Here is a 907,820-nt window from a genome sequence, read left to right on the forward strand (position 1 = left end):
ACATTTTAATTACACAAATATATTTGACTGGCTTAGCAGCTGTGGTGGAAGCTGTTGGAGCTCCTCCCAAGTCCCCTTTATCTGGCCAGTGCAACACCCATCCCCCAGCTGCTGGGAGTGTTGGCTGCTAATTACTCATAAGGGTACTCTATCTTTTGCTGGAAGCCATTTTGCCTGAAAATTCCTGTGATTTCAGGCTTCAATCTTTCCTCCAAATGTCTCCCTGCAGCCAATAACTGGCAGATTATGGGGGTACAAAGCTTGGTCCCTTTGCCTCAAGATGAACTCTATGCTGCCATTCATGCTCCAGAGCTCCCTAGGGGATTTGGCTGACTTTAGCAGAAACCACATGGCTGCTTGACTTTTCCTCCCCTATCCTACTTCTTTGAAACCCTGGTGGCGTAGTGGTTAAGTGCTATGGTTGCTAACCAAAAGGCTGGCCGTTTGAATCTACCAGGCACTCCTTGGAAACTCCACGGGGCAGTTCTACTCTGTCCTATAGCGTCGCTATGAGTCAAAATTGACTTGACGGCAATGGGTTTGGTTTGGTTTTTATCCTGCTTCTCTTGCTCATTACAAGTTTCTCATGCTGTTCTTCTAGGGGAACCTGACATAAGACAGAGGCTTACTACAGTGTCACTACTTATTTTAAAAGAGACGCACTATTGCGACAGAGCAGGAATCATACATAGGTACAATTTTGCAAATAGAGTGTTTTTCTCACTCATGGGCCCCTGTTAACACAAAGTATTCCATAAAAGTCACTTAAGAAAAATAAAACCATCCCAAATGGTATAAAATAACTTGGACTCTTCAGGAAAGGAGAAAAAAAAATGATATAATGGATTGTACTAAGTGCAATAAATAGAACAGACTATATATAAAAATATCACATGACAAAAAGAGAAGAAAACAGCTTTTGATGGAGTATTTTACAAAAGCATAGCTAAGTGTAGCTAAATCAACAGTGCAAGCAAAATACCATTTTCTCCTTGATTTTTGCTCCTGGGGATGGCGGAACCGATCTTTATTGGAAGAAACAAATCTCCATTGCTTCTTAAGAAATAGAAAATAGAGTACTTCACAAGCATCGTAAAGTTACTCAGTACTGGATTTAACATTATTCATTTGTTATTTCTTATAGGCATTATTTTCTTAAAGCATCAGAAAAGAACAAACATTAAAGAAAGTAGAAAAGTAAAGGAGAAAATGCCTACTTTGTTCTTCCTTAATATTTTGTGAATTTATCACCACCATGAACACCATCACTGGGAAGGTAGAATTGCTTGGCTTCTTAGAGCACTCAAATTTTTATTCAAATTATCATAAATTCTCCTCTAGAAAGGAAACACACACTTCTATGTCTTCCCAGCGTTTCAATCTTGGTGGTAAATCCTTCACCTCAGTTTCTCTTAGAGCAACATTTATTTTCGTCCTCACTAGTTCATCTCTTTGCTCTAGTCTTATTTTTTGAAAGTCCAGAGGATTCAGACCATTTGAGTAAGAAACTTTTGGCAATCAAGCCTAGGAGTCTGTACTTAAAAGCACTCCCAGCAGTAGTCTTCAAATAGGTATACATGTATGTTTGGGAAGCACAAGCAATTTTCTATGGGTACACAGACACATTTTCCAGGACTTTCTGAAAGGTCACTGCCATGAAAACTCTGCTGAAAAATACATGGGGTCACCATGAGTCAGAATCGACTCAATGGCAACTGGTAATACTGCATATGCAACATGCAACATGCTGGAGATAAAATCATTCGTGATCATTTAAATTGATGAAAACAATTTTAAGTATCAAATTTATATGATGGCGTATACTATTTTTCAAAATTCTAGGGCATGTAGTATTTTTCAAAATTCTAGGGCATATGTGAGTAAAAAATTGAAGCTCACTGCTCTAAAATTTTCAAACCATGTCTCCTAGATAAATTCCAAATCAAACAACACATTCTGGCAAGTAAGGAAGCAAGGATGCTTGCAAAGGTGTCCTCACATTCCCTTTGAACCTTTGTTTAGAGCTACCTTGCAGTCTAGGAGAAGTGCCAGAGGGAGGAGTCAGTATCTGTACCTAGGCAGATGCACAGGAAAAACCCAGGGAAAATCCCAACAACACTGTAGAATGAATGTCTACAGACTGATTGGCATCAGACTGCATATGTCTACATGCCTGAATCAAGGTAGGAAAATGAGATAAAAAATAATGCAAAACAGGGAGATGGAAGATAATTTCAGGGTAGGATGGTTATTCTGAAGATTGGTTCACTCAATTAAAATTCTTAATCATTCTATTATTGCAACTATAAAATCCGAATTTGTGAAAATTCTAAGTGCATTTCCTAGTTCTCAAAAGTGATTGTCAGCAGATTTGACAAAACAAATATAATCTGTTAGCTCAGTTTTTGATAAAAAGAGAAGTACACAAGTCTACTTTAAGTAGATGTATAAATTAATTTACATGTAATAGAGTTAACTATAATTAAATTGATTTTTTAAAAAAGAGCCTCTAAAAAAAAAACAAAACTATCTTTTCCCTAGGGTATTTTCAATCACTTTATCTTTTTTTTTTTTTTAATCAAAATATCATGGAGAAAAATGTAAAAAGGTGTTTATGCATTCAATACAAAAAATCATACTTGGCATTTGCTGCCTTTGTGATAGTCTCCGAGGATCATATTTTACAGCAGCCTTACAAAGTTCTCCCAAATCAAGTCTTTATTTTAAAATGTGCAAAATATACAGGTAGAGAATATGGTTTTATCCAAAGAGAGGGAATACTGTTTACATGACTTGCATTTAAAATAGCTATCAAAAAATTGTCAACAACTTTACCTTGTACCTGTGAATGTGACCTTATTTAGGGAAACTGAATTTTTCATTTATTGGTTAAGGAGTTCTGAATAGTGTCTTATAAAAGGCAAGAAAAGACAGTGTCACACACCAGAGGAAGACACCAATCATGTGAGCATTCATCTAAAAGCCAAAGAACACCAAAAAATGCCTGGGGCTTCCAGAAGCTGAAAGAGAAAAGGAGAGATCTTCCCCAGGGGGAGAGTGTACATCCTGAATTCCAACTTTCTAGCCTCCAGAGCTGTGAGACAATAAAATTTTGTTCTGTAAAGTAGTCTGCTTCGTGGTATTTTGCTACAGTAGCTCTAGGGAACTAAGACAGTGAGAGTCTGATGCTTAATACTCCAGCTTCTCTAGAAGCTGCAATGACTTCTCCTTGTGACAGTAAAGAGCTCATGAGAACAGCTACAGGATGAAAGACCACATGGTGGAATAAAAGTAGCGTGGAATTCTTTGAGTATAACTTGATAATATTGTCCCACAATTTAAACAATAAAGCTTGTTGAAAGAGTTAATTCCTTAATTCTTAGTTCCTATTCATTCATTTATTAAATTTTTACTTTTTGAACATTGACTTATTTTCCTTCACGTCTGGCACAGCGCTTGGTTATTTCTGAATAGAGTGCTGAACAATACAGACAAGGACTCTGCCCTCATGAAACTTACATTCTAGTGGAGGAGATAGATTGTAAACAAATAAGTACAGAAAGAAGATAATTACAGACTGTGAAAATTAATATGGAAGAAAGAAAGGATAAAGGGGTGATTGGTCCGGGTGTTTGCTGTGGGGGCTATTCTAAATATAATGGTCAGGTCACTCTGCTGTCTTATTTTCATGTGACTATATGGAGCCCTGTTGGTGCAGAGGTTAAGAGCTCAGCTGCTAACCAAAAGGTTAGCAGTTTGAATCCACCAGCCACTCCCTGGAAACCCTATGGGGCAGTTCTACTCTGTCCTATATGGTCACTATGAGTCGGAATCAACTTGACGGCAATGGGTAGGTATTATCTATCTGTCCAGGGGAACTTGGCTGCTAACCAAAATGTTGGTGGTTCGAACCCAGCAGCTGCTCTGTAAGCGAAAGATGGGGCAGTCTGTTTCCTTAAGGATTGCCCTGGTAACCCTATGGGGCAGTTCTACTCTGTCCTATATGGTCACTATGAGTCGGAATCAACTTGACGGCAATGGGTAGGTATTATCTATCTGTCCAGGGGAACTTGGCTGCTAACCAAAATGTTGGTGGTTCGAACCCAGCAGCTGCTCTGTAAGCGAAAGATGGGGCAGTCTGTTTCCTTAAGGATTGCCCTGGTAACCCTATGGGGCAGTTCTACTCTGTCCTATATGGTCACTATGAGTCGGAATCAACTTGACGACAATGGGTAGGTATTATCTATCTGTCCAGGGGAACTTGGCTGCTAACCAAAATGTTGGTGGTTCGAACCCAGCAGCTGCTCTGTAAGTGAAAGATGGGGCAGTCTGTTTCCTTAAGGATTGCCCTGGTAACCCTATGGGGCAGTTCTACTCTGTCCTATACAGTCCCTATGAGACAGAATAGAATCCACGGCAATGGGCTTGGTTTTGGTTTTTATATATCTGTCCCATTCAGCTCTTTGCTGCCTAGTCCCGGACCACATAGGGACAACTAGTCAGGTCTCCATTAATTTAATCCTCACCTACCGTGCAAGCCTTACCTGCTTCGTGAATACTCAAACCACTACAGATTATGCATAGCTTTCCATTCTTTGCAACCAAGTGATATACATGCTTTGTACCATATCTGTATAATGCTTAAGGAAATAGCTGTAAACTCCTTTTTCAAACAGAAATTTATTTAGTGGCATTTAATACAGGTATGTTGTTTTAGCTAAAATGTTTTGTCTACTTTTCTTATTTTGCTTCAAATTAGTATGCTCATTTCCAAAAGCAAAGTTCTTCCACTCAGCAACTAAGAAAAAAACTTCTCCACAATAACCATAAGCTATCAGGTGCATATTATGGGGCAGGAATTGAGTTCACTCATTTACATAAAACATGTCATTTTATGCATATAATAACCTTATGAGATAGGCAGACTCAAGCACAGAAAGGTGACTTATTCCCTTGAACTGTCTGTACATGCTGGATTACAGTGGGCTGCGCTTAGAAAGCAGTGCTGCCTCTAGAATAAGCACTTTTTGAAGTATTTTTCAGCCTTTGCAAATAAGACAAATTTCTTTGTGCAAATCTGCCTTAATTTTCACTCAGCTATGCATGTGGATTATCGATGTTAATAAACACAACTAATTACTGATGTTAATGAGCCACGTGGCCCTAAAAGGTCCAGCTGCTGTATATTTTAAAAAATATCTGTAGCAATATCCTAAATGTAAAAGCAATACAAAATTTTTAAAAGATTTGAAATCATCACTTCTATTTTGTCCTTAAATTGCTTAAATTTTAGCAAAGGCTTTCTATTGGAATTAATGTTCATTTTACAGAGGGCTATCTCTAAACACTCAAGGACTAAAAAATGAAAATTTTAAAGCTTTAGGTTTCCAGTGATAAAAGTGATTTGTTGAATTATATGGCAATAATTATGCTTATAAATCCTGCTATTAGATCAGTCAGCCATGTGCTGCCCTTTAAAAGAAACCAAAACTGCTGACAGATGTCTGTGAGCTATCAGGCAAAAAGATTTTTATCAAATTATGCCCTTTTGATTTTAGCTGTGATGGTAGTTACAGATTGACCTGTAAGAAATATATGGGTAACATTCAACCAATAGCTGACCTGATACTATACCTCAGTTCTTCTTTAGAACATTGTGGGGCGAGAAAAGGAAATGCTTACGCTTTTGCTGCCATGGAAGGCCCCCCCAAATCAATCTCAGTATTAATCTCTTCTGGGTTAGCACAACTAACCCTATTATGTTAAAAGCAAACTAGACAAGACCAGTAATTATAGAAACCCCACGGTTAGAACATAGGAGGGACAAAGGAGTTCCTGGGTGGTAAAAACGAGTAAGTGCTTGGCTACCAACTGAAATGTTGATGGTTTGAATCCACTCAGAGTACTCGATCAGAAACACCTGGCAATCTACTTACGAAAAAATCGTAGTCACTGAAAACCCTGTGGAGCATGTCCACTCTACAATAGGTGGGGTCACCATGAGTCGGGGTTGATTCCATGCCAGGTGTTTTATTTATTTATTTTTTTATAGTTGGGACAAGTGGTTGTTTGTATTTTTAGTAAAGATTAAAAATATTTCAATTAACTTTATATTTATGTGATAGAAATAACTGTTGGTTGGTTTTAATATTAGACAATTATGATCAAAATTTATTTAAGTGGGATACCAGATATACCACTTAAATACACCAGGTATACTTTTGTCATTTAGATAAAACAAACACTGACGGATGTCTGCCATGTGTTAGTGAAGAGCAAAATATCAGACTACTACCATATTCATTTCACATAACATAAAAACCTGTTGCCATCAAGTCGATTCCAACTCATAGCAACCCTACAGGACAGAGTAGGACTGCCCCATAGAGTTTCCAAGGAGCGCCTGGTGGATTCGAACTGCTGACCTTTTGGTTAGCAGCCATAGCTCTCAACCACTATGCCACCAGAGTTTCCTCAAGTAACATGTGATCTACAAAATGGCGTTGATATAAAAAATTGAGAGTAAGCATTTAAAATTCTGTACTATACATAAATGCATAGAAAATGCTGCTCTGGTAACAGCATGGACCTAGACTACATTGGGATAATACTGCAGCTTTTATGAGAAAACACCCAAACGTTTTAAGAGATGTACTTCTCATGTGGCTTAAACTTACTTCAGCCACTTGTAACTGGTTCTTTATAATCTCAGACAGAGAGGGTCAATGAAGCCTTTGGGTGGAAGTCATGAAAGCACATCTGGGGAAAAAAACAAGAAGTCTCTATTCCTTATGAGTTAAAAAAAAAAAGACATTGAAAGCTGTCACAGGCTCTCACTACATGGATGGAGGGAATACAGACAGCCCGGACGGTTTCAGAGCCAAAATAAGATAAGAATTATTGGAGGCTACCTTTCAACCATAGTCAGAGGTTGAGAGATTTTCAGAGGTGCTCGTGCTGACATCTTTGAGCTTCTAGACCAACGCCAGCAGCCACTTGTCTCCATACTCGTTATATAAGAAAAAATAACCCCTATTTGTTTAAGCTTCTCTTAGTCATATATTCTATTTTTCCTTGAAAGAATTCTTATGTGATAGCAGGGCACAGCAATCTCAAGAAGAAAATTTAGGCAACATATGGAGACAGAAGTGGATCTGCTTATGGTTAAACTGAAACTCAGATAACCACAAATAGAAAAATGTATAGCGTATTTTTAGATTTTCAGAGAAGATACAGTAATTCAAATAAGGATGGACCATTTAGAAATACAAAGAGTTGCTTTTAAAGGATGAAGAATAATAAAACTTGGAATTACCAACAACCTGCTATATTCAGAAAGCATCCAAAGGTTAGAGTCATTTATTCCTCCAACAATTATTTATCAAATACTTACTATATGCCAGGCACTTTGTTGCTATGATCACTGCTGTATTCCTTTTGATATATAAGTAGCACACAATTGATGGCCACAGTAATAAAACAAATTAACTTTTAAAGTATATACTGTACTCGTGTTTTCAAAATTTTGTGAAGTTTGGAAAGGATCAGGGCAATGGAATCTGATATTTATGTACAATAAAGTGGCACAATCCTGGTACATTGTTAAGAAATTTACTTAAAATTGCTAAAATACAGAGCAAGTATGAAAATCACAGAATTACTCTGCTGGAGCACTTCATTCAGTCTTGGTCTCAATATATCACACTAATACTTACGTATCTTGTAAATCTGTAACCTTACAGCTTACACATTACGCAGCAGCCATGAAAAGATTGAAAGTAAAAACAAAACAAAAGCCTAGTCTTTGACTCAAAGATTTACAGTCTTTTCCATCTTTGTCATGAAATACATATATAATGCATGTCTATCATCTTACAGCATATACATTTCACAACATAAGACACAACTGCAAGAAAGACTATCTTTGAATATTAATTTAGAATGCACACATTAGTCTTTTAGTCGACTTGTTAATTATTCACATCTATAAAAAAAAATATTAGATTACACTTTCTGAAAAGACAGAGGCCATATTTGTGAAGGTCTTGTATACTACTAGAGGCATTGGCATATTTACTATTAAAATTAGAAAACTGATTACCTATGCTCTCAAAAACATAAGAATAATAAATTGAGTAAACTGTTAACTACAAAGTGTAATGTCTATTATAAAACATACATAAAATGTCCTGTTTTATTTTTTCCCTTCTCTATTATAGTTTTTCATCTTACACAAAGGTTAGAGAGGAAGAAGAGAAAAACTGTCGGTTCATTTTACTCCATGATCAACCTAGTGGAAAATATATAGAAGATTACAGAGCAAGAAACTCATAGATACCAAACCAAAACCAAACCCATTGCCACTGAGTATCCCCACTCATAGTAACCCCATAGGACAGAGTAGAACTGCTCCATAGCGTTTCCAAGGAGCGGCTGGTGGATTACAACTGTCGACCTTTTGGTTAGCAGCAGAGCTCTTAACCAGTATGCCACCAGGGCTCCACTCTTAGATAAGAGGGTTTTAACTTGTCATTGCATTTGCACTGTTTATGGGATTCCCATTTCTAATTCTCAAGAAGTATGTGTGTATATGGGGAGTGTGTGTGTGGGTTGGGGTAGAGCTTAATTGCATGCAGTTGTGATATTAGGGTGTATCTAAAAATGCACAAGTCACCGTGATGCAGAAGGCATGGCACTTAGAGAAACTTCCAACCATAGCCTTGACTAGATGGGAACTGTCTTTTCAACATTTTCAATTGTTGACATTTTAACACAACAGTTAAACCCATCTCCCGGACTACTGGCTACTTACTTGGACTAAACATAATACAACAATTCTACCTCTTACGAAGTGGCAATGGCAGAGAATACAAGACTTTTTGCCTTACAAAATTTAAACCTAGATGTGTAAAGAAGGAAGTAAAAGTGGAAGAAGGAAAAGTGAAAAACTGAGGAACTAGAGCCATGCTGTAGCAATTCTATGCCCTTTATAGGAAATGTCTTTGAGTGGAGCAAATTCTACATGCTCCTCCACTATGTTACTTTGTTGTGTTTATATAGCAATATTGGTAGCCAACAGGAGAAAAATGACTGCTTATCATATAGGAGGAAACCCTGGTGGCGTACTGGTTAAGAGCTACGGTTGCTAACCAGAAGGTCGGCAGTTCAAATCTACCAGGTGTTCCTTGGAAACCCTATGGGGCAGTTCTATCTTGTCCTTAGGGTCACTATGAGTCAGAACTGACTCCATGGCAAAGGGTTCTTTTTTTTTTTTTTTGGTTTATGCCTACACTCTCCTTTGGATCACCTGGATACAGAAAAGCCCATTATTTTAATCTTACTTTCTGCTTTGTCAAATCAGAGGCTTCCATTTTGTACCACTACATAGCCATGGTTGTAAGGATGGTGTAGGACGGGGCAGTGTTTTGTTCTGTTGTGCACAGGGTCGCTATGAGTTTGACGGCACCTAACAACAACAACCTTTAGCCAAGAAGTATGACCTTTTTCTTTGCTTATTATTTCATGTTGAGTTGACATATTTCTGTCAGCTTAGTACTATTAAGAGCTATGTTACAAGTACCGAAAAGTGTAAAATACTAAAATCCTATTTCTCATTCTTGATAGTCCTTGGTTACATCTGCCCACATTTATTGCTTTTTCTCCTTCCCAGATGTTCTCTGCCAACCTATATTGTGACTAGAGATAGTATCTTTCAAGCAATATGTATGTCACTTTTTTTGTAAAACAATTTCTGAATGTAGTTGCAAAACATAAACTAATGCTAAGTAACATTACCCAGAAGTCTTCATGACTTTTGACTTGTATCTTTAATTACACTGATAACTAATCAGATGATTTCAACTGACAGAGAAGACAAATTTCTAACGAAATCCATTCAAGGCCAAAAGTAACCCCAGGTAGGTTTGGTGTGAGTTTAGACAAAGTTCACAGATCAAAGATCCAGCCCCATATCTGAACTTTTACAGTCAGCCTGAGTTGTCACCTATTCATGGAAAGTTCTCTTGATGAAAGAAAAATCTAATCCTGGAACCACCATCAGAGCCCACACTACCAAGACATCATTCACAATATGTACTTAATTACAGCAATAAGTGTTTGGTTGGCTCTGCTCTGAGTGTCTAGACATTTTCTTCACTATTTTTGCAATTATTTTATATTAGTTAAGTACACGATGGTTTCTTGGATGTTACCTTGTTGTTACCACACTAAATGGTCATTTAGAAAGAGGATGAATACCTACTCCTTAAAGAAAAAGTTCATTGGTGATTAGGCAGAAGTTATAACTATTTACAGCTTATTGAAACTTATTTTGAGAATATATGAACCCTAAATGCTATTTCAGGTATTGTCACAGGACTACATATTAATTCTGAGTTCTGGGTAAATTTTATGATCAATTGATTGCCCTTTTACAAGGAGACACTGCTGCCATTACCTGTTAACTCACTGCATATCACTGTGTCATCATAAGAGCAAAGAGCTTTAGAACAAAACATTCCCACTCTGCTCTGGAAAAATTCCCTAAGGTCATGAAATATGCAGAAATTTCACACCTGCTTCATTCTTCCCTTGATAAGTCTATCAAACATACAAATTTGAGCATGGACCAACTGGGCAAATTGCCAATATCCCTCTGAATTACTTCCTCACTTTAGGCAATGTAGGTAGTCTCTGACGCTTTTAAAATATGCCTCCTCACATCTAGCAAAAGGGATATGAGTTTGTCATAAAATCAGGGGTGAAGGATGGAGAATATTACTTATTTGTATAGTTGTTCATATACTTACGCTATTTATCTAGGTGGATTTGTTTAAAATTGACATTCTCTTTCTCAATAACTACTAATAAGAGTGGCTTAGTAATAGCTGAATTATTTTAACATCAATTATGTATTTTTCTGAAAAATAATAATAAATATATAGTATTAAATTCTAGGCACAAAGAAATCTTTTTTTTTTCCACTTATAGTGTTCCTCATGATTTCAAATTCAATTTGAATATATCAGGTTTTATGTTGTTGACAAACCCCAGTTGGCTTACTACTGCCAATAAACCCAGAGTCACAGGTACACATAAATATTGTGTGATAATTATTGTCCAAGAAAAAGCTTCTGGTAGCCATAAATTCATCCAAGCACATTTATAATATACCTTTTCTGTTGAGGGCACTGTCTATTAGATCCATTTTACTTCATCTCTTAGGTTACCTAGTGTGAACTTTGCTGGTTCTATCATAAGAAACCCCTTTAGAAAGAACTGAAAGGAGGAAAGACAAGAGAGGCCATCTTATGAAGGAAGGCGTTTTGATGTCATGGAGTAGTACTTCCTGGAACAGGAATTGCTCCTTTGGGGAAAGAGGTGGCTACAATTAGATGGTCTTCACTAAGTAAAACTGACAGGTCTACAGGTAACTGGTTTCTTCTACAAGAGAAGCAGTTTATCCACTGGGATTTCAGCACTACAGGACCTAATTATTCCTGACATATTGCCCATTTCATACGCTCACAATATTATGGCCAAATAGAAAAAATAATTATACCAACTTGTAGCATGAAACTCAAGGAATCAATACGGGTAATAAAAACATTATTGGAAAAGAGAGTCCCTTAGAACACAGATCCATCTGCTCTTTCTAATTTGGCAAATGGCGAAGACCAAATACTATTTTACGATGAACTCCTAGGGACTAGATAATTTTTTTCTTTTTGTCTTATGAACTTAACTTCTGCTTTGCTCAATATTTCCAGATGTATACAAGTCACTGGAGCTTGGATATATATTCATTATCTAAATACCATAGTTGTAATGTCTTATTGTCCTGGGAACATATTATTTTTGCTTTGGTGGAAACTTAAGAAAGATTTCATAGTAGGTCATCTTAGTTTGTAAAAGAAATGTTCTTAAGTCAAATGAAAACTAGACCCATTTGACTATGACAGACACAGCTGTGATTTTATTTACATATTATTTATAATAAATAATATTTCTAGCAAAAGGATTTCCTGAGATACATTTTCAGAAAACATTTCTCATTAACAAAAGTCATTAGAAAATTTATGAAAGAAAGTTTGAGCATTACACACCGGGTATGAGGAATTAGAAATAATTTTTTTTTCCAAAAAATTTTGTGTGCTATAAAATGAACCTAGTTATATGTGCTTATCTATGATATATTGGTTACCAACATCTTTTTTTGCAAGGCTCATGTAAATCAGCCTCATTATTTTATAGGCAGTTAAAAGTAATGCAGACTTAGAGATCACCCTGAAACTCATTTTTTGATTCAACTTTATTCACTCAAGAAATTTCTTGTTCTTCTTTCTTGCTAGCACGTTCTAGCTTTGGGATAAAACACACAGATCCAGGTGTTCCTTCAGCACGAGGCTGCGGAACCGGGGCCATATTATTTTTTGTCCAACCACCTGTGTATTAGCATCTGTTTCCGATTTTATATATGCACTTTTCCACATTAATTACCATCACTTTCATTATTTTACAAACTACCTAATGCAGCACCCACAAGACTCCTACCTTCCAATTTTCTAGATTAGTTTATTCTAAAAATATACCACAATGTTTGCAGAAATCCAATAACTCCTGTCTAGAGGAAGATAACTCAGTCAAACAAAGACATTTATTTTAAAAATACCCTAGTTAGATTGAATTACATTATATTTCAATATTTCTTTAAAATATTTTTTCAGTTAATAATAATTAAACATGACCATTATAGAAATTTTAGAAAAGAAAGGGAAATGCCTATATTTCTCCTCAGTGTGTTTGTTTCTTCTGTTGTATGTGTGTATACATGAATATAAGGAGCCCTCGTGGTGCAATGGTTAAAGCGCTCAGCTGTGAACCAAAAGATTGGCAATTCAAATCCAGAAGCTGCTCCATAGGAGAAATATGTGACAGTCTGCTTCCATAAAGATTATAGCTTTGGACACCCTCTGTCCTTTAGAGTATGAGTCAGAATCGACTTGACGGCAGTGGTTATACATGAATATACCTCACAGTGGATACAAAATTGAGATATATATGTGTGTGTTTACACACACACCTAAAACCTGCTTTTCTCACTTAAAATTTATCTTGAACATTTCCCTGTAACTAGGACATTATTGTTTAGTCATATTAATTCTCTACTGACAGGAACAAACTCATGGTCTTTATTAATTATCGTGAAAATTTTATTGTAGTGTTAATTTGACACTGCTAGAAGTACTTTTAGTACTCAGTAAACCACAACAGTAAGTACTTTGTCACAATCCAAGCCTATCAACACAAACTGGAAAGCAAGTATAGGAACTTCCATCTGCAGGTTTTTTTGACAAAAGGCCCCCCTCTTCTGGAGTAATTCTTATTGTCTTCTCAATGATTTGGCCCTTCTGAGAAACAAAAGTTTCCATTTCTCTCTAGTGCAGCTAAGTGAGAGGCTCTGAAGTTGAAGAGTCAGTGTCTCCCTGTTTTAAATTTTACAATATAAACTTTATAATCTAATTATTATATGTAAACTTAATTACTATAAGCAAATGCCTCAGGCCACTGGTAGTTCTAGAGTTCTTTCTGCTTTAACCACATCTATTTCAGCATAAAAATAAACGAAGTTATTCCATGAACATTTATTAAGTACCAACAATAAGTGTAGAAAAGAGCAATATATAAGTATAGATGCCTTCTGTTTGAATTCAACCTTGTATGGCATACAGCATATGAACTACTAACCAATGCCAATGCAATTTGATAATCAACAGAGATCTGTAAAAAGTTCAACGAGAACATAGACGAGAAAGGAATTTATTTTGCCCAAAGGATGAAGTTGGGAGAAGTGAAGGATGATATTAGAAAAAGTGCTATTTGAATGGAACATTAAATAACAAATAAGGGCTTACGAAACAGAAAGGGGGAAGATGGGAATCCACAAAGCACAAATGGAAAATCCAGAGAGCTTGAAATGCTAAAGCAATGGCTGATGGAGCAGTACTGTACTTTCTGCAAATAATGTGCCCACATAAATAACACGCCCACATATATAACACACATAGCGAGCCTAGGAAAATAATGCACAAGGGGGTTGTATGGTTGGCAAAAACATATGACGCATGCATTATTTGCGTAAAAAACACAGTAGGTCTCATCAAAGATTTTAAAGAAGGAACTGACATGATGAGGTTAGTCTTTTTAAAAGACAATTCTCTGGAAGATTTTGGAGCTACCTCACAAGCAAAATAAATAGTACTTGGTAATAGTCTGCATTTTAAGAAAAAGAAGGAAAATTCAGGGGTTTTGAGCTTGAGTTTGAGCCCTGGTGGTACAGTGGTTAAGTGCTCAGCTGCTAACAAAAGGTTGGTGGTTCCAACCCACCAGCAGTTCTGCAGGAGAAAGATGTGCCAATCTGCTTCTGTAAAGATTTACAGTCTTGTAAACTTTATGGGGCATTTCTACTTGGTCCTACAGGGTAGCTATGAGTGGGAATCAACTTGACAGCAATGGGTTTAATTTTTTGTTTTTGGAGTTTGAACACGGTGAATAATGCTGCTTTTATCTGAAATAGGGCATGCACACATGCCTGTCATGGATGGAATAGTGTTCCCCAAAATGTGTGTCAACTTGGCTAGTCCATGGTTCTCGGTATTGGGTGATTGTCCACCATTTTGTCATCTGATGTTATTTTCTTACATGTTATAAATCCTACCTTTATGTTGTTAATGAGGTGGGATTAGTAGCAGTTATGTTAATGAGGCAGGACTCAATCTACAAGGTTAGGTTGTTTTAAACCAATATCTTTTGAGATATGAAAGAGATAAGCGAGTGTAGAGACATGGAAACTTCATACCAACAAGAAGCATCGGGAGCATAGTGCATCCTTTGGACCCAGGGTCCCTGTGCTGAGAAGTTTCTTGACCAGAGAAAGATTGTTGTCAAGGACTTCCCCCACAGCTGACAGAGAAAGAAAGCTTCCCCTGGTTCTGGTGGCCTGAATTTGGACTTCTAGCCTCTAGACTGTGAGAAAATTAATTTCTTTTTGTTAAAGGCATCCACTCATGGTATTTCTGTTGTAGCAGCACTAGAGAGCTAAGAAAGTGTCTAACATGCCAATAACTTCATATCCATTGGTAAAAAAATGGTTTCAGTTTTTATAAAAAATATATAAGCTCACATTCTGAGAATTGTCATTAACAGAGTGTCATTCCAAACATTATCTTTGTAATTAGACCTTAATTAATTTTCTAATAATTGTTCCATATTTACAAACATTCCTGGGTTCATCCTTAATTATAAACAAACAAGAGATATTTCATAAATAGAAATTTAAAAAAATTATATCCCCAGAGCTCTGCTAGTAATGTCTAAAAAAAACTACTGTAACTTCAGAGGAAAAGATACCTGCTTTTTATTAAACTAACCAAAGAATTCTTTAAAAATATATACAGGTAAACACACAGATAATAAATCCTACTACCATCTCTCATGGGACAGTGAGCAAGTCTAGGAAGCTTTTAAAAAAAATTGACCATTACTGTATTCCTATTGTTACATGAGACATTTGAAGAAAAATTCAAGGGAAATTGTTTTATTGAGTACCCAAGGGAAAAGACCATACAACTGTACATTCTTTGGAATCAAAGGAAAAGAAAAGGAATCTTTTTGTAAGCTTACCTTAAAAAAAAAATCTACAAAATTACAAGGCTATTTCATTTTCTTTGTGCAAAGACAGAGCAGTTACTTGCTAAAATAAACCTTTGAAAGACAACTTAGTAGCCTACAACTACAGGGTAGAGTGAACTGATAAGAGGGGGATATTAAGACCCATTTGGAGGATTTTTTCATTGTAATTTTTATAATTTTCTACAGTTCTATTGTGTAATTTTCAGGCCTGGTATTCATTTTTAGGGATGACTATCTATAGCACCTCTGACTGTAGTAATATTATTGTTTCTTATGACAACTTCCTATCCTTCAGAGTATCTTAAAATTTATTCATTGGATATCGTTCATTTGGGTATATTTTACCCCATAATTCTCTGTCAGGGAATGGTGGTTAATGTTATATTTAAGTACTCTGTCATCCACAAAAGCCTTTAATAAACGTGTACATAATCTTGCCCCCTCCCCCACACACAGATGTTAAAAATATATTTCTTGGTGGAGTACAAATGAGTATATTTTAATGTCTCCCTGACAAAGTATATCTTTATTTATAAACAGTAATAATCTTTTATTATTATGATCTAATCCAAGGAAATCACAACGTGTTAAATGATGAACATGTTAATCCTCATTGCTGTTCCCCCAACACTCCCAATACCCACCCACCATGGTCTCTCGCATAACAGGGAATACTCTCATCTGCACTATAATTCATAAAGAAACTTATGTACAAAGGGCCTCACATTTTCATCCAAGGACGTCAAATAAGATGTAAGAAAAGGAAACTCTTGTCCTACTGCAAAAAGAAAAAGTAGGTTTTTGTATTACTGAGTCCTTTGATAGTCTTTCAACAGAGACTGCCCCTCACCCCCAACTTTTGGCATTTGGATCAGAAACTGTTTTCTTGCTATTGGATTTATTAAACAAAAAGTAATCTGGGACATCAGGTTTTTTAAAGAATATAAAAAAAAAAAACAGAAAAATTTTGTTTAATCTGCCTGTACTTTGTTATCCCTCTGCTGATAACAGTGCACTGTATTTTGCTTTGGTTTTGTGGCTTTGGGATCTTCCCATCTCGAATTGGATACAATCTTGGAGGGCTGTCAATCAAGGCAAGAGGAAAGAAAGTGACCTGTTAATCACTTCTCCCTGAATCTGAATCTTGAGTGGAATAACACCCAGGCTGAAAGTGGCTGGAGCCATCTCCTCTTGTTGACAGTGACCTAAAGACGGTGCCCTAAAGATTAATGTTCATTAATCCATTTCCTTTAATCTCAAGAGCTTTTCTGATTCCAGAATTTTCTGAATCTTGGCTCTTCAATTAATCTTTCTTAGCTGAATTATCCACAGTCAGTTTCCACTAATTGCAACCCAAGATTCAAAACTGTTATACTGTGTGGTAGACATTGTTGGTTGTCCGCCAAAGATTCAGAATCCCTTCCACTGAGCAGTAGTTGGTGGTGGTAGAAAACGGCTGTTATGTCAAGGGATAGAGTTCTTAGTCCCCCTCGTATCTAGGCAGAGCCATGAAACTGGTTCTTGGCAACTGAATGAAGTAACTATTTACTGAGGGACTTCAGTCCTAGTAGAGAAAAGATTTATTTTACATCCGTGCAAAGGTGATTAAGGAAAAGGCTTTTCTTCTCTTCCCTCCATTTTCCTCTCTACTGGCTAGATGTTGATATTCAGGGGACTTTTTAAGTTTCATGAGAAAAATGGAAGAGCTTTTGTCAATCTGGGCCACTGGAAAAATACATGGAGCAGAGCCCTCCTGTCATGGGATTAATGCACATGAGAAGTAAATGTTTACTATATTAAGCCATTATTTTTGGATTGATTTATTTCAGTACCAATCATTACGTTAACAACTCCGGGCAGCATTAACTGAACTTTCTCAACATTAGCATATTTTAATTAATGCATTAATATTTATTTATTGTTTTTAAAGAACTTCAGTAACAGTTAATACACTGGTGTCAGTTGCAAATCAGTATCTTTAAGGCTGATTCTTCAACGTACACTTTATGGAAAGACTGAGTCTACAGAAAAAGGTAAAATAAATATTTTTTACTACATAGGAGTAATACTAATTTACTGGTACACTCTGTTAGTTCAAGGAGTTGAGCTTCCTTTAGAAGTGAGGTAATTGCTGAAAAATCTAAACTTTAAGAGTTTAATGAGCACTTTTCAGAAATGATCTGAAAAGCTAATGAAAAAGAACTGATAATAACTAGGCCCAAACCTCCTTTAAAATGTTGTTTTATGTGTAGTTATCAATCAACAAATATTTAGTGAGATGTTAGTATTTCATAAGGGGAATGCGAATAACTCAGCAAAGTTCAGGAAAAGAAGAAAAAATAGAGAAATGCATACTGAAAAGGGAAAACTTTGACATCACCTGTGAACCCATAAAAAAACTAACTCAAAGGAGTCAAAACTTGCCCCTTTGAAATGTTTATCATCACAATCAAGTTTCAACATAATGAAGGTGGTAACCTCAAATAAAAGTGACTAGACCTATAAATTAGAAATTTCTTACTTTATTTTACTACCTTGAAAGTTGTGATGATCTTGGAAAAAAAAAAAAAAAAAACCTTGTTGACTCTAGTTTCTGGGGCTAAGGAGAAGGTACTCTTGGAGATAAAGATAGAATAGAAGCCTTCTGATCCTGGAGAGGAAACCCTGGTGGTGTAGTGGTTAAGTGCTACAGCTGCTAGCCAAAAGGTCAGCTGTCTGAATCCACCAGGAGCTCTTCGGAAATTCTATGGAGCAGTTCTATTCTGTCTACACGGTCGCTATGAGTCGGAATCAACTCAACAGCAACAGGTTTGGGTTTTTTTTTTTCTTTTTTTTGATTCTAGATATCTCTGAGGAAATCACACATCCATCTGTACTTCTCCATCCTTGTGCCATATAGGAGCCTGGATCTTTGATGATAATATTGAAATTAGGATTACGAAGTTCTAAGAATTAAGGTGGTAGAAATATTTTTAATTTCTAACATCCTGAAGTAATGGCTAGAATTATACCATGGTTCCTTCCCCAGTAAGGTGGCTTTTAGAGTTTATACAGGGAGATTACCTCAAGTGCACAGGCAGTAAGATCAAAGACGGTGCAGCAATATGTCATGTAATCAAAGTCACTGTTTCAAACCACAGGATATAATCATGAGCTTATAGCATGGCACTTCTATTTCACACATCCAATTGACCTGAAATTGATCAATACATGTGATATCCTAAAGACAGGCAGTCTGAATAGCATAAATAAAAGGCTTATTTGATGATAACCTTGTTTCCTAAATCACAGGTTTGTATTACCTTCTCTGAAGGAAAGCAATGGTCCTTTTTATATGTGTATTACAGAGCAAGGAACACAAAGGCAACAGAAACTTTCTAAGCTATTGAACTTCAAGGGATGCTTTCAGAAAGGAAAGGATATGATGCCCTTCAAAAGGTTTTAGTATCTAACTGATTGTCTGTCTGCAGGAGCAAGCTAATCAGTAGATGAAGCTCTTGTATTTCAGCCAGACATTGGACAGAACTGCAGCTCTTGGAATTAAAAATAAAAGTATATATACCCTTCTCCCATGGAAGGCATTTAAAAAAAATTTTAATGACAGAAAGGTTATTTTGAATTGAGATTTTTGCTAATTGTACCTCTCTGAAACAACAATAACATAATACAGGTAGGTTTATGTGGCATACAATTCATATTATTTATACAGCTTCATCTGAATTCTAGCAAACTGTAACACTTTTAAATCAAAGGAAGACATTTTTGATGAACGAATGCAGGAGAAACAGGCCGCTGCCCAGCTAAGTCCTATTGGGTGGGCAGTCCTCCAAATAGTTCACACATATACTTTTCACAGCATTACTGACAAAAACCATGCCATCATTTTTTCTTTTTGTTCCCGGGATAATTAACTTGCTCAACGTCAAGTTGGCTGGCTTAATAATACAATCCAGGCCCTACCCCTTTAAGGCTTTTTCCAGGCAAATTTAACTTTGCAGGTTCAAATAAAATTAAAAAGTCAATATAATGAGTCTTCCAGTCATCTACAGAACTTTCTAATGTTGCATATATGTCTTTGAGAAGAGCATATTTAATACCATACTATCTGCTAGACAAAAGTGGTTTCTATTCAATAGCTGTCCGTCTTCCTACACTCAGGGGAAGGCAGCATTTCTCTCTTAAAACTGAAGAGAATATCAATGGGGCTGATCTCTTCCAAGTGCTTAGAGCTCAAAGCAATTGCTTGCAGTTGCAGACTCCCTACCTTCATTATCTCAGCAAGAAAAATGGCCAAAATGCAAAATACTGCCTGGCTTTTGGGACAGAAGTGCTTAAAAGAAAGTTAAAATAAACATTCGCCAATTTACTTCTAAACTGAACACTTTGAATTTTAATTTATTTCCATAGAATAAAAGAGTCAAATTATGAACATGCTCTCTCACAATACAAAACGAAGAGTTACAGTGTTACAAAGTTAAACTACATTGGTTAGCACCCAATAAGCGAATTAATTTACATCTCCAATACTTAGTACAAGAAATAAATGACTTCAAAAATATAGCCATAAATGCCCCCAAATTATCAAGATTATGAGTTACATGATATAACAAGTGCTTTTCTAGGCATCTTACTTCTTATGAGAATGTATTCAATGCCCAAACCTACAAAAGACAGGTGTTCCTAAAAACCACTAATAGACGAAACTGAAAAACATAATACAAAACCACCATTATTTAGTTTCAAAAGTGGCATAAGATGTTTAATTCAAAGTTTAATTCAACATTTAATTGTAGTATTCCATAGACCAAATGGCACAAGTGATGCAATCTCTTACATCAGATACCATAGTTCCTTATTTTCAATTCCACATACATATATACATATATGGAAACCCTGGTGGTGCAGTTATTAAGTGCTACGGCTGCTAACCTAAAGGTCTGCAGTTTGAATCTGCCAGGCGCCCCTTGGAAACTCTATGGGGCAGTTCTACTCTGTTCTATAGGGTCGCTATGAGTCGGAATCGACTCGACGGCAGTGGGTTTATGTATATATATATATATACGGTAATTTTGCATAGAATCTGAAAAGAAATACACAAATTATTAACTCTAGTTTGTGTGATTTCTTACAATTTATTTTTCTATTGTCCATTGTCCATACTTTTTCAAAAAAAGTCTGTAATAATCATGTAAAACATTCAGAACGGCAAAAAAAAAAAAAAAAATACACACATATTGAAAAAGATATAATGCTTTCTGTGGGTCTTATTTTCTTCCTGTTAACTACATCAGAGTATCACTGCTTAAGAATTTTTACCTTACAACTTCAAAATGAGAAACACAGGCTGCCTCTTTATAGTTTAAAAACCACTCTAACGAAAAAAAAAAAAAATCAGTCAAGCTGAATAAGGTCAAGTTTTAGTCATCCAACATGAGGTTTATAGAAGTCCTAAGCTCTTTATAGTGTTCAAACAAACAGGCGATCTCCTTACAATTCCTGTGACCATGTACACATTTTTTTGTGTGTGTATATAAATGTATTATTTATGTATCTCTGTATGATCTGATAGTTTTCGGCATGTCCAAAGTGTTTATTATAGGAATACATAAGCTTCTTTGGGGCACTTCATTTTAATATTTTGCTGTTTAGTGAACCAGTAGACCAAAGATCTTCTTTCTTTCTAGCTCATTTTGGGAGGATGTGGGTAGGACTTAGAGCTGGATATGAGAGATCATCAGGGTTCATTTAGACAACCACAACAAGAAGTTAAAAAGAAAAAAGCTCTAGATTGTTTTATACCAGCATTACTTATACTGCTCCACCCTGCGCCATCCTCACAATTGTTGTTATGCTTCAGCCCATTGTTGCAGCCACTGTGTCAATCCACTTCATTAAGGGTCTTCCTTTTTTTCACTGGCTCTCTTCTTTACCACGCACGATGTCCTTCTCCAGGGACTGAACTCTCCTGATACCGTGTCCAAAGTATGCAAGACGTAGTCTCACTATCCTTGCTTCTGAGGAGCATTCTGGCTGTACTTCTTCCAAGACAGATTTGTTCCTTCTTTTGGGAGTCCGTGGTATATTCAATATTCTTCACCAATACAATAATTCAAAGGCATCAGTTCTTCTTCTGTCTTCCTTATTCATTGTCCAGCTTTCACATGCACATGAGGCGACTGAAAATATCATGACTTGGGTCAGGCGCATGTCAGTCCTCAAGGTGACATCTTTGATTTTCAACACTTTAAAGAGGTCTTTTGCAGTCAATTTGCCCAATGCAATGCATCTTTTGATTTCTTGACTACTGCTTCCATGGATGTTGACTGTGGATTCAAGTAAAATGAAATCCTTGACAACCTCAATCTTTTGTCCATTTATCATGATGTTGCTTATTGATCCAGTTGTGAGGATTTTTGTTTTCTTTATGTTGAGTTGTAACCCATACTGAAGGCTGTGGTCTTTGATCTTCATCAGTAAGTGCTTCAAGTCCTCTTCACTTTCAGCAAGCGAGGTTGTGTCATCTGCATAACGCAGGTTGTTAATGAGTCTTCCTCCAATCCTGATGCCCTGTTCTTCTTCATATAGTCCAGCTTCTCAGATTATTTGCTCAGCATACAGATTGAGTAAGTATGGTGAATGGATACAACCCTGAAGCACATCTTCCCTGACTTTAAATCACGCCTTGTTCTCTTCAAACGACCGCCTCTTGATCTATGTACAAGTTCCTCATGAGCACACAATTAAGTGTTCTGGAGTTCCCATTCTTTGAAATGTTATGCATAATTTATTATTTGCATGGAGTTTTTTTTTATGTATAGGAAATTTTTTACTCTATTTTCTCTATATTGAAAAAAATATTATATATTTATTTTGGAAAATTTAATATATAAGGAAAACAGAGAATGTGTACACACGTTTTGGTGGCTACGATGTTAAGTATTTTTTGTGTTTCTGTATCAGTCAGGGTCCTGGCAGGACACAAAGGGCACACATTCTGATGAGAATTTTGAAGAGCCTTAATAAAAAAAAAAAATTAATTAATGAAAATTCTATTTACAGAGGGGACAAAATGGAAGGAATAAATTAAGGAAATAAATACATAAATTAGGAACAGTGGGAAGCTGTTACCACCCCTAGGTCTTAAGGGGTAAGGAGAGGAAATGACCTGACTAGAACCTGGTTGACAACTAGTGTCCTAGACATGGGGCTGCCTGCCAGAAGCTGGACTTGTAGAGCAGGCAGCCATCTCCAGAAATGTATCCCAGCAGGGTGGGAGCAAAAGAAATAAATGCTCTGATCTCTCTCCTCAGGCCCTCTCATCTTCTGTCAGAGCCTACCATTAGTCAATTTCAACTGGAATTCAATGGGCAAGTCCACCTCCCTGGGAATACAGAAGGGAAGAGAAAAGCTCAGGATGGATGAGGAGAGGGATAGGGCCAGTGGAGAATGAGCAGTGTAACATCCGTATTTCTCCCTGCCTGTCTGTCTGTCTAGCTATCTATCAATCTATTTATCTGTCTATCTAGATACATATCGTGGAACCATATCCTATATTCTATTTTATAACTACCTTTATCTTCTCTCTATAAATGTTAGTACTGTTAATGAGGGAAAAATTGTCTACTGATATGAAACTATCTCCTCTTCAGTAACAACATCAAGCAACACTCATATACATAAATACAGTCTCAGCTCTTTGAAGAGGAAAGCATATTGTGTAGAATTTTAGTTTAGAAAATCAATAGAGAGATACTCAGGTTTGACATGCATAAAATCATTTGGTTTATTGCAAGTAAGGCACACAAGTAAGAACTCACAATGTTTACAACTGGAGAATCAGAATTAACAGTAGCAATTACAATGTTAATTCAATAGTTGGAGTTCAAATCTTCAGACTTCATGCTTTTACATTTAAGGAGAGGTCTTGGGAGGAAGGCTTAACCATGGCTTGGAGGGCCAAGGTTCTTCTTAGTTAGGACCCAATGTTGGCAGTGGGGGACAGAATCTCAGTTCCATCTCTCAGTAAGGGAGTAGAAATTTAGGGTTCACAAATTCACAAATATGTGAATTTGTTACTGTGGCTCCATATAACAAGGGCCAGTGAAACATCTTTTCTCCAGGGTTAGACAGCAGCCAAATTATGCACCTTTTCTTTAAGGTTAGAAATTAGGAAGGTTTTTTGGATTTATGTTATCTTTTCTCGTGTCACAACATGCCAGGTCAAAGTGAATGTAAAGGTTGTTTATGTTCTTTATATACTTTATATGATTCTATGTTTCAAAGTTCAGAAAAAAATTTTAATAACTTTCTTATGATTTACAGTTTTCTAATGTTAGAGAGTAAGTTTTAAGAGAAAATTTTCCTAATACAATTTGTAAAATAAAAACAAAGCTTCTTTTCCATGTCTTAAAATTAAATCTTTATGGCACTTATCACCAGTTGACACATAAGTTGATACTTATTTCATTATTTATATATCATCTACCTTTTTCTAATGCTTCTCCATTAAGTAGAATGCAAGAACCATGACAGCAGAGATTTTTTTCTATATGTATATATGTTTTTCACTGCTCTATTCTGTGTTCAGAATAGTGCCCAATAAATATTTTTTGAAAGACTTAATAACATCAAAAGAAAGACAAGGAGATGTCAAACTGATGTAGGAGAAAAAAGAAAACACTATTATATATAGATAAATACACTATTCAAAAAGTCGGAATATCAGATGGGGGAGGGGAGAAAGAAGTAAAAAAAAATCAAATTCTAACAAAAATATTATAAAAAATACAAGTATAGAATGATTTACCAGGAAATATGAACCATACAGGGTACCAATTTTTTAATATGAATCCAAATAAAAGAAGGTAAGATCATTATAAGGGAGATGAAATATGCAACTAAAGAGAGAAAAGATCAAGAAGAAATAATGATTACGAATATATATGGTATCGAAAAAAACAGCCTCAAAATGTATACAGGTATTTCCCAACTTACAACAGGGTTCTGTTCCAAAGACTCCACTGCAAGTTAGTTCTAATTTAAGTCAAATACCTCCTTTTGTTTATTCATTTTCATTATTATTGCCTTTTACTATCAGTTTCTTTATAAACCTGATCTTTATTTGTCTTTGGGGGCTGGAAATACTACATATAAATATCTGCAAGTGAACATCTGATAATACCAGCAAATTCTGTGCTGCAACATTGTATGCAGTACAAAAAAAATTAAAAAATAAAAAAAAAACCGTAAGTCAGGGATTACCTGTACAGCAAAAACGGACAGAATTATAAAGGTAACTTAGTTAATGTTTGTAGTTTAGAATTTTATTTAATATATCCATCACAGAAACTGAGACCATAAGCAGTCAAAAAATAGGAAATGTTATGAATGATTCGAATAAACAGCTAACAAGTTCAAACTAATAGTTTTATTAAAAATTTTGAACCAACAAGGAATACACAGATATGCTTTTTTTTTTTTTAATTACACGAGGAACATTGAACAAATTGTTCCTACTGTAGGCCACAAAGAAAGTCTGAATGCATTCCAGAAGATCAGCTTAAGGCAGGCCATATTCTCTAACAAAATTCAATACAATTTGAAATTAAATAAAGGACAACTTTAAAAATACTAAGAGATGGGAAACCCAATAGATGCTTTCGAAAACAAACAAACAAAAAAAGAGCAAAGAATGTAAACCACAGTCAGATATTAATACTAGAAAAGCATGGTATTGAAAACAGCATTGTACCAGTTCAGAAGAATGTGGCCAATGGATTAGAAAAGAGAATTCAGAAAAGACTCATCCATCCATCCATCCATCCATCCATCCATCCATCCATCCATCCATCCATCCATCCATCCATCCATCCATTCACCTACCCATCCATTTATCTATCTGATGCTGACATTGGACAGAGGTGGCATCACAGATCAGTTAGGTAAGGTTTAGTGTTATAGTTTATGATACTAGGAAAACTATTTCACTAGACATAGAAAAATAAAGTTGTGTTTCCCATTTTGGTCACTGTATTATTATTCCCAACTTATTTGCTTCTTCCCTGTAACAGGGCTAAATACCACCATCTATTATCATAATACTTATTGTTGAAATAAGCAATAATAATATATATCTTCATTGACTTTGGACTTAGCTTGCAACTTGTTATGAGCAAATGAATGAGGTGTTAAAAAAAAAAAAAAAAACACTGCCGCCGAGTTGATTCTGACTCATAGAGACCCTATAGGACAGAGTAGAACTGCCCCACAGAGTTTCCAAGGAGCACCTGGTGGATTTGAACTGCCGAGCTTTTGGTTAGCAGCTGTAGCACCTAATCACTACAACACCACGGTTTCTGAATGAGGTGTTAGCATTACATAATATTAGTCACATCTGAAAGAAGATTTAAATGTGATTGCATAGTTTGTTTTTGCCTCTCCAGCTCTGCCCACTGTTATGAGGACAGTATGTTCCCCATAGAGGCTTCTCTTGTAGTCTGGGGGCCAGAAGACACGGGGAGTTCAGCTGAGTCCAGAAAAGCACACCAGGTATTCCATAGTAAACAAGAAAAAAAAAATGCTCCTGTAAGTCAGTAAGATACTGGGGCTGTTTGTTGCTACATATTCATGAGCCCATTGGGCAATTACAGGAGTGGTTGGTGAAAGAGGATGACTGATTGCCACAGAATGCATCATCCTATCCACTTGATTGTTAAAATCCTCCTCTGCTGAGGTCACTCATTGGTGAGCATTCACATGAGACACAAGTATCTTCACTTCTTGGCTCATTCAGAGAAGTCTATCCACATACCTCTCCCGTATATCTCCTTGTTACCAATTTTCCAATCATATTCCTTCCAGCCAAACCACGGGCCACAGCCAATGAATTGGTATACAAGCACATCTAGCCATTTCTCTTTCCAAGCAAAGTGTAACAACCAGATGCACTGCTCAGAGTTCTTCCTATCGGGAGAATTTCCCCTTACCACTATCCTTCAGGGAGGTCCCAGAAAGGGGCTACACTGCTGACGCTGTCCACTTTCTGATGGTGGCTGCATATCAGGTAGAGCCATTGTAAACCAGGCACAAGTTTTCTTCAGTCAACTGATCTTAGGGGAACTCCCCATGAGCCACAGGTGCAGACCGAGAGAGAAAAGATAATGTGACAGGAGTGGAGGCCATGGGCATTTGGGTGACTTTCGCATGTAACTTACTTATGCGTTCAGGTCCTGCTTGAGCCCAATATCATATATACCACTTCCATTTAATGATGAAGTGTTGCTGTGCATGTCTGACACTATCACTCTGTGAGTGAGACAACCACAGTTCATGATAGGCAGCTCAGGCTAAATGGTGACTTGGTAGCCCACGGTTAAGCGTTTAGTCTCTACTAAGGGCCAGTAATAAGCCAAAAGCTGTTTCTCAAGAGTAGAGTAGTTATCTATAGAGGATGGCAGGGCTTTGCTCAAAATTCTAAGAGTTTGTACTGTGATTCACCAATAGGAGCCCGCCAAAGACCCCAAACAGCATCTCTATCTGCCAGTGTTGAGTATGGGTATTCCAACTATGCATTCTGGAACTGGGGAAATCATTACCCCATGGGCTCGGGGACCCACTGGACCCACTATGAGACAGACTTGAGCTGTTGTTGTTGTTGTTAGGTGCCATCAAGTGGGTTCCAACTCATAGCAACCCATGTACAACAGAATGAAACACTGCCCAGTCCTGTGTAATCCTCACAATCGTTATTGTGCTTAAGCCCATTGTTACAGCCACTATGTCAATTCATCTCATTGAGGAGCTTCCTCTTTTTCACTGACCCTCTACTCTACCAAGCATGATGTCCTTCTCCAGGGTCTGATCTTTCCTGATAACCTGTCCAAAGTCTATGAGACAAAGTCTTGCCAAATCTCTTCTAATAAGCATTCTGGTTGTGATTCTTCCAAGACAGATTTTTCATTCTCCTGGCAGTCCGTTGTATATTCTCAGCCAACACCATAATTCAAAGGCTTCAATTCTTTCACCTTCCTTATTCATTGTCTAGCTTTCATGTGTATATGAGGCGACTGAAAACACCATGGCTAGGGTCAGGCACACCTTGGTCCTTAAAGTGACATCTTTGCTTTTTAACACTTTAAAGAGATCTTTCACAGTAGATTTGCCCAGTGCAATGCATGGTTTAATTTCTTGACTGCTGCTTCTCTGGGCATTGATTGTGGATCCAAGTAAAATGAAATCCTTACAATTTCAATATTTTCTCCATTTATCATGAGTTTTTTTATTGGTCCAATTGTCAGGGTTTTTGTAACCTGATCTCCATACACCCCCATTCTGACTGGTGGGCCACAGTGATGCTTTGGATCTCCTGGAATTAGTGTCAATTCAGAGCCAGTGTCCATTAATCCCTGAAAAGTCTGATTATTTTCTTTTCCCCATTGAACAGTCACTCTTAGAAAAGGCTGTAGATCCCTTTGGAGGTGGCAGGGATGGAGGTTATTGTGGGCTCAGCAAAATAGACTTCCACTCACCAAGGTCAACTTGGCTACAGCCACCGCCGAATGTCCAATCTGCCAGCAGCAGAGACCAACAATGTGTCTCTGATATGGCACCATTCCTCAGGTGATCAGCCAGCAACCTGGTGGCAGGTTGTTTACGTTGGACCAGTTCTGTCATGGAAAAGGCAGCATTTTGCTCTTCCTGAGATAGACACTTACTCTGATTATGCAGTTGTCTTCTCTGCACACAATACTTCTGCCAAAACTACGATCCATGAACTTACAGAATGCCTGACCCACTATCATAGTATCCCACACAGCATTGCCTTGGATCAAGGGACTCAATTCACAGCAAATAAAGTGTGGCAAAGGGCCCGTGCTCATGGAATTCACTGTCTTACCATGTTCCCCATCATCCTGAAGCAACTGACTTGATAGAATGATGGAATGGCCCTCTAAAGACACAATTATGGCCCCAGGTAGGGGGCAATACTTTGCAGGGTTGGGGCAATGTTCTCCAGGAGACTGTATATGCTCTAAACCAGTATCCAATATATAGCATTGGTGTTCCCATAGTCAGGATTCATGGGTTCAGGGATTAAGGGGTAGAGATGGGAGTGGCACCACTCACTATTACCCCTAGTGACCCTCTCACAAAATCTTTGCTTCCTGTCCCCACAACTCCATGCTCTGTGGGTCTAGAGGTCTTAGTTCCAAAGGGAGAAAAGCTCCCACCTGGAGACACAACACTGATTCCACTGAACTGCATTTTAAAAATGGCACTCCACCACTTTGGGCTCCTCTTGCCTCTGGATCATTAGGCAAAGAAGGGAGTTACCATATTGGCTGGTGTGGTTGATCCTGATTACCAAGGAGAAATGAGGTTGATATTGCATATTAGAGGTAAAGAAGAGTATGTCTGGAATACAGGAGATCCCTTAGGAGCATCTCTTAGTACTACCATGTCCTTTCAGCAATCCAATTCCAACTTGACTATTAATGGCCCAGACCCTTCAGGAATGAAGGTTTGGGTCACCACACCAGGCAAAGAACCACGACTAGCTGAGGTGCTTGTTGAGGGTAAGAGGAATACAGAACGGGTGGTGGAAGAAAGTAGTCTGAAATAACAGCTATTACCATGTGAACAGTTGCAGAAATGAGGACTGTAATTGTTTTTTAATATATCTTCCTTGTCTTGTTATACATATATGTGAGTGTATGTGTATGTACATATACATATAAATACATAATATATACACACACAAATATATATATAAGCAAATATCATTGTTTTCTTCCCTCCATTATTACTTACTATAAAATATAAGATGTAAACGGGGCTAGTATGTTTTCTGTTACATGTATGTTAGTTGTATCATATTAGGTGTAAGTATGACCTTATAACTGTCTTTATTTAGAGATAATGTATGGTTTATGGAGATATGTACAGATGCCAAGTTGACAAGGGATGGGCTGTAATGGTTAATGTTATGCGTCAACTTGGCTAGGCCATGATTCCCAGTATTGTGTAATCATCCCCTGTTTTGTAATCTGATGTAATTGTCCTCCATTTTGTGGTATTGTGTAATTATCCTTCACTTTATGTGTTGTAAATCCTAATTTTTTTTTTTTAAATCCTAAACTTTTAAATGTTAATGATGCAGGATTAGTGTGGGGTGTGTCTTGAGTTACACCCTTACTAAAGGGCATGACTCCAGTCACAGTCATACTCAAGTCACACTCTTACTCAAGGCACCTCCTTACTCAAGTCACCACCTTACTCAAATATTTGATGTAAGTGGAGTTTCCTTGAGGGTCTGACCTACATTCAATATACATGGATACTTTGGCAAAGCTTGCTCTTGCTCTGGATCCTGCATCTGGATCATCATCATCTGACCTCCAGTTCTTAGAACTTGAGCCAGCAGCTTGCTGTCTGACCTTCCAATCCTGGGATTTGCCAGCTTTTGCCAGCTTCTGCAGTCCCATGAGCCAGCAAGTCTGTCATCTAACCCACTGATTTGGGATTTGCCAGCCTCTGCAGCTCCATGGGTCAGTAGCCTGTCATCTGATCTGCCAATGTGGGATTCATCAGCCCCTGCAAACATGTAAGTCAGGAGAAGCCTCCAGCCTGATACCTGACCCACAGATTTGGGACTTGCCAGCCTCCACAACTGTGTGAGCCTTTTCCTTGAGATAAATGTTTATATATAATGAAGTGTATATATATATATACATATACATACATATATGTATATAAACCCACTGCTGTCGATTCCAACTCATGGCAACCCTATAGGACATATATATATATATATATGTATATATACACACACACATATATATACACACACACACACATATATGTTTTGCTTCTGTAGAGGATCCAGCCTAAGACACTACAGGAAATGATGATTAACGACGGCAGTGGGTTATGGTATTGGGTTGCACCTTAGATTAAAGATCTAAAGTGTAAAAGGTAAAAATGCCAAAACGCTAAAAAAGAAAGACATAGGAGAATATTTCTGTGATTTCACACTTAACAGTAGGGAAGAAATTTATATATAATTCCAAAAATAAAAACAAAAAGAAGATAGTGTTGACTCTATTAAATTTAAATAATTCAATTAAACACCCACAAATCAAACAAATAAATAGGAAACTGTTTTGGAAAAATGCACCATTTGAAACAGACAACTAATTAATTCACAAAATAAATGCCAGGAGACAGGAAACACTATAAACAAATGGGCAAAGGAAATTCACAGATGGGAAGTCTGAAGGACTGAAGTATGTGAAAAGGTGCTCATCATCACTAGACATTAAAAAAAAATGCAAATTTAAACAATGTTCACTATATTGGCAGAATTAGAAAGTCAGATGCTATAAATCCTGGTGGCGTAGTGGTTAAGTGCTACGGCTGCTAACCAAAAGGTCGGCAGTTTGAATCCACCAGGTGCTCCTTGGAAACTCTATTGGGCAGTTCTACTCTGTCCTATAGGGTCGCTATGAGTCAGAATTGACTCGATGGCAGTGGGTTAGCAGGTATATGTTGATAGTAAGACTTCTTCAAGGGCTTCAAACTAGTATAGTGATTCTGATGAGCAATGTGATAGTGTTTACTGAAATTAAACATCGCACACTCCATGGTATAGCAATTCCACTTCTGAGTATACACCACGGAAGAGCTCTCTCATGCAAGCCCACAAATGAATGGGATGTGTACAAGGATGTTTAGCACAGCATTGCCTCAAGTAGTAGAGGTTTACGGGGAACTTAGGTGTCTGCCACTAGTGCAATGGATATAAAATTGGTAAATGAACACAATGGAATACCAGACAGAACTGATAAACCTGAAAGACATATATTAATATGGATAAAACTTACAAAATTACCATGGAATGAAAATGCAAAATTGAATAGAATCTATTGCAAAATACGGTGTTTGGAAAATTTAGGCACATACACATACAAAAAATAATTGTATATACACACACACATATTCTTTAAGGATTATATAAAGCCAAGGAAACATATAAAAATAGACATTAAAAAATTTCCATGGAGGATGGAAGAGAATGAGTGTGGGGATGGGACATAAAAATGCAAATAATAATAATGTGATGATAATTGTCTACCATACAGTAGGAACTATGACTGACTCGGCTCTTCATACCTCAAGAAGAAGAAAAAAAAGGAGGAGGAGAAAATGAATGAAAAGGGGAATAAGTGGGAGGTGGGGAGGAGAAGAAATAGAAGCAGTAGAAACACCTATTATTACAACTAAATTGATAAGAATAAATGGTTTCTAAGAAAAAAAAAAATTTTTAAGGCAATATGGCAAGGAGCCCTGGTGGCTCTGTGGTTAAGGGCTCGGATGCTAACTGAAAGGGTGGGAGTTCAAACCCACTAGCTGCTCCATGGGAGAAAGATTTGGCAGTCTGCTTCCATAAAGGTTTACAGCCTTGGAAACCCTGTAGGACAGTTCTACTCAGTCCTATAGGGCCTCTGTGAGTCAGAATCGACTTGATGTCAATGGGTTTAGTTTTTAATGGAGTGTGGATATAGGAACAAATCAAACATGCAAGACAAGGTAAAAGGATAACAGAAGGAAGCAGAAGTAATCAAAGTTTCAAATTAAACTGAACCCATTACAGCAGAACTGAGAGCTTATCTAGATAACATAATAGGAGGGCCTATGTTTATTTCTTCAGCTTGATATACAACTACACGATATTGATGACACATATAGCATGTCATATGTGGAAAAATTTAACTTACAATTTACAATATTCTCCCTTATTACCTGCAAATTCAAGTCCATTGCTTCAATTTATTTTGTAAACAGAACTTTATCTCTCTTCATCACTGTATCCCAGAACTTAGAACAGTGTCTGGCACATACAGGCTTCCACTAAATATGTGTCAAAAGAGTTAACAACTTCCACCATTTAACCAGCAAAAATGCAAAGAGTGAGAACAACAAAATCCTTGAATAGTAAGCTTGGTGTGAAATGCATATCTATTATTGTGTAGATGTTTATCAAACTCATTATTTCAAGACAGTGACAGAGTGTTGATTTCTATTACACCAGTACACTATTTCTGCTTCTCGATTTTTTTTTTTTTTTTTTTTTTTGGTGTTGGTGGGAAATGCCACAAAAGGGATGTTGTATAAAGATAATTTTAACAACTTTTATTTACAATCTTCTTATATTACCAGTGAGAAGATATTTCCGAGCTCAATCAGATCTGAGTAAATCATATTTGAATATTGTTTGAAATTCAATTTTAGATAAATACAACTGTGAGTTATCACAAGTGCCAACTGTGCAGGCTCCATCTCCAAGAGTGGTGTCCTATTTGTTCTGGGCTGATTTACACATCTGTTGAACTGCAACTTCTCATAAAGGATTATCCTATTAAAAAGTATCAGCTTGGTGGATTAAAGATGATTATCTATTCAATTCTGTATGCACAGTCTATTTTAAAAAAAGACAAATTCTTGGACTACTTGACTTTGAGCCATGTAGTGTACACAGTCTGCAAATTTTAACTGTATTAATTTTTAGTCTATATGCCATCAGATTAAAATAATACTTTACTATTAAATACTGTAATGTGAGCCTTTTAGAAAAATTAGGAAGCCTGAATATGCCTTTTTAAAAAATAATAATGCATTTTCTTGATTAAGATATGTATAAAAATGTCACTTGCCATATTTCAAAATGACCTATGCTAGCTTGTACATGTAATTTTTATTACATTTGCAAACATGCAGGCATAGCTAATTATGTGTAAGGAATATTTTATTACTTTGATAATATTAAGATATAGCTGGCTGTGCAATCAATTTCTCATATTTGCTACATAGATACATTTGTTTTTTAAACTATGTAAATGCAGTGAAAACTAATTTGGCGGCTGCACATTAATTGATCATACGTATATAATATGAAGAAAATTGGACCAAGTCCACGAGAGCCAAAATACGACCTTGAGTACATCCCACCTGAATTTAGAGACCATTTGAAGAATAGATTTGATGCATCGAACGCTAGTGACCGAAGACCAGACAAGTTGTGGAATGCCATCAAGGACATCATACATAAAGAAAGCAAGAGGTCATTGAAAAGACAGGAAAGAAAGAAAAGACCAAGACTGATGTCAGAGGAGACTCTGAAACTTGCTCTTGAGTGTCGAGCAGCTAAAGCAAAAGAAGAACTGATGAAGTAAAAGTACTGAGCAGAAGATTTCAAAGGGCCTCTCAAGAAGACAAAGTAAAGTATTATAATGACATATGCAAGACTGGAGATGGAAAACCAAAAGGGAAGAACACGCTCAGAGTCTCTCAAGCTGAAAGAACTGAAAAAATTCAAGCCTCGAGTTGCAATGGTGAAGGATTCTATGGGGAAAATATTAAACAATGTATGAAGCATCAAAAGAAGATGGAAGGAATACACAGAGTCATTACACCAAAAAGAATTAGTCAATGTTCAACCATTTCAAGAGGTGGCATAGGATCAGGAACCGATGGTACTGAAGGAAGAAGTCCAAGCTGCTCTGAAGGCATTGGCGAAAAACAAGGCTCCAGCAATTGATGGAATATCAACTGAGATATTTCAACAACCAGATGCAGTGCTGGAGGTGCTCACTTGTCTATGCCAAGAAATATGGAAAACAGCTTCCTGGCCAACTGACTGAAAGAGATCCATATTTATGCCTATTCCCAAGAAAGGTGATCCAACTAAATATGGAAACTTTAGAACAATATTATTATTATCACATGCAAGCAAAATTTTGCTGAAGATCATTCAAAAACGGGTACAGCAGTATATCAACAGGGAACTGCCAGAAATTCAGGCCGGTTTCAGAAGAGGACGTGGAACCAGGGATATCATTGCTGATGTCAGATGGATCCTGGCTGAAAGCAGAGAATACCAGGAGGATGTTTACCTGTGTTTTGTTGACTGTGCAAAGGCATTCAACTGTGTGGATCATAACAAATTATGAATAATATTGCAAAGAATGGGAATTCCAGAACACTTAATTGTGCTCATGATGAACCTTTACATAGATGAAGAAGCAGTTGTTTGGGGAGCCAAGATGGCGGACTAGGCAGATGCTACCTCGGATCCCTCTTACAACAAAGACATGGAAAAACAAGTGAATCGATCACATATATAACAATCTACGAACCCTGACCAACAAACACAGATTTAGAGACGGAGAACGAACTAATACGGGGAAGCAGCGATTGTTTCCAGAGCCTGGAACCAGCGTACCAGTCAGGTACGGCACAAGCACAGAGAGCGGCTCCACCCCCCTGAACTAACCCCGGGAGGGGGACCAGCCGGTTCCACGGGCGGAGTGGGACGCAGCCGGTAGGAGAAGTCCCCGGGAGGCAGCGACTGGTATTGGAGCGGGGAGAACAGCGTCCCAGCCGGGACACTCGGTCACGGCATAAGCACGAGGACCTGCTCCACCCATCTGAACTAACCCCGGGAGGAGGCTCAACGGGTTCTCAGAGGCGGCACGGCCACGGGGCTGGAGGGACGAGAAGTCCCCGGGAGGCAGCGACTGATTTTGGAGTCGAGAGTGCACCGTCCCAGTAGGGGAGCCTTGACGCTGGGCGTGGGGCTGGAAGCGGAGGATCTGACCGTGACTCCAGCGGGCCAGACCCCCCGGGGGCAATCTCCACACAGCCAGCACACATAGGCGACGCGCCCGCGGGAATCTCAGATATAATAGTCATTACAAGCAAGACAAGCAACTCTGGCTATATTCTGAGGTGCTACTCTCCTATCTCTCTGTTCCCTTCCCCACCCTCCCCAGGCGGCTTCATTAACATCTGAATAGCCTGAGCCAGAGGGAGAACTCTGATAGGGATCTGACTGCAGTTTTTTTTTTAGCGGATTTTCTGGAAAAACTAGTTTCCCAGTGATGGCTCGGAGACAACAATCCATATCAAACCACTTAAAGAAGCAGACCGTGACAGCTTCTCCAACCCCCCAAACAAAAGAATCAAAACCTTTCCCAAATGAAGATACAATCTTGGAATTATCAGATACAGAATACAAAAAACTAATTTACAGAATGCTTAATGATATCACAAATGAAATTAGGATAACTGCAGAAAAAGCCAAGGAACACACTGATAAAACTGTTGAAGAACTCAAAAAGATTATTCAAGAACATACTGGAAAAATTAATAAGTTGCAAGAATCCATAGAGAGACAACATGTAGAAATCCAAAAGATTAACAATAAAGTAACAGAATTAGACAATGCACTAGGAAGTCAGAGGAGCAGACTCGAGCAATTAGAATGCAGACTGGGACATCTGGAGGACCAGGGAATCAACACCAACATAGCTGAAAAAAAATCGGATAAAAGAATTAAAAAAAATGAAGAAACCCTAAGAATTATGTGGGACTCTATCAAGAAGGATAACCTGCGGGTGATTGGAGTCCCAGAACAGGGAGGGGGGACAGAAAACACAGAGAAAATAGTTGAAGAACTCCTGACACAAAACTTCCCTGACATCATGAAAGACGAAAGGATAGCTATCCAAGATGCTCATCGAACCCCATTTAAGATTGATCCAAAAAGAAAAACACCAAGACATATTATCATCAAACTCACCAAAACCAAAGATAAACAGAAAACTTTAAAAGCAGCCAGGGAGAAGAAAGGTTTCCTTCAAGGGAGAATCAATAAGAATATGTTCTGACTACTCAGCAGAAACCATGCAGGCAAGAAGGGAATGGGACGACATATACAGAACACTGAAGGAGAAAAACTGCCAGCCAAGGATCATATATCCAGCAAAACTCTCTCTGAAATATGAAGGCGAAATTAAGATATTTACAGACAAACACAAGTTTAGAGAATTTGCAAAAACCAAACCAAAGCTACAAGAAATACTAAAGGATATTGTTTGGTCAGAGAACCAATAATATCAGATATCAGCACAATACAAGGTCACAAAACAGAACGTCCTGATATCAACTCAAATAGGGAAATCACAAAAACAAACAAATTAAGATTAATTAAAAAAAATAAATAAAAATACACATAACAGGGAATCATGGAAGTCAATAGGTAAAAGATCACAATAATCAAAAAGAGGGACTAAATACAGGAGACATTGAACTGCCATATGGAGAGTGATACAAGGCGATACAGAACAATACAAGTTAGGTTTTTACTTAGAAAAATAGGGGTAAATAATAAGGTAACCACAAAAAGGTATAACAACTCTATAACTCAAGATAAAAACCAAGAAAAACGTAACGACTCAACTAACATAAAGTCAAGCCTTATGAAAATGAGGATCTCACAATTTACTAAGAAAAACGCCTCAGCACAAAAAAGTATGTGGAAAAATGAAATTGTCAACAACACACATAAAAGGCATCAAAATGACAGCACTAAAAACTTATTTATCTATAATTACCCTGAATGTAAATGGACTAAATGCACCAATAAAGAGACAGAGAGTCACAGACTGGATAAAGAAACACGATCCATCTATATGCTGCCTACAAGAGACACACCTTAGACTTAGAGACACAAACAAACTAAAACTCAAAGGATGGAAAAAAGTATATCAAGCAAACAATAAGCAAAAAAGAAGAGGAGTAGCAATATTAATTTCTGACAAAATAGACTTTAGACTTAAATCCACCACAAAGGATAAAGAAGGACACTATATAATGATAAAAGGGACAATTGATCAGGAAGACATAACCATATTAAATATTTATGCACCCAATGACAGGGCTGCAAGATACATAAATCAAATTTTAACAGAATTGAAAAGCGAGATAGATACCTCCACAATTATAGTAGGAGACTTCAACACACCACTTTCGGAGAAGGACAGGACATCCAGTAAGAAGCTCAACAGAGACACGGAAGATCTAATTACAACAATCAACCAACTTGACCTCATTGACTTATACAGAACTCTCCACCCAACTGCTGCAAAATATACTTTTTTTTCTAGCGCACATGGAACATTCTCTAGAATAGACCACATATTAGGTCATAAAACAAACCTTTGCAGAGTCCAAAACATCGAAATATTACAAAGCATCTTCTCAGACCACAAGGCAATAAAACTAGAGATCAATAACAGAAAAACTAGGGAAAAGAAATCAAATCCTTGGAAAATGAACAATACCCTCCTGAAAAAAGACTGGGTTATAGAAGACATCAAGGAGGGAATAAGGAAATTCATAGACTGCAACGAGAATGAAAATACTTCCTATCAAAACCTCTGGGACACAGCAAAAGCAGTGCTCAGAGGCCAATTTATATCAATAAATGCACACATACAAAAAGAAGAAAGAGCCAAAATCAGAGAACTGTCCCTACAACTTGAACAAATAGAAAGTGAGCAACAAAAGAATCCATCAGGCACCAGAAGAAAACAAATAATAAAAATTAGAGCTGAACTAAATGAATTAGAGAACAGAAAAACAATCGAAAGAATTAACAAAGCCAAAAGTTGGTTCTTTGAAAAAATTAACAAAATTGATAAACCATTGGCTAGACTGACTAAAGAAATACAGGAAAGGAAACAAATAACCCGAATAAGAAATGAGAAGGACCACATCACAACAGAACCAAATGAAATTAAAAGAATCATTTCAGATTATTATGAAAAATTGTACTCTAACAAATTTGAAAACCTAGAAGAAATGGATGAATTCCTGGAAAAACACTACCTACCTAAACTAACACATTCAGAAGTAGAACAACTAAATAGACCCATAACAAAAAAAGAGATTGAAACGGTAATCAAAAAACTCCCAACAAAAAAAAGCCCTGGCCCGGACGGCTTCACTGCAGAGTTCTACCAAACTTTCAGAGAAGAGTTAACACCACTACTACTAAAGGTATTCCAAAGCATAGAAAATGACGGAATACTACCCAACTCATTCTATGAAGCCACCATCTCCCTGATACCAAAACCAGGTAAAGACATTACAAAAAAAGAAAATTTTAGACCTATATCCCTCATGAACATTGATGCAAAAATCCTCAACAAAATTCTAGCCAATAGAATCCAACAACACATCAAAAAAATAATTCACCCTGATCAAGTGGGATTTATACCAGGTATGCAAGGCTGGTTTAATATCAGAAAAACCATTAATGTAATCCATCACATAAATAAAACAAAAGACAAAAACCGCATGATCTTATCAATTGATGCAGAAAAGGCATTTGACAAAGTCCAACACCCATTCATGATAAAAACTCTTACCAAAATAGGAATTGAAGGAAAATTCCTCAACATAATAAAGGGCATCTATGCAAAGCCAACAGCCAATATCACTCTAAATGGAGAGACCCTGAAAGCATTTCCCTTGAGAACGGGAACCAGACAAGGATGCCCTTTATCACCGCTCTTATTCAACATCGTGTTGGAAGTCTTAGCCAGGGCAATTAGGCTAGACAAAGAAATAAAAGGTATCCGGATTGGCAAGGAAGAAGTAAAGTTATCACTATTTGCAGATGACATGATTATATACACAGAAAACCCTAAGGAATCCCCCAGAAAACTACTGAAACTAATAGAAGAGTTTGGCAGAGTCTCAGGTTATAAAATAAACATACAAAAATCACTTGGATTCCTCTACATCAACAAAAAGAACACCGAAGAGGAAATAACCAAATCAATACCGTTCACAGTAGCCCCCAAGAAGATAAGATACTTAGGAATAAATCTTACCAAAGATGTAAAAGACCTATACAAAGAAAACTACAAAGCTCTACTACAAGAAATTCAAAAGGACATACTTAAGTGGAAAAACATACCTTGCTCATGGATAGGAAGACTTAACATAGTAAAAATGTCTATTCTACCAAAAGCCATCTATACATTTAACGCACTTCCGATCCAAATTCCAATGTCATATTTTAAGGGGATAGAGAAACAAATCACCAATTTCATATGGAAAGGAAAGAAGCCCCGGATAAGCAAAGCACTACTGAAAAAGAAGAAGAAAGTGGGAGGCCTCACCTTACCTGACTTCAGAACCTATTATACAGCCACAGTAGTCAAAACAGCCTGGTATTGGTACAACAACAGACACATAGACCAATGGAACAGAATTGAGAACCCAGACATAGATCCATCCACGTATGAGCAGCTGATATTTGACAAAGGACCAGTGTCAATTAACTGGGGAAAAGATAGCCTTTTTAACAAATGGTGCTGGCATAACTGGATATCCATTTGCAAAAAAATGAAACAGGACCCATACCTCACACCATTCACAAAAACTAACTCCAAGTGGATCAAAGACCTAAACATAAAGACTAAAACGATAAAGATCAGGGACAACCCTAGGAGCCCTAATACAAGGTATAAACAGAATACAAAACATTACCAAAAATGATGAAGAGAAACCGGATAACTGGGAGCTCCTAAAAATCAAACACCTATGCTCATCTAAAGACTTCACCAAAAGGGTAAAAAGACCACCTACAGATTGGGAAAGAATTTTCAGCTATGACATCTCCGACCAGCGCCTGATCTCTAAAATTTACATGATTCTGTCAAAACTCAACCACAAAAAGACAAACAACCCAATCAAGAAGTGGGCAAAGGATATGAACACACATTTCACTAAAGAAGATATTCAGGCAGCCAACAGATACATGAGAAAATGCTCTCGATCATTAGCCATTAGAGAAATGCAAATTAAAACTACAATGAGATTCCATCTCACACCAACTAGACTGGCATTAATCCAAAAAACACAAAATAATAAATGTTGGAGAGGCTGCGGAGAGATTGGAACTCTCATACACTGCTGGTGGGAATGTAAAATGGTACAACCACTTTGGAAATCTATCTGGCGTTATTTTAAACAGTTGGAAATAGAACTACCATACAACCCAGAAATCCCACTCCTAGGAATATACCCTAGAGATACAAGAGCCTTCATACAAACAGATACATGCACACCCATGTTTATTGCAGCTCTGTTTACAATAGCAAAAAGTTGGAAGCAACCAAGGTGTCCATCAACGGATGAATGGGTAAATAAATTGTGGTATATTCACACAATGGAATACTACGCATCGATAAAGAACAGTGACGAATCTGTGAAACATTTCATAACATGGAGGAACCTGGAAGGCATTATGCTGAGCGAAATGAGTCAGAGGCAAAAGGACAAATATTGTATAAGACCACTATTATAAGATCTTGAGAAATAGTAAACCTGAGAAGAACACATACTTTTGTGGTTACGAGGGGGGGAGGGAGGGAGGGTGGGAGAGGGTTTTTTATTGATTAATCAGTAGATAAGAACTGCTTTAGGTGAAGGGAAAAGACAACACTCAATACATGGAAGGTCAGCTCAATTGGACTGGACCAAAAGCAAAGAAGTTTCGGGATAAAATGAATGCTTCAAAGGTCAGCGGAGCAAGCGTGGGGGTCTGGGGAACATGGTTTGCGGGGACTTCTAAGTCAATTGGCAAAATAATTCTATTATGAAATCATTCTGCATCCCACTTTGAAATGTGGTGTCTGGGGTCTTAAATGCTAACAAGCAGCCATCTAAGATGCAGCAATTGGTCTCAACCCACCTGGAGCAAAGAAAAATGAAGAACACCAAGGCCACACGACAACTAAGAGCCCAAGAGACAGAAAGGGCCACATGAACCAGAGACCTACATCATCCTGAGACCAGAAGAACTAGGTGGTGCCCGGCCACAATCGATGACTGCCCTGACAGGGAGCACAGCAGAGGACCCCTGAGGGAGCAGGAAATCAGTGGGATGCAGACCCCAAATTCTCATAAAAAGACCAAACTTAATGGTCTGACTGAGACTAGAGGAATCCCGGCGGCCATGCTCCCCAGACCTTCTGTTGACACAGGACAGGAACCATCCCCGAAGACAACTCATCAGACATGAAAGGGACTGGTCAGCGGGTGGGAGAGAGATGCTGATGAAGAGTGAGCTAATTATATCAGGTGGACACTTGAGATTGTGTTGGCAACTCTTGTCTGGAGGGGGGATGGGAGGATAGAGAGAGAGGGAAGCAGGCAAAATTGTCAAGAAAGGAGAGACTGAAAGGGCTGACTCAAGAGGGGGAGAGTAAGTGGGAGTAGGAAGTGAGATGTATGTAAACTTATATGTGACAGACTGATTGGATTTGTAAACGTTCACTTGAAGTTTAATAAAAGTTATAAAAAAAAATAAGATAAAATATGAAAGTATCTTGAACAATACTAGGTACTTAATATATGTTCACTGAATTTTGATTTCCCTTCACTTCCTTTATGTAAAGAAAAATGTTTAAAAAAAAAAGAAGCAGTTGTTCGGACAGAACAAGGGGATATTGATTGGTTTAAAGTCAGGAAAGGTGTGCATAAAGGTTGTATTCTTTCATCATACCTGTTTGGTCTGTATGCTGAACAAATAATCTGAGGAGCTGAACTATATGAAGAAGAACGGAGCATCAGGATTGGAGGAAGACTCATTTAACAACCTGCGTTATGCAGATGACACAACCTTGCTTGCTGAAAGTGAAGAGGACTTGAAGCACTTACTTATGAAGATCAAAGACCACAACATAAAGAAAACAAAAATCCTCACAACTGGCCCAATGAGCAACATCATGATAAACGGAGAAAAGATTGAAGTTGTCAAGGATTTCATTTTACTTGGATCCACAATCAACAGCCAGGGAAGCAGCAGTCAAGAAATAAATCAAAAGATGCATTGCATTGGGTAAATCTGCTGCAAAGGACCTCTTCAAAGTGTTGAAGAGCAAAGATGTCACCTTGAAGACTAAGGTGCGCCTGACCTAAGCCATGGTATTTTCAATCATATCATATGCATGTGAAAGCTGGACAATGAATAAGGAAGACCGAAGAAGAGTTGACGCCTTTGAATTGTGGTGCTGGCAAAGAATATTGAATAAACCGCGGACTGCCAAAAGAAGGAACAAATCTGTCTTAGAAGTACAACCAGAATCCTCCTTAGAAGCAAGGATGGCGAGACTGGGTCTTACATACTTTGAACATGTTGTTAGGATGGATCAGTCCCTGGAGAAGGACCTCATGCTTGGCAGAGTACAGGGTCAGTGGAAAAGAGGAAGACCCTCAATGAGGTGGATTGACACAGTGGCTGCAACAATGAGCTCAAGCATAACAACGATTGTAAGGGTGGCTCAGGACCGGGTAGTGGTTCATTCTGCTGTGCACAGGGTCGCTATGAGTTGGAACTGACTCTACGGCACCTAACAACAACAACAAGAACATATAATATTGTAACTTTATTTGGAAAATGTTTCTTACATAAATACTACAAAACAAATCCTCATTAAATCTGATGACACTATTTTAGAACTTATTATTTGGACATGTTCTGGATTTGAATTGTTTGAATAAAATTATGCATATAAGCTCTGTAAAGAACTTTCAAAGAGATATTTTATTTATATAAGAAAACATTTCCAAGCAACTTTTGATCACTTATGCTATAACATCACAAACGAGGCCTTTCTATTTCTTCAAAGACAACTATATCAGAGAGCTTGGAAACAATCATAACTATACTTGTTTTTAAAATACAGCACAAAAATTGATGAATTATCACATGTGACATCTTTATGTTATCTAGGCAATTGCATTTGCAGTGGCAGATTATACTTGTATAATACTGTAATTTGTGTGGTTATTAAGGTATTCCCTGCTCTGATTTCAGCAGAATGGGTCAATTCTTATTATTTCATAAAGTCCTATAAGGGGAGTTTGATCTAGTCACTAACTCAATTCATAAAAATGCTGAAATGCATTCATTTTTTGCAAAACTTCTATTGCTATAGAAAGCGAAACGTGGCACTGGGTGTGTGAGATTAACAGTTTAATCTTGCCCAGCAACACTGCTGCTATTAAAATTTCAGGCTCAATTTTTTTAAATTTATTTTTGTATCAATTGTATTACCTTTTTGAATCAAGGCTAAGTGTAATGTTTTACTTATATTGTGATGTTTTGTTTTCAAATTTTAATACTATACAAGAGCATTTGAGTTTTATTTTAGAATTTTACTTTTGTCTCAGGATACCATATCCTATATTGAACTCAGGAAAAATTCACTATTCAATTGTGTGATACTTAGGTTGTAAACCCAATTGATGGAGTCACTCCAAATCTCTAATTTTATAGATGATAAAGTTGAGCTCAACAGAGGTTAAATGTCCTGCCCAAATCTGTATTACAAATCATAGAAAAATAATGATATTTCTTCTTGAAGCTTCACCTTGTGCTTGACTCAAATGTCCTTAACTAATTCATGAGATGTGAATAGTTTCTAGCTGTTCCTACAAATTGAATCCAGACTCAGATGAGAGATTTTTGGGTATTGTGGATATTAAAATGGTGGGCAATTTGAATCCACCCGCCGCTCTTTGGAAACCCTATGGGGCAGTTTTGCTGTCTTCATGAAATCTGTAAACCCACTGCTGTCCAGCTGATTCTGATTCATAGCGACCCTATGGGACAGGAGCAGTGGGTGAATTCAAACTGCCAAGGTTGTGATTAGCAGCCAAGCTCTTAACCACTATGCCACAGGGCTCCATAACTATGAACGTCAGCCCTGAATTAATATATTTTTGGTTAATATGTCTTTGATCAAAATTTTCAAGGTGTCCCCACTATTATTAGCATGTTATTTCCCATACTTGGTGGCAAGTAAATAAAATTGCTTTTGGCACAGAGATGATAATGTAAAACCAAGGAGAAAATAGTTTATTTTACAGATAAAGCATAAAACCAGTCCCTATGAATCTCCAATTTTTTTTTTAAATAATTTCCTAGAGCTAATGACTAAAAATAAAAACAAAAATCTGGTTCAGGTTTTCACCAAAGTGTAACAACATGTGTATTTATTAATATGCCTATGTAATTAAAGCTCTCAAACATCTTTAAATGGGAGAAATGGTACTCAACTCATAGTGCAGTGATGATTAAAAGAGAAAGCACCTTGCTCAGCTCCTGGAGCACAGTATACCTCATACTAAATACTAATATTAATTATGGACTTGAGTCTCCAAAGGAGCTACATAACATGATTTCCTTTAACTCCCCCAGTTCCTTTCTCCAGTATCCTACCAACAACCAACCAGTGCTCTTTTGCAGTACACTGCTTCCATCAGAGGGAATTAACTGCAATCTTCCGCTAAATACAAAACAATGAACAATAGCCTTTACTAATAGCCACTGATACATCAAATATGAACAATAGAATTTGGGGTTATCTGGTTATGTTCCCCAAAAATATTTTTGAGTCTGGTACTTTTCATATTTTTCAATGAGGTCATTTTTTTTTCTCCCATTTTAGCATTTCTATTGTGGCTTTGCCCGTGGAGAATATTTTGGGTGTTCTCCAAGTGGCAGAAACTTTGTCCATTTAGATGATCTGATACCGATAAGCTTTCTACTGGAAAGTCTCCATCTGGCTTAACCTTCAGCTTCTGCATTTTCTAGGGATGTGACTTCTTTGCAAATGACTCACTCGAATTACCTTTTAGGAAGGAGGGAAAAAGATTGCTAAACTACATAAAAACGATGAAATGGGAGATGCAGAAAAATGTAAGTATAAATTCTCACAGTTCATTTTTATTACTTTCACCATGCAATTCCATTTAACATTTTCTGAAATAGAAATAAATTTTTGAATGGTAAAACATATGGCATTTTGAGTATGCCAAGAGAGATATTATTTAGATAGTGAATATTTGAAAAATTTATAGCATTATATTACAAAGAGGCTCTCTGTTTAATGAAAAAGAAACACTTATCCCTTTACAAATACATGGGCTATAAATACATACTAATATACACATATATCTATAAACACAGATAATCTGTGTTTGTCACAAGCGATGTATTTGCGAATAAAACATTGTGTAAATAACGCTACGTCACATGTAACTTCTCTTTTAAACGTGTGAGAGGCTGATTTCTTACAGCAACAGGAAAGCTAAACTCCAGGTGGTGTTTCATATATCTTTAAATATTTTGATTTTAAGTATGTATGAATATATAATGCTATATGTACAAATTATGTATAAATTTAATTATCAGTTAAATCCCTAACTTATGCTTAATTTTATATAAAGCTGAGGTTTTCACCTTTGTTTCTTGTAGGATTTATGCTTTCACTAGAAACCTCCTAAATTAATATATACCCTTGAGCATCTTACTTTCTTACCAATATGTTGACTTATTTTTCTCATCCCTAGAATGAATGACATGACCTCTAAGACCCTTCCCTTCCAGCTCTAGGAAAAAATATGGTAGAGGACTTAGTTTCTCGTTATATGTATTATCCCACTAAATCCACATTATAACAAATGCAAGACAAATGTCCCTTCCGTTATTTCTATGTGGAAATTTATTTCAAAGAGTTTAAGTAATTTGCCTAAAGTCTCAAAAAAAAAAAAAAAGTCTCAAAGGTGGTTAAAATATAATTAAAGCTAAGGGTCTACATACAGTCTATTATCCTTTTGTACACCCCAGCTTTCAAATATTTCTATCAAAGGTGCCTTTTAAAGATGAGACTCTAGGAAGAAACTCAATTTTTAAAGAAAAGCACAATTTCATTAGTGTATTTTTTTTTATAAATTCAGATAGAAAATACTTATGAAGGTGATAAACAGTGAGGCGATTCTGATATTTATAAAAATTAAAATCAAATGTCATAAACAATAGTTTCAGCCTTCTAATGGACTCTACTTCCAATTTACTTTTATAGTGTTGGATTTGCAGTGACAAGAGATTCCTTATTTATGAAGACAAGCTGTTGCATATGGAAAGTGTTTTTTTTTTTTTAAATAGCACACCTCATAATTTCAAGATGTTCTTTAATTAAACTGATTCAGAGACATGAAATATGATTAGAAAGAAATTTTGTTTCTAAGATCCCTTAGAGTATTTAACAACTCTTCATATTTTTTTGTGTTAAATATTTTAGACAGGATGCTATCAAAACTTCCACATGTATTATAAGATATCATGATGACATGATGCATATGTTTCAATGACTTTTCCTCAGTTCCGAGAGTATGACTGAGACAGCAGACCAGAGCCTTGACTCGCTTAGTTAAGTTGTGACCAATAACTAAGTAATGCACTAGCTATATATAACTGCACAAAGGGCCCACATTAGTTAATGTGTGTCAAATAGTGTGTCCCTGTTGAAATTCTGTGACAAAATAAAATTGCGCAATTATATACACCTAGTGCATTATTTTGAGCCCGGGTTGTGTAGCGGTTACGAGCTCAGCTACTAACCATAAAGCTCGGCAGTTCAAATCTAAAACCTGTTTCCTTGGAAACCCTATAGGGCAGTTCTACTCTTTTCTATAGGGTTGCTACGAGTTGAAATCGACTTGACAGAAATGGGTTTGGGTCTTTTGGGGGGTTTAGTACATTATTTTGTTATTTGTCAGTATTGTCAATATGCTACTGTTCAATACACTATTTTTCATTATTACTGTCAATATACTATTGCTTTTTTAAGAAAATGATTATATCATACAGGCTTATCTTGATTTGCCAAAATCAGCTGGCTAAATTAGATTTTATACTCATTTGAAATATTTTCATCATATAATTTTGTTATATTTCTCTTTCAAATAATATTTTCCTTAATATATGCAGATTAGAGGAGATTTATGTGTCCCTATCCTTGTTGTGGAAACCCTGGTGGCTTGGTGGTTAGGAGTTCGGCTGCTAACCAAAAGGCTGGCAGTTCAAATCCACCAGAGCTCCTTGGAAACCCTATGGGGCAGTTCAGCTCTCTCCTATATGGTCGCTGTGAGTCGGAATCAACTCGATGGCTACAGGTTTGTTTTTTTTGGTTTATCCTTGTTGCGATTTTGTTTTGCTCTTGACTTGCACTCTTCTTCATAACTCTCTTAAAATAAACATACACTCCAGTACTTTACGTTGTGATTTTAACCCCTCTGCTCATTGTGTTTGCTCTCTCTGGTTCCTTCAACTTCTCATATATTTCAAACTTTTAAGTAAAAAGCAGCAGACATTTCTCATTATTCAATGAGGAAGCATTTATGACATTAGTTTCTCAAACAGGTAGAAATAAAATTAATTATGAAGACGTGGTCATAGGGATGGGCAAGTCAGGTGAAATTACATCCCCTCAGACTGATAAAGTATTTTCTTTAACTGTGACTCTGGTTTATACTCTATGTATTTTATGTTTCTCATTGTTATGCCCTTGATTCTCACATTAAAAAAAATATTAATGTATTACAAAGAATATAGCAGTCATTGAGAGAGAGAAAATAGATTCGTTGTACCAAAGACTTTAAGATAATATCAATTTTCGTAAGATTAAGACGTTGTTGTTTTCGTTAGGTGTCATCGAGTCAGTTCTGACTCACAGTGACCCTGCGTACAACAGAAGGAGACACTGCCCGGTCCTGTGCCATCCTCATGATCGTTGTTATGCTTGAGCTCAATGCATTGCAGCCACTGCGTCAATCCACCTCATTGAGGGTCTTCCTCTTTTTTGCTGATCCTCTGCTTTACCAAGCATGATGTCCTTCTCCAGGGGCTGGTCCCTCCTGATAACATGTCCAAAGTACATGAGACGAAGTCTCGCCTTCCTTGCTTCTAAGGAGCATTCTGGTTGTACTTCTTCCAAGTTAGATTTGTTCATTCTTCTGGCAGTCTATGGTATATTCAATATTTTTTGCTAACACCATAATTCCAAGGCATCACATTTTTTAATATCATATTTGCCTGACTACACACAGAAAAGAAATTTTGGGATGGTAATAAGGGCAGTAAACAGGAAGTGACATCATATTTAATATTCACAGTGAGTATTAGAAGTTAATATAATAGAAGTTGAAAGCTGTTTTGAAAGACTGTACAACTTATATAAGTTTAACTTCTACTATTAGAAAGCACAGCCAGAAGTGCTAAGATTTGAGTTCAAAATTCAAGGAAATAGATACTTGAATGCTAGCTTAAGATAATAAAAAGGGATTTAAAGATGTGAGCAAATTTATTGAAACCGTGTTAAGACTCCTTAGAACTATAATGTTCATGCAGATTTTTTATATCAGAAATGATAAATCGAAATATTAGGTAATAGGCTCTCACACTATTACATGAAATTCTCATAGTTGGAATGTTTTATTCTGTACAGTGTTTTCTTATTGACTTCTGGCAGACCACAAACGCCTTAATGATAAGAACATTACTGAAAACGTTTTTTAAAAATCCCATTATTAGTGTAGTTCATATACTGATCTGTAATGGAAACACAATCTAAAGTTTGTTAAGAAGATAAATTTTGCTAAGAATACAAACTCTAGAATTGCTCCCAGTATGCTCATACTTTTTGAACTGAAGAACTAATATGGACTATGTCTAAATAAGCCTGTTGCCTTCCAATCGATTCCGACTCACAGCAATCTTATAGGACAGAGTAGAGCTGCCCCACAGGGTTTCCATGGAGCAGCTGGTGGATTTCAACTGCCGACCTTTTGGTTAGCAGCCGGAGATCTTAACTGCTCAACGGCAACCGGTTTGGTTTTATTTTTAAATGAAATATACTTATTTCATATATATATATACACATATATAATTTATTCTCTCATCTAAAATTGATTTGTCACTCCCATGCCTTTTTTCTACCAATAATAGCTCAAAAATTTTTTAAATTCTCAAAAATTTAAACAGGTTAAAACATGTAACACACTTGTAAAAAAAAGGTTACATTATCCAATAACAGGTACACATTCTTTATAAATCAAAGGCTATCATTATAGATACAGATAGAACTGTCTTTTTAATTTTCTAAATGGAGTTGGAATCATTGTGTGGTCATTAATATCAGTCACTACATTATTAATCATCAGCATGGATAAAATATTTCATCCAATTTATAATGTTAAGATCATTGCAGATAAAATGCTAAACACAACCAAATAATAAAGTATGCAGAGCAGATCATTGGAACAGTAAGACGAATACATATTTCAAATAAATTTAAAAACCTAGAAAATACGGGGTAATTTATTAAATTATTATAAGACTAAAATATTCCATTAAAAATAATGTTCCAAGTTCACTTTTTGCCAAATTTTTCTTTCTATTATGCACTGTCAGGTATTTTACCTTCGGGAAACCCAACTAACTTACCTGGGATGATAATTCAAAGAGATGTGAGTTCCAAGGCTCTGCAAGGCCCTGCTAGGGAGCCTGTGTTACCTATATTAGCATGTAATTATTTCTCTCATTATTTCTTTCTTTAAATGTATGATATATATATAATTCTTTCATGACATGACACCAAGTGATATATAATAAAACGTAATGTAATATATCGTAATATAATATTCAGAATAGAAATTCATATAGGAGGAAATACCAAAATATTTCAGTGGAAACAGAAAATAGTTTCAGGACCAATTTTTAAGTTGTTAGCTTGGTCACAAATGTTAAACAAAAAGGATCTTACCTGTTGAATCAAAATTCACCTCATTTCCAGGACTTGGACCTATATCAATGGACACAACTGGTAAGAGCTTTCGAAAATCCCATAGTTTTATAACCCCACAGGCATCACAGGATGCGATTATGTGACCCTTCAAAAAAAAAAAACCAATTATGAGTATGTATACACACACACATATATTACATAAAAAAAAATTTATTCACACACATATATTACATATGTACAAATATATATATAGTAATTCACAGACAAAAGATTTGAGTTATAATTTTACTAAATTCACCATAATGTATTTTTAACCTAAAAAATATTTCTTATAAAACCTTGTCTTAAATATAAAATTGGTATAAAAGTTATAATCTAAATATGTAAAATTCTATAATAAATTTTGGAAGGTGATATCTCAGGAAAGTTTTTTGACTATTCTAATTATATGAGAAGATGTAATAAAACAAAAACATATATACTCATGTAACTTATTTATATATATATATATATACACATTGCATGTCATGCACATGATATGTGATCTACACATTAAGACTACAGACATGAAAAAATTACATTAAAAGTACATCACACTTTGTAGGCTTGTAATTAGTTAGCATTGATAGTTTATACCTGAGATATGCTAAAAATAAAAACAGAGGTAGGAAAATAAATGGGTACAAAGAAAGACAAGTTTTAATCAAAGCAGGTAGAATGACTGGGACCAAGTAAAACTAATTGCAAGGAAATGGTTCCTGTTGTGGTCTGTTGGACGGGCAAAATTCTCAGAAATATTTAGACTTGTTTGGTAAAATGTAGAGGGACAAGAAGATAACTGGATAATGGGGATGGAAAACAGAGGGAAGGATATATGAGTAAAATGGTGTGGCTGCAGGGGCATATATTTTCCCAGGATAGAAGTACCAGCCCCTACTCATCACTCAGGAGCTCACGGTCTGTCTACACTCCTCCTACTGGTCTCTCAGGGAGGTATTTATTGAGCTTTTCCTTCATGTCAAGGACTGGGAATGATGGAGATGAGTAAAAGGATTTCTGTTTCTCCAGCAACTCGTGATCTATGCTCATTTTCATCATCCCATCATTTCATGTCTTTGTCCAATTATCAATTGAATATACAAATACTGGCCAAATCTGGTGCATAAATAATGCCTATGGTAAGTCAATGTACTATATCTAATTCAATATACAGTTTCCCTTCCAGCTTCAGCTTAATTATTTTAATGTCCAGTCCAAATCATCCTTTCATTTTCTTCCTAAATGTTCTACAATATTACAGGTAATAACTTTATTATTGCATTTTTTTATCGTTTTGACCTAGTTCAAACTATTTTTTTCTCATTTACCCCTTTATTTTTATCCTTCCTGTAAAAATTGCACATTCTATTTTATAGTCCAAGTGAACCTTTTTTTCTCCCTGAACACACCAGCAATGAAACAAATGTTATTAGTTTTAAAATTCTGTAACTGTTGTCACCGGCAAAGCAATACGACAGCCTTGTTCCCAATCTAATAAATGTGATGTTTAATCTTTTTTATGACTTAAAAGGAACATGAAGAACTTGGAATGTGTTCAAATAAGTAAACATGTTAGAAATCAGTGAATTTCATTTTCAGAAAAGGAAAGAACAGTACTAAGTATTAGCAGGAAATATGACAAATATCAGAAAGAACTCTATCCACATATATAAAGGCTTTCGAACATCTTTCAGAAGTCACAAAATGGAATATTTTTTTCAGTTTTGAGGATGGAGTTGATACATTTTAATCAGAATATAATTTAGATTCACCTCTCACCAAAGGCAGGTTTTGGACTTCATGTGTTCTTTTCTATGAATTAAAGACAATCTTAAAGTATGCTTTATTCCATTGAGTGTTAAGTTAGAGGAAATACACTAGAAATATGAAAAAATAGTTTCATTATTTTGTATAGGACAGAAATGAATATTTAAATACTTTTAATATTTTCATATTTAACATTTGAGACTTTTCTGCTGTCAAATGATAAATGTATATTAGTTTGATATTAGAATAATAAGAGCCAATATTTATTAAATGCTTTTAATGAGCCAAGTACTGTGCTAAATGCTTCATTAATACAAGACTATACACTAATTTTAAACAATTTTGAACAACTAACATTCTTTATCCAGATTTTTCCATTGCCCGAGGAAATTAGAAGCAACATAACACAATATACATTATGCTAAAATACAATGGTTAAGCACTCAGCTGCTAACTGAAAGGGTAGCAATTCAAACCCACCCAGTAGCTCTGCAGGAGAAAGACCTGATTTTGTAAAGATTACACCCAACAAAATCATATAGGGCAGTTGTACTCTGCCACGTGGGGTCATTATAAATTGAAATAGACTTGACAGCTCCCAACAAAAACAAAAAAATGTACACAATAACTTACTAAGTGGTAGAAAGGAGTTTGTGTGTAGATTTGGTAACTGAAAGATGCTTGGTAGTGAAAGGATGTTGCTATTGTTGTTAGGTGCTGTCAAGTCAGTTCCGACTCATAATGACCCTATGTACGACAGAACGGAACACTGCCCAGTCCTGCGCCATCCTCACAATCGCTTTTACGCTTTAGCCCATTGTTGCAGCCACTGTGTCAATCCATCTCACTGATGGTCTTCCTTTTTTTTGCTAACCCTCTACTTTACCAAGCATGATGTCCTTCTCCGGGGACTGATCCCTCCTGGATCAGTGAAAGGATGACGTAGCTATACTCCCAGTAGGCTGGGTAAGGCAGATTCAGTGCCTACCATGGTGCTGGGGTGTAGAGGAAATCAATAAATATTTGTTAAACAAATATATGAAGAATGCTTCCTCAGAGTTTACCTAGAAGTTTTATGTTAGCCCAAGCCCTTCCATAGTAGTCTTGAGGTAAATGTTAATTCTAACCCTGATGATGCTGAGTCACTTCAAATAAAAAAAAAGAGAGAGAGAAAGAGTTAAAAGATACAGAAAGCCCAGAACCAAAAATTTAGAATACCCTCGAGACACTGTATCCCTCCTCCTCCCATCTCAAGGGAACTGAGGGGCCATTCGTGATTTCCTTCCTCTGGGTAGAAGAAGAAACTAGAATGTTGCTAATCCAAACTTGATAGTGTGAGTTTTCAGGGATCTAAAGATGGAAAAGTGTGGGAAAAGAACTGGTTGACAACTTGGGGGAAAACGAAATAATCTTTCTAGAATGTCTAACAGGTAAGAAAACAAAGGCAAACTATAGTTTGGTAATTGACCAAAGCTAAGACAGATAGATTTCAAAGAAAATGTTATTTTGTTTGTTTATGATAGGTAGAATTGTATGATAATCTAAAAGTGAATAAAGATTCAAGAGCTTCGGGAAACTCCCTAAAATGTGATTCCAGTTACACTAGAGGTAACATTACTAATGTTGAGGAAAGACAGGTCCTAAAGGTGGCTGCACAGAGAGCGCTCAGAGAAGTTCAGATTCAGATCTATAGCTGTCTTTTGTAAGACTTAATCCCCAGCATCTAGCATAGCTCCTGCTACATGGTAGGCATTTGATCTCAAATAGGTAATTGAATAAATGACTGTGAAGGGACTAGAGAATAATCAATGTTGACTTTATAAGATTAGAAATGATTACAAAAAAAGTAGAAATGTTAAATGAGCTGAAGCTCAGAATTTTTCGTTTGTGAACACATGAATCAAATGAGTTAAATAACACCAGCAGAATTTAGCAAAGAGGACAGAGGGTAAGTTGAGATGAAAATGAAGAGTCACTACTTGTGGTTGCTCCAGTTAAGCCTCCCTACCCCCAACTTAAAGATCATATAATGGGATAAGCCATATTTAGATATGAAGTTAATTATAAGTTAGAGTGGAGAAACATGGAGCTAGATTGAACTAGCTCCAATTAGGCTGCTGAAAATATATTGGCAAAAAAATTAGCAATATGTATCAAAGATCACAAATACATTCATACTTTAGAAACTTTCAATGCTATTTCTGAAATGTATTGCAAAATTGATGAAATGTTATGATCCAAAAATTATTGTAGTATTGTTTATAAATTAAAAATGGAAACAAGTGAAATCTGTAATAATCAAATAGGGAACAAATAAACCTTGTGTTATAGATTCAGAAAATTGCCCGAGGCTCTGTGTATGCAAACGATACCAACAGCTGTAGGGAGACAAGCAGACTCAACTGCTATCTCTCTGCACAGTGGTTCCAAGCATATTTATATGTTATAGAAACAAAGGAAAAAAAAAACAAAAAACAAAAAAAGGAAGAAAACTGGGATAATAATGAGGTCAGTTATAATTTAATTGAATAAATAAAAGACTATTTTCATAAACCAACAGTATTTCTTAATACAAGAAATACAATTTGTCTTTGCATAATTTTCTAAAACAAATTTTATAATCTTGTACATTAGTATAAGTTTTGGGGTTAGGGGACTATATTTCAGATAGGTTAAAAATGTCATATAGTAAAAAAATATTCTATATGAGAGCCCCTATTTCTTTATATGCATGTCAGGAAGAAAATAGAGAGAGGCTTAATTTATTACGGAAAACACAGAACCAGTATGATCGTACTTTGGACCTTAATCCTGATGAGAAAACAAAGAAGTTTCTTGTTTCCCATTTTCTTTTGGAAAGTCAATGTACAGCACTTCTAAATATACAAAATATTTTTAGGTCCATGTCATTGTTTCCTTTCTACAAAGATTCTTCAAGGCGGAACACCATGAGATTTTAGATGTATGTGTATATATGTATACAAACACACAAACATATTTTTTTCTTAAAGAGTTTTATACTCCTTAATAGAAAAATTAAGTGAATAATTATATATCAACTAATCAACTATGCACACATGAGAATGTTGTAAACTCTATGAGTGCTGGCACCTCGCTTTGTTTAGCAATACATTCCCATGATATAGAACAGTACATAGCAGATGTTCAATAAATAATTGTGGAATGAACAAATGAATACCCTAGAACTGTTACAAAGCCATTATGATAACAATTATGGAAACAGTGTAAGACAGGGAAAAACATTTCCCTGTGGTTATACTGATTCATATCATATGATACATCTTTAAATGTATAAAGACTGAATGGAGAAAAAAAGTTATTATATGGTACATATTTTTATAATGGAGAATTATGAGTAATTTGAGTGGAAAACCCTTTAATATTTTAAGTGAGCAATGTGAACAATAACTAAAAATAGTTAAATTCCTTAAAGAGAGCCATTACATATGTTTCAGATTTAACTGACAAATGTTATTTTTAATGTATGAGACTTTGAAATTAGCACAGGAGAATCATACATCTGCATAGCACCTTATAGTTTTCAAGATGTCCATAAGATATGTCATAGCTGATCCTCACAAGTACGTGGTGAGTCAGACTTAAAGCCAACCTCACGATATGCAACTAAATAAATTCTAAAATATTTAAAGAATTTTCGAAGGACCTCTGGTCAAGTTCTTAAAAATATATTTCTAAAATGAGGCAAAACTAGCTAACATTAATTGGGTAAGTACTATGTGCCACTCATGACATTGAGTATTTATATAAACATATATCACATAATTCTCAAAAAAAAAAAAAACTACTATGGAAAAACGTGTTATTACCACCCTTATCCTATGGATGATGACATGGATTCACAGAAAGCTTAATTAATTTGCTCAAAGCCCAGAGAGTTAAGATAGGAAGAGCCAGGATATGAACCTTTTTGGCTTTAGAATCTGTGATGAATGACTAAACTGTCTCAAGACAAAGTTGTGCTAAAAAATGATTTTTAATAGTATAAGATTATCCAAGAGTTTGATGAAAGAATATAGGAAAGCAAGGACACAAACAGACACATATATACCAATGTTTCTTGCAGCATAATGAAATGTAAATCAAAACCTCAATGAGGTACACTTCACATCCACTAAGATGGCTATTAAAAAATTAATTTATTAAAAAAAAAAGCAGAAAGTAAGAAGTGTTGGCAAGAGGCTGGAAAAACTGAAACCCTTGTGCATTGCTGGTGAGAATGTAAAACAGTTCAGCCTCTGTGGGAAGCAATGTATCAGTTCCTAAAAAAAGTTAATCATAGGCACACTATATGACCTAGAGATTCCACTCCTAGGTATAAACTCAAGAGACTTGAAAGCAGGGACTCAAATGGTACTTGTACAGTGTTCATTGCAGCATGATTCACAAAGCCAATACATAGAAACAATCCAAATATCCATCAACAGATGAATGGATAAACAAAATGTGGTATATACACACAATAGAATATTAGCCATAAAGAGAAATGAAGTTCTGATGCATGCTACAACATGGATGAACTTTGAAAACATTATGCTGAATGAGATTAGGAAACCATAAAGGACAAATATTGTTATGATCTCACTAATATGAAATACCTAGATTAGGCAATTGTACAGAGATTAGAGTTTAATAATGGCTACCAAGGGCAGGAAGGTAGTGGAAAGGGGGAGTCATTGTGTAGGAAGCACTGAGTTTCTGTATTTGGTGATGGAAAATTTGGAAATGGACACTGGTAATGGTTGCACAATGTAATTTATGTAACTGGCTCACTGAGTTGTACATGTGAAAAATACTGAATTAGCAAATGTGTTATCTATATTTTTACAACAATAAAGTTTAAAAAGAATAATACAAATAATACTTATTTAAGAAAAATAAAGTATAAAGTAGAGGATACTGTTGAAATCATGGGACTTTAGGCTCTGGGTCTGAAAGCACACCCTAGTTATTCACCTTCTGTAGGACAGCTAAGACTAAAAGTTCTTTTGTCAGTGGGAGATAAAAGCTAACTTATGTCATAATGAGGGATAGGGTAGGCTTTCCGGACAAAATGAAGCTGACAAAAGTCATGTAATAAATACTGTTTGCCACCACTCCTCTGTCAGTTTGTTTTACTGTGATGGCTTGAGTGTTACTGAGATACTGGAAGCTATGCCACCGGCATTTCAAATATTAGCAGGGTCACCCATGGTGGACAAGTTTCCGTGCAGCTTCCAGACTAAGACAGACCAGGAAGAAGGACCATGCAATCTGCTTCTAAGAAATATTGGCCAGTGAAAACCTTATGGATAACAGCAGAACATTGTCTGATATACTGTTGAAAGATGAGCCTCTCAGGTTGGAAGGCACTCAAAATATGACTGGGGAAGAACTTCATTTCTCTTTATGGCTGAGTAATATTCCTTGATGACTTAGATGGAGTAAAGCTTTTTGGGACCTTCATTTGCTGATGTGGTATGACTCAAAATGAGAAGAAACTGCTGTGAACACCCATTAATAATTGGAATGTGGAATGTATGAAGGATGAATCTAGGAAAATGGGAAGTTGTCGAAAGTGAAACGGAATGCTTAAAGACAGATATCCTAGGCATTAATAAGTTGAAACGGACTGATACTGGCCACTTTGAATCAGACAATCATATGGTCTACTATGCCAGGAACGACAAATTGAAGAGAAGTGGTGTCACATTCATTGCCATAAACAACATTTCAAGATCTATCCTGAACTACAACACTGTCAGTGGTAGGATAATATCCACAAGTCTACAAGAAAGACCAGTTAATACAACTATTATTCAAATTTACACACCAACCACTAATGGCAAAGATGAATAAATTGAAGATTTTTACCAATTTCTGCCGTCTGAAATTTATCAAACATGCAATCAAGATGCATTTATAATTACTGGTGATTGGAATGCAAATGTTGGAAATAAAGAAGAAGAAAAAGTAGTTGGAAGATATGGTTTTGGTAGTAAAAATGACTCCAGAGATAGCATGAAAGAATTTTGCCATATCAAAGACCTATTCATTGGAAATAGCTTTTTCCAACAACATAAACAGTGACTATACATGTGGACCTCACAACATGGAATATATAGGAATCTGTGGAAAGAGATGATGGGAAAGCCTAGTACCATCAGTCAGAGCAAGGCCAGGTTGCTGACTGCAGAATAGATCATCAGTTGCTCAAATGCAAGTTCAAGCTGAAGCTAAAGAAAATTAGAACAAGTCCACAACAGTCAAAAAATAACCTAGAGTATATCTTACCTGAATTTAGAGACCATCTCAAGAATATTGGTGCATTGAACACTAATGTCCAAAGACCAGGCGAGGTGTAGGATGACATCAAGGAAGCAAAAGGTCATTAATGAGACAGGAAAGATAGAAAAGGCAGATATTGATGTCAGAAGAGACTGTGAAACTTGTTCTTGAACAGAATAGCTAAAGTGAACAGGAGAAATGATGGAGTTGAACAACAGATTTCAAAGACTGGCTTGAGAAGACAAAGTAAAGTATCATAATGAAATGTGCAAAGATCTGGAGTTAGAAACTCAAAAGGGAAGAATGTACTCGATATTTGTCAAGCTACAAGAACTGAAAAAAAAAATTCAAGCCTCAAGTTGAAAAACTTAAAGACGTTATGAGCAAAATATTGAACGATGCAGGAAGCTCAAATGGAGATGGAAGGAACACACAGAATCACTATACAAAAAGAATTGGTCGACATTCAACCATTTCAGGAGGTAACATATGGTCAAGAAGCGATGGTATTGAAAGAAGAATTCCAAGGTGCGCTGAAGGCACTGGCGACAAACAAGGCTCCAGGAAACGATGAAATACCAATTGAGATGTTTTAACAAATGGACACAATGGTGGAAGCACTCACTAGTCTGTGTGAAGAAATTTTGAAGACAGCTACATGGCCAACTGACAGCAAGAGATCCATATTTGTGGCCATTCCAAAGAAAAGTGACCTAATAGAATGCGGAAAAAATTGAACAATATCACTACTATCACAGTCAAGTAAAATATTGCTGAAGATAATTCAAAAAAGTTGCAGCAGCACACAGACAGGGAAGTACCACAAATTTAAGCCAGATTTAGAAGAGGACGTGGAAAGAGGAATATCATTGCTGATATCAGATGGATCTTAGTTGAAAGCAGAGAACACCAGAAAGAAGTTTACCTGTGTTTTATTGACTATCCAAAGGTATTTAACTGCAAGGATCATAACAAATCATGGATAACATTGAGAAGAATGGGAATTCCAGAACACTTAATTGTGCTTATGCCGAACCTGCACATAGACCAAGAGGTAGTCGTTCAAAAAGAACAAGGGGATACTGAGTAGTTTAAAATCAGGAAAGGTGTGCATCATGGTTGTAACTTTTCACCATACTTATTCAATCTGTATGCTAAGCAAACAATTTGAGAAGCTGGACCATATAAATAAGAATGCTGTATCAGGATTGGAGGAAGACTTGTTAAAAACCTGCGTTATGCAGATGACACAACCTTGCTTACTGAAAGCAAAGGGACTTGAAGTACTTACTGGTGAAGATCAAAGATCACAGCCATCAATATGGATTATACCTCAACATAAAGAATACAAAAATTCTCACAACTGGACCAATAAGCAATATCATGATAAATGGAGAAAATACTGAAGTTGCAAAGGATTTCATTTTACTTGGATTCATAATCAACGCCCATGGAGGCAGCAGTCAAGAAATCAAATGAGGTATTGCATTGGGCAAATCTACTGCAAAAGACCTTTAAAGTGTTAAAAAGCAAAAATGTCACTTTGAGGACTAAGGTGCACCTGTCTCAAGGCATTGAATTTTCGATTGTGTCATATGCTTGCAAAAGCTGAACAATGAATTAAGAAGACTGAAGGATAATTGATGCCTTTTAATTATGGTGATGGTGAAGAATACTGAATATACCATGGACTGCCAGAAGAACAAATCTGTCCTGGAAGAAGTACAACCAGAATGCTTAGAAGTGAGGACAGTGAGACTTTGTCTCATGTACTTTGGAAATGTTTTCAGGAAGGACCAGTCCCTGGAGAAGGGCATCCTGCTTGGTAAAGTAGAGGGTCAAAAAAAAAAGGAGGAAGACCCTCAGTGAGATGGATTGACAGAGTGCTTCAAACACAGTAACCACTGTGAGGATAGCACAGGATCAGGCATTGTTTCATTCTGTTGTACATAGTGTTGCTATGAGTCTGGAACCAACTCGATGGCACCTACCAAGAACAAGAACAATGCTGTTTGAAGCTACAATTTATATGAAGCTATATGGACCAGCTCATCTGCTCAGTGACTGGATCTGCTGTTTTTATCACCAGAGGACAAGATTCCTAAATCATAAATGTAAAACCTTTTTTACCCCTGGAGACTCTGAAGATAATGGCCTGGGATACCTAGGACAAAGAAATACCAACAATACTGAAAGCTTTGGAAGGGTAAAACAAATAGAGAGTAAGAGCAATAAAAAAAAAGAGGTAAAAAAGAGAATCATTCCCTTAACCTTAGTTAAAAGAAGCTGTCATGACATGTAAAGAGATCTAAAGCTAATAAAGAAGTCAATGGTAGAAAATGAAATTATTCCATGTCCATTAAAATTATAGACAGTATTGAAAAAGATTTGAAAATCAGAATGGGTCTCAAAGACTTTAATGAAGGACTAATGATCATTAAAGAGAAAGAAATGAAACAACACAGTCTCAAATGACTTTATTAAAGAGAAAGAAATGAAACAACACAGTCTCAAATGACTTTAGGGGGGGAAAAAAACCCCGAGAATTGAATAGCTAGTCATCAATTAAAAAAGGCTCAATAGATAGGATACACTGTAGAATAGACAAAGTCAAAAAGAGTTAATGAATTGGAACATTGCACTGGGAAATTCAGCAAGATGGCAGCACAATGAGATAAAAAGGTAAAAGCATTTAGACCATTAAGAAACCTGGGGGATGGATTTGGGTATACTAGTATATGTCTAAAAAGTAGTACAAAGAAGACAATGTAGAGATGAAAGAGGAGCTCTGTTTGAAGATGTAATGGCTATGGCTTTTCCAGAATTGAAGAAAGATACAGTATTAAGAATCAAAGTGCACTCCAAGTATTGAGCATGATGCACAAAAATAAAACTATGCCTAGGCATGTTGTAAGAAAAATATCTCAAACACAATGGGTGAATATTATTAAAAAAAAGATTATCTATAAAAGAAAGACAATTAGATTGATAACAAAAAGTAGATGTTAGAACAGTGGAATAATATCCACATTAGAAATAACACTCAACTTAAAACTGTACAAACCACAAAAGCCACTGCCATCCAGTAGATTCCAACTCATAGCGGCCCTATAGGACAGAGTAGAACTGCCCCATAGAGTTTCCAAGGAGCACCTGGTGGATTTAAACTGCCAGCCTTTTGGTTAGTAGCCGTAGCTCTTAACCACTATGCCACTAGGGTTTCCTAAAACTGTATGCTTACCTAAAATATCATTCTGGACTAAAGGCATTTTCAGACGCTCAAAGATGAAGAGCTTAGGCTAACTGTCTCAAGGAAAGAACTATTAACAGTTGTTTTTTACTACAAAAGAGCTGTATTCCAAAGAAGGCATGGCTTAGAAGATATAACAGTGAGGAAAGTATTGAAAAATCAAGGTGCTAAATTTAACTTACTGCTGATCATAAAAGGGAAAATGCCCAGTCCAAACTCTAAACGTAACTTAGCCCCACTCTTATTCATAATTAACAGAACTCAGAAAATAAGTTAAAAAGAAGCAAAAAAAATGGCTAATGAAAAACACAGTAAATTGTAATAACAACTGCTATCAATATATAAGTAATCACACACAGATGCACACAAATGGGTTGTGTTGTTGTTGTTAGGTGCCATCAAGTTGGTTCCGACTCATAGCAACGCCACGTACAACAGAATGAAACACTGTCTTGTCCTGCGTTATCCTCACAATCATTATGTTCGAGCTCATTGTTGCAGCCACTGAGTCAATCCATCTCACTGAGGGTCTTCCTCTTTTTTGCTGACCCTCTACTCTACCAAGTATGATGTTCTTCTCCAGGGACTGGTCCCTCTTGATAACATGTCCAAAGTATGTGAGATAAAGTCTTGCCATCCTCACATCTAATGAGTATTCTGACTGTACTTCTTCCAAGACAGACTTGTTCATCGTTCTGGCAGCCCAAGGTATATTCCATATTCTTCCCCAACGCCATAATTCAAAGGGGTCAATCCTTTTTCAGTCTTCCTTATTCATTGTCCAACTTTCACATGCATACGAAGCAATGGAAAAAACCATGGTTTGGGTCAGGCACACCTTAGTCCTTTAAATGACATCTTTGCTTTTTTAACACTTTACAGAGATCTTTTGCTACAGATTTGCCCAATGCAATGTGTCTTTTGATTTCTTGACTGCTGCTTCCATGGGTGTTGACTGTGGATCCAAGCTGTCAAATCCTTGACAACTTCAATCTTTTCTCCATTTATCATGATGTTGCTTATTGGTTCACTTGTGAGGATTCTTGTTTTCTTTGTGTTGAGGTGTAATCCATACTGAAGGCTATCATCACTGATCTTCACCAGTAAGTACTTCAAGTCCTCCACACTTGCAGCAAGACAGGTTGTGTCATCTGCATATCACAGGTTTTCAGTGAGTTTTCCTCCAATACTGATGTCCCATTATTTTTTCATATAGTCCAGCTTCTTGAGTTATTTGCTGAGCATACAGATTAAGTATGGTGAAAGGATACAACCCTGGCACACACCTTTCCTGACTTTAAATCACTCAACATCCCCTTGTTCTGTTCCAATGACTGCCTCTTGGTCTAGTATAGGCTCCCCATGAGCACAATTAAGTTCTAGGATTCACATTCTTCGCAATGTTATCCATAATAATTTGCTACGATCCACACAGTTGAATGCCTTTGCATAGTCAATAAAACACAGGTAAACATTCTTCTGGGATTCTCTGCTTTCAGCCAGGATCCATCTGACATCAGCAATGATGTCCCTGGTTCCACATCCTCTTCTGAATCCAGCTTGAATTTCTGGCAGCTCCCTCTCGATGTACTGCTGTAACTGCTTTTGAATGATCTTGAACAATCTTCAGTAAAATTTTACATATATGTGATATTAATGATATTGTTCAATAATTTCCACATTATGCTGGATCACTTTTCCAATAAAACAAGACAATCAGAAAGGTTTAAATATTTTAAAAAGTACAACTATGTGCAACTTGCAAGAGAAAATAATAAAAATAATCCATGCGATAATAAAAAATCCAGAAGGAGTAAAAATAAAGGAATTATTATTAAATTGAATTATCAAATGCTAATTAATAGGAAGCAGGTAGAACAGTAAAAAAAAAAATTTTTTTTTTGTACATATCAAGAAAAGAAGAAATTTAAGTGAAAAATCATTACCAGAGATATTTACTGTTGTTAGCTGCTTTTGAGTAGATTGTGCCTCATGGCAATCCCATGTGTGCAGAGTAGAACTGCTCCACAGAGTTTTCAAGGTTGTGGCCTTTCAAAAAGCAGATCACCAGGCCTGCCTTCCCAGGCACTGCTGGGTGAATTCAAACAATCAGCCTTTGGGTTAGTTCTTAACTATTTGTTAAGGGACTCTGAGATAATTATTAGAGAATAATAAGAGAAACACATTATTAACAAGATGTAGCAATCATACATTTTTATGTACCTATGAATAAAGTCTCAAAATATAAAAGTTAGCATAACTATAAGGAGAAATTACCATTTTTTCCAAATAACTGCAGAAGATATTAACACGTTTATCAGAAATTGATAGACCATGCAAAAAAGGAAGAATATACAAGATTTGATCAATAAAAATGCTTGTACTAAAATAGAAACCAGTGTTCATTAAATATGTAATAAATGATCTCATCAAGTTTGTGTGAAATATTTTTACAAATTAACAACATGGTAGCCCATAAAAACCAAAACCAAAACCTGCTGCCATCGAGTTGATTCCGACTCATAGTGACCCTATAGGACAGCATAGAACTGCCCCATAGGGTTTTCAAGGAGCAGCTGGTGGATTCAAACTGCCAACCTTTTGGTTAGCAGCTGAGCTCTTAACCACTGTGCCACCAGGGTTCCATGATAGTCCATAGAAACTAAAAATTACACTAATTGTTACAGATTGAATTGTGTTCCCCAAAATAAGTGTTGTAATCCTAATTCCTATACCTGTGGATGTAATACTATTTTGAAATAAGTTTTTCTTTGTTAAGTTAATGAGGCCATGTGAGTATGGGGTGTGTCTAAACCTAATCATTTCTGAGTTACAAAAAGAGCAGATTAGACACAGATGAAAGCACAAAAGGGGTTAGACAGAGGCCATATGAAAATCAAAAGGATCAACCAGGACTACCTATAAGAAAGGAATCAACATGGCCAAGACCTGATTCATCCTTCTAGCCTCCTGAACTGTGAGAAAATAAATTTCTGTTCTTTAAAGCCCCTCACTTTCGGGATTTCTCCTATAGCAAAACTAGGAAACTAAGACACTAATGTTAAAAAAAAAAAAAAAAAAATGGAAACTAAAGAGAAAAAAACACAATTCACAATGTAAGTTATAAAACATTTAGAATGTATCCAAATGAAGGAATTCATACTTAAACTTGTTGAATGGAGTTGAAGCCACCATTAATGGAAATTTTTGGCTCTATATGCTCTTTTAAATAAGAGATTTAAAATAAATGTATCAATTATTCAATTGAATAGCTTGTTCTTTTCTATATTATAAAAAAAGTAGAAATAAAAAGCAGCGTGAAAATTTATAAAATAAAGAAATTAAACAAAATTATTAAAATAAAAAAGATCAACAAAATCCAAATTCCATGTAATTAGCATACATTGATTTTTATGATTAGAAAAATATTTCTGAACAAATAATGAAATCAAAACATTATACATAAAACCTGTCAAGTGATCTAATTTTTTATTCCTTAAAATTGTGCTATGCAAAATGGGCCAGGAAAGGGGGTCATCAAGCAAATGGCAGAAACATTAAGCCCTAGAAATATCAGCTGCTTTCAATATGTGAAGGTAATGACCTGCAACTTGGTATTAAGGTATAACTATAATAAAATGTTTAGGCTCATTAGGAGAAAAATTAGTATTTCAAACTTTTTAGAACTGATACATTAGTGTGTCTCTTAGGACAGGCCTGTGCAACATTAACTATTAGCTTAGTACATCATTTCTTCAGTATCCTAATGGCACAAATAAAGCAGAGTTTATGGAATTAGAATGGAAAGAGAAGGAAAAACTTCGGAATGCTCGTGGAGTGCAAGGCTAAAGGAGCAAGGAATACAAAGTATTGGAAAAATGTGGATAAGTTTATGGTCAGTATATACTTCTTCCCTATGCCATTGTCAATCTGTTAGGCATTAATAACTGTTGTATTACCAGTCATGCTCCATGAATATGCAGGTTAAACATCTCAGAAATAATTACTTACATAATCATAATACACTATACTACATAACCATGATAACTTGCTTGGAATGATTTATACATGTTATCTCATTCAATCTTTCATCTCAATGGTTAGGTACTTATAATATCACCACTCTCTGCACCCATTTTACAGATGATAAAACCAAGGCTTACAATATTATATCTAGCCTAAAGTCATTTAGTTTATAAAACGTACACCCAGGTTTAAATCCAGCCAATCTGATTCTTAAGTTTTTAGCAAGAAAAACATTTTGCATTCCTTGACTTACAGGCTTTGGGTAATGGAGGCCCATAAAGAACTGCTTAAGTGCTTAAACAGCATATTCTCTTATCGAGCAGAACACACTGAGATACCTAATAGTACTTTAACAGAATATCAACAAATATGTATTAACAAAGAACAAAAGAACCAGTAGATGTGTAAATTTGTAGGGCAAAGGAGTAATCAGAACAGATATTTATTGAGCTCTACTACGTCTCTGGCTTGGGGCCAGGGGCAAGAGACGCAATAGATATAAGTTCTCATAGAGCTTATGGTTTACTGTTGGAGAGAGGGGAACAATCAGGTAATTATAACACAAGAGTTACACACCAGGAGTAGATAGAGGATTGTTTAGCATACAAATTGGACATATAATCAGAACTGTGGGCTCAGACATGGGTTTATCAGGTGATTATGGCTTTCTGGAAAGGATATCATTTGAAACAGATAAAGACTATGAACAGATAGTAATGAAGAGAAGGTGGGTAGCCATCAGGAGTTTTGAAAATAGCATATGTAATGGTACAAAAGCAGAAATTAATATATATTGCTATGATGAATGTTGTGAATTTATGACGAGCTTAATAACAGGTAAAAATGCTGACAAGTTCTTAGAGCTCACACTGAGGAACATGGATTTTATAGATTATGTAAAGAAGTTGTTACATGTTTTGACCACACGTATTGACATGTTAAAGAGAACGTTTGAAGGCCAGTAGTCTCAGTGAGTTAAACGGATATTATCAAGGCAAACATAATGTCTGAGATCCTGAGAAAAAAAAAAACACACATTGTTTTCCCGTGGTATTCTAGTTTATGCCATAAGAAAGTCTAAGAAAACCAACTGAGTCCAGGCAAGCCTTTCTTGGCCGATAGAAAACCTATTAATTCATTCATTTAACAAATATGTATTGGCTATACTATGTGCCAGACAATGTTTTAAGAGTTGATATACTGAAGTGAACAAAATAGAAGTTGTGGCCTCACGGAACTTGTAGTTTATAGGGAGAACTATACAATAAATTTAAAAAATCAATAAAATATGTGGTACATTAAATGTTAATAAGATCTATGCAGGAAAAAAACAGATAAGAAATGTTTGGAATTAAGAGTGTTGTAAATTTGTTGTTTGTAAATAGCCTGGTTAGGGAGGGTTCTGCTAGAATACCATCTTTGAATCAAGATCTATATAGAATTTGTGGGGACAACATATGTCCTAGGGAAAGAAGGGTGATACAGGAAGAGGGAAGAATGAGGTCAAAAGCTCTGAAGCAGGAGAGCTAAAAGCAGAGTCCTGTGTAGCTGAACTTACTTGATTCCACAGGAAATCAGGAAAAATCCAGAAGCACCAACAAATCGGGGCTGTGTGTTGCATGGATTAAATAGCGCTGAATTTGGAGATCATTTGAAAACTATGACAGTTTGTAGTTAATTCTAAAATCTAGGGGCAGAAAGAAATAGTTTCATGGCTTTAACTATTATCTAGATGCTTATGACTCCAAATCTACAACCTCAATTCACACCTCTCTCCTGAATTACAGATCTTTATTTCTATATGCATGGAACATCTCGATTTTCAGTTCTACACATACCTCAAAATCAACATGCCCAGCGCCAAGTCAATCTTTCCCTAAACTTGCTCCTGTTGTACCATTTCAATAAAATTCTCCATACTCTGTGCAATCACCAGAGTTGTTCATCCCACTCCCTATCTCTCTCCTCCTCAGTCCTGTTCAGATGAAGTTGGGCTCCACTCTTCCTCATCCCTTATTTCAGCTCTTCGTTATCATGTAGTGAATTCCGCACCTTCAACCCTACGCCTTTGTAGGCCATTCTTGGACTCCAGTGGTTTTCAAACAGGAATGATTTTGTCTCTCAGAGGACATTTGGCAATATCTAAGGACATTTCTGATTGCCAAGACTGGGGCAGTTCCTACTGGCATTTAGTTCGTAGAGGCCATGGATGCTGCTAAACCTCTTATGATACACAAAAAGCACCAGCCCCATTCCCCAAGGAATTATCTAGTCCAAAATATCAATAGTGCCACAGCTGAGAAATTCTGCTCCATACTAATGGCTAAGTAATTTTTTTTTCCTTGATCTACCTCTTTCCTGCCTATCACCTCTCTCAGCTTCCCCACGTGTCACTCTATTTGCTGTTCCTCAAATACAACACGCTCTCATGCTTTTCTTCTTGCTATTTCCACTTCCTGGGACTATCATTCCCTTATTCTGCCTCTGATAAATACCATATATACTTCAACACTTTATCCGAACATGACTTACTCTAAACTACTCCAGGCAGTACACTGAATTTCTCCTCTTGCTCCTATAGAGTGTGTCATACAAACTTACATAAGCAATATTGTAATTCTTTGTGTATATGTCTCTTATACTTACATTGTCCAGCACATGTGGCTATTGAGCACTTGAAATGGAACTACTGTGACTGAAGAACTGACTTTTTAATTGTAGTTCCTTTTAATTAAGATTAATTGATTAAAATTAAAATATCTAAATGTAACTAAATGGCTACCATATTGGACAGTTTATAAAAAGGACATTTTTAGCCAGTGTTGAGCTTATAGTAGACACTTAGCAAATACTTGAAAGAATGACGCATTATTTCCATAGCTACATAGTCAAAGCAAAGCTTCTTGTAGTTGTTGTGATTGAACTCTCTCTGTAATTATACTAGAGGTTCCCACTGATTTTTAATTAGCCATCTTTGGTACATATAATTCATTGCTTTATATACAGCATCTACTTCGTGTACAAATTTTGATCATACTTTAGTTCACCAAGGAAAAGGGCTAAATACTTGTTTGAATCTTCCACAATCCCTAGCATAACACTTTTTATATTCCGGAGGCTTAATAAACTGAAAGCACAGTTCTGTTTGAGTAGAGCGTAGATTCGCCCAGCTTCCTTGCCTGCCAAATATGATGCAAAATTAGCGGATTTATAAAGGTAAAATTTATAAGGATTAATAAATTACAGACAGTTTTTCTACTTTAAGGACAATTTTCAAAACTAACATTTTATTTAAGGAGAAATAGAAAGTCCTAACGTGGCACATGATATTAATGCATTCTACCTCTGGCAATGAGCCTCTTCTAAAAGCACTGAGGATAAATTTTCTGACTCTCCTGTGAGTTTACTTCATTTTCATTGTCATTATTGGCATTATTTCAGATATTCATGCATGAGATCTTTGTCTTGTAGGTCCTTGGTGTTTTCTTCTGATGCAGCTTTTCACATTGCAGCAGTCTTTTAAAATATATTTACATAGTGACATACTATAATGTCAAAGTAGGGTGATAGAATTTCTGGAATACGAAAGAATAAAGCAAAGAGATATAAAGTGAAAACTAAACCTCAGTACTCAATTTCTGAAAAGAGAGTGGTGTTAAATTATTTCAGTTTGGCATCTCTATGTCCGTCAGCCTGAGGATTTCTGTTTTGCTGTTGGTTTACTAGTAGGTATGGAGTCACAAAGCATCTTTCAAATTTTGGAAAGATCAAATGTTAGAAATAAATTCTTGTTTTCTGAGAAAACCTTTTTGAAGATACGTTTGTAGTTTATAGCTTTTTTCAGCATCTAACATAAATATTAGTGATTATCAATACATTTCTGAAAGAAAATAGAAAGGATGACCAGATCAATGTCTCTCACCTATTAGAAAAATGAAGGTTTGAGAAGTTATGAAATTGCCTAAACCTTCACATGATATTTGTGATCTATTCAGGACTATAATTCTTGTATACTGCATTAAAGTCCATGGACTTTTTTTCACTTAACCGTACTGTCAAAACTTGAATGTTTATAGGAGAGTTAACTGGAAATTTAAAAAGGAATGCTATTATCATTACAATCATGTATCTTCTAGTTAAATCTGTTGACACTTATAAACAGTTCTTAAAAAAAAAAATTCCATTTTGGGCCACAATGGAGTAACAGGAACCAGGTTTACCCTTCTGCCTGAAACAACAAAAAAATGGATGAAATATAGGAAACAATGATTTGCAAGACACTACATTAGCAACAATGGACAATAATTACTAAGAGTCAGAATACTAATGAGTCACAGGAGACCGCTCTAACATACTGCCTTGACAATTTCTAGCCCACAGCACAGGGAGGGGGACACAGCAAATCACAGCAGACTTCCTAAATTGAGGAGATGAAGTTGAGGAGACAGAACTGAGAATCCCAAGACCAAGGCAGTTGAGTTTGCAAGGCAGAGTATGGAGCTGCACAGAGAACCTTGATGCTGGACATCCCCTGTCCGTGCTTTAGTATTCAGTGAGTACAGATTAGCATATGCATTTGAGGACAGTACCTGGAAGGCCTAGAAAGAAACATCTGAAATGACTAAAGTGAACAGGGAAAGGTGCTCAAACAAAGCTTAGAATACTGCCTGTCCCAGCAGCCAGACCAAACATTTCAAATTTCAGGAGCGCTCGGTAGATTAGAGCACAAAAAAAAGGTTTTACTTCAGTGGTGGGGAATAAATTACCTCTAGATTGAGCACTGCTTCATTCCCACCTCAAAAAAAACAAAACTGAAACCCACAGTCATCAGTTGAATCCAGCTCATGGCGACCCCATATTTTACAGCATAGAACAGTTCCACAGGGTTTTCTTCATTGTAAACTTTACCATGGCATCGCTGGGTGTGTCTGAACTGCCAACCTTTCGGTTACCAGTCAAGCACAAACGGTTTGCACCTCCCAAACAAACTTGGAAGAACCAAACAGTTTCTAGGTAACCTAACAGTATCTGAGAACAAAGCTCAAAAATATTTATAGGAATAAAAAAATAACCAGCATTCAACATGATTCACTTGAGTTCGTGAGGTATATGGTAAAATGTCCATTTTATATATCAGCATATGAGGCCAAAAGAGCTTAAGTACCGTGCCCAAATTCACACACCTGGTAAGTGACGTTGGAATTTGAAACTCAGTCTGATTGAGTCCAAATCCCATAGGGTTTCCAAGGAGCAGCTGGTGGATTTGAACTGCTGACGTTTTGGTTAGCAGCTGAGCTCTTAACCATTTTGCCACCACAGCTCCAGGTTATTAGATAAATAAGAAAGTCAGGAATAAATTAATTATGTAAATCAGATAGAAGTTCTTTATTCAGAGCTTCATTGATTTAATTTTGATGCATATTATTATTTGATTTTAGCACAGTGACCTTGGAACTAGAAGTTAGCTGAAAGTAAAAGGTGTTGGGGAGAGGAAGGGAGGTATGTCTTATATATGTCTGGCAAATATAGCCAGACAATGAAAAGCCTGACTATAATTGAAAATTTTATAATTTTCTTTTCACTTTCCCTATTAAACTGGAAAACATAAGGTTTAACTAGAATATGCCAATAGCTCTCCTACTCATTCTTTAAGCAACTGTAATATGACAACTATATGTATTGTACCTAATGCAGCCACCCAACTGGATAATTCACACACATTTTCCTGAAATGATTATACCTTGAGGCATTTTTACTTCTGCCCATCACTCTATTTTCTTCAAAACAACCATCATTAAATAAAACACTTACATCATATTTATTTACTTTAGGGTAAAGCCCACACTGCTAATCTTACTTCCTGAAATACCCATGATGATGGGTGACCGAACTTGAGAATAAGACATTCAAAAGCTTCTAAATACCAATTTCTCAACTGTTAAACATCTACTCTTCTTCAATTCATTTAATTAATCTGCTGTAATCCATTCTTTTTCTAGAATAGTCTGTTTCTATCCTTCACTATTTTTATTTCGTTAGGATGTGCTGACCAAAGATATCCATACATACATTTAAAAGGTGACCAAATATCTCTTCCATTTCGGGAATTCGTTAACTGATTATTCATTAAATATTTGCTAGACAAGCACTCCCTATAGAATGGCCCAATGATAGGTGATTGAATATGGTGAGGGGGAGAGAGGATGTGAGAAATGGAATATGGAAATGAATAAAACATGGGTCTAGACCTTAATGACCTATGGCATCATCTTGGACAAACTAATTTGTAAACCTCATAAGAGAAATAAAACGTATTCCCTGTAACTTTACAGAAGTATTTATAGATAATAACAAAATAGATACAGGTGAATCTTTGATTCAACACACTTGAAATTATACACATGCTCTGTTCTCCAACTATCCTCATCCTTGGATGGACCAATATTCTGTTTGTTAACCTGTAACTTACAGCACTTCCATTCTGCTCTTTGCATTTCCCAAATCAAAAAGTAGAACACTCCTTTTGGGGTATGAAATGAACAGCATGTGATACTGTTGGAGCCGTTTTTGCATAAATTTGCATAAGGAACTGAAGATCGCTGGACCTCCTGAAGAGTAAAAGCTAGCCACAGTTGGTACTGTACTTGAAATAGTGTACCAGGGATAACGATTCTAATGACGCAGGCACTTAAAATCATTAATGTGTTGTCCTTTATCAAGGGAGGAAGAAGTCAGTCCTTTTTTTATATTCCCAGAGTAACGAAGGAGGGAAGGCAGGCAAATGAAATTAGAGGACTACTCTTCTGCTGCAGTGACTGGAGGTCAGAGAAGGCCCTGGAATCCTGGATGTTCACGATAGCTGTTAACCTCGGTGTAAACTTCAAAATATCCAGTCAAATCTGTCTCTTTTCCGTCTTGGAAAAAGATATGATGTTTTTATGTACCTAATTCACTACTACAAACATTTACAGATTTTTACTATGTGCATGGTACAAGTCTATAATTTAGTAATTCAAAATGATCATTTCTTAGGTGCTGAGATACAACTTTTTAAAAATATGCATTTTTAACACTTCATGAAAAAATAAAACCAATCATCTAGCAAAGATGGTGGCAGCATATTATGTTTCTTAATAACACTGCCCTTTTGTTCTTTGATCAGGGAAGAAGATATTACATTTAGATCCACGCAAATTCTGTTAAATGTTATTTATTGTAATAGTAATCCAAGGTGTTACTCTAGCTGGCAAAAGTTTCTTTTAAAGTGGCCAATTATTATTGATTAATACAGTGCTTACTGCAATAAATTGCTAAGATAAGCTGCAATGAATTTATTTTCTCTTAATATGTATGTAAGTATAGTCATGTAAATTCAGAGTGGTTCGTCTATGAGTATACAGATGATAATTTATGAAAAGGTTTGTGTCACCAAAATGCTTACATTACTAAGGTGCATGTTTATGAGCATAAGCTATGCTTGGGTGTTGCCATATTGAAGTGATTGGAAAATATCCTGAAAACTATAGTTTGATTCATAAAAATAGATTCGAGTGTGGAGCTATATATATTTAAATAAATTTCATTTCCTTTTTAAAAACTATTGCTTTACTAGCCTGGGTTTGCTACCCACAATCATTTTAGAAAAACTAGTGAAACAATCATATTTCTTTGAAGATATGATATTAAATCAATAGACTGCTCTTTGAAGAAAGCAATGATATAATCCCACAAAGGCATATCTTTAAGTCTACTTTTATCATTTTTGTTGAAGATCTAGATGCAGCCAGGTATTTACGTTTAAAAACAAAAAGTTCTTTTTGCTTCCCTACCATTCAAATAGTAAGTCAGGGAATTTTTGCCACTTCTTAAAAAAAAGTCTGAAAGCTTGAGTTTTTTTAGGTAAATTACAACATAAGTTTCTGAACTCAATCTATGTGTATCAGTTTAAATTGCTTTAGTTAGAAAAATCTTGAGTTATTTATTTATTTGATAACAGTTATTGGAATGGAAGCCGTGGTGGTGTAGCGGTTAAGAGCTACCGCTGCTAAACAAAAGGTCGGCAGTTTGAGTCCACCAGGTGCTCCTTGGAAACTCCACGGGGGCAGTTCTACCCTGTCCTGTAGGGTCGCTGTGAGTCACCGCACGGCAATGGGTTCTTTATTGGAATAGGAGGGGTGGGAGTTGGAGTGTGGTGGTGACTGACATGCTGTGGCTCTGGAGCAGGGTAAAATCAGCCACAGCAAATTCCAGCCCATCCTGCAGGGAGATGTCACTTTTAATACATATTCCCTGCAGGGCCACTCTGGGTATACAAATCAAATCTCTGAAGAGGAGTGGCAGACTCTCCTGCTCCGCCTGTAGCTTCACGTTAACCAGCAGTTGCCTCCTGAAGTGTAGATTCGCAGGGCTACTTTCACCCACAAACATACAATTAAAACGGGGGCAAATTACATTAAATGGGATAATCAAGTTTTCTGGTAATTATCCTTATGAGTAAATTGGTGTGGTGATTCTTTTTACTCTAATTACGTGATTAAAGGACAACGTATGATGCATTAGACATCATCTTAATATGTAAAACAATCCTTTAAAGAATTCATGCTATTCAACCATACATGTAGTTTTTTATACTTTTTACATCTCATGCAAATTAAGACTGAATACAATTAATCATAACTAGAGAGAAATGTATGATTTCAGGTATTTTGTTACTTTCATGTTATTTAGAACATCTTATTGTTGTGAAACTTTTTTTTTTTTTCAGTGTGGTGGAAGACCACCTCTCTAATGGCCAAACATTCTGAGCACTGACAGGATTTCTTATAAAAATAATATATTTTAAACTGTTTTTGGCAACCATACGCTCAAAACAACCATGCGGACTCTGTAAAGTGTAACAATTTTTAAAACAATGTTTTAAGATCAGTAATATAAAATAAATTTGATAGTATCCTAGCAACCACTGCCCTTCCTATCTTCCTAAATGGCCCTGGAGTTCCGACCTGCAGTGACTTTCTTAAGTTTCCTAATCAACAAATATTAATTGATTAGCTCCTGTGCCAAAAATTGTGCCAAGAACTATGGGGCAAGGAAAAAAAAAAAAAGTTATTACCTAAAACAATCTATTACACATATCACAGTAAGGGTATCTTTGTATAAACGAGTATTTTGGTGGCCCCAGATAATGTGGGGTTCTACCAAAATGACCTCAACAATATCACATTTAACCAACGTGGTTACACCCACTCCTCACTTACAGACATGGTTAGGTTCCAAAGACCAGGCTACTATGCAAAAATTGGCCTATGTAAGAGTTGGCGCTACGCTTGTTTTTGCCACAGGTGTCCCCCTCCCCAGTCGCTAACTGCCTGTTGGGGTCTACCCCCACCTACCACCTACACACACATCTCCGAATGCGCCTAGCACGGTAGCACCGCCCCCCCCCCCGCCCTTCCCCATCACCTTGGAGCCCAGCAGAGATTGAGGCGGTGGTGATGGAGGTCAGGGGTTGCCTGCCACCTCCAGAAAAGCTGAGGCCCACCATCGCCTGGCGCCTTCCAGGCCTCCACGTGGCCCCCCATGCCTTGCCTCTCCACCTTCCTGCTCTGCAGGCTCCACGAATGAGCCTTCGCAGCCGGCTGCACCCAGACCTGTAGGCAGATGACCCCAGTGGAGGTTGCAAAGGTGACAGAGAGGCCACTTCGGAAGAAGAGTCTTCTGAGCGCTGCCCCACTGCGTCCTCGCAGCCCGGCCACCCCCGCCTCCTGTGTTGTTGAAGCCCCAGCCTGGCTCCTCAGCCTGACCCGGTAACACAAACTGCCAGACGCCTTGAAGCCCTCTGGTAAACCTCGCTTCCTCCTTCTCCTCCCTCTCGCTGCAGCTGAAGTCCATGAGCAAAATAGTCAGATAGTAGATTTATTTTTTTTTTTAATATTGTCGTAAATGTGAAATGTCAGATAAGCAGACAGTGAAGAAGTTAAAAGTAGGTGTATTGTTAGGTGCCACCAAGTCGCTTCCCTCTTACAACAACCCTATGCATACAGAATGAAATGTTGCTCAGTCCTGTGCCATCCACACAACAGTAGGTATGTTTGAGCCCACTGTTACAGCCACTGCGTCAATCCATCTCGTTGAGGGTTTTCCTCTTTTTTGCTCCCCTTCCACTTTACCACACATGATATCCTTCTCCAGGGATTGGACCTTCCTGATACATCCAAAGTGAAATGAAATCTAGCCATCCTAGCTTCTAAGATACATGCTGGCTGGACTTCCTACAAGACGGGTTTGTTTGTTCTTCCTACAGTCCATGGTATATTCGATACTGTTCACCAACACCATAATTCTCCTTCGCCAGTTCTTTGGTCTTTTTCATTGTCAGCTTTCCTATGCATGTGACGCAGTTGAAAAGCCCATGGCTTGGGTTAGGCACACCTTAGTTATCCAAGTGACATCTTTGCTTTTAAACAATGACCATTAATTATTAACTTTATAGTCAAAGAGCAGTGTCAGGAAATATAACATTGTCATGTTGCTTCTAATTTCCATGGAATCATCAAAAAAATTACAAACATGAAATAACCTCTTTCTGATTGTAGGAGTTACTGAAGGTTAAAATTTCTGGGGGTGATATAAACTTAAATGTACTATTCCTTTTTTTTAGTCATTTATAGTGTTAAATTTCTGAGAATAAAACAAAGAAATAAAGAGAGAAATAAATATCTGAGGTAGTAGATATCCATTTATTACATTTAAAAAATAATTTTCCATTTGCTTATTGAATGCCTGCTTACACGAACTCTTTTTTCCTTCTGTTGTTTTTAGGTGTCTCTGTTTTCTATCAGAAATTATTTTCTTTGCAAAGTTTTAGGTAAAAGAGGTCATTTCAGAAAATAGTTAGTTTAAAAATATTGTATATTATTTGGTAAGTTTAAAAGATAGAAAGGCAATTTTGAATATGTAAGTACATTTAAATAATTCAAATATTTTTATAAGATAAAAATGGTCTGTTATATTTTCCTTAATTTTCTATTCTGTTGTGGTTTCCAATTTCCCTGGATAGACTGAAGCTGCTTTAGGGTTTTTTTTTTTTCTTTTTTGCCACACATCTAAAAGTTTTGACTTACGCATCATCTAGGTGCAGTAATGAATAAGAACTGACGTCAAATATCAATATTATCGGCCCTGCTAAATGGTAGCTGACATCAAGTTGGATTGCTGAAGAAGTAAACAAAATTGGATTTTTGTTTTTAATGTAAGTACTGCCTGACATCATTTGTCCTTCAGAGGATCAATGGCTGAATGACTTAAATGTTATTTGCATTTTTTAGGTAAAATGGCCAGAGAATGATACTAAGTACTTTCTTGATTGAACTTGGATAGAAAACAAAATTCAGAAATGCCACTTCCTTTGCTAAAATATAGGAAGGGCTTTTTTTTGATAAGCAATTGCAGGTATCGGTTTATCATGCTTTAAAGAAAAGGTAATGTGCATTAATGAATTTATTTCCATTTTAGTAACTTAGAAAAAACAGGTAACCTATTGCAAATCGAATTTAAAATTCTTAACTGCCTAATTATTAAATGTTATATCCTGATATGAGAGAAACAAAATACTCCTACTGAGGTTTATATCTATTTTTTTGGGGGGGGGGTAGGATTTAAATCAAACTTAATATAGTTACATAGTTTCTTATTTAGAATAATATTAGAATTTTATTTTCTTATCTTTCTTAAGGTGTAAAATATGTACTGTAGCTTTATGTCTATAATATTGATATTTCATTGAAGGAAATTATAGGATATAAGGAATTCATTATATATATAGTTGTTGTTGCTAGGTGCCTTCGAGTAGGTTCCGATTCATAGTAACCCTATGTACAACAGAAGGAAACACTGTCTGGTCCTGAGCCATCCTCATAATCGTTATGCTTGAGCCCACTGTTGTAGCCACTGTGTCAATCCATCTCGCTGAGGGTCTTCTTTTCGTGCTGAATATATACATATATATATACACACACACATATATTATATACACACACATACATACAAAAAAAAAAATAGCTGCTGTCGAGTCGATTCCGACTCATAGCAACCCTACAGTACAGAGTAGAATGGCCCCACAGGGTTCCAAGGCACTGCTGGTGGATTCAAACTGCTGACCTTTTGGTTAGCAGCCGCTCTTAACCACTGCGCCACCAGGGATCCAAATGTACATATATTATTTTATTTACTTTTGTTTGCATAAACACAAATATCTAGGAAGAAATAGATTATTAGTTCCGCTAATAATAACAGCAGTGGTAGCAATAATAATAATAATAATAATAATAGGAGTAGTGTGAGGAAGAGTAGTAATGATAGCATTTTCTAGTTGCCAGGTAACTACGTTAAACACATGACATGTATTATCTAATATTCCCTGTTCTTTTTACCATACATTTTACAAAAGAGCTATATTACTTGCTCAAGATCATATACCTTGTGAATGACAAAGCTAGGATCCAAAAGGTAGTAGGAGGAGGCAAGTATAACTGCAATTGAGTAATTGCCAAGCATTTCAAAGGCATGGGGCACTATGATGCTATAGAAGCTTTCTGTGAAGCAACTATAATAAGCTGATAACTAAGTGACTTTTGCTAGAAGCTTACTATTCACAGAATTTGTAAGGCCAATAAAGTTGAATAAATAAGTACCCTATCCAAAAGTTGTTTTGGCCTGTGAAAGATTACCTCATAAGCAAGTGTTAGCCCTTAAGGAGAGGTTTGAGTAAAAAAGGAAGCATATTTTTGTCAGGGAAGTGGGAGGCTCTTGAAGAAGGTCTGAATTGCTCAGTTATAGTTCTTCAGAAAATGGTTGAGCTGAAAGTCTGAAACCTAGCAGAAAGCAAAATTTTTAAAGTAAACTTTTATAAATATAACAAAATAGAAGCCTGTAAATATTCTAGGAATAATTGAAACTGGGGAGAAATCTAAATTATAGGGATGAACCAAGAAAAAGATGAAATACTTTTGATAATAGTTCTATTTTTTAAATGATTTATAGGACAAGAGAGATTGTAGATGGATGGAAAATGTCAACCTTAGTTTTAGAAATCAATTAAAATATGCCAGCTAAACTGTTCCTAATGAACCTGAGAGGGTTTAAATCAGAAGAGCAGTATCATGGAGTTTATTGGACTATTAATGCTTGTGTATATCAAATAAATAAAACCAAACAAGTATCCAAGGTAAAAATAAAATCACATACATTACAATACAGGTATGTAGGTTTGAACCAGAAAATATTACCAAATTGGAAGTTTTTAGTTTTGGACAATTTTAAGCACAATTGCTTAAAATAACTCAGTTATGCATGTTTATAATTTTAAACAATATTGAAGAATATGTATTTTTTTTAATGTTAAAGTTGGCTTTTCAATCTCACCCCCTATTCTATAATTTGTTATCTAAATGGCAAGTTTTTCTATTTGTGTGTGGATGTGTGTTGTTTACATATCTAGTCATAAATAAAAAAGATTAAATAAAATGGGGATGTTTTATAATTTGTATCAGTTGGCTCTTGCTAACATTTGTTATCTATCATAATTTCTGTGGGTCAGAAATTCCTCCTGAGGTTGTTGTCAAGATATTGGTCAGGGCTGCAGTAATCTAACGACTCATCTGGAGTTGGAGAATCCTCCAGGATGATCACATGGTTGGCATTATATGGCCATTGGCAGAAGGTATCAGTTCCTTCCCTTCTGGGCCTTTCCATATGGCTACTTGAGCGAACCGAACATGGTGGTTGGCTTCTTCCAGGGCAAGCAATCATCCAAAATATCAAGGTAGAAACGTCCTTTATAATAGCCTCAGAAGACACACTGTCACTTTTGCAGTATTCTATTGTCCACATAAATCAGCTGTTATTAAATGTGGTAGGGCACTACACAAAGGCATAAATACCAGGAGGCAAGGATCATTGGGGGCCATGTTGGAGGCTAGCTACCACATAACTACTATTACAGAGCTAAAGCTTATCACTAAATAATTTTTCATGGTTATAGTCACCTTTTCTTGCTCTCATAGACAATTGTGCCCAATCATTAATAATGGCTATAAAGTATTTTTAAAAAAATGTTTTTCTGGGGTCTTAAATGCTAACAAGCGGCCATCTAAGATGCATCAATTGGTCTCAACCCACCTGGATCAAAGAAGAATGAAGAACACCAAGGTCACACGACAACTAAGAGCCCAAGAGACAGAAAGGGCCATATGAACTAGAGACTTACATCATCCTGAGACCAGAAGAACTAGATGGTGCCCAGCTACAACCAATGACTGCCCTGGCAGGGAGCACAACAGAGAACCCCTGAGGGAGCAGGAGATCAGTGGGATGCAGACCCCAAATTCTCATAAAAAGACCAGACTTAATCGTCTGACTGAGACTAGAGGAATCCCGGCAGTCATGGTCCCCAAACCTTCTGTTGGCCCAGGACAGGAACCATTCCTGAAGACAACTCATCAGACATGAAAGGGACTGGACAGTGGGTAGGAGAGAGATGCTGATGAAGAGTGAGCTAATTATATCAGGTGGACACTTGAGACTGTGTTGGCATCTCCTGTCTGGAGGGGGGATGGGAGGATAGAGAGAGTGGGAAGCTGGCAAAATTGTCACGAAAGGAGAGACTGGAAGGGCTGACTCATCAGGGGGAGAGCAAGTGGGAGAACGGAGCAAGGTGTATACAAACTTATATGTGACAGTCTGACTTGATTTGTAAACGTTCACTTGAAGCTCAATAAAAGTTAATAAAAAAAAATGTTTTTTGATTGTTATTTGCTTTCCATTCCATCGGATCTCTATCGTAAACAGCCTGCCCCAGGGATAATCTCTCATTAACATATGCTAATCAGTATAATCACAGACACTTTGCACAGCTTTCACTTTAGGTAAATGAATACCAACCCAAGCCTCAGAAAAGCACTACCTGACAATCCTTGGCAGGCGCTTGGCGCATATTGGTAAAGTCAGAGGAACGTCTAGGATTTCAGCTACTATTTGGGCACAAAAGAGAACCTCTTTTTTATTTTGGAATATGTGCGTGTGTATCTGGAGATTGCTGCATCCAAAATGCTGTCCAGGCAGAAGCTGGTCTGAGACAAATCTGAACACATTTATGAAAGGCAAAGCTGATAAGATTCCCAGGAAATGGGACCATAGACCTAATAATGAACCTAAGTTCTCCCATTCTCTGAGTTTTACAGATACAAAAGCAATACACCTCTCTTGTTATTTAAATTATCGTAAGTTAGATTTTCTGTTATAACGAAAATGTCGTAGCTGATAAAATGGTGTAATGAAAACCTTGTCCATTTATTTGCTCATAACTCTGTATTCATTTGTTTATTCTTTACATTTAAAACTAGTGCCAGACTATTAAATACATAAAATCGACTATGCTCGATGCTGGAGTAAAGTAGAGGGTGAGCAAAAAAAAGGTCCTCAATGAGATGGATTAACACAGTGGCTGCAATAATAGGTTCAAACAGCAATGACTGAGATGGTGCAGGACCAGGCAATGTTTCGTTCTGTTGTGCCTGGGGTCGCTATGAGTTGGAACTGATTTGACGGTACCTAACAACAATAACAACAATAACAAGATGCTGGAGACATTGAAGTGAACAAGGACTCTGCATCCACCCTGGGGAAGGGGTTAGTGCATTTTTGCTTGTACGCAAAATAGTTGTATCATGTTAGGTCAAGCATGACTTTGTTATTATCTTTATTTGGAGATTAAGTATGATTTAAGGAGGTATGTATAGGTGCCAAGGAACCCTGGTGGTGCAGTGGTTAAAGCAATCGACTGCTAATGGAAAAGTTGGTAGTTTGGAATCAGTGACTCCATGGGAGGAAGATGTGGCAGTCTGCTTCCGTAGAGATTCACAGCCCTGGAAACCCTCTGAGGTCACTATGAGTCAGAATTGACTCGATGGCAGTGGGTTTGGTTTGGTTTGGGTGGCAAGTTAACAAGGGGTAAGACTGAGATGGTTAATTTTATGTGTCAACTTGGCCTGGCTGTTGTGCCCGGTTGTTTGGTCAAACACTAGTCTAGATGTTGCTATGAAGTATTTACATGTGATTAGCATGTAAATCTAGTCCCTGTGTGGTATAAGCAGTTAACGCCCTAGGCTAGGCTACTAACTGAAAGGTTCAAATTTTGAGTCCACCCAGAGGGGCCTCTGAAGACAGGCCAGTCTATCTATTTTCAAAACATTAGCCATTAAAAACCCTACGGAGCACAGTTCTATTCTGACACACATGAGGTCACCATGAGTCAGGATCAATTCGAAGGCAAATGTTTTATAGGTTGATTTATTTTTAGCATATAAATCAGTGGCATCAAGTAAAGCAGGTTACCGTCCATACTGTGGTGGGCCTCACCCAATCAGTTGAAGGATTTAAGAGCAAAATTTAAGGTTTCTCAAGGGAGGATTCTCCCTCCAGGCTACAAATAGCCAGCATTTGTTTCTCTACGCCACCATCTGACCTACTGACTTGGGACACAAGACTGCTGGAATTCCTAGTCTTTTGCCTGAACCTATATATTTGGGGCATAAAATGGCCAGAATTTCCAGCCTGTCACCTAACCTGTGAATTTTAGACTTGCCAACCTCCACAATCATTTGATATAAATACATATTGAGTCAATTCCTCAAAATAAATCTCTCTCTATTAAGGTATGAATATATTAATGTGTGTATGTGTGTGTGTTATATATGTATATATGTATGTATATGTAACGGAAACCCTGGTGGCATAGTGGTTAAGAGCTACGGCTGCTAATCAAAAGGCAGGCAGTTCAAATCTACCAGGGTCCTTGGAAACCCTATGGAGCAGTTCTACTCTGTCCTACAAGGTTGCTATGGGTTAGAATTGACTCGATGGCAATGGGTTTGGTTTTTTGGTTTTGTTAGCACAATAGTTAAGTGCTTAGCTGCTAACTGAAAGGTTCACAGTTCAAACCTACCCAAAGGCTCCATGAAGAAAGCCCTGATGATCTGCTTCTATAAAGATTACAGCTAAGAAAACCCTATGAGGCAGTTCTACTCTGTCACACAGGGTTGCTATGAGTAAAAAAAACTATTCAATGGCACACAACAACATATATATATACCCTTTCCTTACTTATCCACATAGTCATGTTCCAAAGACCAGGTCATTATGCAAAATTGGCATTACACGAAAATGGAGGATGACTACATCAGATCACAAAGTAGAGGATGACTATATTATTACATAACTGCCAAATTACGTAATTACATAACTGCCAATGATTGAGAATCATGGCCCAACCAAGTTAACACATAACCTTTTCCGTCATAGCCAGCATTACTCTTGCCTCGCACCTTGGTGTTTGTTACTGCCAGATATACGTTGTGAATGCACAAAATATTCAGATAGTAGATTTTTTACTATTTCATAAATATGATATATAAGATAGACAGTCAATAAGTGAGGAGAATGTATATATATATATGTGTGTATATATTGCCATATACGACATAGATACACATATTACTGTTTGTGTATCTCTAGAGAACTCTAAGACAGATATAACATCATACAACATAAGATGTTTTAACTTCAAATTATGGATTTAAGTTACAGGATTCCCATATATTTGAAACTAAAAGCAATTGTAAATAAATTCTGATTTAAAGAGAAAATCAACAGTGTATAAAAAGTAACAAAATTAAGATGACAAATGTTTCCACCGAGAGATGAAATGTCAGACTTTTTAAATACAGAAAATTTCAGAACATGCCTGTATACAGACAGAAATAATCTTGTAGACAGGTAAAGACTAGGGATAACTGACAAGGTAAACTTATGAAGAAGGTGGGAGAGGATGGTATTTGCAATGTAAATAGAAGGATTTCAGTGCCTTAGTTGTTCATTTGCTGCCTTCTGTGATTACTAGAGGGGGGATGCAGAAGGTGCTTGGAGGTGCTATTTAGAGATGCAGTAGTTGGGTAGGGCAATATGATATTTCTTCTCAGATGGCTTCTGTTTTTTCATTAAAGAATGAGTCAAGGATATCAGAGAGTTTGTGATGGAGAGTAGGTAGTGAGGAGGTTTGAGAAAAAGGTAAAAAGATAATCTAAGAGACAAAAATAAAGAAGAGAGTAGAAGGAAACCCTGGTGGTGTAGTGGTTAAGTGCTATGGCTGCTAACCAAAAGGTTGGCAGTTGAAATCTACCAGAAACCCCTCGGAAACCATATGGGCCAGTTCTACTCTGTCCTGTAGGGTCGCTATGAGTGAGAATCAACTCGATGGCAGTGGGTAAGGGAGTAGAAAAGTGAACATAATAGAGAAATATAGTTGAAAAGCTGGGCACTAATCAGTGACCATTTGTACATTGGGATCATAAATTTAAAGTGAATAAAAAAAATAACCACTTTGTACGGTTTTCTCTTGCATTTTAATCTATTCTGGTACAGGGCAAAAAATGTAGTTTTGTTAGTTAAGCATTGCGGAGTAAATGAGGTCAAAGTGAGTTAATGTCCTTTGCAATGGGATTGTAACAGCTAAGGAACCATAGCTGGGTATGATATGTGACGCACGGTAAGTGAAGGCAGAAGGGCTGATGGGATGGCGAGTAAGAGAGTGTTTCAGTATATCAGAGAGCTCAGTGAGGTGGAAGTACTGCTGTATTGGGTTTACTTAAGTAAGCTGGAAAGGTAGAGTTAATTTGTAGAGTGAGCCTGACTTCACCAGGTAGCCACAGCATATCCACTATGGCTCCATGCCTCTCAAAACAGTTGGGAAGGTCCACAGAGAGATAAAGTTACCCACTCCACTGTACTATCCCTCCAAGGAGATGACCAACAACAGTTTCTCAAAGACCTGATGGAATCCTCACCCCAGTCAGGCTATAGCTCAACTTCCAGAAAAACTGAAGGCCACGAAAACACTGCTCATTCTACTGCTATGTAGTTTTACACAGTCTCTCTCTCCCCTTTACTTATGTTAAATTTCTTGTGTCAGTTAGTATTTATCCAGGAATTACTTTCAGCATTTTTTTTTTTTAATTTGGCTTTGCTTTACAAAATGGCCTTAGTAAAAAGTTTTCCTAGTTCCTTAAAATGCTTCATTACAGTTTATTTAAAAAGAGATTCAAAGTATCCATTTCTAATAGAAAAATCAGTCAGGAATAAAGGCACCTATGTTCTAATATTACATAATATTGTTGTTTTGTGCAGTCAAGTCGATCCTGACTCGTAGTGACCCTATAGGACAGAGTAGAACTGCCCAATAGGATTTCCAAGGAGCAGCTGGTAGATTTGAACTGTTGACCTTCTGGTTGAAAGCCAAGCTCTTAACCTCTATGCCAACAGAGAGAAATAAAATTCAATCTACCTAGTTTTTAGGACCATTCATAAATAGTACATATTGCATATCTGTTGTTGTGATTCTTGGTTGCTAGCTAGAAAACACGGAATTTTACATTTGTGATTTCTGCTTGCAAATAAAAAAAGGCAGCATTTTGCTAAAACTGTGTTTATATAAATGCTAAATGCAATTATAACTAGTAATGTAACTTGAATGCACATCCCGAAAGGCATCAATTAGCAAGTCTAATATTAAATAATTCAAATCTCTGTCTGCTATATATGCATTGTATGATGCATTTATTATCAGAACTTTGATAGTTTGTTTGAATGTGGACATGTCATAATGTCATGTCCTCGAGAGACTCCTGAAAGTCTTTGTTTTTCAGTTCCTGCTGCTTCCCAACTTGCTGACATTACTTAGCAGGTATGTGGAATAAAACATATTTTACAAAACCATTGATATGTGACCAAGTTTTCATTTAAGAGTGTTAGTCATCAAAACCAAACACCATTTTCTTAATAGTTAACTAAATATTTGCAGCAAAGAAGAGGTAAATTAACAGAAAATTTCAATGAGGCTTAGGGATGTAGATTTCAAACAGTGTTTTAATACTCCTTTCAGTATGAACAAGGGTGTCAACAAAAACTGGTTAGACACTTTAACACTGGACATCCGGACCTCATATTTATCATCCTGCTCTTGGATATATGCATATTTAATGCATCTTTCCCTTAATGGCTGATTCAGTAAATCCAATATGGAGTCGACTTGACGGCACTGGGTTTCTGGGGCAATGTGGCTACTTCCATATTTATTGTTACATTTAGAATGTTAAATCATGTGTCTTTTTCAGCTATGATATTGCTTACCAAAATAACAGTCTTGAATATAAAATATTAGTTTACTTCATTTAGCTTCCATTTAATTTTCCTAGGACATGTAAAGCTATATTTAATAGATTTCTAGCATAAATATATTATTTGGGCTCAGGGTACATAAATGGCTCTATAATCTGCTAGAAATAAAATTTTACTTGGTATCTAGAACCAATCCATAATATAATATGTTTTAACTAATTGGCTCACTGCAGTCAATTAAATGGAATATCCTTCCTACGATGAATCTGTTAAAATATAATTGTGGTTGAGCCCATCATTAACATTCCCAAGGCTGACAAAGACAGCAGCACAATGTCAGTTAGAGCAATCAACATTCCTTTAGGAGATATAATTTTTAGTTGGCATTTTCCTTTTTCTAAAAGAATAATCACAGCATGATAGTAACAGAATTTTGACTATGCTATCATTTTGAAGCTAGATGTAAGTAATCTATCAGATTTTTTTCCCCTCTAATTGGAAAATAAGAGGAGTTTGGAATTAAGGTTCTTACTCTACTTGGAACTCAGAGATAAATTAAAATGTTACCTACAATTAAATCATAGAGCTTGAAGGGACTTGAGTGGTCATCCATCTAGTCAAATCACTTTCATCTGAGAAGGAACAAACTTCATTCATCCTTCCGTTATTACTCTCTCAACACTTTTAAAGACATTGCCTTTAGCTTAGCAAGTGGAAGCAATGTTAATAATCTTCATCATTGGTAAAATCATCCTTATATATGAATACCTCAAGCTGCAAATAAAACACTTTTGTTATGTCATCAGTTTACATGAAGAAAGACAAATCGGAAACCTCATGAGGAACTGAAAAGCTATCAAATCAACTTTGCTCTGTTCTGGCCTGAAAAAAAAGAAAAAAATTCCTGTTGCCTGCCTTAACTTTTCTTATTTTTAGGTTTCCTTTCAAGAACTTTAGTTATCTTTATGATTTAACATGGAAATTTTAAAGTCTACAAAGCCACCTACTTTCTTGAAGCCCAAACTGGACAATACATTTTAAAGATGTGTTTAAAGAGAGTTGAGTGTGACAGTAGAATTCCTCATCACTCTTGCCACTGCACACTGTGTGTGTGAGTGTGCAAGTGTCAGAGCGTGCACATGTGTGCTTTAAGCTGCTTTGACATCATCCCTTCTTATACCTTCTATATCATTTCTTTTGTCCATAATCAAATTCAAAATGTGCTCCTTCTCATCTTGTTAACATACTATTTCCCCAAAAATTTTGTTTCCTAAAAAATTAATTTGCACCTATGAAGCATTAAAAGAATTTATTGTGAGAACTGAACTCACCCGAGGAGTGAAGGTGGCATCATTGATAGAATGCATGTGACCGTAAAGTGAATGCTCACATTTACCCTGGGGAGACAAAACAGAAGTGAAATCAAATAAATTCCAGTTGATATAGAAAAAGGAATTACAGGATAATTGATTTTATTCACATTTTAATGTAATTTTTTATTCCAATAATAAAATCAATACATTCTTACTGTAGAAACATTAGCTTTTGTCATCAGCTACCATTCAGAATTAGACAGGACCGTGTTGGTGAGTGTGACACTAGGACTGTTATCTACACTGAAATCTTTGTGTCCTTGCTTTTACACCCCTGGGGCTGGTGATAAACTTACTAAATTTTGCAATTGGCATGGTTTTCAAGCCCTGGGAGAAGGAAGAAACCCTTATAGACTGCTTTTGTATTCAGCATAGCATTTCCACCAAAGCTCCCGGGAGCCTTTCTTTTTTTAATTAGGGGATCACATTTTAATTCCTGAATTTTCACAGTTCACCATTAATATATTAATATCATTACATGTATGAAAATGTTACAAAACATGCACAGTGATATTTTTAGTAGTAGATAAATACTCGTTTTGTGGAAACTACACATTTACCTATTCAGCTCATCTTTTCCAAACAATAGCTAACATTAAAATTAACTGCAAAAGTCTTTAAGGTTCAGTTTAAACAATACCAGGGAAATGAGCCCAAAAAGAATTATACAGAGGATCTAAATATGGGGCCTATTGTTTTGATATAAATGTGCAAAGGGCATCTTGACTATTTTAGGGAAATAATTCAAATTCTTTAGGAGAACCTGAAAAAGTTCTATCTGGACTATTGTTTGGAGATTTTTGCTATGGGCTTTGAAGCTCAGATTTCATTCAACAATTTATTCGATCAACAAATATTTGTATGCAATTAATGTAAGTCAGGCACAATTCTAAGTGCCTCGAATATGTCAATGAATAAAACAACTCTTGTCATCATGGACCTTACGTTCTAGTGGTGGCAGAAAGTCATAAAAATAAACATACAGTATGTTAGAGGATAGTAAGTTCTGTGAAAAGAAGAAAAAAACAGGCAGGTAAAGGGCACCATGTATTTTGGGGTTGGGGGTGCTAAGGAAAAAATCACATTATCAAGTAGAGCAATCTGGTTTGGCCTCATTCAGAAGGTAAGGTTTGAACAAAGGCTGAAGGAAGTAATGGTGTTAGTCAAGCAGACATCCAGAGGAAAAGTGTTCCAGGTGGAATGGAAAGCTAGAGCAAAGTTGCCAAGGTAGAAGTTTGCCTGGGGTGTTTCTGGAACAGCAAGGAGGCCAGCGTGGCTGGAGTAAACTCAGTGAGTAGGAGAGTAGATTTATTCAAAAGTTTTCATCTAGTCTCATTCACCACCTTCTATTTCTGTAGTCCAAAACAATGTACACACAACGACAACAAAGCAATCTGCTCCCATAAAGATTACAGCCTGGGAAACTCTATGGGGCAATTCTACTCTGTCATATAGGGTCGCTTGAGTCGTTATCAACTCTAAGGTAAACAGCGGCAAACCATATAAGGCTGGAAGAGAGATTAAAGAAAAGGCTACAAAATGGGATCATAACGGATCACCGTCACGCGTCCTTCTTATATCAGTCATTCGTGGGAGATCTGCACTAACCAAAGTTGGAAAGACTTTATAATTAAACTCCATTCAATAGTCTCGCTATCGCTATTATGTTTGGTAAGTTAAATTTCAAATACCTATTTACGAAACTAATCCATGCTACTTATCTCTTTTCAGAGAATGTAAAATTTTTCCAAGTGAATTTAAATTTCGTAAAAATATGTTGAAACATTTTGGCACTCTCTCAGTTTTCTCGTCCCCCTCCCCCATGTTATTCTGGTTCAGTATCTTGATTCTGTTATAATTTTAAATTCAGTTATGCTGAGAACCTCAAATCATTCAAATCTCCAAAGTGGAAATAAATTACTTACAAAGCCAAAAGGCAAAGTATCAGATGCAATTAATTTTTATATTCTATTTTTTTATCTTAGGAAATTTTATGGTTAACTTTCTTTGAGAACTAAATATCATACAGTTATATAATATTATACATTATAGTGTTAATATTTTAAAATAGTTAAATTAACAAATTTGTCCTAAAATAATTTTATTTGCAAATGTTCTAAGGGCATTCTTGACTGTTTTAGGGAAATAATCCAAATTCTTTAGGAGAACCTGAAAAAGTTATATCTGGACTATTGTTTGGGGATTCTTGCTATGGGCTTTGAAACTCAGATTTCATTCAACACTTTATTCAATAATAAAAGTTTTGCATGTAGTCCTCTTCTAAATTAAGAATCTCTGAACTATTTGATTAATTGGTAAGAAAAATGTAGTTTTCTGATTGGAATCCTGAATGCCAAGCTTTAATTCAAAATAAAATCTCCAAGGCACTCTTAAAAAGCCCTGGAAATATGGAGTTATAATGGAAATGCTGACAAACCATATTTGTGCTGCTATAACAAAACCTGACTGGAAGATAAATGTTTCATGAATTCAGAAAAGTTGTAAAAGCCTTTCTCTCCAGCTTTGTTCCCAAGATAAAAGTGAATGTACTCTTTTTGTGGTATAGGGAATATGTGGGCTACTAATATTCTAGTCTGCAAACTGCCTGAATCAAAAGCAACACCCAAACTGGGACATTAAAATTTGGAATATCTTCTTTGATGAATTTTTTGTCAGAATTGTTTTATTTCAAAGTGGTAGAAAAAATTAAAATAAAACCAAAAACCAAACCCACTGCCATCAAGTTGATTCTGACTCATAGCGACCCTACTGGCAGTTTAAAAAAAAATGATCACATGACATAACAAGCCATTGCTGCAGTATTCAACTCTCTCAGACAGAGAAGCTGTGTGCAATAATGGTCTCAATCCCTGGCCCTGAGGGTGGAAACACCTGGGATTTAATTCGTGCCACCTAACTCTGTGACCTTGAACAAGTTGTTTCATTTCACTGTGGTTCAATGATGTGATGGTATTTAACCAAAAATTTGTTCTGAGAAGAAAGTGAGCTAATGTATGAGAAGTGTTGGGTCTACTGCCTAGCACAGCTAAGAGCTTACCAAGTATTAACTCTTAATACTAGAGACATAAATTATTTAATGCTGATGATTCCCAGTAGATCTCTCCACCAAGCCCCAAATTTGCATATCTATGTGCCAACTTGAAGTCCTCAGTAAGAAGTCTTAGAAACATCAGGGCTGTTTTTTCCTCTGTCTTAAATTTTTTTTTTTTCCCCTCCAGATTCCACCCCCACATAGTGATGCCCAGTTCCATGCCTTGCTTCCTACTGCTTTCTACTGGGTTCTCGGGCTCTCTGGCCTCTAGCTGGATTCAGCAAGAGGGCAGCCCCAGCAACAGATGGAAGAGCAGAAAGACAGATAGTTGAGGTTAATTACCACCTTGGTTTCCTTCCTGTAGAGCTATGAATTTGGCAGAGACCCTTTATCTAATTCTGCAACTCCTTTTGTGTGGATGCTCTCCATGGCTACAGTGTGCACTGTGGTCCAGTGATGTTCTTATTCCCCTGTACCTTTAGAACTATGGACAATCAGCCAGTGCCATGGCTTCCCATTTTTGCTAGTCCTTGGGTGCTTCAACATCTTAAAACTAGAGTTTAATCCTTGTGCCATCTCTTTCCTGCTGGTGACCTGTCTGATACAGCACCTCAGGCATAATACGGCAAAAACAGACTTTTTTATTTACTCAACCTTAGCCCACCTATCCTGAACCTCACCAAATCTTTCTTTCCAAGTAAAGGCATCACTAGTTACTCAATAAATAAATAAATACCTAAGAAAAAAAAAAAACTGGGAATCTGAGTCCCTCTGCTCCCTTCCCCGTGCCCCCCCTCCAACGTTCATCCACTACATCATCTCTTAACAAAAGTATAGCCCTACTTTGCCTACTCCTGTCCATCTCCATCATCACCACTCCAGTGCAGGACATCTTCATACGCAGCCTGACTATAGCAGGATCTTCTTTATTGGTCTCCTTACCCCTACTCTAACCGCATTCCATACCCATTCCTCTCACAGCCACTAGAATGGTCCATAAAACCTAAACCAGACTGTGCCCTACGTCTACTCACTGCCATTCAAAAATGTGCAGTCTTACTCAGAATAAAATCCAGACTTCTAACCCAGGCCTGAAGGCTTTATATTGTTTGGCTGATGTTGACTTCTTTGACCTCATCCCTCACCACTTTGTTATCTAATATTCCTGCCCCCTCTCTTACATCTAGTTCTTGCATGTGGCAGGAACTGTTTTATAAAATCCCTTTCTTTTCTTTTTGGGCTACATTCAGTCTTGAAGTCCTATTCTAGTCCTGGCCATTAAAAAGATGCCACACAATTCTCTAATCTCTCCCTGTTTGCAGGCTGCGGACAGAGGGGCCCAAGAAGGTGGAGGAGTACAAAATGGAAGGAATGTGGGTTTCTGAACCACCACAAGGAGAAAAGCTACCCACCAGTCAGTCAGAACCTCCCAACTGGACATTCTATGAATAAAAATTAAGTTTCTGTCATGCCAAGCCCCTGAGACTCGGATTTAACTGTTTCAACAGGTGTCAATACTCAGCGAAAAGTTCACCCTACTTTGTTTCCTTCATATCAGTTATCATTAACTGAAATCACTTAACTAATTTTTTTTGTGTTTATTGTTAATCTCCTCCCACTAAAATTAAGAGAAACTTCTTTGTCTTGTTCACCGCTGTATTCCCAAGGCCCAAGGCAGCTTTGGAAGGTACTTGATAAACAGTTCTTAAGTGAAAAAAGTAAACAGGGTTACATGGATATCACAACTGAAAATTGGGAAGAAAAAAAAAATCCACCCTCACCAGATATGCTTATTGTTGGAAAAGTAGCTTGGTCTTCTCTTCAATATTTATATTCATCTTGATCAGTCATGACCTGGAAAGTGCACTGTCTTATTCTTCTAACTCTTGGCTGTAATTTTGTTTCCACCCAGGAGCATATTTACCCATTGACTTTGTTATTGCCTCATAACATATAAATAACTATAAGGAGATAATTGATGATTCCAGGAGGAGGAAGTAGCTTTACATTTATTGAGTGCTTATAATGTACCTAAAACAGGGGGCTAAGTGCTTTGCATGCATTATCGCATTTAATCCTCACAATGACACTATGAGTTGAGCACTGTTGTAATTCTCATTCTAGAAAAGAGAAACACTTAACCCACAATAACACAGATAAAAGTGCCAGAGCCAAGATCCTAATCCTGTTTTGTCTAATTCCAAAGCCACTTAACCCTCTATGGACAAGATGACTAAGCAAGACTACAGAGGCAACATTTTAGTACCATTTTCCAAAATTTTCCCAATGTTTCTCTTTTCTGGGTAGATGTGCATCTCCTAGTTATATGGGGCACAGATTGAGTTTTTTCCCAAAAGTTGTAAGTAGAAGTGGAATGTGATACCCTTCTCATACTCCTCCCAACCCTACCCTCCCAGCATTTAATTATTGGTGTAAGGATCCATCCAAGGATCTCTTTTCCCTCTGGCAGAAAACAACAGCATTCAACATGGTGGCTGCTAGATCAGTCTGGATCCCTGGGTGAGTACGATGAGCAGAGTTTACCTCTGGCCTATGGAGGACACAGAACATGGTATAAACTTTGCTGAGACTTCAAGGTTGTTTGTTACCATAACATCATCTTGCCTTACTTGACTGACATAAATGCCATGTATGAAGATCACTTTCATCTCCTTAGAATATTAAAAGCTTTTCTACTCTTAATAGTAGAAAGAGCCTTGGTAGTACATGGTTAAGCACTCCAATGCTAACCAAAATGTTGGCAGTTTCAACCCACCAGCAGCTCTGTGGGAGAAAAGACCTGGCTATCTGTTCTTGTAAAGATTACAGCCTAGGAAACTTTATGGGGCAGTTCTACTTTGTCATATAGGGTCCCTATAAGTCAGAATCAACTTGATGGAACACAACAACAACTGTCAATAGTGCCATGTGAAGCAAAGAAAAATCTTAAATATTTACCCAAAGCCCAATACTCAAGACAAAAGTTCAAATATTCTTCACAATTAGGCCTAAAATAAAATAATAAATTAGGTAGTTAAACTCAGGTCATTACTAAAATCATTGAAGATACAATATTCACAAGCTTCTTTTCTCATTATACTGACTTTATCTACTTAACCAATGGGTTCTATATTCTTTTGAAGAAAAATTAACAGACTTAAAAATATACAGTGAACCTTCCCACTTGAGAGCTTTTTCTTTTCCCAAGGCTATATTTTAAATTTCCTCTTTGATAAAATGTCTTTTACTTTAGTGAGGTATAACTTCCATACAACAAAATGCACAAATCTTAGGGGCTTAGCTCAATGAATTTTTATTTATATACACATCTGTGTAACTACTGATGAGATCAAGATATAGAACATTTTCATCACACCAGAAAGTCCTTCATGACTTTCTCAGTAAAAACATCCTCACAATTCTTTTTCTTGACTATAATTTTACTAAGAAAAAGAATATGAGTATGGTTTTAAAATTAAATATCACCAAAGACTACAATGAAAAGTTAGTTTCCATATCAGGCTGTCCCCAGATGCAATGATTGTAAATATGTCCTTTGTGTCTTTCACGGAATCGTCTATGCACATACAATCAAATCACTGTTCCTCACTGTGCCATGTATCTACCTCAGCTCTTCATAAGTGAAAGCAGATTACATGTGCTTTTCTGTATCTTGTTTTACATTTTATTGTGAGAGGCAGTGTGTTGTGGTAAGAGTGATACCAAAGTGAAATTGCAGAGTTTAAATCTCTGCTTATTGGGAAGTTATCGAGAATGTCTCTCATTTGTGCTATGCTGAGTACTTTACCCACAGTCATTCTTTTAATGCCTTCCATATGAAATAAATAATAATTTTAATTCCCACTTACAGATGGAGAAATTTGTGTAAATTGATTACCACAGCATTTGCAAAAGGAAGAGTTATTATCGTTCATAGATTAATTTGTAGTCTTCTTTTCTGTTTGTTGTCCTACTTGTTAACTTTTGTTGACCGCTGAGAAGAGCTATGGTAACAACCACCAGAGCTAGTTTTAAGCCTACCTAATCAATAGAACAATTCTACAGCACTGGTTACAAACAAATAAAAAGACCTAGTTTAAACTTGTCTAATAAATTAGTAACGATTCCACGGTCGTTGTTACAAGCAAATGACAAGAACTAGTTTTAAACCTATCTAATTTAATTAATCAATGACAACTAGCTTCAGTGAACATTCCTCTAAAACCTAAATAGCGTTTGAAAGCTGGCCAACTGGGCAAAAATTCACTATAGAGAACATATTTCTGAGGCTGATATCAACCCTCTTCCACCTCCGTAATCAACAAAAACAAGCCTCAATAACACTACTCTTCTAAGATTGACATCAACCCGCTCCTGCTTCTGTAAGCAACACAGTCCAAAGTAAACTGTTTTCCAAAACTGGATATAAGATTAGCATTTGTATTTGCTCAGTGAGTATAACTCTGATCAGTACAACTTTTCATCGCTTACATGTATAGTAAATTCAGCTTTTAGGTTTCAGATATTGAGTGGTGGTCTCATCCTCCGACACTACAGAGACGAGTAAGGGCCAGAGATATCTTTATTCCACTATCCATAAAATACCTTAGGTGTGCAATAGCCATTGGGGCATTAGCTACTTGCAAGAGTTAAACTATGACATTATTTTGTAGTACTTATTGCATTGTATGCAGTCCTGGTGGCTAAGTAGACCGTGGTTAAGAGCTTGGCTACTAACCAAAGGGTCAGCAGTTTGAATCCACTAGCCACTCCTTGGAAACTCCATGGGGCAGTTCTACTCTGTCCCATAGGGTTCCTATGAGTCAGAATTGACTCGACGACAACGGGTTTGGTTTTTGGATTTGGTTATTGTATTATACATGGAATTTACAAATGTACAAAACTTACTTTGAGCTTACACGCAAGCAGACTCGAAATGAAAAGTTACATTTTATTTGATGTCACATTTGAGTACATATCTAAACAGACTTGCATATTATATATGCAGATAACGTAGTGGCTAAGAGCACAGGCTCTTGAGTAACATGGCTTGGGTTTGAATTTGGGATTTACTGCTGACTGTGATCTTGGAATAGCCAGAGCATCAGTTTCCTCTTCTGTAAAACAGGAGAAAGAATAGTACCTACATCATTGGGTCATTGTGAGTACTGGAAGAGTTAATCCCATAATCTACGTGAAGTCCTTAGATTGTTGCCTGGGACGTGGTAAGTGTTCAATAAATGTTAATTATTACGTAGTCACAATGTGAAGATTACAACTTCTATGACAGCAAGGATGACGTCTATTATCTTCATCACTTCATAATTATAATTGCTGTGGGCTGACCCATGGTGGGTATTTAATAAATACTTCTGAATGAATATGCACACACGCACACACACAATAGAGCTGATTCCAGGAAAGTTAAGTAGCTCTGGTGCTTTTGCCTTTACCAACGCTCTTCTCTTAACATGACCTCTGTCCTAAGGCAGTCAGGTGAAAGAGTTTAATTTATCAGCATTTTTTATTTTATAAAGAATCCTCCTGGAGAGGAATGCTAGAAATTGGAGTGCAATAATGGAATTTCACACCCATTCCACAGTTTCATAGAATAAAGTTTAGTGTGTTTTCTTGTCCACAACACCCTCTTACACTCAGCCACTGCTACCAGCCCCTCCAACCGCTCACATACATCGCATTTATGAGAAGAGGCGCAGTCTCCTCATAGCATTATTCTTGCATATATTTTTACAGAAAATAATTAGTAAAGCAAAATATTTAAGAATTTTAAAAGACAATATTTCTAAATAAAACAATGGGATTAAAGAGAACACTACTGTGCAGTTATGCCTTATGTATTTTTATTTCAAATTCTGTTACTAATGAAAAGTGCTACAAAAGAAAAGAAATCTACTGTGTACATGGGTGAGCAGAATTAAAGTTCACACGGGCTGTGAGAAGAACATTTATTTTATTACTTATTTCCAGCTAGATGCAGCTTGTTTCTATTATAGCTGTTACCTTAATGATCACATTTAAAAATTAATGTCAAAAGAATTTTATGAAGATTCCTTTTTAATTGAACAAGGTTAAAATATTTTAAAATTAGAGAGTAATTTATATAACACTACTATTTTCTACATTTTAAAAATATCTTTGAGAAACCAAAGAATTTTAACCTTATAGGCTTACTTATTGTTAAAGAAAAATATTCTCCATTATTATTACTGAAATAGTCCCACTGGCATATAAATTGGAAGCAGAATAATCATTAACAAGGGTCCTAGTTTTTGTAACTTTATGTAAATAACTAACCATGTCTGTGAAAGATTATAGCAGCTTCTACAATGTTTGCAGAATCCATGAGTAATTAAGATGAGTTAAATATGCAAATCAAGCCTAATTAGCTTCATTTATTAATGTTAGTTTGCCTTGACTCTGAAAAAAATTCTGTTGTGGATCTTTTTTAGCACATAGTATTTTTGATTTCTTTGTTCTAGGTTGATTATGAAGAAACAACCTGTTTTGCCAGAAGGAGGAAAAGCTTTCACACAGGGTTCTGGGTGCCATTTAGACAGGAGAGTTAAAAAAAAAAAAAAAAAAATGCTCTCCATAGCATGAGAACTGACTAAAATGCTATTATATGTATAGTTTAGCTACTTTCCTTTAAACGATATTTAATTAATTTAATTTCATCAATGTAGCAAACTCTCTGGGAATTTCTTTCAGTGAAAATGACCCTTGTCACAAGTACAACCCAGTGACTGAGTAGGACCAGGTACCGCGGGCTGCATCCAAAAACCAGAGTTGTCTGTAGGAGTGCCTTTTCCTTGACAAAAATATCTAAATTCCGTTTCATTAACTAAACAAACTGTTCTATGTAAAACTCCCAGTGCCTCAAGAAGTTCATGTGGAAAGCATAAAGAGTTAGGCCTTTACAAGAACACAGTTATCGGAAACAATGCAAAGAAAATATAGTACGAAGGTCACAGGGAAACGTTAATAAAAGCTAATAGTAAAGTTCAGAGTCAGTCAATCTCACTGGCTTCTGATAAGCAAAAAGGAAAAACAATAATATCTCAGGGCAAACAGATTCTAAATTCAACACTGTGTCATCTATTTAATTACTTCTATTCACCATTGTAGCCAGCAATTCGATTACCCAAATTCAGAAAATTGTTTTACATTATTATTGATTTTATTGCTAGCTTAAGGGCTTACTGTTATTATTTTTAATAAAGATTTGTGTGTGTGTGTGTATGTGTGTGGTGGAAAACAAGTCTTTTTTCTAGGTTTCTGAGGGGCTATAATTTTTTTTATGAGAGCATTTACATCTCATATTATAAAGACAATATGAGTTTTCAGATTTTTTTTGTATAGTACTGTATTTGAATTTTAAAAATTGCCGGTAAAAACATAAGAACATGTATATGCGCATAGATATTTTTATTTGTATATGAAGAAAGAATAAACCCTCAAATATAAAATACTTTCAGTTTCATAATGCATAGCTTTTATTCACTTAACAGATATTTATTTAAATTCCACTGTTGATTTGTGTCCTACAAAAAGATATGTGCAAGTCCTAATTCCTGGTACCTGTGACAGCGACTTTACTTGAAATAAGGTCTTTTTGTAGATGTACTAGGTTAACATGAGTTCCTACAAAAGTAGGGTGGGCCCTAATCCAACATGACTGGTGTTCTTATAAGAAGAGAGGAGATACTGAGAGACACACAAGGAGAAGACCATGCAAAGACAGAGACAGAGACTGGAGTGATGCATCTACAAGGCAAGGAATGCCAACGGTTGCTGGAAAGCACCAGAGGCTAGCAAACAGGCATAGATCAAACATTCTGTCCGAACTCTCCAGAAGGAATCAATCTTAAAAACCCCTTGACTTCAAACTTCTAGCCTTCAGGACTGTGGAAGAAGTTTTAAGTTACCAAGTTTGTGGGACTTTGTTATAGAGGTTCTAGAAAATGAATACATCCACTCAGTGCCCAAAGTGCTAGAGACCAGAGTAGTAAAAGAAAAATTTAAATTGGAAATTTGGGCTGAGCCTGAAACAAATAGAATCAACGTTCCAAGCTAGGTACCCATCACCTCGTATGAAAGAAATATTTGAAATTAAATGCAAAACTCCTTATTTAAATGGAGGATATAAGAGTCAGTAATTGAACTACAACCTGAAGAAAGAAAATAACCTACTAGAAGACAGACACAATGCCAAGAGGTGAACGGAAAATGTGAGATACCTGCAATAGGGAGACATTGAACAGTCCATGAAAGGACCAGTTTTACATCTGACTAGTTCAGAGGGTGCTGAGCTAGATCTTCAATATAGCAAGAGAGAAGCAAATTCTTACAAGTTCCTTTTACCTCATCATCCTTCCTGCACTCCAATACTGATGATTCTGAAGCCATCATTAGGCAAATGGGTGTGTCTTTAAAGTCTGGAAACGGTCCTCCCCCTGGCTGCCAACAATTCATGTCCCTCTAACATACAAAATACACTGTCTTCTTCCAAAGCCTCCCTAAAAGTCTCATCCAATTACAGTATCAGCTCCAAGTCCAGAAACTTGTTATCTAAATTAGGTCCAGGTGTGGATAATGCAGCTGGGGTATATTTTCTTAAATACAGCTCCTCAGTTCTAGACCCTTTCAATCTCTACAACTATGAATCTAAAAAGAGATGTTATCTACTCCATGCCCTATACACATACACACACACACACCACATACACAACCCCATACAATAGTGGGAAAGGCTCAGGATATCCACTATAAACATGTCTGTTTAAAAACAGGAGAATGAGAGACACAAAGAGTCACTGTATATAACAATTCTGAAATCCAGCCAGACAAATTTTAGAAGTTTCTTGACTAGGTCTTTAAGTCTGGGGATCACACTCCAAGCAGGATGCTCGTTAAAAATGCATGTTTGTATGTAAATAGATCTTCTTAAAAGATTCTACTTAAAGAGATTCTTAATCAACATGTCCATTTGAGGTTCAAGAATATGTATTATAATAAGCATGCCATTGGATTCTAACATGTAAAAAAACCTGATCTAGTCCAGTGCTTCTCCAATTTTAATGTTCATACAAAAGACCTAGAGATCTTGGTGAAATGCAGGTCCTGATTCAGTAGATCTGGGGTAGAGTCAGTTGTATGCTGCTAATGCAGCTCTCTGAATCAAAAAAGCCCTCACTTACAGCATTTGCTGATTTCTATGGTGTTCATATCCCCACCATGGCCAATTTCAAGAAACCAACCTGATGTCACTGAACTCAAATTTGGGGAGAGATGAGCACACTTGTCTCTCACAAGTGAACCTGAGCCAGTTCCGGCACACCACTCAGATTTCGAATTTCTAACCAGCTACTAGGTGATACGGATGCTGGACCTCAGAACAAACTGAATAATAAGGATCTGGTGGAGAATCATAGGAAGCCGCCTGAGGGAAAGTGAGATATAGACTTCTTAAGAGGAAACAGAGACAATGAAAGAGAATTAGTTGGGCAAAGCAATGGGGTAGAGGATAATGATTATCAGAGAGTGACTCTAGACTAAAAGTCAGCAACAGGCTCAATACCGCCACGCCCATGTATTTACATAGTGTTCACTGTGGTTTTGCTGTAACCATGGCATGGTTGAGTTGTTACAATAAGACCCCAGCTTTACTGGCCTTTTACAGAAAAATCTTTTCCCTAATTCAGCTCCAGAGCATTAACTTTTAACAACTACACGGTGTTTTTACCAGTATGTTGCGGTAAATGGCTATGGAAAATACACATTTGCAAATATCCGCCCAGAGACACATATACACAAGCACATACAAGTACATACAAAGCACATGCATAGACAATCCATCACTCATGTACATATACATACTCCGGAACGTAAATATACCCACAGACATATACTTAGACTGATAAATATTTATACACAAAGATACACACATACACTTACGTGGACACACAAAACACACATACACATGAACACAAATACACACAAAATCAATAAAATAGACAATTCATACCTATTTTAATTAAGTGAAAAAAATAAATGTATTTATATATATATATAAATACGTATATATAATTATAATGAGAAAGATGCAATCACAAATATAGAAGAAATAAAAGCCTTATAAAAGAAAAAAAGACAAACATGACTAACAAATTTGAAAATCTAGAGGACATGGATTGTTTCCTAATAAAATACAAATAACCCAAACTGATTTATGAATCATTATATGAAGATCTAGTCAGAAGTTAGAAATCACAGCACTTATTCCAAGGGAGAGAATTTAATTTTTAAAACTGTTTTAACTATGTATAACACTACTAGCAAGGTAGCTCCAGGGGTAAAAAAAGAATCTTAAAGCACCATAGAGGAAGTAAGCTTAGGAGGCAGCTACAACCCCTAGGGCTGAGGAAACAAAGGGAAGAGGTTAAATAGAAGAGGAGCTCCACAGAGTTTAACTCAGACCTCTGAGAGGGGACCACTTCTTGGCTAGTGCTTCTGTCTGATGAAGGCTGATGAGGAAGTAGGAGGCTACAAGTATGGGAACAATGAATATTGGATTTGGCTGCTGTTTTAGGAAGGCACTGCTGCCTCTGGGGTGAAAAAGTAAGCAGATAGGAAGCCACAGAAAATAGAGAAGAAGAAGTAATTCCCCTCTTCTGCCTCCATCCTTGCAGTCTCCCTCCATCACCTCTGGGCAGAACCTAACATGGAACTAGCTGGCATAGCAGACATGTGGTTTGCAAAGTCTCAGCACCAGGATAATGGAGCCAAGTTTAGAAGAGTGAGTTTGGAACTGACAGGCAATAAGTTAATAACTGGTATAAGTATAAAAAATGAATAGGCTAGTTACCGAACTTAAAAATTACTTTGAAAGTGTTCCAGTTTCTCCTCCTTCTTCATAATCATCACACTTCACGTCTCATTAGAGCACTTTCATAAAATGTATTATTAATTTATAATGAGGTTGATGTATTTTATTATTTATTTGTACAATCTTATGCCTCTGCATAGATATTTTCTGGTGAAAGATACCATAAATAAGAGGAAAAAAACTAATTTGTTAAAAGTATGCGTATATACACACACACACAATACATGCATATTAATAAGTTGATAATAAAAAGAAAGCAATTCCATGGAAATATGGACAAAGGATATAAACAGACAATTCACATAAGAGGAAATACAAACGGGCAATGTATTTATGAAGAGATGTTCAAACTCACTACTCAGTGAAAGGCAAAATAAAGTGATGCCTACCAAAAACTTAAAAACAATGCATCTACTGTTGGCAGGCATATAAGGGAAAGGGTCCTTTCATTTGCTGGTGGTAGAAATGTGAATTATGACAGCATTTTTGAAGAGTAATTTGATAACTTCTATTAAAAAAATGAGCTATTATTTACCTTGCAATAAAAGCAGCACTGTGTAAATTTATAGTTATATGTTTTTGAAACACTGTTTATGGTGAGGGGAAAAAAAAAACCTAGAAATAAAACGTGTATCCATCAAAAAAGAATTTTGGCAGAGACTATTATTCCTGGGCCTACTGTATAGCCAATACAATAGTAAAATAGAATTCTATCAGTTGATCTGAAGTTATTTCTCTTGGGTAGATTTGAATGAGAAAAAGCAAAATCAAGGAAACGTGTTTAACGTGATCCCATATTGTAGAAATACATAAGGACTTTTTAAAATAAGGACTTTTTGTGTGTTTGTGTATTTGTTTATTGTTTTTTAATTTTTTTTTTTAATGTTGGAGATACAGAATTGGATTAACCATAATTTTCCATTTGTTCCACTCTGATCAAGTTGTTATTATGTTCTCCGGAGTGGGAAGTATGAATGGGCAAAGGGAAAAAGAATAGGAAGTAGGGAAAAAAAGGCAAAATATGACTACACCAGAAATATCAAGCATACAGGAATCTATTTCTGTAGAGTACTTCTTATGTTTGTACAGATACATGTATATACATGAATAAATGAGAAGATAAGATTAGGTGTTCATGATATATCATTAAGTAATAAAGGGAGTTGTAGCTTAAAGTTTATTGTAAGAATCTATTTCATCAACAAATATAGCAACAAAAACAAACATTGAGTACTATATGATGAAGTAAAAGAGGTAAAGAATTTCAAAGGGATGCTCAAGAAGACAAAGTATTATAAGGAAATGTAAAAAGATCTACAGTTATAAAACCATAAGGGCAGAACAAACTCAGCATTTCATAAGCTGAAAGAAATAAAGAGAAAATTGAAGATTCGAGGTGCAATTTTGAAAGATTCTACAGGGAAAATGTCAAATGACATGAAAAGCATCAAAAGAAGATGGAAAAAATACAGTCACTGTACCAAAAAGAACTGGTTGATGTTCAACCATTTCAGAAGGTATCATATGATCAAAAGCCTATGGTACTGAAGGAAGAAGTCCCGCACTGAAGGCATGGGCAAAAACAAGGCTCCAGGAAATGGCCGAATATAAGCTGAGATGTTGCAACAAAAGATGCAGCGATGGACGTGCTCACTTGTCTATGCCAAGAAATTTGGAAGACAGCTACCTGGCCAACCAACTGGAAGAGATCCATATTTATGCCCATTCCAAAGAAAGGTGACCCAAGAGAATGCAGAAATTATCAAAAAATATCATTAATATCACACACAAGTAAAATTTTGCTGAAGATCATTCCGAAGTGGTTGCAACAGTACATCAACAGGGAACTGACAGAAATTCAAGCAGGACTCAGAAGAGGACATGGAATAACGGATATCATTGCTGATGTAAGATGGGTCTTGGCTGAAAGTAAAGAATACCAGAAAGATGTTTACTTGAGTTTTATTGACCATGCAAAGGCATTCAACTGTGTGTATCATAACAAATTATGGGTAACATTACGAAGAATGGGAATTCCAGAATGTTTAATTGTGCTCTTGAGGAACTTGTACTTAGACCAAGAGGCAGTCACCCAAGCGGAACAGGGGGATATTGCATGGTTTAAGATTAGGTAAGGAGTGGGTCAGGGGTGTGTCCTTTCACCATAATTATTCAATCTGTATGCTGAGCAAACAATCTGAGAACCTGGACTATTTGCAGAAGAATGGGGCATCAGGATTAGAGGAAGACTCATTAACAACCTGTGATATGCAGATGACATAACCTTGCTTGCTGTAAGCGAAAAGGAAGCATTTACTGATGAAGATCAAATACTACAGCCTTCAGTATGAATTACACCTCAACCAAAGAAAACAAAAATCCTCACAACTGGACCAATGAGCAACACCATCATAAACAGAGAAAAGATTGAAGTTGCCAAGGATTTTATTTTACTTGGATCCACAATCAACACCCGTGGAAGCAGCAGTCAAGAAATCAAAGGATGCATTGCACTGCATTGGGCAAAAGACCTCTTTAAAGTGCTAAAAACAAAGATGTTGCTTTAAGGACTAATGTGCACCTGATCCAGGACATGGTGTTTTCAACTGCCTCATAGGTATGCAAAACCTGAACAATGAATAAAGAAGACCAAAGAAGAATTGATGTCTTTGAATTATGGTGTTGGGGAAGACTATTAAATATACCATGGACTGCTAGAAGAATGAACAAATCTGTCTTGAAAGAAGAACAGCCAGAATGCTCCTTAGAAACAAGGATGGCAAGACTTTATTTCACATACTTTGGACATGTTATTAGCAGGGACCAGTCCTGAGAAGGACATCATGGTTAGTTGAGAGTCTGTGAAAAAGAAGATCCTCAAGGAGATGGGTTGATACAGTGGCTAGGCCATGATTCTCAGCAGTTTGGCAGTTATGTAATGATGTAATTTGGCAGTTATATAATGATGTAGTCATTTTCCATTTTGCATAACACCAATTTTCTCAAAACAACCTGGCCTTTGGAACCTAATCATGTGGGTAAGTGAGGAGAGGATGAATAGCAAAACATTTTCCATTTGACAATTTTTACATGTATAATTCTGTGGCATTAATTATGTTCATCATGCTATGCAACCATCACCACTATCTTTTTCTAAATTTTTCCATCAACCTTAACAGAAACTCAGTTCCCCCTAAGCAATGACTCTTCCTTTCCCCTCCCTCCTGCCCCTGGAAACCACTAGTAAACTCTAATCTTTATACATTTTTGTATTCTAGATATTCATATAAATGTTCATGATCACCAGCTATTACAGAAATGCAAATCAAAACCACAATGAGATACTATCTCACCCTGACGTTACTGGCACAAGTAAAAAAAACAGAAAATAACAAATGTTGGAGTGGCTGCAGGGAGGTTGGAACTCTTATGCACAGCTGGTGGGAATGAAAAATGGTACATCCATTTTGGAAAATGATATGGCACTTCCTTAAAAAGCTAGAAATAGAAATATCATATGATCCAGCAATTCCATTCCTAGGAATATATCCTAGAGAAATATGAGCAGTCACATGATAGACATATGCATACCCATGTTCATTGCAGCATTTGTTCACAATAGAAAAAAGATGGAAACAACCTAGGTGCCCATCAACAGATGAATGGATAAACAAACTATGGTACAGACACACAATGGAGTATTAAGCAACGATAAAGAACAATGATGAATCTGTGAAGCATCTCATAACATTGATGAATCCAGAGCGCATTATGCTGAGTGAAATAAGTCAATTACAAAAGGACAAATATTATATGAAATCACTACTATATTACATAACTGCCAAACTGCTGAGAATCGTGGCCTAGCCACTGTATCAATCCATCTCCTTGAGGATCTTCTTTTTCACAGACTCTCAACTAACCATGATGTCCTTCTCGGGACTGGTCCCTGCTGATAACATGTCCAAAGTTTGTGAGATAAAGTCTTGCCATCCCTGTTTCTAAGGAGCATTCTGGCTGTACTTCTTTCAAGACAGATTTATTCATTCTTCCTGCAGTCCATGGTATATTTAATAGTCTTCCCCAACACCATAATTCAAAAAACTCATGAAAAGATTTACACACAAAAAGAAAAAATCCTTGATGATTATGAAGGAGGGGAGGGGTGCAAGGGAAGAACACTAGATAGACAATAGATAAATGGTAACTTTGGTGAAAGATAAGACAGTCCACAACAGTGGGGAAGCCAGCACAATTTGTCCAAGGCAAGGTCATGGAAGCTCCATAGACACATCCAAACTCCCTGAGGGACCAAATTACTGGGGTGAGGGCTGTGGGGACCATGGTCTTTAGCAACACCTACCTCAACTAGCATAATATAGTTTATAAAGAAAATGTTCTACATTCTACTTAGGCGAGTGGCGTCTGGGATCTTAAAAGCTTGTGAGCGGCCATCTAAGATACTCCACTGGTTTCACTGAGGAAAACCAAAGACAAAAGGGAAAGATTAATGCAAAGGACTAATAGAGCACAAGTACCACAGCCTCCATCAGACTGAGTCCAGGATAACTACATGGTGCCCAGCTACCACCACTGACTGCTCTGACAGGGATCACAATAGAGGGTCCCAACAGAGCTGGAGAGAAATGTAGAACAAAATTCTAACTCACACAAGACCAGAATTACTTGTCTGACAGAGACTGGAGAAACCCCAAGAATATGAACCCTGGACACCCTTTTAGCTCAGTAATGAAGTCCCATTCAGCGAAAGATTAGACAGGCCCAGAAAACAAAATGAGACTAAAGGGACACACCAGCCCAGGGGCAAGGATGAGACGGCAGGAGAGGACAGGAAACCTGGTAATGGGAAACCTAAGGTCGAGAAGGGAAGAATGTTGACATGTCGTGGGGTTGGCAACCAATGTCACAAAACAAAATGTGTATTGTTTAATGAGAAGCTAGTTTGCTCTGTAAACTTTCATCTAAAGTACAAGAAAAATAGCATCTCACTTCCCCTCACTCATACTCCTAACATTATGTTTGTAGTTAAATCAATAGTCTGTGTTTATGTTATTATGATTCATTACTAAGCCAAGTAAAATATCAAGATCAGGGTTACTTCTCTAATTCCCTCCTCTCCATTAATGATTGACTTACGTTTTTTCATTTACTGAATTTTATGTTTACGTATAACTAATGTCTCCTATTCATTATCCAAAAACATATCCATTCAATTTCAACATACTGAGAGAGATTTAGTGATCACTCCCTCTGTGTAAGGTGTTGGGATAGGCACAGAGGCTATAGCAGTGGCCAAGAGAGACATAAACTCTGGCTGACTCTGCTATCAAGCAATTGAGAGTTGAAGTGCTTGAGAACAGGGAAATGTAGAGAATACAGAACAGATCAATATATTTCCTAATTAGAAGTTGTTTTGTATGCTTGATTCTGATATTTTTTAATATGTTGCTGTATTTCAGTTTCCAAATATTTAATTTTTTAAATCTAGATTCTAAAGTAAAACTGGTCTGTATTTTTTATTTAATTTCATTTTCTCTGTCATGTTTGAATATAAGAGCTATGCTAGCTATAAAAAAAATGATCAGGATATCTTTTTTGTTGTTCTTTTCACATGCTAGAATAGTTTAAACATCCTTGCCATAATCTGTCCCTTGAAGGAGTGAGAGGACTCATTTGTGAAATCATTTGGTCCCAGCACCTGTTTTGGAAAGTACGCAGATCTCTTCAACTAGTTCCATTTCTTCCAAGGATATTGTTCTATTCAGATTGTCTACTTCTTTTTTTTTTTTTTTTTTAAAAAAAACCCGTTGTCAAGTCGATTCCAACTCATAGTAATATGTATTGGGGTGTGTGTGTGTATATATATACATGTATTTATGTTGGTGCGTGTGCATGTAAGTAAATTTTCAATTATCTACTGGATACATGAAACTGCAAATCTGTTCCTTCACAGGAAAAGACTATTAGGTGTGTTATAAAATTATTAAGTTATATTTTTTCTCAAATCTGTCTTCACTGTGGCCTGGCCTTTCATGTTTCGCAGGTGAATTATTTGTTCTTTGGTAAAGCTAATGCATTTTTCCTACTGTGAACTTGTGTTTTGTCCTTATTCCTTCAATTAAAATGATTTTCTAGAATTTTTTATATACTAGAGAGAACGAGCTTAGTTCTGTGAGTGCTGGTGGCAGGGTGCCCAACTCTGCGGAACAGGGTTGGTGTGCTCTTTGCACCTATGACCACCGAAGTCCTGTGAGCCCTTTCAAACTGTAATTCAGATGTCTAGTCACGTTGGAAATTGGTCCTGATACATATGTTCTGGGGTTTTCTTCAAAAATGCCATTTTATTTGTAAGATGGCTATTTTTAGATCTCTATATCTGTCATCTTCCATGCCATTTTTGAACTTTGTTTTGCATTCAGGGAATGCTTCCCTCCTCTTTTTCCATTGCTGTAAAAGGTTTTCAAAGTTGTCTTCCACACTGATTCAATTTTCTGAGGTACCCATTCCGCTATTGCATAGTGCCTTTTAGTCTACTATTTTTAAAAATTGTATTCCTCTCCCTTTTCTTATTGTAGTTTTTCTTTCATCCACTTCTATTAATGTATTAACTCTTTTTAAGTAAAATTGTTGTTTTCTTGAATTTTATTGATACCTTTTTTAAAATGATTTTTTTTCTAGCTTGTTCAGAAAACAATTTTCTAAGATATATTCTTCTCCTGGGTCTTCTATATGCCCTTCTTGTTCATTAAGTTTGTGTATGTGTGTGTGTGTGTGTGTGTGTGTGTTTTACTCAGCCTCAAAAAAAAAAAAGCAAGATTTGTGTGGATTCTGTTTCTGCCTACCGCCCAGTGTATGATAACACATGAAATTTCACTTATGCTAAAATGGCTGAATCCCATTTACAAATTTATAATTGGAGATATTTTCTTATTCTCAGTTTAGTTTTTGCTTTCAAACAGAAATTAGGCTCCTGTCTTAGTCACCTAGAGCTGCTATAACAGAAATATCACAAGCGGATGGCTTTAAAAAAACTGAAATTTATTTTCTTTCAGTCTAGCAGGCTACAAGTCCAAATTCGGGGCATCAGCACCGGGGGGAAGGCTTTCTGTGTCTGTCGGCTCTGGAGGAAGGTCCCTGTCATCAATCTTCCCTTGGTCTGGGAGCATCTCAGCGCAGGGACCTCAGCTCCAAAGGACTCGCTCTGTTCTCAGTGCTGCTTTCTTGGCGGTATGAGGTTCTCTTGTCTCTCTGCTAGCTTCTCTCTTTGATAACTCAAAAGAGATTGGCTTAAAACCCTATCTAATCTTGTAGAGCTCATCAGTATAACTGCCACTAAACCATCTCGTTACATCATAGTGACACAATTTACAACACAAAGAGAAATCACATCAGATGACAAAATGGTAGACAGTCATGCAATACTGGGAACCATGACCAAGCCAAGGTGACAGATATTTTTGGGAGGTACAATTCAATCCATGACAGTTCCCATTTCTGTGGCCTTCTTTTTGACTTTGAAACACTGGCTTATAATTCCCAGCATCCCTCATTCCAAGGTTTCTTCTAGTTTCCACTTATCCCTTTGCCAATTTACACTTATCATGTCATCAGGTGATGACATCTTTTAGGGTAGTTTATACATTTTTATCCATATATCCCTAATAACTTATACAGTTGCCTGAGACATACTAGTCATTTAATATATATTGATTGAATGATTTAATGAACACATGAATAAATTGTCTCATAATCAATTAACAATAATTACTAATAGTTCTTTGTTATGCTAAGTAGGGGGGAGATAGGAGAAATGGAATTTTGGCTATCACTTTTTCATATAATAATGTTAATTTTTTATTTTACCTTTGTATATCTGACTGTATATTTTCCCTATATTATTGCATTATTTTCTTAGATGAAGATAAAAGGAAAATACTGCATTTAAGTGTCTGTTTTAGTTATCATCACCACCCTTCCGTGACAAGGTTGGAAGCCTTTATAAAGAATAAAAAATATATATTCAGAATATATAATAGTAAAGCCCCCAAGACTCTGCCATTACAGCACAGAATTGAGTAAAGGAGTTCAGAAATCGCATACGAAAGTCTGAGAAAGGAGAATTACAAGAGGCTGTGGGTATTGCAGTTTGAGGTAAAGAGTCACTCTTTGAATCTGGTAATAACTACTTGACATCAAGTGAGTTAAATAAATAGCGAAAAAAAGGAACAAACGAAATATTGTTTATTTGGCATTGCAAAGCTAAAAATGTCAGTTCTTTCACTGAATGTAATTTCCTTTCTTCTCAGAATACAGTGCCTGAAGATACTTTCTAAGCATTAAGTTTGAAACCTGATTGATCCAGTTTGCTTGCTTTTTTACCTTCTGGGGCAGCAGAGTAGGGAGGACACATAGAAAAATAGAGGCAGTGGAAGACAGCTTTGAAAGCCCTTACTTCTTGTTGACAAACAACAAATTATCATGATGAAACACAGGTGATTTGAACTATAAAGATTAATCAAAGAAAAAATATTAGGAACCTTTGAAATTCTGTTTAAAGCAACTAACCTAATTAACATATACTTTGTGTAAGATGATATATAGGATGCTTCAGAAAATGCAAGCCAGTGACAAATAGTGTCATTGTGGAAAGTTTACAATCTGTGGGAATGGATGGAGGGATGGTTGCCTCAGATAAATTTTTAAGTCACATTATAACAAAAGGTAGAATGTGTCAGAAGAGCAAAAGGAGACAGTCATCTGTTTGGGATAATTTAAAATTTTAACCTCGAAGGGCAGTGTATTTTAAGATAACATTTTTATGAATGGGCAGGGTTTTGAAAGGCAGAGAGGAGAAGATGGTGCTCAAGGTAAAAGAAATACAAAAGCAAAGGCATGGGGGAGGAAAAGCTTCTCTCCTGTATAAATATCAGCCAAATATGCTGCTTGGCTGTGACCCTGAACATGTGCACCTCTTATTAGTGAATAATTAGAGATAATGTCATTGTGGGAGGCCTTACATTCAAATGAGAGGACTTGATGGAACGAGGTCTCACAGGGGAGAGAGACTGAGAATGTTATGAAGGATTGCCAAGGGGAAAAGAATTGTTACTTCTAAGACAGAAGCACTAAGAAAGAGAAAATCCAGGTAAAGATAAATTTTAAAGTGAAGAAGAAGAAAGTAAAGAGTATACATGTTGTCTGGCTTTCTCCAAAATGTATAACCTAAACGTATAACCTAAAAATAACACTAAAAATTTTGTGGGGGTGTATTTACTATTAGAGCTTTAGAAGGATAGAGAAAGTAGAAATAGCTATGGGAAAGGAGGTAAACAATAAGCACACAAAAGGAATAAAGGATGAATTATGCAACAATGAGCATCTAGCTGGGTTTAAAGGTAATGAATTACAGTGGATACAATCAATATGACTTCGTGTGTTTATTTGACTGTGTGCAGCAATGAGAGGGACTGGAGGAAAGAATCCTAGGAAAGTGGGATGATGTTCTGAAGAGAGAAGACAGAACAAGGAAGAGAAATGGCCAAACGCAGATGTCAAAAGCAGGAGAGATTACTGAGTGGAGGCAGTGGAATAACAGTCTGGCAATGGATCTAAAGCAGCGTGAAGAGTCGTATCAGGACCCTAAAAGTCAGGGGACAGGGAGATGGGAAAGAAAGTGCAGCAGAGAAGATCATAAAAAGTCCTGTGTCATCAGGACACAGACGTATTTAATTTAATGAAAGAAGACAGGTGAAGTGAAGTGAAGTTTATTTATGGAAAACAAGGTTGAGTGGACCTTTTAGGTGATGACATTGTTTTACCATGAAGACTCAGACAGGGAAGAACTGGCTAAATCAGAGTGGCACGAGCCAAAAATGAAGTGGAAAGTTTTACCAGACCCAGCCGCTGGACACTACAGGATATCAAAGCAAAGAGCAAGGGGCAAGAAGAGCCAGGAAAAAAAGCCAAGGATCAAAGCCAAAAATAAGTAAGCCAGGATGTTGAAGGCAAGGGTGAAGGAGAATTAAAACAGGACCCATAGCTTGAGAAACCTGATGTGGATCCAGAGGGAATAGTACTTCCACAGTGGTAAAGCTCTTCTGAGCTGGGGTGCTAACCAAAAGGTTGGCAGTTCGAATCCACCAGCCATTTGGAAACCCTATGAGGCAGTTCTACTCCATCCCTATGAGTTGGAACCAACTCAATGGCACATAACAACAACATAACTTTTCTAATGATTGCAGGCTGAGATGGTCCCAATTCTCCTCCTCCTCCTCTCTCTCTCTCTGGCATCTCTCCTTTAAGGCAGCCCTCTTAAGGACATGAAAATAAAGTGATCAGGAGAGAAAACACACAAAAAAGGGTTTGAGATTTGAGAGGTAGACTGAGAATCTTGCTGGGACCAGGGGAAGGAAGGTTTGTTGGGTTTGGTAAAAGTTAGTTAATGAAAGAACTTAAAGCACTGTCCAGTTTAGAATCTTGTGTGATGTTACTTCTGAAGATGTCACAGTTGAAATGTGGTTCTCAGTGAGGGCATGGAGAAAGACAGTTGTTGTCATACTTAAAATATACATTTCTATGGACATAAATATATGTCCCTGTTTATATTCTATTACTTTATAAATTATATTTGAAAGCATCCAAGAGACTATTTCCTAATACAGTGGTTCTCAAAGTGTGGTTCCTGGAACCGGACATATCAATATCACTTGGGAAATTTCTGGAACTACAAATTCTTAGGTTCACCCCAGACCTATTGAATCAGACACCTTGTCATTGAACCCAGTCATCTATGTTTTTCTGAGCCTTTTTGGCGACACTGCTTGGAAAAGCAGGTGATTCTGGATAGAGAAACGTGCCTGTAATTAGGGAATACAGCCATTAGGGAAGGACTGTGTTTGTTTTGGTTATAGTACTCTCCTCTGAAGAGTTTCTGTCTTGAGTTTGATTAATAAATGGCATACTCATGATGCTGTTAACCTAAGTTATTCATTAGAAAATTTAAAATATCTTTCATGTGGCTAGTATTTTTTTAAAAAGGTCTGGTTAGTTCTGTGGAACTTATTATTTGAGAAAGTTCTGGGACTAGGATTTCTTACTGAAGTTTGTTGATTGTTTTTATGCTTCAAGTGTTCAGATGATTCTGCTGCCAATAAATTCTTGGCCTCATTTTTGTTTATTATATGCCAAGTGCCCTGTATATGTCATATAGTAAGTGATGTAATTAAATTCTTACAAAAACCCTATCATAAATATCATTATCATTCTGTTAAAGGATGAAGAGAGATACCAAGAGGTTAAGGAAATTACCCGTGATTACATAGTAAGAAGTGGCCAAAATAGATTTCAAATCAGTTTCACTGACTCCAAAGCCTCCATTCTTTCAACCATGCTCTCTACTTCAAACCAGAGACCTAAATCGCTGCTTAAACTAGTCAAAAATTTGTTTGCTTTTTAAAATTCTTTTTTCTCATCTAAAGCAAGAACAAAAGATCTGGGGTTTGGGACAGGCTGAAAAAATCAGGGTCTGCTCTTTGCTCTCCAAAGCCTAAATTCTTCTGAGTCCTCAGAAATATGACTGCTAAAAGAAGGCAGTTGATAAGATAGTAACAAAACCTATGGTTTACTTCAAGTCCCACAATTTTCTTTCATTTAGTCAATCAAAAACTTATCAGCTGTTTTTGCAGTTCGACAGGAGCTTTACCACTTAGACAGGGCAGTTGCCAGATTCTAGGATTGCTTGAAATTTATGGAGAATTTAAACACAGTGATGAAGTTTTTGCATTAAAATCTTTTCTGGAATTCTAGTGTTCTAACTGTGCACATTTAAGAACTGCTATAAGTAAACTGTACAATAATTTTTAACATCGTTAATTCAGAGCACGGGAAAACCAGATTATGAGATTATCATTGTCAAGAGCAGTGTCAAGAGCAAATTTGTGAGTCTTTGTAGCCCTTCTGTAGTGTTCTATATATGGTATGCTTCATACAACTTGCTGAATGCATTAAAGGGAAATGTAGGAAGCTAAATAGTGCCTTCCGATGGTGTGGTACAAAGGGGAGAAAAGTTAGATAGCAATTTATTTTTTTCTCAGTGGCTGGATAATCTGATTTTTGAATATTTTGTTTTTTCCTATCTTGCTGTGACTATATTTACACTTGACTGTTCCTTAGGCTTACAAGAGGCAGTGGAGGGGCAGAGATTTGAGGTGTCTGGAAAGATCTGAACATAGATCCCACAGGTCACAAACACTGATTATCTACCCCCAGTCTATCTTCTCACTACTGTTTGCCACTGCCTTCCTCTATGGTCATTGTTGTTACCTGCCATTGAGTTGGCTCTGACCCATGGTGACCTTATGTATAACAGAAGGAAACATTGTCTGGTCTTGAGCCATCTTCATTATCATTGGTATGTTTGAGTCCATTGTTGTGGCCATTGTGTTAATTCATCTCACTGAGGATTTTGTTTTCACAGTTTTGCCAGCATCCACCATACTTTACTTCAGGGAATTAAACTGAATCAGTGGTTGTATGGTTTCTGGAAATTCAAAAGATATTTCTTATAAGGAAATCACTTGAAACTGCTCCCCTAGAACATTTGATAAGGGCATAGGATTATATTTTGAAGTATTTTTTGTTTTGTTTTGTTTTTATTTCTTTTTGAAACTTTTCTTAACCTTAGAGAAATATCCTTAAAACACTAGTAAACTTGTGTCATGTAACTGCTTCAATCTATTAAAAGAATCAGTTATAATAAATATCCAAGAAGATTATTTTCTCACAGAAAGCTACTATATTTATAGCAACACCACATCTGGTTAGATTCATTAAACTTTTAAAAGAGGGAAAAATGTAAAATGGAAGCACTTTTATTTATCAGATCACAACAAAGAAGAAATAACTAACGGAATAATCTTTGGTGACTATAACTTTAATCTTTGTCAAATAACTTTTGGGGTGTCTGACCCAATGGCAGAGGTTCTCCCTCCCCTGAAACAAGCTCCCCTGTAGTCTTTATGCACAGAATCACATGGACGGGTCCCTCGCAGACATATTGCAATTACTTTACCTTCCTTCTCAGACCAGATAGAATCAGAGGAGGCACTGGAGCCAATCTAAAAATAAGATACCTTTCTTAGCATGGATTCCCTAGAAAACAGAACATGAAACAAGGATTAATGTACTAATGTTTTTTTTTTTTTTTTGGGAGGTGCGAATCCAGGGAAGCTAGCATGAGGAAAGAGAGAAGTGAAACAGGGAAAGATGGGAAAATGGGACACAACTGCATTGGCTACCACACAAAAACTGCTGGCAGGTTGCTCAGCATACAAGATTTCTTTGGACGGGATACAAGAAAAAATTGACTGAATCCATCGGTTGAAAGGACAGAGTGGGATTTGGTTAAAGTTTGCCTCTTGGAAATCTAACTCCTATACTTCTGGGGTGCATCATCTAGGCACTTTGGCAGTTGTACAATGTGCCTGATCCCCCGCCCTACAGTCTGGTGTTTATCCAAGTCCGAAAGTGGTGAATGAAGCCAGGATTCCTTGCCACGTACCAGGTCAGCCTGCCTGCATGAAGGCAGCCAAGGGGCTGGGGACTCAGCACTCCCAGGAAGAGTGACTGATTGGCTCTTGCCACAACAGTGCGATCTGGCTGGTAGCACTGAGGCATTCAGTGAAAATGCCCAAGATTTATACCTGAAATAATATCCTTTTTCTGAAACTCAGGATGAGGATTTAAATTCGACTTTCCATTCAAGTTGGCCTCTTGGATAGGGGAGAGGTAAAACCCAGAATCTGTGGTGCAAACTTTTTTCAACACACATTCAGAGGAACAAATAAAGTCTGTCTGCAGAAGAGTAAAGCAGGCATACCTACTGCAGCAGAGACAAGAATGAGAGAGCATATTCTCTCGATCCCTGATGGCTTCTTATTCCTCGTTCCAGTCCCTCAACAAGTATAGTTATATTCTTGTCCTTAGGTTTCCAGGGATTTTGTGGCTTGTTATTTTAATAAAATATTTTTTTGTACATGTTCAATATTTTTTCTGATATTTTTACATGGAGTCAAACTAGTAAATATGCTATCACATACACGCAGACTGTAATACCCAGAAGAAGTCTCCTCTGAACTTCCCTTAAATGTTGCTGTTCTTAGATTCTTCTTTCTCAGACTACATACTCATCCTGGAGGCCTTGGTCCAGCCTCATAACTTCCCTTACCATATAAGTATGGATGACTCTGTAACTAACATTTCCAGCCCAGATCTTTCAATATTCAACTTGCTATTCATCATTGTTCAACTGGGTGATCCACATGCAGACTTTTAACTCACATGCCACTGTGCTTAAATTTATCATAATCACAGTCCAATGCACATGCTTTTACAAGGACTACAAGGGGTCAAGTAATTTGCTAACACCTCTTAAAAGTAGTAGACCCAGGATTTAAACACTTGTTGCCAGAATCTGAAGACTATGCTCTTTTTAATATAGCACAGGTCTCTCTCAAAATGCACATGTGCCCACACACACACACACACACACACACACACACAATAGCACTAAGAAAGATTAAAATTAATTTAGGTAGCCTAGTTTTCACTTTAGGCTAATTTCTTAATTTTATTTAACTTTCAGGCATGTCCTTATTTTAATGATAGATTTAAATTTACAGCTAATTCTCATTTATGACTGTGTTGCTGATCTTTCTGGATGAATATTGGTATAAAATACTTAATCCCCAGACAGCTTGTCTCTGTTAACCAATACATTTTAGATATAATTCTTCAAGATCAGGTGTTGTGTCTTCAAGTATGCATACTAATTTTGATATGAGTCTAAACAAACTCTAATCAAGGAGATAAATATGCCTAAAAAATCATGCAAGGCATTCTAAATTCAAATAGAAATGGTTTTTGGATTACCCATACCACTGTTTTTCATTTATTTAAGAGCTGAATATATGTTTTTTGTGTATATTTAAATATATATTCTACTATATAATGTGCATATTTAAATGTATAGATATTAACATATGAAATGTTTTTAAGTATACATGTTTAAATTATTTTAACAAGTTTTTGATTCCATATAAGGTAATATGACTGAAAGACATTTTCTTTTACTAATTAGTTGTAATCAAGACAAACAGCTTTACAGAAGAAAATTAACAATTACTTTTGAAAAGTCTTAAGCAGTTCTTGAAACTACAATCTGTTCTTTTTTACTGCAAACATCAGATGGCATTTGTTCCCTAAACATAACACAAAAAAACATAAAGAGCTATGATGATATATATTGAGATAAAAATAAATCAGTTTCACTTAGTTATTATCACATTTGTATTTCCTGTCTTTGACTTAACAAGTAGGGCTGTTTTTGTATTTTGCCTTGTCTTAAGGATGTATGTTTTACTTTTCCCCTGACAGTGTACAGTTTTTCTCTGTATGTTTCTATCTTATTTTGTAAATAAACATTTTTAAGGAAGTATATAACATGCACAAAGTACAGAAATCTTGTGTTTAAATTGATGAATTTATGCAAACTGAAGGTACCTATTTCAAGCTATAGATTGTTACTAGCACCTAGAAGCCTTCCTTATGTGTCTCTCAATTACAATCTCACCTACAAGGTAACCACTATTTTGACCTTTATCAGTTTTTTCCTGACCTTGAATTTTATGTAGTTGAAATTATTCTTTATGTACTCTTTTATGTTTAACTTATGCTTGTAAGATTCATCCATGTTTGTGAAGCAGTATTTCACTATATTTCATGGTTTTATGGCATTTCAATATATGAAGATACACTATTAGTTAATTTTACTGTTTAGAGATATTTGAGGTTATTACAGGTTTTGGCTTTTACAAATAATGCCATTTTCGGCATTCTTTCTCCAGATGCTCTACATCCTTGCCAACACTTGGTATTTCCCATCTTTTTTATTATTAGGTGTTTTAGCAGGTGTATACCAGTTGGCATCGAGTCCGTTCCGACTCGTAGAGACCCTATAGGACAGAGTAGAACCTTCCATAGGGTTTCCAAGGAGTAACTGGTGGATTCAAACCGCTGACCATTTGGTTAGTAGTCATAGTTCTTAACCACTACGCCACCAGGGTTTCCTTAGTGGGTGTATAATGGTATCTAATTGTTATTTTAATTTGCATTTACCTGATAACCAAAGGGTCAGCAGTTCAAAGGGTCAGCAGTTCAAATCTGCCAGGTGCTCCTTGGAAACTCTATGGGGCAGTTCTACTCTGTCCTATAGGGTCGCTATGAGTCAGAATTGACTCAACGGCGCTGGGTTTTTTTCTGGGATGACTAATAACATTGAATACCTTTTCATATATTTATCAGCCTTTTGAATATCTTCTTTGATATTACTATTATCAATACCGAATTTTGAGTCATGTTTAAAGGACCCTTGGTGGCAGAGCGGTTAAAGCACTCAACTGCTAACCCAAAGGTCAGCAATTTGAACCCACGAGCTGCTCCTCAAGAGAAAGATGTAGTAATCTGCTTCCATAAAGATTTACAGCTTTGGAAACCCTTTGGGGCTGTTCTATTCTGTCCTACAAAGTTGCTATGAGTCAGAATTGACTCAACAGAAGTGGGTTTGATTTCACTTGAGTAACATGTTTAATAAATCTTCACCTACCTAGGTCAGAGATAATTACACTATTTTCTAGAAGCTTTACTGATTTACATTTCACTTTTAGGTCTATGACTTATCATGAATTAATTTCTTTGTTTGCTCTAAGGTTGGGGTAATAGTTTCTTCTTTTCCATATGGATACAGAATTGATCCTACACGGTTTGGAAAACAAAAAACAAAAACAAAACATACTTTCTCCCATTGTATTACAATGTTATTTTTGTTTATATCAGGTGACAACATATACCAGTTTCTGTCTTATACTTCCTGTTACTATAATTGCTTATTAGTTCCAGGCGGTTTTTTTGTTGTTGGGATTTTCTGCATAGACACTATGCCATTTACGAACAAAAATCGTTTTGTTCTTTCCCCATCTATATACCCTTAATTTTCTTTTCTTGTCTTATTACATTTGACAGGACTTTCAGAATGATATTTAATAGGAATGGTGAGAGGGGACATCCTTGCCTTATTTCTGATCTTGGAATGAAAGCATCTTGTTTCTCACTATTAAGATTGATGTTAACTGTAAGATTTTTGTAGATATACTTTATCCAGTTGGGGAAGTTTCTCTCTATTCCTAGTTTACTGAGAGTTTCTATGATGAATGGGTGTTAGATTTTCTCTACTGCTTGTTCTATAAATTTTGATTTAGTTGTATGATTTTTCTTCTTTACCCTGTTGATATGAAGGATTACATTAATTGATTTTTGAATGTAAAATCAGCCTTGCATAGCTGGAATAAAATTTCGCTTTGTCATGGTACATAATTGTTTTTATTATACTGTTGGATTTGATTTGCTAACATTTTGTTAAAGATTTTTGAATCTGTGTTCATGAGAGATATTGGTGTGTAGTTTTCCTTTGTTGTAATGTCTCTGTCTGGTTTTGATATTAGGGTAATGTTGGCCTCAGAACGAGTTAGAGACTATTTCATCGATTCTATCTTCTGCAAGAGATTATAGATAATTGGTATTATTTCTTCCTTAAATGTTTGGTAGAATTTATCATTGAAATTATACGGGCCTTGTGCTTTCTAACTTGAAAGGTCGTTAATTGTTGATTTGATTTCTTTGGTAGACATAGACCTATTCAGATTATCTATGTCTCTTTGTATGAATTTTGCTAGATTGTCTTTCAAGGTATTGGTCCATTTCATTTACGTTATCAAATTTATGAGTATAGAACTGTTTATAGTATTCCTTTATTACCATTTTAATGTACATGAGATCAATAGTGATGGCGTTTTCCAAATTTATTCTTTATGATTAATTTTAACCAGTTTTACCATGACATGCTTAGGTGTTCTTTTCTTTATAGTTATTCTGTTGGAAGTTTGTAGTACTTCTTAAATTGATGGCTTGATGTCTTCCTTTATTTTGAAGAATTTTTAGCTAATATCTCTTCAAATATTGCCTTGGTACCATACTTTCCTTCCTCTCATTCTAAACTCAAATAACACATTTTTTAAAGACTTTTACCCTTGCCCCAGATCTTCTTACACTCTTACATATATTTTCTTGCTGTTTTTCCCCTTTTGTGCTTCATTTGGTGGTGTAAATGGTTAACATACTTGGCTGCTGTCTTAGTTTCCTAGTACTGCTGTAACAGAGCAGAAACCCTGGTGGTGTAGTGGTTAAGAGCTGCGGCTGCTAACCAAAAGGCTGGCAGTTCACATCCATCAGGTGCTCCTTGAAAACTCTATGAGGCAGTTCTACTCTGCCCTATAGTGTCACTATGAGTCAGAATCATCTCAACAGCTTTTTTTTTTTTTTTTTGCTATAACAGAAATAGCACAAGTGTATGGTTTTAATGAACAGAAATTTATTTTCTCACCATTTAGGAGACTAGAAGTCCAAATTCAAGTCACCCACTCTAGGGGAAGCCTCTCACTATCTATTCTGGGGGAAGGTGCTTGTCACTTTTCATCTTCTGTTCTTTGGTTCCTTGGTAATCTTCATGTGGCCTGGCATCTATCTTTCCCCATCTGTGCTTCCTTGCTTCAGTGCCTAATCTGCTCCTTTTATATCTCAAAAGTAATTGGTTTAAGACACACCCTACACTGATATGGCTTCATTAGCATAACAAAGGAAACCCTGTTCTCAAATGGGATTACATATACAGGTATGAGGGCTAAGATTTATAACAAATATTTTTTGGGGACAGAATTCAATCCATAACAGCTGTCAACCAAAAGGTTGAAAGTTCAAGTCTATACAGAGGCACCTGAGAAGAAAGGCCCAGTGATCTACTTCTGGAAAACCAGTCATGGACACACATGTGGTTACACTGAATCAGAGTCAAGTCAAATGCAACAGGTTTTGGCTTAGTGATTCATCTCAGATATTTTCCCTGCACCTATTTCTACTCACTAATCTTCTTTAGTTGTATCTAATCTGCTTTTAAACCTATATATTAAGCTTTTAATTTTAACTATTATAAAGTAGAGGATCAGCAAAATAAAGGAAGACCTTCAACAAGATAGATTGACATAGTGGCTGTGACAATGGGCTCAAACATAACACGATTGTAAGGGTGGGCAGGACCAGGCAGCTTCTCATTCTGTTGTACATGGGATTGCTATAGGTCAGAACTAACTTGATGACACCTAAAAACAACACAATATAATTTTATTTCTAAGATTTCCATTTAAATTTTTAAAAATAGATTATAGTTACTTGGTAAAAAATCTCCATCTTGTCCTCTTTTAAAATCCCCGTGTAATAACTCTAATATCTAGATTACATACTCCAATTTGTCTTCTCAACACTTTGAGATTTCTAGAAGCTCTGTTTTTTTTTTTTGATGGCTTTATCAACTTTTAATTATTGGTAGTTTAGGATTCTGTAAATGCCTGGTAGGAGAATAGTTAGAATTACCAAATAAAAACACAGAACACCTAGTTAAATTTGAATTGCAGATAGATAGCAGATACATTTTTAGTAGTATAGGTATGTCTTTAATTCTTACTTAATTACTAATTCTTACTTAATACTTACTTATTCTAAAAAATAATTCATTATTTAATTGAAATTTCAATTTAACTGGTAATCTTCTATTTTTCTGGCAACTTTACTAAGTAGCAAAAAGTACACTGAAAAAGTGGCTCGATTTTCTGATGCTTTCTTTTCACCATGATATTGGCTCCTCAAATCCAGGCTGTCTTGGAAGAATTGCATTCAAATTTTTGTCTTCTTAGCCCTGGGTTTCTGCTAAGAGGGCTGTGCTGCTGCTTTCTGCTTGGCCTCTTTGTTCCACTCAAGAAAGTAGTTGATCCTCGAAGATTAAAAAAGAAAGTGGTATATGCGTGCACATGTCTACTTTACCATGGAAGTGTAAATCTATTTTACTGTATAAGATTAGAAAGTTTCTACTACTTTTTCTGGATTTGCTCAAGGCAGAAAAAGTGAAAATTTGGTTTCTGGTTCCCCCTCCCATTAAAAAAAAAATATATATATATATATACACACACACATATATAATTTTTGAACAAGATAGTGCTAGAGAGGAGAGAAAAAGAAAAGGTGTAAAAAGAACCCTAAAAACCTCCCCAAAGTCCTCAGCTTAGCTTAAGCACAATCCTTCATGGTAAAACAACTAAACCCAAGGCTACCCCTCTAGGAAACAGAATTCTTAGATGGTTTTTACTTTCTTAGTTAAGAGTTGATAATAAAGAGGCTGTTAGCTTTAATAAAATATTGTGTTTTTCCTACATTTTTGGAATTATGTAGGACTGGCAGCAGCAGAACCAGGGCACTAGCACGGGATGGCACTGGAGCCGACCCATGGTGTGAGAGAGCTGAGTGCCTTTGCGCAGGAGGCTTCCTGGAGGAGTGGGGTGCTTCTCAACACTTATTGATAGAGCTAGGCTTGCGGATCCATGGAGCAAGAGAGCTGAGTGCTTCCTCGACTGAAGTTTACTGGAGGAGCGGGGTGCCTCCAGGCACTTATCAGTGGAGCTACAGAGCTTTGCAACACTTGCTCCAGCAGGGCACATAGAAGTGTGAGGTCCAAGGGCCCAAGAGGCCAAGGAGCCATAAAACCGAAACTGAAGAGACAAGGAACACAGGAAGGTGAGCTGCCTCACAAGGAACACAGGAAGGTGAGCTGCCTCAATCTCAAAAGGTATGGCCATGACCTCGCTATTTCAAAGGGTAGAGCCATGGCCTCTGGTGTTTCTAAGGGTGGAGTTGTCACTCAGATGGCCTAGGAAAATAGTGTGCCTAAAACGTGTTCTGCTGACTTGCTTGTTATCCCTTTTTTCCCTGCAATTTCTCCCATCTGTAATGGAAATGTCTAGCTTGTGCCTATTCTGCCACTGTACTTTGGAAGCAATAACTTGTATTCTAGATTTCACAGATAAAGAGGAATTTTTCAGTTTTGGACTTGGAGTCAATTTAAGGCTTTTGCTATGATATGAAGGGGTGAAAGTGTCTTACATGTAGCAAAGACATGAATTTGGGGGGAGAGCCAAAGGGTGCAATACCATGGATTGAATTGTGGCCCCCCAAAACATGTGTCAACTTGGTTAGGCCATGATTCCCAGTATCGTGTGGTTATCTTCCATTATGTGATTGTAATTTTATGTTAAAGAGGATTAGGACGTGTCATGGATTAGATTAGCTCAAAAAAAAAAAAGAAAACCAAACCCAGTGCCACAAGTCGATTCTGACTCATAACAACCCTACAGGACAGAGTAGAACTGCCCCATAGGGTCTCCAAGGAGCACATGGCAGATTCAAACTGCCAACCCTTTGGTTAGCAGGTGTAGCACTTAACCACTATGCCACCAGGGTTTCCTGGATTAGATTATGCCCCCCAAAAAATGTGCATATGAATTTGATTAGGCTATGATTCCCAGTATTGTGTGCTTGTCCTCCATTTTGTGATTGTAATTTTATGCTGAGAGGATTAGGGTTGGATTGTAACAGCACCCTCACTCAGGTCACCTCCCTGATCCAAGGTAAAGGTTGTTTCCCTGGGGTGTGGCCTGTGGCACCTTTTATCTCTCAAGGGATAAAAGGAAAGGGAAAGAAGCAGAGTTGGGGACCTCCTACCACCAAGAAAGCAGCACCAGGAGCAGAGCGTGTCCTTTGGACACGGGGCCCTATGCCTAAGAAGCTCCTCAGCTAGGGGAATATTCAGGACAAGGACCTTCCTCCAGAGCCAACAGAGAAAGCCTTCTCCTGGAGTTGATGCCCTGAATTTGTGAGAGAACAAATTTCTCTTTGTTAAAGTCATCCACTTGTGGTATTTCTGTTACAGCAGCACTAGATAACTAAGATATTCCCCAACTTTGTTTAAGCACAAGCTTCCATGGTAAAACAACTAAACCCAAGGCTACACCACTTGGAAACAGAATATTTAGATTTTTTTTTAATTGTGCTTTAAGTGAAACTTTTGTAAACCAAATCAGTCTCTCATACAAAAACTTATATAAACCTAACTATATACTCCTTTTTTATATATATATACTCCTAGTTCCTCTCACTCTAATGAGACAGCAAGCTCGTTGCCTTCACTTTCTGTTTTCGTGTCCATTCGGCCACCTTCTGACCCCCTCCTCCCTCTCATCTCCCCTCCAGACAGGAGCCATCCACAGTCTCATGTGTCTACTTGTTCCAAGATGCGAACTCATCACCAGTATCATTTTCTATCCCGTAGCCCAGTCCAATCCCTATCTGAAGAGTTGACTTCAGGAATGGTTCCTGTCCTGGGGTAATGACCTCCAGGGTCCCTCCAGTCTCAGTCAGACCATTAAGACTGGTCTTCTTACAAGAATTTGGGGTCTGCATCCCACTACTCTCCTGCTTCCTCAGGGGTTGTCTGTTGTGTTCCCTGTCAGGGCAATCATCGGTTGTAGCCAGGCACCATCTAGCTCTGGTCTCAGGCTGATGTAGTCTCCAGTTTATGAGGTCCTTTCTGTCTCTTGGGCTCATAATTACCTTCTGTCGTTGGTGTTCTTCATTCTCCTTTGCTCCAGGTGGGTTGAGACCACTTGTTGCATTTTAGATGGCCCTTGCTAGCATTTTTTTTTTTCTTTTGCTAGCGTTTAAGACCCCAGATGCCACTCTCCAAAGTGGGATGCAGAATGTTTTCTTAACAGATTTTATTATGCCAATAGACTTTAGGTGTCCCCTAAAACCATGGTCTTCAAACCCCCACCCCTGCTATGCTGGCCTTCGAAGCGTTCAGTTTATTCAGGAAACTTATTTGCTTTTGGTGTAGTCCAGTTGTGCTGACCGCTCCTGTATTGTGTGTTGTCTTTCCTTTCGCCTAAAATAGTTCTTATCTACTACCTAATCAGTGAGAACTCCTCTCTCTTTTTCCCTCCCTGCTCCCATAACCATCAAAGAATATTTTCTTCTTTGTTTAAACTATTTTTTGAGATCTTAAAATAGTGGTCTCATATAATATTTGTCCTTTTGAAACTGACTAATTTCACTCAGCATAATGCCTTCCAGGTTCCTCCATGTTATGAAATGTTTTACGGATTCATCATTGTTCTTTATCGATGCATAGTATTCCATTGTGTGAATATACCATAATTTATCCATTCACCCGTTGATGAGCAACTTGTTTAGTTCCATCTTTTTGCTATGGTAAACAATGCTGCAATGAACATGGGTGTGCATATATCTGTTTGTGTAAAGGCTCTTATTTCTCTAGGATATATTCCAAGGAGTAGGATTGCTGGATCATATGGTAGTTCTATTTCTAGCTTTTTAAGGAAGCACCAAATCGATTTCCAAAGTGGTTGTACCATTTTACATTCTCGACAGCAGTGTAGAACTGTTCCAATCTCTCCACAGCCTCTCCAACATTTATTATTTTGTGTTTTTTGGATTAATGCCAGCCTCGCTGGAGTGAGATGGAATCTCATTGTAGTTTTGATTTGCATGTCTCTAATGGCTAATGATCCTGAGCATTTCCTCATGTATCTGTTCGCTACCTGAATGTCTTCTTTAGTGAAGTGTCTGTTCATATCTTTTGCCTATTTTTTAATTGGGTTATTTGTCTTTTTTATATTTGATTTTTTGCAGTATCATGTAGATTTTAGAGATCAGGTGCTGACTGGAAATGTCATAGCTAAAAACTTTTTCCCAATCTGTAGGTAATCTTTTTCCTCTCTTGGTGAAGTCTTTGGATGAGCATAGGTGTTTGATTTTTAGGAGCTCCCAGTTATCTAGTTTCTCTTCTGCATTGTTAGTAATGTTTTGTATACTGTTTATGTCATGTATTAGGGCTCCTAGCATTGTCTCTATTTTTTCTTCCATGATCTTTATCATTTTAGATTTTATATTTAGGTCTTTGATCCATTTTGAGTTCGTTTTTGTGCATGGTGTAAGGTATGGGTCTTGTTTCATTTTTTTTGCAGATGGATATACAGTTATGCCAGCACCATTTTTCAAACAGACTGTTTTCCCATTTTACTGACTTTGGGCCTTTGTCAAATATCAGCTGCTCATATGTGGATGGATTTATGTCTGGATTCTCAATTCTGTTCCATTGGTCTATGTATCTGATCTTATACCAGTACCAGGCTGTTTTGACTACTGTGGCAGTATTATAGGTTCTAAAATCAGGTAGTGTAAGGCCTCCCACTTTCTTCTTTTTTAATAATGCTTTACATATCTGGGGCCTCTTTCCCAGCCATATGAAGTTGGTGATTTGTTTCTCCATCTTGTTAAAAATTGTCGTTGGAATTTGGATCGGAATTGTGTTGTACCTATATACAATGTTAAGTCTTCCTATCCATGAGTGAGGTATGTTTTTCCATTGATGTAGGTCTCTTGGTTTCTTGCAATAGTGTCTTGTAGTTTCTTTGTATAGGTCTTTAACATCTCTGGTAACATTTATTCCTAAGTATTTTATCTTCCTGAGGGCTACTGTAAATGGTATTGATTTGGTGATTTCCTCTTCAATGTTTTTTTTGTTGTTGTTGGTGTAGAGGAATCCAATTGATTTTTGTATGTTTATCTTGTATCTTGATACTCTGCTGAACTGTTCCATTAGTTTCAGTAGTTTTCTTGAGGATTCTTTAGGGTTTTCTGTGTATAGGATCATGTCATCTGCAATTAGTGATACTTTTACTTCTTCCTTACCAATCGGGATGCCCTTTATTTCTTTATGTAGCCTAACTGCTCTGGCTAGGACCTCCAGGACTACGTTGAATAAGAGCGGTGATAAAGGGCATCCTTGTCTGGTTCCTGATCTCAAAGGGAATGCTTTTAGACTCTCTCCATTTAGGATGATGTTGGCCGTTGGCTTTGTATAAATGCCCTTTATTATGTTGAGGAACTTCCCTTCTATTCTTACTTTGCTGAGAGTTTTTTATCATGAATGGGTGTTGAAGTTTGTCAAATGCCTTTCTGCATCAATTAATAAGATCGTGTGGTTCTTTTATTTATATGATGGATGACATTAACTGTTTTTCTAATGTTGAACCATCCCTGCATACCTGGTATGAATCCCACTTGGTCATGGTCAATTATTTTTTTTATATGTTGTTGAATTCTGTTGGCTAGAATTTTGTTGAGGATTTTTGCATCTAAGTTCATGAGGCATATAGGTCTGTAATTTTCTTTTTTTGTGGTGTCTTTACCTGGTTTTGGTATCAGGGATATGGTGGCTTCATAGAATGAGTTTGGGAGTATTCTATCCTTTTCGACACTCTGAAATACCTTTAGTAGTAGTGATGTTAACTCTTCTCTGGAAGTTTGGTAGAACTCTGCAGTGAAGCCATCCAGGCCAGGGCATTTTTTTTTTTCTTGGTGGAGGGGGGAGTTTTTTGATTACCTTTTCAATCTCCTTTTTTGTTTTTTTTTATCTAGTTGTTCTACCTCTGTTTGTGTTAGTTTAGGAAGACAGTGTGTGTCTAGAAGTTCATCCATTTCTTCTAGATTTTCAAATTTGTTAGAGTACAATTTTTCATAGCAATCTGTGATTCTTTTAATTTCAGTTGGGTCTGTTGTAATATCGCCCTTCTCATTTCTTATTTGGATAATTTGCTTCCTCGCCTGTTTTTCTTTTGTCAGTTTGGCCACTGGTTTATCAATTTTGTTAATTTTTTCACAGAATCACCTTTTGGTCTTGTTAACTCTTTCACTTGGTTTTCTGTTCTCTATTTCATTTAATTCTGCTCTAATTTTTATTATTTGTTTTCTTCTGGGGCCTGAGAGTTTCTTTTGTTGCTCTCTTCCTATTTGTTCAAGTTGTAGGGATAATTCTTTGATTTTTGCCTTTCTTCTTTTTAGATGTGTGCATTTATTGATATAAATTGACCCCTGAGCACTGCTTTCACTGTGTCCCAAAGGTTCTGATAGGAAGTGTTTTCATTTTCATTGGATTCTATTTATTCCATTTTATTGTATTTCTTCCATCCTTGATGTCTTCTATAATCCAGTCATTTTAGAGCAGGGTCTTGTTCAGTTTCCAAATTTTTTATTTCTTTTCTTTGCTTTTTCTGTTATTAATGTCTATTTTTATGGCCTTATGGTCAGAGAAGATGCTTTGTAATATTTTGATGTTTTGGATCCTGCTAAAGGCTTGCTGTATGACCTAATATGTGGTCTATTCTAGAGAATGTTCCATGTGTACTGGAAAAGAAAGTATACTTGGCTGCTGTTGGGTGGAGTGTTCTGTATACGTCTATGAGGTCAAGTTTGTTGATTGTGGCATTTAGGTCTTCAGTGTCTTTACAGAGCTTCTTTCTGAATGTCCTGTCCTTCACCGAAAGTGGTGTGTTGAAGTCTCCTACAATTATTGTGGAGCTGTCTATCTCACTTTTCAATGCAGTTAGAGTTTGTTTTATGCATTTTGCAGCCCTGTCATTGGGTGCATAAATATTTAATATGGTTATATCCTCCTGGTATATTGTCCCTTTAATCATGATGTAGTGTCCTTCCTTAGCCTTTACGATGGATTTAACTTTAAATCTATTTTGTCAGAAATTAGTATTGCCACTCTTGCTCTTTTTTAATTGTTGTTTGCTTGATATATTTTTTCCATCCTTTGAGTTTTAGTTTGTGACTCTAAGTCTAAGGTGTGTCTCTTGTAGACAGCATATAGACAGATCGTGTTTTTTAATCCATTCTGCCACTTTCTGTCTCTTTATTGGTGCATTTAGTCCATTTACATTCAGCATAATTATGGATAAGTATAAGTTTAGTGCTGTCATTTTGATGTCTTCTTTTGTGTGTTGTTGACAGATTCTTTTTCCCACTTGATTTTCATGCTGAGTAGTTTATCTTTATATACTGTGTTTTCCTCTTACTCGTTGTATTTGATTTTGTTTCTGCTGAGTCTCTTTTTTTTCTTGTGTTTTATTTTGATGAGTAGGATTGTTAGTCTCCTTTGTGGTTACCTTACTATTTACCCCTATTTTCTAAGTTTAAACCTAATTTTTATTTCTTTATATTGCCTTGTCTTCCTCTCCATATGAAAGATTGATGACTACACTTCTCAGTCCCTCTTTGTTATTTTAATGTTGTCTTCTTTTACATAATGACATCACCATTTCCTTGTTTGGAGCATTTTTTTTATCTTGATTTATTTTTGTGATTTCCCTAAGTGGGTTGACATCTGATTGCTCTGTCCAATGTTCTAGTCTTGGGTTGATATCTGATATTATTGATTTTCTAACCAGAGAACACCCTTTAGTATTTCTTGTAGTCTTGGTTTGGTTTTGACAAATTCCCTAAACTTGTGCTTGTCTGGAAATGTCCTAATTTTACCTTCATATTTGAGAGACAATTTTGCTGGATATATGATTCTTGACTGGCAATTTTTTTCCTTCGGTGCTTTATATAAGTCATCCCACTGTTTTCTTATCTGCATGGTTTCTGCTGAGTAGTCCAAACTTATTCTTATTGACTCTCCTTGGTAGGTGACCTTTCGTTTATCCCTAGCTGCTCTTAAAATTCTCTTTTTATCTTTGGTTTTGGCAAGTTTGATTATAATGTCTTAGTGACTGTCTTTTTAGATCTACCTTATGTGGAGTTTGATGAGCATCTTGGATAGATATCTTCTCATCATTCGCGATATCAGGGAAGTTTTCTGCCAACCAATTTTTAACAATTCTCCCTGTAATCTGTTATCCCTCCCTGTTCTGGTACTCCCATCACTTGTAGGTTATTTCTCTTTATAGAGTCCCCCATGATTCTTAGGATTTCTTCATTTTTTTTAATTCTTTCATCTGATTTTTCTTCAAATATATTGGTGCCCCGTGCTTTATCTTCAATCTCCCCAATTCTGCCTTCCACTTGCTCAATTCCGCTCCTCTGACTTTCTATTGACTTGTCTAATTCTGTAATTTTATTGCTAATCTTCTGAATTTCTGATGGATGCCTTTCTACAGATCCTTGCAGCTTATTAAATTTTTTGTTATGTTCTTGAATAATCTTTTCAATTTCTTCAGCCTCTTTATCTGCATGTTCCTTGGCTTCTTCTGTGTATTGCCTGATCTTCCTGATGTCTTGAAGAGCTCTGTATATTAATCTTTGGTATTCTGCATCTGGTAATTCCAGGAAGGCACCTTCATCCGGAAGATCCCTTGATCCTTTGTTTTGAGAGCTTGTTGAAGTGATCATGGTCTGCTTCTTTATGTGATTTGATATTGACTGTTGTCTCCATGCCATCTATAAGTTATTGTATTAGTTTATTTTACATTTGCTTACTATATCCTAGCTTCTTCCTTTGCTTTGTTTTGATATGTCCAAATAAGTTGCTTGATTGAGCTAGCTTGATTATTTTCACCTTTGGAGCTCTGACATCCTGTCACCAGATGGCTAGAGCTGTTACCAGGTATATGACCCCAGGAGTCCATTCACTTTCCTTGTATGGCTTCAGCTCAGGTGTCCAGGTAGTTGGTCATCAAGTGTGTGGTACAGGCTCTGTCCTACAGTCTTATAGGGGCAGTGGGGATTGGTGTAGACACAGGTATCTGTTTGCAGAAGGGGTCATGCTCTGAACAAGGCGGGGGCTGACAACTATTTCCCAAGTGCCTGTGAGGAAAGCATGTCCCTGTTCCCTAGAGTATACAGGTGGGTAGGTTCTGCAGATGGACCTTGGGCACCCAGTGCTTTTTGTTATAAGGACTGAGAGGTATCAGTTATTCTTGTACCCCTGTCGCAGGTGGCTGGGTGGCCTGAATGGAGCCACCAGTCCTTAGGCCCCTGATGTGCATGGGTGAGGACCATGTTTAATAGGCAAAGTAGTATCAAACATCAAACACCTACCCTTTCCACTGCACAGCTGAAACAGTTACAGTCTGCCAACAAGGGCCTATTCTTCCAAAATAGGTCCACACAGTTCCATGCAGAGAGGAAAGGTATTCAAAGTCCACAGACCGTTTATGCCTGGACAGGAGCTGCTTCTGTCAGGAGCTCCCCAGGTTGTTGGTACTGGAAGATTATCTTTTACCTAGTTGTGAATTTGTTCTTTCTCCAAGGCTGGGAGCATGGCTCAGGGCAAGCAACAAGACCTATCTCAGGCCCAGAGAAATCGACAGCCACTGAAGCCGGCATCGGGGCTGAGGCCATGGTAAAATATACGCAAGTACTTAGCTTTTGCCGAAAGCACTGTTCTTTTCTGGTTCCAAAGGTGTGAGTAGGCTGTGCAGCTGGCTGTTTTTCCCTGAGGAAACTGTGGCCGAATGCTACCACTAGCCCACCACAGTTGCTCCCATGCATGTTGCCTGAGGGATCTGGGCAATTCAGGTCCAGCAACTCCTCTCCGCTTTTGAACTATCTCTCCCTCCCCATGTCACTCAGTCCATTCTAACTTTGCCTTTGATGTTCAGGGATTCTAGCTTGTCATAAATGTAATCGTTTCATTTGTTTTTTTGGTCTTTGTTGTAAGAGGGTTCACTGGAAGCATCTGACTACTCCTTCATCTTGGCCCCCCACTAAGATGGTTTTTACTTCCTTAGATAAGAGTTGATTAATAAAGAGGCTGTTATTTTTAATAAGATACCCTGTTTTTCCTACATTTTTGGAATTATGTTACCATTTTCAAAGTGATATATAAAAAATAGAGTTGTGGTTTTGATGTGCTGTTCAGACCTAACTTCTACCAAGCTTCCTAGATTTTAACTTTCTCTACAGGTTGTAGAGAACTTACTATGAAAGTGTTGATATGAACACAAGTGTATTATTTCCCCTTCCTTTTCATTAGATACTCTCTGAATTGAACATAAATACCAGAAAATTATTGCATTAGCAGCTGGAAACTAGAGAAAGAAATCTACACATGACAGAAACTTCAAGTACTTTAATTAATACCCTGCAAAGAAAACTGGACTATATAAAAGGGATATACATTCAACTATAACTTTTACTTCTGAGAAAGATCAGTGACTCAGAAAAGTTAGTAGCTAAGACCCAGGTCAAGTCCCTGGGTTGCAAATGGTTAAAGTACTCAGCTGATTACCAAAAAGTTGGAGGTCCAATTCCACTCAGAAGTACCTTGGAAAAAAGATCTGGTAATCTATTTTTGAAAAATCAGTCATTTAGAACCCTATGGAGCACAGTTTTACTCTGACACCCATGGGGTCACCATGACTTAGAATAGACTCAACAGCAACTGGTAAGTCCCAGACATAAACTCACTACTGCTTCCTAGTTTAGCAGAATAATGATGGTAAGCAAAGGTAGTCTATGAAGCAGTCAGGAAAAACACTGTCTGAATTTCTTTCATCTCCCATTTAAATATGAGAATACTAGAGAGGCTCAGTATTATATGATTGCTGGTGTGAGCAGAAAACCTACGTGGCAATCAGTGCTAGCTTCTGGGAAGAAAGCTGGGCATTGCTATTCTTGGAATGGTGGCCAAGCCAAGGGGAAACCTGGATACACAGAATACTATAAATATTATCAAATAAATTTACTGGATTTAAAACAATGTGGTGAGTGGCGCTGGCTTAAAACAATTCCAATGAAACAATTCAAATACAAGAAAAAGATAATAGTTAAAATAGCAATTTAGTACTTAGAAAATGTGACATGTAAAATTGGACTAAAAACAAGTCACTTAAATCAGTATTTTAAAAAGACAATTTCTGGCTTGAGAAAATATAGCATAGTGGGTGATAAAAGTAGGTTATTAAACTGTATATATAGTAGGATCTTAAACTTACTTTTCAAAATTATATGTATATATTAATAATAATAAAAACCAAACCCATTTGCCGTTGATTTGATTCCAACTCATAGCGACCCTTTAGGACAGAGTAGAACTGCTCCCATAGTGTTTCCAATGACCTCCTGGTGAATTCAAACTGCCCGCCTTTTGGTTAGCAGCCGTAGCTCTTAACCACTATGCCAACAGGTTGATAATAATAAGACAATCTTAATACAGTCTTTTTTAAAAATCATAAATGTGCTTTTTTTTTTTTTTAGCTTCCAAATGTATTAAATTTATCTGCTAAGTTGCAGGCTTATCAGTAAGAACAGATTTTGAAAAGTCCCCTACTCACCAGTTCAATTTAGAGAAGTGGCTCTATCACTTACATAATATGTGACTGAACTTTGTGTTAAGTTTCTCCTAGATTCTTATTTATAAATTAGTAGACCATTTAGTTACATCAGAATCACTTGTGCATTACTTGGAAACACAAACTCCCAGGCTTACTCTCCTAGAGATTGTTTTATCAAGTTGGCATGTGGCCTGAGAATATGTATTTTAATAAGTCCACAGTGATGATGTATGAGTGGCCAGATTGGGGAATTAAGAAATGAAAGAAACTTGATGTTTCCCTTTACTTTAAGTGTTTTGGCTTATCTACCTAGTAGTCTAGTAGCTACCTGGAGTTCCTGTAGTAATTTTTGTTACCGGGAATAAGGGGATAAAAACATGTACTTACCATTAAATTTTTAAATGTGTATTTATAGTCACACATATGCTTAGTAGATGTATTTATATAACTGTTTTACAAATGCAGATATTAAAATTCTTATAAGAACTAAATCCAGAAAAGTTGGCTTTTCTCCTCTCTTATTGTTAAAATAAATTAAAATTGAATTTAAAAAAATTTAAGAGAATGCTAGCCTTCCTAATTAAGATGTGTTTTTTTTTTTTTTTTTTTTACTTTCTCTGAGAATAAGTTTTATGACATCGTCTTGGATTTCACATTTGAATACCTTAAATGTCTGTCTTCAAATACCTCCATTTATGTGTTCCACTAATTTTTTTCTAACATCTACATTTCTATCTTCAAACAACTATATTATTAAATTTATAGAATTTTTTACTCAGTACAGAGTTCCTTAAACAGGTTTACTAATCTAGTATCTCCCATTAATGATAATCTTAAATATGGTACAACTGAGGGAAAAATTCCTGAAAAACGATGTTTTGAGGAAGATTTGTAACTAGGAGGAGGGGAATGATGTGGAAGAGCATATCTTCCAGCAGTTTCCTTTAATAGAACTTGATATTTGAGACAATAGAACATTATTTTGAGTATTAGTAAGACGGTCCAGAAACAACTTTCCTCATAGCCTTCATCAGCTATTCTATTTCCTTTTAGTGTAAGATTTACAACTTGGCTTTTCTTTACTTTGTTATAATGTATTTGTAAGTCAGAGTATCTCAAGGTGCATTTGCTTCTTCCATATAAATGGTCCCCCATACATCTCTCAGTTTGTCTTACTGTGGAGGCTTGCGTGTTGCTCTGATCCTGGAAGCTATGCCACCGGTATTCAGATACCAGCAAGGTCACCCATGGAGGACAGGTTTCAGCTGAGCTTCCAGACTAAGACAGACTAGAAAGAAGGACCCAGTAGTCTACTTCTGAAAAGAATTAGCCAGTGAAAACCTTATGAACAGCAGTGGAATATTGTCTGTTATAGTGCCAGAAGATGAGCCCCTCAGGTTGGAAGGTACTCTAAAGATGACTGGGAAAGAACTGCCTCCTCAAAGCAGAATTGACCTTAAGGACGTGGATGGAGTCAATCTTTCAGGACCTTCATTTGCTGATGTGACATGACTCAAAATGAGAAGAAACAGCTGCAAACATCCATTAATAATCGGAACATGGAATGCATGAATCTAGGAAAATTGGAAACTGTCAAAAATGAAATTGAACACCTAAACATCAACATCCTAGGCATTAGTGAGCTGAAATGGACTGGTACTGGCCATTTTGAATTAGGCATTCGTATGGTCTCTTCTGCCTAAATGACAAATTGAAGACAAATGGTATCACATTCATCGTCAAAAACATTTCAAGACCTATCCTGAAGTACATTACTGTCAGTGATAATATCCATATGCCTACAAGTAAGACCAGTTAATATGACTATTATTCACATTTAAACACCAACCACTGTTGTGAAAGATGAAGAAATTGAAAATTTTTACCAGCTTTTGCAGCCTGAAATTGGTTGAACATGCAATCAAGATTACAAAATCTGGAAACAAAGAAGGATCTACAGTTGGAAAATATGGCCTTGGTGATAGAAATGATGCTGGAGATTTCCTGATAGAATTTTGCAAGACTAACGACTACTTGATTGCAAATACCTTTTCACAACAACATAAATGGTGACTATACACGTGGACCTTGCCAGACAGAATGCACAGGAATCAAATCAACTACATCTGTGGAAAGAGACAATGGAAAAGCTCAATATCATCAGTCAGAACAAGGTCAGGGGCCGACTGTGGGACAGACCATCAGTTGCTCATATGCAATTCAAATTGAAACTTAGGAAAATTAGAATAAGTCCACAAGAGCCAAGGTACAGCCTCGAGTATATTCCCCCTGAATTTAGAGACCATCTCAAAAATAGATTTGAAGCACTGAACACTAATGACCAAAGACCAGACAAGCAGTGGAATGACATTAAGGATCTCATACAAGAAGAAAGCAAGAGGTCATTAAAAAGATGGGAAAGAAAGAAAAGACAAATATGGATGTCAGAGGAGACTCTGAAACTTGCCATTGAATGTCCAAAGCTAATGGAAGAAAAGATGAAATAAAAGAGCTGAACAGAAGATTTCAAAGGGCAGCTTGAGATATAAAGTATAATACAAAGTATAGTATTATAACAAAATGTACAAAGACCTGGTAATAGAAAATTATAAGGGAAGAACATGTTTGGCATTTCTCAAGCTGAAAGAACTGAAGAGAAAATTTGAGTCTCAAGTTGAGATATTGAAGGGTTCTACAGGGAAAATATTAAATGACAACAGCAGCATCGAAGGAAGATAGAAGGAATATAGAGTCACTGTGCCAAAAAGAATTTGTTGATGTTCAACCATTTCAGGAAGTATCATATGATCAAGAACCTATGGTACTGAAGGAAGAAGTATAAGCTGTACTGAAGGCATGGACAAAAACAAGGATCCAGGAATTGGCAGAACACCAATTGAGATGTTTCAACAAAGGATTCAGGGCTGGAAGTGCTCACTCATCTATGCTAAGAAACCTGGAAGACAGCTACCTGGACAAGTGACTGGAAGAGATCCATATTTGTGCCTGTTCCAAAGAAAGGTGATCCTACCGAATACGGAAATTATCAAACCATATCGTTAATATCACAAGCAAGTAAAATTTTGCTGAAGATCATTCAAAAGTGATTGCAGCAGTAAATTGACAGGAAACTGCCAGAAATTCAAGCCTGATTCAGAAGAGGATATGGAACCAGGGATAAAATTGTTGATATCAGATGGATCATGGCTAAAAACAGAATACGAAGAACATGTTTACCTGTGTTTTATTGACTATGCAAAGGCATCAGACTGTGTGGATCATAGCAAATTATGGGTAACATGGTGAAGAACAGGAATTCCAGAACACCTAATTGTGCTCATGAGGAACTTGTACATAGATCAAGAGGTAGTCGTTCGGACAGAACAAGGGGATACTGCATGGTTTAAAGTCAGAAAAGGTGTATGCCAGGGTTGTATCCTTCACCATACTCATTCAATCTGCATGCTGAGCAAATAATCTGAGAAGCTGGACTATATGAAGAAGAACAGGGTATCAGGATTGGAGGAAGACTCGTTAACTACCTGCGTTATGCAGATGACACAACCTTGCCTGCTGAAAGTGAAGAGGACTTGAGGCACGTACTAATAAAGATCAAAGACTATAGCCTTCAGTATGGATTACATCTCAACATAAAGAAAACAAATATCCTCACGATTGGACCAATAAGCAACATCATGATAAACGGAGAAAATATTGAAGTTGTCAAGGACTTGATTTTACTTGGATCCACAATCAAATCCATGGAGGCAGCAGTCAAGAAATCAAACAATGTATTGCATTGGGCAAAACTGCCACAAAAAACCTCTTTAAAGCGTTAAAAAGTAAAAACCCATTGCCGTCAAGTCGATTCTGACTCATAGCAACCCTATAGGACAGAGTAGAACTGCCCCATAGGGTTTCCAGGAAGTTTCTGGTGAATTTGAACTGCCGACCTTTTGGTTAGCAGCCATAGCTCTTAACCTCTATGCCACCAGTGTTTCCTTAAAAAGCAAAGATGTCAATATAAGGACTAAGGTGCACCTGACCCAAGCCATGGTATTTTGAATCACCTTACATGCATGGGAAAGCTGGACAATGACACCTTTGAAATACGGTGTTGGGTGAGAATAAAAAATACAACATGGACTGCCAAAAGAATGAACAAATCTATGCTGGAAAAAGTACAGCCAGAATGTTCCCTAGAAGAGAGCGTGGTGAGACTTCATCTCACATACTTTGGACATATTATCAAGTGGGATCGGTTCCTGGGGAAGGATATCATGCTTGGTAAAGTAGAAGGTCAGAGAAGAAGAAGGAGATCCTCAATGAGATGGATTGACACAGTGGCTGCAACAACAGGTAAAACAAAAATTAGGAAGATGGTACCGGACTGGGCAGTGTTTTGTTCTGTTGTACGTAGGTTTACTATGAGTCAGAATGGACTCAACGACAGCATATAAAAATTTTTATGCTTGCTATTTTAAGGATTATGATGATAACCAGAATACTAACAAGGCTGAGAGTCATGTCTTTATCTTTAAAAAGGAACAGCAAGGACAAAAAAATACAATGCTTTTTTAAAAATTCAATTCGTAACTTTTGTGATTAAGAGGTTGTTTCTTAAATATATGTATATATATGATATTTTAGAATAAATTAACTTTTATACCAAAGGGGGAAAAAAACTCACTAACTGTTAAAACTTAACCTACAAGTTTTAAAAATTCGTTACAATTTCTCTGTTAAGTCCATGAGATAAATTTCTAAATAAATTGCAGTGTTTTTGCATTGAAGAAATAATGTAGAAATGAAAGGATATGATGAACAAAGACATACTTGGGTACTTCATTTCAGAGAATGGTTACAATGACCAAAGGCATACGTGTAAAAAACAGGCACTAAGAACAAGGGAAATGTACTATTCATTTAGAATAAATCTTAAGAAGTTTCAGCAATCCATAATGCCAGTTGAAGAAAGATAGGAAAGGCTGATGATCAGCTGCATCTCCTGTGAAATCAGTACAGTAAACATGGAGACATCTACTTAGTGTTGGAGTTCATTTTGGGTCATTATATTAATATTGACATGTTAACATAGCTTTCCAAGTTTAGTCATCTATGTAAATAGTTTTCTCTCTGGTTGTTTTCACTACTTTTCCCTTATTCCCCTGCATTCTGGATGATCACCTCAAATTAGTCCTTTTCATGCCTTGTACGACTTATGCACTGTTTTATTCTTTACAGCCTTTAATGTCACATCAGGGGGAGGTCCAAGTCCCTAGCTGGAAGCCCCATATTAAACCAAGGCTTTTGGTCTAACATGGCTTCCCTTATACTAAGCATGCTAGGCAGAGCCCCTCCGTTGCAGTGGAGGCAGAAGTTTCAAATGTCATCTGTCTGTAAACCTGCCCTCACTTCCAGCCCTTGCCCATTTAAATCAGAGGATGTTACTAGAGATCTGACCAAATTTTTTTCTGGTATATTCTACTACTTTCTTAAGATGTAGAGTTATGAGTTATCTGTCATTAAATAATTTTACTTGTTCCGCTATGGACCACATGCAACACAAACTACTCAATATTTTCTGCCAGATGGATAGATTCCTTTCTTTTTCTCTATCTTTATAATGCTTTGGTAATATTTGTAGTTTCTGGGTAGGGCAGAGGAAAGGGAAGCATTAAATGTTCACTTGGCCATATTCCTAGAACTTTCTCTACTTTTTTTCCCCCTGATTTATTGTATGAATCAAGAGAAAAAAGTAGATAAATGACAGATCAAAAGACAATTGTCAGTTATACTATTTATCTAGAAACTCAAAGAATAATAGTAATATGTCCATAAAATAAAACCATAATCAGGGAGGATTTACTCTAGGAAAGCCAGGATGGTTAAATGTTAGATATCCTATTAGTATAAATAGTTACATAATTATATTATTATACCGAAGAGAGGAACTATATGATCAGCTCGATTGACGCTAAAAAGACAAATCAAAAAATTCAATACCTATTATCTGATAAAATGTTGTAGTATTCTGGGAATAGTAGAACATTTCCTAATACTGGAGCACAAATAAATACATGACTGGAACAGACAAGAAAGTCAGTCTAGTAATAGAGCCACTCGTATATACAGTTATTTACTAGGTTGTTAAACAGGATATTTAAAAGCAGTAGAGAAAGAGCGTAATTTGATAAATAGCCTTTTGATAATTGGTTAAATATTTGGAAAATAATAAAAGTTTACCCACACCCTATACCAAAATGAATTTCATTTGCTATAGAAAATAATCAGAATTACATAAAAAAAATAAGTAAACATTCATCTGATATCATAGTAGGGATGGCTTTTCTAAACAGAAAAAGAAGAAAATATAAATGAGAACATGGGTATAAGTGATCATACAAAAGAGTAAATGCATATATACAATACAAAATTAAAAGGCAAATAATAAGCTGGAAAAATATTTGTAGCAAAGAAAGAAATGATAGTCTAATAAATAAAGAGTTCTTTCAAATCGATCAGAAAAAAATAAAACCCAGTATGAAAATGTACAAAGGACAAAAATTGGCAATTAAAAAGAGAAGAAATAAAATTGCCAAAACATACACTGAAAGAACTTAACTGCACTCATATTCACTTTCCGTTAAGTGACATTGCAATCTCCAGTTTACTAAACAGAGACTCCCAGTGGAAACATCCTGCCTTTGCCCTGGTTGATATAAAAGATTTAGGTTATCCAGGTGTGTGTTTGCTTGCTGTATGTCTGATATTGGATAACAGAGAGGAACCTAGGTCCTGAGATTTTTAATAAAACCTAAGATTTCTTAGAAAGTCTAAATATTTCAGTATTTATTAGTGGATGTACAACTTTCTAAATTGCTGAGGGCTTTACAGAGAAGATAGAAGGGTGCCTACCTGGACAAATGAGACCTTGTTTGTCTTGCTCCCAATAATGCTTCTTCTATCTCTGTCCTTTGGTCACTTGACTTTAGGTCAGAGTTGGGGTGAGGTTGAAGGCATAGAATGGGAAGGGGATTGGGGAATTTCTGTTTAAAACAGCTCTGTGCAAAATTCTCCTCTGACTCACCCTTGGACCAGGTCTTTGCTTGACTCATATGTTATGACGGATATCACACAGCCAATAAAATCTCCTGAGATGGTGCCTGTCAGACAGCTTAGTCACAACTATGCGGGAAGGGGCCCTGGAAGCAGGGCTAGACATAGCTTTAGTTGAAATCTCAAGAAGATTGGAAAATAGTAATCTAATCTTGAGACCAAAGGACTCTGTGATGTTCAGAGTACAAACTGCAGTAAACAAAATGGCAGGCCAAAGAAAAAATGTAACCCTTTGAAGGGCCTTAAAGAAATTAGCAGCTAAACACTATACATGTAACAATATACAATATACTTGTATCAGAATGATTAACAAAACTGAAGCACATTCTAACCTATATGTAAAAAGGTTTAAATATCCTCAAGGATTTTTAATTTTACCTTATGCAGGAAACAATCGTACAGGAAGTTTGTCAAACAGTAACAACTTCTGTAGCATCCAGAGCCACTCTACACGGAACACAATTTAATTATGTGGAACACATAAAAGAAGCATATACTACTTGGATATTTAGGAACACAATCTTCATAATTTCTTTTCTCCTAAGTGGCACATCTTTAGAGCATATATAGTGTAACTAATTTCCGAGGTCATTTTGACCTTTGCTTCCTAGCACATAAAGTATTATTCTTCTGCAAAGAAGTTCATAGTTTAATGGATAAGGTGTCAGGGAGTAAAAAAATGAGATCAAGCAAGAATACGCTGGTTCTTGGGCTCTCTGTTATAAATAATGCTCTCATTAAAATGCTGCCTTGGAAGAAAGGCAAGTCCATTAGTCTGGGAGCTAATTTTTACTGGCTCCTTAGATGTATGCATATTAAAAATTCAGCTTTTATAATTGCCAGTCATCAACCACCTAGTCAATGCTGTTCTTGGAGTTTTTAATTATTTACTTCATTTGCATAGACACTCCAATTTATGATCAACCTTTTAGTTACCAAGGGACAGTTTAGTAATTGTTCTTTTACGTTTTTATTTATCCCTTTTGTATTCCTAGGAAAAGCTCTGAGTCAGACCTCGTACAACAGTCAGTCTTATTAGGAAATAAAAACTACAGCTACCACCTATGAGTACTATGTGGAAACCATGGTTACTGGCGGAACTTGGGCAAATCAGGGTTTTATTAGAACAAATTGAGGCTCAATGTCCAGTTAAAATATGCTCTTTCTGAGTTCAGTATAATGGCTTGTGTGAAAATATCTAGTAGTACAGTCCACACCAATAGTGCTTATTTTCTGCAATTTCCTCTCTGAAGTGGAACTTTTCAGGGAAATAATAACAAAAATAGCATATTGAGCAACTACAACATGTCACATGTTATTGTCATCCCAATATTTTCATGATCTCTGGTTAGGAATCTGTCATTATTTCCATTTTTAAAAATATGATTGAAAAATACCAGACATTGTGAGTGGTTTTACTGTCATAGGAGTTAATGATGGTTGTGAGGATAAATTCTGAGTTCCATTTTTGTGCTAGAGGACAATTCTCTGTTACATTGCATGGCTTCTATCCAGATTTAATGTTCTTTCATTACTTTCCAAAAAAGCAGGTTAAGCACTAATTTGAATTCTATTTACAAAGATACAGATTAATTTTATAGCTTTGCATCCTCTTCTCCAGGTAAATACTACCACTCTAATCCATAAAGAATGTTTTATAATATCTCTTTGTTCAACTTACAGCTAATGTGAGTATTACATTTGGTGGTGATGGTGTGAGAAAAGAGAAAGCAAGGGTCCAAAAACCAGTCAAACAAACAAAAAACCTCAAAACAGTATTTATTTAGAACATTTGATAGCATAAAATTTCATTTCAACAAAGCCAAGGCAACAACCATCTTGAAGAGACCCTGACATATTCAAATCTAGGTTGATATTTTACTTATCATTTTGATAGCATCATCATCATTTTTCTTTGTTCCAGAAGGATGCACACACACACCCATGCACACAAAAATCCTTTTCTCTTTGCCCAGGTTTTGAGTGTATTTTATAAATTTACTCAATTGTAGTACTTTACCTGAATTGCTCCCTAATTTATGGGATGTACACCTTTTGTTTTTCATGTGGATGGGAGTCTAATGGATATTTTGGCTATATTCCTGCACGAGAGCTGATCCTCCCCCAAATCTAATCACAGCTGCCCTGTAACATTGGATGTTCACAATAAGGACCACTATTAAAACCTTCATTCCTCTTGTGTACTGCCCTGATGTTTGAAGTAATATACATATTTTCTAAAAGAGTGGAATATTGAAAAGACTTCATTTCCCCCCCTAAGAAACAATTATTGAACAAAACCATTGCTTTGTCTATCATCTGTGTTCTGCTACCAGCTCTGGCAGCAATAAAAGTGATCGATTTGTAATCACTGGTCTTATTGCTCTCCCTCCCTCTGCACTATCTGGAGGCTTTCTTCGCATAGAACAGTGAAAAGTTAATGTGAATGGAGCCAAATAGCACCACCTGGAAAGTGAGGAATTGATTACTAAGCCTTCCCGCTATGCAAGACTTCAGTGCCATCATATCCAAAGCTCCTGGTATGCAATCTGCTGAAAACCCCCAGAGAGCATAGTGGGTGAAGGACAACAGTGTAACAGTGGATGACAGTTCTGGAAATTACAAAACCACTCCTTTCCAATGCAGACAAACTTACTACCTGAAAATAATTCTTCTCTGAAAACTCCAAATCAAAGAATAATTTTGATTTATTTTCCTTTCTGCTCTTCTAGTCTCCTTTTCCAATAAGACATCCATCTAAATTCATCCACTTATCAATACAAATTTTATCATGCTCCATTTCTATATGCAGAGATTATAGGTTTTCTAAAAATGCTTTAAAATACTTTATTGTAGTTTTTTAGTTTACTCGACTTTCTCAATAAGCAATATACTTACATTATATAGTTTTTTTTTTTTTTTTCCTGGAAATACTGCCCTATCCTAGGCACTGGAAGAGAAAAATTTAACTAAGACATTATACATGTTTAAAAAGAGTTTAAGCTCAGTAAGCAGAGAAAGACATAATGACAATAACAATAAATAAAGCAGTAAGTAAAGTACAAATAAAGTTTGATGGGAAAGCTTAATTCTAAATTTTAATGTGAATAGGGAAAACTAGGAAAAACATTATAAAGGAAATGAAAAAAATGGCCAGTGAAAAACTTATGAATAACAGCAGTACATTGTCTGATATAGTGCTGGAAGATGAGCTCTCAGGTTGGAAGGCACTCAAAAGATGATGGAAGAAGAGCTGCCATTCTCAAAGTAGGGCCTACCTTAATGAGGTGGATGGAGTAAAACTTCTGGTACCTTCATTTGGTGATGTGGCACAATTCAAAATGAGAAGAAACAGCTGCAAACATCCATTAATAACTGGAATGTGGAATATACAAAGTATGCCTCTAGGAAAATTGGAAGTCACAGAAACTGAAATGGAACACATAAAGATCAATATCCTAGGCAATAATGAGCTGAAATGGACTGGCATTGGCCATTTTGAATCAAGTAATCATATGGTCTACTATGCCAGGAATAACAAATTGAAAAGCAATGGCATCATATTCATCACCAAAAAGAACATTTCAAGATCTATCCTGAAGTACAAGGCTGTCAGTGATGAGATTATATCCATACACCTACAAGTACGACCAGTTAATATGAATAGTATTCAGTTACACACCAACCACTAAGGCCAAAGATGAAGAAATTGAAGATTTTTACCAACTTCTGCAGTCTGAAATCGATAATACATGCAACCAAGACACATTGATAATTACTGGTGATTGGAATGCAAAATTTGGAAACAAGGATCAGTAGTTGGAAAATACGGCCTTGGTGGCAGCAATGATGCTCCCAACCCGCTGAGAATGAGAATGCACAATGATGCTAGAGATTGCAGAATAGAATTTTGCAAGAACATCAACTTCTTCATGGCACATACCTTTTATCTACAATATAAATGACAACTAAAAAACCCAGTGTCATCGAGTCAATTCCTAATGACAACTATACATGTGGAATTCACCAGATGGAATGCACAAGAATCAAACTGACTACATCTGTGGAAAGAGACAATGGAGAAGCTCAATATCATCAGTCAGAACAAGTCGAGGGGCCAGCTGCAGAAGACACCATAAATTGCTCATATGCAAGTTCAAGCTTAAGCTGAAGAAAATCAGAGCAACTCTACAAACCAAAATATGACATTGAGTATATCCCACCTGAATTTAGATACCACTCAAAAATAGATTTGACGCATCGAAAACTAATGACTGAAGACCAGATGAGTTGTGGAATAACATAAATGATATCATGCATGAAGAAAGAAAAAGGTCAATAAAAAGACAAGAAAGAAAGAAAAGACCAAAATGGGGATCAGAAGGGACTCTGAAACTTGCTCTTGAATGTAGACTAGCTAAAGCAAACTGAAGAGATGATGAAGTAAAAGAGGTGAACAGAAGATATCAAAGGGCAGCTCCAGAAGAGAACTAAAGTATAATGAAATGTGCGAAGGCCTGGAGTTAGAAAACGAAAAGAGAAAAACACCCTCAGCATTTCTCAAGAAGAAAGAACTAAAGAAGAAATTCAAGTCTTAAGTTGCAATAATGAAGGATTCTATGGGCAAAATATTGAACAACACAGGATGCAACAAAAGAAGATGGAAGGGATGCACAGGGTCACTGTATCTGAAAGAACTGGTTGATATTCAATCATTTCAGGAGGTAGCATATGAACAGGAACCTATGATACCGAAGGAAGAAATCCAAGCTGCACTGAAGGCACTGATGAAAAACATGGCTCCAGGAATTGATTGAATAGCAATTGAGATGTTTCAACAAATGGATGCAACACTGGAGGTGCTCACTCATCTATGCCAAGAAATCTGGAAGACAACTACCTGGCCAAATGACTGAAAGAGATCCATATTTTCACCCATTCCAAAGAAATGAGATCCAACAGAATGAGGAAATTGTTGAACAATATCATTACTATCACACACAAGTAAAATCTTGCTGAAGATCATTCAAAAGTGATTGTAGTAGTATATCAACAAGGAACTGTCTGAAATTGAAGTCGTATTAAGAAGAGGAATGAGGGACATCATTGCTGATGTCAGATAGAGCCTGGCTGAAAGCAGAGAGTACCAGAAAGATCTTTACCTGTGTTTTATTGACTATGCAAAGGCATTCAACTGCGTGCACCATAACAAATTATGGATAACACTGTGAAGACTGGGAATTTCAGAACATTTGATTGTATTCATGAGGAACCTGTACACAGAACAAGATGCAGTCTTTCAAACAGAACAAGGTGATACCATGTGGTTTAATGTCAGGAAAAGAGTGTGTCAGAGTTGTATTCTTTCACCACACTTATTCATTCTATATGTGAGCAAATAATCCGAGAAGCTGGACCATAGGAAGAAGAATGGGGCATCAAGATTAGATTCAACATGAGACAGTGCTTGCTGATTTGGGGCAGTTGCAAGGTGTTCTTTATGGTTGTAGTTACAGTATATTGGAAGATTGGGGAAAGGGGAGGTAGGAAAAGTCGCTGGGGCAAGATCCCGGGATTCTTTAATTTCATAAGGAGACATTTACCTTTAGTTTTGTAGTGACCTGGAATGAACAAGATTTAAGAAGAGATCCAGGTTCTAGGAAGATAAATCTGTTGGCAATGGGAAATAGGGATTTGTAAGTTGTTCATCTAAAACAAGGAGACTAACTTGAAGGAAATTTGATTAGTTATGCCAATAAATGATAGGAACCCTGGTAGAGTAATGGTTAAGTGCTCAGCTGCTGTCCAATAGGTTGGCAGTTCGAATCCACTAGCCACTCCTTGGAAACCCTATGGGGCACTTCTACTCTGTCCCATAGAGTCACTATGAGTCAGAATAGACTCAACAGCAATTTTTTTTTTTTTAAATAAAGGGTGGTCTGCAGTAGTGAAGCAGCAAAGAACATGAAAAAAGGAGGTACATTTGAGTCATTGTTCAGGTAGAATCCAACATGGCTTAAGGACATTTTGAAAGTTGTTGGCAAGGTTTGGGGAGGGGTGGGTCAAAGAGAAATTTAAGCATAAGTTTGCTTGATTTGGCCAGAGTGATATTTCAAAAGTTAAGACTAAGTCTCTCTAGTTTAATGGAGAAGAGTGAGTGACATTAAATACGGCCTTTAGAGAGAGCTACGTATTTTAACCATGCCCTTACATATTTGAATATACATAAAATTACTAGAGGAAATAAACATTTCCCTATCAGTTATACAAACTCAGGTAAGCTCCCTTTTTTTTTTTTTTAATCAATAGAGCTGTATTATTGTCTAGTTGAAGTATTCGCACTCACACACACACACACACACACACGGGACACCTCAGGTACACCATGGAATATGCTGATATTTACTAGTTTTCTATCTTGTTCCAATTAAATGACTTTTTATCCTCTTTGACTATTCCTTTCTCAAATGCTAACAGTTCCTGATGTCACTATCTTCTGCCTTGTCTTCTTTAAAAGGTAAATTTTTTTCCTTTACTCCAAAGATTTAGAATGGTATAATAGATGAAAACTATCCTTATGTCATTAATTCAAAAATATTTGTTGCATGCCTACTATGTTCTAGGCATTGTTCTACATGTCTTGGGTCAAAATTCCTTTGTAAATTTAGGACTATTTATTTTAAGATACTCAGAAGTCTGTGGCTTCACTGTGGTAAAGACATCAGTGACGAAGTTCTTAAGAACATGGTTAAGAACAAACATGATATTTATATTCTGATTCTAATCTCACTAGTTGCATGGACACAGGCAAGTTATTTCATCTTTTTAAACCCCAACTTTCTCATATCTAAATATGGGGGTGATATTGGTGCCAACTTTGTGAGTTTATTGTAAGAATCACATGGGATAACAATTAAAGCTCTTAGTATAGTGGCAATATTAGGCACTATTATTATGAACACTTCCATTGTTCAAAAGAAAATTGAATAAAAAATATGTGCACCTTCTAAAGCAATAAAATAAAACGTGAATTAAATTGTCCCTGTTTACTTTGGGGCATGTTTTCTTTTCAATTCAATCCATAGTTATCACTTGTGTATAACAGAAATCAATTGTATTACTGCACAAAGTATTTAAACATCTTCAGTGAATTTACAGAATTCTACTTAATAGCAGTTATAGGCTAGAAAACTGCCATGGGGCCCATTAAAACTAATTCAAATCACTATATCAAATAGCACAAATATGTTCATTTGTTTACATCTGATTTCTGTAATTCAGTCAGTAGGTGAACTTACAATTTAATTCCAAAGACTATGAACTGAGGAACAATTTACCAAATCACTTCTCAGACTTAAAACGATGAAATACAGATGGCCCTGAACATATTATTAAAAAAGGGTAAACTAATACATGTACAAGATGGAGGTCTTGAAATCTTTCAGGAGAAGAAATACATACATGGATATCAGCACTCTAAATGATTTAATTTTCAGAACAAGAGAATAGATGCTCATGATACCTGATATTTGATATCAGTCTTTAAACTTATAACATTTAAAATATTTTTAAAATTATTACAAAATTGTATGTTCATTATGAAACTCTTCAAGCAATACAGATAAGTGTAATAGAAAATCATGTGTGTCCCTCTCCTGTCTGTGCCAATTCCATTTTCCAGACGGACAAAATTAATGATAGCAATTATGTATCTATTTTCTATATATACATATGATACATCATCTTAAACAGAGCTTTATTTATATTCACAGATGTATATTTTGAAATAATAACAGAATATATGTTCATACAATTCTTCAACATATTTTTCTCTTCATCAAATTATCTTGAATATATCTCAAAGTCAGTACACATGAGTGTACACTGTAAATGGATGCATAGTATTTCACAGCATTTTACTCCTTTTATTCATTGAACAAGTACTCATTGAGAAACTACTGTATGGGGCATTGTTCTAGAAGCTAGGGATATATAAAATGAAGGAAAGAGCACAAAATTCCTACCCTCATGGGAGGCATTCTAGGAGGGGGAGAGACATATAATAAACACAATAAGTAATTTATAAACTATATTAAAGGCTGATAAATGCCATAAAAATAGAGCAGATTATAAAGAATAGAAAATGCAAAGGTGGGGTAAAATAGAGTGGTCTGGCATGGCCTCACTGAGGTGGTAACATTTGAGAAAAGACTAGAAGGAGGTGAGAGAACAAGGCATGTATGTATCTGTGGGAAGTGGTTCCTGGAAAAGAAAACAACTGATGCAAAGGCATGAGGCAAAAACACGCCTGGCATGTTGCAGGAATATCAAGGAAACCAGTGTTGTCAAATGGGATCAGTCCCTGGAGAAGGACATCATGCTTAGTAGAGGGTCAGCAAAAAAGAAGACACTCAACAAGATTGATTGACAAAGTGACTGCAGCAATGGGCTTAAGGATAGCAACAATTGTGGTGATGGTGCAGGACCAGGCAGTGTTTCATTATGTTGTACATAGGGCCACCATAAGTCGGAAATGACTCCACGGCACCTACCTACAACAGTGTTTAAATACTGACACCTATATGTTAATAACTTTCAATATAAATTTGGAAGATATATATATATATATATATATATATATATATATATATGGAAACCCCGGTGGCATAGTGGTTAAGTGCTACGGGTGCTAACATAGAGGTCGGCAGTTCAAATCAACAGTGTTTAAATACTGACACCTATATGTTAATAACTTTCCATATAAATTTGGAAGTTATATTTATATATATATATATATGGAAACCCCGGTGGCATAGTGGTTAAGTGCTACCGGTGCTAACATAGAGGTCGGCAGTTCAAATCCACCAGGTGCTCCTCGGAAACTCTATCGGGCAGTTCTACTCTGTCCCATAGGGTCGCTATAAGTCGGAATCAACTCCACGCCAGTGAGTTTGGTTTTGGGTTTATATATAACCTGTTGCCATCCAGTCAATTCTAGCTCATACTGACCCTACAGCACAGAGTAGAACTGCCCCATAGGGTTTCCAAGGAGCACCTGGTGGATTCAAACATGCTGACCTTTGGGTTAGCAACCATAGCTCTTAACCACTACACCACCAGGGTTTCCAGTATAGGTGGTGGTATTTAAAGCCATGAGGCTTGAAAGGATCACTAAAGGAATAAGTGTAAATAAAGAAGAGAGAGGGCCAAGAGTTGATCCTTGGAGAAACTCATGGTTAAGAGGAGGAGCCAGCAAAGACCATTATAAGGGAACAAGTTGTAAAGTTTCATCTATCTGAAAAGTGCCAGTTGTTGATAAAGATTATGTAAGAGAGCACCAACCACTGGTTTAAATAATGTGGCAGTAACTGGTGACTTAACTAGAGTAATTTCCGTTAAATTATTTGGGTAGAAACCTGATCAAAGTGAGTTTAAAAGTGAATGAGAAGAGAGGAAGTGGAAATAGCATACAGCATATATAGCCTATTCTTCCTAGAAAATTCATGATAAATGAGGATCAGAGAAATCAAGGTATAGTTGTAAAGAGAAGCCAAATGAATTTTTTGTTCTTAAGATCAAAGTAATAACAGCACGATTAAATGTTGTGCAGAAGAAATTAATGATGTACATGAAAAAGCAGAATTGCTGGAGCGATGACTCTGCGTAGGCAAGGGGGTAGGGGACCTAGAGCACAAGTGAAGATTTGGGCCTTAGGATCACAGTGCTCATAACTATAATAGCAGGAGAGAAGGCTGAATATATGGGTATAAATTTCGATAGGTAGGTGAATGTGATCTGGTGGGATGGGAAGATTGTGGTGAAAGTTCTTACGTGGATACTTTGATTTTCTTAAAATAAAAAGCAGCAACATCAGATGAAAGCGAGGTAGATATTGGAGGTTCTTTCAGAACTGGAGAGTGAATGATTCCTGGGCTGCATTAAGAGTCCACTTGAGGTATAACGTACAGTTTTGCATTTTCTTCAAGCCATATTTAGCTGTATAAACCCATTGCCATCTAGTCAATTCCAACTCATAGCAACCCTACAGGACAGAGTAGAACTGCCCTACAGGGTTTCCAAGGTTTCCACAGGGTGGATTCGAAATCCCAACCTTTTGATTAACGTCCGAGCTCTTAACCACCGCTCTCCATTGAGCTGTACAGGAGTAGGTATTCCAAATCAAAAAACTACTGCGTTGAGTTGAGCATTAGATGACAGAGTAAAACAGTTCTGTACAATTTCCAAGGCTGTAATATTTATGGAAGCAGACTGCCACATCTTCCTCCTGCAGAGCGGCTGGTCGGTTAGAACCACCATCCTTTTGGTAAGCAGTCGAAACTTTAATCACTGTGCCACCAGAGCTCCCTGGAGTAGGCATAGTTGGTAGAAATTTGGAGGTAATTAAGTAATCTGGCTAGGGAGAATAATGGGGACGTCAGGTGAGGTACAGTAAAAGTGATGATTCAATGGATTTTAGGTTCTATGGCAATGAAAGGATTGCTGGGAAGATAGCCTTGCAGAGTCAGAGGGTGGGATAAATGAAACTGAGAATGTGGAGAGGATGTCCTTATTGGTAATGTCAATAACTTTAGATTATATTCATGAGATTGAGTGAGTGAGGTGAGGTGTAGGATTACTCATTGGTGGGAAGAGGTCAAGGAACTGAGATCTCACAGCGTTGGAAGGATCGTCTATATGTATATATAAATCACAAATTCCAGGCAAATAGAATGGGAATGACTGACTGTAAACCAGAAGTGAATGTCTTTAATAACTAAGAGGGAGTTTTGGGATAAGGGGTATCAGTGGTTGACTGCAACAATGAGAGGTAGTCAGTGATACAGTCTTTAGATGTGGTAACGAAGAGAAAGGACTCCTACCACACCTCCAGCACCAGTGGAGAAGGACACTGAGAGAGAAAACTAGGCCATCAATTGAGAGGCCTACTGTTATGTGCTTAACTACTAGCTGATAAGTTGGCAGTGCAGACCCACCCAGAGCTGCCTTGGAAGATAGGCTTGGCAATCTGCTTCCAAAAGGTCACACCCTTGAAAACTCTATGGAGCAGTTCTACTCTGCACACATGTGGTCACCAACAGTCAGAAGTGACTGGATGGCAACTAACGATAACATTCCATTCTACTGAGGCAAGAACTTTCTAAGTACTCAACCCAATGCTCCAGGAATTATGAGTTTTTCCAAACTATCTGATTGGAACAGGCATGTTTTCCAGCACTATACGAGTTTTAGGTACTGTTTTCTCTAACCCTATCAAATGGTTCTTTCCACTGCCTAAGGTACTTTCTTCATACACATGTGTTGATCGGTACTCTGCTAAATGCTCAAAGGGTGCCTTATTTTTGCTTTATTATATTTTATTATTTATTTGTTTATGAAAATATACACAGCAAAGTATATACCATTTCAACACTCGTACATTTCAGTCACATTGTTAACATTCTTCAAGTTGTATGACTGTTCTTGCTATCCTTTACCAACTTGTTACACCACCATTAATATAATCCCTCTGCTCCCTAGGCATCTCATCTAACCTTTTGACATGCTTTTGTAAATTTGATCTCCCATAGACAGGTCTTTGAAACAGCTCAATGCTGTAGTCAGACATGACTACAGCTTTACTAATTAAACTAAATTGTTGTTTGATTCTGAGCAGGCTTCCGGGGAAAGTTTTGGTTTGAGGTTTAATGTTTGAAGATTATTTCAAAGTAATAGTTTCGAGTGTGGATTCCATTGAGAATTGTACTCCCCCCTCCTTTAGATTTGGATTCTTACATAGACTCTTGGAGCCCTGGTTGGGTAGTGGTTAAGACATCAGCTGCTACCCAAAAGGTCAGCAGTTTAAATCTACCAGTTGCTCCTTGGATACCCTATGGGTGAGTTCTACTCTGTCCTATAGGGTTGCTATGATTTGGAATGGGTGTTTTTGTTTTGTTTTGTTTTGTTTTGATAGAATCTTAAATCAGTCATTCAGTAATGGTAGCCAGGGACCATCCAGTTTTTCTGGTCTCATGGCACAGGAAGCAGATACTCATGCTGGCAATATTTCTTCTTCCGATTCCTGACTCTCCTTCTTCCTCCGCTACTCCGGGTGAATAGAGATCTATTGTTATAGCATGGATTGCTGCTTGCATGCCTTTAAGACTCCAGGCTCTATGCAATGAAGTAGGAGGTCAAACAGAAGCACCGAAAAACGGTATTAGGCCAGCTGATTGAGCTGTCCCATGAGATCATAACCTTGAATCTCCATAGCAAGAAAACAAATCCCATTAGGTGTTTGATCATACAGGAACAGTATCAGCAGCTGCACTTTTTATTTATTTATTTTTTAATGCATTTTACACAGCATTTGTCAATTCAACCTTTTTCAGATATGCAGCTTAGTGATATCAATTACATTAATAGATTGTGCAACTTCTAATTGTGCCAAGTTTCCCACCACCATAAACAGAAACTCACTGCTTCCCCAAAAATGCCTTCCCTTCTTCCCCTCCCTCCTGTGCCTGCTAACCACCAATAAACTTAGTTCTCTATATTTTTGACTATTCTTGTCATTTTATATGAGTACAATCATACAGTATTTGTCCTTTTGTAATTGGCTTATTTCACTCAGCATAGCATCTTCAAGGTTCATCTATGTTGAGGCACGTATCAGGACTTCGTTTCTCTTTTCGGCTGCATAGTATTCCATTGCATGTACGTGCCACATTTTGTTTATTCATTCATTCACGAATGGATATTTAGGCTGTTTCTGCCTTTTGGGTATTGTGAACGGTGTTAAAATAAAAATTGTACCATATTTTTACGCAAATAATGTGCACCTTCTGTGTTTGTTTGTCAGCTGTGCCCTTCCCTCTTGAGGTAGTTTTGTAAGCATGCCATGTTAATTTTTTTTACAGTAACGTGGAAGAAGATTGGCACAGTGGCACTTGTGACGGTGCCTAATGAGGGATGGTGCACCCGGCAAACAAATGCAGAAGGTGTGCATTATTTACATAAAATACGGTACATAAGTCTGTTTGCTTCACTGCCCTCAAGTTCCCTGGGCATATATCTAGGAGAGGGATTGCTGGGCCCTGTGGTTGTTCTATTTTCGGTTTTTTGCAGAACCACCCCACTGTTTTCCACAATGGCTGTACCATTTTGGAATCCTACTAGCAATGGATAAGTGTTCCAATTTCCCCACATCCTTGCCAACTTTTGTTATTTTTCTTTTTTTTTTCAATCTTAGTCATCCTAGTGAGAGTGAAGTAGTATGTCATTGTGTTTTTGATTTGCATCTCTCTCATGGCTAGTGACGTTAAGCATCTTTTCATTTATCTGTGGCTATTTGAATACCCTTTTTGGTGAAATGTCTATTCAGGTCTCAAAGGAGACCTTTTAAAGATCTCAAAGGTTCTCTGTGTAGCAGTATCCTCTCCAGTACTCTGTCCTGCAAACTCTAAAAAAAAAAAAAAAAACTCTAGCCACCTTGATTTTCCCAGGTAGTCAACTCTATCTCCTCAACTCAGGGAATCTTCCATGTTTATATTTAGTAACCCTTCCATGCTGAATTCTCTTATTATTTTCAAAAAACATTTCAGCTTATTCTCTTGGTTTCAGAGGTATACAATCATATTATCCATAATTAATATTTTTACTTCTTTTCGAAATAAAGAAACTTGGGAGTCTAAGCTCTCATAGCTGGCTCATTTTCCCTCCTAGTTCTTTCTGGAGTAATTGAGAAGCTAGAGCAGGCAAATTAGCAGAGAATGGAGGGTGCAACTAATATTGAAGATAAATTCTCCTTAAGAAGAATTGATTGAAAGAAGCAGGCAAATTCTCTTGATGAGGGGGTACACTGGATTTGTGTGGTCCTTGGAAGGTCTACCCTACCCTAGTTGTTCTCTTAGTCTTGGAGGAAAGCCAGTCACCATACACAGACCTGCATTAGTAGGCTACATCATCACAAGTTCTTGTACTGATGTAGGATATTTACTTACACTAAGGTAAAATAGGGACCTGGGACACTGCACTCCCATGTTTCAAGGGAGACATACCCACTTGTCTTAGGCTGGGTTCTCTAGAGAAGCAAATCCATTAAAGCATGTAAACATATATATAGAGAGATTTATATCAAGGAAATGGCTTATGTGGTTGTAGAGGCTGGAATGTCCCAAGTCCATGGGTCAGGATAGAGGCTTCTCCTGATTCACATAGCGGCAGGGGCTGGTGAGCCCAAGATCTGCAGGTCAGAGATCAGGGTTCTTGCTCACAAGCAGTGAAGTTAGATGAATTCCATGATTAGCCGGCAAGACCAAAGGTAAGCTGCTAGCTCATGTCCCAAGGACCAGAGGTCAGACAAACAGGAGTCAGCTGCAGGATCCAGAACAAGCGAAAGCTCCGGAGCCTGGTTTCAGGGGACATCTAGGTAAACTGGCATAACAAAATATATTAAGAAAATGTTCTGCATCCCACTTTGGTGAGAGGTGTCTGGGATCTTAAACACTTGCAAGTGGCCATCTACGATGCATCCATTGGTCTCAACCTACCTGGAGCAAAGGAGAATGAAGAACACCAAAGACCTATGGTACGGATGAGCTCAAGAGACAGAAAGGGCCACAGAAGCCAGAGACTACATCAGCCTGAGACCAGAAGAACTAGATGATGCCTGGATACCACCAATCAGCGCCCTGACATGGAACACAACAGAGAATCCCTGATGGAGCAGGAGAACAGTGGGATGCAGATCTCAAATTCTCATAAAAAGACCAGGCTTAATGGTCTGACTGAGATTGGAGGGACCCTGACAGTCATGGTACCTGGACCCTTTGTTAGCCCAAGATTGGAATCATTTCCGAAGCCAACTCTACAGACAGGGATTGGGCCGGACTATAAGATAGACAATGATACTGGCAAGGAGTGATTTTCTTGGCTCAAGCAGACACTTGAGACTATGTGGGCAACTTCTGTCTGGTGGTGAGATGAGAAGGAAGGGGGGACAGGAGCTGGTTGTATGGATATGGGGAGGACAGGATGGAGAAGAGGAAATGTGCTGTCTCATTGGGAGGAGAGCAGCTAGGAGTACGTAGCAAGGTGTGTATAACTTTTTGTATGAGAGACTGACTTGATTTGTAAACTTTCACCTAAAGTGCAATAAATAAAATGCTTTAAAAAAAAAAAAAAAGCTCACGAGCCTTGCCAGCATATCCATTTACATTCAATGCAGGCCACATGCCCAAAGAAACTCCATTTCAACTGATTGGCTACTCAGAGCAGATTCCATCATGAAGATGATCACATTATATCAAATGTCATCATGGAAGTGATCATAACATCATACAGTTGCCAAACCACTAAGAATCATGACCCAGCCAAGTTGACACACAACCTTAACTGTCATAGCATTTAATAATCCAACTTGATTCCAAGTGCAAAAATGGTTGTGTCTTCCATTTTATTCTACCACCCTCATTTGAAAGTTTGCTGTAGTTCAAAATTCATAATACTTCCGTGTGTATGAAGGCCAAGGGCATGTATAAGGAAGAGCAAGGAAAGGAAAAAAAAAAAATCCTTTAAGGGTATTAGAAGCCTGAGGAATAGAGAGTGAACTAAAATTCTGTGCTATTTCCCAATAAAATAGAACTAATGAAGAAGTCAAAATAAACCATTAACGTAAAATGAATGAGGGTCATCAAAGGGATATAGTTAGAAAACTTTCCAGAATAAGAATCATGATTCTTAAAATATAAAATAAAATACTAAAACTGAAAAGACAAAAGAACAGATATGGCTCAAAAGTAGATTTGTAATGGGTCCACCAAGTGGAGCAAATAACTTAGAACAAAGAGGAAAAACACAGGAATATGAGAATCATATGGAAAGATAAAGATATACGAAGAGAAGGAGAAAAAATAACAAAAGGAAGTGAAATAATAATTAAACAAATCATAAAATATTCCCTAAACTGAAAAAAAGACTTGATCTTACAGAAGTTCCCAGTTGGGATGAATTAAAAGAAGAAATCCTTGGTGACATTCCATAGATAAATAAACATGAACACTAAGATATTTTAAAAGGTAAGAAAAACTATACTAATATTGAATTTTACATATGCTGCTGGGAGCAAGATGATAGTGGAACAATGTGTAGAGACTACTGCAAGAAAAGGACTGTAACTCCCAAATCCTATAACAGGCTCCAAAAACCCACTGCCCTCAAGCAGGCTAAGAAGTCATTAATTTCCCACCACCAGCATCAGTCTCCCGGGGTTCCCTTAACATATGAAAAATCCACCTTCTCATGGAAATCGCTAGTCAGCTGATGTTGCCTTCTGCTCTACCTTCCTTTTTTGTTTGTTTTGCTTTTTAAACATTCATAGAATTTTGAGAAAAAAGGAGGTAAATGCCTGCAATACTCACTCAGTGCCTTTGTGTGTGTGTGTGTGTGTGTGTGTGTGCATGCATATATTTTTACTGTACCTCGTGTGAAAAAAATCAAGACATTTTGGCTAACTGGGCATGCATAAAGAATGTAGACTGTTTGCATTTTATATATAAGGAATTTATTGCCATATTATCTCAGTTATTAGAAGACAAATTACACACATATAGAAAGGGGGTTTTAAGAGTCAAAGCTTCCTACCTTTACTTGCCACTCTGTGCTCCATTTAATAGCTGAAAATTACTAGACCGAAGTATCGTAATAATCTAAACACCAACCAGGGATCACATTATTGAGCTGATTATTTTAAATTACTGTTGACAGAATCCATTCCAACTAAACAAAACAATAGTGCTTCACTTCATACTGAAATTTTCCAATTTATTGATTTTACTCATATTAAAACATGTCTTCTATAAATGACTGCATGGTTGTTTTTCTGCAATTTCTCATTTGAAAGTTGTTGGAATTTTATGTGGGATAATCCAAGAAATGTGCTCCAGGAAAAAATTTTCTTTTTTATAAGGGATGTATGGTAAGAAGGCATTGATTAAGTTGGTTTGTTCGTAAGCAAACAACAACAACAAATTTAATGAAGGCAATATCTTGCTTTTGCTGGCAGCCAGTGTTGGCACTCAGCCACCCATACCCTAATTTTATAATTTTTATGTCTCTATTTTTTTTTTTATGCTAGGCAGATGTTTATCTAAATCATTTACATATCTGTCTCCAACATTTTAGACACATTTAGTTTTAAGAAATGCTCCCAGTGTAAGAGCACAGATTAAAAGTTAATTAAGGAGAAGTTAAAGAAGGAAAAAAGTAATTACTTTTTTTCCATAGGCATTCACTTCATTTTCAGTAGTTTAAAATTGGAAGTGGAATAAAGGCTTGAAAATCAGAAATATTTTTAAAAATCATTATTGTTTGCTTCTTTATATACTGGGAAGTGCCAAGTTAATTAAGAAAAGTTTTTTTTTAATCTACTTAGTAATGCAGGATGGGCTAATGGATAATGTAATGCTGCTCATTCTGTAGGATTATTTTATGGGATTGACGCTTTTAACACACTATACCTAAATTATCCATCAAAAATGGAAATCTTCAATATGTAATTGGAAAGTCAAATAGGATCTCAAATAGAATAGGGCATATGAAGAGAAATTTTTAGAGTTTTTCCTGGCACTTTTAAAACATAAAATCTACTTGAAAAAGAAATGTAATGAAGTGATTTTACATATCTAATTTTATGCTACTGTGATTTAATGGAGGGAAATCCTGCTAAATAGCTACAGAATTTAGGTATCCTTTATATGCTCTGTCATTCTCCTCCTGTGACTATCACTTTAACCTTTTTAAATCCCTAGAGCTACTTCATACAGTGGCATTGTCAGGGCAAAGGAATTAATGTATGCATACTATGGATTTTAGAAAATCTCTAGATCAGGGCAAATTCTTTTCAGCTTCCCCCAACAGAACACTACTAATTGCCATATACTTACCTCAAATTCTCTATGATAATAAACACTGTAATGAGAACATCAGAACTACTGTCATTAAAAATTATTTTAATCACCTTAAATTTGCAACAAAATCACTCCTTTGGACTGAAACGATATATATATACACACGTGTCTATATAAGCAGGGAAGAAATAAAACATATTCTGACTTACAGAGACATGGATTCCCTGTGAGGAATCCAAGGCTATTGTTCATCAAAGCAGGTCATTTCCAGCAAAACATTGCAGAAATAGCATATTACATGCACTTCGGCTCTCGTTATCGTAAGTTTACTTAATAAATTGGTAAATACTTCCTTTATTAGTGTCCATTAGAATCTCAAAAATATATTGAACCTTGCAAAGGAAATAAGTTATTCCCTGAATTTCTATTTTATGCTCAGCATGTTAAAACAGGAGCCCTAGTGATGTAGTGGCTGATAGCTCAGCTGCTAACCAAAAGGTCAGCAGTTTGATTCCACCAGCTGTTCCTTGGAAACCGTATGGGGCAGTTCCATTCTGTCCTATAGGGTCACTATGAGTCAGATTCGACTCGACAGCAACAAGGATGTTAAAACAACAATAAAACGCCTCTAAAGCTTCTGATAAGGACAATTATATAACTTAATCTTTCACTTAATTTACTATGAATTCTCTAATCATTATTTTATATTTAGCCAAAACGAGACAAAGGGGAGTAAAATAAAAAGAAAGAGGAAGAGAAGAAGAAGTTATTTCCTTGTTTATTCTTAGTCTTTGAATTCCACTTAGTACATAAATCATTCTGCTCTATTACTACTGATATGTATTAATAAAACCTGAAATTTGAAAAGGACTTCTAAACTTCACCTAGGTATAAAGCAAACCAGTTGCTGCTGAGTTGATTTGACTAACGGCAACCCATGTGTGTCAGAGTAGAACTGGGCTCCATAGGGTTTTCAAAGGCTGATATTTCTGAAGTAGATCACCAGACCTTCTTTCTGAGGCACCACAGGTGGACTCGAATCTCCAAACTTTGGGTTAGCTCTCGAGCACACTGACCGTTGGCAGCAGCCAAGGACTCTTCGTCTAGGTTTATAATGTGTCGAATAGTAAAAAGAACACAAGCTTTGGCATCGGCAGACTGAGATTCTCATCTAAGCCTACCATTTACTGGCTTTGTGAGTTTTTTCAAGGTGCTTTTCTGGCCTTCTGTTTCATCACTTGCATTGTTGTGATAATTATGTGAACAAACCTGCAGAGGCCTGAACCTTGATTCCTGGTAATTTGTGTACAGTGCTACAAAATCAGCAATGAGGTGTCACAGCTCTACAGGTATAACTTCTGGAAGTGAACGGGTCGTGCCCCAGGACGAGGTGCTTCCTCTGCTTTGTATTTTAGTGTGACTGGAACGAATGTCGTAATACTTTGAAAGCGTCCACTCTGGCTCGAAAGGGTCTGACCCGTGGTAAGTACTGAGCACGTAATCATACCCGTTCTCATTCACAAGAGGCTTTTGCTTTCAGGCGACATTAGTCGTAGGCAATTTTTGGTCAGTTCTTAATGATAACAAAAGAATACCTAGTTTTCATTTTCCTTTTTCATAGTCTAGCTAAGATTTAATATGATTTCCAAATTCCTCCTCATATAAATTAAAGCTAAATTTCTTGTCCTGGTCAAAAATGGATTGGTTGTCTCTATGTTTTATGCAGTATCTCTACCTATACTTGAATTATATTCCCCCTTAGATTTTCTCCTTCGGTAAAACAACTTCATTTCCTTTAGCTTTTCTTCAAAAGCTTTGGTTTTCATACCTTAAATCATTTTGAGCTCCATGGGAATCTGACTTGTGGTCCCAAACAGGAAAAAATGTTAAAGCCTATACAATGTTGAATGTGGGCAGAAGACCTTACCAAAGACACTTCCAGTTTTTGCCTCTGCTTGCCTTTCCGAACACACCTCAAGCACATAGCTAGGGTTTGAAATAAAGTTTACAGAGAATCAACTAAATTATGAATTTTCCTGCTTCCATTCCTTGTTTTAGTTAATTTTGTATTCATTTTTCTTAATGGAACTCTGCTGGAAAGAACAAGCAGAGGGGAAGTATGAGAAGAAAAATCAGCCTTGTATGGAGACTGGCTATACAGGCAGAACCAAAGTAAAATTAAAATTGGCAGAGTGGATTTTCAGTTTAATATTAAAAAACATAACACCTCCTCTGGACTGAATCCATGCTCTTGTTATTACAGTACATGATATAAAAAAGAAAAACATGTCAAAAACTATGTCTGGAAGAAATGGACTAGACCTTGACCCCAGATAATGTGTGTGCAACACTACAACCAGCTTTGGGGTCTCTGGGTGGTACAGGCAAATCAGAGTTCTCCAGGCATGAATTATATGGAAATGATCTAGTTGTGCTCCAGGGTCAAGGTGTCTGCTTTCTTTTGTAATTCTCTACCACACCCTAAGTTAAACCACAGAAAGTGTAAAGCAGTACAATTATAAAAAAGGTCATAAGACTTCTAGAGGGTCCACTTTGCTTCAAAGAAGGTCACCTGATGGCTGAAATAAACTACTGGTCACCAGATTCCTTGTTCAGCCTAGCACTGCTGGACCAATTAATCCAATTTACTCTAGCCAGGACTTATGGAGTATTATAGGAGGTCCCAGGTAGAGAATGACATTAACGTTTATATTTTAGGAAGCTTTTTAAATTGGCTGCCCTTGCCTTCTCCCTGCCAAAACAGACCCACTAATAAAAATGATTTCATAGTAATAAAAAATGTGAACGACAATCATTGTTTTAATTAACATCAATAGAGTTTATACAGCTTACAAGCATGTGTGAAAACAATATACAATTATGTTCCACTCAGTATCTGTAAATATGCCATATTATAAATCATAGAGAAAAAGAAGGGACCCAGTTTTTCATTAAATGAACAGAAATACGCTAACATGAAGTCTCCCTCCCAGGAAAAATTTATCAAGTACATCTAAAGACATGTGATGTGCGGCTGCTTGGAGCTTGACATCAGATTACCAAGGAAGGTGAGTGATTTGAGTGATAGAATGTGCATCAGCCCTTCAGGCTGATCAGCCACAGGAATGTCGTCTGTCAGACTCCGGAAGGCAGATCCCTTGTGCGTATGTCAGTATTCTTGCCGACTCCATCCAAACTGCATCTATCTGAACTCCACCATCATGAGTCACCTGCCTAATCTCTAGGTGTAATAAAGGTTGTATCCTGAGATTTTACACTAAGTACAATTAAAAAATTAGAATAGTACATAATTTAGAAAAGCAGAATGAAAGTTAACACCCACATGGGAAGAGAAAATACAAATTTTGAAGTGAAATGAGATGAGGAAGAAAATAGCGAATAAAAAAGCAAATGAGCTTGATATAACTTTACTTTCTAAAGATGTTATAAAGATGTTACAGGGCTCTAAATCTGGCCATTTCATCATTCAAAGGATGGGCTTCTGCAAAGATTCCTCATGCAGAGCGTTAGTAAAAGCTTTTCTTGGCAGTTCTGCTTGGTCTCCTTGTTTCTACCCTTAGTGTGATAAATGTCTTTTCTTTTTGAGATATTATTCTTTTGCTGTAAAATATTTTCAGAGGGGAAAAAACACAATGAGCTGAGTAAAAGACTGGCATGTAAAACACTAGCATTAGCAAAATAGTATTGTATATTGCCCTTGAAAGGGCAGCTTCTGGGTGGAGGCCACAGGAGAGGTAATGCTAAACTGCCAGAGATATTCTTAGTGCTAAATTAAAACACAGCAAGCCATTGTGTCATCAGCATTTAAGAGTAAAACACTGCTGTGAGCATACATTTCAAAAAGAATAGTCCTAATTACTCTCAGGGTAACAAGCAACCCCACTTCCTGGCATGTGTTATCCTTCTACATCCTGGATCTGCTCAACAACAATGTTTCAGACTAAAAAGGAGCAATAGTGTTCTACCAATAGCCGTTAGGGTTTGCCTTGCACGCCATAAACTCTTTCTCAGGTTAACCTTTTATTTTTCAAAGCCTATAATGACCTTGGTGGGGAAAGAAATAGTCTGGTGACAGGGAGGGGAAAACAAAATATGGCAAGGGGAGGAAAAATATGTTTACTGGTGTGACCATCAAAACTTCAAGTGAGGAGGTAGGGTCAAGATGGCAGAATAGTCAGATATTTCTTGTGGTCTCTCTTATAACAAAGACCTGAGAAAACAAGTGAATCAATTATATACAACAATCTAGGTGTCCTGAACATCAAAAACAAATTTGAGAAGTCAGACTGAGCAGCAGGGGGAGAGAAAGACAGTTCAGAAACAGCGAGGATTTGACAGACCTGACCTGGCCAGCACCCTGCACACTGGATTGGCTGGCATGCACGGGCTGAGGCAAGCAGTAGTGCCTGGGATGCGTTTTTCACACTGGGAGAAACTGAGAGGCTGAGAGTACGCACAAGACTACTGAACCAGGGGAAAGGAGTGCTAGATCTGAGAAAGTTAAGTACAAGCATCTAACCTACTGCATGGGATCAAAAAAACCCTTTCCCCTCTGGAAAGTGCCTCTCACCCATTCACCCACCACCTTCCCACTCTGCTCCAGTCCTGGGCCAGCTTCAGGGATTGCCACGCCCCCTGGACCAGAAGTGGGTCCCATCACATATTCCGAGCCATTCTCCTAGCTTTGGAGAGAGAACAAATTAACAAATAACAAACAGGGAAAAATAATCTGCCAGCTCTCCTAAGCCAGGACCTCAGGGCAGGCACAGCCCCTTGGCCTAGGCACAGGCGTAAGGGATACACAGACTTTGAATGCCTTTCACCCCTGCATTGATCTGTGTGGGCCCATTTCAACAGCATAGGCCTTCATTAGCGTATTAAAACAGGGTGTATACCTGAAGCATATTTTCAACCACAACAGCCAAGCGGGACTGGCAGATTCCTGACATTTGACACCACCCTGCCCATTAAGCAGGGTCCTCGCCTACCCACACCAGGGGCCTGAAGGCTGGTGACAGCACCCACTTCACGTAGCCACCCATGACAGGGGTCTGAAAATAAGTAGTGCCTCCCAGTCCTTACAGCCAACAACATTGGGTGCTCAAAGTCTGGCTGCAAAACCCACTCACCTATAAGTTCTAGGGAGTAGGAACCTTCCTTCCACCCAGGAACTCAGGTGCAGCCATCTGCTCCCTATCTTACTCAGCACACAACTCCCTCCTGCAGCCAGATACCTGTGCCTGCTGCAGTCACCCCTATGTAGCTTTTCCCTTCTAGGACTGTAAGTGAAAGGCTGTACCACACACTCGGTAACTGACAACTGGACATCTGGGCTGAATCTACACAAGAAAAGTTAATGGATTCCTGGGCTCATATGCCTAGTAGCAGCTCTAACCACCTGATGACAGGATGTGAGAGCTTCAGAGACACCAATTATCAAAGAAGCTCACAAGACTAGCCTATTTGGGCATATCAAAACAAAACAAAACAAGAAGCCAGGACACAATAAGTGAACATAAAATAAATAAATATGAAAACTACCTGATGGCTCAGAGACAACAGTCAACATCAAGTAACACACAGAGGCAAACCATGATGGCTTCAGCAAATGACCAAGACAAAGAACCAAAAAACCTCCTGGAAGAAGACAAGGTCTTGAAATTACCAGAGGGAGAATTCAAAAGATTAATATACAGAGTTCTTCAAAAGATCAGGAAGGAAATCAAACAGAACACAGGCCAAGCCAAGGAATACACAGACAAAACAACACAAGAACTTAAGAAGGTTATACAGGAGCATAATGACAAATTTAACAGGCTGCATGTATCCAGAGAGAGACAGCAAATAGAAATCCAAAAGACTGACAATAAAATTACAGAATTAGACAACTCAATATAAAGTCACAGGAGCAGAATTGATGTAATAGAAGTCACAATTAGTGAGAATGAAGATAAAGCACTTGACACCAATTTATTTGAGGAAAATTAGATAAAACAATCTAAAAAAATGAAGAAACCCTAAGAATTATGTGAGACTCTACCAACAGGAATAAATTACAAGTGATTGGAGTACCAGGATGGGGGGATAACAGAAAATACAGAGAGAATTGTTGAAAATTTGTTGGCAGAAAACTTCCCTGATATTGTGAAAGATTAGAAGATATATATCCAAGAAGCTCATCTAACCTCACACAGGGTAGATACCAAAAGAAAGCCACCAAGGTATATTATAATCAAACTTGCCAAAACCAAAGATAAGTAGAGAATTTTATGAGCGATCAGGGATAAACAAAAATCCGTCTACAAAGGAGAGTCAATAAGACTAAGCTCTGACTACTCAGCAGAAACCACGCAGGCAAGAAGGCAATGGGATGACATATATAAAGCCTTGAAGGAAAAAAAAAAAAAAAAGGCAGCCAAGAATTATATACCCAGCAAAACTCTCTCTCAAATATGATGATGAAATTAGGGCATTTCCAGATAAACAGAAGTTTAGGGAATTTGTAAAAACCAAACCAAAATTACAAGAAATACTAAAGGGAGTCCTCTGGTTACAAAATCAATAACAGATAACAACCTGAGACTATAACACAGGACAGAACAACCAAATATCAACCCAGATAGGGAAGTCACAAAATAAATCAAAGCTAAAGCACTGAAAATAGGAAAACAGGGATGTAAATATATAAAAGATGACAACATTAAAACAAAAAAGATAGACTAAATAATGTCATAGAACTTTCATACAGAGAGGAAGTCAAGGCAATACCAAGAAATAAAAGATTGGTTTAAACATAGAAAAATAGAGGTAAATATTAAGGTTATCACAAAGGAAACTAACAGTCCTACGCATCAAAATAAAAAACAAGAAAAAAATAAAGTCTCAGCAAATACATAACCAACAACAATGAAAAAGGTGAAAATACATAAAAACAGACAATTAAGTAGAAGAAACTGTCCACATCACACACACAAAAAAGTGCATCAAAATGGCAGCACTAAACTCATACCTATCAATAATTACACTAAATTTAAACGGACTAAATGCACCAATAAAGAGGCAGAGAGGGGCAGAATGTTTTAAAAAAAGAGATCTGTCTATATGCTGCCTATGAGAGACACACCTTAGACTCAAAGACACAAATTAAAACTCAAATGATGGAAAAATATATATCAAGCAAACAACAATCAAAAAAGAGCAGGAGTGGCAATATTAATCTCTGGCAAAATAGACTTTAGAGCAAAATCCACCACAAAGGAAAAGGAAGGACACTATATAATGAAGGGTCAATATACCAGGAGGGCATAACCATAATAAATATTTACACATCCAATGACAGGGCTCAAAAATACATAAAACAAACTGTAACAGCATTGAAAAGAGAGATAGAAGTCTCCACTATTATAGTAGGAGACTTCAACAAACCATTTTCAGTGAAGGACAGACATCCAGAAGAAGCTCAATAAAAACACAGAAGATCTAAATGCCACAATCAATCAACCTGATCTCATAGACAGATACGGAACACTCTACCCAACAGCAGCCAAGTATACTTTCTTTTCCAATGCACATGGAACATTCTCCAGAATAGACCACATATTAGGCCACAAAGCAAGCTTTAACAGAATCCAAAACATCAAAATATTACAAAACATCTTTTTTGACCATAAAGTCATAAAAGTAGAAACGAGTAAAGGCAAAGAAAAAAAAAAATCAAATACATGGAAACTGAACAACACCTTACTCAAAAACTACTGGGTTATAAAAGAAATAAAGAAATTCACAGAATCAAATGAGAATGAAAACATACTACCAGAACCTTTAGGAAACAGCCAAAGCAGTGCTCAGAGGTCAATTTATAGCAATGCATGTACACATCCAAAAAGAAGAAACGGCCTAAATCAAAACATTAAACCAGCAATGTTTACAAAGAGAGCAACAAAAGAAGCCCACAGGAACCAGCAGAAAGGGAATAATAAAAATTAGAGCAGAAATAAATGAAATAGAGTATAGAAAAACAATTGAAAAAGTTAACAAGACCAAAAGCTGGTTCTTTGAAAAGATCAACAAAATTGATAAACCACTGGCTAAACTGACAATAGAAAAAGACAAGGGGAAGTAAATGACCCAAATAAGAAATGAGATGGGCAACATCACAACAGGCCCTACTGAAATTAAAAGGATCATGACAGAATGCTATGAAAAATTGTACTGCAACAAATTTGAAAACCTAGAGGAAATGGCCAAATTTCTAGAAGCACACTACCTATCTAAACTAACATAGAGGTGGAACAACTAAATGAACCCATAACAAAAGAAGAGATTGAAGAGGTAATGTAAAAACTCCCAACAACAGTAACAGCAAAAAAAACCCTGGCCCTGACTGCTTCACTGGAGAATTCTACCAAACTTTCGGAGAAGCATTAACAGCACTACTACTAAAGGTATTTCAGAGCATAGAAAATGGAATACTCTTGAACTCATTCTATGAAGCCAGCATAACCCTGATACCAAAACCAGGTAAACACACCACAAAAACAGAAAATTACGGACCAATGTCCCTCATGAACATAGACACAAAAATACTCAACAAAATTCTAGCCAATAGGATTCAACAACATATCAAAAAAATAATTCACCATGACCAAGTGGAATTCATACCAGGTATGCAGGGATGGTTCGACATTAGAAAAACAATGCAATCCATCACATAAATAAAAGATAAGAACCACATGATCTTATCAATTGATACAAAAAAGGCATTTGACAAAGTCCAACAGACATCCATGATAAAAACTCAGCAAAATAGGAATAGAAGGTAAATTCCTCAACGTAATAAAGGGCATTTATTCAAAGCCAACAGCCAACATCATCCTAAATGGAGAGAGTCTGAAAGCATTCCCCTTGAGAACTGGAACGAGACAAGGATGTCCTTTATCATCACTCTTATTCAACATTGTGCTGGAGGTCCTAGCCAAAGCAATTAGGCTAGAAAGAAATAAAGGGCATCTAAATTGGTAAAGAAGAAGTAAAATTATCCCTATTTGCCAATGATATGATCTTATACACAGAAAACCTCAAAGAGCCCACAAGAAAACTACTGGAACTAACAGAAGATTTCAATAAACTATCAGGATACAAGATAAATGTACAAAAATCAGTTGGATTCCTCTACACCAACTAAGAGAACTTTGAAGAGAAAATCGCCAAATCAATACCATTTACAAAAGCCCCCAAGAAGATAAAATACTTAGGAATAAATCTAACCAGAGACGTAAAAGACCTATACAAAGAAAACTATAAGACACTACTATAAAAAACCAAAAGAGACCTACATAAGTGGAAAAACGTACCTTGCTCATGAATAGGAAGACTCAACATTGTGAAAACATCAGTTCTACCCAAAGCGATCTACAGATATAATGCAATCACAATCTAAATTCTGACTTTTTTTTTTTTTTTTGGCCACATGCCTTTTTATTTACCACTATAACACGGCTATCTCATAGCTCAACAGCATTTTCCAATTACTTTTTGCTTAATCTTTTTTTAAAATAATTTTTATCGTGCTTTAAGTGAAAGTTTACAAATCAAGTCAGTTTCTCACATACAAACTTATATACACCTTACTACATACTCCCATTTACTCTCCCCCTAATGAGTCAGCCCACTACCTCTTTCCAGTCTCTCCTTTCGTGACCATTTTCTGACAACATTTTTTAATGATAGAGAAACAAATCACTAACTTCATATGGAAAAGGAAAAGGCCCTGGTTAATAAAAGCATTACTGAAAAAGAAGAACAAAGTGGGAGGCCTCACACTGCCCAATTGTAGAACCTATTATACTGCTATGGTAGTCAAAACAGCCTGGTACTGGTACAACAGCAGATACATAGACCAATGGAACGGAATTGAAAATCCAGATGTAAATTCATCCATTTATGAGCAGCTGATAAGTGACAAAGGCCCACAGGCCATTAAATGGGGAAAAGGCAGTCTTTTTAATAAATAGTGCTGGCATAACTGGACATATATCTGTGAAACACTGAAACAAGACCCATACCTCACACCGTGTACAAAAACTAACTCAAAATGGATCAAAGACCTAAATATCAAATCTAAAGTGATAAAGATCATGGAAGAAAAAATAGGAACAGCACTAAGAGCCCTAATACATGGAATAAACAGAATAAAAACATTACTAACAATGCACAAACACCAGAAGAGAAACTAGATAACTGGAAGCTCCTAAAAATCAAGCACTTATGCTCACCAAAAGACTTCATCAAAAGAGCAAAAAGACAACCTACAGACTGGGAAAAATTTTATGGCTACGACATATCTGATCAGGGTCTAATCTCTAAAATATACAAGACACTGCAAAACCTCAATAACAAAAAGACAACTCAATTAAAAAATGGGCAAAGGGTATGAACAGGTACTTCACCAAATAAGACATTCAGGTGGCTAACAGATACATAAGGAAATGCTCGCGATCATTAGCCATTAGAGAAATGCAAATCAAAACTACAATGGGATACCATCATACCCCAACAGGCAGTATTAATCCAAAAAACACAAAATAATAAATGTTGGACACGTTGTGGAGAGACTGGAACACTTATACACTGCTGGTGAGACTGTAAAACAGTACAACCACTTTGGGAATCAATTTGCCTCATCTTTAAAAAGCTATAAATAGAAGTGCCATAGGATCCAGTAATCTCACTCCTTGGAATTTATCCTAGAGAAATAAGAGCCATCACTTGAATAGATACATGCACATGTTCATCGCAGCACTGTTCACAATAGCAAAAACATGGAAACAAACTAGGTGCCCATCAGCAGGCGAATGGATAAACAAATTATGGTATATTCACACAATGAAATACTATACAATGGTAAAGAACAACAAAGAATCCGTGAAACATCTCATTACATGGATGAATCTGGAAGACATTATACTGAGTGAATTTAGTCAGTCACAAAAGGGCAAATATTGTACGCGACCACTATTATAAGAACTCAAGAAAAGGTTTAAACACAGAAGAAAATATTCTTTGATGGTTACCAGGGTAGGGAGGGAAGGAAAGGGGAATTCACTAACTGGATAGTAGACAAGAATTATCTTAGGTGAAGGGAAGGACAACACACAATACAGTAGAAGTCAGCACAACTGGACTAAACCAAAAGCTAAGAAGTTTCCTGAACACAACCAAACACTTTGAGGGACAGAGTAGCAGGGGCTGGGGTCTGGGGACCAGGGTTTTGGGGAACATCTATGTCAAGTAGGATGACAAAGTTTATTAAGAAAATATTTTGCATCCCACTCTGGTTTGTGGCATCTAGGGTCTTAAAAGCTTGTGAATGGCCATGTAAAATGCATCAATTCGTCCCAACCCATCTGGAGCAGAGCAGAATGAAGAATACCAAAGACACAAGGAAAATATTAGCCCAAGGGACAAAGGGGTCACATAAACCAGGGACTCCATCAACTTGAGACCAGAATAACTAGATGGTGCCTGGCTGCCACCAATGACCACACTGACAAGGAACAAAACAGAAAGCCCCTGATGGAGCAGGAGAAAAGTGGGATGCTGAACTCAAATTCATGTAAAAAGGCCAGACTTAATGGTCTGCTTGAGACTACAGGAACCCCAGAAGACATAGCCCCCGGACTCTCTATTAACCCAGAACTAAAAGCATTCCTGAAGCCAACTCTTCAGACAAAGGTTAGACCGGAGTATAAAACATAAAATAATACTTGTGAAGACCATGCTTCTTAGTTCAAGCAGATACATGAGATTAAATGGGCACCTCCTGTCCAGAGGCAGGATAAGAAGGCAGAAAGGGATAGGAGCTAGTTGAATAGACATGGGAAACCAGGGGTGGGAAGGGGGGAGTGTGCTGTCACATTTTAGGGATTGCAACTAGGGTCACACAAAAATATGTGTATAAATTTTTGTATGAGAAATTAACTTTCACCTAAAGCACAATTAAAAAAAAATTTGAATGTCAAAAAATAATAGTGCCTCTTCCATTTTCAGAAAACAATTTTTGGATCAATTGATTTACTGTATGACAAATTTGGTGTGAATGTGAGGCAGGGCTAAAATTAACCAATTCATTCATAAAACATTTGTACAGGTTTATTATTATACAAATCTAGGTAGAGTTAAAACAGAAAATAATGACATTCCAGAGCCATATTCTCTTCATATGAGGTTTTAAATAAATTAATTCATCCATTCGATTACGAATTTATTAAGAAAATACTTACTAGGTTACTACTAAAAGTGCCCAATCTGTAAAGGATACAAATGAGTGTAAACAGACATGGTCCCTGCCCTTGTTGAACTTACAGTGGTGGTAAGTGTGAAGAAGAATTTGCAGTCTATGAGTGCCTATACTAGTGAAACCTCCCCCAGTCAGGCTGCCCTGTGGAAGTGGTTTTTCTGCTGAGATCTAAAGGTAGATTGATGTTAACTAGACAAGGAGAGGAGGGTAGACTGTTACAAATAGAGGGAACAACATATTCAAAGGTCCTGCGGTGGAAGTGCACGGTGAATATAGGGAACATAGGAAAACCAGTTTTACTGGGCCAAAGAAATTAAGAAGGAAGATGATATGAGATGAGGCTGGAGGGACTGATAGACGCCACATTACATGAGGTCACGTTAAAGAATTACTTTTTCTTAAGAGCAAAGTAGAACAATTTATGGTTTTTAAGCTGAATAAGGTAGGCTTAGAGGGGGTGTAGATATACAAAATCAGAATACACTTTGGAAAATCACTATGGCTACAATATGAAGAACAAACCGGTGTCAGGCATAGTATAAAGGTAGATTAAGATGTTATCGCAGTTATAAGGTAAACTATGATGGTAGCTAGAAGTGCGATGGTGGTTATAGAGAGAACTAGGGACATTTAGACAATATTTAGGAAATAAACTTTCAGCCCTTGGTGGAGAATCAGATATGGCAAGCAAGGAAGAGTGCATCAAGGAGATCTGTAACTAGATCAATGAGGATGCCATTGAGTAAGAGAGGGAAACAGTCAGAGGGTCATATATTGAGAGGTTAAGAAATTAGGAATTAGGCATGAGGCAAATGGAGATGCTAAGGAGGCAGTTGAGATATGGGCGTGTCCCACAGAAGACAGGTCTTGGGAGGAAGTGTGTATCGTTTGTAAAATGGAATGACTGAAGCCCAGGGCCAGGATGTTCAAGAAGAGAAGAGAGACTCTGATGAGGCTTTGAGAAACTCTAATGTTTAAAGCTAGGTAGAAAACAATGAGCCTAAAAGGAAGAGAAGGAATATCAAGACCAGAAAAATGTATTTCAAGGAAGCCAAAAGAAAACAATGTTTTACAGAAGTAGCTAACAGTGACAGGTGGGGGTGAGAAATAATTTAAGATGGTGAACAGGTTTTTTCACTTAGGAGAAGAATAAAGCAAGATTGGAGCCAGAGGAAGAGACGTCCAGGAAGGATAATGGTTTTTGTTTCTTTCTTTAATGAGAGAGATTTAAGCATATTTCATAGCTCAAGCATACATTTTGGCTTTAACTAAAATTATTCCATAATGATATTTGAGGTAGCTTATAGAAAACCTCCCCTTGTCCTGAAAGCAAAGTACGGTACTAGATAATTTTCAAATGTGTATTTTTTTATTCATTTTACTGCATCCCTTAAACAATCTTGTGAAAAAGGTTTTATTATACTCATTTTATAGATGTAGAAACTGAGGGTTTTTGAATGAATGACTCATTTCTCTAAGTTTACTCAAATAGATTTCTAAAACATTTTATCAAAATCTCTAATTACTGCTCTGCCTAAATATACCTACCCCGAACAGAAAAGTAGTTTGGTGCAGTAGATAGAGGTTTAATTTAAGATTAAAAGACAAAGATGACAGTCTCAGTTTCACTATATCAAACTGTCTAATGTGGGGCAACCATGGATCCTGTTTGAGTCTCAATTCTCACACCTCTAAAACAATGTGATTGAATTTGATTTTTAAGATCTCTTCAAGAACTAAAACTGATAAGTTCATTGCATATAGATTATTTACCATAAGAAAATGCCATTTTTTCAGTAACAGCTTTAATCTAAAGATAGGAAGAAGTACCCATCTCTCTCCCACTATACATTTTTTCCTCAAATCTTCTCTTTTTAATAGTATGATAAGGGGTTCTCTGAGTATTTCCCAATCATAAAAGTTCAGTATAGTTTAATTACTAGAAGTCTGTGCTCAAGTCTTAAGATATCTTAGATTTTTAAATGCCTTTCTTTTTGAAACATTTCTCTCTACTGATCTTAAGTATGCTTCCTGATATTGATGGCAGGAAAGAAATTTTGGTTTCCTCCATTGTTCTTAATGTAAAGTTAATTTGTATTCCATATTGTTGTTATTTCACTCATAAAGGAAAGCTCCTGTTCCCAGTAATTTGCAGCTCTAAAGCAATTATCTCAGCCTCCAATCCCTAACGATAACCTTATTTATTGAATGTGAAATATGAACACATGGTCTGACACAATTTTTTACCTAACCAGATAAATTCATAGAGATGAAAACTGTCAGTCTCTGTCTGAGAGTTTCCACCCATCTTCCAGAAATAAGGTCCATCACTTCTAAGGTCATTTACCTGAATCGAGGCGACCCTGGCCTCTCTGGAATTGAGGTGAGGGAACTAGCCTGCTGCCCCTTGTAGAGCCAAGGTTAGCAGAGTCCTCAGTGTCAACTCCATTGGGTAAGATGTTGGCCTCTTTATTTTTCATATTCCTATGCCCCTGCTTCACTCTACAGTTCCTTACTGGGACACTCATGCTTTAAGTTGGTGCCTTAATCATCTCACCTAGATTCTGCCAGGCCTTTTGTTCCATGGATGAACCTGCCTCTGATAACCCTTGTATCAATTGTAGTCCAGTTTTATATTCAGATAACCCATATATACAAATCTGTCCTGAAAGAAGTACAGCCAGAATGCTCCTTAGAAGCAAGAATGGGAAGACTTCATCTCACGTACTTTGGACATATTATCAGAAGGGACCAGTCCCTGGAGAAGTACATCATGCTTGGTAGAGGGTGAGTGAAAAAGAGGAAGACCTTCAGTGAGATGGATTGACACAGTGGCTGCAACAACAGGCTCACACATACCTATTATTGTGGGTATGGCATAGGACTGGGCAGCATTTTGTTCTGTTATACGTGGGGTTCCTATGAGTTGGCACTGACTCCAAGGTACCTAACAGCAACAACAAGCAGTACATAAATCTAGAATTTTGATTTGTTGTACTGAGAATGAGGTAAACTATATGGGTATATATGTGTGTCACATGATTTTATGTGTGGTGTTTGTGTGTGTGTATAAAACATTTTTACATATATACATGTGTATATACTGTTTTCTAATTTTCTTCAAAGTTAACAAATATCCCAATTCTGTTCTCTGACGCCATGGATACGTCAGTTACTTAAGCCATACGAATCATATCGAATGCTTGGACAAAATGGGATGACCTGAAGCTCTAGTCCTGTGTTCTGCCCGAGTTCCTCAGATCAGATCATTCAGATAACGGTGGGTCACACAAAAAGGGTCAGGACAGTGTTTCTCAAAGTGTGCTCAGAGAATCAACTTTATCAGAACTCTGTGGGATACTTGTTAAAATACACATTCCTGGGATCCTCGTAAGATAAACAATTAGAATTTCTTGACCTGGGGGCCAGAACTCTACTTTTATAAACAATCCCACCAAATGATTCTTAAGGCACTGAAACTAAAGTAAAATTGCACTAGAATTTCCTTCATCTCTTGGTCTTTGTAATCAATACTGCCACCACCTTGACCCTAAGGAAAGCTGTCCTTTCTCTTGGGCATTTGCTCTCACCTCTTCCCACCATTGGAGCTCACTGCTAGATGTTCTTTACATGCTCTATGCTAGCCATATTGATTGTCTCCAAAGATGTAGAAATTAAACTGCATGTAAAATAAAAATTCTTATTGAAAAGAATAAAATATTGTAATGTAATTGGTACAAGTTTTGGGAGTATGGAATGTGGAAAATACGAAATACCATCACTTTGTTGATGATCTTTGAGAATAAAGAATTCTATCTGAAACATACACAAATGAATTTTTACTTTTATATGTATTCTTCTTTTCCATCAACTCTGTTTCCTAAGTTATAACACATTTTATATATTTTTGTATTTTTCAAAGTTGCTATAAACTGTGTAAGTTAACAAAGCGTGATATTTTAAAAGTTTCCATTTTCTGCTCAAATTACAAGGCAAGTTGAGGTATGTATCACAAATTCTCTTTAAGAATGAGTTCCAGGTTGGTCCGGTCCTGTCCTCCTGGGATGCTGGCTCTCACAAGTCCCTAGGACTGCTTCCAGCTTTCTTACACTGAACTTAGAATAGCTGTGGGCAACCCGCTGGTGCCCAGTTACCTGGCATTCAGCTTATTGAATGTACAACAGTAAAATCTGGTTTTGAGACATCTTAGAAAAATGATACTGTGTTAATGAAAAAGAATTATCCATAAGCATATATTTTAAAGTTTATAATTAACATCCTCCCATCATCTAGGATTTTTTTTTTTCCATCATCTAGGATTTTTTAGGATTAGGTATATATCTACAATGAAATATTTTTTTTTTAAATATATGTAACCAAAATGTTCATGTTTGGTTTGTTTTTTCAGTACTAATATATATGTGTGTGTATGAAATCATTTTCTCCAAAATAGCATTGTTTTTTATAAGACAAAACTCAAGAGATTGTTGCAAATCCGACAGCATAAACAAACATAAGAGAGGTTGAAAAGGCAGTTTTAACACATACACTGATGGGGAGGTGAGACTATCATTTATATAATCCAGGTCAAAAAGTTAAATACTGAAGGAAGGAGAGAGATGCTTCTGCTCAAATGGTCAAGATCAAGACTATCTCTAATAAATAAAGCCCCATTCAATTGTAACTATTTCTTTCTAGTCAATTGCAGCAAGCTTTTCAGATTGTGACATAAGTATATTTTCACTTTAGAAAATACCTGAACGACTAAATCCTCCTCAGATTTTACCAATAGGGAATAACGCGTAAGAGTTCCTTTGTTCCTTTCTAAAAAGCCACCTACCAAGTTGACCAGCAGTAGTTGTGACTTCAGAGAGCCCCTGTAAATCAAAAAAACAAAAACAAACCCATTGCCTTTGAGTAGAATTCCCACTCACAGAGACCCATAAAAAAAAAAAAAAAAATAGAACAGATTAAACCTGCCCCATGAGGTTTCCAAGGCTGTAAGTCTTTTTGGAAGCAGACTGCCTCATCTTTGTCTCACGGAGCAGCTGGTGGGTTTGAACCACTGACCTTTCCAGTAGCCTAGTGTTTAACCACCACACCACTGGGGCTGCTACTGATTGGAAGAAACTATAACAACATGGTAGCAGAGAGAAGACTACAGTCAACAGTATTTTACAAACAGAAATGACCAAGTTAGTGTTTACAGCATTTCTCAAAAATGTTTTCTTAATGATTTGTGAAGTATTTGAACCATTTGTAGAGTTTTTAGTGCTTTGTAAATTAAAAATTACAAAAAAAAAAAGTTTTTTTTTTAAGGATTGTTATTTTTAGTATTTTTGATATTATAATTTGTGAAATTATCAATTAGAAAATATCAATAAAGTATGGACATGAAATAGAAGAGACAACACAAGACCCCAAAGGGGTAACCCAATGTAGCTTCTGCTTAGAAAATAGGACAATAATACATCAAATTTTCATTGTACATTGAAATAAAAAATATATATATATTTATATAGGGTCTAAGAAAACAGGTGAATAATAGAGGTTAAGGAGCCTTGGTGGCACAATGGTTAAATACTCCTCTGATAACCAAAAGGTCAGTAGTTAGAACCCACCCAGCAATTCCATGGGAGAGAAGACCTGGTGATCTGCTCCCATAAAAATTATAGCCTAGGATATCCTATGGAGCAGTTCTACTTTGTCCTGTAGGGTTCCTATGAGCCAGAATCGACTCAAGGGCAAACAACAACATGTTCAGAGAAGCAGTTTATAGATCTATTACAATGAGACTGAGGGAACCTATATTGGTATATATATATATGTGTGTGTGTGCCACTATATATATAAAACATATTTAGTATTATTCAAAGAATACCTGTATTATTTTCTAATTTTCAAAAATATAACAAAAATCTTATTTCTCTTCTCTGATACCATGAATAACATCAATTTTCTTAGCAACAAGGCCATTGAATTGTTCTTGACAAGTAATCTTTAGGTATGTGTATAGGTATATACAAACATATATACCTATATATACATATATAAATACATATATATATACACACACATACATGTTTCCAGTGCTATGACCAGGTAAATGAATGGTTCCAAGATTCTGGTTTGAACGACCAGACTTTCTCGCCCACCTCAATTATACTATTCCCCGCCCCCTCCCCAGTTACCTAATCAATACCTAATTTTAGGGAAAAAAAAAAAATATATATATATATATGTAGAAAGAAAAATCACACCAAATCCCTGGAGGAAGGAATCGAAGCAGCTGGCCTGTAATCTGTTCATTCAGTTTAGGGGGTTGAGTGGTCCAGGAGAAAGAAATGCTAGCAGGTGATACTTTCTAATCTCCTTGTCAGCTGTACATATTAGTAAATAGATGACTGATATTTGCCAGGAATAAAATAATTTATCTCTGAAATGCCCTCAGCAAGATGTCGTCGGCTAAGGATAAGCTATAGAACTCAGGATCTATGAGTCTTGGCTTCCTGGAAAATGTGATGTACGCTATACAAGCATTGGGATTATTAAATGGAAGTGTTTCATAATTTAAATGCTCCCACCGTGGAAACTGATCCAGAAATGAATGTCTAAAGTAGAAAGACAGGATCTGAGAGAGGTGTCCCATACTCCTCTCTATACTAAACCAAGTAAATCTTGAACATGGTTGTTGGATTATATTCCCTCAGGCTAAAGACAAAAAGGACTCTAAACAAATATTGAGTTATACTTGGTAGACTTCCTTTCTTAGGGGCATGGGTGAGTAATTCTGAAACTACTTTTGTATATTACAAGATTAAACATATAAGTAAATATAGATAATGGGAGCAAGGTTTCTCATTGGCAGAGAAGGGACTTACGAATATGGAAAGGGGGAGAACAGAATTAACCCTGTGATGCTGAATTGGAAATGGAGGTATCAGCATGAACCCATGTTATTTAATACATCTAGTTAGCTGTATAGATAGATATACCAGTTACCAGTTGCCATCTAGCCGATTCCAGTTCATGGCAATCCCACATGAACTGTGCTACATAGGGTTTTCAGTGGCTGAGTTTTCAGAAATAGATTGTCAGACATTTCTTCTGAGGTGCCTCTGTGTGGACTCAAATTGCCAGTCTTTTGATGAGCAGCTGAATGTGTTAGTAGTTTGCACCACCTATGGACTCCATAGATAGATATAGATGTATATATGTGTATATCTATTACACACTCACACACACATATAAACATATACATGTATATTCACATATAAATGCTTGTGTTTATGTTTGTGCACGTGTATACACTCTACATCTATATCTAGCTCTGTTTGTTGAGAAGAACTCAAGTAATGACTCCCCTGTGGTGACAAAAACACCTATAACCTTGATCTTAGTTTCTAATACCATTCTATCAGGAACAAGGGCTTCTTAGAGAAATGGCTGATTCCAGTGTTAGGGTAAAGAAAGTATAAACTGAGCCTGAAACATCTAGGTGTGTGAGAGTGAGGAAACTGCCCAAAGAATTATGGGGACATGTCAATATAACACTGTATTCACCTTGAAGGGGCTTCTACTGGCCAAGGGTGGGGGGGTACTTTGAGCATTAAAATAAGTAATGACAGTAAAGGAATCAAATTGATACAGCTAACTAGCTGTATTAAATAACATAGGTTAATTCCTATTTTTAGTAAAACAAATACATCAGCCTACTCTCATATAAAATAAGTGAAGAAGAAGGGGAAGCTCTTCCTTTCAGCAGAGTAACTAAATAAATGAAGAAATTAGGGAATTAGAAAATCACCAATGGCAATCATCATAATGATAACTGAGTCAAGTGAGAATAATCAATGGATGCTAAAAGTTATAGGTGAAATTTTGAGAATGCATGTACTATTTATATAGTCTTAAATTAGCAAGATATTCATTAATTACAAAGCCAACTATTCAGCTTTATATTGGAGAGACCTAGCAGAGTCTACCATAACCAAGTGATCAGTTAACATCACCAGTAATGAGACAGTGACAGCATGCACCTCCAGATATAATTCCCAGAAAAGACAAAATGATCACTTCTGAGTGCTCCTTGCCCAAGCTGCATAACCATAACCTGATCATGAAGAAATATCAGTCAAACCCAGACTGAAACACATTTTATAAAAAACTTGTCTATACTCTTTAAAAAAATATCCATGTCATGAAAGACCGAGGAACTATTCAGATTAGGGGAAATAGACAAGACAACTCAATGCAACACGTAATCCTGGATTTTCTTTTGCTTTAAAGGAATTTTTTTTTTTTTTTATAAAGGAACTATTGCGGAAACTGGACAAATTTAAATGAGGTCTGTAGATTAAAAAAATCATAATGTATCAATGCTGAATTACTGATTTTAATTATTTTTCTGTGGCTTAAGAGAGTATCTTTGTTTTTAGATAATACACACTGAAATATTTACAGGCCAAGAGACAGCATGCTTTCAATTTACTCTCAAATGTTTTAGAAAAACACGTATGTATATGTACATTCAGAAAGAGAGAGGAAAATCTACAACAAATATAGTAAAATGCTAACACTTAGGGAGTCTGAGTAAGGTATATATTATTCCTGTTACTTTTGAGTAAATATGAATTTACATCTAAATGAATGAATAGATTAATGCACTTGTGAATGAATGAATGAATGAATAAAACCTCAGCTACTACCACCTTGTTCCAGGCCTGCCTGAGTCTTCTACCTGCGTTATCATTTTCCTGTTTCTACCCTATTATCAGTAGGACAGACAGAATGATTCCTTGAAAATATAATTGATATCATAATTCCTCTATCTTTAACCTTGTAGAGCAAAGACTCAGTTCTGTACTGAAATAACTTGTTTACATATCTTTTTCAGCTACCCCTTTTTTTTTTACATAGCACTTTAACCGCTGTACCACCAGGGCTCCTTCTTTCTCACCTGCTGTACTGTAAATTCCTCAAGGAAAAGACTGCATTTTATTTACGCCTGCCTCACTTTCCATTGACCACACCTATGCACTCAGCACAGCACTGACACTCTGTAAATGTTTGTCTTGTGAAGTTAATCCATTTAGCATCAGTCTTGGAGAAAAATCTGTGATCATTCACTTATTGCAATCTTCATCTTTTTTACAAGTTAAAAAAAAAAAACATAACAGAACATTTTCGTTATTTGGTTCATTCTGCTTTAATCAGAAACATTTCCCTTTTCATTGCATAGGGCTGCTGCCTTTATAGTCCCATCTCCTGCTTTCTCTGCTGCCTGATTTACCTGAAAATCTTTCCACGGCACAGGAGATGTGCCTTCTGTCAGCAGTTTTTCAAATCTCTAAATAAGTAATGTCTTTCCGATTCTTTGCATAACAGGTGAAAAGGTTTTCTGCATCAGGGATATTTCTGTTCCCGGAGCTTACATTACACCAGAAGAAGGAAAGAGGACCATTCGATATTGTTCATCCATAGTCCTTAACCCGTTGTCCTCGAGTGGAATTCTGACTCATAACGACCGTATAGGACAGAGTAGAACTGTCCCATAGGGTTTCCAAGGCTGTACGTCTTTACAAAAGCAGACTGCCACTTCTTTCTCCTGGGGGACGATTGGTGTGCTCGAACAGCTGACATTTTGGTTAGCAGCTGAATGCTTAACTACTGTGCCACAAGGGCTCCTCCATAGTCCTATCTTTCCATTTTTCCAAACCAGGCATCTCTTTTGATACCTCCAACCTACATCTACATAAAAATTAAGGGTTTTGTTTTATTTTTGTCTTTTCCAGATCTTTAATTTTCTTATAATTTTTGGACTTGGTATTTGCCAAGAGCTTTCAACGTGTTATTTCCGTAGAATTCAGTTAAGCTGTGATTACAGTCATGCCTCCTGGATTACTGTGGCGCTTCAGATTCTCCCTAGCTTTACTCTGTGTGGCAGATACGCACAGTTCTATCAAAGTCTCCCTCCTCTAAACTGGCTTAGGCTCTAAACAGCTGTCTGCTTTCTTCTGTTACTGATAAAAGTAATCATTGTCTCCTCAGCATGCCTATAAACTTCCAGGTTCCTTTTATTCATTTTGCAATTTATGGCTGCATTCACATGTACTATTGACAAAAATGATTAACTACAGAAATATCACCAGATTCACTTCTTGTAAAATGCTAATATTAACAGTGCCTTTAGTAGGAAAATAAAGACAGCTCTACCAGCTCTTTAACACCATTTGTCTCTGTAATTCTGGACAAAGTGAGATCCATAGGAGCGAAGAATAAGTAGAATAAGGACAAAAGAGTCGCTCTTCACCTTTGCTCAGTTCCTATGGAGCATTGTTGGATCTTTTGTTAACCAGACATGAGCAATTTGATTAAAGGGTCACTATTAAAAAAAAAAATTTTTTTTTTTTAATCTGGCTTAGTGTGGAGCCCCTCCCCCACCCCCCCGCCACCTCCCCCAAGCATACCCCGAGGGAAATGTTTCGCTGGTCATTTATTTGAGAGGTGGACACCAGGAACTGACTTCCATCTGCCTCCCTGATGTATTAACTCCCCACATTTCTGGCCTGCTCTGCTTGTGAGCCTAGCAACTGTGGCATCTAAGAAAGCCTAAGGCAGGGACACAGAGTGGAAGAAACGGGAGCCCTTGAGGTGGGAAGTGGGTGAGGGGCCCAGGAACTGCCCGGCACAGCTGCAGGTGAAATGAGGGATAATGGGTTGAGGCATTAACAGCACCTGCTGCCGGCTCTCAGGTTTGTTTTAGAGCCTGACCCAGTGCTAAATACTTCATCTCTAAACACAGAGCTATTGACTGAACACTTCTAGACTCAAATTCACTTGAAAAGTATAAGTCACTGATAAAAAATATTTACATTTTTTGTATTGATTTTAGATGGCCCTCAAATTTATAACTATGGCACTGAAAAAACATGTTTTATATAATACGTGTAGAAGAATTCACAAATTGACAATGATTACTTTCAATGTCAATATATAATGCCAAATAATAAGTAAAAAATATGTTAAATTATGTATATTTTCTTTTTGTGTGTGTGAAATGACTAAGGAATCTGTTTCCTCTTTGATGCTCGGATTAGTAGGAAAAGGCACAGAGTTAAGTTTCAGTAAGACTTCTTTGTGGGACAAAGCCACATTGTCCTGCTCATTTTGCTTCTCCATATTCTTTTCCTATCATTCTGGTACAACCACAGTCATCTCATGCATAGATTGATTTCAACAGCCACAGATAGTTTTTCTGCTTCGGCCATTGTTTTTCACTTCCCATGTCCTTTAGCTGGAGTCCCTGGGTGGCCCAAAGGGTTAGCGCGCAACTACTAGCTGAAAGGTTGGTGGTTTACAACCACCCAGAGGCACATTGGTGATCTGCTTCCAAAAAGGGCACAGCCTTGAATACTCTACAGAGTAGTTCTACTCTGTACACAAGCAGTTGCCATAAGTCAGAATTGATTCCATGGCAAATAACAATAAGAACCCTTTAGCCTGAAAACGGGTAATGCAGGTAAAGCAATTCCCTTGCTCAAAACCCTCCAATGCCTTCCTATATCACTGTAAGGCCAGAGTCATAAAGACGACCTACAAGAGTGCTGAATTTGCCCAACTCTACCTATCCACCAAGCCTCTCTGACCTCATTTTATACTTTCCCAGCTGCTTTTCCCCTCACTCATTTCACTTTTGCTATACTGCTTTCCTTTCTTGTTTCTTAAACACACGCCAGGCATACTTTTACCCCAGGACATTTGCACTTGCTGTTGCCTCTGTTTAGAATACTCTTTCCCCAAAATCTCCCAAACCTTTAGGCCTTCGCTCAAATTGTATCTTAATTAGAATTTCAACACTCCTCTTTCCCACCAGCCTAAAACACCTTTTCACATTTCTCTGATATTTATCTCCATTATATACATCATCAGCTAACATACTGTTTTTCTTATCTATTTTTATCAGCCTCCCTTCACTAAAAAACTCTCCAAATACATGGATTTTTATGTTTTTTTTTTTTAATTGTTGTAGCCACAGAACTTAGAATAGTGTCTGCTGCATATTAGGCATTTAGTGCTTATGTGTTGATTAATGGAGTAGACTTCCTGCATTGGTAGAGACTCAGATTTTGGTAAAAAAAAAATACGTATTTTTAAAAATACCACAAATCCTTTTTTCATAAAACAGTGAAATTATTCAGGATGCCAGATCAAGTGATTTCCATTTCACTGATTCAGGAGGGTTCTTATTTAAGGATAAACAACAAATGGTCATTTCAGTATCTTTTACAGAAGCTTATAATTTTCATTTTGTTTTATGACTAAAATTGCCTTTTGATATAAAACACATAATTGCCATAAACTGACATGTCTAATTTCTCTTCAGTTTACTAAGAACCTATGTAATCTCTATCTTTGATGAAGGAAAGAAGGTACACAGGGAAGCTTTTCTTCTTTTTCAGTATTTTCTTAAGGTTTGCACATAATAAAGAGTCAAATGAGTAGTAATTATATGGGGCATTCATTATTACCTATCAAAAATACCCCTTAATTAGTTCTTAATAGTTTTCTGGTGCTGTAGGTCTATGTAACGAGAAGCGTAGTTTTACCTTACACTCATCACAGCCACAGTGGGATGCCAGACATACTTGCCAAAAATGCTGCATTTAATTTCTACTTTCATCAATGGCACCTAGAAATTATAATTAACATGAAATGCTACAGTGAATTCAAAGTTAAGACTATCTGAAGTACAGCCAAGCCATCACTATTGAACTTTAACGTGTGTATTGTATAAAAGAATAAATAACAAGTGACAAGATTATTCCTAAGTAATTCCTATATGTTAGATTGAAATTAAGGGACTACAAGCAAGACAGGTCAAATAAACACTGTAGGGACTGTGGAACTACAAATTGATGCAATGGGTTATAGTCACCGAGTTCTTGAAAGTGACAGCTAGGGTTTTTCCTTTTGGTCAATGATTTAGTTATTCTATGATTAAGGTATCTTCCATATTCTTACATGCTAATCCTATGCCTACTCCATTCAAATAGGTCTAAAAATTTAGTTTTTTCAAGAGACTACACCTATTTCTACCACATTTACGAAAGGGGTATCGATGCCTCTCCTTTGGTTTTAACTCCACAACAATCATCTACCTATATAATTTAACTGACAATCTGAAGAAAAGGAGGAAATGATCATTTATATTGTGCAAGAGAGTGAATAAACAAATATCTGTTTAATTTTGGAATGTATTATGTGATTCACACAAGGATATTGAACTTTTAGAAATTATGTTTCACAATACATTAATCTTATTTACTAAGAACATATTTGATGGACAAGGGGTTAGGTGATGAAGGTGAATTAGACTGAGAGGCTTTTAATTTTTCTTTGACGAGTATGAAATCCAGTGTCATGGACTGATGTTTACCATTGTCTTTTAATAATCAGGTAGTCTTTAATGTCATGTTAAAATAATGATAGGATGTAGCAGTAAAAGGACATGGACTGTGATGTTGGAAGGCCCAGGGTTACAATGTCCGGCCTACTATTTATAGCTGTTATTTAACATCTCTGATGCTCAGTTTCTTTATAATATGGTGAAAACATTCTCTAACTTGCAGTGTTACTTGCGATGATTAAATATAATCATGTGTCTAAAGTGCCTGCAAGAATAAGTACTAGCTATTTTTATTACAGTTATTATTAAAGAACATAAGAATTGAACTGTCTATATCTACTGAGTTATACAGATGACATAACCTTGCTTGCTGAAGAAGAAGAGGACTTGAAGCACTTACTGATGAAGATCAAAAACCATAGCCTTCAGTACGGATTACACCTCTACATAAAGAAAATAAAAATCCTCACAACTGGACCAATAAGCAACAACATGATAAACAGAGGAAAGACTGAAGTTGTCAAGGATTTCATTTTACTTGGATCCACAATCAACATCCATGGAAGCAGCAGTCAAGAAATCAAAAGACGCATTGCATTGGGCAAATCTACTGCAAAAGACTCCTTTAAAGTGTTAAATAGCAAAGATGTCACCTTGAAGACTAAGTTGCACCTGAACCAAGCCTGGTGTTTTCAATCATCTCATATGCATGCAAAAGCTGGAAGATAAATAAAGAAGATTGAAGAAGAACTGACGTCTTTGAATTGTGGTGTTCGTGAAGAATATTGAATATACTATGGTCTGCCAAAAGAACTGACAAATTGTCTTGGAAGAAGCACAACCAGAACGCTCCTTAGAAGCAAGGATGTTGAGTCTTTGTCTCACATATTTTGGGCATGTTTTCAGGAGGGATCACTCCCTGGAGAAGGACATCATGCTTGGTAAAGTAGAGGGTAAGCAAAAAAGAGGAATATCTTCAAGGAGATGGATTGATATGGTGGCCGCAACAATGGGCTCAAGCATAGCAACAATTGTGAGGATGGTGCAGGACTCAACAGTGTTTTGTTCTGTTGTACATAGGGTCGCTATGAGTTGAAACCCACTCAACGACACCTAACAACAACATCACTCTAGCTAGATTTCATACCCTCCTAGATGATAATTTTTATCCTAATTATATAAATACTCTAAAATTGATACAAACAACCAATTTCAACAATAAAGTAAAAATCACTTGGGCAAGTATACGGGGAAAAGATTTTGAGGAGATTCAGCCCCTGTTACTTTTACGTAAAAGATAAGTTTTATAATGACATGTGTAAAGACCTGGAGTTAGAAAACCAAAAGGGAAGGACACGCTCAGCACTTCGCAAGCTGAAAGAACTGAAGAAAAATTCAAGCTTCGAATTGCAATATTGAAGGATTCTGTAGGAAGGATATTAAACGTTGCAGGAAGCATCAAAAGAAGATGGAAGAAATACACAGAGTCACCATACCAAAAAGAATTGGCCAATGTTCAACCATTTCAGGAGGTAGCATATGATCAGGAACCAATGGCACTGAGGGAAGAGGACCAAGCTGCACTGAAGGCATTGGCAAAAAAAAAAAAAAACACCTAAACCCACAAGGCCCCAGGAATTGACAGAATACCAATTGAGATATTTCAACAAAGGGAATGCTGTGCTGGAAGTGCCCACCCATCTATGCCAAGAAATTTGGAATACAGCTGCCTGGCCAACCGACTGGAAGAGATCTAACAGAATAAGGAAATTATCAAACAATATCATTAATATTACATACAAGTAAAATTTTGCTGAAGAGCATTCAAAAGTGGCTGTAGCAGTACATCAACAGGAAACTGCCAGAAATTGAAGCAGGGTTCAGAAGAGGACTTGGAACCAGGGTTATCATTGCTGATGTCATATGGATCCTGGCTGAAAGAAAAGAATACCAGAAAGATGTTTACCTGTGTTTTATTGACTATGCAAAGGCATTTGACTGTTGGGATCATAACAAATTAGGATAACATTGTGAAGAGTGAGAATTTTAGAACACTTAATTGTGTTCATGAGGCACCTGTACATAGATCAAGAGGCAGTCGTTCGAACTCAACAAGGGGATACTACTTGGTTTAAAGTCAGGAAATGTGTGCGCCACACTTGTATCCTTTCACCATACTTATTCAATCTGTATGCTGAGCAAATAATCTGAAAAGCTGAAATGGATGAAGAACAGGGCATTGGGATTGGAGGAAGGCTCATTAACAACTTGCATTCTGCAGATGACACCACCAGTGTTTTATTCTGTTGTACATAGGGTCACTACGAGTCGGGTTTGACTCCATGGCACCTAACAACATTTTTCTTTTGGTTTGTTCCCTCCAATCTCAGAATTCAATCTAATCCATACTATTCAGTATAAAATAGAGTGCAAATTTATGTTTTAACAATGACAAAACTGAAATGTCTAGAATACTCGAGTTATTCTAAATGATTAGGGCTTTCCTCAACACCCAGCCTATCTTTATGGATTAAATTTTGTTGGATTAAATTTAAATAAACTGCAATAAGTAAGAAAAAATTATTTCTAACTCTTACAAAATTTAAATAATCTCATGAGATAATCTCTGTGTTTCAGTTGGATATCCAAAAACCAAACCAAACCAAACCCAGTGCTGTTGAGTTGATTCCAACTCATAGCGACCCTATAGGACAGAGTAGAACTGCCCCATAGAGTTTCCAAGGAGCGTCTGGAGGATTTGAACTGCCGACCCTTTGGTTAGCAGCCGTAGCACTTAACCACTATGCCACCAGCGTTTCCAGTTAAGAGCTCAGGCTGCTAACAAAATGTTTGGCAGTTCGAATCCATCAGCTGCTCTTTTGAAATCCTATGGGGCAGTTCAACTCTGTCCCTCTCACCTACAGGGTCACCATGAGTTGGAATCGACCTGAGGGTAACTGTTACTTTTTAGTATGGATTTTGAGAAATATGATCTGGCAATACAATCTGCCAATGAGGCGAGTGGCACTTTGGGGCCACTGATCTGTGGCATGACAGTATGCCACTGAGAACTAGGTAGATAATTTATTGCTGGCGCCTTTCCATTAGGTTATGTGGGGAACGTTTGGTTTTCCATGTATGACACAGAAAAATCAAAACGAACCCATCAGGGCTCCCTAACCATCACCCAGGAAAGCCATGATTACACTTGCAAGCCTTACCTCACCGAATTAAAGTAGGGGGAAAAAAGACAAAAGTTTGCAAAATTGAAACATCCAGCAAGCATCACCTCATAGAATGCTCAACCTACACGACGATGAGTCTACGACTCTCCAGCTCTGGTCTGCTGAGCTTCATGCATTTCAAAAGGGACCTTCCTTGACGCTAAATGATTACCCCCCCCCAAAAAAAAACCCCAGTAATGCCTTACCTCTGAAGTGCAGAGGCACAAAAATGTGGCTGGCGTACAGTTTAGGCCAATGGTAATGAAAGGGACAAAGAAATGCAGCATTTTTCACAGATTTAAATAACTGTCTCTCAAAATCTTATAGTATACTAAATTGACTCCTCTAATATACAATGGCTTTATTGCATGTTGAAAACACTTGTTTTCAATTTTTAGGAAACAGTGAATTTTTCGATAAAATAATTTTCTAATAAATAGTAAAAAGCTGATTTACCGTCTATAGTAACTTAAAAATTAATGAACTTATATCTAAACCCACTGATTAATTTCAATGATGCTAATGTAACTTTTGAACATTTATGCATTTTAGAAAATACAAGCAGTAAGTCATTTTTTATGAATGCCTTGAGAAGCAACTGATAGCAGTCCAAATGCTAGAAGATGTGCCAGTTAGTCATGTTTGTGAATTCACCATTTTTACTTTCATTATTAGTGATACTCTGAAAAAAGACATAATGCCCACCTTAATTAATTAATCAGTGCATCTTTCCTTTAGAAGAGTTTCCTCTGTGTTTTTAATGAAGTGATAGATGGTTTGGAAAACAGAGGCTTGCTGAACATAAGCGATAAAATACAGGAAGGTAACAGATATCCAGAGAAAAATGAGGGAAAAGAGGAGAAGGTGTATGTGCCTGAAACGGAAGGCATGTTAAAATTAAAGAACAATAATTGATGAAGGAAAAATTAAATTATTTCAGGGGCAACATTAGGGGTTGACTAAAAGATAACTTGAGAAGTCTGATGAGGTCCTTGTCAGAGAATTCCAGTAGCAGTGGAGATTGACTATAACATTATTGAAGAAGAAGGATGAGGATAGAATTTGGTCATATTATAGAGAAACAAAATTATATATTTACATGTTTCTTAAATATTGATTTAGTACGAATTTTGTGCTATGCCTTGTGCATCATTGTAAATGGAAGGGAAGGAAAAGAATGAAAATTAATCAAACTGTGACTAAAGAACATGGCATAATTTCTGGAATACAGAAGCCACCATATAAAACAGATTATTTTCCTTTCACTTCTTCCTTTCTTCATCCTTCCCTCCCTCCCTCTCTTCTTCCTCCCTTCCTCCTTCCCACCCTCCCCTCCCTTTCCCTGCCCGCCCTCCCTCCTTCCTTCCTTCCACATCTACTTAAAAATTAGCGCCTATTATTATAACAATTGTGAAAGTAGAGAAGAAAGCTCAGAGTTACAGGAGAGAAGAATTTAGTAAGCAAACAATTATAATGTGGCGTAATAGTTGCAACAACAATATCTAAAACATACTGAGTTATATATCTCAGGGACTCTTATAAGCATTTCATATGATTAATCATTTAGTCTCCATCATGCTCTTACACAATAGGTATTACTAATATTTACGAAAGAGAAAATCAAGACACAAGGATGTTAGACAATTTGCCCCAATCCATACATCTAATATGCAGCAGAATTTGGGTTTAAATCCACGCAAAATGGCTGTGTGCTACTACTGTGCTATACTGCCTTTTATAAATACAAGAAAATATTGGATGTAAGCCCATAAAAAATAAATCACATTAAGTGCATTTATTCACTTATTTTTTTTTCCAACTATATCTGTTAAATCACACTATTAGAGACATCAGTCATTACACAAAATGCCAGCAAATTTGTAGTTTGCCTCATGAGGGGAAAAAATCCTCACTTATCTTTAAGTTCAATGTCTCTTTTAAGTACTTTACCAAAAATCATTAGTGTAATTCTATGGTACAAAATTTTCCTTGTTGGTCTCTTAGGGTATCTAGAGGGGCAAAGACGAACAGCATTTTGAGGAGGTGAAATAAGTCTTTAAGGATAGATATGAATTAGCATTTGAGGTGGAAAACAGTTTGTTACATAGAAGAAATACCAAGAAGAAAGGATTTTTCAAAAGAAATAGTATTATACACATATTAGTTAATTTCACATCATTAAATACATTGTGTTTAATAATTAATGGTAGTTGAAATTTATTTAGTGAGGGCACAGTAGGCCTTTGCACAGTACTTATGCAATAGGAAGCTCTTTGAACTGAGGTCTCCACAGTGAAGCGGATTACAGTATACCAAAGGCAATAATCTAGAGGTTTTTCTTCCTTTGTGTACTGTGATTTATCATTATAGTTTGGAGTACTTCAGGATACTTCCAATTTGGTTAATTTTATACAAACTAGCCCTTTGATGATCAGAATCTTAACAATCTTTTGTCAGGATGTGACCAAGAAAATCTTTCGTACCTCACAAAATTTCACTGTTCTTTTTTAGCAGAATATTTAGAAGAAAAGTTGACCTTAAAGATGAGTTATGTTTTCCCCCACGCACATGTATTGCTAATTTGCTGACCTTTTATGCAATGACAAATGGTTGTCAATCATGTGCTATAAACAAAGATTTTTCAAAATAATACCCTTAATCATCCCATCAAAATAAAGGTGACATTTTAACAGTGAACATAAAAGGTACCATTTTCAAAGGAAATTTGCATTCTAGAACACTTTGATAACAGATGTTTGAAATTGTTTTCCCTGCCAAATATATGTAAGTGCAGTCACTTTTGAAGACTCTTGTATGTAGCTACTTAAAAATGTAAAAACAGAATTTATTGTTTTAAAATACACAGAAACTTATGGCTAGTATACAAGAACAACTGGTTGACCTCAGGATGTGAGAAATGACTAGCAGAATTTTAACAAAAATACTTTTACATAATTGGTTGATGAATTTGAAAATTCATTACCCAAACTGGTAAGAATAGACCATGACCTACTTTTTCCCTTTAGAGTTTTGCACCTTTGTGAGTAATAATTTGCAGCTCTGATAGCCACTAAATCTAAACATAGATTCAATTTGTGAATCACTATATCACATTACTAAACGAAGATTTTCAACAAGTATAAGCATATTGAGTCATCTTTTCTCACTAACATGCCACTTCATACTATTGTTATTTTTCAGTGAGAACCAATAAAAAATTATAGGCCATAAAATATAATTTAAAATATTGCTAATTGCATCTTCTTGTCATTCTTTTTATTGTAAAAAGGTGTGTGTATATGTTATCACATATGTAGTACATAAATACAGTTGTAAATGCCTAAAACATTTTTATAATTAAAAAAAAAATATATTTGGAGACCTTCTTGGTAGAACCCTGATAGAACGCTGACCAATAGAGAAATGAGACTAGCCAAGGGCAGTAAAGAAGGCAGACTCATGTTGGAGAGTTGGTCTGCTTCCTGACTCTGTCACTGGCCAGTTGGCTGATCCTTGGCAACTTACCTCTCTAAGCTTCTGCTTTCTCAATTCTGAAAGAGAAGCCCTACTGACTGGATTTCAGTAATAATTATGCAGATGTTCGATAGCACTGTTTTTACTGTAGGTAAAGTGATAGCATAATTGTTAGTGGCACATTAGGCAAATAACACATGCCTTCTACTTTGTTTGCCAACTGTGCCCTCCCCCCGCGAGGCATTTTCATAAGTGCCGCTATGCCAATTTTTTTTCATGTTGCTGTAAAAAAAATTAACATAGCACACTTATGAAAATACCTTGTGGGGGGAGCGCACGGTTGGCAAACAAACATAGAAGGTGTATATTATTTGTGTAAAATACAGTAGTAGGTATTCAATGAATGTTAGCCATAGAATCAGCTCTTGGAATAGTGAGCTTTAGAACAAAAAGCCAAAGATATAGTTATTTTGAATACATACTAATTACTACATTACTTTAAGATAATATTTCTTTAGTCCTGCTGTATCTTCATTGAACATGTGTTCATTGAGGGCAGGTATACTATCACAATCACCTCCCCAGAACTGATCTGTTGCCTGGCACATAGATTTTCAATAAATGTTATTAAACTGAATGTGGCTGAGAAATAAAACCTAGGGAGAGAAGGTACAAGCTTTACTTTTATTTCTACATTCTGGTCTCTGAATAACATTAGGTTCCTCTGGGAGTTCACTAGATTCTATCCGATGAAACCAACACGGTGTGAACTGAATTATGGAGTAGATAAGGGCCAGGCACCAAATGGGAACCAATAGGTTAACTTTTTTTGATGAATTCTTAGTTTCTCTGTCTTATAGGAACTCACAGTGACCAGCTTCTGGATCTTTTGGCTGAGGCTAAGTTACAAGAACACTGTATACTGGACAAGTGCCAGCAGTCAGTCTAGGGAGCAAGGCACAGCCACCAAAGGCAGTCTAGGTCATGAACTCTTTGTGTCTGATTCATGGCAGGAGACTAAATGTCAGCAACTGTGACCATCGCCAGCTCAGCTCTGACACAACTCACAGATGTATTACTCATCCCATTCTGTTTTACTATACAGCAAGAACATTCTTTAAAGCAAATTCAAAAGCCTTCATATTTTCATTGGGCATGTGAATCACTAACAATCTCCTTGCACTTATTTTAAATGGGCTCTCAAATTAGATGTATACTGGGATTTTTCATGTGGCTTTTTGGGAGGGCATTATAATTTTTCATTAAATTTGCTATATTGTATTTCATTTTCTGACAATATCACACAACCTTCTTTTCTAATTTTAATAAAAGAATTATTACTGTTTCATAACCTTAAGGAGAAATACTTGGCATGTAGCCCTGTAAAACAGAGCATTTCATGAGTTTCCAAACAGCAAGGTATTTTATAATGTCTGCTTGGTAATTATAGAGATTTATATCTCTTCGATCATCCTTCACAAAATTCAGGGCTGATCTGTCCAGCTGATTTAGAGACTGACTTATAGGTCTCCACATTCATTATCTTTGATGACAAGCTGTTACATTAGGTTAATGATTTAAGACTGTTATATGTTTGAGAATGGGAGAGAGAAGTTTAAGACTAATTTATAGAAATATAATCCACTGGTCATTTTCACATTTCATCAAAAAATATTTCAGAAGTTATCTTAATACTAATTGATCACATTGAAGTGACAAAATGTACTGTTCTTACTGTACTAATAAGAGAGATAAGTCATTTATCTCCCTTTAGGTTGACACATTCAATTGTTGCTGTTGTTGTTAGGTGCCCTTAAGTCAGTTCCTACTCATAGAAACTCTACGCACAACAGAAGGAAACACTTCCCATTCCCGCACCATCCTCACAATCCTCGCTATGTTTGAGACCATTGTTACAAACACTGTGTCAATCCATCTTGTCGAGAGCCTTCTTCATTTTCACTGATGCTCTACTTTACCAACAAGATGTCCTTCTCCAAGGACTGTTCCCTCCTGATAACATGTCCAAAGCACATGAGATGAAGTCTCACCACCTTCACTTCTAAGGAGCATTCTGGCTGTACTTCTTCCAAGACAGATTTGTTCGTTCTTCTGGCAGTCCATGGTATATTCAATATTCTTTGCCAATACCATAATTCAAAGGTATCAATTCTCTGGTCTTCCTTATTCATTGTCCAGCTTTTGTATGCATACAAGGTGATTGAAGAGACCATGACTTTGGTCAGGCCCACCTTAGTGCTCAAAGTGACATCTTTGCTTTTAACACGGTAAAGAGGTCTTTTGCAGCAGAGTTGCCCAGTGCAATGTTCATTTGATTTCTTGACTGCTGCTTCCATTGGCTTTGATTGTGGATCCAGGTAAAATGAAATCCTTGGCAACTTCAATTATTTTCCCATTTATCATGGTGCTGCTTATGATCCAGTTGTGAGAATTTTTGTTTTCTTTATGTTGAGATGTAATCCATACTGAAGTCTGTAATCTTTGATCTTCATCAGTAAGGGCTTCAAGTCTTCTTCACTTTCAGCAAGCAAGGTTGTGTCATCTGCATATGGAAGGCTGTTATGAATCTTCCCCCAATCCTGATGCTACTTCTTCATATAGTCTGTCTTCACAGATCATTTGCTCAATATACCAATTGAATAAATATGGTGAAAGGATTCAACCCTTACTTTCCTGATATTAAACCATTCAGTATCCCTTTGTTCTGTTTGAAGTACTACCTTTTATTCTATGTACATGTTCTGCTTGAGCACAATTAAGTGTTCCGGAATTCCCAAACTTCACAATGTTTTCTATACTTTGTTATGATCTAGACAGTTGAATACTTTTGCACAGACAATAAAACACAGGTAAATATCCTTCTGGTATTCTCTGCTTTCAGCCAAGATCCATCTGACAACAGCATGAACCCTGCTGAACGTGGCTTGAATTTCTGGTGGTTCCCTGTCAATGTACTGCTGCAACCATTTTTTTAACTATCTTCAGAAAAATTTTTCTTGTGTGTGATATTAATGATATAGTTCAATAATTTCCAAATGCTGTTGGATCACCTTTCTTTGAATGGGACCAAATATGGATATCTTCCAATCAGTTGGCCAGATACATGTCATCCAAACTTCTTGGCATAGATGTGTGAGCGCTTCCCAGTGCTGCAACCATTTGTTGAAACATCTCAATTGGTGTTCCATCCATTCCTGGAGCCTTGTTTTTTCACCAGTGCATTCAGTGCAGCTTGGACTTCTTCCTTCAATACCATCAATTCTTTATTATATGCTATGTCCTGATATGGCTGAATATCAACCAATTCTTTCTGGTATAATGACTCTGTGTATTCTTTCCATCTTCTTTTGATACTTCCTGCATCATTCAATATTTTGCCCATAGGATCTTTCAATATTGCAACTTTAGGCTTGAATGTTTTCCTTAGTTCTTTCAGCTTGAGAAATGCCAAGCATATTTTTCCCTTTTGGATTTCTGACTCCATGACTTTGCACATGTCATCACAATACTTTATTTGTCTTCTGAAGCTGCCCTTTGAAATCTTCTGTTCAGCTTTTGCATCATTTCTTCCACTCACTTTAGCTACTCTGTGTTCAAATGCAAGTTTCAGAGTCTTTTCTGACATCTATTTTGGTATTTTCTTTCTTTCTTGCCTTTTTAATGACCTCTTACTTTCTTTATGTATGATGTCATTCCCTAATTCACCTGGAATTCGGTCATTAGTATACAATGAGTCACGTCTATTCATGAGATGTTCTCTAAATTCAAGTGGCATATACTCAAGGTCGTGGACTTGTTATAATTTTCTTCAGCTTCAACTTGAACTTGCATATGAACAATTGATGGTCTGTTCTGCAGTCAGCCCCTGGCCTTGTTCTGACTGATGATATTGAGCTTTTCCATTGTCTGTTTCCACAAATGTAGTCAATTTGTTTCCTGTGTATTCCATCTGGTGAAGTCCACGTGTACACTCACCATTTACACTGTTGAAAAAAGTACTTCCAATGAATAGGTCATTCTGGTCTTGCAAAATTCTATCATGCAAATCTCTGGTGTCCTTTCTATCACCAAGGCCATATTTTCCAACTACCAGTCCTTCTTTGTTTCCAACTTTCACAATTCAATCACCAGTAATTATCAATGCAGTTTGATTGCATGTTTGATCAATTTCAGACTGCAGGAGTTGATAAAAATCTTCAGTTTCTTCATCTTTGGCATTAGTGGTTGCTACATAAATTTAATAGTCATGTTAACTGGTCTTCCCTACAGGCGTATGGATATTATCCTATTACTGACAGCTTTGTAGTTCAAGATAGATCTTGAGATGTTCATTTTAACAATCAATGAAATGCTGTTCCTTTTCAATTCCTGGCATAATTGAACACATGATTGAAGTAGAACTTCAATATAAACTGGCAATTTAATATTATAAAGGAATTAACATAATCTAACAAAAACCAAAAAACCCATTGCCATCGAGTCAATTCTGACTTAATCTAGGTATTATGAAGAAGCAGCATACAAGTATACTATGCACTGAGTTGATGTTACAAGTCAAATAGTTTCATATAACAATATGTTATTCAGTTCTTACTATCACACAGGAAAAAAACAAAAAACAAAACTATAGTTACACTGGTCACTTTTGTCAGTATCTTATAAAATTCACCAACAAAAATAAATTTAACTCCTTTATGAACCATTTGGATATAAAACAGCTAATAATTTTATATCATATTAAGCACATGTATCTTTTTGAAACTAAGAATATAATATAGATATTTAAAATCCAGGTGATTCAATTTTTTTTAAATAAATGAGGTAAATCTGAAGCAAAATCATCATAACTGTCTAATGCTACTTTAGTGAAATGATTGTGTATAATTCTACAGCTGTTGTGTTTTATTTGTAGATTTTTATGCAATGTTTTAGTTAACAACTTTTATTATGTAATTATTAATAGCTTAAATTCAACAAATTTCTACCTTTGATTTACTTTTTAATTGTCTGTATTTCATAGCTACAATTTAAATACTACATTATTTTTTCAACCACCTGATTTGGAAATATTTTCAGAAAAAGAACTTATTAATTTCTAATCACTGATGTATTTATCATAACCTTACAAAAATTTTTACATATGCAAAAATATTTTAGAAACATGCTCTTAACATTAATGAATATAAAGCCAGTATTTTTATATGTAATACTGCTAGTAATATAAATATTTATTTTGCCACTAAACCAATTAAAAGTACTTTTATGTTGATCAAAATCATACTTTTGGAATTCACAAACCTGACTATGCACCTACACTCACTTGACTTATGTCTATTGGAACTCTACTATGGTAAAAAGCACTGTGTTATGTTGACTCCTTTTCGCCTCTTGCTCTTAGAGATACTTTTAGAGGAAACAGAACCAGTATACAAATAGCTCACAACCTCAGGTGGGAAGGTCACCATGACAGTAGTACAAGCCCTGTGTTCAGAAGAGAAAGAAATCACTTTTTGCAAAAAGTTACCATAAACAAACCACTCTATGAAAGGCAAATTTCTTAATAAGAACAGTTCTTTTTTTTTCCCCCAAGCATTAGTCCTCCATCTTTTCACATGAGTGAAAGTAAATAAGAGACACTTTCTGAGAACATCCACTTATAGCACTCTGAGAGAGAGAGGAAAAAGAAAAAAAAAAAGCACCCGAAGTTGATAGAAAATAAATATAAAATATAGGTCACCGCCAAATTAATATTGTCTGTATGGCCTTTCCCATTTGCTTAGAACACATCTGGGTTTTTTCAGCTAAATGCATAAAAACTCTTGCTCTTCCACAGATGATCCATTAGCAGGAGTGGACTCTGCTACATCATCATCTAAATTATTTTAAAGCAAGGAGAAGTTGTGGGGCCTTTGTACCCAAAGACAAATTATCCTGCGGTTATCCTTAAGTCATACCAGATATACTCTTCCCACAGTGCCCACTCGTATCCTGCTTCTTCTGAAGTCTAAAATCTCTGCAACTTGTGGAGTTGGTGTTAAGACAGTTAACTTTTTTCAATAATATGTGGACTAAATTTGCTTCAAAGGACTAAATAGAGTCTCACATACTGAACTCATATCTCATCCACACCATCTGTATGTTTATCAACATATTCCTTTTTTCAGGGGTTGCATATGGGAAGGTAAATGGGAGAAATTACAAGTCGCGCTACTTTACTGACCCAGAATCACAAACTAAGGAAATTCCTTGTGTAGTTTATGAGAATCATTGTTTTCTCTATTATCCTTATCAAGCATTGCTAAGACAGAGTATGGAGATTCTGCTTTGTATAAAGCTTGACGTTCCTCAAATGACTTACATCTGTGCTCAATAATCCTCTGTGTTATCTCCTCTCTTCCCTGCATCTTCAGTCTCTTCCTCTGCACCTGCTTCAGCCCTCAGCAAATGAACACATTGCCTCCTATCTGAAAAAAGGAGGCCCTTTTATTTGACCCTTCCTCCTTTTCATCTTCACAGCCAAAGAGTTTCAAAGTGCAGTCTACATATTCCGTCTCCATTTATTCACATGGAATTCACTGTTGAAGCCATGGTAATCCGGGACAGTACCAGTTTTAATGCGGAAAGTCCCACAACCCAGAAGCCCCTCAGTCCTGTGGGACAGCTGGTCACTCTAAATTCTTCTTCCTCTCATAATCTCACCTCCATTCTTCAAATTCTGGTAGTTAAACCTCCTATCATTAATCATCTCTCTCCTTTTCACCCCCACAGACACTCCTAGTTCATATACTCAGCCTCTCATAGTTTGTTGTACGAGTCTCCATGAGACTAATTCCCTTACTCCACCATGAAAATAATCTTCCTAAAAGGGAAATGTGATTATATTGTCCAGTTTACTAAACACTCTTTGATAGAGCCTCTCTAGAGCAATATAAAACTTCAACCAGATACTTAATGATCTTGTCCTTCTCTACCTGTCATTTCTTTGTTGTTCCTTAAGTTCCAGCCATACATAATATCATTCCCAGAATATTCCATTGCAGCCTCACACTTCTAGGGCTCTGTACATGCACCGCCCTTTCCTGGAATCCACCCTTCTCTAGAAACCCGCTACATACTACTTACCCTCTAAGTTTCAGCCACCTCTGTAAAGCAATCCACTTGCTGCCAGACAGATGAGGATTCTCCTTCTTGCTTCTCCTCTGTACCTTGTGTATTCTTCCATTGTTACCTCATTGCATTAAAATAATCTGTTTCTCTTTCCTTATAAATTACAAGACCCTAAGGAGAGGCACTGTGTATCCCTGTTGTATTCCCTGCACCCAAAAAGTCCCAGTCTCAATAAATAATTGTTGAATTAATATTTAATGAAGTAATAGTTATATTTATTTTTATAGTCCTCTTGTTTGTGACGTAGAGTAGATAAGAGTACATAGACAGAATCCTGTAAGTATGAACTTACTACCATTCTTTTACCCTACACATCCTTGCATAACTACTTTATACATTATTTCCAATACCTTAGAGTGACTAGAATTATCAAAATCTGGAAAAAGAGTTGGCAATTTGCTTACTGTTCTTGCATCCCATATAGACAGGGACTTGTCTGCAGAAGCTGTGAGAAGAGTATTGGAGAATGGAAAAAACTCAATGCTGTTCACGGAATCCGTATGTCCATACAAGGTACATCTGCATCTTTCACTGTATAGAGAGAGATTAACAGTTAAAGTTTTAGGACTTAGCACCTAATTGTTGTTTATGGTTTCTACACAAATACTAATAAAAAAAAATCTAAGTACTGAGGCATAGTTTTATAAATGCCAAAATTTAAAGAAAAACTTTTTGAAAAGGAAAATTCTAAAATTATATTCTAAGCACTTTATAGAATTGGTAGCATAATGTTTACTAAATTTAAATTACCTTTAATTTATAGTCACTTTGTAAAGCCATCTTTATACTATTTCATTTTTCCCTATTCATGAAATTGTATAAAAATTGTTTCCATCTTTTGAAGGCATAAGCTAAGAAAAAAAAAAAATTACACTAATCCCTAAGGCCAAATAAACTTTTTTTTTTTAATAACTTTTATTAAGCTTCAAGTGAACGTTTACAAATCCAATCAGTCTGTCACATATAAGTTTACATACATCTCACTCCCTACTCCCACTTGCTCTCCCCGTCTTGAGTCAGCCCTTTCAGTCTCTCCTTTCTTGACACTTTTGCCGGCTTCCCTCTCTCTCTATCCTCACATCCCCCCTCCAGACAAGAGTTGCCAACACAATCTCAAGTGTCCACCTGATATAATTAGCTCACTCTTCATCAGCGTCTCTCTCCCACCCGCTGACCAGTCCCTTTCATTTCTGATGAGTTGTCTTCGGGGATGGTTCCTGTCCTGTGTCAATTGAAGGTCTGGGGAGCATGGCCGCCGGGGTTCCTCCAGTCTCAGTCAGACCATTAAGTTTGGTCTTTTTATGAGAATTTGGGGTCTGCATCCCACTGATCTCCTGCTCCCTCAGGGGTCCTCTGCTGTGCTCCCTGTCAGGGCAGTCATCGATTGTGGCCGGGCACCAACTAGTTCTTCTGGTCTCAGGATGATGTAGGTCTCTGGTTCATGTGGCCCTTTCTGTCTCTTGGGCTCTTAGTTGTCGTGTGGCCTTGGTGTTCTTCATTTTCCTTTGCTCCAGGTGGGTTGAGACCAATTGATGCATCTTAGATGGCCGCTTGTTAGCATTTAAGACCCCAGACGCCACATTTCAAAGTGGGATGCAGAATGATTTCATAATAGAATTATTTTGCCAATTGACTTAGAAGTCCCCGCAAACCATGTTCCCCAGACCCCAGCACTTGCTCCGCTGACCTTTGAAGCATTCATTTTATCGCGGAAACTTCTTTGCTTTTGGTCCAGTCCAATTGAGCTGACCTTCCATGTATTGAGTGTTGTCTTTCCCTTCACCTAAAGCAGTTCTTATCTACTGATTAATCAATAAAAAACCCTCTCCCACCCTCCCTCCCTCCCCCCCTCGTAACCACAAAAGTATGTGTTCTTCTCAGGTTTACTATTTCTCAAGATCTTATAATAGTGGTCTTATACAATATTTGTCCTTTTGCCTCTGACTGACTTCGCTCAGCATAATGCCTTCCAGGTTCCTCCATGTTATGAAATGTTTCAGAGATTCGTCACTGTTCTTTATCGATGCGTAGTATTCCATTGTGTGAATATACCACAATTTATTTACCCATTCATCCGTTGATGGACACCTTGGTTGCTTCCAACTTTTTGCTATTGTAAACAGAGCTGCAATAAATATGGGTGTGCATGTATCTGTTTGTATGAAGGCTCTTGTATCTCTAGGGTATATTCCGAGGAGTGGGATTTCTGGGTTGTATGGTAGTTCTATTTCTAACTGTTTAAGATAACGCCAGATAGATTTCCAAAGTGGTTGTACCATTTTACATTCCCACCAGCAGTGTATGAGAGTTCCAATCTCTCCGCAGCCTCTCCAACATTTATTATTGTGTGTTTTTTGGATTAATGCCAGCCTTGCTGGTGTGAGATGGAATCTCATCGTAGTTTTAATTTGCATTTCTCTAATGGCTAATGATCGAGAGCATTTTCTCATGTACCTGTTGGTTGCCTGAATATCTTCTTTAGTGAAATGTGTGTTCATATCCTTTGCCCACTTCTTGATTGGGTTGTTTGTCTTTTTGTGGTTGAGTTTTGACAGAATCATGTAGATTTTAGAGATCAGGCGCTGGTCGGAGATGTCATAGCTGAAAATTCTTTCCCAGTCTGTAGGTGGTCTTTTTACTCTTTTGGAGAAGTCTTTAGATGAGCATAGGTGTTTGATTTTTAGGAGCTCCCAGTTATCGGGTTTCTCTTCATCATTTTTGGTAATGTTTTGTATTCTGTTTATACCTTGTATTAGGGCTCCTAGGGTTGTCCCAATTTTTTCTTCCATGATCTTTATCGTTTTAGTCTTTATGTTTAGGTCTTTGATCCACTTGGAGTTAGTTTTTGTGCATGTTGTGAGGTATGGGTCCTGTTTCATTTTTTTGCAAATGGATATCCAGTTATGCCAGCACCATTTGTTAAAAAGGCTCTCTTTTCCCCAGTTAATTGACACTGGTCCTTTGTCAAATATCAGCTGCTCATACGTGGATGGATCTATGTCTGGGTTCTCAATTCTGTTCCATTGGTCTATGTGTCTGTTGTTGTACCAATACCAGGCTGTTTTGACTACTGTGGCTGTATAATAGGTTCTGAAGTCAGGTAAGGTGAGGCCTCCCACTTTCCTCTTATTTTTCAGTAGTGCTTTGCTTATCCGGGGGTTCTTTCCCTTCCATATGAAATTGGTGATTTGTTTCTCTATCCCCTTAAAATATGACATTGGAATTTGGATCGGAAGTGCGTTAAATGTATAGATGGCTTTTGGTAGAATAGACATTTTTACTATGTTAAGTCTTCCTATCCATGAGCAAGGTATGTTTTTCCACTTAAGTATGTCCTTTTGAATTTCTTGTAGTAGAGCTTTGTAGTTTTCTTTGTATAGGTCTTTTACATCCTTGGTAAGATTTATTCCTAAGTATCTTATCTTCTTGGGGGCTACTGTGAATGATATTGATTTGGTTATTTCCTCTTCGGTGTTCTTTTTGTTGATGTAGAGGAATCCAAGTGATTTTTGTATGTTTATTTTATAACCTGAGACTCTGCCAAACTCTTCTATTAGTTTCAGTAGTTTTCTGGAGGATTCCTTAGGGTTTTCTGTGTATATAATCATGTCATCTGCAAATAGTGATAACTTTACTTCTTCCTTGCCAATCCGGATACCTTTTATTTCTTTGTCTAGCCTAATTGCCCTGGCTAAGACTTCCAACACGATGTTGAATAAGAGCGGTGATAAAGGGCATCCTTGTCTGGTTCCCGTTCTCAAGGGAAATGCTTTCAGGTTCTCTCCATTTAGAGTGATATTGGCTGTTGGCTTTGCATAGATGCCCTTTATTATGTTGAGGAATTTTCCTTCAATTCCTATTTTGGTAAGAGTTTTTATCATGAATGGGTGTTGGACTTTGTCAAATGCCTTTTCTGCATCAATTGATAAGATCATGTGGTTTTTGTCTTTTGTTTTATTTATGTGATGGATTACATTAATGGTTTTTCTGATATTAAACCAGCCTTGCATACCTGGTATAAATCCCACTTGATCAGGGTGAATTATTTTTTTGATGTGTTGTTGGATTCTATTGGCTAGAATTTTGTTGAGGATTTTTGCATCAATGTTCATGAGGGATATAGGTCTATAATTTTCTTTTTTTGTAATGTCTTTACCTGGTTTTGGTATCAGGGAGATGGTGGCTTCATAGAATGAGTTGGGTAGTAGTCCGTCATTTTCTATGCTTTGGAATACCTTTAGTAGTAGTGGTGTTAACTCTTCTCTGAAAGTTTGGTAGAACTCTGCAGTGAAGCTGTCCGGGCCAGGGCTTTTTTTTGTTGGGAGTTTTTTGATTACCGTTTCAATCTCTTTTTTTGTTATGGGTCTATTTAGTTGTTCTACTTCTGAATGTGTTAGTTTAGGTAGGTAGTGTTTTTCCAGGAATTCATCCATTTCTTCTAGGTTTTCAAATTTGTTAGAGTACAATTTTTCATAATAATCTGAAATGATTCTTTTAATTTCATTTGGTTCTGTTGTGATGTGGTCCTTCTCATTTCTTATTCGGGTTATTTGTTTCCTTTCCTGTATTTCTTTAGTCAGTCTAGCCAATGGTTTATCAATTTTGTTAATTTTTTCAAAGAACCAGCTTTTGGCTTTGTTAATTCTTTCAATTGTTTTTCTGTTCTCTAATTCATTTAGTTCAGCTCTAATATTTATTATTTGTTTTCTTCTGGTGCCTGATGGATTCTTTTGTTGCTCACTTTCTATTTGTTCAAGTTGTAGGGACAGTTCTCTGATTTTGGCTCTTTCTTCTTTTTGTATGTGTGCATTTATTGTTATAAATTGGCCTCTGAGCACTGCTTTTGCTGTGTCCCAGAGGTTTTGATAGGAAGTATTTTCATTCTCGTTGCTTTCTATGAATTTCCTTATTCCCTCCTTAATGTCTTCTATAACCCAGTCTTTTTTCAGAAGGGTGTTGTTCATTTTCCAAGTATTTGATTTCTTTTCCCTAGTTTTTCTGTTATTGATCTCTAGTTTTATTGCCTTGTGATCTGAGAAGATGCTTTGTAATATTTCGATGTTTTGGACTCTGCAAAGGTTTGTTTTATGACCTAATATGTGGTCTATTCTAGAGAATGTTCCATGTGCGCTAGAAAAAAAAGTATACTTTGCAGCAGTTGGGTGGAGTGTTCTGTATAAGTCAATGAGGTCAAGTTGGTTGATTGTTGTAATTAGATCTTCCGTGTCTCTGTTGAGCTTCTTACTGGATGTCCTGTCCTTCTCCGAAAGTGGTGTGTTGAAGTCTCCTATCTATCTCGCTTTTCAATTCTGTTAAAATTTGATTTATGTATCTTGCAGCCCTGTCATTGGGTGCGTAAATATTTAATATGGTTATGTCTTCCTGATCAATTGTCCCTTTTATCATTATATAGTGTCCTTCTTTATCCTTTGTGGTGGATTTAAGTCTAAAGTCTATTTTGTCAGAAATTAATATTGCTACTCCTCTTCTTTTTTGCTTATTGTTTGCTTGATATATTTTTTTCCATCCTTTGAGTTTTAGTTTGTTTGTGTCTCTAAGTCTAAGGTGTGTCTCTTGTAGGCAGCATATAGATGGATCGTGTTTCTTTATCCAGTCTGTGACTCTCTGTCTCTTTATTGGTGCATTTAGTCTATTTACGTTCAGGGTAATTATAGATAAATAAGTTTTTAGTGCTGTCATTTTGATGCCTTTTTATGTGTGTTATTGACAATTTCATTTTTCCACATAGTTTTTTGTGCTGAGGCGTTTTTCTTAGTAAATTGTGAGATCCTCATTTTCATAGTGCTTGACTTTATGTTAGTTGAGTCGTTACGTTTTTCTTGGTTTTTATCTTGAGTTATAGAGTTGTTATACCTTTTTGTGGTTACCTTATTATTTACCCCTATTTTTCTAAGTAAAAACCTAACTTGTATTGTTCTATATCGCCTTGTAACACTCTCCATATGGCAGTTCAATGCCTCCTGTATTTAGTCCCTCTTTTTGATTATTGTGATCTTTTACCTATTGACTTCTATGATTCCCTGTTACGTGTATTTTTTTTTTAATTAATCTTAATTTGTTTTTGTGATTTCCCTATTTGAGTTGATATCAGGACGTTCTGTTTTGTGACCTTGTGTTGTGCTGATATCTGATATTATTGGTTCTCTGACCAAACAATATCCTTTAGTATTTCTTGTAGCTTTGGTTTGGTTTTTGCAAATTCTCTAAACTTGTGTTTGTCTGTAAATATCTTAATTTCGCCTTCATATTTCAGAGAGAGTTTTGCTGGATATATGATCCTTGGCTGGCAGTTTTTCTCCTTCAGTGTTCTGTATATGTGGTCCCATTCCCTTCTTGCCTGCATGGTTTCTGCTGAGTAGTCAGAACATATTCTTACTGATTCTCCCTTGAAGGAAACCTTTCTTTTCTCCCTGGCTGCTTTTAAAATTTTCTGTTTATCTTTGGTTTTGGTGAGTTTGATGATAATATGTCTTGGTGTTTTTCTTTTTGGATCAATCTTAAATGGGGTTCGATGAGCATCTTGGATAGATATCCTTTCGTCTTTCATAATGTCAGGGAAGTTTTCTGTCAGGAGTTCTTCAACTATTTTCTCTGTGTTTTCTGTCCCCCCTCCCTGTTCTGGGACTCCAATCACCCGCAGGTTATCCTTCTTGATAGAGTCCCACATAATTCTTAGGGTTTCTTCATTTTTTTTAATTCTTTTATCTGATTTTTTTTTCAGCTATGTTGGTGTCGATTCCCTGGTCCTCCAGATGTCCCAGTCTGCATTCTAATTGCTAGAGTCTGCTCCTCTGAGTTCCTAGTGCGTTGTCTAATTCTGTTATTTTATTGTTAATCTTTTGGATTTCTACATGCTGTCTCTCTATGGATTCTTGCAACTTATTAATTTTTCCAGTATGTTCTTGAATAATCTTTTTGAGTTCTTCAACAGTTTTATCAGTGTGTTCCTTGGCTTTTTCTGCAGTTATCCTAATTTCATTTGTGATATCATTAAGCATTCTGTAAATTAGTTTTTTATATTCTGTATCTGATAATTCCAAGATTGTATCTTCATTTGGGAAAGATTTTGATTCTTTTGTTTGGGGGGTTGGAGAAGCTGTCATGGTCTGCTTCTTTAAGTGGTTTGATATGGATTGTTGTCTCCGAGCCATCACTGGGAAACTAGTTTTTCCAGAAAATCCGCTAAAAAAAAAATGCAGTCAGATCCCTATCAGAGTTCTCCCTCTGGCTCAGGCTATTCAGATGTTAATGAAGCCGCCTGGGGAGGGTGGGGGAGGGAACAGAGAGATAGGAGAGTAGCACCTCAGAATATAGCCAGAGTTGCTTGTCTTGCTTGGAATGACTATTATATCTGAGACTCCCGCGGGGCGCGTCGCCTATGTGTGCTGGCTGTGTGGAGATTGCCCGTGGGGGGGTCTGGCCCGCTGGAGTCACGGTCAGATCCTCCGCTTCCAGCCCCACGCCCAGCGTCAAGGCTCCCTTACTGGGACGGTGCACTCTCGACTCCAAAATCAGTCGCTGCCTCCCGGGGACTTCTCGTCCCTCCAGCCACGTGGTCGTGCCGCCTCCGAGAACCAGTTGGGCCTCCTCCCCGGGTTAGTTCAGATGGGTGGAGCAGGTCCCCGTGCTTGTGCCGTGACCGAGTGTCCCGGCTGGGACGCTGTTCTCCCCGCTCCAATACCAGTCCCTGCCTCCCAGGGACTTCTACCGGCTGCGTTCCACGCCCGCCCGCGCGACCCGGCTGGTCCCCTTCCCGGGGTTAGTTCAGGGGGGTGGAGCAACTCTCCGTGTTTATGCCGTACCTGCGTCCAGTCCAAATCCCTGCGGGACGGTTCCCCGGCTCGGACGCTGCTCTTTCTGCTCCAAGACCAGTCACTGCCTCCCGGGGACTTCTCCTACCGGCTGCGTCCCACGCCGCCAGTGGAACCGGCTGGTCCCCCTCCCGGGGTAAGTTCAGGGGGGTGGAGCCGCTCTCTGTGCTTGTGCCGTACCTGACTGGTACGCTGGCTCCAGGCTCTGGAAACAATCGCTGCTTCCCCGTATTAGTTCATTCTCCGTCTCTAAATCTGTGTTTGTTGTTCAGGGTTCGTAGATTGTTATGTATGTGATCGATTCACTTGTTTTTCCGTGTCTTTGTTGTAAGAGGGATCCGAGGTAGCGTCTGCCTAGTCCGCCATCTTGGCTCCGCCTCCCCAAATAAACTTTTTAAGGTCATTCTTCCTTCCATTATTTTTTAACTATGACTGTAGTTGATACAATTTTAGAAACTCTGGGGTGGATGCCCAATAATCTATGTTTTTAACAAGCTCGGTGATTCTGATGCATTCTAACGTTTGAAGAACCACTGTTCTAAACTACTGGAAGTGACTGTGAAAGGAAGACAGCTACAGCTTTGCCTTTTGGCATTTTATGAAAGGGCTGTTTTATGTTTATGTTTTTATTTTTTATTGTATGTTAGATGAAGGTTTACAGAGCAAACTAGCTTCTCATTAAACAATACGTATATTGTTTTCTGACACTGGTTGCCAACCCCACAACATGTCAACACTCTCCCCTTCTTGAACTTAGGTTTCCCATCACCTGCTTTCCTGTCCCCTCCTGCTTTCTCATCCTTGCCCCTGGGCTGGTGTGCCCATTTAGTCTCATTTTGTTTTATGGGCCTGTCTAATCTTTGGCTGAATGGTGAACCTCAGGAGTGATTTCATTACTGAGCTAAAAGGGTGTCCAGGGGCCATACTCTCGGGGTTTCTCCAGTCTGTCAGGTCAGTAAGTTTGGTCTTTTTTTGTGAGTTAGAATTCTGTTCTACATCTTTCTCCAGCTCTGTCGGGACCCTCTATTGTGATTTCTGTCAGAGCAGTTGGTGGTGGTAGCCAGGCACCATCTAGTTGTTCTGTACTCAGTCTGATGGAGGCTGTGGTAGTTGTGGCCCTTTAGTCCTTTGGACTAATCTTTTCCTTGTGTCTTTAGTTTTCTTCATTCTTCTTTGCTTCAGACAGGGTGACACCGTGGAGTATCTTAGATGGCTGCTCACAAGTTTTTAAGACGCCAGACACTATTCACCAAAGTAGAATGTAGAAGATTTTCTTTATGAACTATTATGCCAATTGAGCTAGATGTCCCCAGAGACCATGGTCTCCACAGCCCTCAGCTGAAAGTGCTGTTTTTTAATGAAATGGGCTATACATAAAGTAGCAACTCTCCTCACTTGTCATGATTGATTGCTTCTAATTCCCTTTATTTGTAAACCTATTTTAAAAAGAGAGAAGGAGTAGAAGTGGGATAACTAGTAAGTGCTGAGGACATAAGAGTCAAGATAAATACACCTATAATCTGATAGAAGTCCCTGGGTGTTGCAAAATTAATATGCTCAGCTGCTAACTGAGAGGTTGGAGGTTGGAATCCACCCAGAGGTACCATGGGAAGAAAGGTCTAGTGATCCACTTCCAAAAAATCAGCCACGGAAAACCCTATGGAGTGTAGTTCTACTCTGAAACACATGGTATCACCAGAAGTGAGAGCTGACTCCACAACAACTAGTTTTTGGTTATAATCTGATAACTAGTCAATCTCTGAGTAACTGGTTCCTCCTTGTCTTGAGCCATGTCACATGTGATGGTATGGTGTAGTGGGAAAACTTAAATGAGACCCAGGAGACTGGGTTCCAGTTCTAACCTTGACAAGAACTAGCATGATAATCATAGAGAAGTTGTTTAATCTCTCCGGCAATTAGCTTTCTTTTTGTGTGAAAGACTATTCAGTTTGGTGCACTAAAAGATCCTGTCCAGCTCTAGCATTCTAAGTTTCTTTGACTGAGGTTGTACATGTAAAAGGGAAAGGGAAAAATCATCTTGAGCACGGCTCCTAAGAACTGTAAGGAACGAAGTTTGTTTCTCCCTACTTAAATATTACTATTTGGCATTTTTGAAGACAGAATATACTAGAACAACATTCTAAAAGGCTGAAAATTCAATATTTAGCCAAAAATAACTTCAGTAATGAGGATGAAATGAATATATTTGTATATAAACTAAAGCCAAGGAAATTCATCACCAGCAGTTCATTACTACAAGAAACGCTGAAATGAAGTTGTTCAGGATGAATAGAGATAACACCAGATGAAAACAAGGGTATACATAAAAGAATTGGAAATTACAAATATATGATTATATGTAAATACCTTTTTCTTAATTTTGTAAAAGATAATTGACTGTTTAAAGTAAAAAAACAGTAATATTGTATTGAATGGTGCATTAAGTTTGTAGATGTAAAATACAAGATAACAAGAGCACAAAACCCATAACCCACTGTGGTCAAGTAGATTCCAATTCATAGCAACATATGAGACAGAGTAGAACTGCCCCAAAGGGTCTCCAAGGCTGTAAATCTTTATGGGAGCAGACTGCCACCTCTTTCTCCTGCGGAACAGCTGATGGATTTGAACCACTAACCTTTTGGTTAGCAGCAGAGCACTCAGCCACTGCGTGCCCAGGGCTCCTCAGCACAAAACATGATGGCACAAATGGAATTATATTGTTTTAAGGTCCTTGTAAGGAGACCTGGTGGCACAGTAGTTAAGCACTCAGCTGCCAGCCAAAAGGTTGGCAGTTCCAACCCATCAGCTGCTCCACAAGAGAAAGATATGGAAACACTATGGAGCAGTTCTACTCTGTCTTATGAGGTTGCTATGAGTTGAAATCGACTCCATGGCAATGGGTTTAAGGTCCTTATATTTTGTCAGCAGTTGAGCTGAGGCGGAGAGAGCTGATTTGAGCTCCCAGATGTCAGAGTAACCAATAAAGACAAGCCAAGATGGGAGTAACAGAAAATTCTTTAACTACTTACTATGATAGTACAAGCAAGAGCTAAAATTGGAAAGCTCCGACTGCCTGCCCTGTGTTCCATTTTTCCCCATTGGACTACACCTGGCGAGGATCAGGTGGATCAGTGCAGATGTGTGGATGCCTTGCATTGCCAAGGAAGTTCCCAACAAAAGGCTTTTGAAGTTTTTATAAACCCAGATCCTGGTAGACGGAGAAGAGCTAGGAGTGGAAAAGTACTAAGAAAAGTGCCTTTAAGTTTTCTCCCTCCCCCTTACCCTGTTAAAAACGTTTCAGCAGAGACACTATACTATTGGTAAGATACTGTACACATTCATAATTTATATTCAGGCTTTGTTTGTTGTCATTAAAAGTCAATTCACTTATCTGGGGGTATATTAATTTATAGTAGTGGGGTGGAGAGAGCCATTGCTCAATGACATGTTACAGCTGACATATTTTCCCAAATGAAGAGGAAAAGCTGGGTCTTTACATAGCTTAAACCCAGGGGAGAAAAAACTGCTCAGTGAGGAAAGAAATCTGCTCACGAGTCACTGGCTTAAGGTGTGGGGCATTCCAGGCAGGCAGGCTTCAAGAGCAGACTTGTTGAGAGATTAATCAGCTGCCAGAGAAGGAAGGCCCATTCAGAATTCTTTTGCAAGGTGAAAATGGACTAAAGGGATGGAGCATGACAACACTGCAAGGGATTGAAATGATTTGTACATTTCCATCAAAAACATAAACACTGAAGCCTCATGCAATTTTCTCTCTGTTTCCCTGTCTGTTGTTTTCCTGTCAATCTGTAGGAAGAAGTGAGTTCACAAGCAATAGCTCTTATTTAACTTACCTCCTGCTTTTCTTCTTTTTCCCCTCGTTTCTCCTATTCTCTTTCTTTGCTCCCTTGATTTAATCTATCACTGTGGTAACTGAATGACTGATATTTCTCTAAACTTTCAGCTCCCTGTAAAACAAAGTTATCTGCTCTTCTAGCTCAGATACATTTTCATTTAAACTGTATTTCCATATATATGGTAACTCATAAGGAGGCACAGTTTTAACACATAGTTTTCCTTTGTGAGGCATACATAAACTTTTAGGGTTTTTATTTCTTTTGGTTTATTTGTTTTGTTTAACACTATTAATATCGGATATGAAATTGCATCTTTAAAAGCTCAGGTGAATACATGGTCAACAAAATGTGGTTAATGGAATTATGGAACATTTACAGGAATGCAGCAACAAGACATTTTTTGAGCGAATATGAAGGAAACTCCCCCCCCCCAAAAAGAGAAATCCTTGTTTTAAAAAGGAATAATGGAATGCATTACCTTATTAGCTCTTAGTAAGTCATGGATTTTAAATAGTATTTATATAATTGAGTCAAAATACAATGATATAATTTATTATGGAGGTTATCTGAAATGAAAATTCTTTATGCAATACCTGGATCTAATAACACAGCATGAGAGTAAGTGAAATTTAGTTAAATTCCCATAGTGCCATTCATGACATCCAATTTCAACGAGGTATTTCCCCCACTTGCTTGTCTACCATTAAGCTATTATAACAACCATTGGGATTTTGTATCTCAGCAATGCAAAGTTCGTGACATCCAAATTCTTACTTCAAAAGTAAGAACCTTATTGAAATGAAAGCCTTTTCTTTGTTTTATATTACCAAAAATAATACAATTACTTCATCATGCAACAGTTTCTCTCTTTGTGACTTTGGAATAAAGTTGAATACTTAACTGGGGGAGGGGGAGGGTTGGTACCTAAATACACGTTATCAGAGTCTTCCACAAGTGCTATAGTAAAAGTCATCATAATCTGTGTGGTAATCACATGACCAGAGCATCTCCTCTGGGAAGAATCAGGAATAGGCCACGGCTCCTATACAAGGAAAGATCTTGGGCAAAACCTTAGCAATGAACATACAGGCTGAACACTGCCCCCAGATGGTCCTAAAACTTCATTTATCTAAAGGACAGATTTCTGGCAACTCTGAATATCTGGAACACAGCCAGTATCTTGGGAATAGAAGAGGTGAGTAAATAATGTTACCACAATAGAGCTAAGAATTTACTCAGAATACCTTCAAGTTCTTTTTCATTTTTCTTAAATTTTCAATCCAACTGTTTTTGCAACAGTGTTGGGTACAGAGGGGAGACTAAGAGACTGACGTTGTGCACAGTGATATTACTGAGATACAGTGGAAGTTTGGCAGTAACTGGGAAACAAAAATAAATAAATAAAATAAAAAGGCCAAATATTTAAAGGAAAAGGTAACCCAAGGCAAAGTAATAAAGGCAAAAGGAAATAACTACCTATACCTTAGCAGCCTCTACATTTTTAAAATATATATATATATTAACATTTACTGAGGGCTTACTGTCCTAACCAATATACATAACTATAGGGTCACTATGAGTTGGATTTGACTCAAGGGCAATGGGTTTGGGTTTTTTTTTTTTTTTTTAACTACTGCAATATTCACAACAACACTGTGAAATAATTTAAAAAATTTCCCCAGTTTATAGTTAAAGAAACTGAAGTATAGACAGTTTATGTAAGCTGCTTAAGATCACTTAGGCAATTTTAGTTAGAGGCAGGATTTTAGATAAAACAGTTGGCTTAAAAAGATGTACTTTTAACCACTGCATATACTGCCTTCCTCACTGTACAGCATGCTATTAACGTCAACCGAGGACCCTGGGTCATCAACAATTGATGAAACTATGTTCTTCAGGCAGAAATATACACATTTGACTGAGATTTTCTTTTAAAATGCTTAATATGTAAAATATTTTAGAGCTTATCAGTAAAATATCTATCATCCAGAAAAGTAATTTACGTTAACCCATTTTCCACAGTGCCAGATAAACCAACTTTTATGGATTAGAAACATTTTTAAATTTAGGTTAAACAAATGTAATATAGTCTGAAATAGTGGTGAGCTGAAGTCAACTTTGCTGGCTCAGAAGAGAAAACTGTGCACATCCTTTTCCAAGTCCACATTCATTAAGTTCACATTAGTAGCTTGAGATTGGTCAAGGTGGGAATATTTACACCATGGTAATTGACAAATACCACTAATAAGGATTTTTATTTTTCCAAGAGTGAGTTTGCAAACCTACCACTTCTGATGCCTAATATCTTTCATTTAACCAGAATTGTTTCATCTTTCAAATCTATATGAATTACTTGAAGATTTCTAAAAAATCTCACTTATCATCTTCTGATCATACTTTGCATGTGTTTGAGTTTCCTTTGTCTCCCTTATTTTATTTCAGTATTTTTTCTTTTCTTTTTTTAATCAAGTTAATTTGACTCATAAGAGAATGAATGTGATAATTAATGTCAGCGCCTTCTTAAAGATATAACAGAAAACTATTTCTTTGGTGATAAAGAACTCTTCTTTTCCTTTCAGAGGCATAGGTTTGTTTCCTGCCATCAGCAACTTTCAGGCCATTTTCTATCTATTGCATAATTTAATTTGGTTTAAAATATAATTTTCCCTAGATATTACTATAAAATGCAGAAAGAGCTAGAAATGAAATGTCACATTGCAGGGTTGATCCTCATGGTCTGGATTTCTGATAGTTAACACACTAAATAAAATGGTTACTTATGCTTTAGGACCTGTGTCTTATGAGGCAGAACAATGAAAGCCAATCCTTCATGCACCTGAACCTCAGACCTGAGTAAGAAAAGGGGTGAAACTCCTAAGTTTCAATCTTACAGTGCTGCTTTTTTTTATGTTCTGCAGTTATAAGATCAGTTTTTACAAGAACTTTAGCTTCTAAAAGTTCTATGATTTAAAATCATCAAGTAGCCATTTATGGGCTTTTTTCATATGTAAAAAATGACACCAGGGCTTTTTAAGAATTTCATTTTTTTTTCTTTGAAAAAGCTTTAAACATAAAGGAAAATTGATTAGCTTTAAAGGTAATTTTTTGATCAACTTATGTAACTCTAAGTTGATCAAGAGACTTAACATTAAATATTTTACATAGCTTTTTAAAAATTTTATTGTGTTTTAGTAAAAGTTTACAGCTCAAGTTAATTTTTCATTCAAAAATTTATACACATATTGTTTTGTGATATTGGTTGTAATCCCCACAATGTGACAGCATTCTCCTCTTTTATACCTTGGGTTCTCTGTGTCCATTGCTCCAGTTCCTGTCCCTTCCTGGCTTTTTGTCTTGCTTTTGGACAAGAGTTGCCCATTTGGTCTCATATATTTGATTGAACTAAGAAGCATGTTCCTCATGTGTGTTATTTCTTGTTTTATAGGCTAGTCTAATCTTTGTCTGAAAAGTGGGCTTTGGGAGAGGTTTCAGTTCCAGGTTAACAGAGTCTCAGGGGTTCCTCCAGTCTCTGTCAGACCAGTAAGTTTGGTCTTTTGTCATGAATTTGAATTTTTCTCTACATTTTCTCCCACTCTTCCTGGGACTCTCTTTTGTGATCTCTGTCAGAGGAGAGGGTGGTGGTAATCGAGCACCACCTAGTTCTTCTGGGCTTAGGTTAGTGAAGTCTCTGGTTCATGTGGTCCTTTGGGCTAACGTTTTCCTTGTGTCTTTGATTTTCATCATTCTTCTTTACTCCAGATGGAATGGGACAAATAGATGGCTGATCACAAACTTTTAAGACACCAGACTCTACTCATCAAAGTGGGATGTAGAACATTTCTTTATGAACTATGTTATTCCAATTGACCTGGATGTCCCCTGAAACTATGGTCCACAGCCCCCAGCCTCAGCAATTCAATCCCTCAAGGTGTTTGAATGTATATTTAGGAAACTTCTATGCCTTTGCTTTGGTCAAGCTATGCTGATTTCCCCTATATGGTGTCATGTCTTTCCCTTCACCAAAATTTATACTTATCTACTATCTAGTTAGTGATTTCCCCTACTACTCCCTCTCTACCCTAGCCATTAAATTTTTTTTTTTTTTCTGCCTGTAAATCTTTTCTTACAATAGTGGTCTCATACAATATTTGTCCTTTTGTGACTGATTTATTTCATTCAACATAATGCCCTCCAGATTCATCCCTGTTGTGAAATGTTTTTAGGATTCATCATTGTTCTTCATCATTGTGTAGTATTCCATTTTATGTACCATAACTGGTTTCTCCATGCTTCTGTCAATGGGTACTTAGGTTGTTTCCATCTTTTTGCTATTGTGAATAATGCTGCGATGAAAATGGGTATGCATATGAAAGCTCCTGTGATGGCTGTTATTTCTCTAGGATATATTCCTAGGAGTGGGATTGCTAGATCGCATGGTATTTCTAGTTTTTCAGAGGTGCCATATCATTTTTCATACATGAACAAGGCAAGAGGTAACTGAAAAGACAGGAAAAAAAAAAAAAAAAAGAATGTCAGAGGAGACTCTGAAACTTGCTCTTGAGCGTCGAGCAGCTAAAGCAAAAGGAAGAATTCATGAACTAAAAGAACTGAACAGAAGATTTCAAAGGGTGCCTCGAGAAGACAAAGAAAAGTATTATAATGACATGTGCAAAGAGCTGAAGATAGAAAACCAAAAGGGAAGAACATGCTCAGCGTTTCTCAAGATGAAAGAACTAAAGAAAAAATTCAAGCCTCAAGTTGCAACAGTGAAGGTTCCATGGGGAAAATATTAAACGATGCAGGAAGTATCAAAAGAAGATGGAAGGAATACACAGAGTCATTATACCAAAAAGAATTAGTCGATGTTCAACCATTTCAAGAGGTGGCATATGATCAGGAACCGATGGTACTGAAGAAAGAGGTCCAAGCTGTTCTGAAGGCATTGGCAAAAAACGAGGCTCCAGGAATTGATGGAATATCAATTGAGATGCTTCAACAAACAGATACAGCGCTAGAGGTGCTCACTCTTCTATGCCAAGAAATATGGAAGACAGCTTCCTGGCCAACTGACTGGAAGAGATCCATATTTATGCCTATTCCCAAGAAAGGTGATCCAACCGAATGTGGAAATTATAGAACAATATCATTAATATAACATGCAAGCAAAATTTTGCTGATGTTCATTTAAAAATGGCTGCAGCAGTATATTGACAGGGAACTGCCAAAAATTCAGGCCGGTTTCAGAAGAGGACGTGGAACAAGGCATACCATTGCTGATGTCAGATGGATCCTGGCTGAAAGCAGAGAATACCAGAAGGATGTTTACCTGCGTTTTATTGACTATGCAAAGGTATTCATCTGTGTGGATCATAACAAATTATGGATAACATTGGGAAGAATGGGAATTCCAGAACACTTAATTGTGCTCATGAGGAACCTTTACATAGATCAAGAGGCGGTTGTTCGGACAGAACAAGGGGATACTGATTGGTTTAAAGTCAGGAAAGGTGTGCGTCAGGGTTGTATTCTTTCACCATACCTATTCAATCTGTATGCTGAGCAAATAATCTGAGAAGCTGGACTATATGAAGAAGAATGGGGCATTGGGATTGGAGGAAGACTCATTAACAACCTGCATTATGCAGATGACACAACCTTGCTTGCTGAAAGTGAAGAGGACTTGAAGCACTTACCAATGAAGATCAAAGACCATAGCCTTCAGTATGGATTACACCTCAGCATAAAGAAAACAAAAATCCTCACAACTGGACCAATGAACAACATCATGATAAATGGAGAAAAGATTGAAGTTGTCAAGGATTTCATTTTACTTGGATACACAATCAACAGCCATGGAAGCAGCAGTCAAGAAATCAAAAGATGCATTGCATTGGGTAAATCTGCTGCAAAGGGTCTCTTCAAAGTGTTGAAGAGCAAAGATGTCACCCTGAAGATCAAGGTGCACCTGACCCAAGCCATGGTATTTTCAATCACATCGTATGCATGTGAAAGCTGGACAATGAATAAGGAAGACCGAAGAAGAGTTGACGCCTTTGAATTGTGGTGCTGGCAAAGAATATTGAATATAGCATGGACTGCCAAAAGAACGAACAAATCTGTCTTGGAAGAAGTGCGGCGAGAATGCTCCTTAGAAGCAAGGATGGCAAGACTGTGTCTTACATACTTTGGACATGTTGTCAGGAGGGATCAGTCCCTGGAGAAGGACATCATGCTTGGCAGAGTACAGGGTCAGCAGAAAAGAGGAAGACCCTCAACGAGGTGGACTGACAAAGTGGCTGCAACAATGAGCTCAAGCATAACAACAATTGTAAGGATGGCGCAGGACCAGGCAGTGTTTCGTTCTGTTGTGTGTAGAGTCCCTATGAGTCGGAACCGACTCGATGGCACCTAACAACAACAACACATCATCATCATCAAAGATGAAGGCAGAGATTGAATACTGGAAAGGCTGTGTGTTGAATACAATATCTCCATGGATATCCCTGGTGAGCCAAATTGAGTACAATCTACTAGAAAGAAAGAATTATAATTTAATGCCCACATTTCCTAAAATTGGAGCAAGTAAATTTGTTTCTTGATAATGTCTTTCACAATTAGTTTCAAGGCACGAGGATTCAGTTAAAAGGTTGCGTCCACTTCTCTTCTGTGATTATTTAGCTGATAACAAATCATTGAAAAAACAGCATGGCTTTCTAACATGAAGATTCTGTTCATGTAAAAGAAAGATGGAACCTCAAATCTAATCTATCAGGGTTGCTATGAGTCAGAACCGACTCGAAGGCAACTAACAACATATCATTTTTCATAGTATTTATAGCATTTTATATTCCCACCAGCAATGCATAATAGTTCCAATCTTCCTGCAACATTTCCATTATTTGTTATTTGTTATTTTTTTTTTCTTTTTGATTACTGCCAGTATTGTTGGGGTAAAATGGTATCTCACTGTAGTTTTGGTTTGCATTTCTCCAATGGATAATGATTGCAAGCATCTCCTCATGTTTGTTAGTAGCCTGAATGTCTTCTTTGGTGAAGTATCTGTTCATGTCCTTTGCCCATTTTTAATTGGATTATTTGTCTGTTATTGGGGTGTTGAAGTATTTTGTAGATTTTAGAGATTAGACTCTTGTTTGATAAGTCGTAGCCAAAATTTTTTTTCTAGTCTTTAGGTTCTCTTTTTACTCTTTTGGTGAAGTCTTTTGATAAGCATAAGCATTTAATTTTTAGGAGATCCCTGTTATCCACTTTCTTTTCTGGTGTTTGTGCGTTGTTAGTTATTGTTTGAGTACTATTTATGCCATGTATTAAGGCTCCTAATATTATCCCTATTTTTCTCCCATTTTCTTTATCTTTTTAGATTTTATATTTAGATCTTTTGATACATTTTGAGTTAGTTTTTGTGTATGATGTCAGGTATAGACCTTGTTTCATTTTTTTACAGATGGACATCCAGTCATGCCAGCACCATTTGTTGAAAGACTGTCTTTCCCCATTTAATGGACTTTGGCCCTTTGTCAGATATCAGTTGCGCATAGATGGATGGATTTACACCTGAGTTCTCCGTTCTGTTCCATTGTTCCATTGGTCTAGTAACACTAAATATTTTAAATCCAAAAACCACTTCTGAAATATTTTATTCAAACTTCCTTCTACCAAATATTAAATATAATATGTTTAACATGTAGTCACCCTGATACGTTAGATATTTTTTATTTCTCAGTCAACTTAATGAGAGCTCTTAGACAGAAACCAGAGATCACGAGTTAAAGAGATAAAGGGAAAGTTTTCCAGCCTCAGCAACTGGGCTCCGGTAGAGTAGGGAGTTTAGCAAGTGTGGCAGAAATGAATGAAAGCAGGGCTGGAATGAGTGGAAATATTCCTTAGATTATCTTGAAATTTGTGCTCTGCAGTCAAGACTTCATTGTTGGAGAAAAGAGCTTTCAACGCAGCTGTTTCTTCATGCTCAAAGCTTTCAACTCAAAGCTCACTGCCTCTTGACCATAAGAAGGTGGAAAGTTGAATGTTCCCACAACATCTAGCACTTTGTCACATCAGCTTGTTTATTTCCTTCAGGGCACCAATTGCTAGATGGAATTTGCTTCATTATTTATTTATGGTCTTGTATTCTCTCATATCCACCAGCCCTGCATAGAATTATATGCTCCGTGAGGGGACTGGCCTTGGCTGTCAAGTTCCCCATGACAGTAACGCATAGTTGATTTGGTCTAGGTACTCAGTACATGTTTGTTATTATTGATGAATCTGCAAAATTTTGATGATCCGTGAATGGACATCATTACTTCCCAATACTCAACCCTCAATCCAATATCCTTTCCTTTGAAAACTATCTTAAAATAATGAAGTTGTTGTTTAAAAATAATTTACTAGTTTTTATATGATTTCTACTACCCTAAAAGAGGACAGTTATATTATCAACACAAATGATCCAAGAATTACTTCCTCCCGAAGGAACTGTAGAAATTGCCATTATTTTAGTTTTCATTTCCTCATCTGAAAGTAGAATTTAGTTAATTTAAATGTTTGACTTTAATTCACAAGCTCTCTCTTAGGAATGAAAACTCCTAAAAAATATTAGATTGATAAACTCTATGTTACCTTCCTTGATGGGATCAACCTGAGGCTCCCACTTCTCCATTATGTTACTTAACAATGTCACCACAAGTGATCATTTTTTAAATGTTCGAATGAGGAAAGAGCCATTAATATGGAAAACGTGAGGAAATATTTTAAGGATATCAGGCGACTTTCAGTTCTGCCACAACGGTTCTAGCGCACAATGTTCCTCTCAACTTTATTTCTCCAGTTGCTACTATGGACTCTCTGGAGTGACTTTATACTTGATAGTGAAATGAGAAATTTGTTTTTGGGAACTTATTTCCCCAATATCTCCCTCTTTGTGCTATGTATGCCTAACCCTTCTATTCCTTCTGAGTTGAAAAAGCAAATTCTTATAGGAATAGTTCACACAAAGACTCATTTCTAACACCTAAGGGCAAATACGGAACCATCTGTACCCTCTTGTTCATTTGTCCTTCTTTGTGTCTTACTAGTTTCTTCTCTTCTTACTCTTTTATTAAGTAAGTCCTTAGCAACGAAGGCAAGGGAGAATGTTGGGGGTCATTGGCAGAACAGGACTGAGGTGATGTGAAACTACAGAAGGAATAAAATCAAACCCAGCTTGAATTCCAAACAGGGTCCATTTCTTGATGAATATACTTACTACAAATGAAAATACTGGGAATAGTAAACAAAATTTAAACACAGTTTATTTTTTTTTCCATTAGTCCAACTTTTCTGTTTACTCAAAGGCTGTCCTCTATCTTTCTGGACCTCACCAAAAAAGAATATAAAACATATAAAATATAAGACAAATGCAGACAGACTGAAAGGGCAATAGCTTGGGAACAGCATAGGTAGGAGAGCTTCCTTATTATTTTATTCTCTCATTGTAAATACCTGTGACTCAATAGTTGAGGTATACCTTCGTTAATTCAGTATCTGTTTACTCTGAATACTTCAGTTTCCTAGGGCTGTCATCATAAAATATCACAAACTGCTGGCTTATAAAAACAGAATATTGTCAGAGGGTTGGTCATGTTCATTCTTCCTGGGGTTTTTAGGAAGAATCTGTTCCAGTGCCTCTCTCCCAGCTTCTGGTAGCTCCAGGCATTCCTTGGCTTGTAGGTGCAGCATCACGTGGTACCCTTTTTCTGTCTCTGTGTATCTTCTACTCTTTTATAAGGATACTAATTATATAAAATTACTTCCCACCCTACTCCAGTATTAGCTTATGGGAACCTAACTGATAATACCTTCAAAGACCCTGTTTCCAAACAGGGTCACATTCACAGGTACTGGGATTAGAACTTCAAAATATCTTCTGGGGAGACACAATTCAATCCATAATATAATCCAACCTTCTGCATTTTCCAAATGGACCTGATTTTGTATAATTTTATTATTTTCAATAAAAACATCAAATATAAGGTGTTAAATAAGATATAATTGTCATGTCTTTGAAATACGTAAATGAATAATGCACAAATCAGACTAAACTTTTTGTCAGACCTTTTCACTAAAACTCTCTTTTTTAATTCTATTATGGAATGAATTCCTTTTCATCAGTGTACCTGATGATATCAATGTATGAGGCCATTCTTCAGTTGCAGTATAATTTAGTGAATTAATAATTTGTATTTATTTTCCTAGAGATCTCCCCTAAACCCTCATTTTATGCAGAGAGACAGCCTTTGTGATTCCTTTCCTCTGGAATGTTGAATGGATGGAGAATAGAAACTACTTGGATTCAAATGTGTTTCTCATCTTTTGTAGAGCTAAGCTCATGCTAGTTATCGCCAAAGGGAAGGAGAGGCAGCCGGGAAGATTTAAGGACAATGAAAAGTAGTGAGTGCCTTCCCTTGGAGTGGAAAGGGATTACAGATGCCTGTCAGGCTCTGTGAGCAGGAAATAATTTAGTATCACTCCATGGCAGTGCCCTGATGAGGTGGCCAGACCTCAGAGCACAGTCTCATAGAATGCAGGAGAGCATGAGTCTGAGACCCAAGGCTCTCCCTCTGCCCAAAGATGCTCAAATCCCACGTGAGATATCAAAGTAATAGACAACGCCATAAAGCTGGGAATATTGAGCATCTCAGCCTTGGGCAGATAATCAGTGACCAGGGAAGGTACATAATGTTTGGTGTTGAGTAAGTCCCCAGAACCTTGGCACAATTCTAGGAAGAACTTCCCCAAGAATGACTATGGTGGGAATTTCTAGTTAGACTTATGAGACAAAGAATCACATCTAAATTAACTTGACTTCTAGAAATTGTAATATGTAAAAAAAAAAAAAAAAATATGTAGTATTAATGTATTATTTTTCTTGCACACCTAAAGTTATAGGTAGAGATTCATATGTGGTGATCATAAATGTACTCATCATACAAATAAAAGAAATTCCACTTATGTTGTTTATGTTAGGGACAGAGGGGAGTTAGAAAGTGTGAAATCATCTTTTCTCTGCTGCCATATGGGAGGCCATGGGCTCCTCAAACTCTGGATCTACTTTTGCTGACACTCTTATGCTTCCTTTAGGCTTCCCCAGCCTCTTCCTCCATGGAAATCCACCTGACAATAGTCCACGCTGCTCACTAATGCCCCAAATATTTTTTCCTGCTGATTCTAACACATATTTAAACTTAGTGGCTTCTCTGCCTCATAATTCTTAGGTCAGAATTCAATGAGCAACTAACTAATTTAGTAAATTAATCCATGCTAATAAAATGAAAAGGATGCACATACAGGTTTCCTTTCAAATAACATCCTGCCTCCCATTCCTCTTGCTACCATTTCATTAGAGTATGTTTTTAATATTTACCTTTTAAATACAATAAATGCCATATAAAAACCATAATGAAGCCCTGTCTTTATTCTTTCTCCAAGAGAGCTTATTCTAAATGCATAGATCTTAGTCCATATCAGAAAAGAGACAAATAGGGTAGTAGGGATGTAGAAAAGTAAATATTCAGGGTCATGCAAGACCCTGTAATGGCGATTAAATTATATGGTTAAATTGATTGTGTTTGGATCAGTTCTTACTTTGGAGGTAATTTTGCTCCATTGATATGTTTTTGTCCTCCTTACATTGTTAACAGTAATACAGAGAGCAGAATCCAGAATAGAGGGCACTTAACAAAGCAGTCATGACTACGTGAGTAAATCAGTCAGATCTGTCTCCAGCCAGCCAGTGGAAACAGAAGCTTTAAGAGTAATAAGAGAAATTATTTTCTCTTGTCCCTAATTTTCTAAAAAATCCTAAGGAAAATTATTTTCTCTCTCTGAAATACCTAACTGATAGCTAGACTGCAAGATATATGACTTCTAACTCGATCGAATATTTAATCTGTGACTAATGAAACTGATCATTCTGTTGACCAGAAACAACCAAACGTCAGAGAAAGGATATGATATAGCAGATTTTTAAGAGTCTTTTAAGAATGTTTTTTCATCTCCATTTCATCTATTGAAGAGCCTCTACCTTTTATTTTAAAACTGATGTTCATCTTTAGTTGGTCATTCATTTACTACTCCATTACAATATGTCACCTGGTATGTGTTCCTCACCGTCATAACTATGAATTATATTAGGGCTCTCTGCACTTTATTGCCACCACAATAGCCACTCACGCCTCCTTCCCATAAAATCTCACAAACACCAACTAATTAACACTTTTAAAGAAAACTATCATCTGTAAAAACATATTAAACCAAGTTTAGAAAAAAAAAAATCAAGCTTCATATTTATAACATCATATCATGCTTTTTGAAACTTCCACCAGAAGTCTTTGCATCACAAATTGATTCGTTAAGAACTGAGTGTATTACTTGAAAGGTTCTGCAGAATTCTGCAGATTATTATAAAGATATTTCATCACCTCATAGTGCTGATGGAACGTCATCATCCTAAAGAGGAGGATCATAAGCAGAGCGACATTTTTATCTTCTATCCAGGATGTGCTTTTTACCTCTCATATGTGCCGTGTTCAAGTCAGGGGCAGAACTTTGTTGTGAAGAGCCACAGACAAATACAGCAAAGTGGCCAGCTTAGGATATTAAAGTGCCAGTTTGTTTTATGAGGTTATAAATATGTCCTAGCACATCTTTACATTTTACGACCTCTGTTTTATTCCTTGGTAGATTCACATATGACAAATCCAATTACTCACGTTAAGAATTTAAAACTACCAGTTTTGTTTTGTTTCTTTCTTTTTAAAGACACTTCCTATTATTTTTTACTAGACTTTGTCTTTGGATTCAATAATTTTCTTAAACAAATTATGAATTTTATTTGAGAAAACATTGTTTTCCTATGAAGCATATTTTTTTTGAGAAGCAACATAAACTCATTGCTGTAGAGTCAATTCCAACTCATAGTGACCCTACAGGACAGAGTAGAACGGCCCCAAAGGGTTTCTAAGGCTATAAGTCTCTACAGAAGTAGACTACCACATATTTCTCTTGCGGAGCAACTGGTGGGTTCCAACCCGTTGACTTTTCAGTTAGCAGTTGAGCACTTAACCACCACTTTACCAGGGCTCCTCAAAAAAGCAACACATAATTATAACATCAGTTTCTTGCACTTAAAGGTTGACATTCCCTGTATTTTGGCCAGGACCTGGAACTGGCCTTAAATTGGGTACAGATCCAGAACAGAAATTGAGACTGAATATAGTACGGCTCTGGGGCAGTGCCATTAAAATTTTGCCTTAGGGTGTTTAGTTTTGAATATATTTTTTCTTAAGAACAACCTTAATCAGCAAATTATTTATACTTATGCAAGTGACATATTTAAAGTACTCCTGTTAAAATGACTTCAGCTTTTCCATTAAATCATATAAACCAACCCACTGCCATAGAGTGGATTCCGACTTCTAGCAATCCTATAGGGCAGAGTAACTTTGCCCCATAGGGTTTCCAAGGTTGTAAATCTTTATAGAAGCAGACTGCCACATCTTTCTCCCATGGAGCCGCCAGTGGGTTCAAACAGCTAACCTTTCAGTTAATAGCTGTGCACTTTAACATTTGCACCACCAGGGCTCCTATTAAATCACATATATGTGACAATATCTTTTGCACTGTGATTAGCCTATTGACCTTGATGCTTCCTGATCATACGAGTGGGACTGAAAAGGCTGATTCATGACAGGTAATCACTTTTTCACAAAATGCATGAATAAATAAATATACCTTCTATACTCTCTGTCCTTTGGGTGTTAGCAGCTGTTACCTGCAGGGTGTCATTCTCTGGAGGCTGTCTCTTAGTTTCATGCTGAGCATACTCTTCTGTTTAAACGAACCACTGAAGCAGCTCAGACTCTGCTTGCTTCAAGTCAACATGATCTGCTTGTACTTCTCCCTGTCACTTCTTAGCTCATTATGTTGCTGTTAGTTTTGCTTGAAGTGTTTTGTTCATTCTTTGGGTATGGTCACCCTCCTTCAGATAGCCACATAATTGTTTTCTTATTCAGATGCCATCCATTTTCATTACATGACTGGTCAGCACCACTGAAAGTGATCAGGATGGCTTATATTCCTGCCTATTAGGTATCTGTATTATAAGATCAACTTTTATATGCCTTTGTTATCATTTGAATATAGCACCATTTATACATGACAGAAGTATCAACCAATGAATACGACTGTGTCAATTATTCCCCAAAATCTTGACTTCAAACTAATGTAATTATCACTGTTTAGCTAAATAACTTATTTTAATTATTTTTTAACTATTAGTTGGTACTTGTCTAACTTCATATAGTCATTCTTAATTCTATGAGAAACAATGGTCCCTTTAAATATATATGTATTTGTGTGTGTATATATATACATACATACACACATATATATAAACTTTATATATTTAAAGTTTCATCAAATAAAATTAATAGTAATAAAAATAATTCTGAAAATCAGTATATTGGCCTAGCGGCAATATAAAAAGATATACTAAGTAAGTAATTTATAACAAAATGTGTCCTTCCAAATATAAATGCTTAGGTCCACCTATGCTTAGGAGACCTAGGAAGGAGTCAGAGGCTCACACGTATATGTAGAAGACATGGTTGGGACGGACATAAATGCAAACTGTTACTGTATGCTGTGCAGGCCACTCAAATTCAAGTGGCTTTGCTGCCAGTGAGGAAATATTCTGCAGTGGCACAAAAAAAAAAAAAAAAAAACTCTTGGTAAAGTTCTGATAAAATTTTAGTAAAATATTCTTTTTGATTTACGGAGTACTTGCATTCCTGAAAAAACAGCATATATTAAAACTTTGTAAACAATATTTATTTTAAACTGAGGTTTGGTTCTAGGTTAAAAATAAATTTTTAAAAGGATTATAAACAGAATTTTCCTTTCAACTTTATGAGTATCCATAGGATCATTTGAAAGTCATGTGGGACACAAGACAAGTTTTCATGGGGCAAGCTGACCTCTTTATAGCAAAATGTGTGGCAAGCTTGGTCCCACCCACTACATACCAGTGGTGAAACAAGAAAAACCACTCCGTGAATCTTCAAAACATTCCCATTAAAATGGTACTGACTCCCACCCTGGTGAACACCAACAATGCTTACATACACTTTGTCATTTATTGTTACTGTTCAGTGCATTTCTCAGTAAGAGAAGGCTTTGGAATTTCCCCATTGCCGTCTCTAGGTAAGGCACTATTCCATCACTTATTGTTCTCTTTTTAAATCATCTAAAGTACAGACTGGCTGCTGCTGCAGGTGCAAACCATGCTGTCTCAGCTCCAGCAGTTGGAGTGGAGTGGAAGGAGAAGCTGGAAAAGAAGCATGGGGCAGGTGAGGAGGACAAGAAGGATCAGTGTTTGGAAAGGTTATGGATCAGACGAAGAAGTGACATGTGAGGATGCCACATTCAATAGGATTCATTTCAATATAGTTTGTAGGACTTTAAATATATTTGTTTTTAAAAGGGAAAATTGGATCCCATAGAATGCAAGAATTGTGGGACAGGAGGATTTAAAGAAGAAAGGAAATGAGAATACCTCCTGCTTCCATCTCTGTGAGGTACTGCTTTTGTTGTTTTCACCATTCAAGTTCAATGTAAAGACAGTGGTTCATCTTATAAAATTTCACAGTTGTTTTAAAACTTCCAAATAACGTACCTTTTAAAGTGACCTCTCAGAGACACTATGATGGGTAGTTTGCAACAGAGTGATTAGCTTCTCAGTTTCTATAAAGTTTTTTTCCACAGTGTAACTCTAGTTTGGATCTGACACATTTCTAATAGACAATGATGGGGAAAGAAAAATCTCTTCAATAAATGGTGCTAGGTTGCCACACATGAAATCATAAAGCTGGACCATATCTCATACCAATACAAAAATCAACTCCAAATGAATCAACAAACTAAATGTGAAAACTAAAACCATAAAACTCTTAGAAGAAAACAGAGGGATAAAAGCTTGGTATTTAACAATGGTTTATTAGTTATGATGCCAAAAGCACGAGCAATAAAAGACAAGATGACTTTTGTTCATGAAAGGACTTCATCGACAAAGTGAAGAGGCAAACTACATATTGGGGAAAAAAAAATTGGAACTATGTATCTGATAAGGGATTAATATTCAGAATATATAAAGAATTCCTACAACTTAGCAACAAAAAGACAAACAACCCAATTAAAAAATAGGCAGAGGCCTTGAATAGTCATTTCACCAAAGGGGAAAAAAAAAAATACAAATGGTGGAAAAGTACATAAAAAGATGTTCAACATTATTAGTAATTAGAGAAATGCAAATCAAAACCAAAAGGAAATATCACTTCACCCCCACTAAGATGACTGTGACCAAAAAAACAAAAACAAAAACAAAAAACCCTCAAAAATTGTTGTTGGCAAGGATGGAGAGAAGTTGGAACTCTCCCCCATTGCTGGTAGGACTGTAAAATGGTACAGCCACTGTGGAAAACAGTTTGGAGGTTCCTCAAAAAGTTAAACACAGAATTACCATACAATCCAGCAATTTCACTCTTAGGTATGTATCCCATAAATTGAAAACAGGAGCATAAACAGATATATGCACATCAGTGTTCACTGCAGCAGTATTCACAACAGCCAAAAGATGGAAGCAACCTAAATATTCATCAGCTGATGAATGGATAAACAAAGTTAGGTACATACATATAATGGAGCATTACTCTGTCATAAAGCGACGTGAAGTGCTGATACATGCTATAACACGATGAACCTTGAAAATATTATGCTGTGTGAAATGTCAATAACAAAAATGCAAATAATTCTATGAGCCTACTAATCCAAACCAACCAAACCCACTGCCGTCGAGTCAATTCTGACTCATGGCAACCCTATAATATGAAATAATCTAAAATAGGCAAATGTATTTTTTTTAGAAAGACCAAAGTTAATCGGTGGTTACCAGAAATGAGAGTGAGGAGGATAGAGGGAGCCATTGCTTAGAAAACAGTGACCTTCTATTAAAGATGATGAAAAAAATTGGAAACAGATGATGGCAGTGGTTACACAACATGATGAACGTAATTGATGTCAGTGAATTGTACATATAAAAAATGTTGAAATGGAAAATATTTTGTTATATACACACCACAATAAGAAATTACACTATAGAATCAATAATGCAGTTGTCAATCCATCCACTTATGGTCAACTGATCTTTGACAAAGGACCAAAGTCGATTAAACGGGGAAAAGATATTCTTTTTAACAAATGGTGCTGGCAAAACCAATGTCCACTTGTAAAAAAATGAAACAGGACCCATACCTCACACCATACACAAAAACTAACTCAAAATGGAGAAAGACCTAAATATAAAACCTAAAACAATAAATATTATGGAACAAAAATTAGGGACAAAGCTAGGGTCCCTAATTAAAAAAAAAAAAAATACATGGGATAAATTCAATACAAACCATAACTAACAATTCACAAACACCAAACGATAAAATAGATTACTGGGAACTCCTGAAAATTAAACACCTACCCTTGCCAAAAGACTTCACCAAAAGAGTAAAAAGAGAACCTACAGATTGGGAAAAAAAAATTTGGCTATGACATCCAACAAGGGTCTAATCTCTAAAATCTATAGAATACTTCAACAACTCCATGACAAAAAGACAAATAATCCAGTTAAAAAATGGGGAAAGGATATGAACAGACACTTCGGCAAAGAAGACATTCAGGCAGCTAACAGATATATGATTAAAAATGCTCTCGATCATTAGCCTTTAGAGAAATGCAAATCAAAGCTATAACGAGATAGCATCCCACCCTGACATTACTGGCACAAATAAAAAAAAAAAAAACAGGAAATAACAAATGTCAAAGAGTTTGCAGGGAGATTGGCACTCTTATGCACTGCTGGTGGGAATGTAAAATGGTACATATATGACAGAAAATGATAAAGCACCTCTACCTCCTTAAAAAACTAGAAATACCATATGATTCAGGAATCCCACTCCCAGGAATATACTCTAGAGAAATAACAGCCATCACAGGAATGTACCTATGCACACCCATGTTCATTGCAGCATTATTCACAACAGCAAAAACACAGAAACAACTGAAGTGCCCATCAACAGACGAATGGATAAACAAATTACCCATGGTACATACACACAGTAAAATATTTAAAAAAAACAAAAAAACCCACTGCTGTCAAGTTGATTCTGACTCATAGTGACCCTACAGGACAGAGTAGAACTGCCCCATAGAGTTTCCAAGGAGTTCCTGGTGGATTTAAACTGCTGACCTTTTGGTTAGCAGGTGTAGCACTTAACCACTATGCCGCCAGGGTTTCCCAATGGAATATTATGCAACAATAAAGCAAAATGATGAATCCTCGAAACATCTCATAACATGGATGAATCAGGAGTGTATTATACTGAGTGAAATACAGAGAGGGGGCCAAGATGGCAGAATAACCAGATGCTTCTGGTAACCCCTCTTACAACAAAGACCCGAAAAATCAAGTGAAACAATTATATTTATGACAAGCTAGGGGCCCTGAACATCAAAGGCAAAGTTAGAAAATGGACTAAGTGGCAGAGGCAGAGTGAGACAATTCAGAAGCAGAGAGGAGTTGCCAGACCTGAATCGCTGGGATCCCTCAGGCACCATTCCCAGAAGCGGCTGCAGCAGGCTGATGGTAGTGTTCGGCCTCAGTTATCTCAGGGAGAAGCAGCCAGCTGCATAGCCTACTCACACCTCGGGAACCAGAGAAGAATGGCGCTCTGGGCAAAAGCTAAGTACTTACATATATTTTACTGTACCCCCCCGCCCCAAAGCCAGCTTCGGTGGCTATTTATTTCCCTTGGCCTGAGATAGGCCCATCTGAGCAACCTGAGCCATGTTCCTGGACTTGGAATAAATTCACAACAGGGGGAAAAGATAATTTGCCAGCTCCACTAACCTGGGGAAGCGGCTCCTGTCCAGGCATAAATGGTCCGTGGACTTTGAATACTTCCCCCCCACCCCTGCATGGACCTGTGTGGGCCTATTCCACTGGCAGACTGCGACTGTTTAAGCTGTGTGGTGGAGAGGTGGGTGTTTGATATTTGACACAGCTTTACCTATTAAACAGGGTCATCACCTACCCACATCAGGGGCCTAAGGACTGGTGGCTCCTCTCAGGTCACCCAGCCACTCGTAACAGAGGTCCAAGGATAACTGGTACCTCCCGGTCCTTACAACCAAAAGCATTGGGTGCCCATGGTCCATTTGCAGAACCCACCAACCTGCATGCTCTAGAGAACAGGGAAGCGCTTTCCTCAGAGACACCCAGGGGACAGTTCTTAGCCCCGTGCCTTGTTCAGAGCATGACCCCCTGCTGCAACCAGAAACTAGTACCTACACCAAACACCCCTGCCCCTCAAAGACTGTAGGACAGAGCCTGTACCACACACTTGATGACCAGCTACCTGGACACCTGAGCTGAATCTACACAAGAAAAGTGAATGGATTCATAAGATCATATACCTGATAACAGCTCTAGCCATCTGGTGACAGGACATCAGAGCCCCAAAGGTGAAAATGATCAAGCTGCCTCACTCAAGCAACCCATTTGGGCATATCAAAACAACACAAAGCAAGAAACTAGGATACAATAAGCAAACATAAAATAAACTAATACAGTAACTTATAGATGGCTCGGAGACAACAGTCAATATCAAACCACATAAAGAAACAGACCAAGATCCCTTTAACAAGCTCTCAGAACAGAGAATCAAAGGATCTTCTGGATGAACATGCCTTCCTGGAATTACCAGATGCAGAATTCAAAAGATTAATATACAGAATTCTTTAAGACATAAGGAAGGCGATCAGGCAATACGCAGAACAAGCCAAGGAATACACAGATAAAACAGTTAAAGAAATTAAAAAGGTTCTTCAAGAACATATTGAAAAATTTAAAAAGCTGCAAGAATCCATAGACAGACACCAATCAGAAATTCAGAGGATTAATAATAAAATTACAGAATTAGACAACTCAATAGAAAGTCAGAGGAGCAGAATCGAGCAAGTGGAAGGCAGAATCGGGGACCTTGAAGATATGGCACTTGGCACCGATATATTTAAAGAAAAATCAAATAAAAGAATTAAAAAAAAATGAACAAGCCTTAAGAATCATGTGGGACTCTATCAAGAGAAATAACCTACGAGTGATTGGAGTACCAGAATAGGGAGGGATAACAGAAAATACAGAGAGAATTGTTGAAGGTTTGTTGTCAGAAAACTTCCCTGATATCATGAAAGATGAGAAGATATCAATCCAAGATGCTCATTGAACTCCACATAAGGTTTTAAAAGAACGTCATCAAGACATATTATAATCAAACTTGCCAAAACCAAAGATAAAGAGAGAATTTTAAGAGCAGCTTAGGGATAAATGAAAAGTCACATAAAAAGAACTGTCAATAAGACTAAGCTCAGACTACTTGGCAGAAACCATGCAGGCAAGAAGGCAATGGGATGACTTATATAAAGTTTTGAAGGAAAAAAATTGCCAGCCAAGAATCATATGTCCAGCAAAACTGTCAATTATGAAGGTGAAATTAGGACATTTCCAGATAAACAGAAGTTTAGGTATTTCATAAAAATCAAATCAAAACTACCAGAAATACTAAAGGGAGTTCTTTGGTTTGAAAATCAATAATATCAGGTATCAACCCAAGACTAGAACACTGGACAGAGCAATCAGATGTTAACCCAGACAGGCAAATCATAAAAATAAATCCAGATTAAAAAAAAAAAAAAAACACTCAAAACAGGGAAACAGTGATGTCATTATGTAAAAGATGACCACATTAAAATAATAAAGAGGGACTAAGAAATGTAGTCTTTCATATGCAGAGAAAAATAGGGGTAAATATTAAAGTAACCACAAAGGAGACTAACTATCCTACTCATTGAAATAAAATACAAGAAAAAAATAGACTCAGCAGAAACAAAATCAGTAACAATGAATAAGAGGAAAAGACAATATATAAAGATAAACTACTTAGCACAAAAAATTAAGTGAGAAAAAGAAACTGTCAACAACACACAAAAAAAGACATCAAAATGACAGCACTAAACTCATTCCTATCCATAATTATGCTGAATGTTAACGGACTAAATGCACCAATAAAGAGACACGGAGTGGCAGAATGGATTAAAAACCAAGATCCGTCTATATGCTGCCTACAAGAGACATACCTTAGACTTAGAGACACAAACAAACTAAAACTCAAAGGATGGAAAAATATTTGTCAAGCAAACAACAATCAAAAAAGAGCAGGAGTGGCAATATTAATTTCTGACAAAATAGACTTCAAAGTTAAATCCACCACCACAAAGGATAAGGAAGGACAGTATATATTGATTAAAAGGATAATATATCAGGATATAACCACATTAAATATTTATGCACCCAATGACAGGGCTGCATGATACATGAAACAAACTCTAACAGCATTGAAGATAGACACCTCCACAATTATAGTAGAAGACTTCAACACACCACTTTTGGTGAAGGACAGGACATCCAGAAAGAAGCTCAATAAAGACACGGAAGATCTAAATGCCACAATCAACCAACTCGACCTTATAGATATATACAGAACACTCCACCCAACAGCAGCCAAGTATACCTTCTTTTCTAGTACACATGGAACATTCTCTAGAATAGACTACATATTAGGTCATAAAGCAAGCCTTAGTAGAATCTAAAACATTGAAATATTACAAAGCATCTTCTCTGACCATAAGGCCATAAAAGTAGAAATCAACAACAGAAAAAGCAGGGGAAAGAAATCAAACACTTGGAAACTGAATCAAGAAAAGAAGGGGTTATACTGAGTGAAATAAGTCAATCACAAAAGGGCATATATTGTATGAGACCACTATTATAAAAACTCGAGGAAAGGTTTATACACATAAAAAATAATCTTTGATGGTTAAGAGGGGTGAGTAGGGGAAATCGCTAAGTAACAGACAAGTGTTAACTTTGATGAAAGGAGAGACAACAGAAAATATGGGGGAAGTCAGCACAACTTGACCAAGGCAAAGCCATAGAAGCTTCCTAGACACATCCAAACACCTTGAGGGACTGAGTTGCGGGGGTGGAGGGCTGAGGACTATGGTCTCGGGGGACATCTAGGTCAATTACCGTAATATAATTCACAAAGAAAATGTTCTATATCCCACTTTGGTGAGCAGAGTCTGAGGTCTTCAAAGCTTGTGAGTAGCCATCTAAAATTCTTCTATTGGTCCCATCATGTTTGGAGAAAGTAGAAGAAAGAAAACCAAAGACAGAAGGAAAATATCAATCCAAAACACTAATGGACAACATGAACCACAGCCTCCACCAGTCTGAGCCCAGAAGAACTAAGTGGTACCTGATTATCACCACGGACCACTCTGACAGTGATCACAATAGAGGATTCTGGACAGAGTGGGAGAAAAATGTAGAAAAAAATTCAAGTTTGTGGGAAAAAAAACACAAAAAACAGATTTACTGGTCTGACAGAGACTAGAGGAAGCCCTGAGTTTATGGCCCCTGGACACCCTGTTAACTCAGAACTGAAGCCACACCCGAAGTCTACTTTTCCACCAAAGATTAGACAGGCCTATAAACAATTTTTTTTTTTTTTTTTAATAAACAAATAGGAAACCCTGGTGGTGTAGTGGTTAAGTGCTACGGCTGCTAACCAAAGGGTCGGCAGTTCGAATCCGCCAGGCGCTCCTTGGAAACTCTATGGGACGGTTGTACTCTGTTCTATAGGGTTGCTATGAGTCGGAATCGACTTGATGGCACTGGTTTTTTGGGTTATAAACAAATAATAACACATGTGAGGAATGTGCTTCTTACTTCAATCAGGTATAGAAGACCTAATGAGCAACACTTGACCACAAGGAAAGACGAGAAGGCAGGAAGGGACAGAAAACCTGGACGAATGGTCATAGGGAACTCGGGGTATAAAGAGAAAGGGGGAGAGTGCTGGCACATTGTGGGGATTACAACCAATGTCACATAACAATTTGTGTGTAAATTTTTGAATGAGAAACTAATTTGTGCTGTAAACTTTCACTTAAAACACAATAAAATTTAAAAAACCAGGTTTTTGCAGTATTAAAAAAATTACACTATATGAAATCTTTTCTAAAGTAAGACAAGAGGTAACCCATTCACCATTGAATTAAATTAAAAATTACAAAAAATAATTTCCAAAGTAATTACCTGTCTTGTATTTGATTATTATTAAAGTACTTTTGTTATGAAGAAATTTCTTGCGATACTGACACTATATATTCCTTACAGAACTATTTAATAGCACTGCACTTCCTAAGGTTTTATAGAAAGAGTACTTCTTGTTGCTAGGTGCCGCCGAGTCGGTTCCGACTCATAGCGACCCCATGCTCAACAGAATGAACCACTGCCCGGTCCTGCACCATCCTTACAATCATTGTTATGCTTGAGCCCATTGTGGCAGCCACTGTGTCAATCCACCTCTTTGAGGGCCTTCCTCTTTTCCGCTGACCTTGTACTTTGCCAAGCATGATGTCCTTCTCCAGAGGCTAATCCCTCCTGACAACATGTCCAAAGTATGTAAGACAGTCTCGCCGTCCTCGCTTCTAAGGAGCATTCTGGTTGTACTTCTTCCAAGATAGATTTATTAGTTCTTCTGGCAGTCCATGGCATATTCAATATTCTTCGCCAGCACCACAATTCAAAGGCATCAATTCTTCCTTGGTCTTCCTTATTCGTTGTCCAGCTTTTGCATGCATATGATGAGATTGAAAATACCATGGCTTGGGTCAGGCACACCTTAGCCTTCAGGGTGACATCTTTGCTCTTCAACACTTTAAAGAGGTCCTTTGCACCAGATTTACCCAATGCAACGCGTATTTTGATTTCTTGACTGCTGCATCCGTGAGTGTTGATTGTAGATCCAAGTAAAACGAAATCCTTGACAACTTCAAGCTTTTCTCCGTTTATCATGATGTTGCTTATTGGTCCAGTTGTGAGGATTTTTGTTTTCTTTATGCTGAGGTGTAATCCATACTGAAGGCTGTGGTCTTTGATCTTCATTAGCAAATGCTTCAAGTCCTCTTCACTTTCAGGAAGCAAGGTTGTGTCATCTGCGTAATGCAGGTTGTTAATGAGTCTTCCTCCAATCCTGATGCCCCCTTCTTCTTCATATAGTCCAGCTTCTTGGATTATTTGCTCAGCATACAGATTGAATAGGTATGGTGAAAGAATACAGCCCTGGTGCACACCTTGCCTGATTTTAAACCGATCATTATCCCCTTGTTCTGTCCGAACAACTGCCTCTTGATCTATGTAAAGGTTCCTCATGAGCACAATTAAGTGTTCCAGAATTCCCATTTTTCGCAATGTTATCCATATTTTGTTATTATCCACACAGTCGAATGCCTTTGCATAGCCAATAAAACGCAGGTAAACATCCTTCTGGTATTCTCTGCTTTCAGTCAGGATTCATCGGACTTCAGCAATGATATCCCTGGCTCCATGTCCACTTCTGAAACCAGGCTGATTTTCTGGCAGTTCCCTGTTGCAGCTGTTTTTGAATGATCTTCAGCAAAATTTTGCTTGCATGTGATATTAATGATATTGTTCTATAATTTCCACATTCAGTTGGATCAACTTTCTTGGGAATAAATATGGATCTCTTCCAGTCAGTTGGCCAGGAAGCTGTCTTCCATATTTCTTGACATAGAAGAGTGAGCACCTCCAGCGCTGCATCCGTTTGTTGAAACACCTCAACTGATATTCCATCAATTCCTGGAGCCTTGTTTCTTTCCAATACCTTCAGAGCAGCTTGGACTTCTTACTTCAGTACCATTGGTTCCTGATCATATGCCACCTCTTGAAATGGTTGAACATCGACTAATTCTTTTTGGTATAATGATTCTGTGTATTCCTTCCATCTTCTTTTGATGCTTCCTGCATTGTTTAATATTTTCCTCATAGAATCCTTCACTGCTGCAACTTGAGGCTTGAATTTTTTCTTCAGTTCTTTCAGCTTGAGAAACGCCGAGCGAGCGTGTTCTTCCCTTTTGGTTTTCCATCTCCAGCTCTTTGCACATGTCATTATAATACTTTTCTTTGTCTTCTCGAGGCACCCTTTGAAATCTTCTGTTCAGTTCTTTTACTTCATCAATTCTTCCTTTTGCTTTAGGTTCTCACCATTCGAGAGTAAGTTTCAGAGTCTTCTCTGACATCCATCTTGATCTTTTCTTTCTTTCCTGTCTTTTCAGTGACCTTTTGCTTTCTTCATGGATGATGTCCTTGATGTCATTCCACAACTCGTCTGGTCTTCAGTCACTAGTGTTCAATGTGTCAAATCTATTCTTGAGATGGTCTCTAAATTCAGGTGGGATATACTCAAGGTCATATTTTGGCTCTCGTGGACTTGCTCTGATTTTCTTCAGTTTCAGCTTGAACTTGCATGGTCTGTTCCACGGTCGGCCCCTGGCCTTGTTCTGACTGACATTGAGCTTTTCCATCGTCTCTTTCTACAGATGTAGTCAATTTGATTTCTGTGTGTTCCATCTGGCAAGGTCCATGTGTATATTCACTGTTTATGTTGGTGAAAGAAGGTATTGACAATGAAGAAGTCGTTGGTCTTGCAAAATTCTATCATTCGATCTCCAGCATTGTTTCTATCACCAAGGCCATATTTTCCAACTACTGATCCTTCTTCTTTGTTTCCAACTTTCTCATTCCAATCTCCAGTAATTATCAATGCATATCTTGATTGCATGTTCGATCAATTTCAGCTGATAAAAATCTTCTATTTCTTCATTTTGTCCCTAGTGATTGGTGAGTAAATTTGAATAATAGTATTAGCTGGTCTTCCTTGTACGCCTATGGATAGTATCCTATCACTGACAGCGCTGTACTTCAGGATAGATCTTGAAACGTTCTTTTTGATGATGAATGCAACACCATTTCTCTTCAATTTGTCATTCCCAGCATAGTAGACTATATGATTGTCTGATTGAAAATGGCCAATATCAGTCCACTTCAGCTCACTAATGCCTAGGATATTGATGTATATGCATTTCATTTTTGACGATTTCCAATTTTCCTAGATTTATACTTCATACATTCCAGGTTCCAATTATTAATGGATGTTTGCAGCTGTTTCTGCTCATTTTGAGTCATGCCACATCAGCAAATGAAGGTCCCGAAATCTTTACTCCATCCATGTCATTAAGGTCGACTCTACTTTGAGGAGGCAGCTCTTCCCCAGTTGTCTTTTGAGTGCCTTCCAACCTGGGGGGCTCATCTTCGAGCACTATATCAGACAATGTTCTGCTGCTATTCATAAGGTTTTCACTGGCTAATACTTTTCAGAAGTAGACTGCCGGGTCCTTCTTCCTAGTCTGTCTTAGTCTGGAAACTCAGCTGAAACCTGCCCTCCATGGGTGACCCTGCTGGTATCTGAATACCAGTGGCATAGCTTCCAGCATCACAGCAACACACAAGACCCCACAGTACAACAAACTGACAGACACGTGGGAAAGAAAAAGTACTAGACTTGGGCTTATGAACCAACTGAGCAATTTACTTAAGTATGGGAAAATCACATACACTACTCATATTTATGCATAATCAGGATAAAATGAAAAATGTCTGAAAACGATTTAAAATTTTTTAAATGTTTGCTAAATATTAACAAACATTATCAAATTTCTTTATCTGTCTATAAGGGAGATAGCAATTTGGTTGTTCTAATCAAGAAGTATTCCTGTTAGGAGTAGATCTTACTAGGACAAAGTGGTCTACATATGACTCTTCTTGGCTATGGTTAACTCTAAAGACATGAAAACTAGTTGGGTCACATGGAATAGGTATTTCTAGTAAGAGCATGCTCAAATAAGTTGATTAAATTGGAACTTAAGAAACAAGATAATTTATAAAAAAAACAAGAAAACACCATGATAGCACACCATTTAATAATGCAAATTTAGAGATAATGCAATTGGCATTTAGCAAACTGAGCTGGCTAAAGTCTTCTATATGGTTGTGGTGGCTAAAATTGTGTGTCAGATTGGCTGGGCCATAATTCTCAGTGTTTATATTTGATCACTCCCATGATAGGATCTGCTGTGAGTAGCCAAGAGAGTTTCCTTGGGGGTGTGGCCTGCACCTGAATATAAGCAGACATTCTGGCTTTTTGCTCACTCTGGATCCTGTAGGTGCCTCCTTTTCATCTGACCTCAAATTCTTCAGACCTGAGGTATCAGCTTGGCTGCTAATCTTGGGATTCATGGATCTTCACAACCTATGAAAACCCTGGTGGCGTAGTGGTTAAGTGCTGTGGCTGCTAACCAAGAGGTTGGCAGTTCGAATCTGCCAGGCGCTCCTTGGAAACTCTGTGGGGCAGCTCTACTCTGTCCTATAGGGTCTCTATGAGTCGGAATCGACTTGACGGCAGTGGGTAGTGGTGGGTCACAACCTGTAAGCAAGAGCCCTGCTCTATGACCTGGTGATCTTAGGTTTGCTAGCCCCTATGGCTATGTGAATCAGGAGAAGCCTCTACTCTGATCCACGGACTTGGTACATTCTAGTCTCTACAATCATGTGAGCTGTTTCCTTGATATAAATCTCTCTGTATACATATTTAGAGGCTTTATTGGTTTTACTTCTCTATCATACCCAGCCTAAGACAATGGTTGACTGGGAGGATACAGAAAGAAGGGCAAGTACAGGCAAGCAAACATAAGGCAACTCTTTCTAGGACAGTCAGAAGACAGAAGGAGGGATACTGTGTCCTCAGCATTCCCCAGGCCAATCTGTAGAGATTGGGCCCACAAAACAGGCACTAACTATATATATCTGGCATCATTCTCACTGTCTTTGTAGTCTCAGCCCATTACAAAATCCAGAATCATCCCTGCGAGACTTAATTTGTTGTAGAAAATCTCCACCATGTACTGCCAGTGCAAAATTTGGCCAAACATAAATTTTGATCCAGCAGTCAAAACCCTGCAACTCCTGACATGTTACCTGCACAGTTTTACCCGGCCATTTTAATAACTGCAATAACAGGATTCCATGTTTTACACAACTGAATTTTTTGTTTACATGTACAAAAAATCTTGAATAAGAAATTGAAGATGTTAATTATTTCATTCTCTTGGATCAACAGTCAAGACCCATGGAAGCTGCAGTTATGAAATGAAATGACATATTGCATTGAGCAAATACACTGCAAAAGACCTCTTTAAAGTTTTAGAAAAAGCAAAGACATTACTTAGATGACTAGGGTATGTCTGACCCAAGCCACAGTCTTTTCAACTGCCTTATGTGCATGTGAAAGCTGGACAAGGAATAAGGAAGACAGAAGAAAACTTGATGCATTCAAACTGAGGTGTTGGTGAAGAATATTGAATATACTGTGAACTGCCAGGAGAATGAACAAATCAGTGTTAGAAGAAATACAATCAGAATGCTCCTTAGATGTGTGGATGGCAAGACTTCGGGTTGATTACTTTACATCATCAGGGAAGATCAACCACTAGAAAAAGACATCGTGTTCGGTAAAGCAGGAAAGAAAAAAAAAAAAAAAAACACATTGCCATAGAGTCGATTCCAACCCATAGCAACCCATAGTGACTTAGGAAACCCTAAGGCAGAGCAGTACTGCCCCATGGGGTTTCCAAGGAGCAGCTGGTGGATTTGAAACATCTTCCTTTTTGGTTAGCAGCCAAACTCTTAACCACCATGCCACCAGGTAAAGTAGAGGGTCGGGAAAAATGAGGGAAACTGTCAATGTGATGGCTTGACACAATAGCCAAAACAAAGAACTCAAACACAACCAACAATCATGAAGAGGGCATAGGACTGGGCAATGTTTTTTCCGTTATACACAAGGTAGCTATGAGTTGGAGCTGATTCCACGGCAACTAGCAATATAACAACTGCAATTAAAAAAAAAAAAAATCTGACTTGGATTTTGATAGGAATTATATTAAACCTGTGAAAAAAAGAAAAAAAAAATTTTTTCTTAATCAATTTGGGAGCAATCAACAAGTTTACTATTTTGAGTCTTCCAAACCGTGAACATATGTCTCTCATTTATTGAGGTCTTCTTGAATTACTTTCTTTAGTGTTTTGTAGTTTTCAGCACAAAGAACTATACAAGTCTTGTTAGATTTAAAGGAACCCTAGTAGTGCAATGCTTAAGCACTCACCTGATAACCAAAAGGTCAGAGGTTCAAACCCACCAGCCACTTCGGGGAAAAAAGACTTGTCGGTCTGTTCCCATAAAGATTTTAGCCTAGGAAACCCTGTTGGGCATTTGTCCTCTGTTACACAGGGTCACTAGGAGTCACAATTGACTCAATAGCACACAACAACAACATTTCTGTTTTGGGAGCTATTGTGAATGGTATATTTTTTTTTAATTTTGGTACAATTGTACATTGCTAGCATATAGAAATAAGATTGCTTTTTTGCCTGTTTATCTTGTATTCTGTGACCTTAATGAATTCCACCCCACAAATTTTGACATGTTGTATTTTCATTTTCATTCAAGTCAGGTTATTTCAAATTGCCCTGTGATTTTTTTCTTTGACCATTGAGTTATGTAAAATCTGTTGTCTAACTCCCCAAATTTTGGAGATTTTCCAGTTGTCTTTTTGTTATTGATTTCTAGTTTAATTCATTTGCTCAGGAAACATACTCTGCATGATTTCAATCATCTTAAATCTTACAACCCAAGATACAATCTATCTTGGTGATGTTGCATGTATATTTAAAAAGAATGTGTATTCTATTATTGTTGGGTTGAATGCTCTATAAATATCAATTAGGGAAATTTAGTTGATAGTGTTGTTCAAATTTTCCATGTCTTTATTGATTTTCTATTTGTTCTATCAAATACTTGGATGACCTTGGATTATTTAAAGGTGTTGCCACACCAGCTTAGGCACTTGTCCCACTAATTATCTATTCTTATCTTATAGTGCAATAATTTCAACACACTAAGTTTATAGCTCTTTCCTTCCCCCACTTTAGTAGGCCACATAATGCTAGTGTAAAAATTTATGTTTCTAAAATACTATGTTTCTGTATCAGAAAGTTTTTTACAATCCACTCCAATTAGATATAGTTCCTTTCTTACGACATTTAGCACAGTCTTCCTTGCTTATGCATTGTTTTAAATGTCATTTACTGGAATTTAAGTCCTTTGTGGTTAAAGAGTTTGCATACCTTTTTAAATGTCTTCAGAGCTCAATACAGTCCCCTCTTCACAGTGCGAAAGAGCTGCTTAATTGAGAAATTAAATAGCTATATAAGCAAATTTAGAATTGGCCATGATTAGCATTTTAGACTCAGGCAAAAGCCAGAGAGCTAAAGACAGGAACACGAATAGTGCTCTATTAGTCTATGAATGAGTGTTTAGGGACTGCAATCCAGAAATAGAAGGCATAGCCTAATTTGATTTATCAAGTATATTTGTTTTAAAGCTAATTTGATTAATCAGAAAATCGGTCTAAGGTTGAAAGCATAGGTAGCACGGACCATTAAGCAACAATACTGGATTCAAAATTCAGTGTGCCCATCTCTTGGAGGTTGGTGTAGGAGCCCCAAAAGTCCCAACACAGATGCAGTTTAGCTCAGGATGGGGTAGACAGACTGTGGGTGGGGCAGACAAATAGGAAAGTATCAGTAACTGAATAGGAATAAGAGCAGAGATAAAGGCCAGGTGAAAAGAAGTTTGACTATCAAGCTGCAACATCTAGTACATGGCAGGAGTTCAAGCTATGCTGAATGAATGACACAATGCATAACAAACTAACTAGGCTTCCACGACCTTGAGCCAATAAACTCTAATTCTATTTCCTTTCACTGGAGTGTCCCATAGAGAGGAAATATGCTCAAATCTCAGAATCAGTATTTTGTAATATTTTACTTTGCTCCTTTTTTATCTTAAACTTTATTGTAAAAACATTTTCACTGCTTTCTTAATTTTTTTATAATACCTAAGGGCAGAAAAAACTGACTAGAAACTTCCTTCATTTAACTAGCATTATTTAAAAGACAAATGCTTATATTATGTTTTATTAAACTGTTCTAGTTGTAAACATAGTCCAATTTCTTTTCTCCCAATTTCACAAGTTAGCAAGAAGGCATGGTTTAAAACCTGTTATGTCTTCTAAAGAAATATGAAAATATGAGTGTTCCTTAATTTAACAGCAATATGAAAATAGCTGTCGGCAAGCAAAGTTCCTCTCAAATGGTATGCATTGTTTCTGTTGTTGAAGTATTCTAACAAATCATTTTAATAATTTCTTTTGTAAACGCTCTAGTATTTCTAGTTCAAAACTAAGGCATTTTATAAGGTTTTAATTTCATCCTTGTTGATTTCAGTATACTTCTAAGCTAAGGTATAAAGATTTTTAAAAATGTTTAAAATAAGGTCCTTTAAAATTATATTTAAATGTTTTCTCTTGACAAATACGTAAGTAAAATTGAATAGTTTATTGTTAACTAAGTATTAAACATGTTGTCTAAACAAAGCTAACAAATGTTTTTGTTTTTGGGTGCCGTCATGTTGACTCTGACTCATAAAAAAATTGTGACCCCATATGACAGAGTAGAACTGCCCCATAGGGCTTCCTAGGCTATGATCTTTACGGGAGTAGATCACCCGGTCTTTTTTCCTGTGGAGCAGCTGGTGAGTTTGAACCACTGTCATTTCAGTTAGCAGCCGAGCACTTTGACCATTGCATCATCAGGCCTCATTCTAATATAAATATCCATTAACCGGCAGTGGTTGGGTCAATTCTGACTCATAGCGACCCTATCGGACAGAGTAGAACTGCCCCATAGGGTTTCCAAGGAGCAGCTGGTGGACTCGAACTGCCGACTTTTTAGTTAGCTGCCGAATGCTTAACCACTGTGCCACCAGGTCTCCTCTAACATAAATAGTAGAGCATAATACAGTCCAGTGAGAGGAATCAGCTCAATTGAAATGGAGTTTAACCTTATATACTTATTGGTTCTTTGATATTTCTGCTCTGATACTCATATTTGCTCATCTTGGAATATCTTCCTGGCTCCTGGACAATCCAAATTCTACCCAACCTTCAAGGCCCATCTCAAAGTCCACCTTCTCTGTGAAGTCTTTCTTGATCACATGAGAAGAGGAAAGGTCCTTTTCTTTATGTTCCCATAGGACTTCTAACTCTTACTATTCTTTTGCTCTTATTACCTCCTGCCTTGTATTCATCATTATCAATTTATTTACATATTATGTCTTCATTTTTGCAGTGCAGGAAGGCAACCCCTTTTCCTCATTCTTCCCTCTAGGAAGAGGAATTGTTAATTTGATTTATCTGTGTCATAGTTAATTAGTATTTCCATAACAAAAAATATCACAAAATGTACCTTTAAAGAATAGAAATTTACTGTCTCACAGTTTGGTAGGCTAGAAGTCTGAATCAGGGTATCAGCTCCAGGGGAGGGTTTTTCTTTGTCAGTAGCCCCAGGCATTCCTTGCCTTGTAGATAGTGCCTCACATGGGCTCCTCCCCCTGCATCTGTATTTCTTTCCATGTCTGCTTTTCCTTTTTGTAAGATACTATACAGAAGGGATTAGGTTTAGGACCCACCCTACTCCATATGACCTCATTAACATAACAAAAGAAAAATCCTTATATTCAAAAAGGGTCACATACAGAGGTACAAAATTTCAACTTTTTTTTTAGGGGGATGCAATTCAACTCATAACAATCAGCATCTGGAACATTAAATACAGCAGATTCACTAGTGTGTAGGACCTCAGCATGTTGGAGGGTCATTCTCATGCGTAATTATGCTCTTTTCCTAAGTCCTGCACTCCTGAAGCTTAAGACATGGCATTCCCTCATCAGCCTCTGCTATTTCCCCATCTGACTTCCTATTCTGCACATTTTAGAATTGATAAGCAGAATAATTATTCCTCTTTTGAACCCTTTCCCTTTATTCCTTCTTTCTTTGTTCAAACATCCTGAGAGTTTCGACTATTTTTCCAGTGACTGGACCAATAAACAACATCATGATAAATGGAGAAAAGATTGTAGTCAAGGATTTCATTTTACTTGGATCCAAAATCAACATCCATGGAAGCAGCAGTCTAGAAATCAAACAATGCATTGCATTGGGCAAATCTGCTGCAAAAGACCTCATTAAAGTTTAAAAGTCAAAGATGTCACTCTGTGGATAATGGTGCCCCTGAACCAAGTAATAGTCCTTTCAATTGCTTCATACACTTGAGAAAGATGGACAATGAATATGGAAGACCAAAGAATTGATGCCTTTGAGTTGTGGTGTTGGTGAAGAATAGTGAATATACCATCAACTGCCAAAAGAATGAACAAATTTATCTTGGAAGAAATACAGCCAGAATGCTCCTTAGAAGCTAGGATAACAAGACTTCGAATCACATATTTTGGACATGTTATCAGAGGGGACCAGTCCCTGGAGAAGGACATGATACTTGGGAAAGTGGAGGGTCAGCAAAAAAGAGGAACATCCACAAACAGATGGATTAACACAATGGCTACAACAATGGGCTCAAGCACAGCACAATCATGAGGATGGTGTAGGATTGGGTAGTGTTTAATTCTGTTGTGCATAGGGTTGCTATGGGTTGGAACCAATTGGACAGCACCTAACAGCAACAAATTGTGATAAGTCACCATGAGTTGGAATCAACTCAACAGTAATTGGTTTTATCGCGAGAAAAATAAAAGTAGAAAAGTAGGATAAGGCGCTACTTAGGAGCTTTGATGGCACAGTGGTTAAAGCACTCAGCTGCTAACCAAAAGGTTGGTGGTGAGAATCCACCAATTACTCTGTAGGATAAAGATGTGGCAGTCAGCTTCTGTAAAGTTTACAGCCTTGGAAATCCTCCGGGCAATTCTACTCTGTCCTGTAATGTCACTAATGAAGCAGAATTCACTGGACAGCAGTGGGCTTTTTTTTTTTTTTTTTAAGGTGTTATTTAGATAGGTAATAAGGGAAGTCCTCTCTGGTAAGATGATTTGTGAGCAGAGATTTAAATGGAGTGAGGGAACACACCATGTAGATAGCTGAGTAAGTGATATCCAGGTGGAGGAAGCTTGCTGAGTTATACGCTTATTTGGAGGGAAAGCAAAGACGCAAGTGGTATCTGGACTGGAGTGAGAGAAGAGTAGGAGATGGGGTCAAAGAGAGAGTGGGAGGCCACCTTATAGAGGCTTATAACCATGGTACTGTGTGCTTAATTGTGTCCCCCAAAATATGTGTTGAAATACTAACCCCTGTACCTGTAAATACGATCCTATTAAGAAAAATAACTATCTTTTGTTACGTTAATAATATCATACCAGAGTAGAGTGAGTCCTAAACCTAATCATTTCTAAATGGTGTTGTATAAAACAAGCAGAATCAACACAGAGACACACATAGGAGGAAAACAACATGAAAGGACTTGTCTACAAGTAAAGGAACACCAAGAATTACTTGCAGACACCATAGACTAGAAGAGCTCCACAGAAACAATGACACAGCCTAGACCCTGATTAGGACTTTTAGCCTCCAGAACTGTGAGAAAATAAATTCTTATTCTTTAAATGCATTCATTTATGGTATTTCTGTGGTGTTTTCTCTCTTCCCCAATTTGCGTCACCAAAGCTGTATCTAAAACACCTCCTCAAAACACCTGTGGCTCCATGAAGCACAGTTCTAAAATGGCTGACATTGATCATCAAAGCAGAAGACAGATGCATTAGAATTATCCACTACTTCCCACATACCATGCAATGCATCAGATGCTGGAGATACAGAATTGTACAAGAGAGGCAAAGTCTGCTTGAAGATCTTTTTTACTAAACTAGAAGAAGTAATAAAACTGGCGGTGCTGGAGAGTTATGGTAAACTTTGCTACTTATTTAGTCCCCCAAGTTTAAACGTCACAAAGAAAACTATGATATACTGCATACCTTTTTATATACTGTATATATTTTTTTATATTAAATATAGTTATACACACATATAAATGTATGCGTCTGTATATATGTAAATACACTGAAAATCATTTCGTCCCTTAAACAAAAAATCAGGCACAGTCCTATAAGCAATATTAATTTGAAACATACTTGAAAGGATGCTAGTAACAGATTTTGTAACCAGCAATTTCATTTGTCACTCAGTTCATAATATTCATGTAAATAGATTTGATAGAATAACGTATCAATTATTTTAATCATATTCATTCATGTGTATAATGACATAAGCAGCATTCACTTCTCCATTGAGAATTCCAGGTAGACCAATGAGAGAGCACTAGGCTGTTGTCATTGTTAGGTGCCATTGAGTTGGTTCTGACTCATAGCCACCTATGTACAACAGAGAGAAACACTGCCCAGTCCTGTGTCATCCTCACAATCGTTGTTATGTTTCAGTCCATTGTTGCAGCTACTGTGTCAATCCATCTCGTTGATGGTCTTCCTTCTTTTTGCTGACCCTCAAGCATGATGTTCTTGTCCAGAGACTGGACCCTCCTCATAACATGCCCAAAGTAAGTGAGACAAAGTCTCTCCATTCTCACTTCTAAGGAGCATTCTGGCTATACTTCTTCCAAGACAGACTTGTTAGTCCTTCTGGAAGCCCATCCTATATCCAATAGTCTTCACCAACATGATAATTCAAACATATCAATTCTTCTTCAGTCTTCCTTATTCATTGTCCAGCTTTCATATAGATATGGGGTTATAGAAAATATCATGGCTTGGGCCAGGCACACCTTAGTCCTCAAAGTGACATCTTTGCTTTTTAATAGTTTAAAGAGGTCTCTTCTAGCAGATTTGCTCAATGCAATATATCTTTTGATTTCTCGACTGCTGCTTCCATGGGCGTTGATCATGGATCCAAATAAAATGAAATCCTTGACAGTGTCAGTCTTTTCTCCGTTTATCATGATGTTTATTATTGGTCCAGTTGTGAGGTTTTTTTGTTTTCTTTATGTTCAGGTGTAATCCATACTGAAGGCTGTAGTCTTTAATCTTCATCAGCGAGTGCTTTAAGTTCTCCTTGCTTTCTACAAGCAAGGTTGTATCTTCTGCATATCACAGGTTGTTAAAGAGTCTTCCTCCAGTCCTGATGCTGCCTTCTTCTTCATACAGTACATCATTTATTTCAATCATATTCGTTCATGTATATAATAATATAAGCAGCATTCACTTCTTCATTGAGAATTCCATCTAGACCAACGAGAGAGTACTCTTTGGTCACAAAATCTCCCAATCCTGAGGTTAAGCCCACTAAAAAAAGAAAAAAAAAAATGCTCCACTTATTCCACTTAATTCATTACTTCTTTTATTCTGATGTATATGATATGGGTAGGAGTTTATAATAACTTGTATGCATGTTCCAATGCCACTACTCTGATATTCCTGTGATACCCAATGCTTAGGAATCTAAGGTATTGTCTTTATCATTTTATATTCCACATTATATTCTAAACTCTGGAGGACAAAATAGTATATCAAAGATTTCCACAACATCTATTCTCTTGGCACACAATAAATATTGTTTACTAATGACAACCACTGTACTGAAGGCGTTGGTGAAAAACAATTCTCCAGGAATTGATGGAATACCAATTAGGATGTCAACAAACGGATACAACGCCGGAAGCATTCATCTGTCTATGCCAAGAAATTTGGAAGACAGCTACCTGGCCAGCTGACTGGAAGAGATCCATATTTGTACCCATTCCAAAGAAAGATGGTCTAGCAGAATGTGGGAATTATCAAACAATACCATCAATATCATACGCAAGTAAAAGTTTGCTGAAGATCATTCTAAATCAGTTGCAGCACTACATCGACAGGGAAATGCCTGAAATTCAAGCTGAATTCAGAGAGGACATGGAATGAGGGATATCATTGCTGATGTCAGATGAAAGCAGAGTACCAGAGAGATGTTTACCGATGTTTTATTGACTATGCAAAGGCATCTGACTGTGTGGATCATAACAAATTGTGGATAACATTGAAAAGAATGGGAATTTCAAAATACCTAATTGTGCTCATGATGAACCTATACATAGATCAAGAGGCAGTAATTCTGACAGAACAAGAGAAAACTGTGTGGTTTAAAATCAGGAAAGGTGTGTGTCTGGGATGGATTATTTCACTACGCTTATTCAATCTGTATGCTGAGCAAATAATCCAAGAAGTTGGACTATCTGAAGAAGAATCATGCATTAGGATTGGAGAAAGGCTCATTAACAACATACATTATGCAGATGACACAACCTTGCTTGCTGAAAGTGAAGAGGACTTGAAGCATTTACTGATGAAGATCAAAGACTACAGCCTTCTGTATGGATTATACCACAACATAAAGAAAGCCAAAATCCTCACAAATGGACCAATAAGCAACAGCATGATAAACAAAGAAAATATTGAAATCGTAAAGCATTTCATTTTACTTGGATCCATAATCAAAGCCCATGCAAGCAGCAGTCCAGAAATTAAAGGATGCATTGCATTGGGCAACTCTGCTGCAAAAGACTCCTTTAAGGTGTTAAAAAGCAAAGATGTCACTTTAAGGACTAAGGTGCGCCTGACCCAAGCCATAGCATTTTCAGTCAACTCATATGCATTCGAAAGCTGGACAATGAATAACAAAGACTGAAGAAGAACTGATCCCTTTGAATTACAGTGTTGGCAAAGAATGTTCAATATACCTTGGACTCCCAGAGAAAACAAATCTGTCTTGGAACGAGTACAGCCAGAGTGCTCCATAGAAGCAAGAATGGCAAGATTTTGTCTCTCATACTTTGGACATGTTTTCAGGAGGGACCTGTCCCTGGAGGTGGACATCATGCTCGGTAGAGCAGAGGGTCAGTAAAAAAAGGAAGATCCTCAACAAGATGGGTTGACACAGTGGCTGCAACAATGAGCTTAAACATAACAGCGATTGTGAGGATGGCACAGGACTAGGCATTGTTTTGTTCTGTTGTACATAGGGTGGCTATGAGTCAAAATTGAGTCGGTGGCACCTACGAACAACAATGACAAATATGCTAAGTGAAGAATATAATAAATCTCTGTTGATACTCAAGAAAAATAAATTTGGTTTTGAGGAAGTTTGAAAATGTTGATACAAAACTCTGTTTGTGGATGGCAGAGTAATTGGTGGCCACAGAGGCTTCTTTCATGGAACATCATAGGCCTTTCAAAGTTATCTTTACAATATATTAAATATAACATCTTTACAATATGTTATATTTAATACTAATTTATGGACTAGAAGAGACTGTGTAGGGTTTTCAGGATCTTAAGTAGTTCCTTCATTAAGGGCCACCTAAGTCATGGGTAAATAGTTACCAAGAATCTAAGAGCTATAGTATCTGAGTTTGGTATAAAGTGGTGCCTGAAAATGTAATGAGTTATTTTCATTATTATTATTTTGAAAACAAACTACCACAAATTTTGTCTTCATGTTTCCTGAACTGACTCAGTTTAATCTTGTTACCTTAACTTCAAGGCAAACACCAACCTTTCAAGTGACCTTTAAATGATTGATATATTTAGCATTTCTGACTAATTTTACTAACTTTATATTTGTAAAACAGGGTACCACAGTTCTTTCTTTTAAATCATCATCAAAAAGTTATAAACTTAAGTCTTTATTAATTTTTTTTATGTTCACCATTTTCAATAGCAACAGCTAATACTTATTCTAAATTCTATGTGATTGATCATGAAAGCTTAGAATGTGTAGGAGACAATGTGATTTAAATGAAATATTCAAGACTAAATTTTTTCAAAAGTTGTGTTTTGGACTGCAATAATTACAGACAACCAATTTAAACTATAGTAATAATAGAAAACTTAAAAATTATAATCACTACAGTATGATCAAAATATATCTTTTACAACTATTCCTTTCACAGAAAAACTGTTGGTCGTAATTAGCAAATCATCTCAAAAAGCAGATACTTTGTGACTTTTCCAAACTCCAAACTCTATACAGGTTAACTTTTCAACTGTCATATTTTGCTTAAAAATCTTGTGCTCTTATGCTGTCAAAGTGTTTGAGTTAAATGCTTTGTTATTTTTCAAGCTCAAATGAGCTCACATCACTTATATTGCATGTCACAGACACACACACGCGTGCAACAAACATACACATAAGTTCATACAAAATTGCTATTCTATTAAATTACTAGACACTGGCCCTTTGGGGTAGGGTCTGTGTGTATGTGTCTGTTTTACTTAATGCATAATATATTTCCATATAATCATTGTTACAATTCCTTTTTGGAGCTAAAAAGGGTTTCAAAACTCTGCTGTATATAAGGGCAAAATACAAAACCATCTTCCATCTGGCTTTCAATTATTAAGACAATAATATTATATCTTGACTCATTAAAAAAAATTAAAATTAGACGGGTAAAATTGAGAATGTAATTGAGATACTAAAATAATTGATTTCTCAGAGTTGTTTTGAGAGAAAGACTGGGAAAAGCATTTCAGGTTTTTTTTTTTTAATAAAATAAAAAAAGGTTTCAGACAAATAGATCAAAACATATGGACACACAGTAGCCTCCAACTATTTTTATTCTTGAGATTACTCATTTAAAATAATTTCTTCTTTTATTTACTTCAGAAGATTGGTTGCTATAATTAACTTAAGATAGTACAAACTGAATATCAGATAGAGCTCTAACACTATTATACTAATATCATTTGATATTTGACTAACATGTCTCTTAAACATTTGTCTCTAGCATATATATTGGAGCCCTGGTGGTACAGAGGTTAAGTGTTCGGCTGCTAACCAAAAGCAGTTCGAATCCACAAGCCGCTCCTTGGAAACCCTATGGGGCAGTTCTACTCTGTCCTATAGGGTTGCTATGAGTTGGAATCTGCTCATGGCAATGGGTTTTATATCATATATTAGTTGACAATCTAAATATATTAAATATTGATCTCTTATCTATATTTTCATTTAAACTTCATTTTTTCTTTAAAATATAGATAATTTTGAAAATCATATAGTTTGTTGAAAAGTAATAAAATTAGAAACTAAAATATTAATATAAGAAAATGTGTCTCTTCATGAATTTAAATTGCTTTACTTCAAACATTTTGCCAAATAATCCTTTCAATTTTTGTGATATGTGTGTATATATATCTAGGTGGGAAATGATGAGCATAGATAAAGGAAAACTACTGTAATATATCAGTGATTTTGTGTAATGGTAAACATATGTAACAGATTTGCTGTGCTGTTATACCTGGAACTACAATAATATAAGATCAGTTTCACCCTCTAATAATGAGCTACTTAAGTGAGTGAAAACAAATTCAAGTCTACCAGCAGATAATGTTTTTTTCACTGTTTTAATTTTAGTTAATTACTACAAATATCTTGCATAAAAGTACTTTGTCCATTTCTCTTTAAAAGAGTATTTTAAACCGCTATATATATATAATATTAAACTAAAGCAAGAAATTATTGTTTAAGAACCTGGAACTCAAGAAATATAAATTTATAAAATAATAATCATTTTCCAATCATGGAAATTCAAATGATATTCATAACTTACATATTTGGAGTACAAATATATGTGAAAAACTCAACTATCTGGGCTAAAGTTGAGAAAAATACAGTAAATAAACAGAAGCTCCTTTGGGAGAAATGCCCTTTGAAAGCTACAATATCACAAAATCCAAGCACTATATTTTTCTCACAGGAAGACCCACAGATTTATACTCATATTTACTCTTGTGTGATTATAACAAGTCTAGTTTCATAGTATACATATTTACTGCAAACAGAGACATAGTAATCTGGAAAACCAGCCAGAGAGACAGAAGTTGTCAGCCTGGAACACTTATACCAGTGAGATATGACAGAGGGTAAACTGTAGGCTACAGGATTAAACAGAACTGGAAAAGATAGTCACGACAATTTCAAAAACTCAGCAGTATAGGAATACTATGTATGTTGGCAAACAGTATTATACACAGTAGTAGACCTTCAGGCCATCTCACTTTATTGTAGGAGAAAAAGTGAGACTTTAGGTCAGAAGACCTAGGTTCAATCCCAATAGTCTTAGAATAGTAGTATTTTGGATGGGATTCTTAACATTTCTAAGACAAAATTTCCTACATTATAAAGTTCTTTGTCCTCTCCCCCTGGAAAAAAAAGAGGGATATGACTCATTGGGGGCCAGAGGGTTGACATGTTAACCAGTCTTCAAGATGGTCCCCTAAGGTCCCACCTCCTGGTATTCACTTTTTTATTTGGTTCCCTCCTACATCCCTACATCGTATCAGAGTTGGTCCATGTAATGAATAGGTCAGAAGCAACAATATATCACTTCCTAGATTAAGTTAAAAAGATGCTGTATTTCCCATCTTGAATGTTCACTTTCTCTCGTGTTCTCTCTCTCTCCCATCACTCGCTCTGAGAGAAGCCAAAGCCAGCCGCCATGTCATAAGCAGCACTGTGGAGAGGTCCACGTAATAAGGAATTAAAGTCTCCTGACAACAGCCATGTGACTGAACTTGGAAACAGATCCACCAGTCTGTCATACCTTCAGAATACTGCCACACCAGATGACAGCTTGCCTATAGCCTCATGAGAGACTCTGAGCCAGAAGCTCCTAGTTAGGCCACTGAAGAGCTCCTGGCACTCAAAAAACTGTGAAACATTAAATGTTTACTACTCAAAGATGCTAAATTTTGGAGTTATCATAAAAGCAATAGATTAAAAATTAAGGTTTTGGGACTTGGAAGTCGGGTGTTGCCATAATAAATACCTAATATGTGGAATGGCTTGGAACCAGGCAGAAGGCAATAGCTAGAAGGATTTTAAAAGCATTAGTGAAAGCCTGTATTGCCTTGAACAGATGAGTAGAATTTTGGTTTTGAGAAGTCTATCCGAGAGGAGTTAAAGTGAGGAAAATCTTATTGGAAATTGGAGGAAAAAGGATCCTTGTTATTTAATAACAGAAAGTTTGCACTACCTGCAGTGATGTGGAAGGCAGGAAATGTACAATGGGCAAGGTGATCTAGCTAAGGCAATTTCCTGCCGACGTGTTGAAAGTACTGTCTTATTTCTTCTTGCTGCTTTGGTCAAAATAAGAGAAGATAGATATAAGCTAAATAAAGGACTGCTAAACCAAGCGGAACCAGGATTTGCTGGTTTTAAAGATTCACAGTGTCTCCAGATGGCAAAAGAAGTTAAATTAAGCAGTGGCTTACAAGGAAAGAGGAGCCCTGGTGGTGCAGCTACAGCTGCTAACCAAAAAAAGGTCATCGGTTGGAGTCCTCCAGGCAGTCCTTGGAGGGGACCCTGGTAGGTGGTGAGCATATTTCGCATATGTGAAGGATATGAATCAGTGTTGCCAGAGGGCAGACTATTGTGCCTGACCTCCGAGACAGTACCCAGTGATCCTACTCACAAATTTGTGAAGTCCCCACCCACGCTCCAGGGTTGGTCTTCATGGCCCATAGAATATAGCAAAAATTATTGCATTAGTTAACATAGTTTATAAAAAAAAATGTTCTACATTCTACTTCGGTGAGTAGCATCTGGGGTCTTAAAAGCTTGTGAACTGCCATCTAAGATATTCCACTGGTCTCATCTGGTCGGGAGAATGAAGAAAACCAAAAACACAAGGGAAAGATTAGTCCAAAGGACTAATGGACCACAACTACTACGGCCTCTACCAGACAGTCCAGAGCAACTAGACGATGCCCAGCTACCACCACTGACCGCTCTGACAGGGATCACAATAGATAGTCTTGGACAGAGCTGGAGAAAAATGCAGAACAAAATTCTAAGTAAAAAAAAAAAACAGACTTACTGGCCTGACAAGGGATTGGAGAAACCTGAGAATATGGCCCCCAGACACACTTCACACTTTTAGCTCAGTATTGAAGTCACTCCTGAGGTTCACCCTTCAAAAAGAAAAAAAAGATTATACAGGCCCATAAAACAAAATGAGACTAAAGGAGCACACCAGCCCTGGGGCAAGGACTAGAAGGCAAGGCGGGACAGGAAAGCTGGAATAGGGAACTCGAGGTCAAGAAGGAGAGTGCTGACATGTCGTGAGGTTGGTAACCAATGTCACAAAACAATATGTGTACTAATTGTTTAATGAGAAGCTAGTTTGTCCTGTAAACCTTCATCTAAACCACAATTAAAAAAAAAAAAAACTTAAAAAGAAGAAATTGCATTAGATTTCCATTGCGATTGTAATAAATTACTACAAATTTAGCAGCTTAAAACAACATAAATTTATTACCCTGCAGGTCAGAAGTTTGAGTTGGCTTGGCTGGTTTCTGTGCACTGGGTTTCACAAGGCTGAAATCAAGGTGTCAGTTTGCTGTGTTCTTATTGTGAAGCTATTGGAAAAAAACTCTACCAAGCTTTTTCAGCTTTTTGGCAGAATACAGTTCCTTACAGTTATAGGATGGAGATCCCTGTTCCTTTCATGTCTGTTATGTGGAGGCCTTCTTTTGCTTCTAGATGTCTTTCTCCAGTTTTTGCACATGCGCCCCTATATCTCAGAACTAGCAACTGCATGCCAATTTTTTTTTATCACGTTCGAAAATTTCTCTGATTTCTTCTTCTGCTGTATGTCTCCTGAATCCAACCAAAGAAAGTTCTCTTCTTTTAAGGGTCTCGTGTTCAAGATAATTCAGGACAATTTCTCTATTTTAAGGTCACTGATTTTTGTTATTGTTGTGGAAGGCAATATACGGAGCACTGGTGGCACAGTGGTTAAGAGCTACGGCTGCTAAACAAAAAGGTCAGCAGTTCAAATCCACTAGCCACTCCTTGGAAGCCCTATGGGGCAGTTCTACTACTAGTCGCTATGGGTCAGAATTAACTCAATGGCAAGGGTCTGGTTTGGTCTAAGGCAATACGTAGAGAGAGAAGGAGAGAGAGGCTGAGAGAGGGAAAGATCGGTTCCAGTGATTAGGACATGGGTACCTTTGAAGGTCAATCTACCTGACAGTTATCAAGATAATGAGGCTTTTTTCTTGGGTTCTCTCTCTCTCTCTTCTTTCTTAGATCATATGAAGATGCCATGTGGTGAGACACTGAAGCTGCTTTCCAACAGCCATGTGAGCTTGGAAGAATATCCTCCAGTTTTAGACAAGCTTTCAGAAGCTCTACCACAAAAGACAGCTTGATTCTAATCTCATGAGAGACCTGTAGCCAGAAGAACACAGCTAAGCTGCTTCTAGATTCCCAGCACTCAGAAACTATGTGAAATAATAAATGCTTATTGTTTTAAGCTGCTACATTTTGGGGTAATTTGTTGTGAAATAATAGATAACTAATTCAGTGTTTCTTCATTGTCCTCTTTCTCTCCGTGTTTCCTTCTTTTTGTTCTTTATTAGACATTTCAGAGTTTTTTCCTAGCATATTATGGTGATAAGTTTCCTTCTCCCCACCAAAGTGCCGTTCTTGAGCATATCCATTTTTTCTTCTCTAATTTATTAACAAGTTAATTTTGTTGTTTTATTCTTTACATTATTTGGTATAATACTCAATTTATCTCTATTTAAGAGATTAATCCTTATTTAAGAGATTTATTAATCTTTATTTAAGAGCCTTTAAATACTTCTTTGAAAACTGTATTGTCATCATCATTGATGTCACCATTGTCTCTTGATGTTTCATTGTGCATTTCTTGTCTTCTTAATTTTAATTAATTACTAAGTTGACTGGAATATTTTTAGAAATGTTTGTAGGAAGAACAGCTAACTTTCAGCCAGTGACAGACTGGATATATATTCTTGTATCCCAAACTCTTTTGCTTTTGATGATTTCTATTTCTTTTTATGTTGTAGAAGCTCCCCTGGTTGTTCTTCTTCTATTCTGGTTTTACAAAAACTCCTCAACATTTCTAATATAGAAATAATGCATTTTCCTAGTTTTTAGTGGTGATATAGATTTTCCCTTTTCCTCTTCCTTTACCATTGTAATGATAAGGTTTATGCAGAGAATAAAATTCACAAGGCACATTAATATCTCGGACTAGAAGTCACTCCCGTGTGCTTCTTGAGGTTCTATAAGATAAGGCCCTGATATGTTAGTTTTATGCACTGATAATCTGTTATCTTTGGTGAAGTCTAAGTGTCATTCTATAGACGATATGTTCACCTGTGTTACCTGCACAAAAGCAGACATGCATTCCACTGGTTTTGAAAGGCTGCCCAGGCTAGAGCCTTGCTGACTTGCTATACTATTTGGAAATTGACTTTTTCTTTTCCCCCAATCTGTTTAGAGACAGATTAATCAATTTTAGTCCTCATTTGGTACTGCAATAAACTGCTGGAGATGAGACGAAGCCACAAAATACAGGCAGAAAAACCTACTCACTGAAGAGATACTTAGCATTTTGTTGTAGTTGTACTGCGTTGTAGCACTATAAAGGAGTGGAATATGACTAGTTTGGAGAGTAACTGGGATTAATTAATATTTAAGGAGCAAAACAAAGAAAATTATTTCTACTACAATTACTAATATTTTTTAAAACAAATTTGTTTAATATTTGATAGTCAAAAAATAATATTTATGTACTTAATGTGTATAAAATATGATCAGACATTAAAAAAGAAATTAGAAGTCATGCATAAGTAATGCATGCTGTCGATCTACAGTGGTTTGTTGTTACTAGTTGTCATTGAGTTGATTCTGACCCAAGGCGACACCAAGTGTGGACCTATGTAAAAGAGCAATTCATATTTTGAATATATTTGCATAGAAAATACTACCTATTACTAAATGAGCCCAAAACAAAACAAACTCATTGCCAGTGAGTGGATTCCAAGGCCATGTTGATCCTTTAAGTTACAAAGTAGAACTGTTCCATAGGGTTGTCTTGGCTACAATCTTTTACAAAAGAAAATTACCAGGCCTTCCTTCCATGGTGTTGCTGGGTGGGTCCAAACTTTTAGGTTAGTAGTCTAGTGCAAACTGTTTGCACTACTCAGAGATCAAATAAGGAACCAAGAAATTATAATTAAAATGAACTGAAAATTCTTTACTCTCTTCAGTTTACTTTAAAATAGACATTAAAGTCAATCTAAAGGACACTTAGTAAATTAATTTTTTCATATTAGTGACAAATACACCTGCTGTTGTTATAGACAATCTTTATTCTTTAAGACAGAATTTAAATCTTTATTGTAGTATATTGTATCAGTACATTGTATTGTGATTGTCATGGATTGAATTATGTCCCCCCAAAAATGTGTATATTAACTTGGTTAGGCCATGATTCCCAGTATTCTGTGGTTGTCCTCCATTTTGTGATTGTAATTTTATGTCAAAAGGATTAGGGTGGGATTGTAACACCACTCTTACCCAGGTCACATCCCCAATCCAATGTGAAGCGAGTTTCCCTGAGGTGTGGCCTGTACCACCTTCTATCTCTCAAGAGATAAAAAGGAAAGGGAAGCAAACACAGAATTGGGGACCTCATACCACCAAGAAAGCAACACCAGGACCAGAGCATGTCCTTTGGACCTGGGGTTGCTGTGCCTGAGAAGCTCCTAGTCCAGGTGAAGATTGATGACAAGGACCTCCCTCCAGAGCTGACAGAAAGAGAAAGCCTTCCTCTGGAGCTGACACCCTGAATATGGACTTCTAGCCTACTAGACTGTGAGAAAATAAATTTCTCTTTGTTAAAGCCATCCATTTGTGGTATAACACCACTGGATGATGTAAGTGTAAAGTTTACCATAGATTAATAACTACGTACCAGAGAATGGTTTTCATGAGTTTATAGTTTTAAACTATATGAAAATTTTAAGCTCATTTAAAAGTTCTAAATTGGAACTTATTGTTATATACCCATACGTGAAGTACAAGAACTCATCTACTACGAAAAATATACTCATCTCAATTCAGCATATATATGTGTGTTCTGGGGCCCTGGTAGCACAGTGGTTAAAGGCTCAACTGCTAACCAAAAGGTTGGCAGTTCGAATCCACCGTCCACCCTTTGAAAATCTTATGGGGCTGTTCTGCTCTGTCCTATAGGGTCACTATAAGTCAGAATCGACTTGACAACAACGGGTTTGGTTTGGCTTTATGTTTGTTCTTATTCATTCTATGCATCACTGCCAAACTAAACTTCTGAAGCAACGGCTTCGGTCATAAACTTTGCTTAAAAGTTTTAATGTTTTTCATTACATTATATTAATTATTATCATTCTGGCTTTATTTGCCACTGCAATTGTACAAATAAAAAAAAAATAGCCTGTTGTTATTATCAGTTGCCTTCAAGTCACCCCCAACTCATGGTGACCCCCTGCAAAATGTAATTAAATGCTGCCCGTTTCTGCACCATCCCCAGGATTGGTTGTGCATCAGACCATTGTAACCCATAAAAATTTTTTGGCTGATTTTTGGATGTACATCATCAGGACTTTCTTCCTAGTGTGTCTTAGTCTGGAAGCCATGCTGAAATCAGCATCACAGCAACATAGAAGCCTCCACTGACAATCGGGTGGTGGCTGCACGTGAGGTACATTGGCCAGGAATTGAATCCAGGTCTTCTGCGTGGAAGGTGAGAATTCTACCACCGAACTACCGATGCTTCCGCAAAATAGCCTACATACCCATAAAACAGGACTTTTTTCTGTTCTATTTCTTATCCCTTGTATTATGCGTATACTGTCACTTCCATGTCTGAAGAGAATTTTCAGTGTCTTCTAATTGTAGTCAGTTCCAGGTGCAAAGAAATAAGATGAGCTTTTTTTCTACCCATTATCTTCAACTATAAAAGTCCTACATAATAGCCAATGTGCCCCTTAAAGATCATCAACATTAAGACTTCCCTGACTCCTTTGGTTTACAGCAGGTCATAGATTGCCTTGTATAATAGATATTTATATGTATGTCTCATCACTCTCTAAGATGCTTGAGGGCTAATCTTTTCCACCTGTACATGTCCTACAGTACCTAGTATAGTGTGGGGCATACAGTTTCCAGGTCGTTAAATATTTATTAATTCCATTGACTCACCTTAGACTATAAAATTATAGTACATTAATTTTACCATTAAATATTATGTGTAGCAGTTACATAAGAAGAAGATGGCAAATATGATTTCTAAGGAGTTATATCATTCCATTTCATAGCTATGTATATATCATAAATCAATGGTTTTTCAAACAGGGTGTAACATATATCATTCATTCAATATGAAGGTAAAGAATATACTTAATTAGCAATATGCAGTTCTGCACTAAGGATGTAATAGTTATGATTTAAAAGGTGGTCTTAATATATTCTTGGATTTAGAATATCATCAACCTATTTTTTCTCCAAAATCTCTAATTAATATCTTTGAAAATCACATTCTCAAAGAGTGAAAATGCTTATCTTAATTGTTAGCTAGCTAACTAGGGTCACTGTTGACTGATTACATTTAAATTGAAATGAGAAATGAAATGAATATACACTAATGTGTTAATATACATATATCCACTATCATCAAAAACAACATAATTACTTTCTTGGGTATCAAAGCAATATATGGCATTAAGCAAGTATGGCATTAATATGATTAGAGTAGGAAAACAGTAGTCATGCTTAATGAAAAATTAGGCCCTTTCTGTCAGTGTTATAAAAAAAAAAAAAAAAACTAGTTATAAGGAAGGGGTAATTACATAAAGCCAACTAAATGGATAAATGTACTCTGTACCATATATTCATTAATTCATTACCATACACATGCATTTTGAGCATTTACTCTGTATGATAAACATACTCACATACACATTAGGTGAATTGTCTGGGTTTAAGAATATACTTGGAAGAAGGACATCTACACAATATTTCAAGGAGGCCGGTATCCACAACAAGCCATGATTGGTGCTTTTTCCTAAAGCACTCCACCTGTAAATCCTATTAACCCAGAAGTTGCTCAGTCATTTTCATCAGTAATGGATTATTATAAAGTTTTTAGCACTACCTTACTGGCAACAATGTTGGCTGGTGTGTCATGATTTACCTATTAAATACTTATAATCAGAATGGTTAAAGTACATTTTTTCTTCCATATTTCACCCATACTCAGTTCATTAAAATGTGACACTTGAGTTCAGGATCTCAGGCCTAAGAAAATAGTTACTTGGCATCTTCTACTGCCACCAGATTTTGAGTTAGAAATGTATATGGAATAGGGATCAATTGCCCATATTCTGGATGAAGAAGTATTAATAAAGCTGCCCTTTATCCACATTCTCCATTTCAGAGAATGGTACATCTCTATCCATTGATCCACCTGAGTCAAAAACTGTGTGCCATCCTAATAAATCCCTCACCTTTGCCCCACATCCAATCATGCATCCATTCATGTGTTCAGTGAATAATCAATGTGTCTCTCTCATTTACCTGGCTCTACACTAACAACAAGGGATATAAGACACGGATGTGAAGGTGGTTTTCAAATAATAAAGATCCAACTGGTGGCGTATGGTTTACAGTCATTCTTTGTGACTCCACAGGACAGAAAGAGGACTAATAGATGGAAGCTAATGTTGTAAGTTTGAATTCTGGTTTTTCCAACTATTAACTGAGAAATTTATTAATTCTTAGTCTAAATTTTCTCACCTATTAAACTAATATGATACCAGCTTTGTGTTGTTGCTGTGGGGATGAGCAATAATATATACAAAGTTTTTAGCATTGTATTTACATGGTACAAAATGGCAGCTAAAAACTAGAATGCCTTTTTCTGTAGTTTCTAATATTAATACTAGAAAAATGTTGCTAGTAGGTCATTATGAATAAAGCAAGCCATTTTCAGAATGAAAAAATTATGTCCTATTTATAATTCTTCTAATCTTAGTAACATATAACTCTTATACTTTTCCTTCTATAAATTAGCTTAAAAGTCTTATATCTTCTTTTAAATCACATCTATTTTTCTACAAATTACCAGTTAATACCAGCTATGAAGGAGCAAGCCTATAATATAAGAGATCCTCCACTTCCCATGTGTAAATGCATCCTAATAGGTCTCTGTCCTCAATTTCTCCTCTTCATTCTATATTCTACTTTGTTGCCAAAATGATATTCCAAAAATCACAGATATCATCAGGTCAGTTCCCACTTATAAACCCTAATGGCCCCTCACTTAACCAAAGAGAAGATCCAAAATCTTAGACTGATCTCCATGGCTCTTTCCCTTCTGTATCAAACTCCTTTACCAAACTTAGTTCCAACTATGTCTCTCTCGATGCTTTAGCCAAAGTCAATTTCACAACACTCCCAACCATGGTTGTGCTTCCTCCCATTCCTTGACTCATGCTTTTATTTCCATCCAGAGCTCATTTCCCTCTTTCCTCTTTAAATCTCACCTCAAATGCTACCACCTTCATCAAGTTTTCTACACTTGTTTAAAGAGTTGTTCCTCTGCAAGCCTCCTGTAATACTTTGCACATCTGTACATTATCTGCTCTTTGCATGCATATTATTTGTATTTGCTTCCTCCACTAAGATATGAGCAATTCAAGGGAAAGAGAAGTCAGCATTAAAAGTCATTACATATATAGGTGCTACATACAGAAGTTAGAATAAAACTTTACAGTCTACAAACGCTTTTATATTCATTATTTTATTTGTTTCTCTCAAGGTGATAGATATTATGATTCCCACTTCAAAAACTGGAGCTGATGTTTAAATGAAACACACACACACACACACACACACATCTAATGCCAAATATCCAATAACATCTGATGGAACCAGGATTTATATCCAAGAATTTGGACTTCAAATTTATACTTTTATATCACTTTTATAGAGAACTGAAGTCAGAAAGGTTAGTTGAATCTTGGCCCAAGGATACAGAATTTGAAGTTGGTTCTTGTAAATCTTAGTTTATTTTTCACTCCACCAAAAGAAATCTTATGCTACCTGCTTAAAAAAAGCAGTAGATATTTTGAAATTGCAGATAAATCAACTGGTAGAGACAGCTATATGGACAGTTCCACACAACGTGCTGGGTATTGTGAAGCAGACTACCTTTCCACGTTGACATACTTTAATAATTGGCCATTAAATAAATCAATCGTTTTATATGTCATAAAAGGAGGCATAGCTGCTATAAACCCTTATTATCATTAAAATAGTGCTATTGTCCTTCAACTCCCATAAAATTGGCCTATAGTTTTATAAACAGTAATTATACTGAGTCTCAGTGTATAATAAAATGTGCATCCCATACCAGAAAAAGGTCATAAAATACTACATTCCTATATGTTTAACCTAAAATTAAGATGTATCTCTAATAAACATAAAATTTTATGACCTCATTTATAATTATCTTATTTCACTTTTTAGAAATCATAGCAAAAGTTAGGACAAAGTTTACGTTACAGTTTTTTTTTTTTTTAATAAAGGCTGTACAAGACAGTTTACATTTAAATTTTATTTTGTCTATAAATTTATCAGTATTAAAGCGAAACATTCAAAATTGACCTTAGAATCACAAATAAAGAGGGTTTTTTTTCCTCCAAATAGCTATTGTAGTATATGAGTATTTTAAAGTGTTATAAATGATTCCATCTGTGAGTTTAACACGTCTCTCTTTTTGTCTTTCTTAAGTTTGACTTTTTTTTTTTTACCTCCAAGACTTGGCTATGTTGGATTTGGAGGCTTTTAATAGGCAAATTTCAAAGAGACAGAAAACCAATTTCCTAGTGAATACCTAAGGAAGAATAAATAGTTTACTGACTACCATACTCTACAAGTTCAACATAATGAAGGTGCTGATGGGAGAATCTGTTGTTCAGACAGAAAACATTTTGAGGTGAGACAGTGGTAGAACCTCGTAATATACTCATGTTCTTACAGTTGAGTATAAGACTACTATATTAGGTGTGTTGAACATAACAGGTTCTGAGGCAAAAATCGCAAGAATAATGAATACCCGAATTTCTAGAAAGAAAAGGTAGAACAGGATTGAACTAAGCTACTTAAAAGTTGTAAAGGCCTGAGAATCTTCTGCTGAGTTCAGTTAAAATGTTGGGCTCAGAAGGTAAGCTCTGACTGCATCTCCAAGAGCTTTGCATGATATGCAAGGATACAGGAAAGTGTGACCCATATGCAGGGAAACAAACACGCAAGAGAAACTCCCTTTGAGAGGGCCCAAATTTTATACGTAGCAGCCAAAAATATCAAAGGAGCTATTAAAAATATGTTCAGAGAACTAAAGAAACCCATGCTTAAATAATTAAAGGATGCTTGGATGATGATGTCTCATTTAATAGACAATATCAATTAAGAAAAGACATATCAAAAAAGAAAGACATAAAAAAGAGCCAGTTGGAAATTCTGGGGTTGGAAAGTACAATAATGGAAATAAAAAATTCACTTGAAGGGCTCAGCAGTAATTTGATCTGGCAGAAGAAAAAATCAGTGAACTTGAAGGTAGATCAAACAGAAAATATGCAATTAGAAGGACAGAAAAAAGGATGAAGGATGAACAGAGCCTCAGAGAATCTGTTATATGATCAACTCAACAACATACATGTAATGAGTTCGCCATAGGAGAAGTGAGAGGACAGAAAACATATTTGACTAAATAATTACTGAAAATTTCCTAATTTACTTTAAACCATCTATCCAAATATGCAAGTAGTTCAAGAAACGCAAAGTGGGATTAAAACAAAGAGAACTACAGCCAGACACATCATAGTCAAAATGCTGAAAGCTAAAAACAAAGGGAAGATCCAGAAAGCAGCAAGAGAAAAAAAGATATGTACAAAGAACGCTGTAAGATTAATAGCTAATTTCATACAAAACGACAGAGCCCAGCAGGTAGTGTGTGACATATTCATAAAGCTGAAGGAAAAAGCTGTCAACCAAGAATCTTACACCCAGCAAGGCTATCTTTCAAAAAAGGCAAAACAAAGATATCCCTAGACAAATAAAAATGAAGAACAATTATTGCTATCAGACTCATCTTCTAAGAAATACTAAAGGAAGTCTTGCAAGATGACGAAAGTGACATCAGGGAGATGTTTAATTATATACACAAAACACAAAGCATGGGCAAAGGTAATTATGTAGGTAATTATAAAAAGCAGTGTAATTTCATATATTTTCCTTCCTTCTCTTACCTTGTTTAAGAGCAATTGCGTAAAAGAGTAAGTAAATACAGAATGTATATAATAGCATTCTTGGCCTTGTAACATATTAATGCAATATATTTGATAATAAAAGCACAAAGGAGGTGAGCAGGGGGTAAAACTGTATTGGAATAAGGCAATTACATCATGTGGTAACCCAAACCTACAGAAAGAAATGAAGGGACCAGAAAAAGTAAATAATAAGATTCATATAAGAAGTTATAAATATATACTTCCTTCTTTTTCTTTTCTCAACTTAAAAGACATAAAATTATGCAATTTTTTTTCATTAAGCAATAACTTAATGAAAAAGAAAACAGTAAATAAGGAACAGAGGAACCAAAAAAAAAAAAAAGGGGGCATAAGATACATAGAGGAAAAAAACACTAAAATGGCATATATTAACTAAAACATATTGATAATAACATTAAATTGGACGTAGAAGAGATTCTTAGATTGAATCAGAAAACAAGATCCAACTATCTGCTGTCTGTAGGATACACTCTTTAGATTCAAAGACACAAATAGATTGAAAGTAAAAGGGTGAAAAGATATGCCATTAAACGGTAACATCCATCATAAGACAGCTGGAGTGGTTGTACCAAATCAAGCAAAAGAGACTTTGAAACAAATAAATATTTTAAAAGTTTATGAGAGATAAAGATAAAAATTTTATAAAGATAAAATGGTTACCGTCAGCAGGTTATAACAAGTAAAAACATATATGAGCTTAATGAAGGAGACTTGAAATACATGAAGCAAAAGTAAAAGATTGAAGGACAAATAGATAAATTAAGTAGTAATAGAGTTTTCAATACCCCCACATTCCATAATGGACATACCAACTAGGCAGAAGATGATTTACAGATATTTTTTCCCCATTTTTGGTGTGTCTTTTCACTATACGCTCTATTCTAGTCCATTGATCTATGTGTCTACTCTTAAAATTGTCTGGACTTCTGTAACTTTGTAATAAGTTTTGAAATTGGGAGGTATGACTTCTCCAACTTTGTTCTTCTTTTCCGAGATTATTTTGGGTCCCTCGCATTGCCATGTGAATGTGGGATCGGCTTGTCAGTTTCTGCCAAAAAAGCCAGCTAGGAATTTGACAGGAATTGTGCTGATTCTGTAGCTCAATTTGGGTAATATTGCTATCTGAACAATGTACGCGGGTAGGTTGGTCTTACAAGAGCTACTTTCTGTGTTCTCTTCAGATGGATTTTATTATGCATGTGGCGATTTATGAATTATAATTGAGCCACTACTTTCTAGTACGCACATGAGATTTTCCAGTGCTGATCTAATTTTATCCTTATACTCATACAACTTTATTTTCGATAGTTTACATGTGTAGCTTATAATTGTCTTTTGTTAACAGAAATCTCAATGGTTAATCCAATTAAATTTGCTCTGTTCTCCACCTCCAATCCCTTTGGAAAAGATATCTGCTTTTCTCAAATTTAGAGCTCTTTCTTCTGTTTTCCTTATTTATTATAATCGCTTTAAGTGTTTTATATTCGTTTCTTTTTTTTTTTTTTTTCCTGCACTCTGTCATGCCCTTTAATATCTGTTTTCCATCTCACTGTTTGGCTTCTCTTCAAAATCAATTCTGTTCTTAATTTACCTTCAATGTATTTTCTATTCTGCAGTGAGATTTAGGTTTTTTTTTTTTTTTTTTTTTTTAATTCAGCTATAGCCGGAAGCTGATTCTAAACAATTTTCTGAAGAAAATTCTGGTACTTCTAGCTGGTAATTCTTTGAGCCATTCCTGCAACATTGGCCACAGGCGATGTCCTTGGATCATATTGATTCATTATTGGAAACCACCCTATCAAACTAATCATTGCAGCCATTGTAAAGATATTGCTGAAAACATAATTTATTGTACCTGCTCACTGATAAGGTTCATCACTTAAAATCCTCTCTTATCTTAGCACCAATATAGTTATATATTTTTTCTTTTTCCTAAATATTTGGTTTAAGCACATTTCAAAACATTCTCAATTATAAAAATGAAAAAAAAAAAAAGAAGAAGAAGAATGTCCTTCCTTGGCTGTTTGAAAGCTTAAAGCTATGTTTGTAACTCAACATTAGCAGGTGAGTTGTTATACCATGAGTTTTAGTATATTCCTCATTTCTCTTTCTCTCCTCAATAGCTATCCTTTCTTATTTCTTCAAACTTAAATTTATACTTTTGTCGTGCTTTGTTAATCTTTGTAAGATGGTTTAAATATTTTTTGGAAAAAATGGGAATAGAAAATGAATCAAACTAAGAGTGGAAGTTAAGCCTGACTTGGGCATTCTTTTGCCTCTTATTCATATTTTCTGGTGTTTTATGTGTTTTTGTCTTTTGAATATTGTATAACTGATTTTTCATAACTGGTTTAATTAGAAACTGGAGAAATCATAGATAACTCTGCTGCTATCGTGATTTTGAATGTTTCTCTACTTTAAAGGGACATGCTACTATTGTGACCTTGAATTCACAAGGTCCGTAACTCTATTCACTCAGTAACTTCTTGTATGTTGTTGTTGTTGTTAGGTGCCATCAAGTCAATTACGACTCATAGCAACCCCATGTGACACAGTAGGACTGCCCCATAGGGTTTGCTTGGCTACAGTGTTTATGGAAGCATATCATCAGGTCTTTTTCCTGCGGAGCTGCTGGATATGTTCCATCTGCCAATGTTTCAGTTAGCATCTGAGTACCTAACCATTTGTATCACCAGGGCTCTTTAACTTCTGTTAACACTTAGATAATTTTTTTTTAATTCTGTTTATTTTAATTGCCATTTCTACTTGAATTTTTATTTTGTGTGCTTAAAAAAAAAAAATTTTTTTTAATCATACTAGCCAATTTTGAAATACTATAGGTTTTTGTAAACATGAATGAAACTAGCTTTTATGTTTTCCAAATTGTTCCTAAATTTTCTCATTCACATTTTACATATTATTCCCAATTTATGAACTCTTGAATTTTAAATAAGAATTTTAGTCCTATTGCCCTATTTATTTGAATACAGGGACTATATTAAAAATATTGGTTACCCAACTAAATGTATCAGAGGATAAATATTAATTAAATTATACCAATTGGATTATAAAGAAAATTATGCCAAAGAGGAAACAAGAAATGATTTATTTCTGAAGAAAAAGGGATATTGTAGTGAATAATATTTTTAAAATATCTTGAGAAGATACAAAGGCAATTTAGAAGGTACTGACTTCACTACAATGCCCTGGAGACATTTTGAACAGGAGAAGCCATTTTAAAAGGGTGATGTGACCTGTGTTTCTGTTTGAACTGAGACAGACCAGAGATGAAGGGGAAGGGCTTAGCGATTAGGTGAGTGTGCTTGTGCGTGCAGACCCCACCTCAAGCACATACATGTTAGAATAAGAAATCTCTGATTCTGTAAAGAGAAAAAAGTTATTTGACAATTCCATTTTTTTTTTCCAAAATCTCATTTTCTTACCTCGTTGAAGAACAAAGGGAAATAAAGATGCATATGCAAAGACTGCTGCAAGCCACAGGAACTGGAATCCAAATGGGAAGCATTGATGTGTGTGTAGCAGTCATTACCTGAGCCTTTTCTTTGATATAATATGACTGGCTTTTCTAAGTCCAAGCTGGAATACTTGAACGATTCATAACAGTTTAAGATTCAGGTGAACCCTCCTTCTCATGCTGCAGAAATCATGAATAAGAAATATGTGCCAGTTCATGTCACCTAACTCCAGATATATGCAGTGAAAGAAGCTTCAGTTACTTCTGATCCAACATTATATACTATTGTGTCACCTGAACAAAGGCTACATTTTGTTCACACATGTGAGGCTTGTACTTAGTGAAGCAGAGGTCTACAGCAAAGATTTGCTAAAAGGGCAGAAATAAGTCGTCTTAATTAATGTTAGTTTTAGGAAATAACCTGAGTCTGCTGCTTAGCATTTTCTTCCCTGCATGTAAGAGCAAGGCATCTCTGTATTTTTGATTTTGTCAGGCTCAAACCTGCTTTCATATCCTTCATTATGCAATCAAAATAAAGTGTAAAAGTAGGCATGGTAAACAATAGCTGGAGTTCAATATTCAATGAGAATATTGTTTAAACCTTGCAGGTGAAATTTATTTGATTTGAGGAGCAAGGAGAAGCACCAAAGACCCTCAGAGTGCAAACAAATGCATATTTGAAAAAGAAGACTTGTGGTCACTTTGACATAATGTTTTTAATTCCTTAGAGATTTGCAGCATGGGGTGTCATATCATTAAAAAGGAGTGTTATAGTTGAGTGGTGCATCTCCCCCTAGAAAAAGTATACAATTACAGGCACTATTTTCATCCAATATAAACTATCATTCTATCTTGTACATAAGATGGTAGTAATACCTCTAAAGAGAGAAAGTTAAAAAAAAAAAAGTGTTTAGTTTAGATACTGTACAACTATAAGATGACAAGGCCAAAGAGACCTAACTGAGAAGAAAAAGATGAAAAGAAGTTGTAGGGATCAATTACTTAAGTTCAGACCCTGCAGGATATACACATTTCTGAAAGGAGAGAGGAATTGTGTAGGAATAATTCAATTATTTTTAATCTATGCAATGACCATAACTGAAATATACACGGGAGAATGTACATAGTAACAGTTTACTTTGAAAAGAGAAGGGAATTTAGAATGGATTCTAACAGAAAATGAGAGGCAGAGGATGTGATAATATGGCGCTACTACCAGGGGTCATATGGGGTATTTTAAAAGGGATATGAAATGGATAATCCATTCCCCAAGGGGGATTACAATGTCGTGGGAGAGATGGTGAAGATAAAGAGAATTAGAGTAGAAGCACAAATGCTTTTTAGACATAGAACAAATTATTCATAAAAGCCAGTGCTGGGCTACCCAATAGAAAGAGGAAGCATGTGTCTAAGGCACCAGCAGAGCAGCCACACAATATTTGGGGATGGGGGAGGATAAAGGGCAAAGAGGAAAAGTAAATGAATGAGAGATCAAGGGAGAATTTTTAAAACAATTTAATATGCCAAAATATAAGTAGAGTAGCATCAAAGGGGTCTTTATGAAAAAATCTAATTTTGATAGGCTTTATTACATACATTATAAGCAAAAATAAAGGGATTTCTCAACCTAAGCCTCGTGCCTTATTAAAAAAAATTACATATAAATGTAAAACTAGGAAACATTGAAAATAAAACAAAAGAGAACATCTTCATGACCTATTGTTAGGCAAAGAGGCTTTAGACAATACACTAAAGTCATGATCCATAAGAGAAAGCATCGACAAGTTGGACCTTACCAAGTTTAAAACTTTTGCTGTGCAAAAGGCTCTGCTAAGAAGAAAAGTTACAAATAAGCTAAAAATTCTGAAAATCACATTTCTGACAAAGTACTTGTACCCAAAACATATAAAGAACTTTCAACAGAAACTCAACAGTAAAAAACAAAAATAATCCAATTAGAAAATGGGCCAAAGATGACAAATAAGCACCTGAAAAGATATTCAACATCATTAGTCATTAGGGAAATGCAAAACAAAACCAAATTAGATGCCACTACATAGAATAGATAAAATTAAAAAAAAAAAAAAATCCTGACAGTACCAAAAGTTGATGAGATGTGGAGAAACTGGATTTCTCATATGTTGTCAGTGGGAATGTAAAATACTACAGCCACACTGGAAAACAATCTGGCAGATTTTTATAAAGTTAAACATACTTTACCATATGACCCAGCAGTTGCACTCCTGGGCATATAAACTAGAGAAATGAGACTTAGGTTCACGCAAAACCTTTTCAATGACTGTTTATATAAACTTTATTTATAATAGCCTCAAACTGGACATATGCCAAATGTCCTTCAGGGCATAAATGCATTATGGACTATCCACAATGTGATATATTACTTGGAATGAACTATTGATACAAGAACGGTTGAATGAATCTCCAGGGCATTATGTTGACTGGAAAAAAAAAGAAAAAACCTCAAATGGCCACATGCTGCGTGATTTCATTTATATAACAATCTCATATTGACAAGGTTACATGGATGGAGGATAGACCAGTGATGTAAGTAAGGGGGTGAAAAAACTGAGAAGCAAGTGTGTTGTGTGGATTTTCTGCTCGCATGTTGATTTTGTAATGAATGAATACTGTAAACCAAGTGCTAAATTATTCCAAATATGAGTGGGTGAACAGGAAGACAGTGTATGAGTATGAATTGAAGGGATGGCTAATGATACCGTCTCAAAGCATGTGTTTCTAAGTTGTGGTTTTGGTGGGGAGGGGGGTTGAGAGAGAGAAAAAAACAGCTCAAAAGCGACAATGAAGAGCAAGGAGGGAACATAACTCATTAGTTTATGTGTTAATTCAGTAAATGCTTATTGGTTTCCCACTATGTTCCAAGCTCTGTTTTGTGCACTGGGAACACATTAGTGAACAAACCTCCAGGTCCAGTGGTAGGTGGAGTGTGATGCTTAGTTTTATGTGTCAGCTTGACTAGGCTATGGTGCTCAGTTGTTTGTCAAACAATAGTCTAGGAACTTCTGTAAAGATCTTATGTAGATCCAATTAACGTTTGTAATCAGTTGATTCCACACAGTGGCTACAGCCATGGGCTAAAACATGGCAATGCTTTTGAGGATGATGTAGGACCTGGCGACATTTTGTTTTGTTATACACAGGGTTGCTTTGAGTCACAGCAGACTCCAGAGCACCTAACAACTCTTGATAATGTGAGTGGATCTCATCTAATTAGTTGAAGGCCTTAAAAGCAAAACCTGAGGTTTCCCAGGAAAGAATGAATTCTGCCTCAGGACTATAACGTAGATATTTTGCTGGCATATCCAGCCTGTTGTCTGACATACGGGCTTTGGACTTGTCAGCCCCCATAATCATGTGAGTCAATTCCTTAAAATAATCTCTCTCTATGTATCATATCGATTGTTTCTTTGGAGAACTCTGAGTAATTTTAGTACCAAGAGTGGTTCTAGATGAACAGAATCATAAGGATAAGTTTTCTGAATTGGTTAGTTCTGGGGTTTCTGGAACTTATTCTTAAATATGATTAGATCTAAAGGCATTAATGATTCTATATCAGTAGTAAAGATAGCACTGATAGTCCATGGCATGATGTGGTAACAGAGATACACAAAATATCACCATTTGTGATGGTTAATTTTATGTTGGCTAGGCTGTGCTTCCCAGTGGTTTGGCCAAACACTAGACTAGTTGCTGTTCCATAATGTAATGCACTAAAATCACTTCCATAATGTATTCTAATGTAATGCAATCAATTAATCAGTTGAAAAGGAAGTTTCCTTAGAATGTGTTCTACCTCTATGCTATAGATATTTTGGCAGAACCTGCTCCCTCTCCACTCTGCATGCTTCCCATCATGTGACCTATGAGTCTTGGGATGCAAACCTGAAGAAGTCTCCAGGAAGACCCTCAAACTACGGACTTTGTACTTTCTAACCAAACCAAAAAACCAAACCTGTTGCAGTCGAGCCGATTCAAACTCATAGTGACCCTAGCCCTCCACAATTCTATGAGCCAGCAGGAGTCTCCACCCTGCTGCCTGACCTGTGGATTTTGAACTTACCAGCCCCATACAATTGTGTGAACCAATCCCTTGAAGTAAAGTTCTATTTATCTCTCTATCAATACAACCAGAATGCTCCTTAGGAGCAAGGATGGCGAGACTATGTCTCACATACTTTTGGCATGTTGTCAGGAGGGATCAGTCCCTGGAGAAGGACATCATGCTTGGTAAAGTAAAGGGTCAGGGAAAAAGAAGAAGACTCTCAAGGAGACGTATTGACACAAGGCTGCAACAATGGGCTTAGGCATAGCAACGATTGTGGGGATGGTGTAGGACTGGGAAGTGTTTTGTTCTGTCGTACAGAGGGTTGCTGTGAGTTCGAACAGACTTGATGACACCTAACAACATCTACCTATCATCTATCTATCTTACGTATTTCTCATTGGTTCTGTTTCTCCAGAGACCCTAAGACACCATTGCATACTCTTAATCCAATCTGAGTGGTGTCCTATAAAAAAGGAGAAGAAACACAGAAAGACAGACAAAGGGAAGACAGACGTTTGAAAATGGAATTATGTTGCAGCTGCAAGGCAAGGAAAACCTGAGGCTATGAGAAGCCAGGAGAGGCTAGAAAGGATGTTCCTTTAATTCAGAGAGAACCTGGCCCTGCCAACGCCCTAAATTTGGACTATTGCTCTCCATAACTGTGAGACAATAAATTTGTCCTTATAATCTACCTAATTTGCGGTATTTTTTACAGCATCCCTAGGAAAGTAACATGGATTTTCTGTCAGTTATCCCCAGAACAAATTTAACTTTACTAGTTTACATATACAAGTTAATACATGGTAGGTATATGGAAAAATATAACAATAAATTTTAAATATGCACCTCAAAAATAATGCCTATATGCTTAATGTTTCCTATGAGTTGTAATCTCTTGGGGAGGATTGGAGAGATGGATTTACAGAGTCCATCTGAAAAGGGACTTGCTAGCCTCAAGGAATAGCCAGTTTATTAAGGAGATAATGCATACATTTAGAGAAGGAACTGATGGTATAGAACTATTTGCCGATAACATTGAATGAGAAAACACACAGTGGAAGAGAGATCCAAGAGGAGTTCGAGATCAAGTTTGATTGGGGGATATATGAAATCTATGTTGAATATAATGGTTGATATTTTTGTGGTGACCTAGATAAAGACAGCTGTTAGTTCTCTTGGGAATAATCCTAATGTTCTCTAAGGGAATGATGAGCAATCTGTTTGAATTTTGGGATTGGGCTCTTTGGTGGTGTATAGTGGTAAGGATATGAACATAATAAAGGTCATGATAATTCAGATAATGAAGAGTTAAATTACTGTTAGAAATATCATTAAAAGCTTCAAGTCTACCACCACAGTAGTCAAAACAGCCTGGTACTGGTACAAGAATAGATACATGGACCAATGGAACAGAATTGAGAATCCAGACATAAATCCATCCACATATGAGCAGTTGATATTTGACAAAGGCCCCAAAACAGTGAAATGGGGAAAAGACAGTATTTTTAACAAATGGTACTGGCATAACTGGATATCTATCTGCAAAAAAATGAAACAAGACCCATACCTCACTCCATGCACAAAAATGAACTCAAAATGGATCAAAGACCTAAATAGAAAATCTAAAATGATAAAGATCATGGAAGAAAAAATAGGGACAATGTTAGGAGTCCTAATACATGGCATAAACATTATACAAAACATTACTAACAATGTACAAGAAAAACTAAATAACTGGGAGCTCCTAAAAATCAAACACCTATGCTCATTCAAAGACTTCACCAAAAGAGTAAAAAGACTACCTACAGCCTGGGAAAAAGTTTTTAGCTATGACATTTCTGATCAGCGCCTGATCTCTAAAGTCTACATGATACTGCAAAAAATCAAATATAAAAAAGACAAATAACCCAATTAAAAAATGGGCAAAAGATACGAATAGACACTTCACAAAAGAAGACATTCAGGTAGCTAACAGATATATGAGGAAATGTTCATGACCATTAGCCATTAGAAAAATACAGATCAAAACTACAATGAGATATCATCTCACTCCAATAAGGCTGGCATTAATCCAAAACAAACAAAATAATAAATGCTGGAGGGGCTGTGGAGAGATCGGAACACTTATACACTGCTGGTGGGTATTTCAAATGGTACAACCACTTTGGAAATCGATTTGGCAGTTCCTTAAAAAGCTAGAAATAGAACCACCATATGATCCAGGAATCCCACTCCTTGGAATATATCCTAGAGAAATAAGAGCCTTTACACAAACAGATATATGCACACCCATGTTTATTGCAGCACTGTTTTTATTGCAACCAAGATGCCCATCAACAGATGAATGGATAAATAAATTATGGTATATTCACACAATGGGATACTACGCATCCATAAAGAACAGTAAGGAATCTGTGAAACATTTCATAACATGGAGGAACCTGGGAGGCTTTATGCTGAGTGAAATTAGTCAGTTGCAAAAGGACAAATATTGTATAAGACCACTATTATAAGAACTTGAGAGATAGATTAAACTGAGAAGAAAACATTCTTTTCTGGTTATGAGAGTGGGGAGGGAGGTAGGGTGAGAGAGGGGTATTCACTAATGAGATAGTAGATAAGAACTACTTTAGGTGAAGGGAAAGATAGCACACAATACAGGGGAGGTCAGCACAATTGGACTAAACCAAAAGCAAAGAAGTTTCCTGAATAAACTGAATGCTTCGAAGGCCAGTGTAGCAGGGGCAGGGGTCTGGGGACCATGGTTTCAGGAGACATCTAAGTCAATTGGCACAATAAAATCTATTAAGAAAACATTCTGCATCCCACTTTGAAGAGTGGCGTCTGGGGTCTTAAACGCTAGCAAGCAGCCATCTAAGATGCATCAATTGGTCTCAACCCACCTGGACCAAAGGAGAATGAAGAACACCAAGGACACAAGGCGATTACGAGCCCAAGAAACAGAAAGGGCCACATGAACCAGTGACTACATCATCCTGAGACCAGAAGAACTAGATGGTGCCTGGCTACAACCGATGACTGCCCTGACAGGGAACACAACAGAGAACCCCTGAGGGAGCAGGAGAGCAACGGGGTGCAGACCCCAGATTCTCATAAGACCAGACTTAATGGTCTGACTGAGACTGGAAGGACGCCAGTGGTCATGGCCCCCAGGCCTTTTGTTGCCCCAGGACAGGAACCATTCCTGAAGCCAACTCTTCAGACATGGATTGGACTGGACAATGGCTTGGAAAGGGATGCTGGTGAGGAGTGAGCTTCTTGGATCAGGTGGACACTTGAGACTATGTTGGCATCTCCTGCCTGGAGGGGAGATGAGAGGGTGGAGGGGGTTAGAAGCTGACGAAATGGACACAAAAAGAAAGAGTGGAGGGAGAGAGTGGGCTGTCTTTTTAGGGAGAGAGTAATTAGGAGTGTGTAGCAAGCTGGACTATATGAAGAAGAATGGGGCATCAGGATTGGAGGAAGACTCATTAACAACCTGCATTATGCAGATGACACAACCTTCCTTGCTGAAAGTGAAGAGGACTTGAAGCACTTACTAATGAAGAGCAAAGACCACAGCCTTCAGTATGGATTACACCTCAACATAAAGAAAACAAAAATCCTCACAACTGGACCAATGAGCAACACCATGATAAACGGAGAAAAGATTGAAGTTGTCAAGGATTTCATTTTACTTGGATCCACAATCAACAGCCATGGAAGCAGCAGTCAAGAAATCAAAAGATGCATTGCATTGGGCAACTCTACTGCAAAGGACCTCTTCAAAGTGGTAAAGAGCAAAGATGTCACCCTGAAGACTAAGATGGGCCTGACCCAAGCCATGGTATTTTCGATCACATCATATGCATGTGAAAGCTGGACAATGAATAAGGAAGAATTGTGGTGTTGGCGAAGAATATTGAATATACCATGGATTGCCAAAAGAATGAACAAATCTGTCTTAGAAGTGCGGCCAGAATGCTCCTTAGAGGCAAGGATGGCGAGACTGCCTTTTACATACTTTGGACATGTTGTCAGGAGGGATCAGTCCTGGGGAAGGACATCATGCTTGTCAGAGTACAGGGTCAGCAGAAAAAAGGAAGACCTTCAACGAGGTGGACTGACACAGTGGCTGCAATAATGAGCTCAAGCATAGCAACGATTGTAAGGATGGCGCAGGACCGGGCAGTGTTTCGTTCTGTTGAGCATGGGGTCGCTATGAGTCAGAATCAACGGCACCTAACAACAGCAGCAAGGTGTATATGCGTTTTTGTGTGAGAGACTGACTTGATTTGTAAACTTTCACTTAAAGCACAATAAAAATTATATATATATATATAAAAAGCTTCAAGTCTAAGACATTGCACCCTGCTTAGAAAGAGGAAGGAGGAAATGAGAGCAAGGAGTAATAGGTGACTGCATAAACCATAAATATGTGTTTGTTAATTAACCATGCTATTTGTGTAAGAGATTTACAACTCATAATTAATATTATGCATGTAGGCACTATCTCTGGGTTGCAGACATAAAATTTATTATTTCCAATTTTGCATACACCCATCATATATTAATTCATATATGTAAAATAGTAAAGTTAAATTTTTTCTGAGACACATTAATATTGCCTAAAATTTGCATTGAATTTGTCAATAACTATAGAAATGTATGAGGAAAAACATGTCACCTATAAAGTTGGAAGCATCCTGTGCTTTTACAAATTTTTCAGAGATCTAGGCCAAGCTAATCAAGAAAAATATATCAAATGCCTGCTTTCTTATATAGTAGTTATAGCTTTTGTATACAAGGATGCTTTGTTTTCTAGGCTAGAATGTTGCATCTTTTAAAATGTATATTTAGATAAAAACCATGCATTTCCAAAGAAAATTTAAGTATTGAAATCATGAATAAGAAATTTTACTTGGACATCTAATCAGGCAATAATACATAAAATAACTATTACGAACTCATTTTAGAATCCCTGGTTGCCCAATGGTTAAGAACTTGGCTGCTAAACAAAAAGTCAGTGGTTAGAATCCTCCAACCACTCCTTGGAAACCCTATAGGACAGTTCTACTCTATCCTATAGGGTTGCCATGAGTCAGAATTGACTCTATGGCAGTGGGTTAACTCATTTTAAATCTTCAAGATTAATTTTTAAATGTCTGCATTACTTAGCATGAATAAGCAAAAATGATTTTTCAATATTTCAGGATTGGTCTGTATATTAAAAAAAAATCACATAATTTAGGTGTGCATTTTACTAGTCAGAGATAAGAGCACATTAAACATAAGCAGGGTGGGATACAACATTTCTTCATATAATTATCTACGTTATTGATGAATAGCATTTCATATTGTGTCTTGCTAATGGATATTATTCTAAAATCCATTTTCTTTCCTATTCAAACAAAAACTAAACTGACCTAATAACCCCAAATTAAACTGAACTAGGATGATCACAAGAAAGTTCACTCTTCATACCAAAACTGCTTTAAACTATCTTAATTTGGTGATTGGTATGTGATATGTACCTGTTGTTGTTGTTGTTGTTAGGTGCCATTGAGTTGGTTCCAACTCATAGCCACCCTGTGTACAACAGAACGAAACACTGCCTGGCATGAAGAGTGAACTTAGAGGTTTATAGGTAATAACCCACCAACCCAGACCCAAAACCCACCAAAGAGGCAGAAATTAAAAATGGTGCTGAGTCTAATCTCTCCAAATATGATGTTTTTTCATAGGCATTTGGGTTTTATTAATAACCTGTAAGTATATATTTAGTAAAAAATATTGAATATACATGACAACTCAGAAAGCCAGTCACTCTTGGTAGGATTGACTTTGCACCTCTAAGGTGAGAAATTAATTTTTTCACCAATGGCCAAGTCAGAGAGCTTGTTTAATGATTTATAATCATGGATAACAGCAAAACCTTTCTCTCTCATGTAAGTTTCACAAGAGCAGAAGCTTTCCTGTCTCATTCAGTGCTGTATCCCTAGGTCCAGGAGTATGACTTAGAACATAGCTTGGTAAATATTGAATAAATGAATGAACCATAAATTAATTTTTGTATTAGTTTTCTAAGGCTACTATAACAAGTTATCATAAAATGGGTGGTTTGAAATAACAGAAACTTATTCTCTCACAGTTCTGGAGGCTTGAATTCTGGAATCAAGCTGTCATCCTAAAAAATCTCTATGGGAAGACCCTTCCTTGCCTCTTCCAATTTCTGGTAGCCCCAGGCATATCCTGGTTTGTGGCAGCACAACTCAAATTTCTGCCTCCATCTTCATGAGACAGTCTGTCTCTTCTCTTTTTATAAGGACAACAGTCAGATTGGATTAGGGCACACCCTACTTCAGTATGGCCTCATGTTAAATAATGACATTGCAAGATGCCATTTTGGAGCTCTGGCTGCATAGTGGTTAAGAGCTCAGCTGCTAAGAAAAGGTCGGCAGTTCAAATCTACCCGCCGCCCCTTGGAAACCTTATGGGGCAGTTCTACTGTGTCCTATAGGGTTGCTATGAGTTGTAATTAACTTGATGGCACCTAACAATAACAATAACAACATTTCCAAATAACAGCACATTCACATTGATCAGGATTTCGGACTTAAAATATCAATTCAACCCACAACAATTTCTAATTAAGAAAAACAATTTTTAGTAATTGCATTGTCAAATCTAGTAAATGATTCAAGAATCTATAGACCAAACCAGAAGGGATGTCTTTCTTAAAGGGTGAAATCCTGTTAGAGGTCTTGCTTTCTACAGGACCCATTCTAGGTTCTAGGGTGACCAGATGTCAGGCAAGAGTGTTATCAATCTATCCTCCTTGACTGAAGATATCCTGGTTGTTCATACACTGCCCAGAACACGTTTGAACAAATTGTGCTCTTAGTGATACATGTTAGAATTGTGCACACACCCATGTCAGAAAGTGAAGTACCATTATTTAAAATCCCTATGGAACTTGCATTTCACAATGTTTTATTCATGAGAACAAACTAAAATTTATTATCTAAAAAGGAAGTGTTTCTCATCTAACAATATGATTTTGAATGAGAAATACTTAGTTGAATTCTACCCAAATTGTTTGACTTGATGCATTTGGACATTCAATTCATTTCAATAGTAATTGAATCAAATCTCAGTTTTCTTTAAATGAAAACCATTTTAATAATTCTAAAACAATGTTTCAGACTCATGATTATGTTTAGAGTTTGCTGTTTTAAATGCTTTTGAAATAATTTATGTATGGGTATCATAGAAAAAAGATATAAATAAAATGCTATTTTGATTAGGTAATATTTAAAAGATCTAAGAGAATCAATAATTTATATTTCACTGAAAATTAATTTTTTACTGGATTAATATTAATATATGTACATACATATATGTCTAACGGGCACTGGGTCTTTTGTTTATGCACATATATGATTAAATCTTAAATATAATACCTATGACTAGGTTTTTACTTCATGTGTACTATGGTTATATATAATTTTATTTCAACATATATTAATGAAGAAACACATTCAAACTCTTAGTCATTAGCATTGAGGAGGGCTAACATTCATTTATGGACTAGGTTTTTATTTTAGCAGGAGTGGGGAAGGTGCATCGCAGCTTTTATAAATTGGAGTGTTTGCTTTGATTGGTGGTGATATACTTATAGCATGCTATGTTATACAATACATATTTATACCCTCTTTGGAATATTCTTTAATTTCACCTATACACATCCAAATTATATCTAATATACATAATCTGTGGGGAACCCTGGTGGTGCAGTGGTTAAGCACTCAGCTGCTAACCATAAGGTTGGCAGTTCAAACCCACCAGCTGCTTCATGGGAGAAAGATGTGGCAGTCTGCTTCCTTAAAGATGTCGCCTTGGAAATCCTGTGGGGCAGTTCTACTCTGTTCTGTAGGGTCACTATGAGTCCAGATCAATTTGAGAGCTGGGGGCTTTTTTTTTTTTTTTTAATACATAATCTGGTTTGTAAGATAACAAACAGAAAGTGTACCTTATTTAGCACAAGTTACAAAGTTACATATGTATTATACCTCTCATTCATATGAAATAGTATTTGTTGTACAAATCTATAGGACTACACTTTAAAATCTTAATTACCTTTATCTCTCTTGTTTATTGATCTCTCTCTATATATGTGGAAACCCTGGTGGCGTAGTGGTTAAGTTCTATGGCTGCTAACCAAAGGGTCAGCAGTTCGAATCCGCCAGGTGCTCCTTGGAAACTCTATGGGGCAGTTCTACTCTGTCCTATAGGGTCACTATGAGTCAGAATCAACTCGACAGCACTGGGTTTGGTTTTTGCTTTTATATACATATGTAAAAGAACACTCACATCAATTTTATTGCAGTAGACATCGTTGCTTGAGGCATTCTTCATATATACACACAAACCATACTGGTTGTGAGAGAACTTCTTGATGTTTTTAATCATGGTATGACTTGCTAAATGAAACCTGAGTTTTTAATATGTCTTATTCATAAAATAGGTATTACTGAACAATTCTTATTAATTATGCACTGTTTTTATGGGGAGATGACATTGAAAAATATGGTATGCTGTCTTAGTCATCTAGTGCTGCTATAACAGAAATACCAAAAATGGATGGTTTTAACAAAGAGAAGTTTATTTTCTCACAGTCCAGTAGGCCTGAAGTCCAAATTCAGGGTGCCGGCTTTGGGGGAAGGCTTTCTCTCTGGAGGAAGGTCCTTGTTATCAGTTTTCCCGTGCTCTAGGAGCATCTCAGTGCAGTAACCTCAGGTCCAAAGGACACACTCTGCTCCCAGCGCTGCTTTCTTGGTGGTATAAGGTCCCCAACTCTCTTCTTACTTCCGTTTCGTTTTATCTCTTAAGAGAGAAAAGGTGGTGCAGGCCACACCCCAGGGAAACTCCTTTACATTGGATCAGGGATGTGACCTGGTAAGGATGGTACAATCCCACCCTAATTCTCCTTAACATAAAATTACAATCACAAAATGGAGGACAACCACAGGAGACTGGGAATCATGGCCTAGCCAAGTGGATACACACATTTTGGGGGGAACATAATTGAATCCATGACATATGCCATTTTCTTTTTCTGTTTTTTCATTCTCTATTTTTCATGTGTTTATGTTCAATAATACTTAGATATCATTTCGAGCCTATTTTTCAAGGGGAGATATCATTTGAATATAAATGAAAATCTAAGAAGATGTAATAATTGATTAAATATCCTGGTGAACAGGATAAATTGATCGCAAGAGGCCAATTCAAGTATTGTACAATTTTTTATAATGTAACATTATTATGTTTAAAGTGTTTCTTTAGCAGTCTATAATATATATCTTGGGTGCCTTTTGAAGTATAAGAAGGCAAACTGGGGGTCTTTACAATATAAGGTGGATATTAATGCACCAATAATCCATGCCCTTGAGTCTTAATGCTTCGTACGTCATTATGTTTTAAAACCATTAACATCGTATAATATATTCTTCATCTCTAATATGGCCAACTTTGCAAAGTGAATCATAAAGAGTGTAACACATGTTAGCTGAATACTTCTATTATTATAAATACTAAACTCAATTTTTTAACTTCTTTGGTGCTATTACGCTATTCCTGATTTTATAATAAAAATAAATAAATTTCTTCCATTTTAGAGTCTACCTAGGTTCCCTATTTGCCTCAAAGAAAATAAATAGCACATATCAAAAAAAGAAGATTCCTTTACTCACTCTAGCATAATCTTAATATGTCACATTTCCTTTTTCTTAGTTTTCACTGTTTGCTTTTCCTATAGCCTTCTGTCTGTCCCACTTCATCCAGCCCTGAGGTTATGATTGGCCAATAAATTATTAAGTTAAGAATGAAGTGATGCTAGTAGATAGGAGAGAACAGTCGATTACCTTCACTAAAAAGTACCTGTTAATCATTCTACCTCTGTTTCACCCGTTTCTGGAATTCCAGATGATGCAGCTGGTTGAAAAATCTTTTCTATGGGGATAAAGTTTATGTTTGTCTTCCACTACAAAGATAATGAGCTTTTTGCCACTCAGATGCCTCAAAATGCAACAGATCATTTGTTTTCTCTGTCTGTCACAACTGGAAAACCTCAGTAATCCCCACTGGGTTTATCTTCAAAGTCCATCCAGAATACAAACAGTTCTCATCACCTTCACTCTTCTCATCATGGCTCAACCTTCCACCATCTCAAATCTTCACCATCTGATCATTGCAATCAGGCTTCTCACCAGTTTGGTCAGGTTTGAACCTCTGCTGAGAATTTTTATTTCTAACAAATTCCCAGGCATGCTAATACTGCTGACTAGGGACCAATTTTAGGGACCACTAGTAGAGCATCAGTTCTCAAAATACTTTATGTGAACCACCTAGAGATCTTGTCAAAACATAGATTTGATTCAATATATCTGGGTGAAAATGCAAATTATCAGCAGGGGTTCCAACCAGAAAGAACCAGTTGGAAGCCCTGATTGCAATTGCTTCCCAGTTGATACTCCTTTTACTCTTGGCCCCTACCCCATGGTCCAATCTCAACACAGTAACCAGAATCATCATCTTAAAACGCAAGACAGATTAGGTGACTCTCCTGCTCAAAACCTTCCAGTGGTTTCCCATCTCATTGACAGCAAAGGTGTCAAAGCCATTTAAATGGGCTGTCCCAGTCACACGGCCTCCTTGCTATTCCTCAATCATATAAAGCCTGCTACTGCCTTAAGGGGAGCTCCCTCTTTGAAAGTGCTTGGAATAGTTTCTCCCATACTGGCTTACCACTTTATGTCAACTTCATAATAAGACTTCCCCTGACCATTCTATTTAAAATAGCCATCCTTTTTTTATGTTCACCATTCCTTTTTACTTTCTATGCCTTATTTTCCTATAAAACTTATAATTTCTAAATGCCATACATAATTATTTATTATTATTTTCATTTGGCTCATTTTCTCTCTCTCTCAATAGAAAGTCGTCTACATGAGGGAAAGGATTTTTATCTGTTTAATCACTGCTATTTTTATAGCTTAGTGACTAGAACAATACATGGACCAGAGTAAGTGCTCAATGTATATCTGTTAAATCTATAAATAAATAAAACTGTGAGGTCAAGACACATGAAAGATATCATTTGTATTCTATCAGTTTGACTGCAGTCAGCAAAGCTGACTCTCAAACAATAAATCTACTATAAATTTGAGATTCTCAATTTCTTTTTTTAATTGTATAGGAGCCCTGATAGCACAGTGATTAAGTGCATGGCTGCCAACAGAATGGTCAGAAGTTCGAACTGACCAGATGCTTCATGGGAGAAAGATGTGGCAGTCTGCTTACATAAAGATTTACAGCCTTGGAAACCCTATGGGGCAGTCCTACTCTGTTCCACAGGATTGCTATGAGTCAGAATCAACTTGACAGCAACAGGCTATAGTGTATAATATACTGTACTGCACTGTATTGAATCGGCATTCCACTACTGGAGACATTAATATATTATAGTTGCATGTTTTCTGATAATTTGCATCTATTTTTACAGGCATTAGCCTTCATGAAAAACAATCATTCAGCTTACAAGTATAGCTGCTTACAAGTGGGACTTCATAAGCTCCAATAGTATTACAGCAGACGTTAAGGATGGAAAGTAAGGAAGAGCAAGGGAAGAAAAAGTAGTTGAGGAATTAAATAGTCATTTATTACCAGCATAGAATTCCCATTACTACTCCATTGTAATAATTTTGAGAATATTGCAGGACTGCTCTTAGCTGCCTTATTAATTTGTCATGAGGGGGAAACACATCACCTAAAAAATATTCACGGGGTGCCTACACTGGATAGGGCAGACTAAAGTGCTGTAACAAATAGGCTGAAAATAGAATGTATTGAACAAAATTGAAGTTTATTTCCTTATTGCTCAAAACTCCAGAGGCTGTTCCTGGTGAACCAGAGGTAGGGAATAGGGTGGCTTTAATTTAAACAAGCCAGCAGTCACTCTGTCATCTTCAATAACTGGATTTTAAGATTACTCTAGTCATTGGTATTGATATCCTCCCATCACAAGGGAAAAGGATGGACACAGCACATATCACTTCAGCTGATACTCTATTATAGAGAACTTAGTGGCACACTACCACCTAACTAAAAGAAAGACTGAGAAATGCCATTTAAATAGACAATATGGAATAAAGGAGAATGGATGATGGTGAACCCCTAGGAATGTCTGCCATGGTTTGCTTTTTTGGTCACCAAATATGATGGCTAAACTTCCTTTCACTTATATTCACTGACCACTCCCCTCCCCTCAGGGAGACAACCCAAAGTCCTATTGCCTTACTGCATGTATCTCACAGTCCAGGGTCTCTGAGTGATGCTCAATCTGCTCCATCGGGCTCACAAGGGTTTCTTGTGCTCTGGCGACCAACCAAATAAAAGACAAGTTTTATGCTCCCCACCAACACCACCACTATAAACACACTGTATAAGGGAGATACAAGAACAAAATAACTGCAATACAAACTCCAAGACAAAAAACAGGAAACGCAAGAGTCATTAGTCCAAATAGTGATGGAATCCTAGGCAGGCATGAGGAGGAACTTTGTCATGACACTGAAGAACGTTCCTTGATTAGACCAGGGATCTCCCTTTGGGAAGAGCTTCTTTGCTCATTGTTCTTTTTGGCCTCTGGTTTTGTTCCACAGCATTTTCTTTCTCTTCCACTATCCTCCACAGCTATATTGGAAATGGCACTGTAGTCTATGTCTTCCTTGAGAACTGTACAGCACTCAAAGTTCACTTTATTTGGATGCAAGTTTTGAGACCTGAAGATTGTTGTACAGTTTGAAAAGCGAAGGATTTATTAAGGCTAGATTTGTGGCCTCCTTTTCAATGTATTTCTCTCAAAAACTTAGTAGGTTTCTGATAGATTGGCCTCCTGTCAGTTTAATTTGGCAGTAACCAAGAAGTACTTTTCTAAACCTGGTTTTTAAGCCTACTTTACTTTTCTCTCCCAACTTAATCTTGAGGGCATCTGAAACAACGCACTTGGAGATAAGGACTGATTTATCTCTTACTGTCTGGGGTCCAGAAGCTGCTATCTTTTGCAAGTCTCTCTGATTCCTTCTATCATTGGTTACAAACTGTTCAACTCTTGCCATTTTCAGTAATATTTTAGTTTTTTCCCAACTCATTCTGCTCAAGCTAATGAGGCACATGACCTGCCTTACAAATATCAGAGCGGCAGTGTAGAATTTGCTCAGCCAAATGCCCAGCTACCTGTTAAGAACAGCAGCCAGGAGTTAGCTAGAATATTAAACCTGATATTATAAACTGCAGATGCATTACATATTCTCTGATTGCTTCAAAATTGCTACACGTTTTTGTTTGTAATCTCATTGAGAACAGCGATGGAGTCTTAGAATTTCCTTATGTCTATAACACAGTCTCACGGTGTTGTCATTTCATGAATACTTATTGATTAATTTTATGCACAAATGCCTCTAAACAAACACAAATCACTTTTGAAAGGTGACTTAGATCTTCTCTCATTTTCCTATATCATTTTTATCATTTTATAGATCCATGTAGGATAAGACAGCACAATTAAATTATACAGTAAAACCTGTGAAAGCTGGAAACTGTGTAAAGTGGAAACCTGCCAGGGAAGGAAAACTAAAACATTTTCCACTAATAGAGAGCAATAGAAAAGTAGTAAGACTGCATCCTGTCAAAGGTAGACTTTAGACCTGGGAAAACCAGGCAGTCCCATGAAGTTCTAGCCTCACAGGTATCATTGTAGTTTGTTTGCAGTGTGAATAGGGGGAGGGACAGCACTTTATTCACATGCATTTGTTAATTCAGTCTTCATTCATTCATTCATTCATTCATTCATTCAACCAACCTCCCATGTGCCAACCAGTCCTTGCTTAGGATACAATGGTGAGTGCGTCTGTGTGTTCAAGGATGTATGTCAGCCTTATGATTGATTTTTAAAGAATACATTTAAAAATACAAAATTAATGTATACATGAATAATCACTTACTGAAACAAATAAATTTCCACTTTATGTATGTGATCACTCACAAGATCATCAAAGTGCTACTGTTAGTTATTCAAAGAAAGCTTGTAGAGTGTAGACTCACCTAGGCTCAGTGCCATAGATATTCTTCTTCTTAGCACTTATTAAATGTGATTGTTTGTTCTGGAATTTTTTCATTGATTATAACTCTCACTGAACCAACTTTCTGCTGAATGGCTAACAAGATGGCATGGCCAGGTAATGTCCAATTCAGAAACAGTCACAGGGCTATGGTTAACACATCCACTAAAAGATAGTCAAGGCCAATCCAGGGGCTCATCCTTGGAAGGATAGAAAGTAAAAAAAGGGATTATATTCTAAAATCTTCCTACACTGGTAAACAGTAGAGTCTACCAAAATAAATTATTTTATTAAAAGTTATGTGGCCTATGGATAAAGAATATATGACTCAGTATAGCACAGTTTCCACCACCACTCATCTTACTAAGACGAAGGACTGGTCCACATCAGCTATTAAGCCAGTTCCAATAGCCTATGAAATTTTAAAGCGAGACACTAGTTTTAGACGTATCTGCTAAGTATTGATTCATGAGTAATCATAAATTAGAGCTAAGTGCTTTGATTATGACTCTGAAAGATATATCAATAGCTGCTATAGAAACAATCAATATCTTAGTTAATACCTTTCAATATTTGTCCATTACCTTAGCTTTAAAATTGACATAATTTTTTTGTCCTTGAGGATGAAGGTGAGCTCTTGGCATTGACGCTTTGTTTGAAATTTAAAGAATTTCAGCATCAATCAAGAATGATTTTGATCTGTTATGTCAATATCTACTGAGCATCAGTGGGGAGATAGCAACTGAATATCAGAGTCATAGAGAAAGGTCATCAAGTCAAAAAAAGTGTCTGAAATCATTAGAGTTATAGCTAAGTCTATTAGGAATCAGTTTTTCACCAGTGTTTTTCAAAATACATTTGAAGATTTATTTTAGAATAAGCCATAATCTTCTGTTAGGATCCTCATCAAAGCCAAAGGTTATACAAATTAAAATGAGATAAACCAAAAAAAAAAAAAAAAAAACCAAACTCACTGTCCTTGAGTTGATTCCAACTCATAGCGACCCTATAGGACAAAGAAGAACTGCCTCAGAGGGTTTCCAAGGAGAGCCTGGTGGATTCGAACTGCTGACCTTTTGTTAGTAGCCATAGCTCTTAACCATTACACCACCAGAGCTTCCTGGTATCAAAATTCCAGGTAACCTATTATAATAAAATTTGGTCACGTGATATAGTAACAATCAAATTAAGAGTCCATATATTCAATCATGACACATAAACAAATGTTATAATCTGAGACTTAAAATATAGCTTAAATTTTCACCATTTTAGTTAGAAAGAGTTCTAAAATGTGTTACCCAGAGTCATGTTTCCTCATATGGAGCATATGAACATTACTTAGCCATATCTTTATAGTTCAGGCAGATTATGCTATTTACCCACTAATTTCTGTATTTGTCAAGGTCCGATCAGTAGACAGAATGTGTACCTATTATTTTAACAAGGAAATTTTAATATGCAGGATTGTTGACTGGGTATAAAGTTGTTAACTAGGTAACTCATAAAGGAAAAAGAGAATGTTAAGGTATCACGAAGAAAGTCACTACAAGAAGCAGCTACCACCCCAAAGACTGAGGAAACAAAGGAAATAGGCTGGAACTGTTAAAACTTAGATACTTGAAGGGAGGCCTGCAGAACTGAAACTCAGTTGTCTGAGGAGGGGGTACTTGTTGGTTGGTATTGGTATTCCTATGCCTGGGGAGGGACAGCAGAGAGCTTGCAGAGCCCAGAACCTAGACCTTTGGTGCCTGTCAGCTGGGGTTAGTGTCTTGGATGAGGGTATGATGAGGCTGTTTCTGCAAGTTTTGGAAAAACTGCCAATTAGATTCAGCTGCTGTGATGCGAGGGCCCTTATCCTGAGATGAAGTGTTTATGGGCCCACGCTCACTGGAACTATGAGTACGCGAGAAGCCCGTCAGAAGCAGAGGCGGAAAAGCACTCCAGTCTTGCAGTCTCCTGCTAGAATCCTCTACTGACTGAAACTGAGAGAGTCAGTTGGCAAAGCAGAAATGTGATTTGCAGAGTCCGAGCTCCAGCATCACAAAAGCACAATACAGAAGGGTGAGTTTGGTGGTGAGAGGACATAGCTTAATAACTGGCACATGGCCTCAGGAGACAATCGAATTATTCATAGGACTTTGTATACCTTTTCATGAATTTTCTCAGAAAACCTATTAATTTTTTGCTAACACCTACTTTCTCTCTCTTCTAAGTATGTTACCCATGATTCAAGAAAAATGGAGACAGAGTGTTTGTTAAGGGACCTGTTTTACATCTGTCCACCTTGAGAGTGAGTCTTTCTCTGACAAAATGAATTATAGTGGCTCTGTGACAATTGTTTTCCTAAGTTTTCAGGAGTCATTATCACTTATATTTAGGAACTGGGCATTGTTTCATTGATAAAAGTTGTCAGAATCTGACTGATGCACAGTCCCTTAGCTGAAGCAATCGGGACTTTTCACAGTAGCTAAGCTAATCTCTTTGCAGCTTATTTGTATACCTAGCAAGATGTAACAATCCAAAAATATCTGGACATGACAGGAATTGTGATAATTTAAACCGAATGAATTTGTCTGTTTTGAATAAAGATCAAAACACAAAAACTTATTCCTCTACATGATACCTTATACAGCATTATACACAATAAATTACATTTATTCTTGAATTTCTAGATTTCCAGAAATTTTTAATTGAAGAAAAGCATATAATGTATCCAAATTAAGCATAAAGCAAGTAATTATTTTCATCATATTTATATCTATTAAACTGTTAGTTCCATATATGGAGAGTTGGCATGCTGGGTAAGTGAGAATTAAACTTAACTCTTAAAAATAACTATTTGTTTCATAACATGGAGGAACCTGGAAGGCAATATGCTGAGTGAAATCAGTCAGAGGCAAAAGGACAAATATTGTATAAGACCACTATTATAAGATCTTGAGAAATAGTATAAACTGAGAAGAACACATACTTTTGTGGTTATGAGGGGGGGAGGGAGGGAGGGAGGGAGAGGGTTTTTACTGATTAATTAGTAGATAAGAACTACTTTAGGTGAAGGGAAGGACAACACTCAATACATGGAAGGTCAGCTCAATTGGACTGGACCAAAAGCAAAGAAGTTTCCGGGATAAAATGAATGCTTCAAAGGTCAGCGGAGCAAGGGCGGGGGTTTGGGAACCATGGTTTAAGGAGACTTCTAAGTCAATTGGCAAAATAATTCTATTATGAAAACATTCTGCATCCCACTTTGAAATGTGGTGTCTGGGGTCTTAAATGCTAACAAGCAGCCATCTAAGATGCATCAATTGGTCTCAACCCACCTGGAGCAAAGGAGAATGAAGAACACCAAGGTCACACGACAATTAAGAGCCGAAGAGACAGAAAGGGCCACATGAACCAGAGACCTACATCATCCTGAGACCAGAAGAACTAGTTGGTGCCCGGCCACAATCGATGACTGCCCTGACAGGGAGCACAACAGAGAACCCCTGAGGGAGCAGGAGATCAGTGGGATGCAGACCCCAAATTCTCATAAAAAGACCAGACTTAATCGTCTGACTGAGACTAGAGGAATCCCGGCAGTCATGGTCCCCAAACCTTCTGTTGGCACAGGACAGGAACCATCCCCGAAGACAACTCATCAGACATGAAAGGGACTGGACAGTGGGTAGGAGAGAGATGCTGATAAAGAGTGAGCTAATTATATCAGGTGGACACTTGAGACTGTGTTGGCATCTCCTGTCTGGAGGGGGGATGGGAGGATAGAGAGAGTTGGAAGCTGGCAAAATTGTCACAAAAGGAGAGACTAGAAGGGCTGACTCATTAGGGGGAGAGCAAGTGGGAGTACGGAATAAGATGTATATAAACTTATATGTGACAGACTGACTTGATTTGTAAACGTTCACTTGAAGCTCAATAAAAGTTAATAAATAAATAACTATTTGTTTCTATCCTGCTTGAAACAATTTCCCAATGAAGCAATTCTAATCTTATTACACAGGCTTCATCTTGACACCTGAATTTTGAAAGGAATTACTATATCAACATAGATTAATGGAGTTAGAAATAGATTTTGCAGAGATTATTTAAGTAGCTCTCTATAATGTTATCAACTAACAGTTTTTTTTATAATAGTTACCAGTGGTGGTATTGACAGAAAAAAAAAAAATCACACCCATCGGCGCTTATCGACATGATTAGGTTCCAAAGACCAGGTCATTATGCAAAAATCAGTGTTAGGCAAAAATGGAGCAAGACCATATCAGATCACAAAATGGAGGATGACCACATCATTACATAACTGCCAGATTACATTGTTACATAACTGCCAAACTACTGATAATCACGGCCCAGCCAAGATGATATCTAACCTTAATCATCACAGACATTACGCTTGCCTCACACCTCAGCATTCATTACTGCCAGACATATGTTGCCAATGCACAAAATAGTAGGATAGTAGTTTTTTACTATTGTCGTAAATGTCAAACGTAGAATAACGAGTTGGTAAGTGAGGAGTAGGTGAACTCATGTGCATTTTTCCAAATAGAAAGTCAATAATGTTTAAAATACTTCTTACCTATTAACATCCCAGATTTTACTAGTTTTATCCAGTGAGGAAGAAGCCACAAAATCACCACAGGAGTGCCACGTGCAGGACCATACTGCATGGTTGTGTCCTTCGAAGGTCAAAATGCAATCACCTTTACGGAGGTCCCACAATTTAACCGTAGTGTCTCCACTTGAAGTAGCCAACTTGTTTCCACTATTTGCAAGAACATAAAAAAGATATTTTGTTAGATAATTCATTTTTATAAATGACTGAATTCCATAATTTCTGTATATGTTATTTTTATTTTTACTGACATATCTAGATGCCTAAATCTTATCTTATTTCGAGTTACACAATTAGATGCTTACTTACACTGCTTTGCAAGCCAAATTGATAAGAGAAACTTCTGTTGTACATCACTTCTAGAATAAATCATTAATTCAGTATTTTCAGCATGTGTTGGGTTTACAGTAATATGGTAGGTTCTATGGATGATGTGGCCTCAGAATAATTAAAATTTAGATATGAACTAAGGCAATCTCAATAACATAATACAACATGAATCAGTAGGTCAGCATTGCTTAAGAGAGGATTAATTAAAATCTCCAGGACTGCTGTTTGGATAATAAAGGAAGAAAAGTATCAGGAATGAGGTAGTTTGTGAGATGAGAGATGGAAGGGATTTTGAAGTGAGGTGGCTGATGAAGTCATTGAATTTGCCACTTGGGTCTGTTGTAGATGTTTAAAAAAAGCAGAGGCTTTCAAGTAGTGGACACAAAATAATATAACACAAAAAATAAGTGGGTGCAGTGTCAATGACATAAGCACAAATAGGTCTATGGACATTTGAAAATAATTAGAACTTGATGAAAATATAACATATTAAAACTATGGAGTGAAATGGACAGAGTATTTTGAAGGTAACTTAATTTTTTCCTGCCTGTAATAAAAGTCGTTGAGCTAAGTATGCAATTTTAAAGCTAGGGGGAAATGCTGTAGAACAGTACAATGGAAGAGTAACAGACCAAAAGTGGTTCATTGAAATGACTAATAAAGTAAATAAACCACTGCTAAGAGAGAAAAAGATACAAGGTTGAGTCATTATCTCCAGATGCTAAGTAGAAGGAGAGATCAAGAAAGAATAAACACTGTAGTTAATTTCTATCATATAAATAACTAGAACTATGGATCGGCTATTGCTGTGTAACAAGCTGCTCCAAATCTCCATGTCTTAAAACAACAACAATTTCTTTTTCTTGCTCATGGTTTAGTTCAGATGAGTGGCTCGGCTTCACCCTGGAAGGTAGGGTGGCACTTCTGCCAAGTGCAGGTCTCGGATTGAGTCAGAAGGTGCAGCAACTACTCAAAGGCAGTTCTTCTTATGTCCCTGGAAGAATACATGAGAGCAAGCTCCATCATGAGAGCACATCCCAAGCCTTTGCTTGTCTGATGTCTGCTAATATCCCTTAGGCTGAAACAGGTCACATGGACAAGCCCAAATTCTGGGGGTAGGAAAGTACACTCTTCCAAAGAAGTGGGGGAGCGAGAGATAACTATTTTTTAAATAGTATTTTATTGTGTTTTCGGTGAAAGTTTACACAGCAAATCAGGCTGCCATTTGACAATTTCTACTACAGGGTCGCTATGAGTCAGAATTGACTCGACGGCAGTGGGTTTGGTTTTTTGGGTTATACAAGTTGTTCAGTGACATTGTTACATTTTTCAAAATGTGTCAACATTTTCATTAATTCTGTACTGGTTGTTTTGTTTCCAGCACTCTAGTTTCCCTGTAAGAAATAGCTATTTTTTAACTGCAAGTTGCCACAATAGTTCTGTTCTATTTATAGACTAGATGGTGGGTTTCTAAGGTATTTGTTTTATTTTTTATGATGTATGAGTTACACGTATTTGTCATATTTTCTCTTATGTAACAGATACTTTATAATAAAATTAAATATAGAGTTATATAAGAAAAAGACACAGAGATAAAATTTTGACATAAAAAAGCCACGATGTTGGTTTTCTTGGTTTTCATGGCTTAATCAGAACATATATAACTATACAGAATATCCACAAATTATTTAACTGCACATTTAGTTAACTTACATACAATATATTTTAGCGAATCTTTCACTTCTAGTCTTGCAGCAGAGAAAAAAAATGAAATTACTGCTAATTATAAGGCATGTCAATATTCTCTGGACATAACTCAAACATTATGACTGTCAGCAATTGGTAGTTATTTTATCAGCATATGAGATTTAAAACAGTATCTTACTTATTGATTACACATTCCTATGGGCTAAATGCATATTCAAATTGCATCTATCTCTCCATTGAGAGTTCTTCTAATCATTTTTTATACCTTTTATTATAGCCTTAGGAGAAGTATAGCCAGAGTGCTCCTTAGAAGCAAGGAGGGCAAGACTTCATCTCACATACTTTGGACATGTCATCAGGAGGGACCAGTCCCTGGAGAAGAACATCATGCTTGGTAAAATAGAGGGTCAGTGAAACAGAGGAAGACAGACCCTCAGTGAGATAGATTGATGCCATGGCAGCAACAGTGGGCTCAAACACAGCAACGATTGGGAGGATGGCACAGGACCAGGCAGTGTTTCATTCTGTTGTATATAGGGTAGCTAGAAGTTGGATCTGACTCGGTGGCACCTAACGACAACATCACCGCTCTTCTTGCTAAATTCTCGTGTTTTCAAAACTCTTCAATTGTTCTTCCCCACATTTAAAATCCACCACTAATGCCATCAGTGCACAGTCCCTCAGAAGGCTACTTTTCCTATGCCTCCCAATCTCATCCCCTCTTTCTGTGGAGTACATTTCTAGTCCAATAATGCTTTATCATAAGCTACTTAGTGCTCTAAATTTTTTGTTTTTTGCATCTTTTATATAGTCCACAAATAAATCATATTAAATCAGGGTCAAGCCAATTTATACTTTTTTTTTTTTTTAAACAATAAGCATTAATTATTAATTATTTTTAGAAATACATTGTGCTTCCTGCAATTACTTTATTCTTCATTTTGAATGTTTTTATGCAAATTTTTGACATTTTTCCAGACTTTAGCATATACATGCAGAAATATCAGAGTTTCTTACTATTGAAAATGATTTCGGTTTTAAGAACTAAATATATTGCAGGTTCTGGATTGACGTTAATTGCTTTTTTTTAGAAATGTGCAAAAGTGTTTCATGAGAAAGGATTGGGGAAAAGGATTCAAAGTCTCTTATGTCACAAAATAGGAATTATAAAGTATAGAAGCAAGATTTGGTTGGCTTCTCATTCTGAATCTGCTAGACAACCAATATGATCTTGGACAAGGCCTTTAACATTTACATTTAACATCTCTGAAACCCATTGTCCGTATCTGAAAATATGGATAACAAATTCTGCTAACTATACCTCAAAGGGTTGTTTTGAAGATTTAATAAAAGAATGATTATAAAAGTACATTTTCATTTCTTGTTATTATTCAAACAGATTATTTTTTAAAAGGTTCTCTTCTGATCTGTAGTTCAGTTCTTACATGAAATTGCTCATACATATTTGCATAACTAGCAGAATGAAACCCAATTACTACCTTTGTACCTACCTACTCAGTGGGAGTTCTGCTATTTGATTTTGTGAAAAGACTATAAATCAGAATGTTTTCAGTTATCATATAGCCTGTATTATTGACTTACGTAGTGGAATAGCATACTAACAAAATCTAATGAAATGAAATTAAAATATTTTATTACATTGTCTTTGTACAGTTCAAAGATGTAACTCTGGTTTCACTGAGCTCATAAAATGATGTTAGAAAAACAAACTTAAAATTTATATAACTTGAAAAACTTTAAAACATTTGAGATACATTTAGTGTACACAGTTCATGAGAGTTACCCCAGAAATCTTAACCATAAATTGAGTTGAAACAAATGGACTGAAAATGCTTTACTACAAGTTTCTCTAAACCTTTAGTCTTTTTTTTTTAATTGTGGTAAACATGTTCATAACAAAACTGCTGCCATTTCCACACCCTTTACCTTTACATGTGTGATTTAGTGACATTGTTTTCATTATGTTGTGCAACCATCACCAGTATTCATTTTCAAACATTTTTAACAATCTTATGCTCAGTGTCTCCTAAGCAGTGAGTCCCCTTATCCCCCACACCCTCAGCCATCCCTGGCAACCACTGATAACCATAGGTTCTATGTATATTATGTGATACATATATACAATGGAGTATTACTCAGCCATAAAGAGAAATGAAGTTCTTATTCATGCCACAAAATGGATGAAGCTTGAAAACATCATGCTGAGTGAAATGTCAGTCACCAAAAACAAAACAAAACAAAAATTTCTAGACTTTGATAAGAGCTGCTGCCTGTACCAGTGGGCATTGTGAAAGATTAAAGCAACATAAGTACTAATCTACACAGAGAATGGTTCCTGCTTCCACTCCCCAGTGATATGCCCATTTTGTAAAATCTAGAATGGACCAAAAACCACAAACAGAATTGAACTAAGATACCACTGCTTGCAAATATTACAGCTTCCAGCAAGGAGAGAGAGTGGAACATTGAGAACAGCTGCCTTAATAGTTCACAGAAACACAAGGAGTGTGTGATCCCAGAGGGAGACTGGATCCAAGAAACAAAGAGAGAAACAGAGCAAGCTGATAAAGATCCTCACGAGAGCCAACAAAGCCCTTGGAAAATTTGTAGTAACTTGGCATTGAATTTCTTGCAAAAGGGCTCTAGGAGTCTTTTTAAATGCCCTGGAAGTGAAAGCTAGGGAGCTTTCAAAAGGAGAACGATGTGCAGCACAGCACACGAAGAGGGTGACCGCCAGGTAGGCAGTGCCCCCTGTGTGGCTGCAGAACTACCTCTATTTCCTGGATCCATAAGTTGCTGGGAAGCTCAAAGTTCATCTCCACCAGTGGCTTGAGATCCTTCAACTGGATTTGCAGATCAACATTTTAGCTTCTACATAGAAATGGCAAAATGCTGGCAAGTGAACCATATGGCCCTCAGATGTGTTTTATTTTGCCCACGTGGCATGTCAGGAATTTCTGGCTTTACTTTTCTGAATTGGAGAATATTGCAAATGAATAATTAATATATTTAAGCTAGGCTCCATTTCCTGCCTGAATCCAGGTCTTAAAGAAGCATGTTATTTGTCAACAGCTTCTTTCCTACCATCTTGCAGTGCTTAAAATTACCTTCTTCCCAGGCCTAGACAGAGAAGACCTAGCTTTTGACTCTGCTTCTCATGAAGTTCCAGGAAATGCCTCATTTTCATTCAGACTGGGACACAGGCCTCCTTCTCACAGCCCCACAGGCAAGAGTTCTCCTTATCTACACCTCTTGTCTGCTTCTGGCCCTGTGTGTGCTTGGTCCACAGGATAGGGAATTTGTTACTGAGAATGATTTTTCTGCCATGTACACCAGGCCTTCTCCACTGTACCTTGGCCCTGCCCAGTGCCACTTATTTGACTTGAGGTCTTTTTCTCAGGCAGTCCTATAAAAACTAAGTCGGCTCATTTAACTGAAACAATTTCTACAACCCGACTTCTTCTCTAGGCTACGGTCTCACGAGAGGCTAGGCTTCCTCCATCTTCCAACTTTTCCATGCTGTATTCAGATTATCGTGTTTTAACTTCATGCATTTATTCAACATTTCTTGAGTATGCACAATTTACCACGGGTACAAAGGGTATGAAGAATGTAAATAGACAGATTCCTACAAATTCTTTATATTTTTTCCTTTGAATTGAGTGAGGTTATTAGAAGACTGTATTTGCAAAAATCACTTTTTCCACCTGCTCTTTACCATCATAGAATGGCTTTTACTGAATTGCCTGTGGTATTGTTCCTATGCCCTATAATAAGGAAAGTTATAAAGCTCACCCCTCTGAAAATCCGCATTATTGAAAAGCTGTTGTTGATTCCGTTGCTCGATATGTATTACAGCTGACGGTGTCTACTGTCTCTTCTTGGCTGCTAGAAATCATTGGCCCAAAGTTGAAGTTCTCCTCTCACAATTAAAAATAAAATTGTCACAACGTGCATTAATTAATGAATTTCCAATAGCTCACATTTAATAGAAAGGATTTAACACGGATTACATATATTTTATGTGCTAATTTGATTCCTGGTTTCATCTTATTTTACCTACCCTACATTGTCCTTCACCTCATTTACCTCTTGAAAAAAAGTTTTCTTATGTTTTGCAAGCCTCTAATTTACTTTGGAAAAGGAATAACATAAAATGTACTTAAAAATTTATGAAAAAGTATTTGTATGACAATGTTCCCTGTAGAATTATTCACAGTAGTCAAAAGGTAGAGAGAATCCAAGTATCCAATAACAGATGAATGGATAAATGAAATGTGGTGTACACAAACAATGGAACATAATTCACCCATAAAAAGGAATGAAGTTCTGATTCACGATACAACATGGTACAACCTTGAAAACATGCTAAACAATAAACCAGACACAAAAGGGCAAATATTTTATGATTCCACTTATATGAAATATTTATTATAAGGAAACTGATAGAGACAGAAAGCTGAGTAAGGCAACCAGGGACTGGGGGAGAGGAGGAAATGAGAAGCTTTGCCTAATGCTTACAGAATCTCTGTATGGGAATAGGCAGTAGTGACGGCTGCACAGTATTGTGCATGTAATTAATGTCATTGAATTGTACACTTAAAAGTGGTTAAAATGGCATATTTTATGTTAAAGATATTTTTTGCAGAATAAAGGAATATTTATAAAAGGAAAAAAAATTCACAAATGTTACTATTAGTGGGGGATATAAAAGTGAATGAAGTAAACTGTGCCTTCAAGTACCTCATGTTACACAAATACATAATCAATAAATTATAAGCTTTTATAAGTGTTTTAATAGATACACATATAAGATACAGTGATAGAACAGAGAAGTGTGTGAGCAATTTTCTAGGCTTGGGAAGGTGGACACGCTGGTTTTAAAAAGATGAAAACATGTGAACAAAATCTATGCAACTTTCTGTACAAAAATATATAAGTATAAGCAAGTGTTTACAAGGGGAAAATAGGATAGGAAAAATAATGAGTGTTCAGTATGTGCGAATTGCAGCATATTCAGCAATTTCTAAGTATTTTGACATTCACGAAGGGAGGAGTAATGGGAAACGTGTCTAAATAGATAAGTAGCAGTCAAACACTCAAAGTCTTTCCCTGCAGTCCTCAAATACTTTAGTCTGTAGGCTATGGGGAGAAACTAAAGAGTTTTAAGAGAAGGTGGTAAGTTGATCAGATATTAATTTTAGGATGATAAGTCTTGGGGCAGGAGGAAGATGATCTGGATGGAAAGAAGGCAAGTAATATGTTAGCATTGATAATGCTTTCTATTATAGGCTTGCATTTAATTATTGAACTTAATTATTTTGAATTTGTGCTTTGTATAATCACAGTCATTTATAGATTTTGGTAAGCAATTCTCAAAGCAAGGTCTCTATCAAACACTTGTCTTTTCCACTTAACTAAAGTTTTGTTCCAAATCTAAAATTTTAGTGACCGAGGACATGCCATTCTTCCAGTGGAAGGCTCCCCTGTGATGCTGCTTCTCTACCTTTTTGCTGATCTCTGAACTTGTTAGTGAAAATCCTGAATTGCTGAATCTTTCAATGTACCCTTTCTGACTTTCAGGTAACCAAAACCACGTGGAATGAGGCTGAGTTCAAATTTTAGGAGGGTTGATTTGATGATATTCCCAAGGTCAACAGAGGCAGGATATATTTTTCGTCACTAGCAGCTGCTGAATTAATATGGAATACTTACTGAGTAGCCTCTGATATGGCACCAAGAGGTCTTGTACAAAGCTGCATCAACACAAAAAGTATAGTGAAGAACAGTGCTTTTCATAAATTTATGAAAGCCCTAAATGAAACTGGTGACAATGTTTTCTAAATTATTATTCGCAATACCCAGTCTAGAAGGTGAAAATAGAAAAAGCTTTCCCTCGAGTGTTTGGGGAGGAACTCAGATGTATTCCTGATCCACATATGCTAAAGCCACACCATCTGAATGCCATGATAAGTCTTCGGGATATCTATGATTCTGAAAGCAGCAATGCCTGTTTCTGGTATACAAGAAAATTTTTTGCGTAACTTTAAGTATTATAATGACAATTTTCTTACATTCAAAATTAGCTTGGGAAAAATGAATTGAACTCATGCATCACAGAGTTCTAGAATCTCAAGGCTGGATGGACCTTTTTTTTTTCAATCACACAACCTCATTTTAATTACTTCTATAAGTTGATTGTTCAACATTTTAATGGGAAACCCAGTTCATTCAGCTTTGAATAACTGTTAGACGCTCCTTTCATTAAGTTGATTTGTTTCTATGCAACCTCCCATCATTGAAGTTATGAAGTTCCCATCACTGAATGTCGCATAATTCAAAATCCAAATAATCACTCTTTCATTCAGTAGCCTTTAGAACAGAGAAGGAAAGCTATAGTGTCCTAGAAATGACACTCTATGCTTCACCTCCTTTCTTTGTCATTCAAATATTTTTCTCTATGCTACTTCTACTTTCCAGTTACATGGAGTTCTAATAAGCTGTATATCTACTATACCTCATCTCACAATTATTCAATTTCTATTGAATAGGGCATTTAATTCCATTATTGTATTCCAATTGGGAATCCCATGTCTTTAAATCTTAGTAGTAACTATGAGAGCATATGTATTTTTCTACATTAAAATCTGAGATTGACTTTGTTTAATTTCCATTCTCTGAGACATTAGATACTGTTTCTTTTCCCTTCATTAAATTACTTCTCATGTTTCATTTAGAATTTTTTTTTTAATGACATCTGTTTTTTCAAACTAATCACAAGCCTTACGTTCAGGTTGAAGTTCTCTTGATAAGATCAGCTTGTTTCAAAAACAACAAAAAAGTTGCCCCTAATTCTCTGAGCTATACCATATTCCTACTCAGGAATAGCAGAATAACAAAAATTTGACTGGGATTTGCTGAATCATCATAGGTAGGATAGTCTTCTCCAAGCCTGTACCATTCACCAAGAAATTGATGACCATCAGAGTAAGTATTTAGTTCATTTTCTCTCTGTATGAATTCTTAACCTCAAGCTTTGCAAGTATAATTAAGACCTTTATATGTACTAAATTCAGTAATCAGTAGCTCTTAATTTTTCTGGAAATACGGTAAACTAGGGCATTAGCAGAAGTCAGAACTTTTATGTCATATTTTTGCCTTTAAGAGCCTTACTGCTTGTGAAACATGCTTAATCTTCCTAGACCTTAGTACTATCATCTGTAAAAAAGGAAGGCTGCTTCTTTACTGTGATTCTGTGGTGAAGATCAAACTAAGGATGCTTGCCAAAATGTAACCCACAAAGCAGTTGTGGGCAGAAGAAGTAAAACATGTGGCTGTTCATATAATAGTCTTTGAAGAATTGTCACTTGCACAGAGCATGCTGCTTTAAGAAAATAAAAGAAGAAAAAGAAGGAGGAAAAGGAGGAGGGGGGAGGAGAAGGAGAAAGAAGAGAACAAACAACCAAGGAACAGGAAATGCATTTTTTTTTTTTAAGTAAGATAATTGCTCTTTTTGCCATATTTCAGAAAGTCCGTCCCTTCTTGCAGGAAATATGGGATTTTGTGAGCAGAATAAATGTGAACCCCCACTGTGCATAAAAGGACTAATTACAGGCATGGAACAGTTAGCTATATAGCAGAAGCTAGAATTGGAAATTGGATATACATCATCTGAAGGTATGAATGTGTATGGTATGTGAGGAGCTTAGAGACCAGGAGTGACCCACTAGGGCTATCGCCAAGCTTTGACCTCAGACTAGTATAGCAACAGACAGCATGATACTAGTAAATAAAATAGAGAAAAAGCAAAAGCATAAGGAAATTCATACAAGTATAAAAAGAAAGAAAATGGATTTTTACACACATTCAAAAAAACTAGCAAAGTCAGAGGTGTGAAATGACTGTGTGTAGAGAAAATGAAAAGGAAGTTTGAAACACTATTGTAACATTCAAAGAAAAGACTTCAAAAATACATCAGGTACAAGCAGCAGCACAAGGACTGAATAAGGCCTGATTATTGAATTATTATCATATGCTTTTTGAAAGAATGTTGGTATCTAAAAAATGAACCTATACCCGTAAAGCATAGTCAAAAGGGAAAATGCATCATTATTAATTTGATGTTCATTATATCAAATTATACACAATTATATTTTGCTTAATTACTTTTTTTCTTTAAATACCAATTAGGGAATCCTAAATATATTTCATCTAAGGTAGACAAATATGAATTTGAATGACCCGTACTGATCAACTGTGAAGTGGACTAGGGTCAGTTTAGGGTCAGATCATCCCAGAATGGTACTACCTACAGCTTTGCCTACATAGGTGATGAGACTGGTGACCCCAGAGTAATATTATAAAAGCACTTTGAAAACTTTAAAATATTGCTTAAATATTATACTGAACGTAGTAAAAGCACATCTCCACCTTATAAGAGGACTGATATACTTGGTGACATACAGCACACATGCAAATATGAGCTTCATCATCAGCCCATATTCAGTTTCTATAAATACATTTTTAGAATTTATACTGGCACTGTTTGAGACTTTTAATGGTGGCCATTAATGTCAAGAATAAGCATAAGTAAATGGATAATAAAAAGTATGTCTCTCTATAAATATTCATATATTTATGCATGTATGTTTACACCAATATGGATGTAATATATTAATGACAAGAAAGGTTAAATGACTATATTAATAGTAGACAAAGTAGGCTTCAGATTGAGAACTACTGCCATAGATAAAAAAAGATATTTCATATTAGTGGGAGAAATTTATCAAGAAGATAATACCAAAACCAGGCAAAATAAATAGAAATATAGATGATTTAAATAATACTATGAATTAACTTATCTATTTTGCATTTAGAGAACATTCTGCACTTCTTCAGAATAAACATTCTTTTAAATTATTTATATAGACCAAATATTGGTCCACAAAATTCTTAAAGGATTAAAATCATAGAAAGTATGTTCTCTGACCACAACAGAATCAAATTGAAAATAAATAACAGTAAGATATTTGGAAAAATGCAAATGGCTAAAAATAGAACAAACAGATCTAAGAAAGCCATGAAACAAAGAAAATTTCCAAAAGGAAATCAGAAAATATTTTGAACTGAATAAAAACGAAAACCCCAAATAACAAAATTTGTCAATTACAGCTAAAGCAGTGATTAGAGATTTTCATGCCCATTGTGAAAAGAAGGTAGGTATAAAATCAACTAAGCTAAAAAACTTACGAATTACGCCCAAATCAAAGAAGGAAAAAAGTAGTAAGTGTATGTATGGAAATTAATGAAATAGAAAACATAAACAATGGAAACAAACCAGCGAAACTATGAGCTAGTTCACTGCAAATATCAAAAAAAAGGATAAACCTCTAGCTATACACCTGTTCACCGTGGGTGACCCTGCTGGCATTTGAAATACTGATGGCATAGCTTTCAGCATCACAGCAACATCCAAGTCACCACAGTACAACAACTCATGGAAGAAGTACAGCCAGAACGCTCCTTAGAATCAAGGATGGGGAGATTTTGTCTCATGTATTTTGGACATGTTATCAGGAGGGATAATTCCCTTGACAAGGACATCATGCTTGGTAAAGTAGAGGGTCAGTGAAAATGAGGAATACTCTAAACCATATGGATTAACACAGTGGCTGCAACAATGGGTCCAAGCATAATAACAATTGTGAGGATGGCACAAAACCAGGCAGTGTTTCATTCTGTTGTACACAGGGTCACTATGATTCGGAACTGACTGAATGGCACCTAACAACAACTAGTTATACAAGTCAAGAAGAAAGACAAACACAAATTATTAATATCAAAAATTAAAGAGAGGGGATTACTACAGATACTGCAGACATAAAAGGCTAATAAAGAAAATCGTGGATAATTTTATGCCAACAAATTTTGCAACAGATTTTGAAATACATAAGTTGTTTGAAAGATAAGGATTACTAAAAGAAATGCAAAAAAGAAAAGAAATTATAATTAACCAGGATATGTCTTGTTATCAGTACATCCTTTAATAATTTTTCAGTTTGTTTTACAGATTTAGCTCTTCCTTCATTTCAGGAAAATAGTTTTATATCGATGAATATGTTTTATCTTATACCAACGATACCAGTTATTCTTATTTTGAAATTTTGTTTATGTATTCTACTTCTGTTATCTTCTTCCAAATTTTTCTAACCATTTGCCTATTTTCTCCTCAGTTAGTGATTATTACAAGCTTTCTTGGGATGCAATTCATTTTTATATAATCTCATATTTCATAATTAAAGTATTTATCAATTAAAATACACTTTAATTCTCTGTAATTCTGTTTTCTTATATTTTGCTTTGACATGGTGGAAGTAAATTCTCCGTAACTTCATTACCTGTTTATCTAAGACTTTTTTTTTTTCCTTGTGTTCCCCTCCAACTTAGAGTTTGAAAGCCAATAAGTTTGTATATTTTTGCTTTTCTATGACTAAAACGTGTGCGGGTCAGCTTAACTGAACATGTGTGATTGTTTGAAGAGGTGTAGGGGTAATATATCATTCACGCTGCTTTTTTTTTTCTGATTTTTTCTGTTTATCTAGAGTACTGTTTCCTCTAGGGTACCATGAGATTTGAACCATTGCTCCCAATTCATGTTGGAACTTTGAAGATGAAAAGTTTTGGTTGTTCCTTTCACAGTTACAGGGAACTTGTGGTGGCTGGAAGGCTTTTCCTTGATTTTTGCCTGCTTCCTAGTCTCTCCCCTAATTCACTTATCTCAAAATTGTGGATTATTGTTGAGAAGTCTCAGTACTTTTCTACTCACCTTTCCTAACAGTGTGAGTAGGATTGAGGCAAGTGTTGAGACTTAAAATATTACAACAGAATCTCTTTCTTTCATTAACTACCCTTTTTAAAGTTGAGGTCAGGAAGTTATATTCATTTTATTTTTTGACTGCTGCTAGTTAATTGTTTTGCCATGTAATAATGTTTTGTTTATTTGCAACTAGTAAAAGGGAAGAATGCTGTTTAATTCATCTTTATCTGTAATAACGCTGAATGGCTCTCCAATGTCTTATTTTTTCTTGAAGCATATTAATTGTTATACCATGTTGCTACCATGTTAACATTATATTGATCAAAACTGTATATTCATAATCATGAATTACTGAATTTTCTAATGGAAAGTATTCCTTAATATACACCATTTTTGTATTTGCTATTATTCAAAACCTTTGAAATATAAAGATGATCAAGGAAAAAATAAAAAGTAAAACTTGATAGAACCATAGCTAAAAACAGTATTATCTAAGGGGAATCGATAGCAAGGAGAAATCACTGAAGACTGGATCCATTACAGAATGCTTCATAGATAGACTGAGGCCTGCTTGGACCACAAAATGGGGAAGGCTCCGGATGGACAAATGAGAAGATGGAGTGAGTAAGTGAGTAAGGAAACATGGTAGAAAGTTAAAATCCAAGGGCAGGAATTAGTACTATGTGCCCAGTTACTCACTTACTTTGGCTAGTCCTAAAAGCTTGTTTTAGAGAGTGTATGACGAGATCAGAATGTTGATGTGGGTCAAATTATGGAGGACCTTGAATGTTATCCTAAGCAGTATATATATATTTTTCCATAAACAATAGATGTTGACAAAGGGTGGTTGTGCTGCGACATGACATGATAAAAGCTGTATTTTAGGATAACAAATTGGTCAGGGCTGAACAACATGGGCTGGAGAGAGGCAGGCAGAAAAGTGAGATGATTTGTGTGGTGATTCATATATGAGATCATGAAGTCCAAGAATAGTAGCTGGACCATTAATCAGATGACAAATATTTGTTAGTTCACAGGTATTGGGAATACAGAAGCGAATGTTATGGTTTCCAGTTGTGCCCTCCCCAAGTTTGCAATTCAGCAGAGAACCCAGGCATTCTTAAAAAATCACTTGTGTTATAAATGTTACTAAGAAGATGTAAGGTGTAAAAGTACACCCGGGAAATTATCCTAATCTGGGAGGATCAGGGAATGAATAGAATACGTGAAGGTCCTGAGGTGGAAGATAAATGTCATGATCCATTTTCTATGATGTCCAAGTGCCTTTGATGACAAAAATGATGGAAAGGACTTAATTACAGCTGAGCGGAGCCAACTTGGGCAGAAATTTCTCACTAAGCATGTATCTCTCATTTGAAAATTATATAATTCATTTTGAAGTTGTCAGAATCAAAATGAATGTGTGTAAACTCTCTTCAAAGCTGGTTAACAAGTTCAGTGACACATGACATAACATCAGAGAATGAACCCCAATACTGAAATTATGGAGAAGCAGAAAAGTATATGATTCAGAAATGAGTTCCAATGCATGTGGCATTATAACAAGAAACAAGGCCAGCTAATAACTATAACAAAGATCAGATTAGTATGAGAAAGGGCCATTTATCTTGGAGAGGACATGATGGAGGGAAAAAAATAAATGTTTTAATCAAATTCAATACTTTGTTATTGATTTCTTTTTGCCAGACTTACCCTGTAGAATACTTATAATGCTTTTGACATTGAGATATTTGGTCAAAGATAATGGATTAGTCAAGGTAAAAGCTCAGCTACTGGTGTAATCTCTTGTATTTCATTTATATGTGATTTATTCCTTTCTCCACAAGAAAGTTCTTTTTATTGATAAAATAAAGGAAATTAAGAATCCCAAAGGGAGTTTGATGTCCACTTACACAAAACAGGCTTGTAAAGCGTAAGAAGCAGTGAAGGAAAGGATCTACTTTATGAAGATTGCGGGTTTCTTTTTTTTTTTAATTTATTTTTTCCTTTTTTGTTGCAAAGTCAATACTAGTCAGATTTCTTGTCCTTTTATGTGTTAGCCAATTAGTTATCCTTGAAGTTTGAAATTAGTGAAAGCTATGCTCCTACATTTCAAATGCAGGTTTTGTTATTCAAAAAATGTGATGTCATTTTCTGCCTTTAAGGAAGGCTGCACCTGCTTGTAGTTGGAAACTTTTACACAATGTCAAATCTGCAAAGCTTTTTAAAGAAATTCTTTTCTAGATAGAATGGTATTCTCTTGATCGCTTCATCAAAGTTAGGACAATTTCAAAAATATGTTGGCAAGACTTAATGCTGTCATGTTCAGTATGCTCAGTAAGGTTTCATATCAGACCAAGATAGCACAGCTTCTCAAATGTTTCAAAATAATGTTCTGGTTAATATTTAATGTAATTACAGTAGGTCTTATTGAGTTTTGTGTCAAATACATGGATAAAAATGAATTACAGTCATAAAAACAAATTATTAGAATAATTTCTAAAAAATACACATCAGACCATTTTTATCTAGTTTCACAAATGATGGATAGGAAAGAAACGTAAGCAATAGCTCTTGGTTCTTACACATTTGATTTCAGTATGGAACCTGTATTTACTATTTAGATCCCAATAATGTTAGCACTCAAAGGACCTTAATGCCTCAGAGTCCAATCACTTTTGTTGTAAATATAAGACCCAGAATACAGAAAGAAAGAAAGATGTTGTTTCAAAGTTAAATCAGTGTGAGAATACAAATAGTCAACTCTATAATTCGCTTCACCACTTTTCTGAAACCTCTCACTATGATCACCAAAGACTTCGGGTTGTCGAATGCGGTAGACATCTCCATTCCATATATTATATCAGACCATGCTGGTGTTGACCTTGTCATTTAATCCACTTTTAGAAGCTCTTTTCCTCTGGTTTCCTCAGAACCATCTGTCCTGGCTCCTTCCTGCTCCTGGTACTTCCTTCATGGACTCTAAACTTTACACATCCCTTCGGCTCATTTCTCACGTTCTGCCTATTCAACCTCCTCCCTCAAATGTTGAGTTCCTATGTAATTTTTCACTGAAACTAAAATACTTTTGAGAGTGAAAGCTGGCACCATAAATAATTAAATAAAGGTAACAGGGATAAACTGAGATTTTTCTGGACAAGTCTAGATGTATGGTTACTCCATCTATATGAAATGATAGAATGTAAAAATGGTTTCAATTGTCCACGTTTTCCTGAATCCAAGCCCTTGACCCTGAAACTTTGTAGTCTCCACCCTCCCTGACTTTGAGCTTTGGTCAATAGAATGAGAAGGAAGTGATGGTGTGCCAGTTCCAAGCCTAGGCCTCAAGAGAAAGGGCATACTTCTGCTTGTTCTCTTGTAGTTTTGAGCTTGCTTGTGCTTGCACCTCAGCCTCTTTGTAAAAATAGACTCAGCCTAGACTGTGGAGGAATATGAGAGGCACTTGAAGGATAAGATGTGGAGGACTATGGAGACTCTCCAGCTCACACAACCGAAAGCTAAGGCATGCATCTGACTTAGCTTAATCACAGGTATATGAAAGAGCTGAGACCAGAAGATCTTCCCAGATGAGCTTCAGTCTATACTGCTGACCTACAGAATCTTGAGTTGAGTAAACGTTTGTCATGTTAAGCCAAAAATTTGGGGGTGGTTTATTATGCAACATTATTATGACAGTAGATCACCTATACTAACTCAAATCTCTTGCCTGAAGCTCAGAAAGATACACTAAATATCCTTATCCATAGACATTCAAACTCAGAAAGCCCAAAACAAAGTTATTAAATTTTCTACAAATCTTTTGTTTACCTCTATTCCTTATCTCAGAAATCCAGATTTTCAAGTAAAAAACCTGTTGTTGTTGTTAGATGTCATCGAGTCAGATCCAACTCACAGCGACCCTAGGTACTACAGAACGAAACACGGCCTGGTCCTGCGTCAACCTGGGGCCATGCTAAATCCTTGCTCTCCCAAATTCAATGTGAGAGCATTGTTTTTTTTTTAGTCTATCTCTTATATATAAGTCCTTATTTTCTTCTATCACCACTGACTAAGCCTTAGTTTAACCTTCCTAATCATGACTCTAGCAAGAGAATTAATCCCTAATGTCCTAATGTACTCACTGACTATAATGCGTTAACTTATTTCCTATACATCCAGAGTAGGAGAATTGAGAAAGTGCCACTCAAATAATTTTCTCTAGGATTAAATTCCCTTGAGGAATCCTGGTTGAAAAAGGCTGATAGGTGTTATGGATTGAATTGTGTCCCCCAAAAATGTATGTCAACTTGGCTAGGATGATTCCCAGTATTGTGTGATTGTCTACCATTTTGTCATCTGATGTGCTTTTCCTATGTGTTGTAAATCCTATCTCAATGATGTTAACGAGGCAGGATTAGAGACAGTTATGTTAATGGGTAGGACTCAATCTACAAGTTTAGGTTGTGTCTTCACTCAGTCTCTTTTGAGATAGAAAAGAGAGAAGCCAGCAGAGAGATGGGGGAGAGGGGGACTTCATACCACCAAGAATGAATAACCAGGAAGGGAGCATGTCCTTTGCATCCAGGTCCTTGCGCTCAGAAGCTCCTAGACCAGGCAAAGACTGATGACGAGATCCTCCCCTCAGAGCCAAGAGAGAGAGTAAGACTTCCCCTGGAGCTGACACCCTGAATTCAGACGTTTAGCCTCCTAGACTGAGAGAATAATTTCTTCTTTGTTAAAGCCATTCACTTTTGGTATTTCTGTTATAGCAGCACTAGATAACTAAGATAGTAGTCCTTACTCATTTTTTTATCTGAACTATTGCAATAGCTTCTTCCTGGTTGTTCTCCCTTTAGCCTTATCTTCTTCTAATTGGTCCTCCATAAAAGCTGTGATTTGCTTTACAGCCTTTGACAATTTTGTTTTCACTGTGGGTGAACTGCCCTTAAGCGGGGAAAAAAAAAAGCATATCCATTCTGCCAAGGATGAAAATAAAAATGAAACAATATTGTATTTACTATATTACTAACACTTTTATGTTTTTTACCTGGCTATGTACCAGTAACAATACCTAAGTAGGAAAAACAACTGCTGTCATGCCACTCTCTTTATAACAGCTAATGATTTCTCCATAATTGGTTGGAGTGGTATTTGGCGTAGAATTTGAAGAGAGTTGAAAATAAATATCATGAGTCAATTTGTCCATATGGACATGACCCTTGTTGTTAGGTGCCGTTGAGTCGGTCCTGACTCACAGCAACCCTGCATTCAACAGAAAAAAAACACTGCCCGGTCCTGTGCCATCCTCACAATTGTTGCTATATTTGAGGCCATTGTTACAGCCACTGTGTCAATCCATCTTATTGAGGGTCTTCTTCTTTTTCACTGACCCTCTGCTTTATCAAGCATGATGTCCTTCTCCAGGGACTGATCTCTCCTGAAAATATGTCCAAAGTAAGTGAGATGAAGTTTCGTCATCTTTGCTTCTAAGGAACATTCTGACTGTACTTCTTCCAAGGCAGATTTGTCTTCTGGCAGTCCATGATATACTCAATATTCTTTGCCAACATCATAATTCAAAGGCATCAATTCTTCTTTGGTCTTCCTTATCCATTGTTCAGCTTTTGCATGCATATGAGGCGATTGAAAAGACCATGACTTCGGTCAGTCATAACTTAGTTCTCAAAGTGACATCTTGCTTTTTAATACTTTAAAGAGACGGACATGTCTCTAGTGATATAAATGTTCACTAGACATGACCCTAGTGAACATTTACAGCAAAACACGTTTTAGACTCAGAATGGCAACACACGACCTGAGGGCTTGATGCTGTCTTTCAAGGTTCTGTTTTTAGTTATGTATGGTGACTCTGTGTACAAAAGAATGAGATGTTGCCTGGTTCTGCACCATCTTCACAATCATTGGTACATTGTTTCAGCCATTGTGTTTGGAGTGCTTTCCAATCTAGGAAGCTCATCTTTCAAAACTATATCAGACAATATCCTTATGATCCATAGGATTTTCATTGGCTAATTTTTGGAAATAGATTACCAGGTCTTTCTTCCTAGATTCTTCCTAGCCTGTCTTAATCTGGAAAAACTGAAAACCAAACCTGTTGCCATTGAGTCGATTCCTATTCATGACAGCTGAATGTGTTACAGAGTAGAACTGTTCCATAGGGTGTTACTGGATGCAATCTTTATAGAAGGAGATCACCTGACCTTTCTTCTGTGGTCACGCACAGTGATTTCAAACCTCCAACCTTTACGTTAGTAGTCGAGCACAAACTGCACCACTCCACTGAAACCTGTCTACCAGGGATGATCCTGCTGGTACTTGAATTTGGTGTCATAACAACATGCAAGCCACCACAGCATGACCAGTTTGTAGTATTGTGGTATCCTACATGTTCAAGGCATTACATTTTTTCCATTAGAGCACCCCCAGATATATTATAGTGCCTTCCCAAGAAGAGAACTGTCAGCTTTACTGATATTTGTATAGCAACAAAATCTTCTAAAAACTGCTGTAACTTGCCAAGGTTTCCTTTGCAATTTAATCAGGCCATCAATCAGCAAGGTTAGGTCATACAAGCTAATATTTCTTTACAGCTTAGATACAGTTGAATGATTCTTGCTTTAACTAGAGGCAAAATGTTAGTTCCTCATGACATTTAACAGCTCCTGGAGTCATTATTTTGACAGTATCTATTTGACCTGAGAAACTTCTTGCCTACAGAAATAGTCTTAGGGCAAAATTTGTTTATATAAAAACTGAAGAATGAAACTGACCTTAAAGATCAATTTTAATCATTTTTTAAAAAATAAATATGAGCTTCTGAGTAAGAAGGAGACATGGACCCAGGCTTCTAACTTCCCCTACCCAGAGTTCAAAAGAATGCCTAGGAAAGCATGAAAACAAGGAACACAAAGAACAAGGAAACCATGTCGTAAGCCTAGAAACTAGGAAATTTGTCGCCAAATGCCCAAGATTTCAAGAAATGGCTGCTAACTATACTGCAGACCAAATTGGCTGGAAGAATGCACAGTGGTCTGTTTTGCAATTTTTCTTCTTATAAAAGAACAGCAGCGTTATACCCATAAAACAATCCTGAAAAACCTCACTCATAATTTCTTAACTAGAGAAGAGAAAGGGATATAGGTGGCCACCTGTTACAAGAAGTTTAAGGTCATTGCAGCAAGGTGTATCTTTCTGAAATGAGTGGCTAGAACACAAGCTGCCTAGCTGCTGGAAACGCTCTTGATTTGAGTGAAGAGCCTAAGGGGTCATAGTACCTCAAAAGCCAGTCTTCCGTATGCATAAAAAACCACTAGAAGCAGAAAGCTCCTAAAACCTCAAAGTGTCTTTCTGGAAGGGGCAGACACAATAAGTACAAAGCCAGTGCATTTGGACCAGTTTCCAATAGAGTTATCTCTTCTTCATCTTTTTCCCCCCAAATCATATAATCTTTAAAATGGTGCTTAATGTCAAAAGAAGGGGACAATTCTAAAGAATCACTGAAAATCTCAGAAATCTATCCACAAACAAAGAAAGGAGAAAAAAAAATTAGAAAAGTTCTGAATCATGTTTCCAAATGGTTCAAAACAACTAACATCTATGAAGTAGTCATAAGGACCAAAAAAAAAAAAAAAAACTGAGACGAGGACAGTGTACTGCAGTAAGATGTAGAAATTTTGTAAAGATGGGATATAGGATGATAAACCCCACTCAGGGAAAGCACTGGAAGGTATAAATAATTTCTATGTATGTTGGATGCATATTTTGTTGAGTTGGCTATATTAGTTACATGTATTCAAATGTTTCCTCTTAGATATTTTCTAGTCTACCATTTTAATTCCCTTGTTGTTTCTTTTAGTACTTTTTTTAGTTATTTTGTTAATAGATGGCCTGAAGTTTACAGATAACATCTTAACTAATACAATGCATTTCAGGTTAATACCAAGATAATTCCAATGGTATACAAAAATTTTGTTCCTAAAAGCCCCCATTTTTCCCCTTCCTTCATGCAATTATCATCACACAAACTGCATTTTTGTATATTATAGGGGACCAACACAGTTTTATAATATTGCTTTATGTAAAAAAAAAAAAAAAAACTCATTGCTGGCGAGTAGACTCTGACTCATCGCAACCCTACAGGACAGAGTAGAACTGCCCCATAGGGGTTTCAAGGAGCAACTGCCAATCTTTCGATAGGCAACCAAGCTCTTGACCACTACATCATCAGGGCTCTGCTTGCTTTATGCAGATATTTTTAAATCATATACAAGAAAAGTTACAATAAAAATATATTTATACTGTCTTTAATATTTACTTATATGGTTACCTTTATTTCTTCATGTGTATTTGAATTACTGTCTAGTATCTTTTCATATCAATCCTTTAGAATCTCTTGCAGGGAAGATATTCTAGGATGAATTCTCTCAGTTTTTGCTCATCTATGAATGTCTTAACTTCTCCTTCATTTTTGAAGAAGAGTTTTGCTGGTTAAAGAATTCTTAGTTGACAGTCTTTTCTTTCAGTACTTTAAAATGCCATCCCACTGCCTTCTGGTCTCAATGGTTTATGATGATAAATCATCTGTTACCCCCTCTTGGAGACCCTTGTATCCGATAAGTTCCTTTCTCTTGCCGCTTTCATGATTCTGTTTTTGTCTTTAGCTTTTGACAGTTTAACAATGATGTGTCTAGTTGTGAATCTCTTTCAGTTTACTTTTATTTGTTGAGTTTTTGGATCCATAAATTTATGGTTTTCATCATATTTGGGAAATGTTTGACAGTATTTCCCCAAATATTCTTCTGTTCCTTTCTCTCTCTCCTCTCCTCTGGAACACCCATTATACCTATGTCGGTACAATTTATTGTTTTCCACATGTCTCTGAAGCAAAAATTCATTTTTCTTCTTCCATTTTATTTCTTTTCCGAAGGCTGGATAATCTCAAATTACCTCAATGCTGCTTTTACCAAATGCTAAATGCTAAACTGTTTGTAAATATGTATGAGGCTAGAACTATTTCCTCCAAGGTTGGTTTTACAGAGAAAACATGTTTTTCACAGAACTGTGGGACTATGGGGATTTTTTAAACACTTTTCTATATAGTGATCATGTATTACTTTTAGAATCAAGAAAGAACAAAAAAAAACTATTTAAAGAAGGATGTTGTTACCTTCAATGCTTATCCTCCTTACAAACTACATTAAAAACAGAACTACAGTATATGTCTTTCAAAGAATAGGAAGTTGAATATTACTATTTAACTGGTGATTCTGTTCTGCTTAGGGTTCCAGATTACAAAAGCATCTACCTCTGCAGTGCAGGAAGAATCAGGGCATCACAATCATTAGGAAGATGCTAAATTGGTGCCTTTATTTTGCTTTAACATTTGAACTCTTATACCACGATATTTTATGCTTATAGTAAATTAATAAAAGGTTAGCCATGTTTTTGTTTTTTTAGTTAAATGGTGTACTTGTCAGGGAGCATTAATACTATCGTTTTGGGCACTACATAAATATATTAATACCTAGCTTGTACTGGAAACAAAGAGTACGTAGGATTTTTGAGAGGCCTGTTTATTCACAATTCATAAATCATCTATAAGCGTAGAAGTTATGTTTAACAGAATGCTGTCTGTTCTATTTCTGCCTCAGGCAGTGAACTCAGGATAATATGCACCACTGTGAAATTGTTTAAAGACACTAATCTCAACAGCTTTCATTTTATAGAGATATGTGGGGAGATACATGCTGTTTCATATAATTAGCTGTGATCATACAGAAAAAAAAATGCATCAGAGAACTGAACACTGTATTTACACTCAAAACTGTTACTGTACTTGAGCATTCCCTTGGTATAAGTAAAGACCAAGTAATACTTTATTAAGTTAATGCAGCATGTGCTTTATTGATCTATTAATATTAAGTTGGAGATGGATATGCAATTTTTTTCATTAGTCACCCAGAGCCAGTCTAAATAGAAGAATAATAAAACACGACTGTGAATAAAGAAAAGAGATTAAAAAGCTATAAGCTTTACATTCTTCAAAAAACAAAACAGAACACTGACTACTTCAAAAGTAATTTTGCTGTTATTGTTTTCCAAAAGAAAATTTTTCAATAAAAAAAAAAATCCACAGAGAATATGCACAACTTATTCTCTCTTCAGTTAAAAAAAATTGAGTTTATTGGTACAATTTTAAGGAAACATTTACTATTTTAAGGGCTAGGTATAGCTAGATAAGGAGCTCTGGTGGTGCAAAGGTTAAAGTGCTTGGCTGCTAACCAAAAGATCAGAGGTTCAAACTCACCAGCCCCTCAGCAAGAGAAAACACATGGTAATTGGCTTCTGTAAAGATTGCAGCCTAGGAAACACTATGTGGCAATTCTACTCTGTTATATAGGGTAGCAATGAGTACGAATCAAATCTATGGTAATGGGTATGAGTCAGAATTGACTCAACAGCACATAACAACAAAATTGTTTATTCAATTGATCACTTTTTTCATATTTAACTTGGTAAGAACTTGAGATATAATACTAACAATTACTGTTTAGTGGTTCCATTATAGTCTTCCATTGGAGGTTGGTATAACCCAGATATTGCAATAGTTAGTCCTTTCTAACCCATTTTGCTTAGGGCTACCAGTTTTACAGCAATTTTTGAACTATCCAGTTCTTTAACATTTCAAAATACCTATCAATAAATAAAAAAAACAATAACAGCTAACATTTATATGCCAAAAACAGTGTTTGTTTTTCAAATACTTAGCCTTCACAATCAACACATTAAGGTTGGAATCATTATTATTTCCATTTTACAGATGAGAAAACTGAAAAGACTAGCAAGAGAGAAGACGTTGTTGTTGTTAGGTGCCACTGAGTTGGTTCCAACTCATAGCAACCTTATGCACAACAGAACGAAACACTGCCTGGTCCTGGGCCATCCTCACAATTGTTGCTATGCTTGTGCCCATTGTTGCAGCCACTGTGTCTATCGATCTCATTGAGGGTCTTTTCTTTGCTGATCTTATACTTTACCAAGCATGATGTCCTGCTCCAGGGACTAATAACATGTCCAAAGTTTATGAGATATAGTCTTGCCATCCTTGTCTCTAAGGAGCATTCTGATTGTACTTCTTCCAAGACAGATTTGTTTGTTCTTTTGGCAGTTCACGGTGTATTCAAAATTCTTAGCCAACACCACAATTCAAAGGCATCAATTCTTATTCGGTCTTCCTCATTAACTGTCCAGCTTTCAAATTCATATGAGGCGACTGAAAACACCATGGTTTGGGTCAGCCACACCTTAGTCCTCAAGGTAACGTCTTTGCTTTTCAACACTTTAAAGAGGTCTTTTACAGCTAATTTACCCAATGCAATGCATGTTTTGATTTCTTGACCGTTGCTTCCATGGTTGACGACTGTGTATCCAAGTAAAATGAAATCCTTGACAAGTTCAATCTTTTCTCTGTTTATCATGATGTTGCTTATTGGTGTAATTGTGAAGGTTTTTGTTTTCCTTATGTTGAAGTGTAATCCATACTGAAGGCTGTGATCTTTGATCTTCATCAGTAAGTGCATTGAGCCCTCTTCGCTTTCAGCAAGCAAGGTTGTGTCATTTGCATAACACAGGTTGTTAATGAGTCTTCCTCCAATCCTGATGCCACATTCTTCTTCATGTAGCGCAGCTTCCTGGTTTATTTGCTCAGAATACAGATTAAATAGGTATGGTGGAAGAATACTACCCCGATGCATACCTTCCTGACTTTAAACCATGCAGTATCCCTTGTTCTGTATGAATGTCTGCCTCTTGATCCAAGTACAGATTTCTTATGAGCACAATTAAGTGTTCCAGAATTCCCATTCTCTGAAAAGTTAACCATAATTTGTTATGTTATGATCCACACAGTTGAATATCTTTGCATAGTCAATAAAACACAGGTAAACATCTTTCTGGTATTCTCTGCCTTTACCCAGGATTCATTTGATATTCAGCAATAGCTTTCATTCCATGTTCTCTTCTAAATCCAGCTTGAATTTCTGGCGGTTCTCTGCCGATATACTGCAGCATCTGCTTTTGAATGATCTTAGCAAAATTTTGCTTGCATGTGATATTAACGATATTGTTCGATAATTTCCAAATTCAGTTGGATCACCTTTCTTGGGAATAGGCATAAATATGAATCTCTTCTAGTCAGATGAGCAGGTAGCTGTCTTCCAAATTTCTTGACATAGGTGAGTGAACACTTCCAGAGCTGCATCCATTTGTTGAAAAATCTCAATTGGTAATCTGTCAATTCCCAGAGCCTTGTTTTTTGCCAGTGCCTTCAGTGCAGCTTGGACTTCTTCCTTACGTACCATCAGTTCCTGATCAATGTTACCTCCTGAAATGGTTGAACATTGACCAATTCTTTTTGGTACAGTGACTGTGATTTCTGTCCATCTTCTTTTAATGCTTCCTGTGTTCTTTAACATTTTCCCCGTAGAATTCTTCCGTATTGCAAATTGAGGCTTGAATTTTTTCTACAGTTCTTTCAAATTGAGAGTTGCTGAGTGTGTTCTTACCTTTTGGTTTTCTATCTCCAGCTCTTTGCATATGTCATCATAATACTTTACTTTGTCTTCTCTAGCTGCCCTTTGAAATCTTCTGTTCAGCTCTTCTACTTCATCATTTTTCGCTTTTGCTTTAGGTACTCGGTGTTCAAGAGCAAGTTTCAGAGTCTTTTCTGAAATCCATTTTGGTCTTTTCTTTCTCTCCTTTCTTTTTAATAATCCCTTGCTTTCTTCATGTATGATATCCTTGATGTCATTCCACATCTCGTCTAGTCTTTAGTCATTAGTGTTCAATGTGTCAAATCTACTCTTGAGATGGTCTCTAAATTCAAGTGGAATATCCTAAAGGTCGTACTTTGGCTGTCTTCGACTTTTTTGAATTTTCTTCAGTTTCACCTTGAACTTGTTATTAGTAATTGACAGTCTGATCCACAGTCGGCCCCTGGCTTTGCTCTGACTGGTGATATTAAGATTTTCCATCATCTCTTTCCACAGATGTAGTCAGTTTGATTCCTGTGTATTCCATCTGACAAGGTCCACTTGTATAGTTGCTGTTTATGTTGGTGAAAAAAGGTATTTGCAATGAAGAAGTCATTGGTCTTGCAAAATTAAGTCATGCGATCTCTGGCATTGTTTCTATCACCAAGGCCATATTTTCCAACTACTGATGCTTCTTTGCTTCCAACTTTAGCATTCCAATCACTAATAATTACTAGTGCATCTGGGTTGCATGTTCGATCAGTCTCAGGCTGCTGAAGCTGATAAAAATCTTCAATTTCTTCATCTTTGGCCTTAGTGGTTGGTGTATAAATTTTAATAATACTCGTATTAACTGGTCTCCCTTGTAGGCATATGGATATTATCCTATCACCGACAGCGTTGTACTTCAGGATAGATTTTGAAATGTTCTTTTTGACGATTAATACAATGCCATTCGTCTTCAAGTTGTCATTCCCAGCATAGCAGGCCATACGATTGCCCGATGCAAAATGACCAATACCAGTCCATTTCAGCTCACTAATGCCTAGGATATCGATGTTTATGCATTCTATTTCATTTTTTAGGATTTCCAATCTTCCTAGATTCATACTTTTTACATTCCAGGTTCCGATTATTAATGAATGTTTTCAGTTGTTTCTTCTCATTTTGTGTCGTGCCACATCATCACATGAAGGTCCCAAAAACTTGACTCCATCCACATCATTAAGGTTGACTCTACTTTGAGGAGGCAGCTCTTCTCCAGTGGTATTGAGTGCCTTCCAACCTGAGGGGCTCATCTTCTGGCACTACATTAGACAGCATTCTGCTCCTATTCATAAGGTTTTCACTGGTTAGTTCCTTCCAGAAGTAGACTGCCGGGTCCTTCTTCCTAGTCTGTTTTAGTCTGGAAGATCAGCTGAAGCCTCTCCACCATGGTGACCCTGCTGATATTTGGTGGCATAGCTTCCAGCGTCACAGCAACACACAAGCCCCACAATATGACAAATTAGCAGACACGTGGGGGAAGATTGAAGTTAGGATTCTGTCTTAGTTATCTAGTACTGCTATAACAGAAATACCACAAGTGGATGGCTTTAACAAAGAGAAATTTATTCTCTCACAGTCTAGTAAGTTACAAGTCCAAATTCAGGGTGTTGGCTCCAGGGAAGGCTTTTTCTGTCAGCTCTGGAGGAAGGTCCTTGTCCTCAATCTTTCCCTGCTCAAGGAGCTTCTCAGTGCAGTGACTCCAGGTCCAAAGGACGTGCTCTGCTCCTGGTGCTTCTTTCTTGGTGGTATGAGGTCCCCCTCTCTCTGCTTGCTTCCCTCTCCTTTTATCTCTTGAGCAATAAAAGGTGGTACAGGCCACACCCCAGAGAAACTCGCTTTACCTTGGATCAGGGAGGTGACCTGAGAGAGGGTGGTGTTATAATCCCATCCTAATCCTCTTAACATAAAATTACAATCACAAAATGGAGGACAACCACACAATAGTGGGAATCATGGGCTAACCAAGTTGATACACACACTTTTGGGGGGACATAATTTAATCCATGACAGATTCTAAAATAGGCAACCTGAAACTCTCACTTCACACATTAGTGGTTTAAAGTACAGACTCTTTCTTGCACTGGAATATGGTTATACTTCCTATGTTTTAGCATTGTACATTTACCTCTTTCAATAGTGTTGTCTCTGCAGGATGGGCTTTGGTTGCTAAGAGGTAACAGGGTAGCACAGCTCAGTTTATCTATATCCCAGATATGGAACCCACTAGATGTTCATGCTTTCCATTCAAACATCTAGTATTAAAGGTAAATTATATTTTGTGATGATTTTTAAAAATTAAAAGAAAATTCGGTTCTCTCTTTAACTCACTGATTTCCAAATTATTTTTTCACTCTAATTCCATTGACATTTATACCAAAGACAAAAATGGTTAAAAAAATAAATACATAAATATGGAATTGTCTGCAAACATACAGATAAATCAATAAAGAATTTTCCTGAGAACAAAAATTGTAGGAAATTATTTGAAACATATATATATATATATATATATATATTCTGATTCATAGCAACCCGTAAGGTTTCCAAGAAGTGGCTGGTGGATTTGAACTGGTGACCTTTTGGTTAGCAGCTTCAGCTCTTAGCCACTGTGCTGCCAGGGCTCTCTCTCTCTCTCTATGTATATATGATTAGAATTACATATATGTTACATACACGTTAGAATATGTAATTTATATATATGGGCAGTGGTGACTTATATGCTGATATTGTGGCTGAGGGCTCACCAGAATTCATAATAGAATTAATCTAAAGCAGTTGATTTTTTTTTTTTAATTAAAGAGTTAATCTAGATAAAATCTATTGCAAGTTGCCTTGGGGAGCAAAAAGCATAAGGGCACTAGATATTTACTGGAACATTAAGAATCTTTTTAAGCTGTTGAATCACTGAAAAGCTTGGTCAAAATACATAAGAGATATAAAATTTGCCAAAAGTTGTTAAGACAGACATGTATAATAACTAAGATGAAAACATAACAAGCAGAACTTTGTCTATTAAAGTTAAATGATTAGCAAATAAAATTAAACTTTAAAAAGCTACTTTTTTAAAAATGCATTTTTGTAAATATTAGTAGGGCTGTGGCCTCAGAACATGCTAGAATCTTCCAGCTATATTATTAGACAAATATTAATTGAGCATGTACTATATACACACCATTGTGTAAGGAGGTAAGAATTATCACCCTTAAGACTTTTAGAGGGTAGTGGAAAAAAAATACAAGGAAATAAATGTTTGCGATAGAATGTGGTAAGTTTTACAACAGGCTTGTCATATGTATTTTTTCTCACCTTCATTTTATAGATGAGGATGCTGAGGGCCAAAGGTCACATGCTATTATGCAGCAGTCTTGAGATAAAAACTTAGGTTTGCATCCATGGGCCTTGAGCACTTTTCCCTTCTGCATGGATCTGTGTGGGCCTATTTCAGGAGAAGAGGCCCTTGCTAGCAAACTCCAACCATTTCAGCTGTGCGGTGGAGAGGTGGGTGTTTGATGTTTGACATTGCTTTGCCTATTAAACAAGGTCCTCACCTGCACACAACAGGGACCTAAAGACTGGTAGTGCCACTCAGGTCACACAGCCACCTGTGACAGGGGTCCAAAGATAACTGGTACCTCCCGGTCCTTACAACAAAAACTTTTGGGTGCCCATGGTCCCTCTGCAGAACCCACCCACCAGCAAACTCTAGGGAACAGAGACGCGTTTTCCTCAGAGACACTTGGGGGTTGGTTCTCAGCCCCCTGCCTTGTTCAGAGCATGAACCCCTGCTGCAATCAGATACCAGTATATACGCCAATCACCCCTGCCTCTCTAAGACTGTAGGACAAAGCCTATACCACACACTTGATATCAGCTACCTGGAATCCTGAGCTGAATTCATACAAGAGAACTGAATGGACTCCTAGACTGATATACCTGATAACAGCTCTAGCCAGCTGGGGACAGGACACCAGAGCACCAAAGGCAAAAATAATCAAGCTAGCTCACTCAAGCAGCCCATAAGGGTATACCAAAACAAAACCAAACAAGAAGCTACTACACAGTAAGCAAGCATAAACTAATACAATAACTTAAAGATGCCTTGGAGACAACAGTCAATATCAAGTCACATAAAGAAACAGATGATGATCACCTCAACAGGCTCTCAAACAAAGAATCCAGGGATCTTCTAGATGAAAGTACATTCCTGGGATTACCAGATGCAGAATACAAAAGTTTAATATACAGAACCCTTCAAGACATCAGAAAGAAAATGAGGCAACATGTAGAACAAGCCAAGGAACACACAGATAAAGCAACTGAAGAAATTAGAAAGATTATTCAGGAACATAATGAAAAGTTTAATAAGCTGGAAAAATCCATAGACAGGCAGCCATCAGAAATTCAGAAGATTAACAATAAAATTACAGAATTAGATAACTCAATTGAAAGTCAGAGAAGCAGAATTGAGCAAGTAGAAGCTAGAATTTCTAAACTCGAAGATAAATCACTTGGCACTAATATATTTGAAGAAAAATCAGATAAAAGAACCAAAAAAAAATAAAGAATCATGTGGGACTCTCTCAAGAGAAATAACCTACGAGTAATTGGAGTATCAGAACAGGGAGGGATAACAGAAAATACAGAGAAAATTGTTGGCAGAAAACTTCCCTGATATTGTAAAAGATAAGAAGATATCTGTCCAAGATGCTCATTGAACTCCACATATGGTAGATCTTAAAAGAAAGTCACCAAGACATATTATAATCAAGCTTGCCAAAACCAAAGATAAAGAGACAATTATAAGAGCAGTGAGGGATAAAAGAAAAGTCACCTACAAAGGAGAGCCAATAAGAATAAGCTCAGACTACTTGGCAGAAACCGTGCAGGCAAGAAGGCAATGGGATGACATAATTAAAAAACTGAAGGAAAAAAAACTGCCTGCCAAGAATCATATATCCATCAGAACTGTCTCTTAAATATGAAGGTGAAACTAAGACATTTCCAGATAAACACAAGTTGAGGGAATTCATAAAAACCAAACCAAAACTACAAGAAATACTAAAGGGAGTTCTTTGGATAGAAAATCAATAATATCAGGTATCGACCCAAGACTAGAACACTGGGCAGAGCAACCAGAAGTCAACTCAGACAGGGAAATCCAAAAAAACAAACAAACAAAAAAAAGCCCAACACAAGGTAACGGCGATGTTATTACATAAAAGAAGACAACATTAAAATAATAAAGAGGGACTAAGAAATGAAATGTAATCATACACCTTCCATATGGAGAGGAAGATACGGTGATACAAAGAAATAAAAGTTAGTTTTAAATTTAGAAAAATAGGGGTAAATAATAAGGTAACCACAAAGGAGACAAACTATCCCACTCATCAAAATAAAATTCAAGGGAAAAATACAGACTCAGCAGAAACAAAATCAACAACAAATATGAGGAAAGGACAATATATAAAGAAAATATAGTCAGCAAATAAAATCAAGTGGGAAAAAAGAAACTGTCAACACACAACAAAAGACATCAAAATGATAGCACTAAATTCATACCTATCCATAATGACCCTGAATGTAAATGGACTAAATGCACCAATAAAGAGACAGTGGCAGAATGGATTAAAAAACAAGATCCATCTATATGCTGCATACAAGAGACACACCTTAGACTTAGAGACACAAACAAACTAAAACTCAAAGGATGGAAAAAAACATACCAAGCAAAAAACAATCAAAAAAGAGCAGGAGTGGCAATATTAATTTCTGACAAAATAGACTTCAAAGTTAAATCCATCAGAAAGGATAAGGAAGGACACTATATAATGATTAAAGGGACAATACACGAAGAAGATATAACCATATTAAATATTTATGCACCCAATGACAGGGCTGCAAGATACATAAAACAAACTATCAGCATTGAAAAGTGAGATAGACAGCTCCACAATAATAGTAGAAGACTCCAACACACCACTTTCGGTGAAGGACAGGACATCCAGAAAGAAGCTCAATAAAGACACGGAAAATCTAAATGCCACAATCAACCAACTTGACCTCGTAGACATATACAGAACACTCCACCCAACGGCAACCAACTCTACTTTCTTTTCTAGTGCACATGGAACATTCTCTAGAATAGACCACATATTAGGTCATAAAGCAAGCCTTAGCAGAATCCAAAACACTGAAATATTACAAAGCATCTTCTCTAACCATAAGGCCATAAAAGTGGAAATCAATAACAGGAAAAGCAGGGAAAAGAAATCAAACACTTGGAAACCGAACAATACCCTGCTCAAAAAAGACTGGATTATAGAAGATATTAAGGATGGAATAAAGAAATTCAGAGAATCCAATGAGAATGAAAACACTTCCTATCAGAACCTTTGGAACACAGCAAAAGCAGTGCTCAGAGGCCAATTTATATCAATAAATGCACACATCCAAAAAGAAGAAAGGGACAAAATCAAAGAACTATCCCTACGGCTTGAACAAATAGAAAGAGAGCAACAAAAGAAACCCACAGGCACCAGAAGAAAACAAAAAATAAAAATTAGAGCTGAACTAAATGAAATAGAAAACAGAAAAACAATTGAAAGAATTAACAAGACCAAAAGCTGGTTTTTTGAAAAACTCAACAAAGTTGATAAACCACTGGCCAAACTGACAAAAGAAAAAGAGGAGAGGAAGCAAATAACCTGAATAAGAAATGAGATGGGCGATATTACAACAGACCCAACTGAAATTAAAAGAATCATATCAGATTACTATGAAAAACTATACTCAAACAAATTTGAAAACCTAGAAGAAATGGATGAATTCCTAGAAACACACTACCTATCTAAACTAACACAAACAGAGGTAGAACAACTAAACAGATGCATAACAAAAAAAAGAGATTGAAAAGGTAATCAAAAAACTCCCAATAAAAAAAAGCCCTGGTCCAGACGGCTTCACTGCAGAGTTCTACCAAACTTTCAGAGAAAAGTTAACACCACTACTATTAAAGGTATTTCAGAGCATAGAAAAGGATGGAATACTACCAAACTCATTCTATGAAGCCACTATATCCCTGATACCAAAACCAGGTAAAGACACCACAAGAAAAGAAAATTATAGACCTATATCCCCCATGAATGTAGATGCAAAATTCTCAACAAAATTCTAGCCAATAGTATTCAACAACATAACAAAAAAATAATTCACCGTGACCAAGTGGGATTCATACTAGGTATGCAGGGATGGTTCAACACTAGAAAAACAGTTAATGTAATCCACCACATAAATAAAACAAAAGAATCAAATGATTTTATCAATTGATGCAGAAAAGGCATGTGGTAAAGTTCAACACTTATTCATGAAAAAACTCTGAGCAAAATAGGAACAGAAGGAAAATTTCTCAACATAATAAAGGGCATTTATACAAAGCCAGCGGAAACCCTGGTGGCGTAGTGGTTAAGTGCTACGGCTGCTAACCAAAGGGTCAGCAGTTCAAATCACCAGGCACTCCTTGGAAACTCTATGGGGCAGTTCTACTCTGTCTTATATGGTCAGTATGAGTCAGAATCAACTCGACGGCACTGGGTTTGGATTTTTTGTTTATACAAAGCCAACAGTCAACATCACCCTAAATGGAGAGAGCCTGAAAACATTCCCATTGAGATCGGGAACCAGACAAGGATGCCCTTTATCACCACTCTTATTCAACATTGTGCTGGAAGTCTTAGCCAGAGCAACTAGGCTAGATAAAGAAATAAAGGGCATCCAGATTGGCAAGGAAGAAGTAAAAGTATCTTTATTTGCAGATGACATGATCTTATACACAGAAAACCCTAAGGAATCCTCCAGAAAACTACTGAAACTAATAGAAGAGTTCAGCAGAGTATGGGGATACAAGATAAACATACAAAAATCAGTTGGATTCCTCCACACCAACAAAAAGAACATCGAAGAGGAAATCACCAAATCAATGCCATTTAAGGTAGCCCCCAAGAAGATAAAATACTTAGGAATAAATCTTACCAGAGATGTAAAAGACTTATACAAAGAAAACTACAGTATACTTCTGCAAGAAACCAAAAGAGACTTACATAAGTGGAAGAACACACCTTGCTCGTGGATAGGAAGACTTAACATTATAAAAATGTCTATTCTACCAAAAGCCATGTATAGATACAACGCAATTCCAGTCCAAATATCAAAAACATTCTTTAACGAGATGGAGAAAAAAATCACCAATTTCGTATGGAAGGGAAAGAGGCCCTGGACAAATAAGGTATTACTGAAAAAGAAGAACAAAGTGGGAGGCCTTACTTTACCTGATTTTAGAACCTACTATAACGCCACAGTGGTCAAAACAGCCTGGTACTGGTACAACAACAGATACATGGACCAATGGAACAGAATTGAGAATCCAGACATAAACCCATCCACATATGAGCAGTTGATATCTGGCAAAGGCCCCAAAACAGTGAAATGGGGAAAAGATAGTCTTTTTAACAAATGATACTGGCATAACTGGATATCCACCTGCAAAAAAATGAAACAAGACCCATACCTCACTCCATCCACTAAAACGAACTCAAAATGGATCAAAGACCTAAATAGAAAACCTAAAACGATAAAGATCTTGGAAGAAAAAATAGGAACAATGTTAGGAGCCCTAATACATGGCATAAACATTATACAAAACATTACTAACAATGTAGAAGAAAAGCTAGATAACTGGGAGCTCCTAAAAATCAAACACCTATGCTCATCCAAAGACTTCACCGAAAGAGTAAAAAGACTAGATAAAGACTGGGAGAAAGTTTTTAGCTATGACATTTCTGATCAGCACTCAATCTCTAAAATCTACATGATACTGCAAAAATTCAACTGCAAAAAGACAAATAACCCAGTTAAAAAATGGGCAGAAGATATGAGTAGACACTTCCCTAAAGAAGACATTCAGGTAGCTAACAGATACATAAGGAAATGTTCACGATTATTAGCCATTAGAGAAATGCAGATCAAAACTACAATGAGATTTCATCTCACTCCAACAAGGCTGGCATTAATCCAAAAAACGCAAAATAATAAATGTTGGAGAGGCTGTGGAGAGATTGGAACACTTCTACACTGCCGGTGGTAATCTCAAATGGTACAACTACTTTGGAAATCGATTTGGCGCTTCCTTAAAAAGTTAGAAATAGAACTACCATACGATCCAGCAATCCCACTCCTTGGAATATATCCTAGAGAAATAAGAGCCTTTACACGAACAGATATATGCACACCCATGTTTATTGCAGCACTGTTTACAATAGTAAAAACATGGAAGCAACCAAGGTGCCCATCAACAGATGAATGGATAAATAAATTGTGGTATATTCACACAATGGAATACTACGCATCGATAAAGAACAGTGACGAATCTGTGAAACATTTCATAACATGGAGGAACCTGGGAGGCTTTATGCTGAGTGAAATTAGTCAGTTGCAAAAGGACAAATATTGTATAAGACCACTATTATAAGAACTTGAGAGATAGTTTAAACTAAGAAGAAAACATTCTTTTGTGATTACAAGAAGGGGGAGGGAGGTAGGGTGAGAGAGGGGTATTCACTAATTAGATAGTAGATAAGAACTACTTTAGGTGAAGGGAAAGACACCACACAATACGGGGGAGGTCAGCACAATTGGACTAAACCAAAAGCAAAGAAGTTTCCTGAATAAACTGAATGCTTCAAAGGCAGGCGTAGCAGGGGCAGGGGTCTGGGGACCATGGTTTCAGGCGACATCTAAGTCAATTGGCATAATAAAATCTATTAAGAAAACATTCTGCATCCCACTTTGAAGAGTGGCGTCTGGGGTCTTAAACGCTAGCAAGCAGCCATCTAAGATGCATCAATGGGTTTCAACCCACCTGGACCAAAGGAGAATGAAGAACACCAAGGACACAAGGCGATTACGAGCCCAAGAGACAGAAAGGGCCACATGAACCAGGGACAACATCATCCTGAGACCAGAAGAACTAGATGGTGCCCAGCTACAACCGATGACTGCCCTGACAGGGAACACAACAGAGAACCCCTGAGGGAGCAGGAGAGCAGTGGGATGCAGACCCCAAATTCTCATAAGACCAGACTTAATGGTCTGACTGAGACTGGAAGGACCCCGGTGGTCATGGCCCCCAGACCTTCTGTTGGCCCAGGATAGGAATCATTCCCGAAGCCAACTCTTCAGACATGGATTGGACTGGACAATGGGTTGGAGAGGGCTGCTGGTGAGGAGTAAGCTTCTTGGATCAGGTGGACACTTGAGACTATGTTGGCATCTCCTGCCTGGAGGGGAGATGAGAGGGTGGAGGGGGTTAGAAGCTGGCAAAAAGGACACGAAAAGAGAGAGTGGAGGGAGAGAGCGAGCTGTCTCATTAGGGGGAGAGTAATTGGGAGTGTGTAGCAATTACCAAGTTGTATATGGGTTTTTGTGTGAGAGACTGACTTGATTTGCAAACTTTCACTTAAAGCACAATAAAAATTATTAAAAAAAAGTTTAGGTTTGCATGATGCCAAAGGCCACAAGCTTTATTAGCATGGCCTACTGCATTCAAGGACTGTGGTTGGCCACGGGGTTACGAGTTCAATCAGGACAGACACTAACCCAAACAGGTTCAGGAATCGTTCTTAGAGGAGTTGATCGATGGCTGAACACATTGGATACAGCAGTAGTAACCAATTCCTGGCCTTTACCTTCTAAGGGGAGAAAATGGGATAATATACTCCAGGGGAGGCCTTATTTGTTCAGGGGCTGGGTATGATTAAGTTTCCAGATAATAGGTCATTATCTTTGGCTGCTAAGCTAAAGATGAATGGGAAATCCTATCAACCTTTCTGACATAAACCTCAGAAATCCTGATTTAAGAGGTCTGCTCTTTCTGCTTCGTTTTCCTGACTAACTTCTTAAGATTCAGAATCAAAAGACATTTGTTCTGTGTGCTAGGAGAGGTAAGGAAGGAAAAAGATTTTCGTGTCCCCATTAAACAGCTTAGAAATTGTACAAGAATGATGGATTTCCAAAAGTGATTAGGCCAGAGAGTATTAGAAAAATGCCAGATCCCAGAATGCTTACAAATGTTAAGTATAATGATGAGTACGAGATGATAGTCAGGACTGGGTAGAAGTTGACTGGAAGGAATTATGCGGCAAGAGCTTTCTGTCCACCAGAAGCAGCAGTGTATCTGTGTGTTTAACAATTTTCTTCCTCCCGTGCCCTTGGTCCTTTGTGTACAAAAATTCAGTGATTTCTGAAATCTTCTAAAAATCACAGGGCTCAAGGCTTTCAGTAAGGCTTTGTTCTTTTTAATATCTGAGTGTCATTGAATTTTTTAAAAAATTGATCACTGCCTTCTGATCCATTTTGGTAGATAATTCTAAAGGGAAAACCTGCAAGATTAACAGAGGCAAAGTAAACACTGGCATGCATTATTGACTAGAAATCTGTGTGCCTTGTCAGGGTTTGTGAGCACAAAAAACATCAATAAGGCTTGTCCCAGGAAGCTTATTACTCTAGTTAAATGCACCAGCATGTGGATTAAGTTTTCCATGTACCAAACATCAAAAGCAATCAATCTAAAGTCAATATAACGAAAACCAAAGGAACATTTATCTACATGTTTAGAAATTCAGTGGAGGGTGTGGTGCTGCAGAGAGAAAAGCTTCCTCAAATCCAGCTGAGAGGAAAAGGCAGAATAAATAAGCACTTTCCCTGGATGGATTAGGCTGGACCAAGAAGTCGAGTGTACTGACCTGGGATGGAAGCAGCAGTCCGAAATCCAGTCCGTGTGGCTGACTCCCATGAGAAGCACTATGCCCTTTGGGAGGCCCACCAACTTCCAGAGGCGGTCCTCGCCACATGACACCAAGATATCCTTGCGAGGGTGCATAGCGATGCTGCACAAGGAGAGAGAAGGAGAAGCGAGAGTTATGGCGGATGACAGCAAAGGGCTTTACAGTGTGAATAAATGAAATGGCAGTAATTATCCCCTTTCAGCAAGGCAGGGTAGTGCCGAGTGTTGGCCCAGAAATTGGAGGTACCAGGTTCTACATCCTGGCTATAGCTAGGACTCTGACCTCCATCAGTCTACTTTGCTATATTTTACTTTTCTTGTTTGTGAAATGCTGTGGTTGGTGACTACTCATGTCTAATTACTGTTTGAAGAAAATATTTTGCAGAATAAAAGTTATGTCTCTGAAAATTTTGTGTTAGGATACTTGGGCCAGTGGTTCTGCATATTGTAGAAAATCAAAACTTTTATCAGACTGAAGTATGTCTTAAATGAGGCATCATCCAGGAAAGGAACAAGAATCAGAGCCACATTATCATAGTTCTGTAATAAATACTATCAAGGAAACATTAACTCCATGGCCCACTGTCTACACAAAGGGAAGAAACTCAAATTCTGTGCTAATACACCACTTACATTGGCTTCAGTCAATGCACAGTGCACAAATTACGGTAATAAATTCAAGATACACAAGGCAATTCCCACTCTGAAAAAGCGTGGACGGAAATGAGAAAGAAGCAGGTAAAAATAATGATTAACACATTAAGAACTATTATTTGAACTAGACTACAATAATTTTGGCTATTTAAATATTGGATCTAAACTATTCTAAAATCAAGAGTCTACAAGGTTAATGTCTGGCATTTTATCTACGCAATGCTTTAATCTTATTTATATAGAGTTTCATCTATGCCTCAGGATGTAATGAGAACAAATGTGTCCAGTGTTAAGCACCTATTAAAATAGCCTAAATATTAGCAATAAATGGTTTAGTTTTCAACTTGGCCATCTTAACTCAAAGACATAATAAATTTACATGCCTGTGCAGTGAAGTATAACAATCACTTAAAAAAATAGAAAGTGCACATTCCTTTCTCTTACAGTCCACTCTATTAATAGCACTGTTCCTTTCTTCCACAGTATGGACTTCAGTTTTCCCAAAAAAAATCATAGCCCCAATATATATTTACATGGGTAACTCCTGGGCTGACATGAAAATAAAAATGTTCTCATTATTGATCGTTTCCATTAATACTATTGAATGCCAACATCATGAACTAAAACTTATTTCACTGCATTAGACCTAGGCTTTTGGATATCTCCTGGGGTTAGTGTTGGAAGCAGCCAGCTCACAGCCAGGTAACACAATGAGTGGGGCCTTCTTTCTAGTGAAACATTGTTCATTTTTCTGCAGCACTTTGCTGCTCAGAATATACACAGTGGAAGGGAAATTATTCATTTTGCAATTCATCATAATGTTGGTTTGTGACTTTCAGAAGGCCAATTCAGGAAAGGAATTTATTACAGCTCAAACTGGGTAGAGGATACATTTATAGAACTTAATTAGAAGAAAAATATGATGAGAGGTAAAAAATGTCAGATCGAAATGAATTCTATATTCCAATACACACAAGAAGGCAAACCAAACCCTTGAAGCTACTGAGTATGATGTATGCTGCCTCATAGCTTTCCTGGCAGACACATGCACACTTGACTAGATGACAAATTACCCTCTTTAAGTGAAGATAACTAAAATCATTGATGTCTTCACGCACTCTGAAAGATAACTTTCCAAAATGACTTTTGTGAGGGGAGCTATTTGTAGAAATTAAGGGAAAAAACATAAACACAAAACCCACTGGTGACTAATCAGCTTTGTAAGTGCTTCTCTGTACTCTCCTCATCTCCCCGCCCCCCCACCTGGGGGCTCCTCCATGCCACCTGCAACTTGTTCCACTCTCCATGACTGATCCTCCTAATTATACTCTCTTGTTCCTTTGCCCTTATATTCCTTTTCTAACATTGGCTCCTTTTTGTATCTCTCTTATCTGTAAATTGCATTTTTTTTTTAAATCACTGCAAAAACTTCAATCAGGCACCAGTATTCTTCTCTTCAAAGAATAAATATTTCACTTAATCCATGAAGTGGACTTTAAGTGAACAGAAATATTTCCAGCATATGTAGGATAGAACTTAAGACTTTCATAGCAATCAGTTGATAAAGGTCTTTTATCGAGTTACTCAATGAGTAAGCCCATCATCAAAGACTGAGTCATAATGATAAAAATCCCCAATCAAGAGTTACACATTCCAGCTCAGATCAATCTGTGTGGGACATGATCAAAACGGGGAACACAAGTAAACGGCCATGGACCAGAAGTATTTCCTCAGATACAGCAGTTCAATGTTACTACCAATTCCATATTGAGGGACTGGCATATGTAATCATCATCAATCAACGGTAACGATAGCTAACATTGTTTGAAAACTTAATGTGTGCCAGACCTTGAGCTAAATGTTTGATTCTCAGAAGTGAAATAGAAGCTTCTGAAGATAAAAGTTTGTCTGTTTTGTCCATAGCTGTATCCTCAGCATCTAAACAGTGACTAACACATAGTAGCTATTCAATAAATGTTTGTCCAATATGTGACTGAGTAACTGATCTTGATACTATTACTATTGCTATTTTATTACTAAGCAAACAGGAGCTGAGAAATTATGGAAATTATGCAAACTCTTTTTCGTAAGGGATGAAGGCTAAATTTGAGTCTAAAACTTTCTGGCACTGAAGCTCATGACCTTAGCTACTACCTTCTAGTGTCAATCTTTCATAGTTTATCGTTTATATGTGTGTATTATAAACATCAATGATTCTCATTATAGAAGTTGGGGATAATCATTGTCATTCCACGTAAATGTTTAAGCCATTTAGTGATGATTAAACCCTGAGTTAAAGAACCCCTCTAGGTATTATCAGGGTATATATCAAAGCTGGGTACCACATGAAACAATAGTCTTAAAGGAGTGAGATGAATTAGTGGCAGTTATAGTGATGAGATTTACAAGATTAGATAGTGTTTTAAGCCAATCTCTTTTTAGATATAAAAAAGAGAAGCGAGCACAGAGACATGGGGACATCATACCACCAAGAAAGCAGGGCTGGGAGCACGGCACATCCTTTGGACCTGAGGTCCCTGTGCTGAGATACTCTCAGACCAAGGGAAGACTGATGCATTGCAAGGACCTTCCTCCAGAGCCAACAGATAGAGAAAGCCTTCCCTTGGAGCCAGCACCCTGAATTTGGACTTCTAGCCTACTGGACTAAACCAAAACCCAGTGCTGTCGAGTCGGTTCTGACTCATAGCAACCCTATAGGACAGAGCAGAACTGCCCCCATAGAGTTTCCAAGAGGCGCCTGGTGGATTCGAACTGCCAACTCTTTGGTTAGCAGCAGTAGCAGTTAACCACCACACCACCAGGGTTTCCCCAACTGGACTGTGAGAGAATAAACTTCTCTTTGTTAAAACCATCCACTTGCGGCATTTCTGTTATAGCAGCACTAGATGACTAAGACAAAGGGTGAGAAGACCCTACTTTCTACATTTAAGGTGCTTCGGTGCTGAGGGGAAACTTTGTGAGCAGCACCCCTCCTGAAATCCAGTCTTCACGAGGTTCCTGTTCTGATGCACCACATGCTGTACTTAACAGGATCTTTATTTTGTTCTCTCATGTTAATAGTATGAGCCTTGCATTGTACTTCAAGTTGTTGGAAGGCATTGACTTCATATTCGTATATTTTTCTTGAGCACTCTATAAATAATAAATGTAGAATATTTAATAACTGTTGATTATCTTACTCCATAGGCTTTTAGTTTATTAAGAATTTCCCCCGTATACCCAGGTCTCACCTTTAATCATTCTGCTTATTTCTGAATCAGTCTTTTGAAAAAGCTGAAGAAGAAGAACTAACACTTCTAGGAGTCAATCCCTGATTCCAAAATCACATATATTAACTAATTTAATGATCACAATACCTCTTGAATTAGGTCTACTATTATTTATCCATTTTGTAAATGAGGAACTGGGGCAAATAGAAGTTAAGTGACTTCTAAGGTCAGGGAACAAGAAAAAGCAGTGTTAGGTCATGAACTTGGGCAGATTGTCTCCAGAGTCCATGTCTCTCTGCAGAGTTAGCTCAGAACATCAATTTCCCTTTCCTTTTTCAGATAACAGTAAGACCAGAAGCCAGCAAAATGTCTTATTTCTGTCTTAGAAATTAGTTAAGATATATTTTGAAGTTTCTAAAGAACTGATCATTGTTTTGTCATTTTCTAATAACGTGAAATGTTACAATCATTGTAACTTATTATCTCTGGAGGTTGAGAACTGGCTAGGTACAGGGTGATAGAGGGATGAATCAAAGAAGATTGAGAACTGAGCGCTTACAATCTAAAGTAGGGGTTGGTAACCTTTTTGCAAAGAGCCAGATAGTAAATATTTTAGGCTTGTGGGCCATATGTTGTCTAATGCAACTATGCAACTCGTTGTTGTAACAGGAAAGCAGCCATAGACAATACACAAATTAATGAACACGACTGTGTTCTAGCAAAACTTTTTTACCAAAAGCAGGTGGAGGGCCAGATTTGGCCTATGGGCCATAGTTTGCTAACCCCTGGTCTAAGGCCTTTGCATAGCATGGAATAGCCAAGCGTTGAAGAGTATGGGCTTTGGGGTGTATGTGGGTTTGAACTCTTGCTCCAGGGTTTACTAGCTAGGTTTCCTTGGATATGTTACTTCACTTCAGCCTTTACTCAGATTTCTCATCTGGAAGATGGAAATAATACAGAAATAATCTCATAGGTTTGTTGTGAGAATTCAATGGGTTAATGCATGCAAATTGCTTACAACTGTATTAGACACATAATAAAAACTCTGTGAACACTATCAAAAGGAAAACAGACAGGGTCCTTGGGGCTAGCCTGCTTAGATTTGAATCCTGGCCTACAATTTAAAAGCTGATTACTTTGAATAATCTCTCAGCCTCAGTTTCCTCATTTGTGAAAAAGGGGCAACAGTAAGACTGATTTATAGGGCTGTCATGAGGGTAAAATAGTTGATATATGCAAAGTTCTTAGAAATATATTTGAACTTGATCAGCCATTCATAAATATTAGTTACTATTATTATTACTCAACATTATTGTAATTCATTGTAACCTGGCCCTTCATATAATTACCTTCAATAGTTCATACATATCTCTTTTAAAGAACGTGGATAATAACCACACTATTTAAAGCCGTGGATATGTAAATGATGCTTCCTGGTGGTTATGACAGGCATTGAACCTTGCTGTTTTATTTGATATCAAATTCCCTGACAAAATTGTAGCTCCCATAAATGATACTTATGCAAGTGAATATAAGGAAGGTTTAGGTTGTTCCTTTTATGATACTACTTTCAGGAATGCACTGAGGGAAACAGTGAACAGTATGTACATACTCATGCCAATTCTTGCCTATATGTTTGCAACCAGCAGGAATGGTTGCTGACCGTGAGACAAGGCCCTGCTAGGCCCTGGGCATGCCGGGATGAAGACGGCATGATTCCTCTCCTCAAGCTCTACCCACAAATAGGCGTCCCTCCTGTAATAATGCAAAACAAACAAGCAAACAAAAAATAGTTGTCGTCTTTTTTATTCTGACTCAATAGAATTTTAATTCTCGAAGATGTCTTTCAGAAGTTCTAATTAATAAGAACAATGAGCTCTTACTTAATTCCTTTCTGGCACCTGCCCTAAGTGCCACAAAGTCATTTTACTTTAAGCCTTGAATATAAGCTTTCTGCTCCCCTTTAACTCACTATTAATTATAATTACAAGATTCGAAGACAAAGGCTCTGTCACCTCATTCCCAAGTTAATAAGCTTGTGACTAGGGTGAAAATAGTACAGGAGAACTTCTCAGGGATTTAAAAAGAAATAAGTGAATGCTACATCCTGCTTCTTAATCAAGTCATGTCTGGATAAAGTATCCATAAAATGTTTTGTTAAACAATATACCAGTCATGTTACATAAAATATTATGTTCTAGCACAGATTTTCTCTCTTTTATAATAGAACACGTTCTTCATAATAGACCACATGATATATACTTCAAAAGCTCTTCTCTCTAATTGAAATTGTTCTTTCCAGTGGTAGTGTTACACAAAGATATTTTGGAGGGAAATGTGTACGTGTATGGTGAACCCTATTAATTATCGGTAGAGTCGGTGACATAAACACCACCGTTAGACTTCTTTTCAAAAGAGAAGAATATTAATCTAAAAAAAGGATTGTCACAAGGAAGACTAATTAGATACCCTTACCTTCACTTCAGGTTACTCAGGATTGTAAAATGTTTCCTTCACTTCAATTCGTAGCTTCTAATTATTTCCAACACAGACGATGCACAGCGGGTTGAAAATAAATCAATATCAAAATGTGTGCCCCAGGAACATTAGGTGACCACTCATCTACTTGTCCTTAAAAATAGCACACAACCACACATTGCATATGCTTTCGTCCAGCTCAAAAGGACAAAGAAATTTAAGTGTTCTCTGATTGTTGCTCAGCTGATAAATGGATCTTATATTTGGATGCATCTCAGGATTTATAAATCATTTTAACATATATCTTTTTTTTTTTCTCATTATTTCAATAAGTATGTGCTGAAACCTTACCATCTGGTACACAAAACAGATAGGGGCTTTGCTGTCAGAGAGGTTATATTTGAATTGGGAGAGAAACATAACAACTACAAAAAAAAAAGTGAATAAAATAACTCATCCATAAAGAAAACAAAACAAAGAGATAAGGTAAGAATTGGAAGAAGAGTGTTATTTTTAATGAGGTAGTCAGGGGAGTTCTCACTGAAGACATAACATTCTAGCTGAGACCAGAATGGCAAAGGGGAAGCATCTTTAGGATAAACTGGGGGTAGATCATCTCAAACATGGCTAACTGCAACAGCCAAGGCTGAGAGAAATTGGCATGATCAAGGAATAGGAGGAATGATGAGGTGACTGAAGAGAGCAAGTAAGGAGGACTGTGTACAGGGTGGATGAGCAGCAAGAGGGAGGCAAAGACCAGATCATGCAGGGCCTCATAAAAAAAACCCAAACCTGTTGCCGCTGAGTCGATTCCAACTCATAGCGGCCCTGTAGGACAGAGTAGAACTGCCCCACAGAGTATCCAAGGAGTGCCTGGTAGATGTGAACTACCAACCTCTTGGTTAGCAGCCCAAGCTCTTAACCACACGCCACCAGGGTCAGGCCCTCATAGCTGAGGTTTATCCTAAGTTCACTGAACGTCTTTAAATAGAGAGTAGTATTTGACTGATATTTTTTTAAAAAGCTCTCTTTGGTTGATGTGTGGAAATGGAAAGTGGGGAACAAGAGAGGAAACTGGGACACAGGTTTCAGCTGAGCTGCCAGACTAAGACAGACTAGGAAGAAGGGCTCAGCAGTCTACTTCTGAAAAGAATTAGCCAGTGAAAACCTTAAGAATAGCAGTGGAACATTATCTGATATAGTGCCAGAAGATGAGCCCCTCAGGTTAGAAGGCACTCCAAATGTCACTGGGGAAGAGCTGCCACCTCAAATTAGATTCGACCTTAATGACATGGATGGAGTCAAGCTTTCAGGACCTTCATCTGCTGATGTGGCACGACTCAAAATAAGAAGAAATAGTTGCGAACATCCATTAAAAATCAGAACCTGGAATGTACAAAGTATGAATCTAGGAAAACTGGAAATTATCAAAAATCAAATGAAATACATAAACACTGGTATCCTAGGCATTAGTGAACTGAAATGGACTGCTATTGGTCATTCTGAATCAGTCAATGATATGGTTTACTATGCCAGCAATGACAACTTGAAGAGGAATGGTGTTGCATTCATCCTCAAAAAGAACATTTCGAGATCTACCCTGAAGTAAAATGCTGTCAGTGATAGGATACTATCCATATGCCTACAATGGAGACCAGTTAATATGCTTATTATTCAAATTTATGAACCAACCACTAAGGCCAAAGATGAAGAAATTGAAGATTTTTACCAACTTCTGCAGTCTGAAGTTGATGAAACATGCAATCAAATTGCAACACTAATTACTATGATTGGAGTGCAAAAGTTGGAAACAAAGAAGAAAGATTGGTAGTTGGAAAATATGGCCTTGGTAATGATAGAAATAATGCTGGAGATCGCACGATAGAATTTTCCAAGACCAATGACTTCTTCACTGCAAATACCTTTTTTCATCAACATAAATGGCGACTATCCACAAGGACCTCACCAGATGGAATACACAGGAATCAAACCGACTGCATCTGTGGAAAGAGACTGTGGAAAAGCTCAATATCATTGGTCAGAACAATGCCAGGGGCTGACTGTGGATCAGACTATCGATTACTCATATCTCAGTTCAAGCTGAAACTGAAGAAAATCTGAACAAGTCAAACATAGCCTAAGTATGTCCTTGAGCATATCCCACCTGAATTTAGAGACCATCTCAAGAATAGATTTGAAGTGGACTTAAAGCACTTACAGATGAAGATCAAAGACCACAGCCTTCAGTATGGATTACACCTCAACATAAAGAAAGGAAAAATCCTCACAACTGGACCAGTAAGCAATATTATGATGAACAGAGAAAAGATTGAGGTTGTCAAGGATTTCACTTTACTGGGTTCCACAATCAACACCCATGGAATCAGCAGTCACGAAATCGTAAGATGCATTGCATTGGGCCAGTCTGCTGTAAAAGACCTCTGTAAAGTGTTAAAAAGCAAAGATGTCACCTTGAGGACTAAGGTACACCTGACTCAAGCCATGGTGTTTTCAATCACTTTGTATGAATGCGAAAGCTGGACAAGGAATGTTGTTGTTGTTGTTGTTGTTAGGTGCCATCGAGTCAGTTCCGACTCATAGCGACCACATGCACAACAGAACGAAACACTGCCCAGTCTTGTGCCATCCTTACAATCATTGTTATGCTTAAGCCCGTTGTTGCAGCCACTGTGTCAATCTGTCTCGTTGAGGGTCTTCCCCTTTTCCGCTGACCCTGTACTCTGCAAGCATGATGTCCTTCTCCGGAGACTGATACCTCCTGACAACACATCCAGAGTATGTAAGACGCAGTCTTACCATCCTTGCTTCTAAGGAACATTCTGGTTGTACTTCTGACAAGGCAGATTTATTCGATCTTCTGGCAGTCCATGGTATATTCAACATTCTTCACCAACACCACAATTTGAGGTGTCAACTCTTTTTCGGTCTTCCTTATTCATTGTCCAGCTTTCACATGCGTATGATGTGATTGAAAATACCATGGCTTGGGTCAGACGCACCTTACTCTTCAAGGTGACATCTTTGCTCTTCAACACTTTAAAGAGGTCCTTTGCACCAGATTTACCCAATGCAATGTGTCTTTTGATTTCTTGACTGCTGCTTCCATGGCTGTTGATTGTGGATCCAAGTAAAATGAAATCCTTGACAACTTCAATCTTTTCTCCGTTTATCATGACATTGTTTATTGGTGTAGTTGTGAGGATTTTTGTTTTCTTCATGTTGAGGTGTAATCCATACTGAAGGCTGTGGCCTTTGATCTTCACTAGTAAGTGCTTCAAGTCCTCTTCACTTTCAGCAAGCAAGGTTGTGTCATCTGCATAATGCAGGTTGTTAATGAATCTTCCTCCAATCCTGATGCCCTATTCTTCTTCATATAGTCCAGCTTTTTGGATTATTTGCTCAGCATACAGATTGAATAGGTATGGTGAAAGAATACAACCCTGACGCACACCTTTCCTGACTTTCAACCAATCAGTATCCCCTTGCTCTGTCCAAACATCTGCCTCTTGATCTATGTAAAGGTTCCTCATGAGCACAATTAAGTGTTCTGGAATTCCCATTCTTCCCAATGTTATCCATAATTTGTTATGATCCACACAGTTGAATGTCTTTACATAGTCAATAAAACACAGGTAAACATCCTTCTGGTATTGTCTGCTTTCAGCCAGGATCCATCTGACGTCAGCAATGATATCCCTGGTTCCATGTCCTCTTCTGAAACAGGCCTGAATTTCTGGCATTTCCCTGTCGATATACTGCTGCAGCCATTTTTGAATGATCATCAGCAAAATTTTGCTTGCGTGTGATATTAATGATATTGTTCTATAATTTCCACATTTGGTTGGATCACCTTTCTTGGGAATAGGCATAAATATGGATCTCTTCCAGTCAGTTGGCCAAGAATCTGTCTTCCATATTCTTGGCATAGATGAGTGAGCACCTCCAGTGCTGCATCTGTTTGTTGAAACATCTCAATCGATATTCCATCAATTCCTGGAGCCTTGTTTATTGCCAATGCCTTCAGAGCAGCTTGGACTTCTTCCTTCAGTACCATCGGTTCCTGATCATACGCTACCTCTTGAAATGTTTGAACATCAACTAATTCTTTTTGGTATAATGACTGTGTGTATTCCTTCCGTCTTCTTTTGATGCTTCCTGCGTCATTTAATATTTTCCCCATAAAATCCTTCACTATTGCAACTCGAGGCTTGAATTTTTTCTTCAGTTCTTTCAGCCTGACTGAGAAACACCAAGCGTGTTCTTCCCTTTTGGTTTTCCATCTCCAGCTCTTTGCACATGTCATTATAATACTTTACTTTTTCTTCTCAAGAGGCCCTTTGAAATCTTCTGTTCAGTTCTTTTACTTCATCAATTCTTCCTAAAGCAGCTGCTTGATGTTCGAGAGCAAGTTTCAGAGTCTCCTCTGACATCCATCTTGGTCTTTTCTTTCTTTCCTGTCTTTTCAATGACCTCTTGATTTCTTCATGTGTGACATCCTTGATGTCATTCCATAACTCATCTGGTCTTTGGTCATCAGTGTTCAGTGCATCAAATCTCTGCTTCAGATGGTCTCTAAATTCAGGTGGGATATACTCAAGGTCATATTTTGGCTCTCATGGACTTGTTACGATTTTCTTCAGTTTCAGCTTGAACTTGCATATGAGCAATTGATGGTCTGTTCCACAGTTGGCCCCTGGCCTTGTTCTGACTGATGATATTGAGCCTTTCCATCGTTTCTTTCCACAAATGTAGTCAATTTGATTTCTGTGTGTTCCATCTGGAGAGGTCCATGTGTATAGTTGCCGTTTATGTTGGTGAAAGAAGGTATTTGCAATGAAGAAGTCGTTGGTCTTGCAAAATTCTATCATTCAATCTCCAGCATCGTTTCTATCACCAAGGCAATATTTTCCAACTACTGATCCTTCTTCTTTGTTTCCAACTTTCACATTAAAATCACCAGTAATTATCAATGCATCTTGATTGCATGTTCGATCAATTTCATACTGCAGCAGCTGATAAAAATCTATTTCTTCAACTTTGGCCCTAGTGGTTGACACGTACATTTGAATAATAGTAATATTAACTGGTCTTCCTTGTAGGTGTATGGATATTATCCTATCATTGACAGCATTGTACTTCAGGATAGATTTGAAATGTTCTTTTTGATGATGAATACATCATTCCTCTTCAAGTTGTCATTCCCAGTATGGTAGACTATATGATTGTCTGATTCAAAATGGCCAGTACCAGTCCATTCTAGTTCACTAATACCTAGGATATTGATGTTTATGTGTTCTTTTTCATTTTTGACGATTTCTAATTTTCCTAGATTCATACTTCGTACATTCCAGGTTCCGATTATTAATGGATGTTTGAAGCTGTTTCTTCTCATTTTGAGTCATGCCACATCAGCAAACGAAGGTCCTGAAGGCTTTACTCCATCCACCTCATTAAGTTCAACTCTATTTTGAGGAGGCAGCTCTTCCCCAGTCATCTTTTGAGTGCCTTCCAACCTGGGGGGCTCATCTTCCAGCACTATATCAGACAATGTTCTGCTGCTATTCATAAGGTTTTCACTGGCTAATGTTTTTCAGAAGTAGACTGCCAGGTCCTTCTTCCTAGTTTGTCTTAGTCTAGAAGCTCAGCTGAAACCTGTCCTCCATGGGTGACCCTGCTGGTATCTGAATACCGGTGGCATAGCTTTCAGCATCACAGCAACACGCAAGCCCCCACAGTATGACAAACCGACAGACATGTGGGGGGGACAATGAATAAGGAAGACGAAAGAAGAATAGATTCCTTCAACTTGTGGCATTGAAGAATATTGAATATACCATGGACTGCCAAAAGAACAAATCTGCTTCGAAAGAAGTACAACCAGAATGCTCCTTCGCAGGAAGGAGGGTGAGACTACATCTCACATACTTTGGACATGTTATGAGGAGGGATCAGTCACTGGAAAGGACATCATGCTTGGTAAAGCAGAGGGTCGCCAAAAAAGAGGAAGACCCTCAGCGAGAAGGGCTGAAACAGTGGCTGCAACAATGAGCATAAGCATAGCAAAATTGTGAGGATGGCACAGGACTGTGCAGTGTTTTGTCCTGTTGTGCATAGGGTCGCTATTATTAGGAATCAACTTGAGGCACCTAACAACAACAACAACAGGAGTCTACAGTCAATGATTTCATTTTCTTTGGATCCAAAATCAACACTCATGGAAGCAGTAGTCAAGAAATCAAAAGGCACACTGCATTGGGCAAATCTGGTGCAAAAGAGCTCTTTAAATTGTTAAAAAGCAAAGATGTCACCTTGAAGACTAAGGTGCACTTGACCCAAGCCATGGTGTTTTCAATCACCTCATATGCATGCAAAAGGTGGACAATGACTATGGAAGACCTAAGAAGAATTGACACCTCTGAATTTTGGTGTTGGAAAAGAATATTGAATATACCAAAATGCCAAAGCCCATTGCCGTCAGGTCAATTCCGACTCATAGCGACCCTATAGGACAGAGTACAACTGCCCCCATAGAGTTTCTAAGAGGCGCCTGGTGGATTCAAGCTGCCGACCTTTTGGTTAGCAGCTGTAGTACTTAACCACTGCCAAAATACCAAAAGAATGAACAAATCTGTCTTGGAAGAAGTACAACCAGAATGCTCCTTAGAAGCATGGAAGGTGAGACTACATCTCACATATTTTGGGCATGTTATCAGGAGGGATCAGTTCTGGATAAGGACATCGTGTTTGGTAAGTAGAGGATCAGCAGAAAAGAGGAAGACCCTCAATAAGATGGATTGACACAGTAGCTGCAACAATGGGTTCAAGCATAAACATGATTGTGAGGAAGGGCAGTGTTTCATTCTGTTGTATATATGGTCGCTAGGAGTTGGAACCAACTCGACAGCATATAACAACAATAATAGGAGTCTACAGTAGTAACCCAAGAATAATGGCTTTATATCCATTTAACTTATAGCTGCTTATTATTATGGCAGATACCACTTGAGTATATTTACATTTTTACCACTATCTTTAGGAAAAGTTGAAGCCCAGGTGGCACAGTGATTAAGAGCTACAGCTGCTAACCAAAAGATGAGGCAGTTCGAATCCACCAGTCACTTCTTGGAAACCCTATGGGGCAGTTCTACTCTGCCCTATAGGGTCACCACGAACTCGGATTTTTTGGTTAGGAAAAGTTAGCTCATAGTTATTCTCATCAATAAAGAAAATGAAACAATCAAGTATGCTTAAAAATTGCTAATGTAAAATGCAGTAAAAGTCATAAATGTGTGCACAAAACACATTAATTAGAAATCTGTCAAAATACGATATCGGGCCTTATTTATTTTCAGAAGCCGGCTAAGAAAAGGTGAAAAAATTGAATCTTAGTATGTCTCTGGCACTTTAAGTTTTAAAAGTTGTCATACATTTTATTCAAATTAGAGTAGGAGTTATGTTGCCTGGTCTGAGGAGTAGCACTGTCCTTTAATTTTTAGTAAATTGGTGGGGCATTTTATTTTACCCACCATACATGGCGTTGCTGTGAGTCACAATCAACCTGACAGAGTCCAACAACAACCTGTAACATTATAACCTTCATCCATATTATCAGTTTACAGACTCAACTCAAATCCATTTTAACATGATATAAATTGTTTGGTCTCTTATGCCATATAAAACAGCAGTTCCACACAACTTTCTACAAACCTGTGTTTTATTCTTAAATTAGATATCAAAGTTTTATACTTTTAAACAAAATTTTAGTTTTATGCAAAATATATTGCTATATAGGAAAAGTCTTCAGAATGGATAAAGTCAACTTTCAGCTAACCTTAATTAAATTAAATTACCTATTTTTAAACAATAGTGATATTCTTCTTCTTTTTTTTTTTTTTTTTTTTTACTTTTAATATAGTAGTATAAAGGTGGAGCCCTGGTGTTGCAGTGGTTAAGAGCTTCGCTGCTAATCAAAACATCAGCAGTTTGAACCCACCAGCTGCTCCTTGGAAACCCTGTGGGGCAGTTCTATTCTGTGCTGTAGGGTGGCTATGAGTGGGAACTGACTGAACAGCAATGGGTTTGATTTTTTTTGTCTTGTTTAGTATAAAGGTACTAGTATAAATGTTCTTTTAGAATTTATTTATTTTTCACAAGAAAAAACTCCCCTAATACATACAAATCTAAATATTTTTCACCAACACTTTTAACTCAAAAGTCATTTATGGAAAGTCAGCATATATTCAAATATGCAGTCTAATAACATTTTAAAAGGCACCTCTGCCCAAAACTCTCCAACCTGCCCTCCTTTCCTCAAACTTTTTTACACAATTTGGATTTCCTTATTCTATTCCTGAGGAGATGGTCTACTGTGGTGAGGCCAAAAGCCAGGATATTTCCCAATGATATTCCAAATGAAAATTATTAAGACCTGTGGCCATGAACAAATACATATAACTATACTATGTTTCCGTTTCCTCACATAAAAAAATTGTGATATTATTTATCCTGCCCACTTCGCTCTTGTAGGAATCAAATAAAACAAAATTTAGGAAAGGGCACTCTTAATCTGAACAATATCATATCCATTCTCTACAGAGAATATATTTTGGGGGGAAAAAAAAAAAGACCATCTCAAAATGCACATTGTCAACTACAGGAAATTTATAAACTCCAAAAAGATTTAAAGTCAGGCCCCGCTATTTGGGTAAATGGAATGAGGAAGATCATTGAAACAGGTTAACTACTTTCAGATTTATGAAAATGTCTCCTGGAATGTTCCTGCTACTATAGCAGCTGAACATTTTATGCTACATAGTTTTATACACACTATGCTTCATGTTATGAAATCACTGTGGTTCTTTACGGTTTAACAAGTTTGGGAAGTTACACTATACATTTATGTTCTTAAGAAACCCATTTCAAACTTAAGTTTATTTGGTTATTTCATGTTTCAGCAATTTATAAGAATTCTGTGTTGCCATGAATGTAAAATTTTTCATTTCACATCTCAGTATATTGGTGAAACAGAGTAGATTCTTTTTTAAGCTAAAGTCAAACTTCTTAAGGTAAGGGCTTCATCAGAAAAATGTTTTTCATAGAAGGCTGTTTAGAACTACAGTCAATATATAATTTAGTGTTAATTGGAAGAATTACTACTGAAAATATGGAATTGAAGTGAATTTACATATAGTACAGAATATAAGCACAGTATTTTAGTACAGAATTCTGTTCAGAGCACAGCCCAGTTTCTTAGAAACTGCCAAACCAATGTGAGGATTATGATATTTAAATACTGACAAAATTTTGGTATCTATTTGATTAATACAGGAACCCTGGTGGCATAGCGGTTAAGTGCCATGGCTGCTAAACAAAAGGTTGACAGTTCAAATCCACCAGGCGCTCCTTGGAAACTCTATCAGGCAGTTCTACTCTGTCCTATATGGTTGCTATGAGTCAGAATAGAATTGACGGCAATGAATTTTGTTTTTGTTTTTTTTGGATAACTAAATTAGAACCCAAAACTAATTGTTTATAGCTGTTTTATAATTGAAGAGCACTCAGTAAAATTCAGCTGTTTTTCACAAAGCAAAATTTAGAATTTAAGATACACTTGTAGAAATTAACAATATATACTATATATCTATAGTTGTTGTCAGGTGCCTTTGAGTTGGCTTTGACTCATAGTGGCCCCATGTAACACAGTAGAACTGTCGCACAGGGATTTCTTGGCTGTAATCTCTATTGAAGCAGATTGGTATATATATATATATATATATATATATATATATATATATATCTCAAGTTGAACGTCAAGCTTCTGTACTGAAAAAAAATGCCCCAAGATGTGAAAAAGTTTATGTTATCAGGCCTCACTTGTGTCACAGGCCATATGCCAGGGCTGATACGGACAAGAGGAAGGGACTAATCTCTGAGTTTGGAACTAAAGGTACGTATGTAGTTGGAGAAGAAAAGCTGAAGAGCTGCAAGGGGTGAGCCCTGGGGTCAGTTTCAAAGGGATGGTAAAGAATCACAGGGTGGGGCCATTGGGACAGAAGTATGAACTCAGATTAAAAAAAAAAAAATCTTAATAAAACTGTCTAAACACATGCACATACATATGAATAAGTTGAAGTTAGGCTTGGCAATCAACTGTCTACAGCCAGAATTGATTAATACAATGAAAAGTACAAGGCTAAGGAACAGAATTAGGTGCCCAGTTGCGTCAGGGTGAGAATTGGTGAACATATAAGACTGTGGACCACAAGTTCATATATATAGCCAGAAAACAGTTCAAACGATGATAAATCAAGAGAAGCAAGGGACATGCATGAAATGGGTCCTGATAATTTGCCATGCAGTAGGATGCTGCTTCATCTTATTTTATCCCCACATATTAATTTTTGCATCAAAAAGCTGCCAACATCTTGGTTCTACTCAATGGGAAAGAAACAAAAATAAAGAGATGAGTATTGACCCCTTGTTTTATTCTCAACTAATCTCTTTTAGTAAAAAATTAAAAAAGGCAGGGGTGCAGAGTGAGTATCAGGCAGCAACCTGCTTAAGATCTCAGACAAGCATTGGAGCTTGTGCTTTCACCCAGCACAATATTACATTCACTTAAAACAGGAGTGACTCCATGGATACACGTGATTTATTATCTACACTGAGTTCTACAAAGTTCAGTGTGAGAAATAAAAGGTATGTGCCATTCCCAGTTTTCTAAAGCATACAGCTTAATCAACCCTCCTTTTATATATTACTCAAATTATTATCGTTATGGCAGAATTAATTCAATGTGCACAGCACAGGCCCTTCTGGAAATTATTCAAAGCTTGCCCTATAACATATGGCTCTGCCTCTGGTTACTTTTCCATTGTGTGCCTCTATGTGCGTGTGTGTGTGTGTGTGGAGTTTATGTTTTTACTGTGGTTAAGAATCTAAGTAGGTATGAAAAAGAAAATATTAACAATTTTAAAACTTTTCTTCTAAGAATAGTCTATGCATTTGCTTTTTTCAGATAGTTTTTACAAAGGAAAGCTTATGGTGTCTTATAAATTATAACATTTAGAGTCATAATCTTTGAACATTCTGGCCAGAAGGATGCCTCATTTGAATGTATACTGTTTAATAGGTGAGTTGTGAAAAATATTCATTTCCAGGTTGGCTGTCCATTGTCAAGTACTGTATTTTTGGGTCATATTCTCTGCTTCAGCTAATCTATACTGCCGTTGTTATTGTTGTTAGGTGCCTTCTAGTTGGCTCTGACTTTTAACAACCCTACGTACAACAGAATGAAACACTTCCTGGTCCTGCACCATGCTCACAATTGTTGCTATACTTGAGCCCATTGTTGCAGCCACTGTATCAATCCATCTTGTTGAGGGTCTTCCCCTCTTTCCCTGACCCTCTACTTTACCAAGTATGATGTCCTTTTCCAAGGACTGATCCCTCTTGATAACATGTCCGAAGTATGTAAGACTTAGTCTCGCCATCCTTGTTTCTAAGGAGCATTCTGCTTGTACTTCTTCCAAGACAGACTTGTTCTTTCTTCTGGCAGTCCATGGTATATTCCATTCTTCACCAACACCACAATTCAAAGGTGTCAATTCTTCTTTGGTCTTCCTTATTCATTGTCCAGTTTTCACATGCATATGAGGTGACTGAAGACACCATGGCTTGGGTCAGGTGCACTTTAGTCCTCAAAGTGACATCTTTACTTATCAACACTTTACAGAGGTCTTTTGCAGCAGATTTGCCCAATGCAATGTGTCTTTTGATTTCTTGACTGCTGCTTCCATGGCTATTGATTGTGGATCCAAGTAAAATGAAATTCTTGACAACCTCAATCTTTTCTCCATTTATCGTGATGCTACTTATTGGTCCAGTTGTGAGGATTTGTGTTTTCTTTATACTGAGGTGCAATCCATACTACAGGCCGTGGACTTTGATCTTCATCAGTAAGTGTTTCAAGTCCTCTTCACTCTCAGCAAGCAAGGCTGTGTCATCTGCATAATGTAAGTTGTTAGTGAGTCTTCCTCCAGTTCTGATGCCACATTCTTCATATAGTCTATTTTCTTGGATTATTTGCTCAGCATACAGATTGAATAGGTACGGTGAAATGTTACAACTCTAAAGCACACCTTTCCTGACTTTAGACAGTATTCCCTTGTTCTGTTTGAACGACTGACTGTTTATACGTGTACAGATTCCTCATGAGCACGATTAAGTGTTCCAGAATTCCCATTCTCTGCAATGTTATCCATAATTTGTTATGATCCACGCAGTCAAATGCCCTAGCTTAGTCAATAAAACAGACATATACATCTTTCTGGTATTCTCTGCTTTCAGCCAAGATCCATCTGACATCTGGTTCCACGTCCTCTTCTAAATCCAATTTGAATTTCTGGCAGTTCCCTGTCAATATGCTGCTGCAGCTACTTTTGAATGATCTTCAGCAAAATTTTGCTTGCATGTGATATTAATGATATTGTTCAATAATTTCCACATTCAGTTCAATCACCTTTCTTGGGAATAGGCATAAATATGGATCTCTTCCAGTTGGTTGGCCAGGTAGCTGTCTTCCAAATTTCTTGGCATAGACGAATGAGCACTTCCAGTGCTGTGTCCATTTGTTGAAACATGCCAACTGGTATTCCGTCAATTCTTGGAGCCTTGTTTTTCACCAATGCCTTCAGTGCAGCTTGGACTTCTTCCTTCAGTACCATTGATTCCTGATCATATGTTACTTCCTGAAATGGTTGAATGTTGACGAATTCTTTTTGGTATAGTGACTGTGTATTCCTTCCATCTTCTTTTGATGCTTCCTGCACTGTTTAAGATTTTCATTGTAGAATTTTTCAGCATTGCCACTTGAGGCTTGAATTTTTTCTCCAGGTCTTTCGGCTTGAGAAATGCTGAGCATGTTCTTCCCTTTTGGTTTTCTGTCTCTAGCTCTTTGCACATGTGACCATAATACTTTTCTTTGTCTTCATAGGATATAATAAAATCTATACTATGGATGCAAAATTATTTTAAATAAACTCTATAAAATCTATGTATGCAAGATCTATGTTGCTATGTATGCAAAATTATTTTATTTTATCCTATGACAACCTTTAATTTGGCAAGGAAATACATTTTACAAAGAATATCACATATAGATGAATGACTACAAATCATTTGAAAATATTATTATTAATGGTATTTAGCTTCCCTCCATTGGTAAAGATAGAACGTTTCTGTAGCTTTGAATATTTAAAAATAATTTGTTTTTTATATTCTACATCTTACTAGTAATCAATTAGCACTTACTAACTACACCATAAATTCAAGATTTCACTATCAAGAAAACAAAGAATATAAAACAGCTTTTTTTTGTTATTGGTTTTATAATCTGAGGTATTTAGTTTTGTCTTCTGAAACTGGTCAACACTGTGGACATTGTACAAGATGACATATTTTTCCACTTTCATGTGAATTATTTTTCCCCTATAATCTTTTACCTGTTAAAAATTCCAAAACGTTTTGCTGTGAGTCCCTGCAGACTTGCTAGAAATCAGAGCTCACTAAAATCACTGTTTTCATTCCTTTCTACCAATTGTAGCTCCTCTTTATCAATTACCATAATTTCCCTAAAATTTTTTTATTCTTTCTTTTTGACTTCATCTTTTCTATCTGTTCTTTGAATGTTAATTAGGCTGAGACAGACCTCTTGTATTGGACACTTCTTTCACTTAACTTTTTTTTTTTACCCATATTTCAGGTTTCCTTTGGTCATGCAACTGCGATATTGGAAATGTCAAGAGCAATAGAAAACCGTTATACAAAATGAGTGTTTCTTGTTCTAACCCTGTGTTCTCTGACAGCCTGAAGATTTGAGGACAGCAATTAGAAGGCAACTAGCTCCTTGACCTTTAGGTTTTAGCTTTCTTATTCCTAATACTACTGCCACCCAAACCTGCCCATCTGAATCATGAGCAATCAATGCCTTATACAAATGGGCCTAAATAATTAAAATTGTTAAAATTTATACATTATGCTATGTTATATAACAATTATAATTATAAAAGATTGGTGGGGAAGCCTGTCATCAGGCCTTAGGCTTTTATAATGAGGAACTTCCTTTAAGGGTTATACTCCTGGCCTCTCCCCACCCCCTCATTCACTCCTCTCCAGGATGCAGGAAAAACTTATCTGTATGGAGATTTCGGAGTAAGAGTTAGTTTCGTAATGTTCAGCTTCTTCTGCCTCTGTCTCTTCCCTGGACCAGCCTGTCTATAGCGAACACTCGTTTTCAGTTCTTCCATGTTGTACATTGCAAGGAGAGATCCCCATGCTGGCCAACTGTGGTTTAGCACATCTGTGCCTGAGTAGATTAGCCCATTTAAACCACTCCCCCCCCCAAAAAAAACCTAAAAAATGTTTTTATAATAGTGTTATTATTTCTACATTTATGACATAGTACTCACTTTCAAATTTCTCAACAAATTTGTTTTTCACATTTTAAACCATACAATAACCCAAAACCAAACCCACTGCCATTGAGTCGATCGACTCTTACACCATAGGAGAGAGCAGAATGGCCCCAGAGGGCTTCCAAGGCTGTAAATCTTTACGGAAGCAGACTGTCATATCTCAGACTGCTGTATCTTTCTCCTGTGGAGTGGCTGGTGGGTTCGAACTGCCGAGCTTTCAGTTAGCAGCCTAGTACTTTAACCACAGGGCCACCAGGGTTTCTTAACCACACAATCATGGGTGCTAAACATTCCTTCAATTTCCTTAGTATCCAAAACCCTCAAAGTCGTGCAACAGTGCTAGTCCTATATACAGTATTTGTGTTGGTGCTGTCAGCCTATTTAATGCTCAAGTAAAGCGTAGTCTCTAATGAAAAGAAGGGATGAATGGGTTCTTGCTTCATACCAACCCACTCAAAGAACTTCTCTACAAATTTTCTTTTAGTAAGTTGGTTTATAGTCAAAACGGCTGTAAAATATCTGAAACTACCGATTTGTATTTTTCTGCCTGCAGGTAAAACAATTGCTGGTTCTTTCTTCTGACAAAAATAATGCGTCCTTTCCCTTTCTTTGTCATAGCTAATCATGACAATTCATGATTTTTACAGAGGAAAACAGCCAGGAGTGATGATAAGTGTCATTCTATACAAACATTCCTAATAATCTTAAACAATGGTGAAATAATCTTAAAGGCATTTGGGAATAGTTTTCCCAAGGTAAATTAGTTTTGCTTTGCTGCTGTCCTGGGAAATACAGAAAACTTGTATGTTATCATCAGGGAAATGTTTATCTACCATTCAAGGGCAATTCACATGCCAAAGATGAACATACTGTACTATATTAACTGTAATACTATTTTAACAATTTATTTTTCAATGCACTGCTGTCCCACGCTAGCTAGTTTGGGATGATATCAAAAAAATGAATAAAACTATAGTTTGGCAATCAATACATTTAACCTAATGTATTTATTGCCCTATTTTAACAAATAGTTTTAGATTTAGTTATATAAACATTTATATTTGGAAATATTTAGTTATATAAATATCTAGTTATATACATATTTGTGTCATTAAGCAAAAGCCCTGAAACAGTAATGTATAGAATTTATTATGGGGTCTGAAGGTCTAATAATGCAGGTACAATTTGATACGATGAATGTGACTATAATTATAGTCTACAGGAAAGACTGTTCTCAGTACTTAAAAAAATAAGTCCTCAATTACCAAATAAGCTGTATTATATTTCACTAACCATATAACTTCTTAAGAAACCTAAGTGGCAAGATACATGTGATGGAATTGAATGATTATACACAAAGTTTTTTTCTGCAAAATAAATGGACATTTTATCTCTTGTCATTAAATAGACCACAGAATAAAATAAAATCGCATAATTCTGGGATCCGGGGCCAAGATGGCGGACTAGATGGACGCTACCGCGGATCCCTCTTGCAACAAAGACTCGGAAAAACAAGGGAATCGATCACATACATAACAATCTACGAACTCTGAACAACAAGCACAGACTTAGAGACGGAAAACGAACAAATACGGGCAGACAGCGACTGTTTTCAGAACTAGGAGCCAGCGCACCAGGCAGGTGACCTTCGGAGCTCGATCTGGGGCAGAGCCCAGGGGGGCAGACGGCACAGAAAGGGGGCCCACCCCTTCCCCCCAGAACCCATCCCGGGAGGAAGTCTAGCAGGTTGGCGCAGGCGGCGTAGGGGCCCAACCGGAGGGAGAAGCACCCGGAAGGCAGTGACTGATCTGGGAGGGGGGAGAACAGCGTCCCAGCTGGGGTGCCGTCCCGCCGGGAGTTAGGCGAGAAGCCGACGGGGCGCGAGCGGGGGGGGGGTAAACTATATTTCCCTAAAGTGTCCCCAGGGCGGGGCCCACACATTCGTGCGGGAAGACGCACACCCAGTCCGCGCGTGCGGCGCGGCACACCAGAGGGAGAAATCCCCGGAAGTGTCTGGTCTCAAAGCAGGGAAAGCAGCATCCCAGACGGGGAGCCATTCCGCTGGGATCTGGGCGCGCGCGCGCGCGGGCGGGGCATGAGCGCGGGGTCCATTTTTATTACCCTGAATTGACCCAGGGGGCGGGACCACCTGGTCGTGCGAGTGACGCCCTCCCAGTTTGTGCGAGAGGTGTGGCACACCGGAAGGAGAAGTCCCCGGGAGGAAGTGATTGGTCCCGAAGCGCAGAAAGTAGCGCCCCAGACGGGGTGATGTCCTGCCGGGACTTGGGCGCGCGCACAAGCGGGGCGTGAGCGCGGAGTCCATTTTTATTGCCCTGAATTGACCCAAGGGGCGGGCCCACCTGGCCGTGCAGGTGACGCCAACCCAGTTCGCGCGAGAGGTGTGGCGCTCCGGAAGGAGAAGTCCCCGGGAGGAAGTGACTGGTTCCGGAACGGGGAAAGCAGAGTCTCAACCCGGAAGTCATCACGCTGGGATTTGGGCGCACGCACGGGCGGGGCGTGAGCGCGGGGTCCATTTTTATTACCCTGAATTGACCCAGGGGGCGGGCCCACCTGGCCGTGCAGGTGACGCCAACCCAGTTCGCGCGAGAGGTGAGGCGCTCCGGAAGGAGAAGTCCCCGGGAGGAAGTGACTGGTTCCGGAACGGGGAAAGCAGAGTCTCAACCCGGAAGTCATCCCGCTGGGATTTGGGTGCGCACACAGGCGGGGCATGACCGCGGGACCCAATTATAATCGCCTAAATAGACCCTGGGGGCGGGCCCACCCGTTCGTGCGGGAAACGCCCACCCAGTGCCCACGAGCGGTGCCGCGCACCGGAGGAAGTCCCCAGGAGGAAGTGACTGGTTTCCGAGCAAGGAAAGCAGTGTCCTAGCCAGGGACCCGTCCAGCCCGGATTTTGGCGAACGGGGGCGGAGCGTGAACGTGGTGTTCAGCTCTATATTCTGTGGTGCTACACTCCTAGCTCTCAGATCCCTCCCCCACCCTCCTCAGGCGACCCCATTAACATCCGAATACCCGGAGCCAGAGAGAGAATTCAGATAGGGATCTGACTGCATTTTTTTTTAGCTGCCTACTTGGAAAATCTAGTTTCCCAGTGATGGCTCGGAGACAGCAGTCCATATCAAACCACATAAAGAAACAGACCATGACAGCTTCTCCAACCCCCCAAACAAAAGAATCAAAATCTTTCCCAAATGAAGATACAATCCTGGAATTATCAGATACAGAATATAAAAAACTAATTTACAGAATGCTTAAAGATATCACAAATGAAATTAGGATAAATGCAGAAAAAGCCAAGGAACACACTGATAAAACTGTTGAAGAACTCAAAAAGATTATTCAAGAACATAGTGGAAAAATTAACAACTTGCAAGAATCCATAGAGAGACAGCATGTAGAAATCCAAAAGATTAACAATAAAATTACAGAATTTGACAACGCAATAGAAAGTCAGAGGAGCAGACTCGAGCAATTAGAATGTAGACTGGGACTTCTGGAGGACCAGGGAAACAACACCAACATAGCTGAAAAAAAATCAGATAAAAGAATTAAAAAAAATGAAGAAACCCTAAGAATCATGTGGGACTCTATCAAGAAGGATAACTTGCGAGTGATTGGAGTCCCAGAACAGGGAGGGGGGACAGAAAACACAGAGAAAATAGTTGAAGAACTCCTGACACAAAACTTCCCTGACATCATGAAAGACGAAAGGATATCTATCCAAGATGCTCATCGAACCCCATTTAAGATTGATCCAAAAAGAAAAACACCAAGACATATCATCATCAAACTTGCCAAAACCAAAGACAAACAGAAAATTTTAAAAGCAGCCAGGGAGAAAAGAAAGGTTTCCTTCAAGGGAGAATCAATAAGAATAAGTTCAGACTACTCAGCAGAAACCATGCAGGCAAGAAGGGAACAGGACGACATATACAGAGCACTGAACGAGAAAAACTGCCAACCAAGGATCATATATCCAGCAAAACTCTCTCTGAAATATGAAGGAGAAATTAAGATATTTACAGATAAACACAAGTTTAGAGAATTTGCAAAAACTAAACCAAGACTGCAAGAAATGCTAAAGGAGATTGGCCGGATGACCAATAATATCAGATACCAGCACAATACAAGGTCACAAAACAGAACGTCCTGATATCAACGCAACTCAAATAGGGAAAGCACAAAAACAAACAAATTAAGACTAATTCTAAAAAATAAATAAATAAACAAAATAATACACACAACAGGAAATCATGGAAATCAATAGATAAACGATCAAAATAATCAAAAAGAGGGACTAAATATAGGAGGCATTGAACTGCCAGATGGAGAGTGATACAAGGCGAAATAGAAGGATACAAGTTAGGTTTTTACTTAGAAAAATAGGGGTAAATAAAAAGGTAACCACAAAAAGGAATATCAATTCCATAACTCAAGAAAAAAGCCAAGAAAAACGTAACCACTCAATAAACACAAAGTTAAACATTATGAAAATGAGGATCTCACAAGCTACTAAGAAAAACGTCTCAGCACAAAAAAGCATGTGGAAAAATGAAATGGCCAACAACACACATGAAAAGGCATCAAAATGACAGCACTAAAAACTTACTTATCTATAATTACGCTGAATGTAAATGGACTAAATGCACCAATAAAGAGACAGAGAGTCACGGACTGGATAAAAAAACACGATCCATCTATATGCTGCCTACAAGAGACACACCTTAGACTTAGAGACACAAACAAACTAAAACTCAAAGGATGGAAAAAAATATATCAAGCAAACAATAAGCAAAAAAGAAGAGGAGTAGCAATATTAATTTCTGACAAAATAGACTTTAGACTTAAATCCACCACAAAGGATAAAGAAGGACACTATATAATGATAAAAGGGACAATTGATCAGGAAGACATAACCATATTAAATATTTATGCACCCAATGACAGGGCTGCAAGATACATAAATCAAATTTTAACAGAATTGAAAAGCGAGATAGACACCTCCACATATATAGTAGGAGACTTCAACACACCACTTTCGGAGAAGGACAGGACATCCAGTAAGAAGCTCAATAGAGACACGGAAGACCTACTTACAACAATCAACCAACTTGACCTCATTGACTTATACAGAACTCTCCACCCAACTGCTGCAAAATATACTTTTTTTTCCAGCGCACATGGAACATTCTCTAGAATAGACCACATATTAGGGCATAAAACAAATCTTTCCAGAATCCAAAACATCGAAATATTACAAAGCATCTTCTCAGACCACAAGGCAATGAAGCTAGAAATCAATAACAGAAAAACTAGGGAAAAGAAATCAAATACTTGGAAAATGAACAATACCCTCCTGAAAAAAGACTGGGTTATAGAAGACATCAAGGAGGGAATAAGGAAATTCTTAGAAAGCAATGAGAATGAAAATACTTCCTATCAAAACCTCTGGGACACAGCAAAAGCAGTGCTCAGAGGCCAATTAATAGCGATAAATGCACACATACAAAAAGAAGAAAGAGCCAAAATCAGAGAACTGTCCCTACAACTTGAACAAATAGAAAGTGAGCAACAAAAGAATCCATCAGGCACCCGAAGAAAACAAATAATAAAAATTAGAGCTGAACTAAATGAATTAGAGAACAGAAAAACAATTGAAGGAATTAACAAAGCCAAAAGCTGGTTCTTTGAAAAAATTAACAAAATTGATAAACCATTGGCTAGACTGACTAAAGAAAAACAGGAAAGGAAACTAATAACCCGAATAAGAAACGAGAAGGACCACATCACAACAGAACCAAATGAAATCAAAAGAATCATATCAGATTACTACATAAAATTGTACTCTAACAAATTTGAAAACCGAGAAGAAATGGATAAATTCTTAGAACAATACTACTTACCTAAACTAACACATTCAGAAGTAGAACAACTAAATAGACCCATAACAAAAAAAGAGATTGAAACGGTAATCAAAAAACTCCCAACAAAAAAAAGTCCTGGCCCAGATGGCTTCACTGCAGAGTTCTACCAAACCTTCAGAGAAGACTTAACACCATTACTATTGAAGGTATTTCAAAGTATAGAAAAAGACGGAATACTACCCAACTCATTCTATGAAGCTACCATCTCCCTGATACCAAAACCAGGTAAAGACATTACAAAAAAAGAAAATTTTAGACCTATATCCCTCATGAACATAGATGCAAAAATCCTTAACAAAATTCTAGCCAATAGAATCCAACAACACATCAAAAAAATAATACACCCTGATCAAGTGGGATTTATACCAGGTATGCAAGGCTGGTTTAATATCAGAAAAACCATTAATGTAATCCATCACATAAATAAAACAAAAGATAAAAACCACATGATCTTATCAATAGATGCAGAAAAGGCATTTGACAAAGTTCAACACCCATTTATGATAAAAACTCTAACCAAAATAGGAATTGAAGGAAAATTCCTCAACATAATAAAGGGCATAGATGCAAAGCCAACGGCCAATATCACTCTAAATGGAGAGAACCTGAAAGCATTTCCCTTGAGAACGGGAACCAGACAAGGATGCCCTTTATCACCGCTCTTATTCAACATCGTACTTGAAGTCCTAGCCAGGGCAATTAGGCTAGACAAAGAAATAAAAGGTATCCAGATTGGTAAGGAGGAAGTAAAGCTATCACTATTTGCAGATGACATGATCGTATACATGGAAAACCCTAAGAAATCCTCCAGAAAACTACTGAAACTAATAGAAGAGTTTGGAAGAGTCTCAGGATATAAAATAAACATACAAAAATCACTTGGATTCCTCTACATCAACAAAAAGAACACCGAAGAGGAAATAACCAAATCAATACCATTCACAGTAGCCCCCAAGAAGATAAAATACTTAGGAATAAATCTTACCAAGGATGTAAAAGACCTATACAAAGAAAACTATAAAACTCTGCTACAAGAAATTCAAAAGGACACACTTAAATGGAAAAACATACCCTGCTCATGGATAGGAAGACTTAACATAGTAAAAATGTCTATTCTACCAAAAGCCATCTATACATACAACGCACTTCCAATCCAAATACCAATGTCATACTTTAAGGGAATAGAGAAACAAATCACTAATTTCATATGGAAAGGAAAGAACCCCCGGATAAGCAAAGCATTACTGAAAAAGAAGAAAGTGGGAGGCCTCACCCTACCTGATTTCAGAACCTATTATACAGCCACAGTAGTCAAAACAGCCTGGTACTGGTACAACAACAGGCACATAGACCAATGGAACAGAATTGAGAACCCAGATATAAATCCATCCACGTATGAGCAGCTGATATTTGACAAAGGACCAGTGTCAGTCAATTGGGGAAATGATAGCCTTTTTAACAAATGGTGCTGGCATACCTGGATATCCATTTGCAAAAGAATGAAACAGGACCCATACCTCACACCATGCACAAAAACTAACTCCAAGTGGATCAAAGACCTAAACATAAAGACTAAAACGATAAAAATCATGGAAGAAAAAATAGGATCTACCCTAGGAGCCCTAATACAGGGCATAAACAGAATACAAAACATTACCAAAAATGATGAAGAGAAACCAGATAACTGGGAGCTCCTAAAAATCAAACACCTATGCTCATCTAAAGACTTCACCAAAAGAGTAAAAAGACCACCTACAGATTGGGAAAGAATATTCAGCTATGACATCTCAGACCAGCGCCTGATCTCTAAAATCTACATGACTCTGTCAAAACTCAACCACAAAAAGACAAACAACCCAATCAAGAAGTGGGCAAAGGATATGAACATACATTTCACTAAGGAAGATATTCAGGCAGCCAACAGATACATGAGAAAATGCTCTCGATCATTAGCCATTAGAGAAATGTAAATTAAAACTACGATGAGATTCCATCTGACACCAACTAGACTGGCATTAATTCAAAAAACACAAAATAATAAATGTTGGAGAGGCTGCGGAGAGACTGGAACTCTCATACACTGCTGGTGGGATTGTAAAATGGTACAACCACTTTGGAAATCCATTTGGCGTTATCTTAAACAGTTAGAAATAGAACTACCATACAACCCAGAAATCCCACTCCTCGGAATATACCCTAAAGATACAAGACCCTTCACACAAACAGATATATGCACACCCATGTTTATTGCAGCTCTGTTTACAATAGCAAAAAGCTGGAAGCAACCAAGATGTCCATCAACGGACGAATGGGTAAATAAATTGTGGTATATTCACACAATGGAATACTACGCATCGATAAAGAACAGTGACGAATCCCTGAAACATTTCATAACATGGAGGAATCTGGAAGGCATTATGCTGAGCGAAATGAGTCAGTTGCAAAAGGACAAATATTGTATAAGACCACTATTATAAGATCTTGAGAAATAGAAAAAACGGAAAAGAACACATACTTATGTGGTTACAAAGGGGGGAGGTAGGGAGGGAGGGAGAGGGCTTTTTATTGATCAATCTGTAGATGGGAACTGCTTTGGGTGAAGGGAAAGACAACACTCAAAACAAGGAAGGTCAGCCTAATTGGACTGAATTAAAAGTAAAGAGGTTTCCGAGATAAAATGAAAGCTTCAAAGGTCAGCGAAGCAGGGGCTGGGGTCTGGGGAACTTGGTTTGAGTGGAATTCTAAGTCAATGGGCAAAACAATTCTATTATGAAAACACTCTGCATCCCACTTTGAATTGTGGCACCTGGGGTCCTAAATGCCAACAAGCAGCCATCTAAAATACATTAATTGGTCTCAACCCACCGGGAGCAAAGGCAAAGGAAGAACACCAAGGTCACACGACAACTAAGAACCCAAGAGACAGAAAGGGCCACTTGAACCAGAGACCTACATTATCCTGAGACCAGAAGAAGTAGTTGGTGCCCGGCCACAATCGATGTCTGCCCTGTCAGGGAACACAACAGACAACTCCTGAGGGAGCAGGAGACCAATGAGATGCAGACCCCAAATTCTCATTAAAAGACCACACCTAATGGTATGATTGCGACTAGAGGAATCCCAGAGATAATGCTCCCCAGAACTTCTGATGGCACAGGACAGGAACCATCCCCGAAGACAAATCATCAGGCATGAAAAGGACTGGTCAGTGGGGGGGAGAGAGATACTGATGAAGAGTGAGCTAATTAAATCAGGTGGACACGGAAGAGTGTGTTGGCAACTCTTGACTGGAGGGGGGATGGGAAGATAGAGAGAGAGGGAAGATGGTAAAATTGGCACGAAACGAGAGACTGTAAGGGCTGACTCAATAGGGGGAGAGCAAGTGGGAGAAGGGAGTAAGATGTATGTAAACCTACATGTGACAGACTGATTGGAATGGTAAATGTTCACTTGAAGCTTAATAAAAATTAAAAAAAAAAAAAATCGCATAATTCTGGAGGCTGTCAAGAAATAAATCTGCTTCAAAAATAGGTAAAATATAAGTACACTATAATAACTATATGTGTTCCTCAGATTCATTTCATAGTCCCTTGCTTTGTGTGTGTGTGCTTGTATTACTAAGCCAGTAGCTGCATCTCTATACAAATGAATTAAATTGTGTAAGAATCCAAAGGGAAGAAACAAAAATATAATCCACTGTTCTACACTCATGTATTATAAAGAATTTTACAATGTTTCCATATCTCCTTAGCCCTAAGAAAGGTTACATGAGGCAGATCTATTTTACAAGGCTATAGACGTGAAACCCTGGTGGCGCAGTGGTTAAGTGCTACAGCTGCTAACCAAAGGGTCGGCAGTTCGAATCCACCTGGTGCTCCTTGGAAACTCTATGGGGCAGTTCTTCTCTGTCCTATAGGGTCGCTATGAGTTGGAATCGACTCGATGGCAGTTGGAGTGGGTTATAGACATGAAACATGAATGCCTAATTATGAATTTAAAAATCATTTAGTAGTGATATGCAATCCCACTTTATGCCATTATAATATCCTGTTTCTTACCATTAAGAGAAAAGTAGATTCTAAAGAATGTAGAGATTCAGGGAATTTTTTTCCTATAAATATACCTTAGATTTAGTTATATAAATATTTGTGTCACTAAGCAAAGCCATGAAACAGTAATGGACAGAATTTATTGTGAGGTTTGAAGGTCTAATAATCTGGGTATAATTTGACGCGATGACTGTGGCTATAATTATAGTCTACAGGAAAGACTGTTCTCAGTACTTAAAAAAACAAGTCCTCAATTACCAAATAAGCTGTATTATATTTCACTAACAATATAACTCCACTTTAGACTTGAAAAATAATGAAATCTTGAAAACACATCAAGTCAAAACTGCAAGCTTGAAAAGAGTAACGCTAAGATCATACAAATTATTATTACAGTTAAGTTATGCTCAAATTTTAACTCCACTTTCATTAAAGTGATCATTTCACTCAGTTTAGTAAGGAAGGGGTTTCTTTAGGAAAAAAAGAAAAAAATAACACCAATATCCATCAGACAAACAGGCAAGCAATTAAGTAGACCAAGGATCTAAAGTGAATGTAACTCCCTTTTTTTCCCCCTCTCATCACTATGTGTGTGTAACTCTGAATACTCTAAGATGTGCCCCATCAGTTTCCCACCAAGTGAAGTAACATTCTGCTCAACATAAGTCTTTACCTGACATTTCACTTATCTATAACTGTCATGCTCATGGATATTTGGGGGGAGGGGGAAGGGGCTGGGGTATGACAAATAAATTATACATTTCTCTTTCTCCCTCCTTCCCCCTTCCCTTCCCTACCACCCCCCCATCTTTCTGAAGGGCAAGCAACCAAATATATATAAAATTCAGTAACTGAATTTTATCAGAACCTAGCAGACTATTTGAAACAGTAGCAAAGCTGTGTTTACACGCTGAGAAGCATTTCAAAACCTACTGTGTGCTTAGGCCTTATCACATCTTCTTTATTGTAATGATTATTATTATAATTCTGGTCTTCGTTTCCAGTATTCTGCCAGCAAACTATACTACTCTTTGATCCTCAAATAAGCACTAACCAACACTCTACTTTACAACCCTATATTTTTGCTTCTGCTGCCACTAGGACTGCCTAGTAAGGCCTGTTGATCCAGAACACAGATGCCATCCCTCATCCCACTCACCGATCCTAGCCCTGTTTGATACTTAGAAATCCTATCTCAAAAATGACCTCTTCCCTGGAGCCTTTACTGATTTCCTCAAACTGGTTGTACTCCCCCTCATTTAAACCTCAAACATGTTTTTTGTGGACATTTATGGAATTTAGCTTACTCTCCTTTGAATGGATCATCTTACCTTCCCAAATAAGTGAAGAATGATCAAACTTTCTAAAATTCTAGGTGCTTTTCCAAAGCCAGAAATCACTGTGTTCGATTTCTAGTTCACCTTTTAAGTAATTTCTTACTGAAGGGAAAATTAATGCCAGCTTTTGGCACAGACTGAGGAAAAGTTTCTGTTCTATTTTGAGCAGCTCAGTGCCTCCTGAGCAAACACTATCAATTTCTGGCCTCTTATCTAGCATCCAGCTAACTAAACAGTATATCCTCTGGAGGGTTTTGTCTGAATTATCAAGATAATTGCCTCAATTCTTTTCTTCATTGGGGTAAGAGGCCAGGCCTAAGTATTGTTATTATTAAAGCTAAGTGATTAAAAATATAAATTCCTTCTCTCTACTTCATTTCCTATCAACATTTTAATATGCATTCCTAATTTCCAAGTGTGAAAAAAGTATCCAAATTTGAAACAAACAAATAAACAAACAGAAAACTGTGGCTTCTTTCAGTAATGGCCTGGTTTGGAAGCCCTCAGGAACCTCAAGAGTAGTTATGACACTGGAATACAGAAAGCTTGCTGAGCACATGGCTTTTACCTTAATGATAATGTCAATTTAAATGTGATTTTCCTACCTTTTCTTCTTTTCTTTCTTCCTTTCATAACAGGAAGTGCCTCCCCTCCTGTATCCTCCCCATCTCCTTTCTATGGCTGTTAGCAGGAAGTCACAAATTTCATTTCAAAAAAGATGTTTTAAATGGTAGCTCATGAGAAAGTGGATAATCTTCTGCTATAGGATTGTACTGTACTATCATCCACCCCTGGAATTTCATTGATGGACGATGTTGGATGCCTGCCATACACTGTACACATCGGCTTTACTGCTGTACAACTATAATGTCCCCTTTTTTTCTAGGGTGTGAAATATGTCCTCTTTTAAGGAAACTTCCAATACAGAATAAAAAAGATTTCATTTTAGAATTGTTGGTTTGGGCTAGATATCATATGTGAGAGAGCTCTCAAAATGTTACAGAATTTTATGCAACTTCATTAGCCTCTACAAGTGAAAGAATATTTATTTTAAATCATTGTTATGTCTAAGATCTTGACATAGGGAGTGTCTATTGAGACAGTAGACATTTTCTTAGGAATTATTTGTGACTCCAATACTTTTTTTTTTGTAATAGTGAGAAAGATAAATGTTTCCTCATATAGAGAAGAAAAGAATACCTTTTTAATAAGTTCATTAAAATTCTACATTGCAAGCATCTTTTTTTTTTTGAATCAAAGTACAATAAGAACAAAAGACTCAACTAATAATTAATAAATATGGTGAGGGTTTACATGTCTTTCTGAAGAAGTACTATGAGGCTCAGTATTTTAAATAGCATTGGCAGATGAAGAATTGTGAGATCTATAGCAGAGTTATCCATCATCTTAGAGAAACCACCCATTTAAATGTATGCTTTGTAGTCAGTCAGGATTGGCTACCCACAATCATTCACAACTGTATCTCTTTCTTTTTTCCACTACGGAGCTTAGAAAGCTAAAGAAAGCTTAGAAAGCTTCCCAGGCTATCCTGACAATAGGGACAGCCATGTGACATAGTTCTGCCTATGCTGATATGATTATATGACTCACTTCTGAGTCCTGATTGTTAATAGAGTTAATTGTGATTGTAAAAATTGCAATTGTAGAAGCTGTAGATACGAAAGAGTGGACTAAAGGGGAGCCACTCCTGGACTGAAGTACAGTGGCCAAACCTAAAGTCCCTTAAAGGTTTTGCTATGCTGATACCTCGAGTGAGGCAAAGAATGATCTTCCCTCAGTTAAATTTTATCAGAGGCCAGAGAGGGAGAAGCCCAGGCGACTTGGAGAACCTGGCCAGATCAGATGGAAACCTGCAGCAGACCTGAATGGCTAGCACCTGAGTGACCTCAGCTTTAGTGCTTTTTGCCCTACTGATGGACTAATAGTTAATGTCTGTTTTTGACTGGAAAATGACTGGGAGAAGGGTGTTATCCTCCAAATCTGAAAGAACATGGCTAGAGAAGCCAGGGGGTGGCCTGCAGTGTGATAAATCACTTTTGTGTGGCCTTTCCAGCCATGATTTTGTAACTCCCACCCAAGTAATTGGGTGGCACTGTGTGATAGGGTAATTGTGGCCCACCAAAGGGATTGGTCAGTTTTGCCAATCTGCTGGGTTTGAAATGAGCCACTACAGAGGCAGGGAAGAGAAAAGCATACCACCACTGAGGAAGAATAGCCAGCACCTTCTTGGACCTACGATCCCTGAGCTGAGAAGCTCCTAGAACCAGGAAACAGAGAGAGGGAGAGAACTGTAACACTGAAGTCAACGAGAAGCAGCAGCAGAGACACAACAACTGAGACTTGGCAGCAGGAGATGGCTCAGTGGGCTTCTCAGCCCACACAGAGAGAAAGCTGAGTACCTTTGTGCAGAGGCCTAGCGTCAGGTAGAGGTGTGCCTGCATGCAGGGCTGAGAAGGGGGTGTCCTGATGGAAGAATTGTGTCCTTGAGTGTTCCTGAGCCTAAAGTGTAACCTGTTATTACCCTAATAAACCCCATAATCATAAGTATGGTCTGTGAGTTCTATGAGGCCATTGCAATGAATTATCAAACCCAGTAGAGAGCGCTATGGGAGAGATGGTTGGTATCAGAGTTGGTAAAGATGGGGGAGAGATAAAGAATATCTGACCCGCACCTCAACAAGAATCAGCCTTGGGCTGTTGATCTTGATTCTCCTTTCCCTTTGTGGAGTTAGAGGAGGTCCGACACTGCTCCCATGCCATTTTTACAGCCTCTATAATTTTTTTTTTTTTTATAAGGGAGCCCTGGTGGTGCAGTGGTTTAGAGCTTGGCTCCTAACCAAAAGGTCGGCAACTCAAATCCACCAGCCACTCCCTGGAAACCCTATGGGGCAGTTCTATTCTGTCCTATAGGGTTGCTATCAGTTGGAATCTTGACAGCAATGGGTTTGGATTTTCGGTTTTAGTTTATATAGTATATAAAAAGAAAAAAAAGTATATAGTGAATAGTAAATATGTTCAGATTTTCTCTTGTTCGTCTCTTTAGCACTAACATTAAACCATTCCCTACTATAGTGATCCTATAGGTAGGTAGGAGCATTGTATGAACACATAAATATATTTCATGATTTATTCCTATAATACGGCACAAAAGAGAAAAGTCACTAAGGATCTGCAGGAAGATAAAAGAACTGATAAGGGTAAGTAAAAAGAGCAAGGAGAATTAAAATGAAGAGACTCAGTAATGTCACATTGGGGCATGTTTGTGTGAAAGAGAGAGACATAAAAAAAGAAAAAAATATTTTGGGGGTTAATGTGAAGTTCATTTCACAGAGAGAAGGCACTGCTGGGGGGATACAAATATTAAAATTTGAACAAATGTCTCATAAAGCAAAGAGTTTCTATGAACCTTGCCCTAAGTTTTGTAGAAATTTCAAAAACAGCAGTTGGGTAGTTGTCTGTCAGCATTAAGGACTAAGAAAATGTAATTTGGATGTAATACAATACCCAAGGTAAATGCTGAATAATAACAGCAATGTTTAGATTCTCTGTTATAATTATAGTTAAATCCTACCTCTCCCCAAAAGACCAAACCCATTGCTGTTGATTCCGACTCATAGCGACCCTATATGACAGAATAGAACTGCCCCACAGAGTTTCCGAGGAGCACCTGGTGGATTCGAACTACTGACCTTTTGATTAGCAGCCATAGCACTTAACTATTACGCCACCAGGATTTCCATTTATAGAGTTAGGAATATATTAACTAAAGTTATAACAATATATTTTTTCTAATTTAGGTACAAGACAAAGAATTTCCACTAAAGTATATTCCTCATATATTTAGATAAGTAAATTTTGGGAAAAATAGTTTTCCTGTTGGCTAATATATTCCTGGTTGGACATCTAAAACTGGAAGAAAATGAAAGGGGTAGTTATAACACCTGATGGAAAAAAAAGTAATGAAAATATCTTAAATATTTAGTTGTTTTGTTTTTAAAGATAAAATGAGTACTACTATTTATTGTGTCCCCTCAAGCTTTTTGATGCTATTGGTCTCAGATAACCAACAGATAATGTTATCATTTGGTAACCCTATTTCCACTCAATTTGTTCTGCATAAAGAAATCTGTTTATCAAAACACACAAAAAACCATTATTTTCAAAACAGAGTAAAAATGGCTACTGGTTCAGCTTTGCTTTATTTAGCCATAGAATAAATAATGGAATCTGTCAACATGCCATCAACACTCCCTCTCATTCATTCTTATTCTACCTCAAGTGAGAAACATAACTTTTTGAAATTAAAACAAAGAGAAAATGTGTAAACATGCAGTTCACCTGGTTTGAGGTTATTATCCTATAAACTCCAAATGGGTCAGTATTTTTCCATTGAAAATATAAAATATTGATTTGCCAAATTACCACACTTTATAATGTATGGTAGTTAAAATATCAAGGCACAACTCTGCCATTTGGAGAATTCTGCAGAAAGCTGCAATCGCTTACAATTACAAAAAAAAAAAAAAAGTGGACACAATGAAACCTTTGGGGGCAGAAAAAGATAAAAGGTGGAATACTCAACCAGGAGAGACCATCATAGATTAGCATGGATTCTAGTAAAACATATCAGAGGTAAATTTACAACGAACTTCAGATTGAGAACAATGGTTTGAGTAGTTTATAGGGTTCTCTGATATCTTAAAATGAACAATTATGGAACAAGCTGGCTGTGTGGGACCATGGTTTAACGTTACTGAGTTATAAAACAAAAAAACAGAATTCTCTGCAATTCATTTGGATCTTAGTTTTTCAAAAAACAAAATAACTTTCAGGCTGTAAATGGAAAAACAAACATGGGCATGAGAGTGGAAACATGGCACTAGCATCAGACTTTGCTAACCCTGCCTCAACAGTAGACCTGCAGCAAGCTGTTCAATATCTCCAAGCTTTGTTTCTGTGTCTTGATAAAACATTTTGGACCTAGTTTTCTAAACTTCCCACTAAAGTCTGAGAAAACAAAAAAGATAAAACTCCCCAAAATATTCTTCTGTAAATCTAACAAGAACCTATAATGGCAGATCAATAAGAAACTGGGAGAAGGGAGGTTTAAGTGTTAGCAACCTGAAACAGAATCCAAGAAAAGAACCCAGGAAGGACTAAAAGAAACTGGGAAGATGCTTTGATCTACCCAACCATCTGCCCCTTAGATCAGACACAAGAATATAAATTCACCTTAAAATCTGCCAGTTCTTCTTTTTATGAAAGGGCACTATTTTGAAGGCAAGCAAATCTGATGTTTCTTTAAACAAATACAACTCTTTCCTACTTAGTTCAGATTTTGTAATGCATAAGACCGAACACAAGGAGGAGAAAGGGCAAGTGTCTGTAGTAGATTCAACATGGAAGACGTATATAAATGTAAGGATGTTTAGATTGGGAGACAAGAAAAAATTCTGTAGTTATTCATGTGGTCTAATGACTGAAGTTTCTAAGAAACAAGTCATGTGGGTAGAAGATCCCACGTCAATCCAACAGAGGCACACTGAATGGAAACTTGTGAGACATTTTGAATGAGTTAGGTCTAGGGGTTGTACACACATGCCTGTGCGCACACACACATGTCTTCCAGCTATAGGTGTGAAAATGTGGTGATATCAGGACACGGAGCCAGAGAATTTGGTTAATACAATTCAAAATCCTGTCTGTTGGGAAACAATCTGATAGGTCCTACTCATTAAAAAGTGAGTTGGAATAGAACGAACAACAGCAAAGCACTAAAACACAAAAGAAATAGTGCATTTGCATTGAGAAAGGATGTCTCTGGGGCAAAAGGGGGAGAATATTTATCAGGAATCACAGTAATGTTTAGGATACAAGAAGATACTCAAGATGTCTAAGAAGAAAAGTTAAAGTGTCTAATATAGGCCAAGATGGATGGCGGTGAAGAAACATAACAATTTAAACCGGCAATTCAGAAAGAGTTTAGATAAAGAAAGATTATATAAAGCATACATACAACTATAAAAGTAGAATTAAAATTCATATTGTAGCTAATTAAGCAAAATTTGCACTTCAGAGGCAATATAGCTCAGTGGTCATAAGCATGTGGCTAAAAGAAGATCGTTTTACCTCTTACTAGTTAAGAGAAAATTAATAAATTATTAAACCTGTTTATGACTCATCTATATATAATGAGGGAAAGTAGTATCTTCAATATATTGGGTGGGTTAAATTAATAACATCACGGTGATGTGGCAAGCATTAAGCTCTCCTAGGCTGCAGAGAAAATTCAAGGAGATGAACGAAGGGGGCAATCAAACTTAAATGTTATAAGTTCCTTAAAAGGAATTGTATAATTGAAGTAAAATGGCAATCAACGACACAAATTTAGACAAATTTCCTGTACTAAAACAAACAAGTAAAGAATCAAAGAACTGAGAACATTAGTTAACAGGACTACCTAATTCAACACAAATATAACAAAGGAATGCCCTATTTATTTAAACAAACAAAAAATAAGAATAAGCTAAGCTAAACTTAAAATCTGAAAGCATTTTGGCAGGGAAAAATCAATTACGATCAAAGACAAAAAGTTATGCTTTGCTTTTCAACAATAAAATAGAAGAAAATGAAGCAACGACTAAGCATTTTAAGAGGAAAGATTTGTAAATCAGATCCTTAGTCTGCCAAAGTATCATTCAAATGTAAAGGTCATACAAAGACAGTCTGAACTATTCAACATCTCAGAAAATACGACAATTGTAATAAACTTCTTCAAAGGAAACATTTAAAAATATTTTGCAGTCAACAAATGATATGAATCAAGAACGCAGGTTTGTGAATTTGTGGCCTAAAAGGATTGGTAGTGAGTCTTGAAAGCAGTAAATCAGTTTCCAGTGAGTACTGAAGGAAATTAAAAATGTAGGAGAGCAGTCAAATCATTAGTGTAAATATGGATCCAAAATGGAACACAAAAATTAAATCATTCTTGAATGGGAACATACACGTTTTTAGTAATAATTTACTGATAAAATCTACTTAATAGCAATCTGAGTCCAATCCTTTTTTATAATGACAGGATGAAATAAAAACTTGTATCATTTTACTTGGATGAAAAAATATAGGTTAAAAAATGTTTTGCGAAGGGTAAAACCGATCCCCAGTAGAGTTCAAAAGAAGGTATCCAAGACCCATTGCCATAGAGTTAATTCCAACTCAGAGTGATGCTATAGGACAGAGTAGAACTACCCCATAGTTTCCAAGGAGCACCTGGTGAATTCAAACTGCTGACTCTTTGGTTAGCAGCTGTAGCGCTTAACCATTAAGGCCACCAGGATTTCTAGAAAGAAGGTATAAGCTTCCCAATTTACTGGAGAAGGAAAAAAAAAAAAAAATCACAGGGCAGAAGTGAGAAAATAAACCCTGTAACTTGCATGGATGTAGGAAAACTGAAAACAATATGACAGATAAATGAACTTAAATGACTTAAACAGCCTAGTAAAAGCAAAAATTCAGACTGGGTTAAAATATAAAATATACATACACAACAAAATTCATATGTATACTGTTCATAACAAACAATACAGAAATGCTAGGGAGAACTAAAGATGGGAAAACATCAGAACTCATGAAGAGGTAGATCCTACTTGTTCACCGCTCTGTACTCAGATCCTTGCACACTTGGCACGTGGTACACATTTATCAATTATTTACATATGAAATATAAAAAAAGTATTATACGTATGAAAAGTAGACAAAGCAAGACCGATAGTAATAATTTTACCATTAACAATTACATTAAGAAGATAAAAGTGGCAACATGGGTCATTTAATATTGACAAAACATACAATCCAAAATGATGATATAAAGTCATACTTTATATATATAGATGATAGGATATCATTTATATATCAAATTTAAAAATATTTGGGAATTTTTAATATATCTCAGCCATTGAAAGATAAAATAGACAAAAAATATAGACAAAATAAATACTGTAACATTCTCACACTTTATACAGTCGTCCCTCGGAACCCGCAGGGAATTGGTTCCAGGACTGCCTCGGATACCGAAATCCCCAGATGCTCAAGTCCCTTACATAAAATGGCTTAATATTTGCATATAACCTACACACATCCTCCTATATACTTTTAATCATCTCTAGATTACTTTTAATACATAATAGGATGTAAATGCTATATAAATAGTTGTTAATGCTTATGCCCCTCCCCACCCACTGCCGTCCAGTCGATTCTCACAGCGATTCTATAGGACTGCCCCACAGGATTTCCAAGGAGCGCCTGGTGGATTCCAACTGCTGACGTTCTGGTTAGCAGCCATTGCACTTAACCACTACAACACCAGGGTTTCCGTTAATGTTTATACTTAACACTTAATGCTTTCTCAATCTTTGTAAGTAGTTTATCACAAACCGGAGAGACCATTTTTGCTGTTGTAGGGGCAACTCTAACACTTCCGAGAATTTCAGCTTCTTTCTGCACTATTGTGCTCATTTCCTTCTTAATCCATCTTACGGCCCACTTTGGCAAGTGCCATGCCACTTTTCAAAAGATCTAAAATGTTTATTTTCTAGTCAAGAGATAACACTTTACTCTTCCTCCAAATCTTTGAGGGATTGCTTTGAGCACATCATTGCTTTTTAGAAGCCATTTTTTCAGGGAAACAGGGTGTACACAAAACAAGGAGTGAGCAAATAATACAAACAATGCTCAAACAATGAGTGCTGGAGAGAGACTGGGGACCTGTGAAATGGCAGGAGGCTACAGCGGGGGCTGCCTACCCATCACTCTATTTGCATGCATTCAGCGTAGTGCTCCCATGACCCATTGCTGTCCAGTAAATCCAAGTTTTGCTTTTTGAAACTTTTTTTTTCTGAATATTTTCATTCAGGGCCTGCTGTACTCAATACCACAAGTGCAGCTTTTTTCAAATGACTATGGAAACTGAAATGAGGATTTCCCAAGCATTCATCCTTTTGAAAGCTGCCAAAATAAATCGCCTAAGGATTTCCTTTTGCTAAGAATTTTAGAACCAAATTCAGATAGCTTGGGCCCATCCCCAAATAAATTTTAAAAATACCAGTTAAGGCCCAATAATTTGCATGTTTAATAATATCCTCAGTTCATTCCGACACATAATTAATGTGAAGAATTTCTCTACTATGTCTCAAGGAAGCTCAATAAATTATATATATAAAAAAAATTACATACATTTTCTCTGCCTATAATGCAATTGCCTGATAGATTGAAAAAATAATTTAAAAAAATGGAACAACCCTAAATTCTTAGAAATTTTAAAATTCACTCTATTAAAAGGTTACTGTGACAAACAAGAAAAGAATTATAATTATGAACTACTAAAAAAATAAGACAAATAAGAGTGCTCCTAGCATACCCAAGGCAGTGATTCTCAGAAGCACCAGCATCACCTTGGAACTTTTTTAGAAATGCAAATTCTCAGGTCCCAGACCTACTGAACTAGAACCTCTAGGAGTGAGGCCCAGTAATCCCTGTTTTAATAAGACTGCCAAGTTACTCTGATACATATTAAAGCTTGAGAACCACTGACCTATGCTAAACATTCAAAGCCATTTACAGAAGCAAATTAATAGGCTTAAATGTTTGTCTACTGAATTAAATACATGCAGTAAATACGCACTGCTTTGTCTTTTACCATCTTTTCTTGGGAATATCTCTCTCCTCATTTCTCCACCTTGCTCCCCTGTACGATTTTATCATCAGAGCAACAATTAAAATACAAAATAAGTCTGCCTCTCCTGTCATAGCTGATTGATCTGCAATTAAAGAAAAATAGAGACACAAATGTAGGGGCAAATGATGAAGAGACAGGTCACTTATTAGGCTTTTAATGATATTCTGGGGCAGCAGTGGTTCAGTGGTAGAATTCTCGCCTTCCGTGTGGGAGACCTGGGTTCAATTCCTAGTCAATGTGCCTCATATGGAGCTACCTCCTGTCTGACGGGGTGGCTTGCATGTTGCTCTGACGCTCCGCAGGCTCTGGTGAGGACGTGCTGATTCACTTTTTGTCTGTCTGTAACTCCCAGAGATTTTACCCTACTACACTAGTGAACACTTGATCTTTAAGAACTCACTGAAACGTCAGTTGTTTACTTCTCATGTGCTATTACGGCTGTCGCTTAAAAAAAAAAAAGAAGCCCATTGCTATCAAGTAAATTCCGACTCACAGCAACCTTATAGGACAGAGTAGAACTGTCCCAAAGGGTTTCCAAGGAGCGGCTGGTGAATTCGAACTGTCAATCTTTTGGTAAGCAGCCGAGCTCTTAACCACTGCACCACTGTGACATAATTTGTTTTCCCTCTTTCTCCAAAAGGGTTTGTCACCGTTTGGAATTCAGTTCACTTGTTTTCCTTGGATCTTAGTTCTCTAATAGACTCAAGAAAAGTTATGATTCGCAGCTTATCTGATTGATTCTCTTCATTAGGTTGAAGTGACTTTCTCTTAAGGCTTTCTATTTTTAAGATGAAGCATAACTTATTAAAGGATATTGTAAGTTATAAAATGGAGTCAATTTTATAACCGCTTTTTCTCTTACCAAATTTGAGACTATGAATTGAAGGCAGTTTCTCACTTAAAAATCCTATTTTTTTTAACACACAAATTACATGATCTTTAAAGTTAATTGAAATTAAAAAAAAAAAGTTAATAGTGTAAAAAACAATACATCAAAGTAAAGAGACAAAAATGGTTTGTTTATTAAATATACATCCCAGTTTCCTAAAGGACAATAGAACGTGCCTAGTTACATATAATTAAAGGGCAAAATAAAAAGTATTTGTTGAGGGATTGAATTAATGAATGAATGAACCAAAAGTTGATTATTAGATTCAGACTTAAAGTCATTTGGACACCAAATGTTTCAGATGCTGTTGTTGTTAGGTGCCCTCAAGTCGGTTCCGGCTCATAGTTACCGTACGTGCAACAGAATGAAAGACTAGCACCACCATCCTGGGCCATCCTCACAGTTGTTGCTATGCCTGAGCCTATTGTTGTAGCCACTGTGTCAGTCTATGTGGTTGAGGGTCTTCCTCTCTTTCACTGACCATCTACTTTACCAAGCATGATGTCCTTCTTTAGGGACTGATTCCTCCCAATAACATGTCCAAAGTACATGAGACAAAGTCTACCATCTTTGCTTCTGAGGAGCATTCTGGCTGTACTTCTTCCAAGAGAGATTTGTTAGTTCTTTCGGCAGTCCATGGTATATACAATATTCATCACCAACTCCACAATTCAAAGGCATCAATTCTTCTTCTATCTTCTTTATTCATTGTCCAGCTTTCACATGCATATGACATGATTGGGTCATATGCACCTTAGTCCTCAAAGTGACATCTTTGCTTTTTAACACTTTAAAGAGGCCTTGTGCAGTAGATTTACACAATGCTATTTTTTTTTTATGTGTTTTTTTCTATGAGTCGGAATCGACTCAACAGCAGTGGGTTTGGTTTTGGTTTTTTATTAATATGTTGTTTAATTTCTTGGCTTCTGCCTCCATGGATATTGATTGTGGATTCAAGCAAAATGAAATTCCTGACAACTTCAATCTTTTCTCCGTTTATCATGATGTTGCTTATTGGTCCAATTATGAAAATTTTTGTTTTCTTTATGTTGAGGTGCAATCCGTATTGAAGGCTGTGGACTTTGATCTTCATCAGTAAGCGATTCAAGTCCTCTTCTGTTTCAGCGAGCAAGGTGTGTCATCTGCATATTGCAGGTTGTTAATGAGTCTTCCTTCAATCCTGATGTCACGTTCTTCTTCACATAGTTCAGCTTCTTGGATTATTTGCTTAACATACAGATTGAATAAGTATGGTGACAGAGTACAACTCTGACGCACATCATTCCTGATTTTAAACCAGGCAGTATGCCCTTGTTTTGTTCAAACAGCTGCCTCTTGGTCTATGTACAGGTTCTTCATGAACACAATTAAGTATTCTGGAATTACCATTCTTTGCAACGTTATCAATAATTTGTTATGATCCACACAGTTGAACGCTTTTGCGTAGTCAATAAAACACAGGTAAACATTTTTCTGGTATTCTCCGCTTTCAGTCAGGATCCATCTAACATCAGCAATGATACCCCTAGTTGAAAGACCTCTTCCGAATTGGCTTGAATTTCTGGAAGTTCCCGGTCAATGTACTGCTCCAACCATTTTTGAATTATCTTCAATGAAATTTTACTTGTATGTAATATTAATGACATTGTTCGATAATTTCCACATTCTGTTGGATCATCTTTCTTTGGAATGGACACAAAGATGGATCTCTTCTAGTTGGGTTGCCAGGTAGCTGTCTTCCAAATTTCTTGGCATAGATGAGTGAGTGCTTCCAGTGTTGCAACCATTTGTTGAAACATGTCAATTGGTATTCCATCAATTCCTGGAGCCTTCTTTTTTGCCAACAGCTTCAGTCAGCTTGGACTTCTGCCTTCAGTACTATCGGTTCTTGATCATATGCTACCTCCTGAAATGGTTGAACGTCAACCAATTCTTTTTGGTACAGTGACTTTGTGTATTCTTCCCATCTTCTTTTGATGCTTCCTGTATCAATTAATGGGAAACCCGGGTGGCGTAGTGGTTAAGTGCTATGGCTGCTAACCAAAAGGTCAGCAGTTCTAATCCACCAGGTGCTCTTTAGAAACTCTATGGGCAGTTCTACTCTGTCCTATAGGGTCGCTATGAGTCAGAATCGACTCAATAGCAATGGGTTTGGTTTGGTTTTGGTATCGATTAATATTTTCCCCCATAGAATCCTTCAGTATTGTAGCTCAAGCGTTGAATTTTTTCTTCATATCTTTCACTTGAGAAATGTGAAACCTGGTCTTCCATTTTGGTTTTCTAACTCCAGGTCTTTGCACATTTCATTATCATACTTTATCTACTTGAGCCACTCTTTGAAATCATCTGTTCTGCTCTTTTACTTCATCATTTCTTTCTTTAGCTTTAGCTACTCTGCATTCAAGAGCAAGTTTCAGATCCTCTTCTGACATCCATTTTGGTCTTTTCTTTCTTTCCTGTCTTTTTAATGACTTTTTACTTTCTTCACGTACGATGTCATTGCACAACTCATCTGGTTTTTGGTCTTTAGTGTCCAATGCATCAAATCTATCCTTGAGATGGTCTCCAGATTTGGATGGTATATACCCAAGCTGTACTTTGGTTCTCGGGCATTTTTAAAATTTTCTTCCACTTCAAAATGAACTTTCATGTGAGCAATGGATTGTTTGTTCTGTAGTCAGTTCCTGGCCTTGTTCTGACTGATGATATAGAGCTTCTCCATCATCTCCTCCCACAGGTGTGATCAATTTGATTCTTGTGTATTCCATTCATCAAGGTCCAACTGTATAGTTGCTGTACATGTTGTTGATAAAAGCTACTTGCAATGAATAATTTGCTGGTCTTGCAAAATTCTATCATGCGATCTCCAATGTCATTTCTGTCACCAAGGTTCAGCATACAGACTGAATAAGTGTAGCGAAAGGATACGAAAATAAGGACATGAAATCTAGTAGGTTGTTAAAATAAAAAAACACCTTTTTAAAAGTAACTAAAGGAGGCGGGGCCAAGATGGCGGACTAGGTAGATGCTACCTCGGATCCCTCTTGCAACAAAGACTCGGAAAAACAAGTGAATCAATCACATACATAACAATCTACGAACCTTGAACAACAAACACAGATTTAGAGACAGAAAACGAACAAATAGGGGGAAGCAGTGATTCTTTTCGAAGCCTGGAGCCAGCGTCCCAGTCAGGTAACCTTGGCGCCCAATTTAGGGCAGGGCCCAGGGGAGCTGACGGCGCAAACAAGTGGCGCAGCCCTACCCCCCTGAACTCACCCCAGGAGGGGGCCCAGCCGGTCCACGCAGGCGGCGTGGCAATGCAGCCGGTGGGAGAAGTCCCCGGGAGGCAGTGACTGGTCTTGGAGCTGGGAGTGCAGCATCCCAGCCAGGGAATCTTGCCGCCAGGCTTTTGACTGGGCGCTGTCAGGGCGCAAGCACAGGGAGCAGCTCCACTTCCCTGAACTAACCCCGGGAGGGGGCCCAGCCGCGAGGGCAGCACAGCGACGTGGCTAGCAGGACGAGAAGTCCCCGGGAGGCAGTGACTGATTTTGGAGTCGGGAGTGCACCGTCCCAGCAGGGGAACCTTGACACTGGCCGTGGGACTGGCAGTGGAGGATCTAACTGCGGCTTCAGTGAGCCAGATCCCCGGGGGCAATCTCCACACAGCCAGCACACACAGGCGACACGCCCCTCAGGAATCTCAGATAAAATAGTCACTCCAAGCAAGACAAGCAACTCTGGCTATATTCTGAGGTGCTACTCTCCTATCTCTCTTATCCCTCCCCCACCCTCCCCAGGCGGCTGCATTAACATTGGAATTTCCTGAGCCAGAAGGAGAACGGTTCCGGCTCCATGGCGGCTTTGCTTTCCCCCCCTTTTTTTCTTTCTTTAGGTCTTTTCCTAACCCACTCTTCCGGCCTGAGAGAAGGAACCACAAAAAACCCAGGGACCAAAAATCCACCCCTAATTGGACTAAAAACACAGAACCAGCTACAGCCAAGCATATATGATCCAAATCTCAGACTTTCATCCTTACAGGGAACAAGGTGGCGGTTATAATCCAAAGGCAGTTCCGATAGGGATCTGACTGCATTTTTTTTTAGCGGATTTTCAGGAAAAACTAGTTTCCCAGTGATGGCTCGGAGACAGCAGTCCATATCAAACCACATAAAGAAGCAGACCATGACAGCTTCTACAACCCCCCAAACAAAAGAATCAAAATCTTTCCCAAATGAAGACACAATCCTGGAATTATCAGATAAGAATATAGAAAACTAATTTACAGAATGCTTCAAGACATCAGAAACAAAATAAGGCAAACTGCAGGAAAAGCCAAGGAACACACTGATAAAACAGTTAAAGAACTCAAAAAGATTATTCAAGAACATAGTGGAAAAATTAATAAGTTGCAAGAATCCATAGAGAGACAGCATGTGGAAATCCAAAAGATTAACAATAAAATTACAGAATTAGGCAACACAATAGGAAGTCAGAGGAGCAGACTCGAGCAATTAGAATACAGACCGGGACATCGGAGGACCAGGGAATTAACACCAACATAGCTGAAAAAAAAATCAGATAAAAGAATTAAAAAAAATGAAGAAACCCTAAGAATCATGTGGGACTCTATCAAGAAGGATAACTTGCGTGCGATTGGAGTCCGAGAACAGGGAGGGAGGACAGAAAACACAGAGAAAATAGTTGGAGATCTGCTGACAGAAAACTTCCCTGACATCATGAAAGATGAAAGGATATCTATCCAAGATGCTCATCGAACCCCACTTAAGATTGATCCAAAAAGAAAAACACCAAGACATATTATCATCAAACTCGCCAAAACCAAAGATAAAGAGAAAATTTCAAAAGCAGCCAGGGAGAAAAGAAAGGTTTCCTTCAAGGGAGAATCAATAAGAATAAGTTCAGACTACTCAGCAGAAACCATGCAGGCAAGAAGGGAATGGGACGACATATACAGAGCACTGAAGGAGAAAAACTACCAACCAAGGATCATATATCCAGCAAAACTCTCTCTCAGATATGAAGACGAAATTAAGATATTTACAGATAAACACAAGTTTAGAGAATTTGCAAAAACCAAACCAAAGCTACAAGAAATACTAAAGGATATTGTTTGGTCAGAAAACCAATAATATCAGATACCAGCACAACACAAGGTCACAAAACAGAACATCCTGATATCAACTCAAATAGGGAAATCAGAAAAACAAATTAAGATTAATTAAAAAAAAAAATGCTCATAACAGAGAATCACTGAAGTCAATATGTAAAAGATCACAATAATCAAAAAGAGGGACTAAATACAGGAGGCATAGAACTGCCATATGAAGAGTGATACAAGGCGATACAGAACAATACAAGTTAGGTTTTTACTTAGAAAAATAGGGGTAAATAATAAGGTAAGCACAAAGAGGTATAACAACTCCATAACTCAAGATAAAAGCCAAGAAAAACGTAACGACTCAAAAAACATAAAGTCAAACACTACGAAAATGAGGATCTCACAATTTACTAAGAAAAACGTCTCAGCACAAAAAAGTATGTGGAAAAATGAAATGGTCAACCACACACATAAAAAGGCATCAAAATGACAACACTAAACACTTATTTATCTATAATTATGCTGAATGTAAATGGACTAAATGCACCAATAAAGAGACAGAGAGTCTCGGACTGGATAAAGAAACACGATCCGTCTATATGCTGCCTACAAGAGACACACCTTAGACTTAGAGACACAAACAAACAAAAACTCAAAGGATGGAAAAAAATATATCAAGCAAACAATAAGCAAAAAAGAAGAGGAGTAGCAATATTAATTTCTGACAAAATAGACTTTAGACTTAAATCCACCACAAAGGATAAAGAAGGACAGTACATAATGATAAAAGGGACAATTGATCAGGAAGACATAACCATATTAAATATTTATGCACCCAATGACAGGGCTGCCAGATACATAAATCAAATTTTAACAGAATTGAAAAGCGAGATAGATACCGCCACAATTATAGTAGGAGACTTCAACACACCACTTTCGGAGAAGGACAGGACATCCAGTAAGAAGTTCAATAAAGACACGGAAGACCTAATTACAACAATCAACCAACTTGACCTCATTGACTTATACAGAACTCTCCACCCAACTGCTGCAAAGTATACTTTTTTTTCTAGCACACATGGAACATTCTCTAGAATAGACCACATATTAGGTCATAAAACAAACCTTTGCAGAATCCAAAACATCGAAATATTACAAAGCATCTTCTCAGACGACAAGGCAATAAAACTAGAAATCAATAACAGAAAAACTAGGGAAAAGAAATCAAATACTTGGAAAATGAACAATACCCTCCTGAAAAAAGACTGGGTTTTAGAAGACATCAAGGAGGGAATAAGGAAATTCATAGACTGCAACGAGAATGAAAATACTTCCTATCAAAACCTCTGGGACACAGCAAAAGCAGTGCTCAGAGGTCAATTTATATCGATAAATGCACACATACAAAAAGAAGAAAGAGCCAAAATCAGAGAACTGTCCCGACAACTTGAACAAATAGAAAGTGAGCAACAAAAGAATCCATCAGGCACCAGAAGAAAACAAATAATAAAAATTAGAGCTGAACTAAATGAATTAGAGAACAGAAAAACAATGGAAAGAATTAACAAAGCCAAAAGCTGGTTCTTTGAAAAAATTAACAAAATTCATAAACCATTGGCTAGACTAACTAAAGAAATACAGGAAAGGAAACAAATAACCCGAATAAGAAACGAGAAGGACCACATCACAACAGAACCAACTGAAATTAAAAGAATCATATCCGATTATTATGAAAAATTGTACTCTAACAAATTTGCAAACCTAGAAGAAATGGATGAATTCCTGGAAAAACACTACCGACCTAAACTAACACAATCAGAAGTAGAACAACTAAATAGACCCATAACAAAAAAAGAGATTGAAACGGTAATCAAAAAACTCCCAACAAAAAAAAAGCCCTGGCCCAGACGGCTTCACTGCAGAGTTCTACCAAACTTTCAGAGAAGAGTTAACCCCACTACTACTGCAGGTATTTCAAAGCATAGAAAATGACAGAATACTACCCAACTCATTCTATGAAGCCACCATCTCCCTGATACCAAAACCAGGTAAAGAAATTACAAAAAAAGAAAATTACAGACTTATATCCCTCGTGAACATAGATGCAAAAATCCTCAACAAAATTCTAGCCAATAGAATTCAACGACATATCAAAAAAATAATTCACCACGATCAAGTGGGATTTATACCAGGTATGCAAGGCTGGTTTAATATCAGAAAAACCATTAATGTAATCCACCACATAAATAAAACAAAAGACAAAAACCACATGATCTTATCAATTGATGCAGAAAAGGCATTTGACAAAGTCCAACACCCATTTATGATAAAAACTCTCACCAAAATAGGAATTGAAGGAAAATTCCTCAACATAATAAAGGGCATCTATGCAAAGCCAACAGCCAACATCACTCTAAATGGAGAGAGCCTGAAAGCATTTCCCTTGAGAACGGGAACCAGACAAGGATGCCCTTTATCACCGCTCTTATTCAACATCGTGCTAGAAGTCCTAGCCAGGGCAATTAGGCTAGACAAAGAAATAAAAGGCATCCGGATTGGCAGGGAGGAAGTAAAATTATCTCTATTTGCAGATGACATGATCTTATACACAGAAAACCCTAAGGAATCCTCCAGAAAACTACTGAAACTAATAGAAGAGTTTGGAAGAGTCTCAAGTTATAAAATAAACATACAAAAATCACTTGGATTCCTCTACATCAACAAAAAGGACATCGAAGAGGAGATAACCAAATCAATACCATTCCCAGTAGCCCCCAAGAAGATAAAATACTTAGGAATAAATCTTACCAAGGATATAAAAGACCTATACAAAGAAAACTACAAAGCTCTACTACAAGAAATTAAAAAGGACATACTTAAGTGGAAAAACATACCTTGCTCATGGATAGGAAGACTTAACATAGTAAAAATGTCTATTCTACCAAAAGCCATCTATACATACAATGCACTTCCGATCCAAATTCCAATGTCATTTTTTAAGGTGATAGAGAAACAAATCACCAATTTCATATGGAAGGGAAAGAAGCCTCGGATAAGCAAAGCATTACTGAAAAAGAAGAAGAAAGTGGGAGGCCTCACTCTACCTGATTTCAGAACCTATTATACAGCCACAGTAGTCAAAACAGCCTGGTACTGGTACAACAACAGGCACATAGACCAATGGAACAGAATTGAGAACCCAGATTTAAATCCATCCACGTATGAGCAGCTGATATTTGACAAAGGCCCAGTGACAGTTAATTGGGGAAAAGATAGTCTTTTTAACAAATGGTGCTGGCATAACTGGATATCCATTTGCAAAAAAATGAAACAGGACCCATACCTCACACCATGCACAAAAACTAACTCCAAGTGGATCAAAGACCTAAACATAAAGACTAAAACGATAAAGATCATGGAAGAAAAAATTGGGACAACCCTAGGAGCCCTAACACAAGGCATAAACAGAATACAAAACATTACCAAAAACGACGAAGAGAAACCCGATAACTGGGAGCTCCTAAAAATCAAACACCTATGCTCATCTAAAGACTTCAACAAAAGAGTAAAAAGACCACCTACAGACTGGGAAAGAATTTTCAGCTATGACATCGCCGACCAGCGCCTGATCTCTAAAATGTACATGATTCTGTCAAAACTCAACCACAAAAACAAACAACCCAATCAAGAAGTGGGCAAAGGATATGAACACACACTTCACTAAAGAAGATATTCAGGCAGCTAACAGATACATGAGAAAATGCTCTCTATCGTTAGCCATTAGAGAAATGCAGATTAAAACTACGATAAGATTCCGTCTCACTCCAACAAGGCTGGCATTAATCCAAAAAACAGAAAATAATAAATGTTGGAGAGGCTGCGGAGAGATTGGAACTCTTATACACTGCTGGTGGGAATGTAAAATGGTACAACCACTTTGGAAATATATCTGGCGTTATCTTAAACAGTTAGAAATAGAACTACCACACAACCCAGAAATCCCACTCCTCGGAACATACCCTAGAGATACAAGAGCCTTCACACAAACAGATATATGCACACCCATGTTTATTGCAGCTCTGTTTACAATAGCAAAAAGCTGGAAGGAAGCAAGGTGTCCATCTACGGATGAATGGGTAAATAAATTGTGGTATATTCACACAATGGAATACTACGCATCGATAAAGAACAGTGACGAATCTGTCAAACATTTCATAACATGGAGGAACCTGGAAGGCATTATGCTGGGCGAAATCAGTCAGAGGCAAAAGGACAAATATTGTATAAGACCACTATTATAAGATCTTGAGAAATAGTATAAACTGAGAAGAACGCATACTTTTGTGGTTATGAGGAGGGGAGGGAGGGAGGGAGGGAGGGGTTTTTTACTGATTAATTAGCTGATAAGAACTGCTTTAGGTGAAGGGAAGGACAACACTCAATACATGGAAGGTCAGCTCAACTGGACTGGACTAGACCAAAAGCAAAGAAGTTTCCGGGATAAACTGAATACTTCAAAGGTCAGCGGAGCAAGGGCGGGGGTTTGGGAACCATGGTTTAAGGGGACTTCTAAGTCAATCGGCAAAATAATTCTATTATGAAAACATTCTGCATCCCACTTTGAAATGTGACGTCTGGGGTCTTAAAAGCTAACAAGCGGCCATCTAAGATGCATCGATTGGTCTCAACCCACCTGGAGCAAAGGAGAATGAAGAACACCAAGGTCACATGACAACTAAGAGCCCAAGAGACAGAAAGGGCCACATGAACTAGAGACCTACATTATCCTGAGACCAGAAGAACTAGTTGGTGCCCGGCCACAATGGATGACTGCCCTCACAGGTAACACAATAGACAACCCCTGAGGGAGCAGGAGATCAGTGGGATGCAGACCCCAAATTCTCATAAAAAGACCAGACTTAATGGTCTGGATGTGACTAGAGGAATCCCAGCAGTCGTGGTCCCCAAACCTTCTGTTGGCACAAGACGGGAACCATCCCCGAAGACAATTCATCAGACATGAAAGGGACTGGACAGTGGGTGGGAGAGAGATGCTGATGAAGAGTGAGCTAATTATATCAGGTGGACACTTGAGACTGTGTTGGCATCTCCTGTCTGGAGGGGGGATGGGAGGATAGAGAGAGTTGGAAGCTGGCAAAATTGTCACGAAAGGAGAGACTAGAAGGGCTGACTCATTAGGGGGAGAGCAAGTGGGAGTAAGGAGTAAGATGTATATTAACTTATATGTGACAGACTGACTTGATTTGTAAACGTTCACTTGAAGCTCAATAAAGGTTAATAAAAAAAAAAAAAACCTATGTGAAATAAAGAATTTTTCAGAAATACAACATTATCAGTCATTAGAGAAAAACAAATTAAAACAATAATGAGATTATCACCGCACACCTATTAGATTGGCTACAATTTAAAATGTTGGATGTAGAAACAACCCAAATGTACATCAACTAATGAATGGATAAAATAAAGTGTGGTATATCAATGGAATATTATTTGGCAGTAAAAAGGAATGATGTACTGATACATGCTACAACATGGATGGGCCTTAAATACATTATGCTAAGTGAAAGAAGCCAGTCATAAAACTTCCATTTTGTATGATTCCATTTATGTAAAGTGTACAGAATAGGCAAATCCCTAGAGACAGAAAGTAGAGTAGTGGTTGCATAGGACTGGGGGAAGGATTAGGGGAGAATGAGGAATGACTGCTAATGTATACAGAGGTTTCTTTCTGGGGGCGATGAAAATGTTCTAAAATTGATTGTGATGACAGATGCACAACTCTGTGACTATATCACAGGCTATTTGGATACTTTAAATGGACAAATTGTATGGTATTTGAATTATATTTCAATAAAGCTGTTTTTTTAAAAAGAGAAAAAAAAGTAACTAAAATAGTGTTTGAGAGAACAAGAATTCTTTCAACTACTGGACAACAATTAAATGGTAGCAGATATGTGTTTACTTCGAGTAGAAGGGGACAGGACAGTGCAGGGGATTGGAAGTGGGGAACAGATTGCAACTTACAGTACATTTTTACTCCAGGACACTGCTAGGGTTTTTTTTTTTCCTCCTAGCATAGAATTTATGCACCAACCACTAATGCCAAAGAAGAAGAAATTCAAGATTTTTACTAATTTCTTCAGTCTGAAATTGATCAAACATGTAATCGAGATGCACTGATAATTACTGGTGATCAGAATGTGAAAGTTGGCAACAAAGAAGGATCTGTAGATGACACAACCTTGCTTGCTGAAAGTGAAGAGGTCTTGAAGCACTTACTGATGAACAAGAAAGATGACATCCTTCAGTATAGATTACACCTCAACATAAAGGAAACAAAAATTCTCACAACTGGACCCATAAGCAACATCATGATAAATGGAGAAAACATTGAAGTTGACAAGGATTTCATTTTACTTGGATCCACAATCAACAGCCATGGAAGCAACAGTCAAGAAATCAGAAGACATTGCATTGGGCAAATCTGCTGCAAAAGACCTCTTTAAAGTGTTGAAAAGCAAAGATGTCACCTTGAATACTAAGGTGTGACTTACCCAAGCCATGGTGTTTTCAATCGCCTCATATGCATACAAAAGCTGGACAATGAATAAGTAAGACCAAAGAAGAAGTGACGTCTTTGAATTGTGGTGTTGGCGAAGAATATTGAACATACTGTGGAATGTCAAAAGAACTAACAAATCTGTCTCAGAAGAAGTACAACCAGAATGCTCCTTAGAAGAAAGGATGGTGAGACTATGTCTCATATACTTTGGACATGTTATCAGGAGGGCTCAGTCCCTGGAGAAGAACATCATGCTTGGTAAAGCAGAGGGTCAGCAAAAAAGAGGAAGACCCTCAACGAGATGGATGCAACAATTGGCTTAAGCATAACAACAATTGTGAGAATGGCACAGGACTGGGCAGTGTTTCGCTCTGTTGTACACTGGGTTGCTATGAGTTGGAACCAACTCTATGGCACCTAACAACAACAACAACATCTTTGTCCATTTCCTAGAGCTGAGTCTCTTAATTCCTAGATGCAGACTTAGTCCTGTTTGAGATCAGAGACAAATATCTTTCTTAGCCACATTCTGGTTTCATTTGCAGAGGGAATTCAGTATAATATTGTTCTTACAACTTTGCTCTACTCCAGAGTCCAAGTTCTACCAAACAGACATCTTCCCAAGTTATTGCATACTTGTAATCACTCTGTCCTTCTCTTCTTCCCCTGTGTCTTGGCTTGATAAAGTGCCAAGGAACCTAATCTTTCTCACTCTATTACCTACATTTTCCTAACAGTATTCTGAAATACTAGGGTTTGTTGATTGTTTTCCTGCAACAAGGGTAAACTATTTGCCTGGCAGTTTGGAACTCCTCTGTTTCTAATTCGCTATCTTCCCTTCACTGTGATTCTGACTCTTGTTGTTATGCCCATATTAGCTTTTGTTGAAAATCCCCACGTTTCATCTCTCTCTGTACTATCTGCTTGCCAAAACTTCCTTTCCAGGAGCCTAGAGTTGAGCTCGTGTTGTCTATCCAACTCAATGCAACTTCTAGGATGGGCCACTCAGTGCCTGATTTTTCCCGTTGCCTATTATATTAAAGTTACCCCTGGGTAAGTTTACCGATAGTTAGTTGTTTTTTATGTCAGGATAGTAAAGAAAACGTATAAACTATCAGTAAAAAGTAATGTCACTTTTCAATCACCTGCCCGACTATGTGCCAGGGATTGCATTTTCCTCTCAGCAAAAAGTTGGAACACCTTCCCCTCATCCTTTTCTGACTGTTCTCTCTCATACTTTTCATCTCATCCTCTTGCCTGTTGGCAGTAAAGTATACAGAGATGTGGAAAAAAGTTGGAAGGAAGAGAAAGAGAAAGCAAAAGAAGAGCGAAGCTAGCTTGAAAGCCTAACACTCTTTTCCTACCACAACCATATTATGTGTAAAATGCACACACATATACACATGCACAGACACATGGCATAGAGTTTTCTAAAAGAGAGGGCAAAACACAAAAAACAAAAGGGAGCAAACCCTCATCTTGCCCCTGCTTTATCTGTCGTAGCTAATGATTACTGTGGTATGTTTACTATGAAATCTAATTGTTGGTCTTTTAGAAAACATGGCCTTTAATTGCAGTCATTAGCAAATAAAAGAGGTTTTACATTTCCAAGAAGTATACTGAGTGGCCCATTCCCACTATTAAATTAGACAGAAGACTTTGTTCAAAAGTAAGCAGAAATGTAAAAATTGAATATTATTGCTTGTTTTATTTTTCTTGTAAGTGTGCATATTAACTAATGTTTACCTTTCATATATAACAAAAGTTAATATGAAAACAAGATTTCCAGAATGGTCCAGTTCCATTGCTACTTCCTTTTTTTCTCTATACTATAAACCAGTTTGGGTCCAGAAAAAGAATCAAACATTTGCTCCACAATCTTCACAGTAGTAGTCTTTGTCATTATTGTTCCAAATCAATAACAATTCTGCAAAACTAGCCTCTTCCACAACCTTGAAATCCTGTCTTCTCCATATCTGTAATACAAGGCCAGACATTGTCTGTTACCCTCAGTCAGTTCTACTTCTATCTAAATTGGAATATTTGAAGCTAAGTATAATTTGTTGTACTTCCAATCCCAGTAATTCTCTACCATGAAACTGAAGGAAAGCATTTCTCTAAAACTCTCATGCCTTTGATACATTTTTTGCCCCTTGTCCTTCTGGTTACATTGGCTCCCTTCTCTCAATTTCTTATGATGTGTCCCCTATAGCTTTAAACTCTCCCCATCTGTTGGTCTGAACTGAGATTTGTCCTTCCTTGTGGAAGCAACAACATGTCCCCACATTTTAACCTTTCTGAGAATGAAGGGAAGAGGAGTGTGACAACATTTTCTTGGATAACTGTCATCTCTTATAATAGTTGATCTTTTTTGAAGGCTCATGCCATGTGCCATATGGACTCTTCTTCCTTGTCGCTTTCATCAACTGAATTACCTATAAATCCTTTAATTTGCTAAAAATTAGGGGATTTCACATTCTTTATCAGAACTCCTATTACAATATTATAAAAGCCTTCTGAATTCACCTAAATGACCTATACCAAAACGAAAAACCAAACCCAGTGCTGTCGAGTTGATTCTGACTCATAGTGACCCTATAGGACAGAGTAGAACTGCCCCATAGAGTTTCCAAGGAGCGTCTGGCAGATTTGAACTGCCGACGCTTTGGTTAGTAGCCATAGCACTTAACCACTATGCCACCAGGGTTTCCCAAATGACCTACACGATACCCTAAATTCAAAAAGCCTGAACCTTCCTAATGCCGATGGTACTCTCAACCACCTTGGCAACAAAATATCTATGTTATATTCTAGCTCTTTTGATCATCTTAAATAGCTCTACCTAAAAATATAGAAACACCAGAACTTCATAGTCTGACAAAAGACTTCAACTTTCATGTTCTCACGCCTATGATCCATGGGGCTTCTGAAATAGAGATATTAGCTTCATAATGAATCCCTTTTGTCTTAATCTATCAGTCCTATGATGGATTCTATTCCTTTCTTACTAGGTTTGGATGTCATGATGCATTGTTTATCATGTGACCTAATCTCTTACCATCATCCCATTCTTCAATCCTGTACACTTAGAAAAATTCTTAATATGGATCGGTTTTATAATCCATCCATCTAGTTTCCATGAACAGAGGCTAAATATTGTGCAAGAATCACACACACACACACACACACACACACGCAAGTCAGGAGCATTAAAATTCATAACCAAACATCAGTTGAGCCCTTAGCACTGCTTGTCAATTTTTCCCCTGTTCTTAGCTTCCCTCCTTTCCTTATTGATAATTTTAAACCTTCATTATGTTTCTCAAGGCCTCAACACAAATCTTCCCATTCTCATCAAACAACTTTGCAATTGACATAATAGCTACAATGATGGACTCAGACATACTAACCCTTATGAAGATGGTACAGAACTAAGCAACATTTTGTTCTGTTATACATAAAGTCACTGTAATAGATTGAATTGTGTCCCCCAAAAGTATGTGTCAATTTGGCCAGTCCATGATTCCCAGTATTATGTGATTGGCCACCATTTTGTCATCTGATGTGATTTTCCTATGTGTTGTAAATTCTACCTCTGTGATGTTAATAAGGTGGGATTAGTGGCAGTTACGTTAATGAGGTAAGACTCAATCTACAGGATTAGGTTATGTCTTAAGCAAATCTCTTTTGAGATATAAAAGAGAAATGGCCAGAGAGACATGGGGACCTCCTACCACCAAAAAAGTAGTGTCAAGAGAAGAACGTCTCCTTTGGACCCAGGATCCCTGCACTGAGAAGCTCCTAGTCCAGGAGAAGACTAATGATAAGGACCTTCCTCCATAGCCAACAGAGAAAGACCTGAATTTGAACTTCTAGGCTCCTAGACTGTGACAGAATAAATTTCTCTGTGTTAAAGCCATCCACTTGTGGTATTTCTATTACAGCAGCACTAAATAACTAAGACACTCACCATAAGTCAGAGCCAACTCCAGGGCTACTAACAAAGACAACAACCCACTTCACTGAGAAAATTGAGAGCATCGGTTGCATAAAGAATTTCTATTTCCCTGTCCTCTTGACATGAAAACACCTTAACTTTTATATAATCACTTCTTCTCTCTACTCTTGGATGACTCTTCCTTTGTTCAAAGTTGTTATACTAGTAGCAGAACTAACCAAAAACAAATTTAGGTGCTTATCCTACGTTGCATGTACAATGAGCTTGCTAGGACTTGGGAGGGCCCTTCCTTCTTTCAGCTCTAAGCACACACCCATGTTCAGTTTCTCATAGAAACATGGGCTTCCTTCTCCAGGCTGGATGGACTGCAGAATTCGTCAAACCCCTGTTTCCTCAAGCGTAGAGCATGCCGATTTCCCAGAGAATTGCTAATAATTGGCTGGCACCCCAAATCAAGATTGCCTTATGCCAAAAAGTAATGTATTCCCCTACTGAGGAGGGCATTTCTCATGGTTGTTCTGTTAATAGAGAGACACCCAGAAGTGAAGAGTTTCCACTGGAATGGAAATCATGCCATGTTCAGCATATGTCTTGTTCCTGGCATGCCACTCTGTGGAATTATCTGGACACTAGAGGACTGTCTACATCTCTATCTGGCCCATCCCAGCCATGTGAGATTTTCCTTTCTCTAATAAAGGCTCTACTATTAACCTATGATGTTGTGTTATTTGTCCTGATTTCTTTCATAACTTGAGACAGCCCAGGTGAGATCCATCTGGCATGACAAGAGTTAAATCTCCTGGACTTTATCTCTTGGCACTTCAAAATCAGTACTCACGTTTCTGTTTCTTTAATCTCTCCTCAAAATTATCCTTTATCTTTGCACATACACATGCTTAAAACTTTTTAAATTTTAAAATGGTAAAACAGCATTGCTTGAACCCTATCATGCTACCAATGTGACAATCTGTCATTCTGTACTAGCTCGAAAATATGCTAGAAGCTATGCCACAGGTATTTCAAACAACAACAAGTTAACCCATGGTAGACAGATTTCAGTGGAGCTTCCAGACCAAGACAGATTAGGAAAAAAGGCCTGGCAAATTACTTTCAAAAATTAGCCAGTAAAAACTCAATGATCACAACAAAATATTGCCCAATATAGGCTGGAAGATAAGCCCTCTAGTTTGGAAGGCAGTCAAAATACATAGTGGCTGCAATAATGGACTCAAGCATACCAATGACTATGTTGATGGCACAGGATCAGGCAACGTTTAGTTCTGTTGTAGATGGGGTCCCCATGAGTTGAAGCCAACTCAACGGCAACTAGTAACAATAATCATTCCCTCTAAATACTTATAATCTCTCGTATTTTCCCCATCTGGACACTTCAAAAAAAGAAAGAAAAAAAAAAATCCATCACTCTCTTTTGTTCCTCACCTAACTGTCCTCCTATCTTTTGGCCTGCTATCCCACCATCTATACAACAGCTAATCATATATTATGTCATGTTATTCTTCTCCTTAAAAGTCTTTACTGGCTTTTCTTTGGAACTCATCCCAAAACATCTGGTCTCTTCCCACTTCTCTGACCACCTCTTACAATACCCTAGCCACACACTCTTTTCCTTTTCTAGCATTTGCCTCAGCCTTGGCACTTCTTCCTTCTCCCTAAAATGCTCTGCCATAGAATCTAATGCTGTCCCCTACCCCAGCACATTACTTGTTTTATTAATTTCATAATACTTATATCCACTTGAAATTATCCTGTATATATATATTTGTTTGCTTATTTATTTGTCTCTATGTCCCCATTTATTTGTACATTGCATGACTGCAGCCACCTTATGTGTCTTGTTTTTTGCTATTTACCATAATTTTTGTCTTGTTATTGCTTTATTGAGGTCAGAACCATATTTGGCACATAGTAGGTAATCAGTTTAACACTACTGTTCCTTGTAGGTACAGCCTCACTCATAACTGCCTCATACATGGCCTCGTTAGCAAATTAATTCATGACTTTAAAGCTGCAGATCTTACTGCTTAATGTCTCATTCTTTCTATGTTCTTGATTCAAATTCAAAGTGAATCTTTGCTGCAGCTTGTTTTCATTTGGGCAGAACGTTTGGCACCAAGACATGTCATAGATCACCTGCTAACCTTATGAGGTATTGTTCTTGGCTCACTTTCCCATGCCAAGCCAGTGAAATAAAGAACAGAAAATATAAAGTACCGGCACACCTAAGTTAACACGTCTTTCAGTATAAATCACCTTTCAATATAAACCAAGAATTCTCACTTCAAACAAATTTATGAATTGTTTAAGAATTGATTGTCAATTACTTACGAATAATTTATTAAATAATACACTTTGGATCAAGTCTATCTATAGTCCTGAGATGTTATTTGGTAAATTAAGGTATACCTCTACAGTATAGGTATTACTGCCATAAGTAGAAATAAATTTTCAAAGCCGTTTATAAATATCCTACTTGTGGGTGAGATTAATAATAGTTTGGTCACTCTATCTTACAGTTACTTTTTCTTACTTATGATAAGGATGTAGGCTATGTGGTTTTAACTTTAGTATTTTTTGAAACCATTTATCAGAACTGAAGTACAGGAAAACTAGCCTAGATTCTTCGTGAATTCAGTGTCATGAAGAAAGGGAATATGCTAGAATAAAAGACACACAGGAGCCATAACAATCAGATGAAATCTTTTTTTTTTTTTAATTATATTCTCATTTGAACAAATAAGTTCTTTATGACTTATTTTGGGTAAAAAGTGAAGGATTTTGAATATGATTTGTATATTAAATCATATTAAAAAAAAAAACTCATTGCCCTTGAGTCGATTCTGACTCATAGCAACCCTATAGGACAGAGCAGAACTGCCCCATAGGGTTTCCAAGGAGCAGCTGGTGGATTCAAACTGCCAGCCTTTTGGTTAGCAGCCTGAGCTCTTAACCGCTGTGCCACCAGGGCTCCTAGATCATATTAGCATTTACTAAAATGCAAACAGCATGGATATAGAATCACATTTCTCACACACATATCTATTAATGTATTAACATTAATAATTCTGGGGTTGTAAAAATATGATATTTTAATTACATTGCTTTTCCATCTCTGTACTTTATTTTCTAAAATGTACATATCTTGCTTCACTAATAATAATAAGATATTTAAATAAACAAATGTTAAGTAAGTAAAAAATACTAAATAAAATACAAAATTTATACAATATATGCATATATATTACTTTACTCCTCAAAAGAAAAAACAAAATAGAAAAGAGTGTAATGACTTTTTATTAGTGCACAGGACATTTAAATTTAAGTATACAGTCAGCAATGATTTTATGCTTTAAAATAGTAAATTACAATAACTTCTTGGTAAAAAATGGAAACCGATAAGGTCTTAAAGAGCAATATCATGATATTAAAGTTACAAATTATAGTATTAATCACAAATGAAACTAAAATAAAATTACCATATATACATATTTACAGTTTTATGAGAACTGAATTGCGAGGCACATTAAGATGTTTTTATGAAATAAATGAAGTTATAATACAATCTACTACTTGAAAAGCCAAAAGATATTTTTAATAAAGTAAAACAAATAGAGAATGAATTACTAGATCACTAGCAGACAAATCACTAGTCAGCTCCGATAAACATTAGTTAATTCAGAAACGTTATTTAGCCTTAGAGTAGATGTTCGATTGAGGCATGATCATTGACTGACTGACTAACAGATGTCCTCTTGCCACGTGCTATTGTATCGCACCTAATTGTAAGCACAATATATTTTTATGATAAGGTACTGACCTCATTTACCATTTCTGTTTAAGGGAAAACGATATTTTAATAAATATCTTTTAAAGAATAGGTAATAATTTACATATAAATAGCCACACATCACATACTCACTAACAGAAACCGAATGATTTTCATTATTAATACTGACTTTCAGCAACTCACAAGGATTGGTTGGGGGCGTTCACACAGACGTCTTAATTTACTTGGTCCCTAGGGAGATTTTCTTCTGTGTTTCCCTTTTGCTGCAGGTGAAACAGCAGAAGTTTGCTGAATGATCACACTGTGTCAGACACTGAAATAATGGCTTTTTATATCCTTTCTTATTTGATCCACAGAGTAATCATTTCAGATGTGCTTCGGTGTCCCTATTTTACAGAGGAGATTCATAATTTGCCCACATTGGTTTCATAAGGTATTCTATACAGTTTTAATTACTGAACATTCATGGAGGAAAATGTAGTTTTTTTAAAATATTTTTATTCCAGATTTTGAGACTAATGTGTACATTTAATAGTAATTTTTTTCTATTAGCTTACATGTATTTCAATTTTTTAAACAATCATCAAAATTTGATTTCTTAAACTGTAGCCTCATCAGCTGTTACAAGGTAAAGCTTTTACCAGACCCCAAACTCTTCATTCCTCACAGACATTCCATTTTCTATGGCTTTCTGGAATCATAGCTTACTTATTAAGGCAACTCACCCCACTATAGGACCTTTCCCCCCTGAATGCCAACTTTTTCTAGACTGCCTTCCCTAAACGCCCTCAAGTAGATCTGATCCCACTGTTTGCTGTTTTACCGCTTGATAGCACTCTGATCTGTTGGAACACTTGTTTTCTTGACATTTTCAAATAGAACAGTATGTATTTTAGCTCCTTAAGTTTTTCAGTGTAATGATTTTAAGGTTGATGATGTTCTATTTTCTAATGTATTCTCTTCAATTTCATTCTAAAATTGGAAGTCTACCTTTTGTGGTTAGTAAGATACCAAATTAATATACTCTTATGATACATTATAAATATATATTATAAACCCAGAGTCAAGACTCTTTCATTTAAATCTCAAATTCAAGTGGAGAGTTCAAGTCAGCAGTTGGATACATAAGTCTGGAGCCCAGTGGAGAGAACTGAGCTGGGACAGGCGTTTGAGAAGCTTCCACACAGAGATAGTATTTGGAAGTGAGGGAATGAATGACACTACCTAGGAAACGTTGTTAAGAGTGAAATCTAGTGGCTCTATAATCTCTAACACCTACAAGTGAAGTACAGGACAAGAATCCCCCAAAGTAGACTGAAAGGTAATGGCAAGAATGCAAAGAAGAACACTGGGTAGTGCAGTATCGTAGAAGTCAATGAAATATCAATTTATAAGAAGAAAAACACAGTTTTGTCATATGCAAATGAGAGTTTAAGATAGAAATAGTCTGTTAGGCTGGCAGTGAAGGAGGTTGTCCATAACAACTCTAACCAGGCAAGCATACAAGATACGAATATTTTCTTTGTCACAGGGAGAATGATAAATCAGATGTAGAGGGCTGAAGAGTCAATGAAATATAAGGAAGTCGACTTTTTAAAGGACTGGACACAAACACCAGAACAAAAAAGTCAATTAATATGGAATGTGGATAAAGTGACCTCGATCTTTAAAAACAGTTCTCAATCATCCACAGCATTTACTATTTAGTGAAGAAATATGTTATCCCTTTGCAATGACTTTTTAAAAAATCTCTAGGGTCTAGATGAATGAATTTCATTTATTTATTTTAACTTATTAAGCCTGTCAAATAACTTCATATTAAGGTTCTTTTGCTTCTTTGTACCCTGTTTATAAAACTTGTAATCCTTTTTATATCATTATGCCTTAACTCAATAATTTTAATTTTTTTCTTTAGTTGTTTACATTTGCATAAGGTTTTAAATTTATCCCTATTTATGTGTCCACTGACCACTGTTAGGAAGATGCAGCAATTATTAATATAACAAGAAATAATTAAAATATTTACTCATGCATTAAAATCTGCTTAGGGGAAACTCCTTGTGAAAGTTTTCCTTTTTTTTTAAATATAAAGAAAAGTATTATTTTAAGGGAATACTTAAAAAAAATGTATTGAATTCAATGGCAAAATCTCATTTTAACCAATATATTCCATCTTTACTATTTCCCAACTTGTTACAAGGGGCTATTAAAATTATCCAAATTTCCCATTTTGTTTTAATCTAATTGCATAAAAAATATCAAAGCACTTCAACTGTAAACCTTACCTAAGTAATGCCTACTTCTGCCATCTAGTGGCAAAATCAAAAGGGATGGTATTCCTTACTGAGATCAAGCCAGTAAAACAGGCCGCATGGCCCAATCACAGCTTAACCTCCGAAGATGCAGGTATCATCCTTCACTTGGAAACATTAGCATATACAGCTTTTTTTTGTCCCTTGTCCTTGTTGTTTTTGTTATAGACAATGCCTTCTGTAGTTTTCAGAACATTAATAATACCTTGTACTAACAAAGGAACCATCAATTTTCTACCAACGATCAAGTTAGACATACAACCTGATAATAATTCTCTACTTATTTTACACATACTGCAATTTCTAGTACAACCATTTTTAAAAATTAATTATCAATAAATCTCGAGAAAGCTTTTTAAAGAGACTGATGGTTTATTATATAAGCTAGTATTTGTAACTTACCATACTGCCTAGAACCTGGCTTTTAACTGTGCCTTATTCATTATAACAAACCTTTCTTTACGAATATATTTTTAAATTTAAAAAAAAATCGAATCATGAACAAGTTTGCCTGCATTATAGGCAATTTATGGTATTTAACATTTGGATTATTTTCTGCATTTAACAAATTTAAAAGGTTGCATGAACTTATATATCAGAGAACCACAGAATTGAAGTGTTATAAGAACTCTTAGACATCACAAAGTTTAATTCTCTGCTCACGGCTTTTCTACAACAGCACTAACAAATGGTTATCCAGCTCTGCTTATATGCTTTCAACAGCAGGGAAACCCCACTGTGGTTTTGACAACATTCATCCTCAGAGAATTCTTATAAAAACCTGAAATTTTTTCCTCTATGTTATCCACATTAGCTTTGTTTCACTCTATGGAGAAATGTGGAATAAATTCAAACTCTTCAATATTTGAAGACAATTACCATGTTTCAATCACTTACATGTTTTTCTTCTTTTAAGAAAGATGCACCTAGTTTCTTTAACTATTCCTTACATGCCCTAGCATCAATGTCTCTGTCAACCTGATCTTTCTTTTTTCTACTGTCTGGTCTTTCACTCCTTTTTTTTTTCCTGCTCTTTCAGGTGTCATCTGACAACCAAATTGAACAGCTGATGTTTAGCTTTAAGTCCTTTCTGTGTGTGTTCTTACTCTTTCACATTGTTGTTGTTGTTAGGTGCCGTTGAGATGGTTCCAACTCATAGCGACCCTGTGCTCAACAGAACAAAACAGGGCCAAGTCCTGCACCATCCTCACAATCATTGCTATGCTTGAGCCCATTGTTGCAGACACTGTGTCAATCCACCTTACTGAGGGTCTTCCTCTTTTCCGCTGATGCTCTACTTTACCAAGCATGTTCTTCTCCAGGGACTGGTCCCTTCCGATAACATGTCCAAAGTATGTGAGACATAGTCTCACCACCCTTGCTTCTAAGGAGCATTCTGGTTGTACTTCTTCCAAGATGGATTTATTCGTTCTTGTGGCAGTCCATGGTATATGTACAACAGAACAAAACACTGCTCGGTTCTGCGTCATCCTCATGATCGTTGTTATGTTTAGCCCATCATTGCAGCCACTGTGTCAATCCATCTCACTGAGGGTCTTCTTTTTCATTGACCCTTTATTTTAACCAAGCATGATGTCCTTCTCCAGGAAATGATCCCTCCTGACAACATGTCCAAAGTATGTAAGACGCAGTCTCGCCATCCTTGCTTCTAAGGAGCGTTCTGGTTGTACTTCTTCCAAGACAAATTTATTCATTCTTCTGGCAGTCCATGGTATATTCAGTATCTTTGCCAACACCACAATTCAAAGGCATCAACTCTTCTTTGGTCTTCCTTATTCATCGTCTAGCTTTTACATCCATGTGAGGCAATTGAAAACACCATGGCTTGGGTCAGGTGTACCATAGTCCTCAAGGTAACATCTTTGCTTTTTAACAATTCAAAAAGGTCTTTTGCAGCAGAATTGCCCAATGCAATGCATCTTTTGATTTCCTCACTGCTGTTTCCATGGGTGTTCATTGTGGATCCAAGTAAAATGAAAACAAAAAAAGCTTCCCTATAGGGTTTTTTTTCACATTAGGCAACTTGTATTAAAGGGAGGAGCACCAGGCTAGGACACAGGATCAGGACCATCTCAAAACCATCATTTATTAGCTCTATGATTATGAAGGAACCTTGATGGTGGTGCAGTGGTTAAGAGCTTGGCTGCTAACCAAAAGGTCAGCAGTTTGAATCTACCAGTTGCTCCTTGGAAGCCCTATGGGGCAATTCTATCCTTCCTGTAGGGTCTCTATGAGTCGGAATTGACTCAACGACAACAGGGTTTTTCTCTTTTGGTTTATGATTATGACTATGTCTGATAATCTCTTTGAATTTTTGACTTCTTAAGAATAAAATTAATATTATAATATTTAATGAAATTCAGGCCATTAGCCACACTGTAGTCAGACAATATTTTTCAAAAATCATTTCTTATTATGTTATTCCCTTGCTTAAAATCTTTCCATGGTTTACCATTGCCCTGAGGACGAAGATAAAGCTTCTTACCTTGGCTTAAAAGGCCCTTCATGAATTGGCCTCAGCACCAAATCCAGGCTTATTCCATGTCATATCTCCCTAAGTGCACTCATTTCAGCTGTTCTCTTACTTAGGCACATTGATTTTTCCTCTGTTTCTTATTTTTGCCATACTACACAGGGCTTTTGTATTTATGTTCCTTTTTCTAGGAACACTCTTCACTCTCTTCCTCCCTTAACTAACCTTTAACCCAAAGCCAAACCCACTGCTGTTAAGTCTATTCCAACTCATAGCGACTCTGTAGGACAGGGTATAAACTTCCCTATACAGTTTCTAAGACTGTAATCTTTACAGACCCCCATGTGTCTGTCAGTTTGTTGTACTGTGGGGGCTTGCATGTTGCTATGATGCTGGAAGCTATGCCACTGGTATTCAGATACCAGCAGGGTCACCCATGGAGGACAGGTTTCAGCTGAGCTTCCAGACTAAGACAGACTAGGAAGAATGACTCGGCAGTCTACTTCTGAAAAGCATTAGCCAGTGAAAATCTTATGAATAGCAGCGGAACATTGTCTGATATAGTGTTGCAAGATGAGCCTCCCAGGTTGGAAGGTACTCAGAAGATGACTGGGGAAGAGCTGCCTCCTCAAAGTAGAGTTGACCTTGATGACATGGATGGAGTCAAGCTCTCGGGACCCTCATTTGCTGATGTAGCACAATTCAAAATGAGAAGAAACAGCTGCAAATATCCATTAATAATCAGAATCTGGAATGTATGAAGTATGAACCTAGAAAAATTGGAAATCATTGAAAATGAAATGGAACGCATAAACATTGATACCCTAGGCATTAGTGAGCTGAAATGGACTGGTATTGGCCATTTAGAATCGGACAATCATATGGCCTACTATGCTGGGAATGACAACTTCAAGAGGAATGGCGTTGCATGCATTGTCAAAAAGAATATTTCAAGATTTATCCTGAAGTACAATGCTGTCAGTGATAGGATAATATCCATAAGCCTACAAGGAAGGCTAGTTAATACAACTATTATTCAAATTTACACACCAACCACTAAGGCCAAAGGTGAAGAAATAGAAAACTTTTATCAGCTGCTGCAGTCTGAAATTGATTGAACATGCAATCAGGATGCATTGATAATTACTGGCGATTGGAATGAGAAAGTTGGAAACAAAGAAGAAGGATTGGTAGTTGGAAAATACGGCCTTGGTGATAGAAATGATGCTGGAGATCGAATGACAGAATTTTGCAAGACCAATGACTTCATTGCAAATACCATCCTTCACCAACATAAACGGCGACTATACACAAAGACCTCGACAGATGGAACACAGAGAAATAAAATTGATAACATCTGTGGAAAGAAACAATGAAAAAGCTCAATATCATCAGTCAGAACAAGGCCAGGGGGTGACTGTGGAACAGATCATCAATTGCTCATATGTAACTTCAAGCTGAAACTGAAGAAAATTAGAGCAAGACCATGGGAGCCAAAATATCCCACCTGAATTTAGAGACCATCTGAAGAACAGATTTGCCGCATTGAACACTAGTGACTGAAGACCAGACAAGTTGTGGAATGGCATCAAGGACATCATCCATGAAGAAAGCAAGAGGTCATTGAAAAGGCAAGAAAGAAAGAAAAGACAAAGATGGATGTCAGAGGAGACTCTGAAACTTGGTCTTAAGCATCGAGCAGCTAAAGCAAAAGAAGAATTGATGAAGTAAAAGAACTGAACAGAAGATTTCAAAGGGCGGTTCAAGAAGACAAAGTATTATAATGACATGTACAAAGAGCTGGAGATAGAAAACCAAAAGGGAAGAACACACTCAGTGTTTCTCAAGCTGAAAGAACTGAAGAAAAAATTCAAGCCTCGAGTTGCAATAGTGAAGGATTCAATGGGGGAAAATATTAAACAACACAGGAAGCATCAAAAGAAGATGGAAGGAATACACAGAGTAATTATATCAAAAAGAATTAGTCAATGTTCAATCATTTCAAGAGATAACATATGATCAGGAACCAATGGTACTGAAGGAAGAAGGCTAAGCTGCCCTGAAGGCATCAGCAAAAAACAAGGCTCCTGGAATCAATGGAATAGCAATTGAGATGTTTCAACAAACGGATGCAGCGCTTGAAGTGCTCACTCATCTATGCCAAGAAATATGGAAGACAGCTCCTGGTCAACTGACTGGAAGAGATCCATATTTATGCCTATTCCCAAGAAAGGTGATCCAACCAAAAGCGGAAATTATAGAACAATATCATTAATGCCACAAGCAAGCAAAATATTGCTGAAGATCATTCAAAAACAGCTACAGCAGTATATCGACAGGGAACTGCCAGAAATTCAGGCTGGTTTCAGAAGAGGATGTGGAACCAGAGATGTCACTGCTGATGTCAGATGGATCCTGGCTGAAAGCAGAGAATACCAGAAAGATGTTTACCTGTGTTTTACTTACTATGTAAAGGCATTCAACTGTGTGGTTCATAACAAATTATGGATAACATTGTGGAAATGGGAATTCCAGAACACTTAATTGTGCTCATGAGGAACCTTTATATAGATCAAGAGGCAGTCATTGGTACAGAACAAGGGATACTGATTAGTTTAAAGTCAGGAAAGGTGTGCGTCAGGGTTGTATTCTTTCACCATACCTATTCAATCTGTATGCCAAGCAAATAATCCAAGAAGCTGGACTATATGAAGAAGAACGGGGCATCAGGATTGGAGGAAGGCTCATTAACAACCTGCGTTATGCAGAAGATACAACCTTGGTTGCTGAAAGTGAAAAGGAGTTGAGGCACTTACTAATGAAGATCAAAGACCACAGCCTTCAGTATGGATTGCACCTCAGCATAAAGAAAACAAAAATCTTCACAACTGGACCAATAAGCAACGTCATGATAAATGGAGATAACATTGAAGTTGTCAAGGATTTCATTTTACTTGGATCCAGTTGAGCCATGGAAGCAGCAGTCAAGAAATCAAACGACTCATTGCATTGGGTAAATCTGCTGCAAAGGTCCTCTTTAAAGTGTTGAAAAGCAAAGATGTCACCTTGAAGGCTAAGGTGCGCCTGACCCAAGTCATGGTATTTTCTATCGCCATATGCATGTGAAAGCTGGACAATGAATAAGGAAGACCAAAGAAGAACTGACGCCTTTGAATTGTGGTGTTGGCGACGAATATTGACTATACCATGGACTGCCAAAAGAACAAACAAATCTGTCTTGGAAGAAGTACAACCAGAATGCTCCTTAGAAGCAAGGATGGTGAGACCGTGTCTTACATACTTTGGACATGTTGTCAGGGGGAATCAGTCCCTGGAGAAGGACATCATGCTTGGCAAAGTACAGGGTCAGTAGAAAAGAGGGGAAGGCCTTCAATGAGGTGGATTGACAGAGCGTCTGCAACAATGAGCTCGAGAATAACAAAGATTGTAAGGATGCCACAGGACCGGGCAGTGTTTCGTTCTGTTATGCATAGGGTCACTATGAGTCAGAACCAACTCGACAGCACCTAACAACAACAACAACCATGTTTACAGGAGCAGGCTGCCACATCTTTCCCCTGAGGTGCGTCTGGTGGGTTTGAACCACAGATCTTTTGGTTGGCAGCCGAGCTCGTAACTACTCTGCCACCAGGGTGCCTTAACTAACCTTTAAAAAACCTTTACCCATGCTTAATCTTAACTACAGCATCATTTCCTGAGAGAATCCTTCCCTCAGTTCCCAAAGTCATATTTAATTAATAATGCAGTGAAACCTGTGAGATCAGAACTCCAAGGGACTGCCTTATTTTTCTGGGTCTCACATGTTTTCCACTTTTTACCCTGTGCAGTCTCACTACTTTTCTATTGTTTTTTTTAGTGAAAATATTTCCGTTTTCCATCTCTGACAAGTTTCCCTTTAACAGAGGTTCTAGCTTTTGTAGATTTTACTGTATATGGTTTTGTAGCACCAAGCACCTTCTATAAAACACTCCTTCTGACCAGTTTCATTTGTGTTTGTGTAAACATTTGATTATGTCTGAGTCCTCCAGTAGATTTAAAGTTCCACGAGGGCAAAGACCACATATAATTTTTGCTCTCAATTTTTCTCTATCATCTAGTAGAGTACTTGGCATATAATATTGTTGCTGGATGCCATCGAGTCAATTCTGACTCATAGTGACCCCAAGTAACAGAGTAGAACTGCCAAACAGGGTTTCCTAAGCTATCATCTTTATAAGAGCAGATTTCCAGGTCCTTCTCCAGCAAAATCCACTGGGTGGATCTGAACTGCCAGCCATTAAGTTTGCAGCTGAGCACTTAACCATTGCATCACCAGCCCTCCTTTGGTGTATAATAGGTAACCAGTTTGTTTGTTTGTTTAAACACTTAGTAAATAAATTGGAATTTAGGGCTGCCAAAATAATAATAGTAATAATAATAATAATAAGGGTTGGAGATTCTGGAAAGAAGAAAGGTACATGAGACCAGTATTTGGCAATAGTTTTCCCCTAAAGGAATTTTCTGATTTTTAAGATGTGTAAGGTCAGAAGCTAAGAAGTTAAGGAGAAAGCCACCGAAAAACAGAGTGAACTTTTTAGTTCACTCTGTCATTGTCAATGTCAATGCTGACAGTGGAGTCACTGGGGTTGGTGTCACCCTGTGTGGTAACTCATGGTGTCACTCCCCCATGGACTTCCTCCCATACCAGACTGTAATCAGCAACTACAAAAACAGCAGCAGGAATGAAAACAACAGCACATGTGTGCAGACAAAACCATGTGATTCGAAGCATCATCGTAATTGGGTAATAATGACAGCTCTGACCAGAGTGTATTAAAAGGTTCAAAAAGTAAGTTAGCATAAAATTTTAGCCTTGTAGGTATATTGATACATGTAAGCTGGACTTACAAAAATTTTTTGTTGTTGTTATAACTAAGTACAGGGATGTTTTTATAGAAAATAACAAATTTCTGCTGAAACACTGCACAAAAATTTAATAGTCATTTTGGTGTCAACTGCCTCTGATAGTGTCACCTGGTGGGATCTACATCCCTTGCTCCCCCCTAATGACAAAACAGGGTGCTAGGAGACAAAAATTGGAAGTGGGAAGCTAGTGAACACCTCAAGTTTGCAGTTGTAACCCCTGGAACTATCTGCATTTTTCTCTTTCTTGAGCCTTTGTCTTTTGAGGCTACTTTGCAGTCTTTCTGAGATTGAAACACAGTAGGAGTCTGGCTTATAATACAAGACAGAGGTAAAGTCTGTCTTCCTGCTGCTTTCCAACCTCTGTATCTTTCCCCTCTGTTATGTCTTATACCTTACCATCTCATTACTTTTCAGTAGGGCCATCCTGAGTTATCAACTACGAAGAGATGGGGAATCAACTCTGCCTTCTAGCATCCTCGTCCAATTTATCATCTTGCCATATTCTAGGGATCCATCTTTCTACCTGCTTGTTACAGGTGATCCTTAGAGCTGATACATTCATTTTCATTCTTATAGAGTGCCTACTTTTTCTGGAATTATCTGCCTGACTAAAATTTTCTGTTATTCACTCATTTTAATTTACATAGATATTACACAGATATATCTACTTTAGAGACAGTTTAGGTCTGATACAGAAAACAAAAATTTCTGTGTCAGTAACCTGGGAAATAATCAATGTGAGACAAAAGACTATCCATCCATTTGAAATAACTTCCAAGAACTCTTTCATCTTCTTGTATAGTTACCTTACTTCCTGATTTGCTAGTTTTTCTTTTTCAAAATTTTCCATTCTAAAGACAAATATTCTGACTAGTATAAAAGAAAATGAAAATTGCAATGATTTTTTACTTTCCTCCTGTTTTTGCATTCGTCATCCTCCTTTTTCTTTTCTTGCAGGAAGTGATAACAAGCGGTGAAAAAAAAAGTTAAAATAGAAGAAGAGAAGAATCTGAATAATTCATCAAACGAAAAACCTACAAATTAAACTCTGAACAATCAAAGACAGTTTATACATTTTATTCTTAACACCTTTGCTTCTTTTGTAAAATCATGAGTATTCTTAATATTATTCCTTTTGGGAATCAGATGTTGGTTCTTTTAGTACAATATTAAAAGTATTCATTATTACCTTTTGTCCTCAAAATCCAAGTGGGTGCTTATTTTAACTTTTCTCAAAATAACTATTCTTATTCATACTCTGCCTGGAAAAATATAATAGTTGGCAATTTCAGAAAATTACTGAGTTATACAATCAGATCATGATAAGAAACTGAACACCAGGATCATACATGTAAAAAAACATGAATCATTTGATTTGTTTATAGTAAAATTGAGATTTTTCTGAAGTTCGGTAACTCAGATGAGGGCCAGCTCTAGGCAAAATGGTTAAGAAGGTCAATGAGCCTCTCATACCTTACCTTACCTCTCCTCCCCTCCCCTCCCCTCCCCTTCCGTATTCCTCTCCTGATCACCATCTTCTCACTGCTGCAAAGCCTATTCAAAGATATGCTCAGATCTGAAACATCCCTCCCTAATCATCTCTCATGAGCAGGCTCATGTCCTCAAACCCCCTCCAGGCTGGTTAAAAGCAGCAGTTTAAGACAGAGAATTGGGAAATATATCAAGCTTCTCATTACAACATAAGAAAAAGTACAAACAAGAAAGTTTTGCATTTTCTCATGTACTTTGAAGTTGTTATTTGTGTATTGCTTACCTGAATAAGTTAGGGTAATTTGGCACAAATGACACTCTGCTTAAGTAAATGCCTATGTTTTACACAGAATTTATAAAAATGTGACTTGGTATTTAAGCGGTGTTTCATTCTTATTTTACGAATGAATAGATCAGCCTCAAAACTTGTCAAATAAACTAATTAGTATTCACATTGAATATCTGGTTGCCATAATAACTGTCAGGAGATCAAGTGTTCCCAAGCTTAAAATACTCTCATCTCCTCTCCGATTTGGCCCTAAATTTAAGGGCTTATGACTATAAATAAATGAGTTTGGGAATAGTAATTCAATGTACACAAAGTTCTATCACAGATCTTCTGTTTGTACCATTTTACTCTACTCTTTCAATCTCCATTTTCTCCTGGTGAAAATTTACACCTGGGCTCATTGTCTTTAACTATCTTTGGAATAACCCTTACTTCACCTGTTTGTATGGCTTATCTAAGAAACTTGTCTGGACAGTGTGGAAGTACTTATGTCTCATTCTGTTGCCCCCAAAAGACTGTATACCCTGAGTTATGCAAAACATAAATTCAACTATGTCACTAATATGGCCTATGCCTGGAAAATCTGTCAATCTTTTAAAATACCATCTTATACATCTTATCACTTATAAATAAAAATAATGGGTATAAGTGACAGAATTTAGTGATAGCTTTCAGATTTGTATTGTCAAGGAATGCATGTCTTGAAGACAACTGATTTCTAAAATCATGAATTAGGAACTTTACAAAGTCTTTGCTTCATAAACAACTGCCACAGATTCTTTCTCACTCTATTTCTTTTATGATTATTTTGATGGTAACTATTTTCCAAGTAGGCCAGATCAGACCTGAAGACACATAAATAAAAACTTTCAAATACTGCCCATTTATTTTAATCCATGTACATTCAAATTGCCAGCTGGGGGCCTGTGACCCTGTAGTTACTTGTTTGGCTAGTCTATATTTCAAAAGTTTTGTTCACAAATAGAATCTTAAAGTGCCCAATATACTATTCTTCACTCAGCTGGTATTATTACTTTTAAACTATAAGGATGATAATCATGAGCTGTCAAAATTCCAAACATACAGAGTCAGTGAGAAAATAGAATTAGAAACATAATTGTAAAATCTTCAGTTTCACTGTTCCTGAATTGACTCAAATGTCTTCTTCCCTTGCAAAATGTATGATACCTGGTGGAAAGCATAGACAAGCATCGGCACTGCTGAATTTACTGTGTTACGTGGAAGTGCTGTGCAAGTTCAAGCAGGCCTAGAATGTTACACATACATAATGCGCCACTAAAAATTTGGTGTGACTTTTGGAATTGCTTGGATAAAGTATCCCTCAGGTAAACTGGGTTAAGTGTGTCCCAGAAAAAAGTTCAGGAATATTTGTGAGAATCAAAAATATCCACTATGGTTTTTGACTTTGATCCATAGTGTCCTAAATCTAGCAAAGATTCCTTATCTCCCTTTCTGATAGCAGGCTTATTAATTTGCTATCTTCTGTATTCCTCTTTGTTATGCTTCCTGCTGATACTGATCTCCATATTTCTGATCCATGCTTTCATTCTTAATTGTTCTTATACATGATGACTTGATGTTCTCAATTATGGATTAAAGTGAGAATTATAACAGATTAACTTCTCTAGGAAGTAGCCATTGTTGCTACATTTTCCATAAAGCTGTTATGGAAAATGCATTGAATATAATGTTAAGTGAATAAAACAGGACGCACATGGCTTTGTGTTACAATTGTATCCATATAAAACTGTGCATCAATTTTAAAATTTAAAAATGGAAGAAAGTACATCAGAAATGTCAGCATTACTTCAACAGGATAGTGGGATTACAGAGGATTTCCCCCCAAATTTTTCTGTAATGTTAACATGAAGTATATATACATTGCACCTGTAGAATATTTTCTGATAATTAGTCATAGAAAATATTTGATATAGCAAGGGTACAAGATTCAAAATCAATATAAAAAATACATTGTATTTCTATACACTAGCAATGAACAGCCTAAAATGAAATACTCAAAATGACAAAATATTATGAAAAGATATTAAAGAATACCTAAATTAAACCTAAGTTCATGGATCAGAAGACTTAGTATTGTTAAGATGGCCTACAAACTGGTCTACAGGGTTAAAACAATCCCTATCAAAAATTCTGCTAGCATAAACTGATAAGCTGATCCTAAAAATCATATAGAAATACAAAGAACCCCAACAAGCCAAAACAATCTTGAAAAAGAACAGATTTAGAGGAATTACATTTCCCTACTCCATAACTTACTATAAAAGCCACAACAATCAATATGGCATTAGGACAAAGATAAACATAGAGAGCAACGGAATACAATTGAAAGGACAGTAACAAATCCTTACATCTATGATCAATTTATTTTTGACAACTTGGCAGAAAATCTGATGGGACAAGAATAGTCTTTTCAACAAGTGGTGCTGTGACAACTGGATGTCCAGATGCAATAAAAATAATAATACGGATCCCTACCTCACATCATACTTTACCCAAAATGGATCACAGGCCTAAATGTAAAACTATAAAACTCTTAGAAGAAACAATAGGAGTAAATCTTCATGACCTTGGGTTAGTCAGTGATTTCTTAGATTGCATTTGATTCGGTAAGGTCACAGGATTCAAAATATGGCAGGATAAACAAAATGTGGTATATCAATAAAATGAAATATTATTAACTCATAAATAGAAGTGAACTACTGACATATACTACCATATGGACGAATTTTTAAAAACATTATGCTCTGTTAAATAAGCCACACTCTCTCTCTAATCCTATTTATATAAAATGTCCAGAATAGGCAAATCTATAGAGACATACAAAGTAGATAAGTTGATGCCTAGCAGTTGGGAGAGAATAGGAATTGACTACTAATGGACAGAATTCCTTTTGGGGTGATGGCAAAATTCTAAAATTAAATCATAGTAATGGTTGCACAACTCTGTAAATGTACTCAAAACTATTAAATTGTACAGTTAAAATAGAAAAATTTTACAGTACAGAAATTACCATAAAATCTCAATAAAGCTGTTAAAAAATATTTGAAAATCCAAAGAAAGATTTCTAATGAAAAATTTAACTATATTTTGAGGGAAGTGAATAAAAGACTAAATGTTTTCTTACCATATATCTTGCTTTATGAAATTGTCATAATTATGTGACATATTTTTCTTAGAAAACATCATATACATCCTGGAATGTCAAGTGTCAAGGATGTGCACAGAAAGAGCAAATACAAAATTGTCCATAATTTCTAATAAAAGGAGTAATGTGTCCTGTGAAGGCAGAAATTTGATCTTTTTTATGCGAGAGATATATTAATACTAGATAGAAAAAGCATGAAAACATAAGAATTTAAGGTTCTTTCCTAATGTAAAAACATAAATCTGTAGAAATGACTAGTGATTATAGTATCGGCTTCATATATTGGTAAATTACAATGGACTTTTACATACTGAGTAATGTGTAAAGTATCTTACATCCAATATTAATCTAACGGTACAAAAAATCATGAAAATAATTTCTTTTCCAGAGTTTGCTAGTATGAATTCTTAATCATTTTATGCTATACATAAAATCTTCCTACTTGTAATATTTACAGAGCTTATCTCACAACTATGACAGTGGACAAAAAACCTTCTCAGTTACCTATAATCCAAGGCACTCCTTGGAAACTACTGGGCAGTTCTACTCTGTCCTACAGGGTCGCTATGAGTTGGAATCGACTCGACAGCAGTGGGTTTTGGTATATATATAAATATATACATATATATATATTTTTTAATTTGCGCTGGTTTTTATTTTCATTTGGTCACATTATCTGCACAATTCTTTACTATCAATTGCTGCATGCTCAGAAGCTACATATGAAATTAACAGTTTACATAAAGAGGAAATTAGCACTCTAAAGCTAAATTTAAATAAATTTTGGTAATCTAGAACTTTAGATTCATGTCATTTAGTAATTTCAGATAGGCCAGAGCATGAACTTTTCCATAAAGCAGACCTGTATTCAAATCCTAAGTCCCTTGTGAACTATAATCTTAGATGTCATTTACCTTATCTAAATCTGTATCTTCATTTATATTATGCAGGGGACGATTTTAGTGTCTGTTTCATAGAATTTTATTAGGATTAAATGGGCTAATGCTTTAAAAGGTACTAAATAACATTTAAGGAGTCCTGGTGGTATAGTGGGTAAAGTGGACAACTGCTAACAAAAAGGTTGGTGGTTCAAAACCACTAGGAGCTCCATGGGAGAAAGAAGTGGTAGTCTGCTTCTATAAAGATTTACAGCCTTGTCTTACTTATCAGGAATATATACCTATTTGCCTATAGGGATACACTCTAAGATATAGTTTGTTCTTTATGCTAACAGTCCAACAATTTTATTACAGTCATCTAAAGAATTGCCACTGAAGATAAGTGTTATGAAAGAAAACATAGAAAGAAATTGGTATAATTAACACAGGGGCATGGAAAAAGGTAAAGCAAAATAGCAAAAAGATTAGGAAAGGGAACATGCAGAAGACCAAGAATCTATTTCCTAGCAGTCTTTTCTATTTGCAGAGAGCCTAAACACCTTTTTTTTTTTTTTTAAAGTACTACTTATAAAATTGGGCTACCGTTATGATTTGAACTATTGCTTACATGCTAGAACTGTATAATGTGCATATAGGTTATGTCTTATGCAATCTTACTTCTTGAATTAGCTCATATGGAACCAAATGCCAGAAAGATACACCATATTGGCTTTTCCGTGTCAAAATAATTTTCATTTCAAATTTAGCAACTCTTTTTAGAATATAATAAGAGAATTATCAAAGTAATTCCTTGACATTAGAGTGCTCTGAATAAGACAAAATGAGTACTTAAAGACAAAGTTCGAACCTTAATTCAAAACATCCTGGCCTTTTAAACACACTGCATTGATGTAGTGAGAAGTCTTTATTATATGTTACAAAAGGTTGAAGAGTTTCTTAAATTTGGATTTGAATGTAAGGGTTAAGACTCTGAAGGATGATGAACAAAAGACTCAATTAAATTCAGTGGTATTAGTTGTTTAAAGAAAAATAAACCTGAGACATTTGAGAGGCAATGCATATTCATAATCCACTGAGAAATGTCTAATTTATGCGTGACCCAGCAATAAATTTAGATAGGTAGACAGATAATAGATACGTGGAAGTGTTAAGGTGTAATGCTTCTATGGCTTCTGGGATATATAAACTAGACCACAGTGCAGAAAAAGCTAGCTTTTTAAAAAGAAAACATGAACGTCATTTAATTTCTTTATATGTGATCTTTGGAATAAAACCTTGCTTTATCTATTTAACATCTCTTAGAGAATTTATTTTGAATTGTTGTCCAGTGCTTATTGTGATCATATGTGCAGGTAGACTATAAGTTTTATCTAAATCACAGAGACTTAAAAACTGGAAATTAGTTTTCCTGAAGTATTTTTAAAAGGCAGTTATAGTTGGCTTACATACTAATAATTGGTTATTTGAAAGTAACTTTTGTGTGTGGAAGCCAGATTAGTTAATTTATTTATTGCAGTAACTGAAAGGTGAATAGACTAGATGGCAAATACACCCTCTCCTCATTTATTGACATGGTTAGGTTCCAAAGACCAAGATGTTATGAGAAAAGCAGCATTATACAAAAATGGAGGATGGCCACATCAGATCACAAAATGGAGGATGATTATATCATTATATAGGAGCCAAATCACATCAGTAGGTAACTACCAGGTTACTTCGTTACATAACTGTCAAACCGGTGAAAATCATGGCCCAGCCAAGCTGACATATACCCTTAACCAGCACAGCCAGGGTTATTCTTGCCTCACACTTCAGCATTCATTACTGCAAGATGTGTCGTTAATGCAAAAAATAGTCACAAAGATTATTTTACTTTTGTTGTAAATGAGAAATGTCAGATAACAAGATAGTCGATAAGTGAGGAGAGGGTGTACCAAGAATTCTTTTAAAAATCTTTGACTCTGAAAGAAAGGAAAGCAATATGGTGATAGCTAGAGGTTGATACAGAGTAAAGGTTTGTGTGTTTGTTGGTTTATTTTTGGTGTTGTGTTGTCTTGGTTTGCTAGGAACAACAAAAGCATTTTTAAATATTGATGGAAAGAATCTAGAGGAGGGGAATCCAAAGAAGATAATAAACCAAAACCCCACTTCTGTCAAGTCGATTCCAACTCAAAGCGACCCCATAGGACAGAGTAGAACTGCCCCATAGAGTTTCCAAGGAGCACCTGGCAGATTCGAGCTGCTGACCTTCTGGTTAGCAGCCATAGCATTTAACCACTATGCCACCAGGGTTTCCCTGAAGATAATAGATAAGAAAAAAAAAAAAAAGGTTAGAGTTCTGAGATGGATGGAGTGGATGGGATTCAGAGTTCATGCGACTGAAGGAAGGTTACTGCCATTTCAACAGGAAGGAATGCACCGGCAAGATGCAGTTAAGTTTTTGGGATGTGATAGCAGGATGTTGACAATTTCTAATAAAACTGACATTTTTACTGAGAAGTATGAAGCAGCGCAATCAGATGAGCAACAGAGCTAGAGGAGTGTGCTCCAAGCTATTAGGAGAGTATGAAATCTGTAAAACAGTCACTTCAGACTTGGGAAACTCAACTGACTTGAATGCAAGGCAAAATTACTCACATTGGTGAATGCTAGAATTTTTGTAGCACTTCAGGATTGGTAAAATAAATTCCTGTATATAATCCTCAGAACAATACATCGAAAGAGGCACAACTAGTGCTCTTTTACAGATGAGACAACTAAAGTTCAGCGAGGTCCAATGGAATACACCATAGTCAGAGCAGTGAACGGCACACAGAAAATTTTCTTCCACCTCACAGCCATGGAATTCCTTTGCAGTTTCCTCTTATGTGCTAAGACTGGGGGCCGCTGCAAGTCAGTTCTTACTTCAATTTTGTCCTCTGCTTTTAAAGCTGCTGTGTTCTGTTTTGCTTTGTTTTTAACTGGTGACATTTTAGTCACCTGAAAAAGCATCCCTGAGCATTTGCCTTTAAGAATACTGGTTTGGTAGTTTGAAGAGAAAAAAAAAAAAGCATTTGGGTTGGGAAGGCATCGTGTATTGAAATTAATTTGAGAAAGCTGGCTTCCAATGCATCACAAAAATGCTTAGTGTCTTTAATATGTTAATGAGTGACTTGACACTAACAGGATGACATAATATGTGCAATATTTTCCAAACATTTATTCATGAACTTTTTTTTTTTCCATGAAACCTCTTGTGGGAATTATTTCCCACAGAATAGTTTGGTAAGTATGGCTAACACTCTTACATTCCCTCCTAATCCCTTCCATTAAATGATAAGGACTTGCCTTACCCATGCTTAACTTGCATATTAAAATTATAGATTTTAGAATATCCATACTGATATAAAAAGCATTTTTATGATTTAAAATATCTAATGTTTTTTAATGTATATTTAAGAATTAACATGTTCTTTATATTTAGGATTAAAATGGGCACATTTTCTTCTCTTCGAGTTCCAAGTTTATACAACTCACCATATTATCGAGAGAACACTACTTTAATACCTTTTACATGGTTTAATGCTCTTATTTTGTGTATCCCTTAAGCTGTTGTCAAATAATCTCAAAAATTATGGTTATCTACTCAGTAGCTGAACCCAACATCTCCTTTTATTCTTCAAAGCTACATTCTTTGTATAAGCAAATGGGAGATGTATTAAAGATCAATGATAGTAATTGCTTGCCACTTTTACCCAAAATGTCTCATGATTCAAAAGTAAGGAGCATGTAGGAAGGATTTAAGTTTTTTCAAACTTTTCCCTTCTCCAAAGAGACTGGTTTTTCAACTGTAACTTTAAAAACAAAACAAAACAAAAAACACAAAACTCAATAAGGGTTTAGATTTGGAAAGTACTATATATCACCAAACCCATTGCTTTTGGATCGATTCCAACTTATAGTGACCCTATAGGACAGTGCAGAACTGCCCCATTGGGTTTCCAAGGAGCAGCTAGTGGATTCAAACTGCTAACCAAAAGCCATAGCTCTTAACCACTGTGCCACAGAGACTATAAGGATTCCTGTATCAGTTCTGCTCTAAATGAAACTCAGCAATCAAAACCACTCAAAGCCTGTGAAAACTTGTTTAATATTTTAAGACTATTGCCGGGGCCAGACCACTGAAAATTTACTGCTGAATTAACCGCAATTGGAGACCATTTAAAATTGTTTCTAAAAAAAATCGGTGATAAACAACCAGGGATTTCTCAGTGGATACTTATGTGCTTTTTCATCTAAAATAGTTCTTCTAATTTAGCTGAGTAGAGAATAGATTAAAGAAAAATACTCAGGAAGCTGTTGGATGATGAGTTACAGTGAGACAACAAAGGTCAGAACAGGCAAAAGAAAGTAATTTAATACATCTTGACGTGTAACTTCAGATGATAGGGAATAGCCAGGGTAGGAACACAACAAAATTGTGAAACAGAAAAAGGTTATTGTCCTATGCCTTAGGCTACCTTCATTCTTGTACTCTTGTGCATGCACACACTTAAACACACACACCACACACACACATGCTGATGTGTATATGAGCACACATACACTCCTAATTTTGTACAATTTAGAAATACAACTCACATTGTATAAATCTGGGGGATGTCTAGAGAGTAACTGTTTTTTTCACCCCTAACATAAAACAGAATAATACACATATAACAATAAAGATTACAACAAAGGACTTATATTTCTATTAAGGAGACCTGGTGGCGTAATGGTTACATGCTCAGCTGTTTGAATCTATCAGCTGCTCCACAAGAGAAAAGACTGGGTGTGCTGCTCCCATGAAAATTTCAGAGCAGCAAACCCTATGAGGTGGTTCTGCTCTGTGCTGTAGGGTTGCTATGAGTTAGATCAACTCGACACACAACAACAACAATATATCTATTAATATTTGTTGAATGAATTAATAAAAAGTAAGTATAGAAGAAGTAGAAACTGAGAAAAATTTTCAGAAATAACCCACAAAACCTTCACGGAGGAAATAGTATTAAAGTAAAATAAAAATATATATAACTTTTCTTATAATGATCTCTGTAGTGGGAAAGAACATTTAAATTAGTGGGAATACAGCTTTAGAAAAGGACATGTTCCAAAAACCAAAAAACCAAACCCGTTGCCATCAAGTCGATTCTGACTCATAGCGACCCTATAGGACAGAGTAGAACTGCCCCACAGAGTTTCCAAGGAGCCATGGTAGACTTAAACTGCTGACCTTTTGGTTAACAGCCATAGTACTTAACGACTACACCACCAGGGTTTCCAGGACATGTTCAGTGAGTGGCAAATGGTCCAACATAAAAGTGTTGTGGGGTGAAGGAGTATATAAGTGAGTTATAGAGCTCAGAAGACAGCTTGAGGAATTATTGTTGAAGGCCTTGAGCACCATAAAAATGATTTGGATTTTATTTTACAGGCAGTAATGAGCCATCAGTGGTGTTTAAGAATAAAATAATGAAAGCCATGATTTGGAAATATAATGTTGGCTATAGAAAATCCACACCAAAGCAAACCTACTGCCATTGAGTTGATTCTGACTCATAGCAACCCCATAGTGTTTCTAAGGCTGTAAATCGCTACGGAAGCAGATTGCCACATCTTTCTCCTACGGAGTAGCTGGTGGTTTCAAACCACTGAACTTTCGGTTAACAATCCTTCGCTTTAACCACTGCAGCATCAAGGCTCCGTGGCCATAGAGAAAGGGTGCTCTATTGGAGAATGACAAGGGTGTGGATGTTGTTATGAAATTATAAAATACAATGTCAATAGTCAAATATAATGCTAATAAGGGGCAGTAACAAGTGGGATGAAAAGGTTAAGACAGAGGAGAAAAGCAAGGCTGAGGGCCATTTTGGCAACACAGATTTTAACATGAATCGCTATGAAACATCAAGATAAGTAAACAAACAAACAAAAAAAAGCATTGCCATCGAGTGGATTCTGACTCACAGCTACCCTATAGGACAGAGTAGAACTGCCCCATAGGGTTTCTATGGCTGGAAAGCTTTACGGAAGAAACTGCCACATCTTTCTCTTGCAGAGCAGCTGCTGGATTCGAACTGCCAACCTTTTGGTTAACAGCTGTAGCTCACTGTAGCTTTTAACCACTGAGCCACCAGGGCTTTATGATAAGTGAAGAATAAACATTGTACCAAGGTTTTGGTCCAAAAGGGACTGGAAAATACAAATGTCATTACCAAAAATAGAGAATGTAAGGAACTCACAAATTATTTTTAACTACCCTGCTCTTAAAAAGGATTTCAGGCAAATAGAATTTGTAAATCTGGGTGCAAGTGGATAGGTAGATATGATAAGTTCAAATTTAGTTGAAAGAATGAATCTCTTTGGAATTCCATGCACTATAGAGCATATAAATAAAGTATGGTGGATACATGAGAAGATGAGGGCAGTTCCATTGCAGCAACAGGAATCATTACATCATGTGAATGAATAAGGCTAAGGCTGCGCATAGCTGTTGAATGTACTTTACTAAATTGGTATCTCTTTTTACAGTTGCTTAAAGTTAAGTGCTCCGCTGCTAACCAAAAGTCCCACAGTTCAAACCCACCAGCCACTCTGTGGGACAAAGGCTTAGTGATCTACGGCCTAGGAAATGCTATAGGGCAGCTCTACTCTGTCACTTGAAGGTCCCTATAAGTTGAAATTAAGTCCATGGCACCTAACAATAACAACAGTGAAACAAGAGATAGAATGACAAACAAATTTAAGTTTTGCAATAATATCTCCAACAAAATACTAACCAATGGTCAGTTGAGTGTATTTTCCTGGAGAAATGCCAGATATCTTTCAGACATACCTCAATATGGAGGCAATGATATTTCTCAGCATTGCAGTTGTATTTGTCAAACAAATATAGCTACTGATTACTCATTCCAATTGGTGAATAAGATGTGAGAAAATATCAATGAGAAACCATATAAATCACTGCAGTCAAATATATTAAAATGTTTGATAAATGTCAAGACTCACTCTAAATGTCAGGATTTGGATTCATACTAACCACTTATTAACCCAAAATGAAATACCATTGCCTGCAGAAAGGACGGTTTTACTTCCAACTTCAAAGTGATCTAATGAGTGAGTACATTCGTTGAAGGAATTTTAAATCTATTTTTAGATTCCATTACATGCATTTTTAAGTGCCTTGCTATAATCTTAGTGATTAAAATGGCCCTTCTAATTTAATAGCATTCAATTGCTTATCTTTCAGTGCACCAACATTTTTCATCTAGTGATGGAGCAAATAGGAAAAAATATTCAGACTCTTGTTTTTCATCTGTCTTAATAAAGCAAACATGATACCAAACAGGGAGAGGAAATAAACAGAAAGCCTCTACCTACTGGAATTGAGAAAGGATCTGAAAGCTATCGTTGTGGTATTAATAACAGCGGATTTGTCTACCCAATTGGCAGTATTGACACCTGATATAATGATCAAGAATTTGATATAATGTGAAAAACAAAGATAATTTTTGATTAATTTTATATACATCATTTAGGAATCTGAGAGAGAATGGTGGCATGCATGAAAACCCAGACCAAACTAAAAATCATTTAAGCAGCAAAAGGTTTTGATGGCATATGTGGCTGAAAGACTTGAACTCGTCACATTTCAAAACTTTAAAATTTTCTTGATAAATATTAACGTCTCACACAAGTCTTTTTTGAACATTATCACGGAGTAAGGTTCAACAATAATATCATAGTGGACAGAGTCAGGCCACATGCTAGAATTTGAACAAACATTCTACCAAGAAGAAGTTACAAAAGCATACTGTTGACCTATCACATCTACAAAGCAAGCAAACAAACAAAAATAATTACAAGAGCTGAAAGGCCGAAAGACTAGTTCACAAGCTACTTTATTCCTTTCAGCACTTCTTGATTATCCAATATATTCTAATATACAAAACAATTTTTGAACAACAAAAAAAAGTCAGTCTGATGTAAATAGCAACAGCAAGGGCCACGATCGTACGGTTTACACTAACGCCATTAAGCAGAACTCAGAATGTCAGGTCTATTAAGGAGCTTTCTGAAAGGACAAAGGCTTTACAGAGGTTGGTGGTGAGATCTATAATTCACATAAAACATTTTCTTCTAAATAAATAACAAATGATTATTGTAGGCAAATCAAAAGGAGAAATGAACACCACCACCACAAAAATAATAACAGCTAAAATTCTACCGTTCGGAGATTATCTGACAATAGTGTAGCGTATGTGAAATTTTGTATAGAGATGATTTGGTAACTATTTTTTCCTTTTTCAAATGTATTGTGACTGCTCTTCATTTCTATATTTATTATTAATGACTATATAAAAACATTTTTACTTAAATCTTTAAATACCAATCCAATTGATTCCTTAGCATAAGTATCTGAAAATTAAATTGTTGGGTAAAAATTAAGTCTTCTTCAAGGTCAAATTACTCAGCAGGAAGGTAATGATTTAATGCAGCACTGTGCAAGAGTACCATTTTTTTCTAACCATCAACAACACTAGATATTACGATTCTTTCTAATTGTTTGCACATATGATAGGTCAGTCTTTCTAAAGTAGAGGCATAACGTCCCGAATACATAAAAATTTTTAAATATGTATTTATCTTGGTGAATATAAGAGCCTCCAGAGTATAAATCCATGTTGTATTCCTGCATTAACCCACCCTCCCCAAACAAACCCATTGTTGATGAGTTGATTCTGACTCATAGCAACCCTATGGGACAGAGTAGAACTGCCCCACAGGGTTTCCATGGAGTGGCTGTTAACCACTGTGCCACCTGAGTCAAAGGGTACATGATTTTTAAATTTAATCTCATACTACAACATTGCCATTCAAAAATGGTTGTAGCATTTTGTACTTCTAAAAACAGTGTATAAGTGTCTATTTCTTTACTATACAAACTTACTAAACCCGTTGTCAAGGTTATCATAAAACTTTAAAGTGTCAAGGGCACTACTTGGCAGTCCAAAATATTGTGAAGCTATGCTAAGTGGAATGGAGTCTGAAAAACATGTATTTGCCAAATCAGAGAAAAAGTGCAAATATTGTATCAGCAATCAAGACAATTATAACCAAGCATCAGTAAAACAAAAAAGCAACTAGGAAAGACATTTGAACTGATGTCTACAATAAAAACAAATAATAATAAGAAAACAAATTTAACAGTGGGAAATATGAGTAAAAAGTTTTTAATATTCATTTATTAAATATGTACGGAGTCCTGGTGGTACAGTGGTTAAGAGCTTGGCTGCTGACCAAAAGGTCAACAGTTCAAATCCACCAGGCGCTCCTTGGAAACCCTGTGGGGCAGTTCTACTCTACCCTATAGGATCGCTATGAGTTGGACTCAACTCCAGGGAAACAGGTCTGTTTGTTTTTTTTTTTGTTTTTTTTTTTGTTTTTTTTTTTTTTTTTTAAATTTTTATTAAGCTTCAAGTGAACATTTACCATTCCAATCAGTCTGTCACATGTAGGTTTACATACATCTTACTCCCTTCTCCCACTTGCTCTCCCCCTATTGAGTCAGCCCTTACAGTCTCTCGTTTCGTGCCAATTTTACCTTCTTCCATCTCTCTCTATCTTCCCATCCCCCCTCCAGTCAAGAGTTGCCAACACACTCTCCCGTGTCCACCTGATTTAATTAGCTCGCTCTTCATCAGTATCTCTCTCCCCCTCACTGACCAGTCCTTTTCATGCCTGATGATTTGTCTTCGGGGTTGGTTCCTGTCCTGTGCCATCAGAAGTTCTGGGGAGCATTGTCTCTGGGATTCCTCTAGTCGCAATCATACCATTAGGTGTGGTCTTTTAATGAGAATTTGGGGTCTGTATCCCATTGGTCTCCTGCTCCCTCAGGAGTTGTCTCTTGTGCTCCCTGACAGGGCAGACATCGATTGTGGCCGGGCACCAACTTGTTCTTCTGGTCTCAGGATATTGTAGGTCTCTGGTTCAAGTGGCCCTTTCTGTCTCTTGGGTTCTTAGTTGTCGTGTGACCTTGGTGTTCTTCCTTTGCCTTTGCTCCCGGTGGGTTGAGACCAATTAATGTATTTTAGATGGCTGCTTGTTGGCATTTAGGACCCCAGGTGCCACAATTCAAAGTGGGATGCAGAGTGTTTTCATAATAGAATTGTTTTGCCCATTGATTTAGAAGTCCTCTCAAACCAAGTTCCCCAGACCCCAGCCCCTGCTTCGCTATCCTTTGAAGCTTTCATTTTATCTCGGAAACCTCTTTACTTTTAATCCTGTCCAATTAAGCTGACCTTCCTTGTTTTGAGTGTTGTCTTTCCCTTCACCCAAAGCAGTTCCCATCTACAGATTGATCAATAAAAAGCCCTCTCCCTCCCTCCCTCCCTCCCTCCCCCCTTTGTAACCACAAAAGTATGTGTTCTTTTCCGTTTTTTCTATTCCTCAAGATCTTATAATAGTGGTCTTATACAATATTTGTCCTTTTGCAACTGACTCATTTCGCTCAGCATAATGCCTTCCAGATTCCTCCATGTTATGAAATGTTTCAGAGATTCGTCACTGTTCTTTATCGATGCGTAGTATTCCATTGTGTGAATATACCACAATTTATTTACCCATTCGTCCGTTGATGGACATCTTGGTTGCTTCCAGCTTTTTGCTATTGTAAACAGAGCTGCAATAAACATGGGTGTGCATATATCTGTTTGTGTGAAGGGTCTTGTATCTTTAGGGTATATTCCGAGGAGTGGGATTTCTGGTTTGTATGGTAGTTCTATTTCTAACTGTTTAAGATAACGCCAGATGGATTTCCACAGTGGTTGTACCATTTTACAATCCCACCAGCAGTGTATGAGAGTTCCAGTCTCTCCGCAGCCTCTCCAACATTTATTATTTTGTGATTTTTGAATTAATGCCAGTCTAGTTGGTGTCAGATGGAATCTCATCGTAGTTTTAATTTGCATTTCTCTAATGACTAATGATCGAGAGCATTTTCTCATGTATCTGTTGGCTGCCTGAATATCTTCTTTAGTGAAATGTGTGTTCATATCCTTTGCCCACTTCTTGATTGGGTTGTTTGTCTTTTTGTGGTTGAGTTTTGACAGAATCATGTAGATTTTAGAGATCAGGCGCTGGTCTGAGATGTCATAGCTGAATATTCTTTCCCAGTCTGTAGGTGGTCTTTTTACTCTTTTGGTGAAGTCTTTAGATGAGCATAGGTGTTTGATTTTTAGGAGCTCCCAGTTATTGGGTTTCTCTTCATCATTTTTGGTAATGTTTTGTATTCTGTTTATGCCCTGTATTAGGGCTCCTAGGGTAGATCCTATTTTTTCTTCCAAGATTTTTATCGTTTTAGTCTTTATGTTTAGGTCTTTGATCCACTTGGAGTTAGTTTTTGTGCATGGTGTGAGGTATGGGTCCTGTTTCATTCTTTTGCAAATGGATATCCAGGTATGCCAGCACCATTTGTTAAAAAGACTATTATTTCCCCAATTGACTGACACTGGTCCTTTGTCAAATATCAGCTGCTCATACGTGGATGGATTTATATCTGGATTCTCAATTCTGTTCCATTGGTCTATGTGCCTGTTGTTGTACCAGTACCAGGCTGTTTTGACTACTGTAGCTATATAATAGGTTCTGAAATCAGGTAGGGTGAGGCCTCCCACTTTCTTCTTCTTTTTCAGTAATGTTTTGCTTATCCGGGGATTCTTTCCTTTCCATATGAAGTTAGTGATTTGTTTCTCTATTCCCTTAAAGTATGACATTGGTATTTGGATTGGAAGTGCGTTGTATGTATAAATGGCTTTTGGTAGAACAGACATTTTTACTATGTTGAGTCTTCCTATCCATGAGCAGGGTATGTTTTTCCATTTAAGCGTGTCCTTTTGAATTTCTTGTAGCAGAGTTTTATAGTTTTCTTTGTATAGGTCTTTTACTTCCTTGGTAAGATTTATTCCTAAGTATTTTATCTTCTTGGGGGCTACTGTGAATGGTATTGATTTGGTTATTTCCTCTTCGGTGTTCTTTTTGTTGGTGTAGAGGAATCCAAGTGATTTTTGTATGTTTATTTTATATCCTGAGACTCTTCCAAACTCTTCTATTAGTTTCAGTAGTTTTCTGGAGGATTTCTTAGGGTTTTCCATGTATACGATCATGTCATCTGCAAATAGTGATAGCTTTACTTCCTCCTTACCAATCTGAATACCCTTTATTTCTTTGTCTAGCCTAATTGCCCTGGCTAGGACTTCAAGTACGATGTTGAATAAGAGCGGTGATAAAGGGCATCCTTGTCTGGTTCCCGTTCTCAAGGGAAATGCTTTCAGGTTCTCTCCATTTAGAGTGATATTGGCTGTTGGCTTTGCATATATGCCCTTTATTATGTTGAGGAATTTTCCTTCAATTCCTATTTTGGTGAGAGTTTTTATCATAAATGGGTGTTGGACTTTGTCAAATGCCTTTTCTGCATCAATTGATAAGATCATGTGGTTTTTGTCTTTTGTTTTATTTATGTGATGGATTACATTAATGGTTTTTCTGATATTAAACCAGCCTTGCATACCTGGTATAAATCCCACTTGATCAGGGTGAATTATTTTTTTGATGTGTTGTTGGATTCTATTGGCTAGAATTTTATTAAGGATTTTTGCATCTATGTTCATGAGGGATATAGGTCTAAAATTTTCTTTTTTTGTAATGTCTTTACCTGGTTTTGGTATCAGGGAGATGGTGGCTTCATAGAATGAGTTGGGTAGTATTCCGTCTTTTTCTATACTTTGAAATACCTTCAATAGTAATGGTGTTAAGTCTTCTCTGAAGGTTTGGTAGAACTCTGCAGTGAAGCCATCTGGGCCAGGACTTTTTTTTGTTGGGAGTTTTTTGATTACCATTTCAATCTCTTTTTTTGTTATGGGTCTATTTAGTTGTTCTACTTCTGTATGTGTTAGTTTAGGTAAGTAGTGTTGTTCCAAGAATTTATCCATTTCTTCTAGGTTTTCAAATTTGTTAGAGTACAATTTTATGTAGTAATCTGATATGATTCTTTTGATTTCATTTGGTTCTGTTGTGATGTGGTCCTTCTCGTTTCTTATTCGGGTTATTTGTTTCCTTTCCTGTTTTTCTTTAGTCAGTCTAGCCAATGGTTTATCAATTTTGTTAATTTTTTCAAAGAACCAGCTTTTGGCTTTGTTAATTCTTTCAATTGTTTTTCTGTTCTCTAATTCATTTAGTTCAGCTCTAATTTTTATTATTTGTTTTCTTCGGGTGCCTGATGGATTCTTTTGTTGCTCACTTTCTATTTGCTCAAGTTGTCGGGACAGTTCTCTGATTTTGTCTCTTTCTTCTTTTTGCATGTGTGCATTTATCGATATAAATTGGCCTCTGAGCACTGCTTTTGCTGTGTCCCAGAGGTTTTGATAGGAAGTATTTTCATTCTCGTTGTTTTCTAAGAATTTCCTTATTCCCTCCTTGATGTCTTCTATAACCCAGTCTTTTTTCAGGAGGGTATTGTTCATTTTCCAAGTATTTGATTTCTTTTCCCTAGTTTTTCTGTTATTGATTTCTAGCTTCATTGCCTTGTGGTCTGAGAAGATGCTTTGTAATATTTCGATGTTTTGGATTCTGCAAAGATTTGTTTTATGCCCTAATATGTGGTCTATTCTAGAGAATGTTCCATGTGCGCTAGAAAAAAAAGTATATTTTGCAGCAGTTGGGTGGAGAGTTCTGTATAAGTCAATGAGGTCAAGTTGGTTGATTGTTGTAAGTAGGTCTTCCGTGTCTCTATTGAGCTTCTTACTGGATGTCCTGTCCTTCTCCGAAAGTGGTGTGTTGAAGTCTCCTACTATATATGTGGAGGTGTCTATCTCACTTTTCAATTCTGTTAAAATTTGATTTATGTATCTTGCAGCCCTGTCATTAGGTGCGTAAATATTTAATATGGTTATGTCTTCCTGATCAATTGTCCCTTTTATCATTATATAGTGTCCTTCTTTATCCTTTGTGGTGGATTTAAGTCTAAAGTCTATTTTGTCAGAAATTAATATTGCTACTCCTCTTCTTTTTTGCTTATTGTTTGCTTGATATACTTTTTTCCATCCTTTGAGTTTTAGTTTGTTTGTGTCTCTAAGTCTAAGGTGTGTCTCTTGTAGGCAGCATATAGATGGATCGTGTTTTTTTATCCAGTCCGTGACTCTCTGTCTCTTTATTGGTGCATTTAGTCCATTTACATTCAGCGTAATTATAGATAAGTAAGTTTTTAGTGCTGTCATTTTGATGCCTTTTTATGTGTGTTGTTGGCCATTTCATTTTTCCACATGCTTTTTTGTGCTGAGACGTTTTTCTTAGTAGCTTGTGAGATCCTCATTTTCATAATGTTTAACTTTGTGTTTATTGAGTCGTTACGTTTTTCTTGGCTTTTTTCTTGAGTTATGGAATTGATATTCCTTTTTGTGGTTACCTTTTTATTTACCCCTATTTTTCTAAGTAAAACCCTAACTTGTATCCTTCTATTTCGCCTTGTATCACTCTCCATCTGGCAGTTCAATGCCTCCTATATTTAGTCCCTCTTTTTGATTATTTTGATCGTTTAGCTATTGATTTCCATGATTTCCTGTTGTGTGTATTATTTTGTTTATTTATTTATTTTTTAGAATTAGTCTTAATTTGTTTGTTTTTGTGCTTTCTCTGTTTGAGTTGCGTTGATATCAGGACGTTCTGTTTTGTGACCTTGTATTGTGCTGGTACCTGATATTATTGGTCATCAGGCCAAACAATCTCCTTTAGCATTTCTTGCAGTCTTGGTTTAGTTTTTGCAAATTCTCTAAACTTGTGTTTATCTGTAAATATCTTAATTTCTCCTTCATATTTCAGAGAGAGTTTTGCTGGATATATGATCCTTGGTTGGCAGTTTTTCTCGTTTAGTGCTCTGTATATGTCGTCCCATTCCCTTCTTGCCTGCATAGTTTCTGCTGAGTAGTCTGAACTTATTCTTATTGATTCTCCCTTGAAGGAAACCTTTCTTTTCTCCCTGGCTGCTTTTAAAATTTTCTGTTTGTCTTTGGTTTTGGCAAGTTTGATGATGATATGTCTTGGTGTTTTTCTTTTTGGATCAATCTTAAATGGGGTTCGATGAGCATCTTGGATAGATATCCTTTCTTCTTTCATGATGTCAGGGAAGTTTTGTGTCAGGAGTTCTTCAACTATTTTCTCTGTGTTTTCTGTCCCCCCTCCCTGTTCTGGGACTCCAATCACTCGCAAGTTATCCTTCTTGATAGAGTCCCACATGATTCTTAGGGTTTCTTCATTTTTTTTAATTCTTTTATCTGATTTTTTTCCAGCTATGTTGGTGTTGTTTCCCTGGTCCTCCAGAAGTCCCAGTCTACATTCTAATTGCTCGAGTCTGCTCCTCTGACTTTCTATTGCGTTGTCAAATTCTGTAATTTTATTGTTAATCTTTTGGATTTCTACATGCTGTCTCTCTATGGATTCTTGCAACTTGTTAATTTTTCCACTATGTTCTTGAATAATCTTTTTGAGTTCTTCAACAGTTTTATCAGTGTGTTCCTTGGCTTTTTCTGCATTTATCCTAATTTCATTCGTGATATCTTTAAGCATTTTGTAAATTAGTTTTTTATATTCTGTATCTGATAATTCCAGGATTGTATCTTCATTTGGGAAAGATTTTGATTCTTTTGTTTGGGGGGTTGGAGAAGCTGTCATGGTCTGTTTCTTTATGTGGTTTGATATGGACTGCTGTCTCCGAGCCATCACTGGGAAACTAGATTTTCCAAGTAGTCAGCTGGTGCGCTGGCTCCTAGTTCTGAAAACAGTCGCTGTCTGCCCGTATTTGTTCGTCCTCCGTCTCTAAGTCTGTGCTTGTTGTTCAGAGTTCATAGATTGTTATGTATGTGATCGATTCCCTTGTTTTTCCGAGTCTTTGTTGCAAGAGGGATCCGCGGGAGCGTCCACCTAGTCCGCCATCTTGGCCCCCCTCTCAGGTCTGTTTGTTTTTTAATGCAGATTTAACTGGAGACCAATAATTATTTACAACTATTACTGAATGAGCACTCTCTGTAAAATAGAAACACCTTTTAAATCATTAATTCAGAACCTAACACACAGAAATACATCAGCTCTTATTAAAGTAAGAAGTTGATCAGTAATATTACAAGTTAAGTGAAAATACAATAAGGGTTTCTAATAAGTACAACTAAAACTCAGCTTCTTGTAATAATAAATTAGAATGCTAATCTGAAATGAGTATTCTTGGTGTGGTATTTAGAATATTATTGATAGTGTATACTATCCTCAAAGTTTCAAGATCATCAGGTCTGATTATTTTCTTCTTAAAGAAAGGCAATGAAGCAACTTAAAATTATAAAATAAAATTAGAGTTTTTAATCACATAGAATGTCCATATTTTAGACTAAAATCTTCATACTCTCAAGGCATTTTATAGATTTAACATATTAATTCCAAAATTATATTTGTACAAGTAAAAATATATCTGAATCAAAATGTTACCAGTGGTTACTCTGTGGGGAGGATTAGTGGGTCGAAGGAGATTTGTACATTATACATTTCTGTATTGTTCGAATTATATACAAAGCATGTGTACCTATCTAACAATAAAAACATAAAAAACCCAAGGATATACTTACCACCTATTGTATACCAAGCACTGGAGTTGGCATTGCAAAACTATGATGAATAAGAACCGACCTCCACACTAAACAAGCCCATGATTACAGGTAATAATAAGATATAATTACAAATAATCATAATACATGTGGAAAACATTAATAACATTACACTCAATATTCCTTGGAAGCATCAAAGTAGGGAAATTAGCTCTGAAAGACTGAAAGGTTGTTCAAAATGGAAGTCCAAATTTTCCAGTATAAAGGAAATGTAAGAACTTTAGGACATTGGCTTCTTTTTGCTCTCCATTAGATTGGAAATCTCTTTGAGAACAAACGTAGCTCTTAGTTCCCTTTCTTTTATGTCAGACGCATCGCAATGTTAAATGAGAAAATGAAAGCATCCTTGATTAAAAAAATTCCTACTTCAAGGTCACCAAGTGAGGAAAAAGATGTATATACACACACATAAAATCATGTATATATACTTATATATATATACACACATATACATATAATACACACAGCGAAACCTGTGAGAGCTGAAACTTGACCGGGACTAGCTTGCTGTTCCAGGCCTCAAAAGTTTTCCACCTTTGACAGGGTGCATTCTTACCACTTTTCTATTGCTTGTTTTAGACGAAAATATTTGAGTTTTCCTTCTCTGTCAAGTTTCTGCCTGATACAGGTTCTGGCTTTCACAGGTTTTACATATTTGTTGCTGTTAGTCACCATTGAGTTGATTCTGACACATGGAGACCCCATGTATACAGAGTAGAACTTCTCCATAGGGTTTTCAAGGCTGTGACCTTTCAGAAGCAGATCACCAGATCTGTCTTTCTGAGGCAAATTTGGGTGGATTCTGCCAACCTTTTGGTTAGCAGTCAAGTTCTTAATTCTTTACACACCCAGGGAACCAAATAATAAATATTTATAGAAAAATATATTACAGTGTAGTGGAAATTTCACTTAGAATATGAGAGCCCATGTCCCACCTGTAACTCTCTCATGCACTTATCATTTTTTTATTGAATCTCCTGAGCCTCAGTCTCCTCAACTATAAGATGGGCTAAAGCCTACTCATTCTTAGGGTTGTAGTGAGGCTTTTGGAAAGAACTATATCTCAACAAATACAGATACTCAATTTTCAACCTTCTTACTTACAAACCACTTGCTTTCATTACCTGTTTATTGATGAGTGGCTTTGTAATTTTTTGACAGGAATTACAGATCAGCATAAGGCAAGGCAGACTTTAAGGTCAGTGACATAATCATTTCGATTTGTTACATTTGGAACAATATAATTCCTCTTAGACCTCTCTGTTTAGGTTCCATGCTTCCGTGTATTAAATGTTCAGTCTCTTTTCGAGAAGAGTTCCCTATGTTTCCATAAAAATCAGTGTCTCTCTTCCTACAAGACTTAGATCATAGCCTCTCTTTCACATAAGTTCTTTCCAGGTCTCTACTTCGCCATCTCCGAGAAATTTTATTTACCACTCAAGTTTGTTTTGTACTACCAAAATTAAATCTCAATCTACAGCAGGTCCTCTTATATAAAAAAAGATGGTATTGGAGGTGACATAAGGAGAAGTTCTCTTTATGATTTTTCATATTCTTGTTCAGTTTTAATGTTTTTGTCGAGATAACTTATTTTAACTCACAAAAAAAAATGAGAGAAGCAAAAAGAAACCGACTAACTAAAATTAAAAAAAAAAAATTAAGACAAGAGAAAAAATAAAACCCTATTTTATTAGTCATCTAGCACATCGGGAGGAAGAATGCTAAAGCTCATGGTTTTTTTCTTTTTCTTTTTTTTTTTTGCTAAAGAGTACTATTACAGCTTAAGATTTAAAAAAAATCAAGTATAAGTAATAAAACAAATTCACAGACTTTGAAATGAGATAGTATTTCATTTTTGGCACATATTACACTAATGTAAGTTGAGGTACTATAATTTAGTAAGCAGGAAGCTTTCCATCAATTTGACAGTATTATTAGCCTCTGAAGAGGGGAAAACACAGAGGAGGTAGTTATTATAGAAAACACGCCTCTGTTAGCTCTTTTCTCTCCAGTTTTAAAACGCACTATGGAATTATTCTCCAAAAGGATTTTGAAGATTTTTAACAGTAACTTAAATTTGTATTAAATTTTGTTATTTCTTAGTTTATTTTTTTTATGGCAACAGATAATCACAGGAGGAAAAAGCCCTTCAGTAAACAAATTAAAGAATAGTTTTTCTTATGACAAATCTACAAATAGGAAGTTGCCCAAATGATGTGATTTCAGAAGGTCTGAAAAAGGAATCCAGTTCAGAGACATTTTTTCCCATGGCAGGGTTGATGACTGAAAGTACACAGTTAAAGATTCTTGACCTTAATATAAGATATTGCCTTTTCCTTGGATTTAAATATTCATGTAAGTAGGAACTATTTTAAGATTCCCAAGTCATTTATAAGGTATAATGGAAGGTATCAGTTCCTCCCGTGGGAAAGGTATAGATGGGGAGGCATTAGAAGGAGGAAATCCATCTAGATAACAGGGCTGGATATGAAAAGAAGAAAGCCTAGGAGGGGTGGCACCAAATGTTAGCTTCCATGTTTTTATTTTTATTAAAATAATGTCTTTTATATTCATTAGTGCCCTTTATCAAAAGCAAATTATTTTTCAGTGAGTGACAGGGACAAAAATTACAGTCTAAATTTTCATAGTTCTTTTCCCTTCTCATAAGCGAGAATTAGACAAAGGCTAACAGATTATTTTGCATTAAAAAAAAAAAGAAGGTAGCACCAAAGAAGGGAGGGGGCCCTGGTGGTATAGTGGTTAAAGCGTTTGGCTGCTAACCAAAAGGTCAGCAGATGGAATTCACCAGCCCTCCTTGGAAACCCTATGGGGCAGTTCTACACTGTCCTATAGGGTTGCTATGAGTCGGAATCAATTAGATGGCAAAGGTTTTATTATTATTATTATTAAAGAAGGGAAATGGAAAGGATGAGAATGGAGGGCTTGAGGGCTTGAGGATCCAAGGGGAAATGACATCCAAGGAGGATCTTTAAGAAGTTTTGCTCCAGTGTTATGTAACATATGTACTGTCCCTCCTATAGCTATTTTCTCAAGAGGCAATTCTATAAAGCTGGTGGCTATGAGTCAGAATCGACTCAGTGGCAACAGGTTTGATGTTTTTGATTGTATTATTTTTCAAGGCTTTTCAGAGTGACATTGTCCAAAGACAGGCCTTCAGTCATTGCAAAAAAGGTCTAATTTTATGTGGATTACAAATATTATTCTATTTCAGATGTTGCATACTTGGTAATAATGCATACTATGAAGCCCTGGTGGCACAGTGGTTAAGAACTAGGCTGCCAACAAAAAAGGTAGGCAGTTTGAATCCATCAGCCGCTCCTTGGAAACCCTATAGGGCAGTTCTACTCTGTCCTATAGGGTGGTTATGAGTTGGAATTGACTCCACAGCAACAGGTTTGGTTTTTTATGAGGCATTGTGAACAAACCACCATCACCATTATGTATGTAACTATTTTCTTATGTTTTAGATGTTTTAGATTCCATTAAAATTATAAATGACTACATATTTATAAGTCTATTTCTCCAAAGGAAAAAAGTATCACTATTTAACAAAAAAAAAAAAAAAAATTTTCTTTTTTACATCTTTAAAGGAACTAAACAGAGTCCTCAGACTTAAGAACATGAGTTAGCAGAGAAACAAAGATAAGGGTACATATATTATTCTCCTTTGCAAATGCACAAAGAGCTAAATGCTGTCCCCCTGTCCTGAAGTACCAAGACAACAGGAATTTTCTAAGATATTTGAGATTTTCCAAAAAACAAGAGAACTGTTTGGATCTGTCTTAGTAAAGAAGATTTAGAAAGGTTCTATTTTAACCCAACATCAGATTCCACAAGGCTGAGAAAATATTAGATCCAGATAACAGTGAAGAACAGTACCAGAAAAACGTACAGCTGCTCAAGAGTAATGTTGTTGTTGTTACTTGCCTTCAAGTCACTTCCAACATATCGTAACCCTATGTACAACAGAATGAAACACTGCCGGGTTTGGCAACATCCTCACAATTGTTATGCTTGAGCCCATTGTTGCAGCCACTGTGTCAATCTATCTCCTTGAAGGTCTTCCTCTCTTTCATTGACTCTCTACTTTAACAATGATGTCCTTCTCCAGGGACTGGTCCCTACTGATAACACGTCCAAAGTGTGTGAAATGACGTCTTGCCAACCTCGCTTCTAAGAAGCATTCTGGCTGTACTACTTCCAACACAGATTTGTTCATTCTTCTTGGCCAACACCACAATTCAAAGCCATCAATTCTTCTTCTATCTTCCTTATGCACTGTCCAGCTTTTACACACATATGAGATAATTGAAAATACCTTGGCTTAGGTCAGGCACACCTTAGTCCTCAAAGAGATATTTTGCTTTTTAACAGCAAAATAAGCCTTTTGCAGCAGATTTGCCCAATGTAATATGCCATTTGATTTCTTGACTGCTGTTTCCATGGGTGTTGATTATGGATCCAAGTAAAATGAAATCTTTGACAACTTCAATGTTTTCTCCGTTTTTCATGGTGTTGTTTATTGGTCCAGTTGTAAGGATTTTTGTCAGGAACATATATATATATTTCAAGCAAAAAAAAAAAAAAAAACAGAAAAATGGCCAGACACTCGTAGTCAGAGAGACTAAGATAGTTGCAGGGATATCTCAAAGAGTAGGCTAATTTAGATTTTGTGGAGACATCCCACAGCAAATATAAAAGTCCCTTTTACCAAAAGGGGGAGAGACTAGCCAAAGAGCATCCAAAGCAAGGCCTAGAAATTTATCTGATAGATCATGAGGTTCATGCCCAACTCCAATGATTAGTAAACCAAAATCATCTCGGGCTAAAGATCCTTGGACAGGAAGAGTAAAGGAACAAGGGTAGGTGGAGAGCTTGCACTCAGGAAAGAAAGAGAGTAAATGGACCCTACAGGGATCCCTGACTCGGCAGTTAAACGTTAACAGAAAGTCAACAAAAGGGAAGGAACTTGTACTTGAGGAAAACAAAGAGAGGAAATGGTCCCTACAGGGGTCTCTGACTTGGCAGTTAAATGTTAACAGGGGAGGGGGAGAGCTTGCACTCCAGAAAGAGAAAGAGGAAATAGTCTCTACAGGGGTCCCTGACTTGGCAGTTAAACTTTAATGGGGGAGGTAGGAGAAAAGGATATAAAGCCCTAAGAAAAGGACTGTATCAGGGCATTCAGACTCTCTATCTGAGTAGCCTGTTTGACACTCCCTGGTCAAGTGTACTTTCACTACTAACCCTCTGCTAGCTGATAACCCTTTGCTTGCTTGGCACTATTTGTCTCAGTGTTCAACTTCTTTCCTACACTGAAGACAAGAACCAAGGGCATTCTCTCTGGTAACACTGTCATGTCTAGAACACTGTTTCAGTCAATAAATTAGAAATTTGAGTACTCATAGGATCCCAGGTTGATAGTTATCTGTACAATAATTTTTTACACATTCTAGCTAATTTTATTCCCTTTGTTTCTTTGTGTAACAGACACCATTGGTGGCTGATTCTTACCTAAGGTGGGGTAGAATGGCAAACAAAAACCTCTCACTTTTTGTTATATAAATATACTTGCTTTGCATAGCCCTGTGACTCAGGAGAATATAACCCTATCCTGAGCTCCGGGATCTTGAGTAGTCTTAGCTAATCATGGTAATTCCATAACCCTTGCCAATGATCGATTCTAATATCTCAACATAAGTCAATCATCTCACTTCTCCTGCTGAATGTTGTTGACTCGGCAAGAGAAGACCCCACTCAGTGAATGATTTTTACTTTGTAGGTAGAAGATACGTTTCTTTTCCCTCCTTCTGGATATTAACAAGGTAAATGCTGCCTTAGTTGTAGATGGCTATCATGATGGCCATGAAGTAAATAGCCAACTTTTAGATGAGAGAAGAATTGAAGAAATCAAAGAGGAATGGAGTTGGAATCATGAGTGCCTGCAGATCCTGTTATATAAGCTAAAAATTTCTTATTGTTTAATACAATTTAAGTCAGAGTTACTGTAATTTGCCACTGAAAACACACTAAATGATGCAGATCTGAATATAGAATGTGGAGTTGAGGGAAGACTTTGGTTGTATTAGAATTGTTATCGCCTCCTAAAATGGAAGAAATGTAAATGTATGAAAAGACAGAGAGAGAGAGACCTGGTAGCAAGAGGGAGAGAGGTTGAAGATATAGACTAAAAAGAGAGAGATGACTGATCGAGCAAGGTCCTTGAGAAACATTAATCAGGGAAGAGAGTACCTCTTTGGTTCTAAAAAAGGAAAGGTTGGAAAGGGTTGAAGAAGATGGAGGCATTGGTGCAGGTTCAGTGGCAGGAAGTTTTGTACATTCATGTAAGATGATTTTTATATTTTTAGGAAGAAGTAGGTGAGGTAATAGAATGAGAGTGAAGTGAAATGTAGTGGCTGTATGATTAATTTATGGAGAGCAGAAATGTTTTAAAGTTCTTGGTGTGGAGAGGGGAGATGACTAAGGGAACAGAAGCCTTGCTGAGAAACACTGTAAACATGACACTGGAGGTCATTAATTATATTAACCCTCACCTTTCAAACTGCATAATAGATTACTTGTGAGACAGCTAGATTGATGCATGTGGATCAATAAAGTCAGAGAACAGAGGATATTGGCAAAGGTTGGTTGAAGCAATGAGCTATAGATTCAGCCAAGTAGGGATAGATGAGAGGATAGGAAAAGATAAATATATCATGGAAAAGTTGAGAATTTATAGGAATAAAAGCTCCTAAGGGGTTGAAGAAAGTATGCACTAAGAGTACCAGAGTTAGCCAGCTAGAAAAGAGGACAATTAGACAAAGGGTTGGGTATTGATAGTTATGAGAAACCTTAGAGTATATTTATCAACACAGATGGATAAAGGTATAATGCAGATGAAAGCTCTAGGATTGAGATGATCAGTACAGAAGCATATACATATGACCTTTCAGAAAGTGAAGGATATAAGAATTTTTGCACCAAACATAAAATATATATATATATTATCTAACTTTTTTAATTAAATCTTTTTTTTTTTTTAGTTGTACTTTCCCTTATTCTGTCTTCACTGTCAGGCTTTTGGGTGTCACTTCCCAACCTTCTGAAACATTCTGGAAATAACAGAGATCATGTGAATTAATAATAATACAGGTGCTTGGACAATTCTTATCCAGGATTGGATATTGAAGAGTACAGTACCTAACTTTACACATCAAACAATGAAACAATCATCCTATCTATTTAGGTTTACTCTAATTTACCCATAAGTCCTTGCACAGGTTATATCTATAGTATTTTGGTTTCTACAGAAAAAAAAAAAAAAAGTGGTAGCCTGAAAAATTATAATTTCAAGAGCAAAGCTAAAAAACTAGGTTTTCAAGGATCCTTATCATTTGCTATTCAGGGAGATGACATTTTAGGGTGCAATTGGATCAGTTGTAGAAACTCGGAGTGAAATTGAATTAGGTATTCTGGAGTGCAATTAAATTATGCTTAAAAACTGGCCACTCGCTGGGAAACATGGGAATACTTGGGTTTACACAATGTCAGAAAAATCAGATATAAGCAGGAAAAACAAAACTGTCCTTAGGAAATATTTTTCAAATTGCTCAAATGACAAAGGAAAGTATGGTATAGTGTTCTCAACTGTGAAGCAACAAATCAACCTAAGAAGTTTTTTAACTAAGTTCTATGTTGTTCTAAAATTAAATCTGTTACTTTTATTCTGTTCCTTTTCTGAATCTTACTCAATTCCAGATTTGCCTGTTCTCCATTATTCTAGATCCTTTACAAATTGTTTGTTCTGATATTACTTATGTTTTGTTAAAATGATGTTAATGATGTTATTAGGAACAGTCATTAAGTTACATATGAAGAATAATGCTCTGACTTTGAGGACTATTTGGAATGTTAGAAAAATGTTAAGAAATCTCCCTTCCTTAGAAGTCTTTAAATTTGAAAAAAAAGGAAATACATATTTCTCTAGACTAAACTTTATGATTAGGAGTCCCTGAGGGGCACGAAGGGTTAAGTGCTGGACTACTGAAAAGTTGGCAATTCAAATCTATCCAGAAGCACCTTGGAAGTAAGGCCTGGTGACCTGCTTCCGAAAGGACAGAGTCTTGAAAATACTTTGGAGCAATCCTACTCTGCACACATGAGGTATCAATGAGTCAGAATCGACTTGGTGCCTAATAGCAACAACAGCAGTTTTTATGATGAATGTTTTTAAAAAGTTTAATATCTCTTTTAGTCATCTAATTTCTTTCTTATTTTTATAATCTGGCAAACTAAAGATGGAACAACATGAGAAAAAATATTTATTTTTTTCATTTTTCCTCTATAATTTCAAAAAATTGGTATGTAGATAGAAGATTTTTTTTTTTTTGAGGCCTTGTGTGTCTTAGTTTTTTATTTTTTGCTGTAACAGATTACCACAAACTTAGTGGCTTAAAATAACACAAATTCATTATTTTATAGTACTATTATAGGTATAGGTTAGAAGTCCAAGACGGGTCTCACTGGCCTAAAATCAAGCTGTTCACAGAGCTGCATTCCTTTGTGGAGGCTCTCCGAGAGAACCCATTTCTTTGCCTTTTCTAGCTTCTAGCAGTCATCCACATTCCTTGGCCCTAGCCCACTTCCTCCATCTTCAAAGCCCGAATAGTTTCTTTTCTCTGACTACTGTTTTGTAGTCATATCTTCATTTACCAGCAGACAGGAAAAGTTTTCCAATTTTAAGGACTCATATGATTAGATTGGACTTGCCTGGATAAACCAGTATAATGTCCCCAACTCAAAGTATTTAACATCAATCATATCTGCAAGGTTCTCTTTGCCATATAAGTAATATATTCACAGATTCCAGGAATTAAGACTTAAATATCTTTGGGGGGTTGAGCCCTGGTGGCAAAGTGGTTAAGAGCTTGGCTGCTAACCAAAAGGTCAGCAGTTCGAATTCAGCAGGCAGTCCTTGAAAATCCTATGGGGCAGTTCTACTCTGTTTTACAGGGTCGCTGTGAGTCAGAATCAACTTGATGGCAATGGGTTTTTTTTGTTCGTTTTTTTCCAGTCACAGACCTTGAATTATATAACTACAAACAAAATGATTTATAATATTTTCTTTAGCTAGCTTATTTTGTGGGAAAGGAACAGCTATCATGGCTATTTTAGGCTACATCGTTGGGAGATTATTAAACAACCCTGAGCTCTGTAAATTTGACTAAGGGTTTGTAGCTGTGATGGTATACCCAGTCATGAACAAAGATACAGTTTCTACTTAATAAATCTAAAGCCAAGGAGAACTTTTCAAAAGGCCTTTTTAAAAAGAGTATAAACTAAGAGTCAAATGTAAGGAGTCCAACCTAGAAGACTCAGTGTTTCTATCCTTAGGAGAGTAGCAATAAGAGGAGGTAGCTGCCGTTAAGTGCAGAAAACAAGAAAACAGATGAGCTAAGAGAATTTGAACCCACCCACAAACTCTTTCCCACAAGCCTACCTGAGAAAATTTAGGGATAAAACAGGAGGGCTGAGAGAGATCCAGCCTTAGGTACAGATACACTGGGACTGCTAAAGGCTGAGAGCTGTGCAGGAAACATGAGAAAAACCCTCAAGGTATTCAGATCTCATGCACATACTGAAGAAGAAAAAATTCAAATTTTGCTCTCAAAACAGGTCAGTTAGGCCATGTGAATTTAACTAAAGCCTCAACGAAGCCAGGCCTAGATCAAATACAGACCAGACTGATTTAGTCTGCCACACTAGTGGCCACAGAGAAGATGGGCCACACATATCCTTTACTGGGCACAAGCATTATTTACTTTAGTGTCTATTGTTATTTTACACAAAATGTATGACAAAAATTATGACTCAGGAGAAGAATCAAGGAAATGTAATTAATGGGCAAAAGGGGAAATAGTAAAAAGAAGCAGGCCAAGAAATAGCCCAGATGTTACAATCATTTGACAAAACCTTTAAAATAAGAGCTAAGGCTGCTAACCGAAAGATTGACAGTTAGAATCCACCAACATTGGAAACCCTATGGGGCAGTTCTACTCTGTCCTATAGGTCGCTATGAGTTGGAATTGACTCGACGGCAACAGATTTGGTATTTTGGTTCAATCATGTAACAGTATTTATAGTATATTTTCGTAGAAAAGATGGACAATAGGAATGAACGTTTAGAAAAATTCAGCAGAACAATGGAAGCTATAAAAACAAGTCAAAGGAAATATTAGAAAATTTTTTTTAAAAAATGACATGAAGGTGGAAAAAAATTTTGATGAGCTTATTTGTGTATTACATAGACTAGAGGAAAGAATCACAAAACTTGATGAGAGTCCATAGAAATGATCTAAATTAAAAAGAAACACAGGTCCCAGGCAAAGATTCACCACTTCCAATAAGAGAGTCTGCCCCTCCAAGGGAGCAGAAACTCTCTTCCACAAAAGTCTCTCATAGATGCAGAGTATGAATTCCTTGGGGAAAGGGAAACAAACTCTGAGAAAGCCTCACCCACAAAACATAAAACATATATGAGTGAGTGCTCTTTGAGACATGAAGTGTCAAGATGTAAAAATTAGAAATAAATCTTTTTTAAATAGCAATAAATACATTGAATATTTAACTGCTATTAGGTGTTATATGATATTTAGTATTATTAAATATATGATCATTTGCAATTCAGTATCTCATAATTTTTACGATCTATTTCTTTCAATATTCTTTTGGTAGATGTTAGCTCTTGGGGTACTAATCCAGTTTCCCCTTGACTAGTTCAAACATTTTATTCACAGTAATGACACCAGAACTGAATTCATAGAGAGACCAAGCCTAAAAATGGAACAAGTTGGCTATGTAAATAAAAGATGTTCCTAAAAGTTATTTCATCCCTAGATTCTCTATTTTTCAGAGACTTTGCAAGCAATTTGTGAGTGACTACTAACCTTAATTTTGGCAGGTCTAACCTACCCAGTAATATTACAGAAGAAAGGCCTGGAGATCTGCTTCTGTAAAGATTATAGTCAGACCCCACAGTGCAGTTCTACTCTGTCACACATGGGGTCGCAATGAGTTAGAATCAGCTCGACTGCAATGGATTTGGTATTTGGTTTTATATCATACTGTATTTGCAAAATGTTACACTAAAGCTATAGGTTACTCTAAGGCTATAGGTTACTGTCAATTTATTATCTTTTTCAGATTATTTTCATATCTAGGAACAGACAACTCGAATATACTCAGCATTTCCTTTCCCTGAATGTGCCCAATGTCACACATGCTAATACAGCATTACAAAGCACTACAGGGGATCAAAAAGGAGATACACACAAAGAGAAAAAGGAAAGCATTCCAAGCAATCACTGGGCTCTGTTGCAACAACTAGAAAAAGAGGGAAAAAAAATCAAAAAGCTGAAGGGCAAAATGGTGGAGAAATTAGGGAGAAAGGGAAGAAACAGTATAGGCAACATTTAAAAATCTTCTATCTCCTCATTTATATGGAAACTGGTGGCGAAAGTGGTTAAATATTTGGCTGCTAACCTAAATGTCAGCAGTTCGAATCCACCAGGCGCTCCTTGGAAACCCTATGGGGCAGTTCTACTCTGTCCTATAGGGTCGCTATGAGTTGGAATCGACTCAACGGCAATGGGTTTTTGGTGGGTTTGAATCTCCTCATTTTCAAAGTTGGCATTTTTCTAAGTCACCATCTTACTGATAGACGTTGTTAGCTCACAATAATATCTGTACAGCACTTAACAACAATAGCTCTGAATATTTTAGGGTATCAAGGAGATTTATTTCAGACTCTAAAGAGAATAAATTCTAGAAATGAATCCACACCCTTAACATTTTGCATCAGAGTTCAGTTAGTTCACCAGTGCTCTCCTAAAGCTCAACTACGTACAACTCAGGGATCAATCCTCCTCAAATTAAGAGCCTGTGTTTTAAAGTTGGAGACCTGGTGGCACAGTAGTTAAGAGCTCAACTGTCAACCAAAAGGTCGGCAGTTCAAATCTACCACCTTCTCTTTGGAAACCCTATGGGGGAGTTCCACTCTGTCCTATAACGTCACTATGAGTCAGATTTGACTCAACAGCAAGGGTTTTTTTTTGGGGGGGGGTTAAAATTTATTTCATTTTATTCTCACAATAGCCCCAAAAGAGTCAATTTGCTTAATTAAATTGTCCTAGCTAATAAAGAACTAAGCAAGTCTTAAACCCAAATCTTTGAATTATAAATGCACTTTCTATATTGTACTTCATCATAGCTAGAATTCCATTCCAAACTCACAGTTCATCTCCTTCTCCACTCTTTCCTGTATATAAATGAACCCATGAAGTTTCCTTATATCCAAGCATTTAAGAATTATTCATAAGAGAGGTAAGCCACTACCAACCTGCTTGATGCCACCCTTGAGATATTGGATTAAAATAACAATCAGTATAGCACTTAACTTCAGTGTCAAAACTTTAATTTCTTCCTTCAGGAGCCTTCTTTCTGAATACATAGACATAGACATAGTCTAGGCTATTAAATTTTAATCAGCCAAAAGGTCAGCAGTTTGAAGCCACCAGTCGTTCCTTGGAAACCCTATCAGGCAGTTCTACTCTGTCCTATAGGGTCACTGAGTTGGAAACAACTCAACGGCAACGGGTTTGGTTTTTCTGGTTTTGGTGTGCATGAACCATTTGGGAGTTCCCACTTCTAGAAATCCTATAATTTACTAATACGTTTGTATCCAAATGTCTGGTATCCAAATTAATTTAGTGGGGATATCTACAGACTAACAAAAGTTACAGTTTACAGGTGAAAATCCAAGGCCTAGCTCAATTAGTCTAGAGATTTGTCTGAGTATAAATTAAACTTTCTGTATCTATAACATTGCTGAAATTAGATATGTCTGAATACTGTAACTCCTCCCCTGGAAGATCACCAGCCTTCTGGTTTACCATGTTCACCCTTACCTATATCTGAAACTGGTGTCAGGAGTCCTCGGATCTAAGATCTAGTCTCAAATCAACCAGCTAGTTACTTGTATGATCTTCAGCAGATTTTCAAATGTTTCATTAGACTTAGATATGGAGATGATATGAATATAGATATGATATAGATGTACCAATAGAATGGGCCAGATGGATCACGAAGGCCCTTTTCTGCTCTTAAATTATATTAGCTGATATATCTGAATAATTACCGCAGAAGTTTGGCTCCTCAAGCTCAAACTCTAAGTCACTGCGGATTCTTCTCTATTAGCTGCATACCACGCACAATGCTATTGGACTGTCTTAGTCTGGTTTCTCTAGAGGAGCAAAACCAGTGAAGTAGATATATAAATGGAGAGACAGATTTACTTCAAGGAAATGGCTTGTGCAAATTATGGGGTCTAGCAAGTCCCAAATCTCTGGGTCAGGCGGCCGGCTGAAAATTTCTACACGCTTACATCCCAAGAACCAGAGGTTAGGTGACAAGCAGTGTACAGTATTAAAAGTGAGAGGACAGAGCCTTGCCAGAACATCTATTTATATACACTGGAGGCAGACCACACGCCCAAGGAAACTCTTCTTTCAACCGATTAGCTGAGCACATCAGATCACATCAGAGATGGTTATATTACACTATATTACAGAAGTGCAATCAGCTCAATATTTGCCAAACCACTGAGAATCATAGCCTAGCCAAGTTGACACATAACATTAACCAACACATGGACATACCTTCAAAATACTTATTAAAGCCAACCACCTATCATCATCTTCACTGCTACAACTGTTGTCTGAGACATCAGTCTAGAATTGTTGTTCACTTGATTACTTTTCTATTTCCTCTCTCAGAATACAAGCTCTACAAGGGCAAACCATTTGTCTTATTCACAACTCTATCCCCAGAACCTAGGACAGTACTTGGAACACATTTAAATAAAATGACACAAAAAGAGAGGTTTCATTCTCTTTCACAAAAAAGGTACTATAAAAAAAAAATTTTTTTTTTTTTTTTTAATATAACCACATGCATAATTAAAATTTGCACTTGGAGTAGTTACCTATTGGTAGATCACTTATTTTAGCTACGTATTTTGAGTAGAAACAATGCCTCTTTCAGAATTTTATTTTAGAAATAACCAAAAAAATATTACTTTCATATTCCATTATACAGACACTATGGCTTCCACACTTTCTATACAAACATCTATTGATAGAGATAATAATCAGGAATAAATATTTAAATTCAATTTAAAATGTCACTATCTTTCACTTCTTTCTGAAAGTTGCAATGTGTAGATTCATAACACTGATGTAAGATATATTTCTATTTGAAAGACAAACTTGGTAGTTGTAAAAGCAATAACAACAACAACATTAGGAAAAAAATGTTAACGGCACTAAATGTTCTTGCCAGTAACATGTCATTATATCACCAGTAAAATCAAAATTAAATATTATTGATGCAAAGTATTTATCATTTGATGACTGTGCTCGTTTGTGTATTATTTCTCAAAACCTTTTAGATGTATCCAGATTCAATAATAAAAACCTAGAATTACTTATGAAATAGTAATTACAGGTTTGCAAAGACTGAATTGCAACCTCCAGCAGAAAGCTAAAGTGCCAACAGCATGATATCACTATTCAACAGTTTCTTATAACAAGTTGCCTTCAGAAAATCAGCAGGTGAAATCAAAATCACATTTGTAACATCTAAAGTCTCTGCAGGTTAATGCAGCTGAGTACCCTCCAGATGGTTTTACTCTGAGTAACAGGCTCTCTAGCGTTCATCAGAGTAATGAAAGAAACTAGTCACTGGGCTGTGATACTTTGCTTTTGTTTTATTTCAAAATGATATTGAAGACTTAATTTTGACTAATATAAAATTAGACTAGCTCTAATATTGATTAAGGAAAAAAATAGAAATGTTTCACATCCATGAATGTTACAAAAAGAAGTTAGATCTCATAAGCTGTAACATGTTTGTACTGGGTTTATGTTGATTATGAAGGTATACCAACTAGCCATAATTTTTAAGTACTTCTTATGAAAAATACAGGGGACTACGACAAAGCTAAAATGAGTTTTCATGTTTCATTGCCACATTTAACTAACATAGAAAACAATGCAAGGATGAGCAATTCTTCTCAGTCCCTTTATTTTCCAACTCCATTCTATTGCAGATAGAAATGCTTTCAAATTTTAGTCAGTCTTTCCAGTCTTTTGCCCACACTGACAAGGCTGATAGCGGATTAGTAACACTGGTCTCCATGTTCGGATGAAGAGCAGTGACGGAGTGAAATAAAATGCCTACAATTTTTCTTCCTGTCCTAAGCCCAGTATCCGGTATGCCTGGATATGTTCCTAAATTTTAGGGTTCATTAGAATAACTAGGGAGCTTAATACACTTACTCTTCACTTATCAACTACCTCATTACCTGACATTTCATATTTACAACAATAGTAAAAAATCTACTAAATGACTGTTTTGAGCATTAACGATGTACACTGGCACTAAAACACGCAGAGGTGCAAGGAAAGAGTCATGCTGGCTGTGACATGTGTCAACTTGGCTGAGCCATGATTCTCAGTGGTTTGGCAGTTATGTAATGATGTAATTTGGAAGTTATTTAATGATGTAGTCATCCTCCATTTTGTGATCTGATGTGGCCATCCTCCATTTTTGCATAACACCAATTTTTGCATAATGACCTGGTCTTTGGAAACTAACCACGAAATAAGTGAGGAATGGGTGTACTGATAACTGGATCTTATTTCAAGCCTAACAGCTGGGATACACCTAGGAATTTGAATTTTTAACCAGAAATCCAGGGGATCATAATAGATCACGCTTTGAGAAACACTTGATTAGAATTAAACCCCCAAAATTCCTCTGTACCCAGTGAGCTGCAGTCTTCTTTTCTAACTATGGCTTCCTGATCATGCAACTGAAATCCTGCTTTGGTTTCTTGATTGTAGTCTATCTCCATTATAAAACTGGAACATTTTCCTGGTTCCTGATAACCCAGCATATCTTGTCATCCCTTTTATTCTAAGACCATATATGTCTTCATGTCCTTTGTCAGGTCCAAATTATTCACATCATCTACAATTACACTGATGGTACTTACCCATCTACGAATATCCTGACTTGTCCTGGAGGAACCTGCTTCCACATCACATCTACATTGAGCAGTGTCATCTGTATGTTGCTTCTACCTACAAAACTTGTCCTACAGCTATGCGAGGTACCTGGCTCTGGATCCATCTGTTCCCAGTTTCCTTCCCTTCCACACTTGTAATCACAGAGATTTTAACATGCCTGAAAGCTAATACTACAAGAAACTAATATTTCATATATATATATGTATATAAATGTATGTATTGTCTCACATAGGGACTGAGAAATATCCTGTATAATCATAAATAACATGGAGAAATCATAAAAAATCCAATGAATAGTATTAAATTACCTTAACCATTTATGAGAACAAAAATAAACAACACAAGAAAAACAATCCCTAAGTTGATGCGTTAGCATGAATTGGCTAATGAGCTTTAATATGAACAAGTATATAGTGAAACATTTTAGGAAAGTAATTTGTGAACATAAAATGATGGCTTGTATGCTTTCAATTGTTGCCTACAAGTAGTACAAGTCTTACCTTTCATATGGGAGACTTGGGTTTGATACTTGGTCAGTGCACCTCAGGGATAGCCACTGCTTCTTTGTCAGTGGAGACTTGCACATTGCTGTGATGCTGAACAGGTTTCAGCAGAACTTCCAGACTAAGAGATACTAGGAAGAAAGGCCTGGTGATCGACTTCTGAAAATCAGCTAATGGAAACCCTGTGGGTCTTTAGGTTTGATCCCATTATGCATGGAGCGGCTATGAGTTGGGGCTCAGTTGACACAAGCTAAGAGTTAGCAAATTGATGGTCTTCCTAATCTATATTTTGGAAACCCAGAATATATCATTAGCCAACTATCATTAGACATGTTTTAGTGTACTGTGTATTTTCTCATGCTTTGCAAAACACAAATCAGAGGAAAAATGAATACTGTGAAAATATTTGTAAAACTTTACATTATAATAAAATATTATTTTAATTTTTTGCAAATAGGTCTCCATAATAGAAATTCATATCCCATTTTTCTCATTTATATCAATAACAGCAGGTAGCCTGAAGGTATGCTTGCTTTATATTCTTCATTCATAATTGTGATACATATTTCAATTTAATTTAACTATTATTGTCTTTTATTCAGTGTCTCATAGAAGACTGAAATTGAAATTAAATTGTCTCTTGGAATGCAGGCAGCTGGCATTACTAATCTTGTTAGGGAAAATATGTGCTTGCATAGCTGTAGCAATGTTAACCTTTATAAAGTCTTTGTAAAAACGCTCTGTGTTTACCACCTAAACAATTCAGTTTTGTTGGAGCACTTTTCTTGCCAGTGTGTAGCAGAGTTACAATCAATTATAATTTTTGATCACTATCAGTCACAGTCATCGTTTCTAGGATACAATAGAATGCTCTACTTGGCTCATTGTGAAAACACAGAATATAGAATAATGTAAGGCCTCGGGATGCAAACCCAGAAGGCCAGAGGGTTGCTGAGCTGAAACAGGACTAAAAGTATGTTAACTAGGGTTTCAATGATAATTAAGTCATGGGTTCTTCTAACTATACAATCCAATAAATTACATTTATTGAGTTATCTACACAGGTTCCCATAGCTCAGGGTGTATAAAAACAGTTGAAATTAGTCAGGAGCAGAATTGTCCAGGAGAAACTCAGGCTTGAAGGTAATTCCTGGAGTTCAAGAAATGCAAAAAGGAAAAATGAAGAACAAAATAAAATCGAATTTATATAAAAGAAAAAATCAATTTAAGATTCAGTAAACCAGGATATTTTCACAGAGTGGTAGCTAAATAGACAAGATTTTCAAATTACACAAATTAAACCTAATATTTTTTATATTTTTTGAATTCATAGTATAAAACATGACCATTGTATTTCCAATTAAAAAGAAGAATTAGATGGCCGCTTGTTAGCATTTAAGATGCCACACTTCAAAGTGGGACACAGAATGTTTTCATAATAGAATTATTTTGCCAATCGACTTAGAAGTCCCCTTAAGCCATAGTCCCCAAACCCCTGCCCTTGCTCCGCTGACCTTCGAAGCATTCAGTTTATCCCGGAAACTTCTTTGCTTTTGGTCCAATCCAGTTGAGCTGACCTTCAGTGTATTGAGTATTATCTTTCCCTTCAGCTAAAGTAGTTCTTATCTACTAATTAGTGAATACCCCTCTCCCACCCTCCCTCCCTCCCCTGTCTCGTAACTGCAAAAGAATGCGTTCTTCTCAGTTTAAACTATTTCTCAAGTTCTTATAATAGTGGTCTTATACAATATTTGTCCTTTTGCAACTGACTAATTTCACTCAGCGTAATTAATGCCTTCCAGGTTCCTCCATGTTATGAAATGTTTCACAGATTCCTCACTGTTCTTTTTCGATGCGTAGTATTCCATTGTGTGACTATACCATAATTTATTTATCCATTCATCCATTGGTGGGCACCTTGGTTGCTTCCATGTTTTTCCTATTGTAAACAGTGCTGCAATAAACATGGGTGTGCATATATCTGTTCGTGTAAAGGCTCTTATTTCTCTAGAATATATTCCAAGGAGTGGGATTGTTGGATGGTATGGCAATACTATTTTTATTTAATAAGTTCTATTGTACAATGAGTTAACCCCTTGGAAAATAAAGTTTAATCCAAAAAACATAAACCCTTGATGTATTAAAATATAGAGGTAAAACAAGGGAAACCATAATAGTTCTTTTAAAAATGTATAGGTGAATTTGTGTAAAATTTTTGAGTGGGGAAAGACAAGCACCTGGAAGGCTATGCATATCAGGATTATATCCCAGATGTTACCGTGTGTTGTTAAAAACTATTAATCAGGAGGCGGGGCCAAGATGGCTGACTAGGTAGATGCTACCACAGATCCCTCTTGAAACAAAGGTTCGGAAAAACAAGTGACTCGATCACATACATGACAATCTATGAACCCTGACCATCAAACACAGAACTGAAGAGTAGGCCTGAGTGACAGAGGAGTGAAAAGCCACGCCCTGAAGCAGTGACTGCTTCTGGAACCAGCATCCCACGCCACAGACTTGAGCCCTTGTGGTTCCCTGGTGCCAGAGGGGTGGGGCTGATTGCAGATACTGAGCCAGGGAAACATGGGACACAGCCCTAATCCCTAACACCCTGGAGTAACCTCGGTAGAGACTCAGCCAGCACAAGCAGGCTGCACACTGACACAGCTGACAAGAGAACGAGCAACCACGGGGAAGCAGCAACTGTTTTCGGAGCCTGAAGCCAGTGTCCCAGTAAGAAAACCTTGGTGCTGGGCTTTGGACTAAGTGCAGAGGAGCTGACCACGGCCTCTTGAGATGGTGCAAGCATGGGACGCAGCCCTAGGCCCCTGAAGTAACCTCTGGGGAAACCCAGCCAGTGCACGCAGGCAGCACAACCACACGGCTGACAGGAGGAGAAATCACTGGGAAGCAGTGACTGCTTTAGGATCCTGGAGTGCAGCGTCCCAGCCAGAAAACCTTAGCGCTAGGCTTTGAGCTAGGAGCGGAGGAGCTAATCACAGATTCCTGAGATGGCGCAAGCACAGGGACGCAGGCCTGACCCTTGGGGGCAATCTCGACCCAGCCACTGCACACAGGCTACACTCCCCTTGGGAATCTCAGATAAAACAGTCATCTCCAAGCAAGATAAGTAACTTTGTCTATATTGCTGGGTCCTACTCTCTCCTATTTATCTGATCCCTCTCCTCCCTGCCCCAAGGGGCTTCATTAATATTGGAATTTCCTGGGCCAGAGAGTGAAGTGCTCTGCTGGGGGGGGGGGCTGTTTTTTTTCCCCCCTAACCCATTCTCCTGGCCTGTGAGAAGCAGCAACTAGCAATCCAGGGGGAAAAAAATCCTTCCCTGACTTCCCTAAACTGGAATAAAAATACAGAACCAGCTCCAGCCAAGCATATGAGATCCAGTCTTTGGCTTTCATCCCTACAGGGAACAACATGGCTATTATAATGCAAAGGCAATTCTGATAGAGATGTGACTCTAATTGTTTTAGCAGAGCTGTGGAAAGACAAGTTTTTGAGCTCTTATACCTCTCTACCTATTAAACAGAGCCCTCAATGATCCACAGTGGGGAACTGAGGGATGAAGCCACCTGCTAAAGGGGTCTGAGGATAGTGATGCCTACCAATCTTTAGAGGTACAAGCATTGGGTGCCTAAGGTACAGCTGCAGAGCCCACCCACCAAAGTGCTCTGGGAATAGAGACACACCTACCTAACTGGCACGTGGGGGAAGACTGTTAGCATCCTGCCCTCCTTGGAGTGTGACCCCCCTGCTGCTACTAGAATCTGGTGCACACAACTATCACCTCTACTCCTCTAAGTTAATAGGTGACAGTCTACACCACACACTTGGTGACCCAAAATCAGAACACCTAAGCTGATTCTATTCAAGAATAGTGAATAGGCTCTTAGGCTTATATATCTGGTAACAGCTCAAACCAGCTGGTAATAGGACATAAGTGATTCAAAGGCTACAACAATCAAGACAGCACAATCTAGTAGCCCATCTGGGTATACTGATACAAAACAAAACAAGAAGATAAGACTCAGTGAGCAAATATAAAATAAATCATTACAATATCTTACAGATGGCTCAGAGATAGCAGTCAATATCAAATCACATAAAGAAGCAGACCATGATTGCTTCTACAAATACAAAAACTAAAGAATCAAAATTTTTCCCAAATGAAGATACAATCCTGGAATTTCCAAATGCAGAATATAAAAAAACTAATATACAGAATGCTTCAAGATATCAGGGATGACCTCAGAAATGAAATAAGGCAATCAACAGAAAAAGCCAAGGAACACACTGATAAAGCAGTTGAAATCAAAAAGATTATTTAAAAACATAGTGGTAAAATTAATAAGCTGCAAGAATCCATAGAGAGAAAGCATTCAGAAATCCAAAAGATTAACAGTAAAATTACAGAATTAGACAACTCAATAGGAAGTCAGAGGAGCAGATCGAGGAATTGGAATGCAGAGTAGGGGAGGTGGAGGATAAGGCAATTGACACCAACATAGTTGAAGAAAAATCAGATAGAAGAATTTTTAAAAATGAAGAAACCCTAAGAATCATGTGGGACTCTGTCAAGAAGAATAACTTGTGTGTGATTGGAGTTCCAGAACAGGGAGGGATAACAGAAAATACAGAGAGAATAGTTGAAGATCTGTCAGCAGAAAACTTCCCTGGCATCATGAAAGACAAAAGGATATCTATCCAAGATGCTCATCAAACCACATACAAGATCAATCCAAAACGAAAATCACTAAGGCATATTACCATCAAACTTGCCAAAACGGAAGATAAAGAGAAAATTTAAAAGCAGCCAGGGATAAAAGAAAAGTCACCTACAAAGGAGAATCAATAAGAATAAGTTCAGATTACTCGGCAGAAACCACACAGACAAAAAGGCAATGGGATGACATATATAGAACACTGAAGGAGAAAAACTGCCAGCCAAGAATCATATATCCAACAAAACTCTCTCTCAAATATGAAGGTGAAATTAAAACATTTACAGATAAACACAAGCTTAGAGAATTTGGAAAAACCAAACCACAGCTACAAGAATTACTAAAGGAAATTCTTTGGTCAGAAAATCAATAATATCAGATACCAACACAACACAAGGTCACAGAACAGAACATCCTGATATTAACTCAAATAGGGAAATCAAAAACACAAAATAAGATTAATTTAAAAAACAAAAACAAAAAAATGCTTAAAACAGGAAATCATTGAAGTCATTATGTAAAAGATTACAATAATCAAAAAAGAGGGACTAAATACAGGAGGCATAGATCTTCCATATGGAGAGGAAAACAAGGTGACATAGGACAATACGAGTTAGGTTTTTACTTAGAAAAATAGGGGTAAATATTAAGGTAACCACAAAGAGGTCTAACAATTCCATACTTCAAAATAATAACCAAGAAAAACATAACGACTCAGCAAAAATAAGTTCAACTACTATGAAAATGAGGAACACACAATTTATAAAGAAAAGCTTCTCAGCACAAAAAAGCGAAAAAATAAAATTGTCAACAACACACACAAAAATGCATCAAAATGACAGCACTAAACTCATACTTATCTATCATTACACTGAATATAAATGGACTAAATGGACCAATAAAGAAACAGAGAGTCTCAGACTGGATAAAGAAACACGATCTGTCAATAAGCTGCCTAAAAGAGACACACCTTAGCCTTAGAGACACAAAGAAACTAAAACTCAAAGGATGGAAAAAAATATATCAAGCAAACAACAATCAAAAAAGAGCAGGAGTGGCAATATTAATTTCTGACAAAATAGACTTTAAAGTTAAATCCACCACAAAGGAGAAAGAAGGACACTACATAATGATTAAAGAGACATTTACCAGGAAGATATAACCATATTAAATATTTATACACCTAATGACAGGGCTGCAAGATACATAAAAGAAACTTTAACAGAATTGAAAAGTGAGATAGACACCTCCACAATTATAATAGGAGACTTCAACACACCACTTTTGGAGGATAGGACTTCCAGTAAGAAGCTCAATAGAGACACGGAAGATCTAATTGCTACAATCAACCAACTTGACCTCATTGACTTATACAGAACACCCCACCCAATAGCTGCAAAGTATACTTTTTTTTCTAGCGCACACAGATAATTCTCTAGAATAGATCACATAGTAGACCATAAAACAAACCTCTGCAGAATCCAAAACATCGAAATATTACAAAGCATCTTCTCAGACCATAAGGCCATAAAAGTAGAAATCAATAACAGAAAAATCAGGGAAAAGAAATCAAATACTTGGACACTGAACAATACCCTGCTCAAAAAAGACTGGGTTATAGAAGACATTAAGGAGGGAATAAAGAAATTCATAGAATGCAACGAGAATGAAAACACTTCCTATCAAAACCTCTGGGACACAGCAAAAGCAGTGCTCAGAGGTCAATTTATATGAATAAATGCACATATACATTAAGAAGAAAGAGCCAAAATCAGAGAACTGTCCCTACAACTTGAACAAATAGAAAGGGAACAACAAACGAATCCGTGAGGCACCAGAAGAACACAAATAATAAAAATCAGAGCAGAATTAAATGAATTAGAGAATAGAAAAACAATTGAAAGAATTAAAAGCCAAAAGCTAGTTCTTTGAAAAAATTAACAAAATTGATGAACCATTGGCCAGACTGACTTAAGAAATACAGGAAACAAATAACCCGAAAAAGAAATGAGATGGGCCATAACACAATAGACCCAACTGAAATTAAAAGAATCGTATCAGATTACTGCGAAAAATTGTACTCTAACATATTTGAAAACCTAGAAGAAATGGATGAATTCCTCGAAACACACTACCTACCTAAACTAACACAATCAGAAGTAGAACAACTAAATACACACATAACGAAAAAAGAGATTGAAAAGGTAATCAAAAAACTCCCAACAAAAAAACCCTGGCCCGTACGGCTTCACTGCAGAGTTCTACCAAACTTTCAGAGAAGAGTTAACACCACTACCACTAAAGGTATTTCAAAGCATAGAAGATGACGGAATACTACCTAACTCATTCTATGAAGCCACCATATACCTGATACCAAAACCAGGTAAAGACACCACAAAAAAAGAAAATTGCAGACATATATCCCTCATGAACATAGATGCAAAAATCCTCAACAAAATTCTAGCCAATAAAATTCAACAACATATCAAAAAAAATAATCCACCACGACCAAGTGGGATTTATACCAGGTATGCAAGGTTGGTTTAATATTAGAAAAACCATTAATGTAATCCACGATATAAATAAAACAAAAGACGGGGGAGGTCAGTTTGGGGACTATGGCTTCAGGGAACATCCCACTTTGAAGTGTGGCATCTGGGGTCTTAAACGCAAACAAACGGCCATCTAAGATGCATCAATTGGTCTCAACCCACTTGGATCAAAGGAGAATGAAGAGCACCAAGGTCACAAAGTAATTATGAGCCCAAGAGACAGAAAGGGCCACATGAACCAGAGACTACATCATCCTGAGACCAGAAGAACTAGACGGTGCCCAGCCACAACTGAAGACTGCCCTGACAGGGAACACAACAGAGAACTCCTGAGGGAGCAGGAGAACAGTGGGATGTAGACCGCAAATTCTCATAAAAAGCCCCGACTTAATGGTTTGACTAAGACTAGAAGAATCCCAGCGGTCATGGTCCCCAAACCTTCTGTTGGCCCAGGACAGGAACCATTTCTGAAGCCAACTCAGCAGACATGGATTGGACTGGACAATGGGTTGGAGAGAGATGCTGATGAGGAGTGAGCTACTTGCATCAGGTGGACACTTGTGACTATGTTGGCATCTCCTGTCTGGAGGGGAGATAGGAGGGTAGAGGGGCTTAGAAACTGGCAAAATGGTCACAAAAGGAGAGACTGGAAGGAGAGAGCGGGCTGACTCATTAGGGGGAGAGTAAGTGGGAGTATGTAGTAAGGTGTATGTAAGTTTATATGTGAGAGACTGACTTGATTTGTAAACTTTCACTTAAAGCACAATAAAAATTATTAAAAAAAAAAAACTGTTAATCAGAGTGGCAAATAGCTGTCAATCCCTCCTCTCCTTGTCAAAAGTCTTCCTCTATACCTCCTATCAGCCAGCTCTCTAGATGTTTTGTTCAATAATCTGCCCCTGATATCCCCATTGATTTGAAATTATTATTTGTAGAGAACACTGAAACAGAAATAATTCAGTTGATTTTGTTGTCAGATGGAATATCTAGATGAAAACTATTAAACACGTGATAATAATATAGTATTTTGTACTTTATATATACATAAAATCTCACCAAAGACATGACCAACAAAGCAAAGGTAGGAATCCAGAAATATTAGCAAAACATGGAACGTTATCTTTGTCGTAAATATTGGCCAAACTTGGGGAACTCAAGTTTACACAGACTTCCTGGGGAAAGGAGTAGGAGATGAAGCTGGGGTGTGAAGAAAGAAAGATTGCAAAACCCAGGTTCCACCCACGGTGGAAAATCAAACATGAGGCTCTCAGCCACAGATCTATATCCTCACTGGGCATCAGTGACTGAGAAGTAAGCACATCCCACTTCTCTTATACCCCAATTGGACTGAAACAGGTGTGTTGGCAGAGAGAGGAGTAGGTAGGAAAAAAAAAAAAAGAAATCCCTGAGATGTCACTAGCACAGATGGGCAGTCCAAATTCACAGCAACTGAAGAGACAAAAGTCAAGAACAAAACATCCTCTAGCCATGAATTTAGTATTAACTGCTCTCAGAAAGGTAGTTCCCATGGAGGTAGAAAAAAAAAAAAAATTTTTTTTTTTTTTAGCCTCAAAAAATTCCCACAAATGATTTTCTAAAGAAATAGAACACAGTACAACATAACTGAGCATGCAAGAAACAAGGCAACATGAATGAGAACCAGCTGAAATAATAGTCAGCAGAGATAAAAACAGAAAATATAAAAAGAGAGTTTAAAACACATGGAGATGTGAGATTTAACACATCTAATTCAAGTTACAAAAGGAGAAGAGAAGAAAAATGAAGTAGAGACAGTATTTGAAGAGACTATGAGAATTTTTCTGAAATGATGAAAGATAACGCATGGACTTAAGAAATCTAATGAACGCAAAGAAAGGTAAATAAAAAGAAATTCATACCAAACACAATATTGTGAAAATGCAAAGTATCAAACGTGAAAAAAGTTCTTAATAGCGTTCAGAGAAATGAGACAGATTACCTCAAAGGAGGGACAGGTAGTCGGAGAGCCAACTGCTCAACAGCAATAATGGAAGGTAGATGTCAGAGAGCTAATATCTTAAAAGTTTTAAAGTAAAATAACAACACACTAGAATTTATACTCTGCAAGATATCTTTTAAGAATGAAACTAAAAATATTTTTAGGGAAAAAAATCAAGGGGCACACCACTAAACCTTTACAAAAGACCTTCAAAAAGCTGTACCTGTGACAGAAGGAAAGCTTCCTTTCAGATGGAACCTAACAAGAGTTTAATGCTCTGTATCTGTTTACACCTAAATTTACCCAAATGTTTTAAATTTTGGCATAATTTTGGGTAAAATTTCAGAAAATTAAAAGATTAGTTACGTCAAGTCTTTATTATTATTATTATATTTTCTATTACTTCTCACAATCACTGATGGAGATGATTACTGTTGTGAATACATGATGGCGAAATGGGTTCCAAGGGATTAACCTTGTTTTATCTAAAGCCCAGACTCACCTTCAGGTCCCATCTCTTGGCCCATACTCTTAGGTGTTTAGCCAACATTTATCTTTTCTTTTCTTCTCATTACTTCCCACAGCTTTCTCGTTATAAATGCAAACCAAACCCAGTGCCGTCGAGTCGATTCCGACTCATAGCGACCTTATAGGACAGAGTAGAACTGCCCCATAGAGTTTCCAAGGAGCACCTGGCGGATTCAAACTGCCAACCCTTTGGTTAGCAGCAGTCGCACTTAACCACTACGCCACCAGGGTTTCCTTTCTCATTATAATAATTTTTTTTTTTTATTATAGAGACTACTAAATTACCTTTGTTATTTTAATTTTAAATAGTTTATATCCCCAATATCTAGCAGAAGGTGACTCAGTGGTTGAAAGCTTGGCTGCTAACCAAAATAGGTTCAAACCCACCAGCTGCACCACAGGAGAAAGGTGTGGCAGTCAGCTCCTGTAAAGATTATAGCCTTGGAAACACTATGGGGCAGTTCTACTCTGCCCTATAGGGTCACTGTAAGTCAAAATCAACCTGAAAGCAATGGTTTTCAATGGGTACATCTAGTAGAAGTATGTGGCATATTATTCCACATGGATATGGATTTTTTTCCCCTGTGCTTATTCATTTTCACCTGAGCATTTCAGCCGATTTGATGAAGATGGAGACAAGTGTTGAAGTTCTGGGCTTGAATCACAATTGTTTCCAGAATCCTTAAAACTGCCTTCTGAAAAAGAAACTTGGCCATATTCACAGGCACAGTCTTGACTCACCACTTTTTGGTATTGGACTGATTCCTTTTGGTTTTTTTCTCTAGGAATTGACCAAAGAAGAATCGACGCCTTTAAATTGTGGTGTTGACGAAGAATATTGAATATACCATGCACTGCCAAAAGAACGAACAAATCTGCTTAAAAGAAGTACAACCAGAATGCTCCTTAGAAGCAAGGATGAAAAGACTACGTCTCACATACTTTGGATATGTTATCAGGAGGGATCAGTCCCTGGAGAAGAACATAATGTTGTTCTTAGGTGTTAGGTGCCTTCAAGTTGATTCTGACTCATAACAACCCTACGTGATAGAGTAGAACTGTCCCGTAAGGTTTCTTGGCTGTAATCTTTAAGGAAGCAGATAGTCAGGTCTTTCTACTGCACAGCCACTGAGTGGGTTAGAACCACCAACCTTTTGAAGGGCAGCCGCGCTCTTAACTGAATGTGTCATAAGATGTCAATCTTTATTGATAGTTTCTTTGTTATAACAACTTAGCCTTAACTTAATTAACATAGCCTCTACCTTGGATTTTGTATACCTGAAATCAAATGTTTAAATCTCAAATTATAGATCATATTGATTGTTTTACTACTATTTACTCTAATTCACTAGGATGCACCTGATCCCAAGCCATGGTATTTTCAATTGCCTCATATGCATGTGAAAGCTGGATAAGGAATAAACAAGACTGAAGAAAAATTGATGCCTTCAAATAATGGTGTTAGCAAAAAATATTGAACATACCATGGACTGCCAGAAGAATAAAGAAATCTATCTTGGAAGAGGTACAGCCAGAACGTGCCTTAGAAGCAAGGATGGTGAAACTGTCTCATGTATTTTGGACATGTTATCAGGAGAGATCAGTCCCTGGAGGAGCACATCTTGCTTGTTAAAGTAGAGGGTCAGCGAAAGACAGGAAGATCCTCAACAAGATGGACTGACACAGTGGCTACAACAATGGGTTCAAACATAGCAATTATTGTGAGTATGGTGCAGAACCGGGCAGTGTTTCATTCCGTTGTACATAGATAGGGTCACTATGAGTTGGAACCGACCCAAGGACACCTAACAGCAACCCTAATTCAGGGGAAATGATTAGAAATAATTTGGAGTGATAAATTATTTTACAGGTAGAACCCTGATTTAAGAAGATATTAAATTTGAAGCTGATTTTGGATATATATGACACTAATTTTTCACTCTAAGGAAGATCACTTTATAAAACTTTAACTATTAATAATAAGGATAAGAAAAAACTTATCTCTCCAAAAGCATTAATAATACTGTTTAGTAAAAACATAGTAAAAAGGAGGATCTTGCTAATGCATTTAGACTTTAAGTATATTAACATAAATTCTATTTATATTTCATATTTTCAGGAATAAATATACATATAGATCAAATGAGTGCATATTTTAAAATGATGTCAAAACAAATTTGTTTTATGAATACTATGTCAGAATTTGTTGTACTGTGGGGGCTTGTGTGTTGGTGCGATGTTGGAAGCTATGCCACTGGTATTCAGATACCAGCAGGGTCACCCATGGAGGACAGGTTTCAGCTGAGCTTCCAGACTAAGACAGACTAGGAAGAAGGACCTGGCAGTCTACTTCTGAAAAGCATTAGCCAGTGAAAACCTTAGGAATAGCAGTGGAACATTGTCTGATATAGTGCTGGGAGATGAGCCCTCCAGGTTGGAAGGCACTCAAAAGAAGACTGGGGAAGAGCTGCCTCCTCAAAGTAGAGTCAACCTTAATGACGTGGATGAAGTAAAGCTTTCGGGACCTTCATTTGCTGATGTGGCACGACTCAAAATGAGAAAAAACAGCTGCAAACATCCATTAATAATCGGCACCTGGAATATACGAAGTATGAATCTAGGAAAATTGGAAATTCTGAAAAATGAAATGGGATGTATAAACATCGATATCCTGGGCATTAGCGAGCTGAAATGGACTGGTATTGGCCATTTTGACTCAGACAATCATATAGTCTACTACGCTGGGAATGACAACTTGAAGAGGAATGGTGTTGCATTCATCGTCAAAAAGAACATTTCAAGATCTATCCTGAAGTACAAGCTGTCAGTGATAGGATAATATCCAAACACCTACAAGGAAGACCAGTTAATATGACTATTATTCAAATTTATGCACCAACCACTAGGGCCAAGAATGAAGAAATAGAAGATTTTTATTAGCTGCTGCAGTCTGAAATTGATTGAACATGTAATCAAGATGCATTGATAATTATTGACGATTGGAATGTGAAAGTTGAAAACAAAGAAGGATCAGTAGTTGGGAAATATGGCCTTGGTGACAGAAACAATGCCGGAGATCGAATGATAGAATTTTGCAAGACCAACGACTTCTTCATTGCAAATACCTTCTTTCACCAACATAAATGGCGATTATACACATGGACCTCGCCAGATGGAACACACAGAAATCAAATTGACTACATCTGTGGAAAGAGATGATGGAAAACCTCAATATCTTCAGTCAGAACAAGGCCAGGGGCCGATTGTGGAACAGACCATCAATTAATCATATGCAAGTTCAAGCTGAAACTGAGCAAAATCAGAGTAAGTCCATGAGAGCCAAAATATGATCTTGAGTATATCCCACTTGAATTTAGAGACCACCTGAAGAATAGATTTGATGCATTGAGCACTAGTGACCAAAGACCAGGCGAGTTGTGGAATGACATCAAGGACATCATCCATGAAGAAAGCAAGAGGTCACTGAAAAGGCAGGAAAGAAAGAAATGACCAAGATGGATGTCAGAGGAGACTCTGAAACTTGCTCTTGAGGCACTGAGCAGGTAAAGGAAAAGGAAGAATTGATGAAGTAAAAGAACTGCATGGAAGATTTCAAAGGGCCTCTCGAGAAGACAAAGTGAAGTATTATAATGACATGTGCAAAGAGCTGGAGATGGAAAACCAAAAGGGAAGAACATGCTCGGCGTTTCTCATGCTGAAACAACTGAAGAAAAAATTCAAGCCTTGAGTTGCAATAGTGAAGGATTCCATGGGGAAAATATTAAACGAAGCAGGAAGCATCAAAAGAAGATGGAAGGAATACTCAGAGTCATTATACCAAAAAGAATTAGTCGATATTCAACCATTTCAAGAGGTGGCATATGATCAGGAACTGATGGTACTGAAGAAAGAAGTCCAAGCTGCTCTGAAGGCATTGGCGAAAAATAAGGCTCCAGGAATTGATGGAATATCAGTTGAGATGTTTCAACAAACAGATGCAGCACTGGAGGTGCTCACTCCACTATGCCAAGAAATATGGAAGACAGCTTCCGGGCCAACTGACTGGAAGACATCCATATTTATGCCTATTCCCAAGAAACGTGATCCAACCAAATGTGGAAATTATAGAATATCATTAATATCACATGCAAGCAAAATTTTGCTGAAGATCATTCAAAAACGGCTGCAGCAGTACATTGACAGCAAACTGCCAGAAATTCAGACTGGTTTCAGAAGAGGACTTGGAACCAGGGATGTCATTGCTGAAGTCCAAAAGATCCTGGCTGAAACCAGAGAATACCAGAAGGATGTTTACCTGTGTTTTATTGATTCTGCAAAGGCATTTGACTGTGTGGATCATAACAAACTATGGATAACACTGAAGAATGGGAATTCCAGAACACTTAATTGTGCTCTTGAGGAACCTTTACATAGATCAAGAGGCAGTTGTTCGGACAGAACAAGCGGATACTGATTGGTTTAATGTCAGGAAAGGTGTGCGTCAGGGTTGTATTCTTTCACCATACCTGTTTAATTTGTATGCTGAACAAATAATCCCAGAAGCTGGACTATATGAAGAAGAACGAAGCATCAGGATTGGAGCGAGCCTCATTAACAACCTGCGTTATGCAGATGACACAACTTTGCTTGCTGAAAGTGAAGAGGACTTGAAGCACTTACTAATGAAGATCAAAGACCACAGCCTTCAGTATGGATTACACCTCAACATAAAGAAAACAAAAATCCTCACAAATGGACCAGTAAGCAATATCATGATAAACGGAGGAAAGACTGAAGTTGTCAAGGATTTCATTTTACTTGGATCCACAATCAACGGCCATGGAAGCAGCAGTCAAGAAATCAAAGGACACATTGCATTGGGCAAATCTGCTGCAAAGGACCTCTTCAAAGTGTTGAAGAGCAAAGATGTCACTCTGAAGATTAAGGTGCACCTGACCCAAGCCATGGTATTTTCAATCACATCATTTGCATGTGAAAGCTGGAAAAATGAATAAGGAAGACCGAAGAAGAGTTAACGCCTTTGAATTGAGGTGTTGGCGAAGGATGTTGAATATACCATGGACTGCCAAAAGAACGAACAAATCTGTCTTGGAGGAAGTACGGCCAGAATGCTCCTTAAAGGCAAGGATGGCAAGACTGCATTTTACATACTTTGGACCTGTTGTCAGGATGGATCAGTCCCTGGAGAAGGACATCATGCTTGGTAGAGTACAGGGTCAGTGGAAAGGAGGAAGACCCTCAACAAGGTGAATTGATACAGTGGCTGCAACAATGAGCTCAAGCATAACATCGATTGTAAGGATGGCACAGGACCGGGTAGTGTTTCATTCTGTTGTGCATAGGGTCGCTATGAGTCGTAACCGACTCAATGGCACTTAACAACAACAACAACATGTCAGAGTATGTTTCCTTAAAATAATACATGTCTGGAATATTTTCAGAGATGAATCATTAAGAGATTTATTTATAATGAACCCTAGCAAAACTTGCAGGTATCTATAAAATTTTTTAAATGATATTTTGAGAAAAAAGGAATTGAAAAATAAAGCAACAGGTGTTCTGCAAATGACATGTTACCATGCAAAAGACACATTTTAATTCTAAAACATATAAGATCGACAAAACCTACATTATAAATTAAGTACCTATAAAATTATTTTCTTGCAGATTAAGTCATAGGGGTCCAAGTAAACCAAACCACTTCTTCCACTGAGCTACAAAGGAAAGAAATCAAACATTTGATATCAGAACTCTTTCTCATCATTTGACATCAATTGCTACTAGGATTAACTAGAGCTCTGGTGGTGCAGTGGTTAAGAGCTTGGCTGCTAACCTCAAGGTCAGCAGTTCAAATCCACCAGCTGCTCCTTGGAAATCCTATGGGGCAGTTCTACCCGGTCCTAAAGGGTCTCTATGAATTGGAATTGACTTGATGGCAACTTTTTTCTTTCTAGGATTAATTAGATAAGCAAATAGTATATATGCAAATACATCCAAGCACTGACTTTACTGTAATGATCCGGAAATATTTACGCTGAAATTCTTAGTGGTTTAAATCAAAAGAGATTTATTTATTGCTCATTTTATGTGTACATCAAGGATTGGCTGGCTATTTCTACTTCATGTTGTCCTCAATCCAAGACCAATGTTGGCAGAACACTACTCTCCCTAACATGGATGGTTATGGTGGCAGGAGAAAACAAGCTCCAGGGAAGCTGGCAATGAAATCTAACCAGAAGTGACACATACTACTGCTGCTCAAAATTCATTGGACAAAATCTGTTTCAAAACCTTAACCCAACCACAAAAAAAACTACAAGGAGGTCAAAAATACAATCTTATCACGTGTCCAGAAAATGGTGTTGGAAATAACTTGCTAACAGCATTGCAACTACCATATTTTCCACAGAATCATTTTTAATGTGTTAAAATAATACTAATAATGGCAATCTTATTACAGAAATTAATGATGAAAACTTTAAAGAAGCTTTAAATTAATGTTTTCTGGCATCACTATGTTGATACAAGTACTAAGGTTCTGATATATATCCTATACCTTCTAATTTTTAAAGCTCTGTATTATTAATTTCCAACCCTGGATTTTTCATATGCCATAAATATTAATTTAAACATTATTATAAAATTAACTCCTAAAATAAATTAATTTTGCAGCTTTAAATTCAATATATTTGAAGGAATGTGAAATATCTTTTACAGGTATTTCAATAGTCACTTTTACATGTTTGATTTATCTTCTGGACAATTTCTATCAGTAATCCTACATGTTACACTTAACTCTAATGGCTCTGCAAAATGTTCAATAATAAGATTCTGGAGTATAATCAATTCACAGGCAATGAAGTCATGACCAATGCAATCCAGATGCTCTCGCAATGTAAGGTGAAAAGCAGGATATTGTTTGAAACCTAAAGTGTATGAAGAGTGTTTGGAAAGAGACCAGACTCATTTAAAACTACAATGGGAAGGGACACTCAAGAAACTCAATGAATGACTGATACTATGGCTAAGAAGTGACAGAAGCAGAGAGAGAGAGATGCCATTAAGCTAAATGCCATGCTGAAACACACTGAAAGTAATTTCTCAACCTGTGTTTAGTAAGACAAAGAAGAAAGCACACACGAGAATAAGTGAAAAAAATGGTATTTGTTAAATATGACCAATCATACAACAGCATAAGAAAATATTTTGAAGTCATTAAAAATGATGATTTTGAAAGCCCCATAAAAACATAAAATTGCATTAGCAAACAACAAAAAATATGAGGAAGTAAGCAGGTTACTATTGCAAACATGTAAAGCAAGCATGAATGCATAAGGAAAACTAATAGAAGGAAGAGCAAGTGTTTAAGTGCGAATTTTTTTCTATTCTCTTACATTCTTTAACGGATTTGTTCCATTCTATTTTTTTTTGCTAAAAAGTTATCAGCTATAGTATTGCAGTTAAAATTCACAGAATCTCTATAGAAAAACACTGGATGAGAAATCTACAACAAGACTACATCTTGGTCTTGTTGACAGAGTGAATGAATTTGAAGCTGAGAAAATGTTGGCTACCTTTATATGTCTTTTAATGTTGAGATTCTTAAAAGCATCAACAACAGTTTTTAAAGATATATTTACCAAAGATTAATTTCTATATGCTGAGAAATTCATTCTTCAGCTTGGTACTAAGATCTCCATCTTTAAAAATGACTAATTTTTATTTATTACTCCTCCAAAACACACTTTCATCTACTGTTATATTATTAAAAATGGAATCTATAACAATTAGTAGCTCAAGATTTGATTTCATTATCATCCTTATCTTCATTATGATAATCCAAAAGCATTCTATATAATGGTCTATTTGTCACTGTATTAAGAAATCCTTTCTTATCAGTAAAAATATGAAAGCATCTTTTAGATAATGAAAGTAACTAAATTGAGTGGAGTTAGCATAGTGTAGTGAAAATGATAACAGCAACAACAAAACAGGTTTTGAATATTGGATAAACTGGGTTCAAATTTCACCTCTGTGACACTGAGCAAGTTATTTCACCTCTGTAAACCTCAATTTCCTCATCTACAAAAGGATGGTATTAAAACCTACCTTCTATCCTCCATCCATAATCCTCAAAACATCCCTGTAGGTACCTATCTACAGAGCTTGACTATTCTAAGCATTGCGTATCTTTCAAATAGTTTAATAATCCTCACAATGTTATAGGATAGCTCCCACGGAAGACTGCCTATCTAACAATTCCATCTTCTATTTTTTCCTGAGCACGAAATCAGTTAAGCCACTAAGTTCCTAAATATACAAAAAGGTCTGCATTCATGGAGATTAATTCTAGAGAAGGGAAAGGTGGTTTAAAAAAAAAAGGTTAAAAAATGATCATTATTCCTAGCACATATGACTGGTTGAATGAATCAGTGAATGCCATTGGCTAGAAAACTGTCATTTTTACATAATACGAAATCTAATAACATTTCCTCTAGGCATATCTGGTAAGCAAATCTATTTTATGTTTCATATATGTTCATTATGTCCTGAGAAGTTTGGGTTCGGTATTTTAATAATGCTGAAGAAGAATACTGAATAAACCATGGACTGCCAAAAGAATGAACAAATCCATCTTGGAAGAAGTACAACCAGAATGCTCCCTGGAGCAAGGACAGAGAGACTACATCTCACATACTTTGGACATGTTATTAGGAGAGATCAGTCCCTGGAGAAGGACATCATGCTTGATAAAGTGGAGAGTCAGCGAAAAAGAGGAAGGCCCTCAACGAGATGGATTCACACAGTGGCTGCAACAATGGGTTTAAGGATAACAACTGTGATGATGGTGCAGGACCTGGCAGTGTTTTGTTCTGTTGTACACAGGGTCTCTATGAGTCAGAACTGACTAGCTGGCACCTAACAACAACATTAATAATGTTAAATTCCTATCAAAAAAACCCAAAAAGACTATGATTTAGACCATGACTGAATGCATGAAAATGCCCATAAACTTTTCCAAAAGCACAATTCTACCTCGACTGTATGCTCAAAATTAAAGCAGCAGAGCATAATGTCTAATGTATGTATGTGTGTGTTACCTTTCTTTTTTGAATCCTTAAACTGAAAGGAGTCAACTGAAACAAAACAATCTGACATTTGCCTCTGACACTCAGACTCTTAATTTCCTCATAAAGGGCTCTACTTCTGTCAGCAGCTCAAGCAACACTGGATGTTTTAAAACAACCCATAGGAGTGTGATCACACTAATGAAGCCAGCAGACGTTCATCCTTGACATGGCTGCTTCTGCGATTCTCCTGAAACTTTCAAGGTGAATATCAAATGCCAATTAGTGACCACTGTAGATAATCCTGGTAGGGGCATATTTCTGCTAAAAGCTGGCAAGCTTTCAACTTATGTTCATATTGCCCACTAATTGATGGCAATGATATTCAGCGGGTAAAACTTTGTTTTTTTTTCAAAGCATGGATTTGCAACTAATAATCTCTAACTGTATCATTTATTCCCACAACTCACTACTTTCAGTAAATGATACTTTGTAAAAGAAAGGTTGTGTTAAGTTATCCTTGCCTATGGTAATTCCAACTAAGACAAAGAAGAGAACACAGCCAACGAAGGGTAGTTATCAAGACAGCTACTACTGTGGCGGACTGGAGCTTAAACTGCTGGAGATTCTCTGTAGTGTGGAACACATCGTTCAGAGTTATCCCACTCTAAGGTTGGGGGTTTTACCTCTTTGAAGTGTTAAAAACCAAAGATGTCACCTTGAAGACTAAGGTGCGCCTGACCCAATCCATGGTGTTTTGAATCATCCATATGCATGTGAAAGCTGGACAATGAATAAGGAAGACAGGTGCCTTTGAATAATGGTGTTGGCAATGAATACTGGCTATACCACAGACTGCCAAAAGAACAAACAAACCTATCTTAGAAGAAGTACAGCCAGAATGCTCCTTAGAAGCAAGGATGGTCAGACTTCGTCTTACATACTTTGGGCATGTTATCAGGAGGAACCAGTCCCTGGAGAAGGACATAATGCTTGGTAAAGTAGAAGGTCAGTGAAAAAGAGGACGACACTCAATGGGGTGGGTTGACAGAGTGGCTACAACAATGGGCTCAAGCATTACAATGATTGTGAGGATGGCACAGGACTGTGCTGTGTTTGGTTCTGTTGTATGTGGGGTCGCTGTGAGTTGGAACTAACTTAATGGCACCTAGCAACAACAAGGTTCAGAGAGGTGGGATATTTATACATTGACTGGTGACAGTCACTGAGTAGGGTTGTTCCCTGCAAGCATTAATATCTCATCACTTCTGGATTGCCAAAGGAGTGGGCAAAGTGGGCTTCAGTAGGGAGAAGAGGCCCTCAGGAATTTCTTTGCCCATAGTGCTAAAAAAAACCCATTCCCATCAAGTCGATTCCAACTCACAGTGACCCTAGAGGACCGAGTAGAACTGCCCCATAGGGTTTCCAAGGAGCACCTGCTGGATTCAAACTGCTGACCTTTTGGTTAGCAACTGTAGCTCTTAACCACTACCCACCAGGGTTTCCATAGTGCTAGGGGTTAGAAATCAGGCTGGCATGCCCCAAAGCACTGATAGAATATGCAATGGAGAGTAATGAGTGCTCAAGAAGAGAAAACTTCTGACATGCCACTGGGTGAAGGAAGAGGATGGAGGGACATTCCAGGATGAGGAAATTCAGAATGTGGTTGTATCACTGAGAACAGAGTTTGGGATTAGTAAGAGATCAGACTAGAGAGGCACACAGAGATTGAATAATGAAGGGTAGAGAGTTTTGTTTGATTTTTTGTTTGTTTATTCATATCTATGTCCCCCATGCCTAGAGCTGACAAAGAGTAAATGGTTGCACTAACAAATTCGTGGGATGATAAATTGCGTGCAACATGGCAAAGAGTCAAGGAGGCCATGAAAAGTAACTGTCGTGTGTTATCGAGTCCATTCCAACTCAGAGCAACCCTATTGGACAAAGTAGAACTGCCACATAGTGTTTCCTAGGCTGTAATCTTTATGGGAGCAGATTTCAGGTCTTTTCTCCTTCAAAGCCGCTGGTGGGATGGAATTGCTGACCTTTTGGTTAGCAGCCCAAGTGCTTAATTAGCCAGTGAGCCTCCAGAACTTCTTATGAAGAGTAACTAGGCTTCTTATACTCAACAGTTCCCAGAGGCAGGAAGGCACAGCATACCATGGTGCCAGGCCACAAAGGGAGTTCCACGCATGCACAAGGTTAACAACAGCTGGAATTGTAGAAGAAGGTTTATGTATGGCAAGCAGGGCAGGGTTAACTAGGTTGCAATTTCCCAGGGAATGCACATTTTGAATAATTCTACATTTCTGGGAACATAAGCACTGTCCCACTAGCGTTCACTGCCTAAAATCTATTCTTCAGATGGTCTCTAAATTCAGGTGGGATATACTCAAGGTCATATTTTGGCTCTCGTGGACTTGCTCTGATTTTCTTCAGATTCAGCTTGAACTTGCATATGAGCAATTGATGGTCTGTTCCACAGTCGGCCACTGGTCTTGTTCTGACTGATGATATTGAGCTTTTGCATCATTTCTTTCCACAGATGTAGTCAATTTGATTTCTGTGTGTTCCATCTGGAGAGGTCCATGTGTATAGTTGCCATTTATGTTGGTCAAAGAAGATATTTGCAATGAAGAAGTTGTTGGTCTTGCAAGATTCTATCATTCGATCTCTGGCATTGTTTCTATCACCAAGGCCATATTTTCCAACTACTACTCCTTCTTCTTTGTTTCCAACTTCCGCATTCCAATCACCAGTATTTATCAATGCATCCTTATTGCATGTTCACTCAATTTCAGACTGCAGCAGCTAATAAAAATCTTCTATTTCTTCATTTTTGGCCCTAGTGATTGGTGCGTGAATTTGAATAATAGTCATATTAACTGGTCTTCCTTGTAGGTGTTTGGATATTATCCTATCACTGACAGCTTATACTTCAGGATAGATCTTGAAACGTTCTTTTTGACGATGAATGCAACACCATTCCTCTTCGAGTTGTCATTCCCAGCGTAGTAGACTATATGGTTGTCTGATTCAAAATGGCCCATACCAGTCTATTTCAGCTCACTAATGCCTAGGATATTGATGTTTATGCATTCCATTTCATTTTTCAGAATTTCTAATTTTCCTAGATTCATAATTCATACATTCCAGGTTCTGATTATTAATGGATGTTTGCAGCCGTTTCTTCTCATTTTGAGTCGTGCCACATCAGCAAATGAAGGTCCCGAAAGCTTTACTCCATCCATGTCATTAAGGTTGACTCTACTTTGAGGAGGCAGCTCTTCCCCAGTCATCTTTTGAGTGCCTTCCAACCTGGGGGGCTCATCTCCCAGCACTATATCAGACAATGTTTCACTGCTATTCCTAAGGTTTTCACTGGCTAATGCTTTTCAGAAGCAGACTGCCAGGTCCTTCTTCCTAGTCTGTCTTAGTCTGGAAGCTCAGCTGAAACCTGTCCTCCATGGGTGACCCTGCTGGTATCTGAATACAAGCGGCATAGCTTCCAGAATCACAGCAACACGCAAGCCCCCACAGTACGACAAACTGACAGACACGTGGGAGTTGCATTGGTGAAGGATTCCATGGGGAAAATATTAAATGAAGCAGGAAGCATCAAAAGAAGATGGAAGGAATACTCAGAGTCATTATACCAAAAAGAATTAGTCGATATTCAACCATTTCAAGATGTGGCATCTGATCAGGAACCCATGGTATTGAAGGAAGAAGTCCAAGCTGCTCTGAAGGCATTGGCGAAAAACAAGGTTCCAGGAATTGATGCAATATCAATTGAGATATTTCAACAAACAGATGCAGCGCTAGAGGTGCTCACTCCTCTATGCCAAGAAATATGGAAGACAGCTTCCTGGCCAACTGACTGGAAGAGATCCATATTTATGCCTATTCCCAAGAAAGGTGATCCAACTGAATGTGGAAATTATAGAACAATATCATTAATATCACATGCAAGCAAAATTTTGCTGAAGATCATTCAAAAACGGCTGCAGGAGTACATTGACAGGGAACTGCCAGAAATTCAGACTGGTTTCAGAAGAGGACATGGAACCAAGGATATCATTGCTGAAGTCCAATGGATCCTGGCTGAAAGCAGAGAATACGAGAAGGATGTTTACCTGTGTTTTATTGATTGTGCAAAGGCATTCGACTGTGTGGATCATAACAAACTATGGATAACACTGCGAAGAATGGGAATTCCAGAACACTTAATTGTGCTCATGAGGAAACCTTTACATAGATCAAGAGGCAGTTGTTCGGACAGAACAAGGGGATACTGATTGGTTTAATATCAGGAAAGGTGTGCATCAGGGTAGTATTCTTTCACCATACCTATTTAATCTGTATGCTGAACAAATAATCCCAGAAGCTGGACTATATGAAGAAGAACGGGGCATCAGGATTGGAGGAAGACTCATTTACAATCTGCGTTATACAGATGAAACAATCTGGCTTGCTGAAAGTGAAAAGGACTTGAAGCACTTACTAATGAAGATCAAAGGCCACAGCCTTCAGTATGGATTACACTTCAACATAAAGAAAACAAAAATCCTCACAATGGGACCAGTGAGCAACATCATGATAAACGGAGAAAAGATTGAAGTTGTCAAGGATTTCATTTTACTTGGATCCACAATCAACGGCCATGGAAGCAGCAGTCAAGAAATCAAAAAACGCATCGCATTGGGTAAATCTGTTCTAAAGGACCTCTTCAAAGTGTTGAAGCGCAAAGATGTCACCCTGAAGACTAAGGTGTGACTGACCCAAGGCATGGTATTTTCAATAGCATCATATGCATGTGAAAGCTGGACAATGAATAAGGAAGACTGAAGAAGAGTTGATGCCTTTGAATTGTGGTGTTGGCAAAGAATGTTGAATATATACCATGGACTGCCAAAAGAACGAACGAGTCTTTCTTGGAAGAAGTACGGCCAGAATGCTCCTTACAAGCAAGGATGGCAAGACTGTGTCTTACATACTTTGGACATGTTGTCAGGAGGGATGAGTCCCTGGAGAAGGACATCATGCTTGGCAGAGTACAGGGTCAGCGGAAAAGAGGAAGACCCTCAACGATGTAGATTGACACAGTGGCTGCAACAATGAGCTCAATCATTACAACAATTTTGAGGATGGCACAGGACCAGGCAGCATTTCGTTCTGTTGTGCATAGGGTGGCTGTGAGTCGGAACTGACTCCACGGCACCTAGCTTTGGCTACCTAGTCCCAGGGTGATTAGGGTAGGTGCACAGCGGCACAAGCGTGGAAGAACCTAGAAAGTACAGTGGTTGGAAAGGGGATTTAATTGGCTACTCAAGAAGGGAAAATAGACCAGTTTTTAGCCAGGGCCTCAAAACTGTGTCAAGACAGCATTTTAAGAAAATGGTATTGCAATTGTTAATAAATATGTGTTTATTGAATGGACTATTATATTTCTCTAATTCCCAAATTTTCACATATTCTCCAATCCTCCAGTTTTTCAATACCTCTGATTTAGTTCTTTGGGATGACAGTTATATCTTCATACTCATCAATTAAATTCAGTTTATGTTTTTTGTTTTTTTTTCATCACTTAAACTTACTCTGAAAATATGTATTTACCACTTTCAGTTTCATCTTCCTAATGAGACGTTGTTTTTTGTTGCTTATTGTTAAGTTTCAAGTTACCATTTCTGCCATTTCTTTCTGAAACTTTTGGGTTTCATTCCTGTTTCCCCATTGCCATTATTACTTTCATAATGCTCAGACTCACCAACTCATGCCTTCTAACTAATCCCTCTATCTTTACTTACTTTTCCTAAACTCTTCTGTAATGTCTGTCCTACTGGGCTCCTCTTCCTAAGATGATACTATTCTTATATTATTTCTGTCATATCAAGTAACAATGGTCCTTAGTTCCAGAAACTATACTGTGCCTGCTCCCACTCCTGGACTTCCCAACTTCAATTTGTGAAAATTTAGTGGGTCTAAAGAGGAAAGAGTTAAAGCAGCTGGCTTATGGTTTTTCTCTCCCTGTTACCAAGGGACACTCCCAGGGAAAGAAAGTAAGTGATCTGGGTTAACCTTTTTGAAAACATGCCAACTTACTTCCTGATAAACTTAGTGCAATTTACTAGGAAGATAGTCGAATGCTGTTAGCAGGATGTACTTGGTTTGGGATTGTTTATGGACGACAAGGACTCCCAGGGTGGTACGAATGGTTAACAAGCTTGCCTGCTAACTGAAGGGTTGGAGGTTCAAGTCCACCCAGCGGTGCCTCAGAAGAAAGGCCTGGTGATCTACTTTCCAAAAAAAAATTAGCCATCAAAAGCCCTATGGAGAAGGTATTATGCTGGCACACATGGGGTTGACGTGAGTCAAAATTGACTCAAGGCAACTGGTATATGGTAGATAAACCTAGAATCTATGGATTTTTGAGCCATCAACTCCCTGAAAAATGCAAGCTCAGTAACAATCTGGCTATGAGATACAGATATTTCATAACCTAAACATTCCCTCCTAGGCGAGGTGAGTTGAAGACATCTCTCAAAACCTTGTCTATTACTCTGGGTCACAGACTAAGTCTAATGGAAGAAAAAAGTACATGGGGTGCCATCTGGGATCTCCTGGACCTCTGCCTACTTTATTTGTGCTTTTTTGATGGCTTGTAACCTCGAAACCATTAGATACTGGGTAAACTCTCTAGTTTTATGGATCTAATTTGATAATCTGACCCATTGTGTAGTAGTTTAGGGCCTGATAATAACACCCATTTTTCCCAAGATTTTAAAACAAGTGAGACATAGAGGAGTGTGACAAGGGGAGTAGTCTGCATTATGGAACATGGCTTCAATCTGCAGACACAATGGGTTTCCTGATATATTATCCTGTAGTTAGTATCTAATTCCCACAGGGTGGCAAAGTTAGAGAGTTAGAGGCCATCCCTACAACAGAGAGCTTCTTATGGATGAGACAGTGTAGTCCAGAATGCTTATCTGATTAAAAGGAAAAAACAAGGGAGGGCCTCCTTACCAGAGAAGTCACTTTGCATCACAGAGAGAAGAGAAAGTGAGCGTGGGGGAGAAAAAGCCAGGACTATTACTTTTTTCAAAATCCCTCCAAATTCATGTTCCTTCCCAAAAGCATCAACTGTACTTCTTATTTTGAAATATCTCCCATCCCAGCTCAAGACTTAAGAAAAATATTACACAAAAGGTCCTGTCATGGATTGAATTATGTCCCCCCAAAAATGTGTGTAACAACTTGGTTAGGCCATGTTTCCAGTATTGAGTGGCTGCCCTCCATTTTGTGATTGTAATTTTATGTTAAAAAGATTAGGGTAGGATTTTAACACCACCCTCACTCAGATCTCCTCTCTGATCCAATGTAAAGGGAGTTTCCCTGGGGTGTGGCTCATACTACCTTTTATCTCTCAAGAGATAAAATGAAATGGAAGCAAGCAGAGAGTTGTGGACCTCATACCACCAAGAAAGCAGCACCAGGAGCAGAGCGCGTCCTTTGGACACGGGGTTCCTGTGCCTGAGAAACACCTCGACCAGGGGAAGTTGACAGAGAGAGAAAGGCTTTCCCTGGAGCCGACACCCTGAATTTGGACTTGTAACCTACTGGACTGTGAGAAAATAAATTTCTCTTGTTACAGCCAACCACTTGTGATATTTCTGTTATGGCAGCACTAGATAACTAAAACAGGCCCTGATTAAGAAGAATTTAGCTAAAATTTGAGATTAATTTTGTTGTTGGTTCTACCTTTCACCAGTTTTTCAGCAGATAATACTAGGTCAGTACCTTGGTTATTAATTAGTTCCATGTCCAGGTTCCTACCTTTCTTGCCCCAGCCTCATTGCTTGAGTGTTTGGTTTATGTTGATTTATCTCATTATCACTGACTTTTACTGTGTTCGGTTTCCTGGACTGAACTACGGAAACCTAATTTTTCCTATATAGCTCTGGTATTTCCACATAGAACCCAGTTCAAACATTTGGATATACATGTACCATTTTGACCCGACAGTTCAGACTCAGTCTACGTGTTACTCACATAGTCCTCCCAGGATTTCCACAAATTTGACTTTTTTCTTAGTCTTCTGATATCCACTGGATACCTTGTCCTAAACAATGTCTTAATCCTGGCCTCTTCTGAGCTGCCCACTCCTACTGCTATCCTCAGCAGCAGATAGCACTTTTGTCTCAAGTACTTGGTGCTGAAGTTTGCCATAGTTTGGCCCACGCTCAAAGCACAACCATATTTCCCAGCATCTTCTAACATATGGGCTCTGCACATGTTCCTCTGTTTCCTGCCCTATATAGCAAAGCCTGGAATATTCAAATAGGGGAACTATAGAGTCGCTGGGAAAACATCTTTTCCAAATCTCTCATTTCACAAATGAGAAAATGTGGTTCAAGAGATGTACAGTTGTACAGTCAGTTGCTCAAATTAGCATCAACTTTGAATTTAGGTTTTCTGATTTCTAGCCCCTTGATGTTCTAAAAAAGAAAAAGAGATGTTATTTCCTCACTGGCTAATTCTCATTTCTGTTCTCTATCCACTTGTACCATATCCTTCAAATCTGAGTTCAAGTCTCCCTCATCACTTCTCTAATTACTCCAGTAGAGTATTATTTCTTCCATTTTGAATTCTTATTTTGTATGTAGCTATTCCCACAGAATTTAAACTTTAATTAGCCCCTAATCATTTCTCTGTGATCATTTTTTTCTCCTTGAGGGCAGAGAATATGTTTACACTTCTTTGGTAATTCCCATTTCGCCTACTAAAACGTAGTTACATTTAGAAAGAAAAAAAAATTATCTTTTATCAATCATGTGGGTATTTTCATTCATTAAAAAGTAAAACAAAAAAATATTCTTCATTTTTATATTATTTCCTTTAAAGTGATTGTGATATGATTGTAGGTTAATCACACATTTAATGCATAAACTGTTTATTTCAAAGCATCCAATCAGTTCTTTCATTCTGTTTGCTTCTAGGGAAAATTTGTGATTCTTGTATAAGATAAAATAAGTAATAATTAACAGAAATAAATACATTATACCCGGATAATATTATACTTCAACATGATGCTAATTAGCAATCCTGAAATTTTTATTTCATTGGCTTACTAGGGTTTATTACTTGACTTGTAATTTTCCATGCTGAGAAAAAAAAATATACCCTCAGTATACCTCAGTGCTGACTAATGAAAACTACAAGTAAGTCAGTACATTCATAATATGTAATCAATGGTTAAACCAAGATCCAGTATTTGAAGAGGGAAGGTGATATTATATGATTAAGTATCTTAACCAATCCGGTCAATGGAAGCACAACTTTGTCATTTACATCTATAATTCAAATTATCATCTCTTAATGACCCACACTAAATATGAAATATAAGCACTTAAGATTTCTTCTTGGCTGATGAATAAGATATTCTTCTACAATTGGAGTTATAATAACAATAACAATAGATAGCCTTTTTTAAGGGCTTACTTGGGTCAGACACTGAGCTAGATGCTTTATATGCATCTCTAATCCTAACTTCCCTATGAGGTAGATTATTTTTATCCCCATATTACAAAAATTGGAAACTGTAGTGGTATAGCAGTTAAATGCTAATGCTATACCAAAAGGTTGGCAGTTCGAATCCACCAGGTGCTCCTTGGAAGCTCTATGGGGCAGTTCTCCTCTGTTCTATAGGGTCTCTATGAGTCAGAATCCACTCAATGGCAATGGGTTTGGTTTTGGTTTTTTACAAAATGGAAACTGAGACTCTCAGAGGTTTGGTAATATGCCAGTGCACATCTTGCTTAGTCAGCAGAGAGATCAGTGATTTACTCTGTATTGCTAGATCTGTGTTTTATTTTTTTCCAACATGTTAGAGATAAGACCACTTATTTCCTAGAGCTATTATCAGGGTTAATAGAAGATAATGGCTGTAAGAGGTCTAACATAGCGAAAGTATTGAAGTCACTTATTTATGATACTCTTGGCCTTTCCTTTATCTTTTTTACCCTTTTTACTCAAATTATGCCTCTCTGGAATATTACCTGGGAGCTTGCTTTAAGAAAAAAAAAAAACCTGTTGTCATCCAGTTAATTCTGACTCAGGGCAGTAACTCCATGTGTTACAGAGTAGAACTGCTCCATAGGGTTTTCTTGGCTGTAATCTTTCTGGAAACAGATTGCCATGCCTTTCTCACATGGTGCCACCGGGTGGGTTCAACCACCAATCTGCAGGTTAGTAAAAAACCCAAAAAATGCACTGCTGTCAAGTCGATTCCAACTCATAGCGATCCTATAGGACAGGGTAGAACTGTCCCATAGGGTTTCCAAGGAGCGGCTGGTGGATTCAAACTGCCAGTCTTTTGGTGAGCAGCCTGAGGTTTTTAACCACTGCAAGCCATTTGCACCACCCAGGGACCTGGGAGCTTGCTAGACAAACAGAATTAACAGCTCCACTCCAGACCTATTGAATCAAAATCTACATTTTATTAAGATGGTCAAATTAAAGTTTGAAAATTGCTGCTTTGTGCAGTAGGTATATGTGGCACAGTAGATAGAACAGAAGGAAGCTCTCAATGGTCTTTGAGTTCTGCCTTACAGAAATGATTCCACAAACAATAATCTTTCAACACCCCTAACTTCTCAACTCTAAGCATCTCAACCAACCACATCAGGAAAAAAAAAAAAAAGATCCAAACTATGAGCCAAAGTATGCAAAGCAAAGGAAAATAAAACCTCAAAGGCCTAGAATGCCCTAGGGATGAAATTTAAAGGTGTATAACCGAGTTTCTCTTTTTCCCACTGAGATCAAAGAACTTATTTTCACTTGTCAATACATTTTAATTCTGGATGTGTTTAGTTTCATCTCCATGTCCCACAGATTGCAAACAGAATTTTTAGAATTATACTGTTGACAAAGTAGTGACAAGACAATCTCAGGACCATAAAGTGTGGCAAAATGTGATTTAACTAAAAATTAGAAATTATAGATTAAAGAAGTTAAATTGCCCTCACAAGATTTACAAACTAAAGATAAGCCGATTTATCTTCAAAAGTCAGTTGGCAAATGATTATAAATGATGCCAAAACAACAGCAATTTAAGACATCAACTTCCTGGTTGGAGAAGATTTTTATTCTCCATTTTGGTTAAAGAAGACATCTCTGTTACTCTCTTTCTCCTTCATGATTTTTCTTCGCATCCAACTTCTGATTTTTGCTTCTAGATTCAAGCAGCTTTCAATTTAGAAAGTGTCTGACTTGTTTAGGGCTGCACTTTTGTATATTATTCACTGACACCCCAAATATTTATTACTCCCTACTTGACCCAATATTGCACTTTGCAGTTAGTTTGCAAAGATTTCCCCACTTGCCTAATTGTCTCATCCATTATGCACGTGGAATGGGTAACCTCCCCGTATCCTCTGCACTTGTACCATGCAAAAACAGAGTACTTTTGTCATTAGTTAACAAAGTTTAAAGGATCTGCTCTATTGACACAAGATCAATGAAAATATCTTTCTCTGAAGGGAACCATCTGTCTTTGGTGACATGTAGAAATGAATTTCAAAGAGTCATACAACTAATGCCAAGTAGATGAAAAGAAAATAATCTAATAAAAGATGAGTAGCATTAATTGAGAATTTTTGTGTGCCAGAAACTGTGCTAAACTTCTTACAAAAACATTTCATGTAATCTCATGAGGAGGAAGGTATTGCTGCATCACAGATAAGGCGCAGAGAAGGGGCAGAGAATTTACATTACTTTTCCCAAGATACACACCGAATGCTAGAGCTCAAGCACCCTTTCCTCATTATTTATGAGTCATGGTGCCAAGTGTTTGTAAAGAGTTATCTAATTTAATCCTTTTTGTAACTTTGTGACATATTCTCTGTTTCACAAAGAAAATAAATGCTACAACACAATTCTTTCTCACTCTCACATCCAATCATTCATTAAGTCCTGTCTATTCTAAAAAAAAAAAAAAAAAAATTTATTTTTTTTTATTTTTTATTCTACCTCCAGTGTATCTCTTAAACTTCTTGTCTTCTTTTCTCTCCATTACCCTAGTTCAGGCAACCATCAGCTCATAATAGCCTTTCCAACCTACGTTAATTTCTTCCATTTTGTCTCTCTCCAAACCAATCTCTAGACAGAAGTCAGAGTGATCACACTGAAAAGCAAATCTCATCATAAGAAAACCATTTTTAAACTCTTCAATGGTGTCTAACAGCGGAAGGACAAAGTAAGCAATCACTATCTTGAACAAGGAAGACTTGGAAATTATGGCTATAGAAGCAACGTTATTGTCTGTATCCCTCTCTCCATTCAAGCCTGCTTAGTTGGGGGTGGGTTACCTACTTCAGGCACTTGATGAAAAACAGGGCAGGCCCATGACATTTATCTTTTAGTGTATAGAGTAGTGGTTAAGATCATATACTCTGAAGACAGACTGTCTAAGTTTAAATCACAAACTGTGTCACTTATAAATTATAGAAAGTTTATAAAATTCAGAATATTAACAATTCCTAATGTATACTGGGGCTGTTGTGAGGATTAAATGAGTTAATAGACAAACTCTCTTAGAGACATTCTTGGCACATAAAAAAAAAAAAAACATAGTAGGGGCTATATGCGTTTGTTATTCTTCTTACAGTAGCTGTTGTTAGTTGTCATCAAGTTGATTCTGACTCAGGGCAATACCACGTGTTGCAGAGTAGAACTGCTCCATAGGGTTTTGAAGGCCATGCCCCCTAGAAGCAGATCACCAGGCCTGTCTTCCCAAGTACCTCTGCCTTTTAGGCTAGTAGTTGAGTGCTTAAGGAGCCCTGGTGGTGCAGCGGTTAAGTGCTTGGCTGCTAACCAAAGGTTGGCAGTTGGAACCCATCAGTTGCTGCAGGAGAAAGATGTGGCAGCCTGTTTCCATAAAGATTACGGCCTTGGAAACGCTATGGGGAAGCTCTGCTCTGGCCTATAGGGTTGCTATGAGTCAGAATTGACTCAAAAGCAACGGGTAGTTGACCGCTTAACAGTTTGTGCCACCCAGGGACTACCATTCTTATTATTAGTAAATGGAGACTCGGATGACTTTAACGTCAAAAACAATTTAATTAATTAATTATAATTAATTAATTATAATCAAAAAACAAAATTCACTGCCACTGAGTAGATTCCAACTCATATAGTAATTATATACCCATATGCTTAACCTTCAAGTATAAGACTTCTTTCACACCCCTCTTTTACCACTTCTTAGCTACTGTTTACATCTCCCTTCCAGGGTCAAAGAGGAAGAAGGAGGGAAAGGTAAGAAAAGCATAAACGTGCTTACTTTACTAGTATTGTTGTAAAATAGCTTAATTTCTGACTCTGACAGGTGTTTAAAGCTTTCCGTTTCTTATGGGATGCTTTAGTGAGTTCTTGGTAGATACAAAAGAAAGTTGAGTACATTGAGAACATTCCTTTATACTCTGACACATGGGTAATATATTTCCCTCTAGTTTTCTGATCCCTCTCAGCTTCTGGTTTCCAGCTTTCCACCCACCTCGTGAGGCGTTCTACCCTCTTCAGTTAGTATTTTAGTCTGGATTTACTACGGGTCCAGGATCACTCTCTCTTCATATCTACCATCGTGAAATAGTAGCTAGTAGAGTAGCTACAGAAGCCAGAATCAAAGCTCTTCTTATGCTCCCATAACAACCTTTGTTTCCCACATTATCGTACTTATGATACTGTTTGTCATTGTTTTTTGCGACCAGCTACTAGAATGACTAGGCTAGATAAAGTGAAATAAGAATGTAACTTTATACTTTTTTACAATTTCCACTTTAAACAATTTCTTCCCTGTGATAAAATTTTAGTCAACTATCATTGTTTTTCAAGTTACTTCATGGTATTAAAAGTCTCAATTCAGCCTAATATAAAGACCATGAGCTCTCATCCACTTTAAATATTCTCTATCCCTGTTTGGCTGGAAATGGGCAAGACAAGAGAGTAAGTAGGTGGCTTCTTCTATCTTTACCTACCTTACTCTTTTACTCCACACTGCCTCTCTGGGTTCTCCAGGTGGGAACAGTGAAGAGGTAAGGAGCAGAGAAAAGTTCAACTGACTGGCACAGTCTCCATATGTCATCGATACCCTCTGTGGTAGCTAATACCCAAACTCTGAGTTTTTTTCTCTTGTGGGTATTTTTGGCTTCTTCAGAGAAAATTTCCCACTCCCTAGAGACTTTATTTGTTACTCCTGGGAACACAATGCCTCCTCATGCAAACCACTTACAATGCTCCTTAGTACCCCACTTCCAGTCACTTTTGGCTGTGATCACTGCATCCTTTCAGAAGGTGATCTTAGACAAAGTTCTTTTCAAGGCTTTTCACAGTGACTTATCTTGTGTGGATTCACATCAGATCTACAAGAAATATGACCATCCTCTACCATCACAAGAAGTGCCTTCATGTCTAGGAGAGTACCTCCTTGCCATCTCATCAGGTCAGCAGGTCGCATTGCTATTCCCCTGCCTCAAGACACTTTGTATTGTCATTGCTGTTGTTAAGTAAGTCATGAGTGAGCTGCTGTATTCCTTTTATTCAGAAGGCAGGCAAATCCTTGGAATGGTTTTCTTGGAGACACCCTCACTTGGCATAGGAGGAAGGGAAAGAAACTTTCTCCTCGTCTACAGGAAAAAGAGAGCAAATACCACAGGGCTCTTATTCTCATTCTTATATTAATACAAATCCTCAAATTGCACAAAAACCTTGAATCTATTATTTGAATATATAAACATGCTGTGGTGTAATGGATTGCTTTTGTGTGGTCTCTCTAGCCACGGTCTTATAACTCCCACCCAGGTGATTGGGCAGGACTGTGTGATAGGTAATTGTGGCCCACTAAGGGTATTGGTCAGTTTTGCCATCCCGCTGGGCTTGAAAATGAGCCACCCCAAAAGTAGCAAAGAGAAGAGCCCATCACCACCAAAGCAGCAGAGACCAGCAGTGGAGACCAGAGATCGGCAGCAGAAAATGGCAGGAGAGACCCAAAGGAGACAGCACAGTGGGTTTTCCCACCCACAGATCGAGAAAGCTGAGTTCCTTTGGGCAGCGGCTGAAGGGAGAAGCCTATGCCTAATCCACGAATTTGAGACTTATCAGCCTCCACTATCACATGAGCCATTTCTTTTATAAGGTTCATGAGTTCTGTGAGATAATGAACCAAATTAGGTGTCATGGATTGAATTGTGTCCCCCCAAAATATGTGTCCACTTGGTTAGGCCATGATTCCTAGTATTGTGTGGTTGTCCTCCATTTTGTGATTTTCCTATGTGTTATAAATAAATCTGCCTGTCGTTAAAGAGGATTAGGGTGGGATGTAACACTGTTGCTCAGGTGGTCTGCACCACCTTTTACCTTGCAAGAGATAAAAGGAAAGAGAAGCAAGCAGAGAGTTGGGGACCTCATACCACCAAGAAAGCAGTACCGGGAGCAGAGCACGTTCTTTGGACCCAGGGTTCCTGCACAGAGAAGCTCCTAGTCCAGGGGAAGATTGAAGACAAGGACCTTTCTCCAGAGCTGACAGAGAGAGGAAGCCTTCCCCTGAAACTGATGCCCTGAATTTGGACTTCTAGCCTAACAGACGGTAAGAAAATAAATTTTTCTTTGTTAAAGCCATACACTTGTGGTATTTCTGCTATAGCAGCACTAGATGACTATGACATTAGGGTACCCAAAGATGGGAGGTAGAGTACTGAGGGGAGTGAGGGTAGTTGATGTTAGAGATCATGGAGCAATACAGCAGCCTGGGAAAGTTGGACATTTGGGACATCTTTGACTTCTGCCTCATAGGAACAAGCTTTGTGCTGATCCTTATAAAATAAATTATTTGTTTATAAGCATTCTTCTAGCATCTAGAAATAATATATTCACTTTATCACATTTATTAAATACCTACTATGCACTAGGCATGATGATAGATGATCTATAGAGACAAATAAATCAAATTGTAAAATTAAAAAACATGATTATAACTATATGCAAATATGTGTGTGTGTATACACACACACAGAAAATTTTCAAAATAAATTATAATAAAATTCTAATACTTGTTCAGTTATGGTAACTAAAATGAATAATTTGATTTTGTATTTAATTGTTTTCTATACATAAGCATATACAAATTTCATAATAAAAATTAATCACATTTTAAATGATCATAAATATTGATGTTTTAAAATTCAGATCAAATGAACTACTAATTTACCATTCAATATTTAAAGGTAATTTAGCCAAAACAATTTATTCAAAACCACCTTCCAGCACCTGAGAGAAAAATATATCAACTTGAAAAATGGGTGACCTAGACAACAAATTAGAAGACTAAGCCATGTTAAATTAGGAATATTGTTTACGATCCTGTAGCAGCAAGCAAATGCCAATAGCTAAAACTGTTGACTAAAATTGCAGCTGAAGATTAATTTCAGCAGTCTTTTACATGAAACATCTAGAATAATTAGCATATTACTAATCCACTAAAACACTTTTGGTCACTTCTACAGTTTTGTTTTGTTTTGTTTTGTATCATTAAAATTAAAGAAGTAGAAAATCACCAGAAGGGTTCTTGCTAAAGAATAGCTATTTATTTGCCTCTGCCTAGCATGTGATGGCCTTGGTGATAGAAGTAATGATGGAAATCAAATGATAGAATTTTGCAAGACCATAGACTTCTTTATTGCAAATACCTTTTTTCACCACCATAAAAGGCAACTATACACATGGACCTCACCAGATGAAATACACAAGAATCAGACTGACTACATCTGCGGAAGGAGACAATGGAAAAGCTCAATATCATCAGTCAGAACAAGGACAGGGGCTGACTGTGAAACAGACCATCAATTGCTCACATGTAAGTTCAAGTCAAAACTGAAGAAAATCAGAACAAGTCCACGAGGGCCAAAATATGACCTTGAGTATATCCCACCTGAATTTAGAGACCAGCTCAAGAATAGATTTGATGCGTTAAACACTAATGACCTAAGACCAGACGACTTGTGGAATGGCATCAAGGACATCATACATGAAGAGAGCAAGAGGTCATTGAAAAGACATGAAAGAAAGAAGAGACCAAGTTGGATGTCAGAGGAGACTCTGAAACTTGCTCTCAAATGTCAAGCAGCTAAAGCAAAATGAAGAAACAATGAAGTAAAAGAACTGAACAGAAGATTTCAAAGGGCGGCTCGAGAAGACAAAGTAAAGTATTATGACAATGTGCATCAGGTATTGTTTCACCATGCTTATTCAATCTGTATGCTGAGCAAATAATTCGAGAAGCTGGAATATATGAAGAAGAATGGGACATCAGGATTGGAGAAAGACTTATTAGCAACCTGCGATATGGAGATGACACAACCTTGCTTGCTGAAAGTGAAGAAGACTTGAAGCACTTACCGATGAAGGTCAAAGACCACAGCCTTCAGTAGGGGTTACACCTCAACATAAAGAAAACAAAAATCCTCGTAACTGGACCAATAAGCCACATCATGGTAGAAAGAGAAAAGACTGAAGTTGTCAAGGATTTCATTTTACTTGGATCTACAATCAACACCTGTTGAAGCTGCAGTCAAGAAATCAAAAGACGCATTGCATTGGGCGAATCTGCTGCAAAGGACCTCTTAAAAGTCTTGAAAAGCAAAGATGTCACCTTGAAGACTAAGGTGAACCTGACTCAAGCCATGGTATTTTCAATTGCGTCATATGCATGTGAAAGCTGGACAATGAATAAGGAAGACTGAAGAAGAATTGACACATTTGAATTGCAGTGTTGGCGAAGAATATTGAGTATACCATGAACTGCTAAAAGAATGAACAAAGCTGTCTTGGAAGAAGTATAATCAGAATGCTCCTTAGAAGCAAGGATGGTGAGACTGCATCTTACATACTTTGGACATGTTGTCAGGAGGGATCAGTCCCTGGAGAAGGACATCAGGCTTGGTAAAGTACAGGGTCAGTGGAAAAGAGGAAGGCCCTCAACAAGATGGATTGACACGGGGGCTGCAACAATGGGCTCAAGCATAACAACAAGTGTAAGCATGGTACAGGACTGAGCAGTGTTTCATTCTGTGGTGCGTAGGGTCACTATGAGTCAGGACCAACTTAACGCACCTAACAACGGCAGCATGTGATGAGGAAACAATAAGGTCATTAGTTAATTATTTAAGAACTAACTAAAAAAGGCCAGATCCAAATCACATTTCTTAAGGATGGCAGGAAAGAAAATCGACCGATTATCAATATTGAGAGTCACTTTGACACCAATCTAAGCCCTTAATATAAATCTCTAACATCAATCATTTGGATTTCTTGAGTTTTGAGCTCACCAGTCACTGAAGTTTTGTAATGAAAGTAAGAGTATCTCGGAAGAAAACCATTCTATCTTGGACATTAAAAGAAAAGCCATTTCACTAACATTTAGTGAGAGAATTATGTCATTTTAATTTATGCCTAGTTATAATAGCAATTTATCAGCATCCTTATAAGAACCCTTGCACACAACACATCCACACAATGTGATTTATATTCCAAAGTACATTTTTGAATACTGAATTACATAACATATGTGACAAATTCTGCATTGTTACTTAATAAATAGGTACACTTTTATATTCAGGCCCTGAGACCTAAATATATGCTTAGATATAATGAACTTAGTTTTAAAAAATAATGGCATAAATATTTATGAATTGAAATATTATTCTGTATTTTCCCTCAATATTAATTCCATTTCCTGTAATTTCTAAATTTTGAACAGTAACCTGCACTTGTACACTGGTAGTATCAATATTAGAAATACACAAAATTTATAGTAAATTTTATTTTAAAAAAGAAAATGTATTCTTTGAGTTAATAATTTGCATTTATGCTATGGTTAAACTAATTTGTGTATCGCAAGTAATATGCTTAAAATTATAAAATCAAATGTACTTTGACAGTCTTTGAAGGAAGTAAATGTCATCACTCCCTTACTGTCTTCAGGAGAGACCAACAGACGATGATTCAAATACATAAGGAGAATAACAGACTCCACATTTTTTATAACTTTTACATACTGGTTAACAGCACTTCACTTTTTGATTTGAAAAGTCAGAAGTTTAGGTCCATAAAATGGCTTTTGGTAGTGCTTATTTTTCCTTCATAGCATCTTGATTTGTTTGCAACGTGTCAAGTTAGCAAGGGAAAAATGCAGCCCTATTTAATCAACTGAAACTCTTAATCGTGGGCACATGAAACATAGTCCAAAATTTGATCAGGTGAGCCATGACTCAAAATACTAGGTGTTTCCTAAGCATTTCATAAAATACTTGTGAACTTTTAAATATATCTAAATGCCGTTAAACCTGGAAGTGAAGAGTCTGTCCCTCCACATTCTATTCTCTCAGTCACTATAACCTGTTGCCAACGAGTTGGTTCTGACTCATAGCGACCCTACAGGACAGAGTAGAACTGCTGCATAGGGTTTCCAAAGAGCAGTTGGTGGATTCGAACTGCTGACCTTGTTGTAAGCAGCCAAATGCTTACCTACTGCACCACCAGGGCTCCCTCAGTCACCATGGACAGACCTTATACAAGCATCATAGACAGAAAGACACCTGACACCTTCTTTTTCCACCATTTACCAAAATGTCTGCTCCCAAAGTGCATCTTTGGGAAGCCAGAGTATAAATGTGATACCCAAAGGCATTAACACCAAGAGCATCAGTCTAATCATGCCAGGGCTTATAATAGATAGCCAACAAGAAGGTTCTGTTCAGTCCACTGGTATATACAGATATCACATCAACCTACATGAAGAGCTTACTCAGAGGCTCCAATACTAAATCAGTAAGATGGGATATAAACCATACATTTCCCCGCCCCTGCTTCCCCCATCTCGCCATTTAGTTGTGATTTAACATTTAGAAGAATGTAGCTATTTTAACTTTTTAAAATATTGAAATAAACTACTGAATCTTTACCACTGAAGTAGTCTTCTTAAGTGCTACTATTTCTAAATATGCCACACAGAATAGGATATCATATTGTGAGTAGTGACTTGATTATGTTTAGTGCCATGTTCTATGGGGAGAAAAAGATAATATTCTGCCCAAATTCACTGAAGTATCTTCAAGTGATCTTTGTTTTGTACACATAATTAATAATACTAGATTTTTGCTAAATGGTATTTTATTTGTCTTCTAAACTGGTATATGGAATATAACAGATAGAGACTAAATTTAAAGATATGGAAAATTTGGCTCAGTCTGTTTTAACTACATCATTGTAATTTCACAATTTTGAAAGAAAAAATGTTATTTTGGTAGAAATCTTAATTATCTTTCACTGATTCTCAGATATCACAGTATTGATCTGTAACCCAGCAAGATAAAATCATTAGTCTATCAACGATCACTGGAAGAAAAATATAGGATCTGTATCTCTGAACTCAATATATTACTAATGTTAATCCTACAGAAATCAAAACCTAAGTATTTGTATATTACATCAGATTTTTCTTTTTTGTTTTTAAGTTTTATAAAGACAGGTAAATAAAAGTTATAGGTGAGTTTAGCTATTGCATTGTCCTCATTTTCTTAGAAAATAAGGAGTAAATATCACTTACAGTCAAGATATGCTTACATTCATTTATATAATCATGCATCCATTCAAGAAATACTCCTGTATTCCAGACACAGATTAGGAAATGAGACAAAATGATAAGCAAAATGTTCAAGGCTCTGCCTTTATAGATCTCAGTATCTACTGTGGTATTCACTACAAGAAAAAAAAAAAATCATTAAAAAAGAATAAGTGTGATAAATGCTATAACTAAGGAAGGACAAAATACATTGGAGGCACAAAACCAAGTCATCAGTCTATGATTGAAAAGTCAAGGGAAAGCTTTTGGAAAAGGGTAATATCTAATAACTTCACCTGAAGTGTGAATAGAAGTGAGTCAACTAAAAGGGCGGAAATAAGAGATCCAAGTAGAAAGTAAGAACAAGTATAACACATTGAAAGAATTGAAGGAAGTTTTTTTTTTTTCTTTTTAATGAGTCAAGCACGAACCAGGGAGTGGCAGCACAAGGCTGAAGATGTAAGAAATGGTTAGATCATGAAGAGATTTGTAAGCAATGTCTGTGTTTGGACTTTCTCACAAGTTAAATAAAAACCAACTATGGTAGCCAGCTTCCATAATACCTCCAATGATCCTTGACTCCTAATAGTTACACCTTTGTCTAGTTCCCACCCACAGTGAATCAGTGCTGGTTATGTGACCAATAGAATATGTCAGAAGTAACAGAGTAAATTCTGAGATTAGACTATATAAAGTAGTGAAGATTTCTGCCTTGGTCTCTTTAAACACTCACTCTGGGGTAAGCTAGCTGCCTGATTTTGAGGACATTCAAGCAGCCCTGTTGAGACAAACGAACTTGCCACAAACAACCTGACAGCCATGTAAGTGACTTTCTTGGAAGCAGATTCTCTAGCTTCAGCCAAGTCTTCATATGACTGCAGCTCCAGCCAGCAAGTCACTATAACCTCCTGATAGACTTCAAGCCAAAATCACTCAACCAAGTTACTTCTGAACTGTAGACCCACAGAAACTGGAAGAAATATCAAATGATTTTTGTCGCTTTAAAGCAACTCAGTTCTGGTATTATTTCTCACATTGCATTAGATAATGAATTCACCTACTGAAGGTTTTTATAAAGAGAATTAGACAATGAGGTACATAAACAGGGAGTGCCGTAATAAGATTTTCATTTAAGAAAGATCTTATTGGCTCTATTGTGTAAAACGACTGCAAAAGGGCAAGAGGTAAGGAGATTCAATAATTCAAACGAGGTAATGATGCCTCAGACTAGGGAAATATTTAGTATTGCATTAGTTTTCATGCCAAAGTTATGTTCACTGATATTTAAAACATAAAAAGTGGATTCTTATATGAAAAATTTTAAAATAACAAATAGAAGTTTAAAACAAATTATTGCTTAGTTTTCTCATTTAATTCAACACTCAAGAAAAAACATGAAGTTCCGGAAGTATGAGTTAGTCAAAGTTCATTCACTCAACCATTATCTCTCAAAGCTTAGCCAAGTAGAGATGTTAGCTATCCAGCAGACTGACAAAATAGCCCCAGTAGTGCTAACACCTAGTGACCCTGCTACCTTAGCTCCACAATGACATTCAGAATCTCTGCTGCGGTAGTGTGCAGTAACCACACTCAGCAGCAATTTCCAAAATGATACACTTTATTTGTCAGACCTGTAGCAGATGCAACACAATTTGCCAAAGCCGAGGAGAGTAAAGTGCAGCCTGTTCCCTTATGTTGCTACAATTATCTCTATTGCTTGAGAGATGGACTCAAGTAAGTCACTACTCTTTATGACAAATATCTATTTTCCCTCACTGCCAAAGTTTATGGGATTTGCATAGAATTTTTTTTTTTTTTTAAAGAAAAGTCAGTTTTTTTATTGGTAGCTTGCTTCAGGCTTAAACTTACCTAACACGCCCACTATAATTGACCTTCTTCTTGGTGTTTAAGTGACAATTTCGGGATGGTATAAATCCTCTTTCAAAAGATTAGAAAAGAATAAGTTTACTATTTAAGGGACTATAGAAGTAAATTGGGAGACCAGAGGAACATAAAGCTGGATTTTAAATGCATTATATTTAGATTTTTGACTAAAAAAAAAAAAAAAAAAGACTTTCTTACCAATGTCATAAACGTACAAAACCTCAAAGTTATTCCAAGTCTCTTCCAGTATATTCACGCCTAAAATTCTACCAACCCTTTCTAAAAAAAGGACTTTAGAAACCACCTCATTCAAATGAATAAACAGAAATCCAGATGGATTGAATGTCTAGACTTATATGACACAACTTAATGACTAATCTATAATTGGAGGTCCCTAAATTATTTTCAAATATTTTTTCCAGTCTCTGTTGCAACAACCATAGTTCAGGCTACCTCTAGTCTGAACAAATTCCACCATTTCCTTATCTCCATTTATAGCCCAGTTTAACGCACTGACCACACGGTAAGTGCAGTCATCTTTTTAACATGTTAAACCAAACCAAACCCGTTGCTGTCGAGTCGATTCCTACTCATAGTGACCTTGTAGGACAGAGCAGAACTGCCCGTAGGGTTTCCAGGAAACGCCTGGTGGATCTGAACTGCCGACTTTTGGGTTAGCAGACTCTTAACCACTATGCCACCAGTTTTTCCATTAACATGCTAGCCCCTTCTTAATACTCTTTAATAATTTCTCATTGCTTACAAAATAGAGTCCAAATTCACTTAGGTCATAAACCCAAGCCGACTCCAACTCATAGCAAACCCACAGGGTTTCCAAGGCTAAAAGATGTCACATCTTCCTCCCCAGGAGCAGCTGGTGGGTTTGAACCACCAACCAGGCTTTCAATTAAAACTTAACCACTGGGCAACCAGGGCTCAGGGCTCCTTTATTTAGGTTATAAAGATTCTTTATTTCTTGATATCCAAACTATGTGTATTTTTTTTTTAATTCTTAACTTTGAAAATGAATGAATAATCATAGTGGTTTACATTTATCGAGCGCTATCCACTCCAATAAATGGTGAACTTAAATCCATGGTAGGCATACTGCTAAGTTCTTCATGGATCCTCCTTGAGAGAGGTAGTAGAGCACAATGGTTAAGCACTCTGTTCGGGCTCCAGTCTCAGCTCAGCCTATTACTACTGTAATTTTACACTTGAGAAAATCACCAAGGAGAAAATTTCATTTCAAAATCTGGAGAACCAAGAATGCAAGTAAATATATTGCTATCTGACTGTTTTGTGTTGAGGAGTGATTATCCCGCTGAGGGTAAAGCTGCAGTCCAGTGAATTAACTCAGACAGGGGACAAGGACTGAAAAGACCAGCTGTAGAAGGAGGGAGTGGGACACTTTTTCTTTGTCCTAACTTTCTATTTAGGAAGGTACTCTCAGAAAGTAAGTAGACATTATGTAAATTCATTTCTCTGGGAAGCAGATGCCAAGTCAAAGTTAGAATTACAAAATATTTCCTGGAGAGCAACACCTATCAAGGAACAGGGGAAAGCAGGATTGTGTAGGAGGAACTGCCAGACAGCAACACAGATCTGACAAAGTTTCTGCCAGCCCAACATGTGACCTCAGAGCAAAGATTGCCCGTTAGAAAAGTCCCCTGTTGAAAGAAAATGGCTAGGTGCTTGCACCACACCCTCGCTCAGTCACTGACTCAGGCTACTCTGAGAAGAGCACGGCCTCAGCTTAACTGAGGTGGACATGAAGGAATTAACAGATGGTCCTCATAGCTTGGCAAAGAGCTGTTCTTTGAAGTGGGCAGGGGTGGATTTTCTAATAGGCAAGGTAAAGATAGTGCTTACTATGGTTACCAGATCATCTGTAGTGAACAGTTTCACATTTTTTTCACCACATCAAAGATTCTGCTCATAGGTATGGCTGGCATCTGTCTCTCTCCCAAACCTACGACACCTTCCCATAAGAATCAAAGCCTCTGCAAATTTATAATACCTGACAGGGGCTGATGACCCAGTAAACTAGATAAGCACAGGCTTACGTGTGCTTATTACTAATCTACAGTGAATACATCTTTGATGTGGTGAAACCCATCTGAAATTGTCCATTGATCTGGTAATGATGGTAAGGGCCATGCTTAACTTGCCTATTGAAAATCTGACCCTGGAAGGGGGAGTTGAGCACCCCAATAATCAGTGAGAAAACTTGTATCAATCAAGACAGCCTAGGTTTTGCTTGAGTAACAAATGACTTCAAAATATCAATGAACTTACATCACATAGGTGTATTTCACATTCATCATGCATGTTTACTGCTGGCTTGTTGCAGCCTTGTCATGTCATCTTCCTTTAGGACATACAATGTCTATTATCACAGCATAGAGGAAAATGGACAATGGCAGAACAAGCATTGACTCTCCAAGCTTTTTCTAGAAAGTAACACCCTTATATCTGTTCACGTTTCATTGACTAAAACCTATCACACAGGCACACTTGAGTTCAAACTGGTGGGCAGGTATTATGTTTCCACAGAGAAGGCAGGGCATATTGGCAAAGAATAATAACATTTATGACAAAATCCAAGGGGAGGCCCACCTCAGTGGGTCTGGGGTCAGCACTACTATCAGGCTTCATCTGCCCTCAGATTGTTTTAAGGCCAATCATAAATCTTCTTGGTTTGTATCAACTAAAGGAACAGGCCTTTTCAGAGTGATTTCAAAAAAAAAAATTAGATTTTGATTGTGTTAATATGCTCTCCCTTATAATTCAATAAACTAGAATCATGTTGAGATCTCAGCTTCTGTGTGATACAGGTTATGGATATTTATATATAAGAAGTCATTATATGATGAAATAATTTTTAAAAATTAAGAGGACTACACAAAGGTGTACTATCATCACAGTTATTTCACTATTTATTTTGGAACCCATATTTCCAAGGCCCTATAAACTGTAATCCTCCCCACATATAGATCATCTTAAAAAGATTCAAAAAGAAAAGCAATGTTAGGAAATATCTAAGGAATGCTCAATAAAAGGAAATAGAAAATTTAAAAAATCTGTAAAAGTAGGAGAGAAAAAAAGGCTTCAAATACATAACTTGAATTCTTATCAATGGATAACACTCTCATTTAAGGATCTTTATTTTCCATTTGGTACATGATGCATTAAAACACAAAATAATTAAAATTTCTCCTACAAACTAAAAAAAAATCACTGAGAAATAGATGTAATGTCTAAAATATAAAACTTCAAAGCATGATTTTCCTTTCATTAAGATGTAAATGTTACGCCTCTAATTACAATATGATAGAATACACATTTGTCTGGAAAATAGCACATTTGACAAATACGTAATATTCATTGTAACATCCAAAAAAGGACACAAATATGGTGTGTTATATTTCTATTTGTCATAAATAATATTTAAATAGTTGAGGCCAATTTTTCAAAAGAAATGGGTTGGTTTGAAAATGAGCTTATCTTATTTATAAATTTGATTCATATGTAATTCAGTGAAAAAATATGTATATTTCTATGGAAATGATTTTTTAAAAACACTTAGAGGCTAAATAAATGCATTAATATATTTTTTAACAGTCAAAAATTCTAGAGGCTCTGTAATAGCATATTACTGGTAGGATTGATGTTTGCCCTTTTTATCTGGTTATTATGGCATTATGCAGACCCAGAGATATAGATATTGCTGATGTATTGCATTATATACATGTATATGTATTTCTTCACTGAATTACAAAAAATAATGTATTATCTCAAAGGAAACTAACCATTATAGATAGTTGTATCTGTTCCAGGCTCTGTAGCATTTGATTTTGGCTTCCCTGAATAAAAGTTGCAAAAGCAACTATTTAGTTTCACATCAAAAAGGTGCTCTACCACCACCAAGGACTAAATAATATTAAGTCATTGTTTACGTAAACCTTCACTTCCACAGGGCCAATATGACACTTTAGTGACTTGACTTAGGACCTAGTTAACATGGTATACCATTCCAAAAAGAAAGGGGTATGGGATAATGGTTAGGTTAGGCCTCTACTGGCAATACTTTAAGAAGCAGTAAATTATTTCACAAGCTGCATCATGTATTTTCGTATATTTTTATATGCTGATTGTATGGTGGAATGGTAAATAGATGTGAAAAAGTACTGTCTATGAAGTAAACATGAAGAATGGGACTTTCCGCGTGCCATGGCAGAGTCTGGTCTTAATTTTGGATTTGCCCCAAATTTGGGTTAAATTGTAGCCTTTGCCCCGTGCTCATGTTATAAGATCTCAATTTGTATGCTGACTGTGTGCCATCCTAGAGTGCTGATGTTTGTAAGCACCCCTGACAGTTACGCCTCAGTGCTTTTAGTTGCATATGCCCAATGACAGAATTTATTGAGCATGAGAATTGATAAACTGCCCAACCAGACCCGTAAGATGCTCGAGATCCAGAGGATTCAAAGAGAACTAGTATAAAATTCATATACCTTCTAAGCTTACTGAGGCACACTCAGCACTTTTCTTTGTTACAGTTTTCCGAGAAATGCATATTAGCATGTGATGTAGAAGTCAAACAGTGATGATATCTTTACACCCATATCAAGATTCCAGTTATTCACTGAAAAATAAATCTACCAGAATTTTTTTTTAATATCAGACCCTATATAGTTTGAAAAAGATTTTCAATGAACCTTCTTAAAGAGTTTTTTCTTTAGAAATTGTCAGCCATTCTTCATATTACTGACTCAGCTATCTAATAGCTGAAATATAGTTTTAAAAATTAAATGTCTTTGAGAAAATAAAGAAAGCATTCTTTTACAGAAGTCAATTTGACACTGTGTTTGGATACCAAATAATATATTAGTGCCCCTCCCCTTTTTTTTTTTAATATGTTGAGCACAGATGCCTGTTAATCTCTGTCAGGAATTCTGTTAAATAATAGCAAATTGATGTTAATGAACACAGATAAATTATGTTAACTTTTTAATCACTTAAAAAGGTACTGAAACTAATCCTTCTACTGAAAAATTATGGCTATATGCTCTTCATCTTAAATTTTATTCTAATTATTACTTTTATATAAAAATATTAAGGTGTTTTGTTCATTATTGTTCACTTTATAACATTTACATTGGCCTAAAGTCTCTACCAAGAGGCTCATAATGGACTAATATTTGGAAATAATAACAAAAGCTTCTATTTTTCCTAAAAGGTCACTTTAAGTTTGCTAATTATCAGTTCCTAATTTAGAAGACCCTCCATAGGTATTTATTTGTCATCTTAATTTACCACATTGGTTTTGGTAATGCACCATATATAATAAGGTGAGTCTGTGATAATCTCAACCCTGGTGGCATAGCGGTTAAGAGCTCTGGCCGCTAACCAAAAGGTCAGCAGTTTGAATCCACGAGGCATTCCTTGGAAACCCTCTGGGGCAGTTCTACTCTGTCCTATTGGGTCGCTATGAGTCGGAATCTCATTTCTTCATTCTTCCTACAAATATTTATCTAATCCCTACTATGTACCAGATAAGGAGCCCTGGTGGTGCAGTGGTTAAAGCAATCAACTGATAACTGAAAGGCCTGCAGTTTGAAACCACCAGCTGCTCGGCAAGAGAAAGAAAGATGTGGCAGTCTGCTCCTATAGAGCTTTACAGCCTTGGAAACCCTATGGGATTGCTATGAATTGGAATCGATTGGATGGCAGTGGGTTTGGTTTTGGGTATGCACCAGATATGTGAGCCCTGGTGATGCAGTGGTTAAGTGCTCAGCTACTAACCAGAAAGTTGACAGTTTGAACCCACCAGTCTCTCTGTGGGAGAAAGATGTGGCAGTCTGCTTCTGTAAAGATTTACAGCCTTGGAAAAGTCATGGGGCGGTTTTACTTTGTTCTATAAGGTTGCTATGAGTCAGAATAGACTCTATGGTAACGGATTTGGTTTTGATATGTACCAGGTATACTGTTATAACACTTAAGGTACATCAGGGAAAAAAAAAAAAGACAAGGATTCCTACCATACTAGAGCCTTAATCTGATAGGGAGTACCAAACAATAAATAAATAATAAGCATTAATAAATTAAGAAATCATATGGCAAAGGGGGTTTTCAGTTTCATTGCTTAAAGATCACTCCAAAACTTGGTGTCTTAAAGTAATTTATTATTACGTTTCATAATACTGTGTTTTAACTGGGTGCAGCTAAGTGGTTCTCACTCAGGGTTTCTCACGTGCTTGCAGACAGACCGCAGCTGGGCTGGAGGTTCAAGATGGCTCGCTCCCAAGGCCCACAGCGGTTGCTAGTTGTCAGCTGAAAGCTCAACTGAAGTTATTTGAAAAGGTATGACCTCTCCATATATCCTGGGCATCACAACAGAGAGGCTGGGTTCTAAGAGAGAATGTACTGAGAGTGAGCATCAAGAAGCCAGCATTCCAAGGGACAAAGTCGAAAGCTGCAAAGCTTCATCTGACTTAGAAGTCTTAGATGATCAGTTTTGCCACATTCTATGTTACAAGAGAGTCACAGAGTCAGACAATTCAAAGTTCACTGGGGATCACCTTTGGAAACTAGCTATCATGGGAAGTTGTTGTAATTTAAAATAGGGAAACAAGTCCTATTGAGAAGCTAAGTCTTGGGAAAGTGGAGTAAGCTTTACTGGAGAAAGCATTTCAGGCAGAGGGAAGAGCCAGTGTAAATGCTCTAAAGTGAAATTCTTCCTACTATGTTTGCGGAATTAAAAGAAAATATAATGGAGTACGTGAGGGGAAAATTAGTAAAAGATCAGGTCAAATGTTCCACGGGCCAGGTCATTTAGACCTTGTGGGCCAGGTTTGAAAAAACTATAACCTATGGGTCAAATCTGGCCAAACATCTGTTTTTGTAAATACACCTATATACTTCCATTTGTTTACATTCAGCCTATGGCTACTTTCACACTGCAACAGAGTTAAGTAGTTGCAACAGAGACCATTTGGCCCACAATGCCTAAAATATTATCTGGTCTTTACAAAAATACATTTTTGTTGTTAGGTGTCATCAAGTTAATTTCGACTTAGAGCATCCCCATGTGACAGGCTAGATCTCCCCCATAGGCTTTTCTAGGCTTAATCTTTATGACAGCAGATCACCAGGTCATTCTCCTGTGGGGTCGCTGGATAGGTTTGAACTGCCAGTCTTTCAGTTAGCAGCCAGGTGCTTACCACTGTGCTACCAGAGCTCTTAACTCAGGTTACAGGCCATTATAAAAACTTTGCAATTTACTGTGATTGAAATTGAGAAGTCATTGGATGATATCAAGCAGAATGACATGATCTGACTTACATTTTTAAAGTATTATTATGGCTGATGTCTTGAGAGTAGATTATAGGAAACAGAGCAAATTTAGAAGCAGGAGACAAATAAGACAGCAACTGCAGTAACAGAGGCAAGACATGATGCTAGTTAGAAACAGAGTAGTAGAACTGAAAAACGTGAGAAATGGTAGAATACTGGATATATTTTGAAAGTCAAAATAACAAAATTTCCTGACAGATGGAATGCAGGATATGAGAAAGATGAAGATGAATCTAAGATTTGAGACCCGAGAAACTTAAAGGAGGGAGGTGCCCTTTATTGAGATGGGAAAGAACGTAGATACGGTTGATTTCAGGGTAAATAAAAATAATTCATTTCTAAACATGATGAATTTGGGATGTCTATCAACCAAGTGGAAATATCAAGGAAGTAATTGGATCTATGAATTCAGGAAAATAACTGATCTGGAAATACGTATTTTGGATCTATTTACATATAAAAGATATTTAACACACCAAGGGAATGAATGTTAATATTGAAAAGAAGAAGGCCAAGGATTGAGTCCTGGGACAAGCCAACATCAAGATATTGACAAGGGGAGGATGAAGAAGCAAAAGAAATGAGAAGAAGCGGCCAGCAAGGTAGGAGGAAAACAGAAGTGTTTGGTGTTCTGTAAGGTGAAAGAAATAAGTATACCAAGGAGAAACAATTAGTTGGCTGTGTTGAATGCTGCTGATATGTAAAATAAAGACCAAAAATAAAACACTAGATTTAGCAAAATTATGTTCACAGGTGACTTGATAAAAATTTCAGAAGGGTTGGAAGTCTGATTAGAAGAAGTTAGAGAAAGAAATGAGTAAATGAGTTGGGTAAAGAGAGTAGAAACAATTCTGTCTTATTCATCTGGTGCTGCTATAACAGAAATACCACAAGTGGATGGCTTTAACAAAGAGAAATTTATTTCCTCACAGTCTAGTAGCACAGAAGTCTAAATTCAGGGCATCAGCTCCAGGGGAAGGCTTTCTGTCTTTCGGGTCTGGAGGAAGGTCCTTGTCATCAGTCTTCCCTGGGACTAGGAGCTTTTCGCAGGAACCCCGGGTCCAAAGGACACGGTCGCTCCTGGCATTGCCTTCTTGGTGGTATGAGGTCCCCAGCTCTCTGTTTGCTTCCCTTTCCTTCTACCTCTTGTGAAATAAAAAAGGTGATCCAGGCCACACCCCAGGGAAACTCCCTTTACATTGGACCAGGAATGTGACTTTAGTAAAAGTGTTACAATCCTACCCTAATCCTCTTTAACATAAAATTAAAATCACAGAATGAAGGACAGCCACACAATACTGGGAATCACGGCCCAGTCAAATTGACACATTTTTCAGGGGACATAATTCAATCCATGACAAACCCCGTCCAAGTTATTTTTGTTTTTTTCTGTTAAAGAAGGATAAAAAATGGGGCAGCAGCTGGCAAAGGAAGTGAAGTAAGGAAAAGGAGGCTAAAATAAATACATTTTTTAAAAAAGGAACTCTACTTTTGAGAAATATAGAGTAACAGGGACCAGATTCACCCTCCTTCCTGAAAAAAAAAAACTAAAAAATAAGACAAAATTCATGAAACAATGACTTTCAAGATATCAGACATCAGGCAACAAAAGAAATTGATCTCTAAAATATGAAAAACAAACAAGTTGAAGGCCCATGATTGCCCCTAGATTACTGCCTTGAGTGAGATTCCAGGCCATGGAACAATAAGGGAAAAGCCAGGATGAACCCAGAGACTTTTCAGAGTCCAGTAAACAGAGCTAGGAGTCCAATGAGGCTAACGTTGCTAGTGTATATATAAAAAAAAAAAAAAAAAACACAAAAGGGCAGCATATTTATGATAAGAAAGCAGCACAGAGAGAAAATTCCAAATATTTTCAAACAACTTCCCTTGGATATTCATCTACCTTCTCATAAGCAACACATATTTGGGAGGAAACTACCTAAAGCTGTGAAAATAACTACCTGAAAGGATTACAGATGGAATAGTGTTTTCTAGATTGGGAAACCTTATAATTCACATAGTAAATAGAGTACTCAGAAAGTTTGTGCCTGGTAGTGAGACAAAAAACCCAAAAACGAAAACCTGAGAATTTCAATTCCACCTAACTAAGCTTAAAAACAGGACCCAAAATTATCATTGAACTGTTTCTACATTTTTAAGCAATTTAAGTAACTAACTGCTTCTCAGAACAAAGTTCAAGAGTATTTATAGAATTAAAAAATAAAATATCCAGCACTCAACAAGGTAAAAGTCACAATGTCTGACTTCAATAAAAAAATACCGGATATGCAAAGAAATAGCAAAATATGAACCATAATGAAGAGTACAACCAATAAGTCAAAACTTACCAAGAAATGACACAGATGACAAAATTAGTAGATAAGAACATGTTAAAACTCATTATACTTCCATTCCATATGTTCAAGCAGTGAGATAAAAGAGTAAGCATGTTAGTAAAATGGAAATTAAAAAAAAAAAAATCAAATTTCTAGACCTAAAACTACAAGGTCTTAGATGAAAAATTTACTAGGGTAGATTAAACAGCACATTAAAAAAAAAAACGCTAGACATTGCAAAAGAAAAGGTCAACTTCGAGACATAGCAATTAAAACGATTCAAAACTAAATACAAACAGAAAAAAGAATGAAAAATTTCAACATAGCATCCATTAACTGTGACACACTTTAAGTGGACCAAATATATATAATTTGAGTCCATGAAGAAGAAGAGAGAAAAGAGGGGAAATAAGAAGTATTTGAAGAAATAATGGTCAAATTTTTGTTCAAATTTGAGGAAAGCTATAAACCCACACAGCCAAAAATCTTAAGAAATTCCACACACAAGAAACATGTATAAAACTATATACCAAGGCACATCATAATCAAATTGCTCAAAACCAAGATAAAGAGAAAATCTTGAAAGCAGTCATAGAAAAAAGACATATACAAAGAAACGAAGACAAAGATAACAGTCAATTTCTCATAGGTGACAACACAACTGGGAAGTCAGTAGAACATAGTCTTAAAAGTAGTGAAAAGAAAAAAAATCTGTCAATCTATAATTTTATAAACAAGAAAAATATTTTTCAAAAATAAAATTAAATAAAGACTTTTAGCAAAGTAAAGATGAAACAATTTATTGCCAGCACACTTGCACCATAAAACATTAAAAGTCCTTTAGGAAAATGATGCTGTTGCTAGGTGCCCTCCGGTTGGTTCCAACTCAAAGTGACCCTACGTAAAACAGAACAAAACACTGCTTGGTCCTGCACCATCCTCATAATCATTGCTATGTTTGAGCCCCGTTGTTGCAGCCACTGTGTCAATCCATCTTGTCGAGGTCTTCTTTTTCACTGACCCATTATCAAGTCTGATGTCCTTCTCCAGAGACTGATCCTGATAACATCCAAAGTATGTGAGACAAAGTCTCACTATCCTTGCTTCTAAGGAACATTCTGCCTGTACTTCTTCCCAGAGAGAATTATTTGTTCTCTCTGCAGTTCATGGTATATTCAATATTCTTAGCCAACACCTTAATTCAAAGGCGTCAATTCTTCTTCTGTCTTCCTTATTCATTGTCCAGGTTTCACATCCATTGAAAGCACCATGGCTTGGGTCAGGCACACCTTAGTCTTCGAGGTGACATCTTTGCTTCCCAACACTTTAAAGAGGTCCTTTGCTGCAGATTTGCCCAATGCAATGCACATCTTTTGATTTCTTAACTGCTGCTTCCATGGCTGTTGATTGTGGATCCAAGTAAAATGAAAATCCTTGACAACTTCAGCCTTTTCTCCATTTATCATGATGTTGGTTATAAGTCCAGTTGTGAGCACTTTTGTTTTCTTTGTGTTGAGGTGTAATCCACAATGAAGGCTGTGGTCTTTGATCTTCATTAGTAAGTGCTTCAAGTCCTCTTCACTTTCAGCAAGCAAGGTTGTGTCATCTGCATAACGCAGGTTGTTAATGAGTCTTCCTCCAATTCTGATGCGCTGTTCTTCATATAGTCCAGCTTCTCAGATTATTTGCTCAGCATACAGATTGCACAGGTATGGTGAAAGAATACGATCCTGACGCACACCTTTCCTGACTTTAAACCACTCAGTATCCCCTTGTTCTCTCTGAACAACTGTCTCTTGATCTATGTACAGGTTCATCATGAGCACAACTAAGTGTTCTGGAATTACCATTCTTCACAATGTTATCCATAATTTGTTATGTCCACGGAGCCGAATGTGTGGATAGTCAATAAAACACAGGTAAACACCTTTCTGGTATTCTCTGCTTTCAGCCAGGACCCATCTGACATCAGCAATGATACTTCTGGTTCCACATCCTCTTCTGAATCCAGCTTGAATTTCTGGCAGTTCCCAGTCGATGTACTGCTGCAGCTGCTTTTGAATGATCTTCAGCAAAATTTTACTTGCACGTGGTATTAATGATATTGTTTGATAATTTCCCCATTTGGTTGGATCACCTTTCTTTGGAATGGACACAAATAAGGATCTCTTCCAGTCAGTTGGTCAGGTAGCTGTCTTCCAAATTTCTTAGCATAGATGAGTGAGCACTTCTGGTGCAGCATCTGTTTGTTGAAACATCTCAATTTGTATTCCGCCAATTCATGGAGCCTTCTTTTTTACAAATGCCTTCAATGTGTATTGAACCTCTTCCTTCAGTACCTTCAGTTCCTGATCGTATGCTACCTCCTCATGGTTGAGCTTTGATCAATTTATTTTGGTACAGTGACCCTGTGTATTCCTTCCATCTTCTTTTGATGCTTCCTCCGTCATTTAATATTTTCCCTGTAGAATCCTTCAATATTGTAACTCGAGGCTTGAATTTTTTCCTCAGTTCTTTCAACTTGAGAAATGCTGAGCATTTGCTTCTCTTTTGGTTTGCTAACTCCAGATCTTTGCACATGTCATAATAATATTTTACTTTGTCTTGCCGAGTCATCCTTTGAAATCTTCTGTTCAGCTCTTTTACTTCATCATTTCTTGTTTGCTTTAGCTACTCGACATTCAAGAGCAAGTTTCAGAGTCTCTTCTGAAATCCATTTTGGCTTTTTCTTTATTTCCTGTCTCTTTAGTGGCCTCATCCTTCCTGCATGATGTCCTTGATGTCATTCAACAACTAGTCTGGTCTTCGGTCATTAGTGTTCAACTCATCAAATCTATTCTTGAGATGGTTTCTAAATTCAGGTGGGATATACGCAAGGTCATATTTTGGCTCTCATGGATTTGTTCTAATTTTCTTCAGCTTCAACTTGAACTTGCGTAATAACAATTCATGGTCTTCTCCACAGTCAGCCCCTGGCCTTGCTCTGACTGAAGTTATTGAGCTTCTGTATTGTCTCTTTCCACAGATGTAGTCGATTTGATTTCTGTCTATTCCATCTGGTGAGGTCCACATGTGTAGTCACTGTTTATGTTGTTGTAAAAAGATATTTGCAATGAAGAAGTCATTGGTCTTCCAAAATTCTATCATATGATCTCTAGCATCATTTCTATCACCAAGGCCATATTTTCCAATTACCAATCCTTCTTGTTTCCAACTTTTGCATTCCAATCACTAGAAATTACCAATGCATCCCTATTGCATATTAGATCAATTTCAGACTGCAGAAGTTGGTAAAATTCTTCAATTTCTTCATCTTTGGCCTTAGGAAAATACCACATGAAGTTCAAAATGCCCACAAAGAAATGAAGAGTACAAGTATAGTTATCTCTTTGGATAAATGTATATTTTTTTGGAGCCCTGGTGGCACAGCAGTTAAGAACTCAAATGCCAACCAAAAGGTCAACAGTTTGAATCCACTAGTCGCTCCTTGGAAACCCTACGGGGCAGTTCTACACTGTCCTAAAAGGTCGCTCCAAGTCAAAATCAACTTAACAGCAACAGGTTTGGTTTTGGTTTCAATGATAACTTTTGACTTGTGGGTTGTATAACATATGTAAAGTAATATAAATAACACAAATGCCAAGAAGAGAAATGAAAATATTCTTGTGTAAGTTACTTATATGTTAAGTGGTATATAGCTTAATAGTACTTGAAGATAGGCTGTGATAAGTTGTGATTCTTGTTGTTGTTCTTGTTAGTTGCTCTTAAGTCAACTCTGACTCATGGCAAATCTTATGTATAACAGAACAAAGCATTTCCTAGTCCCGCGCCACTGTCGTGATCATTGGTATGTTCGGCTTCGTGTTTGCGTGTATTGTGTCAATCCACCTCACTGAGGGTTTCATTAGTTTTCAGTGGCCCTCTACTTTACCAAGCATGATGTCCTTTTCTAGCCTTTAGTCTTTTCAGATAACATGTCCAAAGTTAGCAAGTCAGAGTCTCACCATTCTCACTTCTAAGGAATATTCAGTTGTATTTCTTCTAAAACTGATGAGTTATGGATAATTTAAACTCTAAAACAGCCACTAAAATAACCAAAGAATTATACCTAATAACCCAACAGAGATAAAATGGAATAATAAAAATACTCAATCCAAAAGAAGGTAGAAAAAGGAAAAATGACAAAGAACAAATGATACAAATAAAAAACAAGTAGCATATAAAATTTTTTTTTTTACCATATAGTACATTAAAATTTAAACATGACAATAATTACATTGTATGTAAAAAAAAAAAAACTAAACATTTCAATTAAAAGGCAGAGATTGTCAGGTTGGATAAGAAATTAAGACCCAATTACATATGTCTGCAAGAAACCCACTTTAAATACAAAGATACAAATAGTTCAAAAATAAAATGATGCAAAATGCTATACCATGCTGATTGTAAGCAAAATAAGAATGGGGTGGCTATAAAAAAAAAATATATTAATATATAAAATAGATTTCAGAGGAAAGAATATTACCAGAGATAAAGAAAGTCGCTAGACAGGGGCAATCAGACCATGTAATTCTTATTTCCCTTTTTTGGTCTACACTGGCCTTCTTTAGTCCCTGTACTTGCTGAATTTCATCTCACCAATGGGCCTCTTTGCTGTCTTTCTACGTAGGGAGATGCCTCTCCTACTCTTTCCCTACGTAATGCCTACCAAATCTTCAAATCTAAAATCTTCAAGAAGTCTTCCTTGACCTGATTAATTGAGTCAGATCTCCTACCACAGACCCTCATAGCCTTGGATACCTCCCTTTTATAACACTTATAACTGCAATTTTGCAGTGTAGGATTATTTAAAAATGGATGCCTCCTATAGACTGTTAATTCCATGAGGTAGGTAATATAACTGTTTTGCTCACAATTTTATCCCCATCCATTTGAAGAGTACAGAGAACATACATTATCAATAAATGTCACATAAATGAATAAGCTTATTTTAATTAAGTTGCTCATTAATGACTTCAACTAACAAAGAAGCTTTAAAAATATTGTTGCTATTATTATAAGAAAGCAGAAGAGTCTAAAGGCTTAGAAATTATATGTGTATATATATGTATATATAATTTAGGTAGAACTTTACCAAGTTCTTCATTGTATTACAGCTTACAAAGTAGTTTGTTTTCACCTTTTAAATGAAATTACTTTTGTTCTAATGTGTGAATCAATATGAAAGTTAAGTGTAAAATCAATTCTGGAATGGTCTTCAAAAGAAAAGAGATACTGTCCCCTATTATCCTGGCTGTAGCAAATATTAAAATTAGTCCTGGCTGTGTGTATGCTCAGGTCTAATTTTAATTAAATTTTTTTCACATTCCTTCCCATAGTTGCCTTTGGTATAGACTAAAAAATATCTATAATATCTCATTTCTTAACCATGAATATGCACAGATACCATACAACATACAAGTTAGCCACACATTTTTGTAATAGAATGGATTGATAATTTGAGCTTTATTAGCAAGTCAATTTGGTTTAATTAACCCTTAATGAAATGCCACTATTGACAGGATAACTTGAAGCTTTTTTTACAAGCCGCCTTGTACTCCACTCAACTTCAATATGACAGGCTATATTAACAACTTTTTTCAGTTGCCAAACCAATTCTGTTAGTCTGGAGTCAAGATCCAAAAAACTGAAGAAAAAGTTACGGTTAGAACAACACAGAATCTTTTCCAACATATGGAGTTAGAATTTGACATTTCTATGACCTAAATGTTAGTCCTTATATACTTAGAAGTGAAGTACTTAAGTGTCTTTTTATTGAGATTTTGAGAAAAATGTAAAACTGATCACAGTAGAGTGCCCTAGTTTTACAAAATATTACATTGTTAAATGTATACCGAATTATGTATACATACACACAGAACCATTAAACCCATATCAAAACAAACCAGTTGTCTTAGAGTCCATTCCGGACAGAGTAGAATGGCCCCATAGGGCTTCCAGGGAGCAGGTGGTGGATTCAACCTATTGTCCTTTTGGTTAGCAGCCAATCTTTTAACTACCATGCCACCAGGGCTCCTACAGAATCATTAATATGCTATAATAAAAAAGGTACAGTTTTGTAGTTGAGAAATAAAATGTGATTTGAATATTCATGGCCTTCCCCTGGAATTTAAAAATATCATTGAATCCAATAAATTATATAGTTAAATATGAGACAAATATGTGTCTGTCAATGCACATTTTTTGTAAGTTAATAGTAATTATTTATTTCAAACTTGTGTTTTATATGAAATCTGATTAGACCATTTCCTGTTCCAGAAAAACTTAATTGTTTTCCTTCTATGAGTCTAACCTACCTATTTGTTAAATCAAAAGCTGTATTTCCACTATAATGAAAAGTTTGCTCACCCTTTAATCATCACAGGATTTTTTTGTTTTCCCTGTGAAAAGAGTATCAACATGAATTTAAGAATTATCATTCAGCTTATGACATTAAAATGTTGATATGTCATGCTTAAGCCAGTCTGTTTTCCTACTCTGTGATCCCATTAGATTTTATTAGATAAAACAGTGAGTAACACTAAGTTTCTAGGAAGCAGTCGAATCAAATAACCAATATAAAGAACTCACTATTAATGCTTTTAAGATATAAAGAAATCAGCATCATCACCATAATCAAAGGTGTAAATGCTTAAATGCATGCTGGGGTAAAAGAACATGAGAGTTAATTTCTATCCTCTAGGAGGTTATAATCTGGATTGGTAAACAGAAAAAAAATATATATGTATATATATACATATATATATAAAAACAGTTAACAATTCTGAGTTTTGTTTTTTTTTAAATCTTGATTCCCATTCCCAACCCTGTAATTCCCGTCTTTTATGTAGATACAAAAATCCCTAGAGCCAGTATCTCTTACATCAAGAAGTAGGGCATATATAAAAAAAGATATTAATTCAAGTTATTGCCTCCAGAACAATTTTGGAAGGATAGGGAGATATATAAGGGCCCTGGTGGTGCAGTGGTTAAGAGTTCGGCTTCTAACAAAAGGTCAGCAGTTTGAATTCACCAGCCACTCCTTAGAAACTGTATGGGGCAGTTCTACTCTGTCCTATAGGGCCACTATGAGTTGGAATCAACTCTAAAGCAATGGGTTTGGCTTTTCTGTTTGCTTTCTCTTAGGGAGATATATAAGGCTACTAATTCAAATGAGCATTTCATTAGGATCAGTGGGCAAACTATTGGAGGGGTTGGCAAGGGAAGGGTCTGGAGGCACAGGGCCCATAAAGTTTCCAGAGATAGCTTTAATAGACCCAAGCTGAAGTGAAAAGAGTCTGGATCAGGGTAGTGGCTGTCCATTTCAAAGGAAGGAGAAAATGTTAAGAAATAAAACGTGACATATTTAGTATGGGAAAATTAGGGAAGGGGAGGGGGTAGCCAAAGGAAAGGAAGAAAAAACCAGGCTGATTCACTAATTTTACTCTAGGTGGCTTAGAAACTATGTTTTTGTTTTTTGTTTTTCTGAAAGAGAAAACTGTTGGGGGACTGATTTAAAGTAATCTGCTATGTATGTTTCAGAGGGTCCTGACTCCCATATCCTTCCTTGAAGGAGAAGCCCATGCCCTCAGTATCTCCTGCTTTATTTAGCCATGTTTTAACATATGGCCCCATGTATTCATGAGCTAAGGCTAACTGCCAGATGAGTGGATGCCTAACTCAGAGGCAGCTCATTCATAAGGTGGCCAGAAACTTATACATAGCCTGGTGCTAATACCTTTGCCAGAATGGAAAAGTCTAAGATAATCATATACTTTCTTTAAGATTTTCAACCTGGAAGCATGGAGAGAAGTTGCCAGTTGTTAGAAGGTACTAATGTAAGAAAGTCAAGGAGTTTCAAGGCTGAGGAGGGTGGTTTTTATGAAATCATCCAACATTTTTAGGCAGGGGAAATGTCAGTGAAAAGAGCAAGGATCAAAATCACACAGCTGAGCAAATCATCCATGGAATGGGAAAAGAGAGATCTTCTTTCAAGAACACAGAACACAGGTTTGGTTCTTGAAGTCTTCCCATAGGCCTGGATCTTGAATTTCCATGTTTTGTCTTTATAATAAGACATCATTGTTTGAACTACCAGAGGAGATATTTGCTTTTCATAACCAGAAGATAACATAGGAGCATATCTGGAGACCACAATTGCTGCCTGTGAGGGCTGTCCCATCCAGCCTCTCAACCTAGGCAGTTAATCCTTAATACTTTCTTATCCTTGTTGAATAGCAAACACTAAATCAAAAACAGTCTCTATTTCTCTAAAATAATATCCTTATCACATTCATTTGAAATATTTAATCCTAACCATCAGAGAGCCATAAAAATAAGGGCTATCCAGGTGATTTTACAAATATTTTCATCACAGAAAAAATGAAAAATACATAAATCACTGGAACAACAATAAATTCTAAAATGCAATTAGGGCTAATGAAATAGAAAGTGAAAAAGGAAGGAAGCAAGGAGGGAGGGAAGGAGTGAAGGAAGGAGGGAGGGAACAAAGGATGTAAGTTAGAAAGGAAGGAAGGAAAGAAGGAAGGAGAGAGGAAGGTAGGGAGGAAGGAAGGAAGGAAGTTAGGAAGTTGGAAGGAAGAAAATTATGAAGGAAGGAAGAAGTTTTTCTAAAGGCATTTTAAAAATGTATTTACAGTTTCAGTGTCATCTACTAAGTGCAAAAAAAGGAAGTTAAGGTAAAACTATGACATTTTTAATATCATAACTGGTGAGTAGTGGTTAAGTGCTACAGCTGCTAACCAAAGGGTTGGCAGTTCAAATCTGCCAGGCGCTCCTTGGAATCTCTATGGGGCAGTTCTACTCTGGCCTATAGGGTTGCTATGAGTCAGAATCGACTTGACGGCGTTGGGTTTTTGGGTTTAACTGGAAGTACAATTTTAAATCAAATTGTACTATGGTTCTACATTCTGTAGTTGTAGACTTTTGCATGAAGTGGCAAGACTATAAAATAATAGAAATTTTAAATTATTATCTAATTTTGGAAATACTATTCAAATTCTGAGAGACAGCAAAATAGAAGAAAGCTATAGGTAAAAAATGTTTCTTAAATTTCCAGTGAAATCAATTTTAGATGATTATGGCATATGAATTATATGAAGAATGACCTGGCATCAGGATTGGAGGAATGCTCATTAATAACCTATGATATGCAGATGACACAACCTTACTTGCTGAAAGTGAAGAGGACTTGAAGCATTTACAGATGAAGATCAGAGACTAGAGGTTTCAGTATGGATTACACCTCAACATAATGAAAACAAAAATCCTCACAACTGGACCAATAAACGACATCATGATAAACGGAGAAAAGATTGAAGTTGTTAAGGATTCCATTTTACTTGGATCCACAATCAACACCCAAGGAAACAACAGTCAAGAAATCAAAAGATGCTTTGCACTGGGCAAATCTGCTGTAAAGGACCTTTTTAAAGTGTTGAAAAGCAAAGATGTCACCTTGAAGACTAAGGTGCGCCTGACCCAAGCCATGGTATTTTCAATTACATCATACGCATGTGAAAGTTGGACAATGAATAAGAAAGACCGAAGAAGAACTGACTCTTGAATTGTGGTGTTGGCAAAGAATATTGAATATACCATGAACTGCAAGAAGAAGGAAGAAATATGTCTTGGAAGAAGTACAGCCAGAATGCTCCTTAGAAGCAAAGATGGGGAGACTTTGTCTCACTTATTTTGGACATGTTATCAGGAGGGAACAGTCCCTAGTTCTCCATCATGCTTGGTAAAGTAGAGGGTCAGTGAAAAAGAGGAAGACCTTCAACAAGATGGATTGACACAGTGGCTGCAACAATGGGCTCAAACATAGCAACAATTGTGAGGATGACACAAGGCTGGGCAGTGTTTCTTTCTGTTGTACATTTGGTCACTATAAGTTGAAACTGACTCAACAGCACCTAACAACAACAACAAATGATGTATAAATACTGTAAAACAAACTTATAAACCTGTTTTATGTCACAGAACTTCAGGCTAAGCTTAAATTGATATTTAGATCCATGTTAGAAGTTGAGTCATCACCCCCAGGTTTCCATTGCTAAAAGTCAATTTGCAGGCAGGCAAGGCCTCTATCATCAAGAAGGATATTTAGCACATGCCTGGGAGCAGAAAGGCAGGACAGAGAAAAGGAAATAGCAGCAGACAGAAAGATGCACATTCCTCAGACCAGCCTCTGCCTAAACCTCTTTCAAGCCCTGGTAGGAGGTAGCTGTAGGTTAAACAACTGTGGCACAAACAGTGCCATTGTGGGATATGGGACAAAATGACAGAGTTGAAGAGGAGGATGCTGCCATCAATCCCCAAGTTTGAAACAGCAAGGCTCTGGCAGCAAGAAAACACTGCGCGTTTAGAATCTTTCTGTTATTTTGACTTGGGAGCCCAAGAGACATCATCTAAGGCAGAAAGCAGGATTCTCCCAGGTGGCTGTGGGAGCAGTAACTGAGCACTGCCCTCAACTAAGCCTTTATGCAGCACAGGCTAAGAGAAAAAAGCACAAAAAGTGAGAGTAGGGAAAAGTAAGACGCTAAGGGACTTCAGACATAAGGAAGGGAGAGTTTCCATGACGCGACAAGGAGAGATTCTGAGGATGTAATGGGTAGAGGCTATATATGATGGAAACCCTCGTGGCATAGTGGTTAAGTGCTACGGCTGCTAACCAAAGCGTCGGCAGTTCGAATCCACCCAGGCACTCCTTGGGAATTCTATGGGCCAGTTCTACTCTGTCCTATAGGGTCACTATGAGTCGGAATTGACTCGACGGCACTGGATTTTTGGTTTTGGTAGATATTTATGATATATATATTTTTTTATGATATAGGATAGCAACGAGGTATATGACACCTGGGCAATTTTAGATAATAATTGCTTACATAAATAATGAACATATTCTTAAGTGTTAAAACTGTTAACCTTTGATACAGAATGCACTATGACATGAGACTTTTTTTTTTCATTTTCACAATAATTCGACCACTAGAAATGCAATAAGTATTTCCTCTAAAGTTATAGGTTACTTTTCAACTGATCTTTTTTCCCTTGTTTTCTAATATATTAATTTTATCACAAAATTAATTCAGGCTTACTGATACTTCAAATTGTAACAAAATGTATAAAGTAACTATTGCATTTTCTGGTAGAAACCACTCTTGACAATTTGTTGCCTAATTTTCTGGTGGTGCAACAGTTAAGCGTTTGGTTGCTAACCGAAAGTTTGGCAGTTCAAACCCACCCAGTGGCTCTGTGCGAGAAAGACCTGATAATCTGCTCCCGTAAATATTACAGCCAAGAAAACGATTTAGGGCAGTTCCACTCTGTCACGTGGGGTCACTATGAGTCAAAATTGACTCGATGGCACCTAACAACAGCAAGCTCTGTACATATATAAAATGAATGTATGTACATAACTGTGTATGTGTGTTTACAAAATGTGCATGAATATTACTCTTAAAGGCCTAAAGTGCAAAACCCAGAAAATCAAGAAAGAGGAGGCTAGGGAGCAAGTTCGAGATCTGATTGTTGATGAGAATTAGTTATTTGAGAAGAGCCTTATTAGGGCGAGCAGGTGATGCCTTATTTTCAAATTCACTGAGGTGAGGCAATAGTGAGACATCTCCATCCATATAAATATTTTTTAATTAATTGGAAATATAACCCCGAACAGACAAAAGAGATAATATAGGATGAGGAGAGGCAAAAATACATGCCACAAGAACAGACTTAATAGGAGAAAAAAGAGAACAGACACAAATTTAGAGCCCTTGGAGAACAGCAGTAGGAAGTCAATAAGATGACATAAAAGAATGTAACAAAAGGGACCAAAAGAATCCTCAGTGATACAAGAAAAATAAATGTAGTACCCCAGATTTCAAGAAAGTCCGAACTCAAGAAAAGTTCATTTCCCATTGGTAACGTTGAAGAAAAAGGGCTGAGAGAAACATTTGTTGCTTTGGGAGCAAACATATCTAAATTCTGATAGGCATTAAATTAGGAAAAGAAGGGAATTCTAGGCCTGGGCACAGCATGATAGAGCCCGGTACCTGGAAGGGAAAGGAAAGCCAAAAAGGGAAATGAAAAACAAGTCAAAGTGATTAAGTGGATTCAATAAATTAAATCTTGATCCCATCACAATTTTCTAATAATCATTCCTTTCTATAGTCCTCTAATCACCCCTGCTTATTATTGGGGTCAATTTCATATATTAGCTTCCTAAACGGAAAAGAAATTATATGTCTAAATCTTTTTTTCTTCACCTAGTAATATTCATGTACTGCTGATCTTTAATAAACATTTCTGAATAAATTTGAGGCTAATATTTGGTTAGCAATGAACCTAATCAAAACTGGGCTCTAGCCTTGGATCTGTACTCATTTTCTGTATGATTTTATTTAGGCCTCAATTTCCTCATTATGATTAGTAATGTGAGCAGCCCTGGTGCCACAATGGTTAAGTGTTCTGCTGGAGCCCATCAGCTGCCCTGTAGGAGAAAGATATGGCAGTCTCCTTCCATAAAGATTTACAGCCTTGGAAATCCTATGTGGCAGTTCTACCCTGCCGTATAGGGTTGCTGTAAATCGAAATCAACTCAACAGCAAAAGGTTTAGTTTTTTTTGGTTATTTTGTTTTTTATTAATAATATACTCGAGCTGACATCACTCTGTATTTCAGCTCAAAGTCCATCAAGTGAACACGTCCTACTCACAACTCTATGTAGACCTGGAATCCCTGAAACACTCTGGTCATAACTGATTTACACCAATGGTGGGTGCCTAATCCATGGCCATCCAAATTTAGAGGGTGAGGTCTGGAAAAGAACTTGGGAAACAAGAACTAGGAAATATCATAGTGACAAATCATTTATAGTAGGAGCTGAAGTTGCAAGGATGACTAGAGAAAAAAGTCTTGTGGAGAAGATGGGGAACGGGAGATGGCAGAAAGAGAGAGAGAGACCGTGCTCCCGGGAAAAGTGGTGGAAACAGCAGCTCCAAAGTGCTTTCTTGGTTAATTTCCACCCCAGTCATGTTTCTTCCCTGTAACAAGAATCCTTTCTCCAACAGTTCTTTGGGAAATCTTGGCCCTTGCAATCAATGAACAAGTAAGGGGATGAAAGGGCTGTACCGGACTGCCATCTCCTTACCCTCAGACAGTAACACACCACCTTCAGAATGGTTGCCAATAACTAAGCCCCAACTGTCCTACTTTTCCCTTAATATTTTCCATATAGTGACTTACTTTTTTTTACTTATACATTTTCTTTAGCTTTATTCTAAATAGTATTGGACAAAGTATTGTTTTAACATAATAGTTACATGTTTCTATGATATTAAAATAAATACACAATTATAAAAAGGAAGACTATTCCTTAAAAATTGCTTCATGTTCATTTTAAAGAAGTCTCTTTCAAAATGAAAATAATCTAGGAATCGATCAAGGATTATAGTAGTAAATTATATTCATAGTTGCATTCACAATTAAAGCCACTTTGTAGTAGTCCATGTGACAGTCCCTGATTTATAAAGCAGGCTCTGGAAATAGCTGGGGAGAAAACTCTGACCTCTTTTGGCTTCCCATATGAGATTTGGCTCTTTTTTTGTCTCGTAATTCCAATTCCATTTAACTTTCCAGCTGCTTTTATTCTATTTGCTAATATATACGACATTGGAGGAATTCCAAAATTAGCCTCAGAGTTCTAAAACACTACAAACACATTTAAAAATAAGGCATAACACAGACAAGAGGGAAGTTTTATATTTGTATGCAAAAGGTGAACAAATTAGTTTTCCAAGTATCAATTCAGAGTAGTTAGAGAGTGCACTTTGGAATATTAATCTATATGCTACCAGTGTATAGAAAAGCCTCTCTTATTTTTCCTTGGACACATAAAGCATACCAAATATTTAAACTGAAGGAGAAAAAGTTTGATTTTGAAAAATCAATTGGAAATTAGCCTTTGGATAAAAATGAACAAATAAGCAATTAAAACAAACCTCTCCCAGAATTCTAAATTACATGAGTGATGTAATACCAAAAAAAACCCAAACCCACTGCCATAGAGTTGATTAGGACTCATAGAGACCCTACAGAACACAGAAGAACTGCCCAAGGCTGTAATCTTTATGGAAGCAGATCGCCACATCTTTCTCCCAAGGAGCAGCTGGTAGGTTCGAACCTCTGACCTTTTGGTTAGCGGTCAAGCACTTAACCATTGCACTACTAGGACTCCTTGAGTGATACAACAGTATATATAAAAAAAATTTTTTATTATAATAAAGCCAATCACTAGTAATTATTTTTTTCATTTACTTCTTTTTTTAAAATTTTTCATTGTGGTTTAAGTGACAGTTTACAAATCAAGTCAGTCTCTCATACAAAAATTTATATATGCCTTGCTATATACTCCTAATTGCTCTCCCCCTAATGAGACAGCACACTCTTTCTCTCTACCTTCTATTTTCGTGTCCATTCAGCCAGCTTCTCACCCCCTCTGCCCTCTCATCTCCCCTCCAGACAGGAGATGCCCACATAGTCTCATGTGTCTACCTGAGCCAAGAAGCTCACTCCTCACCAGTATCATTTTCTATCTTATAGTCCAGTCCAATCCCTGTCTGAAGAGTTGGCTTTGGGAATGGTTCCAGTCTTGGGCTAACAGAAGGTCTGGGGAACATGGCCTCCAGGGTCCTTCTAGTCTCAGTCAGACCGTTAAGTCTGGTCTTTTTACGGGAATTTGAGGTCTGCATCCCACTGCTCTCCTGCTCCCTCAGGGGTTCTCTGTTGTGTTCCCTATCAGGGCAGTCATCAGTTGTAGCTGGGAACTATCCAGTTCTTCTGGTCTCAGGTTAATGTAATCTCTAGTTCATGTGGCCCTTTCTGTCTCTCGGGCTCATAATTACCTTGTATCTTTGGTGTTCTTCATTCTCCGTTGGCCCAGGTGGATTGAGACCAATTGATGCATCTTAGGTGGCTGCTTCCTAGCGTTTAAGACCCCAGAAGCCCTCTCCAAAGTGGAATGCAGGATGTTTTCTTTTTATATTTTTATTGTGCTTTCAGTGAAAGTTTACGAATCAAGTCAGTCTCTCATACAAAACCGTATACACAGCTTGCTATATAGTCCTAGTTGCTCTCCCCCAATGAGACAGCACATTCTTTCTCTCCACCCTGTGTTTCCATGTTCATTCAGCCAGCTTCTGTCGCCCTCTGTCTTCTCATCTCCTCTCTAGACAGGAGCTGCCCACATAGTCTCATGTGTCTACTTGAGCCAAGAAGCTCACTCCTCACCAGCATCATTTTTTATCTTATAGTCCAGTCCAATCCCTGTCTAAAGAGTTGGCTTTGGGAATAGTTCCTGTCTTGGGCTAACAGAAGGTCTGGGGACCATGACCTCCGGGGTCCCTCTAGTCTCAGTTAGACCATTAAGTCTGGTCTTTTTATGAGAATTTGGGATCTGCATCCCATTGTTCTCCTGCCCCTTTAGGGATTCTCTATTGTGCTCCCTGTCAAGGCAATTATCAGTTGTAGCCAGGCACCATCTAGTTCTTCTGGTCTCAGACTAGTAATTAATTTAAAAAAAATAGTTAAATAATAAGTGTTCTATTCGATAAATGACTACTTCAATAATCATTTTAGATGATTTTTTAAGCATTAGAGAGAATGTTTGCCAAATGAAAAGAGATATAAAAAGCCCCCACTTTCATAGTTCTCTAAATCTAATGACTGAGGCAGAAGCCTGGAAAATCAGATGCTGCTGTGGAAAGGCTAGTTTTCTCTAGTTTCACTCAGGAACACAGTCACTAAGACGCACAGTTTCCACTGTAGGAGGTGAGAATGAAAGAGTGGAAACAACAGAGAGAAAGGGGAGCAGTAGTATTAACATGAGGGAACCAAAAACCCAAAACCAAACCCACTGCTATCGAGTCAATTCCGACTCATAGCGACCCTATAGGACAGAGTAGAACTGCCTCATAGAGTTTCCAAGGAGCGCCTGGTGGATTTGAACTGCCAACCTATTGGTTAGCAGCTATAGCACTTAACCACTAGACCACCAGGGTTTCCATGAAGGAACCATACAGTGCTAATTTGCTACTGCCTAGAGTTAAAGAATTCGATTTCCTTTCATCTCTTTAGAATACTCTTCATTCAGGTCAGGGCCTTTCACTACCAACCTGAGAGCCACCAAGACTAGATGAGAGACCTTATTGTTCAATTTAACATTAAGGAATGTAAAGCTTTTGGTGTTTTTATTTTCTTCTTTATATATATTTTTTAATAAAACAGGCTCAGCAAAATATTAATTCAGTGTTAACTAAACATTATAGAATATTGTTCTTAACTGTTAGTTTATTTGTGGATAGTTAAAAAACACATTTTTAAAAATGAAGAAAGGGCTTCTGTAGGTTTCTCTTCTCTAAACTAAGATAAATGATATTTTTCTTAGAGGCTGCCTTAGAGGGTATACCACAGCCAAAGCAACACCATCTTGTGACAAGAACAGTAATAAGAATATAAAATTTTTACTCTTCTGTCCCAAGGCTCAAACTCTAATAGCCATGTAACTTTGGTAATATGCTACTAATATGAATCAGAGCGTTCCTACAGAAAACACAAACAGCATTAAGGCAAATACAATATTCTCATCATGCCTATGAGTTCAGAATGCCACTGGGAAAGATTCACAACTCTGGTTTGAAAACCTGAAAAACAATTCCCCGTCCAAACACAATCAAACTGATTTTAACAATTTTTTTCTCACCTAATACCTGTAAACAAGCAAATATGTGACTCATAAGTATTTTAAACCGGTAAGCTAGAGGCAAAATTTGCATTTTAATATAATAACAAAATTTATGGGCTATCTTCCAAAGAGACTTTTTTACATGCTATTACATTCCTCACAAACTGTGCATTAATAATGCGTTACCCAAAGAGCTATGCTAAATATTAATTACATGAATGAAATGAAAACCTACCACTCTGAAGATTTAATAGAATTCAATCTGTAAATAAAATTGTGTTGCCCAGCTTTAATTAAGACATTACACACTAATTTTCTTGGGTGCTCACAATCATAATTACTGCATGCATGGATAAATCCCCAAATTATTTTAATAGAATTTAGTGTGTGTCCTGGTGTCTCTAAGGCCAATAGTGTATGGATTTTTAAAAAAGAAAAGAAACGCCACCCACCATAGCAGTACTAAAATATTAAATATTTAAATACGAACGAGACCTCAATTTTTGTTTCAAAATAGAATTTTAAAATAAATATCCTCAGTTATACAAAATTAATTATGTGCTCTACCCTATACCCTCACTCCCCCTGTGGAAAAAGATGAAAGAAAGTGTTTTTGAAACAAAGATAAAAGACAATGTCCACTGACCACATTTCTTCTCATCTCTAAGTATGTGAGGCATGACTTACCAACATTTTTTAGATATTCAGTATTCAGCATATCAAGATTTTTTTTTCTGCCTTTATCCTCTCCACTTCAATGTCCCATAACTTAATTATAAGATGATACTTAAGGTGGACAAGAACCACTTAACTGCCAAATCTAAAGAGCATTTCTCCGATGCCATTCTTCTTGACTTTATATACTTCGTCGTTTGCGTGACAGTAATACTCCAGTCAGGGTTCAACCTCATTTTTACATTTATTTTACCCTTATCAATGTTCAGTTGATAGGTTTATAGAGTTTTGCCTTCACCTACTTTGAACTATAAACCTGCCCATTTCAGAGGACAAAAAACAAAGGCCACTGATATTCATGTCATGGAAACTATAGTGTTCTTTATTTGTAAATATGATGGATAATTTTGATGTCAATGGATGAGGGAGAGGAGATTTTAAAAGTTACACTGAGGCTATATGGAGCCCTGGTGGCATAGTTGTTAAGAGCTTGACTGTTAACCAAAAAGTTGGCAGTTTGAATCCACCACCTTCTCCTTGGAAACCATATGGGGCAGTTCTACTCTGTCCTACAAGAGTCGTTATGAGTCATAACTGACTCAACAACAAGAGATTTTGATATATGTATGTGTGTATATATATACGTGTGTGCGTATATACATATATGTATGTATATACGTGTGTGTGTATATGTGTATGTGTGTGTGTATATATATATACATACATATATATACACACATATATATACACATATATATATTCACTACCAGAATTTTTCTCCAATTTAAGAGACATCGGGCTGAACAGCAAGCATGCAGACTGTGCTGGCTGGCAACTCAGAGATAACCAAATGATTAAATACAGATAGAAGAGACTAGGTCCAGAAATAAATTTATAGTATCAGGCTGTACTTTACTGATACAGACTTGAGAGAACACAGCCACATTCCTCCATAATAAATTTTGTTTTTTCAAGTATAGATAGCTCTGTAACAATAATTGGTGTGATTTCTCAAATAAAATGACATAAGACGATTTCCTGTAACAAAACTAGAGGCTATAAAAATATAGTTTCAGCATAAATTTAAATAATATAATAAATTGTCAAATGTGGATTTTCATTTTATAGATCCAGTCCCAGAAATAGTGAGAAATGTCCAAAAGCCTACTACCTAAGAAGCTTGGATGTAAGGACTCTTGTAATTAAATATGATATGCTTATAAAGCCAAATGGGCAAGAACAGAATAAAAACGAACAAAAAAAAAAAAAACAAAAAAACACTGACCTTTTAATGAGACAGGCATACTAATTTCCATGAGGTCATAATCAATTTAATAACCATACAAATTCCCATCTCGAAAGCCAATGCAAGTCATTGGGAGATATAAGGACTTACCGTACTTTAAAGGTCTCTCTGTGTAGTGGTTAAAGTCATGTAAGGAACTTGCTATATTACAAAGCAGAATAAAACAGTTACTTAAGTAGCATAAAAGAATACACATGGGAACTTGGAAGAAAGAAAAGTGCAGTCTGCACTGGGGAAGGGGTGGGGAACAGATCAAGGAGACTCTGACACTACCACTGAGCCTTGGAAGATGCAAATGATTTGAAAAAGTAGAAGAACCGAGCAGATAATAGTCAACTAAGCCATTGAAAAACCTATACAGCATAGTTCTATTTTGTAACACACGGATCGCCATGAATTGGAATCAACTCAATGGCAAGGAGTTTGATTTTGGTTTGAAAGTCAAAAGTAATCTGTGCTCTTCATTACTTCACCACCCTGCCCTAAAACTGCTCTTTAAAATAGTCATCTGTTTCAAATCACAGTCTCTACTAAGCTGATCAAGTTAGAAACCTGACAGTCATTCTCAAGACTCCTCAGATTCAGTAAGTGCTGGGCTGCTAATCCACAGGTCAGAGGTTGGAACCCACCAGCTACTTCGCAGAAGACAAGACCTGATGATCTCTTTTCATAAAGATTACAGCCTTGGAAACCCTATGTGGCAGTTCTACTCTATCCTATAGGTCAGAATGGACACCAGGGCACACAAAAACAACAACAAATCCTGTCAACTCTACTTCCTAAAACAAATTCATCCAGCTCTCGCCATTCTCACTTAGTCAAGCCTGGACTACTACCATAGCTTATAACTGGTCTTCCTGCTTCCCTTTTTCTTTTTTTTTTTCTTTCCCTTCTTGTATTGTCTTCACACAGTAGCCAGAGTGATATAAAATGAGAGAGAAAGAAATTAAATAGTGCAAGAATTAAAATCTGATTAATGGTTAATTGGTATAATTTGTTTCACTAGTTATTCTCCTTCCTTAAATTGTATTTTAAAGATCATACTTATTTTAATTCTATTTTTATATACGGCAGGAAGGTAGAGTGGAAAGTGCAATGAAAAGGGAATGAAAGAAGGTTGATTCTTGTCCTGCCTCTGACGCTCCTATGTTGTGTGAATTTGGCCAAAACACTTCACCTCTCTGGTGTTATTTATTCATCTGTAAAATAAAGGAATTAAACACTGATATCTAAAATCCCTTCCAGCTCAAAAGTAGTTTGGTTTTAAAACAGTTACTAAACAAATTCGCCTTTCCTGATATTTCCTTTTTAGTGTCTTGTAACCGAGTCCCAACAGGCAGGTCACGAGGAGCGTTGAAACGCCTCGGCTCTGCAATCACATGGAGCTGAATATGGTTGGGGGTCTGCACTTATTAACTGAGTGAAGTGAGGCATTTTACAACACTGTCTGGACCTCAGATTCCTATTCCTAAAATGAGAAACAAAATCTCACAAATTTATCATGAGGATTTAATAAAATAACTTCATAAAGCCCTTGTCCCAGTTATCGACTGCAAAATAAAATTTTAATGAATATTGCTCTCATACTCCCTTTTCTTTCAGAAGCCACACTGGCTTTAATATAAAAATAAATAGTAAACAAAAAAATCAAATAGATGTCCTAATGGGACTGCACAATGTGTGTTTAGTTTTTTTTTCCCCAAAATTATGTTTTAAAACATTCGACAAGTAAACAAAACATTCTGATCAATTAAAAAAAAAAAAAAGTTTTCCTCCAATAAAGAAAATAGAAACATTTCAAAAAAGCAATGATTCAACTTGATCGACACCTGAGAGAAAACAATGACAAATTGCAAAGATGAATTGGGAATCAGACTAACTGGATTAGATCGCAGTTTTATTATATAGCAACCAGGAAAACTTGGATAACTTATCTATTCCTCAGTTTCTACATCTATTAATGTGATTGTCTCCTTTTAAGTACATATGAACAAATACAACAAAGTAGTATAAAATGCATGATGCATTAAAAAGAGTCATCAAAGATAAACATAATTATTACTGATAAAAGAGATGACAAAAGTTGCTTTGTACATAATTCATTACACCTATTGAAAAGAAATCATTGCACAGTAATTCTATGAAGAATGGAGAAAAATAGCATTGTATTAACTCCAGATTTTATATTACTGACGAAGAAAGGGAAGTTCAATAATTAGTGGATGTAGCAACAAGGACCTTTGATAACTTCCTGAGATAGACAACACAATCTACTTGCGGAAAAAAAAACAAACAAAAAAAACCTAGATATTTAGGGATTAATTTTTGTTTTATGAAGCTGTTAGTTTGTCTCATGGGATATGAGAAAGTCAGCATGGTCATTTAATAAAATTTTATAAATTTAATAAATTTTTTAAATGTACCACCTTTCTTGTAAAAATAAACATATCTTTTGACCCCTGTCCTATGGACATTGAGAGGAATGCCCCTCAAATTTTGTATACATATGTTCATCAAGGAATTCTTCATAAAACTAGGAAAGTAGAAACCTTACAATAAGTGTCTGGGTAAATTAATCATAAGACATAATACGTAAGAGAAATAATAGACAGTCTTAATTTAACTTCCAGTTAGAAAGCTAACTGAAACACGTACTTCTCAAATTCCATTTAAATGAGAGGAAATACTGTGGGAAACATTCAAAGATGTTTCAAAATCAGAATCCTAGAACCTGATGGCAGGGCAAGTTGAGCTGAGCGAATAGTGAGTAGAAAGAATGGAATTTCAACAAGCCAGAGATAGAAAATATGACAAATTTTAAGAGACATGGAGAACCAACTCAGAAGAGTCAAGAAATATATACAAGAAGAAAGAGAAAAAATATTAGAAGCAAACAAAATGTGGAAATTAAAAAAAAAAAAAATTCCCTGCCCCTGACATTTTGAGACTAACAGAATCCAAGAATCCTTGAGCACAATGAAAAAAAGAGGTGCACATCTAGACACATAATGGCTACATTCCAGAAATACAAGGAGAAAAAACAACTGAAATATCCAAAAGATAACAAAAACAGTTTCTCTTCAAAGAAAGGGAATCTGTTTGACTTAAGCTCATCATTTCTTATCACTGTACCTGTAAACAAACCATTTGTCATAGTTTTCAAAAAACAGTACCTGTTTATCTCTATTGTCCTGATGTGATTATTAAGTATCTTATTTCACTCTCAACATTGTCCTGGTTTAGATAATAAATGTGGTTACCCTATGCATGGTAGACTAAATAATGGTCCCCCAAAGATGTCTACCAAAATACCCTGGTGGTGTAGTGATTTAGAGCTATGGTTGCTAACCAAAAGGTTGGCAGTTTGAATCCACCAGGTACTCCTTGGAAACCGTGGGGCAGTTCTACTCTGTCCTAGAGGGTCGCTATGAGTTGGAATGGACTCAATAGCAACGGGTCTGGTTTTTTGTTTTTTTTTTTTAAGATGTCTACCTCCTAATACCTGGAACATGTGAATGTTTTATGGCAAAAGGGACTTTGCAGATGTGGTTGAATTCAGGTTCTTATGATGGGGAGATTACCCTGGATTATCTAGGTGAGCCAAATATAATCACAAGGGTCTTATAAAAGAGAAGCCAGGAAGGTCAGTAACAGAGAAGGCTGTGTGCTAGCAGGAGCAGACAGGGAAATGCTGATGTGATGCTGGACCATGAGCCAAGTAATAAGGGCAGCCTTTGGGAGGTGATAACGGCAAGGAAACAGATTCTCTCCTAGATCCCCCAGAAGGAATCAATCTGGCTGACACTGATTTTAGTTCACTGAGACTGGTTTTACATTTCTGACTTTCATACCTATAAGATGATAAATCTGTATTGTTTTAAGCCATTAAGTTTTTGGTAATTTGTTTCAGTGGCAATAGGAAATGAACACACAATGCAAACCATATATACAGTTTATATATATACATATACAGTTTAATTTTTCTCTTTTTTACACTAATATCATGAACACTTTCTAATGCCATCATGGGACATATTAAGGACTCATTACGGAATTTTTTCTCTCTCTCTCTGTTTTTTTCCTGTTATAAAAATAAACATCTGCCATGAATTAGCAAATGTCACGGCTCAGTAGTCCTGATAAGACAGTGACACTAGGGGTAATTGCTTGGGGAAATATGTTAGCTCCTGTACAGAAATTAACCTAAGCATTCTCAGACTTCAGATTCATGTCTAAGGCACCATAATTAGCTATTATTGATGCACTAAATGCATAATTCAAAAATTTTGTCTTATTCATTCTTAAACCCATCTGTATTACAGATTGTACAATCCTTTGGAATATCCAGTTTTATCCTTTTCTTTTGCACTTCCAAGCCCTCATAGTAGTCTGGAACTCATAATCTACAACATTTATTTGACATATATAGCAATTTAGTAATTTGAGATATTTCTTAAACTTTGTTCACTGGTATTAAATAACTGATTTATTTATGTATTATTTACACAGCTAAACTAGAAGTCCCTAAAAAGAGAAAAAATTATTACTAAATGTCATGAGAAGGCCATATCAACCATTAATTAACTAATTTTCCTTCAGTGTCATCTTCAAACTTCAAATAATGTTTCCTTATTTAGTGCATATATATATATAACCCCGTGCCGTCGAGTTGATTCCGACTCCTAGCGACCCTACGGGACAGAGTAGAAATGGCCCATAGAGTTTCCAAGGAGCGCCTGGCAGATTCGAACTGCCGACCATTTGGTTAGCAGCCATAGCACTTAACCACTACTCCACAAGGGTTTTGTGCGTGTGGTTCTCCACTTAAGTACTGCAAAGATTTTAATTATACTGCCAACTAACATTCACTGGTTAGTTGCTCTTTTCTATTCTATTGTTTTCCATTACTCTTAAGATAGCAAATAAATCCCTAACATAGTGTACTTGAAGCCACATGATGTGGCCTCTGCCAACCACTTCAGCTTTCTCTTTCACCCTTTTTCTTCTTGGTTTTTGACTCTTCTACACACTGCCTTTATTTAAGTTCCTAATATATTTTGTGCCCACTCTCCACACACAGTCTTTCACAGGTTAGTATCTATCTTTGTTTGGAGAGCCTCCCATCCCACTTCTACGAACTGTTCACTGCTACTTATATTTCTGGTATCAGTTCTGTATTCAGTCATCCAATTATTGATGCTTATGTTCCCACTGGAGCCCTGGTGGCGCAGTGGTTAAGAGCTCAGCTGCTAACTAGAGAGTTGGCAGTTTGAATTCACCAGCCACTCCTTGGAAACACTATGGGGCAGTTCTGCTCTTTCTTATAGGGTGGCTATTAGTAGGAATTGACTCAACAACAGTGAGTTTGGGATTTTCGTTGGTAGAGAAGGACAAACATTTGAGAATAATACAGTTCCCACTGTATTAGTTTCCAGGACTGCCATAACAATTTGCCACAAAGTAGGTGGCTTTAAAGAACAGGAATGTATCATCCCATGGTTTTAGAGGATAGACATCTTAATTGAGGTCATCTGCAGGGCTATGCTGTGTGTGAGTTCCAGGAGAAGGTCCTTCTTTGACACATTCAGCTTCTGTAGCCCCAGCATTTGTTGGCATTCCCTTTTTATAAGACACCAGTCAGAAGGGATTAGGTTATGACTAGCCTAACTCTGGTAACACTGAAAAAGAAAACCCTATTTCCTAACAGGGTAACATTCACAGGGACAGGGTTAGGACTTTAACTTATCTTTTGGGGGAATAAAATTCAATTTATAACACTGCCCATTCTCACCAAGTCTGTAACCAAGGAGGAAATAAACCAAAACCAAACCTGCTGCCATTGAGTCGATTCCAACTCATAGTGACCCTACAGCGCAGAGTAGAACTGCCCCATGGAGTTTCCAAGGAGTGCTTGGTGGATTTGAACAGCCGCTGCACTTAACCACTAAATAGACAATTTAATTTGCTCACCATTACATCTTAGCACCTAACCTAGCATCTATTCTAAAAACCAAAACCAAACCCAGTGCCATTGAGTCGATTCTGACTCAGCGACCCTATAGGACAGAGTAGAACTGCCCATAGAGTTTCCAAGGAGCGCCTGGCGGATTGGAACTGCCAACCCTTTGGTTAGCAGCCGTAGCACTTAACCACTGTGCCACCAGGGTTTCCATGTCTATCCTAGAGAAGGTTTTTAAAAAGGTTTTATTTGTTGCTGTGAGTTAAAGGTTAAAAATGCTCCTAGGGCAAAAGAATTATAAATGTGAAAAGATAATTATGAATCAATCAATAAATAACCCACAGTAATGCAGACTATCATGTTCGGGGAACAACAGCACTATCTTTGAAGTAGAAGGGTGGTACATGTCCTCATAGGAAAACAAAGTTCTCCTGGGTAATTAAACCAAGTTCTCCTGGGTAATTACAATGTGAGTTAATTCAAGCATTATTGTCTATATTTTATTCATTATTCACTGAACATAGATAACATATTTTTTCACAAACTAGAATACACAAAGATTTTAATTAATTAGCATTATTCTTGAGGGAAAAATAATTACATTGCCATTAAATGTCATTGCTTTTTAAAACAACTTTTAAACAAAAGACATATAAAATCAAATAACAGAGGATAGTTTTGCATAAAAGTGGCAATAGAGCCTTAGGCCTACATTTGGCATTAAGTCTTCAAATCCATTGTTTTTTTTTTTTTTTTTTATAATAACTTTTATTAAGCTTCAAGTGAACGTTTACAAATCCAATCAGTCTGTCACATATAAGTTTACATACATCTCACTCCCTACTCCCACTTACTCTCCCCGTCTTGAGTCAGCCCTTTCAGTCTCTCCTTTCTTGACAATTTTGCCGGCTTCCCTCTCTCTCTATCCTCCCATCCCCCCTCCAGACAAGAGTTGCCAACACAATCTCAAGTGTCCACCTGATATAATTAGCTCACTCTTCATCAGCATCTCTCTCCCACCCGCTGACCAGTCCCTTTCATTTCTGATGAGTTGTCTTCGGGGATGGTTCCTGTCCTGTGTCAACTGAAGGTCTGGGGAGCATGGCCGCCGGGATTCCTCCAGTCTCAGTCAGACCATTAAGTTTGGTCTTCTTATGAGAATTTGGGGTCTGCATCCCACTGATCTCCTGCTCCCTCAGGGGTCCTCTGCTGTGCTCCCTGTCAGGGCAGTCATCGATTGTGGCCGGGCACCAACTAGTTCTTCTGGTCTCAGGATGATGTAGGTCTCTGGTTCATGGGGCCCTTTCTGTCTCTTGGGCTCTTAGTTGTCATGTGGGCTTGGTGTTCTTCATTTTCCTTTGCTCCAGGTGGGTTGAGACCGATTGCTGCATCTTAGATGGCTGCTTGTTAGCATTTAAGACCCCAGACGCCACATTTCAAAGTGGGATGCAGAATGATTTCATAATAGAATTATTTTGCCAATTGACTTAGAAGTCCCCGCAAACCATGTTCCCCAGACCCCCGCGCTTGCTCCGCTGACCTTTGAAGCATTCATTTTATCCCGGAAACTTCTTTGCTTTTGGTCCAGTCCAATTGAGCTGACCTTCCATGTATTGAGTGTTGTCTTTCCCTTCACCTAAAGCAGTTCTTATCTACTGATTAATCAATAAAAAAACCCTCTCCCACCCTCCCTCCCTCCCCGCCTCGTAACCACAAAAGTATGTGTTCTTCTCAGGTTTACTATTTCTCAAGATCTTATAATAGTGGTCTTATACAATATTTGTCCTTTTGCCTCTGACTCATTTCGCTCAGCATAATGCCTTCCAGGTTCCTCCATGTTATGAAATGTTTCAGAGATTCGTCACTGTTCTTTATCGATGCGTAGTATTCCATTGTGTGAATATACCACAATTTATTTACCCATTCATCCGTTGATGGACACCTTGGTTGCTTCCAACTTTTTGCTATTGTAAACAGAGCTGCAATAAACATGGGTGTGCATATATCTGTTTGTATGAAGGCTCTTGTATCTCTAGGGTATATTCCTAGGAGTGGGATTTCTGGGTTGTATGGTAGTTCTATTTCTAACTGTTTAAGATAACGCCAGATAGATTTCCAAAGTGGTTGTACCATTTTACATTCCCACCCGCAGTGTATGAGAGTTCCAATCTCTCCGCAGCCTCTCCAACATTTATTATTTTGTGTTTTTTGGATTAATGCCAGCCTTGCTGGTGTGAGATGGAATCTCATCGTAGTTTTAATTTGCATTTCTCTAATGGCTAATGATCGAGAGCATTTTCTCATGTATCTGTTGGCTGCCTGAATATCTTCTTTAGAGAAATGTGTGTTCATATCCTTTGCCCACTTCTTGATTGGGTTGTTTGTCTTTTTGTGGTTGAGTTTTGACAGAATCATGTAGATTTTAGAGATCAGGCGCTGGTCGGAGATGTCATAGCTGAAAATTCTTTCCCAATCTGTAGGTGGTCTTTTTACTCTTTTGGTGAAGTCTTTAGATGAGCATAGGTGTTTGATTTTTAGGAGCTCCCAGTTATCGGGTTTCTCTTCATCATTTTTGGTAATGTTTTGTATTCTGTTTATACCTTGTATTAGGGCTCCTAGGGTTGTCCCAATTTTTTCTTCCATGATCTTTATCGTTTTAGTCTTTATGTTTAGGTCTTTGATCCACTTGGAGTTAGTTTTTGTGCATGGTGTGAGGTATGGGTCCTGTTTCATTTTTTTGCAAATGGATATCCAGTTATGCCAGCACCATTTGTTAAAAAGGCTATCTTTTCCCCAGTTAATTGACACTGGTCCTTTGTCAAATATCAGCTGCTCATACATGGATGGATCTATGTCTGGGTTCTCAATTCTGTTCCATTGGTCTATGTGTCTGTTGTTGTACCAATACCAGGCTGTTTTGACTACTGTGGCTGTATAATAGGTTCTGAAGTCGGGTAAGGTGAGGCCTCCCACTTTCTTCTTGTTTTTCAGTAGTGCTTTGCTTATCCGGGGCTTCTTTCCGTTCCATATGAAATTGGTGATTTGTTTCTCTATCCCCTTAAAATATGACATTGGAATTTGGATCGGAAGTGCGTTAAATGTATAGATGGCTTTTGGTAGAATAGACATTTTTACTATGTTAAGTCTTCCTATCCATGAGCAAGGTATGTTTTCCCACTTAAGTATGTCCTTTTGAATTTCTTGTAGTAGAGCTTTGTAGTTTTCTTTGTATAGGTCTTTTACATCCTTGGTAAGATTTATTCCTAAGTATCTTATCTTCTTGGGGGCTACTGTGAATGGTATTGATTTGGTTATTTCCTCTTCGGTGTTCTTTTTGTTGATGTAGAGGAATCCAAGTGATTTTTGTATGTTTATTTTATACCCTGAGACTCTGCCAAACTCTTCTATTAGTTTCAGTAGTTTTCTGGAGGATTCCTTAGGGTTTTCTGTGTATATAATCATGTCATCTGCAAATAGTGATAACTTTACTTCTTCCTTGCCAATCCGGATACCTTTTATTTCTTTGTCTAGCCTGATTGCCCTGGCTAAGACTTCCAACACGATGTTGAATAAGAGCGGTGATAAAGGGCATCCTTGTCTGGTTCCCGTTCTCAAGGGAAATGCTTTCAGGTTCTCTCCATTTAGAGTGATATTGGCTGTTGGCTTTGCATAGATGCCCTTTATTATGTTGAGGAATTTTCCTTCAATTCCTATTTTGGTAAGAGTTTTTATCATGAATGGGTGTTGGACTTTGTCAAATGCCTTTTCTGCATCAATTGATAAGATCATGTGGTTTTTGTCTTTTGTTTTATTTATGTGATGGATTACATTAATGGTTTTTCTGATATTAAACCAGCCTTGCATACTTGGTATAAATCCCACTTGATCAGGGTGAATTATTTTTTTGATGTGTCGTTGGATTCTATTGGCTAGAATTTTGTTGAGGATTTTTGCATCAATGTTCATGAGGGATATAGGTCTATAATTTTCTTTTTTGTAATGTCTTTACCTGGTTTTGGTATCAGGGAGATGGTGGCTTCATAGAATGAGTTGGGTAGTATTCCGTCATTTTCTATGCTTTGGAATACCTTTAGTAGTAGTGGTGTTAACTCTTCTCTGAAAATTTGGTAGAACTCTGCAGTGAAGCCGTCCGGGCCAGGACTTTTTTTTGTTGGGAGTTTTTTGATTACCGTTTCAATCTCTTTTTTTGTTATGGGTCTATTTAGTTGTTCTACTTCTGAATGTGTTAGTTTAGGTAGGTAGTGTTTTTCCAGGAATTCATCCATTTCTTCTAGGTTTTCAAATTTGTTAGAGTACAATTTTTCATAATAATCTGAAATGATTCTTTTAATTTCATTTGGTTCTGTTGTGATGTGGTCCTTCTCATTTCTTATTCGGGTTATTTGTTTCCTTTCCTGTATTTCTTTAGTTAGTCTAGCCAATGGTTTATCAATTTTGTTAATTTTTTCAAAGAACCAGCTTTTGGCTTTGTTAATTCTTTCGATTGTTTTTCTGTTCTCTAATTCATTTAGTTCAGCTCTAATTTTTATTATTTGTTTTCTTCTGGTGCCTGATGGATTATTTTGTTGCTCACTTTCTATTTGTTCAAGTTGTAGGGACAGTTCTCTGATTTTGGCTCTTTCTTCTTTTTGTATGTGTGCATTTATTGATATAAATTGGCCTCTGAGCACTGCTTTTGCTGTGTCCCAGAGGTTTTGATAGGAAGTATTTTCATTCTCGTTGCTTTCTATGAATTTCCTTATTCCCTCCTTGATGTCTTCTACAACCCAGTCTTTTTTCAGGAGGGTATTGTTCATTTTCCAAGTATTTGATTTCTTTTCCCTCGTTTTTCTGTTATTGATCTCTAGTTTTATTGCCTTGTGGTCTGAGAAGATGCTTTGTAATATTTCGATGTTTTGGACTCTGCAAAGGTTTGTTTTATGACCTAATATGTGGTCTATTCTAGAGAATGTTCCATGTGCGCTGGAAAAAAAAAGTATATTTTGCAGCAGTTGGGTGGAGAGTTCTGTATAAGTCAATGAGGTCAAGTTGGTTGATTGTTGTAATTAGATCTTCCGTGTCTCTGTTGAGCTTCTTACTGGATGTCCTGTCCTTCTCCGAAAGTGGTGTGTTGAAGTCTCCTACTATAATTGTGGAGGTATCTATCTCGCTTTTCAGTTCTGTTAAAATTTGATTTATGTATCTTGCAGCCCTGTCATTGGGTGCGTAAATATTTAATATGGTTATGTCTTCCTGATCAATTGTCCCTTTTATCATTATATAGTGTCCTTCTTTATCCTTTGTGGTGGATTTAAGTCTAAAGTCTATTTTGTCAGAAATTAATATTGCTACTCCTCTTCTTTTTTGCTTATTGTTTGCTTGATATACTTTTTTCCATCCTTTGAGTTTTAGTTTGTTTGTGTCTCTAAGTCTAAGGTGTGTCTCTTGTAGGCAGCATATAGATGGATCGTGTTTCTTTATCCAGTCTGTGACTCTCTGTCTCTTTATTGGTGCATTTAGTCCATTTACATTCAGGGTAATTATAGATAAATAAGTTTTTAGTGCTGTCATTTTGATGCCTTTTTATGTGTGTTGTTGACCATTTCATTTTTCCACATACTTTTTTGTGCTGAGGCGTTTTTCTTAGTAAATTGTGAGATCCTCATTTTCATAGTGTTTGACTTTATGTTAGTTGAGTCGTTACGTTTTTCTTGGTTTTTGTCTTGAGTTATAGAGTTGTTATACCTTTTTGTGGTTACCTCATTATATACCCCTATTTTTCTAAGTAAAAACCTAACTTGTATTGTTCTATATCGCCTTGTATCACTCTCCATATGGCAGTTCAATGCCTCCTGTATTTAGTCCCTCTTTTTGATTATTGTGATCTTTTACCTATTGACTTCCATGATTCCCTGTTATGTGTATTTTTTTTTTAATTAATCTTAATTTGTTTGTTTTTGTGATTTCCCTATTTGAGTTGATATCAGGACGTTCTGTTTTGTGACCTTGTGTTGTGCTGATATCTGATATTATTGGTTCTGTGACCAAACAATACCCTTTAGTATTTCTTGTAGCTTTGGTTTGGTTTTTGCAAATTCTCTAAACTTGTGTTTGTCTGTAAATATCTTAATTTCGCCTTCATATTTCAGAGAGAGTTTTGCTGGATATATGATCCTTGGCTGGCAGTTTTTCTCCTTCAGTGTTCTGTATATGTCGTCCCATTCCCTTCTTGCCTGCATGGTTTCTGCTGAGTAGTCAGAACATATTCTTATTGATTCTCCCTTGAAGGAAACCTTTCTTTTCTCCCTGGCTGCTTTTAAAATTTTCTGTTTATCTTTGGTTTTGGTGAGTTTGATGATAATATGTCTAGGTGTTTTTCTTTTTGGATCAATCTTAAATGGGGTTCGATGAGCATCTTGGATAGATATCCTTTCGTCTTTCATGATGTCAGGGAAGTTTTCTGTCAGGAGTTCTTCAACTATTTTCTCTGTGTTTTCTGTCCCTCCTCCCTGTTCTGGGACTCCAATCACCCGCAGGTTATCCTTCTTGATAGAGTCCCACATAATTCTTAGGGTTTCTTCATTTTTTTTAATTCTTTTATCTGATTTTTTTTCAGCTATGTTGGTGTTGATTCCCTGCTCCTCCAGATGTCCCAGTCTGCATTCTAATTGCTCGAGTCTGCTCCTCTGACTTCCTAGTGTGTTGTCTAATTCTGTTATTTTATTGTTAATCTTTTGGATTTCTACATGTTGTCTCTCTATGGATTCTTGCAACTTATTAATTTTTCCAGTATGTTCTTGAATAATCTTTTTGAGTTCTTCAACAGTTTTATCAGTGTGTTCCTTGGCTTTTTCTGCAGATATCCTAATTTCATTTGTGATATCATTAAGCATTCTGTAAATTAGTTTTTTATATTCTGTATCTGATAATTCCAAAATTGTATCTTCATTTGGGAAAGATTTTGATTCTTTTGTTTGGGGGGTTGGAGAAGCTGTCACGGTCTGCTTCTTTAAGTGGTTTGATATGGATTGTTGTCTCCGAGCCATCACTGGGAAACTAGTTTTTCCAGAAAATCCGCTAAAAAAAAACTGCGGTCAGATCCCTATCAGAGTTCTCCCTTTGGCTCAGGCTATTCAGATGTTAATGAAGCCGCCTGGGGAGGGTGGGGGAGGGAACAGAGAGATAGGAGAGTAGCACCTCAGAATATAGCCAGAGTTGCTTGTCTTGCTTGGAATGACTGTTATATCTGAGATTCCCGCGGGCGCGTCGCCTATGTGTGCTGACTGTGTGGAGATTGCCCCCAGGGGGTCTGGCCCGCTGGAGGCACGGTCAGATCCTCCACTTCCAGCCCCACGCCCAGCGTCAAGGCTCCCCTACTGGGACGGTGCACTCTCAACTCCGAAATCAGTCGCTGCCTCCCGGGGACTTCTCGTCCCTCCAGCCGCGTGGCCGTGCCGCCCCCTTGAACCAGGTAGGCCCCCTCCCGGGGTTAGTTCAGATGGGTGGAGTAGCTCCCCGTGCTTGTGCCGCGACAGAGTGTCCCGGCTGGAACGCTGTTCTCCCCACTCCAATACCAGTCGCTGCCTCCCGGGGACTTCTCCTACCGGCTGCGTCCCACGCCGCCCGCGCGACCCGGCTGGTCCCCTTCCCGGGGTTAGTTCAGGGGGTGGAGCAACTCTCCGTGTTTATGGCGTACCTGCGTGCAGTCCAAATCCCTGCGGGACGGTTCCCCGGCTCGGATGCTGCTCTTTCTGCTCCAAGATCAGTCACTGCCTCCCGGGGACTTCTCCTACCGGCTGCGTCCCACGCCGCCCGTGGAACCAGCTGGTCCCCCTCCCGGGGTTAGTTCAGGGGGGTGGAGCAGGTCTCTGTGCTTGTGCCGTACCTGACTGGTACGCTGGCTCCAGGCTCTGGAAACAATCGCTGCTTCCCCGTATTAGTTCGTTCTCCGTCTCTAAATCTGTGTTTGTTGTTCAGGGTTCGTAGATTGTTATGTATGTGATCGATTCACTTGTTTTTCCGTGTCTTTATTGTAAGAGGGATCCGAGGTAACATCTGCCTAGTCCGCCATCTTGGCTCCGCCCCCCAAATCCATTGTTTTTATATCAAGAGAAACAAATCAGTATATCTTATTTTCACATAGTGAGGCACATTAAATATCAATCAATTTAAGTTTGAGAATAAATTGAGGCATGCTTAAGAAGTCCAATGAGTTTATTTCTGGAATCATATCCACACTAGAGAAAGACAAACATTTGGGAATAACCTCATCATTAAATTAAATGTAGATCTTAACAAAAATGTGTTGTTGTTAGGTGCCATGAAGTCAGTCCATGTACAACAAAATGAAATGTTGCCCATTCCTGAGCTCATTGTTGCAGCCACTGTGTCAATCCATCTCACTGAGGGTCTTCCTCATTTCACCGACCCTCAACTATACCAAGCATGATGTCTTCAAGGCACTGGTTTCTCCTTATAACATGTACAAAGCATGCGAGAAAAAGTCTCATTATCCTTGCTTCTAAGGAGCATTCTGGCCTAGACAGATTTGTTCACACTTCTGGCAGTCCATGGTATATTCAATTTTCTTCACGAACACCATAATTCAAAAGCATCAATTCTTCTTTGATCTTTCTTACTTATTGTCCATCTTTCACCTGCATATGAGCGAATTGAAAATACCATGGCTTGGGTAAGGCACACCTTTGTCCTCAAAGCAACATGTTTGCTTTTTAATACTTTAAAGAGGTCTTTTACAGCAGATTTTCCCACTGCAATACATTGTTTGAAAATCTGTACATTCTAATAATTATTAGAATATATGTCTCTTTTGTGTTTTATCCATTCCAAAAAAATAAAAAATTCTGTTCAGTGAGAAAGTAATCTATACTATCATTGAGAAGCAAGGAAATTTTTATTAACACCTGTGAAGCTTTTTGTTTAAAATCTATTGATGCATATTCTGCAAGAATTTTCCAACTTTTATTTTCATAATTGGGTAGCTTGTATGCACACTAAACAAATATTTAAAATAGAAAGTACTGTGTAATATTACACAAACACATGGTGAAACAGCAACCAGAGACCCAGTACCACCATGGACCACCACCACTTAAGTACATACACACATACATATGTACATATGTACATAAATGCAAATATAAATACATAAATAATAGCAAGGAATAGTTGGTTGTGTGTATTTTTGCTTAATCACATAGTAAAATACAATCAACAGCACAAAAACAAAATAAGTGTAATAATTAGACAACAGATAAAATACCAACTATAACATATTGTTATTAAAAGTAGAAAAAATTCCTTCTGCCTCATTTTGAAATGGCTTTGTTTATTGCACTTAACTGTATTTAAAAAGCCCCGCAGGTTGCTTTGTGAATCAAAAATCACCTTTTAGTATCCTGTTTAATCCACTTTGGTCTTCAGTAGGCATTATACCATTTTTATTTATACCATCCAGAGGGAATCTAAAAATAAATATAATAACCTTGGCCTACGAGGTTATTAAAAAGAGAGTTCTATGTTAAAATAGTTGATAATGTGTTTTAACTTTTTAACTGCAGTTTTTTGTTTCTAGCACAAAAGCTGTTTCAATTTTACTACATTTTTTAATGTAGTATTTATTTAAATGTTTATCACTGAGCCCCACTGTATCTGTGAGTACACTTTTTTTTTTTTTAAAGATTACTGCACCCTTACCTTAGTACTGTTGAATCAGAATATCTGGCAGAAAAGCTTAAAGAATATATATTTTCTAAAAATTCCTGCACTGTTTCTCATGTAGTTTAAAACTTGATAACAGCTTTCACATATAACATTAGAGATATAGCAAAAGAAGTTATTAAAAGCAATAGCTACTTAGACATAAGCTATATTAAAGAATACATAAAAAATAATTCAGTAGAACATCACTTAAAACATGCACAATAGAGTGGCTCATAATGTTATTTTACATATAAATTATCTCAACTCTCTTCAGTCTTGAGCACACTTGTAGAAAGGCAGTAGGTCATAGTAGTCAGGCTCACAGGCTCTGGAGCCAGCTGTTTGCATTTTATCACGCTCTGCCACTCATTCCTACTTTTCACTATTTCATTTGCCTCACCTATAAAATAAGATATTATAATGAAGACAGCCTAAATTTTACATGTAAAATACAAAGTTTTTTTTGCCGCATCATGCCTGGCTCAATGAAAGCTGACTCCGTTTATGGTACAAGGATTAATAAGACAGTTGCTCAAGTTGCTTGTGGCCAGATATTTCATCACATACATAAAAGTATGACGAGAGCTACACAGGAATGCATGAATGAAGAAACCTCATATAGGCCAGAGAAGCTGGTTGGAGAAGGCCACTTCTCTAGGAAGTAACGAGTAAACTGATACCAAAAGAAAGAGAGTGCTAGAGAGTGTCTTCGGCACAGGGTGCATTCAAGCAAGAGTTAGTACTAGAGTATGGGCCAGGGAAAGATGGGGAAGACGACGGCTCAAGATGAGACTGGAGAAGGGGTCTTGTAAGATTTTAATTCAGAAGAAGAGGAAAGGGCAAAGGATTTCTTCCTGGTGAAGCAAGGCCTTTTTTATTCAGAAAGAAAATCCCTCCTCGTGACCAGAACCACGTTGCGTGAGTAATCATAGCTGCAAGAAAACCTGAGGAATCAATAACCTAAAATTCTTGATTTCCACCCTCTAAAGTAATGAAAGACAAAGGAGGTGATTGTAAGTGCATTTTTTGTAGCTAATCCAAACCGTATACCACATTTTTCTTTTTTGAAAAACAATCAGAGCAAAATTCTAGATGAAAAAAGATATTCACAGAAAAGGTAGTATAAATATAGATGATACATTTTCTCTCCTTATGGAGATTAGATTTTAATGGTAAGCCGTTAAAAAAACAAAACAAACAGAAAGTCTTTGGTTTTAACAGAAGATGTAGGGTCCCAAATTTTCTAAGACGCTGTCTTTCTTTCTGTAAATATTTTCCCAAGAAAGTAATTTCAAGGCTCCAAAACTAATAACCCTATAAGAACATGCTGCTTTGAAAGTTGCTAAAAGCATCCAAAGCATACAAAAATACATAAAAATTAAAACCAGCAACCTTTCTACTTTGTCAAATTATTCTCTGAATCATCTTTATATTTGTCCCACTGCAGCCTGATTTTCCATTTATTGAAAAAAATCAGATTTTTTTAAGCACTCGACTACTATCCCAGAGGTTGGCCATTCGAACTCACCTTGGAAGGCAGGCATGGCGATCTGCTCCCAAAAGGTGACAGCCTTGAAAACTGTATGTATGCAGCAGTTCTATGCTGCACACATGGGGTCACCATGAGTCAGAATCGACTAGACGGCAACTACCAACAACCACTATATATATGTGTGTGCCTGTGTCCCTGGCTGGTGGGAACAGTTTGTGCTAGACTAGTTACTACTAACATAAATGTTGGCAGTTCGAACCCACTCAGTGGCACCACAGAAGAAAGGCCTCACAACCTACTTCTGTACATTACAGCCAAGAAAAACTTATGGAACAGTTCTACTCTGCCACACATGGGGTTATCATGTGTCAAAATTGACACAATGATAAGTTTTTTGTTTTTTTTTTGGTACGGTATATATAGTCTTGTGCTGCATGATGTCTGTTCAGGCAACTTGTGGGAACATATACACACACATCTGTGGTCCCATACAGTTGTATAGGCAGCCCCGGAATTACAAACATATGTAACATACAACATAACATACAACCATTGTCAGCAACCAACCCCAGTAAAGTCCATTATATTAAACATTCGAGGTATGGGGCAATTAGGAGAGGCCAATTCGCCTGCTCACACGCCCTGCCGGTCCACCTGTGCCAGAGCGGTCCAGTAATCCTCCCCCGCCCCCTCACTCCAGACCTTGAGGAGGCCACTCGGTGGGGAAGGGGACAAATCATTGGCCAGGGGCTCTGTTACCAGTTCTCCCCTCCCTTCCCGGGGAGCCTGACTGGCGGGGCTGCACAGCCCCTTGTGAACTGAAGACTAGGTAACAAGGGCCTTACTTTGTGTACTGTTTTGAAGAAAAAATAAGCGTATACATGTTCGGTTGTACACAGCACAGTTGTATCATGTTTTCATGGTAGACAGAAGCACTACTTTTGTATTTGTTATTATATTTACTTGTAAATTAAATATGGTTTAAAAACGGGTGTGTGGTTTTCACAGTGAACAGGAGTGAGCTGGGGTGGCTTTGTAATGTGTAAACCTGGCTAGGTTAGTGTTTCCCAGGATTCCCATCTGGGTATATTTGCAATTAGGGTGGGCCACAAGATATATACAGATTTTTTTTTTCATGCAATTTTCGAGGTAGAAGCAAGCAGCAGTCATTTATTTTTACGTTTAAAATGTCAAAGCAGGGTCGCCAGGTGTTTTGTAGATCATACTTTTTGTAATCAATCTGCCTGTACCTCTCTGAGGCATGAGTATCAGCTGGACTAACAACTACTCCAACTTTTCATGGATCCTCCTCAGGTTCTCTAACTTCTAGGCCAGGTATGTGCATATCTCTGTGTCTCTCCCACCCCCCACAGGATATCCACATTATCAAAGCTAGGGGGCAATGAGAAGTGACACCTGTAAACCCTATCCTTGTGTGTTCCAGCTCCTGCCTATGGTTTCCATCTTGTCTTTGTGCCTCCTCACTTTACATCCGTCTTCCCTTCCCAACTACCTGTCTAGAAAATTTCAAATTCCAACATCAGATGCAAAGGCATCAGTCTTACAGAGATTAATCAGTTCCCACAATTGCATATTGTCAAATACCTGTTAAAAATTCCTTCATAGGCCTGAGAGCCTTACCCTTGCATTTTCTCCTAAGAATTTTATGGTCTTAGTTTTCATAGGTCTTTAATCCATTTTGTTTTTTTTTTTTTAATTGTGCTTTAGGTGAAAGTTTACAGAACAAATTAGTTTCTCATTCAAAAATTTATACACAAATTATTTCGTGACATTGGTTGCAATTCCCGCAACATGCCAGCACTCTCCCATCTTCTACCTCTGGTCCCCCATTTCCATTCACCCAGTTTTGGGAAGATGTTGCCCATATGGTCTTGTATATTTGATTGATCTAAGAAGCATGTTCCTCACATGTGTTATTGTTTATTTTATAGGCCTGTCTAATCTTTGGCTGAAAGGAGAACTCCGGAATTGGCTTCAGTTCTGAGTTAGAAGGGCGTCCAGGTGCGATAGTTTCAGGGGTTCAGGTGCTAGTGTTAAGCGTTCGGCTGTTAACCAAAAGGTCAGCAGTTCGAATCTACCAGCTGCTCCTTGGAAACACTATAGAGTAGTTCTGCTCTGTCCTACAGGGTCACTATGAGTCAGAATTGACTTGATGGCAACAGGCTTGGGCTTGGACTACCTAGTTAGTGATTTCCCCTCCCCACAACTCCCCTCCTTCGTAACCATCAAGGATAATTTTTTCTGTGTGTAAACCTTTTCTTTAGTTTTTATAATAGTGGTCTCATACATTATTTGTCCTTTTGTGATTGACTTATTTCACTCAGCATAATGCCCTCCAGATTCATGCAGGTTGTGAGATGTTTCGCAGATTCATCATTGTTCTTTATTGCTTTGTATTGTTCCATTGTGCATGTTTATTGCATATTTCTTTATTCATTCATCTGTTGATGGGCACTTAGGTTGTTTCCATCTTTTTGTTATTGTGAAGAGTGCTGCAATGAACTTGAACTTGTTTTTGTGCATGGCGTGAGACACAGATCCTCTGCATGTGGAAATCCAATTTTTCCAACACCATTCATTGAACAGACTTTTCTTTCTCCATTCAATGGACATAGCACCCTCGTAAAAAATCAGTTGACCACAGACATGTGAGTTATTCCTAGACTATCAATTTTTTTCCACTGATCTATGTATCAATTATACCAATGTCAGGCTGTTTTGATTGCTGTAGCTATATAATACATTTTAAAATCAGGAATTGTGAGTTCTCCTGCTTTGTTTCTGTCCTTTAACATCCTTAAGCTATTCGGGGCCTCTTACCATTCCATATAAAGTTGAGATTAGTTTTTTTCATTTCTGTGAAGAGGGCTGTTAAAATTTTGATTGGAATTGCCTTGAATCTATAGATTGCTTTGGGTAGTATGGACATCTTAACACTATTAAGTCTTCCAATCCATGAGCACAGACTATCTTCCCATTTATTTAAATCTTCTTTAATCTTTTCTGGCAGCATTTTATAAAAAGCAAAAGACAAAATAAGTAAATGGAGCCCTATAAAAATTAAAAACTTGTTCATTAAAAGATATTACCAAAAAAGTGAGATGATAAGCTGGGTATTCATTTGTAGAAAAATGAAACAGGATCCGTATCTTATACCATACACAAAAACTAACTCAAAATGGATCACAGACCTAAATGTTAAAGCTAAAACTATAAAGTTCCTGGAAGATAACATAGGGACAGAACTAGTGGACCTAATTTTTGGTATAAACAGTCTATCAAGCACAATTACAAAAGCATGAACAACAGAAGACAAATTAGGTAACTGGGACCTCCTAAAAATTAAATACTTATGTTCATCAAAAAACATCAACAAAAGAGAACATACGACAAGGAAAATAATCTCTGGTAACCACATATCTGATAAGCATCTAATCTCTAAAATATCTAGAAAACTTCAACAACACAACAACAAAAAGATAAACAATCCAATCAAAAATGGGCTAAGGACATGTACAGACACTTCACCAAGGAGGAAATTCAGGCAGCTAACAAACACATGAAAAGATGCTCACAGTCATTAACCAACAGAGATGCAAATCATAACTATAGTGCAATTCCATCTCATCCCTGTGAAAATGGCACTGATCTAAAAAAAAGGAAACATGATGGCGAGGTTGTGGGGAGACTGGAACTCTTATACACCACTGATGTGATTGTAAAATGGTACAACTACTATGGAAAATGGTATAGTGATTCTTCAAAAGGCGAGAAATAGAAATATCATATGATCCAGCAGTCTCACTCGTAGGTATATATCCTAGAGATATGAGCAGTGACATGAATAGACATATGCACATCTATGTTCACTGCAGCATTATTCATAATAGCAAAAATATGGAAACAGCCTAAGTGCCCCTCAATGGATGAATGGATAAACAAACTGTGGCACATACATACAAATGGAATACTACACAACTAAAAAAATAATGATGAGTCCGTGAAACATCTTAAAACATGGATAAATTTGGAGGACATCATAATGAGTGAAATAAATCAATCACAAAAGACAAATGTTGTATAGTCTCATTTTTATAAAAAGTCAAGAATAGGTATACTCACAGAAAGCAGAGTTCTTTGATGGTTACCAGGGATGGCAGAGGGAGAGTGATTGTAGACAGTTGTTATTCGTGGTGATGGAAGAAGTCTGCACAACTTGTCCAAAGTATATGAAGACATTAAGAAGTACTCAAGAATAAGGGACAGTTTTGGCAAATGCTATAACATACAATTTTGCAGCAACAATAATAACAAAAAATATGTGTCTGATTACATAGGTAGATATGTATTCATCACATAGGTAGATGTGTATAGGAAGGAGCATGTCAGTATGGGTGTGCATATATAGGTGTATCTGTAGGCATATGTACAAACATGAATCATAGCCTAATCTAGCCTGAGACCAGGACTAGATGGTACTCAGCTACTACCACCCACCATTCTGAGCAGGGACACAATAGAAGGTCCCCCCAAATGGGGATAAAAATGTAGAAAAAAACACAAATCCCTAAAAATGGCCAGACTTACTGGACTGATAGACTAGACGAACCCCTGAGACTATTTCCCTAACATTCCCTTTGAACTTGGAACTGAAGCCACTCGCAATTGCCCCTTTATCCAAATTATAAATTGGCTTATAAAATAAGCAATATCACCCATAAGTACTGTGCTCTGAATCAACTATATGTGACCAAACAATATTTACCCTAAACAAAAATAAGAAGCTAAGGAGAGGCAGGGAAGCCAGATTAATGGAAACAGAACAAACAGAATGGAAATAATGAGAACGCTGACACATTATGAAAAATGTAGCCAATGTCATGGAAGAATTTTATAAAAATTGTTAAATGGGAACCTAATTTGCTGTGTAAACTTTAACTTAAAACACAATATTTTTAAAAAAGAGAGAAAAACAGAAAATAACAAAGGTTGGCACAGATGTGGGGAAATTAGAACCGTTGTCCATTGCTGGTGGGAATGTCAAATTGGATAGCCATTGTGGAAAACAGTGGGGCAGTCCCTCAAAAAACTAAAAAAGAGAACTACCATGTGACCCAGCAATTCCACTGCTAGGAATATACCCGAAGGATTAAAACAGAAATATGAACACCAATGTTTTTTGTTGCTATTGTTGTTAACGGCCCTTTAGTTCTGACTCAGAGCAACCCTACGTACAACAAAACGAAATGCTGCCCAGTCCTGCACCATCCTCATAATCATTGCTATGTTTGAGTCCATTGTTGCAACCACTGTGTCAACCCATCTTGTCGAGGGTCTTCCTCTTTTTCACTGACCCTCTACTTTACCAAGTCTGATGTCATTCTCCAGGTACTAGTCCCTCCTGATAATGATAACATGTCCAAAGTATGTGAAACAAAGTCTCACCATCCTTGCTTCTAAGGAGCATTTTGGTTGTACTTCTTCCAAGACAGACTTGTTCCTTCTCGTGGCAGTCCATTTAATATTCTTTGCCAACACCCTAATTCAAATGCATCAATTCTTCATTCTTCCTTATATATTGTCCAGCGTTTGCGTGCACATGAGATGCCTGAAAATATCATAGCTTTGGTCAGGTGCACCTTTGTCCTTAAAGTGACATCTTTGCTTTTTAATACTTGAAAGTTGTCTTCTGCAGCATATTTGCCCCAATACGCCATTTGATTTCCAGACTGCTGTTTCCATGGGCATTGATTGTGGATCCAGGTAAAATGAAATCCTTGACAATGTCAATTTTTGCTCCATTTATCATGCTTATTGGTCCAGTTGTGAGGATTTTCATTTACTTTATGTTGAGGTGTAATCCATACTGAAGGCTGTGGTCTTTGATCTTCACCAGTAAGTACTTCAAGTCCTCTTCACTTTCAGCAAGCAAGATTGTGTCATCTGCATACTGCAGGTTGTCAATGAGCCTTTCATCAAACCTGATGCCACATTCTTCTTCATATAGGCCAGCTTTTCGAACTTTCTTTGCTCAACATACAGACTGAATAAGTATGGTGAAAGGATACAACCCTGACACATACCTTTCTTGATTTTAAACCATGCAATATCCCCTTGTTCTGTTCGAACGACTGCCTCTTAATCTGTGTACAGGTTCCTCATGAGCACAATTAAGTGTTCTGGAATTCCCATTCTTTGCAATGTTATCTATAATTTGTTATGATCCACACAGTTGAATGACTTTACACAGTCAATAAAACATAGGTAAACATCCTTCTGGTACTCTCTGCTTTCAGTGAGCATCCATCTGACATCACCAATGATATTCCTGGTTGGAACCAGGAATGCTATATGTATATATATATATATAAAATATTATATACATATATGTGTGTGTATATATATATACACATATTTTTTATACATATATATATAATGGTATGCTATTTCATTACATTAAATTTCAGTGACTATTTATTGATCTTTTGCAATTAGCCAAACAAATTTCAAAGGATTTTTTGATTAACTTTTACTAGACTTGGAATAAATTTGACTTAAAACTGCCTTTTTCTCCTCAGAGAGTAGAACATAATAAAATACCAGAATCTTCTTTTTTTCCATTTTACAGGATGGTTATGGAATGACAATACTTAAGGTCATGGCAGTCTCTGAGCCCTTTTATTAAGAATGCACTCTGATGTTGTGTCCTGAATAACTAGATGGATTTCTTCTCATAGTCCTGAATAACCAATACTATAACAAGCTAAATAAAATGAGCTGTGCAAAGTCAAATCTTTTTTTTCCTCTAGTTTATATTGGTGTTCCTGTATTCTCAATCTTTCCACCATTCTGCTGGATTTTTAATTTGTTGTTGTTGTTGTAATGATGAGTTGAGAAAAATTTCATTCAAAACTACTGCAGCCTTTGAGGCACAGCGAATATAACCATCTTCGCCTGTTGACACCCTTATTGTAGAGCCTTCCTTTACAAATACAGACCTACCCTTATAGCTCTAATTCTCCTCCTTTTCCAACTTTGCACCAGTATGATCATAATAGTTTCCTATTTTTTCAAGTTCCAATAAATCCTACAAACTGTTACTAGATAAGGTATCATGAAACTCATTATTCAAAACGTCACTTTTCTGTTTAAAAATATCTTAACTGATCTCAGTTTTCTCTGATGGGTGGTATCTTAGTCATCTAGTGCTGCTACAATAGAAATACCACAAGTGATAGCTTAACAAAGACATTTATTCTCTCACAGTCCAGTAGGCTAGAAGTTCAAATTCAGGGCATCAGCTCCAGGGGAAGGCTTTCTCTCTCTGTTGGCTCTGGAGGAAGGTCCTTTCATCAATCTTCCCCTAGACTGGGAGCTTCTCTGTACAGGAACCTAGAGTCCAAAGGACATACTCTGTGCCCAGCGTTGCTTTCTTGGTGGTATGAGGTCCCCCTGTCTCTGCTTGCATCTCTCTTTTATATCTCAAAAGACAATGGTTAAGACATTATCTAATCTTTTAGATTTTATCAATATAACTGCCACTAATACATTTCATTACATCATAATGATAGGATTTACAACACATAGAGAAATCACATCAGATGACAAAAATGGTAGACAATCATACGTTACTGGGAATCATGACCTAGCCAAGTTGACAGATACTTTTGGGGGACACAATTCAGTGCATGGCACTGCATGTTATTGATCTCTATTGCTTGTGTTCTAAGTATCATTGTCTTTTGGTAAATGGTAGTTATTTTTTGGCCATTATTTTGAACTTGTATACAATTCTCTTAAAATATTGACAAAAATGGTAGACAGTCATACAATACTTGGAATCATGGCCTAACTACGTTGACACATATTTTGGGGGGATACAATCCATGACAGGCAGTCACTGTTTTTTTTTTTTTTTCAATATGAAAAGAATCTACTCCACAATTCATAAGTAAGCAATGTAGATTTTGCTAAAAAAAAAAAAAAAGTAGGAGACAAAGAATTTAAATGATGAATTGAATATCCAACAATATATGCATATATCAGCTGTCCTACGTTCTTCATTTAGGTTATTTTTTCCAAGCCAAAAATATTTTGGTAACCTGTTCCCACCACAGAGTTATGACGGGGACTACCAGTCATATCCGATGACCTTGGCAACAAGATCAGGCATCTAATCTAAACCTGGTTAACTAGAGTACCCAGTCACATTCAGAAACAGTGTGTGCACGGAGCTAAGCAAATCAGAGTGCTTCCCTGGTCTTTTCTTTTTTTTTAATTTGAGTAGAGGGAACAGGATATAATGTTCTTTTCTGTCTGCTAGCTGTGGGTTTCTGAGCCTGGAAGACCTTTAGCCAAATCTCCCATTGCTGGAAAGCCATGTCTGAGAGAATGAAGCAAATGAAGAGAGAAGTATAAATGGGACAGTTGATGCACATGCCTTAGTGAATACGGATGTGTATGTGAGCATGCCAGAGTCCATGTGTGAATCTTTTTTTCCCCATTTCGCTCTGCTGTTTTAATCTAAGTATTACAGTGAGTTTATATAAAAAGTGATTTCACTACATTGCTGAAGCTGCAGGTGGTCTATAGCTTAATCAAGGTGTTAATTGGCTGGCACTAAGTGTGGTTTGAGCTTAGAATGGCAGATGAAACTCCATGAATATAGAGTTTTGTTATACAAACTATAGATGTACTTAAGCTTTCTGCATCTGTGCTACATTTTTTTCAAATAGACATAGGTGATAAAACACCTGCTACTTAATTAGCACCCTTTGTAGCCATTCACAAAGTTAGATTATTCTCAAACCTGCTCTGTCAGCTGTAAATGTTCAAACTTTGCTTGTTATTCCTGAAGATTTTTCTTTCTTTTATTTAGCAAAGTGAGAATTGAAAAGAACATTCAAGTATTGCAAATGAAGGAGAATAAAAATAATTTATGAATAAGTAAATGAATGACTATATAGATAGATGATAAATGATAAATAGATGAGAGAGAGAAAAAAAAACAGAATTCCTATAATTCTGAGCTGGTAATCCTATTGAAAGGAAAATTATAATTAAAATTAAAAAATATTTTAGATAGTAGAGATTTCTGGCTAAATATCAATTTTTAAACTTCCTGGTTCTCCACTCGCAAGTCCAACACATCCACCTCCTGTGAGTCAAGAAGGTTCCATGGCCAAAAGAGAGGAATTATTTGGAGGTGGCAAGTGGGCCTTCAGGTCTCTTTGATCATGATGAAAATACCTGGGGCAAGACTTGTGCCCTTCGGGGACAGACACTGCCTGGGGCCTAGTGATGGAGCCACCCATGGTTTAGATCAGGGTGAGACAGATCTTGGCAAGAGCTTGACCTACAGAGATCAGAGATCCTTGGAGTTGGGAAAGGGCACCATATGCCCATCAGTGTCTAGTGTGGCCTCTGCATGACTGAAGCAAGAACAATACAAGAAGACTGATGAGCAGTTATACTTTTCTGCTGGGGCTTCAACAAGGAACTCCCAATCTCCCTGCTGTGAAATCAAAGACTCAAAGAGCAAAGCAAATGCACCATCAACCACTCTGGGGATCACCACCATGAAAGTTATGCCAGCAGGTAGGACTGAGTCCTAAATAAATGGACAAAAGAAAATAATAGCATATCCTGATGACAGCTTAAAATAAAGGAGAAAGAAGTAGAAGACTCAGAACGGGCCCACGGGAAGAAATAATGTTTCTAGAATAAATAAATGACAACTTTTCCCAAACCATGGTGTACAGAATTTGATTGATCGTAAGACTTAGTACGTGACAATCTCATAACTGGTCTAAGAATGGCCCTCTGTTTTTATTCATTTATCCTTTTTGATTAATGTTATAAGCAGCTGTGAAACACCTACATAGTGAAAAAGCTAGGATCTCACCAAACATATTTATGTGGTCTTTCTCATATCATTCCCTTCCTTCCCTCTCCCAAGAGAACAATCCTTCTAAACCATGTGTTCATCATTCCTCTTCTTTCTTTTTCATACAGTTTTGCCTTATCTGTATTTCTTCCTAAAAATATATTTTCATTTTAATTTTAAGTTTAAATTTGTATGGTTTATGTTGCTAAGATTCATCCATAATAATATGTGTCACTATAGTTTATTCATTCCATTCCACTATATTCAGCCACTCTTCTGCTAATGGGTATTCGAATTGCTTCCATGTACTTGCTATTGTGAATAGAGCTACTATGAATATCCTTGTGCATACCTCCGGATGTATACAGAAAAGATTTTTTCTTGGATATATAGCCAGGAGCATAATCACTTCATCATAACATAATAGAAACTATACACAGTAATACCCAACCGTTTTGTGAATCATTTGTACCAATTTATACTTCGAGAAGCAATATATAGAGGACCCTGAGGACTCACATCCCCTTAATCACTTAGTATAATTGAGCTTTTATTTTTTCCCCAACCAAATAAATGTAAGATAGAACTCATTATGTTATGATATGTAATTCTCTGACTACCACCGAGTCTGAAAAATCTCTTTGTATCTTTCTTGGCAATATGTATTATCTCTTCTATAATATGCTATTCATGTATTTTTTTCCATTCTTCTATCAGACTGTTAACGCTTTTGTATTGATTCATAGGGTTTATTTACATATCCTTGATACTTAATCCATTATTAGTTGTATGTAATGAAAATGCCCTCTCTCATTCTGGAACTTGTCTTTTAATTAGTTTAAGGTGTTTTTTCTGAGCAAAAACTCCTTAATTCCAGTATTGTCATTGTTCATATTTATAACCATTTTCTGAGTCTCATTAGGGATACAGAAGTCTCACACAAAATAAAGTATTTTTGGAACTAAAATAAAGAAGAAGGAGCCAAAAGTTTCAGGAAATGAATTGAAGGATGAGTGTGATTCAGAATCAGATTAGTGATCTGGAAAATGAAATGGACAGAATGTCTGGTTTGAACTCACCAGCAGTGTAAAGCAAGGAGAGCAAGACACGAGCGTGATGAGAAAGAAGATTCAAGACTCAAGAGTTAGACTCAGAAAATCTAAACTACGAATAACAGGATTTTCAGAAAAAGAAAGAGCAATAGTTGCATGAAAGGCAATAAAGAAATAACGAAGAAAAATTAATTCGGCTTGAAGTAACAGTCTTCAGTTTGAAAGGGTTCACAATGGAGGTATGAATAATGAGAAAAATCTAACAGCACGTATATTCTTCTCAAATCCCAGACTCCAAGGTTTCAAAAGCTTCCATCAGAATAGATGAAGATAGGAAAAAATTTAAACAAGAAAATTAATCAGCCAAGAAAATAGTAATAATGTGAATATATTCATTCCTCATATAAAATAGAAATAGACAAAAATAACTTAAATATGATAATTATTTACCCAAATCAACAGCAAATACGATTCTAAACAAGAAAACATTAAAATTATTTCACTTAAAATTAGGACGTTTACAGTGATAACTGTAATCAACATTATTATTCAACATTAGAGGTTCGAACACGTATAAAAAGAAAAATAAATAATATAAAGGATAAAAAAGAACTATCCTTTTTATAAAATGCTTTTATTCCCAAAGAAATCCAAGATATTCACATAAAATACTAGAATTAAAAAATTTACAATGTCATTTCATAAAAGATACATGTACCAAAAAACCGTAACTATTCTCTGTTTTGGAAACCCTGGTGGCATAGTGGTTAAGAACTACGGCTGCTAATCAAAAGGTCAGCAGTTCGAATCCATCAGGCGCTCCTTGGAAACTCTGTAGGGCAGTTCTACTCTGTCCTGTAGGGTCACTATGAGTCAGAATTGACTCGGTGGCAACTGGTTTGGTTTGGTTTATTCTCTATTTTAAAAAGAGTCCTGGTGGTTCAATGGTAAATGCTCAGCTGCTAACCGAAAGGTTGGCGCTTTGAATCCACCAGCAGCTCTGTGGGAGAAAAGACCTGGTGATCTGCTCTTGTAAAGTTTACAGCCTAGGAAACCCTACTGGGCAGTTCTACTTTGTCCTTTGTGTCAGTATGAGTTGGAATTGACCATACGGCACACAGCAACAACTTTCTCTATTTTATAATAACCTAGAAAATAAAATACACACATTTTTGTATTCCCCATTCTCCAGTATAATGTTGTACAGGTCAAATGGGTTAATCTACTTTCTTTCAAAATAATTCAATGCGGGAATGCTTTAATTGAACCGATTTTGTCACTTTTAGACAAAAATATAAGTCAAGAGGCATAAAACCTAAATATATCTCTGAATCTGTTGAATATATGCTCTGTATTTCCTAGGAAAGTATAGCTTGCCTGTTTTCAATTGTTCAACTGTTCAACTCAACAAATGTTTATAAACTTAAATTTAGTCAGTCTTGCTTTGGAATCATTGCTATGTTGATACATGTACTTCCAGAAGTATAAGATTATATAATATAACCAAACCAACCAAACCCACTGCCACTGAGTTGATTCTGATTCACAGCGACCTATAGGACAGAGCAGAACTGCCCCATAGGGTTTCCATGGTTGTAATCTTTATGGAAGCAGATTGCCACATCTTTCTCCCACCGAGTGGCCATGGGTTTGAACCACTAACCTTTTGGATATCAGGTGAGCGCTTTAACTACTGGACCACTAGGGCTCCTATATACATATAACATACTAGGCGTTATTATTATTGGACTCAATTTTTCCATCTTAGGCAAAAGTACTATACACAGGGACATACAAAATTCACATCGATTTCTGTATTCCAGTACCTATACTCTGGTTCTATGGTTTTACAGTCAGCATATCTTAACTCAGCAAACTCATTGTAGTTTATCTATGCAAGGCAATGGGGGAAAAGAGAGCTAGAAACTTATAATTTAGCATGATGCCAGCACAAAACGAATTATGACAGAGAATATAAGAGAGATCAACACTATTAAAGGGATTTCAAACCATGTAAGATCATGCATGGAAACCCTGGTGGTGTAGAGAATAAGAGTTATGGCTGCTTACCAAAAGGTCAGCAGTTCAAATCCATCAGGCACTCCTTGGAAACTCTATGGGGGCAATTCTACTCTGTTCTACTGGGTCACTATGAGTTGGAATCGACTCAACGGCAATTGAGTAAACGGGTGAAGATCATGTATGGTGGTAAAGAGTTTTCTTCACATGGTTAGGAAAGGGGCTATGATGGAGCATCAAACTAAAATCACCCTAATTGATTCAGTGTCCTCAAGGTCAACTGCCAAGGATCTGAACTCTGAAATAAGTACTTATTCTTCTAAACCACAGAGTAATCATTTCCTCTTGGCTACATGGGCTTTCTTTTTTCACTACTTCGAGAAGTGATACTATTCTTTTAAGTCTTTGCTCAAATAGAATCATTTCTAATAAGTCTCTCCTTTTGACTTCTCAAATTCCCAACTCAAAATTAATCATTTCTTCCTTTCTGCTGTCAAAGCAGTTTGCGTATGCAAGTACTTTAACAAATGTCAATTGTATTATTTTAGTTGTGTGTCTTTGTCCTTTATCACACTATGAACTCTCAGAGAGTAAGCATCTTGTCACTTTATTTCTAGTGTCTAAAATAAAAGGAACTCAGTAACTGTTACAAGAATGAGAATAAATGAACAAATAGATAAATAAATGAATATGCTGAATAAGGAAAGAGTCCTAAAGATCAAAAACAAACCTACAAATAAAAACAGTTTTGTCAAAAGGATATTCCATACAGTAAAATTACCCACACGTTGTTGCTGTTGTTAGTTGCCGTCAAGTGGGTTCCGACTCATAAAGACCCTATGTACAACAGAACAAAACACTGCTTGGTCCTGTAACATTCTCACAATAGTTGTTATGCTTGAGCCCATTGTTGCAGCCACTGTGTCAGTCCATTTCGTTGAGGGTCTCCTTTTTTGCTGACTGTCTACTTTACCAAGCTTGATGGCCTTCTCCAGGACTGATCCCTCCTGACAACATGTCCAGAGTATGTCAGATGAAGTCTCACCATCCTTGCTTCTAAGAAGCGTTCTGATTGTACTTCCTCCATGACAAATTTGCTTGATCTTTTGGCAGCTTGTAGTATATTCAATATTCTTCACCAAAACCACAATTCAAAGGTGTCAGTTCTTCTTAGGTCTTCCTTATTCATTGTCCAGCTTTCGCATACATTCTATCACAGGGCCCAAGAATCAACCCAAACAGGAATGGCAGTGGTCAAAGTTCTTGAACTCCTAGCACTCCCTCTCCATCAGACTTCTTTGGGACGACCCCAGGACATCTGTCACCAATGAAGAGTCAAAGCTTCACACGCACAGGCACCCACCCTCACACCAAGGCTCTGAGTGGCCTTCACTCCTTCACTTATGGCCAACTGCCGCCCAAGACGCCTGTGCATAGTTCTCCAGAGTCCACCAGTGACCCTTCCTTGTGTTTGCAACCAGCCTTCTTGCAATCTTTTCGCCCACGTCTAAAATGTCAGGAGCACCAATGCTTCAACCAAGTTTTAGGTAAGTAGTGAGCAGCAGAAGAGTATATATTTCTAACTGATACCTAGAGATCAATAAAGAGCAATGCCATACCCCTCAAAAGTCTGCTGAGTTGAGGGGGTGGGGCCAATATGGCTGACTAGGTAGAAGCTACCTCGGATCCCCCTTGCAACAAAGACTCGGAAAAACAAGTGAATCGATCACATACATGACAATTTACAACCCTGACCATCAAATACAGATCTGAAGAGTTGATCTGAGTGACAGAGACTGAGAATGAACAACCACGGGAAGCAACGACTGCTTTCGGAGCCTGGAGCCAGCGTCCCAGTCAGAAAACCTTGGCACTGGGCTTTGGACCGGGTGCAGGGGAGCTGAGCACAGCATCCTGAGACGGCGCAGACACATGTCGCAGCCCTAGCCCCCTGAACTGACCTCAGGGGAAGCCCAGCCAGTGCATGCAGGCAGCGCAGCGACGAGGCTGACAGGAGGAGAAGTCACCGGGAGGCAGCAACTGATTTTGGAGCCTGGAGTGTGGCGTCCCAGCCAGGGAAACTTGGCACTGGGCTTTGGACTGGGGGCAGAGGAACTGACCACGGCTTCTGAGACAGCACACGCACAGGACGTGGGCCTGACCCTTGGGAGCAATCTCGACCCAGCCAACCAATGCACACAGGCTACACATCCCTCACGAATCTCAGATAAAACAGTCATCACCAAACAAGATAAGTAACTTTGTCTATATTTGGGGTGCTACTCTCTCCTATTTAGCTGATCCCTCCCCTCCCCTTCCCAGGTGGCTTCATTAACATTGGAATTTCCTGAGCCAGAGAGTGAAGTGCTCTGCGGGTTTTTCTTTTTTCTCTTTTCCTAACCCATTCTCCTAGCCTGAGAGAAGCAGCTACAAAAAAACCCAGGGACCAAAAATCCTTCCCTAATTCAACTAAAAATACAGAACCAGCTCCAGCCAAGCATATGAGATCCACTGTCTTGGGCTTTCATCCCTACAGGGAACAAGGTGGCTATTATAATGAAAAGGCAATTCTGATAGGGATCTGACTGTAATTGTTTTAGCTGATTACTGGAACAAGAAGTTTCCCAGGTCTGATATCTCTGCATATTCAACAGAGCCCTCACTGACCCACAATGGGGAACTGAGGGCTGAAGCTGCCCCCTCACCACCACCTAGCCTCCTGCCTTAGGGGTCTAAGGATGGTGACACCTACCAATCTGTAGAGGTACTTGCATTGGGTGCCTAAGGTACAGCTGCAGAGCCCACCCACCAAAGTGCTTTAGGAAAAGAGACACAACTACCTACTGGCACTTGGGGGAAGCCTGTCAGCATCCTGCCCCCCCCCCCCGGAGTGTGACCCCCTGCTGCTACTAGAATCTGGTGCACATAACTATCACCACTACTCCTCTAGGTGGATAGGTGACAGTCTGCACCACACACTTGATGACCCAAAATCAGATTCTACTCAAGAATAGTGAATGGACTCTTAGGCTTATATATCTGATAACAGCCCAAACCAGCTGGTAATAGGACATAAGTGATTCAAGGGCTACAACAATCAAGACAGCGCAATCTAGTAGCCCATCTATGTATACTGAAAGAAAACAAAACAAGATGAGACTCAGTGAGCAAATACAAAATAAATCATTACAATATCTTACAGGTGGCTCGGAGACAGCAGTCGATATCAAACCACATAAAGAAGCAGACCTTGATTGCTTCTACAACTCCCCAAACTAAAGAATCAAAATCTTTCCCAAATGAAGATACGATCCTGGAATTGTCGGATGCAGAATATAAAAAACTAATTTACAGAATGCTTCAAGACATCAGGGATGACCTCAGAAATGAAATAAGGTAATCTACAGAAAAAGCTAAGAAACACACTGATAAAGCAACGGAAGAAATCAAAAAGATTATTCAAGACCATAGTGGAAAAATTAATAAGCTGCAAGAATCCATACAGAGACAGCATTCAGAAATCCAAAAGATTAACAATAAAATTACAGAATTAGACAGCACAATAGAAAGTTAGAGGAGCAGACTTGAGCAATTGGAATACAGAGTGAGGGACCTGGAGGACAAGGGAAATGACACAAATATAGCTGAAAAAAAATCAGATAAAAGAATTTTTAAAAATGAAGAAACCCTAAGAATCATGTGGGACTCTATCAAGAAGAATAACTTGTGTGTGATTGAAGTCCCAGAACAGGGAGGGGTAATAGAAAATACAGAGAGAATAGTTGAAGATCTGTTGGCAGAAAACTTCCCTGACATGATGAAAGATAAAAGGATATCTATCCAAGATGCTCATCGAACCCCATTTAAGATTGATCCAAAAAGAAAATCACCAAGATATATTATCATCAAACTTGCCAAAACCAAAGATAAAGAGAAAATTTTAAAAGCAGCCAGGGATAAAAGAAAGGTCTCCTACAAAGGAGAATCAATAAGAATAAGTTCAGACTACTCAGCAGAAACCATGCAGGCAAGAAGGCAATGGGATGACATATACACAGCACTGAAAGAGAAAAACTGCCAGCCAAGGATCATATATCCAGCAAAACTGTCTCTAAAATATGAAGGTGAAATAAAAACATTTACAGATAAACACAAGCTTAGAGATTTTGCAAAAACCAAACCAAAGCTACAAGAAATACTAGAGGAAATTGGTCAGAAAATCAATAATATCAGATACCAGCACAACACAAGGTCACAGAACAGAACATCCTGATATCAACTCAAATAGGGAAATAAAAAAAAAAAAATTAAGATTAATTTTAAAAATAAAAAAATTCTCAAAACAGGGAATCATTGAAGTCAACATGTAAAATATCACAATAATCAAAAAGAGGAACTAAATACAGGAGGCATAGAACTGCCACATGGAGATGGAAACAAGGCAATATAGGACAATACAAGTTAGGTTTTTACTTAGAAAAATAGGGGTAAATATTAAGGTAACCACGAAGAGGTATAACAACTCCATAACTCAAAATAAAAACCAAGAAAAACATAACGACTCAGCAAACATAAATTCAGCTACTATGAAAATGAGGAACACACAATTTACAAAGAAAAACGTCTCAGCACAAAAAAGTAAGTGGAAAAATGAAATTGTCAACAACACACACAAAAAGGCACCAAAATGACAACACTAAACACTTACTTATCTATAATTACGCTGAATGTAAATGGACTAAATGCACCAATAAAGAGACAGAGAGTCTCAGACTGGATAAAGAAACACAATCCATCTATATGTTGCCTACAAGAGACACACCTTAGACTTAGAGACACAAACAAACTAAAAGGATGGAAAAAAATATATCAAACAAACAACAAGCAAAACAGAGCAGGAGTAGCAATATTAATTTCTGACAAAATAGACTTTAAAGTTAAATCCACCACAAAGGATAAAGAAGGACACTACATAATGATTAAAGGCACAATGGACCAGGAAGATATAACCATATTAAATATTTATGCACCCAATGACAGGACTGCAAGATACATAAAACAAACTTTAACAGAACTGAAAAGTGAGATAGACACTCCACAATTATAGTAGGAGACTTCAACACACCACTTTCGGAGAACAGGACTTCCAGTCAGAAGCTCAATAGAGACATGGAAGACCTAACTGCTACAATCAACCAAATTGACCTCATAGACTTACACAGAACACTCCACCCAAAAGCTGCAAAGTATACTTTTTTTTTCTAGCGCACATGGAACATACTCTAGAATAGAACACATATTAGGTCATAAAACAAACAAACCTTTGCAGAATCCAAAACATCGAAATATCACAAAGCATCTTCTCAGACCACAAGGCCATAAAAGTGGAAATCAATAACAGAAAAATTAGGGAAAAGAAATCAGATACTTGGAAACTGAACAATACCCTGCTCAAAAAGACTGGGGTATAGAAGACATCAAGGAGGGAATAAGGAAATTCATAGAACGCAACGAGAATGAAAACACTTCCTATCAAAAGCTCTGGGAAACAGCAAAAGCAGTGCTCAGAGGCCAATTTATATCGATAAATGCACACATACATAAAGAAGAAAGAGCCAAAATCAGAGAACTGTCCCTACAACTTGAAAAAATAGAAACTGAGCAACAAAAGAATCCATCAGGCACCAGAAGAAAACAAACAATAAAAATTAGAGCTGAACTAAATGAATTAGAGAACAGAAAAACAATTGAAAGAATTAACAAAGCCAAAAGCTGGTTCTTTGAAAAAATTAACAAAATTGATAAACCATTGGCCAGACTGACCAAAGAAATACAGGAAAGGAAACAAATAACCTGAATAAGAAACGAGATGGGCCACATCACAACAGACCCAACTGAAATTAAAAGAATCATATCAGATTATTACAAAAAATTGTACTCTAACAAATTTGCAAACCTAGAAGAAATAGCTGAATTCCTAGAAAAACACTACCTTCCTAAACTAACACAATCAGAAGTAGAACAACTAAATAAACCCATAACAAAAAAAGAGATTGAAAAGGTAATCAAAAAACTCCCAACAAAAAAACCCCCTGGCCCCGACGGCTTCACCACAGAGTTCTACCAAACGTTCAGAGAAGAGTTAACACCACTACTACTAAAGGTATTTCAAAGCATAGAAAAGAAGGGAATACTACCTAACTCATTCTATGAAGCCACCATATCCCTGATACCAAAACCAGGTAAAGACATCACAAAAACAGAAAATTACAGACCTATATCCCTCATCAACATAGATGCAAAAATCCTCAAAAAAATTCTAGCCAATAGAACTCAACAACATGTCAAAAAAATAATCCACCACGACCAAGTGGGATTTATACCAGGTATGCAAGGCTGCTTTAATATTAGAAAAACCATTAATGTAATCCACCATATAAATTAAAAAAAAGACAAAAACCACATAATCTTATCAATTGATGCAGAAAAGGTATTTGACAAAGTCCAACACCCATTCATGATAAAAAACTCTCAGCAAAATAGGAATTGAAGGAAAATTCCTCAACATAATAAAGGGCATCTATAATTTTTTTTTTTTTTTTTTTATACAAAGCGAACAGCCAGCATCACCCTAAATGGAGACAGCCTGAAAGCATTTCCCTTGAGAACGGGAACCAGACAAGGATGCCCTTTATCACCGCTCTTATTCAACATTGTGCTAGAAGTCCTAGCCAGAACAATTAGGCTAGACAAAGAAATAAAGGGCATCAGATTGGCAAGGAGGAAGTAAAGTTATCTCTATTTGCAGATGACATGATCTTATACACAGAAAACCCTAAGGAATCCTCCAGAAAACTACTGAAACTAATAGAAGAGTTTGGCAGAGTCTCAGATTATAAGATAAACATACAAAAATCACTTGGATTCCTCTATATCAATAAAAAGAACATCGAAGAGGAAATCACCAAATCAATACCATTCACAGTAGCCCCCAAGAAGATAAAATACTTACGAATAAATCTTACCAAAGATGTAAAAGACCTATACAAAGAAAACTTCAAAGTACTACTACAAGAAACTAAAAAGGACCTACATAAGTGGAAAAACATACCTTGCTCACGGATAGGAAGACTTAACATAGTAAAAATGTCTATTCTACCAAAAGCCATCTATACATACAATGCACTTCCGATCCAAATTCCAATGACATTTTTTAATGTGATGGAGAAACAAATCACCAACTTCATATGGAAGGGAAAGAAGCCCCGGGTAAGTAAAGCATTACTGAAAAAGAAGAAGAAAGTGGGAGGCCTCACTCTACCTGATTTTAGAACATATTATACAGCTACAGTAGTCAAAACAGCCTGGTACTGGTACAACAACAGGCACATAGGCCAATGGAACACAGCTGAGAACCCAGATATAAATCCATCCACATAGGAGCAGCTGATATTTGACAAAGGACCAGTGTCAGTTAATTGGGGAAAAGATAGTCTTTTTAACAAATTGTGCTGGCATAACTGGATATCCATTTGCAAAAAAATGAAACAGGACCCATACCTCACACCATGCACAAAAACTAACTCCAAGTGGATCAAAGACCTAAACATAAAGGTTAAAACGATAAAGATCATGGAAGGAAAAATAGGGACAACGTTAGGAGCCTTAATACAAGGCACAAACAGAATACAAAACATTGCCAAAAATGACGAAGAGAAACCAGATAACTGGGAGCTCCTAAAAATCAAACACCTATGCTCATCTAAAGACTTCACCAAAAGAGTAAAAAGACCACCTACAGATTGGGAAAAAATTTTCAGCTATGACATCTCCGACCAGCGCCTGATCTCTAAAATCTATATGATTCTGTTAAAACTCAACCACATAAAGACAAACAACCCAATCAAAACGTGGGCAAAGGATATGAACACGCACTTCACTAAAGAAGATATTCAGGCACCTAACAGATACATGAGAAAATGTTCTCGATCATTAGCCATTAGAAAAATGCAAATTAAAACTACAATGAGATTCCATCTCACTCCAACAAAGCTGGCATTAATCCAAAAAACACAAAATAATAAATGTTGGAGAGGCTGCGGAGAGATTGGAACTCTTATACACTGCTGGTGGGAATGTAAAATGGTACAACCACTTTGGAAATCTATCTGGCGTTTTCTTAAAAAGTTAGAAATAGAACTACCATACAACCCAGAAATCCCACTCCTCGGAATATACCCTAGAGAAATAAGAGCCTTCACACAAACAGATACATGCACACCCATGTTTATTGCAGCACTGTTTACAATAGCAAAAAGTGGAAGCAACTAAGGTGTCCATCAACGGATGAATGGGTAAATAAATTATGGTATATTCACACAATGGAATACTACACATCGATAAAGAACAGTGACAAATCTGTGAAACATTTCATAGCATGGAGGAACCTGGAAGGCATTATGCTGACTGAAATTAGTCAGAGGCAAAAGGACAAATATTGTATAAGACCACCATTATAAGATCTTGAGAAACAGTATAAACTGAGAAGAACACATACTTTTGTGGTTACGAGGGGGGAGGGAGAGAGGGTGGGAGAGGGTTATTTACTGATTAGTTAGTAGATAAGAACTACTTTAGGTGAAGGGAAGAACAATACTCAATACAGGGAAGGTCAGCTCAATTGGACTGGACCAAAAGCAAAGAAGTTTCCAGGATAAAGTGAATGCTTCGAAGGTCAGCGGAGCAAGGGCGGGGGTTTGGGGACTATGGCTTAAGGGGACTTCTAAGTCAATTGGCAAAATAATTCTATTATGAAAACATTCTGCATCCCACTTTGAAGTGTAGCGTCTGGTGTCTTAAATGCTAACAAGCAGCCATCTAAGATGCATCAATTGGTCTCAACCCACCTGGATCAAAGGAGAATGAAGAACACCAAGGTCACACGATAACTATGAGCCCAAGAGACAGAAAGGGCCACATGAACCAGAGACTGACATCATCCTGAGACCAGAAGAACTAGATGGTGCCCGGCCACAACCGATGACTGCCGTGACAGGAAGCACAACAGAGAACCCCTGAGGGAGCAGGGGAACAGTGGGATGCAGACCCCAAATTCTCATAAAAAGACCAGACTTAATGGTCTTACTGAGACTAGAAGAATCCCGGCAGTCATGGTCCCCAAACCTTCTGTTGGCCCAGGACAGGAACCATTCCCGAAGACAACTCATCAGACATGGAAGGGACTGGACAATGGGTTGGAGAGAGATGCTGATGAAGAGTGAACTACTTGTATCAGGTGGACACTTGAGTCTGTGATGGCATCTCCTGTCTGGAGGGGAGATAGGAGGGTAGAGAGGGTTAGAAACTGGCAAAACCATCACGTAAGGAGAGACTGGAAGGAGGGAGCGGGCTGACTCAGGGGGAGAGTAAGTGGGAGTATTGAGTAAGGTGTATATAAGCTTATATGTGACAGACTGACTTGATTTGTAAGCTTTCACTTAAAGTGCAATAAAAATTATTCAAAAAAAAAAAAAAGTCTGCTGAGTTGAAGGTAATATCTACAATGTGTGGCCAATCCAGGATATGATCTCTGTCCTCAAGAAACTTACATTCTAGAAGAGAAATTAGACAATAGGCAAATGAATGAATACGCAGGCCATTCAAGAGATAAATGATATTAGAAGAAAATAATCACATCAATAGGATAGAAAATGACTGGAAATGGGAGCAGGTGCTATGGTGGTGGCCCTATGGAGGGTCAGGGAAAACTACCCTAAGGAGGTATCGTGGAGCTAAAGCCTGAATAACGTGACGAAGTCGACTTCATGAAATACAGGGAGAACACTACAGGCGTAGCAACCCCATGTGTCAAGGCCAAAGTGGAACAAATTTGGCTTGTTTTGGGAAACAGAAAGACAAAAAGTTGTTTCTTAATCAGAGCTATTGCACTTGTTAGTTTCTCAAGATGTCAAGAAATACATTTAAAAGAAAAAAAAATAGTATCTTAGTCATCTAGTGCTGCTATAACAGAAATACCACAAGTAGATAGCTTTAGCAAAGAGAAATTTATTCTCTCACAGTCTAGTAGGTTACAAGTCCAAATACAGGGTGTCAGCTCCAGGGGAAGGCTTTCTATCTCCGTGGGCTCTGGAGGAAAGTCCTTGTAATGCATTGGTCTTCCCTTGGTCTGGGGGCATCTCAGCTCAGGAATCTCAGGTCCAAAGGACATGCTCTGCTCCCAGCACTGCTTTCTGGGTGCTATGAGATTCCCGTGTCTCTCTGCTGGCTTCTTTCTTTTATGTCTCAAAAAAGATTGGCTTAAGACACTAACTAATCTTGTAGAACTCGTCAGTATAATTGCCGCTAATCCATCTTATTACATCATAGTGATAGGATTTGCAACACATAGAGAAATCACATCAGAAGACAAAATGGTAGACAATAAAACAATCATACAAGGGAATCATCACCTAACCAAGCTGACATTTTTGGGGGACACAATTCAATCCATGACACACAGAATATGAAACTGTGAACAATGTAACCTCCAGAAAACACTCAAAGATTAATGGCAAGCCATACCCCTGTGTAACCATATTAGTAGACTTGCTAAATTAGTTGAACATTTATTATGTTCCAAGGACCATTCTGTGTTTTAAGCGTATTAATTCATTCAGTCTCAAGAGGAACATACTACTACTATTATCTCCATTTTACAACTGAAAAAAAAAAAAAAAAACACCTGACATACAGGGTTTAAGTAACTTGGCCAAGATCAGCCAGTAGGTAAAGAGGAAGAGTCTGAACCCTGGTTATCTCGCTCAAGAAACTAAATTAAAGTATAGTGGTCTAAGGTGTAGGGGCTGAGCCAGACAAACCTGTGTTCAAATCTCGGCCCTGTCATTTGCTATTCAGTGTTCTAAAGATAACATCATGTGTAAAAGGAAGACATAATTTTTTATAGTTTTATACTAATTTACTACTCACCTGAGTCTGTTTTTCAGCTTTTCTTCCAAGGCCCCAGGACTATAAATTGAGTCAAAACATTCCTACTTTGACACCATTTCCTAAAGCATCAGCCTCTAATACTGTCTTAGCATATGTATTTTAAATTGGTCAAGAATATTAGAGATATATTCTTAGAGAATAAAAGAAGTATATTACAAAATAATTTCTCAGATGCTTTTTAAGATTCTGCTTGCTCCTGGAGTCACACGAGAGATTAACGTGTCTCCTAAACAGGCTATATTGTTATTTTATTTTTTTTCAAAGATGATGATAAATAGCCCGAATTAGTCTTCAACCACTGAAAAGGAAAAAATTACCATAATATAATTTGTTCAAGTACAAGCATTTGTAATTTAGTGTACTGATAATCAAAACCTTGAATTCAGATGTTTTCCTCTCTAGTTTAACTTCCATAAGGCTGAAGATATAAATGATTAAAAAAAAGAAAAAGAGAGAACAATTTTCCTTAAATTGGTGGAATATGTTATATGATAGTTTATTTGATTACTAATTGCTTTTGTTGTTAGCTGCCACAGAGTCACCCCCAACTCATGGGAACCACACTGTCTTAGTTATCTAGTGTTGCTATGACGGAAATACCACAAGTGGATGGCTTTAACAAACAGAAATTTATTCTCTCACAGTCTAGGGGGCTTAGAAGTCCGAATTCAGGGTGCCAGCTTCAGGGGAAGGCTTTATTTTTCTGTGGGTTTTGGGGGGGAAGGTCCTTGTCATCAATCTTCCCCTGGTCTAGGAGCTTCTCAGTGCAGGGACCCTGGGTCCAAAGAACGTGGGCTGCTCCCAGCACTTCTTTCTTGGTGGTATGAGGTCCTTCTGCTCTCTGCTTGATTCTCTTTCTTATATCTCAAAAGAGATTAACTCAAGATACAACCTAATCCTACAGATCGAGCTCTACCTTATTAATATATAACTGCCTATAATTCTGCCTCATTAACATCATAGAGGTTAGGATTTACAACACATGGGATAATCACATCAGATGACAAAATTATGGATAACCACACAATACCGGGAATCATGGCCTAGCCAACTAGACACACATTTTGGGGGGCCACAGTTCAATCCATAACACCCACGCACAACCAATGGAAACTCGGCCCCATCCTGCACCGTCCTCACAATTGGTTGAGGATTGGACTGTTCTTATCGGCTGATTTTTGGAAGTAGGTCACCAGGCCTGTCTTCCCAGTAATTACTAATTAAGCCCTATGTGATCAATTTAACAAAGTGTCTTTTTTATTTTCGTTATTTTGCTACATTGTTAAGTATGGAGCATGACCAAGTAGTGCAGTATAATCTCGCAGATCAACTGATCAATGCCTAAGTTTCACTTTTGAGACTAAATTTATTCTTACAGGATATGTGGATATTATGGGACAGATTAAGGTAGGAGGAGGGGGTGGTATAACGGAATTTTGGAAACATAGATTCATTGTTTTTTACTCTGGTTGGTTTTGGATTATGATTAACACATCTTTTTATGATACTTTATAAAATAGCATTTGAATATTAACAAATATGGCTTGCAGGGATTACTACAGTTTTTTAAAGTGCCTAACCTACTCGTAAGTCAAATATTTACTACTGGAACAATCTGCCTCTTCATCCATCTAAATCATTTATCAAAGTAGATCAAATAAATGCATGTCATCCAAACAAAATGAATGCTAGTTTAATCACTCGGTAGGAAGCTATCATTTCTTTAGATTTAGACAATGGAGCAGAAGAACACGATACGAAATGGGCACATCGTGTAAAAATGGAATGCTAATAAGAAAACCCTGACTACTTCACATAAGCCTGAAGGCAGGTGCTTCATGAATATTCCCAGACTCCTCTCATGCCTGACTTGTCTATCTTTATGTCATCTGTTGCTTGGAAGCACAGAACTCACAGTTCAGGCAGAACCATAACATTTTACCTTCAATTTAGTGACAGCAGAGTAAAAAAGAAAAAGTTGCATACACACAATAAACCGGTAATTGTTTCATTTTTAAAAAGAAAAGTAAATGGTAGGTTTATGTGTTAAGTACTAGCAGCAATAAAAACTGATTTTACATCAGCCAATCAATTCATTCAAGAAAACGAACTCAGCATTTAAATTAACTTCACATGGTATCTTCCACAACACCCTTACATTCATCAATCATAAAGTTCAGAGACTTCTAATATTAAATATCAACACATAGCAAATAGAAAGCATGGAAATAATTATATTTTTTCAAAAGGGAGAGAATAAAAGGAGAAACGTTTACAGACGCCATGAACAACAAATTGAAGCCATTATTTTTCACATACATCTCGCATGTGTCCAACTGACACATGAATAGTTAAAAGGTTTATGGAGTTGCATGTCTTCCTAAATACCATTTGAGATTAATACTGAAAAAAAAAAATGCAAAAACTCAGAAACTGAATCCCAGGTCAAACTCCTAACTTGTTCAAAAGAGAGTAAATTTTCTGCCACCATTGTTATAGAAAAAGAATTGCAGGGTTTGCATAATTCACTATACATATGAAAATGACCAAAAATGAATTTTATCACAATAAAATTTATTAAATCGCATTATTCTTTATAGAAGGAAAATAACTGATGATCAAATAAGATCCTAGAGATATATCGGCTCTCCCCGAAGTCTCTTTCCAGCATATGATCAGCCTAGTGGTAAATATTTGTTTTTTATTTTGTTTCATTTTTTTATGTTCATCCATATCTTTTGAACTTCAATTTATGTGTATTTTCTCTCGCTCTGATTGCCAACAGTCTTGAATATATTTGAAATTACCCTTAGTGTTTTCTTCTTTCGGTTTCTCTTTAAGAGTAATTTTAATTTATTTGATAATTTAGTCATTTTTCTATTGATTTACTGTGAATTTTCCTCATCCTTTCAAAATTTCACAGATAGTCATTTGTATACTTGATACTGGTTATACATTTTTTTTAATATTCAGAAAAAATATAAAATTGTTTTGAAGGCTGTGCATGCCCCATTTCTTGCACCTAGGCCACAATGATTGCTCAAGCACAAGTATGAGACCAACCCTGGGCCTTGTTCAGAGAACTCTGCTGAGGTTATAACGATAGAAGCCTAGAACTACTTGTGGCTAAGACCACAGCCTCATGAAAGTAGTTACTTTGAGAATATGAAGGTATCACACATTTCTTCATTTAAAAGTATTGAATGAGGATTATTACATGCAAGTATTCGCCTAGGTTTCTGGAAGACATCAGTGAACAAAACAGGCAAAGATACTTAGCCTCATGGAATTGAATTCTGGTTGGAGTTGAAGGTAGACAAAAAACGAACAACGCATGTATTATATATGTAAAAATATATATTAGAAGGGGATTAGCAGTATTCAAATAAGAGAAGAAATGACATGATATGAATTATATTTTAAATAATATAAGTCTGGGTTGGAAATCCACTTTAATGGGGGTAAGGATATGAACAAGAAGATCAGGATATATTAAGATAGTCTAAGATTGATTAAACCAGGTTGGCGGCAAGAGAGGTGGTAAGAAGTGGTTAGATTCTTAATATATATTGAAGGTAAAAACTACAGGTCTGTTGATAGATGTGGAGGGTAAGATAAATAGTAAAAAATGACTCCAAGTTTGTTGGCCTAAGCAACTAGAAGGATGGAGCTGACGCTGACTAAGAAGGAAAAGCCTGCAGGTGGAGATTTGGGAGGAGAGGGAATGAAAAAGGATGATATTCAAATTTTCCTTCCTATAGAAAAAAATAGAGGAAGGAATAAAACTAGTCATTTACTCACCAGTATTACTGAGTATCTACTATATGTCAAGCACTCCAGATACAGTGGTGAAAATTAAAAGACAAAAATCCCTGCTTTCACAGTAAAAACATTCTAGAAGAGAGACAGAATAAACAATCTAAATAGTGATAGGTTCTGAGGATAAAACAAAAGCCCACCCAAAAACCAAACCCACTGCCATCGAGTTGATTCCGACTCATAGCGACCCTATAGGACAGAGTAGAACTGCCCCATACAGTTTCCAAGGAGCACCTGGTGGATTTGAACTGCCAACCTCTTGGTTAGCAGCTGTAGCACTTGACCAATATGCCACCAGGGTTTCCAAAACAAAAGCAGAGAAAGTAAATAGAAAGTCAAGGGATGGTTGCAATATTTAGATAGAAAAGCCCTCACCGAGAAGCTATCAGATGAATAAGACCTAAAGTAGTGAGGGGATAAACCATACAGCTATTTAAGGGAAGATTATTCCAGGCACCGGGAATGGTGCGAACAAAGGCTCTGACAAAGGAATTGCCTAGTCTGTTCAAAACAAAGCAAGGACACCAGTATGGCTGGGGTAGAGTGAGCAAGGAAGAGAGTAGTAGAATATGAGGTCACAGAGTAAGCAGGGCTCCAAATCATGGAAGGTCTTGCTGGTTATTAGAAGGACTTTGGCTTTTGTTCTAAATAAAAAGAACAGAGGTAATATCATCTGATCATATTTTAACAAGATCACTCTGGCTACTGTGTTGAGGACAGATTTGGCTAGGGATGATGGGGAACAAAGGCATAACTAGGGAGACAAGATCAGAGGTGAATGTAATAATCTAAGAGCTAATGGTGGCTTATAAGCCATTACATATATCATCTAAAATGGAGATAGTAAATGGTCAGATTCTGGAAATACTCTGAATATAAAGCAGATAGGTTTTCTTAACTATTGAGAGGTTTGGAATTGGAGAAAGAGAGTATTCAAGTATGATTCCATGATTTTTTAACCAAGCGATTGGAAGAGTAGAGTTTCCATTTACCAAGATAAGAAAGAAGCAGGTTCAAAGGGTTCTATGTGCTCATCTTAAGTTTGAAATATCTACTGAATACCCAAGTGATAATAAAATAAAATAAGTTGGTGGATATAGGAATCTGGAGTTCAAAGGAGATGTTCTGGCTCAAGATAAAAATTTGGGAATAAATAACTTAAAGATTAGAGGTATCTGTAAGGGAGAAAAAAAGAAAAAGAAAAATTTCAATGGATGACCTTAGGGCACTAAGCCTTTTAGAAGTTTATATCTCACTTATAAAATATATTCAACCTGTTATTTCCCTTCTCTATAGTATCTGAACACCTAAGTTACTTGCCATTTACCAGTTGCTGCTGAGGCAGTTCCAAATCATGGTGACACCCCGTGTGACAGAGTAAAAGTGTACTCTATAGGGTTTTCAATGGGTCATTTTTGGAAGTAGATTGCTAGACCTTTCTTCCTAGGTGCTTCCGAGTAGACTTGAACTACCAAACTTTTCAGTTATCAGCCAAGTATTTTAAACATTTGCATCACCCAGGGACTCCTAAGTTACTTAATAGATGTTTTTTAAAAAATTAAAGGCAAATTATTCACATACAAAGTAAGGATAAGAGTCATAACATTTCAGACATAAATATTTGCTTCAAACTTGTGGTGTTTTTTCCCAAATATTTGGTATGTATAAATCTGCCAAAATTATAATCCACACATACACATAAACAATAAACAAATGTCACTGTATTTAGATAAAGCACTGAAATATTCATTACTGCTATCATTATTGTTATTATTAAACTGCTGCTTTTTGACTTTCAGCATTCCATCCACACAAAATGTTGATTTTAGAAGATTCTGAAAAGTGATCATAAAAATGGGTAGTATTCTGTGAGCCACAGTAAAAAAAAAAAAAAAAGAGAAAGAGAGAGAAAAATTCCTCATTTCAATTGCAAATGTTAAGAATCTGAAACAAAAAAATCTCTTTACACCTCTGAAATGGAACCTAGGGTTTCCTCATTTACATCCTTGCATGTTATCATATATCATTACGCCATGTAATAACAGGATATATATAAATGACAAAATGTGCTTCCTGGTGGAAAATTTTATTCCTCATGGGAATTCTAGTACTAGTTTACACAGCGAATCTTCTAAAAAATGGAGCAGTTAATGGTGTAGCTATCTGGAAGACTATAAAATATACGACACAATTTGAAGTATTATTAACTAAACACTCCATTTAAGCTAAACAAAACCATAAAAATGGATTGAACTCCTCTCTGATGGTATCTAATATAGCTTAGAAAGATATTTAAGTTTTTCATTGTTCAGTGCAGCAACTATTAAACTTATTTTTCAAGTAGTATAGTATTATTCCAGATCCCTGAATATAAAAACATAGCAAAAGATATGCTTTTAATTTATACTTATATACTTACTGATCTTAATCAGTGTTCTTGACTATTTTACTGCAACCAAAATATACTTAATAGTAAAATATTAAATCAGGTAAAAGTAAATCAGTAAAAAACTTTGAAATAAAAGTGGTCATAATTAAACCACTGAGACAAGGACAGAGTAGCCTGGATGAGTTTCAGCCAGGTGCCTAAGTCAACCATGATCTGGCCTCACTAAGCCCTAACTGGGGATGGATTTCTCTGTGCCTTTGGTGGTTACATTGGATGGATTTTAAATAAGCAGAGAAAATTTTGTTTAGAGAATTGGAAACTGAAAATGCTACAAATAAAAATGCACATGTACACATACCACAAGAACACCACCACTATCACAATCATCAAAAACTGGATTAAAAGATCAATGCTCAATTTGCTTCTCTGGGAAGCCTGAGAGAAAATAAGGATTGCTCCACACTTTTGACGATGAGAATCACATAAGTGTTAAGTCCAGACTGAAAATGAAATAATGTGAAGGATGGGCAGCAAACTGGCTTGAGAAGTCCGAGTTCCAAAAATATAAAGAGACGAGGCAACGTTACATGAATTTGATTACAGTAGAGTTTGGAAAGATGTTTAGTGAGGATGGAAGTTAATAGATTGTCACTGAAAAGTCTAAGAAGGGGGACTGCCTACTCACTATAATGAGTTTGAAAACTAACTTCCAGAAGATGTAGCGATCAGAATAAATTCAAAGGCTACACACAGGAACCCAGAGAAGGAAGTATGAAAAATATCCAGGCGGAAGAAAATAAAAGCCTAGAAAACTAAAGTGGCAACAAGGTACAGAAGAATGGTCATGTACAAAATTTATAAAAGTCGAGAAAAAGATATTAATATTTCTCTAAAATGAAGTTAGCAGAAAGTAAGTAAAAGAGTAGAAATTCTCACTATAAACCACTGTTCCAATAATTTAGAACAAACGTAGGGAATCAAGCTGATGGCTGCAAAAAGGCTCCTGGGAGACTTCCAAGGGTCTGGGATTTTTCTGGCCTTAATTTTCAGAATGGCCAAATTTCCTGGATAATGCTTAGGCTCTTAGTTGATATTTGCTGTGAACTCAAGCCTGCAAGATCAGTGAATAACCAGTTTTATTATCACTCCCACAAATGACTTGTAATACCTATTTTGTACAAGATTGTTCTTTAAAAAGGTTGACCGTTTTTCTCTCATAGATTTTGCTTTCTCTTTCAAAGTACATCTATGACAGTCATAAAGCCCACCATTCTGCTCCCCTCCTAACACGCCCACACTCATACCCCCCACCCCCCCCGACACACACAATTTGAAAAAACAAAATTAGAGTTGATGGGCATAGAGACCAGTTTGTAGTTTCAAGAAATCTTAGTAGAACTAAATTCTCTTTGGAGGGAAAAAAAAGTATCAAACTTCACACCAGGAAAGGACCATAGTTAACTATAGTGCCATACAAAATATTAAAAATGTATCAAAATCCAGAAAGTACACGATTAAACAACTACAACTGGTGCTTATTAGACTTGATGGAAGGGAAGTTACTTAAATGAATCCCTGAAATCGGAGGCAGTTACGAACTTTCTCCACAGGAAAATGTATGTATTCCCTGTAGTCTGCGGGCAAAAGAAAATAGAACTGTCTCGGTCAGAATCTCAATTATATCTTAGATGGTTTTTAAAATGCATGTGAGTGTGGGTCATGCGGTAAATAGAACTGATAACTCACGGTGGATAGAGGAATGGACTTCAAATCAGTAGACTCAGGTGTGCATCTCAGCTCTGCCCTTACTGGCTAAGTAAAATTTGAGTAATTCACTTGATCTTTTGCCAATTATATAAATGACAATAATAATATCTACAAGAGCTTTTTCAAAGCTATGCTGGGAATGACAACTCGAAGAGGAAGGGTGTTGCATTCATCATCAAAAAGAACGTTTCAAGATCTATCCTGAAGTACTACGCTGTCAGTGATAGGATAATATCCATACGCCTACAAGAAGACCAGTTAATACAATTATTATTCAAATTTATGCACCAACCACTAGGGCCAAAGATGAAGAAATAGAAGATTTTTATCAGCTGCTGCACTCTGAAATTGATTGAACCTGAAATCAAGATGCACTGATAATTACTGGTGATTGGAATGTGAAAGTTGGAAACAAAGAAGAAGGATCAGTAGTTGGAAACTATGGTCTTGGTGATAGAAACAATGCCAGAGGCTGAATGATAGAATTTTGGAAGACCAACAACTTCTTCATAGCAAATACCTTTTTTCACCAACATAAACCATGACTATACACATGGACCTCGCCAGATGGAACACAGAGAAATCAAATTGACTACATCTGTGGAAAGAAACGATGGAAAAGCTCAATATCATCAGTCAGAACAAGGCCAGGGGCTGACTGTGGAACAGACCATCAATTGCTCACATGCAAGTTCAAGCTGAAACTGAAGAAAATTAGAGCAAGTCCACGAGGGCCAAAATATGATCTTGAGCATATCCCACCTGAATTTAGAAACCACCTCAAGAATAGACTTGACGCATTGAACACTAGTGACTGAAGACCAGACGAGTTGTAAAATGACATCAAGGATATCATCCATGAAGAAAGCAAGAGGTCACTGAAAAGACAAGAAAGAAAGAAAAGACCAAGGTGGATGTCAGAGGAGACTCTGAAACCTGCTCTTGAGCGTCGAGCAGCTAAAGCAAAAGGAAGAATTCATGAAGTAAAAGAACTGATTTCAAAGGGCCTCTTGAGAAGACAAAATAAAGTATTATAATGACATGTGCAAAGAGCTGAAGATGGAAAACCAAAAAGGAAGAACATGCTCAGCATTTCTCAAGCTGGAAGAACTGAAGAAAAAATTCAAGCCTCGAGTTGCAATAGTGAAGGATTCCATGGGGAAAATATTAAATGATGCAGGAAGCATCAAAAGAAGATGGAAGGAATACACAGAGTCATTATACCAAAAAGAATTAGTCAATATTCAACCATTTCAAGAGGTGGCATATGATCAGGAACTGATGGTACTGAAGGAAGAAGTCCAAGCTGCTCTGAAGGCATTGGTGAAAAACAAGGCTCCAGGAATTGATGGAATATCAATTGAGATTTTTCAACAAACAGATGCAGTGCTGGAGGTGCTCACTCATCTTTGCCAAGAAATATGGAAGACAGCTTCCTGGCCAACTGACTGGAAGAGATCCATATTTATCCCTATTCCCAAGAAAGTTGATCCAACCGAATGTGGAAATTATAGAACAATATCATTAATATCACATGCAAGCAAAATTCTGCTGAAGATCATTCAAAAACGGCTGCAGTTTATCGACAGGGAACTGCCAGAAATTCAGGCTGGCTTCAGAAGAGGGCGTGGAACCAGGGATATCATTGCTGATGTCAGATGGATCCTGGCTGAAAGCACAGAATTCCAGAAGGATGTTTACCTGTGTTTTATTGACTATGCAAAGGCATTTGACTGTGTGGATCATAACAAACTATGGATAACACTGCAAAGAATGGGAATTCCAGAACACTTAATTGTGCTCATGAGGAACCTTTACATAGATCAAGAGGCAGTTATTCAGACAGAACAAGGGAATACTGATTGGTTTAAAGTCAGGAAAGGTGTGCATCAGGGTTGTATTCTTTCACCATACCTATTTAATCCGTATGCTAAACAAATCATACGAGAAGCTGGACTATATAAGAACGGGGCATCAGGACTGGAGGAAGATTCATTAACAACCTGTGTTATGCAGATGACACAACCTTGCTTGCTGAAAGTGAAGAGGACTTGAAGCACTTACTGATAAAGATCAAAGACCACAGCCTTCAGTATGGATTGCACCTCAACATAAAGAAAACAAAAATCCTCACAATGGGACCAATGAGCAACATCATGATAAATGGAGAAAAGATTGAAGTTTTCAGGGATTGCATTTTACTTGGATCCACAATCAACAGCCATGGAAGCAGCAGTCAAGAAATCAAAAGACGCGTTGCATTGGGCAAATCTGCTGCAAAGGACCTCTTCAAAGCGTGGAAGAGCAAAGATGTCACCCTGAACACTAAGGTATGCCTGACCCAAGCCATGGTATTTTCAATCCCATCATATGCATGTGAAAGCTGGACAGTGAAGAAGGAAGACTGAAGAAGAGTTGACGCCTTTGAATTGTGGTGTTGGCGAAGAATACTGAATATACCATGGACTGCCAAAAGAATGAACAAATCTGTCTTGGAAGAAGTGCGGCCAGAATGCTCCTTAGAGGCAAGGATGGCAAGGCTGAGTCTTACATACTTTGGACATGTTGTCAGGAGGGATGAGTCCCTGGAGAAGGACATCATGCTTGGCAGAGTACAGGGTCAGCAGAAAAGAGGAAGACTCTTGATGAGGTGAATTGACACAGTGGCTGCAACAATGAGCTCAAGCATAACAACGACTGTAAGGATGGCGCAAGACCAGGCAGTGTTTCGTTCTGTTGAGCATACGGTCGTTATGAGCCGGAACCAACTCGATGGCTAATGAGTTACTGCTGCTTCTTTACCAATCAGAGGTTTAGCCTCACTGTAATCTTCCCTCCTTGTAAATAAAATTTATTAATATAAAAAATTACCTCCACTTCTCGAAAGCACTCAATCTAGAGCAAAACCCGTCTTCCTTAAACCCTCCCCCAAATCACCTAAGAGAAACTCAAATCTTTTAATAAGTAATTTCTAACATCCTCATTACTGGGTCTCTACATAGCTCCCTATGTTGTGTGGTCTCTCGCATTGCAACAAGCAATACACCTGACTTGTGCAACTCCAGATGTGTTCTGGGAGTCTTTGGCTGGAAGATATTGACATCTACCAAAACTGTACAGCAAACATCATATGCAAGATAAAAACTATAGACACACTTACATTTTTGTCAGAAACGACACAGTAATGACTGCTTAATATAATGCTGAAAAATATGGAAATAATTCAAGAAAAGTAAAATCACAAGTGTCGAAAGAGAACAGAATAGAAAAACTATCCTAATTTGCTGATGTTCAATCACCTACATAGTTAATCCAAGCTAAACAACAAAATATCACAATCAATAAGCAAGTTCTGAAAGTGTACTTAGTAAAAAGTAAACATACTAATGAAAAAAAAATTTTTTATGTCAATCTTAATAAAAATGTATAAAAGAAAATGAGGTATTCCTTACTTATTATAAAGAAAACATATAGAATATCTAGCTAAGCATTAACATAGAAAAAAGAACACAAGATAACATTAATTGTTCCCAGAATACTTCATATGTTCAATAAATTCCAATAAAATCTCAACAGAATTTGGATGAAAATTTCACAGAGTATTCTAAAACTAATATTGAAGAGTTAAGGTTTACAATTAGCTAAGAGCAATTTTTAAAGTGAAGAATAATTGAGACAATCCACTTGATAAAATCACAATGACAAAACAACAGTATGGTATTAATGCTCCATTAAACATAAGAGAAGAAAGAAAACAAAAGGAAAAACAAACCCTAAAACAAATTTCTGTTTTGCAAAACCCACCTTATATAAAGTTAAGAGACCAATGATAGGCTTGGAAAAAATCAAGAAAGAATTACAATCTCCATCAGGGCTTTGGGAAACGCTGGTGGCATAGTAGTTCAGTTCCAAAAGGTCAGCAGTTCAAACACCAGGTGCTCCTTGGAAACTCTATGCGGCAGTTCTACTCTAACCTATAGGGTCGCTATGAGTCGGAATCAACTTGAGGGCAACGGGTTTGGTTTTTGGGTTTACCAGGGCTTTAAACTGGTACACTCCAGTTCGACCCACCCCAGATACACTGAATCAAAATCTACAATTTGACAAGTTCCTCACGTGGTTCTTAAAGTATTCAGGTGACTCTTGTCAAAATGTAGATGCATACATAAGAATCACCTGGGAATCTTGTTAAACTGTAGATTCTGATTCAATGTATCTGGGGTGGAAATGCAAATTCTCAGCAGGGGGTCGAACTGGACCCAGCTGGTTGGAAGCTCTGATCTCCGCATACCGTGACTACCTTTGAATTAGCAAAACAAAGGCAGTAAATATAATAGTAAACTGGGTAAAATGTTCGAATATATAATTTGCATATAGAAAAGTCAAACAGTTAATGCATAAATAAATGTATCCTAAACCTCAATAGTAAACTGAGAAATGCAAAGCAAAACAACCATGCATAGTTTGGTTCAGGTCTCTTGCTCCTGCCATTTGCTATGAGAACATCAAAAGACAAATGGACCCCGGCTGAACTCACAGAGACTATCAGAGTTAAACTCTGCCACTCATGTAAGTGAATCAGAAATAAATGTTTGCTGTTGAAAGTACAGAAAAAACTGACAAATACCTCCTTCCTTGCACCATATGCAAACATGAACTCTAAACTCTAAAGATGCATAAGGTGAGCCATAAAGCTAAAATAAGATGCAAAAGACTGTTGAAGTCTTGCAGAGAGGAAGGAATTTTTAAGCAAATACCCATGAAGGAAAAAAAAAAAAAAAATGAAGCAAAATCAAAGATTTTATTCAATAGAGGACACCACATATAAAATCAAGAAAATGGACAACTAAGAAAAGATGCATCATGTAAAACCGGCAATAAATTAATAATACGTACGTAATTATTACAAATTGTTTTCTATCTACTTGTGGGTAGAAAAGGTGCACCTAATAGTAGATTAATTTTCCAGGGTTGTTTATTAAATTACTCATTTCAGATTTAAAGTGCTCAGAATGGAGCTGATCATACTTTTTCACCCAACACTGTTAGTGAGAACAACCCATGCTGCTCTATGAATGTCTTATTCTAATTGCTCCAAAATAGTTCATCATATGCATATTTGCTAGAGTTGCACAATTCAAATTGTCTCTACCTTCTAAATCTATGAAAAAAAAAATACATAGAGAAAGAGAGTTTTTTTTTTACTTGTGCATGAGTTTCTCCTGGGTGGAATTCAACAGTTGGAGTCCAAGAAATATACATGTTAAATTTCATTAAATACTGCCAGACACTCTCCAGACAATTCACTACACTTCCACCAACAGTTCATTATTGTCCCCATTTCCCACATTGTCATCAACAATTCAATTATAGCAACAAGTGGGTTTAGACAGTTGATAACTAAAAGATACTCCATAGTGAAAGGACAACTTAGCTGTACTTCCATTTAGTTTATGAGGCACGTCCAGTGCCTATCACTGTGTCTGGGGCACAGTCCAAAACCCATTGCTGTAGGGTTGATTCCGACTCATAGCGACCCTATAGGAGAGAGTGGAACTGCCCCATAGGGTTTCCAAGGCTGTAATCTTTACAGAAGCAGACTGCCACATCTTTCTTCCACAAAGTGGGTGGCGGGTTCGAACCATTGAGAGCTGAACCACTGCACTACCAGGGCTATTGGTTAAACAATTTCTCCTCAGAGCTAACCCAGAAGTCCAAAGAATTCCATAGCAGTTTTAATGTAAAATTAGTTCTAACCTTAATGATTCTGAATTATTTAGGAAAGAGATAAAAGATCCAGAGAATCTATAACTCAAAACTTGGAAAATACTCAAGATGCTATAGCCCTTCTTAGGGAAGAAGATTAACTAGAATATTGCAAATCTGAACCGCATAGTTTGTGTGTCTGAGTATGTGTGTGTGACTCTTGGGATAGAGAGGCAGGGAAAAGGGATTGGTCAAGAAGACAAGAAGATTTATTCAGTCCCCTTAATGTTTTATTTAAAATTAACTTTAAAAAATTGTAAAGAAAAAAAAAGTGTGAATTTTTAGTCAAGTTTATTTCACTGAGCCTGAGCATAGTTTGAAATAATCTATAGTAGATAGTTTTTGTGTTTTTTTTTTTTTTTAGATAGTTAAGAAAGGGGGCCAGAAGAAGCATATAATTCTCACACAACCCTCCAGAATATGTCCTTAATCATTGACTCTCTTCTTCTTCACTCTGTAATCACTGGGCCATTTATACTTTTAAATGGCTGTTTATTTAGATTATTTTCATATTATAGAAAGTAAACAGAGTTTTAAAACTCTTTTTACCAAGCCTATTAAGTTCTAGAAAAAAAAAATTTTACTTATGTTTCTTCTTAGAGAACAAATAAACAGATCATAAGCATTTGATAATATAACAGAATGACACTGAAAAGACATAACCTTTCCTAATACACATTTGCTCAATTGAAATGACATAAAGCTAATACTTTCTAAAGGTCAACTTCCTGAATCAAATATTTCATATTCAAAGCAATATGTAACGAGGTTGTCTACAGAGTTTGCTTTCACCCCAAAGTTTATGTAGCATGGTGACTCATACCAAAATTCAGTTCCAATAAAGTCCCCCATCCCTCAAAAAAAGTAAGTGCAATTCTTATTTTATTATTTCATTTGAGATCTTGATTGACTTTAGATATAATTTACACTAAACAAAAATAATAATATAAAACACGTAAGATGCAATTTATATAAGAGTAGCTCACATCATTCTTATAAAACTTCATTTAAGCCTTGTAACTTAATTGAGTTCATATTCTTCAATCATTTTGGAATTCTTCCCAGTAATCATCAATGCTGAGAATTCTGAATTTTACACTCCAGTAAGGCTGGCATCTGGCAGTCTTGCCTCTGTAACCAATACCATATTACTTGACACATTATTAATAAAGATTAATTACATTACCTCCAAAAGTGTCTTAAAACTACCCAGTGTACAGAAAAAAATAATGTTATTAATTCTGGTCTTTGGAAACTATTTGATGAAAATAATTTGCATAATTTTTAATAACTTTTTGTTAAATAAAATTTCTGAGAAGGCAAATGAATTTCAATTACTATATTTAGTTGGTCAAAAACAATACTGAAATAAATTAACTTGAGGGAAGAAAAAAGAAATTCTAATAGATCAAAACGAAATGTTTAATTAAAAAGCTAATTTTTAGTAAATTTCTAAAATTTAGAAATAGTGCCTTTTTATAATAGCAGATATGATCCAGTATACCTTTGATAACTGTCAGAAATGAGCTCCTCAAAAATTCTGATGTTTATAGAGCTGTGGTTGGTAAGAACAAGGACTTAAGGTACATTAAGGATGGGGATAAAGTAATAAAAATATGTACTAGTTATATTTTACATACATTGTAGGTAGACTATAGGTTCTATAACGGCAGAGATCAGGTATGTATGGCTAATACTGTATCCCCAATGCCCAACAAATGACCTTGAACAAACATGCACGCACTAAATATGCACTGAATTAACAAACGAAAGACCATATGAATGTGTGAATGAAATCCTTTCACAACAGATGAGATTTTGGGCACCAGAAATCTTCTACAGCGAGTGAGGCTCTACAGACTTGCCATCTTCAGTTTGAAAAACATGGTGGCATCATCACTTACTGCTGAATCATGTTCTCCCACCAGTTTTATTCCAGACCACGCCTGCTTAAAAATGCGTCTTTAGTGTCTTGAAATATAATGTGTTTTAGATTAGCATTCTCATTATTTTCACAAGTCTCAAGAAAATGTTTTTGTAACCTCCTGAACTTTTAAACACAGGGAGGTGACCTGGCTGGTCATTGTTTAGCTGGCCCGACATTCTCTCTGCAGAGAAACAAACTAGGAGAGGACCAAATCATCAGAAGGTTGCTTGGTGACCATGGAGGAACCTGTGTTTACTTTCAAAGGTCTAACGGTATTAACTTGGATAGCCAATTGCATTGTCTCCATAATTAGTGTACACCTGTAAGGGATGCATCTGAGAACTCACTCCCTGCCTTTGGCTTTCATAAATCCCCTTTTCTTTAGCTTCCAGTACCTAAAAAACAACTAGAATTATTGAGTACCACTTAGGGTCCTTAATCTTAATTTACCATAATTTTTCCAGCAGCAAAAATTAGTAAATGCACATCCAAAAGTACTAAAAATTTTGCACTCCAAATGTTTTCATTTAAAAAAAAAAATTTGGTCTAATCATATTATTAAATGTTGGTCCTAAAATTATCATCTGAAATTTAGGTCAGAAAGAAGCTTCAGATTTAGAGGGTTTTTTCAATCTCATATTTTCAGGTTTCAAATCAAAAGTAAGTGTGTTTTCAAGTGATATAATATGAAGAGAAAATTATCATCAACTTAAGTCTATATTACCAAACGAAAATCTCATTGCCATTGAGTTGATTCCAACTCATAGCAACCCATAGGACAGAGTAGAACTGTCCCATAGGGTTCTCAAGGAGTGGCTGGTGGATTCGAACTGCCAACATTTTGGTTAGCAGCTGTATTTCTTAACCTCTGCACCATCAGGGCTCCATCTACATAAAAGGAGGACAAAAAGCTATTTCGATAAAAGTTAACACTTCAGTGTCCTAAAGTAACTGAAATTTTAAAATAAATCAGATGTCGTAAGACAGACAAGCATAATATGCAATTATTCAGGGTTCAAATCAGCATATAAAAGCTCTGCACCATTACCCAAAAGCCTAAAACCTCTTGCTTTCAATTAATGCATTATTATCCCCCATTGAGAAATGTGTCTGGCCTATTGCTTATTAAATTAAAATGTATTATTCTATTTACTTGATATACTATCAGTTTGATCTTTGAATTTGCTATTATAAAAAGTAAAATGAAGAAATGTTGCAGGTAGTTTATAAGCATTTTGTGATTTGGCACTGAATAGCAAAACGATCTATCTTGAGGGAACTGACCCACCATGAACATTAACTTTTAGTCAATCACCAATTAATGAAGCACAAAAGCACACTGATGAAGCACACAAGGGCGATCAGAGTACATCTTAATATATTATTGGATAATGAATGCAATAACTTGCAGAATAAGTACATCGAATTTTAATAAAAATTGCCATCTAATTTGCACAATAGTAAGTAATTTCTGCCATTTACATACGAATATTACTTGATTAGTATTTCCAAGGTATAAAGTAAAACAAACTTCAGAACATTTAACTTCTAATCTTTATTGATTTAGTTGGAATTGAAAGTCCAATGTTACTTAAAGTAGCAGTTTATTAAATAAAAAAAAATTTTTTATTAGATATTTAGAAACACATATTCCTATTTCTGGTGTTTTATGACTTTATAGAACATACAAAGATCCTTAGTGGTATAACTAGAACATTCTAAAACTATTAGCTCTATAACTACCCAAAAATTTATTATTTAAACTTCTAACAGTTACCACCACATAGAACATTTTAAAGTCATCTTAGAAAGTACAAAATGTGTCAAGTTTGATATATCTGAAAAAATACATTTCTTCTTAAACTAATTGACAGTAAACAGAGCTACCTGTCCATCTTTCTTTGCTGAACTTTTTCCAGCTAGATAAGTCTAATTATTATTAAACTTGACAAAAAAACAATGATATTATTAGTGAAAGTACTCATATAATTTTAGATTTTTCACCACAGTGTCCCAATACATTTTAATTAATTGCATGACAGTTATGTTGGAGATAAGAGGAAAAGTTCATAGGTGTGAATGTGAATTCTTTTGAATTTTTTTATTCTTATTTTTGATGGGATAGCAGCCTATCATTTGCACACTTCAAAAGTTAAATTATAGCACACTTCTAAATTGTCATCTAAAAATTGGTATGTCTTTTTCCCTCAGGAAGCTCATCTATTATACTTACTTAACAGCATAGTTGCATTCATAATGTATCAAACTTTGACTGCAAGGAAGCCTTCCAAAATAATTCTAAAACCTTGAGCAAATATATATGATAGACAGATAGTGTTTTGAACTGAATTGTGTCCCACAAAAATATGTGTTGTAAATCCTAACCCCTATATCTGTAGTTATAATTCCATTTGGAAATGGATTTTCTTTGTTATGTTAACAAGACAGGATTAATGTAGTGTGTGTCTTAAGTCAATTTCTTTTGAGATATAAAAGAGATTAAACAAGCAAGCAAGAAAAGAAGAGATGGGGAAATACCAAGCTATACCAAGACTGCCTAGGAGCAGAAGCTCAAAAAGACAAGGACCTTCTTCCAGATCCAACAGAGAAAGAAAGCCTTCCCCTAGAGCCAGCACCCTGAATTTGTACTTTTAGCCTTCTAAACTGTGAGAAAATAAATTTCTGTTTGTGAAAGCTACCCACTTGTGCTATTTCTGTTATAGCAGAACTAGATAACTTGATAGATAGATAGATAGATAGATAGATAGATAGATAGATAGATAGATAGATAGATAGATAGATAGATAGACAGACAGACAGACAGACAGACAGATGGATGATAGGTGTAGATGAGGATATTATGTAGATATTGTAATCGTAAGTGAATTCCAAAATCACTACATTCCTTATGCTATTCAAAGACAAAAAATATACACCAAAACATCTGAGGATATATTTTAAAACTGCATATTATATACATAAGATGAAGGCTTTAAATAGAATGTAAAAGATCAGTTCGGTTTAGTTCAGCAAACATCTGTTGATGGTCTCCTTTGTGTCTGGCCCTATATCTAGACGCAGATGTACATTTGACAATTCCCTGCTTCAAGGAATGGAACAGTCAAAAATGTAAATGATTAATTCCAATAACATTTATTGGGAGCCCAGAGGAAGGATCACTTTGTGGAATCCCAAGGGAAATGAGAACATTTCCAGGAAGCATTGATGCTTGAGACTTGAAAGATGAGTAAGAATTTGTCAGGTATAGAAAGAGGAGGAAGGGTAATATAGACAGAGGGAAAAGCATGGAAAAATGCATAAAATCATAAAACAGCATGGTCACAAGGCAAAACTCCAATGATTTGCTTAGAATAAAATATAAAGTATAAAGAGCCACTAGCCTACATTAAACCAACACCAGGTCACAGAGGGCCTTATATGCCATACTAAAGATACGGGAAGCTCTGAGAGATGTTAATTAGAGGTAAGACCTATGAGAGAGATACCAGTAGGTGGAAAAGGAGCTTAGAATGAAGGAGGAGGAGGCAAAATTGAAGTGGGGAGTTAGAAGACCTCTGAAATAACCTATGTGAGACATAAGGGTCTGACCTACAGCTGTGCCATGAGTAATGGAAAGAATGTGACACATTTGAAAAAAATACGTATGGAACCAAAGTCACAGGGATTGGTGCTTGGTAAGATGTGGGGGCTGATAGAGTAGTTGGAATCTACTTTGATTCTTAGGTCTCTGGGTAGGACAGAAGAGAAAACACAGATGAAGCTGATAAAAACAGAGATCATTTCGAAGGGTTCCAGAAAAAACATTACCAATTAAATAGGAAAACAAGATGATTTACAACAATTAAAACAAATCTTCAGGAAATATTCAAATACAAGTAATACAAAATTTAAACTTCGAAAGTAAAAATATCTAAAATTTTGCAAGTAAAAATATCTTAAGAGTACATTATTAACTTAAGGGCACATGAGCAGAAGTGAGATAGATGGTGAGATGGAAAAGAAAGGGAGAAGGTAAAAGGCATTTTCCAGATATCAAAACTGTGATTACGATTCCATGAATTTGGCCTTAGGTCAATATAGAATCTTAGTGGGCAGGATCTGGTCTGGTGCTAGGAAAGGACATGGACTTATAGGAAAACGCAAGGTTAGATTTGAAAGGAGAAGTTGAAGTCACAAGTGAAAACAGCAATAGGTAGGTATACCATGAAACAGAATTCCAAAAGCATTACATCATAGTTTTCCTTGCTTCCCATGCAGCTTCCAGTAAACAACTTTGACTAATCTTTGGGTAAGATATGAGTAATTAAGTGCTTTTCAACAAATAGAAAAAAAAAAGGCTGAGGCTGTTTTTCCCTAATCAGATGAAAACAGGGATACAGAAAGCTCAGACAAACATGGTGTTGGTGATGGGGTGAGGTGGTGTTTATTTAAGTGGAGATTGTTATAATTTTAAAAATCATTAAAATATACTATGTTTTACTTGTCTGAAAGGAGAGCTGCTTCTAACAGGAAGAAAAGGGAGACAAGGTCTCTGTGAATGCCACTTGCTACAGGAATAGTACATACAGCCTGATAAAAAGGTTACTCCATTTTAGGGATTCATTCACATCAACAACCCCCAATTACATGCTCTGTGTGGCACAGCAAGGAGTTTCATTAGCACCATTCAAACTCTGAACTTCCTCCCTTAGTAGAGATCAGACTTGGAGAACAGTACTTGTCCTCAACTGAAGATTCTTCCTGTGAAGAGGGACTTCCCACAGGTCTCCACAGAATTTTAGAGCTGAAAGGGGCTAAGCAGTCATCTAGTCTCTCGCCTCTCTTATTAAGATTGCCAGATGCTTCACAGAATATTGAACAGGAGGTAGGGAAACGATTGTAGAAATATATCATCTGTTAGATGTACTTGCATTTTTCAAGCAATCATTTGACTTATTGACTGCCACTTTTATAAAAGCTTTTAATTTTTAGGAACAGAACTTTAGGACAAACATTAGTATATAAAGTCACACTTTTTAGTTGGTTTTTCCTATTAGAATGATGAAATACTACACCAATTGTAACAGGAAGCTAAATACTAGACTGTTTCAATCAGAGACAACTGTTAAATGTATTCATTTTATATATGAGTAAAGCAGATATACTCATTTTGGGGATTATGTATACGCATATGTGTCATGGATTGAACTGTGTCCCCCCCAAAATATGTGTCAACTTGGTTAGGCCATGATTCCCAGTATCGTGTGCTTGTCCTCCATTTTGTGATTGTAATTTTTTGTTGAGAGGATTAGGGTGGGATTGTAACACCACCCTTACTCAGGTCACCTCCCTGATCCAAGGTAAAGGGAGTTTCCCTGGGTGTAGCCTGCACTGCCTTTTATCTCTCAAGAGATAAAGGAAAGGGAAGCAAGCAGAGGGTTGGGGACCTCACGCCACCAAGAAAGCCGCACCAGGAGCAGAGCACGTCCTTTGGACACGGGGTCCCTGTGCCTGAGAAGCTCCTCAACCAGGGGAAGATTGAAAACAAGGAATTTCCTCCAGAGCCGACAGAGAGAAAGCTTTCCCCTGGAGCTGATGCCTTGAATTTGGACTTGTAACCTACTAAACTGTGAGAAAATAAATTTCCTTTTGTTAAAGCCATCCATTTGTGGTATTTCTGTTATGGCAACACTAAATGACTAAGACAGTATGTGCGCATTATCCAGAGTAAAGCATATTTTTCTTTTCATACATCTGCTAGAATTAGAGGTCCTTTTCTTGTTTTTGAAACCCCCGATCAACACCCCTTCTCCTCCTTTCTTTGTCTTGCCAACCATGAGCTTGTTTTGAGTGACATGTTTCAGGAAGTGGCAGCAGGTAGTGGCTCTGTCCACTAAATCGGCCCAAGCTAGACCTTGGAGCATGTGCAAATTGAGGAGATCCTGTCCTTCACCCAACCCTGGACCCAACTGTCACCAAAAAGGAAGATATTTCCCAACCCGTGGTTTCATCTGAGCCCATTTGCGAAGCGAGAGGTCCCACCAAAGGGACATCTGACAGAAGATGATTCGACATCCAGACCTCCAAATGCAGACATGGAGGGCTAAGGGAGGAGAGTTCTGGGTACAAAATCCAACCTCCAGACGCCACTGGAAATAAAAAACTCCCCAACCCCTCAGATGGGGAGCACCTGGTCTTATGATTGCTAGACCCAGCATTGTTCCTTGTCTGTGCAGACAATAAACTTTCCACACTCTGTTTCCCTTGCACTTAGTGTCCTCTTATTTTAGGTGGCTAATTTTTTTTTTTAATAAGACAGGACAAGAACCTGAGCAGTGTTTGGTTACATTTTCACATGCTGAAGCCCTAACCCTGTAATGTGGAGAGGTTTACTTTGCATCGTTTTTTTTTTTTTTTTTTAATATAATTTCAAACAAGTGAGAGATAAGTAACAAATTTTAAATGTCATCTTTTAAAATAGAGTAATAGACACAAAACTATCATAGCTGATTATTAAATTTTATAATATATATCTGAATTTCACTCTTAATTTTGAACCTTGTGGAGTTCCTAATTTATAAACATATCTTCCCTTGGAACATATCACTGTAATATGTTATATATTTAATTTTATATAGATTATAAATAATAATTCTTGCTACTAATTGATGTTGGCAAGAAAAATAGAAACTAGAATTTGTGCAAAGGTGTCCCCAGAAGTATGACAGACTATTCAAAGGGTTCCGAAACAGTGTCTTTGTGCGGGTTAGAATTAAATAATCTTTCCTTAATAAATGCAGATAATGAATTGTTTTAAAAACATGTACTCCAGAATATAACACAATTTAAGTGATCTTAGTGTTTCCTATAGCCCAGAAGGTAAAGATAACAGGAATATGGGACAAAAAATGTAAAAACTATTGGAATTTGGGTATAAACCAGAAATTCGTAGTAAATCATCAATTTCCTAGCATGTTTGCATAGCCAAATGCTTTGACCTTTTATGTGTTAATGTGTCTTTTTTGACTATCAAGTTGGTTGGCAATTAGGACAGGGGCATTAATAAATTTCAAAAGATCCATAAGTATGTAGATCTGAAAAAGAGTGGGAGAGAACACTATTATTCCAGAGGTATAGATGACAACATTTACAAACTCAAAACAGCACCAGAGCTCTGGATGATCAAGGGCAATTACTCTCAAGAAAAGGTACAGCTTGTGATGGAGCTCTCTGGGGAATCAAGGGTGATGAGTAGGCCCTAACCTGGCACAGGAAATGGCAAAAGAAACTTGATTTGCTAAAGTCTGCTTCAACTTGTGTTATGAAAACTGGAGCAATTCACATGGTTTACATTGGGTTTAATTAGAAGTCAACATTAATTGTTAATTAAGATTCAGAAAACTTTTAACTGACTTGAAAAATTAGCAACTCCCATTTGTTTGACAATAAAATACCCACAGACAGTTAACAAAGTAAATTGCAGACAAAGTATTTAAAATAAGAGGGTGCGTTTATGCTTTTGGTTATATCAAGCATAATGCAGAGAAATATTTGTGTTTGTTCATCCACATTGTGATCCAGTTTTCTGCTATGAAGAAGTTTGGGCAATCGACATTAGCCCAAGAGATCTGAGGAGACTGCATACATGAAGATAATCAAGTAATGCATTCTATATTATTTTTTCTTATTGCTTACAGAGAGTTCTGTTCAGTCTAATAAACAGTTTACTGTATATTTTTTTCTTCAAAACCTAATAAATTCAGTAGTCACTCATCATCAGTAACAAGGTTTTCCTTTTCAAAAAACAGTTGATCAGATTATTATTTAAATTTCAACTCATTTTTATAGTCAGCAATTTCCTAGATGTAAAATCTTGATATACGACTGATTGTACTTTCCCATATTTTGCTATTAAATTGTAGTTTCTCAAAATAGATACGATGTTTTATCACAATGTCATTATGTTGTACGTTTGAATTTTTCTTTTTTTTTTTCCAAATAAATCACAGATATATCAGGTGGTTAGTGTTTTGCTTAAAAATAATTTTAAAGCTTTCAGTCTAAATCACTATCATAATAAATTGCCATAAGCTTTCATTGTAATGTTCCATATTCAATTTCCTGTTAAAATAAGCATACGAGAACACGTTCTTCTTGAATGGTAAGTAATGGACAACATAAGAATGTTCTATTAAAAAGATAAAAAGGAGGAAATGAGCTAACTGATGCTATTTCAAATTATTCATGTGTCTTTGATGTTTAATATATTGCTTAAATAAAGAAAAAAATTCTTCTCACGTACTACTCAGAAGGCAATTTATAAAATTCCTTAGGAGAATAATAGAAACAGAGTAATAAACATATGAACACCAGGTGACTTCCAAATTTACATCTTCAAAGCTCAGACACATATATGCAATTTCCTCCTAGTAATCTTAATTTTTAATATATACTTTAAACTCATTATCTTTCTCCCCACCCCCACCATCCACTTTTCCTTTTGTGTACCTGATTTCAAGGAATGATACTACCATCCACTCAGTGACCCAAGCTGGATACAAAGATTTCTTTTTTTTACCCTAGGCATCCAGTTTCGATTCTACTTCCAAAATCCTTTTTAATTTCTCTAGGCTCTTTCATCTCCAAAGCAGTTGTCTTAGTGCAGGTTCACTTTTCACTTCTCACCAGAATTTTTTATCATAATTTGTCTCCCTGCTTCCAATGCTAATAATTTCTAACCCATCTTCTTTTTAAAATATATAACATCGTGTCATTCCTTTCCTTAAAATCCATCAATAGTTCCAAATTATAAGACAAAGTTCTAACTTCTTTATGGCTAGCATACAGCATCATTTGTGATTTGGTCTCTACCCACCTCTTCAGTCTCATCTCTCACATTTACATTTTGTTCCAACAATATTCAATTTCCGCAGATCTTTTTCACATATAATTTTTGTTCCAACATATTCAATCTCTTGAAGCTCTCTCTCTCTGTCTCTGTGTGTGTGTATGATTTTTTACATTTATAAGTGTTCCTGGAATATGGGTCCTCTCCTTTTCTCCTTTGTTACCCACTTTCTTGCCATCACCGAGCCCACCCTCCAACAGTAGGCTAAATGATAAGACACTGAGTCCGGTAACTACCTCCTTCGGAGTGCTCCTCTGATTACCTCCACCCTCAGACTGACTTCGGAAATCCTCTCCTCGTATTTGTAATATATCATTTATAATATTTAGAATTTTAATTGTATTCAGTTGGCAATTTCTTCTCTTACTATGAGCTCCTAGAGTGCAAGGACCAAGCCTTTGATATCTGAGTATCTAGAAGCTAGCATGGAGCACCAGTAGTTTTTTACTGGGTTTTTTAATGGAGCACAGCACATTAAAAAAAAAAAAAAGTTGTCATTGAGTCGATTCCAGCTCATATCATAGTGACCTTACAGGACAGAGTAGAACTGCCCCATAAGGTTATCCAAGGAGCAGCTAGTGGATTTGAACTCTGACCTTTTGGTTAGCAGCTTGAGCTTTTAACCACCGTGTCACCAGGGCTCCAAAACATAGTGCACCTTAAAAGATCGCAAAAAAAAAATTAAATAATTAATAAATAAAATTCTATATTAGTACTTTTTTTGTTCCAAGTGTCACAAACCAGCAAAATGGAAACTTATGAGCTATTATAATCAAGAAGTCTAGCAAAGGTGCTGGTTTTCGATACTGACAGACCAGAGACCCATATGATGTACTCATGTCTCTGCTTTCCCAGCCTCTCAGCACTGTCTGCCTCTGCACTGAGTACTTTTCATGCAGGCTCTTATCACAGCACCAAATGGCCCCAGGAGGTCCTGGCAGGCCTAATCCTTCCAGTTCATAATCAGAGGAATAGGAACACCCAGGAACCTTCCTAATAGCTCTAGCAAGGTTCCTGGGAAAATAGCAATTGGTTTGTCCTAGGACAAATGTTAATGCCTTTAGTAAGCTGGTCCCTTCTCAAAACATCAATCTCAGCAGTATCATTACAGATGTTGGAGAGATAACAGACTGACCAAGCATTTAAATGACTTCAGAATGACTGTCATATAGTGAATGATGTACCAAACAAAATTCTCAGTTTTCCCAAACGCAGAACCTTAAAAATATTTAAACTTCTTAGGAAAGTATTAAATTAATTGAAAGTTAGGCAACATAAAATTGTTCCTAATATAAAAGACTGTTCTATTTTCTATAGGTTTTTGTCCCTGTCCCGTATCTATGGGTGACTTCTCTACACATTTAACTTAGTATTACAATGGCAGTGCTATCATCAGAATAGCTATGAAGGTCCTTACATAAAAGAAAGATAAAATATGGTTTGAATTAATTAAAAGAACAGACTTAGTTGCTTAAAGAGATGTTCACCCAAAATGGAGTCCTGGTGGTGTAGTGGTTAAGCGTTCGGCTGCTAACCAAAAGATCTACAGTTCGAATACACCACCCTATGGTGCAGTTCTACTCTGTTCTATAGGGTCGCTACAAGTTGGAATAGACGCTATGGCAACAGGTTTTGGGTTTCACCCAAAATAGATTTAGAATATTCTGGCTAACCAAGTGACATCAGAAATAACTTTTGCTAAACACTTCTGTCATTTGTATTAGTGCAATTTATATGATCACGTTATAGATGAAGTTATTTCTCACCTGACAGTTTAAGTATTTGACAACGCACATTATTAGGCCCCCATTTCTTGACTCCAAAGCCTATTTTTTTGCCACTATCCTATTGTTAAAAATAATTGAAACTCAATGAAATTTGAACATAAGAGTTTATTCTTAGCAGTTATTCTATATGCATATAGGGAGACTACTTTGATTCCCAAAAAAGGAGATGGCTTGAAGATGCCAGGTGCAATGGGGATTATAAAGAGAAGAGGAGGGAAAAATATAGAAGACTGACCACTGGCTAATATTAACATAATTGATTGAACCCTGTCCTCCCCCCTTTACAGAGATCAACTGCTATGGTCTCTGGCCCTCCACCCAGCCATATGTTTTGAAATTCAAATTTAGCAAGCAGAGCTTCTAACAGGAAAGACAGGATTTGCAACTTTGGTTGAAAGAAAAGCTTCTGGTAGATTAATTTTGGTCAATAATTTCTTCAAAGTGAATATCTGGTTTCCTGAGTAAGCAAACTACAAAATCAAAGCAAGATATCTTCTATCAATTTCTGTCTTCGATATTGTAAACCCAAAAACCAATAGCGACCCTATAGTACAGAGTATACCTCCCCCATAACGTTTCCAAGACACGTAATCTTTACAAAAGCAAACTGCCACACCTTTCTTCCACAGAGAGGCTAGTGGGTTCAAACGCCAACAGTATGGTTACCAACAGAATGCTTAACCACTGTGCCAACAAGGCTCCTCTAGATATATAATCACAAATGTGAATGTCATGATTTATAGCATTTATTCTAATCGTTTTAGAACACTGCTTTTCTAATATATAGAAATACGAATACGAGATGGATTGACACAGTGGCTGCAACAATGAGCTCAAACAGCAACAACTGTGAAGAGGGCGCTGACCGGGCAGTGTTTTGTTCTGTTGTACATATGGTCACTGTGAGTAAGAATAGACTGGATAGCACCTAACAACAGTAACATCATCCCAATAATACCTCTGGGACATAATTTTCTTTGTGCATTGGACCTCAATAAGCTTATTAGACTGAAATATTATTGGAAATTAAGTGCTACAGCTCTTTGTATAAATAACATTTTATTGATAAGAAAATTCATAATCATTCAAAAATTGATTAATAGGTCATGGGCTTAAATAAGCCCCATTTGAGGCAGAATCAGCTTGACAAGGGGTTTGGTTTTTTAGATGGGTATACTTTAAGATTGGAAACCCTGCTGGTGTAGTGGTTATGAGTTACGGCTGCTAACCAAAAGGTCGGCAGTTCAAGTCCACCAGGTGCTCCTTGGAAACCCTAGAGGGCAGTTCTACTCTGTCCTATAGGGTCACTATGAGTTGGAATAGGCTCGATGGCAATGGGTTTGGTTTTTGTTCTCGGATGCTTTAAGATTAAAGTCTCGTTTCCTTAGAAAAGCTTTCCCTGATCCCCCACCTGTGTTCACTGCCTTGATTCTGTGCTTCTGTAATACTTTGTAAGGAGCCCTGGTGGTACAAGCTCTAACCAAAAAGTCCAAGGTTTAAACTCACCAGGTGCTTTGTGGGAGAAAGATGTGGCAGTCTGCTTCCATAAAGATTACAGCATTGGAAACCATACAGGGAAATTCTACTCTGTCTGATAGGGTTGCTATAAGTCAAAATCAACTTGACAGCAATGGACTTTGACACTAAAAACCAAAAAAAAAAAAATTTTTTTTTAACACTAGTGAAGGTAAATGAAAAACAGACTAGAATGAATGTGAGAAGATAAAATGCCTCAAACAGTTGGAGACATTTGGAAAATGTAATACACAAATTTTTTCCAAATAACTCAGTAATAAAAACAATTTATTCAGCTGTTTTGAGTTATTAATCGTACATATTGAACAAATGGCTGATAGACTGCTCATACTTATATTTTAGATTTTATCTGATGCTATGTACAACCAGAACATTCCCCAGAAGCAAGGATGGTGAGACTAGTCTCACATACTTTGGACCTGTTATCAGGAGAGATCAGTCCCTGGAGAAGGACACCATGCTTGGTAAAGTAGAGGGTCCATGAAAAAGAGGAAGACCCTCAAATAATTGGATTGACACAGTGGCTGCAACAAAGGACTCAAGTATAATGATTGTGAAGACGGCGCAGGAGCAAGCAGTGTTTTATTCTGTTGTACCTAGGGTCACTATGAGTCGGAACTGACTTGATGACACCAACAACAATTTATGTTCTCCTTTAAAAAAAAAAAATTTTTTTTTTTTTTTAAACCCTAAATTTTCTAGGAAAAAATTAAAAATACTATAGCCTGGTGGTGTAGCGGTTAAGTGCTAAGGCTGCTAACCAAAAGGCTGGCAGTTCAAATCCACCAGGCACGACTTGGGAACTCTATGGGGAGGTTCCATTCTGTCCTATAGGGGCACTATGAGTCGGAATTGATTCGATGGCAATTGCTTTGTTTTTTTTCTTTTTTTTGGATTTCTAATATGTTAGAGCAATAGAGCTCAATTATTTGTTAACATGTCATTTAAGCTGAAGAAATCTGAAAGTATTTTGAATTAATAGTATTATGGCCAGACTAACTTTTTCTAACTCTAAATGAAATATATATATATATATATATATATATATATATACTTACACATGTACTGTTAGTTTTGTAAAAACAGATTGTACTTGTGAAGGTACTGACCCAAACATACCTTGTGACCTATGGTGACCTATAATCATTCTTACTAACTAGGTAAGACTCATTTTCATGTGTTACAAAAGAAAAAAAATATCCAAATGTTATACTCTGGGGACAGAAGAGAGGATTTTTTAATCTTAAATAAACTCTGAGATAATTGCTAATCTTAGGTTATTCAAGACTCTTGCTCAATGTTATATTTTGTTTTATATGTAGAACATATTAAAAAGAAGACTGATCGGCATACCATTATGAAAAAAAGAAAATTTTACAATACTTAGTGAAATAATAAAATTTATTTTATTGTAACCAGGCTCCTCTTGATAAAACAGTCATTCTAACCTTTTCTCTATAGCCCCATTAAAGATTTTTAAGTGTCATAAACTCAGTAGAGAATTTTAGATTTATTCATATGCTGGCTGATCACAGGAATACTTTAAAAGGTAAATTTTTATTTCAAATATTACCGTATTCTTATGAAAATAACGCTCACCTCCTATGTTTGTTTGCCAACCGCACCCTCCCCTGCCCCCCCAAGGTATTTTCATAAGCGTGCTATGCTAATTTTTTACAGCAATATGTAAAAAATAAATTTGCATAGCAATGCTTATAGTTATGGGGAAGTTGTGATTCGCAAACAAACAGAAGGTATGCATTATTTGCATAAAAACACAGTAGTTAATTTTCTACTGAAAACCTATCTTGGGATAAGATTTCAAACAACTCTAATTTTTATGGCTATAAATTATTTTGAGCTGAATGTGCATTACTTTCTCATGTAATCTCTAAAAATAGAAACGTGAATGAATGGTATACTTCAGTACATTCATCACTATATGCATCATAATATGTTATGGAGATGATTAGATTAACTGCTTTCATTTGCAAAACATGGGAGGGGAATAATGTTTAAAAGCAGTCCCTTTTAATCTTGTTTCGTACTATCTCCTTGTCATGGAAAAGAGTCATAACTCAAACTAGCTTTGACAATTCTGTCACTTCCAAAAATGATTTGTAAAGGTTAAACGTATGTAAATACAAATGTATAAATTAGTTTATTGATTTAACAGAGCTCATACTTTAACTCTCCAAGAACAGAAACTTTGCTATACTTTTTTTTTTTTTTTTTATTAGAGCCAGTGAAATTATAGGAGGAGTAAAAAAACATGGTGGTGGGGGGAACTTGGCTATGTGTTGTATGAATGAAATAATATGTTTAGCAAGAAATACAGGGTCATGCATGGTTGTCTTCAAAGTCTTTAGACTTCTGGGAAATCTATCATTTAGATATAAAATTCAGAAAAATTTATTTTAACAGTTCTTTAATAGCTATTGTTAACGAGTTAAGACCTTAGTAAATGATAAGAGCACCGTTTAGCCATGCTTCCAATACACCACAACGCATGCTAGTTGGATCCCTTGCTATTAAAATATATTTCTTAACTGCCAATAAATCCTTAAAGTGAAAACATCAGTAAACAACACTGATGAATGAGTTGTTGAAATGACCAAGTTCCTTTTGCCAAGACTATATCACCCAGATTTATAACATCCTCTTCCCAGACCTATCTTCAAGAGCCTGCAATATACTCATGTCTTTCTTTCTTTCTTTCTTTTTTTTTTTCCCCCTATTTGCTCACTAGTTTCTGACACTTTCTCTTGGATAGAAAATACTACCTCAGCTAAACAGTGAGCACAAAATCCCATTTGTTTTCTTTTTTGTCTCTCTAAGATTCTTTGATATCTCCCTTTATTCCTGTATATTAGAATGATAATTTCCTATGCAATTCTGAACTCCAATCTTAGTTTCTTCCTCAACCTCATGATTGCCTTCCCATCTACTTAATTCTCAGTATGCTCCCATTGCAGTTGGAAGGTTACAATGTCAGTAACCCAACTGCATTTCCCAGATTTGGCTTAACTTTTTAGTGACCCAATTATTTTCTGCTTTGAATTTTTTGTTGATACCATGTGTTTTCATTAATGGAAGCGTGCTGAATCATTGAGTGTATCTGAATTTTTGGTAGGTAGTATGGATTTTTTTCTTGCCCCTTCCCACAAGCCTACTCTTAGTATTCCTTGGTACAATTCTACCCCAGAGTCCCCACTGGAGTATACTGGTACATACATGTAACAAATTAAAAATTTCAAAATTTCTATTTTTCCTACCAAAAATTCAGACACCTCATACAATATCCTATAAAAACAGTAATTTGTAGCACATGCCTGTTTCTTCAGTTTCAAATACAGTCATAAAAGCCCCTGCCTTTCTGCAGCATGCACTATCAATGATACAGCAGCTTCCCAATAAGCTCTAGACGCTGGAAAATTTCATGGTCTTTATATGCACCACCCTGGTGGAGTAGTGGTTAAGTGCTACAGCTGCTAACCAAAAGGTCAGCAGTTCAAATCCACCACGTACTCCTTGGAAACTCTATGCGGCAGTTCTACTCTGCCTATAGGGTTGCTGAGTCTGGATTGACTTGATGGTAACAGGTTTGTTTTGGTTTATATACACCATTGGGCAGGAAAGAAAGTTATTAAAATGTTGATCACATCAAAAGTCCAAAGAAGAGGAATTTACAATCGGGGGAAAAAAAGCAAACACAGGTTTAGGCAATACTTTTTTTTTTTATATGCTAGGGGGAAACCCTGGTGGTGTAATGGTTAAGTGCTACAGCTGCTAACCAAAGGGTCGGCAGTTCAAATCCGCCAGACAATCCTTGGAAACTCTATGAGGCAGTTCTACTCTGTCCAATAGGGTCTCTATGAGTCGGAATCAACTCGACAGCACTGGGTTTGGTTTTTGGATATGCTAGGGGAGGAGCTCTGGTGGCACAGTGGTTAAAGTGCTTTACTATTAGCCAAGAAGTCAGTGGTTCAAATCCACCAGTGGCTCCATGGGAGAAAGATGTGGCAGTTTATTTCCATAAAAATTACAGCCTTGGAAACCCTATGGGACAATTCTACTTTGTCCTATAGGGTTGATATGAGTCAGAATTGAATCAATGGCAATGGTTTTATTGGATATGCTAGGGAGCTAGGTGGTGGAGCGGTTAAGTGCTATGGCTGCTAACCAACAGGTCAGCAGTTCGAATCCACCAGGTGCCCCTTGGAAACTCTCTGGGGCAGTTCTACTCTGTCCTATGGGGTCGCTATGAGTCAGAATCGACTCGACAGCAGTGGGTTTCAGGTTCGGGTTTAGGGGGCTAGGCTGGGTAACAGAGGGCATCAGAATGTAGCTGCTGTGTAATTCCGATCTTCAAGAACATTAAAACCTTATTAGAATTTACATTTCTACTTTTAGTCTATGATTTTTCATGAAATTTCTCTGGACATCAGGTACTTTTTTCTTCGGTTAGCTAAATGGTGGGTGGTAGATTCTGTGCTCATCTTATGTGTAATCTATTGCTACCCGTTGATACCTAAACTTATTTTTAACATTCTCATGAGAAATTACTATGGAATATCCCGTTATTTAAAAAATCAGACAAATGCAGATTTTCCAACAAATTTTTCCTCTGTAATTATCTACTTGATTTTATTTTAAAAAATGAATCAAGAAATCACAATAAGGATCAAATTTTGGGGAAAAATCTTTGTAAGGGAAAACTTTCTTTGCAAAACAGTGGAATAAGGTGTCTCAGAAATTTGGTTACTGAAATCTCAGACAAAACGGTGTTTTCTACCTGTTACCTGAAAAAATGCCAATGTCTACTCTTTTATTATTAATTGCCCCGACCCAATTCCTTTATGTTCAGCCTTGCATGAAGATTTAGCAATGTATAAATAATGCAACAAGTATTTGAATAAAAAAACTTGCAACATGGTTTTCTACCTTCTGTTATTTCTGAAGAAATCCAAAATTGTTAATACCAATATGGAAAAATACTATACTCAAGTTGCAAGCTTGGTAATCCCCACAATAATCTCACTTCTGACCTGCTGGCTACAAATTGAGGGTTTTCCCACTATCCCTTCAGGATGCCAGCAGATACATTTAAAGTCTACAGGGCACTCCTCATTTTTTACCTGCTGGCTACAAATTTGGGGGCTCCCTCTACCCCACTGGGATACCAGCCATAAACTCTGGGTATCTGGAACCTGGTCTGCTGATGCCCACTAATCCCCTGGATTTGGTAATTCACTAGAATACTATGACTCACAGAACTCACAGAAAGTGCTATACTTAAAAGATTACAGTTTTATTTAATAAAAAAGGTACAAATAAAGAAATATATATGGTGAGGTTAGGGAAGATTACCAATGCAAGACTTCCATGCCCCAAAGGGACGTGTTATCCTCCCATGTGCATCTCATCTTTCACTAACCAGGAATCTCATGGAGCTCCCATGTCCAGAGCTTTTATGCGGGGTATCATTATGTAAATAAAACTCTAGCCCCTCTCCCATAGGTTGGTCCCTATTCATGAAGTGATCATGAGTGGATATCAGGAGATACGTTTTGCTGGCCTGGCAGCCTACATCAAGAGTTGTCTTATTAGCATAATCTGTTAGGTGTGGTCTAGAGCCCTCATCAAAGACATTTAGGATTATTGAGGGAGAAATTTCAAGGTTTTAGAGGTTATTTCTCAGGTTCAGGAAAAAGACTAAGTTCTTCAGGTAAAGTTAACTTTAAACCCCACAGTAAGGTATTTAGATCTGATCTGGAGTGACTTTGAAAAGTAATAATTTAAGAAGAAACACAATATAGGATGAAAAGTACTAATATCTAAACTATAAAAGTGAAAGAAAATTCCGGATAGAAATACAGGTACCGTATGTAGATTTTACTGGTACCTATTATTATTATTATTATTTTATTATTATTTTTTATTATTTTATCATTATTTTTAAAGTATTTCAAGATTGAAAGATAAGCTTTAATGCTGTAAACTAAATATAAAAATAATCTTTAGATCAAGGAAATTCAAAAGGGAAACTGAATTAGAATGTTTAAACATGAGATTCTACCTTCATTCCATTAAAAAAAAAAAAAAAAACCCAAATCCGTTGCCATAGAGTCGATTCCAACTCATAGCAATCCCATAGGATCTATTGGGCCTTTGGGTTAGCAGTCATAGCTCTTAACCCCTGTGCCACCAAGCTTCCACACTTAATGATTAGGGAATATACTATTTGATGACTACTTACGATATACTATTGACTATACGGTAGCTATGAGTTGGAATTGACTTAATGGCAATGGATTTTGTTTTTGGTTTATGATGTACAGAGGAATTCAGCTGAAAATAGATTAATGTAAAAAGGAAGTTTTGGGCTGTTTTAAAAAAAAATTCCATTGACAGGCTTAGCTGCAGGTGAGGCTTGATTTACAAGCATCTATATCGAATTTCTGCTGCTTCTGGGTAGTAGTTCCATCTTCAGCCAGTTTCTATCATCATAGCAAGACAGGTGCAGCTGTTCTAAGTTTTTTGTTTGTTATTGTGGGTTTTTTTTTTTTTTTTAATCCTAGCACTACCAAATCCAGAGAAAAATGGATAGACTCCATTTTAGCCAACCCCTAGTCCCCTAACATCCCATAGAGTTCCAATGGCTCTAATTGGGCTACAAATGAGATATGCTGATTAACCTAAATTAATCAGGATCAATTTGGACCTGGGAGCAAAATCAGCACTACACAGCTGAAAAGGATGGTCTGCTAAAGAAAATTTAGGGCATTTAAACAGCAAGAGAGAAAATGGTTGCCACAGAGCTGATAACAGATGTTCAGTAGAGTAGACGCCATACATTATTGCAATAGTTATAATAAAGATAATTAGTAACTGAAAAGGGCAATAGAGTTATAGAACAAAGTACTGACTCTCTGAGGTGCTATGTTTTCATTTGTAAATAGGGTAATATCCTTATATTAAACGTAAAAAAAACGAAAAATAAACTTGAAATGAAAATCTTATTAAATAAAATAGGAAGAAATCCATAAAGGAACAGATAACCCGCTGCCCTTGAGTCGATTCTGAGTCATAGCAACCCTATAGGGCAGAGTAGAACTGCCCCATAGAGTTTCCAAGGAGCGCCTGGTGGATTTGAACTGCCGAACCTTCGATTAGCAGCCATAGCACTTAACCACTACGCCACTAAGGTTTCCAAAAAGGAACAGATAGACTTACTTAATTGCATAAAGTTTATATTTTAAATGGCAAAAAAAAAATATATATATATGAAATGATAGGCTGGGAGAATATATTTGCAAAACCTCTGACATGTACAAGTAGTACCTATAAATTTATATGAAAATTACAAATAAAAATAATTTTAAAAAGCAAGAATATGAATGGGTTTTTACAGAAGAGGAAATGTACCTCATCAATATACTTATTAAAAAAAAAAATCAATACCTCACTATTACTATGGGAAAAGCAAGTTGAAAGAACAATGGAATAACTTTTTCATTCTTTTGAGTAAAAAAAAGTTATAAACAGCAACAACATGCATGCTGGCAAGGATTAAAAAATGACACTCATCCATTCTTAGTGAGACTGTGAATTGCTACAGTCTTTTGAGAAATAATCTAGCAACATCTATTGCAATTAAATTTTAGATACGCTTTCCCATGGAATTATGTAATGGGATGTTTCATGGAAGATAAACATCAATCTTCTGATATGTATATATAACCACCATCGATATCACAACTATGCTTTTTATTTTGATATCATCGATGACCACATTCCATTCTATGTTATCTCAATTAATACTAAATCATAAATGCAGGGCTGTTGATGAGGAGAGCCCGCAGAGAATTATACGCAATTACTTCATCCCTAGTATTACTACTGTGACTAACAAAATTGACATGATCTTGAAAAGTTGCAAATAAAGTTGTATATTTTTTAATTAAACCACTTAAAATGCAGTAGAAAACCTTATTACAAAAAAGTACCTTAAAGAGAAATCACTTATAAAGCAAAACACAAATGAGAATTATTTCCTCTTTATCTACATGTCTGTGGCAGTGGTTAAGCAATCGACTGCTAACTGAAACATCAGCAGTTCAAAACCACCAGCGGCTCCACAGGGAAAAGATGTGGCAGTCTGCTCCTGTAGAAATTTACAGCCTTGGAAACCCTATAAGGTCTCTGCAAGTTGGAATCAACTCAGCGGCAATGGGTTTGGTTTTTATTTTTTGATCTATGACGACTATATGTCTTACCTCTGACCTATTTTGTTTTGCCAGCATAGAATATCAAGAAGAGTGCATCTGTTTATTACTGAATGCAAATTAACATGACTTGTCATTTATTAGGTAGATTTCCTTTAAAAATATTTTAATAAAGTTAATAAAAAATTAAATTATGTATTATAAATCACTATTGTTATATGACAAATTAGAAAATACCTTGCTACCAAGCTAAGACCTACAGAGACACAGCCTGTACAGAAGCCCCTGGGCACCAGGTTCTCTCTAGAGGATGCAGCATAAGGGAGACATCATTCTTTGGTATCTGAGCCTTAAATTTCACATTGGCTCTGACTGTAAGCCTTCGTATCTGTAAGAGTTTCTCCCAGAACCAAATAATTCTTTCTTATAGAATAAAAATAATGAAGAAATGGATTGGCATAATAAAGCAAACCCAAGATGCGCTCAGATGAAAATGACCTAGAGAAAAAAAAAAAAACTCTAGGAAAAAGAAATACACTGGAAAACAGAGAGCTCGAGACATACATACAATAAAAATACTCTGAAGATAGTCTCAAATTTGCATAACAGAACACTGATTCAGTTGTTTTGCTATCTTAAACCAATGCAGGCTCTTAAAATGTGGTTACACAGAAAAAAAAGGAGGAATGTTTAAATTGGCCTTTATAATAAAACACAGAAGGAGTTACCTGGGCAACTGTTGTAATTTTCCCAGAGCTACGTTAATAACATCTATTAAAGGAATGGGATAGAACTCTTGTCATCTATGTAAAAGATTTTCAATAAAACATGAAGAAACAAAGTTGGTATTTTTTTCATGAACTAAAAATCTTTATCACAACATCAGCAGATGTGATAATTCCCTTTTTCTTCTGTTCCTATGTTAACGAATCAAAACACATAAAATCTTCATTCTCTTTACCCCGAGTCACTCTGATTTCATTGAAGTACTATTTTCACTAAAAGAGTGTCTTAAATCTTAGGTTTTATCTGTAGTTCCCTCAAACGGTGGTTTATTATACATATTGTTCATGAGATGCTTATATTATTTTAAAAATTTAAAAATTTAAATTTTCAACGTCATAGGTGATATGGAAAATATAAAAATAGCATTAATATAAAAATCTAAATTTTATACAACATATATTAATTTCAGTTCTGTTAACTATAAGTCAGCTTGATACCTTATCTTTTGTCCTTTGATATTAATTTATAAAGTAGTCTCACACCTTAAACAATTTCCTGTTACATCTCTTTTACAGATAATTGCTATCATGTCTACAACTTAAGCTATAAATACTGAAATTATACAAAATCTTTAAGATCCTACATTTTTTTCGATAAAGAAAAAATTACATGTGAATAATTATGACATTGCTAAGACATATGTCGATCAAATGGCAGATTACAGTGGTCATGTCTGGGGCTATTTTTTCCACACAGCCTCTTTTCTACGATTGATTGTCCTTTGGCTGTTTGAATCATATGCCTTTCCTCTTCCTTCTGCCACAGCTGACTGGAGAAGAGGTGGGCATTTGACCACACAGAGTTTGACTATGATAATCAAGCTCACATAAGAGTTTTAGTTATTGCAGAGAAAAACCGATGTAAGCAGAGGAAGCCACTCTTCCAAGAGGAGACTAAAACAAGCACACTGAAGGAAAGAGGAAGGAGAGAACTGGTAGACCAGAGATAAAGTGAAAAGGAGTCATCACCTCTGTCTCTAATGACTTCCAAGACTTCAGCATCTATCTCCAGAACACTTAATTGAACTTCATTTCCAGAATATATTTGTATCCTTAAATAAATGAGCTACTTTGAGTGGATTCTTTGGGCCCAAAGCCTTGAATAAAATGCAGGTGTGATTAAAATATGCTTGGTCAATATTTTCATGACTAAAATCAGAATAACATAAGGTGAAAAAGTACAATCATTGTCACTTCCAGAACTCTGTCAAGTATCAGAACCGGATCCCATTGTAAATTAGCTGGTATCTGTTGGAAGCACTAGAATGGACTTGGGAACAAGCAATGCAGTGTCTAAGCAGAAACAAATAATTGTGGAATGGAGTCACAAGCAGAGAGGGAGATAAGCCCTCTAGGAAAGAGAACAATAGGAAGTGCAAAAACACACATGATCACAAAGGCTCGCCTAAGCAAGAACAGTTGTCAAGGTCAAAGTACATAGGTCACAAATAGGGATATAAATTCTTGTGTATGACAGATAAGTATGTGGTGCACAAGGTCCAATTTGGCCTGTAGGACTTAAAGGTGAGATGGTATAAGAAGCAGATACTGATGCTCAAGTCAGGCAGCACTGTTCAGACCAAGTGTGCACTTCTGGACACCTATGCTTAAATTGCCAGATTTGTTTTCATTTAAAAATTTCCTTTCTCACGTTCTGCATCCCACTTTAGTGAGTTGCATCTGGGGTCTTAAACACTAGCAAGTGGCCATCTAAGATACGTCACTTTTGGTTTCAACCCACCTGGAGCAAAGGAGAATGAAAGACACAAGGTAATTATGAGCCCAAGAGACAGAAAGGGCCACATAAAACAGAGACTACATCAGCCTGAGACCAGAAGAAATAGTGCCCAGCTACAACCGATGACTGCCCTGACAGGGAACACAACAGAGAAACCCTGATGGAGCAGGAGAGCAGTGCGATGCAGACCTCAAATCCTCATAAAAAGACTAGACTTAATGGTCTGACTGAGACTAGAAGGACCCTGGAGGTCACGGTCCCCAGACCTTCTGTTAGCCCAAGACTGGAACCATTCCTAAAGCTAACTCTTCAGACAGGGATTGGACTGGACTGTAAGATAGAAAACGATGCTGGTGAGGAGTGAGCTTCTTGGCTCAAGTAGACACACGAGACTATTGGGCAGCTCCTGTCTGGAGAGGAGATGAGAAGACAGAGGGGGACAGAAGCTGGCTGAATGGACACGGGGAATACAGGGTGGAGAGAAGGGGTGCGCTGTTTCATTAGGGGGAGAGCAATCAGGAGTACATAGCAAGGTGTATATAAATCTTTGTATGAGAGACTGACTTGTAAACTTCCACTTAAAGCACAATAAAAAAAATTTCCTTTCTCTTGCATGAAAAGCATACAATGCTGGTCTTTCTATTGACATACTTGCTTCAGTGAAAAAAAATCCACTGCCATTGAGTCAATTCTGACCACAGAGACCCCACAGGACAGAGTAGAACTGCCCCGTAGGGTTTCCAAGGCTGTAAATCTTTACAGAAGCAGACTGCTACATCTTTCTCCTGCAGAGTGGCTGGTGGGTTTGAACTATTCACCTTTCTGTTAGCAGCCAAGCACTTTACCCACTGTGCCACCAGGGCTCCTTCACCATTTATAAACCCATTGCTGTCAAGTTGATTCTGACTCATAGAGACCCCTATAGGACAGAGCAGAACTGCCTCCTAGGGTTTCCAAGGAGCAGCTGGTATATTCGAACTGCTGACTTTTTGATTAGCAGCCAAATGCTTAACCACTGCACCATCAGGGCTCCTCACCCTTTATTAAAAAAACAAACCCAGTGCCATCAATTTGATTCCGACTCAAAGCGACCCTAGAGAACAGAGTAGAATTGCCCCTTTACAGCACTTATTAATTATATGTTTATGATTATATTTAACTAAAGGGGAGAGGGAGAAAAATTGAATCCTGTAATGTTTTTTGTTTTACTTTGAAATGGATGAAAAGTGAATTTCCAAATAAAAAATAAAGAAAATTAAAATTGAGTAAGAAAAACATAGGAATCAATTGAGAAGTTTTATGGGTCTAGCTTATAATCATGATCAGATATTCCACTTCACAATGTGAGAACTACTCAAGAGAAAAATATGAATGCTGATAAATTTTGAATGACTGTGTGCAACTATTATTATGAAAAATGAACATACTTCTGTGATGCTCAATGATATTAAACTTAATAAAATACACTGGACCACCCCAATAAAACTGAGTTATATCCATTTGCAGTATGTTTGACTAATAGAAATAAGCCATGATATATATACGAACTGATGAACAACTCATTCAATAGACAATTGAATGAATAAAAATATAGAATTGTTTTGAAATCTAACAATTAGAAATTGGCATGAAAGTTCATAGACTAGCAATGTGTCTATGCCTAGGCTTACAGTAAAAGTTACTGAAAAAAATTCATACATAAAACCATTACTAATACATTTTTGAGGCTACATTTGATCATTTCCAATATGACTTAAGAAAATTTAAATATCAATTAAAATGAGCGTAAGAATAGTTTTTGAATGGGTAATGAAAACTCAAGAAAAATAGGAAAGAAAAATAACTTTATCTTAAAAATAATAGACTATTATTTTAATATTTTAAAGGTTACTTTTAAAGATATCAATAGAATTCTCTCCAAACTAAACGAAACCCTGTAAAAATTTAAGTATCACTGTAGTGGGCTGTTTGAGAGACTAAAGCAGCGCAGGTAATAATATTCTGATATATGAACTAGTGCATACAATCTGCAATATGGGTATTACTTGCTTTGGGATAATTAAGTGCCCTTGCCAGGTATGTAGCCAGTCTCGTCTCTTCACTCATTTCATAGGTGAGAAGTTATAATTCACGAAGTGTAGAGATGCCAGTAGCATTGTGTTGATGGGATGTTGATTTCATTCATGCAGTTTCAGTGTACGGTAGAAAAAAGAGAAGAGTTTTACCAGTTAGCCCCTTTTCAATGCAAAAGGATCTCAGGACTAATAAGAAGGAGATCAAAGGGAAATAAAGGATAGTGGCCACGAAATTGACTTCAGTGATCAAACAGAAGGCAAGTTGCAGAAATTGATGTGAACCATTAGTGCGTATCTGTGCATGTGTGCGTGTGTGTGTAAGAGAGAGGACTGAGAGCTATTGATTAGATACTGACCTATACTGCAAATCATAATTTGTCCTCTGGTTTACAAATGACTAGGACAAAAGTAAAGCTAACTTGATGCACCCTTACAATACCTTAATAAGTATTTGTCTGGTGATCCTAGAGTGGCTACAACTACAAGTATGGTTAGGGTATTAACATTAACCCAATTAGTATGGTTTAACATTATCTTGCAGAACAAGAACCTACTCATGTGTAATAGAAGGTATTCATCTATCTTTCTTGGCACATGAGATCTCCTGCCTTCCCAAACACCATGTTCAGCTTCTTAAATACCAGCGTCTCTAGCCCCACATATTCCCTTATCACACTCTGATGTAGAATGTTCCTTGTCTCCTTGAAAGTATGGCCTTGCCCTCTACCACCTATTTTCCCATCAGCAGTGAGCATAAATAACCTTGGTTTGGAGACAAGTGGGTTGATATTGAACTTTGAGAGAGCAGTCATAGAAAGTAATGTGAGAACAAATTTAATTGTAAGTGGTCCCAGCAAAAAAGATGACAAATAAGATCAGACTGTTTTGCTAAGGAAAGGATATGGTGAAAGGATAGAATGATAGTATATTGTCTATAACTGAAGAAAATTAGTAAACTCACTAAAACTCAAAGCTTTTAATTTATGAAGAAGATAATTGAACATATCAGAAAATCAAGTTTGTTTTTTTTTAAATCCTTGTTTCTAAAATTATGGTCCAAGATTCAGTAGCATAAGCATCATCTGAAAGCTGGTTAGAAATGCATAATCGTGGCCTTCACCTCATTCTTACTAAATCTGTATCTGAATTTTTAACATGATACCCAGGTGACAAGTAGGTACATTAAAGTTTGAGGTCCACTGGTGTAGATTACCCTAATTTTACAGTTTTTATAAATTTAATAAATATTTTCATTTGATCACCAAAGTTATCTAATTATTCAAAGCCTCTTAGGAAACCATGAACACCTATTTGTTTCAGTAAAACAGACATGTACACAAATTTATGACAAAAATAAGAGAATTCGAAACCCTGAAAAAAAGTAGAAAAAAATCACAGATATGTCACCAACAAAATATATGCAAAAAGGACATTTCCCAAGCAATCAGAGTAACAAAGAACAGAAAGCACAATATTTTAAGAGAATTCTATAAAAGCTCCAAATTAAAGGCCAGGAAATAACTACCATTTACCAAAAGACAATTATACTTAGAACACAAGCAATTAAATGTTCTGTCATGCATTGAATTGTGTCCCCCAAAAATATCTGTCAACTTGGCTGAAAAGTTACCATTTTTGTCATCTGATGTGATTTCCCTACGTGTTGCAAATCCTATCTCTATGATGTAATGAAATGGATTAGTGGCAGTTATATTGATGAGACCTACAAGATTAGATAGTGTCTTAAGCCAATCTCTTGTGAGATAGAAGAGGGAGAACTGAGCAGAGAGACAGGGGGACCTCATACCACCAATAAAGCAGTGCCAGGAGCACAGCGCGTCCTTTGGACCTAAGGTTCCTGCACTGAGATGCTCCCAGACCAAGGGAAGATGGATGCCTCACAAGGACCTTCCTCCAGAGCCCACAGAAAGAGAAAGCCTTCTTCTGGAGCTGACGCCCTGAGTTTAAACTTCTAGCCTACTGGACTGTGAGAGCATACATTTTTCTTTGTTAAAGCCATCCACTTGTGGTACTTCTGTTATAGCAGCACTAGGACAGGCACCAATCATCAACAAACTAATGTTGATTTTGGTGAAAGAGCTTTATTTACATCTTTTTTTAAATAATAAGTCTTGCTGAAGAACACAGAGATGTCAAAAATATCACAGAGCAATAAAAATCATTGTTATTAATCAAGGATAAAAAAAGAAATGAGCTGATTATAATGTGTTGATTAGAAAGAACATTCAACTTTGTCTCCAGAGTTTTGGTCACTCCATTATACTTCTGTTTGCATCAGACTCTCCTAATCAGAACATCGAAACAGCACTGGCAATGGGTCAAAATAAGCCAGAAGGATGAAAATCGTATCACCAGCAATTATTTACACAGGGATTATTTGAAGCTGTTTGCCAATTCTAAAAAGTAGTTTGATAGGAAAATCAAGTGCTAGAGTTAAAAGAAACATACAGAAATTTAACAATGAATTCTAATAGCAGATCTCACAATCTATGGGTACAATAAAGTATATTATTCACCACATAAATTAAGTCTGATAACCAAATCAGGAAAGACAACCCAAATATTTTCAGATCTTACACCCTAGGAAAGGGCAGTTTCTTTAAGCCATGAATGTATCATTTTACACCAGCACCAGGAAGACCATTTAATTTGGCTTTGAATGAGATTGTATGCAGATGTTGCACAAAAATAATTAAAAATTCGAATTGATTTTTAGTTAACAGAGGGTACACCAGATGTTATACAGTGAAATTAGGTCATTATTCCATTGTCAAAAATTACCATGAATAGCAATTTACTTATGATTATAATAAAAGAACAGCTATGAAATTTAATTTTTTCTTTCAATACTTGTCTGAATTTTTTAAGTAATTGAAAAATCTACTTTTTCAAATTATATTTTTTCTTTAATTAAACACTGAAGGATAAAAAATTGAAAAGCTATTTTTCAATTATTTTTATTACAGAGAAAGAATAACCATTACCCAAAAGATACAGTATTTTTTTTCCCTTTTGAACATTTATCCTGTTATATTTGAAACCTCCTTATTCTAATACTTCTGATTCAGAGAAGCCTGGACTTTCTCTCAATTTTCATCCCCATCACCATTTCATGCATTTCATCATCTACCTAGATAATTCATCCAACTACCTAGGCAATTTCTTAGTTTCTTCTTCCTCAATTACCTTCTCCACTACAACGACCCATTTGCCTAGTCATATTTTCTGAGGTTTGTTCTCACTCAACTTTTGAATTATTCAATTGGGAAAACTAGCTTTTTAACTGATCACAACTTCTTACATTCAGTCACCATGAACTCCAATCTTTAAAGCTATTCCTGTTCTCCAAAGTTGTGAATCTTCTCTTGCTTTCACTCCAGTCCCAATTCAATGTGGATTCCATAATCATTAATTCAACAAACTCTTATTAGCAGGACTGACAACACTTCTTCAGCCTTCTCTTCATTCTACTAAATGTTTCCAACAGTCTCTATCATTGCTTCAAACCATCGTTATGGTCTCTTTTGCTTCTGATATTCAGTTGGGCTGGGGGAACATTATTTTAAACACCCTGAGCTGCTTCAAAATGGGTCTTCCTTCCTTGTGAGCCTGAACTATTACTAGTGGACTCCTACTATTCACAGGATGGTCTCAACTGAAAGCCAGAGTTTGCCAGGGTCGTCCCTCCTTGGTGGCTCTTGATTTCCAATTTTTGATTGCCAAAAACCCTACTGTTTCTCACCTGCTCAGTTTTCACTTCCTGCTCAGCTTCCGAACAGCTGCTTTAAAGTTGAAAACAGCAAAAAGAAAAGCAGCTTCCAATGTCAGATTCACATATGTAGGTTTCCCTTCCCTCCAAGATTTTGGATCCTACAAATCTCACTTCTTGAGTAGCCTCTTCCATGCCTTCTAACTGATGGCATTTTACATTTTGCTCAGGTCTAGTTCTAAATGGAAGAATTGCTTAGAAACAAGTTAGTTTCTTTGCTGGAAGCAGAACTCTATTGATTTTACACTCCTTCATGAACTGTGTATATCTCATTATAAGTTCCCTGAAGGAAAAGACTTTGTCTTCTGTTCATTGCTCTCCCCACATTTCTAAAATAGAGCCTGGGACACAGCATTTTATATATATATATATATATATATATATATTTCATGAGTAATGAACATGTAACAGAGAAGAAAACTGAAGGGCAGAGAGGGTAAATAAATTGATAACAGTAGCAGAGCTAATGTGTGGTAACACTGGGAGTAGAGCTAGGTTTAATAGTCTTGCCACAGAAAGTAATACTGACACATCACGATTGAACAACTCTTTCCAAGAAAAATTATTTTATTACTAAATTAGATAAAAATAAATATTTTTATATTATCATTGCTGTTGTTATGTGCCATCAACTTGACTTAGACTCACAATGACCCTATAGAACATAGTGGAACTGCCTCCATAGAGTTTCCTAGCCTATAATCTTTATGGGAGCCAGATTGCCAGGTCTTTTCTCCCATGGAGCTGCTGGGTGGGTTTGAACTGCCGACCTCTCAATGAGCAGCTGAGCACTTTAACTACTGTGCCACCAGAGCTCCTGTTTTGATATTGATAGTAAGTACGGTTAAAATAACCATTTAAAATAACCTGTAAGGTTTATAATTCTCACATACAATTTTATTTTTGTGATTATAATACTTTCACCACAGTACTGATAGTGACATGGGTAAGAGTGCACCCTTGGGGGCTAGACTCTAGGACTGAATCTGGACCTTGTCGTTTTTTAACTTTCAATTTGAATAATTCTTTTATTATCTCTGTGCTCAGCTTCCTAATCTTTAAAATGTATTTAATAGTGGCATGTTGTTGTTGTTATTGTTAGGTGCTATCCAGTCAGTTCCGACTCGTAGTGACCCTATGTACAATAGAACAAAACACTGCCTGGTCCTGCACCATTCTCACCATTGTTGCTATGTTTCAGCCACTGTGTCAATACATCTCCTCGAGGGTCTTCGTCTTTTTTACTGACCCTCTACCTTATCAAGCATGATGTCCTTCTCCAGGGACTGGTCCCTCCTGATAATGTCAAAATCACATAAGACAAAGTCTGGCCATCCTTGCTTCCAAGGGGCACTTTAGCTGTACTTCTTCTAAGATAGACCTGTTTCTTCTTTTGGCAGTTGGCAATATTCTTTGCCAACACCGTAATTCAAAGGCATCAGTTCTTCTTTGTTCTTCCTTATGCATTTGTTCAGCTTTTACATGCTCCTGAGGCAACTGAAAATACATGGCTCGGGTCAGGTGCACCTGAGGCCTCAAAGTGATATCTTTGCTTTTCAAGACTTTAAAGAGTTCTTGCAGCAGATTTGTCCAAAGTGATGTCGTTTGATTTCTTGACTGTTCCTCCCACGGGTGTTGATTATGGCATAAACTCACAGAATTTCTGTGCATATTAATGAGGTTTATAAATTTAAAGTACTCAAAGTAGCGCCTGACACGAGAGACATGTTCGATAAACATTAGGAGGTGATGATGGCAGTTGTTACATCAAGGATTACTTTTCTAATGGTTCATGTGCTGCAAGGCATATATTACAAGTTGTTATCACAGTGATTTACAAGTTATTTAAAATATTGCATGCATATATTATCTCACTGATTTTATGATTTAAAAAGTTAATGATATTCTCAAATATTTCTTTCATTTCTGACTCAAGATGATAAACTGGGCACATGTATTAGCCTCTGCTCCTTCCTCTTTTCTTTCAGTCCAATCATTGGAATAAGCACCAAGGACAAAAAGGCTTACATTCATAGAAGTGCTGAGAAGGTGAATGAGATACCATAAGCAGATCAACCTAAGCAGAGGGAGTCATATCTCAGGTCAGCATAAAAGAAGTCTAAATTGAGGTGGGTACTGTTTTGTTTTCAGCAAAATGGCCCCCACCCCCCTGTTGCTGTCCAGTCTATTTCGACTCATAGCAACGCTACAGGACAGAGTAGAACTGCTCCCATTGGGTTTCCAAGGCTGTAAATCTTTACGGAAGCAGACTGCCACATTCTTCTCCCGTGGAGAGGCTGGGGGGTTTGAACTTTAACCACTGCACCAGTTGAAAACTCTAACCATAGCTTCTAGTTTTATTTTTTCCAAATAATAACCATTTCACTATTATTTTCAACCCTCCATACCCAAAACACATGTTCTAGACTCTTTTTCTGGGATCCAAAAACTTACCAAACATTCCTTTTCTCCTATGGAGGTTTACAAATAAAAGAACAATGACAAATAAAAGGGTATTTAGAGTAGACATGTGTCTTAATTTTATAATTTTGTGTTTCCTGAATGAGCACTATATATATGATGAGGAATATCTGTCCACCTCCTGGTCAGGTGTGTTAGGGAGCAGGTTTTGTTTTTACCTTTGAATCTCATTTGATTTTTACAGTTGATTTTTATGTGTGTAGTATTTAAGGCCCAATAGCAGACAAAAAAGTGGAATAAAATATATATGTGAACTACAGCCATGTTAGCAGACCACTGTGTTTAAAATACTGATTATCATTAATAAAATAAAGTAAAAATAATTCTAGTAAATGTCCCCCTGCTGGTCATTAGGCAGAGTTTGGTCTTAGAAGTAATATGAATATGTATTTATATATTTGTAATTAGAAAAAGATCATCTCTATGAATCCTTAATCTAAATCACCACTGGAAAATTACTTTAGAAAAAAAGTCAAATTTTTATGATATTATGGTTATTTTTCATCATTTCACACTGTTGAGAATTGTTAAATTTAATATATGTGCACTATAATTTTAGAAACACATTGAGGAAATTTTTTACAGTATAACCAATATTCAATTCTACTGTAATTGATGGCTTAAATTAAATGTGTAAGTAGTTTAAAAAAAAAACTAAACCCATTGCTGTCAAGTCGATTCTTACTCATAGTGACCCTCTAGGACAGAGTAGAGCTGCTCTGTAGAGTTTCCAAGGAGCGCCTGGTAGATTTGAACTGCCGACCTTTTGGTTAGCAGTCGTAGCTCTTAACCACTATACCACCAGGGTTTGTGTAAGTAGTTAGACAAGCAAAAATTTCCTTTAAAACTAGTATATGATTTTTATATATGCAATGTAATTTGAATACATGTCATGAACTGTCTTTCCACTGTAATTCAGTTGCTGAATAACTGAGTCCCAAGTAAACTGCCTTGTAGCTGCTTACTCTTTTTTCAGTTTGTGACATTTCTCTCTCCTCTTCTTCCACCTTAAAAATGATTGCAATTACCTGCAGAGATTGATGCACCTGACACTGATTGCATTCTCTGAAAACCTGCATGACATCACCTTGCCACCCCAAGAACAGAAGTTTATACACTTGCTGACCTACAAGTTGAAATGAGAAGAAACAGTGGCAGAGAATTCCATTTGGGTATTATGTGGATAACGTATCAGAGGCCATCTTCGCAGGACTGCAGGTGTTATTTTGCTTTACAAGGGACAGGCATAAACAAACAGTGTCTATGATTTCCTTCTTATTTTGCTGAAGGGATGAAATTAATAGTTTTATTTCTTGAGTATTTTGCTGACAGTTGTATAGTGAAAATGAATTCTGTAAATCTGAAGGAAACTGAATGAGTAATAGGTCTTAGATGGTATTAAGGAATTACTGTCAGTCCTTTTCATAAGACTATTACAATTATGTTTTTTTTAAAAATTTTATCTATTAGAGAAATACATACTAAAATATTTATGAGTGAAACAGGATGGATGCCTACGGTTTGCTTTCAAACCTTGGAATGGGAAAAGGAAAAGAAAAAGTAAATGATATAAAGCTGATGGTCATTGAGGCTAAGTAATGGTACATGGAGATTCATTGTATCATTCTACTTTTGAATTGTTTAAAAATATCCATAATGAAAGGGAAAATAAAACAAGAAAACTAAAGAAGAATTACAAAAGTAGTCAAATATCTCAAAAAAACAAATTATTATACCCTTTCATGAGTTATGTTTTTATGAAAAAAAAATCTTTTTAAAATATAAGAGAAATGTTATGTTTCTAATGTCTTAATGAGATTATAAACTCCTAGATAAAACATAACTAACATGCAGAAGGTGTTTAATAAAAATGCTTATGGAATGAAGAATCCTAAATCAAGAAATATAGTTATTACATTTTATTAATAATTCTATTATTAACACTTAATATTTATGTCAGAAAAAGATTCCAACTTGCTCTTTTTTATTATAAAGCCATAAAGTTCCTTTCTAAATTTTTGGTGATCTTCAAAAGACATCACATACTTTAATATGCTGTATGAGTTCAACTGTTCCACAATTTGAATTTTTAGAACTTCGTGTAATGCTTTTGAGAGGTAAATGGGGATCTGTCCATGGAGCTGATTTTCATGTACTTGCTTAACCAAAAGGTTGGCAGTTCAAGTCCACCAGGCACTCCTTGGAAACCCTACAGGGCAATTCTACTCTGTCCTATAGGGTCACCATGAGTTGGCATCGACTTGACAGCAACGGGTTTGCTTAATCAATTACTAATATGTTTATACTGATTCAAGTACTAAGATATTTATAAGGAACCAATACTTTACAAAGACATGATGCATTAAGTATTAAGTCACCCGATCACTATTTAACGTGTTACTCTGGAATGTTGTTTCCAAAGAAAATTTCTTACATTTCAAGCAAGAAAATACATATTTTTTAGATAAAAAAAGTCACAAAACACTTATAATGATCACCTTATGCACCTGACTTCTTCCTCATAAAATATACAAAAATAAACAAACTCTGAAAGAGATAATAGAATTATGATTGTGAATATATAATCATAAGAGTACATCTCAAATGTATCTAACTTAGAAAAGAAAATCAATTTGATGTTAGCCAATATGTATATTTTCTTAAATATGAAAAAGAAGACTTTTGAAAATACAGACTCATTAAAGATGTATACTCTATCTGCTATTTATTTTTATTTTACCATTTATAAGTTTTCCTATCCTTTTTTTTTATTCTGATTTTTCTATGTACCATTTTCCAGGAAGAACCAGAAATTTAAAGTTTTGAAAATTCCCACTTTTACTGGCTAATACTCCCAGGAATATATAATTATACTTCATAAAAATGTAGGAAATAGAAAAAAATACTTGAAAGGTTTACAATCTTTCCAACTTGTCAAACCAAACCCGTTGCCATTGAGTCAATTCCGACTCATAGCAACCCTATACAACAGAACAGAACTGCCCCATAGAGTTTCCAAGGAATGTCTGATGGATTCAAACTACTGATCTTTTGATTAGCAGCCAAGCTCTAAACCACTGTGTCACCAAGGCCTCAACTTTTCAAAAGCACCTCAAAATATATCTTCATAAAAATGGAGGAAATGGAGGGTGAATATACATACTTGACTGCATGCCTGTGTGAGTTTTGAAGAAAACAACAAAAGGGAAAGAGCAAGTAAGAGACAAAAAGAGAGACGTGCAAATCATTATAGAGATTGCCACCAGCTGGCAGATTTCTAGAGCTCCAAAGGCGGTATCTTTCTAAAAAAAAAAAAATACTGTTAATTACTCAGTCATCCACCTAGCAAACAGAATCCACTTAATGAAGTAAAACCACAAATAGCAAAAGTTTCATCTAAGTATATTCCAATCATGATGTTTAGTCTTAAATACTTTATTTCAGTGGCATTCTTTTTAATTGACTTCCTAATATAATGTAATCACTGCTTTGTAAATCAGGCAGATAAATGATTTGAGAAAGAAAGGAAGAAGGGAGAAAGAAAACAAGTAAAGCCTCAGCTGTAAATGACTTTGTGACTAAAGTATAAGAGAACTGAATAAACACATCAGATGAAAAACATGATAATGCTTTCACTCTAGGCAATAGCAAATTCTCCCAATGTTAATGATTTAAACATGTAAATAGAAACCTTCAGTCTTTGGCAGAACTATGATAAATTCCAGAGAGAGAGGTGTTCCTAGTTCATTTAAGTAGGTCACAAAACTCCTGATACCAAAACCTGACTATAATAGTGATAATACATTTTTAAAAAATCTAGTCAATTAATCTAATATATAATACAGTTGCAAACATCTTAAATAACAAGTAGAATATTGAAGTGCTCTTGGAATGAAGAACTATGGAATATTCTGCCCAGTAACATTTTTCTTTGGAAATGTTCTCCAATATCACTGAAAAATCAAGGCTACTGGAGGAGCCACCATATGATGCAATGAGACACCGTTATCCTGGTCAAAACCGTTTGGCCCAGGGATTGGGTTGAAAACTTTCCCTAAGATTTCCAGACTGAGAGCCAGAAAGAGCTTCAGGGGAGTCTGTCTTAAAGGGTTGAAGCTCTTATTAACTATATTTTCTGTCACATGAAGAAAACCATCTGCAGTAGGAAAGAAGAGAGACAATATGAAAAGAATAAAAATACAGACATACATATCAAGGAGATACCTTTACAAAATATTTAACTGACAAAAAAATTAAGCTTAAGTGTGTGAGATGAGTACCTCCAACACTGCAAGGGTAAATGTAAGAAGCTAGCCATTCAAGGGTTTTAAGCTGGTAGTGCTGTTGGGGAAACAAGATTACTTTTGCTTCTTTAGAAGATCTATTTTCCATGTGGAGAATGAATTTATGTAAGCAACCTTATGTGGAATTTGTTGAACTAACACAAGTGAGTAATGACAAAACTCTTATCTAAGACAGAAGCAGTAAGGTTGGTGATGGAGAAAAGTAGAGAAACTAACAGTTTTAGGAGTCAGAATAAATAGAACCAATGAAAGAGAAGCAGGAGACAAGCATGACTCCCAGATATAAGCCTTGAGATGCTGGTACAGGATTAAGAATAAGAATTTCATGTTCCGCATCCCACTTTGGCGAGTGGCATGTGGGGTCATAAAAGCTTTTGAGCAGCCATCTAAGATGCATTAATTGATCCCAACCCACCTGGAGCAAAGGAGAATGAAGAACACAAAAGACGCAAGGAAAAAATTAGCCTGAGAGACAAAAGAGCCATACAAACCAGAGACTTCATCAGCCTGAGACCAGAAGAATTAGACGGTGCCCAACTACCACCAATGACTGCTCTGACAGGGAGCACAACAGAGAGTCCCTGATGGGGCAGGAGAAAAGTGTGGGGCAGAACAGAAGTCAAATTCACTTAGAAAGACCAGACTTAATTGTCTGACTGAGACTGGAGGAACACTTGAAGACATGGCCCCCCTGATACTCTGTTAACCCAGAACTAAAACCGTTCCTGAAACCAACTCTTCAAACAAAGATCAGACTGGACTATAAAACATAAAATAATACTCGTGAAGAGTGTACTTCTTAGTTCAAGCAGCTATGTGAGACTAAAACGGTGGCTCCTGTCCAGAGGCAGAATGAGAATGCAGAAAAGGACAGGAGCTGTTTGGATGGACACAGGAAACCCAGGGTGGAAAAGGGAAGTGAGCTGTCACATTATAGGGATTGCAACCAGTGTTACATAACAATATGTGTATAAATTTAAGTATAAGAAATTAACTTGAGCTGTAAACTTTCACCTAAAGCACAATATATATATGATGGAAAGAAAGTGTCCAAGGGGAAGTGAAAATGCAAGCTGAAAAAATAAAAAGAGACTGGCCAGAGTTAAAAAAAAAAATCAACAAACAAATACGTTATTGGTTATCTTTGGAGGCCAGGAAATCCACTTATTTTTCTAAAAACTGAAGAATAAAGCGAAAGAACTCAACACTTAACTTGCCTTTCTTATAAAAACTCTACCTCGGGGTAACCAATAGCTTGTAAAAGGAAAGTATCTTTTATAGAAGCGTTGCAGGTAATAGGAAGAATGATGCAATCTTCATGCTCTAAAAAAAAGTGGATTCAGGTAATGAAAATTAATGGCCATGAACACTACAAGAAAAGAGATAACTTGGCATTGTGTCCTTCCTGATGGAAGTACACCAGTCTACCTGCGAAATGGTCTTTCCAAAACACCAAACCTGAGTAACATCCAGCTTCAGGGTCTAAGTACTAGTTTGCAGGCAGTAAAGGGGATAGAGAAACATGTTAAAGGACACAGTGGAAATGCAGTCAGCAAAATCCAGGCTGAAGGACAGTTTCCAGGACAAATGACATGGTTTCTTCAACAAACACAAAATAGGAGGAAAAAGCTATGGAGAGAAAATCTAGAGATTAGAATCTGAATAAGCAACTGTGGACAAAAAAATAAACAAGTTAAAAAAAAAAGAAGTATTTCAGGTTTGGACATGTTGACTGGAGGTGCCTGTAAAAATTAACTATTAAAAAAATCTGAGACAAACCCATCAACTTGAGATTTCATTAATAATTTACCAAATAAAATTTGTAATTCAATATTTTAGAGAAAAATATGAGAAAATGTTTAAAATATATAAGAATTGCTTGAAATCTATTACATGGAAATTCCTATCTGAATGTTTTATTATGGGCTTCTTCTTAGAACAATGTTTTAAAATGCATAAAAATGTATTGGATTACAAAGTAAACTAGTCACATCGAGTTCTTGTTTATAGACCCGAGGTAGAAACCCAAAATTGAGTTCCATTGGCCCAGCTAAAAACCAAATACATTTAAGAACATAGCATATAATAAAGGTGGCACCATATATATTAAGAAAAAAAGCACTATATAAATAGGGTTAGAACAACTCAGTAGCATCTGGAAAAAAAATATTGGCATTCACACTTTATATTATAAACCAAGGTAAATTCTTAAAGGATAATATACAAAAATGTAACACCATAAGAATACCAGAAGACATGGGAGAAACCCTTCAAAACTTTGAATAGGAAAGGCCTTTATCATTTTTACTCAGCGTTTAAAAATTAAACACCACGAGCAAACTCAATACACAAATGACAAACTGGGGAAAATACGTGCAGTTTATAGATAGAAAAAAAAGACATAAATTCTTGCAAACATAAAGCATACTTAGAAACAAATAAACCAGTCCAAAAGAAATACGGGAGAAGCTATGAATAGACAGTCTGCAGAAAAGGAAACACATATACTGGTTTCCATAATTAGTCTCAACTTCACTTATTATAAGAGAAATAAAAATTAAAACTATTCTGGCATATAATTCTTTACCTATCAGATCAGCACAAATCCAAAAGCTTGAAAAAATACTGTAGGGAAACAAAGACTCTCAATTTCTGTTGTGAGAGATGTAAAATGGGGAAAAATTGACACTATTCCCTTAAAATTACAAAAGCCTGAAAAGGAAGCTCTTTATAAACCAATGTATATATATAAGTGATAAAAACAATATGCAGAACTTTAAAATATGGTAAATTTTAATTTTTACTCAAGCTTCTTTATAGACAAATAAAATATTGAGACAGATATGTATGATACATTAAATAGTTACTTCTAGATGAGGATATGGAGACTGGATAGAGGCAGGACAGTGATGGCAGGGGGAATTTCACTGTGTACCTAGTTTTATATATATAATTTTGGGACCATATAATGTCAAATTCAATAAAAAATAAAAATCACTCCTCAGTTTAAATATACACTACTTCTGCATGTCAAATAGAATGATTTAACTAGCGAAAATGTTCTTTAAAAATAGGTTAAAAAAAGTTAAAATACTTTATATTTAGTGACTTTAGTAAAAAAAAATAGTGATACGGGAAAGCTCTTTTAAATGAAACCCCTATCTTTTATCTGCAAGATATTCAAAAGAAAATAAGTTCTGAGTATGAGTCGACTAAATATTTATTCATTTTCAAAACAGTGAAACAGTGCACAGGACAGTATTTTGATATAGTTTATCTTCCAATAAAACAGAGCAATACACCAGAGAATACACCAGAACTATTTTTACTGGAAAAATGCATTTTGGGGGCCTTTTTATATTTAGCATTTCAAGGCTATAAAAAGTAATATTGCTAACATGATATTTTGTCAGTGATACTGTGATAGGAAGAACGTATATCAATGATATATTTGGTTATCTTCTGATAATGGTTTAAAAAAAAAACCCTGAGGTTATTACTTAAATAGAAAAAGTAAATTACATTTAGATTGAATTCTGAAGGGAGATCCACAATAAAATACATTATTTTAATCTATGTTCCATAAGTGAGATGTAGTCTATTTCTATTAGCCTCAGGTTCCTTTCCTTCTCCAGCTACATAAACAAATGAGCATAACTGCATTATACATCTTTCTCGATAGCAAGTTAGATGTCCAAAGGGTTTTTAAACCATACATTCATTAAACAGCTTTATTTTTCCAATTCTCCAAGTATAGGGAAAAAAAAGAAAGAGAGATATACTTTACTTGTAAAGTAATTATAACACCTACTAACCATTACAAGTGTTATTCTTATTTCTAAGTGAATTTTTCAGTGATTCGTTTGATCTTTATGTTATGAAAATACCTCAAACAGTAAATGTTAACAAGGAAGATGGCCTCCTCAAAAAACCTATTTAAAACATCCTTCCACCCTGTTATTACTGCCTTATCTGCTATATTTTTCTTCATAGTACTTATCATTAACTTCAATTTCATATAGTTCTTATTTATTATCTCTCTTACCCACAACAACATAGTTTCCCACTACATAGCACAGTGATTGACACTTAGTAAAACATTTGCTGAGTTAAATAAATTACTATGACTACATGTTTGTACAGTGAAACCTGTGACAGCTAAAATTTAACAGGACTGCCTTGTTTTTCTGGGTCTTGCAAGTTTTTTGCATTTGATAGGGTGCAGTTTTACCACTTTTCTATCACTCTATCTATTACTGGAAAATATTTCCTTCTCTGATGGGTTTCCATCTTATACAGGTTCTGGCTTTCATATCATACATATACACTTAGACTAAAAAAAATTTATGGAATTCTTCCTATGTACATGATGGAAAAGATATCTTAATAACTTCTGGTTTTAACAAAGCAAGTTAAAGATATGTCAAAAAAAACAAGCAGAGCGTTAACATACACACTGCATTTGATAAAAGCAGGAAGCATCTGTAATTCCAAGCTGCAATATAGGAAGGAAATAGATGGAGAAATAGTAATGACTTAGCTGAGAAGAAGAGAACAAACCTAAGATGCTTATAGGGAGGGATACCAAGGAAGAGAAAGACGTTTTGCCACACCCAAACACCCATTGCCAACAAGTCATTTTCGACTCATAGTTACCCTATAAGGCAGAGTAGAACTGCCCCAATAGGGTTTTCAAGACAGTAATCTTTATGAAAGCAGACTGCCACATCTTTCCCCAATGGAGCGGTTGGTGGGTTCGAACTACCAATCTTTCAGTTAACAGCCCAGTGCTTAAATACTATGCTCCTCTTTGCCACACAGAGACACAAAAAGATTCAAGTAAAGGTAGGGGCCTATACACAGAGGAATTGACTCAAAATCAGTTTAAGGAGCAATTAGGTCTCAGAGTCCTTGGTCCCATCCTTTCCTCATTCATAAAAAAGTTTCAACATATATATTCTCTAAAGAAATTCAACCTGAAAGGTTCTAAACTCAAGGACACCATTACAAAATTGGGCAAAGGTGAGGTGCCAGACTTCACAAATAGACACTAAGTGACATTTATGAACTGAATGACAGAAATCCCACAAGCCTTCTTCTTCTGATCAGCTCTGGAACACCAGAAATTAGACTTATACCTCTAGAAGTTCATGTTTGGAAGCTCATTCTCTGTAGAGAGAAAAGACTACAGATATTAGCATTTGAGTATGCCCAATAAAAGGGTGACTGACTACCCAGTCACACAAACCTCTACTCATTCTCAAATGTGAGCAGTCAATCAATGATCATTAGACAGAGAATGGAAGCCTCCATCACAAAAAAAAAAAAAAAAAAAAAGATTTTGAAACAAATGAACAGATAATACAAGCAGAAAAATACTTCATATTATAACATAATTACTATTCTCTGACAAATAAAAGGTATTGTATTCATGCAACATAAACAGGAATATTATGAAAAAATACCACTCAGAGAACAAGAGTTTTTGGAAATTAAATATATATTAGTTGAAATTCAAATTTTAATATATGTTTAGCAGATTAAGTCAAGGAAATTATTCAGAGAGTAGAACAATATGAAAAAGAAAAGATGGTCCAAAAAGTAGAGAGAAATGAGAAAATCAGAAAGCCAGCTCAATAGGTCCAATGTTTCATTAATATGCATGCTTGAAAGAAAGGGTAAAAAAAAAAATGTGGGAAACTCATTAAAGACATTAAATAAAGTATGTGCAAGGCATTCATGGAGAGATATGTTAACCCTGTATTAAAAGATGTCAAAAAGTTGTTAATAGAGAGCTATACCATGTGCATGGATAAAACCATTTAGCTTTTTAACAATTTCAATTGTAACCAAATTAACCTGAAAATTCAACACAATTCTAAAAGAGAAAAAATCTACCTGAAGGTTTTTGAGAAGTCTTTTTCTTTTAATCAAAAGTGAAGACTGAAAAATAAAGGTCTATGAAAAGCTTGAGTCAAGTTTGGGGGAAAAAAAGAACAAAGAAATTGGAAAGGCTCATTATATCACCATTAAAATATATCAAAAAGCCATAGTAATAAAGCAAAAAAAAAAAAAAAAAAAAAATTGACCAATGGAACAAGTTAGAGATTTCAGAAACTGATCAATATTAAGATGGACTGCCATATTAAATCTCAAACAAACTGGAATCCAGAAGAATTAAAGGTTACATATAAATGGTGAAAAATAAAGGTAATAAATGAAAATGTATAAGAATATCTTTTATATCTAGGGGTGAGGAAAGAATTTAAATAAGACTCGTGAAGTGAAATCCATAAGAGGAAAATGTCATGCATTTTAATACATCAAAATTAAGCATTTTCATTCAATAAAGGACACCATAAATGAAGTTAATGAATAGAAAACAGCCAGGGAGAAGTTATTTGCAATGTCTGAAACTAATATATAAAGTTAACAATAAATTTCAACAAATAAAAAGAAACAAAAAAACTAGACATTCAATAGAAAAATTGGCAAAAAATATGACATGGACATTCATAAAATAGTTAAATTAAAATGAGATGCTCAACCTCACCAATTTCTTTAATAGATAAAGAGCTGTGGAGGTTATTTATTTCTTCTTGAGTGAGCTTTGGTAGTTTGTGTCTTTCATGGAATTATTTTATCTAAGTCGAGTTTATTGGTTACGTGTTTCTTCTTTTGAGTGAGCTTTGGTAGTTTGTATTTTTCATGAAATTTATTTCATTTAAGTTGAGTTCACTGGCCATAAAGTTGTTCTTAACAGTCCCTTCTTTGAAACCCAAAACCCACTGCCCTCAAGTTCATTCGACTCACTGCAACCCTATAGGGCAGAGTAGAACCGTCCCACAGGGTTTCCAAGGCTGTAATCTTTACAGAAACAGACTGCTACATCTTTCTCCCGGAGTAGTTGGTGAGTCTGAACCACCAACCTTTCGGTTAGCAGCCAAGCTGTTAACCACTGCACCAGCAGGGCTCCTTTAATAGTCCCTTTTTGTTTGGGATCCTTTAAATGTATGCAGAATCTTTAGCGGTGGTCCCTTCTTCATTCCTGATATTGGTAATTAGAATCTTTTCTCATTTTTTTGTCTCCCTCATTAGTCTGGCTAGACTTACCAATTTAATGATCTTCTACAGAAGCTTCCTGTTTCACTGATGCCTCTCATCATTTCTGTTTTCATTGATTCATTTATTTTTATTTCCTTTCTTCTGCTTACTTTTGGGTTAACTCTTCTCTGATACAAATATTTTCATGATTCAAGTAAAACAAGAAAATACATAGCATTGAGTAACTGAAGAAAAACAATTTAAGAACTATAATCAGGAACATTAAGTCATGCATCAGAAACATACCTAGCTGAATCACCTATTTTTTTCTTTTTAATTTGCATAATCTCAATGAAATATGCCTTATCTTTTAATTAGGAATAAGTGTATTTAACATGTGTTTTTTTTTTTTTTTTTACTTTTCTGTTCCTTTGGTTAGCATCTTCATGATTAATGCACCACAATTAGTGGTATTAATGAAGGAAAGTAACTGAAGAAGTTATGCTAAGGCAGTGGCTTATTAGTGGTATTTTATAGGCAAATAAAGAAGTACACAAAAACTTAGTCGCCACAGAGACTGGAAATTTGGCTCCTTATTTTATTTTGAAACTTGGACAGGATAGGTTTTTATCCCATAAATAAATCGCAATGTTGTGAATGTAATGCTTTCCTCTTAATGACAATCAAAACACTAGAGAAGGTAAAGCTTTATAAAAAAAAAAATAGATTTGCCTTGTTTCATGTAAAAGCAAACCGAAAACCAAAAGGATAAATGACCACAATTATCACTTCAAAAGTATTTACTATGCATTAATTTAGTTTAAATTACGAAATAGCAAAAATGTTTAAATTCGTTGTTTATTCACATGCGTCTTAGGCAGTCCAACATAAAACATGTATTCTTAAGTTTTGTTTTTAATCCAGAATAAAAATTCTCATCAAACTATTTGAAAAGGTCAAGTATAGCTCAGGTTTAACACTGAGGACTTGCCTCTGAAAGTCCTCTTTTTTTCTTTTTTGTTGGATTAAACTAAGCCTGATTTTGTGGCACGTATGGGCAACGCCTCCTGGATAATTTTCAGGACTAGTGAGGTGGCTGTCGAGGTGGTGTTTTTTAACTTCCCTAGTCCTATATTGAGTCCCCGAATAGTGCAATGGTTAAGCGCTTTACTATTAACAAAAAGTTGGAAGATCAAACCCACGCACAGATACCTCGGAAGAAACGCCTGTCAATCTGCTTCTGAAAGTTCACGACTTTGAAAAATCTACAGAGCACAGTTCTCCTCAGCAACACGTGAGATCTCCATGAGTCAGAAGAGAGTGTAGAGCAACTGGCGGTAGTTCTATATTACACTTCCACTCCCAGTCTGGAAGGATTCTGTGGGTATTATTTATATTATGGAAAAATTGATTTCTTAACTAAAAGATTCCTTTCTCTACACAAAAGAAGAAATTCAAATATCCACCAGTTTTTGCAGAAAGGGGACAAACCACTGTTTTTATCTTTTTAGCTGAGTGTTGACAGCGGTCTGATATTCATGTCCTTTTTTTTTTTTAATCATAACATCCTCAAAGAGTCTTCCCCACTCTTCCCTACCGTGCCAAATTTTCCCTATCCTTCAAGACATTTTAAGAGTGATATGATATCAACAATTCCTATCTCCATTAAAGGAAGAACCATTATTATCATCTACAGCACATATCAGCAATTAAATGTGTACTGCCCCAAGATAACGTTTGCATTCTATATTTTTTTGCTATTTAATTTCTATATGTCCATGTCATCTCTCTATGACCTTACTGTTACATTTTGTTGTTGTTGTTTGTTTTTTGAGGAATTCCTGTAGAAGTTGGGGCTGCCTCCCCAAAACCACCTGTAGCAGCCTACTACTCTTACTACTCAGGCCTCTGTTTCTTCTTAGTCCCCACCCTCTTTACTTGTTTCAGAGTAAATGAAACAATAGCAGAAGTGCCAAATACGAGACCTGGAAGATCTTGGTACCTATAGACAGACTACAACCAGCAGCAAAAGCAGCACATATGTAAAAATTTTTTTTTTTTTTTTATACAGAGGTAAAACACCTAGAGTCCTAACACCTACTCCTCACTTATCAACTATCTCATTATCTGACATTTCACATTTACAACAATAGTAAAAAATCTACTATCGAACCTATGTCTGGCAGTAATAAACACTCAGGTATAAGGTGAGAGTAATGCTGACTACGATGGTAAAGGTTATGTGTCAACTTGGCAGGGCCATGATTCTCAGTGATTTGGCAGTTATGTAATGATGTAGTCATCCTCCATTTTATGCTCTGGTGTGGTCATCCATCATTTTCACATAAAGCCAATTTTCACATAATGACTTGGTCTTTGAAATCTAACCATGTCGATAAGTGAGAAGTGCGTGTGCTTGTAATGTTATGAACACAAAGAAAAAATTGTGCATATGAAGAATTAGGGAGAGATATTTTCTGATGCATTTCAAACTCCATTTTCAAACTGGACCCCAGAATCCACCTTTCCAATTTTGTTCTTTTCATTTTCTATTTTGTATTTCATCATTTGACAGGCAGGGTTGTTCCAGGCACCACTATATTCATTTGCATTGTTTTAGTTGAACAAACCATGAAGAGTTTTATTACAGCAATAAAAGCATTTTTCAAAATGGAAAACAGTGTCAGAAAAATCTGAATAACGTGCTTCAAGGGGTTGAGTGATGCAGACAGTTATAAAGACAAGTAGAAGGATACAGTTAAAATATTTGTGATTATTTAATATTTACAGAGCTTAGAGGGGGTGTTAGAACAAGGTTATAGAATAGTCACAAGTTAGAAAAATACTTTTAGGGGGTGTATGGGGATATTTTCTGAGAATTGGTTGACTGTGAAAGTCACATGTTTAACACCTGTAATAATGTTCTCTTTATGTCTTCTAACCACAAGCTCTTCTACTAGCAGCAAAATCACACTTACCTAGGTCAGGGTACAGTGGAAGGCTTTGTGAAAATTACAAGCTGCATTGTATGACTGAGAAGAACTCTAAGATGGAGTCTCTTAGGAGAAGAAAGGATTGAGCTGAGATCTTGGCCAGAAATTTCAGTTGTGCCAAGAAGCCTCAGTTTTGGAAAGGCTCTTTCTCACTTCCCCCTTTTGATCAAGAATTGCTCTTGCAATTTAATGATCATACTTAAGAATGTTTTCATCCGCATGGACCTAGGCCTTTCAGTTGGGATTATTATCTTGCTGCACATAGGGCCTTATTTTTAGGGTCAGCTGGTCTCATGTTGTTCACAAAGGGGTAATCTGCCTTTGGCAAGGGTTTAAAAGGTTAAAAGGGTGGTCGTTTACCTTGTAAGTCATTTAGGACCCTGGACACTATCAGACAAATGACAAGACACCACAGGCAATTTTGTCAGCCATTGAATCAGTTTATTTGTAACTTCTTTAGACTTTAGGCGAAGGGTGGCTGAGCATTATCTCACCATGTGTCTTCAACATGCTATTGTTTAAATTCTGTTTCAGAGATCTTATCTTATTCAGTATTATGGAGACATGAATAAAGCAAGGCCAAACTGAAATGAACACCTTGGCAAACTGAAGACTCCTAACCAAGATGTGAGGTCAAATTCTCTTGAGTAAATATTTCATAATAACAATAAGCAATAAAGCTAACTGGTTTTTAGTTAGAATTGTAGAATACAGTTAAAAGTTAATACCTTTTGGATATTATTTAGAAGAGTTAGCTTGTTTTGTACCAGATAATCTATTCGGTGTTAAAAGTTATTTACTATGGCTGGAAAGGGATGGAAGATTTAATATTGAGTTAAATTGGTGGTATCAGCTACCGATTGGGCTATTTTTACAAAACTATTGTCTTTCTATATGACTAAAGGTGTTATTATTGACACTATACAAATAGCACTGATAATGGCCTATATATTTACTTATGTTGGTGGATAGCTATGATAAACTGTATTAGCAAGGCATCCAAATAGCTTATAGCAATAGTATGAAATAAAACTATTAAAAATATAAACTAAGAGTATAACAAATGTTAGAACAAAAGAAAACCTTATCTACTTGTATGAAAGGAAAGCCTTACAAAGGAATAAATTTTAGTTGACAAAACTATTTCTAACATGATAAACATCAAAATGTAATAACTGCTATGAAACTGCTTAAGTATATAAATCAAACTTATCTTAAATAGAAAATGGCAAAAAATATTAAAATGAAATTCTAAAAATAACATATAATTATGCAATAAGCCAATGAGAGAATGATTTTAAGTATAAAGTAAATTGTGAAAATAACAATTCTTACTAGTCCTAATCAATCAAACATGGTAATGTCAAAAGCAAAAAGAATTATTACCAACTTTAAAATAAATTTTGCAAAATAGGGTAGTTGAATAACTAATACTAAAACTACTGTAATAATGAAAAGAAAAGCAATAATTTCAATATAAGTTACTTTCTTCTAAAGTAGTAAAACTAAATAGCTTGGGAATTAATCGAGAAATGATTCTAAGCTGATAAACCAGAACTATCTTGAATGTAATAAGTATTAAACAGAGTACAACAACCTCAATGGTTTGCATTACCCAAACTTCTAAATAACAAGTTCTAACAAACCAAAATATGACAAAAGGTTATTAAGTATGTAAAGTAAAAGTTGGACTATTTCAAATGCAATGAGTGTTAGGCAGAGGGTAATGACCTCAATAGCTTGCATTAATAACAAAGTAGTAAAACAAGAGATAACACCATAATATAGCTACTAGTTTATAGCTACTAGAAATAGGATGATTTCTGAAGTATACAAAAGGGTAAAGTAAGAATAATACACACCCACACCCAGTGCCCTCAAAGAATAATACATAAGTAGCATTAAGGGTAAGATGTACAAAGTCAATAATTAAAATTATATAACACATTTCATATTACATATTAATTAAAAAACTTTTAGTGCTTATTTCTTTATAAAACAAAACAACTCTTTGTGGCTTTTTATGAAATATTAATGACTCTTAAAAATTAAAATTTATTAAACCCTTTTAGTATGAAACTTCAAAGTTATTAGAAGTTTATCATAGGTTACTGAGAAATGATATTTGCTTAACAGCAAGAAATTCGACTCTTAGTTATCTGACATTAAGGCTCTTAAAAATTGTTTTTAAAATAATTCACTGAACTCATGGTTGAAGTAAATAAGAATTTTGACTACATTAAATTCCTTTTTAATAAACCTTTTAAATTTCTTCTCTCTATTACACATTCTTTATAGTATACCCTTTTAAGTGACAAAATGAATATACTTAATATTAGACTTAAATATATATATATATATAAAATCATTTTTGTGGAATAAAAGTAAAAGCTTAGAAACTTTAATTATAATGAATATCTATTAACTTAATTTCAAGATCAGTAAGTTATCTATAAACTTTAGAAATACAGCCAAGCTTTTATCTTATATTGAAGTAAGTTTGTTTAATCTATATTTTCTATTTTAAATCTTTATTATTTATCTTATTTTCTTTGTAACCAGTTTAATATTTTTTTTATTATTGATAAAAAGTACTCCCTTTCTTTAAATAAAACACAGTATATGTAATATCTAGCTTAAATTACTTAAAAAGGTTTTACTTTTAAGGTTGACATAAAAACTTTTGTTAGGCTAGGATTTGAATTGAGACTCATTAAATTAATTAATTTGTATAAGTATTTATTCATTATTAACCTAATTAGAATAATACCATCTGGAGGTGTGAAACTATTATCTTTTCTTTTACATGTTATAGGATCTTGTGAAAAAGTAATAATTTAAAGGCCTTGTTGTACCAAATAAACTATCTTTTTACATTAAAACAGGGCATGGTATCTATGGAAAACAATGGAAATTTTTTTGTATAGTTTTGTATGGTACACTTTTTTAAACAGACTACTTTATGTTACTGAAAGTTTAATTTATGGATTTCTGAGACAAGAGAAAACTTACACAAAACACTTAAACAGGAAAACCACAAAAATCACATATATTGTTAAGAAGTTAAAAAAAACTTTATGCAATGCTAAAAACTACAAAAGAAATTATTTGAAACATTTGAGTGTTATCGTTTTCTCTAATATCTTTTTATGAAAAATCCTGAAAATAAGTACTAGCTTCTAATTTTTCATATTCTATATATTCATCTAGAATACAAAACCAAGAAAGATTTTGATTCAAAAAGAGCTACAATTTCTTTTATCTTCTGCACAGCTTAAAATCAGCAAACCTAGACAGGAAACTTGAAAAAGAGAAATAGAAAAAAACTACATAAACCTGCTTATACTTTTTTTAAATATATACAATTCTTTGGTAAAAATGACTTAATTTAACAGAAAAATAAGTCTTAGATGCTATGAGTTGGAATTGACTCAACAGCAATGGGTTTGGTTTTTTTTGGCGGCACTCATTACTTTGTTAGGGTCTCAGATACAAGAATATTAGACCCTTTGACAAAACTTGAGCATTAAACAAAAATTCTCTGAGAAAGATAACGTAAAGGGGAATTTATTTTCTTAAAGTGATTACTAAAGTTTTCTTAGAAAAAAAGGAACTCACATTCAAAAAAGGAAGTTCAGACAGAGTAAGCTGTCACTGACAGAGGGGAGGGAGCAGCTGCAGAGTTCTAACAAGACAGAGTCGCTTCTGATTCTATTTAGTTAGTTGAGGAATAGTCCATTATTTTGATGTTTTCTAAAAATTTAAATCTTGCGATACCAATTAAAATAGGAGTTAGTTAACTAAAAGTGAGCACTAAAGTCAGAATCAGAATATGTTCAAACTTGAACCTGCAGGTGGAAACACTTTAACAGGACCTACAAGCAGACAAACAGTTTTTACCAAAGTGCTCAGACCTGTAAGTGGAAACACTTAACCAAAACCTGCAGGTGGACAATTTCCTCTAACGGTGTCCCAGTAGAGGGCAGAGAGCTACTCTTGATTGTTGTCTTGGGATCAAAGTACGAAAACTTGCAAGCAGAGAATCTAGCCTGGACTTCCAAGAGGACCAAGACTCAAGGAATAGACTTACCTCTGTCAGAACCAGAGCAGAGAAAAAAGGGAAAACAAGTCCAGGCTGAATTAAGAATGAAAGTGAGCTAATAATACTGAAAATAAGAATGAAAGTACATCAGTAATAAGACTTGAAGACCTCAGATGCAAAGATGTGAAGGTTCTATCCAAGAAGTACTCGCCCAGACAGTCTCCAAAAGTACGTAGAAAAAGGAGAGTCTAATTGACTCAGCTGGATCCAAAGCCCATTTTATCAGCCCTCTGGGGGCTGTCAAAGGGAATTGCCTACGTATCCCACTTCTGACACCAAATGTAGTGGAACAAACTACGCATCTGTTTAGTGTAAAAAACAAAGAGTTTTACTAGGGCAATAAAAGTCTTCTGTAAAATAAAAAACACAGTGTCAGAATAATCTGAACAATGTGCTTCAAGGGGCTGCAGTGATACAGAGACTTATAAATAAAAGTAGAAGGATACATCTAAAATGTTTCTGAATGGTTAACATTTACAGAGCTTAGAAGGGGTGTTAGAACAAGGTTATGGAAAATTAACAAGTTGGAAAAACATTTTTCTAGGGGGACCAAAGGAGGCATTTTGTGAGAATTTGTTGACTATTAAAGTTCCATGTTTAACACCTGTAATAATCTTCTTTTTACATCGGCCTTTTCTAACAACAAGTTATTCCTCTAGCAGCAAAACTGCACTTACCTAGGTCAGGGCACAGTGGAAAGCTTCGCAAAAATGACAGGCTGCATTATATGACAGAGAAGAACTCTAAGATGGAGTCTCTTAGGACAAGAAAGGATTTGGCTCAGACCTTAGCCAGGTATTCCAGTCATGCCAGGGAACCCCAGTCTTTCCAGTATCCATGTTGCCTCATCAAATGGTCTTAAAAAGTGGCAAAATGTAGTTTCGTTTTTGATTCCTGGGTAGACTCTGGAAACCCAGCACGAGTGTCACGCCTTTTTTAGCATACTAGGGAAACTTTATCCTTTAGGGAACACAAAGAGTTGTCTAGTTGAACTGGAAGAAAGGGTGATTGACAGAAATTAACATTTGTGATTTTAAATATTGCAATTACTTTCGCCTAAAAGAAAAGACAATGTAAATCTAAGTTGTTACAGTTCATCGCACTATAAATCTTTCATTCTCTTGATAATTTTTGCTTCCAGATTACATAAGTGATTTTCTCAAAGTCAGTTATCACGATCTCTGTAACTATGATCATTTCCCTGGAAATTATACTGTGGTGGAGGTGATAGGAGAGTTCCTGGAACATGACTTCCAAAAATATATGATAAAATTAAATGAATAGGTACAGTTTAATTCCACCAGAACCTAGCACTTAAGAACAAGCACAACTTTCAAAATACCAAATACTCTCTCATATGACCATTTGAGAATTGATTTTGAGAAATAAAAGTTAAAAAATTTTTTTTAATTGAATTAGCATTAGATTAATATGATTTTAGTCTTTGGTAATAAAAATAATAACAAACAGTATAAATCATTATCATTTCTTTGATAATTCATATAGTAGTATGCATATAAGAATTTGAAAATTAGCATTACTTAGTTTAAATGATCAATAGATTTTTATTTTGAGAACCTAGTTCTGGGTACATAATGTTGTAATATTGAAATAAATGAGACATAATATTCCATTTTTAATTGAAAAATCATTAACAGAGCAATTAACTCAAGGTTGAAAAACTTAGAGTTGAAAAGAAAATAATGACAGCAACCGTAATATAAGAAAACGTGAAATGGTATTGATTTTCAAAAGGTATCCTACATCTACCATTGCAGGGTAGTGTTTGTTTACATTTATGAAAATAAATGATAGTTATGTAGTAATCATATATTCATACATGTATTTCCAAGCTTGCAAAGTATAGTGTCTTTCAGATCACTTCAGATTTTGCTCAGTACAAACCTTCAGACGTACAATGGTTTTTTAATATAAAAAGCAATAGCCTTAAGTTGTTTGTGGACTCATGAATTTAACTTCATTAACAACTTCATTTGGCATTCAACATTAAAATATCACTGTGCTAATGGGTACGCTCTATTCATTTCACTTCATTTATGTGATTGTGCTAAGGTGATTATGACATAAAAATATGTCAGTGCATTAAAATAATGGTGTAAAAAGAAGAAATTAAAAGACTCATGATGCCAAAATTCGTATTTTAACATCTGTCCTTTGGTGAATCATCCAAAATTATGGTATTTTTAAATTTTTTAATATCAGCAACAATCTGAAATGAATTTTAATTAATGGTATGCCTTTTTATTATTCTTTTGATTACTTATTTAATATGCTTTTAGTAAATTATTATACTTAATAGTATGGTTTATTAACAAGGATAACAGTAGCACACTAGTTACAACTCAGTGAAGTACTAAATTATTTGTTGTAGAAAGAAGTCACTTAAACATCCATTTTTTTATTTTTATTAAAAAAACATGATTGCTGTGTTTGTCAGACATTGAAATAGGACTGAGAGGTACAAAGAAATGAACAATTCTATACAAAAACTCATTTGGTCTTTTTCATGAACATCTAGCTAGCAATGCACAAGATGGACAGACTCAAGTATTATGTTTTAAGCCAGTTAAGTTTTTCTTTGAACCTAGCAAAGTTCATTAAACATGCTTAATAATCATCTAAACATTGTCATCACATTCTATTATTGCAGACAAAATATATACCGCAGATCTCGAAGGTGGCCAAAAGGGGCAGTGTCCCTTTATCACAAGATCAACTACTTAAAATTCTATGTCCACTGCTATGACTGAAGCCAACAATTCTAAAGATATGATTTTGCCACCAATGAAGGGTATGCTGAACTATGCATCTGTGGAATTTACAATGTTTAAGAGAGCGCTTATGTTGCTTTTCCTCAAAATTCAATCAGATAACACATTGTTCAAACCCTGCCTGGAAATACCCTACAGTAAAGGCAGATTCTAATGTAAAAGTGAAAAATAAAAATTATGTTACTCCTTTGACAAAATAACCAACATACAGGCATACTTTTAAGCTTAAATTAAATAAAATACATCTGCATAGACCACTATTATATTTATACAGTACATAAAAGCTGATAGTATATCTAGAAAACACCCATTGCCATCGAGTCTATTCCGACTTATGGTGACCCTATAGGACAGAGTAGACTGCCGACCTTTTGGTTAGCAGCTGTAGCTGTTAACCACTATGCTGCCAGGGTTTTCAGTATATCTGAAGGACAGATCAAATTAAAAGAGATTACTGAAAGGAAGTGGTTCATCTGAAATATTAATAATGATGCTAGCAGATAGATACACAGATAAGGAGATGCGTGTTTCTTATTACAAAACAACTCTGGCCCTGTCAAGGGTAAACAGTAGGCTCTGTGAATGAACTGAATTAAAAAATTCAAAATGCTGTTGTTGTTGTTGCTAGGTGCCATTGGTCGGTTCCGACCCATAGCAGCCCTATGTACTACAGAATGGAACACTGCCCAGTCCTGCGCCATCCTCACAATCATCATCCTTGAGCTCATTGTTGCAGCCACTGTGCCAGTCCATCTCGTTGACAGTCATCCTCTTTTTCGCTGACCCTCTACTCTACCAAGCATGATGTCCTTCTTCAGAGACAGGTCCCTCCTGATAATCTGTCCAAAGTATGTGAGACACAGTCTTGCCATCCTTGCTTCTAAGGAGCATTCCGGCTGTACTTCTTCCAAGACAGACTGGTTCATTCTTTTGTAGTCCATGGTGTATTCAATATGCTTCGCCAACACTATAATTCAAAGGGATCAATTCTTTTTCAGTCTTCCTTATTCATTGTCTAGTTTCTACATGCATATGAGGCAACGGAAAATACCATGGCTTGGGTCAGGCACACCTTAATCCTTAAAGTGACATCTTTGCTTTTAACACTTTAAAGAAGTCTTTTGAAGCAGATTTGCCCAACGCAATGCATCCTTTGATTTCTCAACTGCTGCTTCTGTAGGTGTTGACTGTGGATCCAAGTAAAATGAAATCCTTTACAACTTCAATATTTTCTCTGTTTAACGTGATGTTGCTTATTGATCCAGTTGTGAGGACTTTTGTTTTCTTTATGTTGAGGTATAGTCTGAACTGAAGGCTGTGGTCTTTGATCTTCATCAATAAGTACTGCAAGTCCTCTTCACTTTCAGCAAGCAAGGTTATGTCATCAGCATATTGCAGGTTGTTAATGAGCCTTCCTTCAATCCTGATGCCTCATTCTTCTTCATGTAGTCCAGCTTCTCAGATTATTTGCTCAGCATACAGATTGAATAAGTATGGTGAAAGGACACAATCCTGATGTACACCTTCCTTGACCCATGCAGTATCCCCTTGTTCTAATGGCTGCCTCTTGGTCTATGTACAGGTTCCTCATGAGCATATTTAAGGGCTTTGTAATTCCCATTCTTCACAGTGTTATCCATAATTTGTTATGATCCACACAGTCGAATGCTTTTGCATAGTCTAGCAGACGAGTGAGGAAAAAAGTGCAAAATATCTTACATTAAATAAATCGATGGTAAAGCCATTTGTAGAAGAAAAAAAAAGAGATAGAGAAGAAAAACTTAGGGCAATTTTAGGATCTTATGAGCCCAAAGACTTCTTCATTAAAAAAAAAAATTGATTAGTATTGATTAGTATATACTCACTCAGTAACCATGTCCAATGACTGACTTTATCCAGGATATCTATGAATTAGTGAATTGTACTTTATTAGGAAAACAGTTGTTATAAATAAACATCTCAGCATTCTTTTAAAATATGAAGGGCATTACCCTTAGAAAGTCATTAAATATACTCATTCCAGGGACACAGGAAGATTCTAATTATTTCCATTAAATGTACTCTAATTTCTTAAAAGCACATATAATAAATTTGATATAAGATGCCAACTTAACCACATGCCTAACATCACATTCTACCTAATGTTGACTAAAATGACCAAAGGAATTTGAAACAGGAAAGACTCTGAGTCACTCTGGTAATGAGAAAAAATTTGTCACCCATGTATTTCAAGGAATTTTATGTTATATATACGGCAGCTGAGATCATATTGAAGAAAGACATTTAGAGCCATTTTCAAATATTGGTTACTGTGAAAGTGGGTTTAAATTTGTGAGAAGAAAGGGAAACCTTGCCATAAGCTGGAATTATATACTGCTTTCTGCATTTATTTTGTGGCTATTAGCCTATTCTGCTAGATAAAAGCCCCAAAGACTTAGAGACGTCTTTTGAGTATTGCCAGTATCTAGTTAAGTATTGAACTAGTAAGTTAATGAATGAAAGAGTGAGTGAATAAACCTCATTATCACTTACTTACTGAATTAAAGAAGTAGTAATTAAATATAAGGGTGTGCTTAGGAATATCTGCTGCCCTGTAGGTGAATCTCACTATGAAGCACCTGTCTTGAGACACTCAAGCAAATAAAATCAAATGAATATCAGGGTGTGGGCAACTGGACATTAAGATGATTTTGACAGACCCGTCTTTGATATTGACATTCTTCCTGTAACACCGGGAAGCTAAACAACATGACCATAGTAAATGTCTCGATTGCAATAAATCAAGATACAGAAAAATACCAGATAAAATTGCTTTTACAAATATAGACATATTAGACAAACAAAATCCCTGACTGTGGAGAGAGAAAATTTATGTGTTGAGCCTGTGTTAGCCCTCATTGATCTATATTACTCTCAGAGTGCATTATCACTGAACTTACATCAAGCAGAATTCTACTATAATGTCTGGTAGACTCTACATGTATCTACCCACAGTGATTTTTAAGCAGTTTTTAGGCTTGTCCATATAAAATTGCTTACATGCAGGTTTTCTGCCACAAAGAAATGACAATTTCATATAGTTTAACCTAATACCTGATCCAAATAGCTATTTCATCATTCAACTTTGAGTAGAAAAAACAAGAAAAATATCCTAAAATTCCTTTGAAAAGAATGTCAACTATAAAGAGCTATCTCAATAAGGAAAAGAATGATTTTGAATGAAATTCAATATATAAACCTTAAAGATACACATGTATGCATTCACAGACACACACACAAAACACAGGAAGAAAACAGTAGATAACCTATGCTTTGGAAACTCCAATTTTTGTTTATTAATAATTCAAGACAATACTCTACTTATCTCACCTTACTAAATCCTCACAACAATCCTATAAGGTATGTTCAATTATCCACATAATTTTATAGAAAAGGATGTTGCTATCAGGAATCTATTTACCTTTACAAAGTTCGCGTGTAGTAGCTTGATAGGCTGAAATCCTAACTGCTACAGAACACTGCCTATCCTGATATATGGTCATAAATTTACACACTTATTCACACATATACACTGATGTTAAAAAGACTGCATTTCAAATTAATGAGAAAATGATGGATAATATAACAATTAGTGTTCTAAATATTGGCAATAACATGTGAAAAATAAATTAGATCCTACCTTACACCATATAAAATACATTTCAGGTGATTAGACATTTCAATATGGCATTGAAACCACAAAGAAATTACAATAAAATCAGGATGAATATTTTACCTCAGGATGGACATGAACTTAGCATAAATAAAAAGGAAATCATAGACATAATTGACACTTTTATACCAGACACTATAATTTTCATCTCTAGAAGTTTGATTTTAGTCTATTTTTATATTACTCAGGTATCTACTTAACCTGCTAAACTTCCATTTAACTTCTTGAATATATGGAATGAAGTTAAAAAAAAAAAAAAAAGTTATAGTACAGTGAAAATTGTGAGAGCCAGAGCTCAGTGGGACTGCCTTGTTTGTCCAGGTCTCGCAAGTTTTTTGCCTTTGATGATGTGCAGTCTTATCACTTTTCTATCACTCTGTTATTAGTGGAGAATATTTGAGTTTTCCTTCTCTGACAGGTTTCTGACTTATACAGATTCTGACCTCCACAGGTTTTACTGTAACTGTTTTAATGTCCTTGTCTACTAACTCTTGTTATCTGTATCATTTCTTGGTTAATTTCAACCCATTTATGCTGTTCTACACATTTGTGGTTATGTTTTCCTGCTTCTTTGCATGTCTGATAATTTTTGTTTGGATGTCAAACATTGTGATTTTACCTTGTAGAGACCTGGATTTTTTTTCTTTTTTTTTCCCTATAAATTGTCTTTTTCTGGGGCGGGGTTAAATTTCTTCAGAACAGTTTTATCTTTTGGAAGGCTTACTTTAAAGCATCGTTACAGGAATGAGAGCATGGCTTAATTTTGGGATAATATGGACCAACTAATGAAACAAAACCTTTCTGATTACCACATTCCCTGTGAAACATGATGTTTTTCATTCTGGCTACCAGAAACAGAAACTATTTCCAGCTTTGCGTTAACTCTGGGAATTGTTCCCTCTAATCATTCTTTTCCCAGGCTCAAGTAGTTTCTTCACTCACATGCACTGCGTACTTAGCCAGATACTCAAAGGGACCCTAGGTAGATCTCTGGAGTTCTTATGCAACTCTCTCTTCTCCAGTAATGTCTTTCAAACTCTGGCTGCCTTGTCCTCTCTGGACTCCTGTTCTATCTTCTCAACTCAGGAAGAGCACTGAGATCTCCCTGGATTCCCCCTCTCTGTGCTAGGGTCTGAAAGTTTTCTTCAGGCAGGAATCTGGGGCAATTGTAGGTTTTACCTCATTTGTTTGCCACCCTTCAGTGATCACTGTTCTTCACTGCCTGATGTCCAATGTCTTGAAAGTCATTGATCCATACAATTTGTCAGTTTATTTGTTTGTTTTTTCCACATTATTTCAAACAAAAGGGTGAATTTATTCTCTTACTCCATCTTTGGCACTGGGCTTGCCTTTGGTGACTCCATCTTGGCCATAACTAGAACTTTGATGACTGACAGTTTTGTTTCTGTATTGAACGTGACAACCTTCAGGGAGGTGCTTGAATTAAGGTTTGATGAGTTTTGAAAAATACAAATTCAAGTAACTAATGCTCAATGAGAAACCCTGGTGGCATAGTGGTTAACTGCTATGGCTGCTAACCAAAAGGTCAGTAGCTCAAACCCAACAGGCGCTCCTTGGAAACTCTGTAGGGCAGCTCTACTCTGTCTTATGGGGTTGCTATGAGTTGGAATTGACTTGACAGCAGTGGGGCTTTTTTTTTGTTTTAACGCACCAAATGAGAATAGACCATGGGCACTACTTCCAAAAGTTCCATTCTATTCCTTTTCATTATTTCCTCAACCCTCCTTCACAGAGGCAGCCATCGTCCTGATTTCTAACCCACAGAGTTTTTACACCTGTAGTTGAACATCATAGAAATGAAGTCACACACCATGGTCTATTTTGTGTCTTGTTTCCTTTACTGAAGTATGTTTTTGAGATTCATTTATGATGTTGTGTGAATTAGTAGTTTTAATGCTGAGAAGTATTCCATTGTAAGAATGTGCCACAAAATGTTTACCCAATCTTTTTGATGTACATTTAAGTTGTATCCAATCTCTTGCTAGTATAAGTAATGTTGTAATGAATATTCTTGTACAAGACTTCTTGTGGACAAATGTTTCCAATTATTTTGGTTAAATACCTAGGAGTAAAGTTGCTGGACAATAAGGTGAGTGGGCATTTAACTTTTTGAGAAACTGCCAACCAGTTTTCCTTAGAGGTTGCACTAAAAATGACATTTTAAATTAAAGCACATATCGAAATGATCACACATGTTATCAAGTAAATGAAAAGGTTGGAGAAAATGTTTGCAGCATATAGACAGGACAAAGATTAACATCATTATGTAAGAGATCATGTAAGTCTATAAGAAAACACAAATGTAGATATTAAAAATATGGGAAGGCTATAAGGTTACACAAAAGACAATGTTACAACAGCCAAAACCATTTTAAATGTGCATAAATATTTATAAATGGATTTATATTGTGGCATATTTATAATATCAAAAAATTAAAATAATTTAAATATAAAAAAGATGATTAATTACATGCTGGTTTATTACATAGGACGAATAGGATCAATAAAAAACAAGCTATCAAGCTGTTGAATTTATATTAATAGCATAGAAAATGCCATTTGAAATTAAATAAAAAGGCTGCAAACATTAACTGCATGATTCCAATGTTAAATATATATAATGTTTCCTTATGTACACAAGGATCTGTGGTGATGCAAAAGTTAAGCACTCAGCTGCTAACCAAAAGCTTGGCTTATGTATACAAATGATTAAAGGACATATATATATAAACATCAATAGCAATTATCTTTAATAGTCAGATTGCAGATATTAAGTCTTTTTGGTATTTTCTCCATTTTTTAGAGTTTTCTAATAGAAACACATTACATCTATACCCAGAGAAAACCTAATACGCTCCTTCCTAAAAAATGATGTAAAATAACCCCGCATTAATTTTTAAATGTCAAAAAACAGAAATATATATGAACTTATATACATTTATGGTGGGAGTCCTGATGGTGCAGTGGTTAAGAGATATGACTGCTAAACAAAAGGTTGGCAGTTCAAATCCATCAGCTGCTCCTTGGAAAGCTCATGGAGCAGTTCTACTCTCTACATATATGTGTTTATATATATAAAACCCATGGCCGTCAAGTCAACTCTGACTCATAATGACTGTGTGTGTGTGTGTGTGTATTTCATAATTAACTTCTGATGCCATTTGCTTCATTACATGCAAATGCAATAAGAGTATGCCAAAAATTTCAGGGGATTCATAACAGAATAGAATGAGAATTGTTTTAGAGCAAGTGTCTTGCAACACAAGGAAAGTACTCCCAAATTGTTTGTCATTGCAGATAAATGTTTCTGCCTTTTAGGCTGAAAAGTGTCAGCCCTAACCCTAACTACTCAATAAAAGTGAACGTGTGGTACAGAATGCTAAGGCATGGGAGGACGGAAGAAGACTTTAAATGTTCTGCTAAATCTGGCCTTGAAAACACACACATAAATATATATATATATATATACAGAGACAGAGAATATGAGTTACACTTTGTGTATATATGACACATTTGACTTATACCCATCACTGTCAAGTTGATTCCAACTTACAGGGACCCTATAGGACAAAGTAGAACTGCCCCATAGGGTATTAAATGAGCGGTTGATGGATTTGAACTTCAACCTTTTGGTTAGCAGCCAAGCTCTTAACCACTGTGCCACCATTTTCACACTTAGTGTTATGTATACATGCATAAAGAATATATGTGTACATATTCTATGACACTGAGGAACTTCTAAGAATAATTAAGAAGCATTCAAAGAAGTATAAAAAATTAAGTAAATAATTTATGTTTTGTTCAGTTGTATTAATCCTATAATTTACTAGAAAATATGAATGCATATTTCTGTTTAAATTACTTCATATTGTTAAAATACATACTTAATTTTTAAATAAATAACTAATTAAATAACTATGAACAGCCACAAGATAGCAGAGTAAGATATTTTACTCTGGTTTAAAATACTTATAAAATAAAAGTATCTTATAAAATGATATTTAAGTTTTAGAGCTTCAATTGCACCAATAAAGCAAAACCCTCAGTCAATAAACTGAATTTGTCATAAAAATGTCAGTTGCTTTGGATCCCCAAAACCCCTCCAAATCCACTTACTTTTTGGAATATATAAAAATTCGAGAAATAAACATTCCCTACAGTTTGGGCCAAAATAGAATGACTATAAATGTCCTCTAAAGATTCTTTTAGCAAATGCAGCACTAAGCTATGTAAATTTATATTTTGATACTTTGATTGTGATAGAAATTGAATCCAATAACACAACAGTATAATACAAAAAAAACAAACACAGTGCCGCCGAGTCGATTCCGACTCATAGCGACCCATAGGACAGAGTAGAACTGCCCCATTGAGTTTCCAAGGAGCGCCTGGAGGATTCAAACTGCCGACCCTTTGGTTAGCAGCCGTAGCACTTAACCACTATGCCACCAGGGTTTCCCAACAGTGTAATACTTTATAAAATTTTATTTTGTTTTTCTAGGTGAAAGGATCTTGATAGATATACTCTAAACTTCATGTATCAGGCCCATAATTTCAAAAATCAGAATGAGGAACAAGAATTTACAAATGAGTGCATGTTTAGAGGAAAAGAATTTACTGATACTGAGATTTTTCCTAAAAACAAACAAAAAAAGAGCAACAACCAAAAAAAAAAAACATGGCATTGTTCAGTTTTTAGCTAGAGCACTCAAATCAAGATCTAAAACCACATAACGATGTACAGTACCAGATATAATGTGGATAGAACTCAAAGACTGTATTGGATTATTCATTGACAGTAAGATTACAAATGGGTTCACATTTCAAATATGCAACAGGTCCAATGATAACGAAATTTTCATGCCAAGTTCCAATACTCTGTATTCATAACTTGCATAAATAATAGAATAAACCCATATAAAAGGAGAACAAAGAAGGGTCTTCAGTGGAAGAGAGATTTCAAAAACTTCTGGGAAAATTAAGGAATATTGAAGCCTGTTAATGGATGAAATAGAAAACGGAAGCCACAACCCAGTGTCCATAGAAAGGGGCTGTACCAGAGAAAGATGCACATATCCCCAGCAGGACTCTACAGACACTCTCAGCTTGGAATCTCCACGTGCTGTGCAAAGGCCTGGAATACTCAAAGACTGAGTTGGGGTAGGGTATGCTTGTGAAAGGACTGATGCAGTTTCTGCCAATGACACAACTGTACCAGTCTGTTCTCTCACGTACCTTTCCCACCCATTCTCCTCTCTCTCCCATTACCAAGCTAGAGAGGGAAAGCACCCTGACACATACATGAAGGAGAAAAACACACACATATACACACATCTCTTCTCTAAATAAGTTGAACAAATTCTCCGAGCAAAAACAGGACTGAGAGATTATTTACTAGGGTTTAAGCCTTGTCTATTCTCTATGATGATATTAGGAACACCATAATCCTAAATTAAAGTCTGAGCATTCAGCCCACCTATGACAGGTGCTGAAAAACCTGCTGAAAAAACCAACCATAGAAAATATAAAGTTCAAGGAAAAAAAAATTGAAAGAAAAAATTGATAATTCAGGTAACAGTAAAAATTACAATTATAAATAATTAAAACACACCCAAATAATTAGAACCATAATATTCAAGTAATACTTGACATAGCAAATAAGAAGACAGTGCAAAGAAAAATTTAACAGGAAAAGCATATAATTACATGAAAAAGTAAAAAAAAAGAATCTAAAGAAGTGTTGAAACAGAGAAAAAAAAAAGATGAATAAAAAATTAGACAAAAAGCTAGAGTATCATTCCAGTCATTCCGGGTAATCTTATACCCAACTAAAGGGAATTGGAGAGAAAAGAGAAAAATGGGCAGGAGAAATTTATTCGATAATAGAAAATATTCCCAGTTGAAAAGAGTTTCAAGTTTTTGTATTGTTGCTCAATCAAGAAGTAGCCATACTAGCAAATTATTTAGATTTTGGGGGAAATAATAATCAGCAGAACTAAAAACAGAAACCGCTTAAAAGGAGTAACCTCTGGGAAGTAGGATTTGGATTGGTAGAATGAAGCTCAAACAGCTGTTTTTCTTTATATGACCCTGTGTTTTACTTAATTTCTTTTTTAAAAAATTTAATTTAAAAATCGATGATATTAATCAGCTTATTCCAGTGGTGTGCTAGACCTGGTTCACACAGCCAGAAAACCATCGCGCATTCTCTCCCCATCTCTGCATTCAGTGAAGTCAAACTGGTAATCGGTCATGATTCCAGGATTTACACCATAGAAATCAGAAAAAATTTCAAATCAGGGCTTTTTTTTTTTTTTGGAGGAGAAATAGGGAGGGCTGGTTTACCCAGCATGGTGCTATCTATTCTGAAGCTGACTTAAAATGAATAACAGTATCCATGGTAACTGCATTTACCATGTTAAAAGCATTTTAAGCATTCTAAGGTCTAGAATAAGAAATTTATTTCATTCCTACTTCTATAAAGTACAGAATAGTTTTACTAACGTGTAAATAAAAAAATTAAATCCTATGCAAAGAAATACCAGCCTGAATGTCTGAAGTTCAATTTAAATCTACTCTAAAACATATCTTCATTACCAGACTTGCATACAAAATAACAAGTTACATAAAGTTCTTCTCTTCTCCCAAAAAAACCCAGTGCCATCAAGCCGATTACGACTCATAGCGACCCAATAGGACAGAGTAGAACTGCCCCATAGAGTTTGCACTTTTCCCAAAATCCTTTCTTGCATTTAAATGGGGAATGTATTAGAGATACTATTCTGAAATGATAAATACTTGGTAAATTTCTTCTCTACTAAGGATTTTGGGAAAAGTGCCCAGACTGCGCAGGTTGTGAAAGAGGTGAGCAAGGTTGTTTACTTAAATCGTATTGGGCAGGGAAGCAACAAGTGACTTCAAAATTTATACACACACACACACACACAATTTTCAGTGGAAATATTCTGCACTGAAAAGCAATTAAATGAAAAGTTATGTACTCAGGTTTAGAATATACATATACGTGTGCATATTATATATATGTATGCATCTATGTATGTCTATATGTGTGTATGTTAACACTTGATACTTTTATAAAACCAAACAGGTTTCCCATTCTATAAATTAAATAAGGCTTAAAAATACCTTATAGTTTTATATGAAACATCAAACTTGACTTAATTCTTAAACTTTCCATAAAAAAGCTTAGTTTTTCCAAGTAGCAAAATCTTATGAAATGAATCTTATTTTCCTCCAAATTTCCAACATAATGTTGCAGTTTCTCTCCCACTGAAAACCACCCACCAACTCTGCTGAATATCCACTGGCCATGGACGGGATTAAGATGATGATCAGCCCACTGTCAACCTGGGCTTGTTAAGAATTAGAATCCCAAATAGGATTTTTCTGTTACATTTTGAAGGTCTGCAGTCTATGAATATGCACCTTATTTGGTCTTTATATCACGATCCTTTACTTCTTTCATTTGTCTAATCATCTTCATTTCTTTTTACATATCTATTGATTTTTTTCAAGCCTCTCATTCATATCCCTGAATGCATTTTTAGTAGAGCTCATGACACAATTTGCTGCTTCTAGTGTGATTTTTATAGTGAGTTTATTTCTGAGAAATTCTTCATCTGCAAGAAATTTATACATGTGTGTACTCTCAGCATCCTTTCTTTCACAATTTGTTGCATTTTCCCTGTATTACGTTCTGTAGTTCCTGAACTACTTTTATAGTATGCTTTTGGAAGCTGTGGCTGATTCCTAGTTTTATTAAAATTGGTCTTATTTTCTGTATGTGTGTGTTTTGTCATGTTTTGGTCTTTATGACTGCTTTTAAAATAGAAAATGCATGAAAACCTTCACTCTATCATGTTTTATCAAAATATTTTTTACTATTATTTACATTCGCAATGTCAGGATGAGAAATATTTTATCACAGAGACAAAAAGGCCAAAGGTGGTGATCAAAAGTTCCACTTCAAATGACACAATGAGTACATATCCTTGACTCCTCAAAACAAACTAAAAATGAAATCAAGGATAAATAAAAAAAATAAACAAAAGCCACAGAGGTCAAAGAGAACATAAAAGAGCAACAGTAGTAGAAGTACAGAAAGGACAAAATTTTGGAAATTGCAAAGCATGTGAATGTTAAGCAATCTTGCGTGGTTTCTAGAAGAGAATTAAATACAAAGATATTTAACATTGGTGAAGAGAAAATGTTCATAGGAGTAAGTGTTAAAATTCCTAGACACAGTCTTAATTATAGCTCAAGGACAAAATGTTAAGCCAATAAGAATATGTAAGGAGTTGGCATAAAGGTACGAGCATCAAACTCAATGTTTCAGGAATTTTTCTAATGTAGAAAGTGATAGTGGATCATGATGCATTGAATAAAATTATTAATAAGAAAAATCACACTGAAGCTTTTTCTATTTCCCCCATTTAATGGAAAAACAACCAAATATTTTCTTGCAAAATTTTTTCTCTGACTTAATATATAAATTCCTCAACAATATACCTCAAGATTCGCCTACAACAGGAAGCTTTTTTGACATTCTACTCTACTTCACAGTTTGTAATAGGAGATCCCTGTGTGGTTATCAGGAAACCCTGGTGGCACAGTGGTTAAGCACTGTGGCTGCTAAATAAGAAGTTGGCAGTTTGAATCCACCAGGCGTTCCTTGGAAACTGTATCGGGCAGTTCTACTCTATCCTATAGGGTCGCTATGAGTCGGAATCAACTCGATGGCAGTGGGTTTGGTTTTGGTTTTGCTATGTGATTATCATGTTGTTTTTACAAGTATGTCACATCATTTGATACTGAGGTCTTTGAGGACAAGGAATGTGTTTATTTCTATAATTCTACCACTTATAATTATTTCTGATACATATTAATAACTAAGTAGATATTCCAGAATGAATTTAAAAAAATGAGCGTATAAATGCATGATAGAAAGATTTTGAGTAATTACAGATAAACCTTTAACCTAATGTCATTCCTTGCAAGGAAAGTACAAAATGTTGGTTAATTTCTTTAAAAGTAAAAAAGCACTAAAATCACTTCATTGTCATTTAAAAAGTGAAATGTTACAAAAGAACTTGGCTTTATTTTATTATCAAATCTTAGTGATATAGAGTCACCTATTGAGGGAAAAATGATTGGAACTCAGTGGTGAATTATTTTTATAATACTATTACTTATATGGAACCCTGGTGGTGCAGTGGTTAAGAGTTTGAATCCATCAGCCTCTCCTTAGAAACCCTATAAAGCAGTTCTGTTCTGGCCTATTGGGTCACTATGAGTTGGAATCAACTCGATGGAAACAGTTAGCAATTTCTACTCCATGCCAGTGGGCTGAAACTCTGTTAGGCTATGTGTCTAGACACACCATGCAGTGATTTTTTTCCCCTGGGTCTAGTCACAACACTTTGCCCCTGGTACAAATGGTGTGAATGCTCATCTATTAACTAAAAGATTAGAAGTTCAAGTCACTCAGAGGCACCTCAAAAAAAAGACCTGGAGTTTCACTTTCACAAAATCAACCACTGAAAACCCCATGGAGCACAGTTCTAGTCTGACACACACAGAGTCACCATGAGTCAGAGTTACCTGGAGGGTAACTGGTACTGGTAAGTCATATCCCTAGGCCTATAATGAGGAAATCCAAGACTGATTGCTTGTTTCTTAGATCCCACAAAATTATCTGGAGATGAAGGGAAAGTGTTGAGCCCTGCTCTGCACTCATTATATTTGCACTGATACCTGTTTTAAACTCATTATGGGTTATATCTATATTTTATCTGATGTGTTTCTGTTCCCCTAAGGGCCCAGGCTTTTAAAACTAAAGAAGATAACCCACCCCTCCCTTTTCCTTTTTTGCCATATTTCTTCTTTTAGGCAGAAGTACAAGACCAAACTGCTTCAACTGGGATAAAGGCAACTAGAAAAAATAATTGCTCAGATTAAAAAAAAAAAGTTAATATTTCAAGAATATGTTTGACTCGTGTATCTTACAGGGGGGCACTTGCAGATGCACAAACATGAACCAGGAACACTCCAGTTGACAACAACAGGTGAAGAGGCTAGCGAGGGAAGGGGCAGAGCACAGAGAAAGCTGGATTTTCAACCTGAGATAATGGAAGCCACCAACATGAGGCTGTAAATAGGGATGAAATAAGATAGCTCTTTCTGTTTTGAAAGAAGAGTCTCATAACTTTGGAGGATAAAGTGGAATTAGGAAAAATCAGTAAGGAGTCTATTAAGTCCAAATAAGAGATGACGGGAACCTAATTTAAGCAACTTTTATGATTCAGTTATCATGGGTTTTCATTTTCTATTTTTTAATAGTTTGAATATTTATTATATTTCATGATTATACACAAGGTATCTATTTTGTAGAAAATAACTCACTGTGTATGTTATTCTGAATAAAAACATTAATTTACCTCCAAAAGATAAAATTTAAATATGATTATTAAGAGTTTAAAGGCCTTTAATGCTGATAATAAGTGAATATTATAATTCATCACATGAAAATAGCATTGGAACAGCATCTGTAAGTAATCTAGAAAAATGTGTAGATTACTTATATTAGCAAAGTGATATATCCATCATAGTAAAATAACTTAATGGGATTCCATTTTAGGAATGCATAATAATTAATTATCTAGGTTATTAAAGCAATTAGCATAGACTTGCATATGCACTAACATAAATACTTTCAAGTTTATAAATTACTTATTTTACTTTAAATCTATGAGAATTGAGAAAGTTAAAAATTAGAGTAAAATATACTGACATTATATTAAACTTCTAATAGTATTGACTTTTTAATGAAGTAAAATATAATTATCATAGTATTTTTGTCTTTAGAGTTTAGTGCTCATTATATTTAGCCTAAACTTGCATTGAGAGTGAAGCACTTATTAAGAATAAAGTCAACTGCAAGGAGGATAGCATTATGAACAAATACCATGGCCCCATCTCCTCAGTTCTCATGCACTCCTCAACAAAACGCAATTTGAGGAATAAACTTATGATTTCTTTTGAAGAACTTATACTAAATTTACAAAAAGAAAGCCAGTTGTGGGCAACATGACCCAACTCATGGCAACACATGTATTTCAGGGTAGAACTGTGCTTCATAAGGTTTTCAGTGTCTAATCTTTTGGAAGTAGATGACCAGGCCTTTCTTCCAAAGCACTCCAGGTGGATTTGAACCTCCAACTTTTTGGTTAGTAGCCAAGTGCTTAACATTTGTGCCATCCAGGGACTAAATTTATCAAGGACCCTTAACTGCCCAAAACAGTGCCATTATAACCCTCATCTTACTTGACCTCTTTCCAAAATATGAGCATCTCCATCTTTTTGAAGCTCACTTCTCCCTTGGGTTTTGTGATACTATTCTGCCCTGACTTTCTGTTATACAAAGTCAGTTATCTGTCTGGCACTCATGCACTGTTCATTCCTTCCTTACTGATCTGGATTTTGTTGTGGTATTCAGTCCTCCTCTACAAAGTAATTTTCTTTGTGGCCAAAGCTGATCTAAGAAGAGATAAAGAAAGACTTATAGTCCGTGGTTCAAAGAGAGGTTTTCTTCCTCACTCCTAATGGACATAACATTTGCAGCTGCAGCCATCTCATAAACAGAAAGGGAACAAGCAGGTATATAAAACAGAAAGATGCTGTGACAGAGATCCTGCTATGTGCTTACTAACCTGAGCACACATTGCCCAGTCTCCCTCATAGCTACCCCAATACTATATGACTAAATTCTGATGATATATAACACTCTGAGAGCTAGCCACAACCCCTCCAGAAGAATCTTTCAGTCTCTTTTCCCCCTTATCAGAACTTTGACGGTTATGTGTTGAAAATTACAGTGTTAGAAAAATAGAAAGATCCTAAATCCCTGAGATTCCCTGAGTAACCACTTGGAGAAGAGATACCCAGGGAAGTTGTTCAAATAGGAAACATTTCATTGGCCAGGTATGAATGAAAAAATAAATGTTTATTGTTTAAATCCCCGAACCTCAAATTGTTGAAGGACATGTTAAGAATGGAAGATTGTAGGCAGAGAAATGAAAGAGAATTCTAGAGAGCTTTTAGGTCGCTATTCTCAAAGTGGCATATCCACTGAACACAGAGAATGAGTCAGCCGCAGTGCATGACTTTATCATTAACTTTGGGATGAGTCTTTTCAAGTAGAGAGCATAGAGATGCAAAGAAACTTTTAGGCTAAGTTCTGTGCAAAACAGCTAGTCAAGGAAAAAAAAAAAGACAAACAGGTAATAAATCTTGCCCTATCCCTCCAAAAATAAAAAAAACAAAACACAAACATAATACTGGAGAAGGGGGTTGTAGAATAGATAGCATTAAACCATGCATAGCTTAAACAAGAGTTAGCTGTAGGCATCACAACCTGATTCTATCAGCCAGGTTTCAGGAGCACTCTGAGGGCCCTAGAGAACTATGTCTGCTGATGAAATTAATAGATGGAAGAGAAGAAAGCTGGGGATACTGGGAATTACCATTAGTAGTTTGGGGCTATTTTAAGTTTTTGGTGGGCAGTGCAGGGTAGCCATAAAGACCAGGTCTTAGTGTTAGCAGTTCCCTTAAAAACACTCAGGATTAGTAATTTCCTGAGTCCACCAAACACAAGACATCCCTGGAGAAGGTGCCCTACATACTGTTCAAAAGGAGGATATGATATCTGGTAGATGATACTTAATTTTGGAAAATTCTGATGGTGTATGGTAAAACAGCCAGGGATAACAAGCTGGAGTCATCACAGCCTTCACTGTACTGGGCACCTTCACTGTACTGGGCACCTTCACTGTACTGGGCACCTTCACTGTACTGGGCACCTTCACTGTACTCGGCACCTTCACTGTACTCGGCACCTTCACTGTACTGGGCACCTTCACTGTACTCGGCACCTTCACTGTACTCGGCACCTTCACTGTACTGGGCACCTTCACTGTACTGGGCACCTTCACTGTACTCGGCACCTTCACTGTACTGGGCACCTTCACTGTACTCGGCACCTTCACTGTACTGGGCACCTTCACTGTACTGGGCACCTTCACTGTACTCGGCACCTTCACTGTACTGGGCACCTTCACTGTACTGGGCACCTTCACTGTACTGGGCTCCTCCCCTTGGTTTATTCGGCCATGCCCCAAATTTCCTATACTCAAGGTCAACAGCAGTTTCAGACGCCTTCCACAAGAATGATAGGATCATAAATTGAGATGCCAGTTCATAGAGACAAATTTCATGCCAGATGATGTTAGTCAAGAGCTCCCATGCCTCTGTCCTTTTTTCCACTAACTATACTTGAAGCAGTTCTTTCACAAGACATAACAGGTTTAGAACTCTTAAGTGCAGAGAACAATTTGTTTCAAGATTACTTTTGATACATGATATTTACCTCGTTTTAAGTATCTCTTCCCTTCCCTTCTTGTCCTTGCCTCTCTCTCTCTGTCTCTCTCTCTCCTTTCACTTATCATACTACACATTTGGAGCAAAATCAATAAATTTACTGTACCACTTTGTCCAAAAGTCTAGTCTGTTTGCTATTTAAATATCTTCTTTTACCTTTATATATGTTTCTACATATTCTTGACTTTAGAGTGCCATTGAAAGTTTGTCTCATCATTGCAATAACATACCCTAAGTATGATATTATTGGTAATCATGATTGTTGCCATTTTTGGTAATCAAGCTAAAATCCAAACTACATTTCTCTGTAACAAGAATTTACTAATTTATTTCACTTTCTCCCAGAGGAAAAAAAATTACACATCTACAATGTTTTTCTGGGTTTCATAAAAAAAATAAATAAAAGAAGCAAAGTATTGTGAGTACAGAAATTTTAATGCAAAAAACCACTGGTATGCTTTTATAATTTACTGTTTTTGGATTAAGTCCCCTGTTTTACATCATCCTAATCTCTTACTTTTTGTCTATCAAGGATGAGAATAGAATGAATATAAGATCCTAAAGGAAACACAATACTGTATTTTGAAAGGTAAGAAGTATCACCAGAATAATTTAAAGTCGATAGCATAAAAATTTAAATTCAAAATATAATGTTAGAGAGGCATTGTTACATGAAGGATTAAAAAAAAAAAGAAAAAATTTATCACTGCTTGTATCACAATAAGAAAGCCATTTTAAAGCTGCGACAATCCTTTCCTAAGAGCTTCAAGGATAAAGAAAAATAAAAATAAACACTGTAATAATAACTATGTAATAGAAGAATCTAACATTTGCTTCCCTAAATCAGATTTTGCTTTTAGACCTGATTTCCTTCAGCCATCACTACTAAAAATGTAGAATTATAGCTCAAGAAGACACTAAGTGATTCATTTAACTAGATATATACACATATTCCAAATCTGGAAACAATGTTATTTTCTCTCAACCTGGTCTTCAAATTATACTTTTTTTTTTACACTGATATTTCAAGAAAAGAGACATTTGAGATTCATTCTAGCCCCAAAATCTAGTACCCTACCTGAGCTGTCTATCCTTGTTTAGCTGACATTAAAAGTTAATAGCATCATATGAAAATGCTCTGTCCATTCGGTCTGAATGTGAGTCATTGTGTAAATTCCGAACACCAAGCAGCAGAGCTTTGTGGGGAAGAGTGATTACTAAATTAAGCTCAGATTTTCACATTGGTCCTTACACTCACATACACATGCACCTATACACATTCGGTTTTTTTTTTTTTTTAATTGAAAATCATTTGTTTAAAGGGCTGTCAAAATTAAAATGAAAATGCTATCATCATGACTGAGATGTTCTTATCAACCAAAATAATTTGTACTGTAGTTGAAACAGCACTAAATGAAAAAAAAAAACAACTATTTTAATCTTTAGTTTCAATTAAATAAACCATATATGAACTACAAAATTGGAAATATATTCCATTATTAGGAATATAAGTAACATTACATGTTAGTTACAACTAGGTAGACACAGGCATATTGTACTAAGTGCTAACCATATAACCTATACACTCCTGACTTGATTTTCATGTATTTCTGTAAAGTAGATATTGCATGTCTCAGTCCACTTCTTGGGTGAACAAATGATGCCTAAGTAAAGCTCAATCATTACTGCAAGGTGCGAGTCATACAGTCCAAGCAGGGTAACTTCAGTACACTGCGCTCCGACAAATATCCACGGAAAAGTTATTTTGAGTTATATGTATTCATAGTTACATATATTTCATATTATGTTGATATTTAATATAAATTTTAAACTGCATCTTTCATGACCTTAAAGATTCACAATTCAATTTTAAAGTCCAATTATATTCCTGAGATGTGACCACATCCTATAGTAAAATATGGGATCATCTTCTGTAAACAGAATAAATAAAATGTATTAAATACTGAAAGATATAATGTGGTTGGCTTTCTTACTAAATTTACAAAATTTGTCTCAGTCTAGCCAAGCAATTCCTTTAAAACCAATCCAAACTGTAACCCTGTCCCTTGGCTATGACTGAGCTAAGCTAGAATCTTAGCACTATAATAGATGGACCAAAATCTCCAGAAAAATTTTGAAGTGATGTGAAAATAATTAGAATTTCAGATTTCACAAAGTACTATAACAGTGGTATCTAAATATATCAGTGATTATGGCATGATCAGGAATTCACACAGACCCTATGAATGTATTATTGAAAAAAGTACTGATGTCTATCTTTCTACATACTTAAAAGAATATTTTCAAAGCTAAAGCAAAAGCCATTCAAAAATGACCATAATAAGTGCATTAGTACAGAGGTGCACTGTAAAGGTCGAGTAAAAGTCATTTATCAAGTCAACAAAAACACTGCTTTTTATATGCCCTGATACTTTGTTTCGATGTGGTCTTTTATTAGAGCACATAAAATTAAACAAAATTTTAGCATTTTTTGTTCGCTTCAAACTTAATAAAATTGGCAAATAAGGATAAATGCATGTTCTACCATCAAGAGAGCCACTGTTAACATTTTGATATTTATCTTTCTGTTCTATGGATGGGTGGGTGGGTAGATGGATGGATGGATGGATGGATGGATGGATGGATGGATGGATGGATGGATGGATGGGTGGGTGGGTGGGTGGGTGGGAGGGTGGGTGGACGGATGGATGCATGGATGGATGCATGGATGGATGGATGGATGGATGGATGGATACACATACTCATAAATGCACACTCATAAATATATATGCCTGTGCTTTACAAAATTGGTGGCACAATAGCACTTACTAACACAATTCTTCATGTAGCAATATACCACAGGCATTTTTCCACTCTAAAAATTCTTATAAAGCATGACTGTTTACTTAGAGAAAAATGAAGGGAGAATGGTCAGAGCTGAAAACAGATCTGCCTTATAGAATCACACTGGTTGGAACCTGAGGAGAAAAGCAAACAAACATCTGGCCCCAGAGATTTTGCTGGGAGACCAAGTCAGACTGCACACAAGTTAAACCCAATTTCCATTCGAACAGCACCATAAATCAAAGACAAGTCTCAATGTGTACAGCAATACTTAGAGGTAAAGAATGTCTTAAAGATATAGTCACAGATCATAGAGGCCCTGACTCAGGTCATTGCTGAGATGAAGGATTGGCAAGAGGAATGGAAGCTTTGGTAAGAAGAAGATCGGAATTCTAAAGAGGCAGAAAGGAAAGACTGATATCTTCAGAGCATATACCATGCTCCAGGAATCATGTCATGAGATATTATGAAAATCATCAATTTAATCCTACGGACATCCTGAGAAATGTTTTTCTTTTGCTTGGTCTGTCCAGAAGTTACCACAATGTTCTGGGTACATTTGAAAAATGTGGCCAAATAGATGGCTGAACGGCTGAAGCCAGTAATTTTATTTTTTCAATACAATTGTGAATATTAAAACAGGATCTTTTAAATAAATAAGAGTAAAAACCCAGAGACACCAGTTGGCACACATGAGGATATATCATAACTTGGAGAACAAGAGAGTGGACAGCAATGACTGATTTACCAGCAAGCTAGGCAGGGAGGGAAGCCTGCATAGTGCAGTTGATGCTTGTATAGCATGCATTCCCTTCCTCTCTGGCAACGGTACCCAGATATTTTTCTTTTAGGAACTGCCCTTCCACTTCTTCTATTATCATCCATGCAAACTGACACCATCCCCACCTCTAGGACAATTGATAATTGCCTTAAGTTAACACAGTAGTCATTTTCCTTGGTCATAATGTTCAGCTCTGAGATGGCACTTAATCCTATCAGTCAAGGCAAAATAGAAAGGTATTTGCCTCAACTTGCAGAAAAGAGGACTAGTGGTGCTCTTCCTTTGAGAGTTATGGAAAGAGACCCTCTCTATTTCCCTGGACAGCAATGTAAAAGAATAGAAGTCTGGAACTGCTTCAGCCATTTTGCTGCCAGAAGAGGAGAGCCGGGAGCCAGAGAATAATGTCCATCCAAAAGACAGATCAGAAAAAACGGGAAAATCAGATTCTCAGGAATATCTTTAAAATATGAATCAAGTTTGACCTGAAGTTACTCCTACTTCCTATCTTTTCAGTTACTTAACCAATAATTCCCTTTTATCTTTTAACCAATTTATTTTGTATTTTCTGTTACTCTCAACATGAAGAGCACCAATTTATACAGGTACCAGACTGGGACTTCAGCATGGCTCATGCGGTAGTCTCCAAAGTAATCCTCAGAAAAGTTATTCAATAAGACTCAGTGCATGAAAAACGGAGAGGAGGGGAGGAGAGCGGGGAAGGGTTCACAGCACGAGTTCGGGTGACCTTGCAGGGACATCAGTGGGTCTGGATGTGAAAAAGGAAGAGGACATCTGGTAGGAAGCAATATATTTTTAATTTAAGATCATGAAAATATAACTTTTATACAATTAAGATAAAATTTATTAAGTGGGTGCTTTTGTACACATTGAATCATTGAATTATAACACTTATATGTATATACTTTATAAAAATTAACTGAATATTCCAATATTTACACAACACACATTCTTCTAATAGAAGAAAATAAATTAGCTACAAATCAATGACTAAAAAAAACTATGTTTCTGAATTATATAAAATATATAAATAAAATATTATTGCCTCAAGAACTATTTTCTTGTCTAGAGTCAGATCTTTGAATTTAAAACATAAGTAGTAAGGGAAATTCATAGAAATATGTTGTAGCTTAATTCTACAGGGCAACTTAACCCCAGAAATTTATTACATTCATAAAAAAATTCAAATAGGAAAAATAAAAATCATTATGTAAAATAATAATCATAGCTGTATTATTTATATAATAAAAAATATTAAATGAATTATTATATATATTATATACTAATCAGATATTTAAACAAAGATGGAATTATTAGCATAGAAAGATATCCCCAACACCTTAACTACATAAAGTAGATTTCAGAACAGTATATGTAATATGATCCCAATGGGTGGGGGGTGAGGGGCAATAAAGGCACATATTTCTGAAAGAATAATAGTTACCCAAAATGCTAATAGTGTTTGTTTTGGAATTTAAGGACAGGGAAAAAGGAAACACGTATTATTATTGTTAATAGGAAATACTTCCATTTCTTTTATTTTGGAACAAATAACACTCCCACGATTAAACACCATTATCTCTAAATTTATAAAGTAGCCCAAAGTTAGATATAATTATGCAATAGTTAGTCATTTCTCCTACAATTCAAAACTATCATTGTTACCATTAACTCCCTTATATTAACCAAATAAACACTACTTTGTGTTTCACAAAATTGTTGATAAATCAATACTGTCACTAACAGTATCATAACTATTCACCTTTCAAAATATAAGAAAGGCCAATAAAAGACATTTGTGTGTAGAGTAAGTTTTAGAGAGTGATACTATCAGGTTACAGTACAGCAGAATTTTTTCAATATCCCCAGATAATTAAAAAAATAAGAAAACTTTAAAAAAAAAAACTATGTATCCAGAAAATATGTTCACCCATATATCTCATTTCAACTGCAGCTATAGTTTTGACACTGTACACTTAAAACTGATGCCTCTTATCCATTTCTATAACAGTCTTTAATCTAAACCTCCATCATACAGTATATAATCTGTGAAGTCCAGGTGAAATTAAAGGTCACGGTTGACAAGTAGAAAGATCTACTTATGTTTATACAAAACATTGACTACTATAAATGATAATGAATACTGAAATGCCGATGATACAAACAAGATTTTGAATACATGCCAGTGCTTAAATGCTCTTCCTTGAGCAGAAACATGTGTTTATCTAGGCCAGTGGCATCACCTGGGTGGCACAGAGGGTGCAGGCTGCACCAGATGACACTGTCAGGTGGGGTGACACCAAAATGACTGAATAAAATTTTTGTGCAATGATTCAGCAGAAATTTATTATTACTTTTTTTTAAATCCCTGTAAGTTATAAAAAAAAATTTTTTTTTTTTTGTAAACCCAGCTTACATGTATCAATACATCTACGAGGCTAAAACTCCATGCTAATTTACTTTTTGAACCTTCTAATGCTCTCCAGTCAGAGCTGGGTAGGGCTGTCATTATCACCTGATTACAGTTATGCTTCAAATCAGGTGGTTTTATCTGCACGGGCTACAAACACACTGTTGCTTTCATTGCTGCCATTGTTTCTACAGCTGCCAATTTTGTCAAATTTTCTGGTGTTTTAGCTACAATATTCCGGTAATTAGTATGGGGTGGTGACACCATGAGTTACCGCATTGGGTGACACCAACCCTAGTAACACCACTGATCTAGGCTGTAAAACGTGTTTGAGGGGAAAAGATTGCAAGGCAGCGTCTCATGGGGGACATTAAGAGAAGCGCACTGCTGTGGAGAATTCGAAGGGTCTGAATTTCTTGCCAGCATGGGCAAGTGTATGTCTCACTGGCAGGTGGGGTTCAAGGCCAGAGTCAAAGAAAAGCTCTTTGCTCCAAGGCTCTTACAGAGATGTGCATCATGAGCATTTCCAAAAGGATATTTAGCCAGATTCAAACTCACTGGCTATAGCTTGGAGTTTTTACACTCCTATCCTCTCCCTTTTTTCCTATTTTTTTCTTCCATCTTTACAGATATAAACAGTTTTATATCCTAACAGCATCCCTTTATTTTAGTGTCTCCCAATGCTTTGATTTTTGCTAATTGTTTTAAAATGCTCCTTTTTTCAACTTCAATTGGCTCCCTCTTTCTTTTATCTTTAGCCTCCCTATTTCTACCTGATGTTCCTTATCTTTTCCTAACATGTATTTTTGTTTATATGACATATAAACAAAAGACCTCTAATTGCCTTCGTTTTTACATTGAAAGTCATCTTTATTTTTAACCCACTAGTTTGACTTTTTTATTTGCTGATTTCTACTTTCAGGTTTAACCTATTGATTTCTTTTAACACCACTCATTTTAAATTTTTCCTTTATTGAACTTTAGAGATGTTTTATGCTTCCATTGCCGTAATTTATATAATTTCAATCTCTTACATTTCTAGGCTTTATTATTTCACTTCCATTTACCAATTTCTCTTTAAGCCTTGTCACTACAATGTTTTGTTTTGTATTGATTTGATTTATTTTTAAAGAGTAACACTAGCCTAGGGGAAAATCTTACCACCAGAAAGGGAAGTTGGAAGATTTTGCCCCCCAGCTTTCCCGACAGCATTCCCTATGGTTTCCACAAATGGGCTTTAGCACTTTCATTAAGGCTTTTCCAAAGTGAAAAAGTCAGTCTCACCTCAGAATATTTCGGGGGCTTTATGAGAAACCAGATCCAAAAGGGAATAGTGGTGGTAAAGTGCAATGGGAGTGCTTTGGGCAGATTGTTTCCCTGTCAAACATTCTTCTAAAGTGGTACCTTCTCAGTAACTTTTAAAGTAAAATGTCAATGTATTTTTATAATTATAGTGAAGACACCTAAAAAGAAACATTGTGAAAACAAGACTGTGAGGTATATCGAGAAGCTAGCTAAACAGTAAAACTCCAGCTCTCTCCTTTCAAAGAATCAACACTCAGAATGTCTTTGCCTATTGCCTAACTCATGCATTGCAATGACAGCACTATCATCTCACAGAGAAGTAAAAATTGGTTCTGAGTGAGGGCAAAAAAATATTAGATATTACAATGATCTTTGGCCCTCCAAAGGGCTACAGTATATAAACAAATACACCCAATCCTCACTTAGTGACCATCTTGTTATCCAATATTTCACATTTATAACAACAGTAAAAAATCTACTATCTACTTTGTGCATTAATGAGGTATGACTGGCAGTAACAAACACTGAGGTACAAGGTGAGGATAATGCTGGCTGTGATGGTAAGGTTATGTGTCAACTTGCCTGGGCCATGAGTCTCAGTTTGGCAGTTATGTAATGATGTAGCCATTCTCCATTTTGTGACCTGATGTGATCATCCTCCATTTTCATATAAGGCAAATTTTCACAAAATGACCTGGTCCTTTGAACCTAATCATGTTGATAAGTGAGGACTCGGTGTATATGCCATACTCATGGTATGAAAATTTTATGAAGTGAGGGCACAACTGGGTAAAAATTATTAAATTTGAGAAACTCGTGTCTCTATCAGATTAGTGCTTTAAAAATCCTCTATATTTGACCCACCTCCCATGAATGTGGCCTGGCCAGAAAACCTGCAGTATCTCCTTTTTCTAGAAATTAGCTCATTAATTCATTCCTCCACTGTATTTTTAACTGCCAACTATGTGTCACAAGCTATACTATGTGAAGGAGGCCTGGTTCTTTCCCCAATGAAATGTATAGCCAGTAGGAGATTCAAATATCCAGATACCAAATGGGTAATATATGTTTGATAGAAAATGACTACCACTCTTTGAGATCCCATGGCAGGTAGAGGTAATCTAAATTTGGTGAGTCAGAGAAGACTTTTGAAAGGTGTGATATCTAAGGATACAAGTGCTTCAGGCACTTAGAACAGATTGTACAGAGCTTGAAAGGAAGACAAAGGATGATAAGCTCCGGAACTGAAGGTAGGTAGTTAAATTCAATGTGTTTGGTGGGGTAGATAGCTTCCAAAAATAGCCACTATGAAATCCTTCCCTCACTGTGTGCACATGCCATTTCACTCATCAACAGGTGCCTACTTCTCTCCCCTTATATCTGGACTGGCCTTGTGACTTGCATTGACCAATATAACACAACAAAAATGTCATTCTGGGATTTACAGGCTCAGACTCTAAGACGACTACAAACTTCTACTTCCTAACTTTTGCAGCCCAACTGCCACCCTGTAAGGCCGCCCAGGCTATCTAGTTAAAGAGAGAGAAGAAGAGAGGTTAGAGAAGGGGAGAGAAGAGAAAGAAAAGGATTGATAACTATTGAGAGAAAAAAAAACTACCCAAACAGGGCCTAGAGAACAAAATATCATGCAGAAAGAGAGAGACGAGAAGAGGAGGAGATCCAAACTCCAAACATGTCAGTAAGTTTTCTTGGACTTTACAGCCCTGCCCAGCCACTTGCTTAGTTAGACTAGTGAGTGACAACTGAGTCACACAGAGCAGAAGAAACATTCAGTTGAGTCCAATAAACCCACAGAACTGTGATAAATAGTTTAATGTATTTGATATAACCACTAAATTTTGGAGAGGTCTGGTTGCTGAAACCTCTGGAATATACAGCACAGGGACATAGAGTTGGAGAGGTAAGCAAGGACTAGATGGTAAAAGGCCTCATGAATCTTGTTAAAAGAGTTTAGACATTTTTTACTGTGGACAAGGGGCATTCTTTGAAGGTGCTTTAGACCACAGTGATACAATCAGGATCCAACTAGACAGGCTAAGTGGGAACTTCATCAGACTGGAGAAACCAGGGTTGTCAGCTCCAGGGAAAGTCACTTATTATGGAACAGATGCTTTAATAAGGGCTTAAGATTTCACTTAAGACCAAAGGATGCATTGCCTACCCACGTATTCTCTCTAAAGGTGAGAATATTAAGATGGTACCCTTTTCCTTTTTTTTTTTTTAATGGATTGACTGCTAAAAGCATCACATCTAAATTATTTTCTCTCTCTAGCAAATGGCTAATATCACCTGACATACATTTTGTGTAATAAACTCATTCCAAGTTTTGTTTTTTCTTCGTCATGCTTTTTCTCAGCTAATTATTTTTAATTTACTTTATTTTACTTTGCTGTAATCAATATATATTTTTAACTCCTTTAAACGCTTCTTGACAGTGTAAATATAAATAAGTATATACTTCTATTCTTCCAGGTTTGAGTAAGACCATGCCATTTCTTAGTCCCTTAAATATGTTGAAATATAATAGTTTTAAAATTTTAAAACTGATCACGACTAAATCCTAGATACTCATTGCTGTTGAGTCAATTCTGACTCACAGCAACCCTATAGGTCAGTGTACAGCTGCCCCACAGGGCTTCCAAGGCTATAAAGTTTTACAGAAACAGACTGCCACATCTTTCTCCAGTGGAGCAGCTGGTGGGTTTGAACCACCCACGTTTCTGTTGGCAGCTGTGTGCTTAACCACTGCGCCCCCAGGTCTCCTTAATTCCTAGGTAAACCCTGAAAATTCCCAAATAGAAAACTCTGCCATTTTGAAGTTCAAGATATTTCTTACCACAAATGACATAATGTGTTTTACCTGCAGTTGTTTCTTAATAGATGTGATACAATGTAGCCATTCTACTTAGATGTTTAAGGTATTAAACACACACTTGGATAGTACTCACGATGTGCCACATTATCTACAAATATTAACTCAAGTGGATATCAAAACAAACCTATGTGGTAGGTACAATTCTCATTTTACAGATGAAGGAATTGAGGGAAATAGAAGCTAAACAACTTGTTCAAGATCACAGGGCCAATATGAAGAAATAGAAATAAATAAGTAACTTGGCCCAGGACACGGGGACAGTATGTAGAAGAATTTGAACACAGATCAACTGGCGTGAGGGTCAATAATCTTAAACCACTATTCTAGGCTATTTCCCTAAAATTATGCCTTTTAATTTTAAGCAAATTCACATTAATTGGGAAGAGAGAAGATGAAAGCATAGAACAATCAATAAAGAGCTAGGAGACACTTGTGAAATTGTAAAGAACTATACAGATGTTCACTGTTAACTAGTAACAGGCCATAGCATGACCTAATGATTAATGGAAACAAATTCTGACTCTCAAATGGGTTCAAATCCTGGCCTTGTCACTAACCAAATGTGTAACCTTGAGCAAGGCAGAAAACATTCGGAAATCTCAGGTTCCTCCTCTATAAAACGGGGAAAAACAGCACCGTATTAAATAACGTTTCATGAAGATTTTTTTTTCATGAGGATTACAAAGGCAATACGTGCAAAGCCTTTAACATTGTTACTGGCTCACCCTCTCAATAAATGTTCGTTGTGATTATTGTTATTGTATTATCAGCATCCAAGATTTTAAGATAAGTATTAACTGATCTTTAAAGTGAAGGGAGACCAATCAGCTAGTTAACCACATTTTTATTTAGCCTAGTATTTCAAAGCTTATAATTTCGGCGAACCAGCTTTGTGGTAAGATAAACCAATAAAATACAAATTCTGAAGTGTATGTCCTTATATAAAAGGTCTGAATTGTGAAACACAAACAGTGTTTTACTAAGTACTATCCCCGAGTATATGTCAGTATTTAAAATAAAAACCACTTTGGAAAAATCTAACAACACCAAAAAATAACTTTAAGTAACTCTTAAATTGCTTTGCTAAATAGACTATGGCTTCATTTCACTTGGACTAATCTAGCACCTAAAACTGTCAATTAACAATTTTCAGGATTTTTTTCTTTCTATTTCTTCCTATTAAAAAGAAAAAATAGATAAATCTCACAAAACTAGCATCTGAGATTAAAATCAAAATTACTTCCTTAGAATAACCAAGATTCAGTATACTATCAATTCAATATCTAGTTTCAATATCTAGAAAACCATTACAAATAAATGTATATTCTCTCCATAGCACAAAAGGAAAAGTGCACTCTCTATGCAGTGTACTGAACAACTAGATTTAAATATACTGCAGAACACTGCACAAAAGAAGAAAAGGCTCAAAATTATCACTAAGAAATTGTGGTGGAGTCATTTCTCAATCACTCTTTTTGCTTAGATAAAATGAGGTAAACCACATTCTTCTTCTGAAGAGAACTACCAGCATTATTATGGCAGTTCCTTGACAATGCTTTACATAAGAAAACACCAGGAAGAAAAGCTAGAAACTTTTAGAAATAACTATTTTTTTCACCAAGTGATGTGTTGATTGTTTGAATTTCCTTAAGCTTAAATGTAAAACAAGGAAACCCGGTTGGTGTAGTGGTTAAGTGCTACCTTTGCTAACCAAAGGGTTGGCAGTTTGAATCCACCCAGGCACTCTTTGGAAACTCTATGGGGGCACTTCTACTCTGTCCTATAGTGTTGCTATGAGTTGGAATTGACTCGATGGCAACAAGTTAAATGTAAAACAAATGCAGATAAAATCTTTTTGTTCACGGATCACAATTTACCATATGGTTAATATTATCACTTTAAGAAACATTCCATTTTCTTCATAAATCAAATAACTGATACCTAATTTATCATCAATTAGTTACGTCCCTTGAGAAATCTTTGACATCAACCTGGTTTAACATAACAAAACAAAAGCATAAAACCTGCACAGTGGCGATGGCAGCTGTAAGAATTGCCACAGATAACACAAGCTAGTTTTGAAGAGTTCTAGAACTTCATATTCAGATCAGAAATTTATAACTACCTCTTTTCCTGTGCGAAAGGTCTCCCCACACCAAGAACTGTGCGTATATTTGCATACGAACAGCCTACAATCTATATCATAAACCATATATTTCCTTGCCCCTTGATATATACTGTATAAGCATACGCCCCCACTTTTCTAACATTGCTCTGATATGATTAGGAGCTAGAACAGTCATGAAACTAAGAGGCTTAAATCCTTACACATGTACTTGTTACTTTTTTCTAAAGGAAATGTGCAGAAGGAACGATCTGTGCCAGGTGAGCTCCTTTTGTCCTGCTCCCTCCAACCTTATCCTAAGGGCTGAAATAACAGCAGGGCTCCTCCATCCTTTCCTCCTAGGCCTGCAGTCAGTAAGTGGCCCTCTAGGTCTTTCTAAAGCAGTGATTACAAGTATGGAAAAAAGCCTTTTTCTCTCTTTCTCTGTCTCTCTTTCTCTGTTGCCATCTTATCCCCAATGCTTAAAACAGTGCCTGGCACATGGTAGGGATTTATTACACAATCATTGAGTGGATAAAGAAAATCAAAGAGAAAAAAATTTTGTCTCAATTCAAGATCTCTTATTCTCCCCATGTATTGATCCAAGTTTTAGCAATGTAACCCAGTTGTGTCTTGGCCTTCAACGCCCTCCTCCTCAGAGGGAATCTGATTGAGAAAGAGAAGATTTTTTATTTTTTCCTTTTTACCTTGCTGTTGTTGTTGTTGTTGTTAGGTGCAGTCAAGTCAGTTCCGACTCATAGTGACCCAGGTACAAAAGAAGGAAACACTCACTGCCCAGTCCTGCGCCATCCTCACCATCGTTGTTATGCTTGAGCCTAGTGTTGCAGCCACTGTTGTCAATCAATCTCACTCAGGGTCCTATGTCTTTTTTGCTTGCCCTCAACCTTACTAAGCATGATGTCCTTTTCCAGGGACTGATCCCTCCTGCTACAAGTCCAAAGTATGTGAGACTTAGCCTTGCCATCCTTGCTTCTAAGCAGCATTCTGGTTGCAATTCTTCCAAGACAGATTTACTCATTCTTTTGGCAGTCCATGGTTTATTCAATATTCTTCGCCAACACCACAACTCAGAGGCATCAATCCTTCTTCAGTCTTCCTTATTTGTTGTCCAGCTTTCGCATGCATATGAGGTGACTGAAAACACCACGGCTTGAATCAGGCACACCTTAGTCTTCAAGGTGACATCTTTGCTTTTCAACACTTTAAAGAGGCCTTTTGCAGCAGATTTGCCCAATACAATGAGTCTTTTGATTTCCTGACTGCTGCTTCCATGAGTGTTGATTGTGGATCCAAGTAAAATGAAAACTTTGACAACTTCAATCTTTTCTGTTTATCATGATGTTGCCTACTGGTCCAGTTGTGAGGATTTTTGTTTTCTTAATGTTGAGGTGTAATACATATTGAAGATTGTGGTCTGATCTTCATCAGTAAGTACTTCAAGTCCTCTTCACTTTCAGCAAGCAAGGTTGTGTCATCTGCGTATCTCAGGTTATTAATGAGTCTTCCCCCAATCCTGGTGCCCCATTCTTCTTCGTGTAGTCCAGCTTCTCGGATTATTTGTTCAGTATACGTACTGAATAAGTATGGCAAAAGGATATACACCTTTCCTGACTTTAAACCAAGCAGTACCCCCCTTGTTCTGTTTGAATGACTGCTTCTTAATCTATGTACAGGTTCCTCATGAGAACAATTAAGTGTTCTGGAATTCCCATTCATCGCAATGTTATTCATAATTTGTTATGATCTACAAAATCAAATGACTTTGTATGGTCAATAAAACATAGGTAAACATCTTTCTGGTATTCTCTGATTTCAATAAGGATCCATCTGATATCCCTGGTTCCACATCCTCTTCTGAATCCGGCTTGAATTTCTAGCAGTTCTCTGTCAATATACTGTTGCAGCTCCTTTTGAATGATCTTCAAGAAAATTTTACTTGTGTGTGATATTAACAATATTGTTTGATAATTTCTGCATTCGGTTGGATCACCTTTCTTGGGAATAGGCATAAATACGGATCTCTTCCATTTGTCTTCCAAATTTCTTGGCATAGACAAGTGAGTACTTCCAGCACTACATCAGTTTGTTGAAACATCTCAGTTGGTATTCCCTCAATTCCTGGAGCCTTATTTTTTCCCACTGCCTTCAGTGCAGCTTGGACTTCTTCCTTCAGGACCATCGGTTCCTGATAATATGCTACCTCCTGTAATGGTTGATTGTCTACCAATTCTTTTTGGTATAGTGACTCTGTGTATTCCTTTCATCTTCTTTTAATGCTTCCTGTGTCGTTTAATATTTTCCCTGTTGAATCCTTCAACATTGCAACTCAAGGCTTGAATTTTTTCTTCAGCTCTTTCAGCTTAAGGAATGCTGAGTGTGTTCTTCCTTTTGGTTTTCTACCTCCAGGTCTTTGTGCATGTCATTATACTTTGTCTTCTTCTGTTGCCCTTTGAAATCTTCCATTAAGCTCTTTTACTTCATCATTTCTTCCTTTTGCTTTAGCTACTCAACTTTCAAGAGCAAGTTTCAGAGTCTCTTCTGACATCCATTTTGGTCTTTTCTTTCTTATCCGTCTTTTTAATGACCTCTTGCTTTCTTCATGTATGATGTCCTTGATGTCATTCCACAGTTCATCCGGTCTTAGGTCAGTAGTGTTCAACACATCAAATCCATTCTTGAGATGGTTTCTAAATTCAGGTAGGATATACTCAAGATCTTACTCCGGCTCTCGTGGACTTATGCTAATTTTCTTCAGTTTCAACTTGAACTTGCATATGAGCAATTGATGGTCTGTTCCAGGGTCAGCTCCTGGCCTTGTTCTGACTGATGATATTGAGCTTTTCCATTGTCTCTTTCCACAGGTATAGTCAATTGATTCCTGTGTTTCCCATCTGGTGAGGTCCATGTGTACAGTCACTGTTTATGTTGGTAAAAAATTGTATTTGCAATGAAGTCATTGGTCTTGGAAAATTCTATCATGTGATCTCGGCATCATTCCTATCACCAAGACCATATTTTCCAATTACCAATCCTTCTTTGTCTCTAACTTTTGCATTCCAATCACCAGTAATTATCAATGCATCCTGATTCCATGTTTGATCAATTTCAGACTGCAGAAGTTGGTAAAAATCTTCAATTTCTTCTTCTTTGGCTTTAGTGGTTGGTACGCAAATTTCAATAATACTCATATTAACTAGTCTTCCTTGTAGGCATATGGATATTATCATATCACTGACAGCACTGTACTTCAGGATAGATCTTGAAATGTTCTTTTGGACATTTGTCAGTTTGTTATACTGCAGGGGCTTTTGTGTTACTGTGATACTGGAAGCTATGCCACAGGTATTCAAATACCAGCAGGGTCACCCACAGCAGACAGGTTTCAGCTGAGCATTCAGGCTAACACAGATTAGGAAGATGGGCCGGCCCTGTGGTCTACGCCTGAAAAGAATTAGCCTGTGAAGAACTTATGAATAGCAACGAAACATTGGCTGACATAGTGCTGGAAGATAAGCCTGTCATGTTGTAAGGCACTCAAATATGTCAAGGGAAGAGCTGTCTCCTCAAAGAAGAGTGGACCTTAATGACGTGGATGGAGTCAAACTTTTGGGACCTTCATCTGCTGATGTGGCAAGACTCAAAATGAGAAGAAACAGCTGCAAACATCCATTAATGGGAACGTGGACTGTATGAAGTATGAATCTAGGAAAATCGGAAGTCATCAAAAATTAAATGGAATGCATAAACATCAATATCCTAGGCACTAGTGAGCTGAAATGGACTGGTAATGGCCATTTTGAATTGTAAAATCATACGGTCTTTTTACCATGCTATGACCTATATCTCTGATATTCATATATCAAAAGTGGATGGAATGCCTCATTTTCTTTCTCACATATTCATCATTAATTGAAAATTCAGAATGAATCCATGAATTTGGCAATATATTTTAAATTTACATTTTTGGTAAGTTGCTACATAAAAGCATTCTTCAGGTTTGGCATATCTACCCTTACTTCCCAAATGGAGAACAATCTGGAAAATAGTTGCCAAGAAAATCAAGTAGCTAGAGAACTGGGAGTTGGAGTGAAAATACAGGTCCCAGGTCAGCAAGGTTAGGATTAAACGTCACTCAGCTGTCAGAAGGTCACACGGATGAGGAAGCTAGAAAAGTCAAAAGTCCACTGAGGGTCTTAGGAAGACTTAGAAAACCAGATATATGAGAACTGGGAGAACAAAACACGTATACAAATGAGAGACTGAATTTTGAGAATACAGAAAAGCAACAGTTTTTCTTCAAGAAAGTAAGACAAATAAGGCAGGCTGTATGTACTAAAGTGGCTTCTTTTATGCGCATTGCCGTTCAGTCTATTCCAACTCACAGTGACCCTATAGGACAGAGTAGAACTGCTCTGTAGGGTTTCCAAGGCTGTGAATATTTACAGAAGCAGACTGCCACATTTTTCTTCCACGAAGTGGCTGGAGGCTTCAAAGCACTGACCTTTCAGTTAGCAGCTGAGCACTTAACTACTGCACCACCAGGGCTTCTTTTATACTTCCTGCCAAATGTGAGAACTTGGGGCCTTGAGTGTATGACAGAAATAAAGCTAGCTACTCCACACTGTGTGAGTAGTGTTTATAGCAACCTTATTTGCACTGAATTGGCCAATTAGGGCCCTGACTATGAGTAGAAAAATTATTTTAATATTTTTAAAAACATAAGATCATAGATATTCAAAGAGATCATTGGGCATTCAAACAAAATCATTTTTAAGACAGAGGGTGACATCAGGTGATATCTAGGTTATAAGTGGGTAATGCAGTTTGAAAAAGTTGGCTCTATACCTATGGTTGCACACAAATGTTTTCATTAAATGCACATACTCATTCCTTCAACACAAATGGAGCACCTCCTATCTGTCAGGGATTATTTGTAATGATGAGAATCGCACAGCCCCTGTCTTCAACAGACCTTGTTGGGGTCCTGGGGGGTATAGACACATAAACAAATAATTGGGATTCAATATGATATGTTCTATATACCCCTATATTATGCATTCTTTATATTATGTACCTAATACCAAGAGAATAGAGAGGAGATTTGGTTTAGGGATGGAGATATATTTCAGGAAGCTGGAGTATTTACCAAGTGGAAAAGGGAGGTTAATGCATTCCAGGCATAAGGAACATGAGCCAGGACACAAGCATGTGAAAGAATTTCAGTGAGTCTAGATCATAGCGAGTATAGCGGCAAGTGACAGGAATAGGCTAGAAAGATAGGTTGGGGTTAGTCTGGGAAGAGCCAAGTATGTCTTGAGGGCTCAGAAATAATCAAAGACTTTAATACAAATTTTTTTTTTTAATACAGAAATAAGATATCTTCATTTTAGGAGGATTACTATGATGACAGCAAGGAGGATAAATTTGAGTAGGGGGAACAAGTGGAGGCAGAAATACCAATAGGAGGCTGTTGAGGGAACATAAGCAAAAGGTGATGAGGAACTTTTGACAGAGTGAATGGCTAATAACTCATTTTGTATATAAAACACAGGCTGAAGTAATGTGATAAGTCAGTGGTAAGGGGGACATAGGAAAGATTCACAGGTGAACTTATGTGACTATATGGATGATAAAGACACTAACCAAAATGGGGCGGGGGGAGAAGGTATGAGTGGAGGGGAAGGGAATGGCAAAAAGAGGAAATTGGCTTTGAGACACTCTAAGTTTGAGGTGCCCATGTGATATACAGGAAGGAATTTTCTACTTTATGACGTACTCTAAGTTAATAGTTATTGCATTGGGATAATGTCAGTAGTTTTAGATTAAATTTCAATTCAGAGCATAAACATTGTTATGTATGTTGGATATATGAGTCAAATAAAAAATTTCATTACATTCTTTGATAAGAAACAAAATAATAATATAAAACCAACATGACAAAATCATGCTAGTCATAGAGATATAAGAAATTGGTGAAACTGGTTTAAGATTGAAAGCTATCAGTACAAGCACTGGCATTTACAACCCATCCACAATATAACTATGAAAAGCAAGTAAAAATAAATTATGGGATACCAGTTGACATGCATTGACTTTACCATGGTCTAAAAGACAAGGTCTTAGATAAGTTTAGGGGAGGCACTCCATCAAGCAATGACAGAAATTGCTGATTATTTGCACTTTATCAAGTTTTGCCACCTCCAATTAGTAAAAGTGAATTATGAGTAAATGTGTGAATATAATTTTACATACTAAATAAAAGAGGTATAGTGGTATTTGTCCTAAACCATCTGCATTACAAAGATGAAGCTTTGCTTTTAACTTCCTATTATGCAGTAAAAAAACAAACCAAATCCATTGCCATCAAGTGAATTCCAACTCATAGCAACCTTACAGGACAGAGTAGAACTGCCCCATAGGGTTTCCAAAGAGCGGCTGGTGGATTCAAACTGCCAACCTTTTGGTTAGCAGCCATAGCTCTTAACCACTGTGCCACCAGGACTCCATTACACAGTAGGTAATAGGAGACACGAGAATGTAGCTAAGAAAGAAGCTGGAAAGAGATAGCTTTCACCTTTACTAGGATGTTATTAATATATTGCTATTGCATTGAAATATACTTACCTTATCATAATAATATACTCCAGAAAAAAAAATAGAACTTTTTATGTAAAAACTAAATGTTTTAGCTTTTCTAAGCAGAAACTATGTCCTAAGGGAGGCAATCATAGTTTCAATTTTTATCAGCCTTAGTTAATAGGTAGGATTTTTATGCATTGTTGGCACTACAAATAATTGCTATATATAATTATAATATGTCCAACAATGCCTTCATGTAGGTCACTGTGGTTATTACCATGAATCTAGATAATTAAAACAGAATGAAAAACAGTTATAGCCCCAGAAGGGCAACTGTTGATCTCTTTCTGAATCTATGAAACACTGGCATTGAAAATGCTTGTGCATCATCTGTGACCAATGAAAAGCCCTTTCCATAATGTTAACTGTAAGTTGACCCAGCAAACAAATGAGAACACCTTCTGGAGGATGACAGCTGCTCAACAAGCCCAACTTGGTTTAAAGCTGAAGTCAGATACATACAAGGGCACAAAAGACAATCCGAAAGAAACTGAAAATCTAATCTCTTAATTAGATGATGTATTTATGCATGGAACACACTCAAAAAGATAAATATCTCATTAAAACGTATTTTTACTTTTACTGTAAATTAAAGTGTATCTTCCTTCTTAAAACATAGAGGCAAAAACATTATCATTATTTAATGGAAGCTAACTGAATACCCTAGTACTTTGACAGTAAAAAACAAAATATATATTTATCTTATAGAAAAAGTTCTAAATTATTCTGTACATTACCTATAACTAATGAGTACAAGAATTTTTATCTGCATATAATTACCCTCCTAAGTGGAATTTTCTTGATGCTTCAAGGAACCATAAGTTCTTTCCCTTTGATAATTCAAAATTTAAATACACCCTCTTCTCTAATGTTTTGGTTTTTTTTTTTTCTTTTTGGATGTAATATCATAAAAGTTACAACACAATTTAACCTTATTATAAATGTGCGTTATAAAAATATCAGTAAAATCTATAGCTTGAAAAGGATTTAATGTTTAATATAAAAAATCACATTTTAAAATATAACTAGTAGGCACTTGAAAACACAATTTGCAGCTAAAACAATAAGGGAAATTAGCCTTTATACTGATCCATGTTGAAAAAATTACATTTCTATAATGCTCATTTTTTACACTAAAAGATATTTTTACTTCTGGTGTCTGTTTCAATGGAAATTCATGGAATAGTGCTGACATGAGACTAACTACTTGACAGGCAGGGAATACAGCCATGAAGTTTGTTTACTGCACAGTTTAAGGAGTCCCCTCCATATCAAAGTCTACTTGTAAATTTCATAGGCCTCACAAACTTAACATGCCCAACCCCATATTCCAAACCTGCTTCAATTTTAGTCTTCCCTATCCAATTTAATGGCCTCTCCATTTTTCATTTGCTCCTACAAAAAATCTTAGGAGACATCCTTACTTCCTCTCTCTGTCTCTCACTTCATATTCAATCCAGCAGAAAACCTGTTAACATTTCTATCAAAAAATAACAAAGAATCTGGCCATTTATCAGCATCTGTATTTCCATCACCCTGGTCCAGGACATCTTTACAATACTCCTGAATTACTGAAATATTTCCTAAGTGATCTGCCATCTTCTACCCTTGATCCCTGCAACAGTCTACTTTCCACATAATAGTTAAAGTTACTTTGTTATTCTATAAGTCAATTAGTTAACTCTTCTGCTCACTACCACCCCCACCCCCGGCCTTTCACTTCTAAGTGCCTAACTTTATTCTGTCCTCCTCTCCTCCAAGTTCACGTCCTCCTTGTTATTCCTACAACATTGGACATGCTCCCACTGCAGGGGGTTTGCATTTGCTCTTGCTATAATTCTTTTCCTCAGCTCTCTGCATGTCTCACTCCTGTATCTCCTTTAGGTTTTCATCAAATTTCATCTTTGTAGAAAAGCCCTGGCCACCCTCTTCAGGCCTAAAGCCACCCTGCACTCCATTTCCCCTGTCCTGCTTTATTTTTTTGTATAGCACTTATGGCCATTGAATACTGTACACTACATACATTTTCATTATTGGTTCATCATCTGTCTCCCCAACTAAAGGTAACTCCCTGGGATTAGAGATTTATGTCACTGCCCAGAATACTGCCTGACATGTACCCAACAAATTTTTGTGGAATGAATAAATGCTTGTGAATGTACCCTCAAACCTTTCTTTCTTTTTGTTTAAATTGCCTTTACCTCATATAGCCTAAGTAATCTATTTTCACAGAAGTGCAGTGCATTAGTTGGGGCTATTAAAGCAGTACCTCAGGCAAAGCCTGATGAGGGCTGAGCAGCGCTCTTCAAAGCAATAGATGATCAGGAACCTGTGTTCCGTCTATCACGTGGCTCAACACTTTCAAAGTCCTTTGATTTGAACCATAAGATGAGGACAGAGCAGAGAGTCTCATTGCAAATCTCATATTAAGCCTGGAAGTGGTACGCCCTGCCTTTGGTCAGGATGAGTCACACAGCCAAATTCACTGCAGAGGGGGCTGGGAAATATAATCTTCCAGTGGGCCCAGGAAGGGAAATTGAATTGCTGAGCTTTTAGCCAGTCTCCTCTGCACATAACTTAGGAAAACACTATTTACTGTTCTTTTTTTTTCCATAAAATAACTTTAAAATTTATTCCATGTGCCTACTAAGAGCCATGACTGAAATAAAGCAGAGTTATGGAACTGAGGAAACCCTGGTGGCGTAGTGGTTAAGTGCTACAGCTGCTAACCAAAGGGTTGCAGTTCGAATCCACCAGGCTCTCCTTGGAAACTCTATGGGGCAGTTCTACTCTGTCCTATAGGGTCGCTATGAGTCGGAATCGACTCGACAGCACTGGGTTTGGTTTGGTTTTGGTTTTTATGGAACTGAAGGAATCTCTGGGTAGTACAAAGGTTAAGCACTCAGCTACTAGCCAAAAGGTTGGCAGTTTGAATACACCCGGAGGCACCTCTGAAGACAGGCCTGGGAATCTGCTTCCAAAAGGTCGGAGCCTTGAAAACCCTTTATGGAAGTTCTACTCTGCACATATAGGGTTGCCATGAGTTGGAAATGACTAGAAGGCAACTAACAACAACAACAATGGAATTGAAAGTGACTGAAGAAATGAGAAGTAAAATATTAGTTGCATATTTTAGGGACCACTGAGCAGGTGACAGATGAGCTGAGGTATGCAAGATAAGAATGAGTTAAAACCAAAAAACCCATTGCTTTTGAGTCAATTCCGACTCAGTGACCCTACAGGACAGAACAGAACTGGCCCATAGAGTTTCCAAGAAGTGCCTGGTGGATTCGAACTGCCGACCTTTTGGTTAGCAGCCATAGCACTTAACCACTATGCCATCAAGGTTTCCAAGTATGAATGAGTTAAAAAAAAAAAAAAGACATACAAAAATTGGGAGAAGTAGCACTACAAGTAGAGGGAAGAGCTAATATAAAGACCTCGGAGCAGGAATAAATGTGACTTGTTTTAAGAATAGCGATGGGTTGGTACAGCTGACAGTACTGGCAACAGAGAGTATGAGATGAGAATGTGGCCAAAGAGGCAGGCAGGAGTCTTAACTTGCAGAGCCTGGTAGGCTATAGTAGGAAGTCTAAACTTTATTTTAAAACAAAGGGAAGACATTACCATATTTAAAGAAGGGAATCTTATCACCTGATTTACACTTTTAAAAGATGTGTTTGGCTATTGTGAAGGGAGTGAATTATTGCAGGGTAAAAAAAGTGGAGTAAATTCATAAGCTTTTGCAATAGTGTGAGAAATGACCATGGTAATATGGAGACATGAAGGAAAATTTTAAATATATGCTGGAGGAAGAATGTATGAGACTTACCAGTAGATTTAATGGTGGGAGTTGGAAGATAAGAAGGTGAGGAGTCAAAATGCTCCTAGGCTTTCTTAGCTTGCATGAATTCACATGTGGTGGTGTCTTTGATAGGGAAAATTATTAGAAGACTGGGTTTAATAGAGGGAAACAAAAGTTTTGGGGGGTATGCTATTTGAGGAAGCCTGTTAGATATTAAAGCACAAGGGAGAGGTCAAGGGTAGAGAATCACTATGGCTATGCATATGGAAAGTATTTAAAGCTTGGGTATGGAAGAGGCCATTTGAGAAAGCCTAAGCAGTGAAAAGATGAAGCAATGAAGTTGAGTCTGGGGGCAATCTAAAAATCAGAAGTTTAAACCAAACCTGTTGCCCATGAGTCAATTCCAACTCATAGTGACCCTATAGGACAGAGTAGAGCTGCTCCATAGACTTTCCAAGGACTGCCTGGTGGATCTGAAGTGCTAAATCTTTTAGGTTAGCAGCTGTAGCACTTAACCACTATGCCACCAGGGTTTTCATCATAAGTCTAGCAGATGAGAAAAAGCGCTGACGACTGAGAGCAAGGCCTGAGAGTCAGCAGGAAAACCAGGACTGTGTCAATGATGGGAACCATGAGAGGAAAGGAAGGAGTGGTCAATAATATTGACTACAGCTGAGAGGTGACGAAAATGAGAACAGATAAAAAGTCACCACTGATGGTGGGGAAGTGGAGTGGTTAATGACTGGCAAGGGCAGTTTCTGAGGAAAAGAGAAGAAGGAAACTCCACTGGAGAAAATAGAGTGGAGAATGGGAAGAGTAATTGCAGGCTGTTAATTCAGTTAGCACTTTTGCCAAACTTTTCAGTGAAGATAAACAGTGTATGAGGAAATAGCCTGTTTAGTAGGAGACTTTCAAGCCAAGGAAGGGACTTTTTTCTTTTTTTAAACTAATTGGAGTTACTGAGGACATTTTCTAGGCCAGGAGCCATTCTGTAAGAGTAGGAGAAAGATACCCACCTAAATCGGTGCTTAAAAAGTCTCCTAACTAATCTGATTTAAAATCTTTCTGGTTCTTTGACCTAAGAAATTGCAGTATAAAAATCCAAATTAGTACAACGTTAAGAATTTTAAAATTATCTAGAATTTAAAGTGTATTTATCTTACTATGAGGAGCCCTGGTGGCTCAGTGGTTAAGTGCTCGGCTGCTAACCAAAAGATCGGTGGTTCAAACCCACTAGCTGCTCTGAGGGAGAAAAATGTGGCATTCTGCTTCCGTAAAGATTTTGGCTTAAAAACCCTATAGGACAATTCTACCCTGTCCTATAGGGTCACTAAGAGTCAGAATCAACTGAACAGCAATAAGTTTGGTTTAGTATCTTATTATGACCTTGTTAGAAAAAACATGGTTAAAAAGAATATTTTGATAAATCTGTGTTTTCCAGAGAAAGAATATAGAATTAACAAATTTTGCACTTAAACACTATCTAATTAATTATTTTGGTATTTAAGTTTAAAGAAAGTATCCTAGACTATAATTATCAGGGAGAAAAAAAAAAAAAAAGAGGATCTTGGCCTAAGTCATAGGTAATATAGCCCGTATGTTACTGGCAAAATTATATGCCCAATTATAAAATAGAAATTATTTCATTAATACTTTTCTTTAAAAAAATGTTTGGTTTATTCACTGTTTGTAGTGTGCTTTTCAGTTAACCAGATCTGGTATAAATTCTTTCTCTGTGATTCTCAAGCTCTCTGAGCCTCGTGTGTGTGTGTGTGTGTGTGTGTGTGAGAGAGAGAGAGAGAGAGAAAGAGTGAGAGAGATAGAGAGGTGAATAATAACTACCCTACACAGATACGGAGGTCAAACGTAGTGTTTATAAAGCAGCTGAACCCTGGTGTTCATACATGCTTAGTAAAATATAGTTTATTATTATTAATATTCTTATCTTGTCATTATTATTACAATATTATCTTGATCAAGCTAAAGAACTTTGTTTACATTGATGCTAACTGACTATCAAACCACAGTAAAGAAATAAATTCAGGATCACTTATAAAACAAAAAACATTTTTTTTTTTCCTTAAAGAAATGTATAATTGAGACAATAAACATTTACTAAAAACCTGTTAAGAATCAAGTAGTGGAAGAAAGGGTGACTATTCAATTGATCTGGTTTCAAAACTAAGGTGAGAAAATATGAAAATATTCGAGCATTAAAAGTTTATAATTAAACTTTATATTATGGCTAGCAAAATGTTGGTAGCATGGAGCAAGAGGTTAGAAGAAGTAGTGGAATAAAGTAGGTAGAAGAGCAACAAGCACATGGAGAAGAAGAAACAGAGGTATATATAAAGCTGCAGAAACAGACCAACTGAAAATGAAGACGACAGGCAAAGAGAAGCCCAGGTAAATCAGTTGTCTTAAAGTCACAGCCGAATCTTCCTTTAAGTATGTTCCCCTAAAAGATTAGTGATTATTCTTTCTACTAGTGATTCATTTTTCTACTACCTAACTCATAATGCTAGAACCTCCTCTCCTAATGGGATTTCCAGGGCAGACTGTGATAGAGAAATTATTCTCTGGGTGGTAGTAGTACTTACCAGGGCAGCAAGCTGTTTTTCCAAAGGCTGGAAACTAAGCTAAAAGATCCCCTTGTCTTTGACTAGGAGCTAAATGTTTCCCTCCTTCCCTTCTCCACATTTTCATTTAACAGGAGCTTTTCCGTTATCCTCCACTTAACAATTGCTGGACTGACCAACACTCCCCATTCTCTCTGTAAAACACACTAGCTGTGCCACTGCACCCGGGTGCTCAGTGCTCTCAGGCCACACCCAAGTGGACCAGTACAGACTGCTCCCACAGGCCAACTGCTATGATTGCAAAGGATCACAGGAGTTTGTTCCTAAACCTCCTTACAAGTCAGTTGTGTTTGCTATTATAATCTAATTAAAGATCAATTAAGGTGATGACATATGAGTGGGGTAAAGGGAATTGATTTCCTCAAAAATTAAATAAATGCTATGGAAAAAGGAGATCTTCCAAATGTCTGAAGTTCTTGCTTCAGTTTAAAGAAATTACAAACTGAAATTGTAGATGATGGCTTACAGTATGACCAATGCAAGACCTACAGCACAGAATTCCAATCAGCAGACACTTAATCAAAGAACATGCCATGGCCTTATACCAAAAGACTGGCGTATGAATGCACATGCACGTGTTTAAGTTGAAATACAATAAATAAGGTATGAATATATCATTTGTATGGTTCCCTTTATTAACAGACATTTTCAATTCATTAACCTACTAGTTTTGGTCATGACACAAAGGACCGTATCTACTGTGCTCTTAATTAATATACTATAGACAATATTCTTGAAACTAAGTAATAATTGAACTAATAGGGTTTAGAAAGTGGACTATCTATACAGTTATCAAGTTTGCAAATGGAAAAAAAGTAAACAACCTCAACCACAGGTAAAATACATGGAAATTATTAGAGTTGGTTAACATCATATTCTGAGACATTAGTCCTCGTTAACTTAAGTATAATAGGAACAATCATAGTTTGCCATATTTTTTGTACAAATCTTAGATTTCTTGAAAACCAATGACATAACTTTGGGATTATATAAACAATTGTTAGAAAATAATACTACTTAAGTGAAATGTAATCAAAATTATGTATCTGTGAGTATCAACAAAAGCTGACCACTTAGACTAAAATCTTAATGCATCGCAGAAGAAAATGTTTCTCTGAGGAATCTATGTGTTAAAGAACATAGATTCCTCAGAGAAATACCTTCCTCAAAAACTGTGAATAAATAGTACTATAAATTTTACAAGATTTAAAATAAGTTTCCTGTGAATATAAATGTGCAAATTCATGAAAAATACATTTTTAATAAATGCCAAGAAGTAATAATATTGGTCTTTAAATTTGATTTACTGATGTGATAACCATTAACCCATTACCACTGAGTTAATTCTGACTCATAGCAACCCTATAGATCAGAGTAGAACTTCCCCACAGGGTTTCCAAGGAGCGCCTGGTGGATTTGAACCGCCGACTTTTTAGTTAGCAGCCAAGCTCTTAACCACTGCACTACCACAGCTCTGATGCGATTATAGTAAACCAAACTCTGGTCCTCAAAGCAAACATCAAGGAGGATTTGTTAGTGGGGGAAAAAAAAAACTGAACATTGGTAAAATTGTTAAGTAAAATAAACAAATGAAATGCATAGTTGCTGAGATTCTCTCTTTAAAATAAATCCTACAAATCTCTCTAAAAATGATTTCTGCATTATTTTAAGTTGGGGCTTCAAGCTCCACGTTATATACATACAATAGTGCACTTAGTCTGTACTGCCACCAAGTGCCTAAACAAATTAGTTTTAAGAATCTTGAAGGAGCTGTAAGCAGATTCTTTCAGCGCTGTAACAATTTAGAACAGGCAAAGAACATGCCACTTCTACCACGAATGGCTGGCTATAAGATCACCAGCACACATGACAATAAAATCTCAATGGCATTCATAAAATATCAGAATCCTACCAGCTCACTGGAAGTTCATGCAGCCTAAAGATGTTATTCAGCTTATAGTCAAATTTTGATGGACCAAGGTTTTCTTTACACAAATACTGGCTTGGATCTGGTTGTATAACTACTGGAAATTCTGAATCCTGGAGGAAAAAAAGAAAAAAACCAAGAACTCTGTTATATATCCAGATATAAAACATTGATACCCTGTGTTATGTGATATTAAATTATAACATAAATGTTATGATTATATTCCCCTAGGGCTTCATTTCATATTTCAGTTTTGAGTAAATATGGAAAAAAATATAAAATTTTAGATCAGGAACAAATCTATTTGCATAAATAATTTTTACTCTAAACTACATGCTACTTATTAAAATTATTTGAAAATTTATATGAATTCAATGAAGCACCATATAATGTCTTTTTCAATAAAGTGTCCATCCCCAACAATAATGTCAGCAGCTAAAGTCTGTTTTATGCTTATAGCCCTTTGTCTTCTAGAAATGGTAGACAATAAATATCCTCATCTGGTAACAAATAATAACATTTGTTCATTGATAAATTACTACTTTTTTCTTTAAGTCAAAAAAGTCATTTATTGAAGTTAAAAGGTTTTTGTTCTAATCATTTTTAAATCTCACATACATTAGATTCCACATCTACCATTTGCTTCCCACATTTTCCCCGTATCCCTAGCAAACTCTAACTAAAGATCAAAGGTCATTTTCAGTCCACGAGAGTGCAGTCACTCCTCAGTGGAAAGAAGACATGCTAATAACAGGTACTCTATTAATACTTAATGAGGAGTAATTGCTTATGTCTATAAGAAGAAGGAATTGTCAAGCCCCTAACACTTACTGCCTTTAGAGACAGAGGCATATCATTCATTTGTTCATTTATTCAAAAAATGTTTAGCAGCATTACTTTATCCCAAACATTATTTTAGGCATAGAGAGTCCAAGAGTGAACAAAGCAGACAGAAATTCTTGCCCTCATGGAGGGTATATTCTTTGATATAACCTCAGAGCCATAAATAACAAAGCTAATTTTTATAAATTATATTGTATTTCTGATTTAAAAAGTAATGCATATTCATACAGCAATTGCAGGCATTTCAAGCTATTACAAAGAAAAAAATTTTAAAGTCAATCTTATTATCACTACTCAGATATATAGTGAAACCTGTGGGAGCTGGAACTCAACAAGACTGACTTGTTTTTCTGGGTATCCCAAGTTTTCCGGTTTTGACAGGGTGCAGTCTTACTTTTCTTTCGCTCTCTATTAATAGAAATAATTTGAGTTTTCCTTCTCTGGCAGGTTTCCACCTTACACAGGTTCTACTTTTGAAAGTTTTACTGTAATTACTATTGATACTTTGGTTTAATCATTTGTTTTCTCTCTCTCTTTCTCAACTTTTATAAAATTGGAATCGTACTGTATTATAAACCCTCTATTTTTCAATTAACATTATACAACCGCATTTTTACATCATTAAATCTGTTTGAAAACATGATAAATGCTGTATTTTATTTAACCATCCAGCTATTTTTGTTTCCCTTATGGTTATCAATGCTATGAACAGTTTTCTGTGATTCTGTAGCGATTATTTCTTTAATTCACAGTTTTAGAAGTATAAATAAATAATAATTGAAATAGATTTAATATTTAACAAAAATATGATACCACTTGACAGATTACTCTTCAGAAATATTATACCAATTTATACTCCTGTGAGTCATATAGATCTGGGTGCAATTTGTCACATCTTTAGAATTCACACTCACACACATATTTAAAATAATTCATTTAATGATTTTTTTACTGATATTTATTATCTACTTCAATATAGGCACTGGTTTAGGCTCTTAAATATATAACTAAGCAAAATAGACAAAACTCCTTCTTACAGGAGCCTCCATTCTAGCAGGAGGACACCACGGACAACAAAAATAAAAAACATTTGGTAATACAATATTTAGAAGGTAAAAAGGCCATGAAAAAACTATTGCTAACTGATAGATAAAATTGTATTTCATTAAAGTTTTAATGTTTATTTCTTAAATTAATAGATTGTTAGACTTTATGTGTTATTTCTTTTTTGTACTTCATTTTTTTCTGAATTGTCTATTTGTATTTTTTTCTCATTTTTTCTATTGGTGTGATGGCATTTTATTCTAATAGTGCAACTTGGGTTGGGAATGGAAAGAAGGTAAATTATTATGCTGTAAAAATAGCAAGGTAGATCAGAATCTGGCCTTATGTAAGTTTTGACTATGTGAAAATATCTTGAAGCATAAATTTAATATTCACAGCAATTTTTATAAGCACTCTTAAACCAATCATTATATAAAATGAGGCATTCAATAAAACCTAATCAGCTGGGCCCTACAGCCCATTTGCTATAACTGAGAAGAAAATAAGAAAATCCTGAACAACTATTTAAAAGAAAATTTACAAGACTAGCAAAGCCCAATAATAGCAATCCTATCTACACATAGATGTACTTGTAGAGACAAATCATAAGACCATTTATATCACCCAGCCTATATGCTAAAACACTCCAGGAGACAACAGGCAATTAAATGGGCAGGACTGGTGAGGTAAATGTGGGATACACAAATGAGAACAATGCACACAGAACACAGAAAGTAAAGTAAATCTTAAAACTACCTATTCTTTCAAGCTACATAACCCTCCCCCTTTTTTTGTATTGGTAAGGTACAACTGGAGGTCAAAACTAAGCTCTCAATAGTGTCCTTTTATATTTCAGTGGTTCCTAACCATGACTGCACACTGAAATCATAAAGCAGCTTTAAAATGGAGAAATAGAGACAGATAGAAATATATGTGTATGTGTCTGTGTATACACACACACACACACAGATAGATCACTGGACCCCACCCCAGACCAATTAAATCATAATTTCTGAGGGTGAGGATATGGCACGGATATGTATGAGAGTGTATATAGGTTAAATAGCAAATCTCTCAATTTGATTAAAAAGTCAGTCAGGGTTGAAAATCGCAGCTTTCCTTAGCAATTCAGCTCCACTACACACTAACGTGTGAATCTGAGCTAGCTAGTTAACAAACTTTCTAAGCCTATTTCCCTATCTGTAAAATACAACCAAAATTTTACCTGTTTCATAGGTTTATATGAGGATTAAGCGATACCTTCTCTGTCAAGCATTCATCGCATGCTTGGCACCGACTAAATCTTTAATAAACATTACCTATTCCTGTTGCTCTTTTTGTTATTATTTTAATTAATGATATGCTCATTTTAACTGTTTGGTAAATCACTATGAATTGCTGTATACTCTATTAATTGAGTTATTACAAAATAACCTGTTTTAATCAAAGTTTCAGGTTTAGAATCTTATTGGGATATTGTTTGAAGCAGAAGACTGTATTGTAGTGTGCAAATATTGTAGTGTATTGTAGATGTCAAAATGCCAAGATCACAGTAAGTTAATAGTTAGAGATCCTGATCTGTCCCAGGACCAATGATAAAATGAGCTCAAGCCTCACTGACCAGTCTGGATTAAATATAGCCCTTTACCCATTGGGTCGCTATGAGTCAAAATCCACTCCACGGCAACAAGTTTGGTTTTCTGGTTTATCCAAAGGATGAAATAGCTGAAGGGTATCTCTCTCTATTTCAGTGATATTATCAGTCAGGCATCATCTGCATCTATCCTTATAGGGAAGGCAGGCTATCTACTTGGCTTCCTTCTACATGAATCCCTTGTACACCTTGGTTTCTCCAGGGCCCAAAAGGATCCTAGATCTGTATCGATGCCCTTTGACTGGAGTCTTTTTATCACGTTCTTTGCTTTCCATTGAACTAACCTCCATGAGAAATACCCAGACCAGTTCTGAACCTGAAGTTTTATTCATCCCAGCATTCACTCAACATTTGAATGTCCCCTCTGTGTTAGGCACCTGGTTAATTAAAAACAAAACAAAAAAAAAAGAAAACCACTGTCGAGTCTATTTCAACTCATAGTGACCCTACAGCACAGAGTAGAACTGCCATCACAGGGTTTCCAAGGCTGTAAATCTTTACAGAAGCAGACTGCCACTTATATCCCCCACCGAGCGGCTGGTGAGTTTGAACTGCTAAACTTTTGGTTAGCAGTCAAGTGAATAACCATTGCACAACCAGGGCTCCTTCCTAGATTAGTTAATCAAAAAAAAAAAAAAAAAAACTCGCTGCCATCAACTCGATTCCAGCTCATAGTGACACTAAAGGGCAGAATAGAACTGTCACATAGAGTTGTCAAGGGGCTGCTGGTGGAGTCAACTGCGACCTTTTGGTTAGCAGCAGAGCTCTTAAACACTGCACCATCAGGGCTCCTTCAATGTTAGTTTCCAGGTAACAAGTATGAGTAGAATACACTCCTTCCATTCCAAGGACTCACAGTCCTATGAAGGAAACAAACACAAATGACAAATCCCAGCAATGAAAAAATCTAGAGTAGAAACATGTAGAAGATTCTATACTTCAGAAATAAGCAATAAAACTATTAAAAAGAGGAGATAAAATTATCATTAATTGCACAGATTGTTGATAGATGGTAGATAGATCCCAAACCAAACCCACTGTCATCAAGGCAATTCTGACTCAAAGCAACCCTATAGGACAGAGTAGAACTGCCCCATAGAGTTTCCAAGGAGTGCCTGGTAGATTTGAACTGCCAACCTTTTACGTTGCAGCTGTAGCTCTTAACCACTATACCACCAGGGTTTCCGATAGATAGATAAAATTGCATATGAAGCCAAAAGGGAAAAAATAAAGGAACTGTAAAGAGGTCACATTACTATGACTAGAGTATAAATTATAAAAATTAGTAAATTTCATATATGCAATGAATAGAAGATATAAAAGAATAATATTTCATTACTTTAGCAAAAATAAGATATAAAATACCTAATATAACAATAATAAGAAATGTGCTGAGTCTAAAAATGGAAAATTACACTTTATTCAGCGATATACTGAAGAGGTATAGTTATAGATATACTATAGATTCAAAGAGAAATACTAGATATTGTAAAAATATTAACTCTTAAGAACATTGACTTAAATATTTAAATCAATTCAAATCAAAATTTCAATGTGAATTTTTGAGAAGCCTAAGAAAATTATCCTAAAATTTATCTGGGAAAACATACCAGACAAAATGACTTTGAAATTTATAGTATCTCCATTTTACAGTTGAGGAAACAGGCTTAGAATAATTGTAATCCAGCTCCAAGTAACAAATCTAGTCCCAATGACTCAAAATCTAATGATTTTTCTACCATTACAAAATGACGGCTAAAGAAGAATGGAATATTCCTTCAATCATTCAATCATCAAATTGAAGAAAAAAAATCTTAAAATTTGATAATGTGATAAATGCCAACTTCTGCCTAAAATGTGGAAAAAATACACCTTCATTCATGATGAGCATAAACTGACTTAACCTTTCAAAGGGCAGGTTGGAAATATCTATAAACACAAAAATTGACTCTGCATCTCCACAGCTAGGAATTTGCCTTATGTATATATCCTCATAAAGGCTCACTAAGCTACAAGGTTTCTTTTTAATTTATTTTTGTTTATTTGCTTTATGATTCCCGATTTTTGCTTATAAACTGCAGCATTTCATGTAATATTACATGTTAAAAACAATCTGAGAGTGCAGCAGTGGACAGATGGATTTATTTAAAATGGTATAGTACCACTCTTGCATACTACATTAAACAGACCGGGAGACATGCAGAGCTAATACAGTGTTAGCACACCAGTATGGCCTTATTTGTTGTTAAAATATTGAAAGGATATCTATGCTACTTGATAAATAGCTGGTACCCTGAGCACCTTCCTTATTGTTTCTCTGACTCCTACTACCCTTATAGTGGGACACACCTCATCTTCTTCATTTTCACTATCATGTACTAAATAAGGAAATCTTTGGCACACGTGTACCCCCAGGACCTTTCTCCAGCCCACCAGCTAGCATCTATTCTGATTGCTCAGTGTCCATGCTATACTTCTTAAATATTCTGAATATCCTGACTGAATGTTATATACTAACAGGGAATTATTTCTAAGATACATGATTAACTTGGATTTGAACTGCCAACCTTTTGGTCAGCAGCTATAACACTTAGCCACTACACCACCAGAGTTTTCTAACTTTAAAAACCAAGTTACACAATACTATATATACAGAATCATTCTATTTACATAAAACAAAAAGGCCCTACATAAAAACCAAACCCAGTGCCGTCGAGTCGATTCCAACTCATAGTGGCCCTACAGGACAGAGTAGAACTGCCCCATAGAGTTTCCAAGGAGTGCCTGGCAGATTCAAACACCCGTCCCTTTGGTTAGCAGCTGTAGCACTTAACTACTACACCACCAGGATTTCCAAGGCCCTACATAGGTAATTGCTATATACTGTATGCATAAAAAAATTTCAGAAAGTGTGTGTGTCTTAACAGTGGTTACCTACAGTAAATGGGTATCAGAACAGAGGGAAGAGAATTACTTTTTGTTTTGCATATTTCTATTTTTTATACTGTTTGAATATTTTAACACATATGTACTTTTTTTTAAGATTTCAAATACAGTAACAGGTGCAAAAAAAAAAAAAACAACTAGCTCTACACATATTAAGTGTTCAAAGCAGCTGCAGCAGTATATCAACAGGGAACTGCCAGGGATTCAGGCCAGATTCAGAAGAGGATATGGAACCAGGGGTATCACTGGCTGATATCAGATGGATCCTGGCTGAAAGCAAAGAATACCAGAAGGATGTTTACTTGTGTTTTACTGACTATGCAAAGCCATTCAACTGTGTGGATCATAACAAATTATGGATGACACCGGGAAGAATGAAAATTCCAGAGCACTTAATTGTGCTCATGAGAAATATGTACATAGATCAAGAGGCAGTTGTTCAGACAGAACAATGGGTTACTGCGTGGTTTAAAGTCAGGAAACGTGTGAGTCGGGGTTGTATCCTTTCACCATACCTATTCAATCTGTATGCTGAGCAAATAATCCAGGAAGCTGGACTATATGAAGAAGAATGGGGCATCAGGATTGGAGGAAGACTCTTAACAACCTGCATTATGCAGATGACACAGCCTTGCTTACTGAGAGTGAAGAGGACTTGAAGCACTTACTGATAAAGATCGAAGACCACAGCTTTGAGTATGGATTGCACCTCAACATAAAGAAAACAAAAATCCTCACAATTGGGACCAATAAGCAACATGATGATAAATGAAGAAACGACTAAAGTTGTCAAGGATTTGATTTTACTTGGATCCACAATCAACAGCCATGGAAGCAGCAGTCAAGAAATCAAAAGACACATTGCATTGGCAAATCTGCTGCAAAGGACCTCTTTAAATTGTTGAAAAACAAAATTGTCACCTTGAAGACTAAGGTGCGCCCGACCCAAACCATGGTATCTTCAATCACCTCAAATGCATGTGAAAGCTGGACAATAAATAAAGAAGACAGAAGAAGAACTGGTGCCTTTGAATTGTGGTGTTAGCAAAGAATATCGAATATACCACGGACTGTCAAAAGAACAAACAAATCTGTCTTGGAAGAAGTACAACCAGAATGCTCCTTAGAAGCAAGGATGGTGAGACCACATCTTATATACTTTGGACATATTGTCAGGAGGGATCAGTCCCTGGAGAAGGGCATCATGCTTTGTAAAGTACAGGGTCAATGGAAAAGGGGAAGACCCTCATGAGATGGATTGACACAGTGGCTGCAACAATGCACTAAAGCATAATGATTGTGAGCATGGTGCAGGATCAGGCAGTGTTTCTTTCTATGGTCCCTAGGAGTTGGAACCAACTCGACGGCACCTAACAACAGCAAACACATATTAAATGCTCTCAATTGGTGGTAGTATTTTCAACCCATGACTGAGCTGGGCATGATACAGTTAAAATCCTAGATTTAAATGACTGTTCAAAATAAAAATTTTGTAGGTGTAGCAAAGACTGTTATGAGCTTCTCTATATTTTCCAGACTCCCTTGCAGTTAAATTGAATCAAAACAATCAGGCTCCGAAAAATAGGATACAAGTAGAAATGGTGTAAGCACTTCCACCCTCTAAACATCCCACACAGTTCACCATCTCGCTCTTCTCCTGTCACGATGACTTTGGAGAACTATCATTCAGATGGCGTAGCTACAAGACGGCAGCTCGTATTCCTGAATCACTGAATGGAGAAGAGGCACAGAGGAGTCATCACTCCCAAGTTAAGACAAAAACTGTATTGTAAAAGCAGTAGGGATTTGGAGGTTTATATCTTTCAGCTAGTATTGATTACACTGGCCAAAACAGTTAAATGATGATGATCAATCAGGAGCCAATTTACATTAATTTAAAATTACAAGCTAAAAGACAAAATCTTTAAGATAGCATTAAAGCACAATCCCATTAAAACCTGTTTTAAAGTTTATTTTTCTCTCCATGTCTTAAATCCCTATGTGAAGAGGAATTTACCAGAAATGGGGAAGTTTTGTTCAGACTTCTGTGCTCTCATTATTTCATTCATCACTCAAGTGGTCCATTTCCTGCTGACAAGCTTCACACATCACTACCTAGAAATGACTGACGGCTGACATTATCAGCAAGACTTGATTGAGCTAATTGGCATTCACAGCCTAAGTATGGAAACAAGAGTGAGTCAGGAAAAGTCTCCCTTCCTTACATATTCGTTCTATTTCTTGACCTTTATGTTTGTGTGCATTATTGCAGTTTTAGACTGTAGGGAGAAAAATTGTAAAATGCTGTTTTCATGAAGGTATTTACATATTTTTGATCTAATACTCCTAGAATATCTAACTATTTTTCAAAGTCTCTATATGATTACATCAAGCAAAATAGATTTAATACATTTTAAAGCTACCACTGAGGCCTTCTTAATTTTGACCCATATTAAAAACAAAATGTATGACCAATAAACTATCACCTAAAAATTCAACTTCACATTTTTAGAGTATATTTCCAGACTAAACTATGTATTTGTGTCTTAAACTAATAAAACAGAGATCAAATAGTTGTAAGACCTAAAAATATTGGGAATGACAATTAGATTTATACTTCCTCTTTGTTTGTATGTATAGTGTTTTACAGAAAAGGGATTCTTATTTTAAGAAGCAATTTCAGTATACTAATAAAGGCCAGCACAAAAATTTGACAAGCTTAGAAAAAACCTAACTTTTAAAGTTAAGCAATGTCCATGTTTACTGTGTTCAGTAATCATAAGTATTTATTTGGGAAACGACTTCCATTAGTTCTCAAAGGGTGGGCCCCTTATCAGGAGCTTCAACATACACTGAAAACTTGTTTAAAATACAAATTCTAGGGTCCCACCTCAGACTAATAAATCATAAACTCTGAGAATTGGGCCTAACAATCTGTGCTTGTAACAAGCTCTCCAAGTCTGAAGGTTGCTAAGGTTGAGAACCAGTGGTTTATTAACCCAAAAACTCATCTTTCAATATTTAGCAAAGTTAGCTGAAAGATTCATAAAGCATATCTGTAAGCATCATCATCATAATTCAACACATGTACCATATAATCGGAAACCGAGAAAAAGAATAAACTGTGTACATCCAATATATTAAATAATCTAAAAAAAAATAATAAAAAATAAATTTTTATTAAAATGATAGTAAAAAAGACTCTATATTAACAAAAATAATTACAATGCACAGAAATTGATATGGTTCATTACACCATTTTATTATTTATCACACTGCAGTATGATTAATCACTTTTATATGAACTTTCTAGCCATGGTCTTGTAATGCCCGCAAAATGACTGGCTGGACCACAATCCTGCAAGAGATTGGTGGATTTACTATGCAGATAAAAAAAAAAAAAATTTTTTTTTTTTTTTAGATAGGCCCTTGAAAATCCACTCAATATGATTGAGCCCCTTGTGGTCCAGCTAGGGAATTGTTTGGTTTTGCCATTCTGCTATGCTTATGTAAGTGCCAATCCCAAAGGGGTTCGGGGGACTTCCCTACCATCTAGAAGAGTGTGAAGCAGGGTGCGTCCTTTGGATCTGGGGCCTCTGCCCCAAGAAACTCCTAGGCCCAGAACAGAGAGTTGTCTCTTTGAAGATGGACAGTGGTGGCCACAGTGGGCATGCTAGCATACTGAGAGAGAGTTGAGCATCTTTGGACAGAAGGCTTGCTGGTGGAGCTAGGTGCCTAAGGGCAAACTCAGTGGAGCTAAGAGAGCTATAACATTGGTCCGAGCAGGACAGAGGCCTGAGCATGCCCCGTGCAGGGGCTGCACACCCCTACCCTGGGTTGCAATGGCAGGCCTGTGTAGTGGGGTGTTAGCCAGAGGCAATAGTGACGTGAAGAGGGCATCTGACCTGAACCATAGCCTGATGACCCAGACACATAAGAATGGACATGGGTAATGGAGAAAGGTAGCCTGCCCCCTTCGAGAATCTGTTGTTATTGCTTACTGTTTGCTCTCTATAAATAATAACAATGTTTTTCACTTTGCCAACACTGTGCATCTCTTGTGTCTGACTTGATCACAGAGGAATGTAGCACCCATGGAATGGTTGATGCCAGTGGGTATACAAGTCTCATTTCTAGCAGTCTTATGGCTGCCTGGAATTTGAGGCATGTATCTGCATGTGCCACGCAGACAGACAGACATGAATATACTCACTGAATCCTCAAAAGAACATAATATAACATTGCCAAGGCAAGAGCTCAACTGAAAGCTCCCTAATATTTTAGAGGAAAAAATATTTTCACCTTTATTTTTTATCATATATGATAACTTTCGTTCATAGCTATCCTCATTTAAGCAACCAACTTTATCACTAAAACTTGGGGAGGAAACAAATAAAAAGACCAATGGAAATTTGTATAGCTAAGATTAATAATAATAACAACAGCTATCATTCATTTAATAACCTACATACACATTACCTCAAATCCTCAAGACAGTTCTGCATATTAGATATCCCCCCTCTTTTATATATGGAAAAATATGGAGCTCGGGTAAGACAATGACCTCCTCAAGTCTGTACAACTGGTTAGTGGTAGAACCATAATTCAGATTCCATCTCCCCAACTACAAAGTTGGAGCTGTTTCTTCTTTGCCCCACAGTTCCAGTAACTATGTCAGTATACTTGTGTCTCGAATCGGACTCTGTTAACAGAAGTCCACTGATAAATACAAATAATACTTAAGACCTGCCTTTTCTTCCAGCTTAAAAGAGCCATTGTGGCTTCTTTAATTGATAGTAGTTACTGATTCAAGGGGATGAACATGGTGGGCTTGTGAGTTACTTTCATTACAACACTACTAAATATGGTCCATTTATCATTCTCATTTTCAGATGGGTAAAATTAGGCTAAAATAATTTAATCCTTTTCCCAATGTTATAATTTGTTAGGTTAGGAAACTCAAATTAAAATACAGATTGATTTGATTCCAAAGTCCTTTTCTTTATGCCACACACACACACACACACACACACACACACACATTGTTTTAAACATTTTTTAAATGGGCTTCGTAAACAGAAATCAGAGAAAATAATAAAACTGTTTTTCTTAATGGCTCCATAATCTATATTATGAACACTACTGATGAGCAATACAACTTGGTCTACTTTCTAGTTTTTCTGCCTCTCTCAAATTATAATTATGGCTACTTCTGCCATTTTCTTCATACTTTTTTTTTTTTTCTATTGTTTCTAGTCTGCTACAGGCCAGAAAATGCCACAACTCACCTTGTTAATGGCATTATCTTAACTATAACAATAAGGTTCTATATGTGGACTTCCTAAAAGGGAGCACACAAGTCTTTAATGCAGGACTTTGTGATAAGATTCCCATGGTTTGCTCCCCTTGGGGTGTAGGGCTACTTTTTTGATGACCAGAATCAAAAGAAGATTAACTACGGATGATTACATAAGGATTGTTGTGAAAACTGGCTTAAATTTTAGGGAGAAAAGGTAAATATAGTATCTTGCCCTCCTCCCAAATTAATTACAAATGAATGAGAAATCATTAAAAAATGAGAAAGAACAGAAAAGTATATATTTATAAGGTCTCAGACTATGAATCCCTTTCTAAGAATAACATTAAAAGAAGTTACTTTTTATTACACAATTTTAAAATTTCTGAACATAAAAAAAGGGAAAAACTACAGGAAAAAACAGGCATATAAGTTAATTACCTTACACATAAGGAGCTTTTAAAATCTATCATAAAAATAAAACTCTTTAGAAGAAAAAGAGACATAGAATATGAATAGGCAAGTCACCCATAAAATAATCAGTAAAAATGTGAACAGTTTCAGTCTCATTAATAACCAAATAAATATGAATTAAAATAACAAATAAGATACTATTCATTTGCAAAGTAGTAAGCTGAAGGTTTTTAAATAAGAAAACTGGTTATGTGTGTAGGTGCAGGTGCTCTAATACACTGCTGGTAATAATATGCCATTGTTGTCAAGTGCTGTCAAGTTGGTTCAGACTCATAACGACACTACGTGCAACACAACGAAACAGTGTCTAGTACTGTGCCATCCTTACAATAATTGCTATGGTTGAGCCCATTGTTGCAGCTACTATGACAATCCACCTCATTGAGGGTCTTCCTCTTTTTTGCTGACCTTCTACTTTACCAAGCATGATGTCCTTCTCCAGGGAGTGGTGCCTCCTGATGACACGTCAAAAGGATGTAAGACAAATTTTCACAATCCTCGACTCTAAGAAGCATTCTGGCTGTACTTCTTCCAAGACAAGATTTATTAATACATCTGGCAGTCCATGGTATAGTCAATATTCTTAGCCAACACCGTAATTCAAAGGCATCAGTTCTTCTTTGGTCTTTCTTATTCTTTGCCCACCTTTCAAATGCATATGAGGCAATTTAAATACTATGGCTTGGGTCAGGCCCACCTTGGTCCTCAAAATGACATCTTTCCAGTAGGCATAAACAGCATACAAACCATAATTAACAATACACAAATACCAGAAGATAAGTTAGATAGATGGGATTTCCTAAAAATTAAACACTTAACGCTCACCAAAAGACTTCACACAAACGGTAAAAAGAGAACCTACAGACTGGGAAACAAGTTTCGGCTATGACATCTGACAAAGGCTTTATCTCTAAAATCTATAGGAAAATCCAACACTTCTACCACAAAAAGAAAAATAGTACAATTAAAAAATGAGCAAAGGATATGAACAGACACTCACCAAAGAAGACAGTCAGGGGCTAACAGACATATGAGGAAGTGTCTGTGATCAGAAATGTAAATCAAAACTACAATGAGATACCACTTCACCCCAACATTACTGGCATGAATCAAAAAAAACAGAAAATAACAAATGTTGGAGATGCTGTGGGGGGACTGAAATTCTTATGTATTGCTGGTGGGAATGTAAAATGGTACAACCATTTTGGAAAACAACATGGTGCTTCCTTAAATCCTAGAAAGAGAAATACCATACCATCCAGTAATCCCATTCCTAGGAATATATCCTAGAGATATGAGCCATCACACAAATAGACATATGTACACCCATGTTCACTGCAGCATTATGCAAAATAACAAAAAGATGGAAACAACCTAAGTGCCCATCAACAGATGAATGGATAAACTATGATACATACACACAATGGAATATTACTCAACGATAGAGAACAATGATGAACCTTTGAAACATCTCATAACATGGAGGCATTATGCTGAATGAAATAACTCAATCACAAAAGGACACATACTGTATGAGATTACCAAAAAAAAAAAAAAAAAACATGAAATGTTTTCACACAGAAATAAACAATCTTTGATGGTGACAAGGGAGGGGAAAGTTGGGGAAGGAAAACACTAACTAGACGTTAGATAAGTGTTATCTTTGGTGAAGGGTAAGACAGTACACAATACTGGGGAAGTCAGCACAACTTGACCAGGACTAAACCATACAAGTTTCATAGACCATCCAAACACCCTGAGGCAGAGCTACTAGGCTGAAGGCTGGGGACCATGGTCTTTGGCGACATCTAGCTCAATTGGCATAACATAGTCTTTTAAAAAATGTTCTACATCCAACTGTGGTGGGTAGCGACTGGGGTCTTAAAAGCCTGTGAGCTGCCATCTCAGATACATTTACTGGTCTCATCTCGGCTGGAGCAAAGAAGAATAAAGAAGACCAAAGACACGAGGGCAAGATTAGTCCAAAGGACTGATAAATGGACCACGTCTGCCACAACCTCCAACAGACTGAGCCTGGAACAACTAGATGGTACCCAGTTACCACCACTGACTGCTCTGGCTGGAATCACAATAGAGGGTCCAGGACAGAACTGGAAAAAAATGTAGAACAAAATTCAAATTAAAAAAAAAAAAGACAAGGCTTGCTGATTGGACAGGGACTGTTGAAACTCCACGATTATGGCCCCGGGACATCCTTTTAACTCAGTATTGAAGTCACTTCTGAGGTTCACCATTCAGCCAAAGATTAGACAGTTCTAGAGGACCAACAATAACACACATGAAGGAAGTTCAATAATGTATATGAGACTAATGGACACACCAGCCCCAAAGCAAAGACAAGAAGGCAGGGACAGGAAAACTGATCAATGGAAACAGGGAACCTGAGGTAGAGAAGGGGAGAGTGTTGACACATCATGGGGTTGGCAACCAATGTCAAAAAACAATTTGTGTATTAACTCTTTAATAACAAATGAATTTGCTCTGTAAACTTTCACATAAATCACAAAAAAAAAAAAAGGAAAAGAAATGACATCTTTGCTTTTTATACTTTAAAGAGATCTTTTGCAGCAGATTTGCCTAATGCAATATATCATTTGATTTCTTGACTACTGCTTCCTATGGGTGTTGATTATGGATCCCAGTAAAGTGAAATCCTTGACAACTTCAATCTTTTCTCCATTTATCGTGATGTTGTTTGTTGGTCTACTTCTAAGAATTTTTGTTTTCTTTATGTCGAGGTGTAATCCATACTGAAGGCCATAGTCTTTGATCTTAGTAAGTGCTTCAAGTTCTCTTGGCTTTCAGCAATCGAGGTTGTGTCATCCGCATATCACAGGTTGTTAATGAGTCTTCTACCAATCCTGATAATGTGTTTTTCTTCGTATAGTCCAGCTTCTCAGATTATTTGCTCAGCATACAGATTGAATAAGTATGGTGAAAGGATATAACCTTGACACATACCTTTTCTGATTTTAAACCACACAGCATTCCCTTACTCTGTAGGATAGACTGACGCTTGGTTTATGTACAGGTTTCTCATGTGTACAATTAAGTGTTCTGAAATTCCTATTCTTCACAATGTTATCCATAATTTGTCTTGATCCACACAGTCAAAAGCCTTTGCACAGTCAAAACACGAATAAACATCTTTCTGGTATTCTGTTTTCAGCCAAGATCCATCTGACATCAGCAATGATATTCCTCATTCCAAGACCTCTTCTGAATTTGGCTTGAATTTCTGTCAGTTTCTTGTCAATGTACTGATACAATCATTTTTTAATTATCTTCAGAAAATTTTAATTCCTTGTGATATTAATGATATCATTTAATAATTTCCATATTCTGTCAGATGACCTTTCTTTGGAATAGGCACAAATATGGATCTCTTCCAGTCGATTGGCCAGTAGCTGCCTTCCAACTTTCTTGGCATAGACAAGTGAGTACTTCCAGGGTTGTATCCATGTGTTGAAAGATCTCAGTTGGTATTTTGTCATTTTCTGGAAGCCTTGCTTTTCGCCAATCCCTTCAGTGCAGCTTGGACTACTTCCTTCAGTACCACCGATTCCTGATCATATATGCTACCTCCTGAAATGGTTGAACATTGACCAGTTCTTTTTGGTACAGTGACTCCATGCATTCCTTTCATCTTCTTTTGATGCTTCCTGCATTGTTCAATATTTTGCCCATAGGATCCTTCATTATTTTGACTTGAGGCTTGAATTTTTTCTTTAGTTCTTTCAGCTTGATAAATGCAGAGCATGACCTTTCCTTTTGGTTTTCTAACTCCAGGTCTGTTTTCTCAAGCCCCCCCCACCCTTTAAATCTTCCATTCACCTCTTTTATTTCATCAATTCTTCCATTTGCTTTAGTTACTCCATGCTCAAGAGCAAGTTTCAGAGTCTCTTCTGATATCTATTTTGGTCTTTTCTTTATTTCCTGTCTTTTTAGTCACCTCTCGCTTTCTTCATGTATGATGTCCTTAAAGTCACAATTCATTTGGTCTTTGGTCATTAGTGTTAGATGCATTAAATCAATTCGTGAGATGGTCTCTAAATGCAGGTGGAATACAATGAAGGTCATACTTGGACTTGTTTTAATTTTCTTCAGCCTCAACTTAAACTTGCATATGAGCAATTAATGGTCTGTTCCATAGTTGGTCCCTGGCTTTTTTCGTATTGATGATATTGAGCTTCTCCATCATCTACTTCCATAGATGTAGTTAATTTAATTCCTATGTATCAAATTGGCAAGGTCCACATGTATAGTCAGAGTTTATATTGTTGAAAAAAGGTATTTGCAATGAATAAGTCATTGGTCTTGCAAAATTCTATTAAGGGATCTCTGGCATAGTTTCTACCACCAAGGCCATATTTTCCAACTGTCAATCCTTTTTTGTTCCAACTTTCCCATTCCAATCACCAGTAATCATCAATGCATCCTGATTGTATGTTTGATCAACTACAGATATTGGTAAAAATCCTCAATTTCTTCAGCTTTGCCATTACAGGTTGGTGTGTAAATGTGAATAATTGTCTTATTAACTGGCATTCCTTGTAGGTGTATGGAGATCATTCTATCACTGACAATGTTGTACTTCAGGATAAGTTTTGAAATGTTCTTTTTGATAATGAATGCAATGCCATTCCTCTTCATTTTGTCATTCCTGGCATAGTAGATCATATGATTGTCCAATTCAAAATGGCCAATGTCAGTCCATATCAGCTCACTAATGCCTAGGATATTGATCTTTATTTGTTCCATTTCATTTTTGATGACTCCAATTTTCCTAGATTCATACTTCATACTTTCCATGTTCAGATTACAAATGGATGTTTGCAGCTGTTTCTTCTCACTCTGAGTCATGAAACATTATCAAATGAAGGTCCTAAAAGCTTCATTCCATCCACATCACCAAGGCAGGCTCTACTTTCAGGATGTAGCTATTCCCCAGTCCTATTTTAAGAGCCTTCCAACCTAAGAGGCTCATCTTCTGGCACTATATTGACAATGTTCTGCTGAAATTTATAAGGTTTTCACTGGCCAATTTTTTTATAAGTAGATCGCCAGGTCTGCCTTCCTGGTCTGTCTTATTCTGTCTTAGTCTGGAAGCTCAGCTGAAACCTGTCCACCACAGGTGACCTAGCTGGTATTTGAAATACCAGTGTCATAACTTCCAGAATCACAGCAATATGCAAGCCAGCACAGTACAACAAATGGACTGATGAGTGGTGGGGTAATAATATGGATGTATTCTGGATACAAAACTCTAGAAAGAAGTTTGGCAGTGTGTAACAAATGTATTTTTTTAAGATAAACAAATATCTTGTACCACTAAGTCCTTTTCTAAAAATTTACTCTAAGAAAGTATTCAAACCAGTGTGCTATGATACATAAAGATATATATGATACCTTTCTTTGTAATAAAAAAAGGACTGAAAAAACCTAAATGTCCAATAAAAGGTTAGTTAACTGAATTACAGAATACCATGTGGCCCGGTGATGTGGCACTATTTATCTGTTAAAAATTATATTATCAAAGAATATTTATGCACATAGAAAGCTGCTCACATAATACACATGGCTATTTACACACACATATATGTGCAAATAGAAAAGTTTGTCAGCATATTAATTGTAGCTATCTCTAGATGTTTTTTTATTTTGTTTAGTATTAATTTCTGCGTTTCCAAATTTTTCTTTAAGGGATTAAGATTGTTTTAACATTTGGAAAATTTGTTGTTAGGTGTCATTGAGTGGTTCCGACTCATAGCGATTCTATGTACAACAGAATGAAACACTGCCTGGTCCTGTGCCATCTGAGTCACTGTGTCGATCCACCTCACTGAGTGTCTTCCTCTTTCTCACTGACCCTTTACTTTACAAAGCTTGATGTCCTTCTCCAGGGACTGGTCCCTCCTGATAACAACTCCAAAGTATGTGAGACAAAGACTCACCATCCTTGCTTCTAATGAGCATTGTGGTAGTACTTCTTCCAAGACAGATTTGTTTTTTCTTTTGGCAGTCCATGGCATATTCAATTTTCTTCACCAACACCATAATTCAAATGCATCAATTCTTCTTTGCTCTGCTTTATTCATCATCCAGCTTTTGCATGCATATGACACAATCGAAAACACCACGGTTTGGGTCGGGTGCACCTTAAGCTGTAAAGTGACATCTTTGCTTTTTAATACTTTAAAGAGATCTTGTACAGCAGGTTTGCCCAATGCAATGCATTATTTGACATCTTGAGTGCTGCTTCCATGGGCATTGATTGTGGATCCAAGTAAAATGAAATCCTTGACAACTTTAATCTTTTCTCCATTTATCATGGTGTTGCTTATTGGTCCAGCTGTGAGGATTTTTACTTTATGTTGAGATGTAATCCATATCGAAGGTTATAGTTTCTGATCTTTATCAGTAAGCACTTCAAGTCCTCTTCACTTTCAGCAAGCAAGGTTGTGTCATCTGCCTATTGCAGGTTGTTAATAAATCTTCCTCCAATCCTGATGCCACGTTCTTCATATAGTCCAGATTCTCGGATTATTTGTGCACTATACAGATTAAGTATGGTGAAAGAATACAACCCTGACACACACCTTTCCTGACTTTAAGTCATGTAGTATTCCCTTGTTCTGTTCGAACAACTGCCTGGTGGTTTATGCACAGATTCCTCGAAAGCACAATTGTTCTGTACTTCCCGTTCTTCCCAAGATTATCCATAATTTGTTATGATCCACACAGTTGAATGTATTTGCATAGTCAATGAAACACAGGTAAACATCTTTCTGGTCTTCTCTGCTTTCAGACAGGATCCATCTGACATCACCAATGATATCCCTTGTTCCACGTCCTGTTCTGAATCCGGCTTGTACATCTGGCAGTTCCCTGTTGAGGTACTGCCGTGACTAGTTTTGAATGATATTCAACAAAATTTTATTTGTGTGTGATATTAATGATATTGTCCAGTAGTTTCCTCATTGTGTCAGATCACCTGTTTTTGGAATGCGTACAAATATGGAACTCTTCCAGTGGGTTGGCCAGATAACCATCTTCCAAACTAATGGCATAGAAAAGTGAGCACTTCTGCCACTGCATCTGTTTGTTGAAACATCTCAGTTGGTATTCTGTCAATTCCTGTAGCCTTGTTTTTTGCCAATGTCTTCAGTGCAGCCTGGATCTCTTCCTTCGGTGCCATCAGTTTTTGATCATATACTACCTCCTGAAATGTTTGAACTCTGATCTTTTTTTTTTTTTTTGGTATACTGTGTGTATTCATTCCATCCTCTTTTGATGCTTCCTGCATCAATTAATATTTTGTTCATGTTGTTGTTATTGTTAGGTGCTGTTGAGTCAGTTCCAACTCATAGAAACCCCATGCATAACAGAATGAAACACTGTCCAGACCTGTGCCATCCTCACAATTGTTGTTATGCTTGAGCCCATTGTTGCTGCCACTGTGTCAATTCATCTCACTGAAGGTCTTCCTCTTTTTCACTGACCCTCTACTTTACCAGGTACAATGTCCTTCTCCAGTAACTGAGCCCTCCTGATAACATGTTCAAAGTATGTGAGATATAGTCTCACCATCCTTGCTTCTGAGAAGCATCCTGGTTGTACTCCTTCCAAGGCAGATTTGTTCATTCTTCTGGCAGTCCATGGTATATTCAATAATCTTTGCCAACACCACAATTCAAAGTCGTCAATTCTTTTTCAGTCTTCTTTACTCATCAACCAGCTTTCACATACATACAAGGTGATTGATTGAAAACGCCATGGCTTGGGTCAGTCGCACATTAGTCTTCAAGGTGACATCTTTGCTTTTTAACACTTTAAAGATGTCTTCTGTAGCAGATTTGCCCAGTGCAATGCGTCTTTTGATTTCTTGACTGCTGCTTCCCACAGAATCCCTCAGTATTGTAACTGAAGGCTTGAATTTTTTCTTCAGTTCTTTCAGCTTGAGAAATGAATGCTGAGCATATTCTTCTCTTTGGGTTTTCTATCTCCAGGTCTTTGCACATTTCATTATTATACTTTCTTTTGTCTTCTCAGGTAGCCCTTTGAAATCTTCTGTTCAGCTCTTTTACTTCATCATTTCTTCCTTTTGCTTTAGTTACTCTACGTTCAAGGGCAACTTTCAAAGTCTCTTCAGACATCCATCTTGGTCTTTTCTTTCCTTCCTGTCTTTTTAATGATCTCTTGCTTTCTTCACGTATGATGTCCTGATGTCACTCCACAACTCCTCTGGTCTTTAGTCATTAGTGTTCAACGTGTCAAATCTATCCTTGAGATGGACTGTAAATTCAGGTGGGATATACTCAAGGTCATACTTTATACTTTGGTTCTCATTGACTTGTTCTAATTTTTTTTCAAATTCAACTTGAAGTTGCCTATGAGCAATTGATGGTCTGTTATACAATCAGTCCCTGGCCTTGTTTTGACTGATGATATTGAGCTTCTCCATCATCTCTTTCCACAGATGTAGTTAATTTGACTCCTGTGTATTCCATCTGGCAAAACCAAAAAACCATACCTGTTGCCGTCTAGTCAATTCTGACTCATAGGGTCCCATTTGGCAAGGTCCATGTATATTGCCATTTATGTTCTTAAAAATGGGTATTTGCAATGAAGAAGTCTCTGGTCCTATAAAATTCTATCATGTGATCTCCGGTGCTGTTCCTATTACCAAGACCGTATTTTCCAACTATGGATCCTTCTTATTCCCAACTTTCACATTCCAATTGCCAGTAATTATCAATGCATCTTGATTGCATTCTTTGATCAATTTCAGACTGCTAAGAAGTTAGTAAAAATCTTCAATTTTTTCATCTTTGGCCTTAGTGATTGGTGTACTAACTGATCTTCCTTGTAGGTGTATGTATATTATCCTATCACTGACAGTGTTATACTTCAGGATAGATCTTGAAATGTTCTTTTTGATGATGAATATGATGCCATTCTTCCTCAGTTTTTCATTCCCAGCATAGACCATATGATTGTCTGATTCAAAACGGCTATACCAGTCCATTACAGCTCACCAATGCCTAGGATATTGATGTTTACGTGTTCCATTTCCTATCAGACGACTTTCAATTTTCAGTGGTTAAGAGCTATGGCAAGCTGCAGCTGCTAACCAAAAGGTTGGCAGCTACAATACACCAGAAGCTCTTTGGAAACTCTATGGGGCAGTTCTACCCTGGCCTTATGGTCACTATGAGTTGGAATTAACTCTACAGCAATGGATTTTTTGGTATTCCAATTTCCTAGATTCATACTTCATACACTCCACATTCCGATTATTAATGGATGTTTGAAGGTGTTTCTTCTCATTTTGAGTCATGCCACATCAGCAAACGAAGTTTCCAAAAACTTGACTCTAAAAACTCCACATCATTAGTGTCGTCTCTACTTTAAGGTGGTCACTCTTCCCCAGTAGTATTGTGGGTTTTCCAACCTGAGGAGCTTATCTTTCAGCACTATATCAGACCATAATCCACTGCTATTCATAAGTTTTTTAGAAAAGTATAATATTAAATATATGTGTGATACAGAAATAACATGTTAAAAATATATGCAAATTATAAAACTTAATGGTTCATCAATTTAATAGTCAGCATTAAATTATATAAAGTATATTAATATCCTTTGCCACATTATTTACAATTTATTTCTTCTACAGTCTAATCAGAACCATGCTCCACATAGTCATTTTCTTTTATATTACTAAAATCTGTGTGGGAGTAATCAAATATTTCAAATTGTATGTTCCACCGATGGTTTATAATTACCTTAGAACATAATTACACATCAATTCCAGTTTTATTAGTTAATAGAAATAAATATAGGTATTAAAAGAATCATGGTATCATTCGAGATATAAAATTCCCTCCTGCTTACTAAATGAAAATATGTTTATATTTCAACTACTGTCAAATCCAGCAAACACAACTGATTTTTCCTTCTGACATTTCCTGAAATTGAGACCAATTCAACATTGAAGAGTTTAGTATTAGGGCTGTCCACAAATGTCAGAGCTCCCTCCCTGGCCATGTGATAACATTATACTTCTCTGGCCTCTTGAACCCTACATGGCCTTGTGATTTGCTCTGACCAATGAAATGTGAGTCAAAGCAAATGCAGCACTCCTGGGAGCTTTGTCACTCCTTTTACCCCTTCCTCTGATAATGTGAAAGCATGCATAAAGCACTCCTCTATCAGCCTGTGTGCCTAAGAGATTATGATGAGCAGAGTCCCTTTGCTGACCACGATGGCAGTGTATATAGTCTATGTGAGAAATATATTTCACTCCTATAAGCCACTGAGATATTTGAGATTTTTGTGCAAAGAGACAAGACCATACATGCTGAGAAGTTTGGGAAGGTTTCATTTTCTCTCTCAAGTCAGTCTGACCTATGACTGTTTGTAGACCCCAAGTAAAGCAGACATTTCGTAATGCTCTGATGCCTCTTTAATTCATGAAAACTACCACAGTGGCAGACTTAAGAAACTTCACACACCTTTTCTGAGAAATGGGAATAATGATCCAATTCATCTGGATTCTCTTAAATAAAGTTTCCCTTCTTTTTTTTTTTTTTTCTGGAAAGGCAAGAAATGCCCAGTGACTTTCTGTTCACCATGCACATTTCTGGAAGACAGCCACCTGGCACAGGTCTTCTTACTGGCACAAGGAGCACACAGCTGGCTTGCTTGTTATTCTATTTCTCTGGAAGCCAACCTGGTGGCTCCCATCATACTCAGGAGTCGAAACATATGCTAACCAAAATTGAAACAGGAATCAGGAGGGTCGTGGGGTCACTCATACATTATCTGGCTATTATTTAATAAAATTATTTATACAGCTATTCAAATATAGCTATTTATTTTGCCAACTGTTTTAAACCAGGACAGTTTACTATTGGGAGAAAACAGTTAAAACATCTTTTTTTTTTTTTTTTTAACTTTCTTTATTTTTTAGAGCTCTTCTCTGATTTCTGGTGTCACAAGATGTTCCAGCCTCAGCTCGTATGTTCCCTGCCACGGCCCTGGACTCAGCCTTTTCTTCAGAGGTCCCTGTTTCCTTTTATTAGAGATTGAATACTACCATTCTTAACACAGTAAGATAGAAACAAAAATGTAAGCTATTAATGGAAAAATGGCAAAATTCATGAATTGGGCATTTATTAGCAAAGGCAATAATCTACTTAGGCTTGTAAAGTAAGGCAATTCTCCACTAGCAGTTTTCTTTGAAAATTAATGAGTACTTCATAAGCCTTTATTAATTCCTCTCACTTAACAGCATGTAAACTAAAACTGATAGAAGTGGAAATTTCAATGACTTTTAGATTATATCCCTCTCACTATAATTTTCATTTAAAACAAACAGTCGTGTAATCTCTATAGAGCAGAGACCAAGAATAAGCCTTATGAAGGTTAAATTTGTCTGAAGACATATCTGACCAGATAGAAATTACTGAATTGGATGACTTGTCTAGTTGCATTCGCTGCCTAATATATTCTCTAGCCAGCAGGTTTCCAAAATGAAGAACACGCATGCATTTTTGGTAATTGAAATTGTAATACTTAGCTCAGCTTTTTTATCCTGACTTTAATGCTGTCAAATTAATAATTGCAATTTAACAAAAATTATCTTTTAAGTTGTTCAATTTTTCATTTTGATAAAACTCATTATGCAATAATGCAAATATCTAAAAAGTGTCATTTGTATATTACATGTAAAGTAATCCTAGAAAAGGAATCATAACATTTGTTTAAAAACTCATAAATGCAAGAAAACATTGAGAATCTAATGATATTCAAAGGCAGGGTGTATGAAACAAAGAGGTAGAATATGATGCACATGAAGGTTCGGAAAAGAGTACAGCATATTGACAGCCTTGGCTGTGCAGTTTTTAAGCATTTGGCTGCTAACCAAAAGGTCAGCAGTTCCAATCCACCAGCCGCTCCCTGGAAACCCTATGGAACAGTTTTACTCTGTCCTATAAGGTCACTATGAGTCAGAATCGACTCAATGGCAATGGGTTTCACTTGGTTTTTGTTAATGATGACACAGTGGCCATTTCAGTCAGTGGCAGGCATCAAAGCAGCACTAGGCAGTGCTTTATACAAGACTGATTAGCAGGGAAAGATGTTCTTAATATTATTTTTGGATTCTTCTGTAATTAAGATTTGTTCCTTTTTCCATTATATTTACTCGTTGCAGTTTTGACTCATGTAGGTTTATTTTATACTCTGAGTTATAATCCAATACCACATTATTCACTTTGTTGCTCAAATTTTTACATCTTTGGAGCTCCTTCAGATTGGCTCCAATCTGACTTTGACATAACCTATCCATTTGTTTTTTTGAGCTCGTCTCTGATTTCTGGTGTTAAAGGTGTCCCAGCCTCAGCTTTTATGTGCCCTGTTACAGCCTTGGATTCAGCCATTTCTTCAGAGATCCCTGTTTCCTTTTATTAGAAATTGAATGCTACCATTCTTAACACAGTAAGATATCATAAACACCATATAAAATAATATTTTAGATTATTAAAATGAATTAACTGATAAATGTACTGAGAAATCACCTACAATTTTAATAGCGTAGTGTATTAAAAAAAAAACATGGTAAAAATTAGGTATATAACTTTTGCTGCAACAAGTTTTCACATCAACATTTATATGCATAAAAATAGTATGGCCACACATTTTTATGTCTTCCTGCCTTTAAGTACATCCCTTATTTCTGAAAAAACACTCGACACATGTTTGAAAATGAAGGCCACAAACCTTGCTTCTTTTCCTAGACTTACACATTATAAATCCTCCCCAAAGCCAGTGGCAAAAAAAATGAATATAACTCAGCGGCTGAATTCTCAGGCTGGCGGAGGTTTCCTTCCTGGAACCTAAGAAGAAGACAGGCCACTAAACCACCAGATGCTCAAAGCTCAAATTCTTTAAGAATGTCTTTGAAAAAATTATAAAGAGCGTGACGTTCTACGATGAGTCCCGATCTGTGTACAACAGAACACCAGCCAGCTCCTACCAGCATATAAACGTATCAAGTATTTTTCATGCCATTAGAGTCATTTCCAAACCAATTTCCATGTCAATTCTGACTCATAGCAACCCTACAGAACACAGCAGAACTGCCCCATAAGGTTTCCAAAGTTGTCATCGTTATGGAAACAGACTGCCACAACTTTCTCCTGTGAAGAACTGGTAACTTTGAACCAGTGACCTTTCAGGTAGCAGCTGAGCACTTAACCACTGCACCATCAGGGTTTCTCTGGAGTCATTTACACATCAGGAAATTGCATTTTCAAAGTTAAAGATGAGTTATTAAATAAAGAATAAAAGAACATACTTGAAGCTGTAACATCTAAAAAAGATAACTCCTTCAGTAAACTAGATATAAAGAGAAGACCACTCATTTTATTAATTGAGTGTTTTAATAACTTATTCCAATATGATTCTGCTAATGCAAAGAACAATTGTGTCCATCATGGCATATGAGGTCATAAAGCCAGCTTTTAAAAATGAGTATTATTAAATGTAGCTTCATTGTTCAGTCTTCTAATGGATAAAATGACATATTCTTGCACAGAAATTATTTTATTTTTAAAACTTATTTCCTCTTTTCCTATCCCTGCTGATGATACTGATTGGACCTAAGCCACATTATGAAACAGCTGAAGCTTGTTTGAGAATTTTCCTGCTCATATCCTCACCAATTCTCTGCTTCCTTCTAGCAACCTCCTTTCTCATGCTGCTCAAAGTATCCATGTAGCATCCTGACTGGACTTACTTTCCCCTCAGAAAATCCCTTGCTCTACTCCTTTTCCCTCTATTTCTCATGTTAGTATATGGACAAATCAAGTTTGCCATAAAAAATGCCTTTGAGCACATAATATCTAAAAGTTCACCCACCTATAAGTTCAACTCTGAATGGATGTACACACCACTGAAATGCTCTGTAACAATAAGAGATCTTTGCTGATACTAGTTTCTGTTGGAAGCCTCATTATAACAAAACTCATCAAATAAAGGAAGACTCTATTGGAGGAGAGTGCAAAGCTTTTGGAGGCAAAGAACCTTGGATTTGAACTTAGCTTTTCCCCATACTGATTGAATGATGTGGTGCCATTAATGAAACTCCCTGGGCTTCAATGTCCTCACCTAAAAAGCAAGAAAAAACCAAACCCATTGCCAGCAAGTCTATTCCAACTCATAGCGGCAACCCTATAGGACAGAGTAGAACTACTCCACAGGGTTTCCAAGAAGCGGCTGATGAATTTGAACTGCTGACCTTTTGGTTAGCAGCCGAGCTCTTCACCACTGTGTGACCATGGCTCCCCTTACCTACAAAATAGCAATAATGCCTCCTCTCTTACAGTACTGTTGTAAGGATCAAAGTGAAATAATCTATGTAAAGGGCCTGTACTTAATATTGTTATTTTAATACTAGTAATAATGGCTAACAATTGACTCAGGCACTGTTCTAAATACCTGTATTAATTCGTTTAAGCTTCACAATCAAAAAAACGAAAACCAAACCCAGGGCCATCAAGTCGATTCCCATGCATAGTGACCCTAGGACAGAGTAGAACTGCCCCATAGAGTTTCCAAGGAGCATCTGGTGGATTCAAACTCCCAACCCTTTGGTTAGCAGCCGTAGCACTTAACCATTACGCCACCAGGGTTTCCAACAACCCTATGTAATAGGTACAACTGTTAGCCCGTTTTTATACTAAGGCACAGAGAATCTAACTAACTGACCCAAAGCCATACAGCTAGCAAGTAACCAAGCTGGCATATGAGTACAGGTACTGTCCTTCTCTCCAGAGTCTTTGCCCCTTCTCACCCTGCTATACTGCATCATTAATTTTAATATGCCCTAACCCTGTAATGGAGCCCTGGTGGTCAAGCGCTAAGTTGCTAGCAATGGTTTTTTGTTTTGGTTTAACCCCATAATACAATATTTCTTAAATATCTATTTGTATATGCCTACTATTAGTTTTTTTACTATTGAGAGTCAAACATACATACACAAAGTAACTTTTGTTCTATGAATGGGGATTTTCTTCTGCATATTCAATTCTACCTTTAGAGAAAATAATGTAAGTGAAGGCCAGATAACATTCAGATTTTAGGCAGGGAAAAATGTTTTGGTTAAAATATATCATGAAATAATTGATAATTTTATCCTGGTCAACACCATCAAGGGAGAAAAATGACCTGTCCCCCCAAAGGAGATGAAAAGATTAAACCAATAGTAGCCAAACACTACCCTCTGCCTGAGTGTTATGAGGAAATAAGTAAATCAATGAGAGGCAAACCTCCAGCTTTTGAGATAACAGCCTGGGGAAGGGAGGACTAATAAGAAGATGCTCTAAATAGACAAGAGCTGGGGAAGGTAGGGGAAGTACTTAGAAAGTAGGAGCTGTCATCATAGACTGAGGCTGTTGCTAGTGGTGTTATATCCACCCGTAGAGGCTAAGTCTCTGAGATTAAAATCTAGCCCTTGAGTTCACAACACGATGGGGAAGATGGAAGTCACAGGGCTGAGCTTTATTGGAGAGGGACCATTAACTCCAAGTCAACCAAGGAGTAAAATGCATAGCCTGCAGTAGTCTTGCATCTTGGGGTCTGAAATAGAAGAATGGCATGCTTGTGTGTACAGGGGAGAGGAGGGAAAGCGGCTGAGTGATAGGGGGTACATTCCTCTTTTTCCTATTATACACGAAATAAACAGACTGGTGAGTCTATATGTGTGTGTGTACATGCATTCATCCCTAGAAGTACTGCTTTCATTTTTTTAAGTGCCTGTGGGAAAATGTGATTAATTTGTCAAAAATAGTTTTAAATCATGAACCAAAAGTCACTAAAATTAATCCAGAAGCCATTCTTTTACCCAATATTTACTGCTTCTAGAAACTCTATGAAAGAATTCAGTTGTTAAGGGAATTACAAGAACCTTATGTAACACAGAACCAAAATATGGTTTCACAGAATGACCTAGTGAAAATTATTAACAACTTCAAGAGTAACATGGCAAAAAAAAAAAAAAAAAATGAAGAGTTTTAAGGCAACTCACATGCTCTCATCTTTCATTTCTGTGTAAATTCAAAAACCACCTCTTGGCCTTTGTGTTTTAAAAAGAAAATGTGTATGTATATGTGCCTTCCAATTGACAATGACACTATTTTTGAGCAATAATGCACTTATTTTTGCTTCACATAGCAATCCAATTTCTTCTGCTCTCCCTTTATCATCTCAAAAATGGGTAATATCAGTCTCTGAAGAAAAATATGGATATAAAATACTCTCTGGGGATGATCTGACAGTGTCTTGTAATAGATTATTCCAAACAATACATATCACTGCTGTTATCCTTCATCATCAGATCACATGCATCATTTATCCAGAGTTTAGTCTCGGTAAAGAATAGTTCCAAAAGAAAGCAATAAACATCCCTGCCATTCTGACATGTATCACAAATGCCAATGGGATATACGTCACATGCAAGGCAAAAATTCAACTGAGACCTAGTATAAACCAAAATTGTAAACCAATGTATATTGCTTTTACAGTTATTTAATATTTGAGAAAATAAATGTACAATTTAATTTTATCTTTTATTAACTCAGAAAGCAATATTACCCAGAGGGATTATTATAAATGCAACCCGTCATTTGTTCTTCTCTTTTATGAGAGAAAACTACATATAATAAGTTCCCTTAATGCACTACTTTGCATGTAAAGTTCCACATAAAGAGTGCAATGTACTGCAGCAGCTGAAATGGGACGTGTCCTTTAAATGACTTGTTCACAGTGATCTCTTATGTTATCAAACTATCTTAATTTTGATGCCCCGTGTGTTCTTTTAGGTTAATTTCAATTCAAAACCTATGCTCTAATATTCAGATCAAAAGGCAGTCCATATAACGATAAGCAGTATGCATGTAATGTGAACAGCTTCTTTCAAAGAAACAATAGTAGCTTGTGCTTTTAATGCACAATTATTTAGAGGAAAAAAAGCAATATTCATTTTTAGAAATGTGAACCTCTGTAATGTAGACCTCATTATTTCTTAAGTACCTGCCAGGTCCTAAAAAAAAAAGCACCATACAAATCTTACAAAACTCAGAACAGGATTCTATCCTATGAACATCTCCCTGCTTCTCTCTTATTTTTATTTAATCTCAATTAGTGGTACTTAAATAATCTTCTGTGTAAGTATATGAAGGAAGAAATGTGTGGCAGAATGAGTGGAGGGTAAAATAAGCGATGGCTAAAATATTTGATATAAAGGAAAATAAGAAGGTATAATCCCACAAAGAGAAAGAGGATTGAAACCAAAATAGGGAATCAATAAAAAAGAGAAGATGGTCAATAAATAAAACCTAAAGCTAATAAATCAATAAATAAAACATAGCAATGCTATCCAGAAATAGGAGGTAACTAAAAAAGAAGCACAAACACAAATGTTTAAAGACAGCTGCTTCTCAAAAGCAAAATTTGCAATAGAGAGTAGGGTGAAGTGGTGTTCTTCATGGTAAGTCCTTCTTTACGATTTTATTTTATTTTTTTAACCGTGTGTAAGTACAATATTCAAAAACTACTCAACAGCAGAAAAAAACATATGTCCAGCAGAGCAGAAAACTTGAAAAACCAAAGGTGCAAAGACAGTTGTAAAAATCCATGGGCCCTCTGCCTGAACCACAGCCTATAAGCCCTCCAGACCACACCCTGTGGATCCCCTAAAATAAGCTGGGAACTCACTTTAGGGGCTGCAATCCTGACAGCAAAGCAGGATGCGTGTGCCATCTTTATGTGTGTGTGTATACACAGAAAGAGAGAGATATTTATATAGGTATCTATCTCTCTATATATAATTACATATATATGTCTATGAAGCTAGCTAAATATGTACATATATGAATTCATATGCAGAATATGTTATAGACTCTAGCATATAATAAAAGAAAATAACCATCCACACACTTGTGAGGGCTGTTACATACGATAGTATGTATTTCCATATAAGTTTTATATTTTTTATAAAAAAGCTTATTTCTAAAATAGAAATTGTTGTTTGCAAAAGTAAAATGAGATAATGTAAATTAAGCATCCAATACAGTTCCTGGTACATAGTACGAACTAATTAAATGTCAATTATTTCCTTCTTATCTATAATCCACAAGACAACCCTGCCTTATCAAGTAACCCAATTTTAAAGAAACAAAACACAATGCATGACATGCAGGTCACTGGGCCGTTTCCCTCTGTGTCAATATAAACTTAAAAATGTTATTTAAACTTACATTCCATAGCATATCTGTAAAGGGTTGTAATTCCCACTGGAATGAATTATTTCTTCCAAATTATTGTAATAATTTTAAGCACTACTTTAAGAAATCCAAGAAATCAAAATTTAACTTGAAGACTGATATCATGTCTGATTTATCAATGCATCCCTCCAAACCAGGCTGATTAGGAATGAAAATTAGTATTAAAATAGTTCTATCAATTTTTTTTTAAATAAGAAAATTTACTGTATCTACATCATATTCTCTTTACTAATTCCTAACCACTTAAAGTTGTCAGGAGGGATGAGTCCCTGGAGAAGGACATCATGCTTGGCAGAGTACAGGGTCAGAGGAAAAGAGGAGGACCCTCAAAAAGGTGAATTGACACAGCGGCTGCAACAATGAGCTCAAGCATAACAACGATTGTGAGGATGCTGCAGGACCGGCAGTGTTTCTTTCAGTTGCGCACAGGGTCTCTATGAGTCGGAACCGACTCGACGACACCTAACAACAACAACAACCACTTAAAAGTTGAAACAATGAATTTCAAAGTTTGTACTTTCTTAAAGAAAAAACTAAAATACTTTTATTTAGATAGTTAAGTTAAATGCATTTAATTAAGATGATGAATCCAGTACATATTCAGTCATATAAAAACATTATTTATAGATAAATGAAAAAGGAAAGTTACCAAGTTATGCACAGCATGGTCCCATTTTCGAAAAAGCAAAACCACCAAATTGGTACATGTCATAGATTGAGTTGTGTCCCCCCAAAATGTGTGTCAATTTGGCTAGTCCATGATTTCCAATATTGTGTGACTGTCCACCATTTTGTCATCTGATGTGATTTTCTTAGGTGCTGTAAATCCTACCTCTGTGATGTTAGTGAGGTGGGATATGTTAATGAGATAGAACTCAATCCACAAGATTAGGTTGTGTTTTAAGTCAATCTCTTTAGAGATATGAAAGAGAAAAGTGAACAGAGAGACAGGGACTTCGTATCACCGAGAAAGCAGCGCCAGGAGCACAGCGTGCTGTTTGGACCCGGGGTTCCTGCATGGAAGCTCCTAGACCAAAGGAAGATTCATGACAAGGACCTTCCTCCAGAGCCAAGAGAGAGAGAAAGCCTGAACCTGGAGCATGTGCCCTGAATTTGGACTTCTAGCCTACTAGACTGTGAGAGAACAGACTTCTATTTGACAAAGCCATGCACTTGTGGTATTTTTGTTACCACAGCACTAAATAACTAAGAGAGTATATAACCATGTGTTAAAAATAGTGTATTGTTAGTATGCTTATTGACAACTGAGTAAAAAAAAAAACAGTTCACTCAAATGATAATAATGACTACCTCAGTGTAGTGAGATTGTGGATGATTTTTAGTTTCTTGATTATGCCGTTCTGTATTTTCTGAATGTTTGCAGTATTATTTTTCTATTTAAAAAAATCTAAAACTATTTATATTAATTGTGATTTACCAAATCACCAGGAATAAACTTTTTCATAAAGCGAGTTATACCCATTTAATATTTGTATATGACCACATGACACCAAGAACTCTATAGTTCAAGAAGGAGAAAAACAAGTCTATTTCCCTGTGCAACAGTAATCACCTAAATATGTGATACCATCTTGTATATATGAGATACTGTGAAGGTTTGAAAGCAAAAATCACTAAGCAGTTGTTAGAAGTCCTTGGGATTCACAACAGCTCTGACCCCAAATCAGAAATTTTGGGGGCATGACATTCCTGGACTCTGTTAATTACTGTTCCATGAACTCAGGTAAAGTGGTGTAAGAAAGGAGGATTATCTTCTACGGTCTTCACAAATACTGGGGTATCTTTTCCTTCTCTTAATATTGACAGCACTGTATTAACATTTCTCTCCTGGAACTCATCACCTTTTATCATCTATGTAAAGCAATGTTTTACAGAGATGTCTACCCTCTTCTAAAAAACCAGGCACCCTGAGGACAGATATGATGTCTAATTTATCTCTGCATCCCTGGAAAGCACAGCTTCCCAGTTGGCTTGCCACAAATGGTTACGAATGTGCCCAAAATATCACTCCCTGTAGCCCCCAGGGCAGCCAGGTGAGGCCTGGAACTGGTATCCTCAATCAGTGAGAAGCCTTCTCCATTTTACCTCAGTAGGCCATACTAGTACTATATCTGAGTGTTGTGGTATGGGAGAAAAAAAAAGTCAAATAATAACATTTAAAATACCAAATGTTGTGGCATGCTGTGCTCATACAATGAAGAGCAGTGTCACATATAGTGGGAAACATGTTTACTGTTAAAGCTTATCTAGCTTTACAGTTATCAATTTGCTCTGTGACCTACTTTTTCCTCCTAGAAGACAGGCTTACAACTACAGGGATTCTACCCCTGAGGCTCTGCACACAAAGATCAGGCCCCTCTGGGAGCCTGTGTAAACAGCAGTGTGCAGACAATTCATGCATGCAGCAGAATCAGGCTGCAGCTGAAGTCTAGCCCTTTACCACAGACTAGGACTTTGGAAGTATAATCTATTCAGACTACCAAGAGGACTGGAAGTCTCTACTAAGCTCCCATTCGACAAGGGACTTCTGGTACTGATTCTTTTTGGCAACCACAGGCCAGCAAACTCACTGTGCATGCTGTTTAGCTCATCCAGGTTACCTGTGAAGGTTTGCAGCTCTTCTAGCCTTAAAAGCCCTCCCATCACCTCATATTCACACAATTCCATGCTTTCTTCCTCTTCCGTTCAAATCCTCACTGCATGCTCAGGCCATTCCTATTTTACGATTAAACTCCTCTATGTACTCAACATCTTTCCGAAGCATTGCCGTTACCTTCCTGCCTGAATGAGGCTCCCCTCATAGACCCCACTTAGTCTGTGGTGAATGCTCATTTCCTACTTACCACACAGATCATCAGGTAAGTTTCTCTATTATACCGAACTCCAATAGACAAAAAGGCAGCTCCACTTAAATGCCCCACAGACACCCAAAGTTCAACATGTCGCAAACCAACGAATATTCTGAAAATAATATTTTCTTCCAAAACCTTCCCCTCATCCTGTGTCTTCCACTCCAATGAACAGAATCACTGTCAATACTGCTGCTCAAGCCAAAAACACCTGGAGTTTTCTCTCTTTTTTTTTTTTTACTCTCTAACTCACTCACTCACTAAATAATCAACTCTTGAGACCTGAAAATATGTCTCATAAGTACCAAATCTGTCAGCTGTTTTCCATTCCTATACAGCTATTTCCCTAGCCAACTGGTCCCCATCTCTCAGCTAGATTTCTGCATTTATCCCCTACCTGGCATTGCTGCTTCAACTTTTTCTCCCTTCCACCCATTTTTTGTTACCTGAAAAGTGATCTTAGGTGCACAAAGTTTCTAAGCACAGTCCCTTCAATGGCAACCTGAGGAAGACCTCAAGATAGTGTCCTAACTTCTTAGCATGGCTTCAAAAGGCATCTAAGGCTACTTGCAAATTAGATGTCAACACTGCATGCTCCTTGAATGCTTCCCTGGCCAAACTGAAAAGCTTCGGGCTGATCTCCAGACCTTTGCATTGACTGGTAGAGCCACTTCTTCTCCTCTTTACCTGGTTAACCCCTTCTTACTCCCTTAGGCTTTAGATTAGATATCACTTTGTGCAAAAAGCCTTTGTTGTTCTTGTTGTTAGGTGCTGTCTAGTCGTTCTGACTCATAGCAACCTTATGTACAACAGAGGTTGTACATGCCAGTCCTGTGCCATCCTCACAATCATATGTTTGAGCCCATTGTTGCAGCCACTGTGTCAATCTATCTTGCTGAGGGTCTTCATCTTTTTCATTGACCCTCTACTTTACCAAGCATGATGTCCTTCTCTGGGGACTGATCTCTCCTGGTAACAAGTCCAAAGTGTGTGAAACATAGTCTCACCATCCTTGCCTTCAGGGAGCATTCTGGTTGTACTTCTTCCAAGGCAGATTTGTTAGTTCTTCTGGCAGTCCATGGTATATTCAGTATTCTTTGCCAACACCACAACTCAAAGGCATCAATTCTTCTTCTATCCTCCTTATTCATCATTCAGCTTTCACACTCATATGAGGCTACTGAAAACACCAGAGCATGGATCAGTCACATCTTAGTCTACAAAGGGACATCTTTGCTTTTGAACACTTTAAAGAGGTCTTTTGCAGATTTGCCTAATGCAATGCATCTTTTGATTTCTTGACTGCTGCTTCCATGGGTGTTGATTATGGATCCAAATAAAATGAAATCCTTAACAACTTCAATCTTTGCTCAGTTTATCATGATGTTGTTTATTGGTCCAGTTGTGATGATTTTTGTTTTCTTTATGTTGAGGTGTAATCCATACTGAAGGCTGTGGTCTTTGATCTTCATCACTAAGCGCTTTAGTGACATCCAAATCTAAGCAAGTCACCGTGTCTTTCTGTGCTCCTTTACCATACTACCCCTCCCTCATCAGGAAAGTTTTTATGATCACTTTTTATTTATTTCTTCACTGATAAGATTCCAAAGCTTGGAGTCTATGCCAAAAATAGACAAGGAGTGTGTTTACTTTATTCACTGCTATGCCAAGCCTACAAATAACAAAGTATCTTCTAAAAAAAAATTTTTAGTATTGAAAAACATAAATGAACAACATCTATTACAATGTTGCATTAAAACAATGATACCAAAGCTAGTCCAAAACTGTCTTAGAGCTATTAAGTGAATGCTAAATTTTCTTAGCTAGTATGCTAATTTCTAACTTTATTTTCTATGCAATGTTAGAAGTCAATGATACCTGAATATTACATTGTTTTGTTTAACTAATGAATACATAGACTAAAATATAATTTATTAATTTATTCTCCTGTAACCATTTTTAACTATGAGAAAAGTAATAGTTTAAAAATAGGAAAAAACAAAAATATTAGACCATAGGGTCCTAAGACTTAAATGTTTTTGAGAAAATTTGTCTAAGTCTATAAACATATTTTAGTAATCTCAGAAGCTGTCAATAGATTCCCAGTCAAGTGTATTTTTTGCTACATAACAAAATATAGATAGCACACTCTGCCAGGAATGGAGCAATGGCATCAGCTACTTATATACAAATATAGCACATTAAATATGAAAAAATTAGTGCTTGAAAACTCCTCATTTATCACTTAGAAAGATCTAGGGCAAACAGTATACCAGGAGGTATTATTTATTTTATATTAAACTTCAACCGTCTTGGGTTCCTATTGAAGGCATGGTGCTTAAATGTTTGCATTAGGAGTGTATCACAAGATAGGAAATTTATCACTTTTGTGACACAAAATATTTATACATACAGAACAGAGATTTGTAAATATTCTAAAGTGAAAAAAGCCAAATTAAGTCAAGGACTAAACTTAAAAATCATGAGGAAAATGTCATAAAATCCACTTAAATGGAATTTTTAAAAAAGCTACAAATTATTTCCAAGTAATCAATTCTAAAATAAAGCTATTTTTTCTCTTCTTGTGATATTCTTTTTCTAAATATCTATTATTTAGAAATTCAAAATTTTAAGAGTATCTGTGAATGCTGTAAAAGTTATCAAAATGAATAATAACCAAGGGCAAAATTAAGAATACTGCCTTTGATCAAAGTAAAAATAAGGTAGAAGAATTCCCAAATCTAAATACTTTTAAACATATATTGTGCTGTCTGCAACATGCTGTAATTTTAAGGATTATCTAAATCATAGAAAAAAATATACAGTGAAAGCTCAAAACAAAGAACCCTCTATTAACAGGTTCAGAAGCTAATAATCCTACTGTATTGTGTGCTTATTAAAAAAAACATTATTTTTATTTGGTGTCTTAAAGTGGCTCCACAGAGTATAAAAATTGTTGAAGGAACTTTGGAAAAGAAAAAGCTGGGAGGCAAAGCTGCAATGAGATAAATGCACATACAATAGCACATATATTTAAATATTTGAAGAGCTTTAGTAAAAAGATGTAAGCATATTATATGTATTTATCGAAAAAAATCCAATGGGAAAAATAAGCAAACTTACAGAAGAGAGAAGAGCAGATGCCCTAAAGCGGACAGGGTTACCTCTGAACAGTGAATACCCTGCTCCTGGAGGTGACCAGAATGAAAGGATGCTGCATCACACTGAAGTTATAGAGAGTAATTCTCTCTACCTCCCATGGAAAAAAAAAAAAGGCTAACAAAATACTTTGCATATACTCTTCTGCTTATCTATTTATGTAATAATGAAACTCCCCCAAAACTTACTAGCTTCAAACAACAAACTATTGTTTCTACAGGTTGACTAGCTTCACTGAATGACTCTCACATGGCAGTTCTCATGCAGTTACACTGAAATAGTTTGGATTAGAGTCACCTGAGCCTCTGACTAGCTCGATGTCCAAGATGGCTTCCTTGATCACAGGTTTAGTGCCTTCGCTGGGATAGATGGAACAGCTGGAGGCTAGCCAGGCATCTCTTTCTTTATATAATGTCCTTTTCATGTGGTGACCTTCCTCACAGTATGGTGGTCTTGGGGCTATCAATCTTGTTACAATTTTTGTCTGATTTCCCCCAGAGCAAGTGTTAAAAGACCAAGGCAGAATTGGCAATCCTTCTTGACTCAGAAGTCATGCAGCATCAATTAAACTCCATCCGATGGGTCATACAGTAGCCCAGATCCACTGTGGGTTAGGCTATCACAAGGCACAGTTCACTGAGGGGTCTATCTGTGGAGACTAGCTACTCACATATTCTGATTTATTATTTCTTAAACAAATTTCTACACTGGCTAAAACAAATCACAGAATATACATTCCTATGGTTATGGTTGCAGAAGTACATCAATAGGAAACTATCAGAAATTCAAACTGGACTCAGAATAGCATGTAGGATGAGGGATATCATTGCTGATGTCAGATGGATCTTGACTGAAAGCAGAGAACACCTGAAAGATGTTTATCTGTGTTTTATTGACTATGCAAAGGAATAGGACTGTGTGGGGCACAACAAATTATGGATAACATTTTGAAGAGTGGGAATTCCAGAACACCTAGTTGTGTTCATGAGGAAACTATATTTAGACCAACAGACAGTTGTTCAAACAGAAAAAGGAATACTGTGTGGTTTGGGATTGGGACGGGTGTGCGCCTCAGGGTTGTATCCATTCTTGTTTGATCTGTACGCTGAGCAAATAATCTGAGAAGCTGGACTATATGAAGAAGAATGCTGCATCAGGATTGGAGGAAGACTCATTAACCTGCGTTATTAAGATGACACAATCTTGCTTGCTGAAAGTGAAGAGGACTTGAAGCACTTACTCATAAAGATCGAAGACTATAGCCTTCAGTGTGGATTGCACCTCAACATAAAGAAAACAAAAATTCTCCCAATTGGACCAATAAGTAACATCATGATAAACTGAGGAAAGATTGAAGTTGTCAAGGATTTCATTTTACTTGGATCCACAATCAACATCCATGGAAGCAGCAGTCAAGAAATCAAATGATGTATTGCATTAGGCAAATCTGCTGCAAAAGACCTCTTTAAAGTGTTAAAAAGCAAAGATGTTAAACTTTGAGGACTAAGGTGCCATGGTGTTTTCAATCACCTCATATGCATGCGAAAGCTGGACAGTAAATAAGGAAAACTGAAGAAAAATGGCTGCATTTGAATTATGGTATTGGGGAAGAACACTGAATATACCATGGACTGCCAGAAGAATGAACAAATCTGTCTTGGAGGAAGTACAGCCAGAATGCTCCTTAGAAGCGATGATGGTGAGGCTTCATCCCATGTACTTTGGACATGTTATCAGGAGAGATCAGTCCCTGGAGAAGGACATCATCCTTGGTAGAGAGTCAGTGGAAAAGTGGAAGACCCTCAATAAGATGGCTTGATACAGTGGCTACAACAATGAGATAAAACATAGCAACTATTGTTTGTAAGGATGGCACAGGACTGGGCAGTGTTTTGTTCTGTTATACACAGTGCTGCTATGAGTCGGAACCAACTCGACAGCACCTAACAACAAGAAATAGATCTGGTACCTATAAATCTAATACTATAGATCCTGAAAATATCAATTTATTGATAAATTTTTTATTAATTTTTTAACCAATTTTGACTAAAGAAACTCAATCTCTTTTTAATTTTTGTTCTTTATTTCTCCTTGGTGACAGTATTGATTACTCTCCTCTTGGATCTATCTCCTCTTATGATGGAATTCTCCTCCTAACCCTCTACATTTTATACCATCATTGCTCCAACTTTTTCCTTCATTCTCACTGCGACACAGCACCAGTCTGAGACCTTAGCCTTCAGCTCTTCTACCAAAAAAGGATAAGGGTGCGGGAAACAAACTACTAGAGAGTGAAGAGCCAAAAGAAAAATAATTGACAATGGCATAAATGGCAACTCTAAATGACTTGAAAAACTTAATATGAGAAGTATGCTAGGATTTATTGAGGCCCTACAGATGAAAAAATTTTGATTCATACAGGTTAAGTGAATTGCTTAGGATAACAATTCCCACATCTATCTGATTTGTAAACTCTAGTTTTTTCTCTATAATATGATTTGATGTTCTTTATTCTAATAAAGTAAATTATAAATGTATATTTTTTGGTAATTAAAATCTCATGTTTTAAATTCTTTTGATTCATAAAATCACCAGTTAAATTATCAAAATACAAATTATAAACATTAGTATATGGTTACATAAAATAATGTCACACTACATTCACTTTCAAATATTAAATCTGCACTGACATTCCAAAGTTAGAATTTTGAATCAAGTGAAATAAGTTGATTTTTTTCCCCCAGGAATAAAAACCATTCTACTTAGCACGTAAAAATCCTCAAAAACAAGGACTCTTCTTTCTTACTTAGTAACCTCTATTCCTACCCACTGCCTCCCACACAGAATGTTTTGAGTAAATGTCTGATGAATATATAGAAGGGAATATAGTAACTGCAACCACAATTTTTTTTCTTCTACTACAAATCCTCTACTATCTTATTTATGATAAACAGCAGAAAAAGTTTTGGAAACAAAACTATTGAAAAGGGTCATAAAATGACATGTATACTAGTCTACCATTGTTTTAGCCATTAGTAGCTAAAAGTAATTGACCCTAAAGCCCCCTCCCTTTCGAGTACTTATATTGTCTCCTTATAACTCATCTTGCTTTTCAAAGCTCAAGCTCATTTTTAACAACACTTCAGCTCTAAAACTCCTATACTGTATTTCCCAAATGTATCTTTTCCTTTCACCCATCTTTTTCTAGGAAAAATATATAATCAAGGGTTGGTATATGTTAATTCCAAATAAAGTATTTAAACTTGTTATGACCTTACTCTGTAGATTAAAATGGCTTACTATTTTCTTTTATTCTCCCAAAAGACATATAAAATGGGAATGTTGTTAAAATATTGGAGTTTTGATTCTAGCAATACATGAGATTACGTACTCTGAAAGATGCTCCCACTAAAAAACAAGTAGACCCTAAGCACAATTTCATTGCGTTATTGCACTCAACAGAAATATAAAAGCAGCAATAATGAAGTAAAACTGCTGAACTAACACATGAACTCCAAGCAGTATGGACATGTAAGAAGTGTGTTGCCATGATGGTAAATGCCAAAATGAAAGCTATAATCACAAAACTAAGCTTTGGGCCAGTCATAAGACAGGGAAGCAGAATCTTGTTGTTGTTATTGTTAGGTGCCATAGAGTCAGTTCTGACTCATAGTGACCCTATGCACAACAGAATGAAACACTGCCCAGTCCTGTGCCAGAGCCCATTGTTGCAGCCACTGTCAGTCCACCTTGTTGAGAGTCTTCCTCTTTTCTACTGACCCTGTACTCTGTCAAGCATGATGTCCTTCTCCAGCAACTGATTCCTCCTGACAACAAAGTATGCAAGACATAGTCTCGCCATCCTTGCTTCTAAGGAGTATTCTGGTTGTACTTCCTCTAAGACAGATCTGTTCATTCTTTTGGCAGTCCATGATATATATATTCAATATTCTTCGCCAACACCACAATTCAAAAGGGTCAATTCTTCTTTGGTCTTCCATGTTCATTGTCCAGCTTTCACATGCATATGATGTGATTGAAAATACCATGGCTTGGGTCAGGCACACCTTAGTCTTCAAGGTGACATGCTCTTTAACACTTTAAAGAGGTCCTTTGCAGCAGATTTACCCAATGCAATGCATCTTTTGATTTCTTGACTGCTGCTTCCATGGCTGTTGACTGTAGATCCAAGTAAAATGAAATCCTTGACAACTTCAATTTTTTCTCCATTTATCATGATTTTGCTCATTATAAGATAAATAAAAGGTGTATACAAACAAGTGAAGACCACAAGGAAGTACCAATAATTACCGGGTATATTTGTAAAAGAACTGTATAGAGCATTTAAAAGCAAAAAAAAAAAAAAAAAGGTAATTTTTTAAAAAATACAAATGATGGATTAAAAAAGAAGATTCAATGTATATAGACAATTCACAAAATAGATGATAAAAATTAATAAATCTCTACAAATGCAGCACATAGAAACAAGAACATAGAAAATTTGAAAGAGTGGTTAAGCAAATGGAAGACAGAATAGGTATAATCTACCATTAAACTACATCTAATTGATGAACAGAAGGAGAGAATAAAAAAAAAGAGGAAAAACGGTATTTAAGGCAATAATGAGTGGAAATTTCACAAATGATTAAAAACATGGTACACAAATACAGGAAATATAACAAAGAAGTCCCAGGGTGGAGCAAATGGTTAACACATCTGGCTGCTAATTGAAAGGTTAGAGATTCAAGTTCACCCAGAAGCACCTCAGAAGAATAGCCTAGTGACCCACTTCCAAAAAATCAGCCATTGGAAACCCTATCAGTCACAGTTCCACTCTGACATACAGAAGGTCACTATGAGTCAAGTCAACTCAACAGCAACTGGTTTTAATATATTCCATCAGTAAGTGGGGGAAAAAAAATTTTACCTATCCTGGTGACACTGCTGCACAACAAGGAAAAGGTTAAAAGTAGTAAGAAATTAATAAATAACATTTATAAATCTAAATAAGCATTGTCTTTTTAAAATAATGTCTGTTTTATAATTAAAAATTTTTTTTTATAATTTAAAAGACATAATTAAAATTCTAGATTAAAAAATAATATGTAAATTGGGACCATTTTGATCAGAGTTGCAGTGTTTGAACATTTTCATGTTATTCCAGAAATTTAATTTTGCTTACATTACAAATGCTAAATTTCTGAGGGTGAAAACTAAAGGAAGAGAAAAAGAAAAATCCATGAAGAAAAAAAAAAGTATAGTATTTTAAAGCAAGAAAAGAAAAATCATAAACAGAAAAGATGGACATAAAGCAAAAAGTAAGATGGTAGGAACAAGTCCAAACAAACCAATAATCACAATAAGCATAAAGCATTTAAATAAATTATATGCACAAAATCACCAGGTAAATGAAATAAATTCCCAGCTGTAGAGACAACAACTAAACATATCATCACAGAAGTGCTGAAAAAAAGAGGGGGGGAGGTAGAAAAAAATTTTACCAGGCAAATACTAAGCAAAGACAGCTGAGGCAGTTATACTAATAGTAGACAAAAACAGACCACAAAACAAAGTATTAGCAGAAATAAAGGTTACTGCAAAATATTAAATGTTTCAATTCACCCGATTGATGTAACAATTCTAAACTTATATGTGCACCTAATAAAATAGCTTCAAAATGCATAAAGCAAAAATTAATGAAATTGATGGAAAAGGTCAACAAATCCTTCAACTCATTAAATTACTAATCATTGACCAAAAAAAGTTTAGATATAGAATATTTGCATTATACAAAATACAATCTGTAGTGGATATATATAGAATCCTGAACCCCCGAAATTAGAAAATATACATTTCTTTCAAGTACATACACTTACAAAAAGGACCTATTGATAAAGCACCTAATTATTAGAATAAATGCTAAGCTCTGTCAAAAGCAAAGAGACCTCAAATAGGATAACTCTAAAAAATAGAAGATAATCTTCTCATAAATAACACTCCCAAATGAGTGATCAATTAATGCACAGTCGAGCACCAAGCATCAGGATTCCTTCCATTTGCTGTTCACCCATCCTTTAGGACACTGTCCTGGTCTGCATGGTCAAAGACACGTTACAGGAACATCCTTGTTCCATGTCAAACTGAAGGGAAAAGAGCATGAAGCAGTACAAGCCAAAAGCTGCTTTAAAGCCCAGACTGTGAAAGTGTCATTGTATCAGTTAGTATCACATAATAAACACTCACAATGTCTCAATGGCATACAACAATAAGAATTTATCCAGCTCAAGTATCTGTGGGTCAGCTGATACGGACTGGGTTGAATTATAGTAGCCAGGGTCTCATGTCTTTCACTGGACCAGAGGGTAGGTGAGGCATATTCTTCTCATGTTCATGGTAAAAGTGCAAGAGAGCAAACCCAAACGTACAAGCACATCTCAAGCCTCTGCTGCATCACATTTTTTAATATATCATTGGCCAAAGTAAGTTACACAGCCAAGCTCTGCATCGATGAGCAGGGAAGGAGTCACCTTCCTTGAAAATGAGAAGAAAGAGTAAATATTTCTGAAAAATAACTTCACAGGCATACACTGATTAAGCAAATATCCCATTAGCAAAATTTAGTCTCACAGTCATATCTAGGCATAAGGGAGGTATAGGAATATAGCATTTAACTATATGCCCAGCTAAATTGTAAAAACTATGGGAATAAAGAAAAATACATTTTGGTGGAAAACTAGAACTCTCCGCCATAGCAAGTCTCAAAAAATTTCAAGAATTGACTTTATACAAACCATGTTCTCTGGCCATAACTTATTTCAAAAAGAGGAAATCTTAAAATATTTAAAACTGAACAATAATTAATATGTCACATATAAACACCTGTGGGATACAGCTAGAACAGTATTTAGCAGGAAATTTATATTAAATGCTTATTTTACAGGAATGTGATGGCTGAAAATCAGTGAGCTAAGCATCCAACTTAAGAAGCTGAAAAGAGAAACGGAATAAAACACAGACTGTAGACACAGGAGACCATAACAATAAAAGTACAAAGTAATGAAAGAGAAAACAGAGATATGACAGAGGGTGATAAAACTCAAAAGTCACCAATTAAATTCATATATCTCCAAAAAGACTGATGAGATGTGGCAGGAAATACGGGAACTGGAAGGAAAAGACAGAAACAGGTATCACACACATGAAGTTAGAATAGGCTACAGCTACAGATTCATTAGAGAATATAAGAATAATAAAACACGATGAAAATCTGTATGCTAGTAAATTTGAGATTTAGAAAAAATGGCCAGATTAACATAAACATATTATTTTTAACTTATCAAATTGATCCAAGAATAAATAACTCCTATGGTCTCTACAGCCCAATTATATAAAAAACCAAACCCAGTGCTGCCGAGTCTATTCCGACTCATAGCGACCCTATAGGACAGAGTAGGGGAACTGCCCCATAGAGTTTCCAAGGAGGGCCTGGTGGATTTGAACTCCCGACCCTTTGGTTAGCAGCCATAGCACTTAACCACTACCCCACCAGGGTTTCCAGTCCAATTATATAAACAACAACAACAAAAAAGAATCAATAATATAAAATCTTCCCATAAATACATACCAGCCCGTAAGTTTTCCAGAATACTTCTATAAAACATTCAAGGAACAGATCTTCCATAACATAAAACTCTTCAAAAAACTGGGAAAAGACAGAATATTCTCCAACTCAATAAATGGAGCGAGTAGAACATCGAGACCAAAATTATAAAAAGACAGTACATAAAAAGAAAAATTTAAAAGCCAATTTTATTCATAAAATAGAAGCATCCTATTAGAAAAAAGTGAACTGGATCCAGTGATATATAAATCAGATAACAAACAATGAGTAAGTTAGTTTTAGTCCAGGAATGGAAGAGAGTGTTTACAATAGAAAACCCATGAATGTGATTCACCACATTAAATATTAACGAGGAAAATCTCAAAAACAGAAAATTCAACCCTCATTCATGATCAAATAAAATTTTAACACTTATGATAAAATGCACACACACACACACACACACAAATAGCAAACATGGAAGAGAAGGGGACTTTTTGAACTTAATATCTACCAAAGATTTACAAGTATCATTCTTTGTGGTGAAACATAAGAAGCATTTCTTTAAAATCCTGAGTAAGGTAAGAATGTCTACTCTAACAACTTCTATTTAACCACTTTCTGAAGGTCATAGGAAATACATAAAGATAAGAAAATATAAATAAAATTCTCCAAGATTAGAAAGAGAAAATCACAACCAGCATTGTTCACATATACCATCATCTACAAGAAAACTGAAAAGAATCTAAAGACAAATTATAGAAATAAAGAGTATAGCAAGGTCACTGTATTTAAAATCAACTTACAGTAATCATTTGTATAGCAACAAATATAACACCTTTTTTCATTCATGCATTCATTCAAATACATATATTTATGGGATATACAGTTTTTGCCAGACACACTTTGGCACTGGGGATATAGCAGTGAATAAAATATACAAACATGCCTGCTCTAATGGAGCTTACATTCTGGTGGGGGAAAATATCCAATAAAAAAGTTATTAAGTGTAACATAGACATGTTAGATAGTGACACATGTAAGGAGAAAAAAATAAAACTGAAAGTAGGTCCACAAATTGTCAAGGCGTGAGGGGCAATATTAAAATTTAGATTGAGTGCCCATGGAAGGTTTCTGAAAAGAAGACACTTGAATAAAGCTTTAAAGGAAGTGAGGGATGAGCTATTAAATATGGGAGGGAAGACAACACAGGCAGAGGAAATATCAAGCGCAAAAGCTTTAAGGCAAGAAGCACATCTACAGTGTTCTACAAACTGGATAAAGGCTAATGTGGCTGCAGTTGAGTCAAGGATGAGTAGAGTAGCAGGAGATGTCAGAAAGGTAAAAGGGGAGAAATGATGCAGGGCCTCAAAGTTTACAATGACTTTATCTGTAATTGTGACTAAGATTGGAAGCCACTGGAAAGTTTGCAGCAGAGAAATGTTAATGGACAGACCAATGTTTTAAAAGGACCACTCTGGCTGGTTAAGTTCAAAAAGAGACTGAAAGTTAACAAAAATAGAAACCGAGAGATCAGTTAGGAGGCTATTGCCAAGCTACAGTGATGGCAGTTTGGATCCGGGAGTAATGCTGCTGGTCCAAGATACAACCAAAATAATTTCCTTTTATATCTATGTGAGGTGTGAGAGATATGATTCAAGGATAACTCCAAAGTTTTCTGGCTGAAGTAACAGGAGAATGGAGTTCCCATTAATTAACATGGAGAAAACTTCAGAAAACATGGCTTTAGTAAAGAAGAGATATCTAACTGCAGTAACCAAGTAGGCAGTTGGATATATAAAACTAGAGTTCAGGGAAGAAATCCCCACTGAAAATATAAACTAAGGAGTCATTAACATATAAGTAGAATTTAAAGCCATGAGATTAGACGGAATCACCTAGGGAGAGACAACAGAAAAGACCAGAGCCCTGGAACATCTCAACAAAAAGAGTTTGGGTAGATAAGGAAGAACAAGCAAAAAAAGAAAAATCCTAGGCAATAACATGGCCTAGGAAATGACCAGGAAAGTGAGTGGCTAAGACTAGATAGAGAACAGGTTCACTGTAAGACAGCTGTCAAGAGTTCAGAGTGTTAGAAGGATCATCTATATTTCAATCATGAGGAATATAACAAGAGTCATTTTTAAGAAAGTAACAATGTCACAGGGATTTTTTTTTATGACCAAAAAAAATAATAATAACTTGGGAAGAGGTGCCTGTAATAAAAAGATACCCAAAAACTAAACCAAACTCATTGCCGTAGAGTCGATTCCAACTCATAGCAACCCTATAGGACAGAGCAGAACTGCCCCATAGGGTTTCCAAGGCATGGTTGGTGGACTCAAACTGGCAACCTGGTATAATCTGATGATATAAGATTTAAAACAGGGTGTGTTCATGGAGAAAGGAGAAAAAAAAAGGACTAAAAGTAGCAATGAGGATCAGAGGGGACATTTAACCCAACTACAGGTCCAGTGGTATGGCAGAGTAGGGAGCAAAGAGAACAGCCACCAGTTTAGAATACCGCAGGCAGTGGTGTGCTTGATAAAACTAGTTAAAACTTGATCAGAGAGCTGACTGTGTGAATCACTTCCCAATTCCACATTCAGTGAAGTAGCTTGCATGGCCATACAAAAAATATTTTATTTAACCTGTTGCTGTCAAGTGGATTCAGACTCATAGCAACCCTTTTGATCTTGAGTTCCAGAATGTATGGAAAAATGGTTTCAGGAGTCAGGAAATGGGAAGGAGAGAGAGGGTCAGAAAAAATTATATAGGGAGACTTAGGGATGATAAGAGTTCTAGAATAAACAATGAACTAGGAGTCCTGGGCTTCTTCTAAAGACTGAAAAGAATATGACTAAAGAGCATGGGTGTTGAGGAAAGAGAGAGCTGTAGGAAAACACACCAGGCACATATGTTGCTCAGAGTTTCCCACTTAGCTCCTGATGAGCCAAGAGAAATGATGTCCTGTAGCTTGGTGTTCTTATTCTGAGTGCTTGGGAACTCTGTTGTCTCTTGCCAATGGTGTACTTCAGAGGCGTGGTCTGATTCCAGGCACAAGAGTTCTTTTTTTGCATATGGTGGTGTGGAGTTGGACAGAGGGCTGATCTTGCTCTGAGAACACAGGCTCCCTCTTGATTTCTGTTGAAGGAGGCCTCAAAGCCAACAAAGGGACAAGTTATTTATTTTTAAAAGATACCATTTGAAATAGTAAAAAATTATAAGTACTTAGAAATACATTTAGCAAAAACATTTAAAAGACCTATGTGAAAAAATGTATGTTACTGAAAGAAATTAAACACAAATATATAGAGAACTAATGTTCATTCTTGCACTGAAAGACCCAATAATCTAAAGATGCCACTATCTCCACCTTAATCTATAAACCCAAAGTTATTACAATAAAAATCCCAAGAACATTTTCTTTTAGGGATTTGGTGAGCAATGATGTCACCTTGAAGACTGAGGTGTGTTTGACTCAAGCCATGGTGTTTTCAATCACCTCACATGCATGTGAAAGCTAGACAATGAATAAGGAAGACCTAAGAAGAACTGACGCCTCTGAATTACGGTGTTGGCAAAGAATATTGAATATACCATGGACTGCCAAAAGAATGAACAAATCTGTCTTGGAAGAAGTACAGCCAGAATGCTCCTAAGAAGCGAGGGTGGTGAGACTATGTTTCACATACTTTGGACATGTTATCAGGAAGGTCCGCCCCTGAAGAAGGACATCATGCTGGTAAAGTAGAGGGTCAGCAAAAAAAGAGGAAGACCCTCAAAGAGATGGAATGACACAGTGGCTGCAATAATGGGCTCAAGTACAACAATTGTGAGGATGGCGCAGGACCAGGTAGTGTTTCATTCTGTTGTACACAGGGTCACTATGACTCAGAACTTGATTCAACAACACCTAACAACATGAACACTTTAAAATTTATAGATAAAAGGAAAAGTCTAAGAACAGCTGTAACACTTCTGAAAAACAAGAATAGGTTTGAGGGAATTGCCATAAAATATATAAAAACTTATTAAAGACTATAATAATTTAAAAGTGTGATATTTGCACAAGAGTAAACAAACTCATCAATGGAACATAAGAGAGAGTTCAGAAGCAAACACATATACATGGAAACTAGTTAAATGACCCAAGTGGTACCACAGACCATAGGGGAAAAGAACCACCATACAATAAATTGTGCTGAGACAGGCAGTATGAAATAAAGTAAAATTGGATTCCTATTATATTCCACATTTTAAAAAAATCAATTATAGGTATATTAAATATTTAAAATTGGAAAGCATAATGTTATGAAGAGGCTGCTCATTCAGACAAGATGATGCAGACTCATCTCACCCTGTTCTTCCCTGCTACGTACAACTATTATCCCTGGAAATAATACAAGAAAAAATCAAAGAAGTACTCTGAAAGGTGGAAAGAGGAAGGCAAACTTGTTAGAGACACCAGAACTAAAGGAACACCATAGATGCAAAACATCTGACTACCCTCTACCCAACAGAAAAAGGAGATTCAGGCCTGGCATTTTCTGATCTCCAACCTAGCAACAAAACATACAGTATATTCTCTGACAATAATGCAATCAAACTAGAAATTAATAACAGAATGGCAACAAGAAAATCTCTAAACACTTGAAAATTAACATGTTTCTCGGTCGAAGAAATCCCAAAGGAAATTTAAAATAAATACAAATAAGTAGATGAAAATAAAAGTGCAACATATCAAAATATACAGGATATAGCTAAAACAGTGCTGAGAGGGAAATTTGTAACTATATGCTTACATTAGAAAATGGGAAATAAGTCAATAACCTATGCTCCTACCTCATGGAAGTAGAAAAAGAAGAGTAAAATATACCCAAAGCTAGTAGAATGAAACAATAAAGATAAATGATTGAAACTGAGGATGGGAAAACAAATATGGAAAAATCAATGAAACTAAATGTTTTTTCTTTGAAAAAAATCAAGAAAATTGATAAACCTCTAGCAAGACTGACAAAAATTAAAAACAGAAAAGATACATATCACAAATACAAATAAAACAGGAAGTGCCAGTTTAGATCCTGAAGTCATCGAAAGGATAGTAAATACACTCATAAATTCAACAAATTAAAAGAAATGAACCAATTCCTCAAAAACCACAAACTACCAAAACTCAAGATTAAATAACCTGAATAGTCCTATAGCCTTTAAAGAAGTTTAATTTGTAATTAAAAAGTCTTCCAAAAAAAGAAATCTTCCAACCAAGACGGTTACACTGGAGAATACTACCAAATTTCAAAGAAAAATAAGTAAAAATGGACTACTACTCAGCAATAAAAAAGAACCAACTATTGGTGCACACAGCCACTTGGAATTATGCTCAGTGAAAAAGGCAATCCCAAAAAGTTTCATACTGTCTGACTGCATTTATATAACAAACTTGAAATGACAAAGTAGATAACTGGAGAACAGATTAGTTGTTGCTGGGGCTGGGAATGGTGGAGACAATGAGGCAGATAGGTGTGCCATAAAAAGACAACACCAGGGATCCTTGTAGTGATGGAGCTATTCTATACCTTGAAAGTATCCTGACTATAATACTGCATTATAGTTGTACAAGATGATACCTTTGAGGGAAACTGGGTGAAGTGTACAGTGATCTCTCCCTTACAACTCCATGTGACTCTACAATCATCTCAAAATAAAAAGTTTAAAAACATTCTGGAGACATTAATGGAACACATGACAAAATTTAAATTAATTATGTAAATTAATATTTTTGCAACAACATTAAATCCTTCATTTTATTACACAATGCTTATGTAAGGGAATAAACTTTTTTTAGAAATTACACACAGAAATATTTGTTAACATGGATGAATCTGGAGGGTATTACGCTGAGTGAAATAAGTCAGCCACAAAAGGACAATTATTGTATGAGACCACTATTATAAGAACTCAAGAAATGGTTTAAACACAGATAAAAGCATTCTTTGATGGTTACGAGGGTGGGAGGGGGAGGGGAAATCACAAACTAGATAGTAGACAAGGATCAGTTTTGGTGAAGGGAAGGACAACACGCAATACAAGGGAAGTTAGCACAATTGGACCAAAGCAAAACCTAAGAAGTTTCCTGAACACATCCAAACACTTTGAAGGACAGAGTAACTGGGGCGGGGGCCTGGAGATCATAGTTCTGGGGGACATCTAGATCAATTGGCATAACCAGTTTATTAAGAAAATATTCTACATCCCACTTTGGTGCGTGGTGTCTGGGGTCTGAAAAGCTTGTGAGTGGCCATCGAAGATACATCAGTTGGTCCCATCCCACTTAGAGCAAAGGAGAATGAAGAAAACCAAAGACTAAAGGACCACATGAATCAGAGACTCCACCAGTGTGAGACCAGAAGAACCAGATGGTGACCAGCTACCACCAGTGACTGCCCCGACAGGGAACACAGCAGAGAGTCCTGATGGAGCAGGAGAAAAATGTAGAATAGAGCTCAAATTCATGTAAAAAGACCAGACTTAAAGGTCTGACGGACACTGAAAGAAGCTCTGAAACTATGGTCCCCAGACACATTGTAAATGCACAACTGAAATCATTCCTGAAGCCCACGCTTCAGACAAAGATTAGACAGGACTATAAAACAAAAAATAATACACATGAGGAATATACTTCTCAGTTCAATCAGATGTACAAGACCAAATGGGCAGCTCCTGTCCAAAAGCAGGATGAGAAGGCAGGAAGGGACAGGAACTGGTCAAATGGACACAGGGAACCCGGGGTAGAAGTGGGGAGTGTGCTGTCACATTGTGGAGATTGCAACTAATGTCACCAAACAATATGTGTATAAATTTTCGTATGAGAAATTAACTTGAGCTATAAACTTGCATCCAAAACACAATTTAAATGAAAGGAAAAAAAAATAATAACTTGAAAGCCACTTAGAAAAAAAAGCATTTGTTAAAGAAAAAAATAAATAAAGACCAAAATTTAAAAAAATACAGAAGCCTAAATTTCTTAACTAGGGATAGCTATGAGCCAGAATCAACTTGGTGGCAACAGGTTTGGCTTTTTAGGGTAAGAAAGACTCTCTTAAACAAGTGACAAAAAGTACTATCATAAAAGAAAATACTGATAAATTTCACTACATTAAAATGAAGTACTATTCATTAAGAGATACCAGAAAGGTACGGAAAACAAAAGCTACCATCTGAGACAACATATCTGCATTGATACAAATGATCAAATGATTATTATATTTAAACTACATTTTAAATATTCTTCAAAGATCAATAACCCAATTTTAAAAAATAGGAAAAAGATATAAAATGGTATTTCACACAAGTGGATATATGAATGGCCTAGGAACGGAAGAAATGTTCAATTCTACTAGTAATCAGAAAAATAAAGATTAAAACCCAATAAGGTAACTTTTTTTTACCCATTAGATTGGCAAAAATCAAGAACCCTAATAATATCGAGTACCAGAAAGAACACAGAATAAACAGGAAGTCTGTTTGTGGGTAAATACGTTCAACCAATTTCAAAAGCAGTATGACACTATCTGGTAAAATCCCACGCCCAATAAACTAGCAATTCCTTCCCTGGATAAATACACCATAGGAAGTCTTGCATAGGTAACCTGGAGATGTGTACAAGCATATTCATGTCAGTATTGTTTATTAGACTACGACTTTAGAAACAACCTGAGTGTCCATTAATAACAGAATGGAAAAATAAATACTGTGAAATGAACTACAGCCACATACAGCAAATGGAAGAATCTCAGAAGCAAAACACAGAATGAAGAAAAAAAAAAGTTACAGAAGACTACATACTAGTCATGTTTCATAATTTGCAATTTTGCTGTTCTAAAATACAGATACTGTACATATTAATATTGACTGAAGTATTCAAAATATAAAAATACTGAACATTTTTCATTGAAATCTCATTTTTATATTTTCTAAATGATCCAAGGTTATGTATGCATAACTGAAAATAAATAGCTGAGCTAAAAATCTGAAAATAATTACTATCTCTTATTGCTTTTATGCTGACATTTACTTTATGTAAGTAGAATATGTTTAATACAATAAGTATTTCTATTTATTTGATTTTCTATTCAGAACAGAGTTATAAACAAGCTGGCTTAATCCTTATGTATCTAACACGGCATGATATTATGAATAAACACTTTAATGTATTTCTTCAGGGATTTTTTAAAGGAATTGTTTGAACTGTTAAAGACATTCAACATCATTATCAAATTATTAGTGTTAAAATTCCCATTTGTACACGGGTATAGCTTTTTAATACCTTCCATATTTCCAGACTCTAAAAAATGCAAAACTAATTTTTCATTTTATCAGCTTTATGTTTGATAAGTAGAATAAATTAACGTCCCGGTGTAATACGCACAATTACTGGCAAAATATACACAAAATCCTTGGTAGATGCCAGGGACACAAGGATACTTTAGACAGAATAATAATAAAACTGCAGAGCAGTATTCCAGAATACTGTACAAAATGCCATTAAAGTCACTATAATAAATGTAAGGTATTAGCAGTTAAGTGGGCTTAACTACTCTTGTAGTAACCCTTATCACAGCCAGTATATCCTAACACAGCACGGTGGCATATCTGTCATGTCAGAGTTGAAGGTACCCTTTCTCTCCTCTTCACATCTTAATATCATTATGATTGAAATATAATCTATTTTATATAATCACTGGCAGATGCTATGACAGATATTAAATAAGATTTCATTTTTTTCATTAAATAAGTCAGTCTAGAGAATAACCCCAAAGATGTTTAGTGTTGTACACAATTTTTCAGCCAAACAACACTTTCAAGCATGTGGCAGGGCCCGTACAAACAGAACATCAGAATTAGCCACCATCATGCTCTAATTTCCATCACTGTGTTTGTACATGATCCAAATTAGGTAAACTATATCTTCACTTAGAGAAAGCCATTGCTTAATTATATCCATGCCATTACATAAATAAATTACAAGAACTGTTAAAAGTAATGAATCTGTCTTTAACAGACTTTCATTCAGTATTTCCTATATCATATTTAACACAAAAGAATAAAAGAGAATTAGCAACTATCATTTATCTTCTAGTAAATAACCTTTTCTACAAAAGCACTATCATTTCTTGAGTAGGAATTATGTAATAGGCACTGTGATAGGTAGATATCTTACATATATTACTTCATTGACTCCTAAAAAAAAAAAACCTTTGATGAATATATTATATTATTCTTCCCCATTTATAGAGGTGGAAGTATAGAAGCAAAGTAATTTGCCCATGTTTGTACAGGTAATAAATGGTAGAACTGGGTTTCAAATCCAAATTAAGCTCCAAAATAGTTCATATGCTAAAATAGCATCTACCAAACTACATGCAACAGGATGTTAAGAGATCCCATGCTGGGGAAAAATGGATGACGATAGTTACCTCATGCAAGGATAAGTTATGAAAGTATTAAATATAGCCTAGAATATAATATCCTTTTGTTCCTTTAACAAAAAGGTTATGTATCATCTCTAAAGACTTAGAAGTTGTGATAAATGGGCAAATATGAAAACTCATCCATAGCTTATGAGAAAGCTGTCATTTTAATATTGGTAGTATAAGTTTTGAAAAACCATTTTTATATAACATATATTATTGATTAATAAACTTATAAAGTTCAATTATTAAAAAATAATGCATTTAAATTATTAATTGCTACTGAAAGCTATTTTTAAGGGAAACATCTAATCTTTGGCCAAGGTTTTTTTCTTACAATAACCTCTAAATAATTGTTGCTAAATCAGATGCTGCCTGGGTAAATAATCATTTTAGTGCAGGAATTTTAATTGCTTCTTTAATAAGATTTTAAAATTTAATTTAAATTTGAAGATAATGTGAATATTTCCCAAAATATAACCAGTATTCATTTCTTTTTAACCCTTGACAACACTGAATTATTAAGATATAAAATGTTGTGGAATTTTGTTATATGTACTACAACATTTGCATATCCTCCCCAGTACATCCTCCATTTCTACCCATTGGGAGAAGAAATATGTATATTTTCTTTATAATATTTAAAGCATAGTTCCTGTATGCTTGACATCTTTTCCTTAATTCAAGAGAAAATAAGTTAAACCATTAGAATTGACTTTAAAATTAAATTTCATTATTAACTCAATTTTATACAAGGGATATAACATGAGAATTTATACTGTTATGCAAATATGTATATGAATTAGCATAGAATATCAGGAAGCCAAACACCTAACTTGCTTGAGAAACAGAGATTAGACCAATTTATGGAGGCATGTTTTAGAGTTACTGTTCAATATCACACAGAATGGACAATCAGAGGCAAGACCATCTAGATGGCTGCTAAGGTAACACCCAGAGAAGCTTTAGAAGGATGGAAGTGAAGATTAGGAAGAAATAGAGACAGTCCAATAGGTGGTTTGGGGATGGTTTTAACATGCCCCCATAATTTTCCCCAGATCCACCCAAATTCGACCAAAATAAACATTTAACCTAGGCAAACTTGCTCTGTTAATAAATCTTCAAGACAAGTCCCTTAGACTTTCCAACAAAATTTCAACCCCTAATTTCATCCTATATAGAAATTCAGAACCTGAAAATTAATGTGAAAGAAACATCAATGAGAGCTCAGGAGACAATGGAAGAAAATCAAAGAGGAAGCCACAATTTTGAACTGAATGAACCTCTAGAATGCAGATTAAATTAGAAACAATTTCAAAAATGGAAAAATCAGCCTATTAATGAAATAAAAAAATGATTTATGATTTAAAAAAAAATTTTTACTTAAGTCATCTTAATTTTCAGGCGATGGTAGTAACTCAAAATAGAAATTTCTGTAGTTACTGTTGATATATTAATATAAAGCTATAGTGTGATAAGATGCAGGTTTGAAAGCCATCAGCAAAGAAGTGATATTTGAAAATATCTTATGAGTTAGAAAAATCATTTTAGGGAAACAAACTACAGCATGAAATTTATGGAGAAAAAAATTATTTTGAGTTCCAAAAAGATTTCTGGAATGCAACGCATTTTCAATTCGAACCACCTAATTATGAAGCCCTGGTAGCACACTGATTAAGAGCTCAGATGCTAACCAAAAAGGTCAGCAGTTTTAATCCACCACCCGCTCCTTGGAAACCCTAAGGGGCAGTTCTGCTCTGTCCTATAGGGTTGCTATGAGTCAAAATCGACTCAATGGCAACAGTTTTGGTTTTGTTTTATTTATTTTGGTTATGATAATTACAACATTTTTTTCTTCTGTGCTGTAGATGAAGATTTACAGAGCAAATTAGCTTCTCATTAAACAATTAATACACATACTGTTTTGTGACACTGGTTGCCAACCTTACAATGTGTCAACACTCTTTCCTTCTTGACCTCGGGTTCCCTCGTTATCAGCTTTCCTGTCCCCTCCTGCTTTCTCATCCTTGCCACTGAGCTGGTGTGCCCATTTAGTCTCATTTTGTTTTATGGGCCTGTCTAATCTCCAGCTGAAGGGTGAACCTCAGAAGTGACTTCAGTACTGAGTTTAAAGGGTATGCAGGGGCCATACTCTCCGAGTTTCTCCAGTCTCTGTCAGGCCATTAAGTCTGGTCTTTCTTTGTGAGTTAAAATTTTATTCTACATTTTTCTCGAGCTCTATCTGGGACCCTCTACTGTGATCCCTGTCAGAGCAGTGGTGGTGGTAGCCAGGTACCATCTAGTTGTACAGAATTCAGTCTGGTGGAGGATGTGGTAGTTCTGGTCCATTAGTTCTTTAGACTAATTTTTCCCTGTGTCTTTGGTTTTCTTCATTTTCCTTTGTCCAGGTGGGGTGGGACCAGTGGAGTATCTTAGATGGCTGTTTACAAGCTTTAAGACCCCAGATGCTACTCACTGAAGCAGGTTGTAGAACATTTTCTTTATAAACTATGTTATGCCAATTGAGCTAGATGTCCCCCGAGACCATGGTCCCCAGCTCTCAGCCCAGTAATTCAATCCCTCATGGAGTTTAGATGTGTCTGCGAAGCTTCCATTACCTTGCCTTGATAAAGTTGTGCTGACTTTCCCAGTATTGCGAATTGTCTTACCCTACACCAAAGTTACCACTTATTTATTGTCTAAATAGTGTTTTTATTTTGCTAAACCAAAATCAAATCCATTGCCATTGAGTTGATTCCGACTCATAGCAGACTCAATGGCACCAGGTTTGGTTTTCGTTTTTGATTTTTTTTTTTTTTTGGTTGTGGTAATTGTGAAATGTTTTATTTTTTAATGTTTTATTTTGATAAACCAAAACCAAATCCATTGCTGTCGAGTCAATTCCAACTCATAGCAACCCTACAGGATACAGCAGAACTGCCCCATAGGGTTTCCAAGGAGCTGCTAATAAATTCAAACTGGTGCCTTTTTTGGTTAGCTACCAATCTCTTAACCACTGCACCACCAGGGACCCACAGAAAGAGCATAATTTAGAATAATATTGGGGCAATCTATACATAGTATATAGAGATGCTATGGATAAATGTGGACAATGCACTTGAAAATCTTGAATCCTGAGATTTCCCTGAACTCTCTGGATCCCCACAGAAGTGGCCTGTTCTTCCCTCTGAAGGACAGGACTTTTCCCTTGAACAAAACTAATTCGTGTCCTCTGCTTTGTAAGGCAACAAATATCCCCTCTTACAATGTATTTCTCCACCTCCTTTCCTGTTCAATACACCAAAAGCCATTTAAGTCACAGTATGATCTAGCCAGGGAAGTACTAAGGCTTTAGGAGAGAAGAACTACCTCCCAAAGGAACTATAAAAAAAAAAAAAAACCAAACCCAGTGCCATTGAGTCGATTCCGACTCATAGCAACCCTATAGGACAGGGTAGAACTGCCCCATAGAGTTTCCAAGGAGCGCCTGGCGGATTTGAACTGCCGACACTTTGGTTAGCACCCATAGCACTTAACCACTACACCACCAGGGTTTCCAAAGGAACTATAGGACCTAGCTATCACGTACCTGCAGGTGCCAAGAGAGTACATAAAAGGACTGGATCCTGAAGCTGTTGGGACAAAGAAGGTTGAAAGAGCACTCTCCTATGATATAGAATATAATACCCTAGCAAGGATCCTGTTGTTAAGATGATGCTACAGTGACTCCTGCAAGCTTGGAACAAATGAAGGCTAACTGAAATGAAATAAAAATGATAAAACTACCATGACAAATGGTGGAATAACAATCAAAAGACTCAGAAAAGTGGGTATGAAAGAGTGGATATACAAAGTAAGTATGAAAAACCTACCAGATAACCATGTCCACATGACCAGAGGAGACACCAGTTACAAAAGCATTAAGGACTGCACTGCTGAAAGGGACGGCAACATCACTGAGAAGCTCAGTTGAGTCTCCTCTGAAAGCCTGGGCTGATGGTAGGAGGTGTTATTAGAAAACTGGACTCACTAAAAGTAACGAAGATGATTTGATCGCAACAAAATATAGGACAAGTGGGCATGTTGTTGTTGTTGTTAGGTGCTGTCCATCGAGTCAATTCCAACTCATAGCAACCCTATATACAACAGAATGAAACACTGCCCAGTCCTAAGCCATCCTCACAGTCTATGTTTGAGCCCATTGTTGCAGACACTATGTAAATCCATCTCATTGAGAGTCTTCCTCTTTTTCGCTGACCCTCTACTTTACCAAGCATGATGTCCTTCTCCAGGAACTGATCCCTCCTGGTAACATGTCCAAAGCACATGAGATGAAGTCTTGCCATCCTTGCTTCTAAGGAGCATTCTAGCTATACTTCTTCCAACATAGATTTGTTCGTTCTTCTGCCAAACCATAGTCAATATTCTTTGCCAACACCATACTTCAAATATCTCAGTTCTTCTGTCTTCCTTATTCATTGTCCAGCTTTTGTATGCACATAAGGTGACTGAAAATACCATGGCTTGGGTCAGGTGCACCTTAATTTTCAAGGTGACATCTTTGCTTTATAGTATTTTAAAGAGGTCTTTTTTTAGTTGGGGCATAATTATGGTAAAGAGCAACAAAGCTGGAGTAGCAGCCAGGAGAGCCTGAGCCACAGAGAGATAGGGAGATAGTTAATAGAATATAATATCTTTAGAGGACAGAAAAATGGGAAGCAATAAAAGGTAATGCTCAATCTGTATAACCAGAAGACATCAAGGATGGATTATCAGAATGCTGAGGGCAACTACTCCATAAAAAGTCACAGTTATTTGCCTGGATTCCAGACCTGAACAAGTTTTCAGGCTCTGGACCCACTTAGTTAAGAACAGTCCAGGTCCCTAGCAGAAAGGATTCTGCAACACCACAGGATATATTTATATGATGATTCTTTTATCCCTTCCCCAAAGGTACCAACAGCCATTTTCTTGGGTAACCATATCCTGGGGAAGAAGGAATACCCAAATATTTTTAAACTGCTGGACACAGGTCTAGCATGACATCGATAGTCAGTGACTCACAGTGTTATAACACGCCCCCACACATCCTTAATTAGCATCTATTAAGACATGTAGATACCAGGTAATAAATAAAGTACTGATTGAGGTTTGAATCACAGTGAGATGGCACCCATGAACCCATGTGGTGATCATTTTCTAGTCTCCAAATAAGTAATTTGAAAGAATATACTTGGTAGGTGCCAGAACCCTCACATTAGTTTCTTGGCCTGAGAGATAAAGGTTATTGGTAGTAACATATGCCAAGTGGAGGCCTCTGAAACTTCCCTTCCTTGACCAAGATCACAATCAAAAATAACATTGCTTCCTGGGGGAATGGCAGAGATTACTCCAATGTAGCAATTCCCATCACATTCCTATAAAGTTTTCCAGTCTACCCTTATAAAAAACAGATCCTGGAGGATAAGAGTAAACTACTGCAAACTCAACCAAGTTGAAGCCCAAATTTTAGACACTCTACCTGACGTAGGATCTTCGCAAGAGCAGATTAACATGGCTTTGGATACATTGTGTGCAGCCATTTATCTGGCAAATAAGTACTTTTTATGAGGTTAAAACAGAAAGTAGAATTAGGATTACATGTTGTGGTTATTGTTAGGTGCTGTCAAGTCAGCTCAAGTCATAGCGACCCTTCTATACCATAACAAAATATTGCCTAGTCTGGGCCATCCTCACAATTGTTGCTATGTTTGATCCCATCATTGCAGCCATGTGTCAAATCATCTCATTGAGGATCTTGCTCTTCCTTGCTGACCTTCTACTTTACCAATGATGATATCCTCCAGGGATTGGTCCCTCCTGATAATGTAAAGTAAGCCAGATGAAGTCTCGCCATCCTCACTTATAAAGAGTATTACAGTTTTACTTTCTCGGAAACAGATTTGTTCATTCTTCTGGTAGTTCATGGCATATTCTTCGCCAACATAATAATTCAAATGTAGCAATTCTTCTTTGGTCTTCCTTATTGACTGAAAATACCATAGCTTTGGCCAGGCTCACTTTAGTCATCAAAGTGACATCTTTGTTTCTTAAGGTTTTAAAGAGAGATTTTGCAGCAGATCTGGAGAATGTAATACACTGATTTATTTCTTGAACGCTGCTTTAATGGGTGATGACTGTTTATCCTAGTAAAATGAAATCCTTCACAACTTTGATATTTTCTCTGTTTATCACGATGTTGCTTATTGGTCCATTTGTGGGCTATACAGCAAATGTTAGTATTATCAACCCTGACAAGTTGCATAATAATGTAACTCATATCTGTGAAGTGCTCTTAATGTCTGTTTATTTCCAGAAAAAGAGTCAATGAACACTGTCTAAAGTGGATAACATAAAAAAATAGAAATAAACTCAGCTATTGTTAAATTAAAATAACTACTAGAAAAGTAAAAGAGAAAAATCAGTGAAAAAATGATTACCTGATAAGGGGAGGGAGGGACTCACTTTGCTCTTTAACCATTTTTGGAACACCTGAATTTTTCTATAATGTTATAGGTATTATGTTATATATTTTAATGCAACACTAAAAAAGAACACACTATGCATAAATATTCATATACTTGTCCCATATTTCAGTAGACTTTTAGTCACATAAAAATTTAACCTTGCTGTGATGCTTAAGATTGTGTGTCAAGTTGGTCGGATCATGATTCCTAGTGGTTCGGCAGTTGTACGATGTTGTGGTTACTTCCATGTTGAGATTTGATATAATGTGATCACCTCCATGATGGGATTTGCTGAGAGTAGCCAATCAGTTGAATGGGAGTTTCCTTGGGCATGCAGCCTGCATTGAATATAAGTGGAATTCTGGCAAGTCTTGTGGGCTTTTGCTCACTCTGGATCCTGCAGCTGGCTCTTGCTTGTCTGACCTCTGGTTCTTGGAACTTGAGCTAGCAGCTTAACTGCAGTCTTAGGTCTTGCCTGCCAATCTCAAGATTCGTTCATCTTCACAGCCTGTGAGCAACAGCCCTGCTCTCTGACCTGCCAATCTTGGGTTCGCCAGCCCCTGCAGCTATGTAAGTTAGGAGAAGTCTCCAATCTGACCCACAGTATTGGAACATTTCAGTCTCTACAACTGTGTGAGCCATTTCCTTGACATAAATCTCTCTCTACATATACTTACATGTTTTACTGGTTTTGCTTCTCCAGAGAACCCAGCCTAAACCACTTGCATTACTAAAGTAAAAAACTTTAGAAACCATAAGAAGTTACCGAATGAATCAAAAAATCATTTCTAAGCATGACTGGGAAACCCTGGTGGCGTAGTGGTTAGGTGTTACGGCTGCTAACCAGAAGGTCAGCAGTTCGAATCCATCAGGTGCTCCCTGGAAGCTCTATGGGGCAGTTCTACTCTGTCCTATAAGGTCGCTGTGAGTTGGAATCAACTTGACAGCAACAGATTTGGATTTTTTTTTTTTTTGAAGCATGACTGAAAGAGAATGCCTATGCTATTAAGGGATGAAAATATTTCTGATGACAATCACCACGATCACCCCAAAATACTTAACTCTGATATGCATCTACCTGAAATACAATACATTCTTAACTTAATAGTGATAATAAAGAAGCAATAAAATACTAATTTGAAAAATCACAGAAAAGTCTTCATTTTATTCAATGGTATATACCAGGGTCTAATTCATACACTGGAGGGAAAAAAATGTTATTGGTATTGGCTAAGTAAATAATTTATTAAATTATTTTAATTCATAAAAATCTATTCCTCTTATAGAATTCCTATTACTAAACAGCTATTATAATTGTAAATTTATTTTAAATACATGCCAGATATTTTAAAACTCTAAGGCAACAATTGTAAAAAAATTTATTACACATCTAGACTTTTATGTAATTTTCACAAGAAACTAAACATATCACAAGTTTTACATAATTTTCTTTTTCTAAATATTTGTCTGACCAGACATTTTTAATACCATTTTCTTTAATCATTAAAGATTTTGACTATCACCCTGACTGCAAAGCAAAGTCAATCATCTAAAAAAAAATATTCTTCAATGGGGCTTACTTATATTCTACTTTTAAAGAAGACTAAGAAAAATTTGAAGTTATACTATAAGACAAGAGGTGAACTGGGTTTCTTTCGGATGGAGGTGAGTTTAGGCAGAAAGTTGAGCAGATGTGCAAAACACGGCCAAGCCTATTGTGATGGTTAAGGTGGTGTGTCAGCTTGACTGGGCCATGATTCGCAATGGCTCAGCAGTCGTATGATGTTGTGATCACCTCCATGATGGGCTCTGCTGTGAGTAGGCAATTAGTTGAAAGGGAGTTTCCTTCGATGTGTGGCCTGCATGGAATATAAGTGGACATTTCTGGCAAGACTCGTGGGCTTTTTGCTCATGCTGGATCCTGCAGCTGGCTCCTGTTCGTCTGACCTCTGGTTCTTGAGACTTGAGCAAGCAGCTTACCTGAGGTCTTGCCAGCTAATCTTGAGGTTCATCAATCTTCAAAGCCTGAGAGCAAGAGCCCTGCTCTCTTACCGGCCAATCTTGGGTTTGCAAGCCCCTGTGGCTACGTGAATTAGAAAAAGCTTCTATCCTGATCCACGGACTGGGGATGTTCCAGCCTCTACAACCACCTGAGCCATTTCCTTGATACAAATCTCTGCATGTATGTGTGTGTATGCATATATATATATATATATATATATATATGTGTGTGTATATATATATATATATACGCGTTTTACTGGTTTTGCTTCTCTGGAGAACACAGCCTAAGACACCTAGGTTGAGAATAGTGGCAGTGATGCACTGGGTTGTCTCTGCCAATAATATGCATGTGTCTCTGAGTTCAGTAGTTAATAATAACATTTGAGGGCCTCTGTTTTCCATCTATAAACTGAGGTGGTTGGAATATATACTCTCTAAATTCCTTTTCCAGTAAAACAATAATATCATATAAGTGCATGGATCTTTATAGAGTTTCTGAGAGTAAATTTGAACCAAAGGAAAATAAAAATAAATGGCATACCTTTGTATTGCTTTTCATCTTTGTTTTACATTTGTTTTGTTCCCTGGCTTCACGAAGACATTTCTGAGTAGGGCCTTCTGGTACATTTTCTCCTTCACACCTGTGTCCAACTATAAAATAATACAATTTATTCTTAATAATATATTTGTAATCCTTGTCTGTAAGAAAAGAAATTATAAACAAAATATCTGTAAACCAAAGTCACATTGATAAATGCATTATTAAAGGAATTAAACTAATAATATTAAAACAACACTAAAATGCTTTAAGTGGGCCCTCAAAATTCAGGCCCCATAAAATGCAGTGTGGCATTACTGCAAGATTAATGAACTGACATGGTAAGTCAGTTACAAAGAAAAGGAGCCAATCTCCAAATCTGTTATACCCAAATTCCTATTATCATGAATTTTTAATATTTATTAATGAAACTGAAGAAGATCAAAGGAGAGAATGGTAAGCAATGAGAAAATTCCAAAGTGGAACCAGATAATAAGAGATTTTTTAAAAGAGAGTATTATATTAATAAAATATGTCTACATCTCATGTTGAAAACAACAGGAAAGAGAAATACAGCATAACATTCAATGAAGTTCTAACATTAGTCTTCTAATTCTCCTTGGACTTACAGCTCTGTCCTAACGGAACTATTTGAGAAAAAAGTGACGGAAGAAGTCTCTTTCTTGTTCACATCTTTCCAAATACATGCTCTATATACATAAATATTTGCTGCTGTTGTTGTGTGCCACCGTGTCAATTCCAACTCATAGTGACCCTATAGGACACAGTAGAATTGTCCCATGGGACTTCCTAAGCTGCAATCTTTACGGGGGAGTCCCGCTGGTGCAGTGGTTAAGAGCTATGTCTGCTAACCAAAAGGTCAGCTGTTCTAATCCATCAGCCACTCCTTAGAAACCCTATAGAGCAGTTCTACTCTGTCCTACAGGTTCGCTATGAGTCAGAATCAACTTGACAGCAACAGTTTTGTTTTGTTTTGTTTAATCTCTATAGGAGCAGATCCCCAGGTCTTTTTCTCCAGCAGAGCCACTTGTGTATTCAAACTGACCACCTTTTTGTTATTGGCCAAGCACTAAACCATTGCACCACTACCACTAGGGCTCCTTACAGAAATATTTAACAGCAACAACAACAAAAAAAAAACCTGCTGCCATCGAGTTGATTCTGACTCATAGTGACCTTATAGGACAGAACAGAACTGCCCTATAGGGCTTCCAAGGAGCGGCTGGTGGACTTGAACTGGCAACCTTTTGGTTTGTAGCCAAGCTCTTAACCACTGTGCCACCAGAGCACAATGCACATTTTTCCCTATTTTTTTTAAAGCAAGGTTATTTCAAATAACTGATGAAGTTATAATCATGAAAACATAAATGAAAGGAGAAACTCAATGTTGTAAATGTAATATTATTTTTATAATAGAGAAAAGATGATGAACACAAAAATTTCTGGATAATTTCAATGTCAAGGCTCACTTAAGGGATACTGAGGCTATAAAGGCAAGGAAGCACGTGATTCGCCTTTCGTTTCTTTCCTGATCTGAACTTTTTTTTTTTTTTTTTTCTATTCAGTACCAGCTCTAGGGAGTCCTTGGATGGCACAAATAGTTAAGCACTTGGCTATTCAAAACCACGCAGAAGCACCTTGGAAGAAAGGCCTGGTTATCTGTTTCCAAAAGATTACAAACATTGAAAACCCTATGGAGTACAGCTCTACCCTGAACACATGGGGATGCCATGAGTTGAAATCAACTTGATGTCAACTGGTTAACAGCTCTAGACAGAGGATGAAATTCTCACAATTGTGATAAAAAAAAAAAAAAAAAATTGTGATAGTAAGGTCTAAAATTAAGATCCAATATTACGTGCTTCCTCATCACCTGGTGAAACTGGGAGTGCATCCAATAATCTTACTACAAGTTCCACTCCCCACTAGGTTTCCACAGATAAAGTTTTCCGGCTAATCTTCCTTTTCAAACAAACCAAGCACAGTTCCTGAGTAGCAGGTTTCCATTCCCTGCCAGCCTGCAGAATTATTCAAACAAGCTAATCACATCTTCCTGCAGTGACAATGTGGCACCCCACCCTCCTGATACTACAAAGCCACCCTCCCAAAGCCCTGGTTTTTCACTGTGTTCCTGAATGCAAAACCTGTGTGATCCTGTGTGGTATGTCGTGTTTTCCTCCCCCCCAACTATGAGTATATGTGACTAATAAATTACTGTCCATCTCATCTGTCTAGTGTCAGGTGTCACATGTTTGGCCATTCCTACAACACTAAGGTGGGAATCTCTCCTTCGCCAATGGAGTGAATAGAAGGCGAGTGAAACAACAATCCCCACAATAACATGAAAACAGAATGTTGCATAACCCAGTACTACATCAAACTACTTGAGAGACTACAAACACTTAGGTCTCCAGACAGCCTGTCAACCCACAATGGTGCTATAACCTAGAGGCCCACAGCATCTGAGAAGTTCAAGTATGAGGGAAAGGCAGCAATTACACTGACTGAGATTATGACAAAATTTTCAGTTGCAATTCTCTTAAATTGTGTTTTCCTCTTCAAAGACCAAGGGTGCCAACATGATAATGACAATAATTAAAAATAATAACAGCTAGCATTCATATAATTCATTGATATTTTTACTATATAAAAATCACCTCTAAACCATTTAGACTTCACGCAAATCATTCAGTATTGTGAAACTCACTACCCTTTTTTTCCCTTTATAAATGAGGAAAAAAATTCACAAACTCTGCATGGGTGGTGCAAATGGTTAATGGGCTCAGCAGCAAACCCAAAGGCTGGAAGTGCCAGTCCACCCAGAGGCACTTAAGAATAAAGTTCTGGCAATCTACTTTCAAAACATCAGCCATTGAAAACTCTATGGAGCACAGTTCTACTCTGACACACATGGGGTTGCCATGAGTCACAGTTAACTCGACAGCAACTGTTTTTTGTTTTTGTTTCTGTTTTTGTTGTTAACACCCACAGGGACTAAAAGAGGTGGCAGAAAGGAGAGAAAGCCAACATTCAGAAGATATTTCAAAGAATATGAGCAGAACTGAGGTGGCACAAAAATACTAATAAGCAACATTTCGTAAAGACTGTCAGCCAAGAGAAATAAAAAGCAGGAAACAAAAATAATAAGGATTACAAGTGAAAGAGGAAAATCCAAAAGGGCTTGGTTTAGTAGTTTATACAGGAGCTCCATAAATAAAATGACTAAGGAGCAAGTTATAAAAATGCTTACTTTAATAAATTCTAGGAAAATATTCAATATCTGGAACTAAGACATGAGAATAAATACTGCATACTGTTTGTGGTATTGACAGAGAAATAATGTTCCCCAATTATTTTTTAAAAGTAGCAAGAATAAACACAATTTCTACTCTCCATCAAAGAAGGCCCACTTTTACTTATAAAAAGATTTGTGAAAGGAGGATCTTACTTGATTTGGCAAAACAAAAGAGAGGCTTGGACAAAAAAAGTCTGTGTCATGTTCATGCTTGTTGTTGTTGTTAGGTACAACTGAGTCAGTTCCAACTCATAGCAACCCTATGTACAACAGAACAAAACACTGCCCGATCCTGCACCATCCTCATAATCTTTGTGATGCTTGAGCATATTTCCGCAGACACTCTTCCTCTTTTTCACTGACCCTCTACCAAGCATTATGTCCTTCTCCAGGGCCTGGTCCCTCCTGATAACATGTCTGAAGTGCATGACATGAAATCTAGCCATGCTCGCTTCTAAGGAGCATTCTGGCTGTACTTCTTCCAAGGCAGATTTGTTCATTCTTCTGGCAGCCCATGGTATATTCAATAGTCTTCAGCAACAACATAATTGAAAGGCATCAATTCTTCTTAGGTCTTCCTTATTCACTGTCCAGTTTTCACATGCATATGAGGCAATTGAAAACACCATGACTTGGGTCAGGCACATCTTAGTCCTTAAAGTGACATCTTTGCTCTTAACACTTAAAGAGATCTTCTGAAGCAGATTTGCCCAATGGAACGCATCATTTGATTTTTTGACTGCTGCTTCCGTGGACATTGACTGTGGATCCAAGTAAAATGAAATCTTTCACAACTTCGATCTTTTCTCCATCTATCATCATGTTGTTTATTGGGCCAGTTGTGAGGATTTTTGTTTTCTTCATGCTAAACTGTAATCCATACTGAGGGCTGTGGCCTTTGATCCTCATCATTAAGTGCTTCAAGCGTTCTACTCCTTCAGCGAGCAAGGTTCTATCATCTGCATATTGCAGGTCTGAAATGAGTCTTCCTCCAATCCTGATGCCCAATTCTTCTTCAGATAGTCCAGCTTCTTGGAATATTTGCTCAGAATGCAGACTAAATAATTATGACAAAAGATACAAGTCTGACATACACCTTTCTTTACTTTAAATCATGCAGTATCCCCGTGTTCTGTTTGAATGACTGCCTCTTAGTCTACGTACAGGTTCCTCATGAACATAATGAAGTGTTCTGGAATTCCCATTCTTTGCAAGGTTATCCATAATATGTTACGATCCACAAAGTGGAATGTCTTTGCATAGTCAATAAAACACAGGTAAATATCTTTCTAGTATTCTCTACTTTCAGCCATGATCCATAGAACATCAGCAATGACATCCCTGGTTCTATATCCTCTTCTGAATCTGGCTTCAATTTCTTTTTTTTTTTTCAGCATGAGTGGTTTTTTTGTTGTTGTTTTTGTTTCTGTGCTTTAAGTGAAAGTTTACAAATCAAGTCAGTCTCTCATACAAAAATTTATATACACTTTGCTATGTATTCCTAGTTGCTCTCCCGATAATGAGACAGCACACTCCTTCTCTCCACGCTGTATTCCCCATGTCCATTCAGCCAGCTTCTGTCCCCCTCTGTCTTCTCATCTCCCCTCCAGACAGGAGCAGCCCGCGTAGTCTCATGTGTCTACTTGAGCCAAGAAGCCCACTCCTCACCAGCATCATTTCCTATCTTATATTTCAGTCCAATCCCTATCTGAAGAGTTGGCTTTGGGAATGGTTCCAGTCTTGGGCTAACAGAAGGTCTGGGGGCCATGACCTCCCAGGGTCCTTCTAGTCTCAGTCAGACCATTAAGTCTCATCTTTTTACAAGAATTTGAGGTCTGCATCACACTGCTCTCCTGCTCCATCAGGGATTCTCTGTTATGTTCCCTGTCAGGGCAGTCATCAGTTACAGCTGGGCACCATCTAGTTCTTCTGGTTTCAGGCTAATGTCGTCTCTGATTCATGTGGCCCTTTCTGTCTCTTGGGCTCTTAATTACCTTGTGTCTTTGGTGTTCTTCATTCTCCTTTGCTCCAGGTGGGTTGGGACCAATTGATAAAACTTAGATGGTGCTTGCTAGGATTTAAGACCCCAGATGCCACTCTCTGAAGTGGGATGCAGAATGTTTTCTTAATACGTTTTATTATGCCAATTAACCTAGATGTCTCCTGAAACCACAGTCCCCAGGCCCCCACCCCTGCTACTCTGGCCTTCAAAGCGTTTGGTTTATTCAGGAAACTTCTTTGCTTTTGGTTTAGTCCAGATGTACTGACCACCTCTCCTACATTGTGTGTTGTCTTTCCCTTCACCTAAAATAGTTCTTATCTACTATCTAATTAGTGAATACCCCTCTCCTTCCCTCCCTCCTCACCCTCGTAACCATCAAATAATATTTTCTTCTGCATTTAAATGATTTCTTGAGTTCTTATAATAGTGGTCTCATACAATACTTGTCCTTTTGCAACTGACAGATTTCACTCAGCATAATGCCTTTCAGTGAATCTGGCTTGAATTTCTGGTGGTTTCCTGTAGATGTACTACTACAACCACTTTTGAATGATCTTCAGCAAAATTTTAATTGTGTGCAATATTAATGATATTGTTCAATAATTTCCACATTCCTTTGGATCAATTTCCTTTGGATTGGGAACAAATATAGATCTCTTCCACTCAGTTGACGAGGTAGCTGTCTTCCAAATTTCTCGGCATAGACAACTCAGCATTTCAAGTGCTTCATCTGTTTGTTCAAACATCCCAATTGGTATTCCGTCAATTCCTGGAGCCTTGTTTTTCACCAACGCCTTCAGTGCAGCCTGGACCACTTCCTTCAGTACCATCGGTTCGTGATCATATACTACCTCCTGAAACGGTTAAGTGTCAACCAATTCTTTTTTGTACAGTGATTCTGTGTATTCCTTCCATCTTTTTTTGATGCTTCCTGTGTTGCTAAGTATTTTCCCCACAGAATCCTTCACTATTGCCAATTTGAGGCTTGAATTTTTTTTTTTTCAGTTCTTTCAGCTTCAGAAATGCCGAATGTATTCTTCCCTTTTGGTTTTCTATCTCCAGCTCTTTGTATATTTCATTATAATACTTTACTCTGTTTTCTTGAGCCACCCTTTGAAATCTTCTGTTCAGTGCTTTTAATCAGTTCTTTGTTTCACCTTAGCTACTCTACATTCAAGAGCAACTTTCAGAGTCTCTTCTGACATCCTTTTTGGTCTTTTCTTTCTTCTCTTTTTAATCATCTCATGCTTTCTTCACATATGACATCCTCAATGCCATTCCACAATCCATCTAGTCTTCGGCCGTTAGTGTTCAAAGATTTAAATCTATTCTTGAGATGGTATCTAAATTCAGGTGGGATATACTCAAGGTCATTCTTTGGCTTTCATGGACTTGTTCTAATTTTCTTCAACTTAAACTTGAAGTTGCATATGAGCAATTGATGTTCTGTTCCACAGTCGTCTGCTGGTCTTGTTCTGACTGATAATATTAAGCTTTTCCATCACTATCCACAGATGTAGCTTATTTGATTCCTGCATACTTCATCTGGTGAGGTTCAGGTGTAGAGTAACCATTTTTGTTGTTGAAAAAAGGTATATGCAATGAAGAAGTCATTGGACCTGCAAAATATTGTCATGGGATATCCGGTGTCATTTCTATCACCAATGCCATATTTTCCAACTACCAATCCTTCTTCATTTCCAACTTTTGAATTCGAATCACCAGTAATTATCAATGTATCCTGATTGCATGTTTGATCAATTCCAGGTTGCAAAAGTTGGTAAAAGTCTTCATCTTCAGCTTCAGTGGTTGGTGCGTAAATTTGAATAACAGTCATATTAACTGGTCTTCCTCATATGCATATGAATATCATTCTATCACTGACAGCACTGTACTTCAAAAGAGATCTTGAAATGTTCCTTTTAATGATAAATTCGACGCCATTCCTCTTCAATTTGTCATTTCCAGCATAGCAGACCATATGATTGTCTGATTCAAAATGGCCAATACCAGTCCATTTCAGGTCACTAATGCCTGGGATATCCATGTCTATGTGTTTCATTTCATTTCTGATGACTTTCAATTTTTGTAGATTCATACTTCGTACATTGCATCTTCTATTAATGGATGTTTACAGCTGTTTCTTCTCATTTTAAATCATGCCACATCGGCAAAGGAAGGTCCTGAAAGCTTGACTCCATCCATGTCATTAAGGTCAACCCTACTCTTCCCCAGTCAAATTTTGAGTGCCTTCCAACCTGAGGGGTTCATCTTCCGGCACTGTATCAGACAAGGTTCCACCACTATACGTAAGTTTTTTACTGGCCAATTTTTTCAGAAGTAGACTGCCAGGTCCTTCTTCCTAGTCTGTCTTAGTCTGGAAGATCAGGTGAAACCTGTCCACCAAGGATGACCCTGCTGGCGTTTGAAATACTGGTGACAAAGCTTCCAGCATCACAGCAACATGCAAGCCACTACAGTACAACAAACTGACAGACATATGGTGGTCATAGTTCTTAAATGCATATAATTCCAAAACTCTACATAGCACTCTTAATGTTTAGTAATATCCTAGCAAATTCCATGTCTCTACCATATTTTCCTTATGTTTATTATCTAATGCTTATTAATGGTAGAAAAATACTTAGATACAATTACATGTATATAAATGTCAAAAACATGTAATGTTGAAGTACGCATATTTGATAAATCTACAAAGAAAAAGGAATGTAATGAAATGATTAACACAAAAATCAGAAGAATGATCACCTCTGGACTGGGAGAGAAAAGGGAAGGCCTTTGCGGGGGACATTTAGGGTGGTTCAAAGGCTCTGTCAATACTCACTTTGTTGTTCTTTAAACATGTACACTGTACTCTTTTTGTATATATTACATTTTTTAATTTAAAAATTACTTTAGGATCTGAAGTATTGTATCATAATTTGTCTAATGTTATTTTTCTCTTTTTAAATTTTTCCCTTTAAAATTCACAGACACTGAACACTTTCAAAGAATATAATACCCATAACTTTCTCTCAAATTATATAAGGATATTATTTGCATTGAAAATTTGTTTGAGATTACTGAAATTCAAATTCTATTCCCATAAGCCAAAACTAATTTTCAAAGTAAGAGAGCAACATCTCTTTCTAAACTAGACCATATGGTCACATAAAATTGGCAACTCTTAACACAATTCTGAGCAGGAACAAAATACTCAACTTGAAAAACAGTTATTAATTTAACTATAAACCTTAAGGACTACTTGGCCCTACTATACATGACATGTACTTCCTCTGTACAGCTCTAAAATCAGTTCTCACAATTTTCTCTTTCATCAAATATTTCCCATTTTTAGCTGTTTATTCTGAATTCATATTTTCCCATGATAAACTATAAGATTTATTAAAATGCAATAGTATGTGTATATATCATTTCGTTTGGAAATAAATATTATTGCATGCAAAATGTCACCTTATAGCAAACTAAAATGATACAAATTAATAATAACTAATATAAACATAATCCAAACCAGTATTTTTTATAAACTTTTGGAAATTAACTTGCAAAAGAAAAAAAAAACTTTTACCTCATAGTATGCATACTTAATTGTATCTGTGTAGTTTCTTGTAAATATTTGAGAAGTATCACTCTTCATTAAAAAAAATCGATAATTGTGGGTTTAAATGTCTAGTCAATAATAGTTCACTCTTTCATAGTTTCTCCTAGGATTTTTGTTTATTATTCTATATACCATACAAGAATAAATATTGAATTTAAAGTCCTTTTCAAGTGAGGAGATAGTGTACCAAATATTAATATTCTTAAAGTGGAAGCTACCATGGGTGTTTTTTATATTTTATATATTTTAGTATTTCTAAATTTTGATAATAAACTTGTCACTTGGATAGTCAGAAAATGTTTTTTAAAATTCTTTGATAACTCTTCCCTTATTCATTATAATTTTTGTCTTATTCCCTAAATTCAGAGCAACTAACAGTGAACTTGTCTTATTCCTAAGTTCAGAGTACATGACAATTTGTTGTTCCCTAACTTCAGTGTAAATAACATTTAAGTTGAAGAATCTCTCTTGTCATACCAACCTCAGCCAAAATTAGTAAATAAATAAATAGATCACAGATTCAAAAAATTAAGCTAATATTACTGAAAGAGAATGAACAAGGAAGAGAGAGGGAGACAAATATATGAAATGAATATGAGAGACGGCAACATTTATGAGGAACAAGTAGCTGACTAATAAGCCAACTTCTTTGCATATTACAGTCATCGGCTAAGTAAGGTTGAAGTTGATCAGGCAATCAGAGTGAGGGCAGTCTGAGATGACACAGCCAAATGCTGACACCAGAAGCTTAGGTAAAGGCACTGCAAACCCCGTATGTAACATTAGAGTATATGATTATAAGGAACATAAAGTTATTCAGTACAGGATTTTAGGAATTCTCTCTATTCAGGTAATCAGGATTTGCAACTAAAAGAACCTATTTCTTCATGTTAGGTCGGACTTTTCCTTTTGATCAAAGGGCACTTCAAAATATCACAGAGTAAAGGACAACTGCAAATTTTAAAGCCTTCTTTTATATTTTTTATTTTTTACAATGTTTAGTCATTTGGTGAGTTAGATTTCCTGAGATTTTGATATCTTCAGGACATTCTTTCATATTATGTCTGACTGTATTCTTCTTAAAAGTTATCTATAACTTTTAAGTTATATCTACACCCACTGCAACCCTACCACCCCTTTACAGTCATTCACACCCCCGCCTCACCCAATTTTAGGCACACACCAATGTGATTTCTAGCCTATAGATGTGTTCTTCCTCTTTATTTGTATTACTGTTCTCCTGTATGTAATATCTCTTTTACTACTTTCAAGATTTTCCCACTTAAATTTTTAATGATTTGGATATGATGTGCCTAGGTGCGATTTTCTTTGTGTTTCTGGGCATTCTTCTCTGACTCCAGGTCTTTGCACATTTCATTATAATACTTTGTCTTCTCTAGACACTCTTTGAAACCTTCTGTTCAGCTCCTTTACTTCCTCATCCATTCACTTTAGCTGCTCTATGTTCAAGATCAAGTTTCAGAGTCCCTTCTGACATCCATTTTGGTCTTTCCTTTCTTTCTTGTCTTTTTAATGACCTCTTGCTTTCTTCATGTACGATGTCCTTGATGTCATCCCACAACTTGTCTGGTCTTCAGTCATTAATGTTCAGTGTGTCAGATTTATTCTTGAGATGGTCTCTAAATTGGGATAGGATATACTCAAGTTTGTACTTCAGCTCTCATGGACTTGTTTTAATATTCTTCAGCTTCAACTTCAACATGCATATGAGCAACTGATGGTCTGATCCACAGCTGGCCCCTGGCCTTGTTCTGACTGATGATATTGAGCATCTCTATCTCCTCTCAACCACAGATGTAGTTGATTTGATTCCTGTGCATTCCACCTGGCAAGGTCCATGTGTATAGTCACCATTTATGTTGTTGAAAAAGGGCATTTGCAATGAAGAAGGCATTGGCCTTGCAAAATTCTATCATGCGATCTTCAGTATCGTTTCTGTCACCAAGGCCATATTTTCTAACTACACATCCTTCTTAGTTTCCAATTTGCATTCCAATCACCAGTAATTATCAATGCATCTGCCTTGCATGTTTGATCAAATTCAGACTGCAGAAGATGGTAAAAATCTTCAATTTCTTTGTCTTTGGCCTTAGTGGTTGGTACGTAAATTTGAGTAACAGTCATGTTAACTGGTGTTCCTCATAGGCATATAGATATTAGCCTATCACTGATAGCATTGTAGTTCAGGATAGATGCTGAAATGTTCTTTTGGATGATGAACGTGACACCGTTCCTCTTCAATTTATCACTCCCAGCATAGTAGAGAATTGATTGTCTCGTTGAAAATGGCCAATATCAGTTCACTTCAGCTCACTAATGCCTAGGATATCTATCTTCAAGGGTTCCATTTCATTTTTTACAACTACCAATTTTCCTAGATTCATACTTCATACATTCCACTTTCTAATTATTAACGGATGTTTGCCACTATTTCTTCTCATTTTGAGTCATGCCACATCAGCAAGTGCAGGTCCCAAAAGCTTGACTTCATCTACTTCCTTAAGGTCAACTCTAATTTGAGGAGGCAGCTCTTCCCCTGTGGTATTTTGAATGTCTTCCAACCTGAGAGGCTCATCTTCCAGCACTACATCAGACAATGTTCCGCTGCTATTCATAAGGTTTTCACTGGCCAATTTTTTCAGAAGTAGACTGCCAGGTCCTTCTTCCTAGTCTTTCTTAGTCTGGATGCTACACTGAAACCTGTCCACCATGGTCACCCTGCTGGTATTTGAAATACCGGTGGCATAGCTTCCAGCATCACAGCAACCTGCAAGTTACCATTGTACAACAAACTGACAGACGAGTGGTGGACATACATATACACATATACATATCTTACATTACCAAAATACAACTGTCACTAGTAATGAGCTAACATTGATACACTATTAACTAAATTTCATATTATATATACGTTTATATACATACCTTTTTATACACACACACACCCCCACACAGAGTCAAATTTTAGAGATGTTTATGGAGAGAAGTCTACTCTGGTACCAGGTAATCCTTCATGGCCAGAAGCAGAAGTCCTTTCATTACTGACAATTAATATTTTTCTTTAAAATTAATCTATATGGTATCATATACATATATATTTATCTTAGTATTTTCATCACATTTTATTTTTACCTCGAATTTCAGGAGCAGTGTAACTATGCCCAATTTCCATGTGACGCAATGTTGCTTCAAGCCCAGATATCTAAATAATAAAACACAGACATATGAGCTTATCTACAAAATGACTCAAAAAAGGTTAAAAAAGATGCTGTGTTTAAATATTGATTGTAAAATGTCAAAAACATTAATCTCTTGAATTAATTCATATAAGCCTTTAAAATTCAAACAAATTTTAACAAAAGAAAAACATAAGTATTTTAAATTCAATTTCATGGACAATTATTAAGTATCTATTATGGATATGCCTCTCAAACATTTATTTCACAATACAGGTTCCTGAATCAAGAATAAGCATTGCACATTTTGAATGAGAATTATTCAGGAGTATAATTTGAGACAGGATTCTCTGTGTGAAATGCTTCACAACAACTTAATTCATCTTTATATTTATAAAATAATAAGTAAATTTTACTTGGGAAATATGAAGCTATTTTATTCCCAAAACTCGTAGCTCATTTTTCCACCCACAGCCACTCCTTGTTTCATTAAATATGCTTTATAATTAAGAACATTTATTAGTGATAACATAACATTTACTTACATTTCCTGTACCCAGTAAACCCAGTGTCGTCGAGTCAATTCCGACTCATAACGACCCTCTAGGACAGAGTAGAACTGCCCTGTAGAGTTTCCAAGGAGCACCTGGCGGATTTGAACTGCCGACCCTTGGGTTAGCAGCTGTAGCACTTAACCACTACGCCACCAGGGTTTCCTATTTCCTGTACAGTAGACTTAAATTTAAAATTCAACCTTCAGAAAGCTATCTTATCTCTCACTGTATATGATTATACCAACACAAAATACCACCTGTTTAATTATATACAGATTGTAAACTTTTTAAACTTCTTGTTTAGAATAGTTAAAGATCTATAGAAATTTAACTAGTACAGAGAGTTCCTGTATACCCCACACCCCATTTTCCCTATTGTTAACATCTTACATTATCTCAATTCATCTGTCATTGGTACTGAACCAATATTGATATATTATTATTAACTAAAGTCCACGTTTTATTCAGACTTTATTAATTTTCCTAACATCTCTTTTCTGTCGCAGAATCCTATCCAGATGACCACTTTCCATTTAGGCAGCATGCCACCTTAGCCTTCTATAGATTGGAGTACTTTCTCAGATTTCCCTTGTTTTTTATGAACTTGACAATTTTCAGGAGTACTGGTAGGGTAGTACTTTGCAGAATATCTTTCAATTTGGTTTGTCAGATATTTTTCTCATGATTAGATTAGATTTATTGTTTTGGGGAAAAAGAGTGTAGAGAACCGCCATTATTATCCCATGACATCAAGAGTACATGCTCCCACATGACTTACTACTGATGATGTTAACCTTGACCACATGACTGAGATAGTGCTGGCCAGGTTTCTCCCCTGTAAAATTACTCCTCCCACCACCCCACTTGTTTTCACTATACTTTTGCAATCAAGTCATTAAGGACAACCAATACTTAAGAGGTGAGGTGTTAAACTCCACCTCTTTGAGAGAAAGCATAGCCACATAAATTATTTAGAATTATTTTGCACAAAGATTTGTGTCCTCTCCCTCATTTATTTATTCAACCATTTATTAGTATCCTTATGGATATATAGGTATTTATTTTATACTTTGGGTTCTATTCAATGCTACATTATTTATTTTGTTGTTCAAATTGTTCCATCTTTGACCACTGGGAGTTCTTTCAGGTTGGTTCTGGTAATGAGGAGTATGACTCTATTTTTTGATGTTTGATGGCTCACAGCTTTTAAGCCTCACCTCTCTTTCTTCCCCTTGTGCCCCAAATCTCAGCAAGCTGGTCAGAAGGTCTGAATGTTTCCTCCTTTGGCACTGGTGGGACAGGCAAACCATCCAAGCCCCTCTCTGCTTGTGAGAAATCTCACCCTAGCCCCAACCCCTAACCACCATAAAAACCCTGAGCCAATCTCCTTTCTTGGATCTCTCTTAAGCCATTTGGAGCCTGTTTGGGAGGCCAGCCCTACTTTGCACAATTATGTAAGTAATACAACTTGTTGTGTCCTCTTGGTGTATGTATGGCATCATCAGTCTCAACACTTGAACCAAAATTTGGGTGCTGGATCTCTGCCTCTGCAGATGGCTACAAAATTCCTTTATCCTTCAACTAGGGTTTCAAACCAGTTTACCTAGATTCCAAGCCTTGCTGAGAATTTGCATTTCCATCCCAAATATGCTGAATCAGAATCCACATTTTAACAAGATTCCCAGGTGATTCTTATGTATAACTTCCAGGGAATTTGTTAGAAATGCAAATTCTTAGCAGGGACCTTGTTAGAAATGCAAATTCTCAGCAAGGGCTGAAACTAAACAAACAGGTTCAAAGCCCTGCCCACAACAAAGCCCACTGTTTTATTGGGTTTTCTTGCTTTTTTCTTTTTGGTTTTGTTTGTTGTTTTGTTTGTCTACATGTTTTTATGAGCACTTCCTCACCTTCTGGCACAACAAGACGTTCCAGGCTCACCATATCCCAATCTCATCCCCACTCCACCCCTAGAATCCACCACCCCTGTCAGTTTATCACACTGTGGTGGCACGTGTGTTGCTGTGAAGCTGGAAGCTATGCCACCAGTATTTTACATACCAGCAGGGCAACAAATGGTGGACAGGTTTCAGCAGAGCATCCAAGCTAAAACAGACTAGGAAGAAAGACCTGGTGATCTACTTCTAAAAACAAAAAAATGACCAGTGAAAAACTTAGGAATAGCAGCAGAACACTGTCTGATATCCTGCTGGAAGATGAACCCCTCAGGCTGAAAAGTACTCTAAACATGACTGGGGAAGAGCTGCCCCTCAAAGTACAGTCAAACTTAATGACATGGATGGAGTAAAACTTTTGGGACCTTCATTTGCTGATGGGGCGCAACTCAAAATAAGATGAAACACCTTCAAACATTTGTTAATAATCAGAATGGGGAATGTACAAAGTATAAATCTAGAAAAGCTGTAAGTTGTCAGAAATTAAATGGAACACTGAAGATAGATATGCTAGGCATTAGTGAGCTGAAATGGACTGGTATTGGCCATCTTGAATCAGATAATCATATCTACTATGCAGAGAATGAAAAATTGAAGAGCAGTGGTGCCTCATTCATTATCAAAAAGGATATTTCAAGATCTATCACGAAGTACAACACTGTCAGTGATAGGATAATATCCACACACCTAAAAAGAAGACCAGTTAATAGCACTAATATTCAAACTTATACACCAAAGCCAAAGATAAAGAAGCTAAAAATTTTTACCAATTCTGCCTGCAGTCTGAAATTGATCAAACTTGTGATCAAGATGCACTTATGATCCCTGCGGATTTGAATGTGAGAATCAGAAACAAAAAAGGATCAACAGTTAGAATATTCGATCTTGGTGGCAGAAGCGATACAGGAGATCGCTACATAGAATTTTGCAAGAACAACAACTTATTCATTAGAAATGCCTTTTTTCAATGACATAAAGAGTGACTATATACGTAGAAGACATGAGATGGAATACACAAGAAACAAATAGGCTCCAACTGTGGAAAGAGACAATGAAAAAGCTCAATATCACCAATCAGAATAAGGCCAGGGGCTGATGATGGAACCGACCAGCAATTGCTCCTTCGCAAGTTCAAGCTGAAGCTGCAGAAAATCAAAACAACTGCAGGAATATATCCTACCTGAATATAGAGACCATCACAAGAATACATTTGACGCACCGAATATTAATGACTAAAGACCAGATGAGTTGTGGGATGGTATCACGGACATCATACATGAAGAAAGCAAAACATCATTAAAAAGACAGGAAATAAAAAAGAAAAAAAAAAGGTGGATATCAAAAGAGACTCTAAAACTTGAACACAGAGTAGCTAAAGTGAATGGAAGAAAAATTGAAGTAAAAGAACTGAACAGAAGATTTCAAAGAGTAGCTTGAAAAGAAAAGTATTATAATGAAATGTGCAAAGACCTGGAGTTAGAAAACCAAAAGAGAAGAACACGCTCGGTCTTTCACAAGCTGAAAGAATTGAAGAAAGAATTCAAACCTTGAGTTGCAATATTGAAGGATTCTACGATAAAAATATTAAACGATGCAGGAAGCATCAAAAGAAGATGGAAGGAATACACAGAGTCACTGGACCAAAAAGAAATGGTCAACGTTCAACCATTTCAGGAGGTAGCATATGACCAGGAACGAATGGTACTGAAGGAAGAAGTCCAAGCTGCACTGATGGCATTGTCAAAAAACAAGGCTCCAGGAATTGACAGAATACCAATTGAGATATTTCAACAAGCAGATACAGTGCTGAAGAGCTCAATTGTCTATGCCAAGAAATTTGGAAAATAGTGACCTGACCAACCAACTGGAAGAGATCCATGTTTATGCCTATTCCCAAGAAAGGTGATCCAACTGAATGCGGAAATTATTGAACAATATCATTAACATCACACACAAGTAAAATTTTGCTGGAGATCATTCAAAAGGAGCTGAAGCAGTATATCAACAAGGAACTTCCAGAAATTCAAGCCAGATTCAGAAGAGGACATGGAATGAGGGATATCATTGCTGATGTCAGATGGACCTTGGCTGAACGCAGGTAATACCAGAAAGATGTTTACCTGTGTTTTATTGACTATGCAAAGGCATTCAACTATGTAGATCACAACAAATTATGGATAAACTACAAAGAATGGGAATTCCTGAAAACTTAATTGTACTCATGAGGAACCTGTACATATATCAAGAGGCAGCTGTTTGAACAGAACAAGGGGACAATGTGTGGTTTAAAGTCAGGAAAGGTGTTCATCGGGGTTGTACCTTTTCACCATACCTATTCATTCTGTATGCTGAGCAAATAATCTGAGAAGGTGGACTATATGAAAAAGAACCTGTATCACGTTTGGAGGAAGACTCATTAACAACCTGCAATATGCAGATGACATAACCTTGCTTGCTGAAAGTGAAGAGGACTTGAAGCACTTACTGATGAAGATCAAAGACCACAGCCTTAGTATGGACTGCACCTCAACGTAAAGAAAATGAAAATCCTCACAATTGAACCAATAAGCAACATCATGACAAATGAGAAAAGATTGAAAGTTGTCAAGGATTTCATTTTACTTGGATTCACAGTCAGCACCCACGGAAGCTGCCGTCAAGAAACCAAAAGATACGTTGCATTGGGAAAATCTGCTGCAAAAGACCTCTTTAATGTGTGAAAAAGCAAAGATGTCACCTTGAAGACTAAGGTGTACTTGACTCAAGCCACGGTGTTTTCGATCACTTCATATGCATGTCAAAAGTGGACAATGACTAAGGAAGACTGAAGAACTGATATCTTTGATCTGTGCTGGAAAAGAATACTGAATATGACATGGACTGCCAAAAGAACAAACAAATCTCTCTTGGAAAAAGTACAACCAGAATGTTACTTAGAAGCAAGGATGGCAAGACTCCATCTCATGTACTTTCGACACGTTATGGGGAGATATCAGTCCCTGGAGAAGAACATCATGCTTGGTAAAGAAAACAGTCAGTGAAAAAAGGAAAACACTCAATGAGAGAGTGACACAGTGGTTACAACAATGGGCTCAAGGATAACAATGACTGCGAGCATGGCACCGGACCTGGCAGTGTTTTGTTTTACTGTACATAGGGTCACTATGAGTCAGAACTGATTCGATGGCACCTAACATCAACAAGATAAGAATTTTAAGGAGATGATGATTAGGAATCCAGTAATAAATATAAGATGCTTCTTACTGCTCTTAACTCATATCCTAGAAGTTTTGGTTAGAATTGAACCCTCAGGGTATAACTATGTCAAAGACTACAAAAATAAGCAAAGAAGTTGGTATCAGATCTCTGATTTTGGATCAATTTTCATTTTGTAAAGAGAAACTACGTATTTTTAATATGTTTTCATTTCACTAATGTATTGAGTAAATTCATTCTATGTTTTCATGGTACACTAATAGATTCAAGTTAAAAAGCTAATTAATGGCTCTACAACTAGGATATGCCTGAAAAATATGCTCCAACAGGAAAGAAAAAAAGCTTGGTTGGCCAGTAAATCATTCTTTATATGAAGGGTACCCAAACAAGTTCAGCTCATTAAGTGGTAACCTTGACTCCTTCCCCAAGGACACACCTAGAGAGCTATAGGACTGGAACAATATTCCCTACACTAATTTGGAGACTACACTAATTGATCCTAGGGTTAGACTAGTGTAAGGGATATCTGACATTCATTCTGGCCACCCAGCAACTTGAAACACCCTACATTTAGAAAATCATGAGTCTTCCACCTTCCACTCCAGATGCAAAACACTTACCCAAACTTTCTTGTAACTAGAATACTGACATTATTGTATAGACTCTATCAACCATGTATACCTATTTTCGATTTTGAATAAAAATTTGATAATATGAGGAACCATGTACATTACAGTATTTGTCCTGAAAAAGGCAGCTGCTATATCAGTTTGCATTGGCATCCATAAAATATTCTAGAAGAGCATCTAATTTCTAGTAGTATCATTGTCCATAGTGACACTTATGTTGGCAGCCCAGCGGTGGCATCAATGGCATCTCGAACTCAAAGCTGACTTTCTCAAATCATAGTGAATCTACCATATTAACAATATATTTGATAGAAAGAGAAGTATTTCTAAATCCTAAGGACAGCATTTTTTATGTTTTAAAAAAAAAAAAGAGGAGGCAGGGCCAAGATGGCGGACTAGGTGGACGCTACCGCGGATCCCTCTTGCAACAAAGACTCGGAAAAACAAGTGAATCGATCACATACATAACAATCTACGAACTCAGAACAACAAGCACAGACTTAGACATGGAAAACGAACAAATACAGGCAGACAGCGACTGTTTTCAGAACTAGGAGCCAGCGTACCAGGCAGGTGACCTTCGGAGCCTGATCTGGGGCAGAGCCCAGGGGGGCAGACGGCACAGACAAGGGGCCCAGCCCTACCCCCCTGAACCAATCCCGGTAGAGAGTCTAGCTGGTTGGCGCGGGCGGCGTAGCGGCGCAGCCGGAGGGAGAAGCACCCGGGAGGCAGTGACTGATCTTGGAGCGGGGAGAGCAGCGTCCCAGCCAGGGAGCCGTCCCGCCGGGAGTTTGGCGAGAAGCAGGCAGGGCGCGAGCGGGGGGGGGGGTCAGCTATATTTCACTAAAGCGACCCCGGGGCGGGGCCCACATGTTCGTGCAGGGGGACGCCCACCCGGTTCGCGCGTGTGCTGCGGCGCACCGGAGGGAGAAGTCCCCGGGAGGAAGTGAATGTTCTTGGAGCGGGGAGAGCAGTGTCCCAGGTGGGGAGCCGTCCCGCCGGCAGTTTGGCGGGAAGCGGGCGGGGCGCCAGCGGGGGGGGGTCAGCTATATTTCCCTAAAGCGACCACGGGGCGGGGCCCGCATGTTCGTGCGGGGGGACGCCCACCCGGTTCACGCGTGTGGAGCGACGCACCGGAGGGAGAAGTCTCCGCGAGGAAGTGACTGGTTTTGGAGCGGGGAGCGCAGCATCCCAGCCAGGGAGCCGTCCAGCCGGGAGTTTGGAGGGAAGCAGGCGGGGCGCGAGCGGGGGGGGTCATCTATATTTCACTAAAGCAACCCCGGGGAGGGACCCATACGTTCGTGCTGGGGGACGCCCACCCAGTTCGCGCGTGTAGCACAGCGCACCGGAGGGAGAAGTCCCCGGGAGGAAGTGACTGGTCTTGGAGCGGGGAGAGCAGCGTCCCAGCCAGGAAGCCGTCCCGCTGGGATTTTGGCGAAAGCGGGTGGGGCATGAGCGCGGACTCCAATTATATTCCCCTGAATTGACACAGGGGGCTGGCCCACCTGGTCGTGCGGGTGACGCCCACCCAGTTCACGTGAGCAGTGCGGCGCACCGGAGGGAGGAGTCCCCGGGAGGAAGTGACTGGTCTCAGAGCGGGGAAAGCAGCATCCCAGCCGGGGAGCCGTCCCGCTGGGATTTTGGCGGACGGGGGCGGAGCGTGAACGCGGTGATCAGCTCTATATTCTGTGGTGCTACACTCCTAGCTCTCTGATCCCTCCCTCACCCTCCCCAGGCGGCTCCATTAACATCCAAATACCTGGAGCCAGAGTGAATTCAGATAGGGATTTGACTGAATTTTTTTTTAGCTGATTACCTGGAAAATCTAGTTTCCCAGTGATGGCTCAGAGACAGCAGTCCATATCAAACCACATAAAGAAACAGACCATGACAGCTTCTCCAACCCCCCAAACAAAAGAATCAAAATCTTTCCCAAATGAAGATACAATCCTGGAATTATCAGATACAGAATATAAAAAACTAATTTACAGAATGCTTAAAGATATCACAAATGAAATTAGGATAAATGCAGAAAAAGCCAAGAAACACACTGATAAAACTGTTGAAGAACTCAAAAAGATTATTCAAGAACATAGTGCAAAAATTAATAAGTTGCAAGAATCCATAGAGAGACAGCATGTAGAAATCCAAAAGATTAACAATAAAATTACAGAATTTGACAATGCAATAGAAAGTCAGAGGAGCAGACTCGAGCAATTAGAATGTAGACTGGGACTTCTGGAGGACCAGGGAATCAACACCAACATAGCTGAAAAAAAATCAGATAAAAGAATTTAAAAAAATGAAGAAACCCTAAGAATCATGTGGGACTCTATCAAGAAGGATAACTTGCGAGTGATTGGAGTCCCAGAACAGGGAGGGGGGACAGAAAACACAGAGAAAATAGTTGAAGAACTCCTGACAGAAAACTTCCCTGACATCATGAAAGACGAAAGGATATCTATCCAAGATGCTCATCGAACCCCACTTAAGATTGATCCAAAAAGAAAAACACCAAGACATATTATCATCAAACTTGCCAAAACCAAAGACAAACAGAAAATTTTAAAAGCAGCCAGGGAGAAAAGAAAGGTTTCCTTCAAGGGAGAATCAATAAGAATAAGTTCAGACTACTCAGCAGAAACCATGCAGGCAAGAAGGGAATGGGACGACGTATACAGAGCACTGAACGAGAAAAACTGCCAACCAAGGATCATATATCCAGCAAAACTCTCTATGAAATATGAAGGAGAAATTAAGATATTTACAGATAAACACAAGTTTAGAGAATTTGCAAAAACTAAACCAAGACTGCAAGAAATGCTAAAGGAGACTGTTTGGCCTGATGACCAATAATATAAGGTACCAGCACGATACAAGGTCACAAAACAGAACGCCCTGATGTCAACGCAACTCAAATAGGGAAAGCACAAAAACAAACAAATTAAGATTAATTCTAAAAAATAAATAAATAAACAAAATAATACACATAACAGGAAATCATGGAAATCAATAGATAAACGATCACAATAATCAAAAAGAGGGACTAAATATAGGAGGCATTGAACTGCCAGATGGAGAGTGATACAAGGCGATATAGAAGGATACAAGTTAGGTTTTTACTTAGAAAAATAGGGGTAAATAATAAGGTAACCACAAAAAGGAATATCAATTCCATAACTCTAGAAAAAAGCCAAGAAAAACGTAACGACTCAACAAACACAAAGTTAAACACTATCAAAATGAGAATCTCACAAGCTACTAAGAAAAACGTCTGAGCACAAAAAAGCATGTGGAAAAATGAAATGGCCAACAACACACATGAAAAGGCATCAAAATGACAGCACTAAAAACCTATTTATCTATAATTACCCTGAATGTAAATGGACTAAATGCACCAATAAAGAGACAGAGAGTCACAGACTGGATAAAGAAACACGATCCATCTATATGCTGCCTACAAGAGACACACCTTAGACTTAGAGACACAAACAAACTAAAACTCAAAGGATGGAAAAAAGTATATCAAGCAAACAATAAGCAAAAAAGAAGAGGAGTAGCAATATTAATTTCTGACAAAATAGACTTTAAACTTAAATCCTCCACAAAGGACAAAGAAGGACACTATATAATGATAAAAGGGACAATTGATCAGGAAGACATAACCATATTAAATATTTACGCACCCAATGACAGGGCTACAAGATACATAACTCAAATTTTAACAGAATTGAAAAGTGAGATAGACACCTCCACATTTATAGTAGGAGACTTCAACACACCACTTTCGGAGAAGGACAGGACATCCACTAAGAAGCTCAATAGAGACACGGAAGACCTAATTACAACAATCAACCAACTTGACCTCATTGACTTATACAGAACTCTCCATCCAACTGCTTCAAAATATACTTTTTTTTCTAGCGCACACGGAACATTCTCTAGAATAGACCACATATTAGGTCATAAAACAAACCTTTGCAGAATCCAAAACATCGAAATATTACAAAGCATCTACTCAGACCACAAGGCCATAAAAGTGGAAATCAATAACAGAAAAACTAGGGAAAAGAAATCAAATACTTGGAAAATGAACAATACCCTCCTGAAAAAAGACTGGGTTTTAGAAGACATCAAGGAGGGAATAAGGAAATTCTTAGAAAGCAACGAGAATGAAAATACTTCCTACCAAAACCTCTGGGACACAGCAAAAGCAGTGCTCAGAGGTCAATTTATATCGAAAAATGCACACATACAAAAAGAAGAAAGAGCCAAAATCAGAGAACTGTCCCTACAACTTGAACAAATAGAAAGTGAGCAACAAAAGAACCCATCAGGCACCAGAAGAAAACAAACAATAAAAATTAGAGCTGAACTAAATGAATTAAAAACAGAAAAACAGTTGAAAGAATTAACAAAGCCAAAAGCTGGTTCTTTGAAAAAATTAACAAAATTGATAAACCATTGGCTAGACTGACTAAAGAAATGCAGGAAAGGAAACAAATAACCCGAATAAGAAACGAGAAGGACCACATCACAACAGAGCCAAATGACTACAAAAAACTGTACTCTAACAAATTTGAAAACCTAGAAGAAATGGATAAATTCTTGGAACAATACTACCTACCTAAACTAACACATTCAGAAGTAGAACAACTAAATAGACCCATAACAAAAAAAGAGATTGAAACGGTAATCAAAAAACTTCCAACAAAAAAAAGTCCTGGCCCAGACGGCTTCACTGCAGAGTTCTACCAAACCTTCAGAGAAGACTTAACACCATTACTATTGAAGGTATTTCAAAGCACAGAAAAAGACGGAATACTACCCAACTCATTCTATGAAGCTACCATCTCCCTGATACCAAAACCAGGTAAAGACATTACAAAAAAAGAAAATTTTAGACCTATATCCCTCATGAACATTGATGCAAAAATCCTCAACAAAATTCTAGCCAATAGAATCCAACAACACATCAAAAAAATAATTCACCATGATCAAGTGGGATTTATACCAGGTATGCAAGGCTGGTTTAATATCAGAAAAACCATTAATGTAATCCATCACATAAATAAAACAAAAGATAAAAACCACATGATCTTATCAATAGATGCAGAAAAGGCATTTGACAAAGTTCAACACCCATTTATGATAAAAACTCTTACCAAAATAGGAACTGAAGGAAAATTCCTCAACATAATAAAGGGCATCTATGCAAAGCCAACAGCCAATATCACTCTAAATGGAGAGAACCTGAAAGCATTTCCCTTGAGAACGGGAACCAGACAAGGATGCCCTTTATCACCGCTCTTACTCAACATCGTACTTGAAGTCCTAGCCAGGGCAATTAGGCTAGACAAAGAAATAAAGGGTATCCAGATTGGTAAGGAGGAAGTAAAGCTATCACTATTTGCAGATGACATGATCGTATACATGGAAAACCCTAAGGAATCCTCCAGAAAACTACTGAAACTAATAGAAGAGTTTGGAAGAGTCTCAGGTTATAAAATAAACATACAAAAATCACTTGGATTCCTCTACATCAACAAAAAGAACACCGAAGAGGAAATAACCAAATCAATACCATTCACAGTAGCCCCCAAGAAGATAAAATACTTAGGAATAAATCTTACCAAGGATGTAAAAGACCTATACAAGGAAAACTATAAAACTCTGCTACAAGAAATTCAAAAGGACATACTTAAGTGGAAAAACATACCCTGCTCATCATGGATAGGAAGACTTAACATAGTAAAAATGTCTATTCTACCAAAAGCCATCTATACATATAACGCACTTCCGATCCGAATACCAATGTCATATTTTAAGGGGATAGAGAAACAAATCACTAATTTCATATGGAAGGGAAAGAAACCCCGGATAAGCAAAGCATTACTGAAAAAGACGAAGAAAGTGGGAGGCCTCACTCTACCTGATTTCAGAACCTATTATACAGCCACAGTAGTCAAAACAGCCTGGTACTGGTACAACAATAGGCACATAGACCAATGGAACAGAATTGAGAACCCAGATATAAATCCATCCATGTATGAGCAGCTGATATTTGACAAAGGACCAGTGTCAGTTAAGTGGGGAAATGATAGTCTTTTTAACAAATGGTGCTGGCATAACTGGATATCCATTTGCAAAAAAATGAAACAGGAGCCATACCTCACACCATGCACAAAAACTAACTCCAAGTGGATCAAAGACCTAAACATAAAGACTAAAACGATAAAGATCATGGAAGAAAAAATAGGATCAACCCTAGGAGCCCTAATACAGGGCATAAACAGAATACAAAACATTACCAAAAATGATGAAGAGAAACCAGATAACTGGGAGCTCCTAAAAATCAAACACCTATGCTCTTCTAAAGACTTTACCAAAAGAGTAAAAAGACCACCTACAGACTGGGAAAGAATTTTCAGCTATGACATCTCAGACCAGCGCCTGATCTCTAAAATCTACATGATTCTGTCGAAACTCAACCACAAAAAGACAAACAACCCAATCAAGAAGTGGGCAAAGGACATGAACACACATTTCACTAAAGAAGATATTCAGGCAGCCAACAGATACATGAGAAAATGCTCCCGACCATTAGCCATTAGAGAAATGCAAATTAAAACTACGATGAGATTCCATCTCACACCAACTAGACTGGCATTAATCCAAAAAACACAAAATAATAAATGTTGGAGAGGCTGCGGAGAGACTGGAACTCTCATACACTGCTGGTGGGATTGTAAAATGGTACAACCACTTTGGAAATCCATCTGGAGTTATCTTAAACAATTAGAAATAGAACTACCATACAACCCAGAAACCCCACTCCTCGGAATATACCCTAGAGATACAAGAGCCTTCACACAAACAGATATATGCACACCCATGTTTATTGCAGCTCTGTTTACAATAGCAAAAAGCTGTAAGCAACCAAGATGTCCGTCAACGGATGAATGGGTAAATAAATTGTGGTTTATTCACACAATGGAATACTACGCATCGATAAAGAACAGTGACGAATCTCTGAAACATTTCATAATATGGAGGAATCTGGAAGGCATTATGCTGAGCGAAATGAGTCAGGTGCAAAAGGACAAATATTGTATAAGACCAGTATTACAAGATCTTGAGAAATAGAAAAAACGGAGAAGAACACATACTTTTGTGGTTACAAAGCGGGGAGGGAGGGAGGGAGGGAGAGGGCTTTTCATTGATCAATCTGTAGATAAGAACTGCTTTGGGTGAAGGGAAAGACAACACTCAGTACAAGGAAGGTCAGCCTAATTGGACTGGAATAAAAGCAAAGAGGTTTCCAGGATAAAATGAAAGCTTCAAAGGTCAGCGGAGCAGGGGCTGGGGTTTGGGGAACTTGGTTTGAGGGGACTTCTAAGTCAATGGGCAAAATAATTCTATTATGAAAACATTCTGCATCCCACTTTGAATTGTGGCGCCTGGGGTCCTAAATGCCAACAAGCAGCCATCTAAGATACATCAATTGGTCTCAACCCACCTGGAGCAAAGGCAAAGGAAGAACACCAAGGTCACACGACAACTAAGAACCCAAGAGACAGAAAGGGCCACATGAACCAGAGACCTACATTATCCTGAGACCAGAAGAACTAGTTGGTGCCTGGCCACAATTGATGTCTGCCCTGACAGGGAGCACAACAGACAACTGAGGGAGCAGGAGACCAATGGGATACAGTCCCCAAATTCTCATGAAAAGACCATACCTAATGGTATGACTGCGACTAGAGGAATCCCAGAGACAGTGCTCCCCAGAACTTCTGATGGCACAGGACAGGAACCATCCCCGAAGACAAATCATCAGGCATGAAAAGGACTGGTCAGTGGGGGGTGAGAGAGATGCTGATGAAGAGTGAGCTAATTAAATCAGGTGGACACTGGAGAGTGTGTTGGCAACTCTTGACTGGAGGGGGGGATGGGAAGATAGAGAGAGAGGGAAGCTGGCAAAATTGTCACAAAACGAGAGACTGAAAGGGCGGACTCAATAGGGGGAGAGCAAGTGGGAGAAGGGAGTGGGATGTATGTAAACCTACATGTGACACACTGATTGGAATGGTAAATGTTCACTTGAAGCTTAATAAAAATTAATTAAAAAAAAAAAAGATCTTTAGAATTCTCCCCTTAGTAAAGTAACCACATAATTTCACAAGTAGGGGATTTTTTTATAGGATGAAAGTAGAAGCTATTAACCTGTGGCAACAGGTATAAATCAGGACTGTTTGGGACAAATGCAGATAAAGTGTGACCCATAATGTAGAAGAGGACAGGAATACATGCCATTCAATAGAACAAAGAAGTATGAAGGGTTCTGTGCCTGAGAGGGAGCAGGAGACACACAAGGTCAGATATAAGGATCCTGAATCATCTCCTAAGCTAAAAATCAAAGCGGGCTAGTTGGAACCAAAAGACACATAAAGCCTGATCATTTGAGAATACTCCAAGTATAGAGTGAACTTTCTCCTAGTGTCTGAGGGAACAGCCCCTTAAAGAGACCTTCATATTCTGCACTGTGTGTAAAAAAAAACATGGCACCTTCCAGATGGTGGTTGAAAATTGCCTGAAGGAAGTGTGCCTATGCAGATGGACCTTAAGTTATTTCCAGATTGTTCAGGGCTTGTATTTGTAGTATAGAGAAATCAAAAGTCTCTACAAGCCTCAGTGGGGTATATGGAAATGTTAACATTTGAAGTACTGGACCGTAAAGAGGACCATGGTCAGAACAACGGGGCCACAGATGTTAAGGACATCACAAACAGATGCAATGACAGGGGCCTGGGACTTAAAAAAAAAGGTATATTTGGTTTGTATACAAAAGAACCACCCAGAACCATGCACCTCAGCCCCAGGAATATGACCAAACCACTCACACTGCATTGGAAAGTGAAGACCAACAGGACAGCAAGTATACTACAGGCCATATGGACACATAAGTATCCCCTATATCAGGAACCATCTGGAGAGGAGGATCCAATTGAAGGAAGAAAATTAACACAATTAGAAAATTTTTTTAGCTAGTCAGTTAATACAACATTCAACATTCCAACGACCAAAGATGCTGTTTTAACCCAGAAAGATATGGATAGTCTTTAACAGGCAAGTTATGTTTTCTTTTGCCTTCAGCAGGACAAGGATGAAATAAAATCAGTTGCAGATAATAAAATTTCAGCTTTTGGACATCTGAATAATAGTATGTAAAATTTAACCCTGCCTCATAGAGAGAATACTTTCAGCCTTTTAACATGTTTTCATTTAGATACATATCAATCATAAGGCAAGCAACTCTATTCCTGTCTGAGAGGAAACAGCCAGATATATAAAATGGGCAGAATGTTTACACGGCTACTTTGTAGCACAGCTGGGACTCACACACCACTCCCAATTCTCAGTTCTTTCGATCAAAGCAATGACGACCAGAAGTTCGAAGATTGTATGTGGCCTAAATAATATGGCCTCTGATCTAACTTTGGGAATTCCGTTCATTTTTTAGATAGGAGAACTGAAAGGCTTTATAGGAAGTTAACTTAGCCCTAATGATTTAGCAGATCAGAGGCTAGAAAGAGCAGAAGTAGAAATAAATGATCTGGAGGCGAATACTGGCACTTGCCAGCATGGATGCCTGGAAGGCCCAGGGAGCCTTGAGGAGAGAAAGATGAGTCTGAGTGGTCCGTCAAGATGCCAAGTATGTACAGTCACTTGGGACTGTATCGGCAGGTGATTAACAAACTCCACCTGGAAGAATAATACGGAGATAAGCATGGACCAGGAGAACTTAAAGAAAGTTTAAGATGGGCACGGTTATGTGTTTAAGACTATGCATTTATGTTCTATCAATACTGAATGTTTCTTCTACTTAGTGTTGTAAAAGCAGACCTAAATGTACGCTAGAAATGAATATTGGGTATCATAGATTGTGGACAGTGTGTAACGCTGCCTTCAGCCAGTACTTGATTGGATATGCTAAACCGTGAACTAGGATTTGCCTGAAGGAAACACAGGCTGTTTGAATGCAGTAGCCCCTGTGTAGAGAGTGGGGGCTTAGGCCCAAAACCTGAACGCCACCCAGATATTGCATTTGAAAAGACATGCAAAACCACCCATAACTGCTGAGAGAATGAAAGATTTGCATTTGAAGGACGAACTTACAGAGTAAGTTGCTGTTTTGCTTTTTGAATTTCAGCAAGTAGTTTGTTGTCAGATACATTGAGGCAGGAAAAGTCTGTCCACCAGAAGGAGCCCCCTTCCAGGCCTGGAAGTTAAAGGGAGCTGGCAAGTAGACAGTTTGATCTGCTCGCTTTTGGTGACCACCTGGGCCCACTCAATGAATAGAAGTGGGGGAAATACAGCAGTAAAGAGATGGGCTGAGGTTGGACATGTTCCATTGGCTCTCACCAACATACCCCACAGAGGCTAGGGATGAGAGAGGAAGGTATGGCTGGTCAGAAGTAAAAGGATTTGTTGGACTTCTGAAGTTTACAAGTGGAATCCACTAACCTAGCCCATGGGGGCTAGGAATGAGAGTGTGTGAAGGGGCTGTCTGAAGTGCCAAGAGGTGTGTGTGAACTCTTGAGCCTAAGGCTGCTACCCATTGTGACCTAGCTTGGATGGCTAGGGATGAGCTGACCAGAACCAAACTGAATGAAGAGAAAGATGTTTGACACTGAACTGGTATTGACTGCTGCAATTTGATGGCTTGCTCTGGAGTGGACTTTGCTTATGGATGCAGATGCTCAAAGTTTCAACTGGAACAGACGGTTCTTCAAGTCCAAAGAACATGCTTAGCATGTCTCCCCAGTACTGGTTTGATAGGGAAGGGCAATTTAAACCTTGACTGCCTAAAACGGGGGGAGATAAATGCATGAAGTGGCTGGCTTACAGGCTTTTTTGAGTGTGCTTACATTAAATGAGGGGACAAGGGCAAACCCCACTGAATAGGTTCTACTTTTCCTGATGAAAATAGGGAAGAGAGGGTGGGGGAAGATGCTGACAGGATTGTATGGTTCAGCTGTGAGTGCTGTTAACAGGGTTAATTGTGATTGTAAAAACTGTAATTGTAGAAGCTGTAAGTATAAAAGAGTGGAATGGGGGAGGCACCGCTGGACGTGAGTACACCAGCCAAACATAAAGTCCCTTAAAGGTTTTGATATGTTAATAATGTGTGAGTCTCAGAGCAAGGGAATAATCTTCTCTCAGTTAAATTTTATCAGAGGTCAGAAACAGTGAAGATGAGACGACTTTTGGAGAACCTGATCAGATCAGATGGAAACCTGGAGCAGACCTGAATGGCTGGTACCCGAATAACCTCACCCTGTGGACTGTTTGCCCTTTTGAAAGACTAATTGTTAAAGACTGTTTTGGACTGTAAAATGATGGGGAGGGGGAAGTTATCCTCCAAATACGAAACACCCATGGCTAGAAAAGCCAGGGGGTGGCCTGTGTTGCGATTAATTACTTTTGTGTGTGGCCTTCCTAGCCATGGTCTTGTAACTCCCACCCAGGTGATTGTGTGATAAGGTAATTGTGGTCTACGAAGGGGATCTGTCAGTTCTGCCTTAAAAGAGAACCAATTCCAGAGCAGAGAGGAGGAGCCCATCACCACCAAGGAAGGTGAGACTAACACGAGAGACCCAGCAGCAGGAGAAGGCATGGTGGGCTTCCTGGCCAGCAGAAAGAGAAGCTGAATGCCTTTCAGTAGAAACTGAGGGCTAGGGAGAGGCGTGCCTGCGAGCACAGTTGGGAAGAGGCTGTCCTGATGGAAGAACTGTATCCTGAGTGTTCGTGAGCCCGAATTGTAACCGCTACTTCCCTAATAAACCCCATAATTGTAAGTATAGTCTGTGAGTTCTGTGTGACCATTGCAATGAATTATCAAACCCAGTAGAGAGTGCAGTGGGAGGGAAGGTTGCTGTCAAAATTGGTAGAGATGGCACAAAGAGGCTGTCTGACCTTCACTTCATAGGAATCACCCTTGGGCTATTGATCTTAGTTCTCCTTCTCACCTGTGAGGTTGGAGGAAGTCAAACACCTCCCCTCCATGCCATTTTTACACGTCTTACCAACAGAATTATTCAAGAAAGAGTATTGCCATCATGCAAGATTTTTAGCTAATTAAATTTGGCCAAAACCAACAATCTCCAGAAAAAAAAAAAAAAAATGTTAAGCATAGCTGTAGTTTTACACTTCCTAGTAAATTGTTTAGAGATTTTTAATGTATCCCATAATTTTTTTTCTTGAATTCTACGCCTGCTAAGCCTAGGCCTATGATACCTAAAGGGTGTCATCCACTAGCAAAAATGAGTAAGAATCAAATCGGTAACAAGACTTGTCAAATATTCATTTGAGGAGACTAAGAGTAAGTTTTTATTCATTATCTCATAGAAGATTCACAATGATCTTAAAAAGTAGGTCTTGTGGCTACATTTTACATACGAGAAACCTAAGCTCTAATTGTTCAAGTAACTGACTAAAGTCAATGGTTATAGCTGTCAAAGCTGGTCTGAGTTCTTCCACTAACTACACTTTAATGATATCCTATAAATTCATATTTTAATTAATCTTTAATAATACTTCTTATAGGTTTAAAATGAATAAAATACTTTTCTGAATGTTTTCCAATGAATCCTTTTTGAAATACGAAACTTGATGGAAATTTTTAAAAATTTATATCATGCACAAAACCAATATTTCTATTTATGTTATTTTTAAAAATGGTTTGAGGTACCTTTGACTGTCTTTTTACCTGCCCAAGTGCTCTGTCTCTTTCCAAGGAGGTGAGCATTTTCTCTTTCAGTAAAGTGTGGTGCTTCTCATGTAACACCCTTATAGTTGGCTCATAAGATGCATAATGTAACTTCAATCTATGAAAAATAAAAGGGCAATTGCATCTCAAAGGGCAATTGAGTTAAATCAGTAACTTCCATCTAATATCTAAACCTTATTTTGTTTTCTTTTTTTTCTTTGCATTGGAATAAAAAATGAATAACCATATAAAGGTCAACACACCAGAGCCAAGAAACACAAAAAATGTTATTTGGCATGCAACTTCAATACAATCTGCTGCGGGGAGGGATTCACATTTGTCTTGAGTTAACTAGTTCTCCATTTCCTACTACCACATTTTGCTGTACTCAAGAATGTACTGCTATTCACTGAGATTAAAAAAACTGCAGTTCCTTAAATCAATTCTGAAAATTTTTCAAAAACACAAGGGCTACAAACTAGATGATTAAACAGAACAGTGTCATTCACATCAATATAAACTACAGGATGGTCTTCAAAACAAGTTTGATTAACCTCATATTCAGAAAATTTAAATATAAAATATTTTAGACATCTCACAGAAAAAAATAACTCAGCTTATGATAGAAACACATTTAAAATTTTGTTTTATTTGAAAATGCTTTCAATGCTTTTTTACTGAAGTATAAAGTCTTAAGTGCTACATTTCAGAGAGTTCTGAGAAATACACACATCCATGTAAAGCACATGTAATCAAAATATAGAATGTTTCCAACACCCCCAGAAGATTCTAGAACTTCATATACTTAGAATCATTGAATTATGTTCTCTTTTAAGCCTGGCTTCTTTTACCCAACATGTTTTCTAGATTCATAAATATTGTTGAATATATCGGTGTTTTATTCCTTTTCATTGTGAATATTGTTCCCTTGTATAAAGATCCTACACAGTATTTGACCAATATACTGTTGATGAACATCAGAGCTGTTTTCAGTTCGGCATTATAATGAATAAGGCTGGTATGAACAGTCTCGTATGAGTCATGGTTTGGTCATCTGTCTTCATTTCTCTTAGGTAGATATCTAGGAGTGGAATGGCTGGGTTGCAATTTATACTTTCATCAGCAATATATGAAAGTCCTGTTACTCTACCTCCTTGCCAATATTTGATGATGATCCATCTAGTTAGAGTTTATCAATTGTATTACCTTTTCAAATAACCAGCATTTGAATTTGATTTGTTACGTGTTTCCCACTTGCTATTTTATTGATTTTTGTTTTTTTCTTTCTTTCTTTGTATTTAATTAGCTCTTTTTTGAGTTTCTAAGGTGAGATAGTAGATGTTTTAAAACATTCTTCTTTCCTAATACAAGCATTCAAAGCTATAACTTTCACGTTAAGCATTATTTTGGCTGCATTCCACAAGTGTTGCTATGCTGCATTTTCAATCATTCAGTTAAAAATATTTTCTCATTTCTTTCTTTGATCTGTGGGTTATTTAGAAGTATGTTCCTTAATTTTGACATATTTGGGGATTTTCCAGAGCTGTTGTTATTTATTTCAAATTTAACACGGTTGTGGTCAGAGAACATGCTTTGTATGTCATCAGTTCTTTAAAATTTATAGAGACTTGTCTTATGGTCCAACATATAATCATTTTTGTGAAGGTTCCATATGCCCTTGAAAGGTCCAAAGAGAATTCAAGAAATGCCACTAGGCTTAATTGATTGATAATGTTGTACAAGTCTTCTAGAGACTTAGAAAATGTATGCCAATTTTTTTTTTCAAACAATTATTAAACGAGAGTGTTAAAAATCTACAACTGTGGGAATATCTATTTGATCCTTTCAGTTTTAACAGACTTTGCTTCATATTTGCAGCTCATGTGTATTTAATATGTCATCCTGATGAACTGACTCCTTTATCAATATGAAATGCTCCCTCTTTTGCTCTGGTAATATTGATCCTTAAGTCTAATTTACCTGACATTTTTTTTTTTTTTTTAATATGGTTACCAGAGCTTTCTTACACTTAAGGTTGATGTAGCACATCCTGCACCATTTTTCACTTTTAGAAGGTCAGCAAAAAAGAGGAAGACCCTCAACAAGATGGATCAACACAGTGGCTACAATGGGCTCAAACATAGTAACAATCATGAGGATGGCACAGGATAGGGCAGTGTTTCCTTCAGTTGTACACAGGGTTGCTATAAGTCAGAACCAACTCAACGGTGCCTAACAACATGTTTCATATTTCATCGTGTTTTATATTCACAGTGTGCCTTTTGTAAATAGCATATATTTGGTTCTTGCTTCTTAAACCAGTCTCATCTGTCTTTTAACTGTAGTGTTTAGCCCATTTGTATTTACTGAAATTATTGATACAGGAGCTCTGGTGGCCCAGTGGTTAGTGCTCAGCTGCTACCCAAAGGCTGGTGGATAGAACTCACCAGCCACTGCACTGAAGAAAAAGGTGGCACTCTGCTTCTGTAAACATTTACAGCCTTGGAAACTGCTTTAGGCTGGGTTCTCTAGAGGAGCAAAACCAGTAAAGCATACATACACAAATATATAAAAATATAGAGAGAGGTTTATTTTGAGAAAATGGCTCACACAGTTGTGGAAGCTATCAAGTCCCAAATCCATGTGTCAGGCACCAGGCTAGAGGCTTCTCCTGACTCATGCGGTTGCAGGGGCTGACAAACCTAAAATCTGCAGGTCAGGCAGAAGGCTGCTGGCTCACTGGGTTGTGGGAGCTGGCAAATTCCCAAATCTGCAGGTTAGGGGCCAGACTGCTAGCCCACATCCCAAGAACCAGAGATCAGAGGATTACAAGTAAGATTCAGGATTGACTGGGTGCAAGCTTTGCTAGAACTTCTATACATACTGGATGCAGCCCACACCCCCAAGGAAACTACCCTAACATCACACCACAAAATGAAGGATAATTACATAATAATCAGAATCATGGCCTAGCCAAGTTGACACATAGTTCACCCCCTGACAGCTTGGTACCTGTATACATCTCCTTAGACCATACATAAACTCTAAAAAAAAAAAAAAAAAAGCAATTTTAAAGTCATACTTGTACCTAACATGATATAACTAACGTGTACAATTGAAAACATACTGGCCCCATTTGTACCTTATAGTTTATAAGTAATGGGATAAAGGAGGGAAGAAAACAAAAACATTTGAAATATATTCAAACTGTTTGATTATTATGTCTGTTATAGTGATAAAGCCCTGGTGGCGCAGTGGTTAAAAGCTCAGGCTACTAACCAAAAGGTTGGCAGTTCGAATCTACCAACTACACCTTGGAAACCCTTTGGGACAGTTCTACTCTGTCCTATAGGGTCTCTGAGTAGGAATCGAGTCGATGGCAACGAATTTGATTTTTTTTTTTTTTTTTGGTTACGGTGATCTGTGATCTCTGATGTTGCTACTGTAATTGTTTGGGGGCACCACGAACCACGCCCGTATAAGAAGACCTTGGTAAGTGTTGTGTGTGTTCTTACTGCTCCAACAACTGGCTGTTTCCCATCTCTCTCCCTCTCCTCAGGCCTCCCTATCCCCTGAGACACAACAATACTGAAATGAAGCCAATTAATAACCCTACAAGGGCCTCTAAGAGTTCAAGTAAAAGGAACAGTCACATGTCTCTTACTTTAAATCAAAAGCTTAAAATGATTAAGCTTTGTGAGGAAGGCATGTTGAAAGCTGAGATAGGCTGAAAGCTAGGTATCTTGTGCCAAACAGTTAGCTAAGTTGTGAATGCAAAGGAAAAGTTCTTGAAGGAAATTAAATGTGCTACTCCAGCACTGGGTTTTTTACTGGGTTTACTCCAGTGAACACACGGATAAGAAAGCGAAATGGCCTTATTGCTGATGTGGAGAAGGTTTTAGTGGTCTGGACAGAAAATCAAATCAGCCAGAGTATTCCCTTAAGCCAAAGTCTAATCCATAGCAAGGCCCTAACTCTCTTCAATTGTATGAAGCCTGAGAGGTGAGGGAACTGCAGAAGAAAAGTTTGAAGCTAGCAGAGGTTGGTTCATGAGGTTTAAGAAGCCATCTCTATCACAGAAAAGTGCAAGGTAAAGAAATGCTGATGTTGAAGCTGCTGCAAGTTATCCAGAAGGTCTAGCTAAGATAATTGATGAAGGTGGCTGTAGTAAATAACAGATTTTCAAGGTAGATGAAACAGCCTTATATTGGAAGATGATGCCATCGAGGACTTTCATAGCTAGAGAGAAGTCAATACTTGGCTTCAAAGTTTCAAAGGACAGGCTGACTGGCTTGTTAGGGGCCAATGCAGCTGGTGACTTTAAGTTGAAGCCAATGTTCATTTGCCATTCCAAAAATCATAGGGCCCTTCAGAATTACATTAAATCTACTTTTCCTGTGCTCTGTAAACGGAACAAAACCTGAATGACAGCACATCTGTATACCACATGGTTTTCTGAATATTTGAAGCCCACTGTTCAGCCCTACTGCTCAGAAAAAAAGATTCCTTTCGAAATATTACTGCTTATTGGCAATGTGCCTAGTCACCCAAGATTTTTGATGGGGATGTACAAGGAGATTAATGTTGTTTTCATGCCTGCCAACCCAACATCCCTTCTGTAGCCCATGGATCAAGGATTAATTTTGAGTTTCAAGTCTTATTATTTAAGAAATACATAGCTTCCATATATAATGATGCCTCTGATGGATCTGGGCAAAGTAAATTGAAAACCTCTAGAAAGGATTTACCATTCTAGATGCCGTTAAGAACATTCATGATACACGAGAGGGGGTCAAAATATCAACATTAACAGGAGTTTGGAAGAAGCTGATTCTAACCCTCATGGATGACTTTGAGGGGTTCAAAACTTCAGTGGAGGAAGTAACTGCAGATGTGGTGGAAATAACAAGAGAACTAGAATTAGAAGTGGAGCCTGAAGATGTGACTGAATTGCTGCAATCTCCTGGTAAAATTTTAATGAATGAGGAGTTGCTTCTTATGGATGAGCACAGAAAGTGGTTTCTTGAGATGCAATCTACTGGTGAAAATGCTGTGAACACTGTTGCAATGACAACAAAGGATTTAGAATATTACATAAACATAGTTGATAATGCTGCAGCAAGTTCAAGAGGATTGACTCCAGTTTTGAAAAAAGTTCTGTGGGTAAAATGCTATCAAACAGCATTATGTGCTACAGAGAAATCTTTCGTAAGAGGAAAAGTGAATTGATTCAGCAAACTTCATTGTCATATTTTAAGGAATTGCCACAGCCACCCTAACCTTCAGCAACCACCACCCTGATCAGTCAGGAGCCATCAACGTCCAGACAAGACTCTCCACCAGCAGAAAGATTATAACTCACTGAAGGGTCAGATGATGATTAACACTTTTTAGCAATAGAGTATTTTTTAATTAAGGTATATGCGTTGTTTAATTGCCTTATATGCATGCAAAAGCTGGACAATGAATAAGGAAGAACAAAGAAGAATTGATGGCTTTGAATTATGGCATTGGCAAAGAATAGTGAATATACCATGGACTGCCAGAAGAACGATCAAGTCTGTCTTGGAAGAAGTAGAGCCAGAGTGTTCCTTGGAAGAGAGGATGACAAGACTTTGTCTCACGTACTGTGGACATATTATCAGGAAGGACCATTCCCTGAAGAGGGACATCATGCTTGGTAATGTACAGGGTCAGCAAAAAAGAGGAAGACCCACGATGTGACGGACTGACACAGTGGCTGCAACAACAGGCTCAAACGTAGCAATGACTATGAAGATGGCTTAGGACTGGCAGTGTTTCATTCTGTTGTGCATATAGGGTCACTATGAGTTGGAGCTGACTCGACAGCACCTGACAACAATAACATTGTTTTTATAGACATAACGCTACTGCACACTTAATAGACTACAAATATCACTGTTGTGGTGACTCTTATAAATGTGGAAAAAGTGATAGCCAACACTCGGCCATGGGTTAATGCCTCAGTGGCCCTGGCAGACCATAGAAAATGGACTCCACAACACCATAGTAATTCTATTCTATAGCAATAGCCCCATCCACAAAAGGTCATGTGGCTGTTTACTTGGGTGACTGTACACTGGGGGAAGGAATTGCCATTGATATACAGATACCCAACACAACATCATGGCCCTTCTGTTAGAATATGGACCTACAGGGTCCAAGTAATAAATGGAGTTTTGGCTAAAGTCTGGCTCACAATGGGCTTACTGGGTCCATTGAACCACCAAGTGGTCAATTCCACAGTAAAAACCAAAAAAACCAAACCCACTGCCATCGAGTCCATTCCGACTCATACCGACCCTATAGGACAGGGTAGAACAGCCCCGTAGAGTTTCCGAGGAGCGCCTGGCGGATTCAAACTGCTGACCTTTTGCTTAGCAACTGTAGCACTTAACCACTATTCCAGCAGGGTTTCCAATTCCACAGTACTGAAGTAAAAATTTGAATTGATATTCTTGGCAGTTGGAGTAATCTTCACCTTGGGTCCTTTGTGCTATAAGACCTATCAGAGTGGGCAAGACCAAGTAGAAACTTCTGAAACTTCCCCCACCTCCAGCCTCTTGAGATTCCAAAACCATGTATGATATGTTGCTTAATATTGTCGAACAGGTTCTGTTTGACTTTTTTTTCTCAGAGGCTCTTTCATCTCTTTTCAGTTTTTTTTTCCCTTTCTTTTTATGATTCAGTTTGATTATTTTCTATTTTTCTCACTTCGTATTCACTAACCTTTTCTTCTGCAATGTCCAATCTTCTAATAATAAGACCATTTAGTAAATTTTCATTGAAAATATTGTTTTTCAGTTCTAGAAATTCCATTTGGATCTTTCTCTTTAAAGTTTTCATTTCACTTATGAAGTTTCCCACCTGCTCACTCATAATATTCATCATTTTCCTTAAATCCCTAAACATTTCTTAATAGTTATTTTAAAGTCTTCATATGCTAATTATATTATTTTTGCTATCTCTGGGACTGTTTTTTCATTTTTTATTTTCTGGTCACCAGATACTTTCTGCTCCTTTATATATATGTATATATATATTTTTATTATTATATGTTGGACATACATACATTATTTGTCTGGATTTTGTTATCTTCCTTTAAAGAGTTTTGTTCTGGCTTTGTTACTAATGGGTCAATTTAAGTCTCTCAAGGTTTGCTTTTATGTTTTTGTTTTTATGGCAAGTTTAAAGTAGTCCCTTCCCTAGGACTAGAATAATCCTCCTAAGGTGTAGCTTATTAAGGGTCTTAACTAGATTCTCAGAGTACTGAGAATATTGAGAGTAATGAGGTCCCTCCATTGTAGGTGATTAGAACTCCTACACCTCCCAGCACTATGCAACCTCCATTTTGCTCACATCTTCCCAGGAGCTGTTTTTTGCCAGTCCCCATATTCTTGCACCCTGTACTTCCACAACTTAGCATTTAACCAAAGACTAAGGGGAACCACTACAGAGATTTCCTGACTTCCTTTTCATATACCTTTCTCATTTCAGGTATCTTGTCCTGTAAATGCCATCCCATTGTGAAGTTCTTAACCCTGATATCTGGCCCATCTGCTGAGCATGACCACTTTATTCTTCTTCGGTTCTACCTTGCTGCACTGTGATCTCAAAAGTACCTCAAGGCAGGAAGCTGGGGTGATCATGCTGCTCACTCTGTGTGTGTCTTCCTTCTTTTAGGCATCACAGGCCTGAGCTGTCAATTTTCCAACATCTTAAAAAAATAATTGCTTCATATATTTTGCCCAGTTTTGTAGTTCTTTATGGTTGGAAAGCTAGTCCACACTTCTTACTTTCACTGCCCAAAGCAGAAGTCCCCCAAAATAATTTTAAATGATATCCTACTAAAGTATTAGAACAGTAGTCCTCATTTTGTGCAATAAATATTTTCATTAAAGTATTTATGAAAGCCATTTATTTGGAAATAGCATTTTCTATTAACATAATTTATGATTATACTTCACTGATAACAGCAATAAAACCTAGCAGTACCTTTACATTATACATTCATGTAATGTATGTTAATTCTACCATACTCAACAAAGTGATGTGGAGAGAGTAATAAAAATAAAAGTATAAGTAGTATGTACAATACTATCCTTCCATTCCACTTAATGAGCTTAACCTAACCCACTGCCGTCCTTAGCATATATATATATTTCTTTCCATACACTACGCACTTCCATAAACATTATACGTTAATAGACATATATCCTGGTAAAGAGTTGTATACACAAAGCCATGCATACTATAATTTGTGGACAATTTAAGGAAAATTTCAGCAATACAGGTTTTCCTTTATTTACTGACTTTGGCATCTGCTTTATGAGATACACTCAACAATTATCTGTTCAAAGAATAAGCAATACATAGGATATCACTGGAATACAGCAAAAAAACAACTCAGAGAAATGTTTAATAGTTTGAAAGGATATATCCTTTTAATAAGTTTCACAAGTACCACACAGTTCATCTGTTTGCAAGTTCTAATTTTTGGTATTGACAGTTCTGAAAATAAGTATACTCATAATACAAAATAAATGATACATGAGAAATATTGTAAAATTGATAAGTAAAATCAATGAATTATCAAACTGTCAGTTAAAGAAGTTACAGGAAAAAAAAATAAGGTCAACTTTTAACGGTTTCCATAAAAGGAAATACGGATACACAACGGAAATATCTAAGTACAATATCACACAGAGGAATCAAATCTTAACTTTGCCTGGCATCAGAAATACTCCTCCCACATTGTTGGGCGTGAAACCATGGTCATGAAACATTTTATGTACAAACTATCAAATGGGAGATTGATTTGCTCTGTAAACTTCCACATAAAGCACAATTGGGAAAAAAAAAAACTCCTATTTCCCTGATTTATTACACAATGGCAGTTGTTAGACAAGATTTTCAATGGTGATTTGCTTACTCGATTTGCAGTGTTTGTGCTTGCGCATGTGCGTGTGTATGTGTGTGTGTGTGACTCTGATGGAATTGTTGAAATTTTCTTCTAGGTCCTTACAAAATGCATGTTAGTGATTCATCCAGATGGTTAAATGGAGACATTACTCTTAATGATAAATGTAGAAACAAAGGCTATCTGAATATATGCCAAGCAGGTTGGATTACAATGGTCGTGGGTTTCTTCGCCAGGGTCCCCAAGATAACAAAATATGGAGATAAAATGCATAATCTGAAAATGCTGGGTTTTTGCACTCTAAGAAACTTAACATATATAATTTTGAACAATTGTTGTTGTTAGGTATGGCTGAGTTGATTCAGTGTACAACAGAAAGGAAACACTCCCCGGTACTGCACAATCCTTATAATCATTGTTATGCTTGAGCCCACTGTTGCAGCCACTATGTCAATCCATTTCTTTGAAGGTCTTCCTCTCTTTTGCTGATCCTCTACCAAGCATGATGTCCTTCTCCAGGGACTGGTCCCTCCTGATAACATGTCCCAGGTATGTGAGACAAAGTCTCACCATCCTTGCTTCTGGTTGTACTTCTTCCAAGCCAGATTTGTTCATTCTTTTGGCAGTCCACGGTATATTCAACATTCTTCACCAACACAATAATTCAAAGGTATCTGTTCTTCGATCTTCCTTATTCACTGTCCAGCTTTCACATGCACAAGAGGCTACTGAAAATATCATGGCTTGGGTCAGATGCACCCTAGTCCTTAAAATGAAATCTTTACTTTTTAACACTTCAAAGAAGTCTTTTGCAGCAGATTTGCCCAATGCAATGCGTCTTTTGATTTCTTGACTGCTGCCTCCATGAGCATTGATTGTGGATCCAAGTAAAATGAAATCCTTGACGTCAGTCTTTTCTCTATCATGATTCAGTTGTGAGGACTTTTGTTTTCTTAATGTGTGAGGTCAATAAGTGCTTCAAGTACTCTTCGATTTCAGCAAGCAAGGTTGTGTCATCTGCATATAGCAGGTTGTTAATGAGTCCTCCTCCAATCCTGATGCCCCATTCTTCTTATAGTCCAGCTTCTCAGATTATTTTCTCAGCATCCAGGCTAGAGCCTCAAAACATAGGCCAGAGACTCAACATAGGCTAGAGACTCAAAAAACAAGTGAAATGATATGGCAATGTACCAAAGAGTATACCATCAAGAAGCAACAGTAGGGAACTATGTTTCAGCTGCCAAAATCATAGGCAAAGATGCTCTCAAACGGCCATAAACACAAGTACTGAAGTACTGAAGTCTGTATGTATTAGGACAAGGAGTGGGAGCAGGGTAAAGTTTCTTCTTTTCTTTTTTTTTTGTCTGTAAATTTTTCTTTATATCATGCTTTCGTACAAAGTTAAAGCTATTAAGCTGTGGTCAGCAAACTTACCCTGTAATATAATTGACACTTAAAATCCTGCTACAAGGAAACGCAGTCCATATTTCCTCTTAATTTCCTCAGATAATGCCCTGCCTTCCGTAAGTGGGAAGAAAGCAAGGTATTCTGGACATTTAAATTTTATGTCCCTCTTTATCCTGTTTGCTGTTGTTGTGTGTCATTGAGTTGATTCTGACTCTTAGAGACCCTATATGACAGAGTAGAACTGCCCCGCAGGGTTTCCTAGGCTGAATTTTTTTCTTTTTCTAAATTTTATTTTGTTGTTGGTGTTAAGAATATACACAGCAAAACTATACCAATTCAACAGTTTCTACATATACAATTTCATGACACTGATTACATTCTTCCAGTTGTGCAACCATTCTCACCATCCTTTTCTGAGCTGTTCCTCCCTCATTAACATAAACTCATTGCTCCTTAAAATTCCTATCTAATCTTTTGAGTTGCTGTTGTCAAAATTTGACCCCGTATAGATAGTCCATAAAAAAGCATAATGCTCAAGGCACACTGTTTTTTATTAGTTGAGCTAAACTATTGTTCGGTTTTAAGATGACTTCAGGGGATATTTTCAGTTGAAAGTTTAAAGGCTAAATGTTTAAATTAATATAATGCCTCTTTTGAAGCGGTGCTTTATTCCGATGGAGGTTCAACTTAAGAAAAATCAGAAAACTCTGGTTTCTAATATATTGCTAAGTTTGAAATTACATGAATTCTGAAACTCCACAGGACAGATTAGAGGAGATTGAGAAATCTTAATAGCTGGCGGAGGGGGGAGGGTAAGCCTAGAAGAGACAGTAATTCTCACCACCGTTCTTAACCTGTGCTGTCTAATATAGTAGCCACTAGCCAAAAGTGACTATTTAAATTAATTAAAATTTAAAAATCTAATTCCTCAATTTAAAATTTAGAAATCATGTACTCAATAAGCACTTGCAGCCAGTGACTATTGTATTGTACAGTATAGATACACAACATTTCTATCATCACAGAAAGCTCTCTTGGACAGTACTACCCTAGAGCAAGCAAAGGGGAATTTTAGTTAGGGATTATAAATTCTTTACTTCTCGCTTTTGGGGGAGAAGACAGGTGAGTGAAACAAACCTAAACAATGTCTTCAGAATAATTTCTAAAAGCCTTAGCATAAATTCAAGGCTATTCGTGATATGTCTCCACTCATCAAGCCTCATCCACACTTCGCTCTCTATGCTTGCAGGTTGGTAAACATGTCAAGTTCTTTCATGACTTGGTGCCTTTCTACAGATGTGCCATCTTCCCAGAGCACCCTGCTAACCCCAATCCCTCACTCTATTAACTGCTACTCATACTTCAGAGTTCAGTCCCTCTGCAAATACATACCTAAACCCTCTCATGTCCCAGTCTGGGTGGGTGACTGGCAAAGCAACGGTGCAGTATATTCTGCATAATTCTGTTTCCCACCCCCATTAGTCACTGGGTCCCTTGATAGAAAGAGCCTGGACTTACTCATCTTTGTATTTCAAACATATAGTCTAGTGTCTAGCACACAGTAGATATTCAATAAATGGTGAACTTTCGTCTGAAAACTTCTACCAGAGAAGTTACTTAAGAAGTTAATATTAGTTACTTAACACTAATTAAATAATTGCTTAATAAATATGTCAACAAATATCAGCAGCTTACCCTTTGAGATCATTAACTAATTTGTTTTTTTCCTGGACTATTCGCTTGTGGTGCATTCGATGAAAATCACGTTCTTTTTGAGTTTTCAGCAGATCTTCTCTAGCCTTGCTGAAAATAATAATAAAAAATTTTAAAATCACTGTTAATTCCTTTCTGAAAAATTATTTACTTATCAGTTCAAATGAAGTATCGCACAATTCAAAAGATAATTGAAAAAATGTATAGACCACTATAATTCTCATTGACGTATAACAATCAACATAATGTATATGGAAGGGGAGTACGAAAAGGCCAAAACCTAGTTTCAAAAATATTATTCATCCACATTTCAGTTAAATAAATGAAAATCAAAAGTATGCTGCCAGAATAGTTTATAACTCATACATTTCCAAAGAATATTTGGCTAACAACATATAAACACATATAAAAGAGGATAATTCAAAATAATTACAAATAACAAAATTTAATTCAGTGCTTCCTAGAATATAAGGCTAAAAGGGAATATATTGGGTTACTTAGTTCCGATAATTGGGGAAAAATAGCATGTAAATTGTATAAAATCAAGATTTTATCCTGGTAATACATATTGAAAATGTATCCCACCTACAGATCATATTACTAGAAATAGCCGGTAATTTGATGAGAAAGGTCCTCAATAACAATGTTGTCACAGAAAAGCATTTATCTTTTGCAAACTCCTAGTATAAATCAAGCAAGAGAATTCTTCCTAAACCCAGGCTGTACGTGAAAAATTAATGAGTTCTTCACTCACCTCCATAATATGTTAGTTTTAATATATTAATATAAAATCTCTTATAATGAAAAAATAGTTTTCTAACAGTCTTGATTAACTGACAAAGAGCCATTGCACTGAAACTCACATTCCGAAAAGTAGACTCAGTCAGAGCACTGCCATCTCATAGTAGGATCAGAATGGAAGGAATCTGCTTCTCTGAGTCGCAATATTTCAAAAATCAGACTCACAAAATAAAGCAAACAGACTTTTGCTTTACGAGCTCTGTAAAGCAATCACCGAGGAACTGTGACCAGGATGCTGCCAAAGCAGTGGGACGATGCTAGGTTTTCAGGCTCCTGATGGAGAGTATGCTGATCAGTAAGCCTTCTTGCTGCAAGATCAAGTCACATGTGGCATATGGTGGACTGAAAATGCCTGATCCATTCCTTCTTCCTCCCTCTCATTCTTTTCTTCTTCTCTTTTTAATGGTCTGTATTCTTCATATTACTGCTTATTTTGTAGTTTTCATTCACATGTAAATAAACAATATGTCAAACGACTGACGGTACTCTGGTCAACTCTCTGTATCTAACCCTCAAGCTCATTATCATGGCGATAATCTCAGAGAAGCAAGAAATTGTTTATTAAAAATCTTCAGACTTGAAAAATCATCTAAGGAATATTGCCATGATTACATGAACAATTTATTATTTCCAGGTTTTGACCCTTTTTGAGACTTTTGTTTTACTTCATGAAGGAAAAGCAAAACCTAAGACATAAATCATGAATTTGAAATGTAACAATTTTCCCAAGGTAAACAAGGGTATGCTAATCGCTTAGTACTACTTCTCATTTTAAGTTTCTCAAAAACTTAAGAATTACCACCATTTTTTAATTGCCGGTTTACTGTCATAGCAAATCAGGATGCCAACTCTCGGCCAGTTTTTTTCTTATTGGCACAATGGCTGCTGCACCTTCACAGCATGCAAGGCCTTGATGTGAACTAACAGTCTCCAAGCTTTCCACGCCATAGATTATTTTCTCATTGTGCACACAATAACATATTTTATGTAGCTAAACTTCTTCTTTAAGATTTTTAAAAACCTATTATAGAGAATTTCAAGCATACATAAAAATATCTACATAATGATTCTCTATGTACCCACCACTCAGCCCCAACAACCAACCTTGCCCGTTCACATTCTCATACATTTCCTCCCTCCCATATTATTTTGAAGCAAATTCCAAATATTGTATCATTTTATCTAGAAACATTTCAGTACTCATCTCTAAACTATAAGGATTACTCTCTTTTTCAAATAAGTGCAATACGATTATTACAGCTAAAACAATTATCAATCCTTAATGTCATAAAATAACCAGCCAGCGTTCGAATTTCCAATTATCTCATAAATGTCCAATTCAATTTTCTTGAAAAATAAGAAACCAAATAAAGTCTCTGTTTTGCAACTGTTTGATATATCTTCTAAGTCCCTTTTATTTTATTGCTGATGATGAGAATATGCACAGCAAAACATATACCAAGTCAACAGTTTACACATGTAGAATTCAGCAACACTGATTATATCCTTCCAGTGGTGCAACCATTCTCACCCTCCTTTTCTGAGTTGTTCTTCCCCTACTAACATAAACTCACTGTCCCCTAAGGTTCCTATTTAGCCTTTCCAGTTGCTGTTGTCTCCTTGATCCCATACAGATAGTTCTTAAAAGAGCATAATGCTCAAGGCAGACATTTTTTACTAGTTAGGCTAAACAATTGTTTTAAGAAGACTTTGGGATATATTTTTGGTTTAAGTTTTAAAGATTACCTCAGGGCAATAGTCTCAGGGGTTTATCCAGCCCCCGTGGATCCAGAAAGTCTGGAGTCCATGAGAACTTGAATTCTGCTCTGCATTTTCCCTGTATCTAGACTTCTTAAAAAAAAAAAATCCTTTATTGTTTTGACATGAAGCTCTTCACAAATTAACATGTCTTTATAGATGATATTTCAGGCAAACAATAACCAATGAAATCAAAACCCATTAGTGTCCATGCTTTCCCTGAGTTAAAACCTAGTTAACAGCAGTTCCAACTATTGGTTCAAGAATTCTTTGCAGTACATTAGAATATAGTCATGCGCCACATAACATCCATCTGGAAATGTCCAACCACAAATACATCCATGGTCCCATAAGGTTATGATAGAGTTCAGAAATTCCAATCAGAGAAAGGGACACAGAATACCTAACACTTAAGAAACACTTCCAAACCACAAAGTGTTTTCATTAGAGTCACAAAAGTAGTGTGTGCATTTGTTATTACAAATCACTGTATGTATTTAACTCAAATTTTTAACATAATAGGCTTTATGGCAGTTCATTCTTAAGTACAAACTGTTTGTAAGTTGGATGTTCATAACCCAGGAACTGCCTGCATGTAATATGGTGTTCCCACAACGTCAAATCACATAATGTCCTACTTCACAGAACACTAGACATCAAGCGATGCATGACTGTATATTATTTAATGCTGTTGTTTGAAAGTGACATATTTTCCCATATTTAGATGCATTTTAAAAAACAGTTATAGGCCAATTTATAACAGAGTCAGCCATCCATTTTTTCCACTCTCACAAGAAACTTATTTCAAAAAATGATATTGACAATAACATTGAATGAAGAGTCAAGTTTTTTTTTTGTTGTTTTATTGGCCAAGACTTCTCTATCTTAAAAACAAATATTAATATTAATTTTCCTTCAAGTATCCATAGTTTCTTTTTCAACATTAGTACTAGAGTTTTACATACTTACTACTAACACAAAATATACCATGGTTTAGGGTGGTTTGCATCCAATAACAATAAAGCCTACATTCAAAATAAGAATATAATACATCCTCCAATTTTTTTGTTGCAGATAGACCAGGGATATAATTTTCACTGTCAAGTTCATTATGCTGTGAAAACTGATATCACATGACTCTTGGGCATAGTTTCATTGATTCCAAAATAGTTCAAATTTATAGTTTTAGCTATATATTTATATGGCTGTTTGAAAATATAATTTTTAATTATTGGGTTCAAAAGTTAAATCAGAATTTCTCCTTCTAATTTGGATGTAGAAACCTGCAAAGAACATTGATTGCCCCATCCTAATAAAGAAAAAGGGCCAGATAAACTACAAAACAATAACTTTTCTTAAACCCATCAGAGAGCTTAGGTACCAAGGCAATCAAGTAATCAAAATCAAAATACAGACAAGCCACTCCAAGCACAGGAGAAAGACAACCAGAAATCAACTAAAATTGTAAAGAACTATGTAGGGCCAAGTATGGGTTAGCATGTCAGGCTGAAATAGATGGGGCACCTGACAATGGGAGAGTTCAAATTCATTCGCAAGCTCTTTCCCACAGACCTCCACTAAGTACACAGAAGAAATCTTAGAAGCAGGGCAGGGGACCAGAGAGAGTTCCCTGATGGTACAAACATGACAGGTGATGACAGGTGGTTGCTGAGGAGGGAAGGTATAAAACCCATCTACTTTTTAGGGCCCCACAATAAGGGTAGCACACAGGGCACAGGTAACACTCTACAAGTACAGGAAAGGTAAAAGAAAAACTACCTGTCCCTGATGGACTGGGCCTAAAATTCTATCAAAATGGCACAGAGAGGTCTCCTACTGCTGGAGTAGAGGGTATGAAACTTCCGCCAATACCAACTGCAAATACGAGGAAGAGTTTTGGCTTCAGTTGAGAAGGTGAGAAAGGGCAGGAATGCTGAAAAAGCCCTAACTCACAAGGGTCAGAAACACAGGCCTTCCTATAACTAAAAATGGACCAAAACAAGAAAAACCAAACCAGACCCGCTGCCAACGAGTTGATTCCAACTCATAGCAACCCTATAGCAATGCTACAGGACAGAGTGGAACTGCCCCAGGAGGTTTCCAAGGAGCAGCTGGTAGATTTGAACTTCCAACCTTTTGGTTAACAGCCAAACTCTTAACCACTATGCCACCAAGAACTTTTCTATTGCCACCTTGAGTCTGGCAAATATGGAGCAAGAAGAGGGAGAGAGCTTTGAGTGGTCAGTAAGAAATAAATGACCGAGTTGACATTTTGTTGTGAAAACAAAAAGAATCTCACCTGAATTCTCACCCATTTATAAAATGATCCTATTCTCATTTAAAAGCATGGGACAAGGCTGTCAATAGAAGAGATAAATTGTTCTCAAAAAGGAACAAGGAACCTGTACAAACACTTCGAAAAAGGAATAATGACAAGATGGCTTGGAACATTCCTTTTAAGTCCATATTTTAAAAGAGTTTGACAGAATGTCCTGATAGGCCTATAAAAACAATTTAGTTCCAAAATGTGCCAAGTTGAATGAGTTTTTCTCAAAAATAGTACAATATTTTTTCTAGAAGAGGAGATAAAATCTAATATTGTATCTCTATCAATAACGAGCTAATAGATCCAGTTGCTTCATTAGAGTAATTATAGTATGTTACTAAGATCACATTCAATATAGAAGAGATTGTATACCAATGTGACTTTAGGCAAGCTGTGTAACCTCTGTACACATCAGATTCAGCATCTGTCAAATGGGCATAGAAGTGGCCTCTAAGAGTATTCAATTAACTATTTCAGTAAAATGGCTTGCATACTCTCTGGCACATGGAAAATACTTGATAAATATTATTACCATTATTATCATCATCAGCACCATTATATTACTATAACTATTTAGTATAGTACAACAGATTACTCAATTCCCCTAACAACTAGAATTATCTAACCAAAATAGAAAAAATGCTAAAAAGTAGTTAAGTCTCCTCTAATGGTCCAAAACAATCAGGATACACATTTATTAGTAAAAATGTATATCTTTTACAAAAGGAATTTAAACTTTTATGAAAATCTATTGAGTCTACTAAAGCTGTCTTACTTTCAATAACTTGATGAATTATAGAAATGAGCTTATGTTTTATTTATCTTATCTAAAATGTAAACCCACAACAAATTTAAAAAATACTTTGAAAAGTAATGCTGCAAAGTTTCTTGAGCAGAACCACCAATGTGCAGCATTGCATCAACTCACTACTTTAATACACATTTAGGGTCCTATTTGTGCTCATCCCAGAAAAGAAAGCATAGGAATTGATTGAAGTCTTAGACCTTAAAGTTTTTCTGACCATTAAATTGGTTTTCAGGGACTTGCTTTCTGTTTGCACAAATGAAATCTACTCAGTAAAACAATTTAAATTCATTTCATGCTGATGCTTCTTCTATTATGACCTTCCTGATGCCCATTTGCCTACTAAAAGGAAAATAAAAGTTGACTAAAGAACAAAGTTTAAATAAAGTTTAGTCAAATAAAAGTTGACTAAAGAATAAAGTTTAAAATATTCATACAAGTAATTAATATTTTAAACTATAAATATTTTCTCATTAGATTAGTATCTTTGTGTAAAAAAAAAAAAACTTTTATTAACATAGACACCCGAACATACAGATTCCATTTCATGAACAATGCAGTAAGAGTTATATGGTGAAACATTCTGTTTAGATTTGTATAACACACACAACACAGCTCTCACAAGCTTTCTCTTAATGAGATGGTAGAATGACTATTTAACCTCCCCATTTTGGAAAACCAGCACATCAAAATCTAAAATCAGAGCATATAATATCAAGATATACATACTCTTATGCCATATAATTCACCCCAAAACTACATTTTCAACATGATATGAATGTGATTTATAGTATGCACCAAATTAATTTAAATGAGTGCCCCCAGTGAAATAATTTCATTCACTAGTTTTAACTATTTTAAGTATTTTGAAGTAACCATTTAATAATGAATTTATTGGATAATTTTGTTATAAATTAGCAAAAAGCATTTTCCTATTTACCTGCTCCAAGGTAGGTCATCCCTGCCACATATTTTTCTTATGTGAAAATTTGAGTGAAGGTAATTTCTGATAACAGTACTATATAATTACCAATTATTTCATTATCTTCTTATGAATGAATTAATTTAACTCACTAAAACTAATATGGAAATAATTTTTGGATGGCCAAAATGGAACTGCCATTCAACTAGCTTAACAGTAAACTTTCATTATGCTCTTAACCAAAAAAGAAAAGAGGTATACTCATGTCCACAGAATATACCTACTTCATTTAACAAGCAATTACCTAAACACTAAAGCATGAAATTTTATGGGCTTCATTATTATCTTTATTTCCACTGTGTTTGTTTCTGAAAGTCATTAAATTAAATTGATCTTCAGAAAAGCTGAGGACACTTTGACCAATCATAGAAGTGAATTTCATACGTGAAGTCAGGGCCCCTTCGTAAAATACCGCATTTTTCCTCAATATTAATTGCCATTTCAGTTTTCTTTATGTTTATATTTTCAGGAGAAGATAAAGTATTTCATTATTTTTCGAATGGTACATTTTAATTTTCTAGTTAGTAATTTCAGTAAGTATCACTTCTGCCAAATCTTCAGCACTCTCAACAAACCCTTTCTAGTCTGCATTATATTTCCTTAATGTAAAAGCATAGCAAAGAAAGGCAATACTCCAAATGAGACAAGACTTAGCTTGATAGAAAGTTGTTTAAATTCCCATCATGAACGCAAAAGGGTGCCTATTCCAAAGGAATGCTATCATAGGAGCAAAAATCATCAACTTACTACTGTAAAAGTCATTAAAAGTTTAACTAAAGAGACATTGTGCTAAAAACTTAAAATGATTCCCTCAAGGACAGATAATATTACATTCTTAATAACATTCTTATATCTAATAAATGACAAAGCATTATATATTTGTGTTGATCGACCCACAATACCCGGTCTGATATTAATATCTGTTCTGAACCAAAGTTTGGGTGGGGTTAGACATACAGCAAATGTTTTTCCCAGCGAGAACTTAATTGTCCCATAAGGAATCTGTTAAGCGGCTAAATCAATCCACGTAACCAGCTAAATCAATCCATGAGAAGGTTACACAGGATATACTGTTCTCCCTGTTTCCGCTCATGTGCTTTACCCAATCTATTCTCCAAACAGAAGCCAGATCACGTTATGTTTCTGCTTCCCATCTCACTCAGAAAAAAAAAGCAAAGTTGTAACAAAGGTCATTACCACTAACCCCTGGCTCCAGCCACTATGGCATCCTCACTAATCCTCTAACAAACCAAGCTTTCCCACCTTAGGCTCTTTGTATTTCCTTTTTCCTTTACCTAGAATTCTCTTTTTCCAAGTTTACACATGGTCTGCTCCCTCAGTTTCTTCAGATAACTGAGAGGACTTTTCTCACTATCCTATATAAAACAGGGCTCCCATTCATGTCTAACTTTTTTATCTGTGTTTTCTTCAGATCACTTACCACCACTTGATATGTTACATGATATATTTGTCAATCTCCACATGTAGTTAGTTACAGGCTATCTTATTGGAGATACCAAAGAAGAGGAAAGGAGGGGCAGACAGCATGTTGCACCACAGAAGTTGAGAGAGAATAGGGATGAAAAACAAGACGTTGTTGTTGCCTTTGAGTTGGCACCAACTCATGGTGACATTATGTATAACAGAACAAAATGATGCCCAGCTCTACACCATCTCGGTGATCTTTAATATGTTCGAACCCATTGTTGAGGCTTTTGTGTCAATCCATCTCATTCATGGTTTTCCTAGTTATCACTGACCCTCTATCAAACATGTTGTCCTTCTCTAGCAATTGGTCTTTCCTGATGACATGTCCAAAGCAAACAAGACAAAGTCTCGCCATCCTCAGTTCTAAGGAGCATTCCAGTTGTATTTTTTCTAAGAGTGATTTGTTCTTTCTATACCTGACCATGATGTATTCAATATTCTTTGTCAATATTTGTCAATACCACAGTTCAAACGCATCAATTCTTCCATTTTTTTCTTATTCAACTTTCACACGCATATGAGGCTGAAAAAGCCATAATCTGCATCAGGAACACCTTAGTTATCAAAGTGACATCATTGCTTTATAGAACTTTAAAGAGAACTTTTGCAATACAGCATTTGACTTCTCGACTATTACTTCCATTGTCATTGATTGCTGATCCATATAGAATGAAAACCTCGAAAATATCAATTTTTCCCCATTTATCATGATGGAAAAAAGACTGCTAAATTTGGTGAAAAGGAGTACTTTAGTGTCCACGGAGGCCACTTCAGTAGAGCAGGTGAGTAGAAGCCAGAATACAGAATATTAAAGTACAACAAGTAAACTGCTGCTATTAGGAGTAAACCACTGGTTGAGATTATTTGCTGTGTCTACAGTATGAAAGACAGGAAAGAAAATACCAAAATGGATGTCAGAAGAGACTCTGAAACTTGCTCTTGAACATAGAGCAGCTAAAGCAAATGGAAGAAATGATGAAGTAAAAAAGCTGAACAGAAGATTTCAAAGAGCGACTCCAGAAGACAAAGGATTATAAGGAAATGTGCAAAGACCTGGAGTTACAAAACCAAAATGGAAGAACATGTCCAGCATTTCTCAAGATGAAACAACTAAAGAAAAAATTCAGGACTCAAGTTGCAATACTGGAGGATTCTGTGGGCAACATATTCAATGATGCAAAGCATCCAAAGAAGACTGAAAGAATACACCGAGTCACTGTACCAAAAAGAATTTGTCGACGTTCAACCATTTCAGGAGGTAGCATATGATCAAGAACCAATGATACTGAAGGAAAATGTCAAAGCTGTACTGAAGGCACTGGTGAAAAAGAGGATTCCAGGAACTGACGGAATACCAAATGAGATGTTTCAACAAACTGATACAATGCCAGAAGCACTCATCTATACCAAGAAGTTTGGAAACCAGCTACCTGGCCAACTAACAGGAAGAGATCTCTTTACGTGCCCATTCCAAAGAAAGGGGATCCAACAGAATGCAGAAATTATCAAACAATATCATTAATATCACATGCAAGTAAAATTTTGCTGAAAATCATTAAAAAACAGTTACAATGGTACATTGACAGGGAACTGCCAGAAATTCAAGCCGGATTCAAAGGAGGACGTGGAACAAGTGATATCATTTCTGATGTCAGATGGATCCTGGCTGAAAGCCGAGACTATCAGAATGGCATTTATCTGTGTTTTATTAACTATGCAAAGGCATTCAACTGTATGGATCATAACAAATTATGGATAGCATCTTGAAGAATGGGAATTCCAGAACACTTAATTGTGCTCGTGAGGAACCTGTACGTAGACCAAGAGGCAGTCGTTCAAACAAAAGAGGCTACTGCATGATTTAAAATCAGGAAAGGTGTATGTAAGAGATGTATTCTTTCACTATACTTATTCAAACCATATGCTGAGCAAATAATCTGAGAAGCTGGAATATATGAAGAATAAGGCATCAAGATTAGGGGAAGACTCATTAACAACCTGTGATATGGAAATGACACAACCTTGCTTGCTGAAAGCGAAGAGGATTTGAAGCACTTACTGATGATCAGAGTACAGCCTTCAGTATGGATTGCACCTCAACATAAAACAAAAATCTTCACAACTGGACCAATACGCAACATCTTAATAAATGGAGAAAAGACTGATGTTTAGGGTTTCATTTTACTTGGATTCACAATCAACACTCATGGAAGCTACAGTCAAGAAATCAAACAACATATTGTACTGGGCAAATCTGTTGCAGAAGACCTCTTTAAAGTCTTAAAAAACAAAGATGTCATTTTGAGGACTAAGGTGTGCCTGACCTAAGCCACAGTATTTTCAATCGCCTCATACGCATGTAAAAGCTGGACAACGAATAAGGAAGATGGAAGAATTGATGTCTTTAAACTATGGTGTTGGCAAAGAATACTGAATACACCACAGACTGCCAGAAGAACAAACAAATTTGTCTTGGAAGAAGTATAGCCAGAATGTTCCTTAGAAGCAAGGATGGCAATATTCATCTTAAGTACTTTGGACATGTTATCAGGAGGGACCAGTCCCTAGAGAAGGACATCATGTCTGGTAAAGTAGAAGGTCAGCGATAAAGAGAGACTCTCAATGAGATGGGCTGACACAGTGGCTTCAACAACGGGCTCAGCATAGTAAAGATTGCGAGAATGCCACAAGACCAGGCAGTGTTTCGTTCTGTTGTACATAACGTCGCTATGAAGTGGAACTGACTCATCAGCACCTAACAACAACAGCAGTATGAAAAGACATAAAATGATAGTTAATAAAGACAAGATTAGGAAACAGGTTACTAATTAATGAAATTACTAATAGCTATGTGTGGACATCAGACCAATGTAAATCTTTTGGCATGCCAACTATCAATTAAAACAAGGTTTATGAAATACTGTCTTAATTGTGAAAGATGTAATTCTTAGTAATCCTTTTCTAGTCTTCATTCAACCACCAGTTCTCTGCTACTTTAAGGTTACTTACACATTCTACATTTCTTCATTTAAAATGACAATTGGTCTATGTTCCAATAGAAAACTAAAGTTATGTTTTCCTTTTCCAAGTATGAATGTCAAACTATTTCTTACATCATTCCTCTCCTTATCCAGTATGCAATATACTTTTTTACCTTAAATATAATCATAATTTTTTAACAATATTGTCCTTTTTACGCCTTAGAGGATATATGAAGAAATTCTCCTTACAGTTACTCCCAAACAATATATCTTAGAAGAAAACCTACATCTCACCACATATACTGAAAGCCAATGTTGTTTTAAAAACTGGCAATGCTTTTAAGTGAGGAAAAGATAATTCCTTGCTTTAATTACAGAAATTCAAGTAATATTTTAGAGTGAAATAATCCTCCTTTCATTTCTTTCTCCATTCTTCATCATTGCTGAATTTTAAAATATTAAAGATGTGATAATTACAAAAAAGTCTAGGGATGACAGCCTTTAGAGATATTGATATATTGAGATTGCTGACATTTTCAAAGTACTTTGTAATTTGCACAGCTCCTTAACATAGATTGTCTCGTTTAATTATCACATCACTCCCTAGAAGTTAATAATATTATGTATAATTGCTCCCTGTTTAACAATAAGAAAACTGAGTTAATAAGTATCAGAATATTGGAAGACTGATATTTGAACTTAAGCACTCTTTCCAAGGCAACCCTCCTCAGATAAATATTAACTATACAGTTACATGATTTATCTGATTTTTCTATATACATCATTAAATGCTACCAGCATACTCACGCACAATACATGACTGCCTATAAGTTGACTCTTTTTGCATATTAAAAATTAATTACGTGAAAAATATTTAACAGGTACACATAACTTGTTTTAAACAATAGCCTATTCTAAAAAAAGGTAAACATTATGTCAAATTTCATAAAAGGAATCTCATGTTTATCACTAATTCCTATTGGAACAATATCCTCACAAGTCAAATTGAAAAACCTAGTTAAGGAAAGCATTACAATTTGGGGTAAGCCTATAGCATGACAGATGTATCTCTGGGATTTTCTTTTTTTTTTTTACTAAAGTTCATTCTGCATTTTCTGAGGATGTATCCAATAGAACTAGGCTACAGGGGCATACGTACCAAAAGTTGCTGTGAAAACATGAATTCAACACATCAATATTAAGCATCTACTAAGGGTCAAGCAGCTTTTCTTCAGATTTGACATGTCAGGCAGATAAAAGCAAATAAATGTTTTCCTTTTATGATTTGTTAGAGCCCTAGTGGTACAGTGTTTAAGGACTTGGCTGCTAACCAAAAGGTCAGCAGTTCAAATCCACCAGCTCACTGGAAACCCTATGGGGCAGCTCTACTCTATCTAATAGGGTCGCTATAAGTCAGCATGAAATTAACAGCAATGGGTTTGGTTTTTGTCTTTTGTTTTGTTTTTTTGGCATATCAAATGATATACTTGAGAGATACCTATAAGCCAACTGAAACTAAAACTATATATACTCAGATACTTCAGTAAACACAAACAAGAGACAGGCTTCATCTGAGTGATGCCTGTTTTAATCATGGTTCCTATTAACATTAAATTAATAATTTGCATGGGTAACAGTTTATATAATTTTGATTATAGTCATTAAATAATAATAAACAACCAGTCATCAACAATGATTATTTAATGTCACTGGGGCAAAGCTCATTGCATAAAGAAGATGTATCAATTTAAAAGAAAATTAGCAAACTCAAGCAATAATTCAAAGGAAATCAGGAACTGAAGCAGTATGCCAGGCAGCACTCTGAAGACTTTGCTGTGTCAAATTCCCAGCACATCCATTAGGTGTCTACACAAAATCACAGTGAGCATCAAGGCAAACAGTGCAAACCACTTCTGAGAAACAGAACCAAGAATAGAGAGGACACTGGTTCTAAAAATATATCACTCTTATGGATCGTCATACACTTCTACGTAAAATTTTAAATGCCAAATAGTGCATCCATAAAAACAAAACAAAAAAACCCACTGCCATCGAGTTGACGCCAACTCAAAGCAACCCTACAGAAAATATGAAATTTACATACCTTGTAAAAATATTTCCATAAATGCATACAATAATTGAATAAATGGTCATACAAATTATCCATTATTCAGAGCTACCTTTCAGATGTAGGGGTTTATTTTAGAATAAACCTGCATGTTTATCAAGGCCCCTAAATGCTTCCTCCACTGTGCAATCAGTAGTAGTATTTTTTCACATGGAAATTTTTTAGAAAGATCTTTAAAATATTACATTTTCCGTTAATCTAATTTTTGTCTCAATAGGATTGTTCTAAAATATGTTTAATGAAAATAAATGAAGCATGAACTGTCTCAGCTCCATATCTAAGCAGTGATTTTCCATATAACATTGCCTTAGGTGAACAGAGTCACCCAAGTCATTTTTGCCTTTTCCAGAATAACACTAGCTGTTTGTCTAAATTTGTTTGCTGAAAATTGCATGGCTTCCATTAATTTTAAAAAAGAGGAACAATGTGGAAAGATTTAGCTTCAAACTATTAGGTTTCTCCTCCATGCATAAATTCATAGGAAATTACAAAACAAAGATTTCCTTTGGGGAATTTTCAAATTGTGAATTTCCTCTACTAAGAATAAACTAGCTCCTTCTTTCCTCTCTGCTTTCTATAACTGTATTATTATTTCAGAAATTACCTTATCTTCACAGGAGAAAATTTCATAATTCATGAAAAGACTATCAAAATAATAAGTGAATGTTACATAACAAATTCACTGTTTCCTTCACCACCGTCTGCATTCCACTCTTGTCAAGGAGCTACAGTTGTGAGTTTTGGCCCTCTGTTCAATTCGTTGGCTGGTGAGCCTTTCACATTCTTTCCAACTGGGATTTAAATACAATACAGAACTATAAGGGAATTACTAAAGCTCTGGTACACTAACCACCATTTACACGTTAGCCTCCTTCAACTCTTTTATTGAGTCCAAAATGATACATATTTTTTAATGGTCATTTAAAAAATAACATACTCAGCTGCCTGTTTGTACTGCTTCAATTCTTTCTTCAGATTTTGGTTCTCGCTTTCTAAAAGCATATTCTGGGCATAGACATCTGGAACATTTTCAACATCTCTAAGTTCAATTATCCCCTTCTGTATTAATTCATACCTAGGATAAAATCAAACAAGAAGGCTTTATGTATCTTACAACATGACACCTAAATACAAGTGTGATATACAGGCTTCATCAACTGAAGAAGCTGCGATAGGTTTATTGCTGGAGGAAGAACAAGTTGTGTAGTATTTATTGAAAGTCAGCAATGTATACACAAAACTACACACACTGCCCACACATACTGAGAAACATAAGGGGCTTTTTATGGGGAATTTTAATTCTAGGCTCTGGCTGTAGAACCTGACCATCCCCATAAAGTTGTAACTCCACTGCCCAAATTTGAGTAATTATACATTATGCCAAATTTTCTTAGCTAAAAGCAGGAATATCTCTTTTTTTTTTTGCAAATTAAACAAATATACTCTTAATTTACAATCTCTTCTATAATTAAGAAGAAATTAAATTAGTGACTGATTATTATAAATAATTGTTCTATTACTTATCAAGTAATTTTTATTACCACTCTGCCTTCAGTGGAATTGTAAGAATAGGCTAAACTGGAGACAACCAAAGATTGAAGAGGAAATAAAAAAGTAAAGAAAAAGAAAAATAACAACCTGTTTTCAAAACATTTGAAGAATGCGATGGGGAAGAAGAGTGAGAGAGAGTGAGTACTAAGAAGAGGGAAAGGCAGAGAAAAAGGACGTACTTTTAGGGTGAATGAGTCCAGACCATGTTAGCAGTCAGGAAATGATGCAGTGGAGGGAAGGAGACAGATGACATATGCTCACATAAGGGTATGATCAAAGAACATGGAGGTCCTTGTGGAAGTCAGAACCACAGTGGAGAGAGCCAAGGGGAGGAGCAGATGGTAACTTCTTTCTTTAGAAAATACTTAAATGAGTTTTGGGTTATACATAAGTAAATCAAAAATCCTAATTCTAATAAGGAGCCCTGGTGGCACAGTAGTTAAGCACTTGGCTGTTAATCGAAAGATCAGCAGTTCAAATACACCAGCCACCCAACAGGAGAAAGATGTGGCAGTCTGCTTCCATAAAGATCTACTGCCTTGGAAACCCTACGGGGCAGTTCTGCTGTGTCCTGTAGGATCGCTATGAATCAGAATCAACTTGACAGCAATGGGTTAAATTCCAATAGAGAGGTTCAAGGCAGCATGGCTCCACGTAACTGAAGTGTTCTACAGAATAATGGGAAAAGGCTATCTTTAGGGGCAGAACTGAATTTCTGGGGATTGTTTCCTTTAAGAAAATGTTCCCTATCTAATTATAGCTCTAAAATTTATGCTTGTTTTTGGGAAATATGTGGCCTAGAGATCCTGATATTTAGCATGCACTTTTATGTTTTCTGTATTATAATTCCCTTCTATGATTCCCAAACCTCTGTAAGTCTCTTAAAAATTATAGCCCGGTGTCAGCTATCTTTGAAGAACAATGAAGGAAGAACCTGTACCAGCAGAAGCAGCACCAAGGTGAGGGAAAAAAGACCTGAGTTGGCAAGAAGGGGACTCCAAAAGAACAGAGCAGGTCCATCTACCAAAGAAAATGACAACAAAGACTGACTACAGAAAAATACTGGATTCACTGCAGGAAGGCAGAATGAAATCTTAGACCAAGGTATGCCCTATAGGCTAGAGACATCTAGGACAACTGGTATACTAAGTGCATGAATCAGCAATGAGTCAAGTACAGGAAGAGCACTGAACTGGGAGTCAGGATACCTGTGCACTTGCTCCAGCTCTACCCCAGTAAACTGTGGATAACAAGAACTTATTGGTAACATAAAGGGGCTTGGCTAGATCATCTCTAAGGTCCCTTTCAACTCTAATTTTATAAGATTTGAATGGGAGTCCTGGTGGCACAAATGATTACGTGCTCAGCTTCTAACTGAAAAGTTGGCAGTTCAAACCCACTCAACGGCTCCATGGGAGGAAGACCTGAAGATGTGCTTCCTTCAAGATTTCAGCCAAGCAAACCCTATGAGGAAGTTCTACTCTGTCACATGGGGTTGCTACAAGTAGGAATCAACTCCACGGCACCTAGCAACAATAACATATCCTTATACTCAAACCATTGCTGCTGCGTATTTTTCTTTCTCTCTCTCTCTCTCTAATTTACACTCTGCACTTCAACTAAGTAACCATCACTATATTCCAACAAACATAAACACAATTCAGCACTTCCTACCCACCATACTTGGAAGTGGGTGTTTTTCTCTCCCAAATGATATACTACCTTCTTTCTATCAAAACCTACAAAATGCTTCCTTATGAAATGTTTCTAAATTCAAACCCCACAGAGCTGTTGTCATTTCAACCATCATTCTCCTCAGTATTCATTTAAAGCAATTGATAACTCATGGTTAGCACCTCCCTAATTAGCATTGATCATAATAACGAATATATAAGTTTGTAGCTTGTTACTGGATTTAGCAAGAGACATCTTTCTTTGTTTTCTCCTTCCATTAGATTGTAAATTTCCCATAGGGGAGATTTTCCACTTTGTTTATAACTCACCATGGGTAGTCTATGCCATAGAACTTGACAAACACTATTAGTTCTCAACAGCTGTGGCTAACTGCTAAACAAAATAAATTTAAATATCCATTTAGTCAGTTTTAAAATTCAGTATTCCTGTAGTCTTGCTCTATTCTATGCAAATTGTAAAATTACAACTTTGGAATAATTCTAATATAAATTTCTGATTGCCAAAAGATAAAATTAAAAATATTATTGTGGAGGCTAAGTCTGAAACATTTACTTATTTTTATTAACGATTTTCATAAATATATTTAATCTATTTCATCTGATAATACATTTTTCACATACATACTTAATATATACCACCATATTTCCTCCATTTTAACCTCTTCTTTAATTTTGCCCCCAATCCACTGTTGTCAAGTCGATTCCAACTCACAGCGACCCTATCAGACAGAGTAGAAGTGCTCTATAGGGTTTCCAGGGTTGTAAATCTTTACAGAAGCAGACTGTCACATCTTTCTCCCACAGAGCGACTGGCAGGTTCAAACTGCTGACCTTTCAGTTCTTAACCACTGCGCCACCAGGGCTCCTCTAATTTTGCTCCCAGGGAAATTATTACTGTGCACAAACAGTACTTCTAAACTGACATAAAAGTTACCATGTGCCTAGAATCAATTTTCAACGCACTGCCACCCATGGGACAGAACAGAACTTCCCCACAGGGTTTGCTAGGCTGAAATTGATGTCTTTGAATTACATGTTGGCGAAGAACATTGGATAAATATATCATGGACTGCCAGAAGAATGAACAAAACTGTCTTGGAAAAAGTACAGCCAGAATGCTCCTCAACAGTGAAGATGGTAAGACTTCATCTCACGTACTTTGGACATGTTATCAGGAGGGACCAGTCCCTGGAGAAGGACATCATGCTTGGTAAAGTACACAGTCGTTGAAAAAGAAGAGTGCTATGAGTCAGAGCCCACTCCACAGCACCTAAAACAACAGTCTTTACAACAGCAGATCATCAGGTCTTTCTCCTGCAAAGCTGCTGGGTAGGTTAAAACCACTGGAGCACTTAACCATAACACTGACTGGACCCAGAGAGCAGAATTTTCAGTGATTCATAGAACAAATTCCTACCATATTCACCAATATATATCATCTAAACTAAGAATTGACAGCTTTTAATGTAGAAACTCATTGCCAGCAAGTCGATTCTGACTCATAGCGACTCTACAGGACAGAGTGAACTGCCCCAGAGGGTTTCCGAGGGGCAGCTGGTGGATTCTAACGGCTGACCTTTAGGTTGGCAGCCAACTTCTTAACCACTCTGCCACCAACCAGATAATAAATATTTTAGATCATATTAATACTCATCAAAAAATTTTTGTGGGCCATGCAGTTTCTATCTCAACTAATTAACTTTGCCATTCTAATTAGCAATACATAAAAGTCATGGTTATGTTCTAAAATATTTTATTTATAAAAACAAGAGACAGGCCAGATATGGCACAAGGGCTTCAGTTTGCTGACCCACGGTCTAAAGGACTGTAATTTACTGCAATTGCTATTTGAGGGCTGAAAGAACATAATTCAAATTTTACTGCCCAGGTTTTTTGTTGGTTTTTTCTTTTTTTAAAAAGCCATAACGGAGAAACTTTGCTTTGTTAGCTTTTGTAAGATTAACTGAATTCACAGCAATGATATATTCTGTCTTTTCTCCATAATAAAAATGATTAAAATAATATATTCAATATTTCTATAGTCCTACTGTATACAATAGGTAAAGGTTGTGATCAAAATTAAAAATGTTTCATGTGAAATAAAATAAAACACAGCATAATTTCATTACAAATTAGCAGCTAAAAAAAAAGATAACGTTTGAATCACAGTATTACTAGATCAACATAATAAAGGAATTTTTTTTAATTTTACCTTATGATTGTAATAGTATGCTAAATCATACGCTTATTTAGGGATTCTGAAACCCTGGCGGCATAGTGGTTAAGAGCTACAGCTGCTAACCAAAAGGTCAGCAATTCGAATCCACCAGGCACTCCTTGGAAACTCTTATGGGGCAGTTCTACATTGTCCTGTAGGGTCGCTATGAGTAGAATAGACTCGACAGCAATGGGTTTGGTTTTTTGGTTTTATCATGTTTTACTGAAATTTCATTTCATCAGTTCAGACTGCTAAACCTAAAAAGATAATATGACAATTACATAATTGTTCAGAGTACACATGGATGCAGACTTCTCTAAGGGAATCATTTCACACTTTCGACTACCCAGACATGTAAGCACTACATGTCCTAACACACACTCTGGGAAGAAAAAAGGGGGAATTCAACCACATTAACCTTTCATCAGTACTGCAAATTAATCATTTTTACCTACTTTTACAAAAAATGTATTTTCCACTACATTTGTAATTATTTCTTAAATATATTTTTATAAAATTCTTTTGTACAATTTCCAGATTTAATAGGAACAGTATTATTTTTTCAGCCATTAAACTTGTTCTTTTTCTTAGACTGCAGTAATAAAAAATGATTCCCCTCATTAAATAAAAAAAAAAAAAACATTAAATATATTAACATTATTAGATATGCAATTTAAAATAATGAAACTTATATGCATGTTCTCAGTACATGAGAACCAAAAAAAAAGCAAACATATCACAGCTGGATTAGTAGAACCTGCAAATTGCCCCTCCAAGTAAAATTAGGATTTAGGGCAAAAACACTATAAACATCATTACATATTATATTAACCGCTATAACTATCGTTATGAGTTGGAATCGACTCGATGGCAACTGGGTTTTTTTTTGTTTTTTGGTGTAACTATAATGGAAATTCTGGTTGCGTAGTGGTTAGGTGCTACAGCTGCTAACCAAAAGGATGGCAGTTCGAATGCACCAGACGCTTCTTGGAAACTCTATGGGGCAGTTCTACTCCATCCTATAGGGTCGCTATTAGTCAGGACTGACTCTATAGCAATGGGTTTTGGTATATGTATAATACGGTGCCCTGGTGGTGCAGTGGTTAAGAGCTTGGCTGCTAAACAAAAGGTGGGCAGTTCAAATCCATCAGCAACTCTTTGCAAATCCTATGGGGCAGCTCTACTCTGTCCTAAAAGTTTGCTATGCATTGGAATCGGCTTGGCAGCAACAAGTTTGGTTTTGGTTTTATCTGTAATATGCAATGGCTATTAAAAATCAAACCTACATTTTCATAGCCAATCAATTAGTAATATTTTTAAAGAATGTTAGGAATCTGAGAACATGCCTTGTGATATTATCACTGTAGCAAAGGAATAAAGACAGTATGCCTACTGATTTTCATAACCAGTAAGTTATTAAATTTTCCAATTATAACAAGAAAATCTTACATTTATATCAAATTTGAAAATGCAATTCCACTTCTAAATGAAAAAAAATTTACAGAAAAAGCACCAACCAGTTGTGTGAATAAAGACAAGTCATTACACTACAAGAAACAATAAACAAGAAGGTAAAGTAGTATTGTTAGTAGGGTATCTAAATGCAGGAAATAATATACTTAATAATTATGCAAAAAATAATGAAAGTATTTCACCAAACATCTTTGTGTTATATAACAATCAATTTGTTTGATTTTTGAATATCACCTAAACTTGAATATTTGGGAAAGCTATTTAATAAAAATTTATTTGCAAGTATATCCTATGTGTGCATGTATGTGTGTTTGTGATTTGAAGGGCAGGAATGAGAAAGTTTGCAATCATCTTGCGTACAGTGAGTCACTTTAAAGTCTTTTAAGATTTTTTTTTTTTTTGTACAGATACACGTTAAATAATGTTACCATTTCTACAAAACTACCATTTATCTACATAATTATTTACCATTCAGATTGAAAGCAATCAAGAGTTCGAGTCATTCCCATTTTAATCAGGAAATTGCAAAGGAAGTCTTCTATTACTTCAGGTGCTGCATACTTCGGAGGAAGAACAGTTTTCTGCTCCTGAAATTTAAATGTGCTATTATTTCTTTTGAGAACATGAAAGCTTGACTCATTCATTCATTCACTCACTCATTTTTTTTTTAACAATGTTTGTTGAATGCTATTTGCTGGAGTCTAGTTTAATTACAGGGGATAAAGCCATGAAGAAAACTGACAGGTCTCTGTCCTCACAAAACTTATAGTCAAGTGGATGGAGACAGAAAATGAATAATGATATATATTATGACTGAAAATACTAAATATATGGGGAAAAATAAAGCAAAGGATAGGAGACAGGGAGAACAAAGGGTAGGGCTGATAAGCTATATACATAGTGGGGTAACGAAAGATCTCTTGATAAAGTGGCATATGAGCACAAACCTAAATGAACAGGCAGACTGAGTCATGTTCCAATTATATGCATCAGCAAGCACAAATGCCCTGAGGTAAGACTGTGATTGGATTGTCTGAAGGACAATAAGCCCTTTCGATACCACATAACAAATTAAAAAGAAAAAAAAAAAAGTATGAACATTTTAATTTTTCTTAATTATTATCATTTTATGAAGAATTACAACAATTTCTGTACACGGATTTCTAGAAAACTATGGAAGAATAATGTATAATGGATGGTGCTTGCACTACACAAATTCATAACGGAAGTATAAAGTCTATCAGTTATATCAGGGATCAGCTGTTTTTGTAAATGAAGTTTATTGGAATGTGCCCATGCCCATTCATTTACATGTTGTCTATGGCTGCTTTTGCATTACATGGCAGAGTTGAGTAATTTCAATTAAAGAAATAACCTGACCCCAAACCCTGCCTATAGATTTTCCAATCCAATATATTTGACTTAATGTGAATTAAGAGGACAAAGTACCAATCTCAAATAAAATAAGGTTTATGTTTTAGGACCAGTGGATTTTTATGTTTATGTGTCAAGTACTATGTTAGGCGTATTACTTTACCAAGTACCAATACAAATGACTGGGACACAAAGCATTTTTAAAAACCCTTTTATAATTAATGATGTAAAGCAAGGGGGAAGATGATGAGTATTAGAATAAAAATTTCAATTGTACCTCATTCAAAATACTATATTTTAAACCTAGTCCTATAAATTATTGTATTGAGGTATTCAACAAACAACTAAGTCTATACCTTGATTATGAGAAAGGATTTCCTACCTTTTTTTTTTTTAAGAATGCAATGGATCTCCCTTTGTGTCTACCTAGAAGGAACTATATCCATCAAACTCATTAAAGAATGCAGCTTTCTAAGAGTTAGAGCACTCCATTTACAACAGAATATAATCAATTCTGACTAAGAATCCTCCTTTAGGGCTTTTCTCAGGACTGAGCAACTGGATAATTTGGAAAGGAATAACTGGATTTCTACATTGCGGTAGTCTACAAGACACTGAAAGATTAGCATAAGACAGAATATGAAGTGTAGTTCATCACATATTATTTTGCATTGGGGAACACAAATCCACAACAACAAAACAGTATCACAATTTCCTTCACATTTCGCAGTACAAAGTTTTCATCTTTGAAAAAAAAAAAAGGTCCTTACTTAATGATATGAAAATATAAAGCACTTTTTTAAAAAATATTTTTGCTCTCATCGTCTTAGTTATCTAGCACTGCTACAACAGAAATACCACAAGTGGATGGCACTAACAAAGACAAATTTATTCTCTCACAGTCTAGGAGGCTAGAAGTCCTAACTCAGAGTGCCAGCTCCAGTGGAACGCTTTCTCTGTTAGTTCTGGTGGAAGGTCCTTGTCATCAATCTTCCCCTGGTCTAAGAGCATCTCAGCGCAGGGATTCACATTCAAAGGCTGTGCTCTTCTCCTGGCACTACTTTCTTGGGGGTATGAGGTTCCCCGTCGCTCTGCTAGCTTCTTTTATATTTCAAAAGACAATGACTCAAGGTACAACTTAATCTTGTATATTGAGTCCTGCCTCATTAGCATAACTGCCTCTAATCCTGCCTCATTAACATCATAGAGGTAGAATTTACAGCCCATAGGAAAATCACATCAGAGGACAAAATGGTGGACAGTCACACAAAACTAGTACTCATGGCCTAGCAGAGTTGACACACATTTTGGGGGGGACACAATTCAATCCATAACAATCATTAAACTATTGACCATTTTTAAATGAGTTTTCAATTTTACAAGAATGGCATCAATTTTATACACATTTAATTGGTGATCTTATAATAAATAACCATTTCCCACTATATTCCCTAACAAAATTAGTACAGATTAGAACCAAGATGGCAGAGGCAGAAGGTAAACCCTTTCACCTCACACAGAAAAAGCAAAAAACAAGCAAAAAATGTTAGTACTAGCATCCTTGCGACTGTGGTAAACAGTAGGGGGATCATGGCAGCAGAGCGAAGGTTTACAGAATGATAGGAAGACTCTGAGACTTTTTTTTTTGATACTAACTTGAGCACCACCTTGGTTCCCTACTCAGCAGCCAGCTAAAAGTGGCAGCAGCCTTTCCAGTTTGGGATCTTGGTCCCTGGTTCCAGACTGAAAAGAGAGTGCTTAATTAACAGAGTATATCGTTTGCCTATTCGAATCTAAAGGACCAATGCAAAGTGCTTGTCTCAGTTTCTCCGTCTTGGCTGATGCTCAGAAAGGAGCGGCAGTATAGCCTGAGGCACTGTAAAGTGAACTAAGAAGCTGGGCCTTGAACTGGTTCAAGCTGCTTCATCCACGGGTGACGTAGTGAAACTGGAACAGACCCTAATTTTTACAATTTGGACAATCCAGAACGTAACCAGAATGGTAAAAATTATAGATCAAAGCCCTGTAATGGGAGAGTTGGAAGAGGCATAGTGAGCCCTTTCAGGAACGTGATGCATGAAATCGGATTATTGCCAGGACCGCAAAGAGCGACACACATTGGAAGAAGCACATCGGCCACCATCTTTGGGCAGGGCAGCACTGTTTCCAACGCTACACAAAATACTACTGGCAAGAGATTTGGTTGTTACGCTATAGGTATGCTGCCCTTGTTTTCTAAGAAGTAGATTAAGTTTCTAACAGGGCTTAGACACGTAATTTGCCCTGTTCCAGTTACTATTCAGGTTCATCTAACTTCTAAAATTTCAGGTCTGGACCGGTATTACTTCCTCAGCCATGACTGAACCGGGAAGAACAAGTATGATGCCCTACTAAGAAGCCTGTGACTACCTGGGGCAAAGAAGGGCACTGAGAAGCTGGGGTCAAAACCCTGGGGAGAAAATTTCCTTGGGAAACTGGGGCATTTAAAGACACCCATTTAAACGTGTATAATTCGGAAAGCCGCATGCATGCCCAGGGCAAAACATATGCCTAGAAAGACCTGATGTAATATTAAGCTGTCTCCCAGGGTGATCTCCCAGTTCAGTGAAAGCCTGGTTAAAGATTTCCCCAACATAGAGCCATTCCACAAAGACTAAAAGAAATTGTTGTTTTTTATTTTTTACCCCGGTGGCTTTTCTTCCATCTGTTTATAAAAGATTACAAAATCTGTATTAAATACCAAATTCTGTACATGAGTTCGGATGGTCGGTTTTATATGTTAAGCTGGCTAAAACCAAAAACCAAACCCATTGCTGTCGAGTTGATTCCGACTCATAGCAACCCTACAGGACAAAGTAGAACTGCCCCATAAGGTTTCCAAGGAGTGGCTGGTGGATTCCAACCGCCAATCTTTTGTTAGCCACGGATCTCTTAGCCACTGTGCCACTGGGGCTTCAAATTGGCTAGGGCAGTTATTTAATCAGACACTAATTTAGGTGTTTCTGTGAATATATCTTATAAATGTGGTTAACATCCACAATCAGTTGACTTTAAGTAAAGCAGGTTACCCTCCATAATGTGAGTTGGCCTCATTCAATCAGTTGGAAGGCCTTTTGTTCTTAAGAACAAAAACAGGTTTCCCAGACAGGAAGAAATTCTGCCTCAAGACTGCAGTGTGAATTCCTGCCAAGTTTTCAGACTGCCATACAAATATCAGACTCACATCTGTAACTCCAGCCTGATTTTGCAGCTTGCCAGGCTGCCCTAGAAATCTACAGATTCAAACCTGCTAGCCCCCACAATCACGAGCCTATTCCTTAAAATAAGTCATACGCACACACGCACGCACTGTCCTACTGGTTATGTTTCTTTGGAGATTTCTGACGATACATGAGTGCCAAAACTCCTTGGAGTAATGTGAATCAGATTAAACAGATAGAGTTATGTGGGTAAGTGTCACTTGTTGCAAAGTTATGCAAAAGTGGCCATAATATGGAGAATGACAGTCCAAACAAGAGTAGATCTGACCATTTACCTAAAGTGAAAGGTTGATGATAAATATGAATACCATACACAGAAGACAACAGGGTTGCATGAAGTAAGGTAATGTACTTAATGTCTGAATGACTTTCTAAACTTCACATGAAGAGTGTCTCGGTTAAATTATAGACTACAATTATGTTCAAAATTCTCACCAAAATAGAAGTATCTGTAGCCTGTTCTTGAACAATCTGAATTGCTTTTGCCAGATCTTCTTCACCTTCTGGAATGCTAAAATTATCATCTGGTATCTAAATCACAAAGAAAGAGAAGGATAGGAAGAGTGACCAGGAATATAAAAATACCTTATTTCACTTCAGAAATCATTTTCCTCACAAGCAAAGCAAATGACCAAAGACACACATTTTATGTAAGATACAAAGTCACTCAAAGAGCTATGAAAAATGAATAACTAATAATCAGGCAGCTTTCTGATTTCCCTGTAAATGCCACTCAGTGCCATTTCTAATAAACTGAAGATTAACTTACAGGCAACTGCTTTTATCTATAACAGCATATGTGGACTAGCAACTCTACTGGAAAAAGAAAAAGGTTAGCCCATCTAAATGCAACCATTCACTCTCCATCCCAGGTTTTCTCCACCATTACTTGTTCATAATTACTAGCAACTGCAAATTTCTGGTTTATTGAAACAAAACAAAAAACACTCACTGCCTGAGAGTTAAGTTCTTGGAAGAATGCAATCAACTGTAATTATGATATTAATAATAGTTAATACATATTGCATGCTTCCTATGAGCCAATCACTGTTTTAAGCCCTTTACATTATTAACTCATACAGTAATTTCATGGGGAAAATATGAATATTATCTCCATTTACTGGAAGAAAAAATAAAATAAAAAAACCTATCTCCTATGTTTGTCCTGTCTCTTCTTCACCCACCCCACAAATTGCCAGGCTTTCTTCTCCACAGTTTCACTCACAAGTTCTGTCATTTACAAGTGACTTTATCTTTGACGGTTCAGAAGTAATAATATGTCTCATGGGAACAATAAATTAAAGGAGAGCTTTGAGACAGGAACCACATTAGAGACAAATGCAGTAAGCTGGAAGGCAGCACAGGACTAGAGCTCCAGCTGAGTAGTGGGAGTCCGGGAAACCCTGCACAGAGCAGACTAAAAACCCAAACCCTTTGCCATGGAGTCAATTCTGACTGCCAGATGGACAGAGATGACAGTTTGTAGCACTGATTCACAAGGCAGACCAGTAGGAGCTGACTCAGAAGGATAATTAACAGGAAAACCAAAAGAGTCAGATTAATTAATTTAAATGCTTAAATCAATTTATCATATCTCACCATTAATAAGCTGATATTAGCTAAATTCATTTGAAAAACTAGCATCTCTAAGGAGTAAAGACAAATTCATTTGTTTCAGAAAATAAAATGAATATTTCACAAGAATGTCTACAATTAACTTGCAGAATAAATATCTAAAGTGAACAAATTACCTCTTCATATTCATAATCATCTTCAGATGCTTCAGTTATGGTGACCTCTGACCATCTCGTCAAGTTATAATCTCAAAAAATTATATTTAAAATTGATTCAACCTTAAAATGCAGTATTGAATCCAATAGATTTCATTAAGAAGTTGGTAAATTCATGTAATCTTTTTTTTTTTAACTTTTCTTCCCATACAGCCTATAAAGCCTATAACGAGATGTTTTAAAATAGAATACTCTTAATTATTATTTACTTAATTATTAATTACTTATTAATTACTGTTCCATACAACCCAAATACATGAAAAACTACATTTCAATCTTCTATCTGCCTATTTACTATTTAATGATTTCTAACTTAATTCTAAGGAGTACTTTATTTTACTTACAAAAATATGCATAGTACCATAATACAAATTAGAAAAAAGATAAGTAATATTATGTGCAGGAAAAATATAACAGTAATTTTTTTTTAATTTATCTCAAATGCCACTGAATTTTTCAGAGTGCCTGAGTCAACGATTCACAATGCAGGATTACTTCTTTATTAGTTTAAAATACTGCAAAGGAATTTTAAAATTAAATTTCTTTTATAGGAAAGGAAAACTAATTTTTCAGCAAATGTAAGCCATACAGCAGTCATAATTTGACATTTCATCAATACTCAAAAACATTAAAATATCAATGGAAATGTTTCCAACAAAAAAACAATCCTAACAGCAATGTTCATTCTTAAAGCATTGCCATTATACATGCAAAAACTGCAAGTTATTCTAATTACAAATGAAAACTTCAAGATAACATTTTACATTAAAAAAAATCAGCAACACATACCAGTGACACTATATTGTTTGTTAGCTGGTAGGTTGACATTATTTTTCAGTTGTACTGACTTGTTTAAAAAAGTATGAAACCGAACATTTCAATGCACAGTTATGTTTATGAGAAACCAAAGATGAGATTAGCCTGCTATGCATTTTGCTGCTAGTTATAAGAAATTATCTCTGTTAGTCTGTCTTCCAAGAGTTAGCTGAAACTGTCTATAACAATTTGTGTTTTCTGTAATAATAAGATAAATACATTTAATAGGAGCCAGAGACTGTTCTAAGTGTTTTAAATGTATTAACTCATTCATCCTCATTCTGCCTAGGAGACTGGAACTATTATCATGCCCCATTTTACAGATCAGGAATCAGATACAAGGTCACACAGCTAAAACCTACCAAAACTCGAAATCAGCCTCAGACGGTCTGGCTTCACTATACTAGACTACCTATTCTGTATGGAATTCCTTTGCTATATAAATACTTGCAGTGTTTGCCAATACTCTTCCACAGAGTTCTAAACCTCTAATAGAGCTGATGCATTCTTGTTACTCAGCCCCATCATAAGCAATCACACTCTTCACTGTCTGCCATGTATCTATCACTTGCAGAAGACACTAAGCCTAGTTCTGTTAGGACCAATCTTCAAGTACCTGCCAAAGGGCCAATATCCTCTTCCCAAACATGACTGACTTTCCCAATATAGTGAAAAGTAATTTATGCTCAACAAATAACTGGTAAAAAGTAGACTAAACAACAACCACAAAAAATGTTGCACACCTGTAGTTATCCCATAACCATTAATTCATCCCTACTGAGTAGAGCAAAGAGTGAAATATCTCCGTGTGAATTATCTGTCGTACAGAAGAGTTTCCAATAGCACTTGCCTCACTTTAATCCCTCACCAGAAGCCTCCCTAAAGGCCACTAGGCCTCCACTAAAAATATGTCCAAGGTACTTTAGCTTTCACTTACAGCCTTCTTAAAGTACCTTCAGCATCTGTCCAATGCCCAGTTCCAAAGCTACTCCCATACTTTAAAGTACTTCTTATGGTAGCACCCCACATCCAAGTGTCAAAATCTGTATTTGTTATTTATCGCTACATAACAAACTCCCCAAAATTTAGAGCTTAAACAACAATAAGCATTTATTATCTCACAGTTGCTGTGGGTCAGGAATTCAGTAATGGCTTAGCTGGATGAGTCTGACTTGGGGTTTCTCATGAAATCACAGTCAAGATGGCAGCCAGGGTTATAGTCATCTGAAGGCTTAGCTGAGACAGAAGGATCCACTTTAAAGATGGCTCATTCACATGGGTTTGGTTGTTGGCTAGAAGCCCCATGTAGGACTCTCTACAAACTGCTCGAACATCCTCAAGACATAGTAGCAATCTTCTTCCAGAGCAGTCAAACCAAGGGAACAAGGTGTAAGCCACAATATTTTTTTATGACCAAGCCTCAGAATTTACACACCATCATTTCCACAATATCTTTTTGGTGACATAGGTCAGCCCTACCTGATACATGAGAAGGAGACACAAGAGCATGAATACCAAGAAGCAGGGTATATTGAGATCATTTGAAGCCTCAAAACCATACTACCTTATTGGGTTCCGTAAGTATTAAAAGAGTAAATACATGTAATGCATTTGGAATAGTGCCTGACTTAAGAGTAAATGCTAGACAAGTGTTTGTTGTTATTTTACTCACTCTAGAAAGAGTCGTCCCTGGAGAAGGACATCCAGCGTGGTAGAGGGTAAGCAAAAAAGAGGAAGACCCTCAACAAAATGTACTAACAGTGTCTCCAACGATGGGCTCAAGCATAGCAATGATTGTGACGATGGCACAGGACCAGGTAGCATTTAATTCTTTTGTACATAGAGTCGCTACAAGTTGGAGCTGACTCAATGGCTACATAACAACTAATAGAAAGAGATGACTACCTGTGTGGAAGTCCCAGAAGTCTCCCATGCCTCAGCTTCCCCATATCTTAAGACGAATGGATGAATAAAATTATTCTCAGTCTTTCTCTAATTCTAGATTTGTATTTTTCTCTGCAGCATTTTTACTGAAGATTTTTGGAGGATCAACTAGAGGAAACCAGTCTCTTTTCAATGGAAAAGTACCCCCCTTCTGAGACACAGTTACTAGAAGTAGCTATTGTAATCAGACACTACCTTTAAGTGTCCAGAAAAGCAATGCCATTCTTCACTATTGCTCATACACCACAGTAAATTTCAATAAGAAGGAAATATTCTGAGATCATCTGAACAGACTTTAAAATTGTAAATAAGCCAACTGCTGACAAGATTATTGTGAGTAAGAAATATCAAAACATGGATTATTAAACATGGTAATATGTAGAGGAAAAAAGTGATTTGCCAATGAATTGGAAATATCAAACAAAAACTGTATACTCCTACGCAGAAAATATGCCAGGAAACAGCTTCTAATCACTAATAATATATTCTACTTCCCCACAACCAAAAGCAAAAAAAAATTATATGAGGAAAAAATAACTACCATTCTATGAAGCTTAAAAAAAAGTCTTTTCAAATGGACCACAATCATATTTATTCTCACAATAGCCCTGTGAGACTAAATGGCAGAGACACGGTCATCTATGTTGAAAATTAGGAGCCTGAATCACAGCTTAGAAGATTTGCCTAAGATCATACAGCTATAACAGAGACAAGTTTCTCGAATATAAACCACTTAAATTTTCTACTACACCATAATGTTTCTACAGTGATGAATTTGCAATTTTTTACCAATATACTAGGTAACGACCTCTCACGTATTTGTCATCCAAACTCTTTAAGTGTTATGTTAAAAACCAAAAACCCAAACCAGTTGTCCTGTCAATTCCCACTCATAGCTACCCTACAGGACAGGGCAGAACTGCCCCATAGGGTTTCCAAGGAGTGGCTGGTGGACTCAAACTGCAACCTTTTGGTTAGCAGTTGAGCTCTTAACTACTGTGCCACCAGGGCTCATACGTGTTAGGTTACCAACAGCTAAATCAAATCACTTAAATAGCTCAATTTAAAGACTCTTGAGAAGGGAGATGTAGAAAAGAGCTAAAGGGCTATGGACCCAAAGACTAAATTGATCAAGGGCAAGAGATTAGTGAGACAAAAAAGTCAAGAAGTGGACAAAACACCTAAAACAGAAATAAGTATTCTCCATGATTAATATTTTTACATACCCACGATATTTTAAGTACCCAGAAGCACCTCAGTTTAAATATGATGTCGCAGCGTTACTGAAGAAATAAGTGTACTTTGGAAGGTATGTGTGTATGCATCTGTCTATCTGGCTCACTAGCTACAACCCATACACAAATGCACCAACTATTCCCAAGATAATTCTGTGGCAATTTATAATTATGCATATAGCACAAAATATAAAAATAAATGCATATGGAAACTGGAGGAAAGAGAGAAATAGTAGAAATAAGATAAAGGTAAAGAAGCAGTATATGCCAGAAGATCTCTTGTACTTCCTTAAAAACAGTCCAAGGTTTGGCTATAAGCTTCCTGGTAGTCAGAGCAAAGAAAGGAATGTAATCAGAAAACAATTCACAGTGTCCGTGTCCATCTGATGAAGCCTGATGAGTTCCTCTGCAAATGCTCAGCATTTCTGGTTCCAAGCCTTGAGACGAATTACACTCTTGGGTTTTTATAAAGAGAACACTGTGTTGGTACGTATATTGATTCCTTGGCCCTCGGGGCAGCCTGAAAGACAGAGTGAAACAGAATCTTCTGGCGCTGTGTATTGAAAAAGGTTGCGAAGTACTGCTTTATATGGCAATATTGCCAGAGTAGAAAGGGTAATTCAGTAAGAATTGCCTGAAAGAGAAAACTCTTCACTCTGATTCTACTTTTACTGAGCAACTTTGCCATCTGTAATTTAATCTCTTAGGTAATTCTACCCACCAGGAAATGTTCAAAAAACTACAGATGGTCACAGTTGCCATGCAAAGTTATTTTTCCATTGCAGAATAATAAACTGACATTCTGGTTTAAAATCAGTTTGTTTGTTTTTTTAATGCTAAGCTGGCTATGACTCCTTAAAACCCTTCTTTTCGTCTATCTGCCTATTATTCCTTCAAAGAGAATTTCAAAACTCCGCTTCCAAAATTCATCTTTTTCCCCCCTGGTCTTTCCTCTGTCACCATGTCTTCTCCTCAGATCGGGTTCTTGCATTTCTGCCTGGTTGACCTTGACATGACATTTAAGAAGCAAGCTCTCGTTTTCTAGTCTGCTTTTGCCCAGAGCACTGTCTGTGGCTCCCCTTTCCTCTCTAGACCACAGCCACAACCCACAGCACCACCCAGTTCTAGGCCAAGCTCTACATCCCAGAGTCACACCCAGGTTCCCATTCCTACAGCAGCCCACACCTCCACTCGCTCCAGAAGGAATTAATAACACCTAAGAATTTGTCGCTATAGGGTCACTATGAGTTGGAATCAACTCGACAGCACTGGGTTTGGTTTTTGGTGGTTTTGGTATGAATCTGCATAGTATGAATCAGTTCCCTGGTGCTAGGTTACCATGAGTGAACTAACTGGGTAGTTTTTACACTAGGAGAATCTGCACCAGATCATGACCTATCAGGAAAATAGGTCAATATGATCCCTACACTAAAATCACCAACCGTTGCCGTTGAGTCAATTCTGACTCAGAGTGACCCTACAGGACAGAGTAGAACTGCCCCATAGGGTTTCTAAGGAGCGCCTGGTGGATTCAAACTGCTGACCTTTTGGTTAGTGGCCAAGCTCATAACCACTGCACCACCAGGGCTGCCTGAAACTACCAGGAAGCCCTATATCCATCATAGTACTACTACAGAAAACAAAGCTGCAAGAAGTCTCAAGGAAGCATTTCAGTTAACCTAATGGAGCATTGCTTAAGATGATGGTATGAGGGGATCACAAACAACAGTCTACAAATTGACCACAAACAGAAACCAACGAGCAGTTTTCAGATCTGAGCAACATACAAAGTTCCTCACATACTGGACTCTTCCACTGCTATATTTGTAGGTAGTGATCACTGCCAGCTGCAACATCTTTTTAAAGAACTGGAGTGAAACATACAGCTAACTACATTTTACATGATTTCCCAAAGCTCCTATAGAGACAGAAATCGCTTTATAATCTTTGCCATCAGTTCAGAGCCAGTGTACACAGAAGCAATCTCCAATCCATCCTGGATCCTCCATGATCAACATTTTACTTCCTAAACTAAAGTGCTGTAAATAGCAAATACCACAGACACGTTCCAGTTCTTAGGAATGTCAGTTTAAATAAAGTAAGTTAACTGAACAATATAAACCAAAGATAGCAAATAGCTGGCACACTAGCTGCTACTATTCCCATTGTTATTTACTCCCACAGTCTTTCCCACTGAATCTTCATGAGGTTTCAGAATTCTTATTAGTATCACATACCAGAAAGCCACTACCAATCCAAAGGATTGCCAAGCATGGAAATGTACTGGCCATCCCTCCTATAGACAGCCACTGCACATCTTCTTCCTCAGAAGCTGAAAAATAATTTTCTTTTAACATAAGACGAATAGTTCTCATGGTGGGTGGTGATGAAAATTTTTCCATTTTCTATGCCAATACATCCAGACACATAAGTTCTACATATTATACTTCTATCTGAACATATGAAGGCTAGAGGTCAAGATATCTGTCTTGCTACTCTAAGTGTGGTCCCTAGACCAGCATCATCAGCATAACCTTATTAGCAATGTACAACCTCAGCACCCACCTAAAGATACTGAATTATAATCTTCATTTAGACAAAGTCCCTGAATGATTCATGTGCATATTAAATGTGCTAGGGGACACAGAACAAAACACAGTTTTTAATCTCCAAATAGCCTATGCTTTCATGCATGTAAAATTCAGCACTCTGGGTTTAACTAGGTCTCTTGACTTAAATTCTAAAGTCAGATTGCTTACCTTCTTTATTTGAATTTAAGGGTAAGTTCAATACACATCAATGGGCAAATATGGTTTTCCAGAGTACATAATGATTATTAAGAATTTCACAAATATCTTCTCATTTAGTACTACAAATATTCTGGAGAAGCACAATTTTAAAACAGGAAAAAGAAAGGTTAAGACTTTTGCCCAAGAGCATGGCTAGTGTAAAACAAAAGATCTATATGCCCAGTTTTCTAACTCTTTTCACTACACTAGTATGTATCTTTCAACTTGAGAAATGCCAAGCATGTTCTTCCCTTTTGGTTTTCTAACTCCAGGTCTTTGTACATATCATTATAAGCCTCAAGTCGCAATAGTGAAGAATTCTATGCGGAAATACTGAACAATGCAGGAAGCATCAAAAGAAGATGTAAGGAATACACAGAGTCACTGAACTAAAAAGAACTGTTTGACATTCTGCCATTTCAGGAGGTAGCATATGATCAAGAACTAATGGTACTGAAGGAAGAACTCCAAGCTGCACTGAAGACAATGGTGAAAAGCAAGGCTCTAGAAACTGACAAGATATCAAATGAGATGTTTCAACAAACAGATGCAGTGCTGGAAGTGCTCACTCATCTATGCCAACAAAGTTGAAAGACAGCTACCTAGCTAACCAACTAGAAGAGATTAATATTTATGCCTATTCCAAAGAAAGGTGATCCAACCAAATGTGGAAATTATCAAACAATATCATTAATATCACATGCAAGTATAATTTTGCTGAAGATCATGTAACCACCCAAACCAGAATAGGAATGGGTCAGGTCCAGGTCCCACTGGGCACAACCTATCTAAACAGAGAAGTGGACATCGCTGTTAAGGTAAAGCAAAAGCATTTATTTAGTAGGCTAAGTAAACGAGTGTGTCGGGACTCTAGCCATCAAGGCAGTTCCCTGAAGCTGGGCAGGGGTCAGCTTTTATGTGATCATTACAGTAAGCAGAATCAGAAAGTTATACATATTCATGATTCCTTGTTGATTATTCATTGTAGGGCATGGCTAGGAATTGGCAGGAAGCAATAGACAGACCCTTCGCTTCTGAAACGGGCTCGGCTATCGCAGATGACATAAGTCTGGTGACTTTTTGTTCCTTGACATGAGTCTTTTTGTTCTTGGCATGAGTTTTCCAATCTATCTGTGCATGTCTGGTGGTTTGGCACCAGTTTTCCTGGGACTTGTTTATAACCCTTATCTGCAGAATTTCCCTGAAGTTAAAACAATGTAAGGACTACGAAGTGGTTAATCCTAGTCAAACAGTTCTGATCTGAAGCCCCAATATAGCCTGCCCCTATCGTGAGGGCCGGAATGTGGTTTAGCAAACATCTCAATCATTCAGAAGTGATTGCAACAGTTTATTGACAGGCTAGAAATTCAAGACAGATTCAGAAGAAGGCTTGGAACTAGGGATATCATTGCTGATCCTGGCCGAAAGCAGAGAATACCAGAAAGATATCTACCTGTTTTATTGATTATGCAAGGCATTCGACTGTGTTGATCATAACAAATTATGGATAACATTGTGGAAATGGGAATTCCGGAACACTTAATTTTGCTCACGAGGAATCTCTACATGGATCAAGAGGCAGTCATTTGAACAGAAAAAGGGGATACTGCATGGTTTACAGTCAGGAAGGGTGTGCTTAAGGGTTGTATCCCTTCACCACTCAACCTGTAATATGCTAAGCAAATAATCCAAGAAGATGAACTACGTGAAGAAGAACGGGGCATCAGGATTGGAGGAAGATGCATTAACAGCCTGCAATATGCAGGTGACACTAACTTGCTTGCTGAAAGTGAAGAAGACTTGAAGCACTTACTAATGAGATCAAAGCCTTCAGTATGGATTACACCTCAACATAAAGAAAACAAAAATCCTCACAACTGGACCAATATGCAACATCATGATAAATGGAGAAAAGACTGAAGTTGTAAAGGATTTCATTTTACTTGGATCCACAATCAACACTCATGGAAGCAGTGATACCCAATGCACCCAGGAGCTGCTCAGCCATTATTAAACAAAACCTGAAGTGATAGCACTGGGTATGGCTCAAATGGGATTTGTTCAGACCAAGGGGAACCTGCCCCCTCTTCTCCATTGTCCTCAAAGTGCTGGGTGTGGCTCAAACCAGTCAAACCCAGTTTACTAGCCTACAAGCCAAAGAAAAAAATACAATTTGTCTTATCACACCTGCACGCCACGATAACCTATGTAGTCCATAATGTTTGTCTGTACTTCCTTGTAAGAGATGGCATAAAAGGTTCTGCCTCCGTTTGTTCTGGGAGCTTGATTTGAGGTATACACCTCCTTGCTCCTTGCCTGTGCACTTGTAATAAGTGCTTTTCCTCCACCTTCACTTGATGAGAAGCTGCACTGAGCAGAGCCTACTTTGGGTAACAGCAGCAGTCAAGAAATCAAATGAAGCAATACATTGGGCAAATCTGTTGCAAAAGACCTCCTTAAAGGTTAGAAAGCAAAGATACCACTTTAAAGACTAAGATGTGCCTGACCCAAACCATATATGCACGCAAAAAGCGGGGCAATAAATAAGGAAGGCCAAGGAAGAATTGACACCTTTGAATTATGGTGTTGGTGAAGAATACTGAATATACCATGAACTGCCAAAAGAACAAACAAATCTGTCTTGGACGAAGTACAGCCAGAATGCTCCTCAGAAGCGACGATGGTGAGATTTTGTCTCACATACTTTAGACATGTTATCAGAAGGGACCAGTCCCTGGAGAAGAACATCATTCTTGGTAAAGCAGAGATCAACGAAAAAGAGGAAGACCCTCAATGAGATGGACTGACACAGTGGCTGCAACAATGGGCTCAAACATAAGAATGACTGTGAGCATGGTGCAGGACCTGACAGTGTTTTGTTCTGTTGTACATAGCGTCGCTATGAGTTGGAACTGACTTGAGGGCACCTAACGACAACAAGCATGTATCTGCAGTTACCCAGCTACGACAATGTTTATTTTTACACGCACACACACAAACTAAATGTTCATAACAATACGTAACAAAAAATCAATTAACGTAACAAAAAATTTTAATTAAAATTATCGATGAACATCACTGTTGCAGTGGGAGATTGGTTACACACATCACTTAAGAAGACAGTCACGTATCTTAGATGGGGCAAGTGTTAAGCGTGATCATCATATTTTGGGATCAGAAATCCCTGATGTTACCGTTTAAGAAGTTGACTTTCAGACTTCACTCAGAGTTGATTAGCCTCAAAGGGCTAGCTTAAACCCACTCAATTCTCAGAAATTGCTGCTGGGAACAGGAGTGACCTTTTCCATAACCAGCAAACTTATGTTTGTGATCTAAGAAACAATATTCCTAGTATTAAAATACCTAGAAAGGTGAAATATTAATCATAACCTAGTTAGAGAAGTAGGGAATCAGCTTAGAGAAACAGTTAACTATAAAGATCATTTGTAATCTATTATCTCAATACAACCTATTCTAGTTCTCTGACACCAACTAAATTGAAAGAATTCAATTCCAATCCAAATCTATTCAATTCAGTTCCTGTTCAATTGTACATGCAGTTCTTCCTCTGACCATAACCACCAGAGTTAGGTCAGATCTCAAGTTAAAGGGCACAGTCCTCCAGACTCCCAAGTCTACGCAAGACCTGAAACACCAATCAAAAGCCCATGAGATTCCAGGCCCCCTCACTTCTGACCTGTGGGCTTCCACTACTCCCTGGAGTTCAATAATTCCCTGGAAAGACTCACAGAACTCACAGGACACTGTACTTAAGATTAAAGTCTCATTATAGCAAAAAGGACAAAATTAAGAGAGGCATAGGGCAAGGTCTGGAAGGTTTCCCAGAGCTAAGCTTCCGTGTCTCTTACCACCAACTAGGAAGCCCATGGAGTTTCCATGTCCATAGCCTTTACTGTTATTTCATTATGTAGACATGACTGATTGAATCAGTCACGCCCCCAAACCAGGTTGGGCTGTCATCAGGAGCCATGTCTTTCTGGCCTGGCCAACTCCCAACCAAAACACATCTTACTGGCATAAACCATCAGGTGTTGTTTGGAAGCCTCATAAAAGACACTTCAGTTACTGGGGAAATTACAAGGTTTTAGAAGTTATCTCTCAGGAACCAAAGACAAACGACAAAATTCTTTAGGTGAACTTAATTGTAAACCCCACAGTAAACAGAAACAATATTTTGGGGCCTTCTCTAACAACAGATTCATGTATTCCATTACTCTTCCTTGAATAAGGTCTTTCTTCACTGCAGTAATAACAAAGTCAATTAAGCATTAGCTTCCTTAATAAAATTCATTCTAGTCTGCATCCCAGATGGAATTGGCCACTCCAAATATTGGTAGCTGAATACTAATAGGCAGCCCCTGGTCATCACCACAATTGAAAACCTCACCCAAGTTGTACTGATTCATGATACAGGACTCATTCACAAGAGACAATCAACCTTCCTTCCAAGTTCTGGAGACATTTTCTTGTCCCTTTACAGATCACATAATTAAAATCTTGCCTTATGATTTTGTAATGCTACAAATATCTTTCTAATGAAGAGTCTCCAGATAATTCATGTACTCCACGACTCGTTTTTGTAAAGCTCTGGTGATAGCTAAGGTAAGAACTATGTCATATATGTTTGCATTTCACCTTGTAAAAATTTAAAACATGAAAGCAATGATATTGTGACATTCCTCAAAAGAGAAACAGGTGGGACTGGTATAGCTGGAAGGTGACAGGGAAAAGTAGTGTTGTAGGCATAAGAATTCTTCTTACTGAATACATTCTCTAAAATGCTGTAAAGAATATAGAGACTTTATTAGTAAAAGCACTTTCCCAATGGTACACCCAGGCTGTTTCTGGTTTTGGCCATATTAGTCTATAAATGCTTTTTATATTTAAATGCTTAAGGGCAAAGAAGATGGTAATTTTCTGAAGGATTCATGTCAACCTCTCTCAAAGCCTTGCTCGATATTGACAGCTCCTTGTTATTTGTACTAGGAGCATCTGCTCGGTCATAAATAAGTCCAGGACCAAATGCAGCGGATTACAAGTATATTAAGTATATGTGCAAAGTACAGGATATCAGATTTCTGATTTATTTGTGCATATTATACATTTATTTATCTACTGCAATATGAAATTACCTAAGTGCTAGACTTTAAACCCAAGAAAGACTCACTTCGGCAACTATCGTTAATTACCTTAAGAAACAATGTCAAATAACATTACATAGTAAACTCTTAATTATGCATGTGAACACAGCCCAGGGATATAGGGATAATTAGCATTCACAAATAATTCTCAAACTTCATTTTAACTAAGAGTTAAAGCCTCTCCCATGAATAAACCTCTTACTTGAACATTGAATATAGCAAAACTGACTGTCTAAATGTTTAATTTTGTTATCCCTGACTACCTTTTGATTGAAACACAGTCAACCAAAGAGACAAAAAAGCAAAGGGGTTAGATTATTCACACATTGGATAATAAAATCCCTAAAAGTCTAGAACTGTTTATATTCATAAACGTGATTATTTGGAGAAGGTTTGCAAATTGCCAAATGTTGGCAGTCGCGACTCTGATTTCTCTGCAAGTTAAGTGAACCTGATTTTAACTGCGGAAGGTTGTGTTATGTTGGAGTCCCATCACTTATTTTACGAAGATGTCTACAAAAAGTTACCTCATTGAGTTTGTCTCATGTTAACAATTAAACTACATGTTTACAGAAACCATTTAAATTCAAACAATTATGACGCAATGCCAAGTTAGCATGCACTAACAAAGACATTGGATAACTGTATTTTTGATGTCATACATGCAAAGTCATCTGAATTGTCTTTGAAATAAATAAAAAGGACTATTACTGTAAAAGACAGTTTGTTACAGCTATGAAAATAGTATAAAACCTCATTTAAGACACTAAAGCACCCACATATTTAATTCTAGTTGACTCTGAACTATTGAAGCTTATAAAAATAAATAAAAATCATTTTTGCATCCAATAAAATACTACATATTTTCTTTGATCTTTACAACTAAACTCTTCAAAGCTCCATGTGGCTTGGATGTGTACTGAGCCTGAATCAAGACAGGTTAATCAGTTTGCCAAAGCTCATAAAAAGAATCAAAGCTGGATCTCTGAAGTATCGAATTAAAGCTGGAAGGGATTATAGTCGGACAAAAGATAAAAGGAAGATTTTGGAGTTTCCTTGATATCATTAAGAATAAAAGAAATAACTCTCCCTATCTGTCTGAGGAAAGGAGCTATCTCTTATGAACCCTCCCCAACACCCCAGTCTGATTAATCTATATGAATAGAAGAGGGGAGCTCTCAGCCTTACACAATAGTGAACTTAGTTATCCACATATGGATTACTCAATTTTTCTGGTGCTTCCACAGATAATCGCTCATCACTACCTGGTTTCTTCCTCACAACTCTGAGTCTTGTCAGCTCACCAGGCCATTATTTGGGTGCTCCAGAAAAAAAAAAGAAAACATAATTAACTATTGTCATTATTGTTAAATAGCCAAAATTAAGACTATCTAGGAAGATGATGTTGCCAAAAGAAATCATTAAAGCACGGAACAACTGGACAACCTTCAGAATCAAGGCTTCGGTATTTTGAGCTCATCAAAGCCCAATGTCAGAAGTCTTTCACTAGTCTCCTAACGTTTCATGAGGCGCTATTCTTAGGGCCTGAGGGACTGTTTAGGAAACCCACAAAGCAAAAGGAAGGTTGGATCAATTTTCTGTGTCGGTTTAACATAAAATGCAATCTAAAGTTTACTGAGTGGTTACTAGGTACGAGGCCCTGGGAGGGTGTTCTCCCTGCCCTTCTCAAGAAACATGGGAGCTTACACTCTTAACTGCTGAGAAACTCAGCTGGTAGTTATCGGGGCTCAGCGGCCTCGCTCCCCAAAGAGCGCCCCCACTGGCAAGTCTGCGCCCTTGCCCACAGTACCGGTCACCGCGGCCCCAGCAGGCTGCGCGTACGCGGGAAGGATACGCTCCAGGTAGTAAGCGCCTTCAGTGGCCACCGCGTCCGCGGTATCTGCAGCTGCTGTTAAACCCATGCCTGACGCTTCTTCTAGGACCCGCAGGGCCGAGATGGGCATCCCTTGCTGCGCGGCCATCGCCTGAACTCCCGGTCCCCGCCCCCGACGGGCCACAGCCGTCCCTCAGGGTAACCGTGAAGACGCTTCCCAAAGGCGCCACGCAGCTCTCGCGAGAACCCGGTCCCTCCTCACTATCCCCTCCCCTTTGGCCAGCTGCGGGCAAGGAAGGGCTGCCCGGGCTTTCTGAGCTAGCTAGCGCCCTCTGTGCTTCCCCGGTTACCAAGGCAACGTTGTTGCCTAGTTACCCCACAGAGCTCCGGACGCAGCTTCTGAAATAGACGAGTCTGAGATGCGAGAAAGAGTGGGCTTGGATTAACAGCTTCTTAACGCCGCGGCTTGGTTCTCTTTTCGTTTTGACCCAATCGCTTCTTTCTCACTTCTCATTTTCTTTGTTAAACTGCCTTTCTCTTAGTTCTTACATCTCCATCGCCAATCCCCGATGTTGGTAGAGTCTCAGTTGTCCCTAAGGAAAACTCCTAAAAATGAGTTAGATCCTCAGCGCCTAGAAAGGAAAGAAAGAAAATAAAAAGTCCTAGACATCATAATTCTGAAATTGACCCAAGGAAGCCACCAAATGTCTCCCTAGATGCTCACCAATAAGGAACTAGGGGTAGTCACCTTAGTTAATTCCATTTTTGTTCTCCTTTAATGCATTTAGCTGAACATCAGTTTTGACTTTTGTTTTATACGCCGGGACTTGGGATAGTGTTTTTAACATTGATTCTTGCCGGGGTAAAGCCACTTTCATGAGAATTATGAGGAACGAACGGGCCTAACATAATGTATGATAGGTATTTGCCCAATCATGTGTAGTCCTTTTGATATTTTATATTGTATTGGAAGCATCTGAGAGACCCATTTCTTTGCAGACTGTTTTTCTCTTCTATATTTCTTGAAAAAAAACATGCCAAACCATGACTCATAATAAAAGCTTCCATTTATAACCAAAAAATAGCAGTGACTTCTTCTCCCCACCCCCGATGTGGTAAAATATATATATCAAACCATTTGCCAATTCAACAATTTTTACATGTATAATTTAGTCACATTGATTACATTCATCATTTGCGGTCATTAAGTGGTGACTTCTTAATGAGGGTGATTTAAGAGCCTGGGCATTGGCCAGACAGTCTGAATTCAAAACCTGGCTCAAGCACTTACAAGCTATGAAACCTCGGGCAAACTACTAAATGCCTCTAGACTTCAGTTTCCTCATTTGTAAAATGAGTACAATAATATCACCTAAAACAACATAAAGCATTGAGAACTTACCAGACACATGGTAGGCACTAAGAAATGTTAGTTATTATATCTATTGAATTTAATCGTTTGTTTTGTTTTTGCTTTTTACAATAATCGAGGGTCACAATTAGATATAAGAGTTGGAGAATTGGTTCCAGGTACAGCCAGGTTGCTCCTTAGTAAAGAGGATGGTGAGAATTCAGCTTGCTTACTTTGCACATGTTATCAGAAGGGACCAGTCTGTGGAGAAGGACATCATGCTTGGTAAAGTAAACGGTCAGCAAAAAAGAGGAAGACCCTCAAGAGATGAATTGACACAGTGGCTGCAAAGATGGGCTTAAACATATCAAGGATTGTGAGGATGGTGCAGGACCATTCAATATTTCATTTTGTCATACATATTTTTTTTAGGATGGCTCTGAGTCTGTAATGGATCAATTACTTTTGTGGGTAGCCTTTCTAGCCATGGTCTTATGATTCCAGCCCAGGGTAATTGTGGCCTACCATGGGGATTGACCAGTTTTGCCTCAAAAGAGAGCCAATTCCAAAGCAGAGAGGAGCCCGCCACCAACAACAGAGAGCCCCCAGCAGCCAGAGACAGAGCGGTGTGCTTCCTGGCCCACGAAGAGAGATAGCTGAGTGCCTTGGGGCATAGACTTAGGCCCAGGGAGATATGTGCCTGCGAGCACAGCTGGAGAGAGGCTGTCCTGATCAAAGAACTGTATTCTGAGTGTTCCTAAGCCTGAATTGTAACTAACAACCCCATAATTGTGACTATGATCTTTTGAGTTCTGTGTAGCCATTGCAGTGAATTATCGAACCTAGCAGAGAAGTAGATAGTGCTGTGTGAGGGATGGTTGGTGTCAGAATTAGTAAAGATGGCAGAGGAAGGAGGCTTGTCTGGCTTCCACCTCATGGGAGTCAGCCTTGCACTGTTGATCTTGGTTCTCCTTATGCCTTGTGAGTTTGGAGGAGGTCAGACACTGCCCCCAAGCCATTTTTACAGTCAGAGCCAACTCAAGGGCACCTAACAATGACGATGAATTTGATAACAAGGAGTAAGAAAGTCTGCTCCTTGTTCCAGAAGGAGGCACTACCTCATTCTCTAAGTTTGCTTCCTGTAAACACAGCCTTGAGAAGTGGCCTGGTTAAGGAGCCAAAGGGGCCTTGCTTTCTTGGCACAGTCAGCAAGACATGTAGAAGCATGTCCATGGAGGAGAGTCTCTCAGAACAATTAATGTTTCTTTTCTTTCCTTTTCTTTTCTCTTTTCTCTTTCTTCTTTTCTTTTCTTTCCTCTTTTTTCTTTTCTTTTCTCTTCTTTTACATGGCTGTCCATTTTTTAGATATAGTATGTCATGTTTGAATCCTGGCTCTTCTCTATTACCTTAGGTAATTAGCTCAAGCTCTCTAAGCCTTAGTTTCTTCTACTCTAAAATAGAGATTTTAATACTTACTTCACTAAAATGTAAAGAGTAAATGAAGTATGTGAAAGCACCATTCACCATATCTGGCATATCAAATGTTTTTTAATATTTGTCAATAAAATTTACTTACAATATTGATTGACTATACCAAGCTCAAACTGCATTTTATACTTGTAAGGAACCTAAACATATAGGAACATTTATAAGCTAAAAAAAATATATTTTTAGAAAGAGTCAGAACTCAAAAAAAGGAGAAAACTTTAAAGAGACATAATAAAATAAATAAATTATAGGCCAAGTCCACTTCTTAAGGTAGAGGAGTAAATGAAACATTTTGGAAAAGATTTCATGTCCAAACAGCTAAAAAAAAAAAAAAAAATTCTTTAACTCAAAGAAGTATCACTAAGCGACACTCCAAAAAATTCTGGAAGTATATAAGATTTCTAAATAACCTAAGTTTCAATTCAGGGTTATCAATTTGATTATGCCCATTACTTGGAATTTAAATTTAAAATTCACCTAAGATATTTTATGGCTCAGCTACAATTTGAACATACTCCACAGTACTTTTAAAATTTTAAATTAGAGGGCCCTTTAACATTTTTTTTAACATTTTATCTTGTGTACTTTTGATTTCTAAAATGGAGAAGCAATATTTTAAACACCAATGAAATAAAAGCAAAAAATAATAACATATGCATAGAATCAACAATTGCTTTCAGGTTAAAAAAAAAAAAAAAAAACAGTATCCGACCTTTTGTGGTAATTGTTAACATCTTCAAACTAGTGTGTCTTTGCAGGGAATTAATTTTAAAAATAATTTTACATTTGAATTCTTGTTAATTTTTATTTTAATTAAAAAGGGGCATGAAAGCCTTCTTGAGAGAAAATAAGAACTCAAATCACAGTAATAGTTTGAGTTTTAATGCCTTTCCATCCTATAGTCCTTCCCTTTAAAAATGTTTTATAAACTTTCCTGAAAAGGAAAAAAAAAACTGCTTTAACATTTAATGAATGACAGCAAGCTAATTAGTTTCCCTTTGAATATGTTACTGAAAGGGGTAAATAAAGAAAAAAAGTGGAGACGGTAAAAATAAGGCGACAACCAAAAAGAACAACAGATTTTATCTCCTCTCAGCCCAAAAGCTCTATTTTTGTAAAAGTGAAATTATTTTTAAAAGCAAAGCCAGAAAGGAATCTAACAATGGATTTACTCTCAGCATTTGTTATTTCAAGACAGAAAATATTCATATGCAAGGGTACAGTACAGTACCATTCAATTTTCAGAAGTTACGGCCATTCGTTTGCTACCAATAGAGCCCAAGCCATTTACTAATGCATTCTTTTGTAAAAGTAGCTATCTTATTTTCTTTCAAAACTTCACAGTAAGTGGTAGCCAGCTTTAGAACTTCTGAATTCATAGAGGTAGTAGTAATTTCCTGTGGTGGAAAATTATAATTTTTCAATGACCCAGCTTATATTTTCCCTTCACTAACAGTCATTTGAAAATTCATGCCTCCCATGTGGCTCAAGTAAGGTCAATCCTCTGACTCTAGTGAGAACACATGACCCAGTAAGCAAGCACATCCCATTTCTTTTGGCTGTAGTGATCAGTTCTGTAGTTGGCATGTGACTAAAAGGTAACAGTGGGACTCTGAGAATTTGTTGAGCATTCTGGAAAACAGATTCTCACTCTGTTCATTGAAATTTAAGTTCTAGGGTTGATACAACCATCTTGCAACTGTGAAGGAAATCTCTGTCCAAGAATTGAGCCAACATGAAGGACCTGGTTGAAAGAAAGAGTAAAGCTCAGTCCAGATGAAATCGCTTGAACCTGTAGTATAAATACATACATTTCCTTGCTGTGTCAGCTGAGAGGACCTAGAAGCAATGACACCCTCATAGCAATGAGTACATTTTGCAGGCAGACTCTGGTTTCAATACCATTCTTTAATAAAAGGAACCAGGACTACAAGAAGAATGAACAAATCGGTCTTAGAACACAACCAGAATGCTCTTTAGTTTCTATTGTTGGTATGTTTGAACCCATTGTTGATGCTGTAGTGTCAATCCGTCTCATTGAGGGTTTCCTTCATTTTTGCTGACCCTCTAAGTTACAAAAAAAGATGCCCTTTTCTAGGGATTGGTCTTTCCTGATGATGTGCCCAAAGTAAGCAAGCGGAGGTTTTGCCCTCTTTGGTTGGTTCTAAGGAGCCTTCCGGTTGTATTCTAAGATTGATTAATTAATTCTTCTGGCAGTCCGCCTTATATTCAATATTCTTCACTAATACCACAATTCAAATGCATAAGAACCTTCTTCAGTGTCCAGCATTCACATGTACATGAGGCGATTGAAAAGACCATGGCTTGGGTTAGCACATCTTAGTCATGAAATATTTTTACAGACTAAACTAAGACCAATATGCCTCTTGGAGCTTACCAAATCTGCTCAATTTCAGCTACTGACATAACAATAAAATTGAGCACAGTTTTCTCCAAAACATTCCCTATGTATCCCCCTAGATTTCTATTACCCCCAGGGATTCTCTTTTAACTTACTGGGGAAATTAAAATAAGCAGGAACCCCGAGGGCAGTAATTCTCGAAGTTTGTTCCAGACATCAGGAAAATTAATTTTACTAAAATTATTCCTACATTTCTACTTTTACCTATTTTTAAATAGAAGACAAATTTCCCCAATAGAGCTAAAATCTTAGCTAGGAAATAGTCTAACAATGTCATCCAATCTCTCAAATAAGCATCTCCAAACTCAAGGAATTTGGCAGTGAATTATCAAATATAACAAGTTTAACCTGGATGTCAACACACTTAAACCACATCTAAGGGGTTAAATTACATATCACTTGGCGACATTAAATTAGAAATGTGAATTATAATTTTGCAGTTCTTTGACTCATAATCTTGAACTTCTGAGTCCATAGAAAGAATCCATTTGCCATGGTGATAGTCAAATTCTGAAAAAAGTTATTATTTCCATTTCATTTCAACATTTAAATAAATGTGTGCGCATAAACCATATTTGGAATAAAAATGACAAAATATACTTAAATAAGGAAAAAGGTATAACACCATTGCAAAAATGGAAATTAGTGGTTGATTTTGTAGAAATTAGTATGTTGTTCTATTTATTTTAAAATATATTTGTTCTTAAAGTAATTCAAGAGTATACCCATAGAGCTACTGTACCAGTGCTTATAAGGTATTACCTTGGAGTCCTAGGTGGTACAGCTCAAAAGGCAGTTGTTGTTACTGTTGTTGTTAGGTGCAGCAGAGTCAGTTCTGACTCATAGCGACCCTATGTACAACAGAACGAAACACTGCCTGGTCCTGCACCATCTCTACAATCGCTGTTTTGCTTGAACTCGTTGTTGTAGCCACTGTGTCAATCCACCTCGTGGAGGGTCTTCCTCTTTTCTGCTGACCCCCTATTTTGCCATGCATGATGTCCTTCTCCAGGGACTGATCCCTCCTAACAACATGTCCAAAGAATGTAAGACACAGTCTCACCATCCATGCTTCTAAGGAGCATTCTGATTGTACTTTTTCCAAGACAAATTTGTTCGTTCTTTTGGCAGTCCATGGTATATTCAATATTCTTTGCCAACACCACAATTCAAAGGTGTCACTTCTTCAGTCTTCCTTATTCATTGTCCAGCTTTCACATGCATATGATGCCATTGAAAATACCACAGCTTGGGTCAGGTGCACTGTAGTCTTCAAGGTGACATCTTTACTGTTCAACACTTTAAAGACGTCTTTTGCAGCAGATTTGCCCAATGCAATGCATCTTTCGATTTCTTGACTGCTGCTTCCATGGCTGTTGATTGTGGATCCAAGTAAAATGAAATCCTTGACAACTTCAATCTTTTCTCTGTTTATCATGATGTTACTCATTGGTCCAGTGGTGAGGATTTTTGTTTTTTTTATGTTGAGGTGCAATCCTACTGAAGGCTGCGGTCTTCGATCTTCATTAGTAAGTGCATCAAGTCCTTTTCACTTTCAGCAAGCAAGGTTGTGTCATCTGCATAACACAGGTTGTTAATGAGTCTTCCTCCAATCCTGATGCCCTGTTCTACTTCATATAGTCCAGCTTCTCAGATTACTTGCTCAGGATACAGATTGAATAGGTATGGTGAAAGAATACAACCTTGACACGTACCCTTCCTGACTTTAAACCAATGAGTGTCCCCTTCCTCTGTCCCAACAACTGCCTCCTAATCTATGTAAAGGTTCCTCATGAGCACAATTAAGTGTTCCGGAATTCCATTCTTTGCAACGTTATCCATAATTTGTTATGATCCACACAGTTGGATGCCTTTGCATAGTCAATAAAACACAGGTAAACATCCTTCTGGTATTCTCTGCTTTCAGCCAGGATCCATCTGACGTCAGCAATGATATCCCTGGTTCCACATCCTCTTCTGAAACCAGCCTGAATTTCTGGCAGTTCCCTGTTGATATACTGTTGCAGCCGTTTTTGAATGATCTTCAGCAAAATTTTGCTTGCATGTGGTATTAATGATATTGTTCGATAATTTCCGCATTCGGTTGGATCATCTTTCTGGGAATAGGCATAAATATGGATCTGTTCCAGTCAGTTGGCCAGGAACCTGTCTTGATGTTTCTTGGCATAGACAATTGAGCACCTCCAGCCCTGCATCCATTTGTTGAAACATCTCAATTGATATTCCATCAATTCCTGGAGCCTTGTTTTTCACCAATGCCTTCTGAGTAGCCTGGACTTCTTCCTTCAGTACTAGCGGTTCCTGATCACATCCTACCTCTTGAAATGGTTGAACATCAGCTAATTCTTTTTGGTATAATGACTCTGTGTATTCCTTCCATCTTCTTTTGATGGTTCCTGCTTCATTTAATACTTTCCCCATAGAATCCTTCACTATTGCAACTCGAGGCTTGAATTTTTTCTTCAGTTCTTTCAGCTTGAGAAATGCCAAGCGTGTTCTTCCCTCTTGGTTTTCTTTCTCCAGCTCTTTGCATATGTCATTATAATACTTTAATCCCTTTTCCAGCCACCCTTTGAAATCTTCTGTTCAGTTCTTTTACTTCATCATTTCTTCCTTTTGCTTTAGCGGCTCAACTTTCATGAGCAAGTTTCAGAGTCTCCTCTGATATCCATGCTGGTCTTTTCTCTCTTTCCTGTGTTTTCAATGACCTCTTGCTTTCTTCATGGATGAAGTCCTTGATGTCATTCCACAACTTGTCTGGTCTTCGGTCACTAGTGTTCAATGCATCAAATCTATTCTTCAGATGGTCTCTAAATTCAGGTGGGATATACTCAAGGTCATATTTTGGCTCTCATGGACTTGCTCTGATTTTCTTCAGTTTCAGCTTGAACTTGCATATGAGCAATTGATGGTCTGTTCCACAGTCGGCCCCTGACCTTGCTCTGACTGATGATATTCAGCTTTTCCATCATCTCTTTCCACAGATGTAGTCAGTTTGATTCCTGTGTGTTCCATCTGGCAAGGTCCATGTGTATAGTCGCCATTTATGTTGGTGAAAGAAGATACTTGCAATGAAGAAGTCATCGGTCTTGCAAAATTCTATCATTCGATCTCCGGCATTGTTTCTATCACCAAGGCTGTATTTTCCAACTACTGATCCTTCTTTGTTTCCAACTTTCACATTCCAATCACCAGTAATTATCAAGGAATCCTGATTGCATGTTTGATAAATTTCAGACTTCAGCAGCTGATAAAAGTTTTCTATTTCTTCATCTTTGACCTTAGTGGTTGGTGCATAAATCTGAATAATAGTCGTGTTAACTGGTCTTCCTCGTAGGCATATGGATATTGTCCTATCACTGACAGTGTTGTACTTCAGGATAGATCTTGAAATGTTCTTTTTGATGATGAATGCAACACCATTCCTCTTCAAGCTGTCATCCTCAGCGTAGTAGACTATATGATTGTCCAATTCAAAATCACCAATACCAGTCCATTTCAGCTCACTAATGCCTAGGATATCGATGTTTATGCATTCCATTCCATCTTTGATGATTTCCAATTTTCCTGGATTCATACTTCATACATTCCAGGTTCTGATTATTAGTGGATGTTTGCAGCTGTTTCTTCTCATTTTGAGTTGTGTCACATCAGCAAATGAAGGTCCCAAAAGCTTTACTCCATCCACATCATTAAGGTCGACTTTACTTTGAGAAGGCAGCTCTTCCCCAGTCGTCTTTTGAGTGCCTTTCAACCTGGGGGGCTCATCTTCCAGCACTATATCAGACAATGTTCTGCTGCTATTCATAAGGTTTTCACTGGCTAACGCTTTTCAGAAGTAGACTACAGGGTCCTTCTTCCTAGTCTGTCTTAGTCTGGAAGCTCAGCTGAAACTGTCCTCCATGGGTGACCCTGCTGGTATCTGAATACCGGTGCCATAGCTTCCAGCATCACAGCAACACACAAACCCCCACAGTACAACAAACTGACAGACACGTGGGGGTAAAAGGCAGCAGTACTATTATTATTCAGTCTGTCAGAAAACATTCAATAATTGTAGAGAATTGAAAAAAATAAATCAATTGCAAAAACCATTGTTAACTGAAATAAGCCAGTCGAGAAATAAATCAACATTATGTCAGAAATATATCAACACTTTTTCTGGTTGATGATTTTTTCCTTTTGACACAATCATCTTTATTGTGCCAGGAAATTTCCATTTGTAAATTCAAAAATATAACTTCTTTCCTTCCTTATCCATCTCGTCTATCAACTGGCTGAGAGTATAAAATTTTTCTTTACTTCTTCTTTTCGTCAGTTTTGATCTTCATTTTTCTGGTACTAAGTGAAGCAATAAAAAAGTTTGACATTGACCGCTTATTATTTATAAGCTTCTTATAAGTTGTATAAATATCCTAGTTACTTTACATATGGAAAGTACTGCAGTTAAGCTCGCAAAATATTGAAAGGGAGCAATACCTAACTTCAAACCAAAAATGAAACCCACTACCATGCAGTTGATTATGACTCATAGGGACCATGTAGGACAGAGTAGAACTGCCCATAGAGTATCCAAGACTGTAAACCTTTGGGGAAGCAAACTGCCCCATCTTTCTCCTGCAGAGCAGCTGATAGGTTCAAACCATAGACCTTTTGGTTAGTAGCATAGCGCTTTAACCACTGCATCAGGAGTACTCCTCTTCTAACTTCAAGTGACCTTCTAATGTGACCTTTCTCCAAAGAGACCTTAACATTTTCTGCTACGGTTATGGAATCCTCACAATTGGAGCACAAGTTGTAATCAATCTGTATCTTAGTTATAATGTGAAAGTTTTTCTTTGGAAAAAAAAGTCTTTCAATTGAATTAACTTCCACACCAAAAACAGATTAAATCAGAAGTATAATACTTTCCTATTTAGAGGTGACCTCTGCTCAGTGAATCACATATAGATCCTTCTGACCTATTTGAAATAATGTGTTTTGAAAGGGAAAGGAGAGTAGAAATAAAGCCAGTAGTGAGCTCAAAATAAAAGAAAATGTCAATCCTTGCCAATGTGAAAATATTAATTTTGTATAAAGCTATGAAATTTGGCATAAAACTAAGAGAAGCAAACCAAGAAACATTAGAGAACATTTCAAAAAGCTACATATTATAGAACCCCAGCTAGCTAGAATGCTTTGAATAATTTATTATTTTGGATAGTCAGGATTTATAGGTATCTGCGGTTTTCCCTCTAAAAGTTAAAAAGCAAATTTTGGTGTGTTAGTGTTTCTAAAATGTCTTAAACATTTCCCCGAATCTCTAAATAAAGAATTCTGAAGAGATTTTAACTCTGCATCCAGCTGATGGAGAATCATTATTATGAACACCTGCTATTTCTGTATTCATTAATCAAAGGTATGTTAGCCTGTTGGGCTCGTCTTTAAATGTCGCTAGGCTCTGTACATCATGCTCATACAGGTGTTTTCAGTGGGAGTAAAAGGCAGCAGTACTAGTACAGAAGTAAGAGGGCAGTTTGCTTTCAATGGAGGAAAACACATAATTGCTTTCAGTAATTATGTGTTTTCCTCCATTGTAAGCAAACTGCCCTCTTACTTCTAAATTCTATTGCTATGCCTCCATATGGCATCACTCCAGAATCAATATTTTGCTGTTTCTAATCTTTAGAAGACATATTAGAATTGGATGCAAAATAATAGTATCTTCTGAAAGTAAAAAAAAAAAAAATTTTTTTTTTTTTTCCTGAAAGTAGGGCAAGTGAAAAAAGGTGCCATTAAACTAGGTGTTATTTCTTTGGCATGAGCCTTTTTTTTTTTTTTTTTTGCTTTATCTCCTACTGGTAATTTTAATTCAGGGTAGGTAATACTGCTTGTCAGTTTGTTGGATTCTAAGTGGGTGAAATACCATCCTTTGAGGAGAATGCACTTAATATCAGAAGAAAAAGATATTTTAGATTCAGACTTAATGTACACCAATTTCTATCATCAAAAAAACACACACACTTTAAAGAACATATTATGCCAATGTTTTTAAAGGCACTTATCATAAATAAAAAATAAAGCCAAAAAATGTATTTAATTTACAGTACAGTTTGTATACTTCCTATTAAGAGAGATTTAAAAATCAACATCGATGACAACAAAAACTTGCAGTAAATTTTTTACACATGTTTGAAAACATCAGAATCTTAGAATCATAGTTTTAGACCTAAAAGTTTTAAAGGTGATGCTCCCACCCCTTTCCTTTATAAGTGACAATCTGAGATACATAGATCAATTTACAAGTTAACAATGGACCAAAGAACACCAGAAACCAATTCACCACATGTCTAGGTCTTTGCTGTTTATCCTATGCATTTGTTCATGCTCAACAACAAAAAAATCTAATTTATGTTAACTATCAATTCCTGCACAAAGATCACCCAAAAAATTGTTGATCAAGCAAACCTGGATCCATTAAACTTACTTCAGCAAGGGAAATACTGTATCCACAGTCTCAATAATATCTCAAAGGTAGAAGTTTGGAAAGAGTATTTTGAGAGTTTCAGAGTCTGAGCTCAAGTGGTTAGATGGGTCTTTCAAGGAAGAGGAACTAGGTGGAATTGGATAAAGTTAATGTCCCAGTAGTTTCGCATTAGAGAACTAACTATATTACAGTAAGTCTTGATCAACTAATTGATGCCTAACAGGTGAGTTGTTTGTTTAGGTGAGCAAACTTATGTCCTGGTTAGAGAGGTATATGCCCAGATGTGCAAACTTCTTGCCTAGAAAACTGCTTTGCAAGTTTTTTTTGAAGTAAATAGCAAAGATATTTATTGGTTTAAAATATCCTGCATTAAAATAAAAAGGTTGACACAGGTAGTCTTAGATTATTTTCTGAGACTTGGTCAGAACTCAGAAAAATCAATCAGTAACATCTCATTTTTCTCGTTAGCAAAATGGAGCTCAGGCTCTTGCAAAGCAATCAGGAAGAAAACATCTTGAACCCTATCGGGCAGCTATTGACACAATAAGGTATCCTGATAAACCACTCCAAAGCTCAGTAACAACCATCAATATGTGTTAACTTCTTGTGAATCAGCTAGGGTTCAGCTGATCTAGACTAGGCTCAGCTGAGCTGGTCTCCAAGTTTTGGGTAAGTCCAGCTATTTTCCCTGTGTCTGTCATCCTCCCTGGATCAGAGGTTATACAAAACATATCTTCATTTAAAAAAAGTCAAAAGTACAAGAGAACAAACTTAACCATACAAACATATACCAGGCTTTTGCACATGTCACATCTACTAAAATTCTCACTGATCAAAGTGAAACTTAAAAATTTCATCCAAAAATCTGCCTAATATAAAGTCCTAAAATCAAACTCAAAAATTCACCTGCCATGAGGTCATCTCAAGGACAGAAGGATTGGGATCCAATAATTCAAAACATCAAATTTTTTGGAAAAGCACTCTTAAATTTAGCCTTCAACCAGCCTCAGTCAAAGACATGAGAAAATCATCTAATGCAATATGGTTTTGGCAAATTAGAAAGCTTCTGTGCAGGCATAGAAGATTACTCAGATATGATTAACATAGATAGTTTCTGCCCCACATCATTCATTCTATCATTTCCACGAATCAGTTTCTGGCCTGTTAAAATCAGAATCTAATGAAAATTTTGGCATTGGACCAATATAGGAAAATACAAAATACTGAAATACTGATTTCACACAAGACTATTTCTATGTTCAATCACTTAAATGTACGCAATAAATCCATCAGCTTATAATAGATATTTAGAATCATGCAGAGTCTATATAACTCTATCTCGGATATAAAACAGCTCTGGCAACCCTTGATTATTCAAGTAGTCCCAAAAGGACTATCACCATTCAAGTTATATCCTTCTTTCTTTCCAAGCTTTCAATTGCCGTCTCTAAGACTAGAATGTACTTTCGTTCCCATAAGCATACACAATGATTTTGTTACAACTATCTATAATAAAACTAATAAATGTAGGGTAAATTATAAGTTACAAATGACTATTTAAAATTCACGTTAAAGTAATTAATAATCCAAGCCAAAATTATCAATGCTATTGTAGTTTAATTGTTATTTTTAAGGACAATTCTAAAGACAATGCCCTTCTTGCTGTTCCTTTGACAAACCAACCTCAACTTGTCAAAGGTCTTTGTGCTGCTACGTTGTCCTCCTGGGAACCTATTACCCCAGACAGACCTCTTACATGGTATTATTTTTCTTATAACTTCTATTTCTACTTTCAATTTGTGTATATTTTCTTATCAGTTTACTGCCCGTTTTCACTACAAAAGGAGACTTCATCTTATTCAGCCCCATAGTTTCAGTGCCCACAAAAGTGCCTAGCCCATAGTAGCTCTTCAATAAGGGTTTGGTGAGTAAATGAATAAGTAATGAATCAGCGATCTTCCTTATTCTCCAGCCTCTAAGAACCCCTAAACCAGAAGAATAACTTTCTCAATCATATTTAATGTAGACATTTTTATCTTGAGTATTAGCTTCAAAATATTTAGAAAATTTGCATAATTCAGCAGGAAAAATTAAGTCACTGAGACCTAGTATTGTATGTTCATGCTTAGTAATTCATAAGATCCTTACTAATAACTTTTCCATTGAAACTAGTTGGAAATATTTTTATTATATCTTACAGAATATAAAACTAAAACACTGTAAGGTCAAGTAATTATTCCAAGATTTCCTGGTATGTCAGTATCAACTGGGTTTCTATCAATCCTTTACCTCTATATATGTCAGGTTATATCTAATATACTTTACAAATTTAATATACATGAGTGTTTCCATATGTAAATATTTACTTCCAGTTACAAGTATAAGCTATTGCTATAAAAAAAAAAAAAAACACGCCCATATTTACTCCTCATACCTAGGGTATAAGAGCTTGAGATAGTCTGGCTTGTAAAAGCTAAGGACATTTTACTGACCTTGTGATTCCCACAAGCCTCCTGGGAACAGCTTAGGCAATGTCTTGAGCCTTTCAAAAAGACAATAATTTTCTATGAAAGCTTATGTAACCTTTACTGCATATGAGAGTAGCTCCTTAGTTTCGCTGCCTATCCAGCCCTTCCCTACATCAAGTAATAATCAGGCAGTACCACTACCAGGTAAGGCAGAATTGGAGCTTCAGGCAGTTTATGATGTACACCAAGGCTATAAAAACTCCTGACTATTTGGTGTCTGAGTGTGCCATTACAATTCCATGTCCTCCCTGAGCTGTCAGAAACCTCACAACAAAATCCTAAATTACATAAATCTCACAGAGCGGCTAAGGCTAAAAGGATCTGCATCCACTTAGTCCCATAAATTCCAACCAGATTGTAAAAAATAAAAAATCTCCTTGATGGAATGCTTTGATCGAATGAGACCACGAAAACTGTAGATTACAGAGGAAGTTATCCTCCAACACAAGGGCGTTTGACAAGGAGAAACAAAGGGAGAGAATCCATTAGAGTTATAGAAAACTTCGCTGTGCAACTTGGTTACTAAATACAGTTCACCCTCAGAATCATTGCAATGTTTGAACCCATTGTGGCAGCCACTGTGTCAATCCGTCTTGTTAAGTTTCTTCCTCTTTTTCGCTGACCCTCTACTTTACCAAGAATGATGTTTTTCTCCAGGGACTGGTCCCTCCTGATAACATGTCCAAAATATGTGAGACAAAGTCTCACCATCCTCCATTCTACAGAGCATTCTGGCTTTATTTCTTAGATGACAGATTTTTTTGTTCTTCTGATAGTCAATGGTATATTCAGGATTCTTCATCAACACCATAATTCAAAGGCACCAATTCTTTGGTCTTCCTTATCCATTGTCCAGCTTTCACATGAATATGAGACTATTGAAAATACCACAGCTTGGGTCAGGAGTACCTTAGCCCTCGAAGTGACATGTTTGCTTTTTATTCCTTTAAAGAGACGTTTTGCCACAAATTGATTTCTTCTCTGCTGTTTCATGGGCATTGTCTGTGGATCCAGGTAAAATGAAATCCTTGACAACTTCAGTATTTTCTCCATTCATTATGATATTGCTAATTGGTCCAGTTGTGAGGATTTTTGTTTTCTTTATATTGAGGCGTAATCCACTTGTAGTCTTGTATAATTCCCATGACTTAAATTCAAACTCCGAAGAAAGAGAGAGATAAAATCCTAAATTTAAAAGAGTTTAAACCTCAAATGCCTGAGAGAAATTTCTGAAATGGCTAAAATTGCCAGGAATAACTAGATCACATTTTTTAAATTTATGTCATTGTCCACATAGGTTTATAGCTTGTGTAGATCATACATTATATATATGTGTGTGTGTATGTATATGTATACATAAAAAATACACACACACATATAGTTTTCTGTACTTCTCAACTAATCTTTTATATTGTCCTGTTGAAGTCCCCATTTAAATAATCAGTACAACCCAGCAACAAAAATCTCCAGTTATTTTTTAAAGAAAAGGAACATAAACCAAGAAAAACAGAATTCTGTTTTTAGGAATAGTCTTGGTCTCTAGAGAGGGTAGAAGAGAGAGGCAATACCCTGCTTAGGAGAGAGGCTGTCATGGGTTGTCCTTGACAGATTAAACTTTGAAGAGCAATTTTCCAGGTTTATCAGATAGCCAGAGGTTCTGTTTAAGGCTTTAACAAACATTTGCTAAGCAATACACTAGGCTGTGTAAAGTTTCATATTAGCCTTGGGGCACAAAGAAGGATAAGAACATTCCTTGACTCCAAGCAACACACAGGGACCTTTATCTATTTGGTTTACAGTATAGAGTCAAGCCCATTTACAGATAAAAAGCCATGGCTTATATAGATTCTGATGAAAACAAAGAAGTCAAAGCCTTGAACTGGATTGACTTGAACTAAATTGAAATAGAAGTTAGAGATAATTTTATCTCAATAGCTCAAATTACCAGTAAGGCTGATGCATTCATCACCAGCTGTAGGCTATCTGGCCTGTAATATAAATCCCAAATATAAAGAATAACAGTGATTTGGTCCTGAGTCCACAATACCTATAGAGTGGTATAGTTTAGTGATGCCAGGTATCTAAACAAAATGCAATCTCTCTTTGACTATTCCTAAAAACATGTTTCACCTTTGTCTATACCATTTCTCCCAAAGTATGAGACTGTGTAACCATAGCCTGGTCGGGACCATGATCTCCTCTGACTTCACAAGGGGGAGGGAGAATCAAGATCAACGGCCCAAGGCTGTTTCCTATGAGGCAGAGGTCAGACATGCCTCCACCCTCCAACCTTTTTACCAATTCTGATACCAACTGTCTCTCCCATGGCACTCTCTACTTCTTTGCTAGGTTCCATAATTTGTTGCAATGGCCACACAGAACTCACAGACCATACTCACAGTTATGGAATTTATTAGGGAAGTAACAGGTTACAATTCAGGTTCAGGAACACTCAGGATACAGTTCTTCAATTCGGATAGCCTCTTCTCAGGCACACCCACAGGCCTACCCCTGTCCGGCCCCTACGCCTCTCGGTCTCTCAGCCTGGCCTATGCCCTGCTCAGGTAAGTGTTACAAAGCCCTTTTAGCTCTGCTAATAAGTGCCCAGAGGCACCCCACTCCACCTGTAAGCCTCGTGCCTGAAGGCAATCAGCTTTCTCTGTCTGTGGGCTGGGAAGACCACTATGCAGTCTCCTGCCGGTCTTCTAGCTCTGCTGCCTCTGCTACCACTCTTTTTCTGCTGCTGCTTCTCACCGTCTCCAACATTACACCTCTCCGTCTCTGTCCTGGTTCTGCTGCCTCTGCTGCCTCTCTCTGTCTTCCACGTTATAGCTCCTCTTTCTTTCTCTCCATGTCTCCCTTTAAACCTAGCGGGACGGCAAAACTAGCCAATTCCCTCGTTAGGGTTCCATACACCTTATTGGCACGGTCCCACCCCCGTAAGCGTGCCACACACCTTATTTACATTATTAGCAAGCTATCCAATTCCCTTGTTGGGCCACCAGCACCTCATTTGCATAGTTCCACCCAGTCATTTTGTGGGTGTTGCAAAAATTATAGCTAGAAGAGCCATATTGAGTAATTCACTGCACTGCAGACTGTCAAATCCGATATTTAAAATTTAGCTTTGTTTCTCAGCTCTAAGAGTAGGTGAAGTATAATGAATAGGGGAGTCCTAGGGTGTGCATTCTATACCCAAATTACTTAGAATAAAAAATATGTCTTTGTAGAAGATGAAAGATGTCACAAGTGTGTTGAAGAAAATTACATACTAACACAGGTGCCCAAATATAATAGTCATCTGTCAATTTTCTGAGTTTAGAAGAAAGCATAATGGCAAATAAAACAAAAACAGATAACGTCCCTGGGGTTGTCTGCAAACTATTATTTTATCAATGCATTATTTCACACCATCAATCAGCCATGATAATCCTAGGAAAGCAAATTAGATTTCTATGATGGAAATAAAATGAAAATCCTAGGATGGCAAACATTATCTTCCTGATTGTAGGAAAACTAAAAATTACAAGAAGGGATTGATATGCCTTAACTGCTCCTGTGAAAGGAACATTAGCCAGGAGTTTTAGAGAAATGCTTAGAAATCCATTTGTGCCTGTCAATAACATCCACCTTTTCAAGCTACTAATCCATTAGTATACTAATGGCTGACTCGGTATTAAACTGGACAATAGAAACAGTACATCCATAGCAGGGAAACGTAGTGAACTGAGTTGTATTGTGGTTGCTATTGCTATTTTTGTTTGTTTTAGGATAAAAAGTAGCAGGAAGTGGATTTGGAATTGATCAAAGAGGTGGCAGGAGGTAATTTCAGCAATTTGTAAGAAAATGAAAATCCTGATCAGCTTCCCAAAGAAAATAAAGGTGAGTCTAATCTTCATGGTCACTGTTCAGTTATACATGCAACGCTATTGAAGAGATATAATAAATATGAAAGATAAAAAAAGTTTTATTATCCTGAAAAGATAGGTTTTTCTTGGCATCACTTCGATTAAGACTTAGTTCTGCCTTGGCAGCAGGAGCACTGAAATCATTTAAAAGAAAATCATTACACGCAAAAGAATTTTAGGGTACACAAATGGAGCAGTTAACAGCAAATGTGTGAGGGAAATTTTGTTCTTTCAAACCAGAAAGTGGCAAAAGAATGAAACTTTGATGTCATCTCAAATTAATAATGGGTTTCAAGATTGATTGTTGGCTGGTAGTACTTCTCTTTGCCTTAAATGAAAGAACGTGTGCACAGGTGACCCTCCCTCCCGCTCTGACTCAGCACACGGTTAGAAAATGGAAATAGTGCCATCTACTGTCAATGTACGGTGTCACTCATTTCCAATGGACATTTGAAGTAGATTTTCCATTGTATGCTTGGGATAAAAATCTTAAAATTAAGTGATAATAAATGTAATTTCTTTAAAATATTCTAGAAGACTCCACATACATAAGAAGTCCTTTCACCAGTTATTATTGTCTTCCACCAGTTATTTTTGTATATATTTCTATATTCTTTCAAGCACTATTTTACAAATGTTATAAAAAATAAACTGAAAATGTGCTTTGCACGGTAGCAGTAAAGATTTCATGAATAATTTGGGGCTAATCATGCCCTCTTCCTAAGTGTATTTTTCTATTAGTTTCCAGACTGCTTTCCAAATCTAATTAGCAATGAAATTTTCCTTGTTAAATTTGGAGAATTTGTTTTTGGAAATAACTGCACAAAACAAGACAGTAAAAGAAGCATACAAATGTGCTTAGAACTTTACTGTGTTGCTGCTAAGTATGGCCAATAATGAGTCTAAAATGGCCATTGCAAATTGCTTAATGTACTTTATGTATTAACTATCCTATAAAATACAAGAGATAAAGTTTGAAGTCCCTCAATAAATAGAACTCATAGATGGAATCTAATTAAAAGGCATACAGATTAATGGCTTCTGTTATGAAGGCCTGGCAGACCTAAACCAAAAAAAAAAAACACCAAACCCTCTACTGTAGAGTTGACTCCAACTCATAGTGACTCTACAGGACAGAGTAGAACTGCCCCATAGGGCTCTCAAGACTGTAAATCTTTAAGGAAGCAGGCTGCCACATCTTTCTCCCAAGGAGAGGCTGGTGGGTTTTTACTACTTATCTTTTGCTTAGCAGCGGAGCATTTTAACCACTGTGCTATCAGGACTTCTCCCTGGTAGACCTAGGTGCTGGCAAAAATTAATCAGATGAAGAAGAAGAAAAAAAGGGGGGAGAGGAGTTTTAGTCAAAGAATACTTTTTTAAAATATGAAATTTGACCTGAGTAGTGCATCATCCTTGCTAAGGTTATTGATATCATCAGGAGTGTTACAATTATGCAATTGGTAAGAAAATTAGTTACCTTTAAATTTGCTTTGAAAATATTGAGTCAAAATTACTCTGCCATGTTTTTTTTTAATGCAGGATATCTCCAAGGTAGGTGCTGGGCTGTGATAAAGAATGGAGACATCCTCACCTCACATGCACTCTGCTGGCCCTAATCTTGACCACACACACAATCTTCTCTTCCAATTCAAGTGTATAGCTATGCTCTTTACTTATTCCAGGTCACTTCAAACCAATATAAAGACCATGTTGTTGTTGTTGGCTGACATCCAGTTGACATCCAGCTGGCCTTGACTCATGGCGATCTTGTGTATAACAGAACAAAACATTGCCTGGTTCTGGGCTATCTTCATGATTGTTGGTATATTTGAGACCACTGTTATGGCTATTGAATCAATACATCTCATTGACGGTTTTCCTCATTTTCATTGGCCCTCTACTTTACCAAACATGTTGTCCTTTTCTAGCAATTGGTCTTTCCTCCTAATGTGTGCAGAGTAAGAGAATCCAAGTTTTGCCATCCTCACTTCTAAGAAACATTTTGGTTGTATTTCTTCTAAGGCTGATTTGTTCTTTCTTTAGGCAGCCCATGGTATATATTCAATATTCTTCTTCAGCACCACAGGTTGAATGCATCAATTCTTCTTCTGTCTTCCTTTTTCATTATCCAGCTTTCACATGCATATTATGACAATGTCTGGGGTCAGACAAACTTTAATCATCAAAGTGACATCTTTGCTTCTTAAAACTTTTAAAAGGTATTATGCAGAGAAAGTTAAGAAAAGTTCTCACTATGGCATAGCAAATCTAAAGGTGGATGACAGGGAAGGGCTTTGCTGATATATACAGCAGAAAATGTTGTCTTTTTTTTTAACGTGAAGATAAGTTTTACACGGATATTGCAGGAGCTATAAAATTTCTTCACCAATTTCCACAAAGTCAGACCAGGTTTTTAGTTGCACAAGTGTCCCCAAAGTCCATTTTCTCCCTTTGTCTCACTCTGACTTCTCTAACCTCAAGCCAATGCATTACTCAGGAATGCTGGAGTATTGAAGAGTTCTCTTGAACTCTCTTGAGTTCCCTCAAGACGCAGCAGTCACAGAATGAAACTTCAATTAGTATGCTGGTTTAACAGCTTCAATTCTTTTTCATCTCATTCGTGTGTTCACCTTTCCGCTCCTTCAGATCATCTTCTGTGGTCACATGTAACTCAGCTAAACTAGAAACTAGAATGCCCTCCTAGCTTTCATTTTCTAACCAGTCGGTTTTTACCTGCTGCAAAGTTACACGTTTATACATAGTTTGATGTTGGTGCCTTCCCTGCTTGTGAGCATCAGCACAGCTGCCAGCTCAAAACACATAGTACTACAATAAAACAAAATCAGGCAGCCAGCTGGGCTCAAACAATGAATCAAAAATGACTCCTGTTAAGTCAATCGCTTGCTTCCACAATTGACATTAGGAGAGCCCATCAGCTTCAGAAAGCAATGAAGGAAAGGATCTGACTCAAAACTGGCAAATGGAGAAATAGGCAGGATATACAGAGAGGGAGATATTTCAGATGATGGAACTGAAGAAAATTCTGTGCCTATAGGAGGAAGAGCCTAGTTAAAAGGCTTTGGAGATCAAATTGAATAGTCTTAAGAGCTATGTTTTCAATAATTGATGAATAGACAGGAGAATTATTCTGTTAAATTTTTGCAACAGTGGAGACTGGCCTGAGAAATGTGAAGAGGCCACGTTCCAAGATAAGGGGGTAGCCAGTTAGTTGGGTGAATATGTATCAGTATCATGTGGACACTGTAGAAAACACATTGGTTCAACAGTTTTGAGTAATCAAGGTAGAGAAGAGCTGTGCAAGTGACCTGAGAAGTGTTTAAATCCAAGTAAGTGATTCGGGCCAGAAAAGTCTGATACAAATAAGTGTCAGAATCCATAGGATCCAAGAGGATGGCAAACCAGATTAGTGAAGTCAGAACACAGACCAGAATATTCAAGCAAGGAGAGAGGAATCAAGGCAAGGAATCATATAATGTACATGACTGAGGAATGTTGGTGGTAGATGAGACCAGAGAGCAGGAATTCTGAGTCCAAGTTAAGAGTCACACATCAGACTGACCAAAATTCAAGCAGCTAATTCTGTAATAACCAGTTGCCATGGTGTCAATTCCAACTCATGATAACCCCATGTGTGTCAGAATACAACCGCGCTCCATAGGGTTTTCAATGTTTTATTTTTTAAAAGTAGACCTCGAGGCCTTTCTTCTGAGGCACCTCTAAGGTGGACTGGAACTTCCAATCTTTCAGTTAGTGGCTGAGTACATTAATTGTTTGCACCACCTAGGGACTCTAGTTCTGCAGTAGACATAAAATAACAGCAGAAAATTCTGATTTAAACAACAATGATATTAAGTACATTTGGCCTCATTTCTGAAGACTTCTGACTTCCTGAAGCATATACCAATCCCAGAGTGAATCCAGGCTAGGTGTCCAATAAGTAGAACTGCATGCAAGTTTCTGAACATGATATTAAAGGGACAAGTATGGTGTGCAGATAAAGTTACTCTAAAAGACTCTAAGGAGCTCTGGCGTCACAGTGGTTAAGCACATGGCTGCTAACAGAAAGGTTGGCAGTTCGAACCCACCAGCCGCTCCACAGGAGAAAGACCTGCCCATCTGCTCCTGTAAAGACTTAAGCCTTGGAAACCCTATGGGGCATTTCTATTCTGTCCTATAGGGTCACTATGAGGGGGAATTGACTCAATGACAATAGGTTAAAGAGTGCATGTTTGGGATTTTGAAATCCTGGAGAGAAGATTTCTGAAGGTCTTGAACAGGGAAAGCAATATGCGAGGAACTCTGTCTGACATCACCACGCTGGACCTCTGGAGGGCAGGAGGGCTAGGAAGTTGCTGCAGAGTAAGCAAAAACTGTTTTTGGAATACTAAAAAACAGTGTCATGATTCAGCTCAAAGGCTCTTCTCTGCTTCATTCATAGCCAAATTTTACCATCAAGTCAAATTTCTTTTATGTATTAATATCGGAGAGCAGAACTAAAGCTTGCCTTACAAGCTCACCAAGATGCAAGGGAATTTTACCACATGTAATTAATTGTTCAAAAGGGAGTTGCTTTGACTTTTCCCATATGGGAAGATGTTGAATCCTGAGGCGTAACAAGATGGCACTAGGGAGAGGAGGGGGAATCACAAGGCTTTTAATCTCCACTGTAGAAAGACTTTTAAATTCACTAAACTGCACATTTCTTGAGCATAGGGAACATGTATTCTTTATTCATGAAGTCCCAGCAATTTCTACCTTGAAAGACACTCATAATACTTACTAGAGTAAACTCTATAGATTTCTGTGTCTGTATTTTAGAATGTTCTTTTATTTAAAAGTAAGGTTTTTGAAAATAATTAACTATTAAAAGTCTAAGCCCAGTAAATGTTTATCTCCTGAAACTCTGAAAACTACCCCCCAAAAAATCATTTTAACACGTGTCAAGTGGAGCACACTCCAACTGAGTCTTATAAATTAGAGAAAAAATGATGAACTACTCTGCTCAGAGTCATTTATAGGCATAAGAAAAATAAATGTTACTTTGTTTTGATAAAACTGCAATATTTTCATGGTAAATAAATTAGGCATTAGAAATATTTTTTGAATTAGGTATTAGAAACATTTTTATCTGTACATTTAAATATGTTTAAAACTAATGTATATGATAACAAAAGCCAAGAAAATGAACCCCTCACTGTATTATGGGAAAGCAGTAATTATACATACACACACACATACATACGTATATATATGTATATATGTCATTATAAATCATAACATTTATTTCTGGGAGAAAAACTTGTGATAGCAAATGTTTTCAACTTGTCTGTAATTGCCGAGTTTAATTCTGAATGACACCCTTTACATTCACAGTTCATTATCACCCCCTTGTGGTCATGTGTAAATATTTCTCATTGAAGGTGCTTGCATACCTGAGAATACTTTAAGATTTGAAGTACCTTGGTTTAAACAGATGACTTAAAACCCAATTCAAATAAAATATTTATTTTTATGTAAATATAGGATATACCATATACATCCATGTATATAGACACACAAAAATTTCTATATTTTATAATTATACATATGCAAACAAATCTCAAGAAATCACGAGGTTCATATAAATGCCCATAAACTTTGTGGTGGCCTCAAGTACATCTTCCAAGGACACCTCCTCTCTCTTCTATACTTGCGTGATTATACAGAGGCTTTTCACCTCCCAAAAGCCATTATCTAAGAGTGGCTCTCCACCCTGACTGCGTATTAAAATTACCAGGGGATATAATAAAAAAAAAAAAAAAAAAAAACTTTTTTTTTTTTTTTTTTATAGTAATAATACCACCATGTCTTGGCCCCACCACAGACCACTAAATCAGAGGTGCTGGGTGCAGGGACAATATCTGATACTTTTATAGGTCATTCCAATACAGCCAATGTTGTAAACCTTTGATCTAAAGGGCATGTATAAGGCTTCTTCAGTTGGAAGAGAATATATAAAATGGACAGAGAGCATGAGCTCACATTTCCTGAAAGTGTGAGAATGGTGAAATGTTGAATCTAATCACTCAACACTACCTGGTTCTGTACAGCGACTATCGCTGTGGAATTAGAAGAGTGAGGATGGGAGTTCCCTCTCCTAGAGGCTTCAAAACTATTTTACAAATGCATCAGGTTCACTTATAAAAATATATCATTATATAAAACAAAATCAAAATAAATAGAAATCATACTGAATGAAGTTTGACACAACTACATTTCCTTTCATTGGGAACATCACTAGCTGATTTATACAAGATCTGCTAGCATGTTTTAATCAGACCTTAGCATATGGACAGGTGTTTATTTCAAGGTTCTTAGGTAATTAGCCTGTAGTTTGAAACATTTTGTAATGATCAGCATTTATATCTTGGACGCTTAAAGGTGTTACGTGAACTTTTGGGCCATGTGTGAGTGCTAAGCTTTTGTAATGAAAAGCTGCTTCTACTGCCAGTAGATACCTACAAACACTCTGCAGTTCATATTAATAAGGCTGAATGTAATTGAATGTCAGCAGATATGGTGATTTACAAAGTACTTCACACCCTGTGTATAATGAAAACCCTTGGCACTGAGTCCTAATATTTGATGAAACATGATAGTGCCTTTATTTCCAATAGCCAACTTGACCTAGAACCTTCTATCATTTTTATAGTGATCTACTTTATCCTGTTTCTACCTGTACCTCAAGTTTTCATCTTAAATTGAGAAAAATGTATACAATTTAAATTTCAGCTTTTTCCCTTCCTTTTTTTTTCTTTCAGCTATTTGATACATTTGTAAAAAAATAAAATGAATATTTTAGCAAATAGATCAGAACTGTATATGTCTAAAGGAGTGTCAACTTCTTGAAAACAGATACCTGGGAAACTGACATTTATCCCACTGACACTGTTCTGGCCTAGAATATTTTTAGGAAGTTTTTTTTTGGGAACTGTTTTCTATGCTAGTTGTAATTTTTTACAGAATAAAAAAATTTTTTTTTTTTGTTTCTATGGCAAATTTTTGCCTCTGGTAGTGAATTTGGATAAATACTGGAGCCCTGGTGATGCAGTGGTTAAGAGCTTGGCTGCTAACCAAAAGGTTGGCACTTTGAATCCATCAGCCACTCCTTGGAAATCACATGGGGCAGTTCTACCCTGTCCTATAAGGTCACTATGAGTCGGAATCAACTCAACAGCAATGGGTTTGGATTTTTTACAGGTAATGACTAAACTAAAACAAAGTAAGTAAAATAAGGTGTATGGAGCTATAATGTATTAAGCATGATGGACGGGACATGGCTGTTGTAAATTAGCAATAAAGGCTATTTTTAAACTAGTTTTAAACCACCAAAGAGGTGGTTCCCAACTAATTTTTAGCAATTTCAGCACTTCTGGGATATGCATAAAGTCTCACAAGAAGCCTAGTGGATGTACTCTGCTAATAAGATTTATGTATATATATAATTGTAACAATCACACACACAAAACTGTGTATGTATCATGAACACACAGCTCAATTAATTTTCATAAACTTAATACGGCCATGTTAACCAGTACCTAGATCAAGAAAGAAAACATTACCAGGTTGGTGTACTTTTTAAAGCAATCACTAACGCTTTATATTGACAGCTTATTAAAAACAATGTCATAAAAGAAAAAAGGACCATCCAACAACAACAAAAACTGGAAAGGAACGTGATTACAATTTCAAAAGCAAGCTCAGAGTTCATTTCAATCCATTACAAGTTAAAATATTTTAATATTATAATAGAATATTTAATGGATGCTTTTGACCAAGCATAATCCATAGATCCCCTAGTATTTAAATATTCAATAAATATAAAATTGAGGGAAAATAATAAATGAGAGAGGCAGGGCCAAGATGGTGGAATAATCAGATGATTCATGTTGTTCCTCTTACAACAAAGACCAAAAAAAAGTGAATCAGATATATACGAAAGTCTAGGAACCCTAAGCATCAAGGCAAAGCTGAAGAATTGGACTGAATGACCAGTGGAAGGAGAAACAATTCAAAAACAGCAGAAACCGGGAATTACAGATCACCGGGTCACCGGCATCCTGCTAGCTGAACCTGCACAGCGTGGACATATTGAGGCAAACAGCAGCATCCCAAGCCAAACGGCCACCCCCCACTTTCTGGTGCAGCTAAACAGGAGAGACTCTGCATACACCTCCAGAATCAAACAGGAGAGATACCAGACCTGCAAAAGTTACATGCACGCCCCCAACCCATGCATACCACAACCCCACCACCACCACCAGAGCTCCACAGACAGGAACACCCCCTCACCTTCAACCATCCTCCTCCCACTCTGACACCAGTCCAACAGCATTCAACACCACCACTCCCCCTAAGCTGAAAACTCATGCCCCAGCCCAGAGACGCCCTCGCCTTCACCCAGCCACTGGCATAAGCGATCCATGAGCTTGTAGCTCCCTCCACTCCTTCCAATCACTTGCACCGGTGCCTTGCTGGCCAAGTAGGCACATCATGTACACTTTAGAATGAGGCAGGCAGAGTTCCCAGCTGAAGCCCATTTTCACCAGCAGCAGCAAAGTGGGAGCTGCGAATCTATTAACATTTGACACCGCCAGAGCTCTAAACCTGTAGCTCTCAATTTGGTCTGAGGCACCTACCCCTTAGCTCAGCCTCTGGAGTAGGATAGCCATGGACTTTCAGAGCTCTTCACCCTCACCAATCACCTGCACCAGTGCCTTGCTGCCTGACCCATCACAACCAGCCCTCATTAGGACAAAGCAGGCAGGACTCCCAGAGGAAGCCCATTCTCACTTGCAGCAGCCAAGTGGGAGCTGCAGATCTGTGGCATTTGACACTGCCCCGTCCCCTAAGAAGGGTCCTCAACAACCCACACTGAGAGCCTGAGGGAGGGTGGTAACACCCACTACATCCAGCTGCCCACAATGGGGAACTGAGAACCACTGGCGCCCCCACACCCTCCAGCCAATGTCACCAGGTGCCCAAGGACCAGCTGCACTAAACCTCCCTACTACACCCTCCAGTGGACAGGGGCACACCCTCCATCCAGGCATCTGTGGGCAGGTGACAACCCCCTGCCTTGCCCCCTCATCAACCCCACTACAACCAGAAACCTGTGCCTGCTCTGAACACCCCCACACAGCCCCGCCTGCCCAGCACTGTAGATGAGAGTCTCTGCACCACACACTTGGTGACCAACGACCAGGAACCTTCACCCTGATCATCCAGCAAGTGGTGGAGCACACACACAACACCCAACCCAACAACCAGTGAGAACACCTGCTGTACCCATGGCCAGGTGTCCAGCTTAACAGATAAATCACCTCACCAAAAACACCACCTACATCCTCAGTAGCCCCACAAGAATAGTAAACAGTCTTAGGCTCACACGCCTATTAGCTGTTCTGTCCACCTGGAGAAAGGAGGCGAGAGCTTCCACATGGCCAGATTAAGGCCCAGAGTAGCACACAGGCCCACCCTACTTGGATATAGCAAAACAAACAAAACAAAAACTCAGGATGAAGTAAACAAACATACCATAAATACAAACTTCTTGATGCCTTGGAAGCAATAGTCAATATGAAATCACATAAAGAAGCAGGACAAGATGGTTCCAGCAAGCGACCAAAATAAAGAACAAAAAAATCTTCTAGAAGAAGAAAAGGCAATGGAACTACCTGATAAAGAATTCAAAAGACTAATATACAGAGCTCTTCAAGAGATCAGGGAAAACACAGACCAAACCAAGGAACACACAGTCAAAGGAATAGAAGAATTCAAGAAAAAAAATACAAAATAAAAAGACAGAATAAATAGGCTATCAGAAACCATACAAAAACAGCAACTAGAAATCCAAATGATTAACAAAAAATTAACAAAATTAAAAAATTGACAAAAAATTTCAGAATTAAACTGTTCAATAGAAGGTAATAGGAACAGAATTGAAACAATGGAGGTCAAAAGTAGTGAGATTTAAGATAAATCCCTTGACACCAATATATTCGAGGAAAAATCAGAAAAAAGAATGAAGAAAAATGAAGAAAGCCAAAGAATTATGTGGCATACTATTTAGAGGAAAAACCTGTGAGTGCTTAATGTCCCAGAATGGGGGGTGGAGGAGACACCAGAGAATTGTTGAAGATTTGCCGGCAGAAAACTTAGCTAATATCATGAAAGATAAGAAAATACCTGTACAAGAAGCTCAACAAACTTCATACAGGACAGACCCCAAAAGAAAGTCATCAAGACATAGCATATTCAAACTTGCCAAGACCAAAAGCAAAGAAAGAATCCTAAGAGAGGCTAGGGATAAATAAAAAGTCACATACAAAGGAGAACCAATAAGACTAAACTCTGATTACTCAGCAAAAAACCATGCTGGTAAGAAGGCAATGGGATGACCTATATAAAGCCTTGAAGGAAAAAAACTGAATTATATATCCAGCCAAATTACCTCTCAAATAGGATGGAAAAATTAGGTCATTCCCAGATAAACAGAAATTAAGGGAATATGTAAAAACCAGACAAAAATTGTAAGAAATGTTAAAGGGAGTCCTTCAGTTAGAAAACCAACAACACCAGACGAAAATCCAAGACTAGGATGCAGGACAGATCAACCAGATACCAACTAAGATAGGAAATTTTCAAAAATAAAACAAAGCTAAAAGCCTGAAAATAGGAAACTAGAGATGTGAATATGTAAATGACAACAATGTCAAAACACAAAAGAGGAAATAAATAGTGTAGTCACAGAACTTCAATATGGAAAGAAAGTCAAGGCCATATCAAGAAGGGAAAGACTGGTTTAAACTTAGAAAAATGAAGGTAAATTTCAAGGTAACCGCAAAGGAAGCTAACGAGATTACCTATCAAAACAAAAAAGAAGAACATAAAGACTCAGCAAACACAAATCAACAATAATGAAAGATAAAAACAAGATGTATTAACAAAGAGAACTCAGCACCTAAAATTAAGGAGAACAAAGAAACCATCAACGCCACAAAAATAATAATAATGAAATGACAGCAGTAAACTCATGTAGTTGTTGTTAGGTGCCACTGAGTTGGTTCCAACTCATAGTAACCCTACGTACAGCAGAATGAAACACTGCTCAGTCCTGCGCCTCCCTCATAATCTTTGTTGTTTGAGCCCATTGTTGCAGGCACTATGTCAATCCATCTTGTTGAGGGTCTTTCTCTTTTTCACTGACCCTATACTTTACAATAAACTCGTATCTATAAATAATTACACTGAACATAAATGGCCCAAATGTACCAGTAAAGAGACAGAAAGTGGCAGAATGGATTAAAAAAAAAAAAATTATCCCTCTATATAATGTCTGCAAGAGGCACGCCTTAGGCACAAGACAAACAAACTAAAACTCAAGGGATAGAAAAAATGTATATCAAGCAAACAATAACAAAAAAAAAGGTCAAGAGTGGCAATATTAATCTCGGATAAAATAGACTTTAAAGCCAAAACCACCATAAAGGATAAGGAAGGACGCTATGTAATGATTAAAGGGTCAATACACCAAGAGGACATAACCCTAATAAATGTATACACACCCAATGACAGAGCTCCAAAATGCATAAAACAAACTCCAACAGCATTGAAAAGAGAAATAGTTCCACAATAATAGTAGGAAACTTCAACACACCATTTTCAGTGAAGGACAAAACACTGAGGAAGAAAACAAAGATAGAGAAAATCTAAATGCCACAATCAACCACCTTGACCTCATAGACATATACAGAACACTCCATCCAATACAGCAAAGTATATATTCTTTTCCAATGCATGTGGAATATTCTCCAGAATAGACCACATTTTAGGCCACAAGGCAAGCCTCAACAAAATCAAAATAATACAAAGCAAAACTACTGGGTAATAGGTAAAATCAAGGATGGAATAAAAAAAAATTATAGAATTAAATGAGAATGAAAACACATCCTACCAAAACCTTTGGGACACAGCAAAAGCAGTGCTTAGAGGTCAGTGTGTAGCAATAATGCACACATGAATCTGGAGGGCACTATGCTGGGTGAAATAAGTCAGTCACAAAAGGACAAACATTGTATCAGACCACTATTATAAGGACTATAGAAAAGGTTTACACACAGAAAAAAAAGTCATTTGAGGGTTACGAGGGTGGAGAGGAATGTGAAGGCGGACTCTAACTAGATAGTAGACCAGCATCAACTTTGGTGAAGGGAAAGACAACAAACAATATAGGGGAAATCATCACAACTTGACCAAAGCAAAGGCACAGGAGTTTCCTAGACACATCCAAATGCCTTGAGGGATCAAGTTGCTGGGGCTGGGGTTTGGGACCGTAGTCTCAGGGGACATCTAGTTCAATTGTTGTTGTTGTTAAGTGCCATCAAGTTAGTTTCAACTCATAGTGACCCCATGCATAAAAGAAGGAAACACTGCTCAGTCCTGCACCATCCTCACAATTGTTGGTATGCTTGAGCCCATTGTTGCAGCCACTGTGTCAATCCATCTCGTTGAGGGTCTTCCTCCTTTTCACTGACCCTCTACTTCATTGCTAGTTCAATTGGCATAACATAATTCATAAAGAAAATATTGTACATCCTACTTTGGTGAATAGCATTCAGGGTCTTAAAAGCTTGTGAGAGGCCATCTAAGATACATCTATTGGTCCCATCTAATCTGGAGCAAAGGAAAATGAAGAAAACCAAAGACACAAGGGAAACATTAGCCCAAATAACTGAAGTACCATGTGAATCAGAGCTTTCACAACCCTGAGACCAGAAGAACTAGACGGTACCTGGCTACCACCACTACTTATCTCACAGGGATCACAGCAGAGCATCTTGGACGGAGCAGGAAAAAATGTAGAACAAATTCCAATTCACAAAAAAAAGACCAGACTTACTGGTTTGACAGAGACTGGAGGAACCCTTGAGACTATGGCCCCCAGACATTCCACCAACTCAGACCTGAACCCATGCCCAAAGCCCACTTCTCAAAGCAAGATTAGACAGGCCTATAAAACAAACAATAATGCACCTGAGAAATGTGCTTCTTAGTTCAACCAAATACATGAGACCAAATGGGCAACGCCTGCCCGAAAGCAAGAGCAGAAGGAAGGAAACTACAGGAACTGGACAAATTGACACAGGGAACCTGGGGTGGAAAGGGGAGAGTGCTGTCACATTGTAGAAATTATAGACAATGCCACAAAACAATAGGTGTGTAAATTTTTGAATGAGAAACTAACTTGAGCTGTAAACTTTCACCTAAAGCACAAATAAATCAAAAAAGAAGAAATGAAAAAAAAATTGATGAGATTTCTGACATTTTCCAATAGTAATGATTTTAAAACGTAAAATTCAAACTTCAAAGAAAAAATTACTAAGTAATTTTCATTCATGTTAATTTTATTCACGTTAATGTAAAAAAAAAAAAAAAAACTCAAGTTCCCCAACTTTAACCTCAAATACCTGGGATTATTGTTAAAATGCAGATTCTGATTCAGTCTGTCTAGGTTGGGGCTCAGAGGTCTGCATTTCTAACAAGTTCCCAGTGGTTGCTGATGCTGCTAGTCCTTGGACTACACTCTGAGTAGAAAGGGTGTAGAATTCAACTTAGTCATAGATACCAGCACATAACGTCTTTTTCTCTTTTCAGTCCTTTCAAACATGTTTGCCAATTTCTGGATGATAGTTCTTCTTTTTTTTTTTAATGTTTTTCTTGCTTCCATGCCTAGTTAAAAAAAAAAATATATATATATCTCCCACCACTAGGGATTTCTTGATTCTATGTTATCAGTGGTGGAAATTCTTTCATATAACTCTTTCCACCTCCATTTTTCCCTACAGTTGGTCCATTCTCCTCTCAGTTCCCACACTTGCAGCTTCCTAAAAAAAAAAAAAAAAATTTTTTTTTTAAGGTGCTTGGATTTTAGAACTTAGCCACTAGTGCTCCATTTAACGTCTACCTTAATTCTTCAGTGTGATGCTGCATAGTAAAATCAAAGTGTGATATCAGTGCCCCGGGCCCATGACGATCAGAAAGCTCAATGATTGAACAGTTAGAGAATCAGTCCTGCCTTAGTACAAACAGAACCCTGAAATATCTAAGGCAACTCTGCTGTAATACCGCCATTCCTCTCCAATTACCATCATCTAGGAAATTTTGTAGAACCTTGAAGTATTACTTGTTGTCAGTGTTTTGGTTAATATAAAAAGTTAGTACCTTTTGTATCAATTTATTTGATACAAGTCGATCAATTATCTCAAGAGTTAAAAAGAGGGGGTGTCTCTGCTACCTTTGCAGGGCATAAGGTGAAAAGAAAAGGTAAAATTTTAAGTGCAATTATGACCGGATAGACTATTGGTAGCTTTAAACTAATGGTTGAAGTTTCAAATAACAGGACTGTATCCTGGATTAACTTTTAACTCAAAAACCTTGAAATTAGGGCAATAAATGCACAGGAAAGTTTAAACCATGATAAAATAAGGTCTCAAGTTTTTCTTTAAAATCAAGTCCAGAGAATGGAGGGAAAAGAAAAAATTATCAGTAAGATGGACATATGAAATTATTTATTATACAGAAATTTGCTTATAATGCAGTTTCTGTTTGAATATACTAATTTTTAAATCAAAACAAACATCCCCAGTCACTAACGTTCTGATACAAAAATAAGCCTTCATATATGTCCTTATTTCTGAATACATAATAATATGGGAAATCTACCAATTTACTTTTTTTTTTTTTGTACACTTTCATGAAGACACTGTCATTTACCAAAAATGAAACCCGTTGCCACTGAGTAGATTCCGACTCATAAGAGTGCTGTAGGACAGAATAGAACTGCCCCATCTGCCCATAGGTTTCCAAGGGTGTAAATCAGATCTTTAAGGAAGAAGACTACCATGTCTTTCTCTTGCAGAGAGGCTGATGGGTTTGAACCTCCCAGCTTTCATTTAGCAGCTAAGTACTTAACCACTCTGCCACCAGGGCTCCTTACTGATACTGATAGTTCATTACAATTGTGGGGTAAAAGTGATCCCTTACATTTTGTCTCATTTCTTAACAGTCTGGAGCAACCTCAATTTTTGTAATATGAGTTATTTCTAATTTTTCTTGTGTCAATAGGTCTCATGAGTTCTTGGTTTTAGAAAAACTGAACTTTCCAGTTCGGCCAATGTTCAAAAAGCTTAAAAATTGAGGCATCTTGGGAGAAGGAACTATTTGTATATTTTGTAGTTCATGGACATTGAATGTGAATGAATCTGATATTCAAATCCTTTTAATGTTGTGGCACTTACTCTTGAACTCTAAAGAGAGCTTTGGCAACAACTCAAGCCTCTGTGCAAAGGGTGTTACACGTTTATCTGCCCATATCCTAGGTTGGACAACAAAACTGCTTTTGTCCAAAGAATAACTAACAGATGAGTAATGAAGTCACTTACTCAAGGCCCAGATTCCATTGTCAATAAGAAGAGATTTGGATTGAATAGTTTCATCTAACAACTATGCTGGAATTTACATTTTCTAGCAGAAGTCAGAAAGCAACTGTTCTCTCAACAAGGCTATTCTTTCTCAAGAACATACCACCAATCTGTGAAGTATTTTCATCTCTTCAGTTTTTTTAGAAGGGGCTCTCAAACTTGACTTATACTGTAAGCTTAACCCCAGAAACAAATTGGTGTTTCCCCCGTTTATTGTCAATAGTTTTTTTTTTTTTTTTTAGTAGCTTTTGAAAGCTGTGTGGGTTTCTCTGTTTTTGTTTCGTTTTGCTTTCCTTTTTAAGTAGCTTCTAAATGTTCATGGAGCAAAGCAATCAGAGCAGAACTGGGAAGGCGATTTTTTAAGAATGTTTTTCCCAACTTAAAATCCCTATGACCGTTACTCTGCTGTGTAAATAATTTGGGCCTTAAGGAATGATAGAAATGGAATCAGGATACACCGTCTATCGAAGTGTCAAAACGAAACTAAATCCACTGACATTTGCAACTGGGTTCCTAAATACACTTATCATGAAAATGCCTGCAGTTTAGGTGGGGGTACTAGTTGCCATTGAGTTAATTCTGACTCGTGGCGACCCTGTGTGTGTCAGAGCAGAGCAGTGCTCTACAGGGGTTTCAATGGCTGATTTTTGGGAAGTAGATCACCAAGCCTTTTTCCAAAGGACCTCTGGGTGGACTCAAACCACCAACCTTTCATTTAGCAGCTGAGTACATGGACCATTTGCATCACAAGGGAATCCCTAGGTAGGGGCAAGTTGACACTAACTTCTGTGTAGCACTCTCACTGGGTTCCTCCCAAGTTAGCAAATTTGGTGCTTCTCCTAGAAATAGGAATAAATTTAAAAAAATAAAATAGATGTTCACATGTCCTTTGTTCTTCCATGGGAGCATCTACAACGTCGCCCACAGAAAAAGTATCAAGCTGGCTATGGACACGTTTTTACTAGCTCTATATTTGCACAATTATTGATTTTATTTGTTGCTGTGAATTAACAAGCACAAAATCATTTCCTTTCAGTCATCTTTTTTTGCAATCTTTTTTTACAGATTTCCTTGCCTAATTTTATATACTTTTTTATTACCTTGACCTTCATCTTCCCTTTCCTCAGAACCATTCTTCCTTGTAAAATTTTACTTTCCCAAGATTACGTTATCTGCTGTGTTGTGTTTCTCCCCAACGCACTTCTTGTGAACCCCAGCATCCACGTTGCATGCTGTTGTCTCTCCAAGGTACACTTCACCAGCTACTGCTCTTGGTCTCTGATGGATGAACATGAAGCTTACAATGCCTTTTATTTTGTTTGTGCCCTATATAGTTTGTTTGTTTATCGTTCATATTCTAATATTATTACTTTTCAATTTTATAATTTTCCCATAACCTAGAGTCCATTGAAAAATTATTTCTACTTTCTAACTATAAAATAACTCTAACTGCCATTACATAGTACAAAGTAATCCGGAAGTTTTTAGAAAGCATGTCATTTTAGCACATAGAACATAAATGAGAAAAAGTAACTTTTTCTTAAATCTATAAATTTTTCTAAGACCAGTACAATACAAATTCACTATTAAAATTTATGTTTAGGGTCATAAATGGTAAATCAATGTACGAGTAAGAATATATGACTCTCATTTTTTTCCTATAACCATGACACATTTAATCCAGGGCTTTGAACTGGTTCATTCTGGTTTGGCCCCTGCTGAGAATTTGCATTTCCACCCAAGATATACTGAATCAGAATCTACATTTTAATAAAATCTCAGTAGAGTCTGATTCAGTATACCTGGGGCAGAAATGCAAATTCTTAGCAGGAGGTCGAACTGGAATGAACTGGTTTGAAGCCCTGATTTAGTCTAATAGATTTTTCTCTGTTCTTTGAATCCTCAGGTAATGACTATAGCTAAAAATAAGATACTAGGTCATCCAATTATTTGATTTATTGTTATATATTCTACATGTTTATATTTTCAGATTTTTCACAATGATGGCAGAAAATCTGGACCTGGAGGGAGCTGTTATGTAAAATTTCTCTAACATTTATTAGATTTATCTAAGGACTGTAATGGATAGTTTCAGTGTGGTCTCTCGTAAATTCATTTAAATGCAAAATAATTAATTGAAGTAAAGCCCCTTATTTGTGCATGTGTTCTCAGTAATTAATTGAAGTGAAACACATGTATTGCTAATCTTGCATGCTGTGATTAAGATGGAAATAAAGACATCCATCAAACTAGATTACTTCTTCATTAGCGAGGGTCGGAAATATCTCTACAGCTGTGTGGTTCATTTTAATTGGATCAGAGCCTCTCACATCACAGGTTTAAGTGAGGCATTATTTCCCCCCATTAAAGAAGAGAATATTAAAATATCACAGTATAGTTATCAGCTTGTGAAAGAACGCACAATGCATGAAAGCTCTCCTCACTAGTAAAATTAGATTAGCTAAAGGAACAAAAAGGCATTTGTCTGTTTATGGCTCCATTTTCACACTTAGAAATACAAACACAGAGCTGGGAGGACCAGCTGCACCCTTGTTTCTATGACCAAATGTACTCAAATTATTCCCTCTGGACACTATAACTTCTTTATTTGAAAAAGGGACAGGAAATGGTGCTATTTTTCCTGTGAGATAAAGAAATCTAATAGATGCTCCACAAGAAAATGACACTTGCGACATTTTCCCGGGGTTAATGTTACTCCCGACAGTACAAAAAAAGTTTTTTAAACTACCTAATTATTCCGGAAGGAATCAACCCACTTACTATACCAATTTTTGGTTAGTTACTCAGAATCACCCTTACTAATATAAACTCTGAGTTTCAGTCACTCAACAGGATGGAAGAGCAGCAGAATAAGACCAGAATGTTGTGTCAGAATAGTGAATGATTTGACACAAAGTGATTTTTCGAAAGCCAAAGTTACCATTTCAGGAAATTCCTTCTCTTGTAGTTCTGTGAGCCCGGAGGAAGGTGAACTGAACAAAATATCAAGTTAGGATCTGACATTTCATGGATATCAGCCCTTTCTTCGAGAATTGGTTCTCATCTCAATCATTCTGAGGTAAATCTATTTAGCTTCATCTTAAAGACTGACTAAAGTGAAAAACTGTTAACTCAAATGACTAGAGGCAGAAATATATATCCATATTCATAATAGCTTGAACCAGCAATAAAACCTTCCAATATAATTATTGAAGGAGCCCTGGTTGGACAGTGGTTAAGTGCTCAGCTGCTAACTGAAATGTTGGCAGTTTGAACTCACCAGCCGCTTCTTGACTGAATATGGCAATCTGCTTCCAATTATTTTAATTTTATGTTTTTCTCCACTTTGTTGTATATTTAAGGATTCCTATGATTTCTATTCATTTTGCTTCATTTTCAAGTTGAACACCAAACGTATAAGACTTTTAACTCTCAGACCTCAGGAATCTGTAATCCAGAGTGGTTCAAAGGCAAATGCAAACGCAAATAGATGGAAATATGCAGATCTATGTGATAATATGGCTGAAGCCTATACTGCTCTTAAATTGGACAAGCAAATACTTATAGCACTAAAAAAAAAAAAGAAACCGGGGAAAATGCTAAGCAGCAATACTGAAAAATTACGTATATTTATTGAACAGAATTAGAATATTGAAAAGAATATCTCTCTGCTTTAAAACTATCAGTGGTAAAGGTAAAATTAAGTGGCAGCATCAACGATAAATTGAAATATATGTATGTATATATGTTTAAGGTAGGGAAAAACAAAAATCATAGAAAAAGGAATATCCTATAAAAACTAAAAATACTATTGTAAAAATCCATTTGACTTGAAAAAATGTTTATATCATGCTAAATTTTAAAAGCAAATTATAAAAGTTTTCATATCATAATCCAATCCTAATAAAAAATATGCAAATACAATAACATAAAATGTTAATAATAGCCATATAAAATGATAGTAATGTATTCAAGATTTTTAATCATCTCTATGTCTTCTAATTTTTCTACAATAAACACATATTGCTCAGATAAAAACAATTTTTAATTCAATGCAAGAAACTTTGGGTTAATTCTGACAGTTAGTTAACTGTATGTGATTCAGTCTCCACCTTCCCAGTGAAATATTTCCCAATGAACTATCCATAGAAATCCAGCAAACTCTATAATTTCTCAACACACATAAAATTAAGAAGCTCCATCAGCTAACGGAACATCTCTTGAAGGAAATACCTCTAAGTACAGCCTAAGTAAAATAAATTGAGAAATGATGAGGAGCAGCCAACTATTCTCAAGACCTCCATCTCCCCTTTCACTACGCTCTGTCTCCCAGAGCTCCTACAACAGGGACGTGGACCTTGTGACTCAGACCACAGAAATCTAAGAACTGTATGATTCACAAATTGCTTGTTCAGGTTGCCAAAATTGTCCATTATTGCATCAGCTCTTCCCTTTTTACAACTATTTGGAAGACTGAGCTCACAGTAATCCGATAACTGGGTCAGAGGCACAAGAGGAGGAGTGATAGTAAATAGAGAAAAACAGCAAGAGCGCTTGGAGCATAAGAACTGGGAATACCAAGAATGAATTTAAAGAACTATCCAGACCAATCAGAGCACAGTCCATTTTCTTTGGGGGATCAAAAGTGAAAACAGGGGCAACTTTCCTTTGGGAAGGGAAAGGAGAACAGAGCTTTCCTCCTCTGCCCAGAAGCCTTCATTTTTCTTAAAATAAAGCAATGAAATAGAAATAATTACATCCATTTTAGGGTGAGACCAACGAAAATCAGAAAGATAAGTCAAAAATCAAAAACCAAAGCTGTTGCCGTTGAGTTAATTCTGACTCACATAAAAGAGAGAATGAAATTCTGTATCCCCGTAGCCAACCTTAGCACTCCAAATAATAAAGTCTGTATTTCTAATTACAAATGCCAAAGATAAAATTAATCAAGTGGCAGCATCACTGATAGATAAATTGAAATAATCTATGTTTATATACAGCTGCTTTCAAACTAATGACTTCTTTCTTTAACTTGTGATTCTGACACCTCTTAAGCCAAAGTGATAAAATTATGATTACCATCACTTTTTAGTTTTTAACCTCAGTAGTTTTTAAAATATTTTTGATTGATTAACAACAATAAATATATAAACAAACAATCAAAGCCAATAGCCTACTGGAAGTACCTCAAGACCATGACCTACCAATTTTTTATTAGTCATTTGATGATGGCATTTGATTCGTCTCTACCATTAGCTTTTCAACTGCTTGTAAAGTGGAAAAAGAGCTGTAACTGCACAGGCTTCTCAATAGCATATCTTCATACAATGTGAGTATATATATATATAAAATTACTTCATCCAAGAGTGGAGCAAATGGTTAAGCACTAGGCTACTAACTGAAAGGCTGGTGGTTGAAACTCACCCAGAGGCACCTCAGAGGTAAAGCTTGGTGATCTGCTTCCGAAAGATCACAGCCTTGAAAGTGCTACGGAGCAGTTCTCCTCCACACACAATGGGCCACCACGAGTCAGAATGGACTCTGTACAACTAACAACCATAACAGTAACAACAAGGCAAATTAGGGGTATTGGTTGTAGAAGCTCTCTTTTTTAAATAGCTTTTGAATTCCTCCTATGACATATGGTAATTCTACTTAACTTTATTTGGTAAAAAAAAAAAAAAAAAAAACAATTAATGCCTTCAACCAAGGACAACATCCTTTCAGTTTGTGCCAAACAGGAGTTTGAGTGCTGCTAAACCCCTTGCCAGCTAAGGATAAGGATAGATAAGGGAATATTCACTTGAATCGCTTTCCACAACTAGAGAGGAACATTTTTTTTATTTTAAACAGATTAATCTTTTGCTGCTAATCTAATATGCATACTTCATAGTATGCAATTATGCAATTATTAAGTAAGGTGTCCTATGTCATCTACAGATTATTAAACATGCCTCCTCTTAGAGCAGTTGGTGACCTGTGAAGAAGATGAAATGCTTTTTCCGCAGGACACGTAGAAAAGCCAATTAGTCTAGGTTTTGCATCAAATAGCCTTTGATTTGATGCTTGATATTAATTGTTCTTAAGGGTGTGACTGTTAAGTTATTTAGTGTGTCTAAACCACAAATGGCTCCTGGCAAGACTTCATACCATTAACAATGAGATTAGTAGAGGAAAATTCAAAAACACTCATGGGGATTGTTTGTACTTTTTTGGGGGGGTTACCCCCGCAAAGGGGGGAAGGTATGTTTTTGCTCTGTGGGATAGAAGACAGTTTAAAACAGCACTGCGTGAAAAAAGAAGTGACTGACCGCAGGTTGCGACTATGCTTCAGTGAAGCGGAGGTTTCTACAACTCCCTCTCAGCAAAGGGGAGGTTTCTAACGGTCCCCTGCTGACTTCAAATGTGTTCACAGCCTGCACGCAGCAGCCACAGTGGAAATTTACTGTTGTGATAATAATCACTCAGAGTGAGACTGTGGTGCAGACCCTCTCCGCCTAGCCAGAAATCCCCTGAGTAAAAGTTTTATCCCCTGGGGAGACAGAGAGAGAGGTGAAGAGATGAAAACAGGTGTACCTTTCCCTGACACTTAGAAATAATGGTACGAACAGCTTTTCACTCCTGATATCCTCAGAGCCAAAAATGAGCACAAGCAGAGAGTATCCTGAACATTTAGTCATCTAACTTAAAACTGGCTTAAAACATTTGTTGAGAAAAATTTTAAATATGTAAAAAAGGCATAATTTTTGTTAAAAAGGAAACTAAGCTCTGGAGAAAGGGGGTTGGAGAATGAACGTATAACGAAAAACTAAGCCTGCAATAATACACACCAACCAATACATTAACAGTTCCTGCCTTTGGATTGAGGGGTGAAGGGTTGAATAGAAACCATTCCTTTCGCTTTTGACATTTCTGCATTTTTTGCATTTGTTACAATCACCATGTATTACTTTAGTAATTATTGTTTAAAGCTTTTTTTTGAAAGGTTGCTTTGAACAACTTCCTCTGATGATGGTGAATTACATTCTTTGACAAAACTGCCTTAACTTTTTGCAGCAATGTGAGGTATAAGTAAATACACATAATAAAATGGCCTTCAAGAATCAACATCCCACGGACCATTAAGTTAATGAAGGTAATTTTTAATTAACTTCAACATTTATATACCACTTTCCGGATTACCGAGTGCTTTTCCTATTCAGGAAACCCTGGTGGCATAGTGGTTAAGAGGTACGGATGCTAACCAAAAGCTCGCCAGTTCAAATCCACAAGACACTCCTTGGAAACCCAATGGGGGCAGTTCTACTCTGTCCTTTAGGGTCACTCTGAGCCGGAATTGACTCGACAGCAATGGTTTTTTTTGTTGTTGTTGTTTGTTTTCCTATTCAAGATCATATGTTGTAAAACAACGTCTTCTGAGGTAGACCCTATCCTGATTTTATGGAGGAGTAAATTGAGATAAGGTGTGGTCAGGTCCTTGTTCAAAGCCCTACTGATAAGAAACAGGAAAACTGAGGCTAAGAGTAAAAGCCAAACATACTGTCTTCAAGTCGATTCTGACTTGTAGCAACCCTATAGGACAAAGTAGAACTGCCCCCAGAGTGTTCACAAGGCTGTAAGTCTTCACGGAAGCAGGCTGCCACATCTTTCTCATGAGGAGCAGCTGGTGGCTTTGAACCACCAATCTCTTCATTAGCAGCTGAGTCTTTAACCACTGTGACACCAGATTTTCTAGCACCAAAGCCAGGCTGTTCTCCCCTCACAGTGCAAACTAGTGATGATTTTGAGTGACCCAGGGAAGCCTCCAAAAATCTCACGATTATTTTGCAGGTTTGTAATAATTTTTTTTTTTTAATAAAAATATAATAAGAGCAAGAAACCACTGTTATTGTGAGATGCCATGGAGCCAGTTCCAACTCATAGCGACCTATAGGACAGAGTAGGACTGCTCCATAGGATTTTCAAGGAGTGGCTGGTCGATTCGAACTGCTGACTTTTTGGTTAGCAGCTGAGATCTTAACCATTACACCACCAGGGCTCCAAGAACCGCTACATACATACATTTTGTTGCCACATTCAGCTGAGGTGTCGTGGAATACTGTCAAACCATTCTCTGACAGACTCTGAAATACTAGTACTTCCCCAGTATGAGAGATTCACTGAGAAGTTGGAAGAACTTTGTGAGGATTAAACGTGAGACAGGAGAACATACAGCCATCCCTAGTTTGCTCACGGATGGACTTGGTGATGGGCCCTCATAAGTCAAGTTGTTCTGTTCATTCTCTCACACATCCTTATTTTTCACTGCACTTAAATGCCCATGGAAACCCTGGTGGCGTAGTGGTTAAGAGTTAACGGCTGCTAACCAAAAGGCCGGCAGTTCAAATCCACCAGGCGCTCCTTGGATACTCTGTGGGGCAGTTCTGCTCTGTCCTACAGGGTTGCTATGAGTCGGAATAGACTCGACGGCAGTGGGTTTTGGTAAATACCCATAAAATTGAAACACAAAATTTCTGTGAAACCAATAGCATGTTCTGTCTACAGATGTGGCTTCCAATGCTGGGGGAAAGCTAACCTTGTTGTTAGTGGAGTCCTGGTGGCACAGTAGTTAATGCGCTCACCTGCTAACCAAAAGATCAGTTAAAACCCACCAGCCGCTCCTCAGGAGAAAGATGTGGCAGCCTGCTGGCATAAAGATTTACAGCCTTAGAAACCCTATGGGGCAGTTCTACTCTGTCTTACAGAGTCACTATGAGTCAGAATCGACTCAACGGCATTGGGTTTTGATTGTTGTTTGCTGCTGTCTAGTGGGACCCCAACTCACAGCACAACAGAATGAAACACTCCCCAGTCCTGCACCATCCCTATGATCTGTTGTGGATTTTAGAAAGTAGATCTCCAGGCCTTTCTTCCTAGTCCATCTTAATCTGGACTAAGGTCTGCTCAAACTAGTTCTGTATCGTTAGGGGCAGATTATCCAATAGGCTTAGTTTACTTACTAATCTGTAGTGAACATAAGTATGCAGGAGTAACCTTGTGTTTACCTTGTTTACTGGGTCATCCGTCCTTGTCAGGCATTGTAAATTTAAAAAGAGGCTTTGATTCTGTAGGAAGGGGCTGTGGGGTTAGGAAAGAGACAGAAGCCAGCCATACCTAGAAGCAGAATCTTTGATGTGGTGAAAAAATGTGAACTTGTTCACTACATATGACCTGGTAAGCATCATGCTTACCTTCCCTATTGAATAAACCACCCCTGAGCATCATAGCAACGTGCAGGCCTCTACTGACAGATGAGAGGTGGCGGCACATGAGGTGCATTGGCCAGGAATTGAACCAGGTTTCCTGCATTGTTGCTGTTGTTGCTAGGTGCCAGGGAGTCAGTTCCAACTCATTGCGACCCTGTGTACAACAGAACGAAACACTGTCCGGTCCTGTGCCATCCTCACAATCATTGATGTTTGCACCTATTGTTACAGTCACTGTCAATCCATTTTCTTGAGGATCTTCCTCTTTTTCTCTGACCCTCGACTTTACCAAGCATGATGTCCTACTCAAGCGACAGGTTCCTCCTGATATCGTGTCCAAAATATGTAAGACGAAGTCTCGTCATGCTCACTTCTAAGGAGCATTCTGGCTGTACTTCTTCTAACAGAGAACTGTTCTTTCTTCTGACAGTCCATGGTATGTTCAATATTCTTTGCCAACATCATAATTCAAATGCATCAATTCTTCTTTGGTCTTCCTTATTCATTTTCCAGGTTTCTCATTCATATGAAGTAATTAAAAAGACCATGGCTTGAGTCAGGCACACCTTAGTCCTCAGAGTGACATCTTAGCTTTTTAATACTTTAAAGAAGTTTTTTGCAGCAGATTTGTCCAATGCAAAAAGTAGTTTGATTTCTTGACCGCTGCTCCCATGGGCATTGATTGTGGATACAACTAAAATGAAATTCTTGACAACTTCAATCTTCTCTTCATTTACCATGTTGCTTATTGGTCCAGTTGTGAGGATTTTTGTTTTCTTTTTGTTGAGGTGTAATATATACTGAAGGCTGTGGTCTTTGATCTTCATCAGTAAGTACTTCAAGGCTTCACTTTCAGCAAACTACGTTGTGTCATCTGCATATTGCAGATTGTTAATGAGTCTTTCTCCAATCCTTATGCTGCATTCTTCATAAAGTCCAGCTTCTTGGAGTATTTGCTCAGCATACAGATTAAATAAGTATGGTGAAAGTGTACAGCCCTGACACACAACTTTCCTGACTTTAAGCCATGCGATGTCCCTTTGTTCTGCTTAAACGAATGCCTCTTGGTCTAGGTACAGGTTCCTCATGAACACAATTAAGTGTTCTAGAGTTCCCATACTTTGCAACGTTATCCATAATTTGTTATGATCCACCCTGTTGAATGCCTCCCACATGGAGGGTGAGAATTCTACCACCAAACCATCACTGCCTCCAAGCTAACCTTACTCCCAGATTTAAGAGTCTATAAAAGTTAAAGTCAAAGGGCAGCTTAGTTAGGGACACTCTGTATTATTTTAATTTTATAGATTTCAGGGCAGACCAAACTGAACTGGAATTTCTGGTGCTGAAGCTCTAGCATGTATGTATGTGTGTATATATATGTCTGTTGTTACACAGACATATATGATATATGTATCTACTGGAGAAATAATTTCATAGCCTATATTCCATTTACTCAATTCCAGAATTGAGAATATTTACCTGCAGTTAATAAAGTGAATATAATCATCAACTGAATTTCTGCCCTTAAATAATGTTAATTGAACTCATGTCTGCTTTAGCATTAGGTCATCATGGTGAAGTAAAGTGAGCCTTTGCTACCTCTCTTTTGTCAGCGTGCAGCAATTTTTAATTTTGTAAATGTTATATGTCAGAAATTTTTATAAGAAAACTAAAAACTTTGTCAATAAAGCAAATTCCAATTAAGTGAACACTATTTGCTGTTTATAAGCATACACGGGTACACCACCTTTTCTGTCACCAGAGCACTTTGTAAACAGAACCCTATGTGACCTAATAGTGTAAGCCTTGTATATAACATGTTTTCTTTAAGAGAGCTCAGGAGGGTATGAATGCTCAATCATCACCCCAAAATTCCGGCAAGTGGGGGGAGAAAGAGTTAATTTTTATATGTGTTTAATGAATCGAGGCATACACATATTAACGACTTAACAGGAGTCTGTGGCTAGGCCAGGAATAGAATCCAGGTTACATATTTTTAGACTAGTGCCACTTTGATTTTCACACACAATATGATACTTACCCATATGCTTTAAAAGAACATAGCTTTTAGCAAGGAGGGTAGCAGGGAAAAAAGAATTTGTATAACCCCAGGATGGATTAAAAATCAGCATGGCATGGGTATCAGCATGAGAAGCCATAAATATTAAACCATCCAAGAACTCTTTCTAATCATTTTCCCCCCAGCTCAGTTAGCCACTTTCCTTCACTCCCAGGAAACACTTAACTCTGAAGGACATAATAATAAGAAACAAAAACCAAACCCAGTTCCATCGAGTTGATTCTGACTCATAGCGACCCTATATCAGCTACTTATTATATACCAGGCACCACATTAGGCCCTTGACATGAATTATTTTATTTAATGGTCACAACAACCCAACAAGAAGGTATTGTTCCCATTTTATAGGTAGAGAAACTGAGGCTCTGTGAATTACCAAAGTAAAAACTTGATTTATTTGGACATATTCCTGGAAAAAGGGGGGTAAAAAGCCAATAATTCAGCTTCTTCTGTTTGAATTTGGGTTTACTTCAAGTTCTTTCAGGTGATCAGTCAAAGAAAGAGAAGGAGGATACTTAGTGATGACCAGTGGTGACTTATATTTTCACTCTGAATAACATGTTAGAGAAGAAAATGTTAAGGAATTCATCAAGAGCGTAGTGATTAAAGTAGGAACTCTGGGATTAGACTGACAGGTTTAAAAGCTCCCTCTGCCCTGGGGGCACAGTGGTTAAGTGACTGCTAACCAAAAGGTCAGCAGTTCGAATCCACCAGCCACTCCTTGGAAACCCCATGGAGCAGTTTTACTCTGCCCTATAGGGTCACGGTGAGTTGGAATTGACTCGACAGTAACGGGTTTTCTGCAATCGATTACCCTTGTTGTTACTTGCCCTTGAATAAATTTTGACTTGTAATGGCCCCATGTGACAGAGTAGAACTTCCCCATAGGGCTTTCTAGGCCATAATCTTTACAGGAGCAGATCGGCAAATCTTTCTCCTGAGAAGCTGCTGGTTGGATTCAAACCACCAACTTTGAGGTTAGCAGCCCTAGAGTTTAAACATTATGCCACCAGTTCTCCTTATTACCTTTTTTACCAAATTACTTACATCTCTGTTATCATTTCCTCTTCTTTAAAACAAAGATATCAATTGTTCTTATCTCACAGGGTTTTTATGAGAATTAAAAGACACAAAAACCAAAACCAAACTCACTGCCATTGAGTCAATTCTGACTCATGGCGACCCTATAGGACAGAGTAGAACTGCCCCTTAGGGTTTCCAAGGAGCAGCTGGTGGATTCGAACTGCTGACTTTTTGGTTAGCAGCTGTAGCTCTTGCCCACTGTGTCACCAGGGCTCCAAAAGAGATAATACATGTAAATGTTTCATAAAATGGCACATAAACACATAGCCAAAAAAAATCCAATCCAATGCCAAGGAATCCATTCCGACTCATAGCTGCCCTACAGAACAGAGTAGAAGTGCCTCCATAGGATTTTCAAGGCTATAATCTTTATGGGAAGCCCTGGTGAGGTAGTTAAGAGCTGGGCTGCTAACCAAAAAGTCAGCAGATTGAATCTATCAGCTGCTCCTTGGAAACACTATGGGGCAGTTCGACTCTGTCCTATAGGGTCACTATGAGTCAGAATTGATTTGATGGCAATAATTTAGGTTTTTAATCTTCCAAGGATGAAATATTTACGGAAGCAGACTGCCACATCTTTCTCCTGCAGAATGGCTAGCAGGTTCGAACCATCAACCTTTCATTTAGCACTTTGACCACTATCCCACAAGGGCTCAGACACTGCTATTTCAGAAAGGCTAACACTGTTGGAGAGCTTGGTGTGAATCCTAGCATAACTGGGGCCTCAAAGACTGCAGACAGCCAATCACGGAATCATCTCTGGCCTGGTACAAAAGACATTTCGTCAAGTAGTACGTTGACACTCAACTTGATGTAATAAAGACTTTCTGCACATTTTATTTAGCCATAGGTGAGTTTGCAATTGTTAAAATAGCTAATATAACCAAGAAAACCCTATGGAGCAGGTCTACTCTTTACTACATGGGGTTGCCATGAGTCAAAATCAACTCAATGTCAATGAGTTTGCTTGTTTGCTTTTACTGAGCACTTACTATTTTCTAGGCTCTTTTTTTTTTAATGTGTATTAATTTATTAATTCTCAGAATAGCTCTAGGAGGAACAATGCTATTATTGCCATTAAAACACACACACACACAAAAACCAAACCCAGTGCCCTGGAGTCGATTCCAACTTATAGTCAGTAGAACTGCCCTATAGGGTTTCCAAGGCTGTAATCTTTATGAGAGCAGACTGTCGTATCTTTCTCCTGCAAATCAACTGGTGGGTTCGAAGTGCCAACCTTTCGGTTAGCAGCTGAACACTTAGCCACTGTGTCATCAGGGCTCCCTATTGTAATTTACAAATGAGGAAGTGGAGGCACAAAGAAGTTAAATAACTCCTCATTTAATAAATAACAGATAGGTGGCAAAGCCAGGATTCAGATCCAGATATGCAGGTCAAAGAGGCCACACTCCTATCTATACTACTTCTCACTCCACCGTGTATTTGATTATTCCCATTACTCTGTGGCACAGAAGGCATCCACAAACTTGCTTTATTACTCTCCATTCCCAGCCTCTCCAAGCCTTGAGTTCTTTTGTCATATGGATAGGCATCATCTAGGCTGAGTCATGGAAGAGGATAAAGGAAGGTCTTGATTTCTTATTACTTGATAAGACCTTTGCTTTGGGGTTACAACATTGCTGAGTTTTACACCTGATCACACCATTTGCTGCTGTGTACTCTTTATGTCAAGTCAGCACATCACCTCTATCCTTTTAGAATTAAAAAATTGAAAAACAGTGACCATAAAATTTGATACTGCTCATTAAATTAAATGTAAGATAAAAATCTTGCATTAATGAAATTTACTGTTAACTCTTTTTTCACATGAAGAGTAATATATTAAGAATAGTGTAGTTTAATTCAATGAAAAAAATTCAGCATTAAAAATCAGACTCCAGACTGGGCTGTATGCAGGCATCGTGGAGATACGATAGCACAGATCCTTCATGAAAGAGTTCTTCGTATCTGTAAATTATTCTGAGTTTCTACCCACTGATGTTATGCAAAATCAGATTTGTTTCAAGGTTCCTAATGCCATCTGCAATTAGTTGACCATGAACAGTGGGACTTTCTGTGATAAGGATTGCAATTAAGTGCTCTTTCTTAAAAACACACACACAGACATACGCATATAAAGAAAGCATGAGAAACTTGGTTTCAATGTGTTTTTTATGTGACCATATGGGATGACTAGGGGGAGCCTACAGGGGCCTAAGCATGCTCATCTATTTACTTCCCAGAATTATGTATATACACATATAAACATACATACACATATGCATACATTTGTGTGTATGTGTATACATATAGACATTTTCAAAATGTACCTTATGTTCCAAGGTTGTGAAGTACTTCTGGGAAGTACTGCTATAAGATACTATAAGGTATTGTTCAGTACTCTGAACAATATAATCACAGACTATATTAATCACCTGTACACATACTTTCAATGACCAACTGGTACTGATTTGTAATTATTTTTCCTGGTTATGTTTATTCTGGTTGTATTTATTGAATTCTAATTTTATGTTTGTTGAATCTAATAACAAAAAGTTAGGTTTTTATATCGTGTCTTTTTTATTATTATTTCACTCTTCAAGTAATTCATTCTTATTATTTTCCAAAGGATCTGCGATGGATTGGTGGGAGGTGTTGTTTCTTCAAAATAATTTGAGGACTGCTCTAGACTAAATTTCTCTCCATAAATAGGAAGTTGACTCTCTCTATTCTCCTTCTGTGATAGAACCTTCCCCCCTCAAAAAACAAACCCATTGCCATCAAGTCATTTCTGACTCTTTTAGCTATCCTATAGGACAGAATAGAAGCACCTCATAGGGTTTCCAAGGCTGTAAATCTTTACGGGAGCAGACTGCCACATCTTCCTCCTGTGGAGCTGCTAGTAGGTTCAAGCTACCAGCCTGTCAGTTAGCAGCTGAGCACTTAACCACTGAGCCACAAGAGCTCCTTAGAATCTTTCTAGGTGTTTATTTATGTTCAAAGTGTAAGGGTTGGTATTCTCTCAGCACTCAAGCCACAGCTCATACCTATCCCCTTGAGGTTGGAGGAATCATAATTACTTCTTGAGAGTGGCTGCTCTAGAACATGCAGCCATGAGACTGCTTGGTGGGGCCTCCAAACACAAAAGCCTGGTGTTTTTTATGAAATCTGGCCAGTAGAAGACATGTTTCCACTTGTTCCCATATGGCTAATGCTAGAACATGTTTTCCTTGCCTGTTCAAAACTCACCAGGACTGCAAATGATAAATATCATTTCTTCCCATTATAGTTTTCAGAAACCTCAACAAATGAAACACTTCTGTCATTATCACCTTTGGCCTGGGTTGCCAGTATTCTAGTTTGTTGGATTGCTTCTTGTAACCTGCCCCCAGGTTGATAGGGACAGCATATATTCTCCATTCCTCAGCCTCAGGGACTCAGAATAATCATTCTAATTCAACCGACTGACCTGGTTTAAGGGTCAACCTAACTGCCCTATTTCTTCCTACTCTTACCCTGACTTTATCTTAAGAGAACAATTGCCCTTATTTGCTACAAGACCTTGGTCAGGGCTAACTCAGCTCACTCCCAAAGATTTCAACAACTTTGAGACTCTGGTAGCAGTGGTCCAGGATCTTGATTCCTTCCTACCAAATAACAACTGCGTGGCTTAATCACCTCCGTCTCCAGCAGGTTTCAAGCTTTGCTCATTAATTGCCTTTTTGTCAGAGAATATATACCACATATATTAATTCTGCTTCCCTGGAAACCCCTCTACATATTTTTGAATTTTTGTTAGCCTTAACATTTTTCATACATCACAGTTCATTTTAGACTTTAGTACCTCTGACATTATCTTGACAGTCAGTATCATCATTAATATTTAAGTATGTGGCCTTTTTTCTTGTGTCTTGTCAATTTAAAATCTGATGTTGGCAGTAATTTCTTGAGTAGTTATACTGGTTTCTTTCAGAACTTTGTTCTTTATTTTATTTTTCCACCCAGCCAATATGCAAAACCATGTGTCAGTAGTACCAATTTCACTAATGACTTTCTTTATATTTTGCTGAACAAAACTATGAGTGAGATAAGACAAGAATTTATCAAATGCTCTGTTTTCAAGGAATGAGATTTTTAGTTAAATATATAATGGGTATATACTTTAAGTCCAACTTTGTCATTTGGACTAGGTAGATATAACCTACTCACTTTCTTTGGTATACTCCCACAGTGATAATGCTAATAGGTATAAATATAAATACATATTGAACATCTCCATTATGCTGGAAAATTTGTTTAATTACATTTAATTCTTCGCAACAATCTTGTGAGATAGGGTCATCATCCACATTCTACAGATGAGAAAGTTGAAGCACAGAGAGATTAAATAAATGCCCAAAGCACCTCAGCCTTAAGTGGCATCATCAGGATAAGAGCCCAGGCAATCCAACTTCAAAGTTCAGCCTGGTAACCTCTATGATATTCTCTCTAATTTTGTTTCTAATCTTCTTTTGGAGCCCTGGTGGCACAGTGGTTAAGTGTTCAGCTGCTAACCAAAAGGCTGACAGTTCAAATCCACCAGCCGCTCCTTGGAAACCCTATTGGACAGTTCTACTCTGTCCTATGGGGTGGCTATGAGTTGGAATTGACTTGACGGCAACGAGTTTTTTAAAAATCTTTTTGCTTCACACAAATATGCTCCACAATTCTACAGATTATCAAGGAAGGATATCATTTAAAGCCAAAGCTCAGCTCTTTCTTAATTAGCATTTTTGTTTATTTTGAACAAAAGATAATCATATCCTTTCATAGCATATTCCAAGTGAGTTTCCTTCTTCTTAGCCTCTTGAGTCATATTTATCTCTTTATGTCATCAACTTAATTTCATTTAATTTATTAATCACATTTTCAACTACTTTGGCTCCTAGATTATGCACAAGACAAAAATAAGTGGCCTGGCCAGATTAATGTAAAGCACCTCCCTCAGAAGTATATTTGGTTTTGACAAATACAGAGAGATGCATATCCCTTTATTCCCATTATATATCATGAATTTTTAAAAAAATGCAGAAAGTTGAAAGAAGGGTCATTTGTAAGATTAAAACTGAAAGAGATTTTGGAATTCATCCAATCCAACACCTCATTTTACCTTTGAAAAAATGATGCTTGGGTATGCTAAATGGTCTGGCTATAGTTAAAACAGCTAGTTCCTAGTTTCCATAGTAAGGCTTTCAGTAAGAGATCAATAATTAAAATGATGTTTAGTTTTAAATTTATTACATTAATCTCATCACTCTCCACCACCTTGTCCCCCAATTTAGTATGTAATAAATTTAAAACAGACCCTTTACATCACTCTATATTTTTAGTTTCTGAAGACGTACTTGTTTCAATGGCATATACATAGTGGTAGATTGAGAACATATAAAAAGACTAACTATGTGACAAAAAATTCTACTTTTATTAGGCAACACATATTCTGGAAAGTACACAAAAAAGCAGTGAACGTGGAAAATTCTGTAGCATATTTTCACAGTTTTGATGAATTCTTCATGTTTTTGACATTTAAAAAATGTCAAAAAACAGACAAAAGGAGAATAATCAAAATAATATAGAGATTCTAAAAGCAATCTTGACAATAGAGAAAGAGGCATTCAGTGGAAAAGGATGCATCCATCTCTTCCTCTATTATTGACATTATTATTTTTAACTTGGAAAGTATAACAGATTTCTTCTCTCATCCTAGTAACACTACATTTGATAAGGGTATACACCAATTACCTGTGGTTTTTATTAATGTAATTCATTATTTTGCCATGTTATTTACAGACACGTGTTTAAAAAAATACTGGTTTTAAATATGAGAAACGACTTAAAAAAAGAACAGAATGTTATGAAGAAAAAGTTCTCAAAATCTATGATTTGATGATAAAAATCTGCGTGTGTAGCCCAGCCTTGATATCCAGGAAACCTGAGAATATTAAAAACTGGAAAATCTCTAAAGTTTCAGACGTGATATAATTTTAATTATAACCAAACTCATATCCTTTCAGGCATCTGATCTTCATATTAAAAATAAAATTTTCAAGGTAATGCAGAAACTAAATTTCATTGTATATTATATACTTCTTTTATGAGAATACAAGTTTGCAAACAGGCACGTAGAATGTTTTGACAGTGCTATAATGGAAAGCAATGATCTCGACACAAAGAAGTTAGTTTCCTTTCATTTTTTTTCTTAAATGCTCGTCAGTGTCTCACCCAAGCATCTTCTCCTTGTAAGCCATTTAATATGGTGAGAATCGCCTTTGTTCTCCCATTCCACACAAAAGACTGGTACCTTCTTTAAGACCTATGGTTTTAAACTTGGAAAAGTATATGTTTCTAAAAGTGAATAATAGTTTAAATTTTAAAACAAAAGATCAAGACACTTAGTGTTGTAGTCATTATGAACAAACTGGTTTATCCTTAGAAAAGCTGGATGTTCCACTGACAGGAATATTGGGTCAGGAATCAGAAGTGCTGGGCTCTAGGCCCTAATTTGCAGCAAATGATTGTTGTACAGTCTTCATTTACCATTCATCTTAGTTTCATTTGTGTAGTCATGCCTTAATTTCATCTCAAAATAGATTTGAGGCCAATTTCAAAATAAATAGAAAGAAATTTGATTAAAAAGTTAAGTGAGAAAATCAAAACAAGGGAGTAAATAAGGAGGGTAAAAATAAAATGAAGCCAAGGAAAGGTCTGGTAGACAGCTTGAATGACATACTTGCAGTAAACTTTTTTATAAGAAATGACTCTCATCTTAGTGAGAGTTGATATATTCATCTCCACTGAAAGAATAGAGAAAAAAAAAATCCTTGCATGCCTAAAAGCCAGAGGGCACCTAAGCATTCTTTAATGATTCAACAGATTTGTCTGCACTGGTATATACCTGGAAAGAAAGGAGAAAATTTCTAAACCTTAATGTGGGCCAGTGTTATTAGGCTCAGCCTATGTACCCAACCCCATGTATCTGTCAGTTTGTCATGCTGTGGTGGCTTGAGTGTTGCTGTGATGTTGGAAGCTATACCACCAGTATTTCAAATACCAGCAGGGTCACCTTTTGTGGACAGGATTCAGCTGAGCTTCCAGACTAAGAAGAAGGGCCTGGCTGTCTACTTCTGAAAAAATTTGCCTGTGAACACCTTATGAATAGCAGCAGAACATTGTCTGATACAGTGCCAGAGGATGAGCCCCTCAAGTTGGAAGGCACTCAAAATACAACTAGGAAAGAGCTGCCTCCTCAAAGTGGAGTTGGCCTTAATGATGTGTATGGAGTCAAGCTTTCAGGGCCTTAATTTGCTGATGTGATTAGACTGAAAGTAAGAAAAACAGCTGAAAACATCCATTAATAATCGAAATATGGAATGTATGAAGTATGAACCTAAGAAAATTGGAAATCTTCAAAAACAAAATGAAAAGCATAAACATCAATATTCTAGGCATTAGTGAGCTGAAATGGACTGGTATTGGCCATTATGAGTCAGACAATCATATGCCCTACTACGCCAGGAACGAAAAATTGAAGAGGAATGGCATTGCATTTATGGTCAAAAAGAATATTTCAAGATCTACCTGGATCTATCCAGAAGTATGATGCTGTCAGTGATAGGGTAATATCCATACACCTATGAGGAAGACCACTTAATATGACTATTATTCAAATTTAAGTGTCAACCACAAAGGCCAAAGATAAAGAAACTGAAGAGTTTTACCAACTTCTGCAGTCTGAAATTGATCAAACATGCAATAAAGATGCATTGGTAATTACTGGTAATTGGAATGCAAAAGTTGAAAACAAAGAATAAGCATCAGTAGTTGGAAAATATGGCCTTGGTGATAGAAATAACGCTGGGGTTCACACGATAGAACTTTGGAAGACCACTGACTTCTTCATTTCAAATACTATTTTTCAACAACATGAATTGCAGCTATGCCCATGGACCTCACCAGATGAAATATGCAAGAATCAAATCTACTACATCTGTGGAAAGGGAGGATGGAAAAGCTCAATATCATCAGTCAGAACAAGACCAGGGGCTGGCTGTGGAACAGACCATCAATTGCTCATAGGCAAGTTCAAGTTGAAGCTGAAAAAAATTAGAACAAGTCCACAAGAGCCAGAGTATGACCTTGAGTGTATCCCACCTGAATTTGGAAACCATCTCAAGAACAAATTTAATGCATTGAACACTAAAGACCAAAGACCAGACAAGTTACGGAATACCATCAAGGACATCACCCATGAAGAATGCAAGAGGTCATTAAAAAGACAGGAAAGAAAGAAAAGACCAAAATGGATGTCAGAATAGACTCTGAAACTTGCTCTTCAACATAGAGTAGCTAAAGCAAATGGAAGAAATGGTGAAGTAAAAGAGCTAAATAGATTTCAAATGGCCGTTTGAGAAGACAAAGTAAAGTACTATAATGAAATGTGCAAAGACCTGGGAGTTAGAAAACCAAAAGGGAAGAAAATACTTGACATTTCTCAAGCTGAAAGAACTGAAGAAATAATTCAAGCCTTGAATTGCAATTTTGACGGATTCTATGGGGAAAATAACCATATTGGGGCAGTTCTACTCTGTCCTATAGGGTCGCTATGAGTTGGAATAGACTCGGTGGCAGTGAGTTTGTTTGTTTTTTGTTATGGGCAAAATATTAAATGACACATACAAAGAAGATGGAAGGAATACACAGAGTCACTGTACCATAAAGAATCAGTCAACGTTCAACAGTTTCAAGGGTAGCATATGATGAAGAACCAATGGTACTGAAGGAAGAAGTCCAAGCTGCAGAGAAGGCATTGGCAAAAAACAAGTTTCCAGGAATTGATGGAATACCAATTCAACAAGTGAACGCAGCTCTGGAAGTGCTCACTCGTCTATGCCAAAAAATTTGGAAGACAGTTACCCGGCTAACTGACGGAAAGGGATCCATATTTATGCCTATTCCAAAGAAAGGCGATCCAGCAGAATGTGGAAATTATCGAACAATATCATTAATATAACATGCAAGTAAAATTTTGTTAAAGATCATTCAAAAGCATTTGCAGCAGTACATTGACATGGAACTGCCAGAAATTCACGCCAGCTTCAGAAGAACACATGCAACAAGGAATATCATTGTTAACGTCAGATGAATCCTGGCTGAAAGCAGAGAATGCCAGAAAGATGCTTACCTGGTCTTATTGACTATGCAAAGGCATTCGACTCTGTGGGTCATAACAAATTATGGATGATGTTGCGAAGAATGGAAATTCCAGACCACTTCACTGTGCTCATGAGGAACTTGAATATAAACCAAGGGGCAGTCAAATGGAATAGAACAAGAGGATAGTGTGTGGTTTAAAGTCAGGAAAGTTGTATGTAGGGTTGTATCCTTTCACCATACTTAAAAAAAAATTCACCATACTTATTCAGTCTTTATACTGAGCAAATAAATCTAAGAGGCTGGACTGTAACAAGAAGAATGGAGCATCAGGACTGGAGGGAAACTCATTAACAACCTACAGTACAGAGATGACACAATCTTGCTTGTTGAAAGTGAAGAGGACTTGAAACACGTACTGATGAAGATCAAAGACTACAGCCTTCGATATGGATTACACCTCAACAAAAAGAAAACAAAAATCCTCACAACTCAACCAATAAGCAGCATCATGACAAATGGAGAAAAGACTGAAGTTGTCAAGGACTTCATTTTACTCGAATCTACAATCAACAGCCATGGAAGCAGCGGTCAAGAAATCAAAAGACATATTGCATTGGGTAAATCTGCTGCGAAAGGCCTCTTTAAAGTTTTAAAAAGTAAAGATGTCACATTGAGGACTAAGGCACGCCTGACCCAAGCCATGGTGTTTTCAATTGCCTCATACGCATGCGAAAGCTAGACAATGAATAAGAAAGACAGAAGAAGAATTAGTACCTTTGAATTATGGTGTTGGGGAAGAATATTGAATACACCATGAACTTCCAGAAGAACAAACAGGTCTGTCTTGGAAAAAGTACAGCCAGAATGCTCCTTAGAAGCAAGGATGGCAAGACTTCGTCTCACATACTTTGGACATGTTATCGTGAGACAGCAGCCCCCGGAGAAGGACACATGCTTGGTAAAGTAGACGGGCATGAATAGGAAAAGACTGTCAATGAGACGGATTGACACAGGGGCCGCAACAATGGGCTCAAGCGTAATTACAATTGTGAGAATGGTGCAGGACCAGGGAGTATTTCATTCTGTTGTACACAGGGCCTCTGTGAGTTAGAACAGTTTTGAGGGCACCTAACAACAATTTATAAAAAAAAAAAAAATTTTTTTAACAACAATAATTTGTACCCAAATCATCATATAACTAAAAAAAAAACAAAACCCACAATTCCAAAAGTTAAAGGCATGTTTCATTGATGCAGATGTATGAAATAACCCTGTAGAATGTTTGCTTTTCTGACACTACCACCATTAAATCATATGGAATTTCATATGTAACTAACACTTGTGAAACTATTCTTTCACTTTTTTGCTGCTCTTTGCTTTTTTTTCCCCAAACTATTTTATGGAAGCAGTTTTCAAGATCTTACAGATGGATATCTTCCCAATTCAAAATGAGCTTTGATAATGTTAGCACTAGAAATGAGTTCCATAGCAACTGTTACAGAAGATTTTACGTGGGATACCCGTTTCTGGAGAAATTATGTTAGTAACACAATAGTACAAAGAAACTTACACTAAAATTATCTTTTGCATCTCACAGGGAAAAGGGGAGTACTTCAAAGTCCTTGATGATGTTTCTTAGGAGTTCTCTCTAGGTCAATTAAGTCGCATTATTTTGCTACCAAGCTAGAATCCTTTTAAAGCAAAATTCAGAGCCTGGAAGTGACACTAACCATTTTAGCTAAGTGATTTAAAAGATCACAGTTTTCAAAAGATAAAAAACCAGGATAATTTTGTCGCTATATTTTGTAATTTCCTTCCTCCTATATAAAATGATTTCATTCCTCTAAGAAAACCTGCTGAGTTAATATGGAGGATATTTCCACCACAGGTACTAAAAATTACAGTCACCCTTACAGTTCATAGAAAGAAAATCAAATTCTGTTTTAGTGAAGTTTTCATAACAGTTTTTTGACTAATAGTGTTGAAGAATCATGATACATTTTAGGAGATAATCATTCTAGTAACAGTCGTTTTTCTTTGATGTCAGAGACAAAGGCTTGAGAAATAGATTAACGATGACATATTATAGACTCACTTGCTGGATGTTAGATTTTTTACTCGCCCACTGAAATGACAGATAATGAAGCTTTATCAACTTCCTTTTATTAAGGCTAAAAATATATCCTATAATAGGATCATAAACATTTAATGAAACTCTCAGCTGTATTGAATCTTAAAATTAGGTGAGGATGGACAAGTAGTTCATAGAAAAGTAAATCAGCATAACTCATACATTTTGAGTTTACAACCCAGCTTGTTTTAATTTAATACATTTCTTTTGACCTCTCTCCTAATGTCCATACATATTTTGCCAACATTCTAAATGAACCTGGATATCTAAAATGAGTTGATTTTCTTCACTGGCACATTTGGATATCTGAGCCATTTCCATGTAGAAAGCTCAAATCCAAGAAGCAAGAACAGGATGACTAATCTTCCTTTTATTCTTCCCACTCCTTTCTGGGATGAAAATTAAAAGTCCTACCATTTCTGCTAAAAATTGGGTTCCCCAGAAACAGACCCTGACACAAGGATTCTTGTGAATGTGATTAATAGGATATTTTTCTAGGAAAAACTGTTAGGAGAGTGGCAGTGTTGGACTGTATCTTAGTTATCTAGTACTGCTTTAACAGAAATACCACAAGTAGATGGCTTTAACAAAGAGAAATGTATTTCTTAACAGTAAATAGGCTAAAAGTCCAAATTCATGGCATCATCTCCAGGGGAAGGCTTTCTCTCTCTGTCTGCTTTCTTATCAGTCTTCCCCCCCAGACTAGGCACTTCTCTGGACTAGGCACTTCTCCGTGCAGGGACCCTGGGTCCAAAGGACACGCTTTGCTCTTGGCACTGCCACCCTCTGCATGTTTCCCTTTCTTTTTATCTCTTGTAAGATAAGAGGTGGTGCAGGCCAAAGCCCAGGGAAACTCCCTTTACAATGGATCAGGGATGTGACCTTAGTAAGGGTATTGCAATACCACCCTAATTCACTTTAACATAAAATTACAATCACAAAATGGAGGACAACCACACAATCCTGGGAATCATGGCCTAGCCAAATTGTTACACACATTTTTGGGGAGACATAACCGAATCCATGACAGATTGGTAAGGCAAGGAGGCTAAGCTGGGGTATATTGTCAAGCAATGTGTCATAGGGGTTGACTCTAACTCAGCCCCAGAGAGGATGTCTGAAGGCAGTGTAAGTCACATCTCAGATTTATACCCCTGCACCTGTCAGCCATTGGTTGCAGGCTGCACTTCCAGGTATATAAACCCTTAGGCACTTCTAACAAAGTGAGTCCTGGAAGCCTGAGGCCAACCCTACAATAGAGAGACATAGAGATGGTTATTTGAGAGAGAAACCACACGTGCATGGGAATGTAAAGAGATCCAAGCACGTCACGGTGGTGCACTATGTCTGACCTAATCTCCACACTGTTCACTATTTAAGCTTATTTTCCTGGTACCTATATTTGTTCTTTTTTCTTTCTTTATACATGCATTTACTTCTCCTTTATTCCTTCTCTCTGCATTCTGGGATTAGCATGGGAGAATTAGTTGCTAAAAGCACAGCGTATGTGGTCCAACATTGTAGCTCTTTCCACTCTGTTCCACAGTTTAATGAGGCCCATAAATGTAGATTTACTGGCCAACTTGGTGTTTTAAAAACTTTAATTTGAATGCCTTCAGTTCACCAGAATCTCCTATTATCAGCCGAAATTTGATTTCCTCTGTATGTAACTGAAGGTCAAAAGTAACAGAGTTTCTCAAATTATAGTCACCAGACGAGCTGCATCGGCATCACCTGACAGTCAATGGGAAGTAAGGTTCTTCTACTGAGTCATCACAAACCCAGTTTCCTCTGTCTTCAGAGTATAAGAAGGCTACTTTAGCAGTAGCCATTCACGCCCTATTCCAAGCAACAAGAAGAAGAAAGGAAGAAGATGCAAGGGGTTTATGCAAGATGTCTTTTAAGGAGGAAATAGTAAACACTCAAAGAAAATGTTATATATTAGGAATACTACCCAGTTACATGCTTCTACTATTTTAAACAATTGTCTATTGATAAAATTCTGTAGTTAACACAGAAACACAGAAGCAGCAGCAATGTATCACAGACTACGAAAAAAAAAAAATTAAGGAATCTTATTCTCAAGCTATGGAATACTCTGTACATGTACCTATTTGAGTTCTAATCCCAGTTTTGTCGTGAACTCCTAATGAAACTTTGGATAGCACATTCTATTGCACAACACTGCTTCATATTTAGTCTTGTTCTTTACCCGCAGAGTTTGCAAACGATCTGGTATGGAACCTGCTGTAATAAGAAACATCTGTCTCAAGGAACAGTACTATTTTCTTCAAGCGAAATGTAAATAGAGAAGATAGTCTTGAAACAAATTCCTGTCAGGAAATGGCAGTTGGTTAAATATATGCATCAATATTTGTGACAAGAAGACAGAATGCTCTACAGCAAGGAGGTAGTTCCGTCTTGCTTCTTGGAATGCTGACACTCTATTTGACCCTGGAACAAACCTGAGTGGAAAACAATCAGTTATTTCAAAAAAAAGATTAGCATTGCAGCTTCTGGTGACTCACTTAACTGTTCAACTTGCCCAAACTGGTTCTAGCTGTTCCTTTTTCTACATTAACCAGCCAAATAATCATTCAAATTTAGTTGGTTTTGATTTCTAATGTGGGTTGTACCTGTTATTTTTTTCATTATGTAGACAGATTTGTGCTCATTGTAAGTGTTTGTAATTCATATAGCGTGGACAAGGGTAAGTTAGAAACAGTACATTAGAACTTCATGGCATCGGTTTTGTAGGACCAGCCTCTAATGAAAGCAATTTACATTATCTTTCTAAGCATTGACACTGCCTTCTCATTTAAGAACACTTCACTTATTTCACTACGTTTGATGCCTGTAATTCCGTTAAAACATAATTTTATCTGACTTTAAACCACTAGCTTGTATATCTATGCAAATAATTCTGGAAGAGTTATTATATATTAAACTATGAAGAGTTATGAATACCTTAGTTTATTGCATTATTTGTCTGAGAATGGCAGTCAATGGACTGGTCTTCCAATACTGGAAAGATGCCATTATGAAAGATTGGTTTTATAGACCCCACCCCCCAAAAAAGTAGACTTTCCATCACACACACACACAAAAAATAATTAAAACCTTTGACAGTCATCCCTAGGCTGATACAGAATCTCAGCTACTCCACATTAAAGTTGTATTTAATACCTGTATACCCGTTGCTGTTGAGTTGATTTCGACTCATAACAACCCTAAAGCAAGAGTGGAACTGCCCCATAGAGTTTCCAAAGAGCACCTGGTGGATTCGAACTGCTGACCTTTTGGTTAGCAGCCATAGCACTTAACCACTACACCACCAGGGTTTCCAGTTGTATGTAAAGGTATATCAAAATATGACACTAATGTGTGTACTCAAAAAGCCTTCTATGATAGTTTGTCAAGGGGTATTGATGTAGTGTCATTAAAAAGAAACTGTATTTCATGGCTTCAAAACAGATATGAATCAAATGAACAGCATACAAGAATCCAATATAAGACATAGGATTATTTTCAACTGTACCTGTACATAGGCCAACAAATGGACATCATCCATGAATACTAGTTAAGGCCCCATTTCATTTCTAATACCAGTTATATTTGTACTTTCTCTTTTTGTTCTTAAGAAATTTTGGCAGCCTCAACTAGCTTTTGATAGTGTTGATCTTCTTTACTGTTTATTTTTTATTTCATTAATTTGTGCTCAATTTCTTTCTTGCTTTCATTATGTTATTAAATAAAGCTACCTAAATTCATTGCTTAGCTCTTTTTTTCTATCTTTCTTGTTTTTCTTTAGATAAAGAGTTAAAAATTACCTAAGAACTATAACTGGGTCCCAGGAGATTTTAATATAATGTATTCGTTGAAATTCACTTCTAAACATCATTTGTATTTCTTCTTGGACCCACAAATTGTTTAGAATTTAATTGTTTAGTTTGCCAACATAAGACTGGTAGATTTCTTTTCCTTATTTATTTTATAAATTAATTGCATTTTTGTTTGAAAATGCAACCTACATGATATCAATTTCTTGTTATTTGTAGAAATTACCTCTGAGCCTATGTCTTAGTTATCTAGTGCTGCTATAACAGAAATACCACAAATGGATGGCTTTAATGAACTATCTCGTAGGCTACAAGTCCAAATTCAGGGCATCAGCTCCAGGGGAAGGCTTTCTGTCCCTGCTGGCTCTGGAGGAAGGTCCTGGTCATCAGTCTTCCCTTGGTCTGGGAGCATCTCTGGGCAGGAACCCCGGGTCTAAAGGACATGCTCTGCTCCTGATGCTTCTTTCTTGGTGGTATGAGGTCCCCACCTCTCTGCTTGCTTCTCTTTCCTTAAGAGATAAAAGGAGGTGCAGGCCACACCCCAGGCAAACTCCCTTTACATTGGGTCAAGGAGGTGACCTGAGCAAGTGTGGTATTACAATCCCACCCAAATCCTCTTTACATAAAATTACAATCACAAAATGGAGGATGACCACACAATATTGGAAATCATGACCTAACCAAGCTGATACACACATTCGGGGAGGGGGGAGGGGGGATGTAATTCAATCCATGACAGCCTAATAGATGGATTATTTTCACAAATAGTGCTTAAAATGTGCTTAAAAAGGATGTGTATTTTCTATGTGTTTTGAAAGTCTATAATTTACCAATAGATCAAGACTTTAAATGTTTTATTCAAATGTTCTTTATCAGTACCACTTTTTGCTTGACTGGAGTTTGTTGATTCATGAGCAGTGTGTTAAATTATCCAACTATGATGATGGATTGTTAATTAGGTCTTGCAATTACATCCATTTTTATTTTATGTATTTTGAGGCAATATTTCTATATGCCTATAGACTCAAATTTTTTTTTTTTATCTTTCTGGAAAATTAAAACTTATTATAGTTAAATAAATACTCCATAAACCTTAACAATTTTTTTCTTAAAATCCATTTTCTCTGGCGTTTATATACCTGTGCCAGATTACTTTCATTAATCATTTTGGTATCTTCTTTTCTATACCTATGTATTCAATCATGCTTCATGTGAATGTTTTGTGCAATCATGGTTCAAGTGAGTCTCTCCTAAATATAGTTGAATTTTTCTAAAATCTATTACAAGAATCCTTGTTTTTAAATTTGCAACTTTTACTCCTATATATTATGATGATAACCAGTGTTTTTGGATTTGTTTCCACCATGTTATTTGAACCTTCCATTTGCCATGCAGTTTCTCTGGTTCTCTTTTCCACCTTTCCTGCCTTCTAATGGGCTGCTGAATTTTTCTTTCCTCCTATTTTCTGTTTATGGATTTAGAAGTTTATATATTCTAGTTCTATGCTTATAATGATTATCCTTAATATTTAACATGTTTACTAATTAACCAATTTTTATAGGTAATCATTCTATAGAGGGAACTAATTACATAATTTATATTACTTCAAACAATAGGTTATAATAAGGCTATTGAAAAAGTAGGAAGTCCTATGTGTTCTGATACAAAATGATCTCCAATTATAGAGTTTAATTTAAAAAAGTGTGTGCATGATATGTTAACTATTTTTGCATATATACCTTAGCTCCAGATGGAGAGCTGAAGAGATAGGGAGCCCCTGTTTTCTTGGCTGCACAAATCCAGGATAGAGCTTCTGCCACACATAGCTGGGAGGGGATGGTGGGGATAATTGGGTGACTCATGATTCCAATGCCACAGAATCTGGCATTTACAAAATATCTCTGGAAGTATGTCTAAGAAACTAGTAACAGTGGTTACCTCTGAGGAGAGGAAATAGGCACATTGCAATAAAGAAAAATTGATGCCTTTGAATTATAGTATTGGCCAAGAATATTGAATATACCATGGACTGCCAGAAGAACGAACAAATCTGTCTTGGAGGAAATATAGCCAGAGTGCTTCTTGGAAGCGAGGATGGCAAGACTCCGTCTCATGTACTTTGAGCATGTTATCAGGAGGGACAGTCCCTGTAGGAGGATGTCATGCTTGGTAAAGCAGAGGGTCAGCAAAAAAGAGCAAGATCCTTGACAAGATGGATTGACACAGTGGTTGCAACAATGGGCTCAAACATAATGATTGTGAGGATGGTGCAGAACTGGGCAGTGTTTCATTCTGTTGTACATGGAGTTATTATGAGTCAGAACCAACTCAACGGCACCTAACAACAACAACAACATGGTATTAAAACACAACTTGAATTAAAACATCCACCAAGTCTGTTGTATGGATGTTAGAATTTGTTGGGGGAATGAACGGATTCCAAGACATGGGATGAGCACATTTGGGTGTGCTCAGACAAGTCTGAGAACCCGTAACTACCAAACCTCCCTAAATCTCCATTGTAGAAGCAGTTGTGCTTCTTCTATCTGAAAAAACAATCGTTTCCTTGCCTGAAGATCCTGTTATAACCTCACTAGGTCAGCTATTCTGCAAAGGAAAGTCTGTTCTCAACACTTATATCCCAAAATCTTCACTGCCTTCATAGCTGCAACTATAGACAAATTGCAGCATGGCCCATGACAAAGTAAAAAATATGATTACATCTTATGAACTGTGAGATTTGCTAATTCATGTTGATGGAATCCTGAAGAATATGTGTAGGAATAAATTCTAAGGGTTTCAGATCAAGTTGGATGTAATATCACGTAGAATCAGGTCAAAATCATCAATATGAAGCACTTGTAAGAAATTCTTTAGATCAAAATTATCAATATGAGACACCTGTCAGATATTCTGGGTTTAATGTAAAAGTTCCAATAGCTGGATCTAAAAAGACAGTTTGGTCGCTTAACTGAAACCTAATGTTAGTGATAGATTATGATTAATGAGAAGGAGATTTCAGAACTTCCCTTGCATAATATAGAGGAAATAGTACAAATGCTTAGAAAGTTAGGAAAGTTGGAGCACCTGTATCAGACGTGTGTTGCGTACTCACTTTCTCATTATTTCCCATAGGAGGGCCCAGAGTTTAATTTCTTCTTTAAGACATTGAGAAATGCATGAGAAGAGACCACTAGCATCCTTAAATAGCTCTGTAACACCTGCCCTTTGTAAGACAGGGAAGATGAGAGAGATGCCATCAGTGAAACACTCTCCTGATTTCAATGGGTATAATGGGATTTAAAGTACAAAAGGCCAAGTAGGTAAAATTATAAGACACAGCAGAGATATAGACAGTCTAACCAATACCAACACCATTATCATCTTATACCCTAAAATATGTGAGGGTTTTCTTAAGCAATACAGTACACCATGATCCCTACCTGCCCCCCACACACACAAAATCTAATGCTATCTCTTAACATAAGATTCTTGCCTCTATTATAAATTTGAGATATGCTCTGCAGGAAATATCAAAACACTGTTGTCTCTTGAAGCAGGACATTAAGAGGGGTCCTCTCCTTGCCTCAGAACTAGTAACTATGAACCAAAGTTCAAGACAAAGAAGCTGTAAGTAACCTCACTGTCTAAATATAATAGCAAATAATTGAGCAAATAATAGGGACTAGATACCCATTTTGGAAAAAAAGAGGCAGCTAAACTTTCAATTCTCTTCTTCCCAACTATTGTCCGAGGTGCACTCTGCCTTACAGTCTATATAAACAGAGCAAGAAAGGAAGGAAGCTCTGTGGTTTTTATTTACCCTTCCCCCCATAGGTGGAAGAAGACAAAGGGATGAGAGGAGTGCTTCTGACCAATAAGAGGAACTTCAAGAAAACCACTCCTAAAAAACTTGGAAGTGCTTGCCAGAAGTGCTTAACCAATGAATTTGTTACTTTTCCCTGAATCTACAAAAGTTAAGAAAAATATAATTGAAAAGTGAAAGCAGGACAAAGATAAGAAAGTAATGTATCAGCCAGCTCTTCTACCATTTCTCATGGCATGGATGCCTAAATTTTTTAAGAGGCAAGAAACACAATGAGAGGCGGGGCCAAGATGGCAAAGTAGTCAGACGCTTCCTGTTGTCCCTCTTACAACAAAGCTCTGAGAAAACAAATGAACTGATTATATGTGACAATTTAGGAGCCCTGAACATCAAAGACAAAATTGAGGAATCAGACCGAGTAGCAGGGGGAGGAAGAGATGGTCCAGAAGCAGCGAGGAGCTGTCAGACCTGACCTGGCTGGCGCCAGCACCCTTAAGGCTGGATCAGCTGGCACACACAGTGAGGCAAGCAGTGGCACTCAGGACACATCCTCCACATCAGGAGAGATCAAGCGTCCAGAAAGAGGGAGAAATAGTACTCAATTGGCAAAAAAATAAGTGTAAGCATCTAACCTACCACACAGATCAACCCCCTCCCCCCCACCACTTTGGGAAGTACCTATCTTCCATTTGCCTGCCTCCTCCCTACTCTGCTCTGGGTCCCAGTCCAGCTTCAGCAATTTCTGCACTCCCTGGGCCAGAAATAGGACCTAAGGTGCCCTGAGTCATTCTCGAGGCTTTGGAAAGGGAACGAATTAACAAACAGGAAAAAATAATCTGCCAGCACCCCGAAGCTAGGAACTGAGGACAGGCACAGCCCCTTTGCCTAGGCAAAGGCATAAGGGGTCTGTGGACTTTGAATGCCTTTCACCCCTGCGTAGACCTGTGTGGGCCCATTTCAACATCATGGGCCCTCATTAGCAGAGTATAACAGGGTGTATACCTGAATCCTATTTTCAATTGTATCTGCTATAAGGGGGAGTGGCAGATTTGTGACATTTGATACCACCCTGCCCATTAAACAGGGTCCTCACCTACCCACATCAGAGGCCTGAGGACTGGTGGCTCCACCTACCCCAATGAGCCACCTGCTACATGAGTCCAAGAATAAGTGGTGACTCCCAGTCCTTACGGCCAACAACATTGGGTGCCCATAGTCCAGCTGTAAAACCCATGCACCTATGCACTGTAGAGAACAGAGATGTGCCTTCCACCCAGACACTTAGGAGCAGCAGTCGGCCCCTTGTCTTGATCAGTGCATGACTTCCTACTGCAGCCAGATATCTGTGTGTACTCCAATCACCCATACAGGGCTGTAGGTGAGAGCCTGTGCCACACACTCAGGGACCAACTGCCTGGAGAACTGAGCAGAACCTACACAATAAAATTAAACAGACTGGTAGGCTCACATACCTAGTAACAGCTCTAGCCACCTAGAGACAGGATGTGAGAACTTCAGAGACGCCAATAATCAAACTAGCTTGCACAACCAGCCTATTTGGGCATATCAAAAAGCTAGGACACAGTAAGCAAACTAAATAAATAAATATGATAACTTATTGATGGCTTGGAGATGACAGCCAACATGAAATTACATAAAAAGTCAGACCATGATGGTTCAGCAAGCCACCAAAATAAAGAATCAAGAAACCTCCTGAAGACAGATAACGTCTTTGAATTACCAGAGATAGAATTCAAAAGAATAATATATAGAACTCTTCAAGAGATCAAGAAGGAGATCAGGCAAAACACAGAATGAACCAAGGAACACACACAGACAAAGCAATAGAGGAACTTAAGAAGGTTATACAAGAGCATAATGAAAAATTTAACAGGCTGCAAGAATCCACAGAGAGACAACAAACAGATATTCAAAAGATTAACAATAAAATTTCGGAATTAGACAACTCAGTAGAAAGCCATAGGAGCAGAATTTAGGCAACGGAAGTCAGAATTAGTGAGATTGAAGATAAAGCACTTGAAACCAAATTCTTTGAGGAAAAATCAGATAAAAAATTTTTTTAAAAACGAAGAAACCCTAAGAATTATGTGGGACTCTATCAAGGGATAACCTATGAGTGATTGGAGTACAAGAACAGAGGGGTATAAAAGAGAATTGTCAAAGATTTGTTGGAAGAAAACTTCCTTGATATCATAATTGTGAAAGATGAGAAGATACCTATCCAAGAAGCTCATCGAACCCCACACAAGGTAGATCCCAAAAGAAAGTCACCAAGACATATTTATTTTTTTTTTATAATAACTTTTATTAAGCTTCAAGTGAACGTTTACAAATCCAATCAGTCTGTCACATATAAGTTTACATACATCTCCCTCCCTACTCCCACTTACTCTCCCCGTCTTGAGTCAGCCCTTTCAGTCTCTCCTTTCTTGACAATTTTGCCGGCTTCCCTCTCTCTCTATCCTCCCATCCCCCCTCCAGACAAGAGTTGCCAACACAATCTCAAGTGTCCACCTGATATAATTAGCTCACTCTTCATCAGCGTCTCTCTCCCACCCGCTGACCAGTCCCTTTCATTTCTGATGAGTTGTCTTCGGGGATGGTTCCTGTCCTGTGTCAACTGAAGGTCTGGGGAGCATGGCCGCCGGGATTCCTCCAGTCTCAGTCAGACCATTAAGTTTGGTCTTCTTATGAGAATTTGGGGTCTGCATCCCACTGATCTCCTGCTCCCTCAGGGGTCCTCTGCTGAGCTCCCTGTCAGGGCAGTCATCAATTGTGGCCGGGCACCAACTAGTTCTTCTGGTCTCAGGATGATGTAGGTCTCTGGTTCATGTGGCCCTTTCTGTCTCTTGGGCTCTTAGTTGTCATGTGGGCTTGGTGTTCTTCATTTTCCTTTGCTCCAGGTGGGTTGAGACGAATTGCTGCATCTTAGATGGCTGCTTGTTAGCATTTAAGACCCCAGACGCCACATTTCAAAGTGGGATGCAGAATGATTTCATAATAGAATTATTTTGCCAATTGACTTAGAAGTCCCCGCAAACCATGCTCCCCAGACCCCCGCGCTTGCTCCGCTGACCTTTGAAGCATTCATTTTATCCCGGAAACTTCTTTGCTTTTGGTCCAGTCCAATTGAGCTGACCTTCCATGTATTGAGTGTTGTCTTTCCCTTCACCTAAAGCAGTTCTTATCTACTGATTAATCAATAAAAAAAACCCTCTCCCACCCTCCCTCCCTCCCCCCCTCGTAACCACAAAAGTATGTGTTCTTCTCAGGTTTACTATTTCTCAAGATCTTATAATAGTGGTCTTATACAATATTTGTCCTTTTGCCTCTGACTAATTTCGCTCAGCATAATGCCTTCCAGGTTCCTCCATGTTATGAAATGTTTCAGAGATTCGTCACTGTTCTTTATCGATGCGTAGTATTCCATTGTGTGAATATACCACAATTTATTTAACCATTCATCCGTTGATGGACACCTTGGTTGCTTCCAACTTTTTGCTATTGTAAACAGAGCTGCAATAAATATGGGTGTGCATATATCTGTTTGTATGAAGGCTCTTGTATCTCTAGGGTATATTCCTAGGAGTGGGATTTCTGGCTTGTATGGTAGTTCTATTTCTAACTGTTTAAGATAACGCCAGATAGATTTCCAAAGTGGTTGTACCATTTTACATTCCCACCAGCAGTGTGTGAGAGTTCCAATCTCTCCGCAGCCTCTCCAACATTTATTATTTTGTGTTTTTTGGATTAATGCCAGCCTTGCTGGTGTGAGATGGAATCTCATCGTAGTTTTAATTTGCATTTCTCTAATGGCTAATGATCGAGAGCATTTTCTCATGTATCTGTTGGCTGCCTGAATATCTTCTTTAGAGAAATGTGTGTTCATATCCTTTGCCCACTTCTTGATTGGGTTGTTTGTCTTTTTGTGGTTGAGTTTTGACAGAATCATGTAGATTTTAGAGATCAGGTGCTGGTCGGAGATGTCATAGCTGAAAATTCTTTCCCAATCTGTAGGTGGTCTTTTTACTCTTTTGGTGAAGTCTTTAGATGAGCATAGGTGTTTGATTTTTAGGAGCTCCCAGTTATCGGGTTTCTCTTCATCATTTTTGGTAATGTTTTGTATTCTGTTTATACCTTGTATTAGGGCTCCTAGGGTTGTCCCAATTTTTTCTTCCATGATCTTTATCGTTTTAGTCTTTATGTTTAGGTCTTTGATCCACTTGGAGTTAGTTTTTGTGCATGGTGTGAGGTATGGGTCCTGTTTCATTTTTTTGCAAATGGATATCCAGTTATGCCAGCACCATTTGTTAAAAAGGCTGTCTTTTCCCCAGTTAATTGACACTGGTCCTTTGTCAAATATCAGCTGCTCATACGTGGATGGGTCTATATCTGGGTTCTCAATTCTGTTCCATTGGTCTATGTGTCTGTTGTTGTACCAATACCAGGCTGTTTTGACTACTGTGGCTGTATAATAGGTTCTGAAGTCAGGTAAGGTGAGGCCTCCCACTTTCTTCTTCCTTTTCAGTAGTGCTTTGCTTATCCGGGGCTTCTTTCCCTTCCATATGAAATTGGTGATTTGTTTCTCTATCCCCTTAAAATATGACATTGGAATTTGGATCGGGAGTGCATTAAATGTATAGATGGCTTTTGGTAGAATAGACATTTTTACTATGTTAAGTCTTCCTATCCATGAGCAAGGTATGTTTTCCCACTTAAGTATGTCCTTTTGAATTTCTTGTAGTAGAGCTTTGTAGTTTTCTTTGTATAGGTCTTTTACATCCTTGGTAAGATTTATTCCTAAGTATCTTATCTTCTTGGGGGCTACTGTGAATGGTATTGATTTGGTTATTTCCTCTTCGGTGTTCTTTTTGTTGATGTAGAGGAATCCAAGTGATTTTTGTATGTTTATTTTATACCCTGAGACTCTGCCAAACTCTTCTATTAGTTTCAGTAGTTTTCTGGAGGATTCCTTAGGGTTTTCTGTGTATATAATCATGTCATCTGCAAATAGTGATAACTTTACTTCTTCCTTGCCAATCCGGATACCTTTTATTTCTTTGTCTAGCCTGATTGCCCTGGCTAAGACTTCCAACACGATGTTGAATAAGAGTGGTGATAAAGGGCATCCTTGTCTGGTTCCCGTTCTCAAGGGAAATGCTTTCAGGTTCTCTCCATTTAGAGTGATATTGGCTGTTGGCTTTGCATAAAAAAAAATTGCATAGATGCCCTTTATTATGTTGAGGAATTTTCCTTCAATTCCTATTTTGGTAAGAGTTTTTATCATGAATGGGTGTTGGACTTTGTCAAATGCCTTTTCTGCATCAATTGATAAGATCATGTGGTTTTTGTCTTTAGTTTTATTTATGTGATGGATTACATTAATGGTTTTTCTGATATTAAACCAGCCTTGCATACCTGGTATAAATCCCACTTGATCAGGGTGAATTATTTTTTTGATGTGTCGTTGGATTCTATTGGCTAGAATTTTGTTGAGGATTTTTGCATCAATGTTCATGAGGGATATAGGTCTATAATTTTCTTTTTTTGTAATGTCTTTACCTGGTTTTGGTATCAGGGAGATGGTGGCTTCATAGACTGAGTTGGGTAGTATTCCGTCATTTTCTATGCTTTGGAATACCTTTAGTAGTAGTGGTGTTAACTCTTCTCTGAAAATTTGGTAGAACTCTGCAGTGAAGCCGTCCGGGCCAGGACTTTTTTTTGTTGGGAGTTTTTTGATTACCGTTTCAATCTCTTTTTTTGTTATGGGTCTATTTAGTTGTTCTACTTCTGAATGTGTTAGTTTAGGTAGGTAGTGTTTTTCCAGGAATTCATCCATTTCTTCTAGGTTTTCAAATTTGTTAGAGTACAATTTTTCATAATAATCTGAAATGATTCTTTTAATTTCATTTGGTTCTGTTGTGATGTGGTCCTTCTCATTTCTTATTCGGGTTATTTGTTTCCTTTCCTGTATTTCTTTAGTCAGTCTAGCCAATGGTTTATCAATTTTGTTAATTTTTTCAAAGAACCAGCTTTTGGCTTTGTTAATTCTTTCGATTGTTTTTCTGTTCTCTAATTCATTTAGTTCAGCTCTAATTTTTATTATTTGTTTTCTTCTGGTGCCTGATGGATTCTTTTGTTGCTCAGTTTCTATTTGTTCAAGTTGTAGGGACAGTTCTCTGATTTTGGCTCTTTCTTCTTTTTGTATGTGTGCATTTATTGATATAAATTGGCCTCTGAGCACTGCTTTTGCTGTGTCCCAGAGGTTTTGATAGGAAGTATTTTCATTCTCGTTGCTTTCTATGAATTTCCTTATTCCCTCCTTGATGTCTTCTATAACCCAGTCTTTTTTCAGGAGGGTATTGTTCATTTTCCAAGTATTTGATTTCTTTTCCCTCGTTTTTCTGTTATTGATCTCTAGTTTTATTGCCTTGTGGTCTGAGAAGATGCTTTGTAATATTTCGATGTTTTGGACTCTGCAAAGGTTTGTTTTATGACCTAATATGTGGTCTATTCTAGAGAATGTTCCATGTGCGCTGGAAAAAAAAGTATATTTTGCAGCAGTTGGGTGGAGAGTTCTGTATAAGTCAATGAGGTCAAGTTGGTTGATTGTTGTAATTAGATCTTCCGTGTCTCTGTTGAGCTTCTTACTGGATGTCCTGTCCTTCTCCGAAAGTGGTGTGTTGAAGTCTCCTACTATAATTGTGGAGGTATCTATCTCGCTTTTCAGTTCTGTTAAAATTTGATTTATGTATCTTGCAGCCCTGTCATTGGGTGCGTAAATATTTAATATGGTTATGTCTTCCTGATCAATTGTCCCTTTTATCATTATATAGTGTCCTTCTTTATCCTTTGTGGTGGATTTAAGTCTAAAGTCTATTTTGTCAGAAATTAATATTGCTACTCCTCTTCTTTTTTGCTTATTGTTTGCTTGATATACTTTTTTCCATCCTTTGAGTTTTAGTTTGTTTGTGTCTCTAAGTCTAAGGTGTGTCTCTTGTAGGCAGCATATAGATGGATCGTGTTTCTTTATCCAGTCTGTGACTCTCTGTCTCTTTATTGGTGCATTTAGTCCATTTACATTCAGGGTAATTATAGATAAATAAGTTTTTAGTGCTGTCATTTTGATGCCTTTTTATGTGTGTTGTTGACAATTTCATTTTTCCACACACTTTTTTGTGCTGAGGCGTTTTTCTTAGTAAATTGTGAGACCCTCATTTTCATAGTGTTTGACTTTATGTTAGTTGAGTCGTTACGTTTTTCTTGGTTTTTGTCTTGAGTTATAGAGTTGTTATGCCTTTTTGTGGTTACCTCATTATATACCCCTATTTTTCTAAGTAAAAACCTAACTTGTGTTGTTCTATATCGCCTTGTATCACTCTCCATATGGCAGTTCAATGCCTCCTGTATTTAGTCCCTCTTTTTGATTATTGTGATCTTTTACCTATTGACTTCCATGATTCCCTGTTATGTGTATTTTTTTTTTAATTAATCTTAATTTGTTTGTTTTTGTGATTTCCCTATTTGAGTTGATATCAGGACGTTCTGTTTTGTGACCTTGTGTTGTGCTGATATCTGATATTATTGGTTCTGTGACCAAACAATATCCTTTAGTATTTCTTGTAGCTTTGGTTTGGTTTTTGCAAATTCTCTAAACTTGTGTTTGTCTGTAAATATCTTAATTTCGCCTTCATATTTCAGAGAGAGTTTTGCTGGATATATGATCCTTGGTTGGCAGTTTTTCTCCTTCAGTGTTCTGTATATGTCGTCCCACTCCCTTCTTGCCTGCATGGTTTATGCTGAGTAGTCAGAACATATTCTTATTGATTCTCCCTTGAAGGAAACCTTTCTTTTCTCCCTGGCTGCTTTTAAAATTTTCTGTTTATCTTTGGTTTTGGTGAGTTTGATGATAATATGTCTTGGTGTTTTTCTTTTTGTATCAATCTTAAATAGGGTTCGATGAGCATCTTGGATAGATATCCTTTCGTCTTTCATGATGTCAGGGAAGTTTTCTGTCAGAAGTTCTTCAACTATTTTCTCTGTGTTTTCTGTCCCCCCTCCCTGTTCTGGGACTCCAATCATCCGCAGGTTATCCTTCTTGATAGAGTCCCACATAATTCTTAGGGTTTCTTCATTTTTTTTAATTCTTTTATCTGATTTTTTTTCAGCTATGTTGGTGTTGATTCCCTGCTCCTCCAGATGTCCCAGTCTGCATTCTAATTGCTCGAGTCTGCTCCTCTGACTTCCTAGTGTGTTGTCTAATTCTGTTATTTTATTGTTAATCTTTTGGATTTCTACATGTTGTCTCTCTATGGATTCTTGCAACTTATTAATTTTTCCACTATGTTCTTGAATAATCTTTTTGAGTTCTTCAACAGTTTTATCAGTGTGTTCCTTGGCTTTTTCTGCAGATATCCTAATTTCATTTGTGATATCATTAAGCATTCTGTAAATTAGTTTTTTATATTCTGTATCTGATAATTCCAAAATTGTATCTTCATTTGGGAAAGATTTTGATTCTTTTGTTTGGGGGGTTGGAGAAGCTGTCATGGTCTGCTTCTTTAAGTGGTTTGATATGGATTGTTGTCTCCGAGCCATCACTGGGAAACTAGTTTTTCCAGAAAATCCGCTAAAAAAAAAACTGCAGTCAGATCCCTATCAGAGGTCTCCCTCTGGCTCAGGCTATTCAGATGTTAATGAAGCCGCCTGGGGAGGGTGGGGGAGGGAACAGAGAGATAGGAGAGTAGCACCTCAGAATATAGCCAGAGTTGCTTGTCTTGCTTGGAATGACTGTTATATCTGAGATTCCCGCGGGCGCGTCGCCTATGTGTGCTGGCTGTGTGGAGATTGCCCCCAGGGGGTCTGGCCCGCTGGAGTCACGGTCAGATCCTCCACTTCCAGCCCCACGCCCAGCGTCAAGGCTCCCCTACTGGGACGGTGCACTCTCAACTCCAAAATCAGTCGCTGCCTCCCGGGGACTTCTCGTCCCTCCAGCCGCGTGGCCGTGCCGCCCCCGTGAACCAGGTGGGCCCCCTCCCGGGGTTAGTTCAGATGGGTGGAGTAGCTCCCCGTGCTTGTGCCGCGACCAAGTGTCCCGGCTGGAACGCTGTTCTCCCCACTCCAATACCAGTCGCTGCCTCCCGGGGACTTCTCCTACCGGCTGCGTCCCACGCCGCCCGCGCGACCCGGCTGGTCCCCTTCCCGGGGTTAGTTCAGGGGGTGGAGCAACTCTCCGTGTTTATGGCGTACCTGCGAGCAGTCCAAATCTCTGCGGGACGGTTCCCCGGCTCGGATGCTGCTCTTTCTGCTCCAAGATCAGTCACTGCCTCCCGGGGACTTCTCCTACCGGCTGCGTCCCACGCCGCCCGTGGAACCGGCTGGTCCCCCTCCCGGGGTTAGTTCCGGGGGGTGGAGCAGGTCTCTGTGCTTGTGCCGTACCTGACTGGTACGCTGGCTCCAGGCTCTGGAAACTATCGCTGCTTCCCTGTATTAGTTCGTTCTCCGTCTCTAAATCTGTGTTTGTTGTTCAGGGTTCGTAGATTGTTATGTATGTGATCGATTCACTTGTTTTTCCGTGTCTTTGTTGTAAGAGGGATCCGAGGTAATGTCTGCCTAGTCCGCCATCTTGGCTCCGCCTCCACCAAGACATATTATAATCAAACTTGCCAAAATCAAAGATAGAATTTTAAGAGTGGCTAGGGACAAATGAAAAGTCATCTGCAAAGGAGAGTCAATAAGACTAAGTTCTGACTACTCAGAAGAAACCATGCAGGCAAGCAGGCAATAGGATGGCATATATAAAGCCTTGAAGGAAAAAAAAAATTGCCAGCCAAGAATCATATATCCAGCAAAACTGTGTTTCAAATATGATGGTGAAATTAGGGCATTTCCAGATAAACAGAAGTTTAGGGAATTTGCAAAAACCAAACCAAAACTACAAGAAATGCTAAAGGGAGTTCTCTGGTTAGAAAAATCAATAACATCAGATAACAACCCAAGACTAGAACACAAAACAGAGCAACCAGCTATCAACCCAGATGGAAAAGTCACAAAAATAAGCCAAAGCTAAAACACTGAAAATAGGGAAACAGAAGTGTCAATATGCAAAAGATGGCAACATTAAAAAAAAAAAAAAAGAGGGACAAAATAATGCAGTCATTTATCTTTCATATGGAGAGGAAGTCAAGGCAATATAAAGAGATAAGAGGTTGGTTTACACTTAGAAAAATAGAGGTAAATATTAAGGTAATCACAAAGGAGACAATCCTACACATCAAAGTAAAAAAACAAGAAAAACATAAAGACTCTGCAAATACAAAATCGACAACACTGAAAAAGACAAAAATACATAAAGAAAAACAACTCAGCACAGAAAATTAACTGGAACAAAGAAACTGTCAACGACACACACAAAAAAATACATCAAAATGATGGCACTAAACTCATACCTAGCAATAATCATGCTGAATGCAAATGGACTAAATGCATCAGTAAAGACACAGACAGTGGCAGAATGGATAAAAAAACCTGATCCATCTATATGCTGCCCACAAGAGACACACCTTAGACTTAAAGACACAAACTAAAACTCAAAGAATGGAAAAAGTGTGTCAAGAAAACAACAATCAAAAAAGAGCAGGAATGGCAATATTAATCTATGACAAAATAGATTTTTAATGTTAAATCGTCACATAGGATAAGGAAGGACACTATATAATGACTGAAGGGTCAATACACCAGGAGGACATAACCATAATAAATATTTATGCACCAAAGAACAGGGTTCCAAAGTGCATAAAACAAACACTAACAACATTGAAAAGAGAAATAGACAGCTCCACAATAATAATAAGAAACTTCAACACATCACTTTTGGTGAATGACAGAACATCCAGGAAGAAGCTCAATAAAAACATGGAAGATCTAAATGCTACAATCAACCAACTTGACCTCATAGACAAATACAGAACACTCCACCCAACAGCAGCCATGTATACTCTCTTTTCCAACTCATATGGAACATTCTCTAGAATAAGCCACATATTAGGCCACAAAACAAGCCTTAACAGGATTCGAAACATCCAAATATTACAAAGCATCTTTTCTGACCATAAAACCATAAAAGTAGAAATCAATAACATAAAAAGCAAGTAAAAAAATCAAACACGTGGAAACTGAACACCTTGATCAAAAAATACTGGGTTATAGGAGAAATTAAGGACAGATAAAGAAATTCACAGAATCAAATGAGAATGAAAACATCCTACCAGAACCTTTGGGACATAACAAAAGCAGTGCTCAGAGGTTAATTTATATCAATAATTGCACACATCCAAAAAGAAGAAAGGGCCAAAATCAAAACACTAACCCTACAACTCCAACAAGAAGAAAGAATGCAGCAAAAGAAGCCCTTGGGTACCAGAAGAAAGCAAATAATAAAAATTAGTGTAGAATTAAATGAAATAGAGATTTAAAAAAAATTGAAAGAGTTAACCAGACCAACAGCTGGTTCTTTGAAAAGATTTAAAGAAACGATAAACCTTCGGCCAAACAGACAAACGAAAAACTCAAGAGGAAGCAAATAATCCAAGTAAGAAATGAGATGGACAACATCACAACAAACCTAACTGAAATTGAAAGAATCAAAAGGAAAACTATGAAAAATTTTACTCCAACAAATTTGAAAGCCTAGAGGAAATGGACAAATTCCTAGAAACACACTACCTACTTAAACTAACACAGAGATAAAACAGCTAAATGAACCTATAACAAAAGAAGACATTGAAAAGATAATTGGAAAATTCCCAACCAAAAAAATTCCTGGCCTTGACGGCTTCAATGGAGAATTCTGCCGAACTTTCAGAGAAGAGTTAACACCACTACTATTAAAAGTATTTCAGAGCATAGAAAAGGATGCAATATTCCCAAACTCATTCTATGAAGTCAGCATAACCCTGATAGCAAAACCAGGTAAACATGCCACAAAAAAAATTACAGCCCAATATCCCTCATGAATATAGATGGAAAAATCCTAAACAAAATTCTAGCCAATAGAATTCAACAACATATCAAAAAAATAATTCACCACAGCCAAGTGGGATTCATACCAGGTATGCAGGGATGGTTTAGCATTAGAAAAACAATTAATGTAATCCATCACATAAATAAAACAAAAGATGAGAACCACATGATCTTATCAGTCGATGCAGAAAAGGCATTTGACAAAGTCCAACAGCCATTTATGATAAAAACTCTCAGCAAAGCAGGAATAGAAAGGAAATTCCTCAACATAATAAAAACCAAAAAACCAAACCCAGTGCCATCAAGTCGATTCCAACTCATAGCGACCCTATAGGACAGAGTAGAACTGCCCTGTAGAGTTCCCAAGGAGTGCCTGGTGGATTCGAACTGCGGACCCTTGGGTTAGCAGCTGTAGCAATTAACCACTACACCACCAGGGTTTCCACCAACATAATAAAGGGCATTTATACAAAGCCAACAGTCAACATCATCCTAAATAGAGAGAGTCTGAAAGCATTCGCCTTGAAAATGGGAATCAGACAAGGATGCCCTTTCTCTCCACCCTTATTCAACATTATGCTAGAAGTCCTAGCCAGAACAATTAGGCTAGAAAATGAAATAAAGGGCATCCAAATTGGTAAGGAAGAAGTAAAATTATCCCTATTTGCAGATGATCTTATACACAGAAAACCACAAAGAATCTCCAAGAAAACTACTGGAACTAATAGAAGATTTCAGCACAGAATCAGGATACAAGATAAACGCCAACAGAGAGAACTTCAAAGAGGAAATCACCAAATCAATACCATTTACAGTAGCTCCCACGGAGATAAAATCCTTAGGAATAAATCTAGCCAGAGACGTAAAAGACCTATACAAAGAAAACTACAAGACACTACTGCAAGAAACCAAAAGAGACCTACATAAGTGGAAAAACATAACTAGCTCATGGATAGGAAGACTGAACAATTTGAAAATGTCAATTCTACCCAAAGCGATCTACAGATACAATGCAATCCTGATCCAAATTCCAACAACATTTTTAATGAGATGGAGGAACAAATCACTGACTTCATACGGAAAGAGAAGAGGCTCTGGATAAATAAAGCATTTCTGAAGAAGGACAAAGTAGGAGGCCTCACACTACCTGATTTTAAACCAAAAAAAAAACATCGCTGTCGAGTCAATTCCAACACATAGGCCCTATAGGACAGAGTAGAACTGCCTTATATGTTTTCCAAGGAGCAACTGGTGGATTGAAACTGCTGACCTTTTGATTACCAGCTGAAATTCTTAAACACTATGCCAACCTGATTTTAGAACCTATTATACCGCCATGGTAGTCAAAACAGCCTGTTACTGGTACAACAACAGATACATAGGCCAATGACACAGAACTGAGAATCCAGACATAAATCATCCATGTATGAGCAGCTGATGTTTGACAAAGATCCAAAGTCCGTTAAATGGGGAAAAGACAGTCTCTATAACAAATGGTGCTGGCATAACTGGACATCCATCTGCAAAAAAATGAAACAAGATCAATACCTCACACCATGCACAGAAAAAAAACTCAAAATGGATCAAAGACCTAGTATAAAATCTAAAATGATAAAGATCATGGAATAAAAAAGTTAGGAGCCCTAATACATAGTATAAACAGAATATAAAATATAACTAACAATGCACAAACACCCAAAGAGAAACTAGATAACTGGGAACTCCTAAAAATCAAACACTTATGCTATCAAAAGACTTCACCAAAAGAGTAAAAAGACAACCTGCAGACTGGGAAAAAAATTTTGGCTACAACATATTCAATCAGGGCCTAATCTCTAAAACTTACAAGATACCGCAAAATTTCAACCATGACCCAATTAAAAAGTGGGCAAAGGATATGAACAGGCGCTTCACCAAAGAAGACATTCAAGCAGCTAACAGATACATGATGAAATGCTCACGATCACTAGCCATTAGAGAAATGCAAATCAAAACTGCAATGAGATACCATCTCACCCCAACAAGGCTAGCATTAATCCAAAAAACACAAATAATAAATGTTAGAGAGGTTGTGGAGAGACTGGAACACTTGTACACTGCTGGCAGGAATGTAAAATGGTACAACCACTTTGGAAATCGACTTGGTGCTTCCTTGAAAAGCTAGAAATAGAAGTACTATATGACCCAGCAATCCCACTTCTTGGAGTATATCCTAGAAAAAAAAGAGCCCTCACCCAAATAGGTACATGCACACCCATGTTTATCGCAGAACTATTTATAATAGCAAAAAGATGGAAACAACTTACATGCCCATCAACTGATGAATGTATAAACAAATTATGGTATACTCACACAACTTATGCAATGATAAAGAACAACGATGAATCCATGAAACATCTCATAACATGGATGAATCTGGAAGGCATTATGCTGAGTGAAATTAGTCAGTCGCAAAAGGACAAATATTGTATGAGACCACAATTATAAGAACTCCAAAAAAAGGTTTAAACACAGAAGAAAACATTCTTTGATGGTTATGAGGATGGGGAGGGAGGGAGATGGGAATTCTCTAACTAGATAGTAGACAAGAATTATCTTAACTAAAGGGAAGGACAATATAGGGGAAGCCAGCACCACTGGACTAAACCAAAATCTAAGAAGTTTCCTGAATACAACCAAACATTTTGAGGGACAGTGTAGCAGGGGCAAGGTCTGGTGACCATGGTTTCAGGGAACATCTAGGTCATTTGACCTAAGAAAGTTTATTAAGAAAACATTCTGCATCTGTCTTAGGCTGGGTTCTCTAGAGGAGCAAAACCAGTAAAGCGTATAAATATATATAGAGAGATTTATATCAAGGAAACGGCTCACTCAATTGTAGAGGCTGGAACATCCCAAGTCTGTGGTTCAGGATAGGGGCTTCTCTTGACTCTTGTAGCCATAGGGGCTGGTGAACCCAAAATCGGCAGATAAGATGATAGCTCAAGTCCCAAGAACCCAGGAGGTCAGAGGAACAGGAAGCAGCCGCAGGATCCTGAGTGAGCAAAAAAAACAGAATGTCTGCTTATATTCTGATGCAGACCACATCCCCAAGGAAACTCCCTTTCAACTCATTGGCTACTCACAGAAGATTCAATCATGGGAGTGATCACATATAAACACTGAGAATCATAGCCAAGCTAAAATGACACACAATCTTAACCATCACAGCATCCACTTTGGTAAGTGGCATCTGAGGTCTTAAAAGCTAGTGAGTGGCCATCTAAGATGCATCACTTGGTCTCAACCCACCTGGAATAAAGGAGAATGAAGAACACCAAAGACACAAGGAAAATATTAGCCCAAGAGACAAAAGGGGCCACATAAACCAGAGACTCCATCAGCCTGGCTACCACCAATGATGGCCCTGACAGGGAACACAACAGAGAGTCCCTGACAGAACAGGAGAAAAGTGGGGTACAGGACTCAAATTCTAGTAAAAAGATCAGACTTAATGGTCTGAGACTGGAGGAACCCCTGAAAACGTGGACCCCAGACTCTCTGTTAACCCAGAACTAAAACCATTCCCAAAGCCAACTCTTCAGACAAAGAATAGACTGAACTATAAGATATAAAATGATACTCATAAAGAGTGTGCTTCGTAGTTCAAATAGATACACTAAATGGGAAGCTCCTGTCCGGAGGTGAAACGAGAAGGCCGAAAGGGATAGGAGCTGGTTGAATGGACATGGGAAATTCAGGGTGGAAAGGAAGAGTGTACTGTCACATTACAGAGAGAGCAACTAGGGTCACATAACAATGCGTGTATAAATTTTTGATTGAGAAACTAACTTGAGCTATAAACTTTCACCTAAAACACAATAAAAAAAAAAAAATTGAAAAAAGAAACACAATGATCAGTACCCAGTATGAGCCATCTTGCTGGTACCTAAGAAGAAAAGTTACCAAGTGAGGGGAACATCAGCAGAGAGTAGTCAGGAGGGATACAAGAGCTGAAGAGGGCCGAACAACAACAACAACAAAAAAAAAACTGAAGGTGTGGGGTGAGCTCCAAGAGAAAGAAAACTTCTCCAAAAGTTTTGACCATTGGTAGAAAGTAATGATTCAAGAACAGTACAACCCTTTTATATTTGTCCTACTGAGTTCAAAAGTTTCAACTAATAGATTATAAATCCATAGAATATTGAAAGTGGGTGAGCCAAAGAAGAAATCAAGAAGACTGAGGTTTCAACCATGGGCAGCTTGAAAAATGATGATTCTCCTGTCCAAAGGAAAGGTAGGGAAGAACCAGATGAGAGGGGCTGGACAAACTGATGGGCTGGGTTTTAGCCATTTAAGTTTGAGGGGATACTGGGATTTCCAAATGGAAATATCCAGATGGTAACTGGAAATGCATAACAGAAGGTTAAAAAAAAAAAGAACTCAAGAAGTACAGCTATGGTAGTTGTTCAGAGAGAGACCATTACTGAATATATGAAAGGGAGTGGATTCTCCCTGGCAGGGTGCTCATTAAGGATACTCATATATCTCTCCAAGTCACAAGGCAGGGTTCCTTTTGTCTCCTTCAGGACACAATCAAAAAATTAAAATATTTAAATAAATTGCATTAAAGTTCTGAAGAAAAAAATCAAAACAGAGTGGCCTGTATCTTTTAACTGCTCTTACTACTTCACTGATGAAGCCCTACACTCTTACATTTGATGACTGGTATTGTATTTATAATAAAATCTCTTCTTTTTTAATGAAAAGAACATTACTTTCTTTTCAAAAAGCCTGTCACTTAATAACCAGCCTTACTATTTAAACAGCTTGAATTTGTCCTTAATGACCAGACAAGTGTCTGTCACTATAAAGTTAGGCAAGTCAAACTTTTAACTTTTTGAAAGTTAAAGTTAATTTTCTGAGAACCCTTCTTTGCAGGAATGAGGGTGATAAAATTTATAAGTGCCTCATTTCCTAGGTATATAATCTTTCCCAACCAAAAATAAATGTTATATTTATTTTCATCTGTAAGCTTGACTTATATCACTTGAACTTCACTCATAGAAAGAAAAAAGTGAGATTAGGCTGTTCATTTCAACCAGGTCAAGTGTGTATATTTGGATGCGCACAGTGTTTAATACAGCAGACTTTAACTTGAATTAAAAAAAAAAAAGAAAGAAAGAAAAACAGCCTTTCACGTGAAAGCAAGGGTGTTTTCCCCCCTGTGGCACTTTATGACACTTGGCAGCTCATTATCACACTTCATAGAGTCTCGCATCAGCATGTCAGATTTCTCCAAATTTTGACAGTATTAAAGTAGTGCCATTTGATATAATTGATATTGTACAGTTAATCACGCAGTGGCTCCATCACAGAGTCACATTCTCAAAAGGCTTAATTACTGAACTGTGAAGATTTACTGCCATCTGGAAGTTCCTTCTCAAAGTTCTGTTCCTGAATTTTATGTAGGGTTCACAAAAATAACTTGGTCCATTTAGAAATCATGCCCTCAATTTGAAAATTAAAATTGTTATTTTTGGAACCTCATTTGGCCTAGCGATCATAGAGACCTTATGAAAAATAAGGGAGCAATGGTAAATGAGAAAGAAGAAAATAAAAGTGGAAGCTTTGGAAATTATTTTCTTTATATAATGGTTAGAGCACAGACTCTGGAGCCAGATGGCTAGATTTAAAATCCTAGTTCCTCCACTTCCTAACCATGTGACCTAGGGTAAGTTACTTAAACTCTGTGTGCCTCAGTTTGTTTATAAAGTTAGGATACTAGTGGCATACGTATTATATGGATTAAAAAAAAAAAAAAGTGTTGCTTTGAAATCTCCTCAGCTAAATAAAGGTATACATAGAGCCCTCTCAGCTTCAAATTGCAGTGGTAAATTGTTGGCTGGTTCATCAACGATCTAAAAGAAACAAGGTTTAAAAAAAAAGTGATGTCAAGAAAATCTGTGCAAAAGGCATGTGATTGGACTTATTGCACTGAGCACAAAGCATTAACGTTTGTGTCAATCATCAGTGCCCACCAGAGTGCGTGTGTCACAGAGAGCAGTATGACTCATTCGGTGGATATCAGCTTGACTCTCTCCTTGGCTACCCTAGTGTTAGGAATGCATTAGCCATAGTGGCGGGGAGGAGACTATCCATAGACCCAACATAGCCTCCCTCTTATCAAGACTGACCTAGCTGCTGCCACTTATGAATGGTCAACCTGGCATGACCAGAGATCAACACTTGATACAGCATCATTCTTTTTTTTTTAAATAATTTTTATTGTGCTTTAAGTGAAAGTTTACAAATCAAGTCAGTCTGTCACATATAAGCTTATATACACCTTACTCCATACTCCCACTTACTCTCCCCCTAATGAGTCAGCCCGCTCCCTCTTTCCAGTCTCTCTTTTTGTGACCGTTTTGCCAGTTTCTAACCCTCTCTACCCTCCTATCTCCCCTCCAGACAGGAGATGCCAACACAGTCTCAAGTGTCCACCTGATACAAGTAGCTCACTCTTCATCAGCATCTCTCTCCAACCCATTGTCCAGTCCCTTCCATGTCTGATAAGTTGTCTTCGGGAACGGTTCCTGTCCTGGGCCAACAGAAAGTTTGGGGACCATGATTGCCGGGATTCTTCTAGTCTCAGTCAGACCATTAGGTCTGGTCTTTTTATGAGAATCTGAGATCTGCATCCCACTGTTCTCCTGCTCCCTCAGGGGTTCTCTGTTGTGCTCCCTGTCAGGGTAGTCATCGGTTGTGGCCGGGCACCGTCTAGTTCCTCTGGTCTCAGAATGATGTAAGTCTCTGGTTCATGTGGCCCTTTCTGTCTCTTGGGCTCATAGTTATCGTGTGACCTTGGTGTTCTTCATTCTCCTTTGATCCAGGTGGGTTGAGACCAATCGATGCATCTTAGATGGCCGCTTGTTAGCATTTAAGACCCCAGACACCACATTTCAAAGTGGGATGCAGAATGTTTTCATAATAGAATTATTTTGCCAATTGACTTAGAAGTCCCCTTAAGCCATAGTCCCCAAACCCCCGCCCTTGCTCCGCTGACCTTCGAAGCGTTCAGTTTATCCCGGAATCTTCTTTGCTTTTGGTCCAGTCCAGTTGAGCTGACCTTCCATGTATTGAGTATTGTCCTTCCCTTCACCTAAAGTAGTTCTTATCTACTAACTAATCAGTAAATAACTCTCTCCCACCCTCCCTCCCTCCCCCTCTTGTAACCACAAAAGTATGTGTTTTTCTCAGTTTAAGCATCATTCTTTAAGGAGATGATCCAGCCAGTTTTTGGCAGTTTGATTATATTGTATCCCTTCATCACAGAGGAAGCAACAATTTTTCTTTATCGGAAGTGATACACACTCTAGGTATGGGTTTGGCTTCTCTGCTTTTAAGACCTCTGTACCACCATCCAACAGCTTACAGACTGCCTGATCCATGGGCATGGTATCCAACAGAACATAGTGTCAGGTCAACAAGTCATTTTAGAGCAAAGAAGGTACAATAATAAGCATAAGATTACAGGTTCTATTTGTTTTACCATGTGCACCATTACTCAGAAACTCTTGGCCTAACGGAATGGTAAAATAGCCTTAAACACTAAACTGAGGCCCAACTTAGTGATGATAACTTCTGGGGTTGGGGCACAGTCCATCAGATTATGGTCTATGTACTGAACCAAGCTCATATTGGTACTTTTCTTCATAGCTAAAATACATGGAGGAGAAACCAAAAAGTAGAGGTAGAATTGGCCCTTCTCACCTCACTTCCAGTAATCCATTTGTGGAATTTATGCTTTTCATTCCACATAATTAAGCTCTGCTGAATCAGAAGTCCTTGTTTAGAGAGGAGAAATGCCTTTACCAGGAAATCATTAAGGATTCACTAAATTCACTAAATTTGAAGCTAAAACTATCGTCTAGTCTCTTTGGATTATTTATGCCAGTAGAACAGCAAGCCAAGGTAGATATTGATATACTGGTGAGCATAATCGACTGTAACTGGTGCAAATGGGTGTGAATGGGTATGAATCTGGAGCCCAGAACATTCACCTGGGCATCATCTCTTGGTGCTTCTAAGCACGGTGAATGATGAATTTGAAATTGTAACAATATGGTTCAAGAAGGCCAAAGCGACTAAGAGTTCAGCTCTCTCAAGGATTAAGGTCTAGGTCACCCATCAGGCAACCTGCCCTGAAAGCAAAAGTGATGCCCAAGGTTGAGAGAAATCTTGAATAAGTGGTGAAGGAGATGAAATGATTAATAGCTGTTTCTGATCTCAGCACCAGCTGCTGCAGTGGAAATTGTAGATTTGTTTGTTTGTGCTTCAGTCATCTAATATTAATGCACTTATCTTTGCAGAATGCAGTTGTCCTCCAGCTTGAAGTGGTTTCTAGCAAATTTGACTGTGCCTTTCCTCTCACAGCAAAAAAGTGAGAACAACAGGTTCTCAAAAAAAATGGAGGCCCCATAAGGGAGATCTGTATAATGAAGGGCACAAGTAAGTCTAAGTGTAGCAAGAGATGGACTTTACGGTGTCTTAGGCAACATTTCAGCTCCTTTTGGGCTTATGTTTTAGACACTTCAATAAAAAAAAAAAAGCACTGATCAATTTCAGACAAGTGCAAACTCAAAGCACCTCACCTTAGACCCGGGTAGGCTGGCACTCAAGCTGAGATTTGGGATGCTGTGACGATGGAAGATGAGGAGAACCGGTTCATGAGGAACTGGAAGTGTGGTAGAGTTGATATCCTGTGGCATGAACCTTTGCCCAATGAGAGATGGAAGCCTTTAGATAAATGCTGCCCCTTTACTTCCTCAGATGTAAAGCCTTAGAGACATTGCATATGGTTTCCCAGATGATCCTGTGATATGAAGCAACCCTTTGCCCACAACGGTGACTGAACTGATAATGCATCCATGTGCTGACTCTCCCTCCTTCTCTGTTTCACTCCTGTAACCCCACTCCTTCTCCCTGGGATCACATTCCAATAAGGGGCTCACCCATAAGGCTTTGTTTGTTTCAGGGCCGGCTTTTGGGGGACATGGACTAAGATATTATTTCACAAATTTGTTTCCTTAGGATAAATTCCTGGAGCTGGAATTGCTGGGTCAAAGCACATTTTAACGGCTTAGGTTCATGTTGCCAAAATTGCTCCCCAGAATGATTTTGCTGTATTTACTCCCACCAGGAAAATATGAGTCTATTTCCCCACATGCTCATTAATAATTGGTGTTATTTTTTTATGATTCTGCAATTCAATATGTAAAAAAAAGGCATATCCTTGTTTTAATTTTTATTTTTCTATATAAGAATAAATTTGGGTGTTTTAAAAATAAGCATATGCTTATTGCCCACTTGTATTTTATATTTGGAGAAGTTCACATCCTTTGTTATTGGCATGTCCATTTTTATGTAATTTCAAGAGATATTTATTCATTAAATGTATTAATAAATGTATTATCTGTCTTATATGTTGAAAGTATTTTTCCAGCTGTTTTCCTTTTAATTTTGCTTATATTACAAAAATCTGTCTTTATTGTTGTTTTTGAAGGTCTGTCTCATTGATTTATCTCTTTCTGTATCCCAATCACATTGTTTTATTTTAACAGTTTTATAGTGTCTTTATGTTTCATAAAGTAGAAGGTCAGTGAAACAGAGGGAAACTCTCCATGAGCTGGATTGACACAATAGCTGTAACAGTGGGCTAAAATATACCAGTGATTTTCAGGATGGCATACCCATAACCAAACCCATTGCCGTCAAGTCGATTCTGACTCACAGCGACCCTATGGAACAGAGTAGAACTGCCCCATATGGTTTCCAAGGAATGCCTGGTGGATTCGAACTGCCCACCTTTTGGTTAGCAGCCATAGCTCTTAACCACTATGCCACCGGGGTTTCTGAGGATGGCATAGCACTGGGCAATGTTTCATTCTTTTATACATAAGGCCACCGTAAGTCGGAGCTGACTCGAAGGTGACTAACAAGGTCTTTTAATGCAAGCCTCCTGTTTTCATTTTTTTTTTTTTGTTTTTAACTTTCGTGGCTCTTTTTATGCCTTTGTTCCTTCCAAAACCCCATTGGTATGTTAAATTTTAACAAATGACCCAGGGTACCTGAACTAGATTATTTCGTGTCTTTTTTATTTTATGTTTTACAAATTATGAATTATAGTTAAACCATCATTTAACCTATTTTATATGCCCAACATGGTTCCCTTCTTTATATTCCCACTCTTGCTGCCTCAGCTTGCTGTCTAATGTCCAGTTGTGATACTGAGCCCAGCCTCCATCTTATCTAAGATGCCTTTCTTGCCCTAAACCTGGATAGTTTTTCTTTCCTATGTACTTCCAATACATTCCATACATACTCTTGTCTTTACAATACTCACACTTGATAGTCACTGTTGCTAAACCTTGGAGCCAAGAATAATGCCCTAACTGCTTTTGTACCTCCAGAGTCTAACACAGTGTCTGGCATACAAAAGTCAGTTAATACATGATGGTTGCTGGAATGAATAAGTCTCAGTTTCTACACCTGAAAAGCAAGGATAATATTTCAACTGAACAATGTTATAACCCAGTGAATGTTAAAATTAGATAAAAACATGAGAGGGCTTTGAAAACTAAATAGGCATACAAATACAAGGTGGAAGCCAAAGACATAAAGTTATATTACCACATGATCAGAGTGAGGGCATTGTTACTTCATAGATTAGAGAAGAACTGTATCTATTACATATTGTATACTATTTAAAACCCAGTCATTCTCAGGAAATTTTTGAGTTTCTAAACATTTTACTTGGGATTTCTTTTTCATTAGTACTTTAAGATGTGCTTATGTTACATAATCACAGTTATTTCCAACTAACTTTTATATTCTTTGACGTTTTCAACTTTAAAATTTTTCTTTTGTTAAAAGGTTATATTTTACCAATTTTTTTCACAAAACAATTTCATTGTTACTTCAAAAGAAGAAATCGTAATTTTTTAATGCTTTTTTTTACAGTCTGAAAACTGTAGATATCTATATTCATATGGGAATGAATTTAAAGGGCAAGTATGTGTTCTAAATAGCAAGTTATGTATGTTAAATGAGTATAGTGAAAGTCTGAAAGACTCAAAACTGATTATAAATGCCTAAAGTTGCTGACATTCTTACGACATTATAAAAAAAAGGCAAGCAGCGGAAAGTTTTTCAAACCACCCGTTAAGAAGTTATTTATAAATGGGTTCTGAAGATGTGATCTCCTAAAACATTAAAAAACTTAAAGATAAGTTGTATGTTAGTGAAGGTACCAAACTAATCTGTACAGTCCTTTCAGTTGAGCTGAAAACTTTTACATCTTTTTATTTAATAATGTATTTATATGTGAAAATATAATATATATTTATATACGTTTTTATTTAATAATATATTTATATGTGCAAGTATAATATATATTTATATATGTCATCAATCTTCCCCTGGTCTAAAAGCATCTCAGCACAGGGGCCCCGGGTCCAAAGGACATGCTCCACTCCTGGATCTTCTTGTTTAGTGATAATGAGGTCCCTCTCCTCTCTGCTTGTTCCTCTCTTTTGTATCTCAAAAGAGATTGACTCAAGACACAATCTAATTCTGTAGACTGTTGTCCTACTCATTAACATAACTGTCTTTAATGCTGCGTCATTAACATCATAGAGATTAGGATTTACAACATACGGGAAAATTACATCAGATCACAAAATGGAGGACAATCACACAGTACTGGGAATCATGACTGAGCCAAGTTGACACACATTTTGGGGGGATACAATTTAATCCATAACAGTCTATTAATGAAACATAATTACGATAAGTCTATAGGGGGCAAGATTTGTTTAAGCACCATATGTACCTTAAGAAATAAGTGGACTGATCTTAATCCTCTACCCTTTAAACACATTTATTAACTAAACATCCACCTAAACAATTCTGAAAATTTTTCTAAGGGATGACTTTCTATATTGTCCAGTGATGATCTTCTGAGAATGTAGTCTTCTTCTCATATTAAATTTTACTTTGAGTTACTGAAAACACTCCTATGTTTTCTGCTTTCTTTTAAGTGTCTTAATATCTTTTTTTTTTTTTTTTTAATATCTAAAGTAACTGGCATTGCTGGGAGTTCTCTTTTGAATACCTTTGCTAATTTTAGATCTATATGTAATATATTTGAAAGAATAGTTTTTATCTTTCTTAAAAGTTATAATGTGTGAGTGTGTGTATATATATGTGAGTGTGTATATATATATATGCGAGTGTGTATATATGTAGTGTGTATGCTTCGGCAGTGGATGTATGTGTGTGTGTGTATATATATATATACCAAAAAATAAAACCCATTGGCGACAAGTTGATTCAGACTCATAACGACCCTATAGGGCAGAGTAGAACTGCCCTATAGTTTTCCAAGGAGCAGCTGGTGGATTCGAACTGCCTACCTTTTGGTTAGCAGCCAAGCACTTAACCATTGTGCCACTAGGGCTTCATATATATACGCAATTGTTTTATATATATATATATATGTATTATTATAGTCCATGGCATTATATGTATATAATGCCATGGACTATAATAAAACATTCCTCAGGAAAAAGCATTTTTATTGGGTGTGTGTTAGAGGAAAGGATGGGCAGTGTTTGGAATTAAGAGGTTTAAATTTTGGCCTTCACTTGCACTTACCAAATCACAGCCTTAATCCTTTTTTGCTTATTTTATTTCTCTTTCTGGCTCCCAGGGTTTGGAGCTCACTTTCTGGGGCTCGTAGCCCCTTGTGCACTTCATTCTTTCCTTACAAAGTTGCCAGCCCTTACTTGCTGTGTACTCACTGCCAGAATACTTTATCCAACAGATGCTAAAGCAGACTTGAAGATGTGGTTGCACAGATGCACACCTTTTTCGTAAAGGAAAACAAAAACAGACGGGAGTTGAATGAAAAACGAATTTGTGCTGTAAACCTTCGCCTATAACGAGAGAAGAAATATTAAAGGTGGGGAGGAGGAGTATGCTCTGTAATCAAAACCTAATAATTATTCTTTTCTTGTTTATTTCTTTTTCAATGTTTAATGCCAAAGTCATGCATGTTGATACATACATAGACCATAGAAAAATAAAAATATATTTTTTTATCTTTCTGCACTGGAGTTGGTGAAAGTAATCCAATACGCTGTTTTACTCCCGTTCGAAATGCCAGCATGGAATTTTTACCATCATGGGTATGTTGTGGGATCAATGTAACAGACTGAATATTAAGTCCATAAAACATGAACTTTGCATATTTTAAAATATACTTTTTATTTGTTAGGAAGCAAAAAAGAAAAGATAAAAAGTAAAATTGGCATAAGTCACGTAATAATAAGGTATAATACAGATTGTAAACAATGTCCTATACCGTATAGAGTATGGATATATTCGATCTTTTAAAATAAAATATGTCTATTTAAAAACAAAGGAACTGAACAATACGAAAAGTTTACTTCATGAGCTATACTTCATGTACTAAAAAAGACAGAAATTACTTGTATGATCTTAATAGCTGATGTTACCAGGTTTTGAAAAGTCGATGCTTACTTTTCTACATAAGAGATGAACCTGCGCTTAAGAGATACGCCTTGGGATTAAACTCTTGGCTGCTGGCAAGGTGCCCCTCCCAACTGTCCACTTCAGTTTCCCAAACACTTTCTCATTCAGTGTTCAGCAGCCCTTCTTAGTTACCACATTCCGTCTACAGATAGCATAAAACTTTCACAGTAAAGTTCTCTAGGCTGGTGTTTCCTAATTTTTTAAACACATAGATCTTATACGGCTTTTTTACTCTATGTTTTGAATCTCATTACCAAGCTAGAATATTTTATCTACTTTCATTTTCTGTCGTTTTAAAAATATGCTTCTCTGTATGTAAATATGCTTTTTATTTCTACAAATGTTTGGCTTGTTTTAAAAAAAAAGCTTACTTTTCTGATTAGCAAAATATTGTATGCTCAATGTAAACATGTAACTGCTTCTCATTATATGTACTTCTATTTATATTTATGTGTATATATAGGAAGATACACAAAACAGCATATAATGTGCTTTTTTCACTTACCATTATATCTAGAGAGCTCATCTACTCTATATTTCTTAAGGGCCAAAGAGTATTCCGTTTTATAGCTAATATTTTAATTGGTTCATCCAATCCCCTATTATATAACATCAATTTTGTTTTCTGTTTTCATTATCTGAAACAATCTTATACATTTTAGCTCATCTGTTGGACTACATTTTTAGAATAAAGTATAAGAAATGGAGAGGCATATGCATTATTTTAATATGTTACAAATTGTCAAGTTGCCCTGCACACAGTATTTACATCAGCTTACTGTCTCGACAGGAATGGGCTTGGTTTGGGTTTTGGTCTCACTAACATTATGTAGGTATGTACGTATATGTACCCCCACACTTTCAGTAAAGCTAGGCCTTAGCAATTATTTTTTAAATCAACTCGGTGAAAAATGAGATTTCTTTATTACTTTATTTGAATTTCTTTGATTTCTAGTGAAATTAAAGACTACCTTCTGTCTTTGAGGTAATAAGAAAATACTTCCCCACCTCAAGATTATAACATTATGGATCCAAGTTTTCTTCTTGTACTTTCTGATCTATTTTTCAATTTAAATCTCCAAATAAATTTAAGATTTATTTTAGTATAAGCATTAGCTGGGTTCCAACTTCATATTTTTACAAATGCTCGGCTATCTGTTCCAAAGCAATTTCTGGAAAATTCATTCAATGCATTGATTTGAAATGTCACCTATTTAAAAAAAAAAAATGCAGTTGCTATCAAGTCAGTTCCAACTCACGACAACCTCATGCTTTGCAGAGTGAAACTGAGTTCCATAAAGTTTTCCAGACTATGATCTTTCAGAAGCACATTGCCAGGCCTTTCTTCTGAGGTACATCTGGGTGGGTTCCAACTGCCAACCTTTTGGTTAATAGTCAAGTGTATTACCATTTGCACCAGCCAAGGACTCCCATGTCACCTATAAAACCAAAAATCAAACCAAACCCATTGCCATTGGGTCAATTCTGACTGATTGTGCCACTATAGGACAGAGCAGAACTGCCCTATGGGGTTTCCAAGGCTGTAATCCTTCCTAAAGCAAACTGCCGCATTATTCTCCTGTGGAGCTGCTGGTGGATTCGAAATGCTGGCATTTTGGTTGGCAGCCGAGAGTTTAACCACTGTGTCACCAGGTGATTGCTAAATTCCCGGGAACACTTAAGCTGCTTCTGATCTCTTTAATATTTTCCATTGGCCTGACTCACCTCATATGCATGCAAAATCTGGACAATGAATAAGGAAGACCAAAGAAGAATTGATGCCTTTGAATTATTGTGTTGGCAGAGAATATTGAATATATGATGGACTGCCAGAAGAATGAAAAAAATCTGTCTCAGAAGAAGTACAGCCGGCATATTCCTTAGAAGTGAGCATGTTGAGATTTTGTCTCATGTACTTTGGACATGTTATCGGAAGGGACCAGTCTCTGGAGAAGGACATTATGCTCAGTAGAGGATCAGCAAAAAAGAGGAGGACCCTCAAGGAGATGGACTGACACAGTGGCTGCAACAATGAGCTCAAACATAGCAACTACTGTGAGGGTAGCGTAGGACCAGGCCATGTTTCGTTCTGTTGCACGTAGGGTTGCTATGAGTTGGGACCGACTTGAGGGCACCTAAAAGCATAACAACAATGGCCTGCCTATTTATTGGATGCTGGTATCACATGGCACTGTATTGGTTCAATTGGCATACCTTGACAATATAGCTTAGGTTGTTATATGTAAATTCCTATTCATTGCACTTTGTTCTGAGAATGTTTCTCGCTATTCCTACACATAAAAAGAAAAAATCTGTTGCAGTTGAGTCAATTTGATCCCATGTGTTACAGAATGGAACTGCTCCAGAGAGTTTCATGGATGCAACCTTTACAGAAGATCAACAGAGCTTTCTTTTCTGGTGCCACTGGGTAGGTCCAAACTATGACCTTTAGGTTAGTAATAGACAGCAAACAGCTTGCACCATGCAGAGACCTGCTCCTACATAGTTAGTCTCACAATTAAACAAAAGTTTTGCTATCGTGCCAAAAAAGGGAGGAAGGGGTTTATGTTATATTTACTACTAAATTTGTAGAAAGCGTATATCTTTCTATTATCTGTCCTTCCAACAAGGACATGCGATGTCTTTCCATGGTATTCTTTTATGTCCTCTATTGGGTCAATTGCTTTGCATTTCATGTTCTTCATACAGGTTCTACATTTTCCTCGTTAAGTTTATTCTTCATATCCCTTGTACTGGGGCTTGGACGTTGCAGGCAAAGATGCTCTGCAGTGTTGGTTTGAGTCTGAAACTTACCCCACCTCCTCAGGCCTAGCTTGTTTCTAATAACATCATTCATGAAGAACTTTGATAGGCTTCCCATTTTGTTCTTGAGAACACTGTGGTTTAAAACACAGAACCTGAAATCTTGAAATGAGAGGCTTCTCCCTGCATGTCTACATCCACCTTGTCGCTGATTCTCAACAGCTGCAAATGTGACCTGAGAATGAGGCCTGCGAAGCTTTGGTTGCTTAGCAACAAATGGGACTAGCTCCTCCTCTCCCCATTCTTCCAGAAATAAAGACTTAAGCCTCAGGGCCCTGAAGGGAAACATCAGTTTGAACTAGCAGCCAAGGACCTTGCTTCCCTAATCTGCCTTTGCGTACATCCTGCTGCATTCCACCCCTTGGTCACAGGATGAATTTATAAAGGGAATTCTCATCACACTTGGAGGGGACTTTGTCCCAAAAGTGCCTCAGAAAGGCAAAGGTACCAAGAATTCCCAGCTCCCTGGTCTCCAGGATAACTTCATTCCCTATCAGGACCCCAACCTTATCTATAGACACATGACTCAATGGTAGAGCGCTCTGCTGCTGTCATTCATTGGTCTCAGAGCAGGAACCAGGGTCAGACACCATTTTCTACAACAGCGCATGCCTTTCCCTATCTGTTCTCACCTGGCAACACAGTACAAGCTTAGTTCCCTGTATCCCTTTTCCTGTTATATTTCATTTAAGGCTACAAGGAGTTACCAGTTCATTCCAACACCTTCCCATTCACTCATTTACTTAATTCTCCAACTCTCAACTTCTGGAAAACGAATCTGATCTTCTCCAAATCCTATTCAGCCAGGACACCATGTACAGCCCACTAGCCAGACCAGGGCTTGGATGTCCCTGGTCAAGTGTTCATCCCTGGTCCAATCAGCTGTAGCCAAGGGCAGGCCAGAGATAAAGAATAAAGAACATGGCCTTTAACTTGTGCTTGGGATAAATGTTACAAGGAGCTAGGAAATAGCGATTACTTTTACTAGTATATTATCTTTTTGCTTTTAACTTTTGAGCCACTTTGTTTCAGTTGTCTGTCTTTCACACATTATATAGACTTTTTGACCAAATTTGAGGCTTCATTTTTTCAGTAAATACGTTCCTTAATTCTATTTTCGAAGAAGTACAACCAGAATGCTCCTTAAAAGCAAGGTTGGCAAGACATCTCACATACTTTGGACATGTTATCAGGGGGGATCAGTCTCTGGAGAAGGACATCATGCTTGGTAAAGCAGAGGGTCAATGAAAAAGAGGGAGACCCTCAATGAGATGGATTGATACAGTGGCTGCAACAATGGGCTCAAGTATAACGATTGTGAGGACGGTGCAGGACCCGACAGTGTTTTGTTCTGTTGTACATGGGTTGCTATGAGTTGGAACCAACTCAATGGCACCTAACAGCAACAACAATCGTATTTTTACTTAGATTTAATAATTGCCCGTCCATCCCATTGCCACCGACTCATAGCGACCCTATAAGACAAAGTAGAACTGCTCCATAGGGTTTCCAAGGAGCAGTGGCTGGATTCAAACTGCTGACTTTTTGGTTAACAGCTGAGGTCTTAACCACTAGGCCATCAGGCCTCCAGATTTAATATAGTGATTATTTAATTTAATGATTTAAAATAAATGTATTAAATGATCTAATTTAATAAAACCAAGTAGCATTTATTGAACCCTAGGTGCTTCCATGGAAGCCCTGGTAGTGTAGTAGTTAAGAGCTACGGCTGCTAACCAATAGGTCAGCAGTTCGAATCTACCAGGTGCTCCTTGGAAACTCTATGGGACAGTTCTACTCTGTCCTATGTGGTCACTATGAGTCAGAATCGACTCGACAGCAATAGGTTAGGTACTTCCATAACCCCCTTTTATATAAATGACATGTTACTATTTAATCCTCCCCAAAATGCTAAATACAGGTTGCTTATTATCCCCATTTTATAGATGATGAAGCTGAGGCATAGACAGGTTAAGAAACATGCTCAGTAGCACACACCTCAAAGTCTGAATCAGTAAACCAGGATTTGAACCTGGGCTAACAGACTGTAGAGCATACATAACCTTTTTCCTGTCATCTTATTTTTCATTTTCTGTGCTTTGTGCTGCTGTTTCTCTATTTTTAACTTCTTGCCATATTTTCCTTTCTGCCTCCTCTTGCCTCCTTACTTCTGTCTTTCTCCACTTCATCCCTCCTCCCTTTATGCCAGGGGATCCCCCCCTTTAACTGAGGAAACTTGGGCAACTATCAAAGTACCAGATCAGAGAAACGAAGTGAGGAGGGACTGGGTGCTCACTTTACATTCCAGGGATGCCAGCACAGCTTTGGAATGCTGTTGAACGATGGTGGAAAGAGGCTCAAAGGCCCCATCATTCCTAAGAGCCGGCCTGCAGCTCCTACCTTCGTTCTGCCCATATTAATAGGGTCACAATGAGACAGCAATGGTTTTTTTTTTTTTTTTAATATTAATAGGATTTGCCAAATTCCCTCTGCGTACAATAAGGCTGCACTACTCTCTAGAGAAATGGCATTTTCCTTTCATTTGCTTCTAAACTTTACTATATTTGAAAGAAATTCTTTAAAGTTTGTGGTCTATGTATGGTGCCATTCTCAATGTCAGCATTACCTCCCACCCCACTCCATCTCACCCTCATTGTTGTTTTTCTTTGATCAAAAAGGTACTTTTTCGGTTGGAGCTAGAATATGTGCCTTTATGCTGTCATCCTTCTGAAAGTGTTAATTTCCTTCTATTCATCCTGCTTTAGGTAATCTTTCATTCATTTCCATCTACATGAAGACTCTTTCAGCTACCCAATACCACCATTAAAACTATTTCTAAATATTTTAGGACTGAGCAAAGAGCAAGAATTTATTGTTTCTTACCCAGACTCCATTGAACTAGGCTGCCTAAAAAGTAACTTTAAAGAAAAATAACGATTATGAAAATAATAAATGGTCATGTTAATATTTTATACAATAAATCATTAAATATGTGCATATATTATAAATTAATACTTATCTACCAGGAATCTAAATGTCATTATAAATGCTATGTATTTATAAAAAAAAACTCATTGAGGCCAGGAAAACATTAAAAGAACATTACCCTGCTATATGGCACAAAGTTCACCAGTTTCTCGTTTGTAGTTTGTATTCTGGGATGCAGCAGTGAATTAGATTCTGGATGTCTGACAAAATTTCACTGACTCCAAGAAAAGTCAATGGAAATTTTGCATGAGTCAGATCGTGTTCCTTAAGTTATTTAAACACTAAGTATGAATTTGTACTAATAGATGGAAGAAGAATTGATTAAAGTCAAACATTTTATAATTAATATGTTAGGCCAATAAGCATTGCAGGAATTATAATCCAAAAGTTATGCCAAAGTAGGACAACATAATTTAAAAATTAACCGAGAGTGGGTATAATGATGTCCTTTTTCAAAAGTGTCATAAAGTAATAGCCGAAAATGCTTATACTTCAGGTGGCAGCGTCTGCCACAAAAATACATTCCTGGATATATATCTATATCTATATTTTTTTTTTTCCTTAATGCTTTACCTACTAACATAAGAAATAATTCTTAAGTCTTCTTTCTGTTATGGAAATTAGCAGTAAAAAAAAAGTCTAAATATGTTACTATTAAACTTCATAAAATACGGAATTCTTTCTTACCACTAAGGTCTTATAAGGGGGATGCAACATGGCTAGAGTTATTTCTGGTTTTGAAAACATCAAGTATGAAAACCATTAGGATTGTGTTTTTACCAGCAACTGCTCACCACATATCTGGGAATTTGGTATAATTTTCACAAATGAGGTAGCTAATGCAGTTTTATGCTATTACTTACCTCAAAATGGCATCATACCTCTCAAGGAGCATTCTACACCTTGGAGATACTGATACTGAGTGCTACACAGGAAATTATTATCTATGCTCTGTAGGAAAAAGAAAAAAATATCATGAGCCATGTAAACTCATGAAAGAAAAAGGAGGTGAAGCAGAATCCCAGAGAACAAAGAGAACGGAAAGAAGAAAAATTAAAAAGAAGAGAAAATTATGACTGCTCTTTGGCTATAAAGTAATGATGCCAGTTTCAATGTGAAATATTTTTCATTGGTTTTTAGTTATACTTATATATCTACCAGTGAAGAAAAAAATCACTTTAAAAGTTATGACATATGGTTGAAAGCTAACCTTATGCCCTCATCTAGAGGGCAATTAATTCAGACAGTGTTCAGCATCCAGTTGTCACTTTGTGATCCCTACATTCACCTACTGACAAATCTGGTTCATGGCTATGCAGTATATAATTTTTTCTACTCTGAATTATTTCTATAATAAAGTATTTTTATGGCTCTCCATTATAACAGAAATTATTACTTACTTTAAAAAATTAAGGTAAAATAAATCTTCTTACCATATTTGGAAAGGATTTTTAAAAATCTCTTTCCACCTATTGGTCTCAACATTGAGGACTGATTAAAGCTAATATATTGTGCTATGGATTGAATTACGTTCCCCAAATTAAACCTAAACCAAATCTATTGCCCCAGAGTCAATTCCAACTCATAGAGACCCTATAGGATAGAGCAGAACTGCCTCACAGGGTTTCCAAAGAGCGGCTGGTGGATTTGAACTGCCAACGTTTTAGTTAGCAGCCACGCTCTTAACCTCTGTGCCACCAGGCCCCCAAAAATATGCGTTTTAAATTCTAACCACTAAGCCTGTGGTTATAATCCCACTTGGAAATGAATTGTCTTTGTTATTTTAATGAGGCAGGATTAGTGTAGGGTGTATCTTCAGTCAATCTCTGTTGAGATATAAGAGAGATTAAACAAGCAAACAGAGGAGAGATGGGGAAAGACACACTCCAAGGCACAGGAAGCTCACTCAGGAGCAGAAGCTCAGAAGTCACAAGGACCTTCCTCCAGAGCCAACAGAGAGAGAAATCCTTCCCCTAGAGCCAGAACCCTGAGTTTGGACTTCTAGCCTCCTAAACTGTGAGAAAATAAATTTGTTTGTTAAAGGCACCCACTTGTGGTATTTCTGTTACAGCCGCACTAGATAACTAAGACATAATGTCCCTTTTATACCAGTATTGACCTCTCTAAGAAGATATACTAATAGCGTGTATTATTTTTCAAAGCCATTTGGTAATTCCCCTTAGAAATGCAAACTCCTAAACAATCCCCCCACCACTGCTGGCCACTGGCAGTGTGCCAGTGTCGTAGTTCAACAAGAAGAAACTAAAAAATTTCAAGCTGATAAAGAATAATCTTCACACTCATTGAGAAACATATTTAGAAAGTGGAGTATTTTTAGCTTGTCTTTTTGCTGCCATAACCAGCACCGGCCTGGAACTAAGGAAACCGGGAACTAAAACACATGATTTGACCAGGAATGTGGTATTTGAGACAAATAGCATGTAATACAGCATGGAGAAAATAAACAAAGTGGAAGGACCCAGAAAGAAGGACTACTTCTGGTTAACACCAGTGTCGAAAGTGCCAAGCAGGTAATATAGATGAGAGAATGGGGCCCAAGTAAGTTCATCTGTGGATGTAATGATGGGGATCAGCAAATTGGAGAAATAGAGGCCTATCTAAAAGGGTAGACTAATAAGCTGCAATATATACATTGCACACTGTGTGTGTGTGTGTGTGCGTGTGTGCACGCACTACAAGTAGATAAAAACCCAAAACCTGTTGCCATCAAATCAATTCCTACTCACTGCGACCCTATATGACAGAGTAGAACTGCCTCATAGGGTTTCTAAGGAGCAGCTGGTGGATTCCAACTGCCAACCTTTCGATTAGCACCCATAGCTCGTAACTGCTGCACCACCCGGGCTCCACATGCTCACATATTTTTCATGGAGAGCTGGTTATTAAAAAAATTAGACCTTTACTAATACACCTCTGATCTACACTCATTCCCATGTACCCTCCTTTAGTCCCATTGCTTTAAAACCAATTTATGCAGATGATAGCCAATGTTCTATCCCAGCCCACCCCACTCACCTGAACTCCATGTTGTCATATCCAACTGTCTATTTGGTATCTCCATTCAGATATGTACAGGCATCTCAAGTAACAGATTCTTGATTTCCAATTGTCCCCTCTGAATTCCAAACAGGATTCTCCCTTATTCTTCCCTGTCTCAGAAAATGACCTCATTTAATCAGGCCAAAAACTTGAAGTTATCTTTAACTCTTCTCTTTTCACTATTCACATAACAAATCCACCAGCAAATCCTATAGTCCCTGCTTTCAAAATATGTTCAGAATCAGACTGCTTCTCACCACCTCCACCATGACAATTCTAGTACAAGCCAGTTTATGTCTCCCCTAGAGGACAACTGCTATAGCCTCCTAACACTGTCCTTGCTTCTACCCTTGCTTCCTTGGTCTCTTATCCACACAGCAGCTAGAGACTCTTTTAGATAATAAAACCTGTTGCTGTGAAGTCAATTCCGACTCATAGTGACCCTGTAGGACGGAGTAGAACTGCCCCATAGAGTTTCCAAGGAAAGCCTGGTGGATTTGAACTGCTGACGTTTTGATTAATAGCCGTAGCACTTAACCACTACGCCACCAGGGTTCCCTTAGATAATGAAGTAAATACTAATTTTAAAATTAAAGTACCCTAGAAACATTAGCCTCAAAAGGATGCTACTTGTGTATGTATGGGGGAGAGGGGGTGGCAGCGTATGCATCGGGGAGAGCCGGTGGCTATTCAGTGCTCCTCTAGCTTAGAGATTTGCCCTCTTTTTTCTGTCTTTCTGATGATATTCAGTACGCATATCAGTCTCTTCACAAGCAGTGCTCTAGAGCATTTAAGCATCATCTGACATACTGTGTATTTACTAGTTCTCTTGTTAATTGCATTGTCTCATGCCTTTACAATGAGAGCTTCAGAAGGGCAGCCTTT

The 907,820-nt window shown here is 37.0% G+C and overlaps 2 protein-coding genes across 8 annotated transcripts; both read right to left on the reverse strand.

Moving 5' to 3' along the window:
- Window positions 1-43,666: 43,666 nt before the first annotated feature.
- On the reverse strand, window positions 43,667-847,428 carry LOC111747568 (sperm-associated antigen 16 protein-like). 6 transcript variants are annotated; one of them, XM_064286707.1, is made up of 14 exons: window positions 834,182-835,408; window positions 807,848-807,930; window positions 806,730-806,786; window positions 766,872-766,979; window positions 754,811-754,946; window positions 735,662-735,731; window positions 723,569-723,678; window positions 705,069-705,146; window positions 660,773-660,900; window positions 325,565-325,708; window positions 288,258-288,443; window positions 197,343-197,469; window positions 87,147-87,212; window positions 43,667-50,343 (listed from the first exon to the last, which is right to left on the reverse strand). In XM_064286707.1, the coding sequence occupies exons 4-14, from the start codon at window positions 766,925-766,927 to the stop codon at window positions 50,197-50,199; spliced, it is 1,248 nt and encodes a 415-aa protein (XP_064142777.1). In that variant the 5' UTR covers window positions 766,928-766,979; window positions 806,730-806,786; window positions 807,848-807,930; window positions 834,182-835,408; the 3' UTR covers window positions 43,667-50,196. The 6 variants fall into 6 exon arrangements, with proteins under 6 accessions (XP_064142777.1, XP_064142776.1, XP_023397551.1 ...); XM_064286706.1 differs by lacking the exon at window positions 806,730-806,786; XM_023541783.2 differs by lacking the exons at window positions 807,848-807,930; window positions 834,182-835,408 and adding an exon at window positions 807,674-807,788.
- On the reverse strand, window positions 768,075-807,461 carry LOC100669072 (sperm-associated antigen 16 protein). Of its 2 annotated transcripts, XM_064286710.1 has the most exons (6): window positions 807,320-807,461; window positions 793,480-793,526; window positions 792,164-792,259; window positions 787,563-787,681; window positions 781,096-781,233; window positions 768,075-768,114 (listed from the first exon to the last, which is right to left on the reverse strand). In XM_064286710.1, exons 1-6 carry the CDS (start codon window positions 807,444-807,446, stop codon window positions 768,090-768,092), a joined length of 552 nt encoding a protein of 183 aa, XP_064142780.1. In that variant the 5' UTR covers window positions 807,447-807,461; the 3' UTR covers window positions 768,075-768,089. The 2 variants fall into 2 exon arrangements, with proteins under 2 accessions (XP_064142780.1, XP_023397568.1); XM_023541800.2 differs by lacking the exon at window positions 768,075-768,114 and having other exon boundaries at window positions 781,065-781,233.
- Window positions 847,429-907,820: the final 60,392 nt, after the last annotated feature.

The sequence above is a fragment of the Loxodonta africana genome, chromosome 6, assembly GCF_030014295.1.
Source record: "Loxodonta africana isolate mLoxAfr1 chromosome 6, mLoxAfr1.hap2, whole genome shotgun sequence".
In the NCBI taxonomy this organism is placed as follows: Eukaryota; Metazoa; Chordata; class Mammalia; order Proboscidea; family Elephantidae; genus Loxodonta; species Loxodonta africana.

Coding starts and splice junctions, on each gene's coding strand:
- LOC100669072 (XM_064286710.1), bottom strand. CDS start 807,446: ATGGCCGCGCAGCAAGGGATGCCCATCTCGGCCCTGCGGGTCCTAGAA. Junction 792,260..793,479: donor ATGATTATGAATATGAAGAG/GTAATTTGTTCA, acceptor TTTGTGATTTAG/ATACCAGATGATAATTTTAG. Junction 787,682..792,163: donor CTACAGATACTTCTATTTTG/GTGAGAATTTTG, acceptor TTTAAATTTCAG/GAGCAGAAAACTGTTCTTCC.
- LOC111747568 (XM_064286706.1), bottom strand. Junction 197,470..288,257: donor AAAATCTGGGATGTTAATAG/GTAAGAAGTATT, acceptor CTCTCTATACAG/TGAAAGATGCAGATGTACCT. Junction 50,344..87,146: donor ATGCCACCTTCACTCCTCGG/GTGAGTTCAGTT, acceptor TTTTTTTTGAAG/GGTCACATAATCGCATCCTG.